At 46.7% G+C, this 1,153,433-nt stretch overlaps 1 protein-coding gene, 1 long non-coding RNA gene and 1 other non-coding gene across 9 annotated transcripts; 2 read left to right on the plus strand and 1 right to left on the minus strand.

Annotated features, from left to right (window-relative positions):
* Window positions 1-47,213: 47,213 nt before the first annotated feature.
* LIG1 (DNA ligase 1) lies at window positions 47,214-923,989 on the minus strand. The gene is made up of 27 exons (XM_069637540.1): window positions 923,859-923,989; window positions 843,902-843,983; window positions 837,137-837,232; window positions 833,220-833,616; window positions 831,970-832,111; window positions 831,737-831,850; window positions 810,529-810,831; window positions 719,334-719,616; window positions 707,590-707,697; window positions 706,533-706,589; window positions 682,842-683,014; window positions 643,680-643,846; window positions 558,184-558,260; window positions 553,492-553,583; window positions 531,067-531,166; window positions 525,676-525,761; window positions 473,867-473,982; window positions 431,053-431,148; window positions 374,621-374,731; window positions 373,629-373,700; window positions 268,641-268,785; window positions 261,913-261,995; window positions 199,810-199,962; window positions 199,535-199,588; window positions 137,913-138,056; window positions 81,207-81,299; window positions 47,214-48,317 (listed from the first exon to the last, which is right to left on the minus strand). The coding sequence occupies exons 2-27, from the start codon at window positions 843,916-843,918 to the stop codon at window positions 48,240-48,242; spliced, it is 3,357 nt and encodes a 1,118-aa protein (XP_069493641.1). The 5' UTR covers window positions 843,919-843,983; window positions 923,859-923,989; the 3' UTR covers window positions 47,214-48,239.
* A 95-nt stretch (window positions 923,990-924,084) lies between these two features.
* Window positions 924,085-947,181, plus strand: LOC138526831 (uncharacterized). Of its 7 annotated transcripts, XR_011283745.1 has the most exons (7): window positions 924,090-924,195; window positions 936,014-936,189; window positions 936,274-936,372; window positions 936,698-936,789; window positions 939,791-940,021; window positions 944,823-945,010; window positions 946,072-947,181. It is a non-coding gene; the product is annotated as an uncharacterized lncRNA (long non-coding RNA). The 7 variants fall into 7 exon arrangements; XR_011283743.1 differs by lacking the exon at window positions 939,791-940,021 and having other exon boundaries at window positions 924,085-924,195; window positions 936,026-936,189; XR_011283747.1 differs by lacking the exon at window positions 939,791-940,021 and having other exon boundaries at window positions 924,093-924,195; window positions 936,659-936,789.
* Window positions 947,182-985,973: 38,792 nt separating this feature from the next.
* On the plus strand, window positions 985,974-986,127 carry LOC138565074 (5.8S ribosomal RNA). The gene has a single exon (XR_011300993.1). It is a non-coding gene; the product is annotated as a 5.8S ribosomal RNA (ribosomal RNA).
* The last annotated feature ends 167,306 nt before the right edge of the window (window positions 986,128-1,153,433 follow it).

The raw sequence follows: 1,153,433 nt of genomic DNA on the forward strand, positions 1-1,153,433 counted from the left end.
TCAAACACAACTGCCTCCCGATGGCCATCCGGACCTACAAGTGTCACCTCAGCTGTGGAATGTGTTACCGGTCCTAGGCAATTTCGGTTCCATCTACTGTGGTGATGACATCTTTGTTGGTTTTAGGACGCAGAGGGAGGTTTATCCTAGAGACCAATTCTCGATCCACATAGTTTCCTATAGCCCCGCTATCGATGTGTGCCTTTATAGCATGCAACCGTTTAGGCTGTTCCGGATCTACGAGGACCATTGGCACAATGAAATGCGAGGTCTGAGAGTTAGTTTTCAAGCTCGGCAAGCGGACCCCTACGCTTGCCGGGCGTGGTCGTTTCCCGATACAGAGTTTCCATGTATTTTATCAGCGGCTCCTACCACCTTCTTGGGCGGCTTAACCGGGCAATCTCGTAGAAAGTGTCCAGAGGACCCACAATAAAGGCATAATTGCATCTGTCGTCTTCTTTCCCGTTCTTTTTGAGTTAGGGGTCCTTTAACCCCTCTGATTTTTATAGGCTCCGAGCCCTCAGCCCCCTTGGGGTTAGCATGGGTCTTGGCCAACACCCGGGTTTCAAACTTGGACCGATCTGCTTTTCTGTTTTGCAGCCTGTGATCCAATTGGACCACTAAGTCTATATATTCAGTGTATTCTTGGGGCGGATTTACAACTTGTGCCAGGACATCTTTCAGTTCTCCGCGTAGACCTCGATAGAATAACGTGATTCTTTTATCCTCTGGCCAACCAGTTTCCACAATTAGTCTATTGAAGGTTGCAATGTAGGATAGAAGGTCTTGATTGCCCTGTCGCAGAGATAGAAGTTCTTCATCCAGAGCCTGTCCCTGGGAGTGTCGAGCAAATAACCTTTCCATGCTTGTTTGAAATCCTTGAAAATCACGAAGAATCGGGTCATCTTGAGTTACCAGTGGGACTGACCAATCGGCAGCACAGCCGCTGAGATATGACAACACAAAGGCTACCTTGGTCTGATCATTAGGGAAGGCCCCAGGTCTGCATAGGAAGTGCAAACGACACTGATTCATGAATACGGCGAATCGTTTGGGGTCCCCAGCAAAGCGTTCAGGTGGGGCCAGCGGCATGTTTCCAGGTAGATTAATCTGCACCGGGTTACTGGAAACCACAGGAGCGGGGTTCCCCCCGGAACCGGGTAAAGGAGTTTGTCCAGCTTGACCTTGCAAAAGCTGTCTAGCCAGGTCATCAGCTCTATCCTTTATTACAATCACTTCCCTCCTGAGGGCACTAGTCTCTTGACGAGCGGCGTGTACTTCGGCCCGTAATTCCCCCAGTAATTGGGCCAACTGGTCAGTTTCGGAAGTTTCCATAGCGCCTAGGTGGGAATTTGTAGGAAGGCATCGCGTTCTGCAACGCTCACCTGGTTCCCACGGGGGAGCTGGTCTAGTCTGGATTGCTGTGGCCTCTTCCAGCGTGATGCACAGGACCCGGAACACCGATTGGACAGGACCTCCAAATCGTGCTTGCCTGGCCCGTAGGAATATCCTTCTGCAGATGAGAAAGGGGATTAACAGTCTGCAGAATAGTGTGCTAGCTCCCCCCTTTCCCCCTTCGTTCCTCTCTAACTTCCTCCAAACCCCGGTTTAAGCTCACCTTATGGTTTGGAAGGATGAACTCTCCATCCTGCTTCTGGTGCAGGGGCGCGCGTTCGTCCAGTTACTTCACTGGTTTTCAGAATGGTGCTGGCAAAATCCACTTGACTTTCCTGAGCGATGCGCCGTAAGTATGAAAGTTCAAAGTTCAAGTGAGGCCCCCTTTATGTTGTCTTTCTAACCTGTGATCTGTCCTTTATTTCAGGTGCAGAATGAAGGTGATGCGTCGAGGGGTTAAACTGCCGAGGTGAGTAGTGATGAGGGCGATCCCTCTAAATGTCCTTATCATTCCCCAGAAATGTCTCTTGTCCTTTCCCCATAGGGGCCGGGGTACGGCACCTACCAACGGGGCGGCGCCGACCCGAAATGTGGAAGAAAAGCCGGTAAGTATTATGGCTGTTAATCAGGCTTTCCTTCTGTGTTCCTTCTGCTCACCTTTTGTTTCTTCCTCTCTCCCCTAGGTGCAGAGATGTGGCGTTCGATGCTGACAGCCGCGATGGAGCCGGGAGATGTCTCGAGGACAGGTGAGTGAAGCGTGGCGCTGCAGCGAGCAACGCAATGCTTTTAAATGGTAGTCTTTCTTCAGGGATGCTGGCGAGAAGATTCCGGATGCAGGTAAGAAGTTTGAAATAGTCCTTGGTTTTCACCTTTCTCTTCTCTTCCTTCCTTGCAGGTCTTCCAGGTTCGAGGCGGGCGTGGCTGGAGTCCAGGAGCAGGAGCAGACACGGTGAGCGTTAAGCTGCAGGAAGCAGAACAACGCGAAGCATGAGCTGCTGTCTGGGCGTGGCTTAAATAGCCTCCAAAGAAGTCCCAGGTATGTATCCTTCCCCAACTAGGTATGTATCCTTCCCTGGCCACGCCCGAGTGAAAAAACAGTCCCTATGAAAAAACAGTCCCTTTCAGGTCTCAGGGAGGCCTGAAGCGTGCAGCATGGTCTGCATCAGGTAAGTGCACAAAACACCTCCCTTAATGAGCCTGGCGCCTATGGCGCCAGGCCTGATGTCCAACATGAGCCTGGCGCCAAAGGCGCCAGGACTGAGTCCAAAGAGCCCCTATAAGGGGCCGCTGGGCTTTTACCCGAGGGCATGATGCCTGCTTCCGGGGTTGCTGGGCCTGGCCTGGTGCTCCGGGGGTAGGCATCATGACACCCTTCTTGAAAAGAGCTTACCTTATTGAAACAGATGGCGCAAGACTGCTCTTCCCATTTGTATTTCGTCTGCATGCTGCCAATCGAGGCAGTAGTGGCGGGTAAATGTGTGAGGCACTGACCACGCCGCCGCCTGGCAAATGTCTGTCAGCGGGATTCCTGCCCACAATGCCGTCGACGACGAAGATGCCCTTGTGGAATGAACTCTCGGGACGCCCTTGTAGCGGTTTTCCCACTTTTGAATGACAGAAAGCTATTGTCGACGAGACCCATCGGGCCAGTCCCTGCTTTGAAATTGCTTTTCCTTTTGCCGACCGACCATATGCAACGAAGAGTTGTTGCGTAGATCTAAGTTGCTGAGTCCGATGAAGGTAACATTTTAGAGCTCTCTTGACGTCCAAGGTATGTAGGACTTTTTCTGCAGCTGATGAGGGGGTCGCGAAAAAGGTGGGCAGGACAATGGAGGAGTGCTTATGATAAGCCGTAGGAACTTTTGGAATGAAACGAGGATTTGTTGACAGAACCACTTTGTCCTTAAAAAACCTTCGGTACGGAGGGTCTATGAGATCCGCCTAGCTGATGTTATAGCTATTAGAAAGGCCACTTTCTATGACAAGAACTTCATCGACGATGTGGCCATTGGTTCAAAGGGTGGTTTCATTAACCCTGCTAGCACCATATTAAGGCTCCACATTGGTGGAAAACGTTTAACCGGAGGGAACGTCCGGAACAAACCCCTCATGAAGTGTTTCACCAACCTGTCACTAAACAAGGGAGACGACTTCCTTCTCCTCGTGAACCTAGAGATGGCTGCCAGGTGTACTTTTATTGATGAAAAAGATAATCCACTCTTCGCTAGGTGTAGCAGATACGGCAGAAGCTGTTCCGGAGTGATCCTTAGAGGTTGCACTCCCGTCTGTCCTTGACACCACGTACACAATCTTCTCCACTTACACTTGTACGACTTGTTGGTGGAAGGGGCTTGCGCTGCTTGCAGGATCCTCCGACAGTCCGACGAAATGCTCAATGCACCAAATTCTGAAAAGTCAGGAGCCACGCTGTGAGATTGAGACTGTCTAGATTGTGATGCCACACTGTTCCCTCGTCCCGGGACAGGAGAGTGGGAACCTTCGGGAACGTTATTGGTTGATCCACTGACAGGTGAAGCAGGAAAACCACGGCTGCCTCGGACAACACGGTGCCACTAGGATGACCCGGCACCTGTACCTGCGTATCCACTGCAGAGTTCTCCGGATCAGAGGGAACGGAGGGAAGGCGTAGAGGAACTTGTCCGTCCACGGAAAGGAGAACGCTTCCCCCAGAGAGCCTTCCTGTGGCCACCTGCTGGCATACATTTCGCACTTCTTGTTCCTCTTCGTAGCGAAGAGATCCAGCGGAGGCCGTCCCCATTTCTCAAAGACCTTCGACAACTGAACGCTGTCTATCTCCCATTCGTGAATTTGGTCCATATTTCTGCTGAGCGAGTCTGGTTGTTCGTTCCGTAACCCGGAAGACGATGAGCTACAATGGATATATCGTGTTTCAGAGCCCAATGCCACACCTTCTGAGCTTCGGTGGAAAGGGTTCTGGATAGCGTGCCCCCTTGCTTCCTCAAGTAAAACATCGCTGTCGTATTGTCTGTCAATATTCTCACTATGGACCCTCTGATGTGCGGCAGGAACAACTTCAGGGCCCAGCGCACTGCTCTCAGTTCCAGAACGTTGATGTGCAGGAGAGATTCCCTTCGAGACCAACAACCTTGCGTTTGCAGAGTGCCCATGTGCGTTCCCCAGCCTGTCAGGGACGCGTCCATCACTATGGTTAGCCGAAACTCCGGCTCCTGTAGGGGTACCCCTCTGGATAGATTCTGGAAGCTCTGCCACCACTGAAGAGCTAGTAGGAGCTCATCGTCGTCGACGGTCAGTTTGTCCGACCAGAGCCCTTGGGCCTGCGTCCACCGGTCCGCCAGAAACTCTTGCACCGGCCTCATGAACAGGCAGCAGTTGCCCACCAGAGGAAAGCAGGACGCCATAGCGCCCAGAATTGACATATATTTTTTCACTGACAGTCTGGTATTGATTTTCAGCTGACCTGCCAATCGATTGAGTTTGGTGATTCTGTCGAGGGATGGCTTCACTAACCCTAACTGGGTCTCGAACTGTGCGCCCAGGAACACCAAGCTTCTCGACGGCGTTAACGAGGATTTCTCGAAGTTTACCGCAAACCCCAGCCGTTGTAAGAGGTGCATGGTGGCCTGCAAACTTGTGTGAGTCGACATGGGGAGGACCCCCTCACCAACCAGTCGTCGAGATACGGGTATACATGATGGCCTTGCCTTCTCAGCCATGCTGCCACCGGGGCCAAACATTTTGTGAACGTTCTGGGAGAGGATTTCAGCCCAAAAGGAAGTACTGTGAACTGGTAATGAGTCTGCCCTACCACATACCTTAGGAACTTTTTGTGTCGCCGACACATCGGTATGTGGAAGCACGCGTCCTGCAGGACCAGACGCGCCAGAAAGTCCCCTTCTTGAACTGACCGGATCACTTCTTGGAGCGTGCGCATCTTGAATTTTAGGCTTTTCAACGATTTGTTTAGATCGCGCAGGTCTAGAATGGGACGCCACTTTCCGTTTGGTTTTTTCATCACAAAGTATCGGGATAAACCCCTTGACCCCTCTGTGACGACAGAACCAATTCTATAGCACCTTTTTGTAGCATAAGTGCTACTTCCTGCTGCAACACGCTCAGATGGGGTTGAGCTACAAATGCTGGTGGAATGTGCAGAGGGTTGCTTTTGAATTGCAGGGAATGTCCGTATTTTACAGTGTCCAACACCCATTGATCCGTTGTCATTTGCTCCCATTCGTTGATGTAGCACGATACCCTGCCTCCCAGAACGTTCCGATGCCAGTCATTGCTGGTCCTTGGTCTGCTTATCCCTCGTCGACGAGTAACCTGTTCTCTTCTTGGGGGCCTGGTAGTCCCAGTGTTGTTTTGCCACTTGAGAAGCCGTCTGTATCCCTGGGAGGGGTATGCTGGCCTACTGAAGGATCTGTCTCTCGATGCCGAGAATCTGGAATTTCCCGATGCTCCCCTGAAGGGACGAAAAGACCAGAAACTTCGACCACTTTGGAGGGCCCCCAAGGAACGCACCCTGTCCGAGTCCTCTTTCATGCCCTTCAGGGCCACATCCACCTTCTCGCCGAACAGAAGGTCTACCTCAAAAGGCATATACCTTGTATTGCACCTCTGGTCGGAAGTTGGTGCATTTCAGCCATGCCTGCCTTCGGAGAAACACACCGTTATTCACCTGCTTAAACCCTGATTCCGCGAGGTCCACCGCGATGTTTATGGCATGATTGGAGGCCTCTTCACCTTCCCTGACCAGTAATATCGCCATCTTACGATGTTCTTCCGGAAGATGCTCCAGCATAGGAGCCAGTCGGTGCCACATCTCCCAGTCGTATCTGGCTACTATGGCCAGAGAATTGGCCGCTTTCACTGTGGTAGCACCTAACGACAGCACTTTTTTGCCGAAAGCATCCGGTCTTCTGGCATCACTTTCCGGGGGGGGGGGGGGTCGTGCACTTGTGCTGGGCCCTCGCCTTTCTCGCCGCCGCTGCCGATACCACTGAGTCAGGAGTTGGTTGGGAGGAGAGACACTTGGGGGTAGCCTCTGGAGCCTTACATTTTTTCTCCAGACGACCTTTTATCTCTGGTTCCGAGAAAGGGTGGCGCATGGTCTGTAACCCCTCCTGCCACACATGATCCAGGATGGGTACTGAAAACACTGACCTTCTCCTCTTTCCCATGTGGTCGAAAAGAAAACAGTCCTTTTTCTCCTCTTCATGGGCCAACCCGAATTCTGTACAAGCCTTGGCCATCATGGTGTGAAATGACCCAATGTCGTCCGGGGGAGATGGCTGAGCCGGGCTTCTCGGGGTTTCTAATTCTGCTTCGGACTCCCAGGTTGGATCACTGGAGGGGGAAAGAGAGACATCCGATAAGGCTCTACTGTCCGAGTCCGAATCCATCAGCTCTCCTTCCTCGCGGCGTGGAGCCGAGAGGTCTCCACCCGCTGGCAATGCCGTGCGGGTTGACGGAGGTGGCCGACGAGACGGGCCTGGGTCGTCGATGGCCGACCTAGCCGGAGTTGCTTGAGGTAGTCTGTCGTCCAGTGTCTTCAGCAACGTTTGCAACGTGGATAAGACCTCCAGCGACAAGAGTGACTGCGGATTGAGCAGAGGGGTAGACCCCGGAATGCTCCCGGAGAGAGGCCTGGTAATACCTCGTAACCCGAGATCTGCAGGGCCAGCTACTCTCACATCCTCATCTCCAGAGGACACCGACAAGGCTGCAGTAGTGTCTCCGGCAAAACTGGGTCATATACCTCTGGTCGCCAGGCCTCTTGCGGGATCTCAGTCGACGAAGCAACAGCTGGCCTCGTCATCGACGTCGTCGTTACTGTCTGCGGTCCAAGAATGGTTGAGACCAATTGTGTCAGTGGCAGAAGTGGTCAACGACTGCCCTGCCGTCAACGACAGTGGTGGTCGTGCAGGTCCTTGAGGCGTTCCCGCCTTTTCCGAACTCGACCTGCGCTTCTCTGCATCTCGACTCGTGGTCGATCTATGATGATCGCCCGAGGAGGATTTAGATTTTTCTTTTCTGCCTTTCTTCGTTGAAGATGAGGATGATGAGGCTTTCTTCGACGAAGACTCCTTAGAATGGCTTCTCGATGATTCCTTCTCCGCCGGTCGTAATTTCTTCACCGGGGGTTCCGACGATGTCTAGCGGCGTGGGGCCCCTGAAGATTTTGACACTGAGGCCACGCTTCGTGTGGAGCCCACCTCCGAAGGCGGTATGCCCCCGATCCATCGTTTAACCATGCCACAAGTCTTCAAGTTCGATCTTTAAGAGTCTTCTGGAAGAAGCCCTTACATATGTCGCACTTGTCTGCCGAATGATGAGGGTGTAGACAATATATGCAATCCATATGTCCATCCCCCTGGTACACCTTCTTCAACCCGCTCATAGCGCACGGGCGGAACAGCGCTTTTCCTGACATCAGGAGAAACTCCAACAGCACAACCTAGACAAAATAGTAGACTACACGAGGTGCTCCCACTACTTTGGAGACGGTTGAAATCTGAAGGGAGCCGTGGGGGCGGGGCATTTATACTGCTACGTCCTAGTGGGGCATGCATGCGCGGGCCCAAAACGACGTAGATAGGACACAAAAGTGTCGAACGTTTTCCTATGGGAAACGGCTTCATAAGCGTACCGAGGGTTCCCAGTCTGTCGACGGGGAATATTCCAAGCATGTGAATCCATGAAAGATCCAATGCTGGAGAAACTTTTTTGTTGATTAAATCGAAATTGATTGCAAATCGATTGATATTGTCACTACCTAAATAAAAGGAGGAAGGGACATCTCTTATGATATGCTAGTTTATTTATAAAGTACCTACACACAATGTGTTTCAAGGCACTTCAAGGCAGGGGAGGGAACAAGGGAAAATACAATGACATTCTTACAGGCCATGAACAGTAAGGATGTGAAATTAACTATCGTACTCGGCCTGACGACATTTCAGATAGTGCAAGAGCTAAGACATAGATAAGGAAGGAGGAGGAGAGTGGAAAGGAAATGGAAACAGACAGGCAACTACTGTACTAGGCGTGATGACACTTCTGGTAGAGCCAGAGAAAAACAAAAGGTGAAAGAGAGGGGTGCAGAAAGGGAGGGGAGTAACAAAACAAGCGACTATCGTACTAGGCCTGACGATATTTCAGATAATCCTGGAGATGGGGCAGAGGGCCAAAACAAGTAAGGTGAGGGGGGAGGAGACAGATGACGTTGCTATCATACTAGGTCCAGGGACATTTCTGATAGAGGAAGTGCATAGAAGAAAGTAAGGGGAGGAGATAGGAAAAGGAATAAAGGAAGAGGAGGCGAGAACGGTGAGTGAGCAGTCAAAAAGAGTGAAGAAGCAAGAGGGGAGAGCAAATGCAATTGCAGAAGTCAGTAGTAACACATAATGTTGCAATCCAGGATACAAGATGAAGATGGGAACAGCATGATTCAGGGCCACAAGGTGAAAAGGAAGTCCAGCATGAGAGTTAAGAAAGGGTGACGCACCGTGAATCAATGAAGTCCATAAAAGTCAAATTCAGCACTGGCTACAAGACGGTGAGGGTGAAACCAGAATGTAGCAGGACAGACTCCTGCAGAAGTAGGCTGGAGCGGAAGCAGGGGCAGAGGGGGGGCAGGGTAGAAGAATCAAGCAAAACAGGCAAAAAAGGGTGGGGGGCACAAAGAAACATCACAGGGGGACCAGAGGGGGTGGGGATGGCCTGTGGGGACAGAGGGGGTAAAACACATGTTGGTGCATGCTTACCTGCTGTCTGAGCAGGGGGTTGGGCCCTGGGTCCTCCTAGTCCTAACAGGTCCAAACAGAAATTGCCCTTTTCTTTGTCTGCCCTTCACTTCGAATGCCCGGGCGAGAGACGCCCTTGATCTAAGAGTTAAGAGGAAAGAAGAGGCAAGGCTAAGGAGGTGTGTGGTGCTTAGGCCAGGTGACCTAGATCCACTTGGCCCTGCTCCTCATCTGTAAACGAAAAGAGGCTGCAGGGCTCCTTAAGTAGGGAAAAAGAGCGGCAACCAGAAAGGCACCAGGTGGGCGGGTCTTGCTAAGTGGGGAAAAGGAGCAGCAACCTGGAAGGCAAGAGGTAGGTGGGGCTTAGGCCAGGTGACCTAGACCCACTTGCACATGCTCCCCATTATGACTAAACAATTGTGTTCTGTGCTTTTGTTGCCAATGGACATTTTTAGCATACACCTGCTAGGCAGCAAATGTTTGGAATTTGGAGTTTCCAGACTCACTTCCCATTTAGCAATCAATTTAAATGTTCGAATGGTCTGATCATTTGGGAGCTCCCTGAATAATCCTTTGCTGATGAAGCTTTTTCCATTATTCAGGCATACTCTGCTGAGCAAAGGCTCCTCCCCCTCATTTATCTGAATGGGGTAAAAACAACTGTTCGCCCCTTTTCTGAATCTCGGTCAGACTCTGAGCTGGTTCTTCATCGTCCTTTCTCATGGGACTCCGTGTTTCTTCAGACTTTGAACTGGTATAAAAGTTCATGGTGTTCCCTTCCAGTGTGGAATGCCACTTAAAACTGTGAGGAAGGTTGATTTTCAAGATCGAGAAGGGATCTCATCACCAGTTTGTTCTCCTACAGAGATGTCTGGGACCTTATTATTCCGGAAGTGAAATTCCACTTTCTCAGAATGCAGTTAGATTAAATGGCAGGTGCCATTCAAACTCACATAATTTGTAATCATTTTTAGTTTTATAGGCCAGTTAGTCTGGGTCCAGAGGACCTTGTTCACACAGTTGATGAGGGGTGATAACCTCTGAAGGAGATCATTCCCCAGGAAACAAGGTGTGTCCTCTGGAGTCACGACTATTATTGGGATGTTTAAACCGGTCACCCAATTTTTATCTGTAGATCCACAGTCCCTTGGATGGAAATATCATTCCCATCGAAATTTTGGAGTTGCCCGGGAAGAGTTATGAGGGCAATTTGGTGACACTCCCCCTTCCTGAGTTTAGTTGGTGAAATGTCTTTTTGAACAGGAGAGTGCATTGTGGTCCAGTATCCACCAGAGCTGATAATTCACTCTGACCTTGCACTTTGACCGGTGCATAAAACCTGCTCTCTTTCTCCTCAAGAGGGCAAAGAAAGTGCAAGTTATTTTCCAGCTCAGCGGTCATTTTCTTAATGTTGAATTCTGTCTGATCTTGGGTGATTTTCCGTGTTGGAGATTGGGAATCTGTAGGAAGAAATGTACATCTGGCAATTTGCACAGTTAGGGGATCCTCTTTCTCTCCCCCCCCCCTTGACCTGAAGACAGTTCTCAGAACCTGTTTGTGGGGAGGATACCTCTACATTTTCTCTATGATCTGGCTCACATTTGTGGGGTCTAAGAGTTTCTTGTTCTGGGTCGGTCTCCATAGTTTTGGGACCCATTTTTCTTTGGGAGGGATCCCCCCCATTCCTGAAAGAGAAGCGTCCCATCCCTGAATCCTCAAGGGACACTTCTCTTTCAAGGGGGATTATCTTGTTAAAGCTCTCCACAAAGTGGGGTTTTCTTTGACTTCTGCTACTCGTTTTTTCATTTTTTTTAAGGTTCCTTTCTGGGCTGATGTTAAAATCAAAATGCTGGATTTTTGGTGTTCACTCAAACTATTGGCAGTTATGAACATCATAAATTGTAATCTGCACTGCAGAGCAACTAGAGTTTGGTCAATAAGGACCGAATCATCAGCATATATAACCCAAGGGTTAGGGAGTCCCTGAATTTCTGGGGGAAAGGCAGAGGTAGCATTCACGGTTTCAGGCAGGTCAGAAATATAAAGGCTAAACAATAACAAGGTAAGGGGGGCAATCCTTGTTTTAAACCTTTTATGGATCTCTATTTTCCTGGACGTCACACCTTGTCTAGCGAAACTGACCTTGATTGAAGAGTTGAAGAGCTCTAGTGGCGTCTACCAAATCGGTGGGACAACACCATCTTAAAAGTTTAGCTCACAGCCCCTCCCTGTCGACACTATCAAATGCCTGCTAAAGGTCAATAGAGGCTAAATAATAGCTAGACCTGGCTTTGATTGCGGTCATCTTTAGCAAGTTTAACAGGAAGATGTTTAAGCCAGTGCTCACCCCCTTCATAAAACCAGATTGTCTTCCAAATGCCCAGAGTTTCTAGCCCAGGTGTTAAGGTCACACAATATGATTGAGGCAAAGATCTTGCCCATGATGTCCAGGAGGGCTATCGGCTGATAGTTCATAAGGTCTTCCTTGTTGCCCTTTTTAAAAATAGGAACTATAATTGCTGATTTCCAAGATTCAGGAATGGTGCAGGTGGATACAGCCTGCCTAAAGATCAGAAAGATGAACTCTGCCAAAGGACCCACAGCCTCCTATAACACAGCGTTGTTCAGACCGTCAAGCCCAGGGGCCTAGGAAGAGCTCAAGCGCCAAATCCTAGCTTCAATGTCCTCCCGGTCAAACACAATGGACCATGAATTAACTGACGGGCACGGTTTTGTAGTTGTGCTATATCCTTCCTTTGAGAAAAGGGCCAAAAAAAGGGCAATCCATGCTTCCTACGACACTGCTGTCAATTGCAAGGTGGACTGAAAATTAACATTGTTATTTATGAGATCCCACAGGGACCTAGTGTTCAATTTACTATTTTCAGCATATGTTCTGAATCATGTTGTGCTATAAATCCCCTACTTGCTATCCTCCAATTTCTATACTTTTGTCTATGCATCTTAATCATGGACTGCCAGCCCTCACACCTTCCTCTCCCAAGTGTTCTTATATACAAACAGAGAGGTTTGCTGGCCTTCACCACCAGTAGATTATCGACATCCAGGGGTTTGAATTCAGCCTTGTCTTGGGCAATGGAATACTCCATAAAATCTTTTATGATCCATGAGTATTTGACTTTGGAGTTGGATCCCACCAGGTGCTGTCCCAGTTTAGCAATCAGAGCAGGGACTTCTCTGTGTCTGATTCAAAGTCGTTTCCTCCCCTGTGTAATTCGTACCACTGATCATAGGCATTTATTAGGAGAGGAAACCGATCCTGCACAGCTCAATTCCAGCATATCATGATCGCTGGTTTCCATTGGCTTCACAATGAATCGAAGCACACTGCACAAAACATTAAATGAAACAAAGCAATAGTCTAAACAGGACCGTTGATTACCCCTGGACCAGGTAGTAACCCTTTGTTTGCCTGTTCAACAAATGGAGACCCCGAGAAGAGATCTCTTTGGTCGACTGAGTGGCCCTTCGGACAGATTACAGTTGGGGGGCTAGGCTTCCATGATCGTAAAAAAGCTTGATGTTAAATCGTCACATATGATAATGTGCGGATTTCTGTGAGCAACGCGAATATCATCAATCAGATCAATTACAGATTCAATAAACACATCACCACACATAGCACCATCCCAATATATATTATAAATCACAAAAGTGGCTGTAGGCTGACCCCTGTCCTCCGATTTGTTCAAAACCAGGAGTTGTGCAAAAATACTCTGGTTATAAATCTCCTTGACCACTAAACCCCTCCAAATCTTTATAAAGGTCAGCAACCCCGAATAAGGCCTGCCCCAACAGGCCTTTTTTAGCCAGGTTCAGATAACACTCAAAACCATCACAGTGCGGATTGTCTCTTAACCAAGACTCTTGTAAACACAATATATCAAACCAGCCCAGGTCAGTGTTGTTAAATAATTGAACAAAACACCTAGAGTTCCATGAGCCTATTCGCAAAACCAAATGGGCTTCTTGGCTCTAATGATTACTTGGACAGGCCAGTGCACTGGCCAACCATGACTAGTGTTTGGAGTGCGCATTAGACGTGATCGGGTTCAAAGGTTCTTCCACCTTCCGGTCTAGATTAACAGGGGACTTGAGACCAAAAATCCTCACTTTCAGAGGGAGGTACTTAATTGGCTCATTGAGCCCTGCCCTCTTTACTTTGAGGGCCGCCTCAGAGTTGACATTAGCCCTGTTCTCAATCCTACAGAAACCTCAATCAAATTTGTGTGGAGGTCTTCAGGACTGTTCCCAAACCATCAGTGTACTCCGATAATTCAAAACCTTAGGGTAGTAAGTCCCGCCATGCTTCCATTAGGGTAGATCTAATCAATAAAGAGTTTAAATGAAGCTTAAACCAATCTGTTCTTTTTTCATTAACTGCACCACTCGAATGTCTTCAGAGTTAATAGAACTCTAATTTGGTATGTGTTCTAGCAGTTTGAAAACATTGGGCCTCATTACAAGTATGGAGGTAGCCATGCCGCTTTTAGCGGCATGGCTACCTCCATACCGGGTACCGGGCTCCTTGAATGGGGAAATACCTGGCCATTCCGACCTTGGAGGGCCCGGTATTTCCCCATTCAAGGAACCCAGTCCCGGTACATCCCCATTCCCATTTGAGCCCCCACAGGGCTCAATGGGAATGGGAAGGATGCTAACAATGGGCCCGTTAATGACAGGCCCGTTGTTAGCATCCTGGTCTGCTCGCGGGTGCCGCTAAGTACGTCTAGTTTTACCAGGCGCCATTAGCGGGTCCCGCGAGCAGACCTCGTAATGAGGCGGTAGAGGGTTTACGGGGCTGGCAGCTCTACCGGCACTGTTAACCCTCTACCGCCAGGGTTGTAATGAGGCCCATTATGACTATTGAGGATTAGGTTGTCATTTGCTGGTTCCAACATAACCAAATGTTCATGCTTTGGATATCCTTTTCCAGCTGTTAAGGCAGCATTTAGGCCTGTATGTTTACGAGGATTAGAATAATGCTGATCGTAAGTTGTTACCTGAGGTTAGCACACTGTGCCAGTCTTTTTCGTTCCAGGGTCTGAATTCAAGTCAACACTTTCAGTTGCCTCCGATTTGACGGGGGAGACCTCCACTGGTCGCCCTCCTGGGGCTGTCAAACTATCATCCTGCACCACAGTTCGAGGGACCTCAGAAACTCGATCATCCCACAGGCCATCTTCATCATAGACATTGATGTTTTCAAAGAAGGCCGTCACCCCTGTGTTGTCCATGGTTACGATACCGCAACCAATCAATGGGCTGCCCTGAATGAAGAGAGGGGTGCAGCTCAGATGTTCCCACAGGCGAAGTCCGGATTTGATGCATCCCCTTCCTCCCTTGAACTATCAGTGGACTCTTGGGGGGTGTCTGTAGGTTTCTTAAGAATGCCCTCGACCCTTTGGACGTGGGTCTAGGTAGAAGATGTTGATTTTTAGATAATTTCTGTTTTTGGGAAATTAGTGACTTTGAGCTTCTCCGAAACCAATTGGGATGATTTTTTGAATATTGGAAAAGATTTCGAAGGAACAGGTACCAAGGATTCAGTGGGTCGTAGCAAGGCATTCAACTCAATGGGGCCCACAACCTGGCACAGATGTAAGTCTATTTTATCTCTGTTGGTGACAAGTAGATTATCCAAAAATATCTTGTCAGCTTGTAAGGTAGGGGGCACGCCAGATGTCAAATCAATAGCTACTCCAGAAGGATCCAAATCTAATGCAGCTGCCAGTTTGACTAGGATAGCAGTGCTGGTGGCTACAGCTCTAGCATCAACCGGATGCTTTGGTGGAAGTTGACACCGACCATCCACAGGAACAGACATTTTTGGGCAAGGCATAGTTGAAACTTTATGATATGATTGCATCCACTTGCAGTCTTCTACCGCCATCAAAGTATTTTTTTGATCAAACTCTTCACGCCTAGCGCAGTCACATAGCCTGTTTAGCCATGTTAAAGACTTTCCAGCTTCTTTGTCCAGCCCGTTGTTCATTGCATTAGCTAGGTTTTCCAAATAAATTTCGAGTGCATCATTGCCAGGAGGGTAGACTGATCTTTCAAAGTATCATTTAGAGACTCAAAGCTTAGAAAAGGGGGCCGATGAGATGGTTAGGGCTGCCATGATATTGTTCTGCAATTGAAGAAATGCTGCATCAAAAAGGCGGGCCTCTAGCTCATAAGTCTTTTTTTTTCTCCCAATTTATGATAATTGATGCAAAGACTTATTTCCTGAGTCGCCAGGAGAAAAAAAACGAACAGTCCTGTTGTGGCGGTGAACATGATTCTTCTCCAGTAAGCAAACTTTCCAGCTGGAATAGGTTAGGGACATGGCGTCCCTGCACCTTTGCGGCCTCAGATAAGGACTCCAAAATGGGTGGGTCTGATGGAAAGGAAGAGGCCACACACCCACCCAAACTAGCCTTTTATGGCTTTCAATTTGTGTATATAATTCCTCAATGTCACGACCCTGCTGCACCTTAAAGATCGAATGGTGAGTTTCGTGGGCCAGGGGAGCAGGCTTGTGGAAGCTATCCATGAGTGCAGGAGGGAATGTGCGCTACCATCTGGCCCTCACAGATCATGTTTGGATCCATATTTTCAAGTGGGGGAGAGGCACTCACTTTCAATGGTTTTTGTGGGCTCGAGGGTGAGTCTGCACTGCTATTGGGTGCAGAGACCTTCTACAGACATCCTGGAATGACGTCAGGCAAAAAAAAGAAGGAAAAGGGACCAACACCAGCTCCCCAGCCGACACAGGACCCACTGCCCACACACCACGCACACTCTGTGCTACCGGTGAGTATTTGTAGAGTGGGTCTGCCTCCAGGGAAAAGAACAGTAATGGAAGAGAGACCCCTTTCAGCAACACTGGAAGTCCAAAAGTGTGTCTTGCATGTTAGCGAGCACAAGACACACTGCCCACTCATGGGTACTACCCCCCCCCCCCCCCTTCCAGGTAGTCTGGGAAAATCCCCCCATTCACCTGAATGTGTGGAGGTTTTTAGAAGACCCATGGTTAGGGTGACATTTCAAATTTTCTTTTTCAGTGAAGCAAGTTAGATATTCCCTTTGCAAGATCATTTTCTGCAAGTCTAGCTCTCTGAGTTTATCATATGAGTTTCAGGGTGAGAGGTACTCACTTATTTGTGGTCTCCAGGACACACTCGTCCTGCCAACCTCCCTTCTGTTTGTTATAGGCGAATATTCATCAATGTCAGATGAGGACTGGCCTTCTGGATCAGTTTGGCTAGGCCTAGGTAAGTCCAGCTGCCTCATGTTTCCCTGTTCTCTATAAGTGGTATGCATGAGGTTAGTTCCGGTCTGTACATGGGAAGGTGTGGATAACTGGAATGAGATCCCTGATGGGAGGGGCATCTCTCCTTGATCAGAGGGCCCTATCCGAGACCCTAATGGGCCAAGGTGCATAATGCCTGTTTATATTCATCTATTTCATTGGAATAACTCTCACACTTGCTTTTCTGTCCCAATTTCTTAATTTCCTGTAAATATTCAGAGAGCTGAATTTTTTAACTTCAACACCAACCTTCAGCTTGCCTCAAATGCTCCATGAGCTCTATATTCTCTTCTCTAATTCTGGTCAATTGCTGAGAACTTGACTGACCCTTTCCTGCTTCTATTTTCAACTGATTTACTATTTGTAATAGGACACTCTTCTCCTGGTTCAATAAGTCTTTTCCTTAATCATTTGCATTTTCTGTTTGAGTATTTACATCTTGGAATATCTGATCAAAGTCCTTTTGGGCTCCAAAACGGGCCACAATAACAAATCCCACTGCTGTCCTTCACCCCCCTGCCCCCATGGCTACAGCAGGACCTCCAACTGGCATGTGGTGAATAAGGGAAAACCAGTAAAACATCCCAATAGCTGCAATCCCTCTCTTCTGACAGCTTGGCATACAATCTCAATATGAGCCTCAGGAAGGTAGGTGGGGGGGAATTGGACCATAGCACTCCTAACACAGCAGAGACCAAGCAAGCATCAGGACCTCACACTCAAATATATTTAGTTAGAAACCCCAGCAGGCCCTCCCACTTCCAATGACACGCCAAAAGACCTCTGGCCACCAGCAACAAAACATTAACCATTGCGGGTAAGCCCCAATAGTCGCCCTCCCTTTCTTCCAAACCGGAAAAAAACAAGCATGACCTCTAGGGGGCGATATAACCCCCCCACCTCCTTTATCCAGCCCAACACCTCCCTCCAATACACCTGCCCTCTATCACATGCCCACCAAGTGCCAATACATGGCCCGCATTCTGCAGCCATGCCAACAAAGAGGGCTGACCCCAGCATACATTTTGGAAAGGCAGACCAAGTCATATTGCCACCGACGGAGAAGCTGGATGTCATGCAGCTTATACGGACAGGATACCAATGTCAAATGCCTTCAGACAGAAACAGCCACAACCTTTCGCCAATATCCATCCCCAGATGACCTTCCCATCTACCCCGGAGACCATCAGTTCAACGTCCAGATGCAGCAAGAAACACACCATACACAGCAGGAACCAGTCCCTTCATATCCAAATAAGAGTCCAATATTTTCTCAACTAGTGTAGGTTCTCTCTGTAGCAGTGGTTTCCATTTCTCAGCCGTAAGAACTCCTTTAAGCTGTATATATGAAAAGACAACATCCCTATGTGCAATGTCTCCTCCAATTCCTGAATGGATATAAATGCATCCTCCCGCCACAATTTCTCCCACCCTAGCCAAACCCACTTCAAACCAAGCCTAATATCCAGGCAAATCCGGACTCTCCTCTGTTGTACCAGGTGCCCAGAGCTGTCTCATTGGGAACGGCCATGTAGTAACACCCCGCATTCCCACCCCCAATGCCAGAGATGCCAAATAATGGCCAGAATGGGATGCTCATGGATCTTGCACAGAATCTGCCCCCTGGGAACCCACAACTATTCGCCCGACTGTGGCTGGCCTCAGATGGATACTTTCCAGGAAAAATCACTATATATCCTGTCCTTCCCGCAAATGAGGGACCAGGACCTCCAACTGCACTGCCTTATGATGCCCGAAAAGATCGGGGAAGCCCACGGCCCCTCTCTCCTTATGGAGGACCAACATATTGTAGGCCACCCAAGGCTTCTTCCCCTGCCACAAAAAATGCAGCATGTGCCCCTTAGCTTCCCCCAAGTAGACGCTCCGGAACACAACGGGAAGAGTCTGAAAAAGATATAAAATCTTAGTGAGAAAGTACATTTTCAACGTGAGTGGATCGGTGGAAGCCGGCTTGTATTTTCTGCTAAATCCCTACTTACAGTTTGTGCCAAACAGAAATGTTGCCACAGCATCAATTATTCTATCGGCCACTCCCAGTTAAAGGAGTATCAGGTAATATTATCCCCTCCAAAAATATCGCCATATATGGTCGTCGGGAACTGCCATAGGCGATATTTTTAGTGGGGATAATATTTGGGGTTATTGGGAGCAGAGGTTGCGGGGTGTACCCTGCTCCCTTTAAAATAATATGGGGGTTGCGTGGGTGTCCCCCGCAGGTTCCATGCCTTAATATCACCGCAAAAATATGGCAATATTTTTGTATGGCAATATTTTTGTATGGCAATATTAAAACATGGAATTGTTAAAGGGCAGAACCGTTTTACTGTGGCCCTTTTTCGTCAACTCCTAAACTGGGTTTGTTTAGAAGAGGCTCTGAGCTGTAAATCCCACAGCCACCCTCCCGCCCCAACTACCTTCTGGATATTTAGGCAGACTCCTACGTTTTGATGGATGTATGGATATATCCACAATCTCAAAATTCAGAGAAGTGTGCAGACCACTGGCATCAGAGCACAGCCACCAGGTCCATAGTTCTGGGTTCCCCCAGAGTTGGCTCAGCCAAAGTGAAATCAAGGCTGCACCGAAGGGTTCAAGCCAAAGGGAATAAGAATACCTTCCTCAACTAAATGCCTTGCATTATTTGGAGATATTGGGTGATGGAGGCTGGCGCATAGCATGTGTTCCTCGGCAGCTGGCTGAAATTCGACGCACTTTGCACTGAAGTGGTCGGTGCCATAGTCTCAAGGTCTGCAGTTCTAGAATCAGACTCCAAATCTTTTTCGGCACGGGTCAGAGCCTTCTGTGGCCATTTTTATGTATCCTGTCTGCTTCAAAAGGTGCGGTAGGACCTTTTTTTTTGCTCGCCAGCAAAGTACAACCCTTGATGCCGATGCATTTGAGAAAATCAACCATTTGCTGCCAGAATGCCTCACATTCCTTGACTAATGAAGTAGCAGTGGGCCATCTCACCTTTTTTGTGGATGAGCTTGAAGACCCTTCCTTGCTCTAGTCCTGATGTGACTTGTGCTTCCTCCTTTTTATGCGTAGATGAGGAAACGGAGTGGTAAGAGCTGCTCCGTGAGTGATTGTTGGTGGTGATTTTTGTGAATTTCTTTGCACCCTTCATCTTTGGTCAGGTCTTTCCTGAGTTTGGGAAGGTTCAACATCCTCCCATTTCTGATGTACAGCTTTTAAACGGGTCTCTATAGATTTTGGTGGCCGGTCCAAAGCTAATTTGGCTTCTTGCTCAAGAATTGCCCTGTGGTTCATGGCCCGACAGTAACCACATACCAAAGACTCCCCCAAGCACCAGACGTAAATAGTGTGAGGTCAGTAATAGACATCTTCAAAGTACATTAACAGCGCTGTTTGAACACAGGTCTGCGAAATGGACTACATGAAAAGAAAAAGTAGCGCAGAGAATAAAAATCTGAGAAGGTCCCAGAAGCAGCGTGCTGAGTACATGGAGATAAAGAACTGTGCTCATGGGGTAGTGTGTGTGCTATATGTACTCCAACCCAATCACTTCCGGAGTCCAGAAGTGTTCCGTCTGAGTGAGATAGGGCTGTGGCACACACTGCCCCCTGCAGGGGAAAGTTTCAGGTGACTGTTGCCGCTAATGAGGTAGTCGCTAGAGAGGCAGTAGAGGACATTCCGATAATCAGACATCTCCCTTGAGCATCCAGAATCACATATGAGTTTTGGGCTTAACCGAGCTTGCAAGCATTGGGAGTGCCAACTTACAAGGATTATTGGCTGGCCTTTGGAGATGCGGTGGGTCATTGGCTTCTCCATTGGTACCAAGACAGGTAGTCGGCACAAGGCCTTAACAAGAATCTAAAACATTAATTGGCAGATGTTTTCTTGTTGCTCTGCTGAAGACAAGGCAGTAGGGCAAATTACCTTCTTTCCTGAATCATCTGAGGAGGCCCCTCCCCCTGGTCCCTGCAGGAGTTATGTTTGTTTTCTTCTTATAAGAAGGAGCAACTAGATTCACCTTGAGTGGGAGCATTTGGGATTTTTTTTGTAAGGTGCCTCGCTCTTGAGTGGGCTGTTCAGTGCCACTACCCTCCTTAGAAGAACAAATTACTTACTGTAGTGTAACTTTCTTTCTGGCCAATAGCTCCTCTTACAGATACCTCGTCTGAAGGTATAAATCCGTTGGAACAGCTGTATTGGAATTTTGCAATCCAGCAGAAGGCATGTACCCCCGTCAACCAGTCTGCTGGTGCGTTCCTCCACTCAGGAAGTGACAATGCCTCCAGTATAGAGCACACAATGCCCATGACATCAGTTGCACCCCTCACCACCCCCCCCGTGTTCAACAGCTGAGGTAACTGTTGGGGCAAAAATCTGAATTTGGTCTCTCTCGTTCCAGGTTATTCTCTTTTAGCGCTCTATTGTAGCGTGGGTGATGGGGGATGAGGGGCGGCGTTATGAGTAATCCACAGGTGGACCGATCCAGCAGAAAGAATATCATCCCAGCCAAGTAATTTCTTCTTCAAATGCTCATCCTCTTATTTCGCTCATTCAGTAGATGTAGAAACTCAAAGCCCATTTAGAGTCAAGACAATGCAGTCTCTCTTCCTCCTTTAAGGGATGAGGTGGTGGATAAAAGAATAGCAAGTAAATCTAAGTCCGGGGAAAACAGAGACTACGTAATTAAGGAGGAGGGTTGTAGCCTCAAGACAACATTTGTTGCAGAAAATTAGAGATAAGAAGGCTTCACCGACAGAGCTTGGATAACCTCTCCTGGTAAAGTTAACCTGAAAGAATAGAATGGATTGTTTCAAATAGTAAAGCCATGAGAAAAGTTAGTACCAGATTAAGAACTCATGGCCACACAATGAACTGTCTGATTGGGAACACTTTCACGAGATCCCGGAGGAACTCCACCACCCAAGGGATCCCAAGTAATAATCCTGCTCAGGCGTACTCTTTATTTATTTTTATTTATAAAGCGCATGTCACAGGCCTGAAAGCATAGTAGCGCTAACAAGATATACACCATCGAGAACATAAAACAGATCCAACTGGGCATAGAATACCCCTAAATGTACGGTCAACCTAGCGTACATCATCCACACACCGGAGGATGTCAAAAGGCTGCGCTAGTCAAGAGTTCAGGCGAACTTCCTATTTTTAAGGTCCCTTTTAAACTTGGAGAAGGACTGGCATATAGTCTCAAGTCTGGAAGCAACACATTCCAGCTCTTCGGGGCCATATAGGCAAACTATCCCTGGTCGACACTCTCAAGTTTAGACCTCGGTGCACTTAGAAGCCCTACATTATTTGATCTGTGTCTTTCGAGCCGGCAACCAGGCAAGGCGATTAGTGAGGTAAGCTGGACTTATTCCATATAAGCATTTGTGTGTGATATAAAGAAGGTGGAATGTCACTCTACTGGCTATAGGCAGCCAGTGTAGCGTCCTCTTAGCTTCTGTGACATGCTCATTTCTCCTCAGGCCCTTAACCGCTCTAACTGCTTACTCTAAATCACCTGAAGGCGCATTATTTCTCCTTTCCCTGTGCCCTGCAGCAAGCTAGCCACATAATCCAGTTTGGCACCAATAATTGCCCTTGCGATGGAGGCTCAAATTCACTGTGTCAAAAAATGTCTCTGTTGTGTAAGAATTGTGAGGTGGTAGGAGGTGGACGAGATCAGGTAGCTCATATGAAACTTCATGATGAGCTCATGGTCAATCACCATCCCCAAGGTGTTCACGTTCGAGAGGGTCGTGATAGCACATCCTGCTACGACCACTTCCCTGTAGTCCGAGGTTAGTTTCCTTAGGCATGAGGCTGTACCCACAATCATTATTTCAGTCTTTGCATCATTGAGTGCCAGATTCATCCATGATCGAATCAATGAGTAACCCATGTTGATAGTCAGTGTCCCTGCTGTAATCTCCTGAGATCAGGATGAGACAGTGAGTATCAGCATAGTTGGTATACAGTATCCCGTTGGCATCCAGAGGTTCAAATAGCTGTAGTATAAATAGGTTCAACAAAACCAGGGACAGACAAGATCCCTGGGGCACTCCATAGTGCACCTGGAAATCATTGGCCCTGCAGTTGTCCGCAAAGACCCTTGAAGTGCGTTCAGACAAAAAGGATTCCACCCATTTTGAAGCTGTTGGTGAGAAACTGGCAGAATGCATAAGTGTAGAGATCAGCAGGGCGTGATCCACCAGCTCAAACGCTGCAGAAAGATCAATCATCATAAGGAGGGCAGCGCTTCCTTTATCACAATGTCCAGCATGTTGGCCTTGAGGTCAGTCAGAGCGAGTTCTGTACTATGCACTTTTCGAAAGCCTGACTGCCTCTGTCCTAAATCTGGAATTTCTCGACAAAGTGTTGAACCTGTAAATATGCTGCTTGGTCTAATATCTTAAGCAGAAAAGGTGAGTTTGATATAGGCCTAAAATTTGCTGGAACATCCGGGTCAAGCGAGGGATTTTTTTTTTTTTTTAACAGGGTTATCCACGTCTGCTTGAAACAGGATGGCACTAAACATTCCTTTTAGGAGGAATTCACCAATTTTGTGATCATAGGGGTCAGTTGGCTGGCACATGATTTCACCGACTTTGAGGGGCACACATCTCCCTTACAAGATGTCGGTTTGAGCAGATTCAGCAAAGTGAGCAACTCACTCTATGAAACTAGGGTGAAGTCAAAGGACAAGTCATTTTTTTCACCTCCTTGGGTATGTCGAACTGGGGAGTTTTTTTCCATACGGGTCCCTTTTGGTACCGATATCGGCCTGAATCCTTTTGACTATTATTCAGGGCGTCCTGAATTGAAGTACACCATTTTTTACATCTTTAATAGTCATTGAGCTATTTGGGCATGGGACCTCCATTTCCTTAAAGATATTAACAGTTCTTTAGTATCTGAGTTAGCCTGCTTAATCCGCTGATCCTAGTCCAATCTCTTTGCCTTAATGATTGCTTTCTTAAGCTATTTAGATGCCTTTGCATATTTGTCATTATTTATTTCCAAATTTGAGGATTTCCAATGCTCAAAGGCGTTACGCTTAATTAAGTTTCTGAATCTGGATCAGATTAAAAACGGACATTGCTGCCAAATAACCCTTCACTGTTCCAATTTGCAAACAATCTCCAACAAGTGACACAAATTGAAGGACCAAAGCCGTAGGGCAAATAATCTGGTCCAGATACCTCTTCCTGCACCAGGCACAAGGAGAAATTACTTATGGTCATATTCTTTCTATGGATTCTGCTCATGCAGAGTCCTCCTCTGATAGATATCCTCATCCAGCTCTACTGCTCAGAAACAATTTCAAAAGGGGGCGTAGTGGACCTCGACTCAGCTGTCAATCAGTCTTGCTCGGTGATCGAGAATCGGCTCCAGATGTATCGTCAGGCGTCGTATATATATACCACGTGACTAGGCCCCATACCTCAGTTCCTCCCGTTTTCCACATGCATGAACGCTGCAGGATAAAATGACGGGAGATGCTGGGAAGGAGAGAGGGCCTTTCGACCCCCCCTAAGCGATTCCGAATGAGAGACTGTAGACTCCACATCAAGGGAGCAGGGGGAAGTACACACAGGATTGTGTATGAGTGCAAAGCACATGCATTAGGAGCTATACAATAGAGGAAAGTGTAAAACACCATCTTAATTATTGGCAGATATTTTTGTATGTACGCCCAAGCGCGGCGAGAAGCACCAAACGTGTTAGTAGTAGATTTTCATGGCCCACACGGACATAACCTCCATCACGAGTGAGCTTCGGTGAGTTACAAGCATGCCATTGTCTCAGAGGCTGTAGGCCTTTGCACCCCAGAAAGAATGTGCTCTGCAAGGCGACAAGGGGGCAGAGCACCTCTTGGCAGTTACCATCCCACGATACAGATAGCATGACCCCCTTAGAACCAACACCCCACACATCAGAGTTACAGCCCTCTTATGGTTTGATCGCAAGATCCCCACATACCACAGCGCCAGACAGGCCCAGACCACCGACCATAAAGCTGTAAGACCCCCCAATCAATCAGAAAGCAAGGCTATCTTGCCTTCACATTTGGGTCACGTGATTTGTGCTGCGAGGTGCCACAGAGGGGTGAAATTATAGCTCAAAGCAAGGGTGGAAGACCTTGGAGACTGCTGGCACATCTGGAAGTGAGTGAAGTATGCAAGTTGGTATGATCCTGGCTCTCTCCTTTGGCCCATCTCTGTCTGCCAGGTGCACCATCGCAGTGATAGGGTAGCATTGTTTTTTTAAATAAGTAATTGTTTGTTAGGCCTGTTTTATTGCGGATGATGAGCCCAGCAGCACCCATGTGGACAGACGGCCAAGAAGGCTGGGACCAATGGCCTAGTATCCTCTACGGAGTGGACCGCCCATGTACTGGATCACTCCCACCAGCCTCGTGGGCTCTTACTTTCTATGATGACAGTGATGACGACAGGCGTCCTTTTAACTTGCTGCACATCCCCAATTTGTCAGAACGTTCAGCAGCAGCAGAGTTCTCTGCCGATACATTTATATTTTGTAGAAATAAATACGTATCCTTTTTCCCCTAGCGTGTTGTATTTTTTATGGTGTCAGCGTACCTTCAGAGGCAAGGCTAACCAGCCTTTAAAAAAAACCTAACAACGGGAAAACATCCCAACGGGGAGACCCCGCAGAATTAGAAAATGGAAAGAATTTATTTATTTTTTTAAACAAGCAACTAGCCGGACAGAAGCAGTCACCTCAGAGTCATCACCAGGTGTCCCTTCACTTAGACAGATGTGCCAAGCTGTAAGAACTTTGAGAGGGGACGGATGCGAAGGGCGATAAGGAATCAGCGGGAGAAGAATCCATGGAAAGAACATTACAGTAAGTCATTTTTCCTTCAATGGATTGCTTTTTCACCTGCAGATTCCTCACCTGATAGACTCCACAAGCAGTTAAAATGACGGAGGCCGGCAGAAAGGGCTACAGTAGCAGATTTTGCATAATAGTGCTACCAAAATGTGCATCAGCCCCACTGACTACATCCAGACCTGGTAGTGCCTGGTAAACGTGTGCAAGGATGACCGTGTGACCAGACAACAGATGTTCCTAATGGGAACTTATCTCTGCAAGGCTATAGAAGCCGAGACCCCTCTTGTTGAGTGTGCTCTGATGCCAGGAGGAAGCTCCCTGCCTGCACATTCTGCAATGCAAAGAACAATCCAACAAGACAGTTTCCTTAGTTACAGCCAGACCCTTGAGGGAGAATGAATGGGCCATGAACAGCTGGTCAGATTTTCAGAACACAGATGTCCTAGCGATGTAAAAGCTCAAGGCTCTTTTGGGATCTAAACAGTGGAACCATTCCACATCCTTAGAAAGGTGTGGTGGGGGTAGAAGACCAGTAAATCTATGGACTGAGGAAGGTGGGACTCAGAAACCGCTTTCGGGAGAAAACCAGGTCGGTCTTAAAGGGACACTTTTCCCAGAAAGAAACGCAGTAACGGGTTTGCAGCACAATGCTTGCAACTCACCAATCCTCCTGGCCGACGTGATCGCAACCAAAAAGGCTGTTTTCAAAGACAGTCTCAAGGAACAGGAATGCAACGGCTCAAACGGAGACGCCATCAAGAATGTCAGAACCAGATTAAGATCCCAATTTGGGACAACAAAGGGAGTTGGCAGAAACTTATTCACAAGGCCCTTCAGGAATTGGGACATAACCGGGATCGTAAAGAAAGAACCTTGATCCGGGGATCTTTTGAACACTGACGAGACTGCCAAATATCCTTTGACTGCAGCGCATTCCCTGCACCACGCCCCAAATCATCTCCACCTGCACGCCTACAGAGATCTTGTAGGCTGTCTGCATGCAGCCAGAAATACCTCAAGTACCTCCTCTTAGAGGTCCCAGTTATACCTCATCCTCTCAAGAGCTACGCATTTAGGTTGAGGGACTCTGGGGTCGGGCAGAGTACCTAACCTCCCGACTAGGTCCGGAGACCCGGGCGCCGAGGCCCCTGGTGAGGTGGATAGATGGACAGATCCAAGAGTATTAAGTTTTCCTCGCTCAGTCTGGGGTGATTACGATCATGGTCGCTAGAAACCTCAAACCTCCTGAGAACCCAAGGAATAATGGGAATCAGGGGGAAAGGCGCAGTGGAGAGGGAAGGTCCAATCCAGCAGTAATGCATCCCCCCATTGCACCATTCATTGGGAACTCCCTTGAGCAAAACTGCCTGCACTTCCTGTTGCACTCCGTGGCAGACAGATCCACTGTTGGGGTACCCCAACAAGACTTCCCACTTGTGTGAGACTGCTCTGCCTGCTCAGAGCATCCGCCAAACCGTTCGGTCCCCACCAGATGAACTGCCAAGACAGAGATCTGGTTCTCCAGCAACCAGAACCACAGCTGCATCGTCTCTCTCCAGAGGGGGAGGGAGCGCACGCCACCTTGCTTGTTCAGGTAATGCATGGCCACTGTGTTTTCTGTGAAAATCAGAAAATTCTTCCACGAGAGATGGGGCGAAAGCCCTCAGTGCTAGCCTGATGGCTCGCAACTCCAGCCTGTTGATGTTCCACCTGGCATCTGTCGCTGACCAAAGGCCACTCACATGAAAGTCCTTGCAGTGAGCGCCTCAACTCTTCAATGATGAATCCGTGACCACTAAGGCCGCAGGCCAATGAGGCCAGAAGGGTTCCCCCACCATAAGATTGCCACGGTCAGTCCACCAGCTGACTACGTGGACCACTTGGCTGGACACCTTGAGAGAATCTCTGAGCACTGCGAGGTACTGAGAACACTGACCTCTTAGGAGCCATTGCAGGGATTTCATGCACAGCCTGGCCTGCGGCACTAGAAAAACACAGGAGGCCATGAGACCCAAGAGGAGGAGGAAGGAAGCTGCTGGTAAAGTGTTGTGATTCCGGAACAAGTGTACCATCTGTGATATGCTGTTGACTCTCTTGGGGAGGGAAGGCCTTCCCCACCCAAGTGTCTAGGACTGCTCCGATGAACTGGAGCCTTTGGACTGGCGTCACATTGGACTTCAAGTTCAGGGAGACGCCCAGCCTGTGCAGTAGCAGGCAGGTGTCCTCTAGATGAGACTAGACCTGCCCTGCCGACTTCCCTTGGATCAGCCATTCGTGCAGGTACGGAAATACATAGACCCCGGATCGCCTGAGGGGAGCTGTGATTACCGCCATGAACTTGGTGAAGGCCCTTGGAGCTGAGGTCAACCCAAAGGGAAGCACTTTGAACTGATAGTGCTTGTACCCTATGAGGAACCTCAGGAACTTCCTGTGCTTTCTATGTATCGGCACATGGAAACAAGTGTCCTGCAGATCTATTTTTTTTATTTTTTATTATTATTTGTTTTTAAAAAGAAAAACCTTTACAAAAGAAAAAAAACGTTTTCACAGATTAATCTCATTAAAAAAAAACTATGTTTAAAACAAACAGGTGAGAGAAAAAAGAAAGCAAGAAAAGACAAAGGGCTGCAAAAGGGACCAGTCACAACAGAGCAGCACTCCTTCAAATGGCTGATGTCTTCCTTTTACAATAGAATGGAGCATTTATTCAAAACTTCCACTATTGTTGCGGTTAGCATGATCTCATGAACAGCTATCAATCTGTCCCAAAAAAAACTGATATTAGGCCCTCTTCTTTGGCCACGAATCTCCTAAGCAACAGCAGTCTAACTTCCCAGGTTCCATCCCACTCCATTAATAAGTGTCTTATGGATTGTTTGCTTGGAGAATCGCAATGTCCACAGTTTTTTTGCTTGTTCCCCCGATTTCTTCTTGCCAAAATTTCTCCGGTGTGGGCTACATTTAGCCTGTGTCTCAAGAAGTTGTTTCTTACTCCTTTGTCTGGAAATTTTTGTAGATAGCGAGGAAGAAAACCTAGCTTTTTATCCACCTTTAGAAATTGATTGGGAGGATTAAGAGACCTCACGCCGGCGATTGTGTCAATCCAGTCACTTGATTCCAGTGATCATTTCACCATCAAAGGATTAGACACTAGTGCTTTTAAATTCAGATCGAGCCTGAACAGGATTCCTCCAACTTTCTTCTCCAGGCCAAGGAGTATCTTAGATCTTGAGTTTTTGAGATGTTCATTCACATCAAAGAAGAGAGACCACGAAATAGTGAGATGATTTTCCAGTCTGCTCGACATCCCAGAGAAACTAGGCCTAATTCAAAGCGAAGACTCAATAATGGAGTACACATCAGGAGTGCTAAAGATTTTTTCCAAAGAAATCCCTCTAGTTTGTTCCAGTTTATATGCCATAGTAGAGGTTTTGCTTCCAGGCCATAAAGTAGGACTGAGACTGCTTTGGCCGTATAAAACTTGATGAGCGGAAGGATAGACAATTTGCTAAACTTTGCATTCAGTTTTTTCATTTGTGGAATGATCTTTGTGGCTTTCTCCACGATTGCCATATTAACTCTGTTGTTAGCAGGGGAGGCGAATATCTCATATCCCAGATATATAAGTTCCTCAACACGGGGGACCACTTTCCCATCCAAGGCCCAATTTCCAAATCCTATCATCTTTTTTGGATGTTTGAATATGAGGATTTTGGATTTAAGAGGGTTCATTGAAAGCCCATTCAGGGTAGCACATTCCCCAAGTTTGTTTAAGAGATGCTGAAGTCCAATCGCAGATCTATCCAGTAGAACTAAGTCGTCAGCGTAGGCCAGCCAGAGCATCCTCCTCCCATCGATTGCTGGACTGGCCGACGAGAACAGGAAATCACCCAAATCTGACAAAAAAAAGGTTGAAGAACAATCGAGCTCCTAGACAATTGTCACGGTGCATGCCCCAGACATCAGGAGCAGACCAGCCTACCCCAGTTACTAGCACCTATGGGGACCTTTAAGGCCCCAAAAGGTTGCCTCAAGACTTCCTGGACTCTGTCCTGGCGCCGTTGGCGCCAGGCTCATAATCTTCTTTCAAGTAAGTCAGGTTGTAGGGGAAGAGGAATCACATTCAGTCCAGCCTGAGGCTTGGCTGGAGGGACTACTTTACCTGGGACTACTTGTGCAGGGTGTGGCTGGAGGCACTACTTGTGTGAGGCTATATAAACCACACCCTAAGGACAGAACACGCTTCGCGTTATTCTGCACTCCTGCAGCGTAACGCTCACCGTGTCTGTTAGCTCCAGTCAACCCAGTCTTCAGCCACGCCCGTTTTAGGAATCACGAACCATCACCTGTGGAGAAAGAAAGGAAGGGGAGAGAGAACAAGAACAAGGACAGCAGTTAAGTTCTTACCAGAAGCTTCATCTGAAAGGCTTCCCCTTTACTCTGGAGTCACTGCACCTGCCAAACAGTAAAGAAACATCAGGTTAGCCGCGCAGGGAAAAAGAGCCATTTTCAAGACATTGCAACATTGCGCTAGCGCCAATACTCACCCGAAGGCTGTACTCTCCTGCGATCCATCGAGGAGTCTTCACGCGATTGCCGCTTCGAAATCACCGCACCTGCAGAACAGAAAAGGAACAGCAGGTTATTCGCGCAGGGTGAATAGAACCGTATATTAAGACTTTTTCACTTCGCATTAGCGCTAAATTCACCTTTAGGAATCCTGCTCATCATCGTGGAGAGGATGCACACCAGGCACATCGAAACCACATCTGCAAAGAAACAAGCACAGTAGTGAGGACTTTGGCAACAAGAACTCTAAGCAAAACTATACCAAGTATCTATTAGCATAGAGACTTCCCTACAGAGTCACAGTTGTTCAAAACTCTACAGCAGCCCGTAGGATCAGTGAGGCAACTAGATCCTATGAACAGCAACGCACCCCTGCCTACAGTCGCAGGACAGAGAGTCTGCCATTAATAAATCTAAGGTGAGACATATTAGGGGGGGGTGCACAAAGAGGTCACGGGAGGTGGGACTCGGTCCTCCCCCTTACGGCTAGTTCATATTTAGTTTCAATATTCCAGGCAAACCTTCACTCGTGACTGTCATGGGTACTAGGTTAGGTGGCACTATCCAGTCGATTTCATACCCAGTTCATGATAACTAGAAGAGAAATCGGTCAGGAGCATTGTGGGTAAGAGCATGGAGGGCTAGGTCAGGGTTAATATCCATGTCTCCCATAGGAACCTCCTACGCCCATAGGATAACATGAGACTTCCTGTTCCATTAACATGGATCCCTTTTGTGCCAATCCGGAATTTATGCAACGCTCTAATCTTTGGCCGAGGCCCTCTATAAAAGCCACGCCCAAAGAACAAGACTTGCTTCGTGTGATTTCTGTAGCAGTGAGCACGTGCTTACCTGGTTCCAGTCTCCGGAGCTTCTCCCACGGCTTTCTGCAGATCCGATTCCCGGCAGGAAAGCATCCTCGCTTCTATGAGCTCCGCATCTGCAAAAGAGAACAACAGAAAGCATTAGCAAACTTGGTTTTTCAACTCACCTGTTTTTCTGTGGTTCCGATCGTCTGTTCAGCTTCATCTCGCAGACCTGCAGGTCACCCCCGCTCGTTGATTCCTCTCTGAAGAGGTATTTTCTTGACAAACCAGCTAGGAGAAAAAACAAGGGAAAGAGAGATTAGACACTAAAGAGAATTCGGGGTGCAAACTCCAAAAAGACAACTCCACACTTTCTCTTACCAGCGCCTAGTGAAGTAACTGGGTAACCAAGGACACTTGAACATTTGAACTCTCAGATCCACCGCATAAGGGTCCAGTGAAGTAACTACCCCTAAACATTTTTGGGATCGCCTGAACTTTTCAAGCTAAGGAGGCGGCGTCGTCTTCTTTCCCGTAGCATAACCACGACTAGTGAGAACAGCATCACTACTGCACAGAAGCCATTCGGCCCCGCACCATAGCGCCCCTGCAGAGCCAGGACGGAGAGCACACCTTACCAAACTAAGAGGTGAGCCCCTAAACACAGTGCTTAAACTGATATAGTTGGGAAGGGGGTTTAACCAGGGTCTGGCACCATTCTTTACCCGTCCTTTACCTTACCTTACAGGAAGAACCCCAGGAGAGGGAGATAAAGTAGGATTCAGGCAAGGGAAGAGCAGAGCAGAGGTTGAGGGAATCCATCGCTCCTGCTGAGTTTTCAGGTGAGCGTGAGTGACGGAAGGGTAAAAACAGAGGACAAGTGCAGCCATTCACTGCTCCGTGTCACGCTGGTGGAGACAGTCACCGCTCAGCTTCTTTCGGTGCCCCTGTGGAGACCAGGCGAGCGTAACAACAACCTTGCCTCACCCCTTTGAAAAACATGTATAAGAACCGACAGGTGTCCCTGGTCATCCAGCCTCAATCTTATGGTGGTGTTCTTATGTAAATCAATTAGCTTTGCTAACAAAGAGACTGGAATCCCCCAACTATATAGTTTGCGCCAGAGTAGAGATCTATCCACATGATGAAATGCTTTAGATAGGTCTACCCAGGCCCCAAAGAGGGGGGTGGCCTCTTTCTCATTTGTCTTTTCAGTGAGCAGATTTCAAATTAGCCCATTAAGACTAGTAGATAGCCCTTTTCTGAAGCCTGTTTGATGGCATGATAATATCTGCCTTGACTCTACCCAATGTGAGAGCCCTCTTAGAAGTAGCTGCATAAAGAGTTTGCTATCTATGTAAAGTAGGGCGATTGGGCGATAGTTTGCAGGGCTTAGCCGATCGCCCCCCCTTGAAGAAGTGTCCTGCAGATGTTTTGACACCAGCCAATCCTGAAGTTCGAGAGCGTGGAGAATTTCTCAGTGCCACCATCCTGAATGCGTCTTTCCTCCGAAACATGTTCAAGGCTCTGAGGTTCAGAATGGGACTGAGATCTCCTTTCTTGGGCACCAAGAAATACCAACCCGACCCTGTGATTTTGAGGTACCTCTGCCACGGCACCCTTCGACAAAAGGGAATGCAGCGCTTCCTGGAGCTTCTGTCTCGTCGGGATTGGAGGCGGTGGACATTTTTTTTTTTTTAAGAAGGCCAGACAACCCCACTGAACGAGCTGCAGGGCCCAGGCATCGGAAGTAATCTAACACTGGGGCCAATGTTCTGCCAACCTTTCACCAACCGGCAAGTCATGGGAGGAGAAATCAAAGCGGCTTAGATGATGGTTCCGCCCCACTGCTGTGGTTTAATGGCCTCTAGAAGCCCCTCTGCCCCGGGACACAAGAAATGATCTGACCCTGCCTGGCCTAGTGGGAGCTGCGCTTTCCTGCAATAAGGCATATTAGCGCCTGTAGCCTGTGCCCCTAGAGGCAAAGCTGAAGGCAGGTTTGGCTGGCTGCGCAGCTAGGCCCAGCGATTTTGTGGCTATTTTTGACTATGAACTTTTCCTGAGAGGAGTCAGCCTTCTGGCAAAAAGAAACTCCCTCGAAAGGCATGCCCAGTAGCCTATTTTGGACATTCAGGGAAACGCCAGAGGTTTTCAGATGGGCTTGCCTTCTCAATACTACTGCCAACCCCATTGAAAGGCAGTCAGCCACGTCCAGGACCGTCTGCTTGGCTACCTCCTTCCCATTTTCCACTGTGTAAATTCATCCTGCATTTCACCTTCGGGGATGTACTGTGTTGCCTGCTCCACAGCTTTCCATAGACCAAAGGAGTATTTCACAAATCCACAGGCCACATTGGTGGCTGTGAACGCCATGCACCAGAAATAAAGACCTTCTTGGCCATTGCATCCAACCTTTTACCCTCTCTAACCGGAGTCAGATTTGACACGGATGTCGCAGGACTGGTGGAGATTGTGGCTCCCTGCACAACACGTCCTTCTGGCGAAAGGAGCAGGGATGTTGCCACAAGGAGGCTAGAGTGTCTGCAATTGCTGGATTAAGTGGCATGTCCAAGATGTCCGTCAGTTCGTAGCCCTGAACAGGTGCTGAAGAGGACTTCAAACCTAGGGTATTCTACTACCCTTTCCACCAACGTTCAAAATTTAGCATGGGTGTGCGTATAAGGCTGACCCTACTGAAATTTGACATCTGGAGACGTGTCCAGGCCACTGGCGTCGTGTAACCCTTGGGCTAATGCCAACAGGTCAGCTTGGTAATGGAAAAATATTGACACCTCCCGGCCCTGTATACATGGGATCAATGTCGCTCTTATCGCCCTGGTCGGCGCTGAAAATTGATGCCATGGAGTCGAAGAATCCCGATCTGGAGACCGGAGCGAAAGATCTGTCGCCGATAGTTGGCACCAAGGGTTTTTCTTTTGATGCAGATGGAATGGCCATCAGCGCTGGTCGAGGCTTGGTAATACATGGACGTCAGGAACATCTGCCTCATAACGCTCTGAAGAAGGATCAGCAGTTGACGGTTTATGCACCTTTTTCAGCGTCTAGTTCGAAGGCTTCTCTGATGCAGACAGATTGACAAGCGTGGGGTCCGGAGTTCCGAGTGCTGCTTTTGCCGCTGATGCCTGCTGTTTGGTGGGGGGGGGGGGAGGAGGAGGTAGTAGACAACTGCACCTGCCCGAGTTCTAAACATTTCAAGCATTTCTTTTTTGAAACTTTCCCACTCTTCTAATGGTCGGCCCAGCCGAGGGCTTACCTTTCTCCGACGACAAGCTGGACTTGTGTCGATGGCAGTGCTTCTTTTTATGCAACGAAGACTAGGAAGAGTGGCTCCTCGAGTGTGACCACTTTTTGGCTTTAGGTCGATGTTTTCCCTTCTCCTTTTCGGGAGTGGGCCCTTCAGTCTTGGAGGACAGGACGAGCGACCGTGCCAGAGATTTCCAGGACGGTCGGCCCAAAGCAAATTTGGTGGCCCGCTCACAAATGGATTTCGACTGCATTTTGGAGCATGAGGCATATCCTTCTGTAATGTGATCTGCACCCAGAAACCACAGACGAATGTTGTGCGGGTCTGTCACCAACATTTTGGAATGGCAGTCAGTGCACCTTTTAAAAGCTCGAAATCCAGTGAGCAGACATTGCGGTCAAGGTTTCATGGGAGAAAATCTGACAACTCGATGCATGGTTCCTTAAGCAGCGTGCAAGCACGTGGAAAAAAAGGAACAGAGGTATGGGTCGAAGTGACGTGGTATATATACAGGACGCCTGACGTCACCTCCGGAGCAGACGATTGAGACCGAGCAAGACAGATTGATGGCAGCGTCGAGGTCCACTACGCCCAATGTCGAAAAGGTTTCCGAGAAGCACAGCTGGATGACGGTATCTATCAGATTCCCAACAATGAGACACCAGGACGAGGTTAGACAGTCCACTCCTAACCAACTGCCCAATCCCATAAAAGAAGATTTGTAGATACATCCATCTACTCATCAATGCATGCAACTCCCAACTATAATTTTAAGGTTACCAACTATAATATATAGGTCATGCCTGATTTGTATATCTGCATTCTGTCGTTTATTTGTTGAAGTGCAACTGTACCTGTTGAAGTACTCTCCTGTAACCAATCTCTTAAGCTCTAGCGCCCAGATGCCTCTGGGTTATGTGCGCGTTACAAATGTTAAAATAAAAAAGATGAGGAATCTGTGGGAGAAAAGCAATTCATTGAAATGTTTTCCAAAGCCCTTGGTAACTAGCCTTTCGGCGCTTAGAAACAATTTCTTGTAGTATAAGCACCTTACAAAAGAACAATAAAATGAACTAAATAAAATAGCCTGCAAGTGGAGGGGTGACCCCAGATTTCTCCGGAAGAGCACCAAACCCTCTTTCTCAGCCTCTCAAGAACCAAGCATGGAGATTGTGTGTTGAGGTGGGAACAAAGAATGTGCCTCCCTCCCCTGACTGAGACAGCAGGTCTGCCTCAGGAGGCCTTGAGGGCAGCCTGCCATGTTCAGGAGTTCTGGGTACCACGTTCTCTGTGCCCAATACATGGTCTGGAACCTGTATAACCTCCTCAGAACCTGCAAAACGATTTGAATCGGTGGGAATGTGTGCAGGAGTTCGAAGTTAAACTCCACTTGAAACGCATCCAGAGTGCCCGTCTCTGATATGATATATGACATTTATAACGCGCCTTTACACAAGTGTTTCAAGGTGCGATGTGGGGTAGGGGGGGGCAGAGGGAAGACAGACAACGATCCTACTAGTCCTAGTGTCATTCAGATCGCAAAAGTGCAGGGGAAGGAGGAAGGGGAAAAGTGCAGGGTGGGTGGTGGGGACAGTGCAGTACATGGGATAAATAGAATAAATAAAACAATAAGAGAAGAATGGCCAGCTCGTGGCAAGTGCAAGAGTAAGTGCAGACATCAGGTGTCAAGTGCTGGCAGGGCACTCTAGGGATACGGACTCTGAAACACTTTTGTACGAGCGCGATAGAAATAAAAAATCAATCAATACAGAAAACAGTCCCCAAGTGCGGGGGTTGCCATGGAGGCAGTGCAGGTGTGCAACTGGAGGGGGTGGGGACCTAGGCCCGAGATCAGAGGGTGGCAGGTTAACCAGTGCATTTTCAGCCAGGAGTTCAGCAGGAAAGTGGAGGGGAGAATGCAGAAGCAAAGAGGAAGGTTTTGAGGTGTTTCTGGAACCGGAGATGGTTGTCGTCAAGTTTCAGGGAGGCTGTTCCAGAGAGAGGCTCCAGCCGAAGAAAGATCTAACACCAACTCGTTGCTTGGATAAGCGACTGACCCTGAGGGAGTTGGAGGCGGATGAGCAAAGAGCTCGAGAAGGAAGATAGTTAGGAAGAGAGAACTGAAGGTATTGAGGCCCGAGGCCCCAGAAGGCCTTGTGGACAATGCAGAGGAACTTCCATGGAGCAGATATGTTTGCACTTCCTTTTGGAGCTCGTAGGAAAAGTCAAAGATTTCCACAAGAATCTCCGGTCACTCTTGACTGAACTCTGCCTGTTTAGAGCACTCTACAGCACATTCTCCTTTACAGCAAAATGGGCAGCCCACAAGGCGATCTGGTTCTCCAACACCCAGAACAATAGCTGCATCAATTCCTTTGTGAAGGGTAACCAACCACGTACCTCTAGAGGTAATACATGGCCATCCTGTTGTCTGACACTTTCCTTAAGGGAAGCTAGAAAGGCGGTCAGAGCAAGTCTGATTGCCTGCCACTCCCACAGGTTGATGTGTAAGCTGGACTCAGCCAAGGATCAAATCAGTTTGCCCCAAAATCACTCAAGTGAGCATCAAGTCCTTCAGGGAACTGTCAGTGACTATGGTTTCCACCGGCCATGGGTGTCAGAACAGTTACCCTGCCTTCAAGTTCTCTGTCTGGGACCACTAGGATAGGGCCTGGTCACTCGAGCAGACTCACAGTTGGTCTTCCATGTTCCCCCACAATATTGGGACAGTAACAACCCACTGAAGAGTTCTCAGTAGAAGATGGGCCTGAGGCACTCAGAAGCTGCAGGAAGCCAAGCCCAGAAGGTGTAGAAAGTTTAGAAAGGACAGTAACTCTCAGCTCTGAAATCATTTGAACAGCTGCAAAATATTCTGTAACATGTCTTCAAGGGGGAAAGCCCACTCTGAAAGAGAATACAAAAAGGCTCAGATAAAATGAAGCCTGGCAAGGTGTTACTTTGGACTTCTTGTAGCGGAGGGAAGAGCTCAAGCTGTGAAGGAGGCAGCATGTGTGGTGTATATGGGAAACCGCTTGGTTTGGATATCTGGCCTTGAAGAGCAAGTCTATGAGATAGATTAATATTCTCCCTCCTGAGCTTGGCGACCAGCACCAACATCAACTTATTGAAGACCTGTGGAGTAGAGGTGAGCCTGAAAGGGAGTACTATAAACTGATAATTGGGCCTCAACAATCACAAACCTCAGAAACATCTTTTGCTTTCCATGGAAATGGACATGGAGGTAAGCATCCTGAAAGTCTAGGGACACCAAGCAATCCTGTATGTCCGGGGCAAGTAGAAACTGGACATACATCTTGAAGTTGTGCCGTCTCAGACGCTTGTTGAGGAGCCTTCTGTCCAAGATGGGTTGTAAGCTGCCATCTTTGATTGGTACCAAAATGTCGGTCTACCTTCCACGCTTCCCGTTGTGTACCAGTTTCATCACTGCCTTCTATAGCAGGATCTGAACCTCCTGGAAAAGGGTGTGTCTGGGTAGGACACCCTCCCGATATGTGGGTGACTGGCAGACAATACCAGGAATTAAACACCTGGAGAACCCACGCATCCAAAGTAATGCCTTGTCAAGCATCCAAGAACCCAGATGTCTTCCCACCCCCCCAGATCCGTATCCTGCGGTACAGTCAAAGAGGCTTCTGAGAGGAGGTGCAGGCTGTTGCTGAAGGATTCAGAGGCTGAGACTTCCGTTCATTTCTCCCTCTTCCCAGTCTTGTGAACCATTTCTGGACTCCTATTGCTCCTGAAAAGTGGGTTTAACCTTTTTGTGCAAACTGTTGGAAAGACCTTAAACCATGGCCTCTAGAAAAAGCACATGCAGAGGAAATAAACAAAAGACCTGTCTGCGGTTGTACTGCCAACCCTAAAGATTAAGCAATAGCCTTGGACTCCTTGAACCGCTCTAAGATTGGTCTGCTTTTGATCCAAATAACTGAACTCCATCAAAAGGAATGTCAAGTAACTTTGCCTGTGCATCAGTCGCAAAACCCAAAGTTCTTATCCATGCATGGCTTCAAATTACTGTGGCCATACCCGTTGCTCTGCGTATACAGTCACCTATGTCCAGACCTGTTAAAGGATGGCAAAGCAGATAGCATGCCAGCCCTAGTTTCCTGAATCCATCCCAAATTTCTTCTCCTGGTAGATTTGCTGCCTCTGAAGCGACCTTCCAAAAGGCAACGTGGGTATTTGGCCAATGCATACAAGGCATTTATGACCTTGAAGGCCACACTGCCAGCCCACAATGCTGAACAAGAAATTTGCCATCGAGACGTGAACAGGTCGGCATCCACTGGACTGAAAAGGAGAACAGTTTTACATTGAAGCCTCTAAGACGTCTGTAAGATCATATTGTCGGATTTGTCTCAAAGGGGCTCCGAGCATCAAGCCATCAGCGATCTTCTGAATCGTCAGCAGAAAAGCTGCATTCGGGTGATCATATGGGGAAGCCTCTGAGATATGCCGAGGTCTGGAGCAAAGTTAATGAGGTCTGGTTCCTTTAGAATGGGGTTACTCACTGAGTCATGGGGCAGAGTCTCGCCAATAGAACGTCTGGTCCCCAGGTATTGAGGCCAAATGAGACTGGGTCGCCCTCTTCATATATGGTTCTGCATGGTCTGAAAGTATTATGCGTGCCGGCTCAAATATAAAGACCGTGAGATGAACCTCCTTGTCTCAACTGAGCTAGTTCAAAACGTTCCATTATCATTGTCTTCATTGTCTCCATTTTCTGCATAGTCCTTAAGCGCAATTTTCCAGTCCCAGTCTTCAAGCATACAATGTCACTCTTGGGTATCCCGCTGGCATGTAAAGGGGCAGTGGGATGTTCTAATGCTGCAGACATCTACATCGACACTGCCAAGAAAATCTCCAGCATTTGGAACCTAAACCTTTTCCAGAACTTGGTGGATGAAGGCGCCAGGCACATCACCTTCTTCAGAAAGTCTGAAGACTAATCATCAATCTCGTCTCTGCGGGATCCGTTTTTTAAATTCCCATGTGTGATGAGGAGGAATGTCTCGATCTGCTTCTGGAGTAGGAGCATTTGTGATGTTTGTGTTTTTCGTCCCCCTGCCTTGTTCCGAGAAGGGTCCTCTTCTGGTACAGGGAGATCAGAGGCCCTCCCTTCCAATTAATAGCTTTTGACGGGGGTTCTCTCGATTTTGCCAGGTAGCCCACTAAAAGCATGGCCGCTCATTTCCTGAGCAACTTGGGGTTCACCATCTGACGGGAACCAAACTCCGAAACGTCAGGATTCATCTCCAGAAACAGGACATCTTCGACATGCAATCCCTGCAAGGTTTGAACCCCAAAGCTTATAATATCTACATTGTGTGCCGCAGATACACATTTCTGAGCAGGAAAAGATGTTCCAAAGCATTGTGCAGAGCATGCGTAAAAAAGGAACCGAGGTCATGGGTGTCTTGTGTTTTATTTGTACTGGAGGTGCTGTCCCTTCCAGAGTCCAGGAATGGACCAGCAGAAAAGGTAATGTTACAGGACACCCCCTGCAGGCGTACGAAGGTTTATGGATGACAGCTGCGCCTGCAAATGAATATGACAAGATTAGGAATACTAGGGAAGATACAATCCATTAGAAGGAAAAATTACTTACCAGAAATGTTATTTCAATGGATTCTTCTCCCGCAGATGCCTCATCAGATATCCATTCCAGCGGCAGCTGCTTGGAAACATTGTCGACGGAGCATAGTACGACTCTACCATTGACTCCTCTTGACTCGATCGGGTCACTCGTTGGTTCCGTACATGACGTTGGGTGCCATATATACTAAATCACTATGCCATACCTCAGTTCCACACCTTTGACCCCCACTCCCTGCCCGTGCTCAACAGGCGCAGAGGAAGAATACATATGATTCGGGCTGAAAAAAGCCCCCAAACCTTTTTTCCTTTTTTGAGGAACCGAACTGTACTGAAAGCCACTGACTGACAGGACTAGAACAGCAATGCATCAAACTGTGCCTAACACATAATTATTCATAATCTCGCCCCATTAGAAAAGAACAACCAAAAAGACTGCAGACCACTTTCATAGCGGGGTTAGATTGGAGGGTGATGAGGAATCTGCGGGAGAAGAGTCAATTGAAAGAACAATATGGTTAAGTAATTTCTCCTTCAATGGATTGCACTCTCCCACAGATTCCTCAGCAGCTAGACTCCTAAAGCAGTGCGTAGGTGTGATGAAAGCACTCAGACAAGGAAGCTCTGCAAAACCCTTCTGCCGAATGGAGCTTCCAAAGCACATGCTACATCCAGGCAGTAATTCTTGGTTAACTGGCAGAGCAACGACCATGTCGCTGGATGGCATATTTCTTTTACTGGTAGACCATCTGCAATGCAGATGATGCTGCCATATACCACCTGTGGAATGTGCCCTAATGCCTGGTGGCAGATCTTTACCTGCTTTCTGATAACACTATGCAATGCCAGACCGTTCCTGGACAAGGGGAAGGTCATACAGTTGGTCACCACACCTAAATTCTGCTGTCCTAGCCACAAACGCGGAGTGCCCCTTAGGTTCCAGCCTGTGCAGCCTCATCTTCAGAATGATGAGGATAAAACACTAGAAAATCAATGCTCTGGAACACGTGCAATTCAGAGAACAGTTAGGTTAGGAATTTAGGCCGAACCTTGAGTGAAGCGCTCTCCTTTTAATAATTGTTCATTTATAACACGCTTAATACCTGGAGTGGTTTCTAAGTGCAGGATCGGGATTCGGACCTGTGCTGCGCTGTCTTGCTTCCAAAACAAACGCGTTGCCCCTGAGCTATACTTCCTCTGCCTTGAAGAATTGTAGGAAAGGCGGCTTGCAGGTTAAGGCCTGCAGCTCGCTTCCACGTCTTGCTGACATGATTGACGCCAGGAAAGCTGTTTTCACGGCAAGTAGTCTGTAAGAATATAAATGCATAGGCTCAAACAGAGCCGTCATCAAGAATACGTTTAGGTCCCAGGCTGGAACAAAACACGGGATAGGCAGAAACCTATTTACAAAGCACTTCAGAAATTGTCTTATAACCAGAATCATGAAGAAGGATCCTTGATCCGGAAAACTCTTTAGAACAGTCAAAGCCGCCGAGTAGCCTTTGACTGTACCTATCTGAAGGCCCGAAGAGGCCGGTGACAGAAGGAATCCCATCAGTGTAGTGGTGGGACAAGCAATAGGGTCTATGCTGCGTTTTCTGCACCATGCCTTGAATCTTCTACATCTATAGAGATCTCGCTGATGATCTGCATGCAGCCAGTAGCACCTCAAGTACCTCTTCCAAGAGTCCCCGTCAGATCTCTCAAGAGCCACGCATGGAGGTCGAGAGATTTTGGGTTCAGGTGTAGTACCTAGACCGTCCCATTGGGGTAGGTCGTCCAACCGTCAAGGCAGCCGGAGAGGTAGGCAGATGGTCCATTTCAGGAGTTTCAAGTGTGAGCCTGCTCTGCCTGCTCAAAGCATTCACCAGCCCGTTCACCCGTCCTGCGAAATGGACAGCTGAAGAGGAGAACTGGTTCTCTAGCAACCACAGCCATAGTTGCAGTGCCTCCCTCCTTGCATAGAGGCAGAGACCGAACACCCCCGTTTGTTGAGGTGATGCATGGCCACTGTGTTGTCCGTCAGAACAAATGTGTTTCCGCTTGAGGGAGGGCGCACAGGCTTACCAAGACTAACCTGATCACCCACAACTCCAGCCTGTTGATATGCCACCAGCATTCCATTAGTGACCAAAGGCCACTCACCTATAGGTCCCTGTGTTAGACCAGAACAGCAACCCTATAATCGAATGATATGTATAATATGTTGGCCAGAAGCCAATCACGTGACAAACATCTCAATCCTAGAATCGTCAATGTAACCAAAGGGCGTCCATTTTGTGAAATGTTGGCCATTTGCTTTTTTCTTTTCTGTCAAAACGCTTTGCAAATGTATTCTATGTTTTAAACTCGCACACCGTGCGAGGCCACGCTTGAACGCTGAAATACTAACACAGACAGGAATGTCAAACTGTGCAGAAATACACTGTTTTTCTCTCTTACTAAGTCCTTGAAGTCAAGCAGAAGCTGCATCTAATCAGTAGTCCAGGTGCTAGGTCGTCCTGCAAGCGCTGTTGTAAAAGGCAGTTAAACATGAATTATATTCCCCTAGCGGTGCTCCATCGTGGAGAATGGTATTTTCTGCTTCAGAACTATCTGACCCTTAGCTCATGAGCCGAAACACACAGATAACGTAGTAAGGAATGCTTCCCTGCTAAGAACACAATATCTTTGCCGAGCCAGAGCTCCATGTTCCTCATAACAGAAAGCGGTCTCTGCTGCCATTGCTAAAATAACTATATTTAGGCTGAATGAAGACTTGTCATAACGTGTCATAATTGTCAATCACTGAACCCGAGCCTGTATGACATGTATGAGGGCGGGTTGAATTGCTTTAGCAAAGGATATGTCTAATGTATATATATTGCTGCTTGAGCGCTGTTCGCGCTCTCTCGCATCTCACATGTTTGGGAACACACGTCGTGAGGTGGTGAGACCCACCCAAGAATACTTTGAAATAAACCAGACTTGTTTGGAAAACGAACCTTGCGTCTGACGTGTCACTTTAGTATATGGTTATTGTGCCTTCGTTTCCATATGCGGTCTTTATGGCCTAGCACCTGCAGTGAGCGCCCCAACCTTTTAAAGACTCATCTGTGACCACCTGAGCTTGGGGCCACAGAGGTCAAAAGGGTTCCCAAGTTATGTTCTCTCTGCTGGTCCTCGAAAATAGGTCACCGATGTCAACACCTTGAGAATTTTCTTCATGACATCGAAGAAAGGGGACCATTGATCCCTCAACAGCCACTGCAGAGATTACATGTGCAGTTGGGCCTCTGGCACCAGAGAAATGCAGGCAGCCATGACACCTAATAGGCGGAGGAAGGAAGCCACTCGTAGACTATCATGGCTCTGGGAAAGCTTGACCATCTGCCAGACACTGGTGACTCTTTATTCAGGGGAAAAAGCTTTGCTCACCAGTGTATACAGGACTGCTCACACCAACGCAGTTTATCGGATGTGGGACTTCTGGAAATTTAGGGAGAAACCAAAACTGAAGCAGCAAGCAGGTTTCCTCGAGCTGCGTCGATACCTGCTCTGGGGATCTTCCTCGGACCAGCCATTCATCCAGCTATGGGAATACGTAAAGCCTGGATCTCCTGAAGTGCGCCACCACCACTGCCATCAGCTTGGTGAAGACCATGGGTGGAGAGGTTAAGCCAAAGGGGAGCACCTTGAATTGATAAGGGTCTCTGATGACGAATCTCAAAAAAACCTCTGGGCTTCTGATGCACTGGCACATGAAATAAGTGCCCTGAAGATTCAGTGACACCAACCAGTCCTGAAGCTGCAGAGCCTGGAGAATTTCTTTTAATGTCACCATCCTGAATTTGACTTTCCACAGGAACTTGTTCAAGGCCCTGAGGTGGTCCTTTCTTGGGTACCAGGAAACAACATGAATATCATCCCAATTCTCTTTGTTCAGGTGGCACCAATCCCACAGCACCCATCAATAACAGGGCTCTCAGTTCTTACTGACGCTTCTTTTCCGGTTGTTGCTGAGGAGGGGGAGTGGCCGGTCTCGCAGTTTGCTTAAAAATAGTACAGTTAGACGAGCTGCATTACCCAGGCGCTGGAGGTCCTCTCCTTCCACCGAAGCAAGTGCTTGAAAATTCTGAGGAGGGCTCAAAGGGGCTTAGTGTGCACCAACGCCCCTGCTGCTGCTGTCTGCCAGAGGCCCCTATCCCCCGTCCGTGACACAAACACCCCTGCCTTTGCCTGGCTTGCTAGAACTGCGCCCTCTATCCAAACTGAATGTACCACCTGTAACCTCTTCCCCTAGAGGAGAAGAGGAAAGATTGCTTTGCAGGTTGCTTGACAGCTAAGCCTAGTGACTTTGCAGCCAATTTACAGCTTGATTCATGGAATTATTTGCATGAAAAATGGAGATTTGCGTGCCTTTTTGCCTGAAAATCCCCATACTTCAAACAGGGATCTTCGGGCAGAAAGGGGCGCAAATCTGTGTTTTTCACGCAAATAATTCCATGAATCAGGCTGTTAAGAGTCCTTGAATTTCTCCAAGGATTCCTCGGCCTTCAGGCCGAACAGGTGCTCACTGAGGACATCCCGATAGCACGGCCTATGCAATCTGCAGTGTCCAGGCTCGACTGCAGTGCTTGGCATGCCACCTCTTTGCCATCAACGATCCAAAAGGAACCTATCCTTCATCTCACCAGCTGGGATGTACTCCGCTGCTCTCAATAAGATTCTCCACAGTCTGTGGGAGTACTTAGCAAATGCACATGATGCATTGACTGACTTTAAGGCCATGCTGCCCGAGGCGAAGATCTTATATTCCATATCTGTAGACAGGTTAGAGATAGACGTGGCTGGTCTGGAACTTACTGTAGCAGCTTGTACCACTAGAACTCCGGGCATGGGGTGGGAAGATAGGAGAGGAATAAACCCCCCCAACCCCCCGCCGGCTTGTATGTTTTGGTAAGCTCGGTATCCACAGCACTAGTGGAGCAAGGTCTCAGCCAGATGTTGAAATGGGGTCTGTCATGGCCATATTAAAAAGGCAGTGCCTTTCCTTTTGCGGAGCCTTATCTAGGATGTCTGTGAGATCATAGGCCGATAGGGGTTTTGCTGGAGCGGCCAAACCGCAAGGCCTCAACCACCCTTTCCACAGTTCTTCACTATTGCACATTAGGGTGACTGTAACAAACTGCTGCATGTCTAGATCAGGAGACTCATCTGACCCACTGGCGTTGTGTAGCCCTTCAGCCATGTCAACAGAATACACCTTATAGGCTTAAACCAAAAGGCACTTGGTCCCCTTCCTCATCGAAAATGGACTACATTGCGTAGAAAAACATTTAGGATTCAGGGATAAAGGAACCATGGACTGTTGCGTCGATGGCATTGTTCTCACCAGGCCTAACGGCAACAGTAACTCCAGGCTCTTCAGCGCTAGGGGCGGTGTTGCCAGTTGTCCTAGTAGAGCACGGGGCATATGACCAGAATTGGCTACCTTGGCACCATAAGCTCCAGGCGCAACTGCTGCCGTGGAGGCCTGCACCGTCAAGACTGAAGTCATACCTGCTGTGGCCGTCAAACATTCGGAGCATTTGCTCCTTCAATGCCTCCAACTCTTCCTTCAACATGTCCAGAGTGGGGCAGACCTTACTACAATCCTGCCAACGAATCAGAGTTGTGCCTACATCAATAATATCGCTTTCTTATTGGTTAAAGAGGAGTATGAATGGCTTCCGGAGGGCTAACATTTTGTTGCTTTTTTAGGATGCCCATCCTTTTCCGGTGTGTCGCCTCAGCCGCTTGTCACGATGACCTGATGGTTGAATGAGCAGGGGATGACGGAGGCCGTCAGAGCGCTTATTTAGCTCAGTGCTCCCTAAGGGATTTGGGATTCATTTGTTCTCACGAGCCGCACTCCTCAACATCTTGATCATTACTGAGACACCACATACAGATGCCATGCAAGTCGATGATCGACATCTTGGAGCTGCAGTCTTGACAATGCTTGAACCCTGACACCCTAGAAGCCGACATATTTATGAAAGTATCAAATTTTGACAATTTGTTGGATTGAAATGTTTCAATCACGAGAAGGTTCTGAATAGCAGCATGCCGAGCACGTGGGAGAAGGAACTGAGGTACGGGGGGCTAAGTGACTTAGTATATATGGAGGCCGATGTATCTGGAACAGATTAGTGGTAAGGGGTCGAGGTAGAGTTGTACTATGCACCCTGCCAAAAATGTTTGAGCAGCTGATGCTGGAATGGATATCTGCCGAGGAATCTGCAGGAGGCTGCAATCCATCGAAATCATCCTTCTGTTTTTTCGATAGTGCTGACAGCAGCATCATGTGTTCCTCTTCCGACGAGAACTCAAGGAGATCCTTTTGTTGGAGAGTTTGGGCTAAGCTTCAGCTTAAGGTTTCTGTAGATACTCTTTTGGTGTTGAATTTACTTTGTGGTCTGGCATGATTTGGACATGCAAGGCCCTCCACTTCACGAGAGTTCTGTCCTTTCTTTTATGTACCCCTTATGAGTTATGTGAAGAGAACTTAGCAGGTTTTGAGCGCTCTATGTTTAAGGCAGCAAACTTTTGGAAACTTTCAGCACAGACCACTTTTCTATGTTTCTTTGGCACGATGTACGAGTCTGGTTTTAAGGTCTTGGCTTGGAGGACTTAAGATAATTTCACAGCCATATGGGTGCCAGGAAATGTTGCCTTAGGCAAGTCAATGGTGAACCTTTGAAGCTAGGGACCAATTGCAAGGGCATCGGCTTTGAACCCTCTTTTGGAAGCTGGCGGTGGATAGTAGTGTCCCTCTGCTCCAGTTCCAGAACCTCGATTACATCTTTGGAGGTCGGCCTTATTCTGCTGTGCCTCAGCCTGCATTGTGTAGCAAAGCAAGAGAATCTAAACTGATTCCCAAACCTCTGAAATATACACACCTGGTCATACTTCTGCTTCAAAAGAAATATGCATGTTATAGATACAGCAACAAACATTTTTTGCAAACACAGGACACATTTGTGAGAAAAATAAGGAACATTGATGAGCTTATTTAAAAGAAAATTGCAAAGACACCAACAGAATTCACTAAACTCATATTGAGAAATAGGAATCCCTAATTTTAATGTGGTTTTGCATCCTACTCCATTTCAGTTAACCCGACCTGGGGGCACCACCGCCTCACTCATGCTCCTAAGTATGGAGGAAAGAGGATGAGATGTAGGAACATAAAGGAAAACTAAACGCTCCATGCGAGCCTTAGGTCAATGGCATCTGTTGGAAGAGTCCAGCCGGCATGCAGAAAGTGAAGGGCAAAAACCAAAGGTCGAGATAGGCAGGACATAGCAGCCCAGGATTCCAGAGTTTGTGCTTACAACTAGTGTTTTTTAATATGCAAAATTAACCAATGTTGCCCCTTTAAGGGTTGATATCATTTGAGTAAAGAGGACAGGATTTTCAAGTACTTTGAAAGACTGAAGGCTGGATAACCAAAGTATCCTCTTTTTTAATCTTCTCCAGCTTCAAAGGGCTAAATGTTCATTAATTTCCCAGTTGCACCATGCCAGTTTACACTACACATGCAAAAACCTCAGGCATACAACATCGCGTACTATCAGAAATGTATAGACACAAGTAAGCCCATTAGCCACACATTTACAGTTAAAGGATTTTATTGTACAGATATTTCTCTTTTTTTACAAATAGACTTAGAAAAGGGACAGTTTCTCTGAAAGTTTTAAAAAAAATACATTACAGAAGACAAGAGGGATTCTTGAACAAAATTTAAAGGAACCTTTGAAAAGGAATATATTCAGTATGCTGAGGCAGGTGTTTGCTCCTGTACTAAACGGTGACACAGCTGAACAGCTACAGAAAAAGTGAAAAGAATGTCCTAAAAAACATTGAAGTTGAATCTGGGTGATTGAGTACCATAACGGCTTATTGATATCTCTGTCACAAACTACTGAACCCAAAGCCAGCCATGGCATCTAAATATATCAAATGGAGACAACATATGTTTTTTTTGCAGGTTTTCTTCACTTATTGAATCTTCATTGAACCAAAGTAGCATTGTCTAATCAAAGTCTACTGTACACCATCGACCACGCTGGTGTGCTGTATACTTTTTAAAATTCATTAGAAATAGGCCTAGATTCAAAAGTGGAGGAACCTGTACATTGATTATCCCCAACACTTAAAAAGTAACGGTGAAAAGTAAACTTTTTGAGAGCTAACCTGGCCTTCGTTTGCTCTGTGTACCAGAAGCTAAACTGTTTTGCAGAACAGTTAAAGTCTAGAAAAGCTCAAGTCATTGTCTCAATTTACAAGATCGGAGCCGAAAATGCAGGAATGCAGGGCAAACACTCATCACACCCCCTCTCAGAACATACAGTAAGGAGCAATAGGCCACACCACCCCAGACATCCAGAGCCCTTTTGAAACAAAGCAGTATTACAACTCTCAGGAATATGACAAACTGTGTTGAAGCGATTCCCTCAGTGCATTGGTACCCATGCTGTGTGCATTAATACAAGGTGAGCTTCCACGGAACATCAAACTCCAGTTTGAAGAGAAAAGCCTAGTTGCGTCTCTTTGCATGTGGAACAACAAATCCCTTAGTCTTTTCAGGAGGGCCTCTCCAAACACCATTCATGAAACAGATGTGGTTGTTCCTGAGTCTAGTAAAAATCCTCTTCAATCTTATCGCCAGTGTTCTGGTTCTGGATTTGCTGCTGCTTCTTATAGAAGTCTGCCACCTAAAAGGAAATGTCAAAGGCCAATGGTCAATTTTCTTGACTAATGAACAGACTGGTGTACAGATCTATACATAAGAATACTGCAAGACACATGACCGGTAGTCAAAATACAGCCTGACTGTGCAAACTTAAAAACTGTTTTAAGTGAAAATCTCTTGGAAAAAAAGATTTTAAAAGTAATAACTTGGTACAAATATTGTAAAAGAAAGTTACTTACCCGTTGCACCATATTAGTATTTTTCATAGATTTACAGGAATTGAAACTGTTTGCTGTTGGAAATCTGGAAATCCTTGACATAATAAATGCATCCTATTTAAACTGCATTAAAGCAATATTGCATCTAAACTATTGTCGCCCTTTTTGGCTTACGCAATGAGTGAATGGAACACAAGGGCTGGGGAGTAGTCCATACTGTTCTCCTGATTTGGGCTGTTGCAAACATTTCAATATTTACAATGTAAATATAAAGACTTGCATCTCATGTTTAAACAGTCACAGCTGCAATTCAGCTTTGGCATCAGTGTTGAGACTGTGCAGTCAGTGAAATCTTACATGCTAATGCCCGACACATCTTCCAAAGGAGGTGGTTTGCATGCAGAGCTGCCATCGTTTGTATGATTGGGCAGGCTGAGCTGGATTGTTCCAGCATAACTGGATGCAAGAAACAATTCCTCCAGCAATACTCTTATTTGTGAATGCCCGGCCCCCAACAGAGGGCCTAAAACAAATCTCTTCAAAGGATCTAAATTCTGCTGTTCAGCCCGTTTAATACCAGATAGCACGTTTTAGATTCACAATGTGCATAAAACTCCCAACAGAGGACAGGAGCGCTCCATTCTGAAGGTAAATTGACAAAGAAGCTGTTCCATTAATGCATAAGTCTTAATTATTTTTGATACATTTGCAAAATCACCTCTAAAGAAAATCTAGTGTTAATAAAAAGCCTATGGTAATCGTACTATATATTAAAAGGCCAGATGTACGTTTGTCTGAAGCAGTCCTGCCCGCTTCGCCGGTTATCTCCGCTAGAGGGAGCTGTTGCCTTACGTATACAACAATAAGACTTTAAGTTCATCTTCCAGGCGAACCAAATGTGTATTTCAACAATAACATAAAATTTGCTGCTGAAAATCCCCAAGACAGGGATCACGGATACCACTTTAACAGCATACTTCTGCATGTTGATACACAAAGAAAATATATACCTTTTTTAAAAAAAATCATTTGATTAAGCACTTTTTCTCTAACAAAATAAATTACTTTTTTAATGTACTTCTGTATCATGTAATAAATTGTAATGTTTCTTGGTATGGATTATTATATCAATTTTCTTCATGTACGTTTGAAACTTTGACTTCCATTTACGTTATATTATGATCTCAAGTCTACTTCAAAACATGCTGCGTGTGAATTGTATTACTTGGACATCCCTCGACATATATTGGAGTCCAAAACCCGTAAGTGGAATCCAAGACGAGGAGCAGATACAAGGGAATCCATATAAAAATTGAGAGAAAAAAAAACTCATGGGAGATTTGTCTGAAAATTGGGTGTATGAAAATTATGTACAGCCGAAAATTTCGAATAAATCCCTCATTTGGTGTCTTTATAGTGAACAGTGGGAGCAGGGGCTGCAGGGGTGTTCGTTGCACCCTTGTTCACTATAATGCCACCAGCGGTTGCAGGGTTGTCCCCTGCTCCCGATTAAATAAAGATAATGGAAAAAAAAAAAGGATCACCCTGCGGCACCGGTTCCCATGTATGTAAATGAAGGGACGGTTTAAGTTACTTACCTGCAACTTTTGTTCCCCAGCATGGATTCACATGCTTATGAATATTCCCTGTCATCAGGATGGTAATCCGCCGTAAAAGAAAAAACAGTTTCACTTTCACTTTCTCCCGAAGACCCGCCTCTGGCAGTCTTCTTCAGATTTGGTAAGCATGGAAAGTGGCAGAATGACCAAGAAGAGCCGCATAAGGGCCAGACGGAGGGACCGCATGTGAATCCAGTCCCATGCTGAAGAACATTAGTTTTAGGTAAGTAACATACCTTCTCCAGCACAGGGGCTGGCATGGATTCACACGCTCATGAATAATGAATACACAGCACAACATTACACAACCACAGGAGGTGGCAAGGCTCCACAGAAGCAATTAACAATTACCCCTGGACCAGACTCACCTCAAGCAAACAGGTTACGTAGAACTGCCTGGACGACTCTAGACTCCTTCCTGGAATCCCTGTAGATGCAGTAGAACCTCGTGCAGGTATGCATGGACCTCCACGTTGCCCTGCTGATGACGAGCAGTGGCACGCCAGAAAGGAACGCAGTCATTGCTGTGATCGCTCTGGTGGAGTGGGCTGTCAGACGGCCCCGGCAGAGGACGGTTAGCCAGCCGATGACCGTGCATGATGCAGCCGAAGAGCCATCTTGAGATGAAGCCTTGAACAAGGCCTTCCCATGTTTCATAAGTCTTCCGAAAACTCTGTGTGTGCCACGTAGAATATCAAGGCACGAGCAAAGTCCAGCGAATGCAAGGTACTCTCTGCTGGCGACAAACGGTTCAGGAAGAAAACTGGCAACACCAAAGGCTCGTTGAGGTGGAATTCCGTTCGGACCTTCGGCATGAATGTGGGGTGCATACGCAGCATCACCCTTGATTTGTGGAAAGTCAGATGAGGCTGCTTGCAGAACATGGCCTGGATCTCACCCACCTGTCTGGCTGAGATGATGGTCACAACGAATGCTGTCTTCCACGAGAGAAACTCGAGTGGGGCTTGATGCACAGGTTCAAAAGTTGCCCCCCTGAGTCTTGTCAGGACTACGTTGAGTTCCCAGGGCAGGTGCCTTCACTGTCATGGAAAGATCTAAAAAGCCCCTTGAGAAACTCTGACGAGTCTGTGGGACCACAACAAGGATCTTCCCGGGGATCTGGTGTAGCGTAGGATGGCTGCCAGGTTTACCTAGATGGAAGCATGAGCCAGAAAAGCTTTTGCCACGGAAAGCAAGTATGGAAGAATCTGTGGGTCCGTGACCCTCGGAGGGGTAATCTTCTGCGACCGTCACCATGTAGAAAAACGCTTCCATTATGGCCATAACACTTTAGTGTCGACAACGCCCTGGCTTTGGTGAGGACCTCCCTGCAGTCCGCTGGCAGCGCATAACCTCCAAACTTTAAGGCTGCAGGAGCCGTGCCTTCAGGTTCAGAGATCCTGGGTCTTGATGAAGGATTGCGCCTGGTGAGCAAATCCATAAGTACTGGCAACTTGACTGAAGGCGTCACTGACAGGCTGAGTAGGTCTGCATACCAAATCTGCCTCCGTGACGCCGGGGCAATGAGCATCATCTTGCATCGACACTGTCCGGGTGTGTTGATCACACGTAGCAGAAGACATGGGGGAGCATACAGAAACGGACCTTCGCACAGGAAGGATAACGCGTCCCCCATGCTCCTCGGTTGGTGGAGTCTGCTGGCAACCATCTGGCATTTTGAGTTCGCCGCCATGGCACAAACCTTGATCAGAGGTCTGCCTCATTCGCTGAACAAACGATCCACCTGACTAAGTTCCCACTTCTGACAGGAGCGAAGTTCCCTGCTGAGGGAGTCTGCAATGGTGTTCTTGACGCCTGCCAGGTGGAACGGGACGAGGGACATCCCCCCTGTTCGATGGCCCAATGCCACAAGCCCCGAGCTTCCTTGGAGAGCGCTGGGGATGGAGTGCCCCCTTGCTACCTGATGTAGAACATGGTGGTGGAGGTGTTGTCTGTGAAGATACTCACCACCTTGCCTCTCAGACAGTAGGAAAGACTTGAGGGCCCAAAACATTGCCCGTAGCTCCAGGACATTGATGTGCAGACCCTTCTCCTCTGGAAGCCACAGACCTCTGGTGTGTAGTCTGGTGTGAGCTCCCCAACCTTCCAGAGAGACGTCAGTTGTGACAGTCTCCTGGTATGGCAGGGTTTGAAATTCCATCCACGCACCACCACTCTATCGCCCGCCGGAACTCCTCGTTGAGAGGGATCTTGTCCACAAAACTCCCGGACACTTGATTCCAATGTGTATCCAAGAATTCCTGTAGGGATCGCATTTGCAACCTGCAGAGATGAACGAAGTAGATGCAGGACATCATGCCCAGCAAGGACTTGATGGCCCGAACCATGGCCGTCCTCGCCGACAGTTGCTGCACTATCCCTTGATTGGCTGCTAGCCCCTCCTCGAAGGGGGATGCCAGGCAAGCCACTGTGTCCAGTCTGGCGCAAAGAAACAGTGCGTTCTGTGATGGCATTAAGCAGGACTTTGAATTGTTTACGGAGAACCCCAGCTCCGTCAGTAGCCGGACGGTCTCCGTGTGCTTGTTGAGCAGCATCCGGGAGCAGGCACATAGCCAATCGTGCAGGTACAGGAATATGTGTATTGTATGCCCTGCAGACGCAGGTGGGCCTCCACCGGGGCCAGGCATTTTGTGAACACCCTTGGGGCCGAATAAACTGAACAATAGGGCCTTGAACTGGTAGTGTTGCCTTGGACCACAAACCTTAGGAACTGCCGATGTTTCCTGTGGATGGGGACACGGAAGTATGCATCCTCTCGGTCTAGCAATGTCAAGAAATCCCCTTCCTCCAGTTGGCCGAGCACGTGTTACAACGCAACCATCCTGCTTTTTTGGGACTTCAGGTACTTGTTCAGACGGCGTAGGTCTAGGATGGGTCTCCAACCCCATCTTTCTGGCCAGAAAGTATCTGAAATAGACATACAGAGCCCCAGAGCCGTTGGTGAACGAGCTCCATCGTCCCTTTCCGTAACATGAATCTCACTTCTTTAGGAGCGGAGGGATGTACGGCTCCTGACGGGGAACCAGTGGAATACGAGGGCACCTGCGTTGATACTCCAAGGTGTGTCCCTGGGCGAGAGCGTCCAGCACCCATCCATCGCTGATCATCTTCAATGCTCTGACGAACCTAGTCAGCCGGCCTTCCCTGGGGTGCACGAGTGGGGGCCCGACATCTTGGCTGGTTCATGCTTGCTTGGGGCAACGCTGACCTCCACTACCATAGGCCTGGGAGCACCCTCGGTAGGCTTCCTGCATGGAGGATCGATGTGGAGTATCCCTTGGATGATCGGCTCGACTTTCCCCTGGAGGCGCAAAAAGACGAGCAATGCTGCTGCAGCGTGCCAAGGGAACGCACCGTCTCCGTGTCCATCTTTATCGCTTCAAGGGATTCGTCAACTGCCTTTTCGCCATCGAAAGGAATGTCCAGCACCTTTGCATGAACGTCTGCCGAAGGTTAGTGGCCTTCAACCATCCCTGCCGATGAAAGTAAACGCAGTTTCCCATCTGTCGGAAGCCTGTGTCGGCGATGTGCACTGCCACCGTAATGACATGGTCCGACGTCACCTCCCATCCCTGGAAGATGGCGAGAGTCTCTGTTTTCTTGTCAGGAAGGAATTCCAGAACAGGGCACAGCTTGTACCAGAGCTCCCAGGAGTATCGGAACAAGAAAGCCAGAGCATTAGTCGCTTTGATCATGGATACCGACGTGTAGATGGCTCCCTTTCCCATGGCGTCCATCTTCCCCTCGTTGTCCGGTGGACCGATGATGTGGAGGCCGGGTTGGCTGAATGTTTTCTTGTGGCGGCACCGACTACTGACACGAGCGACGGTTGTGACCTCAAGCACTTGGGTGCAGAGACCGGCACCCTGTATTTCTTCTCCAACCCATCTCGTTTGGGCAGAGCCGTGCATGAGTTTTTCGTGAGAGACAGGCCTTCCTCCCAAATGTCGTCCAAAAAGGGTACCAACATGATAGTTTCCCTCTTGGACTCTCATCGCTGGTATAGGACACCCTCCTTTTTGGTTTCCTCAGGCACCAGTTGGAACAGCTCATAGGCACCTGAGATCGAGTGGAATTATCATACCTTGTACCTCGCCTGGTGGAGAGCCTCTTTGAGGAGGGTCGCTGGGACAAAGTCCTCATCTTCGTCGGTTCCTGTGGCTGTACCAGTGTACGTGTGTGTATCCGGGCCCACTGGTGGAGTCTGGTCCCGACGTGGTGGAGGCTGATGTGGTGGAGTCAGGTGAAGCTTCCTCTGCTTATGTGGAGGCTGGTCAGGGGTCTGCAGTACAACAGGTGCCGGTGTTGGGAGGCAACCTTTGCTGAATCTCTGTCACTTGGGGTGGAGAGTCGACAGGATGTCCATTGATATGTTCCTCAGCTGTGGAGTGAATGATGGAGTGCGCCACTTTCCTCCTCGTGGCCTGTATGGACGGACGCTTGGCCGTTGTCCGTGGAGTAGATGCCCATTGGCTGTTTGTATGGAACGTTGGAGGGCTGCTTTGGGGCCTCCTCGCCCCCACCCCCTTTCCCTCCTGAGGGCTGTGCACCGGGACATGAACCAATGCCTTCCCCCCAGGGGTGCCCTGAGCCTTCGCTGCTGCCTCGGTGGCCATGTCGTGCTTGGGAGGCAGGGATACTCTCTCTGCTGTACGGACCACCCTCACCACGTCGGTACCACCCGCTGTAGCGGTTGTCACAGAGGATGTCGACAAATTGGTTGACAGTGTCTTTGGCTGCGCCAGGTGAGCCTGCTGTGAGGCCTTCCCTTCCTCCCGCCTTGGTTTATGTGATTTGTCCTGTAACTTGGCCGTGGTGGAGGACTCCTCCACCTATTATGAGCCAATCGTCGAGCCAAGGGCACACTGGGATCGATTCTCTGTGTAGGTGCACTGCTACTACTGCTACTGAACACCATTGGTGCTGATGAAATGCCGAAGGGGAGGACTTTGAATTCGTACTAATTGTTTGCAATCTTGAAGCGCAGGTATTTTTTGTGCACTGGCAACATTGAAATATGAAAGTATGCATCTTTCATATCCAATGTTGCTATGAAATCCCCTTGCTTTAACAGCAGGATTACCTCCTGCAGTGTTGTCATGTGAAACATTTGAGGCTTGACATATGCGTTTGGCACAAGGAAGTATGTTGAATAGATAACCTTGTTTACCTTGTCTGCCGGGACTAATTCGATTCCGCCTTTCTGGAGCAGGGACTTTATTTCTTCTAGAAGAATATTCTTTTCTTGTGGCAACATCTTCTCGTGTTTGATGATGGTTTTGGGGTCTTTCTAGAAATTCGATGGAGTAATCCCCTGCCACTGTGGATAACACCCACTCAACTGATGTGATCCCTCCCATGCATGGGTGAACTGGCAAATGCGACCTCCTACTGGAGTTGCATGGGAGGGAACCTATATCGGGCATCATTGTTTAGAGGCAGGGGAGCCTCTGGTGGCGGAGGCTCTACCCCTACTTCTTGTTCTTTTAAACCCTCTTTGAAAAGTAGTTTGGTAACTGGTAGACTGACCATGTGCAGTGAACCAGGAAGGGGATTGTCCTCGACTATAACCCATAGATCGTGAGTAACCTTGCCCGTGAAAGGAGCATTGGGTATTGAACACCCCCCGTTGAATAAACGGTTTGTTATTTGGCCCAATGACTAATGTTTCATGCTCCTCTTTCGCACCACTGAGTGCATGGCGTGGGCGGCCCAACGCTTCTTGCAGCGACCCTTTAAAGTTTTGGGTTTGAAAAGTTTGAAAGACTTGCAGTGCTTTTTGGCATGGTCTCGTGGAACACAGTGATTGCACACACAGTGTGTGTTTTTCCAGGGGTACGTGTGATTACAAGATGGACACAATTTAAAGGGAGTGTTAACCCATATCTAAAAAGAAAGGCAGCAAAACGAATACTGGTAAGTGGTGTGAGGGAAATAGACATTCTGTAAGAGAAAAAGAATAGATGTCCTCCCCACACTCTCCCTATTGTAATGGACAGGATTCCTCTTCGACGCAGGTAACCATAGCCGCCCGTTGAGCATTGACCAAGGTTGTTTGATAGAGAGGCGATGAAGGAACAGATTGGCAAATATAATTTTAAACCTTGTTATAATAAAGGTGTATAGCCAGGTATCTCTGCAACACTTGACCAACTACGATGGCGGAAAAAAATAATCTGAGGGACCTCGTTGCATGAAGGACCATGGGTAGAGTAGACATCACACTAGAGATAGTATTACAAACACGCCCAGTCAACGTTCCTTTTTGAGTTTTGAAAACAAGTCATGCAATACTCCGCGACTACCACTAGATGTCGGCGCACAGCAGGTGAATCTAAGCAGATCCAAAAGCCTCAGAAATATGATTATAATACAACTTGAACGGGGACATCCAAAGGAAATAGATGCACTATTCTGGTCTAATTTGGTTATAACTCAACATGGCCTTTTAGTAGAACATGATTTTTCAGATGAAGTTGGCGAAAACATACAAAACACTTATGCAGCCTCATGGACTGTTCTCGGTGCAGCACAATTATTCAAGAATCATGAAGGTCATGACAGATTTCCCTCCACATAAAATGCCAGTGTTTGCAATGCCAAAGCCTCAAGGACAGTATCCAATTTAAGCACAGCCTATACCACATTTAAAAGGTAATAGTGGATCAGTTATTAGACCAAGGGGTTCTGATAAAACAGGCAGGCCATACAGCACAGCACTACGTCCAGTGTCCAAACCAGATGGTTCATATCGACTGGTTATTGACTTTAGGATTTTAAATGCCAATAAACGCACAGAGGCTGTACAGAACATGCATGGTTCAGGAGATACAAATATAAGACTGTATTGGATCTGGGGAATGGATTTTTTTGCACACCCTTTCGATTCAGAGAGCAATACATGCACAGCTGTAACATTTAGGGGAAACAGTTTTGCTTCACGAGATTCGTATAGGGATACAAAAACAGTCCTGGGCTATTCTCTAGTAGAGTACAATCCCTCTTAGAAGGCATACAGACATGCTGGACATATGTGAATGACATATACTGCATAGATGACTGTTAGGGAGAATTCTCTGTTTAGGCTGAATTTCCCTACCTAGTGAGTCCCCCAGCAGCTTTGCTGGATTTCTGGGGTTTCTTTTTTTCTCCTGCCAAGAGTGGGACTCTTTTACCCTCACTCTTGGACATGTTGAAGTGTGTTTTCTTGGTTAAACCTTGTGTTGAATGGGCTATGGGGTCTTTTACTCCATAGGGCCTCATGTATTTTTGTGATGTGGGTTACACAGCACCCTCTGTGCCGTGACCCAGGGGTGTCCTAGGGACTCCCCAACATAGACTCCATACCCTGGGACTGACTACTGTCTCCCAGGGCATGTAAAGTCACCAAAGACTTTGCTAGTCTTGAATCCTGAACAGAACCAGTACAAACCATCATATTGTGGACGTACTGGCTGGGGCAATTCGATTGCCCCAGGGTCTGTTAGTCGAGGGGGCACGTCTCCGTCCCCCCTGATCGAGTTTTGGCTGGTGGCAGTGGAAACTACGTTTTATATTCAACCGCGAATATTTTCCTATGGGATTTCCCATTGTTTTAGGCTAACACATTTAATTATTTATTTACGGTAGCCTTAAACATACCGCCGGTTTATATATTTATTATTATGACTCCGGTTGGGACTTTTTGCCAAAACTTGATTCTAAAATGGCGTTGGCGTTCGCCTCTGTAACTCTGACCCAAAGTGGAGCCCTTTGTCCCACTTTTGGCGGGCTTCTCCACAGAAGCCCTCCAAAGTGGTGCCACTCTGTCTGGGGTACTTAGGAGGGGTGGAGGGGGATTTAGGCACCCTGGACTGAGTTACCTTGGTAACTCAAGTCGCACTCCGTCCTGATTGGCCCAAGTGGTGAGCCGGCCGGCTCACCACTTAGCATGTTTGAGTGACAGCTAGGCTGGGTGAATGGGGGTTTGCTGCATAAAAGCAGGGCTTTGGGGACTGGAACTTTAGAAGTCGCCACAGGACCAAGAATCCGACGAGGGAAGAGCTGAGCCGACCTGCTTCGACGACACCACCCGGTGGAGCCCTGCTGAACCGTCTCACCACTTTTCCCGACGACCGAGGAGAACTCTTAACGGAGTGGCTCCTTCCCTTGACTGGTGGGGACAACCAGTTTTCGCCTTCTTTTCGCTTCTCGAGGTATCTCGTGGCCGCCTTGCCAGTGCCAAGCACCCCGGCAACCGGAACCCCACCACTTTTTACCCCAACCACGAAAGTCGGTACAACCCTTTGACCGGAGGACTCCGCGGCTGGTTTCTTCCCGGGCAGTGCAACGACCTCCTTCTTCTGCTCTTCTGCGAGAACTTCTTCTCCCCTGACCGACGTCGAGCCTTGCTGCCACTGCCTGGAACAACTGCCACCGCTGGAGGATCCTTTCCGCTTAAGGTACCGTGTTCCGCCTGGCCTCCCTTGCCACCGACTGTACGGGGTAGATTTAGCCCCCGGCTTTCGAACCTGGGAGTGCCTGGAATACCCTGGCTAAACTTCTAAGCCACTCTAAACTCTTTCTAACTCTTTGCAAGACTTTGAATCCCTAATAACAGTGTGATCTTGGGCACATTTTCGCTCCGGCTACTCTAAGAGTGGGCCCTGCCTAGTGACTTTTGCCCACCTGTGACTTTGTGCTTCTTTGAGCCTATTGCAAGTGTTCTGAACCTTAGAGTGGTGTGTTTAACCCATTTCTGTTTCTTTTTACCCCTTCCTTAAACCTACTAGAGTGTCATCTAACGTTAAGCGCTCACCTCTGTTTTAATTATGTGGAGTTAACTTAGAGTTGTCTAGATAGGAGTAAGGGTTGAAACTGCTTTCATTATAACTGTGTTTTAAGTGTTTTTACTATACTTTGCTAGAGTGTTTTCAACTTATGTGTTCTTAAAAAAATAAATAACTATATACTTTTGAAACCAAGCTCTGGTCAGTGTTTGCTTGTGCTATTGTGTCTGAGTACATACTGTGTATACTTTGCATACTGCCTAACTCTTCTTGAGGGAAGTCTGACTGCTCAGCCACAGCTACCAGGTAAATCTGGGTGGTGCAGACTGCTACCAAGTGGGTTTACTGCTATACCTGTAGTCTTAAATCTTTTGCAGTGTTCCCCAAGGGAACTGCACAGGTTTCTGCCTAACAATGACCTAAAAGAACACTTACAGAAGATGGACTTAATTATGAGAACACTAGCTGCTAAATGTTACATTATCAATTTCAAGAAGTCTAACATTGCCCATAGAGAAATCATATTTCTGGGGTTTTCATTATCCAAGGAGGCAAGGGGAATTGCACCACAATTCCTAGAGAAGAAGAAATTACTTACTGTAATGTTCTTTCTATGGATTCTTCTCCTGCAGATTCCTCATCTGATAGGTATCCTCATCGAGAGCTCTGCTGCTCAGAAACTTTGACAGGGAGTGTAGTGGACCGCGATGTGGCCGTCGATTCGTCTTGCTCGGTTGTCAGCTGCGGACGTGACGCCGGGTGTCATATATACCATGCCACTACACCCCATACCTCAGTTCCCCCTTTTCCCCCGTGCTTGAATGCTGCAGAGGAAATCGATGGGGAGACAAAGCTAACCAGCCTGTAAAAAAAACCTGGTAATGGGAAACATCCCAACAGGGGTGAACCCCAAGAATAATTGAAAGATTGATTTTTTTTTTTTTAAAAGGTAAGCAACTAGGCAGATATGAGCGATCACCTCAGAGTCATCACTAGGCGTTCCCTTCGCTTAGACAGATGCAGCAAACTGTAAGACATTTCTGAGCAGGGATGGATGGGAGGGGCAATGAGGAATCAACGGGAGAAGAATCCAAAGAAAGCACATCACGTTAAGTAATTTCTCCTTCAACGGATTGCTTTTCACCCGCAGATTCCTCATCTGATAGACACCCCAAGCAGTTCGGACCAGAGAGCTAGAGTAGCAGATTTTGCAGAACTACCCTACCAGAACGTGCATCAGCCCCGCAGGAAACATCCAGACACTAGTGCCCGGTAAACGTGTGCATGAACGATCATGCGGGCACACGACATATGTCCCTAATAGGAACTCCCCTCTGCAAGGCTGTAGAAGTCGAGAACCCCACCCTGGTCGAGTGTGCCCTGATACCAGGAGGAAGCTCCCTGCCTACAGACTGGTAACATTCTGCTATGCAAAGAATATTCCAACGAGACAGAGTCTGCTTCGTTGCAGCTAGACCTTTGCAGGACAATGAATGGACCACAAACAGTTTTTCAGAACTTCGGAACTTGGACGTCCTAGTGACATAAAAGCTCAACACCCTTTTGGGATCCAAGAGGTGGAATCGCTCCTCTTTAGAGGGGTGTGGTGGAGGGTAGAAGACTGGTAAATCTACAGACTGAGAAAGATGGAATTCAGAAACCAGTTTCGGGAGAAAGCCAGTTCTTACTTTAAGGGAAACCTTTCCCTGGAAAAATCACAGGAATGGAGGCTTGCAACACAAGGCCTGCAGCTCGCTAACTGTGCTGGCAGACGTGATCGCAACCAAAAAGGCGGTTTTCAAGGATAACAGTCTCAAAGAACAGGAATGCAAGGGCTCAAAGGGAGCCGTCATCAAAAATGGCAGAACTAGATTTAGATCCCAGTCTGAGACAACCAAAGGAGTTGGAGGAAACCTATTCAGAAGGCCCTTCAAGAATTGGGCCATAACGTAGATCGTAAATAAAGAACCTTGTTCTGGGGACCTTTTGAACAGACAAGGCAGCATAATATCCTTTTGACTGTGGTAACCTAAAGGCCTGCTGAGGCCAGTGACAGAAGGAACTCCATCATTGTAGTGGTGGGCCAAGAGATGGGATCAATCTTGCGTTCCCTGCGCCACGCCACAACTCTTCTCCACCTGCAAGCATTCAGAGATCTGGTAGACTGTCTGCGTGCAGCCAGCAACACCTCGAATAACTCCTCTGAGAGGTCCGAGTCGTCATACCTCAGCCTCTCAAGAGCCACGCATGTAGGTTGAGGGAATCTGGGTTCGGCTGAAGTACCCGACCTTACAACTGGGTCAGGAGATCCAGGCACAGAGGCAACTAGACAGAAGGTCAGATCTAAGAGGTCAGAGTACTAAATTCTCCTGGCACAGTCCGGGGCGATCAAGATCATGGTTGCTCGAAACCTGTTCAACCTTCGGAGAACCCATGGGATGACAGGAATAGGAGGGGAGGCGTAGTGGAGAGGGAAGGTCCAATCCACCATAAATGCATCCCCCAGTGCGCTGTTGGCTGGGAATTCCCTCAAGCAAAACTGTCCGCACTTCCTGTTGGACTCTGTGGCAAACAGATCCACTGCTGGGGTATCCCAGAGATAGAAGACTTCTTTCAGGACTTCCTGGCACACTTCCCACTCGTGTGAGACCATGCTCTGCGTGCTCAGAGCATCCGCCAAGCCCTTCTCTGTCCCCACCAGATGACCTGCCGAGACTGAGATCTGCTTCTACAGCAACCATACCCACAGCTGCAAAGCCTCTCTGCAGAGGAGTGAGCACACGCAAAACTGCTTGTTCAAGTAATGCATGGCCACCGTGTTGTCCGTCAGAATCAGGACATGCTTCCCCTTGAGAGACAGGGCGAAAGCCCTCAGGCTAACCTGATGGCTCACAACTGCAGCCTGTTGATGTGCCACATGGCTTCCATTGCTGGCCAAAGGCTGTTCACCTTCTGTCCTCGCAGTGAGCGCCCCAACCCTTCAAAGATGCTTCTGTGACCACTTGGGCTCATGGCCAAGGAGGCCAAAAGGGTTCCCCGCCATGAGATTGTCATCATCGGTCCACCAACTGAGGTAGTCCACCACTGACCTGGACACCATGAGGGCTCTGAGGTACTGTGACCACAGACTTCGCAGGAGCCACTGAAGGGATCTTGTGCGTAGCCTGGCACTAGAAAAATACAGGAGGCCATGAGGTCTAAGAGACGGAGGAAGGAAGCTGCTGGTAAGGTGGCATGGTTCCGATGCTCTTGACTGTCTAGGACTGCACTGAAGAACTGGAGCCTTTGAAATGATGTCACATGGGACTTCAAGTTCAGGGAGAAGTCCAGCCTGTACAGTAGCAGACAGGTGTCCTCTAGATTAGACAAGACCTGCCCCGCCGAATTCCCTCGGATCAGCCAGTCGTCCCAGTATGGGAATAAATTGGTCCCCGGATCGCCGGAGGTGAGCCGCGACTACTGCCATGAGCTTGGTGAAGACCCTTGAAGCGAAGGTCAACCCAAAGGGAAGCACTTTGAACTGATAGTGCTTGTCCCCTACGAGGAATCTCAGGAACGTCCTGAGCTTTTTATGCAACGGCACATGGAAATAAGCATCCTGCAGATCTATTGACACCAGCCAGTCCTGAAGTTCGAGAGCGTGGAGAATTTCTCTCAACGTCACCATCCTGAGTTTGTCTTTCCTCAGGAACTTGTTCAAGGCTCTGAGGTCCAGAATGGAATGGAGACCTCCTCCTTTCTTGGGCACCAGGAAATTCTGGTAATACCAACTAACCCTCTCTGATTGGGGAGGTACCACTTCCACAGCACCCTTCAACAACAGGGCTTGCAGTTCTTCCTGGAGCTCCTGTCCTGGTTGGATTGGAGGTGGTAGGGGTTTGTCAGACGGTTTTCTTAAGAACGGCAGACAACCCCACCGAACGAGCTGCCGGGCCCAGGAATCGGAGGTAATCTCCTGCCATTGGGGTCAAGGCTCTGCCAACAGTCCATCAACAGGCAAGTTGTTGGGGGAAATCGAAGCGGTTTAGCAGGCGGCGCCACCCCCGCCGCTGTTTGCTGACCTCTGGAAGCCCCTCCCGGGCGCAAGAAACGCTTCTGACCCTGCCTGCCCTGCGGGAGCTGTGCTTTCCTGCCGTAATTTAGTACAGGGGCGTGGTCCTGACCTCAAACATTTAAACTACAGTGGTTTGCTGTAGAAACAATTATAACACATCTCCATATTAAGTACAATACATCTTCATAAGTATGCATTATAGGAGGGAAACGTACAAATCCAAATTCTGGAAAAACTGGAAAACCAGTTGTTGAGACCTTTATTTATTTAGGTCACATATTTCAGCATGGATAGTTCAATTTTGCTAGCTGAAAGACTTGCATATAAACAATAAGCAGTAAACAGTCACCAGCTTGCTAAGTTTTGTAAAGCGAGAACACAAATGTTTAACACAAAAGTCACTGAATGCAGCCTGTTATACTTAGTCGTACAGAAATCTAAAGTAACTTTTTTTAGGCACTCTGCCAACATTTCAAAAAAGAACACATTCGTAAGATAAGTATAGTGTGTTATCTCCACAATACTATACTGTTACTCTGTTATGTTGCCTGTGTGTTGTGTTACAAAATATTACTTCATATTTGTCAACACTTTTACAACCAGTACTTCGTACAATGCAATGTTTTGCTTCAAGAAACCTAAAAATAGGGTCTTCTTAGAGGCGACGTCAACACTAAAGATGGTAAGGATGATGTAGGTCATTGGTCTCTATGATGTAGGTTCAAGACACGATGACGTGGGACGTTTCGGCTATGAAAGGGTGGCACCCTTCTTCTGGGGCCAGGAAAAGCAGGTCTCCCTTGCGTTCAGAGGTTTTTAGGTGTATGAGCTGATAGTATCAGTGCTCATGGTAAAAGGATGGTGGCCCGCTGGCTGAGGGACGCTGGGTAATCACTGAGGAGCGATCTGGTAGAATGGGCACCGCAGGGCGAGGTGCTGCATGAGTCCCTAGGTGTGAAAGGAGTCTTGGTGGCAGGAGATCAGTTCCTGTATAAGATCTAGGCGGTCAGGAGATCGAAGCTAAAGGCATGGATCAGTATATGCGTGCGGCAAATTCGCACAGAAGCGGTGCTCGCGTTCAGAGGCTTTCCTGCCGTAAGGCGCATAGCGCATGTAGCCTCTGTCTCAAGAAGAAAAGCTGAAGGCAGGTTTGGTGTCTGCGTGGCTAGGCCCAGCTATTTTGCGGCCATTTTTGACTCCTTAAACTTTTCCAAAGAGTCATCAGCATTCTGGCTAAAAAGAAACTCTCCCTCGAAAGGCATGTCCAGTAGCTTATACTGAACATTTGTGGAGAAACCTGAAGTTTTGAGATAGGCTTGTCTCCTCAAGACTACCGCTGACCCCATCGAACGGCCAACGCAGTCAGCCACATCCAGGCCTGTTTGAAACGACTGCTTGGCTACCTCCTTCCCATCTTCCAGCAGTCGTGTAAACCCATCACGCATGTCACCTTCGGGGATTTATTGCGCTCCCTGCTCCACAGTTTTCCATAAGCCAAAGAGAGTATTTTGCGGATCTACAGGCCACGTTGGTGGCTTTCAGCGCCATGCTGCCATAAGTAAAGACCTTCTTGGCCATTGCCTCCGACCTTTTACCTTACCTGTCTGAAGGCAGATTAGATATATTGGCTGCAGGCCTTGTGGAGATTGTGGCTACCTGCACAACAAGCCCTTCCGTAGAAGTGCGAGAAGCCAGAAACTATGGATATAATATGATAGTTTATTTATATAGCGCCTATACACAATGTGTTTCAAAGCGCTTCAAGGCAAGAGAGGATCTCCTCTTGCCGGGCTGTACCTCCCCGTAAAGGTAGAGTTGACCGGGGGAACGAAGCAGGGATGTTGCCACAAGGAGGCTAGGGGCTCTGTAATTGCCGAATTAAGTGACATGTTATGTTCTGTCACGGGACCTTCATCTAATGTGTATGTCAATTCGTAGCCCTGAACAGGCACTGAAGAGGACTTCAAACTTAGGGTGTCTACTACCCTTTCCACCAGGGCCCTACACTTAGCATCGGTGTGAGTGTAGGGTTGACCCTGCTCAAGTTCCACATCTGGAGACGTGTCCAGGTTGTGTAATCCTTGGGCTAATGCCAACAGGTCCGCCTGTTTGTCGAAAAAAGACGCCTGACCCTGTGTACATGGGGTCTATGTCCCCCTCACTCCCCCCCCCTTCCCCCGACATCGCCGAAAAGCGACACCATGGATTTGAAGAACCCAGACCTGGAGAGAGGCACAGAGAATTGGTTGCAGATAGTCTGTGCCGAAGGCTTCTCTCGACGGAAAGACCGTTGGCGCCGGTTCGGCCATGGACACCACTGTGGCGTCGGGTGCGTCAACATGTCAATGCTCCCTAGAGGGACCGGCCATCGACTACTTCCGTGCCTCTGTCTACATCGAGCCCGAAGGCTTCTCCGGCGATGATGGCGTCAGCCAATTGGCATGCGTAGGGTCCAGAGTGCAGAGTGCTGCTTTTGCCAACTAGGCCTGCTGTTCGTGGGGGCGCACTGGCAGAAGCAAGCATTTGGCTTTTGAAATCTTCCCACTCCTCTTGAGGGGTTGGCCCAGCCAAGAGTTTACCTTTTTACGACAAGGTGAACTCATGTTGACAACGGTGGCGCTTCTTATGCGAAGAAGACTAGGAGGTACTGCCTCCTTGAGTGTGACCACTTCTTGGCCTTCCGTCTGTGCTTTTCCTTTTCGGAGTGGGCCCTTTGGTCTCTGTAGAGTGGACGATGGACCGCGCTGGAAATTTCGGTGATGGTCGACCCAAGGCAAGTTTGGCAGCCCGCTCGCGTATGGCCTTCATCAGGTGCGTCTTGGACCCATTCCCCGGGTCGTGTTCCGTACCCGGACACCACAGACAATTGTCGTGTGGGTTCGGTCAGACATTTTGGAATGGCAGTCAGCGCACCTCTTAAAACCCGAGACCCGGTGTGCGGACATACTGGTGGTCGATATTTTTTGGAAAAAAAAAAGACTAATTTTGTCAAATGCAAATTCAAAGACTCAGTATCGTGTTCTAAGATATGGGGCGTAGTGACGTGGTATATATAGACAACAGCAGACGTCACGTCTGGAGCAGACGATCGAGCACTTGTTGGGATGTTTCCCATTACCCGTTTTTTTACAGGCTAGTTAGCTTTGTCTCCCATCGATTTCCTCTGCAGCGTTCAAGCACAGGGGAAAAAGGGGAAACTGAGGTATGGGGTGTAGTGGCGTGGTCGAAAAGTTTCCAAGCAGCAGAGCTCGATGAGGATATGTATCAGATGAGGAATCCGCAGGAGAAAAGCACACTTGAAAAGGCCATGTACACTTAAGCAGTTGCAGTCACTATTTCCTGGTCCAAAAGCTTTTACATATGTAGTAACAAAGGTGAGACAAAACCCATAGCATACCATCCACATGTCTATACAATTCCAGAGCAGAACTTCACCCTTAAAGAAAGGATTCTGGCTGCGGTACAAATAGCGCAGAAGGAACAACCCTTAGCTGCAAACAAAATCATGTACATAAACACACTGTTAGTGCAGTTGGAAGCAGCTACACTGTAGTACTGTAAATGCAAAGGCACTACACTCCAGATGGGTTCAATTGGCCTCGACAGACGGCAAGACGTAAAATATCACTATAAACCGAATCTACTACAAATTAACTAACTGGAATGGTCTCTATAACCAGAAGCAGATACAGCAGCACCAGACAAATGTACTATACTGTGATGAAGTGCTGTACCAGCAGTTGGGGGACACTGTATTCTGCTGGATGTGCTGCTGTAAAAGGGCTATACAACCAAACAATGAGTTTGAACACCAGGATACCTAAAGAAAACATTTAGGGGATACATCAGCTCAGGTTGGTGAGTTACAATGCCTCCTCCTTGCACTGAAACAAATTGATACACTTAATCCCACTAAAATTTTGTTTGAGACTGTGTAGGACGAGGTTATAAGTTTGACCTTCAATGGTGGCAAGTCAACTCATTCAGAGATTCTAAAGACAAGGCAATAATGTCAAAACAACTTGGACAAAAAGTATAGGATATCGAAAAGCCTACACCTCATATGGGTTATGCACACAAAGGGTTCTGTGCACAGTGCAGGCAATGCCCTTCCCGATCAATCTGCAAGACCGGGGTTTGTACAAATAGTGGTAGCGGTATTAACATGCTCAGCTACATACATAGATGAGGATGTGGTTTAGGGCTGTTTGGATGCAAACAGCCCTAACCCACAAGGGTTCCCCAATACTTAGAACTACCCAGCAAAAGAGAATACAGCGAGACACTATACCAAGGTCAAAAGGAGGCCCTGTGGACAGGGTACTACAGAACAACCAGGATATATTGAAATGAATCTCTACAGCACATGCAAGTGTAGCCATAACCCACTTTGGGGTTTCAGCTACTACACAACTCTTGCAGGGTAGGTATTGGTGGCCGCATTTAAGAAAGAGGAAAGGCACTACATAGCAAATCGCTCCATGTTTGCAGACAACAGTAGACACTTCCCGAAAACCACCAGTAAGCACTCTAACAAGGGCAACAGTGACTTTTGAATGCATGTATATGGACCACATAGGTCCACCGACACCCGTGAACAAGTACCAATATTCGTTTGTCATGGTGGACTTGTGTACAAGATTCACTTGGCTAATTCTCCAGAAGAAAGCAGATCGTAAGGAGGTCAAAGGATTTGCTGTTAATAGCTATGACAGCACCAAAATTACTCCAAGCTGACAATGGGCCAACCTTTTCAGACAAAGCCTTAGGAGAGGCCCTGTCAAGCTGGGGTTGTACTCTGCACTTCTCCAACCTGTTTTGCCCACAGACTAATGGAGTCGTAGAGAGCCAACGGGATAGTGAAGCAGGCCTCGACTAAATGCATCCTTTCGCCTGGAGATAATTGGATGAATCATGTACCTCTAGTGCAGCGTCATAAAAATCCTACCTCGCCTTTCTCAATGTGAGGGTAAAACACCTTATGAGTTTCTATTTGGCGCTCCTATGAATATGCCTGACTTATACAATCCTTGAGTTCCCTCGCCGGCGCACGACCCGCAGCTCCTAAAATCTCCTGAGAGACTCCATCCATAGTGAAGAAGCATTTCCACTATATCAAGATGAAGACAAGTCAAAGAATATATTGAAATCTGGGGACTACGTCCAGGAAACTAATCACAACAAAGAACCACTTGTACCGCGCTACAGACCTCCTGTGAAGGTACTGAAACTTATCGGCTCAAGAACATTAGTCCAACAGCCCTGCCTCCTAAGAAAGGTAACGTCAAGTGCCTGTTGACCATCTTAAGCCAGCTCCAAATGGTTACGCCCCTGTTCCCATGGGAGGAGCCATCTCGATCAACCTGGCATGCAAGCAGGCACTAATAGAAGAACATGCGATTTTAGCGCTAACTCTAGAAACCTCTGAGACCTATGAGACAATGTCTATTTTTCCAGGAACAGATGAGCCAGAAAGAAGGCTAGAAGTAAAGCTAAGCGCATCCTCTATCCAAAAGATTTTCGACTGTCGAAAGTGCACAAAACTAAAATATTTGTTGAAGCAGCAATTCTGTTCTACACCTTGCTGTGGATAAGTCTTCTCACCTTTTTTGTCTTATTGAATTTGGGACATTTTTTAATCCCAATGATCAGCCGATAGTTGAACATTTCAGCTTTAGATGTAGCACATACACCATACCAGAGCAAAAGAGGGAAGTGGGCACAGCTGATGTGGGAGGAGTCCTAACACAAATATGCATATACGCCCTAAAGATAGGTCAATTCTGGACATGCCAGTATAAAACCTACAGCGGGCTTAGTATGCAACTCCAAGTACAAATACTATCAGTGATAGATGAATAAAGGCTAGTAGCCCCCAAAATGCATATCGCAGACATTTATTGGGACCCCTGTTGAGAGCCAAGATAGAAGTCTTTGCTCAAAGAGCACTGTTAAATCACAAAGAAGATCTAGAAAAGTTGGATGACATGGCAGACCATGTATGTTTTGTGAAATATTTAGACACCTTCCTTTTTTACAAACAAAAACTAGTGTGGTGGCCAAGGAAAACCAGCTGGGAGCATTGCCCCGTTCCTTTTTTGAACTCCCCAACAGAGTTTAATGCGATTTCCTTACCTACTAAAACCCCAGATGGAAGGAGAGCATAAAGCGCTTAATGGATATATACATTTCCCCCACCACCTGCAAATGGCCAGTTTATGTGGTCCACACATTCCATGGTGTATTATATAACATTCTATGTCACAATGACAGAACACCTGGAAAGAAATAGTCTTAACGTGACATGGTGGTGTGAACCTTGGCAAGCACATGGAACAGACACTCGATCTACCATGTTACCAATTAATTTACTTCCTCAATTCCACTCATTACTCAACGATGTGCAGTTCAAACGCTGTATATGAATATCCAGATTACCATGCCAAAGAGGGCGTATTTTGGTGGACAACTTTTTTGTTATTTATATATATTATTTGTAACTTTTTTATTGACATTTCAATAATACAACCAACAGGCTGCTCAGAATGGCTGACAAACGTACACATCATAGCATCTCTGCCCCTCTGTTCTTATAATCAGTTCACTATAAGTCCACTTGCTTGCTGTATACTTCCTTGTGGCAGTCCTTATCCTATGAGCCATCTCGCATCCCGAGTTCCCACGCCCCCCTCAATCCTAACAGATAAACACACTTCCAATTGTTCACGCTCCCCACCTCCTAACACCCATCCATCAATCAATCCATCCCTCCCTCCACATCTGGTCCCCCCCCCCCCGTGATGTTCCCTTGTGCCCCCCCCCCCCTTCTAGCACACAGGTGTTGCCCATTTTGCTCGATCCTTCTACCCTGCTCCCCCTCCCCTCTACCCCCCTCCAGCCTACTTCTGCAGGAGTCTGTCCTGATACATTCTTGTTTCACCATCACTGTCTTGTGGCCAATGCTGGATTTGACTTTTATGGACTTCATTGATTCACTGTGCGTCACCCTTTCTCAACTCTCATGCTGGACTTCCTTTGCATCTTGTACTCATGGTGGCGCTGAATCATGCTGTTCCCATCTTCATCTTGTATCCTGGCTTGCAGCATTGTGTGTTACTACTGACTGCTGCAATTGTATTCGCTCTCCCCTCTTGCTTCTCTCCACTCTTTTTGACTGCTTATTCTCCGTTCTCTCCTCCTCTCCCTTTTCCTATCCCTTCCCCCTCCTCCCCTTACTTTCTTCTATGCACTTACTCTATTCAGAATTGTCCCTGGACCCGGTATGATAGCAACCCTGTCTGTCTCCTCCCCCCTTCCCTTACTTATCTCCCCCCCCCAGCACTATCTGAAGTGTCATCAGGCCTAGTACGGTAGTCGCCTGTTTGTTTCCATTTCCTTCCCACTCTCCCCCTCCCTTCCTTATCTATGTCTTAGCTCTTGCACTATCTGAAATGTCGTCAGGCCGAGTATGATAGTTAATTTCACATCTTTACTGTTCATGGCCTGTAAGAATACCATTGTAGTTTCTCTTGTTGCCTCCCTTGCCTTGACGTGCTTTAAAACACATTGTGTATTAGGCGCTATATAAATAAACTATCATATCATATCCCTGGCCCCATCCGTTTACCACCCTCGTTCAGCCATTCCTGCTGGCCAGTATGCTCAATCTACTGCGACCTAAGCTTCATGGGGGAAGGTCGTCTGATCGCACAAACATCCGTAGGACCAGGGCGTTCCACCCAACAATGTCATTACTGACTTCATTCTGTTCCCTACGTGCCACCCTGTACAACACCACCATCTCAGCTGTCTCCCATTTTTTTAAGATCCTCCCACCATGCTTCCACCCGGGGCCCCTCCACTGAATTCCATGCCAAAGCAATCCGGCGTTTGGCCAGAACACAAATAAGTTCTTTCATTCTGGCTATAGGAGTCTCAGTGCTCCTCAGTTTTAAACAGTCGTAATAAGCACGCCTTTGCCGGCCACACATGCATGTCTATCGCCACCGTCTGGACTTTGTGTGCAATGCTCTGCCAGAACCAGACAACCACTGAGCAAGACAAGAACATATGCAGTATGTCAGCTTTTTCATTTGTGCGCCTCAGGCATTTCTGTTCCCCCGCTCCCTGAAATAGTGAAATAGCATATGGTGTCATATATGCTCTATGAGTGACTTGTAACTGCGTTAACTTAAATCTGACATTTCTCTACACTTTTCTAGTGTACAACAGTACTCTAGCCCATTCCCCATCGGTAAAGGCGTGCCCAAAATCCCGTTCCCATTGGGCCCTCGCCCAGAGGTCCGATTTACACATGCATTCATCATCAGCTCAGAGCCTGGAAATGACGTGACCACCTTCCGTTGGGTCATATATCGTGTCCAGCATGGCATCCCCCATGATTCCCGTCCTCATTGCCGGCTATCTGCTCCCTACCAACTTGGTCACCCTATGATATGTGAGAAACTGCCCTCCCAGGATACCATGCTGCTCTGCCAGGTCGGGTAGGCTCCTCAGCACAACTCCACGAGTCAAGTTCCCAAACGTGTTTTTTACTTGTACTACTTATTGCTACCTGATAGAAAGTGCATGTGTAATCTTATTAAAGGCTATATATTTTCAGTAAATCATTGTGGGGTGTTTTCATCGGTTATCTGTGTGCAATAGCTACTTCCCTACTAGCCTTCCTTTAGTGAATCCTAACTACTCTGGCACAGCTACTAGCCTTGGAGAAGTCTGGCCCTTCCCTCTGGTTGGGATACTGAAAACGTTAAGGTTAGATGGCTACAAAGCCTTCACCGGAGGGTTGTGTAAAAATATCCTTCACACCGTGCATCAAAGAAATCAGCAAAATTACTGTTGAGCTTTGAAAGTCAAAGTCAACAAAAAGGGAAGAGAGACACAAACTGTGTGTTAAAACCAGGCATATGACAGCATTGGCTTATTTCAGGCTGCAGTTAGGTCATGTTACTGCCATTTAGAAGGCACTCATCTACCACAGGTGTGGCTTCATAGCGCTGAAACATGATGGCAAAACCGGACCATGCCGGTGTATACCTTATATATGATGTGCATACTCCAATGTACACTCACACTTGTCAAATATTGCCTTCGACCGTGCTGACACTTTTAGAGAACAGGGGTGCTGCAGCATTCCCACTCGCAAAGAGATCAAACTGGAAAGTCTGGAATATGATGGTACTACCTTACTGTACGATAGCAGCAGCTGGAAAACTGTGCGACTACCTGGGAATATAATTGCAGCTCCTAGCAAATGCCAGTCCAAAACCCTGGTTTATGTGCAGAGCCATGTGTTTGATCTGCACATACGCCTGTGACCATATATGCACTCCCATGCATAAGAACACAACACCTATCCACATTTCAAAACTATTTGCTTTGCTGATGCCAGAAACTTGGAGGTTTATTTCAACTTTTAAAATATTACTGACAATTAACTAGTTTTTGGAGCACTTAAGCATATTTATTATCTTTGCATTTGAAAGTTACTGTACACCAAGAGAACAGCAAGTCTAGATTATGTTTGCAATGCTTTAGACCCTTATGCAATACTGTATTCTTCTATAGAGAACAGAAGTCTACTACTTTCAAAACAGTTCTATCAGCTACTAGATCCGCCTGATGGTAACAGGCCAAATTCTTTCCCATACATGAAAGTTTTTTTAACTAATTTTTGGCAAGTATTTTGTCACATCGTGAGACACGTTCATAGGATAGCATGAAAATGTCCACATACGAAGAAACAATTGAATGCATTTTACCTTAACTCAGAACTATATTCTCCTGCATTTGTTTACTCCTTTGCCCCCGCTCCTTTCAGTATTGGCCTGCCCTCTACTCTAGCACACCCACTGTCCAGAACCTCTGGTTTTATTTTGACAAAACTATCCCTCTGAAGAGTCTGATCAATGTTTTAAGCAGCATTTTGGTCCTTTATAGCATGCATAAGGTCCAGTTTCTCTAGCCCCTGCATCTCTGAGCTATTGCCATCTCTGCTCTTGAATACTGCTGCCTCGATCATAGCAATTCACTCTAGTAGGGGTTTCCAGAATGTATGCTGCATCACCTGGAGGTAATCCAGAACACAGCTGGTTACTTGGCCTGAATGGCCAGCTGCAATGCGCACCAATCCCTCTCCTGACAAAACCACTGGCTCCTTTTCCGAAAGTGGATCATCTTAAAGGCCCTTTGCATTGATCAGGCTTTGGCTGGGCTATGACCTGCTGTTCCGACAGCCAAAATCCTGTTCTAAAGACCAATTGCAGATGCTTTCCGTTTGCCTGGCCTACTTTCTCTGTGAGGCACGGTTAGGGAGATCATGTTAATGCTTCATCCCATCTACTAGCGAGACCCCTCACCCCCCCAGCACTTTTTGCTGGACTTTTGGACTTTCTTTAATCCTGAATGAGTGGAGCCTTTTTCCACTCATTCATTCTTATGGGCTCTGTTTTTTGGAACTCCATGCTTTGTATTTTACCGGTCCTATGGATTTTATTTTACTGTAACTCTTAAAGGCATCTGTATTTTACTATTGCAGCACACAGCTCCTTATGGGCAGTGTTGCTGGCGACCCTTAGGGTCCTCCTTTGAGATAATTGTCATTATCCTAGAGTAACTACAGTATCTGTCCTTAAACTTTATAGTCAGAGATTGGCACACCACACCTTAGGTGGAGTGCCAAAGGGATACCTAGTATATCCCTTCTCTCTGCTCCTGTGACTTTTAGTCACAGACCATCTCCTAATTATGGCTGGTGCCAGTGGACGTGTTCTACCAACTATTGTGTTATTTTCCAACCACGGGCTATGTCCATGGCCTCGGTAGTGCACAATAGGGGTACACCCTTCTTTTACACCATTACTAGCATCGTTGTTGTGTTAGCCCTTCTTCCACCATTCTGTGTGTGTTTTGCCTTTGGCTGGAACCCTTTGGTGTACCCGCCTATGCTCCAGAGTGTCTGGGCAAGCAGTAAGTGGGGGAGGCTATTTCCACCCCCCGCCCCTATCCTTTGTCTGCCAGAGTGCATGAATGGGTCCAGCTACCACCCGATTGGACAGCCAGACGCCCCATTCTGTAAACTGCTGAGGAATATTGCAGAGGAGTGAGTGCTGGAACTGTATAAAAGGTGAGGCTCCTTGAGTGAAAAGCAAGTCGAAAACTGGAAGCTGAAGTAACTGAAGAATAAAACGACCAGAGACGCTTGCAGAACCTTAAGCGACCACTGCTGTCCTGATCCCGTTTTCTGTGCGACAGAGGAAATCTGAAGAGGGCGACTCCTTCCTCCCTTTGGCTGGTGGGAACAACCAGTCCCAAAACGAACTTTGAGCCATCACCAGAGGTTCTGCGAGTTTCCAGAGCTCCGGAACCCCAGTACCAGGAGAACTGCTACCCCATTTTGATTGCATCATCGTGGAAAGGCTGAATCCGTCCAAGTCTTTGCTGAGCTTCAAGGACACTCTAGAGACACAATCCAACTCGACCAGACCCCCCTCAGAGTGTGCGACTGCAGGAACCAAAGAAGATTGACCGGACGAACCTCGTTCTTTGTTGGTGCTGCAGAACAGGTGCCAAAACCACAGTGTGACCCAAGAAGTTGATGAAAGCCGTGCCAGAGGTCCTCCCTCCTGACTGCTGCTGAGACCTCATCCATTGTCCTGCCTTTCATCATCAGACCAAGAACTACTGAGGTCGGGTCCAACATTGCAACATCACAGAGCATCCACCACAAACACTTTCTTCAAACCCAGGGTACTGTGGGGAAAGGAACAAGGTTACTTACCTGTAACTGTTCTCCAGCATGCTCATGAATATTCCCTCCGTCGTTAGGCCGGGTATCCTGGGTAAAACAGTTTCACTTTGGTTTACAAACTGTCTTTCTCCTATATGCCAATCACTGAGCTCTGGGTCATACTGCCCCCAGCCAATGACAGCCCTCTCCCTAAGCCCCTCCTCTGGCAGCCATCTTCTGATTTGGTAGCACGTAAAGTGGCAGAATGACCAAGAAGAGCCACAGAGGGGGAGGCCGCAGGGTTCGCATGTGAATCAATGCCAGACCCATGCTGGAGAACAACAGTTACAGTTAAGTAACTTGTTCCTTCTCCAGCATGCGGTCTGGCATGGATTCACATGCTCATGAAGAATACATAGCAGTACATACATACACAACCACAGGAGGTGGCAAGGTTCAACAGAAGCAATTACTCTTACCTCCTTACCAGGCTCACCTTCAAGCGAACAGGTTGCATAGCACTGCTTGGCTGACCCTGGACTCTCTGGAATCCCTGTCGACGCAGTAGAATTCCGTGAAGGTGTGCGTAGACCTCCACGTAGCAGCCCTGCAGATGTCCAGCAGCAGCACAACAGACAGGAACGCAGTCGTCGCAGCGATCGCTCTGGTAGAATTCTAAGAAAGTAAATTGATAGGCGATTGATGCATAGGCTCGAAGGGAGGGCCCCCATGAGCCTAGTAAGCACTACGTTGAGTTCCCACGCCGGCGCCGGAGCCTTCACTGGCGGGAATGATCGGAAGAGTCTTTTAATGAACTCCTTCACCAGACAATGTGACGAAAGAGAAAACCGTCCCGGCGACCTGGTGTAGCGTGAGATAGCCGCCAGATGCACTTTGACGGAGGCGTGCACCAGTGCCGACTTAGAAAAGGACAATAAGTCCAGTAGGACTTGAGGGTCGTGACCCTCAGAGGGTTAATCTTCTGCGACAGACACCAAGTCGCGAAACACATCCTTTTGTGCCCGTAGCACTTAAGAGTCAACAACGCCCTGGCCAGGACCGCCATGCAGTCGGCCGGCAGCTCATACCCATCAAACTAATGCTGCAGGAGCCAGGCCTGCAAGTTCAGCGATACCAGGTCGTGGTGCAGGATTGCCCCTCCTTCCCTGGCAAGCAGGTCCGCGACCACTGGTAGCTTGACTGGAGGTGCTGCTGACATGCTGAGAAGGTCTGGGTACCATCTGCCTCAGCCACAACGGTGTGACGAGGATCATCCTACACCGACACCGTCTGAGTCGACTGATGACTCGTAGTAGTGGCAACAGAGGAAATGCGTACAGGAACAGGCCTTCCCACGGGAAAGAGCATGCGTTCCCCATGTTCCCCGTCTGGGTGAACCTGCTTGCAAACCTCTGGCACTTGGTGTTCGTCGACGTCGCAAAGAGATCTATCTGGGGGCTGCCCCACCTGAGGAAGAGGCTGTCCACTTGATCCTGCCGAAGCTCCCAATCGGGGAAAGAGTGCAGCTCCCTGCTGAGAGAGTCGGCGACTTTGTTCCTTACTCCCGTGAAAAGGAACGAGAAACATCTGCTGGGCGACAACCCAGTGCCACAGCCCCTGCGCCTCTTTGGAGAGCGCTGGGGACCTGGTGCCCCCCTTCTTCCTGATGGAAAACATTGTGATGGTATTGTCCGTGAAGGCCCTCACCACCTTGCCCTTGAGGGACGGAAGAAATGAACACTGCCCGCAGCTCCAGGACGTTGATGTGGAACTTCTTTTCCAGCAGCCACAGGCCTCTGGCGTGGAGATGTCCGGTGTGTGCACCCCAGTGATCTATGGAAGCGTCTGTCGTGATAGTCTGCTGGTAAGGAGGGGTGGGGGCTCTGGAAGTCTGTGCCTCCGGCGATGTTAGAGCGTACACCCGACCACCTTATCGCTGGACGGAACTCCTTGTCGAGCAGGATCCTGTCTTTGATGCTTCCGGACACTGGATCCAACAGGCGTCAAGGAATTCCTGGAGTGGTCGCATCCGCAACCTGCAGAACTTGATCAGGTAGATGCACAACATCATGCCGAGCAGCGACTTGATGGTCCTCACTGTGGCGATCTGCAGTGCTAACAGCTGTTGCACTTTGCCCAAAATGGCCGCTATCCTGTCTCCTGAGGGGGCCGCCAGGCAGGAAACTGTGTTGAGTCTGGCCCTCAGGAACAGCGCGTCCTGCAATCCAGTCAAGCAGGACTTTGCATAGACCACAGAGAACCCCAGATCCGTCAGCAGCCGGACGTCCACTCCGTGTGATCGACTGGCGATGTCCCTTGACTCTGTCGTCGAGGTATGGGTACACATGTATCCCCTGTAGGCGGAGACGGGCCGCCACTGGAGCCAGGCACTTCGTAAAGAACGAGCGCCGACTTCAGCCGAAGGGGAGAGCCTTGAACTGGTAGCGATTCCCCTGTATGACGAAGCCTAGGAACTTGCGATGTTTTTCGTGAATGAGGACGTGGAAGTAAGTGTCCTCTAGATCCAACGATGACAGGAAGTGCCCCTCCTCCAGCTGACGATCACATGCTGCAACGTGACCATCCGGAATTTTTGGGACTTTATGTACTTGTTCAGTCGTCGTAGATCGAGAATGGGCCACCGGCCCACTGTCTTCTTTCTTACTAAGGAGCCCCGGAGTCGCTTCAGGAACAACCTCTATCGCCCTTTTTTTTTTTTTTTAACACGGCCCGAACCTCCAGCAGCGTCTGAGGGATGTGTTGTTCCTGCCGGGCCACCAGTGGTATTCGCGGACACTTTCACTAAAACTCCAAAGTGTGTCCGTGGGCGAGAGCGTCCAGCACCCATCGATCGGTGGAGATGTTTTCCCACACGCTGACAAAGTTAGCCAGCCAGCCTCCCACCGGGGTGCATGGGTGGGTCCCTGATGCCTTGTCCGGTTCAGTCCTCCTTGGGAGCATTGACGACGATTGCGGCCACCTCTGAAGGCCTTGGAGCGTCTCCTGTAGGCTTCCTGGGACGTGGAACGGGAGGGCGGGCGGTCAGAGGATGATCCTCTGCCGAAACCCTTCAAAGATCTGCCCGACCTCTCTCCTGAGGATTGAAAGGACAGACTGTGCTATTGCAGCGTGCCCAGGGCACTGACCGTCTGTCAATCTTGTTGGGCTGAAGATATTCATCAACGCCTTTCCGAAGAGATTGTCTCAGTCAAACGGCATGTCCAGGACTCGAGTCTGAACCTCTTGCCTAAAGTTGGTGGCCTTCAGTCAGCCACAATGATGGAGGCAAACTCTGTTTCCCATTTGGCAGAACCCCATGTCTGCGTGGACAGACGCCACCTTGCTCCTCTGGAAAATCTCCATCGCCTCGACCCATTTGTCCTCGGTGGAGGAAATCCAGTATCAGGGCATCTTGTACCATAACTCCAAGTCGTACCTGGCCAGGATGGCTAAATCGTTTGCCGCCTTGACAGTCGTTGCCGCCGAGTAGATAACCTCTCTACCGACTGATGGCGTCCAACTTCTTCCCCTCGCTATCCATGGGAACGGAGGGTCAAAAGAATGTCATGCGTCAGATCTCAGAGGTGCCTGGGGAGTAGGGTCACTGGGCCCAGCGCTTATGTTGTTGTCCCCGCCGACGTCCTTGTCACCATCATCGCCAACAGCGGTAACTACCTCCTTGATGTTCCTGTCGTCCCCAGCCTCTTCTGGAATGGTGTGGACGGAACCCTTGTCCTCCACATCAGATTAAGAAATATCCGTGCCCTGGAGTCCTACTACCCAGAGTCCCCCTTTTTCGGGTCCTGAGGGGTCGGTCTCTGGCTAAATGTCATGGTCACATGCCCAGGCTCTCAGGAGCTGCACCATTGTGGGAGCATAGTTCATGCACGTCCCTTTGGGATGTGCATACACAGGGGGCCCGGTTGGACTCAGTCCTGGCGCCTTTGGCGCTAGGCTCATGGAGAAACATAAGCAGGACTCTTTATTATGGGCAGGAGTGCTTTTCAGGAACTTTCCACGTGTGTGCAGTCAGTCCGGGTGTGGCTTTCCATCTTGAGCTGCACGTGCAACTTCAAGGAGTGGCAGGGTGTGGCAAGCAGAACAGAACTAGGTTCAAACTTCAAAGAACCACTCGACGATCACGCCCTTGTGGGGCGAAGATAAATGCCAAAAAACGGATTCCCATTAGTTGGATGTAGAAGCGATGGAGCATACAGGCTGGATTGAACAAAAAGAGGATTTCCCTAGCAAAAAAGTGCGAAAAACGCAGAAAGCTCTAAGAGCGAAACACGAGGACTCCCAACACTAGGACGTGCAGTAAAAATCTGAAGGTGGCTGCCAGAGGAGGGGCTTAGGGATAGGGAAGTCATTGGCTGGGGGCAGTATGATCCAGAGCTCAGTGATTGGTTTATAGGAGAAAGACAGTTTTTAAACAAAAGTAAAGTGAAACTGTTTTTTTTTACCGAAGATTCCCGGCCAGACGACAGGGAATATTCATGAGCATGTGAATCCATGGCAGACCTCATGCTGGAGAAAAGGTAGTGCTTACCTGATTCCAGAAAGTTGCTCCAGAGCACTGGAGTGCAAGTACAGGTGTCCAGGGCAACCCCCTCTTACCTCAGACTCAAGCTGCTACTTGTGTCCCATTAGTGAGTCCTTTCACAGGTTCTCAGAAGTTGGTGAAGCTTTCTTGTATCTTCTATCCTAGAGACTAGAAAGTATCCACAGGAATATTTGGTTTCTACTGCTTTGCAAGACTATGCCACTAAGAACTGCCTTTTAGCTAGGGTTGTGTTTTTGACTTTGGAAGACTTGCTGTGCCGTGAAACTACGTCTAGAACCTGAAGCTCTGGTGATAACACTGACCAACTGTTTTCCTTCCCAAAAATCACTATCTTATATGTGTATGCTGACTAAATGCAACTACTGTATTACTTTGTGGGTGCGCGTTATTACTGATAGTATGGTAGACCTATTAAACGCCTGTAACAAGTGTGCACGTTCGGCAACGACCAAATAAGAAGTGGCCTTTTTAAAGTATTGTAAAGTATACCTATGTGTGTTGGTTTATTGTGCCAAGTATATAACGGTGACTGTTTCTTTGATGTGCATTGCTAGCTAGGTTCAGTGTACTTACCTACAGCTCACATCTTCCTCTTAAGATGAGCCTGACTGCTCTGCCACTGTACCAAGGTCTCTGAGTAGTACAGACTGATACTAAGAGTTGGGGATCTACAAACGACTGGGATAGCTTACTAAAGTCTTACCTCCAAGTGGGACTTTTGGAAAACTCCCTTAACAGACACCCATATTCTGCTGTGCCTGTAAGGATGGACTGACCTCCTCGGTCTTGGCCCTTCACAATGGAAAAGTCTCCTAGTCGAGCTCCAGGGCATTCAATTCAGTTACATGGCATTCTGGACCCTGAAATCTTTCTCTTGTATCGGTTCTGGGCCTAGATGCCTTTTAGTGTATGTGCGCACAGTGAAGCCCCTTACTTAATCCTCTAACCCGAGAAATGAATATAGCAATACTGCTTTTTGTACTATCCTACGCCACATATTTTCCTTTATACAACACCTTTCAAAACATCTCCATAGTGTATGCATCTTGGCCATCTCATACGCTTGAGTAAGAACAAAACACACTGGTCTTACCTCAATTCGTTAAAAGCCAACTTTACTAAAGACCATGACCCGAAACCTGAATTGCCAGTATGTCAATCTCTGGAAAGTTCTTAATTATTAGTCCATTTAATACTCTTTAGAGTTTGATAAATATGCCCAGTATATTGAACGTGCTAGCTATAGGTTCATTAAGAAACATCTGAGGAATTACTGGAGAAATTAACTTGTTCGTACTCCAATGCAGGGGTGTTGCTAGGTCTGGAAAAGATCCGGTGCTACACTAATGTTGGGACTATCAGGACTTGGGGCTACCTAGCCTTTTGGTTGTAGCCCCTGAGCTTCTATCCGGGGCTACAACCAAAAGACACGGGGCTATAGCCCCCTCAAGCACACCCCTCCCCCACCCAGCAACGCCTCTACTCCAATGCTTCAGGGTAGCACCCTCTCGCCTCCTTTCATCCAGTCATGTGTATCGCGATACAGGCTAAACACATTATGAGTTTTACTGACATTTTGCATTTGAGTAGGGGATACCAAGAAAGTCTTACTAAAGAATGCAATCTACCACCACAACCTCTCTTACACTGCCATCACTGGAGGATAAAACGGTCTCATGGTGCACACTTTTATTCCCTCTTCTATCTTCCAAAATCTCAATTGAAAACAGCCATATCATTCAACACCAAATTTAAGTGAACCACATTCCCGGTCTTTAGAGGACTGAGCTAAGGCATCAGTCCAATGCCAAACCCCCCCCAGGCATGAAAGTTGAGTAGGAAAGGTTGCAAACACTGCACCAGCACCCAATGTTAATGCCCAAAACAGGACATCCAGTGTTAGCAAGTTGTACAGTACCTGGGTGCTGTTTGTTGCTTCTTCTGGCTTTTTATCCTCCCGGATACGCAAGAATCGAGGGAAACGGAGTGAAATTCCTTTCTCTGCATCCACCTGTGCGATAAAAAAAATAAATAGATTATGACCCAGATACCTTACATGAATAGCCTGTCCACCACCTTAGCAGAGCATCATGCTTAAATACATCACAATGCTCAGCGAGGTACCTTCTTTGTCACTGCAGGTAACATGAAATGTGCATAGAACAGCACATAATACTTGAAATGCGCACAGAGTGAAGCAGTTGCATTTAGATTATCTTCCTCCAAGAACTTCAGGTCGTATTCAGTGTCGGAAATGTAGCAAACTGGAATTAAGAAGAAGCAATCTAGGATACTGAGCCAGTTACTAAAAGCATCGGAACAAAAGATTTGAAAACAACAATACCTCTCTGAAAAGGAAAAGTGTAAGGGTCAATTATGTACCATACAGGGTATGCAACATTATACTTCTGGTGAGTCCACTGAGCACATTTTAAAAGGTTGGTGGGACTATCACGTTTTTGATTTACGTTATAAATGTACCTGATAAGCACCCTAATTGTGGCTTTCAACTGGAAACTACTACAGAGTTCCTAAATTGAACAGGACATGAGAATAAACGCGTATTTAGGTTGAAACAAATGTTTTTGGCTACCTTTAACTATGGGATGAAAAGCTATAATGTAAGATTCAATATGGCACGAAGTGTTGTAGCCAAGTGTTTGGTGTGCTACATATCACTAAGACCAGGTGCTTTTCATTTAATTGAGAGAACTAACTACTGCTGCTCCTTTAAACCTGCTGCAGGACTATTTGAACACTTACCAGCGCAACGTGTGTGTATGAAGTGTTGTAGCCAAGTGTTTGTTGTTCAGTGAGCAGAGTCGACAGTTGCACGAGCAGGTCTGCTGGAAAGAGGTACGTTTGTTAAAGAATAAAAACGTCTGCGATTGTGACAAGGTACAAATAGTATACCCGCGGATTTAATTGCGGAATTAACATGCCACCCAAGCTATGCTTGCATGTTGCCAAAAAAATATAAACGCTGATCTCAATCTGCGGATTCCCCTTCCTCATTACTTTCGGCCTCGGGCCCACAGCTGTCCCTAACCATTCCACCAAACTACACCATTTACAGAGCAGACTGGGTAAACGCCCCAGGAGGTGGCATTGCTCTCATTGCCAAAACGTCCTTACATATCAGACCCAGCCCTATTCCTCCCATCTCCGGTTATGCAATACTGCTACTCAAACTCACTACCAACCCCCAGACCCTTACAACTTACTGTTCCTGTATCGTCAGCCAAACTCCATCAGCTGTCCGGACCTTGATATCCCCCTCCTGGATCACCCAGTTAATTAAACCAAAGACCATATTAGTTTTTCCGGGTGATTTCAATCTTGGCTTCCAGGATCCAGCAGATCCCCAAGATGCACCGCTTGTGCAAGAATTAGGAGATATGAATTTCTCTCAATTAATCTCCTCCCCACCCATGCCAAAGGGAGCACACTGGATTGGATATTCTCTACCAATGCCACCATCGACATCTCATCCATTAGTACGGAACCATGGTCCGATTGCTCCCTCATATAGTTCAGACTCTCCCTCTCTAAACCTCCTACCACAACTCGCACCCCCAGTGAGTCCAGTGCTGGTCGTAATACCCGTAATATCACGCATGAGATACTCAACCCACAAACCTGACCATGCTCACTATGCTTACAGAGCCTAGTTACAAGAGACCCAAAGATAAAGCCAATCATTACCACCAGAGCCTCCTCCATACTATGGATCATCACCCTCCGATTAAGGCTAAAAACCTAACTCGCACAAAGAAGCCCAACATTTGGTTCTCTGAGTAACTAGTCACCCCAGCGGAGAAACAAGGGATCCCTCAAACCTCTCTACAGACAACAACCACCCTAAATAACCACGAAACTGTTGCTAAAGCTACAAAGACTTACAAGAAAGCAGTTGTCACTCTCAAAGCAAACTCCTATGATGCCAGAATCGCCAAAGCTGAATCCAATACCAAAGAGCTCTTCTTCATACTGAGAGAGCTAGAGAACCCAATCCCCATGTGCTCTGTTAGGGAGAATTCTCAAAAATGTGTTAATTCCGTCCCTTAGAGAACCCGAGCAACTTTGCAGGATTTTGAGGACTGGATTTTTTTACCTGGAGAGAGCGAGACGCTTTTTCCCCACTGTCTCATGTATTTTAAATGTGATTTTATACACTGCGTTTCTTTTAGTTATGGAGTCTAACCAACTCCATAGGCATCATCTTTTACAACTGTGTCACAACGCACCTTCAGTGCAGTGCCACAGGGAAGTCTTCCAGATTTCCCAAAGTTGAAATACCTTCTCTGGGATCAACTACTATTTCCCAGAGCAGTAAAGTGAAATTGACTTTACTTAGCATTCTAACTTTCTAGACCCAGGAACACACTATCTTACAATAGAGCGCTGGAGGGGTTACTTAGTATCTCCTTTGTCTAGCGCCTTGTGTAGCATATTACATGTTACCCTTTCCTCAATTGACTGGCTGGTGGCACTGGTTTCGTTTTGAACTACCTTGGTTTGCATTAACCGCGACTGTTCACGGCTCCGGTAAAGTAACCGCGGGAGCCATCTTTTTTAAAATGGCGTACAGCCATCTTTGCTAAAATGGTGCCCGGGCTAGTTTTTTCGCCAGGTCTTTGTGGGAAGGTCCTTTGGCAGGGTTTCTGAGAGAAACCCGCCTCTGGCGCCCAAGTGTCTGGGGTAGGCAGGAAGTGAGGAAGGTGCCAAAACTCCCTGTGCTTAATCCTGGCAAGGACAGCCACCCTGCTGGGTTTGTGACAGCTAGGCTGGAATGAATGGGAGAGAACTGAATAAAAGGCAAGTCTTTTGGCTTGGAAGGCAGAGTCGACCACTGGACGAAGGAACCGAAGAAGAGCTTGAAGAGGACGCCTGCTGCAACTCCTGGACAGTTGGTTTGCCCGATGAAGCCCTGCTGCAGTGACTACCTGCCAAGTTTGCATCGACAGAGAAGTCACGGCAAGGACGACTTCTCCCTTTGAGTTGGTGGGACCAATCAACTCCAATGTAAGCCACCTGGACACCCGTCCCGGAGCTCGTTGAATTTCGTCTGAGTTGCTGCAGGAAACCGTATAGCCAGGGAGAGGGACACCAGATTGTGTGCGTTACTTTTAAGCTTGCCTAAAGCTTGTGCAAGATCCTCCGTACTCGCACGAAGCAGGACTGACCAAGCCTGAGCCCCCTCAGCAGAGTGCGGGACCCCAGAAGTAAGGAAAGTCCACCTTGACAGCCAAGAACCGTGCTTATTGCTATTTGTTGTACCGCAAGGAGCTGAAACGCGAAGCAGCCACTGAAAGTGAAGTTTGCCAGTTGCCAGTTTTGACAGTCCCAGTGCTGGAGTTCCCAGACGTCCTCCCTCTTGTCCCCACGACTGAGTCCCAGGAACAGTGAGATCTGCAGAGCTGCACAGGAACAGAGGTCATCAGCTGCATCTTTTCTTCTTTACCAAGGGACTGTAAAATAAGTCTAAGAGAAGTTACCTCTTACTGTAGAAGTGCTTGTAACTTCCACAACGCACGAGTCTAATCAGCTTGTGGCCCTACATTGGATTCTTCTTTTCATCAAAGACTCCTAAGAACTTGTGCAAACACTTTTCCATTTACTTACCTGAAGTGCTGCATCCTATACTAGGACTTTTGCCTATTGACTTTGGCTTAGCCTATTGAATTGAATGACTCTTCGAATTGCTATCTGAAAGTGTTTGCCCTACTTATGAATATTTGTGATTTCTTGTGCTCTAATAACCTTTTACCAATTTTTTACGAGTGTTCTGAATGCCAACAGTAATATATTAATGTCCCCAGCACGCTTGTCATTGAAGTCACCTGTGGGTGTAGGTTGTATCTGTGGGCCATCCCAAAAGGGTCTCGTCTGATTCCGAAACTCAGAGTGTACAGTATTGAAGTGTATTTGTCTGTTACTAGTATATTGCTCCCTTCTAAAGAAGGCTTTATAACTGACGGATACATAAATTAATCATTGTTTATGCAAGAAACCTTTGTAAGAGTTTATTTGAATACCTGTAATTGTGAATCTTTGTGTAACTCCACTACAGCTCAGATTTCCCCTCTTGAGATAAGCCTGGCTGCTCAACACGCTACCAAAACTGTGTAGTACAAGCTTATATCAAAGGTTGGGTTGCCATATCTGTAGTCATAGTTGTTTGTGGTGTTCCGAGAGGGTACTGCATTCAAACTGTGCTTAACATCCTCCCCGACCCAAGCTGATACAGCATGGTGTTCCACCATACAAACCACCCTCTCCAACAAAATCTACTCACTATGTGCCAAAATCACAACCAAAATTCATTACTCGCTGCCAAACTTTACACACGTCCTGAACCGTCCCCCTCGCTCCCGCTCTTCACTTTCTCCAAAGTCACACAAGAGAAGGTGTTGGAAACCATCTTCTCCCTAAAACCTTCCAACTGTAAGGGCGAGGACTGTCCAGCACATATAGATAAGCTCTGTGCACCCACTCTGACTCCCATTATCACCGACTCCGTGAATGCTTCCTTTTCAACCAATGAGGTCCCTTCTAGTATACAAATCAGCTTGGGCCACCCTTCTCCTCAAGAAACAGTCACTCGATCCAACCCTCCCTACCATGGCCCTATTACCACGGTCCCCTCCCTACTCAAAATACTAGACCGTCTGGCCTACTCCCAAGTACAATTGTTCCTAGAACAGAATCTCCTGCTAGGAGCTAGACAATCTGGCTTCCAAAACATTGCACGGAAACAGCACTACTCAACCTAAAAATTCAAATGGACCACATCCGTGACTCAGGCGATCTAGCTATACTTCTCCTATTCGAACACTCTGCAGCGTTTTACCTCGTAGACCACGATACCCTCCGCCAATACCTCAGCTCACACTTCTACTTCAAGCTAGAGTCCACATCCTGGATTAAATCCTTCCCCAGTGAATGCACCTCAAAAGTGTTCATTGGGGATGCAGCCGATGATCCCATATTGGTGCCCTGTGGTGTTCCCCAAGGCTCTTGCCTCTCACCTACCCTCCACAACACATGCACCAAGCACCTATTCGACCTCCTGTACTCCCTCAGGACAATCTACACCAATTTCGCAGAGGACACCCAAATCCCTATCAAGGGCAACCACACTTGTGACTTTCAGTACCATCCAAAACTGGATGGCCTCCCACAATCTTTGCCCTAATGACGATAAAACCGAGCTGCTCATTGTAGGCTTTGTTTTAACATTGCGGGTGTCCTAATAGATACTTTCTGAGATAATATGTTCTCTATTATTTAATCATCCTTGCGTGGTGTACCTAATTTACATCAATTTCGGAAGGCAATGAAACCATTCAGAATACACAGCATAAGTCGTATTTGGTTTATTTTGTAAGGGTTTTTCTCATTACCCTGTGGTATTTATAATCTGTTTCTCTTCATAGCTGAAGGATTAAAAGCTTCACAAATCCCAATTACTGTGACTCCATAATTCATTTTTTGCATTTTTTAAAAAAAATGTTTTTAAGACATAAAACAAATTCTATACATGAAAACTAGACATACATAAATGTACTGTGCAAAGAAAACTTGCAACACATCAATCTGGGATAACTGGTAACATTCATGTACATAATTAATTCTGGCATCTACACTAAGGCTTTCCTGTTGTGTCTTCCTCTCCTCATTGTAGGCTCACTTCACCGGCTCAGAAACCCTGACACAGCCTTCTCCACTTTCTTCCTTGATGGCTCTGCAATAACAGTCCTGAAACATGTGTAAACTCTGGGTGTTCAATTGGAAGCAGAGCTGTCCATGACCAAACATATCAATCCACTGGTCTTAGCCATAGCCCCACATCTCCAGACTCAACTCCTTGAGCAGACAATTTCTCTCCCTGAGCAATAGCCTTACCTTTGCTAGAGCTCTCATCAGCAAATTGGACTACTGCAATGTACTTCTCATGGACACCTCAGCAACCAACTTGACCAAATTGCAATCATTACAGAATAAAGCCTTGCACGCTGCTTTGGGCCTACGCAGATCAGATCACATTTTAACAACCAGGCTTGAGGTGCACTAGCTACCCATCAAAGCCTGCATTGACTTCAATACACTAACTATTGAACACCACTGCATCTACAAAGAGCCCCTGCTACCTCAACAGAATTGCCTTGAAACATGTGCGCCCGCTAGCATCTGGAACCAGCTTCTCACTACTGACTCCTCGATAAAAATCAGGAGGCGTCATTTTGTGTCACAGCACCCACCCTCTGCAACTCTCTGCCGCCGCACATCAGAAATGAACACTCCTACCCAACATTCAAAAAGCTTGTTTTTTTTAACAAATCTAAACTAATGACCCTGTGTGACCCATCTTCAGACACTTTTTCTCTGTACCGAACGCTGTGATACCCCCGTGTGTGGGCGTTCCATAAATGTAATAAAATATAGTCCATGATACAAATGAAAGACTTGATAACGCTAAGGCCCAGCTGAAGGCAGGATGGAGGAGGCCGAACAAACAAAAATCACTTTTTTGCAATGAGGCACGACAGAAGTAAAGAAACTGGAGCCGCCCATGGGGACCAGTGACTTAATACAGACTGATCAACGAAGAAAATATAAAGGTGGATAATTCAATATTAAACCTTGTATCACTTGAGGCATGACTATGGGATACCATCTTCCCTGACCAAACGGAAAAGTAATCAATCAGAGCACTGTGAAAATATAATTGCCATGAACCGCTCGTCCTCCCCGGACCTAGAGCGGATAGCTGCAGAGATGGCATCTCAAGCCGCGAAAAATGATACGCTGGCCAGCACTTTGACACAAATGTCTTCCAATTTTGATTCCAGATTGGATTCTATTTCTGCTACCCTTGAAGCAGCGTTTGGTTTGTGCTCTTCTTTAATGAAAACATAGGGACCTTTACATGACGGTGGTAAAAATAGATAACATACTGGAAAACAGTGTGCTGCAAAATTAATCTTCCCCTTGTATCAATATGGAAGAATTTGGGAGCATATCGCAGCTTGACAGCATTCAGAAAGCTTGTGAGAACAGCTCTCCCGTCAGCACATGTAACAACCAGAGCGTATAATTCATAATCTCGACCTGTTGGAACTGAAGCGAAAATGTCATTACATATTACAGACGGAAAAGAGCCAAAAGGAAGCAAAATAACAGGAGATGGGCCAAGAATAATAATTGTAAGGATAAAGAACAGAAAAGAGGTGATAAGAAACCAAACAAAAGAAATGGGAGCTAATTAGTAACAATGAATACTAGTGAAATTACATGCATTAGTAGTAGATCGAAATACGATCTGCAAGTGAATACAACTGGTCCTGTCAAGCTAACGGGTAGCTTGCACAATGACCCCCAAACAAGAGATCCCATGGATCAATGGCTTACCATAATTAAAAAGGTTTTATAGTGACATTATCGAATGCATTAATTCCATATACAAAATGTCGAAAAAAATTGTCGATGTATTTATTTTTTTAATGGGGGGGTCCCCCCAACCCCCACTCTTTTTTTTTAAATAACCCTTTTTTTACTAGGCAAACCCCAAAAAAACCCATAAAGTAAATAAATTAATATTCGACATTTGTTTTTCCGACTTTCAAAATTAATGCATTCGACATTTTAACTGGATACCATTAAAAATAAAAGTGCCTTGAGAGAGGGAGGGGCGATCAGTAACCGGCCAGGAAAAAATTCCCCAAACGCTACTAGTCCAACCACCAAGGACAAGGACAAGGTTCAACCGAGAAATGTAAAGAAACTATACTGAAGAAAATAAGTTAATAGACAACATAAGGTCCCATGATGGGCCATCTACCCATGTCGAAGACAATATACGTTCATTGAATTCCCCCAATGAAAGGACAGATATACTCAGGAGAAGAGGACCTTGAAAAGAATTTGGGGCGGGGGGCGCTGCTGAGCTGTATGGCTGCTTGAGCCCGTTGCTCCGGCCCCTGCAAGATCCTGTTTGATCGTTATCCTGTTTGTGCCGACATCATAGCACCGGACACTGTTATATGGTAACTAAAGGCGTGTAGACGATTCTCACTGAGTATCAGCAGAACCAGTTGCCCCGTCAGGCTGTGCGAAGCATTGCAGAAGGCAATAGGGGGCGGGAGAGACCGCGCCTGGAAGAAGAATCCTGCCTGCTGGCTGCTGCAGCGAGCGGCCTGCTTGAGGGCCATGCATACTTGCCAACCCTACCGATTCAGGCGGTAAAATACTGCTTTTTAAGCAGTCCTACCGCTTACCAATTTGCCTGTCAAAACCTACCGATTAATGATGGCTCCACTCGGCCTGGCTGCCAGGCCCAGAGCAGCATCCTCCTATCAGGGTTTTGAAGGTGGGCGTATTGGCTCAATTCATTTTGATTGATGATGACATGCTGCCTGAGTGAAACAGACACTCTCTGCCCTGTGCTCCCTGGGGTCAATGTCAGAGCGTCCGAGTGACAGCGCCATGTGCCGACAGACACAAGCACCGATTTTCCATTGTATTTTAATTCAGTCATTTTAGGCACATCACCATTTTTTATGCAGTCAGTTCTTAGTGTTTCAAAACGGCAGTGTTTATGAACATTCCTTGGGTTCGATTATATTTGTAGTTTATTACTTGTGAGGTACATAAGCCTCTCTTCCACAGAAGGGGACAGCGTTGACCGGCAATAACATACTATGTATTGACGAGAAGCGTTTACTGGAACAGTCCAGTCAGCATATTAGCTTTTGCATACCCGCTTCTGCTCACAGGCAAGCAGGTCCTTCCTTGTCTATCACACGCTTTGAGGCGGACATAATGACATGGATATGTAAACACGTACCTAGAGTACGTTGGTTTACATTTTCTAAAAACATGCATTTTTTTACTTCTTTCCCACGCATATGTGCGCCCTAAGCACGCCATCATCTGTGCCGTAGTACGGTAACAGGTTATGAGTGCAATGAATGGTGAAGCTGAATCATCCCCTGACGTCACTCCTTTTTGATGTCATAAAACAGGGCCTCCTAAATGGAACTGCAAACATTGAGGAAACGTAGCGCGGGTGGCTCTTTGTTATTTATACGAGTGGTGAGTTTTCTTCTCTGTTTATTAGAGACGCTGTGTCTTTTAGTTATGTGAGATAACACTGTTTTCCACACTTAGGTTCTTTCCACATATCAGACAACGTATTTTTTTTCAAATGTTTATTTACCAACGCGTTTTAAGAGGTATTTTTCAGCATGCATCGTACAAATAGACCATTTTGACACTGGGAGTGTTGGGATCACCAGTGGAGTAAAGGTTTTGACACATGCTACAAGGGCATTTTTGATCACAGCATATCCAACTAGGTTACTAGTACAGCTGACTATATTTAGCCACTCACTAGAGCATCCATTATGTTTTTGTTCACACTTATGTTTGAGATGTTATAATATTGTCAAATACCTGTGTTACATCATAGTTAACAGGTGTTCAATGTTTTTCAAGATGGATGTTTGACTCATCACCGTCAATTCAATCTCCGTGAACGAGTTACCTTTTAACAAGGTAGATACTATTCGTTTCCTTATACATGAGCCAAAAGAGGAGGACATTTATCACTTATACTAATAACTGCTTTTTTTCTTTTCTCCCTCTTTTTTTCTTTTGTTTCTTTTTTCTCTTTGGATGTGGGATCATTTACTGTGTTTGTTCAGAGCTCCCCGTGCTCGGTCTCTCACTGCAGAATAGTGAACTTCCCAACGTCTGTGCTGAATACAAACACCTGCAAACGTATGTTCTCTGAGGCAGGTACATTTGTTACTATTTTAAATATTTGATGTGTCAAGAGCAGGGACGGCATCAGGACCCATTTGAAAGGGGTAATGAACCTCAGGGAGAGCTCCAGCAACTGCCCCATGTTTCCAGTCAGCAGTTAGGGAGACCTCCAGTAACTGCCCCATGTATACAGTCAGCAGTTATAACATAGAAATATATTTCTCTCTATATTAATTTTGTTCTGGGGCTTGCCTTACAAGCTGCATTTGTGGGAGCCCTTGCGGCTGTCACTTCCCTTGGGATATAAAGAAGTGTTATCACACCGGTTCCTTCACAGCAGGCACTTGCTAACATAGAATAATTTATAGCTTTTCAGTGGGTATTTCCTGTTTCAGCTCCCTGCCCGTCTCATGATAATCAGCAGCTATTAACCCCCAGCTCTATTTCTTTGTCTTCCTTGTAATGTATGCATCTCACAGATTCCTCTGACAGTTTTCCACTCTATGCAAGGGCAGTACCCAACCATTAAGTTGAACTTTCCTGTGATCTCTTCAAGGCCATATGAGGTCAGATCCTGTGATGTCAAAGTTCACATTACATCATTTCCAATGATGTCATGCCGTCATTTTTTCATTGGGTCAAATTGATGTGACATTTCATTTGATGTCATTATGCTAATTACTATTTTAGAAACTTTAAGATTCCTACAGATTTTTGGTCACAGAATGTTGCATGTATGGCTGTGGCGTCCAGGCCTGAATAGTGGACCGTGACAGAGCTGTCTCCTGTAGGACACATTGGTGCTGGAACGATGGGGCAGTGAAACTCGAAAAAGACCTGTGGATATCATCTGCGGCAGTCTGGCTGACTATTTGCTGGGTTTCTGCAACGCCAGAGCAGTGTTGTATAGCACCCTTGACTTGAGGTGCATGGTGTTTTGGGCCGTCTGGAATGTTTTGACTCTGGTACGTGCAGCACACTGGGGAGGAGGAGAGACAGAGGGGGCACCACGATACACCGGAGCAGTCTGGGCTACGTGAGGGCCACCTGATCCTGCTGACATGGCCACTAGAGGAGAGGCACCCTATGGATGAATGATGAGAGGCACACCTGCTACTGTGAGTTGGGGTGAATAGCTGAGGAAATTAGCCACTGCAACGAGGCCTCAGTTTAGGAAACACTGTACTTTGCCCGATTGTGATATTGGTGGGTGTGCACAGCAGCGACTTTCCAGTCGGGCCTGGTGCCATATTCCTTGCAATACTGGCCCCGGAGTGAGACTGGTGGGGTGCCAGACACCCGGTTTCCTGTGGATTCCTGGTGAGTCATCAGTGAGTGGGGGTGGGCCGTCCCTGGGCTTTAGCACTGAGGAGCTCCGGCACCGAGACCTGGTGCAACTGGAGTGGAGGGGCTCCCAGCTGTCACTCCTTATTGTAGAAGGCCTGGACACCTGAATCCAGCGGTGTTGCAAGATCGCTAGAATTGGCATGGACAAAGCGTTCTGCTGAGTGGAGACCGAGATAGCAATTGCTGTGCAAGGTGGGTGCGAACAAGGCCATCGATTATGCTTTTGAGGGTGGGCCTGACATAGGGCTGGACGGTTGATGCTGCACAATGACTTAAGGTGCAGGGAAGAAAAGGGTCCAATGGATTCCTATACGAACATCCTGGTGAGGGCCCCCAAGGTGAAAGAAGGGCTTGAAATTAAGATTGGATAAGCAGGAGCTAAAAGCAGCTCTTGGATATCCAGTATTAACAAGTGGCCAGCAGCTGCCACTGGGGAACGAGGAACTACCACATAGCATTCCGCAAATCTAACTTCCACACAATGGGACCATATAATTTTGTCCATTATTTATGGCACCTTATGCGTTAAATGTCATAGTGATGTGTCCTAAATTTTATTTGTAGGTTGTTCCAAATAAACCAAGTTTAATACACTAGGGTGTTTTTGGTCAGCATCAGTTGGCCTGAGGAGTCTGAAGAGCCAAAAGTAGCTCCTGGTAGCTGCAGGTTTCAAGCCAGGCTCAACTAGGCAACAAGCAGGAGCTAATATCTCCCAGTTCCCCTCAATTTCGATCCCTGTGGAAAACTGTGGAGACTGAAAATAGCGACGCCCTATGCATGTCGGAAGGGAGCACCCGGGAGGACCAGTTGATGACGGCGATGCAAAGCGGGTTCATGTCTGTTAATGTCAAATTAGACGATATTGTGGCAAATATTAGCTCCTTGAGAGCCAAGTTGGACAAAGAAAGTGGCTGTATAACAGAAACAGAGACAAGAATAGGAGAGGTGGAGGATAAAGTGGGACAGCACGATTGCGCAGTCTCTGGATTAAAGGCCAAATTAGCTGCAGTGCGGGACAAATATGACTATCACACCGCAATAATGTGCGGATATTTGGGGTCCATGAAAAGGCTATCAAAGGGCCCATGGAACCATTTGTAGAGGAGCTACTGAAACAACTTTTGGGGAGGCTCAGTTCTCGGCGCATTTCTTGATGTAGCATGCACATTGTGCCCTGGTTCCTCCCCCGAGGTCCGCTCCGCGTACCATCATCACAAAAATGCTGTGAACAGGGAACACTTTGCTATGAATCCAGTAACATCCATTTTTACCCATACTTTGTGGCAGGGGTTCAGGTACGACAGAGATCCTATGATCCGTTGAAGCGTTTCTGCAAGCCAGACAGATCCCATATGTGCTCAAGTTTCCTGCTAAACTGTATTTACAGCATGGGCACATATCTTTGAAACTCTGGCGGATGCCATCGCCTACATTGAAGCACCTATCCTGCTGCCTACAAGGAAGCGCTGTAATAATAGACGACCCAGCATGGCAGTGGCACCAAGGAATGGGGGCGAGACACCGATTTACTCTTGCATTGTGAACTGGAATTGTGGTACAGTCGAACAATGGCAAACAGATAATGTAGAAATTGGCCGGGGCATGTAGTAGCCTTGTGAACGACGATGCAGCAGCTCGCAGCGCACCCCAGGGGATTTCCACAGTTGTGGGACAATCAAGTTTGAGGTGATGAGGGTGGGTGGGATGCTGGATATTGGGGGAGGGGGAAGTTGGGATTCACAGCTTTATATCTTAGGTGGGGGTGGAGACACTATTGGCTGGATGAGAAGGGGGGCGTTTGGCTACTGTTGGTTGGGATGACAGGGAGGGGCTTGGGGGGTCTGGGTCTGAGGGATGCTACAATTCAAACGTTGGCGGACATGTTGCGGACGGGTAGAACGACTGATTTACCTATATAGGTTGCTGTGATGTATGTGCCTGACAGAACACAATGGGTGAGGCCATAACATTGATATGGAATGTCCATGGCCTAAATAATCCAGCTAATGCACAGAGGATCCTGGCGTACTTAGAAAGCCACTGACCCAGGATTGTAATGCTTCAGGAAACTCATGCGCAGGGACCATTGATTACAGGGTTTGCACCTAAGTGGAGTCAGCCGCGGTATTATGCAAAGTATTAATCACCGGCAAGGGGAGTGCTCACCTTGGTACATCGATCATTGCGTTTTCAAGCTGATAAAAGCTGCATAGATCATCAGGGGCAATATGTGATAGTCTGGGGGCAGTTGTCGGATACAAGGGTGGTATTGGTCAACACGTATGGCCCAAATGTTGATGACCCTGAAATGTATGCTGATGTATCTGAGATAAATATGAGGGAGGCTGCTCCAATTTTATGGGGAGGAGACTAATACTGTCCTGGACTGCACGCTGGACTACTCGAGAATTACACATCGAGGATTTCTGCGGCTGCACGTGTGATTAGACAATGTATGGCCCAGATGGAGTTAGTGGAGGTCTTGAGGAACCGGAATCCGGGGGTGGCTGAGTACACATTACTTGTCGGCCCAGAACGTGCAGTCTCGGGTTGATTATTGGTTGGTGTCGGCGGGGTGGGTGCCGAAAGTATGGGACTGCAGGATTCACCAGAGGAGACACTGACCACTCACCCGTGGGGATGTCTGTATTGTGGTATTGTCCCGCTGCACCTCGACCATTTTGGAGGATGTCTCCCAGGGTGGTGTTAGATGCTGGCCTACTGTTAACATTGCAGGAGAAGTTACATTTTTTTTTCTTTTAAAGAATTGGATCGGTGGCTCGATATGGTACTTTGTTGGAGACATTTAAAGTGTGGTTGCAGGGGGAAATTATATCTACAACCACTGGGGTGCTGCGGGAGGTCCGCCGGGAGTTACAGGAGATTGAAACGCAACCGAGACAGCTTCAAAATGACTAAGGCATATCCAACGACAGGGCGCTGTTGGGATTGATTAAAAGGAATCTGTTGAAATTTCGGGAGCTGGCAGATAAGGAGGTCCGGTGCATGGCGAGGCTGGCCCAGGCGCGCAGTTATGGAGAGGCAGATAGGCCCAACGTTACATGGCTGGTGTACTCCAGGGTGAAAGGGGGTCAAAGCACATAGCCAGAATTAGGTGGCAGACGGGAGATGCATTAACCTTGAACGAGGGCATAAGCAGGGAGTTCCGTGATTACCATACTGCCCTATAATGCCGACATGTATGGATGAGCTGGATTGGTACATTGAGGATATTGCCCCCCTTGGATTTCCTGAAGAGGCGCGGGGGGGTCCTTGATCAACTAGTTACAGTGGAGGAGATAGCTGAGGCAATGGTGTTGTGGAAGGCCCCCAGATCCGATGGGTTTGGCATTGAGTTGTATAATGAGCTCAGGCTGTTCGTGGCTCAGAGACTTCTAAGATTATGGGAGGAATCGTTGGAGCTTGGCCGGTTACCGTCATCGCTCCCGAAGGCTATAATTTCGGTATTGTTAAAGCCGGGTAGGCTGCCGTATAAAAGGCACTCGTACAGGCCGCTGTCGTTGATCAGTCGTTGATCAATGAGGATACAAAGGTGTTCGCGAGGGTTTTTCCCTCTTGATTTCTGCCATGTATGTCATTGCTCCTACACCCGGAGCAGTCTAGGTTTATTCTGGACCGTTCCACTGCACTTAATTTACAACTACTTTTCTGTGTCATATCGCAGATAAACCGGAAGGCCAGGGCGGTCGTGGCTTACTTGGATGCCGAGAAAGCTTTCAATTCAGGATCTTGGAAATTCTTGTTTGGAGTTTTGAGGCATATGATGTTTGGGGGTTACTTTATAATTTGTGTGTGGCTGTTGTATGCCAACCCAGTTGCCAGGGTTTGCACTAATGGCATGTTATCACAGGTATTCCAGCTGGGACGTGGGACACGGCAGGGGTGCCCCTTGTCCCCCATGTTTGCCCTAATGATAGAGCCTCTTGCGCGGCTGACAGAAAGGTATGGACAGAGGAATCCGGATAGCGAGCCCGCCCCAAGTCATTTTGTTATACGCGGACGACACATTGTAAATTCGGGACCCGGAGCGGAATCTGCGTCTGATGATGGAAGACGTCCATAAATTCACGCATCACTCCGGGTATAAAACGAATGCGACAACATCCGAGTTCTTTCCACTCATGGATGCTACGCCACAGCGGGGAGACTTGTTAGGGTTCAGGTGGGCCAACTAGTTGTAAATCCTTCGGCGTACTGGTGTCTCGGTCTCATCGTTCGATATACGTCACCAAACACGAAGCATATCTAAACTGCCTAGCCGTTAAGTTGTGGGCAAGATTACATATATCTCAATATGGAAGATTATCTTTACTGAAGATGGTGGTGGCCCCTAAATTATTGTATTATTTTAGTACTGTGCTGATAGGGCCGGGGTGACTATTTTTAACTAAGGTTCAGTCCTTGGCTATCAAAGTTGTTTGTGGGTGGGGGTGGCCTGAAGAAGTTTGGCGGGTCTGGCGGGACCCTATATGAACGGGGCTCTGGCAGCGTCAGACATTGTATTATATTGTTGTGCAAGCACAGTATGCAATTCCAGGGGCTCCCACCCGCATACGACTCCAACGTTCAGTGGTACTGCGATACTGAGCAACAGATGGTTTTGTGGGATTTATATCCAGGCGGGAGGTTTGTGACCCTTGAGGAGTTTGTAGCAAAGTTGGGTAATAGCCCGATTAAGACACTACAATGTTACAGGATGCGGGCTGTGGCCCGTCGTAGGTGGCCATCATTCCCACAGGAACGAGACACTCACGAGTGTATTGAGGCGGTGGTGTCAAGTGGCGATGCCAGGAGGCTGGTCTCTAGGTTGTATAGATTGGTTCAGGATAATCAGCCCTCAGTAAATAAGGAAAGGCAGAAATGGGAGAGGGATATGGGTACTGAGATACAGGATGATCAATGGTGTAGACGTGGTCTACTAACAAGAGACGTCTTGCATAATGTCAGGTTTAGAATGATACAATTTAAGGTATTGAATCAGTTACATTACAAATCAGTGCGCATTGCTAGATTTACGCTGAATGTCAGTGACGCATGTGTGATGCATGGTTCGGCTGGGGCGGACACTTTTCACATATTCTGGAATTGAAGTGCCAGCTGATAGCATCTTCTTGGAAGGAGGTGGCAGATGTCATGTACGATATGATGCAGAAAGCCCCTGTGCCCCCCCCCCCCAACCCTCCTCCAACCCACCCTCACCACTAAGTATCTCCTGGGTGATATTGGTAAGGTCTATGTGCTGGTGAGTAGATTTAACGTGAGCTGTATCATTGCCGAGAAATGCATATTGAAATACTGGAAATCCAAGGTGGCTCCCAGATGTACAGAATGGCTTAAGGAATTAGTGTATGCCAATGAGAGTGTGGAGGGATATATTGCAATGGTTGTGCCCATGTGTAGACCCCAAGGACATTTGGGGGCCATTTTGGGAACACCTCTCACGAACGACAAGTTGAGGGGATATGATTCTACGGGTCTGGAGTGATTTGATGCATTTATGTTTGTGTCCATTGTAAATGGGCTTGCGTTGTTGATGGACAATTGACAATATAGGGTTTGTGTTTGTAATAGTGCTCATCTATAGTGCAATGTAACATATCTGCCTATTTCCTAACCCCTTAAGTGCCAGGCTATTATGTAAGTCTATGCAAAAAGGACGAGCATACTCGTCCTTGGAACTTATAAAGGTTTTTTCTTTTAAAAAAGAATTTGGGGAAGGAGCCTGGTCTGGTAGAGTATGTGTCGGATCTTAATCATACTGGTCTGGTGCCCACTAGATCAAACCCTCCTCTCATATTGCTACGCTCACTCTCTTCTCTACACCCACACACAATTAGAATGCAGCTACACCCCTCGATTAATTTCAACCTCGCTGCTCCCATACGAACATTACCTCATGAAACCTCAACACTCTGATAAAACGCAGCTATACCCCTCGAATTCGGCCTTGCTGCACACATAAGTGTCCTAAACAGGCCAAACGCAGCCAGAACCCAGTCCTGGCGATCATCGCCCTGACTGCACACATTCTACTGACATCAAATACCACCACACCTAATGCTAGGATGCAGCTACCACCGCGCAGTCGCGTCAGCTGCACACATAATCAGTGCACCCATGCACCATATGCCACCTTACTCTCTCAACTGCCCTGGACTACGGTCGCTGAGGGTGTTCAATCTATCAGTGCTTTGAGGTCATAGCAATGATATATAGAGCACTATATAAATGCCAAATAACATATACAGCCTGTCCAAATCTGAAAAACCCAAGAGGTTTCTAGACAAGCCCGGGGCTGGCCTTTGGGTAAAGAACAACTGGGCAAAACCATAAAAATAGTGGAAATGTTTGCCACAAGAGATCGCCCCTTTTTAAATCGTCAAAAGGTGCTGAACTTACTGCATCATTTTCCCCGTCCAACAGCTGTGGAATTCCTGGGAAGCTTATTAGTTATTAATGTATCCGACTTCCCAACCTGGTGGATTAACCACACTCGGCACTAGGAATTATGTTGAACGCATGATTGACTGCTGGTCTGGTGACCACCCAAAGGCTGAAATACTAATAGTAGGAGATTTTAACTTATTGCCATCAAGCAGCTATGGAAGATCTGGATAGTGATGATGAATTGAGAGGAAATCTTGACATGACCAAAATCAACATAACTAGGGGGACCATTCCAAAGGGGAAAAAATGGTTGGAATGGGCTTTCACTATCTGAACCACATAAACATGAAGTAGGAAATGGTTGCGACACCTGGTCTAATGACCAGTCTCTCTCTCTCTCTCTCTCTCTCTCTCTCTCTCTCTCTCTCTCTCTCTCTCTCTCTCTGATATACTCTTCAACTATCTCATGCTCAGACTGCTTTTAAGTGACCACAAGATTCTGAAATTTTCCAAGCAGAAGAGTGCAGAGAACCTCCGAGTATCTCCAAGGGAGAACATGATCAGATGGTCTGATTCAAGAATAGTTAGATTTAAACAGCTACTTGTTATGTGCCCATGGTTATTAATGATCTAAACCTAATGGCAAATACAGAAATCGTAACAATCTTGGTTCATGTACGGGCACCAGCTATGAAATCATCAGTAGTGATAACCAATGGGAAACATCATAATTACACATAATAACTATTCAGGAAAGAAAAAGCTATACAGAGCTTAATTACATAGACTAAAATGGTCTGTTGTGTTAAGTGGGACAGATAACAATAGGATGATTGCTATTATTAGAATGAAACAAAATTTGGCTGAGATAGTCAAACAAAATGTCAGAAATGCCAACTGGAGAATACTGTTGAACATGTTTAGGTCTAAAGACAGTAAGAAATTCTTTCACCTCTACAGTCAATATATCTCGACGAAAGATCCTATAATGGCCAATCCTACAGCTGCGAGCCTTTGGTATACCAATATTGGCAAAGTGTACTACAGTGAGACCAATTTAAACCTCACTGAGGAATATATTGGACATAAATCTGGACAAAACTTCCTGTTTGAACTGGATGACGTTATGAAAGTCATTACCAGACTGAAAGCCTCATGGGGGCCGGGCACAGACGGCCTGTCAAATGCAGTAACGAAACATGACAACTAGCTGGGCTCTGATATCACTTAGATTATTCTCGTCCTTCTTGGAGGACGAAAAGTACCAGATAGTTGGTCAAAATGTATACCTGTGTATAAAAAGGGGTCCAAACTGGACCCACCACATTACCGTATGCTGGCCACGACACACTTTCTTTCAAAGATGTTGCTACCTTGCTATCAACTAAGATAAATGAGTGGGCTGTCCAAAACAAGCTATTGTCTCGCCAGCAAACCGGTTTTAAATCTGACCTGGGTACTCTGGATAATATCTTGGCTCTGCACTATCCAAAATCTGGAACAAGGGCTAGTAGGGGAAAAAACTTCACATGCGTTATGTGGATTATTCCTCTGCTTATAACAGCGTTGATAGATCAAGGATATGGTGGAAATTACAGAATGGGGGAATATGTCCATATTTGTTACACTTTGTTAAAGCAATGCACTCTGATACCACGGTGTCCGTTCGCTTGGACACACAGGGGAGGCTAACTAAAACCATCACAACATGTATAGGCCTAAAACAGGGCTGCGTCCTGGCTCCGGTATTCTTTAATCTCCATATGGCCGATATGGATGCAGCCTTCAAGGATATTTGTGGCTTTCCCCCAGAAATACATTGGCTTTCATATGCTGATGACACTGTGGTTTTAGATTGCACTATTGTATGGCTTTGCCACAGACAATAACATTGTGATAGACGTAAATAACACCAAGGTTATTTTAATAGGTGCCCCTTTGCATAGTAAACCCAAGTTCTGCTGGGTAATGGAGTACCACTTGAAGTAGCATCTTAAGTATATCTTGGTATGTCTATCTTTACTAATCCCTCTAATAAACTGTATGAGAAATCTTTGACTAGAAAGGTGACTAGTAAATGGATTATCAAAAATATCTTCACAAAAAGGGGGGGCCATTCCATTGATGGCTTCCTACAAATGTATAGGACAAGTATTATCCCCAAGTATTCTATACGGTCTTAAGGTGCTCACTGATAGACACTGTCAATGGTTTCATAGATTTATTTAGGCATTTGTAGATTGAGAGGGTAAATTGTGGAGGTTGGTACTTAGATTACCAAAATCAGTCCCTATTGAGGCCATCGGGTGTGAACTAGGTATTACTCCGTTAAATACACTATGGAAAGTACAATAGTGTAAGTTATATGTTAAAATTGAGGCACAGGGTTTGACCGAAGATTCCATGATGAACCGGATAGAAAGACTACCTGGTCAAGGAAAGTAATCCTTTACTGAAAAATATGACTAGCTTCAGGAGCGCTCCTACAGATGCTTTGCTTGAAACCTCAATTTGAGTACCTGGAACTGTTGGAAGGTTTCTGCTTAAAGCTAAAAATTAAAGTGAGAATGAGACCATTCACTGCACGTGGACTCAATTGGCTCAAAAAAAGCATTGGGCAATATGCTACTCAAGGCTTTAATCCAGGCTGCTCTAGTGAATATTGCAGTTATGATCTTTTGCAATTTACAACCCACCTAAGGTTTAATATATTACCTTGCCGTGAATGTACTGATGCCTGGGTTGGTACCCCTATTGAAGAAAGGAAATGTAAATATTGTAAATTATAATTGGAGACTCCAAGGCAACTACTGACGGGCTACATCATTTTGATAAAATATTATCTAAAAAGTTATGCCAAACTGGTTAGTGAAATAACATCTATCTCCCATGATCAATTCTGGGCTGCGATATATTAAGCCAGATCCTTGGTTATAACTGGGGTAGCCTATTATATTTGGAAAGAACAAGTTACTTACCAACTGGTAACGTTCTTTCGACTGGATGTTCCTCCAACGTATTCCACATGTTTGACATGTAATGTCCACAGCTGTGCACTTCGGAAACTTTTTCGGCAGAGGGCGTCCTGTGTCGATGGGTCGATGTCCCTCGAAGGCGACATCACTGGATGTTATAAATAGAACGCACGGTGCCCGTAGCCTCAGTTTACTTTTTTTCCCTCAGAACGCATGGCACCAGTCTCATGCCTGCTTGACTGCACTTAGCCTTGCGGAAACGGAAGCTGCAATCGCATAGGAAATTCTCTCGAGGGGCAGGCTTGGAGGGTGATGTGGAATACGTTGGAGGAACATCCAGTTGAAAGAACGTTATCAGTTGGTTCGAATGGATTGTGGCCAACGTATTACACATCTTTGACAGACTCCCAAAGCTGTACCAGTAAATGGAGGAGGGAAATGAATTTAGAGTACCCAATTAGATTGCAGAATAAAGGACCGCCTTCTCCAACCATCCTGACATATCATATACGGACCATGGATTGTATCCAGGGAATGTTTAACAAAGGTGTGATGGAAGCCCATGTAGCGGCATCACAAATATTCCTAATAGGAACACCCTGCTGGAGGGCGGTGGAGGTAGCCACGCCCCTAGTGGAATGAGCTCGCAACCCTTCAGGAGGGTCCTTACCCGCCAATCGGTAACAATCCGTAATGGTGAGGATAATCCACCTGGACAAGGTCTGTTTGGTAACAGCCTGGCCCAATCGGTGTCCAGCATATCCCACCAAGAGTTAATCGTCCACTCTGACCCTGGACATCCTAGAAATATAAAACCTCAGAGCTCTCCTAGGATCCAACCGATTGAGTCGCTCCTCTTCCTTACCAGGATGAGGAGGAAGGTAGAAAGATGGAAGAACCGCCTTATGACTCAAATGATATTCAGATACTACCTTAGGTAGAAAAGAGGGACGTACTCTCAGTACAACACTGTCCTTGTGAAACGCAGTAAAGGGTGGCTTAGTTGAAAGTGCCTGCAATTCACTCACTCTGTGAGCGGAAGTAACCGCAACCAAGAACACAGTCTTGAAGGACAGTAATCTCAAAGGACAAAAGTGCAAAGGTTCAAACAGAGCACCCATGAGAAATTTCAAAACCAAATTCTAACCCCAAACCGGCACCTGGAAAGGGGACAGCGGGAATACATTAGTCAGTCCTTTAAGAAACTGAGAAATCAAAGCAATTTAAAAGTAAGACCATTCTTCGGACAAGCGCTTAAAGGTAGACGGCGTCGCCAGGTAACCTTGTCACTTTGGACACCCCTCCGAGCTAGATGAGCTGAAACCAACTGCACATGATCTAATTTAAGTGAGTGGTTCCACTCCGATTCCTTAAGCCCAGTGGCAGAAACGTGTCCACTTAATTTGATATTGTGACCGAGTAAAGGATTTCCTAGACTTCTGAATAATTCTCAAGTTCTCCTGAGAAGCTCAACTGCATCAAAGTTAGTTCTTCAAGAACATGCTACTAAGACTGGTGAATGAGGGGCAAGCATGCAGAACACTTCCTTCCTGATAAAACTTGGAGATATTTAAGGGGGTGAAAGAAAAAATGACATGCCTTGGCCAGTGGAAGGTCGGAGAACCAGATCCTTGCTAGCCAGAAGACACTACTAGAATTATGGCAAACTAGTGAGATGTTGCGAACTTGAAGACTCCTAATGGGGGCAGTGGAGAAGAGAAAGCATAAAACATCCTGTAGTTCTAATCTCACTGAAAGGCTTCTCCCAGGCACTTCTGGGCCTCTTGCATTCAAGACGTGAAGAGGGGGAACTTGACATTCTTCGCTGCTGCAAACAGATCCACCGGAGGGGACCCCCAGAGAGCAAACGGCTCCTGAATTCTTTACAGATACATTTTCCACTCATGATTTTCCCATGTTGAGCCTGCTCAGACGGGTTGGTTCAAAATTCTGATAACACAGGAGATGGTTTGCATATTAAGATTATGTTGTGCTCTATGGCCTACTCCCATAACTGGATTGTCAATCTGCATAACTTTGGATATCTGGTGCAGTCCTGCTTGCGGACTGCAAACATTGCAGCTCTGCCATCCAACCAGATCACCACTACAATGCCTTGGATCAATGCAAGGACATCCTCACAGCGTTGAAGATGGCCTTCAGCTACAATACATTTATGTAATGATCTTCCCCTGACCATACACCAGGAACATAATTTTGCACCAGGGTGGTGCTCAAAACTTCCTTCCAACAGGTGATTATCTTAACCAAGTGATGAGGGTTCCTAAAAGGGGGTTACTTCAGTAGATTTTGCTGAAGACGCAATCCCTTGCTAGCTTGCTGAAGAGCAGGGGATTGAAAAAAAATCCCTTGACTAGGTCTTGAAACCAATTCTGGGCTAGATAGAAGTGAATGCTCTGCATCTTGAGCCTGGTAAAAGGAAAGGCTACAATGCATGAAGTTAAGAGACAGAGCGATCTCTGGTACCACCAAACCTTTGTCAACTGTCTGCTGAGGAAACGAGCGAAGACTGATTCGATGTTCTGTATTCTTTAGTGTGGTAAAAATCTTCACCATTACTGTGCACCATTTGAACTTGATAAAGGTCAGGGACTGAGCAGGAGCAAGCTCTGACCAACTATTTATTGCAAACCCAAGGTCAACTAATGTGTTGATTAGGACCTGTAGAGTAATTGACTATTCCGCCGAGGAAGACACCCTCACCAGCCACTCGTCTAAGTATGGATATACACGCATCCTTTGCCAACTCAATACTCCCCCTCCTGATTCCATGATCTTGATGACTGTTCTGAGAGTAGAGTCCGAAGGGTGTAACTGTATGTTGAAAATGCTGGCTCATAATAGAAAAATACAGTAACTTGAGGTGCTGTTTCCAAATCTGAACATGAATGTATGGGTCCTTTAGGTCCAGCGAACAAAGCAACCCTCCCACAGATAGGGATTCTACAATCTGTTCTGGCGTTACAATCTTTAATTGTTCTAGGGGGAAGGGATACATTGATGATGGGTAGATGCAGCATGATCCTCAGGCCCGTCTGCTTTTTCTTGGATATAGAGAAAATGCAAGTAGAATCCAAGGACTCTTTCCAAGGCTTGAACCATCACCACTGCTATCTTTTGAATGAGTTTCGCAATCCAATGTAAGAGTGCTAGGGAGCAAGGCAAACCTGCATTGCTACTATTCAGAGGGTCTACAAAATAGGGACTACAAGTATGCAAATATGTTAGCCTGCCACCAAAATATGATGCTCGATAGACCCAGACTCTAACTATTCTGTGGGACTGATAAAAACCATTATTCGCTTGAGTCGTATTTGCCAACCGGTCTGGTTGATGAGTACTTCAGTCCTAGCACCCACAAGACCTTGCTCTTGTGTCTGGTCTTGAACAACTTTGCGGATAGGGTAAAGGCACATGTTTGGTCAATACTGTCAAAGATTTTGCAGTAAAAAAACTATTTCTCAGGGGATGCGGTGGTGTAGCCAAACATAGCGGCTGCCTGCTGAGGAGCTCCGAACTGCGGAAACAATCCTGCTGGGAATAGTGCCCATAGCAGCACACTGTTCATAGTAAAGCACCAGCCGTTGAGGATCTCGCGCCGTGGGCAATCTGCCGGACAGGGTCATTTGTGTGGAGTCAGGCATGGTGACCTCCGGATGGTGCTGTACCCCGGGACCTAGATCAGTGAGAGCGGCGAGCCGGAAGCCCACCGCGGTGAGCAAGCTGTCGGACTGTGGCTGTTCGACTGGAGCGAGGTTCCCACTTCAATCCCCTGTACTGGGACAATTTGTCTGGTTGGAGGGCCAATATTTGCAGTGTCTGGAGCCCCGTGCAGCTGGCCAGCTCCCATGCCGTGGCAGGTGCTGTGGGCCTTGCGCGCCCCCCCCCCCCCGGTTAATGGATCTGGAGTGCAGGGCAAGGACTGGCTGAAGAGCGTACCTGGAGGTATGTCAGGAACCCTGGCAGCGCTGAAACCCTAAAGCCAGTAATAATTTGCTTCTCCTGCCCTGCAGTGATGGTACAAGTGGTGGTGTAGGAAATGGCCTCAGGACGTGGAGTAGAGGCAAACCAAACAGCTAGGAGCAGACCAAACAGCTTGGCGGGGCAGACCAGATGCAGTGGGGCCGGTGACCTGCCCATTACCTGGCATCACTAATATAGCTGGTGGGCTATCTCAGGTGGAGTGAGTAAACGGCAGAGTAACTTGGACATCTTCACCAACCCTATTCAGAAAAGCCCCAGAAAGAAGCAGTTGCGGTGAGCCCGCGGGGGTCAGATGCGGCAGAGGGTGCTTGCTAAGACATGGACATGGAGCAATTAAGTCTGGGCATGCAGGAAGTATTTGCCTCCATCAATGGCAAATTGGATGATATCACCAAGTCCAAGATGGACAAGGAAATCGCTCGGATGACCACTGTGGAGGAAAGGATCAGCAAATCCCAGGACAACATCACTGCAATGCGCACCACGCTGGACACAATGGCTAAGAACTTGAAAGCAGTGACAGCTAAGCAGCGCAGGAACATTCGGATAATTGGGGTCCTGGAGAATACCCCGGCATCATGAAGCAATTTGTAGAAGCATTGTTGAAGATGATCCCACCACCTCTTTGTAGTGGCACACGCACATCGGGGGATGCAGGGGAGCTAGACCTCAGGAGGATAGCTGAGGGGCAACGTGCTCGCCTTTAAAGCAAGACAACACAGAGCAACACAGGTTCGATCCCCGGGTCGGCGCTTAGAAACCTCTGGGTATTAAGCGCTTTATAAATAACCTATCATATCATATTGTGCCCTGTTGGTAAAGCCCAAGCAGGGTGCACTACACTGTCCGATAATTGCACGGATACTCGATTACAAGGACAGTGACCTTATTTTAAAAGTATGCACGTGAGAAGGGCACACTCCAGAACGAGTATTTCAGAGTCCACATCTACCTTGCCTTCTCCACAGTAGTACAAAAAGAACAGAACAATCCAGGAAGTGAAAAGGTTGTGGCCCGAGTAGGCCAAAACACGTGTCCGGGGTTGCTCTTGGTACTCTTGTTCAGAGGAGAATTGCCTAGCATTTCAGTGCAGGATTGCCCAAGAGGGTAGGACCAGATTGATATGCAAATCACTATTTCTCCTCTGAAAGGTACAGCAAGCTAAACCGTTGTTGTAGACCCTTCCGAGTGGTAACCTACCCAGAGAACAGGTTATTTGGCCGTGTTCGTTCTCAAAAGAGGCTTCCATACCTTTTGCAAATTAAACACACTATATCTTGTACCCAGCTAAGCTACACATTCAGCTCAGAAACAAAAGGCATTTTCTTTTTATCATTCCAGAGGAAGCAGTTTCCTTCATCGAGAACAACATGTGACATTACAGGGCACCAGCACAAGCAATGTCCTATCTAGGGTTATGTTAAGGAACAAGTTACTTACCTGTAACTCCTGTTCTCCAGCATGGGTCTTCCATAGATTCACATGCTCATGAATAGTCCTTCAGGCTGAGAATCCTTGGTAAAAAAGAAAGCAGTTTCGCTTTAGACCAAAAACTGCTCGTCTCCTCTATAACCAATCATTGTCCTTTGGGTCATACTGCCCCCAGCCAATGACACTCATCCTCCTAAGCTCCAACCCAGGTGGCCATCTTCGAATTTGGCAGACCACGTAAAGTGGCAGTATGCACCAAGAAGAGCCACAGAGGGGAAGGAGGGAGAGTTTGCATGCAAATCCATGCAAGACCCATGCTGGATTAACAGGAGATACAGGTAAGTAACTTGTTCCTTCTCCAGCATGCGGTATTGCATGGATTCAAATACTCATGAATACGATTACACAGCAGTACATATACACAACCACAGGAGCTGACAAGGCTCAACAGAAGCAAAACACTTACCCGAGGAACAGACTCATCTCAAGCGTATCAGCGCTTGGTCGACCCAGGACTCCTCCCTGAAATCCCTTTCGAGGCAGTAGGCTCTCGTGAACGTGTGGGTGGACCTCCACGTAGCTGCCCTGCAGATGTTGAGCAGGGGAACACCAGAGAAACACTGTTGTCACTGAGTGGGCTCTCGGCAGGACTGGAAGAGGTCTGTTGGCCAGACAATGACAGTGCATGACAGCCGAAGAGCCACCTGGAGATGGAAGCCCTAGAAGGGGCCTTCCCATGTCCCACTGGTACGAAATTGACAAACAATTGAGATGTCTTCCGAAAATCCTTTGTGCGTGCCACATAAAACTTCAAGGCACAAGCAACATCCAGCGAATGCAACGCCCTTTCAGCAGGCGTAGAAGGGTTCAGAAAGAAAACTGGCAGAACCAAAGGCTCATTGAGATGGAATTCCGAAGGAACCTTTGGCATCCATCCATGTTATTTTTATATCGTACCACTCGCCCGTAGGCCTCAGGGTGCTCACAAAAACATAAAAAAACATACAAAATAAAGTGACAAGTATTCAGGATAGTGTCTCAGTAGCAACAGGTAGAAGTGGTATTAACTAGAACATTCCTCCGTCAAGCAGCATTGTTTTCAACTGTTTTTTGAAGAGAGTAATGGAAACACAGTTCTTAAGATCAAGAGGGAGAGAGTTCCAGGTAGTTGGAGCCCAGGTGTTAAAACTGGTGCTGCCAATCTTCATTAGGACCACACGCGGCTGGTACAACAGCTGGTTACCATTTGAGCTCTCTTTATTCTGGCAGAAAGAGAGGGGTGCATTACCTGAAAGGCACTTCTACACCAGAAGAACAAGTTATTTACCCATGGTAACTTTCTTTTGACTGGATGTTCCTCCCACGTATTCCTTATCTTTGATATTTCCTAATAGCCAGCTTGCTGCTTCGGAAAGAAAAATATTTTTTCCCCAGTAGAGGGCGCTGTGAGTCTATGCCTGGTCGAGTCGATGTCCCTCAGAGGTCTCCGTCCTGACGTCGACGTCATTACTGGTATAATCAGCGTGCGCAGCGCCCGTTGATCAGTTCCGTTTTTGAAGAGCGAAGCACTGTCTTGGGTTAGACGGTTACTGCCCTTGAGAGAGCGCAGACTGTAACCACAAGGGAAGTTTTATTGTGGGATTGGTTGAGAGGGGCGATCAGGAATACGTGGGAGGACCATCCAGTCGAAAGAACATTACCATGGGTAAGTAACTTGTTCTTCGAATGGATTGTGTCCTCCCACGTATTCCTGATCTTTGATACACTCCCAAAGCAGTTAATTTAGTCGGAGGAGGGAGTAAAATTGAAGTGATCAAGAATGCACAGAGTGCAGTACTGCCTTTCCAAAAACAAGAGTCTTGACTAGTGAAGGAATCCAGGCTGTAGTATTTGGTAAAGGTGTTTGCAGACGACCATGTGGCAGCTGCACAAACAACCTTTATTGTATCTCCCCTCTGCAAAGCAGACAAAGTTGCGATACCCCTGGTGGAGTGAGCCCTTAGATGTTCTGGGGGTCTTTACCGGCCAGTCTGTAACACTCTGAAATTGTTAAAATAATCCATCTAACGATGGTTTGTTTAGTGATGGCTAGACCCAGTTTATGACCTGTATAGCCCACAAATAACTTATCATTCTGTCTCAGTCTTGCCAATCTGGTAATGTAGAAACTCAGTGCATGCTTAGGGTCGAGTCTGTAAAGCCTTTCTTCCGCTTTTCCTGGGTGTGGCGGAGGATCAAAGGATGGTAAGGTTATTTTCGGAGTGATGTGAAATTCAGAAACTACTTTAGGGAGAAATGTAGGCTTTACTTTCAATACCACTCGGTATTTAAGAAAAACAGTATGAGGAGGCTTGCAGGATAAAGCCTGTAGCTCACTCACCCTTCGGGCAGATGTTATAGTCACTAAGAAAACTGTTTTCAAGGTAAGAAGCCATAATGAATAAGAATGAAGAGGCTCAAAAGGAGCACCCATTAGATACTGTAAAACCAAATTGAGATCCCACAGTGGGACTTGGAAAGGAGTTGGAGGATAAACATTAGTTAATCCTTTCAAGAATTGGGTTACCAGGGGAATCTTAAAATACGAGACTTCCTCAGCAGTGCGCTTGAAGATGGATAGCGCTGCTAGATATCCTTTGATTGTTCCAATCTGGAGTCGCAGATTTGCCAAGTGTACAAGAAAAGAAAACACCATTGGTGTATTACATGAGAAAGGGTCAACATTCTTCTCTTTACACCAGCTGCAGAACTTATTCCAACGGCAGCGGTATAAAGATTTGGTTGCTGGTCTTCTGCCGAAAGCAACACCTCCATTACGTCATCCGGGAAGTCCCAATCTGGTATCTCAGCCAACGAAAGAGAAAGAAGGTCCTCTCTTAGTGGAAGATGAATCGTAGGGCAGATGGACATTTCCAGAAGGTCTGGGTACCACGTTCTCCTGGCCCAATCCGGGGCAATTAGGATCATGGATTTCCTGAACCTTCTCAGTCTCCTGATTACATGAGTAGTGAGGGTGAAGATCTCTTGAAGGACTTCCTGAGCTGGTTCCCACTCGTGGGAGATTGCTCTGCCTGCTCAGAGCGTCCACTGTCATGTTCCCTCCAGCTAGTTGAACTGCTGACAGATTTATTGCCCAAAACCAGAGCTGCATTGCCTCTCTGCACAGCGGTTCTGACCCTACACCTCTCTTGTTGAGTTAGTACATGGCCACTGTGTTGTCAGTCATTATGAGGACATTCTTTCCCCGTACAGATTGCAGGAAGGCCTTCAGCACTAGTCTGATTGCCGTCAGCTCTAAAAAGGTTGATATGCAGTTTGGACTCCGATGGGAACCAACGACCGCCGATGGTCAAGTCGTTGGTATGGGCTGCCCACCCCGTGAGTGAGGCGTCAGTTACTACTGTTATCTCCGGCCATGATTGCCAAAAAGGTTCTCCTTTCAAGATATTTTCCTGAAAGGCCCACCACTGAAGATCCAGTGTGAATCTGCCTGGGATTTGTAGGAGATCAGACATCCTTCCTGAGAATTGTGACCACCGAGTCCTGAGAGCCCACTGGAGAGATCTCATTCTCAGACGAGCCTCGGGCACCAGAAAAATGCAGGTTGCCATGAGCCGAGGTCAGAAAATCGAAGGCCGGAAGATATTGGGCATTCTGGAATTTTGTCACCATCTGCAGAACGTGCAAGGCTTTTCCCAGGGAAGCATCCAGGATTGTTCCTATGAATTGGAGTCTTTGTGAAGGTATAATTTGGGACTTCTTGAGGTTTAGGGAGAAGCCCAGTCTGTGGAGGAAGTGGCAAGCATAGCTGAGGTGATCCAGGGCTTGTTCTGGGGAACTGGCCCTGATCTGCCAGTCATCCAGGTAGGGATAGATGTGAATCCCCCCTCCCCCTCTCCGGAGACGCGCTGCCACTACCGACATTAGCTTGGTGAAGACCCTCGGGCGGAGGTTAGCCCAAATGGCAGAACCCGAAACTGATAGTGAAAGTTGCCAATGGCTAACCTCGGGTACGGTCTGTGCTTTTGACGGATCCGCACATGAAAGTAAGCATCCTGGATGTCCAATGATGCCAACCAATCCTGACGCTGGAGGGTCTGAAGGATCTGCGAAAGCATAACCCATCTTGAACTTCTCCTTCCTGAGGAACTTGTTCAAGTCTCTTAAGTCAAGATGGGTCTCACTCCTCCGTCCTTCTTTGTAATTAGAAAATAAGGGGAGTACCAACCCTTGTCCCTCTCCGCTACAGGTACCGGTTCTATAGCACCTTTCTCCAGCAGTGTTAAAATCTCCTGCATAAGGAGCAGATCAGGAACCTTCAAAGAGTTGTTCCCTGGTGGATGACTGAGGTTTTAGCAGGAAAGGAAGGCAGTAAACTTGGGGCAACTGCTTCCAATGCCCAAGCATCTGAAGTAATAGCCTGCCATTCTATCACATGCTGCGATAACCTGCCTCTTGTGATGTAAGACCTCAGAGAGGTTTTGGAGTGGCTGACGTAGAGGCTGAGGGTAAAGCAGCCCCTACTGTTGTAGTCTTAGTACCTCTGCCCCGTTCACCACGGGGGAATAGTCTCTGACCTCTTTGAACAGACTGTCCTCTGCCTTTTCCGAATGCAGAATAATAGCGAAAGGACCTACCCCTCCAGGGCGCACCTAGGGGTGGTTTGGAGTTTGCCTTATTGCAGCTCCAAGAGATTTGGCCGCCGCCTTAGGGAATAGTTTCTTACCTGTAACTCCATTTCTCCAGCATTGGTATCTTTCATGGATTCACATGCTTAGAATATTCCCCGTCAGGCTGTGAATCCTCGGTAAGTTATATAGACATTTTCCATAGGAAAAATTCCGACACTTGTGTCCTATCTACGTCGTTTTGGGCCGCGCACGCCGGCGCCACTAGGATGTAGAGGTATATATAGCTCCGCCCCCCACGGTTCCCTCAGATTTCAGCCCCCAAAGTAGTATGGGGGGATCTCTGGTTTGCATGCTCAGGGGAGGCCGGCGGGCGCATGTGAATCCATGAAAGATACCAACGGTGGAGAAATGGAGTTACAGGTAAGAAACTATTCCCTTCTCCAGCATTGGATCTTTCATGGATTCACATGCTTAGAATAGATTGTATAGCAGAATCACCCAACATTGGAGGCGTGTATGCAAACCAACATCACAATAATCACAATGCCCATTTACTATGGCAACACATTAGATTATAGCTTGTTAACTGTGAAAGACACGACACTTTAAAGCATAGTTGCCGAAGGATGTAACCCCACTAGGGGCTTACCTTATTGGAACAAGTGACGTAGTACTGCCCGCCCCATCTGTGTATCCTCAGCATGTTGCTGTGCGAGACAGTAATGTCGGGTAAACGTGTGTGGTACCGACCAGGAAGCCGTCTGGCAGATCTCCCCCAGCGGAATTCCAGACCACAAAGCCGTCGACGACGATGTAGATCTCGTTGAATGGGCCCTTGGACGCTTTTCTAGCGGCTTTCCGGCCTTGGAATGACAATAAGAAATGGCTGAAGACACCCATCTGGATAGTCCTTGTTTTGAAATCGCTTTACCTTTAGCCGCAGGACCATAAGCTACGAAGAGTTGTCTCGTGTCTCTGAAGCTTTGAGTGCAATGGAGATAAAATTTTAAAGCTCTTTTCAGGTCCAATGTATGGAGAGTCTTCTCTGCCACTGAAGACGGTGCTGGAAAGAATGTAGGCAACACTATAGAAGCGTGTTTATGGAACATGGAAGGCACTTTAGGTATGAAATGCGGGTTAGTGGCCAGCACAACTTTATTACTGAAAAACCTCAAATACGGAGGCTCGATCACTAGAGCTTGCATTTCTGACAAGCGTCGAGCAGAAGTAATGGCCACCAGGAAAGCCAATTTCCAAGACAAAAATGTTAATGATGTCGACGACATTGGTTCAAAAGGGGGTTTCATTAGGGCTGCCAGGACCAGGTTCAGACTCCAGATCGGAGGAAACTTCTTCGTGGGAGGAAAGGTTCGAAACAACCCTTTAAGGAAGTGTTTAACTAGGCGGTCACTGAACAATGGAGTGGAATGTCGCTTCCGAGTAAATCTCGAGATGGCAGCTAGATGCACCTTTATGGATGAAACAGATAAACCTTTTTTTGCTAGGAGCAACAAGTATGGTAGGAGTTGTTCCGGTGTGATCGCCCGCGGGACCAGACCTGGTTGACCTGCTCACCATATGCAGAACCTTTTCCATTTGTATGTGTATGAAGTGTTCGTGGAAGGTGCCCTTGCAGCTTGCAAAATGCAACGACAATCCGCTGGAATCGCTAACGTGCCAAACTCGGAGAAATCAGGAGCCAGGAGACTGAGGCTGTCCGGGTCGTGATGCCAAACGACCCCTTTCTCCTGAGACAGAAGATTGGGGATCTTCTGGAACCTCATTGGTTCTGCCGCTGAGAGGTGAAGTAGATCGGAGAACCACACTTGTCTGGCCCAATACGGGGCCACCAGGATCACCCGACAAGGATATCTGTGGATCCATTGCAGGGTCCGACAGATAAGAGGAAATGGGGGAAGGCATACAGAAACTTGCCCGTCCACGGGAAGGAGAATGCGTCCCCTAGCGAGCCTTGTTGTGGCCACCTGCTCGCGTATTGAGAGCATTTCTTGTCTCTCGTCGCAAAGAGATCGAGGGCCGGATGACCCCATTCCGCGAAGAGACGGTGCAGTTGTTGGTCGTTCAGTTCCCATTCGTGTAGAAAATTCATCTCCCTGCTGAGAGCGTCTGCTTGCACATTTTTTACTCCTGGTAAGTGGAACGCCAACAGATGTATGTCGTGTTGTAGGGCCCAATATCTCATGGGGTTCCGTTGACAGGCTGCTGGAGCGAGTTCCTCCCTGCTTTCGTAGATAAAACATTGTTGTCGTACTGACACTCTGGTGTCGATCTCCCATTCCGATGCCTTTTGTTGCAGTCTGTGAATCCTTTCGAGGGATGGCTTCACCAGCCCCGACTGTGTGTGGAACTCTGCCCCCAAAAAGACCAAGGTCCTTGATGGCTTTAACGAGGACTTGTCGAAGTTCACTGCGAAGCCCAAACGTTGCAGGAGGGACAGGGTGGCATCTAGGCTTTCTTGTGCCCTTTCCGGAGACAGTCCCCTCACTAGCCAATCGTCCAAATAAGGGTACACATGGTGACCTTCCTTCCTTAACCAGGCAGCTATTGGAGCCAGACATTTGGTGAACGTCCTGGGGGACGATTTTAGACCGAACGGGAGGACCTTGAACTAATAGTGGGTTCGTCCGACGACGAACCGCAGAAATCTTTTGTGCCGTCGACGCATCGGGATATGGAAGTATGCGTCCTGAAGGTTTAGCGACGACAAATAATCTCCGGGTTGTATCGATCGGATCACCTCCTGAAGCGTCAGCATTTTGAATTTTAAATTCTTGAGCCGCTTGTTGAGCGCTCGTAGATCCAGAATGGGACGCCATTTTCCATTTGCCTTCTTGACGACAAAGTACCGGGAGTACACTCCCTGTCCTTTTTCTGCCACCGGGGCCAGTTCTACAGCCCCTTTCTGCAGCATAAGCGCCACCTCCTGCAGTAGTATTCGATGGTGGGGCTGGGCCGAGAACACCGGTGGAATGTGTGGTGGCTTGCCCTTGAACTGTAGAGAGTGGCCCAGATGAATCGTGTCCAAAACCCATTGGTCTGTTATGCGCTCCCACTCGTCGACGCGACGAGACATTCTGCTCCCCAGGACGTCCTGAAACATGTCATTGTTGGTTCTTGGTTTATCTTTCGTCGACGAAGGGTAGGCACTCCGCCGTCTGGAGGCTTGGTAATCTCTGCCTCTACGAGAAGATTGGGCCACACGCCTGTAGCCTTGGGACGAGTAGGAGGGTCTGCTGAAACCTCAGTCTCCAGATGACCCAAACCGGGAGTTACCAGAAGCCCCTCTTAAAGGACGAAAGGAACGAAAATTCCTACCACTCTGGAGGGCTCCGAGTGACCGCGCCGTGTCAGTATCCTCTTTCATGCCCTTCAAGGCCTCATCAACCTTTTCACCGAACAGTTGTTCCCCTTCACACGGCATATCCAAGACTTTATATTGCACCTCCGGTCTGAACGTGGTGCACTTGAGCCATGCTTGCCTACGTAGAACTACGCCATTATTGATTTTCTTAAAACCGGACTCGGCTAGGTCGACAGCAATGTTTAAAGCATGGTTGGAGGCCTCCTCTCCTTCCCGTACTAGCAACATGGCGGACTTTCTATGTTCCTTGGGCAAATGCTCCAAGATAGGAGCCAGTCGGTGCCACATTTCCCCGTCATACCTAGACATAATCGCCAAGGAGTTGGCTGCTTTAACTGTAGTCGCGCCGACGGACAGCACCTTCTTGCCGAAAGCGTCCTGTCTCCTGGCCTCGTTGTCTGGCGGGGTCGTGCATTTATGTTGAGACCTGGCCTTTCTAGCCGCTGCCGCAGATACCACCGACTCCGGCGAAGGTTGAGACGTCAAGCACTTGGGAGTCGATTCCGGACCCTTGAACTTTTTCTCCAAACGACCTTTCACTGCCGGTTCAGAGAACGGGTGACGCATGGTCTTCAGGCCCTCTTGCCAGACATGGTCCAAAATCGGGATGGCGAATATGGATTTCCTTCTCTTGCCCATATGATCAAAAAGAAAACAATCATTTTTCTCCTCTTCAGGGACTAGGCCAAACACCGAACACACCTTACTCATCATGGCATGGAATGCACCCACGTCGTCATTCAAGGCACCAAAGACAATGCCATCAGAGCGAGCCATATCTACAGTTGTAAAAACTATTGCCCCATTGCTTCGTGAGTGGCAGAACGTTTGGCCTCTCTCCATCGCAGTGAGGCAATGAATTGGTCTAAGTGTTGCAAGATGTGTGCGCAAAATCTTGATTTGGTTGGGACTGCCTGTCTTAAGTGAATGAGTGAGTTCCCCCTCCCCCCTCTACGAGATGCTATCGAGAGCATTCTCGCTTGATAAAGAGAAAAGAGACGCCCTAGATCAAGAAGGGCCACTTCGAGAGGGCCCCTCTTCGAGCCATAACAAGAACTGTAACATTAATGCTAGGGGAAGCTGGTATATGTTTGACTAACATGCAATGTCAACTAAAAAGACCTTGAGGTTAACACAACTTCCCATTCGTTCCTTACAACAACAGCCGGCAAACCGAACCAGAACTTCTGCAGTGGCTTATTTGGAAGGAGACAAGGCTCTGCTACATCGCGCTGTTGGTGGACGCAGCGCGGTTCTCTTATGGAGTGTTTAAACGTTTATATTTCCACTTCAATTGTGATCGGCCCCGTCTTGGAGGTTTGCTGATGGATTCACGACGTGGGTCTGCAGGCTCTCTCCTACTGTCAGTTTATGAGCCTGTAGCAGGGTTTTGAGGTGTCGGTGGGCTTGCTCTGCCTCGTCTACAGTGGTGATCCTTAAGTGCTCACCGTTTAATTCAAAGGGGAGGGAAAATGCTGGCCCCATCGGTACCTCACCCCCTTTTCGTGCAGTCAACCAGTTAGGGGACAACAACCTCTTCTTTTCGCCAGTGTCATAGCCGAAAGATCTTGATAGAGCTTTACCTTTGATTCTCGGAATTCTATTGTGTCCTTTTCCCTTGCCTTCTGCAAAACGTCCCATCTCTGGGTGTAGTAATGGCATTTGACGAGGACCGATCGGGGACCTCTCGGCGGGCCGCCTGCTCTGTGGACTCTGTCAAACTCGAGCTCGGGAGGATTTGTGTCGCTGTATAAAGTCAAGATTAAGGATTTCACTTTGCTTACCAGGCCCGAGGGGGACTCACCCTGTTCCTCCTCTAAACCTATTATGCGAATGTTAGATCGCCGCTCTCGGTTTTCTAAATCGTCGAATTTGGATTCCATGTCTCGTTCTTTTGCTCCAGGTCTAGGAGTCTAGCTTCATATTGCATGGTGGCTGTTAGGCAGAAACCTGTGCAGTTCCCTTTGGGAACACTGCAAAAGATTTAGGACTACAGGTGTTAGCAGTTAACCCACTTGGTAGCAGTCTGTACCACCCAGATTTACCTGGTAGCTGTGGCTGAGCAGTCAGACTTCCCTCAAGAAGAGTTAGGCAGTATGCAAAGTATACACAATAGGCACTCAGATACAATAATACAAGCAAACACTGACCAGAGCTTTGGTATCAAAGTATATAATTATTTATTTAAAAACACACTATTTGAAACACTCCAGCACGCTTATTGTAAAACACTCTAAACACAGTTACTATTATCATATACACAACCCTTATTCCTTATCAGATAAGTCTTAGTTAACACCACTTATTTCCAGACAGAGATGAGCGCTTAACTATAGATGGCACTCCAATAAGTTCATGAAGAAGGGAGGGAAAAAGACAGAATATGGAAAGTTACACCACTCTAAGATTTAGGAACACTTTTAGCAAGGCAGAAGAGCAAACGTCACTGGTGAGCCAAAGTCCATAGGCTAGGCCCACTCTTACAGAGAGCAGAGCACAAATGCGCCCAAGATCACACAGTTACCCTAGGCTTTGAAAGTCTTGCAGAGAGTTCGAAAAGAGTTTAGAGAGGCTCAGAAAAGTTTAGCCAGGTTGTCCCAGGCTAACCCAGGTTCGAAAGCCGGGGGCTAAATCTACCCCGTACAGTCGGTGGCAAGGGAAGCCAGGCGGAACACGGTACCTTAAGTGGGAAGGATCCTCCAGCAGTGGCAGTTGTTCCTGGCAGCGGGTGCAAGTCTCGGCGTCGTCCAGGGGAAGAGAAGATGTCGACTTGGAGGAAAGCGGAAGGTCATTGCACTGCCAGGGAAGAAACCAGCCGTGGAGTTTTCCCGGTTAAAGGTATTACCCTTTATTTCGTGATCGTGGTAAAACGTGGTATTCCGGTTGCCGGGGTGCTTGGCACAGGCAAGGCGGCCACGAGATGCGTCGGGAAGGCGAAAAGACGGTGAAACTGGTTATCCCCACCAGTCAAAGGAAGAAGACTCTCCGGCGGGAGATCTCCTCTGTCGTTGGGAAAAGTGGTGAGACGGTTCAGCAGGGCTCCACCCGTGGTGTCGTCGTAGCAGGTCAGCTCAGCTTCTCCCTCGTCGGATTCTTAGGTCCTGTGGCGACGTCTGAAGTTCCAGTCCCCAAAGCCCTGCTTTTATGCAGAAAACCCCCATTCACTCAGCCTAGCTGTCACTCAAACATGCTAAGTGGTGAGCCAGCCGGCTCACCACTTGGGCCAATCAGGACGGAGTGCGACTTGAGTTGCCTAGGCAACTCAGTCAAGGGTGCCTAAATCCCACTCCACCCCTCCTAAGTACCCCAGACAGAGTGGCACCACTTTGGAGGGCTTCTGTGGAGAAGCCCTGCCAAAAAGTGGAACAAAGGGCTCGACTTGGGTTGGAGTCACAGAAGAGAACACAAACGCCATTTTCAAACCGAGGTTTGGCAAAAAATACCAACCGGAGAATTAATATTAATTAAATAAACCGGCGATATGTTCGAGGCTATCGTAATTAAATAAATAAAGATAGTAGCCTCGAACAATGGGAAAATCCCATAGAGAAATATTTGCGGTTGAATATAAAAAGTAGTATCCACTGCCACCAGCCAAAACTCAATCAGGGGGGACGGAGACGTGCCCCCTCGACTAACAGACCCCGGGGCAATCAAATTGCCCCAGCTTGTACGTCCACAATATGATGGTTGGTACTGGTTCTGTTCAGAATTCAAGACTAGTAAAGTCAATGGTGACTTTACGCCCTGGGAGACAGTAGTCAGTCCCAGGGTATGGAGTCTATACTGGGGGGTCACTATGACATCCCTGTGTTACTGCACTGAGAGTGCTGTGTAACACACATCACAAAAACACATGACGCCCTATGGAGTAAAAGACCCCATAGCCCATTAAACACATCTAGAGTCAAAGGAACACACTCAAATCATGCCCAAGAGTGGGGGTAAAAGAGTCTCACTCTTGGCAGGAGAAAATATTAAACCCCAAAAATCCAGCAAAGCTGCTGGGGGACTCACTAGGTTAGGAAATTCAGCCTAACCAGAGAATTCTCCCCAACAGTGGCGATGTCTCCAGATTGCTGGTTGTTCTCTACCGCCTCCAACCGGTCCTCCACTTTAGCCATTTTTGTTTGTAGGTCAGAAACTGTTTGTGAGACTGTTTTTCATGGACCCGATTTCTCCGAGAAGGCGGCGAATATCAGATTTGGTTGCACAATCGCAGTCATTGCCGGGGATGTCCGATGAGCTTTGCACTTCGTCTGCCTCTATATTTGTATTTGTGTGGCTAAACTTCTGCAGGGCAGCCATGGTGCGTGGGTCCGGTCTGGTCACTGGTGGAGCCCATGGACTCCTGTTGGGGCGACAGAGAAAACCAACTGACCGGGGAGATGTGCCACTCTTGCCTTATGCTGCTGAATTTAGGGTGAGGCAGCAACTCCCTCACCCTACCAGAGTCCTTCAGGAAGGAGGCGCTGATTGACAGCTGCAAAAATCGGCGCAATCGCTGACGAGAGCGTAGTCCGTATCGCTGCAGGCTGAGGGGGCAAAGACACCCTCAGCGTAGTGAACTTTGGAACTACAGTCGCTGCTTAAGTTTGACGACGAAGCAGCAGCAGCAGTCGTCGTCAATGGGGTCATTGACGAGGTGGTCGCTGACGTGGTGGTCATTGAGGAAGAAGGCATTGACGAAGGGCTTGGTAGACTAAGCTTTCGTCGACAGAGTAGAGGTCTTCACAGACAAAGTTGGCGCCGACGGGGCCTTTGCCACCGCCGCCGATGACTAAGACGAGGGAGCCGCCGACGGGCCTCCCGCAGGTCTCTCCTTCTAGGACTTAGGTTTGGAAGGATTTAGGGACTTCCTTGTGGAAGGCAACCAACCAGCCGGTAGGCTGTCGACGGGGAGCGATCCCTTTCCAAAGCAGATCCTGCAGCACTGGCGACCTTCATGGGAGCAGACGCGTGATGTTTCACCTTCTTTTGGATCCCCTCGGAAGGGGCATCTTCAAAGGACCTCAACCTGTTTCTCAGGGGCAGCATGCTTATTGGACCTGCCGGTCCTTGACGAGGCAGGACTGAGCCCAGAGGCCTTCTCCTGGTTGATCCAAGCTACCAACCTCTGGTAGCGATGCTTTGCCAGGAAGCCACGGCAGATCTTGCACCAGTCTTCGTTGTGGCCTGGGTGGATACTAAAAGGCACTTGAGGTGCCGATCTTCCACAAACGTTCTCAGGCCACAGGACTCGCAGGTCCTGAAGAGAATTCTTTTGCCCACGTCAGACATTGTCGAGGTGAGATATAGGCCCAAACCTGGGCTGCGCAAAACAAGCAGAGAAGATCCAACGATGGAAACACGATCTTCGCTGACAACGGGCCCCCACTGCCGGTAGCCAGCGCATGGCGGCCGATGAAGAAAAGGTTGAATAAAACTATCGAAAACTATCCAAAAAAATTTCACCAAACCCCCCCCCAAAAAATATCACAATTCTCGAGGCGCAAAGCGAGAGGACTCCCAAAACTGTGGTAAAAATCTGAAGATGGCCACCAGAGGTGGAGTTTAGGAGGACACGTCTCATTGGCTTGGGGGCAGAATGACCCAAAGGACAACGATTGGTTATAGAGGAGACGAGCAGTTTTCAGTCTACAGCGAAACTGCTTTCTTTTTACCAAGGATTCCCAGCCTGACGGGGAAAATTCATGAGCATGTGAATCCATACAAGACCCCCCCATGCTGGAGAAAGAATATTCCTTTTCGGTGTGTAAACAGAGTTCTTTGTGCTGTTATCATTCAGATGCATGTTGTGGGTGTATAACATGGCTGAAGTCTCATCCGAGCAAGTTACAGAAAAGATAGATATTCATGGATTTCCGCAGTTGCGGTCTCCCATCAGCACCCTCTAGCTATGCAAGTCCGTCAGAGTTATTGTTGGTTGGTTATGCAGGAATCGAGATACATCACAGGGCTGTGGTCTGGTGAAGATGGGGCGATTATGGGCATTTAAAGTTTTAAAAGTGCTTGGCTATTTACACTGTGGTTTAAAAAGCAAGTCGGGAATTTAACATTAGGCTTTGGAATTGTGTGGGTATGTCTGTATGCGATTAATGCATTTGTTTGAATGTGTCGGGGTTGAACAATCCGGTTAAGTTACACAAACTCATGGCATACAGAGAAAGGCACAGGGTACATATTCTGCTCCAAGAAACAGCACTGCAGTGGTAAATTAGTTTTTTGCATGGAAGTGGGGTCCTTACAGATATTACACTGTCTATTCCACACAGTTGCGTTGGGGTGCTAATTATGATTCACAAATCGTGAGCTTTATATAGGTTTCGAAAGACGTCGATCTGATGGGCAGATACGAGGCAATACTGGGCTATATAGCAGGTCAGGAATGATTTATTATGAACTCCTGTAGCCCCAATCTTGACAACCCCTAGTTTTACAGACAGCTTTTTACAATATGTGACAAAGCACTGGTCGTTTGGGGCGGAGACTTTAATGTTGCGTTAAGCCCAGTACAGGTTTGTGAAAGAATAGTCCATAGAAGCCAGCCCAAGGCTGCGCTAACTATTAGAGGGCATGAGGGACAGAGACTGGGTGGACGTGAGGAGGCGTATTCATGCGCAACGTAAAGAATATTTTCACTACTCCTTGGTGCACGATTCGACTGTGCACATTGATCACTGGGTGCTTTTGCTGCCACTGCTATCCTGGACTGTATCGTGCACTATCCTCCCATGAACATATTCGGACCGCTCGAAATTGTTACTTACAGGCTACTGGGGCGCAAGGTAAGGCCCCATGGAGGTTTAAGCCCGACACACTTCAGGACATAGTGCTTGAAACCATGCCTGCATGCACATTACAAAATATTTTGTACGGAGGCTCGGTGTCGGACGTAAGCACAATGTGGCAGGCCTTTAAGGTGTATATTAGAGGCATAGCCATTGCTACAGAATATGGGGTTATCGGCATCATTCGGGAGGAGCTGTCACAGTCGGAGCAGAAGTTTAGAGGGCTAGAATGGAACTACGATCAGACCAAAACCTAGGAAGGCCTTGCAGATATCAAAAGGGAACTTGATAATTACCGATCGCTGGCAGAGCGCAAGATAAAATACTTTATGGTTTCAGCCATGGCCAGGTGGTATGGTGAATCTGGTCGGCCGGGTAGACCACTATCCAGGCTGAATAAAACTGAAATGTCATCGCCGGAGGTGCTGGCAATAAAGAATGACGCAAGACGAGATTTGCACAGAACATAGTGCGATAATGGACACCTCCTTGCAGTCCTATAAGTTATATTCCAAAAGGTCCAGTAAAAGCAGCTGGCGAGAGCAGACGATACATAGATGCGCTACCGATATCTTTGTTGATGCAGAGGCGAGCAATGGTTTGGAGGTGCCGATCACGCTGGAGGAGTTGACAGCCATTGACCTCCCCAAAGGCAAAGCTCCTGGCACAGATGGGTTGGGGATTGAATTCTATAAAAAATACAATGATATACTTGTGCCTTACATGTTGCAAGTGTGGGAAGAGGCATTGGCTTGTGCGATACTTCCTTAGGGAAACGGATATAATTCTCCTACCGAAACCAAATAAAAACCTGGAGGACGGAGGATTATACAGGTCGCCATCTTTAATAAATACATATGCAAAGATTTTCGCTTGGGCATTGGCTAATCGGCTGCAACCCCTGGTGCCTCATTTACTACAATTAGACCAATCAGGTTTTATCCAAGGACGGTCCACGTCACTGAATCTCAGGAGGTTGTTTAATATTATGGCAACAATGAATCCCACTTCGCCAGCAGTGGCCATTTCGTTAGACGCCTAAAAGGTATTTGATTCGGTCTCATGGATATTTTTACTGGAAGTCTATGGCGTAGGGGCATACTTTATTAGCTGCATAAGGCTGCTTTATATGAGCCCAGTAGCAAAGGTTGAGGTAGGGAACTTGCGTTCCACCCCATTCCAGTTGGAGGGGCACACTGCAGGGTTGCCCTCTCTCACCCTTGCTGTTCGCAATGGTTATATAGAACATATGGCAGAGACGTTGAGACAAACACGGTCACCGTGGCAAAGAATATCAACAGAGCTCATCTCGCTGTACGCAGAGGACGTACTACTATATGTTAAAGCGCAAGATATCAATTTGGCACCAATAATGAATGACATAATAGCATAAGGGGAATATTCTGAGTTGGTAGTTAATTGGGCCAAGTCAGAGGTTTTCCCACTGAGACTATACAACACCGCCCACTGAGTTAAGGTTGAAGTGGTTCCCTCAGTCGCAAAAATTGATGCATTTGGCAGGATGATTTGAGTAGTGAAACTCAGGTAAGGGCTGTTAGGAAAGATTTCCATTTGCTTTTGACCTACCATCCTAGCCTGACTTACCAGTGGAGCCCAGCCTTCTGCTGTACTCCGCTGGGCTTTTGCTCATCTTGTTAAGGGGAACTGACATGCCCTTCAGACTGTCAGTACTGGTAGACTCTGTTTCCCTTAGTCTGTCACTTTGTTGCTATTTCTTGGCAACATTTTAACAGTGCACAATGTACCTTCCATTACAGTGCGCTGGGGACTCTAATTTTTAAGGCCCTAGACACCATTTTAGGATTTTTGGTGAATGTTCAAGTTTGTCCAGGACAGAGCTGGTGCCAGCAGCTACTTAAAGCATTTTTGACCGGTTTCAGTGGTCCAAACCGTGTTTACTGCATTTGGCCCAGGACAGTGGCCAGTGCCTAAAATGGCCATGTCACGAGGTCCTTTGTTCTGTCCTTTGGCCATTTTGTCCCTTTGCCTTCCCCAGGTTGACCAGACCTGGGAAATTCCTCATTTGGTCATGCAGACCCCCGCGCAAACCGAAGCTTTCGCGGGCTTCTGCGTGCCTTTGTGTGCGCCCAGGATGTGGAAGGTTTGGCACCCTGACCCCGCTATTGTCTCGTTGGAGCCCCTGTTTCTCATCGATCACAGAAGGCCTGCAAGGGCGCTTCGACCCGTTGGAGTAGTGGGACTAACTACTCTCGGCACATCCTGCTTAACCTTCAAACGAGCCCCTACCATCCTATTCCAGATTCCTGGAAATAGCTTTGCGCCCTTGTGTAGACCCTCCTTGAATAGTGGAACTCTATTCTTGATCGTCTTACCCCCCTTCCTGCAACACTATAGCCCCTTAAAGAGACCCCTTGTGTACTTCAACGCACAATCGAGTGCTGCCGCGCTGAACATACTTTTGAGCTGAAGGCTCCACACTTCGTAGGGATTGATATGATATGGCATTTATAATGTGCCTATACGCAAGTGTTTCAAGGCGCGACGAGGTAAGGGAGGGGGCAACAAGGGGAAGACAGACAACGATCCTACTATGCCAGGTGTCATTCAGATCGCGCAAGTGCATGGGAAGGGGGAAAAGGGAAAGTGCGTGGGGAAAGGGAGAGGGCAAAGTGCAGTAAATGGGATGGTAGAATAAATAAGATAAATAAAAACGGCCAGCTGGTGGCACATGCAAGGTAAGTGCAGACATAAGTGCTGGTAGGGGGACTGTAGGGATACAGAAAACAGTCCCCAAGTGCAGGGGTTTCCAGGGAGGCAGTGCCGGTGGGCAACTGGCAGGGCCTGGGCCCGAGATCAGTCTGTCAGGAATTCAGCAGGGGAGAGGGGGAGAGAAAGCAGAAGCAAAGAGGAAGGTTTTGAGGTGCTTCCGGAACCGGAGATGGTTCTCCTCAAGTTTCAGGGAGGCTGCTCCAGAGGGAGGGCCCTGCCGAAGAGAGAGATCTACCACTAACTTGTTGTTTGGAGAAGCGACTGACCCTGAGGGAGTTGGAGGCGGAAGAGCGAAGAGCTCGAGAAGGAAGATATTTAGGAAGAGCGAGTTTAAGGTATTGCGGCCCCAGGCCCCAGAAGGCCTTGTGGACAATGCAGAGGGTTTTGAACTTAATCCTCGCAGCCACTGGGAGCCAGTGCAGAGATTTCAGTCCTGGAGAGATACGATCCCTGGGTTTGGGGCCAAGGACAAGTCTTGCAGTCCTGTTCTGGATAAGTTGCAGAGGGCAAAGAGTAGAGGCAGGAAGATTTAGATAGTGGCTGTTACAATAGTCCAGCCTAGAGAGAACCAGGGCTCTGGAGACAGTGAGCTACTGGGGGAAGGAGAGGAAAGGCAGAATACCTCCAAGGAGCTGGTAGTGTGACTTCTTAGAGACGTCAGAGATGTAAGGAGAGAAGGAGGGTGTTGAGTCGAAGATGAACCCAAGGTTTTTAGCTTTGCAGGTGGGAGCAGGAGGAGGGCCAAGAGAGGCCAGCCAGAGAGCTGCAGGGAAGGAGGGAGTGGGTGTGCCGATGAGTAGAATCTCAGTCTTACTGGCATTAAGACAGAGGTCATTGGCGGCACACCACTCCTGGATGCCCGACAGACAGTCGGAGATGAGGGAAGGAGAGGAGGCCGAGGGTAGCATGAAAATGAGCTGGGTTCATCTGCATAGCACTGAAAGTTGGGGCAGAGCAGCGATGCAGTGGGCAAGGAGTGCCAGGCATTGGTTAAAAAGCCAGGGAGCGAGGTTAGATCCCTAGGGGACACCAAAGGTAGAGAAAAAGATATCAGAGGAAGGACCCAAGTTGGACCTGGGAGGATCGGTCAGAGAGGAAAGAAGTCAGCCACGCCAGAGCCTGGCCAGTGATACCCAGGTTATCACGGAGACGGTTGAGCAGGATGGCATGGTTGAAAGTGTCAAAGGCAGAAGAGAGATCAAGCAAGATGAAAACACACGGGGTGTTAAGAGTCAAGGTTGGAGAGCAGGTCTTCACGGATGTTCAGGAGAGCAGTTTCCGTGGACTGCCTATTAGTTAGGGTTGAGCCTCTTGAAGAATTGCCTAAAGTATATTTGTACTGTCTGACCCTCTTCTGTTACAGGTTGTGGATCTTTACTTGTTGAATATTCCTTTAGGCCAATAGTTACTGCATATATGTTCCCTAGTATAGTGTTGTGTTAGTATTGTTAATATTGCTGTGGTTTCATCTTGTGTTGGACTTAAAAGACCTTTAATAAATGTATATGTATTTTGATGTATACGCCTGACAGAGTAATTAGTGGTGTTGTTTACTGTGTGCTTATTCTGGACTTTCAGTCACCCTCACCACTCCTGAGACCTTGTCTTGACCGCTGCCACCGCTACCTCGATTGGTCTGGCTTGGCCAGAAGGTTACCCTGTTCCAAGAAACTAGGATGGCTTTCTGAACCTATGCCCACCAGGTCAGAGTTCAGAAATCCATGTTAACAAGGGCCAAGGTGCAGGCGATCTATTACTCACTGCGCCTACTACGGCAAGCCCTCCTGTTTGTTCTGACTGACGACCATGTGGTAGTAGGAGCCCTTGTGAACTCTCACCTAGACTTTTGCAAGGCAGGCATACCACTGAAAAGACGTCAGAGGATAAAGAGCACAAAACGCTGCTGTCAGATTTGTTTTTAGCGCAAAGAAATCTATTTCAGCACTGCGTCGTTACCTCCACTGGCTGGCGGTGGGGGGACAGAATTGATTTTAAGGTCCTATGTTTGATATACAAACGGTTGAACAACCTTGCTCCTTCATATTTGGTGGATAAAATCAGTAGATAACCTACTAGAGCTTCAGTCAGGGGACAAACTGCATTTGACAGTTCCACGGTCTTGTGTTTTTAGGGGAGACCGTAGATTTGCAGTATATGTCCCTAAACTATGGAACAGCCTCCCGTGTGAGATTAGGGAACTAGAATCTTTCCCCCGGTTCTGTAAAGCCCTTAAACACGTATATTCAAATAAAGAGCTCTTGATGGGCACAGGAGCTAGCTGTTCCCCTTTTACTAATTTCTAATTGAGCTGCCCACCATTTCATCATGGTTATTGTAATGATGGCCCGGAAAACCCCAGATTATGCAGAAGGAGTGGAGCAAGTAAAATGTCGACTCAGTGACGGAAATAGTCACAGTGAAAGGCAAACCCCGCTTTATTAACAATCCAACAAAGTTGGGACAGCATACAAGCATCAAATCTCATGACACTACGAGGTTCTCATACAAAACAGATTACAAACCAAAGATGCCATAATGACTCCATAATCCTAAAATAAAACTACGGGACGGGGGTATAGGTTTGGGGAATCAACTATATACGGGTTAGTCTTCTAATTGGATATTACATATCTGATGGCTCCACCTGAGACCACCTCTAAATTGATAATAGTGAATACATGTCATCTCTAAAATATACAATGTACTGGGAGGCCTAGCACTAAGGGCCCCGATTGCTTGGCAGCCTACTGACCAACCTCGAGCAACTAGCAAGTCGTCAACATATGAGCCAGAATGGAGTAGCGGGAAGAGAAGTCTGCAAACTGCTTTTCTTTCAACTGAAAAAGATACTATCCCTTATTCCTAGGCCATGTCAGAGCGACTTCTTTGCAGTTAACCTTGTGAAGCGCCTAATTTCTCAAAATATGCACGAGGAGTAAGGCAGGTGTCCTATCTGTGTCTGGGGCTCATGAATTGACGTTCTTCATGTTGGGTCACGTGTGACGAGACTGCATCTTGAAATTATTTCACCCTGCATTTATTGTGAATGTTGCCAATATTACTGAGTGGTATTTTCTCGACCACTAGGGACAGGCTTGGTCCGTTCCCTATGAAGTTTTTAGCTTATAATTATCCTGAACATGGCCTTCAAAGACCTGTTCTCCAACTAATCTCAGAAAAATATGGCTTATGTCTTAGGAATTATTATCGTGTGTTCTCTGAGCCATCCAGACCCACCTTAATTTCTCTAACTTTGGCTTGCATAGCTACTGTCTGTGCCCTGCACGGATTTGTATTTCAGTGAATTTAGCAGTTTGAGGCTTAATGGAATCTCAAGGCCTTTCATATACTTAAATGTGTGCTGCAGCTTCCATTTTGGAAAAGATGGCTGCCTGTTATGGTTGCATTTCTAGGTTACTGAACTATATACGTGTATAATTCATGTTATATTCAACTTGTACATTGTTTAGGTTACTATTCTTCAGGTCTAAATGGATGCAATTGATCTCCTTCATGTATAAATGCAGATTTGACCTAGTGTTTGTGTTTCTTGATAGTGAGTGCATATTTACTTTGTGTCTATTGCATGCACATGTGTTATTTCACCGAGTTTGCTTATTCTCACCATCTTTAGTTTTATTAGGTCAATTTCCTGCTGTACCTGCCTAGAATATGGGCGGTATGGTCGCCTTTGTAACGTTTCTCACCTGTGTGATATTGGGGTTGGGGGAAGAGCAGTAGTTCTAAATGAGGTACTCATCCGTCTATCAATATTATGGTAATATCTGCGCTTAAATATGGTTAAGTCCATCCAGTGCGCTACACAAATGCACCAAATCAAATCTAAAGTATTTAGGTTCACTGTATCTAGGGACACTGCAGTGTTACATCAAATCAACATTGATAACTACATCAGGATACTCCATGCCAAGCTGGACAAATGGGGCTACTTAAGATGGTGGTGCTGCCTAAAATGTTTTATCTAGTTGTAAGCATCCCAACCGTACTGAGTAGTGTGTTCTTCAGAACAAGTCATAAAAAGCTGGCGCAGTTTATATGGCACCCCAATACAGTACGAATCAAGTATAAATGTCATGACTATGCCGTATATCAGGGTGGTGAGGGTGTGGGGGGAGGGGATGTTGTGGGGAGGATTGCAGGGCCCAGATTTTGAACAATACCATTTAGTTGCACAAGCCAGCTTTACCCAGTACTGGACTACAACCCCCCAGGAATACCCCCACATACTGGAACAGCAGGAGATCTGAATTTGGACTCTGAACTGCCATGCACAGGGTATGTGGATGATTGGCCATATAACCCAGTTCAGACACCTCAGAAAGCTAGGAATAGACTCACCCAAAAAATAGGCAAAGTCTATGTGTACTTCAGTACTGCCCCCATACGGGGCATGTCGGGTGTACCGTCTACAATGAACAAAATGATTGAAGCCCAATGGAGAGGGGCGGCTTTGTGGTGTTCGGCATGTTTATTAACAAAACCTGAGTAGTATAGCAAGAACTAGGGGCTAGCTCGCTGGTCAGAGTCCATTATATCTTGCTGAGATCGGCCTTCGGCACCAAATTGAAGTGCTTCTCAGCAGAGCCTCCTACATATGCATGCACACAATTCTTGAGTGGGGTGAAGAAGAGCAGTCTTGCTTTCTAAATTATATACCATGGTGTTGAACATTGCCCAGGGAAAATGGTCAAGGTCGTTGGGGGTGGAATTGGACGATGTAACATAGAAGAAAATATGTAAATGAACCAAGGATGTGTCCATAAACTCAAAAAGCCATACAATTTAAGATACATGAGATTCACTAAACTCCAGCTAAAATCAATGCATTTAATGCGGAAGCAAATGCTAAATGTTGCAGGTGTACCATGCTCAGTGCGGATTATATGTCTATGTTGTGGAAATGCTCCAAGCTAAGGGAATTCTGGTTCAATGTTTGCGCCGAGTTATCAGTGAGTGTGGGGGTGGGGGTGGAAGTCCGACAGGACCCTTTGTGTTGTTTACTGGGGTGTTATGATAACATTTCTATAGTTACATTTAATTTCTTGCACTTCAACCTTTGACCTACAAAGTAAACCACCATATTTGTGGCGCTCTAATCCATTTGCCATACTGCCTTTTGCTGCCTGCGAATATTGAAACAATTTATTATTCGTGGTTTATAAATCATTATTTCGTTGTTGCTCACGTTAGGTCCAACATACTGCTGCCTGCACATTGATTCCGTAGTCTCAATGATCCTTGCATCTCAAATAGCTTTATTTGCTGCTTCTTAACACTGGAACTTAACCTAATGTTGACTGCATACTGAACCAATCCATGTACTGATGTCTTTGTATTTCGAAATAGCCTATTCCATTGCTCCTTGAATTTGATATTTGTCTCAATGTTGCCTTGTATATTGAACTAGCCTACTCATTGCTGCCACTTGCAATTCAAAACAGCCTAATTTACGGTTCCCTGCACCCGTTACCTGAATCACTTCTGTATTTTCATATTGAACCAGCCTATTCACTGTTGCCTCCTATATTTTGAAATAGCATATTCTAATGTCCTCAGCATGTGATAATTGCACCATTGCTGCCACTACATATTGATTTAGCCTACTCATTGCTACCCTTGCAAATGTAAACTGATATTTTACTGCATTGTGCCCGTGTGACTCGAACCTTGATCAAAAGCTCTGTGCATATAGTACCTAGTTGACTGCCACCTTGAAACTAGACTATTTTGCTCTCATACTCCTCTTCTAGATGAGAGTACATGGGCAACTACTGCACTACCTCATAACACAACTAGCCCTAGTCTGCTATTATATAAACCACCTTACTTCGGACCTCTCCTCAACTCCCAACATAACAATGACCCAGACTAGCCTGACCCAGATCAAATCATGGATCAACCTAAACGACCTCGCAAGTACACATTATCTTCCCACCCATGACACCCAACCATATAACACTACCAACAGAAACAAAAGACTGCGTTCAAAATTAGCTAAAATCTTCAAATCTTTAGCTAGAACTCTCTCCACGACTAATCGCAAGAAAGTCAGCCCTTCTACTGCTATTGCTAACACCAGTGACAAAAAATTACGCAACCCATGGTCAGCACATAGGCTTCGCACTCGCAACACTCCTAAAACCCTATCTACAGAAATCCCAAGTACATCTATAGCCAACTGCTCCAATCTCAAATGTGCCCTAATAAACGCTAGATCCTTGGTTGCACACGCCACTGAGATATCTGACCTCATACAAACCAAAAACGTTGACCTCTTGGCCATTACGGAAACCTAGCTACACTGCTGCATGCCCCGCCCTTATGTTAGCTATTCTAGATGGATACACTATCCTAAGATATGATAGAATTGAGACACGTGGCGGAGGTATAGCCCTCATTGTCAAAGCTAATCTCTCAATTAGACTGGCTCCCACCCTTGACATCAAATCATGTGAAAGTCTCACCGCCAAGCTATCTATCAACAATTCACAGGCTCTCACCATCCACTTGTTATACAGACCTCCAGACCCTATGGGTACCTTCGAGGAGGACATTGCTACCACCCTATCAAATAATCTAAAAAAACTCATCACAAGTCATCCTTTTAGGGGACAGTAACCTGGGATTCAACGACTCTAAAGACCTGCATGCCTCTAACATGGCCAATAATCACACTGAACTCTGGTTTACTCAGAGTACTCCACCCTACCCACATCAAAGGGAGAATACTTGACTGGGTGGCAGATTACAATTGTAACACCTATCTCGTCAATCTACCCCCAGCTCTGGACAGACCACCACCTTGTGGCATTCCCCTTAGCAACAAACAAACCTGCCGTTATACCCAGTCAGTTGGCTCCACCTATACAAACTAGAAATAAAAAGAAAATATTACCCCTGACAAATTACTCCCCCTGATTCTCCCCACATGCAATTGTTTGCCGGAAAACTTCTTAACTCTTGGTACACACCACACGTGAAAACAATCCATACCAAAAAAAGACAATGCAAGGTATCCTGGAGATTACTACCATCGGAGGAAAACAAAATCAACGTCAGGACTATAAAAGCACTCTATAAGCATGAAATACTCCTGGTCAAACGCGAAACCTATAATACTAGAATAGCACAAGCCAACTCAAGTACGAAGGTACTCTTCGTCATCTTAAAATAATTAGACGCCCCCATCCCAGTGCCAGACAACTGTGTAAAATATAAACCTTGGTGTTCTAATATACAGCAAGCATTAACTAACAAAGTCATAAACTTACAAGATAAAATTGCCCAAAAAAATATCACTATCCAAAACTACTCCCCCTAACATCTCCAATAACACCAACCTAACAATACTGCCTGCCCACCCTGATTTAAGTTCTCTAAAGTCTCTATCTGTGAGACTGAAAAGATCATACTCTCGCTCAAACCATCCAACTGTCAGGGTGACCAATGCCCAGCCCAAATGGTAAAGGATGCAGACAGAGTTCTATCCCCCTTCATTTCCAAACTCATTAATGCCTCATTCTCCTCGGGCACTATACCAAGCAACCTGTAACGCTCACCTGATTCCCACGGAGGCGCGGGTCTTGGCAGGAAGGTGTCTGTAACACGAAACGTGATGTGCAGGATTCGGTTGGCTTCTGGGGTCGACCCTCTCCGCACTGTGTGTCGAACTCGAAGGGTGAGGTTTCTGCAGGTGAAATAATATGGGGATTAAAGGTCTGGGTTGCTGAATGTCCCTATCTCTCTCTCCTCCCAGCTGGTCTGTTGAACCCCCCTCCCAGGTCAACGTGCTCACCTTAGATAGGTGAATGCTGGGCTCTCCATCTGCGTCTAGTGCAGGGTGCCGTTGCCAGTTCCTTCACTGGTGAAACGTGGGCCTCTTGACTTCAGAGGATGGGTACCGTCGTTGACTGCACGACCGGTAAGTTTCTGGACACCTTTAGTCTTTATAGTCTTTTATGCGTGGCACTGAAGCGCCCGGAGTTGCGTAAGTATGGCAGCGCTCTTACTGTCTCTTTCTTTGTCTTTGCAGGAGACGATGCAGAATGAAGAAATCCGGAATTCGCCGTGTGCCGGTAAGTGTGACACTGCTGTTGTCTTTGCAGGTGAAGATGCGGCGTGAAGAATCCGGAATGCACTGCGTGCCAGTAAGTAGAATAATGCTGTTTATCTTTGCAGGTGCAGATGCAGCGTGAAGAATCTGGAGTGCACAGCGTGCCGGTAAGTATAATAATGCTGTTTATCTTTGCAGGTGCAGATGCAGCGTGAAGAATCTGGAGTGCACAGCGTGCCGGTAAGTATAATAATGCTGTTTATCTTTGCCGGCGAAGGTGCAGCGTTAGACACGGCCGCTGCCGATGGATCAGGTAAGCAAGCACTGCGTGTGAAAGTTCGTTCTGCTAACCTGTTTCAGGTCTTTTGCAGGTGCTGATGTTGCTCGGGTACAGGAATGGTAAGTATAATTCTTGCAGGTTCAGGATCCCAAGAAGAAATGCTGGAACAGACTCGGTGAGCGTTCTGCTGCAGATGCAGAATAACGCGAAGCACGTTTCATCAATCGGGTGTGGTTTAAATAGCCTTGGAGTGATGAGGCGTCTCCTTCCACAGCCCCGCCTAGGTAAGAAAAGAGTTCCTGCTTCCAGAAGAGTTCCAGTGCTGTATCCAGGGAGTGGAGCTGCCCCACCCAGGTAAGAAAGTAGTCCCAGTTCACCGAGGACTTCTAAGAGTCTGGCAAGTAAGCAGCATGGTCTGCCGCAGGTAAGTCCACCCAAGCACCTTCACACCAATGATGAGCCCGGCGCTTCCAGTGCCGGGACTGATGCTTCTGATGAGCCTGGTGCCACCGGCACCAGGACAAGGTCCAAAAGGTCTCTGTGGGGACCGGCTGGTGCCTAGGATCAGGGTTAGGGGCCTGCTTCCAAGGACGTTGGGCTGATCCTGGCTCCTTGGAAGCAGTGATCATGACACAACCTAAAAGAATCTTGGGCGCTCCCCTTACTTAAAAAACAGACCCTAGACCCGGCCATACCCACCAACTACCGACCAATCACAGCAGTGCCATTTCTCCTGAAAATCAGATAAAATGGCCTATCTCCAAATACAGAAACATCTGGAATCCAACATTTTGCTAGGAGCACCCCAATCTTGCTTTCAACTACAGCATGGTACCGAAATAGCCTTAATAGACCTTAAGACCCAGACTGATGAGCTTAGGGATAAGGTAAAACTCAGCCTTACTCCTCCTTCTAGACCCATCAGTTGCATTTGACCTTGTGGACCACAAGGTCCTTTGCAGCCACTTGGACTCAGATGCTCACTTCTCTGAGGAAGCCATAATTTGGATACAATCCTTTCTCAACAACAGGAATATGAGGGTCTTCACCACCACTGCGGCTGCAGACCTAATCCCTATCACTTGCGGGGTTGCTTCAGAGATCATGTGTCTCACCCACCTTATATAATATTTTCATGAAGCCCCTTTTCAACGATCTGGACAATCTTGGTATCACCTACACTAATTATGCCGATGATACCCAGATTCTCATTCCACTTACTGGGGATTACGAAAAGGATTTGGCCTTGGTGAACAAGGTCTCTCTCGTCATCCAGGCATGGATGACCACCCATGGACTATGCCTGAATGACGATAAGACTGAGATCATCATCATCCTGTGGACCCCTGCAACCCTAAAGAAATTGTGACCTAAATATTCTACCTTCAACATTGATAACCCTATCACGGTTGCTAGTGAGGTGAAAACACTTGGTTTCTACCTGGATTCCACCCTCTCCTTCAAGCAGCAGGTTAATGCAATGGCATCCGCCACTGCATACACTTGCAAATTGATTAGAGCAGGTAAACCCTTCCTGTCCAACACAGCTGCTTGACCCTGCCAAAGCACTCGTTCTGTCGAAATTGGATTATTGTTATTCTCTCTACATCGGAGCAAATACGGTGATCATCAAAAAAATCCAATCCCTCCAGAACAATGCTCTTAGAGCCACCATTGGTATTCCCAGGAGAGAACATAATTCCGAAACCAGAAGACTAAATAATTGGCTGACAACACATGATAAAATACAACTTAAAGCCGCCTGAATCATAATAAATATTTGAACAATGCTGCTCCCTGTTATCTGACAGAGATTTACCAGCAAAGTTCCCACAAGACTCACACTATCTAGCACTAATTGCCTAGTAGTCCCGAGATTTAAACTCTCTAGAGTGGGGGGCCGCAGCTTCATGGTCAAGGCGGCCCAACTATGGAACTCACTACCCCCTCCTATGCGAGAGGAGCAATCTTACCTAAAATTCCGTCAGAATCTCATAAGATGGTTTAAAGACTCTGACAAGTAAGATACTTTACTAGTAAAGCCATGATTTCCCAATCAGACTAACCTACCACTGGATGACCCTGGACTACCCTTGCACTCTTGTACATATTTGTGTTTACATTATCTGTGTCCCTAATATATTGACGGATGACATCCGCAATATTGTCACATATAAGATCTGATGTATATAGATTCTTTTGTTGTATAATTAACTATTTGTAAATGTGATTATGCTCTGTGTAACTAAGCTTAAAGTTCTCTTATCCAATGCATCCTGATACCTACGGGTCTGGTGTGCAATACAAGTAATAAAACAAACAAACAAAACAAACAAACTTGCTCAATGACCGCAATACACTCTGTATCTGCAACTGTGTTGCTACATGATGCAAGATTTCCAAGTAAGGCTTAAAAAATGTTTCTCATTTTCTTTGTCAGTGAATGAATTAAACAAATCTGAAGCCTCAAATGCAAGCTTTAAAATGCGATCTTGTACATCCTAGGAAAACAGAGGATCATATCCAAGCACAACAACTCATATCTTTTCAAACACCCAAAACACGGATGGCTGTGTCGATGTGCACTGTTGATTTCAAGAGGTCCTGTGGCACCTGTTTGCCCCTTCTGTGCCTGATTTGAACTCTGCTTGCCTGTCCAGAGGAAGGTAATTCCAAAAATCGGAAGTTCACGCAAAAGGCACGGATTAACTGCAGAAAGCAAGGCATCAGCGTTCGATTGTCTCAAATGAAATGCTGCATTAGTATACAACTTGTGGCCGTACATCTCGAAAACTGGGCCATCCTTGAACAACAGATACGATGAAGAGGAAGATGTTGTGGCGGAGGAGAGCTTCCAATTCAAAAAAGCTACCACTACCAGAAAGGATAGAGGTTGTGGATGACTACAAATTTGAGGTAGTGCAGAAGGTTGTTTGTATACAGCCTCAATCATCTAATTTGTAGCTTGACAGGAGTTTAATGTCCTCCAAATCTTTTTAGCCACCTAAGGAACTTCCTCTTGGCAACTGAATGCCTGACAAAGCAAACAAGTGGAAGGCCAAAATCTCCGATAGAATCCCTCCTACAGCCGGAGTATCCGGTGGAGGAGGAATACCAAAAAAGTCCATAATTCCTGCCATATGATCGTGGAACGATATAGCTGAATATAGAAACTCTTCCTCATCATCTGTACCCTGTATAGCTGGAGCCGACAGAATCCTGTCGAGCTGGGTCATATTTAGGAATCCCTGATATGGGATCTACCAACTCAAAGCAGGTTCAACTGTGGGGACAGGAGCCTGAGGCAGAGGCATTTGGTGGGTAGTCAGAGGCTCAGCAAGAAATACCTGAGGTGAAGGTATTTGTGGCTGAGAAACAGGTACTGAATTAATCTCTGTTGGGAGCACAGGTGAAGTGGTTAATGGTGGAGTAGTTGAAAGAACTTCTGAGCGATTTCAGGAAATCAGTCATTTGGTGCAATCTCATAAGCCCCATGAAGCGTTGGAAAACTATATTCGCAAGCCTAGCTTTGGGATGTAGATAAAGTACTTGAAGTTCCTAATGAGGGTGCAGCTGTTGTATGTTTTGCAGGGACACACTGTGTCTGAACAGGTACTGACCGCAGGTCCATATAGCTCAGTTTCATGAAGAGGATGGGTATGCAGTGCATCAGGACGTTTGGACCTCAGACCACCGAACACCAAGTGTGAAATCATACCTTGAAACTGTTTGGGGTAAAAGAGTACACTGTAACATTACATGATTTTCGTCGTGCTGCAGTCTCTGAAGGTAAAGAACTATAGATAGAAAGGCCAGATTCCAGCTCTTCATCATGCCTGGCTGCCATCTTGTGCAACACAGGGAAAATGTTCAGAGCACAGCCTGATGTAGATTTTGTACAACTCTTGGAGACCCCAGTATCGGTCCATGCACGGTGGAGCTCGAGCAGTTGCTCAGGAGGCTTTAGGCCCTCAAAGACTAGGTCTGTTGGTCAGAGTGCCTGAATGCATCCCATCAGGCCCACGTCACATACCAGAGCAAGCCTGCACACTCTGCATGATTCCCAGTAACTATAGCCCTTGTGGCAAGCACCGGTAGAATAGGCCTTGCAGGGCTCGGGGTTGCCTTTGATGGAGCCCTCAGAAGAGCAACTCCAGGGAAAGGAGTCCCTCTGCAGAGGTACTCTCGAAAAACATGAGATAACTTACATTTTCCATCCAGGCCTACTCCTTAGCCAAATCCTTCAAGTGATCTGAGAAAAAAGCTCCCTTCTGCATAGGATGCATTCTTTTGATTGTCTGGAACTCTCACACATGTCAACCTGTGATCAGCACAGAGGCACTCTAAACTGATGTTGAAAAGGAATGTTCACTTAAAGAACATCTTAAGAATGTGGCAGAAATCAACATAAGCTAAGAAGCCGGGGGACGGACCGAGGACCAGTTTAAAAAATATTGGAGAAAAAAAACAATTAGGGAGAAGGCACACAGAAAAAAGTAGCAGTGGGGTAAGGCACCTGATCCTGTCGCACATAAAAGAAACTTACGGGTGGCAATGGAGAGAGGGGCTTGTGCAGAGCCACACCCCACAGTCGTGACCACACCCACCTTCACAATTTAAGAGGATAGCACACTTGTGGTACAAAAGGCTCTGTTCCCATCCCCAATGGGAACTAGTGGGTGGGGCGCCCATACGGTATGGAGCAAATGGCACAGGAGATGGAAGTACTAGGTGTTGTGCTCTCAGTGAACGCCCACATTTGTTGATTGCATAAACTTACCAGGCCTAAAGCTGCCTTGTGTACAGGAGAGATTGAGAGGTCTGCACACTTCACCTCCCACACTTGCACTGCATCAAACCAGTGGTCCGGCTCTGTGGCACTGTCCCATCTGTAATAACTGCGTGGCTTCTCAATCACGTGATCCTGCACCAGAGAAGAGTTAGTCAGTCAATATGCTTTATTTGAAAATAATTTATTTAACCAACAATAAATTAGGCAATGTCTTTGAATCATGCGACTTAACAGCGCCAAGTTCTGTGAATCAATTGGACTGTCATTACCTCAGCATACAAAAAACATACTCTACCTAATGCTACAAGTGGAAAGGGAGAAGACATTAGGGGAGGAGTTGTACACATGGCTTCCATTTGACGATGCACACCAAAAGCGACCAATTAGTTGCTAGTGCAGAAAAGGTTGATTTCAGGGTTGTTTGAAATATCTACATTGCAGTGCGCTAATTAACATCAATACCTATTCAATTTCATTACATATTACCACCTTAAACAGCAATTGTCATCACTCTGAACTCCCTTCAGACAAAAATCTAAATATTCAAAAAAATAACTTATTACACAAGACCAATACACAGTCAAATCAATTCAACCATACAAATGTACGACACCCGTCCTTATACAAGCTTACATTTTTAAGCCAAGAAGCTTCTATCCTAGCTTATGCCTCCAATGAAGCAGAGGGTGGTCCTGGGAAGAGGGGGACTTTGAAGGAGTCTAACAGATGTCCTTTAAACTTCCTATTAACATAACCCAGCAAGAAATGTACAGATGTTTTTCAGAACCAACATTAGTTTGGGGTTCTGGGAATACAACCTAGTAGACCTGCAAGAGCTTTTCACACTTGGTGTAAGCAAACTCACTTAGTAACAAGGCTGAACAGTAAGTCTTAGACTTAAGAGATCAGGGATTTGGTGGCAGCTCCAGTTCACAATAGAGATTGGCAAACATTAGTATGCCCACACAAATGTACATAAAAAGAAGAACTTACTTGCTTCTCTGTAATTTTCTTTCTGATGGATCTTTTCCCTGCAGATTCCTCATCCATGTATATATCTACAGCAGAAGCTGCCTTCGGAAACTCCGCCAAGGTGTCCCGGGTATGGTCAGCTGTTCGTTGGCTTGGCTATGAACCCCACACTGGATGTCACAGCAGGGTTAGTATCTGATGCAGAGGCCCATGAACTCAGTTTCTCCCTTTTTCCCTAGCACTCGGCCACGGAAGGACTGCCGAACAGAGGAGGTGTACACGTTTTTCGCCAAAATGTGTGGTGGTTGTATGAGTAATCCCAGTCTGCTTTGCTGAATGCAGAGGGTTCTGTGGTCGCAATCAGCGCCAAGGCTGAAGCAGTCAGTGCCAGGGCCTTGGTGAAGACTCCTTGCATTTTGAGGCAGATATCTTCCCATTCCTACTGTTGGGGAGCAGGGACATTCGTCCCAAGCCCCCCCCCCCCCCGAACTCCCTCCCAAGAGGTTCTGGATGAGACAGACATACAAGGGTGTTGTAGGTGCTTGGGAAGGTTATAGGAGGAATGGGGGTGTTGATAGAGGCTGCATTATGGGTAGCTTATCATATGTTTGGGTATAGATTGCGCTGGGAGTGAAACGCCATTTTAGAAAACAGCAGCCATTCTGAAATCGAGGCCTAGTGCCGCGCTGCAGCCAGGGAAGTAAGCCCGGGCCCAGAACATAGAAATAAGCGTGTGAATGTTGGTTTGGGGTGCAGCGTAGGCAGAAGTGAAAGACCAAACCCATGGAGATTCATAAACCTCTCATTGTTTCATATTATTAGCAGATGTATCCCAGAAGGAATGTGCTCTGCAAGGCAATGAGGGGTTGTTGGGAAGTATGGACGATCGTCTCAGGCTCCCCAGTGCTTTCGGACGAAACAGGCCTAGGAATGTGCAGTAGGGGTTAGGGAAGGTAGCAGGGGGTGTCGCTAGGGGGCCATAGTGCGGGGAGTGTGGTGTACGTTTTATTTGCACTGGTGTACATGGGGAAATCAAACGCCATCTTGGATAGTAGCAGCCATATTGGAATTGAGGCCTAGTTTTGCACTGAAGCCAGGGCCGCAGGCCCGAGTCTCACACAGACTGGCACCGGTGAGAAAGGCCAGCGCTGCAGAGATTCATACACCCTTCATTGTCTCATGTTGCCAAAATGTCATATACTGGAAGGAATGCGCCCTGCAAGTCCACGAGGGGGTTCAGAGCTCACTGTGAAAAGCGATCCCACAAGAAGGAGGGCACAAGCCTCTGACCTTTCCTGTCCCAGCTCTAAGTAATCGCACCCGAAAGCCCCAGCCCCAAGACCCCCAGCATTCCAAGATACCGGTCAGTACCAGACCACCAACTGTAAAACTGTTAGACCCTCACGATCGATCAGAAAACAGGGATCAGTTGCCCTCACTATAGGCCGTGTGATTTGTCCTGCGATGTGCCGGGAGGGATAAAATAACATAGCTAATAATAATACATAATTGCCAATTAGTTACAGCTTTATGCCAGATGACCCGCGAGGAGGAGCCCAAGTGAAAGAAAATGGACAGACTGGGCTGGGACCAATGGCCAGGCATCCCGTATGGAGCAGGGAGCCTATGTAAAAGGTCTCGACCAACCAGCCATTTGGACTTGTACATTATGTAATTTACGTCACCGATGACGCTGTATGCCTTCATAAAGTGTTGTTCGTACTGATTATAGCCCCATTTCTATTTTTGTGGAAATAAAACTTTGGTTTCCTTGCAAGAGGTGTGCTGGGCCCTTTTCCCTATTGGCTTGTATTTTTTCTGGTGTGAGCGTTGACTGGCTTCTCTACAGGGGCCGCAAGCTCCCTGTCAAAAGTTATCCCACGAGAAGGAGAGCACAAGCCTCCGACCTTCACCAGTCCAAGCCCTAAATTATAGTGCCCAGATGCCCCCATCCCAGGACCCCGGCATTCCAGTGTAGCAGCCAGCCCCAGACCACCAACCATAAGCATTTTAGATTGTCAATTTATCAGGAAGATCACAGCAGAAAGACTGATTCACCACATCCTGTATCCTTGGGATTTGTGCTGCAAGTTGGAATAACATCTAAAACCAGGGTGGGAAGATTTGGGAAGGAGCCAACATGTCTGGGATTGAGCTGGGGGTTGCAAGTTATCATGACCTCAAAAGTATCCTGTGCGCCCATGGTTGCAGTATCAAGTGCACATTAGGCCACAGATCGGGAATGCAATGATCTGTGTTGGTAGTTGCTAATTAGGAGCTTCTCGCATGACGTACACAGAAGAACGCCACGTGGAAGACGACGAACAGGAGAAGCTGGTACCAATGGCCTGGCATCCCTTATGGAGCAGGCAGTATATGTATATGGTTGCACCAACCAGCCACCTGGATCTGTAATCTACAACACTTATGACACTGTGTGCCTTTATAACGTGTTGCTTAAGCTGTTTGTCAGTGCGCTCCGTGTTAGCAGAGTTCTTTGCTGGCATGTATTTTTCTTGGGTGTGATTAAACCTTGTTCTCCTTGCAAAAGGTGTCTTGGTGTTATTCCCTGGCAGGTTGTATTTTTTCTACGTGTGCGCTAGGGATGTAACGGTATAACGGTATACCGTTAAAGATACCGTGAACCACTTAATTGAACAATAATAACCGTCACATTGTTTATACCGTTATACCGTTCATACCGTTAAGTGTGCTTTTCAATCTGATTTGGAAAGGCTGCAGTAAGCAATTGCTGCGCAGTCTTGGTTTTGCACTGTTGGATGTGCCGTCTGCCAAGTAGTTTCAGTTGGAGCAGTTTTTAATGCCATTCCATAAACCACACGTGCCTTACACAAAATCAATATGTTAGCAATAGGAAGAATAGATACAGTGCCAAGAAGGAAAAGGGTTTACTTTGGGGTGGCGGCTTTGGGGTTTATATATTTATAATGGATAATGTTCTCTAAACATATGGCAATGGGGGATTTCCCTGGTTCTATCATTGAATTTACATATAATAAGTCACACTGCGAAATTCACTCATCTCTGTGGGTATTCCCTGCTGCCATACCAAAGGGAAACATGTCCGTGATTGCTGAACACCTTTTGGCCCGCAAGTAAACTAAAGGCTGTAACGTAAAGAGAAAGTGCGTGTGTGTGCGTGCGCGTGTGCACAAGCGTATACTACCATCAGCCTCCATTGATCTGTGGCATGCAGGTTATCAAGATGGCAACATGTTCATCTTCACCAGTAGCCAGTGGGGAAGCAAAAAGCCTAAATGACCACTAAAGAAAAGCTATTCAGTTTGCTTTGCCAGTTGCAGCAGGCCTCCACCCCACCCCCTCCTCTCCTCTCCACACGTGTGTTTGTGTTTGGTGGAAGCAAGGCATTTCAGTGGAAAGTATGTTGAAAAGCCCAATTCTGGCCCTGGGTGCCTGGTTTTGTTTGTGATGATACATCTCTCAATTTATGACCTTTTAGAAAATATTTGTTAAGATCAGTTAACTCCACCTGCTATACCGCGATAACCATGATATACCGTCATTTGGCAAGAAGGTTATTGTACCGTCATAAAACGAATACCGTGACACCCCTAGTGTGCGCGTTGGAGGTCTGCCAGACAAATTGGTGACCCCGACGAGATACCACGATTTTTCAGCAAGACGCAGAGGTTTCCCAGCCGCACAGCATGAGGAGCTGCGACCACCTGCAGCAACCAGTCTCAAGTGTGCAACCTGTAGTGGCTTACAGGAGCAGTTCTCCCAGAATTCCCGTCTGCTCTTTGAAGCAAAGGCGCAGCTCCTATGATGGTGCAGTCCGTTTATGGGACCCTGTGATGGAGGAGCGCGAGTGAACACGCACATGTGAGTACACCTTCTGCGTGTGAGAACAACAGGTGAAGACTTTGAGAGGGGATTGGGGAAACAGGAAAGAAGTGTGTGGGTGCGAGAGTGAATTGACAAAGGGAAGGCGAGAGGTTATGGTTGAGTGGTGAGTTGAGCGAGAGACCTTGTGGCAGTTAGAAGGTTTTTTTAATTATTATTTTATATGAGAAGAGAAACTGAGAAATGGAATCCTTTCCGAGTTAGGGAAGAAGATGGCAACATACTTTGAGAATACAGATGTAGGGGTTCCGTATAATTGGAGAGCTCCAATTCCTGTGCCCAATATATTCCAGGCAGGGGAACAAGATGGAGTAGTGGTTGTTTTAGCTCATTATTTTAGTTAGTTGTTTAGTGTGTTTTAATTTACATGTTGCGTTAGGAGGCGACCACGGGAGTGCCTGTGAGAGGAAAGGGGGGCGCCGGGGTTGTGTGTGCAGTGTGTGTGTATGGATGTGGAGTGAGGAAGAAAGAGAGGAGGGGAAGGTGAAGAGGAGGTGACCAGGGGAGGGTGCGACCGTTAGAGTACATGTGCAGTGCATTGCCGTTGTATAAGGATAAAATTGCAAAATACCATAAGCAGTGGGTGGCGGAGATACAGGGGTGGGGGGTATGTTCCGCCATTGGCAGAGCAGGGTACGAACAATAGAGGGACATTAGAACACATGTATACATTCTTAGCTGCTAAATACAAGGGTAAAAAGCTTCAGAGGAGAAAAGATTTTGGCATCATGGAAAATGGTGGAGGATTTAGAAGACAATGATGAGTGTAAATCCCAGAAGGGTGATGGCGCAATTTCAAATACGGTAGCATCACCTGAGGAGAGGCTGTTACCAATGCCCCCAGTGGGATGCTATCCCACCCTTCCCACCACGGGATACACTAACACCACATTTGTACCCCCACCAGCCACTGCACCACCCTCATATCACACCAATACTACTCCTGCTATACCGGTAAAGGCAGTGAATAAGGTGGATCGGAAATCACAGAGCTGGAAGAGGCATTGCAGGCGGCAGAGTTGACAAGGTTGAGGACCCTTATTTATTTATTTTTTGCATCTATTTACAGCGCACAAAACCCTCAGGTATCTAGACGCTACTTACAGAAAGTGCTTGACAAGACTATGCATTGTATACATACTGGTAGAAGCTCACCCCAATACCAAGGAACTCCCACCTAGATGCATACCGAAGACATGTAAACAGGAAAATACATGCTGGTAAAGCCTCTCATGTTGCAGGGGGCTACATCAGACATGCATTAAGGTCATAGTAGGTGAAAGACTACATGCTGGTAAAGCCTCATGTTGCGGGGGGCTACATAAGACGTATATTCTGGGACATGGTACTTATCTTAAGGATGGTCGGTTACAGAGGTTAGTTACTAAGGGGGTGGTTACAAAGTAAGTTTACAGTGCACTATGCAGGAAACAAAGCTCGATAATACAGGAAAAGAAAAACATCATCTGAGACCCGGATTAACTGGGACATGGCAGATCCCAGAAAAAGTTTGGCAGTGGCAGGCGGGGAATAAGCAGGGGTGGGGACAGGTTTCTGGAAAGTGTCTCTGATGCTCTTAACATGCCTCGTCTACAGGAAGATTGAAGGAGCGTTTATTTTGGATTTTCAAAAACAACTGAAGGTGTATGGACTTAACGTGAGGAGAAGGTGTAGATTGTTGAATTTAACGTACCAGGCTGGACAAAGGGCAGATGGGGGTGAGAGTAGGCGAGAAATGAAACTAATGGGGGTTCTATCCCTAACCCAGGCGTCCATAAATCACAGGTCTCCCCATTACTCATTGGTAATATAAATGAGGGCACAAAGGCCTCATCTGTCTTTCTCCAGGGTTCTTACAAGCGTACCTATTCCCAGTGTGTATAACAAAGGCGATGGTAACTTTGTGCCAATTGCAGACACATTGGTCCTTTCTTACACTGCTCCTCTCGCTCTGTTCCCTTGATTTTACTAATACTCTTCGTTCCCTCTCCTGCACTACTCCCTTCTCACCTTTCCAACTCTCTCCTGTCTGCCTAATGATCTGCACACACTCCTTTTCCTCCTCACCCCACACAGCGGCCTGTCATCTCTCACTAGGCTCCCCAGAGTTACCCCTCACAACGACCTCATTTCTCACCACACCCCCCTCACTACACCCCTAATCACTATTACCCTCTTCTCACCTCACCCCCCTCTTCTCACCTCTCACTACATCCCCCTCTTCTCACCTCTCACTACACCCCCCCCTTTCTTCCTCTCACTACACCCCCCTGCTCACCTCTCACTATAATCCCCCCCCTCCTCTCCTCTCCTCTCCTCTCCTCTCCACCTACTCCGGGATAAGGTACCCTGCTCACCTTTCCAATACTCACCCCCTCAAATCTCCCCTGCACTCTTCTCGGCCCACTCCTAAACTCCTCTCTATTATCCTTACTCTCTACCAACACCCCCCTACCTACTTCTCTCACTCCCCTAACTCCCATCTCCCCATCCGTACTACCTGCACCTTTACAAACACTGCAATTCACTGTTTAACTCTCACACACTTGTACGACTGTCACAAATACCTTACATGCACTCTGCTCCAAAGTGGCCACAAACTCCTCAGTACTCCTTTCTTCCATCCGTCCTCTGACTGGTCTCACTTACCTAGACAAGTCTTGACCTGACCCCTGCACCCCACACTCTGCCTTTCATTCTTTCAGCTTCAATACTGCAGCTCTCCTGCTTCTAACCTGCGCTCCTCTCCCTCCATTGGTTCCAGCACTCACATGACTAATGGTTAATCTGTGCCTATCTAGTCACCAGGGATTGGGTTACAAAGCTGAAAACCTTTAAAATAAATCTCAAAACCCGTCTCACCAAGCCCGCTTTCATTAGTAGTGTCTGATGGTTTCCCTTCTTGTAGTGAGCTTTGTGTTTTTCTGAGGTGGATGCTGTTGGGTTGTGGAGAAGGCTTTTAGTTCATATTAATGGCTGCATTTCAGGTTTCCTGTTAGTTCGGCCCAGTCGGTTTTCTTGGAAGCTCCCAAGTGCATGGTGGGAGTTGTGGTTCAGTAGGAGAAAAAACTATTGCCAGAACAAGTGCTGGGAGGCAATTTGCAACAGAGGGTGGCATCATTAACAGGCATGGAAAATGAGGGAGGGATCAAGGAGGTTTGGGGGGGGTCACAGAGACTCTAGTCCCCCATGCAAGCCCCTTCCCTTGACAAGGCCATGGCCCTGACCCGTTCACATACCTCCACCCTTTCTCCAAAGCCCCCTCTTTCTGCCAGCTAACTCCCCACCCACCCGCTCCCGATGTTGTTTGGGACCTTTATTCCTCCCAAATTCTTCTGCTCCCACCTGTCCAGTGGAACTTTACCTAGAGGTCTTTTGGGACAATAAGGGATGTTGCCCCATTTCCCCACAGGCATAGCATCTGGTCACTCAGTACACCCGGTGGGGTATGAATGGCCTGTACCTTCTGTTTTTCTGGCTTAAGGACTCCATCCACTCCTGCAATCTGGGAAACCCGCTCTCCCAATACTCGATCTCGGGGAAGATTCAGCATCACAATGACCCTGGTGACAGTTTCCCCCATGTGGACCGGCCTTTGCCATAATGTAAGTCATCCACTCTCTGTGAATACATCAAGTAGACATGTTCTCTGCACGGGAGAGGACCTTGGATAGCAGGCCCGGACAAACGTTGTTGGTGCCAGACCGACTCTCCCAGGTTTTGGACCAGCACCCAGAAGGTTTCTTCTAGCAGGTCGCCCCAGGCATATAGTTGCCCATGGTGGGAGTGTCCCTTGGCAGTTCTTCTCTTGCCCCTCCTGTGGTATTTGTTTCATAATGGATGCAAGGTCAGACCCCCTCTTCCCACAGACCAAACGCCATTGCATTTGCCTCTCCTTAATTTTTCTCGGGGGCAGTGGGGACCCAAATCCCTTTCTTTGGGCCATTGCTGTTAGAGGACTGCCCTAAATTATATGTCCTCAGGGTAGTGTTCTCCATCCTCCTCCTTTGAGGAAAACCGATTCCTTACCTCTCGGTAATGTTTTCTCTGATGGACGTTCCTTTCACCGATTCCTCATTTATGACATCGTTATCCCAGCGCAGTTGCTCTACGGAAACGTTTCTGCCTCCAGAGGGCGCAACGCATCTTTGTCCGACACCTCTATGCGCAGGCATACGACATCGGGCTAGTGTTTATATAGCAACACTGCACCCGTGACTTCAGTTCCACCCTTTTCCCTGTAGAAAAAAGGGTGTACTAGCTTCCCGCAGGAGGGGCAGGTAGGGAGGGCGATGAGGAATCAGTGGGAGTAACATCCATGACAAAGATTATTACTGAGAGTCAAGTAATTTGTTCTTCTAATGGACTCCTTCCTTCCACTGATTCCTCATCTATGATGGACTCCCAATGCAGTATGTAAGGTAGACCACCACCTAAACCAGAAAACTCTGGCGGACTGCACACCAAATCGGGAATACTGGTCTGCAATGGAATCCAAGCAATAATGCTTAGGAAACGTGCCAAGACCACCACGCTGCCGTCTGGCAAATGTCCCATCAGCAGGGCAGAGTTGGTAGCCACTCCTAACAGAATGAGCTCCAAGACACTCAGACACACCCTTTCCAGCAGGGTCACAGAGAATTATCCACCTGGACAGTGTTTGGTTGCAGCACTGCCAGCATGAGCATCAGCGCAACCAAAATAAAGCTGGTTATCCTTCCTAGCTTCTCTAGTACAAGAGACACAGAACTTAGGGCCCATACTGGGTCCAGCCGATGGAATCGTTCCCCTGCCTTAGAAGGATGAGGGGGAGGAAAAAGCACAGGAAGATGGATCTTTGAGAGGGATGGAAATCTGAGACCACCTTTGGCAGACAGGAGGGTCTCACTCTCAAAGTCACCTTCTCTTTGGGGAAAAAAAACAGGAAAATCACCTTAAGAGTGATTAACCTAATAGAACATGAAGGAGTTCAAAAGGAGAACCCATAAGAAACGTCGAAACGAAATTCAAATCCCACGCCAGAACCACAAACTGGTGGAGAGAAAAAAGGTTCCACAAACCGTGCAAAAACTGCATAATAGCAGGGATTCCGAAGAATGAGCCATGTTGTGGCGGGTCTACCCTTCACAGTGCCTGCCTGGGCCCAAAAAAAAAAGCAGAAAATCCAAGGATACAGGATAGAGGAAAGGATTAAAGATTCAGGTCCCTCTCCCATTACCAGAGTGAAAATTCACATCACCTGCAGGCATACATGGATTTCGTAGTGGGCCGCCAAGCTGAAAGCAGCACACAAAAGACGCTGTCTGACAAGTCCCACTCCTTGCACCTCTCAGTATCCAAGCATGAAGATTCAGGCTGCTGAGTTTAGGGTGGAGAACCTGCTCTCCGAATGGGAGAGCAAGTTGACTCTCCCTGTAAGGCACTGGGGGGCAGATGGATATGTCCAGCAACTCTGGATACCATGTTCTCCAGGCCCTTGTCTGGAGCTATCAGGATTATCGTGGTTCCGAACAGGAGCAATCTCCTGAGAACCAGCAGAATGATAGGGATCAGCAAGAACGCATAAAGGAAATCAAAAGTCCACTTGACCGTCAGCATGTCCCATAGAGCTCCCTGTCGAAGAAATACCCTGGAGCAGAACTCTTCCCACTGCCTGTTGACACTGGAAGTGAAGAGATCCACTTGAAGAGTTCCCCAACAGAAGATCTCCTCCATATTAACCCTGACTGAGCACCCACTCGTGGGAGGCTGAAGCCTTTCTGCCAAAGGCATCCACTGTGACATTCTCTTGTCCGGCAAGATGAGCCGCAGTCAGAGAGAATGTTGTCCAGTGCTCAGAACCACAGTTGCATTGCTTCTCTGCAGAGGCACAAGGATCCCATGCAACCTTTTTTGTTGAGGGAGCGCATGGCCACTGTGTTATCAGTCCGGATCAGCACAGTGTTGCGTTTCACAAAGGGGAGGAAAAAGAGCAAAAAGACCAGTGCCAGCCTGATCGCCCTCAGCTCCAGCAAGTTGATGTGTTCCAGAGAGACTGCGGGAGACCACAGCCCGCTCACCGTTCGATCTAACAGGTGAGCACCCCAACCAGTCAGAGATGAGTTTATAACGTCACTTGGGGCCAAGGCAACAATGCAGCTTTCAGCAAGTTGTCTTGCATGCCCACCATCCAAGATCCTGATCCACCTGAAACAATACCTGCAAGGGGACCGACATGTGGCCCTGAAACTGAATATTGGCAATGGATAAGCCACTAAAACGATCTCATGCGCAGCCTTGCCTCCGGCACCACTAGAATGCAGGAGGCCATGAGGCACAGGAAGGCTGGGCCCTGGACGTGTACCTGAGATTGGCGGACATTTACCATCCAAAAGATGTTCCCCACTTGATCTTCATGCAGGAAGTCTCTGCCCAGGCGAGTGTCCAAGACCACACCAATAAATCAAAAACACGAGACCTTTTGAAGTTCAGAGAAAAGCCAAGGCTGTGCAATTGAGTGCATGTGTAAAGTAGGTGCTCCGACACAAGATCTGGGGAGCGGCCTCAAACGAGCCCGTCCTCTAGGTAGGCAAAGGCATGATTTCCTCTCCCATAACTGCTAGCAGCTTGTTGAAACCCACCCATGGGAGCCGTAGAAAACCCAAATGGCAGGAACCTGATTTCGTAATGATGTACGAACCTCAGGTACTTCCCACGCATTCAATGAATTGGCACATGAAAGTAGACATCCTTAAGGTCCAGGCAAACCAACCAGTCCTGCAGATCAAGGGCTTGTAGAATCTGGGTTGGAGTAACCATCTTGAACTTGTGTTTGCGTAGGAACAAGCTCAGCAACCATAGATCCAGGATGGGGTGAATGCCCCCGTCTTCCAAAACCAGAAAATAGTTGAAGTTCCACCCCTTCCCTCGTACAGAGCATGGAACCAGCTTGAGACACGAGTGTGGCCTGAGAGCAGTGGTCTGGGGATGCGCTTAAGGAATGGAAGACAATACCCCCGCCAAATGACCTATATAAAAAGGTAAAAGCGTCGGACGCAGTCTTCGACTATTAGGCTATCTGGGCTGAACAGAGAAAGCACCCCAACCCCTGTGACAAATTACCCTGGGGTGCAGCGGGAACAGCGGACTGGGCACCCCTTCCTCTCGGGAAACGTCTGCCTTGTTCTCTTCCTGGCTGACCACAGCCCCTCTGGGCAAAGCTAGGAAAGGGACAAAAACCCCCGCACTGAGACATCTATGCGGAAGGCTGTTGCACTCCTAGTCTCAAAGACTAAGCAGACGCCTTGGATGACAAACTTCTGGAGTGCGTCATCAGCCTTCACTGCAAAAAGGTTATGGTTGTCAAACGGCATAGCCAACAATCTGGACAAAATGTCAGCTGCAAAGTCAGAAGTCCTTACCCATGAGTGGCACCTGACCATAAAGTTCTGAGCTTCTTCCAGCTCTTGGCTTGTAATCCGCTTCCCCAAGTTCAAAACAGTTCACCAGGTATCATGGTTCCCTTTTCTGAGTTCAAATCTACCAGCTTTTCAAAAAAAACACCACAATTTCGAGACACTTCCCAGCTCTTGTCATCAGTACTTTTCACTGGTTCACATACCTAGTTCTGTTTCTTGACTTCAAAATCACTTAAGCGACTGTTGCAAAACACAAGCTTCTTTATGGTTCCTTTCATTGTTTTTTTTCCAAAGGGTGGCACTCAGTCTAGGTGCAATTGTCGGACCACACGTTTGTTCCTTTCAAAAGGGTTTGTAACTTTCAGTTTGTTCGATTTTCAAATAATGCTTCTTTCAGGTCCCCGGAGCGCCCCAGTATGAGTGTTCTCAGTTTCCACTTTGCGGCTTCAGGCGGCAGCTCCCGTTGGCTCCTTTCCATTCCTTGTTCGGTTTTCAGCTTCCAATACCTCTGTTCTTTCCTCACAGAGGTCCGAGAGAGTACTGCTCGCTCTCTTGGAGGCCTGCAGCGACTGGAGTGCTTTGGTATTCCCAAAGCTTGCACCTGACACTGTGGTCGTGCAGGTTTCCAGAGACACTCTTGGTCGGCCTTGTCCCTGGCGTCCCTTTCCCCTGCTTGAAACTGCTTCCAGCACCGGTGTCTCCCGCCTCTCCAGTCCGCCTCTCTACAGCCTGCTTTGCTCCAGCCTGCCGTCCCTCCACTCATGCTGTGCAGCCCACATTTTTATATCCACAGGCAAGGTCATTCCGTTCAAATGCCGGACCATAGTAAAACTTATTAACAGAACATGTCTGGCTGTTCCATCTGAAATCCCCTCTCCAGCCCCCCCCACAGCCCTCTTCTTCGTCTCAGTACCAAAATGGTGTTCAGGGAGGTTTGAATAAAAGGAAGTGTGCATAACTCTTGTCTCCTCCTCGTCTTGGTACTTGGCGGATATGTGTCTGTATTAACAATATGAGGAGGATATGTTTTTATCTCACCCAAATGAGGATTTGTCTACCTAGTTGGTTTCTTCCTCGCCCCAGTGTTGAAGTGGTGTTTCTGGGGGACATTTTGTAGGGGAGAAAAGGGAAAGGGCTGACAGACTAAAGGCCTGAGGGATAGAAGGTTCATCCTGAAAAGGGAATGGGGGATACGATGTCTCACCTAAGGACGTCCTCTCCCCACTCCCAAAGTTCCCTCCACCCAGGTGATCCTCCCTTGCAGATCCACCCCCAGGGTCGGGATCCAAAAGCCATTTATTTTTAAATATCTTTATTGGCATTTATAATAGGTACAAGAGCAGTGTGGTACTGGTTGCCAACTGCAGTATAGACATTCGTACATGTAAGCCAAACGGTTAGTAAGCAATAAATAACTTCAACATAAATTATTTAACAGAAACAACAAGAGTCTCCAGGTGGTCAACTAAGTTCGTTTTGAGAGGGAACACACGGGAAAGGGGAAGAAGCATCGTAAGAGGGGGGTTGGGTACCTTATGACAATGGTATATACCAGAGTTGCATGATGAGTAGATTGGTGAACCAAAAAAAAGGGGGGCGGTGGGGGAGAATTGTTCAAGGAGGTTTATTGTCATTGGTAGGGTGGAGCAGAGCCCATGTAAGGGCCTTGCAAGCTTCAAATGCTTGGCTCGCTTCGTCAGGAGACCTGGCAATGCCTTCTTCCTAGGCCGAGGTCTCTGCGCCGACCCAGCGCTCCAGCTCGCTGCGCCATGCTTGATAACGTGGTCCGCCCGGTCGCTTCCAAGCCATGGCTATGGTCCTTTTGGTGAGAATACAAGCCAGGTCCATAAGCTTCTTTGTATGCTTGAATTTAGCTAGCCTGGGGTAAATTCCCAGGAGGCACTCTCCGGGGGTCCAAACATAGCTAGACATGCCCGCATTCCTGCAGGTTCGCTCAACTTCGGTCCAGAGTCGTTGGACCTTGGTGCATTCCCAGAACATATGCATTAAATCCGCTTCATCTCTGCTGCACCAAGGGCAGTTGTGCTGGGGTTGTTCAGGGATCCAAAAGCTATGGCCTTTCCCTGGCCACCTGAGAGGAGCATCTAGGGGGAAAAGAGTGAGGACAACCTCAGGGCCCTCAGTGTCCAGTGGAAGGGACGGGAAGGTAAATGTCTTCAGGCTAGCCGTCGTGGCCTGCACCACCAAGACCTCGGGCGAAGCATGGGAAGAAAAAGTCTGGGAAGAAAAAGGCCGGATCAGACGGATCAGGCCAATGTTTTCGCGCCAGCTCCCTGTCCACTGTCGGAACAGATGCAGGTTTCTTCCACACCTCCAAGACAGAGTAGTGCAGGGGGCCTCTACTGCCATATTGAAGGGCAGGAGCATCTTCTTTTTGGGGGTAATGTCCAGAATATCACAAAGTTCATATTGAACCTTGGACCTAGAAGGAGCAGATAGCCCCAGAGTACTGGCCACCTTAGCCATCAAGTGCTGGAAGGTGGTGTGAGGCTTTCATAAGGGACGAGCTGGCAAATATTCCATCTCTGGGAGGTGTCAAGGCCACTGGCCCCTTGCAGGTCCTATGCCAGGCCTAGCACATCCTCACCTTCCCCGTAGAATTCCCCCAGGAAATCCATCATCTCCATAGAACCCATAGGTTGGCTGCCCTCTTCATCCTAGATGTGTCACATCCTTGCCGCTCTCAAAGGCGGGCCTGTTGGCCCCAAGAGACCTCCGTCTGTCTGGCCCCGGCCCAAGCACTTATGTGTTCAGGATTGGTCCCCAAAGGGTACCCCTCAGGTTGCAACATACACAGTGGGACCCTGCGGAACCAGAGCTGATGGTGCACCACAGGCACCAAGGCCGGAGCCACCAGCGCCTTGGCAAAAACGTCCAGCATCTTTTTGAGGAAGCTCTCCCATTCTTCTGCTGTGGAGGACTGGGTAGGAAAAAGCACCTAAGCCGGACACTCAGGGGACCCTCTGGAGCAGTGGTTCATCTTAGAAGATAACAGCGAAAGCCAGTGTCAGGACTGGGGCAGCGGGACCTCTTCCAATGCTGCTTCTTTTTTGTCCTTTTCCTTGCGTGGAACCGCCCACTCCTCGAAGCATCGTTCAGCGCTGTGCGACCTAGATCGAGACTGCAGAGCTTCACCCTTCGTCTTGTGGATGAAGGTGAAGATCTTCGCCGCCCCCTCCCGGACGGCCTTCGTGTACATGCACTAGCATGTCCCACAATCCCGAGTCATGGATATCATAGATGAGGAATCAGTGGGAGGAAGGAGTCCATTACAAATCCTCGTTCGACGGGGTTCTCCTGCCTCATTTCTGAATGGGCCAAGTCGACCATCAGTACCTCGACCCCCATGAATCAGCAGGTGCAGCCCGGGTCTTTCCTTCACTCTTGATCCTGGCCAGGATACACCATTTCCTGCGGGGACAGGGATATTTGTCCTAAACCAAGCTATACTTCTGGATATGAGGAAATGAGGGGCAAGCCCTTTTCTCCAATCTCTGGTTCACCCATCTCACTGAAACAGCCTCCCTTCATTGTGACCTAAACGCCTCCTGGTGGTATGCACTGTGCCCAGTCTATTGCAAAATCTTCTAGGTTCTCTTGCCAGGAAGGAGTTGCATCCTTCGTGACTGAGTTGAATTCCCACTATGGGCCCCAATCATCTTCGTAAATGCTCTCTTTTTCTCTGGGTCTTGTTTGGCGTACCACAGGGTATGCCAGCAAAACTAGCAGATTAAACCCACCCCACCCCTCAAAAGCTGGGGAGGGTGGGGGAAAAGATTGACCAGCAAGGCCCGGATGTTACTATGGTGCTTGGCTGGGTTGATCGCAGTAAATAACTGGTAAGATGGTGTTGTCCGTTTTCTTTGGGCAGGAGTGAAATACTCAAAGCTGTTTATTGGCAGGTCTATCCTTTGTTAAGTCTCAACCATGATCTTCTGGTTTCCGGGGACCCAGTAATTATAGGCGCTGCGAACCCTGTAAGCATTTTTTCAGTCTAAGCCCCTCCCCCTTTTTTATGCATGGTTTTCAAAGTCTCTGATTGTTCCCCATCTGTTTTTCGGGCATGCTGTGGGCTTAGAAGTTATTTTTTCTGTAGTGGGAGTTCTGTGCTTTTCTGAGGTACTGGATGCGGTTAGTTTGTGGTGAAGCCTCGGTCTGTATTAACTACTGTGTTTGGGGTTTTCCGTTTGTTTAGTTTCAGTACAGGTTTTCTGATCTGCTCCCAAGTGCACGTCGAGTGTCGTGGTTGTCAAAAAGGAAGAAACTGTCCAGACAAAGTTCTGGGAGGCATTTTGCAGAAGAGGGTGGCACCATTAACAATAGGTATGGCACATGTGGTGTCCCAGACTGCGGTCCCCCATGCACTCCCTTACCCCTCCTGACAGGGTAATGGCTCTGACCCCATCACATAGGACACCAGTGCTGCCTTAGCTCTGGCTGACTGAGTGCCAAGTCTTCCAGGAACCTGAATGTCGGAGAGCTGGTAAGCTTTAGAGATGCAGGAGACTATCTTGATTGGTAGTCTTTCGCTACCTTGTTTCCAGGTGAAAGTCCACTGTAGACGGCCCTACAGAGGGTGCATCAGCCACTTGTAATCCCTAAAAATAGGCAAATACTGCCCAAAAATAAAAATAGGGAGTAAAAATACCCAACAAAAAATTAATTGTTCCCGCTTTCACCCACACAGGCCCATGGATAGATTTGGATCTGTACTGCACGTAGTGCCACAGGAAGAGACTATTACTACTGCCTGATCAGAATAAGTAAACATGCATCTTTTAATTTGACTGAATAACTAGGTGCAACGAAATCAAAATTACAAAAACATTTGTTTTCCATTTGAATTTTTTTTTATTTGCTTATAAAATGCTCCCATTGGGATTTGGGCTAACTTTTAATCTCTAAAAAATCCTGATACTCGCAACTGTAAAGAAATAGTGAGTAAAATATTCCCACTTTAAAATCTTATCTGGAGCACTGACCATAGGTAATAAAAAGGTGTTTAGCGCCGTTGTTCACTTAGAACTTAAAGTTCTTGCAAGGTCAAGATTGTGAAGCCTCCTCATGAGGAAGAATGTGGCTTGGGTGGAAGACCAGCAAAACAATCTTCTGGTTTAATTGGAAAGCTGATGTTACTTTGGAAATAAAAGAATGACCGGCATTAAGAACAACCGTGCCCCTGTGAAAGACAATAGATGGCTCTTCAGAAGAAAGAGCTCGAGACTTGCTTACTGATGTGACTGAAATATTGGCCACTTAAAAGGAAGCCTTCCAAGTAAGAACGTCCAAAATGGTTGAAAAGTTTCAAGCATAATGACTGCATTAGGATCCCACTGAGAAACTGGTTCTCTGAACAGAGGTTGAAAATTGAGAAGCTCCTCAAAAAGACTTTAGACAATTTCATTTTTCCGAGAAACTGACTCTTTCAAAGAATTAAGTTAAGCAGCGATGGCCGAAAGGTAATACTTGCAGTACTCAACTTGCAAAACCGAATCTGCTTGGAAGGGCATAAATGACAAAACATTGCCCAAGCAAGATTAAAGAGGATTGCTGTCTTTAAAGACCAGTGACAAAACCTGAGCCATTTGCTTTTGTATTGTCTCCTTGCAGAATACTATGTTGCTGCACAAAGATATGCGATGTTTGAATAGGAAATTCCTGCATTGCCGTAAACTAGTTCCACAGGAACCAGATGCTTAGCAATGGAATAAATTGATGAAGAACTGCCCCCAATCTGTTGCACTAAGACAGGAGTCTGCAAACTTTTGGTGAGGGAGAATTCTAATTTCTCTTCTAATTCCCTTCAACCTTAGAGACCCCCAGCTCTTTTGCTGGACTTTAGAACCTTTTAATTTTAACCCTGGAGTGAGTGAGCCCTTTTTTCACTCATGTGTTTTGATCCGATTTGGATTTTATATTTCCTTTGTTTTTGGAGTCTGACGAACTCCATAGACATCTACTTTTTGTATGGTGAAACAGCACCTTCAGTGCAGTGTCACAGAAAAATCCTTTACATTTCTCTTAAGGTACTACAGTTCCGAAAAATAGTAAGGTGAAATTGACTTTAATTACCTTTTCTCTTTGAAGGTCCAGCAAACCCTATCCTATGTGGAGTGCTGGGGGTTACTTAGTAGCCCGTTTTCTTACTTAATCATGTAAAAAATGTTATGTTCCCCTCACTACTTTGAATGGCTGGTGGCAGTTGTTTACTTTCCCTACCATTGTGCTTTTCTACCGCAGGCTGAATCCTCAGCTGCAGCATAGCACCCATGGGTGACCATGGTGTCAAAATGGCCCGGGCGTCTTTTTTTCGCCGTTTTCTGTTTGCAAGGTCTTTCTTGGGATTACTCTACGTGCCAAACCAGGTTTGACCCCTTTATTATTTTTGCCTTTGACGGGCTTCAGTACTGAAACCCGCCTCTGGCTCCAGTGTGTCTGCAAGGGCAGGGAGTGAGGGAGGTGCCCGAAACTCCCATGTCCTTTGTCTCCATGGTTACCTGAATGCACCAGTCCGGATTGACTTGCTGGCTGTCCTTGCAGGACAGCCACCCTGCTGTGTTGGTGACAACTAGGCTGTGCACGAACCTGATTAAAAGGCGAGTCTTCTTGGACTGAAGACAGAGTCGACCACTGGGAAGGAGAAGCCCGGTGAAGAAACCGTGAACTTAGCTTGCTGCATCCTCCTGGACTGTTGAACTGCCCGGTGAAGCTCTGCTGCTGTGCTGAAACCCCTTTTTCTGCTCGACAAGAGAAGCTCCGGAAGGGACGACTTCTACCCTTGGGTTAGTGGGACCAACTAACCCCGAGACAAACTTTGCTGGAAGACCTTCCCCAACTGGCTGTACTTCTTTGCTGCTGCAGGAACTGAGTGCGGGTGTCAAGAAATCCGTAGTCTAGTGCAACGTCTGTAAGCCGGCCAAAAGCTCCAGGAGTCAGAGGACCATCCTGAAGCAGGACGGCCCGAGCTCGAGTCACCTCACCAGAGTGCTGGACTCAAGGAGTGAAGGAAGCCCAACCAGTGTACAAGATCCGCGGTGGTGCTGTTTACCGAGCTCTGAAATCACGAAGTGCCGCCGACCATTAAATTGCTGCCACAGGAGTCCCCAGACTTCCTCCCTCTTGTCCCCACAACTGAGTCCCAGGAACACGGGATCTACATCGCTACAACCAGACAGGAGCCAGCTGGACCCTCTTCTTCTAACCAAAGGTACTGCTCTGACTTGGGGTACTTACCTCAGTGTCTGTAGCTGGCTCTTCTCAGTTGAGACTTGCAGTAGCTGCTTTTCTAGAGTTGATTTCAGCTCTAACGTTCACAAGTGTAACAGATTGTGACCTTACAGTGATTTTCCATTCAACCAACTCTCTAACTTTGTGCAAGACTTTTACTATCTAAGAAGTGCCTCAGCTCCATAGTCCTTGCTCCAATTGACTTTGGCTGTCCTGGCTCCCTGCAGACTCTTCTACTCCATTGACTTTGATTCTAACTGTCCCTCATAGGTGATACATTGGTTTTAAACTAAAATTGCTGGGAAAGGTTTGTATCTAGACTTCATTGGAAGATTTAAAGTGCTCACATTCTTGGAGAACCTGTTTAACCTTTTTCCCTCCTTTAACCTTTCCTTTCTAGTACAACCCTCAGAATTTACAAAGTGTACAGGTGATATATAAATGCCATTACTGTCCTAGTTAATGAAGTCACCTCAGGGTGTACGAAGTGTGTATGAAGCATCCTAAAGAGTATCTACTTGCTTTGCGTTGATTCTGAGAAAGTACTTTAAAGTGTATTTGATCGCTACATATATTGCCCTTTTTAAAGAATGATTATTTAAACCGGACCGTTAAATAAATACATAATTATTTTAACTAGGAACCTTGAGTGCAACTGTTATTTGGATACTTGTATTGGTGGATTTCATTGCTACAGTTCTACAGCTCACATTTACCCCTCTTGTGATAAGTTTGGCTGCTCAGTCACACTACCAACTTGTGTAGTACATACCTATACCAATAGGTGGGTTACCTAATACCAAGAGGACAAGGGTGGTGTAGTCTTCCACAGAGTTACTACATCAAATCTTGCCTAACACTTTTGTTCTCCAGATGTTAGGAACTACAGCTCCCATCAGCACTAGTCAGCATGGTTTATGGTGAGGGATAACAGGAGTTGTATTTCAAAACATCTGGAGAGCCACAGGTTGCAGACTCCTGCACAAAGAGATCATGACTTGGAAAGAAACAAGCACTTCCTTGGAACGCCAAACCACAGCTGATGGGGCCAGTAGGGAGCAAACAAGATCACGCTGCACTTGGGAACCTCAGAGTCCAACGAATTAGAGGAAGGTGAAGCAAAAAGTTATGATACCTTTTTATTGGCCTAACAAAGTAGCATGCTAAGTTGGTAGTTCCATAAGCTTTCGAAGTCCCAGAAACCTCTAATCATATGGTGGCCACACCAGAACATTCAAGCAAAACATTGGTTGAAAAACATGGCCCTGCTTGAAATGTAATTTATCAGCATGGAGAACTGCCTCCCAGTGTTTGCCTGCCTGTTTCGCCTCCAATTGATGGCCCTTTAGATAAAGGGGCCATGCAAGACAGACTGCCAGGCATACCTTTACCTGCAGCCAATGGAGTTTAAAATGGGAGAATGCCCTGCCTTTGTTTCCATGTAAAAGTGATATCCAGCTTGTTAGCACTGATTTTCTATACTCTGGCCTGGTGGACAGATGTATAGAAGGCCAACCTATTTTGTAACAGGGACAACTCTGGGGAGCTGTATCCATACCAGTTCAAGCTAGCAGTTACGAGGATCTAGGCTAAGTCTTAAGTGGTGGTGAGCTTGTAAAGGGTCCACAATGAGCGCACACAATGGGAATCACAAATTACACACTGACAGTATTGTTGAGAAGGAGCCAGCGCCTTCCTTCATTCCCAAGCGCTTTAGAATTAGGCAAGACTTCTTTTAACTGTTTCTAGGCACTACAAGAGAATAGGGGGGAGGAGGGGCACTAAAAAGAAGGCAGTTATTTAAATATAAGGTGTAAATAACTATTCGCTGAATACATTTGTAAATGTTAAATTCTATTTAGTTTTAAAATCTCAACGCACGACAGAAGCAGGTGAACTGCCAAAATATATGTGATGTTGGCTCAAAAAACCCATGCAGGCTAAGGCTCGATGCACACAATGCAGAATTATAAAAAACAAGGTTTTGAGGAGATTATAGGACCAGATAAAAATATGAGAATGAATGAAATAGGGAGAGCACGACGGGAAAATGTTTTTATATATAAATGTTTATAATGTAGCAAAATGATGAACAGAAGCTACACTGTATTCTTGCATAGGCTAGCAGTATGTTAAGTAGTATGTCCTAAACGGAAATCCGACAATTAACGAAGGAAGACTGCCGCATTCCTTGTAGAGAAGGACGGTTTTGGAAAGAGCCATGCAGATATCAAGTGACCAAGTTAAGAGAATATAAGCTCCTGTCTGGCTCCAGTCTGCAGGAACTTGGAACGGAAGAGGGACAGAAGATACCGTTCAGGGAGCAGAGTTCTTTGCCCTATACTCATTTCTGTAAAGATTAAACTTGTTATCCTTGCAAGATAAGACTTTTGGCCTTGCTTCCCTAGAGGGGTGCATTCATTCTGGCCTGAGCGTGATTATGGGTACCCGTATACTTAAGGGGTACCCCTGTATGTTGGGATACCCTTACAGTGGTGACCCAGAAGTGATCTCAGTTTCGCCCCCATACTTTGCAAAGCCCTAGGCCAGTCACCAGGAGTCACGCCCATCTGCAAAGACTGGTCCCCCAAATAAAAAAACACGTGTATCCGGAGTGGTTTTAGCAGAAGCCATTTTAAAAGAAATCCTCTCCGCTCACTGAAGCAGGGCGTAGCTCCAGAAAGACAGGTCAGCTGCGTAATGGAAGAAACTCGAGTGAACAACACGCATGTGAATATACTCTTGGAAGTGATAACAACATGGCAAGATGTATATATGAATGAATGATAGCATGGTAATGTGGATGATGTACGAGGTCAATGGAATAGGACTTTTGGTGATGTATGATGAAAAGGGTTTTTGGTGATGTGTTAAGGAGTAGATTGGATAGGAGGTGGATTATGTATTATTGTCACACATTTTCTACTTTTTATAATGGAAAAAGGGAACCTCCGCGTATAAAGACTGAGAGGAAAGGGAGCCCCAGCTTGTAAGGACTGGGAAGTAAGGGATCCCCAGCCATAATAGTTTGAGAAGGTGGTACAACACATTCTTTTATGACGATAAAAGCAATGGGATCCTCAGCATATTAAAACATGCTGGGAAGGTGGTATAGTAAAGGATATAAGGACAAATGGTAGTGGCTCGGTATAAGGAATGGGCCTGGATTTTAGTCAATTACTTTTTGTATATTTTCCCTTGCTGTCTTTCCTGGTAAAACTGGAAGGAAGGTGGAGTCACTGGGTGTGTGTGGGTAAAATCAAAGAGGGAAAAGTATAAGGGGCGGGGGAAAGTGGCTTGATCTTTATTTTTGTGTAATAAGCAGAAGCATGCACAGCATAGCACTAGGGTCTAAGTGAAGTATTAAGCACATGCCCAACATTATGGGGGAAGAAACCCCAATAACACACATGCATAGGGTTCTGCCACTGTTTTGTGACAGAATAAATAGACAATGGATAGTAAAACGTTGGGGGATGTCCTGCTCCTGGCCAGAGCAGGGCTCGCACAACAGAAACATGCTAGAATAAAAATGTCCATCTTTTTAGCAGCAAAATATAAAGGAAATACATTCCAAAGAAGAAAAGAGATTTCAGATCTCTGGCAATTATTCAAGGATATGGAAGATCAGGAAAGGGAAAAAGAGATCCAATGTAAGGGGATATATCCTGTAAAACCTAAACCTGCAGTAGGGTATACAAACCCAGTCTATAAGCCTCCAGTGGTAGAGAGAGCGTCAACAACAGGATTAGCAACTACCAGGGGCGAGCAAGAGCTTTTGCACCTCCATATAACCCATCCACAAGCGCTGACATGCTCGTAGCATCAGTGAACCAAGAGGCTCACAAGCAGATATAGACACAGATTTAAGAGCGGTGCAGGAAAGGTTAGTCAGGTTACAAGAACCTGAAGTATCACCAGAAATAAGGGTACCACCAGTGCAGAAAATAGGGGATTGGGAGTCAGGAGATTTTTTGTTTAGATTCAACCCTCGGGCAATAAGAAATGTTTGTGTTGAAAAAGATGATGAGCAGAGGGGTATGGACGGTCCTGGGACAAGAAGTAGAACAAGCAAGGGAAAATGAATGGGAATATCAATGTGGTAGAAATAATGAAGAGGCAGGGCAAGGAGGAGATCAAGGAGAGGAGGTGGCTAGAAACCAGACCCTGCCACAAAAGCCAGTGAGGAGGAACAGACCAAGAAATAGACCAGATTTAATGGTGGTAGTACACAATCAGAATACTACTAAAGGGGTAGAAAACAAAATCGATATGCAGATGGCTCTTCTACATAAAGGAGTAGGGATAACAGTATGTGCCATGACCTCAAATGGACAAAAATAATTTGATTAAAGCTCTCCCCCAGCTTATAGCCGGAGCTAGTAAATGGATCTATTAACTTGAAAAACAAACAGCAGGGGTAGCCTTAGCACTAGGAGACTAAGAGTTTACTGGTCGCCATAGTTGGGGACCAGGCTGGTGCCATATGGGCATGGGCTGGTTACTCTGGGGTAAGTCTTGCAGATAATGAACATGATGGAGCAGCCTTTGATGAGGTAAGGGCAAGTGTATGGGATGCCCTACGAAGGATGTACCCAGATACCCCTGACTTAAATTCTTTAATGCAGCGCACAATAGGTGATGAGGACCCAGTTAGGTTTATTCGTAAGTTACAGGAAATATAGAGAGTTGAGACAGGGGGCAATTGGACCATTTGGTACCATGTTTCTACTTTATCTTAAAGAAGGGATTACCAAAAGAGAACCAGGAGGCACTAGACACAATTGTGGTAATTGAAGGCAAAGGGTGGGCAGAGACACAAAGTATAATAGTCCACCATTGTAAGAGAATCAAGGAGCAGGACAGGGAGGCAGCCCAGAAGTGGCAAACGGACGAGGCAAAACTAGTGGAAAAGAAACTAAATAAGGTTGTCATCCAAGCACCAGTGACGGCACCGGCTCGGGGGGAAAAGGACAGGAGACACTCAACAAATTGGGAATGCCACAAGTGTGGCACTATGGGGCGAAGGAGGACAGGGACAGTGGGGTGAGGGGGGAGGGGGAAACAGTACCCCAACCCAGAGTGGCAGTATGAAGGAGCACCAAGTGGAAGAGGAGGATTTCGAGGAACAAGAGCAGGAGGATTTGGGGGGGTATGGCCCCAGGGAGGAGGAGTGGAAACATCACAGTGCTGGTATTGTGGGAGATGGGGGCATTTCACAAGGGAATGCAGGAACAGGCATGGGATGGGATTTAATTATGGGCCATCACCTCCAGGGCAGGGATTCAAAGGGCCTTAAGGAATGGGACAACAGCAATTTGGGCGAGGGGGTCAAAATCAGTTCCCTTATGGGGCCGACAGGCAAGGGCAACGTGGGCAACAACTACAGCAGGGAGAAGGAACACAGCTTTACAGGATGGCAGGGGGAACAGGCGACCCAATCCAAGGAGTTACAATGGTGGGGATGGCCCTTTCATTTCCCGACCCAAATACCTATTCAGATTAGGACAGCCAACAGAGAGCACTTGCATGTCCAATCCTATTGACAACCACACACCCTGAAGAGGAGCCCTCGGTGGAGGCAGAAATAGGAAACAAGCAATTTATATTTATGGTTGATTCAGGTGCAATTAAATCATGCATTATGGAGGGGAACTTTCCATTATCAGGTAAAACTCTTGACACGCAGGTATTCTCTGGGGCTATTTCTACGGTTCCATACACTGAGGAGCTGATATAAAAGTGGGAGGGAAGGTAGTACGAGCGCCCTTGTTATATTCAGAGAGTTCGCCTGTTAACTTGTTGGGTAGGGATCTGCTCAGTAAACTAAATATAACTATCATTCACAGATCATGGGGTAGTGTGTTTCACTCCAGGGATGTGTTTAGCTCGAGCAATGGTAGTAATGAATGCAATGGCGAGGGAGTCAGTAGTCCGTGGGGTACCTGTGGTCCTAGATATATTGGTCTATGGTATTAAAGGTATTAGTAAAAGCAGAGCCTCAAATTGCGACAAAATGTTGGCGAGTGCCCACAGATTTTATTTTCCGACCCATGGTGCCACCAGAGATGGTGGCAGGGACAATATTGTCATTAGATTTACAAGGACTAGTAGTGTCAGACAAAAGAGTAGTCCTGATTGGAAGAGACCAGGTTGGATATTAGTGGCCATAGTATTATGTGTAGAGCCGACAGTATAATTAAGGGAAATGACTGATGAAGAGTTATTGGAGGACAGTAAGCAAAATGGGGAGATTTTGGAAATCTGCATCCCCTGTGATATCATGGTGCAGTATAGGAAGGTAGTGCCCCCTGATGGCAGTGGTAACCCATTCTTTATTTTCTTTAGGAGGACATGCGATGTGTCAGCACAATTATGGACTGTTAATCCACATGATGTTGGGTTACTGAGAGATGTGACCCCGATACAGATTACATTGAAGTCAGGTGCCTAACACAATCATCCAGTATGTGGATGATCAGTTGGTATGTAGTGAAAACGAACATCAGTGCAGGAGGGATTCTGTTGCATTATTGCAATTGCTGGCTCACAAAGGGTACAAGGCAGATAAAAAGAAGCTACAATACTGCCAACAGGAGGGACTATACTCGGGACAACTAATTTCTGCAAATGGGAAAAAAATATTACCAGATAGGGTGATGGCAGTATGCACAGTAATGTCAAGGGAATACAGCCATTTTTGGGCTTATGTAATTAGTGTAGGGCATGGATCCTAGACTGCGCAGTTTATACAAGGCCAAAGTTTCTGGGAAGGACCGGGGACTTAAAAGTAAATTGGAATGGACTGACGAAATAGCTAGACAAATTGAGGACTTAAAAGAAGCTATTTGCAAGGCCCCCGTTTTAGCAACTCTGGATTATACACAGGAGATTTATTGATTTTCCCACTCCGATGAACGGCTCATGCATTGATGGAAGGAGACATACTATAAGTTGACGGGTTATCAATAATTGACCAGGAGACGGGACGGAGATACAAAGGGCCGGCGGTGGCGTGCGGTAAGGGGGAGAGGGGGGGAAATAGTGACCAGCCCTGCAGAAAGCGAGACCATAGTTCCATACACAGCATTGCCCATATCACAACTGGAACATTAAGGTCCTTATGAGGTGGTGTTCTGTACTCCTCTCGCCGTCCATGTGAAGGAATTAAGATAGTGGGTGCATCTCTCGGATGTCCGGAGAGCACCTGAGACTAGGCAAAGCTCAACAAACAGAGTGGGGGACATAAGTAAATAAAGGATCTATGCTAGGGTGGTGTGCAGTGGCACACGCCTGATTTTTCTATTTCTCCTTTTTTAATTTTTTATTGTACTTTTAATCTTTTTTCTATTTTTGAAGGTCTTGACCCCAGTCGGCTCTGGTGGGAAAATAGCCTCTCTACCTCCTCCCTCGATCTCCCCCTCCCCTCTTTCACGCTCTACCTCCCTTTCTTTCTCGATAACCTTATTTCTTCTCTCAAGGAATAAGCAAGGATGTTTGACTAACGTGTTCAAACCACTCTGTTATGCAGGGATAAGATTAAGATAAAAGTAATTTGTTTTAGGAATTAGTGATTATGCTTTTAAAGTATTATACTGTTTTGTATGACAATGTTTGTGGTTGTTGGAGTGGATGAAGGTGTATCTGTTATATGGGGGGAGAGACAGTTGGAAAATAATGCTAATATGAATATATCAAAGAAAGGAAATACAAAATGGCTCACTTTTTGCCGGCCACCCCTACAAGTTTTCTTAGACTAATAAAAAACAGGAAGTACGAATGACGCATGATTTATGTAAGGGGTTGGGCTTCGATGCCATTTCTGACATCCAGCATTTGGAAACATTGAATAGCTGGTACTCTGATATGCACACTGCAGGAAGGAATATGATCAATGAAAGCTGTTACGTGTGTGCACTTTTACCACATGCATCAGGGGCTCCTAAGGTTTTAGTTTCACATCCACTCACAGAGGCACAATGCCTGGTACATCTTGCACTATGAAGGATAAAGGGCACATTCCAGGCACACAGCATACAGTTGAGGAGCATTGATCTAGACCCAGCGTTATGCAATGATAATACGAAATGCTGCCAGTGTCTGCAAGTACCATATTTTTCTGACAAGGCACCACAGTGACGTGCCTGGCAGATGGACTGATTGAGTACAACGGAGAAGCAATATCCCAAATAGAGACTGTGTGCGCAAATATGATCCCAATGCATCACAAGGATGACATGGATTGCAACAATGGAGAAGCCAGCTCGAATACATAGAGACAGACTATGAACTTTGTTTTAGCAGGGTACAGCAGCATTGATGGATTACTACTGGGTTTGTGGCAGACAAGCCTACTTGGACCTGCCAGCCTCATGGAGGGGACAAGCGTTCACTGGCCAACCTGCAATCAGTGCTACTAGTAATCCTGGAAGAACACCTGAAGAGAGAGGAAATGCCTTTCAAGGTGCCAACAGCCACTCCAGCAACTAAAGAAGCAGAAAGAAGCTTGCAGATCACACAAGAATTTGTTATGCGGCCGGAAAAAGGACGATTTCAACGGCGGGGAAGAAAGAAGAGATCAAACTATGTCTCAAAAGACTCTTCCACACGGCTCAGAGGAATACCTGATGAGCATCGACTTTTTAGCTCAGCAGAGACGTTTATCTTTTTTTGGCTGCTGAGGTACAAGCAGCTGCTAACGCCAAGTGGGTGCAAAAAGTTGGGAAGCAGCTGCTGCACTTTTGTACCCCCAGAGGATGCTGAGAATGGGTCACTATCGCATGTCATCGAGGCGGTGCACAATCTAGGTGTTCAAATGAAGAAAGAAGGTGGAGTTCAGAACACAGATAGGCTATTGCTTGCCTTTGATTGGGTCCCGTCATGCCTGGGGGCAGCAGTAAAAGTACTGGTTCCGGTTATCGTATACTTCTTAGTCCTCTTCTGCACGTGCCAATTGGGTCTCTGATGTTGTGTTAATATATTCCCTTATAGCACAAAGATGATGGTATCTATTAGGGGATCTAAACACCTTGCCATACAATAAACAATGAAACTCAAACTAATATTTCTGGGGTTGTAGATATGTCGGATGGGGATGAGTTTTTTTTACTGTAGAAGTAACGAAAAGGGGGAATGTTGGGAAGGCGCTTGCAGCTTTCTTCATTCCCAAGCACTTTAGAATTAGGCCAGACATCTTTTTACTGTTTCTAGGCACTACAGGAGACCGGGGGAGGGAGTCACTAAAAAGAAGGCAGTTATTTAAATATAAAGTGTAAATAACTATTCGCTGAATACATTTGTAAATGTTAAATTCTATTTAGTTTTAAAATCTCAACGCACAACAAAAGCAGGCTCTCTGCCAAAAGGAATGTGGCCTGCGCTAAAAATAGATTGCAGAGCTCATGCAGTATTGCGTTGCTGAGTAGGTCTGGCAGAGCACACAGTGGCTCACCAGCTGTTGGCTGTCTGTCAAAAAACCCATGCAGGCTAAGGCTCGATGCACACAATGCAGAATTATGGAAAACAAGGTTTTGAGGAGATTATAGAACCAGATAAAACTATGAGGAGAATGAATGAAATAGGGAAAATGTTTTTATATATAAAATGTTCACAATGTAGCAAAATGATGAAAAACAGGAGCTACAGTGTATTCTTGCATAGGCTAGCAGTATGTTAAGTAGTATGTCCTAAACGTAAATCCGACCATGAAGGAAGGAAGAATGCAGCATCCCTTGTAGGGAAGGATGGTTTTGGATAGAGCCATGCCCATATCAAGTGACCAAGTTAAGAGTATATAAGGTCATGTCTGGCTCCAGTCTGCAAGAACTTGGAACGGAAGTGGGACAGAAGATGAGATGCCATTCAGGGAGCACAGTTCCTTGCCCCATACTAATTTCTGTAAAGATTAAAATTGTTATCCTTGCAAGATAAGACTTTTGGCCTTGCTTCCCTAGAGGGGTGCATTCATTCTGGTGTGAGAATGATTAGGGGTAGCCATATACTTAAGGGGCACCCCTGTAAATTGGGTTACTCTTACAGTATGTATAAAAATACAGTTATTTATGGCCAAATATCACGATGAGCAATGACTACTCACAGGTAGAAATATCACACAACACTAATAGATTACACATACAGTCACTGGTTGAGGGCATAATACAAATCAACCCCCTGTAAAAAGAAAATACAGATTAGATTATGCACCATATAGAGTAAACATTAATTTCAAACGTCCTTCCCTAAATTGTCTGGGGCCTTGCGCCCAAAAGTTCAGAAAAGCTACGACAAGGTTTGTGAAGCTGGAAAAAATGAAGGCTTGAAACCATTTTACCATCTCTGGGTTCCAGTGAACAGTTCCAAGGTTAGATGACAATGTATTCTAACTAATAGAAGTGTCCCCCAACTTCTGGAAAGCTTGTGCCAACAAGCTATGGTAAAATCCAAGTATTACAAATGTTTTGTAAAAGTTAGGAAAAAGGGAGTTTAGGGGCAGGTAAGAATCACTGTAACTTAGCCACATACTCATCCCGTTGGCAGGTCAACGGAAGAGGGTCCGAGATTACTATTCCCACCGTCAGTCGCAGTCCTCTATTCCCAGGGGTTCCAGGTTCGAGCTGATCTCTAGTTGGTGGCTTTCGCTGATGCAAGGGCTCTCGGATGAAGAATGCAGCAAAACTCAATGCAGGAACCCTCTCAGGACTGGACTCGGGTCAGGTAAGCTGGTTCGGACGGTGGTCACTGCGGCATGGTGACGCAAAGGGCCTCACTTCTTGCGGCCAGACTTTCCCTATCTAGGGTACCCTTGAAGCTAGGACACCGACATTTGATTGAGGTAAGTCTCGTAGGACAAGCTGAGGATCCCCAAAGTTCCAGGTTGCAACAGCGACATCGGCAGCACGGTAGCCCAAACTGGTCAGCCACAGGACGATCCCGGGATACTTCTGAAGGTGTAACGCTCACCTGACTCCCACGGGGGCGCTGGTCTGGTTCGCGCTGCTGTGACCTCGTCTAAGGTGATGCGCAGGGTTCGGAAGACGGACTGGACCGGGCCCCAGATCTGGCTTGTCTGACTCGCAGAAGTATCCTTCTGTAGGTGAGAATAGGGGGTTAACTGTCTGCGGGGTAATGCAATCGGCCTCCCACTTACCCCTCTCACCCTCCTCAAAACCCTTCTGTGCTTCCCCGTAGCGTCTCACCTTAGGGTCTAGAAGGACGAGCTCTCCATCCTGCTTCTGATGCAGGGGCGCGTTGGTATCCAGTTACGTCACTGGATTTTCGGATGGGTGAGAACCAAACTTGCTTGGCTTCCAGGTAAGTTTTTCTATAAGTGGTTCCCCTTGTGTCCATGCATTAATGTTCTAATGCTAGGGTCTTTTTCCCCATAGGGGCCGGGGTACGGAATGCCGGGGAACAGGCACCGACCCGAGGTGAGCGGTGAAATCCTTGTGGAAATCAGGTAAGTCTTTAATGAGTGTTTTGGTAATGTCTTTTCATTCACTCATTAACGCTGATGTCTTTTTCCCCTTAGGGGCCGGGGTCCGAAATTGCCTGGATGCGGCGCGGACCCGAAATGAAAAGGGAATGACCCAACAGGTAAGTCTTGACATGGAGTTTTAGCTTCCCTTTTCCCTTCTTCCTCTCCCCTTTGTTCTTGTCTTTTTCTCCCTAGGCGCGGGGGCGCGACTGCGAATCCGGATGGTCGCTGCTGAACATGGAGGCGCCCTGTAAAGGGGAGTAGAATGCGGCGCTGCAGCGATCGATGCGATGTGCTTTTAAAAATAAATGTCTTCCTTTTCAGGATTGTCGGCGAAATGTCTCTGGGATGCAGATTTAGCAGGTGAGGCCTTTTCCTTCTTCTGTTCTCTTGCTCCCTTCCTTTGCAGGTGATTCAGGATGCTGGCAGGTGTGGCAGAAGTCAAGATGCAGGAGCAGACACGGTGAGCGTCCAGCTGCTAGATGCAGAACAACGCGAAGCACGTGTGGCTGATCGGGTGTGGTTTAAATAGCCTTGGAAGAAGTTCCTAGAATGTGTCCTTCCTCCAATCAGGTATGTATCCTTCCCCGACCACGCCCGGGTGGTGAATGAGTCCCACAGGTAAAGTAGTTCCTTTCAGGCCTCATGGAGGCCGGGGTTCTGCAGCATGGTCTGCATCAGGTAAGTGCACCCAAACACTTTCATAATGAGCCTGGCGCCTATGGCGCCAGGACTGAGGTTTTCTATGAGCCTGGCGCCATAGGCGCCAGGACGCTGTCCAAAGGGCCCCTATAAGGGGTTGCTGGGACCTTCCCCGGGGACTTGATGTCCGCTTTCGGGGACGCAGGGCCTGAGCCGGCTCCCCGGGAGCGGGCATCGTGACAGAAGGCTCTTCTTCGTAGGGCACCGAGCAGACATCAGGAATGGATGTTCCCTCCACTCCAAGGGTCACAGCTCCCTCGCCGGACTGCTGAAGATCACGAGCAAGACAGGGCTCCACCAGGACAGCAGCAGAAGTTGGTCACCAGGCCTTCAGTCGGGTCTCCTGTCTCTTTACGGGTCTCACAGCTGGACAGGAGTCTTGGCTTCTTCAGGTTACTCCAGGATCTCTGAAGAATGGGTGCAGTGGTCCTCTTATCCTAAAAGCCAGGTAAGAGCCGAAACTCCCACTAGCCAATAGCAGGACTAACCACACACACACCCACCCACACACACCAGCAGTGATCCAATCAGGACCACTGGCGGGAACACGAATGCATACCACTCAGACACACAAACCAGTTTGTGGATTGGGACCAGACAGTCCTAGCCCCTATCCTGCTAGCAAACACACCTAGCCCGCCAAAAGCTTCTGCTTTCCTGGGCACTGGAAGTCCATATATGGATTTTCCTGGCCTCGCAGGCCAGGAAGCAGGCAAAAGAACAAGTTGGCCAAAGGACAAGTGAAAAACCATGTGGCATGGCCATGTTTTGACACCAGCCACAGTTAGTAGCCAAACACGGTAAGGCTAAAACGAAAAGCACCAACAAATGGTAAAAAGTCAATGCTGCCACCAACATGTCCATTTGGCACACCTAGAGTAACCAACAATCCTTTGAGTGTTAGTATAGGGCAAAACAAAAAGTGTACCCCATTGTACTGCATTGTGAGATGCATTGTACATTGATCAAAAGTTACCACAAGTGATAAGTTATTAAAAGTAGTAACAAAGTCGGAAGACTAGGGGAAACAATGTTTCCCAGTACTGACAGCCTTAAGGACATGTCATTTTCCCCATCACAGATGAGCAAATGACAGCGTAATGACGCTTAAGACTTCACTGCACTGTAAAAAGAACAGGTCAGAATAAAAAAATAAAATAAAAAAGTTTGGGGGTCCATCAAAAATGGAAGAAACAGTGCAGTAAAGAGAAATCTTTCCTAACAAAGCTCTCTGTGCGTTTTCTTTTGTTCATTTATCATGTGACCACCATATGATTAAGAGGTCTCTGGGACTTTGAAAGCTTATGGAGCTACCATCTTACTTTTGGTTGATTTTAAAACATGACTAACGCACCAAACCTTTTCTCGCAGGAAGGCAAGGGAAAACATTAAGAGTCCTCCCCGACCAGTCCAGATTAAGGGAGTCTCAGAGAATTGAGACTCAAGCCCTAGATTTGATGCACACTCCGGACACAGATGGTGTTTCTGAGTCACAAGCAAGTCTACCCTTGGGATTCCCCATTTTTGAAAGAACGGGATGATGGCCACCTTGCTCAACTTCCACTTGTGTGTGGTATGAAAGAGCCTGCTCACAGAGTCTGCTTCCACATTCGACTCCACCTCAAGATGGGCTCCAACAGGGAAAATGTGGTTCAATAGACACTAGTCCCACTATAGGAAAGCTAGGAGATGGAGGGATTTTGTTACGCCGTGCTTGTTTACATAGAACATAGCTGTGATATTGTCTGTGTATACCTGAACCACTTTCCGCTGCATGGGGGGGGGTGTGGGGGGGGAATTTCCTTCAGCCCCCAAAAATGTATCCGGCGAAGCCTTTCATGGGCACTACACAACCCAAAAGTCTTAGGAGTTTGACAGTGCTCCACCAAACTAAGAGAGAGGAGTTCAAGATTTCAGGCACAGGATGGGGAAAAGGAGGCCCCATGAGAAGTTTCTACTCTAGACAGAGGATCGAGGAATTCTCCAGAGAAGAGGCCCTGATCAACCGTCATCCAGACAGGCAGTAAATGTGGTGTTTTAAAAGGCTAAGGTGGGCCACCACAACAGAGAGCATCATTGTGAACACACTGGGAGCTGTATTCAGGCGAATGGTTGTGTTGACAGTCCAGAGTGCACTTCAGGAAGTGGCAGTGCTCCTTTTTTTTATAAGATTGTGGAAATGGGCACCTTGAAGATCCATAGATGTTATGCTGTACCCTACCTGGAGAAGTGTCAGGTAATGTCCCTATATATATATATATATATATATATATATATATATATATATATATATATATATATATATATATAGTCACCATACATAATGTCGCTGGGAAAAGGTTGTGGCGACATTATATATGGTGAACAAATATAGTGGGTCAAGGGGGGTGCTCCCCTTGGGAGTAAAAAGGGTTTGGGGTTTATAGGGGTGTCCGACATGTTAAATGTAATAATGTCCCCGCAAAAAACTGCCATTTTCTGGTGACTTCTTTGCTAGTCAACATTTTTGCATTAACTTTTTTTTTTATTGATTTAGTTGATAAATCAACTTTTCAATATAAATTTACATTTCTAAATTAGCATTAGTAAAAAGAAAATGAAAAAAAAGTAGAAAAAAGTACATTTGAAAGAAGAAAAAGCAGCAAGGAGAAACAAAAAAAAAAAATCAACAAATTTTCATAAAATACTAAAGTTAGTTCATCATTCAAAAAAGAAAAAAAAAAAATCGAAAATACTTATCATACACACACAATTGTCCATTAGGGTGTAGCGTAAAATAAAATTACATTTTCTTTTCACCGTCTTCCAAGACATAAAATCCGTAGTGTAAATATAAAAACATATAAAAACAGATAGAACAAGACAGAACAAAGGTAGCTGCACATATTCAATCACTGATTTGTTACGTTGTTGAAAAATATTCCCTTAATTTTAGTGCTTTTAGAAAATTCACAACAGCCAATCTTATCGTAGTTATCTGTGTGTTGTAGATACGATACCAAGAATGTTCAATTGTAAGTGGTGTGTGTTTCGAAATGCTTTTTAAAGTAATCAATTCTCATGGGTAATAGCACCTGGCATTCTGCTATCAGATGAAATATAGTTTCTGCTTTGTCTGATTTTTTACAAAATCTGCAGAAATTCTCCTTTTTACTAATGACATTCCACTTGGCTAGATTATTTCTGGTGTACCACCAGTTCATTCTGAACCTCAGAAATGCATTTCTTGGTTCCGCACCTGGAAATTTTAGTAAGTAGCTTTCAGTAGTTCGCACTTTTTTCATGGTGAATTTATGGAGGGTGGCATGCGCAGTCTTTTGACAATCCTCGTATGTCTTTACCCAATCCCATATAATAATTTTTTCTTTCGCTCTTTCAGGATTCATAACTAATAGCTCTTCTGAAACCTCTGTTTTCACCATAAAGTTTTTGATCTGTTGTCGCCACACGCTCACTGCTTTATGCTCACTGCTTTATGCTCACTCGTTCTTGTATAACTAGACAAGATTTGCAGTAAAGAATCATCCTGTTTTGCCATAATGCATTTCCTGTACAGGCTACATAATCTCCACATATACATACAGTTTAGAGAAGAGATACCCAATTCATATCTCAATAAACACATCTGAGCAGCTTTTGGTATATGTAGGACCTTTTTCCAGAATTGGCCTTCCAATCTTTGCCAGACCATCTCGTCTCTCCAAGCCTTGGTTTCTGCACCATAAAGAACAATTGGGACAACCCTTTGACAATAAAAGGTGATTATAGGTTTCAAAGAAAAAGTGCAAAATCTATGATTAATAATAGAAGCCTGATAAATAGAGGTTCCAATTTTTATTTTTAGTTCGTCAATATATGGTGTATCTGCTCTGGAGGTGTTTACATTTATTCCTAGATACTTCTATTGGGTAACATTTTCCAATATTTTCGTTCCTAGAGATAACGAGAGACGAGATGCCCTGGCTTTTTTATTGGGTACAATCTTAAGAATTTTTGTTTTCGGGATGTTTATTACTAGCTCATTATCTTGTACATATTTCTCTAGTTGATCCAGTAGGGTTTGAAACCCTTTAATAGTTTTCGCTAGTAGGACTAAGTCGTCCGCATAAAACATCCATGGTATAAGATATTTACCTAGGCGCGGGGCATCTGCCAGAGTTGAGCTAAATTTCTTTACCACATCAGAGATGAAATAATTAAAAAGAGTTGATGCCAGCAGACACCCCTGCTTCAGACCCCTGTATGTTTTGATTGATTTGGAAAGTGTACCGTCCATTGACAGACGTACTTGAATAGATGTCCCCGTGTGAAATTGCATTATCCAATGTATCAGGTACTTTGGGCATGCATTTTTCTTTAATTTATCACACAAAAGGGTTCTCAACACAGAATCAAATGCGGTCTCAAAGTCCACAAAGGCCATGTAGAGAGGCTGGTTTACTTGTAATTCATGTTGTTTTATGACTTCCAGAGTACGCAAGTTTACCGAGGTTCCTACACCCACAATAAAGCCCGTTTGGTAAGGATCATTCAAATTCGCTTCTCTGGTCCATTTATTAAAGTCTCTCAATACTAGACGGGCAAAGATTTTCCCAGGCGCATCAAGAAGTGCAATCGGTCTGTAATTTTTGGGATTCAATCTGTCGCCTTTTTTATAAATGGGGACGATAATAGATTTTTGCCACGATGCAGGAATTCTTTTGCTCGTTATAACTTGATTGAATATCACTCCCAAAATGGCAGCCCATGTCTCGGGATTAGCCCTCAGCATTGCATTAGAGAGACCATCAGGGCCGGGGGCTTTTGACTTGCTCAGTTTTTTATATACATTTCGATGTCCAGATTGTCAAAGCTGATGTCTTGTAGCCTATCATGCCTCTGCTCATATGGCTTGTCAGCATAATGGGTTTCGGCATATAGAGAGTTATAATATTGGATCCATATTTCTTCTGATACTGCATTTGTCTATAGATTGTTTGGAGCTATACACAGTTTTAATTAAGCCCCATACTAAAGAAGAGTTCTTAGAGGAGATAGAATGGAGCATGGACTGAGCATCTTTTAGCATCATTTTAGCTTTCCTCTGTTTCATCCAGTTTCTATAACGATTTTTACACTTGGATATTATAGAGATCCTATCACTAGGGTTCTGTTGAGTGATTTGTCGAATTTCCCTCCTAAGCTCAGTTTTCCTACTGCTGATTTCTTCATCATAGGAATGAGAATGGTATTTCTGGGGCTTATAACCTGTCCCATACGATTTCTTAAATAGCTCAAGGGTGCTGACATCATCTTTGCATATATATTGTAAGTCTGGCTTTAAAATATCTTTAGGATATGCTATTGCCACAAGCAGTTCATTCAGGTTATTAGACGTCCATTTAAATCTATGACCTTTGGTGGACACTTCTAGATTGGTCATATATTTTGAGCTAGTTTTGGTAGCAATTTCACTCAATCTGGGCCATGTCATATGCAGTATACTATGATCGCTCTTCGTCTGTTTTAATACTTTAAAGGAGGAAATGGTGGAAAATAGTTCAGAGTTGGTGTACACATAGTCAATGGTGGACGTTAATTTGCCCTGCTGCCATGTAGTTTTAGAAGGGATATCGCCCTGCACTGCACCATTTACCATTACAAATCCTCTCTCATACATCAAATTTCTCCACTTTTCCTTAGTTTTTCTTTTTGCTCCCACTGTCATTCATGCAATCCATGTTTAGGTCCCCTGCAATGATTATAGATTTGATCAAGTGATCTTTATCGATTTTATCCAAACACTTAATCAGATCTTTGAAAAAACGTTTTTCAGTGATATCTAAATGGTTCCAATAAAAATTTGATACATGCAATAACGTGGCCTTCATGAGAGATGCGAACCAGCTGTATATAGCTATTATAGGACGCCCATGGTTCTACAATTAGTCCACTAGTGGATTTAACAGCAGTGAGAAGTCCAGCTTTCGGGCGACCTCTCGCAGATTTAATAGCTGGTTCAAGGATGATATGGTGATTTTCCCACACTGGGGGGTAAGTAAGCCATGTCTCTTGTAACAGGATTATGTCATATGTGCCTAAAACAGAACTAGAGGAGTTTACAAGATGCAAATGTCCTCTTGTATTCCAGGATGCCAGCTGAAAAGATGTTTCATTTCTCTTATTAGATAGCTAACATTTACTATATAATTTGTTCTGTGGATAAGTGGTTATAGTTTTCGTTTGATTATCACCTGCTGTAGAGTATTTAATCGTCATGGGTTCAATAAATGTGCCGGCTAACTGTACCTTGCTCTTCATATTGTTCGTATAAGCGCTATCTTGTAATGAGGGATAGATGTTGGCAACATTTGAAGGAAGGGTACCATTTATGTTATTTTCAGCCGTGGGGTTGTCTAGCAAGAAACCTAGATTATATATTTCATTACGTGCTTGCCAAATCGAATATTTTATAATTGCAGACCTCATCCAAATTTTAACTACAGAATTGTCATGATCTTTGATAAATTCTATTTGTTCAAAGTCTTCAGACTTAATTTCCTGCAGTAATTGAACACTCCGCAAGATGTTTAATACGGAGGAACGATTTAGATCATATAGACCAAATTCGCCACCGCGGCATTTCAAAATGAGACTTACATGAGTAGAGTCATTACACTTCTTCTGATTATTTCTGAAAGGTGTTCTATTTTCATGCAGTTTATTCAACGACAATTGTTTTGTCTGCTCAGTCCCTGCTTTAACTCTAAGGCTGACATCGCTTTGGTAAGCCCTTGTCTCATAAATTCTTGGCGTATGGTCTCCCATCGAGTTATTATCATTTTCCTTCCTTCTTAACAACCCATTTTCAGAGTTATGACAGTCTCTCGAGAAGAATATACCCATTGACTTCATGATTTCTTCTCGTCTTTCCTCCAATGTTCTAAATGAAGTGTCTCGTCGTCTTATTTCATTTTCATCATTTAGTTCTTTTGCTTGAACTATTTGAGAGGGAGGAAAAGTTTTTAAAGGGTCTCCCATTTGCTCTTGTTTGGAAAACTCATTTACCAATTCATCAAGCGGTTCGTATCTCATGTCATTACCCACTACGTTTTTGACTCCTTTAGGGACCAATCGTATAGGTGGTAAGTTAATTTTGCTTTTGCTAATAGCAATGTATTTTCTTACGATTTCTGCACTTTTATCTTGTATTCTTTTATCAGGTGTAGTTAGTGATTTAATACATTGTTGCGAGTTCTTGTTCTTCTGTGTTTTAGTCAGTTTCTGATTTTTGGTTTTTTTGGACTCAACTTTCGTATCTGACAAGTTTTTTTTTCCTTTTTTTATCACACTAAATATGTTATATGTTCCATTATCAGGGAGCAACGCAATAGGGGTTCCCTTAGCTTTCACAGCGGTTTCCGCTCCTCTTACAATTACATCATTAACTTTTGTGTCTTGTTGCTCAATTATTTCTATTGAGGTCACATCATGATTGACACATCCAGAGCTAGTCTTTTTTACATTCGTCAACATGGAACTTACATTTGTTTCATGTTGGACTATCTCGCTAGTTGGTGTGTTATCGATCATATCATCACTATCACATCCAGGGCTGATTTTTTCTTTATTCTCGGCCAAAGGGCTTACAATTGTTCTCTGCTGTACTCTCTCACTATCATTCATGTTAATAATCACTTCTTTTACTATCGTGGACAACATGGTATGCATTTTATGTGGATCTGAGCTTTTAAGCAGTACACTTTCTGTATGATGACACTTATCACTTTTCTTTTCCAACATTTCTTTGAGTAAAAAGTTTTGATCCAATAATCTAGCATCCAATGTTTCATATAATTTAGCTAAAGAGAATAAAGCAGCGTTCATGGCTTGCAGAGTTAACTCCGTAGGAGCCAAAGCAGTAGCTGCTTGTGGTTGTTGTGATGCAGATTTACTACGTTCACAACGTTTAGGGGAATGTTGGGTAAAGGAGATGGAAAGGATAGAAGAATCGTTTGTACATTCTGGAAACATTACAGGAGACTGGGACAAGTGATCTTCATTATCATCAGCACCAGAGTGATTCTCTGGGAGCTCAATATTTAAGGGTTCTATCTCAATTTGTGTTGTTTGTAAGGCTTCTTCGTTGTCGTTATTACAGTCAGTGTCCTTTATCTTCAGGGATTGTGGCACTACACAATTGCACTAGCTCAGTATGGATCTGAATCTCAGTTACTATTTTATTGGTAGTTGGAAGGGCTAAATCGCCTAACAGACTTTGTTCAGAAAAGGCTGCCAGCAATGAATCAGAAGGAATACACAAATCTATTGCTGCAGGAGTTGCATGAGCTACCGTCTCACCACACAAGTCTATTGCGGCAGGAGTTACATGAGCTATTGTTATAGGATTCACCCTTTTCTCGGGAGGACCTTCCGTTACATTTGAGCCGCTTATTGCACTTTCTTTAACAATGATATCAGACAACTCTGGTGCGCAATCAGCATAGAATTTACTTATGTCGCTTGTGTGAGACATGGAGCGACCTCTTATGGACCCACGACTTAACGGTCCGTTTGTGTTCCGCTTTGGGGTGGTATGAAAATCATAGGATTGATCAGTAAGGGGTTCAATGTTAGGCATATTCGTCCGAAGGGAGTATATTTTGACCATTTTCACACGTATTAGTTCTCCCTCTCAATACTCTTACCTTTGTCTATGAATCAAGGCGAAAGCAAGGGCCAAACACAGCTCACTGTTCACAGTGAACAGTAAACAGTTTACTTTCGCTTACTTCCGGGTGCACGCGCGGTGCGCTTTTCACTCGGGTTAAGAAGCAGAGGGAGGGCGGGGACAAGTGGGTGTCACAAACGCTAGCTCCAATCACAGGGGAGCTGCATAAATCAAAAATAGAAAAGAAAAAAAAGCAGGGTGTTAGCGGGTCACAGGACACAAACGCTTCTCAGCAAAGCTGAGAGGAATAGTATGTAAATGTTCACCAAGTTCGTGGAGTATTACTTGCAGGTCAGGCAAGATGTGTGCAGCCTGAAAAGACTTCCTCCTGTCGTTAGGCCGTGATAAAGGATTCAGCAACACACGGGATAATCCTCAGCAAGCGCAGCGAAAAACACCGAAGTCCAAACAGGTCCAAACAGTAAACAGTTTACTTTCGCTTACTTCCGGGCGCGCGCATTAACATTATTACATGGAACCCCTGGAGAGACTCCAATATATGAGCCAGAGTTGTCATGTGAAAGGTCTCCAAGGGTAGAAACTGGTTGAGTTCTGAGAGGTCTAGAATAGGTCTGACAGCCCGTTGTCTTCAACACTTTGAAGTATCCAGTGTAATAAGCAAGACCTAGCTGGTTCTCCAGAACAAACTATTGCTTTGAGGTGGAGACGGTTTTGAATCTCTTGCATGAGCACTGGAACAGATATTTGGACCTTCGGTTCAGAGGGCGGTGATAAAGGAAGAATGTTTAAAGATCGACAATGGTTGAGAGCACCCAAGGATCTGTATGATGCTCAATCAGGCGTCGCATAAGGAGGAAATCCTCCCTTCCTCTGGGCATGCAAGTGACTGGTGCAGAATGGAAGAGCATGCACCCACCACCCAGAGTCAAGCAGACTTAGGGCTAGAGTCCTAGTTCATGACAGAGCATGCTGCTGGTTTTGTTCTTGAGCAAAATCAACTCTCTGCAAAAACGGAAGAACCACCAACAGACTTCCCTTTCACTGCCGGTCTAGCTTTAAAAGCTTAGAAGAGCGCTTAGGGCTAAAAAACCAGACAGAGGTTGGAGAAACGGCAGTAAGAGATTTTGCAGACTTAACGCCAGTCTTACAAATCTGCAGGACATGTCTGGACAGTGAAAACAAAGTTCACCCATTGAAAGGGAGATCCATTGCCTTGCCAGAATGAAGACATGAGGCTTTAAGTTAAGCGTTCCTACGAATACACACTTAGGAGTTAGTAGCCCTGGATGTAGTGTTGGTGAGTTTTTTCCAGAGCCTCCCCATTCTTATGTTGTAACTGGCTAGTGCTGAAGCTGCATAAATCTGCTTAAGTTGCAAGGTAGCATTCTGGAGAGATTTCTTGCATTGGGAGTCCCATAATTTGGAATCTATGTCAAGAACAGTGCAAGGATTCAGAATAGGGCCCATGTTCTTGCATTGCATTACATTACCTAAAGAACATTCAGCCATCAATAAACAACAAGAAGGCTTTTGCATACCAACCCATCAGACACCCCGGGTAAAGGGTAGTCTGCCAATCCTCCACTACTTCACCAATGGGCAAAAGTTTGTAGTGACACCGAAGATAATGAATGTTTAAATTAGCATGGAGTTCGATGCATTTCTGGAAAGGACCAATCAGTGTTCTTTATGGTGTAAATAGCGAGCAGTTGATCAGGGCAAAGAAACCAGTTATGCAAGTACAGATTAACAACAAAGTAAGGAGAAACAATCTACTTTGCCCTTAGCCGTTACAGTACGCTAGAGATCAAAATAATGGTTGCATGTTAAAATATGACAAAATGGTTGCAAGGATCAAACTATGCTGACATTTTAAACAGTTTAATCTGTGCTGTATTTAATTTGAACTGGCAGATTAGTGAAGGCTAATTAGGGTGGGGGGCCTGGCCTGGCCATTCAGGATAGACTGTTTTATGATTCCAAGGGGAGAAGAGGGGCCATGAAAGCTCTGAACTGGCCTTCCAGGGCGCCGAGAGGAACCCATTTATGAAGGTAAGAGAGGAGATGGGGGAAGAGTGCTGCACAGAGCGCTGAGAGGTACCCATTTATGAGGGTAGGAAGAGATGGGGCAAGAATGCTGCACAGAGCGTGGTTTTATCTCTGCATCCAACCTCTCTGGCCTGTAGCAAGATAACAAAAGCAGATCAGCAGTATGAAAGGTGTTTGCATTAAAACGAAGATATAGTTTGTGACTTACAGACCGCACACCTAAGCATTAGTCAGCCTTCCCCTACCCAATGCAACTGCAAGGCAGAGCAGCAACCAGGCCTTAGACTGCGCCCACAGCCACCCGACCAGCTCCCCTGGTGAAACACTCCAAATAAGTGGCAACAATGTAGATAATTTGGAACCAAAGTAGGGAAGAAATGGGAGGGGAGCAAAGGCTAAGGGTTGTATTGAAGAATGGGAGGTGCGAGAGTAATTGGGAAGCTACAAAGAAGCATCCGAAATGCCAATTGTTCGTACCCTCATACACACTGCTTATCGAGTCCTCCAATATTGGTGGCAGAGCACCAATGATGCCAGTCACCTTTTGGAGCAAGGAGGTGGATCATTAGGTCGTCAAATGGGGCAGAGTTACAGGTAGGGCTGTTCCTAATGGCGATCATATGAACAGCAGGGGTGTACTTGTGGGATAAAGTGAAAGTCAGAAACAGTAGGAGTCACAAGAATTTTGCTAATGCGGGAGCGGGGGGGATGGGGGGGTGCATGTGAGAGGTAAGTGATGGAACTGGGCAAAGTGAAACGAGGTAGACTGCTCCACAAACTGAGCTGTGCCAGATGGAGGGGTAAGGCAGAATAGGAAGTACATGATGAACAGATTAAGCTTTTACCCTTTAGTCAGAAGTGAGGAACGTGGAGGCAGTGCCATTTTCTGGACAAGACTACTACTTCTTCCAGAAACTGAGCTGGAAGCAAGTCCATATGCTCAGGTGGTGTACCTAAATGTACTATGCCATGCTGCTTAGGGGTGTCTCCGTTCATGGTGTGCTACAATGTAACAGAAAAATAGGGCCCATAGTAATTACTGAAAACTGCTGACTTCAGCCGGACATGTCTGAATTACTCTGAGATGCAGATGGAGGGAGCATTGCAATACCAGCGAACGTTGGTAGCCAAGGAACAGGTAGATAGGTCCGCGATCTCAGCAGCGTTAAAGAAAATGATCCATAAAAAACAAGAAAACAATTACAGGGGAGGTGCATTTCCAACAATAGTCCAATGACCCCCTTATTCTTAATGAAATTTTAATTCTTTTCCAATGTGCATGATAATGAAAACAATGCATCAATGCATCCATGCAAAGCCTCCTGCGTAAAATGTTGGAATACATGAGGGGCTCTTGTCCCACAGTCAAGACCTACCCTCAGGGTGGGGTGGCAGCATGAGGCGGGACCCCAGTCTCATGGGCCCCTGACACCACGGATGTGTGCATCATTCTCTATGGCAATACTCAGCCTCTGTCCTGGCCAGGTCGCTTTCTATTCTTGCAGGGAATTCCATAATCAGCATGCACCAGGCTCCTCAAAATTCTGGCATGCATCATGTCAACTCAAGTAAATGCAGAGGTATAAAAATGCACTGAAAACATGTTTTTTTTCAAAACAAAGGAGAAATATGAATGTCCTTTGCCTGCTGTGCAGGGACAATACAGAAACTATATATTATTTCGGGGAGGAGGGGCAGCAGGCTTACAGGACAACTCAGAAGGGCTTTCTGGGTGATTGTGGAATGGCCCTTACATTCCACATTGCCATTTATTTTTTATTTATGCTTTGCTCGTTAAGTGCCTATACAATAAGAAAATACTGTTTCAAAGCGCCCACGAGGCAGGGAGGGAACAAAGGGGTGCGGGGAGACAACAATATTTTACGAGTGGAGGATTGTGGGGGGAGAGACAGGTAGAAGAGACAAACCTACCATGCCTTGTGAGTAATCAGAACATGCAAGTGCAGCAAGGAAAAGGGAAGAGAGAACAGGTGCTGGGGAGTCTGAGCTCATGGGTGAGCCACAGATGAAGTGCTAGTAATGTTGAGTACTACACGGACTGGGGCCGTGGGAGGTGCAAGTTCGAACCTCCAGGGCGGGGGTGTGCTGTGGATAGACGGGAGCTGGGCAGGATTTGTGTGGGAGGTCAGGGCCCCGTATACCACCATCTACGTTGAGGACACCTTAATAGGTCAATGTTTGGCAGCACATTCATCTGAAAGTGAAGCAGTATAATACAACTGCAAAGTATACAAACCACAGACTACTTTTCTCAGCTAGCATTACTAGAGAAAAGCAGCTGGTTACGAAACAACCGACAAGAAAGAATACACATTGTATTCGCCAGTCCAAGCTTCCTTAAATAAATGCCATTTTGCAATTTTGTATAGTACTTGTAAGGTTGTTCACATTATATATGCAGGACTACAAGAGAGCCTAAAAGAGAACTGGCATATTATTACTAACCTGATAGGGGACAACCAGAGGTTGTTTTAAACTGTCCCTGTGTTATTCCACTTCTAAGATATGAAGACACTGCCCAGAAGAAACTGAGTGATTATGTCATCTGCTTTGTTTGACACAGACTTTCAACTTGTTGCTAATGATATAAAAGACCTACACAGTGCCTCAAAAAATGAACTTTCTTTGCATTTAACAAGAGAATATCACCGTCCAGTCAGCATTCCAAAGTATCAGAAAAGTTTTTGCCTTAAGTTTCCATTTGCTTTACAGGGAGCAGATTCTAAACCCAAATTGCGCTTTGAAATGCATATGCCTCACTGACAGTGCAAATTACCAATCATAACCCTTAATGGAAAGCTATTTGGCAAGGGAGTAGGGCCCCCTCCACACAACCATCACTGATCGAGGTGTCTGCATATGTGAGGAAGCATGTCAATCGTTAATGTTTATTATCAACGCGCCAATTTAGAGCCTTTCAAATGTGTGCCTATAACTGTTGGAGGTTTTTAAATCCTACGCAGTGAGAAGGCCATTGTTTCTTGGAGCTTCTTTGTTCTCTGCAAGTGGTGGGGTAGAGGACGAACATAGGAGCAAAAGGAACGGGGCAAAGTTGCAATGTTGATGTCTGCAGAATTATAAAGATAGAACTCTCCGATGTGTATGTTTTAGGTATTTCAGGAGTTGTCTGGAGTCGTGGTTAATGTGCGCTCCAGTTGCTAATGTCAATTGTTTGAGTAGTTGTCCGTCATGTCGCATGTCTAAGAGTAGCGTGTGAAGGGTTGTATTGGCCCATCTGTGGTGGGTTAGTGTGGCATTTAGGGAAATTTACTCTAGTGCCACGTCTTGGGGTGGTATATGCTTTATTGTATGCTTTATTGTTTAACCTGTGTTTCAGTGCTGGAGTTGTGTTTCAAGATGTGTCGTCACTTAGGGTGGGAGGTAAAATGATTTGGAGGTGGCTATTGTTGCCATGCTTTGCCTAGCCGTTCACCCAAAAATTGGAGACAATCTTTCAATTTAGAAACCTCGCAGGTGGTCGTATTTGTTTATATCCATGCAAAGGGAGTAGTTTCTTACCTGTAACTCCATTTCTCCAGCGTTGGTATCTTTCATGGATTCACATGCTTAGAATATTCCCCGTCGTCAGACTGGGAACCCTCGGTACACATATATAGTCGTTTCCTATAGGAAAAAACTTCCGACACTTGTGTGTCCTATCCACATCTATGTCCTCTCTGGGGCCGTTCACGCATGCCCCGTAGGACGTAGCGGTATAAAAGCCCCGCCCCCGCGGGTCCCGTCAGATTTCGGCCCCTCCAAAGTAGAAAGGAGAACCTGCTTATGCACATATCTTGTACATTGCATTCCGGGGAGGCTGGTGGGCGCATGTGAATCCATGAAAGATACCAACGCTGGAGAAATGGAGTTACAGGTAAGAAACTACTCCCTTCTCCAGCATTGGATCTTTCATGGATTCACATGCTTAGAATAGATTGTATAGCAGTATCCCAAAAGAAGGAGGTGAGAATGCAATGTAACATACACCACAAAAAACACCCCAAAAACTAATATATAGGCACGTAAGCAGCAACATATTTTCTGATATATACATATTCATAATACATACATATATATATATATGGGATACATTACTCACCGTAATCGTATTTCTGATGCTTGTATCTGCTTAGATTCACATGCTGTGCATAGGCCGACATCTAGTGGAAGCTGCGGAGTATTACAGTTTGTTTTTCGAAAGTCGAAAATGGGCGTCGACACAGGCGTGCCAGTAATACTATCCCTAGTGTGACGTCCACTGTACCCAAGATCCCTCACGCGTGTAGGATCCTCAGATTGTATTTTTTCTGACATGAGGAAGCATGAGGAGTAGCGTGAGTACAGATAATCCAAGCAGATAAACAGAAAGGTAAGACTACAAGCAATCATGCGCCTTCTCTCGGAGGGGAGGAAGGGTGGGTCGCATGTGAATCTAAGCAGATACAAGCATCAGAAATACGATTACGGTGAGTAATGTATCCCTTCTGAGGCTTGTGGAATCTGCTTAGATCACATGCTGTGCATAGATTAGCGAGCAGTACCAGAAGAAGGAGGTGGGATGTGAGAAGGGTCATGAGCAAACAGGTGTCTTAGAACCGCTTGTCCCACTTGTGTATCTGTCTTGGAATGAGTGTCAATGCAGTAATGCTGAGTAAAAGTGTGAATAGAGCTCCAAGTAGCCGCTTTGCAAATGGTGTCGAGGGGAACATTTGCAATGAAAGCCAGAGTGGCACCAATGCCTCTAGTAGAGTGGGCCCTTGGCGTAAAAGGCAGAGTCTTTTCAGAAAGAGAGTAACACAGCTGTATACAGTTGATAATCCACTTCGAGATAGCGCCTTTAGAGACGCGATCCCCCTCTCTGCCTGTAGCTACGGAGACAAACAGTTGATCTGTTTTCCTTAGCGGTCTGGTCTTATTTACATAGTATAGGACCGCCCTACGCACATCTAGGGTGTGTAGTTTTACCTCAGCCGAGCTTTGTGGGTTTTTGAAGAAAGCCGGAAGCTCGATGGACTGGTTTACATGGAACTTGGATATGAATTCAGGTGAGAACCTAGGGTGTGTGCGTAAAACCAGTTTGTCCTTGTGGATAGTAAAGAAAGGATCTTGCACTGACAGAGCCTGAATCTCACTGACCCTTCTTATGGAGGTAATGGCTACTAAGAAGGCCGTTTTATAAGTCAGGTGTTTGAGACTACTTTTATGCATGGGTTCGAATGGGGGTCCCATGAGCTTAGCTAGCACCACGTTGAGGTCCCATCCTGGCGGTGGGTTCGAAATAGGAGGGTGAAGTCTCTTTACTCCTTCCATGAAGGCTTTAACCACTGGCACTTTCCACCACGAGACCTTGTTATGGGATGTGGTGTAAGCCGAGAGGGCTGCCAGGTGTACTTTCAGTGAGTTAAAAACCAACCCTGCATCCAGCAGGTGGAGCATGTATGTCACAACGTTGGAAGGAGTGCAATCAACCGGGTTGATTTGTTTATTCTGGCACCAGATAACGAATCTTTTCCACTTATCAAAGTAACAGTGCCTTGTATTTGGTTTCCTGGACTCCTTTAGAATGTCCATACACCTCTGTGGTAATTTGAGATGTCCAAACTCTATGACTTCAGGAGCCATGCTGCTAGGTTCATAGAGTTGGGTTCCTGATGCACTGTTTGACCCTGTTGCTGGGACAGTAGGTTGTACCAAGCTGGGAGTCTGATGGGCTCGCACACCGCCATCCTGCGTAGGTGTGGAAACCATGGTTGTCTCGCCCACATGGGAGCAACTAGGATGAGCGTCATCGATTCCTTGTTCATCTTGTACACCACCTTCCTGATGAGAGGAGTTGGTGGAAAAGCGTACGCAAACATCCCTGACCAGTTCATCCACAGGGCATTCCCTTGGGAGTCCGGTTGGGGGAACCTGGATGCAAATCCTGGGCATTGTTTGTTTTCGCTTGTGGCGAATAGGTCTATAGTGGGGAAACCCCACTGAGAGAAGAGATCTTCTACCACGTCTCTGTGAAGGACCCATTCGTGTTCTTCTGGGAGGGAGTCTCTGCTTAGAGCATCCGCTAGGGAATTGAGCTCCCCTGGAACATGTTGCGATGACAGGAAGATGTTCCGTCTGAGTGCCCATATCCAGATTTTCTGGGCAAGCTTGGACAGATTTGGTGAACGAGTCCCCCCTTGCTTGTTCAGATAGAACATGGCTGTCGTGCTGTCCGTCCTGATCTGCACCGACAAGTTCAGTAGATGGGGCTCGAACGCCTTTAGCGCTCGGAATACTGCCAGAAGCTCTAGCAGATTGATGTGGTTCTTGGCTACTGAGTGAGACCAGAGACCCTGAGCTGTGTGGTGGAGATGGTGAGCTCCCCACCCAGTCAGGCATGCATCTGTAGTTACCACGGCTTGTACTTCGGGATTGTAAAAGGGTTTCCCCTTTGCGAGATTCTCTCTTGTCCACCAGTGTAGGCTCTGTACGAGTGTTGGCGAAACGACCACTAGATCGTCCCAATGACCACTTGCCTGAGACCACTGTTTCGCCAACCATTCCTGCATGGGACGCATGCGCAGACGCGCGTGGGGGACCAGGTAAATGCATGACGCCATCATGCCCAGTAACCGCATAGCTTTGCGTACTGTTATCTGTTGACCTGACTGATAATGCGGAATTTGTAGAAGTATATTCCGAATTCTCTCTTCCGAAGGGAAGGTCAATCCTTTCTGAGTATCTAGGATAGCTCCTAGAAATTGTTTTGAGGTGCTTGGCACCAGACTTGACTTTTTCTCGTTGATAGAGAAGCCTAATTCGTGGAGGAGGTCGATAGTCCTCTGAATGTTTGACCTGCAAATTCCTGGGGTCTCCCCCGTTATGAGCCAGTCGTCCAGATAAGGGTACACCGGGATTGCTTCCCTGCGTAGGTGTGCAGCCGCCACCGCCAGTACCTTGGTGAATACCCTTGGTGCAGAAGCTATCCCGAAGGGCAGTACCTTGAATTGGTAGTGGCGACTGTCTACCTTGAAGCGTAAGTACTTTCTGTGCGCTGGGAGCATGGAAATATGAAAATAAGCATCTTTCATATCCAAGGTTGCCATGTATTCCCCCTTTTTTAGGAGGGGGATTACCTCTTGTAGCGTGGTCATACGGAATTTTTGGGGCTTGACATACTTGTTGGCAGGCCGCAAGTCTAATACTGGGCGCATTGTCAAATCTTTCTTTGGCACAAGGAAGTAAGTTGAATAGATACCCTTGTTTACCTGGTGTCCTGGGACGAGTTCTATCGCGTCCTTTTCTAGCAGAATGGCGATCTCCTCGAGAAGGATCCTTTGATGCTCTAGGGAGTGCACTCTTTGTCGTGGAGGATGGTTCCGGGGACGCTGCAGTAGTTCTATACAATATCCTGCGGATACTGTTGACAGCACCCATCTGTCTGAGGTGATCCCTTCCCAAGCCTGGGTGAAGGTGGAAATGCGTCCCCCTACTGGGGTTGCGTGGCAAGGGACCCTGAACTGAGCGTCACTGTTTTGGTGGAGGCGTGCCACCTCCCTTGTTGGGGCTGCCTCTGCCTCTTCCACGACCTCTCTTGTTACCCCTGCCGTAACTCTGGGTAGACTGCTGGTTGTTATTCCATTGTGTACCCTGTCCCTGGGCATAGTTGCCTCTTTGTGAATTTTGTCCGCGTGGGCGACGAAAATTACTGTTCCCCCTCTGGTTAGGGGGTTTGTTGGTAAGCTGGCCAAGGGATTTGAGAGTCTCATATTCATCTTTGGCATTTTTAAGTGCGTCTTCGACCGCTTTCCCAAACAATAGGTCGGGTTCCACTGGCTTGTCTATTAAAGAAGCCTGGGTTTCTGTCTTGAATCCCGACTGCCGTAACCACGCATGTCTTTTGATAACAGTACCTTCTGCTATCAATCTCCCTGCGTTGTCAGCGGCGTCGAAAGTTGCTTTTAAAATGCAACCAGACACGGCTCTCCCTTCTGCCGAGATCCGAGCCAGCTGGCCCTTTAATGGTTCTGGAGCAGAGGCAATGAGCGCCGCGACCTCTTCCCATTGATGGCAATTGTAACTAGCCAACAGGGTGGTGGAATTCGCAATCCTTGCTTGGTAGGCGGACGTTGAGGCTACCTTCCTGCCAAACCCGTAAAGTTTTTTGCTCTCCTTGTCGGGAGGAGCTTCTGATGAAGATAAGGGCGTGCCAGCCCTTTTTCTAGTGTTGGTAACCACTAGGGAATCTGGTTTAAGATGTCCCCTTATATACAGAGGGTCAGACTGGGCTGCCCGGAAAATCTTTTCAATTCTGGGGTTGACAGCTCTGGTGAGGTTCGGATTCACCAGGGAAGGATCTATTCTTCGTTGGATGGATTTGAGGATAGGGATGGTCTGAGCGACTGGTCTTCTCTCTCCTACAAACTCCTCCGCGAAGTCCCTTTCCTCCTGTACACCGTGGGTGTCGATGTGGAAGTGTTCCGCTGCTCGGGCGAGAACCTCGTTAAGGAGGGGCTGGTTATCAACTGGAGAGTCAGTAACTGGGGCTTCGCTTTGTACTGGGGAATCTACTCTGTAAATTTCCTGCTCATCTTCTCCCTCCTCCAAGTCCTCATCCTCCGCATAGTAATCTGTCCCGGTTTGTTCTTCCATCATGTCCAACTCCTGGTCCTCTCTAGGGAAAACTTGTCCCTGGTAACTGGGGAGTGGAGTAGAATATGAAGTGGAGTAAGGCTGAACCTCGAAGGGTTCAGGTCTTTCGACCCGGGGCTTTTTACTTAGCGGGATGGGATCGGAGGAGCCTGAGGGTGTGGCCCCTTGAGGGTTATATGAAAGAAAGTGTTCTGGGTTCTTATCATAAAAATCAGCTAAGGAAGACATCCTAGACATAACCCTGTCTATGTCTTCACTGGACCATTCCCTGGAACAGGGTATTACTTTAGCAGGTGATTTATTTTCAAGGGTAGACTTGTGTTTGCTTGTCTGCTTAGGCTTTACAGGGGTGGAAGGCTGTGCTTTCCGCTGTTTCCCCCCTTCTCCGTGCGTGGAAAAATGTTTTCCCTGTCCCTTGGGGGCCCCAGAGACTTTCGACGCCTGGCGTCGAGGGTCTGGAAAGGTATCTGTGTGCTTCGGGCGTGGGGCCTCACTGGTGTTAACCGCGGTCTCGGTATCTTGGAGCGCGGCCTGGGGGTGGAAGTCGTCTTCGTCTCCCGACGATCGAACTTCCGTTAGTGTGTGTAGCGAGGCACTCTTGGCAAGAGTGGATGATTGCCTTGCGTCGTGAGGCGATCTCGATCGAGAGCGCCCAGAGGACACCGAGTCGGACCGTTCTTTTTGTGCCTCTTTCCGGGAAGTCGACGTCGTCGAGGTCCGGTTGGTCTTAGTGTGTTTAGTGTGTGTTAGGTGTGTAGCGCTTGCGTCGCCGGGGGTCTTCCCCATAGCCGCCTTGCCGGACGACCTTCCGAGGTCGGGGACCTGCGCTCGTCGGCTGTCTTTCGACGCCGTAATGCCCTCGCCGTCCGAAAGTACGGCGTCGCTGCCATCGCTGAAGGCGCCCTCCGCTGCCATGGCCTCCTGCCTGGCGTGGTGGGCCCAACGCTTTGTCGAACGGTCCTTAAGTGTCTTAGGTTTAAACCTACTACACGCTCTGCAGTTCGCTTCGGGGTGATCCCTCGGCAAGCAGAGATTGCACGTGGCGTGCCTGTCGACCCAAGGGTATTTGCGATTGCACTTGGGGCAGAATTGAAAAGGGGTACCCTCCATACGCACCTTAAGGCAGCGGGCTGCTAAGTGTAGGAATATATATAAATGTAACTATATATCAAGAGTGAAGAGTATGTACCACCCCCCACTCTCCCTACTTGTAAGGGCCGAGGCCAGCGGCCTACTAGGCCCGGGCCGAGGCCAGCGGCCTACCGAGGCCCAGATCCGTCGTGTAGCAGTCGACGGTCGATGACTTCTCCAGCCGTCGTCGAGGTTGAGGGTCGACGTTGGGGTGGGGAAGGGAATGAATAAGAATTAAAATTATAATAACAGCAAAAGTATGGCTAAGGCCAGGGAACTCCGCAAGATGCTTCCGACCAGTATGGCGGAAAAAAACAATCTGAGGATCCTACACGCGTGAGGGATCTTGGGTACAGTGGACGTCACACTAGGGATAGTATTACTGGCACGCCTGTGTCGACGCCCATTTTCGACTTTCGAAAAACAAACTGTAATACTCCGCAGCTTCCACTAGATGTCGGCCTATGCACAGCATGTGATCTAAGCAGATTCCACAAGCCTCAGAAATATATATATATTGCTCAAAGCAGACACACTAAAGAACCAGAATAGACAAGGCAAAAGACAAAAGCTTAACCGTTTTTGGCTTACCTCATTGAAACAGATGGCGCAGAACTGCCCTTCCCATCTGTACTTCATCCGCATGCTGCCTTTCCAGGCAGTAATGGCGTGTGAACGTGTGTGGGACTGACCATGCCGCCGCCTGGCAGATGTCTGTCAGAGGAATTCCTGCCCACAGCGCCGTGGAAGAGGCTGTCGATCTTGTGGAATGGGCTCTAGGGTGCCCTTGTAGGGGTCTCCCGGCCTTGGAGTGACTAAAAGCAATCGCCGACGAGACCCATCGAGCCAGTCCTTGCTTGGAAATTGCCTTTCCTCTCGTCGGCGGACCGTATGCGATGAACAGCTGTCTGGTAGTTCTGAGTTCTTGTGTTCTTTGCAGATAAAATTTCAACGCCCTTTTCACATCTAGAGTATGAAGAGCCTTTTCCGCCGTCGATGACGGGGTCGCAAAGAAAGTAGGGAGAACAATGGACGAGTGTTTGTGATAGACCGTCGGAACTTTCGGGACGAAAGTAGGATTAGTTGATAGCACCACTTTGTCCTTAAAGAATCTCATATATGGGGGTCTATGACCAATGCCTGTAGCTCCGATACTCTTCTAGCCGATGTAATGGCAATTAAGAAAGCCAGCTTCCATGACAGGAACTGCATGGATGAAGAGGACATTGGCTCGAAAGGTGGCTTCATTAAGGCCGCCAACACCACATTTAGACTCCATATTGGTGGAAACCGTTTCGTTGGGGGGAAAGTTCGAAAAAGACCCCTCATGAAATGTTCCACCAGTCTGTCGCTGAATAACGAAGAGGACTGTCTCCTCCTCGTGAACCTTGAGATGGCCGCCAGGTGCACCTTTATGGATGACGAGGATAACCCACTCTCCGCCAGGTGAAGAAGATACGGTAAAACTTGTTCTGGAGTTACTTCTAAAGGCCGTATTTCATGTTGCGTTTGACACCACATACAGAACCTTCGCCACTTGCAGATGTATGACTTGTTGGTGGAAGGAGCCCTAGCCGCCTGTAGAATTCTCCGGCAATCCGACGAAACTTTCAAATTGCCAAATTCCGAAAAGTCAGGAGCCAGGCCGTCAGGTTGAGGCTGTCCGGATTGTGATGCCACACCGTTCCCTTGTCCCTGGACAGGAGATTCGGAACCTTCTGGAATGTTATCGGTTGTTCCAACGACAGATGCAGTAGGTCGGAAAACCAAGGTTGTCTCGGCCAATACGGTGCCACTAGAATGACCCGGCATTTGTATCTGCGTATCCACTGTACAGTTCTCCGTATAAGGGGAAACGGAGGGAAGGCGTACAGGAACTTGTCTGTCCATGGAAATGAGAACACTTCCCCTAGGGATCCTTTCTGAGGCCATCTGCTCGCGAACTGCTCGCATTTCTTGTTTTCCTTCGTTGCGAAGAGATCCACTGAGGGGTGACCCCATCTTTTGAAGATTTTCTGCAGCTGAATGGTGTCCATCTCCCACTCGTGTATCTGGGCCATGCTTCTGCTTAGGGAATCCGCTTGTACGTTCTTCACTCCTGGAAGATGATGAGCCACTATAGATATGTTGTGTTTCAAAGCCCAATGCCATACCTTTTGAGCCTCCCCAGACAGGGTCCTGGACCTCGTGCCGCCCTGTTTTATCAAGTAGAACATGGCTGTCGTGTTGTCTGTCAGCACTCTTACTCTCAACCCCTTGATATGTGGGAGGAATGACCTCAAGGCCCATCTCACTGCCCTCAGTTCCAGTACATTGATATGTAGGAGTGATTCGGTCGGGGACCATCTGCCCTGGGTTTGGTAGTTGTCCATGTGTGCTCCCCAGCCTGTCAGGGATGCATCCGTGATGATGGTTCGCTGAAATTCTGGTTCTTGTAGAGGTAACCCTCTGTCCAGGTTGTGAACGCTTTTCCACCATTGGAGGGCCCGGATGATTTCGTCGTCGTCGACGGTTACCCTGTCTGACTACCGACCCATGGCCTGCTTCTATCTGTCCGCTAGGAATTCCTGAAGTGGCCTCATGAACAATCGACAGTTGGCTACTAGATGGATGCAGGAAGCCATGGAACCTAGGGTCGCCACATACTTTCTCACTGAGAGTGTGCCATGTAAACGTAGTTGACTCGTCAGTCGATTGATCTTTGACATTCTGTCTAGGGAAGGTTTCACTATTCCCGACTGGGTTTCGAATTGAGCTCCCAAGAACTTTAAGTTCTTTGATGGCCTTAGAGAGGACTTTTCGAAGTTCACTGCGAATCCCAGTCGTTGCAGAAGCTGTAAGGTAGCCTGTACCCTGTCGTTGGTCGACGCCGAGGAGGATCCCCTCACAAGCCAGTCGTCGAGGTACGGGTATACATGATGCCCTTTCTTTCTCAGCCAGGCTGCCACAGGTGCCAAACATTTTGTGAACGTTCTTGGGGAGGATGAGAGACCAAACGGAAGCACTGCGATTTGGTAGTGTGTCCGACCTACCATGAACCTCAGAAACTTTGTGTTTTTGACACATAGGTATGTGGAAGTACGCGTCCTGTAGATCCAGCGACGCCAAAAAATCTCCCACTTGAATTGACCAGATTACTTCCTGCAGCGTGAGCATTTTGAATTTTTGGCTCTGTAAGGTCTTGAGGTCGCGCAGGTCGAGAATGGGACGCCACTTTCCGTTTGGCTTTTTTACCACAAAACACAGCGAGTATACCCCTTGGCCTTTCTGCGATGCAGGAACCACTTCTATGGCACCTTTCTGTAACATAAGTGCTACTTCCTGCAGCAAAACGCTCAGATGTGGTTGGGGTAGGAATACCGGTGGACATTTCGGAGGTTTGCATTTGAATAGTAGCGAATGTCCGTACCTCACTGTGTCCAACACCCACTGATCTGTTGTGATGTCCTCCCATTCTTTGACGCAGCTTGACACTTCCTCCCAGAACGGTGCGCTTCCCGTCATTGCTGGTCTTTTTGTTTGTTCGTCGACGAGGGATAGGCCGGTCGTCTCTTGGATGACTGGAAATTTCGCGCCGGTTTGAGTTTTGAGAGGCGCGTCTATATCCCTGGGAAGGGTATGCTGATCTGCCAAAGGATCTATCCCTGGATGCCGAGAATCTTGAATTGCCCGATGCCCCTTTAAAGGGACGAAAAAAATCGAAAATGTTTTCCACTTTGAAGGGCACCCAACGAGCGTGCCGTATCCGAGTCCTCCTTCATGCCTTTCAGGGCCTCATCCACCTTTTCTCCAAAAAGGTGGTCACCTTCGAAGGGCATGTCCAATACTTTATACGGCACCTCGGGCCTGAAGTTGGTGCACTTAAGCCAAGCCTGGCGTCTAAGAACAACCCCGTTGTTTACTTGTTTAAAGCCCGACTCCGCCAGGTCCACCGCTATGTTAATTGCATGATTCGCCGCTTCTTCGCCCTCTCGTACCAGAGACATAGCCGGTTTTCGATGTTCCTCCGGAAGGTGGTCCAGTATAGGGGGTAGTCTGTGCCACATTTCCCTGTCGTACCTGGCGACAATAGCCAAAGAGTTGGCTGCTTTCACAGTTGTAGCACCCACGGATAGTACCTTCTTACCAAACACATCTTGGCGCCTTGCCTCATTATCCGTAGGGGTAGAGCACTTGTGTTGGGCCCTCGCTTTCCTTGTCGCTGCTGCCGACACCACTGAGTCAGGTGTAGGTTGGGACGAAAGACATTTCGGGGTAGAGTCTGGCACTTTAAACTTCTTTTCAATGCGGCCTTTGACGGCCGGTTCAGAAAACGGGTGACGCATGGTTTGAACACCCTCTTTCCAGACATGATCTAAAATGGGTATTGAGAATACTGAACGTCTATTCTTACCCATATGGTCGAACAGAAAACAGTCCTTTTTCTCCTCCTGCTGGACCAAGCCAAATTCCTTGCATGCCTTTTCCATCATTGAATGAAAAGCGCCAATATCGTCTGGTGGAGACGGGTGAGTGGGGCTCTTTGGTGTTTCCAATTCAACATCCGACACCCAGGAAGGATCCCTAGATGGAGACAGGGAGATATCCGATACCGATCCTCGGTCAGATACAGAGTCCGACAGCTCACCCTCCTCGTGGACCACTGGAGTCACCGGAACTCTGGTCGTTTGGGTTGGACGATGTGACATGCCTGGCTCGTTGACTGGTTCACTGGTGGAAGCCTTTCATCCAACGATTTCAGAAGCGAGTGCAATGAGGACAGGACCTCCATGGACAGGGCCGATTGTGAGTTTGAAAACTGGGTAAACACCTGAGAACAGGTTGCTCCTGATGGTGAGTTGGCTCGGAGCCCAAGATCTTCCGGGCCCGCAATCCTGAAGCCGTCGTCTTCCTTCGAGGAAATCGATGCTGCTTGTTCCTGCAGCAACGTGTCCGGCAACACCAGATCAAAAACCTCTGGTCTCCAGGCCTGAACTTCGGTCGACGAGGACATAGTCGCCGTCGTCGTCAGCGGGTTGATGACGGGGGAAACCAACTGCGTTAGCGGCAGTGAAGACACTGACTGGTTCGTCGACGGTGGGCCTGCAGGTGGCTTAGGCGGTCCCGCCTTCACAGAGCTCTCCCTGCGCTTTTCCGACTCTCTACTCGTGGCGGATCTATGAGGATCGCCCGAGGAGGATTTTGGCCTTTCCTTTCCATGTTTTTTCGACGATGAAGACTTTTTTGAAGATTCTTTTGAAGAGTCTTTGGAAGAGTGGCTTCGTGGAACATCCTTTTCCGCCGGTCGAGTTTTCTTTGCCGGTGGTTCCGACGAGGTTGAACGGCGCGGGGCCCCCGATGTTTTCGTCGAGGCCACGCTGCGCACGGAGCCAACCTCCGACTGAGGATATGCTCCCGCCCTGTCATTTAACCACAACACCAGTCGCCGACTCCGATCTTTCAGGGTTTTCTGGGAAAAACCTTTACATATTTCGCACTGGTCTGCCGAATGGTGAGGGTGGAGGCAATATATACAATCTAGATGGCCGTCCCCCTCGTAAACCTTTTTCAATCCGCACGTGGCGCACGGGCGGAAGAGCGGTTTGCCCGCCATCCTGGTAAGACTAATAACCTTTCGATCAAAAACGAGTAATTTCAACAATAACCTAGAAAGTAGAGACTACGCGAGGAGATCCCACTATCTTTGGAGACGGTTGAAATCTGACGGGACCCGCGGGGGCGGGGCTTTTATACCGCTACGTCCTACGGGGCATGCGTGAACGGACGTAGATGTGGATAGGACACACAAGTGTCGGAAGTTTTTTCCTATAGGAAACGACTATATATGTGTAAGGAGGGTTCCCAGTCTGACGACGGGGAATATTCTAAGCATGTGACTCCATGAAAGATCCAATGCTGGAGAAACATTATTTCTCTTATGCCTTTAAAAGACTTCAAAATCATCTATATTCCAGATTAAAAGCACTGTTGAACCAAAATAATTCTTTAAAACGGACTGCCGAACTGTGCATCTGCCCATGAACTGCGGTCAGGGAACTAGGGGGCTTGGGTAGTGCTTTTAGAAGGAGTAAGGGGTTTCTATTGCAAAACAAAAGGGGTTGGCCACGTTGAAAATGTTCTCTAGTGGAACAGGATGCTGGAAGGCTAAACAATGTTCCCAATTTATTTTGTAGTGGGCATGGAGACCTTTTGGAGATGGAAGCCCCGATGAAGTGCATCACTGAGATGCACATGAAACAATCAAATTGGCAATTTGCTTACAAGCTTGCTGGCGTGCATTTTGGTCACCAAAAGTGACAAAGACAGACCAACGCTTTTGGTACGTTCTACATGCACAGAGTTTGGGAAGAACTCTTTCGACATCAACAACTGCATACAAAAAAAAAAGAAAACTGACAGAAACATAGTCAGGTCAGAATGGAATTCAGTAACTACCTTTGGTAAGAAGGATGGGTGTGTGCATCATTGTACAAGGTTATGCAAATAGGCCAGGGCGATTTTAACAGGAAATTAAGGAGTACCAACATCGAAATTCCCCTTCACCACCGGATTCTGAAGAGAAAACAAGAAAAGTTAAGCAACGCCCCAATGGCCAACAAATAAGTGAGACAAGATCCAATCTTGCTAGAAGATTCTGCTAAACTTGCAATAAAGGATAGAACATAATCCAAGTGGCAGTAAGGTAGATCCTCACTCCTGTCCAATGGCCGATGGCCGAACGTCATCGATTTGCTCCTTTATTGATAAAAAAAATCTTTCCTTGCTGCCTGAATTATTTTAATATTCCTAACGAACACTGGTGGTCAAAAGCTAGGTCATTCTACCAAGGACACCAATTACAGAGAGGGATAGAGGACCAGTCCTTGCTGCCTTGGCAAAACCTCAAAGTAATTTTCCATGAATTCCCTGCTGCAAGAAGAAGGAGACCACAGAACACCTATTACGTCACCAAGGGGCTATTCGCATCATGTGGTGGGTCACTGCAACTGAACCTGAAGAGCAGTTTGGTTTGGGTACATAAAAAACATTTAGGGACTGACTGTGCCATGGGAGTGTGATTGCATTTCCCTACGAGTGCTGCCCACACGCGAGGCAGAAGTGACAACAGGTTCCCGCTCGTCAAAGGGGTTAGTGAATAGACTCAAGGAATCTGCCTCGGTCTTAAGGAAACCCAACAGTTATAATGAGGCAGGTATGATGTGAAATTGGATGGCCCATTCCCATAGTTAAGAAGCCAGAAAGCACAGAGGCAGTGGGGGCGATTGTCAGGGAAAAGGGAGTTACACCTTGATTCATGGTGGCTCCCTTGCCAGAGAAGGGGGAATACCATTTTAACTTGTGCACTTCGGTTCCTCAAAGGAAACGCCACTGTTGACATGGTCCTACCACAGAGACCACCCTGAGTCCTCTTAGACCGCAAAGGGGAAATACACTGAGGCACGCTGCATTTGAACTTCCTGGCCCCATGTCGTCATGACAGGAGTTTTGTTCAGTGCAATTGTAGGGCAAACAGGACTGAGATACAGCATAACAGACAGTTCCTCTCTTCGTTAGTGTTCTGCAGCAAGATTGAAGGGCTGGTATCTGTTCTATGGTAGGGAAAACCATGCTCAGGTGGGTGAACCACTGAAATCAACTAAATTCAGATCTCCAAGTTGTGGTTGATGGAAGGCCCCAATGAAAAGGTCTGGTCAAGCAAGCATTGCAGGTCTTGAATGGACCACCTCTGCTAACTACATTTAATTTAATGGCGGATAGAACAGGAGGGTGTTCCCCATCCTTTTCATCCACATGAGATGCTACTGCTACTATTCCAACATCTGAACCATCCAGCTGCACTAAGAAGGTTTTCCTGCAGTCCTGAGAACAGGAGCATTGAATAGGGGATCTTTCAGTCCCAGAACGCCTTTGACATTCCAAGATAGCTTTATTGGGTGTTGATGTGAAGTGATAGCAGTAACAGGGGGCTATGGTCCAGTAGTTAGCCATGGCATTTCTATAACACCCACTGAGGCCCCCTGAACTACCACCAGACTGGAGGTAGTAGTGCTACACCTAGGTAGAAATTGGGGACAAGGTCCCCCTGTACTTGTAACTTTAGGGGCTTAACCAGTACTTTCCCCAAGAGGTTCCAGTGTTTTTACCCCCAATTGTTTCATACCCAAAAGGTTTCATTTTTCAATTTAGTTTTTTAATTCAGAGCAGCAGCAAAACACAGGGGGGAAACCCCCCACAGATAATCATTAGCCCCAAACACCACGCCTCAAATAAAAAGTATCATCCCCTTTCCAAAGTTGCATTAGAAAGCGGGGTGGAAAAAGTAGATCACCTGCTGAAAAGGATCATGAAAAACCAAAAGCCAGCAGATATGCGGGGCGTCTTCGGACAAGTCAAACAAAGGTAAATCTTTCCTAACAACTTGGTTTAAAAACTATTGTTGGTTCTGAGGAGCACTCTGTAAGAGATATAGATGGTCGGTTCAGCCTACGATTTAGCTCTGAAGGGAACCTCAGCAATTAGGATGGTCTCAAACAGCCTAGGCAGCAACTCGGGCTGAGACTCGTGTTAGCAACTGAGGGCACCTCAGCAGGTGTGCCGGACAGAAAGAATCGCAGTCTCTCCTTGGGTACAGGTGGGTGGGCAACCAGGGACCTGAACGGTACACCGTGTTCACCCAGTCTTGGAGCCAGTGAAAATACTTGCTTACCTAGTGCACTGGAAGAAGTCACTGTAAGGCGTCTTCTCACCTGGCACCAGAGTGACTGAAGAGAAAGTGCCGCATAGCGAACAAAGAGGCCAAGTGTGGCATAGGCCAAAACACTCAAGGAAGGGTGCCTTCAGGAAAAAAGCCTGCTCAAGAAAGGAATATCTTGTCTTTCAGCATTGAGGCCATCAGTGAAATGGAGGTAGTACATTTGTTTTAAGCGTGTATGGCATCCCAATACCTTCAAGGTGAAAAAGAGAACTGGCGGTAGGTGCCATGTGTGCTTGAGAGAGAAGCATGTAAATCTGTGTCCCGTGCATGCGTTTGGGCACCTATTATAAATTAAATTCTGAAAACTGGGTGGTCAAGTTTGTTCCTTTCCCGGGGACGACACAAAGTATATGGAGGGAAAGGAGGTGATGGATGCTTAAAAGTAAAACGGGATTAATTGTGGCCTCACAAGACTGGCTTCTTGACGCACAACAGTGTTGTAATGCCCCTTTCACTTTAAATATATGTTTGCCATTGTGAGGATTACCAGCTAATGAGTTTGTAATAATAAAAGCTAGACTATGGAGAGAACAAATCATGTATAATTTCACACAGCTAACAAACAAAAGGAGGACAAATAGTTCTGGACATTTCTAAGGTTGTAAATAGGTGCTACAGAGTATGCATGTTCTGCCAAAGATCTGAAGACTTGGATGTATGCATGGTTAAGCCTACCTTGAGGAAGGTATGATGTTTTTCCAGGTCCTCCTCTGTAAACCCTGTGCCGATCTGTAGAGTGCAAAAATATGGAGAGAGGCTGAAGGACGAGGGAAGATGACTACTAAAGGCAATAAATAGGTATATATTGGAATAGTATATTTTCTCTCATTACATATCATGGGTGCGTTCTTGTAGTGCTGCCACCATGGTACTGGAATCGAGCAATAAAATACTGAAGTGTAGCCATATTTGAATGAAGTGCTTACATGCCTGTGCCTGTGTTCACTTACCTTACAAATGGTCTGGTATTCTTCACTTTCCTCATCGTAAGATGCCAGAAGGAAGCCGCCATACATGCCAGTTCTTTTACCTTTGCCCAGGTATCCACCAATCACGACTAAGTCCAATGTGTCTCCGACACCTTCCAGGTAATCCTTCTTGAGCTGGAAAACAAATGAACAGTTACAATTGTACACATTCCAAATCCGCTTTTGGTTAAAGTTCTCTGATCGCAATGATTTTTTGTGAATTGACCTTTCTAATATAGTCCGCAATACAAATACAATAGTGCCTAAATGACAAATCTTGCAGGCCACGTTCCCTCTATGCTGTGCGCTTGCCAAACATCCCTCTGGGTGCCGCTCAAAAGAGCAAGTCCTGCACACACAATTACCACTTTCTCAAGGCACAATCCCCCAGCAGTCATCTGCAATTTGTTTCTCTTTCAAGAAAGATAAAGCATACTAATCAATCCCAATGTTTTTATGTAGCCCTGCTACGGAAGAAACTATTTATTTTGCTGGAAAGGACTTTGGGTAGGCAAATTTAATGCAAAGCTTTTGCTACATTAGCCTGCCACTGGAGTTGAAGTTTGCGGTATCCAGTTAAAATGTCGAATGAATAATTTCGAATGCATTTTTTTCGAAAAAAAATGTTGAATATTTTTTTTTATTTTATGTTTTTTTGGGGGTTTGGCTAGTAAAAAAGGGACATTTAAAAAAAAAACAAGAGGTTGGGGGGAAACCCCCCCATTAAACAGAAAAAAAAAATCAGACTTTTGACATTTTTGATTCGAAATTAATGCATTCCACATTTTTACATTCGATAATGTCACTATAAACCAAAGTTTGCAATATTATTTGCTTGACCTGTAAAAGATTATGGGTATGGTAATATATTTCTGCCACTACTCAAACAGCATTACCAGAGCAGATAATCTGACACCTGCAATGCTTTTCAAGCAATCTGGCTACTTTAATAGTATTTAGAGTTTCATTGGACATAGGCGTTAATGACTGCTATTGCAACACTTTCCTATAAATGGTTTCAATAAGCACTTGAGGGGGAGGGGATGTTGCAAACAATCTTGTTGTACTGCAAAATAAAGTGCATGCAGATTATAAAAACGATAACTGCCCAGGACAACATGGTAACATTTTAAATATGTATTTGCATACATAGTATTGTGGGTATGCAAATAACCCAGGATGTGTTTTAGTGCTACAACCTCACTTTTACGTTTGTCTATTATTGGAGGGCAGGATAGGAGCCCTTTTCTTGGAGGTGAAGGACCAATGACCCACAACCAAAAACGAAGCCGGCTGTTTCACCAGTACAGTAAAGTGAAAGAAATACAAGGCATAAATTAGTTTTAAAAAAATCGATTAGCAGAGTTTGCAAACTAAAACGTTCCTGATTAGCAAATAATCCCATTTTTATTAGCAATGCTGTACTAATATTTGTAATGCGTCAGATTATTTTCTACCCACGACATAAAATGAGCAACAATACTGCCTCCTTGTGTACATCTGAAGTAAGATATTAATGAGGGGAGTCAGGCCTTGCAAATACTTTAAGATTCCGCTAAACCTACAGGTCGAGGAACTTGGTTTACCCAGGCAACAGCAGAAAATTGCACTCGAGCCATGACTACTGATGACAAAAAAATTAAATGTGCTTCCTGTAAAATGATACACGTCACCACAAACCGATTTAATGTTTAAAACACTGTTGCAACCCAGGGGCTAGCTATGCAAATGTGAAACTTTTTTTTTACATTTATTGTAAACAAAGTAAATGTTAAATAAATAAAAGTTTCAAACATCCCTTCCAAATGGCACTTTCCCTTCATTTAATCTTCTCGACTATGCAATTGGGTTAGCAGACTTGCTGGAGGTCAAAGAACTAGGCTTGCCATCAAGAGCATTTGGTCATGTTATCATGTACCAATGGATCAAAGGTGTTCACTCGTCAATATGATGCATCTTCCCCTTATAAACTAAAATATAACTGACACTACGAGATTAAGATACACCGACTTAAACTTTACTCTAAAGCATGGAGACAACACAGATATGCAGTAGCAATACTGTAGTTATGCATTATGTAACAAGTTAAATTATTAGGAATGGAATTGCATGACAGTTTTAAAAAATAAATAAAGCCAACAGATACTGCTCTTTGCCAGACAGGATATAGTCCGCTAATAAAAGTATCATCCAGATTATCTTTCCATTAGTCCCTTTGAATTTGCAGTGAACCGAGCAAAGCAGATGGTGGGGGCCCTGAGGGCAACAGAGGAAATGCAGGATGAGCTGTACTTTCATTGAACATGGTAACTTAAATAGCTAACTTTGTTATACAAGTGTCAATTTAATTAACAAGTCTACAGGACTGTACAGCAAATTGCTATGCAACACTGCTTATTTTATGTCTTGAAATATGCTGTTTATTTGCATTGAAGGACAACATTCTCTAGTAACATTCTTCTACCTTTTACTTCTAAGTTAATTCTAAGTTAATGCTTATTTTGTTAATTTATTCAGTATGATTCAGTTTAAATAAAACTATCCACACAATATAATACAATATATAGAAAATATAAACACCCAGCAATCAAACATTCAAACTATCTCAATTAAATTTCCATTAAAAATATTATAAAAATATGCTTAAGTTTACATACACAAATACTTTTAGCTGCTTATCAATACACAGTAAGCAACAGTAACATTACATCTTATTTTATATCATAGTATAACATGGCACAGTCTTTTTTTTACAGCAATACCAATGCCACAGAGTTTATCCTTAATTTTAATACAGGAACTTAAAACATGATGGTTGCTCTCCATCTCCTCCCTTATTTTGCATAATCTGCAGCATCTCTTATCAGCTCCAACACCATACCATACACCGCAGACTGAAAGAATGAGAAGCTTATTCAATCTTAGGAGGACACATCTACAGAATCGTGGTGTTGGGAACTGTGCTAAGCAGTTCTGAGCAGTCAAATACTTGCGATGTAACTTGAAAGTACCATTGCTAGCTAAATTAGAGACGTATGTATGAGAGTCAAGCAAATCATGTACTTCAGCGTTCACCACCAATTCCTTTTTCAGAAAGGATTAGCCTCTGTCTCATTCAGGGGTCCATCCTACTTCCTGAAAAAAAGTCCCATTGATTTTCCAAAACACTGCACCCAATACATTACACTCACTTTGAAAAACGTTCCCCAATAATGCTAGTAAGGGACTAGTAGGGGCCGTCCTCGCCTTGATGTATATAAAAACCTGGTTTATTGACTCACTAGTATGTAGTGATGTTCGACCCAACTTGAACCTTAAGGCCTCAATCCGAAAACTCTGACCCCCCCACACTCCCCTCTTCACATCACACTACTCCATAGTGAGCCCTTCAGTCTTTGCAACCACACTGTGCAATTCCCTAGACTGGTTTCCAGTCCTACATCACTGATGTCATCAAACTCTGCTTATATGCAACCAATATCCCTCTTGAGGCTGAATCCAGCAGTTTCTGTCACACATTTCTTGATGACTAGCATTAAAGTGTGAGCTTTCCTAACTTTGGCGGCTATTAGCTCTTCATAACTTCAGATCAGAAACTTACTGGCCTAAATAGGTGTAGCTGTTCACTTTATTTATGACTCCTACAGGAGTGATTATTGTGTTCAGAATAAGTTTGCTCACACCAATTCAAATGTATTTCGTCTTACTAAAATGTATTAATAGTTTGCCCTTGCATATTCACAATCTCATGGCACTGCACTGAATTCCAACATAAGTTCAGTCAGAGAGGATAACATCCACGTAAGCCACCCACACAATCTGTCTACCACACACTTTGGGGGGCAAAGATGTTCACCTTTGCAAGCTCTTCAGGAGAATCAACCAAATATGTATAGGTAAAGAGGGTTTTCCCTTACAATTCCTCTTCAGATCATACAGTAATAATATTGGGATCCTACCTATGCCACTGCTCTTCTGGTACCATGGATCTGAAATGTTATTTTACTTTTTGTTTAGCACTAGCCCTACACAGAGGGTCTTGGAGCACCTTACACGGTTAAAAGTTTGAAAAGGTGGGAGTTGAAAAATGTTACAAAATGTTTTCTGGAAAGGAAAGGATGATTAGGATAAGCAAGTGATATCGGGGGTGATTGGGCAGGGTTATAATGCGTGGGAAAACAGGTATGCTTTGAGACTCCTTCGTAAAATGCTGATGAAGGATGCAGTGAGTTATGGATGGATAAAGTAGTTTGTGCTCTTATATGTTCATTGTCTTTGGTAAGGAAAATGTGGAAAAGTGTCGGGTTTGCCTCTGATGTGTAGGGCTAGTTTTTTTTCAAAAAAACATGTTTTTATTCAACAAAAGTCTCAGGTAAGAATTGATGTAGTAAAACTGTGTGAGACTAAACAACACTTATCTGCTTGGTATTAGGTAACCCACCTTTTAGTACAGGTCTGTAATAAAGTTGGTAGGGTGAGAAGCCAGGCCTATCTCAAGAGGGGTAAATGTGAGCTGTAGAGCTGTAGCAATGAAAATCGCAAATACAAGTAACCAAGTAACACTTACACTCAAGGTTTAAGTTATACATAGTTATTTATTTAACATCAATTTTTAAATAAGCGTTCTTTAAAAAGGGCAAGATATGTAACACTACAAATATACTTTAAAATACTTTTCAGAATCAAAACAAGTTAGTGGATACTCTTCGGATATGCTTCTTAGACAATTAGTACACCCCGAGGTGACTTCATTCACAAGTACAGTAATGGCATTTATATAATGCACTAGTTTTACTTTGCAGATTCTGAGGTTGGAGAAAGGAAAGGTTTAAGGAAGGAAAATGTTAAAGAGGTTCTCAGTATATGTGAGGACAACTAAATATTTCAATGAAATCTCAACAAGCCTTTCCCAGCAGTAACATTCTAAAACAAGTTACCACCTATGAGGGACAAACAATATCAAAGTCAGTGGGCTAGAAGAGTCTGCCGGGAGACAGGATGTCAATGGGCTAGAAGTCAATTGGAATACAGTCTATGGAGCTGAGGCACTTCTTAGATAAAGTCTTGCACAAAGTTAGAGTTTGTAGAAAAATCACGTGTAGGGTCACAAGCTGTTAAGTCTGTGAAAAGCAGAGTTGAAATCAACTCTAAAGATAAGCCAGTGCAAGTCTCAACTGAGAAAAGCACAGCTCAAAGACTCAGAGGTAAGTACCCCAAGTATAAACAGTACCTATGGTTTGAAGAAGAGTGGTCCAGCTGGGTTCTGTCCGGTTGCAGCGATGCAGACCCTGGGGTTCCTGAGCCTCAGTCGTAGGGACACAATGGTAGGAAAATTAAACCACTGCCACCAGCCATTTAAAGTAGTGAGGGTAACATAAAAAATGTTACATGAGAGAGTAGGATAAGGGGCTACTAGGTAATCATCCCCCCAGCACTCCACATAAAATAGTGCGTGCTGGCCCCACAAAGAGAAAAGGTAAGTTAAGTCAATTTCACTTTACTATTCTTGGGAACAGTAGTTCACACAAGAAAAGGTATTTAAACTGTATGGGAAATCTAAAGGATTTCTCAGTGACACTGCACTGAAGGTGCTGTGTGCCACCATACAAAAAGTAGATGCCAATGGAGTTTGCCAGACTCCAAAAATAAAAATTCCAATCAGGTCAAAACACATCAGAGAGAAAAAAAGTTTTCACTCACTCCAAGGTTAAAATTAAAAAGTCCTAAAGTCCAGCAAAAGAGCTGGGGGTCTCTAAGGTTGAAGGGAATTATCAAAGAAATTAGAATTTTCCCCAACATACACGCTCTGTGAGTGACATACTTGGTTGAGTTTGAACCTGGCGTTTCTTGATACTTGCTTTGTATAGCTCAGTGCCCTTACCCATTCTGCATCTGTAAGTGCTCTCCCTATGTCTGTCTCCCACTTACTGCGCGTACCTTCTGCTCTGACGCACCCAACCTGCCCAGGAACAAATCATAGTCTAGAGACCATGTGTCTCCCTTCTGACACGTCGTACATGGTATTTAATTTCTCGTTGATCCCCACTTCACTCTGCGGACCAAGCCATCTTTCCCCAATTCTCTTGATCATGCCCAAGTACAGCAGTAATTGCCCTTCGTGTATACCATATTCGCTGACCAGGGCCTGGAAAGCTATTATTTTATCTTCTAACTAGGTCCCCAATCGTGGCTATACCTTTGACCTCCCAGTGTCTCCTATATTGCACCAGTGCCCCTCACAGTTTACTGATGATTCCCACCAGGGGAACATGCACTGAGCAAGGATCTGAGTCACCTAGGAGTTTCCAGCTTCTCTGCCATATTTCTTTGCCCAGTTTCAACTGCAGGGAGGGTCTCTCCAGAGCAAGCTCCTTAACCCATAATACTTCCCTCAAAAAATATTGCTTCAGCAACGGTTGCAATAGCAAGGTGTCTTGTGAAGCTTTGTCCCCCAGCCAGCGCACCACACGTTGCAGCTGCCCTGCCAGGTAGTAGCACTCAAAGTGGGGTACTTTCATCCCGCCCGCAGCATAGTCTCTCTATAGGGTGCTCAAAGAAATTCAGTTTCTCCCTCCCACAAAAAGTCTCTAACCAACACGTTCAGACTCCAAAAGAAGATTGCAGGTATGTTATAAGGGACACTGGTGAAATAATACAGGAGGCAGGGTGGGAAGGGGGGTGTACAACTAATTTCAAGAGGGCTGCTCTTCCCGGTACTCCCAGAGGTAGCCTCTTCCAGAACTTCATGGGTCCGGCCACGTTGTCCATGGCCTTTTTGCGCATTGTTCTTGTGTGAGGCCTCTGGGTCGAGCCACATGTTAATACCTAAATCACGAAATGGTATCCGTCTCCCACACAAGTCCCAGTCGGGGCAGATTCTGTTCGACGAGGTCTCTAAGCCCGGCAAGCAGGAACAGGCAGGACTTCTCCCTGTTCACCCTAATCCCCGATAGCTTAGCGTCCTGGTCAATGACATCCAACAAGTGCGGTAAGTTGTCAGCGGGCCTATTTACATACATCAGCATGCCGTCTGCATACAAGGAGATTAGGTGCACCACTCCGTCTAGCTTTATCCCCACCTACTCATACTCCTTCCTGAGGAACAAAGCCTTTGGCTCCAATGCTAGAACATACAGCATCAGCGATAGTGGACAACTCTGCTCGGTGCCCTTCTGCGCTTGCCACACCTCAGAGGTCTGTCTGCCTGTCTTCACATGGACCCTGTGCGCCGTGCACATCAGCTTTACCAGTCTCAAGAAAGCTTTGCCAATTCCGAAAAATGCGCCAACGCCGCAAACATCCAGTCCCAGCAGACAGAGTCAAAGGACTTGACTGCTTTTAATGAGGCCACCGCACTTTCGTCCGTCAGGTGATTAGTGCCGTCTATGACATGGTGTAGTTTCCACAAATTCCATGTGGTGTTCCTCCATGGGACAAACCCAGTTTGGTCTGTGTGTACTAGGTCCCCTATTACTCTCCTCAGTCTGTTTGCCAACACAGCCATCAGGATTTTACAGTCCTGGTTCACCATACAGAGGAGCCGGTATGATGCGCAGCACTGCAGTGGTTTACCCGGTTTAAGGATTCGTATGATCGTGGCTTCTCTTAGGCTGCTGGGTAGTACTCCCAGCTCATATGCTTCTGTAAAGACCTGGAGCAATCTAGGTGCTAGTATTTCCTCATATGTTTTGTAGAACTCCCCGGTAGCCCGTCCGGTCCCGGGGACTTGGAGGTCTCTTATCACTTCCCTAATTTCTTCTAGAGTCTGTGGGGCATCCAGTGCACCCACTTGGTCTTCTCCCAGTTTTGGTAGATCAAGTTGCCCCAAGGCCTCCACTATGTCCACACTCCTTTCTGTTGTCTCGTCCGTTGTATAGGGTTTTGTAGAATCTTTTTAAAAAAAAAAAACTTTTTTTATCCCTTCATGCGTTCTAGCTAAATCCCTGTATACATCAGGCAGTCTCTTGGTTCTTCCTGCCTGCATAGCCACGCCAGCAGTCTCCCCGGTTTGTCCCCCACTGCATGCAGACTGAGTATTTTGCGAAGTCAAAACATCCCAGTCTTTCTCATGCTCCACACATTTTTGCCTCTGTTCCGTCACCCGCCCGACACAACAGGCGGTTCTCCCTCAGCTTTCTCAGCACTTCTGATCTCATTCTCAATGTCAATGTCTCCCAGGGTTTTTAGTAGATCTGCTCTTAGGCCTCCCATTGTTCCCCATCGCCTTTCCTGGCATGACCACCATAAATGGGTCCCTTACTGTGCTCACCTAAGCTACGCTGTCTGTTTTAAGTACCCCTCTATCTGGTCCCTCTGGTAGTCATTAAACAACTCCTCTTGCAGTGCTTCCGCCCTCAGGCGCCAGTTAGGTACCCGGGGTCTCAGGGCCACACTCTGCATGTTACAATCAGTGCGGCATGGTCCGATATAGTTCTGGCCTCATATTCTATGTGCACAAAGTTACTCAGCCTTTCTTCCCAGGGAACATGTAATCTATCTCCCGCCCCTCTGATCCCCCAATCCCAAACAACTGTAAAAACAACCCAATAGCTACCAACCAAACCAAACAGCCCAGCAGTGAATCGCCTGCTCGGGCTCAGCTGCCTCTCCAGTCCCCGCCTGCCCCCCTCCTTCAGGTGACGTGCATCAGCTCAATACCTAAAAAAACTGGCATCTCAAAATACAACTAGGGCTTGTGACAGTCGCATCTGCAGCAGCCGTCTGGATGCCCGTACTGGTCCGGTAACCCAGTGCTGCATGCTCCTGCATTCTTCCCGTATTTACCAGCCTTTGCAGCAGGGCTCTAGGGTGAATAAGAAAAGCCGATGTCTGCTCCCACGCCAGTACGCGTTATTGACCGTGCCCAGGAGCTGCGGTATCGCCGCCTGCAAGTCCATCTAGGAGTGTGCCTCCGCAGTGCTTTCAAAAAATTGAAACCTTCCATTATGCAAGACTTTCAATTTGGCCGGATAAATCAGCATGTACCGCACGTTTGCTCGTCTTAAGCGCTCCTTGGTCGGCACAAACATTGCTCTACGCCGTTGGACTAGCGCAGTGTAGCCTGGACAGAAGCTTTGAAGATCCCCTGGTTATAGTTCCTCCTCCTCCTCCTCTGGAGAAAGCCAAAATAATTTCCCTGTCCTTGAAGTTCATGATCATCGCTATGATTTTGCGCTTTAATGACGTCTTCAGCGCGGCTATTGCCACCAGGATAGGGCCGCCTTCTTGCGGAGTCACCTGCCATGGGGCAGCCATTTCCTCCAAGTTTCCCAGCTGTGCTGCGTTATTTTTCCCTTTGAGCACGTAGGCCACTATACCAGTTGGTCTGGCCTTCCCCCTTGCGATTCTTATTGGGCAACTGGATTTGAAGATTGAGCCAACTTGGTGTGGGCATCACAACAGTGTGTCCCTGGTGGTGCTCAACTCGCAGGTAGAGCTCTTCCCAGTCTTCCTCTTAGTGCTTCGTATTGAGGTGGCTTGCATGGGATAGGTCTGCAGTGTTGGACCGTTCCCTCCCTGTCCTCACCACGTTCCAGCAAACCGCTCCTCCAGCCCCAATGCTTCCTTGTTCTTGTCTCGTCCACAGGGCGTTCCACCCATTGTACAGCACTTGCACAGCCCACACACCTTGAGCACACTTATTTTAGGCCTCGTTGGATCGCCTGGGTCTTATCCAGTTACTTAGGCTCAGCACCGCTCGTTCTCCTTCAACGGAGCGAACCGGTGGGCGCCTCAGGCTCTCCTGCACTGCTCCAAGGCTCTCGTCTTTGTGCCCATTTTGCCGCCTTCTGATCTGCTCCGTCACCCCTATCGCTTGTCAATATAGAGCCGTTGGATCTCCATCTCGTTGACAGCTCATTGAGACACAGCGGCCGCCATCTTGGGCCTTCTTGCGACAATCTTCAACCACTCCGTTCTCCTGCATTCGTTGTCTCACAAAGTCACTCTGCATGCGGCTCCGGTCCACACAACATCAGACCCAGTTTTCCTGCAATTTCGTGTGAAATCCGGCTGGTACAAGTATCAATGTAGCAGGATCATGCGGGAGCTGCGCAGAGAGCTGACCTTGCTGCATGGCCACTAGCCAAGCCGCGTAATGTGTAGTGCTAGTTATGAATAAGTGTTGCCACTTCTCTGTTTTTAGGGCAAAGAAATGCGGATGGTAAGCAGTGGCATAGGATTTGTGGTTATGTGGTGCAGAAATCCTGAAGCAATTATTCTCTCGACAAATTGTGAGGCATAAACAGCGCTCCATTGCTCCAGAGCTACGCTTGCACTGTAAAAATATATATTTTTTCTCCTGTCCCCTGAATTATTTCATTCCAATGGCACATGATTGGGAAGTATTCTGGCATAATCCTTTTAGTTGCCATTATTCAGTCAGGCAAATATATCAGGTCTGAATTTTTTGACAGACACATTAATGATAAGCAATATTTGTTCTTTGTAACAGGGATTTCTGTTGCCACTGACAGAACATATATTCTACATTGTGCCAGAGCAATGTTAGCCCCTCAAAAAATGAATAACCACAACTAAACTGATTGGTTAACTCGGCATACATTGCTTTATTTTGATATATTTATTTATTTTGCTCTGCACATGACTATGCATTGTGGCAGATCTTTAGGTCTTGGTTTAGGAGCTCTTTTAGAACGGCATATAAAACATTTGTTGCAGTGGATGGGGCCATGGTGGAAGGGGAAAGAATGCCCTTCCACACTTCCTTCAAAAATGATAGTTCACCAGCTATGTATGCTGACCAAGTGGCTTACCTCGGTCGCTGTGCACATTGAAAATGTGCTCACGAAAGCAAACCATTTCGGAACTTGAGAAAAATAGAGGGAACACTGTTTGCAGATTTACAATATTAATTACTAAGAAACCCTAAATTAGTTTAAAAGTTGCAGTGCGGTACAGTGAATCTATTTAAATAAAATTCCATTATTCATGCTCTTTCATGTCTTCCATAAATAAACACCAACAGTTAATGGAGAATAATTCAATTCATACCTATTGGTCGGATCATCAATAAATAGCCAAGATGTGCCATATTGAGGCACCACAAACTTAAGCAAATTTGGCTTCTACCAGAAAACATCATGTATACTACAAAATGAACAAGGCACCGATCATAATGACTACTGCACTATTTGTCCGTATTGTGATAAATCCTGCAAAGTCCTCACAGAATACCTGCCTACAATCTCCTCAAAGGAGGCCATGAAAAGGCAGACGCTTGCTGATCCTAACCCTGGTGGTGGCATTAGCCGGTTGGATCACCTGGAAGAGAAAGCACCTAAGGGAATAGGGTGACATACCACTGAATGGTGTGCCACCAGAGTCAAACTCCACTTCCCAAAAGCAGCCAAGCTGTTAAGAGTAAAAACCATTAAGGTCAACATGAGAACAGAGTATATGGGGATCAGAACTTCAATATCATTACTCCTGATATATACGATTCCACCTTTTGTAGGAATTCTGAAATCAAGAATCCAGCAACAATTACTTTAAATCACTTTTCTAAAAATACCTTCTATAAACAAAGTTAGATTGAGAAGGTTGAAATTAGGACCTTTCAAAAGAAACCCAAACATTAGGGACTTCAAGTCCCATAATACCCTTGGTACTGGGATGAAGAAGAGGGCGTTGGAGGCACAAAACTGCAATATGCAGTCTAGAGTTTCTAATGACCCACACCTGAGCAGGACTTTGATTATTTAAAGCCCCTTCAAATACAGGCCATTCGAAATCACTATTGAAGCTATGGCAGGAGTAGTTGTAGAAGCAGTGAGCAGCCGTTTATGCAGCCTAAGCAGAGAATTCAAGATGCTGGGACTGCCGCTGTTTGTAAAGCGGGAAACCTAAAGTCCTACTGGGAAGCAAGACTTTAGTAAGCTATCCCAGTGGTTTGTAGATCCCCCAACTCTTAGTATCAGGCTGCACTATTCAGAGACCTTGGTAGAGTGGCAGAGCAGTCAGGCTGATCTTAAGAGGAAGATGTGAGCTGTAGTTAAGTACACTGAATCCAGTTAGCAATGCACAAAGAAACGCATACACAAACATTTATATTAAAATATAGATTATATCTACACAAGAGTCATTGTTAAATACTTAGCACAATAAACCATCACATATAGGTATACTTTTCAATACTTTCAAAAGGCCACTTCTTAGTTGGTAGTTGCTGAAAGTTTGAAAGTTATAGGTAATAACGCGCACCTACAAAGGATTACAGTAATAGCATTTAGTCAGCATACACATAGAAGGTAGTGATTTTTGGGAAGGAAAACAGTTGGTTAGTGTTATCCTAGCAGAGCTTCATGCTCTAGAGCCAGTTTTCCTGCATAGCAAGTCTTTGAAAGCGCAAAACACAACCCTAGCTAAAAGGCAGTTCGAACAGGCTTAAAGTCTTGAAAAGCAGAAGCCAAAAGTTCCTGTGGATACTTTCTAATCTCTTGGAAGGAAGATACAAGAAGACTTGACCAACGTGGGAGATCCTGTTAAAGGACGTGCTAAAAGGACACAAGCCGCAGCTTGAGTCAGAGGTATGAGGGGATTGCCTGGACACCTCTACATGCACTTCAACGCTCTGGACTGACTTTTTGGACTAACGTAAGCAATACCTTTTTCCCCACAGTACCTTAGGTTTGAAGAAAACGTTTGTGATGGATGCTCCGCAATGTTGCAGCTCTGGTCCCGACCTCTCTATTCCTTGGTCCGAGAACGAAAGGCAGGTCAAAGGACGGGATCTCTCAGAAGAAGTTTCGAGGGAAGACCCCTGGCACAGCTTTCATCAACTTCTCTGGTCACCATGCGGATTTGGTGCCTTTTCTGCAGCACCTACAACAAAAGGAAGCGATTCGCCCGGTCAATCTTTTTAGGTTCTGCACCTCCACACTGATGAGGTCTAGTCAAGTTGGAGGGCTCAGCAAAACCTTGGACGGATTCACCCTTTTCACAATGATGCACTCGAAATGGGGAGCAGGTCCCCTGGTATTGGGGATCTGCAGCTCTGTAAGCTCCTAGAACCTCAGGAGATGGCTTGTTTCAAAGTTGTTCCCACCAGCCAAAGGGAAGGAGTCCTTCGGAGCTCCTCTGTCGCATGAAAACAGGGTCAGGACAGCAGTGGTCGCTTCACGGTCTTGCAAAGGGTCTGCAGGCGTCTCTGGTCGCTGTCTTCTTCTGTTACTATTTCCTGTGGCCGACTTGCTTTACACTCTAGAAGCCGTACCTTTCAAACAGTTCCAGCACACACTCCTCTGCAATCTCTCAGCATTTTACAGAAAGTTGTGTTTGGCTGTCCAATCAGGACAACCAGACCTCCCCTCTTCCCCCTCGGGAGCCGTACCTATTCAGACAAACTGGCAGACAACGGACAGGCGGGTGGAGGACTCCTTCTCCACTTCCTGCCTGCCAAGACTCTCTGGAGCCTAGGCGGGGATACCACCTAGTTCCCGCCAAAGGCAAAACACACACAGACCTTTCCCTCCCCGAATGGTAGAAGGCCTAACTCAGAATAACCACGCTAGTAATGGCAAAAAAAGAAGTGAGGCCCAAGTTGGTACTTGGGTTCCCCTTTTGTGCACTACCGTGGCTATGGACATAACCTGTGGTATAAAAAATACACAATAGTTGGTAGAACACATACACTGCCACCAGCTATAACTAGGTGATTGTCTATGCGACAAAAAATTCACAGGGGCAGAGAGAAGGGGAAATACTAAATATCCCTTTGGCACTCCACTGAAGGTGGTGTGTGCCAATCTCTCGGACTATCCTTAAGAACTGTAGTTAGTCGAGGATATAGAAAAGGGATCTTAAAGGAGGACCCTAAGGGTGCCCAGCAACACTGCCCATAAGAAGCTGTGTGCTGCAGTAGTAAAACACAGGTGCCTTTAAGAGCTATGGAGCAGGTAGACTCCATAGTACAGGTAGAATACAAAGAATAGAGTTCCAAAAGACAGAGCCCACAAGAATGAAAGAATGGAAAAAGGCTCCACTCATTCAGGATTGAAAGAAAAAGGTCCAGCAGTCTAGTAAAATGTGCTGGGGGTCTCACTAGGTGAGGGGATGAAGCAGAACAGTGATAAATCTCCCTAACAACCACTGCCAAGGACATTTCGAAATCTGGACTGTATGAGGCCCAGCAGTCTAACTTCAACAGCTGCAATCATTTGCCAAACCACTACTTTTTCAGTCAGTATGACTGCATACAGAATGTTTGAGATCAGGTGGAATCGTTCTAGTTCTGTTTTCAGAAGGACAGTTACTACAGCCACTTTCCACTGGTTTGGAACTACCTGAGTGTCAAACAAAGCACCGATCATATTCCGCATTATTTTGCCCAAGTTGTCCGTTAGGGCTACCCTTTTCAAAATATCTGTGGGACACAGATCAAGAATTGAAACCCGCCATTTTGCAGTTAGACTATTTTTGATAAATTCAGGTGGGTCTAAAATTATTTAAAAAACTGAGTTTAGGGCCAGCGGCTGTATTATCAGGAAGGACAGAGTGTGTGAATATAGCTTCTTTTTTAAAGTTACTTTTGATCTCACATAGTGCTTGCGATGGTGCAAATGCATTTTGTGTAGCCTTGGGAGTTTGCAAATCACGATTGATTGCATAAATAGTTTTTGGGAGTCTTGATTGCATTGCTCCTTAGCCCCCAAAATCATGCTTTCATAGTTTCTATTCAGAACCAGCAACCCCTACTCTCAGTGCTAACGTTGCATCTCAACAATGACACGTCTTCTAACCCGCTTAAAAGGATAATGGAAGAGACTACTATATAGTCATGCAAGGTAAGAATAATTTTAGCATCCATGAAGATCTCCATGGCCAGGTCCATGATAAAATTGGAGAAATGTTTATCAGCCACATATTCGAGAGAACAAAATATATTTTGACAAAATGGTGGCCAAAGAGCAGAAGCAAAGAACAAATGACTTACCTTTGATAATGTTAATTCTGATGGATATTACTCCCACAGATTCCTGGTATTCAAACCTTTCTATACCTACCCCACCATTTGAGTAAAAAATGTTTCTGTGCCACCACCCCACAAGCTATAACTGCTCATATTTTCTATTGAAAGCAGTGACTAATTATTTTTTAAAAGAGCCTCGTGCCCCCACCTCCTGCTTTGTATCCTTCGGGCTCTGTAGGGGTGGTAAGCCTCACAGTTTGAAAACCACAATCTTAGACTCTGATAGAGACTAAACTGCATATAAAACGGTTGGAAATTATGCTTTTGTACAACATTTCATTCCCCAAAAGCAGCTGAGCATGGGGGGAAAAGAACTCCGGTTGCGGGGCACGGTTCGGACTACTTATAACGATGCAGACGTCATGTGCAACCTTGACAAATATAAGAGCGGAAGGCACTCTAGGCCAATGCCTCACGACGCACCCTGAAGTTTCCGAGATCTGCTAAAGCAGGAGAAATGATAACTAGATGAGGAATATGTGGGAACAATATCCATCAGAAAGAACATTACCGAAGGCAAGTAATTTTTTCTTTGTTTTATTTTATTAGATATTTGTATGGCGCCTATACCTAAGTGTTTCCATGCGCCACAAGACAACTGCGGGCGTGTGGCGCAGTTTATAAGAATTCCAATAAATAAAAAATGGGAGTGGGTACAGAGGAAAAAAACAGTAGCGGTTTTAGTAGGCCTTGTGGAATTCTGACTGTGCAAGTGCAGTGACAAAACAAAGGTGCAGGAGGGGGGTGCAGGACAGGGAGGGTGGGCAGGGTGGAGGGACATAAAAAAGGGGGCTGGTGAAATGCCAGAGGAGGGGCCCCAGGGGGCTGAGCAAGTGCTAAGGGTAGCACCAGAGGGCAAGTGCAAGGGGAAAGAATAGGGGTAAGGAAAATAGTGTGATGGACGGGGTGGGCCAGATTCAGGCCAGTCAGGGAAGGGTGCCTGAGAGCAAGTGCTAGTAGGAATAGTAAGGAGGACTGGTCGAGGAGGGCTTGGCCCCTTTAAGTGCTCATAAGGGACCAGGCACAAGTCGCAGCAGCAGGGGTTCATTAGCATGGAAGGGGGGGGGGGGAAGAGGGAAGGAGGAGAAACGGGAGGTTTTTAGAAGTTTCCAGAACTTAAAGAGATCCGGTTTAAGTCTGAGGGGGCAGGGAGGCCATTCCAGAGGCAGACTCCTGCCAAAGAAAGAGATCTACCTCCCACTCTCTACTTGGAGCAACATCTGATCTGCAGAGATGGAGCTAGAGGACCAGAGAACTCTACCAGGGAGGTATTTAGGGAGAGCAAGCTGGATGTAACGAGCTCCCAGGCCCCAGAGAGCCTTGTGGATGATGCAAAGGGTCTTACATTTGATCCTTGCAGTTACCGGAAGCCAGTGTAGAGATTTTAGGGCTGGAGAGAGCAAGTCTATCAGAAAGAGCATTACAGGGCAAGCTATTTTCCGTTCGAATGGATCGAGTCATCAGGATTCCTCATCTTGATATTACTCTCATAGTAAAGTACTACTAAATTAAGAAACTACGAAGAACGCCTTCCCAAAAGTAGCACCCTTCTCAGACCCAGAGTCCAAACAGTAGTGTTCAAAGAAGGTATGCAGGCATGACTAAGTTGCTGCCAGCACACTATCTGCCAATGGAACTCATCTCTGCGAAGCCGAAGTGGCAGCTAACCCTCCAGTACAGTGAGCCCCGAGGTCCTGGCGGACTGACTTTCTTGCTGTTGAATAGCATTCTGAAATGGTCTATTTGGCAATAGCCTTCCCCAAACAAGAATCAGCAAAAGAAAAAAAGCAGACAGTCCTGAGGAAAAGGTCTTGTTCGAGCGCTATAGAAGCTTAAAGCCCTTTTGGGGCCCAATATGTGCAGTCTCTCATCCTCCTCAGGATGAGTTGGTGCATGAAAGACAGAGGCAGTGTATATTTCCACTCTCATACAAAGCAGACTACATTCTGGAAAAAAGGTAAAAACTTCAAGTTAACTTTCTTTCACAAACTGAAGGATAAGGATGTGTGACAAGGCCGTTCACTTACAGACTCCCGCAGTGAGCACCCCAGCTCTTTAGGGATGCATCAGTGATCACCTGTGCTTTGAGACACAGTGGCTCAAAGGGGTTCGCCTGCCATCATGCTCTCGCTGCTGGCCCACCATGGTCGTTGGCCACGGATGTCGACACTCAAGGGGCGTTGTTCATGTTGTCGAAAGTACTGGGACCATTGATAAAAAGAACATGTAACAACCCACCAGGGAAAATGGACAAATTACACTGCAGCCTATTCAACTTAAGATCCATGGCAAAACATAAAACAGAAATTCACGACCTCCTAAGAGTTAGAAAAAACAAAACCACAGCTAACTCACTCTGCACACTCCTGGAAACACCACCACAAGCCAATAGTAAACAGATCCACCCACAATGCTGGACACAGGTCAGACGCAATCTTCTGCAGAGAAGGACTGCCACACCAACGGTATGGAGTGACCACTACTGGCTATAGGTGATAGGACCGAAAACAAAGAGCCGAAAAACAAAAGGACCGAATCAAAAGGATCGAAAGTCAAAGTTTCAACATCTGGTAGAAAACATGTAAAAAGTCATTTGGTCAAAAAAAGTAGTGAAGGTTAACTATAGTACTTGAAAACTCAATCGATAAAGGGTTAAAACAATAGGTAGGAACGATGAGTAAAGAACCTTGTGTAGAGAGCAAATGCACAGGTGACCGTTGAAAAACTGTCAGTGCATGAGAGAAAGTGACTAGGAAACACCAGCTGACACGAGAATCGTATTACGTGACTGAAATCATCAGGTAAGCAAAACGCATGAAACTAATGAAATAATAGTAAAAGACACACAGAGTCAGAAAACAATAATTAACGATAAATTTCGCTGTTTCAGATACACGATGAGTGCGAAAATTGAGTATATACAATCTCAAATGGGAGGAACCCAATTAGTGTACGAAGGCTACACCTATAATCGAGAAATAACACGTAAAGAATCCACTTATTGGAAATGCACCGAATATAGAAAATTAAAGTGTACAGGAAGAGTGATCACAGAAGGTGAAAATATAAGATGTACAGGAGAACACAACCATATGCCTGATACTACAGCGATAATAATTAAAAAGTCGATAAATTAAATTAAAAGAAATGCAGAAGAAAATCATAATGAAACAAGTAGCTCAATAGTGAACAGAACATATGGAAAAATTCCGCTCCATGTAGCGGCCCAGATGCCAAACACAAAACTACTGAAAAGAAGCATAAAAAGACAAACAGCAGAAAGAAAACCTGCCGATGGCACCACAAACCTATCTTGACATAAATGTACCTGATATTTTACAAAAAACTGAAAATGGGGAATAACTTGTTTGCAACATTGGAGATTAAAGATGAAAATATATTGATTTTTACTACTGATATTAATTTGTCACATCTAGGAAATTCCACGATATGGCACGGAGATGCAACATTTAAATCATGTCCAAAACCCTTTCATCAATTTTATAGCATTCATGGTACAATCAATGGAACAGTAATACCTTTAATTTATGTCTTAATGCCAGCAAAACCAAAGAACTATACAGGTGTGTATTTACGAAAATCAAGGAGGCAATACCAGATAAAACACTGAATACAATAATCATGGACTTTGAGCAGGGTCAAATGAAAGGTTTTCAAACAACGTACCCAAACACTCATATGTACAAGGATGTTTTTTTAATTTCGGACAAGCAATGTGGCAAAAAATACAAACGTTAGGCCTAAGAACAAAATACATTGAAAACAGTGATTTTCAGCAACAAATGAAACAAATATTTGCATTGGTATTTGTACAAGAGGACAAAGTGATTACATATTATGAAACATTGATTGCAACACCATATTTCACAATAAATGAGGACGAATTAGCTGATTTGTTGGATTATTTAGAAAACACATGGATAGGGCAACTTACTAGAAAAGGAACAAGGAGAAGAGCCAAATATCCAATTTCAATTTGGAACTGTTACCGAGCAGTAAAGGAAAACTGGCCAAGAACGAACAAACAAGAATTCAATGTAAATAACCCAAACTTATGGCATTTCCAAAAACACCTTAAAATGGCGCGAACAACAAAGGAAATAAAAATCGCACAAACTATTTCGCTTGAAAATACTCAAACAAAAAAAGAAATACAGGGATTATGAAGAGAGAATAACAAGCATAGTGAACAATGTCGAGTCAATGGAATCAATGCAGTATTTAGAAGCCATATCTTATAACTTGAAATGTTAAAATGAATAAACAAAAACTCACCCAAATCACCGAATCTGCAATCAAAATAAAGTACCAAAATCCAAAATGAACCAATCCGTAACATCAGAAATCCATAAACTGAATCCGAAATCCATCCAAAAGTAAAATAAAAACCATTCCAGGAAAAAAAAAAAAAAAAAAAAAACCATAAAAAAAAGGAAATCCATGCAGAAAAAATCCAAGTGATCAGGAATCGTAATCCAAATGAAGCATCCATGCAGGCGTAGAAAAAAATCCATTCCCCGATAAACAAAACATCCAAAAAGCCACCTCCATAGAAAAAAAAATGCTCCAGCATGAAAAAAAACAAATCCATAAAAAAAAAAACGAGAGCGCGTACGCATAGTGACCCGTCCGCACTAATAAAAAAAACTTGCAAAATGGCGACCATGCACGAATGCGTAAACGTGGGATGGCATACGTTGGACGCTGGAAACAAACAAAACTTGAATAATAGAATAACTAATCCAACGCCGCCATCTACAGTTTGAAAAGTATACCAGTTTGAAAAGTTAAAAAAGTTGAAATGTTTAATATATTTATTTAAAAAAATTGCAAATATTATTTATATATTATCTATGTTATTTATACAGCTTATAATGATATGTACATACAAATATAAATACATTAGAAAACAGTATTAAAATAAACTCAATATTACATCAATGTTAAAATAAAACCATTATTATTACAAAACCAATGAGTGTCTCTATTATTATTAGATATATTTTTCGAAAATGACTATTCGAAACTAAGGTTATTAGTACAAATGTATCCTCAACTATTGTATTGAATCCTTTTGTTTTGATCCTTTGACTGGACACCACCAATACTGAACCACCATTCTACATCAAATTTCAAACCCGCTTACCGCCCGGAAATGCAATTCTACACGCTACTAGGAAAAGAAACTGGAGGAGCCTTGACTTGCAATCCCTTAAGAGATCTGCTGGTATCGACGCAACCAAACACCACTGAGCTGAACAGAATGCCCCCAGACTCAGTGGAAAACATACTCAACAGCTGAATCACAGAGGCCCTAGACCAACTAGCACCAACAAACCTTTCAAAGCCGTAGCAAGATGGTTCACTGAAGTTCTGAAATCACTCCAAAAAAATAAAGAGAACATTACATCCTACTGGACAAAATAAAATACCAAAGACAACTCAGATTATACAAGATGACAGTACTCAAAGCAAAAACAAATCACTATGCAACAGGAATCCAATCCGCAACCAACTGTGAGAAACCAGAAGGTTTCTCACCCGCTAGTCCCCAGGGGTCTCTTTCTCAGGTGGCGAGGGGACGGCCATCGCCTTTGGATCCAGACCCTGGGGGTAAACCAGTGCAGGAGGATCACCTGGGTGAGCGGTCTTCGGGGAGTGGAACACCTAATGGCGAGACGCTGTATCCCCCTCCGTGCAACACATTTACCCCATCCTACCCGGACAGTCTGCTCAGGGAGAAACCAGAGTCACACTCGAGCATTATACCCAACATGTCCCACTACTATGGTCAGGCAAGGTTGGGCAATTACTGGTAACCACTCACACTTGACTTCCATTAAACTTTCCCCACACAGATAAAAGGTGGAGCACAAGAGCACACTGAGCAAGGGGAAGCACACAGAGGAACAGTATTTTCCTGATGGCAGCTGACCGAGGGAAGGAAGACTGCAAACCAAGAAGGGTGCGCAGGAGGGAGATCCCCTTGACCTATCCGACAAGAAACTGTTACTTTCCACAACCCTTCACATTAAAAAGCGTAAAGCCAGGAAACAATACTGAGGAATCCTGTATTGTGTGTCGGAGATAACCAGAGCCCTCCTGCACAGGTGACCGAGTCGGGGAGGAACAGCAGCCGCTGTGCTACTGTCCTTGGCTCCAAGATCAAAGCAGCGCCACAGATCAACACAGCCGGTGAGTCGGGGAGATCGATGCAAGGCAGGTCTGTGTTGAAGCTCAACTGCTGATGGATGTTTGAACATTTACAGAGACAGATACAATACCAGTGACAGAGTGGTCAAGCACCACAAGGGTGCTCAATCGAAGGTCTCTGTAAAGTATCCAGCCAAGAAGTGGCAGAAACGAAACTAGAAGATTGGTAAGAATGAGAAGTGCAGTGAATCGAAGTGGTCCTGCCCGATGGTTCTAGCAAAACCCATTGCACATTCGAAAGTCTTCAATGTTTGATACAAAGAGTGTTAAAGGTCTGAGCCCAAACCCAAACGAGGGAGACCAATTGTGGACATTGTGTTAAAAGGGGGCCATAGCCCAAAGGATGGAGATCCAGTGAAAATCATGATGAGAAAGGAATTCTGATGCTTGTTTGTTACGACAGGCCCTCTGAAAGAAGATACTGTTATTGGGAAAGAGGCTTTGGCAGAAGGCCTCGATACCTATGCTTTGAACTGTATCCTCGTGACCGAGAAGCCAGAGTGTGTGCGAAGCTCGCATGAGCCGCCTTGTCCCATGCAGAAAACGTGGGGGAAGGGAAGCCAACTGCTCAACTATTCCGACATATTTCTTGAACGCTTTTTGCATACAATATTGTCGACACCATTTGTATTTAGAAGTAAGGATTGGCAATAGGTTTATTAGTATAGGCCCTTTTATTTGACAGACTCCACTAGGACTGTGTTATTATTTGATGGTTTTAGCTTGCTCCCATCCTTTGATTTAGGCTTAGGTAGGCGTTCAACCAACCCATTGAAGTTTGATAAACACCCTTGAACTGTGATCACTTGTGTCTGTTTTCACTGTCTGATACTGTGCCTTCCTTACACAACCCACAAAAAGACCCTACAGAATCAAAGAGATAAAAAAGGCATCCTGCAACAAAGGCACCATCTTAACACAAGCATTATGCATCACCACCACCAAACACCTTAGATCAAAAATAGAAACAACCAAAAAGACCATAGATACAAACTGCGCAAATATTAACACAACCACGGAATAACTGATAACTGACAAAACACTGACCACAGCAAGACTTGCCTGTAAAGAAACTTTCTCCACACTTAAAGGACACCAACCTTGCAGGATCTACAAGCGACATCTGCACAGACATCCTTAACCACAGCACCCCAGCATCACACTTCCGCCACCTAACGAATCTGCCCCTAAACTCAGGAATAGTACCAAAGTCCTTCAAATCGGCTTACATCAAACAACTGATAAAAAAAGGATTCAAAGTGCGGAAGACGCCAGCAAATACAAACCTATAGCCAACCTGCCCTACCCGGCGAATAAAAAACTGGAGAACCATGTGTACAAAATCCTACTCAACTACATAGAAACAATGGAATACTCGACCACTCGCAAGTTGGCTTCAGACCGAAAAGAGGAACGGAATTGGCACATCCATATGAGACGACCTAAAAGTAAATGCAGACATTGGCACTCAATCTGCCCTCATACTATTGCAGATCTCAGCAGTATTTGACAAAATCAGCCACACAACACTAATAAAAAGACTGGGAGATTGCAGTATAAAAAACAGACTTAAAATGGCTAATCTACTTCCTCACAAATCGAACCTAAAGAATGTGTTAGTCTAGAAAATACCGTACCATAGCATAAATGGTATATTATGTTGGCCGAAAACCAACCGCATCATATGCCCAGCATCACCAATACAGAATCGACAGCATAACCATAGGGTGTCCATTTTGTACCAACAGAATTCACCATTTTGCTATTTTTTGCTTTTCCTTGCTTTTCTGTTCAAACGCTTTGCTAAAATGGATTCAATTTTTGTACTGCCCTTGCACAGAGCGAGGCCACAAGTTACATGTTGAGGAACTAGCCCAGACGGAACACACATGAATACACTGTTTTCCCTCCTCACGAGTCCTTGAAAGTAAGCAGAAAGGCATTTAATCACCAAGCAGGTGCCAGCTGGTCTCGCTGAAATGGCAGAAACCGTAGAAATAGACAGCTAAAGGCATGAATTATACTCTCTTGCACGACCCCCCTCTCTGCGCCCCTTTAGATCAAGCCGTCCTCCAGCTCACAAATAGAAACTAGAAGATAGCAGGTTTCGGAATGGGTCTCTCCTATGAACGCAGTTCGCTCATAGAATAAGAGCATTATGTTCTCTGTAACAAAGAATAGTGTCTGCGCCTTCGCAGATTGCAAATGTTGCTGAATAAATGTCTTAATAAGGTGTCATTCTCGTCATAATTGTCAATCACCAAACCCTTGTTAAGGAAGATACATTATGGGCGTTTTTTTGATGTGTCACTAACTGATAATATGATGGTCTTTTTGTATATATGTTACTGTTGTAGAATGCTCGCTCTCTTGCGTCTCACAAGGTCTGGGTGACACACGTTGCGAGACGTGAGATTCGGTCGGCCGACAGACTATTTGCTTTGCAATAAACCCTAGATTTTGGGAACTGAACTTTGTGTCTGGCAAATCAGTACGTGTATGGTGATTGTGCCTTGTTTCCATGCGTGGCGGTCTTCAGGGCCCATCAAACGTACGCACCTCCTTTCACCTCAAACAGCCAAAATATCTCCTGTGGGGTGCCACAAGGATCCAGCCTCTCTTCCCTCTTCTTCGATGTCTACATGTCCCTCTTAATGAAAATCATTCGAACCCACAGACTGATCACCTAGAACTATGCTGACGAACTGATTGTGAAGATAGCCACGGCCCAAGAACCAAACAATACTCTCAACAATTGCCTCACAGACATATACAGTTGGATGACAATGAACAATGGCAAATTGAACCGGGCCAAAACAGAGACCCACAGCATTCTCAATCCTAAGCAGTCAGGCGTCAGGGCACAGCATGGCACTGAGAGCGCTCTCTTAGATCTTAAGTCTAATATCATGGATATCATTGAGAAAAAACATTCCTCGTTATTTTTACTAGATCTTTCAGCAGCTTTTTATATCATTGATCATAGTCCCCTCCATCGGAGACTAATATCGCAACAAAATGGATTGCGTCATTTTTGGGTCCGAGATCTTCAAGAGTTGCAGTTGAGAACTTACTCAATACATGCAGAGTACCACAGGGCTCTTGTCTATCAAGCGCTTTGGATAAAGGCGCTATATAAATAACACATCATTATCTCCCTTGCTTTTTAATATCTATATTCAACCTTTTCTTGATCTGCTGGAGGACCTTGGTGTCAAATTCGCTAATTATGCAGATGAAACTACCAGGAGAATGCTGATGTTGTGAATCACATTTACGCTAAAATACAAACCTGGATGGTGACTAATTCACTGGCTCTGAATGATTCTAAAACAAAGTTACTCATTCTGGCATCTGGTCCTAAACTGAAGAACTTACCCCAGCAGAATGAATCCTTTGCTATGGCGGGTAATATTATTCCCGTCAGCAAATCAGTGAAAACCTTAGGAGTAATGCTGGATGTGAATCTTTCGATGAAGAATCAGATCTCCCAAATTCGCTCATCCTGCAGATATATTACCAAACATTTACATCACATTAGACCTTACCTGAGCATTACGAATAGATCTCTCCTAACGTCCTCGCTGATCAATTCACGTTTGAATTATTGTAACAGCTTACTGATGGGAACTTCTCAAGGAAACCTGAAGCAGTTATAAACTGTTAAAAATTGAGCCATTAGGGCTGTTTTTGGTCTAATCAAACAGGTCCACGTTACTGCAGCTAGGAGGAAACTACATTGGCTGCTGGCAAAGCAGAGAATTAAGCACAAGACCCTGTCTCTTGCCTATAAATGCCAAAATGGTAAGGCTCCATCCTACCTTACCAACAGAATAACAAGGAAAGCATCCAGTAGATCCTTGCGTTCTTCGGACACCCTGCTCGCCTGAAAAACATTAGTGATTGTAGCTTCGAATTCAAAGCGCCTCGTGATTGGAATGCCCTGCCTATAAACATCAAAAACTCTCTCTCACTCGCGGACTTTAAGAAACAGGTGAAGACACACCTTTTTAACCTTCCTGAATATTTATTTTTTATTTATTTGCATTTTTAAAGCGCTCCCACAGCCCGCGGGCATCGAGGCGCCGTTACAGGATTTGTTTTGTTGTTGTTGCATTATTGTTTTTTTTGTTGGTTTCAGTTATGTATTTATAACGCGTTTAATACCCAGAGGTTTCTAAGCGCGGACCCGGGGATCGAACCTGTGTTGCTTCGAGTCGTCTTGCTTCCAAGGCGAACACGTTGCTACTGAGCTATCCTCCCGAGACAGAATAGGTCCTGAATAGGTCCTTTTACTGCCCCAGGCTTCTTCTTCTTTATCTTAGATGCTGCGCAGTGAGGCCTATGGGCGTTTAGCGCCCTACAAGAATCGAAATAAATAAAACAGAAATAATGATCTCACCCCAATTGGGTAATGGAACCAACCCCCAACTGGAATGGTCGCCAGGCATGGGAATCCAACCATGCACCCAATAGTTTAGGCCTTGGCCACACCCACCACAACGTAATCCAGCCATGCATGGCAACATGTCACCAACTACCACAATCCGCACGTACCACAGCCACCAGCACTCCTACCCATCCTCCGCACCGTTATACAGCTATGCATATAAACATGCAACATTTAGCAGAATCTACAAACTTAACACAGCCTCTGGCACCCCTACCCAGTTTCATTCACATACAATGGTGTTACTGCCAACTGAACCAGTCAACAATATATGCATGTCCGCTAACTTCTGGTGCTCTATCAAGTCTAAAATGTGCTGCACAACCATTCTGTAAAGGTGACCACCCTCTGAGCGATGTAGTCTGAACTGCATTGCTGCGGTAGGTGCAGGCAAGGCCTAGACTATTGGGTGCATGGCCCACGGCCTTTGGCCATGCACCCAATAGTCTAGGCCTTGCCCACACCCACCGCAACAAATGCAGCCATGCATGGCAACATGTGAACAAGTACCACACACAACACAGCCACCAGCACTGCTACCCAACCTCTGCACCGTAATACAGCTATTCATGAAAACATGCAACAGCAGAATCTACAAACATAACCGCTCCGGAACCCCTACCCACTTTTATTCACATAGTATGGTGTTACTGCCAACCAAACCAATGTTTTTGTCTCGCAACAGTCGCCCTGCTGCCAGCACTCAATAGAGTGCACAAAACCAATACTTCATAATGCAGTACAGTAGTCAGCACTCCGTGCAATGGACACTACCCAATCCTATGAAATATGCAGTTCACCCCTATCCACTTCTATGCACACACTATTTCAATTTTGCACCCAGTTCACACACTGCAGGATCCAAGCTCATAGAAGATGCACTTCAACCCTACCCTCTTTTATACTGACAGTATTCCAACACTGCACCCAAGGGCACACTGCAGAACTGTTCACTCCATTAGCTGCAGCCATGGAGTAAACACAGCAGGATGTGGTAACAATAACCGCACCCATGGAATCAAAAATGCATGCAATGCTGACAAACCACACACAGAAGGCAACAATGTGAAACCTAATTGCAACCACGGCACATGGTTGTCAATGCAAGGCCTCCATCCATGCATTGAATGGGCCACGGGCTTACCACATGCAACACACCGTAGTACACAGTATCTTACAATGTTCATTTCATGTGCAATGCACTCCCCTTCTGCAATTCAGCTCCCACCAGTCACCACGGTAAGAGGTCGCCGCACCAGCTATCTTGCCGTAACGAAGGCTGCCTGCATTCAGCATACATGGTAGTCGGCTGTGCAGGGACCCGCAAATTTGCGCTGTAAGCACGGATACTGCAGGGACACCAATGTCTTCGTCCACCTATTGACATATCTCAGATGAACCACTTCCCACTCCCCTACCCTTTCCATACCTTCTTCCCACCACCACATGGCGTAATGTATGTTTTGCAATGCACTCCCCTTTTTCAATTGAGCTGCAACCATTCACCACAGTAAGAGGTCGCGGCATGAGCTATCGTGCCGTAAAGAAGGCTGCCTTCATTCAGCATACATGGTAGTCGCCTGTGCAGAGACCAGTGAATTGGCGCAGTACGCACGGATACTGCAGGTACACCACCGTCTTCGTCCACCTAATAATCACATATCTCAGATGAATCACTTCTCACTCCCCCACCCTTTCCATCCCTTCTTCCCACCACCACATGGCATAAAGTATGTTTGTCAGTCCCTTTCGGCACCGCACTGTCCTCCGATACACCATGGTAGCGTTTCCCAAAAACTTTGACGCACATCACGCTTCCCTCCAGCCAACCACCTGCCGCGTTCAATGTTCGCCGACATCACAGCGTACTGCAAGCCAATGAGACTTTTGTCCGCGTAGCGAACAGGGAAATGGGTCCGCGGAGACAGATATCACTAATTTTTTGAGACATACATTTCAGTTCTTTGCAACCAAAGTACTGGTCGGATTTGCACCGAACACACAAAAGCACGCTTTCGGAACCAAGCCCCCGCTCCTGCCGCAAATTTGGTTAAAATATGTCCAGCTGTTTGGGCTGTAGTCATGCGCAAAGTTTTTGCCCATTCAGTTTATGGGGGGAAAAAAAAATGTTGGAACCCCCCCCTTTAACTTTGCCCTGCCTGGACCAAATCTCAGCAAACTTGCCTAAAAAATTCAGACTTGGCCATATACTTTTTTTTACAAAGTTTGGTGAGGATTCGTCCTGGGGGAGTGAAGTTATAAGCCGCCCAAAAAGTGCTCTTCCTATGAGATGAACAACTTAACCATAACTACCCCAGGACGAATTCTTACCAAACTTTGCAAAGAAAGTGTATGGCCCATTGAATTTTTTTGCAAAGTTTGGTGAGATTTGGTGGGGGAGGGGAGGGCAAAGTTATAGGGGAATCCCAAAATTTCTTTTTCCCGCGCAGACATAATGGGAAAAAACTTTGCTCACGCCTATAGCCCAAACCGTTGGACGGAATTTCACCAAATTTGCGGCAGGAGCGGCGGTGTGGTCCCAAAAGCGCGCTTTTGTTAATTTGGTGTAAATCTGTCCAGTAGTTTTTTTTAAATGACCAAAACGTGAGACAAAAATATTTGTGATACCTATGTCCGCTGCGCCGACTCACTTACCTGTTCGGTCCGCGGACTGGCCTCTGATTGGCTGTACTGTCCGCGGACTGGCCTTCGATTGGCCAAAAAATGTGCAGACTTTCGCGTGGTCCACGGACATCGGGACACAGCCACCGATTGGCTGGTGAGAAAACGTGAAATGCATCTGTTTTCCTGAAGCGCCCGTCACCTTGGATTCCTGGACTTTTTTGGGGTCTGCAGGCAGCGCGGTGAAAAAGTTTAAAAAAAAGCAGCATTTCGCTTGTCAAACTCAACAAACAATCTCTGGGGATGTGAGGGGGGGGGAGGAGGATTGGATAAGGCCATAAGAAGCCAACAAACGGGTTATTTCACCCCCCAAAAGTTCGCAAACACTCCAGATGTCCTGGGACAGTGCTGTGGTGTTAGCGGACACTTCAGATGTCCTAGGACATCTGCACCTATTTCTACATTACAGGGTTGGGGAAAAGCAGTTTTTGGATGGCTTATAACTTTTGCGCCATCCAATGAAACTGCATGTAATTTTGCAATTTTATTTTAGAACTAATCCTGAATGGTTTTGAAAGTTTTGTGGGATTCTGTCAAAAGGGGGCAAAATTAGAGGGGGGGGGGGTCCCAAAATATTGTAAAGGCATATAAATGTGGTCATTTGACGAATCTGCACAACATTTGGCAAAATGATTTTGGCTCTAGATATAAAGGGTTTTCTAAAATTTGGTGGGATTTTCTCAAGAGGGGCCGAAATTAGAGGGGGGGGGCCTTAACATTTTTAGATGGCTTATAACTTTGTTGCTATTTGACGAATGTGGACAAAAGTTTTGAGAAATATTATAGACCCAACCTTCAATGCTTGTGTAAAGACTGAATGGATTTTGTCAAGTGGGGGCTAAGTTAGATGACTATTTTATGTACATACGTTTTGACACTTTTAAAAAAATAAAACATGGGCGTATTTCGAGCAAACTCGTGAGGAGCATTGGCAAGGACATTAAAGCATGGATTTGCAAATGTGCCCGTGTTTTATTTTTTTACAAGTGTAATAATGTAGGTACAAAAAATACTCATATACCTTTGGTGACTGAGGTATAGCCTGTGGCCGTGGGCAGTAGCCAGATTGTCTGGGTCATGGCATAAGGTCATGACGCTGACAATCTGGCTATTGGCCATGACCGCTAGGGACAAAAAATGGTGTTAAAGTGGCTATGTCTACCTGGGACCAGCTATGTGGTAAAGTTATTCGAAGGTAGGATAGGTTTGAAAGGGAAAAAAAGTGCTTGTGGTAATATGTTTAGGGTTTTGCAGGCTGCCATGGCAAGGGAAGAGGGGCTGTGTACAGAGCCCCGCCTTCTCTTTCCATGTTGGCTGTCTTGGAAAAGGATTTTCCTTCCTACAGCGGGGCGCCGCAGGCATCCCGCTATAGGAAGAAAAATCTATGTTTTAGCACACTGGGTTCTTGCTTTGGGAACCAGGGGTGCTAATGGCCTTTATCCCCCATTTCACAGGCTGCAATGGACGATAATGGTCCGTAGCCCTCCTTATTTATTTATAACGCACCAATGCCCGCAGACATCAGGCTGTGTGGTTACAGTATTTGTTGAGGAAGATGAGGGGGAGGAAGACAGCTTACTACTTGCTGAGAAAGGAACAACCTTTCTGAGTGCATTGCAGTCATTGGATTTGGTGTGGCAGCGCATGGAAATGGTCCCGTAGGAGTACTGTCCAGGTAGTCTGCGACTGAGTGTACACTCAGCGCATTTCACTTTGGTAGCTTTAGCCTTTGGTACACTCCCAACAGTAGCAAAGAACTGGCACACCCATGATTCGATCTTGGTGCTAGAAGTAGGCACTTCCTCTACCTCATCTTCTTGGTCCTCTTCATTGTCTTTGAAAGTACTACGCTTTTTTTGTTGTGAAGGTCCTCCAGCTGGTGGTGGTGGTGGCTCTTGGGGAGGAGGGATGGCAATAACTGATGCCATGTTTAAGATAAATAGCAGTTTTGATAAAATTCTTCAGAGTATGTACTGTGTACTAGATTGGTAATGGATAATGAGTATGAACAGGTGTATGAGGTGTGCAAGGGAAATTTTGAAGTTGAAAGTTCCTAGATCAGTAGAAAATGCAGTTCTGAACTTTCCGCAAAGGACGGATCTTATCGTGAAGTGCGGACGGGTTCTCGGACATGTCTTCATGTCGCGCCCCAGCGCATGGTGATGTGGCGCTGTCCGGAAGTTCCGCAATGAAGTCAGATGTTCGTAGACGTCTACGGATGCAAAACTAGTTGAAAGAGTTGCAAAAAGTGTATAGAAGTGTTAAAAATGATTCTAGAAGGTGGGAAATGGCAGAGTTTTAAGGTGACTGTTTGTTTATTCATTTGTTATGCGCACCAGACTCGTAAGTAAAAGGACACAGCAGTATGAGGATGCAAAGCTTACAAAGTTGCGAAATATACACCAGATACAATACTTACATACACAGAGTATACACAATGTGCAAATAAGAGCAAAAACTAAAGTGGCCTATGTAATTACACAAATAAACAGTGAACAATGTACAGAAATACAAGTTACAAAGTGATACCCTCTGTATAACACTAAGGCTCTCAGGTAGGCTAGATTACATATGATCTATCAATATTAACACAATATTACAATATTAATGTGGGGTGCGAAGGGCTCTCCAGTTGCGGACAGATCCAAGACAGTTAGGAGGCTAGGGGTCATTAGCGATGATGTGTTTTATTACATTTTTTCTGAAGTGTAGGTAGGGTTGGTCGGCTCTCAAATCTTGTGGCAATGAGTTCCAGAATTTAGCTGCCTTTACAGGGAAGCTGTTGCCACCGATAGTGGCGAGCTTGTATTTGGGTATGGTCAGACAGTTAGCATTCACAATTCTGGTAGGTCCGAGAGAAATTCTTCTCTCGAGTTTATCCGTGAGGTAACAGGGGCCACGTTATTAAGAGCCTTATGAGTCAAAGAAAGCGTTTTAGTTGTATTTTATTAGCCGTAGATGACCATTTATGATGGCGTCTAATGGAGATGTGTTTTTATTTTATTCATGCCCAAGGCTGCTCTTAAGGCATTGTTCTGTAATGTTTGGAGCTTTTGGATGGTAGATTTATTAGCGCCACTGTAAAGGGCATTACGGTAATCAATTCTAGAGCGTATTAATGCTCTGGCCAAGATCAAGCAACTGTCATCAGAGGGGAATGGCTTACCAGCTCCGAGTAGCTTGCAGGTGTAAGCCGTGGAGGAGGTAAGGGATTTTACCTGTTTATCAAAAGACAATGTGGAGTCCAAGTAGAAACCAAGGGTATTTACCTCCTTCGAGACTTTGCTGGAGTTCCCGTCGATGTTGAATGAGGAAAATTCTTGGCCTAGTTTTTTTAATGTTGGCCTGTGAGCCCAGAATTATCAACTCCGTCTTATCATCGTTCAAGCATAGGCCATGAGTGGCCATCCATGCTTGGATGACAAGATGCACTTTGTTCACCAACCCCGTGTCCTTACTGTGATCCCCAGAAAGCGGGAGGAGAATCTGAGTATCATCTGCGTAATTAGTGTAGGTAATACCCAGATGGTCCAGATCATCGAACAAGGGCTTGGTGAAGATATTGTATTGGGTTGGCGAGATGCAGGAGACTTGAGGAACACCGCACAGGATAGGCGTTGGGTCTGCAGCTGCCGTGGGAGAGAAGACTCTCATAGTTCTCTTGCTCAGGAAGGATTCAATCCATTTGATGGCTCCCGGGGAGAAGCGGGCAGCCGAGTTGAGGTGTCAGCATAGGACCTTATGATTGACCAGATCAAATGCGGCAGAGAGATCAAGTAGGAGCAGGAGTACTGTCTTACCTTTGTCTCTCAGCTCGTCTATTTGGGACTTTAAGTCGATTATGGCTGTCTCCGTTTCGTGTAGTGGGCGGAAGCCAGATTGTCTATTACCTAGGAGTTTGTGCAGTTCGAGGTGTTTTTGAATTTGGATGTATGCGGCTTTATCCAGTATTTTGAGTAGGATTGGGATTGTGGTAATGGGCCAGTAATTAGTAGGGATAAGAGGATCTAAAGTCTGTTTCTTGAGGAGGTGGAGCACCCATGACTGTTTAAGGTTGGCAGGGATGGTGCCTGTAGCAAAGGAGGCATTTATCAGTTTGGTGATGAATGGTGATAGTTCTCTGGCAGCATCTTGTATTAGTTGTGCTAGGCAGATATCACCTTTGCAGTTAGAGGGCTTCAGTGACAGGATAGTTTTTTCTACTTCCAAGGTAGACATTTTGGAAAAATGGAATATAGTATTGTGTGCCGGTGGTGAGACACTGGGCAAGAGGTTATTGGACGAGTGCTGTAGGTTCAGTACTTTTTTTTGCTGAATTTTATTTTGGTGTTGATTTTATTAGCTAGAGCGTGTTGGATGTCTGTACACCAAGATTTCTCTTTGGTACACATGTCGGGTTTAGCTATTGGGGACTCTAGTTCTTTAAGTATAGAGAAAAGTTCTTTTATACTAGAGTTGGATTTAGCAATACGCTCATCGTAAGAGTTAAGTGTTGCCCGGCAGTCTTCCTTCTTCTAATGTGAAGAAAGTGAGGTTAATTTAGCTTTATTCTCGCTGGAAGGGCAAAGTCTCCAATTGGTTTCACTTTTTCTTTTTAGGATGCGAATGTCTTTAAGTTGTGGTGTAAACCATTTGTTTAAATGGGCTATTGGTTTGCTAGGTCTGAGTTTGACAGGGGCAATTTAGTCCAGAGTGCTGAGCATGATATTATTGAATTCCTGAACTAGGATGCTAGGATCAAGATTTTCTGGCAATGCATTAAGGGTGGGCAGGATAGCAGGGATAAGTTTCTTTACTGTGATACTTTTTTTGTTTCTAGTTGAACATGGTGGCGCTAATGGATGAGCCAATGGAGTGGGTCTTATAGTAGATAGGTGGAAGGACATCAGAGAGTGGTCTGTCCAAGATAACGGCAGGATGGATGAGATAGTAACTGAACAGTTATAATCCGCTATCCAATCCAGTATTCTCCTTTTTAGATGGGTAGGTTTATTGACTTTTTGGGATAGACCTAGTGCGTTAATTATATTGACTATATCTGAGGCATTTTTATCCATTTGGTCATTAAAACCTAGGTTGAAGTCCCCTAATAAAAATAGTTGTGAAGAAGGTTTAAGGTTATTCGAGATTATGTTATGCAAATCCTCCTCAAAGGTGCCAAGAGGACCAGGCGGTCTATTTATTAGGTGAATGGTGAGTGATTGAGTTATTTATCTGGAATTTGGCAGAGAGAACTTCACATGATTGTGACAGATGGATGGGGGCTAGTCCAAGGCAGAGGCATGTTTTAGAAATAATGGCGATGCCGCCTCCTCGGGCGCTGTCTCGGTCTTGTCTAACTATAGTGTAGCCATCGGGGATAGCTAGCATGAGTGCGGGACCAGCTGCATTTTGGAGCCATGTTTCCGTAATTGCAAGGAAATCCAGATTGCCTTCAGTGATTAGGTCGGCAATGTCAGTGGCTTGGGCGACGAGCGATCTTGCATTGAGAAGCGCTCCTTTGAGGGGGGGACCTCAGTTACTTTGTTGACTAAGATAGATTTGTCGGAGTTATTATCGCATCACTTGTGTTTATAAATATTGATCTGATGGACATTCGTATTCGAAGTGGACAGTGGTGGAGACAGATTTATGTGACTGGGTATCAAACTAAGCTTGTGGTTAGTTTTATTAAGGTTAGTAGTCGGAAGGGATCTTCTCAGAGGTTCATGTAGTTTGGTTAATCTAGCGCAGCGTCTAGCATTTCTGTTGGACGTGGCACAGGGTAGAGAGGCGTAGGATGCGGTCTCTAGGGCCCTATTATACATAGATTAACTTGTGGTAACAGTATTTGTTACTGTATTTGTTAGGGTGGGCGGGCTAGGGTCTAAGATAGGTACTAGTAGAGACTGAGCGGTGTTCTTGGCTTCTAAAGTTAACATACATGGAAGCAGCCATGGTGCAAAACAGTATTGCTAAGTTTAACATCTTTCCAGTTACAATGTCAGAGAGGATGGCACAACACATGGGGGCGCGGTTGCAGCTGGGTGACACAGAGGAGTCAGTTAAACAGTATAGGGAGAGGGTTGCCAGTCATTTGGTCGAAAAAAATTGGTCGACCAGACAAATGGTCGAACCAATTTGATCGAAAACCAAATGGTCGAATTTTTTTATTTTAACCCTTTTTTTTTTTTTTGGGGGGGTCCCCCCCCAACCCCCTTTTTTTTCTCTAAAAACCCCTTTTTTAACTAAACGAAAACCCAAAAAATAAATATAAAAATAAAAAAAAAAATTCGACCATTTGGTTTTCGACCAAATTGCGTCGACCAGTTTTTTTTCGACGAGTTGACTGGACACCTAGGGAGAGAGGTACGATACCTAGGAGTCGAGTGGTCACTTGGGCCTAAGCACGATTAAGTGGCCAAGGTAGCGTATCAGGACAATAGTACAATTTGTGGTAATCACTTAATCAGTACAGAAGCAGTAGAGCATATAATGCAGCTTGACATCTAGACAGTAGCAGTAAATGGGTCATTACAGTTGAGCATCTAGGCCAAGTCTAGGCAGCAATAAGGGGCAGATAGGCCGTATGGATTAGTACAATGGGCCGTAATAAAGTACATCAAATATGTGGCCAGAGTGTTTATTTGCAGTATGACAAATGGTAAGCCAGTGAAAAGGGCAACTAACGATTAAGCCAAGTCACAGTTACACATCAGAAGTGAGCACAATAATTCAATGCTAGTAGGCACACGGGCTAAAAGACAGTAAATGCAGTTGCAGTAAACTATTCGTGCATGGATACATTTGGTACCTAGTCACGGTCACCGCCGTGCAAGCATAATGTAGCAGACCATGTGATAATCAGACAAGGAGTACAGCCAGTAGTGTGACCGGTGCCAGTCTAACTATACTATTCCAGCAACAGTGCAGGATCACGACGCTCAGCAAATTTGAGAAATGCATAAATTACAGCGCAAGGTTAGAATAACACGGGTGGTGCAGTATATGTATGGCACATGTACAGAGCGAATCAATGAAGCGAATATTTCATAGCGTGGTATGTGGCCAGAGTCTAGGTGGGTATGAGGCACTCGGGAGGGGATGGTTATACAAATGCGAGATGACGGTTCAGGGCAGCAAGACTATGAGCATGTCACAGCGAGAGCCCGACTGCAAATGGGATTAGTAGCAGTGGGTTAGAAGGGTATGCATGTCACAGGGCGTATATACCAATCGAATTATTAGTGTTGATCAGTCACATGCCACCCAGGTATAAATGTTAACTTGTCAGGTGCTGGCAGAGGCAGCCGGTCAGGGATTCCGGCAGAGGCAGGCAGACGGCTGGTGACAGGCTGAGGACAGGGACTAGCCTTGTCTCCTGGGCCTTGCTGACGTGGGCCGGCTTCCGCCTGCCGGCTCACAGGATAGGCTCTTAAGGGGAGCCTGGGGACCAATCGGCAGGCTGCTGCGAGCAGAAGGGCAGGAAATGGCTATGCGTCTCAGCAGGCGGCCATCTTGGAGGAACCTTCCTCCTCGTGTCGGGTAATGGAGTTACCTGGACACAGATAGTGAATCCAGCGATTGCAGCCTAGCAAAGCCTCAAGCAAGAAAGCGAAGTGCCATTAAGCACCGAAGGATAATTGTAGCACAAAGTCATCGGAAATAAGGTAAAAATTGCAGGATGTGCTAAAATTCGATTTAGACGCTGCAATCTTCCGCACAGCGTTGCAGGACATCACAGGGGTGAGGCACAGATGCCCACTGCTCCTGCAGGGGTCTAAGGAGCTCCAGCTCCATGGAAGGGCTGAGGACAGGATGCACCACAGGCTGAGGACAGGGACTAGCCTGGTCTCCTGGGCCTTGCTGACGTGGGCCGGCTTCCGCCTGCCGGCTCACAGGATAGGCTTTTAAGGGGAGCCTGGGGACCAATCGGCAGGCTGCTGCGAGCAGAAGGGCAGGAAATGGCTATGCGTCTCAGCAGGCGGCCATCTTGGAGGAACCTTCCTCCTCGTGTCGGGTAATGGAGTTACCTGGACACAGATAGTGAATCCAGCGATTGCAGCCTAGCAAAGCCTCAAGCAAGAAAGCGAAGTGCCATTAAGCACCGAAGGATAATTGTAGCACAAAGTCATCGGAAATAAGGTAAAAATTGCAGGATGTGCTAAAATTCGATTTAGACGCTGCAATCTTCCGCACAGCGTTGCAGGACATCACAGGGGTGAGGCACAGATGCCCACTGCTCCTGCAGGGGTCTAAGGAGCTCCAGCTCCATGGAAGGGCTGAGGACAGGATGCACCACAGGCTGAGGACAGGGACTAGCCTGGTCTCCTGGGCCTTGCTGACGTGGGCCGGCTTCCGCCTGCCGGCTCACAGGATAGGCTTTTAAGGGGAGCCTGGGGACCAATCGGCAGGCTGCTGCGAGCAGAAGGGCAGGAAATGGCTATGCGTCTCAGCAGGCGGCCATCTTGGAGGAACCTTCCTCCTCGTGTCGGGTAATGGAGTTACCTGGACACAGATAGTGAATCCAGCGATTGCAGTTTAGCAAAGCCTCAAGCAAGAAAGCGAAGTGCTATTAAGCACCGAAGGATAATTGTAGCACAAAGTCATCGGAAATAAGGTAAAAATTGCAGGATGCGCTAAAATTCGATTTAGACGCTGCAATCTTCCGCACAGCGTTGCAGGACATCACAGGGGTGAGGCACAGATGCCCACTGCTCCTGCAGGGGTCTAAGGAGCTCCAGCTCCATGGAAGGGCTGAGGACAGGATGCACCACAGGCTGAGGACAGGGACTAGCCTGGTCTCCTGGGCCTTGTTGACGTGGGCCGGCTTCCGCCTGCCGGTTCACAGGATAGGCTCTTAAGGAGAGCCTGGGGACCAATCGGCAGGCTGCTGCGAGCAGAAGGGCAGGAAATGGCTATGCCTCTCGGCAGGTAAATTGGACACAAATATTGATATATTTGGTAAGTATGATATTAGTAAGTTGTAGGAAAATTGCATACTCTGGTAAAAACACATGAAATTCACTGAAAAAACATTAACGGGACGTTATGGTTAAGTTAATAACTAAATAAAAACCTATGAAATTCAGTAAAATAATGTTGTTAAAAGGACGTTATGGTTGCTAGTAAAATCGAAAAACCCCTGAAATTCACCAGTTATGGTAAGCTAAGCAACCATAACTCGCGCCACCACCGTGCACTGCTAAGACTAACACCCAGGACATCAATGACGACATCACAAATATAATTGATGACATCACATGTGCATTTACTTTTCATACAAGGGGTTGTGAATGTAATGTTGGCAAAAAAGTATCAGGATTATCGGGAAATGTGTAATAAACTACATACTTCATTACGCAATGCAGCGTTCTAAAGAACATTCCATTGCAGTGTTCCTTTCGATGGGATGTTCCTCCGACGTATTCCTCATCTTTGATAATTCGTCTCCAGCTTGCTGGCCTCGGAAGTTTCTCTGTAGAGGGCGCTGCGCGTCGACGTCCGCCGAGTCGATGTCCCTCGACAGCCACCGTATCGGCGCCGACGTCACCATGCCCATAAATAGCCACGCGCGGCGTCCGTTGCTCAGTTCCGTTTTGTAGCATAAGATAAGTCATGCCTGAATTGGTTATTGACCTTGTAGGAGCGTAAGCTGCAACCACAAGGGAAGTATTACTGCGGTGATGGATGGGAGGGGCGATGAGGAATACGTCAGAGGAACATCCCATCGAAAGAACATTACAAGGTAAGAAGTAACTTGTTCTTCGAAGGGATTGTGTCCTCAGACGTATTCCTTATCTTTGATAGACTCCCATAGCAGTGGCATGTAATTGGAGGTGGGAGTAATAATGTCATGTATCCCCTTTAGGAATGAACTGCATGTAATACGGCTTTTCCAAATCTGGTCTCTTGACTAGCGGAGGAATCCAGATTGTAAAATTTTGTGAACGTATGTGCGGACGACCATGTGGCAGCCGCACATATGTCTCGGACCGGTACCCCTCTTTGGAGGGCCGAAGAGGCTGCGATACCCCTGGTTGAATGAGCCCTAAGATTTTGGGGTGCCTCTTTCCCTGCCAGTTTGTAACATTCCAGAATGGCCAAAATAATGCACCAGTTGGTCTGCTTGCCTAATCCTAGCCAGTCTCCTGATGTAAAAGCTCAGAGCTCGCCTTGGGTCCAGCCTATGTAGCCTTTCTTCCTCTTTCCCTGGATGGGGAGGAGGGTAGAACGAAGGTAAGGTAATTTTCTGAGTAATATGAAATTCAGAAACCACCTTTGGGAGGAAATTAGGCTTCACCTGTAGGACAACTTTGTCCTTATGGAAAATTGTATGGGGGGGGGGGGGGTTTACAAGAGAGCTTGTAGCTCGCTCACCCTCCTAGCAGATGTTAGTGCTACCAATAGGACAGTTTTAAGCGTGAGAAATCTCAGCGAACAAGAGTGGAGTGGTTCGAATGGAGTACCCATTAGGAAGTTTAAGACTAAATTTAAGTCCCATAAGGGAACTTGGAATGGTCTTAGAGGATAAACATTAGTTAATCCCTTGAGAAATTGTATTACTAGAGGTATTTTGAAATACAATGGTTCCTCCGCAGTGCGCTTGAAGATTGAAAGCGCTGCGAGATAGCCTTTTACAATGCCAACTTGAAGGCCTGAGTTTGCAAAGTAGAGTAGAATTGATAACACCGTTGGTGTACCACATGAAAAAGGGTCGATATTCCCTTCTCTACACCAGCTGCAAAATTTGTTCCAACGGCAGCGGTATAAAGACTTTGTTGCTGGCCTTCTGGCCGAAAGCAACACCTCCATGACGTCATCAGGGAGGTCCCAATCCGTGTACCTCACCCTTTCAGAAGCCAAGCGTGAAGGTTGAGGGTTCTGATGTCTGGATGGAGAACCTGACCTCCCTTCTGCGAGATGAAGATTCTCTGAGTGGAAGACGGATTGGAGGGCAGATGGACGTATCTAGAAGGTCCGGGCAGCACGTTCTTCTGGCCCAGTCCGGGGCAATTAGGATCATGGTTTTCCGGAATCTTCTCAACCTCCTGATCATTTGAGGAATAACAGGGACTGGTGGAAATGCGTAAAGGAGTGGGAACTCCCAGTCCACTACAAACGTGTCTCCTAGAGCTCCTCTCGGGGGCAATTCCCATGAACAGAACAGATCGCACTTCCTGTTGGTGCTTGTGGCGAACAGATCCACCTGAGGGGTTCCCCAAAGGGCGAAGATCTCTTGATGGACTTCCTGAGCTAGCTCCCACTTGTGGGAGACTGTGCTCTGCCTGCTCAGAGCGTCCGCTGTCAAGTTCTTCTCTCGTGCTAGGTGGACTGCTGATAGAGAGATTCCTTCCTGAATTGCGCAAAACCAGAGCTGCATTGCCTCTCTGCACAGTGGCAGTTGACCCTACGCCTCCTCTTTTGTTGAGGTAGTGCATGGCCACTGTGTTGTCCGTCATTATTAGGACATTTCTCCCATGTACTGATGGCAGGAAAGCTTTCAGCGATAGTCTGATCGCTCTCAGCTCCAATAGGTTGATGTGTAGTCTGGACTCCGATGGAGACCAACGACCGCTGATGGTCAAGTCGTTGGCATGGGCTCCCCACCCCGTGAGTGAGGCGTCTGTGACTACTGTTATCTCCGGCCATAGTTGCCAAAACAGTTCTCCTTTCAAGATGTTCTCTGGATAGGCCCACCATTGAAGGTCGTGAGCTACCTTGTCCGGAATCCGGAGGAGATCTGTCATTCTCCCTGAGAATTGCGACCACAGTTCTCAGTGCCCACTGAAGAGATCTCATTCTCAGGCGAGCCTCTGGCACAAGGAAGATGCAGGATGCCATGAGGCCTAGCAACCTCAAAAAGTTGAAGGTTGGGAGACGTTGGGCATTTTGGAACTTGTTGACCATCTGCAGAATATCTTGAGCCCTCACCTCTGGTGGCGAGGCTTTTTCCAGGGAAGTGTCCAGGACCACTCCAATGAACTGGAGTCTCTGTAATGGTATCATCCGTGACTTCTTTAAATTGAGGGAGAAGCCCAGTTTGTGAAGGAAGTGGCAGACATAATCTAGCTGGATCTGAGCTTGTTCCGAAGATACAGCCCTGATCAGCCAATCGTCCAGGTAGCGGTAGACGTGGATCCCTTCCCTCCTTAGACTTGCAGCCACTACCGACATTAGCTTGGTGAAGACCCTCGGGGCGGAGGTCAGCCCAAATGGCAGAACTCGAAATTGATAATGAGTCGCCAATTGCGAACCTCAGGCATTTCCTGTGTTTGAGATGGATAGGCACATGGAAATAAGCATCCTGAAGGTCCAGAGATACCAGCCAGTCCTGGAGCTGGAGGGCCTGAAGGATCTGAGAGAGAGTTACCATATTGAACTTGTCCTTCCTGAGGAACTTATTCAATTCTCGTAAGTCCAGGATGGGTCTCAGTCCTCCGTCCTTTGGTATGAGAAAGTAGGGGGAGGGGGGGGGGAGGGGGAGCGGAGGGGGAGCGGAGGGGGGGAGGGGGGTACCAGCCCTTGTTCCTGTCCGCTACAGGTACCGGTTCTATGGCACCTTTCTCTAGCAGGTCTATAATTTCCTGCAAGAGGAGTGGATCTGGAACTTTTAGAGAGCTGTGCCCCCGTGGATGACTGAGGGATGTGTAGAAAGGGTAGGCAGTAACCCTGGGCAACTGTCTCCAATACCCAAGCATCTGACGTTATAGCCTGCCATTCTGTCAGATGGTGAGTTAACCTGCCCCCTACAGGTGTTTTGTGTGGAAAGACCTCAGAGTGGTTTGGGGGCGGCTGATGCAGATGCCGAGGGTAAAGAGGTACCTGCTGCTGCTGCGGCTTTAGTACTTTTGACCCGTCCACCTCGGGTGGATCTCCTTTGGCCTCTTTGAGCCGGCTGTCCTCTGCCTTTCCCGAATGCGGAATAATAGCAAAAGGACTTTCCTCTTCCAGAGGTTCCTGAGGGGCGAGAAGGAGTTTGGCGGATTGCAGCTCCTAACGATTTTGCCGCTGCTTTAGATGTCTGCAACTTTTCCAGACGGTCATCATCCTTTTTACCGAATAAAGAAGAGCCGTCAAAGGGCATATTCAAAAGTCTGGCCTGTACATCTGGAGCAAAGCCAGACTTTCGCAACCACGCATGCCTGCGGATTGTCGACTTGCCGCCATGGCCCTGCTGATACTGTCAGCGGAATCGATGCCAGTTTGAAGTGACTCGCACATGGCATCTTTGCCATCTTTAATGATGTTAAGGAAGGCTTCCCTTTCCTCTCCTTTGGGTATGCAGTCAGCCGCTGATGAAGCACACTCCCAGTGTGTGACTGAACCTGGCGAGCATACAGGTGGCGTTGATGGACTTCAACGCCATACTACAAGCAGAAAATACTTTTTTGCCATAGAATCGTACCTCTTGTCATCTCTATCCTGTGGGACAGTAGGGTAAGCGGACTTGCTGCTTGATGAAGTTGCCGCTTGGACCACCAGGCTCTCTGGAGTCGGGTGTTTTGATAAGTATTCAGGGTCAGCCGCAGCTACCCTATACTTGGCTGACAATCTTTTATTGACTGCAGGGATAACTTCAGGAGTTTCCCAATTAGATGAAATCTTTCTTTGTAAGGCTGCATGGAAGGGGACCACAGGATCCTCCTGTGGACCTTTGTCTAATATGTCTGTCAGGTCATCCTGTTGATAAACAGGCGAAGGCGCAGATCAACCCATAAATTCAATAATCCTTGCCATCAGGGTTCTATAGGGTGTTTCGGCATGTTCCCCTGGTTCTGGTTTAATAAATTCCACTTCTGGGGAAGTGTCCAGCCCACTTGCCTCATGTAACGACTCCTGTAGGTCTTTCAACCTTCTTTCCTCAGAGGTGAAATCCTCTGAAACAGGTAGTGTGGTCCTCTGCAACCCAAAGGTTTCCTGGTCAGAATCCTCCCCTTCTTCATAAATTGAAGATAATCCGGGGTACTCTGACCTCGGAAATGGTGTAAAACCCATTTCTAAGGCAGAAGGAGCCAAACTCGTCATTATTGGGCGAGAAAACGTCGATGTCGTCGACGCCAATGTGACAGGCTTCGAAGCCGCCGAGAACGGCGTCGAGAAAACTGGAAGAGGCCTCGAAGAACTCGAGAGGATCGGGATCCTACTCGAGGATGTCGTCGACGGTCTCGGCGTCGTGCCGGAGGCTCTTGGTATTACCGTTGGCTGTGAAGTAGCCGTGGTTTTCTCTTTCATCGGCGTCGATGGTGGTGCCGACGATGGCGTAGAGTCAATCGACCGATGAGTCGAAGAACCCTTCGACAACGGCGTCGATGGCGCTGATCCATGCGTCAAAGGGATCTTCGACGACGGCGAAGACGGTGCCTTCTTACCCGATGGCCCGTGGCGCTCTCAGGTGGAATCCTTCGCCGGGTGCAGCGACTCGTAGCGTTTCGATTTTTTGGGTTTTTCACCCGGGGTATAACCCTCAGCTGTCTTCGAGGGGGTTGAGGCCGCTTTCTCGAAGACGCTCAACCCCCTTTCTGGGGAAACAGAAGATGACGAGGAAGGGGATCTTCGACGTCTCTTCTCTTGAGTGTCTCGATCTCGACGAATGGTGGGAGCTACTTCGAGATCTAGAATGGGAATGCTTTCGACGGCGAGGAGACGAATGCCTCGACTCAGCCGAAGAAACTTTCGAGGAGGTTTTGACTGACTTACCTCTCTCGAGCTTCCCCTTGCGCTCCTTCAAGGCTTTCGCCGTCATGGACATGCAGTCCTCACACTCCGAACAATGGTGCTCGGCTCCCAAGCACCACAAGCAGATCCTGTGTGGATCCGTTATCGACATTTTTTTACTGCAGTCTCAACATTTTTTGAAGCCGGATCGCGGCGTTGTCGGTTCCGATGAAGATGTCATCGAGAACGAGTTGGTATATTCGAGTAAATGTAGAAGGTTTATCTGACTGAAATGAGCAACGATATTCCAAGGCCCCACGAAGCACGGAAAAACGGAACCGAGCAACGGACGCCGCGCGTGGCTATTTATGGGCATGGTGACGTCGGCGTCGATACGGTGGCTGTCGAGGGACATCGACTCGGCGGACGTCGACGCGCAGCGCCCTCTATAGAGAAAACATTTCTGAGGCCAGCAAGCTGGAGACGAATTATCAAAAGATAAGGAATACGTCGGAGGACTCAATACCTTCGAAATGTAGGTATTGGCTGCAGCATACACCACAGAGGTTCTATATTTGTATTTTTCCAAAGTTATATAATAAAAACGCTTTTATCACGTACTACATATTTCTACTAATACACACAAAATATAAATAGACTACAATGCATACAAATATGGGGCGTATATATGGAGAGTAAAGTAAGCAAAAAAGTGGCAGTATCATTAGCAACTGTGTATAATCTACATGATTGTATTCACGCACAAAAATGATTGCTGTGTTTCAGGCCTGCTTCTTCCTCTATATATGTACATCATAAGATGCGATTAAATTCTAAGGAAAGTAGTGTAAGAACATGTGAGAATAGCAATATCTATAAATGTAATACCTTTTGAAAGTTAAGTTTGACTGTCAGTAAATAAAACCACCTGGCCTAGATATGGCAGTGAACAAAAAAGAAGGGGCTAAACATGTTATGTTATCAGTGATGTTATGAATGATATTTGTGATGTCATCTTTGATGTCCTGGGCGTTAGTCTTAGCAGTGCACGGTGGTGGCGTGAGTTATGGTTGCTTAGCTTACCATAACAGGTGAATTTCAGGGGTTTTTCGATTTTACTTGCAACCATAACGTCCTTTTAACAACTTTTTTTTACTGAATTTCATAGGTTTTTATTAGTCCAACTTAACCATAACGTCCGTTAAACAAAGTTTTTTCATTGATAGATATATATATATGACAATGCATTACTTACCGTAAAAGCATTTCTGATGGTTGTATCTGCTTAGATTCACATGCTGTGCATAGGTCCGACATCCAGTGGTCACTGTGGAGTATTGCATTTTGTTTTTCGTAGTCAAAAAGGGGACGTCGACAAGGAGTGTCTAACACTATCCCTATAGTGACGTGCGTTGTACCCACAATCCCTCACGCGTCGAGGTCCCTCTGTTTGTATTTTTCTGCCCTGAGGGAGCCTTCTAGACATGAGTGAGTACAGAAAAGAGAGAAATAAGGAAAGGATGTCTATGTTCCTTCCATCCGAGCGGGGAGGAAGGGCGGGCGCAAGTGAATCTAAGCAGATACAACCATCAGAAATGCGTTTACGGTAAGTAATGCATTGTCTTCTGATGTTTGTTAATCTGCTTAGAATCACATGCTGTGCATAGACTAGCGAGCAGTACCCGGAGTTGGCGGTGGGTTATGAGAAGGAACAGTAGAGAAAAGATGTCTTAATACTGCCTGTCCCACCTGGGAGTCAGATCTAGAGTGTGCATTTAGACAGTAGTGTTTTGTAAAGGTGTGCACAGAACTCCAGGTAGCCGCTTTGCAGATGGACTCAAGGGGAACATTTGCAATGAATGCTATGGAAGCCCGTGCCTCGAGTGGAATGTGCTCTTGGCTTGAAGGGTAGTTCTCTCTTAGCAAGAGTGTAACAGAGAGTGATGCATTGTACAATCCATCTAGATATAGTGGACTTAGAAACTGCATCTCCTTCTCTTCCTGCTGCCACCGAGACAAAGAACTGATTAGTCTTTCTCAGTGTTCTGGTTCTTTCCATGTAGAACATGACAGCTCTGCGTACATCTAATGTATGCAGACTTTTTTCTCCCAAGCTGCAAGGGTTTTGAAAGAACGTTGGTAGTTCTATAGACTGGTTTACATGAAATTTCGAGATTAATTTTGGTGCAAACCTTGGGTGTGTGCGTAGAACCACCTTATCCTTGTGAACTGTTACGAAGGGGTCTAGTACAGAAAGAGCCTGTAGTTCACTTACTCTCCTAATGGAGGTGATAGCTATTAGGAAAGCAGTCTTAAGAGTGAGGTATTTAAGAGTTGCCTTGTGCATGGGTTCGAAAGGAGTGCCCATGAGTCTAGAAAGTACCACGTTTAAGTCCCATCCGGGAGCTGGGTTAGCTATCGGAGGGTGTATTCTCTTTACCCCCTCCATGAAGGCCTTGATAACTGGTATCTTCCACCACGACACTTTAAGTTGGGAAGTGGTGTATGCAGACAGTGCCGCTAGGTGGACTTTAATGGAATTAAACACTAGACCTGAATCCAGTAAATGGGTCAAGTACAGAATAATGTTAGTGGCAGAGCAGTCAACCGGGTTGATGTTCTTACCTCTACACCAGATGACAAATCTTTTCCACTTGCTAGAATAGCAGTGGCGAGTATTAGGTTTTCTGGCTTCCCTGAGGATGTCCATACATCTCTGTGGGAGATGTAAATGTCCAAATTCTATGATCTCAGGAGCCAGGCTGCTAAGTTCATGGTCTGAGGGCATGGATGCAGTGTCCTGCCCTTGTCTTGTGACAGCATGTTGTACGGGCAGGGAAGTTTCATTGGGGGAGATAGGGACATCTCCATTAAGTGAGCGAACCATGGCTGCCGGGCCCACATTGGGGCCACTAGTATCATTAACCTGCTCCTGGTGCATCTTGTGCACCACTTTGTTGAGGAGGGGAGTCGGGGGAAAGGCGTAAACAAATTTCCCGGACCATTGATTCGACAGACCATTCCCCTTGGACTGGTTCTGGGGGTACCTGGAGTCGTAACTTTGGCATTGTGAGTTCTCCAGGGTTGCGAACAGGTCTATTTCCGGGAATCCCCATTGCGTGAAGACGTCTAAGATGATGTCTTCGTGCAATTGCCATTCGTACTCTTTGGGCAGGGGGAAGTCTCTGCTGAGTTTGTCTGCTAGCAGATTGAGTTCCCCTGGTACATGTTGTGATAGTAGGAACATGTTGTGTTTGAGAGCCCACTTCCATATATTCTGGGACAGCTTGGACAGTCCTGGAGAGTGAGTGCCCCCTTGCTTGTTGAGGTAGTACATGGCTGTGGTGCGGTCTGTGAGGACCATCACTCTCTTTCCTTGTAAGTGTTCCTGAAAGGCTTTCAGTGCTTTGAACACTGCTAGTAGTTCCAGCAGGTTTATATGCTTGGATGCTAAGCTCGGAGTCCACACTCCGTGAGCAGTCTGATGGGATAGGTGAGCCCCCCATCCTGTAAGGGATGCGTCTGTGGTTAGAGTGGCTTCCACTGCGGGTGTGGCAAAAGTCTTCCCTAATAACAGGTTTTCCTTTGTCCACCACCGTAGCGAGTGAACAAAGGCCTGCGAGACCACCACTAGATCGTCCCATTGTCCGCTGGCCTGACACCACTGGCTGTAAAGCCACTCTTGCATTGGGCGCATGCGCAAGCGCGCGTGAGGTACCAAATAAATACATGACGCCATCATCCCTAGCAAGCGCATTGCTTTGCGTACCGTCACCTCTCGACCTGCCACATAATAGGGGATCTGAAACAGCATGTTTTGGACCCTCTCGTTGGAGGGGAAGACGAGGCCGTCCTTTGTTCGAATTAGAGCCCCTAGGAATTGTTTGATTTGGCTGGGGTCTAAGCTGGACTTCTTTTCGTTGATGGAAAAGCCCAGTTGGGACAAAAGGTCTACGGTCTTTTGGGTATTGGAGAAGCATGTTTCGTAAGAATCCAGTTATGAGCCAGTCGTCGAGGTAAGGGTATACCGGGATGGACAACCTGCGCAGGTGGGCCGCTGCCACTGCCAGTACTTTCGTGAATACCCTTGGTGCAGATGCTATCCCGAAGGGTAGTACTCTGAACTGGTAGTGTTTGTTCTCTATCTTGAACCTGAGGTATTTTCTGTGCGCTGGCAACATTAAAATATGAAAGTATGCATCTTTCATGTCTAGTGTTGTCATGTAATCCCCCTGTGATAACAGTGGGATTACTTCCTGCAAGGTCACCATACGAAACTTTTGGGGTTTGACAAACTTGTTCGCTGGGCGCAGATCTAATAGAGGGCGCATGGTTAAATCCTTTTTGGGTACAAGGAAGTACACTGAATAAATACCTTCTGTTACCTGAGATAGGGGGACAGCCTCTATAGCTTCTTTTTTCAGTAGCTCTTCTACTTCTTGAAGAATAGTGAGGTGTTCCGGTGTCATGCGTCGGTTCCGTGGGGGTCTGTATTTCGGGGAACCGTTGAATTCGATGCAGTATCCGTGGGCTATGGTGGATAATACCCAGCGGTCTGACGTTATTCCCTCCCATGCTGAAAGGAACGATGTTAGCCGGCCCCCGACCGGTGATGCATGGGAGGGGACCCGAATCTTCGGGTCATTTGTTGGTATTGGGCGTGGGACCTTTGGGGCTGGAGCCGCGACCTCTTCCTTTGCCACGACGTTGGCCTCTTTGACTGAACTGGGTGCTTTGGTTAGAGGGCCAGTTGGTAGCAGAGTAAAATTGCTGTTGGCTTTGCTGCTGGCGTTGGCCACGAAAGGAGCGTCTATTGCCATAGCTGCGTCTGTTAGGTGGCCTAGAAATTTGGTCAAGAGTCTTGATGGTATCAAACTCTTTCTTCGCATGTTCTAGGGCCTCATCAACTGCTTTCCCAAACAGATGTGTTTGTTCTATGGGCTTATTTATCAGGGAAGCCTGGGTTTCCGGCTTAAATCCCGAATTGCGCAGCCAGACATGGCGTTTGAGAAGTATTCCCTGAACCAGGGAACGGCCAGCCGTCTCTGCGGCATCTAAGGAGTTCTTTACGATGCCCTGGTTTACAAGAGTTCCCTCTGAGATTATAGCTAGCAGGCGTGAACGCAGGGGTTCTGGTGCGTCCTCTGCTTCGCTGCGCAGCTTGCTCCACTGTGCATCTGCGTAGCTAGCTAGTAGGGAATTGTTATTTGCAATCCTAGTTGAGAAGGCGGCGGAGGTCGTGATTCTCTTCCCAAGTGCATAGAGCTTCTTGCCCTCTTTGTCAGGTGGTGCCTCACTAGTGGATAGTGGTACCCCCGCTCTTTTTCTTGTATTAGTAACTACAAGGGAGTCCGGAATAGAATGTCCCCTGATGTACAAAGGGTCAGAGGACGAAGGGCTGAAGAGCTTTTCTATCCGAGGGTTGACCCCTCTGACTAAGGCCGGATTGGAAAGGGAAGGAGTTATTCTTCTCCTTATAGAAGCCAGGAGCTGAATAGACTGACTAACCGGGGCTTTTTCTTTAATAACTTTTTCTACAAAGTCTATGTCTGGAAGAGTCTCTCCTGTGTCTATTTCAAAATGCGCTGCTGCCTTGCGCAATAGTGCATTAAGTGAAGGTTGGTCATCTATGGGGGAGGTGTTTCCAATAGGTGAGTCCTTGGGAGGAGAAGGGTGAAAGACATCAGGGTCTGAGTGCACGGATGGGGATTGCCAAGGCTGCACTGATGGGGATTGCCAGGGCTGTGAGGTAGCTGTATCTTCTTCAAAAGCTCCTGCACTAGTGTAAGGGTCTTCTTCATACCCCTCTTCCTCATGTTCTTCCTCTCCACCCAAACACTCCTCATCTTCCTGGAGGTATTGCTCCTCTTCAGTGAGGTCATATGCGTCTGTAGAAGGGGGAAACAGCCTAGGAATCTTGACCCTAGGGTCATCCTGGGTCCATTCTCTTGGTCTTTTGAGTGTGGGTGGGTTTTGGCTACCCAAAAACCTTTCCATTTTCTCCATACAAGAATGGAGTCTTTCAAGGGTCTCATGGGGAACCCCTGAATAGTCTAGAGGGGGGAAATCAGTGTTTTCACCTTCCAAACGCTTAGAACACTCCCACAACGTCGACGAAAGGTTTCCGTCGCCCTCAGAAAAGCCCTCCGGTAGTTCAGAAGTGCCCTTAGATGAAGGGGGCAGTTCCTGGCTACTCTTGTGTTTTTTCGGCGTTTCTATATCTTTTGGTGCGGTATTCGACGTCTATTTTGTCGTCCGCTTACGTTCGTCTTCGGAAACAATTCTCGCCAGGCTCTCGACAACGAGTTCGTCAGTAGAGGGTTCTGGAGTCGACGTTGCCTGCGTTACACGTTGTTTCTCGACGGCCGCTCTATGGAGCGTTACGTCGGATGTTTTTGAGGTAGCGCCCGTGTTAGATGAAAGCCCAATCGCTGGTCACGGCTGCGTTTGCGGGTGGGGCTTGAGACCCTTACGGTCTGAGGTAGACACCGGAGTGCCCTGCGTCCCTTTCGGCGCTGATGGATCCTTCGTCCTCGACGAAGAAGAGCCGTGGGTTGTGTGCTTAGGCCTATGGGGTCTGTGTGCGTCCTTGTCGCTGGGTGTTCATCCCCATAAGCAGGGCGTGAGCCGAGCCCGTCGGGGCCGGGGACGGACGTCGAGGAGCGCGAGCGCTCCTTCTGGGGGTTAATGACTTCCGTAACGGACGTCGAGTTATCACCCTCCTCGTCACTTTCTGTAACAGCGGCGGCGGGTGAGGAAACTGACTTCGACATAGCGTAGTCCGCCCACCTCTTAACTTTCCGTTCTTTAAGAGTTCTTGGTTTCAAGAGCTTACAGGCCGCGCAGCTGTGTTTATGATCGAGGGGCAAGCAACGATTACAGAGCTTGTGTTTGTCCTTCCAAGTGTATTTGCCCCTACAGCGTGGGCAAAACTTAAAAGGTGTCCTCTCCATAGCTGAGGCAATAAAAACTGGTGATAACAACCCCAAGGGAAAGATAGGGGATAAAGAAAGGCATTCTCGATGAGAAGATAAAAGTTCGAACCCCCACTCTCCCTACTGTATGTTGGCCGGCGAGGCCTGGCCACGTGTTCGGCAGCGCCGAAGGATCTCCTCCGTCTCTTCCCCTCCGTCGAAAACTTGCTCGGCGGAGAAACAGCTTCACAGCTAACGTCGAGGGGAGGGATCTTTAACAATAAGTATAAATTAAGGACTGAGGTCCGTAGTAAGTGTTTTGCACTGTCTCTCTAGGAGCTCCGCGTAAGGCGACCATAAGCTGGGCGGAAAAAAACAATCTGAGGGACCTCGACGCGTGAGGGATTGTGGGTACAACGCACGTCACTATAGGGATAGTGTTACAGACACGCCTTGTCGACGTCCCCTTTTCGACTACGAAAAACAAAATGCAATACTCTGCAGTGACCACTGGATGTCGGACCTATGCACAGCATGTGATTCTAAGCAGATTAACAAACATCAGAAATATATATATGATACATTACTCACCGTAATCGTATTTCTGATGCTTGTATCTGCTTAGATTCACATATAGGGAGCTATGCACAGCATGTGATCCAAGCAGATTCCACAAGCCTCAGATAGATATATACACACACACACACACACACACACACACACACTACTCACCGTAATCGTATTTCTGATGCTTGCATCTGCTTAGATTCACATGCTATGCATAGGCCGACATCTAGTGGAAGGTGCAGAGTATTACAGTTGGTTTTCGAAACTCGAAAAGGGACGTCGACAGGGCGTGCCAGTAATGCCATCCCAGTGTGGCATCCACTGTACCCATGGTCCTTCACGCGTCGAGGTCCCTCAGATTGTTCATTTCTGACATGTTGTAGCATGAAGTGTGCCTAAGTACAGGTGTATCCAAACAGATATATATCAGAAAAGCTCATAAAACATCTATGCACCTTCTCTAAGGGGAGGAAGGATGAGCGCATGTGAATCTAAGCAGATACAAGCATCAGAAATACGATTACGGTGAGTAATGTACCCCTTTTGAGGCTTATGGAATCTGCTAGATCACATGCTATGCATAGATTAGCGAGCAGTGTTAGCAGAAGGTGGTGGGTTGTGAGAAGGAGCTGCGGCAAACATGTTTTAGAACCGCTTGTCCCACCTGTGTATCTGCTTTGAAATGGGTGTAAATGCAGTAGTGCTGAGTGAAAGTGTGTACTGAGCTTCATGTAGATGCTTTGCAAATGCTGTCTGAGGGAACATTTGCGATAAAAGCCAACATAGCTCCTGTGCTCCTTGTGGAGTGAGCTCTTGGTGTGAAAGGCAGGGTCTTGTTTGATAATGAATAGCATAGTTGTATACATCTGACTATCCATGACCTGCCTGGTGCTACGGAGGCAAACAGCTGGTCTGTTTTCCTTAGTGGTCTGGTCTTGTTTACGTAGTAAAGGACAGCCCTCCTCACATCCAGTGTGTGGAGATTTACCTCAGCTGAGCTAGTTGGATTCTGAAAGAAAGCTGAGAGCTCAATGGATTTGTTCACGTGGAATTTGTAGATTAATTTAGGAGAGAACCTAGGATGTGTACGTAAAACCATTTTGTCTTTATGAATAATAAAGAACTGATCCTGCACGGACAATGCTTGCAGTTCACTAACTCTTCTCATGGAAGTAATAGCCACCAAGAAGGTAGTCTTGTATGTCAGGTGTTTAAGACTTGATGTATGCATAGGCTCGAATGGGGGCCCCATGAGCTTTGTGAGTACTACATTGAGATCCCAGCCTGGCGGTGGGTTTGAAATTGGAGGGTGGAGTCTCTTTAGTCCCCCCCATGAATGCTTTAATGACTGGAATTTTCCACCACAATACTTTACTTTGAGAGGTGGTGTACGCTGATAAAGCCGCCAGGTGGCCATTTATGGAGTTCAATACTAACCCCGAGTCGATCAAGTGGAGCATATAATTTAGAATGTGAGATGGAGTACATTCTACAAGGTTTATTTGCTTGGACTGGCACCAGATTACAAATCTTCACTTGTCGAAATAACAGTGTCTGGTGTTTTGTTTACGTGCCTCCTTGAGGCTATCCATACACCGTTGTGGTCGATTAAGATGTCCGAACTCTATGATCTCAGGAGCCATGCTGCCAAGTTCGAGTGTGGTGGAGGATGCACTGTTATTCCCCAGTGTTGGGTCGATAAGTTGTTTTGGTACAGGAGTTTGATGGGATCACACATCGTCAGTTTGCGCAGATGTGGATACCATGGCTGTCTTACCCACAGAGGAGCAACTAGGATGAGCATCATCTGTTCTCTGTAAATCTTGCTCACTACCTGCTCATTAAAAGAATTGGAGGAAAAGCATAAGCAAATTTCCCTGAGCAGCTCATCCATAGGGCGTTCCCCTTCGAGTCTGGTTGGGGGATCCTGGACGCGAAGTCTGGGCATTGCTTGTTTTATTCTGTAGTGAACAAGTCTAGCGTGCAGTAACCCCACTGAGAGAAGATGTGGTCTACAACGCTCGAGTCTAGTTGCCACTCATGTTCCTCTGGTAGGGGATCACTGCTCAGAGAGTCTGCTAGAGTGTTGAGTACCCCTGGAACATGTTGGGAGGATGGGAACATCCCCTGTTTGAGTGCCCATCTCCATACTTTCTGTGCCAACTTGGACAGATTTGGAGAGTGTGTGCCGCCCTGCTTGTTGATATAGAACATTGTAGTGGTGCTGTCTGTTAGGATTTGGACTGACTGGTTCATCAGCTGCGCCTCGAATGCTTGAAGCGCTTTGAATACTGCTAGGAGTTCTAGCAGGTTAATGTGGTTCTGTGCTGTGAAGTGAGTCCACAGACTACGTGCTATGTGGTGAAGGTAATGTGCTCTCCCCACCTGTAGAGTGATGCGTCTGTTTTAGCGATCGCTTGCGCTGCCGGGTCGTGGAAGGGTTTTCCCTTTAACAGGTTTTCCTTTGCCCACCAGTGTAGGTTTTGTACTAGTGTTCGCCATAATGCCTAGTTAACGCATTGCTTTGCGTATGCTTATCTGGCGACCGGCTTGATGCTGAGGTATTTGTCGTAGCATGTTTTGAACTCTTTCCATGGATGGAAAGTCTAACCCATCTTCCATGTTTAAGACAGCTCCTAGAAACTGTTTTGTTGTGTTTGGCACAAAGCTTGATGTTTCCTTAATTTATTGAGAAGCCCAATTGGAAGAGAAGGTTTATGGTTCTGTGCATGTTTTGTTTGCAAAGACGGGGCGATTCCCCTGTGATCGGCCAGTCGTCCAGGTAGGAGTACACTGGGATGGCCTCCCTGCACAGGTGTGTTGCCACCACCACCACCAGTACCTTGGTGAATACCCTTGGAGCAGACGCTATTCCGAAGGGTAGCACCTTGAATTGGTAGTGCTGGTTTGCTATTTTGAAACGTAAGAGTTTTCTATGCGCTAGGAACATTGATATATGAAAATAGGCATCTTTCATATCCAGTGTTGCCATTTAGTCTCCCCGCTTTAGTAGTGGCATTATCTCTTGTCGCGTTGTCCTGCTGAATTTTTGTGGCTTTACATAAGTGTTTGCAGGGCGTAAGCCTAACACTTGGCGCAGAGATGGATCTTTCTTTGGCACAAGGAAGTAGGTTGAATAAATACCCTTGTTTATCTCATTCGCTGGTACAATCACTATTGCATCCTTGAGTAGCAGCGCAGTTCTACCTTCGTTGCTTTCCTTTGACGCGGGGGATGGTTTTTGGAGGCGCTCCACACAATAACCTCCCGCTACGGTTGATAGTACCCACATACCTGTGGCAATTTCCCCACCCATGCGTGGGTGAAGTGTGAAATGCGCCCTCCTACTGAAGAGGCATTGGAGGGGACTTAGTGGGTTGTCATTGTTTCGGGGGTGTACCTCCACCTCTAGATGTGGAGGACCTCCCCCGACCACAAGATCAGCCTTGGCCCCTCTGCAATCCCTGCGAGGATTGGCCCTGGTTGTTAGCCCAGGAAGAGCCCTGTCCGTAAGCGGAGCCTTTCAGAGTTTTGGCCACAAAACCGACAAATTGCTTCTGCCTCTCTGGCCTGGTGGCTTATTTGTCAGCTGGCCTAGGGATTTTAAGGCATCATTCCTCCTTGGCGGACTTTAACGCGTCTTCTACAGCTTTCCCGAAAAAAACATTAGGTTCCACCGGCATATTAAGGAGTATAGCTTGGGTCTCAAGTTTGAAGCCAGACTGGCGTAGCTATGCATGGAGCTTGACGATGGACCCTTCTGCAATAATCCTGCCTGCATTGTCTGAGGCATTTAGGTTGTTTTTTCAGAATCCAGCTGGATGTTGCCTTGCCATCAGCTGCTACCAGGGCCAGTTGTGACTTCAGAGGCTCAGGAGCAGACGCTATCAGAGTAGTTACCTCATCCCATTTGTGGCAATTATAGATTACCAACGGCGACAAATTATTGGCGATCCTTATTTGGAAAGCTCCTGAAGTGGCTACCTTTCTCCCCATAGTGTAGAGTTTTTTGCTCTCCTTCTCTGGGGTGCCTCCGATGAGGCCACCAGTGTTCCTGCCCTTTTACGGGTTGTAACCACAAGCAAATCTGGCTTAAGCTGGCCCCTGATGTAAAGTGGGTCAGACAGCGCTGGGCGGAAACATCATACAGATCCTTCTGGAATGGTTGGATTGGAATCGAAATAGGCAGTGTATCAGGTTGAGCCTTCTTATCTGGGGGCTGGGAGGTGGAAGACTCGGCTGTTGGAGGTATGGTTTGGAAGTTCTGGTATGTCTGTGGGTTCTTTTCGAAGAAATTGGCCATAAAGGACATCCTAGTCATGACGCGGTCTAGGTCTTCAGCAGACCATGTGGCTGAACTTGGAATGACACCAGGGTACTGAGGCGTAGTGTTCTGTCCTAGGGGTGTAGGATGACCCTGGGGTGTCGACTGGCCCAGAGTCTGAGGCTGGCCTTTGTTCTTTAAGGCTTCTGCCAAGGAGCCTTCCTCCTGGGGGATATGGTGTTTTCTCCCTGTGAGTAGAGGTAGGCTTGTCCTTATTAGCCTTCTCCTTATGATTGGGGATCTTGGAGGAGTGTTTCTTAGAGTGTTTGGACTTCAGCAGGCTCTGAGGGACATGCTTTTTCACTAGGTGGGAAAAACTAGTGATTTTAGAGCATACAGCCGTTATCTACGTGGGTCGTCTACTTTCGGCATTGGGGCGTACCACAGCCTCGTCTCCTGACGTTCGGTCAATGTTTTGGGCATGGCGTCTGGTTTGTCTTTAGACTTAAAAGGGGCTGTCATGAAACGATCGGGACCTAGAGTGCTCAGAGGACAGGGATTCTGTGGACCTCCCCCTTGACGCAGTGTGTGGGCGTTTAGTCGACGATGTTGATTCCTTGCCACGGGCTATGTGCTTAGTGCTGGGGGTCGTGGTATTGCTTTCACCGCCGTGTGTCGTCCCCGTAACATAGCCGCCGGCCGGTCTCTAAAGACTGCAACGCTGCCTTCACTGGAGGCTCCCTCCACATCCATGACGGCCTTGGCCTGCATCGCGTGATAGGCCCAGCGTTTACTTCTTCGGTCCCAAAGTGTTTTTGGCTCGAAGAGCTTGCAGGCTCAACAATGCCCTTCGTCATGATCACACGCTGGACACAAATTGCACACCCGGTGCTAGTCTATCCACTGGAATTTTTTATTGAATGTGGTGTAAAATTTAAATGAAGTGTTCTCCATGTTTATGGGGAATGGCAGCCAGGCGAGAAAGGGCATGGAGGGGCAAATGCATTCTACAATGACCACCCCCCAATCTTCCCTAATGTTAGGGCTTAGGCCCGGTGTGGCCTTCCAAGGCCGAAAGGGTCAGTCGAGTTTGGAATTTCGTTCGACAGTCGTCCTTTCCATCGCATCAATGAAGTAGTCTAAGTCGGTTTGGAAAAAGGACAAAAACAGTAACTAGTCTCAATTTTTCATAAGCAAATGATGCTACCCGAAATGAACTCCGCGATAAGCGTCCGCCACGATGGCGAAAAAAAAAAAACAATCTGAGGGACCATGGGTACAGGGAAAGTCACACTAGGGATCGTATTACTGGAGCGCCCAGTTGATGTCCCTTTTTGAGTTTCGAACACAACAACTGTAATACTCTGCAGCTTCCACTAGATGTCGGCCTATGCATAGCATGTGATCTAAGCAGATTCCACAAGTCTCAGAGATTATATATGATACATTACTCACGATAATCGTATTTCTGATGCTTGTTAATCTGCTTAGAATCGCATGCTGTGCATAGACTAGCGAGCAGTACCCGGAGTTGGAGGTGGGTTTTGAGAAGGAACAGTAGAGAAAATATGTCTTAGTACTGCTTATCCGACCTGAGAATCAGACCTAGAATCAGTGTCTAGGCAACAGTGTTTTGTAAAGGTGTGTACACAACTCCAGGTTGCCGCTTTGCACATGGACTCTAGGGGAACATTTGCAATGAATGCTATAGATGCCCCAGTGCCTCGAGTAGTGTGCTCTAGGCTTGAAGGGCAGTTCTCTCTTCGCAAGAGTGTAACATAGTGTGATGCATTTGACAATCCACCTTGAGATTGCTGATTTAGAGACAGGATCCCCTTCTCTGCCAGCTGCCACTGAAACAAAGAATTGTTTAGTTTTCCTCAGTGGTTTAGTTATTTCCATGTAGAACATGAATGCCCTGCGCACATCTAGTGTGTGAAGGCTTCTTTCGGCCATGTTAGTACGTTTCTGGAAGAACGTGGGTAGTTCGATTGACTGGTTCACGTAGAACTTTGAAATGACTTTCGGCGCAGACCTGGGATGTGTGCGCAGAACTACCTTATCTTTGTGGACTGTAACAAAGGGGTCTAAAACAGAAAGGGCCTGTAGTTCGCTAACTCTTCTGATAGAAGTGATAGCCACTAGGAAGGCTGTCTTAGTCAGGTCTTTCAGATTTGCTTTATGCATAGGCTCAAAGGGAGCTCCCATGAGCCTGGTCAAAACCACATTCAGATCCCATCCAAGGGATGGATGAGAGATGGGAGGATAAATCCTCTTAACCCCTTCCATAAAGGCTTTAATTACTGGTATCTTCCACCACAAAACCTTTTGTTGTGATGTGGTGTAGGCTGACAGTGCAGCCAGATGAACCTTTAGGGAATTAAAGACTAACCCAGAGTCCAACAGGTGGGTTAGGTACAACACAATGTGTGAGGGTGAGCAATCGATGGGATTGACGCCCTTGGAATTGCACCAGATGACAAACCGTTTCAATTTGCTGGCATAGCAATAACGTGTGTTAGGCTTTCTCGCTTCCCTGAGTCTGTCCATGCATCTCCGAGGGAATTGCAGGTGGCCAAACTATATGACCTCAGGAGCCAGGCTGCTAAGTTCAGAGTTTGTGGGCATGGGTGTAGGGTCTCCCCCATGTCCTGAGACAACATGTTGTATGGGCAGGGCAGCTTGATTGGTGGGGAGAGGGACATTTCCATCAGGTGAGCGAACCAGGGTTGGCGGGCCCACATGTGGGCCATCAGTATCATGGTAACTGGTTCCTGGTGCATCTTGTGCACTATCTTGTTGAGAAGGGGGACCGGGGGGAAAAGCGTAGACAACTTTCCCCGACCAAGTTATCCAGAGACCGTTCCCCTTGGATCGGTTCTGGGGGTACCTGGAGGCGTAGTCTTGGCATTGGGCGTTCTCCTGAGTAGCGAACAGGTCGATCTCTGGGAAACCCCATTCTGCGAAGACGTTGGACACAATGTCTTCGTGCAGTCGCCATTCGTATTCTTCTGGCAGAGGAAAATTTTGCTGAGTATGCCTGCCAGAAGATTGAGTTCCCCTGGAACATGTTGGGACAACAACAACATCTTGTGTTTGGGAGCCCATATCCAGATGTTCTGGGACAGCTTGGATAGCCCTGGAGAGTGAGTGCCCCCCTGCTTGTTCAGGTAATACATTACTGTAGTGCTGTCGGTTAGGATCAGCACTGTCTTCCCTTGTAGCTGCTTCTTAAAGGCTTTCAACGCTTTGAACACCGCTAGTAGCTCCAGTAGGGTTATAGGATTGGACTCTACCTGAGGGGACCACATTCCGTGTGCTGTCTGTTGTAGCAGGTGAGCCCCCCATCCCGTGAGAGAGGCGTCTGTCGTAAGAGTGGCTTCCACTGCAGGGGTGGTGAAGGTCTTCCCTTCCAAGAGGTTTTCTCTTGACCACCACTGCAGAGAGAGAACGAGGGCTGGCGAGACAACTAACAGATCTTCCCATTGTCCACTGGCCTGACACCACTGGCTGTTGAGCCACTCTTGCATGGGACGCATGCGCAGCCGCGCGTGGGGAACCAAGTATATGCAGGACGCCATCATCCCTAGCAAACGCATGGCTTTGCATACCGTCCCCTCCGGACGGCTACATACTGAGGGATCTGAGAGGGCATGTTCTGAACCCTCTCGCTGGAGGGGAAGACCAGGCCGTCTTCCGTCTGAATAAGTGCTCCCAGAAATTTTTTTACTTGACTGGGGACTAGACTGGATTTCTTTTTGTTGATTGAGAAACCCAGGATGAAGAGAAGATCTGCTGTTTTTTGGGTGTTCGAAAAGCAAGCGTCGAACGAGTCCCCCGTGATGAGCCAGTCGTTGAGGTAAGGGTAAACTGGGACTGATAGTCTTTGCAGGTGTGCTGCAGCCACTGCCAGGACTTTGGTAAACACCCTTGGTGCTGAGGCGATGCCGAAGGGGAGTACCTTGAATTGCTAGTGTTTGTCCTGAATCATGAACCTTAGGCATTTTCTGTGCGCTGGCAAATTGAAATATGAAAGTATGCATCTTTCATATCCAATGTTGTCATGAAGTCCCCCTGTTTCAGCAATGGGATCACTTCCTGCAGTGTTACCATACGAAACCTTTGGGGTTTTATAAACTTGTTCGCTGGGCACAGATCCAGAACAGGACGCATGGTGAGATCCTTTTTGGGTACAAGGAAGTACACTGAATAAATACCTTTGTTTACCTGGAGAATAGGGACGGCTTCTATGGCATCCTTTCCCAGCAGATCTTCCTGGATCAGGATCTGCAGATGGTCCGGTGAAAGGCGCCGTGAGCGTGGCGGTCTGAACTGTGGAGGTCGGGCCAATTCCACGCAATAACTGTGGGCGACCGTCTTTAAGACCCACTGGTCGGAAGTTATCCCCTCCCATGCCGCGAGGAAAGATGTTAATCGCCCCCCGACCGGGGTGACATGGGAGGGGACCTGGACTTAGTGGTAATTTCTGACCAGAGGCTGAGGCTCCTCTGGGACTGCGGCCTCTGCCTCTACCTTTGCCGCGTTTCTGACCCCTTTGGGGATAGTAGGTAGGGCTTCCGGATGTTTGACTCGTGTTAAAGGTACCCGTGCTGTAGTTGTTCTGGCCGGTACGGGCTTGTCCTCCAAAGGAGCGCCGAGAATTATTACCCCTCTGGGAGGAGGTTTTCTGTGTAATCTGGTGCAAGGACTTTATAGTCTCGTACTCCTTCTTGGCCATCTTTAACGCTTCATCCACTGCTTTCCCGAAGAGGTTGGTCTCCTCAATGGATTTATTAATAGGAGAAGCCTGAGTCTCGGGTCTGAAGCCAGATGTCCGCAGCCATGCGTGTCTTTTTAGAAGAGTTCCTTGCGCAAGAGACCTGCCTGCTATTTCTGCAGTGTACAGGGTGTTCTTCACCACATTTTGATTAACCAGTTTTCCTTCTGCAACAATGGCGAGAAGCTTTGTTCTGGCTGGTTCCGGAACCTCCTGGAGGTTTTCTTGGAGCTCATTCCATAGGGCATCAGCATAGCTTGTTAATAGCGTAGTATTATTAGCAATTTGAACGGTGTATGCAGCCGCTGAAGTGACACGTTTGCCCAGTTCATACAGCCTCTTAGACTCCTTGTCGGGTGGTGCTTCTCCCGTGGCAAGGGGTACCCCTGCCCTCTTTCGAGTGGTAGTCACGACCAGTGAGTCCGGGATGGCGAGCCCTTTGATATACAGAGGGTAAGTAGAAGGCCGAAATAATTTTTCGACTCTTGGGCTTACTGCCCGTGTTTGAGCAGGTGTAACCAACAACGGGGCTACCCGCCTCCGAACAGAGTTAAGGAGGGGGATGGATTGGCTCGCTGGAGGTTTTTCTTTGATAATATCCTCCACGAAATCCTGCTCCGGTACCGCCTCTTGGGTGGCAATCTTGAAGAATTCTGCCGCTTTTTTCAACATGGAGTTGAAAGCCATTTGGTCATCCACAAGGGAGGCCAGGCGAGCCGGGATGGATGGAGGAGAGTCCAGAATCACAATATCAGCGTCCTGATTTTGTGTCCAAGGGTTTTCATCTTCCTGCTGAGCCTCCTCCCAGTTGTCTGCTGTGTCCTGTTGATCCTCCTCAGTTTGAGGAAGGACACTTCCTCACTATGTATGTCTCTATACGTATCCATGTGGATCAAGTCTTCTTGTTGAACAACCTGAGACTGGTCCATTTGAATTTGAGAGTTAGGGTCTACCCGTGGTTTCTTTGGGGGCGGATGATCTCAAGAGGCGATAATCCGCTCCAGCCGATCCATACAACCTTCAAACTTTTCTGTAGTCCATTTAGAGGACCTAAACGGGCCGGAGCGAGGAGATGTGACATTCTCCACACCCTGGCGTCGACGGGAACCTCTAAGGGTATCGGAGAGAGCCTCTTGACTATCCACGCAAGTCCTATGGGAATCGGGAAGACCATCCGCCGAAACTTTTTCAGCGAATTGGTTCATAACCCTTCGCGGAACTGGGGTAAGACCCAGCGCCGCTGTGATCCTTTCGAGACTACTCTGGATAGTTTCGGAATCGTCAAGAAACCAAGGATCCGATGATTTGTCGGCAGCGGAAAGGCCGTCCGTGCTAACAGAAGGCTTAGCAGGCGGGTTTCCGGGTAGAGGCCTAGTCGTAATTTTTGGGCCTACCGAGGCCTTGGAGCTCTTCGAGACGTCGGGATCCCGACCTTCGACATGTATAGGATTAAGAGTAGCGCCCTTGTTTTTCCTTGTTTGCCCAATCGCTATGCGCTGCTGCAAATGCGGGGAAGGCGTTGGATCGGAGCGATCCGAGGGAACCGGCTTCATTGGCGCTTTCGCCTTTTTCGACGAAACCATCGAAACTGGCGTGGGGTTTGTGTGCTTAATGTTACGGTGCGATTGTACGCCCCCTGTCACCGGGTGTGGTCCCAGTAGCAAGAGCAGAGTCGAGCCTGGAAGGTTCGGGGACGGGCGTGGCAGATCTAGAAGTGTCCGCCTCAAGGTCTATAACATCCGCGTTGGACGTTTGGTCCTGAAGTACCCCCTTCACTTTCGGCTGGTGTGGAGGTGGGGGAGGTTCCACCCGCGACATGCCGTACGCGGCCCACCGCTTTACATGGCGCTCCTTAAGGGTCTTGGGCCGAATGAGTTTGCACGCTGCACAACACTTCTCGTCGTGCTCTAGGGGAAGACAGGCGTTACGCGTCCTGTGCTCGTCCTTCCAAGGATATCTAACCCTACACTTAGGGCAGAACCTAAAAGGAGTCCTTTCCATAGCTAAAGAGAAGGATGACCAGACCGAAAGGGAAAAGAGGGGAAGGAGGAAAGACATACTAAACAATATGGCCACCCCGACCCCACTCTCCCTACTGTATAGGTCGGCCAGAGGGCCCGAGCACGTGGAAAGTCCGCCCACCGGATCTTAGGCAGCGAAATCCACAGCCGTAGATGGATCCCCCGTAGTCTTCGTCGAAGTTGTTCTTGTTGGGTGAAGTAACTTAACGGGGAATAAACCGACAATTCGGTAAGATAAACAATGTCTCTAGTAAGTGCTCTGCTATAGGGCGACCAGTAATCTGGGTGGAAAAAAACAATCTGAGGGACCTCGGCGCGTGAGGGATTTTGGGTACTACACATGTCACGATCGGGATACAGACACGCCTATGCCGACGTCCCAGAAAGACAAGATGCAATACTCCGCGGTTACCACTGGATGTCGGACCATATGCACAGCATGTGATTCTAAGCAGATTAACAAGCATCAGAAATCGATTTATGCTGTAGAAACTGGTATTTAGTTTAGTGGTCAGTAATACAGCTGCTCTTCATAAAGCAAGAAGCTTACCTTTAACCAATTGTGAGACCTCTTCGCAATCTCGTATGTGGCATCCTGTTCCAAAGTTTTAACCATCAAGCCTTCACAAGAATCTGGAATAGAAAGAAAAACATGACAGGAGAAGTTTGAAGTTGAATTAGTATCAAGGTTGCTTAATAGGGTCAGGCTGTAGAATAAAACTCAAGTAGTCCTGTGTTATAAGGTAAACAACCAAACAAATTAAACTTGACTGAATGGTTTATATTTGTTGGAAAAAAAAAACTATCACAACACATTACATACAATGCAACTATTGAGGTCGAACATCAACAAATAACGAATGGGGGAAATGTTGACATGCATTTCATGGATTCACATTATAGGGGAGCACAAACACCCTTTTCAATTCTTCTTTTACATGGATTATGGTGGTAAAGGCACATTAATGATTATGTGGGCCACTACGGAAAAACTTTAAAAATAGAAAGGCGAGGATACTGTTTTGGGTGTATTATGATGCACATGATACTTCTGGGAGTTTGTGTAAAACCTGCAACACAAGCAGTGCTAAAAGGGGACCATCATGGTGTAAAGCCATACAACAAAAAGTGGCGACTGCCATAATGGAAGCACACAGGAATGGTAAAGTGCCACATGAACTCCTAAATAAAGCTTAACAAACCGGTTGAAACATGTAGATGTGTGCTTTTGTGGCACCCCGATTGAGGACGGACCAGCTCCCGCTCCTCAACCTTCAGCAGAAGCATTACAGTAGGTACTACGATTTGAATTGCTTCTTGAAGGGCCACCTATAGCTGATTTTAGGGCCACCTATAGCAAACACCTACATGATAGTGAGACGGCTAATCATCAAAACATACAGCTTAGTGTTCCCTAGGTAGGCAGCATATGCTTTGCCAACTAGTGCACGAGTAGGCAAGATTGTATGCAGTATCCTGTGGGAGCCTGCACCAGCCTTCTCCTCTTGGCAATAGTTAACCCAACCTTTGGTATAAGCATGTACTACACAAGTTGGTAGAGTGAGCAGCCAGGCTCATCTCAAGAGGGGTCAATATGAGCTGTAGGTTTATTGCACAGAGATTCAGAGTGAGAAGTATCCAAATAAGCACTTGCTCTCAAGGTTTCGTGATTAAAGAATTATTTATTAATTTAACAGTCAGTTGAATAAGCCTTTGTTAGAAGGGAGCAAATATGTAACATAAAAATATACTTCAATAAATACTCAGTTCCACTAAATCAGTAGATACCCATTTGGGATGGCACACAGATACTACCGATACCCTGAGGTGACTTAAATAACTAACTAGGACACTGTGGACATTGATATATAACTGGCACATTTAGAGCAATACTGAGTTTGGTGTTAAAGGAAAAGGTTAGGGAATAAACCAATTGTTAACACATTCTTAAGCTGGTAAGTACTTTTGAACCCCCAATGCAAAGTAAAATAACCCTTTACCAGCTACACAAGTTATAGAATGTGTGACCTTTATTGAGGGATAGTAAAAGCACAAAGTCAGAGGATAGAAGAGTCTTTCAGGGAGCCAGGACAGCCAATGACAATTGAGTAAAGTCTAGGGGAGCTGAAGCCCTTCTTGAAGGTAGGTCAAAAGTCTTGCACAATGTTTTAGAAATCTTTGTGGAAATTGAAATCACTGTTGGGCCACAAGCTGGGAGGCTTGTGAGGGGCAAAGCTGGAAGCAACTCTGCAAAAGCAACCAAGGCAAGTCTCAACTGAGAGCTAGCAAGGCTACTCGACAAGAGCCAAGTACCTCTTAGTTTACAGTACCTTAGATCTGAAGAAATTGGTTCCAGCTGGCTTCTGTTCCAGTTGTAGTATGGCAGATCCTGTTGTTCCTGGGCGTCAGTCGTGGGGACAAGAGGGGGGACGTCTGGGGACTCCTGCACTATGGTTTGAAGGTCGGCAGCAGCAATCAGCAAACTTCAGATCAGCAGCACTTCGCGGTTTCAGCTTCTCGCAAATAGCACCCTGTGGTTCTCGGATACCTTATGGACTTTCCTCGCATCTGGGGTCCAGCACTATGTTGAGGTGGCTCAGGCTTGGTCAGTCCTGCTTCATGGGAGTCTGGAGGATCTTCCTGGAGCTCGGGTCAGACTTAAAGAGACATTCGATTCTGGTATTCCTCTCCCTGGCAATCTGTTCCTGCAGCAGCAGTGGAAGTACAGCCAGCTCTGAGAGGACTTCCAGATGAGTTTGTCTTGGGGTCGATTGGTCCCACCAACCCAAGGGGAGAAGTCGTCCTTTGCAGGGCTTCTTTAGTCGAGGCAAATTCTGAGTTTCAGCACTGCAGCAGGTCTTCACCGGGCAAACCAACGGTCCAGGAGTTGCAGCAGGCGTCCCTTTCAAGTTCTTCTTCGGATTCCTTCGTCCAGTGGTTGACTCGCCTTTTATGCAGGTTTCTCCCATTCATTCGCAGCCTATCTGTCAATCACACAGCAGGGTGGCTGTCCTCCAAGGACAGCCAGCCAATCACCTTTGGGTGCATTCCTGTAACCAAGGGGATTAAGCACAGGGAGTTTCGGGCACCTCCCTCACTTTCTGCCAGACACGCTGGAGCCAGAGACGGGCTTCAGCAGTAAACCCTGCCAAAGACAAAATGAACAAACGGACTAAACCTGGTTTGGCACACATAGTGCATCTCAAGAAGGACCTTCCCAAAAGAAATGGTGAAAAAAGAAGACCGGGCCATTTTGACAAAATGGGCACCCATGGGTGATATACTGCAGCTGCAAAGGCAGCCCGCGGTAAAAACGCACAATGGTAGGAAAAAGTAAACTACTCCCACCAGCCATTAATTGTAAAAAAAGGGTAACATAATAATGTTACATGAGAAACTAGACAAAGAGGATACTAAGTAACCCCTCCAGCACCCTATTGTAAAATAGTGTGTGCTGGGTCTAGAAAAGTTACAAATGTAAGTAAAGTCAATTTCACTTCACTGCTCTTGGAAACAGTAGTTTAACCAAGAGGAGGAATTTCAACCTTTGGGAAATCTGAAAGACTTCCCTGTGCCACTGCACTGTAGGTGCTGTGTATCACAATGTAAAAGGATGCCACCTATGGAGTTTGTCAGACTCCAAAACCAAAAGAAACAGTGTTCAAATCAGATGAGAATGCACGAGAAAGTGGGAAAAAGGTCTCACTCTCTTCAGGATAAAAATGTAAAGTCCTAAAGTCCAGCAAGAAGAGCTGGGGGTCTCGAATGTAGAAGGGAATTAGCACATTTATGAGAATTCTCCCTAACACTGTCCTGTACCTGGTTATTTCTTTCAACGCTGCTTTCTACCCGTATTACCATCTTGGTCTACTGTTGTGCCTCTGTTTTGAATCCATTAACAGTGTGAACCCTGGGTTGGTCGCCATTCAGATCAGATAAGGGAAAGACTTCAGCTAGCGTTGCCTCAGGAATCTCCTAGAATCTACAGTGCAAACTGAGATTTAGCTTTCGCCCTGTGCTCTCTGGTCAGACCCCTGACACTATCACAATGCATCTTCCCTTCTATCACTTGCATAACAGGTTTCTTCACACACAAACTTACTGGTCGTGTTACTGGATGCTGTGGCTCCTCCGCTCTCAAGTCTTCTCACAGAATGAGGTCCGGGTCGCACAAACTGCCCCTCAGGCATTCCTGGGCCGGCTTCTTCACCCTGGGGAACAAGCACTGCAGAACCAAACGGGAAGGGCCGACACTTAGCACAGCTTCCTTCCTCCGACCTCACCTGCTCCCTTAGAGACATGGCTTCCTCGCCACGCTTCCGCAGAGCGCCATGCTCTGCCAACTTCCAGCGTTATCATGTTTTGCTCTGCTCTGGTTTCCAACGGTCCGCCTTGGCTTCACTGCTTCTTTCCTTCCACCAAGGCAGCGCTCCCTCTTTTCAGCAAGGGCAGACTCTCCTCTCTTTCTCTGGTGCTCCACCCTTTATACACCCGAGCCCCATCAAGGGGTTTCAGGTGCGATTCTCTCGCCTGGTTTTCCTGATTCCAATCAGGACAATTACTGGGACATGCCTGACCTTCAACCCTGTAGTCATCAGGATCCCCCCCCCTTCTTCCAGTATTAAAGTGGTGTTTTCTATAGGTAGTCCGCATTACCCTCTGAGATCTCTTCTCATTTCAGGGGGAAATTAGGCAATATCCTACAAAGGCTGAGGGAGGGTAGGGCAAGTCAACATCAGGAAAGGGGGGACACTGTTTTGCCCTCTGGCACCCAATCCCCAAGGACCCTCCACTCAGGTGATACTCCCTCGCTAGTCACCTCCAGGGTCGGCATCCAAATGCGATGGCCCTTCCCATGCCACCTGAAAAAAAAGAGCCCTAGGGAGTAGATGAGTGTACCTTCAGGTTTCTTACAACATTCATTATAGTGCGGCATCTCCACACTATAGTTAATGTCCATGTTAAGTACCATAGGAAATCAAAAACAAATTGCTAATACCTGGACCCTTATGACGAATTTGGCTTAAGTTTTGCAAACAAAATTATACGCACACAGTTTCGGCCTAGTCCCCATTCATTTTCCCCATAGACAATTTTTGCTTGAGCGCACATCGAAAACTGCTGGATGGAATTGGACCAGGTACGAAACAACTTAGGCAAGAAGTGTTGACTTGCGATTGTTTGGGGGTCTGGCGTTATGTTCAGTAGGTTTTGTTAAATATTTGACGGAGAAGGGGGTGCCCTAATCTCCCACAATTATAGATCTCTCCCATGGTGCTTTGCAGCAGAGAGGCTGAGATGCATTTCAAAAATGAAATCGCAGCCATTTTACCCAAACTTCTATTGCTAAACTTAATTACTTGCTGGATGGATTCCGATACATTTTCAAAAAAAGTTTGACAAGGCCCCCTGCTGCCCTCACTGCAAATTTTGGGAACAAAATGTTATAAAATACCCACCGTAGTTTTACAGTTGTCAACCAATTGTGCAGTTCTTGAACAGCCATAGCGTGAAAACAGATGAGCAGATTTGGACCAATTAAGCTACAACTCTGCCACAAAGCGTGGACTTGCATTTCTTGACTGGTCTGGGATAAATCCATCCAGTAGTTTTAAAAATATTTGACACGGAAGGCGGTGCCCCCTGCTCCTTAAAACCTTTACATCAGCCTTGATGCTTTTTACAACACAGGCTTAGCAAAGCTAATAACTTGACTTGCTGGATGGATTTGGATGAAATTTTCAAAACAAAAAAATGCTGTTTTCAGTCTACACGCATTCATTTTCCCATTGAGGAAAAAGTGCAGTGTTTGCCGTAGAGTGAAAACCACTTGGCAGATTTTGACCAAATAAACAAGTTGGGCACAAAGTGTTGACAATTTTGTTGACTGGTTTGGGGTAAATCAATCCAGTAGTTTTTAAAATATTCGACAGAGAATGGGGTGCCCCCTGAGCTTTAAAACCTTTATATTGGAATTGGTCCTTTGCAGCACAGAGGCTGAGAGAGGCTAATAACTTGACTTGCTAAGTGGATTTGGATGATATTTTCTAAACCAAAGGTTTAAAGACAAAGGCCATGGCTAGTGGCCTGATAGTGTTTTACAATACACAGTGGGCACAGCCAAAGGCCCTCGTTAGTGGGACTGAAATACATGTATAGTGGGCACGGCCGAAGGCCATGGCCACCTATTGGCTGCAAAAGAATCATACTGGGGAAACATGAATATTGGACACGGCCTAAGGCACAAAAATGGTTTTAAGAAATTAGTTTAACAATTTAGAAATTAGTTCAACTAATTAAAAAAAGGGAAATAAATTGACTTTTAGTTTAAAACTATTTCAAAGTGCACATGCATTTCTCGATATTATGGTTTAGTTCACATTTCACAGTGTCCCATTTTTTCAGGAACTTGTCAACGGAGGGGTATTACAGTACCGTACCATGCTGTATCAGGACAAACGGTAGCAGCAGGTAGATTTTGTAGGTGTATGCTCTCATAGCAATTCCCACAGAAAGCATAGCATTTATGTAGTGGGAGCACGTGGTTCCACAAGGTACAGCAGCAGAAGTGGGAGCTTTGAAGATTATATAACATTTTTGTCACACTTAGAAATGCACCTGTACTTAGATCCGTAGGGAAGCAAAAGAGCTGCCTTTCTGATGAACATTTGTTTAGAGAGCTTTAGGCACCTTAATCACAAAGCTTAAATAAAAATTATGTTATTTCAATAATTCTGAATAGCTCCGCAGGACTGGCAGACATGCTGTGGTCTTGCAAACATAATTCAAGCCTCTTACAATCTTAAAAGGATTATTATATGAGAAAAAAAGACTATCAAAGCTATCCAGAGTGGACATTGTCTATAGATTAGCATGCTTAGAATATTTCCTGTTACAGGGGAGGAAGTGGCAGTGCAACAAGGGGAATATTGAATTTGATTGGGGCAAGTACATTGTATAAAGTCTCAGAACCCAACTTGTTTAAGGACCCAACTTCGTAGATTTCCCTTTGGAGCAGAAACGGGTTCGAAAAATTCCCCAAATGATGGGTATCCAGCAAATCAATAGAAGATAACCAGCATGGACAAGTTATTGTTTTGATAATGTCCACCTAACATTGATGGATATTGCCAACATGTGAATCCATGATCGCACTCATGATTTTCAGCCACATTACTACTCCTAGTGTAGTAAATCCTGTCAAAGCTTTAAATCATGGATGATGGTGGCAATTTGCATCAGCGATTCAAGTGCATTCTGGAAAGTAACTTAACTTACCCTTAATAGACTGCTCCAAGAACTCTGAAATCTCATCTGTGTTGGATGTATCCATGAAGGTGGCAAACATGAACTCTCCCTCAGTCTCCACGAAAGAATCTCGCAACAGCTGGCGCCTTTTCATAAAGGGTTCCTTCACAAGAGACTACAAGAGCATAACAAACAAAAAGAATTGTTGAGACAAGGTACTCGAGAGGAGCAAAGGCAAGCCAAAAACATGCAAATGGTCGGTCTTAATAGGGATTTTCAGAACTAGCCTCATGGGCAGCTTCTGAGAAGCCAACAAGGGCTTTTCACACTTTGTTTTACCAAACTCTCTCTGGGTAGCTAGCATAGGTTGAGAAATAAGGTAGACTTAGAAGTTCAGGTTTGTGCTATGTAGGTACAATTAACACACACACACTGGGATGCAAGTCTACACAAGTATAGAAAATTGGCCCAAGACACATGCAGGTAAAACTTGAGAGCACTATACACTTCACACATTGATGTATACATACATACACACAGCAGACAACCACAAATGGGGGGCTGCACAACACTTAACACTACAAAACTGTCAAGCTATTATGCAAAGCAATGAAAGAACTATTAAAGGTTAAGTGCGTTAAGTGGGGGGCGGTGTGCGTGGACAATAATAAAATAGTCTGCCTTATAAACAAACAAGGCAGTAGCATATAACTTAAGGGCTTAGAAAATTTGGGGCTGTAAGTACAGTTAACAACGCTGTCAAGCAAATAATAAGAGTCCCACACAGAAGAATAAAAAAATACTCTTAGGTCTTAAAACACATTCAGCTAAAACTTGCACTACAAAACACTTACCTATATATACAAATTTATATATACTATGGGTCACCGCCCTATAATAAAAACAAAACCAATTTGAATGGACTTAAAATTCTATTGTGAATAACCTGTCTCTATAGACTGATCTGGCTGACATTTTTCAAAAAGACCGGTCCAATTCTTAAAGCCTTACCGGCTTAGTCATGTAGCCTCTGCTTGCTGCCAATGTTTTCTCTTTTTCCCCTTTGTGCTGTGGCTCTGCAGTTATTAACCTCTGTACCTTGTCCTGATTTCCTGCTGCGCCCAGCCCCAGCACTGTGTCCCTGCATCTTTCAGCCTCTTATTTGCACTGTTTCCATTCAGTATCCTTCTCTGCCCCATGGTCTGTCCTTCCCTTGCTTTCCGGTCTATTTGCTCTCAAGCAAACAAAACAAGAGTAGGTTGCCCTGCCCTCATGGTACTCAAGTAGACACCAAAATCTGTAATTATTTCATGCTGGATAATAAATCGAGTGGCAAACTCTGCTATTAATGAACAAATTGCTTGTTTAGTTCTACAAATTTCTCAGCAAACATCCAATTGTATTACAACATTTATTAACATTGTCGTTCATACACATTAAAATTCAACAATACATATACAAACAATACATATCTGGACAAATGGAGTCTGTGCAAAATTGCAGAAAAATGCTAAAAAAAATGTAAAACCACCATAAAGGGCATAATGCATTAAAGTGCTAGCTCAAGTACAATGGACTGTATAACGGTATTGTATATGGGTGTCCATCTATCGGAAATTTGAATTTCAGATTTGGAACGGCGTATGTAAAAGTGTCAATATGAACCAAGAAGTGTCATAAGTGGGGTAGGTCGGAGAGTTCAATGTTCACTTAAGAAAGATACCAATGCTGGAGAACAGGAGTTGGGGTAACGTATTCCTCTCCAGCATTGGATCTTTCATAGATTCACATGCTGTATGTAATGATTACAAAGCAGTACCACATAACCATAATGGGTGGAGGCAAGCTCCTTCAAGAAACACTTACACCAGGAGACACCCCACGCAAACAGTTTACACAGAACCAACTGGCCGACATTGTCCTACTCCCTGGAATCCCTGTCGCCACAGTAAAACCTTGTAAACATGTGTACAGATTCTCCAGGTTGCAGCCCTGTGTCTGTCCAGTAAGGGGACTCCGGAGAGGAAAGCTGCCATGGTGGCAACCACCCTTGTAGAATGAGCCCTGGGCTTGGCAGGGAGAGAGCTTGCTTATGAAAGAAAGATGCAGGAGGAAATCCACCTGGCAACTTAATCTGTTTCGAAAGTGCGTTTCCCATGCCAGAGGGACTAAAAGTGGTCTTCCTAAGCGACTTCGAGCGGGAAATCCAGAGAGTGCAGCAAGCGTTCCGCAGGGAAGGACGATGAACCAAAGACAATATGTGGCACCACCAGCTCACTGAGGTGAAATAGTGAAGGAAAGTTCGGCACAAAGGAAGTATTAGTGCCGCCTTGGACTTATAGAACACCAACTAGTGGGGTTTGCATGAAAACGCTGGATTCTCACCTACACGTCTAGCCAAGGTGACTGACCAGCAATGCAGGCTTCCGGGACAGAAGCCAGAGCGAAGATTTATGTAGAGGGTCAAAAGGAGCTGTGTGGGGATAATGCTCATCTCTCAGGCTGGGACTGGTCGTCTGACTGGGGGTAGGGGTGTGGGGCTGTGGAGCGGAACAGACACTTGGGTAACTCCTTGATCAAATGATGGGACCATAGAGAAGGCCCAGAAGAGGAGCGAGTATAGCATGAGATAGCTGCCAGATGTACTTTGATGGACGACTATGGCAGGCCCCACTTAGGCAAGGAGAGCAAATATGGTAGAACATCTTTAGGCAGCATGTTGAAAGGGTCAAGACCCTTCATTTTGCGCCCAAGAAAACCACTTCCATTTACTCTTATAACAGGCCACAGTGGAAGAAGCGCAGGCTCTAGCCAGAATGTCCTTGCAGTGGTACATCGGCAAACTCTAGGTGTGTAAGGAGCCAGGCCGTCAGGTACAGAGAGGCCGGGTCCTGGTGTAACACTACACATTTGCTCCTGGAGAGGTTGCACATATTTATTGGCAAGGCAGAGGAGAGGAACACGAGGTATGAGTACCAAAACTGTCTCTGCCAAGCAGGGGCCACTAAGATCAGTTTGCAATGATCTAGTCTGAAGACATAACACCCAAGCCACTAGGAGGAACGGGGCGGGCTGGGTGTTGTGGGCGGGGGAGTGATAGGGTTCAGCCGCCTGCCACCGTCAGGGAGTCCAGATTTCTACATGGGCGTCTCTGGCAGCCCAGATGGACATGCAATTATCAGGCATGTATGTGTGGAGTGCCACCTCACCGGGCTGTCAGTTTCCGCACCCATGTCCACAGCAAGATAGACACGCTATGCACGAGTCCATCATCAGAATGACATGTCCCTGGCAGAATGGCGGAAATGCACTACATGCGAGTCGGTCACATCGATTCTACACATACCCCAGCATAAAAGCATATCGCTGAGAAGCCGCAGTGACTTTCAACCTTACAGAGGAGCGGAACAGACAAAGTCGTCTAAAGCGTTCATCTTGTTCAATGTCAAGTCGGTGATTAGTTAAGGCATATAGCCCTGCCATACTCAGACTTTTCTATAATTTTATACTTATAATGTACGTTGTTGATGCCATGACGTAATGGCTGTTTAACACTGCGGTACTTGGGAAAGGGAACCTTCATCCTCACTTCATCCTCTTAATTAATACCCCTTAAGATGACTGAGGGTACATGGACTCTCTGAATCAAGGACAAGGGGGGTGGGAGGCAGAGCGGTAGACACGTTAATGAACTGTTTTTATCTCACCCCTGAAGAATAGTCTGACAATGATATCCCGAACCAAGGAACAGTGTAAGACGCCCTTAACAGGAGGGAAAGTGGGAAACCCAGTAATTCTATTAGGGGAACCTTCTCTCTTTCGCAACCGCGATCCTAGTTTAAAAAAAAATAATAAATAAATAAATAAATAAATCGTGGCAGCGAGGAGAACTAAGCTCCGTTATTGTAGAACGGGCTCATGTCCGGTTTTGTGAAAGGCCAAAGGTCGAAAGACGTGTAAACCGTAATCAGTGAAAAATGGACCTAGTGCAACCTGAGAAGTGGTAATTGATTTTCATCTAACAGTTTCTTAATAATAATAAAATGCAGTGTTGCACACCTCAGACCCTGCTAAAGTCGCATTCATACTGTTCAATTCTGAGAAAACTAATAACATGAGGGACAGCCCGGGGGCGGGCAGGACAAAATGGGCTAAAGAGATACTCTGTACAGGGGGTGAGTCCTGTCCTCAATATAGTTTTGATGCAATAAATTCTTGCAATGCTAATTAAATACCTTGAGTTAAGGTATTTAATTAGCATTGCAAGAATTTATTGCATCGAAACTATATTGAGGACAGGACTCACCACCCCCCACCCCCCGTACAGAGGAATTCTGAGAACATCACTTACATGGGCCATCCCCTTTAAAGACCCAAGTGATCCCATATTAAATAGGTATGACGAGTTCCTTGTGGCCTCTCAGGCGATGTTACGAAGGCCATATGCTCCCCAGTCAATCTGGAGTTTATGGACCCCTGCAAGGGCAATAAGGATCTTCTGTGCTATCTCTCTACATTTCAGCGTATGGCCTCACAGACCACTTGGCTTGAGGATGTACAATGAACACTTTTACAGAGGTCTATGGTAAGAGCTGAAAGATTCTCTCAGTTAAATCGTGAAACCTACCACCCTCAGTGAATATATATTGCTTAAAGTACAAGTGGATCAAAGGTGGGGAGACAGACACAGAGAAAGAAAAAAAAGAACCGAGTGGCGACGCAGACATCTTAGAGCCACAAAAGAAGAATCTGGGCCACCAGAAGACACAGAACACATGCAGCTAGAGAGTATGCACGGTCCTGTGTCTGGTGGAGAACAAGAGAGAAGACGTTGCCTGAACCTCTGCTATTACTGTGGAGAAAATGGGCACAATGTACAATTGTGTTCTAAACGTCCCTCCAGGTCGGCGGAAAATAACCACGGTAGTCAATAATCAGGAAGGAACTGACAAGCCTACAAAAGAACTGCCAGACACCAGTATGCAGTACAACACCTAGTCAAGCTAAACATTTCTTCATTCAATTTACCTTACGTGAAGGAACCAAGTCATGGAATGAGGTAATCACTCTTCTTTTAGCTAGGGAAACCACAGGAAATTTCATTAATCAGAAGTTTGCAACTCGGTTTTATATTCCCTTGAAGAATAAAAGTAATTCAGAACGGATTCTTTTAGTCGATGGCTCTCGTCTAAACTCAGGGCCTATTTCTTAACAAGGCTACCTTTGCAGATGGTATGTTCCACATTCCAACCAGAAACCATAGCTTTTGACCCAATTTACGCTTCACATTTCCACATTATCCACGGAATCCTGTGGCTGGAATTCCACAAAACCCCTCATTGATTTGGGGAAAAAGGAAGCTGACCTTCTTAGGAGACGATTATCCACCATCATGTCATCCCAAAGAGGAAGAAATAAAGGCTCTTTTGTCCCCCACCATACCAATGATCACAGGTGTCAGCGTGGTAAAACAGGAAGACAGACCCCCCAGATTATCTGGGATTCCAAGATGTCTGATCCCATCGAAGCTAACAAACTGCCAACTCATAATTGCCCGATCGAACGAATCTCTGGAGCCAAGATACCATACAGGAGAACATATGCCTCAACTGAAAAGGAAAATGTTGTATTAAAGGAACATATTTATGAAAATCTGAAAAGGGAGTTCATCTGCCATTAATAATCACAACTGAGGCCCCGTTGTTCTTTATCCCCAAGAAGGGCGAAACCGAACTACGACCATGTATAGACTACAGACCATGGAATGCCATCACGATTAAGAATAGGTACCAGTTACATTTAAATCCATGTTCTACGGGATCAGGCGTGTCACAACCAGATTGCCACTAAATTGGACCTAGAAGGGGTCCATAACCTAGCGCTGATTTATCCTGAAGACGATTGGAAAACAGCCTTACACACTAGGCTTGGCCATTACGAGTATATGATTATGCCGTTCTGAATACATAACACTCCAGCGGTATTTCAGTATTTCCTTAATTATATCTTCAAGGACATTTTAAATAGCTATGTGCTCATTGATCTTGATATAATGGTCTATTCTTCCTGTCTAGAAGAATATATCAGACATGTGAAAAGACTTGACCAGGCTCCGAGACCATCGATTGTACAGAAAACCAACCAAATGCCTATTGCACCAAGAGCTAGTAGCTTATTTGAGTTATATCATTTCCCAAGTGAAATTGAGATGGACCCCTGAAAGATAGATGCAGTACTAGACTGGCCCAAACCCCAGAATCGTAAAGAGTTGCAACGGTTCTTGGGGTTTGCTAATTTCTACAGGAGATTTATACAAGAGTATTCAAGGCACGTCTGCTTAAACAAGGGACGCATTTTCAAATGGGAATTGCCAGTTCTACATGCCTTCGAGGAACTCCATATATTATTCACTACAGCTACTGTCTTGAGATTACCCAATGTTACTCAGCTATTTTCAGGTGAAAGCAGATGCCTCAGACTTCGCCATAGGAGCAATATTATCCCAGAAAGATCATGACGCATTGCCACCATCCGGTGGTGCATCATTCTAGGAAGTTGAACACTGTTGAACAAAATTATAGCATCTTTGAAAAAGAGCTGCTGGCCATCAATGACACTTTCAATATTTGGAGACATCTTGAAGGAGCACGATATCCTAATCTAGTAATCACAGACCATAAGAATCTGGAGTTTCTATGGACAGCGAGAATCATCAACTAAAGACAGAACTGATTAATCAATTTTAGTGCTCGCTTTGATTTCCATGTTACTTATAAATCAGGTTCTCAAAACACAAGAGCTGATGCTCTTTCCGGCAAAAGGTATGAGAAAGAAGAGCAGGATATCATGGGAATAAGGTTTATAACAGCTGAAATGATACTGGTAGCCAATCCTCCCACTTTGGCAGTTACAAAGAACTACTGAAAGCATCCTACACCCTGAAGTCCACAAAAGACTTTCTCGAACAAGACCGAAGTCATCAGCAACACCAGGGATTATTTCATTGTGATTTATTACGGCTAACGACAAAAGCAGTTCAGCAAAGCCTTTTGTACTGTCAACTTATGGAACCGGTCATTGTGGCATAAGGAAGATCCAATGCAAGGTAGAACGACATGGATGGTGGAAAACATGGAAACGGGATATACTCTACTACATCTGGGGAGGACTCATGTGTTTGTGCTAAGAAACCCTGAGGGAAGACAATGTGTTTATTACAACCTCTTCCCATACCAAGTGGTCCATGGAGTGTCTGATGCATGGACTTTGTCACTGATCTCCCTCCGATAAAAGGAAACACTACTATCTGGGCTATTGTAGATTCGTTCACAAAAAGGCTCATTTCGTCGTACTTCCTGGTGTACCCTTGGCCGTGCTACTGGCCCAATGATTTATATATCACATATTTTGACTTCACAGCCTCCCAAACGACATCACAGAGAGGATCCCAATTTGTCACAAGGTTTTGTAAAGAGGTCAGCCGTTTACTCTGGATCACCCCAAATCACACCACAGCCGATCATTCTCAAGGAGATAGACAAACAAAGTCAGTTAGCTGATTGGACAACACTTACGCTGCTATGCCACTGCAAAAGAAGGAGATTGGGGTGCGCTGCTTCTGGCTGACTTTGCGTATGACTCTTTCCATACTTTCATATCAGAAACACAATTCCACCTCTCGTATGGATGTCATCCGACCTCTCTACCATCCTTTACCAAGGACTCAGTGGCCCCTACAGTCCTGGATTCTGTAGAAAACCTACAAAAAGGCCTAACAAGATGCAACAGTACACCTAAAAAAGGCTCAGTAAGTCATGAATAGATATGTGGAAAAGACAGTAAGCCCCACACTATAAAAGAAAGGACCTTGTTTGGTTGTCCACCAAAAACATTCATATCCTGTTGTGTCCTAGAAAGATGAAACCATGTTACATCAGACCTTTCCTCATTGACGCTGTGATCAATCCTAGTCCATTTGGTATTACCGGATGCTTATAAGATTCATCCGGTCTTTCACGCGTCACTCCTAAAATGAGCTTTACACCCCTTGGTGTATCCGGATCGGCACCTGATGAAGTCACCAGCAATCGGACCTCAAGAAGAATACGAAATACAAAGCAGATTAGACTCACATAGAAGAAAAGGCAGTGTTCAATACTTTAATAGGGTACAGTCCTGAGGACAAGTCTTGGGTGAAGGCCAGGAATGTGTTCGTCCCCAGAAAGCTCAAGGAGATTGGTGTCAGGCCAGGTGGCTTTGGGGTGGTGCCTTCCCCAGTGGGGGGACGTAGACGGGAACATACCGTCAGGATTTAGATCCCTAGCCCCCTGCCACTGTCAGGGAGCCCAGAATGCTACCTGGGCACCACTGACAGCCCAGATGGACATGCCGGTATCAGGCGCATGCATGCGTGAGGGGCGTGCCATCTAACTGGGCCAGCCATTTCAACACCCAGGCCCGTAGCAAGATGGCGCACGCATAGTGTGCATCCATCACCGGAATTGCATGTTCCTGGCAAGCTGGCAGATGCGCACTATGTGTGCATCCGGCACACCGATACTACATTACCCCAGCATAAAAGCATATTGCTGAGAAACTACCGGACGACCCTCATTTAAAGGATTCATCATATTCAATATAGAGTAGGTGTTTAGTTTAGGTATATAGCCTCGCCATAGTCCCAGACTTTTCTATAATTTGATACTGATAAAGCACGGTGTTGATGCCAAGACGTAATGACTGTTGAACAATGTGGTACTTGGAAAGGGAACCTTCCTCCTCTTCTTTAATACCCCTTCAAGCCGATTGAGGGTATGTGGACTAATCTCTCTGAACCAAGGAAACGGAGGGGTTAGGAAGAGCCAAGAAGTAGACTGGTAGTAAACTTTTTTTCTTACCCCTGCAGAATCGCCTGACAACTATATCCAAAGACGCCCTTACCAGGAAGGAAAGTGGGGAAACCAGTAATTCCACTACAGGAACCTTCCATCTTTCAGAGTGGGAGTGTACCGACTTCAAGGTTTCCAAGAACTACCAAGAGGAAGTATCTGACAAAAACCGCACATGAACAGCCTTTCCGACGGGAATTTGAAGGCATCACCCAGGCTCTCTGGATGATGGAACCTGCTTGCAAAAGCACCTCTTGTTGGCAAGGGTTTTGAAGAGATCGCCTTCTGGGGTGCCCCATCAACAGAAGATCCAGCGAAGTTAAGATTCCTGAAGGGCCTATTTGGGACATGAAGTGAGCTCCCTGCTGAGGAAATCCGCCATTATGTTCTGAACACCCGCCAAGTGGAAAGGAATCAGGAAGATGTGGTCCAGCACCACAAAGTGTGGGCTTGTGTTGTTAGAGCAAGAGAACTCATGCCCCCTTGCTTGCGCATATAAAACCTTGCAGTGGTGTTGTCCGCGAAGACCCGGACCACTTAATGGCTGAATTGAGGTAGTAAAGACTTGATGGCCCAAACGCTGCATGCAACTCCAGAAGATTGATGTGAAGCGTCTTCTCCTCATGCGTCCATAGACCCCATAAATGTAGATCCCTTGTGTGCGTGCCCCAGCCCTCTAGGGAGGAGTCAGTTGCGACGCTGACTTGATGTGTGGGAAGGTGAAATGGAGAGCCCTGCACGAGATGAGCCCGGAATAACGACCAGCGTAGAGCTTCCTTGAAATGCCTAGTCAAAGAGATCTTGTCCTACCAGGAACCCAAGTCCTGCTGCTAGCGTGCATCAAGGAATTCCTGGAGCAGCCACATGAGAAGCCGGCAATGTTGAAGCCGATGAATGCACGAGGACATCATACCAAACAGGGACACAGGAGGCGGACTGAGGGCGTCGACATCCGGTAGAGTAACAGGCAACAAGGGCTTGCAGCCTTTCCTCCTAGGGAGTAGCCATTCAAGAATGTGTGTCCAGTTGAACCCTCAAAAAAGAGCTCTCGCTGAGATGTGGTTAGACAGGTTTTTTGAAAGTTTACAGAGATTCCTAGAGACTGTAGGCACTGGATACCATTTTTGGTATAGCCGGCTTGCAGGGAAAAGGACTTGCCCGCACCAGCCAGTTGTCTAGGTACACCTAGACATATGCACCAGATCGAAGGTGTGTAACCACCGGTGCCAGGCACTTGGTGAATACCCTTGTTGCTGACCAGAGCACGAAGGGCAACACCCTGAATTGAAAAGTGGCCACCTGCCACCATGAAGCATAGGCAACACCTTTTTATTTTTTAATAATAGGTATGTGAAAAATACACATCCTCTAAATCCAGGGATGCCAGAAGTTGAGACAAGACGTGCTATAGAGTTCCCATTCTGAAGGTCTGGGCCTTGAGGAATTTGTTGATGACCCGGAGGTCGAGGATGGGCTTCCATCCTCCCGACTTAAATTTTGACTAAATAGTAGCTGAAGTACCCTCCCTGTCCCAGCTGGCTTGATGGGGCGCTTTAGTGGCGCCCTTTTCCAGGAGCGACTGTACTTCCGGTAATAGTAGGGGCACAGTTTTCTCTACCTTTGCTCCCAAGCTCCTGCTTGCTGATGCTCTGGTAGGAATTTGAGAATGGAACCCAACTTGAACAAAAGTTCTCTGTCCTATCATGAGAGGATGGCCATAGCATTGGCCGCCTTGATGATGGTGGTAGCCATTGTGAAACGCTTGCCGAAAGTGTCAAGTTGCTTGCCCTCTTATCAGGAAGAACAGAGCATGGCATGAATGGGTTGAAAGAGTGCTTGTGTGCAGCAGCTGAGACCACCGTATCAAGACCGAGTTGTGACACGAGGCACTTGGTTGCCGTATCTGGAACCGAGTGTTTGATGAGCCTCTCCTTTGGAGGGGCGAGGAGGGGCTGGTCATAATCAGATCGTCCTCCCATATGTCTGTAACGCTCACCTGACTCCCACGGAGGCGCTGGTCTAGTCTGGGTTGCTGTGGCCTCTTCGAGCGTGATGCGCAGAACTCAGAACACCGACTGAACAGGACCCTCAAATCGTGCTTGTCTGGCCCGTAGGAATATCCTTCTGCAGATGAGAAAGGGGATTAACAGTCTGCAGAATAGTGTGCTTGCTCCCCCCTTACCCCCTTCGTTCTTCTCTAACTTCCTCCGAAATCCCAGGTTGAGGCTCACCTTATGGTTTGAAAGGATGAACTCTCCATCCTGCTTCTGGTGCAGGGGCGCGTGTTTGTCCAGTTACTTCACTGGTTTTCAGAATGGCGCTGGCAAAATCAACTTGACTTATCCGAGCGGAACGCCGTAAGTATGAAGATTACAAAAGTTCAAGTGTTGAGCCTCCTTTTCTGTTGCCTTCCTAACCTGTGATTTGTCCTTTATTTCAGGTGCAGAATGAAGGCGATGCGTTGAGGGATTGACTTGCCGATGGTAAACTCAGGTGAGTTAGCGATGGGGGCGATCCCTCTTAATGTCTTTATATTCCTCCAGTAATGTCTGTTGTCCTTTCCCCATAGGGGCCGGGGTGCGGTACCTGCCAACGAAGCGGCGCCGACCCGAAATGAGGAATGATCCACCAACAGAAGACCGGTAAGTGTTATGGCGGAAAATTAGGCTTTCCTCATATGTTCCTTCTGCTCACCTTTTGTCTCTTCTTCTCTCCCCTAGGCGCAGAGATGTGGCGACCGGTGCAGACAGTCGCGGTGGAGCCAGAAGAACTCCCGAGGACTGGTGAGTGAAGCGCGGCGCTGCAGCGAGCAACGCGGTGCTTTTAAATGAGTCTTTTCTCAGGAACGCTGGCGTGAAGGTTCCGGATGCAGGTAAGAAGTTTGATAAAATTCTTGGTTTTCACCTTTCTCTTCTCTTCTTTCCTTACAGGTTTTCCAGGATCGAGGCGGGCGTGGCTGGAGACCAGATGCAGGAGCAGACACGGTGAGCGTTCAGCTGCTTGGATGCAGAACAACGCGAAGCGTGAGCTACTGTCTGGGCGTGGCTTAAATAGCCCCCAAAGTAGTTCCAGGTAAGTATCCTTCCCTGGCCACGCCCGAGTGGCAAAATAGTCCCAATGAAAAAATAGTCCCTTTCAGGTCTAAGGGAGGCCTGAATCTTGCAGCATGGTCTGCATCAGGTAAGTGCACAAAACACCTTCCTTTATGAGCCTGGCGCCAGGACTGATGTCCAACATGAGCCTGGCGCCAAAGGCGCCAGGACAGAGTCCAAAGAGCCCCTATAAGGGGCCGCTGGGCTTTTACCCGGGGGCATGATGCCTGCTCCCGGGGGTGCTGGGCCTGGCCTGGTGCTCCGGGGGTAGGCATCATGACAATGTCTTCCAGCACTGGAATTGCGACCACTGACTTTCTGGGCTTCCAGCGCGGCTGGTAGAGGAAACGCTCCATCCTCTGTTCCTCCGGATCCAAGCCAAACCTCTTTGTAGCCCGTAGCATTGGGGCATGAAAGGACCAGATTTATGTTGGGCAAGGGAGGTGGGAGGATTAAAAGTCACAGTCACTGAGAGGCACCTCATCTGGTTCCCCATTACCTGGCAACCAGGTTGTAAAACTCAACTGTGCCTTTGGTGTGCGTAGCATCTCCCTGGGAAACTTGTTCCAATTCAGTGCCCGTAAGATTATGTAGAGGTGTAGGAGGCATCTGTTCTTTTGGACGAGGTGGTGCATCCGCCCGATTCTCACTGCACAAAGGACTACAGTGTGGTAAGAAAGTCCAATCAGACGTCTCTTCCTGGGGGTGGGCCAGTTGGTGTGGGAGGAGGCAGCCCCTCAGATACTGGCATTGCTCTAGGGGGAGGCATGGTCAACTGAGGACTAGTCTGTACAGTCTCCGACCCTACATTGTCCATTGCACTCTCAGAGAAAACTCCACAGGCTCCTCTGGTTCAGTTTGCTAAGGGAGGGTTGCTAACAAGCTTGTTGTAGCTGTGGTGACACCTAGGGCCAGTGGAAACTAGCGTGGAGACCTGGGAAGGCTGCCAGAGCGGACAAGGCTTGAGGGGAAGATAGTCACTGAGGCCTACGGGCCTGATGGTATGACGTCTTGCCAGCTGATGACTGGGTAGACTACTCTGCTTTCTGTGTGGCATGGTTCTGGATCAAGACTTAATCAACAGGGTCATAGTCGCCGATTTGCTGAGGGTATTTGACGGGGTCGTTGACAAAGATCATTCACGCATTGATGATGTACCCTGACTGGTTGACCAAGTCGTGGACAAAGACCTGCAGGCTTGACTCGTCGATGACTCTCTGGCTTGGGTGGTCGACAGAGGCGTAGACTATGAAGGATGCCTGGCCTGTTTGCTCATTGATGCAGTCGACGAGTAATGCTTCTTAGATGCCGAAGTGGCCATCGGCATTGCTGTCAAAGTAGATGCAGAGGCTACTTTAGTAGAGGGCGACTGGTCCCTTTTAGCCTTTTTACTCAGAGAGGTATCCCTATGCGATCTTGACCTCTTTGAAGAGGAAGCACGCTGTACTTGTCTGCTCTGTCCGAGGGAAGCATGACTCTATACTGAAAGCTAGTCAGAGGGCCTCTTGTCAACATGCTAAGCCAAGCCAATAACCAGTGGTGGTGGTCTCATAGTCTTGTTCGAGAATGAGTGAAAGATTGAGTAGTCTTGGATGTCGTGTGCCAGATACAGGCAGTAGAGACAGTCTTCCTGGAGGTTTTCCACTTAGACACTCTTGATAGTCCACAGGTGACAGAGGCATTGAAAGGACTCCATTTGGCATCCATCATGGACGGGTGAAGGCCTCATACTTGAAGACGACAGTCCGTTCCGACGGGACGAAGGTAGCGGAAACCGGATTAACCCAGACAACACTTGAGTAAGGATTCAGGAAGTTGTTGTGAAATCGAAAAAATGTGTAGAAATGTAGATGCAAGTATGAAAGAATTAGAGAGAAATTTCTGAGCACTCCCAACACATAACGTGCAGTAATTATCTGCAGAAGGCCTACACGGGCTAAGGGAACCCTTTCTATTGACTCTGGGCAATATGACCCAAAAACGACTACTAGAGGACTAAAGTGACTGCAGTTTTAATTTATAAAATAAACTGCTCTATGTTAAAGAAGGATTCCCAGCCTGATGGGGAATATTCATACAGCATGACAATCGATTAAAGATCCAATGCTGGAGAATCTTGTACCAGTTCCCTGTATCTGTTACCTTGTGCCCGTTCTGTGCTACACTTTTCTGCATTCCTAGTTACTGGTTTCCCTTTTGGGGCACTTAGTGTCTGGTGAGTGTTTTATGATGTCTGCACCCATGCCTCTTTGTATTCATCTGTACAGAGATTGGCTCCTATACCCGAGAAGGCAATATTTCACGTAACAATGTGTTGCGTTCTGTTCTACAGAAGGCGTCCACTGTATGTTCCAGCTGGACCCACACCAGTCTGTCTCGTGTAATTACACTCCTTATTTTTGCCTTTGGGCCTAGATACAGAAGGCACTCTTGCTGCCCCCTTCCATGGCCTTACAGTGTGTGGTGCCTGTAGGAGTAAATTGCACAGAGGCATTGAACTTCCTATATTTCTATGGCTAGTCTCACGTTTAACCTGTGTACCCCTAGTGGAATTCATGGTTTGCAAACAACTTCTTCACCATCGAGGTCTGCCCTTTCTTACTGTTCTGTTCTGATTTACGTTGTCTGCTCTTCCTTCTGGTTTACCCTCCTGCTGTATGCGCTTGCCTGTCCCATGATATCAGCATAGCTACCCCCAAACCTACCTGGGTGCCCCTTTTATCTTTTCACTGAAAGTCCTGTGACGATTCATGGGATCTTGTCACTACTCTCCAGGGAGGAACCCTTTCCTGCAAGGCTAGGGAGGTGAGCCCACAAAGCAACAATCCCCCTAGGGGTGGCAGAAAGGGGGACCTCACAGGGAGAGACGTCCCCTTTTGGGGACAAGGACTCCTGTTTCATGATGGAACTCCCTAAACTTCTTAACCTTGAAACCATGAAACCTATAAGTTCTGTAAAGAATCAAGATGACCGCACTGCTGTGTGTTATTGTGATACTCCTTCCCTTCTTCATGTAAGAGTTGTTACCATCAAGACAAGGAAGAATACAATGAACAGCCAGGCTCACTGTGACACCTATCAATGTACTGAAGATTAAAGAAGTTACAGAAACCACTCCATTGCCAAGTCTAACAGTTACTGGGAAGAGGTTTCTCCGGAGGAGGCATGAAGAGTACACAGTCGAAGCAAACAAAGGACTATGGCAATCCAATGGGGAAGACCCAGCTATACAATATAAAAAGGGAAGGACTCCATGAAGAGACACAAATCAGATGTAAAACCTGGCAGACCCGAGAAGTTCGAACAGGGGGAGAAGAGTGCATTCTGAGGAAGCAGTCCTGCAGTCAGGAGAACTCTGGGAGCAGAACTTGATAGCCCTACGCAGGGAAGGCCCGAGTAGAAGCTGGGAGCCAGTGGCATGACCTCAAGGAGGTGTACGGTGTGGTCCCTTAAAGTCGCCGAAACCGCCTGGCCGGGAAATCCACAGAGCCAAAGCAGAGTAGCAGGAAGAGTGAGAAGCCAAGAAAGTGTTAGCTGGGAACGTCACAGCCCAAGACTCCAGATCAAACCGGTGCCTGCTCCAACCAACGCAGAGGTAATGGGAGCTACTGGAGTGCTGGTAGGAGACTGGGGGAAGGTGATTACATTAGAAGTAATCTCCCTCGTCTCAGTAATTGTATCCAGAGAAGCTGAACAAAGCTTCGGGGGTAATCTCCCTCATCTCAGTAATTGAATCAAGAATACAAAGAGTGCGAAGAGGGAAGACCACATCCAGAGTGATCTTCTTGGTCTCAGTTGTTGGGCCAAAGAGACTAAAGATAAAGAAGATCTCAGGAGTCACCAAAGAGACAATGAACTACGAGAGTGCCAGGGAAAGCATCTTCCTTATTCAAGTGTTAAAAACAACAAAGGGCAATTTAAAGTAGTTTCCTTTGGAATGATTGTGCAGCATTCAGACAAGCCCAGAGAGAAGCTTGGAAGGAATTGCAAGGGCTTATAAAAAACTGTTTCAGGAAGTATACTGAAGACCCACGGAACGAGGAGAAGGGAGCCTTTCTCCTGGTTTCTGCCTAAGCTGTTGAATCAGAAGCTAAGTAAAAGGTTAAGATATAGCCTGGAGGCTAAGACATTTCAAGAGGGGAAGAAGGTCATTCTCTTATACCAGAGACGGTTATGTTGAATTGGAGCTATTATAAAGAATGGTCAGCCAGAAGCCGGGATACTGAACCAGGAAAAGGGAGTCATTCTCCTGGTGGAAACTGAACTATTGTGAAAGAATTGCCCCCAAGGCTGATCCTCCATTGAATCAGGAGAAGGGAGTCAATCTCCTGTGTTGTGTTATGTATATTTATTTATTGTGCATTTGTAAGGCGCTTATACAACAAGTACATTTTATTTCAAAGCACCCACACAGCAGCAAGGAGGGAATATAGGAGTACAATTAGAACACTAAGAAAACGGCGGAATTGCTAGGCCTTGTGAGCATTCAGAATGTGCAAGTAGAGAAAGAGAAAAGGGGTGGGGGAGTGAGGGGTAAGTGCAGGGTGCATCAAGTGGGAAGTGCTAGGGAGTGAGCAGCTTAAGTGCCTTGGTGGAGTGGTATACCACCAATAGATAGGTAATTGCAAGCCTGTGATGGCATAGGCCAGTGGGTGCCAAGACAAAGTGCTTAGAGTGGCAGAGGCTGTAGTCAGGTGGGTGTGGAAGGCCAGGACCCAGGACGACACATAAGGGCCCTGGTCACCAATCTCAGCAGCTGCGAGGATTAGCAGAGGAGGAAGGAAGGGAAGGAGGAGGTGAAAAGGAAAGTCGTGAGGAGCTTTTTCGGAATCTCAGGAGATCTGGCTCAAGGCTGTTCCAAAGGAGGGAGCCTGCTGAGGAAAGAGATCGGCCACCAGTTTGTTGTTTAGCGAAGAATTTAACACACAGTGAGTTGGTGCCAGAGGAACATAAAGATCTGGAGGGAGAGTATTTAGCTAAATCTGGCAGCCCTATTCTGGATTAGCTGGAGGGGTCGTAGAGAGGAAGAGGGTAGATTAAGGAAAAGGCTATTACAGTAGTCTAGCCTGGGGAGACCCACAGCTCTAGAGACATTGAGCTTTTGGGGGAAAAGTGAGAAAAGGAAGAATTCCCTTGAGGAGAGTTGAAAGTGGAACTTCTTGGCAAGGTCCTGAATGTGAGGGATGAAGGGGAGGGGAGTCGAAGAGGACTTCAAGGTTTCTGGCTTCGGGTGAAGGAGTAGGGGGAGAGCCCATAGAAGATGGCCAGAGTGATGGAGAGAAAGAGTGAGCGCGAGTCCCAATAGGAAGGGTCTCAGTCTTGCTGGCAGAGATCATTGGAAGTACACCAGGAATGGATGGCAGATAGGCCGTCAGGAATGATAGATGAAGCGAGAAGAGGATCAGAGGGAAGTCTGAAGAATAGTTGTGTGTCATCTGTATAACACTGAAAGTTGGGGGAGAAGGTGGAAATATTGTGTGCAAGCAGGCAAGATAGTTGTTAAAAAAGCCAAGGAGAAAGGTTGGAGCCCTAGGGGAAGTCGCAGGTGGAGAGAGGACTGTCACTGAGGAAGGAGGTCAGCCAGTTCAGTGCCTGATCCAAGATACCTAGGGTATCGTGGAGCCGTTTTATGAGGATAGAGTGGTTGATTGCATCAAATGCAGAGGAGAGATCAAGTAAAATGAGAACAGCTGGAGAGTTGGAATCAAGAAATGCAAGCAACATCTCTGGATGCTCAGAATCCAGATTGAAGTCGTGGAGGCAACCAACAAGTTCAGTGTGCTGGGTCAGTTGGGGGAGGACCAGCTTCCAAAGGAAGGGGGGTGATAGATATGGGACATTAATTGGCTGGACAAGACTGGTCTGCAGAAGGTTTTTTCAGGCGGGGACGCACAACGGAGGAGGGCAAAGATCCAGTAACAAAAGAGTGGTTGCAAAGATCAGCAAGCGCAGGGGCAAGAGAGCCAATAAGCCAATAATGTCCTTAATGGTTCGGGAGGAGCAGGGGGGGCGACCTGTTTGGAGAAGGCCTTTATGGAGCGGATAACTCTGGTGACCAAATCAGGTGTGACAGGAGAGAAGAAGAGAAAGGCAGAGGGAGAGAGAGGCAAGGGTGCTCAGGATGGCTTGAGTTTTTACAGTGAAGTGTGAGGCCAGTGCATTGAAGAGGGCCTGGGAGGAAAGAGGTGTATGGTTTGTTTATTGGTAGGGCTAGAGTAGGTTAGCTTGGACAAAGGAGAGATATTTAGTTGGAAATCCACCCTGACAAGCCCCCCAGTCCTCTTTAGTTAGGTAGGGAAAACCCCTTTAGAGATGGGGAAAGGTTTTTTTTTCTTTAATATTTGAATAAAAGTGAAAGTTAACATGCACCCATTTGTCCAACTCCTTCCTCCAGCATGTCACAGTCCCCAAAAATGTTTACTTATCTCCCATGGTGTACTGAGCACTAAGGCTTTGCAGAAACTAAAACTTGCCCTTTTTTGCACTTTGCAAGTGATTCCCATGGTAAATATGTAGGAATCTGAAAAGAAAAGGACAAAAATCTATACTAGGAGGCGGAAAAGGGGTGGTTTCACATTGAGCTAGAGGTGAGGGGTGAAAGAGGACCACATGGGTAGTTGGCGAATTTGGGGAGGGCTCGAAAGCCTGTATTGAGGCATATTGTTTTCCTCTTAAAGCAGGAATCCTGCATGAATGTTGCTAGATGTGCTTGGGGAAAAAAATGCCTCAAGGAAACCAGAGGACTGAAAGGGGGTAATAGGAAAGGAGCAGGGATAATTTACACAGTTGAGGGGCAGGTGGGGGACTAGGAAAGGAGGGGGCACATATAGCGTAACTGTGGTATAGTTGAATCTGGAAAGTGTGCCTACTAGTGTCACTGTGGTATAGTTTAATCTAGAAAGTGTGCCTAATAGTGTCACTGTAGTATAATTTAATTTAGAAAGTGTGCCTAATATCACTGTGATAAAGTTTAGTGGATGGAGTGGATATATCTCTATCTCCTATTTATGCTATGTACCTGAATGCCCATGTTATCTGTATCACATGTTTACCCTATCAATACTGTCACTTTATACACGTATGCCGCTATGTACGCCCTCTGTCCTGCTCTTGTGCTTGGTCGCAGGCGCTTTTACTGATAACCACCATATCACACTACTATGCCTACTCTCTCCTATACACCATCATTCAACTAGAACACAGCTATGCTATGACACATTCGGCCTAGCTGTTCTCATACTAACATGACCCCAAGAACACCTCATCGCTCTAATAAAACACAGCTAGCTGAGCACATACCGGCTAGCTTAGGCGTCTCCTCAGGCCTAACACAGCCAGAACTCAGTCTGGGTGTCCACCCTCCAGACTGAACACATCCAACTGATTTTCTCAGCACCACACCTACTGCTAAGAAGCGGCTATCATGCAACAACCACACTAGCTGCACACATATCCGGTGCACCCACGCACCATACGACACTCTCTCTCTACTAACTTGAACTGCGGTTCCCAAGGGCGTTCAACCTACCAGCGCTTTGAGGTCATACCAATGATACATAAGGTGCTATATAAATGCCAAGTAACATAACATGTAGAGTGGCAGTGGGAAGAAGTGGGCAATGACATTTTTGGAGCATTTTGGAATTACTGTGATAACGTATCAGTAGAATGGTCGCAAGAATGATCACTGCAGTAATGGAAGACAGCATGAAGTTGATGGCAGTATGTTTCTGCTGGAATTCTGAGGGAAACTACCATGCAATTGAGTGGTGGGGCAATATACGTTGGAATATGCTTGGTTAGTTGTAATCGTGCAAAATGGACAGTGGCCACGGTGTAATGAAATCGGCACTAGCTATGGCTGGTGGGATCTCCTTATTTACTAGTAAGGGGGATATCAGCCACAGCCTTTTAGAAAAACTGTTGCAATGCAGCCAGGGGGATCTGGTTAGTTGCTAGGCAGGGGTTTGGGTGGAGGCCCCACCGGTAGGCGATGGCCACTGACCATAGCAGGATTGTCGCCTTTTCCAATAGGGTATGAGGTAGATCGCCCGTGGGGGTCCACCACCAGACGGCGTACTGGCCCTGTGCTTCCAAGAAATACAGGGGTGGCCGTGTATATCTAGCCCTCCTTGTGAACATGGGCAATGGCGTCCATAGATACCCGGGCCTGCCCACCGGACCAAATAAGCCCCTGAGTCGAACCCAGAATCCTGCAGGTGGCCATATCGGGACATTGTTAAAAATGTATAAAAGGAACAAGTTACTTACCTGTAACTGTTGTTCTCCAGCATGGGTCTGGCATGGATTCACATGCTCATGAATATTCCCCGTCGTCAGGCTGGGAATCCTTGGTAAAGAAAAATCAGTATCAGTTTCGTTTCTGATCTGTCTTTCGTAGTAGTAACCAATCACTGATCTCTGTGTCATACTGATCACAGCCAATGACTGCCATCTCTCTAAGCCCCGCCTCTGGCAGCCATCTTCAGATTTGGTAGCACGTGAAGTGGCAGTATGACCAAGTGAAGAGCCGTAGAGGGGTAGGCGGGAGGGTTCGCATGTGAATCCATGCCAGACCCATCCTGGAGAACAACAGTTACAGGTAAGTAACTTGTTCCTTCTCCAGCATGGGGTCTGGCATGGATTCACATGCTCATGAATAAAAGAATACATAGCAGTACACACATGCACAACCACGGGAGGTGGCAAAGGCTCAACATTAAGCATTACATCCAAAACTCAACATTAAGCAATTCTTACCTCCTCACCAGGCTCACCTTGGGCGAACAGGTTGCGCAGCACTGCTTGGCCGACCCTGGACTCCTCCCTGGAATCCCGATCGACGCAGTAGAATTTCGTGAAGGTGTGCGTCGACCTCCACGTAGCAGCCCTGCAGATGTCCAGCAAGGGCACACCAGATAGGAACGCTGTGGTAGCTGCGATCGCTCTGGTGGAATGGGCTCTCGGACGGCCAGGCAGCGGTCGGTTTGCCAACCGATGACAGTACATGATACAGCCGGAGAGCCATCTGGAAATGGAAGCCTTCGAGAGAGCCTTCCCGTGATTGACAGGTCCAAAGTTCACAAAAAGTTGTGACGTCTTCCGAAAACTCTTCGTGCGGTCCACGTAGAACTTCAGCGCTCTAGCCACATCCAGCGAGTGCAAAGTCCTTTCAGCCGGCGACGAAGGCGACGGGAAGAAAACAGGCAACACCAAGGGTTCGTTGAGGTGGAAGTCCGACGGCACCTTGGGCATGAAGGAGGGGTGCGTCCTGAGCACTACCCTCGTGTCGTGAAAAGTCAAGTACGGGGGCTTGCAGGAAAGGGCCTGGATCTCTCCCACCCGTTGTGCGGAGGTGATGGCCACAAGAAACGCAGTTTTCCACGACAAGAACTTCAACGGAGCTGAGTGCAGAGGCTCGAACAGAGGTCCCATGAGCTTGGTCAGCACCACGTTGAGCTCCCACGCCGGGGCCGGGGCCTTCACCGGCGGGTGCGATCTGAACAGTCCCTTCATGAATTCTTTCACCAGACGATGAGACCACAAAGACGACCGTCCCGTGGTTCTGGTGTATCGGGAGATCGCAGCAAGATGAATCTTGATGGAAGCGTGCGCCAGTCCAGCCTTGGCCAGCGTCAGCAGGTACGGCAGTACTTGAGGAGCCGTAATCCGTAGAGGGTTAATCTTCTGTGCGTGGCACCAGACAGAGAACCTCTTCCATTTGTGTCCGTAGCATTTAAGAGTTGAGGACGCCCTGGCCTTTGCAAGAACCTCTGCAGTCGGCCGGTATGTCGTAACCTCCAAACTCTAACGTTGCAGGAGCCAGGCCTGCAAGTTCAGCGACTTCGGGTCGTGATGGAGGATGGCGCCTCTTTCCCTAGAGAGAAGATCCGCGTCCACTGGCAGCTTGATTGACGGGGACGCTGACAAGTCCAGAAGGTCCGGGAACCATATCTGCCTCTGCCACACAGGTGCGACGAGGATCATCCTGCACCGTGACCTCTTGAGCTAGTTGATGAGCCGGATCAGCAGAGGCAATGGAGGGAACGCATACAGGAACAGGCCCTCCCAGGGGAACGAGAAAGCATCGCCCATGCTCCTCGGCTGGGGAAACCTGCTGGCGAACCTGCGGCACTTGGAGTTCGTCGCCGTCGCGAACAGATCGATCTGGGGTGTGCCCCACCGTCGGAAGAGGCGGTCCACTAGATCCTGTCGTAGTTCCCACTCGTGGCACGAGCGCAGCTCTCTGCTGAGCGAGTCGGCGATGGTGTTTTTTATCCCTGCCAGAAGAAACGGCACCAGAAACATCCCTTGGGCGACGGCCCAATGCCACAGATCCTGAGCCTCCTTGGACAGGGCTGGGGATCTGGTACCGCCCTGCTTCCTGATGTAGAACATGGTGGTGGTGTTGTCGGTGAAGATCCTCACCACCTTGCCCTTGAGGGACGGAAGAAAGGACCTGAGGGCCCAAAACACTGCCCGGAGTTCCAGGACGTTGATATGGAGGGACTTCTCCGTCGGCAGCCAAAGGCCTCTCGCGTGCAGATTTTCGGTGTCCGCTCCCCACCCTTCCAGGGAGGCATCCGTGGTCACTGTCTTCTGGTGGCCCGGGGTCTGGAAGTCCATGCCCGCCGTCAGATGCGCGCGGGTGCCCCACCACCGGATCGCTCGTCGGAAGCTCTCGTCGAGTGTGATCCTGTCCTCGAAGCTGCCCGTCGTCTGGATCCAGCGAGCGTCCAGGAACTCCTGCAACGGGCGCATCCGAAGCCTGCACAGGCGGATGAGATAAATGCAAGAAGACATCATTCCGAGGAGGGATTTGATGGACCTCACCCTGGCCGCGTCCGCAACCAGCATCCGCTGCACCTTGCCCAAGATGGCCCTCGTCCTTTCCTCCGACGGAGAGGCCAGAAGCGCCACTGTGTCGAGTTTCGCTCCCAGAAACAGTGCGTCTTGCGCGGGCACCAGGTGGGACTTGGCGTAGTTTATGGAGAATCCCAGGTCCGCGAGTAGTTGGACGGTCCTCGCCGTGTGCTCCGCGGCGAGCTCCTTTGTCTTTGCAAATTAGGGGTAGACGTGGATCCCCTCCAGGCGCAGCCGCGCCACCTCCGGTGCGAGGCACTTGGTGAACACCATGGGTGCCGACCTCAATCCGAAGGGAAGGGCTCTGAACTGGTAGTGACGCCCTTGGACCACGAATCTGAGAAACCTTCGGTGTCCCTTTAGGATGGGGATATGGAAGTAGGCATCCTCCAAATCCAACGACGACAGGAAATCGCCCTCCTCCAGTTGACCCAGGACGTGCTGGAGGGTGACCATCCGGAACTTCTGCGCCTTGATGAATTTGTTCAGTCGTCGTAGGTCCAGGATGGGACGCCATCCTCCAGTCTTCTTCACAAGGAAGTATCTCGAGTAAACTCCGGAGCCCTGAAGCCTCTTTGGGACGAGCTCAATGGCGCCTTTCTTGAGCATCGCCTTTACCTCCAAGAGATGTTGAGGGACGTGATGTTCCTTCCTGGCCACGGGGGGGGGACGCGCGGGCACTTCTTTAGAAACTCGAGCGCGTGACCCTGGGCCAGGGCGTCCAGCACCCAACGGTCGGTGGAGATGGACTCCCACACGCTGACGAAGTTCGCCAGCCGGCCTCCCACCGGGGTGCTTCCGTGGGGGCCCGACCCCACGGCCGGTTCAGTCCTGCTTCGACGAGGCTTTGCCGCCTTGCCCTCCTTGGCGACGACGGCGGGGTCCGCCCGACTTGACTCGTCCCCTGTAGGCTTCTTGCGACGACGAACGGGCCGCTTGACGATAGGTGGAAAATCCGCCGCCGGACCCTTTGGAGGCACCCTGCTTGCCTCCGCCGCTCCGACAGGGCGGCCGTCGTTGCTGGAGAACACCAAGAGCCCGGGCCGTCTCCGTGTCCGTCTTGATGGCCTGTAGGGAATCGTCCACTGTTTTCCCAAACAGGTTGTTCCCGTCGAACGGCATGTCCAAGACTCTGGTCTGCATGTCCTGACGGAAGTCAGTTGCCTTGAGCCATCCACGCCGTCTAAGGCACACGCCGTTGCCCAACTGGCGAAATCCAGTGTCAGCGATGTCCGTCGCTATCGTAATGGCGTGGTCCGATGCCACTTCTCCTTCCTGCAAGATCTCTAAGGCCTCCGCCCTCTTGTCGTCTGGTAATAAGTCCAGCAGGTGGGCGATTTTGTACCACAACTCCCTGTCGTAGCGGGCTACGATAGCCAAGGCGTTGGCAGCCTTAATCGTCGTCGCTGCCGATGAGATGACTCTGCGTCCCATCGTGTCCAATTTCTGTCCCTCGCCGTCCGGCGGGGAGGTTGATGTAGAGGCCGAGGGCCCCCCCCGCTTTCTTCCTGGCCGCCGCTGAGACGACCGAGTCCGGGGTCGGCTGTGCCCGAAGGCACAAGGGGGCCGCGTCCGGGACCCGGTACTTCTTCTCGTACCGGTCCCTTCTCGCAGGCGTTGTGGATGGGTTCTTGAGGAGGGCGAGACCCTCCTCCCAGATATCGTCCAGTAGAGGTACAGCGAGGACCGTCTTCCTCTTGGTCTCGCGCCGTCGATAAAGGAAACCTTCCTTCTTCTCTTCCGGGCAGAGCTGGAAAAGCTCGGATGCCCTGGCGATCATGGCATGAAACAATCCAATCTGACGACGGGAGATCCTCATCGTAAACCTCGTCGTCTGTGCCCGTCGCGGCCGTGTCAGTCCCCGTATCATCCCCACGGGTCGTGGACAGGGAGGAGGGCTGAGCAGGGCGCGATGGTTGAAAAGGAGGTGGAGGATGAATCCTTCTTCTCTTAGGAGGAGGGCTCCCAGAAGGGCCTGGCTCCGGGTCCCCCGTCGGGAGAGGTTCCTCCGTTGGTGGTAACGGCAATCTCGTCCTTATCTCCGAGCATAAGGACTGTATAGCCACCAAAATGGCCGCCGAGTTGTCTTGCGGCACTGGTTGAGGGGAGTCCAACGGGCGGTCAGGAGCCCCGTCGGCACCCTCGACGTTCTCGTCGTCTCCTACGTCGGGGTCCCTCCCGACGGGCTGGTCTTGTTCCACGCCAACGCTGTGGCTTAAGACTTTGATCAGCTCCTCCTCAGAGGTTGAGGCCGTATCCACGACGACCTCCTGCCCCCCTTTTTCTTCTCCGTCGGAGGTTTCACGGGGGTCCTGTCGATGGGCATGAAAGAGGACTCCCTCCGCGGTGGCAGAGAGACTCTGGGCCCCGAGGTCGCCACCACTGGTGTAGCCTCCACAGGCTGAGCCAGGGCTGCCGCGACTGTCTCGATAGAGGCCTTGGCCGGATGGATTAAGGCTTTCACCACCTTAGGTGCGCTCACCGCCTTCTCCTTGGGGGGAGGGTCACCGCCTCGCTCCCCCTCCGATGGGGCCTTCGAGCTCGACCGGGGTCTCTCCAGGAGCTTCGCCGGGTGCTCAGCCTTCCTCTTACCCGAGCCAGAGCGTTGGCTCGTGGTTGATGGCGCCGGGGAGGATGCGCCCTGCCTGGCGCCCGTAGAGCCCGACCGTTCAGCGCTCCCGGTGCCAGCGGACTTGCGGTGCTTGGCCTTCTGTTGGACCCGCCCTCAAAGGTTTTAGAAGACCGCTCAGACTTCTTCTCGCCTGACGGGCTCTTCCCTTCCAGCCAGTTGGCGAGACGCAGATGGCGGTCCTTCATGATCCGCTACGACATATTGCCGCAAAACGCACAGTCCTTCTCCACGTGCGTCTTGTCCTCATGCAGGCAGTAGAGGCAGAGGGAGTGTTCGTCCTCCTTAAAGACATTCTGAAGCTGGCATCCAGGGCAGACCCTGAACAGCTTTCCGGGCGTCTAGCTTCCCTTCTCCTGGGCCATGATCGAGATGGGCCTGAGAAACTTCTGGAGTCCTCCAAAAGCGTGGCTCGACGAAATCTTCAACCTTGAGGGGCGTAGAAGAATCCGATACGGGGCCCCGTTGATCGGATAAAGAAACGGTGGAGCTTGAGGCGCTTTTGACCGAAAAAGAGAACATTTTCCTAAGAAAAAGCACAAAAAAAGCACTAAAGCTCGAGAGCAATAGCACGAGGATCCCAACACTTGAATGTGCGGTAAAAATCTGAAGATGGCTGCCAGAGGCAGGGTTTAGGGAGATGGCAGTCATTGGCTGTGGTCAGTATGACGCAGAGATCAGTGATTGGTTACTACTACGAAAGACAGATCAGAAACAAAACTGATACTGATTTTTCTTTCCCGAGGATTCCCAGCCTGACGACGGGGAATATTCATGAGCATGTGAATCCATGCCAGACCCCATGCTGGAGAAGTTTAGGTAATACCACCATCTTTGATAGTGAGATCCTGGCTGCCTGGAAGATGGGTAGGCATATCCACGTGTCTACTTTGTGCTCCATTAACGGTACACTCTTAATTGTACCAGATTAGGGGCTACTCAGGCAGAATCCTAGGTTAGAAACACCAAACACAGGCAAAAAAGGGAAGTGGTAGTGAGTCTACTAGGTCCATGCAATTTCTATAGTGGAGGGAAAAGCAAATCTTGATGGAAGCACCCCAAACTTGAGATTTCTCAAGCATTCTACCCCAGATACTCCAAATCCTTCGATTCACATCAGGTCACTGCAGCCTTTGGGGCCAAAAGATAGCAGGTGCAGTAGCTGAAGTAGGTGTCTGGCTTGGGACCATCTAGGCAGCGGTTCCAATCTCCAGTTCAGCGATGGATCCAGCAGGCTTGCAGCAAGACATTTAGACAAATTGCACAGCAACCACAACTGCACCTCTGAGGATGGCCCACCAGGACACAGCAAGTGAATAAAGACGGGTCAGGTCAGCAAGCACAACTAGAGGTGGCAACAGAAACCAGGCTCTATGCAGGCCACTCCTCCGATGGGAGCAACAGATGTAGAAAAGAACAAGTTACTTACCAACTGGTAACGTTCTTTCGATTGGATGTTCCTCCAACGTATTCCTCATCTTAGATGTATTCCATCCAGCTTTGCTGCACTTCGTAAATTTTTTCGGCAGAGTGCTCCGTGCGTCGATGTCGTCGAGTCGATGGTCCCTCGAAGGCCTCCGTCGAGGGTGACATCCTCAGGTGTATTAAGTAGCACGCCCGGCACCCGTTGGCCTCAGTTCTGTTTTTCCCCTCTTTTTTATCTGTGATCTTGTACTGTGTAGATTGTGCCGGCAGACAGGTATCAGCCTTGCAAGATTTGAGATGGCAATAACCCGGAAAAATCTGCGGAGGGGTAGGCTGGGAGGGCGATGAGGAATACGTTGGAGGAACATCCAATCGAAAGACCGTTACCAGTTGGTAAGTAACTTGTTCTTCGAGTGGATTGTGTCCTCCAACGTATTCCTTATTTTAGATAGACTCCCAAAGCAGTATTTTGTTACTTTCTCCGGAGGAGGGGTCAGATTTTTTTTTTTTTATCAATGCCTTTAGATGGCGGAATAAAGCACTGCTTTTCCAAAAGTCAGCTCCCTAGACTGGGAAGCATCCAGGCTATAGAATTTTGAAAAGGTGTGAAGTGAAGACCAAGTTGCTGCTTCGCAAATGGACCTTATTGGGACACCTCTTTGAAGGGCCGTGGAAGAGGCGATGCCTCTAGTGGAATGAGCCCTCAACCCTTCTGGTGGGTCTTTTTGTGCTAGTCTGTAGCATTCTAAAATGCAAAGTACCATCCAGCGTGAAATTGTCTGTTTTGTTACCGATTGACCCAGTTTCCTTCCTGTGTAGTCTATAAAAAACTGGTTGTCCACTCTAAGCCTAGAAAGTCTAGAGATGTAAAAGCTTAAAGCTCTTTTTGGATCCAGTCTGTGTAATCTTTCTTCCTCCTTAGAAGGATGAGGTGGAGGATAGAATGAGGGTAAAAAAAAGTCTGACTTGAATGAAAATCAGATATTACTTTTGGTAAAAATGATGGTTTAACCCTCAATACAATCCTGTCCTTATGGAACACAGTATAGGGTGGCCCAGAAGACAGTGCCTGCAATTCGCTCACTCTCCTTGCCGATGTTAGAGCAACTAAAAAGGCCATTTTCCATGTTAGTAATCTTAATGGACACGTGTGCATAGGCTCAGAAGGGGCACACATTAAGAATTTTAGGACTAAATTTAGATCCCAAATCGGTACTTGAAATGGGTGAGGAGGAAACACATTAGTGAGACCTTTTAAGAATTGTGTTATCAAAGGAATTTTGAAGTAGGAGCATTCTTCCGATGAGCGCTTGAAAATGGAAAGCGCTGCAAGGTAACCTTTTATTGTTCCGAAATTCAGACCTCTATGTGCTAGGGGCAGAAGGAAAGATAGTACTTCCAGAATAGAACATAGAAAAGGATCGACATTCTTTTCCCTGCACCAGTTGCAAAACTTTTTCCAACGGCATAGAGACTTTGTTGCTGGCCTTCTTGCCGAAAGCAACACCTCCATATCATCATCTGGAAGGTTCCAATCCCTGTATCTCAGCCTTTCAGATACCAAGCATGAAGGTTGAGTGTTCTGACATCTCGGTGGAGAACCTGACCTTCCATTTGAGAGAGAAGGTTCTCTCTCTGAGGAAGACATACTGGAGGACAGATGGACATATCAAGAAGGTCCGGATACCACATTCTCCTGGCACAATCCGGGGCAATTAGGATCATGCGGTTCCCGAAACGTCTCAGCCTCCTGATGACCTGAGGAATGACGGGAATCGGAGGGAACGCGTACAATAGTGGGAAATTCCAATCCACCACGAACACGTCCCATAGGGCTCCTCTCGGGGGAAATTCCCTTGAGCAATACCTTTCGCATTTTCGTTTGGTACTGGTTGCGAATAGGTCTACCTGAGGGGTTCCCTAGAGGGCGAAGATCTCGAATGACTTCCTGAGCCAGTTCCCATTCAAAGGACACCGCGCTCTGCCTGCTCAGAGCATCTGCCGTCATATTCGCTTTCCCGGCTAGATGAATTGCTGTTTTTTAAAGATATTCCCTCCTGAATCGCCCAATACCAGAGCTGCATTGCCTCTCTGCACAGGGGTAATGACCCCACACCTCTTTTGTTTAGGTAGTGCATGGCCACTGTGTTGTCCGATATTATCAGGACATTCTCGTTGTCGCATACGTCGGTCAAGTGGCACAGCGAGTAGAGCGCTCGCTTTGACATCCGTGCAGAGCCTGCTAACACAGGTTCGAATCCCGGCAGGGCCAAACTCAGCCTTTCATCCTTCCGAGGTCGATAAATGAGCACCACACACCGTGGGTAATAATAAGCAGTGCTCAGATACCTGAGGGTTCGTAGCGCTATATAAATGCCAAATTATTATTATTATTATTATTATTCTTTCCCCTGATGGATGGCAGGAAGGCCTTCAGCGCTAGCCTGATTGCCCTCAGCTCTAAAAGGTTGATATGTAGTTTGGACTCCGATGGAGACCAACGACAGTTGATTGTCAAATCGTTGGCATGAGCTCCCCACCCCAGGAGTGAGGCGTCCGTCACTACTGTGATCTCCGGCCATGGTTGCCAAAAAGGTTCTCCTTTTAGGATGTTCTCTGTACAGGTCCACCATAGAAGGTCTTGTCTGACCTTGTTCGGAATCTGAAGATCCGTCATTTGACCCGAGAACTGGGACCACTGAGTCTTTAGGGCCCATTGAAGGGATCTCATCCTCAAGCGTGTCTCTGGCACCAGAAAGATGCAGGATGCCATGAGGCCGAACAACCTTAAAGAGTCGTAAGCCTGGAGATTTTGGGCATTTTGGAATTTGGAAATCATCTGAAGAATGTCTTGAGCCCTCGTCTTGGGAGGCAAGCTCTTTCCCAAGGATGTGTCTAGTACAGCTCCTATGTACTCAAACTGTTGGGAAGGTGTCATTTGAGACTTCTTGATATTGAGGGAGAAGCCCAGTTTGTGGAGGAAGTGGCGGTGACTTTCAGATGATCCAGTGCTTGCTCGGCAGAGCGCGCTCTGATCAACCAATCGTCCAGGTAGGGGTAGACATGAATCCCCCCTCTCCTGAGGTGCGCTGCCACCACTACCATTAACTTGGTGAAGACCCTTGGGGCGGAGGTCAACCCGAATGGCAGGACTCGAAACTGATAGTGTGAGTCGCCAACTACGAACCTCAGGTATTTTCTGTGTTTGAGATGAATCGGCACATGAAAATAAGCATCCTGGAGGTCCAATGACACCAACCAGTCCTGGAGTTGAAGGGCCTGAAGGATCTGAGAAAGGGTAACCATCTTGAATTTGTCTTTCCTGAGGAACCTGTTCAAGTTTCTTAAGTCCAAGATGGGTCTCAGTCCTCCGTCCTTTTTGGGGATCAAAAAATACAGGGAGTACCATCCTTTGTTCCTCTCCGCTGCAGGTACTGGTTCTATAGCACCTTTCTCCAGCAGGGTTAAAACTTCCTGCTGTAGGAGCGGGTTTGAAACTTTCAACGGGTGTCTCCCTGGTGGATTACTTTGAGGTTGCTTTAGAAAAGGAAGGCAGTAGCCTTGGGCTATTACTTCTAGAGCCCAAACATATGAAGTAATGACTCGCCATTCTTGCAGATGCTGCGACAGCCTGCCTCCTACAGGTGTTTTGTGGTGCAAGTCCTCAAAGTGGTTTTGTGGCGGATGTTGCAGCCGCTGATGGCAAAGAGGCTGCAGCTGGAGCTGGCTTAGCACGTTTTCCTCGTCCACCACGAGTGGCCTTTCTTTGGCCCCTTTGACTGGCCATTCCTCTCGTCTTTCCATAGGAGGTGTAATAACGATAGGATCGTTCCCACCATGATTGCCCTTGCGGACGGAAAGGCTGAGGTTGCCTAATAGCAGCTCCTAAAGATTTGGCTGCTGCTTTTGAAGTCTGCAACCTCTCAAGGCTCTCGTCAGCCTTGTTGCCAAAAAGGTGAGACCTGTCAAAAGGCATGTTCAGAAGGCGGTTCTGTACGGTGCAAAACTCGACTTCCGTAACCACGCAAACCTGCACATTACCATGCTAGTGCCCATGGACCTGCTTACACTATCCGCAGTGCCCAATCCAGATTGAAGGGATTCCTGCATGGCCTCCTTTCCATCTCTAAGGATGGCTAGGAAACCTTCCCTTTCCTTCCCCTTCTGGTATGTGCTCCGCCGCCATTGCGATGCACTCCCACAGAGTGTACGAAAATTTTGCCAAGGCACATGTGGAGTTGGCAGATTTTAATGCCATGCTCCTGGCTGAAAATACCTTCCGTGCCCAACCATCCACACGCTTATCGTCCCTGTCTGGAGGGATAGACGGGTACGCAAGTTTGTTGGAAGCTGTGGCTGCCTGTATGACCAGACTCTCGGGAGTTGGATGTTTGCAAGATACCCGGGGTCGCTACTGGCTGGGCGGTATTTTGATGCGAGGGACTTATTTACCGGAGGAATAGAATCCAGAGTTTCCCAATTCTTGGCCACCCTATTTTGTAAGGCTACATGAAAAGGTAGTACTGGGTCTTCAGTGGGACCATGGTCCAATATGTCTGTTAAATCGTCTTGGATGAATTGGGCTGATGGTCTAGCCAATCCCAAGTAATCTACCACCTTGGTCATTAACTGACGGTAAGATGGTCTGGCATGCTCTCCTGGATCTGGTCTACCAAAGTCATTCTCAGGAGAAGTGTCAATGTCACTTGCATTATGTAAAGACTCCACCAAATCCCTCATTCTGCTTTCCTCTGAGATCAAGCATTCTGGGACATTTGGGGTGCCATATTCCAAAAAGGTACATTTTCCTCCTCGGATCTCTCCTGTTCCTCAAAAATTGAGGTCAAGGATTTGAAAAACTCCTTCCTAGGGAGAGGCTTAAAAACCTTCTCTCGGAGGGGAAGAGGAAGAGGTGTAGTACCAGGTTCTGAAGAAAATACATGTTTTGCAACTTTCTCCTTCTCTTTTTCTGGCTGCCCTGGCTTGGTTGGAGCCTTTGGCGCCAAAGGTTTCGGCGTCGACGTCGATAAAGGCGTCGACGACATAGTGGTCGTCGACAGGGTCTGCTTCGAGGGCGTCGAAGCAGTCTTCGACGATTTTCCCTTCGAGGTGTGCAGGTCTCGGACGGCGTCGATTATCTCGAGCAGTCGACTCGAGCGTTTATCGCTCGGCGTCCTGGAAGGTTCCCTATCCTTCCTTTTACGATCACCCGGGCTCGAGGGTGCGCGAGTGTCGGAGGGATGACGCACCCGGCCGGCTTCCGAAGAAGGCGCGGACCGAGGCTTCGCCTTCTCAAACACCTCCATCACTTTGACCCTGAATGCTTCCCACTCTTCGGAAGACGAATGTTTCGTGGGGCATTTCATTTTTTTCGGAGACTCATCTGACGAGGTGGAGGGAGACCTATGGCGTCGTTTCTTCGACTTTTTTGACGAAGACGACGAGCGATGAGAATCGCTTCGGGATCTAAATCTATGCCTTTCGCGTCGAGGAGATTTTTACTCATGGGGTCTCGACTCGATGCTAGAGGCTTTTCGATCCTTCCGACCTACCTGTAGCTTTCCTCTCCTTTCCCGCAAGGCCGTCTCCGTCATCGCCTGACACTTCGAACAGGCCTCCATGTCGTGGCCTTCTCTGAGGCACCACAAACACTCACGGTGCTGGTCCGTGATCGACATTTTTGAGCCGCACGACTTGCATTTCTTAAAACCCGATCTCAGGGTCGTGGTCGGCGTCGATGGCGAGGACATAATTCTTCTTGTTATATTATATTTCTTCACAGAACTCGAGACGCGCCGAATGTCCGAAGCAACGTAACTGCGGAAAAACAGAACGGAGGCCAACAGGCGCCGCGCGTGCTACTTATACACCCAATGACGTCACCCTCGACGGAGGCCTTCGAGGGACCATCGACTCGACATTGACGCACGGCGCCCTCTGCCAAAAAAAATTCCGAAGAGCAGCAAAGCTGGATGCAATACATCTAAGATGAGGAATACGTTGAAGGACACAATCCACTCGAAATAAGGTGACTCCACCCTATTACGACCAGTGCTCTGTTGGCCCCCGAAAGAGCTGCACAAGTTTGTGATATATCTTCGTATCGTACTTTCATAACTCAAAGTTGATTTCTTTCAAAAAATTCGCCCATAGGATTCCTAAAAGGATTTTTATGTGAAAAGTCTCTATGGAAAAACAATATGACTGTTGTGTTGATAATAGGAATTGTTTATTCACATTCCTGTATTAGTACTTTAGATAGTACTTCTGTCGCATGAGGCAAAACAATAATAACGGTAGGCCTTTAAATGTACATGTGCCAATGCATTTCGGTAAAAAACCATCTTCAGCGTTAATCAAAACAAGGTTACAGTCAATGCAATACATGTTGTGCAATGATAATATAAATAAATCATATACCCATAATTGTCATGTCCGCGAATTTGTCCCAATATGCAGATATAGGAGAGAGGAAAATCTATGTCAGCTAGGCTAATATTCCTATAAATCACTTAGTGCATAGACAAAATCAGAGTAATGAGTGTACCTTCTGTTGCGCTAATAGAACTTCTTCGATCGGGATCAGAACACGTTGTGACCGCAGCTCCTATGAGGAAATGGTGGAGTCTGTAAATTCGAGTGACAATCTCTGTGTTAAGTCTAAAGCGCTAGGTAAGATACAGCACTCACCTTTCGCCAGTAAGCAAACACTCTGGGGTCGGGTGCATCTGCAGTTTCGCGTGTGCGCGTCGACTCTGTAAGCATTTATTAGTAACCATGGAGACGGGGGCGGAACGTCGCGCTCCAGCGGGAAGGCTGCTGCATGTACGCCTCAGGCCCCACCTCCCCGTGCGAACTCGGAGGGGTGGGGGTGTCTCCATGGTAATTGAGAATGCTGTGGAGATCTAGTTGAACATGGGGTTTAGCGTGCGCCGATTTGTGTAATCGTGTAATAAACTATGTGGAGCAGTAGTGAAGTAGGAGTTCTTGAAACGAGGAACATGTCTCTTATCAATCAAAGCACCTGCAACATTTAACTATTCTTGCCGAACTGAAAGCCGTATGTTATGTAATAGCTGCACACACATTTGCTTGTAGAGAGTCGAATATGTGTTGGACTACAAGGTTATCACCATCTAGAATATCTGTTGGATATATAAGGAAAATGTCTGGATAAAGTGAAAAAAGCATGTAAAAAATGAAATGAAACTTAAAATAAAAATTGAAAATGAAAGTTAAAGTTCAACACTCATGATCAATCCAATTAGAGCTCTGTCAGGTCTAAATGCATGTTGAAGTAGGAGTTTGCACTCTATGTGATGCTCTCATCTTGTGATATATATTATATTGTATCCTACTTAAAGAAAGCACATATAGTTGATCTCTTTGTTTAACCCTTTAGGTGCCAAAGAGCTGAGTCTATCAATCCAGAATGTTTCACGTTGATCTAGTCTCTTCTGTAAGTTTCGCGTTTGTCTCTTCTCTGGACTGTTTCCAAGATCACAAATTTGATTTGGGCTAGATTGTGCTGTCTTGCCAATGTCTGGCTACTGCTGAGTTAGCAGTCTGATTCCGTATACAGGATCGGTGTTCGTTCCACCTCACCTTTGCTACCCGTTGTGTTTGGCCTACATAATCGAGGCCGCATGGGCACTTGATCGCATAAATGATGCTATGTGTGTCACAAGTAGCATAGCTCCTTAACCCGATTTTTTCTCCAGTGTATGGGTGATTCACTGATTCTCCTTTCATAATGTAGCTACAGTTACTACAATTCAAACAAGGGAATGTTCCAATTTGTTTAGTGATTTTCTTTTTCTGTGGAGGTTTAGTGTTAACCAATTTGTCTTTGAGGTTTTGGCTACGTTGGTAGGCAAAGGTGGGGATCTCTCTGAAAAGGTGTTCAACTCTCTGGTCGCATGTCACTGTATTTCCAATTCTTTTTAATTATTGCTTTAATGCGGTTGCTTTGTCTTGAATACTTCGATACAAAAACCAAAGGTGGTGTAGTGTCAATGGGTGAAACTCCGTCTCAGAAGGCCCTGACAAAGGTTTCAATGGAAATGAAGCAGACAAAAGGACACCAAAGCATTGTGATCAGTAGAATTGTAAATTCCTAAAGGCCACTGTGTCAGAATTAGACATAGCTTATATTTAGATATTAAACTGCCATCAGACTCAGGAAGCACACAATTATATAATTTGGAGCATCAGTCACTGAAATGTGTGCAAGGCAAAGCCTCAGTGCAAGTGGCACCCTCAAAAGATGACGTCACCAAGGAATATGGCTTACAAGAGACATTTGTGAAATTATGGAATTAAACTTGAAATTAACAATAGATAAGATATCGGCAGAATTTGAGCGATGGGAATCTCTTAAGCTATCATTGCGAGGCAAAGTAAATGCCATTAACCCCTTAAGTGCCATGGGCGAGGTATCTTGTCCTTGGGATTACCTCCCTGTTGACAAGGACGAGATACCCCGTCCTTGGCACTTAAGGGGTTAATGAAACAGAAAACGTTAGATGGCACTGAATGGCAAAATACCAAAATCACCAAAAAAAGCCTTGGTATGGGTGGGGGGGGGCGAACCCATGGCAGTTAAAAGGTTAAGATAACAACAAACTCCAAAAATAACATATGTTATGAGCATGATTCCACTTCCTGCCAAGAAATATCTACTGAAACTAGACTGACTGATCCAATCATTTCTATGGGAGAAGAAAAAACCTAGATTGAAGTTATGGAAATTACAACTCCAAAATGAAAGCAGAGGATTAAATATCACAAATCTTGAAAGATATCAGGCTTTCACGACAAGATACTTTCTGCCATTCATATCTGAGAATTTGGATGAATGGGCCGTTGAAGCAAGCATGGTGGGCTTACTAAATGCTTCGGGAGTCTTGTCAACCACAAACAAAGATTGGGGCGAGAGTTATGCATTAACTGAGATCGACCTGGAGAAGCACGGCCACGACATTAGATATGGTCACTGGCCTAATTAACTCATCAACAATATAGTGGAATCCAACAATCAGAATTAAGAATAAAACCAGTTTTTGGCCAGATTGGTTTCTGGCAGGGGTAAGGAAGATTGATGACCTATTTGAAAGAGGAAAGTGGCGTTCCTTTTCAGATCATGAATTGAAGTTTGAGCTAAATTAATGCACTTATGGGGAGTATCGGAAATTAAGAAGTGCAGTGAATTTGAGAGCACTTGAGTCAGATTTAATGGATACGGTTAAGATTATAGGAGGCCAAGATCATATGGCATCCAAGATGTACAATCTGCTAAGCAGAAATTCAGGAGGGAACGACAAGATCTTGACATCCTGGTCACATTGTCTACAAGACGAAATGACACACAAGCGATGGGAGACACTGTGTAGAAACCTTCAGAGAATGTCCTTGAATATTGGTGAAAGAGCACAACAAATGAAATTACTGAATAGAGTATTTTGGACACTGGAGCGTATGCACAAGCAAGGTTTCAGTTTTACAGATACATGCTGGGGATGTGGTCTTTCGTGAGGCTCTCTTGAGCATATGCTGTGGCACTGCTACAAAGTAAGAGCATTATGGAAAGGGACTACCAAAGTAATGAATACAATTTTGAAAGAAGAGAAGGATTTTAATTTTGAAACCTTGATTCTGGGAGAAGATGCAGATCTGGATGAACTACGGTACCACCAGGTAACATGAATTTTGAAAAGTTCTTTGGCTGCGAAAAGGATAATTCTATGTACTTGGAAATCAACTATTCCCAACAACGGAATCACAGATGGAAGAAATGTACTCAATATGTAATATTGAAAGCGTTGTAATGTCCCTGCAGAAGGAGAGTCAGTTTGACAAAATATGGGATGGTTTTCTGAGTATGGAACCAGATTAAGCTGGTAAAGATGAAGAAGAGATGACGACTTGTTGAAAGCTGGATTTTAAGCTAGGTCTATTTTTAATAATTTAATGAACTTGCACTAATACTCGGCTTGAAATGTGTATTTGACAACATATGTAACTGGATGTTTCCCTTTCAGGGTGGTGTATGGAGTAGGGCCTGTTTTTTTTCTCTTCTTTCTTTCCATCCTCTTGTCCTCAATCCTTCATTTAACTATATGTTTCTGATTGTATTAAAGGGGGCAGGCGAAGAATTATGGTTTGTTTTTTATGTATAGTATTTCTTAAAGATAGGATGTATTAACTGAAATGTATTCTAATATCTATTTGTGGGATGCTAAATTGAATAAACAATTTTTTAAAAAATATTTATTGAACGATTCACGTCTCAACAAAATCAGCCAAACTTAATTACATTTCGATTTAACAGTAAGCTTCAGGTAAGTGCATCATAAAATTCAAGCATTGTCAGACAGAGCATGCATTTGGGGAAACAACCACCCTGTGAGCATTGTAATGCTCGGCAGAGAGGCCCATCTTTTCTCTGGGCAAACGGGTTCACCCATTCAGGAGATATCATGATCAAACATCAACCCTCCCACCCCATCCGGGCAAATAGTCATTCCTGGGACCCATTCCGAGACAGCAGGTAGGCGGTTAAGGGATTCCAAATATTTGGGGGCGTGGCTTGATGGCCGCGTAGCAGGACGTGCTCTAGAGGAGCTCCTCGATCTGACATCAATCCTGCGGGAAATGTGATGCTTGCAGGCATCTGAGACGGCTAAAAGCACACCCACCGACTCAGGAGGAGCTGGTGCTCACACAGGGCATCAAAAATCAAGTCCCGGTGGCCGCATGAGGTGGAGGCTGTGATCCGCGCGGGTCACGAAGCCCGGGACATGGACAAAATGGCCGGCGACAGACAAAGGGCCATAGAATGACCACAGAGCCACGAAAGCCGCGACAGCGGATTTGCCGACGGAGCCGGGCGTGGGTCTGCCGCATCGTGGAGTCGTTGGCGACACTGACATAAGGGGGATGAGAGGCGGCCGCCTGGATCAGCAGGGCACACCACGGTCGCTTGAAGTATCAGCGCGGTGGGGAGCGCACTAGGCGACAGCCGGAGGGGCCAAGGTGAGCCGGAGCAAGCATCGTAAAGTGGCGGTTTAGCGTGTGCCCCGCTGGAGGGGCGGAATCCCGGTGACGCAGAGACGCTGTGCGGCGGGCCCCGGGGGAGAGCAGCGCAGAGCGTGTCTGCCCGCACGGGAGCCCAGTACACAGGGGGCCGGTGCTGACCCCACACGGACCCTGGAGCAGGGGGCGCAAACCTGTGGGACGCACTGCAGCGGCGTGTCCCGCCGGCGCTGTGGGGGGCGTGCAGCGGTGCTGCCCGAGCTTGGATCTGCCCGAATCCGGGTGCGGGAGAGTGGAGAAGAGGAGCGCGGCCCCGCTGGGGCTGAGGAGAGCTGGAGCAGTGAGACCTTGAGGGCCTCGGGGACGCCGCTGACACTGAGAAGCGGCGGCCCGGCGGGCTTGCGCGGGCCTCTAGGCGGAGGCTGCGGCAGGCGCTAGCCAGCTGAAGGGGAGATGGGAAATTTCGGAAGTGCCCTATTACAGGGCGTACGCGAGTACCCATAAATAATCATAAGCGGCCCAGGAAGGCAAATGGGCACACGAGGGTGGGCCTCAAAAAGCGTGGGCCCCTGCACAGCGCACCAACGCTGACACACAAGCTGAAGAGATTGCTGACATGATGTGTGTCTGCGGGGGGAGACTTGAATAGGAGGCCTAGGGACATAAGGAGGCTAGCCCCCTGCTGCACACATTCATAAACATTTGGGGGCCACGAGAAGGCACCCCGAGCAAGACTGCAGGCTGGTGAGCCTTGATACCAGCGGAGAGCCAGGGGTGAGGAACACTGGGTCGGCGCGGGCACCTGACCACAGGCTATCCGAAGAGACCCGACCGGGGCTGGATGAACAATACCGCATAAGTGCAGAAGCGGGAGAGGATGCAGCCCATTCTTGCGGGGCCGCGCACATCAGGGATACTTTAGAATACATTAAAAGCGGCCTGTGCAGCATAATATAATGTCCAACAAAATCGTCAGACCCAGGACCAAGCAGCCCACGCTGGAGACCTAGGCCAGGACGCCCCCAGGGGTGGAGGGGGCCAAAGGTGGAGACAACACCACCAAGGCGACAGCGGGGACTCCGGAACGATCCAAGAGGTGCTGGCAGCAATAGCGGACCTGAAGATTGCCTGGGAGACTAAATTGACCCTGGCAATGAACGACCTAAAAGTAGGACTGGACCTCAAGATCGGAGCGGTCCAGGAAGAAGTTAACCTGCTGAGACAAGACGCAAGGACACTGGCGGAGCGTACAGGAAACCTGGAAAAGTAGATGGCCCCAAATACGGCGGAATGCGCCGCCCACGGATTGGAACTTCACGCCTTGGTGCAGCGTGTGGGTAACCTGGAGAACAGGGCAGAAGAGGCAGAAGGGCGTGCCAGACGCAACAACATTCGCATTGTTGGCTTGCCAGAAGGCGTGGAGGGGCCTTACCCGAATGAATATGTAGAGTCCATGCTCCTGCAGGAAATAACTGGTGGTGCGCTGTCACAGGGGTTTGCGGTGGAAAGGGCACACCGGGCATTGATGAGGAGACCACCCCCAGGAAACCCTCTGCGGCCATTGATCGCAAAGATACTAAATTACCGGGATCGAGAGAATATACTGGAATTCTTCCGAAAGGGAGGCACGATTGAAAGGGGACCAGCGAGGATCACGGCGTGCCCAGACTATACTTTGCACGTACAACGTAGCAGGATGAACTTTGGGTTGGTGAAAAGAAGATTGAGAGAGGCTGGCCACAGGTATATGTTGCTTTATCCGGCCAAATTGAAAGTGTTCCATAAGAACAAAACCCTGTTCTTCGAGACGCCGGAGGAGGCCATGGACTGGCTGGACATGCAGGGCCACCCCCAGGAACCGGGATTCCAAGCAGAAGCTGCAGAAGATAAGTAACATGTAGCTGGGTCATCTTGGTGACGCAGCACAAGACACTGGGACTAGAGTATGGTGCTAAATACATGTGTGGGACAGTGTGGTAGAAATATTGGCTTGTAAAACCCGCTTAAAGCAAACAAGTCGGAGTTCCTGGGAGACACCCCTCAAACCCCATAGCATCTCGCTTAGTTAGGTCACTGTTAGTTTGGTGACGCCCCGCGGGGTTCTAGTCCTCGATTGCGAGACAGAACCAGACACGGGTGGGCCTGAGATCCAGGGATGGAGCTGGGCATTTGTTTGGGCAGAGTAGGGAGGAGGAAGGGAAGGGGTTGTGTTCAGTGAGGTAGGGGGAAGTTTGTGGTGTATATTTTTTTGGATAGTTTTAGTTGTAGTTTTACTTTATGTATGAGCCTATATGGAAATGTCAAACAAATTAATGGCAGCGGGTAATCTCAGAATAGTGACCTGGAATGTGCGGGGCCTTAATAATTAACTCCAACGTAATAAGGTGATGATGTACCTAAAGAGAATGCAGATTGACATAGCTCTGCTACAGGAAACCCACCTCACCAAGGAGAAGTTGGAGGTGGTTAGGAGAAAATGGAGGGGTAATGTCATAGGGGCCACATACTCAGCATATGCAAGGGGGGTGATTACATGGGTGGCACCGCATGTGCCATTTCAGTTGCTTAGCTCAACAATAGACCCAGAAGGCAGAATGGTGGCAATGGCAGGACTCCTGGAGAACAGAGAAGAACACATTACTTTCTTACCTGGTAACGTTCTTTCGATGGGATGGTCCGACGACGTATTCCATATCTATGACATGTAATCGCCACAGCTGTGCTCCTTCGGAAACTTTTTTCGGCGTCTGCGTCGATGACGTCGATACGCCGTCGTCAAGGACCTCCTCCGACGTCTGACGTCATCCGATGTGTTAAGTAGGACGCACGACGCCCGTAGCCTCAGTTGTAGTTTTTCCCCCAGAACGTGTAACATTAGTCAACTGCCAGTCAGACAAAGCCTTGCGGAACGTAAGCTGCAATCGCAAAAGAAATTCTGCAGCGGGGAAGGCAGGGCGGGAGCGATATGGAATACGTCATCGGACCATCCCATCGAAAGAACGTTACCAGGTAAGAAATTAACTTGTTCTTCGAGGGGATTGGGTCCTCCGACGTATTCCATATCTATGACAGACTCCCAAAGCAGTACCAGAGCAAGGAGGAGGCAAAGAATTTAGAATCAAAATTTAAAATAGCCAATCAAATAGCAGAGCAAAGGACCGCCTTGCCAAAGGCCAGATCCTACCCTCGGATGGAATCGAGGGAATAGTGACGTACAAATGTATGTACTGAAGCCCAGGTGGCTGCATCACAGATGTTGCGAATAGGAACACCCCTCTGCAGGGCAGTAGATGCAGCTCTACCCCTGGTAGAATTGGCCCGCAAGCCAGCCGGTGGGTCCTTACCCGCCAAGCGGTAACACTCCGAGATGGCGAAAATAATACAGCGAGACAAAGTCTGTTTCGTCACAGCTTGCCCCAAACGCTTTCCAGCGTAACCAATAAAGAGTTGATCGGCCACTCTGACCCGGGACATGCGTGAAACATAAAAGCTTAAAGCTCTCCTAGGATCAAGCCTATGGAGCCTCTCCTCTTCCTTACCAGGATGCGGAGGAGGATAGAATGCCGGAAGAACAACCTTCTGGGCCAAATGAAGTTCCGTCACTACCTTCGGAAGAAAAGAAGGACGAACTCTAAGGACAACCCTGTCCTTGTGAAATACAGTGAAGGGTGGCTTAACTGAAAGTGCCTGTAACTCACTCACTCTGCGAGCGGAAGTAACCGCAAGTATGGAGTTTTCAGAGTTAACAGCCCCAAAGGGCAAGAATGTAAAGGCTCAAACGGAGCACCCATAAGAAACTTAAGAACAAGGTTTAAATCCCAACCGGGCACCAGGAAAGGTGACGGAGGGAACACATTAGTGAGCCCTTTCAGAAACTGTGAAATTAAAGGGATTTTAAAGTAAGAACACTCTTCAGACGAGCGCTTAAAGATGGATAGCGCCGCCAGGTAACCTTTAATGGTACCCACTTGCAAGCCCCTGTGGGCCAAAGAAAGTAAAAAGGACAGAACCATGGGGATGTCACATGCAAAAGGATCCACATTCTGAACTCTGCACCAGTCGCAGAACTTACGCCAACGGCAACGCAACGGTACAGAGACTTTGTTGCTGGCCTTCGGGCCGAAAGCAACACCTCCATCACGTCTTCAGGGAGGTCCCAATCCTTATACCTCAACCTTTCAGAAGCCAAGCGTGAAGGTTGAGGGATCTGACCTCTGGATGGAGAACCTGACCCCCCCCTCCCGTGAGAGCAGATCGTCCACGTCCTCCGAGCCCACGCCGGAGCAATGAGGATCATCCGGGAACCGAACTTCCGTAACCTCCGCAGCACTTGCGGGATGATGGGGACTGGAGGAAACGCGTACAGCAGCGGGAATGACCACTCCACCACGAACGCGTCTCCTAAGGCTCCTTTTGGAGGAAATTCCCACGAGCAAAACCTTTCTCACTTCCGGTTGACACTTGAGGCGAAGAGATCCACTTGAGGGGTCCCCCAAAGGGCGAAGATCTCCAGGAGAATCTACTGAGCCAACTCCCACTCGTGAGAGATCGCGCTCTGCCTGCTCAGAGCGTCCGCCGTCACGTTTTCGTCTCCGGCCAGATGAACTGCCGAGATCGAAACTTCCTGCTGGATGGCCCAGAACTCGAGCTGCATCGCCTCCCTGCACAGAGGAAGTGACCCTGCCCTCCCCCTTTTTGTTGAGGTAGTGCATGGCCACTGTGTTGTCCGTCAGGATCAGGACACTCTTTCCTCGCACAATCGGCAGAAAAGCCTTCAGGGCTAGCCTGACGGCCCTCAGCTCCAACAGATTGATATGGAGTCTGGACTCCGACGGAGACCAACGACCGCTGACTGTCAGCCCGTTGGCATGAGCTCCCCATCCCGTGAGGGATGCATCCGTCACGATTGTCACCTCCGGCCAGGGAAGCCAAAATGGAGCCCCCTTCATCAAGTTGCCTTCGACGGCCCACCACAGAAGGTCCCGGGCGACCGAGGGCGGCACCTGAACCGGGTCCGACATCCTGCCGGAGGACTGCGACCATTGCGTCTTGAGTGCCCACTGCAAAGATCTCATCCGCAGGCGAGCCTCTGGCACCAGAAGAATGCAGGATGCCATGAGGCCGAGCAACCTCAAGTACTCGAACGCTGGGAGCGTCTGGGCATGCTGAAACTTGTGCACCATCTGCTGAATGTGAAGAGCCCTCACCTGGGGAGGAAAACACTGCCCCAGGGAAGTGTCGAGCACTGCTCCGATGTACCGGAGCCGCTGTGTTGGCGTCAAATGGGACTTCTTTAAATTGAGGGAGAAGCCCAGCCTGTGAAGGGAGTGGCAGGTGACGGACAGATGATCCAGGACTTGCTCGGGAGAGCTCCCCCTGATCAACCAATCGTCCAGGTAGGGGTAGACGTGAATCCCCCCCTTGCCTGAGATGCGCTGCCACCACCACCATGAGCTTGGTGAAAACCGTCGGGGCGGAGGTCAATCCGAACGGCAGGACCCGAAACTGAAAGTGCGAGTCGCCAACTGCGAACCTCAGGTACTTCTTGTGCTTGGGGTGGATCGGCACATGGAAGTAAGCATCCTTGAGGTCGAGTGAAACCAACCAGTCCTGAAGCTGAAGGGCCTGGAGGACTTGAAAGAGAGTAACCATCTTGAGCTTGTCCTTCCTGAGGAGTTTGTTCAAACCGCGCAAGCCCATGATGGGTCTCAATCCCCAGTCTTTCTTCGAAATCAAAAAATAAGGGGAATACCATCCCTTGTTCCTCTCCGCTACAGGCACCAGTTCTATGGCACCTTTCTCCAGCAGGGCTTGAATTTCCTGCGGAAGGAGCGGATCCGGACTCTGCAAAGAGGTTCCCCGGTGGATTGACGCGAGGCCTGTGCCGAAAGGGAAGACAGTAGCCGTGGGTTATGATCTCCAGAACCCACACATCTGAAGTAATGGCTAGCCACTCTACAAGATGCTGCGCCAGCCTTCCCCCAACCGGCGAACCATGGGACATGGCCTCATGACTGAGTGGGAGCGGCTGCGGCGTTACCCGAGGGCAAAGAGGCAACTGCCCGAGCGGCCTTGGCACCACGGGTACCCTGTCGTCCACCTCTGGTACCCCTGCATTGGCCTCTTTGACTGCCAGCTCCTCTCGCTTTACTGAAGGACGAGTAATAGCGAAAGGAACCACCCCTCCACTGCTGTCCCCTAGGACGAAAAGGTGGAGGTTGGCGTACTGCAGCACCCAACGACTTCGCTGCAGCTTTTGAGGTCTGCAACCTCTCAAGGCTCTCGTCAGCCTTGCTGCCAAAAAGGTGTTCACCGTCAAAGGGCATGTTGAGGAGCCGGGACTGCACATCAGGAGCAAACCCCGACTTCCGCAACCACGCAAACCTGCGTATCACGGTGCTCGCCGCCATGGACCTACTGACGCATTCAGCTAAGTCCAAACCCGACTGAACAGACTCACACATGGCATCCTTACCATCCTGGACCATAGCAAGGAAACCATCCCGTTCGTCCCCTTCAGGAATATGTTCAGCCGCTAACGCAACACAGTTCCACAGAGTGTGTGTGAAACGAGACAAGGCACAAATGGAGTTGGCCGCCTGAAGCGCCATACCACCAGAAGAAAACACTTTCTTCGCCCAGCCATCAAAACGTTTGTCGTCCCTATCAGGAGGGATGGTAGGGTACGACGCCTGCTTTGCCGGGGCCGTGGCCAACTGCACCACCAAACTCTCCGGAGTGGGGTGCCTGGTCAAGTAGCAGGGGTCGCTACTGGCTGGACGGTATTTTCGCGACAAGGATCTGCCCACCGCCGGGAGACTCTCCGGAGCAGTCCAAGCCGCCGCCACCCTACTCTGTAAAGCCATATGGAACGGCAGTACCGGGTCAGTTGGGGGACCAACATCAAACAAACTCCCCTGGGGGAGCAGACCATCCCAAGTACTCAGAAACCCTAGCCATAAGGCTCCGGTACGAGGAATCGGCATGAGAGCCAGACTCAGGCCTACAAAATTCCACCTCCGGAGAGGTGTCCAGTCCACTGGCATCATGCAGTGACTGCCTCAAATCGTCAAACTGACTATGGCCCGAGACAATTTCATCTGGAACCTGACTAGGAACCAGGCCATCAGAATCCTCATCCGCCTCTGAAATATATTCCAGGTGGCGAAAAGAAGGCACCCGAGAGTGCTTGCTCTTAACCAGAGCCTTCCTAGGGGGTTCCCCCGTGCCACGGGGTAACTCCGACACGAAAGGCGTAGATGGCGTCGAGCGAATCGGCGCCGGCGTCGAGAGAAGGGGCATCGGCGCCGAGAGGATCGGCGTCAAGGAAATCGCGTCGACGTCAGATGCAGCGCCGCCAGCATCGGCGGCGTCGACACAGCCCTCGAAGCCGGAGCCCCGAGCGTGTCCTTCGACGACCTGAACGTCGACGGCTTCGACGACTTCCTCGGAGCCTCGAGAAAGCCTGTCGACGCCTCAGACGTCGATGTCTTCCTCGAAGACCTCACAGGTGCACACGGTCTCTAACGCGTCGAGGACCGGGACCTGGAACGGGTACGTCAAGAACGAGTCTCCTTGCCCGAATGGGACCTCTCCCGTGACTCGTGCCGACCACTCTTGCGAGCGGTGTCTCTCGACCTCTCACGACCGACCCCACTCGGGGGCGCTGACGGCTTAGTACCCTGCGACTCGAGAATCGCCAGCATTTTCTTCCCGAAGGAAGCCCTTTCCTCCGGCGTCGCACGGCTCGTGGGGTAAGCGACGTGCCGGGCAGAGACCTCCGAAGAGGACCTGGAAGACGACTGGTGTCGGCGCTTCCGAGAATGCCTCGAAGAGGCTGAGGAGTGGCGAGACCGACTCCTAGGAGGAGACCCACGAGACTTCCGACGATCACCCTCGAATCATCCGTCGAAAGCCCCGTAGACTTCGACTTCCGGGGCTTGGATACCCGACCTACCGACAACAACTTCTTACGTTCGCGTAAGGCTTTGGACGTGAGCGACTGGCAGTCGATAGTCATTCGTGTCGTGGGCCTCCCCGAGGCACCAGAGGCAGGCGTCGTGCGAGTCCGTCACCGACATCTTGGACCCACACTCCCCGCACTTCTTGAAGCCCGAACGCAGGGTCGAAGACGAAGTAGAAGACATCTTCACACAAAGGATTTTCACAAAAACGAACAGGTTCGAAGAACCGAGAAGAACAGAACTCCAAAGAGTCGAGGCGTTAACCGAGATTCACGAAGCAACACGTTCGCGGAAAAAACAGAACTGAGGCTATGGGCGTCGTGCGTCCCACTTATCACATCGGATGACGTCGGACGAGGTCCTCGACGACGTCGTATCGACGCAGGACGCAGACGCCGAAAAAAGTTTCCGAAGCAGCACAGCTGTGGTGATTACATGTCAGATATGGAATACGTCGGAGGACCCAATCCCCTCGAAGTGAATATTATAAACTTGTACGCCCCTAATCATGATAAAACGGCATATATAAGGTCTTTATACAGCAAAATCGGCCCCCTGATGGGGGGCGCGGTGGTGTGGGGAGGGGATTTCAATTGCACTCTAAACCTCAGGTTAGATAAGTCAGTTGACAAATTAGAAACGCTGGCGCCAGCAGCTAGAGCGTTGAGGACACTATTGATGGACCTCGGCCTGGAGTATGTGTGGAGGAAACTACACCCTATGGACAGGCAATACTCGCATTATGCGGCGCCACATGACTTGCACACAAGGCTGGACTTTGTGTTTGCATTCGCTGGGATGGTGGGCGAAATGGTGGGGGCGAAATGGTGGTGATCACTCGCCTCTGGTCATAGAGTGGCGACACCAACCCCCCAGAGCGCTGATTCCGACGTGGAGGCTCAGAACTGAGGCTCTACAGGACGTGGGCTTTCGAGAGGATCTGAGGGAGGCCATTGAGGATTACTTTGAATTTAACACGGGCAGTGCAAGTTCTGTGGGGACGGTATGGGAGGCATTTAAGGTAGTGGTGCAGGGGGTAGCCATATCTAAGTCCAAAGGGCTCCAAGGGGGCATCGAACAGGAACTGCAGGAGACGGAACGAGAGCTGGAGGGCCTGATACAAAAAAAGGAGATTACCCGTGCAAATAGCGCTAAAATAAAGACCTTACAGTTAGCCTGCAGCGAACTTTGGGACAGATTATGCAAACTAAACTATAAGAAATACACGGAGAGGCTGCATGCAGGGGGGAACAAACCGGGTAGGTTATTGGCCTGGTTATATAAGAACGAGGCCCCCCCGCTCTATGATCAGGGAAATCAGGGGCGCGGAAGGTCAAATCCATAATACCCATGAGAGGGTAAATGAGGAGTTCCTAAAGTATTACAGGCAACTATAAGAGGACATAGGAGACGATATGAGTCAAGAAACACTGGATACGATAGAGGATATGGATCTGCCCACCTTAGATGATCTAGAACGAGCGGACCTGGACGCCCCCATTACAGTGGATGATCCAACACCTGCCTACGGGTAAAGCGCCCGGGTCGGATGGATTACCCAGCGAGTTTTATAAAACGTATAAGCAGGAGCTACTCCAACCACTGTTGGCCATCGTTTAAATGAAGCCTATGAACAGGGGGAATTGCCAGCGTCCCTCCGCGAGGCAGTTATCATTCCGCTCCTAAAACCAGGCAAACCAGCCGCGGAATGCGGATCCTATAGGTCCTTGTCTATGCTCAATCAGGATAGCAAGATACTCACGGCCGTGCTGGCCAATAGGCTAAAGAGGATAATTAGCAAGCTGATACACCCAGACCAAACGGGTTACGTCCCCGGTAGAAATATCACAGATAACCACAGGAGGCTACACCATATTACTGATCAAACTGAGGGAGACCCGAGCGAGCTGGCCATCGTGTCGTTGGACGCGGTCAAAGCTTTTGATTCAGTGCGGTGGGCGAAGTTGAAAGCGACACTGAAAGGATATGGGATGGGACCAGAATATATTAGATGGGTCCAGATGCTATATAGTACCCCGATGGCGAGAGTTAAAACTGGAACCACAATATCGGATAAATGGCAACTTAGTAGGGGGACCAGACAGGGATGCCCCTGGTCACCCATGTTATACATCCTGGCATTAGAGCCGCTGGCAATATGCCTGCGGCAACAATATGGGGAGGTGGGGATCCGCACGACAGGGGGCACACACCTGATGATATTGTATGCAGATGATGTGCTCCTTTACTTGCGCTACCCGGAGGAAAACCTGCAGTATGTGTTGAAGGTGATGGATCGTTACGCCACCCTCTCGGGCATATCGGTGAACCCCGGGAAGTCTAGCCTGTTCCCCCTGGGAAGGGAAGTTACAAGAGTACCCCACTGGAAAGGCTGCCCCTCCTGCAGATACCCTGGCAAACCGTGACATTTAGATATCTGGGAGTGAATGTTTACCACAAAATAGAGACAGAACACAAATATAACACAGAGAAAACAATGGAGGGAGTTAAGAACAGCATGGTGTTCTGGTCTAGATTACCCCTAGCCATGATGGGGAGAGCAGCTCTACTCAAAATGGTGGTCCTGCCCAGACTCTTGCATTATTTTGTAAATATCCCGTACTTGATCCCTAGATGCTTCTTTGTGAAACTTCATAGCATGTGTAGGGGCTTCATATGGGGCAACTCCAGGAATAGGGTGGCCCTGTGGAAACTACAGAACACATGTGACAAAGGGGGGGCACAAACCTACCGAATTTCGAGCTGTATTACCTGGCGGGACAGTTGATTTATGTGTCTATGTGGGTGTCTGCGGAAGACTCGGCGGAAGCTAGGCTTTTGCAAGGTGAAGTGACTCCTTACTTTTTGAGGGAGACAGTGTGGCTGCATAAAACAAAAATAGCGAAGATGGGGGGAAACAACTGAAGTTGGGCTGGGAAGTCTGGCGTAGGACATGGAAGACGGTGGGTGACCCAGATCCCCTTTCCCAGCAGGTCCCATTGGCGGTGCTATGCGGGGATGACTCCCAACTGTTTGAAGCGATTCGTAGATACTGGGAACCAGTGGGATTAGCCACCCTTGGAGACATATGGCAAGAAAGGGGGGAGTTGGGATTCCAGAGACTGCAGGAGGAGACCGGGGTGCATAGAGGCCAATTCATTACTTATACTAGGCTCATGAGACGGGTGAGAGAGGTGTGGCATCAGATCGTGCTGGAGGAAGAACCGGACGCCTCCCTAGAAACAATGTATGATTTCTCAGAGGGTGGGCATGAAATATCTAGGATATACGAGCTCCTAAGAACGAAGGGAGGGAAGGAACTGCCTCAGTTGAGGCATGACTGGGAGGAAGAGGTGGCAGAACCCATGACAGAGGGCCAGTGGGTTCATGCCCAAAGGTACCATAAAAAGGTGTCCCGGAACGTGAGACTTCAACAGATTCAGCTGTACGTCACCCATAGAGCCTATCCGACTCTGGGGAAAATAGCTAGGTTTGGGGGCCTGGCTGTACAAAAATGCCCCAGGTGTGGGGAGGAGGAGGATGCAGGACTATTGCATATGTTCTGGGCTTGCCCTGAGGTGCATAGATTCTGGAAAGAGATTAAGACAAAAATGGCTGATGGGGGAGTGGTACTGGATGTAGGGTCTGCTTGGGCTTGCATGCTCGGGAACTTCCCCAGGCCACGTCATTCGAAGCATATTAGTAAGATGAAGGATCTGGCCTATATTCTAGCCAAACGCATAATCGCTATGTGTTGGAAAGCGGCCCACAGACCCCGAGTGGAATTATGGTGGGCGGACCTCCTGAGATGGGCTGAAGCAGAAACCACTGTGTGGTTTGAAGCTGTCACCAAGGAGGGAGAGGAGGAAGTGGGCCCCCTGATAGCCTGGAGGCAGTTAGTGTCCTCGATGGCTAACCCCCACCAGCTCAATCATGATACAGAAAACTCAGATGAGTCAATACGCACTGAGATTCCCGAAAGTGCTCATGTAGATGATGCGGCTGAGAAGGCTTGAGTTAGGGGGGAGGGGGGGTGGAGGACAGAAAACGATACAGCATAATGTGGAGTCTTGACACGGATTATGTATGTCCTAAAAAAAGCGGATTCCAAATATTTTTGGGCCGGTTCTGCAGCCCACAGAGGTTGGCATATTCTTTGTCCGTATCGCTTAACCAGGTCAGGTCCCTCAGCACACCTTCAACCCTGGGGGCAGGGGGGGTTGGGGGGGCTTGCATTCGTCCACTTCATCAAAATACAACGCCTGGCTGCGATCATGCAAGTCAAAAGTAACTTCTGGTACCGTTTTGCCCACCCAAACATACAACACAGCAAGTTGCAGGGTACTGTCTGCCCCAACATCTCAGACATAGCTGCTGTCACTCCGTCCCAAAAGGAGCATAGTTTGATACAAGCCCACATCATATGTAAGCGATCGTCCCAGTCAGCCTTGCAGCGCCGGCAGCTTGCGACTCTAGTGTTGTCAAAACTGTACATTCAGGCCGGGCAGAGGTACACTATGTAATGTCTTGAACTGGATTAGTTGTAATCGAGAGTTGAAAGCCCCACTATGCGTACTACTACATAACAGCACCCACTGTTTGTCTGAGAGAGGCATCCCTGCATCCTCCTCCCATTTCCTTTTACACTTTAAGGCTTCCCGGGAAGAATATGTCTGAATCATCTTGTAGAGCACAGAAAGCGCCCAAGCTCCCGGCATCCGCAATGTTGCAAAGAACATCTGAGATGCCAGATAGTACAGCTCCACGTCCGGTGCGCCAACCCCACCTTTTTCCCCAGGGCAGGGTCAGTGTTTCCCAGCTGACACGAGGGCTCTTCGAGTGCCAGGCAAGCCTGACCAGCAGGACCCAAAAAAGTAGCCCACCCCCAGCCATTCTGGAAAATAGAGAGGAGCTTAGGGATCACTACAAGCTTGGCGACCGCTACCCTCCCCAATAGTCAGAGGGGGAGCCTACACCACCTTTCCACATTGGCCTTCAGGGTTTGTAAATATTTAGTATGGTTGTCTTCTAACAGTGTTGGAGCATCTCTGCTCACCCGCACCCCAGGTATGTGACCGCAAGCTGTTTCCAACTGTATCCATCAGTATTTGGGGGCCGCGTCGTGGCCTCATTCAGGGGGAATAGGGTGGATTTAGCCCTGTTGATCCTGAGGCCCGAATCCTCGCCAAACCTTGCCACTTCTTGTGTCAGCTGGGCCAGATTATTCACAGGATCTTTGAGATATACGACTGCGTCATCTGCATACAGTGATGTCAGCTCCCTAACCCCTACCCATGACCAGGCCTCTGTGTCCATGAAATCTGCGCAGCCGGGCTGCCATCACCTCGATCGCCATAGCAAAAAGTAAAGGCGAGAGCGGACATCCTTGTCGGGTTCACCACCCTATCCTGAAGAGACTAGAGCACGTGCCGCCAATGCCAATCTGGGCGCACTTGACCCTGCATACAACAGTCTCACCGCTGAGAGGTAATACTCTGGGACCCCCCCCAACTGTCGCAGTACTTCGAATAGGTAGCTCCACTCCACAGAGTCAAAGGCTTTTTCCATGTCAAGCAGTGCCATCACTGTTTGCGTCTTGGGATCGATCTGGGCTAGAATCGGGAACAACCGGTGTAGATTTAACGAGGTTGACCTCCCTGGAATAAACCCTGACTGGTCCATATGAATAATATGTGAGACATGCGGAAGCAGCCGGTCCGGTAGGACCATAGCAAATATTTTCGTGTCGAAGTTCAGCAAGGATATCGGGCGGGACGAGGAGCAGTCGAGGGGGTCCTTATCCGGTTTAAGTATTAGCGTTATCACCGCCTCATGCATCGTTGAGGAGAGATGCCCCACCAACAACCCCTCCTCCCACACATAACATATGCTGGGCTACATCAGAGCCCCATTCCTTATAGAACTTGGCGGTGATCCGCGTCCGTACCTGGTGCCCTGGAAGTGGGGAGGGCACATACCACAGTGAGAATCTCGTCAATCGTGACGGGTACTGCCAGGGCCTCTATGGCCGCCTCGTTGAGCTTCGGTAGTCACTTCTCTAATATAGTCCCCAAGCTCCTCTTTTGGCAGTGTTCCCCGCGAGGCGTATAAGGACTTGTAGTAATGGAGAAAAGCATCCACCAACGCCTCTGGCTTCACAATCACTTACCCCTCAGCCGTTCACACCGCTGTTATCTCCCTGTACTCCCTTTCATGTCTCACCATTGCCGCTAGGAGTCGACCCGGCCTTCCCATCTCTCCATACCTACGGACCATCACCGACGGGCCGGGTACTTAACCTCCTGCTCGGCAAGATCGTTGAAGCGGTCCAGTGCTTCCCTTAATTTAGCCAGTGAGCCTGGTTCATCTCCCTTGTCTACCTCCCCCTTCCATCGCTTGACTTCCAGGTCAGTTTCATTTAGCTGCCTCCGAATAAGTTAACACTCCCAATTCCAGGGAGCGACAACCCAGCCCCCCCCCCCCCCCCAGCCGCCCCCCAAAACACCACCTTGAACGCCTCCCATATAGTTCCCATCTCGGACACTGCTCCCAAGTTCTCACTAAAGTAGTTCTGATTATGCTGTGGCCTTCACTCCTAAATACTAGGTCTGCCATTGCTGCAGGTTTGAACCTCCAAGAGGGACGGGATACTACCTGGTCCAGGCACAGGGACCACAAAACTGGGGAGTGGTCGGAAAGAGTCCTCGAGAGAAGTACACAGTCAGTAAATTGGGGCACAAGGTGGGGACAAGCAAGGACATAATCTAACCAGGATGATGTGTTATGGACCATCGAGCGGTGTGAGCATTCCTTCCCCTCCGGCTTTAGCAACCTCCATACATCCCCCAGTTCTAGTTCACGCATACCGCTCAGGACCGCCTCAGCAGCCCTGGAGCATCATCTCTCCCCCCATTTGATCTACCTCTCCTAGGGTCTAGTGTAATATTGAGATTCCCCACCCACATGATATTGGTATGAAAGTATTTGTGACATTGGTTCACCAGGGTCTCAAAGAACCCGGGATCATCCATGTTGGGACCATATATGTTGACAAGTGTAATCATAGTGTTACCCCAGCATCCCGAGACCATGACATATCTCCCTCGTGGATCCACCACTACATCGTTCGTGCGGAACCCGACCGACCTGCGCACCAGTGTCATCACCCCTGCCGAGTATGCGGCATACGAGGTGTAGTATTTGCAGTCTCCCCAGTTTTTGGCAACCCCTTCATTCCCCTTTCCCACCAGATGGGTTTCCTGCAGCAAGATTACTTTGGCCCTATGCCGCTCACAATACTGCACCACCTTACAGGCTTTACGCGGGTTACGTCCCCGCACATTCTAGTTGATCACTTTACTTGCCATAACTAGGGTGTGGGCTATAGATGAAGGTGTTTCCACCCTTCCCCCAGCTTGTAAACCAGCTATTGACCAATCCTGTGAGACATGAATCCTTTTGAAATAACTTAAACCAACTTCCCCCATAACTACCCAATGCAATCCACCCCACTCCTACCCAACCAATCCCGTCCCGACCTACCCCCATCCACACTGCCCACCCCCAACTTGCAGTGACTGGAGCCTCCACCTCAAACACCCCCCCCAACAACCACATTACCATGGCCCACAGCCCGGGGTGCTGGACACTGCCGCCCAAGCGACCATCACCACTTCAGAACTCGAGGGGAGGCCCACAAAACGTTTCCTTGTCTTGTGCTGGACCTATTCATTACATTTTCAACAAACATGTTCAAAACCCATCAGAAAGACCATGCAGACAGCTTCATTTTAACCAAACACCATTCTTGTCCCGCTCGGGGTGGGCTTGAGGGCGTGGCCCCTTCTTCGCCCCTTTCCTTCTCCATGCTTGCGAGGCCCAACAGTTCACTTCAAAAGGGATTCTAGGATCTGTAATGAAACTGGTTTGGCTGCCATGTTGGACACGTAGTTTGGATGGATATAGCATAGAGTACCGCATCCATCGGTCTCGGAGTTCCCCCTTTGCTGCCAAAAAAGAGAGGCGGGCCTTCTGGACTGACGGAATAAAATCTGGGTAAAATGATACTCTGGTATTTTCGTAGGTAAGGTCTCCCAGTTCCTGTGCCCTGCGGAGTATGGTATCCCGGTGTCGATAGTTCAAGACTCGTGCAATAATCGGGCGGGGGGTGACCTGTGACACCCAGTGCGCCCTCTCCAACAGGAATTGGGAGGGCAGCAGGGGCCCCTGCAGCACGTCCTTGATGAAGTTCTCTGTGAAGACCTCCATGTTTTGTTAGTGGGACTCCCACTATCAGGATGTTATTTCTTCTGGACCTCGCCTCCAGGTCCTCATTTTTGTTTCTTCACCTCCCTCCGCAGAGCCTGGATAGCTTGCGTCGCCTCGTTGCTGATGTCCTCCAGGGCGCTCACTCAGAGCTCCAACTTGGAGGAGCTTCCATTTTCCTTGTCAATGCGTTCCTGCATCCGTTCAACTTTATATGCCACCCCTTCCAGTTTTGTATTGATGGATACAAAGCCAGATCTCATTTCTGCCAGTACTTGACCTAGCTCAGATGTCGGAACGTCATCACTCGGCCCTGCACTGACCACCGCCTATGTCAGTGTGGGCGACTTTACTGGCGCATTAAGGGATGCCATCCTCTTGTTGCTCTCTTTGTGTAGTCCTTCCTTTTGGGTGAACGGCAAGCGGGACGGCCGCTTTCCCCTCGCTATATATCTCTCAGTGGGGCTTGCTACTATTGTCTCCCGTCGCGGGCACTGTGCAGCAGACAATACCCCTGATGCGGTCTCCCCCCACACCCGTCTTCAGCCTCTGGATTAGCGTTGTCCAGATGTTGTCTAGGCAGTGTGGGGTACTGTCCCCTTGCCTGTGCTCGGGTCGGGTGGTGGCGCTTTGGAGTTAACTTGTTCCAGGCTACAGCTCTAAACTCCCACCCAGTCTCATTGAGCACCGTCCAGAACGTGCCCAGTGACTTGGATAAGCAGATATTCTAATCTCAGGCCTCCTAGCTGGCGCTTTGACTCCTGTGGAGAGCCGAGAAAGCAAAGTTGCGGCACTATTCTAATTAGGAGTGTGCTACCTCCTCCCGACTGGAGTTCGTACAATTCAGCAAGGGTGAGCCGCCAAATGTTGTTTGGTGCGTCTTTAACAATAGCAGCTTGCTGTGGCTCGGTTTCACTTCATCTGTCCCTCAAAGGTCCCAGCCTGTCTCCCCTGCTCAGGCGGAGGCTGAGATGCCTTGTTCTGCTCGGGACCGCTGTACCAAAGCTCTGGGGCAAAGGTTGTCTGACCCACGCGGCCACCCTGCTTCTCCTCTGCAGGTTCTGCAGCCCGGGTGCTGCACACCCCTCCGCACTCACTGCTGTGCTGCAGTCCTTCTGGGGCATGAGTTCCCGGCCTGCTTCTTGACCTCCTCCGTCCCGCTTCACCTCAATGATAGTCTACATGGTTAGGACTGCTACTGCACTCCGAGAGCCACCGCTTCGCCTTCGCACCTTTGATCTGCTGGGTGCCTCGTCCCCAAGGGCTAGCCACACATTTGGCCCCGCACCCGGGCTCAATCCCTCTCGCACCACCTTGGTCTCGGTGCGCGGGGGCCGGGCAGCACTTCAACAGCAGTATGGAGCTGGCATCTAGCCACACTCGGCCCACCCAAGTATGCCACGTCAGTCTTGATGCAGCACTCCCAGCACCCAGATTGATACCAAAGTTGGGCTGCTGGATGACGACCACTCAAATAGAGTTCCCACAAGTTTTGGGCCAGCTAGGTACTAGTTAAAAAGAAATGTTAAAAAACATGATATAATTTGGATCAGAGTAGCGCATGGTTAAATCAAGTCCCTGGCTGTTAGAACAATGGCTTCTGTTCAGATGAATTTTCAGAACCAGTCCAGTGGGAGCATTCTGAGAGAGCATCCTAGTGGTTAAGCGGTTATTAACAATTGCGTGAAGCCAAACTCTCAAGGTAACACAGCAGAGCAGTAAGGCACAACTTCAAGAGATATGGGGTTGTTTCATGGTAGAGTGAGCCACACACAAATCTCTTTACAGCCACTTTGGAGGCTTGAAACATTTTCAGGCTATCATCCAAAAAGGCTAAAACCGTCAAAATGACACATCTAGCAGTCTAGTCTGAATGCCCAGAGGAAACCGGACTTCCTTAACTATGAAAATCTGATATGGAACTTGTGCCAATCACTCTCCCGACGCAATCAGCCACATCCAGGCTTGACTAAAGCGCCCGCTACATTGCTCCATTGAAATCACCCACAATGCATAAAAAGGCCCTCCCTCATTTCTCCCCCTGGGACATGCTGTAAAACATCAGATATAGGGTGCATTTGGTGAGTGTGCATGTAGCATAAATGGCTTTCAAAGGCCATACTGCCAGATAATGCATCATTTTGTCATCTATGTCTAGGGGCAGGGATGGATATGTATTGGCTTTTGTATCTGATGCTGCCTGCACCACCGGGCGCTCATGGATCGGGGTGCTTGGACAGGAGGTCAGTAGGTAAGATTTTCATATTTGTGATTAATCTTCCAGACATGTGTCAACTCCAGAACTTTTTTGCTAGGACTTGGTGATTATTTTCCCTTGCGCCTAGGTGAAGGGGAATCTTTTACCCCTCTCACCTAGTCTTTCACACTTTAAGAGTGACTTTTTTTGTCTCTCCTTAGTGTATGGTTGGAGTTATAGTTTCCTATAACTTTTGGGCTTTGACTGGGTTGCCCCTTTGGGCTTCCCTGTTCATTTCTCTTTAATGTACTTGGGTGAAGTACTGTTCATCCCCCTTTACATTTTATGTAGTGCGCCAGCACACCATACCTTAAGTGGAGAGCTGGGGATACAATGTAGCCCCTTGCTTACTTACCTGTAGCATTTCCGTTACAATTGTAAGTTTACTTGAATGGCTGGTGGCAGTGGTTTTACCTTAGTGACTTTTTAGTCTTATTACTTGCAGGCTGTTGAATAAGCTTCGGTAATGCACAGAAGGGCCACCATTCTGCTAGAATGGTGGGCTCCTTTTTCACGATTTCTTGTTTGTTGTTTGAGTTCTTCCCCTGGCATTCTAGGCAGGAACGACCTCAGTGGAAGTTTTGTTTTCCGCAGGAATCCTTTGTATTCCAAGCCCAAGCTCTAGAGTGTCTGAGAAGGCAGGAAGTGAGGGAGGAGTCCAAAACTCAGCAGCACTTTGTCTTTCAGCTTGCCTGAAAGGAACCAAGTCTCAATGGGGGGCTGGTTGTCCTGATTGGACAGCCAGACCACCCCTTTCTGTAAACTGCAGGGAGAGATTGCAGAAGTTGTGTAGTTCCTGATAAATACCGCAAACCTGGAAGCTGCTGACAAGTCGACCACTGGAGCTGAAGAGGAACATTAAGAAAGGACGTCTGCAGCGATTTCCAGCAACCGGAGAGCCTGCTGTATAACCAGAGCTTGAAGCAAGCCTTCCTTCTAATCAACCTGGGGTCCCGAAAGCAACGGCTCCTGCCCAGAGCCAGGTGAGATCCACTAGGCCCAAGAAGAACCTGCATTTTGAGCCATCACATGACGTGCTGCAAACTGCCAATATCCTAGGACCTCTAGCCTGAGTGCAGTGCATGGTCTTCCGAAGTCCGAATCCATCTAAAACTTTGGTGGACTCCTGCTGGAACTCCAGAGACACGATTTGAATCCTTGAAGTCCTCTTGCCAGAGTGCAGGACCAGATTAGTGAAGAGAATCCGACCGGCAATATTCGTTCATCTGGCTGCTGTAAAAAGGCACCAATTTCACAGAACCGCAAAAGTCTGAACAAACCTAATAGAAGCAACCTAGGACAGCTGCAAGTACCCATCCAGTGTCCAGTTCTCTCATCTCCAGACCAAGAATCCAGGGGCCGGGTCCTGTGCTGCTGCATCCTGAAGGCATCCACTCCAAAGCTCTTCTTTTCTCCTAAGGTACTGTGCGAGTTTGGCAATAGTGTGGTGTGCGTCCTGTGAGGCTGAGTGGGTGATTAGTGTGGTTGGGAGTTTGCCCAGACCTAATGACGGAAGACATATTAGGGAGCCTTCTGTGAAGTCCCTGAGCACTTCAACAAACTCTGAAAGTGAATACTTGTTTAAGAAGATTTTGTACAGAACTGACTTTCCTGCAACTGAATCCCATCTCAACCTGCCTACAGCTAGCTCCTAGACCACTAGGGTCCCTCTTCTGCCTCAGAGAACTCGTGCAATAGACTAGTGAAGGACTGGATTTGAAAAGGATTCTGCCTTGAAAGTATAAATAGTGTAAAAGTACTTACTTGCTAAAGAAGTTAGTGTGGTAACTGTATCTCTGTGAAAGAAGAAGTTACAAAGTGTCATTAGGTTTATGCTTACCTTTGTTGCATTCTGCCCCTCAGCGTATAAGTTGCTTTAACTTTGAATGGTGTTCCCCTTCTAAAAAGTCAGAGTTGTTACTGTTTTAGCATTGCTTAACTGAACGAGTGTAAAACCTTATTAATAGGGCTTACCTGCCTTGAATAACATTGTGTAATTGAAAAGTGTATCATAGGGTGTTGCTTTCCCTGGTCTGCTTTATACAATTCTAAAACAGTCTTAGTTAATACCAGTTTGAGTTACTGGTAGCTCCTATTAAAAAGGTATATAGGCCTTAACTCACCTTGATTAGCTGTTGCTCATCTAAACTTGTAAGACTGGATTGCGCCTCCCCTGAAACTGCTTAGAGCATTTCCAAAATAGTCATAGGGTCAATTACCTTGAAATACATTGCATCTTTCTTAAAGTGTAATTGGGATTTGCTTTCCTTGAATTGCTTGGTGCATTCTAAAATAGTTATTGAGTGCTCATACTGATCATAAAGTAGCTTGAGGGCCCCTCCAGAAAGTATATGAGTTGTTTTACTATCTCTGAACTGATTTCTAAAAAGTAATGTTGCAAGGAGTATACTTGTAACAGGGTTGGTTTATTATGGGATTTCATAACTGAGTGTCACTGCATGACGACCGGGTCAACTACTCTTGAAATACTGATTGTATTCTAAAAGTATATCTAACCTGTTCTTATTCCCCAAGAATAGTATATTACAATCCTGAATGTATAACCTTAGGTTTGACTCACCTTGACTTGCTTCTCTAAATAAGGTTATACGTTGGTTTGAATATCATGGGAATTGAGTTGGTTTTTATAATTGTGTCTATATGATATTATAGTACTTACTTATCCAACAATACTGGTCTACTTGTATTTATATAAACCCTTTATTTTTACATTACATAGTGGACCATATCATATGTATGCTACAATGTCTTTGTACCAAGCTACAACCCTCTCTCCCTCCTAAAATCAGCCTTGCTGCTCTGTCCATGCTACCCCCATCCTCAGGTGGCACAGCCTTATACAAGATTGGAGCTTATGTACTGCCTCAGATATGGTTTTTCGGACGGGCTTTAGAAACACTGTCCTAACCAAAGTGATGGGTCAGTGGATGCTGGCTTGTACTTTCAGATTAGATCCTTATGCACTGCTGATGCCGAACATAGCTCCCGTAAAGGATCTTGTAGAGCAACATGAAAGGGTAGAACAGGTTCTATTTGTGCACCTCTCTATACAATTTGTGAGGTCACTCAGATTCCCTTGACAAGAGGACCACTTCCTAAAGCATACATTATGTTGGCCTTTACACTCCTGTATGCAGCATTGGGACGCACGTGTGGATCTGGGAGCTCCAAGACCACCTCTGGGCAGGTGTCGAGGCCACTGGCATCCTTGAAGTTCATGGCCAGTTCTGTTACATCATGCTTTCTCCAAATGAAAGTCCTCTGGAGCCCTAGAAGTTGTAAACAGCTTTAAGCCGAAAGTGATTGTGTCGCCATCTTCACCAAAAATACTTAAACTCCCCATAAAGTCTATTCTCGACTGCAGAGCATACCTCGATGCAGAGAATGGGTTGACTGCCTACATCGATAGGCCTTTAGAAATCAGCAGAGATGCAACACCTAAGGAGGCCAAAGAGGTTGAAACCCAGGCTCTTTGGAGTATGGGATGATCGGAACTCAAATACTGTGCTGGCTTCATTGGCATGGTGGGAATGACTGCTTTCTTTTTGTCAGAAGCGGATTTGGAGGAAAAACATACCTGTGTCAAATTAGAAGTCATACAAGTACCTGCGTCTTCTCTTTCGAGGCAGAGAATGAAGGTTGGGATTCGCTCCTCTAATGGGACATCAGTCTAGGTTTGTTGGCTGTTTTCTTCAGTCTGATCTGTCGGTCACCTCACAGCTCCCTTCCCACCCACCACCCGAAGACTTGCGTTTCAACAGGCATCTTAGATGTCAATCGCCTGAGCGCCAGTTTTGAAGACCTGTCCCTTCAATGCCTTCAATATCAGTTTGACAAGAACCGCAATCGGTTACGTCGTGTTCAGCACCTAGACAAGACAAACCATGTGAGGGTCTACTAGTGACATCTTGGCGTCACAATCCCGACACAAAGCTGCAGGACTTAGTTGTTGAAATTTTGACAATAAAGCAGCATTTTACTGAGTAAATCAGAAAGATATTCTGAGGTGTCAGACTGCTTGAGAGGGACACAAGGTCACGGGCGGGGTGCAAGCTAACAGTGACATCACGTCTGACTTCTAAGATGAACAGCGCAAAGGGACCTCAGCACCAATGTCGCACGGCGCACCTTGCTGTCGAAAAGTTGCCAAGACCTGCTACCGCAGGAAATATATCTCTAAAATAAGGAATCTGTGGCAGGACACAATCTATTAAAAACCTGAAATGCTGTTTAATGAATTGTCCACTGACCTTTTATCTTTTTATACAAATAGTGATTTTGTTATGTGTATAATTGCATTTTTGTCGTTTAATGGATTTATTTATATTTCCGAATAAACATGTTTGATTGATTGATTGATTGAAATGCAACAGCCGTGCCACAGCATCCTGCGGCCGTCAGCCAGAAGAAAGAACACTGCATAATTAAAGCAAAGAGAGACATCCCAACACCTCGGCCCGCAGGCCTTTGGAATCAGCAGCGAAGAGAGCAACACAGATGAAAGCTGTGACACTCATCCGTGGCAAGGAAAGGGACAGTACAGTGCTGCCAATCAAGGATGGCAGACACGTGCAACAGTTCTTATGCCCACTAAAGCACCAGAGGCTAATACAAGGGATTCTGTTCCCCATAACCCCAGCACTTCCCATGGAGCCACTGAAAGAGGCCCCAAGCATGAACTGGAGCCCCAAGTCTACCGGGCCACCATTGTGGTTTTCCGCGATGAGCCCATGTAGAAGCACTAGGTGAGGCATAGCCCCCTATTTTTAAACTGTACTGTATACCACTCATCCAGGTGAGGAGGCCCAGGGAAAGAGAACAAATCCAAAGAGGGGGAGGCTACATAAACAGTAAGCAGGAAGTGTGGGTTATACAGGTGAGGTCAGACAAGGTGGAGATGACAGATCAGCAGGAGGAAACGAGGAGGAGTGGAGTGTGGGAGCATTTTCTGGAGAAGGTGAGGTATTGGCTAGAGCGTGAAAGTGGTACTGCAGTGCAAGTTTGTATGGCAAGTGTGGTTAGGAGAGTTAGGATAGGGAGTGGTTGTGAAGTTAAGGGGGAAAGGACTGAGGAGAAGGGTGTAATGGCATGGAGGAGGGAGTAATGGCGTGTAGGAGGCGAGTAGTGGCGTGTAGGAGGCGAGTAGTGACATGGGGTTGGGGGGACCAGTGGCATGAAGAGGGGGTAGTGGCATGGAGAGGGAAGGGAGAGTAGTGGTGTGGCAGTGGGGGGATCAGTGGAGTGGGAGTACTGGCGTGAAGAGGCAAAGATTAAATGGAGATTGGGCCGTAACATCCAAGAGTGGATAAGTTTTATCCTACCTATGCTTTTCTGTTGTGAGATCAGCACACACCACCTTATGTGCAGTGGCGAGGGGTCACATTGTATACCTTTCCTCACTTCTCCAGTAACGTTCTTGTTACAGCGACAAATCGGAGTGGCTGGTGGCAGTGGAGGATTTTCTACCGATTTTGTGAAACTTACATTGTAGACTGTAATATAGCTGCAGTAAGGGACACATGGGGCACCCTTGTTCCAAAATGGTGCCTGTCTTTTTTTGCCAACTCACAACAACCTGTCCTTTATTGAGCCTTCTTCTGCCAACCTGGGTGGTGAAGTCCAGCTCATTCCTTTCTGATGTTGATGCCAGAGTCAACCACTGGAAGATCCATTCCGAAGAAGACTGACACCTGCAGCCTTCTTCAGCAACCGCCAAAGAAGACAGTGACCGCTATAGCTCCAGCCCGGTCTTCTGTGCGACAGGGAAGATCCAGACTGGACGACTTCCTCCCTTGGACAGGTGGGCCCAACCAGTCTCGAGACCAGCTACAGTTTGAGCCATCCCATGGCGAGCTTCGACCTTCCAGGCCTGCAATATCCGAATACCCATGGACTTCTGGCATTACTGCGGTGCACCATCTCGTGAAGCGCAGTTCCAGCTTCAAACTTGTGGTCATCTGTCTAGGCCTACAGGGACACCACCCTGATCGCATGCGTTTCCTCTGCCGAGTTGTGCACGAGAGAAGAAAAAGTGTGCAGGGTGACAACCATCGCTGCCACAAAGCCTGTGTTGAGCCTCCACAACCAAGTGCAGCAAAGATCGTCTGCTGGGCATCCCTGTGACCAAGTCTGACCGCCTGGTCCCACCAAAAGCTCTTCATCCAGCCACCAAGGCCAGAGAACCGAATCAGAGCTGCCGTTTTACCTTGGGGACCCGCCAGTGACATCGGTGTTCGTCAACGAAGAAGGTACTGTCTCACTTCTGGGTCCTTAACCTAGTCGTTTTTTGTGTTGCTGTTCGCTCCTCCTGAGCTTTAAGTCACACTGGGGTGAACGACCCAACTGTGTTCTCCTGTGCCCCAGGACATCTGTCCTAGATGCATAAATCCTTCAGGTGGCCTACCTAGCATTCCCCTGCCCCCCGAACCTCTTGAATCAAATTTCGTTCATTACTTACTAAAAAAAGCATTATCTGTAAATTTGACAAATTTGAGAGTGTATGCCTTCCTTTGTACTGCCACCCACGTGACCCTTAGTAGAGTTGTAAGAACTGAGATATTGTCAGCGCATGAAATGATTAGCTCCACAAAAACAATTGTATATTAACACTGCTGTGGGACTATCCTGGCTCTTTAATTGAAGTAGAGTCACAATACCAATGAGACATTGTTCTCAAATGAATGAATTATCACCTTGATAGAATTTGAAGTTTCTCTTGGGTACGAAGAGACTTGTATAAGGCAGTGGGAAGCAATCCCGATGTATGAATATTTTGACCCATAGGAAGCTTTCATGTGGATTGCTACCCCCCCCCCCTTGTTTTTTCTTCGTTATACATTTCCTTTTTTCTTTGTTTGCTGATATCAATAATTATTGTTGCATTTTGTGTAATGAGGTTTTTTTTATGAAGTATATGCAAATCTGAGTTTGTAAAAAAATGACATTTTTTGCAATAAACAATTTGTTTTTCTATTATCAGGTGCTATGTTTAATGAATCTGATAAAATGGCAAGAATGGTCATTTCAAATGCATGATTGTAGTTAACATGTATGTGATATTGTGTTGAGAAAATAGCTGAGGCTGGTACACTACCTGAGACAGTGACTAGAGCATCCAGACAGTAGTGATCCCTTTGCTGTATCGTTTTATTTCCTCTGGAGTAAGTAAGGTTGCAGTAAATGTTCATACCGCATAACCTATAGACCATTTCCCAGTGGGGACAACCTGTGTTTTTCACCCCCATGTCACTGGTCACGGACTGCCTCCATCTGGCTTTTAAGACTCAATTCCCCAGATAGGGTTGGACTTCAAATGTTTAGGCCTACCCAAAGTTATCTAACTTGCCAGAACTGCTATTTAATAAATGTTTGTTGATTAATGATTTGCTAACCTAAAGCTTCTCTTGATACTTGACCGTTTCTCAATTAAAGGTCCACTATTGAACTGAGTATTGCTACAGCAAATGTCCTACTGTATATATGTGGGAAACATTCCTTACCTGAATTGCATTTTGAGTTTAACATTTCCCTAGTATATACAATAAATAATCCTATTTTTATATAACTACAGTGTGCAACTGTTTTCTTCATTTTAAGTGTACTCAAAGGTCTTTGTACTCAACTACAGCCCTCCTCCCTCCTAAACTAAGCCTGGCTGCTCGACCATAGCTACCAAACCTTTTAAGTAGTTCAGCCCAAACCTAAGAGTTGGAGCCCTGTACATCTAAGAGTGAGTCATCTACAGTACTACCACAGGTGGACTTTAGTAAAACTGCCCACTAACAGTAGGCACGCAGAGTGTCCACCAATTTAGGTCAAACTCTTACAATGGTAAATGGGGCCGAGGGATCTGGCTTCACTCTTAGAACCAGAGGGGGCTGGTCATAGTTAAGGTTAATCATGAAGAAAGTACACTAGTTAAAGTTCCGACTGCATATTTACTAAAAAATAAAGTCATCGCTAGTAGGATGTTCTTTTTTTTTTACAAATCTGACCCATAATCTGAACAATATACATGAAGGATTTATAGCTACTTCAGTGTCTCAAGTACATTTAGCAAGTTTGGGAAGTTTATACAAGTTTCCCCTTGGAACACCATGGTTCTCAATGTAATGGTGAACATAAAGGTATCTCCGACGGCTAGGGAGAATTTTCATTTCAGTGCTAAATTCATCCCACCTTAGAGACCCACCCACCCCCAGCTCTTTTGCTGGTCTTAAGACGTTTTAATTTTAACTCATGAGTGATTGGGACCGGTTCTCCCTCATGTGTTTTTACCTGATTTGGATTTTGTGTTTTCACTGTTTTTGGAGTCTGACAAACTCCACAGGCATCTGCTTTTTGTATGGTGACACACAGCACCTTCAGTGCATTGTCACTGAGACATTGTTTGGATTTCTCATAAGGGTTAAATGCTTTTTTCTTGTGTGAACTACAGTTCCCAAGAATAGTAAAGTGAAACTGGCTTCACTTACCTTTTCTCCTTGTAGGTCCAGGACACACCATCGTATGTGGAGTGCTTAGGGGTTACATAGTAGCCCCTTATCTACTTTCTCATGTAACATTTTTAGGTTACCCTAACTACTTAAAATGGCTGGTGGCAGTGATTTAATTTTTTCTACCATTGTGCTTTTCTACTGCAGGCTGAACCCTCAGCTGCAGTACAGCACCTATGGGGGACCATTTAGTCAAAATGGCCAGTCTTCTTTTTTGCCTTTTTCGGTTTGTGAGGTCTTTGTTGGCTTTTCCTCTGTGTGTCGAGACATGTTGGAGCCCTTTGTTTGTCTTGCCTTTGGCAGGCTTGAGCCCTGAAGCCAGCCCCTGGCTCCAGTGCGTCTGGAAGGACAGGATGAGAGGGAGGGTTCCTGAAACTCTCCTGTCCATTGTCTCTAGGAGTGCCTGACCAAAACTAGTCCCGATTGGCTGGCTGGCTGTCCTAAAAGGACAGTCACCCTGCTGTGTGATTGACAGCCTAGGCTTTGCATGAATGGGAGAAACCTGCTTAAAAGGCAAGGGTTATGGGACTACAGGCAGAGTCGAACACTGGAAGAAACATCTGACGAAGAAACAGTGAACGAAGCCTGCTGCAACCTCCTGAACCGCCAATTGCCTGGTGAAGCCCTGCTGCTTTGCTGACATTCTTTTTCACCTAGACAGAAGCTCGGCAGGAATTACTTCTCTGCTTGGGCTAGTGGGACCCGCTAACCCTGAGACACTCCACTTGGCGCCATCTCCGCCTTTCTGTGCCTCTCCGTTGCTGCAGAAGCCCAATGCCAGGGGTCAAGTGTCCATAGTCCAGTGCAATGTCTGCCGTGGAACGAATCTGGAAAAAAGCTCCAGGAGCCTCCTAAGGACCCTCCCGAAGCAGGAAATCCTGATCCAGAGTCCACTCACCAGAGTGCAGGACTGAGGGAGCACGGAAAGTCCAACCGGTGTCCAGCATTCTGCATCAGTGCCGTTTACAAAGCACTGAAACCACAAAGTGCCGCTGAAACGAAAAGAGCCGTAGCCGCCAGCGACCTTCTAGAGTACTGCCGCAGGAGCCCTTCAGACATCCTCCCTCTTGTCCCCATGACTGAGGCTCAGGAACCAGGATCTGCTTGGCTGTAGCAAGACGGAATCCAGCTGGACCACCTTTTCTTCTAACCAGAGGTACTGTTTAGGCTTCGGGGTGCTTACCGTCTTGCCTTAAGTTGTGCCGTCTCACTTGAGGTTTGCACCTACTTACTGTCTGAGTTTATTTCAGCTCCCTCTACACAGGCTTAACAGCTTGTGGCCCTACAATTGATTGATTCTGTACTCTCAAAATATGTGCAAGACTTATCCAAGAAGCGCATCAAAACTGGAGACTGTCCAAATGACTGGCTGTCCTAGCTCTCTAAATGCACTCTTCGATTGACTTTGGTATTGCTTCTGCCCCCATAGGTTGTGGCTTGTTAAACACTGTTACTGATGGGAAAGTCTTATCTAGACTTCATTGGAGGATTCAGTTTTCTTCAAATTTTCTGAGAAACTGTTCTACCTTTTTTCTTCCCTTAACCTTTCCTTTCTGCAACTCTGAATCTGCAGAGCATGTTGGCTTAATGTATAAATGCAAATACTATCCTTGTGATTGAAGTCACCTCCGGGTGGAGGAGAAATGTATTAAGCATATCCAAAGATTATTCACTGGCTTTATTGATTCTGAAAAGTAATTTCAAAGTTCATTCGTATTGTTACAATCTGTGTCGACAGTGAATATGTGCTACACACTTAGTACTGCACATCATCTATCTTTCTTTCTTTATGTGAAATCATCCCATCAGTGAAAAAATGTTACATGTCTAGTATTGCACACTTATCTCTGTTTCATGTGAAATCACTTGTGTTGGACAGCATTTGTTCTGCCATTTCGAAGACACATGTCTTTTTGCTTTCTCTTTTTGGGGTAACAATTGCACTGCCCTTCATTGACAAATGTTTTTTTAATATGTTCCTTTATAAAAATGTGTTTTATATGCTTAAAAATTGAGTGTGACTCTGTACAACTAGTATAAATGATTCACTAGTCCATTTTTGAATAGGTCCTCCCACCTTGTTGACGCCTAAGGGAGGGGTACCCTGGTTCACCCCCCCCCCCTTTTTTGTTTCATGAAGACAGCAAGCAGCCAGCTGTGGAGTGATAAGAACACCTCACTTGAAGAGGTGCTGGCTGAGGTTAAAATAACAGACCTAGGAATAGAAGACTGCAGAGTGAACAACCAACCCAATGAGGAAAACTGTCCCGGTTAGGTGGGTCTTGAAGGACTGCATACACCACCTAGGGACCCTAAAGATGAAGACCAGCAACAGGTTGGGAGCCAAAGGCCGCAGGAAAGACTAGACAGGCCGATTGAAGCAGAAATGAAAGATTGGAATTCTGAGATGCAGATGTCACTGTCAGAATTAAGCCAGTTCTGGGCTCTGGTTCTCTTAACATAGTCCGAGCAGGTAGCCAGACCAGAAAAACAGGATCCCTTCAGAAGACCCACGAAGATGGGACCTTAGTAACAGCAGCATGTCAGCACAGCAGCAACCATTTACGGCAGTTCACAGTTGTGTCTCAATTACATTCTAAGGACCCAGGACTGGTAGCGGAAGTTTGGCAAAGTTACTTGATCAGAGGTTATGCTAGTCTAGCACCAAAAGGATCCTCAGTCTCTTCTCTCCAGCTTCTTTCAAGATAACTTTCAGCAAAAAATCTCCCCGAACTGGCATGGTGTCTCCCACGTTATATACACATGCACAGGAGGGTAGCCCTGCCCACCAATCCATAGACATTAACCTTTCAAACTTCTGCAAACCATCCAACAAAGCTTCACCAGCCAAAGTTGTTCACTGAGAAACACGTGGATTGAGGTGGCTACGAGACCCCCCATTGAATCTAAACCAGATACAATTCACGCACGTGCACCTGCTGACTCTGCAAAGAGCTTACGTAGACAGAATGGCCTTTTTGGGAAGCGGAAGCAGACTCAAGCTGCCAAGGTACAACAAAGTCTGCAAAACAAGGATAGGTTATCATATGCTTTTTTATGACCAGTTTTACGAGCAAGATGCATACAATTGATATGATGTGACATTTATAACTCGCCTATACACAAGTGTTTCAAAGCGCGACGAGGCAAGGGAGGGGTAACAGAGGGAAGACTGAGACAACAATCTTACTAGGCCAGGTGACATTGAGATCGCACAAGTGCAGGGGGTAGGGGTAAGGGCAGTACATAGGATAACAATAAAATAAATAAAAGACAATAAATAAAAGGGAGGCCTGCTGGTGGCAAGTGAAAGGGTAAGTGCAGACATCAGGTGTCCAGTGCTGGAAGGGGGCTGTAGGGATACAGAAACAGTCCCCAAGTGTAAAAGTTACCAGGGGGCAGTGCAGGTGTGCAACTGGTGGGGTGGGGACCTGGGCCCGAGATCAGAGGGTAGCCAGGTAACCAGTGAAGTTTCAGCCAGGAGTTCAGCAGGGGAGCTGAGGAGAGAAAGCAGAAGCAAAGAGGAAGGTCTTGAGGCGCTTCCGGAACCAGTGATGGTTCTCCTCAAGTTTCAGAGGGGCAGGGAAGCTGTTCCAGAGGGAGGCCCCAGCAGAAGAAAAAGCTCTACCTTGTTGCTTGGAGAAGCGACTGACCCTGAGGGAGTTGGAGGAGCGAAGAGTTCGAGAAGGACGATATTTAGGGAGAGAGTTGAAGGTATTGAGGCCACAGGTCCCAGAAGGCCTTGTGGACAATGCAGAGGGTTTCAAACTTAATCCCCGCCGCCACTGGGAGACAGTGCAGAGATTTCATTCCTGGCGAGATACGATCCCTGGGCTTGAGGCCAAGGACAAGTCTTGCAGTGCTGTTCTGGATGAGTTGCAGAGGGCGGAGAGTAGAGGCGGGTAGATTTAGGAAGAGGCTGTTGCAGTAGTCAGCGCGACAGTAAGAATGTGCAGCGAGCCTGGAAATTGGAGGCTTCTGGTTGTGAACAAGGCAGAGGGCAGGATCAATTCATGGAAAGGTGGTTAGGAGGTGAAGGATTGTTGCTGAGCTTTAGCCTGCCTCCAATTCCCAGGTGGGTATTGAGTGGTGCATATGCAAATGTTGGCCTGGCAGTGGGACCTGGTTATTGCGGTTTTCAAATCATTTGGTTGAACAAAAGTCACCATCAAGATAAAATGGTGGAGAGTCAATATGGACAATATGGATGTTGATGAATGCAGTTCCTGTAATGAGACAGATGTGGTGAAGTGTGTCCAAAGAGGTTTTTGTGAGGGGGGGGGGGGGGGGGGGGAGTCCAAGTAATACGAGTAACATTAACCATTGGAGGAGGGTGAGGCAAATCATTCACTGAGCGGCATTGTTTCTAAGGAGACTTAGCGAGAGTAGGTGGTGAGTAGTTGCCTTGTGTTTTTTGATCAGCCAAATATGGAAGCATTTGGCGTTGCAAATTTGACCCATTAAAGAACTGGGCCGGTGTATGACGGAGCAGCATAAAAGCGAGGCATGCCTCAAACATGGCTGCAGACATGCCTAACCGACTACTATGTGCATGCTCCAAGCCTGACCTTTCAGTTGGTCTATCTTGAGTAAATTCTACAGGATCTTATTAGGGATGAGGGTGTAATCAGTATGGAGGAAAGGGGACACTGTACTAGGAATTCAGGAATAACTACTGTAACTCCTACATCTCCCATTCCCTTTACTCCGTACTTGTGGGAGATTTTCAAGCACCCGTAGAAGTTGGGAGGAAGGCTGAATATTCTAATCAAGTCAAAGCACAGCAGACACATTACTACCCAATGATGCTGCAAAGCACTGCTTGCCTGTATAGGGAATCACAGCCCATAGAGTTGTGTTTGCAAAAATAATGCAGTGTAGCCCTACAGATCAAAGGAAACATGCAGACCTCCAGATAAGTGTCGTACCAGGACTTTTACGCATGAAAATCATGTAAATACGACAGTTTTATTATTTTCCGGCGTACATTTACACACAAGTTTAGTGCAGAGGGCAGTGCAAAGGTCAGGTTACTTAACGGAAACCTGAACTCTTCTTTTGATTTTCATCTACATTGATATCATTGCAAGCCATGGAGAAAAGCCTCTGAAACAGATTGTGGTTCTCTGAAGCCTTTCAAAAAAAGTAACTGCACAACGGGCTAAAAGGAATGGTTTCTTTCCATTCAGCTTCTGCTGTGTTGTGTGTAGATGCTCATGGAGCAAACGGAAGCACTGTGCATATTTATTCTCCTAGCATTTTAGGATTATATAATTAAGATGGAAAACTAAGTTGCAATTGAGAATTAATCTTCAGAAACAAATCATGCTTTTTTTTCCCCAGTGAAAGCAAACAAGCGTTGCACAATTGTATTTTTCAGAGTTCCTGTGCTGTGCGCATAATCATGCGGAGGCAGATCATTTGTACACTTTAAAATTAAGACTTTAATTATAAAAACATTGTGTCAAATGATGAGTACGCAGTGTCTAGTTTATATCCATTCAACCTTGCAGTCAATGGGGTACATTACTATAAATGGTCAGTGGCAGCAGAGTCTTTGCTCAAGGGTGTGTGACTGTCATGAGCACCACACACAGTGGGTAATAAGCAGCGCTCAGATACCTGAGGGTTTGTAGCGCTATATAAATGCTAAATTATTATTACACCACTTACAGGTATTATAGCCTCTCAAATCTTCAAGACTACAATTAAAACATCCAAAACCTGACACTCCAGGAAGTGCAAGCACTGTTCAAAAACAAACAAATGAAAGTTACATTTGTAACTGAAATAAAAACTCAGCAAAACTTGTCCCTGTGATAATTCAGATAGGCATTTAACTTTATGTAGCGCTTGATACATGGTTAGTCCAACATCTAGGCATTGTGATGATTATACCTCGGCCGATACTTCGTTTACCAACCTCCGAAGGATGTCAGCCAACATGATGGCTCAGCCAGTTAAGCGCTCAGCCGGTTGAGCGCTCAGCGCTGCAATCTGTGTGTGATCTGTAGGTTGCAGGTTAGAATCCCGACAAGGCCAACTCAGTCTTTCATCCTTTCGAGGTTGAGAAAGGAGTACCAACTTCGGTTTGGTGATAATTCTGATAAATATGTTCTATGTACAGCGCTTTGCCAAAAGCGTGAAAATTACAATGTGAGCATGAGATTAGGTATAGAATTTAGCATCGAGTCCTTGTCTCTCTGCACTGTTACCATAACATTGGCATACCATAAGGCAGTAATAGCTCCAGGAAATGAGGACTTTCGTTAATCAAAAGACAATCCTGCTATCGAACCTCAAAATACACAATACAGTTCATGTTTGCTTTACTATGTAATGGATTAGGTTTTAGTGTTTTTAACATTTAAATATATACAGGAAAGATCAAATGGCCTGACCTTAGAGAAATAATGAAAGGTGTCACAATGCAGAAAGCTGCCGCATGGTAGTGATGTCCATACAGTTATTGCACATGTTGGCGGGATGTCACATGTATTTTACTCTTGCAAAGGAGAAAAGTCTTTTTTTACTCTCTTAAAAATCACATTTACTGTCAAAATTAAAAAACAGGGAGTAAAATACTCCCACCTCAAAATCTTCTCTGGATCACTGGAAAAATGCAATTAAAAAGTGTTAGAGGCAGCTGTTATGGAGATTTTTCCACAGCCATCTGGTTAGAGGTTATGTAACCACCTAACCTAGAGGTAAGCTAGGCTTCCAACCAAATCAAATGGTAGCTTTCAGGAGAGCCGTCATCGTCAACTCAAAGGACTGGGGAAGGCTGGGAGTGGAGTACAGTTATTCCCCACAGTTATGCCCAAACAATACACCACATGGGTATACTGATAAATATACACTTGTAATAAAATAAGACATAGAATCTCTATTACATGAAACAAGTCAACAGATGACGCATAGTAAAACAGCACATTTAAAAAAACGAATGATCAGCCAAGAACCAAGTATTATGCTTAATCACCCCTCCTAGTGAGACACCCAGCACTGGACTGCTGGGCCCTTTTCTTGTTCTTCTGAATGAGGGGAGTCCCCCCCAATTCATTCTTACTTGCTCCAACCATGGGAACTTTGTTCTTTATGTTTTACCTTATTTTATGGAGTCTTGCTTTCCTCCATATCTCTTAAAGGCATGTGTGTTTCACTTTTGCAGCACACAGCTGAGCACCCTCTGTTCAGTGTTGCTGGGGACCCTGCGTTAGGGAGAATTCTCAGAAATGTGCTAATTCCCTCTACCTTGGAGACCCCAAGCTCTTTTTGCTGGTCCTTAGGACTTTTAAATCTCTAACCTGGAGAGAGTGAGACCCTGTTCCCACTCGCTCATGTATTTTTCTGTGATTTGGACTCTGTTAATTTTGACTTTGGAGTCGGGCAAACTCCAAATGCATCGTTACATTATATCACGCAGCACCTTCAGTGCAGTGACACAGGGAAGACTCTTAGATTTCCCAAAGGTTTCAATACCTTTTCTAGGTGAAACTAGTTTCCAAGAGCAGTGAAGTGAAATGAACTTTACTTCCATTGTGTAACTTTCTAGACCCAGCACACACTATCTTACCGTAAGGTGCTGGAGGGGTTACTTAGTATCCCCTTTGTCTAGTTTCTCGTGTAACATTGTTATGTTACCCTTTCTACAATCAATGGCTGGTGGCAGCGTTTTACTTTTTACTACCATTGTGTGTTTTTACCGCAGGCTGCAATTGCAGCTGCAGTAAGACACCCATGGGTGTCCATTGTCAAACTGGCCCGGCCGTCTTTTTTCACCATTTCTTGCTGAAAAGGTCCTTCTTGAGATTTACTCTGCGTGCCAAACCAGGTTTGGTCCCTGTGTTAGTTTTGTTTTTGGTGGGATTCAAGAGTGAAGGCCGCCTTTGGCTCCAGGGTGTCTGGAAGGGGCAGGAAGTGAGGGAGGTGTCTGGAAGGGGCAGGAAGTGAGGGAGGTGCCCGAAACTCTGTGCTTTATCCCCTTGGTTACAGGAATGCACCCAAAGGTGATTGGCTGGCTGGCTGTTCTTGGAAGACAGCCACCCTACTGTGGGATTGACAGCTAGGCTGGAATGAATGGGAGAAACCTGCATAAAAGGCAAGGCTTTTTGGCTTAGAAGGCAGAGTCGACCACTGGACGAAGGAATACAAAAAAGAACTTGGAAGAGATGCCTGCTGCAACTCCTGGACCGTTGGTTTGCCCGGTGAAGCCCTGCTGCTGTGCTGAAGCTCCAAATTCGTTTCGACTAGAGAAGCCCTGCAAGGACGACTTCTCCCCATGGGTTGGTGGGACCAAGCAACCCCAAAGTGAACTCATTTGGACATCTTCTCAGAGCTTGCTGTACTTCCACTGCTGCTGCTGGAACCGGAGTGCCATGGAGAGAACACCAAACCGAGTGGGTCGCTTTTAAGTCGGAACCAAGCACCAGGAAGATCCCCGGACTTCCTTGAAGCAGGACTGAGCCAACCTAAGCCACCTCAACAGAGTGCTGGACCCCAGATGCGAGGAAAGTCTGAAGTGGTATCTAAGAACCGCTGTGTTGCTATTTGCTGTAGCTCCGAGGAGCTGAAACGCCGAAGTGCCACTGAATTGAAGTTTGCCCATTGCTGCTGCAGACCTTCCCATTGCAGTGCAGGAGTCCCCAGAAGTCCTCCCTCCTCTTGTCCCCACGACTGAGGCCCACGAACACCAGAATCTGCAGAGCTGTACAGGAACAGAAGCCAGTTGGAACCATTTCTTCTAACACCAAAGTTAGTGTAAAGTTAAGAGGACGTACCTCTTGTGGTGTATCCTTAATTGCTCTCAGTTGAGACTTGTCTTGGTTAACCTTGCAGAGTTGCTTGCAGCTTTGCCCCTCAGAAGCCTCCCAACTTGTGGCCCTTCAAGTGATTTTATTTCTATAAACCTTTCTAAAAACATTGTTCAAGACTTTTACTTACCAGCAAAGAAGATCGTCAGCTCCCCTAGACTTTACTCAACTAACATTGGCTGTCCTGGCTCCCTGAGAGACTCTTCTTACCTCAGACTCTGTGCTTTACCTTTCCCCCATCCAAGGGTTAATTTACTTTGCTTTGGAGGGTTCAAAAAGTACTTACCAGTTTATGAATTATTTGTTAACCTTTGTTTTATTCCCCTATCTAACCTTTACACCAAACTCAGTATTGCTCCAAATGTACCAGTGATAAATCAATGTCCTAGCTATTTAATTCACCCGAGGGTGTAGGAAGTGTCTGTGTGCCATCCCCAATCGGTATCATCTGATTTAGAGAAACTAAGAGTGTGTCTTGAAGTATATTATGAAGTGTTACATGTTTTGCTCCCTTCTGAAGGCGGCTTATAAAACGGACTGTGAAATAAATTAATAATTGTTTAATCAAGAAACCTTGAGTGTAAGAGTTTATTTGAATGCTTGTCACTGTGAATCTCTGTGTAACCACTCTACTGCTCACATTGACCCCTCTTGAGATCTTGAGATAAGCCTGGCTGCTCAGCCACACTACCAACCTGTGTATTTATTTTATTTATTTATTTGTATATTTGTTACACGCCCAAACCCTCAGGTGTCACGGCGAGGTTATAAGATAGCTTAGGAATTAGTCACAATCAAACATTACAGACAGTGCAATACATGACATAGTTTATAACATATTCACAAGAAAGTATACAGTGACCTAAGTATTCACAACAGTGTCCGATGGAGGGGTCCTATCTAAGTGTGCTAATATTGGTTAAATAGCCAGGTTTTTAGCTGTTTCTTAAAGAGCTTGAAGGAGGATGCTTTTTTGATGGTGATGGGTAGGGTGTTCCAGTGTTTGGGGGCTAAAGTGGTGAAGCTGCTGCCCCCTGCTCTAGTGGTTTTGAATCGAGGGGGGTCCAGGAGGAGTTTGTCGTTGGATCTCAGAAATCTTGTGTTAGTTTTAGGATGCAGAGTGTTATTGAGGTAGGTAGGTCCTTTTTTAGTAATGCATTTGTGGGTGATGCATAGTGTTTTGAAAATGATGCGGGCTTTGATGGGGAGCCAGTGGGCATCTTTCCTGGTCTTGGAAATATGGTCTGATTTTTTTATGCCTAGTGCTGCCCTCAGGACTTTGTTTTGCAGAAGTTGCATTTTGGCTAGGTTGGTGTTGGAGGTGCCCAGCAGCAAGACATTGCAGTAGTCCAATTTCGATAGGACCAGTGCTCTGGCCAGGGTGAGGCAGTTTGCTGGGGTCAAGAATTGTCGGCTGAGTGCGATTAATTTGGAAGTGTAGGCCGTGGAGGAGGAAAGTGCATTGATCTGTTTGGTCATGGAAAGGCTAGCATCGAGGTACACGCCCAGTGTTTTTACTTGTTTTGACACTGGGATATTGGTGCCGTCGATGTTGATAGTTGAATATTCTGGCTGAAGGGTTGCTAATTTGGCTGGAGCTCCTACGATGAGGACTTCCGTCTTCTCATCGTTAAGACATAGACTGTTCAGAGCCATCCAGTTTTGTATGATGACGTAAATTTTATTGATAGCTAACGTGTCCTGGTCATAGTTGCCTGTAAGAGGTATAAGGATCTGGGTGTCATCGGCAAAATTAGTGTAAATGACACCCATATCGTCGAGTGCTGAGAACAGGAGCTTGGTATATGCGTTATACAGCGTGGGAGAAAGGCAAGAGCCTTGGGGCACTCCTATGGGGACTGGGATGGGGTTGGCTGCTTCTTTGCCTATGGACACTCTGGAGGTGCGATCAGTTAAGAACGATTTCACCCAAGCAGTGGCTGCCCCAGAGAAATTGAATTCATGGGCAAGTGAGTTACAGAGCTTGTCGTGGTCCACCAGGTCGAACGCTGCTGAGAGGTCCAGCAATAGGAGAATGCAAAGTTTCCCTGAGTCTCTAATGGCATCCATCTGGATTTTGAGGTCCAAGAGTGCTGTTTCAGTGCTGTGGTTGGGCCTGAAGCCTGATTGTCTGGAGCCGAGGAGCTGGTTAGATTCTAAATGGGTTTGAATTTGGTTGTAGGCTAGTTTGTCGATGATTTTGAGTAAGAATGGGACCGTGGTTATGGGGCGATAGTTGGAATGGTGGGGTCTAGATTTGGTTTTTTTAGAATTGGTGTAACCCAGGCTTCTTTGATGCAAGTCGGCACTGTATTGGAGTTGAATGAGGCATTGACAAATTTGGTGATGAGGGGGGTCAGGGTGGGAGCACAGGCTTTGACTAGTTTGGCTGGGACAGTATCTCCTTTGCAGTTGGATGCTTTTAGTTTGGAGATAGTATCGAGTACGAGATTGTGGGTGACTGGCGTGAATTGGAATGGGGGGTTGGAGTTGTCACTGGAAAGGGCGCAGGGGTTGGGGAGGGGTTTTTTTTTGTAGCTAGGAGTAATTTTTTGGAATTGATTTTGTTTTGTAAAGTAGTGATTTTGGAGGCAAGGGCATCTTGGATGGTGGTACACCATTCTTTGCTTGTGTTTGTGGATGTGACGGTAGGGAGTGGATTTTCAAGTTCTCTAAGGATAGAGAAGAGCTCTTTGGAATCGGAACCTGCATTACTAATGCGGACATTATAGGCGTTAGCTTTGTGCGAGATGATAGCTGATTTGTAGAGAGTATTAGCATCTTTGAATGTTTTGGCTGAGTCCGGGGAGGGGTGTTTATTATGGGCATGCTCAAGGGAGCGTTTTTTCCTTCTAAGGGCGATTAGTTCCTCATTGAACCAGAAGTTGGATTTTTTGTTGAGGCGCCTTAATTTGGAGGTTACAGGTGCTATGGTGTTGATCGCTGTGGAGAGGCATTTATGGTAGTACTCAGCGAGAGTAGTTGGGTCATTGCTGAGGGTTGAGTGGGTATCTAGCAATTTGTTCAAGGTGGGGTCGAAGTTCTGAGCTGTGAGCTTTTTGGAGTTTCTACTTTCGATGATTTCCATAGGTATGTTCTTGGGTGTGCAAGGGTCGTCACTAGTGATAGTAAATTCTATACAGGAGTGGTCTGTCCAATTCAGTGCGGTAATCGGGCCTAAGGTGATGTTGGTGTTGAGGGTGAGGATCCAATCAAGGGTTCTGCCCTTGGTATGGGTGGGGACATTGACATGTTGGCGGAAGTTCATGTCATTTAGTGTCATGATGAGGGCGGTTGCTTTGGTGTCTTGGTTGTCATTAAAACCTAGGTTCAGGTCACCAATAATGATACATTTCGTTTTGGGTTTGAGGAGGGGCACCAGTATTAGTGGGATGTCTGTTTCTGGGTGGCTGTTTGAGCTAGGGGCTCTATAGATGACCACTATGTTAATTGTGGTGTTTACATTCAATGAGAGTTTGGCGAGTAGTAGTTCGTACCCTGAGATTATTTCAATGGAACTTGATCTGAGTTTGATAGTGTTTTTTGCAATGATGGCCACGCCACCTCCTGGAGTGGTGGTTCTATCAGATCTGAGAATGGTGTAGTCTGGTGGAATAGCTAATGCTAGCAGAGGGCCTGATGCTTGGTGTAGCCAAGTTTCTGTGATTACTAACATGTCAAGGTCAAGATCGGTGATGAGGTCATGAATATCAATGGCGTGGGCTCCAAGGGAGCGGGCATTGATGAGAGCATTTTTGAGACTAATGGGAGGGTTGGGCTCCTTGGTGGGAGTATTTATGGTTGGTGGGCCACATAGTGGGGTAGTTTTAGCTACTCTAGGCTGGGTGTGTATGTCGTTTGTTGTGTAGGCCGTGGGTTTGGGTGATCTGGGAGGCTGGGTCATGGTAGTAGGGTTGCGGTGTGGTGGCCTTGTGCGAGCTCTTAAACGGGGTATTCTCTCGTCTCCTAGGATAGGGTGTGATTTACATTTTTTACCATTGCTTGAGGGGTTGAGGTGTGCAAGTGGATCATCGGTGATGATCGAGGTGGGGTGGTGTTCCTTACTGGTTGCGTGGGAATCCTTGAGCCTGGAGGAGAGAATAGAGGAGGATGGGAAGGGAGGTGTGGTAGGGAGGAAGGGAGATGGACAGGGGATGGGATGGTGTCTTGGGCAGGCTAGTTTGGTGAGGCCATTACTGAGGGCGAGGAAGTGAGTGCCAGTGCACGGGGTGTCAGCTCGGACAAGGCAGAAGGGGAACATAATGCGCAATATCCAGCTTAACATAGCTAGGGATATAGGGAGTGGTGCAAAGTGAGGTTCGGTTCACTTTCTAGCACCAATTAGGCTAGATACAATAGTCAGCAGTGAGATACTGTTAGGCTAATAGCAAAATTCTTAGGAGGGCCTGTGGGCGGTCAGGAGCGGCCCTAAGGCACTACACAATATCACAGTGATCTCTAAGCGACCATAGGGCACAACACTATCACAGTGATCTCTAGGCGACCATAGGGCACAACACAATATCACAGTGATCTCTAAGCGACCATAGGGCACAACACAATATCACAGTGATCTCTAGGCGACCATAGGGCACAACACAATATCACAGTGATCTCTAGGCGACCATAGGGCACAACACAATATCACAGTGAACTCTAAGCGACCATAGGGCACAACACAATATCACAGTGAACTCTAAGCGACCATAGGGCATAACACAATATCACAGTGAACTCTAAGCGACCATAGGGCATCACACAATATCACAGTGATCTCTAAGCGACCATAGGGCATCACACAATATCACAGTGATCTCTAAGCGACCATAGGGCATAACACAATATCACAGTGATCTCTAAGCGACCATAGGGCATAACACAATATCACAGTGGTCTCTGAGCGACCATACAATTGGCAAGAGACCAGGAGGGTCTCGAGTGGGTCAAAAGGTGTATTAATAGAGGACCAGGTTTATGCAATAAGTGGTGGAGAAAAAGAAAAACACACTGTTCAGAGTTACTGAATCTGTAGCAGTACTATGAAGGTCTGCACCAATGTGGATGCTAAATTTCAAATAAGCACGGAAAGCTAGATAGGCTGTTTCAATTGGGCATACTGGACAGAGAAAGGTATATGCACAGAGGCTAAGATTCAGGTAGCAAGGGCCCAGTAGGTAGCGGAGACTTAAGTTACACAAAATCAAAGGGGGCATGGGTAAGTATAGTCTCCATAGGCTGCAATGACTACGCACTCAAGGGTACGGTGGGCAGAGTGATCAGCCTAGGCGCAGTAGGCTGCAGTGACTAAGGAGCAAGTAGCAGGGTACGCAGGGCTATGATGATTGCATTTCAAATGGCAAAGGCACAGTGCAGGCAACAAGGTAATAGCAGGTGATCATATCGCTGGCAATGATGGATAGGATATTATAGCTACCTATTGAGCTGCATGATAGTGGGTAGAGTTGTATGAGCACAGCTCGCAGCAGCAGAATGGCTCTATGTCATTAGCGTGGATACTGGATCACGATGTCAAAGTTTTTTGTTTCCTTACTGGTGGTGCAAAGTAGGGCCCCAAGGCTTACCGTGATAGGGCCCACCGTAGAGGAGGACGAGGCTCCCTCCGAGCTAACTTTAGTGAACAGGGGCAAAGAGAAGGGCGCTTCCTCGCCTTCCGGTCGCCAAACAGGCGCAAAACAGGGCCTTTATATGGCCTTCATGTCGGCCGCCGGCGCATCCGCCTGCCGGCGGATACTGGAATCAAGATATGGGCCGGATCGAGGCTCAGCCTCGCTGTGGTGCCGCGTCGCGCCCGGCATGGGCAGGTCAGGCGGAAGATCGGGACACGGTCAGGCAGGCCGTGTGATGCCGGTCTGCGCTGCAGCCTGGTGTCCGTGGCTGTAGGATGGGAGGGGGGCTCCTGCCCGCTACCCTCGAAGGTCGTGTTGCAGAGGGGGACCTGGGCGCAAAACAGGGCCTTTATACGGCCTTCATGTCGGCCGCCGGCGCATCCGCCTGCCGGCAGATACTGGAATCAAGATATGGGCCGGATCGAGGCTCAGCCTCGCTGTGGTGCCGCGTCGCGCCCGGCATGGGCGGGTCAGGCGGAAGATCGGGACACGGTCAGGCAGGCCGTGTGATGCTGGTCTGCGCTGCAGCCTGGTGTCCGTGGCTGTAGGATGGGAGGGGGGCTCCTGCCCGCTACCCTCGAAGGTCGTGTTGCAGAGGGGGACCTGGGCGCAAAACAGGGCCTTTATACGGCCTTCATGTCGGCCGCCGGCGCATCCGCCTGCCGGCGGATACTGGAATCAAGATATGGGCCGGATCGAGGCTCAGCCTTGCTGTGGTGCCCCGTCGCGCCCGGCATGGGCGGGTCAGGCGGAAGATCGGGACACGGTCAGGCAGGCCGTGTGATGCCGGTCTGCGCTGCAGCCTGGTGTCCGTGGCTGTAGGATGGGAGGGGGGCTCCTGCCCGCTACCCTCGAAGGTCGTGTTGCAGAGGGGGACCTGGGCGCAAAACAGGGCCTTTATACGGCCTTCATGTCGGCCGCCGGCGCATCCGCCTGCCGGCGGATACTGGAATCAAGATATGGGCCGGATCGAGGCTCAGCCTCGCTGTGGTGCCGCGTCACGCCCGGCATGGGCGGGTCAGGCGGAAGATCGGGACACGGTCAGGCAGGCCGTGTGATGCCGGTCTGCGCTGCAGCCTGGTGTCCGTGGCTGTAGGATGGGAGGGGGGCTCCTGCCCGCTACCCTCGAAGGTCGTGTTGCAGAGGGGGACCTGGGCGCAAAACAGGGCCTTTATACGGCCTTCATGTCGGCCGCCGGCGCATCCGCCTGCCGGCGGATACTGGAATCAAGATATGGGCCGGATCGAGGCTCAGCCTTGCTGTGGTGCCGCGTCGCGCCCGGCATGGGCGGGTCAGGCGGAAGATCGGGACACGGTCAGGCAGGCCGTGTGATGCCGGTCTGCGCTGCAGCCTGGTGTCCGTGGCTGTAGGATGGGAGGGGGGCTCCTGCCCGCTACCCTCGAAGGTCGTGTTGCAGAGGGGGACCTGGGCGCAAAACAGGGCCTTTATACGGCCTTCATGTCGGCCGCCGGCGCATCCGCCTGCCGGCGGATACTGGAATCAAGATATGGGCCGGATCGAGGCTCAGCCTCGCTGTGGTGCCGCGTCACGCCCGGCATGGGCGGGTCAGGCGGAAGATCGGGACACGGTCAGGCAGGCCGTGTGATGCCGGTCTGCGCTGCAGCCTGGTGTCCGTTGCTGTAGGATGGGAGGGGGGCTCCTGCCCGCTACCCTCGAAGGTCGTGTTGCGTGTAGTACAGACTTATACCAAAGGTTGGGTTCCTATTGCCAGGGGGTCAAGGTTGCTGTAGTCTCCCAAAGGGTACTGCACATAATCTTGCCTAACACCCTGGTTACGCACCAAAGGGATACCTATGTTCCAACATGAGGGCTCCTTTCATTTTTCACCATTTCTTGTGTGGTTGTCCGTGGTTAGCCCTTCTTCTACCATTCTGAGATTGGTAGGTCTGAATGTGAGTTTTGCCTTTGCTGGGAAACCTTGTGTCCCCGCCTAGGCTCCAGTGTGTCTGAATGCAGGAAGCACGGAGGGAGCCCAAACCTCCCCTGTCCTTTATCTGCTGGTGTGCCCGAATGCAGCCAGTTCCCACTGTGGGGCTGGCTGTCCTGGATGGACAGCCACCAGCCCCTTTCTGTAAATTGCACAGAGCGATTGCAGCAGAGTGGATGAGAAATCCTGATAAAAGGTGTGGTTCCTGAGGAAGAAAGCAAGTCGACTACTGGAACAGAAGACCTGAAGCTGAACACCACCAGAGATGCCAGCAGACTCTTCCAGTAACCGTGAAGGGACCAGTGCTTTCCTGACCCAGTTTTCTTATTGAGACATAAGCTCTGAAGAGGACGACTCCTTCGCTTTGGCTGGTGGCACCAACTGGCCATAAGACTAGTGGTAGAACGAGCCATCCGCCTACGTGCTGCGACCTTCCAGGGCTGCAACCCGCGAGTACTAGGGAACATCCAAACCAATTGCAGTGCGTCATCTTCCAGTGCACAAATCCTCCCAGAAAATTCGTGAGCTCCAGTTGGACCTCCAGAGACCCGATCCCACTCAGTCCCCTCACCAGAGTGCAGGACTGCAGAATCGAGGAAGATAAACCCGGCAGAAACCGTTCACTGTTCGAGCTCATAAAAAGGCGCCAAAACTGTTAGGGAGATCATTTTTATGGTTCATCCCCTCTCCTAGTGAGACCGCAGCTCTTTTTGCTGGACCTTTTCTTTAAATCCTGAATGAGTGGAGCCTTTTTCCACTCATTCATTCTTGTGGACTCTGTCTTTTGGAACTCCATTCTTTGTATTCTGCCTGTACTATGGTTCTGTTATGTCAGGTTAATAAAGTGTATAAAGAGTGCTTTCACCCAAAGGTATTTTGTAGCTGAGACCACACACAGCTAAACGCAGACGTTGAGGAGGCTTTTCAGGGATCACCTGAATTGTACGTGATTAGGGATAGCTCCCAGTGCCAACGGCAGGTCATTCCACAATCAAGCCGCTGCCAGAGAAAAAGCATGCACTGCTATTCGAGAACGACGGAAGGGCGGTACACAGAGCAAGCCTGCAGCCCCCGATCAAAGACACCAGTTAAGGACATATCGGCTGATTTTTGTCCCGAAGATACTCTGCTCCCAAGCACGACAAGGCCTGGTGGACCAAACAGATTAAAATTTCACCCGCTGCGCAATGGGTAGCAGGTGAAGCATGCGCAGGACTAATATGGGCTCCATACAGGGGATCCAGTGGCCAGCCGTACCGCGAGATTTTGAAGACGCTGCAGCCGTTGGATGAGACCTTTTGGCTGACCAAGATAAAGAGCATTACAATAGTCCAGGCGACTAAAACCCAGAGCAGCAATGACTGGAGACCTAAACATAAGAAGTATGAGTGGAAGAACCTTCCTCAAGATCCTCAAATGAAGTGTCCTGCCTTACACCATGTTATGTTAAATATGTTGTCAGAGAAATGAAATTCCCAAAAATATTTTTGGCACGGAAAATGCATCCTACACCCCTGAAAGTTCAGAAAATGTTGGCAGCTCAAAACAAATGCCTTAAAATGCATCTTAGGCCTTCAAAAAGGTTGAAAACTTTGGAGGCCCAGAAAAGGGGTTTATAGGCATCCTAGAGCCCCTAAAGTCCAGAAAATGTTGGTGGACCAAAAACTGTGTCAGAGAGCTCTGAATGTCCCAAAAAAAATTGCAGACTTAAAGATGCATTAACCCGCATCCTAGACCACTGAAATTCCCAGAAATATTTTTGGCACGGAAAATGCATCCTATACCCCTGAAAGTTCAGAAAATGTTGGCAGCTCAAAACAAATACCTTAAAATGCATCTTAGGCCTTCAAAAATGTTGAAAACTTTGGAGACCCAAAAAAGGGGTTTACAGGCATCCTAGACCCCCTAAAGTCCAGAAAATATTGGTGGACCAAAAACTGTGTCAGAGAGCTTTGAATGTCCCAAAAACATTTGCATCCTGAAAGGGGCATTAACCCGCATCCTAGACCACTGAAATTCCCAAAAATATTTTTGGCACGAAAAATGCATCCTACACCCCTGAACGTTCAGAATATGTTAGCAGCCCAAAAAAGGCCTTAAATGCATTATAGGCCTGCAAAAATGTTGAAAACTTTGGAGGCCCAAAAAAAGAGGCGTGAGACTAAGAATTGTGAGTTTTGAGAAGGCTGTAACGCAGGATTTTGGAAAACTGATTGAGAATCCCAGGGATGTTCGATACAGGATGGTGTGGTGTGCTGTGCAGCTAGTGGCAGCGATGGAGTATGCACTAGCCAATCGTCAAGGTATGGGTAAACTTAAATGCATGAGCGACAGAGGTACGCTGCCATTGGAGTTAGGCATTTTGTGAACACTTGTGGTGCTGACTTCAGCCTGAAGGGTACTGCCTTTCCCTGAACTACAAATCAGATGAAACGCCTGTGATGTCCATGGATGGGGCTATGGAAATACACATCCTCTAAGTCTAGAGAAGAAACGAAGTACCCTACTTCCAAACTGGTCTATGATGTATTGTATTGTGACCATTATATGACTTTTATAACGTGCAGTGTTTCAAGGCGCGACAAGGCAAGGGAGGGGAAACAGAGGGAGGACAAAAACAATGATCTTACTAGGCCTAGTGACATTCGGATCACGCAAGTGCAGGGGAGTGCGGAGGGGAGAAGTGCAGGAGGGGTTGTAGGATGGACAACTGCAGGACAAGGAAACAAATAGTGCAGCCAATGGGTGGCAAGTGCTAGTGTTAGAAGTGCAGCCAGGTGTCTAATCATTGCAGAAGAGGGGACTGTAGGGTTACAGATATAGACCGCAAGTGCAGGGGGTGCCAAGAGGGAGTGCAGGTTTGCAGCTGGCTAGACAGGGACCTGGGCCCGAATTCAGAGTGTTGCCAGGTCATCAGTGCATGTATCAGACAGGAGATCAGCAGGGGAGAGGAAGAGAGAAGCAAAAAGCAAAGAGGAAGGTCTTGAGGTGCTTCCGGAACCGGAGATGGTTCTGCTGAAGTTTCAGCGAGGCAGGGAGACTGTTCCAAAGGGAGGCACCAGTCGAAGAAAGATCTGCCCCCAACTCGTTGCTTGGAGAAGCGACTGACCCTCAAGGAGTTGGAGGAGCAAAGATATTTTGGTCCCAGGCACCAGAAAGCCTTGTGGACGATGCAGAGTCTTGAACTTAATCCTTGCCGCCACTGGGAGCCAATGAAGAGATTTCTGCGCTGGAGAGATACGATCCCTGGGTTTGAGGCCAAGGACAAGTCTTGTAGTCCTGTTCTGGATGAGTTGTAGAGGACGGAGAGTAGAGGCAGGAAGGTATAGAAGGAGGCTGTTGCAGTAGTCCAGCCTAGAGAGAACCAGAGCTCTGGAGACAATGAGCTTCTGGGGGAAGTGAGGAAAGGAAGAATACCTCTGAGGAGGTGCAGGTGGTAGTTTGACTTCTTAGAGACATAGATGTTAGGAGAGAAGGAGAGTGTGGAGTCGAAGATGACCCCGAGGTTCTTACCCTGACAGGTAGGAGAAGGACTCTTCCTTCTCCTACCTGTGAGGGTAAGAACCTCCCAGAGTGGGTGGCCAGAGCGTGAGAGGAAAGGAAAGTGCTGGTGAAGCGATGTGGAGGATCTCCGTCTTGCTGGCATTAAGGCAGAGATCATTGGCGGCACACCATTACTGGATTGCGGCAGACAACCCGGGATGAGTAAGTGAGAAGAGGCAGATGAGGGGAGCCTGAAAGCGAGCGGAGTGTCATCTGCATAGCACTGAAAGTTGGCGCAGTGAGCAGCTATGCGCTGGGCGAGAGGTGCCAGGTATTGGTTGAACAGCCAATGAGAAAGAGTAGACCCTTGGGGAACACCACAGGTAGAGAGAGATAGAGGGGAGGAAGGACCCAAGTTGAACCTGGGACAGTCAGTCAGAGAGAAAGGAGGTCGGCCAGGCCAGGGCCTGATCAGTGATAGCGAGGTTATCACAGAGTGGGTTGAGCAGGATGGCATGGTTGACAGTATCAAAACCAGGAGAGAGATCGAGGAGGATGAGCACAGAAGGATGGTTAGTCTCAAAGTTTGAGAGCAGGTCTTCATGGATGTTCAGGAGAGCAGTTTCCATTCAGAAAACTCAAATGAGCGGACAGAATAAACAGTGGTCCTCTTTTTTGATAGGGGCTCGTGGGGGAGGACTAAATGTCAGAGGAGAGACAAGAAGGGGTCCCACCGAGCTACCTCAAGATGTAAGCACTGGAGGTGACCGAACTATAACAACTTTAATGTGCTTATAGCCACATCTTTATCAACAAATGTAAGAAGATGGGGAGAAAGGTGGTTCCAAAAAATCTATTCTTATTTTATTTAGTGATTACTCATAAGTTAAAACAAGACCAACAGGTCACGTTTGCAAATTTAGACAACATAAAACAAAATGAATAGGAAGACAATTAATTTAACACTTTTTGTCCTAGTGTTCACTCCTTGAATACATTGAATTTCAAGTGATGTTAGTAACACATGGGGGACTTTGCAAGGTACAGTTCATATCCGACTATTTGCAGGATCCCCATATAAATTGTGTCGACATGAGTGAATCTGTTTCCAGCTTTCTTTGTAGACACACAAATGGACTATTAGTTATTCTTGGGTATTTGAGCCGATTGTGCAAGGCTTTCTTCAGGACACATCAACCCCATATCTAACGGGGCGTACCAGTGTTATTGCAAAATTATTCATTACATTCATTACTATGACTGTACTGTAGTCATAGTAATTAATGTATACGATGTGCACGCAAATAAAATGAGAGGTTGACAGCATTGTTTCACCCATGGCTTAAGATAAATATTAGAGAAAATGGAGTGGTTGGCCAACTTAATATTTATATGTATGTCTCTGGTTTTTTATAGATATGTGGAGATAATTTGCAATAACACTGGTACGCCCTGTAAAATACAGGGTTGATGTGTCCTGAAGAAAGCCTTGCACAATCGGCTCAAATACCCAAGAATAACTAATAGTCCATTTGTGTGTCTACGAAGAAGGCTGGAAACAGATTTACTCATGTCGACACAATGTATATGAGGACCCTGCAAATAGTCGGATATGAACTGTACTTTGCAAAGTCACCCATGTGTTACTAACATCACTTGAAATTCAATGTATTCAAGGAGTGAACACTAGGACAAAAAAAGTGTTAAATTAATTGTCTTCCTATTAATTTTGTTTTATGTTGTCTAAATTTGCAAACGTGACCTATTGCGCTCTTGTTTTAACTTAGGAGTAATCACTAAATAAAATAAGAATAGATTTTTTGAAGCCACCTTTCTCCCCATCTTCTTACATTTGTTGATAAAGATGTGGCTATAAGCACATTAAAGTTGTTACATAGTTCTGTCACCTCCAGTGCTTACATCTTGAGGTAGCTCGGTGGGACCCCTCCTTGTCTCTCCTCGAGCAGTTTCCATGCTTCTAGCTGCTCTGAAGCCAGACGGATGGTCATGGAGACAACCAACAGATTCAGTGTGAAGGTTAAGCTGCGAGCTTTTCCAATAGTTTGCCCAGAAAAGGAGTAATGGAGATCGGGCGATAGTTAGCCGGACATGAGCGGTCTGCTGAGGGTTTCGTAAGAGGAGGTTGCACAAGGGATTGCTTTTGGGGGGGGGGGGGGCAAGATTCCAGTGGCAAAAGAGTGGTTGCAGAAGTCGGCCAAGGCTGCAGTGAGGGCATCAATATGGTCTTTGATGGTTTTGGATGAACAGGTAAGAACCTGTTTTGACGAGACTTTCATAGATCGGACTTGTCTAGAAACATTGCTGGGGGTGAACAAAGGAAAGGAAGAGAAGGGAGGAGGAGAGGTGGCCACAGGAAGGCCAGAAGTAGAGGAAAAAGTAGAGGAAGAAGGAGTAGAGGAAGACAGGGTGTCCTCGGTTTTAGAGATGAAATGTGAAGCCAAGGCCATGAGGAGATCAGAACATCTAAGGTGTGCCTTGCAGAGTGAGTGCATAATGTTTGAGGCTTAAATAACTTGAGACTCCTGAGATCTAGTATGGGTCTCCATCCTCCAGACTTCTCACCAGAAAGTATCTTGAGTACACTTTAGTGTCCCAGAGGTGCGCTGTGACGACTGATTACTCTTTTCCATAGGAGGGACGGTACCTCTTGTGGGAGAAAGGATTGGTGGTGTTCCTTCTTTGTGGTGTGACGAATGGAGGGACATTTTCCCATGAATTCTAGGGTATGGACATGACAAATGATGTTTGATGATCTATCTTGAATCCGATAAGCTAGAGACAACAATCTTCACCAAAACAACATATAGAAACAGTCTACTTCTTACATCGAGCTGTCATCCTAAAATGACACTAGAAAGTATCCCGCTCAGTCAATTTCTGAGATACAGTAGGATTATATCCAAGGAAGAAGAATATGACAAAAAGGCGATCGAGTTAACCAAAACATTTTTGGAAAGAGGATATAGCAAAGATTCAGTATCGAGACATGCAAACAAGGTTAAGGAGACTCCTAGGATCGAAGTGATAAAACCTAAGACTAAAAACAATGAATCAGAACTATTATATGTCACTACGTACTCTCAGCAAAGCAACAGCTTAATAAAAATAATCAAGAAAATCTGGAAATTGCTGGAATTAGATCCAACGCTAACAGCTTTATTTCCCCCACCACCATTATTTGCATATGGAGAGTCCATCCATTCGTGATCATCTAAAGAAATTGGACTTTGGTTACAATAAGAGAAACAACAACAAGACACATAAGGGAACAATCCTTGCAACAACTGTAATTGTTGCAATATAACAATATTATCGAAGGAAATTCCCTTAATCACCCACAGAAAGGAAATAAAATACCCCTACTACACACGTCAACATGTGACACCACAAACGTAACATATGGGATCAAATGCCCTTGCGGCATATATTATGTTGGACTGACAGGACAGAAGGCAAAGACAAGATGGTGTGAACATAAATCAAACATAAGACAACAATCAGGAAAACATAAATGAAACATAAGATAATCAGGAAAATCACCAGTCGCACAAAACGTTAAGGAACAAAAACACACTATTGCACAAATTCAGTTTGTGATTCTGGAACACGTGACTCTACTGAGAAGAGAAGGTAATTAACTAAAAGACTTCAACAGAGGGAAATCCATTGGATTGAAAAATTGGACAGTATGCATCCCCGTGGGATGAATATGGAATGGGATCTGAATTGCTTTCTATGAAAGTACTAAAAAGAGCTGTGCTCTACAAGTTGATTAAGCTCTGGAGAATTACAGAGATTATTGGACAAAGCAGAGACTCGCACATAGAAAATGCTAACATTCTGTTACACCCGAATAGGGTTGGGTTAGTTGACTCATCCGAAGAAGGAACATAGTGTTGTTCTAGTCACTGCACCTTAACACACATGCTAACTAAGCACCGTCTAATTGAGTTACAGATAAGTGATGTAGTAGCCCAGTAAGAATGGAAACTTAGAATGGAATCTAGAATAAGTAAATAACTGCATATCAGATTTTTTTACATGCCGTGGATCTAATGGAGTAAATGTTTGAAATTGGAAGGTTCCTCTGGTCATAACAATCAGACATTGTAATTGCTATTTGAAGTCTAACCCAATACATTACATGCTTAAACCGAAAGCAATATGTGTGAATCGAATCCATCTTCCATCTTACATTACCACCGCATGTAACTGTATGCATTACGGGTTTGTACAAATGATAACATTAGACGTAAGAATTGTAATTTGAATGACAATCCTAATTCGTGAGCTATGGTCTATGCCGGTGGTAATCCACATTAAAAATCAAGCACACACACCCAAGATGGTGGGTCGAAAGGGAGAGTGACATCCAAGCAATTACATGAGGCGGACCAGCTCGGCAGGTTGCATAGCAACGGTCTGATGCTGCAGCCGCGAGTCGAAAGGAACACGGAGCTCCTGAAGACACGTACATGGTAGCGGGCGATTACCAAGGTAAAAGATTGTTAGGAAGATTACACATACTGGATTCCCTTATCGCTACTTACTTGGGGAGTAAATCCTACATATATTTACTTTCAGCGACCACGTCGCATGGGAATTTGCAAAAGTAAAAATGCAGCCGCACAGTGAATGTGAACTCAAGTGTTGGCGGAGCCCCCTATGCATTTCTATACGAGCCGGCTGCTGTCCGGTGGCAAAGAAGACTATGAAGTCATCTTTAAGCAAGATTGTGAAACGGTATGACCACTGTGACTTTTTGAAATTGATCCACGTTAACAGACTCAGACTAGGGAAACATAAGCTTAGCTTACCACGCGATTCTCTTACAGAATCAAGAATTTTCAACACTGCGGCGACTCATGCCGAAGAATCAGACAGAGACAGACGTTTCCATCTGGTAAGTTTTCCACATCATAATCTAGTCTCATGTATTTTGTGATTATAGAGTGGGTCCCGCTCTTGATCACCAAACTGTGTCCTACTTCAGTCTCAGAATACAGTGTCTTATCCACAGACAGGACACAAGAGAATGTATCACAACATTAAGAGACAAGACTTAAGATCCAGTCTGGCGAGTGAGAGGCATTCATGCCTTACACTAATGCCCCCAACGTTGGTACAGCGGCTGTACTCATTACACACAAGAATTAGTTCCAAGTGAAATATTAGTCTAACTATAGTTTATTTTTCCTTTTTTAGATAAGCCAAGGAAGGTATTGATATCCTCACCTGAAGGGCTCACATTGGCCCGAAACGCATAGTGGATAACCTAGAAGCTCACACCTTGAGCATCAATTTAGCAGGATATCAACACTGATTGAGAATGATGAACTATCAAATGGGTGGTTCTGACAAAAGGATCACGCAAATCTACACTGATATGAATATTGATGAATATGTAAAAACGTTGTTGTGTATATGATCTGAGACAAATAATCAGAATTGTATGTATTGACTTGGGAAATCATGGTACAAATAACACTTAGATTAGGAGTGGGAATATTTGTTGTTGCACTACTTGTGATGTAAATATCACTCCAAAACATTTGGACATCTGCAAAAATAATATACTTTAAAGTTAACAAATTTGTGATGTACTTGTTTATTTTTATTTGGCTGATGTTATATCAGTAAAGAGTGTGCCTTTGCCATGTCCTCCGTTTGACACGGATGACCACTTTTCCTTTTCTAGACTATAGTCTGGTAGCACAGACCTAGCAAAGTAGCACCTAGAGTGTTGTTAAATTTATTAATAGAGCGCTTTGAACTAGAAGTAATTATCGACACGCGAGTGCACCTCCCCACCAAACCCTCCAAGTTATGTTTTGCACCCATTTGTCAGTGCTGATGTCCTCCCCACTGTGCAACGAAGTTGGTTAACCGCCTCCCATAAGGGGGTAAAGTTGGCGGGGTGGTCGGGTGCGAGGCCTGGTCAGGTTTGCTTTGGAGCTGGAGCGCTGGAGGAAACTGAGTCGATAGTGGTTTCCTCTGTAGGACTGGGACCTTCCCTTGCAACCCTTATGAATGCCAGCGCGGATTGTTTGCAGCTGGTAGGAGGACCTATACTCCCACAAAGAACTTGAAAATCTAGCTTGCGCCGAGCAGAAGGACTGGTAGCGATGTTGGAGTGACTAGCGAGCAGGCAGTATTGGCTTTGATAGCCTGGAAGGTTTTCCCCCAAAAAGTAGCAACCGTCAAAAAGGCATATGGATTACTTTTGATTGGACCTCCGGACAAAGGTTGGTGGCCTTTAACCATCCTTTAGCCCGTAACACTGCCCAGTTTCCCATTTGGCGAAAACCACCATCTGGGATGTCTATCACAACGGAGATGGTATGGACTGATGCTGCTTACCCCTTCATGCAGCAGTGCGAGTTTTGTCTCGTTTGTCGTCAAGGAGAAATTCCAGGATCGGCCCCATTTTAAAAACAAAGCTCACACAAAGAAGTCGAAAACATCATCAGAGGCCTTAAACCTTCAAGTTCCCAAGGTGATCTCTGTCCTGCCACAATCATTCAGGAAGGCGTCAAGGATTTGGTCCCTTTCATTGCTACCCTGATCAATTCCTCTTTCAAGACTGGCTCAGTCCCCAACAACCTCAAGGAGGCCTGGGTTATGCCCCTCTTAAAAAAAAAAAAAAACACAAATTTAGACCCAAATATACCCACCAATTATAGGCCCATCACCACTGTCCCCTACCTCTTAAAGATACTAGATAAGGTGGCCTATCTACAAATCCAGAAACACCGGGAGGACCGCAACTTTATTGGCCTAAGACAATCAGGCTTTAGTCCAAGATACGGCGCAGAAACAGCACTCTTGGACTTCAAAATCCAAATGGATGAGGCTAAGAATAATGGTAACCTGGCTATGCTCCTACTGCTAGACCTATTGGCAGCATGTGATCTTGTCGAACACCAGATCCTCACTGATCACTGTGATGCTGGAAATGCATCGGAGGGACAGTGCCTCCATATCCTTGTCCTTTACGGCTTTTTATCGTGTGTTCTGTCGTGTTTTACGCGCAGGAGTTCATGTAGGACTCCTGGTGGTGCAGCACTCTCTTTTGGTTTGGTGTACAGACGCATGGGATACCCTTATGGAACCCTGTGCCCATAGTGTATGTTTTTTTGGGTGCCTGTGGGTGGCCCACAGAGCAGGGTACAGGCTGGTGGCAGCTCCGTGCTGAAATGACTGGTGCCCTGAGCGTCCTCCATTGTGGGATGCCCAGGCCCAGTCATTGGAATCGGTAGATTCCTGATGGAGACAAGATAGCTCCCGTGGCATGGCTCCCGTGGCCTCTTGCCTTGATCTTCCCAAAGTCCCGGGAAGCCCCGACTCTGTCCCTTCCCCCTGACTGACTGTTGGGTGGAAGTTCCATATATGGTAGTGTGGGGGAAGTGCCGACCAGACTGGCTGGAGCCTTCCCAACGACCGTATGTTGTGGTTACACCTGTGGGTGGGACCTGGGTGAATGGAGTGTGTGACGAATATGCACTTCTTGTTGTGGATGTCTGGTATATGGTGTTTGACACAATGACAGAAAGCCCTGCCCGAAACTGGTATGAATGCAGTGTGTTGTATTAAATGGCGTGATACTTGTCCGAATCCACATTCTGTGTTGTGAGTGTCTGGATGGAGAAGAATGGCCTGAATGCACTGTGTGCCTGATTGGCTGACAGACTGCTGAATGCCCTTCGTAGTGATTGGATGCTCTAGTGTGACCCAGCGGAATGAATGGGAGATCAACAGTATATCTGGGGACCTCTCACTAGTAGGAATCGTGTTCAGAAGTGTTCAGAGCTGAAGTCCAAACTACGAAGAGTAACTGGAGTGAAACCGACGCTTGACCTTGAAGCTCTGCTGGAATAGAATTGCCGTTGCTCTTCTTCATCAATCTGAAAGCTGCTGTGTCTCCAAGTACTGACCCAGAGAGGACCTGGTAACGTGCCCTCTTCCCGAGCTATGAGGGACCATCGTGCACCAGCTGATCTTTGCCAAAGCTCCCTGGTAGACAGACCTACGACAGGCTGCAGACCGGAGACGGGGACTGCCGCGGAATCCCAAGGAGAAGTGCCTGGACTGTTGTCCGCCACTGTCGACGACCGCCGTCCGGAGCCGCCGTGCTCCCGTTTGCCTAAGAACTCTTGATCCAAGGACGCTCTCGTCTGCATCATCGCCAGTCTTATCCCGCTGGAGAAGGGCAGGTCGTCGATGCGCCAAGGAGTATCCCCCGGTGGGTTTCCCACCACCCAAAGACCACAGAGATGCAGACGACTCGACGCCCTTGCTGGGTCACAGTTCTTCAAACTCTGCGGTCCAGAACTATCGACATCGAGGTGCCCCGCACGCCTCTTCCTTGCAGGACGTTTACACTTCCCCGTCGACGCGCACCGCTAGGAAAGAAGCTGCCACTTCACCGCCGTAGTACACCCTGCTCTCCGTCGGACGTTCGACGACCCGTGACTCCTGCCTTAAAGGAAGGGCACTCAAGAAGGGCTGTCGATTCCCCAACGAAGAAGGCTACAACGCTAGGTATTTTGGGGTTGTTGAACTATTGGAAAGACTCTTGTGAACAATATATGAACTGGGCTTGTGATATATCTTTATTCTACAGGTTACCCAGGTGGGGGGGATCTCCACACAGAACTGTGTCTAGGTATCGGGGCCAGTATTCTGCCAATTGTTCTAACCAACTGCTTTCCTCTCATCTCTATTGTTGGTTTCCTTTACAACCTGATTTGTGTGACATTTAACCGTACAGTTGATGCACTTTAAAGAGATCTAATAGTAATTGTGGTACCACGTAGAACTGTATATTTGCCATTATAGATAACCGAGTACAAATTGAGTTATCGTGATATTGTACATAACCTTGAATATTAACTATATAAACACTGTTTTAACTAATACAGTGTGCGGACATTCCTTTCTGGGTGCTTGGGGACTACACTGTACTTAAGAACCAGCCTGCATCACCTCCTGAGAAGCTAAGCCTTGATTGCTCGACCATGTACCAATAATAGAGATTCTTGGTTGGGGTCCTCTATGCCTCTCCTCTGCCATATAGAGAGCGGAAGTACAGACCCCCCCCCCCCTCCAGTCTTTACAATCGCATGTCCTCAGCGGCTGCCTTCTCTAGCAACGCTTGTAACTGGATAGTCATTTCTTTCTAATCGAACCACTAGGTCCTTAGTACCCTCAGCCGACCCAATCCCCCATCTATTGCAGCGTTCCGCAAGGCTCATGCGTCTCGCCGACGCTTTACAACATCTTCACAAAGCTCTTCTTTAACCATCTCGACAACTTGGGTGTCACACACGAATTACGCTGATGACACCCAAGTTCTCATTATTCTGACAGGGTGATATGAAGATGACTCTAAACTGATTGACATATCTAGAGATCCAGGCATGGACGGCTGACCACAGCTTTTGTCTCAATGACGAGAAGACCGAGCTCCTGATCGTTGGATCCAAATACGCCTAAACAAACTAGACCCACGATACACATCCTTTGATATCGGTGGGAATTTGATTAAAGGTGCCAAGGAAATCAAAAACCTGGGAGTCTACCTAGACTCCAACCTCTCACTCAAGAAGCGAGTGAGTGCCACCGCCTCCACTACTGCCTACACCAACAAGCTGATTAACGCTTGCAAATCATTTGTCATCTAACAGCTTCATTACATAAGCCAGGGCCCTAGTACTCTCCAAGATCGATTATTGCAACACAATCTTTCTAGGCTCCTCTGAACAAAACCTCAACAGACTCCAGGTTTTACAAAACAACGCCCTGAGATCTGCATTGAACATTCCCAGATCCAACCACATCACCAGCTCCAGACAGGATGCCCACTGGCTCCTGGTACGTGATAGAATCTCCCTCCGTACATTAGTCATTACCCACAAATGTCTGACAAACTCTGCCCCCAAGTACCTCTGAGACATATTCACCAAACACCAACCAGCCAGACCTAAGAGAGCCCTGTACTCACATTGCCTCACCATCCTGAGGTTCAAACTAAAAAGAGCTGGAGGAGATAGTTTCCCTGTACTGGCCGCCAAATATTGGAATGCCCTCCCCCTCACCATCAGAATAGAACCCTCTTTCTGGACCTTCAGAGCCAAAGTAAAGGGTTGGCTCTTCGACAAGAAACACTAATGTACGGCCAACTTGTTCTCAAAAACCTATGTGCCTTGCCCAATTCTTTTGTATTCCCTTATGGAACACGGTCAGCCTGGCAATGTCGCCTAAACTGTAACCATCGGCGACGTGCCCTCCTGACTTAATTGTATGTGTCCGTATTGTATCAATTCCGACCTTCCTTTAACCACCGGTCGACCAGCACTTTGTTTTGTTGTAATCTTTTTGTATGCCTGTAACACTTAAGTTTTGGCACCCAGTTACCCCAGGGTTTGGTGTGCGTTACAAATAAATAAACTAAACTCATCATAGCATGAGAGAATTGCTAGCGAATTAGTCAACTTGATGGTTGTCACAGCAGTAGATATAACTCTTCACAAAAGTGTCAAGATGCTTGCCCTCCTTGTCTGGGTCACCATGGCAAGTGGGGGATGGGTTGGCAGAACACTTATGTGCCACTGCAGAAACGACAAGTCTGGGCACGAATTCTGGCACCTTGTATTTTTCCTCAAGGTGGTTCTTCTTGGAAGGCACAGAGAAAGGGTTTTTCATGACTTCCCAGTTATCTTCTATCATGGGGATGGAAACCATAGACTTCCTGGAAGATTCTCGTCTTTGATAAAGGGAACCACTTTTTTCTGTTCCACAGGAATAAGATCAAACAGCTTTGCGGCCCATGTCATGAGTGTATGAGAGGAGCCAATTTCATCTGGCGGCGAGTCTCTTCTGACGGATAATCATCAGTGTCAGTAGCAGTGAGGGTGGCAGAGTTAGAGCATGTGGTAGGGTCTAGATGGCGTGGGAGGGAGGGCTAAGCCCTCTCTTGCCGGGAACTCGCAAGGTTGCTCTTGAGGAAGCAATGATGGAGCAGGAAGGCTATGCTGGAGCTCAGAAACCAGTTTTCTAAGTGGACAGCATATCCATAGAAGGGTCTCTGGAGCCAGAAGGCGTGCCCATTGTGAGAGGCACGCTGAGAGAATGTTGCACCACTATAGGAGGTTAAGTAGGAGGAAGTTGAGTAGGACCTTGAGGTGTAAGAAGGCCTTGTTTTGGAGGAGCTGGTGGAGGCATGCTGGTAAGAAGCGGGACCGCTGATTATGGTTCTTCCTCAGTCAGAGCAAATAGCCTCCAGAGGCTCAATGTCTGATTCCTCACCGTGCTGTAGCAGTTGCTCAGGATGGGCCATGGCTGGACAGGGGGGTTGTAGGTGGTACATAGGGAGCCAGTGAAAAAAGTGGCTGAGCCCACGTAGGCCTTGGTAGGAATGCCAAAGCAGATGGTACCTCCCTGTCGGCACTAATTCCTCTTGGGAACATGGTAATCACGGGCATCTGAACTGGTGGCGTACACTATGAAGACAAAGGTTTAGACTGCAAAGGCGTAGAGGTTTTTGTCATCGTCAAGCTGTTAGAATGAGAAGCAATGGCCTTCTTCACAGTCATCTTGGTTGTCAAAGTGGTAGCGGTGGACGAGCAGTCGACAGAGCCACTGCCGGAGTAGTTGTCGAGGAGGACTGACGTTACCAATGATTTAGGTAGACTGTGGGTCGTCGACAGGATAGTCATTGACAAGGTGATGGTCTTCCAGGACGAGCGCCTCTTCTCCGAACAGTGCTCAGAAGATGTACCTGTAGACAAAGGTGTTTTAGGTGCTGAAACAGTCGACAAGATGTCTGTAGGCGTAGACAGGATCGTCAATGAGGCCGTCGGTGGTGGAGCAGCCCTAGTGTGCGACACATGTCCCTTCTTTGCTCTCTTCCCCCGGGTGAGGATTCCTCGTAGGACCTCGACCTCTTTCAAGAGTGAGTGTGCTGCAAGGGAGTTAGGCAAGATTGTATGCAGTACCCTTTGGGTGCACTACAACAACCCTGACCTCCTGGCAATAGGAACACAACCTTTGGTATTTGTCTGTACTACACAGGTTGGTAGCATGTTGAGCAGCCAGGCTTATCTCAAGAGGGGTAAATGTGAGCAGTAGGGGAGTTACACAGAGATTTACAGTGACAAGTATTCAAAAACTCTTACACACAAGGTTTATTATTTAAACAATTATTCATTTATTTAACAGTCAGTTTGAGTAAGCCTTCTTCAGAAGGGGGAAATAATAGTAACACACAAATACTCTCCAAAATACAGAGTTTCTCTAAATCAGCAAGTACCCATTTGGGATGGCACACAGACACTTCCTACGCCCTCAGTTGACTTAAATAGCTAGGACACTGGATATTAATGTATCACTGTTGCATTGAGGGCAATAGGAAGTAGGTCAAAGAAAAAGATTAGAATAAAACAAGAGATCCAACAAATATTCTGAAGCAGGTAAGTACTTTTGATAACCTCCAATGCAAAGTAAGTTAACCCCTTCCTGGAAGGAAGGCAAAACACACAGTCAGAGGGAAGAAGATTCATTAAGGGAGCCAGGCCAGGCCAAAGTCAACTGGACAAAATTCTAGGTGAGCTGAAGCCATTCTTGCAGGTAGGTAAAAGTCTTGCACAATGTTTTAGAAGTCTTTGTAGAAAAGAGAAATCAAAGTATGGCCACAAGCGGATTAGGCTTGTGAGGTAAAGAAGTGGTTAGAAACCCTACAGAAGCAGCCAAGACAAGTCTCCACTGAGAACAAGGAAGGTTAGACAACAAGAGGTAAGTTCTCTTAGACTGTATAGTACCTTTGGTTAGAGGAAATGGTTCCAGTTGGCTTCTGTTCCTTTGCAGGTCTACAGATCCTGGGTTCCTGGGCCTCAGTCGTGGGGACAGGAGGGAGGCCGCCTGGAGGACTCCTGCACTGCAACGGGACGGTCGGCGACAAAAAAGGACCAACTTCTATTTAGTAGCACTTCGCGGTTTCAGCTCCTCGAGTCTCGGCAAATAGCACCTCTGCGGACTCTTGGCTGTTGAGATGGGCTATCCTTGCATCTGGGGTCCAGCACTCTGTTAAGGTGGCTCAGGCTCGGTCAGTCCTGCTTCCTGGGAGTCCTGAGGATCTTCCTGGAGCTCTTGACGAACTTAAAAGCAATGCACACAAACTGGTGTTCCTCTCCCTGGCTCTTCGGTTCCAGCAGCAATTGCAGTGGAAATTCAACCAGCTCAAGAGGATGTCCAGGTGGCTAACTTTGGAGTTGATTGGTCCCACCAACTCAAGGGGAGCAGTCGTCCTTGCAGGGCTTCTCTAGTCGAGACTAATTCAGAGCTTCAGCACAGCAGCAGGGCTTCACCGGGCAAAACAATAGTCCAGGAGTTGCAGAAGGCATCTCTTCCAAGTTCTTCTTCAGATTCCGTGGTCCAGTGGACGACTGCCTTCCAAGCCAAAAAGCCTCGCCTTTTATGCAGGTTTCTCCCATTCATTCAAGCCTAGCTGCCAGTCAATCAGCAGTGCATTCCTGTAACCAAGGGGATTAAGCACAGGGCGTTTCGGGCACCTCCCTCACTTCTTGCCAGACATACTGGAGCCAGAGGCGGGCTTCCCTCGCGATTCCCGCCAAAGACAAAACGAACAAAGGGACCAAACCTGGTTTGGCGTGCAGAGTAAATCTCAAGAAGGATCTTTCCACAAAGAAATGGCGAAAAAAAGACCACCGGGGCAATTTTGACAAAAATGGCACCCTTGGGTGCTTTACTGTAGCTGCGAACGTAGTCTGCAGTAAAGCACACCACGGTAGTTAAAAGTAAACCACTGCCACCAACCATTCATCGAGGAAAGGGTAACAAAAATGTTACATGAGAAACTAGGCAAAGGGGATACTAAGTAACCCCTCGAGCACCCTATTGTAAAATAGTGTGTGCTGGGTCTAGAAAGTTACAATGCAAGTAAAGTCAATTTGACTTCACTGCTCTTGGAAACAGTAGTTTATCCAAGAGAAGGTATTTAAACCTTTGGGAAATCTGAAAGTTTAGTTTATTGCATTTATATTGCGCACAATATAACCCAAAGGCATGAGGGTGCAGACAAAAACAAACATGAAACACTTAAGAGCCTAAGGCAGACACAAATCGGGATAAAATGAGGCATAGTAATCAACAGCCACTCGCAGCCCTAAATCAAAAATTGTACATCCAGAATCACCGAATAAACAATCAGGAGAGGCACAGAAATCCTTCACTAAAATGATCTAAATTTAGAGAATCAGATTACAATTCGATGTCCCTTTAGGCAAATATTTCCATCGTCTAAGAAAAACAGGTAAGGTGCTAACCCTGCAGCCCACTAAAATACAGTCACTATTGGGCTGAGAGCACCACTCACTCAGGTCAACCTCCGAATGATCGTTAAGTCAGTAGATCTGAACACCCCTGAGTCTGTTCTCGGATGCAACCAGGCAAGAAACGTATTGCGCAGGGCTTCTTTAGTCTCTTTATCTTTAGTTTTCTGAATGTTAGTTCTAATAAAATTTCTCTGGTCCATTACAAAGTAATGGGAGTTCATATCCTTTATCATTGGTATTTGAGACTTTTTTGGTTGTAGGTTTTGTAGAGATATCTTCTTAAGTTTGGCATTCGTAACTGTGGGCTGTTTGACCTCTATGGCCAGCGTTCGACTCAATTAATGATGAAGATGGAACAGTTTCCTGTGGCGAGTCTACACCGGATGTCGTTACCTTATCCTTACGTGCCAGAGATGGCTCAGAGGAGCCCAAGGACTCCTTACTACAGGAATCGGTTTGAGTGGCTTGCTCTATCATTACCCTTTGTATGTGGGTTTGACAGGCAGTATTCACTCTAGGAGCCTGTGGCAAAACACCAACACTAGAAGGCCAGTGTGTCTGGGAGGAGGTATTCACTTTAAGCGGCCGTAAATCCAATGCCCATTCATTCAGAGCATCCGCCAAGAGGCCTAGGTCATATGGTTCCTTGCATAATAGCAATTCTTTGGCGATTTGGCCATGATTGAGGGCCATTGAGAGAGGTCCATGTGCTCCAATTGAGCTAGATTGGATATACCCCTTCCTTGGAGAGCAGAAGATGGTATGGTTGTGGGTATCTCAGACTATGTTGATAGTGGAACATTTGAGGCCAGCACTGGCACCGTACAATCCGTGGTGCTGTGTAAGCTAACAAGGGGGGTCTGTGCTTTAAAGCTAGCCTTAAATGAAGTACTATCCGAAGCCTGCATTAAAATTGGTGCTTTATATGCGGAAGCAGGAACTTCAGATAAAAGCATTTTTGTGACAAATGGTTTGCTTTGTTTATTTTTTACTCTTAATCTTCTGCACTCGCTGAGCGCTTGGACCTCCAGGATGCGGTCTCGGTTAGTCGCTGGGGAGAGGTCCTTAGAATCTCCCAGAGCCCTTAGGGCCCTCCCCATGATTCGCTTATCCCCCATCTTCTTATGAGCTGCCATGCAAACAGTTAGAATAATGGTCACTTTCAAAACATGAGACTGCCCTGTACCAGTGCACTGAAAGTGCTGTGTGGTACAATGTAAAAGATGATGCCTGTGGAGTTTGTCAGACTCCACAACCAAAAGAGAGAAAGTGCTCAAGTCATAGCAAAAATACATATGAGAGTGGAAAAAAGGGTCTTACTTTCTCCAGGTAAAAAATTAAAGTCCTCAAAATCCAGCAACGGTGCTGTGGGTGTCTACGGTAGAGATGAATTAGCACATTTCTGAGAATTCTCCCTAACAAAGGGTCTGCAGTGACTGGCAGAGGCATAACTGTAGACAGAGACTGAGTCAGAGGCCCTGGCACCTTCATCCAACCAGGTCACTAAACTGCAGTGATGGTCCTTTCGCGTCTTGCATGAGAGCGATTGGCAGATGGAACATCGGTTGAAGTCATGGTCCGGCAATAGGCAATATAGACACTTCTCATGAAGATCTTCGATGTAGATGTTCTTGAGGTTACATTGTGAACCAGCCTTAAAAAGGCTTTTCCTTACTTGTGTCTGCCATGTCACAGAGCAACCGAGGCCTCCAATGGGTGTGAAACTCAGTCGATGGTGGAGAGGGCTAAAAACGTCACTGGTAACAGATCATCGTAATCACAAAGCGATGTGGCACCAAACGCCAAGCTATTTAAGAAAGAATTTATCAAAAATATATCAAAGAGAAAAATCAATGACTCAACACTTACAGTGCAGTAACAAATCTGAAAATGGCCACCATGGGTGAAGCCAAGGGGGTCCAGTCTAATTGGCTGTGGGTAGTATGACCCAAAGTGACATGAATAGAGTTCTAAAGTGACAAGCAGTTTTAACCTTTAAAGGTAAACTGCTTTAATATGAGGATTCACAGCCTGATGGGGCATATTCAATAGGTATGTGAATCCATTAAAGATCCAGTGCTGGAGAACTCTCATGACCATCCCAAATTTTAGGTTGTAATTAGCTGCTAGAATAGAACCGCTATTGGACAACCTGAAGTGTGAGGTACTGTTACTGTGCACGCCTTTCACAAAAGCATCAAGCGCAAATAGAACCCATTGGTCACTGCACACACTTCGTTTCAGCCCTTTAAAAGGGGTGCAACGGGTCCTCTGGGGAGAGGTAGGCAATGCTGAGCAGACACCTCGGGTCTTGCAACACTAACTAGGGACCAGAGAACCCTCAGAAGGTTTGACTTGTCACTGAACGAGATGCCTCACCAGGGTGCCCGTTTAAAAATAAAACGTTTCCTTACCTTTTTATCATGTGTATGAACAAATCCTTCAGTGGGCACTGCGGGAAAAAGGATTCCCAGTGGTTCAGTCTTGTCAACAGATCTCTGAGGGTGAAAAAGCATTTCAAAGAGGGCAGACCAGCCCAAAGTGAAGAGACACCGATCACAACGGGTAAAGCAAATGAGGATCCACTTCTGTGAGAGCCTGCCCACAGCTAAACCAGTGACATCGCCCAAAGCCTGGAGGTGCAGACAAGAGGAATGATGGGAAAAAAAGAATATTGTGGCATATGTGGAAACTGCAACAACCTTTCCATGTTCATGCCCCATCAGTTATGCAGAAATGGTCTGAAGGGTTGGGCCAGAAGCATGTGCAGGGGAGGATCTGCAGAGAGCATGTCCGGAGACCCTGCCTGCGTCCCGTTGTGTCCCTAACAAGTATGGAGTAAAGTGGTTGGGACATAGGAGTACAACAATCAACAGTGATGCAAAATATTGGCAACAGTGTCAGCTATTTGGGAAAAGTAGGCATCTAACAGAAGAAGTAATCTCTAAATAGTCAGGTCAAACAGAAGGAGCATGGTTCTACGTGGTCACCTTCCACTATCGCAAACATTCGGAATGATTTCAAGTTACTTCTTTCCATCCCCACTTCTCTTCACACAGGGCACGGCGGTTCCAGTGTCAATGAACAGTTAATTTCCAGCTCAACGTTTATATCTCTAAAGAGCGAAACGCTGTAGTGCGAATGCCTCCTAATGAGCTAAAACTGAAAGTAGGTGCTGGGATTATATTATTATGCAATCTTATGCCATCACAGGGACTCTACAATGGAACACGGTCGACAATTATGCGTCTACAAAGACACACCATAGAGGCCCATGTAATCGACAGAACTTAAATACTGTTCTATGCCTCATTCCATATGGTTCCCTAGTTATCTCAGAGCAGGCACTGGACTGGCTGACCACCTTTCTCAACAATCATCCGTCCGACGGGTTCCTGGGTTCTTTCTCCTCCCCCCACTTCTATCTCCACCTGCGGCATCCCCTAGGGCTACAACCTTTCTCCCAGGCTCTATAACACCCATCTCACCTTCTCCCCCAACTTCCAGAGTTATGCAGATGAGACAACTTTTGTTCAAACTTCCCTCTGATCCTCTCCTTACTTCCTCCATTATCCCCGACTGCCTATCTGCCATACAGTCCGGGTGTACTTCCAATGATCTCTGCCTCAACGCCAGCAAGACTGAGATCCTTGCTATTGGGACTACTGCTCCCTCTTTCTTCCCCTCACTCTGGCCATCTTTGATGCGCTCCTCTCTTTCCTTCGTCCCTCACGTTCAGGACCTTGCCAAGAAGGCCCACTTTCAACTCCACCGCCTAAAAGGAATTCCTCCTTTACTCACTTCCCCCAGAAGCTCGATGTCTCCAGAGCTGTGGTTCTCTCTGGGCTTGACTATTGCAAAAGCCTCTTCCTCAATCTACCCTCCTCTTTTCTATGACCCCTCCAGCTAATCCAGAATTTGGCTACAAGACGTATTCTTGGCCTCAAGCCCAGGAACCGCATCGCTCCAGCCCTAAAATTCCTCCACTGGCTCCCGGTTGCTGCAAGGATCAACTTCAAATCCCTCTGCATCATCCAGAAGGGTGTCCAGTCATTTGTTCAAATAGAAAAGTTTCGAAAGGCAAACTTTCTAATCCTTTTTTTCGAAATACAAAAGTTTCGAATGACAATTTGATCGAAAAAAATTCGAAAGTTTGCCTTTCGAAACTTGGGTTAGGGTTGGGGCTTGGGTTAGGGTTGGGGTAGGAGGGTGGCGTGGGGTTTGGGGGGCTGGAGGGGGACCCCCCCTAATATCCACTAAAACCATGCAACGTTGCATGGAGCTGCCCAGTGCTGAAATTACATGACTGGACAGCTCCATGTAATGTTTCAAAGTTTAAAAAAAAAGGCATTTAAATGCAAATATACACGAAACAATTTGAAACATATGGAGCTGTCCAGTCCTGCACTTACAGCACTGGACAGCTCCATGTAACGTTTCAAGATTACAAACAAAAAGGCATTGAAATGCTACTTTAAACATGTAAAAGTGTTTTTCAGTTGAAACCAATCCATGACTATTGTCGATGGATTGGTTTAGAAAGAAATGCACTTTCGATGTTAAACATAGCATGTCGTACCTTTTGATTTCGAAACTTTTGTTTCAAATCTTTCACTATTAGAATCTTTTGATTCGAACAAATGACCCTAAACCATCCAGAAGGCTGTCTGGGTCCGGGACCACGCCATCTACAACTGGCTCTCACTAAATACTCTTCCTCTAGCTCTTTATGGTCCTCCGGCACCAACTCTGTGTGTCAAGCGCTTCGCTAAACAGCGAGCTGGTGGCCGATCTCTTTCCTCGGCTAGCGCCCTCCTATGGAACAGCCTCCCTCTTCCTCTTAGTGTTGAGCTGGATCTCCTCAAATTCCAGAAACTCCTCAAGAGCTTCCTTTTTACCACCTCCAAACCTTACTCCCTTCCTCTGCTAAACCACACAGTTGCAGAGATTGGTGCCATGGCCCTTATTTGTCCTCCCGGGTCCTGGCCTCACACACCCAATCATTTTAAGCCTCCGCCCGCTCCCAGCACTTGTCGCTCCCAGCACTTGCCTCGGGAAACCCACTGCCCTATGCCACCATAGGCATGCACTTACTTATTATTGGCAGCTGACCACTCTCACCAAGTCATAACTGCTTACACCCTAGCACTTAGCCCCCCGGCCCCCGTCTTCCTCATCCCTTATCTGTGCACATTCTGAATGCTCACAAGGCCTAGTAGGTCCGCCTCTATCTTCATTGTTATATTTGCTTCTTTCCCATGTTCCCTCCGTGTTGCCCTGTGGGCGTTTTGAAACACGATTTACTTGATGTATAAGCACCTTACAAATGCACAATAAATGCATACAAATATGCCTTTCAAATTCCAAAAAAGACAGTTACCTATACGTTTAGCCCTTTCGATGACCATTCACAGGGCCCTACCCCACCTTCCTGGAAGCGATCAGTGGTATTTCCGATATTTAAGAAGGGGGACAGAAGTGACCCTATGAATTATCGACAAATATTGACTTTCAAGATATGCTAGAACAGCGCATGTTACTCCGGGTGCAGCTAGTGAAAGGAAAAAAGTGCAAAACAGCAAAGACCACATTTTGTATAGCAAACAATCAGGCCAATAAAAAAGTGTTGAAAAGTAACTAGCTTAGTGAGGTGAACAATCCAAAGAAGCTGGACTTTGAGATGTAGGGACTACAGTCCTCTTATAAAACAAAATACATAAGGATTACATACATATGAACTCACTGGATCGCTTTACTGACCAGTCACAAGTAAAGCCAGAATGAAAAACAGTCCGGGACAGAGGTAATCTTTTGGCTACAGGTGGAGCTGTTCATTTCTTACCTCTCCATTCAGGTACAGCATGTCAAAGGCATAGACGCACACCTGCACTTTAATCTCAGAGGCATCCACGTCCTGGAGTATCAAAAAATAGAATGTAAGATCCAAGGTAGATAAGCTAAACAGGCATGCAGTCATTCCTATCACTAGAGGGAGAGCCATGATCTTTCCAGCACCTGCACACCTCAGGGGTTAAAAAATAAAGTGCTGGAGAGCTGTATTTAGGTTTGCAGAGGAGGTGATATAGAGAATGCTAAGAATTTATTGGTGCTGAAAACATGCTACAAAGAACACGAACTTCATCCTGGACAGCATCATTAAACTACAACAGCTAACTTATAAACTGAAAACTCATATCAAAGCCTAGTGTGCTCAAATTTAAGATGGCCAAGCTTCATACTCTTAAGGTACCAACAATTCATACCACTCCCCACCACACCCACCGACTATAAATGTTTCATACATGGGCCTCATAGCTGCAGGTTCCTTATGGCAAGAAAGAGGTCAAGCACATTTGTTGTTATATACTTAAGGAGTACATGTTTAAGAAATTAAAAGGCCAGCACTAATTACAGCTGAGGAGGAGGGTAGCATGCACATGCAACATGCAGACACTAGGATCATGAGGTCGGTGGTCCATAAAGTACCATTTCCATCACACAAAAAGGTAAATGTGCACGCCACAAAACCACCTAGTTATTTCTACAAGGAGAGCTGGTATAAATGGAGTTTGTTTGTGCAGTGTATGGGACTCGCATCTTACAGAGAAAAGTATTTTAAAAGCCTGCACATCAGTAACGGAGACCATCCACCCCTCCCACTTACACAGCATAAACATGAGTAGCAAATGTCCTAAGAATGCAAAAAATACAGCTACCTCAACCAAAATCCCCTCCTCTTTACCCCTCAAACGAAGGATCGTAGTAGGTCAAGAACAGTTGTCGTTAAGCACGAATTAAAGGGAATTACCAATACCAGATAGGAGCTGTACGAACCTTCCTCTTGCGTGTGGTTAAAATTTGGAAAGGTTGAATCTGTTTCTTCTCCGCGTCCCAGGCCACAGCTTCCGTGTCGAGGATGCAGGAGGTAACAGTGTCTTTTTTGCCCTGATGAAGAAGGTGGTCAGCACAGAGCAAATTAGGTAACCATCTGCATGCTGTTGTCGCCTACTCAAAATGGACTGATGAATTACGTTACTACCACAGTTGACAGATTTACTGAAAAGGCTACTTAACTGTACAGTGTAAAGATCATTTGCATATCCCTATTTTTATTTTGAACGATCTTAAATGGTAAAGGACACTCCAAGCCAAACATGACGCTCTACACATGAGCACCTGACCTTGGGGCTAGAGAAACCCATACATCACTGCCATGAAGTGGTGCTACAGAACCTGAGAGGGCATTGTAAAAATGTATGTAATCCAGCATGTACAGCCAGTGTGGTGGTGCAGGTATGGTCTGCAGCCTATCTGCAAATATTCAGGATTGCCAATTGTGTGCAAGGCTGGTAACAATGTGGGGCGGTCATCCATTAGTGGGCACATATAAGGGATGGGTGGGGAAGGACACAGACCATAAACTGCGGCCCCAAAAGAAACTAAAGAGAACTGCAGTTTTTCAAATGAAAGTAGTTGACCCCTTCCATTTGGAGGGTAGTGCTATATTGTGTAATGTGGCTGTAAAGGCGAGGAAGGGCACCACTAGAACAACATATCCCTGTGAGACTTCAAATTCCATCCTGCAAACCTCTTTAATGCGAGACCCCTGTATTTGACAGTTTCCAAACTGGTTTACCAGACTTGTTCACAGAGAGGCAAATACTGCACATACTGTAGGAGGCACTGTTAAGCCTGTTTTTATTCAACCACTACGTGTTGAGATAGATTTCCAAAATGAACACTGGGGGGCGGATTTTGGAAGGTCAACCTATTATGTTGAACAGGGAAGGCACTGAAGTCTAGCCAAACCCAACCAAGAAAAGGTAGCAGAGCGGCAAGGCTTAGACTCAGGAGAGGTGTGAGCAGTCTAGGGCTACAAGGTGTCCACACAAAACACCAATAATTCCAGTTAGACAGGTAAGTCTGAAATATGCAATTAGTTATTAGGCCTTTAAAATGCACACTAAGCAAAAGAAACCTCTAGGCAAATGTCATCACACACTTACTAGAACACAGATCTACACATTCATCCTTAGAAGATGGAAAGCATTTGATTCAATAACCAGTGTAAAACAGTTTAGTCGGATGCATGAAGCTCAGTAAAAACACTTTAGAATAACCATAACGCAACTTCAAGCACTTAGTAAGTCCATTCCCAAAATGGTTGGCCCTTTAAGTCATCAGTTCACACATTAAACTTTTCAGGAAGGTTTACTATGCGACTGGACAAGGCCAGTGGTTAGGATTCAAATGTTCTAAAAAGATGAGAACATTGTTAACTCACTCAATTCCCAATACACTAGGAAAGGGATCTATGACCTGTTCACCACCAGCCAAAGCCAGGAAAAAGATGGGCACAGGACACTCATGTAACCCTATGGAGCACAAGGTGGGGAGAAGAAACAGGTAGGTTAACTTACCACCCTTTCTCCAGAAACCACTGCTGAGGTTCTGAATTCCATTGGAGACAATCTTCTGTGCTTGGAACGTTGGAGGGAGGCACAGGGGTTGCAGGTGCAGAGGTAACTTTCAGCATCGGAATTTAGTTATATTATGTCAGTCACGGTGCTTGAATTTCAGTTCAAGGCACATTCTAGCTGGACACACAAGGTGAACAAAAGTTGACTTCTGCATATCAGGTGATCTCGGTACACCTCCAGGAATCGAAAGAGATTGTAATGGAGTCACCAAAGTCAGGTGGTGACAAGCAATCATCAATGGACAAAGGAGCAGGCCCTGCATGGCTTCCATTGATGCAAGAAGGCTGGAAATACAGGAGCAGGATTCTTGAAATACAAGCTGAAAATCCCCCAAGTTCCAACAATGCACTGGGAACGGCAACTGCTGCAGAGAGGTAGCCAGGAGAGCTGGTCAGTCCATCAGTTGATTCAGAGGCACTTCCTAAGGCTCAGAGGACCTGGACCCTTGAGGAGGGGTACAGACTGGTAGTTCCCACCGGCCCAGGGATCGAATTACAAAGTCCTTCTTGAAATCGAGATAGGAGCAGGGCTTCACCAGGACTTCCCTAGAGTTGGTGTTGGTCAGCTGCAGGAGTCGTCCTCCGGTCGTCAGCAGGCTGCACTTCGTAGGGGTCTTGATTCCAACTATGATCTGTGTTAGGCAAGATTGTATGTAGTAACCCTGTGGGAGAATACAACAGCCTTGTCCTCTTGGCAATGGGTAACCCAACCTTTGGTATATGCCTGTACTACACAAGTTGGTACAGTGACCGAGCAGCCAGGCCTATCTCAGTAGGGGTCAATGTGAGCTGTAGGGTTGTAACAGAGTTTCACAGTGACAAGTATTCAAATAACACTTATACTCAAGGATTCTTGATTAAACAATTATTTATTAATTTAACAGTCGGTTTTATACACTTCTTCAGTTTAATACAGTATGTAGATACCCTTTTGGGATGGCACACAGAATTTCTTACACCCTCAGGTGACTTCAATAGTTATGACACTGTGGACATTAATGTATCACTCATTACCCTTTAACTGTAATACTGAAGTTGTGGCCAAAAGGAAATAATTAGGGAAGGAAACAATGGTTAACAAGTTTCTCAAACAGGTAAGCACTTTAGAATCCCCCAATGCAATGTAGCTTAACCCTTTACGATCTATACAAGTAAGGTATGTATGACTTTTTGGAGGAACAGTTAAACACAAAGTCAGAGGGTAAGATGAGTCTGCAGGGAGCCAGGACAGCCAATGTCAATGGAGCGAATTCTGAGCGGAGGCACTTCTTTAAGATAGGCAAAAGTCTTCCACAATGTTAAGAGTATTTGGTTGTAGAAAAGAATCCCTGCTGGGCCACAGGATGGGAGGCTTGTGAAGGACAAAGCTGCAAGCAACTCTGAAAAGGGCAGCAAATGCAAGTCTCCAGTGAGAGCAAGCAAGCTACATACAACAAGAGGTAAGTACCCCTAGTTTACAGTACCTTGAGTCTGAAGAAAAAGGATCCAGCTGGCTTCTGTTCCTATTGTAGTTCCTGGTCCTCAGTCGTGGGGACAAGAGGGAGGACGCCGGCAGCAATGGGCAAACTTTGCGGTTTCAGCTACTTGCAAATAGCACCACTGCTGTTCTTGGACACCTTGTGGACTTACCTTGCTTCTGGGGTCCAGCACTCTGTGGAGGTGGCTCGGGCTTGGTCAGTCCTGCTTCGAGGGAGTCTGGAAGATCTTTCTGGAGCTCGGGTTTAGCTTAAAGGTGATGCACTCGTTCTGGTATTCCTGTCGCCTAGGCACTCGGTTCCTGCAGCAGCAAAGAAGTACAGCCAGCAGAGAGAGGGGTTCCAGGCAAGTCCGTCTTGGGGCCGTTTGGTCCCACCAACCCAAGGGGAGAAGTCTTCCTTTCCGTATTCTCTAGTCTACTAGAAATTTGGAGCTTCAGCACTGCAGCAGGTCTTCACCTGGCAAACCAACAGTCCAGGAGCATGCAACCAGCTTCTTCTGTTTCTTCTTCGGTTCCTTCGTCCAATGGTCGACTCGGCCTTCCTTGCAAAAGACCTCACCTTTTATGCAATTCTCTCCCATTCATTTGCAGCCTAGCCGTCACTCACACAGAAGGGTGGCTGTCCTGCAAGGACAGCCAGTCAGCCAATCACCTTTGGGTGCATTCCTGTAACCAAGGAGACTAAGCACAGGGAGTTTCGGGAACCTCCCTCGCATCCTGCCCTGCCAGAAACGCTGGAGCCAGAGGCGGGCTTCACCAGTGAATCCTGCCAAAGACAAAATGAACAAAGGGACCAAACCTGATTTGGCGGGCAGAGTAAATCTCAAGAAGGATCTTACCACAAAGAAATGGCAAAAAAAGAAGACCGGGGCAATTTTGACAAAATGGGCACCAATGGGTGCAATACTGCAGCTGAGGATTCAGCCTGCAGTAAAAATGCACAATGGTAGGGAAAAGTAAACCACTGCCGCCAGCCATTAATTGTAGAAAGGGTAACAAAAATGTTACATGAGAAGGTAGACAAAGGGGATACTAAGTAACCCCTCCAGCACTCTATGTAAAATAGAGTGTGCTGGGTGTACAAAGAGAAAAAAGGTAAGTAAAGTCAATTTCACTGGAAACAGTTTATCCAAGAGAGCGTATTTAAACCTTGGAGAAATACAAAGGACTTCTGTGTGACACTGCACCCAGGGTGCTGCGTGTCAATACAAAAAGATGATGCCTATGGAGTTTGCCTGACTCCAAAACCAAAAGAAACAAAGGGTACAAATCAAAAATACATGAGAGAGTGGGAAAAGGTCTTAATCTCTCCAGGATAAAAAATAAAAGTACTAAAGTCCAGCAAAAGAGCTGGGGGTCTCTAAGGTAGAAGGGAATTAAAACATTTCTGAGAACTCTTCCTAACAGATAACCTGCATACCTTTTTAACTATAAAGCATAAGGGCTCGAAGCTAGAAAGGTGGGCAAACATCTTTGTTTTGTTTTATTCGGATTTATATAGTGCACAACAGCCCAAGGACATCGTGGCACTTGTTACAGTACAAAGCTTAGTTACTTAGTTACATGGTCATTAGCAATATATATACAGGTTGCAATATAGTTATAGTCATTAGCAGTATATATACAGGTTACAAGATAGTTATATTACATTTGTGTTATATTACAATATACATGGCAGAAGTGGAGGAGGCAGTCCTCCACTTGCTAGTTGAGGAGAGTGGCCTTGAGGTTGTTGCGGAAGACAGAGATGGAAGTGTCAGCTCTAAGGGTGGCAGGGAGTGAGTTCCAGAGTTTCGGTGCAATATAGGAGAAGCCTAGACCTGCCGCTGTGGCTCTCTTTATGCGTGGTATCTGTAGCTGGTTGGTGTACTGAGCTCTGGTGGGGCGAGTGGATGTGGTCCTTGCTATTGCTTCAGATCGGTATGCTGGAGCGGTTTTGTTGATGCATCTGTGAGTGATGGTGAGGATTTTCAGAGTAATACGGTCTTTGACCTGGAGCCACCGGGCTTCACGTCTGGCGTGGGATATATTGTCTCTTCTGGGGATGCTCATGGCTGCTCTGAGGGCATTGTTTTGTGTGGTTTGCAGTCTGTGAATGTTTTTGGAGGAGGTGCCAGCTAGGAGGGCGTTGCAATAATAGAGTTTGGCTCCTATAGTTGCTCTAGCTATGGCCAAGCAGTTGGGGGTGGATAAGTAGGGTTTAATGGCACTGATGAGTTTGGTGCTGAAAGCTGATGCAGAGGCTATGGCGCTGACTTGTTTGTTCATCGATACATTTGCATCAATGTGAACACCTAGAGTCTTGACAGAGGATGATACAGAGATGATTGAGTTGTCTATGTTGAAGTTGTTGTATTGGGGCTTAGTTTCGATGTGTTTGTCTGGCCCAGGATGAGAATTTCAGTCTTCTCCCCATTAAGACAGAGGCCATTGATTGCCATCCAAGCTTGGATAGTGGCATAGATGTTGTGAAGGGCCGTGGCGTCTTGGTGATAGAGTCCAGATAGGGGTAAAAGTACTTGAGTGTCATCTGCATTGTTTGTATATGCAACACCCATGGAGTCAAGTAGGTCAAAGAGGGGTTTTGTGAAGGTTATAGAGGGTGGGGGCTGTACAAGATCCTTGGGGGACACACCAGCTTATAGTGGTAGGATCTGCGTTAGCTGTGTCGGAGTAGACCTTCATGGCTCTTCCTTCAAGAAAGGAAGTGATCCAGGATGCTGCTTGATTAGTGAAATGGGCTGCATGGGTGAGATGGGTGGTGAGTGTTTGGTGATCTACCAGGTCAAAAGCAGCTGACAGATCGATTGACTTGTCCATGATCTGTGAGATTTGATTTTTTTAGGTCTAATAAGGCGGATTCTGTTCCATGCCAGACACAGAAGCCAGATTGTCTTTTGCCTATTATGGAGTTAGCTTCTATGTATGATTGGATCTGGATGTGAGCTGCTTTGTCCAGGATTTTTGGAGGAACAGGACTGTTATCGGTCTGTAGTTGTTGGGTTGCGCTGGGTCAAGTGAGGCCTTTTTTTTTTTTTTTTTAAGTGGCCGCACCCAGGCTTCCTTGAGATTGTTTGGGACAGTTCCTGTTTGGAAAGATGCGTTAATGAAGGCAGTAATCAGGGGTGTAACTTCATTGGCGCATTCCTTGATGATTTTGGGAGGTCAAATGTCTGCTTTGCAGAGGAACGGTTTGAGGTTTTTGATGAGATTAAGGACCTCAGGTTCAGGGACGTCTCTGAAGGAGAATTGAGCGTGATTGAGATTTTATACGGTTGTCTTGTGTAGGGCGGTTGGTTTTTTGGTTTGGGAGGGCTTTGCAGTGGTTTTGGATTTTGTTCTGGAGGAGTTCTTGGAATTATGCAGGATTTATGAAAAAGGCATGAAGGGTCATAATGGTGAAATTGTGGGGGGGGGGCCCGAAAAAGGAGAATGCAGGAATTTCTACTGCACCACCACCATATGAGTCCTATCCTTTATCGCCGGCAGAGGTATACACAGACCCCAAGTTCGTACCACCATTTTCCCCAGCAGCTACTCCAGTGGTTGCAAGACAGACATATGTAACACATCAGTTACGATTTCTAAGAACTGGGATCTGGAGGAAAGTGGAAGGGTAACTCCTTCAATGGTCAGGGCTGCAGAGAGGTTGAAAAAGGAGAGCAGGAAGGGGATAACTCCCCTCACTGCTAGGTTAGCAGATAGATTAAAGGGTGGAGGAGCAAGAAAGAGTGAAGCCCATAGAAGAGCAGTGGCAGGAGGATTGAAAATGAGAGAAAGAGGTTAGGCCTCTTCCTGCAACAATAGAGGATAGGCTATGGAGAGTGGTAGATGCGCAAGAACGGGAAAAGATGAAGGAAGCGCTCTGACTAGCGCAGGAAGAGGTAATGCTGTTACGGCGGCAGAGAGATGAAGAGCGGAAGGAAGTGAAAAGACAGGTAAGAGATGTAGAAGGAGGATGGTGGAGACATGGGCAAATTCTTGTTAGATTGGACAACTTATCGGTAGAGGTGGCCATGGGGAACAGGGATGCTGCCATGGGTACAGAGGCTGAGCAGGGAGGACGGGAGATTGCACTCTATAGTAGTGTTGATGGTGCTTTTGTGCCTGTAGTAGGGTTAGGGGATGTAGTAGCTGGAGAGGAATGGGATGTGGAGCAAGGAGAGCAGGGTTTGGGCACCCTACCTCCCGCTCCAGTAGCAGCGATAAAAAAAGCACACCATGAAGCCATAGGGCACGCCAGGATATTTGCATGGCTGTACTAAGTGGTAGGGGAGAGATGGGGGAAGCCACAGTAAAAACAGGTACAACTCTGTTTCCATTGCTCCAGAACGGTCTGGGAAGGGCGCATTATGTCCGGTGGTCACACATGGACTGGAATAACTTGAAGACACTCCCTTTGCTCACTGCAGGGGCGGGGTGTGGATTTATGCATTGGAGAAGCATACTGCTGGTGTCATGTTGGCCATAGGGGACATGAAGAGCTTATTCACAACCCTAATGGGGGAATGGTCAGACGAGCTTTGGAAGAGATTGGGGTATCCAGGAGTTAAGTTGGATACAAATACTAATGATGGAGCAGCTTTTAATAATCTTAGGGCACAGGTATGGGGGCCTTGCAGGTTTTATTTCCCAATATGCCGGATATCAATTCGATTTTCGCCAAGATGATGAAATTGGATGGTCCTGCCACACACAGTTAATTCAAGAGATGTGGAGGGCAGAAACGGGAGAAACATGGGACAAGAACGAGGTGATTTTTAACCACATGCTGAAGGGACTTCTGAAAGCAGTCCTGCATGATTTAGATAAAGTAGTAGGGATGGAGGCCATGAGTTGGCCAGAAATTCAGGCACACATTGTGCATTTTTGCAAGAGAAGACAGGAAAAAGAGGGAGCATGTACAGCAGGCAGAAAAAAGCAGATGCTAAGCTCATTCAAAAGAAATTGTCAAAGATTTGTTTAGAAGGGGCAGTAATTACAAATTCTATGGAGGGACAGCAGGAGCAACCAGGAAAACAGGAACACAGTGAAGCAGGTATGACGCAGGGTTGGGTGGATGGGTATGTTCCCGGTCCAAGGCCAATGAGGGTTTATGAGGGGCAGAGGAAGATTTCCACAGGGAAGTGGGTCATTTGTTGGGGTCTGAGGAATGGGTCCCCGGTTTAATGGGCCAACAAGAAATAATTATGGAGGATTTCTATGGGATTCTGTGTTGGTTGTGTGGAAGGTTGGAGCATGTCTCACAGGATTGTCGTAAATGGCCACAGTACTTTAGCAAGGAGCTCAACAGATGCTGGCCCTGTGCCTGCCATATGCCCCAGGCTCTGTGCAATTGCAGCAGGCACAGGTTGACCAGAACCCAGTGACTGGAGCTGCACAGACCTTCAGGATCCCACCGACCATGCGAGCACAAGCATCACTGCAGACATGGGACAAGAATCCTTTACCCCAAAGGAACAGTAGCGCACTACACTGGAGCAAGTGTTTATGGGGGAATTCCTTTTCCCCTCCCACCAGATACTAATAACTACCAGGAATAGGACAGCACACGGGGATCTCTGATGTGTCCAGTCCAGTCCTTTTACCACCGATCCGGGAGAGAAACCCCGGATGGGTGTGCAGGTAGGTGACCAAACGTTTTGATTCATGGTTGACACAGGAGCTGGGGGGCGTGGCTATAGAGCCATGAGATGGGCAGTGATTCCTGCGGCGCTCCTGCCGTTCCTTAATGATCCTACTGAAATAAGATGCATTCCTAATACTACATTACACACCATTGGAGCTGTAGCAGTGTGAAGATATGGAGCACATCATGCACACAAGCGCCCAGTGAATCGCGATGTGGATCGAGTGCCGAGAGGCAAGGAAGTGTCCTGGGGCTCCAACGAGAACTTAACAAAATGGCGACCAAGTGAAATTATCGCACAGAAGAGCCACGGCACATCGGGCATACAGCTGTAACCCGGAATAGGCAAGGGAGTACTGCAGCAGCCTTGCAATATAACACCGTTTGATGGTGCACAGCTGGCTGAGGGATCAGTGCAAGGAGGCCGGCAGTAACGACACGGCAGGCTCCGGATACAGATCGGTGCGCGGAGTGGAGGAGAGGGGAGGCAAACTAGGGGGCCAAGACCGTGGCACCCCAACCTTACGTGCCAGGTGCTTACACAGGACAGCTGGGCACAGAAGCAGTGAGAACGTAGGGACCGAGCCGCACCACCGAACAGCTGATATCAGAGGAATGCAGTGGCCGTCACGTTGAAACAGTTGACGATGGTAGGCCAGTGCGGCAAATAAAGAATGGTGGTACGGTAACGAATTAGTCCAGCCTGTGACTATACAGGGCGATGCAGAATGCAAGGTGTAGATTGCTGGAGAAGTCGACCCGATGCGCGAAAGGGATATAGTTGCCAGCGACTAAAAGGCTCAGTCTGAGCCCTTTGAAGCGACGCAATTGATTTAATGCTGCAGACATCACTGCACGTTTGAAGAACTGGGCATGGCATCAGCAATCCGGATCAGAAGCAACACGCTTTGAGCAACGTCAGAACGTTGTCCATGCACGGCTCCAACAAAGGGCCACTCAGATAACATTGGGCTACCAGCAATTGACACGGGGACAGGGTTACACTGTAGCACATACGGAAGCCACGGGCCAGAACTACAGTAAGCTGGGAAAGGACGAATGGTATTAACGCGACGGATCCCCACATATGAGGGAGGTCTGGATTCTGCACAACACCCTATGCTGCATGAAGAATACACCATAAGCTTGTAGGAAAGACAGGGAGCAAGCAAGGTACAAAGGAAGATAACCAAATGGTGAAACCCGGCGAACCCCTCCTACACAAAAGCAAGGGACTAATATTACTCCACAACCCCCAAGCAGCAGCTCAGCGGCCATCATCCACTAGAGTGTGGGGAACCAACGAAGGAACAGGGGGAGTGCGAGGCTCTGATATTAGCCAGGGCCTGAGACCTCAGGAGCAGCAGGTGCCTAAGATACCCACCAGGCACAGGGGGAAAACCCCGGACCCCAGGTGATGGAAGACCGCGGCGGCACAGAGGCTGGCAGAGAGTGAGCCGCAAGATGGAGGAGGCGCAGGCATAGTGCCAGCTGAATTACACCGAGGGTGAACCAGGACACATTGAGCAATCACAGACGTGGAATGTGATAATGAACAGAGCCAGGCAAAGCGGGAAACCCCTCTAATACCACAAACGCAGAGCGGCTGAGGCACGGCGGCCTTGCTCAGTGCCAAATCAGCATGGACCACGGATGCAGAGCAACAACAAAAAAGAAACCGCCAGGAACAGAATGCACTGTCCCCAACACTGGGATTGAGACTTATCACAAAGCAGCACCTGACACATCTGCCTTACTCGTGTGAAGATGGCATCTAAGTTGCCCAAAGCCAAGGGGAACAACCTACCCTAGAGGAGTTTGCTAAATCACCACAAGCAATGGAAGGGGCCAGACCTTAGGGACAGCACACACAACAAGAAGAAATTACAGCTCGCAACGACAAACAAATACTAGACGCCATAGCGGAATTAAAAGTATCTTGGGAGAGCAGGATGGGCGCTGCTATCCAGGAATGAAAGACCTTGCTAGAGTTCAAAATTGACGCAGTAAGTGTGGACGTTAATCTACTGCGACAAGATGTCCGAGCGCACCGGGAACTTGGAAAAGGAGGCAAAAGCCAACACCGGCGCGGGCTCGACCAATGCCAAAGAGATCTACATGCTGCAACAGCAAGTGCACAACCTCGAAAGCAGAGCTGAAGAAGCAGAAGGGCGTGCGCATAGAAATAATGTACGCATTGTAGGACATCCAGAAGGCGAAGAAGGATCAGACCCGACAAATTATGTAGAGAATATGTTATTGCAAGAGATAACCGGCGGAGCATTCAGCCAGGGGTTCGCAGTGGAACGAGCGCACAGAGCCCTGGTCAGGAAGCCGACGCCGGGAACCGAACCCCTCCGCGGCTGCTCATTGTTAAAATACTGAACTATAAAGACAGGAAGATCTTGGGACATTTCCGCAAAGGGGGGGGTGATAAGCAGAGCATCGGCAACCATCACGGCATACCCGGACTACACCCTCTTGGTGCAGAGACAGCGTATGAACTATGTGGCTGTCAAAAGGAGGCTGCGGGAGGTGGGCTACAGACACATGCTGCTGTATCCGGCGAAGATGAAGGTGCTCCATAAAAACAAGGCCCTTTTTTTTTGACTCACCAGAGGATGTGACGGCATGGCTGGACGCAAGGAACTGCCCATCAGGATCGGGAGACCAGGCGGAGAGGGAGATGGAGAAGTGAATCGGTACCTTCGCAAGACCACACGGGCGGACATGTAGATACTATGGAGTTAAGTACAGCACATATATTGACTTTGGGACTAGATTATAATCGCGCATTAGACCCGAACCCCAGATCTATAATATATACGATAGATAGTTGGCCTGAGTTGTGGAAGTTATGTAGTGCTTAACATATAGGAAATCATCACAAATTGTAACTCCAATGCATATGCGCAGGAGACGCACCTATACCACCCAGTAGTTAGATTAGGTAGGATATTAGTAGTAAAGTATCCACCTGCTGGGTTCTGAGTATCGGCTAAGCCGCAGAAAAGGACTAGATGCGGGGTAGCCCGAGATCCAGGGATGGAGCTGGGAAATTGTTTGGGGAGTTTGGGCAGTTGGGGACGGGAAGGGAGTTGGGGGATTTGCAGTGTTATTTATTAGTGGACAAGCTTACATACATGCGCGCTGGTGCTTAGAGCGGGACAGAAGTAGAGACTGGGAATTGCTGAAATATGGGAGACCTTAAGATAGTAACCTGGAACGTCAGGGGGCTCAATAGTTACCTGAAGAGAAACAAGATCATGATGTACTTAAGAAGGCAGAAAATAGACATTGCCCTAATGCAAGAAATGCATCTCACTAAAGAGAAACAAGAGACGATACAGAGGAAATGGAAGGAGACCACTATAGGTGCAACGTATTCGGCTTATGTGTTAGGCAGAAACCTGTGCAGTTCCCTCTGGGACCACTGCAAAAGATTTAAGACTACAGGTGTTTGGCAGTAAACCCACTTGGTAGCAGTCTGTACCACACAGATTCACTTGGTAGCTGTGGCTGAGCTGTCAGACTTCCCTCAAGAAGAGTTAGGCAGTATACAGAGTATTCACAATAGGTCAAAAGAACACAGTAGAACAAGTAAACACTGACCAGGGCTTGGTGTAAAAGAGATATAATTATTTAAAACCACAACTAGAAAATCACACAGGCACTAATAGTAAGCAATTCAAAAACACAGTCACTAAAAGATATACACTCCCTTAGAAGAATATTAGACAAGTCTTAAGTAAAGCCCCACTTATTTTCAGACAACGGTGAGCGCTTAATGCAGATGGCACTCTAATAATTCGTTTTAAAAGGGAGAGAAAAGCAGAGAATAAATTGAAACAGATCCCAACACTTTTACAAGAACACAACAAGAGAGGAAGGCAAAGTAAAACCGTGAGTTTTAGAGTTCAGTAGGCCGGATCCACTTTAAGGGGATCAAAACGAAATCTGTCCAAGGTCACACGGTTGCAGTGCACGAAAGTCTTGAAAAGGTTCAAAAAGAGTTGGACCAAAGAAAGGGACCAGTTAGAAGGTTAAGGCGGCCAGCCCAGTCTAGAAGGTTAAGGGGTTATTATTACCTTGTAGCAATCTTTAGAAAGGGAGGCCTGGCGGACACGGTACCTTAAAGTGGTGAGAATACTCCAGCGGGGGCAGTTGTTCCTGGCAGCGGATGCAAGTCGGTGCTTCGTCCGGGGGAAGAGAGGATCTCGTCAAGGAGGAAGACAGGAGTCCGTTGCACTGCCAGGGAAGAAACCAGCCGCGGAGTTCTCAGGTTAAATGAGCGGTCCTTTTAGTCGCGGTCCAGTGGTAAGTGGCTATCCAGTTGCCAGGGTGCTTGGCACGGGCAATTCGACCACAAGACGGTCTGGGGTGCGAAGAGAAGAAGGTAAAACTGGTTGTGCCCACCAGTCAGGGGAAGAAGCCTCTCCAGCCGGGAGATCCTCTCTGTCGTCGGGAAGTGGTGAGTTGGTTCCGCATGGCTCCACCGGTGGTGTCGTCGTAGCAGGTCGGCTCAGCTTCTCCCTCGTCTGATTCTCAGGTCCTGTGGCGACTTCTGAAGTTCCAGTCCCCAAAGCCCTGCTTTTATGCAGCACACCCCCATTCACTCAGCCTAGCTGTGAATCAAACATGCTAAGTGGCCGGCTCACCACTTGGGCCAATCACACAAGAGTGCGACCAAGGTAACTCAGTCCAGGGTGCCTAAAACCCTCCCACACCTCCTGTGGTACCCAGAGTGGCACCACTTTTGGAGGCTTCTGTGGAGAAGCCCGCCAAAAAGTGGAACAAAGGGCTCGACTTGGGTTGGAGTCACAGAAGAGAACACAAACGCCATTTTAGAATCGAGTCCTGGCAAAAAATACCAACCGGCGAATTAATATTAAATAATTAAACTGGCGGTATGTTCGAGGCTATGAGAATTAAATAATTAAAGGTGGTAGCCTCGAACAATGGGAAAATCCCATAGGGATATATTCGCGGTCGAATATAAAAAGTAGTTTCCATTGCCACCAGCCAAAACTCGATCAGGGGGGATGGAGATGTGCCCCCTCGACTAACAGACCCCGGGGCAATCAAATTGCCCCGACCAGTACGTCCACAATATGATGGTTTGTAGTGGTTTCTGTTCATAATTTGGGACTAGTAAAGCCAATGGTGACTTTACATGCCCTGGGAGACAGTAGTCAGTCCCAAGGTATGGAGTCTATGGGGGGTGTCACTATGACACCCCTGCGTTACTGCACGGAGGGTGCTGTGTAACACACATAAGAAAAACACATGAGACCCTATGGAGTAAAGGACCCCATAGCCCATAAAACACATAACCAGTCAAAGGAACACCATAAATCATGTCCAAGAGTGGGAGAAAAAGAGTCTCACTCTTGGCAGGAGAAAAAAAACAAACTCCAGAAATCCAGCAAAGCTGCTGGGGGACTCACTAGGTTAGGAACACTATGCCAGAGGGGTGATCACTTGGGTGGCACCACATGTCCCTTTCCAGTTGCTACAGACCACGGTGGAGGCGGATGGGAGGATGGTGGCAATAAGAGGATTGATAGATGATAGAAAACAAAGAAATATGCATTATTAATACATATGCCCCGAACCAAGACACAGTGGCCTACTTCAAGACCATATATGGTAAAATGGGTCCGTACCTAGGAGGGGGAGGAGGGGGGGGTTTATGGGGAGGTGACTTTAACTGTACGTTGGACCCGAGGGTAGACAGGTCGGATGGGAAATTCGACAAACCCACCCCGCTGCGAAGACACTAAAGACCCTGTTGGGAGACCTTCGGCTGGAGGACATGCGGAGGCTGCACCACCCACACGATAGACAATACTCGCATCACTCGGCCCCACAAAATCTGTACACACGGTTAGACTATATGTTTGCCTCACAGGAGATGATGGGAGAAATAGTGCGATCGGAATACAAAGCGAGGGTCCTCTCAGACCACTCGCCACTGGTCTTAACATGGCAATATGTGCCCCCTAGGGCTAGGATCCCAACATGGCAACTCATAGCGGAGGCATTGAAAGACACAATGTTTAGGGAGGACCTGAGAGGTGAAATTGTAGAATACTTCGAGAACAACACTGGGAGCGTTGAATCGGCAGGTACCCTATGGGAAGCATTTAAGGTGGTGATGAGAGGATCAGCTATAGCCAAATCTAAAGGGCTGCAGGGAGGCATATTACGGGAGCTGCAGAAGGCAGAAGCGAAACTGGAGACAGTTTTGGGTAGAGAGGGCAACTCCCGGGAGGATGCTGAAACCATTAACCAACTGCAGCACGAATGTGTAGGGCATTGGGAGAGATTATGCAACCTAAACTATAAGAAATATACAGAGAGACAGCATGCTGGTGGAGACAAGCCGGGGAGACTGTTAGCATGGTTGTATAAAAGTGAGACCCCCCCAGACTAACGATAAAAGCAATAACGGGAGAGAGTGGTCGAATATTGGATACCCAAGAGGGCGTGAACGGTGAGTTCCTTGAATTCTATAAACGACTGTATGGAGATGCAGGAGGGAGTGAGATGGTAGACACACTAGAGGACATTGGCTTATCAAAATTAAGTGCAGAAGAGCGAGAGGACCTAGATGCCCCAATTACACTGTAAGAACGAGAAGCAGTGGTTGAGCAACTACCCACCAGTAAAACCCCGGGCGCAGATGGCCTCCCCAGTGAGTTCTACAAAATGTACAAGAAAGAAGTGCTCCCCCCCGTTGCTGGAAATGTTAAATGAAGCATTCTAAACAGTAATATTGCCAGAATCTCAGAGAGGCGATCATTATCCCACTCCCCAAACCAAATAACCTGAGCATGGACTGTGGATCATACAGACTGCTGTCGATGCTGAATCAGGACAGCAAGATACTCACGGCAGCATTGGCAAATAGAATAAAATGGGTCATAAGTAAATTGATACATCCAGATCAGACAGGATATGTCCCACACAGGAGCATATCTAACAACCTCAGACGACTCCACCGGGTCATAGAGCACACAGAGGGAGACCCGAGCGAGATTGCAATTGTATCATTGGATGCAGTGAAGGCCTTTGACTCCGTTAGATGGCCCTGGCTGATGGCAACCCTAAAAGAATATGGGATGAGGCCTGGGTATCTGAGGTGGGTGAAATTATACTACAGCTCACCGTTAGCCAGAGTCAAAACAGGAGCAATCATCTCAGAGATGGCAACTTAGCAGGGGCACCAGACAAGGATGCCCATCGTCCCTGATGCTGTACAAACTAGCAGTAGAACCCCTGGCGATATACCTAAGACAACAATATGAGGAAGTGGGGATTCACACAAAAGGGGGACCACACTTGATTTCATTATACGCAGATGATATGTGGTTATTCCTCAAGTAACCCGAGGAAAACCTCCAATACATTCTAGAGGTAATGGAGCGATTTGCGCTGCTCTCTGGTATTGCAGTTAATCCCAGGAAATCGTGTATATTCCCCTTGGAGGTACATGGGGTCCCGCAGGAACGACTGCCAGTCTTACAAATACCATGGGAGACCAGTACTTTTAGATACCTGGGGATTGACATCACACAGTGGAAGCAGAATACAAATATACTGAGAAAGCGGTAGCGAACATTGAGAATAGCATGAGGTTCTGGACTAAGCTCCCCTTGGCCATGATGGGGAGGGGGGGCGTTGCTTAAGATGGTTGTACTGCCTAGGCTATTACATTTTTTGGGAACATACAAATACAGGATACCCAAGCGGTTCTTTGCCAAACTCCAGAGCATATGCAGGGGCTTCATCTGGCATGGCACTAGGAACAGAATAGCCCTATGGAGATTACAGAATACATATGAAAAGGGGGGTATAAAACTGTCGAATTTTGAGATCTATTATCTGGCTAGTCAACTGCAGTATGTGGCTAAATGGTTAACTGAAGACTCAACGTCTGAGACCAGACTGTTGAGATCCAAATGTGCCCCGTACTTTTTGAAAGAAATGACATGGTCGGAAATAATGTTGGCAGACCAACCCGACACAGCCATTGAAATGATATATGATGTCGCAGAAGGAGGGCATGAAGTTTCCCGAATCTATGAGCTGCTGATGTCCAGGGTGGGAAAAGAAGTGGCCCAGTTAAGACGAGATTGGGAAGAGGAAGCAGGGAACTCATGAATGGCAGGTTATGGGAGCGGGCCCAAGGGTATCACAAAAAGGGTCTAGGAATGTGCGACTACAACAAATACAACTATATATAACCAACAGGGCATACATGACCCCCCCAGAGGATAGTTCAGTTCAAGAGCGCTGAACGGCAAACATGCCCCAAGTGTGAGGACGAAAACGCTGAGATGATACACATGTTCTGGGCATGTCCGGAAATTGGGAAGTTCTGGGAAGAAGTGGCCCACTGATTAAGCGAGAAAGGGATCAAGCTAAACGTCAAGTCAGTGTGGGCATGTATGTTAGGGGGGTTCACTAGACTGCGTACACTGAGACATGTAAGCAAACTTAAGGACTTGGCTTATATACTGGCCAAGCGCAGAATTGCAATGGGGTGGAAAGCAAGCAACAGACCGAGGGTAGAGGTCTGGTGGTATGATCTCCAAAAATGGACCAAAGCTGAAACGACAGTGTGGAATGAGGCGGGTGTGAGGGGTGGGGAGGAGGTAGCAGAAAACCTGACGCCTGGAAACACCTAGTGGCCACACTGTCAGCATCTGCCCAGGACTACCCGAGCGATGATGAAACTTCTGAGAACACAAACGGGGAGGTAACCCCATAAAGGGTAAAAGCGTGTGAAGTGGAGTAGGCTCGAGTTGGGGGGTGGGTAAAGAGAAGGCAGTAGATACTTAACAATATATATATGATGCTAAAGTATTATAACTTTAAATGCTGGTTGGTTGAATGTTGATTGTTGTAAAAATCAATAAAACTTCTTTAAAAAAGAAATTGGTTGAACAGGAGCTACCAAGTCTTGAAGATGGGCACATGAATTCTCTGGGGCTGTCTCGTCAGTTCCTTATACTGAAGATCTTCATATCAAGGTGGGTAATCAAAATTTAGCAGCCCCTATGTTGTATTGTATGAATACCCCAGCAAATCTTTGGGAAGGGACAACATAAGCAAGTTGCAGATGTCGATTGCCTTCATGGAGGAAGGTATGCTCAACCCCAGGCTTGTTTCCAGTAAGGGAAACAGCACATTTTCAGACCCATTGTAGCGACAGTGCGATTAGGGGTTCCCGTGCATACAGCATTGTTCTTCTATGCGGTGATGGTTTTGTTGAGTCCCGGGGATCAGAAATCAGGCTTGGCGAGTATCTTTTTATTTTTATTTCGGCCTGATGTGTAGCAGGAAGTAACACCAGCTGCCATTGTTACAATTTTCTTAGCGGCTGTAGTGATTAAGTAGGACATACTGGTTCTCTCAGGCACAGAGGAGGAAGGCAAAGAGTGATGCACAGTTCGGTACATCGTTCCGACCTTATCGCTAAGGGACGTGTCCAACAAACAATTGTTCGAAGACACTGATGAAACAGGAGAGATGGTCTTTGAAATTGGGGTGCCTTGCCAGATAGCGATGAAACAAAGGGAAGTATCACAGACAATGCTCATCATTAAGAATACATAGTCATTTTGGAAGGAGGATTTGGGATAAGTGCTGGACCCTTTGTGGACCAGCAATACTCATGATGTGGGGCTGCTAAAAAGTGTTTGATCAGTGAGGACAACATTGAAACCCGGTGCGATATTACCCTAAGTTAATAAGTACCCCATGTCCAAGAAAGCAGACTAAGGGATTTAGGAGAGCATTATTGCATTGCTAAAGCAAGGCATAATACTACCCTCTGTGTCCCCATGCAATACGGGTATCATCCTATGAAGAAGGTAAATTGGTCCAGTTGGAGGATGGTCCAGGATTTGCACCCGCTCAAAATTATTGAGGAATATCCGGTGGTCCCCACATCCTGCCATCATTCTCTGCAACATCACTACTGGGTCGACCCACTTCACTGTAATGGATTTAAAAAATGTTCCCTTACACCCAGAGTTTATGTATCATGGTCAGAGATTCCAACACATGAGGTTGCCCCAAGTGTAGTGGAAGTATTTTTAACAGGGTGGTTCAGATATATTTGAGGAATTTACATGTGTCCAGTACCCTCATTCAGTATGTGGATGATTTATTAGTCTGCAGCACTTCAGACGAGCAGTGTCGAGGAGCTTCAGAACGTTCCTCACCCGGCTTGCAGAGAAGGGGGTACAAAGTGGACAAAGAAAAATTGCAATACTGTCTGACAGAGGTAATTTACTTGGGGCAAGTAACATCGCCCACAGGAAAGAAGGTAATGCCAGAGAGCCACTGCAGTTCAAAATACGCCTCAGCCGGTCACAGTGAAATAAATGCAGCAGTTTTTGGGGCTCCAACTATTGTAGATCATGGAAACAAAGGGGGGTCTGGGAATCTCTCTACCAGCACGAACACAGCCCAATGACCTGTTCTTGGGTGAATAACCCCTGGGAGAGACTCTACCAAGTCTTTAGCTCACTGTCCTTTTCACAGAGAAGAAATTTCCCCGCATATCAGCCTTTGTCCTGCCCAGGGGCAGTCCAGCGCCGAAATGCTAGGCAATTCTCCTCTGAACAAGAGTACCATCAGTAACCCCATACACGTGTTTCAGCCTTGTTGGGCATCATCAGTGAGGTGAAACTGTTGCCTCTCTAAGAACAGTGAGCAAGGGATCCACGTCTGGATTGCCCTGTTAACTTAGGGTGAAACCCAAAGTTAATGTATGCAAACAAAGGGGGGTCTGGGAATCTCTCTACCAGCACGAACACAGCCCAATGACCTGTTCTTGGGTGAATAACCCCTGGGAGAGACTCTACCAAGTCTTTAGCTCACTGTCCTTTTCACAGAGAAGAAATTCTCACTGATGATGCCCAACAAGGCTGAAACACGTGTATGGGGTTACTGATGGTACTCTTGTTCAGAGGAGAATTGCCTAGCATTTCGGCGCTTGACTGCCCCTGGGCAGGACAAAGGCTGATATGCGGGGAAATTTCTTCTCTGTGAAAAGGACAGTGAGCTAAAGACTTGGTAGAGTCTCTCCCAGGGGTTATTCACCCAAGAACAGGTCATTGGGCTGTGTTCATGCTGGTAGAGAGATTCCCAGACCCCCCTTTGTTTGCATACATTAACTTTGGGTTTCACCCTAAGTTAACAGGGCAATCCAGACGTGGACCCCTTGCTCACTGTTCTTAGAGAGGCAACAGTTTCACCTCACTGATGATGCCCAACAAGGCTGAAACACGTGTATGGGGTTACTGATGGTACTCTTGTTCAGAGGAGAATTGCCTAGCATTTCGGCGCTGGACTGCCCCTGGGCAGGACAAAGGCTGATATGCGGGGAAATTTCTTCTCTGTGAAAAGGACAGTGAGCTAAAGACTTGGTAGAGTCTCTCCCAGGGGTTATTCACCCAAGAACAGGTCATTGGGCTGTGTTCGTGCTGGTAGAGAGATTCCCAGACCCCCCTTTGTTTGCATATTGTAGATCATGGATTTTTGATTACTCTAGTTATGCAAGGCCCCTATTGTAAGGTCTAAAGGAAGCACAGAAGGCGAAAAGTCTGATAGAGTGGTCTGAGAAAATGGGGACTTGCTTTCGGGAACTCAAGGCTGCGATCAGCAATGCTCTGGCAACCCCAAATTACAAGAAGCCATTCTTTCTGTTTTCCCATTCAAACAGGCAGGTGATGACAGCGGTCCTAACCCAGCAAACATCGCTAGGCCCCAAAACCTTAGCGTATTACAGTGGAGTCCTAGACCCAGTGATGTAGGGACCGTTCCCTTGTGAACAAGCTCTGGCAGCAGTGACTTTTGCAATTCAAAAGTCTTTAACCATTACTATGGGTTACCCAGTGACATTTTACATAGAGCATGCAGTCAATGTGGATTTAGATTTTTCTAGAATTGCAAAGACTACTCAAGAGGGTCAGGGTATAAGGTCATTTTATCACATTCATCAATTCATCCAGTGCAATGTTACCTAATAAACTCTGCAACATTTATAGCAGAGCCAGTGCAGTCTAAGGATATTGTTCACGATTGTACCATGTATGAGGGAGAACAGGAAGAAAGGGTACATGTGAAAGAGGATGTCATGGAGGGGGGCGAAGGGATTTTTGTTGATGGGTCTTAGACCATCAACCAAGAGATGGGTGAAAGGCATACAGGTGCAGATGTTGTGGGTATTGTGGATGGGGATTACCGGGTCAGCCTGAAGAGACGTTGCCTTCTCATTATTCTGCACAAGCATTTGAACTGGTGGCACTTATAGAGGCACTGGAACTGCGTAAGGGGAAGTCAGTCACTGTTTATTCTGACTCTGCGTACGTCATCCCCACCATCCATTCTGAGTTATCAAGATGGCAGAGAATGGGATTTAGGTCTGATGGGTCCCCGGTCTAGGATGCGGCTGATTGAAGCATTAACCTTGCCAGCAGAGATGGGTCTAGTGAAGAAAGCTGCCCATACTAACCATACTATTTCAATAGATCTCGGATATGATGCCGCAGACAAGGCAGCAAAGGAAGCGGTGCATTTTCCTTTCACAGATTCTCAGAAAAAGGAAACCGTGTCCCAACAGGTACAGTTACCAGCCCCGTACACCGCAGGCTCATTGCTCCAGATAATATAAATACAAGGGAAAGCCCCCAGACAAGAACAGGAGCTCTGGAAAAAGAGTATCTGTTCTCTCACCCACAGATTTTCTTTGGAGACAGGAAGTGATGGGGAAAGATGCCTGTAAAGTCACTTCTTTTGGCCCCAGAGCAACATTACCAGTCACATACTTCGACAACAGATGGCAACAGAGCTCAAGGACGATTGGTTTATCCCTAAATAACAAGAACAGGTTAAGTAGCTGCGTAGGGAATTGTGTAGTGTGCAAGGAGTTCAATCCCGGAAATAATATTAGGTCGGTGAGAGGGGTCTTGCCCAGGCCCTCTGGTCCATTCAAGGAGCTGCATATCGATTTTGTGGACATGATAACAAGGTGCAGTCATTTCAGATATATTATTGTGGTGGCTTGTCCATTCGCTCGATAGCTTGAGGTTGGTCCCTGCGTACACTCTGATGCTAAATCAGAAGTGAGATTTCTGGCGAGAGAGTTATTTCCAAGATGGGGAATTTGTGAAATTCTAAAATATGACTGATGCTAGGAATAAAGCATTGGTTTTGCTTCGTGTACCACCCGCAGGCCAACAGGTCCGCTGAGAGGCTTAATGGGGCCCTTAGAGCACGGTTAGCCAAATTGTGTGGAGTTAAATAAATCATGTTTCGTTTGCCTCCTACTAGCTTTATTTTATATACTAAATTAGCCAGGGAAGGACCACCATTTGAGCCGTCACAAAATCGTGACTGGGTGTAGGCTACATACACCTCTCTCGCCTACACATATGACATCAGATGCACACAAGACCGCAGCGGTCTTAGGAGAGGAGTTTAAGTAGATCTTACAGCATTAATGAAAAGTGTTAAGATATCGTCACAGTTTTTGTCTTCTCACCAACAGACAACAGGAGAAAACGGCAAGAGTACCGGCGATCAGCACAAAATACAGGGACAATCTACATTCTCCCCTCTTGCGTCGCTGCAATGAGCAGCGTTTCCATGGGTCGCATACAGTGGTCTATGTGACTCAGACTGCTGTGAAGGTGGAGGGCAATACGAATTGGATCCACCTGAAAGACACTTGAAGGGATACAGGCAGCCCTCCACCTGCACAGGAGCAGGCATAGAAGTTAAGTATGCCCTAGGGATTCGCTGTTCATTTCAGTGCAAAGGAGGGTCTGAATGGAGATCTGGAGTTTGTATAAGAAAAAGAATGCTTAAGATTGTAAATTGTGTAACAATAAATGTATTGTGGTTCTTTTTGGTCTTTGGATCATCATGTCTGAAGATGCAAACAGTACGAAAGGAGACAACTCAAAATTGTCTAATCTTATGCAGTCTGAGGAGAAAAAGTGAAGAGGAAGAAGAAGAACAAGTTACTTTCTTACCTGGTAACGTTCTTTCGATGGGATGGTCCGACGACGTATTCCATATCTATGACATGTAATCACCACAGCTGTGCTGCTTCGGAAACTTTTTCCGGCGTCTGCCTCCTGCGTCGATGACGTCGATGCGCCGTCGTCGAGGGCCTCCTCCGACGTCCGACGTCATTCGATGTGATAAGTAGGACGCACGACGCCCGTAGCCTCAGTTGTAGTTTTTTTCCCCCAGAACGTGTGACACTAGTCAACTGCCAGTCAGACACAAAGCTTTGCGAAACGTAAGCTGCAATCGCAAAAGAAATTCTGCAGCGGGGAAGGCAGGGCGGGAGCGATATGGAATACGTCGTCGGACCATCCCATCGAAAGAACGTTACCAGGTAAGAAAGTAACTTGTTCTTCGAGGGGATTGGGTCCTCCGACGTATTCCATATCTATAACAGACTCCCAAAGCAGTACCAGAGCAAGGAGGAGGGAAAGAATTTAGAATCAAAATTTAGAATAGCCAATCAAATAGCAGAGCAAAGGACCGCCTTGCCAAAGGCCAGATCCTGTGCACGGATGGAATCGAGGGAATAGTGATGTACAAATGTATGTACTGAAGCACAGGTGGCTGCATCACAGATGTTGCGAATAGGAACACCCCTCTGCAGGGCAGTAGACGCAGCCATACCCCTGGTAGAATGGGCCCGCAAGCCAGCCGGTGGGTCCTTACCCGCCAAGCGGTAGCACTCCGAGATGGCCAAAATAATACAGCGAGACAAAGTCTGTTTCGTCACAGCTTGCCTCAAACGCTTTCCAGCGTAACCAATAAAGAGTTGATCGTCCACTCTGACCCGGGACATGCGTGAAACATAAAAGCTTAAAGCTCTCCTAGGATCAAGCCTATGGAGCCTCTCCTCTTCCTTACCAGGATGCGGAGGAGGATAGAATGCCGGAAGAACAACCTTCTGGGCCAAATGAAATTCCGTCACTACCTTCGGAAGAAAAGAAGGACGAACTCTAAGGACAACCCTGTCCTTGTGAAATACAGTGAAGGGTGGCTTAACTGAAAGTGCCTGTAACTCACTCACCCTGCGAGCGGAAGTAACCGCAACTAAAAACACAGTTTTCAGAGTTAACAGCCTCAAAGGGCAAGAATGTAAAGGCTCAAACGGAGCCCCCATAAGAAACTTAAGAACAAGGTTCAAATCCCAACCGGGCACCAGGAAAGGTGACGGAGGGGATACATTAGTGAGCCCTTTCAGAAACTGTGAAATTAAAGGGATTTTAAAGTAAGAACACTCTTCAGACGAGCGCTTAAAGATGGACAGCGCCGCCAGGTAACCTTTAATGGTACCCACTTGCAAGCCCCTGTGGGCCAAAGAAAGCAAAAAGGACAGAACCATGGGGATGTCACATGCAAAAGGATCCACATTCAGAACTCTGCACCAGTCGCAGAACTTACGCCAACGGCAACGGTACAGAGACTTCGTTGCTGGCCTTCGGGCCGAAAGCAACACCTCCATCACGTCTTCAGGGAGGTCCCAATCCCTATACCTCAACCTTTCAGAAGCTAAGCGTGAAGGTTGAGGGATCCGACCTCTGGATGGAGAACCTGACCCCCCTCCCGTGAGAGCAGATCGTCTCGGTAGGGGAGACGACGCGGAGGGCAGATGGACAAGTCGAGAAGGTCCGGGTACCACGTCCTCTGAGCCCACGCCGGAGCAATGAGGATCATCCGGGAACCGAACTTCCGTAACCTCCGCAGCACTTGCGGGATGACGGGGACTGGAGGAAACGCGTACAGCAGCGGGAATGACCACTCCACCACGAACGCGTCTCCCAAGGCTCCTTTTGGAGGAAATTCCCGCGAGCAAAACCTTTCGCACTTCCGGTTGACACTGGAGGCGAAGAGATCCACTTGAGGGGTCCCCCAAAGGGCGAAGATCTCAAGGAGAATCTCCTGAGCCAACTCCCACTCGTGAGAGATCGTGCTCTGCCTGCTCAGAGCGTCCGCCGTCACGTTTTCGTCTCCGGCCAGATGAACTGCCGAGATCGAAACTTCCTGCTGGATGGCCCAGAACTCTAGCTGCATCGCCTCCCTGCACAGAGGAAGTGACCCTGCCCCCCCCCTTTTTGTTGAGGTAGTGCATGGCCACTGTGTTGTCCGTCAGGATCAGGACACTCTTTCCTCGCACAGTCGGCAGAAAAGCCTTCAGGGCTAGCCTGACGGCCCTCAGCTCCAACAGATTGATATGGAGTCTGGACTCCGACGGAGACCAACGACCGCTGACTGTCAGCCCGTTGGCATGAGCTCCCCAACCCGTGAGGGATGCATCCGTCACGATCGTCACCTCCGGCCAGGGAAGCCAAAATGGAGCCCCCTTCATCAAGTTGCCTTCGACGGCCCACCACAGAAGGTCCCGGGCGACCGAGGGCGGCACCTGAACCGGGTCCGACATCCTGCCGGAGGACTGCGACCATTGTGTCTTGAGCGCCCACTGCAAAGATCTCATCCACAGGCGAGCCTCTGGCACCAAAAGAATGCAGGATGCCATGAGGCCGAGCAACCTCAAGAACTCGAACGCTGGGAGCGTCTGCGCATGCTGAAACTTGTGCACCATCTGCTGAATGTGAAGAGCCCTCACCTGGTGGAGGAAAACACTGCCCCAGGGAAGTGTCGAGCACTGCTCCGATGTAATGGAGCCGCTGTGTTGGGACTTCTTTAAATTGAGGGAGAAGCCCAGCCTGTGAAGGGAGTGGCAGGTGACGGACAGATGATCCAGGACTTGCTCGGGAGAGCACCCCCTGATCAACCAATCGTCCAGGTAGGGGTAGACGTGAATCCCCCCTTGCCCGAGATGCGCTGCCACCACCACCATGAGCTTGGTGAAAACCCTCGGGGCGGAGGTCAATCCGAACGGCAGGACCCGAAACTGAAAGTGCGAGTCGCCAACCGCGAACCTCAGGTACTTCTTGTGCTTGGGATGGATCGGCACATGGAAGTAAGCATCCTTGAGGTCGAGTGACACCAACCAGTCCTGAAGCTGAAGGGCCTGGAGGACTTGAGAAAGAGTAACCATCTTGAACTTGTCCTTCCTGAGGAGTTTGTTCAAACCGCGCAAGTCCATGATGGGTCTCAATCCCCCGTCTTTCTTCGAAATCAAAAAATAAGGGGAATACCATCCCTTGTTCCTCTCCGCTACAGGCACCAGTTCTATGGCGCCTTTCTCCAGCAGGGCTTGAATTTCCTGCGCAAGGAGCGTATCCGGACTCTGCAAAGAGAGGTTCCCCGGTGGATTGTCGCGAGGCCTGTGCCGAAAGCGAAGACAGTAGCTGTGGGCTATGATCTCCAGAACCCACACATCTGAAGTAATGGCACGCCACTCTACAAGATGCTGCGCCAGCCTTCCCCCAACCGGCGAACCATGGGACATGGCCTCATGACTGAGAGGGAGCGGCCGCGGCGTTACCTGAGGGCAAAGAGGCAACTGCCCGAGCGGCATTGGCACCACGGGTACCCTGTCGTCCACCTCTGGTACCCCTGCGTTGGCCTCTTTGACTGCCAGCTCCTCTCGCTTTACTGAAGGACGAGTAATAGCGAAAGGAACCACCCCTCCACTGCTGTCCCCTAGGACGAAAAGGCGGAGGTTGGCGAACTGCAGCGCCCAACGACTTCGCTGCAGCCTTCGAGGTCTGCAACCTCTCAAGGCTCTCGTCAGCCTTGCTGCCAAAAAGGTGTTCACCGTCAAAGGGCATGTTGAGGAGCCGAGACTGCACATCAGGCGCAAACCCCGACTTCCGCAACCACGCAAACCTGCGTATCGCGGTGCTCGCCGCCATGGACCTACTGACGCATTCAGCTAAGTCCAAACCCGACTGAACGGACTCACACATGGCATCCTTACCATCCTGGACCATAGCAAGGAAACCATCCCGTTCGTCCCCTTCGGGAATATGTTCAGCCGCTAACGCAACACAGTTCCACAGAGTGTGTGTGAAACGAGACAAGGCACAAATGGAGTTGGCCGCCTGAAGCACCATACCACCAGAAGAAAACACTTTCTTCGCCCAGCCATCAAAACGTTTGTCATCCCTATCAGGAGGGATGGTAGGGTACGACGCCTGCTTTGCCGGGGCCGCCTGCACCACCAAACTCTCCGGAGTTGAGTGCCTGGTCAAGTAGCAGGGGTCGCTACTGGCTGGACGGTATTTTCGCGACAAGGATCTGCCCACTGCCGGGAGACTCTCCGGAGCAGTCCAAGCCGCCGCCACCCTTCTCTGTAAAGCCATGTGGAACGGCAGTACCGGATCAGTTGGGGGACCAACATCAAGGATGTCTGTCAGATCATCCTGCACAAACTCCCCTGGGGGAGCAGACCAACCCAAGTACTCGGAAACCCTAGCCATAAGGCGCCGGTACGAGGAATCGGCATGAGAGCCAGGCTCAGGCCTACAAAACTCCACCTCCGGAGAGGTGTCCAGTCCACTGGCATCATGCAGTGACTGTCTCAAATCGTCAAACTGACTATGGCCCGAGAATGTCATCTGGAACCCGACTAGGAACCAGGCCATCAGAATCCTCATCCGCCTCTGAAATATAGTCCAGGTGGCGAAAAGAAGGCACCCGAGAGTGCCTGCTCTTAACCAGAGCCTTCCTAGGGGGTCCACCCGTGCCACGGGGTACCTCCGACACGAAAGGCGTCGAGCGAATCGGCGCCGGCGTCGAGAGAACCGGCATCGGCGCCGAGAGGATCGGCGTCCACGTCGAGGAAATCGGCGTCCACGTCGAGGAAATCGGCGTCCACGTCGAGGAAATCGGCGTCGACGTCAGATGCAGCGCCTCCAGCATCGGCGGAGTCGACACAGCCCTCGAGGCCGGAGCCCCGAGCGTGTCCCTCGACGACATGAGCGTCGACGGCTTCGACGACTTCCTCGGAGCCGGAGCCTCGAGAAAGCCTGTCGACGCCCTCGACGCCTCAGACGTCGATGTCTTCCTAGAAGACCGCACAGGTGCACACGGTCTCGAACGCGTTGAGGACCGGGACCTGGAACGGGTACGTCGAGAACGAGTCCCCTTGTCCGAACGGGACCTCTCCCGTGACTTGTGCCGACCACTCTTGCGAGCGGTGTCTCTCGACCTCTCACGACCGACCCCACTCGGGGGCGCGGACGGCTTAGTACCCTGCGACTCAAGAATCGCCAGCATTTTCTTCCCGAAGGAAGCCCATTTCTCCGGCGTTGCACGGCTGGTGGGGTAAGCGACGTGCCGGGCAGAGTCCTCCGAAGAGGACCTGGAAGACGACCGGTGTCGGCGCTTCCGAGAATGCCTCGAAGAGGCTGAGTAGTGGCGAGACCGACTCCTAGAAGGAGACCCACGAGACTTCCGACGATGACGCGGAGAGTCACCCCTCGAATCATCCGTCGAAAGCCCCGCAGACTTCGACTTCCTGGGCTTGGACACCCGACCTACCGACAACTTCTTCTTACGTTCCCGTTAGGCTTTGGACGTGAGCGACTGGCAGTCGATACAGTCATCCGTGTCGTGGGCCTCCCCGAGGCACCAGAGGCAGGCGTCGTGCGAGTCCGTCACCGACATCTTGGACCCACACTCCCCGCACTTCTTGAAACCCGGACGCGGGGTCGAAGACGAAGTAGAAGACATCTTCACATGAAGGATTTTCACAAAACGAACAGGTTCGAAGAACCGAGAAGAACAGAACTCAAAAGAGTCGAGGCGTGAACCGAGAACCACGAAGCAACACGTTCGCGGAAAAAACGGAACTGAGGCTACGGGCGTCGTGCGTCCTACTTATCACATTGGATGACGTCGGAGGAGGCCCTCGACGACGGCGCATCGACGCAGGACGCAGACGCCGAAAAATGTTTCCGAAGCAGCACAGCTGTGGTGATTACATGTCATAGATATGGAATACGTCGGAGGACCCAATCCCCTCGAAATGTGGATTACGATTCTTTTGATATGAGAAGTTAAGTCAGAGGATGAATGCACATGGTTTCGCAGCTGACAACGTATGGTATAGCCATATGAGGAAGGTGGAGAGAGATCCGTAGGATATTGCTACATCTGCTCCATCATCCCCCATGCTTCAGCGTTCTTAGGGTGTTTATCCCAAGTGAGATCGAGGTAGCAGATGCACTAGGTCTAGTGCACTTGGCCCTGTGCAGGGCTCGAGGACAGTTTAAAGGGCAGTCAATTACATCAATAATCATACAAGCAACGACAATTGTTCAACAGCCGACTGGACACAGCACAAAAATATTAGGTGTACCCAAAGAGTACAATTGATCTTGGAAGGAGCTACTTTTCTAATACTCAATGAGAGCAAGGGTTGAAGTTGAAGAGTTGCAGAGCTGGAGGAAAGAGGGGATTCTGAGACGAAGCGGTGACACAAAAAAAATAGAGTGCGGCACAATATGGCGAAATCATTTGCCGTATCTGACGTGGCTCAAAGAGCCAGAAAAACCTGTTAAGATACAGACACCCATTTTTCTCTATGTTTTAAGGGTGATGGCATGATGCCCATTAGCACAAATGGGAACTGCAGTAACTCTACGCATTGGGATTTGGCTGGAGGTACGACTGCCCTACAACAACTTTGGATTTGTAGGCAGAGTGCATACAGGCAGTTGCCTCCAGCCTGGCCAGGTATATGCAGTCTCTAACCTTCATGTGCCCATCTTTGTGATCCCTGAATATCACTCCAGGTGATGCAGTATGAGCTCTTGCTTTTCGTGAACAATTCTGAGTCAGCATTCAGTGCCATTAAGGAAGAATAACGGGCACTGAGGCGCATAACTTTGCAAAACCGGTACATGCTCTACCTCTTGAAAACAATGGAGGGCGGAGTATGCCGGAAAATCAGGAGTACCTGCTGCACATTTGTGCCTCCCAGCAACACCGGAAATAGCACACTCACTAGAACTATTGCTGCCCTGCATAAACTGAAAGTGATCATGGAAGCTGAGGCTGGATCACCAACGACTCATGGATTGACTATTTTCGTGGGTATCTCCCTGGTGGAGCCTTGGTGTGAAGATTCTGATGCCTATTTTTGTCTTTACTTATTCTTTTTTGTTCCTGCCAACTAATCCTATGTTGTTGCTCTAACAAGGTACCAACAGTTGCTGCCATGATGACCACAACCCTGTCGAAGGATAGGGCCATCACTACTTCATCCCATTCGGGTACTCTAGCTGAAGCGGTTTTGTTTCCTCCACCAAATTGGCATGCTTGTGAAGAGCAGCAGGTAGAATGCGGAAATGGTGGGGGAAGAGTTGGGTTAATTCAGCAGAGGAGTATGCCCACATTGAGACCAGAGTGAGAGATGGTTGTAGTGATGTTCCACAAGAAGAGGATTATGATTTGTTAAAGTATTAAATAAAGGGGGGAATGTCGGGGTGGTCAAGGCGGGTCCCCATTATTATGAGGGCTTCATGTTGCACACACCATATTGAAGACGGGGGCATGGGACCGAACTGGGGCAGTGTTGCAAATCCATATGAACCTAATGGAGTTAATTACAATAAAACTACAAATGCAACAATCCACACAATGTCTGCTCCACGGTTAGCTGTTGCACATGAATTCTAAGTAGCAGGGACGTTCTTGACGGAAAGAAGAATGAGTTACCTAGTACGAAGGTCAGCGTACAAACAGGACAAGGATTACAGTCCCGCAAGGGAAAAGATGTTTTCTCGCCCTTTGTATTCAAATCTTTAGAGGGGGTTTGTCATTTGTTTGGTGGCAATAAACATGAGGCCCGAGGCCAGGGTCCAGCGATTAAGTGTTCTTCCAGGCCATCAGAGGCTGTATGTGGCTGCATAAATTAGAAGGTCTTTTAGAAGCGCCAGGAGTCTGGGGCATTGGGATTGTAATCAGAGGAAGGTCTGCATGAACAGGATTTTCTTTGAACTACTATTTGCTAAAATACATAAGCGGACCATGTGCAATCACACTTAGGCCAGTTCTTGCTAGCAATTAATTCGGTTTTCAATACCAATGTTTTAACAGGTACCGACATCATGACCTACTACAGACGAATCCCAAGAAGAGGTGTGTTTTGAATATGATCTGAAGATGATAGTCAAGATAAGACTGACCAATGAAAATGGAAGAATTGCGAAAAGATCGTACTTCTTTGAAGAGGTTTTGTACAATCATATTTGGGGGGTGAGTTATAAAAGTATCAGGGAGTGTTTTACGTTTTTGCAAAAGGTATAAGATGCCAAATGATGTTTTATTATTAAGACTTGGGTTAGTTTGATCCTACAACACCATCTATCCGCTCCCCAGAGCTTTGTACAATAAACTTTCTTTATGTACAACTGTATACTCGCTTAACTGGTGGGCCTGTTTTGAGTTACGGTGATTAAAGTCCCATCCCCACAGACCGCAGAGGCTCCAGAGTGTCTGAAGGCAGGAAGTGAGGGAGTAGTCAGAAACTCTGCAGCCCTTTGTCTTCTGGTGTGCCCGAGAGAAATCTGTTCCCAATGGGGGGCTTGCTGTCCTGAATGGACAGCCACCCGCCCCTTTCTGTAAACTGCAGGGAGAGTGCAGAAGTTGTGTGTGGGTTCCTACATAACTGGCCTATTCTGGAAGCTGAAGATAAGTAGACCACTGGAGCCAAATCCAAAGAGGAAGATGAAGAGAAGACAGTTGTAGCCGATTCCAGCGACCGCAGATGCCTGCTATGTAACCAGAGCCTATTCTGAACGCTCCTTTCACACGGCATAAGTCAGAAGACTACTCCAAATACGAGACTGTTGGGAGCCCTCAGTGTTGGGTAAGAATTGGTGCAATCACAGTTATCTGCTTAGTATTAGGTAACCCACATTTTGGTATAGGTCTGCACTACACAAGTTGGTAGTGTAACTGAGCAGCCAGGCCGATCTCAAGAGGGGTACATGGCAGCTGTACAATTGACATTCGTAAATGCAAGTATTGAGGTATCACTTACACTTAAGGTTACTGTAATAGTTATTTATTAAACATCAATTTTTAAATGAGCATTCTTTAAAAAGGCAATTCATGAAACAATCAAAACATACTTTAAAATTACTTTTCAGAATCAGAACAAATTAGTGGATAATCTTTGGATATGCTTCATACACAATTCCTACACCCTGAGGTGATTTCAATCACAAGGACAGTAATGGCATTTATATATCACACTAGTTATACTTCACATTAGTTATACTTTACAGATTCTGAGGTTTGCAGAAAGGAAAGGTTTAAGGAAGGAAAAGGTTAAACAGGTTCTCAGTAATTGTGAGGACACTTAAATCTTCCAATGAAATCTAGATAAGCCTTTCCCAGCAGTAAGGTCAATGGGCTAGAGGAGTCTGCAGGGTGCCAGGACAGCCAAAGTCAATTTGGAGCTGAGGCACTTCTTAGAATCAAAGTCTTGCACAAAGTTAGAGAGTTTGTTAAAAAAAATCAAGTGTAGGGTCAGAAGCTGTGGAAAGAGTTGAAATCAACTCTGAAGCCAAGCCAATGCAATTCCCAACTGAGAAAAGCACAGCTAAAAAACCATGAGGTAAGTACCCCAAGTCTAAACAGTACCTCTGGTTTGAAGAAGAGTGGTCCAGCTGGATTCTGTCTGGTTGCAGCCGTGCAGACCATGTGTTCCTGAGCCTCCGTCATGGGGACAAGAAGGAGGACGTCTGGAGGGCTTCTGTGGCGGTACTTGGGAGGTCGTCAGCAGCTATGGGCTCTTTTCGGTTCAGCGGCCCTTTGCAGTTTCAGCGCTTAGTAAACAGCACCATTGTGGATCTCAGATACCGGTTGGGCTTCCTTCACTCCTTGGGTCCTGAACTCTTGTGAGGAGACTCGAGCTCTGGTCGTCCTGCTTCTGGAGGGTCCTTAGGAGACTCCTGGAGCTTCTAGCTGGATTTCAGACATTGCATTTGACTACAGATTTCTCGGCCTCTGGCACTCGGTTCTTGCAGCAATGAAGAAGTCGGGGAAGATGGTCCAGTGGAGTTTGTCTCGGGGTTAGTTGGTCCCACTAATCCAAGGGGAGAAGTCCCTTCTGGAGCTTCTCTGTCAAATTGAGAAAAAAAAAAAGTTTCAGCACATGGCTTCACCAGGCAATTCAAACAAAGGTCCAGGAGGATGCAGCAAGCTTCATTCACAGTTTCTTCGTCTGGTATTTCTCTCAGTGGTCTGCTCTGCCTCTAGTCCCAAAACCCTTGCTGTTTAGGCAGATTTCTCCCATTCATGCACAACCTAGGTTGTCAATCACACAGCATGGTGGCTGTCCTTCCCTGCTGTTCTGAAAGGACAGCCAGCCAATCAGGACTGGTTGCATTCAGGCATTCCTATAGACAAAGGACAGGGGAGTTTCGGGACCCTCCCTCACATCCTGTCCTTCCAGTCACTGGAGCCAGAGGCAGGCTTTAGGGCTGAAGCTTGCCAAAGGCAAAACAAACAAAGGCCTGAAAACTGGCTCAACGCACAGAGTAAAACCCAAGAAAGACCTCACAAACAGAAAAGGGCGAAAAAAGAATACTGGGGCCATTTTGATGAAATGGTCACCCATGGGTACTGTACTGCAACTGAGGGTTCGGCCTGCGGTAGGAAAGCACAATGGAAGGAAAATTAAACCACTGCAACCAGTCATTTAAATTAGTGAAGGCAACACAAAAATGTTACATGAGAATGTAGAATAAGGGGCTACTTGGTAACCCCCCCAGCACTCACCCCACCCCACATAAGATGGTGTGTGCTTGACCTACAAAGAGAAAAGGTAAGTAAAGTCAATTTAACTTTACTATTCTTGGGAACTGTAGTTCACACAAGAAAAGGTATTTAAACTTTATGAGAAATCTAAAGGATTTCTCTGTGACACTTCACTGAAGGTGCTGTGTGTCACCATACAAAAAGTAGATGCCTATGGAGTTTGTCAGACTCCAAAAACAGTGAAACCACGAGAGTGAGAAAAAGGTCTCTCACTCCTGGGTTAAAATTAAAAAGTCCTAAAGTCCTGCAAGAGAGCTGGGGGTCTCTAAGGTGGGAGGATTTTAGCACAAAAATGAAAATTCTTCCTAACACTCAGACTTGAGATGACCTGCAAGACGAGCCATCCCCCAACGTGCCATTACCTTCCTGGGCTGCATACCGGCAATACCATGGGACCGAGCCTGAGTGCCATTCTCACTGAAATTTTGGTTTACTCCTGCTGGACCTCCAGAGACATAATTTGAATTCCTCAAGTCCCCTCACAAGAGTGCTGGACAGAGAGTGAAGAGAATCTGACCAGTAAGAACCATCCTTCATCTGGTGAAAAGGGCGCCAGATCAACAGAGCCGCAAGAAGCACAGAAGAATCCTTTGTTGGGATCAATTTTCTGTCAACTGCTGCAAGTTCCCATCCAGTGTCAGTTCGGTTGTCACCACAACCAGGAATCCAGAGTGGGTCCTGTACTGCTGCATCGTGAAGGCATAGCTCTTCTACACTGCTAGGTACTGTGTAGGCTTGGGTAATACTTACCTAAAGTCTTGCGTCGATCCTGTGTAGCTGAGTGGGTGATTTGTGTGTTTGGGAGTTCGCCCGTACTGTTTGCCCAGGCCTAATGCTGGAACACATCTAGGGAGCCTTCTACAAAGTCCCTGAACACTTTCTTCTAAACGCTAAAGTCTGTACTTCCTTGTTTGACAAGATATCCTTGGAACTCTGACTGTCCTGCATCTAAGACCTATCCAGACCTGCCTACTGTTAGCTCCTAGGCCACTAGTGTTCCTCTTCAGCCTCTGAGATCACTCATGCCTTAGAATGGGGAAGGACTTGTATAAGTCCTCTGACTATAAAATATACCAATTACTTGTAAAAGGTGTCAGTGTGAAACTCGGATTCCTGAAACAGAATAAGTTAAAGTGTTACTGAGTTCTTAATGACCTTTGAGATGCTCGCTGCACCTCTGAAAAGTATAACAAGTTATTTACTAAACATTGAATTGTGTTCCACTTCTAGAAAGTAATGGAGTTGGCATTTCTTTATTATTCCTGAAACTGAATAAGTGTAAAAGTCTACCAATAGGGTTTACTCACCTTGAATAGCTGCTGCCATTCTAAAAGTGTAACATTGGGTTTTGCTTACCCTGAACTGCCTTTCTAAAACAGTTCTCACTTATCCTAGAGTTGCATTCTGCCCTCTGAAAAGTATACAAAATTGTTTAATCATCTTAGAATTGTGTTCCACTCTTCTGAAAATTATCATTGGTTTAAAACTGACTATAACGAACTATTCCTGTAATAGAAATAGTGTAAGAATGTATGAACAGTAAGGTTCTATTTCCCTTGATTAGGTTAGTCTGAGTCGGCGCAGTCTTGTGGAGTTGCCTAAGGAAGTGGATTGTGCAGCGCTTTCCTGGTTCACCCAACTCCAATTCCTGCAGAAGGAATCTATTGTTTAGCTTCAATAGAGGAGGCCGAGCCAATTCCCCAAAGACCTATGTCACCGCAGAGTCTTGAGTCTTTGGGATGTTGCCTACGTGCAACTTCTATGGTGCAGTAATACCAAGTGAGAGTTTATTATTATTTTTTTCCTGACTGTATGTACCAGATTCCGAAGAGAGACAACCAAGTGAGAGAGCCGACGGCCTACATTAAATAACTAATCCTCATATAATACAAGTCTGTTATCTGGTGCCATTTTATAAAGATTCTTTGAAGGGAAAGCGTCCGGCTGGGGGTTTACCTATAGTGTGAACACACAGAAAATTAGACAGTCGAGTGCCCTCCTACTGCAAAATTGACCATGCCAGTCAGATACAACATGCGGAGCGACACACTCACGGACGATCTAAAGGCTCCTGAGTGGGAGGGTTCCTCCTCCCTTTTAATGCAAACCCAATGCCCGGGAACCACGGAAGACATACAAATACAACAAAGTATTCCGGCAGGACAAGAAGTGCTGGGTAGTGCCCAAGTGCACAATGGGGCAAGCATTCGGACGTCAAGCCACGATGGACTAAATGGGGAAACCACTTTGGAGTTTACATTTAAGGTGGGAAAAGATTTCACTCTCATGGCAACCAATATTAAGAAGAAAATTAAGGAATGCTCTACAAGCGAAGACACAAGAGCTTGGGCGATTTGCATGCAGGCCTTTTGGAGCAATCTTTTTCTCCATTAAATAACTTGGTAGGGAACACAATGATTACTGAGACTCCCAGCCTTGACTTTATCCAGGGTCTCAACCTCTCTCCTATTCTACTAAACAGGAAAATAAATCTACCTCTTTCTTTAAACTTAAACGATTACATCTCAGTTGGGTGCAAGTGCGCCATGCCAAAGGACCAATGATGTTATTCATCAAAACTCTCAACGTGGGTCAATCCATGACTCAAGCCCAAATCAAGCAACTTTGGTAGCTCTGAACTTTGCTCTTAATTCATTGGTTAATGTTTTCGAGATGCTGAAGGGTGAAGTGCAGACCCACTGAGGCATACTTTTGGAAATTTCCCAAGAAGTATAACAATGCAACATCTCAATGGTTGGGCTAGGAAATTCCATCAATTCTTCGATTGCGCCATCACTCACAACCCTTTCAAAGGAGTTCAACAAACAAAAAAATAGAAATATTTGGGCTTAAGGAAACTCTTAAAGAAATGTGTTCGGTCGGTATTGAATCACAATCTTTAATGACAGAACTCCTACGCTTGAATGCTGGGGGGGTATAGATCTTGGGCCGAGAGGTGACATCTCAAACAGAAGATGGAGTTTCTCCCACCTTCGATGACACTCACCTTTCGGAGTCTGTGTTAGAAGAATTTCGCAGACTGGCTCCCGTGGTGGAAACAGAACCCTGTGAAACCATGAACCCCGCCAGGGAGGTTACTTCCCCCTCTGAATTGGAGGAGGAAGTAGAAGAAGAGGACTGGAAGGAAAGTTCACAGCAAAATTATCAGGGGAGAAGGGCCAAAAGAAATCAACAAAAAAAGGCTTCTTTAGCTCTTGGGCCAAAAATGGCCCCCTGAGAAAAGAAGACTATAAAAAACATGAAGCCAAGAGAATAAAGAACTCTTGATGCAAATAATTTCATGAAAGGACTGGGTAATTTGCTGGGAAAAGCACCAAGGACAGATGAGACGGATGTGCCAGAGAAACCACAAAAAAGATCAAAGGAGAGTCATACTAAACCAACAAGGCAAAAGAGGAGACAGAAGCAGCAAACTGAGGTGTCAGACTGATGAGATACAAATAAGCAAGGTCACCATCGGAATCCAGACAGATATACAGGAGGACAAGTCGGGTGCCTCAGCTGCCAGCCCTTCCATGAGGGGAAAGATAGCTGACAGAGAAACAAGGAATTCAATGCCCGTCTACAAGGGAAGTACTGCAGTGGGAAGATCAATAAAACTTCCACCAATTTTTATCCCAATGAAACAACCAGCACCAAAGATTACGCCACAGCAAGGAAAGGCCTTGAAATTGGCCCCGACTTTTCTCAAAGGGGCAGGAAAAGGGAAAGTTCCAAATGTGGATTCAGTAAACAAAGTCCTACTGTCAGCTACACCGCTGGTCCCCAGTCTGACTCTGACACCGAGTCAATAGATGGCTCAACGCCAGAGGAGGACATTAGTGAAGGGCCTTGTGCCAATGTTCCTGGGACTTGTCAAGAAGTCGTCTCCCCCCTTCGCCGTACCAAGACTGTGGTTCTCATGTTTTGAATCCAATACAAAATCTCAGAATCGGGGGGCTATTTTGCCATTCTTTAAAAAGATAACAGAACTTTATTTGTTTTCTTCAAAGGACATGGAGTATGTAATGTTCCCTGATCGACAAATCACCAATGTAGAAGTCGGGTTTTCCTCCAAGATTGGTGCGAAAGCTGTTCTGGCTGTGATGGGGTCTTTGCAGAAACATGGTTTAGAGGTTTAGCCCTCCATGCCACATTTAGAGGTGAAGGGAAGGAAGGACGTTCAACCAGAAATTAGAGGCGTTAAGGATAAGCAAAACTCCAAGAGTGTGTCAGTAAATAACAGCTCAAGTCCTCAAGGCGATCTTCAAGTGTAGCTTGGACTATGCTCCGGAGATTATAACCCAGGTTTTTCAGAGATTAGTGGTGGGCAAGGACTCTTGTCAGGAATACCTGAAGTACGTAAATTGGAACACGCTGGGCTCCAGTTCATTTAAAAATCTAACCATGAGAAAAGAGGCTTTTGATAACGATGACCTAATTTTCCTCCAGGAAACTTGGTTAATGAATTCCCCTCAGCTCATGGGATTCAAAATCTTACATCATCCTGCCACTACTCCGGGACGGGGGAGACCATCAGGAGGGTTGTTACTAGCTTGTAAATTAACCTTAAAGTGGATATTTTGGGTGCTATTTCAACTGCGTTATCAGATGAGAGTCCAACAAAATTGATAGCTATAAATCTTTACTGGAACCCTGCCTGTGTAAAAGTTACAGTATTTCTGGAACAACTGGAAAATCTCTTGACGCAGGTAAACCTGCTTACCCAAGGATAACACTCTTAGTATCAGGGGACTTGAACTCACAATGTGTTTTCGATCAATCAGTGGTAGATAAATCAAGAAACAAAATTGTGTTAGCCAGGGGGAGAAGATGGTTGTCCTTTCTGGATTGGGACAGGAGGATGACAAATGGTTCCAGTGAAGGGGACCTTCCCCCGGCTTCAACATGGAGCCGTGGCTTGGCCTCATCCATCATTAGGTTTTCTGATTTTCATGGTGGTTTGATAGATGTACACATTTTGTAATCAGAGATGTGGAACTAGCGATCATAAGCATCTTGAAGCCTCCTTTTCCTGGTGTTCTATAGAAAAAAAATATCAAGAGTTCCTGCTACAATCTGTTCTGGTGAATAACCAGAAAAATCTCCTGGTTAAATATAAGAGGGATGGAGTGAAATTAAATGATGGTCTTCAACGAGCCTGTAGAGATCTGCAGGCCACTGATTTGAGACGTAAGTGTAGCCCTTTGGGCTTCCATAATTTTCTTTGGTCAATAGAGCGCCCTCAAGGTGCGACTGTGCTAAAGATTTTGGTGCACACTCATACATTTGACAAGGTTACCTGGCTCAAAAAAAAGAGAAATGCGCAGTAAGAGAAGGTTCATCGGGGGAAGTTTCAGATAAAGGTCAGCTAACAGACAATATTAAAATTATAATACAAATGATTATAGGTTAGTGCCATTCCAAATGTGTATCCAGAGTTCTTGCATATCCAGGAGTAGATGACTGCCAACTTTGAACTGTGTTCTGAATAGTAATCTGAGTGAAACTTTATTCATTCGGAGAGAAGAATAACTTGTTGCAAAGTGCTTACCTGTAAGGTAGTAGTATAAGTATCTATTCTGAAATAGAATAATTTATGCAAGTGGCCAGGTATACTTTTGACGGTGTTGGCATAACTATAGTATTCCTGAAGCAGAACACTATAGTCCCTTGAATTGCCCATGAATAGAATCTTGCCATTCAAAATGTGGATCACTAGGTTTTACTCGGGTTGAACTGCATACTCCTTTTCTAAATAAGATTTATACTTTGGTTTGCACACTATAAGTATTGTGTTGGTTTTTATAATTGCATTTATGAATGAGAATGAGTACTTAATATTCTAAAGAAGTCTCTTTGGTTGTGTATATATAAAATAAACCATCATTTGTTCAATATATCAGTGTTTCTGTGGACCATATGTATGCTACAATTTCTTTGTACCTATCTACAGCCCTTTCTCCCTCCCTTTCTCCCTCCTAAGATAAGCCTGGCTGCTCCGTCATTGCTACTAACATCTCAGGTGGTACAGCCTTGTACTAAGCCTTGGGGTTTCTGTATTGCCTAGACACCCAACACCATTGATCGTCACATCTCCGGGATTCAAAATCCACTATTAAGAAACAGACTTAATGAAGTGGTCCCTGTAGGTATGAAAACAAACATTGGTATTGGCTGTGATGGCGTTAAGAAAATTAGCCTTACGACCACTGAATCCAATAGCAGAAATGCCATCTTTTGAAGTGTTCGAGTGGGGCTTCCTACCCAACAACCTATAGTCAAAAACCTGAGGCCCTAGCAAAGAAATTTATTTGATTTAATGTAACACATGCAGCCACTCACATTACATGGAGAAAAGTGGACTGGTGGATATGAATCAGGAATATGTAATTGTGGCACTACAAGAAACATGGGCAACACTGAGATAATCATGGACGGCTGCAACGTCATCCAGAAATTTGCAACTAAGGGGAACAAAGGAAGACCGGAGAGTGGCTTGCTAATCAGTGTAAAGAATGACGTCCATATGCAAGAGTTGAACTGTGCTTGTGAAAACATTAGTTGGGATTGTTATGGGCTTTTGCAGATGGGGAACCTCAGAGAGTTGACATATATGATTCCCGGGCAGTCATCAATCAGTTAAGATCTGTAAACATTTTGGAAGGATTTTTGCCCATTTGGGACTAAAATCAGCAAGAACGATGATTGTGTTGGGTGACCTCAATGATAAACTACCTGTAGACAATCTACTATATGACACTAAGGAAATGTACAACATTTGCTAACCCTGCAGTCAGGCTAAGACAGTCAACTACTTATTGTAAACACAGGGCATGGTTGAACGTACCTAACCATGGGATAATTAAGTTGAATAGACGTTGCATAAGGGATTCCACAGGAGAATACACTAGGGTATTTACTAACTCTGCTTCGACCCTAGATTATAGATTCATAGATAATAGTTAACATTGGATTTCTGAACCCAAGGTATTGCCCAGAGGATAGAAACCATTAGCAAAGTGGTATAGGAATGCACCGGGGCTTTGGGTGGAGTTTGACCAGGCAGGCTTGGTAGAGATTCATAATCGGGTAATTAGGATTACATGGAATGCAGTGAATCTAGGAAAAGCAGAAGAGTTTATCAACAGGATAAATTAGGGAAGCAAACGCCCAAGAACGCCTGGTGCATAATGCACAGCATGAGTGTAATATGTTTTACACAAAGCTAGTGGAAAACCTCTGGGATGTTACTAGGAAGGGTAAACCGAGCTCTACATTAGGACACCGTGATATGGCAAAAGGCGATTTAAGTCAGCTTGACTAAAAAGGCGCTCCAGAGATTTTTTAAGATAATTAAGGAATATGTGGATGTGCACACTATTGCCAAAATACTTAATGAACTAAAGGTATAAATGTCTGAAATCTCATAAGAACTTGCGCAATGTTGAATGTTTGCAAACACTCAGTGAGGCTATATAGATAAAACAGAAAATACTTTTCTGGAAATTGGTAAATGGCACGTCCAAGGCACAAGTATTATCCTGTGGGTGCATCTTGTGATAGCTGGGTTTCATACATAAAATGGGACCATCGACACTGTAACACATACCTCACATGAACAATCTGGGCAAAGTCTGATGAATCCACAATGGGATACAGGGGGAAAATACAGAAATTATAGTAGTGCGAGTAATTCTCAGGCACCTTGCTGAAAGGCTAAAAATACAAGGGGCAAAATACTACATACCTTATTTCAGTGTATTAGTCAAACGGGTAACATACCGAAGACATGGAGAAACCGCATAATTGTTCCAATATATAAGCGTGGGCTACGAAATTCTCCTGCAAGTTAAAGGATTCTAGCAATCCTGGATGCTGCAAAGATTTTTGGTAGAGGACTGCACAGAGAAATTTTGGAGTGGGCGAACAGTCAGATTACACCTTTTAAACAGATGGGCTTCAGAAGTGGCCCGGCCACACCGACTAACCTCATTGTACTGGTAACCTTGGTAGAATTGGGGAGAGCAAGTTATAGAGAAATTACATTTGCCGGGTTTGTGGATTTTTGTGCAGCGTTTGACACGATCAATAGGCTGGAGCTATGGCGTAAACTCCACAAATGGGGCATGCCACATGGTTTACTAAAGATGATTGTTGCCTTTCATGAAAACACCACAGTAAGGATTAGGTACACATTGGATGGGAAATTAAGCGAGGAAGTGCCATCTTGCACTGGTCTGAAACATGGATGTGTCCTGGTCCCACCGTGTTCAATCTTTACCCTGCATATTTACAGTCAGTGTTTGGGGGTGATAGAATGTACCACCCGGAGGTTAGATTGCAGATGGTGTGCTGGCTAGGATATGCCGATCTGGTGCCTCTTGACACCAACCTAGCAGGATTTCAAAAAACAGTTGGACTTGCTGGCTCCATATAAAAAAGAAAAAAAAAATTAAAAATCAACTGGTAATTAACACCCCCTAAACAAAAAGGAGGTGCTTAGAGCACCTTACCATAAAAGGATGAAATATAGATGAGCTTTAAACAATACGGTATAAGTGGTGGATAATTATATAAACATCTGGGGATTATGATTGATAGCCACCTGGCATTGGGTGCACAAACGGAGAAGACATGGATGGTAATTAAACAATTATTAGCCCGAGTACGATCATTTGCTGCAAGACATGCAGGATTTGACAATTTTTCTGAGGGAAATGTATCTGCTAAAAATAATACCCACTATACTGTATGGTACCGAAATGTGGTCACTTAGAAAAGGAAGCGTACTGAAGAAAATGGAAGGTTACTGCTTACGCACCATCCTTAGCCTAGCAAAGAGCTTCCCTGTTGAGTATTTGAGGGCGGAACTCGGACATCTATTAATGCCTTAGCCACACAGCGACAATACTTGCATGTTGGAATATATAAAACAGCTGAGCCTGGGAACTTAGCATATATTATTTTTGCTAGGTGTTAAGAACAGGAAAATAATCTGAAATATATCATTAATGAAGAAGCATCTTGGAAGCAGTATTTTAAAAGAATGCCATTTGTATCAGAAATGACAATAAGAATGCATAAACTGGCTGCAAACAAAAAGTCAAAATCATTGATCATGAGCAAAATTAGACATTTTGCAATCAAAGCACTGGCAGCTGAATATTATAAGTTCATATCTGGCCTAGGGGCTGTGTGTTAGGGAGATTTATCATTTGTATGCTTAATCCCCTCTCCTAGCTAGACCCCCAGCACTTTTTGGTAGACTTCTGGACCTTTTTCATAATATCCTGAATGAGTGGAGCCTTTTTCCACTCATTCATCCTTATGGGCTCTACCTTTTGGAACTCTGTTCTCTGTGTTTTACTTTTTCTATGGAGTGTACTTTCCTCCATATCTCTTTTAAGGCATCTGTATTGTACTTTTGCAGCACACAGCTCCTTGTGGGCAGTGTTGCTGGGAACCCTTTGGGTTCTCCTTTGAGATTCTTACCATCTCCTTAATTGCTACAGTTCTTAAGGACAGAGACATACTTTGTATCTCTACTAAAACTTTATATTCCAAGAGATTGGCACACACCAGCGTATGTGGAGTGCCAAGGGGATACATAATATCCCCCTTCTCTCTGCTGCTGTGACTTTTAATCACAGACAACCTTCTAGTTATGGCTGATGGCGGTGGGCGTTTTCTACCAACTGTTGTGCCATTTTTTACCACAGATTGTATGCATAGTCCTCGTTGTGCACAATAGGGGCACCTAAAGACTAACATGGGGGCTTCTTTCCTCCCCTGCCCCATTTCTAGCATGGTTGTTCTTTGTTAGCCCTTTCTCTACCATTCTGTGAGGGGAAGGTCTGTGTGAGTGTCTTGCCTTTGGCAGGAATCCTTGGGCGTCACCCCGCCTAGGCTGCAGAGTGTCTGGGCAGGCAGGAAGTGGTGGAGGAATTTCACTCCCCTGCTTTGTCTGCCTGAGTGCCTGAATGGATCCAGCTCCCACTGGGGGTCTGGCTGTCCCGATTGGACAGAAACCCGCCCCTTTCTGTAAACTGCTGAGAGAGATTGCAGAGGAGTGTGTGCTGAAACTGAACACAAGTTGAGGTTCCCGAGGTGAAAGGCAAATCGACCACTGGAAACTGAAGTAACCGAAGATGACCATAGATGCCTGTAGACACTTTGCAACACCGTGAAGCGACCACTGCTGTCCTGACCATGTTTTCTGTGCGACAGAGGAATTCCGAAGAGAACGACTCCTTCCCTTTGACTGGTGGGAACAACCAGTCCCTAGACAAACTCCAATCTGAGCCATCAATCGTGGCGCTGTGCCTCTCCAGAGCTGCAGAACCCCAAAACCAGGTGACCTCCGACCCAATTGAAGTGCATCATCTTTGAAAGGCCGAATTCGTCCAAGTCTTTGCTGAGCTCCAAATGAATCTTCAGAGACACAATCTGACTCACCTGTGCCCCCTCAACAGAGTGCTGGACTCCAGGAATCGAAGATTGACCAGGCAAATGGTGTCCTTTATTGGTACTGAATAAAAGGCGCCAAAACCGCAGACTGACCAGAAGAGCTCAAGAAATCTGTGCCACAGGTCCTCCCTCGACACTGCTGCTGTAGCCCGTCCAGTGTCCTGCCTTTTGTCACCAGACCAAGGAATCCGGAGGTCGGGTCCAGCGTTGCCACATCACGGAGAATCCAGCCACAAAATGTTCTTCAAACCTAAGGTACAGTGGGGAGAAAGGTATTGCTTACCTTAATCCGAAAAGTCGCTCCAGTGCGTTGGTGTGCACATAGAGGTGTCCAGGGCAACCCCCTCTTACCTCAGACTTAAGCTGCTGCTTGTGTCCCTTTAGCAGGGTCTCCAACGTTGGTTTAATCTTCCTGCATCTTAAAGACTAGACAGTATCCACAGGAACCTTTGTACTTTGCTGCTTCACAAGACTGAGCCTCTCCGAGCTGCCTTTTAGCTAGGGTTGCGTTTTGAACTTTAAAAGCCTTGCTGTGCGAACAAACTGCCTCTATAACCTTACGCCCACACCAACCAACTGTTTTCCTTCCTAAAAGTCAATATCTTATGTGGTTTTGCGAACTAAATACAATTACCGTATTACTTTGCGTGTGCGCCTTACCAATAATAAGGTAGAACTGTTAGTGTCAAAAGCTGTAACAATTGTAACCATGAGCAACTACAAACTAAGCAGTGGCCTTTGAACAGTATTCTAAAGTATTTTGGTTTAATGTGCTAAGTATTTAAAGACATACCGTGTGTAAATATAATGAATCAATATTTTAATATACAAATATGTGTTTCTTTGAATTGCATTACTAACTAGGTTCAGTGTGCTTACCTACAAGCTCAAATCTTCCTCTTATGATGAGCCTGACTGCTCGGCCACTCTACCAAGGTTCCAGGAGTAGTACAGACTGATAACTAATGGTTGGGGATCTAAAAAACACTGGGATAGTTTTATAAAGTCTTACCTCACAGTGCACTTTAGGAAAACTCCCCCAACACCCCGCCTCTGTATATATGTGAATATCTGAGTCCTAATGTGCGTGGGGATTATTTGCATATAAGATTTAATATGGTCAGCTCAGTAGAGATTACTGGCTCTAGGAATGGAATTGGAAGTGGTAAAAATTGCCTGTTTTGTGATCAGGTAGTCTTGGACAGTACCAAGCATTTATTGATAGACTGCTTATTTAAAAAAATATACAAAATAAAAATTTTATGGAATGTGATGGCATTAGAACAATTTATATTCAACCTAGAAACATCTGGAAGAGGTATATGTTGGGTGAAGATATAGCACTTGACCTGCTTATGTTGGGGTATTGAGAAATCTTTGAAATACTTAGAAACTGCTGCTTGAACTAAATAATCAAATACATTAATGTGATTTTATATTGGACTGTATATAAAAACGTTAGCGTTTGGCATAGTAAGCATCTTAACATTTTAGTATGGCTCAATACTGGATTGTTTGGGTGACATAAGTTGCGTGGGCTTAAAATGATTTATTTTTCTATTCTGTTTTAATGTAAATCTGTTTCAATGTTTGTATTTGTAATTGTATACATTGGATACTAATGAAATGTATGAAAAGTCTTACATTTCAGACCATTATGCTTATAACAAATATTATGAAATGTACCAGGTCACGGTCACCAACCTTTGCTACTTTTAAACTTATTTGTCAGACTGCAATTGGACAACATAGGTCTAGTACAAGTCTAAAGCAGGCGAAAGTCAACATTGGGACAGCTGACTGGAACAGATGCCTCGGACAAGAAGTGAAACCTCACAGCGACTTAAATTGAGAAACGAAACTCAGAAATATGCATGTAAATATGTAGCCATAGGTTTATATTAGGAATTACATTTTTCCCATTAACATTTGAACCGTGATACATGTCATTCTAATGCTTAACCTGAGCCCAATATTTTGAGGTCATTCGTATCGAAGTTTGATTTTTGGGAACCCTGTAAGTTGTTTATACCTTCCCCGAAAAAATGTTCTGAATCTGAAAGCTGGGTGTACTGGTGGCTTATTAAATCATATATATGGGTAGAACATTTCACATTAATAATTTATAATTTGTGTAAATGGTGAAAAACCACAGTTCGCACGTGCAACATCCTGCCGATGCAGAGATAATTTGAGTATGCCATGAGTAGAGGGGTCTAAACATATATGTATGTGTAAAATGCAGAAAGTTGTCACTTAGTGCAAAATTGCATGTGTAAAACATTTTTTATGCAGGAGGGTGGATCCATCCTTTGCATCATTTCAACCACAGAACCCCAAGTGCCTATCGGCAGAGAGGAACGAACCTTGGGAAGGAGTGGACCGTAAGGGGTCAAATGAAAATTCAGTGCTAATAAGTTAACACCTCCTGATCTCAATATTTCTGGGGTGGGATTTAGGAGTAAAAAGTGGCTGCATGAGCCAGAAGGGGAGAGCTGCCTAAACATCTCCAAGGAGACTTGCCTAAAGACCATCTGAGAACATTGCCTAAATATTATCTGGGTGGGAGGCCTAAAAGAAATGCAGCATGATTAAGTTTGCCTGGGAAGACAGCAATTGGAAAATGCTAAAGCTGGCTGGGACCCATACCAGGGGAGGGGACAGAGCCTCAATAGAGTGACTGAGCCTGGAGTGATGGGGGATTTTGATGTCCCTGTCCTGCCCAAAAGAGGAGCCCTGCTGACTTTCCTGAGCACCAAAAACAGATTTCCAATGTAAATAGATTGTCCAACAAAACTAAGGGTGTGGGGGGATGGCTTGCCTAAATCAATCTTGTTCCCTTAATAGTGGCTGGGGGACGGGGTGGGGGACAACCGAGTAGACCCTTTGTATATTTTACTGAAGTAAGATTTTAATTAACTCTCATATAGCTCGACACAGGGGAAGCTCGGGGAAGTTCAAAACCTCTGCCCTCTTTCCTAGCAGTTAATGAAGTTATAGTAATTTAAAGTAATTGGGTATTCTATTTTTCATGTCAACCCCAGACTTCCCTAAAGGGAAGGGGTGTCCTGGTCTAAAAACAAAATTCCTAACTGTCCTCACTCCCCAGACCTGGCCTTTAAACAAAGGGGTGCTGAATATAACTGAAGTCTGGGTTTTTGGTGCTGGGGAGAGAAGTGCTTTGAAAAGCAAAACCAAGTGCAATTCTCCATTGAAAAACACCCTCTCCTGAGAGAGAGTAAGGGACCCTGAAAGAAGAAAGATTGTGTAGTGCTTTGAGGTGAAGTAACAAGGAGGATTCCATCAATACAAAGTATTCTCAAAAGTATGTGCGATTTCAAAACTGCTAGCATTTTTAAGTGTGTAGGGAAACTAAATATATAAAGCGCTGCATGTATAATTTCCTTTGAACATAGAATAAGTTGCAGTTGTTTTAAATCTAAACCTCATCAAGAAATGCTAATGTTCATGATCTAGCAATGTTCCAAGATATTAATTTTGACACCAAAGTGGTTCATGGGACAAGAGGCTAGAACTGTTTATTTGGCCTGCGTTCCATGTACATGTGACAAAAAGGAAAAAGGTGTTTATTTGAAGCTTTGTTTTCTGCAAAAGAGATGGTGGTGTGTGTAATCCTTTAATGCAAATATTCATTGAACCAACAATTTAACCATATATTCTTTCTGTAACCCGGGCTGGTTCTTGGCTCATTGTTGCCACAGGGGGAGGGATCTACGTGGAACTATTTGAAACAGACAGGTCTAGCTGAATAAAAATAACTGATCTGTGTCATAATTTGGGGGGTTTGGGGTGACTCCCCATGTTAAGGGTGGTCTCCCAATATATCGAAATGGTGAGAGCGATGAGACTTGTGGGATTCAAGTTGCTTTATGAGGTGTTGACTTGAATGGTGTTATCCAAGTTGTTTCCGTTCTTTCTGGCATGAAGGATTTTAGACCGAGAAGTGCTGTGTTGCAAATTTCTATATCTTAGAGTCTTGAGGATTAACGTGCTGGAAAGTGTCAAAGGCTGCTGATGGATCAAACAGTATTAGTGCTGATTTAACGTTGGCATCTACGTGGGTTTTTTAGATCGTCACATATCAATAGTAATTCTTTTTCTGTTCTTCTCATGGGTTTGAAGCATAATTGTGCCTCGTCTAGTATCCGATTGTTTTCTACATGTTGCAGGAATTGTTTGTAGACATAGCTTTCTAGTTTCTTCATTGGGTATGGGATATTTGAGACTGGCCGTAGTTGGTTTGGTCTTACGCATTTCCCAATGAGTCTTTAAGGACTAGTTTGATGTATGAGGATCTGAAGGATCGTGGCAAAGCTTCTGTTGCTAGTTAGTGGTTGAAGAGGTTAAGTAAAGATTCTGCATGTGTTTTCGGAGTGTGGATAGTCTTGTCTGCTGGAGAGCCGGTTGTGTTACTTTTGCACCAGGCTGTTCAATGTTTGTCGAGATTGGTGGGAGGTGGTTTAGTCTAGTAGATGGTTCAGCTATTGGCTGGTTAAGGTGTTATAGGTGTTTTTAGGCATGCTCTTAACTTGCTGGATGCTTGCAATTTTGTTTTTTAAGTGGTCTGCAAGGGCACAGCATAGTTTTTGTGATGGGCTGGTGTGTTGCATGCTGTTGAGCGTTGCCAGAGTTTGTGATCCGTTCGACGTAGGTCTTTTTTGCTTCAAGTATTTGTGTTTTTCATCATTCTTTTCAGTGCTCTGAGGTGCAGTGTGAACCATCTTGCCATTGTGTTCATTAGAGAGGTGGTGAATGTTTTTACTGGTGCAATATCATCTAATGTTTTCGCAATCCATTTTTGGATTGTCTCAGTTCTTTCTTCTATGCTGGAGGATTTTTTGGGAGGTTAGCTGCTATCTGCATTGGCGGGTGGATCACAAAAGGTATTAGGAGGTGGTCGCTCCACGGTATTTACATTGGAGGTGCAGTTGTGACCATGTTTTTGTTGCAGAAGATTGCATCTAGGGTGTGACCTGCTGTGCGTGTTGCTCCTTTAAACAGTAGTTGCAGATGAATCATTGCTAGCCGATTTGTTTAGGTTTTGGGCAAATCGATGTTTTCTTCTTCGAGACAGATGTTGAAATCTCCCAGTATGATCAAGTGATCATGTTTCATGGTGATGTTGGTGATGGCATCCACAAATGTGTCTCTAAAAGAAGGGTTCTATGTTGGTGGCATGTAGATAAGTAGGAACGATAGGTTGATTTGGTCATCTAAGGCTATGTACAGGAGAAGTGATTCGCAGTTTGGGATGTTAGTGGTGGTGCTGTTATTTTTAGCTGGTCCTTGTATGCAATGGCAAGACCTCTTTTCCCTTCTCGGTTGTCTTGTTTAAGTTTGAAGTTGTTGGATAGGGAATCATGTGCTGTTACTTTGAAGTTTGAGTTAGCCAGCTTTCAGTGAAAAAAAGCATGTCTGTTCCTTCATCGCTTAGCAGTTCCATATTTCTGTTGTGTGTTTTGACATTGATCTGGTGTTCACTAGGTTGCAGTGCATCTTTTTTTTCCATGCGGTTTGTTTGATCTTTGGCTTGGAGTTGGGAGGTTGAGTGGATATTGATTCATTTTTCCATCAACTTGTGTATTCAGTTCTGTTTCTGTGTGGAGTGGTTCAGAAAGGCTATGTCGTAGATTGAGGTTTTCTTCAGGGTCGTCCGTCTGCTCACATTGATGGTTGGGTCATGACAATTTATTGTGATTAATGGTATGTTGAGGTAGTTTCTTTCGGTTGTGCTTCTGTTTCCAGTCTGCCCGTTAGGTTTCCTCCTTATGTGCTTACAGTTCTTAAGGTGGGATGGTTGTCTGAGTGGGTGGTAAGTTGATTGGTGGCACGATAAGAGTGATTATGGTGAACTGGGACCTACCACCAAAACCTAGCCCTTTAAAAAAAAAAAAAAACATTTTTACTGCCTATTGCGTTTGCCCTGCTTTTCTTGTATGTGATGATCAGTTTCTTCCTTCCTTTTTAGGATTTATAGGAGGTAGGGTGTGTTTGTATAATGTGCAACAAAACCCAAGACAATTTTAGCTCATTGCTCCTCGTAGGTGGCACCGAGGAGTACTTGTATTCTCATGCTTGATCCCTGTTGTGATCTCATGTATGTGCACATAGGCTAAGAAACCTGGGGCGGGGCACTTTCCATGTTGCATCATACCTCATTGACTATAGCCTACATCACACTGCCTAGTAACTAACCAGATCCCACCGGCTAGGGCCTGCAGCTGTATTCACTGCCAATGTTGCAATAATTAGGCCTAAAGGCACACCAGCCATGGCATTTGGCCATCCAGTTGCCCCACCCTACAACCGCTGCCAACACCCCCTATCCCCCACTGCCTAGAGACTAACCAGATCCACCAGCCTTGACATTTGCCAGTTTCCAACATCCATGTTGTAATAATTAGGCAAAATGACTGGAGACCAAGTACTGGACTATTTTTATAATAATGAAATACAAAATATTTTACCAAACACCAGCAAAGTTATGGTGGGTTTAAAAAGACTTGGAAAAAAACACTTTAACCTATCTGTGAAAGTACACTAATCAATTTGAGGCAAGTCATACGTGCCGCAGCGGCACCACCTAGAAACCATTGATGTGGCTCTGAACTGCAAGTTAACTAGTAGTGTTGGTTACTAGCTGTAACATGCTGGTCTAGGGTTTATTTTACTTTGGTTACAACTATTGCAATCCTAACACTGAATCAGGACTGCTCAACAAATCGAGTTTTAGTCTAATTTGGTGAACAGACAGTTTTTCCACTTAGGATAGGTCTTTTCACACCCCTCAGCAGAGAACTGTTGAAATATATAACTAGCAATGTCTGCCTATCCGTGATCGTTTTTTTTATCATCCATAGATCACCATGCAGTTCAACTCCTAGGCCTCTTACTATTCTCCTTATGTGACATTGCACTTGTCCAGTCCTCCCCTGAACTTGACCTCCTGTCCCGACTGCTTGCCCACTGAGGCCCCATTGGGCTAATTAGAGACTTCAACCTCTCCAACATCTCCAATGCCATCAGCCTCGAACTGGACTCCACCAGCTGACCACTCCTTGTTTGACCTTCGCAATCTGCCACATATGACAACCAACTCCCTAGACATCCTCTTTCACACAGCTCTCCTTTAGCGAACTCGCCCTCAACCCCGCAGCCTCTAAATGCTCCTTACTCCACTTCACCATTACCATCTGTGGAGGATGAGAAGGAGGGCACGGCTGTGAAGACATTTTAAGCATGATATTTATTGTAAAGTAAAATAAGGCCCAACTCTACCTATATCTATGGGGGGTTCCCTACCTATTTTACTAAGGTGCTCATCAGTCAGGATAAATGTCCAAAAACAAGTGCGTCCACTGTTCAAATCCAATTAATCTGACCCTACCACTAACATAACTAAGGACTGGAAGATTACACCCTTCTCCCGTTTGCTGCATTTTCGCACAGGTTTTTTTTTTAATGTTCTTCCGTTCCCCTTAATAGAACATATGCAAATAGTCTCTTGTTATGCCCTGGATTAAGTTCTGTAACTCTTGTAGGGTACATATAGTCTTACTCTCCTTTTATGCCAACAATGTAACTTTTGTATACATTCCTTCTCTCTTTCTTGTACGGTTCTAGTGCCTCTTATGCAAACAGTCTCTTGTTAATTATTTATTTCATTTGTTGATAGCGCCCAAACCCGGAAGTATCACACTGCTAGGTTACAATGGTAGGAAAAAGACAATTGACGTAGAACAGCCGCTGGGTTACCTTATACATTGGAAAGAACAAGACATTAGAAAATAGAAGAGTTGCTGGGTTACATTATTAGTACGGTTGCAGCAGTAATGGTAAGTAGAATACAGTTAGGCATATTTGTTGAACAGAATGGTTCAACTAACACCATTACAAATACACTCTTGTTATCCTCTGGATTAAGTTCTGTAGCTGTTGTAGGGGACAGTCATCGTTTTCCTCTCCCCTTTTATGCAAAGTTTTTCGTTTTCTTGTCAGGTTCTAGCCTCTCTTCCCAAAGTGCCGTTTCATGTATGAGCTTTCTCTTTCGTTCTCCTGCTTGCTAGTTTCCCAAATGTCTATTATATTCTCTTTCTCATCTTTGGGACCTGGGCTTATATTTCCTTCCCCCCCCCCCCAAGGCAACGAGTTTTCAACTCTACTCCTCTCCCACTTTGGGTATTTTATGTAGCCCTGCTTTTTCATGAACATGATTCTCATTCCTCTGCTTAATTCCAATGCTTTTCTCCATTATATTCTCTTTCTCATTTTCAGGACCTGGGATGACTTTTCCCCTTTTCCTAAGGCAACGAGTTTTCAACTCTATTCCTCTCCTAATTTGTGAACTGCAAGTAGCTCTGTCTTTCATAAACCCGGCTCATTCCTCTGCTTATTTCCAATACTTTTCTCATTAGCACTTGGATGAGTTTTGTTCGAGTTATAATGGGTCCCTCTTAACGGTCCAGTAATCCTGTTCACCGTATTACCTTCTATTTCGAGGGGTAACGTCATCGGCACTGCTAAGGTCTTGGACTCTACTTCTTGGCTCAGCGGCACACTTGTAGTGCCGTCTGGTCCACGTGCGTTTAGTTCTCGTCTTACGAATCGAATTTGTGCTGTAGCTCGGGTCGGAAGTGGTTTTCTCCAGTCAGTGGTATCAGCGCTGTTCTGCATGCAGACTTCCCACCACTGAACACTCTTCAATCACGTTTTACTTCCGTTCACATATGCTGATCGCTCAGCGTCTTTGGCTCCACTTCAGAGCTCGGCTGGCTTACACGGGGCTCTGTGTTCAACGAGAGCTCTGCCTCTTTCTGCTCTGCTACACACAGGGGCCTCCGCTGGTTCCCCCTGCTTTCCGGATTCTCTCACTTTCTCGCATTCTCACTGGCCTGCCTCACCTTTTCCCCTTCTCTCGTCATATCATCCCTTTTCAGCATCCTCGGCACAGTCCATTGGAGGGACTCATTTAAAGGGATAGTTTTTGTTTTCAGTTGTGGATAGTATAAGTTCACTTCATCTTTATGGAATTGATAATGTTCCGTTATGTTAGACAAATCCATATAGGCCATCAAGAGTTCCTCATGGGACCAGGAGTCCTTGTCCCCAAGGGCAGTGGGTGGAGTCTCTCCCGGTGACGTCCCACTTGCCTCGACCAATGGGAAGGGTGTTGCAGAACAGGCTCTTGTCATTAGCCTTATAGGGGGTGGGGTGGAAATCAGCTCTCCCTTGGGGAAAACTGACAAATTCCCTCAATTCATCACACATCCCATCATTATTTAAGACTCCCCAAGCTGTCATGACCTTAGTCTCAGGCCAAGGAACTCGGCTCTCTGGCCCTCGCCACAGTATTTTAACAAGGCCCGAAGGGCCCAATTCTGACCCGCTCGGGTCCCTTGGAGTCAGTCCTGACGCCGTTGGCCTCAGGCTCACATGGCAGGTGTGGGTTTCAATGGGCAATGGACTAACATGGCTGCACCCTCAAGGATCAATGGGGAACTGCCACACGCAGTCTAGCATCTAGGACGGGGCGCCCCGAAGGCACCTGGGATACCTGCTGGGTATTTAAACCATGCCCGACCCGAGGCACGCGCTTCGTGTTATTCTGCTCTAGCAGCGTGACGTTCACCGGGTCCAGCTCAGCATCTTGGCCTGCACGGGCGAGAGGAGAAGAAGAACCACAGTCATCCTTACCTGCGCCTAGCTTCAGCTCCTCCATCCACCCGGAGTCTTCTTGGACATCACTATTTTCCTCCAGCAACATCCCTGGGTGGAAGGACGCAAACAAGACATTAAGTAAGCTTACTTCCCAAGCTCTCCTGGAAGACCATCGCCTCTCGAACATCGTCCATTCGGCGAATGGTCCCTTCGATCACCTTCTTCCAGGATTCCTTCCGCGACCTGCAAGGAACAGCACAGGTTAGCCAACTTTCGAGGACGCTCACAGTGCCGCGCCTTGTGCATCTTTTACCTTCTTGAGCCCTGCCTCCAGTATCGGCTCGTTTTCTATCATCATTCTTTCAGCATCTGCAAGAAAGAAGGAGAAGGTTACTCGGAACATCTACAATCATAGACATTCATTCTTTATACAAAAGACTTACCTGAAAAGTGGAGTCACAGCCAGTCTGGACTCCAGGCCCACGGCAGTGAAGTAACTAAGCGGAATGGTGCCCAGCATCGACGCGCCCCTGCCCAGTACAGCAGGACGGAGGGTGCACCTTAACGAAAATCAAGGTGAGAGAAGTCCCAAGGGGAACCGCAAGGGAAGCACGGGGAGGTGGGCCTCGAGTGAAAGAGTAATAGCTAAAAGCCACCTCCTGTCTTCTACAACTGACCCCTGGCAGCGCGAATCCCGTAGAAGGTGCAGTGTTCCCAGAAGCATCCCAGACCAGTCGAGGGGCGTCCCTGTGGATACAAGGTGAGCGTTACACAAGCCTTCACTTCCATTCCACACAGGCTTCTCCCTTTGACGAGGCTTACACCTAATCTCTCTCATATCCTCTCCCACCCTTGGATAACTTCATTGATCTGACTGCTGGAGTTAACCATCAGGCTGCACCACTGCTGCAAGACTCGCTCTCCAGATCTTTTATAGGAATTCCTGCCTGCCCTCACTTAGTCATTGACTTTGCTAAATTCATCTTCAACAGAAATCTCATCTTTCCACCCACCCATGTAAGCTATGCTCTACTGGCAATGCTGCCCCCCCACCCCTTCATTGCACACAACCAATCGCCTTCTCTCTGCCACCAACTTTGTACTGTGGTTCTCTTCTAAAAATCAACAGAAATCAGTGCCAACCGGACTTCACTTCTAGGCCTCACTCTAGTTTTGGTCTGTGCCATTCTCCCTACATCTCCTATACATCAATTTCTAGGTCCCTCACCCTGACTTCACTTTTAGAGCTACCTCCAGGCAGTCTTCACACCTTCTTCCAACATACATGCACGACTACACTTGACGGGACTGCTCCATGCTCACTGACCAATCTATCTCTTGGAAAAATGGCACAGCCACTCTCACCGCATTTGCTGACTAGTCCTCCAAGGGTCTGCTCTTCGTCCACACCTTGTCACACGATTTACCAACTTCAATGAAAAATCTTCCGTTTCGCTTACCACCTCCTTGCTAAAGATACCCAAATCTTATTTCCCCTTACACCTGAGCCATCTTGTAAATCCAACTTTGCCTGTCGTCAGCCACTGGACAATGCTTCGGTGACATGCCCAATTTCTCTAAAACCTCCCTGCCCCACCCATCCTCCAGTTGCCATATCCATATGGCACCCAAAGGCCACAACCAAACCTGGGTTCCTTTTTTTAAAGCGAACTTCGGCTCCACAAATTGTCACTCCCACTGTTGCTAGGGATCACCTCCTGGACATATGGGAAATATGGGAAATCCATTCTCACCTATAACGACCCTAAAACCTTGATGTCCACAGTTTCTCCAACTCAACTATTGGTCTAGCCTCCACTTTGACCTGCCCCTCAACCAAGTACTGAACTTTTGCTCACAACCCTGACAAACTCAATCCTCTCACACTGGTTCCCATTGCTTTCAGGTTGGATGGCTGCCCATGAACAAAAATATCCCTTTTCCAGTGGATATATGTGAAGAAGGAAGAAGCCCTGATCAATCCCGATAACCATCTCCAGCTATTAACCTTCACATATACTGCTCCCTCAAGCACTACGTTTCTTTGTTGCCCATTCCACCTTTCAATGTGAAGTGACTAGGCACACATGAGGTTTTAATTATCTTTATTTTAAGTTCATCATGTACATATATGGGATATGAACGGAGCAGGAGATCAGCCGTCTTCCTCTCTCCAACCGCCAGCTCATTCTTCCCTCACCATTCCAAACCACTCGTTCCCATTCTGGAACGGCAGCCCCACAATACTACACAATGGTATCTAGTTTACGCTGTTTCAATGAATCGGGCACCCTTCCACAGAAATAAAAAATATTGACAGTACAGTACAGGGATTCAAATTGGTTCTTAGAAAATGCACGCACTAAGGACACCACTATCATCCCTTCTCCCTGCACACCGCTTCCACTAGTTTATCACTGTTAATGATGCACATAACTGTAAATGTTCAACAATTTAACAGTTGGTCTGTACCGTCGTAATTCAATGTACCAAAGTGCTTACTGTCTTCAACTGGTGCTTTCATCATAATGTACACCACTACTACTGTAAAGCACCAACTGTGAGATTGCTCAGTTTTCTGTATTGAACCTATTTTACAGTATTTCTGTTGGAAGTACTATACATACTACCTGCATGCAAATAACCAAATAAAAAGTAAACTGTTAGAGTTTTGGTCCGACAGTAGGGAATGATTTAAAATGTGGTCAATATAGATGGATCCCTTGCTGGGAAACCCTTACCTTTGGAATTCTTCCAATGATGTCAGGATACTTGGTTGTGTTGTTCTCCTGGTTCCTGCTGTAGATATGCACATCACCATTCTCCAAGATGTGGATCTATAAATAAGGAAGCACAAATTAAAAGACCACAGTCAGGACATTCTCATAATGGGTGAAACACAGGCGTGTGCATAATTGTGGAGAAAGGATTAGTTTGAAAGCCAATGGGGCCTCTGAACGGCAGTATTTTCAGACAAGAAAACATGTGGGGTAAGGAAAATAAAGAACAGAGGCGGTTACTTTGCTGTGAAATTACTGGGAAACAAACCAGTCAGAAACATGTGTAGCATGCCAGAGCTTTCTGTTAAACTGAAAAGATGTGCAAAATAATGCAAACATTCGCAGAAAAGCACATATTGAGCAAGGCCACACAGGAGATGGAGAGACAAAAGTCAATTTACTGCATCCAAACAGTAAAATTTGCAATAGCTGATACTTTGACAAAGATAAGCGGAATGAGAGAAGCATTACTATAGAGCGGAGCTGGTGCTCAGCTTTAGAGCACTGTAAACCACTGGTTGAAAGAGTTGCAATACAGTGAATGAGTAATATATGCACTTCTCAGCAGGCTCCTATAGTTTTAATGGTACAGTATCTGTACTCAGCATACCCTTCTGTACTTTTCATAAATATCCAATATTGTTCAATCACAAGGCTGTCGGCAACACACATTCAGTTGCCTCCTATGTTGACCTTCGCAACACAAAATAAACAATCCAAGATACTTCTAGAATTGGTAGAGTGACTTTACTCTTAAAATACACAGCAATAAGCAGTGAACCATGGCTTCCTCTGCCAAGTACTTCACCAGTCAAACGCCAAAACATCTTGTTCATTTGTCTAAAACCCTACAACATAATTGAGTTTACTACTTGTGAAAGAATTTAAAACATGAGATCTTATCTACCTGGACCATCACATTCACTTCACTTTCTGAAAGGGCTAGACCCCTGGTAAGTCACTTAAATGTCTAGGTTATTTTTTGAATTTTATTTTGTTATTGTGATTTAGTTTATTACAAACCTTTTACACATTTAATTCACCAATCTCCTCCTTTAGCAGTCTCAATTCATACATGCAACATTCTTTAAAACAAATGTACATTGAGAGTTTTACACAGCGGCCCTCTACAGATCATTTAAGGTATCTACTCACTTAGGTCATGTCCACTGCCTGTGTTGCCGCCTGTTGTGACCGTACACAAAATGAAACAAGTCTGCTTCTTATTTAGCAAAACACCCAGCTGTTGATGCTCCTCAGATTCAGGATTATACTCTTGAAATTTTTCTAAAGTGGCTCTAAATACGATTTTAGATATCCATGAGCGATGAACTCTAAGCTTATTAAACATTAAAACAAACACAATCTGAACAGTGAGCTCCAGAAGAGCGCCGGACTTAGCTGGATGTGTTTTTCTCATAAGCCGCCTGTTGTGACCTAATCATTTTATCAAAAAAGTTCATTCCTACACATACTAGTGCTTGTTTCTGCCCACCCAGGAATAGTTGCCACCAATCTTCTGCAGTCAATGAAGTGGCCTCCCCAACATATTTCCCCAAGAACAGAGTGGCGAACATAGTGTTATAACATTTGCTCGACTGTTTCCAATGTTCCTTCTACGTTGCATGACTAGGAAACTCCATTGTGGATTCCTTGTTTCCCCTTCGAGTGCAAGTATTAATTTGTCAGGTATATGTGTAAGCTTATACGTAGTAGTTGATCTCTATGATGTCTACTCCAAAGTTTTTGCAAGTATTGCAGGACTGAGCTTCTCGTTCGATCTTGCACCGCATGCTGCAGGGATTTGTATTTCGCTTTAGAGTCAAGGGTGTTAATCCAGTCGTCCCTTCTCAATTTCTCTTTTACTCTGGAAGGATTTGAAATCTGAGCTTCCAAAGACATGTCTAAATATTCAAGATGTTTCTCACATTTTTCTTTCCATTTGTTTAGCATTTCTGAGCCTTTACCAGAACCTTTTGGTTTTAAAATGCTGTTTGCAATCGCTGGTTCATCTAAAGAAAATGTTCTTAAATGCCCCAGTGATTTCCATAGTATAGTCAAATGTAACAATTGTAGTCTTAACTCGGCTCTGACCTCTGCCATAGGAAGACACCTAGGGAGCCTCAATGTTGTTTTCCAAACTATACTTTCTAGTACAGTCCACATGTTCCATGCCAAATTCAGGACGGCCCCCCCTCCATATGCAAGGATAGGTACTGCCTTTTGCAGATAGAAAGTACCCAACAGAGTCAGAGAATTTCTCATATCGTGCATGCAGTATGGAACCTTGGGCAGCAAGCATTTGCTTTTTGATCTAGTTGCCAGCACTTCTCTGCAATCGACGTGTTTAATCTGCTTCCAAATAGCGTATTGAATCCACTATTTGTAATTGCTCTTGGCAAATTCTCCATTTTAACTTTTTAGTTTTTGTCCCCTGGACTTGCCGAGTGCCACTATTTTGGATTTGTCACTGTTCATCAATCGTTTGCCATCATATATTCTTGTAACTTGTCAAGTAAGTACTGCAATCCAATCTGTATTTGGTCCATTAGGATCAGGACGTCAGCGTAGGCAACTACTGATATTGCTTTATTGGTCAGCTTAGTCGGGACATTTTTCATTTTTAATGCCTCGGGTAGATCTGCTAGTTATAATTTAAACAGTGTGGCAGCTAATGGTCAACCCGGCTTGGCTCCTTTCTTTGTAACTATTGTGACTGATGGGGCGCCTTTGTTGTTTAACCGTATACGCATAGTCGGTTATGTATGGAGTGCTTCAATCGCAATTAAAAGCTCTTATGAGCACCTCCATGTGAGTAGTTTTGCCCACAATTTCTGCCCGTTTACCCCGTCGAATGCTTGTTTCCAGTCAATGAAGGCTAGAAATAATTTGCCTTTCGATCTTATAGCATCTAACTTTAGTAGTGACAGGATAAACAGTTTAGGTCTGTCCCTATATCTTTCTTAAACCCAGTTTGTCTCAGGTCTATTAACTTCACACGTTCCACCCATCAAGTTAGTTTGAGTTGCAGGTTAGAGGCAAAGATTTTCCTCAATTACGTCTAGGAGGGCTATCGGTCTGTAGTTAGCTGGCTCTTCTCTTGGAACTTTTTTGAAGATTGGGACAATAAAACCTTATGTCCACGAAGTTGGTAGTTTGTTCAGATGTCAATGTTCTTAAATAGAGCCGCTATGAAACCACCTCCGGGTCTGCTTTTAACATTAGGTTTGTTACATCATCTGGCCCAGCCGCGGATGTGTTCTTTAATTTCTTTATCATCCTTTTGATTTTGCTCTCTGAGTTCCATATCCCATCGCTTTATCAGGTCTTGCCTTGAGGCTGGCGTTTCTGGTATGTTACTGGCAAATGAAAGACAGCAGTCAAAGAACAGCGGTATCAGCGTCTTTTTATTTGGTTTACTCAATTTCACTCTCGCATGCGGGCCGATCAAAACGACATGGCCCACAGTCTCTGCCTGTACTGTACACTCTTCAGGAACCAGTGAAATCGGAAACACGAGCAGCAAAGCTTACAACAGGCGTTTTAACAATCGAGGTGAGCGACTGTGTCCGTCAGCAGGGCACTCGGGCATAGATGGGAAGATTATAGCCAGCACCTTCACCTCTTAATTCTTTTGCAGGAGTAGAAAAAGAAAATAGATCATCTACAGGCCAAGAATAGGTTTCATCCGTTTCATGCTCAGCTAAAACTCAGGCTTCACGCATGCCACATACTGCGAGGTACAGACTGCCACTTATGAGCTCACTTTGTCAATAAATGATTCCATGTGATAATATCCCCGCAAAGATTTTGCCATATAATAGTGGTGCCTTTTTTTGCAGAGATTACCACCTGGAACCTACAGGGGACACCCCCGCAACTCCCATTTACCTCACAAATTATCCCCATAAATAATGTCACATATGCAGTTTCCTGGCGACTATATGTATGGCGACATTTATGGGGATATTACCTGATACGCAATAAATACCTTAGACTTCCGTTTAAGTGCTTGTTCCAAGTTGAATAATACTTCAGAGCAATGAGCCACAGTTCACTGTCACACAGCCAGCAACAGATGAAGAAATTGCAGATAATCTGGAAGTTAGACTAATGGAGTCAGCCAGGACACAGTCCCGACGCCTCTCCCCCACCTGGGGCGCTGCAAGTGGGTAGGAGCAGCAGGGAGCTGATGACGCTCCCACAGGCTCCCAGGGAACACAGTGAACACTTGCACAACACTGACTTCAAAGGTTCGGATGGTGTGCAATGTGCTGTGATCTTATTCAAATAGCACTTGTTAACTTCAGTTGGATGTTCAATATACTCGATAAGTAGTTTCAAATCAGTTCGGTATTCACTATGGTACACATTAACTTGGACCGTCACTTGTCTGAGGCCTCTGGAGCGAAATGGTCTCCCTGTGTCCTCAGACACTCACCGGCACATCGCATTTCCCCAGCGGCTGCTCCTGTTGCTCTTGCTCACCTCCTCCGTAGCGAGGAAGCAGACCGTCACGTTTGTCAGGCAGTGTTAGGTAAGAACTGGTGCAATCACACTGAGACTACACAAGACTTATCTGCTTGGTATTAGGTAACCCACCTTTTGGTGTAGGTCTGTACTACACAAGTTGGCAGTGTAACTGAGCAGCCAGGCCTATCTCAAGAGGGGTAAATGTGAGCTGCACAGATGAAATCAGTCATTACAAGTAACCAAGTAACACTTACTCTCAAGGATTCAGTTATAAATAATTATGTAACATCAGTTTTAAATAAGCCTTCTTTAAAAAGGCAATTCTTTGTAGCAGTTCAAGTAAACTTTGGAAATACTTTTCAGAATCAATAAAGCTGGTCAGTACTCTTTGGATATGCTCAAAACACTTATTCTACACCCTGAAGTGACTTCAATTATAAGGATAGCATTAGCATTTTTATATCACAGCAGGATACTTTGTAGACTCGGAGTTGCAGAAAGGAAGGGTTAAGGAAAATAAAAAAGTTAGAACAGTTTCTTTAAAAGGTCAGCATCACTGAATCCTCTAATGAGCTCTAGGTAAGCCTTTCCCAGCATTAACAGTATTCAACAAGCTACAACCTATGGAGGGGCAAGCAATGCCAAAGTTAATTAATTTAGAAGAGTGCCTTTAGGGAGCCAGGACAGCCAAGTAATTTGGACAAAGTCGATAGTTCTAATGCACTTCTTGGATAAAAGTATTTTACAAAGTCAGATTGTTCAAATGGAAATCACTGAAGACACACAAGCCGTTAGGCCTGTACAAAGGGGAGTTGAAATCAACTCAAAGCCAAGCAAGTGCAAATATCAAGTGAGACATCACGACTTAATGCAAGAAGGTAAGTACTCCCAAGCACAAACGGTACCCCTGGCTAGAAGAAAAGTGGTCCAGCTGGATTCAGTCTTGCTACAGCTAAGCAGACCCTGGTTCCTGAGCCTCAGTCGTGGGAAAAAGAGGGAGGACATCTGGAGGGCTCCTGCAGTGGCACTCGGGATGGTAGTCGGCAGCTATGGGCTCTCTCCGATTCAGCGGCACTTCGCGGTTTCAGCACTTCACAAACAGCACTGATGTAGAGCGGTTTACTGCGGTTGGAGTTTCCTTGCTCCCTCCGTCCTGCACTCTGGTGAGTGGACTATCAGGATTTCCTGCTTCAGGAGTGTCCCCGAGGAGGCACCAGGAGCTTTGAGCCCGACTCGTTCTGCGGCAAACATTGCACTCGGTTATGGACACTCAACCCCCCGCATTGGGCTTCTGCAGCAACGGAGAGGCACAGCAAGTTGAGAATTGCGCCAAAGTGGAGTTTGTCTTGGGTTTAGTTAGTGCCACTAACCTAAGGGAAGAAGTCGACCCCTCTGGAGCTTCTCTGTTGATTTGAAAAAGGAGGTCAACACAGCAGCACGGCTTAGCTGGACAAATCATGGTGCAGGAGGTTGCAGTAGGCTTCTCTTCATGGTTTCTTCTTCGGATGTGTATTCCTGTCGTCCACTCTGCCTCTAGTCCCAAAACCCTCGCCTTTTAAGCATGTTTTCACATACATGTACAGCTGAGGCTGTCAATCGCACAGCAGGGTGGCTGTCCTTTTTGGACAGGCAGCTGGTCAATCAGGACTGGTTTCGTGCAAGCACACCTAGAGACTAAAGACAAGGGATTTTCGGGAACCTCCCTCACTTCCTGCCCTTCCAGACACTGGAGCCAGGGGCGGGCTTCAGGGCTGAAGCCCACCAAAGGCAAAACACACAGAGGGCTAAAATCTGTCTCAACGTACAGAGTAAAAGCCGAGAAAGACCTCACAAACAGAAAACGGCGAGAAAAAAAACAGGGGCCATTTTGACAAAATGGACACCCATGCATGCTGTACTGCAGCTGAGGATTCAGCCTGTAGTAGAAAAGCACAATAGTAGTAAAAATTAAACCACTGCCACCAGCCATTTAAAGTAGTGAGGGTAACTAAAATGTTTACATGAGAAAGTAGGAAAAAGGGGCTACTAAGTACCCCCCATCTCCCGTTCACCCAAGAAAAGGTATTTAAACCTTAAGAGAAATCCAAAGGAGTTATCGGAGACACTGCACTGAAGGTGCAGTGTGTCACTATACAACAAGCAGATGCCTATGGAGTTTGTAAAACTCCAAAAACAGTGAAAACATAAAATCCAAAATCAGGGAAAAACACGACAAAGTGGGAAAAAGGTCCCACTCACTCAAGAGTTAAAATGACAAAGTCCCAAGTCCAGCAAAAGAGCTGGGGGTCTCTAAGGTGGGAGGATTTTAGCACAGAAATGAAAATTCTCCCTAACAGGCACGTCTGCGCTTTTCCGACCTACTCCACAATATTTGTATTTTATTGAATTTATATAGCCTTTTACTCCAAAGTGATTGCTTTACATGAGAACAAGTAGCATAAAGCAAGCATAAGATGACAATTGAATCACAACTCGAAAACAGTATAAAGAACAATTTACAATATTGCAGAGGTGAGGAGGGAGTAGGGAGGGGCAGAGGTGTGCAAAGGAGTAGTAGATGTTAGAGGAGGTAAGAGCGGGAGAAATGGGGAATGCAAGAATGTGAGAGGAAAAAGTATGACTAGATGAGAGCACGGGGTAGGAGGAAGGAGGTAACTGGGATGGAGAGGGTAAGGAAGAGCAGGAGTAAGAGGTGAGAAGAGAGGGGTAGGAAGGAGGAGAGGAAACGTAGGGTTTTAGGGAGGTGAGCGAAAGAGAAAAGATTTTAGAGAAGAGCAAAAGGAAGGGTAGGAGGGAGAAGAGCGGATGTGAAGGGGGAGGCAGTTCCAGTGGAGGGGAGCACGGAGTTGGAAGGAGCGGAAGCGGGAGGGGGCGCAGGGTGGTGGAGGAGGAGAGAGTAGAAAAAGATTAGCAGAGCAGAGAGAACGAGAAGGGGTATAGAAAGTAAGAAGGGAGGAGAGGTGGGGGTCAAGACCATAGAGGGATTTGAAGACAAGACAGGAACTTGAATTTATATAGCCCTTTACTCCAAAGTGATTGCTTTACATGAGAACAAGTAGCATAAAGCAAGCATAAGATGACAATTGAATCACAACTCGAAAACAGTATAAAGAACAATTTACAATATTGCAGAGGTGAGGAGGGAGTAGGGAGGGGCAGAGGTGTGCAAAGGAGTAGTAGATGTTAGAGGAGGTAAGAGTGGGAGAAATGGGGAATGCAAGAATGTGAGAGGAAAAAGTATGACTAGATGAGAGCACGGGGTAGGAGGAAGGAGGTAACTGGGATGGAGAGGGTAAGGAAGAGCAGGAGTAAGAGGTGAGAAGAGAGGGGTAGGAAAAGGAAGAGCAAAAGGAAGGGTAGGAGGGAGAAGAGCGGATGTGAAGGGGGAGGCAGTTCCAGTGGAGGGGAGCACAGAGTTGGAAGGAGCGGAAGCGGGAGGGGGCGCAGGGTGGTGGAGGAGGAGAGAGTAGAAAAAGATTAGCAGAGCAGAGAGAACGAGAAGGGGTATAGAAAGTAAGAAGGGAGGAGAGGTGGGGGTCAAGACCATAGAGGGATTTGAAGACAAGACAGGAACTTGAATTTGAGCTGGGAGTGAAAAGAGAGCCAACCTAGCCAACAATAGCTGCGGTCCGTATCTCTCCTGCACCTGGTGGGTGCTTTTGCAGCTCCAGCTGCCTCCGGGTGTCAGCACGGACGGAATCAGTCTCTCCCTCCCGTTTGGCAGACGCAGCTGCCCACCTTCCAGTTCAAAGGCTCCCGGTGCTGCACCCACCAGCTGCGGGACCTCAGGGATAGATGCCGGCGTCCAGACTTCGGAGTTTATTCCCACCACGGCTTCTCCTTCTGTTGCCTGTTTGGGCCTTCCTCTTTTATACACCAGTGCCCTATTAAGGGGCCTCAGGTGTGAGTTGTTGGCTTGTCTTGCCTGGCCATACTTGATCCCCATCAATGGGACATGCCTGACCTTCAGTATCGGATATCTTCATATCCCTCTTCTTTCTCCCAGAACTAGGGTGGTGTTTGTAGTAGGAAGAGTGCATTACTCCTAGTTGCTTCTTTCTCTTCCGAGTACTTGTTGGGTATTTATAGGGTAATATAGTATCTGAATGAAAATAGCCCTTGAAGGTTGAGGGAAGGGTGGGTAAGTCAGTGTTAGGGAAGGGGGGGATACATTTCTTGCTGTCCTGCCCCCTCTCCCCAAGGACACTCCACCCAGGTGATCCTCCCTCGCTTGTCCACCCCCAGGTTCGGGATCCAAAAGCGAAGGCCCTTGCCTGGCCACATGAGCAGAGGATCGCTGGGGAGTGGTTGTGAGAGCACCTTCAGGCTTCTCACACAAAGCACACTGATAAACTGGGGCAAAGTAAACTGGCACGACTATGTGAAAATGGAATTGTAATGTTTAAATTGGAATAGCAATTTCCTGGTGCCAACATAGAATCTGGCGTGGCAGCATACACCCCTCAGGAGCAATATGCAGAGAGGTCTTAAAGGGAAGGCAAAAGGAGCATATGTGCCAGGCCCCCACCATATACCTCATGCACCTGCCCGGTGCAGAGAGTTAATGCTGAAGCTCTCAGCTGAGAACAACTGTCAGGATTCACTCCACCGGTGCAACCTGGAAGAATTTTAAGAAGCACTTTCCTCGCACCTGGGCACTTCTACAATGCAAAAAGACAGTGTTCCGGAGGGGACCTGGAAAAAATCTCTTTCCAGCGGTGAAGACTATTTTTTAATGCTCCGGGCCCAATTGTGGCATACGTGACAACCTTTCCACCAGTGATCAGCACTGCTGAACTCCAGACAGTGCAAGCGGGTCCGACACAGGAAGGGACTGTACCAAGAGGCGCACCTAGATAATCCCACAGGCCCGGGCATGCCCCAGAGGGCATGGAAAAAAAAATTACAAAATGAAAATAGCAGGTAAAGTGCACCAAAAATAAGTGCCGTGGTGAGGACAACTGTTCCCGTCCATGCGGAAAAAGGGACCAACCGTTGAGTGCCAGACTTAAGGGGTGGATCCACACCCCCGCCCTCGCATACTTAAAAATAAATGTACACTTGAGGAGTCAAAGGCTCTGGTACCAACCCTCCCCTCTCCTCTCCTCCCCCCGATGACGCCATACAGTGTGGAGGAAGGGAGAAAGGACGTTGGAGTAGGACATGTGAACTTAGCTTTTTTTATGGTGTCTAATTCAATCTTTAAAACACAGAATTAATGTAAGGTTCACATCAATTAGTATTCTGGTACTTGTAGGTTTCAGTAAATGATACTCATCATAGTGACTATTGTATTCCTAGCCCTTTCCTTACAATTTATGAGTGTCCAACCCGTTGTTATGGGATCAGCACATTTGCACAGCAACAACATCTTCCCAATAAAAATGTTGTGGCTGGTGCTCATACAGGTGGTGTGACCCGCGAGGAAGACTCTCAGGACGCACAGCTGTCCCTACTTACCCCAAATTAGATGGGAAGGATAACTACATCTCATTAGGGGGCTGTAGGGTCAGCGTAAGTGTTGGGGAGAATTCTCTTATAAGGCTAATTTACCAAACCTAGTGAGTCCCCCAGCAGCGTTGCAGGATTTTTGGGGTTTGTTTTTTTCTCCTGCTAAGAGCGAAACTCTTTTCCTCCCACTCTTAGGCATGATTTGAGGTATGTCTTTGACTTAGTGTGTGCTTATGGGCTAAGGGGTTTTTCTCCATAGGGTATCATCTGTTTTAGTGTATGTGTTACACAGCACCCTCAGTGCAGTAACACAGGGGTGCCATAGTGACCCCCAAACAGACTCCATACCCTGGGACTGACTACTGTCTCCTAGGGCATGTAAAGTCCCCATTGGCTTTACTAGTCCAAAATTGTGAACAGAACCAATACAAACCATCATATTGTGGAAGTACTGGAAGGGGTTAATTCGATAGCCCCGGGTCTGTTTCCAAGGGGGCACTGTCCAGTCCCCCCTTGTCGAGTTTCTAGCTGGTGGCAGTGTCTAGCACGCGATATATTCCACTGGAATATGTAGTATGGGATTTTCCCATTGATTTTAAACGCACCACTTTTTTGGTGCAATGTTAAAGATACCGCCGGTTTATTTATTTAATAAAAAAATCACCGGTTGGATCTTTTCGCCAGAACTCTTTTTCAAAATGGCGTTTGTGTCCATCTGTGTAACTCCAACAAAGGTCAGGCCCTTTGTTCCACTTTTTGGCGGGCTTCTCCACAGAAGCCCTCCAACTGGTGCCACTCTGTCTGGGTTCCACAGGATGAGTGGGTGGGGGAATTGGCACCCTGGACTGCGTTGCCTTGGCAACTCAAGTCGCACTCTGTTCTGATTGGCCCAGTGGTGAGCCGCACCACTTAGCATGTATGAGTGACAGCTAGGCTGCTGAATGGGGGTTTTTCTGCATAAAAGCTGGGCTTTTGGGACTGGAACTTCAGAAGTCGCCACAGGACCCAAGAATCCGAAGTGGGGAGAAGCTGAAGCCATCTGCAACGACACCACCAGTGGAGCCCTGCTGCAACAACCTCACCACTTTCCCGACGATAAGAGAAGATCTTCTGCTGCAAGAGCCTTCTTCCTTTGAGCTGGTGGGATCAACCAGTTCGACATTCGTCTTCCAGGACGTCTCTTGGTCGAATCGCCAGTGCACAGCAACCCGGCGGCCGGATAGCCAAGGTTCACCACTGTGACCGCGAATAAAAGGAACGCACCTTTTAACCGAACAAACTCCGCGGCTGGTTTCATCCCTGGGCAGTGCAAGTTTCCTCCACGACGAGATCTTCTATTCCCCTGGTCGAAACCACGAACTGCCATCATTGCCAGCAACAACTGCCACCGCTGGAGCTTCCTCACTTTTAAAAAGGTACTGTGTTCCACATGTGACCCTTAAATCCTAGGCTTTCCACCTGGGTTGGCCCCCAGACCTTCTAACTTTACCTTCCGGTTCAACCCAACCTCTTTTGAACATTTTTACAAAGACTTGAATGCATTTCTAAACTGTGTGATCTTGGGCACATTTCGCCTTGCTCCATTTAAAGTGGCCCTTGCTTATAAACTTTGGCTCTACGGTAGACTCTGCCTTGACTAAACTTGTTTTGGTCTTAGAAAAGTGTTGGGAATGGTTTTATTTTCACGACCTGCCTTTATCTCTCCCTTTAACTGAATTATTGGAGTGCCGTCTAGGTTCCGTGCTCACACCTGTTTTGACAAATAGTGGTGTTTTGACCTAGACTTGTCTAATAATTATTAAGGGAGGTGTGTATACTTTTTCTGATTGTGTTTGAACTTGCTTTGATATATAGTGCTAGTGTATTTCCTAAAGTGTGTGTTAAATAAATAATTATATACTTTTAATACAAAGCTCTGGTCAGTGTTTGCTTGCTCTACTGTGTTTTTAGCCCTATTGTGTATCCTCTGTATACTGCCCTACTCTTCTTGAGCAGTCTGGCTGCTCAGCCACAGCTACCAAATCTGGGTGGTGCAGACTGCTACCAATTGGGTTTACTGCTTACTCCTGTAGTCTTAATCTTCTTGCAGTGGTCCCCAAGGGAACTGCACATGATTCTGCCTAACAGTAAGAAAGAAAGGGGACTTTGGAAGTACAGCAGTTACTACCATGAGTATCTTGCATACTCCTGTGTCCCATCCCCATTCCTCCATACTGGATTTTCAGAATCAACTTTGGGCAGATTGAGAGGCCACCCTATTCCAGTGAACAGGAAGAGACAGCAATTTCAAGCGAAACTATATCATGATAGTGTGACTGAGCAGTAAGGCTTAGACTAAGGCGAGTGTGGAGGTGGTGAATGGTTCAGTCAAGCACACAGAGCACTCTTACATCCAGTGAGATAATGTATACAACAAATATAGTAACATTTATTAGGCTGTGAAACAAACTTTGAAAGGCAACTCACAGGTAAACAAAACTACTAAACATACGCAATACATTACTCACCGTAATCGTATTTCTGGTGCTTGTATCTGCTTAGATTCACATGCTTGACACAGGCCGACATCTAGTGGCAGCTGCGGAGTATTACAGTTGTTGTTTTCGAAACTTGAAAAAGGACGTCGAAATAGGGCGTGCCAGTAATACTATCCCTAGTGTGACGTCCCCTGTACCCATGATCCCTCACGCGTGTAGGTCCCTCATATTGTATTTTTTCTGACATGAGGTAGCATGAGGAGTAGTGCGAGTACAGAGTTCCCAAGCAGATACATAGAAAGCTCATGTAACATTGATGCCCTTTCTCTCAGGGGAGGAAGGGTGGGCGCATGTGAATCTAAGTAGATACAAGCGCCAGAAATACAATTACGGTGAGTAATGTATTCCTTCTGATGTTTGTGTAATCTGCTTAGATCACATGCTATGCCATAGATTAGAGAGCAGTGCTATGAGAAGGAGGTGGGTTGTGAGACAGAGTAGCGGCAAATAGATGTTTTAGAACCGCTTGTCCCACCTGTGTATCTGTCTTGGAATGTGTGTCAATGCAGTAGTGCTGAGTGAAGGTGTCAACTGAGCTCCATGTAGCTGCCTTGTAAATGCGGTCTAAGGGGACATTTGCAATAAAGGCTAGAGTAGCCCCAGTACCCCGTGTGGAGTGGGCTCTTGGTGTAGAAGGCAGTGTTTTGTCTGACAATGAATAGCATAATTGTATACATTTGACTATCCATTTGGAGATGGCTCTTTTGGAAACACGTTCACCTTGTCTGCCTGTAGCCATGGAGACGAACAGTTGATCAGTTTTCCTAAGCGGTTTGGTTTTGTCTACATAGTAGAGAACCGCCCTCCTTACATCTAGTGTGTGGAGTTTGACCTCAGCTGAGCTAGTTGGTTTTTGAAAGAAAGCCGGAAGCTCAATTGACTGGTTTACGTGGAACTTGGAAACAAAATTTACGGGAGAACCTAGAGCGAGTGCGTAAAACCAATTTGTCTTTATGGATGACAAAGAAAGGGTCCTCCGCCAACAAGGCTTGGAGTTTGCCGACTCTTCTTATGGAAGTAATATCCATTAAGAAGGCAGTTTTGGAGGTAATGTGTCTAAGGGTAGCTTGATGCAAAGGCTGTAAGGGGGGTCCCATGAGTTTTTCTAGTACCACATTTAGCTCCCAACCAGGCGGGGGATTAGAGATTGGGGGAAGATAGTCTCTTCACTCCCTCCATGAATGACTTAATGACTGGCACTTTCCACCATGAGAAATTACATTGAGAGGTGGTATAGGCTGATAAAGCTGCTAGGTGGACTTTTAAAGAATTAAAGACCAACCCTGAATCTTGAGCATATAGGTTAGAATGAGTACATTCTACAGGGTTGATCTGCTTAGATTGGCACCAAATGACGAATCTCTTCCACATGTGGAAATAACAGTGTCTGGTGTTTGGTTTCCGTGCTTCTTTCAGGAGATCCATACACCATTGTGGAAGATTAAGGTGCCCAAACTCTATGACTTCAGGAGCCATGCTGCTAGGTTCAAAGATTGAGGTTGTGGGTGTATCATTGCCCCCCCATGCTGAGTTAACAGGTTGACCTGGTTCGGGAGCTTGATGGGATCGCACACCGCCAGTTTACGCAGTTGTGGATACCAATGTTATCTCGCCCACACAGGAGCAACTAGGATGAGTGTCATCTGATACTTGTGTAGCTTGTTCACTATTCTGTTGATTAATGGAGTTGGGGGGGGGGAAAGCGTAAGCAAATTTCCCTGACCAGTTCATCCATAGGGCGTTCCCCTTGGAGTGTGGTTGGGGGAATCTGGACGCGAAGTCTGGACATACTTTGTTTCCTCTTGTAGCGAACAAGTCGAGAGAAGGGTAGCACCAGAGAGAGAAGATGTGGTCTACCATGTCCGTGAGTAGTTGCCACTCGTGTTCTTCTGGCAGAGGATCTCTGCTGAGAGAGCCCGCTAGAGTGTGGAGTTCCCCTGGAACATGTTGGGAGGACAGGGACATCCCTCGTCTGAGTGCCCACTTCCATATTTTCTGAGCTAGTTTGGACAGATTTGGAGAGTGTGTACCTCCCTGCTTGTTGACATAGAACATTGAGGTGGTGCTGTCTGTTAGGACTTGTACCAACAGGTTTGTCAGGTGGTTTTCGAAGGCTTGTAGTGCCTTGAAAACTGCCAATAGCTCCAGAAGATTGATGTTTTTCTGTGCAGTCACTTCTGACCACAGGCCGTGTGCTGTGTGGTGAAGGTAGTGGGCCCCCCAGTCAGAAAGTGATGCGTCTGTTGTGACGACAGCTTGCGCTTCCGGTTTGTGGAAGGGTTTCTCCTTGAGCAGATTTTCCCTTGACCACCAGCATAAGTTCTGAACTAGTGTAGGTGAAACAATCATTAGATCGTCCCACTGACCACTTGCCTGAGACCATTGTTTCGCCAACCATTCCCTGCATTGGTCGCATGCGCAGGCGGGCGTGGGGGACCAGGTAGATGCACAATGCCATCATACCTAGCCGATGCATTGCTTTGCGTACGCTTATCCAGAGACTGGCTTGATACTGGGGTATTTGCCGAAGCATGTTCTGTACTCTTTCCATGGATGGGAAGAGTAAGCCTGTCTTTGTATCTAATACAGCTCCTAGGAACTGTTTCGATCTGTCTAGTACCAGACTTGACTTTTTCTCGAAGCTCAATTGTAAGAGAATGTCTATTGTTCTTTGCGTGTTTAGCCACCACCGCCAGTACCTTGGTGAACACCCTTGGAGCCGAGGCTATCCCAAAGGGCAGCACCTTGAACTGGTAGTGCTGGTCTACTACTTTGAATCGCAAGAATCTTCTGTGTGCTGGGAACATTGAAATATGAAAATAGGCATCTTTCATGTCCAATGTTGCCATGTAATCCCCCCCCCCCGTTTTAACAGAGGGATTACTTCTTGTAGCGTTGTCATGGGACATTTTTGAGGTTTGACAAATGTGTTTGCAGGGCGCAGGTCTAGTACCGGGCGCATGGTTAGATCTTTTTTTTGGAACAAGGAAGTACGTTGAATAAATACCCTTGTTTACCTCGTTGTATGGCACGACTTTGATGGCGTCTTTGAGGAGTAGGGCCTTGACCTCCTCTACCAGGATGAGTTGTTCCTCCTGTGATGGTTTCTTCTGGCGCGGTGGGGGGGCAAGGGGGGGGGGGGGGGGGTTTGATGGTATTCCTTGGAGTTCTATGGTATGCCGCTAAAGATGCCATTTTTCTTCCCATAGTATAACGTTTTTTGCTGTCCTTGTCCAGAGTAGGCCAAGGGGGTATCAGCTCTCTTGCGGGTAGTGGTAACTACCAGAGAGTCTGGTTTAAGGTGGCCCCTTATATATCAAGTGTCGGAAGGCGCCAGTCGGAAAAGTTTTTCGATTCTGGGGTTTACCGCCCTGGTCTGATTAGGCATCTCTAGAGATGGTTGGATCCTTCTTTGTACCGCCTTGAGTAAGGGTATGAACTGAGTAGTCTGTTTTTTATCCTCCCCCCTCCCCAAGATGTTTTCTGTTAAATCCCTATCTTGTTGGGTTTCCTGTGTTTCAATCCCAAAGTGTTCAGCATCCCTGAGAAGTATGTCGTTGAATAGGGGCTGGTTGGCCACTGGGGAATTGGGTAACGTAGGGTTTTGAGGGACCGGAGATTCCATGGAAAAAACTACCGATTTGGTGTCATCCTGATCGTCCCCTGCATCGACATTGTCAGTGCCGAAGTTCTCGTAATAAGGGTTATCCTTGTCGAAGTATTCATCTCCCGCATCTATGCATTCACCTCCTGCATCCAGGTTGTAAAGGTCAGAGGAGATGCAAGGTGTCTTGTAGACTGGTTCCTCATACAGTACCACTGGGGGGGGTTATCTTTTCCCCGACAACCGAGTAGAGAAACCTGCCTGAGCAGACAAAGTTGACTGAGTGGGCACTGGTGTTGTCTTCGAGCTTGACGCCGGGGTAGTGGGAGGCGTGTTTGCTAGACTGGAGAGCCTGGGGGTGCTCTTCAAAAAAATTAGCTAGACAAGTCATGCGCCTCATAACCCTATCTATCGCTTGGGCAGACCAAGTAGCTAAACTGGGGATAATCCTCGGATAGGTAGAGGCAGGTGTAGGGGCGGAGGGGATAGATAACCCGCTATATAGCTCCTCCTCCTCCACATAGATATGATCAGGCTGCTGTGTAGGATCAGGCTCATCTGTAATGTATTGTACAGGAATACTATCGGGATCCTGTGGGGTAGAGGGTTGTTCCCTAGATTTGTCCATTTTATCCCCTGGGTTCCTGTCCCTATGAGAGGAACTGGATTTGTGTTTGTCCTTATGATCTTTGCTCTTGTAAGCAGATTTTTTAGAGCTAGTCACCGTAAAAGGAGCCTTGGGGACATGTTTTCAATAGAATGGGACAATCCCGACTCCCTGAGCTTTCCCCCGGATGTAGGTCGAGTCGCGACTACGGGATCGGTATGCCGGGTGATGAAGTTTTGAGTCCGGCGTCCTTTGCCTTAGCGGGCTTGTCATAAGGCAGCCACTCAGGGCGCTCAGGAGGACCGTAAATCTGAGTATTTGCCCTTTGCCGTATACTCTCGGCGTGTGACTACACTCACATCGCCGCAGGGTGTGTGCTTAGTGTGGTGCCCTTGTCGCCAGGTGTCTTCCCCCATAACAGGACCGCCGCCCTGTCTGTTAGGGTCGGGGACTGGCACTGGGGAACGTCGAGGTTCCCAGTCACCCTTGCCATCCGAGAGGACGGCGTCACTGCAGTCGCTGGATGCCCCTTCTACGTCCATGGAGGCTTCGGCCTGCATGGCGTGATGGGCCCAACGTTTCGTCCATCTATCCTTGAGGGTTTTGGGTCGGAGCAGTTTACAAGTCCGACAATGAGCCTCGTTGTGGTCCCGATGCAAGCAAAGGATACACACCTTGTGCTTGTCGACCCACGTGTATTTTTTATTGCTGGACGAACAGAATTTAAAAGGAGTACGCTCCATAATGGGGGCAGGCAGCTGGGCGACTCAGGGAAAGGGTGGGAAAATACATGATGCTATGACCACCCCCCCACTCTCCCTACTGTAAGGCCAAGGCCCGATGGGTCTTCTGCAGCCGGGTGGTGCCGTTGAGTCTCTGTTCAACGGTCAGTCTTGTCTCCCTCTTGGGTCTTCACCGCGTTGAGGCACGGCGTCGGTAAAGGACAGAGAATTACTAATCTTAAATACTTTGTAAATTCAATGGCGTAAGCCAAAAATGCACTCTGCTTATATGCGTCCGCTCACTATGGTGGAAAAAAACAATCTGAGGGACCTACACGTGTGAGGGATCATGGGTACAGGGGACTAGGGATAGTATTACTGGCACGCCCTATTTCGACATCCTTTTTCAAGTTTCGAAAACAACTGTAATACTCGGCAGCTTCCACTAGATGTCGGCCTATGCATAGCATGTGATCTAAGCAGATTACACACGCATCAGAAATTCACACACACATATATATATATATATATATATATATATATACACCCCCCCCCTCCCTTTGGGGTGCTCTTGCTAAATAGCAGCACCACTTACTTTTTAGACAGATCACATTCAGGTAAGAACACTAGAAAATGAATGCAGTAAAGCAAATGAAAACACAAATATTAGAAATACACCAGTTACAATCAATTAAGTAATTACAGAACAATTATAACATTACACTTCTTGACTTACAAAAAGAAGGCCTGATTAAAAGTCTTGCGGCCTAGTGCCCTAAGGAGATGTGGCCTAGTGCCCTAACAGCCACAAGTGCCAATGTTAGCCCTTTGTAGGGTAGCTAGGAATCTTCAGAAGGCAGAACAAGTGTTGGCAAAGCCAACATGCAGGTTGAAGTGTTCCCAGAAGTTAAGAAAAAGCAAGTAAAGTTCTTATGGGGTCCTCTTCTGTTAGGACAGTTTTTCTGAAGTCCAACTAAGGGCTTAGTAAAACCATTCAAATGAGGCAGCACAAGACTCCACTCTTAATAGAAGGCTGTACCACCCGAGTTCATGGTAGCGTAGACGGAGCAGCCAGGATTATCTTAGGAGGCAGAGAGGGCTGTAGAATCAGTACAAATGAAATTGTAATACAAATGGTCCAAAGAAACACAAACACGATGTATGTAAAAATAAAGGATTTATTTAAATACAAGTAGGCCCAGATAAATCTAGGGGTAAAAAAGTACGCTCACACATTATATGTAATCACAATTATAGAAACGCACCAATAAGCTTGAAGGTCCACAGACCAAAGTATAAACCTTATTTGGAACACCTAACAGTAGTTCTAGGGCAGTCCAAACCTTTTCATACACATTCAGTATAGGTCACACCTATTCTTGGGGAGTAAAAACATATGGTTACTTTCACAATTGCATTCAGTAATGCAAGGGCAGTGGACCCTACCAGTTGTACAGTGACAGTACAAATCACAATCAGTCAACTGGACAATATACTTTGTGAATAGTGTAACACTTATTCCAGGTACAGTAAAAACCTTTAACACATTTAGTGATAACACAGTTAAACTAGGTGAGTAAAACCTGAGGATGTAATATTCAATTACAGGTGCTTTTGAGATCAGTGAAACACAGATAGAGATAAGCAGTAACTCTGGTAACTTATTTTTGGATGGCATACAGCTAACTCAAGGTAAGTAAAACCCATATACTTTTTTAACCTCAATGAAATCAAGGCGAGATCCTTCCCAGCTATACAAGTACCATATGTATGACTTATGAGGGACAGTTGGAACCAAAGAGACTCTGAGTCTGCCTACAACAGCACAGGGAAAGCAAAACCCAATGGTACACTATTGAATGACTCAGTTATTCTAGGTAGGCAATAACCTAATACAGACTTATTCTGGACAGGCTAGCAGCAAGTCAGGGAAAGTAAGAGCCAGTTGGGGTACACTCATACAATTATCCGAACAGGAATAATCTGGTGAAACCAACATTACTTTTGGGAAGAGGCACAACCTAATCACAGGCGAGTAATATACCCTCACATCTACTTTCTATTAGAATGACAACACAGTTTCTAAGGAAAGAAAGATGTTAAGCATACTTTTGCAAATAGTGCATCACACATCCAAGATAAGCAAGAACTTTTGTAACTGTTCACTCTTAGAGTTACAGTTACCAACTAACTCTTTACAAATAAATAACTTTTAAACACTTATTTTATTTTTTAGGCAAAAGGCCCAATCCCTTAAAAGTCTTTCCCTTGTTCTTGGACCACGATAGTTCTCTGTGGCAGAAGGGGTGTCACTAGTGACTAGTGACCAATGGACTGTCAGAATAGGTTCTCAAGTAGCAAAAGTCAGAGTTCCTTAGGAAGACTGGGCAAACAGGCGAGTACTTTACTTCTAGAGTTAGTAAAGGGTCCAGGGGCTTCACAGAAGTTATCCTAGCAGGATTCTAGCAGTGGGATAGGGTGCACTGGACAAGCGACCTCCCAATCACAGAAAACACCCCACAGCTACACAGAAATCCCAAGAGACTTAAGGTAAGTACATACCCAAGCCAACACAGTACCTCAGCATTGAAAGATTTTGCAGCAGGACGACTTCAGGGTCTGCAGCCAAAAACCCCGTCAGTGTATTCCTTGTCGTGGTGACAGAAACCAGGATCTTGGAAGGGACTTTGCAGCAGGGATCGATAGAGAAGGCTCCAAGCAAGGTTTTCCTCGCAGCTGAATGCGGTTCTGCAGATTTGGCGCCTTTTACAGAGGCACAGAAGAAGACAGAAAATTGTGGTTGAATTCTCGTCGTTACAAAGGTCCAGCACACTGTGAGTGGACTTTTCAGACTCCATTTGTGTCTCTGGAGATAAACCAGGATGCCCACAAAGTTTCAGCGAGATTCGGATGACCGTGCACCGCACAATGGCTCGAGGTCCCAAGGTATTGAGGTAGTGCAGCCCCGCAAGGTCGCAGCAACGTGTGGGATGGCTCAAAATGCAGGCCTTCCTGGGTCTAGTGGGTCTCACCAAGCTCTGGGACAAGGTCATCGTTTTCGGAGTCTCAAGTTCTATTAGAAGGAAGGGCTACAGCAGGCTCTAGTTACACAGCAAGCTCTCCGGTCGCTGGAAATCGTCTCAGCCACTTTTCCTTCATCATCCTTTTCGGTTTCGGTTCCAGTGGTCGATTGGTCTTCAGCTTCCAGGTATGCAGTATTGAACAGGAACTACAGCACAACTTCTGCATTTCACAACAAGGGGTGGTCTGGCTGTCCAATCAGGACAGCCAGCCCCCCAACGGGATTTGTCCTCATTCAGGCAAGGAGGAAGACAAAGGGCTGTGGAGTTTTGGACTTCTCCCTCGCTTCCTGCCTTCACAGACAGACTGGAGCTTGGGCGGGGAGTCCAGGGGACTCCCGCCGAAGATAAAAAACACACAAAGGAAATTCCTGCACTGGATGTCAGTGGAACGAACAGAAAAGGACAAGAAACACTAAAATGGAATAAAAAACAAGAGAGGGACCATTTTGGTTAAATGAGCACCCTTAGGTGCCTTTACTGCAGCTGTGAACAGCCCGCGGTAAAGGTGCACCAAATTAATACAAGGTATCACTGCCACTAGCCATTGACGGTAAGCTTGTCCCTGTAACAGAAATGTTACAGTTTTAGTGTGAAAGGGGATACCTTTTATCTCCCCAGCACTCCACATAAGGTGGTGTGTGCTGGTTTCACTAAATAAAATGTAAAAGAGATCCAAAGATACTTTCTACCCATGGGAACTGTAGTTCTCTCAAGGTTAGCAAAAGAAAGTTAAAAATGGGAGTCCCTAGGGCAACCCAGCAACAACAGGCACTTATTGCCAAAAAGCTGTTAAAGAGGATACCTTTAGAAATACACTATGGAGAGTCTAAAAACTGACACCCATAAAAAGAGTAAAAGATTCTGTGGGTGTGGAAAAAGGTTCCCACTCACAGAGGTATTAGGAAAAATATCCCACTAGTAAATCAAAACGTTTGGGGTTGACCCAGGTCAGGAAGTTTTACCATTTCTATGAAAATCTTACCAAACATCTTCCAATCCCCACCACCTTAGACGAAACAGAGAGGGATGTAGGGGGGAATATTTGGCCAGAACTCCACCGATCATGACTAGACAAGGGAGAGGTAGGGTTAGGTCTGTGTGCCCGTTAAACCCTATGGAATGATAGTGGGTAGAAACAGGTATGGGCATCACCCCCTGTCCTCCGATTCTGCTGGAAAACACTTCTAAAGCTACGGAATCTGCTGAGCCCACTTGTTTCGTGCCTTGGTTTCATTGGAGGCAGTCGGGGGGGAGGGTGTCGCTGGTGCAGGTCACATTCAGGGTGAGGAGTTAGAGCCGGCTAGTCGGGGGTTCAGCATTCTGGCAAGAAGGTTTCTGTGACTGGACAGCTGGACGACCCTGGCACTAGATAAAGCAGACCACCACAATGCTGATGACCTCAGGGCACCCCCAAGACATGGTGCAAGTGGGAGACTGTGATGAACACCACAATCAGGCAGAAGACTACCCTTGCAGGGGGTCATAAAGAAGCTGGGCCTACAAGACCCCTCTGTATTGGAAAGCTGCAACTGCAGGGGAAGGCCTTTTGCCGCACAAATGAGGGCCTGCAGAGTCTCAAGTCGGAGCTCAGGAGGCGACTGATGCCGCAAGGAATTCAATGAGGGAGTTTGTTGGTTCACAGGATGCTTCCAGGACACTTCTGAAGGCTTGCAAGAGCAGGATTCTCGAGCAAGGGTTGAAACTTGCTGTTGTTGCCCAGGGGTTGAGGCACCAAGGAAGGCCTTTATTAGATCAGACAAAGCAGAGCTTCACCAAGATTCTGCTTGAGGCAATCCTGGTTGGCTGCAAAAACGATCAATTGGTTTCATCAAGATACTCTTCTTCAAAGGGATCTTTAGAATAAGAGGTTATCTCCTGCACCCATTCTTCAGATAGTGGTTCAGGTAGATCAATTAACCCTGACCAATCTGGCATTTGGTTGGTCTGGTGGGCCTGCTGAATGGTATGCAATAATATCCTTAGGTTTCTCACATGTTCTTCCCATGAAGATCTGACATTGAAATATCATCTAGATATGCCATGATGAATTCATTAAGGTATTTTGGACATTGAGCCCTTGGTATGTAGCAGGTTCGTTAACTCAAAGGGAATTACCCTGAACTGGTAGACTGTCATGTGTGTGGAGAAGTCAGTATTCTCCTTGGCACTCTTAGTCAAAGATGTCTGCCAATATTCTAAAGTAAGATCAGAGACGATTAGGTACTTGGCAGCACCAAGCTTGTCCACCAACTAACCAGTTAGTGGTGAGGGGTGGGAATCTGTTTTGGTGACCGCATTTAGAGCTCTGTAATCCATACAGAAACTGAAATCATAGGTAACTGTCTTTGGTACTAGAACAACTTCATGGGACCATGGAGTACTGGAGGGCTCTAACATCTCAAGATCTAACATCTTGTTGACCTCCAACTATCTTGTTGACCAACTATGTGGGATCACACTTTAGCGGACATCCTGTAAATCCTAGATTTGATAGGCACACCATCTCCTGTGTCAATGGCATGCTCACTCCAAGGTATCAGGCTTAGAGTTGGTAAGAACAAGGCAACAAAAAAACCTAAGCAACATTGTTACCCCTCCGTACTGTTGCAAGGTCAGTTGAGGGGACAATTTGACATCCTATATTGATCCATCTGAAGGGCTGCTTTGGAACAGGTCAGGGAAAACCTCAGACAACTCATTGCCAACCTCTGAGGCCAAACACAGGGCTCTCATTTCCATCCTAGTGATGAAAGACTTAATCTATGTGTGTGCAATATTTTAAAAGCCTGTAAAGCTCTAGTTCTTATGGGGCCCATGATCAGTAACAAGTGAGCACTTCGAGCCTCACCTGTGCTTAACTAGTGCTTAACTAGTGCTTGACCAGCCTGTAGCCTGTTTTTGGCCACAGCCACCAGGAAAGCCATCCTCTTACTCTGACCCAAAACATAGCACACCACATTTTAAGTATTGGGATGTGAGGGGAGAGGAAATAGGACTTACCACCTTTCACAAGAGCCTGGGGGCTCTGACTAGTTGTCCAGAAAGAAGTTCAAAAGGGCTAAAAGTTTTCATGTGGCATCTCTCTGTGGCCAAAAGATATGGTAAGAGAATGTTACACTGCCTCTGCTCAGGCTCTTCAAGAGTTCCAATCATACTCTTTAATGTCCTGTTTGAACTCTTCACTATCCCATTGGTTTGTGGATGGTATGCAGGGGAGAACATACAACAAAAACCAAATTTCTAGTACATAGCATGCATATACATACCAGCTCTGAAATCTCTCCACTGGCTCCCAGTGGATGCAAGGATTACATTCAAAACCCTCTGCATTGTCCACAAGGCTTTCTGGGGCCTGGGTCCAAAATACCTTCAGCTATCCCTCCGCAAATACCTCCCCTTCAGAGCTCTGCGCTCCTCTACCTCCAACTCCCTCAGGATCAGTCGTTTTTCTAAGAAACAAGCTGGGGTAGATCTCCGTCTTCGGCTGGGGCCTCCCTCTGCAACAGCCTCCTTGCCACTCTAAAACTTGAGGAGAACCATCTCCGGTTCCGGAAGCACCTCAAGACCATCCTCTTTTCTTCTGCCTTCGCTCCACCTCTCCCCTGCTGTTCTCTCTTGGTACCGTGCACCTGGCCACCCTCTGTCCTTTGGGCCCAGGTACCTGCTCATCCTGCTACCCTCCCGCACTGCCTCCGGGCCACCCCTTGAACTGGGGTCTGTATCTGTACCTATACAGCCCCCCCCCTCTTTTTCTTCCTGCACTTATCAGACCTACCCCGTCTGCTGCCTTAAACCTAGTACTTGAAAATTGCTGGCTGCATTACTACCGTTTGTTTCCTTTATTTATTGTTATTTATCTATCTGTTTCTCCTCTTCTTCGCACTTTCCACCTCTCCCCCCTTCCATGCACTTTTCCCCTCCCCCTCTCCCATGCACTAGTAAGATCGCCGTTTTGTTCTCCCCTGTTCCCCTCCCTTGCCTTGTCGCTCTCTGAAACTGTCAAATGAGGACACTCTGGAAAGAGTGGCACAGGACACCCAGGAAGGGTTTTGGGTAGTCGTGCCGAAGTAAGGTGGACAGATAAGTACACACACAGCTGAAAGCAATGAGAACGAAGAGTAGACAAGTATAGCAAGGAATAAGGTACAACAGAATGGATTCCCTCTAGGGGTGTATGCGATATAGGAAAAGAGTATTCTACGGACCTTAGGAAAAACTCTAGCCTTCTAACCACAGTTTGCTATAACAGAGGCCCACGCTGTTTGCTCATGGCTTGGAACAACAACTATGGGTGTCTGTAACGTAGAAACGAGACAAGGGAAGGGGCAGAGGTTGCCTGATGGAAACCAACAGACAAGCTCTGTACAAAAGGGTCTACAAACAGTACAAGAGAAGATACTAACAGACAAATCCAGGAAAAGGAAGTCGATAGCAAACTAGCAGAAGGAAATGAAGGGAAAGTCGTATAACAGGATTGGATAGCAGAGGACAGTAGGGAACAAGGTTGAGAGCTCAGAGGAGCAGGAAAGCAATGAGCAAGCCCACAGGAGCAGCGCTGTAAGGTAGGGAGCCCAGAGGGAAAGGGCTTAGGGCAGTGGAGTAAAGCAGGCTGCACGGCAAGGAGCCCAGAAAGGCCGGTCAGCAAGGAGTGAGCCCTGGGGGGCAGGACCGCTGACCGTAGAAGGCTGCAGAAGACTGTAGAGGGCTGCTAGGCTGAGAACCCAGCGGACAAAGGCTGTAGGTAGCAAGCAGCGGAGCGTGATCGGCTGCAAGGTAGGAAGCCCCGAGAACAAGGGCTGTTGGCAGCGGAGAGAAGCAGGCTGCGTGGCAAGGAGCCAGAAGGACCGGGCAGCAAGGAGTAAGCTCAGAGGAGCAGGGTCGATGACTGTAGCAGGCTGCAGAGGACTGTAGAGGGCTGCTAGATTGGAAGTCCAGCGGACGAAGGCTGTAGGTTGAAGGCAGCGGAGCGTGATCGGCTGCAAGGCAGGAGCCTTGAGACAATGGCGGAAGGTAGCAGCTGAACGTGATCGGCTGTAAGGCAGAAACCCGGAAGGGCAAAGGCGGAGGCTGGAAAGCAGCAGAGCATGATCGGCTGCAATTTCGAGAGCCCGGCAGGGCACTGGATCCAAAGCCGGAGTAAGGAGGAACCGCATACAAGATCCATAGCTCGAAGCAAAAAAGGTGCTGGAAGGACTCTTAATGCAAGAGACTGAGCCCCTGCAGGCAGCAGCTTTTATACCAGCCTGCCCAGCACAGAGGCAGGCTAATTGGTCGCACCTGGATCAGCACACCTGCAGACAATCGGCCACCTCCCTTCTCTGTTCCTGAGTTGATGAACGCAGAGCAGATCCCTAGGGCTTCTGGGGATTGTAGTTCCGAAGATGACGAATAGGAATGGCCAGGAATAGATGGTTCTAGCCAAGTGCATTGTGGTAAGTGTAGTTTGTTGGGAAAAATAGAAAAGCACCAAAGTCTTGCAAATGGGAAATAAGGTCCATATTGATCGCAAATGTATGCGCCCATGGCGCAGGCATGACAGAAACACTTGAGCGCGATATAAATAAAATATCATATCGTATCATATCACATATAGTGTGAAAGGATCAGGCAATTCACATTTTCAGGTGGGGGACAGGAACCCCTCCCAACCTGGGCTAGACAGCCTACCAGGCATATGGGAGAGCTAGTCCTACCTAAAGGCGAAGAGGGGAAGTTGAGTGGACACCAGCCCCTTAACCCTCTTGTGTGAGACAACTGTGACATTGGTACCTCCGTATTTAGCATCATCCTTAAAGCCTCAAATCTGGTGCAAGTTACCCCTTCTTTACTCCACAAATGCAATTTCCAGACTGTTGCACATCTTCAGCCAGTGACAAACTGCCAGCACTGTATGCAAAAGGGGGGAGAAAGAACAGAGGAGAGAAGATCATTGAAGGGACAGAGAAAGAGGGGGAGTGAAGTGAGAACAGTGACTAAGACTAGAAGGAAGAGATAGTTGAGAGGAAGAAAGAGGAGAGAATAGCAGGGGGAAAGAACAGAAGAGAAAAAGGAAGGACTAGATCAGAGGTAAATAAGAGCACAGCAGGCGGGAAAGAGTACAAGAGTAAGAACAGAGCGTGAAAAAGCACACTTTGTACACCAGACTGGGTGAAAAATATCAGGGTAGCCATCACTAGGAATTCACGGAGGGAGGGGATAGAGAAGGCTGCAGCCTTTAAGCCCTCATCTATAGAACAGTTTAGCTATAGATGAGATGGGTTACTGTCTATAATCCGGATGTACAACCCAGGGGAGTAGGGTGGAGGGAGCCCACAAGAGGCAGAGTTTAGGTCAGGGAATCACCTTAGTTTGGCCCTCCTGCAATTTAGTAATCATCAATATCTACAAACTGCTAATAAAACTCTTGAAATTAAAAGAATTGTGGAACTCTTGAGGCAATAATCAGACAAGGTTTGTGCCTCGTAGAAACAACCTCTTTAGGAAAATCAACTCTGGTAAAGGTAACAAGCAAGGTCTTAGCAACTGACTTGGCAGTTACTATCTTTAGTGGGATGGCTTCAATACTACAAGCATACTACCAGAGGATGTAGGAGGATCAAGGGGATGGGACCAACAAGGTTAGTCCCTACCCTCACTAATGGCATACCTACTACAAATAGTGGTACCAAAGGAGCTTTGATTTTTGCTGCGCTTTTCCAAACAAATGATAAGTGGGGCACCTCTTACAGCAGTGTTTTATCTGGACCCCATCGTAGGCCAATAGAAAAAACATGTTCAACCTATCCTTGGGTCCTCTTTGTTCTAAGATGGCCTGCAAGGGGCACTTCATGTGCCAACTGCAAGAGGAAGGGTCTGTCAGAGAACTACAAACCTCCTGCAATATACAGCCGAGGACTCTATGGGTTTACTATAAAGTAACCTATCTTCCCAAACAATTCTATGTTTCCCAGGCAGCTCCCCTTCAACAGGGCACTCTCTGTAACCTTTACAGAGTTCTTTCCCTGAACGGACCCCTTCTGAAAATAAACTTTGCAGTTCAGAGTATTCACTAGGCTTAAGAACCTGTAGGTGTTATGTTTTCTTCCACGGTTCCTGAATCTTTTGACTACATGGCTTTGGATTCCCACCTTGGCTTAGGCTGCAACACTAGGCTTGGCTGAGGCAACCTACTTTGATATTGATATTTTATTTGTACCGCGCTCATACACAAGTGTTTCAGAGCGCGACAAGGCAAGGGAGGGCAATACGAGAGGACAAAACAACGACCTTACTAGGCTCAGTGACATTGAGAACGTGCAAGTGCACTGGAGTGGGAGAGTTCAAGGTGGAGGGGAGAAGTGGAAAGTGCTAAGCGGGGATAAAAACAACTGGTAGGGCAGGGTTTAACGTGCAAACAGGGGGTGTCTGATAAGTGCAGGTAAGGGGACTGTAGGGTTACAGATACAGACCCAAGTGCATGGGTTGCCAGGAGGCAGAGCGGGCGAGTGGATAGGTCGGCAGGGACCTGGCCCCGAAGCTAGGGGGTAACCAGGTGCAGGGTACTGAAACAAAGATCCGCAGGGGAGAGGAGGAGCGAAGACAGAAGCAAAGAGGAAGGTCTTGAGGTGCTTCCGGAAGCAGAGGTTGTTCTCCCAAGTTTTAGAGTGGCAGGGAGGCTGTTCCAGAGAGAGGCCCCAGCCAAGGAAAGATCTACCCCCAACTCGTTGCTGATGACTGACCCTGAGGGAGTTGGAGGTGGAGAAGCGAAGAGCTTGAGTGGGAAGGTATTTACGAAGGGATAGTTGAAGGTATTTTGAACCCAGGCGCCAGAAAGCCTTTTGGACAATGCAAAGCGTCTTTAATTTAATCCTTGCAACCACTGGGAGCCAATGAAGAGATTTCAGGGCTGGAGAGATATCATCCAGGGGCTTGAGGCAAAGGACAAGTTTCGCAGTCCTGTTCTGGACGAGTTGCAAAGGGTGGAGAGGAGAAGCAGGCAGATGTAGAAAGAGGCTGTTGCAATAGTCAAGCCTAGAGAGAACCAGAGCTTAGAGGAGTCGAAGGGGGGCCAGGAGGGCTTCCCAGCGGGGGCCACAATTAATGGGATAAGAGGAGAAAGGAGAGAGCACAGATACCATATTCAGAGTCCATAGATCTAGTGTAAGTGTCAGCGATAGGGAGACCAGGGTTAGAGACCAATATATCCCTGTTCAACTTCTTCCTGCCAGACTTGGTGAGAAGGGAAGGATAGTCAATGGAGAAACAGTTGGAGAAGATAGGAGAAACAGAGAATGCCATGGGTGAGATAGAGGGGGTGGGGGGAGAAAAGCAGAGGTTGAGGGTCAGGATAGTACCAACGTGGCAGAGTAGCACAATGCAGTCACTGGGCCAAACACCACTAAGTTTACATTGGCACAGTGGGTGGATACACAACTAAGTTTGCATTGGAACAGTGGGTGGATACACAGTAAGAACATAGGCTCCAAGGTGAGATGGAGAAAAGGAGGGAGAAGTCAAAGGGCGTAGGAGTATGTCCAGTCAGAGGGACCTAACCCATTGTTATGGAGGAGAAAGACGTTTTGGTAGTCCAGATTCAACTGAGGAGTGTGGGAGCAGCATCCTGAATGCTCCAAGTGAGGGAGGGTGCACGCGGTCCCCAGTCAGCGTACCGGCAGCGGACAGGAAGCAGACAGGGGCCTTTGTTGTGGCCCTTGAATGGGGCCAGTGTTCGCCTGCCGTCGAAGGTGATTGGCTCACGTACGAGCTGCTGGCCAATCACTGCTGGGCAGGGGATTCCGATGAGGCACTCCGGTGCCTGGCCAGAGCAGCAGCCTCACAAGCAGGGCACAGATGGATTTTCTTTTTTCTCGGTTCCCCCAAGATGCAGAATCAGGGAAGTGGAAAACCAGCCCTAAATGAATAGATGCAGAGAGGGAGGTGAACGGATGGCCAGCAGTGCTTGGAAGAGCTTACCTTGGTCAGTGCGATCACGTTGCAGAATCAACTGTTTCCCCCACGGTTGAGGTCTTTGTACAAGACTTTGTACTGGGGTCCTTCTGCTGTATCCCCCACAAAACCAAACTCCTCGAGATCATTTCCCAGCAGAACCCAACCTGGAACTTGCCTATGAACACTCACACAAATGTAATACCACTGTACTCAAACTGCTCACTATGTAACAAATGTCGACCTCATAGTTCCTGTAACTAAGCATCGTCTTGTAATAAGTGCCATGATTCCCACGGGCTGTTGTGCGCTATATAAATACAAATAAAATAAACAAAAAAATAAAAACAGGAGTCCCAACCACTCCTCTATCTGCTGCTAGCAACAGGCAGTACTGGGAACATCCGAGGGGGAAAATCAGCCAACTTGGTGGGCCTCAGAGGAGCTCTGGCAAACTCTTCTGGGTTTACCAATGCAGAATCCACCACAGTTAGACTGGCCCCAGTGGCCACGATAGCTGTAGAAATGGTTACTTCTACCAGAACACTCAGGAACAGTGGGCATGCTCTTCAGCAACTTGTCCCCAGGACCCAAAGGCCACACATTTCCTCTGCTCTTACATCTGTGGAAAAAGAGTGAAACGGGATGGATAGCCCTATGATAATACTTGCCTCCTAACAACATTAAGCCAGATTCACAGAGCAGACCCCCAAGGTCCTTACCCTACATCTGGGGTCCTCCTTCGCATTATCACATGCTCCACAGGTGACAAGACTCTGTGGATCTGTGAAAGTAATGAGTCTTAGAGTGACTGGTCGCTTGTCTGGAATGATGTGTCCCACTACTCTTTACATGCTGCTCATATGTTTTACCCACTTATGCTTTTAGTGGCCTTGTGGAATCCAGATTTATCAGTATACCCCACCCTCTCTTTCTGCCATTCTCCCCCACCCCCTCAGGTTTAGGAGAAGCCCTTTGTCCTTATGGGAAACCCACAAGTAAACAGCAATAGCCAGTTTCTTGAGATCCAACTTCTTTGAATCAGCTATGTGTTGCTCAAGCTCAGCGAAACAGGAAGCCAAAAGGTGCTCAAGCATGACGAAGTTCATCATGCCAGGAAAAGTGGTTACCTTATGGAAGTCAACTCACAAATTGTTGAGGGAGTCATTCATATTTGTTACTCAAGTGACATTCTCCTTTTTGTGGTCTCTAAATCTCTACATATTCAGGGGGTCTTTCCAAACTGTAGGCACATGGCCTCTTCGTTAAAATCTCTTCTCTCAGCTATAGGCAACACCATAATGGCACTGTACCCACTCACTTTGCAAATAATCTTTGTGCACAGACAAGGTTTCAGCAGTGTATTTTTCCAGGTAAAGGATTGAAGATTGTAAGGGCTGAGAACCCTCCTCCCCCTGTCAACGATGAAATTGTGCTTATGAAATTGAGTCAGAAATGTATTTAAGCAGGCTGCTGACATGGTGGCTGAAAAGGAAACCCCCAAGACAACTATTACATGCATAGCAGATGGGTGCGGGGAGACTGGAGGGCATGAACTGAGGTAAATATGGAGTTTGCCCATTATTACGAGTGATTATATAGTAAGCATTTATCTGGAATCAGAAGAGACATAATTGTCTAAGCTGACTGAAGAGCAGATAGAGTTTTAGAGACCCTGATAACCAATCAAGAATTCTTGTTGATTATATCAACTCCCTACACAGAAGACCACAGGTAGCGATGGATTGCCAGCAGAATTCTATAAAAACACAAACAGGCTCGCTGGGAAAATGTTAGAGGTATATAGGACATTTTACGAGGAAGGTTTGCTGCAGAGGACTGCAACACAGGAACTATGATGGCTGCACTCAAAGGTGGGTAAAGATCCAAACGTATATGAATCATACAGACCCATATCAATGCACAACCTACACATAAAAATACACAACCTGAGACAGTTGAAATATATAAAACGCTCAGACGGCTAATGACGTGATTATAAAGTCTCCCCAATAGATGCTACCCATTTGGACTCCGATAGCGGGGAGTGGGTACTCAACACATTACGTACGTTTTGAGTCGGAGAAGAGTTTCTGAAGTGGGCAGGCCTCGGCAACGGCTAGATTGAAAACTGAATACGCTATATCAAAGGAATTGGTGATTAAAACAGGCACTAGACAGTGCTTCCCACTGTGAGACACCTGAAGGTGTCTCCCTAGCTAGTCCCCGGGGATCCATCATCCAGGTGGCCAGGACACAGCCATCGCTATTGGATCCAGTTCCTGGGGGTGGACCAGTGAGGCAGGATCACCTGGATGGGGGGGTCCTTGGGGAGTGGGACACCGACGGGTGAGAATGCCCCTTCTTTCAACACCTTTTCCCATTCTACCAAGGAGGATATTCCAAAATACTGCCCCCACACTCCTTTTCCAACAAACACTTCGCACAGCACGAATGATTACGACTAACACCAGAACCGTTATCCGGACACGTCCCAATACAAGGGTCAGGCAAAGTCAGGCAATTGATCAGAACCACACACACCCAACGGCCCTTTCCCTTCCCCACAGGGATAAAAGGTGGAGCATGAGAGCACAGGACAAGTAAGGCAGACCGCACAACTTGAGGGCTAACTCAGCAAAGCAGTTCAAGAGGAGATGAAAGACAGTGAATACCCAGAGGGTGACAAGGAGAGATGCGACCTTGCCCTTTCCGATCCAGGCCCGTGAAACCTCTGCAGTCAGAAACATAAGACCACAAACATTGGCCAGCGTGTGTTACATCAGATGTCTACGGTACGTGAGACCCTCCTCTGCTGATAAACAAGTTGGGCATAGACGCTCGGTGGTACCAACCTAGACTCGAAGGAGAAGAAAGCCAAGCGGTTCATCGCAGCCAGTGAGTCGAGGGGAGAGTCGATAAGAAACCGAACTGTGTTTAACAAATAGTAGCAAGGGTGCATTTGAACTTTGAAAGGAACTATTGAGAAAAGGAGGGGAAAACCTGTAACAGAGGCAACCAGCACCACGTGGGTATTCACGCAGGAAACTCTGGGCGATTACCCGATGAGACTACAATAACCAGAGGGCCTTGGAAAGAGGCGCAGAGAGGTCAAAGTGGTCATACAGGGGTCTTGTAAAAATCCTCTGTACCGTCGAAAGTCTTTGACCGACCGATGAGTGTGAAAGAAAGGGAAATTAATCCTGCGTTGTGAAAACTAGTACATTAGCTGTTTGTTAAAAGTTGGCAAGGGTGAACCCAGCAGAGGGATGCAAACGAGAAGGGGCAAAGTCTGAAGTCCCAGAGCCAACTGTGTGTAGAAGTTGGCGAGAGTGAACCCAGCAGAGGGAAGCTGACAATCAGAGGAGAAGCCTGAACTGTTTAAAAAGACGTGAAGTCAATAGTCTCCCTTGGAAAGTGGGTCCGAGAACGGTCGAGGGAGATCCAAGCATGAAATGTCCTCACCCAAAGTCCATTGAGAAAGGAACGTTATGTTTGTTGTTGGCTACATCAGGCTCTCGAAGGCAAGAGATTTTTTTATTGAAAAGAGACTTATCCATCGAAGAACCCGATAGCTGGAACGGAACTATTAGCTTGTGCTGAGAATGCTCTAGCATGTGCTGTGCTCCAGGGTCCCACCTTGGCCCATGGTGAACACGTGGGCAAGGGAGACCCCTGGCAATCGCATCCTGAATTATTTGTGAACACTTCTTCCTTTATTGAACCCTTATCCCACACTTTTTGTAATTGGCTGTAAGTAATTGGCAATAGGTTTTTCATATTATAGGCCCTTTTATTTTTGACACAACACCACAAGGACTGCCTCATTTTTCATTTGATGTTCAACGCTGGCTCCCATCTTAGATTTAGGGTTAGATTAGGTGTTTTTCCACCCTGCATTTACAGTTTAATAAACACCCTTTAACTGTGATCACTGGTGTATCTTTACTGTTGCCACCATGAGATCCTTACACCACCCAAACCATCATTTTCTACTGTTCTGGAACAGCTGGTTGCCTTCCTTCAAAAAGACTGAGGCTGCTTCTATACTGGAGGGAAGATTACAACACCTGCTATCAATGTGTGCAGATGATATACATTTGTACATTAATAGCCCTGCCATGAATTGGCCCGATTTGAGAGATGCTAGAGAACATTTAGTTAATGATCTGGTATCAACATCAACTGGGACACGTCATGGCTGTTCCTTTTAGCTGAATTCCAAATTAGCTGAGCTACAGCTGAGATGGGCTACGATAGTCTTAGATAGACCATACGATTCAAGACATGTTTACCCAATTTAGTAAAGGCACTAGAAGGGATCTCAAATTGGATTAATTTCTGCACGTGTCTATACTGCTATCATTAATGGGAAGAAAGGCACTGAGCAAAATGGTGATACTACCCAAGTTACTTTATTTTACAAACATACCAGTTGATATTCCTAAAAAGTTCAACACAAACACTAAGATTATGGATGAATTTTTGTGGACAAATACTTGAAGAAAAGTGGCATTGGAACGCTGTACAAACCATATTAAAAGGAGGATTACAAGTCCCGTATTTCACGCTTTATAATTTGGCTGCACAGTTCCGATACATGGTTCAGTGGCTTTGAGAGGAGAATTTAGACACCAGGCTGCGGGAATAAATGATTTCCCAATACACTATGAAGGAGGTACTGTGGATTGATATTAACAAATTACTGTTATGGAGAATTCTCATTTCTGTGATAATTCCTTTCAACCTTAGAGACACGCATCTCTTTTGCTGGACTTTAGGACTTAATTTTTATCCTGGAGCGAGACCTTTTTCTCACTCCCTCATGTATTTTTATCGGATTTTGATTCTGTACTTCCTTTGTTTTTGGAGTCTGACAAACTCCATAGGCATCTACTTTTTGTATGATAAACAGCACCTTCAGTGCAGTGTCACAGAAATAATTTAGATTTCTGTTAAGGTTTAAATACCTTCTTTTGAGTGAACTACTGTTCCCAAAAGTAGTAAAGTGAAATTGACTTTACTTACCTTTTTCCTATGTAGGTCCAGCACACCCCATCTTATGTGGAGTGCTGGGGGGTTTCTTAGTAGCCCCTTTTCCTACTTATGTAACATTTATTTATGTTACCCTTGCAACCTTTAATGGCTGGTGGCAGTAGTTTAATTTTCCTACCATTGAGCAATTCTACCGCAGGCTGAACCCTCAGCTGCAGTATAGCTCCTAGGGGTGACAATTGTGTCAAAATGGCCTGGTCTTTTTTCGCCATTTCTTGTTAGTGAGGTGTAACCCTTTTGTTTGTTTTGCCTTTGGCGGGCTTCAGTACTGAAACCTGCCTCTGGCTCCAGTGTGTCTGGCAGGGCAGGAGGCGACGGAGGTGCCCGAAACTCCCTGGCCTTAGTTTCCTTGGTTACCTGAATGCACCCAGTGCTGATTGGCTGGCTGGCTGTCCTTGCAGGACAGACACTTTGCTGTTTGAGTGACAGCTAGGCTGTGCCTGAATGGGAGAAACCAGCATAAAAGGCAAGGTTTATTGGAATGAAGGCAGAGTCGATCACTGGACGAAACATCAGATGAAGGAATCATGAAAAGAGGCTTCCTGCATCCTTCTGGACTGTTGAACTGCCCGGTGAAGCCCTGCTGCTGTGCGGAAACTGCTTTTCCGAATCGACTAGAGAAGCTCCGACAAGGACGACTTCTTCCCTTGGGTTAGTGGGACAAACTAACCCCAAGACAAACTTTGCTGGAGGACCTTCCCCAACTGGCTGTACTTCTTTGCTGCTACTGGAACAGAGTGCCGGGGGTCGAGAAATCCGTAGTCTAGTGCATCGTCTTTAAGCCGGACCGAAGCTCCAGTAAGATCCTGAGGACCCTCCCAAAGCAGGACGACCCAAGCTCGAGTCACCTCACTAGAGTGCTGTACTCAAAGTGCGAAGAAAGTGAATCAAGTGCCCAAGACCTGCAGTGTTGCTATTTGCCAGTAGCTGAAACCGCAAAGTGCAGCTGGGCTGAAAAGAGCCCGTAGCTTCCGCCGACCTTCAAACTGCAGTGCAGGAGTCCTCCAGACGTCCTCCCTCTTGTCCCCACGACTGAGGCACAGGAACTGCAAGATTGCCACCAGACCAGAAGCCAGCTGGATCCTCTTCTTCTAATCTAAGGTACAGTGCTGACTAAGGGGTACTTACCTCTTGTCTGCAGCTTGCATCATCTCACATGAGACTTGCAGTAGCTGTTTCTTGAAGAGTTGATCCCAGCTCTACCTTTCACAAGTTTAACAGCTTGTGGTGCAACAGTGATTTTCTACAACTCTCTACCTTTGTGCAAGACTTGTGTGCTATCTAAGAAGTGCCTCAGCTCCATAGACATTGTTCAAATTGACACTGGCTGTCCTGGCACCCTGCAGACTCTTCTGACCTTTGATTCTAACTGTCCCTCATAGGCGATACATTGGTTTAACTAAATATTGCTGGGAAAGATTATATCTAGACTTCATTGGGAGATTGAAAAGTGCTCACATGCTCTGAGAACCTGTTAACCTTTGTCCTTCCCCAACCTTTGCCTTTTCCACAACCTCAGAATTCTACTAAGTGCAAAAAGTGATATATAAATGCCTATACTGTCCTAGTAATTGAAGTCACCTTAGATTGTAGGAAGTGTGTATGAAGCATCTCTAAAGAGCATCTACTGGCTTATCTGGATTCTGATAATGTGTTATGACGAATATTTGATTGTTGCACATTGCCCTTTTTAAAGAAAGCTTACTTAAAACAGACCATTATATAAATATTTTACTAGAAAACCTTCAGCACAAGTGTTATTTGAATACTTGTATGTGTGGATTTCGATGCTACAGCTCACATTTACCCCCCTTGAGATAAGTCTGGCTGCTCAGTCACTCTACCAACTTGTGTAGTACCGACCTATACCAATAGGTGGGTTACCTAATACCAAAAGGAGAAGACTGGTGTAGTCTCCCACAGGGTTACTGCATGCAATCCTGCCTAACAATTACTTACCTTCGGTAATGCTTTTTCTGATGGATGTTCCTCCCGCGGATTCCTCATCTTAGATAGATCTTCCTGCACCAGCAGTTTTCTTTTGCCACTAGGGGGTGCCTTGCAGCATTGCCATCAAGGTCTGTCAGCTTTCTTACCATTGACCCGGGTGGGACTCCGGCACAAATAGCTCACATCCCTCACTATTGGCCTCCGCCATAGGGCTTCTGAAACCTTTCCCAGGATTCTCTCATAGAAGTCGTTAGTATAAGCAAATTCCACCTTGGGAGAGGTGTTGAGATTGCTAGCATCTTTTAAATCTGAAGCCACGTGAGCCATCGAGTCTTCCTAGAGCAGAAATTCCTGTGGAGTAGTCCAATGCTTTATCGGAAAGAAGCAAAATGGTATAGGATCCTCTTCAAAGAGTTTTCGAAGGGAGCTCATATAACCTGTCCTCGATCGACAAGTATCTCAAAAATTGAGAGGTTCGGCAGTCGACGCAGACAGGCCTTTTGATGACAAATGAGGTCAAGGCATCCATGGTGACTGATGATACAGATCAAAGGCTTTTCAACAAAGACTTTATATCCGGGCTTTTCGGCACGCAGGAGTCCTTTTTGGATTCTCTGCCACACTTGTGGGGGAAGTGTGGGTTCCACCTTTTTATTTCTCGAATCCAAACCGGATGCCAAGGAGGCTGCTTTATTGAAAAAGTCCATAATTATTTTAAGGCATTCCTCCTACTTTTCTGCTAAATCATATTTGGAAGGGAATATTATCTGCACGTCAGGTGAGGAGTGTCATATGCTGCCATCTACTTTTTTTTTCCTCGAAGAGTAATGGGTATGAGTGTTGGGAGTCGCATTGGGAATGGAATCTTTTCTTAGGTTTTTTCAACCTCTTTCTGGCTCTCTTCTCTGACTTTTTGGTCAACCGTCTTTCTCTTCTAGAGGTTTTCTTTGGAGGGTGTGTGTATGGAAGGCATGGTATCAACAAAAAGACAGACAAGTGACCACAGTTCAAGGGTGTTTATTGAACTTCCAAAAAGGGTTTGAAAAACTATTCAATCCTAAATCTAGAGATGGGAGTAAACTACGACCAAATAATAACAGTCCTAGTAGTGTCTTGTCAAAATAAAAGCGCCTACACTAATAAACCTATTGCCAATCCTTACCTCTAAATACAAATAGTGTGGGAAACAATGTTAGAAAAAAGAAAGACGTGGTCACAAAAGGATATATATCAGGATGTTCAGGCGGTTGGCCTCCCTTCCCCACGTTTTCAGCATGGGACAAGGCGGTACACATGAGCTTAGCTCAGTCTATTGCTTATCGAGCACGAGGATACAGTTCAATCATTAGCATCAGTGCGTTCTGTGCCCAAGTCTCTGGCTTTCATAGTCTCTTAATTTAGAGGGTCTGATGCGACCAACAAACAATGTTCTATTCCTCTTTCAGATTTTCACAAGTACTCAATTTCTTAGCGATTCACTATTCGCCTCGGATCCCCTCAGCCAGGCTAAGATCCTCAACACAATGTTCATAAATTATTTATGCATCCAATTTCCCGTAAAGAATTTTCTCTCCCCCTGTTCACCCCAGATCCCACTCGGTCGGGCTCAGATCCCCCTCGGTTGGGCTCAGATCTCAAATCCCCCCCCTCAGTCGGGCTCAGATTCCTTTTAACGCAATGTTCATAACTTTACACAAACTTGCTTTAACCACAAACCTTTAGCTGATCTCCCTCTACAGTGCTCGGACAAACTTCCTATACGATTTCATCAACTATCGAAAACTGTTGAATGTGCACAGTGTTTTGGCTTGACCCGTTGCAGGACCACTTCGATTTCTCGGTTCTTTGTCACTTTTCACATTTGCCACCTTTAAGCTTGATACCTAGCAGAGACTTTCGAATGAGCACCCATGTGGTGCCGGACCACTGTCTGCGGTATCGTATCTTGGCTTCAAAGTTGAATCACTCATCTGCTGGTTTAAGCGTGTTCGCGTCACTTGCCACATACGCTTCACACACTGTTCTCTTCAGTTTTCACTATACAATGTTGCCGCTTGCAACCTTGACTTCAACTCAGTCCGGTCTGGAATCTGTCTCCCGATCACACCGCTGTGCAGACTTCACTGGTGCTGCTTTGTTGTAGGGGCTGTGAGAAAGCGAGTGCCAGGGGAGGCCAGGTGGACAGAGCCAGGGGAATGCAGAGAGTGCAGGAGAGGGAAGGTCCACAAGCTAAGGGCGAGGTAGGGCCTGGAAGGGCTCGAGGGGTGTAGGCCGAGCCAGGCTAGTGTAGGGGGAGAGGAGCCAGAAGGGCAAGTGCAGGTTAAAGGGTGGTTGGGCAGGGGGGCAGGGGAGACCAAGTGCAGGTGTAGACTGGATGAGGAGGGACAGGTGCCCTGTAAGGATCTGAAGGAACCAGGCAGCCAGTCAAGAGGCAGGGGGGAAATTAGCAGGGGAGAGGGAAGGAGGAGGAGAAAAGGACAGTTGTGAGAAGCTTCCAGAATTTAAGGAGATCCGGGTCAAATCTGAGAGGGGCAGGGAGGCCATTCCAGAGAGAGACACCTGCAGAGGAGAGAGATGTACACCTCCCGCCCCCACTCTGTTTGGAAAAGCATCTGATCTGCAAGAGTTTGAGCTAGAATACCGAAGGGCTCTAGCAGGAAGATGTTTAGGGAGGAGAGTTGGATGTAGCGGGGTCCAGGGCCCAAGAAAGCCTTGTGGATGATGCAGAAGGTCTTGAACTTGATCCTTGCAGCAACCAGGAGCCAGTGGAGCGATTTTAGGACTGAAGAGATGCAGTCCCTGTGCTTGATTCTGCATTAGTTGAAGGGGGCGAATGGAGGAGTTCGGAAGATTGAGCAAGAGGCTTTTGCAGCAGTCCAGCCTAGAGAGGACCAGAGCTCTGCAGACCTGGCACTGCTGCTGCACGTGGCTTCCAGAGAGCTTGCCCACCAGAGTAAAAGGTCCTTTGTTCCCTCCTCATACACAGCAGGACCATGCAGTGTCACCTGAAGACTCTACTGTTAATTGAATCGTTTACCCTTCACCAGTACATGGGACTCCTGCAGAGGCCTTCAAACTTTGATCGCTACACTCACTTCTGAACCTGTGACCACCTGGGCCTTCACTGCAACCAACAGGCTTCCCAAAATCTTCGGACTTACCTGGAGTTGCTGGTTGTCATGTCAGGTTTCTGGACGTACCTGCATTTCCTTTTCAACTTCACCCCCTCGCATCACATAAAACTATGAAGGGTGCAAAGTCCTTATCCGTAGCCCTCCTGGCCTTGTCCCTGATGGTGGGACCTGACACAGGAATCTGCTGAGGGGTCACCCAGACTGCTCAGATTCCTATAGAACCTCAGAGCAGGGGTGGAATAAATTACTGCTGGTAAGGCATAATCAATGAAGTTCTCCCCCAATTTCTCTCCGCCGGCAAAGTAGATTTGTTTTATATAAATTGCAACTTTACAGCAAATTTAATTTTCCAGACAAAATTGGTGTCAGAAATATATATTTGATTGCCTCAAATGTCGGCCAATTTGGAGATTAAATGTTTTGCAGTCGCCTAATTGTCTGCAATTTCAGGGAAAGCTGCCCAAAAAAACAAAAAAAACAAAAGTGTGGGCAGGAAAATGGCAAATGTTAATAGCTAATTGTGCACATTTTGCCCAGCATTCACCAATCCCTCAAGAGAAAATGTGAGTTGTTTCACTGAACTCTACTTGTGAGTATAATCACGTCATAGCACTGTAACTCCACTTGCCCACTGGCTTTGTCCCAGGTTAGCCCAAAGTTAGTTCTTGGGAGATGTGGAGATGGATTTCCAGAACCGGCCCTGAGGGAGGGTTCTGAGAGGCCAACCTACTCAGTGAACACGGATACTGACACTTAAGCTAGCCAGACTTCATCAAGGTAACACAGAACATTAAGGCAGACTTCAGGAGTTAATGTTATGGTTTGCAAGTATTTAGGAAAAGTTCTATCAATACTAGCATCCAACTGGAAACCAATATTAAGCTGGTAAGGCAACCACTCTCCACCAGCAATGACAAACAGCAGCAAAGATCCCTGTAACAATGACCATATTATAGCCATCCTGCGGCAAAGAGGACAATCAAGTTTAGAGGAGGTTGAGCATGACAATCAGTCACGACCCTTTGAGCACCAGCTCAAAAGCCTCTGCCACCTGATGGTTTATATATGGGCTTGGTAGCCTGCCTCCTAGCTGAAAGGAGCACATTCCCCACTGCAGGCTCCACTCCCTTGTCCCGTAGCCTCAGCAGCCTAGCATGAAGGCTGAGACCCCAGAGGCTTGGAAGGAAGACTGCATTCAAACAGAGCAAATCTTAGAGGGAGGCACCATGGATGACCAATGGACATGTCCAAATGTTTCAGATACCACATCCTCTTAGCTAGTTTCCTGGTGATCAAGATGAGGGTGGACCCAAAAACCCGACGTCTGCAGATTACTAGTGGGATGACAGGAATCAGGTGTTGGGGGGGTGGAAGGGAGGAATGCATGAGAAGACCTGCACCGCACAGAGGGAAGAAAAGCCAAATGGACTAGCTAGAAGGCCATCCTCTAAGAGGTGGTCATGCTCTCTTCCAATAAGTGTTCTTAAACATTGACACCCAAGATCAAAGTTGCCTGCATTTTCAAATTGTCTGAGAGCTCAGTACAAAGCTCGTTTGACACCTTGGATGAGGCCTGCAAGAGGCAAGCCTTGAACTGAGAATATGTGCAGTGATGCAGACATTGAGCAACCCCATGCGCAGCAGAGCCTTTGGAATCAGAAAGTTGCAGAAGGCTACGAGGCCCAGAAGTCGGAATAGCAAGGGCTTGGATTAGAGGCTGGGAATGAAGCTATTGGGCAATCTGGAGGATGCAAATACAGCCCAGAGGGAGGTCATGGGGTTTACTGGAGGGCTTGAAGGAAGACAGTGTGGAACTTCTTGAAATTTAGGTAAGTTTAGGGAAAAGCTCAAGTAGTGCAGCTGATGCCATGTGCAGTTTAAGTGGACCAAGAATGTCGAAAAACCATAATTAAGTGGTTGTCCTTGCCCAGGTACAAGTTCAGTAGCTGCAGATAGAAGATGGATCGACGGCCCTGGCCCCAGATATGTTACACATAAAAAGTTAAAGGGAATACCACCTCTTTCCTGCCATCTCAGGGGGGCACATTCTTTATGGCAGCAGTTACAAGGATTTTGGAAATATCCTAGGGCAGTAAAGAATGGAGACAGTATCCACAGGAAGTAGAGAGCAAGGTCTCTGTCAAAGCTGACCATTTCCCCCAACCCTAGAGAAAAAGAGATAGACCCCCAAAAATTCCCACTCCCTCCCACCACCACTGAAGTTGTATAGTGGAAGGGAACATTAAAGGGTCTTGGAGACGGAGGTGGAGGAGGGGACCTAAAAAGCAGCAACCTTGCCCCTGGGCATACATTTTTTACTATTGAAAATCTAACAACTCTAGTGCAGCCTCCCCTGGAGTGCTTCATGGGTGCCTCTGTAGGCAAAGGAGAGGGCAGAGCAATAGGAATGTTCTCTAGCAAACAACGAGGAAGAGGTGGTTGTTGAAAAGCTAGACCCAGGTGCTTGGTTGTGGCCTTGGACACCTTGAATTACCCATGGGGCCCCATCTGCCTTGAACCCTAACACATTGGCTACCTCAAAGACATGTCCAAGAGTCTGGCTTGGACATCAAACGCAAACCCAGAAAGTACACATTCATGAGTGCCATCCCAACGACTGCCCTAAGCCCATAGAGTGTGCTGAGGAATGCGCTGTTTCCAGGCCCACATGGAAGATTTATTTTGTTATCAGCAATCAATTCATTAAAATGGCCCCTGTATCTTCGGCACAGGTTGACACCAGCTTCCTTAGCCACATCCCACTGGGTATGCGAATAGCATGTGAGGGGGCGCAAGACATTACCAGTCTTCAGGACCAAAATGCTGGATGCAAAGATTTTCATCCTAGAACATGATATTTTTTTCTCTCACTATCCGGTTATTAGTTAGGGAATGTGTCCGACTTTGCCCCGAGATGAGTTGCTTGAACGGCAAAACACTCGGGATAGGGTGGTTCGACAAGACATGGTCAGAAGGTGCAGGCCCACATTATTTGATCATGAATCCTCTCAGCGAGTAGAAAAAAAACAGTATTGTCATTGCAATGAATTATGGGGCTCTCTGGAACTTTACTTTTCTTAAAATCGTAGTGCTATTTTCAATCTAGAGTCTGTTAATGTATGCATTTCAGGTTAAAAAAAAGGTTATTCACTCAATTAACATTCAGCATATGTGAAAAGAAATTACATTTGAATGATTTGTAAGTTGATCATTTTCTATGGACCCTGCACACACCTGAGCACGTTCTCCATCATACTTGTACTCGCAGGTGAAGGCCGCCTCATCAAACCTCTTCATCACCTCTCCAATGCCCTTGGTGGGGTGTGCCAACATCGGCTTCAAAGGGATCCCTGCAGAGGTAGAAAGCAGTACACTGATTATTTGTCAATACACAAACCCTGTGCACTGTGAGACGATCAGCCTTTAGGATTCAAGATGAGAACATGTGCCCAGCAAAACCACACCCCATACTGGCTTGCTGAGGTTTAGCTGCCAGGTATGGATGTAAATGTTTCAAGTTCCTATGATTTTGGTGCAGGATATAGAAGCAATGGTAACCCATATTGTCTGTATCATATGAGGTTCAGTGCCTGGGAGATGACCTAGGTGAGGAAGGTCACTGCCAAGGCATCAGCTTGGAGCAGTTAACTATAATAAAAGTTTGATTTGGGCTAGGGAATAGGAAAATGAGAAGACATTTAGATTAACTAGTGCTGGTTGTTGTGTTTGGGCCAGGACAAAATTCAATGAGACTTCTTTACAAGATCTTTCCTAGATGGACTGAAGGTATTCTTGCGATACTATATGGAATGAGTTAGAGATTTGTATTATTACTTTAGAGAGATTACTATTACAATTAAGTTACATTTGACAGTGGAAACAATGATCCCTAGAGAATAGCCAGCAGAATTACACTTAAATGTCTAGTTGGTCTCAGCATTTATTTGTTGAGCTTTGTGGGGGGGTTCCAGGCCACTACTGCTCGTATTCATTGTTCCCAACTGTCAATTTACATACATTTCACACTATAAATACTTGAAATTCATCGTTCAGGTTACCTAAAACTAGCTCAATTTGCCAATCTCCTTCAGTGTATCAAATATGTAGAATCATACATTAAAGCAATGACCAGAAAGACTGTTGCATTATACAAAAAAAAGGTTCTGTAGAACTAATCACCAACCTGCACTAGTGTTGCTATTCAAGTGAACGAAGTAACAGTTGCCCAAGTTCTGTTTTTTTTTTGTCCCCCCCCAGTTGGATGGAGTCAACAGTCTCCTTGCCGGAGCCCCAATCTCCTTCAGGGTCCCACTGATCATCATCAAACATGCTGTTAGCAAATGGTTTGCACAATCCTCTGGTCAGGGCGGTAAAGCCATCTAGCCTAAAGGTAGCTCAGTGTTTCCCAAAAAAAGGAAAGACCAGACTTTCTAATGTGGTAGCTCTGGCAGAGCAGCCAACTTAACTCAAGGGAGGGCAGGATGCTAGTAGTAAAGTACAGTTAATTGCCACAGTTACCCCAAAAAATACACTACACTGATACGCTGAAAATATACATTTAACAAAAACGCACACAATCTCAATTAGGTTAAATAAGCACATTGGGTTTAAAATAGTAATAACAGTATATAAAACCAGTAATCGTTTAATAAAACCAAACTGACTGATAAACTACATGTATTACAAGAGTGCCCCAGACAAAGAATACATTAATAAAGCTATGACCAAGACCCAATATTCCAATACAGACTGCAGCAATTCCTGAACCTCTAGGGCAGGGGTCAACCACGTTTTGGCTCTCCATATGATTTGTACTACAAATCCCATTAGCCCTAGTCAATTCTGAGGGGTCATTGGGAGGGTATTCAGTGATTATGCTGAATACAATAGAACATTTCATTTGAACTAATAAAAAAACAATTGAAAAATACTGAATACAAAAAATATATATGTGGGGGAAGTGGTTAGATCTGGGGGGGGGGGGTGTTTAAACATGGGAAAACCGGGGACCTAGAGGGGGACCACCAAAAATAAACAATATTTTTTCGTTGTTTATGTTTCATTAAAATGTAATTCTATTTTTTTCATTCGTTAAAATTGCAGTAAACAAGTTTCAGACCCGGCTAGGGGAGTTTGTCTAAAGTCCACCTGAAGGTAAGACTAATATCCCTTGGTCTACAGGTCTCCAACTCTTAGTACAAGTCTGTACTACCCAAAGGATCTGGTAGAATGGCAGAACAGCCAGGCTTATCTTAGGAGGAGGATGTAAGCTGTAGGTAAGTGCACTGAACCTAGTCAATACAATAGCCCAAATAAACTCTTACACACTGAAAGTTATAACACAATATACATTTATATTATATTCACAAGGCTGGTAAGTAAATACTCTTTTAGACTAGCCAATACACATAGGAAATAACAATACTTTTCAAAGTTGACTGCTTCAATAGTAGTTGCTTGCACTTACAATTGTTACCTAAAATGACACTAATGACAGTTCTACCATATAACTTGTAGTGCCATGCACCAGCATTTGTTACAGGGAAATGATAGGTTCATTAATTTATAAAAGTCACTTCAGACAGTCTGTAGGAAGGAAAGGGAGGGTTATTGAACGTACATTGCTGCTATAGTGTTCTAGTAACGCTTTTCAAGGCTTCTAATGCTTTGGTAGTCCAGTTCCTAACTATTCAAGAGTTCATCAAAGTCAGTGTAACAAAAGCGTTATGCAAAAGCAGAAAAGGCAAAGATCCTCAGTATACTTTAGTCACTTAAGTAGTATACTTTAGCAAGATAGAAATGTATAGGGACCCTGCAAAGGACACCCTAATAGGACAAAAGCTGGGACGCCTGGGCCAGAGGTATGTGTGGACACCCAAACACCTTGTAACGCACTCCAGTCACACTGGGGCGACTCTTAGGCTTGAGGCAAGTTCTACCTTGAGCCCCACAGTACCTTCGGTTAGAAGCAAATGCAGCTGGATTCTTTCCTGTGCAGCGGCAACGAACGTGGTCTACCGATTCCTCAGTCTGGTGACAAAAGGAAGGAGTCTGAATGGGAGGTCACAGCAGTAGTCGCGAGAAAGGACCCTCAGCAAGGATTTCTTCGGTCTCCCACGTCGATCTGCAGCTATGGCACCTTTTTTTATCAGCCCCATCAAATGACGGTTATCGCTCGATCAATCTTCCTCGGTTGGTAAGTCCTGCACTCTGGTGAGGGAACTTGGATAAGTGGGATCGTGCATCTGGCGCTGACCAACATTCTGGGCGGATTCATCCACGCAAAGACATTGCACTGTAAATGGGTCGAACGTCCCCTGGTATTCGCTGTATGCAGCCCTGGAAGGTCACAGCATCTTGTGGGATGGCACGATCTGCAGTTAATCTTGGGGCTGGTTGGTCCCACCAGCAAAAAGGAAAGAGTCGTCCTCTTCAGTGCTTCTCTCGGTCGATCAGAAAATGGGGTCAGGACAGCAGTGGTCGCTTCCAGGCCTATAGGGAATCTGTCCACAAGGCCGATTCTGAAAATCCATATTCACACCAACTAATTGCTTTAAAGAAAAATAATATACTTTTACAGTATAGAGAACTACACAACATGCTTTTGCTCAGGTTAAGATACATAAGGAGCTGTGCAAAGACAGTTGCCCGAGTATTAAAGGGGTCATAAATTATGCAATGCAATCCCCTCAGAGATCTACAGGCCTCACTGCAGAGTACTTTTATTGGCTGGGGATAACACGGGAGAGGGGGGTTACACCAGCTTCTCCTCCCAGTCCAACCCATCTTCTCCAACTACTTCCTTGTTTAGCGCTGCTGAAGCACTCGACAGATGAGTGGGGTAAGACTTCAAGAAAAAGAAAGTTGGAGCTGAGAAACAGGGACAAGAAAAATAAATTGGTGTATGCAAGTGAAGCAATGTAACCATAGATGGAGGATAAGGAGAGAGAAAATCTACAAGGAAAGTCTTCAGGATAAGATGACACCAAAACATTAAACAAATCGCTTGAGATACTTATGTTAATAGTTCAGTGCCTTCCTTTGATACTGGGCTCCACAGCCTGCCCCATTTCAGACTAAGCCTGGTAAATGTATATCATAATATTCTAGATTACTTGGTTATTTTAGATGAAATGCAGGTCAGTGCCTTGATCAGTTTCCATGTGTTCTCAGTAGACAATGGGTACAATGCAATTTTATAAATTACCAAAACTGAGCAAGTGAGTTATGAGAAGGTTATAGAAGTACTACTAGGCGGCGACAGGATCTTAGTATGACGAACAAAGCAACAGCACATTGCACAGCTTCTTTACAACGTTGGCAGATGAAACTGCAGTTACATGTGTCTTTGTAATGCAAGCTTAAGAGCCACACCGTTCCAACGAAGCACTCAGAACTGCGACGGCAGCAGCAAGGTGGCCCAAGGGAGCTGTTCAGCCCATTGGGTGATATAGGGACACCTTCGAAATCTCAGCAGGCACGGATCCTCAAGCAGAGGCTCGGACAAGTTGTTCCCACCAGTTCAGGGTTCGAGGCATTGGCTAGGGACTTCTTGAGATCATGCCAGAGGAGAAGGTATTCACCCGGACCTGGCTGAAAGCCATGCTGGTAAGCTGCAACAGTTGTCCTTGGGTCTTCAGCGGGCTGAAATTCTTCGTATGGGTCTTGGTTCCAACAATCTGAAGAATGCTTGCAGGAGGAGTCCTTTTATCCAGGATTTGGACTGAGTCGCCACCGGGTCCACCAATGCAAACCTTTCTGCACCATTCAAACTGGCATGGGCTCTGCAATCATTGACAGCAACTGGCCATATATTCTACCCAGTAACTGCCACTGTGGCTCAGACAAACCCAGCCCCCACATGCAGCCACACACACACAGATCACCACTTTGCACAGGAAAGCAGAGGCTTTGTCCAGGACAAAGCTTTCCATACAAGGCAATTCCAAGCAAGTGGGTAAGAGTACAGAATGGCCAAGGACAGGCAAAACTCTAGTGGCACGGTCAATTTAGAGTATATGGTACTCTTTATGGCATTATGTGGTGAAATGCAAAAGTGCATGTGTTAAAAGTAAAAAAACAGAAGAAAAATGTATGCTGCCACCAGCCCATCCTGGACACATTGTAATTGTAACCACAAAGTTAAAAATATACATTAGGATACAAATTAGAGCAGTCGCACTTCACTTTAAGGTGAAGTGTGTAGCTTTAAAAATACAAGAAATCCACTAAGACACACGGTCTCCCTCTCTTAGAGACTGATCAGTTCCCCATATGCATGAGCAAAAAACAAAAAGTCAAAAAGTCAGGTCAGCAAGCAAACAAAACCAAAAAGATAGGGCGCTCCCACAGAAGTCTTTGGTAGGAAAGCAGCAAAAAGAAAAATATTTCCCAACATGAAGTGAGACCCCAGATGTAAAGGTAAATCTTGGGGGATCTCAACTGTCAGCTAAGCATGCGGTTCGGTCATGATACAAACACCCTTCCATTCGCTTTCTTAACTACCGAAAGGTTACTCACCGTAGGGACAAATGCACTGAAGTCCACTGTCCACTTTCCGCCATATTCTTAGGAAATCCGACAGAACCAGGATGGTTCTGGAACCTGATGCAAAGCAGCATATCTTATAACTGTTCTGGTAAGGAGGAGCCTGGATGTGTCAGCCGCAGCACCTCCCCTGCGCACTCCACTTAACCGTCGGTCTCTTTACCATGTTGGACAGGGAGACCTCTTATCAACAGTGGTCGAAGTGTACGAAAAGAAGTAGTGGAGCTATGTTCCCTGCCGGTCTGCCCCACTCTCCACAAACCCCATCGCTGCGCCCCCTCCTACACACAGTCCAAACCCCCAAACAAACACAGCTATTATTTAAGGGAATGTTCAGTGCAGTGCACTGAAGTGCAAGCTTCAACTTCTTCCTACACTTATTTTAAAACTAAACCGTTCCGGAACGGTTTCTTTTTAAAAATAAAAAGATGGGAACAGTGAAACTGAAAAATAAAGTATAGGGGCACCGCTCCCGACCGCCCCCACCCACTTCGACCTCTGCTTATCAGGGACGGCAAGAGTGCACATGGAGGAAAGGGAGCTATGGACCAAGTAAAGGTGCCACTACAGTAAGTAACCATTTTGTACTCCTTTGTCCAGTCCCTTCAACTCCCTACTATACTGAGATTCCAAAGCATCCCCAAGAAGAAGAGTGATTGGAGTTTTTTCCCCACTTGGTGAAGACTCATTTCCAGAACAGTGATCGAGCAAATCGTGCCTGCAGAACGAGTGGACCAATGCGGCCGCCCTGCAAATCTCCAGTAATAGGACATACCTCTTGAAGACAACTAAAATAATCTGACCTCAAAAGGTGATCATAGAGCCCCTGAGACAGGGGCCTTCCCTTTGGATTTGTAGGCCCCCACAATTGCAGAGGAATTAAGGTAGAGTGGCTTTCAATGCTGCTGAGCTTGGCGTAGCTTCCCCATGGCCAGACAATTGCACTCCCTTCCTGAGCACTTCATTGCAGGTCGAATATTAGCAGCCTTAACATAAGCAGAGTGTGCAATGTCCTTTCTGCTTCAGTGCTTGGCACCAGGAAACAAATTGGCAGTGTGTTTGCCCCAAACTAGAAACCACCCTAGGGAGGAAGTTGGGATGGGTTATAAGGACCACCTTGTCCCTATGGAAAACAATGTATGGTTTTTAAGCGCTAAGGGCCTGTATCTCCCTCATCCAGCATGAAGAGGTGATGGCGACCAAGGCAGCAGTCTTAAATGTTACCCATTGTAGGTCAGGTGATATTAGTATAAATGGCTTCTGCGTGAGGACCAAAGAACCACAATTAGGTCAGTGGTGGAAAAATGTATGTTGAAATCAATGAAGCATGGAAATATTACAATGTAATGGAAACCCGAGAAAAGAAATAAAATGGAAAAACGACTATATTTAAGTAAATTACGCCATTTAAACCTGCACTGTTCTGGTTAGGTAGTGGAATCCATCTGAAAAATGTGCCTACTTGATGTGTTTCCATTTGGCACACTATGCAAGAATAATCTTTTGCATCATTAAGACTGATTGAGAGCTTGGCGATTACAAAGCACCAATTCTTGTTAACATTCTTAGTGTGGTACCAAGGTTAGCATCCACCAAGAAAAACCCTGGAGGGAGTAAGAAATAAGGTGGTTGCCTTTAGAGCAACACCAGTAGCCAGACAGATTTTTAAATAGTAGGGGTTACTGGTGTGTGTGTATTCTCACTCCTAAACCCCTTGAATCCTCTACGTAGGTGGCCAGGTAAAAAGGCCATTGCTCTTGGATCCCAACCCTGGGGGCGGAGAAGCAAGAGTGATCACCTGGGTGGAGGGTCCTTGGGGACTGGGAGTGGGGTGCCCTTGGGCGAGACATGGTATCCCCGTTTACCTATTAATTACCAACCCAACCCCCAACCTTCATGGGCTTTTATAAGCCAGTTCCCCTCATTTTTCCACATGCGACAACTTGGCTGTACTGGGACAAAGAAGAGGCAACTAAGAACAATGAAGACTTCACTTACCACCATCGTACTGGGACGAGGAAGATGCCTGCTAAGAGCTGTGAAGGTCAGGCATATTCTGTTGATTGTGGTCAGACAGGGCTGATTGGACATCCACACCTGCAGCCTGTCTAGGGGCTGCAGGTGTATAAAATGGGAACATCTCGCAGCAAAGAGTGACAGGAGAAGCAGCAGGAAATCCTATTTGAAAAGCGCGCCAAGACGTTGAGGTCCGCAGAGAGAGGCGGTCTATGGAAGCGTGGTGTGGGAGCTGGACCTCCGTGGCGCACACTGAACGTTGGGAAGGGAGCCGTGTGGATAGGCTGCCCCTTTCCCTGGTGTTCAAGATGCTTGTTCCCCTGTGTTAAGAGGTCGACACAGGAGTGCCTGGGGGGCAGGAGTTGGACTGCTGATATGAAAAGCAGAAGGCTGTGTGATCTGCGTTGCTAGGACAGCTGTGAACGTGACCAGTGAGTTCCTAACAAATGCCAAACACGGTGTGCAAGCATTTGAACTTTTCAATTCTAGACAAATACGTTGTGTCAGAGTGGTTGCGTGTTTAAGGAAACACATTTTCTGAGTGCTGGGCATTTTGTTTAAAGCAAACTAAAGGAATATTAAACAGAGGGTTGAATTGAAAGTGTGTTACGAGTACAACCCATGTCTATTGAAAACCGAACTGAATGAAAACTTTACAAATAAGCAGAACTGTTACATATTGAGTTCAGAAGTGAACAGAACTTTAAATCCAAGTAAAACCATTGTATGCTGAAGTCTAAAGTGAATGGAACTTTAACACTGAACCAAAGAGGCATATTGAGTGCCAAATTCTATGTCAAGACCGGAAACTCGCATTATGCTTCTCTTTTTTTAATTGAACATTAACATCAGAAGGTCAGCAGCAAGATGTTAGCATGGCAACTGTTAACAGATAAACCAAGCTTGCATATGTGTTGAAATCCTCCAATAAAATGTTCCCAAATAGTCCAAGTGTAACTTGGAGCTTCTAAGAACTCAATTTCCCAGAGGTCCATAAAACATTGAAATATGGCACGCAACATCTGACCTAAAACAGCCAATCCAGCATACACATGGCCCCTCAAATAACTTAAGCTCTTCCTCCACTTCCTTCGCTGCTCACAGCAAGAGATAAGTACAACTTTACTCCCTTTATATGTTACGTTTCAAACTGGTATATTTGCCCGATAGCAGTGCGCTCCATGCATATTGGGATGTAGGATATAATGTGCAAGAATAGCAATGAACTGTTTCAGCACCCCTCTCTTACCCCGTGGCGAGGCAGTCATTGTGTAAACGGGTCTGTGCCTCGGATCGCATTAGTTGCCCTCTGCGGGAAAACACCATTGCTAGACGCTTCCATGCCTCGGCACGCTTGGTTTTCCCTCATCATGAAGTTATTTTTTTTATTCATCAGGTTCTCCGAGTGAGTTGGGTGAGGATCCCCCCCACCATCTGCTCCCCCCACTCCCTGCATCAACACAGCTTGATGTCATGGTGTGGAGGAGTTCTCAGGAGTCCTCACACGACTGCTGACTTTCTTCCCTAGGCTGCGGGACCCGCACCCAGTAGGAATAGCCCCACGCACACCGCGGTTCCTTTTCTTTCCCCCTCTGGCGCTCAGTGACATGTTTCCTTTGCTTATCAAAGGAGATCAATGTTCACTGAACGTGAGAGCTGGCCGCAGCTTGCAGTTTGGTTGTTCACGCACGTTCAGGCGCATACAAAAAAAGAAAAAAGGAACTGCAGTGTTCCACAGGACTATGGGCAATACTATTTAAACAACACATACATATACACACATATATATATATATGTATATGACAATGCATTACTTACCGTAAAAGCATTTCTGATGGTTGTATCTGCTTAGATTCACATGCTGTGCATAGGTCCGACATCCAGTGGTCACTGCGGAGTATTGCATTTTGTTTTTCGTAGTCAAAAAGGGGACGTCAACAAGGCGTGTCTGTAACACTATCCCTATAGTGACGTGCGGTGTACCCACAATCCCTCACGCGTCGAGGTCCCTCTGTTTGTATTTTTTCTGCCCCGAGGGAGCCTTCTAGACGTGAGTACAGAAAAGAGAGAGATATAAAAGGATGTCTATGTTCCTTCCATCCGAGCTGGGAGGAAGGGTGGGCGCATGTGAATCTAAGCAGATACAACCATCAGAAATGCTTTTACGGTAAGTAATGCATTGTCTTCTGATGTTTGTTAATCTGCTTAGAATCACATGCTGTGCATAGACTAGCAAGCAGTACCCGGAGTTGGAGGTGGGTTGTGAGAAGGAACAGTAGAGAAAAGGTGTCTTAATACTGCTTGTCCCACCTGGGAATCAGCTCTAGAGTGGGCATCTAGACAGTAATGTTTTGTAAAGGTGTGTACAGAACTCCAGGTTGCTGCTTTGCAGATGGACTCAAGGGGAACATTTGCAATGAATGCTACGGATGCCCCAGTGCCACGAGTAGAGTGTGCTCTTGGCTTGAAGGGTAGTTCTCTCTTAGCAAGAGTATAACAGAGAGTGATGCATTGAACAATCCATCTAGATATAGTGGACTTTGATACTGCATCTCCTTCTCTTCCTGCTGCCACCGAGACAAAGAACTGATTAGTCTTTCTCAGTGGTCTAGTTCTTTCCATATAAAACATGACAGCTCTGCGCACATCAAGTGTATGCAGGCTCTTTTCTCCTAGATTTGAAGGATTTTGGATTTTAAAAGAACGTTGGTTTCTATTGACTGGTTGACATGGAAATTCGAGATGAATTTCGGTGCAAACCTTGGGTGTGTGCGTAGAACCACCTTATCTTTGTGAACCGTTACAAAGGGGTCTAGAACAGAAAGAGCCTGTAGTTCACTTACTCTCCTAATGGAGGTGATAGCTATTAGAAAAGCAGTCTTAAGAGTGAGGTCTTTAAGAGTTGCCTTGTGCATGGGTTCAAAGGGTGAACCCATGAGCCTGGTGAGTACCACATTTAGGTCCCAGCCGGGAGCTGGGTTTGCTATTGGAGGGGGGTATCCTTTTTACCCCTTCCATGAAGGCTTTGATAACTGGGACTTTCCACCATGACACTTTGAGTTGGGAAGTGGTGTATGCAGAAAGTGCCGCTAGGTGGACTTTAATAGAATTGAATACTAGACCTGAGTCTAGCAAATGGGTCAGGTACAGAACAATTTGTGTGGGAGAGCAGTCAAAGGGGTTGATGCTTCTTCCTCTACACCAGATGACAAATCTCTTCCATTTGCCAGAATAACAGTGACGAGTGTTAGGTTTTCTAGCTTCCCTGAGGATGTCCATGCACCTTTGTGGAAGTTGTAAATGTCCAAATTCTATGACCTCAGGAGCCAGGCTGCTAAATTCAAGGTTTGAGGGCATGGATGCAGTGTCCTGCCCTTGTCCTGTGACAGCATGTTGTACGGACATGGCAGTTTCACTGGTGGAGACAGAGACATCTCCATCAGATGAGCGAACCATGGTTGCCGGGCCCACATAGGGGCCACTAGTATCATGGTGGCTTGTTCCCCGTGCATCTTGTGCACAATCTTGTTGAGAAGGGGAGTCGGGGGCGGGTTGGGGGGGGGGAGGAAAGCGTAAACAAATTTCCCTGACCATGGAATCGATAGACCGTTCCCCTTGGACTGGTTCTGAGGGTACCTGGAGGCGTAATCTTGGCATTGTGAGTTCTCCAGAGTTGCCAACAGGTCTATTTCTGGGAAACCCCACTGTGTGAAGACGTCGAAGATGATGTCTTCGTGTAACCGCCATTCATACTCTGCGGGCAGGGGGAAATCTCTGCTGAGTTCGTCTGCTAGCAGATCGAATTCCCCTGGTACATGTTGTGACAGTAGGAACATGTGTCTGAGAGCCCACTTCCAGATGTTCTGGGACAGCTTGGACAGACCTGGAGAGTGGGATCCCCCTTGCTTGTTGAGGTAGTACATGGCTGTGGTGCTGTCCGTGAGGACCATCACCGTGTTTCCTTGTAGGTGTTCCTGAAAGGCTTTCAGTGCCTTGTACACCGCCAGTAACTCCAGTAGATTTATGTGCTTGGATGCTACGCTCGGAGTCCACACTCCGTGAGCAGTCTGATGGGATAGGTGAGCCCCCCCATCCTGTGAGGGATGCGTCTGTGGTTAGAGTGGCTTCCACTGCGGGTGTGGCAAAAGGTTACCCTATTAGCAGGTTTTCCTTTGTCCATCACCGTAGAGAGAGAACCAAGGCCTGCGAGACCACCACTAGATCGTCCCATTGTCCGCTGGCCTGACACCACTGGCTGTTGAGACACTCTTGCATTGGGCGCATGCGCAGGCGTGCGTGAGGTACCAAATAAATACATGACGCCATCATTCCTAGCAAGCGCATTGCTTTGCGTACCGTCACCTCTCGACCTGCCACATATTGGGGGTTCTGAAACAGCATGTTTTGGACCCTCTCGTTGGAGGGGAAGACAAGGCCGTCCTTTGTTCGAATTAGAGCCCCTAGGAATTGTTTGATCTGGCTGGGGTCTAAGCTGGACTTCTTCTCGTTGATGGAGAAGCCCAGTTGGAACAAAAGGTCTACAGTCTTTTGGGTATTGGAGAAGCATGTTTCGTAAGAATCCCGTTATGAACCAATCGTCGAGGTAAGGGTATACTGGGATGGACAACCTGTGCAGATGGGCCACTGCCAGTACTTTCGTACTGGCAGTATATCCCGAAGGGTAGCACTCTGAACTGGTAGTGTTTGTTCTCTATCATGAACCGGAGGTATTTTCTGTCCGCTGGCAACATTAAAATATGAAAGTATGCATCTTTCATGTCCAGTGTTGTCATGTAATCCCCTTGTGATAGCAAGGGGATTACTTCCTGTAAGGGTACCATGCGAAACCTTTGGGGTTTGACAAATTTGTTCACTGGGCGCAGATCTAATACAGGGTGCATGGTTAGGTCCTTTTTGGGTACAAGGAAGTACACTGAATAAATACCTTCCGTTACCTGAGATAGAGGCACAACCTCTAGAGCTCCTTTTTCCAGTAGCTGTTCCACTTCCTGTAGAAGGATGGCGAGGTGTTCTGGTGTCATGCGTCATCCCCGTGGGGGTTTGTATGTTGGGGAACTGTTGAATTCTATACAGTAGCCGCGGGCTATGGTTGATAGTACCCAACGGTCTGATGTTATTCCCTCCCATGCTGGAAGAAACAGTGTTAACCGGCCCCCTACCGGCGATGCATGGGAGGGGACCCGAATCTTCGGGTCATTTGCTGTTATTGGCCTGGGAGCCTCTAGGGGTAGAGGCCCGACCTCTCCCCTTGCCAGGGCGTTGGCCTCTCTGATTGTACTGGCCACTATTACCTTGGTTAGAGGACCAGTTGTTGGCAGAGTATTGTTGTTGTTGATTCTGCTGCTGGCGTTGGCCACGAAATAAGCGCGTATTGGCATAGCCGCGTCTGTTAGGGGGCCTAGAAATCTGGTCAAGGGTCTTGATAGTGTCAAACTCCTTTTTAGCATTTTCTAGGGCCTCATCAACTGCCTTACCAAAGAGATTGGTATCCTCTATAGGTTTGTTGATCAGGGAAGCCTGTGTTTCAGGTTTAAACCCCGAATTGCGCAGCCATACATGGCGTTTGAGGAGTATCCTTTGGACTAGGGAACGCCCAGCAGTCTCTGCAGCATCTAAAGTGTTTTTAACAATGCTTTGGTTCACTAGTGTCCCTTCTGTGATTGTGGCCAGAAGACGTGTACGCAGGGGTTCTGGTGCCTCTTCAGCGTCGCTGCGTAGCTTGCTCCACTGTGCGTCTGCGTAGATTGCTAGTAAAGAGTTATTAGCGATCCTTGCTGAGAAAGCGGCGGAAGCTGTGATTCTTTTCCCCAGGGCATACAGCTTTTTCCCCTCCTTGTCTGGAGGTGCCTCGCTGGTGGACAGTGGCACCCCTGTCCTCTTCCTTGTATTAGTTACTGCAAGGGAGTCTGGTACGGACGTACAAAGGGTCAGAAGGAGATGGACTGAAGAGTTTTTCTATTCGAGGGTTGACCTCTCTGACCAACGCAGGAGTGGATAGAGAAGGGGCGATTCTTCTTTTTACTGAAGCAATGAGTGGAATGGTTTGACTGACAGGGGGTTTCTCCTTAATTACTTTTTCCACAAAGTCAATGTAAGGAGAGGTCTCCCCTGTGTCTAATTCGAAATGCGCTGCTGCTTTGCGCAACCGTGCATTAAACGTAGGCTGGTCATCTATAGGAGAAGTGTTCCTAATAGGCGAGTCTTTGGGAGGAGATAGGGTTATGGCATCAGGGTCAGAGTACGCTGATGGGGACTGCTAGGGGTGTGAGGTAACTACCTCTAGTTCTTCTCCGAAGCCCCCTGCACCTGTATCTGGATCTTCTTGAAAACCCTCCTCCTCTAGGTTTCGTTCTTCCTCTACACCCAAAAATTCATCCTCTTCCTGAAAATGTTGTTCCTCTTCAGTGAGGTCATACACATCTAATTCCTCATGTGAAGGATTAAACAGCCTAGGAAATTTGACCCGGGGGACCTCCTGGGGTCCTTCTCTTGGTCTTTTGGGTGTTGGTAGGTTTTGGTTTTCAATAAATCTTTCCATTTTCTCCATACAGACATGGAGTCTCTCCAGAGTTTCATTGGGTACCCCTGAGTAGTCTAGGGGGGGAATTAGTGTTTTCTGCCTGGAAACGCTTTGACCTCTCCCACAACGTCGAAGAAAGGTTTCCGTCGCCGTCTGAAAAACCTTCCGGTAGGCCAGGAGTCCCTCTCGATGAAGGGGGCAGTTCCTGGCTCCCCTTCGGCTTTTTCGGCGTGTCCTTAGCCCTTTGCGCGGCATTCGACGTGTCTTTCGTCGTCCGCTTATGGGTATCGGCGGAAACAATCCTCGCTAGGCTCTCGACAAGTAAATTGTCTGTGGAGGTTTCCGGTCTCAACGTTATGGGCGTTGCGTGTTGTACTGCGACGGGCACTCTTACATGGAGCGTTACGTCAGATGGTTTGGGGGTAGCGCCTTTATCTGTGGAAAGCCCAGATGCATTTGCGAGTGGGGCTTTAGACTCTTACGGTCTGAGGTAGACGCCGGGGTGCCCTGCGTCTCCTTCGGCACTGATGGACTCTTCGTCTTCGATGAAGAAGAGCCGTGGGTTGTGTGCTTATGGGAGTGAGTCTTATGTGCGTCCTTGTCGCCGGGGTGTTCATCCCCATAAGCAGGGCGTGAGCCGAGCCCGTCGGGGCCGGGGCCTGGGCCGGACATCGAGGAGCGTGAGCGCTCCCTCGAGAAGTTTAAGACTTCCGCAACAGAGGTCGTGTTATCACCTTCCTCGTCACTTTCCGCGACGGCGGGTGAGGAATCAGACTTCGACATGGCGTAGGCCGCCCACCTCTTGACTCTACGTTCTTTTAGAGTTTTGGGTTTTAAAAGCTGACAAGCCGCGCAGCCGTCTTCTTTATGATCGAGGGGCAAGCAACGATTACAGCGTTTATGCTCGTCCTTCCAGGTGTACTTGCCCTTGCAGCGCGGGCAAAACCTAAAGGGTGTCCTCTCCATAGCTGAGGCAATCATTTGTGGTGATAACCCCGAGGGAAAGGGAAGGGAAAAGGAAAGGCATTCTCAAAGAGAAACACGATAGTTCCACCCCCACTCTCCCTACTGTATGTTGGCCGGCGAGGCCAGACCACGTGTTCGGCAGCGCCGAAGGATCTCCTCCGTCTCGTCTCCTCCGTCGAAGATCTTGTTCGGCGGAGAAACTGCTCCGCAGCTACGTCGAGGGGAGGGATCTATGTGTTAATGTAATTAGTCAGGACCAAGGTCCAGGAAATATGTTTTGCAATGTCTCTCGAGGAGCTCTGCGTAAAGGAGACCAAAAGCTGTGCGGAAAAAAACAATCTGAGGGACCACGACGCGTGAGGGATTGTGGGTTCACCGCACGTCACTATAGGGATAGTGTTACAGACACGCCTTGTCGACGTCCCCTTTTCGACTACGAAAAACAAAATGCAGTACTCCGCAGTGACCACTGGATGTCGGACCTATGCACAGCATGTGATTCTAAGCAGATTAACAAACATCAGAAATATATATATGAGATACATTACTCACCGTAATCGTATTTCTGATGCTTGTATCTGCTTAGATTCACATGCTGTGCATAGGCCGACATCTAGTGGAAGCTGCGGAGTATTACAGTTTGTTTTTCGAAACTCAAAAATGGGCGTCGACACAGGCGTGCCAGTAATACTATCCCTAGTGTGACGTCCACTGTACCCAAGATCCCTCACGCGTCTGGGATCCTCAGATTGTATTTTTTCTGACATGAGGAAGCATGAGGAGTAGCGTGAGTACAGATAATCCAAGCAGATAGACAGAAAGGTAAGACTACAAGCAATCATGCGCCTTCTCTCGGAGGGGAGGAAGGGTGGGTCGCATGTGAATCTAAGCAGATACAAGCATCAGAAATACGATTACGGTGAGTAATGTATCTCTTCTGAGGCTTGTGGAATCTGCTTAGATCACATGCTGTGCATAGATTAGCGAGCAGTACCCGAAGAAGGAGGTGGGATGTGAGAAGGGTCATGAGCAAACAGGTGTCTTAGAACCGCTTGTCCCACTTGTGTATCTGTCTTGGAATGAGTGTCAATGCAGTAATGCTGAGTAAAAGTGTGAATAGAGCTCCAAGTAGCTGCTTTGCAAATGGTGTCGAGGGGAACATTTGCAATGAAAGCCAGAGTGGCCCCAATGCCTCTAGTAGAATGGGCCCTTGGCGTAAGAGGCAGAGTTTTTCCAGAAAGAGAGTAACACAGCTGTATACAGTTGATAATCCACTTCGAGATCGCGCCTTTAGAGACGCGATCCCCCTCTCTGCCTGTAGGTACGGAGACAAACAGTTGATCTGTTTTCCTTAGCGGTCTGGTTTTATTTACATAGTAGAGGACCGCCCTACGCACATCAAGGGTGTGTAGTTTCACCTCAGCTGAGCTTTGCGGGTTCTGGAAGAAAGCCGGAAGCTCGATGGACTGGTTTACATGGAATTTAGATATAAATTTAGGTGAGAACCTAGGGTGTGTGCGTAAAACCAGTTTGTCTTTGTGGATAGTAAAGAAAGGATCCTGCACTGACAGAGCCTGAATTTCACTGACCCTTCTTATAGAGGTAATGGCTACTAAGAAGGCCGTTTTATAAGTCAGGTGTTTGAGACTACTTTTATGCATGGGTTCGAAAGGGGGGCCCATGAGCTTAGCTAGCACCACATTGAGGTCCCATCCTGGCGGTGGGTTCGAAATAGGAGGGTGAAGTCTCTTTACTCCTTCCATGAAGGCTTTAACTACTGGTACTTTCCACCACGATACTTTGTTATGGGATGTGGTGTAAGCCGAGAGGGCTGCCAGGTGTACTTTCAGAGAGTTAAAAACCAAACCTGCGTCCAGCAGGTGGAGCATGTATGTTACAACGTTGGAAGGAGTGCAATCAACTGGGTTGATTTGTTTATTCTGGCACCAAATAACGAATCTCTTCCACTTGTTAAAGTAACAGTGCCTTGTGTTTGGTTTCCTGGATTCTTTTAGGATGTCCATACACCTCTGTGGTAAATTGAGATGCCCAAACTCTATGACCTCAGGAGCCATGCTGCCAGGTTCATTGAGTTGGGTTCCTGGTGCACTGTTTGACCTTGTTGCTGGGACAGTAGGTTGTACCAGGCTGGGAGTTTGATGGGCTCGCACAGCGCCATCCTGCGTAGGTGTGGAAACCATGGTTGTCTCGCCCACATGGGAGCAACTAGGATGAGCGTCATCGATTCCTTGTTCATCTTGTACACCACCTTCCTGATGAGGAGTTGGTGGAAAAGCGTACGCAAACATCCCTGACCAGTTCATCCACAGGGCGTTCCCTTGCGAGTCTGGCTGGGGGAACCTGGATGCAAATCCTGGGCATTGTTTGTTTTCGCTTGTGGCGAATAGGTCTATAGTGGGGAAACCCCACTGAGAGAAGAGATCTTCTACGATATCTCTGTGAAGGACCCATTCGTGTTCTTCTGGGAGGGAGTCTCTGCTTAGGGCATCCGCTAGGGAATTGAGCTCCCCTGGAACATGTTGTGCTGACAGGAAGATGTTCCGTCTGAGTGCCCATATCCAGATTTTCTGGGCAAGCTTGGACAGATTTGGCGAACGAGTCCCTCCTTGTTTGTTCAGATAGAACATGGCTGTCGTGCTGTCCGTCCGGATCTGCACCGACAAGTTTAGCAGATGGGGCTCGAACGCCCGAAGCGCTCGGAATACTGCCAGAAGCTCTAGCAGGTTGATGTGGTTCTTGGCTACTGAGTGAGACCAGAGACCCTGAGCTGTGTGGTGGAGATGGTGAGCTCCCCACCCAGTCAGGCATGCATCTGTAGTCACCACTGCCTGTACTTCGGGATCGTAAAAGGGTTTTCCCCTTGCGAGATTCTCTCTTGTCCACCAGTGTAAGCTCTGTACGAGTGTTGGCGAAACGACCACTAGATCGTCCCACTGACCACTTGCCTGAGACCACTGTTTCGCCAACCATTCCTGCATGGGACGCATGCGCAGACGCGCGTGGGGGACCAGGTAAATGCATGACGCCATCATGCCCAGTAACCGCATTGCTTTGCGTACCGTTATTTGTTGACCTGACTGATAATGTGGAATTTGCAGTAGTATATTCCGAATTCTCTCTTCCGAGGGGAAGGTCAACCCTTTCTGAGTATCTAGGATTGCTCCTAGGAACTGTTTTGAGGTGGTTGGCACCAGACTTGACTTCTTCTCGTTGATAGAGAAGCCTAATTCGTGGAGGAGGTCGATAGTCCTCTGAATGTTTGACCTGCAAATTCCTGGGGTTTCCCCCGTTATGAGCCAGTCGTCCAGATAAGGGTACACTGGGATTGCCTCCCTGCGTAGGTGTGCAGCTGCCACCGCCAGTACCTTGGTGAATACCCTTGGTGCTGAAGCTATCCCGAAGGGCAGTACCTTGAATTGGTAGTGGCGACTGTCCGCCTTGAAGCGCAAGTATTTTCTGTGCGCTGGGAGCATGGAAATATGAAAATAAGCATCTTTCATATCCAAGGTTGCAATGTAATCCCCCTTTTTTAGGAGGGGGATTACCTCTTGTAGCGTGGTCATACGGAATTTTTGGGGCTTGACATACTTGTTGGCAGGCCGTAGGTCCAATACTGGGCGCATTGTCAAATCTTTCTTTGGCACAAGGAAGTAAGTTGAATAGATACCCTTGTTTACCTGGTGTCCTGGGACGAGTTCTATCGCGTCCTTTTCTAGCAGAATGGCGATCTCCTCGAGAAGGATCTTCTGATGTTCTAAGGAGTGTATTCTTTGTCGTGGAGGGTGGTTCCGGGGACGCTGCAGTAATTCTATACAATATCCTGTGGACACTGTTGACAGCACCCATCTGTCTGAGGTGATCCCTTCCCAAGCCTGGGTGAAGTTGGAAATGCGTCCCCCTACTGGGGTTGCGTGAGAAGGGACCCTGAACTGAGCGTCACTGCTTTGGTGGAGGCGTGCCACCTCCCTTGTTGGGGCTGCCTCTGCCTCTTCCACGACCTCTCTTGTTACCCTTGCTGTAACTTTGGGTAGACTGCTGGTTGTTGTTCCATTGTGTACCCTGTCCTTGGGCATAGTTGCCTCTTTGTGAATTTTGGCCGCGTGGGCGACGAAAATTACTGTTCCCCCTCTGGTTAGGGGGATTGTTGGTAAGCTGGCCAAGGGATTTGAGAGTCTCGTACTCGTCCTTGGCATTCTTAAGTGCGTCTTCGACCGCTTTCCCAAACAATAGATCGGGTTCCACCGGCTTGTCTATTAATGAAGCCTGGGTTTCTGCTTTGAACCCCGACTGCCGTAACCACGCATGTCTCTTGATAACAGTACCTTCTGCTATCAATCTTCCTGCGTTGTCTGCAGCGTCGAAAGTTGCTTTTAATATGCAACCAGACACGGCTCTCCCTTCTGCCGAGATCCGAGCCAACTGGCCCTTTAACGGTTCAGGAGCAGAGGCTATGAGCGCTGCGACCTCTTCCCATTGATGGCAGTTGTAACTTGCCAACAGGGTGGTGGAGTTTGCAATCCTTGCTTGGTAGGCGGACGTTGAGGCTACCTTCCTGCCAAACCCGTACAGTCTTTTGCTCTCCTTGTCGGGAGGAGCTTCTGACGACGATAAGGGTGTCCCAGCCCTCTTCCGAGTGTTGGTAACCACTAGGGAGTCTGGTTTAAGATGTCCTCTTATATAAAGAGGGTCAGACTGGGCTGCCCGAAAAAGTTTTTCGACTCTGGGGTTGACGGCTCTGGTGAGGTTAGGATTCACCAGGGATGGATCTATTCTACGTTGGATGGATTTAAGGATAGGGATGGTCTGAGCGACCGGCCTCCTCTCTCCCACCAACTCTTCTGCGAAGTCCCTTTCCTCCTGTACACCGTGGGTGTCGATGTGAAAATGTTCTGCTGCGCGAGCGAGAACTTCATTAAGGAGGGGCTGGTTATCAACTGGCGAGTCGGTAACTGGGGCTTCGCTCTCTACCGGGGAATCTACTCTGTAAATTTCCTGCTCATCTTCTACCTCCTCCAGGTCCTCATCCTCCGCATAGTATTCAGACCCGGTTCGTTCCTCCATAATTGTAAACTCCTGGTCCCCTTCAGGGAAAGGTTGTCCTTGGTATCTGGGGTGTGGAGTAGAGTATGGAGTAGAGTAAGGCTGCACCTCGAAGGGTTCAGGTCTTTCGAACCGGGCCTTTTTACTTAGGGGGATAGGATCAGAGGAGCCTGAGGGTGGGGCCCCTTGAGGGTCATACGAAAGGAAATGTTCTGGGTTTTTGTCATAAAAATCAGCTAAGGAAGACATCCTTGACATGACCCTGTCTATGTCTTCACTGGACCATTCTTTGGAACAGGGTATGACTTTAGTAGGCAACTTAGAGGACTTATCAAAGGTACCCTTGCTGGATGTTGATGTCCCGGTAGATTTATGTGTGTCTGTCTGCTTAGGGTGGAAGGATGGTCTTACAGGAGTGGAAGGCTGTGCTTTCCGCTGTTTCCCCCCCCTCCCCGTGCGTGGAAAAATGTTTTCCCTGCCCCTTGGAGGCCCCAGAGACTTTCGACGCCTGGCGCCGAGGGTCGGGAGAGGTATCTTGTTTCGAGCGTGGGGCCTCGCTGGTGTTAACTGCGCTCTCGGTCTCCTGGAGCGCGGCCTGGGGGTGGAAGTCGTCTTCGTCTTCCGACGATCGAACTTCCGTTAATCTAGGGAGCGAGGCACTCTTGGCAAGAGTGGATGATTGCCTTGCGTCATGAGGCGATCTCGATCGAGAGCGCCCAGAGGACACCGAGTCGGACCATTCTATCTGTGCCTCTTTCCGAGAAGTCGACGTCGTCGAGGTTCGGTTGGACTTAGTGTGCTTAGTGTGTGTAGGGTGTGTAGCGCTTGCGTCGCCGGGGGTCTTCCCCATAGCCGCCCTGCCGGACAACCTTCCGAGGTCGGGGACCTGCGCTCGGCAGTCTTTCGACGCCGTAATGCCCTCGCCGTCCGAAAGTACGGCGTCGCTGCCATCGCTGAAGGCGCCCTCCGCTGCCATGGCCACCTGCCTGGCGTGGTGGGCCCAACGCTTTGTCGAACGGTCCTTAAGTGTCTTAGGCTTAAACCTACTACACGCTCTGCAGTTCGCTTCGGTGTGGTCCCTCGGCAAGCAGAGATTGCACGTGGCGTGCCTGTCGACCCAAGGGATTTGCGGTTGCACTTGGGGCAGAATTGGAAAGGGGTACCCTCCATACGCACCTTGAGGCAGCGGGCTGGTAAGTGTAGGAAATATATAAGGTGTACCTATATACCAAGAGTGAAGAGTATGTACCACCCCCCACTCTCCCTACTTGCAGGGCCGAGGCCAGCGGCCTACTAGGCCCGGGCCGAGGCCAGCGGCCTTCCGAGGCCCAGATCCGTCGTGCAGCAGCCGACGGTCGATGTCTTCTCCAGCCGTCGTCGAGTGTCGAGGGTCGACGTTGGGGTGGGGAAGGATGTCAATAAATAATTTTAAACTTCAATAATTAGCAAAAGTATGGCTAAAGCCCGGGGACTCCGCAAGATGCTTCCGACCAGTATGGCGGAAAAAAACAATCTGAGGATCCCAGACGCGTGAGGGATCTTGGGTACAGTGGACGTCACACTAGGGATAGTATTACTGGCACGCCTGTGTCGACGCCCATTTTCGAGTTTCGAAAAACAAACTGTAATACTCCGCAGCTTCCACTAGATGTCGGCCTATGCACAGCATGTGATCTAAGCAGATTCCACAAGCCTCAGAAATATATATATATATATATATATATATATATATATACACACACACACACACACAGTTTAAATAGTATTGTGTATATATTCATATATATACACACAATACTATTTAAACAACACATACATATACACACCACACACACAACTCACCGTAATCGTATTTCTGATGCTTGCATCTGCTTAGATTCACATGCTGTGCATAGGCCGACATCTAGTGGAAGCTGCGGAGTATTACAGTTTGTTTTTCAAAACTCGAAAAGGGGCGTCGAACTAGAGCGTGCCAGTAATACTATCCCTAGTGTGACGTCCCATGTACCCATGATCCCTCACGCGTGTAGGACCCTCAGATTGTATTTATTCTGACATGAGGTAGCATGAGGAGTAGCGCGAGTTCAGAGTATCCAAGCATATAAGATAGATAAGAGTACAAGCATCCATGCGCCTTCTCTCAGAGTAGAGGAAGGGCGGGCGCATGTGAAACTAAGCAGATACAAGCATCAGAAATATGATTACAGTGAGTAATGTATCCCTTCTGATTCTTGTGGAATCTGCTTAGATCACATGCAGTGCATAGAGTAGCGAGCAGTGTAAGAAGGAGGTGGGATGCAAGAAGGGTCATGAGCAAATAAATGTCTTAGAACCGCTTTTCCCACTTGAGTAGGAGTGTCAATGCAGTAGTGCCGAGTAAAGGTGTGAATAGAGCTCCATGTAGCTGCTTTGCAAATGCTGTGAAGGGGTACATTTGCAATGAAAGCCAGACTGGCTCCAGTACCTCTTGTAGAGTGGGCCTTTCGTGTAAAAAAGCAGGGTCTTGTCTGAAAGGGAATAGCAAAGTTGGATACATCCGACTATCCATTTTGAGATGGCATTCTTAGAGGCGCGATCTCCCTCTCAGCCTGGAGCTATGGAGACGAACAGCTGATCTGTTTTTCTTTGCGGTCTGGTCTTCTCTACATAGTAGAGGACCGCCCTCCTCACATCTAGTGTGTGGAGTTTCACCCCAGCAGATTTCTTGGGTTCTTGGAAGAAGGCCGGTAGCTCAATAGACTGGTTAACATGGAATTTGGAAATTAACTTAGGTGAGAACCTAGGGTGAGTGCGTAACACCAGTTTTTCCTTATGAATAGTAAAGAAAGGATCCTGCACTGACAGGGCTTGAATTTCGCTGACCCTCCTTATGGAGGTGATGGCTACTAAGAAGGCAGTTATAGAAGTCAGATGTTTGAGACTAGATTTGTGCATGGGTTCAAAGGGAGGTCCCATGAGCTTAGCAAGTACTACATTAAGGTCCCAACCTGGTGGTGGGTTAGAAGGAGGGTGGAGTCTCTTTACCCCTTCCATGAATGCTTTGACAACTGGCACTTTCCACCATGACACCTTGTTATGGGAAGTGGTGTAGGCTGATAAAGCTGACAGGTGCACTTTAAGTGAGTTAAACACTAACCCAGCATCCAGTAAGTGGAGCATATAGGTGACAACATTAGAAGGGGTACAATTAACTGGGTTGATTTGCTTATTCTGGCACCAAATTACGAATCGTTTTCATTTGTCATAATAACAGTGCCTCGTGTTAGGTTTTCTTGACTCTTTCAAGATATACATACACCTTTGGAGTAAATTGAGATGTCCGAACTCTATGACTTCAGGAGCCATGCTGCCAAGTTCATATAGTTGGGCTGAGGATGCACCGTTAGTCTCTCGTGCTGGGAGAGGAGGTTTTACTGGCACGGGAGCTGATGGGTCGCACACCGCCATTTTGCGTAGGTGTGGATACCATGGCTGTCTCGCCCACATAGGAGCAACCAGGATGAGCGTCATCGGTTCCCTGTTGATCTTGTTCACCACCTTCCTCATTAGAGGGGTTGGTGGAAAAGCGTAGGCAAACATCCCTGACTAATTCATCCATAGGGCGTTGCCCTTGGAGCCTGGCTGGGGGAACCTGGATGCAAAGTCTGGGCATTGTGTGTTTTCGCTTGTGGCGAATAGGTCTATAGTGGGGAAACCCCACTGAGAGAAGAGGTCTCCTATCCTAAGACTTCGTGTAGTTGCCACTTGTGTTCCTCTGGGAGGGGATCTCTGCTCAGAGCATCTGCTAGCCAGTTGAGTTCCCCTGGAACATGTTGGGATGACAAGTAAATGTTCCGTCCGAGTGCCCATTTCCAAATTTTCTGGGCAAGCTTGGACAGATTGGGAGATGAGTGCCCCCTTGTTTGCTTAGGTAAAACCTGTTAGGATCTGCACTGACTGGTTGGATAGGAGGGGTTTGAATGCCCAAAGCGCTCTGAAGACTGCCAGAAGTTCTAGAAGATTGGTGTGGTTCTGAGCTACTGTGTAAGACCAGAGACCCTGAGCTGTGTGGTGCAGGTAGTAGGCTCCCCACCCTGCTAAGGAGGATTCTGTTGTGACAATGGCCTGTATCTCTGGATCGTAGAAGGGTTTCCCCTTCGTAAGATTCTCTTTTGTCCACCAGCGAACACTCTGTACTAGTGTTGGTGAAACTACCACTAGATCGTCCCGCTGACCACTTGCTTGCGACCATTTTTTCGCCAACCATTCCTGCATGGGTCGCAGGCGCACATGGGGAACCAGGTAAATGCAAGATGCCATCATGGCTAGCAAACGCATCACTTTGCACACCTTTATTTGGCGACCGGACTGACATTGAGGAATTTGCAGCAACAGGTTCCGAATTCTTTCCTCTGATGGAAAGGCCAACCCCTCTTGGATGTTTAGGACAGCTCCTAGGAACTGTTTTGAGGTGCTTGGCACCAGGCTTTATTTTTTCTCATTGATTGAGAAGCCCAATTGGAAGAGGAGGTTGATTGTTCTTTGAATATTTAGTCTTCAAATTAAGGTGGTTTCCCTGTGATGAGCCAGTCGTCCAGGTAAGGGTACACTAGGATTGCCTCCCTGCGTAGGTGCGCCGCCGCTACCAGCGCCAGTACCTTGGTGAATACCCCTCGAGCCGAGGCTATACCGAAGGGCAGCACCTTGAACTGGTAGTGCTGGTTGTTTATTTTGAAAACGCAAGAATCTACTGTGCGCTGGGAACATTGAAATATGAAAATAGGCATCTTTCATATCCAATGTTGCCATGTAATCCCCTTTTTTAGTAGGGGGATTATCTCTTGGAGTGTAGTCATGCGGTATTTTTGTGGCTTTTTTGTTTGCAGGGCGCAAATCTAATACTGGGCGAATTGTTAGATTTTTTTTGGCACAAGGAAGTAGGTTGAATAAATACCCCTGTTTACCTGGTTGCCCGGGACGCGTTCTATGGCATACTTTGCAAGTAGAGTGGCGATCTCCTTGTGAAGGATTTTTTGGTGCATCAACGAGTGTACCTTCTGTCTTGGAGGGTGGTCATGGGGGCGTGCTTATAGTTCTATAGAGTATCCTGCAGACACTGTGGACAGCACCCATCTGTCCGAAGTGTTCCCCCTCCCATGCGTGGGTGAAGGTGGAAATGCACCCCCCTATTGGGGATGCATGGGGGGGACCCGAAGCACAACGTCACTGTTTACTAGGTGGCGTACCACCTCTGGCGGGGCTAGCACTACCCAGAGTGTGGCCCCTGCGTTGGCCTCTGGTGAAACTCTGATGTTTGGAACTGATTGTTGCCCTATGAGGTTCCTTGATTTTGGTAGTAGTTGGAATCCCTGTGGGAGCTTTGGCCACGAAAGCGACGAAAATTATTATTTCCCCTCTGACCTGGGGGTTTATTTGTGAGTTGGCCGAGAGATTTTAGGGTCTTGTACTCATCTTTAGCTGTCTTTAGTGCCTCTTCCACTGCCCTGCCGAATAGAACGTTCGGCTCTACCTGCATGTAGAAGTGTGGCTTGGGTCTCGGGTTTGAACCCCGACTGCCTCAGCCAAGCGTGGCGTTTTATTACGTTGCCTTCGGCTATCAATCTTCCAGCATTATCTGCTGCATCAAAATTTGTTTTAAGGATGCATCCAGATACGGACCTTCCGTCTGCTGCAAGTTGGGCCCACTGGCCTTTTAGTGGTTCAGGTGCAGAGGCTTCTAGAGCAGCTACTTGTTCCCACTGATGGCAGTTATAGCTTGCTAAGAGAGTGGTACTGTTAGCAATACGTGCCCGATTGGCTGACGTGGAGGCAACGTTCCTACCCAGAGCATATATCCTTTTGCTCTCCTTAATAAGTAAGATTTGGGATTACCAGCGAGGGATCAATTCTACGCTGGATTGATTTTAACATTGGGATAGCTTGGGTAATAGCTCTCGTCCCCTAGGATTTCTTTAGCGAAATCCCTATCTTCTTGGACACCCTGTGCGTCTATCTGAAAATGAGCTGCTGCTTTAGCCAGTACCTCATTGAGGAGTGGCTGATTATCAATCGGTGAGTCATGCACCGGGGGATCATTAGGAATTGGGGAGTCAAGATTGTAGGCTTCCGCCTCATCTTCCTCTTCCTCGTCATCCCCATAATAAGAAACCCCTGCCTGGTCTTCCAGCATATGTGTTTCTATCTCCTCTCCATATGACTCTGGTTGGTAAGGTTCAATTAGCAAAGGGTCTGAAACCAATCCCTGCGCCGGAGCTTCAGAGCGAAGCCTTTTAGTAGGGGGTTGAGAGTCCTTGGACCCCGAAGGGGCAGAGCTGGTGTGTTGGCATAGCTGTGCAAATAATTAGGGTCTTTTTAAATAATTAGGGTATTTTTAATAGAAGTCTGCAAAAAAAGACATCCTTCTCAACACCCCATCAATATCGGCTGAGTTCCATTCCCTGGAACTGGGAATAAACCTCTCCTGTTCTGGTTCCTCATCCATGACCATATCATGAGGAGTGGGAGGGACAATTTTACTCTTAGGAGTAGTGTCAGGGACCTTGGACTTCTCTATCACTTTAGGAGCCTTCCGTTTTTCTTTTTGGTGTTCTGAAGGTTTGTGTCGTTTATCCCCCTTCCCGTGACTAGAGGAATGTTTTCCGGAGGTTTTAGGGGTTTCCGAGGGTTTCGACGCTTTGCGTCGAGATTCAGAGGTAATAGAAGGAGGGTGCCGAATCTCGGGAGTAGACACTACACGCTTTGATTTGGGAGCATAGAGGTCGGAATAGTCTTCTGATGATCGAGCCTCTGGTACTATTGGGAGTGCGGCACCTTTTCCAACCGCGGACGGTTGGTCTTTGTCATGTGGTGAACGGGAACGCCCAGAGTAAACAGAATCGTTGGACCGATCTCTCGCTGCCTTCCGTTGCCGGTCGCTCGACACGCGTGTCAATTCACGGCTGGGGCTGATGTGTTTAGAGGAAGTGGTATGGGTTGCACTTTTGCCGCCGGGTGTTGTCTCCATAACAGGGCCGCTGGCCAGCCCTCAGAGGTCTGGGGCTTGGGCATCTGAAGTCACCCCTTTGCCCTCGCCGTCCGATACGGCGGCCTTGCAGCCATCGCTGAACGACCCTTCAACGTCCATGGCCTCTAGCTGCCTGGCGTAGTGGGCCCAGCGCTTCGTCGAGCGGTCCTTAAGTGTTTTTGGCTTGAAGAGCTTACAAGCTCGACACATTGCCTCGGGATGGTCTCTTGGGAGACACAGATTGCACGTATTGTGCTTATCTACCCAGGGAAACTTCCTGTTACAGGGCAGAATTTGAAAGGAGTATTCTCCATATGTGTAAATCTGGCAGCGGGCTGTGTATATGTAGGAAATACATGTGGGAAAGTTATGACCACCCCCCACTCTCCCTACTTGTACAGGGCCGAGTCCGGAGGCCTTCCAAGGCCCAAGGTCCGTCGTGTAGTTTTCGATGGCTGGTTCCCTCGATCTTCGCGGACGTCGATCTTCGGCGTAGGATGGAAGCTAACGGGGAACATTTTTAACAATATTTAGGTATAATTGGCAAATGCCAAGGGAACTCCGCAACATGCGTCCGACTAGTATGGCAGAAAAAAACAATGAAAAAAACAATCTGAGGGTCCTACGCGCGTGAGGGATCATGGTTACATGGGACGTCACACTAGGGATAGTATTACCGGCACGCCCTAGTTCGACGCCCCTTTTCGAGTTTCGAAAAACAAACTAATACTCTGCAGCTTCCACTAGATGTCGGCCTATGCACAGCATGTGATCTAAGCAGATACCACAAGCCTCAGAAATATATTTACAAAGGCATAGGAGGCCAGCTCTGCATCTTGCCCAGAAGGCATATGCCAAAACAAAGGGCAAGCAATAAGGAATCAAGTCCAATATACAGTATGGTGAAGGAGTACAACCCTCAGGCTGGCCAGGAATGGTCAGAGGAGGAGGAGGTTTGTCCAGAAAAGGATTTAGCCATAGCAGTCAGCTTAAAGCGAGTCCTGGGGTCATCAGTGGAGACCACAATTAAAAAGGCGGCAGCTGACCTGCTTGCACCCATACAGCTAGGCCTAAATGACATGGAGGCGCACCTCAGGAGTGCCCCAAGCACATCCAAAGAGGGCGTTCAGAAGAGGAAGAGCACCTTGACGGGTGGGGGTAGGGGAGGTGCGGGGGTGGGAGTACACCGCCTCCCAAGAGGAAGGATGCCTCTCTGCCCCCCCCCACCCAGAGCCTTGCAGAGCTAGCCACAGGAGCCATCTTGAATGCCTTCTCATGGCCCAAGAAAACCTTTCTTCAAAGGAAGGAGAACCCTTCTGCCCTTCGACCCTCTGACCCGGAGGAGGATTAACAGGATGACAGACCCTCAAGCCCAAGGGCGCAACAGGGCACTGATGACTACCATACCCCTCAAACAACTGAAGACAAAGATGATCACGAGGATGGTCTACAGCCCAGCACATCGGGGAATGCAACAGGCCCCATTCCCAAGCTGCCTCCGAAAGAGCATGTCGGATCAGAACTCATGTTCGTCCCAGAGGACTTGATACATCCAAAATCCTCGGACTGGGCTCTGTACCCCCAGAGCAGCGGTCTACATTAAAACCAGGCACTGATGGCCCCTAGATAAGGAAGTCTGAGCGAGACTTGGGGCAGAATGCCCCAGGCCAGACATTGATGGAAAGGTGGCACTCGCCCCAGAGCTGGATGCCAAAATGATTACTTTCCTCTGACATAATTGCAAAGACCCTAAAAAAGGGATTGATAAGAGTTTGAGATCTTGCCAGGATTACGTTTTGGACATTACTGGCCCACTTGCCAAAATCGTGGACCTATCTGAAGAGGCCTTGGAGACAGGAAAGGCAATAAACACTGTCACCCTATCAGGATGGGCCCAACAGGCCCTTTACCTACTTGGCAATGCAAATTGTGCTATATCGACGGAGAAAAGGAAGGGCATACGCATGAAAGTCGACCCTAAACTGGGGAAAGGAACAAGCTACTTACCTGTAACTCCTGCTCTCCAGCATTGGTATCTTTCATAGATTCAGATGCTGTGTATATTCCCAGTCAGGCTGGGAATCCTCGCTAAAATAGAGCAGTTAAACTGAAACGTTAGTGCTTTGTTATTGTGGGTCATACTGCCCACAGCCAATAAACACTAACTTAGCTCCTCCCCTGTCAGCCATCTTCATATTTGGCAAGTGCATGTGAGTGGCAGTAGGAGGCAAATGACGAGCCATCAGGGGAAGGAGGGAGGGTCGATTGTGAATTATTTTTAAATTGATGTTAATTAAATAATTATTTATAACTGAAACGTTGAGTGCAAGTGTTCCTTGGCTACTTATATTTATGGGTTTAATTTGTACAGCTCACATTTACCCCTCTTGACATAGGCCTGGCTGCTCAGTCACACTGAAATAGCGCCCTGCGAACAGCACTGAACATACCCAAACACAAACATATCTCTGATGCCAGACTTTCCTGCCATTGGCTCGCTATACCTCAGAGATTTGAACATAAAACACTCTCTCTCACACACAAGTGTCTATCTGACCAAGCACCCAGATACCGATCTGATAAGTTCTCACAACACAACCCATTACGCCCAACCAGATCAGCTCCAACACATTGTCTAACTATCCCTAGATAGAAGCTCCAAAAAGCAGGCGGCTCAAGTTTTCCCGTGCTCGCTTCCAAACTCTGGTACTCACTACCACTGGACCTCAGATCTGAACCCTCTTTTCACCATTTCAGACATAGTACCAAATCCTGATTACTGACCATAGAAGCCCAGAAGCCCTAACGCCACTCTGCTACCTTACCTACTGCCTGCAACCATGTAAATTATGCTTTATCTCATATAACTCATGCTTGCCATACCTTGTACATTACCTGCATCTGGCTGACAATGTTCCAACTTTATACAATGTCCATTTTCGGAATATGTTGTTGTACTTTGACATGTTGTATTGAATCCAAGCGCCTGGATGCCCCAGGGCCAGGCGGCGCTATACAAATAATAAACTAAACTAAACACTACCAACGTGTGTAGTACAGACCTATACCAAAAGGTGGGTTACCTAATACCAAGCAGATAAGTCTTGTGTAGTCTCACATGGTGTGACTGCACTGATTCTTGCCCAACATCCTTGTGCCATTTTTGGTGCTTTCTAGTTTGGGAAGTGCCGTTTTCTTCAAGTCAGAGTTGACCTCTGTGTGAACAGTAACACTCCCCTTGAGTCCCTGTGTTTTCGTCAAGAATACTAACTGCTTAAGTAACTTTCCCTCTGAAGATCCTCCTCAGAACTGGAACAGTCCAGTTGACCTTGGCTGTACTGGTTCCCAAAAGATCCATCTTCTGATCCTACTGGATTTGGCAATGCCGGGTCCTCCATAGGTTTTAATTGTGAACACTTATTGCTAGGAACCAAACTGCCTATATCCCTCTGGGAGAGTACTTGTTATTTATAGCTGCTAGAATGCATGCTGTGAAACCTTTATTTCCCTCCGTACTCAATTTTGCAAAGGTGATACTTTATAAGTGCTGCATATGAAGTATAACCAAAAGTTACTCGCCTGCATTATTGTTCCATGCATAAATTAACTCCACTTCTAATTCAATGTTATTGTTAATTGCGTGTTTTAGAATTGATAGTTATATTCAAATATATTTATTTATATGCACAAAGTGAGTAGGTGTTTTCTTGGGTCTATGGATGTGCGGATTTCTTTGTACCGCCCTACTGCTCACATAACTCCCTCCTAATATAAGCCTGACTGCTCAGCCACTCTACCGTCTTGTGTAGTACAAGCCTATATTAAGAGTTGGGTCTCTAACACCAACAGAAGTCCTATGAAGTCCCACACTAGTTGGACTTTAGAAGAACCCAACACTGGTGGCAGGCGGTGGGATTGGTGTAGAGTGGATTACATGACTATTTGTAATACTTTAGTCCAAGAAATCCACCCACAAGCCTAGCTCTAGTAGAGACAAGTAACTATAACAAATTGAAACTGATACTTTTAATTAACAGACGGACAGTAGAACAACTGAAAGAATTGAGTAAGCCAAGAGGCCTGTGTTGTAAGGGGAGAAAAATAGAATTCATTCAAAGGTTGTTAAATCACCAAAATCCTGGGAGTAGGTCTGTAACCCCTACTCCCAACATTGATAGGGACAGGAATTCTGAGGATGAGAGTTTAGGGCTTAGTTTTAACCTGCCTGGTGGATCAGAAGGTGAGTAGGGTCCTCAAGGGACTGCAAACCCCCTCCACAACCTTCCCCTGTAACATGGGAGAGGATTCAAAAGTTTGGCATAGACTAGTAACCACATCCAGTCTATGTAGACCTGGCGAGATTCAAGCCCCAACTCTTTTTGAATAGTGGACATTGGATTGCCCGAGGTAATATGAAGGGTATGTCTCCAAAGCTTACCCTCCAGTTTCTCCCAAACGACATTTTCTGGAATCACTGCCCCACCATAGGTTATGCAGGGCACAATTGTATCTTTATAGAACTTTATCAAAGGTAAGATTGAACATTTTCCATATTTCAGATGAACAAGTTACTTTCGTACCTGGTAACGTTCTTTCCAGGGTCTCGGGCTACTTCGAGGCTGTGGGAACGTCCCAACCGCAGCCCTGAAGTCGGTGCATACACGGGCTGTGTACCATGGGACGCTGATTCAACCGGCAGGCATGAAATCAGTCTCGGCGCCCGCGGCCGACGCCATACCCTGTCTCGGGCACCCCCATTGTGGAGAGCCGCCGAGGGTTGCGGCTGGGCACTCGGGCGGTCAGCGCCCTTTGCGTTTCCTTGGCTACTGGGCTACAGCCATCTTGTTCGTGGATACCGACAGGCTGCAGGATCTTCCACGGCCTCACCTTCAAAGTTAATCAATGGGCAGATGTCACTATATGGCTTCGCATGCCCAGGAGTTTCCAGACAGACACTGCACGGGACACCGTTGAACGTTGCGGGCACTTTCCGTTCCAGAGACAAAGCGTGTTCGTCTCCCGCAGACTGCTCCTCACTCGAAGGTGCTCAAACCCCGCTGTCGTGTACACGGGAGGCGGACTCTGATACTTTGCAACCCAAGCAGTCCATCCCCTTTCTCTGGAGTCTGGGCCACTATGTTACTTTTGCCGGCTGGGTCGCAAGTTATTCCAGTTCTACGGGGACGTCCCCACCGCAGTCCCAGGGCCAGTGCTCGCACGGACTGTTCGTCGCAGCACGCTGACTCCAGTCCCGATGTCCGCGGATGACGTCTTACACTGTTCCGGCACCACAACTCCGCTGTGACAACTGCAGAGGCTGCCGCGGCCGGGCACTCAGATGGTCTGCGCCCTTTGTTCTTCTTGGCTAACAGGCGGCGGCCATCTTTTCCATCATCACTGGCGGACTACAGGATCTTCCGCGGCCTCAAACTCCTTAGTTATTCCATGAGTGGACGCCACCATGCAGCTCTGTGTGCCTGAACCCTTCCTATACGAGGACCTTGCATTTTGGGATGGTCGCAGCAGTTTCTCACATGATTTTCTTCAGGATGTTTCAAGGATCAGGGGGAGCTCCAGTGAAAACACGTCCCTCTACATGGCTGTTTAGCCACGCCCCAAGCATGTTGAAACTTGTTCACCATCTGCAGAATGTGATAAGCCCTCACCTGGGGAGGCAAACCCAGGGATGTGTCGAGCACTGCTCCGATGTACTGGAGCTGCTGGGTAGGTGTCAAGTGGGACTTCAAGTTGAGGAAGAAGTCCAGCTTGTGAAGGGAGTGGCAGGTGACGGACAGATGATCCAGGGCTTGCTCAGCAGAGCGCGCCCTGATCAACCAATCGTCCAGGTAGGGGTAGACGTGAATCCCCCTTTCCTGGGAAACGCTTCCCCCACCACCATGACCTTGGTGAAAACCCTCGGGGCGGAGGTCAATCCGAACGGCAGGACCCGAAACTGAAAATGTGAGTCGCCAACCACGAACCTCAGGTACTTCTTGTGCTTGGGATGAATCGGCACATGAAAGTAAGCATCCTTGAGGTCAAGAGACACCAACCAGTCCTGAAGTTGAAGGGCCTGGAGGACTTGAGAGAGAGTAACCATCTTGAACTTGTCCTTCCTGAGGAGCTTGTTCAAACCATGCAAATCCATGATGGGTCTCAATCCCCAGTCTTTCTTCGGGATCAAAAAATATGGGGAATACCATCCCTTGTTCCTCTCCGCTACAGGCACCAGTTCTATGGCGCCTTTCTCCAGCAGGGATTTGATTTACTGCGCAAGGAGCGGATTCAAACTCTTCAAAGAGAGATTCCCTGGTGGATTGTCGTGAGGCCTCTGCCGCAAAGGAAGACAGTAGCCGTGGGCTATCATCTCCAGAACCCACACATCTGCAGTAATGGCACGCCATTCTACAAGATGCTGCGTCAGCCTTTCCTCAACTGGCGAACCAGGGGACATGGCCTCATGACTGAGCTGAAGAGGCTGCGGCAGTGCCTGAGGGCAAAGAGACAACTGCCCGAGCGGCCTTGGCACCTCGGGTACCTTTTTTTCCACCTCTGGTACTCCTACGGTTGCCCCTTTGACTTGCAGCTCCCCTCGACCCACCAAAGGAAGAGTAGCATCGAAAGGAACCTCCCCTCCATTGCTGTCCCCTAAAATGAAAAGGTGGAGGTTGGCGAACTGCAGCGCTCAAGGGGGTCTGCAACCTCTCAAAGCTCTCGTCAGCCTTGATGCCAAAAAGATGTACACCGTCAAAGGGCATGTTGAGAAGCCGGGCTTGTACGTCAGGAGCAAACCCCGACTTCCGCAACCACGCAAATATGAGCATCACGGTGCTCGCCGCCATGGACCTGCTGACACAGTCCACCATGTCCAGATCCGACTGGGCAGATTCACATTGGCATCCTTGCCATTCTGAACGAGAGCAAGAAAACCATCCCATTCCTCCCCTTCGGGAATATGGTCAGCCGCCAAAGACCATTCCACAGAGTGCGAGTGAAACGTGCTAAGGCACACACGGAGTTGGCTGCCTGTAAAGCCATACCCCCTGAAGAAAACACTTTCTTCGCCCATCCATCGAAACGTTTGTCGTCCCTATCTGGAGGGATAGTAGGGTACGACGCCTGCTTTGCTGGGGCCGTAGCCGCCTGCACCACCAAACTCTCCGGAGTGGGGTGCGTAGTCAAGTAACCTGGGTCGCTACTGGCTGGACGGTATTTTTTCGGCACGACTTGCTCACTGCCGGGAGACTCTCCGGAGCAGTCCAAGCCGCTGCCACCCTTCTCTGTAAAGCCATATGAAATGGCAGCACCAGGTCAGTGGGTGGACCTTGGTCAAGGATATCTGTCAGGTCATCCTGCAGAAAATCCACTGGTGGCGCAGACCACCCAAGTACTCTGTCACCCTCGACATGAGACGCCGGTACGAAGACTCGGTGTGCGTGCCAGGCTCAGGATTACCGAACTCAACCTCTGGAGAGGTGTCGAGACCACTGGCGTCGTACAAAGACTGACGCAGGTCTTCCAACTGGCTATGACCAGCCAAGAGTTCGTCAGGAACCTCATCAGGAACCAGACCTTCATCAGACCCTTCATCCACCTCAGAGATGTAATCCAGAGGCTGAAATAAATTCCTGGAAGAGGGCACAGAAAAAGGCTCAAATACAGGCCTCACTGACTTCTTCAGGGCTTTCCTCGGAGTTTCCACCGAAACACGGGGTACCTCCGGTAAAGCCTCCACAAAAGGCGTCGACAAAATCGGCGTCAACATAGAGCGTGGCGCCGATGGCTTCAACGAGCGTGTCCTTAGACGGCCTCGGCGCCAATGGCGTCGATGACTTCCTCAGAGGGGGAGCCTCAAGAGAGTCCCTCGACAGACATGGCTCCGATGGCGTTGACATCTTCTTAGAAGACCTCACAGGCTCCGACGGTCTCGAGGGTGTTCAGGACCGGGACCTGGAGTGGGCATGGCTAGAACGATCCACCTTGTCCGACCGGGACCTCGGAGGTTCCCGATGATCGCGCCGAACGCCCAAGCCCGAAGGCATGCGAGCGGTGGCCCTAGCGCGTTCCCTGCCGGCATCTTTCGAGGGCGCGGACAGAATGGAGCCATGCGATTCAAAAATCGCCATCATTTCCTTACGAAATGTATCCCATTCCGCAGGAGAATAATGGTTGTTGGGACAAGCAACCCACCGTCTGGCAGAGTGCTCGGACGAGGACGGGGAAGGCGACCGCGCTTTCCGCGAGTGCCTCTTAGAGGCAGAGTAATGGCGGGACCGAGACCCCCCCCTGGACTTACGCTGACGTCTCGGAGAGTCGCCCCTCGAATCGTCGGACGAAAGCCCAGTGGATTTTAACTTCCGGGGTTTGGAAACCCTACATACCGACAGCAGCTTCTTCCGCTCCCGCAAGGCCTTGGACGTCAAAGACTGGCAATCGTCACAGTCATTGGTGGCGTGGTCCTCGACGAGGCACCAGAGGCAGACGTTGTGCGGGTCCGTAAGTGACATCTTGGAACCGCAATCCCGACACTTCTTGAATCCCGAACGCGGGGTAGAAGAAGACAAAGACATGATATCTTCACAAAACACCAAGTTCGAAGAACCAATAGAAACAGAAGAACCGAGGCGCGCTGAGATCTCCGAAGCAAACACGTTCGCGGAAAAAAACAGAACTGAGGCTATGGGCGTCCTACTTATAACATCTGGCGACATCGGCTCGACGCAGGCCTTCGAGGACAGCGTATAGACGTCATTGACGCAGAAAATTTTCCAAAGCAGCACAGCTGTGGTGATTACCTGTCAGATGTGGAATACGTCAGAGGAACCAATCCCCTCGAAATATCTTTTTCAGAGTCGAGAAAACCTGCACCTCGGTATGAAGATCCTTAGATGCCAATGCAGGGGATATATTTTGCCTGATAGTTCATATTAGGGACTTCAAGGAATTCCGCAATTTGAGCTGCATGTTGATATGCCATCTAAACATCACTTGTCTATTTTTACCCGGATTGAGAAATACGATTTTAGTTTTTAAGGGATTGATTTCCAATTCTAATTCCTGCATACAAGTGAGTATTAAGCAGTCTCTGAAGGCCTATTGGAATTTGGTCGATAAAAACGGTCATCGGATTAGACCAAATGATGGTTATGCAGATGACTTAGTTTAGGAGGAGAGGCAGCACAAGTCAAAAGAGCTCTACAGAGATCTGAAATATATAAATAAAAGATGCTGGAGCCCGCAAGCACCCTTGCCACCGGCCACAATGGGTTAAAATTGGTTCTAAAGGGAGCTGTAGTCGAGACAGATTAACATGGTATCTGTATGAAGATGTCTCAAAATATTAGCGATAGCAACTGGGCATCCCATTAATTGCAATTTACACAAAAGCCTCTCTCGGTTTACTCGATCAAAAGCCTAGGTGAAGTGTACGAACGCAAGTTAAATGGACCACTGTTGATCACAGACTTGTTGCTGGACTAAAGAGAGGATTAGACAATTTAAGGAAGAATCCATTTGCTCGTTTAAACAAACATTGATTTTCATTCCAGATCTTAAATCGAGTAATCAATTTCTCAAGGTTTTGCAAATAAAAGCTGACATTTTTTTACAGGCTATTGGTCTATAGTTGGAAGACCCAGATCACCTTTATGAAAAATTGGAAGAAAATAATTTTTCCAAGACTTAGGAGTAGAGTGGGTTGATACAATGTGTGTGTATAACCTATACAAAATGCTAGACCATAATGCGGGGTTGTCCTTGAAGATCACCATTGGGATACCATCTGGACAAGCAGCAACTGAAGGATTAGCTTTCATGATTATCTAATAAACGTCTTCCTCCTCAAATAGCAAGAGACCAAAAGGAAAAGACACGTGGATAACCCCTCAACTTTAGAAACTGGTGTAGCACAGACCTTGAAAAAAATCATCATTCCACTATAGACTAATACCTGTACACACAAACTGGCTAAGAAAACAAAGTATTTATGTTTCTTGATCCTGTTTTATTACTGTCCTAACATTCAACAACATCTCCCGCCATGAATAGCAAGATCCTGATGCACACCCTAAGTTAGAGAGTAGGAATACCTTCATGCGTGCAACATGGCAATACATCTGCATTCAGGTTGTCACTGGTTGCTAGGTCTGGATTTATCACCAGCATGCTGTGGGTTCAGGGTTTCCTGGAGCTCATGTTCCTTTTAATTGGGGTGAAGCCTACATTGATCTTAGATTTGTTTCCGGAACAAAAAGGTCCCAAGCCATGTTTTGAACATTATTCCCAGAAGGCATTTTCTAGCCTCCTGAATTCTCCCCATCCCAGCCAGATGCTAGGTTACTGGGAAAATGGAGTATTGCAGGTACCCGTCCCAAATTACCACGGCTAGTAGCCAGAGGGGGTGACCTAGTGCCACCCCGCAATTTAGTTAAAAACATCACTGTGGTGTTGTCCTTGTAGAGCAACATGCGATGAACCTGCAAATGGGGCTCAGAAGGCCTTAATTTCTAAGAAGATGGCTTTCAATTCTTGGAGATTTTAGAAGGTGCCCTAGAAGTGCTCCAGAGTTCCTGGACTACCCACTGGACCATGACTCTTCCCAATTCAAGATAACTGAATCCGTGGAATGGACCCTGGTATAGGGCTGGGTGGAAGGGGACACCCTTAGATTGCTTTCATCCATCCATCCATCCATCCATCCCTCCCTCCCTTCAGGTCCCGGTGCACAAATCGCTTGAACTTGTCGCAATTCTGCAACTGAATTCGGAGGCCAACTTGCTGCAAGGTGAAGTGGAGTTACTAACATGTGCAGCTTGGCATGAGGAAGCAACCAGTATGCAGGAGGCCATCAGAAGCTGACACCTTATTATTGAGGGAGACTTGTGCTCCCCAGGAATTCCCTGCACATGAAGTGTATGCACAGTTGAGGGGGGGGGGGGGTTAGTCCCTCCCCTGTTGGGGGCGGGGGGGTGGTGGTCCCTCCCCTGTGCACAATTCCAGATCAGGCCAATATATTTTATTCTCTGTGTGGGGGTTGAGCGTTGATTTGTCCAAGTTCATAGCGATGCCTAGCACAAAGATCAGGCAGACGGCAGTTGACCAAATCCACAACTCGCAAGGATGTAGCAGCGCAAATCAACCAGTCATCCAGGTGAAGGTATATGTGAATTCCCCTGAGGTGCAGATGAGTGTGTTCACTACTTTAGTAAACGCCCTCAGTGCAGAACCTAACCCGAAGAGTAGTTCTTTTTTCTGGTAGTGAGTGTCCTGGATGGAAAAGTGGAGGAATGTCCTGGGGCACCTAGATCAGCAAGTGCATTCAGATCTATAGTCCACAACAAAGCCACATCCATCAGAGAAGACCGGTTCTGCCCAGAGTGACCATTGTGCAGCTCTCCATTTGAAAGGTACATGAAGCTGGACAGTCACCCATCTAGCTTTGTAATTCTTGGGAAGTACAAAGAAAAGAGAAGTAGCCATGGGACGCACTCTGCAACTGAATGTGCTCTATGGTATCCAACTTTAGCAGTTCCTGAAAACCCTCAGAGGGAAGAGGGAGTTTCTGAATCTGCCTCTCACTACCAACAGAGTTCAGGGTTCATAGTTCTTTCCATCCAAGATGGTAGCCGACGGCTAGGCCAGTCCGCGAGTCATGTTGAGTGCTGCTGGGCCTTCATGATCTCAAACTCCAGGCTTTTCCGCCTTGCTTGATGCTGTGGTTAAGAAACCTTAGTGAATTCTGGCTCATTTCCATGCTTGCGGTTAGGTTCTCTGGCACAGTCGATCTCTAGTTTGGGCACTGGACAGAAAGACCCTGAAACCTCAATATTTCTGGCCTCTCTGGTGACTCAACGGTCAGTTTTACAACTGGCCTGGAGATGTCAGACAGGCACTTGGCGGGGAGGTAGTGAGACTTCCTTCTCAAGTTCCTCATAAAACTGTATGTGAGGGAGTGCAAAACTTCACTCCTAGTGGAACGCTGTAACACCTGAGAACATTTGGGTATTCAGTAATATCCTCATATATATGGTCGCCATACATAATTTTGCTGGGAAAAGGTTGTGCCGACATTATATATGGTGAACATATATATGGGGTCAAGGGGAGCAGGGGTGTCCCCTGCATGTTCAATGTGATAATGTCCCTCCAAAAGACGGCCATTTTTTGGCGACTTTTGGTCTAGAAGCCAGGTCTAAGCAGGTCAGGATTGGGTTCAGATGCTGGAAAGTCAGAGTTCTAGTGGATGTCTTCTTCAACAAGCAAGTATTAGCTTAACAGTTAGTTAAGTGTTCAGAGACTTCAAAGAAGGCACCCTCCCTATATGCGTTCCAGCATTAGGCCTGGGTGAATGGTATGGGCAAACTCCCAACCACACGAATCACCCACTCAGCCTCGCAAGAATCATACAAGGTATAAGTATTAACCAAGCCAACAGAGTACCTTAGGAGAAAAGAGCTTCTGGGTGGATGCGTTCCAGATGCAGCAGCAAAGGACCCCATCCGTGGATTCTTGGTCTGGAGACTGAAGAAATTGACACGGGATGGGAACTTGCAGCAGCAGTCACCAGAGGAGGCTTCCAGAAAAGTATTCTTCCCCTTTTTCTCATAGCTCTGTGGATTTGGTGCCCTTTTACAGGAACCAGATGAACGAATATCGCTAGTCAGATTCTCTTCGCTCCCTCAGTCCTGCACTCTAGTGAGGGGACTTAATGGATTTGAATCGTGTCTCTGGTGGTCCAGCAGGAGTCCTTGTGGCATTTAGACATGCAAGTGCATTGAGGAGAAGTGCAGGGGATGGGGATGGAAGGAGGAGCTGGGGGGTGGGCAAGTGCTGGAGGGGGGGCAGGGAGGGAAGTGCTAAGGGGACCCAAGGATGAGAACCTGAGGCTAAATGCTAGTGCAGGAGTCTCGCAAGGGTGGGATGTGGAGCCATCAAGCAGGGTGCCTACAGGGTAGTGGGGTATGGGGGGGGGGGATTTCTGGTGTGCTGGTATTGACTGGGAGGAAGGGCCTGGGAGATTCATGAGGGTATGCCACCGGTCACAGTGGGAGTGGGGTGATAAGCAGGGAAGGTAAAGGGGTAAATAGCAGAGTTTTGAGCAGTTTCTGGAACTTAAGGAGGTCTGGCTCAAGTCAGGAGCAGGGAGGCTGTTCGAAAGAGGCATCAGCCGAGGAGAGAGACCTGCCACCGCCCCACTATCCGCCCACTCTCTGCCCACTCTCTGCTTGGAGAAGTGTTTGACAGAGTTGGAGGAGTGTAGGGCTCTAGCAGGGGAGGAAAAGTTGGAGATAGCGTGGTCCCAGGCCCCAGGAGGCCTTGTGGATAATGCATAAGGTCTTTGGGGGGAAAGAAATGAATTAGAATTATAAAATCTGTGCAGCCACCGGGAGCCAGTGGAGAGATTTTAGGGCTGGAAAGGTACAGTCCCTGGGGTTGAGGCCCAGGATAAGTCTTGCACCCCTATTCTGGATTAGCTGGTATGGCGAAGAGAGGAAAGAGGGAGATTGAGAAAGAGGCTGTTGCAGTAGTCCAGCATGGAGAGGACCAGAGCTCTGGAGACATTGAGCTTCTGGTGGAAGGAGAGAAACGTAAGAATGCCTCTGAGGAAGTGGAGCTGGAAGTGGGACTTCTTGTTAAGGTCCATGATGTGAGGGGCTAAGGAGAGAGCATAGTCGAAGATGACCCTGAGATTTATGGCCTCAAGATGGTGGGGGTAGGATGGCCAGAGGGTAGGAGAAAAAGAGGGTGCAGGTTTCTCGATGAGGATGCTCTCAGTCTTACTGGCATTGAGATAGAGATCATTCGCTGAACACCATGCCTGAATGGCGGACAAACAGTCACGGATGAGAGAGTAGGAAGAGGAGGAAGTAGAGGGAAGTTTGAAGGAAAGCTGTAGGTCATCGGCATAACACTGGAAATGAGGAGAGAATGAGGAGATCAGGTTAGCAAGAGGGGAGAAGTAGATATTGAAGAGCCATGGCGATAGGATAGAGCCCTGTGCGATGCCACAGGTAGAGAGGGTGGTGGTGGAGAAAGGGCTTACACTTTTGCAGCACACTGCAACCACTGTGTAGTGTTGCTGGGGACCCTTTGCATTCTCCTTTTTATAGTCTTGTATTTTCCATAAGAACTACTGCTCTTAAGGAAATGGGGATACGTTGTATTCTTCCTAAAAGTTTTACTTATGAGAGATTGGAACACACCACCTTATGTGGAGTGCTAAAGGGATACCTAGTATCTCCCTTCTCTCACCTCTTGTGACTTTTTGGGTCACAGAGACAACCTGGTGGCAGTGGGCATGTCCTTCCAACTTTTGTGCGATTTTCTACCGCAGGCTGTATCCCCCTTCCAGCCCCAGTTGTGCACAAAAGGGTTACCTATGTTCTAACATGATGGCTCCTTTATTTTCTTTTTGCCTTTTCTTGTGTGGTTGTCCTTTGTTAGCCCTTCAACCATTCTGGGAGGGGGAGGTCTTAATGTCCGTTTTGCCTTCTGCAGGATCACTTTGTGTAGGCAGCCTTGTGTAGGAGGAGCCCAAAACTCCCCTGTCCTTTGTCTGCCAGAGTGCATGAATGGAACCATTTCCCACCGGAGGGCTGGCAGACTTGATTGGACAGCCACCGCCCCTTTCTGTAAACTGCAGGGAGAGTTTTCAGAGGAGTGAATGGGAAAACTGAATAAAAGGTGAGGCTCCTGAGGCAGACGGTAAATCGACCACTGGAACAGAAGATCCGAAGGTGAAGATGACCAGAGGCGCATGCAGACCCTTCCAGTAACCGTGAAGGGACCACTGCAGTACTAACCCCGACGTCTCCTTCCCTTTGGCTGGTGGAACCAACCAGCCCTAAGACGAACTGCAGATTGAGCCGTGCCCCCCCCCCCACCACCTGACATGCTGCAACCTTCCAGGGCGGCAAAAAAAAAAAAATACCCGGGGACCCTCGAACCAATTGCAGTGCAACGTCTTTGCGTGAACGAATCACAGAACTTGGTACGCTCCAGTTGTACTTCCAGAGACACAATGTCACTCAAAGTCCACTCCGATTGCAGAAACGAGGCAGATCAACCGGGCAGTAACCGTTCACTGTTGGAGCTGATAAAGAGGTGCCAAAACCGCAGACAGCAGTGGGAGAAGAAAGAAATCCTTCCCGAGGGTCCCTTCTCGCGACTGCTGCTGCGACATCCCATCCAGAGACCTGCCTTTCGTCACCAGACCGAGGAATCAGGAGACCGGATCAGTCGATGTTGGACAGGAATCCTGGTGCATTTTCTTCAACCACCATAAGGTACTGTGGTGCTTAAGGTAGAATTTACCTCAAGCCGAATAGTTGCCCCACTGTGACTGAGTGCGAAACCAGGCGTTTGGGTTGTCGCCCATAGCTCTTGCCCCGGCTTAACAGTTTGCACTCCAGTAGGGAGTCCTTTGCAAGGTCCCTACTAACTTTGGTATTCCACTAAAACATTTTATTTGAAGTAACTGAAGTATCCCTTTGCCTTTTCTGCTGCTGCATAAGACTTTGCACCCACCCTCAACTGATTTTCATGAACTCTTAAGTAGTTGGGGATTATACTGCTAAAGCATTTTGATCATTGAAAGTGTTACAAGAAGTATATTGCGGTTGCAAGTACTGAATAACCCCTTTTCCTTCCAACAGACCTTTTCACAAATTAATGTAACTGTAGCAATTGCTTATACAAACCACTACTAGTTAAACGTTGGCACAGTCATTACTGTCATTTTCCTGCAACAATTGTGGGCGCGAGCCACTACTATTGAAGCAGTCACCTCAAAAAGTGTTGCTATTGTTTTCTATATGTGTGTTGGTTAGTCTAAAGAACAAGTTACTGGTCGACACCATTTGGTCGAATTTTTTTTTTTTATATATATATATATGTGTGTGTTTTGTGGGTTTTCGTGTGGGGAAAAAAAATAAAAAAGAAAAAAAAAGGGGGTTGGGGACCCCCCCAAAAAAAACAAAAAAAGGGGTAAAAAAAAAAAAAAAATTCGACCATTTGGCATTCGACCAAATGGTGTCGACCAGTTGTCCTGTCGACCAAATGTTTTCGACCAATTGACTGGGAACCGTATTCCATATCTATGACAGGTAATCACCACAGCTGTGCTCCTTCAGAAATGTCTTTCGGCGTCTGCGTCCTGCGTCGATACGCTGTCCTCGAGGGCCTCTGTCGAGCGGACGTCAGCGGATGTTATAAGTAGGACGCACGATGCCCGTAGCATCAGTTGTAGTTTTTCCCCAGAACGTGTGGCACCAATCTTCTGCCAGTATGACCACAGAAAGCTTTGCGGACACATAAGCTGCAATCGCATAATAAATTCTGTAGCGGGGCAGGTAGGGAGGGAGCGATATGGAATACGTCGTCGGACCATCCCATCGAAAGAACGTTACCAGGTAAGAGTAACTTGTTCTTCAAGGGGATTGGGTCCACCGATGTATTCCATATCTATGAAAGACTCCCAAAGCAGTACCAACGTATGGAGGAGGGAAAAGAATTTAGAATATAGACATTTAGAAGGCCCAATCAAATTGCAGAGTAAAGGACCGATTTTTCCAAAGGCCAGATCCTGCCCATGGATAGAATCTAAGGAGTAGTGTAACAAAAATATAGACCGAAGTCCAAGTGGCTGCTTCACAGATGTTACGAATAGGAACACCCCTCTGCAGGGCAGTAGAGGCAGCCATACCCCTAGTAGAATGGTCCCGTAAACCAATCGGAGGGTCCTTACCCGCCAAGCGGTAACATTCAGAAATTGCCAAGATAATCCATCTAGACAAAGTCTGCTTAGTAACAGCTTGTCCCAAACGCCTTCCAGCGTAACCAAAAAAGAGCTGATCGTCCACTCTGACCCGGGACATGCGTGATATGTAGAAACTTAAAGCTCTCCTAGGATCCAACCCATGGCCAATCCACTTCCTTACCAGGATGCGGAGGAGGATAAAATGCCGGAACAACCTTCTGGCTTAAATGAAATTCTGACACCACCTTCGGAAGAAAAGAAGGACGGACTCTAAGGACAACCCTGGCCTTATGAAACACAGTGAAGGGTGGCTTAACTGAAAGTGCCTGCAACTCACTGACTCTGCGAGCGGAAGTAACCGCAACTAAAAATACAGTTTAAGGTTAGCAGTCTCAAAGGACAAGAATGTAAAGGCTCAAATGGAGCACCCATTAGGAATTTTAGAACCAGGTTCAAATCCCAACCGGGCACCTGGAAAGGCGACGGTGGAAACAAATTAGAGAGCCCTTTCAGAAACTGAGAAATTAAAGGAATTTTGAAATAAGAACACTCCTCAGACGAGCGCTTAAATATGGACAGCGCCGCCAGGTAACCTTTAATGGTACACACTTGCAGGCCCTTGTGGGCTCAAGAAAGCAAAAAAGACAGAACCACAGCAATGTCACATGAAAAAGGATCCACATTCTTAACCCTGCACCAGTCGCAGAACTTTCTTCAACGGCAACAGTACAGGGACTTTGTTGCCGGCCGCCTGGCTGAAAGCAAACCCTCCATCACGTCTTCAGGGAGGTCCCAATCCTTATACCTCAACCTTTCAGAAGCCAAGAGTGAAGGTTGAGGGATCTGACCTCTGGATGGAGAACCTGACCCCCCTCCCGTGAGAGCAGATCGTCTCGGTAGGGAAGATGACGTGGAGGGAAGACGGACAAGTCGAGAAGGTCCGGGTACCACGCCCTCCGAGCCCATGCCAGAGCAATGAGGATCATTCGGGAACCGAACCTCCGCAGCACTTGGGGGATGACGGGGACTGGAGGAAACGCGTACAGCAGTGGGAAGGACCACTCCACCACAAAAGCGTCCCCTAAGGCTCCTCTTGGAGGAAATTCCCGCGAGCAGAACCTTTCGCACTTCCAGTTGACACTGGAGGCGAAGAGATCCACTTGTGGGGTCCCCCATAGGGCGAAGATATCCAGGAGAATCTCCTGAGCCAACTGCCACTCGTGACAGATCGCGCTCTGCCTGCTCAGAGCGTCCGTCTCGTTTTCGTCTCCGGACAGATGAACTGCTGAGATCGAAATTTCCTGCTGGATGGCCCAGAACTAGAGCTGCATCGCCTCCCTGCACAGAAGAAGTGACCCTGCCCCCCCCTTTTTGTTGAGGTAGTGCATGGCCACTGTGTTGTCCGTCAGAATTAGGACATTCTTGTTACGCTCACCTGGCTCCCACAGGGGCGTCGATCTGAACTGGACAGCTGCGGTCTCCACCAATGTGACGCGTAGTGCCGAGATGACGCACTGGCCCACCTAGCTTCGTTTGCTTGGCCCGTAGGAATATTCTTCTGCAAATAGAGAAAGGGAATTAACCACCCGTGGAGTTGAGCGTTATCCCCCCTCCCCCACTTCAGCTGTTCTCCCCACTGCTCACCTTTGGTGTTCCCTCTTATAGTCTCACATGATGGTTTGGAAAGATGAACTCTCCATCCTGCATTGAGCGCAGGGGCGCGTAGATAACCAGTTGCTTCACTGGCTCGAAGGAATTGAGGAGTTCCAGAACAATATTGACTCAGATTCCCGGCAAGACGCCGTAAGTATGTAGTTCGTAAGAGTTCAAATGTCTGACTTTCACTCTTGTCCGATTCCTTGTAGGTTGCAGCTTGACGCTAGCGAAGAGTTCCTCGTGGCAACCGGTAATATTCAGGTAAGGATTTGTATTATCCAACACAGTTCGATAAAATAATGTCAATATGTAACCTGTTGCTTTCTCCCTTATTCAGGCGCTGAGAGAAAGTATGAGGGAATAATGCCTCCGGCTGTAAAATCAGGTAAGTGTATTGTAGTGAGGAGGTTTCCCCTTGTTTGTCCCTTTGTTTCACCTTGCTGTCCTTTTGGGGGTTCGGCGAGGATGCAGTGGAAGCTGCGCCGACCCGTGAAGCGGAATAGTACCCCCGGTGGTAAAATCAGGTAGGTCTATGGGGGAGGGAGGTAACTAATATTGCCTCTGTGTATTCCCTTGGCTCACCTTGCTGTTCTCGTCTTCCCCTTAGGTGCCGGAGTGCGGCCGGAGCATGCAGAAGGATGCAGTGGAATGTGAAGATGCTGCGAAGGCCGGCGAGTTCAGTGCGGTGCTGCTGCAGGCGAGGCGGCGCGCATAAAATAACTTATTTCTTCCAGCTCGAAGGCGTGATGGATCGGAAATTCAGGTAAGGATCAAAAGGTATTGCTCTTGTTCTAATCTTTTCTCCTTCTTTCTCCCTTTTTCTAGGAGCTGCGGACTCGAGGCGGGCGTGGCAGAAGACTGGATGCAGACTTGCAGGCACGGTGAGTGTTACGCTGTTGGATGCAGAATAACACGAAGCGTGTGCTGCTCTACGGCCGTGGTTTAAATAGCCTCCAAAGTAGTCCCAGATAAGTATTCCTCCTCAGCCCCAGCCGAGTAAAAAAAAATCCCTAGGTAAAGTAGTCCCTTCCAAGCCTCCTTTGGCTTGGAGCTCTTGCAGCATGGTCTGCATCAGGTGAGTTTTAATCTATGAGCCTGGCACCTATGGCGCCAGGCCTGCACCCAAATAGCCCCTAGCAGGGGTTGTTGGGCTTGCTTAGTATAACTTGATGCCCGCTTCTGGGGTTGCTGGACTTGGTCTGGGTCCCCGGGGGTAGGCATCATGACAATTCTTCCCTCGCACAGTTGGCAGAAAAGCCTTCAGGGCAAGCCTGATGACCCTCAGCTCCAACAGATTGACATGGAGTCTGGACTCCGAGGGAGACCAACGACCACTGACTGTCAAATCGTTGGCATTAGCTCCCCATCCCGTGAGGGATGCGTCCGTCACGATCGTTCCGGCCAGGGTAGCCAAAATGGAGCCCCCTTCATCAGATTGCCTTCGACGGCCCACCACAGAAGATCCTGGGCGACCGAGGGCGGCACCTGAATGGGATCCGACATCCTGCCGGAGGATTGTGACCACTGCATCTTGAGAGCCCACTGCAGAGATCTCATCCACATGCTGGCCTCTGGCACCAGAAGAATGCAGGATGCTATGAGGCCTAGCAACCTCAAGAACTCTAACGCCGGGAGACTCTGGGCATGTTGAAACTTGTGCACCATCTGCAGAATGTGATGAGCCCTCACCTGGGGAGGGAAACACTGCCCCAGGGATGTGTCGAGCACTGTCTGATGTACTGGAGCCGCTGAGTTGGCGTCAAGTGGGACTTCAAGTTGAGGGAGAAGCCCAGTCTGTGAAGGGAGTGGCAGGTGACTGACAGATGATCCAGGACTTGCTCGGGAGAGCGTGCCCTTATCAACCAATCCTCTAGGTAGGGGTGGACGCGAATCCCCCCTTTCCTGAGATACACTGCCACCACCAACATGAGCTTGGTGAAAACCCTTGGGGCGGAGGCCAATCCGAACGGCAGCACCCGAAACTGAAAGTGCGAGTCGCCAACCGCAAACCTCAGGTACTTCTTGTGCTTGGGATGAATCGGCACATGAAAGTAAGCGTCCGTGAGGTCGAGAGACACCAACCAGTACGGAAGTTGAAGGGCGTGGAGGACTTGAGAGAGAGTAACCATCTTGAACTTGTCCTTCCTGTGGAGCTTGTTCAAACCACGCAAGTCCATGATGGGTCTCAATCCCCCCGTCTTTCTTCGAAATCAAAAAATATGGGGAATACCATCCCTGGTTCCTCTCCGCTACAGGCACCAATTCTATGGCGCCTTTCTCCAGCAGGGATTGAATTTCCGGCGCAGGGAGAGGATCCGGACTCTTCAAAGAGAGATTCCCTGGTGGATTGTCGCAAGGCCTCTGCCGAAAGGGAAGACAGTAGCTGTGGGCTATGATCTCCAGAACCCACACATCTGAAGTAATGGCATGCCATTCTACAAGATGCTGCACCAGCCTTCCCCCAACCGGCGAATCATGGGCCATGGCCTCATGACCGAGCTGAAGCGGCTGTGGCGTTGCCTGATGGTAAAGAGGCAACTGCCCGAGCAGCCTTGGCACCTCGAGTACCTTTCAGGTACACCTACGGTTGCCCCTTTGACTTGCAGCTCCTCTCGATTTACCAAAGGAGGAGTAATATCGAAAGGAACCTCCCCTCCATTGCGGTCCCCTAGGACGAAAAGACAGAGGTTGGCGAACTGCAGCGCTCAAAGACTTTGCTGCAGCTTTGGAGGTCTGCAACCTCTCAAGCCTCTAGTCAGCCTTGCTGCCAAAAAGATGTTCACCGTCAAAGGACATGTTGAGGAGTCAGGATTGCACATCAGGAGCAAACCCCGACTTCCGCAACCACGCAAATCTGCGCATTACGGTGCTCGCCGCCATGGACCGGCTGATGCAATCTACCATGTCCAGACACGACTTAACGGATTCACACATGGCATCCTTGCCATCCTGAACAAGAGCAAGAAAGCCATCCCGTTCCTCCCCTTCAGGAATGTGTTCAGCCGCCAAAGAGACAATTCCACAGAGTATGAGTGAAACGTGCTAAGGAACACATGGAGTTGGCTGCCTGTAAAGCCATACCCCCTTTAGAAAACACTTTCTTTGCCCAGCCATCAAAACGTTTGACGTCCCTATCAGGAGGGATGGTAGGGTACGACGCCTGTTTTGCCGGGGCCTTGGCCGCCTGCACCACCAAACTCTCCGGAGTGGGGTGCATAGTCAAGTAGCCGGGGTCGCTACTGGCTGGACAGTATTTCTTCGGCAAAGACTTGCTCACTGCCGGGAGACTCTGGAGCAGTCCAAGCCGCTGCCACCCTTCTCTGCAAGGCCATATGGAATGGCAATACCAGGTCAGTTGGTGGACCTTGGTCAAGAATATCCGTCAGGTCATCCGGCAGAAAATCCCCTGGTGGAGCAGACCACCCCAAGTATTCAGTTACCCTCGACATAAGGCGCCGGTACGAAGACTCGGCGTGGGTGCCAGGCTCAGGCCTACCAAACTCCACCACCAGAGAGGTGTCCAGACCGCTGGCGTCGTGCAACGACTGACGCAGGTCTTCAATCTGGCTATTACCAGACAAAATCTCGTCAGGTACCTCATCAGTAACCAAACCTTCTTCCCCAGACCCTTCTTCCACCCCAGAAATATAATCCAGAGGCTGGAATGGGGGGCACAGAAAAAGGTACAAAGACATTTTTAGACTTGGCTAGAGTCTTTCTAGGGGGAACCACCGTGCCACGGGGAACCTCCGACAAAGCAGTCTCGAAAAGCGTTGAGGGCGTCGATGGAATCTGCGTCGACGTCAAGCGTAGCGCCGACTGCTTCGACACAGTCCTCTAAGGCAGAGCCCCGAGCGTGTCCTTCGACAGCCTCGGCGCCGATGTCTTCATCGAAGACCCCACAGGCTCAGACAGTCTCGAGGGCGTCAAGGACCAGGACCTGGAGCGGGCATGTCTAGAGTGATCGACCTTGTAGGCGTGCGAACAATGTCTCTAGCACGTTCCCTGCCGGCGTCTTTCGACAGCGTGGACGGAACGGAGCCCTGCGATTGAAAAATCGCCATCATCTCCTTTCGGAAGGAATCCCATTCCTCAGGAGTGGAATGCTTGTCGGGACAAGCTACCCGCCGACGGGCGGAGTACTCGGACAAGGACGGGGAAGGCGACCGAAGACGGCGCTTCCGTGAGTGCCTCGAAGAGGCAGAGGAATGGCGGGACCCACTCCGGGACCGAGACCCCCTGGACTTACGGTGACGATGCGGAGAGTAGCCCCTCGAATCGTCCGTCGAAAGCCCAGTGGATTTCGGTTTCCGGGGGTTGGACACCTTACCGACCGACAGCTTCTTCTTACGTTCCCGCATGGCCTTCGACGTAAGCGACTGGCAGTCGACACAATCATCCGTGTCATGGGCCTCACCGAGGCACCAGAGGCAGGCGTTGTGTGAATCCGTCAATGACATCTTGGACCCGCAGTCCCGACACTTCTTAAAACCCGGACGCGGGGTGGAAGAAGACGAAGACATCATGGATCTTCACAAACGAAACAGGTTCGAAGAACCGAAAGAAAGAACAGAACTCAGAAGAGCCGAGATCTCCAAAGCAAACATGTTCGCAGAAAAAACGGAACTGAGGCTACGGGCGTCGTGCGTCCTACTTATAACATCCGCTGACGTCGGCTCGACGGAGGCCCTCAAGGACAGCGTATCGACGCAGAATTTTTTTTCCGAAGCAGCACAGCTGTGGCGATTACCTGTCGGATATGGAATATGTCGGAGGACCCAATCCCCTCAAATTGTATTTACCTGCCTTGCCTTGTGTATAAAAAATAAATGTATAGTTTATTATAACTTCCAGTGTTTAAGTGTTTCTTTGGGCCAATGTATTGACTGGGTTTACTGTACTTACCTACAGCTCACATCCTCCTTGTAAGATAAGCCTGGCTGCTCTGCCATTCTACCAATCCTTTGGGTAGTATAGACGCATACTAAGAGTTGGGGACCTGTACACCTAGGGATAGTTTTATAGAGTCTCACCTCCAGGTAGACTTTAAGAAAACTCCACTAACAAACCAAACATCTGTTTAGAAATTGTACCATCCTTGCAGAGGACAAACTGAAATACTTTGATATATGTGTACATGACCACATACCTTGACCACAGAAATATTTGGTCCCGCTGTAGGCATGGCAAACAAATCAGCTTAAGTCTGTTACTTACTCTCAGATCCACAAGAGGCTACAGTCAAAGTCTGAGAGCATGCAAGTTCTAAATGATTAATAATTTTAAATGTCTCAGCTTTGACAATGTTTTATAAATTCCCCACTCACTGACCCACCATGGCAAGGTTAGACCCTATGGCCATTTACACACTACCTGCCCCTACACTCAAAAATGAAAAGCCTCACCGCCCGGATCTTTGTGCTAGCTCTGTGCTTCTAGCAAGAAGCAAAGTTATTCCTATGCAGTTTTCTGTAAGGTAATGGCTTAATTGCAGCTGTAAAACCAGTCCCAGGGGAAAACAAATGTCTTAACCAAGTGTGCTTTCAGTCACTTGATTTATAAGCAATATAGGTTTCCTTGCATTGAATACTTCCTAAAAACAAGCACTGGCAAAGCCAACATTTTTGGCTCTTGCATTAGGTAGGCATTTGCCGAGGGCGGTCATAACAGGCCATGGCAATGACATAATTTGCTAGTTGGTGCCATCTCATGGCCAGGTAGACAGTGCCTCGAAAAGGTCTATTTCATGACTAAACAAAAGTCAAAATGGTGAGCTATGGCAATGCTTTTTGTGTGTGCATGTGGCATTACCTACCTGTAGCTGCAATGAACAGTGCAAGTTACCGTTGTCAAGTAACTACTTCCATAGGTTTCAGCATATACAGCGTGAACAATCTTTTACCTTGTCTCCATTGTGAGTGATCTGAAATCCATACCAAGATTAACCGGCACTCAGAGTAAAGCCTAGCTGCTCAGTCATACTACCAGTGAGTTGGGTATACATTTTGGTGAAATTTTGTAAGCCCACTGCCAGGTCGGCCTATCAACCCCACATCAGTGGTGGTACATAAAAACCATACGAACATCTACCCAAACAGTAAGAAAAACAAAGCTCTTCCAGCGGCAGCAGAATCCTATGCGAGAGAAGGAAGCCCGCATATTTTGATCAACTGTTGGTGAAGAGTGAGCTTGCATGAAGTTGCCACCATCCTCCCCACAAGGCTGCCCCCCCCACAAGACTACCCCCCCACAAGGGATGACACTAAGAGGCAAATCTGCAGTTTATTAACCCCATCACGGCTCTAAATCAGATTTTGCACTGGACAAGTCAATGTTGCTAAGGATAATTCTAGATATGACATTCTGTACTCAAAATGTGGTAATGCTAATGATTATGCTAGAGTAAACTCCGTTTTATCTGTTCGATCCACACAGTAACTGCTTTCGAACGCAGACTGAACACGAACATTAGTTTCACCAGAGCAAGAGGTCATTACCTGGGGTAAGTCGGCAGTGCTTGGGCAAGCTCTCAATTCCATGTTCCAACATGATAGGTACAATAGCATCATAGTTTGGCAATTCACTAAGAAATAAAAATAGAGAGGTCATATTGCAGTGTACTTAAGAGTGCATTTGACCTCCCATACTTCCACAACAGCTTTTTTTCAGTTTAGAATCTCATTATGCTGTTCAGAGAGCACAAAAATGTAGGGACCAAAGCATGCATTGGTCCCAAACTCAAACCAGCTTTCAAGGATGGTTAAATGTAGTAACAGAGCTTTTATTCATTTCAATTTAAGAATGCATTCTTACAGACCAGAGTCTATATATTGAACGCCTGGAGACCATGAAAATGACAGCGGTACGTGGTATAAATCAACATAACAAATCAAAATGATGCCTTAAACTACAATACGCTTCCTGGTGTAGCATTCTTTTTGCTGTGTGGAAAGATGAGTTCCTTCATTTTCAAGGCTTTTGTGTACACATGTTGGTAAAAAAAAAAAAGTATCACTGTATACAAGACACATAATTGCAGATTGGAGGCGACACTTTAGCAACACAATGAGTCAAATTAAGATGCAATGAACTTGAACCGCTTGGCGGGAAACATCCCCAGGTTGATGGCTATCCATGAAAGTTTTCATGGCGAGTCATACAATAAGCAGTATTGCTAAGAGTTATACAGGTTTGAGAATTACTTTCATATGTATAGGACTACTGGTTATTCACGTCCCCATTGCTGCCTTTACCACTCATGCGTCACTCTTCCCGTACCCTTCTTTTACTCCGATGGGGGCTGGTGAAGCACGTCTCAGTAACCCTCTACCCCTTCCTAATTCTTCCAAAATAAAAATGGACACCAAGAGACAGTTCCAACACATAAAACAAAATAAAGAAAGTGACACTGAAGTACTGTGCTCATTTTCATTGAAATATCATCTGCCAGGCTGCTTTCAGGTGAGCAATTATTTAGGATTTCTATGGCAAAGACTCACACAAACACAGCTTGAAAGTAGGAAATATTTAGACATTAATGCATCCACTTTTAAGCCCATGCACGTTACTTACCCCATATCTCATGTGTTCCATTTTTATTGTATAGGGAAATTGAATTCAAATGGAGGCACTGTAGGAACTGAAAGTGCCCAAGCTATTTCCCAAATCATTTCTCGTGATAGAATACAGATCTGTGATCCTGCGGGTAATAGATTTTTTCAACAAGTATTTAACCTACGGCACTAATTTGTGATGACTAATAACAGGTGCCCTGTATGATACATAGATCTCTGCCACATCTACTAAACCCACTGAGTGATCTGAAACGCGCTGACAGACATCCCACCCAGTCTCCAGCTCTGTATTGTCCCTCCAATTACGACTTTTATTACAGCCAACTAGATCAGGGCAATTCCAACTCTCAACTTGCCCCTTATATGAGAGTAGTTAATTCAGTACTGGTTTAATAAAATTACTTTTAGTTTTTGCCTTTTTCAGTATAAATACACATCTAAAAAGGTCACAGAAAATTAAGGCAATAAACATGACTAAGAATCTTTTAACAAGTGAAATGGGACAAACGGAGAGCACAGGAAAAACATTACCTGTGACAGGCAGGGACCATCCCTCCCCATGTCTAAAAAGACAATGTCATACCCCGCTGCACCACAATACAGTATTAGTGGCCAGCTAGGAATCCAGCCTGTAGCTACATTTTTTACAGTTGCATTTTATTACCACATTTTTGCAGTGAAAACGCAGGGGGTAGTGTCAGGATAAAGCAATTTGGCATGGGTAGAAGGTAGGGGGTCTCCCCCCTCATATGTGGCAAAGGAATGGGTAGCTAAGTGGCAATAAAATAAATGACTGCTTTGAAATAAAATCGGCAGCAAAAACACAGAACTAGACTGCTCTGACTTTACATTGTCATGGACAAACGGGCATGATCCACAACCGGAGACGGCAGAGTTCACTGCGCAGGGGCATGAGCTCTGAAACTGTTTATACAGCATTTTGTCTTATTTCTATTGCTTGGTGGCAGGTGCATAAAATGTGCACTTTTCTGGACGTAACTTTCAAACCAGTTGTCCTACAATCCTTACAGACTCACGTTGGTTTTGGAAGATCACAAACATTCAGTATGTTCTTCATTGTATATCTTAAATTACTAATTAAGGCCATGGGACACTGACAAAATAATGCTAATCAAAAAAATAATGCTAATCACAATAATTGCTAATCAAAAAATATAATTCGCAAAGTCTGCCAATTAGTTTCTCAAATCTAATGTATTCCTTGCAAGGTGTAGCTTTTGCTTCTGTTGGCGGTAAACCCAGGCAGGTTGGGATCCTGAAGAAAAACATACTTTTTAATCAAAGAGGGGACATGAGATGTCCGTTCAGACTAAGACGAGGAAGCCAAACAAAACCGCAACTGATTGAGGAATGTACTTCTGTACATGTTCACAGCATCCCAGTTTTCTTCCCCAACATCACAACATTGCACATTAGTGTTTCCAATCGATTCGTTTTGGCATTGAGCACTGGGATGAGATTTCATAAACCTAATCTTGAGCAGATATGGCCACGAGCCACGTCTCTAACATTTTCCAAAATCCTTCACTGCTAAGACAGTTTTTCTTAAGTCCATCCAGGTGCTTTATAAAGATATACCCGATGGAATACAGAAACTCCAACTCTTAGTATAAGGTGGTACCACCTGAGATGATATGGTAGCAAGGACAAGCTTATCTTAGGAGGGAGAGGGCTCTAGATGGGTACAAAGAAATTGCAGCATACATGTGGTCTAAAGCAACACCGATGTATTGTAAAAATAATATATTTTTTATGTACACATAGGCTAGGATAAATGTTCGGAAAAGTACTAGATCATAACTCAAACAATTATAACAAGCAACCCAATACCTATGGTATGCAAAGCAAAGTATAACCCTATTTAGAAGAGCAGTATGCAGAACAAGGTGACTAAAACCTAATGATACACATTTAGAATGGCAACATGCTATTCATGGGGAGTAAAACCACATAAGACTTTTTGAAAGACAAGGTAATTCAAGGGAGGCAGACCCTAATGGAAATAGCCTACACTCTTATTAACTTACAGGAATACTACAGTTATACCAACACTGTTACAAGTATACACATGGCAACATATGTAACTTATTCTTCCTTCAGAATGGATACAATTACACCACTATTACTTTTCAGAACACAGTTCAAAGGTAAGTAAAATAACTCCTACTTTTCAGAGGGGCAGTCAGCTACTCATGGTTAAGTAAGAAATCAGTATGACTATTTTAGAAATGCACTAAGCAGTTCAGGGTAAGCAAAATGCAAATAGTACACTTTTAGAATGGCACCAGCTATTCAAGGTGCATAAACCCTATTGGTAAGCTTTTACACGTATTCAGTTTCAAGAATAAAACAAGACCAACTCACTTATTTGCTAAAAGAGTGGAACATAATTCACAGGTAAGAAGATTAACTTATTCTACTTTTAAAGAAAGGCATTAAGGAAGAACTTTAGGAGCCTTAGAATTTCAGAGATACAGTTAGAACACTAACCCCTTTAGAACACAAGTACTTTGTAACACTACTTGTTCTATTTTCACGACATGGGCTTATATTTTTAAAGTCCTTCACTATCAGAGCATGAGTGATCTCAGAGGCGGAAGAGGGACAACAGTGATATGATACAGCATTTATGTGGTCTAGGAGACAACAGTAGCAGGCCAGGATGAGGCTCAGATGCAGGAAAGTCAGAGTTCCAGAGCATTTCTCAGCAAATACGTAAGTACAGACTTCAAAGTTAGTAGGAAGTGTTCAGGGACTTCGTAGAAGGCTCCTTAAATGCATTACCGCGTTGGATATAGGCAAACTCCTAAACACACGAATCACCCACTCAGTCACACAGGATCGACACAAGACTTTAGGTAAGTACTACCCAAGCCAACACAGTACTTCAGCAGTGAAGAAGAGCTTGCCGACAGACAACTTCCCAATGCAGTAGCACAGGACCCGGTCTCTGGATTCTTGGTCGTGGTGACGAAAGAACGAACACTGGATGGGAACTTGCAGCAGCAGCAGTCGACAGAAAAGGCTCCCAACAAAGGAATCTTTGGTGCTTCTCGCGGCTCTGTGGATTTGGTGCCCTTTTACAGGTACAAAATGAAGGACGGTTGTCACGGTCTGATTATCTTCACTCTCTGAGTCGAGCACTCTGGTGAGAGGACTTGCAACTCTGGAGATCCAGCAGGAGTCTATCCAAATTTCTGCGAGAATCAGACTTCAGAAGACATTGCATAGCACTCGTGCTTGAGAACCATGGTATTGGTGGTTTGCAGTCCAGGAAGGTCACAACACATCGTGGGATGGCTCATTTTGCAGGTTGTCTCAAGACTGAAGGGATCCAAGAGTATCTGGGCTGGAGACGCATGGAAGAAAGGGTCAGGACAGGCTCTGGCTACAGAGCAAGCATCTCTGGTAACTGAATCAGCTACAGCTGTCTTTTCTTCATCTTCCTCTTTCGATTCAGCTCCAGTGGTCGACTTGTCTTCAGCTTCCAGACTTTTATACAGGAACCCACACAACTTCTGCAAACCCTCCCTGCAGTTTACAGAAAGGGGCGGGTAGCTGTCCAATTAGGACAACCTGCCCTTTTAGTGGGAACTGGTTTCACTTAGGCACACCAGAAGACGAAGGGCTGCAGAGGCGACGACTCCTCCCTCACTTTCAGCCTTCAAAGACACTCTGGAGTCTCGGCGGGAGACACAAAGGGTTCCTGCCAAAGACAAAACTTCAACTAGAACAACCTCCACCTAGCACGGCAGAGAAAGACCCAAAAAAGGACACGCAAACTACGAATGGCAAAAAAAAAAAAAAAGCCATTCTAGTAGAATGGTGACCATTCTGTGCATTACCGCAGGTGGTTTGACAGCCTGCATGTAATATTAACTAAAAAGTCATGAAAGTATGTCCTCCACCACCAGCCATAAGAGTTAGCCTGTCACAGTAACAGAAGTGTTACCAAGTCAGTGAGAAAGGGGATCATGCATCTCCCCAGCACGCCACATGTGAGGTGTGCTGATCTCACATATAAAATGTAAAGGGGATGGAAAACTCTCTCAACTTTTGGGAAAAGTAGTTCACACAAGGTACATCAAGAGAAAATACAAAGGGACGCCACATGGGCAACCCAGCAACACTGCACATAAAGGGAAGTTGGCTGCCATAGGAAAATGCATTAAGCCCAAAAGTTAGAGGAAACTATACATCCAAACACACCATGGAGAGACTGAAAAGGTCACTCATAAAAAAGAGTAATCGAAAGGGTGAGAGCGGTTTTGGAAGGGGCTCAAGCCTACTCACCAGAAGGTCTGCTTCAGTATAAGTGCTCTCTCCTCTATCCAGGCCTTCCGTGCCTCTGCAGACTTTCCCTTCCCAGCATCAACCACATCTGGAGGAAACTCTACAGAGAGGGAATAAAGCAATCAACAAATTTGAATACCACAAACATGGTGTCACAAACTGCAAGCGTGCAAGACCTCTTGCAGAGCGACAAAGTATTTTGTACAAGCACAAATCTTTCAACTAACCTCTGCAAATAGTGAACATATCCGTTTTAAACCTAATCCTAGGACACTTACCTTTCATCTTCCTTTTTACCAATCTATGTATCTATAGATTTGCTAAATGTATGTTCTTGTTAGATTCGGACAACAATTGAGTGGCTGTCCTCCAACCATAGTTAGAGTGCTGGGCTTGTAAAAAGAAATAAATAGTTGCTGCTCCCTAGGAGCGGAGGGCAGGGCTGAAATGGTACTGACGGATGGATCAGAAACGTGAGAGAAACCCAGGTATAGTTTGTTCACAAGTTGCAATTTTTATTCAATAAAAAGGGGTGAAACAAATGCCTCTTTTTCCCTTACCTAACAAGGATGTCCCTGCCTAACAAACTAAGGCTAAAGAAAAATTACCTTGTGTTCAAAAAGTATCTGGCCCTCACACTTGTATACAACAAAAATACAAGGTTTGTTTGGCTTTCTTAAATCCCACAAAATAACATACTATGTAGAAGTCAAAATGTATAACCAGTAATTCTTGTGACCAGGGTTGGATTCCCTTCCCCTGGATCAACTCAGGAATATTTAGAACAAAGTTCAGTTTGAATAAAGTTCTTAATAGTAACAAAGTTCCATTCAACTTGGCAAAGTGATTGTCTCTCTTCCAAAGGTTTGTTCACAAATGAAGTAATTGTTAATGTTTTCACAACTTCCTGTTTGGAAAACAATTCTTTCTTCCAAATACCTCTTGCTTGAGAACAAAAATATTCTCCTACCAACATAAACTCACAAATCAAAGCTAAGTATTCTTTTCTTAACAGGCCAATCACTTGTAAGCACGTCTTACTACTTCCGTCGGGATGGTTTCAAACAATCACTTTCTGAAATGCAGCCGTTTATCAAGACAAAGTGATGGAGTCAACACTTCTTTTCCATCACAACAAGTTACCACAATCGCAGTACTTTGAACCACGTCTTCCTGGAACACTCGCCTGCAAGGACCAACTACAACTGTTCCCTTTTCCTGGTTTACTCTCCTGCCAGGACAAAACTGCTACTACTACAATTGTGTACTCTGTAATAATACTTGTCCCAAACTCACCATAAATGAGGAGATTTGAACTAACTGCTTTTCTTGATATTCTTTTAAATTTATTCAAAAAAGGTTTACATCTTTTCACAGTTTGTTAGGGAGAATTCAAATTTCTGTGCCAATTCCCTTCTACCTTAGAGACCCCCAGCTCTTTTGCTGGACTTTGGAACTTTAAATTTTTGTCCTCGAGTAAGTGAGACCTTTTTCTCACTCCCTCATGTATTTTTATCTGATTTGGACTCTTGTTTCCTTTGGTTTTGGAGTCTGAAAAACTCCATATGCATCACCTTTTTGTATTGGGATACACAGCACCTTCAGTGCAGTGTCCCAGAGAAGTCCTTTGGATTTCTCCTAAGGTTTAAATACCTTATCTCAGACAAACTACTGTTTCCAAGAGTAGTAATGTGAAATTGAGTTTACTTACCTTTTTCTCTTTGTAGACCCAGCACACACCATCTTATGGGGGGGCAGGTTACTCCGTTTCGCCTTTGTCTACTTTCTCATGTAACATTTTCATGGTACCGTCACTACAATTAATGTCTGGTGGCAGTGGTTTAAATTTCCTACCATTGTGCATTTTTACCGCAGGCTGAATCCTCAAAATGGCCCAGTCTTATTTTTTTGCATTTTCTTGCTTATGAGGTCTTTCTTGGGTTTTACTCTGCGCACCAAACCAGGTTTGGTCCCTTTGTTCGTTTGGTCTTTGGTGGATTCATGGGTGAAGCCCGCCTCTGGCTCCACCATGTCTGGCAGGGCAGGAAGCGAGGGAGGTTCCCAAAACTCCTTGTGCTTAGTTTCCTTGGTTACAGGAATGCACTCAAAGGTGATTGGCTGGCTGGCTGTCCTTGGAGGACAGCCACCCTACTGTGCGAGTGACAGCTAGGCTGCGAATGAATGGGAGAAACCTACATAAAAGGTGAGGTCTTTTGCAAGGAAGGCAGAATCGACCACTGGACGAAGGAACCGAAGAAGAAACTGGAAGTGAAGCTTTCTGCACCCTCCTGGACTGTTGGTTTGCCCGGTGAAGCCATGCTGCAGTGCTGAAGCTCCAAATTTCGTATCGACTAGAGAAGCCCGAAACATACTACTTCTTCCCTTGGTTTGCTGGGACCAACTGACCCCAAGATGAACTTGACTGGAACCCCTCTCCCTGCTGGCTGTACTTCTTTGCTGCTGCTGGTACCGAGTGCCAGGGGACAGGAACATCAGGAAGGAGTGCATCATCTTCAAGCTGGACCAGAGCTCCAGGAGGATCCTGAGGGCCCTCCCAAAGCAGGGTGACCAATGCCTGAGCCACCTCAAAAGAGTGCTGGATCCCGTTAGGCAGAACTGCATGCAGTACCCTCTTAGACCGCACACACAATTCGGACTACATGTGTAAGCAAGACCAACCTTTGGTATAAGTCTGTACCACACAGTTTGTTGGTAGCAAACTGAGCAGCCAGGCTTACCTCAAGAGTGAATGTGAGCAGTACAAGTAGTTACACAAAGGACTTTCAATCACAGTGGTTAAAACCCTTATTAATTTATTTACACAATCATTTATAAAACATTTCACTAGAAGAGGCAACTTAATATTATAGACCAATACACTTCAATTCAAAAGCTTGAAACAGTTTGAGCTCCCTTGAAAAAAGGAGCAAAATGGCAGTTTAGTTACTTGGCAGTGAGCAAAAAAGACAGAAGTAAGCAGAAAAGATTATATATACTTTCTAGGCAGTGCAAATAGTTTCAGTTCACCAGAATAGTTCAATTCAAGTCAATAGGCCAGGCCAAAGTCAATGGGCTAGTGTTCTGGATAGGAAAGAGCAGATCTGGTATCAAACGGTAAAGTCTTTGCAAAAGTTCTCAGAAGTAGTTTAGGCGAAAAAGAATCTTTTGTGGGGTCACAAGCTGATTAGGCCTGTAAATTGGGAACGTTTCACGAACTTTATCAGCGGGAGTGGCATTCTCCCAATCGGGTTGGCACAGTACCTTTGTATGAAGAAAATAAATGTTGCTGAAGTCGTGGTTCCTGACAGTTCCTGCAGATCTCGCTGTTCCAGTCGTGGGGACAAGAGGGAGGATGACGGGGGACTCCTGCAATGCACAGGATCATTGAAGAAAGCAAACAAAATGGAGTCACTTCAGTTTCCAGTAGCTGTAGATTGAAGAACAGTAGCTGTAGATTGAAGAACACTAACTGGTGTCCCTCTCCCTGGTTAAACCTAACCAGCCTTGAGAATGGTATCCAGGTGGCTTATGAGTTGATTGGTCCCACCAACTCAAAGGAAGAAGCCGTCCTTGAAGGAGCGCCTCGGTCGAATGGAGTTTGGCAATTCGGACCTGCAGCAGGGCTTCGCTGAGCAAACCAATGGTCCAGTGGTTGCAGCAGCCGTCCTCCTCCAGCTAGTCTTCGGTTCTTTTGTTCCAGTGGTCGACTCTGCCTTCCAGTTCTGGAGACTCGCCTTTTAAACAGTTTTCTCCCTTTCATTCCAGCCTAGTTGTCACTCACCCAGCAGGGTGGCTGTCCTTGCTGGACAGTCAGCCAGCCAATCACACCAGAGTGCATTTGGGTCTCCTAGGAGACTAAGCACAGGGAGTTTCGGGCACCTCTCTCACTTCCTGCCCACCCCAGACACTCGGAAGCCAAGGGAGGACTTCAGTCCTGAAGCCAGCCAAAGGCACACGAACAAAGGGACCAAACCTGGTTTGGCACGCAGAGAAACACTAGAAGGACCTTTCCAAAAAGAAATGGTGAAAAAAGACCGGGACCCGTTTAAACCAAGGGGCTTAAGGCGCCATCTTGAAAAACATGGCTCCTCTGATTTTTAGCTACCGGTGTTCGCGGTCGGGAAAAAATCATGGTAGTTCATTGTAAAACCACTGCCACCAGCCTTTTCAATAGGAAAGGGTAGCATCTGACTGCTACATGAGTCTTTAGACACAGGGGATACTATGTAACCCGTTCAGCACTCCATTGTAAGATGGTGTGTGGGGGTCTATGAATTTAGAAAAGACTAGTAAAGTCAATTTCACTTTACATTCTCTGGGAAACAGTAGTTTATTCCAGAGAAGGTTTCTAAACCTTTGGGAAGTCTAAAAGACATCCCTGTGTTACTGCACTGAGGGTGCTGTGTAACACACCTGAAAAGATGATGCCTATGGAGTCGTCTAAAACTCCATAATCAGAGAACACAAGTGTAAAAAACACATCAAAACGCATGAAAGAGTGGGAAAAAAGGCTCACACTCTTTCCAGGTAAAAAACAAATCAAGTCCTCAAAATTCAGCAAAGTGGCTCAGGGTCTTCTAAGGTGAAGGGAATTAGCACATTTCTGAGAATTTTCCCCAACAGACCCCAGAAGCCAGGGCAGTCCACAAGGTGTCCAAGAACCGCTGTGGTGCTATTCGCCGGCAGCTGAAACCACGAAGTGCCGCTGATCTGAAGTAAGTCCATTGCTGCCGCCAACCTTCAAGCCATAGTGCAGGAGTCCCCAGACATCCTCCCCCTTGTCCCCACGACTGAGGCCCAGGATCACAGGATCTGCAGGACTGTAACAGGAACAGAAGCCAGCTACACCCTTTTCTTCAGACCCAAGGTACTGTCTAACTAGGGGTATTTATCTCTTGTGTGTAGCTTGCTTGCTCTCAAGGGAGACTTGAATTTTCTGCCTTTTGCAGAGTTGTTTGCATCTTTGCTTTTCACAAGCCCCCAAGCTTGTGGCCCAACAGTGATTCTTTATTTGACAAACTATTGTGCACAACGTTTGTGCTATCTTCAAAAAGAGCCTCAGCTCCCCTAGACTTTGCTCAATTAACATTGGCTGTCCTGGCTCCATGCAGACTCTCCTTACCCTCTGACTTTGTGTTGATCTGTCCCTCAAAAAGTCATACATAAGTTACTTGTATAGCTGGGAAAGGGTTAACCTACACTTCATTGGGGGATTGTAAAGTATTTACCTGTACAGAGACACTTGTTAACCTTTGTTTCATTCTCTAACTCTTTTCCTTTTTCCATGAACTTCAGTATTGCATTTAAGTGTTAAAGTGATATATCAATGTCCACAGTGTCCTACCAATCGAAGTCACCTCAGGGTGTAGGAAGTGTGTGCGCGACATCCCAAAAGGGTATCTACTTAACTGAAGGAGTGTATTTTATTGTTGCCTCTTGCCCTTTCTAAAGGAGGCTTATTTTAAAACTGACTGTTAAATTAATACATTCTTTTAATAAGAAACCTTGAGTATAAGTGTTATTTGAATACCTGTAACTGTGATTCACTATCTTACACCTCTACAGCTGACATTGACCCTCTCGAGAGAATCCTGGCTGCTCAGTCACTCTACCAACTTGTGTAGTACAGGCCTATACCAAAGGTTGGGTTACCTATTGCCCTGAGGATAAGGCTGGTGTAGTCTCCCACAGGGTTACTACATACAATCATGCCTAACACATTTCATATTCCACAAAATGATAATTGTCTTCGCGCATCCACCCAGTGCTCCAGAGGACCTCTGTGATGCTTGTTAAACCCTCAAAAGAAGAACTTTGAACAGAGCATATCAACTAACAGACTGCTCTTCCCTTTTTAGGCACAAGTACATCTTTTTGGGGACATTAATTTTTGCCGGCATAGCAGTAGCCAGGCCCCCTGAAGTAGCACTTAAAGAGCAGGCCGTTTGGCGGTTTCGGGGCGAGCCGTAGGTAGTTTGGTTAACATTCTATTTAATTAGGCGGGTTGGGCTCCTCTCTTTTATAACATGTGGAAAAAAAAAACCAAAGGCCTCTGTAGACATACTTACAGCTCCGCTAGTCCTCTCAAATAGCCGGAATAGTCTGGCTCAAGCAATGGCTCTCCCTTTACCACCCTCACCAGTTAAAATATGTTCTCTATGTGATCTTGACATGGAGACTACGAATAGAGAGAGGGATGCAAACCAAGGAGTATTTGTAAGTACATCAAACTTGTCCCCCCTCAGTTATTGAAATTGATTCTTTAACACAGGATATACAGAATCAAATCATGGGGAAGGATACAATGGAGATGGTCTGTAATAATCATCAATAACAGATTAATGGGTCTTCTCTGAATTCGCCCCCCATTTTTGGTACGGGAGAAATTACTCTCCTAGCCTGGTCAACTCATCCATTGGATTTTGGTGAACAAGAAAAAAGCATATCTAATGCCCAACGATAGGTTAGTTCTCCGGTTTTGATAGAGGAGTGCCCTAATGCAGTTGTTTCAGCCGAAGTACACTTACGGGACCATTTTACAATGGAAATGAAAACGCAAACTACATACCTAAAGGACATTTGTAACCAACTGACATCCCTTGCACATCTGATGAGGGAGTCTGCGAGCGTCCCGGAAACTCGGTTAAAAGCTACTACACCCAAAGAATTACATAAGGGTTCTCCCTTAGAGCAGGTGGGGAACAGGGTTATTGCTGGCGTGAAGGAGACAACTTCTGACAAGGCAAAAACTAACAATGATGGAGCTAATAGAGACACTAATCTTACCAATAGCATTAATGCCCAAAAAAAGTATTAAAAGAATGTAAACAATCCTTAACTAAAAAAGCATAAAATAAATCATCTCGTAAATGTAGGCACAAAATTGCATAATTTGATATAATTGACTATGCCGAGTGCTGTTATTACTCAGTAGAAGAAGTTGAACCGATCCAAATAGGGTACTAAGCTGAAGGGAACTGGTAAAAGCCCTAACTCTGGGGATCAGGCAGGAGGGCCACATGAACAGTGGCCGGGGGGAGGGGGGGGTTAGGGGGGGATGCAGGGGTGGTGTCGGAGACCTGGTAACTAAAGGGCCATTTAGATCCTCCGAGCTTGGGGTGACCGATGCCCTCACACAGAAGAGTCTGACAAAGGGAAATGTGGGGAAGAGAAAGCAGTGCTACCTGACAGAAAAAAAACATTTAAAATATTCAATCAGAACAAGAAGGAGGAAGCTATGACAATGGGGGGAAATGCAGATGTGATGTTGGCCACACACTAACAAACACTATGTAAGGGATGAATCTACCAAGGCCTCGCCAGTGAACGAGATGGAAATTGGAGACCTTATTAAATCATTAATACTACAGGAATAACATAACAAATGAGGAAGGAAGGACAAGATATGAGACAGAGATTAAGATGGGCCTGCAACACAAGGAGACACTGGCTGAATTTAGAGATGGACTGAGGAACCTGGTGAGGCAACATTTAGGGGGCCAGACCAATCCTGAAAAATTATCTAACCCAGAAAAACATCTTGCTACTCCCTCATTGAATTATGTAACTTCCTTGACATGTACTAGGGAGCTTACAGAGGTCCTTTAAAAAAATGTAGGTAATGAGGAAGTTGATGGTGGCTCGAGGGGGATTACTGAGGCTACCCCAATTAATCCCAATATTCCTATTCAATATCAAAAGGCTCTAAATCTGTAATTAAATAGATCCCTCCTTCAACATGAGGATCTGACTCATACAATAAGGCCCCTATACAGGAGAGATGATGCATTACTTACCGTAATAGCATTTCTGATGATGGTATCTGCTTAGATTCACATGCTGTGCATATAGTCCAACATCTAGTGGTAATCGCGGAGTATTGCATCTAGTCTTTTTTTAATTTATTTATTTTAAACTTGCCTCCATTTCTTATGGCCAGACCCAGCATGAGTCCCCTGCAGCTCCTGGCACCCTCCCCATCCCTCCTCCCAGACATCCCCCAAGCCCTGATTGGGCATAATAGCAAACATGGCTGGTGTAGGGTCCAGCGCCTCCCTGCACGCTGGTTTCCATCTCCAGAGCGCTAGCAGGTGAGTGTGTGGGCTAAGCGACCCTCCTGGGCCTGCTTTGGTGGTTTTTATTTTATTTTATTTATTTATTTTTAACTTGCCTCCATTTCTTATGGCCAGACCGGGCTTGAGTCCCCCGCAGCTCCCGACACCCTCCCCCTCCTTCCTCCCACCTCCCAGACGTCCCCCCAGGCCATGATTGGGCACAATAGAAAACATGGCTGGTGTAGTTTCCAGCGCCTCCCTGCACGCTCCAACACCTGAACGCACCCCTCCGACACCCCAGAGCCGCCCCCTCCCGACTAGGAACTCCCCTATTTAATAGTCCTTCCTAGGGCAGCCCACTGCCTGGCAGCCCCTGCGGCTAAGGGCCCCAAGGCAAAGAACGACTCCGACATTGGCGGCTCCAAGATGTGTCTGCAGGTGTCCGCAGTGGAAGCAAAGGAAGTCAACAGACACCAACAAAACTAAGCTAAGTGTGGCATGGGTGGGGTGTAGAGCAATTACTCTACTCCAGAAAGCCCTTGCCACTCTCCCTTACCTCTCCATAACGTAGACTGTCAGATTTACAACATGCATACTTGGAGAGATGTGACCACCAGCCTAAATCCTGTCTTGGCTGGACTGTAAATGTTGCATTGCATTACACACTAACATGCTAGCCAATGTTAACTAATGCCACACCTATAGAGAACGGTGAAGATTAGCCTGTGTCACCTTTAAACAGGTGTAATAATGTTAGCATGTGCCACACTTGGATGGAATTCTTAACCTTAGCATGTGTCACATCTAGATAGAAATGTGAATGTTAGCATGTACCACACTTGGATGGAATTCTTAACCTTAGCCTGCGTCGCATCTAGACAGGATTATGAATGTTAGCATGTGCCACACCTGGATGGAATTCATAACCTTAGCCTGCGTCACATCTAGATAGAAATGTGAATGTTCGCATGTGCCACACTTAAATGGAATTCTTAACCTTGGCCCGCGTCGCATCTAGACAGGATTATGAATGTTAACATGTGCCACACTTAAATGAAACTGTGAATGATGGCAAGTACAACACTTGAATGGAAAAGCCTGCCTCACATCTAGACAGAATATTGAAATTAGCAAGCGTCACACTTCGATGGAATAGTGAATGATAGCAAGCATCACACCTAGACATAATTGTAAGGACAGCAATGCCAACTAACCAATCCACTAACAATTTCATCCCTCTGCATACACCCCTAAAACTCTAACCAAACACAACCACAAGCCTAAAACGCAGCAATCCGCACAAACTTCACTACACTGCAACAACAAAACAAACCGCATATAGACTTGCACAACAGCACACGACGACTACCGACCGTAAAACACCCCAAGCCCAGCCAACGGACCCACCAGGCTGAGGTTGCCAACATCACATCACTGCTATCTTGCACTTTTTCAGCTTATCCCCACTAACTCACCACCGTCCCTCTTTCAGAGCCGCCAGAGCGCCAGGGGACCACTCCGGTGGTGATAGTGCGCGGTACAAATATCCTTTAACATTAACATCAAAAGGGGTAGTCGACATGGGCGTGCTTGTAATACTATCCCGAACGTGACTTGTAGTGTACCCAAAATCCCTCATGCTCCGAGGTGCCTCTGGTTGTGTTTTTTCTGCTGTGAGGGAGTCTGAGTATCGTGAGTGAGTACAGAGAGAGAAAGGAGTAAGATGTCTATGTTCCTTCTACTCCGAGAGGGGAGGAAGGGTGGCGCATGTAAATCTAAGTAGATACAATCATCAGAAATGCTATTGCAGTAAGTAATGCATGTCTTCTGATGTTTGTGAATCTGCTTAGAATCACATGCTGTGCATAGACTAACGAGCAGTACCGACAGAGGGTGGAGTAACAGTAGTAAAGAGATGTCTTCGTACTGCTTGTCCCACCTGAGAATCAAACCTAGAGTGTATATCTAGGTAGTAGTGTTTTGTAAAGGTGTGTACAGAACTCCAGGTAGCTGCCTTACAAACGGACTTGAGAGGAACATTTGCCATGAATGCTATGGAAGCCCCAGTGCACAGAGTAGAGTGCGCTCTAAGCTTGAAGGGCAGATCTCTCTTTGCAAGAGAGAAGCATAGTGTGATGCAGTTTACAATACATTTTGAAATGGCAGATTTAGAGACAGGGTCCCCTTCTCTACCAGCTGCCACAAACTAAAAACTGGTTTGTTTTCCTTAGTGGTTTAGTCTTTTCCAGATGATATACGACCGCTCTCCTTACATCAAGTATGTGGAGGCTTCTTTCTGCCAGATTAGTGGGGTTCTGGAAGAAGGTGGGTAATTCTAATGACTGGTTCACATGGAATTTTGCAATGAATTTAGGCGCAAACCGTGGGTGAGTGCGCAGAACCTCGTTTATATGCCCAAAAAAGATCCTTCCAAAGATTTTAGAGTCCTGGCTCTCGGAAGAGTCAGTCCTCTGATATTCAGTTTGGTTTCCGCCCGGGGCTAGGAACCGTGGCACAGGGTCTCAATCTGTACCTTCTAATCTCCAATTCTGTGTTCTGCAAGGGAGAGGCAGTATATCTTGCTTTGCTTTCATGGACCTAAGCACAGCTTTTGACAAAGTAGACAGATCAATGTTATGGGCCATGCTGGGGTCATTGGGGTGCCCCGAAGAAACGTGGGTTGCATTGCGGGAAATCAGATAACAAGGCTTGCGTTCGCATTGGTCCGGCAGGGCTGGGTGTTGGCCCCAATATTGTTCACGCTGTACACCTGGTGGATATTAGCATGGACTTTGAGTTTGGGTGGGAGGGCCTTTCTGGTTCTACAGGAAATGATTGATGCCTATGGAGCCCTCATGAATAGCGTGGGGCAAAAAATTCGACCAAGTCAGCAGTGATGGGATGCGTAGGTAAGAAGAGGCCTGCTAAGATGCACCCTATGGTGTGTAACGGGGAAATGATCACACGGGTCAAAGTCTGACTACTTGGGGGTTCAGATTTTCAGAGGCAGTCACAGGCATTGCCCACATTAAAAAACAGTCTTTGAAAATGAGCCAGTACTTAACAGCCCCACTGTGGGGTCACTCGAAGGGGGCGCAAAAACAGGTGAAAGAAAACAAGTTCTTGATACAGCTCTTGGGCCTCCGGGGCTTAACCACTAATGCTTCAGTCCACAGGGAATTGGGGATGCAGTTTTGGGAGGACCAATTGGCTGCCGCCCCTAGTCTTTTTTGGCTACGCCCATGGGCAAACGAACATGCCACAGTATGCCACTTTATAATTAGGAGCATTATGGGGGAGGCAAGTTGGCGAAAAAAAACCTTCGTTGACATTTGTGAAGGAGTCTTTGTGCTCCAGTAACATTCAAATCCGGTTCCCCCCAGATGCATTGTTGACACCCATGCAACTGAGAGTCAGCAAGCGGGCATTATATCGAGGGGCGCAGGAAAAGAGGGGAAACATGGATCATGCAACCTCCTCAGAGTGTCAACATGTGGTGAAAAGTAGAGCATCTGAGATTCCGCCCTACCTTTTGTGGAGCGCAAAAAAGAAGGATAGATGGCTCCTAACACGGGCAAGGTTTGAGGACTACAATTAAGGGGAAATACAGAAAAGTGGCCCGGCTTCCCAAATGATCGAGGAGTGCTGGATTTAGGACTCTAAAAGGTACAAGAGGACCCGTGCGGTGGCGAGTGAAGATCTGAAGCACTTTGTTCTGTTCTGTACAGCATATGAGGATGTCAGACAGTGCACCATTCTGCAGGTGGTCAAGCCTACTAACATCTGTCTATATAGGCAAGCATTACTCTTTCTATTGACAACAGAATCAGTGCTGACTGCCTGGCCCTTTTCAACTTATTTGAAAAGAGCTACGTACCGGAGAAAGGGGTTTTTAGGGCTATATATAATGTTTTATTGGTAATAAAGGAAACTGGTCTTAACTGTTGCACTTTTAACTGTGATTTGTTCTGACAATGGTAATGCTGTGTTTTAAAGGGTGATGTAATGGCTTTTGTCAATCATTTTTATGTGCATGTGATGTGTCTTGTGTTACATGGATTTTTTTAAACCGAATAAACTTTGATTAAATAGTACTTACATGACTCTCTAAAAGCTTTTTTTAATTAAACGTTTAGTTTGAAAACAAACTTTTTTTGTATACAGTTTACAATTCATCACATAACTTTCTATGTAATCTGACATCTTACAACATCTTACAATACTGCAACTTTTAGCTCTCAATTTCGCTGGGTGACGGACCCCGCACCACAGACGACTAAGTGTAATGGTGAGAGTCAATAGGCTTCAATTCAAGTCCATGAAATTGATTATTGCACAGGTCAGTTTTACATTTTGACCTGCCAACAGCTGAAACCACCAATCATCCATGTTTACATTCTGAGGAGCAAGGTGATACAGTGAATTAGTTCTATGATGTGGGCGTCCGTGACATTCCAAAATCAAGTGTCGCACAGATTCGACTGCAAGTTTGCAGAATCAACAGTTGTTATCATCAGTTGTAGTATCTTGCGTCAAAAAAAGCATCTCCTTTGTTGGATATAGATTTAACCGGAGTCTCAAAGACTGATTCCGGTAATATCGAGATGGGAATTTGTCAAGATATTTTGGACGTTGATTGATGTTTAATGGTACAACACCAAGATTGATGGCAGATTTTAGGAGTGATCTTTTCTCAATTGTCTGAATGTAATCCAGATATTTTAGTTTTCTTTTTGCCATGCCTGGATTGGTTAGAAAAATGTCCAGTCCAATGTTGGCGTCGAGCAGTAAAGTTTCCACTTTATTCATCCACACCAACAATAGCCCAGAAGGACAGGCCTTAGTCTTTGGAGCTAAAATCTGGTAGGGCAGAACTGGCGGGGACAAATGCATTTTCCTGAAAGCTGCAACTGATTTCCATATCACCGCAGACAAAAGGGATTCCAAGCCAAGTTCAAAGTGGATTGCCTGTATTAAAACGTTAGAGGAAGTTTCAAAAGTTTACGCCAGAACTGGCCCTCCAAATAATCCCTAAATGGTGGTTTATGTTGAATCCAGCACCAAAAGTCAATGTTGCGACGACAGAGGTTTTAAAGTAAATTTTGCCCCTTGCAGTGCTAGGGTGCTCATCCGAGTTTTCAATTCCTGGGTCCAAGCCCATTCACGAATGGAGCTGTTAAATAATACACCAAGGTAGCGGATTTCTTATTTCATTTGCTATGTGCCATTTAAAAAGTATGCCTTTTTTTAACCAAATTTTGATCCAAGAGTCAGAACTTTAGATTTCGTGACATTGATGGATTCGGTCGTTCAAAAGCAGATACTCATGATGCTTTGTAGGAAGTCTCTGTAGGCCATTCTGTGTTGAGTCTATAAGAACCAGGTCGTCGGCATATGTCATCCAACTAATTTGATTGCCATTAATACATTGCAGAAAGCATTGTGTATTCCGTAAAAATAGGGGTAAATCACTGATGTATAATTTAAAGACAAGGGAAGTCAATGGGCAGCCCTGCTTCACTCCCTTATGTGTGGGAATCTGTTCTGTCAGGTCTCCTTCTGCATTCAGTCTGACTCTTATTGAGGTATTTGAGTGGAGCGCAATGATTGGCTGCAGCAACTCTTGTGGGCAATGCCAGTTTTCCAACTTCTGCAACAACTTCCCTGTTAATACAGTCAAGGGCTTGGCGGAGATCTACAAAAGTGAAGAACAATTTCATAGATCCTTAAATGCAATCCAATTTTAATAGATTTAGGAGAATTCGATTAAGTTTGGTTCAGACTCCTTTCGTAAAGCCTGTTTGACGACTGTCTACAATGTTGCGAACATCAGCCCAGACAGCTAGGTTTTTTTGTAGAAATGTGTCAACAAATTTTCCGATTTCATCGAGTAAGGCAATCGGGCAATAGTTGGACGGATCGTCCCGATTGCCTTTTTTGTAGATCGGAATTACAACGGCAGATTGTCACGAGGATGGTATTTCTTTTGAGACTGCTATTTTTGCAAAGATAGTTTCCAAAAAAAGTGCCCACTGAACTTTGTTCGTCTTTAACATGATGTTACTGCGACCATCCGGGCCTGCGGCCCTTGAATTTTTTAGTTTGGAAATTGCTGCTTCAATGTCATCATGAGTGTCGGCAACATTCAATTGATTTTTCGTCGATTTTATTGGAATGAAAAGGAGCCAGCTCTAAGATTTGAAACACCAGAGAGAAATGTCTTGTCCAAGTGTCAGCACTTACACCATTGGACATCATGGCATTTTGATTAAGAGACCCTTTATTTAGGATTGCCCAGATTTCTCTGGTGTGATGCTTAGATCACACCAGATGTATACAAATTAGCTTCATAATCTCTTCGGCTCTAATTTGATCTCTTGTGTAGTTAAAATCTTTTAGCCAATTTCAATATTGTTGGCGTCTTTTTTTGATGGCAGCAGAGTTGGAAGGTGTAGTCGACTTTAAGATATTGATGTCAAGCTTCAGTTTCTTCTTTGCCTCGCACACTGTTATTCTGAATGGATGGTGTTCATGAGAGGATGTGCTTTAAATCCACTTTTCCGTATAGTTAGTGTATATAAAATAAATGACTATTTTTATATAACTGCTAGTGTCTCTGCTTCCTTGAACTGATGGTATGCTCCATGTACTGTGCACCTCACTACAGCTCTTCTCCCTTCAAGACTAACCCTGGCTACTTAGCCTTTGCTACCAAACCTTTGGGTGGTACAGGATAAACCCAAGGGGACACAACCCTGTCACCTAAGGTGGGCTTTTCCAAGTTCTGTCACAGACAGTATTTAATTATTTTACTTATTTTTGTATCTGTTGCAACGCACTGAACCCGTCGGTATCTAGGCGCTAGTTACTTGGTTGAGGAGACATTTAAAGAACGAGGAGGTTAAAAAAAAAAAGGGGGGGGGGGGGGGAGCCTGGTATCAAATCTGTATGAACAAACAAGTACAGGTAGCAGTTTGTCCGTTTGGGAGAGTTTAGGTGAAAAGACATGTTTTCAGGTTTTTCCTAAAGGACCAGTAAAAAGGTTCTTTTCTCAGGGTGATGGCAGATTGTTCCAGAGCTTTGCAGCAATGACAGGAAAGCTTGATCCTCCTGCAGCCTTTCAAGTGAAGTTAAGTACTCTGAGGAAGTGGATCTTTGTGGGCGTAGTGAGGTATATTTTTCCACACGACCGGAGTGGTAAGCGGGGGCAGTGTTGGTGAGGCAACTGTGTGCGATGGACAGTGTCTTGAGTTTGATCTGCTCACGGATCGGAAGCCATGAGAGCATCTTTTCTGGCTTCTGAGACATGGCAGTGCTTGGACAAGCCTAGTTTGGCCTGATGGGCATTGTTTTGAATAGTTTGTAGCTTGGACAAGTTTTGCTCAGAAGTGCCTGCAAAGAAGTCATAGTCCAGTTTGGCTCCAGTGACGGCTCTGGTGAAGCGGTTGGTTGAGGTGAGGAAGGGCTTGCTAGCATGGAGTAGTTTGTTAGTGTAAGCAGCAGAAGAGATGGCATTTACTTGGCATGAGAGTTTGAGGGTAGCGTCTAGGTAGATGGCCAGAGTTTTGGCTGCAGGTGAGATTTGGATCAGGTTTCCGTCAATGTTGGAGGCTTTGTAAATTGGATCCATGTTGCAGTGTGTGGTGTGCAAACCTACAATGAGGATCTAGGTTGTCGTAGACTGAATTGATGGCTGCAACATCTTGGTGGTAGGTGCTTGAGAGAGGGAGGAGGATTTGGGTGTCATCGGCATAGTTCATGTAAAATATGCCGAGAACATCCAAGTGGTCAAAGAGGGGTTTTGTATAAATGTTATACAAAGTGGGGGAGATGCACGATCCTTGTGGGACACCGCATGTTACTGGCGTGGTTGAGACAACATGATCATGTATGAAGGTCTGCCAAGAAGGATCTGATCTGGTCTGCAGCCGCAGGGGAGAAGTTGGCTGTTGTGGTGAGGTGGTTGCAGAGTGTCTGGTGGTCAACAAGGCTGAACGCTGCTGATAAGTCCAGCAATAGGAGGAGCAGGGAAAGTTTGCCAGTGTCTTGGATGTCATCCAATTGGTTTTTCAGCTCCAGCACAGCAGTTTCAGTTCTGTGCCTTCGGTGGAAGCCAGATTGACAGATGCCCAGGATGTGGTTATCCTCAAGGTATTGTTGAACCTGGGAGGTAGGCTGCGCGGTCAAGGGTTTTTAGAATGAAAGGTATGGTAATAGGGCACTAGTGTGTTGGGATGGTGGGGTCGGGAGAATTTTTTATTTTTCTTCAGCAGCGAGAGGATCCACGCTTCTTTCAAGGAAGATGGGACAGTTTTTGTGGTGAAGGACGAGTTGATTATTGTTCAGATGAGCACGAGTGACTCGGCACAGTCTTTGATGATGGGCGCAGGACAGGCATCTCCTTTGCAGCGGGAGGGCTTCAGGCTTTTGACCATAGTGGCTACTTGGAGTTCTGATACAAGGCAAAAGTCGAATGGAGTGGTGGGTAGGGGGTACGGTGAGATGTGTGGTGGTCGTAGGAGGTGGCTTGGCACAAATGGCCAGTTGCTTGGCACAGATTTTTTATTGGAGGGAAATAATTTTTCCCATGAGTGTTTCTTGCACCAAATGTCGTCTACGGTGAGGTATGTGGGAGGGTTGACTGGAGACTCAAGTTCACACAGGATCGTAAAGAGTTCACAAGTGTTGGACTGGTCTATTCTCGGATTGTAGCAAATGGCCTTGGCGGTATGCAACGCTTTTTTGTAGTCTTCAGTGAGGGAGGTGAACTGTGCTTTGGTAGCTAATGAGTTTTTTTTTCTCCAGGCCGTTTCTGCAGTGCATTTGTTGGCGCAGTAAGCCAGGAGCTCAGGGGTGAACCAAGAGCAGTTCTTTAGAGCGGGTTTGGCTTTTTGCACTGTTTAAGCAGTGCAAGAGTGTCGACCACTTGTGCTATACTGTTGTAAAGATTGACAAGGGCCTCGGGGGTAGTTGCTATGTTGGTCAGGTTCTTGAGGTCTGAGAGGAGGGGTATAATGCAGTCCTTGTTGAGGTTTTTGAAGCAGCGGACTAGGGCTCCTGGTTTCACTGGGTGACAGACAGGGGCTGGGCCATTTACTTATGGGGATGTTAAAGGTGATGGTGTGAAAATGGGCAGGTTGTTGTGTTGTTTGGCCAAGTCGCAATTGAGATCAGCAATCCAGTCGAGGGTGTGACCCTGGGTGTGGGTAGGTTCAGATGACCGCTGGTCGAGGACTGTGGCTAAGCTTTTTGCATGCTCGTCTGCGGGGTCGTTGAGGTCTCCTAAGATCAAGATTTTAGAGCGCGGCTTGATGGTTTGCATGAGGTCCTCCTCAAAGGATACAATGGGGCCGGGGGGGCGGGGCGGGTTAGATTGGGTGGAGGTTAACAGTGTTTGGGGAAAGGGAGAGCTTGGTGGAGATCATTTTACAGTTTGTGATTGGGCGAGTGTTAATGACTGATGGCAAGGGTGTTTTTATAGATAAGTGAGACTACGCTGCCTCTGTTGCGAGTTCCATCGTTGCGCAGGATGCCATATCCTGGGGGGATGGTGATAGGTAATGCGTGGCCCTGCAGCTAGGTGGAGCCAAGTTGCGGATATGGTGAGCAGGTCAAGGTCGTTGGAAGTAAGGTCGTTGTGGATTTCAGGGGCATGAGCAGGGACTTATCTAGAGTTGATCAGAGCACATTTGAGGTGATTGCTTGAGGTAACCGCTGGAGAGGAGTGTGTAGAGTAGCAAGCGTATTTTTGGGGTGGGGGGGCAAGGATGCATGTGGAGCAGCTGGTTTCTGGTATGGAGTGGGGGTGGTGCGATGGAAGGAGGAGTGGGCTGCTTAGGTGTGAAAGATCTCCTGGTGCGGTGCTGGAGGCCATTGTTTCCGATGGGTTGTGGGGGAGGTAGTTAGTGCCATGGTGACTGCAGACATAAGAGGGGTGAATACTGTGGAGCAAGTTGCGCTTAACTGATGCCAGGAGTTGCGGGTGTGGACTGGTGTTGGTAATAAGGAGCAGCTCGGAGGTTGTTGTTGTAGCAGAGACCTAGGGGTGCCACATCACAGCGCCAAACACCTGTGGCGTACAACACCATGCCATTTGCCTGCGCGGGCTTCGCCACAGTGGGCTTCGGTGCCTGCCATTTATGCGATCGTTGCCGGATCTTAGCGTTCATTGCATCTGCGTTGGAGACTTTCATACCAGGCCACTTATTGTTTCATGTTAGCTTCCATAGTAGACACATGCTTTTGATTGAGCACTCACCAGAGTGAGAGGCCATACTCATAAGCAAGGCAATATTATTTCTCAGATCTGTTAGATCAACAAGCCAACATAGGTTTTTCACTCCTGCACATTTGGCTTGGCATGAATTTTTTTTTTTTTTTTTAACAAGAATGGCAGTTGGTATCCACAGAGCTTTCCTCCATAGTTCTCATTACAAAATCTGAATGACTGCATGAAAGAGCCAATGGCAACATGTGTAAAACTCCCCACCAGGAAGTATGCATGTTAGTCAAAAGTTCACATGTAACTAGATTGGGCGATGTTGATTTGAGATTATGTTGGAGGTCCTGTCGTAAACGGATTCTGGAAGAGGAGCCCTTAGGCACTGTAGACTGTGTGTGATTCAGGGAAATGGGCAACTGATCCTCAGGAGTAACAAGTGATTCAGTGGAGTCCCGATTATCATTCATGATTCAATTGGAGCTAGTGCTACGAACACTAACGCCAGCCATCGATGGTTAGGGCTTTCACTGTCATGGGTGGCCCATCTAGCCATGATCAACATGAATGTGCTCCCATGCTTTTAATTCCTGTTCCAGGCTCTCCCAGTGATACCAGCCTCATTCCACACAGATGTTAGGAGTGTGCTAATTGCTTTCCTGTGGATGGGTAAAAGGCCACACATAGCATATTGTACCCTTATCTTGCCTAAGAGTGTGGTCGGGGTAGGTGTTCCGGACCTTTATGAGTATTACTGCGCTTCCCAGCTACGGGTTGACCACATCAGAGAAAACAGTAGGTCGTCTTGGATAATCTCCTTTTCGCTCCAGTCACACTCAGGAATGGTTGTGGGTCATACGGCAGCGCCTTCCCTGGAGGATCCACGTGCATCCCGTGCTAGCTGTGCTGTGGCACCACTGGCAAAGGTAGAGTGAAATTATGGGTTTTGCTTCATGGCCCTCCCCACTCAGTGACAGGATAGTGGAACCATGCAGGTTCAAGACCTGCTACGAGTGGAGCCTGCTTGGAGCCGGCCAGTTATCAAGCTTTCTTGTTAAAGTTGCCCGCAGCCCAATGCCCCTTTGGTATTCCTGCAGTTAGAGGGGGCTATGACTGATACATGCTGGGGTGATAACCCGAAGTATCCTCTGACCCGGTTTGAGGAGATTCTTAACACACACGCAAGTTCGAAAGGGCTCATTAAGCGGATATACTTGGTGCTGTTGACTAGGGGGCATGTCAGTACACCCGGGACACCGATAGAGTGGGTGCCAGACCTTCAGTTCTGGGGACGTGGAGGTGTGGAAGGTTCTATACCAAGGCAGTGGGGTAGTCATTCATAGCGATTCAATCTAAAAAGCCCAACAGGAGAGTACTATTCAGATGGCAACGGACACCATCCAGGCTAAGATGTACCCAGCTGTCAGCCCCACTTGCTGGAGGAACTGTGGGCATCATTGTACGTACTGGCATATGGGGTTGGACTGTCCCTTGGTGAGGGCCTACTGGAAGGTGGTGTTGGGGTGAGTTCAGGACTTTGATGGTCTTGTTTGGAGTGGAAAAGACAGGACGATCGCAGGGCGCTACCCCACATGCAGGGGAACTTGCTCCTGGCAGCCAGGGTGTATATAACTCTTTACTGGAAGAGGAGCAGGCTTCCCACACACCAAGAATGGCTCAAGGAGGAGTACTAAATATATTACCGCGATAAACAGCGATTCTGCTGAAGACTGATTTGCATGTGGACATGATGTGGCTGCCATTTACTGCGTATTATCCCTCTCATAAAACTGTCATGCGATAGAAGTGATCTCCCGCGGGGTGCATGGTGCTACAACGTGGGCATTTGGTGTACTCAGATGAGAGCACTGGCAAGTGAATATGGCCCTTAGCCCTCTGAAGTCCCTTTCCTCAAACTCAGTAGCTTTTCCCTGGAAGTGGCATATCGGTTTTGTGTTTTTGGTAAGTCCTCTACCGTCCCGGAGGGGTGGGTTAAACGAGTGCTTTCTTGGAACAATGTGTTGAACTGGTACAAGGAGCAGGATGGCATTTGCACAATTATGGAGCACTTACCTTCTTTGCCTTGAAGTGTATTGTTAATCTAAAGCTCTGATAGACTTGAAAACGCAAATTGACAAACTCGATGATAAAAGGCAATGTGCATTGCTTCTACTATTAGACCTATCGGCTGTCTTCGATCCGGTGGACCACACAATTCTCTGCAAGCACCTTTCCTCTTTGGCTAACTTCTCTCAAGAAGCTGCCGATTGGATTTGCTCCTTCAACAATAGATCAATAAGGGTCTTCTCTCAGTCGGCAGCCGCGGATCCATCGGTAGTTATATGTGGAGTACCTCAGGGCTCCTGCGTGTCTCCAACTATGTACAACATATTCACTAAGCCTCTATTTGACAGGCTGGACCACCTAGGTGTCATCTACACTAACTATGCAGATGATACCCAGATACTCCTACCCCTCTCTGGAGACTATGAAGCAGATCAAGCACTCTTGAACAAAATATACCTAGTAATTCAGGCATTGATGGCGGCCCATGGCCTCTGCCTGAATGACGATAAGACAGAACTCCTAATCCTAGTGGCTCCAGCACATATCAACAAACTCAATATTCTTCATTCATGATTGATGGTATTACCATCAAAGTGACTAAAGAGACTAAAACGCTTGGCTTTTACCTGGACACCAACTTAAACATGAGAAAGCAAGTCAATGCAACGTCTTCCGTAACAGCGTACACATGCAAGTTGATTCACGCCGGAAAATCACACCTCACCAACAACAGTTGCAGAACGCTAGCTAGAGCATTAATACTGTTAAAACTCAACTATTGCAACACCCTCTATGCAGGAGCGAGCAAACAGATTACTAATAAACTTCAAATCCTACAAAACAATGCTCCGAGAGCCGCCTTAAGTATTCCAGAGAGAAAAAAAAACCTCTGAGGCCAGGAAAGAATCAAAATGGTTATTCAACAAGGATAGGATTCAATTCAAATTAATCACCTTTAAATACCCAAACAATGCTGCCCCGCTCTACTTACAAGAAAAGATCACCAGAAGAGTATCATCACGCCCACTAGGGCAGCCCAGTCCTACTGCATCACAGTTCCCAGATTTAACCTGAAAAGTGCTGGTGGGAACAGCTTCCCTGTCCAAGCCGCCCAATACTGGAACGCCCTTCCTCTGCATCTCCGAACAGACCAAATTTTCCTTACCTTCAGGAAAAGCACAAAAACCTGGCTTGTCTCAGATGACATCTAATGTAACCTTGTCATTCCTGTGAGCTCACTCTGCTCCATATTGTACTGTATATTACATGTAATCTCCCTGTACTGTAAATAGTGTGTTCTTATTTGCAACTTATTCTGTACTGTAAAGAATACTGTCTTATTTTGTCTATATATAAAAAACGGCATCATCTTGTTGCGCCAAGATATCCTCGGGTGAGGAGCGCTTTATAAATAAAACAAACAAAAGGCAGCTGGATTACAAGAAGTGGCTCAATATACCAGATGTAATATGCTTGCTTGCCTAGTCTTATTGCAGAGTGATATGTTGTTGAAAAAAAATAGATTCAAAAACATTGAATTTATCGAAGAGAAAAAACAAGGACTTTAACGTGCGGTAAATAAAATCTGCAGAGGGCCACCAGGGGTTGGAGCTAAGAGGACCCATTGACTGAACAGTATGACCAAATAGGACACTATTAGAGTACTAAAGTGACAAGCAGTTTGCAAGTTTAAAGATAGACTGCTTTAATATTACTGAGGATTCCCAGCCTGACGACAGAATATTTTAGGAGCATGTGAATCCATGAAACATTCAATGCTGGGGAAGATCGGTCTTAAATTGCCCTGAGAAACCCACCAGGAACTAACAAAACTGCCCAAAAGCACAAACCAGTAGCCCCTATGGGCAGCCACATTTTAGGACTTGCAGTTTGGTTTCTACCCTTGTAGGTGTGGGTCGAAAAGTCTTAAAATGCAAAGGTCAGAAAACTGAAAAAATAGCCATCACTAGCTGAAGGGAACACTAATTGGCTGATATGATCATCTATACAATACAATACAATACAATACTGAAGAGGATATATGTTATCAATATTCACAACTCACATGTAGGAGCCCCTGCTTACCTTGCCCTGGGGGTGTGAGGCACACTGCCTGTGCTATGGCTGAGAGGACAGATTGCTCTGCCAGGCCAATCCGAAGTTTTCCTGCCAAAGATCTAAAATAAAAAAAGACAGATCAGCTGGAATGGAAACAGACGGAAGAATAAATTACTTTCCTTCTGTACTGCTCTTTCCGATGGATGTTCCTACCACAGATTCCTGATCTTATATATTTCTCCTGCTGTGAAACTATTGACAGCAGGGGGGTATAGTGTGGTATTGGCGTCGAGGTCCCAGAGCGCTCTTCGTCCACACAGCCAGACGGGACGTCAGCGTCGTTATAAGTAGCTCACACCACACAGCATGGGCTCAGTTCAATTACTTTCTCCCCCCAGACCCCTGCCGTGTTCAGCCGCATTGGGAAATTAATCGTCACACAATTAATAATTTGTTAGAAGCATTGAAAGAGAAAAATGGAGAGCACTTTTTAAATGAGGAGCAAGATGGGAAGCGCAATAAGGAAACCGTGGGAGGAGCATCCATCAGAAAGAAGTTAAGAAAGGTCTTCTTCTGATGGATTGGGTCCTCTCATGGATTCAACATCTAAGGCTCCCATAGCAGTACCAATTTTCCAGGAGAAGGCAAGAGCAAACTCCCAAAGGCATTAAATCAAAACATTTTGTAGGACCGCTCTACCAAAGCAGGTGTTCTGCTCAGACAGTGCCCAAACAGTAATGCTTCGTGAGAGTGTGTGGCGAAGACAATGTTATGGCCTAAAAAATGTCTGAGTTGGTATTCCTCTCTGGAGTGCTGACTTGGCAGCTAGTGTGGTGAAGTGTGCTTGAATCCATTAGGGATGTCTTTCCTGCCATTGTGTAGCATTCTGAGACAAAACTATCCATCTGGACCGTTTTGCGACACCTATTCCTAATCTAGGGCTTCTTTAACTGTTGGACATCTGGACCGCCATTATTAAATTTCTTGTTATGTAAAAATGTAAAGCTTTTAGTATCCAGCCTTTGCAATCTCTTTTCCTCTTAAGGAGAATGAGGGGGACGATAGAAGGCTGGCAATTATGTTTTCCGAGCATGGTGAATCTCAGAAATCACCTTCGGAAGAAGGAAGAACGTACCATAAAGCATAGCCCTGCCAAAGTGGTTTTGCATGAGAGAGCTTGTAGATCGCTAAATGGGTACCAACGTTATTTATTGTCACTAGAAATAGTGTTCGATGTGAGTAGCCTGAGCGGGCAGTAATGTAACAGTCCGAAGGGTGTTCACATTAAGGTCAGTACCAAGTTCAGGTACAATGCTGGCACCACAAAGAGTCAGGCAGGTGGGATGTGGGATGTGGGATGTGGGGGCCGGGATTAGTTTTTGTTAGTCCTTTTAGAAATTGGATGAGGAATGGGAATGTGAATTATGAGCCTTGCTCCAGTGTTTGCTTGAAGATGGAACACGCAGCTAAGAATCCCTCCACTGTAGAGACCTGTAACCCTTGCAGGGCAAGCTGTAAAAGGAAAGGCAGTGCCCCACAGGAAGGGGTCAATGTCCTTGGCTCTGCACAAACTGCAAACTTTCTTCTATTAGCAGCAGTATAGGGCCTTCATTGCTTGCCTTCTAACCGAGAGCAACACCTCCATAACACCTTCAGAGAGATCCCAGTCCCTGTAACATTATTCTCAAACGCCAGGCACGAATTTTGACGGTCTTGATATCTGGATGGAGAACCAGGCCCATGCCTCCATGTGAGAGTAGGAAGACTCTTGTGGAAGACTATGTGAAAGACAGCCATGGCCAGAAGATCCCAATACCACATTCTCTTTGCACAATCTGGTGCAATCAGGATCATGGTTGTCTTGAACCTCCTCAACCAACCCAGTACTTGAAGAAGGGTGACTGGGATTGGCAGGAACACAGTGGAAAGTTACAGTCCCCCAAAGCTCCTCTTAGGGAAATTCCCCAGAACAAATCACCTTGCACTTCCTTTTGGAACTGAATGAAAACAGATATACAAGGAGTTCTCCACAGGGCGAAGATCCACAAAAGAACTTCCTGACACCTCCCATTCATGGGAGACTAAGCCCTGCTTGCTCAGGTCTTCTGCCATTGTGTTCTCCATCCCAGCTAGATCAACTGCCGACAAGGAGATCCTGTTCCGTAATGCCCCAAAACCTGAACTGCATTGGCACCCTGAATAAGGGAAGTGTGCCTACACCACCAATCTTGTTGATGTAGTGTATGGCCACTGTATAGTCCATAATTATCAGGACAAAGACAAAAAGGCCATCACGCCAGTCTGATTGCCCTCAGCCCCAACAGCTTTATGTGGAGTTTCGTCTCTGCCGGGGACCACACCCTGCTCACCATTGGCTGGTTCAGGTGTACAACCCAGCATTTGAGGATTCCGTACCACAGTTGCCAAAAAGGTTCTCTGGCCATTAGGTTCTCCCTGCGGATCCACCACAAAAGATCCTGCTCAGGACTTGCAGATAGGCCTGTCATACTGCCAGAGAACTGTGACCACAAGAGCACCTAGAAACCACAGAGGTGGAAACAGTGCACAGTATAACAACCTTTAACATAAGATTCATAACACCGAGATCGGAGGGCTCACTGACGTGACCTTATTCTCAATCGGCCATACAGCACCAGAAAAATTCAAGATGCCATGAGGCCCACCAACTGTAAGCATTCCAAAGCTGGCAGTGTGTAGGCTGTTCTGCAATTGGGAGCAGTCTGCTGGATGTGCGCAGAGCCCTGCTCTTGGAGGTGGTGTGGCGGTAAGCCTTCTCCAAAGGAGTACAGGAACACACCTATGAACTGGAGCGTTTAATAGGGTGCCACTTGGGACTTCTTGAAGTTGAGGGAGAATCACTGTTTGTCTCAGCAGTGGCAGGTGCAGTTGTGATGGTACGGAGTCTGCCCCAGGGATCAACCAATCGCCAGGTAAGGGAAGATGTGAATCCCCACCCTCGCCTTAGAGTGGCCGCCACCACTGACAACTTGATGAAGATCTTCGGGGGGGGGAAGGGGAGCCGAAAAGCAGAACCCAAAACTGGTAGTGAGAACTACCTATCACAAACCTCTGGTAATTTTTGTGCTTTTGATGAATGGGCACATGAAAGTAAGCGTCCAAAGGATGAGGGACACCAACCAATCCTGGAGTTTGAGAACCTGGAGGATCTGCGAGTGATCTTGAACTTGTCCTCCTTGAGAAACTTGATCAGACATCTCCGGTTCAAGATGGGTCACAGTTCCTCATCTTTCTTTGGTACGAAGAAGTAAATGGAATACCATCCCCTGGTTTATTTCCGCTGAGGCACCATTTCTATGGTGCCCTTCTCCAGCAGCGAAAGCAATCTCCTGCTGTACTAGCGGATGAAAAACCTGCAAGGGGTGAGTGGGTTGAAGATGATTTGGAGAGCGTTGGAGGCAGTACTTGCAGAGGGCCCCCACCCAAAAGCCTCTGACACCTTTGGGAACAGCATTCTGCAAGAGACATTTCCATGCACATAGGGTGGGCGGTTGGGGAGTCAAGATAGTCAAAATCAACCTCTGGGGAAGTGTCAAGACCACTGCTATCCTTGAGAGCTCTGTGGCTAGCTCCATCATCCTGTCTTCCTCCAACAAATTGTTCTGGTGCGTTGAAAGACCGGAATAGCTAGAGGCTGACAACTGGTCTCCCTCATCAAAACGGCTCCTAAAGTGATAAAATCCTTTGAGTGGGGTGTATCGCGACGTCTAGGTCAGGCCAGAGGTAGACATCGATGGGCCTTTCAAAGGAAGCATTGGAGCATTTTTGGCAAGTGCTAAAGGAACAGAGGATGTTGAAGGCAATCGAAGACACTGCAAGGTCAATTTCATGCCTGGGATTTTGGGCACATGGGAATACTTTCAATTATGCCGGCAGTTAGGTGTCAGGTGATGAATGTCTGCATTCTTTTCTGAGGAAGGCGAGGAGAAATATTGAGAGTCTCTCTTCGAGTGGGATCTTTCCCTATTTTTGTTGGCTTTCTTTTTTGTTCTCTATGGGGAACTTTCTGCCACCTCAGAACTTCTCCCTTCAGACGACTTTCATTTTGATGGGTTTGTGCTGGGCGAGTTAGATGTGGTGCACCCAAGAGCTAACTTTTATCTCACCTTCAATATCTTTAGTGTCATCGTTTAGCATGAACAGTAATTGGTGTCTCGTGATCGGCACAGAGAAACACGATGTGCACCTGTGATCAACTTTTTAGCGTTGCATTCGCACGTTTCTTGAAGACGGATGGCTTCAGGTTGAAATTTCATTGAGAATTTTGTGTTTTAATTTAAATACTTCAGAAATTCTTTTTAATGAGAGTATGTTTCAGAGAAGCAATCAAAGCATACAGAAAAGAACCTGAGGTCATGTGGCATTGTGCAAGCTAGTTATACCACCACTGCATCCCGCCACGTGTATGAAAAGTGATGAGGAACCTAGACACCAATGCCTCAGGCGCACCCGCTGTCAAAAGTTTCCGAAATCTGCAACAGCAGGTGAAATATATCTAAGTTGAGAAATCTGTGGTAGGACACAATCCATTAGAAAAACAATGACTCCAAGATTGGTGGGAATTGGAATTCGATAGAAAGTGAATCAAACTTGACAACATAAAGACGAGAGAGGTTAAAGGAGCAAACAAAAGAATAGTGATCCTTTACCATATTATCCAGACTATTTCACAATACTAACCGAACAATGTAACGGGCTTCGGAATGTCGACAGGCCACAAAGATTCCCTTGATAACATCAATCTTTTTATTCATGGACTGGAAAGACATTGAGAAAATAAAATTGAGTAAATGGAACAAAACTTTACACCTACTGTTTTAATATACATATATGGTGAAGTGCAAAACTAGCGGTGAAGCAAAATGGGCTGTACATCAGAAAGATCACACATACGTGCTGCAAAGAAACTACAATCGAAGTTGGTGCCATAGGAAATATCAAATGGGGAAAGATCAGAGGGTCGGTCATATGGTGGACAAGAGCGGGGCCATTTGGAAGGTACCCTATGTCATTTATTTAGTTGATTTCAGTTATAAAAAATGAACTGGTTAAACAACTACAAAATTGTGCATTTTTAAGCATATTCTTCTGAGGTTCTTTGGCTAAGTCTCACTGAATAGTTTCACAGAGAGCAATCAAATTACAGAGGATTAGCAATTATCTCAGACAAGACGATAAAAGATTAGCTACAATGCCCAGCAGGTGGAGGATTAGAAATGATTGCTTTAAGGCAAAACATAAAAGCAAAGCCCAGAGAAGACCTTGCAAGGTACTGGGTGAATCCACATGGTGATACGACTAGTTTTCAAAAAGTCCAAAAACTAAAAAAAATGAAATTCTGTAATCGGCTCTTCTGTTCCTCCAGCCAATGAAGTGTTCTTTTTTCATTTTTTTTTCATTTTGAGAATGATTTTCCTTTACACATCTTTTCACTCTGACATCTGATGAAGAGGTCTGTGGGACTTCCTAAGCTAATGTTTTGTTTCATCTCTGCACAGATTTTTCAGCTTGTCCAATAAAATACATAAAAATCTGCAACTTGTGTGATTTTAAACCTGGACTAACAGCATCTAATTTTGCACTTGAATAAACTATGTAAATTCTAATTTCAAGAGGCCATACAATGGAACCAAACTATGCATTTTAGGTAAAAACATCCATCAGGAAAACCATCTGAAAAACAGAATGAAAATAAAATCATCGGACGCATCAGCATCTTAACAGTTGATTCACAGTGTACGTGTTATCCAAGTGTTTTAGCCATTGTAATTTGCCTTTATTCTAAATATGATACTTGAATGATTGCAGTGTGGAGTATGTTTTTGTGTCAGAGTTTAACCATGCGGGCTACCATATAGGGAAGGGAAATGGCTCCGACCACAGAAAACAGAAAACCTAGAAACCAAAGTGGTAAAAAGCAAAACGAGCAGGGAACACATAACATGAGATTGCAGAACCTCAAAAAAAGTAATTCTCGTTTAAACTATGGTATTTATTTAACTTTCTTTATAGTGGAAGTGAGTTTCATAGGAGAATTTGTAGTGGCATAAAGTGTTTACATCGTAGCACTTATCACTCTTTGTACACTTTACGTTAGATAAACCTTAACACTCAATTGAAAAACGTTTTATTTCATCAATCTGTCAGCGCTTTTTGTGGGGAATACAGTGTACGGAGTGTGATTGCATGTAGTATAGGTGAATGTAACAGTGTTTGCCATATGACGGTATGGCATACGATACATACGCTTTAGATTTACTGCATGTACAGAATATTTTTATATGTAAGTAGTGTACATGTATAAAATTTACATATACTCTACATTATATACAGATGGTGTAAATTGATTTGGCGCTTGTGCAGTGGGAGCGTGTCAATCCATACTTGTATATATGCAACAACAATGATGTCCAATGGATATGAAGAAGGAATAGGGAAAGAGACCGGAACTGCAATATTGATCAAATCATTATTTCATTTTATTTTAATTTGTTAAAAAATTACAAAAATAATGTCTTTAAAGTTTTGTTTATTCATACATCCATGATCCATACCATAAAGGCTTCTATTATACTATACACTATCAAAATAGAACAAATATAGAAAAACCTATGATGTAACTTTCGTGATTTTCAATTTCTACTAATCATAGTCCACATAGTAAAATTCGACTATAGGCGTCCAAAACGTTTACATTGTTTTTACATCAGACTTCCAATTCATAATAGTTTCGACCTTAACAAACTCTAGTTAATTTCCACCAGATATTTTGTATAGGTCTTCAGAATATGTGAACATAATACCAAAATCTAAAAGTAAACATAACAAAAACATTCTGTTAAAATGACCAAAAAAAAAGTTAAAACACTTTCTTTTTAATGTTTTCTTTGCAGTTCCTCTCCCTTCATCCCATTCTTCCTCATGTTCACCAGTTTCTAAAGTTAATAAGGGGCAGACTAGAATCTAGTTGCTCATACCTAACATCAATAGAACGTTTTCTTATTTTGTCTGAGACATAGATAATATTTCTTCTAATATATTCTTGGCCCAAAATCAAATTAACAGTTGCACAGCAATCAGTTGGATACATATGCAATCTACCAACAAGTCAGCTAGCACCTCCTGGACTGTATTTGAAATTTCAATCAATCTTGTTTATAAAGAGTTGGAGAAAACTAAATGAACTCATTATACAAATTGTATACAAATGAGCACCCTCAGATGACCTGACGATCCAACGGCAACAAACAAATGCAAATTAGCCAGATAGTGAAATTTAATGTGAGTGAAGACACAAAAAGGCGAATTCTGTCTTAAAAGAGTTATACAAATGCTTATTGCAAAAATACTGGTTAATTATGTTCAAATATCCTGAAGAAGACGTATACAAAATATCTGGTGGAAATTAACTAGAGTTTGTTAAGGTCGAAACTATTATGATTTGGAAGTGCGATGTAAAAACAATGTAAACGTTTCGGACGCCTATAGTCGAATTTTACTATGTGGACTATGATTAGTAGAAATTGAAAATCACAAAAGTTACATCATAGGTTTTTCTATATTTGTTCTATTTCGATGAACTGTATACAGGACAACAGAAGCCTTATGGTATGGATCATGGATGTATAAATTAATTGTATGAATGAACAAAACTTTAAAGAAATATTTTTGTAATTTTTTAACAAATTAAAATAAAATGAAATAATGATTTGATCAATATTGCAGTTCCGGTCTCTTTCCCTGTTCCTTCTTCATAGCCACTGGACATCACTGTTGTTGCATATATAAGAGTTCTACCCCAAGATGTCCATGAAGTAGGGGATCCCACTTTCTGGTTTGTAGAATCCATACTTTTATGCCACAGGCATCTCCTGAAAACTGACCAAGTCAGTGTTGACTTTGATGCGAGTTCTCAGGAGACGTAAATTGCCAATGTACAAACTGTGAAGCTCATTTGCCTCTATGTAGAGTTTGTATTGTCTATACATTTAATAAAGAAACTGTTGGTAGAGATATTCCTGCAGAAGCTGTTCCCAGAGGAAATTTGTGCTTGGACACAGACATTTTACACAGCAGTAGTAAATTGATTCGGACCATGTGTAATACATGTACATTTTACATAAACGCTGTTACCAGAGAATGTACAGTTAGTATGAAAAATACACGCTCATTACATCTTCTGAAAACTGACATCTAAGTGAGCCCCGACTATGCAGCGGGTTGAGATCTAAAATATTTAATGTCCAAACTATGAAACTTCGCCTCCTTACAGTTTGTATGAAAGATGCACATTCAGCGAATGCATAACCTACAGAAAAATTAACAAAAACTAACATCTCCATTTTGGCCAGCTATATTTTCAGCATTTTGGTCACCGCGCCAATTAAACTGTCTCTAGGTGCAGGTCAAAAAGCTTGAAAATCCAAGTGCCCACTTGAGATATTTGGGCAGAAAATATATTGTTCGCCCCACGAGAAAACAAGCTTTTCAAAACAACTTGACTCCATTCATGAAACTCAAATTTTCCATGCAGGAGCGCCTACCTCGAAAATTTACTGTGGAACATTTTCTGAGTTTTCATGGTAGGGTTCAAGGGTTAAGAAAAGTAATTTTCTGGAACTCCATAGACAATTTGCCATAACCTTAACTATGCCCTGCGCTCAATGACATAATATCAACGTAGATAAGTGCATAAAGCCAGTTGCGATAAAGAAAAGCAACCAAGCGGGCGACTGCACAGGACTGAAGAGATGTGCTTAAGCATAAGGACAAAGTACAAGGTCAGAAAACACTGATGTTTCACAACCAAATGTAGTTTACCCATATCTCAAATCATTTACTGCTGTTAAAGATATTTCTTTTTGCAACTTTACTTCAATTGGCACCAAGGCAACCCCCAGTTATTTTGCTATGTCTTGAACCCTGACCTGACTTTGGAGGTATGTAAATCTTTACTGCTTCACATAGCTTGTGCACTCTTATTTTGGGGGCACTGGGATCAGCCCTTATGGTTAACAGCACAGGGGGAGAGGTGTCCTCTTTCAAGAGTAGTTTTCCTTTTAATGCACCTTACAAAGGTACTTAATTTCCCTTTTTATTTTGTGTTCTTTAACATTTATGTTATCTATTAGTTGTGCCTAGGACAGACCGGTGGCAGTGAACAGTTTTATTAATTTTTCTGATGCACAGGACTATCTTTTTCGCATAATGCCATTTCAAGTACCATATACTCCAAATTGCCATGTCATGCAGATTATGCCCTGTCCTTTAGCCTAGCCATTTATTTATTTGGCCTTCTTGAGCTTAGGTCCAGAAAAGCCATTAGTAATGCACTTTTGTGGGGTCAAGCTTGGATTCCCAAGCAAAGTGCTGTGCATATATGAACTGGCAAAAATGGGGGGGGGGGGGGGGGGTAAGGACGGTCTGAACCCAATCAACACCCATGCCAAAGTATGTCTGTTGCTGCAAGATAAGGGGTTTGAGGCAATACACGATTTTCGAGCACTTCGAACAGTGCTGGTCCTGGCCACTGGTGGGCTAGGGTACTTCCACCGCCCCCCTCCCACCCCACCCAAAATAGGAACAGCAGCCCCGACAATGTTTCTCACATTATCCTCCAGAGCAGAAACACACTCAGAAGAAAGGCTCAAGCTGAAGACCCAGAGGACTGGTCCTATGGGCAAGCAGCATTGTCAAAGTCAACTCTCGGTGAAGGCTTGTGTCTATCCTAGAAGACCCTTGCGAGTCCTTCCAACCATGGACTGATGGGACCAACCATTCCAGACCTTTGCGTGAGACGCCCACCACCAGAAGGCTTTAGGAAATGTCAAGTGATCATCCTGCGAGCTGTCCACCCTCACCAAAGACCTATTCGCTGCATGAGTCGCCACCCAGGGTTGGAGCTCGGGCCTCTGCAGTTCTGACTTGTGAGCCAAGACCTGTTCTCCTGCTGTTGCTGCTATCCTGCACGAAGAGGGGTAATCATAGAGCTGGCTCTTTCGCATCACCACAAATCCCATGTGCTGCTCCCAGACTACGTTTTTCTTCACTGCTGTTCTGCCATGTCCTCGAGGTCTCCTCCCATTATAGGACCTGTGGTGGATGCTGTCCTGAAGCACCTGAGCTAACTGGGAGTCTGTCAGGACCGTCCCACCTGAGCCCGGAACCGCTGCCTAGCCAGACCCCAATGTAGACCGTCTTCAGGCATGGCACCTGCAACCCATAGATCTCCAAGTGTCCCAAGTCACAAATATAAGTAAGGTAGGTGAATGTACTTGCCTGTTTTTGTCCCGAACTATAGAGATTGGATGGGTGCAAAGTGTACTACCTAAAACTCTCTGACTGCAATCAGGGAAGTTCTAGGACACCCCCCTCCCCCGAAACTGCCAAGAATCGCCCCTAGTGTGGGGGAATTGAGAGTTTGCTGCAAAGGTGGTTTAAAACTACATGTATGGCTGGCTTTACCACCACCTGTGCAGTTTAACTCTTCAGACTTCCTATCCCTCGTTTAGGTACTTACCTGGAATTTTGACTGTTGAGGCACTAGCTCTACTTACCCCATAGTGAAGGATTGTTCAAGTTGGGCATCTGCCTTATAATTTATTAAACTGGGAACAAGGTTGTCGGTTTATGGCATTGTTTTTTTCACTTTACTTGCTACAGTTTATGGTTTTACTTTATTGAATTACTTTGTTGTGAAAATGTATGGTAAGGCGGAGGTGGTCTCATTTTGAAACAATGTGTTTGGGGATATTCTGATGCTTGTATCTGCTTAGATTCACATGCTGTGCATAGGCCGACATCTAGTGGAAGCTGCGGAGTATTACAGTTTGTTTTTCGAAACTCGAAAATGGGCGTCGACACAGGGCGTGCCAGTAATACTAACCCTAGTGTGACGTCCACTGTACCCAAGATCCCTCACGCGTCTAGGATCCTCAGATTGTATTTTTTCTGACATGAGGAGTAGCGTGAGTACAGATAATCAAAGCAGATATACAGAAAGGTAAGACTACAAGCAATCATGCGCCTTCTCTCGGAGGGGAGGAAGGGTGGGTCGCATGTGAATCTAAGCAGATACAAGCATCAGAAATACGATTATGGTGAGTAATGTATCCCTTCTGAGGCTTGTGGAATCTGCTTAGATCACATGCTGTGCATAGATTAGCGAGCAGTACCAGAAGAAGGAGGTGGGATGTGAGAAGGGTCATGAGCAAATAAGTGTCTTAGAACCGCTTGTCCCACTTGTGTATCTGCCTTGGAATGGGTGTCAATGCAGTAATGCTGAGTAAAAGTGTGAATAGAGCTCCAAGTAGCTGCTTTGCAAATGGTGTCAAGGGGTACATTTGCAATGAAAGCCAGAGTGGCCCCAATGCCTCTAGTAGAGTGGGCCCTTGGCGTAAAAGGCAGAGTCTTTTCAGAGAGTGAGTAACACAGCTGGATACAGTTAATAATCCACTTCGAGATGGCACCTTTAGAGACGCGATTCCCCTCTCTGCCTGTAGCTACGGAGACAAACAGTTGATCGGTTTTCCTTAGCGGTCTTGTTTTATTTACATAGTAGAGGACCGCCCTACGCACATCTAGGGTGTGTAGTTTCACCTCAGCCGAGCTTTGCGGGTTCTGGAAGAAAGCCGGAAGCTCGATGGACTGGTTTACATGGAATTTTGATATAAATTTAGGTGAGAACCTAGGGTGTGTGCGTAAAACCAGTTTGTCTTTATGACAGTAAAGAAGGGATCCTGCACTGACAGAGCCTGAATTTCACTGACCCTTCTTATAGAAGTAATAGCTACTAAGAAGGCCGTTTTATAAGTCAGGTGTTTGAGACTGCTTTTATGCATGGGTTCGAAACGGGGGCCCATGAGCTTGGCTAGCACCACATTAAGGTCCCACCCTGGTGGTGGGTTTGAAATAGGAGGGTGAAGTCTCTTTACTCCTTCCATGAAGGCTTTAACTACTGGTACTTTCCACCACGAAACCTTGCTATGGGAAGTGGTGTAAGCCGAGAGGGCTGCCAGGTGTACTTTCAGTGAGTTAAAAACCAATCCTGCATCTAGCAGGTGGAGCATGTATGTAACAAAAGTGGAAGGAGTGCAATCAACTGGGTTGATTGGTCTACTCTGGCACCAGATAACGAACCTCTTCCACTTGTCAAAGTAACATTGCCTTGTGTTTGGTTTCCTAGATTCCTTTAGGATGTCCATACACCTCTGTGGCAAATTGAGGTGTCCAAACTCTATGACCTCAGGAGCCATGCTGCCAGGTTCATTGAGTTGGGTTGCTGGTGCACTGTTTGACCTTGGTGCTGGGACAGTAGGTTGTACCAGGCTGGAAGTTTGATGGGCTCGCACACCGCCATCCTACGTAGGTGTGGGAACCACGGTTGTCTTGCCCACATGGGAGCAACTAGGACGAGCGTCATCGATTCCTTGTTCATCTTGTTCACCACTTTCCTGATGAGGAGTTGGTGGAAAAGCGTACGCAAACATCCCTGACCAGTTCATCCACAGGGCGTTCCCCTGGGAGTCTGGTTGGGGGAACCTGGATGCAAATCCTGGGCATTGTCTGTTTTCGCTTGTGGCGAATAAGTCTATAGTGGGGAAACCCCACTGAGAGAAGAGATCTTCTACGACCTCTCTGTGAAGAACCCATTCGTGTTCCTCTGGGAGGGAGTCTCTGCTCAGAGCATCCGCTAGGGAATTGAGCTCCCCTGGAACATGTTGTGATGACAGGAAGATGTTGCGTCTGAGTGCCCATATCCAGATTTTCTGGGCAAGCTTGGACAGATTTGGCGAGCGAGTCCCTCCTTGCTTGTTCAGGTAGAACATGGCTGTAGTGCTGTCCGTCCGGATTTGCACTGAGAGGTTTAGTAGATGGGGCTTGAACGCCTGAAGCGCTCTGAATACTGCCAGAAGCTCTAGCAGGTTGATGTGGTTCTTGGCCACTGAGTGAGACCAGAGACCCTGAGCTGTGTGGTGGAGATGGTGAGCTCCCCACCCCGTCAGACATGCATCTGTAGTGACTACTGCCTGTACTTCGGGATCGTAAAAGGGTTTCCCCTGTGCGAGATTCTCTCTTGTCCACCAGTGAAGGCTTTGTACCAGTGTTGGCGAAATGACCACTAGATCGTCCCACTGACCACTTGCCTGAGACCACTGTTTCGCCAACCATTCCTGCATGGGACGCACGCGCAGGCGTGCGTGGGGGACCAGGTAAATGCATGACGCCATCATGCCCAGTAAACGCATTGCTTTGCGTACCGTTATTTGTTGACCGGACTGATAATGCAGAATTTGCAGTAGTATATTCCGAATTCTTTCTTCTGAAGGAAAGGTCAACCCCTCCTGGGTATCCAGGATTGCTCCTAGGAATTGTTTTGAGGTGCTTGGCACCAGGCTTGACTTCTTCTCGTTGATTGAGAAGAATAACTCGTGTAGGAGGTCGATAGTTCTTTGAATGTTTGTCCTGCAAATTCCTGGGGTTTCCCCCGTTATGAGCCAGTCGTCCAGATAAGGGTACACTGGGATTGCCTCCCTGCGTAGGTGTGCAGCCGCCACCGCCAGTACCTTGGTGAATACCCTTGGTGCTGAAGCTATCCCGAAGGGCAGTACCTTGAATTGGTAGTGGCGACTGGCCACCTTGAAGCGCAAGTACTTTCTGTGCGCTGGGAACATGGAAATATGAAAATAAGCATCTTTCATATCCCAGGTTGCCATGTAATCCCCCTTTTTTAGGAGGGGGATTACCTCTTGTAGCGTGGTCATACGAAATTTTTGGGGCTTGACATACTTGTTGGCAGGCCGTAAGTCCAATACTGGGCACATTGTCAAGTCTTTCTTTGGCACAAGGAAGTAAGTTGAATAAATACCCTTGTTTACCTGGTGTCCCGGGACGAGTTCCATCGCGTCCTTTTGTAGAAGAATGGCGATCTCCTCGAGGAGAATCTTCTGATGTTCTAAGGAGTGTACTCTTTGTCATGGAGGATGGTTCCGGGGACGCTGCAGTAGCTCTATACAATATCCTGTGGATACTGTTGACAGCACCCATCTGTCTGATGTGATCCCTTCCCAAGCCTGGGTGAAGTTTGAAATGCGTCCCCCTACTGGGGTTGCGTGAGAAGGGACCCTGAACTGAGCGTCACTGCTTTGGTGGAGGCGTGCCGCCTCGCTTGCTGGGGCTGCCTCTGCCTTTACCACGACCTCTCCTATTACCTCTGCCGTAACCCAGGGTAGACTGTTGGTTGTTGTTCCACTGTGTACCCTGCCCCTGGGAATAGTTAGATCCTCTCTGGGAATTTTGGCCGCGTGGGCGACGAAAATTACTATTCGCTCTCTGGTGAGGGGGTTTATTGGTTAACTGGCCAAGGGACTTGAGTGTCTCGTATTCGTCCTTGGCATTTTTCAGTGCGTCTTCGACCGCCTTACCAAACAACAGATCGGCTTCCACCGGTTTGTCCAACAATGATGCCTGTGTTTCTGCCTTAAAACCAGACTGCCGTAACCACGCATGTCTCTTGATAACAGTACCTTCTGCTATCAATCTGCCTGCGTTGTCCGCGGCGTCGAAGGTTGCTTTCAAAATGCAACCAGACACGGCTCTACCCTCTGCGGAAATCCGAGCTAATTGGCCCTTTAACGGTTCAGGAGCAGAGGCTATGAGAGCCGCGACTTCTTCCCACTGATGGCAGTTGTAGCTGGCCAACAGGGTGGTGGAGTTAGCAATCCTTGCTTGATAGGCGGACGTTGAGGCTACCTTCCTGCCGAAACCGTAGTTTTTTGCTCTCCTTGTCGGGAGGAGCTTCTGACGAAGACAAGGGTGTCCCAGCCCTCTTACGAGTGTTGGTGACAACTAGGGAGTCTGGCTTCAGATGTCCTCTTATATAGAGAGGGTCAGACTGTGCCGCCCTGAAAAGTTTTTCAACCCTGGGATTGACTGCTCTGGTGAGGTTTGGTTTCACCAGGGACGGATCTATTCTCCGCTGAATGGATTTAAGGATAGGGATGGTCTGGGCAACAGGCCTCCTCTCTCCCACTAACTCTTCTACGAAGTCCCTTTCCTCCTGTACACCGTGGGTGTCAATGTGGAAATGTTCTGCTGCGCGAGCGAGAACCTCATTTAGGAGAGGTTGGTTATCGACCGGGGAGTCGGTAACCGGGGCTTCGTTCTCTACCGGGGAATCTACTCTGTATGTTTCCGGGTCATCCTCTTCTTCTTCCTGGTCCTCATCATCCCCATAGTAGCCCGTCCCGGTTTGCTCTTCTATCATACCAAATTCTTGGTCTCCACAAAAGGAAGCCTCTCCTTGATACCGTGAGTATGGTGTTGCGTAAGGTTGTACCTCGAAGGGTTCAGACCTCATCGGGGTTTCAAACCGGGCCTTCTTAATCGGGGGGATAGGATCGGTAGAGCCTGAGGGTGTGGCCCCTTGTGGAGGAAATGTTCTGGATTTTTATCATAAAAATCAGCCAAAGAAGACATTCTTGACATGACCCTATCTATGTCTTCACTGGACCATTTTTTGGAACTGGGAATGACTCTCTCAGCAAGTCTATGGGATTTATCTTGAGTTGCTTTGCTGGTTGTGGACCTATCAGCAGACCTGGGCTTGTCTGTCTGTTTAGGGGGGGGTGGAGTGTTTCACAGATGTGGAAGAATGTACAGGTAGTTTCTTCTGCTGTTTTCCCCCCTCCCCGTGCGTAGAAAAATGTTTTCCCTGTCCCTTAGTTGCGCCGGAGGTTTTCGACGCCTGGCGTCGAGGATCGGGAGAGGTGTCCCTGTCCTTCGAGCGTGGGGCCTCGCTGGCTTTAATTGCGGGCTCCGACTCCTGGAGCGCGGCCTGGGGGTGGAAGTCGTCTTCCGACGATCGAACTTCTGTTAGCCTAGGGAGCGAGGCACTCTTCGCAAGAGTGGATGATTGCCTGGAGTCGTGCGGCGATCTTGATCGAGAGCGCCCAGAGGACACCGAATCGGACCGTTCTGTCTGTGCCTCTTTCCGAGAACTCGACGTCGTCGAGTCTCGGTTGGACTTAGTGTGTTTAGTGTGTGTAGTATGTGAAGCGCTTGTGTCGCCGGGGGTCTTCCCCATAGCCGCCCTGCCGGACGACCTTCCGAGGTCGGGGACCTGCGCTCGGCTGTCTTTCGACGCCGTAATGCCCTCGCCGTCCGAAAGTACGGCGTCGCTGCCATCGCTGAAGGTGCCCTCCGCTGCCATGGCCGCCTGCCTGGCGTGGTGGGCCCAACGCTTCGTCGAACGGTCCTTAAGTGTCTTAGGTTTAAACCTACTACACGCTCTGCAGTTCACTTCGGGGTGGTCCCTCAGCAAGCAGAGATTGCACGTGGCGTGCCTGTCGACCCAAGGGTATTTGCGATTGCACTTGGGGCAGAATTGAAAAGGGGTACCCTCCATACGCACCTTGAGGCAGCGGGCTGTTAAGTGTAGGAAATATATAAGGTGTACCTATATAGAGTGTAGAGTATGTACCACCCCCCCACTCTCCCTACTTGCAGGGCCGAGGCCAGCGGCCTTCCGAGGCCCAAATCCGTCGTGCAGCAGCCGACGGTCGATTTCTTCTCCAGCCGGCGTCGAGTGTCGAAGTTCGACGTTGGGGTGGGGAAGGATGTCAATAGATTATTATTTTAAATTTTAGCAAAAGTATGGCTAAGGCCAGGGGACTCCGCAAAATGCTTCTGACCAGTATGGCGGAAAAAAACAATCTGAGGATCCTAGACGCGCAAGGGATCTTGGGTACAGTGGACGTCACACTAGGGATAGTATTACTGGCACGCCCTGTGTCGACGCCCATTTTCGAGTTTCGAAAAACAAACTAATACTCCGCAGCTTCCACTAGATGTCGGCCTATGCACAGCATGTGATCTAAGCAGATTCCACAAGCCTCAGAAATATATATATATATATATATATATACATACATATATATATACACACACACACACACACACACACACACACACACACACACACACACAGTTAAAGGGACGTTATGGTTCAAAGTAAAACCGAAAAACCGTTGATACTAACACCCAGGACATCAAAGATGACATCACAAATGTCACTGATGACATCACATGTGCATTTACTTTTCATGAAAAGTCTGTACAAGGGATTATTATTATAATGTTGACAAAAAAGTGTCAAGGAATAAATATCATGAGCTATGTAGTGCATTAAGCAATGCATTGATATAAATAGCATTCTATTATGAATTTCTTTACAATATAGTAAGCTACACATGTATAAACATAAGCATTGTGTGCGGCATACATGATGGAGGTGCAATATTCATAATCTTCCCATGTTGAATAGTGAAATGATAAATGCTTTCTTAGAGTTTTGCGTACTGTGCAACATTTAATAAGTAGCCAATAAAACGCACTTACTACATAATTTCATTATTACATACAAAACACAAAGACAGAACACCACATACGAATATGAGTATATAAAGGGAAAGTGAAGTACGCAAAAAAAGCAGCAGTAGAACCAGAAAGTGTTCATAACCTAACTGATTATCTTTGTGCACAGAAGAACAAGTTACTTACCAACTGTAACGTTCTTTCGACTGGATGTTCCTCCCACGTATTCCTCATCTTATGATAATACGTTATTTCCAGGTTCGGTGCTTCGGAAACATTTTTCTCGGGAGAGGGCGCTGTGCTCGAGGTTGCGGCGTCGACTGTCCCTCGACGGGCTCCATACTCTGTCAACGTCACTGATGGTATAAATAGCTCGAGCCACGCCCATTGCTTCAGTTCTGTTTTTTCAAAGAAATATAGAAGGAACACACAGGCGTGCCTCATGACTGATGCACTCTTCGTGAGAGGAAAGTGTAAGAAAACGTAAACTGTACTGCGGGGTAGGATGGGAGGGTCAATGAGGAATACGTGGGAGGAACATCCAGTCAAAAGAACGTTACAGTTGGTAAGTAACTTGTTCTTCGAATGGATTGTGTCCTCCCACGTATTCCTCATCTTATGATAGACTCCCATAGCAGTGGCAATTTTGGAGGTAGGAGTACTAAATACTGTTTTCATGGACGGAGTGAAGTACCGCCTTGGCAAATAACCCCTCATTGGAGGAGGCAGTATCTAAGCAGTAATGCTTGATGAAAGTATGCATTCATTTCCAAGTTGCAGCTGAACAAATGTCTGCTGCAGGAACTCCCCTCTTTAGAGCCGTAGAAGTAGCCATTCCCCTTGTAGAACGGGCTCTAAGCCCATCTGGTGGTTCTTTTCCCGCCAATTTGTAGCATTCAATTATAGCCAGAATGATCCAGCGGGATATGGTCTGTTTTGTTACTGATAAACCCATATTATGACCAGTATAACCCACAAAAAGCTGGTCATCTTGGCGTAATTTTGACACTCTTGAAATGTAAAAACTAAGAGCCCTCTTAGGATCTAGTCTATGCAGTCTCTCCTCTTCTTTCCCCAAATGAGGAGGAAGATAGAAGGTTGGTAATATTTTTGTGACAAATGGAAGTCAGAAACTACTTTTGATAAAAAGGAAGGTTTAACTTTAACTACCTTGTCCTTATAAAAAGTAGTATATGGAGGTTTACATGAGAGAGCCTGTAGTTCACTAACCCTGCGGGCTGATAAGGCCACCAGAACAGTCTTTAATGTTAGAAGCCTCAATGGACAGGAGTGCAGAGGCTCAAAAGGTATACGAGTTAGAAACTGAAGTACTAGATTTAAATCCCAAGTTGGGACATGAAAAGGGAATGGAGAATATACGTTAGTAAGCCCTTTTAGGAATTGAATCCTTAAGGGAATTTTGAAGAATGAAATCTCTTCCGAGGTGCGCTTGAAAATGGACAGCGCAGCAAGATATCCTTTCATTGTTCCTATCTGGAGCCCCAGATTGGCTAGATGTAATAGAAAAGAAAGCACTATTGGGGTGCCACATCGAAAGGGATCCACATTCTTATCTTTGCACCAGTTACTGAACTTGTTCCAGCGACATCGGTACAAGACTTTGTTGCTGGCTTTCTGGCCGAAAGCAAGATCTTCATTACGTCATCCGGAAGATCCCAATCCTTGTATCTCAACCTCTCAGAAACCATGCGTGAAGGTTGAGTGTCTTGACCTCTGGATGGAGAACCCGACCTTCCTCTTGCGAAAGAACATCCTCTCTTTGCGGAAGACATATTGGAGGGCAGATGGACATGTCTAGAAGGTCCGGGTACCACGTCCTCCTGGCCCAATCCGGGGCAATTAGGATCATGGTTTTCCTGAACTTTCTCAACCTCCTGATTACTTGAGGAATCACGGGGACTGCAGGAAAGGGTGAAGATCTCCAGAAGGACTTCCTGAGCTAGCTCCCACTCGTGGGAGACACTGCTCTGCCTGCTCAGAGCATCTGCCGTCGTGTTCTGCTCTCCGGCTAGGTGAACTGCCGATAGGGAGATTCCTTCTCGTATTGCTCAGAACCAGAGCTGCATTGCCTCTTTGCATTGTGGTCGTGACCCTACACCTGCCCTTTTGTTGAGGTAGTACATGGCCACTGTATTGTCCGTCATTATCAGGACATTGCCTCCCTGTACAGAGGGCTGAAAGGCCTTCAGCGCTAGTCTGATTGACTTCAGCTCCAATACGTTGATGTGTAGTTTGGACTCTGATGGAGACCAACGACCGCTGATTGTCAGATCGTTGGTGTGTGCTCCCCACCCCGTGAGTGAGGCGTCCGTTACTACTGTTATCTCCGGCCATGGTTGCCAAAAAGATTCTCCCTTGAGAATGTTGTCGTTGCAAGCTCACCACAGTAGATCCTGAGCAACTGCGCTTGGGACTTGCAGAAGATCCGACATATTCCCTGAGAACTGGGACCACTGAATTCTGAGTGCCCATTGAAGGGATCTCATTCTCAATCTGGCCTTTGGCACTAGGAAAATGAAGGATGGCATGAGGCCGAGCAACCTCAGAAAATCGAAGGCCGGTAGATGCTGGGCATTCTGGAACTTTTGCAGAATGTGGAGAGCTCTCACCTCGGGAGGCGAGGCTTTTCCAGAGGAAGTATCCAAGACTGCTCCGATAAACTGGAGCTTTTGGGATGGTATCATGTGGGACTTCCTTCACAAATTGGTCTTCTCCCTCAATTTCAAGAAGTGGCAGGTGATCGAACAATGTTCCTGAGCTTGTTCAGGAGAACATGCTCTGATCAACCAATCGTCCAGGTAGGGGTAGACGTGAATCCCCCCCCCCCCTCTCCTGAGACTCGCTGCCACCACTGCCATTAATTTGGTGAAAACCCTCGGGCGGAGGTCAACCCGAATGGCAGAAGTCGAAACTGATAATGAGAGCTGCCAATCGCGAACCTCTGGTACTTTCTGTGCCTGGGATGGATTGGCACATGAAAATAAGCATCCTGAAGGTCCAATGATACCAACCAGTCTTGGAGTTGGAGAGCTTGAAGGATCTGAGAAAGGGTCACCATCTTGAACTTGTCCTTCCTGAGGAACTTGTTCAAGTTTCTTAAGTCCAAGATGGGTCTCAATCCTCCGTCCTTTTTTGTGGATGAGAAAATATGGGGAGTACCAACCCCTGTTCCTCTCCGCTACAGGTACCTGTTCTATAGCACCTTTCTCTAGCAGGGTTAAAATTTCCTGCAACAGGAGCGAGTCTAGAATTTTGACAGAGTTGGCTCCCGGCAGATGATTCTGAGGCCTTTTTTGAAAGGGGAGAATAACCTTGAGCTACTGTTTCCAGTGCCCAAGCATCTGAGGTAATGTCCTGCCATTCCTTCAGATGCTGAGAGATCCTGTCTCCCACTGGGGTTTTGTGTAATAAGGTCTCAGATTGATTTGAAGGCGGCTGAGGGCAAAGATGCCACTCCTGAGGCTAATTTTGCACCTCTTCCTCGTGCACCATGAGGGAAATTTCTTTTGCCTCTTGAAAAGCCTGTCCTCTTCCTCTACCAAAAGAGGAGTAGTACCGAAAAGAACGACCCCTCCAGGAAGATGAGCCCGAATAGGGTTTCTGAGGCTGGCGCATGGAGCCACTAAGAGATTTAGCTGCCGCTTTTGAGGTCTGAAGTTTTTCTAGGCTTTCATCAGCCTTACTACCAAACAGCCTCGAGCCATCAAAGGGCATGTTGAGAAGTCTGGCCTGCACATCTGGTGCAAACCCCGACTTCCTCAACCAAGCAAATCTGCGTAGAACCGTGGTTGCAGCCATGGATCTGCTGATACTATCAGGAGTATCCAGTCCAGACTGGAGACATTCCCCCATTGCCTCCTTTCCGTCTTTGACAATATTCAGGAAGCCTTCCCTTTCCACGCCTTCTGGAATATGATCAGCCGCCGCCGAAATACAGTCCCACAGGGTATGGGTGAACCTAGCCAGGGTACAGGTGACATTGGTTGATTTAAGGGCCATGCTGCCTGAACTGAAAACTTTACGGGCCCAAGCATCAACTTTTTTATCCTCTCTATCCGAAGGGATAGTGGAATACGCGGTTTGTTTAGATGTAGATGCTGCCTGAATAACTAGACTTTCTGGAGTCGGATGCCTGTAAGTATTCAGGATCAGAACCAGCTGGCTTATATTTCTTGGGAAAATTACTGTGTGGAGCAGCAATACTTTCAGGATTTTCCCAGTTCTTATCTACTGCCCTCTGAAGTGCCCTATGGAGAGGGAAAACTGGATATTTTTGAGGACCTCTGACAATTATGTCTGTCATATCATCCTGTTCAAAAACGGGTGAAGTGTTGCCCCAACCCATATATTCAATTACTCTAGTCATAAGACTCCTGTACCCTGAATCTGCATGTTCTGCAAGATTAGGTCTGGCAAACTAATTTTGGTGATGTGTCAATGCCACTAGCAGAACGCAGAGTCACTCAGGTCTCATTTTAGATTCTGGATCTATAAGTTCCTCTGGAACTTGTTTTGTGCCATATTGTACTCCAAAAGGAGAGATTTCCTCATCCTCCAAGCCAGATTCCTCATAAATCGAGGACATAAGACTTAAAGTCTGATCTGGCTAATGGAGTAAATCTCTCTTCCTCCACAATATTTGTCGAAGGAATGGAAAAATCCTTCGAAGTTGGCGAAGGAATCTTCAACGACTTCGATGAGGACTTCGACATAGGCGTCGAAGACGCTTTTGGCTTCGATATCGAAGCGGCTGATGCCGATGGCGTCCACGAAGTTGTGGAAGTCTTCGACGACTTATGTTTTTTATGTGGCACCGGAGAGGTACTCGACTCTCGAAGAGTCCTCGACAACTTGGCATCGACTTTCGAGTATCCTCGACACTCCTGGTTTTAACCATAGTAGTTCCCGACTTTCTCGAATACCTCCATCTTTTTTTGAAATTCCTCCCATTTTCTGGGGGAATCCGATTTTGTCGGACATCGAATCTCTTCGGTCGATGGCTCGGAAGATGTCGAAGGAGATCTGTGTCTCCTCTTCACTCTTTTAGACGAGGAAGATGAAGAGCGTCTCGATATGGTACGAGATCGAGACCTCTTAGAATGCCTATGGCTATCCAATTCCTTCGAATCGGTCGATTTTTTATGTTTTTTGGATACAGCCTTTGCTTTAAAAGCTTCCCTCCTCACCGACAGTTTACCTTTCCTCTCACGAAGGGCCTTCTCCGTCATAGACAGACAGGAGCCACAGTCGTCGATTCGATGACTTGAACCGAGGCACCAAAGAGAAACTCGGTGACGATCCACAGTCGATACACTTCTTAAACCCAGTCTTGTGTGTCGAAGGTGTAGAAGACAATGACATTTTCCACAGAAGATCTCGAAGCGCGGCGCTCTCGATAGCGAAAAACGGAACTGAAGCAACGGGTGCGGCTCGAGTTATTTATACCATCACTGACGTCGACCGAGTATGGAGCCTGTCGAGGGACAGTCGACGCCGCAACCTCGAGCACAGCACCCTCTGCCGAGAACATTTTTTCCGAAGCAGCGAAGCTCGAGCTAATGTATTATCAGAAGATGAGGAAAATGTGGGAGGACACAATCCATTCGAAATGATTTCTCTGATTCAAGCTTACTACTTCCCTATGAATAACCATCACATGATGTGACTGCACCCTAAAGAAAGTAATGCAAATACAAAGATGAGCATATCCAGAGAAAGTACAGTAATAAAAAAACAGCAGAAAAATAAGCAAGTGTTGATAACCTTACTGATTGTCTTCATACACAGAAAGCAATGCTGTCTTTCAAGTGTGTATTTTCCTTATGTATATGTTTCATATGCTGTGAGTGGACCCTAAGTGAATTATTGTAAGAACATATTTGAAGTATAAGTCTACAAATATAGTACTTTTTGAATTTTTTGTTCCTATTACTGGCCAAGATATATCACTAAAGGAAAAAAGAACGAGTCAGACGTGATGTCATCAGTGTCATCAATGGGATTTGTGATGTCATCTTTGATGTCCTGGGTGTTAGTGTTAGCAATGCACGCTAGTGGCGCGAGTTATGGTTGCTTAGCTTACCATAACCAGCGAATTTCAGGGGTTTTTCGGTTTTACTTTGAACCATAACGTCCCTTTAACAACGTTTTTTTTCGGAATTTCATAGGTTTTTAATAGCGCAACTTAACCATAACGTCCCTTTATCAAATTTTATTTTACTGAATATACATAGTCATAGTGTGAATTTGATAGATGTTTACTAGGATTCCCTTACTTTATATACATGTAACATAGAACATACTGAACTGAATTGTAGTGATTTTGATGTCTGTGGACGGATGCGGACAACATCAACACTACCCAAAAACTGAGGGGATATCCAAAATTGTTCTATCATGCCATATAAATATGGAACAAGTTGAAAAAGCAGCACATAAAACACAAACACATATGTAATAATAAATAAAAAGTGGAACCTATATATGTCACACATCAACCGTCCATTTAAATAGCATATGTACTAAAATGGAATATACCAAAACAAAAAAGATATGCTTCCAACATAATTACCTCACAGAAACTGCACAGCTAGGAGCAACAGACCTACACAACAGTAAGAACACAACTTACCAGAAACTTCATTTTTAACTTTCTGCATTAGGTACACTAAAAGTGATATATATATGGGATACATTACTCACCGTAATCGTATTTCTGATGCTTGTATCTGCTTAGATTCACATGCTGTGCATAGGCCGACATCTAGTGGAAGCTGCGGAGTATTACAGTTTGTTTTTCGAAACTCGAAAATGGGCGTCGACACAGGCGTGCCAGTAATACTATCCCTAGTGTGACGTCCACTGTACCCAAGATCCCTCACGCGTCTGGGATCCTCAGATTGTATTTTTTCTGACATGAGGAAGCATGAGGAGTAGCGCGAGTACAGATAATCCAAGCAGATAGACAGAAAGGTAAGACTACAAGCAATCATGCGCCTTCTCTCGGAGGGGAGGAAGGGTGGGTCGCATGTGAATCTAAGCAGATACAAGCATCAGAAATACGATTACGGTGAGTAATGTATCCCTTCTGAGGCTTGTGGAATCTGCTTAGATCACATGCTGTGCATAGATTAGCGAGCAGTACCCGAAGAAGGAGGTGGGATGTGAGAAGGGTCATGAGCAAACAGGTGTCTTAGAACAGCTTGTCCCACTTGTGTATCTGTCTTGGAATGAGTGTCAATGCAGTAATGCTGAGTAAAAGTGTGAATAGAGCTCCAAGTAGCTGCTTTGCAAATGGTGTCGAGGGGAACATTTGCAATGAAAGCCAGAGTGGCACCAATGCCTCTAGTAGAATGGGCCCCTGGCGTAAAAGGCAGAGTTTTTCCAGAAAGAGAGTAACACAGCTGTATACAGTTGATAATCCACTTCGAGATCGCGCCTTTAGAGACGCGATCCCCCTCTCTGCCTGTAGCTACGGAGACAAACAGTTGATCTGTTTTTCTTAGCGGTCTGGTCTTATTTACATAGTAGAGGACCGCCCTACGCACATCAAGGGTGTGTAGTTTCACCTCAGCCGAGCTTTGCGGGTTCTGGAAGAAAGCCGGAAGCTCGATGGACTGGTTTACATGGAATTTAGATATAAATTTAGGCGAGAACCTAGGGTGTGTGCGTAAAACCAGTTTGTCTTTATGACAGTAAAGAAGGGATCCTGCACTGACAGAGCCTGAATTTCACTGACCCTTCTTATGGAGGTAATGGCTACTAAGAAGGCCGTTTTATAAGTCAGGTGTTTGAGACTACTTTTATGCATGGGTTCGAAAGGGGGGCCCATGAGCTTAGCTAGCACCACATTGAGGTCCCATCCTGGCGGTGGGTTCGAAATAGGAGGGTGAAGTCTCTTTACTCCTTCCATGAAGGCTTTAACTACTGGTACTTTCCACCACGATACTTTGTTATGGGATGTGGTGTAAGCCGAGAGGGCTGCCAGGTGTACTTTCAGAGAGTTAAAAACCAAACCTGCGTCCAGCAGGTGGAGCATGTATGTTACCACGTTGGAAGGAGTGCAATCAACTGGGTTGATTTGTTTATTCTGGCACCAAATAACGAATCTCTTCCACTTGTCAAAGTAACAGTGCCTTGTGTTTGGTTTCCTGGATTCTTTTAGGATGTCCATACACCTCTGTGGTAAATTGAGATGCCCAAACTCTATGACCTCAGGAGCCATGCTGCCAGGTTCATTGAGTTGGGTTCCTGGTGCACTGTTAGACCTTGTTGCTGGGACAGTAGGTTGTACCAGGCTGGGAGTTTGATGGGCTCGCACAGCGCCATCCTGCGTAGGTGTGGAAACCATGGTTGTCTCGCCCACATGGGAGCAACTAGGATGAGCGTCATCGATTCCTTGTTCATCTTGTACACCACCTTCCTGATGAGAGGAGATGGTGGAAAAGCGTACGCAAACATCCCTGACCAGTTCATCCACAGGGCGTTCCCTTGGGAGTCTGGCTGGGGGAACCTGGATGCAAATCCTGGGCATTGTTTGTTTTCGCTTGTGGCGAATAGGTCTATAGTGGGGAAACCCCACTGAGAGAAGAGATCTTCTACGATCTCACTGTGAAGGACCCATTCGTGTTCTTCTGGGAGGGAGTCTCTGCTTAGGGCATCCGCTAGGGAATTGAGCTCCCCTGGAACATGTTGTGCTGATAGGAAGATGTTCCGTCTGAGTGCCCATATCCAGATTTTCTGGGCAAGCTTGGACAGATTTGGCGAACGAGTCCCTCCTTGTTTGTTCAGATAGAACATGGCTGTCGTGCTGTCCGTCCGGATCTGCACCGACAAGTTTAGTAGATGGGGCTCGAACGCCCGAAGCGCTCGGAATACTGCCAGAAGCTCTAGCAGGTTGATGTGGTTCTTGGCTACTGAGTGAGACCAGAGACCCTGAGCTGTGTGGTGGAGATGGTGAGCTCCCCACCCAGTCAGGCAAGCATCTGTAGTTACCACTGCTTGTACTTCGGGATCGTAAAAGGGTTTTCCCCTTGCGAGATTCTCTTTTGTCCACCAGTGTAAGCTCTGTACGAGTGTTGGCGAAACGACCACTAGATCGTCCCACTGACCACTTGCCTGAGACCACTGTTTCGCCAACCATTCCTGCATGGGACGCATGCGCAGACGCGCGTGGGAGACCAGGTAAATGCATGACGCCATCATGCCCAGTAACCGCATTGCTTTGCGTACCGTTATTTGTTGACCTGACTGATAATGTGGAATTTGCAGTAGTATATTCTGAATTCTCTCTTCCGAGGGGAAGGTCAACCCTTTCTGAGTATCTAGGATTGCTCCTAGGAACTGTTTTGAGGTGCTTGGCACCAGACTTGACTTCTTCTCGTTGATAGAGAAGCCTAACTCGTGGAGGAGGTCGATAGTCCTCTGAATGTTTGACCTGCAAATTCTTGGGGTTTCCCCCGTTATGAGCCAGTCGTCCAGATAAGGGTACACTGGGAATGCCTCCCTGCGTAGGTGTGCAGCTGCCACCGCCAGTACCTTGGTGAATACCCTTGGTGCTGAAGCTATCCCGAAGGGCAGTACCTTGAATTGGTAGTGGCGACTGTCCACTTTGAAGCGCAAGTATTTTTTGTGCGCCGGGAGCATGGAAATATGAAAATAAGCATCTTTCATATCCAAGGTTGCCATGTAATCCCCCTTTTTTAGGAGGGGGATTACCTCTTGTAGCGTGGTCATACGGAATTTTTGGGGCTTGACATACTTGTTGGCAGGCCGTAGGTCCAATACTGGGCGCATTGTTAAATCTTTCTTTGGCACAAGGAAGTAAGTTGAATAGATACCCTTGTTTACCTGGTGTCCTGGGACGAGTTCTATCGCGTCCTTTTCTAGCAGAATGGCGATCTCCTCGAGAAGGATCTTCTGATGTTCTAAGGAGTGTATTCTTTGTCGTGGAGGGTGGTTCCGGGGACGCTGCAGTAATTCTATACAATATCCTGTGGACACTGTTGACAGCACCCATCTGTCTGAGGTGATCCCTTCCCAAGCCTGGGTGAAGTTGGAAATGCGTCCCCCTACTGGGGTTGCGTGAGAAGGGACCCTGAACTGAGCGTCACTGCTTTGGCGGAGGCGTGCCACCTCCCTTGTTGGGGCTGCCTCTGCCTCTTCCACGACCTCTCTTGTTACCCTTGCTGTAACTTTGGGTAGACTGCTGGTTGTTGTTCCATTGTGTACCCTGTCCTTGGGCATAGTTGCCTCTTTGTGAATTTTGGCCGCGTGGGCGACGAAAATTACTGTTCCCCCTCTGGTTCGGGGGTTTGTTGGTAAGCTGGCCAAGGGATTTGAGAGTCTCGTACTCGTCCTTGGCATTCTTAAGTGCGTCTTCGACCGCTTTCCCAAACAATAGATCTGGTTCCACCGGCTTGTCTATTAATGAAGCCTGTGTTTCTGTTTTGAACCCCGACTGCCGTAACCACGCATGTCTCTTGATAACAGTACCTTCTGCTATCAATCTTCCTGCGTTGTCTGCAGCGTCGAAAGTTGCTTTTAATATGCAACCAGACACGGCTCTCCCTTCTGCCGAGATCCGAGCCAACTGGCCCTTTAACGGTTCAGGAGCAGAGGCTATGAGCGCCGCGACCTCTTCCCATTGATGGCAGTTGTAACTTGCCAACAGGGTGGTGGAGTTTGCAATCCTTGCCTGGTAGGCAGACGTTGAGGCTACCTTCCTGCCAAACCCATACAGTCTTTTGCTCTCCTTGTCGGGAGGAGCTTCTGACGACGATAAGGGTGTCCCAGCCCTCTTCCGAGTGTTGGTAACCACTAGATGACCGGTTTAAGATGACCTCTTATATAAAGAGGGTCAGACTGGGCTGCCCGAAAAAGTTTTTAGACTCTGGGGTTGACGGCTCTGGTGAGGTTAGGATTCACCAGGGATGGATCTATTCTACGTTGGATGGATTTAAGGATAGGGATGGTCTGAGCGACCGGCCTCCTCTCTCCCACCAACTCTTCTGCGAAGTCCCTTTCCTCCTGTACACCGTGGGTGTCGATGTGAAAATGTTCTGCTGCGCGAGCGAGAACTTCATTAAGGAGGGGTTGGTTATCAACTGGCGAGTCGGTAACTGGGGCTTCGCTCTCTACCGGGGAATCTACTCTGTAAATTTCCTGCTCATCTTCTACCTCCTCCAGGTCCTCATCCTCCGCATAGTATTCGGACCCGGTTCGTTCCTCCATAATTGAAAACTCCTGGTCCCCTTCAGGGAAAGGTTGTCCTTGGTATCTGGGGTGTGGAGTAGAGTATGGAGTAGAGTAAGGCTGCACCTCGAAGGGGTCAGGTCTTTCGACCCGGGCCTTTTTACTTAGGGGGATAGGATCAGAGGAGCCTGAGGGTGTGGCCCCTTGAGGGTCATACGAAAGGAAATGTTCTGGGTTTTTGTCATAAAAATCAGCTAAGGAAGACATCCTTGACATGACCCTGTCTATGTCCTCACTGGACCATTCTTTGGAACAGGGTATGACTTTAGTAGGCAACTTAGAGGACTTATCAAGGGTACCCTTGCTGGATGTTGATGTCCCAGTAGATTTATGTTTATTTGTCTGCTTGGGGTGGAAGGATGGTCTTACAGGAGTGGAAGGCTGAGCTTTCCGCTGTTTCCCTCCCTCCCCGTGCGTGGAAAAATGTTTTCCCTGCCCCTTGGAGGCCCCAGAGACTTTCGACGCCTGGCGCCGAGGGTCGGGAGAGGTATCTTGTTTCGAGCGTGGGGCCTCGCTGGTGTTAACTGCGCTCTCGGTCTCTTGGAGCGCGGCCTGGGGGTGGAAGTCGTCTTCGTCTTCCGACGATCGAACTTCCGTTAATCTAGGGAGCGAGGCACTCTTGGCAAGAGTGGATGATTGCCTTGCGTCATGAGGCGATCTCGATCGAGAGCGCCCAGAGGACACCGAGTCGGACCGTTCTATCCGTGCCTCTTTCCGAGAAGTCGACGTCGTCGAGGTTCGGTTGGACTTAGTGTGCTTAGTGTGTGTAGGTGTAGCGCTTGCGTCGCCGGGGGTCTTCCCCATAGCCGCCCTGCCGGACAACCTTCCGAGGTCGGGGACCTGCGCTCGGCAGTCTTTCGACGCCGTAATGCCCTCGCCGTCCGAAAGTACGGCGTCGCTGCCATCGCTGAAGGCGCCCTCCGCTGCCATGGCTGCCTGCCTGGCGTGGTGGCCCAACGCTTTGTCGAACGGTCCTTAAGTGTTTTAGGTTTAAACCTACTACACGCTCTGCAGTTCGCTTCGGGGTGGTCCCTCGGCAAGCAGAGATTGCACGTGGCGTGCCTGTCGACCCAAGGGTATTTGCGGTTGCACTTGGGGCAGAATTGGAAAGGGGTACCCTCCATACGCACCTTGAGGCAGCGGGCTGGTAAGTGTAGGAAATATATAAGGTGTACCTATATACCAAGAGTGAAGAGTATGTACCACCCCCCACTCTCCCTACTTGCCGGGCCGAGGCCAGCGGCCTTCCGAGGCCCAGATCCGTCGTGCAGCAGCCGACGGTCGATGTCTTCTCCAGCCGTCGTCGAGTGTCGATGGTCGACGTTGGGGTGGGGAAGGATGTCAATTAATAATTAATTTGCAATAATTAGCAAAAGTATGGCTAAGGCCAGCCGCAAGATGCTTCCGACCAGTATGGCGGAAAAAAACAATCTGAGGATCCCAGACGCGTGAGGGATCTTGGGTACAGTGGACGTCACACTAGGGATAGTATTACTGGCACGCCTGTGTCGACGCCCATTTTCGAGTTTCGAAAAACAAACTGTAATACTCCACTAGATGTCGGCCTATGCACAGCATGTGATCTAAGCAGATTCCACAAGCCTCAGAAATATATATATATATATATTTTTTTTTTTTTTTACACAGAAATGTCCAGTACTTTGGAATGGCTTGAAGAAAAATGTCCCACGTGAGGAAATGATTGGAGACAGTGATACTAATGGTAGACACTTCTCTAAATAAGCAAATAATCATTACTTTATGTGTACTTAACATATATCTTTAACAGACCATACAAACATTGAAAATAATATAGCAAAAGAGACATTACAAAACACTCTGCAACGCATGGAACAAAAAATGGATATGCTTATTGAAAATTTCAATCTTTTAAAACATTTTGTGGAGGACCACATAAATGAAAAAAATCAATATTGTCTCACATGTACCTGTTCCCCCTCTCCATGTCCCAGTCTACTATCCCCAAACCCTCACCACCAAGAAAAACGTTATGAGACTTCCATCCCTTAAATTTTTTTAAAAAGGCAGTTAAGATGTCCGCGGACAACGCGGGTGTCCGGAATGTCCGCAATTAACCAAAATGGTGGTGTCCTAAAGTGTCATGATCACGGAAAAGGTTCCCCCATTTGCCTCCAAAAGGAATTGGTCTTCTGTGTACCATTCTTGGATTATGGGAAAACAACTCAGAGCACTGGAAAGGGAATAGGTGGTTACTTCCTGACTCTTACACATGGCCGCCTAGCTTATTCTGGGTTGTAGCAGTGTCAGTCTAGTGATTGTCATTCTGCTCGCATTTAAGCCCCTCCCCTCGAGTGTTCCCTGCTTCGCGTCATACTGACTTCAGCTAACGCTTACCGTAGTCCAGTCAACTGTCCTGTTCACTCGGTGTTTATTCACCTGAGGTTTCCTTATAGCCATTAACTCTCCTAGTATTCCTTGCCCCATTCACAGCCTGTCATTTTAGTACAAAAATCTAGTCAGTTAAGTTCCCGCTTTCCCGTACAGTTACATGCTTACATTTTTCACTCGGTTCCAGTCAGCTGCTACATTCCGCAAGTATCCGTTTTCCTCCTTTTGACTTGCGGTGAAATTAATGTGATGTTATTGATGATTACATTGTTGCAAGGTTATAGCCGCCATGCTATTGTGAAGTGCGTTTGGTACGCACAGCGAACGGAGCTTGTTCCCGCTCCTCACTTATGAGCATTACATGTGTGAAAGGTAATTGGCGTATTTCAATTGTGAAGTGTGTTTGGCTCGCACTGTGCACAGAGCTTGTTCCCGCTCCTTGGTTACGAGCATAATTGCTGAAAGGTTTATTTGCCGTTTTCTTTATTGTGAAGTGCGGTTTGCGCACGTTGTTAACAGAGCCAGTTCCTGCTCCTCATGTTACGCACACATTTCCTTTGAAAGTGAACCAGCTTCTGGGTAAAACGTGTATTGTGCCCCGAGCCCACATTCTTCCTCATGTGTGGGTCTTCCCACTACAGCCCATAGACATTCCGATTTCATTACCACTGGGGCTCCACAGGTGTAGTGGTTATCATCTTCCCAATTTATTCACTGTGCTGCTTGCTGTGGTTCTAGTTGTGCTCAGCCCTTTCCATTTGTGTTGGAATTGTTGTTTGGGGAATTCTCCTCATAGGGTTTCTGTGACATTCCCTACCTGCGCTAGTCATTGGCTGCCCTCCTTGCAGTCTTAGCACAACTTTGAGTAGCTCTCCCCTTCCATTGCCCACCCGAGTACTCACACCAGGAAATCCCTCTGCAGAACTAGAGCCCCTGCACAGATGCAGGATGGAGAGCTCGCCCAAACAATAAACAAGGTAAAAATAATAATAAAAGGAGAAAAAAAATTGCATTATAAATGTATTAAGAAAATTCTCACTGAATCCTTGGTAGTAGCGCACCTTCACACCCTAAGGAATCTTCTGTGTTTTACGTAGGGAGTCCTTGCAAGAGGAAGTTGAAGAGAAGATTCGTGCCCAGTAGTTCCTATCGTGAGTGTCCCCGCAGAGTCAAAGTAAGCGTTACAGAACATGTCTGTAGAACATCTACGCACATGCGCACCACACCCATAAGTCCTATGAACATCGCGCCTGTCCGTAACTGTCCGTCTCACGTGTGTCGCTTTAAATTATTTTGAGGATCCGAACACTGTCCGTGGAACACCCGCGCACGACCGTTCCTACGCATTTGGTGTCCTGCGGACACCCGTCCCGTTCGCGGATGTGTTCGCGACGTCATCATGTGACCGCACCCACGCTGAGTGTGTGTCCTGATTTGCGGACACTGTCCAGGTCCCCGAACATTTTAAAAGTACTTTTTTGGACAATCCAAAGTATTTTACAGCAAAAATTCACCATTGCACATGTCCCACACATACTTTTTGGAATTTTTTTAGCCTTTTTGGGGTGTTCAATCCGACGGCGGACAGCGCGGCTGTCTGCAGAGCGCGCACCAGCATCCCTATAAAAGACCACATCCCAGAGCTCATCCTCATTGTGCTTCTGGCTACCTGACAGAGCATTGTCTATATTAGCTTTTGCTGATCTTGCTGCTTCTCATCATCAGACCTGATGGCATCTATGCTTGCTGCTGCTCAAGCTGGTGCTACGAGTGCCTCAGCACCACCCCTACCCCTCCACCACCAACACCTCCCCAAGGGCCTGCAGAGGTGAAACAGGCGCGAGGATGTAGAGGATGAGGTAGTGGAAGTCCCTACTACCAGCACTCGCCGCGAGTCTTGGGTGTGGCGGTGGTTTACCATTCATGGTGACGTGCCAAAAGCACATGCAAACAAGGTCACCTGCAACTAGTGCAAAATGGTGCCGAGTCGTGGGAGGCCTGGTTCGTACAGCTTTGGTAGGACATCCATGAAGCGACACCTAAGGTCGTTCCACGGTGAGGCCGTTCGCAAAGGTTGTACCTTGTGATAAACGTAGTAGGTTAAGTTCCTCTACAACATCCTCCGTTTCCGCTCCTGTCACCACAAGAGACACTCCTGTGGGACAGCGCATCCCTCCGGCTGCCTCACAGGCCATCAATGATGCTGTTGACCCTTACGTTTCGAGGGTCACAATATTGTGTATGTACTGCGACGCAGTACTCTGCAGGGGGGAGAGTCTTCGGAGTGTTTCGAGACTGCGGTCACGGAGCATGAGAAGGTCTGCTAGCTACCTAAATAAGGCCCACCCTACATCTTCCTCTCTCCACCTGCCCTTTCTTATCCCCGTGGTTGGTGTCCCTTCCTTACCCTCTTTTCCTTGTGTGTCGTGTGAAAAAAAAAATATATAAAACAAAAACCCCCCCCCAAAAAAAGGCTCTTTTCAGAGCTGCCTTTCACAGTTTAAAAATAGAAGTGACAAATAAATAGTGCAGGCCCTGTGCATTTTTTTTGGAAGTCCGCGGACAGTTCGCGGATATAAAATTTTGGGTTGCTACCATATCATAACCATTGCACTTTTCTCTGGGAGGAAGTGGTGGCTCTGAAAAGAGCCTTTTAGCGGTGTTTATTTGTGTTTAAAAACTTCAAATGGTGAACACCTACTGCAATATGGATTGCTGTAATTCCAAAAAAGGTTGCAATGCATTTTGTACATTTCTCAGAAACATCTGATTGCCAGCATAAGTAAGATGGACTCCATGTGCTACGAAACATAATATTTTCATTGTGAAAAGAGGACATGCCAACATCTCTTAAAAAGGCACAAACAGCCTTATTGACATTGCGCCTCGCTTTCTCCATTTGTGGACCAAATGAAGAAGAATGCAGCCACACTTGTCTTTGCGCAATACGAGAAAAAATGACATGAGAATTTGGCAACGTGTCCAAGACCTTCCCAAGTCTTTCTTTCATTGCAAATTGCAAAGAAATTCCAGACACCTGTTCTAAACTGTTCCCTCCACAATGAATTATAATTATGTCTGGATGATGCTTTGTCTCCAAAGTAGCACAGAGGTACCAAGTCCAGCCACTTCATTCCAAGCACTCCATGCCAATGTACTTCCACATGAGGGAATCCAAGATCTGCAGCTACTGTACAGCGTTCTGCATGCACCTCCAACCAATGTATCCATGAGTCTCCCACAATCCAGATAATCTGTTTTCTGAAACACACAGCCATAGCCATCTGTTCTTCTCTGAACAAAAAGACTTTGACTAACTCTCTCCTTACACAACACACCCAGTAAACTTTATTGACCAATCCCTTGCTCTTATTCTCATTTGCATGCCTCTCCACCCCAAAATCCCCGTATTTAATACGCGGTGTCCGCGGACTACCGCCATGTCCGCGGACATATGGAAAATCGGAGCGTGGTGAATTTAAATTTAAATAGTGTGTCCCATTTCCCCTTATGGTTGGCTCTGAAAAAGAGCCGTTTTTTTTGCAGATGCTTGACAGACACCTGTTATTTTTTTTTATTTTCTTACTTTACTCCTAAAATCTTCACATAACCTTCTCCAAAGCAACCCTTACATTCTAGAACAGCATGGCATTTACCACAAAAGATAAAGAAATGCCATCTTCTTTAAAATAAACAGCATTACTGGAATCAATATTCTCATTATTACAGAAGAATATACCAGCTCTAAGCATGAAAGCACACATGCCTCGGTTGATTACACACCTAGCAATATTTTGCTGAGGACAAAATACAGAATTATTGTCCCGTATTGCCCTAGGTATTAATCCAGAAAAAATAAGTTTGGCATTTGGAAGGATGTTCATTACTGCTTCAACCAAGTGTTCCAAATCTGCCAACAAAGTAGGGGCACTGACATAGCCCAAATGGAAAGCACCACAGTGCATAACTACCACATGGGGACTGTTCATCCTGCCCATATCTTCACAAACTTGTACAATTCCATGTACATTGCAACCAGGCACAGTGCTCCACACCACCTCCAATCCTTTAACATCAAAATTGTTTGCCACATGCCTGCATTGAGCATACTGCTGTAAACCATGCACAAACATCTCCAAGCACCAACACCCTGACTTTCTCCACCTCTGCCATCTTCACTACACACAGTATCTTTCAACACAAATCCACAACCTCAACACCTGATTGGGTAATCCCTACAGTCCCCTTTCCATGCTGGATTTGCTGGAAAACCCCAGATGTGGCACGCCCTGTCCGCGGAAGCTGCGGTGTCCGCGGAGCGGGTAACTCTTAGACAGCCCTTCTACCCTTTCCACTTCACTCTCCGTGCCATTCCCTCATTGGATACAGCTAAGCAGTCACACAACCATCCACCAATCACATCCAAGACCTCTACATCTAACTCCATCATCAGAGTTCAGGACTTCAAATGTACTGTTGATCACTCTAAGTACAAGTCTCATATCATTGGAAAGAAACTACTACAAAAACCCCTGTACAAGTCTCCAAGATTTCTACTTGCAGTTGCATGCATATCCACATGCATGAATACAAATCACAGATATGCATATTTTATGCACAGTACATGTACAACTCTTATAAATGCATATAAACAGAGTAACTACCACTTAACCAGTATAACCTATAAAATGAACTTACTATTATTTTTCCCATCTGCTATAATCAACTGTCACTTCCAAACTTGTCTATCTAAATTCTTTTTTTAGACACACAACTATCTAAAAAATATATAATATTAAAAGATGGGAGAAATAACAGTATAATTGTAGAAAAACACTTAGTAGTGAATTATAAAATTACACAGCCAGGATAAGTTCATGCATCTTTATACACTCACACAGATAGACACCATCATTGAAAAGCTCACAGCTGAAATAACACCACTGCCTGTACATCACATCCTTCTGCGTTATTACCCACACTTTCACAAAAGCATACATTCTATGCTTTTCTATACACTTTCTCCCATTTATCTTACAAAAATTGCAAAACAATTACATCATTATTTCTTCTATCTCCTAACATGCAATAACACAGCCTTAAGAAACCAAGTGAGTTTCATATACTTAGTATTCTACTCATTTGCGAAGCATGTTGAACTAACATACTGTAAGTAAAATATAAAGGCTGCTCATAGTCAAAGGAAACTGCATGCGCACACTATGTTCAGTTATCAAACAAGAATACTACTACAAAAACAAAAATCGACATCTAAATTAACATCAGTGCTATAAACACACAAAATTACTAACTTCTTTCTTTTACAATTGCAGTGAAGACCACTCTGCTGAAAAGCAGCAACATCTGAAGTACAAACAACAACTCAGAAGAAACCTGCTCATTCCAAACAATAAATGTAAATACAATACTACCAAAATATTCTTACTGTTACTCAAACACACTGTGGGGTTGATTCATGGAATTTGTGCACCGGAAACGGAGATTTGTGCACCATTCTGCCCACAAATCCCCATTTGTTAAACAAGGATTTGCAGACAAAATGGCGCACAAATCCCCGTTTTTCGGCGCACAAATTACAGAACTCCGCCCCTAGAATGTTAGTATTGCAGAACAAAGAACTGTTTTAAATCTATACCATTAGATTTATTATTAGTGCTTCTCTTCACCACTAGCTTACTTTCTACTGTCATCTGAACCCCAGTATATTAACACACAAATACAAGAATAGCCTTCCCAACTAGTTGTAGCTGCCCAATGCACAATCACAGACCACCGTATACATCCTTACCATCATACTCAGACACTCATGCACACAGCACACATACATTGCAGAACAGCCCAACCGATACCTTCTTTTTTTTTTCAACAGACTCCAAAGAATGCCTACCAAAAAGCAAGTCCGCAGAAAGCAATGCAGAAGTAGAGCAAATGAAAGTGTCCAAAATAAGCATCCATCTAGCAGAATTTATAAAAAAAAGTTCAAACAAAAGATCTAAGAGTCATTAAGTGAAACAAAACAAGCTTCCAGTACAAAAACTTTGCCTCCTCTTTCAAAATGTAAAACAAAACAAAGTGATTAACAAGAATTCAGCTACCACTGCTCCTATAAATCTTGATGTAGTGGCAAATAACCATACCAAAAAAAGTATTTTACAAAAAATGTTCTGCCACAGAGTCCTTCAGAATCTTACAAAAACAGGAGAGAAATCATGCACAACCCTTAAAACCTAATGTAGAAAATTAATCTTAGAAGCTCTCATAGACAGTGCAATCCTTCTCTAAAAGAAGTTTATTTATTTTAGTGTTAAACAGAATGAAACCACTAACAAAACTACTAAATTACAAAAAATACTTCTCAATAAACGGAATGTCAACAAAAATAACTTCTTAAATATCTGTGGAGGTGAATGGAGTCACACCACGAGCACAGAACCATATTTCAATGAAGAAGCATACAAACAAAAGCAAACAAACACAATTGCCATACATAGCAGTGGACGAGGGTATGAAAAACAATACCATAATTGAACAAGAAATGCTGCTTACAAGAATATCCCCAGAAAACTCAGTATCACCTCTCCATCAGACTGAACCAAAACGTCCAGTATACAAATGGCTATGCACGTCAATGTGTAACATTGACAAAAAAAAAAAAAATTTCAAATCTACGCCAGTTCCTCAATCAATATGTAAAAGGCAAAAACAAATTCAAAATGAAACTTCTACAAAATATGGATACATGTCCAGTACGCAAACACACAAGGACATTCATTAGCCTGCATTTCAGAACCTAATTGCAAAAGCACCTTCCATCATATCAAAATGATATCAACACATCATTCAAATATAAGAAATCTAGTCCATAAACTGTACTATGCTAAACCTCCAGCTTTAGCATTAGACAATTTAAATAACAATCTTATACATGGTACAGCCAAAGACCTACTAATATTTTGGAAGTGAAAGCCACTTACAAAATGTAATAGCTTTACAACAGACTAGGAACACATTCTACAAATGGCAACCTTATACTACACACATACAAAAAAGAAATACTAAAATTTAAAAGTACATCCGCTGAAGTACCAAACCATGTGTGTGTGTTGCTGCAGAACTTTTTATGAAAGTAGCACAATAACTGTAGACATAGCATACAAAATAGAAGCCAATGAAGATACCAAATGGTTTGAATTAGCTATCTACCTTATAGCGGAAAACAAATACAAAATAAATGACCCCTTAATACTTTGCAGTTACTGCACTGCAAAACTTGACAACAACCAAACTCCTTCACGTGCTATCACAAATAACTTCAAATTATTCCCACTACCATAACACTTGCAACAATACAATTTATATGAGAGCATCATAATTCAAACAGTGCATCCATTGTAAGCAATAATACGCCTTCAACCTAAAACAGAAAAATTACCTCCCTCAGAATTAGTGAAAGGCATTTGTGGCAAAGTGGTTTATTTACCATTAGATCTGAAAGAAAATGTACACACTCTAGGAGTGCAACGTCCAATAGATCAATCTTTAATTGTCTTAGTAAATGGTGTACCTACAAAAGACAAAATAATTTGGCAACAACTCGTAGACTTGCATAAAGTTAGACAAGCCTTGCAATATCTAAAAGACAACAATGAATACTACAAAGAAATGAATATTGAAGAAAACCTGAGGGAAACGACTTAAATAATTCAAGAGTCACCAGAAACTGGTCAATTTGAACTTCTTGATTCAGCTACAGTATCCAATATTTTAGACCATTATACAATTCATCCATTACACTCTAAAGACACCATAAATGATGCACTAGAAACTTACCAAATGCGACAAACCAAAGGATCACCAATCAGCATATGGGAAAAAAGTATAGAAGCATGTGCTTTTCCTCAACTCTTTCCTACTGGGAAAGGAGGAAGGTACGACGATAGATCCACTCAGATAACAGCATCAGAATACCGCTCGTTACGAATGTATTCTGAAGATCCACATTTTGTCTAAATCTTGGAATACATATTCCACCTACTCTTTGAAAGTGAACTAGCACCTCTATTCTACGCATTGAAATCAGGATCCCACTTTCAAATTATGTCAGCTACACAATTATGACAAAAAGTGCAAGAAAAAGATGAGGTTTTACAATCAAGCATTACAAATCTGTTAGCAAACAGGCGTGGTAGAAAGAGTACTGGTTCCGACATCACGGAGATGTACATTGTATGATAAGAAACCTTGGCCCACCCACTTGGTTTGTTACATTAAGTTCTGCAGAATATGCATGGGAAGATTTACATGATTTCCTACGCATATCAAACAAAAACAAACCAAACATAGATATACTAACACCTGGAGAAATTTGCTCTCTAGGGGCCTGCTAATATTTCAAGATATTTCCATCATCGCTTCATTTCTATGCTACAGTTTATTTGTAATAAAACTTTTCATCCCCTCGGAGAATCTCAACACTTCTTTTTGAGAAAAGAATACCAAGCCAGAGGAGCACCACATATCCACATGCTTTTATGGATTAAAGATGCTCCTAAATTTGGTCAAGACAGTGATGCCACTGTTACAGTTTATCGAAAAATGTGTCACTTGTGAAATTCCATTAGAAGCAACAAATAGTGATCTTCATGCACAAATTTTACAATTTCAAAGACACAAATGTGGGAAATATTGTCATCGCAAATACAAAAACAAAAGGGAAATACTACACCAAATGCTGCTTTGGTTTCCCTAGACCAGTTACAGCAACAGGTCAAGTAAACAACTTCATGTCTTCAGTTAGACAGTGTTAAAGGTAAATCACCTAAGAACACATATTACATAAAAAGAACAGAAGAAGCAAAATATATCAATGATTACAATGTAATCATTGCCCTCTTATGGAATGCAAACATAGATGTGCAGTACATTGCAGACAATTCCACTGCAGTTCCACGACATGTTACAGCCTACTTAACCAAAGCAGAAAAAACAGAGTTTAACCAGTACTGCTTTGTACGGAAAATCTGAAAATATAGTATGGCTAAGTCTTGGTCCTGCTAAATCTAGAGAAAGAGTTCTCAAATCATATGAGGACATAGAAACAATAGCCAAAAATTATCCCAACAGCCAAGACAATTTGAAAAACAATTTACTAGACACATACTACCCAAACAGGAGTACCACTTTAGAAACCATGTGTCTATACCACATACTCCAAAAATTCACATACAAAAATAATATAAAACCAGATGAAAATAAAGGTAGATACAGATTGACAAATTGTGAAAGCAGCTTAGTGAAACTTGCCAAACGAAGCCTAATTAATCATATCAAATTGTCATTAATAACTCCTCAACATAAAGAACTATATTACATGTCCCTGCTACAACTTTTTAAACCATGGAAAAATGAAGAATTACTAGATATATATGACTCCTATGAAGCCGCTTTCAAAGCAAATGAAAGCACTATAACCGATGTAAACTTTACAAAGTACAAAACAATGTTGCACAATGAACAGCAACACGAAGAACTACTCCAGGCCCAACTAGATAAAGACACTCCCGACAGTAGTCAACCTTCTACAACCGGAAGCCACAAACCACTGGGACAGCCACTAATAGCATATGAGGCAGAATTAGCTATGACAGATGTAGAAAACACCATGTGTCACTATGAAGAAGATACAGAAGACTTAACTGTCCTGCAATCAAAAATTAACAATGAGCAGCGTAGCATTTTTCAAGAACAAAAGAAATTGCACATGGTGTACAACATGAAAATAAAGAATGTACCTGCCAAAATTACAAACCTATACTACTATACGTCAGTGGTCAAGCTGGTTCAGGCAAAACATTCTTAATCAAAATCATCAGCAAGTTCCTTCAACAATTGACAAACAACAAACTGTCAGCTGTTGTAACTGCCCCCACAGGTTTAGCTGCTTACAACATAGGCGGTGTCACTTTACACCGATTACTACTCCTTCCAGAAGAACACCAAAACAAATTAGATTACAAACTTTCTACAGAAGCTGCAATGGAACTACGCATGTTAAAACAAATGAAAATGCTACTAATAGATGAAGTAAGCATGGTCTCCAACCTAATGTTGGCCTTGATTCACCTCAGATTACAAGTAGTACTCAAAACAAACTATGAAGAGCTCTTTGGAGGAGAACACATTGTTTTCAGAGATCTTCTTCAATTGACACCAGTGAAAGGTGAACCTATTTTTAAAACCTTAGGATAGAAACTCTGCCGTAAAAGTGTAGGCAGCATACGAAATGTCAACCTTTGGCAACATTTCCAATACAGAGAATTAACAGAAAACATGCGCCAGTCTGCAGACCTCACATATGCCAACATTTTAAAAAGTATTAGAGTGGGCGTACTACCTCAAGAAGCACAATAAACATTAAAAACCCGGCACATCCATGCACTGTATGGCCATAATTCATGTGCTACTGATGTCATGGAAAAATTAGCACACAAAAATGTCACTTGTATGTCCTTGATGCCAACTCTTGCAAGCTGTTCAAAATTCAATGAAACAATGTTGAAAAAAGAAATGCAATGAATAATTGAAATTTGCGCCACAGACAAACTGGACATACATGGTATGACACTACACATGTGTCAACAAGCCACAACAAGACTAAATACCATAGAAAACTATCTACAACACAGCTTGTTTTGAGAACATATTAAAATTATCTTTAAACTATAGTAATGCTTAATGTTGACGTGGAGCAAGGACTAGTTAATGGAGCACTTGGTACAGTTGTTGGCTTTCAAACATATCCACATGACAACATTCAGTTTGTCAATATTCTCTTTGACAAACTATCAGAAGTAAAAAAGATAGGACACTCAACAGCTCGATTCCTTCTTTTCAAAGACATGTATGTACGCAGAGAGCAATTTTCTCTAACTCTAGCATACACAGTCACCAGTCACAAATCACAAGGTCTTACCCTAGATAAGGCATTAATAGATATTGCAGTCTTTAAAGAAGGCATGAGCTATGTAGTACTATCGCGCCTACGTACAATGGTCTATTTCTAATCAACTTTGATGCAAGTAAAGTAAATGCCGACATTCCTTGCATTTTAGAATACAATAGACTATGTTCACTGTACACCCCCCCCATCTAAAAACCTATCCTGTTCCACAAAAAACAAAACGTTGTAAAAGAAAACTACTTCAAATAGTAATGCAACAGGATCTCAATGCAAATCCTCCAAAGAGAGTAAAAGAACCTAATACTTCATCAATTACTACAGTTTTTTACTTCATCGCCGGCCGAGAGGACTTTGCACTTGCTGGATGTAGCTAGAGCGCTGAAGGTCTACGTGGACTAGGGGTGTCACGGTGTTAGTTTTATGACGGTACGATAACCTTCTTGCCAAATGACGGTATATCATGGTTATCGCGGTATAACAGGTGGAGTTAACCAATCTTAACAAATATTTTCTAAAAGGTCATAAATTGTCAGATTTATCATCACAAACAAAACCAGGCACCCAGGGCCAGAATTGGTCTTTTCAACATACTTTCCACTGAAATGCCATCCCTTGCTTCCACCAAACACAAACACGTGTGGAGAGGAGGAGGGGGGAGAGCCCTGCTGCGACTGGCAAAGCAAACTGAATAGCTTTTCTGAAGTGGTCATTTAGGCTTTTAGCTCCCCCACTGGCTACTGGTGAAGATGAACATGTTGCCATATTTATAACCTGCATGCCACAGATCAATGGAGGCTGATGGTAGAATAAGCTTGTGCGCATACTCCCACACGCACACACTCTTTACGTTACAGCCTTTAGTTTACTTGTGGGCCAAAAGGTGTTCAGTAATCACGGACATTACCCTTTGGTATGACAGCAGGGAATACTCACAGATATGATTGAATTTCGCAGTGTGACTTATTATATGTTAATTCAATGATAGAACCAGGGAAATCTCCCATTGTCATATGTTTAGCACACATTATACATTATAAATATATAAACCCAAAAGCCACCAACCCAAAGTAAATCCTTTTCCTTCTTGGCACTGTATTTATTCTTCCTATTGCTAACATATTGATTTTGTGTCAGGCACGTGTGGTTTATGGAATGGCATTAAAAACTGCTCCAACTGAAACTACTCGACAGAAGGCACATCCAACAGTGCAAGACCAAGACTGCGCAGCACTTGCTTACTGCAGCTTTCCAAATCAGATTGAAAAGCAAACTTGACGGTATAAACGGTATACCGGTATAAACAATGTGACGGTTATTATTGTTCAATTGAGTGGTTCACGGTATCTTTAACGGTACACCGTTATACCATTACATCCCGAACGTGGACCGCACAAAGTTTTCGGAAGACGTTGCAGCTTTTTGTGAACTTTGGACCTGTGAATCAAGGGAAGGCTCTCTCGAAGGCTTCCATTTCCAGATTGCTCTCTCGCTCTATCATGCACTGTCATCGGTTGGCAAACCGACCGCTGCCCCGCCGTCCGAGAGCCCATTCGACCAGAGCGATCGCTGCTACTACGGCGTTCTTGTCTGGTGTGCCCCTGCTGGACATCTGCAGGGCTGCTACGTGGAGGTCGACGCACACTATCACAAAATTCTACTGCGTCGATCGGGATTCCAGGGAGGAGTCTAGGGTCGGCCAAGCAGTGCTGCGCAACCTGTTCGTCTGAAGGGCCTGGTGAGGAGGTAAGAGTTGCTTAATGTTGAGTTTATGTATTGCTTAATGTTGAGCCTTTTGCCACCTCCTGTGGTTGTGCATGTGCGTACTGCTATGTAATCTTATATTCATGAGCATGTGAATTCATGCCAGACCCCATGCTGGGGTCATCTGTAACTTCTGTAACTGTTCTCCAGCATGGGTCTGGCATTGATTCACATGCGAACCCTCCCGCCTACCCCTCTGCGGCTCTTCACTTGGTCATACTGCCACTTTACGTGCTACCAAACCGGAGGATGGCTCCCGGAGGCGGGGCTTAGAGAGAGGGCAGTCTTTGGCTGTGGGCAGTATGACCCAGAGATCAGTGATTGGTTACTACTAGGAAAGACAGATCAGAAAGGAAACTGATACTGATTTTTTTTCTGTACCGAGGATTCCCAGCCTGACGACAGGGAATATTCATGAGCATGTGAATCCATGCCAGACCCCATGCTGGAGAACAGTATTCTAAATGCAAATAGTAAGATATTAATGTCCTCAGCAACCTAGCTATTGAAGTCGCCTGAGGGTGTAGGCTGTGTCTGTGGGCCATCCTAAAAGGGTAAGGGTCTTTACTGATTTAGAAACTAAGAGTGTACAGTATTGAAGTGTATTTGTCTGTTACCATTATATTGCCCCCTTCTGAAGAAGGCTTATTCTAACTGATTGATAAATTATTAATTGTTTATTCAAGAAACCTTGAGCTTAAGTGTTTATTTGAATACTTGTCACTGTGAATCTCTGTGTAACTCCCCTACAGCTCACATTGACCCCTTTTGAGATAAGCCTGGCTGCTCAACACCCTACCAAAACTGTGTAGTACAAGCTTATACCAAAGGTTGGGTTTCCTATACCTGTAGTCAGAGTTGGTTGTAGTGTTCGCAGAGGGTACTGCATACAAACTTTGCCTAACAATCCACATGGGAAAGGAATGTTTTTTGGGAGCAGGGAGCATCTATGAAATATTAGAAAAACTACCGACAGACGCTTCATGCTCAAATTGTTTCTTATTTGGTACAATTCCAGCCAGCCGTTTTCGCCCTATGGCTGTTCAATCGAAGTAAGTTTTCTGTATGGGAAAATGATAGGACTAGGCTGAAAACCTTTTTTTGTCTTTTTAACTTGTTCATCTTGTATGTGGCCTCTAATATTTGATACTTGTGTGTGGGTAACTGTAGTTATACACACCACCCATATCTTCTCAAGTCTGCCTTACTGCTCTGTCTACGTTACGTTGAGAGTGTGGCTGGACTGTCAATCATGCTCACGGACATGGATGGTTCTGAAAATGCATCCCAGCAACAGCAAAGAAGGGGAAAACGCTATAACATGGCAAGGTTACCTTTCTTCTCGCACAATGAGTAGTTTGCACACATGCATATATGAGGGACTGTTCGAACTCGGTCAACCTTTCTTTCAATCCCTTTACTCTTGCAATGCTTGTTCCAGGTTTCCCCCTCAAGTGACATCTCATGTCAGTATAATTGTGCAACTAGTCTGTTTCTTTCACCTCCTCTTTTGGCTCTTCGCAATGTTGATTCCAGATTTCTCCAAACAGACCTTTTATGTCAGGAGAATGATTTGCCACTGTTCTTTTAATGTCTTTTGGCTTAGGCAATGCTGGTCTCATATTTTCCGCAACTGGCATCACATGTTAGGAGAACTGCACCATGTTTGCCTTTGCCTTTTCCTTTCAGTTCTATTTGGTCAGTATTCAAAATGCTTTTTAGCGTATTTGCACGTCCCGGGGCCCTCTCGGGTACAGGGCTGACTCACTGGTTCACTGTGCGGCTGATAAGATATGCTCGCGAGGGGCCAGATTGTCCTTCTGGGCAGAGTCTCACTAGATCCCTGCGTCCCATCTCCCGTCCTTCGTCACCAAGACCCGCGCAGCTCCTCAAGACCAAGTCTCCTCTCGCAAGCCCGCTGCACACCGTCCTCTTTCTTCCGGAGTTGTTCTCCTCCGGTCCCAAACGCTGCCAAACTGCTTCTGGGGAGCATCTCGCGGTCTCCCCAAGATCCTTTGTGAGTTTACCTCTACCACTGGTCAAGCTTCCTACTCCGCGCACTGTGCAGCCTTCCTTCTCTCTCCTTCGTTCCCCCTTCCACAGGTGATCTGGGGATTTAAATGTCCTGCGAAGTGACTAGGTTGGTAATAACTAGACTGCACATCATTCTTAATGCCACATTTGCTCCACATGGACTCTCTGCTCCTCTTCCTCATCACAGTACTTGAGGCTGTCTGGGACTTGAGTCCAAGGAAGTTACATTTAACATACTATCACCATAAATATCAAATGTTTCATATGTTCTAGGTTCACCATATACACATGAAGAATGAATAGGATTTTGTTTCAACAAAATGGTTCTGTAAAAATTGTTGAGGGGCTGTACTACAACTCCCAAGAGTAGTGGGGACGGGTCACGTGACATAAGCTCCAACTCGGCCGTGCCACTTGCTGGTGATTTTGCAGGATGCAGGCACGGGCAGAGGCGAAAGCGGGCGGAATCACAGACCGGAGTTGAGGCGCATGTGGAGAAGACGTGATAAGATTACCGGCATGGTGGGAGCTTCTCCATGTTCCGCTCTCAAGTGGGAGTTCACAAGAGCCACCATCTCGCTTTTGCTGGCACAGACCTGGAGCAAGTTGGCAGTCAGCATTTCCTGTACACCCTAGAACGCCTGAGGAGACAGAGGTCGGCTCCTCAGGCCTAAAATAAGTGAATGGGTAAATTCGAAGGTTGCTGCAGAATATGAACGTATTTGACAAGGGGGGGCCTGGCAGCAGTTTCCCTTATGGACATTGAGAGCACTAATCAAGAGATGGGACAGAGAATCATGGTCAAACAAGTCTGGGCAAACCAAAACACTGCTTGCTTATATGTTGTCTGGGGCTACAAGTCCTGCAGTCTGCTGGTTTTTGAGGCCTTGGGACTACTTGTATGTGGCTAATTACTGTTTGTGGCCAAATGTGCTTATATGTGGCTATCTGTGTTTATCAATGTGGCTGAGAACCTTTAGGTTCATAGTCTGGCTATGCGGAAGTAGGGGCAGACCATCTGACTTGGGAAACTCGTGTCCTTGACTAAGGAAGGGCATTTTGTGATCTCAGGGGGTGCCTCCTAGGAGGAATAAGTCTTGCATCCATCTATGTATGTTCATACTAGTAAGGTGGTATTGTATGCTATGTATTTTCCCTAAACTCCCCTTACCCATCGATTCAAGTTTCCTAACCCTCTGTACGATGTTCCTAACTCCCCCTCCATATCCACAACTTCAACCTGACCCTCTTCTCCCTCCACCCCGTCCCACACTGGCTGGCGCTTGGTGAGTCGTGCCAGCCAAGGTGGGAGGGTCGACCTCCATTCGGCTTCTGTGGTCAGGAAGAAGTTACGTTATATTCCTGGGGGGCTTGACGGGTTCTCAGATTTTTGCAATTAGATGATTTTTAATAATGGCAGCAAGCCATCAAAAACTTTGGAATGAAGGGACCTTTGCCACAATAAAAGAGAAGTATCCCGTTTCTCTCCTTGTGGAGGCACCATTCTCCCAGACAGCCATCTCCTCCCATATGATTTACCCTCAGAATACCACCCCCAGAGTCAGGATCAGGTAACGGCCGCCTTCCCCCAGCCATATGGAATGAGACTCTAGGCTGGGGATTAATGACGACTCTGCAGGATTCATCAAAATATATTGCCTACATTCTAAGAATAAGGTACTACAAATCGCATTATATAGGGTTTGGCCAGAGGTTGAACGACTTGATTAAATTGTGACTAAAATGTCTTGTTCTATTATATAATAGAAATGAAATATTTTATGAGTTTAGTTTATGATGTATGGATGTAATTATTTTGTAATACATGAACTGTGAAAGGTTACACGACTATTCTATGAAAACATATCATGAAATATAGATTTTATGAAATAGGAAATGTAAAAAAATATGTAATCTATTGTATAACAATTTTTTTAATCTTTTATAAATATGTGAAAAGTATATATGAATTAAATCATATAAGCAAAATAAATGAGGTATTCCATTTAAGGCGCACATGTAAAAAACAACCGTTTGAGTCTTTCACTAATGCAGACAACTCACGATATAGTGCTACACTATTGGGTATTTTGTTCAGTGCCAATGTTGCTTAAAACAGTAAAAGTACATTTTAACAGTATAATTGCTAAATGTTTTTAATTATCTTCCAGGCTCTCTAAAGACCACAAGCTGATGCACAATGTGCCATAAGCAGGCCAGGTTAAAATGCTTGGCCAAGTAAAAGTTTGAACTGCTTAAACTGCAATTCTGCAAATCCTAGTATTTCACTTAATGTAGGATCGTCCCACAGACGATGGCTCGTTTTTATGGTTTTTGCTCATAGATGTCACTAATGCAATACTTGGCGCAGCAAAACTATTGACATGCAAGTGTGGACAGAGGGAAGATCAAACATAAGGAAAGCAACACTGTGGTTGTCATTTGTTTTTTTTATCCACACAATAACCCTTGGCCATGCTAATTCCTATGACCATTTCTGCCCACACCCACCCTGCCCAAATCAACTACCACAAGTTTATTTTGCTTTCTTACCTGCTGCTGGCACTTACAAGTGTGTAAACGTGGTGACCACCTTGTAATCATTTCCCTTTACTGGTTACATGTGCTCTTGAGAGGTTTGCCTCAAACTTACATTTATGGAAAAAGGTTTGTCATTTTCCATTGGCTCAAATTGTGAATGCCAAGACCTCACTCCGATTACAAAATGCTACTACTGAGTTTAACACTTAGCTCTTCCCAACTCCTGTTATGATGCCTTTGCTTCCTCCTCCATTGAAGGCATTTTTCTCCTCTCTGAAACGGATTCCCTCCTCGCTCTGGCTCAGCAAGAAATCTATGTCTGACTTCAAATGGCGTGTGGCGAGCTCCAACGGATGGCAGATGCAGAGCTTGCAATTCCATTTAATCTCCAGAGCCAAGGTGGCGCACACAATTCTGAAATGCTGCCATAGGGTGATGGGCTGGATCCACTGGACTTCATTGTGCTCTTAGTATGCCTATGTTGTGTAGTTGGGAATAACACAGCTATGCATTTGAGAGTACTACTGTTAAGATGGATTTCAGAATCAGCCCTGGGAGGAGGATTTTGGGAGGCCAGCCTATTATGGTGAACTGGGAAGACAGTTCAACCAAGCTCAATTAGGGTAAGGTAGCAGAGTGGCAAAGCTGTCTCAAGAAGGGTGAGAGAGTGGTCTAGGGCTACAATGAGTCCACATAGAACACGCCAATAATTTTAGTTGGACAGGCACGTATAAAAATAAACAATAGTTTATTAAACCATTAAAATACACTAAGCAAGTAAAACATGTTATCAAATGAAGCCCAAAAGGTCACCAGTTCCAAAGCAGATACTTCACAGGTAGGTTAAAGAAGAGATTGGCGATGCCAGTTGTTATGATTAATAAAGTCAAAAAGTTAGCTAAAGTTCAGGTAGGTAAACCCACTCAATCCCAGTCTTTAGGACAGTTCTAGAAAGGGATCCTGACCAGGACTCCACCAACCAAAGTCAGGAAGCAGTGCTTATGGAACAGGATGCCTTTGCAACTCTATAGGAGATGGGCGGTGAAGGGGACTGAAACAGATATGAACAATCACCTGCCTAACGCAGATTTCTCCAGAAAGCACCACTGGTTCCAGAATCAGTTAGGGACAAACTTATGTGGTTCATCCGGTCGAGGAGGGCCCAGGAGTCGGGGGTGCAGAGGTCACTGTCGGCATCAGGATTTAGTTTTACTGTCGTAGTACGCAGGAATCTGTTCCCGATAGCTTCCAATAGAACAATCAAACGAGGAAATATGAAGAGTTCAGTGGGGCAGACCACCTCAGGACACCTCATGAGATCGAAGGATTGTTGCAATGGTAATCACCGTGGTCAGGCAACAGACTATCTTCAAGGGACGAACAAAGGAGCAGGCCCAGCAAAGCTGTCAATGCATGAAAGCTGAAAATGCAAGAGCAGTTGTCTGGTTACACAAGTTGAAGATCCTCCATGTTCCAAGAATGCACTCGGAACGGCGACGGCTGCATTGAGTTAGCCGTGGAGATTGCTGGCCAGTCCACGAGTTGGTCCATGGACACTTCTGAAGGCTCAAAATGCGCAATTCTACAAGCAGCGATCGAGACGGATTGTTTCCACTGGTCCAGGGGTCAAAGCACCAACAAGGGTCTTCTTGAGATCAGGACAGAGGAACAGGGCTTCAACGGTACAGCGGGCAGCAATTATTTGTAGAGGTCTTGGCTCCAACGATGATCTGGCTTATATCTGCAGGAACCCTCCTTGTATTCAAGATTTGGCTTGGAGCATGCCCAAGCCTAGCAATGGCAAGAATCTGCACCATTTGCACGAACAAGCATGGATAGCCACAACATCTGCCCAGCAACAGACAGTCAGGCACCAGGGATGTGGATTGGAAATAGACAGTCCCAGCCCCCTCTGGCCACATACACAAACCGCCCCTTAGTCTGTGAAAACCACAGCTTTCCCCTAAAAGGGCATTTCATACAAGGCATTTCCTGAATTCAGAAGGCAGGAAGGACAAACAACAAGCGGTAAACCGTGTGGCACGGCCATCTTAGGGTGCTAGCCACCTTTAGTAGCCATTCGCAGTAAATTCAAAAGTGCTGGAGTAAAATGTATCAAAAACAGTAAAAATATCACTGCTGCCACAAGCTTGTCCTCGGCACATTGTAAAAGTAACCAAAAAAGCCACGATGTAAAAAGATACAAAGTATTTATTCACATTTGTAGAGCGCACATCAGCCCGTTGGCATCATGGCGCTGGTTACATAGATGATGTACAACAGTTACATAGTACTTAGGCATAGTGAAAATGCAAAAAGTACATTCTTAGTTGCGAGGGAAAAAATACAGAGACTGTGGCAGGCTAAACATAAAGAGGATGTGAACCAGTCTGAAGCAGAGGGGTTAGTTGAAGAGGGTGGTTTTTAAAGCTTTCCTGAATGCTGGGAGGGTTCAGCTCTGAGTGAGTTAGGAAGGGCATTCCATAGTTTGGGAACAATGTGCGGTAAGCCGATGCCTCCTGCTATGATCCTTTTTATGGTGGGGATGCAGAGTTTGTAGGAGTGACAGATTCTTTTAGGGAGTGTGGAGACCTCACGTGCAATAGTGTTAGAGACATGGGTCATTGAGTGTGAGGCATTTGTGTGTGAGAGTCTTGAATGTGATCCGGTCTTTTACCGGGAGCCAGTGTGCTTCACGCCTCGCTTGGGTGATGTGTTCCCTTTTGGGAATGTTGAGTGCCGCTTAAGGGCGTTGTTTTGAATAACCTGGAGCCGGTTTAGGTTTGTGTCGGAGGTGCCTGCAAGGAGGACTTGCAGTAGTCAAGCTTTGCTCCTATGGTGGCTCTGGCAATAATAAGGCAGTTTTCTTTGGATAGATGGGGCTTCACTTGATTGATGAGTTTCTTGGTGTAAGCAGAGGCTGAGGCAATGGCATTAACCTGGCGTGCCATGGACAAGGTGGAGTCTAGGTAGACACCTAGGGTTTTGACAGCCTGGGAGACAGGGATGATGGCGTTATCAATGGAGAAGTTGCAGTATTGGTGGTCAAGTTTGGCTAGGATTTCTTAGGGCCTATGATGATAATCTCGGTTTTGTCACCGTTTAGGCAGAGTCCATTAGTGGCCATCCATGCTTGGATTGTGCTGTAAATAGGATTAATTGCTGCCGCATCTGTGTTATAGGAGCCTAACTCTTAACCCTTATAGTATCCTAACCGTACTTCACTGTAGGGTGGTGTCTGCAATTCTAACAATACAAGACATTCACAAAGAGAGTCTCTCAATGAAGATAGTTTAAAACTAGTGAGTTTCCCTGTGAAAACGAGCAAACGGGAAAGGGAAGTAAAGCAGAAGGCCTGGACGGGGTTCAAAGCAAGCAAGGTGAGTTTATTAACTTGTTATTGGTATATAGGACCCTAGGTCGTAAATGAAACTTATATTTTGGAAACCTTTAACCACCTCTTTATGAAAGATGATAGGTTGGTTTTTCTGGGCGATTTCAACTTCTGGACGGAATTAGATACGGACAGGAATGTAATCAAATTATTTGAAGGCCTACAAGATTTCAACCTCTCACGCCTTGTTGGACCTCCCACTCATAATGCAGGCCACGCACTACACCAAATATGTGCTTGGAACTCTGAAATGTCGGTCTCTATTTCAATACCACTCTCTTGGAAGGATCATTTCATATACCATGCTCAATTTCTGCCTCGGATACAAGGCATGATCGCATTACTCAACCCTCAAGTACTATCCCGCCAGTGGAATAGGGTAAATATACAACCATCTCAGGCTTACTTCAATCGGATCACACACGTAATGATCCAAATAATTTGCTTGGGAACCTAGATCTTCTGATCAAATACACGATTGACAAACTGGTCCCACTTGCCTTGCTCAGTCTGTGCTCATTCACGAAAAATATTTGGTTTACCTCCTCTTTAAGCTGGAAAGTCCAAAATATAAAGTGGTAGAGGTGACTTTCCACTAATAGTGATGATCTCAGAGCACTTGGACAACAGTCCGTTTATAAAAAAAATAGGATTTTTTGCTTTTACTATTGACCTAAATGTGCTGCTGCCAATACATTTAAGCAGATCTTTGCAGTAGTACATGAGCGCTGGAGCGGGTAAAATGATTCTTTCACACCTACCCAAAGTCTGTCCGATCAGTTTTTCTTGAACTTTACTGGCAAGATATTGAAAATTAGATTGGACTTCAATCGCACTAACTTAATCAACCCCCCTTTCACAAGTAAGTTCTGGATATTGTGTGCCTCGATCCTAATGGCATTTTGGATTATTTCAAAGAAATCAGTAACCATGATATTAATCACTTATAAACATCAGTTAAAGGATATGGCTCCCCCTGTCCCGTTACATTTTGCTCAACCCAACATTGCTCTGGATATAACCAGTCTTTACAGGCAGGATTCTAGCCCTTTTTAATGTTGGACTCTCCACAGGTATTGGTCCAGTTATCTGGAAACATTCTGTCATCAAACCTTTATTGAAGAAAGCCACCCTGGATCCCATGGATCTGTCCAATTACCACCCTATCATTCAACTATCCTTTTTATTCAAGCAATTATAGAGTTGTTTCTCAATTGCAATTTCTTGTTGAAAAGGAACATTTTCTAGAAAAGGCACCATTAGGCTTCATGTCTATGCACAGCATCAAACTTATATCAGTCCTAAACCATTTAAAACGCAACCCAGGACGATAAAAATGAAACTGGTGCCTTCATTTTGCTAGATCTGTCAGCAGCGTTTGACAGTCCACATCCAAACTGTTTGAGAGGGTGCACAACATTGGGATCCATGGAACAGTGTTTGGATCAAATCTTACTTGCACTCGCACACAGATACATTTGGGGCCTTTCTTTTCTCAACCTTTTTCAACAGAATGTGGAGTCCCCCCAGGCCTCTGCTACATCGCCTCCTCTTTTTAATTGACATCTTTGCCCTTTAATGAAGTCCTTCACCATGCCAGAGTGACACATTTCGGCATTCATTTAGGGCTTTCAAATAACATGATTGCTAGGTTACGAAGACCTCAAAACACTGCAGCTACGCTCTTAACGAAATACAGGAAACATGAATATATGGTACAACGTCCTTTCATTGCGGGACCTTTTTTCGCTGGGTTTTTTACCACCATTTTTTTAACGAAAAAAGCCATCAATTTATTTTGGGGGTGGTTAGAAAATTATATATATGGGATGTGGGTGTTTGGGAATAGATACAACTGAAGGGGAATGGGGGTCGGGGGACCCCACCAAAAATAAATAAAAAAATTAGATTTTTTTTTCGTTAAACATATATTGCCCCCGCCCTTTGCTCATTACACCAGTTGGCAGTGAACTGGATACATTTAAAAAGTATGTGCCTGGTTTTTAAAAGCCTCCAACATTCTACCGCAAATCCCCATTCATTGAAGCTTAGTTCATACTCTTCCACACGTTCTTTAAGATCAAGATTGGACAAGTTGATTGTGACTGGATGCAGGAAGGAAAGATCAGGTGGGCGTTCCTTTTTGGTCCAGGCAATTGGAATCTGGAGTACTCCGCCTTCTGATCTTTAGAGAGTCTAATCTTCTTGTCCTTTTCGGAAGAAAATGAAAACCGGACTTTCAATTTATAACAGGCCCTCTTGGTAAGCTCCAGCAGTGCTCCTCTGTTCTAGCTCACACCTCGTCGCTCATAACGCTGAGATACTTTTGGGTGATTGCTGCACTTTATAAAACAATCATATAAAATAAGCAAACAAGCAATAAGAAAGGGTGTCCCATTGAAGTAGATGAGGAAAAAATAAATTCTTCCCTAACCACCCCTGCCAAGCAATCTCCAAGCCTGTCTCAGAGTGAGTTTCTCCGCCATGTCATGTCCCCACCCCAGCTCACCCTTGTGATCATTCACCTTGCTTCCTCATGTGTCTACCGACATGTCCACCTCATGCCCAACTCCTCCCTCCCCCACCAATCCCCATGCATATTTTGACGAAGTGAACCACCAGTCAGCTAAATCTTGTTTCATGCAAGCATTGCCATTTGTAATCCTCCCATGGGGCAGTATCAAAAATATTTCTAAGGCTCTCACTGCTGCCATTAAATATAGAAAAAATATGTTATGTTAATAAAATAAAAGAAGATGCCTGCAATCCCACGTGGGGCTTCCTACTCTCCTCTCTGGGAGGCTTAAATACGATTCATAAGTGCTGATTAACAGTTTATTTTGTTTTGTGCACATAGACCTTTTCGCATTTCTGTTGACGGACACCAAACTAAAAATAAATGTTACTCCTAAAATAAGCCCCGGAAGGGGAAATTACTCAACTTTAAGTGTAGATCTCCAGTACTGAAATTAAGCGAACCAAATCATTTAGCCTACTTTACCATCTTTTTTAATATAAGGATCTCATTACACAGTGAAAAGGAAGACTTTTGGCACAGGACAAGAACCCTTAAACAAAATTATCAAAAAATGTTTGGAGCCATCCATCAGTTGCGGGAGGCTCTTGAATATTTGTTTGTGCTGATGGGGCTGGCCCATTTGTCGCTGTAATTGGAATCGAATCGCATTGCCTAGACGGCTAGCGCACATTGTAACTTCCCGAACAGGACTGCATTACTGGGCATTTGACATATGATGTCAGCACCTGCGAGCAAACACTACCAGGCATATTATTCTCTTGGGACATTGATGCAATGCTGAGGCCATACATTACTATTAGATGCTCTCAATCCCGGAAATCCCGGCACTAGTAGTAGTGAGCTAGTGACTGAATGACAAAACCAATTGGCTAAGCCAGTGTTTGTTGGAATCGGCTTCAAATCAATAACTAAAAACTGCAAAGATAGGCAACCGCGAGTGTAGAATCAGTAAACATCGGAGAGAGCATATGTGAAAATACAAAATGAGATACCAATAAGAACAGCACATGTATTCCTTCACACAGGATTAACAAGCGTGCACCAAGCAGTTAAAGACAATGGGGGTAATTCATAGAAATCATCGCACAAGTGGCGCACGCGGCCGCCACGTGCGCCAAAACCCGTTTTAGCGCACAGCGTATTCATGGATTACAACATCCATAACCAGCCGTGGCGCAGCGACCCCGCCAACCCCGCCCCATGCGCCAAAGAAATCGCACAAATCCAGTACTGGCGGAAAGGCCAGTGGACCAGCATACAGCCCCCCCAACCATGAAAACGCATGTAAAACTCCCCGCGCATGCCCCAGAATACACATACCCCGCTCGTGCAAGGCCAATAGCGTGTGAAACTCCCTACACACCCCTCGGAATACACGTACCCCGCTCACGCCAGCGAAAACACGTGGAAAATGCCCCCCCCTGTGGAGTGGGCTGCCTGCGGGGCATGCCCAGGGTGAAGGGCTGCCTGCGGGATATGGTGAGGGTGGATGGGCTGCCTGCGCGCATTCTGGGGGTGCGCGTGTAGTTTCACACACTATTGGCCTAGCGCGAGCAGGTTACGTGTATTCTGGGGGTGCGTGTGTATTTTCACATGCTATTGGCCTAGCGCGAGCAGGTTACGTGTATTCTGGGGATGCGTGTGTATTTTCACACGCTATTGGTCTAGCGTGAGCAGGGCACGTGTATTCCGAGGGGTACGCAGGGAGTTTTACACGCTATTGGCATAGCGCAAGTGTGGTACGTGTATTCTGGGGGTGCGCATGTAGTTTCACACGCTATTGGCCTAGCGCGAGCAGGGGTACGTGTATTCTGGGGGTGTGCGGGGAGTCATACACGCCATTTGGCAGTGTGGGCACTCCCTGGTCTGCCATTTCCGCCCTTCCCATGCCCTGCAGGCAGCCCACCACTGGGGACCACCCTAGACCCCAGACCATGCCCCGCAGGCAGCCCAAATGGCACCATGCACTTGTGAGCACACTTGTGAGCCCCGACTCATGTCCCCCACCCACCCAGCAGTGACGGGCACCTGCCAGCAGGCCCCGATTCATGTCACCCTGCACCCATCCACCCGCAGTGACGGGCACCTGTCCCCCACCCAACACGTCATGACAATCCCAACCCATGGCCCTTATGGCCACCCAAATCCCACCCCACGCCACCCCAGTCCAAACACCCAACCAAGCATTCCATCCACTCCAAATCGAAATCCCGATGTCATGATAGATGCCAAATAACCTGCCCCTCGGCCGATGCCTGCCCCCGGGGTGTTGATGGCCCCGAGCCATGATGCCTCCCACGCTGTGCCTGCTGCTACCTCCGACGCAACTGCCTCTGCCACCACGACGACATACGGGCTGATGGAATCCCCCAGCGCAGTCGTGCACATGCCCTGCCCCATTATGCCGGCACATCCTCCATCCGCTGGGGTCCAGTTGGTGGGGTGGCCACCCCTGCTGGACCTCTGACTCCCGACTGCGGCAGGGATGTGATCTCCACCTGGCTGGCTGCGTTGGTTGGGGCAGATCCACAGGGGACCCTGGTGGCATCTGGGCCGGAAGACGGCAGGGAGAACGACTGGCCTATAGTGTGCACAGAGGAGGAGAGGGCCGCAAGACTGGCCGACACACGGAGGAAACCCCCGAACATGGCCCCTGCCAACTGGGTCACGTTGGCACACACCTCTTCGTGATGACGTGCGTGGTCCCCCCAGGAACCAAACACGTCATCACGAATGTCACGTGTGCGCAATGCAACACCAATCAGGACGGACTCCATGCGGTCACGGGTCCCCTCGTTTGCAGGTAGACGAGTACCAGATGACGTGGACCTCCTCCCTACCTGCGGACGGGTCGGGGACGGGGCATCCCTGCTGGTGCATGGTGATGCAGTCAGTGTCAGGGAGAGACATGCACAGGCACCTCCACTGCGACCTGTGCTGCCTCCTGCCCCTGCCCCCGGACTGCACCACTTGCGCACCAGTGGTACCACCCCCACCAGGCCCCATGTGTGGCTCAGTAGCGGCCTCCTCTGTGCTCACCACCGACCTGGATGGCTCTGCACCGTCTTCTGCCGTTGCAAGCCCCTTTGGGGGCTCATCCGCCCCTTCCGCTGCAGCCATAGTAGCAGACGCGGCACCAGTCCCCTCGCTCCCGGATGATGGAATTTCCTGGTAGGGTGATTGGGCCTTGCGTCGCCGGCCGCTGGAGGCATCCCCACCACTTTGCTCAACAGCGCCGTCTCAGCCATTTCTTTACTCGCCGCTGTGTAAAGGGAGACATTGAACACAAGCATCAAGGTACTATACAATAGTCCCCTAGACAGGAAGCAATAGCAGATGAGTGGCACTGTCAATCGTCACTTCCATCATGTCTCCCAACAACACATGGGTCAGTGCAGGCAACACACATGCAGGAACCGGCATGGCACATGCAACATTATTTTGCATCCATGTGCACTGCACCGTAGATACATCCAATGGTGGCCTGAAACTCGCATGCATCATGGGACATGCTGATCACATGCACACGCATGACCGGAGGGTCATGCATCTGGCCCTGTATGCCCACAGACACAGTGGATACAAGGATGAGTAGGCTGCATCAGTGATTCAACACATCGTCACAGACATGTGTCATGCATCCATGGCGCGCACTCTACTCTGACACACGGACATGTACTTCATGCATGTCCATGACAGCAGCACACATCTATCACACCACATACATGTCACGGTACAGACGCAGGCATGTATACATGTGTGCATTGCGCATGCTGCTCAGCATGATGCAATGTGACACACACCATCCATGTGGGTCACGCATGACTAGACTCACATGCAGCTCCATCATGTCCCTGCACACACGCATCCATACATGACCCATGTCACACATGCAGCCGAGTACTTAACTACCACCACGCTTCGACATGCACTGTTTCAAACATGAATGCATGGGCACTTACCGCTAGACTCCAGACGGGCCTGCATCCTGAGGATCTGGTGGTGAAGCACTGGGCGAATGTGCTCCAGGACCCTCATCTGCTGGGTGGTAAGCTGGGCCCGGTGCCCCACTGCATCCACTGCCTCCAAGAGACACCAGGCCTTCTTGAGGGTCCTGGATTTGTAGTCCTCCCAGCGCTACCGGACGTGTTTGATGTCGCGGGGTGCCACCCCTTCCGCGTTGATGGCACCCACTATGTCCTCCCAGATCCTCTCCCGTCCTTCCTTGTTGGCGCGCAATGGTGTGAAGAAGGCATCATATTGCCCCAGGACTTGCTCTACCAGGATACCAACTTCCTTATCGCTGAAGCTGGTAGCCCTCTGCCTCTCTGGCTGGGGGTCGCCAGTGGTCTCAGATGCTGTTTGCCCTGACATGGCGACCCCCGAGGCAGGTGTGGGTGGGCAACTGTGTCTTGGGGCTGGGCAGTGGAGTGATGGAACACCAGTCGGGAGTCTTCTGTTGCAGCAGGAGTGGTCACAGCAGCTGGACCCCTGCAGATGGCAGACTGCAGGCACCAAATGGCCGGGTACGGTGGCAGCAGGCAGGCAGCAGCAGTTGGCTTGTGGGAGGTTGCTTGGGGCACTGGGGGGCAGGTAAATGGCCTTATGGGCAGGAGCGTGGTCTTCCGTGTGTTATCGCGTGGCCAGCTTGATACGGAGTGATTTGGCACGTGAAAAAACTGCACGTCAGCGTGTAAATCGAGGAAAGGCCCTTAGCGCGTAAGCTCGTATGTGACGTAACATGCGCAGGCGTTTCCCTGGCACGGGTTGAGGGTCCCACGTGGGTTTCCATTGCTCTGTACGTGCTTTTCGTGGGAATGCAGTGCGTGTGTTTTCAAGGCGTTGGGGTTCACAAGCGATTACTTCACAGCGGGTGGGTGTTGGCTACGCGTTGTTCTACACGCAAGGCAGACGGTGAGTGTCACATGCTATTTTTCCAACTGTCGGTGTCCCCATTTGTCGCGTACCCCTTTATTTCCAGGCATACAAGCCTGCGTGTTGATCACGTAAGTATTTTTGGGGTTCATGGCTGCCACAGCGTACTGCGTGTGTTTGTTTACACACACGTGGGATACAGGGGTCGCTTTTCTCTTTTTCTTGCTTTTATGGGATGCCTGTGCGTTGCGCGACACGTCATTTATCCTAGGGGGACACAGAATAGGACATCATTGTAGCTGTATATACGTATTTGTTGTTTGCGCACACTTTTGCAATGCGCAGGGACGCTACCGCCTGCCTTCGTGTTGCGGACGTGTTTGGGCCTGTGCGTGTATTTTGCCGTGCGCGGGTTTCCCGTTTTCAATTCCATGAATACGTGTTTGCGTGCCTGTGGGCGTCCGTGTATTTCCCTGGAGTACTTCCCCAGTTACACCTTTTTCACGTGTTGTTCCCCATTCCGCGTGTTACGCCCCGTGTTCCACCCACTTTTTGGTGTGTGCGCTAAAGTTGTGCGCTTTCGCTGTGCGCGTCAAGCACGGCATTCAGGTTGTTGCAATGACATGTGCGCCTGTGTGCGCCATGCACGGATTTGGCGCACATCCAGAGGGAAACACGCGCAGGGTCTTCCATGAATCGCACACGTGCGCCTGCTTTTTCACGCTTGCGCCTGCTTGAGCCAAGATTTTCGGTGCACATTTCTTCCATGAATCGGCCCCAATATATTTTAACAAAAATTAATCAAGTACAAACACAAATTCAGAAGCCCATCCGTTAGGATTCATTACTCTGCAAAGGGGTAAGGAAGCAACGAGAACAAGGTAAGATGCCGACATGAGGACAAATCACTGTACGTAGAGTAACTGCCCAACTAAATAAGTTTATTGTATTTTAAATTTAAAAAGCTAAGAATACAGTAAATACATGGGCTCTAGTCAGCCAATAGCACCAAACAGGTCTGCAAATTAGTGCGAGCAGAAACACATTAGCAAAAGACGCGAGTAGAAGTCTTTCTACTATTGCAGTCTAGAGAAATCTTTCACTATGCGTATTACTAATGTTACTTTACAGCAATCACAGGTTTGGAAATGTTAATGCAAGCAAGGTGATTTTAAGGCCAAACTCGGCTGGTGGGGGTACCGGCGAGCTAAAGTGGAAAGGAGGAGCAGTGCGCTATGGCGCAATCTAGTAGGCATGGAGGGATTAGGATTACTGGTGGAAGGCAGAGGTGAAACAAGGGGGGACAGGTGAGGGATGGGGGCTTGGGGGGGAGCAGAGGTAGGTATTGAAGGGTGGGCAGAGAGGGATAGGGTAAAGTGGGTAGAAAAAGTATGGGGACGGGTGGTGGTAGAAGTAGAGTGGAGGTGAGGTGGACGTGCGTGGGGCTAGAAAGGGGTTTGGTACAGAGGGGCAAGTGTGAGCATGGTGTTAGGGCAGAGTAAGGGAAGGGAGAGGAAGTGGTGGAAGGGGTGGCGAGAAGCTGCTGGCAGGGGAGAGGGGCGGCACGGAGAGGGGCTGGAGGGAGGAGTGGGGCGGGGAATGGAGGCATGGTGCAGATGTGTGGTGTCGGTATGGAGCCTTGTGGTGTGGAAATGGGTTGGTGGTGTGAAGGGGGTCTGGAATAGAGGTGGTGTGGAGTGGTAAAAAGTCTAATGCACCTTCGCAAGAAGTTCAAAATAAACTGCTTGCTTCCATTAAAAAAGGATGCACAATGGTAGAAAACTAAGACATCAACCTGCATAAAAATGAAGCAGGCCACATTCATTAAAGGAAAGTGCACACAACACACGTTTTACAACTTACAAACGCTCAAAAAAAGAACGCAGAAGATTCAGGCGACCACAAGGCACGGACGGCCATATGGCTAAACTAAGTTGCTGAATGAGAAGCTAACTGGGTAACTACTTTGCTCGCCACGTGCGAGGAGATCTATTCATGGGGTGGCTACAATATGAGCAAATTGCAATCAACACTCTCGAGCAAAGTGATTTCTTGTGAGGACATCTTCTGTCGGTGGTAATACATCTTTCTTCCTACATTTTATCAGTCTCTTATTGCAGGGAGTCTGCCGCTCTACTAATGGCCTCTAAACAGCATACCAGGGCTTCCTGATAATTCACGAAGAGCAGGGAAAATGCAACCTCAGTGAACACGGATGTACCTTACTCACTTAATTACTGCGTCCACCATCTTTTTTTTATTTATTTTTTATTTTATTGATTTAAATTCAAACCTTTAAAATATTACAAACAACAACAATCCCCAGCACATCTCCCTCCCAACATCCATCCCTTCCTTGTCTCATTTTAATCAATATGTCCTGTTCATTTGGCTATTGCATCAATCTCTTATCCTGCAGTTCTTCGCCAGCCTTTAGCCTTACGTCAATCACTGCTAGGAAGGATGTCAGAGGCATTATTAGTTTCATGTCACTGCCATTCCACATACGCCCCCACCATTCTTCCGCACAGAACGTCGGATGGTCCTCATTCCAACGTGCCAAGTGAATAGGGCGCTCATCTTTCAATTTTGGACAAAACAATACCAAATGTTTAAGCGATTCAGTCTCGCTCTTACAGAATCTGCACGAGAGATTAACACCAGCATTGCAGGCCCAATGGCTGGACTACTCCTTGGTTTGTAGAGGATTTAGTCGAAACAGCATAAACGGTCTTCGTGCCTTGGGGTTTGGAAATAGCTGCAGATATTTTTGTTGCACATTAAAACCTCTTGCTTCAGCAGGAGCATGCTCCATTGATCTCGCAGCTAATCTCTCTTTACATGTAGCTTCCCAATCTGATCTCCACATCTTTATTTTTACTGCTGAGGGATTTGCATGGAGAGTTTCTATGCTGATGTCATATTCCAACAGCAGATCTTCACAGCGTTTTAACCACCGGGCAACAATGTCATTTCCATCCGATGAGGCATTGTGTAGAAAACGGAACTGCAAAATTCCCTCGTTAGCTCTAGTTTTGCGATACAATGCCAATAGATTCCAGCTAATCCGAGCGTGCAAAGAAATCAGAGCTAATTCATATCTTATAAACGCTGTTGATCTGCCTGGTGGCAGACTTAAGGCTTTAGTCCAAAACACATGTTCTAACGAAGCCCAATGCTTAGGTGAACATCCAAAAGCATTCTCGGCTCCAAAAGTTAGTATTGGTGAAACTTTCTGTTCAAGGAAGTCTTGCACTGGTCGCATTGAACATTTTCCAAACTTTCTGTGCAGAAGTAATGCCCGACATGGCAGTTGGCCACATTTCCTTTTAGATTCAAGTACCCATGGCGAGTCGCAAATGCTGGAATTTAGCGTCATACCTAGGTACTTCACACTTTTTACTCTGCGAAGTGACTCCTGGCCTAACTTCCATGCATACTTACAACCCTTTGCATTTTGTCTCTTTCTCAAGTTATGCAACACCAGGATTTTGCTCTTAGCTGCATTAATCTTCAGGTTATTTGTAGTTATACTTCTGGACTGCCTCAAGTTTTCGTTGTAACCCGATCGGGGTTACGTCCAGAATAACTAAATCGTCAGCATACAAAATCCAGCTCATTTTAGATGACTGGACCTTAGGTGGAAAAGACCTCACCGAGTTTATTGACTCACTAATGTCTGAAATAAACAAGCTGAATATTGCTGCAGTCAACGGGCAACCCTGTTTCACCCCCTTGTGTGTCCTAATTTGAGATGACAGGGTGACTGTGTGATGACAGGGTGACTGTGTGATCTAGACGAATAGAAATAGACGTTTCTGTATGCAGTTCTTTCATAGCCTCTATTAAACCAACAGGACAACCCCACAACTTCAGCTTTTGCCACAAAAGCGCTCTATAAATCGTATCAAAAGCACACGAGAAATCCTCAAAGGCAAGGTAAACAGGGGTATCCGTACGGATAGCTTCCTTCTTTAATAGATTCAGGATTAATAGATTCAAGGAACATCCCACATATTTCACAAATCCTGTTTGTCGTTCATCAACTCATTGCTGATTGGGCCCAAGCAGTTCGTTTTTTTGGAGTAATGCAGCATATATCTTGCCCAAAACATCTAACAAGGCCACGGGACAGTAATTTTTCAGAGACATTCGATCACCTTTCTTAAATATTGGGCCAGTTATTCCCCCCGTCTTCCATGAAGCCGGCGATTGTTGGTGCAAAATCATTTTCCCAAATAAATCAAAGCACAAGTCTGTCCAGACATCTGGTAGTTTTATCGTGAAGTTCGTTAACCCGTCAGGACCAGGAGCCCTCAAGTTTTTCGCATTCATAATAACTTCACGAATGTCCTCTCTCGGGAACTGCAAAATCCCATGAGATTATCTCGTTCACCTTTCGGGGGGTTAAAACTCAGCTTTTTGTTATAAAGTGTTGTGAAGTGCCTTACCCACTCTGGCACCAAGCAACTTTGTAAGGCTCCTTGTGATGTTTCCATTTGATTAATGAAGCGCCAAAATTCCCCACTGTTCTTATTTGAAAGAGTTTTCAGCATCACTTCTGCGTCTTGTTGTTGTAGCTGGTATTTATGGCTCTTTAGCCAGTTCTTATAGTCTTGCTTACTGACTAGTTTTCGATCTTCTTTCGCTCGCTGGGCCTTGGTTGTTTCGTCGAATCTCGGCACGCATCAATCTTTTCCGTTGCATAACCGTTAGATCGAAATTGTGAGTTTTCCGAAACAACAATCGTTTTAAGCCGATATTTTTAGCTTTGAATTGTTGCAATATTGAGGCGTATTCTACCTCCTCAGGCCTTGCTTTCATTTGCTTGTGGAGCATAGCCACCTCTTGTTCCTCCAATCTCACTTTTAAACGATTAGAGGCAGCCTCAACCTTGGTCGTCCATTCTTTACTTTCAACAGATTCGTTCACATGAAATTTTAGCTGCAACATTTTGTGATCGCTATTTTTCATGGGGACAATTTTCAGTGATACGACCCTAAGATGAAGAGCATCTGTTGTGAGGATGTAATCAATCGTGGATGAATGGCCATCCCAATGCCATGTCGCTTTCGCTGGAATGTCTCCTTGCGTACAGCCGTTCAGCATCGCGAAGCCTCTTACATTTAGTTCCTCCACCCAATCCTTCGCCAAATGATCTTTCTCCGGTTGATGGGTCTTAAAACAATCGATATTTAAGTCACCGCAGATAATGATTCCAGCTCCCTTGTTTGAGCCCTGCAGATTATCAATGATCGTCATTACTTGATCTATAAAATGGTACATCCCCGTACACCGATGGTTCCAATATAAGTTAATCACCTGAATCACATCTACATCCTTCAATGTGTGATTTTTCTTGGCAATCTCGATACTTGAATATATGGTGTAAAGTTTGTTGAATTTAATAAACGGTAGCCTGAAGACCGTTTAATCATAGTTAAGAGGCCAGCCATCGGGCGCCCCTTCGCTTGCTTAATTGCTGGGTTTAGTGCACATTCAAATTCTGAAGTGACTGGCATCTCACCCCCACCATGTTTCCTGGAGGCAAACCAATTGACAATCTTGAAGCCAGTTATTATTCAACAAATGGAAAAAGCCACGAGTGTTCCTCGAGGCCAATGTGCAAACTTGTGTATACTCATCCTTTGAACGTTAGCTTTGTGTTTTGCCATTCAATGCTTTGGCCAGCCATTTCCAATCGTGTGTTTTCCTTGGGAGACTGGCCTCCTAAACTTTTTACACTCCCAGCCGCGGGACTGTCACTAATGGTGATACGAATTTTGTCCATTGGGCTAGTTTTAAAGCCCACCTCCTGATCAAAAACCATCATCCTTTTAGGATCGGCCAAAGGCAACCTTTCCTTGAGTACGAGATCAGACTTAATGTTCTGGGCAGTCAACGGCGATAATTGCCTCTCTAACTGTTGTTTCTCCACCTTGGGGTGTGTGTTAGCCTCTTGTGAGGCTAACGCTGCCCCTATGTCGACGTCATTCACCCGAATTTTGCCATGACTCTTTTCCTGGATTTTGAAAATATCAAAACCCAAGGACAACAGGTCTTCCCCAGCTTCTAAGATCGCATTTGCAATTATGTTGGAATCAACGTGCAAAATCACCTTGTCGTGGCATGATTCTTCAGGGAATTCTACAATTGTTATATCGTTTGAACCCACTGAACGTAGGCGGGGCACATGAGGGAGCAATCTAAACACATTTGCGCGGTTCAGGATTAATTTGTCTCTGGACTCGAGTCTCTCCAACATCAATTTAATCGTCAGGACATGGGACCTACAGCGCTCTAATTCCATCTCTTTGATATCGGTCCTACTTTTGACCAACACTTCCTGCTGTTCCGAACCTTCTTTTCCTCGTTTCATTTTGACAGCCACCCCCGCGGACAGGGGGACTTCCAAACTTTCTCCTTCTATAGTCAAAACGTTCATCAAAGGCTGGCTTGTCCTTTCACACTCTAGCTGCTTCGCACAAGAATTTGCAATTAACTGATCTTTTTTCTTGTAGCGGTAGAAACACCGGGCTCAGACATGCTGGGTCTCTCTTAAGACCCGACGATTCAGCCGGCATTATTACACAGCTTCTTCCACCCTTCACTGTGTCTATTTTGTTCATATTGGCTGGAATCTCTAGTGAGATACACGAAGGGGGGTTTGACCTGGCCGGTTCAACAGGCAAACAGATGGTTTCCTCATTCTGACGACATGACACAATAATCCCGCTGGACGCAGGAACACTTTCCACTTCGTCACAGTCTTCATACACCGAAACATTCATCAAATCTTCGTCATTATTCTAGGTTTCTCTCATCTGACAGTCCTTAGTTTGCGATGAACATTGTATTACCTCTGTTCTTCCATTTATGCCTTTCTCTATAATTGCGCCGGCATTCAACCGTGTGGTAATAGCTTTGTCCACTATCTGTAGCACATTGATATTGCGCAAAAATGTGCGTGCCCCTCTTTGATGATTCGACTTGCAGCCTGGCAAATTTTTTTTGCTTCTTGACTTGTAGGGGTTTTGCATTCTTATACTTCCCATTTTTTGGCTGTCCCGAAGCAACACCCCCAAACATTGGAAATAAGCTGGTGGGCTTTATAACCACAACATCTGTAGTCGGGTTGCCTGCACACGCTGCCGGCTCTATAGGGTAATTAGTTGAGCTGGATGCGATTTGGCTATCCAGCTGACCCTGATTCGCCGCACTCCTGGCTTGTAAAAATGCTGAGTTAAACGAGGTTTCCCGGGTGGCATCAGGTTCGCAAATTACACTATTTGTATCTCCCCTTACCACTCACCCTGCTACCTCGCTAACCACTTGTCGAGGTGACACCATGGATAGACCATTCTGCTGCACAAGCGAACTTTTAGGACTCCGATTCTGTTGCTCACCATCAGTTTCACACTGGCTTGATTGCATATGCACAGCTTCTGTCTCCAGTACTAAAGCACAAGTTTGTGCTCGAGAAAGAGGTGTCGACTGTTCTTTCCATGGCGTCTTCCCAGCCGCACAAGGACCTGTTGGGTCTCCACCTTTTACTTCTGTATGGGGTTTACGAAAGAGAGCTAAAGCTTCCCTTGCCACTTCAGCAAAGAGTTTTTTTATCAATCATGTCGTTTTGTTTTCCCTCTTTCACAAAAGCAAGGGCGTCTAGAAGATTCTGATTCACATTATCCTGGGTAGACCTCTGAACACTGTGCAAAGCTTCAAGATTCAATAACTTTGAATTTATTAATGCAGTTAACGTTGTTAGATCTTTCACATTCTCATTTAGAGATTCATAGAGTTTGCTAAACGGTGCCAGTGTGATTACCATTGCAGAGGTCAAAGATAATAACAGCTCATTTGTGGGCACCTGCGCGCAAGGCTCCCACTCGCCGTCTTTCGCCCTTCTCATCTCGTGTGCCCCCTTGCCTTGGGGCGTAAGCTCTCTCCGTACTTTTGGAAAAGGCCGCTCCACAATAGATGAGTCTCCTGAGGATGACTCATCTGTTAGGTCAACACTCTTTGCATTGTGCATCCTTTGCCTCGATCGATCCCACCTCACACTGCGCATTACGTTGTGCTGGGCTGTCATCCTTTTCTGAGAATCTGCCACGATTCCCACATCAGTCTGAGAGGACTCACTACTTGACTCAGCACCTATAGTTTTAGCCCGTTTGTAAACACCAGCACCCCAAATGTCACGATTAGCATCTGACACATCATTACACTGTCTTCTTTGAGGTAATTTACGAGCCCCGCTTAGCTCCACAGTGGACTTTGAAGACTGCTTCATAGAGCGTGCTTTGTTCAGCACGATCAAGTAATGTTGATACCACCTCTAATGAGTTTCTTCGATCGGTGGCAACCCCGCCCCCTATTTCGCTCGGCACCCGAAGACTACGTCTCAACCCCGCAGCATCACAAGGCGCAGACGTTGACCAAACTGTGCTTATATTCGAATCAGAACCAGCACTCACTGTGGCCGCAACAGCAAACACATCGTCGTCAAGGAGGTCTTTGCCAGATTCCGTAAAACTCACGGGGCTTACCTGCCCTTCACTCTCCTGGCTCCTTGCGCGTTCCCCTCTGTCCGCATCAATGCCGGACACTAGGCTCTGGGATGCCGCCTGCCCCGTTTGGCAGACGTCCATCTCTGCACGATTACTGCACCCATCCTCCACCGCCACCTGCGTGGTGCAACCCTCATCGACAGGGGCCGCCTCACGGCTCCCTCCCCCCCACGTCATCATCCAGCGCTGAGCATACAGCCAACTCCTCCCCTATAATCCTCGGTAACGACGGAGCGGGGGTGAGCAGCAACTCCGCGCTGCCTCCACTCTGCAGCGACCGAGCAGGGATCCTCGAACCCACCATGGGGCACATTCTACCCCACTCTTCAACCTGAGTGGTAAGACTGACTTCGTTGCTGCTATTTTGGGCTCCCTTCAAATCGGTCTCAGATACCGGGAGATCAATAGCTGTTGTACCAGTAATCGCGTGGGGTCGCACGTCTGCCTGAAATGCTGCATGTGATTTTAATAAAACAATGTTCGTCGCATCCCCATCGTTTGCTGTAACTCGTATATAATTTGACACAGCGGGCACATCTTGGAGAGGGTAGACTCTGGTTTCTTCAGTTAACTCTATTAGTTGAGGTAGGGAGTTACATGGCAAATCCTCTCTCACCTGGATATGCTTGTCACGTAATGCTGCACTCATCTCAGGCTTGCCCAACGTTTTGATTGTGCCCTTGCCCTAGACACTGGCAACGAGGACTCCATTTTCTCAGTTCGCCCCAGAAACACCACAGTGTCACCAGCAGAGCGTCCCACGTCGCCCACTCACCAAAACAGCCAAACAGTGAATACACAGCCCTTTGCACCACAGGGCTTAGCGCCTCAAGGGCGGCGGAGGCAGCCTTAAGTACCAGCTGACCAGGTCAGATGACCAGCAAAGAGTGTTAAAGGTACAGGTCTCGGCACACACACCTCCCAGACTCCAGATGACTGTTCTGTCTCCTCCAGGTAGCTCACTGCACTCGCCACAGCCAAACAGTGAATACACAGCCCTTTGCACCACTGGGTTTAGCGTCCACCATCTGAATCTGCAAATATCGTTTAGTACAACATTAAGAAAACAATCAGATGGTGTAATCACATTTAATAAAAATGAATCTATTAAGTGCAAATGCATTATTCTTAATGCATGAAGAGTTGTTTGAATATCTGTTACTGACCTATAATAATCACAAGACACAATCATCACAAAATTGACTGGCCCTGTTCCATTCATCAGCACGAGGTGAGCCTGTGACATTTGCATACATGCTAACACCCTGGTCCTTCTGTGAGGTGCACGCCTGGGCATTCTCAGACTTGTGGTCCTTGGTAGGACAAGCATCACCTGAAACCAATTTGGCAATTGTGGCATATATGCTTGTAAAAGCTAATCTCAAGCAGGAGATGAATTGTTCATATAGGCTTTTTATGTTGCTCACTGTAACGCCAGCAGGGAGAGTTCTGGGCAATGCTGCAGGGCCGCCCAGGGCGAGGCAGGGTAACTGCGGTTACCATTCGGCGGGCCAGAGAGAGGGGCAGCCCCCACCCCCCAAGCCTGCTCCCTCTCCCCCACCGACACAGACACACAGTCTCTGCCACACAAAGCACGGGAAGGGTGAGGTGTGAACAATCACCTCACCCTTCCACTAAGCAATAAGGTGCTAAGCACCGAGGCAAACCAACAGTCAGGCAGGGCGCAGGTTCAAAGACCTGCCTCCCCTCAGGGGGCCAGTCGGCTACACCGGCCTGGGGGTTGTACAACAGCCCCCACTATGCACATCAAAGACCCAGGGCTCCCCTGGGTCTTATAAATAAAAGCAGCAAGCTCTAAGAAGGTACAATCTGTTTGTGGACCCTGAACGGGGACCCAAACAAACAGAAGGTTCGCTGTTCACTCAGCGTCCTCCACTCTTTGCTTCTTTAGCAACTCAAAAGTTCACTGCCATCCGCAGCGTCTTTTTTCCTTTTCAGAACATTGTCACTTTTCTAAACAAAACAATCGGTGCAGACGAGCGGCGAGATTGAAGGGCAAAGGAATCTCCAGAGAAGTATGGCATACCAGAGAGCAGGACGCCAGGTCGGCCGTGCAAGCGGAAGACAAAGCAAACAAGGCAGCCCGGCGCAGGCGGCGTGTCAATTTCACATTCTCAAGTAGGTGAGCCCCTACGCCGGGTTGCGAGGCAAATGAAAGTATCTTTAAGCCGGGGACTCTAATGTAAACATTCCACTGGCAGCCAGCCAAAGGCAGAATCCTCTGCAGCCTCTGAACCAACTCCTATTTTCCAGCTACAAAGAATGGAAGTAGCACAATGTATTTAATAGTCCCGTGGAACGAAAATATCATTAGTTTCTCGTTACGCACGGGAGGTTTGTCTATTTTAAAAAGGGGGCATGTAAAGATCCAATCAGCAAATAACATCAGGCAGCATATTTCACACTGCTTTGGACCATTGAGCTCGGGCACAAACGAATTTTAGCCTCCAACAAACAAGGAGGACAGTGAGCTGTGCAGATAGCGCAGTGGCAAAGCGGAGGTCTGGGAATAAGTCAGCCAAGAAACAATAGGGGTTCAAATCCCGCACCCGCCACACAATGAAAATATAAAATGCACGTTTAAGCTGAATGCAATTTTTCTCCTTAGGCTTAGCAAAACAAGGGGCAAATAAATGAAAATTGACAATAGACTTAAGCTTCACAGCTACAGCATCAGCCAGTTACCCAATACGGGCAACAGCATAGCAATTTATTCAGATAGTCCAATTTTAAGGAGCAACAAGCAAACCTGCATGGATGTACTATTTTTAACAAAGGCAGCTGTTTAGTTACACAAAGTACATTTTCCTTTTTAATCAAACAGGCAAAAGAATAATGGCCCCCAAACGAAAACCACAGGAACCCACAACCCCCTCGCAGAAACCCAAATCACCTCACCTGCTAGCAGCAATTGAGGCAGCCGAGCATTATGGCTGGGCCTGGGTCAGAGAAAACATATGGCCTACCAAAAGAAGGGGTGCCCACGCCACCCGGCGAGGAAGACGACCCACCACCACCAAAGAAAAGGAAATCAGCAGAGGGCATGGGAAAAGGTAACAAAAACAGTCAAAATTATGCGAAAACATGAGTGAAATGCAGCAACTATTGCTCGAAATTAGGGGTAAACAACTACTCCCCACAGACGGGACCGGGCCTTCAAGCCCCATGATACCACTAGAACCCGACATCATTGTAATCCCCCCTACCCGCAACAATACCAACAATACCAACACCACCACCACCACCAACACCACCTCTGCCCCACGCAACAACAGCCGCCATAGGTCCACATAATCAACAGCGGCAACACCAGACCCGACAAGTGCCCTAAAAGCATGGGCAACCCCCAATGCAAACACACCGGGGCAAACAGGTGCAAACAACAACAGTCCATCAGACATGGTAATGATCAGCAGTGCCCAATAAGACCAAAAGCTGAAATCCTTCCAGACAGAATTCCTGAATAGATACAAAAGATGCCTGGCATGGAACATTGACATTACAATCAAAGAAGCTATATGGCAAAAGAGTTCATCGAAATCTTTTCACTTATAGAAGCCCAACGAAAAGGGAGAGATGCTTTTAGGGATGCCAAAAAGATAGAGGAGAAAGCCATAGCCAGAAATGCCCAGGTAGATCAGAATTGGGACAACTGGTTGCAATCCTTCACATTCCTGGCAACTATATACAAGGAAAAATTCCCAGAGGATGGAAAAAAACTATGGGCATACATGGACAAAATTAGAGAAGTAAAAATCGTTCAAAAGGGAAAAACCTGGCTAGCATATGATATTAGATTCAGGCGGAGCATGTCAGAGGCCAGCCATAGAATGGGATGAGGTACAGAATGAGTTATACATGCGAACCGCAGAGCCTCCATCAGAGGAAGAGGCCAACCAAGCAACACCCAAAAATAAACTCACAGTGCCCCAGATTTTCAGAAAATTAAAAACACAAAAAGGGGGAACAGCCCTTTCGGAAGAATCAGCCATGGGCGGCTAAGTCTAATGCCCACAGGCAGAACAAAAACCACTCCCCCAAAGCCAATATCCCATGTAGGAATTTTGGAAAAAACCTGTGCACCTGGGGGAAGGAAAGCTGGTACAAACAAACACTCTTGTACAAACCACAACGGTGACCATGCAGCAAGCAATTACACCAGACTTCCAGCCAAAAATGCAAAAGATTAGCACCAACCCCACCCTGCCAACCCCACTTTTAGAACCAGGTAGAACCCCCCCCATCAATCCAAACAATTTTAGAGAAGCACTGATGAATTACCCAGACAGAAACCAGTGAGGCAATCCTGCAAGGTTTCACCAAGGGCTTCATCATCCCTTTCAAGGAACAGGGACAGAGAATATCCCAAAAAACCTGAAGTCAGCCAGGGACAACACACAAATGGTGCAGAGCAAAATTGAGAAGGAATTGCTACTAGGCAGAATTGCAGGCCCCTGGGACTCCATGCCTTTCAGGGATTACATAATACCCCCCTAGGATTGGTCCCCAAAAAAAAAAGAACCTGGGAAAATGAGGCTAATTCATCATTTGTCCTACCCTAAAGGCCAATCATTGAACGACGGCATCCCGCACACTGAATCTGCGGTATCCTACACACACACACTTCCAAGTAGCAGTAAGACTCCTACAGGAATGCGGTAGGAACGCCCTGATGGCCAAACTAGACATTGAATCTGCCTTCAGACTTCTGCCAGTTCACCCAGACTCTCAGCAATGGCTAGGGTTTACTTTCAAAAACAAATTCTATGTCGACAAGATGCCTCCCCAAGGGTTGCGCAGTATCCTGCGCCCTATTTGAGCAGTTCAGCTCTTTTTTCCAATGGGCATTCCAAAAACAGAGACCAGGGGCCAAGGTAGTACACGACCTCGATGACTTCATGGTAAAAGGACCAGCAAAGTCCAAAGAATGCAGTAGAGCCCTGGCTAAGTTAGAAAGAATGGCCGCACCGTGGGGCATCCCCCTGGCAACAGAGAAGACGACCAAACCAGCCACCAACATAATTTTTCTGGGTATTGAGAAAGATTCTGCAAGGAGCTTATGCAGAATCCCAAAAACAAAGATAGCAGAAATCCTGGAAAAAATACAAGGCCCAACAACAAAAGACAAGGGCACAGTAAAATAAATCCAGTCACTGGCGGGAAGTCTCAACTTTGCAGCCAGAATCATCCCCCAGGGGAAGGTATTCTCCAGAAGTCTAGAACTAAAAATCAAATCCTACACCAAACCCCACCTACACATCCGGCTAGGCAAAGAGGTGAAACAAGATCTGGAAATTTGGGGGAATTTCCCCAGAAACTTCAACCGGACCTCACTTTGGCGCACGCCATTGAATACATGGACAAAAAGGGTCCTCTTCACTGACGCACCCGGGAGCAGGGGTTTTGGAGCCATACTAGACTCAGAATGGGTGGCAGGACACTGGCCCAAATCATGGCAATCTCCAGGGTGGACAAAAAACATCACCCTCCTAGAATATTTACCATTTGGCTAACCTTACACATCTGGGGCAGACAGCTAGCTAACACGGAACTCTTGGTCTGGTGTGCCAACATTGCTGTGGTAGGCTCCATAAACAGATCATCTACCAAATGCCATTTAGTGCTGAAAGTCCTACGAGCCATTACAGCAGTCACACTACAAGAAAACATTACGGTCGAAGCAAAGCACATCTCTGGAGCAGATAATATTGCAGATGCTTTTTCTCGCTTTCAGTGGCGAAGATTCCGGGAGCTAGCACCACAAGCCCAGGAACAGATGACGGCAATACCAGCGTAATGCTGGTCAATAATGGGAAATTAAGAATAACAACATCAATGCCAGTGCCAGAGAGCCCAGGCTGGGATGCCCAACAAGAACCATGCACCTCAAAAACAGGTGCCAACAACACGCTGCCCACAGAGAACACAAACCCTGGCTCAGGGTTCCTAACGGGGATGGCAGAGAAAGCACTGGCAAGCACCACCGCAGCTCAGTACAGTAAGTGCTTACAAATAGTATTTAAAGCCACAGGTTTAAACCATATAGAATTAATAACGATTAAAGACATAGAAATATTTAAAAAATGGGCGCATGGACAGGGTTTTAAAAGAGATTGGGCAAAAAGACACCTAGTAGCAATTTCATATTTTTCAAAAATACGGGGAGACTCAGACCCCACCCAGAACGTCCTGATCTCCTATGCCATGAAAGGCTGGGGCAGAATAGAGGGACCTCAGGTAGACACCCGCCGCCCCCTAGATTTCAACAAGCTAGTAAAGATAACAGACCAGCTGGAGGCCATATACTGGCATCCATATGAGACCATGCTATTTAAAACAGCATTTTTTCTGGCTTATTTCGGGGCTTTTCGGGTAGGAGAACTCATAGCCTCCAGCACCAAAGCCAACAACGGGTTAGGCATCATGGAGGCCAGGGTCAGACAGGACAGCGTCAGCATAGACATCAAACAGTCCAAAACGGGAGCCAAAAGAACCATCAACATTTGCTGCATTGATGATGCAACAAACTGCCCGGTGTGCATCACCAACCTTTATTACGCACAAAGGCGCTAAGTGGGGGGGTGCTAATCCACAAGGATGCCTCGGCACTAAGCCGCTACCAATTTAAAGGGGTGCTGATGAAAGCAATTAGCAAAGCGGGATGGGATCCGAAGGAGTTTGGCACTCACTCCTTTAGAATCGGGGCCGCTACCTCAGCATGGCAAGGAGGTGTGGCACCACAACAACTAAAAAACATAGGGGGATGGAAGTCAGACTGCTACAAAAGATACATCAGACCACAGCTAATATAGTCCCCCTCCACCCCTCCAGAAACAACAGACGGGGGGTGGGGGGGGACCCCCACTCCGATCAGCATGGATAGTCGGACACTCATTCGTCTTCAGGACAGGTCGATGGGCAGAAGAAACCAAAGAGGACCCACCTTTTAGAAACACCATTGCTTCCTGGTGGGGATACAGAGGCCTCCTTTGGGCCGACATCCACGATACGCTAGCAGAGCTGCTCGCATACAGAGACCCGCCAGAATTCCTGATAGTACACCTAGGGGGCAACGACCTGGTGACCACAAGGAGAAAACTATTTGAGGAAATTTGCTCCTCCTTAGATGGCATTTCACACAACTGGAGGGACACAGAAGAACAAGTTACTTACCAACTGTAACATTCTTTCGACTGGATGTTCCTCCCACGTATTCCTCATCTTGTGATAATTCGTTATCGCCAGCTTCGCAAATGTATTTTTTTTTTCGGTAGAGGACGCTGTGCTCGAGGTTGTGGCATCGATTGTCCCTCTACGGGCTCCGTTCCGTGTCAACATCACTGTTGGTATAAGTAGCTCGAACCGCGCCCGTTGGCTTCAGTTCTGTTTTTTCGAGGAAATACTTGTGGAACATCCAGGCGTATGCTATGACTAATAGACCCATCGTGAGAGGAAAGTGTAAGAAAACGGAAACTGTACTGCGGGGCAGGATGGGAAGGTCGATGAGGAATACGTGGGAGGAACATCCAGTCGAAAGAACGTTATAGTTGGTAAGTAACTTGTTCTTCGAATGGATTGTGTCCTCCCACGTATTCCTCATCTTGTGATAGACTCCCATAGCAGTGATCAATTTGGAGGTGGGAATGCTATTTTTTTTTTCATGGACGGAGTGAAGTACCGCCCTGGTAAATAAACCCTCATTGGAGGAGGAGGAGGCATCTAAGCAGTAATGCTTGATAAAGGTATGCATTGATGGCCATGTTGCCGCCGAGCAAATGTCTTTTGCAGGGACTCACCTCTTCAAAGCCGCAGAATTAGCCATTCCCCTAGTGGAGTGAGCACGTAGTCCGGTGGGTCTTTTCCTGCTAATCTGTAGCATTCCAATATAGCTAGAATGATCCAGCGGGATATAGTTTGTTTTGTCACCACTAATCCCAATTTACGACCTCTGTAACCCACAAAGAGTTGGTCATCTTGACGTAATTTTGTCATTCTTGAAATGTAAAAACTGAGGGCCCTCTTGGGGTCCAGTCTATGCAATCTCTCCTCTTCTTTTCCCTAATGAGGAGGTGGATAGAATGTCAGTAAAATAATTTTCTGTGACAAATGGAAGTCGGAAACTACTTTCAGTAAGAAGATGGTTTAACCTTAAGAACTACCTTGTCCTTGTAAAAGGTGGTATATGGAGGTTTACATGGGAGAGCCTGTAGTTCACTAACCCTGCAAATTGATGTTAATGCCACAAGAAGGACAGTATTTAGTGTTAAAAGCCTCAATGGACAGGAGTGCAGAGGCTCAAATGGTATACATGTTAGGAATTTAAGAACTAAGATCAAATCCCAAGTTGAAACATGAAACAGTATTGGTGGATATACATTGGTAAGTCCCTTCAGGAACTGTATAATTAATGGAATTTTAATGGAAGAAACCTCTTCCAAGGAGCGATTAAAAATGGACAGCGCAACCAAATATCCTTTGATTGTTCCAATCTGGAGCCCCAGACTGGCTAGATGTAACAGGAACGATAGCACCATTGGAGTGCCACATTGAAAAGGGTCCACATCCTTATCTTTGCACCAGTTACTGAACTTGTTCCAAAGACACCGGTACAAAGATTTTGTTGCTGGCCTTTTGGCCGAAAGCAAAATCTCCATTACGTCATCCGGAAGATCCCAATCCTTGTATCTCAACCTCTCAGAAACCATGCATGAAGGTTGAGTGTCTTGACCTCTGGATGGAGAACTCGACCTTCCTCTTGCGAGAGAAGATCCTCCCTTTGCAGAAGACGTATTGGAGGGCAGATGGACATGTCCAGAAGGTCCGGGTACCACGTCCTCCTGGCCCAATCCGGGGCAATTAGGATCATGGTTTTCCTGAACTTTCTCAACCTCCTGATTACTTGAGGAATCACGGGGACTGGAGAAAACTCGTACATAAGTGGGAATTTCCACTCCACTACGAATGCGTCTACCAGAGCTCCTCTTGGAGGAAATTCCCTTGAGCAGTACTGTTCGCACTTCCGGTTGTTCGCGGTAGCGTACAGATCCACTTGAGGGGTTCCCCAAAGGGCAAAGATCTCCAGAAGGTCTTCCTGAGCTAGCTCCCACTCATGGGAGACTGTTCTGCCTGCTCAGAGCGTCTGCCGCAGTGTTCTGCTCTCTGGGTAGGTGAACTGCCGATAGAGATTCATTCTCGTATTGCCCAGAACCAGAGCTGCATTGCCTCTATGCACAGGGGTAGTGACCCTACGCCTCCTCTCTTGTTGAGGTAATACATGGCCACTGTGTTGTCCGTCATTACCAGGACATTCTTTCCCTGTACAGAGGGCAGGAAGGCCTTCACCGCTAGTCTGATTGCCCTCAGCTCCAATAGGTTGATGTGTCGTTTGGACTCCGATGGAGACCAACGACCGCTGATTGTCAGATCGTTGGTGTGTGCTCCCCACCCCGTGAGTGAGGCGTCCGTTACTACTGTTATCTCCGGCCATGGTTGCCAAAAAGTTTCTCCTTTGAGGATGATGTTGTTGTTGCAAGCCCACCATAGTAGATCCTGAGCCACTGCGCTCGGGACTTGCAGAAGATCCGACATATTCCCTGATAACTGGGACCACTGAGTTCTGAGTGCCCATTGAAGGGATCTCATGCTCAATCTGGCCTCTGGCACTAGGAAAATGCAGGATGCCATGAGGCCGAGAAACCTCAGAAACTCGAAGGCCGGTAATTGCTGGGCATTCTGGAACTTTGTTACCATCTGCAGAATGTGGAGAGCTCTCATCTCGGGAGGCGAGGCTTTTCCTGAGGAAGTATCCAAGACTTCTCCGATAAACTGGAGCTTTAGGGATGGTACCATGTGGGACTTCTTGAAATTGAGGGAGAAGCCCAATTCGTGAAGGAAGTGGCAGGTGATCGAAAGATGTTCCTGAGCTTGTTCGGGAGAATGTGCTCTGATCAACCAATCGTCCAGTTAGGGGTAGACGTGAATCCCCCCCACCCCTCCTGAGACTCGCTGCCACCACCGCCATTAATTTGGTGAAAACCCTCAGGGCGGAGGTCAACCCGAATGGCAGAACTCAAAACTGATAATGAGAGCTGCCAATCGCAAACCTCAGGTACTTTCTGTGCTTGAGATGGATTGGCACATGAAATTAAGCATCCTGAAGGTCCAATGATACCAACCAGTCTTGGAGTTGGAGAGCCTGAAGGATCTGAGAAAGGGTCACCATCTTGAACTTGTCCTTCCTGAGGAACTTGTTCAAGTTTCTTAAGTCCAAGATGGGTCTCAATCCTCTGTCCTTTTTTGGGATGAGAAAATATGGGGAGTACCAACCCTTGTTCCTCTCCGCTACAGGTACTTGTTCTATAGCACCTTTCTCCAGCAGGGTTAAAATTTCCTGCAACAGGAGCGAATATGGAATATTGACAGTTGGTTCCCGGTGGATGGTTCTGAGGCCTTTTTAGGAAGGGGAGGCAGTAACCTTGAGCTACTGTTTCCAGTGCCCAAGCATCTGAGGTAATGCCCCGCCATTCCTTCAGATGCTGAGAGATCCTGCCTCCCCCACTGGGGTTTTGTCTAACAAGGTCTCAGAGTGATTTGGAGGCGGCTGCAGGAGCAGCTGAGGGCAAAGATGCCATTCCTGAGGCTGGTTTCGCACCTCTTCCTCGTCCACCACAAGGGACGTTTCTTTTGCCTCTTTGAAAAGCCTGTCCTCTTCCTCTACCAAAAGAGGAGTAGTACCGAAAAGAACGACCCCTCCAGGAAGATGAGCCCGAATAGGGTTTCTGAGGTTGTCGCATGGAGGCACTAAGAGATTTAGCTGCCGCTTTTGAGGTCTGAAGTTTTTCTAGGCTTGCATCAGCCTTACTACCAAACAGCCTCGAGCCATCAAAGGGCATGTTGAGAAGTCTGGTCTGCACATCTGGTGCAAACCCGACAAATCTGCGTAGCACTGTGCTTGATGCCATGGATCTGCTAATACTCTCAGCAGTATCCAGTCCAGACTGGAGACATCCCCCCCATTGCCTCCTTTCCGTCTTTGACTATATTCAGGAAGCCTTCCCATTCCTCGCCTTCCAGAATATGTTCAGCCGAGATGCATTCCCACAGGGTATGTGTGAACCTGGCCAGTGTACAGGTGACATTGATTGATTTCAAAGCCATGCTACCTGAAGTAAAAACTTTACGAGCCCAAGCATCAACCTTCTTATCCTCCCTATCCGGAGGTATGGTTGGGTATGCTGTCTGTATCGAAGTAGTAGCAGCCTAAATAACCAGACTTTCTGGAGTATGGTGTCTATTTAGATATTCTATTTAGATATTCTGGATCAGAAGTAGAAGTTCTGTACTTCTTTGGAAGATTGCAGTCTACTGCAGCAATGTTATCAGGTTTTTCCCAGTTCCTTTCAACTGTCCTTAGAAGCGCCCTATGGAAAGGGAGAACTGGATCTTTCTGGGGTCCTCTGACCATTATGTCCATATCATTTTGCTCAAAAGTAGGTGAGGCTCTTCCCCAACCCATATATTCTATCACCCTGTTCATCAAACCTCTGTACCCTGAGTCTGCATGTTCTGCACGATCAAGTGCAGCAAACACTAATTCAGGTGATGTGTCAACACCACTAGCAGAATGTAGAGTTTCGCATATTTATTTTATTTATTTATTAGTTACACGCCCAGACTCTCGGGTGTCACGGCGTGGTTACAAGACAGCTTAGATATTAGTAAGACATTGTTACATTGGTTACATTACATTTTAGGATATACAGTTTACAAATATTAACAAAATATTATATTGCAGATACTTGTCCATTGGTTCTAATATTGGTTGAATAACCAGGTTTTTAGCAATTTCTTGTATGCCGTGAAAGAGGATTCTTTTTTGATAGTAATAGGTAGGGTGTTCCAATGTTTGGGAGCTAGAGCGGTGAAGCTCCTACCCCCGGCTCTCGTGGATTTGAAGCGGGGAGGAGCCAGGAGGAGTTTGTCGTTAGATCTTAATGATCTCCTGTCATCTTTTGGGTGAAGAGTGTTGAGATAGATGAACTAGTTACTCTTACCTTGTAACGTTCTTTCGATGGGATGTTCCTCCGACGTATTCCTTATCTTAGATAGAAATCCTTCAGCTTTGCTGGCCTCGGAAAATTTTTTCGCCAGAGGGCGCTGCGCGTCGATGATCGCCGAGTCGATGACCCTCGACGGCCTCCGTGCCGACGTCGACGTCATCCTGCCTATAAAGGCCGCGCGCAGCGTCCGTTGCTCAGTTCCGTTTTGTAGTCCCCAGTAATGTTTTTGGATTAGACTAATCACCTTGAAGGAGCATAGGCTGCAAACCCACAGGAAGTCATACTGCGGGGATGGATGGGAGGGTCGATAAGGAATACGTCGGAGGAACATCCCATCGAAAGAACGTTACAAGGTAAGAGTAACTAGTTCTTCGAAGGGATTGTGTCCTCCGACGTATTCCTTATCTTAGATAGACTCCCATAGCAGTGGTATTGTGACTGGAGGCGGGAGTAATAAAAGTTATGTTACCCTTCCAGAATGGACAGAGTGTAACACAGCCTTGCCGAATCTAGTTTCTTGACTAGAGGAGGAATCCAGGCTATAGAATTTGGTAAATGTATGTGCGGACGACCATGTGGCAGCCGCACATATATCTCGAATTGGCACCCCTCTTTGAAGGGCTGAGGATGTTGCGATACCCCTGGTAGAATGAGCCCTTAGATTTTGAGGAGGCTCCTTTCCTGCCAATTTGTAGCACTCCAGAATGGCTAAAATAATCCATCTGGAGATGGTTTGTTTTGTTATTGGAAGGCCCAACTTATGTCCTGCATAACCTACAAAGAGTTGGTCTGCTTGTCTGATCTTAGCCAATCTGCTGATATAGAAGCTCAAGGCTCGCTTAGGGTCCAGCCTGTGCAGTCTCTCTTCCTCCTTCCCCGGATGAGGAGGAGGGTAGAAAGAAGGTAATATAATCTTCTGAGTGATGTGAAACTCCGAGACTACCTTCGGGAGGAAGTTAGGCTTCACCTGAAGAACAACTTTGTCCTTGTAAAAGATTGTATGTGGAGGTTTACACGATAAGGCTTGCAACTCGCTAACCCTTCTAGCAGATGTCAATGCTATTAGCAAAACAGTTTTGAGGGTGAGAAGCTTCAATGAACAAGAGTGTAGTGGTTCAAAAGGGGCACCCTTTAGGAAGTTTAAAATTAGGTTTAAATCCCATAAGGGAACTTGAAAAGGTTTCGGGGGATAAACATTAGTTAATCCTTTTAGGTATTGTATTACCAATGGAATTTTGAAGTATGAAGGCTCCTCTGCAGTGCGCTTAAAGATTGATAGCGCTGCGAGATAGCCCTTAATTGTGCCAACCTGTAGGCCTGAATTAGCCAGGTAAAGTAAGAATGACAACACCATAGGTGTACCACAAGAAAAGGGTTCAATATTCTTTTCTCTGCACCAGCTGCAAAATTTGTTCCAACGGCAGCGGTATAGAGTTTTAGTTGCCGGCCTTCTGGCCGAAAGCAACACCTCCATAACATCATCCGGAAGGTCCCAATCCTTGTACCTCAACCTTTCAGACACCAAGCGTGAAGGTTGAGGGTCTTGATGGCTGGATGGAGAACCTGACCTTCCTTCTGCGAGAGAAGATCCTCTCTGTATGGCAGTCGAATTGGAGGGCAGATGGACATGTCTAGAAGGTCCGGGTACCACGTTCTCCTGGCCCAATCCGGGGCAATTAGGATCATGGTCTTCCGAAACCTTCTCAACCTCCTGATCATTTGAGGAATGACAGGGACCGGAGGGAACGCGTACAGAAGTGGGAACTCCCAGTCCACTACGAACGCATCTCCTAGAGCTCCTCTCGGGGGAAATTCCCTTGAGCAAAATCTGTCGCACTTCCTGTTGATACTGGTGGCGAACAGATCCACTTGAGGGGTTCCCCAAAGGGCGAAGATCTCTTGAAGGACTTCCTGAGCTATCTCCCACTCGTGAGAGACTGTGCTCTGCCTGCTCAGAGCGTCCGCTGTCAAGTTCTTCTCTCCGGCTAGGTGAATTGCCGATAGAGAGATTCCTTCCTGAATTGCCCAAAACCAGAGCTGCATCGCCTCTCTGCACAGTGGTAGTGAGCCTACGCCTCCTCTTTTGTTGAGGTAGTGCATGGCCACTGTATTGTCCGTCATTATTAGGACGTTTCTTCCCCGTACAGACGGCAGAAAAGCCTTCAGCGCTAGTCTGATGGCTCTCAGCTCCAACAGGTTGATATGTAGTCTGGACTCCGATGGAGACCAACGACCGCTGATGGTCAAGTCGTTGGCGTGAGCTCCCCACCCCGTGAGTGAGGCATCCGTGACTACTGTTATCTCCGGCCATGGTTGCCAAAACATTTCTCCTTTCAGGATGTTCTCCCGACAGGCCCACCACTGAAGGTCTCGGGCTACTTTGACCGGGATCCGAAGGAGATCTGTCATCCTTCCTGAGAACTGTGACCACTGAGTTCTCAGTGCCCACTGGAGGGATCTCATTCTCAGGCGAGCCTCCGGCACGAGGAATATGCAGGATGCCATGAGGCCTAGCAACCTCAGAAAGTCGTAGGCTGGGAGATATTGGGCATTCTGAAATCTGATGACCATCTGCAGAATATCTCGAGCCCTCACCTCTGGTGGCAAGGCTTTTCCCAGGGAAGTGTCCAGGACTGCTCCAATGAATTGGAGTCTCTGTGATGGTATCATCTGTGACTTCTTTAAATTGAGGGAGAAGCCCAGCTTGTGAAGGAAGTGGCAAACATAATCTAGTTGTCTCTGAGCCTGTTCCGAAGATACAGCTCTGATCAACCAATCGTCTAGGTAAGGGTAGACATGAATCCCTTCCCTCCTTAGACTTGCAGCCACAACCGACATTAGCTTGGTAAAGACCCTCGGGGCGGAGGTTAGCCCAAATGGCAGAACTCGAAATTGATAATGAGAGCTGCCAATTGCGAACCTCAGGTATCTCCTGTGCCTGGGATGGATCGGCACATGGAAATAAGCGTCCTGGAGGTCTAGAGATACCAACCAGTCCTGAAGCTGGAGGGCCTGAAGGATCTGAGAGAGAGTCACCATCTTGAACTTGTCCTTTCGGAGGAATTTGTTCAATTCCCGTAAGTCTAAGATGGGTCTCAGTCCTCCGTCCTTCTTCGGTATTATGAAGTAGGGGGAGTACCAACCCTTGTTCCTTTCCGCTACAGGTACCAGTTCTATGGCACCTTTCTCTAGCAGGTCTAAAACCTCCTGCAAGAGGAGCGGATCTGGAAGCTTCAAAGGGTTGTTCCCCGGTGGATGACTCTGAGGGATATGTAGGAAGGGCAGGCAGTAACCTTGGGCCACTGTCTCCAGAGCCCAAGCATCTGACGTAATAGCCTGCCATTCCGTCAGATGGTGAGTTAACCTGCCCCCTACTGGTGTTCTGTGAGGGGAGACCTCAGAGTGGTTTTGAAGCGGCTGATGCAGTTGCCGAAGGTAAAGTGGCTCCTGCTCCTGCGGGTGCGGCTTTCTTTCCCCTACCCCGTCCACCACGGGTAAATCTTCCTTGGCCTCTTTGAGCCGGTCGTCCCCTGCCCCTTCCATATGAGGAATAGTAACGAAAGGACCGTCCTCTCCACGATGATCCCGAAGGACGAAAGGTATTCTGACGGATAGCAGCTCCCAATGACTTGGCTGCTGCCTTGGACGTTTGCAGTTTCTCCAAACTGTCATCCGCCTTCTTTCCAAAGAGGGTAGAACCGTCAAAGGGCATATTCAAAAGCCTGGTCTGCACGTCAGAGGCAAAACCAGACTTCCTCAACCACGCATGCCTGCGGATTGTGGTACTTGCCGCCATGGCCCTGCTGATACTGTCAGCAGAATCTAGGCCAGTTTGTAGGGTCTCGCACATCGCATCTTTACCATCCCTGATGATGTTTAAAAATGCGTCCCTTTCCTCTCCTTCTTGGAGGCAGTCAGCCGCTGATGAAGCGCACTCCCAAAGGGTGTGGCTGAACCTAGCGAGCGTACAGGTCGCGTTAATAGACTTTAACGCCATGCTACAGGCAGAAAAAAACCTTCTTAGCCATGGCATCATACTTTTTGTCATCCCTATCCTGCGGAGCAGTGGGGTATGCAGATGTGCTGCCTGATGAGGTTGCAGCCTGTACAACCAAGCTCTCAGGAGTAGGGTGTTTTGACAAATATTCAGGGTCAGAACTAGCCACCCTGTATTTTGTTGACAGTTTTTTATTTACTGCCGGGATAATTTCTGGCGTTTCCCAGTTTGTCAAAATCCTTCTCTGTAGAGCAGAGTGAAATGGAACCACAGGATCCTCCTGTGGGCCCTTGTCCAGTATGTCAGTGAGGTCATCCTGCTGAAAGGCAGGAGAAGGTGCAGACCAACCCATAAATTCTATGATTCTAGACATCAGAGCTCTATATGGAGTCTCCGCATGTTCTCCTGGGTCTGGTTTGATAAATTCTGCTTCAGGAGAAGTGTCCAAGCCACTAGCTTCCTGAAGTGCATCCTGAAGATTTTTTAATCTTCCTTCCTCAGAGGCGAAAGTCTCTGGCTCTGGTGATGTGGTCCTCTGTAAATCAATATCTTGGTCTGAATCCTCCCTTTCCTCAAAAATCGAGGTTAAAGGGGGATACATTGGTTTTTGGAATGGTATAAACCCCATTTCCAATGCAGAAGGAGCCATCATCACAGGCCTTGAAAACGTCGATGTCGTCGACACCGACGTGAAAGTACTCGAAGGCGCCGTGAAAAGCGTCGAGAAATGTGTACTAGGCCTCGAAGAACTCGAAAGGATCGGAGTCTTGCTCGAGAACGACGTCGACGTTCTCGGCGTCGAGTCGGAGGTCTTTTGTCTAACCGTTGGCTGTGGAGTAGCCGTGGTTCTTTCCTTCACCGGCGTCGATATCGGCGTCGACGTCGGCGTCGACTCGATCGACTGATGCGCCGATGAATCCTTCGACAACGGCGTCGATGGCGCCGACCTCTGTTTCGAAGGAGTTTTCGACGATGGCGTCGATGATGCTTTATCTCCCGATGGCTCGAGGCGCTTTCGGGTTGACTTTTCCGCCGGGTACTGCGACTCGCGGCGTTTAGATTTTTTGGGTTTTTTACCCGGGGTATCACCCTCAGCTGTCTTCGAGGGGGACGAGGCCGCTTTCTCGAAGACGCTTAGCATCTTTTTCCTGAATTCCTCCCACTCAGCTTGCGAGCTGCGTTTTGTGGGGCAATGAACTCTCTCAGGAGAACTCGACGAAGATGACGAAGGGGATCTCCTACGTCTCTTCTTCGAGTGTCTCGATGTCGACGAGTGGTGGGAGCCACTTCGTGATCTAGATCGAGAGTGTTTTTTATGGTGAGGAGACGAACGTCTCGACTCTACCGAAGAAGCTTTCGAGGAAGTTAAAGTTGACCTACCTCTCTCGAGCTTCCCCCTACGCTCCTTCAAGGCTTTCGCCGTCATGGAAAGGCATTCCTCACACTCCGAACTCTGGTGCGTGATTCCCAGACACCACAAACAGACCCTGTGAGGGTCCGTCAACGACATTTTCTTCCCGCAGTCTCGGCACTTTTTGAAACCGGACCGAGGGGTCGTCGGGTCGGAGGAGGATGCCATCGATATCGATGGTAAATAGTAGTTATTATATACGTTATCTTGACGAGAACTGAGCAACGGTGTTCCGAGGCACAACGAAGCGCGGAAAAACGGAACTGAGCAACGGACGCTGCGCGCGGCCTTTATAGGCAGGATGACGTCGACGTCGGCACGGAGGCCGTCGAGGGTCATCGACTCGGCGATCATCGACGCGCAGCGCCCTCTGGCGAAAAAATTTTCCGAGGCCAGCAAAGCTGAAGGATTTCTATCTAAGATAAGGAATACGTCGGAGGACACAATCCCTTCGAAAGGTCCTTTTCTGGTCAGGCATTTATGTGTGATACATAATGTTTTAAAGATGATTCTAGCTTTGATAGGGAGCCAATGAGCGTCCTTCCTGGTCTTGGAAATATGGTCTGATTTTTTTTTATACCTAAAGCTGCTCTTAGGACTTTGTTTTGCAATAATTGCATTTCAGCTAGGTTGGCGTTGGAAGTGCCTAGTAATAGTACGTTGCAATAATCCAATTTCGAAAGAACCAGGGCTCTGGCTAGGGTGAGGCAATTACCTGGGGTCAGGAATTGTCGGCTGTGAGCAATGAGTTTGGAGGTGTAAGCCGTGGAGGAAGGTAGCACATTAATCTGTTTAGTCATGGTGAGGTTGGCGTCAATGTACACTCCCAATGTTTTGACTTGCTTCAGTACGGGAATGGCGGTACCATCGATGTTGATGGAGGAATAGTCAGGGTGGAGGGTTGCTATTTTGGCTGATGCTCCTACAATGAGGACTTCTGTCTTCTCATCGTTGAGACAAAGGCTGTTTAAAGCCATCCAGTTTTGTATGATGACGTATATTGTATTGATAGTTACAGCGTCCTGGTCGTAGTTGCCTGTAAGGGGTATGAGGATCTGGGTGTCGTCCGCAAAGTTTGTGTATATGACACCCATGTCGTCTAGAGCTGAGAACAGGAGTTTGGTATACGCGTTGTATAGTGTAGGGGAGAGACATGAGCCTTGGGGCACTCCTATGGGGACTGGGATGGGGTTGGCCGCTTCTTTCCCTATGGATACTATGGAGGTACGGTCAGTTAGGAAGGATTTCACCCATGCAGTGGCTTCCCTGGAGAAGCTAAACTCTCTGGCGAGTGAGGTGCAGAATTTATCATGGTCCACCAGGTCAAATGCTGCAGAAAGGTCCAACAGCAAGAGGATGCAGAGTTTCCCAGAATCTCTGATAGCATCCATCTGGATTTTGAGGTCCAGAAGGGCTGTTTCTGTACTGTGGTTAGGCCTAAAGCCCGATTGTCTGGTGCCGAGAAGCTGATTAGATTCCAGATGGGTTTGGATTTGGTTGTAGGCTAGTTTGTCAATGATTTTAAGTAAAAACTGCACTGTGGTTATGGGGCGATAGTTAGTCGGAATGGTGGGGTCTAGGTTCGGCATAGGTCTCTCATTTTAGTTTCAGGGTTTATAAGTTCCTCTGGAACTTGTCTAGTGCCATATTTTACTCCAAAAGGAGTGACATCTTCATTCGCCAAGCCAGATTCTTCAAAAATTGAAGACATGGACCTAAAAAAAATCTGATTTGGGTAAAGGTGTAAACCGTCTCTCTTCCTCCTGATTTTTTGTCAAAGGAATAGGTGCTTTCTTCAAAGGGGTCAAAGGAACTTCAACTGATTCAACGAAGTCTTTGATAAGGGCGTCAAAGATAGTATAGGCTTCGATGTCGGAGCTGTCAGTGCCGATGACGTCAACGAAGTTGCATTCGACTTTGACAACTTCTGCTTTTTATGAGGGATCGGAGAAACACTATCCTCGAGGATCTCTCGACGATTTGTCGACTCGAGTTTTATAGGTACTGCTGGGTTTTACCGCCGTAGTTCCTGACTTCCCTGTGTCGTCAGGTGGAGCGACCGGGGTCTGGCTTTTCTGAGGATTCTTTGAGGGGGTTGAGGCCGCATTCTCAAAGATCTGTATCATTTTTCTTCTAAAATGTTCCCATTTTGAAGGGGAATCCGATATTGTTGGACATCGAACCAATTCAGTCGATGTATCGGATGATGATGGAGATCTAGGTCTCCTTTTTAGTTTTTTAGAAGAAGACTAAGATCGTCTCGATTTACTACGAGATCGGGATCTCTTCGAGTGTTTATGACGTTCTGATTCTTTGAATCGGACGATTTCTTATGCTTTTTCAACGAGACCTTCGAAGTGGCCTTTGACGCCTCCCGCCCCACCGCTAACTTACTTTTCCTCTCACGGAGGGCCTTCTCCGTCATCGACTGACAGGAGCCACAGTCGCCGGTTCGATGAGCCGAATCCAGGCACCAAAGACAGATACGGTGAGGATTGGTGATCGACATCTTCGACCCGTAGTCGATACACTTCTTAAACCCAGTTTTGGGTGTAGAAGCGGTTGATGATGAAGACATTTTCTGACAGAAAATCTCGAAGCGTGCCGTTCAGGAGAGCGAAGCAATCGGAAAAACAGAACTGAAGCCAACTGGCGTGGATCGAGCTACTTATACCAACAGTCACGTCGACACGGAACGGAGACCGTCGAGGAGCAATCGACGCCACGACCTCGAGCACAGCGCCCTTTACCGAAAAAAATAAAATAATTCCGAAGCAGCAAAGCTGCCGATAACTAATTATCACAAGATGAGGAATACATGGGAGGGCACAATCCATTCGAAATATATTTCTCGGCCATCCTGCCCAGAAAGAAATGGCAGGGGGCTATCTGTTACAAATCAATAGACATTTCCAGAAGGAAACTGAACAGGGGGCTTGAGAAATTCTGTATAGCAAGAGGCCTGGGCTTCAAAAAAACACCCGGCCATTACTTTGGGTGACCCACACCTTTTTCTCAAAGACGGCACCCACCTATCAAACCAGGGCGTGGAGCATTTCTTTCGAGAAATTTCAGCAACCCTAGCCTCCAGGGGTTGCCAATAAGAGATCACTTTCGGGGTAACACAGTCAGCCGGCAAACCTGTCCGTGCGTGGAAGCATGGGCCAGAGGGGGTAACCTCAGGACCCGGTGCCCAAAATTATGATACAATATGTGATTATTGTTATTCCCATAACCATATCTGCACAATAAAAATCCTACAGCCTTTTTATTGCCAACACTTGACAAACTGTGTGCTCCAACTTATTGACTGATGAGGGTAAGGGTTCGGCCAATGTAAGTTGCATGCATATGGGTTCAGCAGTTATGTATGTGCAGCGAGTCTTGGTCAGACCAGTGTTATGTGGGTGCTGGGAGTGAAATGAATAATTACTTTGCATGGTCATTGCTTGATGTTGTTATAACAAAGAGCAATCCGTGTATCAAGATCCTACACATTACCAGTGAAGAAAAGTACATACGTTGCTACAGAGGTTTCCCACACGGTTTATAGGTTGGGACATGGACCGTCCCAGAAAATGCCCATGGTGGGTAATCCAATCCCAGGTTGCCTCATAACTGCGGAATATTTGGGACGAGGGATGGATGAAGGGATTCTTAATAAGGGCAACCTTGTGTCATGACGGTCGCTGTAGTGGGAATGCTAGTTCTAGAACAAACAAAAGCATGCATATCACCTTTTCCACAGACGAGATGGCCAAGTTAACCTCCTCCATTTCAGGAGCCACGTACATAGGAATTTCACTTGAATAGCCAAAATCCGGATGGTACAACTATGAAGGAGCCCCATGTCATGAGTGCCATTCTACCCGCCTTGGCTATGTGTTGGCTGGGATTTACTTTCAACAGGACCAATGAAACTACTATTATGGGCATGTGAAGTCCAAGCCACGACTGACTGAAGGTTTACCACATGGCAACTGGCCACTAGGGAACTGGCCTTGAGCTGCAGGAATAATTGGAAAGCAGCACCTTTTATCTCCTTTTACCTTTTATTTATAAAAGCAATATCCTGCTTTTAGCTTCAGAAATGAAGTGGCAAGAGGCATGAGCAAACAGATGTTCTCTGGGTACGTTGCAGTGATTGAATGAGCAGCAAACAATACGATCAAGGGTCAGATTAAAAGAAGCATTGGCAACATGAATAGGCGTTTACAAATGCATTGGCCTCGACTGTTCATCAATGGGAGTCAATGAGAGCCATAGCACACTGGCCACCATCAGTCGCAAGGACCTGAATAGACAATGCGTGCATCTGCTATGAAAACTTGGTTTCCAACTCAAAACCCATGCCAGTCGATCCCAGCATACCGTGGCATTGAGTTAATGCAATAGTTTGTTCTGGGCGTTGCCCCTTTAACCACCAGCTCTGTAATCTCACTCAGCGGTGCCAGTACCCACCCTCTCTAATGAGGAATAGTGGCAGTAAGTAGGCGAGAGACACTTTCACTAATACTTGAGCCAAAGAAAGCACATTAAGTGCACTAATCAGATATACCTCTAATAACAGGACATCAATCGCATAATACTGACAAACGCATTCAGTCACACTCTAAAAATGCATTTCAGTGCACATTAGCCAGAAAAGAGGGCAGTTGGCTTTGTCAGTGCTTGCCATTTCTTTAAAATTAGTGTATAAATTAGAACTGTAGCATTAAGTTACCAATTGATCACATTTAGTTTGCTTTAGTTCTAGGCAGCCACAAGGTTTAGGTTTAACCTATGTGTCTATTTTAAGGACTCCTTGCAGCCAAAGTTTAAACCCAAAATAAAGGTTAGGGCCATAACTAATAGTTCCAGCGGAGGCATCGAAGGCCTGTTCGTCACAAGGGTATTCAATGATCGAGGGGTTTAGCCCGCCACACAGCAACCTGCAACACCCCAACACAAGCACATGAAGAGAAAAGGCCACTCACCGCGTTTCCAGACATCCGGGCAATCTCCTTGAGCTTGTTAAATACACCCAGAGCCGAGAGTTTGGGAGGAGTGAACATGGTGCGCTGGTTACTGCGGCTGCTCTCCGCCACCAGCCCCAGGTCCCCTTTCTCCTGGGCTTCAGCTTTGATCTTATCGAGCTGGCGACCTGCGGGCAGAGAAAGGAAAGTGCTAGACTGAGAATTCCCACATTCCAGAGGAGCCAGCAGAAAGAGGACATCGCTTAGGGGGGAGGGGGGGGGGTCAAACGTACTATGAAGCAGTTAAAGGGAGACCTACAAAGCTTTCCCTGGGAATAAGTGGCTTACTTCTGGGGAAAGTAGTGACTTGCAAATTAGTAAATTACTCCGAATTGACAACAGGGCTTGGCTTTTCCGTCGCTTCCTCCAAATCCAGCAGAAGCGGGCATTCCCGAAGTCCAGATAGGCATTATGTGGGGTGTCAAAGAGGTCTTGGAGCAGGTGTGCAAAATATACCCAAACCTAGGACGTCGGAAATGTTTGTCTCTAAATAGTGAAAAATTGGGTCCCAAATTATAATCAATCAATATGAACACTGTCGTTTTTTGCAAATTCTTCTCAGTGGCGCTGCAACACAATGCGTTCAGTGGCCATGCTATAGCGCCACTGAAAAGGAGCCCCTGGATGCCCACTCCTGTGCTTTGCCAGGCGAAGTCCCAGTCATGGAGGTCACTAAAGGAGACGTGAAATGCACTTCACTGGCATCAACTAGCTCCATCGTGTCATGGGGAGCCTCGCACCATTGGGCTGCTAGCGTAACACACCCCAATTCCCCCTGACACCCCTGAAATTCTGCAGCCCAGCAACCTTAACAGTGGGGTCCCCGCAGTGCAGGCCATAAGCGCACTGATGACACTTATCACAATAAAACCAATGGAAAGTACAACACCCTGATGCCATCAATTGCATCACTGGAAACTGGGACCGCTTATAGCCTCACCGATGACAAACTGCCAGTTATAGGGAAATATTCTCATGCTCCATTTTAGGACATATGGGGCATGCTAATAGATGTAATAAACCCTGTAATTTTTCATGAATGCTTCTATGAATGCGAAAACAGTTTCCTAGTATTGTAAATAATGATCAAACAGCTTTGGAAAATAGTTCAGGCTCATCACTATCTACAATTTCATATGGTATGGATCACAGGGATCTAGGCCCTTCTGCTCTCCAGATGTTGTGGGATGCAACTACCATCAGCACTAACCAGCATAGTCAAGTCAATGGTGAGGGATCAGGGGAGTCAGTCCAAAACACCTGGAGATCCACAGCTTGCAAGCCCCTGCATTAGAAAAACTGCACCTTTTCACAGCACTGTACCGATAACCTTGTGTCCCAGAAAACCTTATCTGTGTTTCCTTATGACAGACCTTTCCACGCCACTTACCATAACATTAAACATTTGACATGGTTAGGTCCTACCTTTCGCTTGGTTAGAATGACATTTTGTTGGGATATGAAAAAAATGGATTTGTAACATGTTAGGTTGTTAGAATGTGCAATCGTGCAATTTGCATGGTCTCCAACATGACTGCAGCCATATAAAGCCAATTTTCAGCATCCCCTGAACACCGGAATTACTGCTTTGAGAATCCAGCCTACGACAAAGTGTAGTGGTTTAAGGACAGAGCGATGAAGGTGCAAGAGGATCTTTTAATTGAACAAACTCAATACGGTTTGACTCAGCTGTATAAAGCCATGGTTGTAAATTGACAGTATTCTTTTTAATGTGAACCCGACACAAACTTTGCACTAGTCCCCACACACTATTTTTGATCCAGAAATAAACTTTAAAAGTTGCATCTCTTGCTTTCTTGTGTGATCTGCTTTAACGCTGATGTCAAAAAGGATTCCAACCATGTGCTTTTGGACACACAATTGGGGGCAAGGGTTTTGTTATGCCAAACACCTGTAATACTGCACGTTTTTCTTCTGACACCACATCCGTGAAGACCTGCTCTCTAACCTGGATTCTAATCTCCCCTGTGTCCTCATCCTACTTGATCTCTCCTCTGCCTTTGACAGAGTCAACCATGCCATCCTGCTCAACTGACTCTGTGATAACCTGGATATCACTGTTCAGGCTCTGGCCTGGCTGACTTCTTTCCTCTCTGACCAACCCTCCCAGGTACAAGTTGGGTCCTTCCTCTCCTCTACCTATCTCTCCACTTGTGGTGTTCCCCACGGGTCTAACCTTTCTCCCTGGTTGTTTAACCAATACCTGGCACCTCTCGCCCACCGCATTGGTGCTCTGTGCTCCAACTTCCAGTGCTATACGGATGATACCCAGCTCGCCTTCAGGCTCCCCTCTGCCTCTTCTTCCCTCATCCCCGACTACCTGTCTGCTGGTGTGCCGCCAATGATCTCTGCCTGAACGCCAGCAAGACCAAGATCCTCCTCATCGGCACACCTGCACCCCTCTTTCCCTCCACTCACTGGCTGACCTCCCTTGGCCAATTTCCTGCTCCCACACGTGAGGCTAAGCACCTCAGAGTTATCTTTGACTCCACACTCTCCTTCTCTCCTCACATTTCTGACGTCTCTAAGCAGTCAAATTACCAACTGCACCTCCTTAGAGGTATTCTTCCTTTCCTCTCCTTCCCCCAGAAGCTCACCGTCTCCAAAGCTCTAGTTCTCTCTAGGTTTGACTACTGTAACAGCCTCTTAAAATCTACGCACCTCTACCCTCTTGTCCTTTGCAACTCATCCAAAACAGGACTGCAAGACTTGTCCGTGGCCTCAAGCCCAGGGATCGTATCTCCCCAGCACTGAAATCTTTCCATTGGCTCCCTGTGGCTGCTAGGATGAAATTTAAGACCCTTTGCATTGTCCACAAGTCCTTCTGGGGCCTGGGACCAATAGATCTCCAGCTTTCTTTTCAGAAGTATCTTCCTCTTCGAGCTGTTCGCTCCTCCATCTCTAACTCCTTGAGAGTCAGGCGCTTTAAGCAGCGAGCTGGGGGCAGATTTCCCTCTTCTGCCGGCACCTCCCTCTGGAAAAGCCTCCCTGCCTCTCTGAAACTTCAGCAGAACCATCTTCGGTTCCAGAATCAGCTCGAGACTTTCCCCTTTGCTTCTGCATTCCATCTTCCACTTCCCTGCTGATCTCCTGTCCGATACTGCACTGGTCTATCTGACTACCCTCTGAATCACGGACCCAGGTCCCTGCCCTCCCAGTTGCACACCTGCACTCGGGCTGTATTCGCAATCCTACAGCCCCCCTACTTGCACTTATCTAACCCTTGCCGTCTGCACTTAACCCCCTTGCACTGCCACTAGTTGGCCGCACTTCTTTCTATGTCTTCTCCTATGTCTCACACAAACCCTCTTCCCCTGGCACTTCTCCCCTTCCCTCTCCCCTGCACTTGCGCAATCGCAAAGTCACTTGGCCTAGTAAGATTTTTTTTTTATTTAAATTTATTTTTATTTTCCAATGAAACAATACAACACAGTGTCATTCACGCAGCAATTATAGGATTACATTAACTTCCCTCCCTCCCTCCCCCCCTTAGACCAAAACCACATAAGTGGGCTGCAGTGCTAACACGACGGGGTTCAATGCTGGCTGTCCGAGTCCTCTCCGGAGTGGCTGTTATCAATGCTATAGAACAGTGACGTGGTGAGGGCCACCCATTGTAAAAGGTCGTCGGAGGTGCCTGTGCTTTGTTGTCGTTGCACCAGTTCCCATGCCCGTGTTTCGGCTGCGGACCATCTTTGTAGGTCCGCCCACCAAGTCGTGATGCTGGGGGCTACGGGGCTCTTCCAGGCCATCGCGAAGCGACGTTTGGCCAAAATGTACATTAGGTCCTTAAGCCTGTTCAGGGGCCTGTTCTTCTTGCTCCTAGGGTATGAGCCCAGAATGCACGCCTTGGGTGATTGCACGTCCAGTGTGATGTTTGCTTCGGCTGCTTTTTCATTGATTAGGGCCCAGAAGGCGTATATGACCGGGCAGCCCCAGAACATGTGAGACATTCCGGCTGAGAGCTCTTGGCATTTGGGGCAAGGCACGGCGCCCGTGCTACTGAATCTGGAGATGACGTCCGGGGTGAGGTAAGCCCTATGGATGATGTGGAACTGAATGAGTTGAAAGCGGGCGTTCCTGCATACCTTTTTGTGGTAATATGTTATGGTCTCCCACTCTTTGTCCCCAAACGGAGTGCCGAGTTCCTGTTCCCATTTTGCCTTGCTTTTAAGCTCTTGTTGCGAGGCACTGTTGAGCATGGTCTCAGAGCCGCGAGGTTTCGTGACCGCCTTCTGCCGTGCTCAGCAGGTTCTCAATAGCCTTGTGTCCAGTATTGAGGGTCTCTATCTCGGGCCAACGTTTCTTGAGGTTTTTCACTGTCGCTCCATGCAGGAGAAATTGGCCTGGTGGCATTCCTGCAGTCTCTTGCAGTTCCTCGAACGGTAGGATGCCATGATCGTCTAGTAGGTCTCCCAAGATGGCGATGCCGAGGGGTTCCCATAGGTTCCTGATCGCCTTCTGGTCTGGTCGACATGGTGGTGGCTATCGGGATCTGGGGGGAGAAGGGGTCGGCCACTTTGGCGAGCATGCAGGCTCTTCTCCAGATCTTGGTGCCTAGCGTGATTAGGTATGGATTTTGTTGTTTTGCGTCTGGCTTGATCCAGAGTAAGTCCCTTAGCAGCGTCTGGGGGTCTGAGGGTCGTAGTAGGCGTGTGTCCGAGGTGGGGTCGTCGGCCATCCACTGGATCACGTGTTTCAGCTGGCCTGCTAGCTAATAGAGTTCGAAATTGGGTATTTTGAGGCCTCCTTTGTCGTACGGTCTTTGCGTTATATCTAGGGCGACTGTGTCTTCCTTCATGCCATAGAAATGTTCGGCAGAGTTTGTTTAACTCATTGAAGTATTGCCGGGGGATGTTGTACGGGACATTGGTGAAGAAGTACAGTAGTCTTGGCAATGCTACCATTTTGAGGAGTCCCGCTCTGCCGGCCACTGAAAGGGGCAATTTGCTCCAGAAGTCCATCGATTTAATCAAGCCAACTTTGGCATTCTCAGTGTTCAGTGCATGTTCAATTCTGGGGTCGCGGTGGATCTTGATGCCTAGGTATTTAAAAGAGGTGGGCTCCCATTTGAGGGTTAGTGCGGGGAGGTGTTCAACCTTGGTGTTGCTCAGGGCGGCTAGAGGGTACAGGCAAGACTTGTCGTGGTTGATTTGGATCCCTGTGCATCTTTGAAACCCCCTCAATGTCTCCAATACAATATGTAGGGCAGTATGTGTTCGGGGTCTTTAAGGTAGAGGAGCATGTCGTCGGCGTACATGGAAACTAGGTGGGTCACCCCATTTATTGTTATGCCCCCGTCACCGTACTCCTGCCTGAGGTATGCAGCTACTGGTTCAATGGCTAAAATGTAAAGTAAGGGGGAGAGGTGGCAATCCTGTCGGGTCCCTCTGAAGAGGTTCCATTTGTCACAGAATGTGTGATTAGTTTGCACCCTGGCCGTTGGGTCTGTGTTGGTGAGTTTGACCCACTTTAAGAAAGCTGGGCCGAATCCCATCTTGGCTAGTGTGGCATGGAGCCATTTCCACCGGACCGAGTCAAAAGCTTTGGAGGCGTCCAAGGACGCCACCGCGCATCTATCCGGTCCTCCCTCGGTGCTATATATGACGTGGTGCAGCTTGCGCAGGTTTTCCGTAATGGATCGACCTTGCACGTACCCGGTTTGATCTAAATGGATCAGGTGTGGGATGACGGCCTGTAGTCTCCTTGCCATTAGTGCCGTTAGTATTTTATAGTCCACATTTAGCATGGACAAGGGCCTGTATGAGCTGCAGTTAGTGCTGTCTTTGTTGGGTTTCAGCAGGGGGATGATGGTGGCCTCGCGCATGGAGTCAGGGAGGCGGCCCACCTCGTATGCCTCGTTGTATACCTGGGATAGTAGTGGTGCTAGTAAATCTTCGTAGGTCTTGTAAAATTCCCCGGGAAGCCCGTCCGGCCCTGGTGTCTTCCCTGAGGGTAGTGACCTGATGGTCGCCGCAACCTCATCTGGAGTGATGGGGCCGTCCAGGGACTCCGCCACATGTTCCTCCAAGTGGGGCAACTCAATGGTGTCGAGGGCATCCTCAATGTCCGTGTCAGTGGGAGGAGTGGGGTCTGAGTATAGGGCGTGATAGTATTCTTTGAACGCTAGGTTAATCTCCGCTTGGGTGTGGGCGTAGGAGCCGTCTATGCTCTTGATTTGGCAAATGGGTGATCTGGGGGTCTCGCGCTTGTATAGCCACGCTAGCAGCTTCCCAGGTTTATCCCCCAGGGCGTGGTTTCTCGCATTGTAACTCGCGTAGCTCAGTTTCCCCAGCGTCTCCCAATGTGTTAGGCAAGCTTGCTTAAGCTGTATTATTTTGTGCATATGGGCTGGGTCAGGGGATGGGGTTGCCTCCAGGACTTTCAGCTCTGTTTCGGTATGTGCAAGCAGGGCAGTAGTGTCTCTGGGCTCCCCCGGCGGCAGCAATCATTTCTCCCCTCATTACGACTTTGTAAGCTTCCCATGCTGTGCGTATGTGTTAAACGCTGTCTGTGTTAGTTTGCCAGTAGTCTATTGTGCCTTGCCTGATTTGCTCATTGAAAGCGTTGTCTAGCAGTGCCTCGCTTCTGAGTTTCCAGGTCGGAATAGGAGGCCTGGGGGTCGTTAATGTCCATGCGGTAATCAAGGGGGAGTGGTCTGATAGCACCCTGGCCAGGTATTGCGTGTTGTTGAACCGAGCCGTCTGTTCCTCGCTCACAAATAGGTGATCGATTCTGGTGTGGACTTTATGTGGAGGCGAGTAGAAGGAATAGGCTCTGGTATCAGGGTGCTGGGTTCTCCATAGGTCTTTCAGGGCGAATTGGTGTGTGAGGGAGTATAGTATTTTGGCGGGTGGGGGGGGGGCTGGTATGCTTGTTGTCCGATCTGTCCATGCGGGGATCTAGGGTGCAATTGTGGTCGCCTCCCCATATTATTATGGCTTTGCTATTCGGGCTCAGGCGGGTGTATAGTGAGTGAAAGAAGACGGTGGCGTCGTGATTGGGGGCGTAGGTGCTGATCAGACAGAGGTCCCTACCTTCTATGGTGCCTTGCATCAGGGCCATTCTGCCTTCATTGTCCGTTTTGGTGTGGGTCAGGGTGAAGGGGATGGAAGGAGCAATCCATATCAAGATTCCCCTCGCATAGGAGGAGTACATGGAGCCTATCAGGGTTCCCCTCCAGGCTTTGGCTAGCGCTGCTAGTTTAGGTGTGTTAAGGTGGGTCTCTTGCAACAGAGCGACACCTACTTTATGGCGCTTCAGAAAGGAGTGAATGCGGTGCTGTTTAACATAACTGTTTAGGCCCCTTACATTCCAGGACATTATTTTGATGTCGTCAGCCATGGTCTGTAAACGAGTGTGTTTCTGTGGGTGGGTCACAAGGCAGCCCCGTGGTGTGTTCTAGCTTCCGGGGGGTCCCGGGCCATCCCCCGACGATACTGTTGCCAGTGGTCTTGGTCTGTTCCCTGTGTAACTTCAACTGGGTTCCCTGCTTGGGGCTCCCTTCCCTATAAACGTAAACTTTTAACTCTACTGCTAACAAAACGCGTCTAGCGAGGTTTCCCTCGTTCTGACTTCCCCGTTTCTGCTCCATTAGGCCTAGGCCCCTTGGTGCCCTACGGGCGGGTAAACTACCCAAACGGTTCCTGGGGGCAGGAGTGGTGCAACTTCTGGTGGTGCAACTGTGCAGTGTCTCGTGTCTGGATTGGCTCCTGATACATCATTATCGCCGCTTTAGTGGTATGATACAATAATTCTAGTGAGCGCTGCCTGGGGGCGGCTGGGGGGAGGTTCTTCGTGATTTTGGTTGTTGAGGTGTGCGCCCCTTCGGTTCAAGGTCTGGGACCTGCTCCCTGTCCATCCATTCACTGACCTCCTCAGGGGTCTCAAATAAGTAGGCTCTGTGTTGTTGTGCAGGATTTTCAGTCTGGCCGGGTATAGTAGCATATAACGCAGGCCTGCGTTCTTCAGTCTGGCTTTGATGTGATTGAATTGGGCCCTACTCCTCTGGACTTGTAGGGTGTAATCTGGGTAAATGGCGATCTTCGCAGAATCACGCAGTATGATGCCGCCCTGTCTTGAGAAGGCTAAAATGGTTTCTCTATCCCTGTAGTTAAGCACTTTGGCTATGATGGGTCTAGGCGGGTTTCCCGGGGGTGGCCGCTTGGTGAGGGATCGGTGGGCTCTCTCTATGGAGACACCTTGTGATAGTTTCCCTGCTCCAATTTCGTGTATGAGGAGGTTTTCGACGTAGTTCGTGGGGACCTTCGATACCTTCAGGCAGGCCAATAATTCTGATGTTGCTTCTGTGGGCTCTCCCTTGAGCCTCCTCGGCCCCGTCTTCCAGGTTCTTTACCTTCTGTGTTAGGGCGTCAACTTCTTTCTGGAGTTGGGTCTTTGCTTCGGTGTTGACTCGCACCTGGGTTTCTAATGCTTCAGTTCTGCAGGCTATGGAGCGCACGTCCTGCCTCAGGAGGTTCAGATCGATGGCTACAGCGTCAATTTTATTTTCCATGGTTTTCTGGAGCGTCATGATGGCCTCCAATAGCTGCGAGTTAGCCGGTTCAGAAGTCTCCGCGCTCGATGTCTCGCTGATGGCAGCGTCAGCATCTGGTCCGTGCGACCCAGTGGCCGTAAAGGACTCCATTGTGGTCTGTCTATGTTTGTTTCGGGCACTTTTGGTTGACCTAGCCCTGGGTGTGAGCGGGCCTGCAGGGTCCCTTCAAAGGCTTCTTGGCGGCGGTTGAGGCTGCACGCCCCTCTGCGGCGCAGCCTCCGGGGCTATCCGGGGCAGGTCAACGACCTGTGCTTCCCTCTATGACAGGTGAGGTGTAGTTTGGTGTGGGCGGTGAGGTACTTGAAGCAGACAGGGCCTCTGCGGTGTATGCGCCTTGTAAGGGGAGCTCCTTAAGTTCAAGTTGGTGGGGAGGCCTTCAGTATTAGCGCTATCCGTGTGCCCAGGGTCTGCAGGCGGTGTGCTGCGTCAGTTTACGAGGTAGCGGCGGTCCCGCAAGCCGCTGGGTGTCACTTTGCCTCCTGTGCCCGGGTTGCGGGGTGCAATCATAAATTGGTGTTGATGAACCTGGGCATTGCCGGAGATGTTGGCATACTGGCACAACGTGGAGGCCGCAATGGTCGTAGGCCCCACTTCTCCCACTCCCGCACCTCTGTCCCCTTATGACTGGGGTCGGTGGTGGTTAAGGCCTTCAGTGGCCTAGCTAGTCTCTCCGGGCCTCGCGACTCAACGCCCGGTGCCCAGTGCCGGGCAGAGTAAGCAGTCTCAGGGAGAGCTCGCAGCGGGGCTGGGGGGCCTGCACTTTATGTGTATGGGCAGCGCCAGTGGTGTCCGCGGGGCCCTCTCCTCCCCGCTCCTCACCTTGGATCCGTGGGTCACGCAGCCGCCTCTCGGTGGGACTGCTCGGGGCCGATCAGGATGTGCAGTAACTCCCATCCGGGCCAGCGGAGTGCGGTTCGCCGTCTCAGGCAGTGCGCGCCTCTTCTCCTGGGACCTCGGAGGCGATGCCGCAGCTGCGACCGCAGGGGTCCGCTCCGCTCCTCCTCGCCTCTTTTCCACGGCATGCCGCGGGGGTCCGCAGCGCGCTGGCTCGGGGCCGCAGTCAGCCCGGGGGAGCCTCGTTGCATGGTCGAGGCGGGGCTAGGACGACTCCAGCCTCTTTCTCACCGCTTCGGCGGGCAGCGCAGGCCGCTCTCCGCTTTGGCGCTTCTTGTCCGCGGCCACTGCCGATGGCTTCTGTTCCGGCTCGACTCCCCCTCGTTTCGGCCTCCACTCAGAGGGGCTGCCTGGTCCTGATCGCAGGTCTCAGCTTCCACCGCAACTGGAGGGGGCCTCAGGGCCAGCAGGGTCGCGCGGTCTCTGTGTGATGGGGAGGCTCCAGCAGAGAGACGGCGCCCTCTGCAGCCGCCATTTTCTGGTTGCGGCGAATCCTTTCTTCACGGTGCGATGGGCTCGTAGTGGGTCGGAGCGGCGTCAAACTTCTGCCTCAGGTGCCCCAGGCTTACGCCCACGGTCAGGTTGATTTTCTGCAGTTTAAGTGCCGGGGAAATTGTAGTTAGCGGCGGATCACTGATTGTATTATGCGGAGCAGCTTAGAGCACGTCTGTCCTACATGGCAGTTGGCCATGCCCCCCCCTTGGCCTAGTAAGATTGTTGTCTTGTCCTCCCTTGTTCCCCTCTCTTGCCTGGTCACACCTTGAAACACTTGTGATATATTTCATTTATTGCACACCTATACACATCTACACGGTCATCAATGCGCGTTCTTAAGGCAGTCACCACAGGGGTTAGGCAACAGGCCATTTTGCTCATGAATGAAATGCCCAGTTTTGCCACCCAAAAAGATACATTAGGGGACGAGGAAGGGATGAGTGACAAAGGGGAAGAGAAAGTAGGGCGAGGGAGAGCCTGGGACAAGTGTATCGAAACATAGACGCATGAAACTTTAAATAGCATGCTAAAATTATAAAGATACCAATCAAAAAGAAAGACTAGCCCATATCTCTTATTTTACCCTTCACCTAAACATGCATCATAGTGCTGTTTTCTATATGAACTTTTATTTGTGGACTTATTATGAAGATTGAGATTCCCCATGAAAGCATCTGCATCCTCTGGTGGCACTCGGACTCAAGATAACGATCATGATCGTCAAACATTTTCTTCCTCCTTATGGTACCAGTTTCCAAAGTGGCTTGACCTGTACCACTCTTGCATCCTCTGCCTATCTTAGCTTTTGTTTGAATGATATGTATAAAGATCGGTCTAATTTCAAATCCCGATCTCGCTCTTCGGGTGCCTCTCCTGCCACTGAGATGTTCTATAAAAAATAAAAAAAATCTTATCTATGGTACCAATCTCTTAAATGTAGCTTTTGTGACCGATTACATGTTCCTTTCACAATAAACTTCTGTTTACTATATGTGCTTTATATATGGATTACATATGAAGAGATTCCGAGCACAGTACATTTTCAATTGCCATTTTGTGTATGTATTTTGATACGTGGTTCTTGTATGACCATCGCGATCTTCAGCGTCAACATGCCGTAAAGATGGAGATTTTCTAGTTAATCCGGTGAAACGCTTGTCCACTCAAAACAAAAGGTTAAGAAAAACACTCCTTGGTACCACTCATGCCTCTGTGGCACTATTTTCCTAAACCACCATCAAATAAAGCACCTTCTCCCCAATCCCAAAAGTACCACACACCCCTAATTCCAACCGACAAATATTTAGATCAGTGCATTTCTTTATATAAATACATGGATTGCTTCGTAAATTTACTAAAAATATTTCTCACTTATCAGGTAGCATACACTTTGCCTGCCTATAATGTCTTCCAAGCATTCACTCTTTTGCCGCTGGGTCAGGACCTGCCTATCGTTGAAACTCTGAAAACAAATCTGCAGTATGCCCAAATCTTCATAATTCCAATTCCCATACCTTGTCAACATGCTCTCCAGCATCAAACCCATCTTAGTCGCCCCATCCCTTATAGCCTTTTAAGACCATTTGAAAAAAAAAAAGAATCCATCTTTTGCACTCTTGAACGTGATTTCACTATGGCGGTTTTCCAAAAATGAAAAACATTGGCCCAGCAATTCATCATGTTAACACCCCCTGCCGAGCAGCCAAAATAGAGCTTCTGTCAGCATGGGTCTGTTAAGGACTGAACGGCTAAAAGTTACATTGCTAAGGAGCACAACGCAAGGTCTAATGGAGGCTGTAGTACCCACACAACAAAAGTGAGAGCTGCGGATTGCAGCGTAATGAAAGTGAATGAGAAATGAAAGGCCCGGACCAAAATCACACATTAAATGAATGTCTCGTAAAAACAATGATTATACAATTCTAATAAATTCAGTTTATAAAACACAATTAAACAGGTAAACATACTGCTTAACGTAATGAGCGTAAGGAACATTTCAAATATTTAGGATTCTAATAGCCGTTAAAAGCAGGCAAGGAAGATACATACGTATACACACTCCTGCCCCACTCCACTACTCCCTGCCCCACTCCACTACTCCCTGCCCCACTCACCGCCGCTCCCCCTCCTCTCACCGCCGCTCCCCCTTGAACCATCCTTGAGACTGTTGTCTGTGCCACATGTGATAGTGTCCTTATTGCCAATTGAGGACTTTGATACTGAATTATTAATATCGCCTCGAATGTGAATTTAGTATTCTTATTCTCTAGTTATAAGTACCAATGTGTAACATTTTGCTCATTACAATATTAAACTTTGTGTAATGAAATATTAACATGCATTTCTTGCAAAGTTAAAAGTTTAAATAGTCCAAGAGGCATAAAGTTCTGACATACCTCAATAGTTCTAAATATCCATGTTTACAGAAGACTCATTACTGTGGGAAGCTGCTAAATTTAAAATGTTTGGACCGGTGGGGTAATTTCTAGTGTGAAAGATGGTAAGAAAAATTGAGCTTCTATTATTATTAACAAATCTTTGAAATATAAATTCTTGCATATTGAATTGGATGATAAAAGATTTTTGGTTCTTATCAAAAGAACAAGTTACTTCTTACCTTGTAACGTTCTTTCGAAAGGGATGTTCCTCCAACGTATTCCTCATCTTTGATAATTTGTCTCCAGCTTGCTGGCCTTGTAAATTTTTTCCCAGTAGAGGGCGCCGCGCATCGACGGCCACCGTATCGGCACCGACGTCACCATGCCCATAAATAGCCACGCGCGGCGTCCGTTGCTCAGTTCCGTTTTGTAGTATAAGAACAGTCATGCCTGAATTGGTTATTGCCCTTGAAGGAGCGTAAGCTGCAACCGCAAGGGAAGTATTACTGCAGGGATGGATGGGAGGGGCGATACGTCAGAGGAACATCCCATCGAAAGAACGTTACAAGGTAAGAAGTAACTTGTTCTTCAAAGGGATTGTGTCCTCCGACGTATTCCTCATCTTTGATAGACTCCCATAGCAGTGGCATGTAATTGGAGGTGGGAGTAAGAATGTCATGCACCCCTTAGGGATGAACCGAATGTAATACAGCTTTGCCAAATCGGGTCTCTTGACTAGTGGAGGAATCCAGGTTGTAAAATGTTGTGAATGTATGTGCGGACGACCATGTGGCAGCCGCACATATGTCTCTAACCAGTACCGCTCTTTGGAGGGCCGAAGAGGCTGCCATACCCCGGGTTGAATGAGCCCTAAGATTTTGGGGTGGCTCTTTCCCTGCCAGTTTGTAACATTCCAGAATGGCCAAGATAATCCACCTGGAAATGGTTTGTTTTGTTATGGGTAATCCCAACTTGTGACCTGAGTATCCTACAAACAGTTGGTCTGCCTGTCTGATCCTAGCCATTCTGCTGATGTTAAAGCTTAGAGCTCGCCTTGGGTCCAGCCTATGTAGTCTTTCTTCCTCTTTCCCCGGATGGGGAGGAGGGTAGAACGAAGGTAAGGTAATTTTCCGAGTAATATGAAATTCAGAAACCACCTTTGGGAGGAAATTAGGCTTCACCTGTAGGACAACTTTGTCCTTGTGGAAAATTGTATGTGGGGGTTTACAGGAGAGAGCTTGTAGCTCGCTCACCCTCCTAGCAGAGGTTAGCGCTACCAATAGGACAGTTTTAAGTGTGAGAAATCTCAGCGAACAAGAGTGAAGTGGTTCGAAAGGAGTGCCCATTAGGAAGTTTAAGACTAAATTTAAGTCCCATAAGGGAACCTGGAATGGTTTTGTAGGATAAACATTAGTCAATCCCTTGAGAAATTGTAACACTAGAGGTAGTTTGAAATAGGATGGATCCTCCGCAGTGCGCTTGAAGATTGAAAGCGCTGCGAGATAGCCTTTTACAGTGCCAACTTGAAGGCCCAAGTTTGCCAAGTAAAGTAGAAACGATAACACCGTTGGTGTACCACATGAAAAAGGGTCGATATTCTCTTCTGTACACCAGCTGCAAAATTTGTTCCAACGGCAGCGGTATAAAGATTTTGTTGCTGGCCTACACCTCCATGACGTCATCAGGGAGGTCCCAATCCTTGTACCTCACCCTTTCAGAAGCCAAGCGTGAAGGACGAGGGTTCTGATGTCTGGATGGAGAACCTGACCTCCCTTCTGCGACAGAAGATTCTCTTTGAGTGGAAGACGGATTGGAGGGCAGATGGACATATCTAGAAGGTCCGGGTACCACGTTCTCCTGGCCCAGTCCGGGGCAATTAGGATCATGGTTTTCTGGAATCTTCTCAACCTCCTGATCATTTGAGGAATAACAGGGACTGGTGGAAACGCGTAGAGGAGTGGAAACTCCCAGTCCACTACGAACGCGTCTCCTAGAGCTCCTCTCGGGGGAAATTCCTTTGAACAGAACAGATTGCACTTCCTGTTGGTCCTTGTGGCGAACAGATCCACCTGAGGGGTTCCCCAAAGGGCGAAGATCTCTTGAAGGACTTCCTGAGCTAGCTCCCACTTGTGGGAGACTGCTCTGCCTGCTCAGAGCGTCCGCTGTCAAGTTCTTCTCTCCGGCTAAGTGGACTGCCGATAGAGAGAATCCTTCCTGAATTGCCCAAAACCAGAGCTGCATTGCCTCTCTGCACAGTGGCAGTGATCCTACGCCTCCTCTTTTGCTGAGGTAGTGCATGGCCACGGTGTTGTCCGTCAATGTCAGGACATTTTTTCCCTGTACTGATGGCAGGAAAGCTTTCAGCGGTAGTCTGATCGCTCTCAGCTCCAATAGGTTTATGTGTAGTCTGGACTCCGATGGAGACCAACAACCGCTGATGGTCAAGTCGTTGGCATGGGCTCCCCACCCCGTGAGTGAGGCGTCTGTGACTACTATTATCTCCGGCCATGGTTGCCAAAACAGTTCTCCTTTCAAGATGTTCTCTGGATAGGCCCACCATTGAAGGTCGCGGGCTACCTTGTCCGGAATCCAGAGGAGATCTGTCATTCTCCCTGAGAATTGCGACCACTGAGTTCTCAGTGCCCACTGAAAGGATCTCATTCTCAGGCGAGCCTCTGGCACAAGGAAGATGCAGGATGCCATGAGGCCTAGCAACCTCAAAAAGTCGAAGGCTGGGAGACGTTGGGCATTTTGAAACTTGTTGACCATCTGCAGAATATTTTGAGCCCTCACCTCTGGTGGCGAGGCTTTTCCCAGGGAAGTGTCCAGGACCGCTCCGACGAATTGGAGTCTCTGTGATATCATCTGTGACTTCTTTAAATTGAGGGAGAAGCCCAGTTTGTGAAGGAAGTGGCATACATAATCTAGCTGGATCTGAGCTTGTTCCGAAGATACAGCCCTGATCAGCCAATCGTCCAGGTAGGGGTAGACGTGGATCCCTTCCCTCCTTAGAATCGCAGCCACTACCGACATTAGCTTGGTAAAGACCCTCGGGGCGGAGGTCAGCCCAAATGGCAGAACTCGAAATTGATAATGAGAGTCGCCAATTGCGAACCTCAGGCATTTCCTGTGTTTGAGATGGATAGGCACATGGAAATAAGCATCCTGAAGGTCCAGGGATACCAGCCAGTCCTGGAGCTGGAGGGCCTTAAGGATCAGAGAGAGAGTTACCATCTTGAACTTGTCCTTCCTGAGGAACTTGTTCAATTCTCGTAAGTCCAGGATGGGTCTCGGTCCTCCGTCCTTCTTTGGTATGAGAAAGTAGGGGAGTACCAGCCCTTGTTCCTGTCCGCTGCAGGTGCCGGTTCTATGGCACCTTTCCCTAGCAGGTCTATAATTTCCTGCAAGAGGAGTGGATCTGGAACTTTTAGAGAGCTGTGCCCCGGTGGATGACTCTGAGGGACGTGTAGAAAGGGTAGGCAGTAACCCTGGGCAACTGTCTCCAATGCCCAAGCATCCGACGTTATAGCCTGCCATTCCGTCAGATGGTGAGTTAACCTGCCCTCTACCGGTGTCCTGTGTGGAAAGACCTCAGAGTGGTTTGGGGGCGGCTGATGCAGATGCCGAGGGTAAAGAGGCACCTGCTGCTGCTGCGGCCTTAGTACTTTTGACCCGTCCACCTCGGGTGGATCTCCTTTGGCCTCTTTGAGCCGGCTGTCCTCTGCCTTTCCCGAATGCGGAAAAATAGCGAAAGGACTTTCCTCTTCCAGAGGTTCTTGAGGGGCGAAAAGGAGTTTGGCGGATTGCAACTCCTAACGATTTTGCCGCTGCTTTAGATGTTTGCAACTTTTCCAGACTGTCATCAGCCTTCTTCCCAAATAATGAAGAGCCGTCAAAGGGCATATTCAAAAGTCTGGCCTGTACATCTGGAGCAAAGCCAGACTTTCGCAACACTGCATGCCTGCAGATTGTCCTACTTGCCGCCATGGCCGTGCTGATACTGCCAGCGGAATCGATGCCAGTTTGAAGTGACTTGCACATGGCATCTTTGCCATCTTTAATAATGTTAAGGAAGGCTTCCTTTTCCTCTCCTTCGGGTATGCAGTCAGCCGCTGATGAAGCACACTCCCACAGTGTGTGACTGAACCTGGCGAGCGTACAGGTGGCGTTGATGGACTTCAACGCCATACTACAAGCAGAGAAGACTTTCTTCGCCATAGAATCATACCTCTTGTCATCTCTATCCTGTGGGACAGTAGGGTAAGCGGTCCTACTGCTAGATGAAGTTGCCGCTTGGACCACCAGGCTCTCTGGAGTCGGGTGTTTTGATAAGCATTCAGGGTCTGCAGCCACTACCCTATACTTGGCTGACAATCTTTTATTGACCGCAGGGATAACTTCAGGAGTTTCCCAATTAGATGCAATTTTCCTTTGTAAAGCTGCATGGAAGAGGACCACAGGATCCTCCTGTGGACCTTTGTCTAATATGTCTGTCAGGTCATCCTATTGAAAAACAGGTGAAGTCGCAGACCAACCCATAAATTCAATAATTCTTGCCATAAGGGTTCTATAGGGTGTTTCGGCATGTTCCCCTGGGTCTGGCTTAACAAATTCCACTTCTGGGGAAGTGTCCAGCCCACTTGCCTCATGTAGCGACTCCTGTAGGTCCTTCAACCTTCTTTCCTCAGAGGTGAAATCCTCTGAAACAGGCAGCGTGGTCCTCTGCAACCCAAAGGTTTCCTGGTCAGAATCTTCCGCCTCTTCATAAATTGAAGATAGTCCAGGGTACTCTGACCTCTGAAATGGTATAAAACCCATCTCTAAGGCAGAAGGAGCCAAACTCGTCATTATTGGGCGAGAAACCGTCGATGCCGATGTGACAGGCTTCGAAGGCGCCGAGAACGGTGTCGAGAAAACTGGAAGAGGTCTCGAAGAACTCGAGAGGATCGGGATCCTACTCAAGGATGTCGACGACGGTCTCGGCGTCGTGCCGGAGGCCCTTGGAATCACTGTTGGCTGTGGAGTAGCCTTGGTCTTTTCTTTCATCGGCGTCGACGTCGAGTCGATTGACCGATGCGTCTAAGAACCTTTCGACAACAGCGTCGATGGCGCCGATCCATGCTTCGAAGGAATCTGTTTCGCCGGGTGCAGCAACTCGCAGTGTTTTGATTTTTTGGGTTTTTCACGCGAGGTATCACCCTCAGCTGTTTTCAAGGGGGTTGAGGCCGCTTTCTCGAAGACGCTTAACATTTTCTTTCTGAATTTCTCCCACTCAATATGAGAGCTGTGTTTTGTGGGACAGGAGACCCTTTCTGGCGAAACAGAAGACGATGAGGAAGGGGATCTTCGACGTCTCTTCTTTGAGTGTCTTGATCTCGACGATTGGTGGGAGCTACTTCGAGATCTAGAATGGGAATATTTGACAGCGAGGAGACGAATGCCTCGACTCAGCCAAAGAAACCTTCGAGGAGATTTTGACTGACTTACCCCTCTCGAGCTTCCCCTTGCGCTCCTTCAAGGCTTTCACCGTCATGGACATGCAGTCCTCACACTCCGAACAATGGTGCTCGGCTCCCAAGCACCACAAGCAGATGCTGTGTGGATCCGTTATCAACATTTTTTTACCGCAGTCTCGACATTTCTTGAAGCCGGATCGCAGCGTCGTCGGTTCCGATGAAGATGCCATCGAGAACGAGTTGGTATTTATTCGAGTAGATATAGAGGGTTATTCTGACTGAACTGAGCGACGTTCCGAGGCCCCACGAAGCGTGGAAAAACAGAACTGAGCAATGGACGCCGCGCGCAGCTATTTATGGGCATGGTGACGTCGGCGCCGATACGGTGGCCGTCGAGGGAAATCGACTCGGCAGATGTCGACGCGCGGCACCCTCTACTGGGAAAACATTTCCGAGCCCAGCAAGCTGGAGACGAATTATCAAAGGTAAGGAATACGTCGGAGGACACAATCCCTTCGAATAGTTGATTCAGTAGTAATTTCTACAATAACGGTCCATGTATCCACAAACCCAATTCTTCCTTTTGGGAGAATCTTAAAAATAACGTAATACTATTTGATCTTCCTAATTTAATTTTATGTGGAGATTTTAGAGAGAAAATGGATATATTTCTAGATAAGATGAAAATCTTGTTCAAATAGCAAAATTCAGAATGAATTTTTAAAACCTATTCTTCAGCTTCGGTGCTCAGATTCTTGGAATTTGGCCCTCCTACCGATTTAGAATTTATGTTTCATTCAGTTCCACATAACGCATGCTCTCGCATGGATTACATATTTATTTCCATGTTTGATGCATTCATAGATTCTAACATTAATTGTACAAAGCTCTCTGCGCATGCACTACCAGTATTGCATGTGCATAAATCACATTTTTCTAAAAGATGAGATTTAATAACTTTTGAATGATGAATCCCTTGTCCATGCCATTAAACATGTTCAACAAAAAACATTTTTTTACAAAAATTAACATAATTGTGTGGTTATTATCTGGTATTGTTTTAAGGCTGGTTTCGGGAAACATTTTTCATTTGTAGTTAAAACAAAAGAAGCCAGGAAAATCTGATAACTTCTTGAGAAGTTATAACGATGGACCTGATGCCGCAATAGTTAAGAGCACAATTGTTCTTCCAATTGACCTAAATAATCACGCTATACTCTTAGTTCCCCCTTACCAATCAGGGTATCATCCTACTGAGATCACTCTCCTCGCTATTACTGACTCTTCTCTCAGATTGTCACTCCAAAATTCTATTCCGATCCTACTCGATCTTTCTGCCGCCCTTGACACAGTGAACCAACCTTCTATCTACTCAGTCTTCCTTTGGCATTTCTGGTTCCGTTTTCAACTGGTGTATCTTTCTGATCACTTCTTTTCAGTATTCTGGGCTAGTAATTTCTCTCTGGCTGCCACTTTACATCATAGTGTCCCCCAAGGCTCAGTCTCCTGCTATTCTCATTCTATACTGCACTTCTTGCCGATATAAGGTCTTTTGGTCTATCCTGTCATTTATACGCTGACTATACTCCGATATTCCTTTCTCTCCTCTTTTACCGACACTATTCATGAAAACATTTGTGCTGGCCTACTTTCTGTACACTCATGGATGCACACTCACTTTCTTCACCCCAATCCTTAAAAAGAAAACAGACTTGTTTTCCTTCCGCCTCATTTTACTCTCCTAGCTCCTATATTTAGAAGAACGAGGCAAGGATATCCACTTAATCCTACTTTATTTACTCTTACTTTGGAATTGTTCTTAGAGCAAATTCAATGCTATTAAAAAAGTGTGGCTAATATAAAGAATTTCAGATGAAATTGGCTCCATATGCAGAGGACATCTTAATAGTCTCTGAAAAGCCAGATATAAATCTTCAGCACCGTTTAAACTCTTCCTTTTCTTCTATATCAGGTTACAAGTTAAAGGTTGATAAAACTGAGATACTTCCCTTAAAACTGTAATGTTTTAAACAAGACTTTCTTAATTCAGGTAGGAAATGTTGTCCTAATGGTATTCAATATTTAGAGATACTTATTTCCGTATTATTTAGATATATCAAGCAGAATACCATGCTTGTATTGTCCAGGATAAATCTCATCGGTTCATGGTCCCGATTGTACTTAAGTTGGTGGGGTTGTTTAGAGCCACTTAAAATGATGATAATTTCTCATATTATATTATATATGCTTTCCCTTTCCAGTGTCATTCTTTAAAAGAATTGACTTCACTCAAGTTCCTACGGGTAAGAAAACTTTCCTTGTACAAACTAAAGCTAACTAAAAATTGTGGTGTTGTTCCGTTTCCTAATATAGGCTAAATCACTGCTTTGATTCTCAAGCAAATATAGTTTTATTATTTTCCTAGATGACTGATAGTTACACTAATATACACCAAGATGCAATACTATTTCACCTCTTTCCCTCACAGATAGGTCATATTAGTGTCAAACTAAGCTACTAGCGTCAGTATGTTTTAAAACATTTCTTTTATGCCTTCAAACTTTTGCATTTCCACATATTATAAAACCCACTAAAAACATTGGAATATATTTAGTATGATAAATCTATTAAAATGAATGGGACATGTTGTGGAAACCATAGCTGCATAAAGGCATTACATTTTCGAATCATGTTTTTCTGATGGCATTCCTATATCTTGACTTTAGATCGAAACTCTCTCTACCTTCATCCTTTTTGCCCCAATATGCTAAAATTCGCCTCTGGTTATTGGAAAGGTTTCCTTATTTACCAATCAAGACTTCTTAACAGATACTTCTAGACTGAAATGGATTAATTTGTTTTTTTATTAAGGCTTCAAAGTTTTACTCTAATGCTTTACATGCATAGATTCTGGGATACTAAGTGGTGTTCAGAGCAGAATTGGATTGTGATAAAAGTATGGCATAGTAATATTAGGTCTCAAATCTGGACCTCAATTGCATGCAATACTTCTGCTACTTTAACGGAATCATTTTTTTTTCATTTTTTTTTTTTTTTTTTTACACAGGCTTTTTAAACCTTCAAAACATTTGTGAGGAAGGAGGGGTCGGTTGAGCCCCCCCCATACTTTCTACGCTGAAGGGACCACTTGATCTTGCACTAGTGGGGGGACGCCTCCTTTGCCCTTCTGCAGCCATAGGGAATAAGGCCCTGGCATAAGCAGAGGTGGGGCTATTGCAAGACACACTTGGACTCCATTTTGTGTACCCTTGACTCCATCTTTGGACTAGGCCCTATTCTGGCAGTGCGAAGTTTTCTCTGCCCTCAGCAGCACCGCGCACACAGCGAACACTGCCAGCCCCCACCTTCTTCCTCCCGCGCATGTGCCTCCAAGTCCCTTTCTCACGGATGTACTGAGACAAGATGTTGCAAGCAAACAATGTATTAATTTCATTCTTCCTCCGAGATCACGGTCCTGTGTGTGACCGAGCTGAACCATTACTTGTAGTTCATCCATCTCAACCAACCTGCTTCTGCACCTCTTACCCCCGATGTTTGAAAATTGTTGCTTGTTCAACCATGTGCTCCTCTAAAGCTATTCTTTTGATGTACCAGAAGTGTGACCCTTCCTTGCTGAGCACCCTAGAAGTGCCCCAATAAAACCAGACTTCTGTCACTGTATATCCTATCTTAAACTAACATATCACTACACCCCCTTCCCGCTCTGATGTGCCAGACCTGACATCTATCAATCCCCAACCCCCCGCAGGTTACCTCAGGGGCAAGACCCCCACACCCTTCACCTCGCTAGTGACCCGAAGTGGGATAGTCCAAACACACGTGTACAATTTATAGGCCTCTAACATTTACTCAAAGGTTTAATGATTATCATTATTTACTGCATATCTAGAATAAGTGTGTAGATTAACTTAGTCAGAACCAGCCGCCTCTCCGACCCACCCACAACCTTCACCTCACACGCAACGGCCCAGCTGAACCACGTGATGTCCAACCTCCCGCCAAGTCATCGGCCAATCCCGTGGAGCCGGCCCTTAGAGAACTATATGTGCACCCCCTTCCTAACCAATGATACTAACTTGTAGCCTGTATAGAAATAGTCACTGATGAGACTGTAACCCTTTAAAACATTGTAATTGTAGTGTTTGCCAGAGCGCTCTCAGGCAGCAGAGTTCTCTGGATGCTGAATTTATATAAAACCTTTGCGGAATCTCCCATCTCTTGGTCTCATTCCTTACTGGGATGTGTCCCTTATCTTGAGGTCTCATAGGTGAAGTGTGGAGGGAGCGCCTTCACATTTTAATTGTAAACTTATTGAAAATATAGGTTTATCATATTTCGAAACTGAAGGCACAAATGTTTAATGTAAACTTGTTCATTCATTCTGGATTCAAATACAGAATATATTGCAATTCATTTTCAAGATTAATTTCCTTCTTACTTTTGAAAACATTTCTAGGTTGTATAGCTATATACATTTTTTGTAGCTGAAACATGTTCCCTAATTTGACTTCATGGTGATAATAGCTATACAAAATTACTGCAAATTGGAAACAACTTCACAATATTAACATCAGAATGCTGAAATGCTGTCTAATGTTCATAGACTTGAAAGCTGCATTGCCTCTTCACCTACTAGGTTAATAAAATAGGACATGAAATGGCGCACATTGATTATCCGATTCTTGATCTAGGTTTATTGTCAGACTAGGAAATTCACTGTGCATTACCCCGATTGTATTTTACTACGTGTGGCAGCTCCCTTTCCAGTTTTTATTCTTCCACCTAGTCTGTGTTTTCAGGACTGTTTTATGTGTATGTGGGAATTTTACTTGTTGGTATGGATACATTTACAATATAAACCTTAATTGTGCATACTACCTGTGAAAGATGCAATTAATATGTTTATTCTATCAGATATGCATGCTTTTAACATAATTTAAAGGTTTTTGCTGGTTTAAGCCTTTGCTTGTATGATGGAGCCCACCCCTGGGTGGTAGCGGTGTACAGTATAAATCAACATAACATTTATGTTAATATTGTTATTTATGCTCCGTTATTGCTTTTATACTGTATTCTATAGTAAGGTTTTCTTATTGGTTTATTATTCTGATGGTTTAATCTAATAATTTGAAGATCACAACATTTCTGAACTAAACAAAATTCAGTTTTACAAAGTGTCCGTACTGCAGTGGTAAAAAGGTGGCCAGATTAAACAAGCTCAGCAGCAACTAGCTTAATTTGGAGGACTCCTTCACACCTGGCTTATGGCATGTAAATAAAGAAAACATGTATTAAGCACTCAGGGCAGTCCTTTGTTATTACAAACTAACATGGACAAAGATGAAATCACCAGTTGGTTATAGTGCTTTTGCTAGATTGGTTTATAAAGTGTCAAGTGCAAAAATAATTAAGCATCTTTAGCTGTGATAAAAAGCACAAAGCTGTGCAGATAAAGACCGTCAACTTAGATACAGGGTTAGCCTAATAAAAGTGAGGAGTAATTCGGCAGCAGGGCTTGTGTCCACAAAGGCAAAGGAGCCTTGGGAAAAAAATAAGGGGAAGTAGAGGATTGGTGCTCGTCATCTCATATTTTAAAGTGAATGCAATACAATGAAAATGCTACTTAACAGGATTAATGGATTTAAAAATCATAAGTATGGAGCTATATGAAAAAGAAAGCCATAATTGTGACTTCGAATTAGGCTATTTAATAAATGTTCATCTGCGTAAACCAATGTTGCAGTTTATCATCAAATAAAAAAATAAACACATTTGTTCTGTTTAATTATTAGATTCATACTCCATTCTGGGCCAATACATGACTTCAGTAGTGTGAGATTTTTGCACAAACCGCTGAAGACTACTGTGGAAACATGCAGCCTAAAGGTAGAACAGGGATTTCAACCAAAAGAAAAATGATGTGGTACCTGTGGGAAAGCAGTCAGGCTTAACTCTGAGGGGTGGAGGAACATGGTAGTGATGTAGGTTAGACACAAAGAATAGACTATACTAGCATACTCAAAAATATACTATAAAATCACAAATAGAATCCCTACTCCATTAGGTTAAACATAACACGCAGTAAGGTTTAACTTCCCTCTAACTATTGTTCTCCAGCATGGGTCTGGCATGATTCACATGCTGTTAATGTTAAAGGACATTTGTACCGCGCACTATCACCACCGGAGTGGTCCCCTGGCGCTCTGGCGGCTCTGAAAGAGGAGGGGAGGTTGAGTTAGTGGGAGGAAGCAGGAAAAGTGCAAGAGAGCACTGATTTGCTGTTGGCGGCCTCAGCCCGGTGGGTCCGTTGGCTGGGCCTGGGGTGTTTGCGGCCGGTAGTCGTCATGTACTGTTGTGCAAGACTATGTGTGTTTTTGTTTTGTTGTTGCAATGTTGTGAAGTTTGGGCGGTTTGTTGTGCTGTAGGTTTTGGTTGTGTTTGGTTTGGATTTTGAGAGGTGTATGCAGAAAGGGAAAGTGTTAGTAGGGTTTGTTAGTTTGCGTCTCTATCCTGAATTGAGGCGCTCGGCTTGTGTAGTCTCCCCTGATACGGCTGTGTCCTGATCTGGGTCCGACTGGTATACAAGATTCCTTACGCCTCTGGCCCCCACCTCTAACATGTTCTCTCATAGCTCCCTTATCCCCCTTTATACTCCTGTGGCCAGTGCACCTGCCAATGTCAACCTCTCAGGTAGTGTGGCGATTGCCAATATCTCGACAATTCCACACTACTGTGGTACCTGGCGGTAACTAAGGGGCAGGCGAAAGTGTTGGTGGGATTGTCTGGGATAGTTGACTCAGTCTCCATGCATGCCGCCTATGTAGAAAAAGTCCAAGATGGAAGAAATTAGGGCTATAAATGAGTCATCCGAGATCAGCGCAGGATTCCAATATACATTTATGATAGAGATCTTACAGCAAATGCCACTTCCTGCCGATGATGGGTCGGGTTCCCATGTGATCGAACTTTCTTGTAAAAGGAAGTTGGATGAAACTGATTTCAAGAGTTTCAAAGTACTGCCCAGTTTCACTGCTGTTAGTAAACCCGCCGATGGTCACCCAAGTACTCCCTTCACAGCCGGGACAAGAGAAATCAAAGCCATCCAACATTGGGGACTTCCTCAGCCACGTATCCTGTAGGTTAAGTCAAACTCACCCAAGTTTAAGTTGCTAGGTCGTGAGAGGTGGGTAAACCCCCTAGTGTTCCAGGATATATGTTTCAGCCTAGCGCTATTGGCTGAAGAGGAAACCGCCAGACAATCTCTTGTTTTCTGATTGTGGAGCTAGGCTGCTAAAATGAAGATTGAGGCGCCAAAGTATTGGCCAGCCAAGACCAATCATAGGTGGGCAGATTGGGTCTTTTAGTGGGTTCTTGAAAGTGCACGTTTCCCACTTGTCGGGACGAAGAGTCTGAATTGTACGTCACATTTATTTTGAATTCAGGATCCAGTGATCTTCAGGGAGTCCTGGAACAGGGGGAAAGGTTTAGAGGCAGGTGTTCTGTTGCAGGTGTTCTGTTGCCCCTCCAAGGGTTGACCCTCACAGCGATTGCACTTTGTTGTCGTGGGATCAGAGTTTAACATTGGTGCAACATGACAGGTCAAATCCCAGGAACAGCAAGCTTTCTGTTGAGTCCAGCAGCATGTTTTTAACCACTGGAGAGGAGAGATGGAGGAACACCGAAACCAGGAGTTTGTCGTAGAATTCAATGAGTTGGAAATCGGAGCACCGTAGCAAACGCACGTTTGGAATAATTCCAAAACCCCTCTCCAATGTCAATGATCAGTTTTGTGGGTTAACCCGTTCCGCACATGCTCCGATGCAGGTGGGCCGGTTGTCCCTGGGGTCATTACTTTTATCGTCTCCCACCCTTGATTGGAGTTCTTCAACATGGTTTGAGCTTTTGGGCGGAGGGGCTGAGATGTTGGTAGCAGCCTGGTTTCTTACCGCCACTGGGGCCTGTGATCTTAATCGTTTCCATTTGTCGTCCATAGACTCAAACCGGGGAGAAGCTGCGAACTGCGTTATCCGTTGCAGGCGCCACACTAACTCAGTCATTGATGTTTACAAGATCAAGAGGCTCTTCGCTCAGGGCGTCGACCAGGGCATCCTCAATCGATTAAGTTGAAAAGTTCAACAATGCCTGTGATATAGGGCTCGGGTGAGACCCGCCAAGGTGGGGGCTAGGTGGTGGCACCCCCCTAGTGACACCCCACTTGTCTGGGTCCCCACCTGACATAGATCCTGGCAAGGTGGGTTTCGGCGCTCCCTTCCCATCCACTTAAGGTCGTGTGGTATAATCTTATTTTGTGCTGGTAAAGTTTCACAGCAAGAAGAATGTGCGGTCTTCTGTTGCCCCCGTTTTTGGTTGGAGAAGATAGGAAAAGGCTGGCTGTCACCCACCCCTTCCTCCTCTATTGAAGTAATTTGTAGGTCTGCACCGCAAGCGATACATGGACCGTTTGCTGGCTTTTGGGAGGTCGAGGCGCCTGCGGCGGGGGGGGGGGGGGGGAGAGTTGAGGGGGGAATTATGTATGGTACCCAAGGGAACTGTAAGATCCTTTGTCAAATCGGCAGAAAGGGTTAAGTTCCTTGTCTGAGTGGATTGAGAAACAGAAGGGCCCACATTGTTGGCAGTTTGTGATGCTGCATGGGGAAAAGCCCAATGCCACTCAACATCAAACCATGATGCTCCTTGCCTGTTATGAAGCCCTCCAGGAATATCAGCTTACAATGGGTCATAGCTAAAAGGGTAGTGTGGTCCTTGAGGGTATCGTTCAATTGTTCATATAGTTTAGTGAACGGGGCGATGGTGAGTGTTGACATGATTGAAAGAAGGTCAAATGTTTACTTCCGGCTAGACGGGTTGGTCAAAGAGGGCGGCTTCAAGGGCCAAGTTGCTGGCAGAATGCCAGGATAGAGTTGACCTGGTGAGGCTGAAGACATAACAGGACCAGAGTCTCATCGGCATCAATGGAGCCTCCCCTTCCCGTGACCCAAAATGGGCCGAGTGAACTTGCGTACTTGCCACTGCTGGCCCAGACGCCAGTGTTTCTGCAACACCTATGCCCTCCGGTGGAGTTCATGCTCATGAATATTCCCCGTCGTCTGGCTGGGAATCCTCAGTAAAAGAAAAACAGTTTCACTTTAAAACTATTTCTCCTCTAAACCAATCACTGTCCTCTGGGTCATACTGCCCCCATTCAATGACAGTCCTCTCCCTAAGCTCCACCCCTGGTGGCCATCTTCAGATTTGGTAAGCACATAAAGTGGCAGTATGAACCAAGAAGAGTGGAAGGAGGGAGTGTTTGCATGTGAATCCATGCCAGACCCATGCTGGAGAACAAAAGTTACAGGTAAGTAACTTAAACCATCTCCAGCATGGATTCACATGTTCATGAATAACGATTACTCAGCAGAACATATACACAACCACGGGAGGTGGCAAGGCTCAACAGAAGCAATAAACAATCCCCTCTGGAACAGATTCACCTCGAACAAACAGGTTTGGCTGACTCAGGACTCCTCCCTGGAATCAGTTGACGCAGTAGAACCTCGTGAAGGTGTGCGTGGACAGTGCATGATGCAGCCGAAGAGCCACCTGGAGATGGAAGCCTTCGACAAGGCCTTTCCCTGATTTAAAGGTTCAAAGTTGATGAACAACTGAGAAGTCTTCCGAAAATCCTTCGTATATGACACGTCCAGCGAAGACCCTGTCCGCCAGCCACAACGGATTTGGAAAGAAGACAGGTAACACCAAAGGTTAATTGAGGTGTAATGCTGACAGTACCTTTGGCATAAAGGTGGGGTGTGTGCGCAGTACCACCCTTGAAGCATGGAAAGACAAGTAAGGTTGCTTGCAAGACAGGGCCTGAATATCCCGACCCACCTGGCCGAGGTGATAGCCACGAGGAAAGCGGTCTTCCACGAGAGAAACTTGAGCGGAGCCTGATGTATAGGTTTGAAAGGTGCTCCAATGAACTTAGTTAGCACAACATTGAGCTCCCAAGCTGGGGCAGGAGCCTTCACCGGCAGGAAAGTCCTGAAGAGCCCCCTGAGGAACTCCTTGACGAGCATGTAACACCACAACAAAGGTCTACCCAGCAATCTGGTGTACCTAGATATGACAGCAAGATGCACCACGTGAGCCAGTCCCGCTTTGGTTAAGGAAAGCAAGTATGCTAAAAGTTGCGGGGCCACGATACGCAGAGGGGTAATCTTCTGAGACCGGCACCACACACAGAAGCGTTTCCATCCGTCTGCAGCACTCGCCGTTTGACGATGCTCTGGCCCTGGGCAAGACGTCCTTACATTCTGCAGGTAAAGCATAACCTCCAAACTCTAGGGCTGCAGGAGCCATGCCCTCTGGTTCAGAGACTCCGGGTCATGATGTAGAATTGCCCCCCTTCTCTGGCGAGAAGGTCAGAGGACAGCGGCAACTTGATGGACGGGGCCACTGAGAGGCGTAGTATGTCTGGATACCAGATTTGCCTTGGCCGCGCCAGGGCGATGGGTATCATCCTGCAGTGGCACTGAGTGTTTTGATCACACGTAAAGGGAGTGGAAACAGGGCTTTGGGGGGAGCGCATAGGAACCGTCCCTTCCAGAGGAACAAGAACGTGTCACCCAAGTTCCTCAGTTGAGGGAACATGCTGACAAACCTCTGGCACTGTGTTCGCCGGCGTCACAAAGAGATCGATCTGGAGTCGACCCCATTTGTTGAACAGCCGATTCACCTGGTCCTGGTGAAGCTCCCACTAGTGGCCAGGATGCAGTTCCCTGCTGAGCGAGTCGGCAGTGGTGTTTTTTACTCCCGCCAGGTGAAACGGAACATGCCTTGACGTATGGCCCACTGCCACAAGTCCTGTGCCTCTTTAGAGAGAGCCGCAGACCAGGTACCCCTGCCCCCTCGACCCCCCGCCCCCCCATTTCCAGATGTAGAACCTTGTTGTGGTGTTGTCCATGAAGAACCTCCCCAGCTTCTCCTTCAATTACAGCTGAACAGTCTTGAGGGCCCAGAACACGGCCTGAAGCTCCAGGGCGTTGATGTGTAGGTCCCTTTCCTCTGGTTGCCAGAAGCCTCTGGCATGCAACTGTCTGGTGTGGGCTCCCCAACCCTCTAGAGAGGCGTCCGTGGTGACAGTCTCCTGGTAAGGAGGAACCTGAAAAGGAGCTCCCTGGACGAGCTGCTGCCTAACACCCCACCACTGTATCACCTATCAGAACTCTTCGTTGAGGGTGATCTTGTCCGTAAAGTTCTCCCACACTTGCATCCACCTTGCATCCAGGAACTCCCGGAGCGGTCTCATGCGCAATCTGCAGAGGCGAACGAGGTTGATGCAGGGGGGACTACATGCCCAGAAGCGACTTGATGTACTGCACCTTTTGCTGCCTGGGCCGACGACATGCGCGGCACCTTGCCTTGTATGGCTTTCACCCTCTCGTCCGAGGGGGATGCCAAGCACGTGTTGAGTCGCGTGCACAGAAATGGAGCTTCCCGAGATGGCTTCAAGCAAGACTTCGGATAGTTTATGGAGAACCCCAGCTCCGTCAGCAGATGTACGGTTTTGGCTGTGTGTTCGTTTGCCAGAGATTGTGAGGTGGTACCCACCAGCCAGTCGTTCAGGTAGGAGTATACATGGATGCCTTGCAGACAGATGTGCCGTCGCCGGGGCCAGGCGCTTCGTGAACACCCTCAGGGTCAACTACAGAGCGAAAGGCAGAGCCTTGAACTGGTAGTGCTGACCATGAACTACAAATCGCAGGAACTTGCAGTGCTTTTTGTTAACGGGGATGTGGAAGTAGGCGTCCTGCATGTCCAACGTAGTCAAAAAATCTCCCTGTTCCAGCTGACTGAGCATGTGCTGCAACGTGACCATCCAGAACTTTTGGGACTTTAAGTACTTGTTGAGATGACGTAGATCCAGAATCGGCCTCCAACCCCACCTCTTTCGAACTAGAAAGTATCTGGAATATACTCGAGAGCCAAGGAGCCCGCTGGCGGACGGGCTCCATCGCCTCTTTCCGTAACATGGACCGCACCTCCTGCAGAAGCTGTGGCCAGTGTAGTTCTCGCCGCTGAATTGGAGGTATACGAGGACACGTGCATTGGAACTCCAAGGTGTGCCTCTGTCCAAGAGCATCCAGCACCCATCTGTCCTTGGTGATCTTTTCCCACATGTTGACGAACTTCGCCAGCCGGCCTCACACTGGGGTGCGCAAGTGGGGGCCCAGAGCCACAGCGGGGTCCGACCTGCTTGGGGAGGTTTTCTGCGTTGTGGGTGGCACCACCGCTGATCTTTGCTGCCTTGCGAGCGCCCCCTGTACGCTTCAGTGAAAGAGCGTGAAGGCTGTCTGTAAGGGGTACCATAACCCTGGCTTTCCTCTAGAAGAGCGAAAGGACGAGGATCGACGCTGTTGCAAAGTTCAGAGGGAAACGTGCAATCTCTGTCGGTCTTTAATGCCTGCAAAGTCTGGTCGACTGCCTTTTCTAAGAGGTTCTCCCCGAACGGCATATCCAGCACCTTAGTCTGAACGTCCTGGGGGAATTTGTAGCGTTCAACCTACCTTGTACCAGAGTTCCCGGTCATAACGGGACAAAATGGCTAGGGTGTTCGCTGCCTTGATGGTAGAAGCTGCCGTGTAAATTATCCTCTTGACTATCACATCCAGCTTTTTCCCCTCCTGGTCCAGAGGTCCATGGCTGCCGATGACTGGTTCGCCAAGCGTTTCCTAGCTGCGGCCGAGACCACTCAACCCGGAGAGGGCTGAGGCCTTCGGCACCTGGGAGCCGATTTGGGCACCCTGTGCTTTTCCAATCTGTCCCGCTTGGTCATGGCGTACTTGGATTTTTCATTAGGGCTAAGCCCCCCTCCCAGATGTCATCCAGGAAGGGAAGGGACATGGTCTTTCTCTTCTACTTGCGTCATTGGTACAGGAAACCCTCCTTCATCTCCTTGGGAACCAACTGAAACCGTTCCAAGGACCTCAAGGTGACCGAATGAAAAGATCCAACTTCGTCCAGAGGGGAGGCCCCATGGGGCTCGTCCGCATGCAAGGTCTCCCAATCCAACGCAATCGCCCTCGTCGGTACCAATAGCCGTGGTAGCTGTATCATGCCATATTCCATGAGTTTTGTCGTGACGAGGTGGAAGTGGCTGCGTGGTCGGACGATGCAGAGGCCCGGCGCTCCCCTTGGACTTTTTCTTCCACTGAGAGTTTACTCTGAGGTTCTGATGGTGCAGGCCCCAATGGCGGCATCCTTTGCTAGATTTCTGTGACCAGTGTGTGTAGAGTTGATCGAATGTCCAGAGACATGCACTAGGTCTAGGGGTAAACTTAGCCAGATGTGTACGATCCGGGCGAATGAGTTTCCTCTTCTGCACAGGGGACGGAGGTCCTCCCCCCCTCCGTGGTCTGAGCAGCACCCATCGTGTGGATCATTGCCTTTGTCTGTACTCTAGTAGATCTGCTCCGGTCTATCCTCAGAAGAATGCCAGTCCACATACCTGGGAGGCTCGACAGGTGGGACCGTTTCCCTCTCCCTCTCAGGAGGCTGTTGGTTCGGAGCAGCCACCTGGTCTTTCCTTGGCCCCTTCGCTGCTACTTCCACAGCTGTATGTCACCTTGGGTGCAAGGACACCCGCCACTTCTTTTCTGGATCCGCTCTTTCAGAGCTGTGGTGGACATCATTGACTTAGATGACAAAGTGCTTGTGGCTGCTGCAGTCGGCGTGGCCTGGTGTGAAGCCTTGGCTGGCTTCGACGAGTCCTCCCCCGACTTTTCCCTTATCGGACTATCCACGGACACAGGGTTAGTGGCTTTCTCTTTGAAGATGCTCGTTTCATTGGCAGGCTCACTGTGGAAGACGATGGTAATGGCAAATGCCTTTTGTCTGAATCGGGACCTGCATCAGCGGCGAATGCAGCAGAGCTAGCGGAGCAGAGCTTGGCCTTCTTTTGGACCCCCGCATGCAGTGCATCCTCAGCGGAGGGAGAACGCTCCTCGGACCGGCCGGTCCTGGGTGAGGCTTGAGTCTACCCTAAGGCTGCGTCAGAGGCATTGCAAGACTTGAGCCACATCGACAGTCTGCTATATCGGTCTTCTTAGGTTTACTTTGGTGGCTCCTTTCTTTTTTCACCATTTCTAGTGTGTTTTTTTCTTTGTTAGCCCTTCTAGCATTCTGGGAGGGGGGAGGTCTGTGTGTGTTTTGACTTTTGGTGGGAACCCTCGGGTGTCCCCGCCTAGGCTCCAATGTGACTTGGCAGGCAGAAAGTGGGGGAGGAGTTTTGCACTCCCCTGTCCTTTATCTGCCCGAGTGCCTGATGGAACCACCTCCCGCTGAGGGTCTAGCTGCCCGATTCGACAGCCGCTCGCCCCTTTCTGTAAACTGCTGAGAGACTGCAGAGGTGTGTGTGCTGAAACTGAATAAAAGGAGAGGATCCTGAGGTGAAAGGCAAGTCGACCAATAGAAACTGAAGTAACCGAAGAAGACGACCAGAGACGCCTGCAAACCCTTTGCAACACTGAAGCGACCACTGCCGTCCTGACCCCGTTTTCTATGTGACAGAGGAACTCTGAAAAGGACGACTCCTTCCCTTTGACTGGTGGGAACAACCAGTCCCGAGACAAACTACAATCTGAGCCAACATTCTGAGGTGCTGTGCCTCTCCAGAGATGCGGACTGCGAATACCAGAAGACCTCCGACCCAACTGCAGTGCATCGTCTTAGAAAGGCTAAATCCATCCAAGTATTTGCTGAGCTGCAGGCGAACCTCCAGAGAGGCAATCATTCATTCAAGTCCCCTCACCAGAGTGCTGGACTCCAGGAATCGAAGGAGATTGACCAGGCAAATCAAGTCCTTTGTTGGTGCTGCAGAACAAACCCAAAACCTGACAGGAGAAGCTGAAGAATTCCATGCCAGAGGTCCCCCGTCGAGGCTGCTGCTGAGAGATCCTGTCCACTGTCCTGCCTTTCGTCATCAGACCATGGAATCCGGCGGTCAGGTCCAGCGCTGCTACATCGAGGAGAATCCAGCCACAAACATTTCTTCTAACCTAAGGTACTGTGGGGAGAAAAGGTACCGTTTACCTTGATCCAAGAAGTCGCTCCAGAGCGCTGGAGTGCGCGTAGGTGTCCAGGGTGTCCAGACTTACCTCTGACCCAAGCTGCCAGATTGTGTCCCTTTTGCAAGTCCTTTGACAGGGTCTCCAATGTTGTCTTATTCTTCAAGCATCTTTTGACTAGAAGTATCCTAAGGAACGTTTGCGGTTTCTGTACTTCTTAAGACTTTAAGCCATCTCTGAACTGAATTTTGCTGCTACTTAGAAGTTGGACTTTAAAAGTATTAATTTACTCTGAAACAATCTCTAAAACCTTCAGCTCTGCTACTGTTTGACTAACCAATTGTTTTTCTTCCCAAAGACATTATCTTATGTGTTTTTGCTAACTAAACACAATTACTGTTTATTTTTGTATGTGCGCGAGTGTGCGGTATAACTGATAATACTGTAGAACTGTCATTAGTGTTAAACGCTTCAACAGTTGTAACCGCGAGCAACTACAAACTAAACAGTGGCCTTTGAAAAGTAGAAGTAATCCTGTGTGTATTGGTTTAATGATCTAAGTATATTGAAACATCTCGTGTTAATATAATAAATATTTTAATATACATGTATTTGTGCAAGTGTTTCTTTGATCTGCTTTACGAACTAGGCTCAGTGTTCTTATCTACAGCCAACATCTTCCTATTATGATAAGCCTGACTGCTCTGCCACTTTACCAAGGTTCCAGGAGTGGTACAAACTGATAATAAGTTGGGGACCTGTATACCATTGGGACAGTTTTATGAAGTCGTACCTCAAGGGGACTTTAGAAATCCCCTAACAGGGAGCTAGAGGGAAGACGCCAGAGAGCCGGTTCAAGACGGACGCCTCTATGTGAGCTCCATGCGGGCAGCCATTAATCTCTGCAAATCCTGCAACATTCCGACATAACCACTATGGCAGGCTGTGACTGGGGGTGAAAGGAGGTCTGGATGCTGCATCCTGGGACAGTGTGAGGCACAAGGAGAGGACAGTCGTGTCAGACCGTGGGCGAGCCCTGTGAGAATTGAATCGGGGGGAACATCAGCAGGCTCAGCAGGGACTGCAGGCCTGCCCCCGCTCGTGAGGAGGGGAGCACAAGTGAGATGATGCAGTTACCGGGCTACCTGTGATGATGCCCGTGGGTGGCTGTAGGGCTGGCGACTCTGGCCCCCCCACACCCTAGAGCAAGCCAATCATTGAGGCAGAGGAGAGCGATCATGCCAGGGGCTAGTGGAGGCAGCCCCGACATCCCTGTGAGAATCTCCAGAGGGCATAAGGAGTAGTGGTGCCGCCAACCGTCATGCTGGCGGCTGCCCTGCTGACTCCCTGGGACTGGTGCAGTAGTCTGGAGTGCTGCTGGGTACATTGAACAGAGGCACCAAGTACTCTCGGTGGGGGATTGACTGCAACAGAGGCGAGTTCTGCAGGCCCAAGGAAGGAAATCCCGCGCATGAGCAGGACGGGGCTCCGATGTAGACAGTGGCTCATCCTCCAGACAGCCGACGGACTGAGCGTGACAGGCCCAGTGGATGGCCTTAACATCTGGATGGGGATTGGCTGCTTCTTGGGGGGGGGGGCTCCGAGGCGCTCCGGGGCGCTGAATTGTCCTGAACTGTGTAACCTGGCTTGTTTGATCTAATAGGGCTGTGTGGTGGCTTGCAGTGCAAGGGAGAGCTGCTGCGTTTCTTGGTGATCTGCCAAGTAGGATTTCACAGGAGTGGGCTGATGTCTGCCGCCTCGAGACTGGGGAAGAGTTAAATCTCTTGGTACGGTGTGGACAGTTTCATCCCCTGACCCTCAGGTGAACTTTGGGGCTGTGTAGGGACTCGCAGGGAGCGGGGTGTTATGGAGAATTCTAATTTCTGTGCCAATTCCCTTCAACCTTAGAGACCCCCAGCTCTTTTGCTGGACTTTAGGACTTTTAATTTTAACCCTGGAGTGAGGGAGCCCTTTTTCTCACTCTCTGTGTTTTGACCTGATGTGAATTATTTGTTTCCTTTGTTTTTGGAGTCTAAACTCCATAGGCATCTACTTGTTGTATGGCGACACACTTCAGTGCAGCGTCACAGAGAAAGCCTTTAGATATCTCATAAGGTTTAAATACTTTTTCTTGTGTGAACTACTGTTCCCAAGAATAGTAAAGTGAAATTGACTTTACTTACCTTTTCTCTTTGTAGGTCCAGCACAACCCATCTTATGTGGAGTGATGGGGGTTACCTAGTATCCCCTTATCCTACCTACTCATGTAGCATTTTCTATGTTACCCTCACTACTTTAAATGGCTGGTGGCAGTGGTTTAATTTTCCTACTATTGTCCTTTTCTACCACAGGCTGAATCCTCTGCTGCAGTATAGCACCCATCGGTGACCATTTTGTCAAAATGCCCCAGTCTTCTTTTTTTGCCATTTTATGTCCAAGGTCTTTCTTGGGTTTTACTCTGTGCGCCAAGCCAGGTTTGAGCCCTTTGTTTGTTTTGCTTTAGTACTGAAACCCACCTCTGGCTCCAGTGCGTCTGGAAGGGCAGGAAGTGAGGGAGGTTCCCGAAACTCCCCTGACCTTTGTCTTTAAGGAATGCCTGACTGCACCCAGTCCTGATTGGCTGGCATGCTGTCCTTACAGGACACCCACCCTGCTGTTTGAGTGACAGCCAGGCTGTGCATGAATGGGAGAAACCTGCTTAAAAGGTGAGTATTTTGGGACTAGAGGCAGAGTCGACCACTGGGAAGGACATCCGACCAAGAAACCATAAAAGAAGCTTGCTGCATCCTCCTGGACCTTTGAATTGCCCAGTGATGCCCTGCTGCTGTGCTGAAACTCCTTTTTATGATTGACAAGAGAAGTTACGGAAGGGACGACTTCTTCCCTTGAGTTAGTGGGACCAACTAAACCAGAGACGAACTCCACTGGATCATCTTACCCGACAGGCTGTACTTCTTTGCTGCTACAGGAACCAAGTGCCGAGGGTCGATAAATCTGTACTTGAGTGCAACGTCTGCAATACGGCCAGAAGCTCCAGGAGTCTCTCTAGGACCCTTCAGAAGCAGGACGACCAGAGCTGGAGTCTCCTCACCAGAGTGCAGGACTCAAGGAGGGTAGGAAGCCCAACCGGTATCCAAGATCAGCGGTGGTGCAGTTTACAGAGTGCTGAAACTGCAAAGTGCCACTGATTTGAAAAGAACTCGTAGCTGCCGTCGACCAGCTTGTGACCCTACAGCGATTTCTCTTCAACAAACTCTCCAACGTTGTACAAGACTTTGTTATCTAATTAGTGTCTCAGCTCCATAGTCTGTGCTCCAATTGACCTTGGCTGTTCAGGCTCCTTGCAGACTCCACTTGACTGATATTTACTGGCCTCAGAGGTGACAACTTGATTTTAAACAATTATTGCTGGGAAAGATTTTTGTCTAGACTTCATTGGAAGATTGAAGTGTTCACATGCTCTGAGACCGGTTTAACCTTTTTCCTCCCCTTAACCTTTCCTTTCTACAAATCTCAGAATCTACAAAGTGTACTAGTATAAATATGAATGCCATTACTGCCCTAGTTAGTGAAGTCAACTCTGGGTGTAGGAAGTGTGTAAAAAGCATCTCTAAAGAGTATCTATTAGCTTTGTGTGGATTCTGGAAAAGTAATTTAAAATATATTTGATGGTAACATATATTGCCCTTTTTAAAGAATGCTTATTGAAAAACTGCCTTTCAATTAAAGCTATTTATAACTACAACCTTGAGTCTAAGTGTTACTTGGTTACCTGTATTTGTGAATGTCATTGCTACAGCTCTACAGTTCATATTTAGCCCTCTTGAAATAAGCCTGGCTGCTCAGTCACACTACCAACTTGTGGAGTACAGGCCTATACCAAAAAGTGGGTTGCCCAATGCCAAGAGGACAAGTGGTGTGTAGTCTCCCACAGGGTTACTACATCAATTCTTGCCGAACAAGGGGCTTGTGTGGGTTTCCTCAAGATGGTTAAGGGACCGCAGCAGAAGCAGCTTGCAGTGTCTGAGCAGCAGGATCAGGCAACTTAAACAGTGGCAGCGGTCCACAAAGGCCAGTGGAGCAGAGGTCCCGGAGAGCAACATAACGACAGAGAAACTACTGGAGGCAATCCAGGAATCTAGTCTCGGGAGGATAGCTCAGCTGCAACGTGCTCGCCTTGGAAGCAAGACACAGAGCAACACAGGTTCGATCCCTGGGTCCGCGCTTAGAAACCTCTGGGTATTAAGCGCGTTATAAATAACCAATCATATCAATCTAGGTCCTCGCTTGAAACTAAGGTGCACTCTGTGGGCATCGAGGTCTCCATTGTTAGGATGGACCTTAAGAAGTTCAGTAAGCGTCACTGAAGTCAAAAACAGAGTAAGAGACGTCGAGGAAGCAGTGACCATGCTGCAGGATTAATGCTCTCTGCAGCAACCAGATTGCTGGAAAAAAATGGCAGAGTATGTGGAGGACCGCTTCAGGGGGAGCAACATTAAAATCCTTGGAGTGGCAGAAGGCGAGGAGTGTCCCAGCATGGTGCTTTTCCTACAGAAGTTTATTGTGGACACTCTGAAGATCAAGGGATTATCGAGATGTTTCTCCATAGAGAGGGCTCATAGTGTTCCCGTTAGCACCACTGAGGGCCATTGTGGCAAAGCTGCTTAATTTTCGCAACAGGGACGCTATCCTGCAGGACGCCAGTCTGTGCTCAGTATGCGCGGTGGGCAGTTCCAGAATCATGTTCTTCATGAATTTCATGCAAGAGGTGCAGAGGCAGCTGTGAGGAGCCAGGAATGAGACTTGGACACAGGGGATTCATAAGTTTGACCATAAACCTTTATTACAATAAAAAGGGGGTTGGGAAATGCCCAAGAGTAGGGACTCTAAGGGGTGTTTACTCTACCTAAAACAAACTAAGGGACTGTCCAATATCAAGATGTCCAAAGAAATATCCGGGCCCACACACTCTAAAAATCAACTCTAAAGAAAAAGTGTCTAGCCTTGAGTAGTGTACAAATCTTCAAAAAGCAAAATGCGTAACTCGGGACTACCTGCTCTTCTTATGCCAGTGTGGATTGTGTGTCTAGTGTGGACAAGACATTCAGGCACCAGAGAATCCCAGCCAGGCTATATAGGGATATATATATTACCAATTATTATTCCAGATGGTCCAGCCTCTCCTTTAGACCTGACCACCTTGCTAACAGAACTTATTTTGTGAAAGCAGCATTTTTCTTAATGTAGCCAGAAGCACTTTTCATGAATTCTGCATTAGTCTGGATAAGATCTTCATAGAGCCTACAATTCAGATCTCATGGCATTTTGCCATTAAAAAGGCACCTGCAATGTAGTGCAGGTGTAGCCAAAACATGCACTCCTTGCATTTGGCCTTCCTGTACATGCCTTTAAAGCCACAATACTTACACTTTTGAAATTAACGCTGTGGGACTGTTAGAATTCTTAGTATCAACCAAATTGTCATGGCAAAACTAGACTAAAGGGATTTGTAAAGATCAATTGTCACAGATGCTTACCCTGTTAAGACTAACATGGCTATTCAGCCTGAACCTCCCTTAGTAACAAAGTAAAAGCTTTAACAACCTCAAACTAGGCAAACAAGGTCTAGCCGTCAAATGTTGAAATCAGAAGGAACTAGGGAAGAGATAGAGGACTTACTTTCATATGACATGCAGTTAGAACTTGAAGATGTCTCTAGAGCATAGCCAGGGGCTTGTCCACCACTTTGATTGGAGGGCAGAAGGCCTGGAATAAGGTGGACAGGCTACCTAAAGGGAAGCCTCTGTTTCAACCACTTAATCAAAAAAACTACAGAATTAACGGTCCAATGACAGGGAATAGTCAATTTAACTATGAACAATGTAGTGCTTGGGAAAGAAAGGTTGTGGGCAATATCCCTTTTAACAATATTGCCATGTTTAGGTTAAAGTTTCGTACACAGCACTAAAGGCCTGTGGCATCAAAGCACTGTGGGATTTCAGGTCGTGCAACAGACTGGCAACGTGCTGAAGTAATTCGGTTAAGTGAAATCTAAAGTTATTAATACTTTTTATTTGGCCGTTGGTAGTACCACACTAATTTAGATTATGTAGGCCCTCGTCTGATAATAAACGTCACTTAAAATTGTAATTATGTTCTAAGCAGGTCGACTGGTTTCTCAGACTCCACCATGAATACAACTGTTGAGGGTCTCTGAGAAGGGCAGAGCTCATTACCTGTTGCTTGGGCAACTGCTTTCATAAGAATGGTCTCGCCAATGCCAAGCTCAAGTCCTTCGTATGCTGGTCCCAGCCTGTTCAGGCACAGGTAAATACATGGCAGGAAGTCTTCTGATGATAAAGCAATTACAGAACGGAAGAGGTTGCTCAGTGTTTCAATGTTCTTCAATCTAAATAAAAAATGTAGCATTTTTATTTACTTTAATTTGCATAATACAATATTACACACAAAAAAATCTGAATAGACCAACAAGAACACTATATAAAACATAGAAGCATTCTTTGATGGGTAAAAGTGAAAAACACTGAAAAAGAAACAGGTAATTGTCCCAGGTGCCATCTACCTTTAGCTTGATGCCCTATGTGAAATGATCCGGACATGTGCCCCCGAACAGAATAGAGTGGGACACAGTAGAGACGTTCAGGTTTCTGCCCTGCTCCTCAGACTGAAAAGACTTTGTAAACCACGTTCCCCTTGTATATGCACTACCATCTTTGTTGCAACTAAAACTAGTGATAGAAGAAAGAAGCGTCAACTATTTTTTATGGTGGTTCCAATATAAAAATGTGTGATTGCATCGGTATTCATTCCACGGGCTCCAGTCTACTATCCAAAAGATTCAGTGATCATCCATTCCATCAATCCCATGTCATAGTTATCCTAGCTACCTTCCACACATGGTTGTTGCAAGCATTAGGCTGCTACCTAGGTGCAGGCCAGCCGGAGGTGCCAAACAGAGGCTTTTCCCCATCTGCAGTGATGACTAGCAACAACAGAAAAGGCTGGTTATTGCAACATCTTGTGACTTCAGTAAGCCTTCCTGTAATACATATGCATGCCAATACTACTGAATCAGGCGGAACGTTGCTGAATGTCCTCAAAAGTGGTGGAAAACCTACATATGCTGCTATTTATTTAATGCTATCTATGCCTTACTCGCCAAGCTTCAATTGTGTTTGCCATATTGAATTATGCGGCACTGCCTCAAACTAGCCTAATCCTAGGACGTTGTGCACATACCTTACCCAAATGTACACTAGGTATGCTGCAAGAAGCAGCTAGCTTCATAGACTGTTTGCTTCCTTCGCATTTCTGTTTTGGACAAGACAAGCTAGATGTAGAGCACTGCCTCGCTCGGCGAGATGGCTGAACTGTGTCGACTTGGCAACATTAGGCGACGCCCACGTCCTGTGAGAACTCTAGTTGTAATAGAAGGAAAGGACTTGCTAAAATGTATATGAATGTCTGCTCCATGTTGCAAAGTGCACTCCCAAGCGTGAGAATGTAGTTGATGTTTATGTACAGTATGAGAATCCTGTAAAACCGGTTGAGCTAATCTGACACATTGTATACTATGATCGCCAGTTGTGTGTTACGCCCCATCCATAGAAGACCATTTTATACGAAAGTATGAAACAATGTACACCCGGGAAGGGGACAGCTGTACCGAACACTGGCATCAGGGTGTTGTGTCGTCCTGTTCTGTAGAGGTGTGTATGCTGCTTTCCTGACTGCCATTAAACATGCTTACCAACCTTCCATAGGCGTAGACACGGTAGGGTCTGAGCAGGCAAGGCTAGTGCTCAAGATAAGATTTTGAAGTGGGAGTATTTTACTGCCTATTTATTTTAAAGGTGCTAGTAAAATGATTTTTCTACGGAGTAAGGAACAAGTTACTTACCTGTAACTGTTGTTCTCCAGCATGGGTCTGGCATGGATTCACATGCTCATGAATATTCCCTGTCGTCAGGCCGGGAATCCTCGGTATAGAAAAAAATCAGTATCGGTTTAGTTTCTGATCTGTCTTTCTTAGTAGTAACCAATCACTGGTATCTGGGTCATACTGCCCCCAGCCAATGACTGCCCTCTCCCTAAGCCCCGCCTCTGGCAGCCATCCTCAGATTTGGTAGCAGGTAAAGTGGCAGTATGACCAAGTGAAGAGCCGCAGAGGGGTAGGCGGGAGGGTTCGCATGTGAATCCATGCCAGAACCATGCTGGAGAACAACAGTTACAGGTATGTAACTTGTTCCTTCTCCAGCATGTGGTCTGGCATGGATTCACATGCTCCTGAATAAGAGAATACATAGCAGTACACATGCACAAGCACGGGAGGTGGCAACAGGCTCAACATTAAGCAATACAACAACTCAACATTAAGCATCTCTTACCTCCTCACCAGGCTCACGTTAAGCGAACAGGTTGCGCAACACTGCTTGGCCGACCCTGGACTCCTCCCTGGAGTCCCGATCGACACAGTAGAATCTCGTGAAGGTGTGCGTTGACCTCCACGTCGCAGCCCTGCAGATGTCGAGCAGGGGCACACCGGACAGGAACGCTGTGGTAGCAGCGATCACTCTGGTCGAATGGGCTCTCGGACGGCCGGGCAGCGGTCGGTTTGCCAACCGGTGACAGTGCATGATGCAGCCGGAGAGCCATCTGGAAATGGAAGTCTTCGAGAGAGCCTTCCCTTGATTCACAGTCCCAAAGTTCACAAACAGCAGTGATGTCTTCTGAAAACTCTTTGTGCGGTCCACGTAGAACTTCAGCGCTCTAGCTACGTCCAGTGAGTGCAGAGTCCTTTCAGCCAGCGACGAAGGAGACGGGAAGAAAACTGACAACACCAAGAGTTCATTGAGGTGGAAGTCCGATGGCACCTTGGGCATGAAGCAGGGGTGCGTCCTCAGCACCACCCTCGTGTCGTGAAACGTCAAGTATGGCGGCTTGCAAGATAGGGCCTGGATCTCTCCTACTCGTCGTGCGGAGGTGATGGCCATGAGAAACGCTGTCTTACACGACAGAAACTTCAACGGTGCCGAATGCATAGGCTCAAATGGGGGCCCCATGAGCCTGGTCAACACCACGTTGAGCTCCCACGCCGGGGCAGGGGCCTTCACCGGCGGGAATGATCGGAACAATCCTTTCATAAATTCCTTCACCAGTCGAAGAGACCACAAGGACGCCCGTCCCGTAGTTCTGGTGTATCGTGAGATGGCGGCCAGATGTATCTTGATGGAAGCGTGAGCTAGTCCAGCCTTGGCCAATGACAGTAGGTATGGCAGTACTTGAGGGGCCGTAATCCGCAGAGGGTTAATCTTCTGTGCACGGCACCAGACAGAGAACCTCTTCCATTTATGTACGTAGCACTTTAGAGGCGAGGACGCCCTGGCCTTTGCAAGAACCTCTCTGCAGTCGGCCGGGATGTCGTACCCTCCAAACTCTAGTGCTTCAGGAGCCAGGCCTGCAAGTTCAGCGCCTCCGGGTTGTGGTGAAGAATGGCGCCTCCTTCTCTGGAGAGAAGATCTGCGTCCGTCGGCAGCTTGACTGGTGTGGACGTTGACAAGTCCAGAAGGTCCGGGAACCAGATCTGTCTCGGCCACGACGGTGCGACGAGGATCATCCTGCACCGGGACCTCTTGAGCTGGTTGATGAGCCGGAGCAGCAACGGCAGCGGAAGGAACGCATAAAGAAATAGGCCGTCCCAGGGGAACGAGAAAGCATCGCCCATGCTCCTCGGCTGGGGGAACCTGACGACGAACCTCCAGCACTTGGAATTCGTCGCCTTCGCGAAGAGATCAATTTGGGGTTCGCCCCATCTTCGGAAGAGTCGATCCACTTCATGCTGGCGTAGTTCCCACTCGTGGCACGAGCGCAGCTCTCTGCTGAGTGAGTTGGAGATCGTGTTTTTTATTCCTGCCAGATGAAGAGGCACCAGAAACATCCCTTGGGCGATGGCCCAATGCCACAGATCCTGGGCTTCCTTGGATAGGGCCGGGGACCTGGTTCAGCCCTGCTTCCGGATGCAGAACATCGTGGTGGTGTTGTCGGTGAAGATCCTCACCACCTTGCCCTTGAGGGACGGAAGAAAAGACCTGAGGGCCCAGAACACTGAGCGGAGCTCCAAGATGTTGATGTGGAGTGACTTCTCCGGGAGCCAAAGGCCTCTCGCGCGAAGATCTCTGGCGTGTGCTCCCCAACCTTCCAGGGAGGCGTCCGCCGTAACCTGGTGAGCTGGGGTCTGAAAGTCCGTGCCCGCCGACAGATGAGAGCGGGTACCCCACCACCGGATCGCCTGACGGAACGTCTCGTTGAGAGGTATCCGGTCCTCGAAGCTGCCCCTCGATTGGACCCAGCAGGCGTCGAGGAACTCTTGTAAGGGGCGCATCCAAAGCCTGCAAAGGCACACCAAATAAATGAAGGAGGACATCATCCCGAGGAGGGACTTGATAGAGCTTACCCTGGCCATGTCCGTGGCCAGTAGACGCTGCACCTTGCCCAGAATGGTCCTGGTCCTTTCCTCCGATGGAGGCCAGCTGCACCACTGTGTCGAGCTTGGCTCCCAGAAACAGGGCTACTTACGACGGAACCAGGTGGGATTTTGGAAAGTTGATGGAGAATCCCAGGTCCGTGAGCAGCTGGACGGTCTTCGCAGTGTGCTCCACGGCGAGCTCCCTTGTCCTTGCCCGGATGAGCCAGTCGTCCAGGTAGGGGTAGACGTGGATCCCCTGTAGGCGCTGCCGTGCCGCCACCGGTGCAAGGTACTTGGTGAACACCCTGGGTGCCGACTTCAATCCGAACGGGAGAGCCTTGAAGGAACAAGTTACTTACCTGTAACTGTTGGTTCTCCAGCATGGGTCTGGTATGGATTCACATGCTCATGAATATTCCCAGTCGTCAAGCCGGGAATCCTCGGTATAGAAAAAAAATCAGTATCAGTTTCGTTTCTGATCTGTCTTTCTTAGTAGTAACCAATCACTGGTCTCTGGGTCATACTGCCCCCAGCCAATGACTGCCCTCTCCCTAAGCCCCGCCTCTGGCAGCCATTCTCAGATTTTTACCACACGTTCAAGTGTTGGGAGTCCTCGTGCTGTAGCTCTCAAGCTTTTGCTGGGTTTTTGCTTTTTTCAGGAGATTTTTCTCATTTTTTCGGTTAAATAGAGCCTCAAGCTCCACCGTTTCTACATCAGATCAACAGTGATCCGTTTCAGAGTTTTCTACGCCCCTCAAGGGTGAAGATTTCGTCTAGTTACGCTTTTGGAGGATTCCAGAAGTTCCGAGGCCTACCCCGGACATGGCCCAGGAGAAAGGAAGCTCGACGCCCGGGAAGCTGTTCAGGACCTGCCCTGGATGCCAGCTTCAGAATGTTTTCAAGGAGGACGAGCATTCGTTATGCCTCTACTGTCTCCATGAGGACAAGACGCACACGGAGAAGGACTGTGCGTTTTGTGGGAACATGTCGGAGCGGACCAAAACTCCGGAGCCTAGAAGCCTCTTTGGGACGAGCTCGATAGCACCCTTCTTGAGCATCGCCCTTACTTCCAACAGTAGTTGGACGCGATTTTCCTTCCTGGCCACGGGTGGAACGCGAGGGCACTTCTTCTGAAACTCGAGGGCTTGCCCTTGGGCCAGGGCGTCCAGCACCCAACGGCCGGTGGAGATGGACTCCCACACGCCGACGAACCTCGCCAGCTGGCCTCCCACCGGGGTGCTTCGGCGGGGGCCCGACCCCACGGTCGGTTCAATCTTGTTTGGAGGCCGCCTTGCCTCTTTGACCTCCCTGTCGATGACGACGGGCACCACCTGACTTGCCGCCTCCCCTGTAGGCTTCCTGGGACGAAGATCTTGCCGCTTGGCGGTACGTGGAGGAGCCACTGCCGGATCCCTTGGAGGCACCTTGTCTGCCTTCGGAGCTCCGAAAGGACGGCCGTCATTGTTGGAGCACTCCCAGTGCCCGGGCAGTCTCTGTGTCTGTCTTGATGGCCTGAAGGGACTCATCAACCTTCTTCCTAAACAGGTTGTTCCCGTCGAAGGGCATGTCCAAAACCTTGGTTTGTACGTCCTGGCGGAAATCCGTCGCCTTGAGCCATCCTCGTCGTCTCAGGCAAACGCTGTTGCCCAACTGACGGAAACCGGTGTCGGCGATGTCCATTGCCACCGTGATGGCGTGGTCCGAAGCAATCTCACCTTCCTGTAGGATTTCAAGGGCCTCAGCCCTTTTGACGTCCAACAGCGGGGCGATTTTGAACCACAACTCCCTGTCGTAGCGGGCTACGATAGCCAGGGCGTTGGCCACCTTGATAGTCGTCGCTGCGGATGAGATGACCCGTCGTCCCATCGTGTCCAGCTTCCTGCCCTCGCCGTCCGGCGGCGAAGTTGATGTCGAGGCCGATGCGCCCCCCGCTTTCTTCTTTGCCGCCGCCGAAACGACCGAATCCAGGGTAGGTTGCGCCCGAAGGCACAAGGGGGCAGCGTCGGGGACCCGGTACTTCTCGTACCGGTCCCTCTTTGCCGGCGCCGTGGCAGGGTTCTTGAGGAGGGCGAGCCCCTCATCCCAGATGTCACTAAGAAGTGGTACGGCGAGGACCGTCTTCCTTTTAGCCTCACGCCATTGGTAAAGGAACCCTTCCTTCTTCTTCTCTTCTGGGCAGAGCTGGAAGAGCTTGGATGCCCTGGAAATCATGGCATGAAAGGATCCAATCTCGTTGGGCGGGGACGCCCGTGCAGGGGGTGACGGGGGACACGTCCCGTCGTCGCCTCCGTCGTCATCTGTACCTGTCGTAGCCGTGTCCGTGCCTGTATCATCCCCGTGGGTAGTAGACCGGGGGGAAGGCAGAGCAGGCCGCAGAGGTGGGAGAGGTGGCATAGGATGAGTCGTCGTCCTCTTATGCAGTGGACTTTCCGAAGGTCCTGGCTCCGGTTCCCCCCGTCGGGTCTGGCTCAGGTACCTCCATCGGGGGGAGGGGCAACCTTGTCCTTATCTCCGAGCATAAGGACTGAATCGCTGACAAAATGGCCGCCGAAGTGTCCTGCAGAGCCGGAAAGGACGGGCTGAGCCAGGGCCGCTGCGACATCCTCAATCGAGGTTTTAGCAGGGTGAATTAATGCCATCGTCACCTTCTGTACGCCTGGGGCCTTCACCTTGGGGGTAGGGTCCTAGCCTCGCTCCCCCTCTGCCGGAATCTTCAAGATCGACCGGGGCCTCTCCAATAGCTTCGCCGGGTTCTCGGACTTCCTCTTACCCGAGCCAGAGCGTTGGCTCGTGGTTGATGGCGCCGGGGAGGATGCGCCATGCCTGGCAGCCAAGGAGCCCGACCGTTCGGCGCTCCCACTGCCCGCGGACTCGCGGTGCTTGGCCTTTTGTTGGGCCCCCGTTGCTGGGGCACCCTCACAGGACTTAGAAGACAGCTCGGACTTCTTTTTCTTCTTCTCGCCTGATGGGCTCTTCCCTTCCAGCCAGTTGGCGAGACGGAGGTGGCGATCCTTCATGGTCCGCTCCGACATGTTCCCACAAAACGCACAGTCCTTCTCCGTGTGCGTCTTGTCCTCATGGAGACAGTAGAGGCATAACGAATGCTCGTCCTCCTTGAAAACATTCTGAAGCTGGCATTCAGGGCAGGTCCTGAACAGCTTCCCGGGCGTCGAGCTTCCTTTCTCCTGGGCCATGTCCGGGGTAGGCCTCGGAACTTCTGGAATCCTCCAAAAGCGTAACTCAACAAAATCTTCACCCTTGAGGGGCGTAGAAAACTCCGAAACGGATCCCCGTTGATCGGATGTATAAACGGTGGGGCTTGAAGCTCTATTTAAGCGAAAAATCTCCTGAAAAACGCGACAACGCAGCAAAAGCTCGAGAGCTACAGCACGAGGACTCCCAACACTTGAACGTGCGGTAAAAATCTGAGGATGGCTGCCAGAGGCGGGGCTTAGGGAGAGGGCAGTCATTGGCTGGGGGCAGTATGACCCAGAGACCAGTGATTGGTTACTACTAAGAAAGAGATCAGAAACGAAACTGATACGGTTTCTATACCGAGGATTCCCGGCCTGACGATGGGGAATAGTCATGAGCATGTGAATCCATGCCAGACCCCATGCTGAAGAACTTCCCTTTCCAAGTAAGGCAAGCGTTTCGCATTACCAACATGCCCCAAGTTCTACATTTCCTTCCCAAACATTAAACCTGGTGAGAAACAGAGAAACATAGCTCATTCAATTAAGGTTCATGCTGCGGACCTCTTAACTTAACCTTTTCATCCCAGGTTCCAATCCTGGTGAGTTTGATATGCGAGTTAATGTGTCGACTGCAGCAATGTGTTCAAAATGCAGTTCATGGATATAAAAACAAAGATAAGTTTCATTAACCTTATATTTATCAACAGCAACAGAACTGCTACATCTCTATTGCGGTAGAACCACACTTGAAAAAGCTATTATAGGCACTATATAGATCTCTATATAGAATACATAGATTAAGAAAGCTTTCAGATGTGAACGGTTATTACTGAATGAAGTGTTTTTGAGCTAGCAGTTTTCCAATCATTTATCCAGCCATTTGCGTTTTGCTCACATAGATCATAGAAGATGGCATAGTGAGGCGCTATACAGGTTTAGCCTGCAACATACACATGTCATATTTGGTGCGCAGAAAGACAACCCTATATTTATGGAAAGAATGGCTTTGTGCAGTGGGCCAGTGCTTCGGCCCCTGCACAGTTCTTTTAGCAGCTTGCAGCAAGTCTTTTGCCAGTGGCCTTGGCAGGACGTGATAACCGGCCAGACACCCTTAAACAGTTTGTTTGGCATCAGCTCGAGGAATGTTTATACATCGCCACAGGATTTGTTTGGGAATCTGCTTTGAGAAGGTTTATACACTGGCTAGGCCTGATGCTGGGAAGAGAGGAAAGTATTGGTTACTTGGTTTGCGTCGCTACATTCTGTTACAAAATGGCATATTACAATACAGCTTTTTAAAGTGCAATTCTATTCAGAGTGCCTTGTTCCATGTTATTTTTGTTTGAGTGGATCTCATGTGAGAACGTATACCTAGATGCTTTGAACTATCCTAGAAATAACATTTTCATTACTCCATGTTGGTTATAGCACAAGGGGAGGTGAAAGATATTGTGATCAGCATGCGTTACAGGTATTGAAGTGGCTTATTTATTTTATTGGATATTTATAAGGCGCTTATACAACAAAACTGTTTCAAAGAGGCACAAGTGAAGGGAACAATGGAGCAAATAAACAGTGAGACTGACAATTAATATATAGAAGCAGAGAGCGGTCCTACAGGCCTTGTTGTGACATTTGGAGCGAGCAAGTGCAGTGAATGGGACTTGCTTATATTTGGACCAGACAACAAGTGGGGAAATTGTGAAATTTGGAATTCATGAGAATATAGTGTGTATTGTGGAAAGAAAGGAGTCTTATTTTTGTATACACTGAGGCGGTTTATTTCTTGCCTTCCGGCTAAGGTAATGTTATTTCACGCGTTGTTTTGCTTACCTGAAGTGCTCTATGCAATGTCTGTCTTTTAACCCCCTCCCCTATGAACTTGCTGTACTGCAAGTATAAAAAAGGGGACCAGGGAATAATACGGAATGCAGTGTCAGACAGTATGCCTTGAGGCGCGCATTTTATAACTGTACTGAAAGCAGAACGTTCTCCGAGTACAGATGCAGATTGTTGATGCTCCTGGTTTGTGATAATTGCTTCTCCCAGGTTGGCAGAGGGTTTCTCTAGCATTCAATGGGGGCCCGACACCCCATGGGCACCTTGGAAAGCAGAAATACCCTGCTGACTGGGAGGCTAAAAGCCAACTTGCAACAGTGCAGGCCATGATGCCAGGACATCTCTGCATCCTCCTTTCTCTCCCATTCCAGAATGGAATGCAGCACATATTGTATTTGATTGCACCTGGCAATAGCTGCTTCAGAAAAACGAATCCATCAGTTTCACCATTTGTACCCCTTGTGTTATGTGCCATTTTAGGGGATCCCAGCTACATTTGCAATTAACAATATTGCCAGTTTGCCCTATTCCACCTTTCAACTTCAGTAAATGGCGGTGTTCCAACCCTTCCCATATCACAGAACTGCATTTTTTAGCGGGACCCCTATACTTTTTACGGGACAGTCCTCTACTTTTCGATGCATCTCTCAAAGGTTCAGGAGAATCGCTACTCTGCTATACTTTTCATTGGCAATTTGATGAACGACTACTCGGCTATACTTCCAATACTGCGTCACTGGCACTTTTTAATTTACAACATAAAGTATTTACTTTGCATGACGACGTGTGAACTGTGTGACCCTTCTGAGCTGGCGTGGGGTGGTGACAATGATATGGTGTACAAACTACATGTTAGTCGACCTCGAGCATGTCTGCCATTTGACTGGCATGGGCTCAGCTACACAGAGTTAAGAAATAAACCTTATGTTAGATCATAATACAGTCGTTTCATGTGCCTTTAGTGTGAGGGATGATTCTTCCCTATTCTCAATAAAGATTCCAGGTTGCTTTTTGCTTCTGTATCACAAATTCACAGCCTCTTTACTTAGCAGATTGTCCTATTGTGTAACACAGACCATGCCATTGATGAGCACTACTTAATGGATGGACACAGGTTTTACTCCCAATACAATTTCTTCACTAGACATTGGACATACATCACTAGCAGGATTTGACAAATCCAGTAATCTGGCCTCGTCAAGATGATGGGATCCCCTCAGGGAGACATCCAGAGCCAGCCCTAACCAGATCTGGAGTGTGGCAGTTGACAGAGGCCCAATTCCTAGCCCCCACTTATGTCAGCATGTTTCTGTGCAGACCATGGTTATCTCAAGCCTTATCTACAGTGTCAGATACTTACTCATGTCTTTGTTGCTTTTTCAGAGCTCCAGCGCAGGCACCAGAAAGCAAGATAAACAGGGAGAGGGAAAACAGCATATAGAAGCCACCTTCAAACGGGGCAGCCAAGACAGACTAGTGGGGCCGACGCGCAACAACCCAGGGCCGCCACACCAAGCCACCAGGATCTCAAAGGGAAGCAATACCCAACCTATCCAAAAGAACGAACCTTGGACAAACATGGAACAGGGTCCTCGAACACAAACATTAACACTCGCCTTCCAGGGCTGCCATCTCCATCAAGTGAAAATCGGGTGGGGGCATAGCCAGAAACTTTGGACTGTCTGCCTTAAAACATGCTGTCCATCTATCCATTTATCTAAAAATAGATTGTATTGCACCACTCCCCCGAAGGCCTCAGGGCGCTCACAAGACGGACAGAACATAAAACAAAAAGAAGTTGAGTGAAACACATTAAAAAAAAAAAAGGACATGGATCCTGCGGTGTACATTTAACAAACCCAACCGAAATTCCCTTCATCCCAAAACCACATTTCAACATTCACCTAAAAACGGCTGTGCTTTTGTCTGCTTAGCACGTGTGGCGAGATTTTAACACAGCCACCCCAAGATTGACTGCATTTTGTTTTCCTTCACGTGAATCCAGAGAAAATAACTTAAATTCAGAATGGCTCTACATTACTGTTCTGTCAGTTAAAGACTCAAGGTTGCACAAGAAAATGACCTGCATTCAATACGGCATCGCACTTTTGCCTCCTTTCATTTTAAACCTCACACAGTTTTGCTCCATTAAAACACAGCCCTGCATGTGTATTTCATTCGATTGCCATAAAATAAGACAATCCCTCCCATAACGGCATGCATTTCATTAGTCCATGAAGGGCAAAGAATTCTGTTTCAAGTCTGCACGGCTAGGATTTACTTTTGAAATGAACCAGCACACACAAATTATTGCAAAGGAAAGCTATAGCGTGGCTCTCTCTCTTGCCTCGTGTCAATTACCAAGAAACTATTTGCAGCATATCTCTGTGTCCAGAAACTGAACATCCTTTCTGAAAGTTAATGCAAAGGAAACTGTGTGCGGCAGAAACTGCCTTTTGTGAAATTAACATTAAAGAAAATGAACATGTGTAAATCTGCTTTTGCAAAGCAGGAAAATGCCCTTTGAAAACTAAATGTGAACTAATACCGTGGCTTGCACAGAAACACTTGTATATGTGGGTAGAGGGGCTGCAAAGCTATGTATATTATGCTCTTTCCCCCCCAAAAAGGACTTCAATCAGTCCGACTGAGGCCCAGGAATTCCGGTCAAACCAGATTGGCAGAAAGGCTAATTTCGCACCTACCAGTGAACTGATGCTGCAAGGGCATGTGCTCTGTTCTTATGGGACCAACAGTGTGATCATTACTGATTCTGCCAGGCAGAACTGCTCCAGAACACAGGTAAAGCCCTGTGTGTTGAACCAGAGGTGTGATTTCTTCTACATTCATTCCCAGCACCCACTGGATGGCTTCAGAGGAGAGTCATGGAAACCCTTTGTTCAGGCTGACCCATAGGGAGACAATTTGGTTGGGGGAGTGGAAGGACCGCCTATACAAGTGACTAATCTATCCCATTGATTTTAAAAACGGTTGTACATCAAGACATTTTGCTCAGCACCCTAAATAAGCAAGAATTCAACATTATGCTAGTATTTTGTGGGATTTTTGGACAAGCACAATGAGACCATGTGCATCTTTCTGGCACGTGATGAACTGGAATGGCAGGAAAAACTTCTGGGTGAAGCATAAATGGCACAGACATTAAACTTGGGGAAAATATGCCAAATACTAATATGCATATATGTAACGATTTGCAGAATTATATTCTGTTTCTCCTTAAACGGCGAAATGGTACCAAAGGGCGATGCAACATTGCACAGAACTGGCGCTCGAACTGACCAATTACCTTGTGAAATATGGGATCTGCATATCTGTGTTTATGATGGTGACTCGTGTACATTTGAAGTTTTGTTCCATAACTACATTTTGTTAAAAAAATAAAAGAAAAGAAATAGGCTTGTGAGACAAAGGGAGTCAAAGCACACACATACCATGAGGTCACTTCCCCTGAACCAATCAGCCCTGAGGGAGGAGGGGACACCAATAGCCTGGCCTATCCCATTCGAGGGGTAAGTCCAGAGTACTCCCCCCCCCATTCCAGATTGTAAAATTCTATGATGTCACTCTGGCTATATAAGGGGTAGACAGGGAGACACAAGGGATATTCAAGATTCCAGATTCAAAGACTCAAAAACCAGGTCCAGAGGCAGCAGATCCCAACCAGGCAGGACCATCCAGGTCCAGGCAAAACCACCTATTAAAATCCAGGCATACCCAATAATCCAGGGAGAAAGGAGGAAAGGCAGCTTAGGAGAATCCAGTGACCAGACCCTTTGCCCACCTGACCCATTCCGCTGTCCACAGTGACCAGACCTTACTCAGCTGTTCCCATCCAGGGGAGCCCAGCTGTCCCAGTGACCAGATCCTTGGCCCGCTGTCCAGAGACCTTGCTGGCTGTGCAAATTACCAAACTCAAGCGTACCTTGTAAGTAGCACATCACCCATTACCCAAAAACTGCATAACCCGCTCTTTTACCTTGCATCCTGTTCAAATACTATTAAAAATCCCATAAAACCCCACTCATGTCCCAAATGGCCAGTATCCTCGGTTCACCCTTTCCTTAGGAGAATCTGTGTGTTGGTCTATATCTGTTAGCATATTTTTTTCTATTTCCTTCAGTTATTTGAGTAAGTCCTTAGTATCATTTGAATTAAATCAATTAATTCCCCATTCACAGTGAGCTGGTTGCAATTCGAACTCAACCACCTCATGACAAGTGCCTTTCTTTAATAATTATAGTCCTTAAAATATAGTCTCAATAGAACTAGTAACTGTGCTAACACCAAATTTGCCTGTGTATTTTGCTTCTCTTTAAAAAACCATTTACATTTCCCATATAAAAACCCACACCATCATCCTATAAAGACTCATCCCTTACCCTCATTATCCCATCTGTTATGTGCCGTTGTTCCTCATCCCAAAAACAGATTTCCGATTTTAACTGCTAAACCCATTTTCTTTTCAGTTTAAAGCCTTTGTGAAATAAGAAATTGCAATCCTGACGCGTGTGGTTTCCTGTGCATTGTTTTCCTCCCAAAATCGATTTTCTCACCTGTGCTCACGTTGCTTTGTGCCCTGCTCAGTAGCCTGTTAGCTTCATTGTCTCTTTAGTGCAGCCGCACAAATTTCTGTCCTCGTTATCCGACCACAAGTGTAAACTGATCTATAAGTAACCAATAAAATCAGAGTATGCCATTTTGCTCATTTTGAGGGTTTTCATTTTTAGTTTCTGGCCTCCCATTCTGGGGTGTTGGGTTGAATTTAAAATTCGATTTTTCCCTCTTTCTGACTTCTTGCCACTGCTTCCCATCCACACAGAATTTAGTCAGCAGGTGTTTGGGGGAAGTGCATAATCTGTGATTTTGAAAAAAGTGATTTTGTTTCCATTTTTTATTAAATGTGTAGGTATCTTATGTTGAAAGTTGAATTAACTGTATTATAAGACTTTGCATTTGTTTTGCCACACCGTGGTGGCTGCTGCCCTAAATTTTGTTTGGCTCTGATTTTTTATTGGAATTTTAAAGATAAAGAAATATTTAATTGTTAGACATCGGCCTGGTTCATGGTCCATTGCGACACAGTGTATTTGTTAAAGTGGGTGTGAGACAGGTTGGGCGCCTTCTCAAGAAAGAACCCAGGGTTCGAATAAAAATAAAAAGGCATTTGTTATTGTGCACCACATTCATGGTCAGTGGAAGAAGTCTCTGGCTGGAGTGTGCCGTGTCGTAAAATCCGTTACAATCCATCCAGACCTCCAATCAACTAATTTTCTTAATCCAGCATTTTATCAAAGAGGAATATTTTGTTTTCTGAAGAGTCGAGTAGAGAGACAGCCTTTGATGTCCAATGGTAGCAAATTCCAGAGGGACAGGGCCCAAGCATTAAAGCTAGTTCTGCCAATCTTTAAGGTTACATGTGGCTGTTCCATAAGTAACCTATGAGGTACTACTGATCGTGACACTCGACAATCTGTGCTGCTTGTGCAGCCATCCATGTGCAACTACTGGTTCTTACAGAGTGCCGCTGTCGTTGTACTAGCTATTAAAAGATAAAAAATGGTGTACTTGGAATACACCATACTTTGCCCATTTGTAAATGTGCTTTTTGATGTAGCCACCTTGTAACTCTAGGTTAGGCTTTAAAAACTGTGCACCAAGACTATACTGTACTCTGCGTTCGGTTACCGTACCCTGCGTTCGGTTCAACCCCTCGATTTGGCGCTCTCCTTTGCCTGGTTTGTCATCACCCTGGAGGAACTGCTTTTTCTAATGCAAGTCCTTGCCCAAAGTTTAACCAGAAGAAAATGTCTCTGCACTTAAAGTTCCATAATGCCATGTACTTATTTTGCTCCCACTTCGCCAGCTCCCCCAAACGTCATTCCAGTGTTTATGAGAGCTTCAGGAGTTTAAGGGGATGATTGTTGAGGTTAGGGTCTTGCCACCTGCCCCTCAAAGGCCTGAGCTTTCCCGTTCCAACCAGGGGGGGGGGATCTCTGGTTTTGGCACTCCCAGGTAACCCCAAGTGCCCCTCGTTTGGCTCCCTGGAGTCAGAGCTCCCTCGCAATACTGCAGCCTCCCCTTACTCACAGGCCCAGTAATTTGGCAGTCCTCCTTGCTCCTGGCCTTTCAGGGTCTCCCCTGCACAGGTTACTTCCTCTTGGCCTCTGTGCTTCCTCCAGCATCACCAGCTCGCTCAAAGTGTCCCTGTGTGCTCTGCCGTTTATCCCAGGTGGGGAATTTTAACAGGTCTCGGGTGGGGATGATTGGAATGAGACACTGGACCTTCTCTGGCCTCATTATTGGGACAAAATGAAGACTGCCCATGGGAATCCATGGTGCATTGGTTCCTATGGGTAATCTGGGTAAAAAAAATAGTATCAGCAGAAGAGGAACAATTTTGTTGTTGTAAAATATGGGGTGTTGGGTTTGTTCTTCAACGCCTCCCTTTGGTGTTGGTACCTGTTGGAATTGAGGAGGGGGCAACGGGACAGGACTTACAACATATACAGCTGGAGGAAGCTGCTATGGGTGTGTTGTAAAGGGGAGGGGGGGGCAATATCAGGTCTCTCCCGCAAACTCGATGGCACCCTTCTTGAGCATCGCCCTTACTTCCAACAGTAGTTGAGGGATGTGATTTTCCTTCCTGGCCACGGGTGGAACGCGAGGGCACTTCTTCTGAAACTCGAGGGCGTGCCCTTGGGCCAAGGCGTCCAGCACCCAACGGTCGGTGGAGATGGACTCCCACACGCTGACGAACCTCGCCAGCCGGCCTCCCACCGGGGTGCTTCGGCGGGGGCCCGAGCCCACGGTCGGTTCAATCTTGTTTGGAGGCCGCCTTGCCTCCTTGTCGACGACGACGGGCACCACCTGACTTGCCGCGTCCCCTGTAGGCTTCCTGGGACGAAGATCTTGCCGCTTGGCGGTAAGTGGAGGAGCCACTGCCGGATCCCTTGGAGGCACCTTTTCTGCCTCCGGAGCTCCGAAAGGACGGCCGTCGTTGTTGGAGCACTCCCAGTGCCCGGGCAGTCTCTGTGTCTGTCTTGATGGCCTGAAGGGACTCATCAACCGCCTTCCCAAACAGGTTGTTCCCGTCGAAGGGCATGTCCAAAACCTTGGTTTGTACGTCCTGGCGGAAATCCGTGGCCTGAGCCATTCTCGTCGTCTCAAGCAAACGCTGTTGCCCAACTGACAGAAACCGGTGTCAGCGATGTCCGTTGCCACCGTGATGGCTTGGTCCGAAGCAATCTCCCCCTCCTGTAGGATTTCAAGGGCCTCATCTCTTTTGGCGTCCGGAAGGAAGTCTAACAGAGGGGCGATTTTGAACCACAACTCCCTGTCGTAGCGGGCTACGATAGCCAGGGTGTTGGCCGCCTTGATAGTCGTCGCTGCGGATGAGATGATCCGTCGTCCCATCACGTCCAACTTCCTGCCCTCGCCGTCCGGCGGGGAAGTTGATGTCGAGGCCGATGCCCCCTCCCAGCTTTCTTCTTTGCCGCCGCCGAGACGACCGAATCTGGGGTAGGTTGTGCCTGAAGGCACAAGGGGGCAGCGTCAGGACCCGGTACTACTTCTCGTACCGGTCCCTCTTTGCCGGCGCCGTGGCAGGGTTCTTGAGGAGGGCGAGCCCCTCATCCCAGATGTCATCAAGAAGCGGTACGGCGAGGACCGTCGTCCTTTTAGCCTCGCGCCGTTGGTATAGGAACCCTTCTTTCTTCTTTTCTTCTGGGCAGAGCTGGAAAAGGTCGGATGCCCTGGAAATCATGACATGAAAGGATCCAATCTCGTCGGGCGGGGACGCCCGAGCAGGGGGCGACGGGGGAAACGTCCCGTCGTCGCCTCAGTCGTCATCTGTACCTGTCGTAGCCGTGTCTGTGCCTGTATCATCCCTGTGGGTAGTAGACCGGGGGAAGGCAGAGCAGGCCGCAGAGATGGGAGAGGTGGCGTAGGATGCGTCCTCCTCCTCTTATGCGGTGGACTCTCCGAAGGTCCTGGCTCCGGTTCCCCCGTCGGGTCTGGCTCAGGTACCTCCGTCGGGGGAAGGGGCAACCTTGTCCTTATCTCCGAGCATAAGGACTGAATCGTTGACAAAATGGCCGCCGAGGTGTCCTGCGGCGCCGGAAACGAAGGGCGCGAGGGCTCTTGAGGAGCCTTGTCGGCGACACTGTCGCTCTCGTCGTCGCCCTCGTCGGGATCCCTCCCGATGGGCTGGGCCTCTTCCACAACTTCGATGAGCTCTTCTTCAGAGGTCGTGTCCGTATCCACGATGGCCACCAGCCCCTCCCCCACCTTTTCCAACGAGGACTTCGTGGAGGTCTTCTCAATGGGCTTGAAAGACGACTCCCTCCGCGGTGGCAGGGAGACTCTGGGTCCTGAGGGCGCCTCCACTGGTGTAGCCTCCACAGGCTGAGCCAGGGCCGCGGCGACATCCTCAATCGAGGTCTTAGCAGGGTGAATTAAGGCCATCGTCACCTTCTAGACGCCTGGGGCCTTCACTTTGGGGGGAGGGTCCGAGCCTTGCTCCCCCTCTGCCGGAATCTTCGAGATCGACCGGGGCCTCTCCAGAAGCTTCGCCGGGTTCTCGGACTTCCTCTTACCCGAGCCAGAGCGCTGGCTCGTGGTTGATGGCGCCGGGGAGGATGCGCCCTGCCTGGCAGCCAAGGAGCCCGACCGTTCGGCGCTCCCGGTGCCCACGGACTCGCGGTGCTTAGCCTTTTTTTGGGCCCCCGTCGCCGGGGCACCCTCACAGGACTTAGAAGACCGCTCAGACTTCTTTTTCTTCTTCTCGCCTGACGGGCTCTTCCCTTCCAGCCAGTTGGCGAGACGAGGGTGGCGATCCTTCATGGTCCGCTCTGACATGTTCCCACAAAACGCACAGTCCTTCTCCTTGTGCGTCTTGTCCTCATGGAGACAGAGGCATAACGAATGCTCGTCCTCCTTGAAAACATTTTGAAGCTGGCATCCAGGGCAGGTCCTGAACAGCTTCCCGGGCGTCGAGCTTCCTTTCTCCTCGGCCATGTCCGGGGTAGGCCTCGGAACTTCTGGAATCCTCCAAAAGCGTAACTCAACGGAATCTTCACCCTTGAGGGGCGTAGAAAACTCTGAATCGGATCCCCGTTGATCATATGTAGAAACGGTGGAGCTTGAGGATCTATTTAACCGAAAAATGAGAAAAAATTTCCTGAAAAAGCGCGAAAACACAGCAAAAGCTCGAGAGCTACAGCACGAGGACTCCCAACACTTGAACATGCGGTAAAAATCTGAGGATGGCTGCCGGAGGCGGGGCTTAGGGTGAGGGCAGTCATTGGCTGGGGGCAGTATGACCCAGAGACCAGTGATTGGTTACTACTAAGAAAGACAGATTAGAAACGAAACTGATACTGATTTTTTTCTATACCGAGGATTCCCGGCCTGACGACGGGGAATATTCATGAGCATGTGAATCCATGCCGAACCCCATGCTGGAGAAAGAGATATGTATATTGTGTTCACGCCAACACCTGACCCCCCTACAAGGTGCATGGTTTGATTCTCCACTACAGTGGGTTACCTGGGTGAGGTCAGAGGACGAGTAAGAGACCAGCAGCAGGGAGGATGGAGTGGCAGCCTGGAGGAGATTTGTGGAGCAGGCGAGTTATTGGCTAGAGGGGAAGTGGTACTTCAGTGTGACAAATTTGTAGAAGGATTTGTGTAAGGAGCGACTGTGAAGTGGATAGCATGGTCCAGTATGGAGGGAGGAGGAGCAGCACAGTCTGGAGGACAAGGGGCGCAGTGTGGAGGGAGGCTGAGGGGGGGACGGGGCACAGTGGGGAGGGGGGACAAGGGGTGCAATGTGGAGGGGGGCAGATGGGGCAAGGGGTGCAGTGTGTAGGTGGGCCGAGGGGGGCAAGGCACAGTGTGCAAGGGCCTTGGGGGGGAGGGGAAGCACAGTGTGCAAGGGCCTTGGGGGGGGCACAGTGGGCCTTGGGGGGGGGCACAGTGTGCAATGGGGTTGGGGGGCACAGTGTGCAAGGGGTTTGGGGGGCACAGTGTGCAAGGACCTGGGGGGAGGGGCACAGTGTGCAAGGACCTGGGGGGAGGGGCACAGTGTGCAAGGGCCTTGGGACTCATCACAAATCCAGTTAGAAAATTAACTGCTGGATAGTGTAGGGAGGAGGTCCCTTGGGAAATTTTGCAAGAAGGTGTTCAGCCTTTAGGTGCTCACCACACTACCAAGAGATATAACTAGACCATAGAGGTCAATCTTCTTCTGCATCTACTTACCTGGGTCAGGGGCAAGGGTGTATACCAGATAAAAGAGTGGGCAATAGGGCCCACAAAATCTTCCATAAAAAATCCTGAACCACCTTCACTGATGCATTAACTGTCATGGGTGCACAAAGAGATACCCTGTACTCTGTACTAAATTTCATTCAGTTTTACCTCAGAATGAAACTAGTCAAACCATGCATAGCTTTCCTTTAATATGAAGAGATTAGCCCAATGACTTTGGAGATCGGGATGGGCCTATTATGCAAGTTAACCCTGCAAAAGCATTTGTCCAGTTTTCCTGTGCAAGCAAAAACCACATACAATCTACATTTAAATAGAAGAAATAGTGACATGCTGGATGTCACCATTAAATCACTGATGTTGTGACTCACTGATCTCTCTCCACCATGCCTGGAGATGGCTCAGAATGGTCAAAAAATGCCCACTAATCAATCATTTAACTGGATTGGTTTCTTTAACACATCCCAAAGGAGCGCTTAAAAGAGGGTGTCCAGTCAACTTGTCGAAAAAAAACTGGTCGACTGCAATTTGGTCGACGCAATTTGGTCGAAAACCAAATGGTCGAATTTTTTTTTTATTTATATATTTATTTTTTGGGTTTTCGTTTAGTTAAAAAAGGGGTTTTAGAGAAAAAAAGGGGGCTGGGGGTGGACCCCCCAAAAAAAAAAAAAAAAAAAAAAAAAGGTTAAAATAAAAAAAAAAAAGAAATTCGACCATTTGGTTTTCGATCAAATTGGTTCGACCATTTGTCTGGTCGACCAATTTTTTTCGACCAAATGACTGGCAACCGCTTAAGAGCCCATGTCAATGGTCGACTTGCTCTCAAGGAACAACTCCTGGCTTATCTAATTATATATTTAGACATGTATTCAAAATTACATTAAAGTTATTTCCCACCACACACAGATCCGCTGAAAGGAGTATGTATATTTGCTACACCTGCTGACTCATTAGCATAAGGATCGTTCATGCCGCTATCATTTTGGTCAAATAACTGGCCAGTACCCCCACTTTCAAAATTGTTCCAGCACCACTGTCCCCTGTAGGGAGAATCCTCCCAGGCATCTTTGAAATAGACTGGTGTCTGAGCCCTGAGGTGCCTCACGTGGGCAGACGGCATCTGCTCAGCACAAAATTTCTGCAAAACCTCCAGGACCTTCTACATCAAAGTGGGAGGCTCGTTGTGTATCACATGGGCGCCTCCCTGTGCCTCTTCAGGCCAGACCGTCATCCATCTGCTGTCTGTGGGATGAATACAAGGGAGACGGACAATAGACTTCTGGACAATGGCTACCATCAAAGACTAGATTGAGACCGGCAACCACAGGATCTTGAACTGGACCCATGTCGATACCTGGACCTGTGGGAATCTTCAGACTCCAACTGACAATCTCTTGTCGACTGGGACTGACTACTACCAAGATGACAGCGACCCAAACCTCAGCGAAGACGACACCAAATCCAACGGCAAAGCACAGACGGAACCTTGACAGCAACACTTCAGAAGTCCTCACCACCACAGACAGCACCTCACCCGCTTACACTACTGAAGACTTCACCGCCAGCAAAGTTAGCACCGTTGACGGGCACTTCAACCTTTTAGTGGAAACTGAACTGGGTTCTAAAGCTGGCCTGAGGGTAATGGTATTCTGTAGCGACAAGGGCTACAGTAGGCCTGGGATTTTCCTTCCCAGTCTGGTCAAACCTGGTCCTTGAATACAGCCCCTCGCAGAAGTCAGACCTCCTCGTGATGACAGTAAATTCAGTGGTCATGGGGATATTCATACCCAATCTTCTTTCTGAGGAACTTGGGTCATAGTTTGAAGCGAGATGACATCTAATGGCCAGCAATAACATCACTGCTACATCAGTTGCTTTCATAACAAGCCACGGTGCCCTGGCACAACATGGAGGCCAGTAACGTCAACTACTTGGCAATGAGAACAGCAATAAATTGGCAAAATTCAGGAGCTCACTACCCAGAATTCTTTCTCCAATGAACAGAAAAACAATCTGTGTATGAAAATTCTGTTAAAAGTGTTGGTTGCATGAAGAATTGAGGAATTTCATCCCTTCTTCCCAAGTGGGAGATTCCCCCCTTAAGGCTAGGGAGGCGAGCCTGCTTTGCAAGACCGTCCCTAAAGGTCTGGACACGTGGTGCCTCATTGGGAGAGACTCCCCCTTGGGGCACAAGGTCTCCCATTCCTGTGAGGAACTCAAGGCATTCCCCATGGTGGCTTGCATGGGACTATCAGAGTTAAAGAGGAGGATAAAATCCAGAGTCTTGGCTGAAGGCAAATCCAAAGCCTACTGTTATAAACAAGACAGAGGATTTGTCTCTTTCAAATGCGACTAATTTAACTAAAATGAGGAGATACAAAGAGGGCATGCCGAGACTAGGCGAAGCAGAGAAATCCATATGCAAGCAGGGTAAGCCCACTGACGGCACCACAGCTGAAAGAGGTGGAGCCAAGTAGGACTGTGGAGCCCGCAACTTTCAGAACTGCTCTGAATGAGCAAAACACTGGAAGCCCGGCATTGCTACGGAAAGGGAATTCAAGAAGGAAACCTGTATTCCGGTGGTGGCGTAACTATTACGACTTTATGGTGTGCAGGATGCTGTCCAACAATGCTGAAACTGATAGTGGTATCTTGACTGTGTTATGCTGATATTTCCATTCATGCTTTAACCTTTGCTTTTAAGGTTTATCAATATATTTACTGATTTGTTTCATTATTAGGTTGATAATAGCTTTGTAAACTTTAGTGTATTTAGAGGTGTGTATTATGCAGCAGCCTTATTAGGATTGGAATGCTTCCATGCTAGCTGATGAGGTAGCATTCCACATAGCTGTGATGTAGCTGTTTATTTTTATGCAATGTTCTATATGAGTCTGTTGCTGCCTTGATGAGTATCTGGAGGCGAGCTTAACTGCTGGAGGTCTTTGTTTATAATATTAAGCTTAATAAACAGCATAATCAACCCACCGTCTCCTGAAGCATCATATCCAACAGAAACTACTACGCAAAAAAAACTGCAAAGCATTTGCTTACCTGCAGTGTTACTGGTTCGTACAGAGAGAGGACTAGGAGGGGAATGCCGCAGAAACCGAGAAGGCAAATAACTGGACGGACCAAAGAGAGCATGAGTGAGCAGAGACCGTGCGGATGTTCCCCTACAGATTCCAAGGTAACTGGGAGAACGGGAGACCAGGGAGGCCACCAAGAAATATGCAACAAGAGAAACTTGTCCGAGTAACAGATGACAGAGTTTATGAAGTGGAACTGTAATAATCAGAGACAATCCTGGTACGAGTTGGAAAAGAGCACTAAGAGTGTTATAAACACCCTGGGAAGAGGGGAAAATAGCTAACACATTAAGGAGTAACGAGTGGAATAAATCGAAGAGAGAAAAGAATACTTTAGTACGAGAAAGAGAACTCCAAGAAAAACAGAAAGATTCTTGAGATTGGAGCAGACATACTCTTGGGGTGAAAGAGGAGAAGGGGGGGGGAGGGGTAGGAAGGTAGAGGGGGGGAGAAGAGGGGGGGAGATAGGTTTCTCTATTCTCCCCACTCTAAGGCGAGAGAGAGAACTATGACGTGACGGGAAGTGAATCCCATAAGGACGAGATGTACAAGACAAACCAACTCAGGAAAACGTGAACTTCTCTTGAAATCTCAAGTTAGATGTCTACCTCTTGTTGCCAAATCACCGCTTACCAGGTCTAATTCAAGCAATTAAAAATACATTCTTAACTTTTACATTAAGTATATGCTCCCTTAAAAGGCCTTTACTTTTCATAAGTGAACACTCAAAGAGGCCATGACAACCTTTTCCTCTGTGTCCTTGTAAGTCTTTACCTCTTAGTCCTAATTTCCAAACAAGTTATTGATCTCACCCAAGTCCTCTGCAAACAAACAATCCTGAAAATATGATGCTGGAGACCCATCTCCATCAGTTTAATTGTCAAATTCAATAACAGGAGCAATCTTAAAGCTGCTGTAGGAAAGAGTCCATGCTAAATCTTTCCGAATATCCACTACTGGGGTTGCCTCTACTAGGCAACTATAGGGCTTTTCATTGCTATTTATAAAAATAGCTTTTAAAATTACCTGGCAGATTCTTCCTCAATCTTCTCGAATGTCCGAGCAACAGCTAGGTACGGAACTCTAAGAGAAACAGTAAATGACAGCAAGAGAAGAAATTGGTTAACTACATCTGCAATTATATCAATCTGTTCATCCTTATACCACACATTTGATCCATTAGGCATTGTAAAGTGCATCATTAATTAGTCAATACAGAAAAGGTTTGGGTAAGTTCAGCCAAAGTTGATACAAGTCCCTGCAGAATCTATTAATGTACAAAGTGCACCCCTTTCTAAGCTCATGAGCTCTAACTTCTCTAATCCAGTCTGTCTGACGTCAGTGAAGGGCAAATTATAAGCATTGATGCATGTGAAAATGTACAGCTTGTATACAAATGTAATGCTCCTATCCTATAGGAATGCTTTGTGAATCGGACCCAGTCGTCACGATGCAATGTTTAATTCAGATTCTTATACAGGTATTGCTTAATTCTCTGGGGCAGCAGGAAAGAGGTCTTGCCCTGCAATAGCTTCTATATCATTGATATTTCAAATTGAAAGCAAGTGGTATATCTGACAGTACCACTTGCCCAATACACTGGCTGGACATGCATGGTGCCCACTTACTCCCCGATAAAGTTAATCAGAGAAAGGTTTGAAAACCTTTGACTAAGGTTCATAGAGTGTTCCGATCGAACTCTCAAAGAGACTGGCAAAGGTGCAGCAGCAGTACAGATTGAGCGGTCCTCTGACTTTTAGCCATGGTAGGATGGATCAGGAAGGCAAAAATGAGCATCCACATTAAAGCATAGTCTTAGAGAGGACATGGAAGTCACCCCTTAGCCAAGGTCTACCATGCAAGTCTCTTTGACCTCTACTCCCACCCCACAATACATTTGATCTTATTGGCCAATGTAATCCCATTCAGTTTTTACTGGGTAAAGGGAGCGCACATCACTATGGTATTCAGTCAGTACTCTATACCACCCCTCTCAACCCCCAACTCAGTTATGCATGTCTGACAGTACCACTTGGCCCGTCTATGCCACAATTAAATCAATTCGGAAGGTAGGCCAACTCACTTTTGTCCATGACTCCAGCAAGCATCCTTTACTGGGTGGTAGCTGCTCTTTGATGGGCTGTACTCCAGAGAATCATCTGAAGCTTCCGGCTTAGATGTGCCAAAGAAACTGGGTAAATGGGAGAGATAACAGAGAAATAAAAGTTCATACTTGATCAATAAGCAATAGCATTAAACTCACTTTGGAACGCTAGTCCCCTCTGTGGGGAGGATATGGGGGGGCAGGGGGGTGTGGAGGCTTTTAGAACTAGTACTGCTGTACAGACAACCTTAGTAGACCTGCAATGTTTTCACCGACAAGTCTGAACCTAACTCTTGGTAAGGAGGCTGCGCAGTTGGGCTGAAACAAAGGAGATTGGAGATGTGTTATCAAGTACAATTAAGAACCACAAGAGCTTTACAATCATAGACCATCCCTAGGAGGCAAGTATAAAAAGAATCCATTGATCAACACATGCATTATGTCAAAGTTACTAAAAAGTAAAAATGTACACAAATACAGTTTGGTATCCCACTTGGGACACGCCAGACTTTAGAAGTCGTACAGTTTACATGATCAACCCTGCAGCAATATCTAAAGTGGTGGTGTTCAAATTGAAGTCTTCTTTTAAAAGTGTAAAGGTTTTATTAAACCATTAGCACTTAAATAATAAAATTTAAAAAAAGAAAAAGTGACAGAAAAGATTCTAAATTATATAACCTAGGCCTTACCCGATACTAAGCTTAATAAGGAGTCCAGGCCGTAACCTACGAGCAGTGTTGACCAATGTTCAAGGTAAGTAACCAGATAGATACTTTAGGTAGGGCAGGGCGTTAGTCATTTTATATGAAGCTATATGCAAACACAATCACTCTGCAGCACCCCAAGGGGAACAGATAGTGGAGGTAACAAGTAAGCAACTTCACCCGCCAAACCATGATCAAGACAGAAAAATACCCCAGGTCATTTAGGGTCTTTGGGTGCAACTGATCTCATGGTTGGTTTTGGCGTTGGAGGCCTAGCGTTCGCAGGAGCAGAGTGGGCTTCAGATGACAATTGTGACAGCTGGGTTGAGACGTTTTATTCTGTCAGCAACTGTTTGGAAATTATCACCACCTGCCTGGAATTGGAAGGAGCTGCAGCTTCCTGCCTTTGAAACAACTCCTATGACTCATCACAGGACTGGGTGCTGTAGCCAGGCAGAATCCAGTTCGAACTGGTAGATCCAAGTGTGCTGAGGACAGTGTGGATTTCCTTTGTGTGTGTGCGTGAGAGAGCCCATCGTGAGTGGCTGGATGAGTTTGAAGGTATGGTCAACCATTGACGGATTACCTTGGTTTGAAGGTTGCACATTGTGCGATTAGGTGCTGCGTTCACTCGCCCTGTCCGGAAAGGGGGGGGGAGGGGAGGACACCCCTCTCCAACTCACCTGGTCTACTGCTGGAACTCTGAACCCACCCTCCTGGAAGGACTAAAGCTCTGCAGTAGCACTTTAGAAAATCCACCAAATAAGACAGCAAAGCTCTGCCTCTCCAGGCAACCAGAAGGAACAGGAAGCACTACTCTTTCCTCCTGAACCAGAGTGGACAACTGGCTCACTTCTCCTGCTGAAAGCTTGTGACCGTGCCTGCCTCACTAGATCCAGAAGTGGGAGCCGCTTTGCTGGAGTTCAGAAGGTACTGTGACGAATCCCGGGAATTCGTCCCTTCTCTACAAGTGGGAGCCACCTCCTCTGTGAACCTAGGGAGGAGGGGAGCCTGCTAGGCAAACCCCACCCTATGTGTTCGGGAAAGCAGGATCTCACTTGGAGTGACTCTCCCCCAACCCCCACCCTTAGCGAACAAGGACTCCCAGTCGAACAAAGTTGTAATCTCATCACTTCTAATTGGATATTTATCTGATGCTCCTTTAAGTGTCCGGGCCATCCACTGTTCTGGGCCACAATTGTGGATAACGAGTGTCAGAAACCGTACCAGCTGTAATAACAGGAAGTTCTAGATTATACATTTCAGCTCCCACATAGCCAACAAAATGTATTAGGGTTTCGAAGAAGGGAGGATAACCTAATTTCCTGTCCCCTATGTGAGGAGGGCGAGCTCACTTCCAGTTGGATCCCACTTGCCCTACCCCTAAAGGGTGTTAAGCGTAGCAGGCTCACCTTCATACTTCCAAATGCCTTTTAAACACAAGATCATTAAATAAACATGCACAAGACATACATGATCTCATACAGGATAACGATATAGATATTGCCTGTATTACTGAGACTTGGTTCCAGGAACCAATAGGGCCGACCTGCCTTACAGCTGTACCCAAGGGCTATGTGATCTATAAAAAAAATTAAAAAAATAAAAATGTTTCCTGCCACTACCACAAGTATCGGATGCGAAATACTGCACCTTAAACACACCCCATCTGCGAATAGTTGCATCAATTTCATACTACTATATAGGCCCCCGTCCCTCATCTTCGACTTCAATGAAGACATTACGCAACAAATGAATGCATTAAAGGGCACAAACACCGTCACAGTAGTCCTCCGAGACTTCAATAAATGGCGTGGGAATCCAAAAGACAAAGGCTATACGCTTGGAGAAGATCTTAAAGAACAGACTTCTTAGTTATGAACTCCCACCCAACCATGGAAAATGGAAACCAATTAGATAATCACTAACATTGAAATGAAGGACATTGAAACCAAACCTTGTATATGGTCCGACCACTTCGCGTCACATGTACACTGATAATAAACGGCCCAAAAAAGAACAATATAGGCAACGAACCGAAAAAGGTCAAAAGTAGGAACTACAAAAAATTTAATGCACACATTTAGAACAGTGCATAAATAAAATCCTCTGTGAATCGAATGAAGAGGACGGTTGTGAAAAATGGATTGCTAACTTTACCACACAGGCTAAAGATCTAGTAGATCTATATGCCCCATTAAAAAACAAAGTCGAGCGACCTAATAACAATCACCAGAAGTGGTTTAATGCAACCCTTACCGAACTTAAACTAAAAAGGAGAAATGAGAACTGTCTAAAAAAAAAAACATCACTGGATAGTAAAGCCAAGCGGAAAGAAAGCAAAAATCATACAGAGAAGCCACTAATACTGCAAAAAAGAACTTCTACAATTAACAAATCAAAACAGCTGAAAATTCAACTAGCAAACTCTTTGAAATTCTTAAAACCATAGAAAAACCGACGGTACTTGTCCCCTCCTATTCTCCGACCCAAGAGGATTGTTACAAGTTTCAAAAGGCCTTCACAGAGAAAATTCGGAAGGCCAGGGACATCCTAAGAGAAGCTCAAAAACTCACCTTCAATCAGGTAGAGCCAGAGTTAGTAGCAGAACCTGCACAACATCAAGAACCATTTAAAATTCCACCAAATCACCACAGAAGAAATGACTAAAATATTAAAATCAATGAAACCTACCGCTTGCACTGAAACTATTATTCCATCCAAACTCATTTTAGAGAATATTCCCATCTTTGCGCCTTTTCTCACCAAAATGGTGAACGCTTCCTTTGGGGATGGCTATGTACCAACAGAAATCAAAACAGTCACAATTACACCCCTACCAAAAAATAAAAACGAATTAGATCAAGAGACCCAAGCAATCTAAGACCCATCACAAACTGGAATTTTCTAATGAAGGTATTAGACAAGGTCGCCACCAAACAACTCCAGACATACGTAGAAGCCAATGAGATACTCTGTAATCAACAATCAGGCTTCCGTGCTGCACAAAGCACGGAAAAGGCTATGATCGACCTCCAGTCTCACATGCGAAGCATCGTTGAAGATGGAAAAGCAGGTCTACTGATCTTACTTAATCTCAGCGCAGCCTTTGACTTTGATGGATCATGAACAACTTAAGCAAGCACTTAGAAAGGGAGCAAACTGCTCCCCAGAAGCAACAGACTGGTTAACATCCTTTCTCTCAAATAGAAAATCTAAGGTCCATTGGGGGGGACAATGTTTCCTTTGAAGAAATAAATAATCTGCTTGATTCTCGAAAAAAAAAACAATTAAACAAAAATTCAAAATCAGTTTATTTTTCACAAATGACGCTGATGATACGCTGCCGATCATCAAGTTAAACAGTGATAATGCTCAAGACAACGCCAAAGTCCAAGATCTATACAAAACCATCGAAACATGGATGACTAACAACTGGTTATGTCTAAATGCAACAAAAAAAACAGGACTGATTATTTCTGGGACCAACCAAGCCAGAGCCAAATTAAGCCAATTATACGTTGAACTGCAGATCAACAGCACCCAAATAAAAGTTGTAAATAAAGTTAAGATGCTAGGGATTTGCATGGAGGCTTCTCTAAGCGCAGAGGCACAAATCACGCAGCTAAATAAAAACTGTTCTTTCTACCCAAGGCTGCTACATAAAATCCGGCCTTAGCTCAATGAAGTGAACTGAGCTACAGTTGCGAGAGCAACCATTTTGTCCAGGCTGGACTATGGCAATGCCCTCCTTCTGGGAGGGAACAAGGGTCATATAGTAAATTGCCAGAAAATACAAAATCACGGAGTGAGACTCAGACCACATCAGCGAGGATAGGAGAAACCTCCATTGGTTATCGATCGAAAACAGAATTAAATTTAAAGCATCGACTCTGTCCCACCGCTGTATTTACAGCAAAGCCCCCGCCTACCTCAAATCCAAACTGACCATGTATGTACCAAGGCGGTTCCTCAGATCCCAAGCACAGGGTCAGCTAAAAACCACCAAGTACAAGAAAACAAATGGGCATGGTTCAGCATTCCACACAATAGCGGCCACCATATGGAACAACCTCCCATTGACCATCAGACTCGAGACCTCCTATGGCTCCTTCCGAAAGGTAAAAACACTACTATTCCGATAAATGACACGGACCAATCCTAGTCCACATTTCGACTATTACATATATGTTAATTGTTATCTCGTAGCCCGTACACCTCACGTTGTGTTCATATTGTGCGCCCTGATATCCGCGGGCTTTGGCGCAATACAAATAAATGGTGTGGCTCCCACTTGGGGAGAGGGGACGAACTTCTTGAGTCGTCACAACACCCAGACAATTTGGTACGTGAGAAGTCATCGTCCCAGGGTGAGCCGCAAGGTAAAATGTAAAATTTGAAGGATTCCTCGAATGCCTAGAACAACTTCTAGCTGCGCAACGGAAAACCTGATGCAACTCTACAGTGAACCTTAAAAGAGTTCAATGCCAATAGGTTTGCCATTGAAACGCAAGAGCATGAGGTGAAGGATTTCCTAGAGGAACACCAGAGCAAACCTAGGCCCATACCACTGCATTCAGATTCTGTTAAAAAAGCAAATTAAGTTTACACTTCAACCGCCTGCCTTAACCAGGTCAGTTAATGTCTGCATAAAGAAGAACCACAAAACTTCCCTTATGGACTCAGTTCCACCAGACAAAGGAGGGTGATCTCTTGGACGCAAGGTGTCATATAGCCTTTGGAAAGCCAACACGACAGGGTTAGGGAGATTTTTACATAGCCCTCTGTTAAGGGTTGTGTAATCATCTATTCTGAGTGTGTGCTGTGTTCCAACCCAAATGATAGACCAAACTCTCTACATTTGTAGTTATGGCAGAGCAGCCAGGCTTCACTCAAGGGAGGTATGGAGGTCAGTGGCTAGGTACAGTTAGATTCCCAATAGATCCCAAGAAAACACACTACACAGATACTGAAAATTAGATACTCAAATAAGGTCGTATGCATAAAACACAGAATAAATACTTTAGTTGCAATAGAGTAGAACAGTAGTTGAAAAACATGAAAGTGGACCTACACAGACCCTTCCCACTACTAAGATACAGAAAGAACTGCTACCTGGTGGTAAACTCTGCATATTTGTAATGTTATGGAAAGTCACAAGTAACACACATTACCAAGTCATAGTGAAGATGCACAAAAGACAGGAATAATCGCTGTAATTTCCCCCACACTCATTGTAAAATTACCTTTACACATAAAACTATCTACTCCATTGAGGGCCTGATGGGGAAAAGGGACTACAATTCACAAGACCCAGAGGGCCACCAAAATTAGAATAGGCTTAAACTTACAGTATCAGACGGACTGTTCCGATTCCATTCCTAGAACATGTTACACAGTATAGCCACAGCTCTACATGGTATAACTACATTTCAATGGTAGGACATCAATGCATGTATTTAAAACCATAGTAAAACCTGAAAAAGAGCTACAATTCCATTTCTTGGCACTAAACATCTATTAGAGGAACACTCGCTCTGGCGGGTCATGGACCTAGATGTTATTTTCGAGGCAGAGTGTGATCACTATCCTGTTCTTAACCTAGTTTTTACTGGTAGAGAAAGGAATTTGGTTAATGTCAATATTCCCGCCTGCAAGGCATCCTCCTATCGTAGAAAATTAAAATGAGACAGCATAAACTCAGCTATCTGTGGCAAGAATCTTTGGCTACTAGTCGAGAATGTTAGGCAATCCCAATGATAAAATTATAAAACTATTCTCTGCCATAAATGACATAATTTGTAAGTCCCCTAGACCATTCAAAAAATTAGTGTGTGGTTCAATAGAAATTGCAGAGCTGCAAAGCCTATACCTAGGCTGCTGAAAAATCCAGAATCTAAGGCTGCTGAAAGGGAATGGGGTAAGATTCATACATATATTATGCAGGAAGCAAAAAAAAAAAAAAAAAAGGAAAAAAACATGTACATCAGTCTTCGGCTCGTATGTGAGAAGTCTGCCATTCTAAAGATACTAGGGAGTTCTGAAGCTTAGTGACCTTGGGTCTTAAAACCGAATATCGGTCGAGCACAGTCTCTGTAGCCGGCAATATTAGTAAAGCACAATTGTTAAACCATTATACTAAAAATGTATATGGATCCACAAGACTTGGGATGGAGACCAGGGAATTATCTCCTTCCCACCATCTAATCTGCTGGCTGAAAGTACCACTTTAGAGGTGCAGAGGCCATTGCTAGTCCCCCTCCCTTAAGGCCCCTGGACCAGATGGAGTTCCAGGGGATTTGTATAAGCTTTCAGCTGAAATCTGGCCTCCCCATTTAAAATTACTCCAGGCTATTCCCCCTCTCAACAACGTGGTCACTGTCAAACATTGTTCCAGTGTTCAAAAAGAGCAACCGCGTTGATCCCTCCTGTTAACGACCTATCGCCTAGTGATGCATCATCAAAAATCCTAGGGAGGGTTCTGGCAGATAGGCTTTGAACTTGGGTGGAGAGGAATAAGATAATGTCCAATTCGCAATGTGTTACAGTCAACGGGTACCACGTAGCAGTGCCTAAACCAAACCCAACAAATGGGCTTTGCCAGTGATAAATACAATGAGGTAAAAGGGGGTGTCCTATATTTGGCTTTATACACCCAACAATGGCATTCGATAATGCGAATAGACCTCTACTGTGGCCAGTCCTTTGCAATTTGAATATAGAGCAGAGTCTTCTGAACATCATCATTCAATTATATTTTACGACAGGGGCTATTATTACATATGGGAATCTGGCGAATGCACAGGTACTTTTAAGATCAGAAAAGGTGTCCCTCGAGGATGTGTTATGGCTCCAATGCTATTCAACCTCATGGCTTGGAGAAGCATATTTTTATAAACCCTGAAGTACCTGCCTTCATAGGTGGCAAAACACCCTGCCTAGGGTATGCGGACGATGTGGTCCTACTAGGCAGGACACCTAAAGCTTGTAAAATCCTATGTAGATTTTATGAAGTGCCGGACATGACAGTGAACAGCACAAGTCAGTTTTAAAGATATTTAATAGAAATATGAGGGCAAACCGTCTGATCACCGTGGAGAGTTCATGAGGTTGATTACCTGGGCATCAGATTCCATTACACAAACACCTGGTCGGTTCATATTGACAAAAAACAACTTTGCTAAACCAATATAATGCCGGGTCATTGTGCTTCTCTATCCACGGGAGCATCAGTTCTCTTAACAATTGAGCTATGTTAAGTCAGATAAAAACGGCCGATATTGCACATTATGCAATAAATGCAACATTTCAGCGCCTAGACTCCCTTCTGGGCCTTAGTTGCGCTTTATACGTTTTAAATATAAATATATGGTGCTGGAATTGGGGAACTTTTTTGCCTTCTATGGCATCATCTGAGCAAAGGTTTCTGTGTTCCTTAGTGGGCGTTTCCTCAGCAACTACCAGAGACCAGGTATACCGCGAAAGCAGAATCACGTCACGTGGCGGGTCGAAAGACTGAGTCAGATACATTAAGGACATGTTAGCTTTCTTTAATGAAAATATAAGAAAATGCCCTACCTTTCCCCATTACTAAAGGGTTCACTCTGCCAATCTAAACTAAATCTGCTCGCATCTCTTCAGGTAGTCCAAACATAACTGCCTGATCCTACCACTAATACGAATAACTCAAAATATGTCAAAAGAATGACTCTCTTCTCTTGGCTGTCTCTCATCGTGCCTTCTTCCCAGTTGCTTTCTCTTTGAGTCTGTATCTTAAATCCTGGGGTTATCGATACTGAAATGTGTCCGTTTAGAATATATATTGCTTTAAGTTATCTTCCCTGATAGTCTCTTGAGATTTTCTTCATGAGCTTATGCAACTCTTCCGATATACTTGAGTGTTTTGTACTCTTTAATGCCAGCTTTACGATAGTTTTCCTTTGAATACTTTCTCACACTCATGTCTTTACGTGTGCATCTCTTCTATTTTGGAGTGTTATCGTCCCTAGGTTTTGTATTCCCTTATCAAATTATGAGTCTCCCGCTCCTGGGTTGTTATGTATTGGATTAAATCTTTTCTAGCTCTGTTCTCTTGAGATTAGAATTTCACAATACTGGTCATACTAATTTGTGGTGGGCTCTCTCCAAGCGTCAGTACCTGGAGGTTTCTCCCTTCATCCCAGGTGATTCCCTTCCACTTTTTCTCTGCTTCCCAAACCGCATTATTCGACACGTTCTGTATAGACTTCAGATATCTCCAATTCTGTTCATTTACTGTTTGACTTTCATATTTGTGGGTATGAAAGGTTTCTCTCCTCCCAATACATTGTACCGGCAGCCTCCCGGTACCTTTTCTGATGCAGGGGACCCTCGCGGGGCTAAACACTCTGGTGTTCTGCTTCTCAGTTGCCCTTCTCCTGTCTGGCTTCGCCTGCACAGCATTCTCGACTCCTCTGAAGTAGGAGGTGGTCTACGGACGCAGGGAACTAGCAGTACTCCCTTCTCTGGTGGTCTATGCGTCATTTGCTGGGTATCTCGCCCACCACAAAGCAGATATGGTCACACCACCACCTTCTACGGGTCTTCGCTTCATGTTCAGGCAATGGTTCTCCCATTGCAGGATTCGTCAGCTCTCCAACATCTCACTGTGGCGTTCCTCGCCTTTCCAAAAGTCATGGGTTCTGTTCCACCTCTCCAAGGCGTAATCACGTAAGGGGACTTCCTCTGCGTACAATACTGTCTCCCACAAGAGCTACTCATCCCAGTTATATACATGTTTTTTTAAAGAGACTTTCTTTTCCTTGCTTTGACTAGTTTGTTCCCACACTGCCTGTAGCCAAATATAAGGATGACAGATTAGTCTTCATAGCTGGCAGTCCCATATATCGGAACAGGCGTCCTTGTTCCCTAAGGGGGGAGTCACTCCCTAAGGGGGTGCCACATGCCAAAACCACTAGGAAGGGTCTGGCGGAATGGGCTAATCTCCCTAGCCTCAAAAGGTGTGGCTCCCCCTTCGGTAGAAGGGACGAATACCCTTGATTCGTCACAACCACCAATTGACCAACTGCAAAATAGCCCCCATTTCATTATGGCCCTCTATTGGCATGAACAACATGCATACAATTATTTTAAGAGACTTAATCTAGGAGACACAGTAAAATCTACCTTTTAACACTTTGCATACTATTGGGATGCCAGAAGAAATTACTTCAGGCAGAAATGAAAGAGAATGCAAAAGTGTTAGGGCATACTTGCCATTCATGCAATTAAAATTCAGTAATGCATTCCATTTGCTTTGTGTTCACAACAAATCGGCAAGTAAGCTAATAACAAAACTACAATTCAACCAGCTCCCATTGACAGTTTATAGAATTTGCTGGAAAAAAACAATGTTACCTAAATAGGCGCTTTAATACCTCACTACAGACTAAGTATGCATGCACTGTTCCTTTGCCCTTGGTATAACCACACGCACAAGAAACATTTGATTTCACTTTCAAAGACTCTTGGTTTTAGACAGTATTGAGTGGCTTCCTATCATCTGATGGCAAATGACTTCAGTCTATGCTGGTCCCTGGAACATTTTATCCCAGATTGGATGGTAATAAGGGTGTAAGTATTGTTTATATTTTGAATTACATTTTATTTTTATTGCTGCCCAGGGCTAGAAAATCTCCTTGCCCACTTGCATAGGTGAAGAGAGTTTATGAACGGCGAGGACAATTTGCATTGTCCTCGCCCTTCATGGGGAGTAGAGGAATGTAGAAAGGTTTGATTTGCCATTTACTGCAGAGCAATGTACTTTGCAGTAAATTAACAAATAAACTATCACCATGCGCGTTTGGCAGCATTGTGCCAAATATTTTATTTATTAATGGCAAAATGCACCATTTAATTAAAAAACATGGATTTTTTTTCAACATATTTGGAGGGGCGAGAATCATTTTTGGGAGCGAGTAGGTTGAGTAATACTAGCCCTGAAGGGCTAGTGACATTTTTAATTATTGGTTTTTAATTATTGGTGAGGCCTGCTGACCATTGAATATTTGACTGTTCTATGTTAATTTTAGTATTTTCTACTGTGTGATTTGTTAGAGTTTTGAGCTTATGCCTTGCATATGTCTTAATGGACTTATCCCGATTCTTTTATGTTCCAATTAAAGACTATTTTACTTACTAAACACCAGAGACCCAAGGAGAATCCAAAAAGAAAATAAATCCCTGTTCAACCTAAGTTCATGTCTCATCACAAACCCGTGAATCAGCAATGTCTCGCGGGTTCTGTACCAAGCATCTAGATTGCTCTCCTTCTGCTGTCTTCTCTTCCTACTTTCCTTTATTTGTTTGGGTGGTGCTTTCTTCTTCGCTCCCCCCTCTATAAGTGTTGACCCAGGTTTAATGAATTCCCTGGTGGTGATATAATTGGAGAAGGCAATGAATTGTGTACATTTAAAGTGGAAACTTTATGCAAAAATCTACTGTCCGTTACCTGGCAAGGTTGTTTTTTAAATGTACTTTTATACGGGGGTTGAGGAGTTTAAGCTGGTTTATGAATTGGGGTTTTCAAAGGATTCGGAAGGGTGGGGCGATTGTTGCTTAATGAATTCATTATGTGCCTTATTGAAACGTCTGTTTAATGTTGGTTCTTTTATATGCTGAAAATTCAATAAAATATTCTTTAAAAAAAATGAAAGTTAAAAAATTAAATAATTGCCTTAGTTTTATTTGCAAAGAAATTCCACAGTACCCAAGGGTCTGAACAGAATGAGGGTGGGCCAGTGATACTAAAGGACTGCCGGTACAACTCAAAGTTGCTGCAAACAGGACATGGAACACAACTTTAGAGATTCCATTCTATGGCCCACGGTGCAAGGACAATACTATGACAAACATTGCATTTTTCAGCTAGGATTCTTTGTGGCATCCCTAAAGTGCAAGTGAAGGAGAATGGCAGCAAAGAAGAACAAAAAATATATTTATGAGTAGACCTCCCCCCGCCCCCCACTTCAGTCCTCCTACCTGCCACCTGCTGCACCTTTGCTGTCTTTATGAGTGGAGATAGGAGAGTCTTTCTGACTATCAGTTTTAACCACCTCTTTTTCAGTCTTTTTCTCGTCCACTTCTTCCTTCACTATTTTTTTCTCTTTTTCCTTCTGACCAGATTTCTTTTTTTCTTCAGACTTTTTTTCGACCTCATCTTTCTCCTCATTTTCTTGCCCACTCACATGTTCCACATATTTATCCTTCTCAATCTTTTCCACTTTCTTTTCCTTTGCTGCTTTTGGTGAAGGCTTTCTAGGGGCTGTTGGCACAAGAAAAAGACAATTAAGGAATACGGTCCGACAAAGATCATATGTGTTGGTTAAGTTCTCGAAATGTTAAAGGCTACACAGAAAGCTACGCACAACTGAACATCAAAGGACAAAGACAATCACCAACTTCATGCATCTATAGTAGCCAAAACTTGTTAAACAAAATTAACAAATTTGCAGAGAACAAATGTGTATTGATGACAGCTCAGGGACTCCGCTTCACAGAACACTGGTAATAACTACTAGATATTGGAGAGCAAGCCACGCAAGAGTAAATGGTGCACAATAGTCAATTCCGAACACAATACTTCAATTAAAAAGGTTGTGCACAGCCACTAAAACCCTGAGATTTTCCAAACTAGTGCTGGCATTGCCTACTAACCCCTACTGCAGAAAAATGATACCCATTTTAAATTAATCATTTTAGCTTACTAATCCATGTAGTTTGATTTTGTAATTTACAGAACATTACAACAAAATACCAAAATGATTTCAAATGTTTATGGGCCAAATTTTTCTCTGACATATATACTATTCCCTTTACTTCCCCGACATACATTTACCAATCTGCAAACAGCCCAATTACAATAGATAATTATGAAAAATGCTTCATCCAGAAAACAAACTAACAGAGGTTGTCATACTTTCCAGACATGCACCACAGCGTACACAATCCCTCCTCCAAATAAATAAATAGAGCAAATAGCAAGACTGACATTGTGTGGTGGGTCAGAAGGAGGTAGACCCAGGCGTCTATGGTCATCTTCTTCGGATCTTCTATTCCAGTGGTCAACTTGCCTTCTGCCTCAGCAACCTTACCTTTTATTACTATTTCACCCTCTGCAAACTCTCCCCGCAGTTTACAGACAAGGCCGGGTGGCTGTCCAATCAGGATAGCCAGCACCCCATTGGGAACTGGTTCCTTTCAGGAACACCAGAAGACAACGCATAGAGTTTCGGGATCCACTCATGCTTCCTGTCCGGGCAGACACACTGGAGCCTTGGCGGGCTACACAAAGGGTTCCTGCCGAAAACAAAACTCAAATCAGGACCTCGACCTCCAAGGATGGTAGAAGAACCATGAAAGAACACCCACACAAGAAATGGAAGGAGCCACTATGTTGAAACAAAGGTGACCCTTGTATACATAACCGCAGATGCGAATACAGCCTCCGAGCAAAAATAGGACAGATGTCAGTAGAACACGTAGACTGCCACCAGCCATGACTATAGGGGTTGTTACTGTGACAACAAAAGTGTTACAGAAGCCGAGAGGAAAAGGATAAGAGGTAACTCCTAAGCACTCCACGTAGGGTGATGTGTGCCGATCTCTCAAAAGGAAGAGCTAAGGATTAAATGTATCCTTGTAACCTTGAGAACAGTAGTTCAAGGAGCATTAAAAAAATATAAAAAGGAGAACCCAAAGGGATCCCAGCAGCACTGCACTTAGGATGCAGTGTGCTGCAAAAGTGAAACACAGATGCCTTTAAAAAGGTATGGAGGAAAGCAGGTCTCGATAAAATAGAGTAAGAACACAGTGAACAGGGTTCCCATGGTCAGAGCAAAAAGGAGGAATGAGGGGAGAAAATAAATACAATAAAGACTGCCCCCCCCTTTAGAACAACAATAAAAAAAAGTCCAGAAGTCCAGCAAAAAGTGCTGGGGGTCTCACTAGGAGAGAGTATTAAACACAACACTGGTACATCTCCCCAACAAGGAGTAAGAGTTCCTTGGTGCCTCTACCAGTTTCAGTGCCTGTGATGGACTGGGTGAACATTTTGGCTTCCATGTTCACTCTGGTCTGCACTATAGAATGGTGAACGTTTTCGTTTGCAAGTTTTGGTGGTGCAGAAGCTGATCGCTCCTATGTCAGCTGATGGCCCCTCGGGAGTCCCCCAATCAGGGGAATGAGTCTCTCCCACCTACCCGTGGCAAGGTATATGGACCTTTGGGATTCATCATCGATTGTGCAATTGTTCGAGGACTGGCCGGTCTACAGAGACCTGGCTTCTGCTTAAGGTATTTGGTTTTGGTTCACATATGGCTCTCAGGGATGCCTCAAACAACCATTTTGGCCTTAGGCTGATTGTATCACCCTACATTGGCTTTTGGGAGTAGGCTAGTGGCAGCTGTACTTTTGTTGTAGCTCCACAAGTGGTGAAAGACATTTTACAGTGTTGGTAGCCCAATGCATCTTTTTGGTAGCCATTGGGGTACCAATATATATTTTCTTTAAGTCCTGCTCTCGAACATTTTATACTTTGGGGCTTCCTTTGACCAGGACTACCAAGATTTAAGCTTCAAATGGCGGTTCTATCCAAGTGGGCCTTGGTAAGCACGCATTGACAGCCTCCACATTGGTTCCAACTAGTTTAGAACAGTCTAGGCCCCTGGGCTCGGCCTCTCCCATCCAGTGAGGGTGGTAGGGGCTCAGTGGCAGTCCCAAGGGCCAACCCAAATGGCTGGGCATCCGACCCATTTACCGCTTGCTCTCTTGTGATTCGTGGGCTGGCTTTGGCCAGCCCCTAAGAGTAGTGGTACTTACAGGTTCAGATATTCCCTGCTTGCTCTTGTTGCTGGATTTTGGAAGAAGTAGCAGCTATGATGACCTGCTGAAGGATTTTCCCACCAATTCCTGCAGTTTGTGCATTTTTAGGCCCTCATCTGACTAGAATGGCTGAATGCAGTTTAGACAGAAGCCTGCTGTGTTTTTCTGCTACTGAAACTCCAAGCGGGGTTCCTGCATCCTCATGCTAACTATTTCTGTGTTGAGTCGAGCCTTCCTTGCTGGGACTATCGCCAGGCTGTTTACCACTGTTGCTCACTATTTTCCACCAGGGTCTCCCTGAGTTAGTGCAGGTAGCTGCAGGTGCCTAGAAGGATGGCGAGCCCCCATCTACCCACCTCATCTGCAGCTTGGACCATCCTGGGTTGCACCTATCCATTTTCCACCCTGCTGTGATCATTTTCTGTAGGGCTGCCACCCTCCTTTATCCACCGAGCCACCAGAGTGTCTTCACAGGTTTTTTCCCCTTCCTGAAGTCTACCTTGCCAGCATTTAATTGCTTGTTTATGGAACTCTGTTAGGAAGGCACTTTGTTCTTTTACATTGTGCAGTTGTAGTTGGATCAGGGTTCCAGCCTCTAAACACAAGATCATGTAAATCAGACCGAGAAAAGAAGCCCTCTACTTACCAGGCTATTCATACTCACTGTAAGCAAATTTCAGGGAACCAACGTCTGTATCTACTTTAGTGACAGGGGTGGTTGATTATTCTATTTGATTATATATTTAGCTCGGGGGGGATAGCTCAGGGGCAATGCTCTTGCCTGGGTATTAAGCGCGTTATAAATAACCAATTACAATTCATGAAAGATTCATGGGTCTCTCTGGTCCAGCATTTAGGTTCTTTAGAATCAGGACTTTAGCACATTTCCCATTGGATAACACTGGGGTTTTCTATCTGCTTTTGCTGCTTAAGCTGCTGGTTCTCAAACCAACCTCTAACTCCTAATTGGGGACTCCTCCATTCCTCCCTGGGGTTTGCTGCTGAATCTGTACCTATGGGGTAAAACAAACAACATTTTTCCCATACACATGGCAGCCTACCAACTTGGTCCCATTGACTGGTTTTGAACATTCAAGCTGCACAGGTGACTTTGGAGGTACTTCCCCGCATGCCTCTCGAGTTCAGAATCCTGCGTTCCACTTACACTGAATGCGTTTTTACATTGTAGCTAATTTGTGACTTTTTTCCTAAAGTGATTTGCAACAGTAACTGCCTAATGAAAAACCCCTCCTAAAGAGAGGGATGACTTCCTGAAATGTTGTCATCCTGAACTTTTAGGGTTTAATGCATTTGTTTGCTGGTCTCTGATCTAAAATGGGCTTTTTATCTTGTGTCTTTTGGGAACCAAGAAGTAAAGGGAGTGAATGCCCTTGTTTACCTGGTCTGGAGGAACTTCTTCGATGGCACTTTTGTAGTAGAGCCTCCATTTCTTTTTCCGAGAACTCCTGATGTTCTCACAGCAATCGTCTGTTGCCTGGGGAGAGGTTGCATGGTGTCTTCAGTAACGATGCAATAACCCATCACAACTGTATCTAGCACCCACTGGTTGTAGGTTATTCCCTCCCATACATGGGTGAAAGCTATGCATCAACTTTGAAGGTGGGATGGGTGGGGCCATGAATAGCTGAGTCATTACTTTGATGACTATGGGGTTTGTCCTCTTCCTCTGGGCTTCTCTCTAAGCTGTTGTCAAGAGGACGAGTATGTGTTCTGCGGCTGTGTGTCTGACTACCAGCTGCAGCCCAGAGTCTGTTGGAAGTGGGCTGCTGGCTGAGAATATGTATTAGGCCGAAAGGAACAGCGGTTAGCCAGTGAGCCTCTTGGCTGGAATGATCTTCCCGACATTTGTCCTAGCGTTTCATAAGTGTCATGATCTTTCTTTGTCCTCTACAGTTTCATCCACTGTCTTGCCAAATGGAGAGGTGTCCTCTATTGGTTATCTAACCGGGTTGCACAAGTCTTCTTTTGAAACCAGACCCCCTCCTCCCTCCCCACCCCCAGCAAGGTGAGACTTTTTAATCACAGTAGACCCTGGAACCTGGCGTCCTGTTTCTGCTGTGTCGTGTGTTCTTGATAATGGCATTTGCAGTCTTCTTGCAGTCTTATTCCCCGCTCCAGAATGATTTTGCAGAAGGCTCCCCAGAATTCCATGAAGAGATGTTTTTAATGCTCCTCCATATTCGTCGCATTGTGCTCGATAGTATCTGCACATGCCACAGAGAATGCTGTTTTCTGGCCAAAAGAACATATGTTTACTCTCTATCCAGAGGGTGCTCTGTAGAAGCCATTAGTGCATTAGCTCTCTTCCTAGCTCTAGTGACAACCAGTGAGCCCAGGACATGTATGCCTCTATTATACATGGGATCAGAGTAAGACCGTTCATATTTTTCCAACACTATGATTTACAGGTTATGGAGAAACTGTCCAAGATAAGGTGATGCCCTCTTTTTGATGGAGGAGAAAAGTGTTATACAAGCTTCTTTTCCTCTATGACGACCTCTATAAAGTCGACATCCTCATCTGGCTCTTATGTGAAAATGTAGTTGGTAGGTCAGAGTATCGAAAGTCATCCTGTGTTGGTGATGAAGTATCTTCCTCCAGGGATGACATTATATAACAGTCAGGATCAAGTTCTTGATGCGGTATAGCTATGATTTGGGGTTGTTTCTTCTGTCTTCGCGTCAATGCTTTTTTTCGCGTCTGTTTCTGCCCCTTCCTCCCGCTCTTCTTCGGAGTCAGATGCCCACTAATGTCTTGTGCTTCTTGGCTGAGTGATTGTCTTTCAGTATCAAGATGACGGCCGATGTAGAAGATCTGTAGAGTGTTCTGTTTCGAAGCCCTTTCTTTGTACCTTTAAAACGGTGGAAACTCCACTCGACACCAGCGACTGTTTGACCTTTCTATTGTGTGTCAAGATCGAACTCAACGCTCGGGTCTCGGTTACCCCCTCCTGTTCTTGCCTGTGCGACTTTGCGAATGCCGGGCTTCGGCATAACTCATCCCTATGTCTAGGCGGCGAAGAGAAGAAAAGAAAAAAAAAAGGCCTTCCCGCAAGGTGCCTAGTCAGGCTGCTGGGGATCAATATGGGCCCCTGTGTCAGATACCTCTACCTCAAGTTCCAGCGTCTGAGCAACCGACTCTAATGCTTCCAATTCTGCTTGGATGGTGTTTGAGGCCCCGGTGCTTACGACGGCGCCCCCAGAGTTTTCAGTTTGAATTTTAGGCACGCCGGAAGCGATCCTCAGCGTGGTCCCATGGGAGACAAATATCGCACCCTTTATGCATCTATCCAGGGAAACTTTAAATTACTCCTGGGACAACATTTAAATGGTGGATGTTCCTTCTAGCCCTAGAGGAATTGACGCTGACCTTGTTAAAATAGAATGTATATTGTGTAAAGGGACAGAGTCGTTCTCTAGGCCTCTAGCCATGCAAGAATATTTCAAATATTAATCTGTGCCTCCCCTGCCCCCCAGCCCTAGTGTACACATAGACATAGTCACATTGAGAGGTCGTGTCTGACAGTGCTTCAGTGTCAGAAGTTGCCAACCACCCATATAATGGTGTAGACATCTCTTTCTCTGCCCGCTGGCGTAGAGCTTGCTGCCAACTGATAGCAGAAAAAAACCAATGAGTACATTGATGCGCGAGGCATCATGGGAACTCCTGCACATAGGATAGCATGAACGGAATGCCCCGATCGACTCACCTTTTTCACTTCGAAAAAACAAGTGTTACACTCCAGTCAATCACTAGATAGCGGACTATGCAAAGCATGTGAACCTAAGCAGCTTCACAAGCCTCAGAAATCGAATGGCTGAAGGCACACTTGGTCAAGAAATTTTTATTGAACCAGGTAACGCATTTGCAGCTACAATTAATCCATTAACTCACAGAAAACTGTTCAGAAATAACACAGGCAGGCCCAAGTTTGATGTTGTTGCTTTAAAGATGTAACTCCAAGATATCCCAGGAAAATGAGTTTGGCCGTGAAAGGGACAGGGGGGCAATGGCCTCAAGTATTAGCGCAGACATGCGCAGTCAATGGGTGGGTAAATGACCAAACGCCCACAACCTTTGTGCCCTGCCTCACATCAGCTCATTCCTAGCTGTACTACAAAATTATTGCATTGGTTGGAATTTGAAACTTAAGCGCCACTCAAGTCAAAAATAAAAAAAAAAAGGAACCAGGTCTTAGCCAGTAGCTTTCAGGACAATTTTTTGAAGGCTACTAGGGTTAAGTGGTTGTTCGGCTAATAGAAGGTGCAAAGGTAAGATGAAGTTTGCCAATTCAGCCAGAAGGATTCAGAGCAGGGGTGGGGAATGTTTATTCAGGCGTTTCTCTGACAACCTTTGGCAACTAAGCAATTGCACTTAAGGGGGGAACCTTACCCCTTATGTGGCTTTTAGATTGAATTTAACAAAAATCTGGTTGATCAACTCAGTTTGAACTAAAGATGGAATGAGCTGGCATCCCAAGTTGGTTATCATCATTGAGGCATTCCACATTGAGACGGGAGTCAGAGTAAGATTATGGAATGATGGTGAAATAATGGCACATATCCATCAAACTGAGCGGACTCGAGGCTGTGTTTAACATAAGGTTTTTAAACTTATTTTAAGATCTACCTGCTACTTTACTATTTGTTTGCTGTTCTGCACCACACACCAAGGAATAATTAAGCGAGAGTTATCATGCCCCATTTGCTTGCAGTTGATACAACGGTAAAATATCGGAGACTGTAATAGGACCCCTCTCCGGTCAAAGATCCGAAAAAAACCATCCACAACAAAGACCTCACAGGGCATGCAGCGAATGCGCATACTGACAACGGATACTGCACAGCCTATGTGGTCAAAGTGCATAGGGATTGGGAGCTATAGAGGGTAATGCGTGGATGCCTCATGGGAGACAACAGACCTATGGGGACAAGGTGGGATGGAGAAAGAAACACTGTATGGGGTTCACGTGGTGACCCACCACCCAAAAATAAAAACCTATGAGGTTCCTCTTCCCCAGCCTGCAACTCATTGCTCCATCCCTCACCGGCATCTGAGGTAAAGAACTTTGGTTTTAAGTTCTCTGCATCCATCTACTGCAGCCCAGTAGATGGATCAGTTCCATTTGTAAAACAGGCTTTTTCCAACTGAGGATCCTTCGAAAGGTTTTGCTCTCGTGGTCGCTTCCATCTTCTTGAGTCTCAGTCTCTGTCTCAGTGTCTCAGTGTCTCAGTGTCTCAGTGTCTCAGTGTCTCTCTCTCTTCCCCCCCCCTCCTCCACTCCACCCCCTCCACTCCACCCCCTCCACTCCATCCCCTCCACCCCCCCCCCCAGAACCTGGCGGCCCGCATTACTATAGATACCCCCTAAGGTTCTCACATTTCGCCAGTATTTTGTTCGCTCCACTGGTTGCCGGTCCAGCAACGCGTCATGTTCAAAGCACTTTGTAGCCTCCATCAGGCTTTCCATGGCCAAAGGCCCGAGTACCTGCAGGCAAAATTTCAAATTTATGTGCCAGGGAGGCCTCTTAGTTCCCAAGATACTGCCCGTCTACTGCCGGTTCCTCGCTTCCATCTCGAGAGGACAGGTGGCCGATACTTTTCTTTCGATGCAGCTATGTTATGGAACTCTTCCTGTTATTCTTAGTGCCACCGAATATCATCTTACCTTCTGGCGTGCCCTAAAAACACTTGTTTTAGGCTGCCCACTACCCCTGTTGTAATCTCCAGCCCCAAGATGCCTTTGGCGTACGCACGCTTTATAAAAACAGATAACATAAGATGTCATTGCATAACCTGTTTTTTTGGTTTTGGCATTGGTACTGAGATAATACAAAGATGTGGTTTTGGAACAAGGTCTGGTTGGCATGGCATCTGGCAATGCGGGGTGAAATAAATGGCCAATACGCATTTTCATTACCTTTAAGTTTGCTTCTGCCATTTAAACCAATGATTGTGGATCTTAAAACAATTTGGCCAATGGCGACTAAGGTTTTAGTGTCACATGCTAGCTTCTTCAGCAGCGCCCTGTGTTCAGCCTTTGCTGTGTGCCTCCGCTTGCTCTGTTCTTAGCAAGTAGAGGCAGAGGAACAGAGCAACTGGAGGCACACAGAGGCCCAGAACGTAAAGGAGCACCAAATAATGAGGCAGCAGAAGTCTGGCCCGCTGCCTCTCATTGTTGCACCAACAGCATAAACATGCTGACTGAAAAGGGAGGAGTCCTTGCCCGTCAGTCAACGTTGAGGGGAGGGCCATCTGGTACTCCATGACGGCAGGAGCAGTTCCTTTTTTAAAATCTTATGTAACGCACCTGTATGCACATATCAATAAAATATAACACAATGGACCAGTGGATTGAGGATGACACTGTGCGCTTCCTCACTTATTTGTTTCCAAAAACACTATTTAACAAAATAGAAAATTTAGCAAATTTAATCTGTTCCATATATAAATCAATTTTCTTGCTCACAGTCATTTATCCCATCACACATTCATACTCATATCGGAAATCTATCTTGGCTATACAACATATCACATCACATATACCACCATCCGAAATAGTTGTTTAACACATTTCACCCCTTCTTTAATACAGGTGCATCTATCGGCATGTCAATATTACAAACAGGATTATAGATCGACACACGTTTCGGTTGTCTAGGCAGGGCATAACAAATCTTGCCCCTTTATTGCTCCGACCTTCATCAGAACAAAAAGCGAAGTACCTTGCTCCAGATAAACTGGGGTGAGCGACAGCGTGTAAAAACACAAAATGATAAAAATCCAATTTTCATCCGCTTTTGTACTGGTCATTCTCTTATTTTCTCGTCACTATAGTGACGAGGAAATCAAGGAGGATAACAAGTACAAAAAATACAAAACATAATACAAAAAAAAACATCAAGACATCAAATACAAAAAATAATATACCTGCTTGCACCCTCACAACGTGTCACACTGCCACAGAGGACAGGATAGCCCTCCCCTTCTCTACACAACATTGGCATGGTCACTGATAGTTGAGTCAGCTGGTCAACATTGAGGGGAGGACCATCCGGTTGTAACAATCTATGTTCTTTTCAATTCCAAAGGAACGGTGATCACAGTCCTTACTGCAGATATCAGATAAACAACAAGACAACACTAACCTGGTCCAGTAGGAATTCGTAGAGCTGAATGGAAAGCTCACCTAACCTCTCCCCGCGCCGGAGAAACCCAGGTCGAGGAGGGGAAGTCAGGGAAACCCTCGTGGAGGAGAAAACCCTGCCGTGCCAGGAACTCGGAAGAAGCGATGGGCGAGTCTTGATTCCCCAGGAGTGACTTCGGGAGTTGGACTTGCTATCGCGAATTATCCTGATGAGAGAAACCAGGTGGCGATTAGAGAAGGGAGAGATTGCGGAAGTAGAACTCTAGTGATCCATATACCTTTAATTCTGAATGTCTGTTGAGGAGATGTAGGACAGCTTGCACGGAGGTTGTAATCTGTTCAGCGCGTTGGAAAAAGTAACTCCCTGTCCATGCTGAAGAGACTGAAGGATGGAGAAAGGTTAGTGATGGAACGAATGAAAGGATATGTATGCTGGGGGGGTACGGAACTATACGTACTGAAGAGTGTAGAACAAATGCCTCCGGTGTATGCGTGTGGAGAGCTGGTAGGGCGGAGGACCAAGGACAGAGGAGTCTGACACTGAGAAAAGGAGAGACGATAGAAAGATTACAGACAAGCGGAGTCTTCGGATAGTAACAAGAGCTAGCCTAGAATAACGAACTTACGGTGCGTGGCCTCTGAAAACAGTAGCAACGCGCTGGACCGAAGACGCCGCCGAAGGAAATCCATTCTGCGAGGTTGGGGGCGGAGTCATCCGACACTCCTGGATTCGGAAGGCTGGTGCGCTGCTTTTCCTTGCTACCGCCATGTTGGAGGAAGTAGAGGCGATGCATGAAACTCGTCTCCACCTGTGCCAGAAAGACCACGTGAGCCGCCCCCTAGAGGGAGCGGACGTGACACCGGTCCTTCGTGGGGGCAAGGCGCATCATGTGGTGAGGGTGCAAGCAGGTTATGTTTTTTTAATGGAATATGTTTTGGTGGGTTTGTTTTTATGTATGCATGCAAGGATTTGTTTAATAAATGAATTTGCTGGTGAAGAAAAAGTTACTTACCCCTGGTAACGTTCTATCGACTGGATGTTCCTCCAATGTATTCCTCATCTTTGACGTGTAATGTCCAGCTTCAGAATTTCGGCAGAGGGTGCCCTGTGTCTATGGCATCGAGACGATGTCCCTCAAAGGCCTCCATCGAGTGTAACGTCATCCGATGTTATAAGTAGCACGCACGTTAACCGCAGTTCTGTTTTTCCCCCTCTCCGTGTATCAGAAGTGCCCATAAACACGGGCAGGACGGTACTTAGCCTTGTTGGAACAAAAGCTGTAACAGCATGGGAAATTCAAAGAGGGGTAGGTTGGGAGGGCAATGAGGAATAGGTTAGAGGAAGATCCAGTCGAGAACATTACCAGGGGTAAGTAACTTTGAATGGATTGTATCCTCCAACGTATTCCTCATCTTTGACAGACTCCCAAAGCAGTATCTACAACAGGAGGAGGGTGCATAATTTAGGCATGCCGAATTTTCAAAGGGCAGAATAAAGGACTGCCTTGCCAAAAGCGACATCGTGAGCAAGGGATTTATCCAGAGAGTAATGCTTGGTAAACGGGTGTATGGATGCCCACATCGCAGCATCACAGATGTTCTTAATAGGGACCCATGCCTCTGGTGGAATGAGCACGTAAACCCTCGGGGGGAGGGTACTTGCCTGCCATTCTGTAGCATTCAGAAATAACTAGGATGATCCACCTACACAAGGTCTGTTTGGAAACAGCCTGGCCTAGTCTGTGTCCTGTATAGCCTACAAAGAGTTGGTCGTCCAATCTCAATTTGAAGATCCTGGAAACCTAAAAGCTTAACACTCTCCTAGGGTCCAACCGATGTAGAGTTTCCTCGTCCTTACTAGGATGCAGAGGAGGATAGAATGCGGGTAGCAGAATTTTCTGTCTCGGGTGAAACTCAGAAACAACCTTAGGCAAAAAAGGAGGGCTTCACTCTCAATACAACCCCATCCTTGTGGAATATAGTAAAGGGTGGCCTGGAAGAAAGTGCTTGCAACTCGCTCACTCTTATTAAAAAGATGTAAGAGCAACCAACAGGATTGTCTTCAAGGTCAACAACACAAAGGACATGAGTGCAATGGTTCAAAAGGAGCACCCATCAGGAATTTAAAAATCAGGTTGAGGTTCCATACCGGAACCTGGAATGTAGAAGGTGGGAACACATTTGTGAGCCCTTTTAGAAACTGAGTGACCAGAGGGATCTTAAAATAAGAGCATTGCTCTGAAGAGCGCTTAATGTACATTGCTGCCAGGTATCCCTTAATGGTACCAACCTGTAAACCTTTATGTGCCAACGAAAGCAAAAAGGACAGAACCTCTGGGGTTGTACACTGAAAAGGGTCAACATTCCGGTCTTTGCACCAGTCACAAAACGTATTCCAATGGCAATGGTACAGAGACTTCGTTGCTGGCCTTCTGGCCGAAAGCAACACCTCCATCACGTCATCCAGAAGGTCCCAAGCCTTGTAACTCCACCTTTCAGAAACCAAGCGTGAAGGAAGGTTGAGAGTATTGACCGCTGGATGGAGAACCTGACCCTCCTCTCGCGAGAGAAGATTCTCCCTTAGCGGAAGATGTATCGGAGGACAGATGGACATATCCAGAAGGTCCAGGTACCACGTTCTCCTGGCCCAATCCGGGGCAATGAGGATCATGCGGGTCCCGAACCTCCTCAACCTACTGATTACTTGAGGAAAGACAGGAACTGGAGGGAATGCGTACAGTAGTAGGAATACCCAATCCACCACAAACGTGTCTCCTAGAGCTCCTCTCAAAGGCAATTCCATTTAGCAGTACAGCTCGCACTTCCGGTTGACACTGGTCGTGAACAGATCCACTTCAGGGGTTTCCCAAAGGGCAAAGAACTCTTGAAGGACTTCCTGAGCTAGTTCCCACTCGTGGGAGACTGCTCTGCCTGCTCAGAGCGTCCGCTGCCGTGTTCTCCTCCCCGGCCAGGTGAACCGCCGACAGGGAGATTACTTCTTGAATAGTCCAGTACCAGAGCTGCATTGCCTCTCTGCACAGTGGTAGTGACCCTACGCCTCCCCTCTTGTTGAGGTAGTGCATGGCCACTGTATTGTCCATCATTATCAGGACATTCTTTCCCCGTACAGATGGCAGAAAAGCCTTCAGCGCTAGTCCGATTGCCCTCAGCTCCAAAAGATTGATGTGTAGCTTAGACTCTGATGGAGACTGACCGCAGACAGTCATCGTTGGCGTGAGCGCCCCACCCCGTGAACGTCCCGTGAGCGTCCGTCACTACAGTGAACTCCGGCCATGGTTGCCAAAAGGGTTTGCCCTTCAGAACATTTTCCTCGCAGGCCCACCACAGAATATCCTGCGAGACTCTGGTCGGAATCTGGAGGCGGTCCGACATCCGTCCCAAGAACTGGGACTATTGCGATAGGAGAGCCCATTGAAGGGATCTCATCCTCAACGGGCCTTTGGCACAAGGAAAATGCAGGATGCCACGAGGCCGAGCAACCTCAAGAACTCGAAGGCCGGAAGATTCTGGGCAGTCTGGAATTTCATCACCATCTGGAGAAAGTCTTGAGCCCTCACCTTGGGTGGCAAGCACTTTCCCAAGGAAGTGTCTAAAACAGCCCGGATGTACTGGAGCGGTTATGAAGGTGTCATATGGGAATTAATGAAATTGAGAACAGCCCAGTCTGGAGAGTGGCAGGTAACGTTCAGATGTTCCAGAGCATCTTCGGGAGAGCGTGCCCTGATCAGCCAATCGTCCAGGTAGGGGTAGACGTGAATCCCCCCCCCCCTCTCCTGAGATGCACTGCCACCACCATCAGCTTGGTGAATTCCCTCAGGGCGGAGGTCAACCCGAACGGCAGGACTAGAAACTGATAGTGCGAGCCGCCAACGGCAAACCTCAGGTATTTCTTGTGCTTGAGATGGATTGGCAAATGAAAATAAGCATCCTGAAGGTCCAATGACACCAACCAATCCTGATGTTCGAGGGCCTGACGGAATCTGAGAAAAAGTGACAATTTTGAAATTGTCTTTCCTGAGGAACTTGTTCAAGTATCTCAAGTTTAAGATGGGTTTCAGTCCACCGGACTTCAGCGCGGTTTTGAAGCGGCTGTTTGAGGCTGCTGCTGGAACTGACCTGGCACCTCTACCTCGTCCACCACGAGGGAACTTACGTTGCCCCTTTGACTGGCCATTCCTCTCGCCTTTCCGAATGAGGAGCAATAACGATGTATCTACCCCTCCATGGTTGTCCACTAGCACGAAAAGGCTGAGGCTACCTAACGGAGGCACCTAAAGACGTGGCGGCAGCTTTAGAGGTCTGTAACTTCTCAAGGCTCTCGTCAGCCTTGCTGCCAAAAAGATGAGACCCATCAAATGGCATGTTGAGAATGCACATAAAGGTGCAAAACTCGACTTCCGCAACCCCGCAAACCTGCGCATCACCGTGCTCGTGGCCATGGATCTGCTGATACTATCTGCGGATTCCAATCCAGACTGGAGGGACTCACATGGCCTCCGTGCCATCCTTGATAATGGTCAGGAAGCCGTCCCTCTCTTCCCCTTCTGGAATGTCCCATGCCGCCATGGAGATACAAATTTTCATACAATCTGTGGGAGTGTAAGCGCACAGGTGGAGGTGGCCGATTTCAATGCCATATTCCCTATCTAAAATATCTTCCGCGCCCATCCATCTATGCGCTTATCATCCCCATCAGTAGGGATGGTAGGGTACGCAGCCTACTTTGAGGTAGCCGTAGCTGCCTGGACCACCAGACTCTCGGGAGTGGGGTGTTGTGACAGATAGCCGGGGTCGCTACTGGAGGGGCGGTATTTTAAGAGCCACATGGAATGGTAACACAGGATCCGTAGACGGACCCCTGTCCCTAATATCAGTAAGATCATCCTCATCATAAGGAGCTTGAGGTCTGGACCAGCCCAAGTACTCCACCACCTTAGACAGAAGGTGCCTATATGAAAAGTCTGCATGCTCCCCAGGTTCAGGCCTGCCGAACTCCAGCTCAGGAGAGGTATCGATCACACTTGCGTTATGCAAAGTGTCACACAGGTCTTGCATCCTGCTATCCTCTGAAATGAAGCACTCCGTCACATTAGGTGTCCCATACTGGAGCCCAAAGGGAACCACCTCTTCCTCCTCCGAACGTTCCTCCTCTTCAAAAATAGAAGCAAGGTTCCTAAAAAAATCCTTTTTGGGAAGAGGGACAAATCTTTTCTCTGGCATGGAGACCAGAGGCTTTGAATGCATTGACTTAGATTTAGCCAAAACCTTCCTAGGAGGAACAGGTTCCCAGGGCTGAGCCGACAACTGTGCCGAAGATGCAACTGGCACCGCACCAACAACGGCGTTGATGGCCTCGAGGGCTTTGAAGGCTACGTCGAAGTCGGAGACAGTGACCTCTCTCTCCGCTTCGAGGGCGTGCGAGTATCAGGCCGAGACAACTCCTTGCCGGCTTCCACAGAAGGCACCGACGGAGCCTTGCCCCGTCTCAATCTTAAGCATCTCCATACGGAAAGCTTCCCACTCCGCCGGTGTCGATATCTTGGACGGGCATGTCACCCTCTCGGGGGTACCACCTGACGAAGACAAGGAAGGCGACCAGCGGTGCCTTCGCTTCGACGACGAAGAGTGGCGGTAACCACTACGAGACCATAAGCACTTGGACTTCTTACAACTAGGAATGTCACCCCTCGACTCATCGGTCGAAGCCCCAGCCGGTCGGGATTTACGGTGCTTAGACACTTTGCCTACCTGTAATTTCCCCTTTCGTTCCCGCAAGGACTTCCCCGTCATGGGGCTTGGCATTTGGAACAGGTATCCATCTCGTGGCCCTCGCCCAGGCATCACAGACAGACGCGATGCGGATTCGTAATAGACATCTATACTTTTTGAACCCAGAATGAGGAGTCGTCAGGCTGAAAGACGAAGGCGTTGAAGATAAAGTAACAGTACTTCAGAAGTACGAGGCGAGACGAGTTTCACGAAGCAAACACGTTTGCGGAAAAACAGAAATGAGGCCAACGAGCGCCATGCATGCTATTCATAACATTGGATGATGTCACCCTCAACGGAGGCCTTCTAGGGACATAGGCTCAACGCCATCGACGCAGGGCGGCCTCTGTCAGAATTCTTCTCAGAAGCAGCCAAAGCTGGACATTACACGTCAAAGATGAGGAATACGTTGGAGGACACAATCCATTCAAAGTTTAGTTATGAGTGCATGTGAAGGGGGAGCGGGGCTGCTAAATTTAGGGGTGGGTCTGGTCATGCCCCCTGCGGGGTAGGGTGCTGGGCGAATAGCATTCTTTTTGCTTTACCTTTGATGCAGAATAAGCTGCATTTAGTGTGCATCCAGGGTAAAGAAAACATGGCAAGTGTTATTACGTGGTGTGGTAGGTCAGACATAGGAGACAAACAAGAAGACATGTTTTCAAGGTTCTCTTATTAAAGTAAAGAAGAGGCCTCCATTATCCCAGCTTCGAAGATGTAGGTTCCCTAACCTAGAGAGCAACAGAAGGGTGCTTGTCAGGATGTCTTGAACAAATAAACCTCGACTTATTTCCAAACATATGCTACCCTATGAACTGACCATGCCACTAAAAACAAAAACATAACTTAGCCTAGAGAAGTGTTCCTTACTTCAATTTTTCGGTTCGCTTGTTCTGGTTGGTGTGTAAACCCCCCCACCCAAACGTCTGAAATTCTCCTTGTGATCTTTCAAGCATAGAACTGCTCGTACTGTTTTGGGTTTCTATACAAACAGGGCCTCCAGACCCCTTCTTGGCTAGGAAAGTTCATTCCTTAACTATTGTAGATAGTGTCCTTTGGTCACCCCTCCAGGGTCTTTCAAGTCCTTTGAACCAATGGACTTTCTTGGTTCAGCATGGACCTTCTGACTTTATTTGTAATTTTAAAGTGTCGTTGTTTCCCAACCTTAGTGAGTGGCTTCAGTACAAAGGATGGACTGGGCTTTCAGGTCCTTCACACCAATTGGTTCTCTGGTGGCTCTTGGCCCATCCCACAGCTGTAGTTTCAGGCTCACCCCTCCTAGGTGTTTCTACTTCTCGAAGGTCTCTCAGAGTACTGTGGTTGTCCTCCCTTTTGGCTGTGCTAACTGTGTACTTGTGTTCCGTTGTGTTGTTCCTTGGGTGAGGGGGCTGCTCCGGCAATGGCGGAACCGCACTTCTCGGGTCATTGATTCTCCCTCAGCAGTGCTTTGTTTGGGCATCGTGAGTCATGCACCCTGGTGCACCGGTTCGGTCTCTCTTCTTTGGAGAACAGGGTGCCTTGGACTTTCTGCCCGTCTGGACTCAGCAGCTACTACAGGCTCCAGGATTACTCTGCTCACCATGTATGCGACATGGTCCTGACTCCAGGCTGGATTGGCTATCCTCTACAGCACAGGCTTCCAACCTGCACAGCCTTGCTCAGGCTGAGCCTCCTGCAGAGTGAGTTTCCCTCCCAGCGGCTGTCTTTCCTCCCGCAGGTAAGGGTCACAGCCCTTTTACGTTCCCCTCTGCAACAAGCGATGCAAGTGCCATGGTTCCTAGATTCTGGCAGCGAGGTGGGGTCAGCAGCCAAAACAAGCACATTTAAAGACCCCTGTTCATTATTATTGTGTTCAGACCCCATGTATCCAAAAACAATTGACTCTGGTGGAATGGCAGAGGTCACTGCTGCTGTCTTTTTTTAATAGAGGACAGGTTTGCCAGATGCTTCTGTAAAGCAGGTTTACTTCTCACCTGGGGATTCCTTGCCCTCAAGGGGTGTGGGGGAGGCCCAGTGGGGAGGTGGGGAGACTCCGCTTTGGGAGAAGGGGCAAATTGCCTGGATTCGTCACAGTGGATAGCCTGGCATACTCTAAATGTAGGCCACTCGATCCACATAACACTTATGTTTGCTATAGCCTTGAAGCCAATTTTATATTAGAAACATAAGTATTATGTAGGCCAGTCTAGCCATGTAATAATAGGGGGGGAAATTTCCTGGATACAGCGTAATCTTTTTTTTCCCCGCTGTTTGCGTTTAGTTAACAATGTGGGTATTATTCATCAATTCTGGTGTGGGCTCATTTGTGGTCAGCTGACACGTGTTTCGGCCTTGTGGGTCTTATCAAGCCTATTGGTGGTTGTTTCTGCCCCCATGTGGGGTCCTGCATCTGATTTGGTTGGGTCCTGTGGCATCAGCACCCACTAGACCGTTAAACAGAGCCCATGAAGAGCCCAGCTGTGACACATAGGACCCACCCAAAACCGATACAGGACCCCACATGGGGGCAGAAACTACCACCAATAGCCTTGATACAGACTTACAAGTTCGAAACACGTGTCGGCTGACCACAGATAGGCCCATGAGCCCACACCAGAATTGATGAATAAAACCCACATTGTTAACTAAACTCAAACAGCGTGGAAAATCTACTTTTTCAAAAAAAAACAAAATTGCGAGGTATCCAGGAAATCCCCCCTATCATACCAATAAGGAGGTGTGGGCTTCACCTCTAAAACCATCCTGTAACCTTGCATCAACCATAAGGGCATCAGGAAAATAGACAGAGCTTAGCAAGGACGGTTCCAATCCTAGGGCCCACCTTCATGTAATAACACTCAACACGTTTGCTTTACCCTTTGATGCAGAGTAAAGAATCTAATGCCACAATGAATATAGACAGGCACTACACAAATAGTGCCATTCCACATATACTTAATGTGGCATGGGATTTATTACTTGGCATTAAAGGTAAACACATTCCTTTACCCCTTGCGCCATCACTCCCCTCGCACCACTATTCCTCCTACTCTGCACCGTTGTGTCGTCCCCTCCTCCTTGCACTGCCGTGCCATCCCCGCTGTGCCTTCCCTGCCCCATCCCCTTGCACTGCTGTGCCTTTGCGCCACCATTGTTGCCCCTCCTTGCGCCATTATGTGGCCCCCCTTGCGCCACCATTCCTTCGCCCCCCCCTTGGGCCACCATTTCTTCTGCCCTCCTTGCGCCACCATTTCTTCTGCCCCTCCTTGCGCCACCATTCCGTCCCACATGCTAAATGTAGAATGCAAAAAAAAAAAATAAAAAAACACAACACCAACATTATTGGCTGTGTCAATGCTGGTTTCTACTCGCAATCTATTGACCTTCATCTTCACCAACTTACTCATGACAAAAAGTCAAACTAGCCATCTGCACTCTGCTTTTAATCGGAGGTGGATTCAACAGTCGCCAGGCAGACAAATGGCGAGGGTGCCCCTGTGCCTTTCCCCTTCCCACACTCATCAGATTGTACTTTAAGAGCTGGAACAGGTTTGGCGCTGGTGTGCATCATGTGTGGGGGGCCCAGGACCGGCGTTCATGGGGCCCTGCGTAGAGGGTGCCATTGACCCGAATCCGTCCCTCCCTCCCTCTATAGCAGGCTGCAGTGTGGGCCTGGTGTTCTTCCTGTGTGGTAGTAGTGATCTGTGCTCTCACTGCTCAGGTACACCACAGGCGGCCCATGCCTGCAGACTGCATCAGAGAGAAGGTTACAAAAAAGTTATGTTCTGTTGAATGTTATGTTGAATGTGCGTCCAGTGTTTCTAAAATGTCTGTGCTTCTCTTTATGTACTTTAAACAAGGATTTATTGATTTGTGATGATGAAATAAAATGTACAGCCCTGGTCGTTCCTTTCTAGTATGTGCTCCTCACATGACACCCTGTTTCGATGACATCCAGGCAGTGCGTTTGCTGATCCTATCCAAAAGCAGAACATATTGGTGGTCTCCCTGCATATGCCTAAAGCTAGACATGCCATCAGATATGGATGGCAATTTGCATAGAACCCTACACACGTTTCATAGAATACACTGATCATTGTCCAACAATTAACTATTTCATACGTTCCTTAAAAGAATAGCTTTAATCTCATGATATGGGAGCTTATCTCTGGCTTTTCAGTCAACACTTATGTGAAACGCAATGACGCCATATTTTGCTCATCAACACTGTTTCCAGCATTGTAAGCCACTACCCATGGCTTCTGAATGGTGTCTTCATGTACCACCCATGAATGCCACAGATGTAAGTGGGTACTTTTCGGTAATAAGTGTTTTACTTCTGTATGTAACAACTCTATAGTTTGGGCGCACTCCTTTAATTACATGAGTAATATTTCAAGTGTGTGGGGGGTAAGCACACCAGCGGCGACCCCGTTTCTGCAGGCTGTAGGAATTATCCTGTGATGTCACCTCCTGTAATGCCCCTCCCATTGCCCTGAACCTTTTCATCTCCAACATTAGCTTCAAGCTCCATCTTTCAATATTACCACTGTTGACAGCAAAACCTGGCGAGGAGGTCCAGCTTCATCTACCTAGATTCACACCCCCAAACACAGAAAACTGTTTTTTTTAACTGAACTTTAAAAAATGAATCATTTAGCCCTAAAGTTCATCACTGTGCAATTCCTCCCACTCTAGGCTTTGCCTCCACGACCCGCCCACTTGGGGCCCTCAGTTTTGCCCACAGGGCCCTTTGCCCTAAATCTGCCACTGCTTTTAATACTCCCAAACACAACAACCCTACACTTCCAGCACACAGACAAATCCAGCCCACAGCCAGTTCACTCTCACACTACAAACACAAGATTTCCTCTCTGGGCACAAAGCCCTCGATGGCGATGCTCCCAACCCACCACAACTATGAAGCAGTCAAGCATGTGGTGTCAAGGGTACGTCCCATCGACACCATCAACACAAAGCACTGCAATCTCGCTTTCCTCCAACTCCTATTATCTAACCAAACCCACCCAAAAAGGAAATGGTGCAGCCACCCAAAAGGGGTGCCATGGCAGAAGGCCAAAGCAAAGGCCCCCCACCTATTTCACAGGCCACAGAGAGCTCTCCCGGAAAAGGTCACGGGGCAAGTGTGTCCCGGAAGGGTACTACACAGGAGGAGAGGCCCGACGGGAGATGAGGGGGGACCAAGGGATTGGCCTGGTGAGAAGGAATTCACACCGGGCCAGGTGACCGAGGCTAGGGACCGGGGTTTTAAATGCCGGTCGGCGAGCAGCAGTCCACCTTTTTTCCCCTTGTTCCTGCAGCAGCTATGGAGTTTTCCCCGCCCACCGCTGACTAACTAATTACCTTTGCAGGTATGCTAATGTTACATTATAGCTTGTTGCAGATGGCGCGGTCACAGACTATCGAGCCGAAGCCTCGTTGCAGAGGAAATGACCATAAGCAATCAGCCCCCTGTATAGCCTGACTCAGCGGGGGTGGAAAGGTCTGTAAAGAGGCGCACCCACCACTTTTCACGCCGCTGCCGCTCCCCAATACCGTGTACACAGATTAATCCAAAACGGGATGGTCAGCAAGGTTAGGGGCGCAAAACCTGGATTAGGACAAAGATGTGCATTGGTCAACTAAAATCTGATGGGATACAAATTGAGGGGGTTGCAGGAATTAAGAAATTTGAAACATTCACTGCCGAACGTCCTTTGTTGACGTATGTGAAAATAAATAAAATAATTGTGGCCTTGTTTTTCCACAAATATGGCTGTGTTGATTTTGTGAACATCAGGCTCGAAAAGGCAGAGGCAATGACGGTAATGGGGGACAATCGGTGGTTCGCTGCCTATGTTGTCAAAAGTCCACCAAAGCACCCGGTGATCATGCAAACACTAATAATGAGGAATTGTAACAAATTTAGTGGCAAGAAATATTGTTGATCTGGGTGAATGAGAATCTATCATGCTATAAATGCTCCAACGAAAATGTCGAATTTCGACACCCGCATATATATGTGGGGGTGTGGGTAAAGTGAATAATAGATATTGGTGGGGTCTGAGGGGCTGCAGGGAGTATGAAGGACTGTGGGAAGGGTGAGGTCTCCCACCTCATATATATGCAGCGAAATGCGTTAAAAAAAAAAAAGAACATTCAGCATTTTCGTTTGTTAAATGTTAAAGGTATTTGTACCGCGCACCGTCACCAACGGAGTTGGTCCCCAGGCGCTCTGGCGGATCTGTAAACGACAAGGTGGGATGGGTTAGTAAGGTGAAGATGGAGTAAGATAGTGAGAGGAGTGGTGTTCTGTTAGCAGCTTCAACTCGGTATACACCGGGTGCTGAGCTTTGGTGCGAGTATTGGATCTGTGTCATTCCACGTGTGCTGTTGGTGCGGCTTATGTGTTGTTGCAGTGTTGTGAAGTGCGTGCGACTTGTGCTAGAGATGGTTGTGAGTTTTTTGAATGAGAAGTATGCAGAGAGTTCGAGCTTACATTGGTTAGTGGGTTACCTGACATTTAACATGCTAACATTCACGGTTCTGTCTAAGTGTGTCACTTTGTAACCTTCACAATCCTATCTAGATGAGGTGCAGGCTAATGTATACTGTCCAAATGGACCTCCGAGGGCATCCCCTCTAGTAGTCATCTTCTCCTGCCCCCTGACATGTTGAGGAAATCAGACTTGCTAAAAGGCACGCCAAATGACCCCTCATAAAGCCCAGAGATGGAAGTGTAGTATAAATAATTGGTATGCAATACCACTCGGTGGTTTGCTCTTTACAGAGTGTACCTTTAGTTCAAAGGTTCACGAAACGCGTTTGGGCGCTTTCTTTCTCTCAACGCAGTTATAGAATCGACCCAGGCTGGACATTCAAGCACTGCCAGTTTCCCAGGTGAGACACACAGTGTCCTGGCTCTGCAGGTCGTTAAGGTGCTCAGGTTGCAAACACATTTCTTTTATTGGCAGACCCTTTCATATGCATGATGGCAGATTTCCAACCCAAAGAGCTCCCAAAGGAACAGTTAGCTTGTAAATCAGTGATAGTTAAAGTGAGCAACACAAAGTACCCATATAAAGATTTGTTTATATCCATGATTACTACTATGTTGACATGCCAACAAACAAAGTTGCTTTATTGTGCAGTATTAAATGCGCAGTGATCCAGCACTCCGTGTCAGTTTAGGATTAGGCTATAACTGGGATTGGAGAGAGCTGCTGCAGTCAAACAGTACAAATGCCTCAGGCGAACTATAGAGAACGTTATTTCTTTTAACCTCTGATATATTATGAACTGTTACACTTGTTAAACTATACACTAAGAGCCCAGAGATATTACAAAAAAGAGGATGCTATTACTTATGCAGGGGGGAGGATATTTATGGCTAGACTCAAATTTTCTTTCATGGTCAAAAGATTGAGCGAACATTTTAAACCTGCTGGGAGGGAGCATGGGTCTAGAATGAGAAATTGTCATGTAAACAAGTGAAATCATTCTAATTAATATGAATTCATGTGGCAACTAAACTGCATTTTTATGATCTATGTGGGGTTGACTATTTTTTAAAGATTCTATACGGAGGCGAACCTGTAATATGTGGTTTTGTTAAGTTTATTTAAAATTAAAAAATATATGCAGTGCATGGGGCAAGAGGCCAAAGGACTGGCCTCGAAATCTGCATCGCTCATTGGCACCCACGCTCCCAAAATAGACTGCACTGCATGTAGTTTGCTTCTGCTTGATGGCAAATCGCCCCAATCCCCAAGGTCAGCACAGCATATGTTTCCATCAACATTGCACTTCCCTTAAGGCAACACCCCTCCTTGCATTTCTAACTGGAGTGTTACTCCCCAGGAGGGCCACATATGCAGGTGCTAAGCAACACGACTGCTCCACCATTACAGAATCATCTGGGTTAACCCTTCACGACATGAATTTCAAGAATAAAGAACTCGCTATTTACAGCAGAGGCAAAATATCCAGTGCAGCAATTCACGAATCCTTGGGGGCAGGGTCGGACTTGCGCCCAATATCAGTCCAGGCACATAAACACGTGCCCACAATCACCCATTACCATTCAATACTGTCCAGAACAGACAGAGTACTACCCCCAAAGGGGTGTTTTGGAAACAAATGTGTTGCAAATAATAGTAACTTAAGAAACTGACACCCTCTGCACAAAAAAAGGTTAGTTCTGCCAAAAAACGTGCCCATTTACTAAATCATTGAATGGCACTTCGGCATTGTCCTGTACTGGATTCAAGTGAACTGATACCTGTTCCGGGCACCTCACAGGTCCATCAGTTTGCGTTCAACCCAGTCTCGGAAATGGAAACCTTCAAACTCATCCAAGGACTTAAACCATCTAGATGCAGATGCAAGCCATTTCTCCCCGAAAGACATAGCTTGGATTGCATCCTTTCTTTCTAATAGAACTATGAGTGTTCTCATCCACTGCTTCAGCCATCCCAGCCTGGTCTCCTGAGGAGTCCCCCCCCCCCCCCCCAAGGCTCCGTGTCTTCCCAACCTTACACAAAATATTCACAAAGCCTCTCTCCGACCGCCTAGATTCATTGGGTATTGTTAGGAAAGATTCCCCTTTACTGCACCTTTCCTTCCATTTCTATGGAGCCCCAAACTTTTAACTTTATTTTTGAATCAGGCCTGTTCTTTTTACAGTGCATTGAAGCCTTAAGCTTCACTACACTGGCTTTTTCTAATCTGTTATGGGGAAACGGACATGTCCTTCAGGCTGTCGGTACTGGGAAACATTATGTTACTTCTTTTGGTAATGTGTTATCACTATTGGTAACTTTTTATCATTGTACAAAGCATCTTACAATGCAGTACTATGGGGTACACGTTTTGTTTTACCCCAGACTTACACAGACAGACAGAGGATGTTTGGTTACTCTAGGTGTGCTAAATGGACAAGCTGGTGGCAGCAGTTACTTCTTCTTACTTTTTGGGACTTTGTTTTAGCCTTATCGATTTTGACTACTAACTCAAACATGGCCAAAGGTTTTTCGCTTGTCCTTTGGCCATCTTGTCTTTTAACAAGGGGGGTCCTGGGAGTCCCTCTGCCAGACATTAGTCCTGGTTGCGAGAGACTTATCCAGAGTCTTTAGCTCACTATCTTTCAGAGAGAAGAAATATCCTAAACATATCAGTCTTTGTCCTGCCCTGGGGCAGTCCAGCACCGAAATGCTAGGCAATTCTCCTCTGAACAAGTCTGGGGATGCTGTTGGTACTCTTGTTCAGAGGAGAATTGCCTAGCATTTCGGTGCTGGACTGCCCCAGGGCAGGACAAAGACTGATATGTTTGGGATATTTCTTCTTTGTGAAAGATAGTGAGCTAAAGACTCTGGGTAAGTCTCTCGTAACCAGGACTAATGTCTGGCAGAGAGACTCCCAGGACCCCCCTTGTCAATTTGCATCTTGTCTTTTAGCCTTCTTACTGGCCTGTGAGGCCAGGAAAATACTTATATGGACTTTGTGCACGGGAACGCAGAGGCTTTTGACGGGCTACTGGAGGGCTATGTGTGTTTGCTGCCAGGAAGTGGGATGGGTGGAATGAATGAGTTTTGACGCCAGTGGTCCCGATTGGACCACTGCTGGGTGTTGTGTGTGTGTGGGAGGGGCAGATCGGCCATTGGCTAGTGAGGGCTGCTGCTCTTACCTACCCCTGCACCCACTCTAGAGAGATCCTGGAAGCAGCCCAGACTCCTGTCCAGCTACAAGACCTGGAGACTGTGGACAATTTAGGGTTGGACTTCTGAAGTTCGGGGCGATTCTCTGGACTAGTGCGAATACTAATCGTACCTTTCCTTTCAGGGGTGTGATATGTATTTTGCCCTACACAAGAAATTGTATGTATCCAATTTTTTTATTGTGTGACAATATTACCTGTTGGTAGTCATTTCTCACTGTGTGTTTTGGCCATAAGTAAAGAAGTATTTTTATACTCCGTTGTCTAAGTGTAATCTTTGACCTCTGCACTATGTACACTCATTGTGGACCCCTCAAAAGCTCACCACCTCTTGAGACTTAGCCTAGACCACTCACCTAGCTACCTTGAACTGGTTTGGCTACAGCTCCCAGAGTTGTCCCCGTCACAATAGAGGTTGGCCTTCTATACATATGTCCACCAGGCCAAAGTATAGAAAATAAGCCCTAACAGATATCTCCTACACGAATTACGCAGACGCTACCCAAATCCTCATTCCTTGATCATGCTCCTATAATCTAGACACTAACACATTAGGCAGGATCTACCAAAGCATCCAAGCCTGGATGGCCATGAATTCACTATGCATGAATGGTGACAAAAACAGAGTTGCTCCTGGTCGGCTCTCCACCACTACTGAATAAATTAGACAAAGCATACAACTCCATTATGGACAGCAACCCCATCACAGTCACCAAAGTGAAAACTTTGAGGGGTGTACTTCGTCGCCTCATTTTCCCTATCTAGACAGGTAAATGCTATCACCTCAGCAGCAGCATATACCATAATATATATTTTTTTTATTTGTAGTTGGTTATACAAAACCTTTTTACAAAATAAGCAGCTCATAACATATTACTGTAAAAAAAGTAATAATTTAAGGAAGGAACAAAAATAATAAAAAAGGAACAAGTTACTTACCTGTACCTGTTCAACAGCTTGGGTCTGGCATGGATTCACATGCTCACGAATATTCCTCGTCAGGCTGGGAATCCTCGGTAAAGAAAAAATCAGTATCAGTTTCGTTTCTGATCTGTCTTTCTTAGTAGTAACCAATCACTGATCTCTGGGTCATAATGCCCACAGCCAATGACTGTCCTCTCCCTAAGCCCCTCCCCTGGCAGCCATTCTCAGATTTGGTAGCACGTAAAGTGGCAGTATGACCAAGTGAAGAGCCACAGCACGGAGGGAGGGAGGGAGGGAGGGAGGGAGGGAGGGAGGGTTTGCATGTGAATCCATGCCAGACCCATGCTGGAGAACAACAGTTACAGGTAAGTAACCTCTTCTCCAGCATGGATTCACATGCTCATGAATATAAGAATACATAGCAGTACACACCTGCACAACCACGGGAGGTGGCAAAAGGCTCAACATTAAGCATTACATAAACCCAACATTAAGCAACTCTTACCTTCCCACCAGGCCCACCTTCAGTTGAACAGGTTGCGCAGCACTGCTTGGCCGACTCTGGACTCCTCCCTGGAATCCAGGTCGACGCAGTAGAATCTCGTGAAGGTGTGCGTCGACCTCCACGTAGCAGCCCTGCAGATGTCCAGCAAGGGCACACCAGATAGGAACGCCGTGGTAGCTGTGATCGCTCTGGTGGAATGGGCTCTGACGGTCAGGCAGCGGTCGGTTTGCCAACCGATGACAGTACATGATACAGCCGGAGAGCCATCTGGAAATGGAAGCCTTCGAGAGAGCCTTCCCCCGATTGACAGGTCCAAAATTCACAAAGAGTTGTGACTTCTTCCAAAACACTTGGTGCGGTCCACGTAGAACTTCAGCGCTCTAGCCACATCCAGCGAGTGCAAAGTCCTTTCAGCCGGCGACGAAGGCGACGGGAAGAAAACAGGCAACACCAAGGGTTCGTTGAGGTGGAAGTCCGACGGCACCTTGGGCATGAAGGAGGGGTGCGTCCTGAGCACTACCCTCGTGTCGTGAAAAGTCAAGTGCGGGGCCTTGCAGGAAAGGGCCTGGATCTCTCCCCCCGTCGTGCGGAGGTGATGGCCACAAGAAACGCTGTTTTCCACGACAAGAACTTCAACGGAGCCGAGTGCAGAGGCTCGAACGGAGGTCCCATGGGCTTGGTCAGCACCACGTTGAGCTCCCACGCCGGGGCCGGAGCCTTCACCGGCGGTAACGATCTGAACAGTCCCTTCATGAACTCTTTCACCAGACGATGAGACCACAAAGACGTCCGCCCTGTGGTTCTGGTGTATCGGGAGATCGCAGCAAGATGAATCTTGATGGATGCGTGCGCCAGTCCAGCTTTGGCCAGCGTCAGTAGGTACGGCAGTACTTGGGGGGCCGTAATCCGTAGAGGGTTAATCATCTGTGCCTGGCACCAGACAGAGAACCTCTTCCATTTGTGTCCGTAGCATTTAAGAGTTGAGGACTCCCTGGCCTTTGCAAGAACCTCTCTGCAGTCGGCCGGTATGTCGTATCCTCCAAACTCTAACGCTGCAGGAGCCAGGCCTGCAAGTTCAGCGACTTCGGGTCTTGATGGAGGATGGCGCCTCCTTCCCTGGAGAGAAGATCCGCGCCCACTGGCAGCTTGATTGACGGGGACGCTGACAAGTCCAGAAGGTCCGGGAACCATATCTGCCTCGGCCACGCAGGTGCGACGAGGATCATCCTGCACCGTGACCTCTTGAGCTGGTTGATGAGCCGGATCAGCAATGGCAATGGAGGGAACGCGTATAGAAACAGGCCCTCCCAGGGGAACGAGAAAGCATCGCCCATGCTCCTCGGCTGGGTAAACCTGCTGGCGAACCTCCGGCACTTGGAGTTCGTCGCCGTCGCGAACAGATCGATCTGGGGTGTGCCCCACCGTCGGAAGAGGCGGTCCACTAGATCCTGTCGTAGTTCCCACTCATGGCACGAGCGCAGCTCCCTGCTGAGTGAGTCGGCGATGGTGTTTTTTATCCCTGCCAGATGAAACGGCACCAGAAACATCCCTTGGCCGACGGCCCAATGCCACAGATCCTGCGCCTCCCTGGACAGGGCTGGGGACCTGGTTCCGCCCCGTTTCCTGATGTAGAACATGGTGGTGGTGTTGTCGGTGAAGATCCTCACCACCTTGCCCTTGAGGGACGGAAGGAAGGACCTGAGGGCCCAAAACACTGCACGGAGCTCCAGGACGTTGATATGGAGGACTTCTCCGACGGGAGCCAAAGGCCTCTCGGGTGCAGATTTTCGGTGTGCGCTCCCCACCCTTCCAGTGAGGCATCCGCGGTCACTGTCTCCTGGTGGCCGGGGGTCTGGAAGTCCATGCCCGCCGTCAGATGCGCGCGGGTGCCCCACCACCGGATCGCTCGTCGGAAACTCTCGTCGAGTGTGATCCTCTCCTCGAAGCTGCCCGTCGTATGGATCCAGCGCGCGTCCAGAACTCCTGCAACGGTCGCATCCGGATCCTGCACAGGGGGATGAGGTAAATGCAAGAAGACATCATTCCGAGGAGGGACTTGATGGACCTCACTCTGGCCGAGTCCGCAACCAGCATCCGCTGCACCTTGCCCAGAATGGCCCTCCGACGGGGAGGCCAGAAGCGACACTGTGTCGAGCTTCGCTCCCAGAAACAGTGCGTTTTGCGCGGGCACCAGGTGGGACTTGGCATAGTTTACGGAGAATCCCAGGTCCGTGAGAAGTTGGACGGTCCTTGCCATGTGCTCCACGGCGAGCTCCCTCGTCTTGGCTCGGATGAGCCAGTCGTCCAGGTAGGGGTAGACGTGGATCCCCTCTCGGCGCAGCTGCGCCGTCACCGGTGCGAGGCACTTGGTGAACACCCTGGGTGCCGACCTTAGTCCGAAGGTAAGGGCTCTTAACTGATAGTGACGCCCTTGGACCACGAACCTGAGAAACTTTCGGTGTCCCTTTAGGATGGGTATATGGAAGTAGGCATCCTCCAAATCCAACGACGACAGGAAATCACCCTCCTCCAGCTGACCCAGGACATGTTGGAGGGTGACCATCCGGAACTTCTGTGTCTTGATGAATTTGTTCAGTCGTCGTAGGTCCAGGATGGGACGCCATCCTCCCGTCTTCTTCTTCATGAGGAAGTATCTTGAGTGAACTCCGGAGCCCCGAAGCCTCTTTGGGACGAGCTCGATGGCGCCCTTCCTGAGCATCGCCTTTACCTCTAAGAGAAGTTGAGGGACGTGAAGTTCTTTCCTGGCCACAGGGGGAACGCGCGGGCACCTTCTTTGAAACTGAAGCGCGTGACCCTGGGCCAGGGCGTCCAGCACCCAACGGTCGGTGGAGATGGATTCCCACACGCTGACGAAGCTCGCCAGCCGGCCTCCCACCGGGGTGCTTCGGTGGGGGCCCAACCCCACGGCCGGTTCAGTTCTGCTTCGACGAGGCTTTGGCGCCTTGACCTCCTTGGCGACGACGGCGGGGTCCGCCTGACTTGCCTCGTCCCCTGTAAGCTTCCTGCGACGACGAACGGGCCGCTTGACGGTAGGTGGAAAATCCGCCGCCGGAACCTTTGGAGGCACCCTTGCCTCCGCCGCTCCGAAAGGGCAGCCGCCGTTGCTGGAGAACCCCAAGAGCCCGGGCCGTCTCCGTGTCTGCTTTGGTGGCTTGAAGGGAATCGTCCACTGTTTTCCCAAACAGGTTGTTTCCATCGAACGGCATGTCTTGACGGAAGTCAGTAGCCTTGAGCCATCCACGCCGCCTAAGGCACACGCCGTTGCCCAACTGGCGAAATCCAGTGTCGGCGATGTCCGTCGCAATCGTAATGGCGTGGTCCGACGCCACCTCGCCTTCCTGCAAGATCTCTAGGGCATCCGCCCTCTTGTCGTCCGGTAGGAAGTCCAGCAGGGGGGCCAGTTTGTACCACAGCTCCCTGTCGTAGCGGGCTACGATAGCCGAGGCGTTGGCGCCTTAATCGTCGTCGCTGCAGACGAGATGACCCTGCGTCCCATCGTATCCAATTTCTTTCCCTCGCCGTCCGGCGGGGAAGTCGACGTGGAGGCCGCACCGTCCCCCCGCTTTCTTCCTGGCCGCCGCAGAGACGACGGAGTCCGTGGTCGGCTGTGCCCGGAGGCACAAGGGGGCGTCGTCCGGGACCCGGTACTACTTCTCGTACCGATCCCTTCTAGCCGGCGTCGTGGATGGGTTCTTGAGGAGGGCGAGGTCCTCATCCCAAATATCGTCCAGTAGAGGCACAGAGAGGACCGTCGTCCTCTTGGCCTCGCGGCGTTGATAAAGGAAACCTTGCTTCTTCTCCTCCGGGCAGAGCTGGAAGAGCTCGGATGCCCTGGCGATCATGGAGTGAAACGATCCAATCTCGTCGGGCGGGGAAGCTCGGGTGGGAGGTGACGACGGCAGATCCTTGTCGTAAACCTCGTCGTCCGTACCCGTCGCGGCCGTGTCAGTCCCCGTATCATCCCCACGAGTCGTGGACGGGGAGGAGGGCTGAACAGGGCGCGATGGCTGAAAAGGAGGTGGAGGGTGAATCCTTCTTCTCTTAGGGGGAGGGCTCCCAGAAGGGCCTGGCTCCGGGTCCCCCGTCGGGAGCGGTTCCTCCACTGGTGGTAACGGCAGTCTCGTCCTTATCTCCGAGCATAAGGACTGTATAGCCAACAAAATGGCCGCCAAGTTGTCTTAATAGCACTAACGCTCGAGAGCAATAGCACGAGGATCCGAACACTTGAACGTGCGGTAAAAATCTGAAGATGGCTGCCAGAGGCGGGGCTTAGGTAGAGGGCAGTCATTGGCTGTGGTCAGTATGACGCAGAGATCAGTGATTGGTTACTACTACGAAAGACAGATCAGAAACGAAACTGATACTGTTTTTTTCTTTACCGAGGATTCCCAGCCTGACGACGGGGAATATTCATGAGCATGTGAATCCATGCCAGACCCCATGCTGGAGAAGTAAATAGACCATTAATCTAACAAATCATACAAACATTTCAATCTCTTTCTAATTTTAAGACTAGCAAATTCTAGCAGAGAAATATGTTATCGTCCCAGTCTACGTCTTAGCAAATACAAACTGTCAAATTCTTCAGATTCTTTCAGAAAACCCAGAGAGGGGGGGGGGGGGGGGGAGTGGGCTAAGAGACCGTGCAGGCAGGCAGAAGAAAAAAAAAACAGGAGAAAAGATAAGAAATCTAGGAGTGAGCAGAGAGTACACGTGCCAAAGCATCAAACATTATGTACTTTACATCATTAACAACTCAAGAGATTACTTCTTACCAGAACCTGGAACACAGCTATGGACAGTGCTGTATTATAGCCCAAAATAATTCTCTCCCTGAACATTTCAGAAATTATGCCCTCCTCTGTCCGTAAATCTAACGAAGAGAGTCAACCTCTTTTGCCAGGTCCCCTCTCATTCCATCAAAAGATGTTTCAGACTGGTTATTCGGGATGGTGCATATGTTTCATAGTTTAATTGCTGCATCCCCCTGTCCTCTTGGCCAGAATTTCCCCAGTATGAACAAGATTAAGACGGATTCTCAAGATATTCTTCCTAATTTTCCAGTATGGGTACTTCCCTAAGTATCTCGGTAGAGAATCCAATTATTTGTCAAAAACCAGAAAACTGTTCAAAGGGGATACCAATCTCATTCTCTCAATTGTAACTATCCAGTCCATTGTTTCAAGGACCTTCTTTGCCTTTAGTGGATTGCTAATTAGAGTATCCAAATCAGTGTCAGCTTTTGCAAGAATCTCATCTGTTTTTTTAGGCTAAGTAGGAGAGGAATTTTAACTTGTAATGTTTCAAATGGGCCTTAATGTCCTCATATTGCATGTCCTTCTGGGCTGTTATGAGAAGTCAATAAAGGGAAAGCAATCTCCATTCTTCCAGGGTTGTCAGCGATTTCAATCCCAATTCAAATCTAAGAGAGGACACAGTGTGGCTCGTGGGCAGCCCAAGGACTCTCTTCCAAACCGAGCCCTCTAGCTTCTGCCAGTCAGTGTCCCATAGTTGTGGCTTTGCTTCCAGACCATACAGTAGTACTTCACTGTGTAGAATTTAGTTAGGGGTAAGAGTGAGAATTTACTGAAATTAAAGAGAATTTTTCATTTGTGGGTCAGTTCAATTTTATTTTGTAACTCCTGTACCACCTTGATTATTGATAGGGAAGCATAGATTTTGTATCCCAGGTACACCAGTTCCTCAACTCTCGGAATGGCTGTCGTCCAAAACCCACTGTGAGAAGTTAACCTGCTAGCGCGTGTGCCTGAAAGCCACCAGTTTAGATTTCCTAGGGTTTATGGTGAGCCCATTTTCTTTACCATAATCGCTCAACCTATTCCGGAGACGTTGTAGCCCCACAGTTGTATTATCTACTAGGACTATGTCATCGGCATAGGCCAGCCAATGGACCTTAGTCACATTGATCTTTGGGCTGGCCAATGCAGACGACTGCAAAAAAAGGGACCCGGGTCCGCTAAGTACAAGTTAAAGAAAAATGGTGCTCGCAGGCATCCCGGTCTTACTCCCTTCTCCACTTTAATAGGGTCGGATAAATGCCCCTCCTCGTCCAGGCGGACAACTCGACCAGCATGGACACCAGACCTTCTGGGGGGCCCCCCCATTTCCTAAGTTTACTCCATAGTCGTTCCCTGATAACTTGGTCGAATGCCCTTGAGAAGTCCACCCAAGCCCCATATAACTTTCACCCTTGACCCTGGTGTTCTCACTAATCAATTCAAGAGCCAGCCCATTAAGAGCCGTTGACGAGCTGCTCCTAAACCCGGTTTGGAACTTCGATAGGACTTGGGCCTCCTCTGCCCATTTTTTAAATTCTCATTAAAATGTTCATAAAGAGTTTGCTTTCAATGTCAAGGAGGGCGATCAGCCGATAGTTTTCCGGTTGTAAACAATTGCCCCCCCCCTTGAAGAAAGGAATAATTGTTGCCATTTTCCAAGAGGAGGGTAAAGTCCTTCTCATTAAAATCTCTTTGAAAAGCCAACAAAGCAACTTTGCCCAAACCACTATGTTGTTTTTTAGGACCTGGTAAGTAAGCCCATTTGGGTTTGCTGCTTTCGATGAAGACGACTTGGTAATTATCTCCGCTATATCCTGTTCCTCAAAGGCGAGTTTCCAACTGACCCCTTTGACAGAGCGGTCTTGGATTTTCAAAGTTTTTGGACAAGTATTCTGTCCATTTGACTTCCGTTACCAAATGACACTGTACACTATTGATGTTTTTCTCTAAATGGTTAATAACCAGTTCCTGGAGTTATTTTTGCCTAACGCCTTTAGCATTGTTTCTCCATCTTTTTGGAGACACGTCATCTTTCTATCTGATGACCAGTGCTTGTAGGCAGATTTTAGTTTCTTCGCTTCTCTATTGTATGCTTCTGGGCCTACGTTTTGTTGCTTTAATTTCCTCACCTTCTGTCTGAGTTTTTTTTATAAAGTCAGGTTTCCTCATCGAAAGTGTGGGAGTGGGCCATTCGCCTCCCTATACCCCCTACACTGGGTGGATTGACAGACTAGATGAACTTTACCATTTTTGCAGGCTGGCAATTCTCCTGCTGTTCACTGACGGGAACAGCCATAAGGTTGCGTTTCAATATTCTACCCTCTCGCCTATACTTCAGTAGACTTACGTTTCCCTTCCTTATTACCAGATCCTGCATTTGTTTTTCTACCAGGGAGGTCCCAATATCTGTAATTGATAGCTTTAACCACGAGTGATCGCTCCCTCCCTCAGAGTTAATCTTCAGGGAGAGACTACGAGAGAGTAGACCTTCGGACAAGAAAATATAATCTAAGATGGAGGTGGACATTCCTCGCTTCCAAGTTGTCGTTGGGGGGGAGAATGTCTCACGGGACTGCCCCATTTAACATTTTCAAACCAAAGCGTCCATGAACTCCACCCAGTATTTTCCTTTCCTTGAAATTCCAGCATCTCTCACTCCGTTATTTTGCATTGATGCATGTATACATTGTGTATTCAAGTCCCCTGCCAGAATTATGTATACGCCCCCATAGTTCAAATAGTGTTGATAGAATACAGAGAAAAGCCTGAAGACTGAGCCAGGCGGGGTTTCCGTTTATGTTAATAATTATCACCTGGATGTCATAAATAATAGTTCTTACCAATAATTTGCATTGTTGGATGTCTTTATTGTTGTTAAAGATCGAAGTTATTTCCCTGCATGTAGAATTTTTGAGGGCCATCAGTAGACCTCCTGATGGTCTTTCTTTGGCTTTTTGTTGAGCAGGTAGTGTATACGATTGCAATAGGATCGATTTACCAGGTTTCTTGAAGGATTACAATACCTGCATCACTAAACAGAAGATCCTTCATTATTTTAGTTGTAAAAGTCTTGGGACCCTGCATGTTCCAGCTGATCAGGCTTAGATCACTTTGCCTAAAGAGACTGCTACCCCAGTCCCAATTTCTGTAACACTTGGTTAAGAATTTCTGGCAGGAGCGTATACGCGTTGAATTGGGGGGCTTGGCTGCCATCCTTTGGTGTTCCAGAACGATCTGTCCCTCTCAAATTTGCCTCAAGTTTAGGTGATGTCCTATTTGGATGGCGCTGACTCAACTGCTTGCCATTATGAACCTCTGATGGAGCCGACTATGAGACAATTAGATTATGTCTCTCCAATTTGCTTGATGCGTTCAGAATAGCATTTTGTGCCCTTCTTGCTGTAAAGCCTACTTCTAATGTGTAAGGGTCACTTCTGTCAGGGAATTTCACACATTCCAACTCATTTGAGCCTAATAAATAGAGGTTTGGCACTCTCTTGAAGTGGGTTATAATCACACTTCTACATAGGGAATTATGTAGTGGGTCTTCGCCACTAGCCTGAGCCAAACTTTTGAGACTGCATATGTAGATGTTCCTTCCTTGATATTCTTGGAGGACCCATTGCATTTTTCCATAATATTATGTTATTTGGCATTTATATAGCGCCTTATACTTCATTGGTATGACCTCAAAGCGCTGGTAGGTTGAACGCCCTCTGGAACCGCAGTTCAAGGCAGTAGAGAGCGTGAGTGTCATACGGTGCGTGGGTGCACCAGATGTGTGCAGCTGGTGTGGTTGTTGCATGATAGCTGCTCCTTAAAGGTAGGTGCGGTGCTGAGGAAATCAGTTGGATGTGTTCAGTCTGGAGGGTGGACACCCAGACTGAATTCTGGCTGCGTTAGGCCTGAGGAGACGCCTAAGCTAGCCAGAACATGCTCAGCTAGGTGTGTTTTAATAGGATGAGGTGTTTGTGGGGTCATGTTAGTATGAGAACAGCTAGACCGATGGGTAGGATATGCTTTCGGTTCTGGTGTATGTCAATTTTCCAGTGCCATTTGTGTTTTCATGAAGAGCAAAAGTCTTCCCCTGTCCAACAGCCCTGGATGCTTTTGCTTGCTCCAAACTTACATGTTTTAAAATTATTGGAGCTATTTTCAAGTTTGAGATATCTCCTGCAGCACTGGCTGGATTCGGTAATGCTGAGACCTGATTTTTCTTCAGAAATATTGGTGTCCAAGGCGGCCCCCATTGTTTTTAGAACAGGATTGAGCTTACCATCCCCTCATGTCGTTGTGCCCCCGTTCAGCAAATTAAGAGTCCTTTCTGGTTACTGCTGCCTTCCAAGCTGAATGTTCTCCGTTTTTCTTGGGGGTCAGTTTGTAGCCCCACACTCACGCTGCCCCACAATAACGCTGACAATCTCAATCAATTATGTGTCTCAACCGGGCGCATCCTTTTCAGAGTTTTGCTTCTTGCCTAGATCTCCCACCAGGATACCTGTTGGGGAAGAGTGTCTTAAATTCCCCCCAATTCCCACTACTGAGCTCCCACTTTTCTTTGCTTCTAGAGCATCCTCCTGCAATGGGTTCAAAATGGGCTTTATTGGGGAATTTGTATCTAATTCTTTTGATTTTATATTTTTCTGATTTATAGTTTCTGGTTTTTCCTAAGTAGCATCGGAAAGGTGGTCGAGCACTTCTGTCTTTCTGCTCTTTTCTTCGCTTCCCTTCTGCCTCTGGAATGCTGTTGCCCCACCTCCGTCCACTTTTGGCCAGATGCTTCAAGCCCTCGAGGGGGCCCTTCTGTTGAGGTTTGATGGGGGTGGAGGGGGATGTCTTCCAACTCTACCTCAACTACTAGCGCCAATCTTCTGAACTCCTCCAGAGTTGACTCAGAGAGGGGAGTGTCAAATAAATGTAACAACTCTTCATGCCTTTCTTCCTCCCCCTCTCTTTGTCCATTCAGTGTTTGGGCTTTCAGGTGGCTCATGAAATCCTGAAGCAGGGTGTAGTGAGCCTCTTCCTCTTTTTCCCCCCATTAAGAGAGACTTGGATTGCTGAGAGGTCCAGTCCATGTTTGGCTATCTCCATCCTTGAATCTTTTAGAGTCAGGATCAATATTGAGTAGATTGTGTTGGTAATCCCTACCAACGATGACTCATAGTTTGCAGTCTCTTTGGTTAATTCCATAAGGATCCCTGCTTGAGATGGGGCCTCTGTTTTAAGATGCTCAAAAACAGTGACCAGGGAATTCAATACAAATTTCAGCACTGACAAACTTGCTGCATTTGCTGGCGAATTATCCGACTGTTCCATAGCCACCAGTAGGTTCTCCAGCTCCGTTCCCAATTCCAAATGTCCTGCCTCTCAGGTCTGGACTCTCCCAGGCTTAATAGGATCTCTTCTCAAAGGGTGCTGGTTTCAAATTCCTCTTTTTCCCCTTGGTCGTTGCTCTGTCACTCCTTCTCTTAGTTGTTCTTGAGCCAATGCGCCGTGGGGGGAGGGAGTGGGAGGGGGGTGGGAGGGATGGTGGAGGGGGAGATAAGGGGGGGGGTTCCCTGGGGGGGGGGGGGGGCTTTGGTTTGCTTCTCCCTCTAGGTCATTCAAGCTCCTGGTTCTTTTTTTGCCAAAGAGGTCGTCAATCTTCCTTTGAATTTTTGTTGTTGCAATAGTGTACTCAAGACCCCTTCTCCATGAATGGACTATTTTTGAGGGGACCTCTGTTATGTGGGTGCTGTGCGTGCACTTGTACTCTAGTCTGGACTATTGATCAGCATATACCACAATACTAATTACAGCCAGCAGACCCTTCCTTGCTATCAAGAGCTGTGTCACAGTAGCAAGAGCCCTGATACTTTCAAGATTGGACTACTGCAATGCACTCTTCACAGGAAATACCACAGCCAACATTAGAAAGCTTCAGACCATACAGAATAATACTATTCGAGCATCCCTAAATATCCCCAAGAAAGACATCTCTCCAACAAGAGGAAACCTACACTGGCTGCCAATGCAAGAGTGCATTATATTAAAAACTTTGACCATAAACACACAAATGCCTAGCCAACATGGCGCCCAGATATCACACCAGAAAACATTTGAAACCACAATCCACTAGATCAACATCATTGTCTCCATCTGTACCTTGCATTACCAAAGCACCCTGATGCCTCTGGGCTTGGTGTGCTACACAAATGCCAAAATAAATACGACAGCCTGCTTGGGGTGCTATGTAATGCAAGTCTTTTTGGTAAAGGCCAATTGTCTTGTATTTAAACCGACAACCAAGGTGTTTTTTTCTTCAATATTGCACCTGATGATGTGCAAACAGCTCAAACCTGCTTCCACCGAGAGTGACAGAACCCTCAGAGAGCAGTAATGAAATTCGCACAACAGTCACGCATTTCAAGGGAGTTCCCCTACTGATAAACCTTTGACAGCTAAACCACTGACCCCTGACATTTTCAAACCAAATTATCGATCTTGCTAGAAAGAGCTTGCTTCTGCAAAGGATTTCCACTGATGTTACCTTTAGGGACACAGAACTGCAGGCTGTACCCCCTAGGATTGAATGAAAGCTGACAAACAGTGGTGCTCATGAAACCAGGCATGCGAGAAGACTCATATGGAGTACACCTTAAGGCTTCCGAAGAGACATAGGGTTGCATTAGGAATGGATGATACCTTAGACAAGGACAGAGGGAAACAGTTAGATGAACCAGGTAAAACAAAATCAAAGGCCAGAGTCTTGGGACCAGAGTGGCCAGACATTACAATCTTGCAAGAAGGGAAACTAATGAACGGGGCAAAGCAGGGGAGGAAATGGGCTGGAACAAGACGGAGCTGCGCTCTGGCGAAAACTGGAGACATGCAGCCTAAACTCCCCCCACGTCCCACGTTGGGAAAACTCTGTCCCCAAATGCCTTGAGTCTCCAAGACACTGTGTCTGTGAGACAGAGTTCAGGAAACTGACACGAGTATTTGCAGTGGTGCAAGCTGCAGTCAGGGGCAGAGAGCTTCCTCAACTTGGGGAGGGGGGAGTTAGGGCAAGAAGGGCTAACAGCACTCGTTGCATATCGCCGCTCAGCTGCACGCATAGAGACTGTGCTATGCGTGCAGCGGAGACGCGATATGCAACGACTTCCTACACTGCACCTGAAAGTTGTCCTTTGCTCAACAGCCCAAGTTCAAACAATGAAACCGTCCAAAGCTGTATTATAGGTCTCATGCTTTGCAAACATTTTACTGTCAGGGTGACTATTCTGACGGAAGAAATTAGCACTATACCAAGTGTGCATTGCATGCTCAGAAGGAATGAACGTTTGACTTACTAGCACAGACATGTATGATAAATCGGTGGTCATTCTTATGTCCCAAAAAATGTGTTTTGTTTCAATGCCAAGCAACCAGCATCCCGTTGTGATTTGTTTATGTTATCTTGTTGGTCCTGCTGGCTATCCATGCACTTATGGAATGTTGATGCAAGAGGGGTTTGGCAGCTCAGGAGAATGTTGGCGAGTTAATGTTGCCGAGTGTTCTGAGAGCGACAGTTGGGTCTGAGCTGTGGGTGAATGAGGATGGCCGGTGGGTGTGTCCTCCAAGATCTGTCCCACGATAACATTGTTCAGGTTCCCGTTTGATTTTATAGACAAGGAAGTGTTGTTGGATTCTGATAAGGGAGTGACTGCAGGGGGAGGGGTTTTACTTTGGAATAGCCTATAAAGGCCTCCAGGACTTTGTCCTCCTCCCTGGTGTAATACAGAGTCTCATCTGGGACATTCCCCCAAGCACAACCCGGGTTCCCCCATCCAGGTGATCCTCCCTTGCTCATCCGCCCCCAGCGGCAGCTCTTCCCTGGCCACCTGAATAAGGGATTCTCAAGGTCTGCACGGGAGAATACCCTCAGGCTTCTAACAGAGTGAAAAGGGAAGAGAAAGTAACAAGCCAAGAGAGGGGCAAACTGTGAAGAGTGGCTGCGCTGAGGAAAAGTAAAGAGCCTAGCGTTTTCGCAAGCCGCCGATTTTACCCCATAAGAGGATGACCTGCAGGAAAATGTGTACATGAGAAAAGGCACATCCTGACTGTTTCAAAAGCTGGAAGAAGCCTGCGCTTGGGGAAGGGAACCCCGAGAGGCCTAGTGAGAACAGTAGACAATGTTTTGTGTTGAAGTGAACATGTTTAAGCTTGGGTTAGGGAACCCCAAAGAACTCAAGGACATTGGAGGGGTTTGAATTCATTGCAAGGACCCTGTGGAGAAGGTCATACGAAAAGCCCTGGTGAGGGGACCCCTCTTTGTGGCATTGACCAAAGTGCACCTGGTGAGAAGACCACCTGAAACCAACTCTGGTTTTGCCATTTTTGTTGAATCACTATTTTTCCTTTACAAAGAACTTCCCATCACATTATTTTACAGCGTGAGGGCAATCATAGGTTTAGACACAGACAGGCTTTTGTTTTGGACTCTTAGACGACGACGGCCATTACAAACATCAGTTAAGGGAACCATCCTTTTAGAGTTAGGGCGAGTGAGGCATTCTACCACCCCCGGAACTTTAATAAATAAACAGACCCTCCAGCTTATAGCGTTTTTGCGATCCCACAAAATGCAGCGAAAATGGCCATTTTGGTTTTTGCAATTTGAAAAAAATAAAACACCACGAAAATTGCCATTTTTGCAAGGCTGAAGGTGCCAGTTTCTCCAAACTTTATTTTACTCAGGAAATGAAATGCGCAAACACATCCCATCACTTGTCAAAAAAATCATAAAAAGGAGTAGCCCAATCCACAAAGGACATCTGCATATGCGCATCTCACATGCGCCCATGCAGATGCCCTTTTTCACCTCTTGCCTCAAATCAGGTGTCTTTTCTGCGCATTAAAAAGCACATCCCAAGTCTATGTGCGTTTAAATGTGCAGAAATTGTATGCAACCCAATGTGCCTGCTTTGAATAGGTGCACAGGGGTGCCACAGCATGTCAGGGACTTTATTGAACCCTTCATGCAATACCTTTTTAGAGCTGCTGACTCACTTGCATTTCTGTTTCCCAAACGGGATAGAAATGTGTTCTTGGGTCGCATTTTACAGTGGCATGCCCAAAGGGCCCATCACGGTGAAATGCGTGGGGGGCCTGTAGAACATTGTCAGGAGAGCGCTTCCAACACAAACCTGTTCAAACCGGCTGGCCAGCGCATCATTTGCACTACAGCTCAGCCCCATGGAAATGCACAGATTGAATAAGGTGACTTGCTTGCTCATTTCCTAAAATTACTCATCTAAACATAGATTATCATTTGATCTATTTTTAGATGACCCATTTTTGGAGGATCTTGGCCAAAATCTACCATTTTCAAAAATTTAAAAACGATCACAATATGAGGGGGGGGAAAGGAGCGGGGGGAAAGCGATGGGTGAGCTGTGGAGTGGTTGGCAAGAAAGCAGAGGGAGAGCAGTGGGTAAGAGGGTAAAGCAGTGGGCAAGAGAAGAAGCAGTGGGCCAAAAATCAGAGTGAGCGGAGGTACAGAAAGTAGTGGGAGTGTGGGCTCAGGGGGAGCAGTGGGCCAAAAGCAGAGAGGGGTTGACTGGAAAGAGGCAGAGAGCTGCAGATTTGGAGAAAGGGTTAGGAAAGAATGTGATAGAATGGGAGAAAGCATGCAAGATGCAGAAGTAGCACAAAAGAATGAAGGACTGTATAACCGCTTGATGAATTAGGCAGCATAAGGAGAGTAGGATTTGGAGTTTGGCAGGGACTGGAGGGTGCAAATTGTGACTTGGTAGTGTGACAGAACACGCAAGTATGTGTATGACAGAGCGAGAGGTTCAGGAATACATGTTATGGGGAATTGGTGTGTTGGTGAGGTGTGTGGTTGTTTGGGGGATTGGAGAACATTCAAGGGGAATATTTTCAGCATTTCAATTGATAATGATCAATACTGTTAATATTAAACAGGCATGCGCATTAAACCAAAAAACAGCCAAAACAAACACTATTCTGCCAAGCCGGAGACATCTGGGACTCATTAAATGGATACAAAAAAGGTGCAAATAATGACACCCCGGCTCTCTTGTAGCATTGCACATTGTCTCTCCTGCAATTTGCCAATCTTGCACCATCCAGTCAATAAAAAATGTGCTGCAAAAATTCTGCAATAAAGGTTTGGGCCGCAAAATTTGCCATTTCATGCCACAAAATTTGCCATTTTATGCCGCAATATCCTGGTGTGTCTGAATAAAGGTTTTAAAAGCAAACACTTGAGTATGTCACTTTTGATACTGTGCCCGTTTCACACTTTTGATACTTGGCAGAAATTGATGCAAGGAAAGTATTCAATGTTTTTCCAGGATACCCGGAATCAAAAGGAATGAAGAGCTCTGTAATCAGTTACTTCGCTTCAGTTGTGATGTCACGATGACGCTGCTTGAGCTATTGTCACGGCATGGACCATCTTTTGGAAACATGAAAAGTAACGCTATTGCCAATGCTGGCAGGGAGGGATTAAAATGACGGGGCCTGTCCTCAGTGGATTGGAGGTTTCCCAGAGGTGTGGCCTAGTCTCAAGCCAGGCAACATAATGGCACTAGTGTGTGGCTCAACGCCAGTGCTCTTGAAGACTTTTACATCCAGTACCTGTACGTTGTGGCCAGGGCATACTGCTGCAAAAATGACAAGGAGGCACTGGGTGACACAATGATAGACTGCATCGGCCATGTATCGGAGACACATTTGGACCAAAACCGTGCTGTGATGTGTTGTGAGCGGCTGTTTCGGCCATTAAATAAGAGCGAAATGTACAAATGTCACTGTTAAGTGCAGTAGTTCTTTTTTTCCATCGACATCAAACAAGAACGGAATCCCTGATATCTCCTTAAATCCTTCCGCCAACAGAGATTTCGACTTTTGGATTAGGCAGAAAGCAAATGTTCAGGCAACATTAAAGGTATTTTATTGGACAAAGAGCCTATTTTATGCTCTGGTGATGAATTTAGCAGAAATAAGATTTCAGTGTTTAGTCTTTGTCCAGTTGCCCTTTGAATCATTTATTTCATAGACTAGTTCGACAAGTTCAGTAAAAGACCGGCTACGCTGGCAGCGCCGCAGAATGTCCACCTAAAGCTTCTGGACAAGTGTCGCTTCCAAGGGTGTCATGCTCTTTCATGAAACACACACGTTTGGAAGATGGCATGGTCTGCTAGGAAAGGTCACCTTTTCTGGGCTCTGTGCCAGTAGGTTTCCATGGTTATATGGGTATATTACACAGCATCAACAGGCTACCGTCTGACTGCTTAACTGCACCGTGAACTACTTTACCTCTTCGTTAATGCGGCCAAAGCGGAGTGACCTTAACCTCCATGCGATGACCATTGGTCACTTCATGCAATACCCTTTTGCAGATAGTGTATTTCACAGCAAAGCTCTATTTGTTATTTATTGAAGGTGTTTGCACAGCCCATTCCTAGCCACAAGTGCAAGGGGGTGCTTTGGTTTCACCACAAAGCGGAAGTACAGGACAACAGTGTGTAATCCACTTGGTAACCATTGTGCACCCAATGCAACCTTTAAAAGGCAGACTGCTGTGGGGTATATTCATAGGGCAACAATTAGTGCAGAGTTTGTCCCTGCTCCCAATACACAAACATCTAGCCCAGGCTGTGAACCATATCATAGCACATGGATCCCTCCCCCTCATTGGTATTTTCCTTCCATGTTTGAGTTTAATTGATTGACGCTGCCTGCGTGTGCCTTCTTTGTGCCAGGCATCCCGGGTGAGTGTGTGTGTGCGTCCTTAGGACCATGATGGGCCTCGTAAATTTGCTTAAAATAAATATTGGAGTACCCCCAGCCCGCGTGCAGCCCCGCCCCTTCCAGGCGCTCTCAGTTGATCCATTCTCCCTCCACACCCTCCTCCCGCATCCCAGCCCTCCCACCTCCCCTGACTGGTCAATACCCTGGTAATAATTGACCCTCCCAGGGTAGCCCTCTGCCAGTGCACCCCAGCAGCTAAGGGCCCAAGGCAAAGGGCAGCTCCAACAGAAGCGGCTCCAAACTGTGTCTGCAGGTGTCAGTAAGGGAAGCCAGTGAAGCCAGTGGCCAGCTGTCAACTAGCAGCAACCGCCAAAGTAAGTGTGGCATGGGTGGGGAGTAAAGCAATCACTCACTCCAGAAAGCCCTGCCACTCTACATTACCTTACCTCAGAATATAGCTTACCAGGCGAATTGTGACCATTAGCCTGTGCCGGACCCAGAAAGAATTGTGAATGTTAGCAAATTCCACATTTAGTCAGAATTGTGAACATTAGTCTGCGCCCGACCCAGATAGAATTTTGAATGTTAGCAATGCCACACTTAGAATTGTGACCTTTAACCTCTTTAGTGCCAAGGACAAGATATCTCGTCCTTGGAAGTGCATGTGCAGTGCCAAGGACGAGATAGCTTGTCCTTTTTGGCACCTTGTTTTGAGCGATCCCTGCAAAGCAGGGATCGATCAAAACTGTAATCCAACCCCCGGGCTATGTGAGGGGGAGGTCCCCCCTCACTGCCAGGGGGCTGGATTACCTTCAGATTCACGTTGGCGTGCGTAAAGCACGTCAGCATGAAACAAAGTAAAATCACTGCAGCAGCCATTTTCGGCTGCTGCGGTGAAGAAAGAAAGTGAGTGCCCTTCTTTCTCTGAGTCGATCTCCAGCTGTATTTCAAGCCGGATATCGAGATTCTCCCCTTTCCAACGATACCCATTGTGTGGCATTGATGCCCGCGGATCGGGCGCAGGATCCGTGGGCAGCAATGTCACCGGATCACTAGAGATTACTATTGAAGCGGCCCCCTTCGCCCCGTGGCCCCAAAGCATGGGACCACAGCACTGAAGACCCCTGGGGGCAGATCACTGCCCCCAGGAGTGAAAATAAAAAATAAAAAAATGAAAAAAAAGAAATCAAAAATTCTAGGGGAGGGGGTTAGGGGTTTTGGGGCCCTGGGGCCCACTGGACCACCAGGGAAAGAGGAAAAAGTGGTGTCCTTGGAAAGGGGAGGTTCTCCCCTTTCCAAGGACACCACATATATGAGGCATTGCTGGTCACGGATCAGCGCAGAGCGCTCTATCCGTGACCAGCAACCCTCTGGACCACCAATGATCCGTTTGTGACTTGGGGGGGGGGGGGGCTACTTCAACTAAGCAGCCCTCTCCCCACTGGCCCCGAAAGCATGGGGGCACATATGTGCACAACCCTGGGGGCAGATGGCTGATCATCTGCCCCCAAGGAAGGGGACAAAAAAAAAATAATTAATAGAACGGGGATGGGGGCGTGGGCCTGGGATTCTTTTTGCCCCCATGTAATGGTGGTGGCCCTCCCCCTCCCACACCAAGGGAGGCCACCCCTTGTAGCCCCCTGGGGGCAGATTTATGCCCCCAGGCAGGAGTACATGAGGTGGCCCCCCATCCAATTGGGGGGCTGGGGGGGGGGGGGGGCACAAGGAATTTAGTGTGCAGGTCCCCCAAAGGATGGAGCCTGCAGGTTAGGCCCCCCCGGGGGCAGATGGCTCATCATCTGCCCCCGGGGAAGGGGGCAAAACAAAAACAAAATGAAAATTATGAAAGGGAATGTTGGGTGGGAGTAGGGGGGCCACCAGCCACCAGGGATATATTTTTTTTTTTTTTTTTTTTTTGTAAAACTACAGCCTTATACATATTTTATGACAAGGCTTTTGTTACATTCTTCCACACTTCATCCTTATTCCTTGTTACTGCTGCTTTGCCTTTGGTTATGGTTTGCCGACTTTCTGATCTGTGTTCCAGGAATCCTGAGTTGGCAACAGCATGTCCATGTAATTAATTACTGAACAGACTAGCTGTATGTTTTCGCCTGATAATAGATTTTTCCACCATCTTTCGATATCATTCTCTAACGGAGTGAACTTTTCCAGGTGTGTTTTACGCTGAGGGATTGTACCTGTGCACTCTGTTATAAGATGTTTGATGGTTTCAAGCCCATCTTTACAGAATCTGCAGGAACTGTCTTATTTTTGTGTTTTTTTGTCTCCTTAGTGTTTCTTTTGTTCTTAATATGTTTAGTTTCAATCTTAGAAACTGCATACGATAATACTTTGAAGGGCATCGTGTCAGGAATCGAGCTGGCATGTTTAATTTGTTTTCAATTGGCCCTAGACTTGCCGTTGATTTGAGTGAATCTCGCATTTCTTTGTTAATTATCCAGGACCATCGTTCAAATTTTTTTTTTGCAATTTGAGGTGTGTTCAGCAGTTCTGTTTCTTTAATGTCGGCTGTGGTTAGGATTCCCATTAGTTTGGAGTTCCATTTAGTTGTTAGATTTATTTGAGTTCCAGATTCTGTCTTGAAAATCTCGTATGCTGGGATTGGGGGGTTCAGATTCATTTTCCTCCATGTTATAAGCGATTTCCATATAACTTTCGAGTGTAATGAATTCAGTGATAATTCGTGCCTTACTGCGGCAGCGGGGACATTTTTGGGTAGATTCAACACTCTGCGCCAAAATATGCTTTCCAGCAGATGCCATGTTGTTTCTGAGATGTTCCACCCAGCTTCAGCTCCGAAGGTTATTGTTGGTATCACTTTTTGTGCATAGAACAATATAACAGGAGCCAACGAGAATTTACCGTATTCTCTCTCTAGTTTTGCTCCTTGCAGCGCCAGCTTTTTCATACGGTTTTTTAGATCTTCGATCCATGGTCCTTCATTGATGGAATTATTGAAGCGTATTCCTAGATATTTTATGGAGGTTACTCTTTCTATGTTTTCACCGTTTATGGACCATGAAAAATTTCGGTCTTTTCTGTTACCTTTGGAGCCAATTTCTAAGATCTTGGTTTTGGCCGTGTTTATTTCGAGATCATTCATTGTCAGGTAATCATACAATTTGCTTAACAGTCGTTGCAGTCCGACTTGTGTACGATCTAATAGTACTATGTCGTCGGCATATGTTATGCAGGAAATTGGTGTGTTATTCAATTTTGGAGGAAATGCGTTGACGTTTCTCAAGTGAGTTGGTAGATCTGCTATAAACAATTTAAATAGCTCTGATGCAAGAGGACACCCTTGTTTTACCCCCTTCTCAGTTTTAATGGTTTCTGACATTTCTCCATTATTGCTTAATCGCACACGTATTGATGTGTTAGTGTGGAGTGCTATGATAGGTTCAAGCAGGTTAGCCGGGCATCCCCATAGACTAAGTTTCTGCCATAGCCTTCTGCGATTTATTCCGTCGAAGGCCTGTTTCATGTCGACAAAAGCTAGAAACATCCGTTGGCCTGCTTTGATGGTTTCCATTTTTAATATGCTTAGAATGCAAAGATTTGCGTCCACTCCGACGCCAGCAGTAAATCCCGTTTGTCTTGGGTCTACAATCATCTCTTCATTTGCCCATTTCGCAAGTTTCTTTCTCAAGAAAGATCCACAAACCTTGCCTATGGTGTCTAAAAGAGCGATTGGACGATAATTGTTTGGGTCGTCCCGGTCGCCCTTTTTATGAATTGGCACCACTATGGCTTTTGACCAAGATTCAGGTATTTGTTTAGTTATAGCTATTCGAGCAAAGAGAATTTCCATAAAGACTGACCATTCCACAACGTTTTGTTTTAACATTATGTTTGTGATCAGGTCTGGACCTGGCGCGCGGGAATTTTTTAGTTTGGTTATTGCATATGCAATCTCGTGTGCATCTATTTTTAAGTCCCAATCGTTCATTCTAGTGTTGAGTTCTATTGCTGGATCCCAATGGGAGCTTTTATATACTTTTGTAAAATGGTCAACCCAAATGTTTCCTGCTAGACCATTTACAATTGTTGGTTGGAATTTCAGGGATCCTGCATTTAATATTGACCATATGTCTCTGGAATTTTTCTTTATCATAAGTTTCATAATGTTTTCCGCACGATCTTGATCAATGATTGCTTTCTGTGATCTAATCCAGTTCCTATATTGATTGCGCCGAACTTTTATTCTTGCTCGAACATTACCCGTTTTGTGATCTTTTTTCAGTTTTCTCACGTCACTTCTTAATGCTTTTTTAGCGTCTTGAATCACTTTACTGAAATTATGTTTATGTGTTTTACCAGTCGTACTTAAATGGTTTTTTACAAGGTTTGATAATAACGGAGCATATTCACATGTGCCTTGGTCCTCGTTTTTGCAGAAAATTTCAGTGACTTGTCGTATCTGCGGGCTAGTTATTCTCAGTCTGTTACCAGTCGAGTTTACTGTTAACTGGGTTGTTGTTGGTTCGCTCTTTTTCCAAAAAACCCGCCAATTTAGACGTATCATCTCGTGATCACTCTTTCTTGTTGTGATCACTTCTAAGTTAGTTAGTTTTCCATACATCTCTGCTGACGTCCAGATGTAGTCTAGGGTTTTGGCTGCACCTTTGAAGATGCCTCTCCAAGTGCATTTTGCCGGGATGTCTCCTTTGATGTTTCCATTAATCATACACAGATCTCGATTTGACATCATATTTTGCCAGGCATTTGCTCTTTTGCATAGTTGGTTTTTTGGAATTCTTAGATTAGTTTCTAAGTTTTGGTCCCATTTGAACCGTGCACAGTTCAAGTCTCCACAGCAGATGATCCATACTTTCCTGTAATTTAGAATAACATTGTCTATGAGCTCCAGCACTGAATTTATGAATTTGTCAGTTGTAATTTTGGCTGGATTCCAATAACAATTAATTATTAGCATGTATTCACATTGCTCTTTGTTTGGTAGGAGGTATTTTATTAATGTTCCTTGAACAAAGAGATTTGGGTTTAGGGATTGTACTGGTGTCCATCTTTCGTTGATTCGAATCATCGTCAAAAGTCCCGAAAAGGGGCGACCAGTTCTGTTTTTTCCAGCAGGATTGAGGAATATGCTAAAACCATCTTTTGATGGTTTATTATATAACCAAGTTTCCTGCAAACAAATGAATATTGTTTTTTCGGACGAAACAGGGAAATATTCAAACAAGTGTGTAAATCCACGTGTGTTCCACGATAAGAGGTTTCCTTGTCCCTCTTGTCTTTTCAATCATTGCTAATTTGGTTGTCTTTGTAATCCTTGCTTAGTTTGAGTATTAGCCAGTGAGTGATGTAATGCATTGATTTTAGATTCCATTGTGAGAGTGTCCTGCTCGTCATATTGGCTTCTTTCCTGTTTAGAGCTTTCTAGAGGTTCTACCGTCAAGTCAAAGCCAAATACCAGAAGTTCATCTTTGGCATGTAGAATTGTGGATCGCACTGCATTTGAGGTAATGTGCAGTAGTACCTGATCAGTGGAGTTTTCAGAAGCGTATTCCACTATTTTGATGTCATCCGTATGAATGGTCCGTAAGGAGGGTATACATTGGAATAGCTTCAGCACATTTGTCCGATTTAAATTCATCTCGTGTTCATCTGTATGGATGTTTTGAAGTCGAAGTTTTGTGATTTGGTTGCCATTTTTCTTTTTCTGATACTGTTGTGTTTTTGATATATAATGCACAGTTTGTTTCCTTTGATTTATTGTTAATTTTGGATTTAGTTTGTTTGCCGCTTGTGCTCTAATTCCTTCTTTCTCTGAATTGGATTTTCCCATCATTTGAGGCTTTGTATTATTTTCGTTGGTTCGTCGAATTGGAACACTTATTGGAAAATTTTGTTTTGGTTGAGCCTCGTCTTGCCATACATTTTCAAACACAGCCGCGTCATCATTTCCGTCGCTGTTAGGCGAGTATGTTGACAGATTGCAGAGCTCTGTTGACGAGGTTGAGATGATTTGTGCTGTGCTTGTTCCTGAAGTTTCTCTCCGCATGCGTTTTCTACATGGGCTCCTCTTTTCGGTGTTTTTGGAGTTGACTTGCTTTTCTGGCGTTGTTGGTTTTCGATTTGCCTTCTCCGTTCGTGCGAATATTGCTGGTCGGGTTGGTAATGGCATATTTCTTATAAATTTTTTTGTATTTGCTGTTCTTTTCCACTTATTCCTGTCAAGGTTGGTTGTGGAAAAAAGTGGGACCTTGGGAACATCATTTGTTGTGATTTCTTTAGATTGATTTTTTGAAGCTTTTGTTATTTCTTCATGTACACCATTGAAGATTTTAAAGGCTGATTGTTTAGTAACTTCACCAAGAATGATCTGAGGGTGATCTTGAGATGTTTCTGTCGTCAGTTCTTGTTGTTTATTTAGTTGCCGGGTGTTTGTCCTGTTCTGTGATGCTTCTAGGGTCGTTTGCTCGCAATCAGGTGCATGTACGTTTTGTTGTAACTTATCATTTTTGGCTCTTATTTCCTGGAGCTTTCCCTGTACTTCGTGTGGAATTGCTAAAGTAGACTGATGTCGTTCGTGTCTCATCCATTTTACTGCTTCTAGCAGTCCTATGGACAAGTTGTCGTTGTCGCGGTGATATCTTGCTGCTAGGTCGCCAAGGCGCATCTGCCAATTTGCAGATACGTCTGCCTCTTTCTCCATTTGACTCTGGATAAAAGTTGTGAAACCGGACAGTTGTTCTATCTTTTCCATTAGATTAGTTAGCATTGCGCCTTGATCTTTAATGGTTTCATTTAGAGATTCGTATAATTTTACGAAGGGGATCATAGCTAAAGATGATGCGGCTAGTACATTGTTATGTATTTGCATGGCAGCCGCTGCCGAAAGGCTTGATTTCGTGGCTGCCTCGCTAGAATCCCTCCTTGGCGTTGTTTGTGAATTCGGTGAGTCTACATTCATATGGGTCAGGGGAATATTCAATTCCATAGGTTGTCGTTGTTTCGATTTTTCCAGCACAGGTGTTCTTGCGTGCCATCTTGGTGTACTTGCTTTGTTTCCTTGTTTATCGCTATTTTCATTGATGGTTAAGGACTGATGAATTTTGTTTGATGTCCCGTTTGATTTTGAAGGTTCCTTGTTTATTATGTTTTTTGATCCCACAGGGGTCGGCCTTTGGGAGTTAATTTTCCCTAGGCGTACAGCGATTTGTGAAGTAGCATCCACTGTTGCTTCGTCCAGCATTACGGATCCCTGTTCATATCCGTTTATCAAGGCACTTTTCAAAATAGTTTTTTCTTGTGTGGGGATGATGTTTGCATTTGACACTAGTTTACTATTGACATGGTTAGGACTTTTCCCAGGTTCCATTTGATTATTATGCTCCTTAGAGTTTTGATATTGGGTATCAGTTGATTGAGTTATTTGCTTTATGTTCGTTGTTTGTGTGTTTTGAGAGATCTCCATTATTGACTCAGGGAGTGAGGCTCCTAGTAAGTCCACGTCAGGGATTTCAAAGGGGGTGACAAAATCTTCTATGCATTCAACACTTTGAACTTTGTCAGTCTCACTGATGTCATGCGGGATCGGCACTAGATCAGACAAGGACAATGGAGCCTTAAGTTCGTTCCCGCTTTCCTTAGGTAAACCTTTTGATGAGATTAAGTCAATGACGCTCTCCAGGTGTGGATTTGTTTCAAGCGTTTTTTTCTGGTTCGTGTCGCTGTCTTTTTCATGTGTTTCGCTCTGTTGTAAATGGCCATTTGGTGGGGAGGCTTCAATATTTCTCTTGTCGTCCGATGGAACAGAGTCTATTTGAAGGGGCAAGGGGGGTTGCTCACCGTGTCTTATGTTGTCATTGCCTGTCACCATAGAGTCTGTTTCGAGGTCTACAGCCATATCTCCGACAATATGAGTGATGGCTTTTTGGATTTCTGCTCCTGCCTTTGCTAGCGACCAAGGATTTGTTTGTCGACGCTGTTGTATGGTTTTTGTCCTTGTCTGTGGACCTTGTTTTGCCGTCATCCTTATAATCTCCCAACCTACAATGCAGTTTCTCTGCACGTAAATTATAGGAAGTTAGAGTTGTGTGTGCGGATGTTATTAATGTGTTCGTGCTATCAAGCACTGATTATGTCTAGATGTTCCTGTGCCTTTGATCTCAGTAGGTTGCGGATTAGCACAATAAGACACTTACTTGTGGATCCAGTGGCCAAACAGGAATGTCGATGAGCTCGACTCGATGATTACCGCCTCCCAGAGCCAAACAGCAGCAAAACAGCACAGCAAGCGGCCTTGACACCACCGGGCTTAACGCCGCGAGGGTGACTATGTCTGGCCTTTGAGGTGATTCAGAGTCACGTGATGAGCACGTGACCGGCGGCAGTCTCCGCCCCCTCCGGGGAACGGACGTAGAACTGCAAGAGTCTCCTGACTCGCAGTGCAGGTCAGGTAAAGATTTTGCAAATGCGAACGCACGTTCGTTTTCCTGAAAGTTCAGCTGCTGCAGCAAGAGCACACAGCTCGGCAGACTGTGTCTGGCCTTTGAGGTGATTCAGAATCACGTGATGAGCACGTGACCGGCGGCAGTCTCCGCCCCCTCCGGGGAACGGACGTAGAACTGCAAGAGTCTCCTGACTCGCAGTGCAGGGCAGGTAAAGATTTTGCAAATGCGAACGCACGTTCGTTTTCCTGAAAGTTCAGCTGCTGCAGCAAGAGCACACAGCTCGGCAGACTGTGTCTGGCCTTTGAGGTGATTCAGAATCACGTGATGAGCACGTGACCGGCGGCAGTCTCCGCCCCCTCCGGGGAACGGACGTAGAACTGCAAGAGTCTCCTGACTCGCAGTGCAGGGCAGGTAAAGATTTTGCAAATGCGAACGCACGTTCGTTTTCCTGAAAGTTCAGCTGCTGCAGCAAGAGCACACAGCTCGGCAGACTGTGTCTGGCCTTTGAGGTGATTCAGAGTCACGTGATGAGCACGTGACCGGCGGCAGTCTCCGCCCCCTCCGGGGAACGGACGTAGAACTGCAAGAGTCTCCTGACTCGCAGTGCAGGGCAGGTAAAGATTTTGCAAATGCGAACGCACGTTCGTTTTCCTGAAAGTTCAGCTGCTGCAGCAAGAGCTGAAAAGGGGGTTGGGTCTCTCCCCCCCACCCCAAGGGGAAATGGGGGCACCCCTTGTAGCCCTCCCTGGGGGCAGATATCTGCTCCTACGAAGTGGCATCTTACCCCAGGGAGGGCTGAATGAGATGCCCCCCCAGCATTTGGTGTGGGGGGGGGGGTAAGAGGATCATCCCCCATTACATCAGAAAATTACCTGGCGGTTTACGGTGCCCCTCAGCCTGCCCTAAAGTGTAGTGTACCTTTTCCATTTTTTTCTTTGTTTACAAAACTTGCCTTGGCACAGAGGGGCACATTGGTGTGCCAATCTGGCACTGGGGTGCCCAAACCCTACTGACCCACCTACTGGGGGCCTGCCCCACAATTTCTGATGGCCCTTTCCCCTCACACCCCAAATGGAGGGGGGTGTACCTCACGCAGCCGTTTGTTGGAGGCCAGGGAGGCCTGCATGAGGTGCCCCCGCCACCCATTTGAGGTGAGGGGGGGAGAGGGCCCCCAAAAATTGTGCGACAGGCCCCCCGAGTGGGTGGGGCAGTAAGGTTTGGGCACCCCGGGGCCAGATTGGCACATCAATGTGCCTCTCTGCACCAAGGGGAGTTGGGTTACCAAAGGAAAAAAGTGAAAATGGTGCAACGTTTTTTAGGGGAGGCTGCAGGGCACCCCAAAGGGTCTGGGAATTTTCTAACGGGATGGGGTGTTGACCTCCCCGCACCCGCAATGAGTGGGTGCCATGTCATGCAGCCCTCCCTGGGACCAGATGTCTGCTCCTAGGAACGGACGCCTGAGCCCAGGGAGGAGTGCAGGACAGCCCCCGCCCCCCTTATCTGCCCCATGGGGAGGGCTACATGAGATGGGCCGCTCCTCCAATTGGGGTGTGGGTGGAGAGGTGCACCCCCCCCCTTCACATTAGAAAATTCCACAGCAGTGTAGGGGGCCCCTCCGCCCCTGCTAAAGGCCAACCTGCCATTTTGAATTGTGTTCTTCGTTTACTATACCTGCCTTGGCGCAGAGGGGCACATTGGTGTACCAGTCTGGTGCCGGGGTACCCAAAACGTACTGGCCAATGCAACAGGGGGGAAGGGTGGGGGGGGGGGGCAGTATGGATGGTTTGGTATTTGGGTGGGCTGACACAGATAATGTATGTTTTGTTTTTCCCCTTTACAGGTCTTGAGCAGTTCAACCTTCTCCCTTGTTATGTACGTATAAAATTTTTGTTATTTTAACATTGTATAGTGGGTGGAGGGCACATTGCTATTGGGGTGGGTGGGAACTGGGCCTGTAGTGTTGGTGTTGTGAAGGAAGTGGGTGCTCTCGGGAGGTATTGGGGTGGCCAGGAACACACTTGCCGGGGTAGGGCACAAAATGTCCCCAGTCCAGCTGAACAGTGCTGTTTCCCAGGGAGGGAAGTTTGCCACTTAGCCATCTGTGCAATGTTTTTTTTGTGCTGGGGGTTGCCATACGCCCATTGGTCTTATTCCAGTTTGCCATCACTGTGCAGTCCAGCATTCCGTGGTGGTAGATGACTGAGAAGTTTCATGTAGGTGTTGGAAAGAGCTGAAAAAAATGTACAGATATCTGCCAGACAGTTTGGATGCGTTATTGGTAGGCAACACATTGAATGTAATTCTTTTATGTTTCCTTTGCCGTTGCGGCTACTGAAAAGCATTTGCTGACTTATGTAAGTACTACATATATTACTTGGGAATGTGGGGGTGGAGGGTTACTGTGGTGGGGGAAACTGTGGCTGCAGTGTCAGTGGTATGGGTCAGAAAGGGTAGTGGGGAGGTTCGGGGGGCAGTGATGGGAGTGCCTTGCATTGAGGAAGGTGGCTGCTTTGCAGAAGGAAAAATTGGCCGACATAAGTAGCAGCAACTTTTCAAAAATGTTGCCGGTAGTAATGCGGATGGTCATTTTCTTCTGAGCATGCTACGCACACTTGATACAGAAAACACTACTTTTACTGCAACGATCCCCATTTCTGTGGTCCTTTTCCAGCAGTGGTCCCAGTGAGCCCCGCCAGGGTCCCCATCCTTTTGCAGGGGGAAAAGCTGTAACGCAGGGTAGCTGGGGGGTGCGGGGCGGGGTATGTCATTGGCCTTGGGCATCCGTCCGCCAGGTGGATATTTTGTCCCTGGCAGGGTACCATCCCTTCCTGGAGGGGAAAGCTGTAGTGCTGACCAGGAAGCGATGTAGGGTGGTGGTGGTTGATGTGTGTGACCTTGGCGACCTCTCTGCCTTAGTAGTCGAGTGCCCACAAGTTCACCAGTGGTCCTGGAGCTGTGGACGAAACACTCACAATGAAAGTGTCTGAAGGTGCATCCATTTGTGGTAAATGTGGCACATTCTGTAAAGGTACCTATATTCAGAGAGCGTACAAAGCACACTTCCTGTGGACTTCATATCCTCTGGCAGACTAGTCACCCTGCCAAAGTATAGTGGTGTAGCATGCGCAAGTCAGCTTACCACCGTTCAGTGCAGTTGGTGGCCCACAGGAGTAGAAGCCTTCACTGCTTACAATTGCGCCAGCACAACTGTGTTATTGGCACAAGGTGACATACTATCTTCTTCACCTCTTTCCCCTGAAAATAATGTGGCAATTATGTGTCGACCTACTGTTATCTCAAATGAGGTGCGTTCCTAATGGGTGAAGTGTGTGTCTGGGATTGTTACAAGAGTCATGTATTGAGGCAATCGTTGTGTTATTTGGTAAACTGTATGTAGTCATAATCATGGGGATTTTCCAGTTTCCATTTCCTAGTGAGGATGAGGGTTGTGTGGATTTTCGGACACTCTTATATCCAAAGGGCTGCATGACTTTTCCGAGGGCCACCTACATCTGGGTCTGGAAGGGATGGCCTTGCAGTGCATTGTTTGGGGTTGGGGGGGATGCGCCTTCACCAGCTCAGAGGAGCCATCATCGATGCCCAAGCAAAAGGATAGGGCCCCCCCTGACCTTATAGTGGTGCACCTGGGAGGACATGATTTTGTGTCTGTGGGACGGAAGGGGGTACGGGAGCAGTTCATGGCAGAGGTTTCAAAACACTGTGGTGGCCTGGTCCCAGATGATTCCCAGGATGGATTGAGAACTCAAGGGAATACAAGGGCCATCAACCGCTCAGTGTGGAAACTGAATGGCGAGTTCACTAGACTGGCAGAGGGCAACTTGTAGGAAAGCAGTCAGCTGGTCCTTAGCATTTCACGTGAGTGTTTGCTAAGTAGTACTCCGTTTATTGTAGCGTGCAGGAAGTACCTCATATTGCAGAGGGCTGCTACAGTTTGTGAGCAAAGTCTGGACCTTTTGGTGTACTTATGTGGAGTAGATATGTGGCACTGAATACCACTTAGTCTGCTACGTTCCATACTTTGAGAAGCACACATACTTATTGTTTCAGTCTTCATCTGGTCTTTGGGCAGTGAAGGGTTCGATAGCGAAGGTACTCATGGCTTCTCGGCGATCAATGTCTGGTGTGGAGGCATTAGCTGCAGTGATGGAGTCTGGCTCAGAGCAAGGCACAGAGGTGGACATGCAATCTGAAACAGATACTGCTTCTGAGGGTCAGGAGGGAAGGGATTGTGGAAGTGAGTGGTCCATTGATGAAAGTCTCTCCTCAAGCTCATCATCGTCATATCCTGATGACGAAGAGGAAGGAAGAGTGCATCCACCTTTTCGCACACTTCCCACACGAAGGGGACCTTTAAGGAAGAGGGGACGTGCAAGACAGCCATGCAATGTGGCAGTTCCTGACAATGGTTTAGCCATTGCTGAGCCAGCAATGGCTCAGCCTGTTATACCAGTGAAAGGGGGCACATCAGGGTGCACAGTGAATAGAGATGGGCTTCAGCCCATTGATTTTTTCAACCTTTTTGTTGATGATGGGTTCATTGCAGATGTGGTTCAGCAAACCAATGTATACGCTGCACAGTTCATGAGTTCAAGGGGTCCCACTCTGAAACCCCAGTCCAGAGCACAAGCATGGGTTCCCACAACCGATATTGAAATGAGAAAGTTTTGGGGTCTCACTCTGCTCATGGGAATTGATCACAAGCCATCCGTCGCAATATACTGGTCTACTGTAGCACCAGTTTATTGCCTGTTTTTTTCAGCTACAATGAGCAGAAATCGCTTTCAAGCACTGCGCCGTATGTTGCACTTCAATGACAACTCGGCAGCATTACCCAGAACGGACCCAAACTTTGATAGGCTCTTCAAACTCACTGATTTGCGGAGGTGTATGTTCCTAGCCAGAACAAATCTATCAATGAATCGTTGGTGTTGTATAAAGGTCAGCTACTTTTCATGCAATATATTCCAAGCAAGAGATCACGATATGGGATTAAAATGTACATGTTGTGTGAAAGTACCACTGGGTATGTCTGCAGCATGAGTCTACACTGGTAAAGACTCTACGCTAAACCCTCCGAACTGCCCAGCCCATTTAGGGACAAGTGAGAAGATAGTTTGGAATCTTCTCACACCATGGCTCAACAAGGGACACCATTTGTATGTAGACAATTTCTACATAGGAATTCCACTGTTCAAGGAATTGTTCCATGTGGGCACACTGGCATGCGGTACAATCCGCAGTAACCACAAAGGCTTCCCCAGACAACTTGTGTGGAAGACGTTGGCCAAGCGACAATGTTTGGCATTGCAGCGGGATGAATTGTTGGCAGAGAAATTCTGCGACAAAAGGGACGTGTACATGCTAAGTACTATTAATGATGAAAGTATTTCAGCAGTCACTCTGCGCGGGCACACTCAGCAAGTCTGGAAGCCCAACTGCATTCTGGACTACAACAAGTACATGGGTGGAGTAGACAAAAATGACCAAGTGCTTGAGTCATACCGTGCTGAATGCAAGTCGCGTTTCTGGTACAAAAAGTTAGCCACACACATTGTGCATATGGCAACGTACAATGCTTATGTGGTGTACCGTGCAGCTACTCCACAAAACAGCCTCTCCTTTTTGGACTTTGAATTAGCCATTGTTCAATCTCTGGCTATGGTTCATGTACAAATTCCCTCCTTTCCAGGAGGTAGAAGATGTGACCAGATTGCAAGAGTGACACTTTGGCGATTATGTTCCTTCCACTGCCACGAAGGCACAACCTTACAGAAAATGTAAGGTGTGTACAAAACAAGGAAAGCGGAAGGATACTCTGGTGTACTGTCCCGAATGCCCTTCCTAGCCTGCCCTCTGCTTTCAGCCTGGTTTCCTTTTGTATCATACAAAGGAAAAATATTGGGAGATCAACTGATTTCCGCAAATGCCCATCATTCCTTGAAAGGGACCCTGAGCCGCTGAATTCGTGCATGTCTTATAAAGGAATGGCACTCTTGCACCCTGTCCTGGAGGTGTACCTTCAATGAAAATGCAACAGGATGTCGACTCACTTCACTTCATTTAGCGTGCCTTCACGAGCATTGCTAGTCCTGCTTCCTCCACTTGAGGCCTGCCTTGGAAAGGCAACCACAGCCGTAGCTTTCCCTTGAGGCCCGCCTACGAAATATACATCAGTCTAGATCCCTCAGCTCAAGGCGTGACTTGCAACGGAACGCTAATCAGGCTCCTTCCATTAGGTGTGCCTGCGAAATAGTAATCATTACAGATCCCTTTACTCGAGTCGTGCCATGCACAAGAAAGGAACTCCATTGCGGGTCAACCCACTTTGGTGTGCTTTGGCAAGCAATTCTAGTCCTGCTCCCTCCACTTGAGGCCTGCCTGGGAAAGAGACATCACCCCGGTACCTTTCACTTCAGGTCTGCCTCATAAGGAAAAGGCAGTCTAGCTGCCTCTGCGCATGGTGTGCCTTGCAAAGTAACGCAATGCATGTTCCTTCCAAAGCAGGCGCATCTTGGAAAGGAATGCCACTCCAGCTCCCTCCACTTAAGGTGTGCCTTGGAGTAGATGGGGACAGCACTCTGGTTTACTCCGCTTTGGCGTGCTTTGGCAAGCAAGGCTAGTCCTGCTCCCTCCACTTGAGACCTGCCTGGGAAAGAGACATCACCCCCAGTACCTTTCACTTCAGGTCTGTCTCATAAGGAAAAGGCAGTCTAGCTCCCTCTGCACGAAGTGTGCCTTGCAAAGTAACACAATTTAGGCTCCTTCCACTTCAGGTGCACCTTGGAAAGGAATGCCACTACACCGCCTCTAGTTGAGGTGGGCCATGGAGAAGAAGGGTAGAGCACCCCGGGCCACTCCTGTTTGGGGTGTCTTGGCAAGGCACGCTAGTGCAGCTTGCTCCTGTCCGGGATTGCCGTAGAAGAAAATGTCTGGGAAGCTCCATCCGCTTCCGGCGTACATTGGAAAGGAACCCGAATCTGGGTCCTTCCACCCAAGGTTTGGCATGCAAAGAAACACCAGTCCCGCTCCCTCTACTCAAGGGGTGCGTTGTGGAAGACCAGAACACCATTCAGGTTCCCTCCACTCAAGGGGTGTCTTCAAAATAATACACGCCACTTTGGTTCCCTCCCTTGAGGTCCAAGTGTCATGAAAGTGGTACTTGGACACCAACTGTATGGCAGCGGTGTCTTGCGTACCTCGTAACATCCTGCCTTGTTTATTGTTTTACTGCGATTAATGTTATGTGTGGTGTAAGTGACAGGTCTTCTGTAGGAATGAATTGGATATGATTGGTGTGTGAATGCGGTAAAGATACAAAGAACATCCAGATGTAATTTCTGTGAATACACTTTTCCAGCACTGCATAAATGATTGCCATGTTGCAGGGTGTGTGTTTTGTGTGGGTACGGTTGAACATATGAATGTTTGCCCAGAGTTTCAATGGGCATACTCGAAGTTGGTGTGGAAGATAGCACCTGTAGGGAAGGGTAGCCAAGTGAGACAGTATGCACTTGCTATCAGTGTCCACATACGATTGCAGACACAAAGTTTGAATGCAGCCACAGTTGCTATACAATTGCTGCCAAATGATAGTTAAGATATTGCTAGAGACACGGTTGAATTGTGGTATAAGTGTGTAGATCTGCTCATGTGCAGATACGCATGCTCTGGTGCCAGTGATTTGGTAGAAGTGCAACTGCTGAAATGGATGCCAACTGACTGCAGACACGAAAGGGATACGAATGGCCAGCGATCTGGTGGGTGCGTTGTCGTGGCAACACTGCTCACAAGGATGATCCTTCTTGTAATACATTCTGGGACGATTTGCGCAAATCATACCTCTGCGAATTCCCACGGGTGTCCTCTTTTGGTAAAGGCATGGGGTTCCCCGTTTTCCTTGGTGGCTTGGATACCCGAGGCTCATATCTGTATGTTGCGCTTGTCTGGAGAAAGTTTGAAATTCAGGTGTCGAAACAGACTTGGGGTTACCTGTGTTTTAGGCTTTCCCCTTGGCGCCCAGGTAGGTGCACCCACACATGTGAGGTACCGTTTTCATCGGGACACCTGTGGGAACGCGGGGAGGTATAACATTTGTTGTGTGTGTGTGGTTTTCTAACGTTTTGACACATTTTCTGGTGCCCTTTGTCACACAACCCTTTCATTTCCCAAATGTGACCTACATTTAGTCGCTGCTTTAGGCACCATACACTTTTGTAACCTGCACAAGTCACCTACTCTTGAAAAGGTCTACCTGTGCTCTTTCAAAAAATGTATGCCTGCCTTTCCTCACCACATTGGTTTTCCCGATTTACACATGCTAAGTGTGTCTGTTCAGGCCGTGAGCGATAAAACTTCTGTGTACCATGGCTCAGTGTTTGGCTTGTGGTATTGCTCGTTTTGTAAAACACTACAAAATGTGCACTTTCCTTACTGCAAGAGTCGGGGGAATGGAGCGGAGCATTGCTTTTCTCAAAATTCATAGAAGCCATTGCTGTACCAAGCCAACCATGTCCAACACATACCTTTTCTTTCGGTCATTTTCCCGCTTTTCCCCCCAATCTATGGGCATTTTCCCCTACCTAGTTGTTGCCTGACCTACGCAAATCACTCACCCCTTCCTACTTGGAATTTTGTCTACTTTTCAGAAATATATGTAACGCTCACCTGACTCCCACGGAGGCACTGGCCTGGTTCACGCTGCTGTGACCTCTTCTAAGGTGATGCGCAGGGTTCGAAAAACGGACTGGACCGGGTCCCCAAATCTGGCTTGTCTGGCTCGCAGAAGTATCCTTCTGTAGGCGAAAATAGGGGATTAACTGTCTGCGGGGTAATGCAATCGGCCTCCCACTTACCCCTCTCACCCTCCTCGAAACCCTTCTGTGATTCCCCGTAGCGTCTCACCTTAGGGTCTGGAAGGACGACTCTCCATCCTGCTTCTGATGCAGGGGCGCGTTGGTATCCAGTTACTTCACTGGATTTTCGGATTGTGAGAACCAAACTTGCTTGGCTTCCAGGTAAGTTTTTTGATAAGAGGTTCCCCTTGTGTCCATGCATGAATGCTAGTGTCTTTTTCCCCATAGGGGCCGGGGTACGGAATGCCGGGAAACAGGCACCGACCCGAGATGAGAGGTGAAATCCTTGTAGAAATCAGGTAAGTCTTTAATGAGCGTTTTTTGGTAATGTCTTTTCATTCGCTCATTAACGCTGATGTCTTTTTTCCCCTTAGGGGCCGGGGTCCGGAAATGCCAGGATGCGGCGCGGACCCGAAATGAAGAGGGAATGAATCAGCAGGTAAGTCTTAACATGGAGATTTAGCTTTCCTTATTCCCTTCTCTCTCTCACCTTTTGTTCTTGCCTTTTTCTCCCTAGGCGCTGGGGCGTGATGCGAATCCGGATGATCGCTGCTGAACATGGAGGCGCCCTGTAAAGGTGAGTGGAATGCGGCGCTGCAGCGATCGACGCGATGAGCTTTTAAATAAAAGTCTTCCTTTTCAGGATTGTCGGCGAGATGTCTCCGGGATGCGGATTTAGCAGGTAAGGACTTTTCCTTCTTCTGTTCTCTTCTTCTCTTCCTTTGCAGGTGATCCAGGATGCTGGCAGGCGTGGCAGAAGTCAGGATGCAGGAGCAGACACGGTGAGCGTCCAGCTGCTAGATGCAGAACAACGCGAAGCACGTGTGGCTGTTCGGGTGGGGTTTAAATAGCCTTGGAAGAAGTTGCAGGTATGTATCCTTCCTCCAATCAGGTATGTATCCTTCCCCGACCAGATGGTAAATTAGTCCCACAGGTTAAGTAGTCCCTTTCAGGCCTCAAGGAGGCCGGGATCCTGCAGCATGGTCTGCATCAGATAAGTGCACCCAAGCACTCCCATAATGAGCCTGGCGCCTATGGCGCCAGGACTAATGTCTTTTATGAGCCTGGCGCCATAGGCGCCAGGACACTGTCCAAAGGGCCCCTTATATGGGGTTGCTGGGTCTTTCCTTGGGGACTGGATGTCCGCTTTCGGGGACGCAGGGCTTGAACATATATGCCTTTCTGTCCTCAATTCGGCTTTCTTACCCTTTTCTTCCATTCCGTCCATGCAAGTTCAATTGGCAAAAATGGCCAAAATCGCCTACCTCTCACAAAACAGTTGATAACCACATCAAAATATATTTTTTTCGTTTCCACTCAACCTGTTCCTGAAAGCCAGGAAATTGGGGAATTCCGCACAGCAAACCATTTGTTCCTAGCTCTTACAAGGAAAAAGCCACAGGCTTCTTTGCCATTTTTTGAAAAAACCCAAAATTTTCACCCTTTTTGCTCATTTTCCCTCACCCCCCTACAGCAACCTAGGATTCCTGGGTGGCGTTATGATCGCCTCCATGTGGGGAAAAAAGGAGCTAAATTTGGCCGAGATATCTCGTGTAACAAAAAGTTACAAGGCATTTAATGGCCACATACCGAAATCACCAAAAAAGGCCCTGGCACTGGGGGGGGAAATACCCATGGCAGTTAAAGGGTTAACCTGTGTCGCATCCAGATAGGATTGTGAATGTTAGCAATGTGACACACTTAGAATTGTGAACACTAGCCTGCATCACATCTAGACAGTATTCTAATTGTCGGCAAGTGCAACATTTAGATAGAAGAGCAAATATTAACATCATCCTAGAAATTGCTGTTGCTGCATTGGTTCATAAATCCATGCAAATACACCAATCCCATATCATTGTGCTTAATCTCTACTCTACACCATCACACAATTAGAATGCAGCTATACCCCTCGATCAATTCAGCCTAGCTGTTCACATACGAACATTACCCCATGAACACGTCATCATTCTAATAAAACGCAACTATACCCCATGACAAACTTGCCTAGCTGCACACATAAGCATCCTACAGGCCTAACGCAGCCAGAACACAGTCCTGGTGTCCACCCGCCAGACTGCACACAATCAACCGACATCAATACCACCACACCTAATTTTAGGATGCAACTACATCAGGCAAATACAACAGCTGCACACATAACCGGTGCACCCAAGCACCCTATTCTCTCAAAAGACCAGGACTACGATCCCTGAGGGCGTTCAACCGAGCAGCACTTTGAGGTCATACCAATGGTATATTGAGCGCTATATAAATGCCAAATAACATAACAGGATTCACAATTTCAACTGTCACTGCAGCACTTAAATCCATGACAAACTTTTCAAATTCCTTGCTTGTAAAATAGTTTTCTGTGACAATTCACAGCCATTAATTGACAAGGAACTGCTTCTGGTACAATGTTTATTTTGTGCATTGCTGGAGTTTAGCATGTGAGCAAGAGTAGGTTATTGCTTATTTTTAAACACACAATGAAACTTTTTTCCAAAGCATTTTATTAAATGCTTAAACAATTTTTCTGCGACACGTTAAGGAACTCCTTATTAGCCCTTTTTTAAATCCAAAGAGATTCTATATTGATTATATGGACCAATAAATATCTTCCAGTAGGTTAAGCAAAAGGCTGGGAATTAAAGAGGGTAACAGTGTGTGGCCATGTATAAGTAGGAATAAAATACCCCTTATTGTACGTAAAAAAAAGGATATTGCATGTCACCTCCAAGTTCAGTGAGCTTATAAAGTAATTCTGCCATCAGCCTTGTTCGATTATTTGGTCACACAACTCTTGCAATGTCCTTGGGGCGGGAGTATAGTGTTGTGCCTTGCCTTTCCCTGCACCCTGCCCTGTATGCATGGAATGCCATGAGTGACTGACATGGAATGCTGTGTGTGAATGGTTCAGTGTGTCAGTTGGAAGATGGGTTGACAGAGGATGCCGGTGGATGTTATCCCCATGTAACGTACCTAATGTTCCCTAGATGTTTACCTATGCCTTGTACCTTAGGCTGGGACATGAATAAAAAGGTTTCCTGTGTCTACACCAGTCTCAGTGTCATCTCTGGCCAAGACCTCATTATTACAGATGGTCTTGGAAGCAAGCATAGCAACACAGGTTTGAATCCCGAGCTGCCCGCACTTTGAAACTGGTTCCTGGTATTAAGTGTGTGGTTTATGAAAATGTAGATTAATTTGTACTTTCTAGAATTTCAGGTTTTATCCCAAGTAGTCCTGGGCCCAGGAAAATGTTCAAGCAAGTATCTTAGAAAGCCACCTAGGAGTTTAAAAGTTTTCCGTTAGGAATCAATAGAGACAAGTCCTATGGGTCTGCTGCAGCTGTAGGATAACACATGTACGTTTCCTTTTATCCCACAGGTGCAGAGGTTTGGGGCAACCAGTCAGAAGGGGACACCCCGCTAAGAACAGTCCCAGTGTAGGGTAGGAGGGACCAGAAAGCTATGGATGAGCTGGTTAAAAAAGGGAGCACACAGCCAACTGCAGGCAATGGAAATTAAGGGTGTAGATTAAGTAGGGGCTCAACCATCCCTACAAATAAGCAGTGTTTCTGTTACTCACGTGTGGACCAGTAGTATAATGTCACAGGACTAAAGTCTTCTAGTATTGCTGCATGATCTAAAGTACACCTGTATCTTTTTAATGGTTATGAATAATTCTGTGCAAAGAAATATGACCAAAGATTTCTATTTTACTGTTAGAAAATGTTTAGCCGCTTATAAAATACTCCCATTCTGAATGGGACTTACTTTTTTACTCCCTAAAAAATAATTTTACTCCCAATTTAAAAAGTAGGTAGTAAAATACTCGCTCACGTCAAAATCTTATCTGGAGCTTTGGGCTCAACCATACTACTCCCAGATCTAAGAACACTGATGAAGAAACAAGGCATATATCAGGGCACCAAGACCCAAAGACAAGTACTCACTGCCCTGGAGGTGGGAATTTCGGCCCAGCAACAGCATAGGATAGAAGGGTTTGGGTGCTGAGTTTAAGTCTAGCTATTCTCGATTGGATCCTCGGAGTAGAAGGAACTCCAATCCACAACTGACCAAAGATCCAGAGGACGAAATGGAGCAACAAACTGGAGAGCTGACAGGATGACCCACGAGGCAGAAGAAGCATCACGAAGAGTGACAGGATCAAGTATGAGTTCCCCAGGGATGCAGCCAGCTACAAACATGTTTTACAGTGGGGGCAACAGCTTGAGTCTACCCTGTGCATCTCCAAAAACAGAGCCAGGGAAACAGCATGCCACTTGTAATGTGGGCCAGAAGGACTTGCACTAAAACACTTTGGTGAAAAGGATGCAGCAGTGCAGAGACTAGGAACATTCTCCAAGGAGCAATAACCAGTCAAGCCAGCTAGGACAGCAAGACGCTAAGGAAGAGCCCAGCATCGAATTCTATCAACAGAATCTGAGCCAGGATCCAGTCACTATAGCCATACTAGGGTCCACAGCAGAAGCGTTCCAGGAGTTCAGCTAGATTGGAGGAATGCACAGGGTCTCCCACTGATAATACATTCATTCTGGAGCAGACCTACACCAACCCTCCAATCGCATAACAGGAGAGCACACTAAGGTTTGGCCAGCCAGCCAATCAGACTGGCCCTGTAAATAATGAAGCACACTGGACCACACAAAGTCCAGAGGATTTTTAAACCAGTCTACACCATTCTAAAACTAAAACCGAGTGCCCGTCAGGCCTCAGGATGAGCCTATGACAGCAAAACCGCTATTGAGACTGTGTCTTGTGGTCAGTGTCGGACTGGGGCATACAGTTGTCTCGGGCACCAATTAAAAAGTGGCTCACAGTTGCAAATGGCAATTCATTACTTTTGTGACAGACTGTAGTACCAAAGGAGGTTTTTGAGAACATGTGATGCAAACTGTGCATTTAAAGAATATTTATTCAATAACACTGGCCAAAACTACTAGCCGCATGGTGAAGTAACTTATCAAACGGGCCCACATGGGCCTTACAAAACAGGCCCACACTAACATTTTGCGGTTTTGGTTCGGGCATTGCCCTATATGCCAGTCTGAGCCTGCTTGTGGTCCACAAAAAGGATGGGCCAAAACAAATCGGCCAGAAGCATGGCTGAGAAAAATGCATCAGTACCCATAATGGCCACCATATTGGTCCCTTGAGCGACATACAATGAAAGCAACTGCTCCCCTGGTGTAGACAATTCTAGATCACAGTTACCACAGTCTTCTGCACTTGCATACTCTCCAGAATATCTCACAGCACCCACCCACATGGCAGCTCGATATGGGTAGCTAGTAGGGACTTTACAACCCCTACCCTCCTTACTGCACACACGCATTTTAAACTCCTCTGACAAATTTCTCATACCTTCGACTGCAGACCCCAGTGGGCGTTCAAGTACAGCGCTTCAAGACATACCAAAGGGAAAAGTCACTATACAAATGACAAATTACATTACCAGCCGACTCCACAACAATGTATATCTCACTCCTGCCCATATAGCCATGTGGGCTACTAAAGGCAGCACTGCAAAAAAGGGTTACCTTGTCCAATGGACTTTGGTGGAACTCCCTCTGATTAAAAAAGGAAAGTTAAAAAAACAGTTAAGTGAGCAAAAACTTTTAGCGGTTACAGAAGCAGAACCCCAAAAACGAAAAATCGGTTCTATATGTTTACAACGACCCGTCTGGTCCTTGTAGATTTGGTCAACCCTTTTTTCCCTATTATGGGTGGTGTTCCCCATGCATCCCTTAACAGCGCTAAAACTTAACATACATATGTACAGCTATGTATAATAAATATGGATTTGGTTGCCCCGACGAAAAAAAGTGTCTTTGAAATTCACAACGATCAAACCAGGGTCGGCATAACCACAGCAAACCATGAAACTCTGCCCAGTGTTCCAACACTGCAATTCTGATCTGAGGTGTTCCCACACTAGAATGACTGCAAGGTCATATTAGCTATGATGGGTGTGTAATTTAGGGGTCAAGACCCCAATGGCACTCAGACGTTCCACCATATACTACTACTCACATTGACTAGGCAACTTACACATGACAATTGAACAACCGCTCCCAATACACACTAAAATATCAGAGCTCTACACCTCTCCAAACAACTTGAATAATATCCACAGCCCATGCATCGTCACACTGGACACAAATATAGCATAGGCTTCAAGAACACAAGACAATATACACCTGGTGATAATTGCTTTAGATGCTGGAGAGCCATTATTCACCACCCCGAACATTACCAGAAGCTGGGAAGATTTTCAAAGATCTTTGGTTCCGTTTAAAAAGAATTGCAAAGAACTGGCGACATCCAGGAGGTGAAGAACCATTTATGCATCAGAGATCAGATTGAAAAGGAAACCACAAAGAGAAACGTCTTGATTGGTGCAGACCTCCGACACCACTTTCAGTAAAAAGGAAGGATGAGCTTTGAGTTTGATGTTGGTCTTTATGAAAAACCGTAAACTGTTCAACAGCAAAAAAGGCTTTAATCTCCTTTCCGCTTCTGGCAGAGGTGGCCGCTGTAAGAAAAACGAAATTCCATGATACTAGCCTAATCTCTGCTGACGCCATAGGCTCTAAAGTATTGTGACAAAGAGCAGGTCCCACTTTGAGTGAGGAGGCCTAATTGAAGGAAAAAGGTGACTAAGGGTCATGGCCACTTGCCCAGAATCACAGTAGCGGCACCATCAAGTGGAGGGAGCAGGGGACATCATGGGTCACACACGTCCATTTGGGACGTTTATACATGGGGGGGCCTGGTTGGATGCAGACCTGGCGCCTTTGGTACCAGGCTCATGGAAGAACTTAAACAAGACATTATGGGCATAAGTGCTTGGAATGGAACGGAACTCTTATTATGGGCAGGAATATCCTCAAGAACTTCTCACTTGTGTGCAATTAGTCCGGGTGTGGCCTCCATCTGCATCTGCACATGCAACATCTAGGAGTGGCAAGCACGACTGAGCTAAGGGGTGTGGCCTTAAGAGCTCAGCCATAAAAGCCAGCCCAACCCCAAGGCACATGCTTCGCGTTATTCTGCACGCAACGCTCACTGTCGCCTGGGACTCAATATACCTGGAGAAATCCTGCCATCTACATACATTCTTACCATCCGGTGGATCCTGCTCTCATCTGTACTCTCTTCCTGGCACCGCGGCTCACCTGCAAACATCTCAGAGCGCCGACAGCATCATCTGGGCATCGCGGCACGACGCACTTCATCCGAACTCGCAGCACCTGCAAAAGAAAGGCAAAAGACAAGGTTAGACACTTAACAGGCATTCGTTAAGGGCGCTATGCCATTGAACCTCGTGCCTTCCCTAAAACCATCACTCACCTGCTGCCAGACATTGCGGTCACATCTATCTTCCGCGCTCCGCGTCTCCACAGCCTTAGTTAGGCTGCATTTCCATCTATTTGGGAAAAAACAGAGAGGAACGTTATTCAGTGAAAAACAACAACATTGAGGGCAATAACCTCAAGACATTGAGTGAAAGGAGAAAGAAGAGAAAAGACAAGAGACATTGAGAGAAAGCAGAAAGAGGAGTTTAGTCACAGCTGGACTCGACTATTGCTCCGGAATCAGTGAAGGAACTCGATTCCATCAACAAGCGCCCCTGCCAGAAGTAGAACTGAGAGCTCATCAGTCACACTTACCAGCCCATAAGGCTCACCTGGTATGTGCCCACTGAATTCGCACCTTGGGTCGAAAGTGCCTGGGAGATCTCACAGTGAACTATCAGCGCATTCATGTTTTCCCATATCCACGCAGGAGCAGCGCCACCGATTGTCGCGGCCCACAGCTGATCTGCAAGGGACGAAACCAGAAGAGGGTGATCTAACTCCAGGGAGGGCTGCGACTGTGCCCAAACGCCTTCGCAGAGACCAGGTGAGCGTAACGCTAAGTCCCTCAAAATGCTGTTTCTTCATTGAAAAACAATGCTCCTTAGGGAGTTTAACAAAAGTCCACCAAAGGCTGGACTCGTGAAGACTCACACTTGAGACACAGGGCTCCAACTTTTAGTATAGGCCTGAACCACACACGTTTGTTGGTAGCAATGGATGAGTAGCCAGGCTCATCGTAGGACTGTGGGAAGTACAAAGAACTTGGAGTATATACATAGCCCAAAAGAAGCATTGTCACGCTAAGAGTTACATACAAATAGACTTATTTTATATACACACACCAAGGAAAAGATACTTCTTCAGGAAGGTAAGTGCTATAACATTCAATAGGCACATACAAGAACCAATGCAATATTCACAGTAAGTAAAACACTTTGGTATATACATTGAGAATGACAGTATGTAATTGAACAGGTTAAGTAACATTTTATAATAACTTTTTGGTATAATAAATTAAACAAAACCAAGATAAAGCAGGTACATACTTTGCACTTCACAGAGGCTGTAGGCTTTAAAAGTCCATCCCTATCCAGTTATGGTGGGCAAACCAGTAAATCACAAGCTGTAGAAATCTCAAATGTTCCAGAGGAAGTCTTCAGTAGCAAGTAAGTACCACCTTTTGTTGGGAAAAAATTTCAGAGACTTCAGAGAAGGCTCCCGAGGGAACACAGGCTTTGAGCCTGGGCAAACGTATATGGGCAAACTCCCAAGCACAAATCAGCATTCCAGCAACACAGGAGCAGCAAATCAACTCTACGTAAGTTCTACCAAGAGTCTCACGGTAGCTTAGAAGTGAAGTGGATGCCGCACAATGCCCTCCCAATGCAGCAGCAGACCCGGTCACCGGATTCTTGATCAGGCAGACAAAGAAAGTACACTTGAATGGATCTTGCAGCAGCAGTCGAGTGTTAGGACAGTTTTCCTGAAGTCCAACTAAGGGCTTAGTAAAAGCATACAACTGAGACAGTACAAAACTCCACTCTTAGCATAAGGCTGTAACACCCGAGTATATGGTAGCGAAGACAGACCAGCCAGATTTATCTTAGGAGGGGGAGAGGGCTGTAGGAAGGTACAAATAATGTGTATGTGTAGTATACCAAGGGTTCAACAGAAACACTTACAAACAGAAATAATATAAGAAATAAAGGTTTATTATAAATACAGTTAGGCCAAGTTAAGTCTTGGGGTAAGTACTTTGTCATAGAGTTAAACACATTCTAAAAACAAGACAATGCTTGAAGGTACACAGACCAAAGCATAAACCTTCTTCAGAATAACTAACAGCAATTGTAGGGAAGTCAAGACTTATCAAAACACATTTAGTATAGGACACACCTATCCATGGGGAGTAAAACCATCTGTTACTTTTAGATTACTTTACAGTAAGTCAAGGGTAGTAGACCCTGTGAGTCCTGCAGTGACTCTTAATGAATCACTTTAGTAAACCAAGGATACTTTTCTGAATAGTGGAACACAAATTCATGTAATAGTATGAACCTATAACTACATTCAGGATAAGGCGAGTAAGACCTTATGGTGTAATATACAATTACAGTTGCCTTTCAGATCAGTGCGACACAGACTAAAGTAAGCAATAACTCTCCACACTAATTTAGGATTGCACCAGGCAGACCAATGTCAGCTACACCTACAGGGCACGTTTTAAGAATTGCTCACAGCTATCCAGGGTAAGTAAAACCTAAGGCAGACTTCTTCTAGACAGGCTATACAGCAGGTCAGGGGAAGCAAGACCCGGGTGGCATACCTTTACATTTATATCCTTCGTTACCGACCAACTCTTTCACGTAGTAAGTAAAGTTTTAAAAACACCAGTTATCAAGTGGGGATAAAGCCTGGAAAACGCATTCCTGGTGGACGGAGCCCATATACGCCACTGATGGGCAACCCAGACTTCACACCGGGTCTCCAGCGCGGATACTGAGTGGGCTGGTCAGGGGAAGAAACGACGCATTTGAAAGACATGTACAAAGACGGCGCTCCATTGCTCTTCACAGATTGCCAGCTAAAATTCAATATAGGGGAAAATGAACGCTATAGATATGCGCAAGTCAGGCACTGGATTACCCACCCAACGGTGAAGAAGGCGGGCATGAGAACGCCATCAGGCCTAGAACTGTTGCTTCAAGAAGGCAATACGGCAGGGGGGGGGTCCGTAGACTCTACAAACTCCTCTCCAATGACCAGCCAACGGAGCATCTCGCATACAAAATGAATTGGGAGAGAGATATGCAAGAGTCACTAACGGAGGAGGAATGGTCCCAAATATGGGCACATGGCACTTCCAGATGCACCACAATAAAGGAATCTGCGTACAAACTGTGTCTCAGATGGTACATGTCCCCGAACCGCATTCACAAAATTGCAAAGTCTTACTCACCAAACTGTTGGCGAAACTGCGATGAGAAGGGAGACCCGTTTCACATGTGGTGGACGTGCCCTAAAGCTGTTGCCTACTGGAAGGAAATACTAAGCTACATAAAAGACATCTCAGGGGTGGATCTACCGAGATCTCCGAAGACAATCCTCTTAGGAGTCCCTATAGAAGGGAAATATGCAATGTCAGGAGCGTCAGCTAATCTCATCACCCATCTACTATCAGCAGCTAGAAGGACTCTTGCACAAAATTGGAAAAACAAAGAAGGTCCAATCTCAGCATGCTGGTGGGTTAAGATCTGGGGGGTGATGGCTATGGAGAAGATATGCGCCATCAGCACCAGCTAATACCTAAGATTTCTAACTATATGGAATCCATTTCATGAACATGTACGGGACAGAGAAGCCCATTTCTTCAAACCCCGGCTGCTCCGAAACACTCATGTAACCTGAACGCTCTCGAGACAATGCGAACTATAACGCTTGGTAAGACAGGAACAGGGGTAAAATGAAGAACATCAAAGTTCAATGTGGTCAAAAGCTATGCTGGAATTGCTTATATGCCTTTGAACAAAAATAGACATGGAAGCTAGACCGAAACGGTAATGTCAAAGACAGTGCAACAGCCTTAGAAGGGGATGTCACTAAGATACAACTCGGTCCTATATAACGTATGTAAGTGAAATTGATTTTGTACATATAAAGTTGGTTAAAAGCACAATTTCTCTTCGAAATAATACCTAAAGAGCATGGCCTAAGGACAAATGATGGACTTACTCATTTACAAAAGCCACTTAATTTGTAATAGAGAGTGAAGCGTGGTCAATTTCGAACTAAGCCTTGGTGGTAATTAATTGAGATGAATAGAGTTGTCATTTACAATGCCTCCAGAGGTATTCCAAATGTATAAACGCTTCAGTAAAACATTGGCGGGGAAATGAAGCAGGGAAGGCAATATATTGTAAAGTCTCACAACGGAAACCTTAAGTTAGAATCCATTGTTGCGGGCAAAATACTTCCCGAATGTACACCCATATGTTGTATATTCGATCTCAAGTTAAGTCAGGTTATGTAATAAGGTTGTTAAATGTGGAGGGGGGGGAGTGGAGGTCGATTATTGTTTTAATAATTGTTCAATGGCTCTATGATATGACCTACTGTTATGCTTACCCTTGTTGATTGAACTCAGGAAGAACTTTATCGAACTGTTTTATCACTACTGCTCTATGTGTTATAAATTGAAAATCTAATAAAATATTTGTTTTAAAAAAAAAACACTAGTTATTATTTCTAGGCAAAAAGCCCACACTTTACAAGTCTTTCACTATTCTTGAAGCACAAGTGTTCTCAGTGGCAGAATGGGGATCATTAGGTCTCTAGTGTCCAACAGAAAGGTCAGGATAGGCACAAAAGTAGCAACGGTCAGAGTTCCTTAGTAAGACTGTTCAAACAAGTAAGTATTTGAAAGGGTCCAGGAACTTCTGTGAAGACACCATAGGAGGATTCCAGCAGTGGGCCTGGATGAACTGAATGAGAGGACTCCCAATCGCAAGTAATTAACAGGGGAGCCCAGCCTAAACCTTGTAGGAAACTATAACATCAACCATACACTATGGCGAGACATAAAAAGTTCACCTATAAAAGGAGAAAAGACTAGGTGAGAGGGAACAAGATTCCCCTTCAACTAGCGACAAGGTAAAATGGTTCCCTAATCAAAGCAAAAAAGTTCTGGGGTTGACAAAGGTCAGGAAGATTTATCAATATCTTACTCTTTTTATGGGTGACCTTTGTATGTCTCTCCATAGTTGAAGTTATAGTTACCTTCAACTTTTGGGCTTGGGCTGGGTTGCCCCTTTGGGCTCCCCTGTTAATTTCTCTTTGATGTACTTGGGTGAACTACAGTTCCCAAGTAGTAAAGAGGGATTTTCATCCCCTTTACATTTTATATAGTGAGCCAGTACACCCCACCATATGTGGAGCGCTACGGGGATACAATGTATCCCCTTTCTTACTTACCTGGTAACATTTTGTTACAGTTGCAAGTTTTACATGAATGACTGGTGGCAGTGGTTTTACCTTGATGACCTTTAGTCTTTATTACTCACAGGCTGTTAATTCAGCCTCAGTAATGCCACAATTTTTTCTAAAATGGTGGGGTTCCCTTTTTCACCATTTTTTGCGTGCTTGCTGTTTCCGAGGTCTTCCCCTGCCATTCTAGGCGGGAACGACCTCCGTGGATGTTTTGTCTTCGGCAGGAATCCTTTCCAGTGTCTGGAAAGGCAGGAAGCGAGGGAGGAATCCAAAACTCTGCAGTCCTTAGTCTTCCAACTTGCCTAAAAGGAACACACTCCCAGTGGGAAGCTGGTTGTCCTGATTGGACAGCCAGACTGCCCCTTGCTGTAAAATGTGGGGAGAGAAAGCAGATGTTGTGCTGTAGTTCCTGATAAATACTCTGAACCTGGAAGCTGCTGATAAGTCGACCACTGGAGCCGAAAGCGGAAGATGAATAAACGAAGGCCAAAACGATTTCCAGGGACCAGAGAGCCTGCTGTGTATCCTAAGCATGCTGTAACCCTTCCTTCCAATCGACCTGGGGATCCCGAAAAGGACAACCCCGACCCTGTGCCTGATGAGATCGACTAGACTCAAGACGACCCGCATTTTGAGCCATCCCATGTTGTGCTACGACCTTGCAGGGCTGCATTACCCTTGAACATCAAGCCATTGTGTGCTACACTGTCTTCCTAATCGAGCTGAAACTTGGGTGGCATCCTGCTGGAATGTGAAAATAGCCCTCGCTCAGAGAGCAAGCTGCTGTATGGTTAGCCCTTAAAGGGGGATCCTCGGCACTTCTGGTACTAACATTAACCCCCCCTCCACTCCCTACTAAAAGTAAAGAATGAGAATTACATTTTTGGAGTTCTTACAAAAGGACAAAATGTCACATAAGTATGGAGGAAAGAAGACGGGACGCAGGAGTACTATAAGATTTAAAACAGTAATAAGTATAATTGTTCCTTTTTGGAAAATACTTTCATTATAGCAACATACCAATATGAATATTATGTTCATTACAGATGTGGTCTTCTGTAGAAAAATGATCATAAACAATGAGGTAAAGAATCTAATATACTATTAAAAATGGGAAAGGAAATCTAGCAATTGGAGATTAACGTGATCCATGTATACCAAAGGTGAAATATCATGATAGGATTATTTTCAAACACGTGGAGAGGAAATACCATATGGACTCGCTTAAATTAAAACAAGAAGAACGTCCCTGTAAGAAGATCAGAAGGACAGACCCGTTAAGAAGAGGTCATGATTAAGGATAATAAAATAAGTTGCATTTTCTTTTCTGTATTATAGGTCATGTCCAAGCTATTCTCACTGTGTTGGGAAAATTGTTAAAAGTATTGCGTTTGTCAATGACGAAGATAATTCTGGTAAGTTAAATAGGGAGAAAGTACATTTGTAGCCAGCTCCTTGTCATAAGATTTTATAAAATGATTTTAAATGTGAAAAACTGTCTTTACAGGATATGAGTTTAAAATGTGCACAAAATAAAATATTTTACAATGTTCTTCCCCAATTGGCATGCATTTTATAATGTTTGTAGCTGATCAGGTTTGGCCAGTACTTTGTTGGGGAGCAATTTCTACAGAGACCAGTTATTTCTGTAGGATTTCTTATTTTTAGATTTGGCCAGAAACAAGCATTGCCACCCAGATGTATTACAGCGCTCGACAAAAAACAGTACTGCAGAAAAACTGGCTAGGGATTCATTTGCTGGATATATAGAAACCTAAAACAGAAAGGTGTTCATGTTTCTTTCTAAAAGCATACAGTTTTGACCATATAGAATTTAATGGTAATAAGTTCCCAAATGCGGCTGCAATAATTGTAATAGATTGGCCAAGTGCTCTGGATAATTTGAATCTATTTATGGAGATATCATATATGGTAGCTGACCTTTGAGGAAGAGGAAATGTGCAACTTTAATCTTTGCATAATATTTTTAGAAACTGAACCAAACATCACTGTGCACCATTATGAGACGTTTAATTCCAGAATTAACCAGGACCAGTGTTACCTGCAACGGATAGGTGAAACGTGAACATCTCTAGGGATAGTTGGTAACATATGATGGGCAACATTTTGAGGAATGTGTAGATGTTTTAGTGTAATCAGTAGCTCCAACATACAACAAATTTAAATAATCTAACTTTGCTCCTTATAAAAGAGCGGGCGAAATGAGCACAATGGTCTGTGGACAACAATTATATTGTCTTGTAAGTAATAGGCACTATAGCGAATAACCCGATCAGTCTGTGGAATCATTGATAAGGAAGAGCCAAAAAGCATCGCTAGTTTTCACCTTCCCTTCAGTTCTAAGATTACTGACTAATAATGGAATTCTATCATAAAGGAATCGAGTGTTTTGCAATGGAGTTGGAGCGACAAACACAATTTCAGTTTGTCTTGGTTAAGGCCAAACCAATATTCCACCATCCATTCCTCAATTTGAGTAAAGACGGATTGTATCCATGAGATGTTATAGTGGTAGTCGCCATCTAATTTAAACATTATTTGGGTGTCATCTGTGTAATTTTAGAAGAGGATACCCAATTCAATTAAGAGATCAAAAAAAAGTTTATTATAATTAAACAGTAAGGGGGGGAAATACACAAGCCTTGTGAGACTCCACATGTCACCAGAGAGGGATTAGAGACAAACCTGCCTAATTTGACGCTCAAAGTTTGGTTTGTCAAACATCATGTAATCCAGTCTAAGGTGGTTTTAGAAAGTACTCGTTTTTTCCAAGCTGCTTACAGGTATTGTATGATCCAGGGTGCTGAAAACTGTTGGAAAATCCAACATCAACAGGGCAAGATTTCCTTGGTACACAAGCTTGAGAAGGTAGCAGCCCTTGAAATACAAGAGGGCAAGTATTCGCTCTGAGGACAAAATCCCGATTGGAAATCTACCTGTAAAATATGTTCTTAAAGGTGCACTTGAAGCTGCTGAGCAGTGGCTTTTTCCAGTAACTTCAGCAGAAAGGACACTTTGTGATAGGGTGGTAATTGGTGCAAATATTAGGTGCCAAAGAACATTTTCTCAATATGGGTGCACTTTAAACCCAATCTAATATGGTAGGGACTATACATTCTGAAAATGAGCAAGACGGCATCGTTTTTGGGAAGCAGCACATTTGGAGAAAAACTACATGTACCACATTGCACCTGGAATCAACAGACAAGACAACCTAGAAAAGGAGGAAGAAACTGGTTGTTCACTGACTATGCTTCCCCATTCAGGAGTCGAATGGGAGACATCTACCCCGCAAACCACAGCCTGGCTACAGGGGAACAATGGGGCAGATGGCGCACAGCAGGGACTAGCAAGCCACTACCCAATACCTGTTTGACCACTGATTTAACAGAGTGAAGGATAGACAAAACATACAACCACAGTGACAGCATGACAAAGATGGAGATTAAAGAGTGCAGGGTTAAAGTTCCTTATGAACACTTACAGGAGAAGACCCCGTCCAAAACGGGATAGCTCAGAGGTTGGACCAGGGCAGCAGACTCTGAAAACTAATAGGAGCAGAGAGAAGCTTCTAGGCAGGGGCAACTATAAAAAGGCAACAGTCAGTTGGCAGGGAGGTGTTTGGGTGAGGTTGGCAGAGTTGAAATAACACCAAGAGTCCATACAGGATGTTGTAGCAGGTAGAGGAGACTTGGAGGAGACTGTTCTGCTTAATTTATGCTTAGTTCAAAATGGCGCAGGCACAATGCATTCTGGGAGTGCTCGCAGCCATGTTGGATATTTACTTCACTCCGCAGTGAAAGGCTGCACACATTTTGAGATTCACAGCGCGGAGACAAACATGTTTTTTTCAAACTTGGTATGCAGTCAAGGCCATTTATGCTGGGAAACTGTTCTCCGTGGAGCATGTTTTTAGAGCAGGGAGGCCCTGCATTCCTTGGGGGGGGGCTCTCGATTGACCCAGCTGGCAACCGACGGCTGTCCCTCAACTGCGCAGGTGCAATTCCAGAAGGTTCGAGAATTAACTCCTTTTTTTGGAGTGCCTATATAGGCAGAAACCTGGAGGGGTCAGGTGAGACTTCAGCCAGAGAAGGACGCTCCGTCTGGCCTTCCTGTGAGCTGTGGCACTCTCGTCCTCATCTGTCCTCGGGGTCTTCCAGCCGTAAATGGGGGGAGATGAAGAATAATACGCTCACAGTGATGTATTCTTTCTTTGACTTCTTTACTTTTTCTGTGATCTATGTCCATGTTAGATTTATGAGTTATTTCTATGTACTTGTAATCTTTGAATAAATAGCCGTAAAGAGCTGATTATCTTCTAAAGCGTGCGTGGCTCAGAGTTATTGTGTGTCTGTTTTTGGGTTGAAGTATTTGCTCTATAATTGCATTGGTGATTTATGGTAGTTCCGTGCACTTTTCAGAAAAGAGCAATACATTATGGCGCTGTGAGCAGGGTTATTTGTGATGAAGTGTTCCAAATATTCTGTTTGAACGCAGACAGGCTTCGGTTATCTTGCAAACGAAAGTAATTGGGCAGTGAGTGTTGAACTGTGTTAAGCTGTTTTTTTTTCCTTTTCCCTTGCTGTGAAATGACGATTGTGTGAGAGAATGCAGAGCAGGCTGTCGCCTTTCCTTGGTCATCTCACTGCAGCTCTGAGACAGCCAATAGACAGCACTTTTGTGTCGGCCTGCCGCGGCCGATAGCATGTGTGGTTGAGATCTTTCCCCTTCAGTAAATCAGTCGTGGCCGACTTACTGCTTGGGAATGAAACCAGGGAGCCGAAAAGCAGTGAGCAAAGCGGAAACATGGCTATGTTCACAGTGCTCCGATGAATGGTGAAGAAAGATTTATGTTCAATTAGGAAATAATTTTTTCATGCGGTTTTCCTTGACAAAGTTGTAATTTAGATTGCAAAGTGAAAGCTTGCTCTATTTTGGCATGAGGGCAGAGAAGGAAAAAAAATTGCAAGTATTTGACAGGCAAATTGTGATTAGCGTTTAAACATTGTGACTCAGCCCCAGTGTGCTAGCGAGTGGGGGGCTGTAATATAAGGAGGCGAAGGTGCGCCTTTCTTATAATGTATGCTTTTGAAGTGTTCACATTCCTGAAGATAACGTGGGAATGAGCAGTGTTTAGGAGAAAGAGTAACATCAGTGTTGAAAGCCTAAAGGGTTTGTTTTTGGCAACTGTAAATTCCATCTGCTGGTGGTGCATTCTGTTTAAAGGAACACACTAAAATTGCCTGCATTGCATTGTAGCTGTGCCATGTTTGCAAGGGGTGAGACTCACTTGATTAAAAAAAAGTGAGTGAATGGCATTTGAATTTTCGATTTTTGTGTATTGATTTGAAATTGCAGAACCAGTTTGCAATGGTTTGGGGGGAAAAGACAATTTATATTTTCTAAATTGCCCCTAGAGTATTTTGACTGTTCTCACACTATGCCATGGGATTGTTGCCAATGGCAAAAGTACTGTTGTTATTAAGGGATGTATGTTTTATTCAAGAAAAGGACAAGTTGATTGTGATATATAATGATAATGTTGTTGACACATTAACAGCCCACAAGCAATATAGAGTGTGGGTTGCTCTTGCAGAAAACGTGCAGGGAGCTGCACTACATGTTTTGAATGCACTGAAATAAGTGGTTACATTCTGGCAATGGTACAACAGAATGGAAAATCTGTGTGTGATAAGACAGCACAAAGATTCAGTGGGTTGAGGGTTCTTTTTAAAGATCGTACATTGCATTGGAGTGAGTTTATGAAGCCAAACTACAAAGTCACCAGAAAGAAACATGATTTTACATGGGACATTGATCAGTGGCCTGTTTTTAAACAGGCTAAAAGACACTTTGCAGATTTGCAGAACTACATGGATTTGCAGCTGATGACAAGAAAAAGTGCCTCTTTTGAAAATAAGAGTCTTGCTGTGCAGAGCCTTGAAGATAACTTCTTGCACGGTCTTGGGCGAGGTGCACGAAAAAAAAAAAAAAAAAAACTGTTGGAGGAAAGCAGAATGCCACGCTCCTGTTCAGTAAAATGGTGTTCAGAAGCTGGCAGATATGGGAGTTTATGAGTTGCTGGAGCAGCGCAGAAAACAGTTAATCTGGATGAACTGTCTGAAACTAGTGCCTTCCATTGAAGCCGCCCAGGCTTAAGAGTTATAGGCCTAAGAGCAAAGAGACAAGCTTGCTGCGTGCGTATGGCGCTGCCATGTGCACAGGAAAGATAAACAATGACATTCCTGCATTCCATCCCCTGTGAGAGACACCGTCAGTGTGAGCAAAGACAGAGGTGGGGCTGCGAAGCCAGAATGCTGAAACTGAACTGAAGGCAATAATTGCTGTGAGTGAGGAGATGAAAAAGAGCGCAATCTACCTTATACATGCTGATGTACGCATGCTTTCTGACACTGGCATGCAATAACAGAATTGATCAGAAGCAAGGAATTCGCCCAGTATCAAACGGCAGGATGGGCGCATCACACATTTGAACATTTGGGAAAACTGTGCACTTGTGAATGGACTGAGAAAAGACAGCTGCCCATTTCAAGAGACATTGCCGTGCAAGCTGCATCTCAGCGCCCCATGTGATGTGAAGTAAAGCGCTGTGCACTGGAGAAGAAACCTCTAGGCGCTTTAAGAAGTGCAAATACACAGCCAGCAAAATGCAAGCTACATTGCCAGGGCTGGAGTAACTGACAAAGACATTATGGCATTTCAGATGGAAGCAAAAAAACTGACAAAGGTAGCTGTTTTGCAAGAGACAACATGCAGAGCGGGGCTTTGGAGTATAACATGCACACTGCACATTAGCCATGATCCAGAAGCCTCACGGCTTATTGCAAGAATGAATGATTTGTTGAAGCAACTAAAGGAACTGACTCAGACTATCGCTCTCAAAGGGGTGGTGCAAGAAATCAGCAGACACCCTTTGGGAAACTAATAAGTGGAAAACCAGAGGCTTTAAAGACACTGCCTGTATGGAGAACTGGAGAAAAGATAAACAAAGCTGCTTGTGCAACTGCAGGCGGTATTGGACTGAAAGACTTTACCTTTGAAAAATGGAGTGATGCCAGCAGGGCAACCTAAATCAAGATCATGAAACACTGGCAGCAAGTTGGCGCTTGGCGCCTGGCATTCGTGATCGCTTTGGTGACAAAGAAAAGCATTGATCCATTGAGAAGTGCGACCTAGGTACTTATTATATGGCTATTGTAAAATCACAGATCAGTCTGAGGTACCATTGACCAACTATGATCGCATGGCACAAATTAGTTTGTGACTAGGCAGTTACACCCCATATGGTTGAGTGCAAATAAGCCCCCAGTAACATGGAGAAGGGTGACCAATAATTGCGGTAGCAATGATATGATGTGTAGTTACCTGATGAGACTACTGAAGGCGGGGGTGGTGTTAAGGGAAGGGGTGGACAACGCTGATATTGAAGTTTTGATGACATCCTAATGTGGATAACACTGATAGTGTACCTTTTGATGAAATCTTAACATTTCTGTTTGTATTTTGCCTAGGCAAATAAACAAGACAGTAGCGTGCCATGATTGGGGGGTAGACGTGTGCAATTGCCGGGTGACACTGATCAGTCAAGCAGACACATTCTCAGAGAAAGCGGGTCACTGCGAGATGCTATGTCAACTTTAAACCTGTCCTGTACCGCACTCAATGCTACCTACGTGCGTGAAGCGTGAGGACATTTGTTCTGCAACCTGCAAGAAGTGTCCAACAAAGTAATAACTTTTCCAGAACTGTCACGGTGCGGACTTGGCATATTGTCAAACATTTGATGCTGCATATTCAAATGATTCAGTCGACGGTTGTAATGACCTTGTTGATATGTTTTGCCTTTCTTGTCTAAAGGACTGTGGACAATGGGTTGTCGACTGTGACATCATGCACCACAAACAGCTGTGTGAAACAGCACTTGAATGCCAACATGTTGAAACCTGATTCTTAAATGCATTTTGAGATTAACCTGTGAAAAAATGAAATGTTTTGCCCTTCCCAGTGAATTGCCTTAACCAGAGATGTTTTGCCTTTTCCAAAATTACTACATTGCATGTTGCCAGGAAAATGATTCATGAATTGTTGGGGCAGCAGGGTTGGCCGAGCAGGAGCATAATATATTTTGAGATAAAAGGAATGCGCACACCAAAGTTAGCTGTGCATATGTGAAGGCCTGTGATTTGTAGTAATGCTGCCAAGTTTGTGAGCTCTAATTAGAGATGGTAGCATTTGAAACAGGATGGCTCTTTTCATGTGGTAACATTACATATACTTATATTCCAGCTAACATTTCTGGGAGGTCCATGTGCTTTGACTTGATTAGGATTAATGATGTTTCCTTTACACTCAGCGATAACTTGAGGTAAAACGTCAACCTTTGAATCTATGGGATTATCTCCTGACTGTGATTCACATGTACATTTGCTATCAGAAGCTGAGGTTTTAGCATTAACCCTTTCATTAGTAGGTGTTTGGGGTTTAGCTGCTGGAGGTTACAAATCTTTGATGAAATTAGCGTGTTTAGTAGTTAAAAGTCTTAATCATACTTCGCAAGCTTTAGAAGAATTACTCCTTGATCGTCAAGTTATTAGAAAAGCTACTTTGCAGAACAGAGCTGCTGTTGATTACTTATTGCTGAAACATAATTTAGGGTGTAATGCCTTTGAAGATATGTGTTGTTTCAATTTAAGTGACCACTCACGGTCCATTGAAAGTCATATTAGAGGTTCGAGGGATCTCATTTCTCAAGTATCTCAAAGTCAAAACAGAAGCTGGTGGGATTGATTATTTTCATGGATACCTGATATTGGGGGTACACTACGTTATATTTTTGCTTGCATTTTTATTATATTGACTTTTATAATTGCTTGTTGTTGCCTTCAATATGTTCCCAATTTAGTTTTAACATTTTGTAGGTTTCAGAGACCACCTGGCTACGGAAGATGAATATCCAAAGGCTGGAATGTTCTGCTTAATTTATGCTTAGTTCAAAATGGCGCACACACAATGCATTCTGGGAGTGCTCGCAGCCATGTTGGATATTTACTTCACTCCGCAGTGAAAGGCTGAACACATTTTGAGATTCACAGTGCTGAAACAAACATTTTTTTTCAAACTTGGTATGCAGTCAAGGCCATTTATGCTGGGAAACTGTTCTCCGTGGAGCATGTTTTTAGAGCAGGGAGGCCCTGCATTCGTTGGGGAGTGGAGGGGGAAGGGAGCTCTCGATTGACCCAGCTGGCAACCGACAGCTGTCCCTCAACTGCGCAGGTGCAATTCCAGAAGGTTCAAGAATTAACTCCTTTTTTTGGAGTGCCTATATAGGCGGAAACCTGGAGCGGTCAGGTGAGACTTTAGCCAGAGAAGGACGCTCCGTCTGGCCTTCCTGTGAGCTGTGGCACTCTCGTCCTAGCTGTCCTCGGGGTCTTCCAGCGATAAATGGGCGAGATGAAGAATGAGAATATGCTCACGGTGATGTATTCTTTCTTTGACTTCTTTACTTTTTCTGTGATCTATGTCCATGTTAGTTTTATGAGTCATTTCTATGTACTTGTAATCTTTGAATAAATAGCCGTAAAGAGCTGATTATCTTCTAAAGCGTGCGTGGCTGTGAGTTATTGTGTGTCTGTTTTTGGGTTGAAGAATTTGTTCTATAATTGCATTGGTGATTTATGGTAGTTCTGTGCACTTTTCAGTAAAAGAGCAATACAGCGACCTTTGGAGTATTTCAGGTGTTGGGAGTAGTGATTGACAGCACATTTGGAGCAAGAGAGGGTTAAGAGTAGGTGTGAGAGTACGAGAGGGAGAGAGACAGACACGTGGAGGTGAGGAGTTTGAGGGCGAGGAGAGTGAGGAAAATGGTGCTAGACTATCGTTTGGAGGAAAAGTGTGCCAGGTCATCGGACTACCCTGCTAGGTTAGCAAGGAAAGGAGTCAGAGACAAGGCCACAGCCTTTAGGCCCTCACTAGGACAGGTGTCAGACAGACAGCAGGGTAACGTGGCTCTAGTGAACTGGCGCTGAAATAAAACATGCTGCAGTAGGGAGAGTGGGGGCCCCCCCACAAAAGTAGATTGAAAGGTGCACAGGGATCGCACATAGTCTATGAGCCAAACAGCTTGTATTTCGCAACATTAGTGTAATGAAAACTAATTGGATTTGTCTGATGACTAAAAACCTTGTCACAGTTAACCCTACTGCAATAAAATGTGATACACACTGTGGAGTCGATGAGGTGGCAACCAACCTAATCAGCAACCAGCAGAGGGAAAGAAACCCAGAAAAAGCTCCCTGCAGCTAGATGGCACCATAGCTTTTAATCACACAGCCTGAAACAAACAGGATAAATAGGAGAACTTGACTACACAGTATGAGGAGTCGATCGACACCAGCCATACGAGTGTCTTCAGCCGATTCTTTTAGTGAAGGCATCGATCGAGGCAGCGGTCACTTTCTGAAAAATTCCTTCACGTGTCCCAGCTCAAGAAATTCGAGTGGCTATTTATCATATTTATCATTACTATTTTGCAGGTTATGACGTACCAGACTGGATGCCAGCATCCCATGGATTTCTCTTCACAGCCTTATCAAGCTGCGGGCGTCTCAGGTCGCAAGCCTAAAGTCTAGGTATAGAGATAAAGTTTTCTTGTCACGCAAAGTGTCCGGCTCACTTGCTGTTTTCATTAATAAATGCCTCTGTAGTTAAGGATCCATATCATGATCGTTCTAGGAGGTCCTCCTAGGAAGGGATCTAGTAGCACGGCAGCTGTGTGTTCACTGAACGGCATGAGACTGGGAGGTGGATCGTCTAGCAATTTACAAAATTAAAGTCTTCGATAAAGGGTTCAATTTCTCCTCCACTTGTGAGGTTTCAGAAAGCCTAACCAGACATTTATGCTGCCTCAATCTCCCTAGATCTCCTGCCTTAGCAGCCATTTTCCTGAAGTCCGTTTGAAGCGCTTGGATACTTCGACCCAGAGTAGGGTTATGGTGCTATCCACCTCACTTATGCCGACCTCTGCCTCAATTACTCTTGCCAATTTTATCCAGTTGAAATTAGAAATTCAAAATGTTGTGCCAGTGTATGAGTTTTCTGCCCCTTGTTAGTATCAATGCTATCTTTGAGTGCTTGAAAAATACCACCGCTCAATCCCAAGACAGAAGTAAACGGGCCATTAACGGGTCGTAGCCCCCATTCCATTAACCATGCCTTTGTCTGTGCTCGTCAACGTTAGTTCTAGGATGGAATACTATAGGGCTCCGAATATTTTTTTTAAATGATCCCCAGTATTATCAAAAGGGTGTGCATTCGGTACAATGCCCAATTTGAAATAAAACACTGCTTGCTATTGTTCAAAAAGAAAAATGTATAATTGCAATGTAATAAATTATCAATTACATAGTCTCAAGGTCAATTGCTGAAGTGTCTGAAGCAGCTTTGTTTCCATTATATAAATAAAAAATAAAGCAACACCTAATCCATTTGTTAATTGGAGAATTCATACGTGTGGCGCGTCATTTGCTATTAGCTTTATATTTAAATCCAGTGAGGTTTCAACAACGTTGACAATCCACCATGATATTGTCCTCTACATTTCTTGATGGCTCTGGTTTGATACGCAGCATATCTGTCATAGGTAAATTGTGGTTGTCCCAGGTTTTTTTTAGTGTAACCACGTCACAAGAGTTAATGTTATCTTTTATATTTGGGTAGTCCCATTTTTCACGACAACCGATGATAGTCCAAAAGAGCATAGATGACGACACCGGATGTGTTAGATTCAACAGCAGGCTTTTGATATAGAATTTTCCCAGTGTTTACCAAGGCATGCTCTTCGTCTGAATATACCGGTAGTACTATGTCAAGATTTAGCATTACATCAAGCCGACATATGGGTAGTTCAGCATTTTATGACTTGTAGGTGTTTTGTCTAGCACACTCCTATCTGGTAGTCAATCCTATTTCAACAATTGTTGAGGACTGCAAAGCTATTTTCAGATAAAAGCAGACCTGATCCAGTCAGAATAAAATGTGCAATATATTTGGAGGTGTACCTCTTATTCTTTGCATACTCCCAAGTATCAGGGGTGAGATCTGAACTGTGCCATCGTGGAGGAATGGCCGCTCCTTTTAAGATCTTAATGGGTAATTTGTATGCGATTGGCTCAAGAGGCCTAGTTTGAATTAGATAAAGAAAAGTGGTACTCCCTTACTCTAACTGCATTTAATGCCATAGCTCAGACTTGATCTCAATGTAGCTCAAAAATGGGATCAGCAAAAGTACCTGCAATACTAGCTGCAGCAATACTCTTTGTAGTTAGACCCACCCATGATACGCGCCTGCCCTTCAGGATTTTGCAAGAGGGCGACTTTGTTTAGAAGGGTGGTTGTTGGTTATGAATAGAAGGAACTCTCACTTGGAAACAACAAGAGGGTGCCCCTACCGGTGATAAATGCAATGTAGAGCCAATGTCTAATTTTAAAAATGTTATTGTGCATTTGGTTATACAGCAAAACTTTACCACATAGTTTAATACAAGAATTGATCCACAATTATTTGAAAGCAATCAGATTCAGTACAATACCCTATGCATTATTATAAAGTATCAAACATAAAAACTATGAAATACCAATAAAACATCAATGTCATCAATACAATTAAAAGAACAACCAAAAAATGCCAATGAAATAAATATTCCATGGCCCAACAATAATACCCAAATAGCAGCAATGATTTCAAAGCGTCATATGCATAATAAAAAAAGAAATCAACCACTATTATCAATTTCTAACATGCCAGTGGGACCACAAAGGAGGAAAGTCAGATTGTGTATGTGGGCGGTACAGATAACTACAAGTCTATTCCTCTGCACGAAGATTAGATGTCACAAGAAAAAAAAGAGACAGTGCCTCTTTACAAACATGAAAGGCAGAAGCTGTACTATAAATGCTTCTCCAAAATTGGTCAGATTCAATCAACTCTGCATTGGCTGTAAGATGGAGATAGCTTTTTAAGTACTGCATTCTCAGTTTGGGGCATGCAGTTAGAATAGGACATGCTGTTTCTACTATAGATTTACAAATTTGACATCCGGTCTTTTTAAGTAGGCCGATCCATCTACCAGTATGTTCGAGTGGCTAAAATATTAAAGCGCATGCAGGTAGTAAATCCTCGAACTTGCAAAGAACATAATTGAATGAGATATGCGCATAGTGTCTTTACGTGAAAGCTTTGTGTACAATATCGGATACATCTTTTTGGTAGAAAGTTTAGCTATTTTAGAAACGATATCATTGTCTCTAGTTTTATTTTTTCAACATCACAACAGCATTAGGAATATCCTTCAGCTGCGCTAAAGTATCTATTTTTGCTAAGTGATTAAATGCTGTATTACGTAGTTCACCTAAAAAGGGATTCAAACAAACTCGCTCATACTGACTAGCTAAGAGGTCCATGAGAGTTTTTGGTGTTGTCGAAAACGAAGAGGATAAGATAAAAGGTACAGCGCTGCACAAACCAAGAAGAGTAAACAGAGGAAAGGCCAAGTTCGCACCTTAACGCTGCAACTGGAACAGTGGAGGAGGGCTTAATATAGAGCACAAGAGCTTTCCCTCCAATCTTTCCAGCCAGGTGACTTTAGACTCAGGAAGAACTGCCAGACCATATAATATTCCTAGGACTATTCATGTTCGATATAGTGTTCTAAGACCCTCAATGTTATAACCACCTTTACCAATTAATTTTTAATATACCAACCATTTTTTTAAAATACTTTAGCAATGACAAAATCACCATAGAAATTTTGTTTTGGATGATTAGAAATCGGAATGCCTAAATAAGTATATCGATCTACAATTTCTATGGATCTATGATTAATAGTCCATTGGAAAGAAATGGTCTTAATACTAAAACGAACAACGATTTTTGTTTTAGTAGTATTAAATATAAGATGAAAGCGCATTAATGGAATGTTGCAAGCCAATTAATCTAAAATCCAGCAAAAACGGCATTGTCTGCATATCCTATCCAAGGAATCGGTGTACTTTCAATCAGAGGAGGGGAAAGTATGAGCAGAACTAATCACTTGCAGCATATCAGCAACGTACAAATTGTACAACAGGGGAGAGGTTGGAGGGCAAGACGCAACCCTGTTTAAGGCATCGATTAGTTGCAATGCGCAGAGTAATCGCCCCTTTCTGGTTTATGGGTACAACCACTGAAGTACCTGGAAATAGGTCTTATGTCCAAGTGACTTTCTGCCCTTCCTTTGTAGGGGGCTATAGCACAATCAAATCTATCATTTCAATTTCCACATTAACTCGAAATCCAGCTTTACTCAAAGCAGAAACCAAAGAATGTGCTGCTTCACTCCTGTTTGGAGGCAGATCTTAATTTCCAGTATTGTTAACAGTTGATTGCAGATTTGTTAGGTTCCTAAATAAATCATCAAGTACATATAACGTCTCGAAAATGGTCTGCTTAAAAAATTTAAGAAAAACAAAAGTCAATTAATACCAGCAAACCTATTGTCCAACTTGGTGCTCAACCCAGCTAAAACACCAAAATCATCCACAGATCTTTTAAAAATGTGCGAGAATGGTGCGGTGCACTCAATGCATCTCTCAATAATGGATCCAGAACCCCCACCAGAGGTTTAGTTTGTTCTCTATGGAGCTGTGTATCTACCACAGAATGTGGGGCGATTACATGAGGAGAGTCATCTGGGACCACAGGGATTCCAGTTGTGTATGCGGGTCGTGCTCTTGTACCACGGTTATTAGTTTGGTGACCAGGAGCTATGAAGCAGCCACCAGATGTAGCCGGCACCTGCATGAACCATAGCCTCTGCACTTCCACACTCTCTTCAGAAGATCAAGTGAGTGATGGCTGACTATCCATTGCTTCACCCTTTAACAGACAGAATCATAAACCAACTGTGCCCATTTCACGCTGCCTTCCTTGACTTACCGATTCTACCTCGTCTGCATTCATTTTGTGCCTTTGTTTGATTTTCGAATTTGGGTGTGTGCTTCTAACATCTGTCACCACAATGCTGCATTGCATTTCGTGTCCCTCATCTAACTACTAGGCTACCTGGTGAGTTTGCGTTGCGGAACGGAAGTGGCAGATCTCGGGCTCACTGTCTAACTGGCCTGTTGCCTGCTTCAAAGACGATACAGACTTTCCATAGGCGCCATGAAAAGGGCCCACATCCAGGCGCGAGTCTCTGGTGCATCCAAAAACACGGCGGAACTCTTTAAAATCTGCAGGGAACTAGCCAACCCTTCCACAGTCTCCTCCGCACCCCTCCCTTCCCAAGCCTTCTCCAACGCATTGGCTACTCACTTCACTACTAAAAATCAGGACATCCCGAGCACCCTTGCTTCCCTCTCCCCAGAACCCCCTTCCACCTCCTTGCTTCACGATACCCTGGGCATGTCGAAGCGGGCACTGGACATGCTGACCTCCTTCCCAAGGGACCGTCCATTTTAGGTTATTCTGGGCACCTCCTCCTCCCCTACTGCTTTCTCCACCTGTGGTGTCCCCCGCGGCTCCAACCTCTCCCTGTGGCTCTTTAACACGTACCTTGCCCCACTGGGATTCCTCATCTCCACCTGCTCTCCCAACTTCCAGTGATACGCAGATGACACACAACTTTTCTTTAAACTCCCCGCTGAGCCCCTTGCTTCTTCGATCACCCCCAGACTGCCTATCTGCCATCCAGTCCCTGTGCACTTCCAACAATCTTTGCCTCGATGCCAGCAAGCCTGAGATCCTTCCAATTGGGACCCCTGCTCCCTCTTTCTTCCCCTCAGTCTGGTCATCCTTTATGGGCCCTCCCCCCCTTCTTCATCTGAAGCCAGAAACCTTGGAGTCATCTTCGACTCCTCCCTCACATTCTGGACATTGCCAAGAAGTCCCACTTTCAACTCTTCCTTCTCAAAGGAATTCTCCCTTTTCTCACTTTCCCCAAGAAGCTTAATGTTACCCGAGCCCTGGTTCTCTCTAGGCATGAATACTGTAATAGCCTTCTCCTGAATCTACCCTCTTCTTCTCTGCGACCCATCCAGCTAATCCAGAATAGGGCAGCAAGATTTCTCCTTGGCCTCAAGCCCAGGTACTGCATGTCTTCTGCCCTAAAAATCCTCCACTGGCTCCCGGTTGCTGCACAGATTAAATTCAAATCCCTCTGCATCATCCACAAGGCTGTCTGCAGTCAGGCACCACACTATCTGCAACTTGCTCTTAGTAAATACTCTCCCTCTAGACCTCTACGTTCCTCTGGCACCAACACTATGTTTGAAGGGCCAGATGCCGATCTTTCTTCAGCTGGCTTTCCTTATGGAACAGGATCCCCCTTCCTCTTAGTTTTGAGCCGGATCTCCTCAAATTCCGGAAGATCCTCAAGACTTTCCTTTTCAACTCCTCCTTGCCTCCTATACTAATCTCAAAGTCGCTGTGATTGGCAACCAGGACTCTTATGTGTACTTCAGAGCCCTGGCCTCCCATACCCAATCATCTCAGCCTACACCTCAGCACCCACTGGCCTACGCCACTGTAGGCCTGCACTTACCTACTTATTGCAGCTCAACGCTCCCCCAGCAATTGCTATACTGGGCACTTACATATGCTGCTCACCCACGAGCAAGGACACTCCAGCACTTACCCCCCCCCCCCCACTCCCTCTTCCCCTCTTCACTCTCTGCACTTGCACGTTCTGAATACTCACATGGCCTAGTAGGTTTGTCTTTATCTTCCAGTGTATAAGTTGCTATCAATCCCATGTTCCCTCCCTGTTGCCCTGTGAGCACTTTGAAACACAATTTACTTGTTGTATAAGCGTCTAACAAATGCACAATAAATACAAATAAATTATAGGCTCTTGGGGTTGTATAGAAGCCTCTACATGGTTGCCGGGCATAACACACGCTGAATTTAAGGTGGATCGTCATTAGCTGGCTTAGGGTTAGCTTTCATTCTCCAATTCATTACAGTCCATTATCCAATTCGGTTCAACCCACAGGATTCTGTCCTTGATCTCACCAGATGCCTTTTTCAATCAGGCATTCAATGCCCCCTTCAATTGACTCTTCGATTTGCCAGTTTCCTGGCTAATGAGAGGTTGGGCAAGGCTGCCACGTTGTTTATATCAAATAGGAAAACCCAAACTGCTAAATGTACCCAAGACAATGGAAAATGGACAAGTCTGGTACTGTCAGGCAATCAGTTGACCAATAAGGCCTTAGGATTTGCTCAAAGTTCAAATACCCGCAGTCAACACACTCGGGCACTCATCCTGTGCGAGGGAATCACATGCAGCTGACCTCAATATAAATTCCAAGAGTCTAGGAAAAATGTCACAGGTGCCCAAAATCGTTAAAGATCAACGGATTGTGCCACTATTACAGCTATCATAGCTTAGTGCAGTAACAGCAATGCCAAAAAGTAGGAGACTCGGTCACAAATGGCTCAATCTAGAGACAGGCCGGCAAAGCAGGCTGAAGCAGGAAACAGCAACAATCCAAGATCTCTCCGAATTCGGACCCCAACTTAGCCGCGACACATGGGAGCAAAAGCCAACTTTCCACCCACAGCCTTAGTGTCTCAGCATTCCAGTGTCCCTCAGTTCCAAACACCATGTCCCAGAACAAAGCATGAAGGGGACTAGAGGCAAGAGCCGAACAATCAACTGTCAAGCTGCACTGGACACATTACCCACCCCCTTCTGACAGCTATCCCCCTTAGAGTCTGGTTTGAGGTTTCCTCAAAATAGGCGTTTCAGGGAGTGCAAGAAAGCGGAACTCATTTATTTCTGCTACGAAGGGTACTGCCACAAGCAGCTAATTCGTAGACTTCTAAAAAGAAAGTAAACAAAATTGCTTCATGCAGGCCTTTCCTCGTGACTGCCTTTACATTTACCAGAAACTAGAGTAAGATGCCAAACTATCAGTAGGCCAATGAACTGATCAGTCTTACCAAAGAAGCTGCTGATGGGTCTAGTTGGCTTGAGTGCCTCCTCTCTATCCTCCTTTCTTTCACTTTCCTCTCCCACTTCATCTTCCGACTCTTGATCTTTTCCCACAGTCTCAATTATAGTCTTCTTTGCAGGCTCTTCTGTGCCTGCATCATTCACCGTATTAATTTCTGATAAGAATCCCTTCGCAGGTGCTACCTCTGAACCTTGACTCTTCACCTCTTCTACTTCCATGTCATCATCTTCATCCTGTGGCCCATTATTTTTAGTCTTCTCTTTCTTGGCCTTCTCCTCTGGATCATTTTCTGTAGCAACAAAAAAAGAAGAAACAGTGCCAATGAGCAGTCCTCCGAGCAACAATAGGTGGGAACAGAAAGGCATTATGGCAACACCAGCGGAGTCTAAACTCAGACAGCTTACCAAATCTACTTTAAAACACCATCACATATTTATTGACAAAGGACTACTCTACTGTTTGAGTCTTGATGCGGTTTCCAGCTGATAATGCTTAGAGAAAGTGAAAACTTGGTACATTCATTTGTGAATGAGTTAATGCAAGCTACTTATTGCAGTGGCTCGTGTACTCCTAGCCCACAATCCCCTTTCCAACGTACTACTGGAAACTAACAAGGGGGGCCCTGGCAGTCTCTCTGCCAGACTTTAGTCCTGGTTCCGAGAGCCTTACCCAGATTTTTTACCTCACTATCTTTCACAGAGGAGAAATATCCAAAACATATCAGTCTTTGTCCTGCCCTGGGGCAGTCCAGCACCAAAATGCTAGGCATTTCTCCTCTAACACAGACGCATCCTACACCCACAGGTGACTTCAGTAACCAGGGTGCTGGGGACATTAAGGCCTTACTGTTGACATTCAGAATACTTTTTAAAAGTTGGTAAAAATTAAAACACAAGAGACCAAATATTCTTAAGCAGTGCAGATACTTTTAGAGTTCACTAGAAGAGTCATTCAATTCAATAGGCTAACGCAAAGTCAATGGCCAAAAGTCTTGGATAGGAAAAAGCACTTCTGGTAAGTAATGGAAAAGTCTTTGCACAAGTTCTTAGGAGTCTTTGAAGAAAAGAATAATAAAAAATAGGGCCACAAGCCGATTAGACGTGCGAGTTGTGGAAGTTATAAGCACTTCTACAGTAAGAGGTAAGTTCTCAGACTTCTTTTACAGTACCTTGGTAAAGAGGAAAAGATGCAGCTGATTACTTCTGTTCCTGTGCAGCTCTGCAGATCTCACTGTTCCTGGGCCTCAGTCGTGGGGACAAGAGGGAGGTCGTCGGGGGACTCCTGCACTGTACTGGCACCGTCAAAACTGCCAACCGGCAAACTTTACTTTCAGTGGCTGTTTCGCGTTTAAGCTCCTTGCGGTACAGCAAATAGCAATAAGCGCGGTTCCTGGCTGTCAAGGTGGACTGTCCTCACTTCTGGGGTCCCGCACTCTACTGAGGGGGCTCAGGATTGGTCAGTCCTGCTTCATGGGAGTCCGGATGATCTTCCAAAAGCTTTAGGCCAGCTTAAAAGTAACACACACAATATGGTGTCCCTCTCCCTGGCAGCAACTCTGAGGAAATTCAACCAGCTCCGAGATGGGTGTCCAAGTGGCTTACTTTGAAGTTGATTGGTCCCACCCATTCAAAGGGAGAAGTCGTCCTTGCAGGGGCTTCTCTGTTGATGCCAACTTGGCAAGTAGTCACTGCAGCAGGGCTTCACCAGGCAAACCAACGGTCCAGGAGTTAAAGCAGGCGTCCTCTTCAAGCTCTTCTTCGGTTCCTTCGTCCAGTGGTCGACACCGCCTTCCAAGCAAAAAGACTCGCCTTTTATTCAGTTCTCTCCCATTCATTCCAGCTTAGCTGTCACTCACCCAGTAGGGTAGCTGTCCTTGCCGGACAGTCAGCCAGCCAATTACCACAGAGTGCATTTGGGTCTCCTAGGAGACTAAGCACAGGGAGTTTCGGGCACCTCCCTCACTTCCTGCCTACCCCAGACACTCGGGAGCCAGAGGCGGGTTTCACTCCTGAAGCCCACCAAAGGCGAATTAACAAAGACCAAACCTGGTTTGGCTCGCAGAGAAAAACTCTAGAAGGACCTTTCCACAAAGACATGGCAGAAAACAAAGACCAGGGACCATTTTAGCAAGGATGGCTGGATGCCATTTTGAAAAAGATGGTCCCTGCGGTTAACGTTACCGGGTCCGCAAACGGTTGCGGGAAATGCAAACCTTAGTAGTTCAAATCACTGCCACCAGCCATTTCAATGAGGAAAGGGTAACATAAAAAAGGTTACATGAGCATTTAGACACAGGGGATACTAAGAAACCCCCTCCAGCACTCTATTGTAAGATAGGGTGTGCTGGGTCTAGCAAGTATAATGCCAAGTAAAGTCAATTTCACTTTACTGCTCTTTGAAACAGTAGTTTATCCCAGAGAAGGTATTTAAAGCTTGGGAAATCTAAAAGACTTCCCTGTGCCATTGCATTGAAGGTGCTGTGTGACAATTGTAAAAGATGATGCCTATGGAGTTGGTTAGACTCTAACTAAAAAGAAACACAGAGGTACAAGTCACATTAAAATACATGGGAGAGTGGGAAAAAGGGCCTCACTTTCTCCCGGTTAAAAAAAAAAAACAATTCCTCAAAATCCAGCAAAGTTGCTGGGGGTCTCTAAGGTGGAGGGAATTAGCACATTTTTGAGAATTCTCCCTAACAAACACTATCCTGACCTGCCTACACCTGGCTCCTAGACCATCTTCTGCCTCTGAGAAAACTCATGCTATATACTAGGGAAGGACTCTAAAAGTAAGACCTCCGTTATAAGTGTAAATGTTCTTACTTGTAAATGAGTTGGTGTTTTAACTATCTCTGAAATAGAATAGGTTACAAAGTGTTACAAATGTTATTGCATACCTTTAAGTTGCTGGTTGCTCCTTTAAAAAAGTATATACATTGGTTTACTTACTTTGAATAGTGTTCCACTCCTCTTGAAAGTAATAGTGTTGGTAATGTTTTACTATTCTTAACTGAATGGGTGTAAAAGCTTACCAATAGGGTTTACCCATCTTGAATAACTTATTCTTAAAGTGTACCATTTGGTTTTGCTTTTCCTGGTCTGCTTCAGTGCATTTCTAAAAAAAACTATCTTGGAGCCAATATTTTTAGTCGCTTGTAGCCTCTCTGAAAAGTATATTGGTCCTTAGCTACCTGGAATGGCTTATTGCCTATCTTAAAAAAGTCTGCTAAGAGTTCTTACTTACCCAAGAATTGTATTCTACACTTCTGAAAAGTATCACTGGTTCAACTGTCTATTCCCGTTTAGTAATAGTGCAAACGTTATGTACCCATTGGTTATACTGAATAGCTGCTGCTCTTTTTAAACTAAAGTTGGGTTATGCTTTCCCTGAACCGCTTAAGTGCACTTCTAAAATAGTTTCACTAGGGTCCAACTTGTCCATGAATAGCTTAAGGCTCTCTAGAAAGTATACAAGTTAAGTTACTCCCTCTGTGTTCTTAAAAGCAACATTGGTGTTGCAACTGTATCCATTCATAATAGAAGAACGTTACATATATTGCAAGATAGTGTTGGTCCAATTAAGGAATAATATAATTGAATTACACTGCATGTTATGACCAATAGAGTCTAATGCCATTGAATTACTTATTGTATTCTGAAAGTATACTTAACCCGGTTTTACTCGCCAGGAATAGCATATGGCCCTTCTGAATGTGTATCTTTAGGTTTGACTCACCTTGACCTGCTGATTGCTATTCTTAATAAAGGTCATACTTTGGTTTTGTATACCATAAGTATTGAGTTGGTTTTTATAATTGTGTTTATATATGTTATGTTCTAGTACTTACTTCCCCAAGATTTATCTCGGCCTACTTGTATTTAAATAAACCATTTGTTTAAAAAATACATAGTGGACCAGTGATTCTTTGGACCATGTGTATGCTACAATTCCTTTGTACCATGCCACAGCCCTCTCTCCCTCATCAGATTAAACATGGCTGCTCGGTCTACGCTACCAAATGTTCTCAAATGGTATAGCCTTACATTAAGAGTTTTGTACTGCCTCAGATTTGGTTTGATGAAGCCCTTAGTTGTCCTAATACATTTATTAACCAATACCGTTTTTTTCTTGTGCTTATTAACATACTTCACAGCACTGGTGCTAGAACACATTATTACCAAGCCAGGAGAAAACCTGATTTGACCCTGGGCTTGAACAGGTTATCCTTAGTGTGAGAACAAAATCATCCCCCTACCCCCAGCAGCAACAACCTAACAGAGCTAGATGTCCTGCAGGTGAAAAAGAGCTGTGCAGATGTGGCCGACGAGTGATCTGCCCACAAATCAACCTGCTTTTAACAGTGATGGACCCCAACCCAGTGATATTCATGGCCCATTGATTCCCGCGATGTCCCTTTCAGACCAGTAGAATGAACACAGGCTAAGCAAACAGCCTGCAAACGCGTAAATGACAACTGGATGAAGGAGCACCTTTAAGACTCCCGGAAAAAGTTATTTGCCAAAGGGGGGAAAGCGGGGGGGGGGGGGGGGGCAGGCCATCAATTGGAAGTTCGGGGCAAAGCAGCCAATGGGGGAGGGGGGGGCAATTGGTCTAGGGACGCCTATGCCAGCAATGTTCTTGGGCTAGAAAGACTTCTGTAAGGAAGTGTTGCCCGCTTTGTTTTCCGTTGCTTGAAGTGGGCCTCACTTCATTGTGAAAGTCCTACCTACAGTGGGCTGCAAAGCACAATATCTCAGTCCAAATATGGCCAGCGGGCCTTATGCTGTGCACCCCAGCCCCAAGTCCATCTGGGTCTGTAGGTGGCCTAAGTACATTACATGGTGCATGGAGAGGGATCTGGGCACTTTATCCTGTCCAACATTCTTGTCTCTGCATTTCCTGCCTTCTTTGGTCAGGCTGGGCCTGTAGATTAAAAAGCAAAATGGTGGCCAGTGCTAATGGTCCCCTGAGCAGAGTTTGTTTTCACCAAACCCTGCCCAATGATATGCAGTTTTTGTGGGGTTTCAGCGACACGTTTCCCTCCACGCCAGTTTGCCGTTACTGCAGTGGATATAAACTGAACTCTGAGAAGACTCTTTATGGGATCTCAGTTTGTGGCCCTGCCCTTGTGTTCTATACAAATACCCTCCTCCCCACCCCCCATCCTCCACCACCCGCCCCTTCATGAAAATCACTCGATAACAATGACTTCAACAAGACAGGCGATTGGCTCCAGGCTTTGACTGTTAAACCTCCATTCTTGTTGTTTAAGGAGAAGGCGAGAGATTGAGACAGTGCTTCCTAAGCAAGGTTGTGTCTAGAGTTTTATTTCTCCCAGAAGATCCATCTTCCTGCAGTTTTTAACTCTGCCTCACTCCCACGCCTCTGGAGTTTCCAGGTGCAGGTGGTGGTTCTCGCTCTCTTCTCTCCTCCAGATATGAGAGTCTAACATATGGACTATGTGGGAAGAAGTAATCCATTAGGCCAACAAATAACTTTCTTCTCAGTAATGCTCTTTCTAATGGATTAGTCCTCATCCCCCACCTCAGATTCCTTATTGTCCTCACAACCTGCCTTTCCTGGAAGATAGTTTGTACACCTCATCTGTTCTGTGGTCACTCTGTCGCTGACAGCTAGGGATAAAGGCACGCCTGATGACATGGGGTTCAGTGACTATATATACTGGCCCAGACATCCCGTCCAGCATTTGGGCAGGCAACACCGCCGAGCAGACGCTGAGAAACACTCCACCCTCTTGTGGCTGAAAGGTTTTTCAAAGGCAGCTGGAGATAGAATATCAAAAATTAGGAATCGGTAGAAAGAAGCATTAATACATCAGAAAAACCATTACCAAGAGGCAAATCATTGTTTGGTCTTAGCCAACCAAGAGCATGGCATGCGTTTCTTCCCAGATGGGTTGGTGGAACTCTAGAGCACTACAAGATCACAACCTCTGGGCCCTTGCTAGCTTCTTCCACAAACAGGTTCTATATCATCTTTGCAGGTTAGCGCTGGAGACATGGCACTAGTGGCAGGACACTTACATTTTTCAGGTAGCTTTGCATTTGGCAGCGGAGCCAACGCTCAAGTGGACTCATGAGCAGAAACGTGCATACCACTCAAGAGCAAGAGATTGCCCAGAAGATTCTAGGTCCAATTTCTGCTACATGTATTTCTTCTATGGTGAATCTCTTCCTCTCAGAGCAACAGAAAATGCCTTTTGTAGGCATTGCAGAGGGTTCAGGGATGATGCCTTCATGCTCACGCGGATAAGTTGAAAGACAAGGCGGGAATCGTATGTTGCATACATTTCCCACCCGTCCCTCCCGATTCCCAGAATCATCAAGGGTCTACACAATTTGAAACTGACTCCCAACTGCCATCTCCTGTTGAATGCTCCTCCCTGCCCAACAGGATTTGGTTCTCTGAACTGTGAGAATAGTTGGTCTTCGGTGGGCCCCGTTCAGAGGATGGGTCTCCTGTCTCAGAGGGTGCGGGTGTGCCCTTTCCTTAGATGCCTGTTCCCTCAGGACTGGACAGGGCTTGGCCTGTCACAGGAAAACATGTATGCTGTGAAGGCAGCAAGGAAATATTTCAGTTGCTCACAATATTCCAGCAAATGGGCCGGCCAGTTGTTGCCATCAGATCCTGGACAAGAGGTTCAAACTCTTGTTTGCACTCTAGGCCTCGTCTGTCCTTCAGTTCTCGTCTGGGGAGGACTGGTATCTCCCTCAACTACTGTCAAACCTACCCAACAGATATTGGGGCTCATCTCAATGCAGGCAAAAGGAGCTCCACACTTTCTGATCCAGTGCTTGGAAGGCACTTCAATGGACTGCTCAGAGACCACACTACCACGTAGGCTTCCTAAATGGATCATAAGTTAGTCTCCATCTCAAAACGTAGGCGCCTTTGGGTTCTCCAAACATGCGTGGATGGCTGCCTTTTATGTAGCAGCCACGCTGTCTTGCCGGCAAGGAAGCTATATGCACATCAGGGCATTACTTGAGATTCCATAGGGTAAAGTGACCCTTCAATCTCCTCTGCTTTGTACCAGAGGTTGTGCCCTCATACCGTCTGAATCAAGAAAGAACTTCCTTCAAGTGTTCTTCCTACCCAAATCATAGACGAGAACTCTAGGGACCTCCGGTCTTCTGAGCACATTAATTACCTTCGAGTGGTTCTTCTGGTCTCAAGGCTTCCAACGCTACCATTGCTTGTTTGATTGTATTCTGGACTGTTTTAAGCAGGACTGAAGTCGAAGGTACACACTGTGCTTTTGAAAGCAGAGACAGTGTTAGGGGGGATTAATTTCTGTGCCAATTCCCTTAATCCTTAGAGACCCACAACTCTTGCTTGACTCAGGTCTTTTTAAAAGGTTACTCCTGAATGAGTGAGACTTCCCCTCCACTCCCTCATGCGTTTTTCTGACTGGGACTTATGGTTTCTTACTGTTTAATGGAGTCTGGTAAACTCCATAGGCATCTGCCTTTTGCATAGTGAAACACAGCACCTTTTGTGTTTTTGGACTTCTCTTGATGTTTAAATATATTCTCTTGGGTGAACTACTTTTCGCAAGAGTAGTACGATGACTTTTGTCTTACTTACCTTTTCTTTTGAGGGTCCAGCACACACCACCCTATGTAATTGTCATTGATGTAATTTCACCAAAATGCCAGGGGTAGCGGACGGGACATCACATGACCCTTGACCCCCTGATGATATCACAGGAAGTGATGGCAAATGGCCTTCAGATTTTTCAGATGTGTCTAGCACCCGTGCTTCCGGACGCTCTAATTTCAGCCAGATATAAGAACCGAGGTTCAGAGGGAGGTGTGATTTGTCCACGATCACACATTTGGGGAATGGAATTTTCCATATTTGACGTGGGGTCTATATAAAACCTACATAATGAAGTACTTGTAACATGGTAACCGAAATCTCCAATGCAGGTTACAGCTAGTGTATGAAACATCTATAGATCAATGGACACAGAAGTACCCGTTATCTGTGGTGTTGCTGTGTTAAACAAGACAAAATGCTGCATGAGCAAGGTCTGAAAATTAAATCATTGACCAGGATTTAGTATCACCAAAATTCCCTGGTTATAAATGTATCTATGAGTCAGCTACCACTACGACAGAAGAAACCTATTAGACTGGTATGCGTGCACACAGGAGAGTGCACCTGATAATGTTATCTTTGCTGGAGTATAATACCTGGAAAAGGTTCTTTCAATATACCCAAGACCCCCCCCTTAATGTTTATTATCTAAGTGTAATACTGGGTGCCAGAGGACTTAAAAAGCCCCCACCATTTAATGTAATATCATTGCTGCACACATGAATCTGTGTCACCAACATCTGCTAGTATTCCCATACAAGACCATACTCATGTTTGCTTTAAGATGTTCTTTCATAGCATCTTCACTGGCACTGGGCACAAAACTGGCTCTGCCAATACATGCCAGTACTCCTATGTAAGAGCATACTCCCGTTTGTTTGGCCATTAAAAGTGACGGGTCACAATATGATAACGTGTCCAAACTGGTTCCAACATAAGCCAGTCTAGACCCAATGAAACACTTATGCTTGATTCATCATAGATGCTCAGTTAATAAAAGGTCACGCTACAATTTAAAAAAAAAAGAAAAAAATAATACACAGGCCGCTACACCAAAACAGTCTAGCTCGGTAACACTACTTATCACGCTTGCTTTTTTTAAAGATGCAGAGTAATAAATGTCATACCACAGTAAGCAATGGCTAGACTGAATGCACCAAAATGCCAGTCTACCCAGGTAACGGCACTCATGAACTTGCTTTGCCCGAAAATACAAGTAAAACATGCAAAGTGAATAAAGGATGTGTCAAACATGCTCTAGTGATCCCCAGTCTCCCAGGGCCTTACACACACATGCATTCATACATACGTGCATCCCCATTCACCCACGATATATCCCCTCTCACATTCATTCATACTGCATTCACCACTCGGGCACACAAAACAACATTCGGAAGGAAGGAAGGCACGTTATCACAGTTGAAGGGTGTTTATTGAACTTAAAACGGTTGGGTTGAACGCCTATTTTACCTTAAATCAAAGGATGGGAGCAAGCTACGACCATCAAATAGTAACGCAGTCCTAGTGGAGTCCCTGTCAAAATAAAAGGGCCTACACTAATAAACCTATTGCCAATCCTTACTTCTAAATGCAAATGGTGTGGGACAACAATGTATGCAAAAAGAAAGTGTTCAACTATCCTGATATATAATTTCTTGATCAGTTGGCTTCCCGTTTCCCACGTTTTCAGCACGGGACAAGGCAGCACGCTCTAGCTGTGCACACACACTGGCTTCTCTGCCACAAGGATACAGTTCAATCCATAGCTATCAGGGCCTTCTGCCAAAGTCAAGTGTCTTATTGCAGAGGGCATGACAAACAAGCACCAAAGTGCCTTTCTTATCAGGATTTTCACATTCACAAGTTCTCTGGTCCACTGTTCACCGTAAATTTCCCTCCTTCAGACTCGGACCTCCTTTTAACACAATGTTCACAACTGGTCTCCCTCGCTCAGGCTCGGACCACGTAATATCACTTTCTAAGCTTTCCTCTTGGTATCAAAAATCAAAGACTTTCGATTGTGCAATGGATTTTGCTTAAACCGTCATAGAACCACTTCGATTCACTTAATTTCTCCTTCTCATCTTTTACTTTTCGCTTCTGCCACTTCTTGGCTGGATGCCTCACACAGCCCTTCGATTGAGCACACTCATGGTACCGGAACACTGTCACTGGTATTGTATCTTTCTCTGTGAAAGTTCAAACATCCATCAGCAATTAAGATTTCCTCGCGACTTCATCACACGCGTTACCAATCTTCGTTCTTGAGCTCTTTACACAATGCTGCCGCTTGCAACCTTGACTTCAACACCGACTGGTCTTGCATCGGTCTCCCCAACCCACCGGCTGGGTTGATCTCTATGGCGCTGCTTGGATACTGGAGCGAAGGACGGTACCACAGCGACTGCTGCTCCTCCCCGACTCGGTCAGCCATGCAGGAAGGCCCCGGGTATCTCCGACACAATGCAGGATTCTTCAGTTTGGTTTCCTCGTTTTACGCTTTTTAATCTGTAGAATTATGGCAACGATTTCACGCTGTGAAGGTCAAGGGTATCTGCCTCCTTGCCTTCTTGGTTTGCAGTCTTCTTCCCTCGTTCAGCTGCCATCTGGAAAATGCTGTTCATTTGTGTGCTTTGCCTCGCTCAGTGTGCTCTCGTGCTCGGCCTTTTATCCGTGTGGGGAAGCTTAATGGAAGTCAGGTGTGAGCGGTTACCAGTAATAGCCTGACCATAGTAGTGGGACATGTCGGGTACAATGCTCGGGTGTGAGCGTTTTCTCCCAGAGCGGGCTGTCCGTGCGAAAGTATTTGTGAAGGGAAAGGGGTGGGGGGAGGGGGAGCTTAAGTTTGCAAATATCCTACCGGGTAGGAAGGGGTAAAGGTGTTACAGGGAGGGGATACTGTGTATCGCCATCAGGTGTCCCACTCCCGAGGACCCCTTACCCAGGTGATCCACCCGCAGTGGTCCACCCCCAGGGTCTATATCCAAAGGCGATGGCTGTGCTCTGGCTACCTCAGAGACTCCTTCTGGTTTCTCACTTTACCAATTATGTTCTGACCTGACTAACTTTTCCCTACTTGAAACTCAATATTGTAAAGGTGATCACAAATAAGTGTCAATACTGACCGAAGACGACACCACTCAGTTTACTCACCTCCTTTATTGCTCTTGTTGAACTGAATCCTAACTTTTGATGTAATGTTACTATTCTGGATGCTCAGTCACTATCAACTTTTGTACTACAGGCCTATATTAAAAGGTGGGTTACCTAATACAAGAGATAAGTCTTGTAAAGTCCCACACACGTTGGACTCTACAAATTACTACCCAACAGTTGCACTCATTTTCTTAAAGGAAAATGAGTGACAGTACCATTTATTCAAGGGCCTCTCTGTTAGAAGGCCCAATTAACATTGCTGTGCAACACTTTAAGGCTCTAAAATGATATCATTAACTGTTATACAAGGTAATCCAAATAAATACTGCAGGAAGCCTTACTGTGATTCTAGTTAATGTTTGATGAGCAAACTATAGCTCTAAATGGATAAAGACTGATCAAAATTACCAGTGTAGGATATGCTTGCAAATATCTCCTCTTACACATTGCCTCTTACATTTTAATGCGCCGTGAGTTACAGATCATGCCAGTTACAAACTAGGACTGTGATTAAAGCGGGACAGTTTCTAGAATGAGATCTTTCACTGTAGCATTAGACCGGGGTTAGTAAAGAAGTTGTCTAGCCTTTGTCATTGTGTGAAGAGGAGTGTTCCATTCTGAAATAACATTCCAACTGCTGTAAAGTACGGCCAAAAAATGTACAGCCGTTTTCCTTCTGCGCGTCAATCAAATATGCATTCAGTGTAATACAGGTTAATAGAAAAGTCAAACGAGGAACAACATTTTGGGCAATCCCCGTGCAACAACTTGTCAGCTCTGAAAAAACATCTCCCATAGAAGCATGCCGTATCTGGCCCCTTAAAGAACCCACATAATACATTGGCAGTTGTCTTTTCTAAATAGGTCCACTAATGTTTTGGTGCAGTTTGATATGGAGCCTTTTTTCGGTAGCTACAGGCTGAGATATCAACCAATTTGCACAGATTTCATTAGCTAGTGAACTAGCTTAGTGGGTTAATGTACCTGATGCAGAGGACTGTATAATCCATGTATCTAGGGTTAGACTTCTAGCATGTACAACAACCATTAGTTCCCCTGAGATCCTTAAAATATGAGCCCTTTAGTTGGTCAACTAACCCCTGCAATAGACTTTGGCTCAAGTCATGTAGCGCCTGCAGTAAATATGCTGGCATCTAGTATATTCAACTCCTGCACCATAAACCCATTTTCTAGTCTTAACCAAAAGAGCAACCAGAGTTAATTTTAAACCCTGGTCCTATATATATATGAGTGAGAGTGAGAGTGAGAGTGAGAGTGAGAGTGAGAGTGAGAGTGAGAGTGAGAGTGAGAGTGAGAGTGAGAGTGAGAGTGAGAGTGAGAGTGAGAGTGAGAGTGAGAGTGAGAGTGAGAGTGAGAGTGAGAGTGAGAGTGAGAGTGAGAGTGAGAGTGAGAGTGAGAGTGAGAGTGAGAGTGAGAGTGAGAGTGAGAGTGAGAGTGAGAGTGAGAGTGAGAGTGAGAGTGAGAGTGAGAGTGAGAGTGAGAGTGAGAGTGAGAGTGAGAGTGAGAGTGAGAGTGAGAGTGAGAGAGTGAGAGAGTGAGAGAGTGAGAGAGTGAGAGAGTGAGAGAGTGAGAGAGTGAGAGAGTGAGAGAGTGAGAGAGTGAGAGAGTGAGAGAGTGAGAGAGTGAGAGAGTGAGAGAGTGAGAGAGTGAGAGAGTGAGAGAGTGAGAGAGTGAGAGAGTGAGAGAGTGAGAGAGTGAGAGAGTGAGAGAGTGAGAGAGTGAGAGAGTGAGAGAGTGAGAGAGTGAGAGAGTGAGAGAGTGAGAGAGTGAGAGAGTGAGAGAGTGAGAGAGTGAGAGAGAGAGAGAGAGAGAGAGAGAGAGAGAGAGAGAGAGAGAGAGAGAGAGAGTGAGAGAGTGAGAGAGTGAGAGAGTGAGAGAGAGAGAGAGAGAGAGAGAGAGAGAGAGAGAGAGAGAGAGAGAGAGAGAGAGAGAGAGAGAGAGAGAGGAGAGAGAGAGAGAGAGAGAGAGAGAGAGAGAGAGAGAGAGAGAGAGAGAGAGAGAGAGAGAGAGAGAGAGAGAGAGAGAGAGAGAGAGAGAGAGAGAGAGAGAGAGAGAGAGAGAGAGAGAGAGTGAGTGAGTGAGTGAGTGAGTGAGTGAGTGAGTGAGTGAGTGAGTGAGTGAGAGAGAGAGAGAGAGAGAGAGAGAGAGAGAGAGAGAGAGAGAGAGAGAGAGAGAGAGAGAGAGAGAGAGAGAGAGAGAGAGAGAGAGAGAGAGAGAGAGAGAGAGAGAGAGAGAGAGAGAGAGGAGTGAGAGAGAGAGAGAGAGAAAAAAACACGAAGCAACAAGGCATGAGACCATAATAAAAAGATAGTCCGTAATGGAGTGCAATACAAAGTAATATTGCAACAGAAAGAGGGAAAGCACAGTGAATGCATTGTCGTGTGGTGCATGCATTTTTGGGTGCTTATCAAAGATTGCAAATAAAAGCAAATTCCACCATTTTACAGACACTCCAGGGTGTATAGAGGGACATCCTCATCTCCATAAAGCCGTTTTTCTGAGCACTTTTGATAACTCCATATTTATTTTTTCCACTAATTTTGTATGCGTACACTATCCTAAGAAAACACTTATGAGACATCAATAGCTCCTGGGTCAGGTAAATCACTCCTGGTCAGAGGAAAATCTTCGACACACAGGAGTTACTTGCAGCTCCGGCTTCTTGAATCTGAATGTCGAACCCTGTGATAGGTATACTAAATATTTAGAAACGTAAATATGAATATCTAATGGATGCGGAACAGATGTAACATAGGCCTCAAATCCTTCGCAATTTCGCTCTCCTTTGAACCAAAAGGTTGTCACAACAGATACTTTAGGGTGTATATCCCTGATGAGCTTAAGAGATTTGACAGCTGTAGACAAAAAGGTCAGAACGGTAGGTGCTGGGCCTCTCCACCCTGAGACAGACCCAAAACACTAATTTCGTTGGGGTTATTTGGACAATTATTTTACTATATAGATTTGTTCATTTTAAGTATTATGATTATATTATATGCTTTCCCATTTTGCTAGCAAAATGAATTTGAAATTGAAAATGAAGCTGGATAAAAAATGTTTTTTTTTTTTTAAAGTGTTTGAAATGTAGAGTTAAGGACCCAATTACAGAAGAATCGTGGCAGAGAAGTTCCTCTAATTTTGTTTGTTTGTTTGTTTATTATTTGATAATGCGCACAAAACCCAGGGGTAGCCAGGCGCAGCAGGTACAAGGTTACTTAAGCTTAGGTTACATACATACGGAGGATCAGTACAGTGCATACATGTCAATACAGGCAGTTGAAATGAGAGCTAAAATATTACAATGTTAAGAGTACATGTATACAGAGAGGTAGAAGGGTAGAGGCAAAGTAGTCTTTGAACCGCATTTCAGGAGTATCACGACAGTTAGGTACAGCGAAAATTAATTGTCGTTGGACCAGAGCCAGTTTTTTTACCTTACTTCTAAAGCTGGAATAGGATAGGTTTGCTCTCAATGCAGTGGGCAATGCATTCCAAGCCTGGGCAGCTCTAACAGGGAAGCTTGCTCCACCTGCTTTGGATCGTCTAAATCTTGGGATTTCTAGCAGGAAGTGGTTAGTAGCTCTGGTGTGGTGGCTGGACGATTTTCTAGTCAGTCTGGCCGAGATGTAGGGGGGTGCTGTGTTGTTGAGCCCTTTGTGGGTGAGATATAGTGTTTTGAGAAGGACTCTGTCGCTGATTTTTAGCCAGTGGTAGTCTTTCCTGATGTTGGAAATGTGTGCTCTACGGGGTATGTCAAGGGCTGCTCTGAGAGCATTGTTTTGAAGGATTTGCAATTGTATGTATGATGGCTTTATTAGCTCCTGCATAGAGGGCAATACAATAGTCCAGCTTCGACATTACTAATGCGTTAGCTAGCGTGATGCAGTTAGTTTTGGAAAGGTAAGGTCTACAGGCCCGATTAATTTACAGGTGTACGCTGTAGAGGATGCCAATGTATTAACTAGTTTTTTGGAGGGATAGAGTGGAATCAAGGTAAAAGCCTAGTGTTTTTACCTCAGTTGCCACCTTGATTGTGTTACCATCTATGTTGAAATTGCGATAATTGGCACCAGGTTTTTTAGGGTGGAGTCGGAGCCCAAGATCAGTATCTCAGTTTTGTCGTCATTTAGGCAGAGCCCTTTGCAGCCATCCATGGTGTTAAACATATGTAGGTGTGCATACAGGTTCTGCCATTACGGTGCAGTTTTGGGAGGCGCGACTGGGCTCCCATAGAGATTGGGAGCCAGCCGGCGCCAGCAGAATAACATTCAACAGACACCAAATAGCAAACACGGCACTTCTCGGAACAATTGACAATTGATGCATTAAAGCCCACCGAGGTGGAAGCCAAGGTAGTCCCTCTGGGAACCAAATTACACAATGTGCAGGCACGGCCAAAAGTCCATGAGAGGTGGGATGAAGATGTGGACAGGACAGCGTGCTGCTGGAACATTACAGTTGTGGGGCTGGACAGAAAGGGAAGAAGGTACAGATCTAACTAATTTTGAGAAACATTGCGTCAGCAGCTACGCATGACCCAGCTTTCCAAGTTTTTACAGTGGAAAGAGCACCAATGAAACCACTGCCTCCGGAGTACACTTGCCAATCCTATTCGTGAAAGATTCTCAATTGCAGAGATAGAAAAGAGATACTGAGGCACACAAGGACCAATATCAAAATGTGTGTTGCAGGTTTCTGATCCAAAGTATATGCACTGTCGTGCAAGTGTCCCGCAGCCAAGTAGCACAATTCAAATACAAATCCGAGAACATAGCATGCATGCATTTCACATTCTCCTGATTGCCGCAGGTTGGATCAAAAGGGGCGCCAACTAGAATACTACAAAGCTGCCCTCTCCAAAGGCCAATTAATTCATGTCAGCACTGTTACATCACTGCAGTAATCCAACATGTAACTTTTATGTTCAAACGCTTTTTAAGTGGCAAACATTTGTGAGGGAGTTCAATAAAAACTGTCGGTTGAGTGCATTGATCACCTTGCACTGTTCAAACCAATTTGCTCTTCCTATGACATTATGTCCGTCAAATACCACCAGATGTTCAGCAGACAGCAATACCTCCGACGAGAAATCTACTCTGCAGATCATGAAGTCATGGATTATTCATTGCTGGGGGACAGTTGATGCAGCAGTGACCTTTGTGCCAAAGTATAGTTTCTAATATGTTAGAATTTGCCGGCTAAAAAGTCCAACAGTTACCACGGCACTGGTGTCCACATATATAATTGTGTAAGAAAGGCGTGTGCCCTTTGTCCTTCTGAGGATCTCCCCACCACCACGAGATCAGTTACCGGTGCCAGCTACTTTGAGTCTAGTTCCTTGGAGTCAGCAAGGTGCCGAAAGCTCTATGGAACAAGCATGCAAATGTACTTGTGCATGATCAAATGTCTTAACGCATCCAAGCATCTGCCTTGTAACCTGTCCAGTCATACATGTCTTTTGGAAGAAGTCATCCAGGTGGAGCAAGTCGCACTCTTTTTGTGCTCCCTAAACTTCAAGGTATTGAAAGGAGTCTTACCAAACTTCACAACCAATCTAGCTTTTATACACTCATAATTCCATTCCAGTTCTGAAAGCGCTTTAAAGCACTCCGAGGCAAACTTCCCATCAGTCATAAAGACATCCATTCTACCAGCTCTAGCAATGGATTTCCACCATAACAATACTGCATTCACTCACAAAACACTTGGGGATCTGAGGGAAACGTTTGACCCCAACACCCCCGTACCATCACATGCATTGTTGGGAAGGGTGTTCTTGGCCTTGCTCTTGAGTTGCAGTTCACGTTCATTGGCTCGGTCTGCTCTAGCCTTCACTTGTTCTAGCCTTTGTGTCTCCCTTTCTCTTCTCTAGGTTTTGCGAGTTTGAGGTGCTCCAGCGCGAGCTTCTTCCATTCAATTTCCCTGGTCTTCTGCTGCTGAGCCACTTGGGTCTTGTTGTACTCCAGCTCTATTTGATGTAGTCTGAGGGTCTCTTTAGCAAGTTGGAAAGGAGAGCAAGGGAAGAGGTAGATTCGGAGGATTTCTCTCAAAGGATTCCTCTCTGCAGAAAACATTGTGTGTACTGAGACAATGCATTTAAATCTCTTCAGGGCACCTACAGTCAACATTTCCATTTTGTATAGCATTGCTCGCAAGGTAAAAGGAGACCTTTTTGTCTAAAGTTTCTTACGGATATTTCACCACTCTGGATACTGGTTTCAGGACTCGGTGAACACAAAGTGCCGAGAACAACTTGCTAGGAAGATTTTTCCTAGGGCACTGTGGTCAAGATCCTCAAATATATCTTCCGACAGAAGTCATCACTAGTGACACCCTAAAGGCTCTCCAAGTGGCAGCTGTGGCAGGACAGCACAGGCCCCACTCAAAGAAGGTGGGCTGGGGTAGGACTCGGGTAATTCACATGTGCAGCATAAACTTTGTTGAACACCAAGCAAAAGGTTCTACAGACTATTTGTTTTAAAAAACGAATCTTTATCATGAAAAGTCAACAAGGAAAACAATACACAAACGGGTAATGAAGACTTGTAAAAACAAAGTCAACACAATGTAGCAAGTATCACGTTTAAAAATGGTTTCTTTCAGAGTCAATGGAAAAGTCATTCTGTTAAGAGAAACAGCAAGAAAATGCTTTTAGATTCAGGTAGGCAAGTTCTCAGACGAAAGGGACTACTATTGAAAATAAGGACAGTCTTTGGCGTGAGTTACTTCGGTGTGGAAGTGCCCCCAAGAAGCAGTTCCTGTAGTTCTGTTGGAGGGAGACCCTCAAGGGTGAGATTTGAAGGGGAGGCCCAGGGATGAAGAAAGAAACGAGGAAAATGCCCACCAGCAGCACAGGAGGGCAATACCCTGGAACTGGGTAAGCATTTACTGCAGGATGCATTTGGCGTATTTTTTTTTTTTTTTTTTTTTTTTTTTTTTTTTTTTTTTTACAAAGGTGGTTGCTGTGCAAGTTGTTCAGCAACCGAGGGCCACAGCGACCTCACCAGCGGCATTGCTAGGGGCGGGGCTAAGGAGGCTATAGCCCAGGGTCTTTTGGTTGTAGCCCGGGATAGAATCTCAGGTGCTACACCCAAAAGGCTAGCTAGCCCACAGTCCCGACAGTTCCAACATCAGCGTAGCCCCGGGTCTTTTCCAGAACTAGCAACACCCCTGGACTTCACACCGAGGCAGAAGGACCACACGACCCTTGGACAGGAGGATTATTTAAGATAAAGATTCCAGGGTCAGGGTTCAAAACCGGATGAGCAAATAGGAGAGGGGGCTGTGCGCAGCAGTTGTCAGTGACAGAGATCTCAGGCTGTCCTCTGGCATAGGTCAGGCTTCTGGGACTGGGGTCAGTATGAAGAAAAGCTGAAGAGAACACACAGGAGGGGGCCAGCCACGGAAGATGGACCAGCGAGGTGAGTTCTGTGGTGCAGTCAGAGTAATGGACATAGCACAACCTCTGGAGTTTCTCAGGTGAGGGACGACTGAACCTGAGAGCTTGCCCGGGGTCATATGTTGAAGATTCGCAGGTTGGCTCTCCTCAGAGTATTCAGGCTCCTGGCAGGGAAGGGGCACCAGCTTCTGTGTCGAGCAAAGCAGGCCCAGTCAGAGGCTTATTGAGATGAGGCCTTCGAGAAGGATCTGTGATGTAGTTGTCCCCACCAGATCAGGAGAGAGCACTGCAGAGGATTGAGCACTGCAGAGGATTCCTTCTGTTGCTCCTTGGAGAGGTACGCAAGGGAGGGACTGGTGTGTGGGCTTTCCCGCGCATGTGCCCTGCAAAGCTTTGAATTAACCTGCTGTGCAGAGTGCGCCGCTCCCGTCCAGAAGGTGTTGAGGAAGAGACGGGATGTAGAAGTAAAAGGGACGGCCCAAATACAAAATGGCTGAGCAGGACTCAAAAAAGAACCAATATCCCAATGGCAAAAATAAAAGGTACATTAGGCCACTAATGCAGTAAATCGGTGGGCACTCCTGGTGAAGGCAAAACTAAATTAGTTCCAACGCCTACCTCCACCCAAAAATAGGGCGTTATAATCACTCTATAGCCCAAAACGGGGTGCTTAAAAAAAGCGCCATTGTCCCATGAGCATATAGTATAGTATGGGACCAAATACATAAGTCTTGCTGCGTCAGGGAGCCCCTCTGGCCACAAACTAGGTCAAAGGGTAAAAAAATAAATAAAGAATGGAAAAAGCAAAACGTTTAGGGTGTTCAATAAAAAGGGACAGCAGAACCCCCAAAAAGTGCTTTTCTAATGCAAGATGGGAGCAAAAGCCAGCATGTGACTTCCTCCCGCAATGTGCGATTAATCCCAGGATGTCGTCACTGCTTCCATGTGGGAAGCCCCTAACCATGAGGCCAGGCCGCTACCCTATAGTCCCCCTGGAGTTGGTACTCAGCAGGTGGATCTCATGGGGAGGGGAAACCCCCTATGGGACGAGGGACGACACTTGGGAAAAATGCGGTATAGTCCCCCCCTACCCAGTTATCTTGCACAGGACACAATAACCCCACACACTTCCATGTATATCTAAAGAATAGAGAATGTCACGTCCCTAAGATACACAGACGAGGAAGAACAAAGAACAGGCATGACTAATACTGGGACGAGGAAGAAGTGCGGAGCAATGTGGATTACCCTACCGAGCCAGTACAAAAGACACTAGTCAATTTGTGTCAAGTTGAATCAAACACAAAGAGAAGGACTTTCTAGAGAGACCCTCCAAGCAGGAGATTTCAAACTCTCTGGAGGAGCAGGGACACCGAGAGCAGATCATTTGCCTGTCAGAGAGGCACCCCTAACCAGTCTGCCGTGGTTCGAAGATGGAGAGAAGCAGACTCCTGGGCAACCATCTGGACAAGTAGGCTGAAACACAGGGTCTGGCCGAGACGTGCAGACCAGAAGCAGGGAATTGCTGCAGAGCCGCCACAGTCTTTAAAACAAGCAGACGCTGGCCGCGAAGCCAGGAAGCACCCACAGACAACCTAAGCTCACCGGTAAGCCTTCCGTAGAGGTCAGTGACAGTAAACAAAATAGGGTCTGGAACCGTGGCAAGTTATGTGCCCCAAAGGGGATCTTCATAGTCACAGTATCCGGCGAGCTAGTAACCCAGGTGAACATAATAGGAGAGGAACCGAGTGGGAGTCTGGGAGCCACACCCACAAGTCTAATCAAGCCCTCCAAGATCTTCACAATCACAGTACCTGGCAGACTAAGATCCCAGGTGAACAGAAGAAGCCAGTATGAGTCAGGGACCCATGCCCACAACAGAAGTCAAGGCCTTGATGAAAAGAAACTATCCTGAGTAGTAGTAGCTCAAGTGAAGCATCTGTGGATAATGGCAAAGAGAAAAGCACAATACCTCATCTATCTACAGTATCCTGAGAAGTAGTTAAAAGCCAAGATGTGGAAAGACATTCTCTTGGCACTCGAAGAAGCCAGAGCCAGACCAAGATAAAAGATTCATTTTTTCGATTTGTTTTCTTTAAGAACTTTGTATCCTTTGGAACTTTGGTTTGCACACCATTTGGATCCTTAAGTCACATCTTGTAAAAGAGCTATAAACTGAGGGAGGGCGTAATTCCCTCAGGCAATGGGAGCCCTTCTCCTGGACCAAGAACAGGGGTACCAGCTTTAGTTAAAGTGTAAGGGACAGAAATAGGTTATGGACACAGGCGGTGGACTACTTACTTTGGACAGACATCCTGACAGAATCCTTCATTTAGTTGAGACAGGGAAACCCCTCTTGGTATTGAGGAAAGTGAGGTTTTTCCTTTTCTTTTTTTGATGAACACATGTTTATGCCAACCATTGCACCACTCCTGTGCCAGTCTCCTCCTTCCGATTGCTTACAAATACCATTCACATCTATCATTTTTTGGGAGTGCACCATGCCTGCACAATGGAACAGGATGAGCTAAATGTGTACCAATACTCATTTGGAGCTCTGTTCTGAACTTGATGGGTCTAGAATTCTTACCCGCAGTCGTCCTCCGTACCCCTTTAAACCAGCCCTCTGCTGTTGCTGCACACTACAGTGTTAGATGCCATTCCTGTGGCAGCGAATTTGAGTATTGAGAAAAGGGACTCCACAAACCCTAGCACAGGCTCCCAGAGACAACTTGTACTTCAAGTAAAAAAATAGATCACTACACTCATGGGGGAAAAGTAGTGCTGTAGGCTCACAAAGTGCAACTACACTGAATAATCCACTCCAACACAATTGCTAAATAGAATCTTCAACTAATAAGTTCCAAAAGGGGCGACAGGCCACTATGTAAAATTAGCTGCAAGATCTAAACACTGGCTTTAACCTCATGAGCTAGAAGGGCATTTACTAAACTGGGACACCACCAAAACAAGCTAACAAACGTTGATCAGTTACCTGTTTCCTTACGCTGCCTCTTGAGGTCGGCCTCTTTTGACTCTGGGTCTGCTCTTCCTCCAACATTGCCATTGGTCATAGTGTCCAGTTTACGTTTAGGGAATTGCTTACGTGCTGATGAAGGAATGAAATTACAAGCATTAGATGCTTTCAACCACGGAGTCTTCGAAGGTTTCCCCAGAGTGGGCATCATAATCTGATTTAATGCTCATTTGCTAGATGCAATTCTTCACCTGTTCTTCGCTTGGGGATGCCAGATGGTGATAGGACCGTCGGGTCAGAAGATAGCGGGCTTTCTCCAGATCGGTCACTGGCAGGAGAGGTTATTTCTCGGGAAGGCTCGGAAGGTGGGGTTTTTACTGCAGTCAAAGGCTCCTGTGAAATAGAACATATTTGAGGGAGCAGAGTTATTGAGAATTCCTCTTGTATAAAGAGTAGTACTCACTATGATAACCCAAATATCTTAAAAAAAAAAAAAATAAATAAATAAACTGTCCCTCTCCAGTCGATGTATAATAGCAGACAAGAATCCAAACTTCAATTACAAAACATGGGGCTACCAAATTTAAAGTAGCCAAGCTCAACAGAACGGTTGCATTGCAATAGTTAAAGTAGAACATAAAGGGATACTGTTAAAATGACGTAACAGAAAACCATGTCAATAAGACTGTTTTTACATAGGTTAAGTGAACCAAGATAACAAACTAAAAAAATTGTATAGATCGCGCACACCCCTGAGGCCTCAGGACGCTCACATAAACAGAGAAAACGGCAAGAAGCTGCATACGCAACTTTAAGAGACTGGATGTCAGAACATTCCAGGATGGCAATTACAAATTGTCAATTCAAATAAATATCAAAAAGAACAAAGAAACACTTTGTCACACTGATCTAACAATGCTGGACCCCATGCATGAATTGCACAAATGTGCATGGCATATCTGGGAGGTGAATTAAACAAGGGCAGGGAGAGTAAAGCCTACTAGACCAGCGTACACTACATACTGTACCAAACCTGCAAGGAATCAAAAAACCTACATTTTTGGTGACTTTGCTGGGCCTGAGGGATGTTTATTAGCGTTATAACAGGACATATTGTTGCAGATTCAGTCTTCACAGCAAGCAAATACGTTTTGAGAGAAGTACATGTTCAATTGCCATAATCAGTGTACATCTTGGAGAACTTCTGTTTTCTTTTACCAACTAGCACCCCCCCCCTAAAAGAAAATGGAAACACGGATTCTGGACATTGATTACACCACACAAAGAACTTTGTTACACACACTCAAATTCATACAATCATGTAAATGCAGCTTTTAACCAATAGGTGATTTTGTGTAGTACCCACAGAAATCCAGCTTCGGCCTTTGCACCTACTCCACACACAGCCCCTTATCACCAAGCATTTGCTTAAAAAATGGAATACTTAAGATGCAAAGAAACTGCTAGGAAACCTCAAGTAAGGAAAGGTCAGCATGCTTACCTGCTTCATAATGTTCTTAAGTGGGGTCTTCACAGATTCCTCCTTTAACAATTGCTTTCCATCTTTGGCTGGTGTCTCCACTCGAGTCAAATTTGGACTCTTATCTTGCATTTTGCCTTCAGTCTCCATCGATTCATCTTTCTTGGACTGCTTGGATGGTGCATTGCTCTTCTCCAAAGTTCCCTTTTCCTGCGACTGGGCATCTTTCGCTGGCGACTCACTCTTTTCCTTTGCACACTCTTTTTTCTTGGGTGCTGGCTCAGTTTTATCTTCCACCTCCATCGGCTCCTCCTCTGAGCTGTCACTTTCTATCGCACGCGAGTATTTCTTGGTTGAGGGGGCAGTTGACGACTGCACTCCATTCCTCTCTTTTAACGGCCGCTCAGATTTCCTAGAGCTAGAAGATCACATGGACAAAGGGAATTCATCGAAGGGTATCATAGGCACTTGCGCGAAAGTGAGCAGCTACTATCAATAACTATTAAAGGCATTGCCTGAATTATCTGCTTAGCATAAAGCTGAAAACAATACTCCAAACAATGGCTTTTATTTTCATTAGCATGTATAGAGGTTTTGTACTATGGAGTGCAGGTTGTGTTTGGTTAGAAGCACATGCAGAAGAGGTGCGGTGTGGATGGAGGAGTGGGGAGAAAGGGGCTCAGACATCTGGGGCCATTGCCGCACGCTAAAGGAATATAACTTCCCTCTGGACGGGACTGAGCCAAGAGGGGAATTGCTGGGGAAGTCAGGTTTAGCCCCGATTTGGATAGTGAAGCTCAGGAAAGGAGGAAATAGTGCCCATGCCATCTCATGGACGTGAAACTGCAGCCTTAATAAAATAAGGGATGATAAATAAGAGTACAGCACTTGAACTTTAGCAGTGCAAAGGTAAAACTGGGACTACAAGCATCACCCATCAGTGGAGGTAAGCAGTGGCTATTAAAAGGGAAGGGGGACAGCAATTTGCCTAGCAACCCAGCAGTCTTCCTCCCCTACCCCACCTTTTATTGGTCAGGCAACACAAAGGCTCAGAATAGGTGATGGGGTAAGGTGTCCATGCGAGCTTCAGACTGGCTGCAGTGACCGTGATTGAAGATGGTGGCCCTTCTACTGAGACTACATTTATGGTGCCAAATAGGCAAGCCCCTATATTTACTAGGGGTTCAACCACTAGACCTTGACACATTAAAGGCCGTCCTCATGAAGATACTGTAGTGGAAGATAAGTAGATTATCTGCACCTGGGAAGAGGACTGTTGAAAGGAGGTAATGACAGTACATTGTGGACAACAGAGGCAAGGTGACTTTAAAAGGCAGTTACCCTGCAAGAGGAGATAATGGCGATTTGTGCACAGGAATTGTAATAAAGGATGGTGGGCAGTTCATTTTGCGTGTCTGGATAAAATTGAGAGGGGGCATTAGGTTCCCAGTGTACAACATACGCACTGTATACAAGGAGGGTGTGATCACGAATACTGCTGGGGATTTATGGGACGGTTCGCCACTGAACTCTGTAAACCAGACTGTTTGCCAGGGGATGAGGAGTGCTAGAACATGTTGAATATGGAGAATATCCTGTTTGATTGTGAGGTGTTCTGACCATATAAAGCCACTTGCCGATCCAGTTCTCGATGGTATCCTGGATGAGGTGGGAAAGTAGTTTATGTAAATGCTAGTTAATTTACAGCATTATATACACTTCCCATGTGCATTTTGAATCCTATCATTTGAGACTGTCTTGTTGTGATAGAATAGTGCCTAGAGTAACACCCCATAGCAACTAAACATGCAAATCAGGGTAGCTTTGGGTTGCCTAAATTGAAAGTTGTGTTCGATGCGGAGGGCAAAGAAAAAAAGCAGCACAGTTTTGGACAGTGTGAGGGTCTGCTTCTCTTAGCTTATGAACAACTGTGAGGATGCAGGTATTTTATTAGAAGCAGAGAATGTGTGTTGGGTGACCGATTATGAATGTATAGCAGAAACTAGTTTTTCAACAAATCCTGCAGTGTTCAAATCAGAATACACCACCATTCCTTCGAATGCATGGGTAGATTTAGTTTTCAATGGACTTAACACGTGACACGACACATTTTGGCAACCTCGCAATCACTGACGTCCGCCACATTCAAACACCACAGGTCAGATCCCAGCCTTTGTGCGGGAATGCATATTCCCAGCAAAAACCCAGAGACACGCTTTCCTATTAGTCTTATCCAATTAAATTCAGAGAAAGCACAACAGGGTCAAGTAAAAAAATCCTGAATGAGGCTACATCGGCATCATCAGTTGACCATTCAAGGTGGATTTCCTTGCCTATCTGACAATCGGTGAAGTTGAAAAAATCTCCCTGCATGTCTGCGTTTGCATCACATTCACATTCACACACACACACGGCGGGACAGATGTGGCCGTAGTTCACAGACCCTGTGCTGGATTTTAAAAGAAGGCTTTTAAGTTACCTGCCAGGTACCAGGTATAATCCAACTAAAATTCTGTACACTGCTAGTACTGCGCTCACAGTTGTGTTACAATATACACGACAAAACAGCATACTGGTTAGAGACCTAGGGACTCTCCTGGGCACATCAAAATCAAACCGGATTATGGCTCAATGAAATGTTGCAGAGCTGGTAAATGAAAATATACAAATCACAAGGGCCGAATGCTACAGTCCCAGCTTAGTACTTTTGATCCAACAATAGGGCTCGTAGTCCAGCAGAGATGTTTGGGAGTACAGAGCACCAGGAACCGAGCCCCCTAACAAGAACAAGGACATTCAACATTCCAGGCCGCCATTACTGTTCCAGGGTGTGGCCATGGGGAGGAATTGGGCGGGGCTTTCACCACTACGTGCAACTTTGCCGGTCCTCACAACATCCCGGATGAGGAGGACCGGGCCGAATTGGCCAGGGACAGAGAACCAACCCTGCGAGGTGGGAGGGTGATAAAAAAAAGGGACGCAGGAAGTGTGGGTTATTCTGATGCGGTCAGAGGAGGAGGGAGGAGAAAAATGAAAAGACCAGCAGGAGGAAGGAGCAGCATAGGGCAGTGGCGATTTCTGGAGAAGGGGAGGTTATTAACTAATGAGTGAAAGTGGTACTGCGTTGAATGGGAGCGAAAATCCGGCGGGGTGGGCGTAGGCAAGGGTAGGAGGGCGGATTGAGTAATACAGTGGAAGGAGTAGTAAGAAAGAGGGCGGAATAACAGCAAAGGGTGGAAGCGAGGACAAGAAGGTAGGAGGGACAGAGGAGGAGTATAATAGTGGCAGGTGGATTGAAAGGAGCAGTGTAGTAGAGAAGAGAAGGAAAGGAGATCGTGAGATGAAGCCTGAACCAAGCAGGGAGTCTGCAAGGTACAAATCCCACATCCCTCTAGATAACTGGCTAGTTTAGTCCCTGTGGGAGGTTAGTGAAATAAGGCCAAGTGGCCTTAGTTTAACATCTCAGTTCAGTTAGCGATTAGCATACTGAGGGTGAAACAATCACAATATACTAACCGGTGCCTTAGGACATCTTGGCTAGGGAGGTGTAAGAAAGGGACAGCCATGTGGCCCACTGATATTTCAATAAAAACCCTTGAACCGTCTGATATTTGGAGTGATCATAGTGCCATCCGTGTGGGGGCTGGAAAGTGTATGTGTGTGCAAACAGAAGCAGGTGTCTAAATCAGGCAAGCCCAACCACACCCGCTAAGAGAAACAGTAAGCAATTACAACTATGTAAAGAATGTGAGCGGCGGATTGCAGGAGAAATCTCTGCATTACTACAAGTAAACAATCAGAAGTGCACATGCTTTGCAAAGGCTAATTCCCAGCTCTCACTTTGTCCAGAGATAAAGAAATGGTGGAAGGCGGCACAGAGCTGCTTGGTGGCAAGGGGTGGAGGATGAATAGGTGAGAATAGGACAGCCGATAGGTACCTTCTGGCCTCCTCGGTTTTGGGACTTTTCACAGTCACCGCCTTCTGATCCCTCTCTTTTTTTCCATCAGCCCCAGGCTTGGGCTGAAAGAATGACCTGCCAGAAGGGAGAAGGAAAGACCATAAATAGTGTTCTATAGCTGTGTCAAGCATTTGAAAAAAACAAGCCTTACTACTGTTTAAGAAGCAGGAAAACACACTGTCGTATTTTGCAAACTACAATCGGTCTAAATGCTAAACTAAGTGCATAGGACATGGTTCATTATACCCGCACAAAACCAAAACATTAAAAGCCAGGCTTGGTGTAAAATGTGTGTTTGACAAGGGACAAAAATCCATACCTGCTTCTGGTCTAAAATACAATGTCAGGGCTCCTGCCTTTATCACAAGTACTCAATGAGGATTAGTGTCACCTTCATGGTTCATGCTGTGTGAACCATGCCACCGATGTGCTGCTTTGGATCAACCTTAAATGTACCTGTTCTATCTTACTAGACTTAATATGCCCTCCCCACACCGACCCACCCCACCAATGCACAAGGATGACTGCATACCATCTTCTCCTAGGACTTAGCCCACAAATAGATCCCATCACATGTACCAGAGCGAATTTCTGGCCACTTTGCTCAGAATTCAACACGCCACTTACACCTCCCTCCAAATGCTAGATTTTTACGTGCAACTCTGCCTTGCTTACAGTTTTTGCTCAGCTAGTCCATTATATAAACCGCCTGTTACCCATCACGTAGCCCTGACCAGCAGGTAAGCAAGGCTTTTCCCGCACTATCCATATAATATACATGATACATTACTCACTGTAATCATATTTCTGATGCTTGTATCTGCTTGGATTCACCTGCTATGCATAGGCCGACATCTAGTGGTAGCCGTGGAGTATTACATTTTCTATTTTTTTAAACAGGACGTCAACAGTGCGTGCCAGTAATACTATTCCTACTGCGACATCTACTGTACCCATGGTCCTTCACGCGTCAAGGTCCCCCAGATTGTTTTGTTTCTGACATGAGGTAGCATGAAGTGTAGAGTGAGCACAGATGTGATGAAGCAGATGAGAGCAGATAAAGCCAGAGAAATATCTATGCACCTTCTGCTCAACAGGGGAGGAAGGGTGGGCGCATGTGAATCTAAGCAGATTCAAGCATCAGAAATAGGATTACGGTGAGCAATGTATCCCTTCTGAGGCTTGTAGATCTGCTTAGATCACATGCTATGCATAGCTTAGCGAGCAGCGTCTGGAGAAGGTGGTGGGTTACGAGAAGGTACAGCAGCAAACAGATGTTTTAGCACTGCCTGTCCCACCTGTGCATCTGCTTTAGAGTGTGTCAATGCAGTAATGCTGAGTAAAGTATGTATGGAGCTCCATGTAGCTGCTTTGCAAACGGTGTCCAGCGGGACGTTTGCAATGAATGCCAGAGTAGCTCCTGTACCACTGTTAGAGTGAGCTCTTGGTGTGAAAGGCAGAGTCTTGTTTGATAGAGAGTAGCAGAGTTGTATGCATTTCACTTCACTGGAGATGGCATTCTTTGAAACGTGATCACCTTCCCTGCCAGGTGCCATGGAGACAAACAGTTGTCTTGTTTTGTTTACATAGTAAAGGACCTGGAGTTTTTTTTCTGCTGTGCTTGAAGGGTTTTGAAAGAAAGTTGGTAGTTCAATGTATTGGTTGACATGGCATAGGTGAACACCTAAGGTGTATTCTTAGCACCAGTTTGTCTTTGTGGATAACAAAGAAAGGGTCTTGCACTGACAAAGCTTGTAGTTCACCGACTCTTCTTGTGGAGGCGATAGCCACCAGAAAAGCAATTTTATATGTAAGGTGTTGAAGGCTGGATTTCTGCATTGGCTCAAGGGGGGGGGGGCTATGAGCTTTGCAAGTATCACATTTAGGTCCCACCCTGGAGGCGGGTTTGAAATGGGAGGGTGAAGTCTTTTTACTCCCTCCATTAATGCCTTAATGACAGGGGTGAGCAGGTTGTAGGGGCACAGGAGTTTGATTGGATCACACATAGCCAGTTTGCGCAGCAATGTAATCTCGCCCACACAGGAGCAACTGGGATTAGTGTCACTTGTTCCTGGTGCATCTTGTTCACCAGTTTGCTCAGTAGCGGTGTTGGGGCAAAAGCGTAGGTAAATTTCCCTGACCAGTTCATCCACAGGGCGTTCCCATTGAACCTGTGTTGGGGGAAACCTGGATGCAAAGTCTGGGCATTGCATGTTTTGGCTTGTGGTGAACAAGTCTTAAAGGGGGATAACCCCATAGGGAGAAGATATCGTTTAAGAGGTTTGTGTCGTGCTGCCACTCGTGCTCTTCGGGTAGAGAATCTTTGCTTAATGAGACTGCCAGAGAATTGAGTTCCCCTGGAACATGTTGCGACATTAGGAACATGCCCCACTTGAGTGCCCACTTAACATAGACTGGACAGACTGAGTGTGCGTCCCCTGCTTTTTTAAAATGTAAAACATCGCAGTGGTGCCGTCTATGAGGACCTGCACCATCTAACCTGACCAGTGCATTTGGAATGCTTGTAGGGCTTTGAGCACTGCAAGCAGTTCCAACAGGTTTATCTGCTTTTGGGCTGTGGTCTGTGTCCACAGGCCGTGCGCTGTGTGGTGAAGGTAATGGGCTCCCCACCCGGTGAATGATGCTTCTGTTGCGACAACTGCTTGCACTGTAGGGTTGTGAAAGGGTTTTCCCTTTAACAGGTTCGCCTTTGTCCACAAACGTAGCGCTTGAACTAGGGATAGCAAAATAACCCCAAGGTCGTCCCATTGACCGCTTGCCTGAGACCACTCGCTAACCACTCTTGCATTGGACGCATGCGCAGCCGTGCGTGCAGAACCAGGTAAATGCATGAAGCCATCATCCCGAGCAAACGCATTGCTTTGCGTACGGTTATTTGGCGACCGGCTAGATACTGAGGTATTTGCAGCAGTATGTATTGCACTCTTGTTTGATGGAAACACTAGACACTCCTCTATCTTTATGTCAGCTTCTAATAACTGTTTTGTCTGGCGTGGAACAAGACTTGATTTTTTCTCGCTGATTGAGAATCCCAATTGGAACAGGAGATTGTTCTCTGGGAATTTCTCAGTCGTCCCGATAAGGTTACACAGGGATTGATTCTCTGCGTAGATATGTTGCTACTACCATTAGTACCTTGGTGAATACCCTTGGAGCGCAGGCTATGCGAAGGGTAGCACCTTGAATTGGTAGTGTTGGTCAGCTATATTGAAGCGCAAGAATCTTCTGTGTGCTTGGAACATTGAAATATGAAAGTATGCATCCTTTATATCCAAGGTTGCCATATAGTCCTTCCGTTTCAGCGCATGGATTACTTCCTGTAGCATCGTCATGCAGAATATTTGTGGCTTGACATATATGTTTGTAGGGCAAAGGTCTAGGACAGGGCGCATTGCTAGATCTTTCTCGGCACAAGGAAGTACATTAAATAAATATCCTTGTTAACCTGGTTTGCCGGGACGATTTCTATTGCGTCTTTGGTAGCAGTGCTTTGAACTCTTCCAACAGGATGCGTTGTTCTTCCTATGAAGTGCGTCTTTGTCTTGGCGGGTGTTTGGCTGGTGTTTGAATTAGCTCTATGCAATACCCCCCTGCCACGATGGAAAGTACCCACTTGTCCGAAGTGATCCCCTCCCATGCGTGGGTAAATATGAAATATGACCTACTGGAGTGGCATGGGAGGGAACCTGTAGTGGGTAGTCATTGCTTAGGAGGGGTTGAGCCCCCTCTTGAGGCGAAGGATCTGACCCTACTCCTAGACCTTCTTTGGCCTCTTTGAAAACCCGGTTGAGAGGACTGCCCTTGTGAAGAACCCCAGCATGCACCTTACCCACCCTGGTTGTAATTAAACTACTGCTCGGAGGTCTGTCCTCTAAACCGGCGAGTGTTTGAGCACCCTCTCTGCCCAAAAGGGTTTGTTGTTAGTGAGTTGTCCAAGGGATTTGAGTGTATCATATTCCCCTTTTGCGCTTTTACTTGCATCCTCCACTGCTTTGCCAAATAAACATGCCCATTGAACCCAACGCTTTAAGAGGGAAGTCTGGGTTTCTAGTTTAAAGCCAGATTGACTGAGCCATGCGTGGCGTTTTATTAGTGTGCCTTCTGCCACGATTCTTCCTGCATTGTCTTCTGCGTCAGTTATTTTTAAGGATGCAACTGGCTACCTGTTCCCCCTCAGCAACGGTGAGTGAGCGCTGTGTTTTTAGGGGCTCTGGGACGGAGTCCATTTGTTGTGCGATCTCGTCCCACTTGTGGCAATTATAGCTGGCTATTTGCATTGTGTTATTAGCTATTCTGGTTTGATACGCTGCAGAGGAAGCTTCCTTCCTGCCCAGGGTGTAGATATTTTTACTCCTCTTGTCAGGAGGGACTTCAGTAGAGGCCAGAGGGGTTCCCGCTCTTTTTCTTGTAGTGGCAACTACTATAGAGTCGGATTTTAGCTGCCCACAAATGTATAAAGGGTCTGAGATGGCCGGTATAAACACATTTTCAATGCGCAGGTTGACTGCCCGTGTCAAATTGGGTGTAAGCAGAGAGGGCTGAATTCGTCTCTGGGCAGATTATAACAGGGGGATAAATTGAGTTGCCGATTATCCCCAAGGATGTCCTCCACGTAGTCTGTCGACTTGAGAGTCTATTTTGAAGTGTTCAGCGGCCTTTAGGAGCAGGTCATTATATTGCAGTTGGATATCTACCGGGGAGTCAGCCACCTGTTGTGCGTTGTCATCTGGGGACTGCATGACGTAAACGTCCTCATAATATTGGTCCAAGTACCCCTTGTCCCCTTGGTCCTCTGGGTCTGTGTAGGAGCAAGGGTCCTGTGCGCCTTGAGTGCTATAATAAGTGTCCCGACACAGGTCCTGATGTGATGAGGTGGTACGCTGTCCAGGTGGGCTTTTTTTGGCAGCGGGCTGAGTGTCTGCTGCCCCTCTTTTAGTGACTGCTGCCATGCTCTGTGGGGTCCCCTGAAGGTTGTGGAGGAACTGGACATTCTCCTCATGACCCCATCAAATTGTTCTGTGGTCCATTGGGAGGAGCTAGGCAACAGAGGGAGTAGGTGGAGGTTCTAGGGCAGGGGTCTTCTTATGATGCACAGCTCCTGAAAGGGTGTCCTAGTGTAATCCCTGCTTTTAGTAGCATGTAACTTTTTAACCTGGTGCGTCAAAGATTTTAGATTTTTCAACGTTCTGGTCTTTAGTAGGGTGTCGGCAATGTATTTTTTTATTTAACTGGCTACATTTTGAGCTTTTGGAGCTTTTTCACCACCAAGGTCATCGACGTGTCTTTCGACGCCTGGTCGTCGGCACCCGAGGACTTGCCAGATTTAGGCATGTGTCGGAAATTGCCCGTCGTATGGTGATCGCAACCGCAATGGGGACAGGGAATATTTGGACCTTCCCCCTCGACGTCGCTGTGTGGCGTATCAGTCGACGACGTGGGCGGCTTTCGGACATGGGGGATGTGCTTGGTGTGATGTGACTTGGAGTGCTTGAACCGCCAGGTGTCGTCGGCTTAACAGAAACGCGGGCGTGCCTGTTTGGGTCAGAGGCTTGCACGCAGGAATCCAAATGGATCCCGGTCACCCTCGGCGTCACTTAGGACGTCGATGCTGCCATCGCTGGAGGCTCACTCGACGTCCATGGCGGCCTCATTGTTTAGTCTTGCGGCCCTAACATTTTTGGCCTGAACAGTTTGCAAGACATGCACTGTTCTTCGGCATGGTCCTTTGGGAGACCAAGGTTGCGCACACAGTGCAAATTCTTCCAGTTACAGGAAGAACAACATTTAAAAGCAGTGTTCTCTATGACATATAAGGATGGCAGCCTAGCAAAATAAATTGGAGTAAAGTTAATATACATTCACTTTGTGAGACTGGAATATGAACCTCCCCTCGCTCTCCGTACTGTGCAGGGAGGAGGGCCTTGAAAGGCCGTAGACAAAGGATAGTCGAGAAGAGTCGCTGTTGTCGATGAATGGACTGATCCTCGAAGCCATTGCCGGAGATCTCACGGTAAACAGTTGTCAAAAGGACAGAAAGAAATACCAAGATTAAACTTTTACTAAGTAATGGCGTCAGCCAAGAAGGCACTCTGCGATATGCGTCCAACTACGATGGTGGAAAAAAACTATCTGGGGGACCTCGACGCGTTAAGGAACATGAGTACAGTAGACGTAACTAGGGATAGTATTACTGGCATGCCAGGTCGACGTCCCTTTGAGTTTTGAAAACAAAAAATGGAATACTCTTCCACGGCTACCACTAGATGTTGGCCTATGCATAGCATGTGATCTAAAGCAAAACCAAAAGCCTCAGAAATTATATATTATATATACACACATACATACATACATACATACATACATACATACATACATACATACACACACAAGCATTTTGCAGTTTTCCTTCCTTTTTCTTTAATTGAAGAAGTCAGCATGGCCCCGACATCCCAAAAGAATGAAAGGTTGGCTGAGCTAATGTACACATCCTCAATGGCTTCTTTGTAACACTGAACACAGTTGTATGGTAGATTTCAACCAGTCCTATGGTAACTGCAAAGGGGTGGACAAATCGTCACAAGCCACTGAACAGTGACAAAGGATGATTACTCCGCAGACTTCCAATAAAAGGCATTTGAACCTCTTGGTCTTCATTCCCAAACTATACCAATGGTAGCTTTCCAGCATTAAACCCTCTAATCGCTCTCCTACCAGTTTACTCACATGATAGTTCGCTGCATCTTGGATATCAAACTGGACAACAAAGGTGTTAACGACTTGCCAACACCTGCTAACTTGTCCTTGCCTTCAGAAAAGAAAAAGAAAAAACATTCAGTGATGTATAGCAATTATCTGAGCAAACACTTCTCCAATGTGGATATCGCTCCATAAATACACCAACGGCCTGAACCTTCTGCTATCAGGGAGCAGTTGTTAGCACTTTCCCCAAGAAAACCAACATTCTGCTTAGACTCTGCTTACTGGTGTTCATGCCTTGGACCCTAGTTTCCTGGCCATTTAAGGCCACATAAAATAGTCAAAGGCCTGAATGGGGGAGGACAAGATGTTTGCTTGTGAAATGGTGATTGTAAATGCTGCCACATACATCTTACCAGGCGTCAGACACATCCAAAGAAAGGTTCAGGGTAGGAGGGGAAAGAGTTGGAATTCCAGACACCAATCTTCCACAAATCATCTAGTATGACACTTTGTACTAATGAATGTGGCACATACATGCAAACGTGGATGCGAGTAGATAGAGTACAGTGGAGTCGGATGACCCAAGAGGCGGTGCTAAGTTTTGAATGCTGCCACTTACTGGTCATCAGCCTTTATTTTTTCTGTTAAATCAGATTTGTGTTATTCTCCGATATGACTGGGCCGGGGGGGGGATAGCTCAAGGGCAACATGTTTGTCATGGAAGCAAGTCAAAGGCAAGCAACACAGGTTCCAATCCCAGTACTACGCTTAGAGACTGGTCTCCAGTATGAAGCATGTTACACAAGATGAATGGTAATTATTCTGGGTCTTGGATAACTACACCCTACAGATCTAGTCTCGTAAAGTCGATGTATTTAGAACAAGTGGATTTTGTGAAGGGCTGGGGATGGTAAGAAGACATCTGGATTCAGGTAAGGCACAGGGGACCAGTATATATAAAAAAGGAGTACGTTTATTACATAGTTACAGAGTTACAGGGCTAGTTATATAGAAAGGGGCAGGGAGCTAAATAGATGACATCCTTGCAGTAAGGTTCTCCCATCCTGTGTTCCCAACTGTAGTTCTTGGAACCCTCAGGTCCCATCACATTCCATATGACATAGCTGTATTCTACTAGCAGAACTGTGTGCACCCAGTGCAAATAGATCGGTACAATACTACAGGATCCAAGACCTTTTTCGAATTTTCTTAATATTTTATTTGAATTCTTTTGGAACTTGGGGTTTTACCCTAAGTTACGTTATGGGTGCAGAAGGAGAAGAATGACACAGAGGTGACATGATGGTTGCTATAGACCTACCATAGAAAAAGAAAGCAAACCTAACTTTCCCTGATTAGAGGGGTTCCCCTGCCTCAACTAAAATACTAATGGGTTGTTCTGGTCAGAATGTCCATAACTAAAGAGTCCATCATCGTGTTTCAAATCCTAGCTCTGTCTCTCACGCTTCAAACCAAAGTCTGTTGCCAGGATAATGACTCCCTTCTCCTGGCATTGGATTCAAAAAAGGCACAAATTAAAACAGGAATAGCTCTTCTTCCAGCCATAAGTAGTGCCCCAGCCCTGCGCCATCCCACGACCCCATTGCTGCCTTAATTCATTTGTATTAGCGCCCCCAGGCCCAGCGTGCATTGGGAATCTCCCGGCTCCCTTTACTCGTCAGCCTCCCGTCCCACCCTCACCCCCGATTGGCTGTGCCTCCGCCACACCAAGCCCAACAACCCGCTCGCCCCACCCGGCTCCCTTTCCTTTGCCGAAGCAGGTGAGTGTAGTTGTGTCCCACGACCCCTCTATGTCGAAATCTGTAATTTAGTGCCCCAGCCCCCATGCCATCCCGCTACCCCATTGCTGCCTTAATTCGTTTGTATAAGTGTCCCCAGGCCCAGCATGCGTTGGGAAGTCTCCCGGCTCCCCTTCCTCGTCAGCCTCCCGTCCCGCCCCCACCCCCGATTGGCTGTGCCTCCACCACACCCAACTGTTCATAACTGGTCCACCCAGGGCAGCCCTCTGCCCAGCAGCCCCAAGGATATTGCCCCCAAGGCAAAGGGTGGCTCCACTAGAGGCGGCTCCAGAAAGTGTCTGCAGGTGTCCGCGGAAGAAGCAAGAAGCCAATAGCCTGCCGTCAACCAGCACCAACCAAAAGTGTGGCAAGGGTGGGGACTGAAGCAATTACTACACGCCAGAAAGCCCTACCACTCATACTTAAAAATGACACTGTGTTACATCGTACAGTCACATATTAAGGTCAATCGATTACTCGTACCCCAATATGATCACTATACTGAACCTTGCAGCTAGACTGGGCTCCCAACAAAACTGAGTGTGCCCAATAGCGTCACTGTGATAAAGTTGAATTTAGGTGTGCCCAAGATCATTGAATGTGCCCACATTATTTCACTGTGGTGAGCTTCACATGTAGATAGTGTGCCCAAGTATCATTGTGGTGCCCTAATAGCCTCACTGTGTTGAATCCTACATCTAGACCGTTACAATTTGAAGTTAGAAAGTGCGCACAACTTCATTGTGTGTGCCCTAATGGCGTCACTGTATAGAATCCTGCATCTAGATTGTGCTACAATTTGAATTTAGAAAGTGCGGCCAACATCATTGAGTGTGCCTAATAGCGTCACTATGTTAAAGTTTTACATATGCTACGTACCTGTATCCCAAGGTTATCTGTATCACAGGTTTACCCCTATCCATCCTGTCGCTTTATATGCGTATGCCACTATGTGCACCCCCTGTCCTGCTCGCGTGCCTGGTTGCAAGCGCTTTACTGATAACCACCACATCACACTACTACGCTTAATCTCTCCTATACACCATCATTCAACTAGAACACTGTGATAAATTCAGTCTAGCTGTTCTCATATTAACATGACCCCACGAACAACTCATCCTAATAAAACACAGCTAGCCGAGTACATTCCAGCTAGCTTAGGCGTCTCCTCAGGCCCAACACAGCCGAAACTCAGTCTGGGTGTCCACCCTCCAGACTGAACACATCTAACTGATTTCCTCAGCACCACACCTTTCGCTAAGAAGCAGCTATCATGCAACAACCACACCAGCTGCACACATATCCGGTGCACCCACGCACCATATGACTCTCTACTGACTTGAACTGCGGTTCCCGAGGGTGCTCAACCTACCAGCGCTTTGAGGTCATACCAATGATATGTAAGACGCTATATAAACATAACAAACCAGGGGAAATAACTCCCTTCCATTGGACGTTCCTTTTCCTACTGCTCTTCTTCTTTTCCCCCCCTTCCTTCTACTTGAGCTACCTGGCTCACTCCTCTGCCCAGTACTGCCATGAGAAAGAACTTTCACAATGCAGATTACTTCTCGTTGGGCCCATGACCCTTGATTCTCTTCTTTAGTCAGCTCCCTTGGCGCACTCTCCTGTCAAGGACTGACACGAGGAAGAGGACTCTTATTGCGGCTTCTTCTAGTTCTTCCGATCCTTCCCTGGTGGTCAGTGGTATTGGCCAGACCACCCCAATGAGGAAGACCTCCTCTTAAATCTCCTCTCAGTTTCTCAGGGTCCCAGACCCTTTTTCTCCGCTCACTGACCCTTGTGGCATGCTCTGGAGAACCTCCTGCACTCCCTGTGTCCCTGCCGGGACGCTCGTACCTCCCGTTAACTTCAGGAACTGTTGCGTAGGGCACAGGCACTTCCCAAGACTGGCGCTCATCTTCCGCTTGCTTCAGTGGTTGTGGTTTGGCTCCTTGCAGTGTCAGTACCAGGATGGAACCCCCTTCTTACCTGGTTATTACCACTGCCTCGTCTGTATGTTGCTGGACACGTGAACTTTGGGTCCTGGAGAGCTGCCTTTGGCTTTCCACCTGCGTCCTCTGCTCTTTGGTCTCGACCGTGCAACGGCTCCCATGGTCTACAGCTTCCATGTCTGCTGCTACTCCGGGGCTGGCTCGACTAAACTGCAGGTCCGTCATCGTTCTTTATACCATGTTGACAGCCTGGTCTGGGCCTCTCGTACAAGTCTGTCATCTGCTTCGTGGGACCCATGTTTCTAACTCAGCAAGGCCAATTCATCCCAGTATTTGGATTACTTGGGTTCCCGTAGCTCTTCTTCGTCTCAGTAGTTTCCATAATATGAAGGTCTTCCGCTAGGGAGTAATAGATAGATTTATCGTCAACAAAGGTTATCAGAAGAAAGATTCCAGAGTGTGTGGGTGTGTGCTGTTCTTTGTCAGTGCTGTAACCTAGATGTCCGTCCTCCTCTCCAGAGAGATCCTCCCGCTGTGTACCACCCCCAGGGGTAGTGGCCTCACCTCCCCGACATCATGGGAAAGGCTCCCCCTGGGGGTGGGGGAATATACTAGCTCCTTCACACTTGCATCAATACAATCATGCATTCTAACACACAAACAAACATCTATGCATACATATTGCTGCAGCCCCGGTCTGGCCTTTGCTTAACTTTACGGTGCATGCCACAAAGGTCCACCGGCTCACATGCAGCACTTCTGCAAATACATGGTGAAGCCGGAGCAACCCTATTCATATTCAGCCCTGCAGCACCAGAGTCTCCATCCCCAAAGGGCCATGCAAGCAGAAGAAGCAAAAAGCCCTCAGACGTGCATGGCCCATTGGACATGTCCACAAGGTTACTACAACTGTCAAAGGGAAACAATCTCTCCCTGTACAGTGTAAAGCCAGCCCAGGACCATTCAGTATTTTCACTGGGATGGTTTAGCTTAATAATGGGTGGTGGGTTGACGCCCTGTCGCCACTATGGAAAAGTCACCCCCGGGGAATTGCAAGATGTTATTTTTGGGACCCGTTGTGTGTGCATCCCCTGAAAAGTCATGAATTTGCTGGTATGTGTAAATAGGAATAATGCAAGTAACTAGCCTCCCCTCAGGCAGGTGTAGGTCCACTGTTCCCATCTGCAGACATTCTAAAATATCATAGGACACGGTTTGGCATAGAGAGGTGTTAGGACACTCACCCGGGAACAAGGACGGCCGTATCCTCGCCCGCGAGGAGATGCCCGGCGGCTGTACCCGCGGTATCGTCTTGGCCGAAGGTGCATTCTCCCGGGTCCTCACTTACTTGGGGTGCGTGCCAGCTCCGGGCGAGTCGGGGTGCATGCATTCATACGCGGAAACGGCAGGGAACGGGCTTGTGGTTCAAGCCTCGTTTCCATGAATGCCACGACTCCACGCATGCGCCGACTCGGATTGCGGGTCAAGCCTCGCTTCCATGCCGAGTCTCTATAAAGAGCTTCCTGGTCTTGTACTCGCCGCGTCTCAACGCGGTTTGGTCCTGACCTCCCGCTCGCCTCTGGAATTCCTTGTCCTTTCTTGGTGACTCCGATTGCCTCCCTTTGTTCCCCTTCCTGTTGGCCCTGCCCTGTCCTGCCCTGTTGGTCTGGTTCCTCTGGTTGGGGGTCTGGCTTCCCTGGGTTGGGCTTAGTCTGGTCCTGGTCCGGGGCTCCCCTTGTCCCTTTCTTGCCGCCCTACCTCTCTCCCTGCCTGCCCTCCTTTCCTTGCCCGAATTAATTCACTGCCTTGTGTTTGGGTGCCAGTGCCTCCAAGGTGCCTCTACTCTGCCTTCTCTGCTGCCTGCAGTTACTGCCATTACTATCGCCTCGGCTGCTTTCTTCCACCATCATCGAGAGGGTCTTCTGCAAAATCAGCAAGCAACGCACTCAAGCCTTCTGTTAACATCTACCGACCTTCCCTGCCAGTGCTTGCACTGTTCTGGTGCCACATAAATACAGGGAAGTGTCCATCCGTGGCGTCAGGAATCGGACCCATTTTCAATCCTGCAAATCAGGACAGGACCTGGGCCGGTTCTTGGCGTTACCCTGTCATCTTTCGTTCTACAATCAACGTCCTGGCGACCCCGGCATGCAAGCCTTCAGGAAGTACAGGTACGCAGCGTCCACGGGACGCACATCTTGACAAGAATGGTCAGGTGCAACTTCCTATAGCATCTCACCCATAACTTCTCGCCTAAGTGTATCAAAAATGGGCTCTGTGTAATCTTCCTAAGTATCTGCTGCCATGGTTTACATGGGGATAAGGCATCATGCAATATATTAAATTCCAGCCTATCAAGCAAGCTGAACCATTGTGAGACGTATTATTGTTGTAAAGCTAAACATTAGGTTTCAAAATCAGGAACTCACAGCCTACCTTCTCCAATGGTATACTCTGCGTCTATTGGTTCCCCTGATGAGTCACAAAGACCTGATCAATTTCCTTGAATACTAGTCAGTAACCTGACGCCTTCATGAAGGGATTGTCATGAATTAGTCTATTCTTGTGATAAATACAAGCCATTGATGCCCCTACATACCAACCTGTGACAAAGCAAAGAGGTGTAGAAGTATCTGGGTGGTGACTGAATAAAGTCTTGTGTGTGATCTTGTGCGTATTTCACACAAATGAATTCAAGCCCTTTAGATACATTATGCCTTGGGGAAACCGGGTTAATAGAATTAGCACTTTTCATAACACTTAGTGGTAGTAATATTACACATGCAAATATAAAAGACGAGGCCAGCAACAATCGTTGGTTTCTCACCCTGACTCACAGAATCTAAGGCCACAGCCTAACTATAAACAAAACGCGCAGTGGTATGTAAACACTGCACACATTTCAAACAAATACATAGAAGATTTGTAATGAATTGAAAAAGGCAAAAGTTGTCATGTAGATTTGCATTTAGGTAAGCGCTTTAGAATAACTACACAACTTAAAAGTTGCACTGGCAAGCCCGATTTCTTTTAATTTGTTTATTTAAATTTAAAAATAAATAAATAAATAAAATAGCCCATGAAGCACCACTGTTGAAGTTACCCTAGTTAAAGATTTTTGAATCCAGCATTCAACCTTTTCACGATAAGGTATCACAAATCAAAATAATACAGATAAGCAATTTGTTTTAAATAAACATTGTACGAAGTGAACATGCTATAATCTAAATCAAAATTTAAAGACTAGAAATATGTTTTTAATCGAATAGGCCAAACACGTCCACCACAATAAAACAGTAACCATACATAAGTCACAGAACAGACCCGGTTAAAATGAAAGAATAAAATAAGACCCTGGATTCCACAAAGCCCTGGCAGGTAGAGAGGTCCTAAATGCAGCTGAGATTAATTGAAGTTTACAGCAGTTAGAGGAAGAACTCCGGTCTCATCTTTTAACTTCTAATTTTTATTATAAAGACCTTGAAAGGTAAAGCCTAAAAGGTTTTGAAATTTGCTCGTTTACAACGGGAGAGTCTTGAAAAATAAAGCCACCAGTAGGGAGCTATGAAAAGCAAAGTTCAAAAATATTCTGGTTTCATAAATTTGAATCAAAGAGCCCTTATACATTTTTACAAGTGTTAAGGAGCTGCGAGACAACTAATGCAATACCTACACAAAATATTTTAACAATTTTCATGGTCATATTATTAGGATTACCAGGTATGGGAATCTGAACTGATCACAACACACATTTTGTAGATGCAATACATGTTGAGAAATATTTTAGATTTTAGAAGCAGCTAAGGTTGGATTTTGTAGCAACTAGCAAGGATGTTTTATTGAGAGGAATAAAAATAGCAATTAGAAATCAATGCTAGTATTTAGTGTAATGCAAAGCAATAACGCTAATCACATTAGTGGAAACAACAAAGCACTGATGTGATGCCTTTTAATTTTAGTGAATGGTAATGTTTAGATGCTTAATTGAACATTTTTTAAATTAATACATTTAAAAATATCCAAATTGTATTTCAATGAAACTTTCATATTCTAAGTGACTTGACAAAGAGTTGAATGTGTATTAGCACCCTGGTTGGGGGTGCCAGCCAATCAGGTATGATATGATATGGCATTTATAACGCGCCTATACGCAAGTGTTTCAAGGTTGGAACAGAGGGAAGACAGAGACAACGATCTTACTAGGCCAGGTGACATCGAGTTCGTGCAAGTGCAGTGGAGGGAGGAAAGAGAGAGTGCGGTGGGGAAGTGGAGGGGGCTGCGCAGTACATAGGACCAACAGTATTAAATAAATAGAATAAAAACGATAGGTAAAAAGTGCGGCCAGCTTGTGGCAAGTGCAGGGGGGTAAGTGCAGACATCAAATGAGCTGGTGGGGACTGCAGGGATACAGAAACAGTCCCCAAGTGCAGGGGTTGCCTTGGAAGCAGTGCAGGTGTGCAGCTGGTGGCGGTGGAGACCTAGGCGCAAGATCAGAGGGTAGCCAGGTGACCAGTGCAGTTTCAGTCAGGAGTTCAGCAGGGGAGAGGAGTAGAGAAAGCGGAAGCAAAGGAGGAAGGACTTGCGGTGCTTCCAGAACCAGATATGGTTCTCCTCAAGTTTCAGGGGGGCTGTTCCAGAAGGAGGCCCCAGCCGAAGAAAGATCTACCACCAACTCGCGGCTAGGAACGCAGGCTTGAACCGCCAGTGAAAGCCAGCGTTCCGTGCCGCTTGACGGTGGGCACCGCCTGCCGCCATCTTCTGGCAAACTTCCGTACCTGTTTATTACTTCCCCCCCCCCCGCCCCAAAAAAATAGAATAGGGAGTAAAAATACTCCCACCAAACAAAGACACAAGACCTTGTGCTCCCGCTCCTGTTTTTCACCCACACAGCTCCATGTATATGTTTGGACCAGAAGTGCACATAGTACCACAGGAAGAAACTGCTGTTATTACTGCTGGATTGGAAGAAGTAAACATGTATCATTAAATTTGTATGAATAACTAGGTGCAAAGGAATAATTATCACTAAAACATTTCCGTTTTCCAGTTAAAACATTTTTATTCGCTTATAAAATGCTCCCAACTGGGAATTGGACTTAAAATGTTACTCCCTAAAAAATCATTTTACTCCCAACTTTAGAAAACGGGGAGTAAAATGCTCCCCCTTCAAAATCTTATCCAGAGCACTGATTATTTTTAAGCAATAACCTACAAATCAGTATGTGCTAATTGCAGAGTGATTAAGAGACCCACTTTCCCCATTCATTCAAATAGGCTGGTGTGTAGGCTAGCAAATGGTAAATCATGTTTTGAGGGAAGGATTGGATAGAATAATTGATCACGCAGTCAATGTCTCTTTTCTGACAAACTGGATTAGCAGAGTTTTGCATTTCAACCCTTGAGAAGACTTCTCCTCAAAACTGAGTTCTAAGAACAGTCAGATAGAGGGAAGTCAGAATGAGAAGCCCCTGGTAATTAAGAATTATTTGTAATTTTCAAACTGGAGGGAGTCCCTTTCCTCAGTTTAAGAGGTCAAAGATCACCAAGGTTAAACTACACATCAGGATAGGAAACCCCTCTCTGCCTCCTCAAGTGGGAGGCCTACCAGGGGCAAAGCCAGAGCCAGTACTACCTCAGAGAGGGATGGAGGAAAGTGAGAGGGCCTAGTTTCTTGCATTCTCCCCAAGTTCCCATCTTTATATGGACATTAGCTGTTTGCATCACCCCACGCGGACATTATCTGTTTGCATCACCCCACGCCTCTTGCGCCAAATGCTCACCAAGTTCTCTTTTTGTTTGAGCCCCGAAGTCACTCCAACAACCAGAAGACACCTGCTGAAGCAGCACATCCCATTGGTGCAACAACCCGTCTGCACTCAAGCACTTAACCAACAGAGGACGTGGTAGCGAGTCTACGCAGCCGCCTGAATGCCACACACTCCTCCCCAGAGCGAGCAGCAACAAAATCTCTGCTGAAACCCTAGAGCACCAGGGACTTTAATCAGTAAAGAGGACTGTACTTTCCTTGGGGGAGCCAGCCAGTGCCCAATAATGCGAACTTTACACTGTGCAATGCGGGAAAGCATTGCTACATCACGACAGTGCCAGCCGGAGAAGAGCGGCAGGGCTTATGTAATCTTATGTGATAATGTATTGAGTGCAAACCAAGGCCAAAAAGGCATCTGGGCAGAGAACAAGCAAAGAGACCCTCCCTGCTCTCAGAACAGAAACGTCTTAAGTGCTCTACGAAAGCACAAATGATCCAGAATGTCTCTAAGGAGGGTCGAAAGGGAGTTTCATAATGTCTGAGCCAATACCGAGAAGGAGCGGCCTCGAGTTCGGGCTTTACGAAAACAAGACACTTCTATGCAGGTTGGCAGCAGATGACCATAGGGAGCATGTGGGGAGATAGCAGGTCAATTTAAATTGAAAGAAAGGAGGGCTCAGTATGAAAAAAGGCACAATGTGTAACGGAGCACATTACACTATCTGGCTTTTGACAGGAAGCCAATGAAATTTGGCCAACAGAAGCGCTGCAGAGGACCTGCTTGGGGCAAAGTAGGCACGCAGCAGCATTTTGCAGGATTTTGAGTCGATGGACCAGGAATTCAGGTTTTCCCAGGGAAATGCTGTTGTAGTAATCAAGTGACTTGGTTACCTCCCGCAGAATATTTTGTTATATGTGTATCTGTAAAAAACCTATCTTGGTTTATCACCCACGATTTCACGTTTTTTCTCTAATGACAATTTATGAATTAATTGTTGAGTTTTCAGGATATGTTATCGCAAATCGGAATGGCAACTAATTGAATTATGTTTCCAATCTATTTTTTGCTTTGCTCCTATTTGATTATGTTTGCAAAATAAGTGGGCATGTGTTGTTCATATAAAACTATTAAATGTTACGGTTGATTGAATTCATTCCATTCCTTTTCTTTGACATTTTAGTTGAATTAAGCAGCCTAAAAGTCAATTTCATCATTCTACGTGTATTTATTTCTCGTCTAATTATGAGTTCACAAACTTGTTGATACTTAGTATGTCAGAATGGAGCCTATCTCTGCAGTAAATAAAGAAAGCAGGGATTGTTCAATGTAAATGTGGTAGGACGCCCTCCCCTTTGTTCCTATACAGTTCAGCTCTATAAAGCCCTACCACTTTTTGGAGCAGTCCCTTCAGTTACGTAGTAATCAAGTGCGCCCATAATCGAAACAATGACCACATTCACACAAACTGTGGAGGCACAAATGGCAACACTTTTCTGAGAAGTCTTAATTTACAGAAACCTGAACTGCAAACTGTTGCAATCTGCCCTTCTCTGGAACAAGAGGCGAGGAGTTTAACCCCTAGACTCTTAACCGAGGGACTAGTGATGGGGCAGGGTCCCAGGGAGTGAGGCCACAATTCGGAATGCCAGAAAAGAGAGTGAGCATAGTGGGGGAGGGGACCAACCATCATAATCTTAGTTTTATCACTATTGAGCTTCAACCAATTTTGAGAAAGCCAACATTCGATCTGAGCTAGACAGGATTTTCATTTGGTGGTAGGGGAGGGGACTGATGCAGGGGCATTAAATAAAAAAATTAGTTGCGTATCGTTGGGCCAGACGCCTCAATTAAGTTTTGCTAAGGGACGCAGGTATAAATTAAAAAGCAAATAAATGTGATAACGAAGACACCTTCCAAGCGTTGCAAAGGATATTGTGGTGGTAATGGCCCAAAATGTCACCCTCATAATTGAGACGGCCGAAAATGCTGACTTTCTTTTTTGGACCCCCCCCCTTACATCACATATATATGTGGTGGGTATATGATATAAATTGTAATAAGAAGTGTGTGCATGGCGGGGGGGGGGGGTGGTGGTGGTATATGTATGCAGTGTTCGGCCGTCGCAATTATGGGGGTCGCAGTCCTTACATAGATCCATTGTGGTTAATGGTATTGAACGGCCAGGGGAAGGGGGGCAGGGGGGGTGGGGTTCAAGGAAAATAAGACTGACCTCCCTGCGGTCCTGGAGCACGGCCAAATCGTCCAGGATTGAGACCATAATCGATTCTGTCCTCACAAGAGGCCTTAAACCAGACTGAAAAGGATGCAGCCGCCGTTATTCTCCAGGAATCTTGAAAGATGAGGGGTGCAAATGGCTTCCGTCAGCTTCACAATAGCCGGGAAAAGAGAGATCGGGCAGTAGCTTGCAGGGGCCAAAGAATCCAGTGGCAGCTTCTTCAGTAATGGTGCGACAATAACATATTTCAAGGGGGCAGGAATAACCCCACTCACAAAAGACTGATGGAGCGCAGCAGTGAAAGTTGCAATGATGTCCAGAGGCAAAGACTGAAGCAGGAGAAGTGGAATGGAATCAGACAATTCCAAGAATCTAGTTAAGTTCTATAGATCCGGTATGAAGGTACACTGGGCATTATAGACCCTTAAGGCCCAAACGCAGCAAGGGCAAGCTTTAGAGGCCCGGTCTGAGGTCAGGACCTGGAATGAGAATTTAACTTGCTTCGTGCTTTCATGAGAAAGAAAAAAGTAGTAATATGATGGCTGTGTTCTCCGCCCTCGTGTATATTCTGTTAGCTTCTATTTTCATTGTGTTCATCGTGAAGAACCCCCTGCAAAGTTGCAGCATCACTCTGATACAAAAGTTCTGGTGCCACCTCAAAACCTCAGAGTTGGGGGTGGGAGAATGTCATTTTGGCCTGTGTGAGGTGATGTGGGAAAGAGCAGGGTAGATCCCTAGGAGGAACGAGCAAGGATTCAAGCCCCGGCCCTGAACACCTGACAAACACCTTCCTGACCTGCCCCAAGCACACAGGAACCAGGTACTGGCAACCTTTACCCATAAACATCACACTTGCTTCTGCCTCTCCTACTTATGTCCCCCAAACATCCTTTTTCTTAAAGAGCTAAGCACAGTAAGGCCATCAATAGTGGCAGAAAGGCGCTATATAAGACAACTTAAATTACATCAACAAATAACCACATATGTCAGATGTAACGTACAAAATAATACAGTCAAGTAAAGGTTGCAGCACCACGATACATGATAGATTAACATAGCCATGGGGAAGAAATGATTTAACATAATGCTATTGATGTATAAAGTTAGTAGGACAACAGCTTAAGGACCTTACAACCTAACAAGAGGTCTTGCAACTACAGGAGTTGCCTGTGCCACCCATGCAGATAAATACACCATCATAAGAGATGATTAGACTAACCTTATCCCAAGTTAGATCAAAATGTGAAAGGCCCCCCGGAGAAGGAACATGGCTTAAATGGCCTGTTATAAGGGCTAATGTCCACTCAAAAAGGTCTACCATCACTGTGCCCTACCAGAGGAGAAATCTCACTTCACATGTCAGTCGGATTCCCCCCCTGCCCCACAAAAACAGCCCAACACCAAAATGCTAGGCGATTCTCAGCTGAACGGTTTTGGTACAATGATGACAGACTGTGCCAAAGCGCTTAACAATACCACACTCACATGTTCCATACCTACTGTATAAAGGACTGCAGTCCATAAATATATCAGGATCACCGCGCACATGACCCTGCCGAGTGCATTTGGTATATGATCACTGTGCAATTTACTATTTTGATACATTATTAAGACGGCGACAACCCTTACAGCTTCTTGGCCTATCAAAATAGCAATGCTGTCGATTTTGGCCGTGTATAAAAGCAGGATACTCTTAAAGGAGCAACCTATGTCTGCTAATAAACAATCTGTGATCGCGCAATTTGCATACACTTTGCCTTAGTATTCTCCCAATGTGATAACCACTGCTATCTATCAAGACACCTAGATACTGATAACAGTCCAACACTTCCACTACCGTATCATCAAGCCTCCATACAGGATTCGAGACTCTGCAATTACTGCTTTCCCCCAGAAATGCAATCATCTCGGTTTTTGAAATATGAACTCTTAACCCAGTGGCATAGTCACCAAGGGCATCTAGCATCACTTGGAGGCCCCTGGGTGTATGGTCCAGGAGGAGCACATCATCTGCGTATGCTAGCCAAACAACTTTCAGTGCACTGAGCTTCACAGGACACGCAGCTAGCGGTTGCAGCACTGCAGGCAGATCCGCTAGATATAGGTTGAACAGGGTGGAGGCTAGTATACATCCCTGTTTCATGCCCCCGAATGTGGCAAACAGACCAGATACTCTGCCTTCAACATCCAGCCTCACCCTGGAGTCTACGTGAAATAGCCTAATCATAGTTAACAAGCCATGTGGAATATTGCATAAAACAAGTTTGTTCCAGTCTATTCCTCATGACTTGTGTCAAACGCGGCGCTGAAGTCTATGAAAGCTCCATAGACCGGCAGATGCCGTCTCCGCCAAGCATATTTGATAGTCGTCAACAGATTGTGAGTTACACTGGCTTCACTTCTGAAGCCTGTTTGGTTGGGAGGTAGGACCTTATTAGCCAGGAACCACCCATTCAACTCATTTAAGAGTACCCTGGCAAAAATCTTTGCCGGTATGTCTAGCATCACTAGCATGCGATAGAGGCATTCTTCCATGTAGATAGGCAGGATTGTGCTCTCTTTCCATGAATAAGGAACTAGGCCCAATTTACCAAAGTTGACATGTGAAGCGCCTGGGCCCACACAGAGGACATCTTGACCAAGCCATTACAAGTGCCATCAGGCACAATGGCATGCAATGCTGAAAATCTGGCAATCATATTACGTACGTCATATTTGGTGGATATACTTGTCCATTTTTTATCAACGGCTCGATGAAAGTCATCAATGGGTGTCACAGCTCCCAACGTATTCCTAATGTGCCTTGCTCATCCTTCCTCAGAGACACTATTAATAGGAGCTTGGTTTTTAGCTGACCCTCTAAATAATGTCCATATAACTCAGTTATTGTTTGTTCTGGCATGATGTGCTAACTTCATCCATAGTTCTTGCTTGGAAGTAGCGAAATGGCGTTTCAACCATGCTCGATATTTCAATGCAAGTTCTTTTATCCGCCGTGATAGCTCCAAGTGCGCTATGGTATTTATACTTGTTTTCAGGAGTAGTCTATCGTTTCTCAGTTGTTTTTTGGTCACCTGGATCCGCTTATCAAAAGGTTGTTTGGAGCCTTTCTTACTGTTCTGGCGTTCACAAGTACTAATGTATTTGCGTTTCTTATGTGACAGCCTTGTTGCTCTCCATCATCTGAATAAATTCAGAGATAATTAGCTGCTTCTGCAAGGTTTGGTTGTTCACCCATCTCTCAAAGAATGGTGGTACGGTTAATTCACAGACACTGCTTGCCTTTTCTAAATTGGTGGGATTCCATTTTATTCTGTTCTGTTAAGAGGCATTAATATAAATGTCTCCATTTAGCTCATATAAACTATCGCATTTTGGTGTGCTGAGTACTACAGTCGGCAAGTGATCACTTCTCGTATGAGCACAGCCATGTCCATCACTAACCTGAGTGCCACTTCATTGAAATTATATATATATATACACACACACACACACACACACACACACACACACACACACACACACTTTATACCTCGGTATAAAGTTGGAGTGCACTCCAGAAAACAGTCCAGCGAGGCTGTTCCACACTGAACCCAGAGTTAAAAAAACCAAGAAGCTCCAAGCATCAAAAAATGTACTTTAATAGGTAAATGCCATGGACAGAAGAAAAGTGTACGAAAACGACACGTTTCACGGCAGACTGGCTGCTTGGTCACGTTTAGGGTGCAAACACAAAGGAAGGACATTTAAACCAGCGTGCTCTCTATTGTATTCATGGATAGAGTAACGTGCATTGACATAAAAGCTCATTTAACAATATATATTAAAAAAATCTAAGGTGGAGGCAAATTTACCACTAACCCTGGTGTGTGCTTTTCACCTCCACAGGTCCCATTTAACATTTTCATGAGTGGGAACAAACACCTCGCCCCAACCTTTTCCCGGTTTATTACGCTGTCATAGACTACTGGGGGCTGAGGAGCGCTTTTCAAGCGACTCTTCCAGATTATATCCAATTTTGCCATTGAAATTTACTACCATAATAGGGGTTTCTGGAGGGATCTGCCTCAGATGATTACTGAAAACTGCTGTATTCGGAGAATGTGCTGTGTGGTTGGGTGGATTGTAGAACAAGTACCAACTCATTATGCTCAAGCAGCACACATTTAATTGTACTGCTAGCACCATGACTGTGGAGCATATGGAGTCCACCATTTCCCACGGATGCTGAACAATCGCCATGAAACCCCCTTTTGGGCCTTTGGTTGCCAAAACGTGTTGAGTACTACGACCATCAATATCGCAGTGATAAGTCAACGAAGTCTCTTGCAGAGCAACAATGTAGAAAGATGAATGTTGGCCAATAAACCCTCAACTGACGTGAGAGTGCCCTCTGGTGTTCCATGAGCACATGATGCTATGGCTATCGACTATGGTTGACGAAATGGGCCATAAAGGCCTTCAGCATTCCAAAATGGCCACCGGAGAGTCAGGTTGAACTCTCACAAACTCCTGGCGTGGCCTAAACGAAAGTGCAACAATATAGGAGAAGGCCTGCCATAGGAAATTTAAACAAAGCGTATCCTTCAAACAAAGGGGTTGGAGGACGGCACAGCCGCTAAGGTGGCATCAGAAGCAGCAATCCGAGGCGAGTGACGAGAGTGGAGATCCTGCATCGCCCTGGGCTATCCACTCCATGAAGCGGCAAAAAGGATGCTGTGTCTGCGCGACGGTTGCCGCGGAGTGTGGACTGGCGATACAAGTAAAGAGAAGGCCAGGAGGTTGAGGGGCCCAGGCAGTCGTGGAGGATGCAGGAAGGCTCCAAATACCTTGAGGCGGCCGAGGGACGAGGTGAAGAGGAGCTCTGACGTGCGGAAGGGGCCCCGCAGAGATACCACACGGAGCGGAGGAGCACCGGCAGCGGGGGTGCAGCGAAACTCCCATGGCTGGCCGCTGGGAAGCGCAAGATCTGCGACACCAGCACACGGCAGTGGAGCGATAAACCCAGCAGACCAGAGGGGGAACCGGTCCGAGAAGCGTAGGTGGCCATTAAGTAAGTGCGTGCAGCGTGCACATAGCGGCCGTGGCCTAGGCAAATCCGCGGCATGCAGGAAGCCCTGGGAGGACGCCCCCACTCAGCTTAGGGGTCCGGGTTGAAACGTGGGTCAGTTCCCACTAGATTGGTGGCATGGTGTGGGAAGTGTACATAGTTTCCTTCGAGGAGTGTAAGACACACATGGGAGTGAAGGAAGGAGACAGATTTGAATATATCTAATTGAGGCATTGGCTTAGACAGGAGGAGATTCGCCAAGCAGAAATAAGGCTGCTTACAAAATTTGAGGCATTTGCTACCTCGCATACTGGGGACAAACATCTAGTGGTGGACATATACAAGATACTACTGGATTGTGCAGACCAAAAGAGCTGGCCTTACCAGACAGCTTGGGAAGGGACACTGGGAGGGGGAGGTGCTGGCAGAGCATCGGGAGGAATTATGGAGGAACATCCCGAAACTAACCAGGTCCCTACAGTTGCGGGAGGCTGGGTACAAGACAATGATACAGTGGCATTATACCCCGAGTCTATTACATAGGATGTATTGCACAGTTTCTGCGAAGTGCTGGAGGGCGTTGAAGGGGACTGGAGACATATTTGGTGGGGATGCCCCAAAATGAAAGGTTTCTGGAAGGAAGTCAAAAATTCCCTGCAGGAAATAGTGCCAGAGATTATGCTGCTTTCAAGGGCTGAAAGTCTAGGACTGATGGAACCAGAACGATATGCAATCTCGAAGCCACAGAAAAGAGCACTAGTAACCTTACTAAAAGCAGCATGGATAGAGATTGCAAAATGGAAACAAAAAAAAAAAGCCTGCCCTCGGTGGTGGGGTGGCTCCGTAAAGTATGGGACATAGTGGCGGTGGAGTGAACATAAGATCCCAGGGAAGGGGGCAGATGTCAGAGGTAATGGGAAGAAACCATTTTCTTTCTGAAAAGTGACTTTATACAACAATGGTGCCCTCAGAATGTGCGAGTATTGGACATAAAGTGACTGACACAACCCGAAGTGTTCCAGAAACAACAAACTGTATATTTCCGAAGGTGGAAAACTTTGGTGTGCGATTCGGTTGGAGGGTGTGGAAGGGGGTAAGGGGGTATCGTAGGGTGGAAGGGGTGAAAAAGTTTATGATGAATGCCAATAAAGAAATTATTTCTTTTAAAAAGGCCTTTGGGAGCCACTGCGAATATCAGTCATCCTCAGTGTTTTGTGGGCGATGTTGTTCTATAGCATTACTGGCTTCCGCAGTACACAAGTCCTTTTCATTCTCACCATTAGTGGTAAGTACATTGTCATTTGCCACAGGCATAGCACCTATAATCTTCGGTATTTGGATAACTTGCTGGTTCAAATACAATTGTGGACATGTTTGTGTCCAAACAGCAATAGCCGAGCTTTAAGAGGTCGCCCTCATGCCGTAGGATATAATCAATAGTACAATCAGTGTTAAATATCTCCGACGTGACATTACTACTATTTTCAAGTTGGTCACCATCAAAATGTCATCAGAAGTAATGCCACAAAGCGGTACCAGTTATCTAAAATAGCTAGAACTGCACCCCGATTTAATGGGGGGGTGATCTATACCATGAATAGACCCAAGTTGAAGAGCCATAACCATTGTAGTACTCACTCCCATGGTTTTGATTGGCCCATTAACTGGTTTTGATTGGCTGATTCATTCCCTGAAATTTGTATTGTTTTGTTACCTGCATTCATATCCTTACTTGACAGTTTACTAGTCTGGGACACACCATTTACTTGCTCAAGGGACGCGCTATTAGTGCTTTCGCAGTCCTTCAGTTTATTCCCTTCTATTCTATAGTCTTCGCTATATTCATTCTCCCTATTCGCCTCAAATAGACAGTGTACGGCCTTGAATGCACAGTCACATTCCCCCACCCAGTTTAGATTCGTTCTTGCTGCCTTTTTTTGTCCCATTTGATCCCAACTTCACCAACTGTTTCTTGTTCTTACAAACGCTCTTAATGGTGGAATCACTTCGATATTGTCGGATATCAGTCACTTTCTTTGTATTGTTACCCCTTGGTTTCACCACACCCCGGTTACAATTGTCCACATACGATTATCATTCACCATTCACTCTCCTGTGAGCTCCCACTGCCCGATTCAGTCAGATCTATTAAATTCTCTACATATACAACCATTACTGGCTTTTTGTTCCTTCCTCAAATTGTACATCATAGTTTGAAAGATTTGCTTTTTTTCCTTCTTTCTTGTTTTGTCACAGCTTTTTACAGATGCTTGCTTCTCATTTTCGAAACGGTTCACGTTCAGAGGCGCCGATGTTTAGGATGCGCACATATTTACCGTTTCAGTCACACTAGTTATCTCACCCATGCACCTCACAACATCGGAGGCAGCAAGCGGTCCCCCTGCCCCTCCGCAAGACTCATCAACTTTGTTCTCCCCATTCATCGCAGCTACCACAGCACTAGGAGTATCGCTTAAAGTTGTTTTTAATTCAGTATCTGTCCCTCAATCTCTATGCTTTTCTACTGCGATTGATGCTTTTATGCAGCAAGAGAGATTGCACATCTAATTTCGTTTTCACACACACTTTTTTTGCTATTTTGGTTAACAAATTCGCAAATATTTGAAACATCGCCGAGGAGGAAATGCTCTTATCGCTACCAGTGCTTGAAATGGATAACTCAAGATCAACATCATTGTCCACGCTCTCGATTACACTCACCATTGATTGCTGGGCACGAGTTCCAAGTGAAATTAATTTTGCGTGAAAGGAGGGACTAGGATGCGTCAAAGTATCTAATGATTCTGTCACTAGCTCAGGTGGCACTGTTCCCAAGTCACTTTTTTTCCCCCCTTCTACACATTCATCAATCGTGTTCACAGTCAAACAAGTTTTGCAATTAGCTGCAAATTGCACTGCATCAACATTGTTGATGTTCTCACAAGTCCGAACATCCATTGTATTATTAGCCTTTGTAACACCCAAACTACCTTAATTTCAATACTCCCGTCACGCTCATTAATCGCCCTAACACTAGTGTCACTGAGGCATTAACTAATACTAACACACACACAGCCAATGCCACTCCCCATAACACCCACACTATGTTGTGCCTCAGCCAGGCAAATTGTATTATCATGGGTATTTTAAAACCCATCGCGTTATTTAGCAAAGGAGTGTCACCTATAGCTGATTCAACTAACTTTGATACAGGCATAATATTTGCATCAATTACATACACACAAGCCCATTCGCCCTGAAAAAGTTGCTTGAGAGAGAAATACGTGTGGGATGGGGCTTAAATAGGTTTCATGCAGGGGCGCGATTCACTCATGTGGTTGATGTCAATGTCTGTAGGCCGAGTTCAGATGCCACACGCTGTTTTATGCCTTCACAGTGAGACCGAGTGTTCAAGGCGCCAGTTTCTTTACTGGCCAGAAAGTCCATCCCACAAGTGAACGTTGCGGAGGATGTTGAGTGTCCAAAATTGGCCGTAATGTCTTTGTTTGCCGGTGGGTGTCGGAGCTAGCTGCTGGTAGGTATGCGCAGTGCCTTCAATTCGAGCGCGCCTGGTAATGTCTCTCCCTTTCAGGAGAAATTATGTGGTAGTAGCGCCTCGAGTCCGGGTTCAGCGCTACTGGAGACTTGGTGGTTTGTTAAGTATGCACAGAGGCTTTGGTAAGTATGCACCGCGTTGAGAGAGAGAGCAGCGAAATAAGTGTCCCCGTTATTGGGGCAAGCGCGATAAATAATGTCTCTTCTTTATTTTGCAGGGATTTGTGCGCTCGTACAACTGACCTGGATTCCAGCGTCGCAGGAAGATTCAATGAGTATGCGCAGCGTTACTGATATGTGCGTCTTAACCCAGTTCTTCTTTGTTCTTACAGGTGCCGGTGTAGAAATCCCCTCTTGACTGGAGATTGCTGCGGCGTGGAGCAGGGCAGGTAAGCAGAAGCAGGATAATCCGGAGCAGGGCAGGTAAGCAGAAGCAGTTTGATCTGGAGCAGGTAAGCAAAGCTGGCTGATCCAGAGCACGGCGAGTGTGTTGCTGATACAGCTCACAGTAAGCAACACGAAGCACTGGAAGAATCTTTGGTGTGGCTTATATAGCCAGCCACACCGAAACACTATAGAGCTCATGAATTGTCATGCACTTCCTGTTTAGCAACAGGAAGTGGTAACCAGGAAATTACTACAAACACTAGGAAGGAATTAAAGGAGGGATCTGCTATGGGTTCTTCGTGTGCCTATGCCAGGCCTGCCAAGCCTCCACCCAGCTTGCCCCAACTACCTGCCTGATACCCATGACATATACGATTTCAAAGAACTTAAACTGACATGTTTGAAAATACTGCACTTGACACTAGAAATGGACAACTGTAATAGTTTTGTATATTCCACTTTGATTAATGCCACGAGGTGAGGGGTCATCCTTGTGGCCTGTGCAGCCAGTGTAATGTAATTATTTGCAACCGGTCAGAAAATCCTACAGATAGGAATATTTGACACAGTAGGAAAATCTGACACCAATCCTACCGATAGCACTTTTTGACCATGTAGAAGGCACGTGGGGGTACTTATGGGAAGGCACTAGGCACATTTGACAATCTATGCAGAGGTAGAAAAATGTGACAGGGTAGGAAAATCTGACAGCATGTAATGTCATTTTTGCTATTCATCCGAAAATCCTACAGATAGCACCTTTTGACATCACAGGTTAGAAATCCTCCCTCTTGCTGGTTGGTGCGACCCTATACATTGGCAGCCTGCTCCACAGGGGATGCCAGGCCCTTGGTCCCAAGTTTGTCTGCTCTCTTCTTCCATGTGGGAGTCTTCTTCATATGTCATCTAGAGCGAAGATCCTAATTGGCAATTACTAAAACAATTTGGTAGATCCATCTGTGGCCTAATGGGTGCTTGGTACTGCAGATGTGGGAACAGAGGGTACTTTTGAGGTCACAATAACTCTAAACCCCTGCTCGATCCCAGATGTGTCAGCGCGGTTCCAGTTCTTCCCATCCTGAGCTTACAATTTTTCTTTCCTCGTAGCACAAATCACAGGGACATCAGCGCTTCTTCCTGCTGTGATCCTTGTAATGGATTAGCACATAACAGTTTTATGGCCGGTGGTCTGGGGTTGACCGGTACACTGGAATGCTGGGGTCTTGGGATGGGGGCATCTGGGCACAATAACTTAGGGTTTGGACTGGTGAAGGTTAGAGGCTTATGCCCTCTTTCTCGTGGAATAACTTCTCACAGGGAGCTCTCGGCCCCCTCGTGGCCTTGCAGGGTGCATTCCTTCTGGGATACGAGTGCTAATAATATCAAACAACGAGAGATTTATTAATCTCAGCGGGTTTGGTCTCACTGCTGCCTAAGCTACACCCAAATGCAATGAGAAGTTGTCTTGTAGCCCTGAAGGCTTTTGTGCGGTCGATGTAATACTTTAAGGCCCTTTTGACGTCTAAAGAATGTAATGCTGTTTCTGCCAGAGTAGTATCATTTTTGAAAAAGGAAGGCAACACGACCGTTGCGTTCTTGTGATACTCAGTTGGTACTTTAGGTAATTTCCAGCCAATTGTTGCTGAAATAATTTCTCTTTGGAGACACAAAAACGCAGATTCCCATCAGCAAAGAAGATGGTTGAAATATGAGGAGAAGCTGCTGGGACGCAGCTAGTGAAAGGAAGGCATGGTGTCAACAGTAAGACAGACACAGGTGAACACAGTTCAGTTTATTGAACTTGCACAAGGGTGAGATAAACGCCAATCTAAATCTACCGATGGGAGCAAGCTACGACCATCAAATAATAATTATGCACTCCTAGTGGAGTCTTGTCAAATTAAAGAGCGCCTATACATTTCAATCCTTACCGCCAATTTACAAAATAAGGTGGGTTGATGTTCATGAAAAAGAAAGAAGTGTTCACAAAATGATAAATCAGGATGTTTGGTCCGTTGGCCTTCCTTCCCCACGTTTTCAGCATGGGGCAAAGAGGTTCACTCGAGCAAAGCACATACTCTGGCTTCTGTGGCACGAGGATACAGTTCCCTTTAACACTCATTTTGAGTGTTCACCCTGGATCCCTCTCAGCCGGGCTTAAATCCTTTTCCAAAACAAAAAGTTCAACATTGGATCACCCTCTTCCGGCTCAGATCCCTTCCAAACTATGTCAGGGTTTTCTTTCTCTGGTGACTCACGGTTCACCCAGGACCCCAGCTCAGATCCCTTTCTTTCACTCAATTAGTCTCCCTCAGCCGGGCTCGGACCAATTGTGCTGTACTTTAAACTATCGAAGACTTTTAAATGTGCACAGGGTTTAGACTACCTGTTCCCTGACCACTTCGATTGAGTATTCCTTTTTCTCAAACTCAGCATCAGTTGGGTAACTAACAGAGACCTTCAAATGAGCATCCACGTGGCGCTGGACCACTCTTGGGTTGCCTGCCAAAGTACAATCACAAAGTTCAATTACTTCTTTGGTTCCAATTTTCTCCGTCGCTCTTTGTAAACGCTTCACATACCGTTCTCTTCGTACACTGTTACTGCTTGCAACCTTGGTTCAAAACACAAGCTGGTTTGGTATCAGTCTCTCTGACTCACCAGCTGTGCTGTCTTTTCTAACACCGTTTTGTTGTAGGAGCCAAGGACAGTACCACGGCGGCAATTGCTCCTCCCTGCCTTGGTTATAGACACGGGAGAGCCCCAGGTACCTCCAACACACTGTAGGTCTGATCAGCCTTAGTTCCTGGTCTTCAGTTTCTTACTTTCCAAGGCTCATGAAAGTAACAGTTTTTAGAGGTCACATGTTCTTCCCTCCTTGCGACTGTTGTAACTTGAATGTCGTGCAGATATGTGAGACCTCTGTCCCCAAGTGCCGCACAGGGAGAATGATAAATTCACTCCCTATACAACCTTTGAGGCCACAGGTGGAGAAGAATCCGGAACCGAAGTGTACTGGAAGCCCCACGGAAGGTGTAAAGGAAAGCAGTGTTAAGTACCAAGCAAGCAGGGTAAAGCAAGGGTAACCAAAAAACAGGAAGGATCTTACCAGGAATTGATAGAAGAAGGGATTCCGGGGCTCTGTCATAAATCACCAATGTATCAACTGAAAAGGATACAGTAACCAAAAAAGGATACAATTTGGTAGGGCTCTTCCAGATCCTATTTTCACACGACTTGATTGTAGGCAGGTCAAATTAGACCTTCCAAATGATACAACTCTCTGATTGGATGAAACAGGCAGAGAGATGGATCACTGGAAAGGGCGTGGGAATTGTGTAGGAAGTATGCCTAGGATAGATAAAGTATCATAAGAAACTGTCCCAATCGAATTACTAAGATAACACAGTATTAGCATTAATTCAGACACTGACTGACCTCATGGCAAAAACTGAAGTAATCCACGAAAGTTTCTTGAAGAATACCAGGAGTTGAACAAACGACAAAGAAAGGGAAGATTAGTAAGGGAGACTTATCCCGAACGGCACGAGGCGCTCGCTAGATACCGGGTTGGTGCACCACAGGATAGCGTCCAAAATACTGTGCACAATAACCTTCCAATAGTTCATGAAATACTTCCTTTCCCACGGTGAACAAAAATTAGAATTTCACCTGTTAACTGTCACAGGTACCAAAGGTTCAAAATAGTTCAGAAAACCACGTGCAGGATTGCACGCAATGGAATACACGCAGCCAGGCCAGCCGCGCTTGAAAACAGCGTCCGCGTGTAGATATTTAGCACGCGAACAGGATTCACGCAGCTCAGGACAGCCGCGCTTGCAGACAGCGTCCGCGTGGAGATTTGGCATGCGAACAGGATTCACGCAGCTCAGGACAGCCGCGCTTGCAGACAGCGTCCGCGTGGAGTTTTGGCACGCGAACAGGATTCACGCAGCTCCGGAATTAGCGTGTGGCGAAAAGACACTCAAAATAGGCCAAAGAAGTTGCTGAAGGGAATGCGGGAACGCAGGTCCGGAGTTCAGCCACCAAAACGCCAAAATTGACAATCAGAGACAGCGATCGGAGTTTCCATGCTGCTTATGTACGCACTGCCGTGATACATGTGACGGACCTAAATCACGTGAAATTTAACGACGTGAAAAATGCAGACGTCATTTTCCGGGCAATGCATCGAACAACCTCCATTTTGAGTAGAATGGTCTAGTGGTTTGTATGGGCGTAACTCATTTTGTATGGCGAGGTCGTTCCTGGTCCAGAGATATGTCCAGCAGGAATAACAGGCTCAAGAATGCAAAAGGTCCCGGATAGGAGACACTTACTGGTAGTCACACCAGACTCCACCTGGAGAAGACATGCAAGCCGGACTGAACCAAATTGTAGAGAAGGGTGGTGATGAGTCGTAGTTCATACAATGTTCCAGATTCTTTGGAGAGGGGTAATCCACAAGAAGTCCGTGACAACAATCCAGGGTCTAGAGCCAAGTGTAGCAGTCCAAGCTGACGAACAATGAAGAGCGGGATCCAAAGAGAAGTCTGTGACAACAATCCGAGGTCAAGAGCCAAGAGTATCAGTCCAAGCCAATAAAGCACAGATATTGCGTGATCCAAAAAGAGTTCCTAGAAGAGTTAGCCAGGTCCAAGATCAATCGTAACACAAGGTGAAAAATGCAGGCCCAACAGGGTCTCCGAGAAAACAGCTGTGAAGCACGGTACTGTGCTTTCCACTGCTTAAGTACCGTTTGATTCCTGATCACGAGTCCGGGTCACGTGATCGCGAGTTCCGGTCACGTGACCGCGATTTCCGGTCACGCGATCGGTTAGAGCCAGCAGCACGATGCAAAGAAGCGAACCTGATCTTTTGATGGCTTAATCTCCACGGCAGCTGTCAATGAAGAAACGGTCGCAGTCGTGACTGTGGAGTGGTAGCGTGAAGCTGCTGCTGTAGCTGTGTGCGAGCCGGTCTGGACCGCCAATGCGAGCCCCGAAGGGTAAGTGGGGGGTGAATTCGGGCCGAGGGGGAACTGGGATCACTGGTGGGTCGGATGGAGGGCATGACAGCGACTCTCTGGTCTCGCCGGCTTTCTCCTGGTATTAAACTTCCATCTTAGAACTCCTGTTTACCGGTGTGGTTTACCTCACTCAGATTGTGCTTTCATGCTCCGCCTTTTAACATTGTGGGTGAAGTGTGATGAAGTCAGGTGTGTGTTATAATCTGTAATTGCCTGACCTTGCCTGTCCATGGTGGGACATGTCAGGTATACGGCTCTGGTGTTAGTCTGTTGTCGCTCACAGTGAACCGTCCATGAGAAAGTGTTGGTGTCGGGAAAGGGGGCGGGGGATGGGTTCCTAGGTATCCTACCTGGTAAGGTGGGGAAAAGGTGTTACAGGGAAGGGGATACCGCATCTCACCATCGGGTGTCCACTTCCACTCCCCGAAGACCCCTCACCCAGGTGATCCTCCCGCACTGGTCACCCCTAAGAACTGAATCCAAAAGCAATCGCAGAGTCCTGGCCACCTGGATGATAGATCCCCGGGGACTAGCGGGCAAGACATCTTTTTCTCACACTATACACTCTACGTCCCATTTGTAGGGACCACTCAAGGTGTCAATTTGTCCTTTAGCAAATGTATTATAACATAGGTACCGGGGGTCCCCAGCCTGACAACAGGGAATATTCACAGTATGTAAATCTATGAAAGATCCAATGCTGGAGAAAATGTAAAAAGCACAAGTGGGAAAATTTGACAAGGTAGGAAAATATGACAGCAAAGGTCATCATTTTTTCCTACCCATCAGAGATTACTACCTTCAGGAAAATGGGGAGGGACAAGTACGGAGGGGAAAGTGGGAACTGCGACAAGTGAAGCTTTGCCTGTGGAATTAAGCTAGCAGTCAACAGGTAAGCATGTACTATGAAATGGGTGAGGGCTAAATAAAGAAAAAGGGGAAAGAGGAGCAGGGGTGGGAGGGGAGTTACGAGTTGGAGCTTTAAGTGAAGCAAGGGGGTGGTCAGTGGTTCCGGCTCTGCACAGCATTATGCTTGCAGACTTATGTGGATTAGCTGCTGTGAATAACAATATGTTTGCAGTCGTGGGAGAGGAGAAACAGGCTGCCATTAACACTATCACTGTGCACAGACTACAGAGCGAACATGCCAGTGACTGGAACTTCGTACTGGGGTTCCAACACCGACCTCCCCGCTCTGAAGTCTGTGCTCACAACTATGCGCTGTCAGGAAACCGGATGAGGAGGTAAAGAATGTCTTCACCGACACAGCCAGGATGCTAGTGCAGAGCAGTATCCGGTCACTGTGATGTCATGTACAAGGAGCACCTGCAAGTTAACTCTTGCCATATAAAGCATGATGCAGGTGTTTGTCTCCCAAACATCATTTATGTTGAGTGCTTTTGTCTGGGTATAGTGTTGGGGAGGGGGAGGAGTACCTGAAGCAGGATACTGGTTACATTATTTCCTAAAACTTCTTGTGGAGGGCCGGTTGTGGGTTCTCTGCACCTGTGTTGAAACACCACCTGGGGACTGGATGGCACCCCTGCGCCTCAAGTGCTGCTAACTATGAAACAGCTGGTGAAAAGTGCTGCTTCCCTTCCATACAAGAGTCACTCCCTGACAAAGTCCTGCCCGCCTACCCCCACTGAAAGAATTACACTTATTCTTAAACTAATGCTGAAACCAAAGCTACAGCACACTACACATCCCATCTCGCAAAACTATAGCTATCTGGACAATTTATAAGACACTCACTATGGAAGATCTCACTGACACATTTGCATCCCACAGTGCCACATTGTATGTATCCGACTCCCTCCGTACTCAAGACCCTTTCCAACTGAAGCACTCCTCGCTTACGTGACAATAATTAACAGCTCCCCGCAGGACACAACTGTATTAGTTCATCAGGCAAGTGGCCTTCATAGAATCATAGTTGGCTAGCTAAAGCCTGATTGGGTTTATAGCTCTTTGGTGACTTCTAGCCAATTATGAGAGCCCTTCCATTTGGGCTACGAGTGGAATAGGGGCCCAAGAGTGTTAGGCTGTTTGCCTACAAATACACCCAAGTTACAATTGTTGAGTGTAATACCAAGGATTCCAAATATATTTACTGTATAACTTATGATTGATATCTTCTTTAGGACTACTAAGGAGTTCTCCTGGCTGACGTCGCAAGGCACAGCAATATACTTTATACTTAACAGTATGCGATGTTCCTTCCCACTCTGTTATTCCTGTCAGCATACATTAATGAGTAACACCCAAATTTGCTTTATTGGTCCACATTCAGTATAGTTGAAGGCCATTTGTAGCAGGAGACGTTACGCTGATTTGATCAATGTTAACAGAAAGAAGCGAAGTGGGCGAGAAGAAATAAGTTTTCAACTTTTGTTTATTTTTTTTAATGAAAGAAGTATTAAAAGAAAAGAAATTGCAAAAGTAGGCAACTTTTTTTTTGCGACAACTCTAAAACAATGGCACTACTAAGCAGGTTGGTTACGAAAATCATGTCACCCACACAAGTTAAACACGGAATGCTCCACTGAGGATGACTTCTCCTCTCTAACTGTAAAGATAAGAAAAATGTAAGGCTCAACAAAGGGTGGTATGCATAAATAACCAGCACAAGAGAACGTATGGCAGCATGAACATATTAATCAATTAGTGTGTATTTATAATGCGCCTATACAGCAAATGGTGTTGCAAGGTGCATTTATAATAGTGTGAAACTCAAAACTACAGCGTACCTTTCATCACAATAAGCAAAACGGTATGCAGGTTGAGGTGTCCCAACAAAGGATAAAGTAAATTGTGAGCCTATTGTCACAGTTCTTGGGGGTCTGTTCTCCTGAGGTGTTCCAGCACCCTGTTCCCCACACTTCTCAGGTTCTTATCTCCTTTGTTCTCTGTTCCAGGTGCTAGTATAACATTTTGAGCCTGTGAGTGGATTCTATGTACCCATTTAGCATCCATGGGAGAGGCAATGGCCAATCAGGTAATCGGGAGTGGTATATGTTCGTCAGTATATATCTAGGTGTGTTTCACGTGCACTGAGAAACCGGAGGACGTTTTCACGTTTAGTTCACAGGGATCCTTTGCTAAGGTAGCCAGGGAAGGGCTATCACTTGCGGATCCCAACTTATGGGTGGGCAAGCAAGGGAGGATCACCAGAGTACAGGTTCTTTGGCAGTAGAAGAGGAAAAGTCCTCGGGTGAGATGCGGTATAACACATTCTTGTTGCAGGGAGAATGTCACATCCCTGAGATGTTTTTGCAATATTGGTAGTCTTGTCCCATTAACTTAGGAAACATCTAGTAACTTCCCCAACAGAGGAACAGTCGGAGGAACTCACAGAATACGAGCAATACATCAAAATGCTAGATTTGCGTTATGAAAAAGTCCGAGTATAACTCTTGAGCGCTACCATTTTGGCAAACGGAAACAAGAACCTGGAGAAACGGTGGAGATATATATTACCGCCTTACGAGGTTTGGCAACCTCGTGTGAATTTGGAATTAATTTAGATGAGAGATTACAAGACCAATTTATGCTGGAAGGCCATGACCGCAAAGTAAGGGAGACATTATGGTCCAAAGGCAATCCAACTTTGGAGGAAGTTTTTAGAGTTGCAAAGGAAGTAGACTATACCAGTAAGTGTGTGAGAGAACTTGAAGAGGACAGAATCCTATGATTAATGAAAGATGAGACATTACAAACTCCAGATGTGTTAATTCAAGGTAAAAATACTACCAAGAAGAAACAAGTTGGAAAGAATCCAATACAATTAAAGAAAAAAGGAACTAAATTCAAAGATGGGAAAGAATTTCAGGATCGCAGGAAATGCTACAGGTGTAATAGCATACAACATTTGGTGAGCAGTGAAGACTGTCCTGCAATCAAAGAAATATGCAAAAGATGCAATAGGAAAGGGCATCTCAACATTTGCTGCAGGACAAAACAAGAGAACATAGAATGTGTTGATGAACTAAGCGATGAAATGGAAGAATGCACCTTTTACATAGAAGAATCTAACATTAATGAGATTGAGGATGACAATGCAGATCTGGAGAGACCGATGGTAATGATAGAATTAAGTGGTATAAATATTAATATGGTTGATTCTGGTGCCAAATATACTTTATTGTCCAAGTTGCTTTTCGAGGAGAACTTTAAGACCAATATCACATTAAGAGAAGTGGACATAGTCAAACCTGTTGCATATGGGGGCAGACGCATTGAGCTGGAAGGGATGTTTTGGTCTGTACTGAAATTTAAGGATCGAGTAGCAAAAGGAAAGGTTTACGTCTCCAAGAAAGGAAGATTATCACTACTCAGTTTGTCACACCAAAGAAGACTAAAAATAAAACTTGACCCCAGTGATGAGGGGGCTGTATATGCTGTGGAGCAAGAAATTATGCCAAAGTTATTTGAACAACATACTGTATTTTGTGAGGAACTGGGTACTTTGAAGAATTTGCATCACAAGATTCGGAAGAAAAATTATGCGGTTCCAGTAGTCCAAAAGGTTAGACCTGTTCCCTTGACCATCAAATCTGCAATGAAGGAGGAACTGGAAAAAAACGGAAGCACAAGGAGTAATAGAAAGAGTGAAATCCTCGGAATGGGTTTCGCCTTTAGTCATTGTACACAAGCCAAATGGTAAACAGACTGTGTATAGACCTCAGAGGTGTAAATAAGTGTGATTCCAGATAGACATCCTTTGCCCAACATAACGGATATGTTGGGCACAATCAAAGACGCCAAGATAATGAGTACATTAGATCTGAGGTCTGCGTACCACCAGATAAAGCTGCATCCCAGTTCCAAAAAGCTTACAGCTTTCATCACTATAGAGGGTTTGTGCCAGTGTAAAAGGAGGCCCTTTGGCCTAATTTCTGCTGCAGCTGTTTTTCAAAGAATAATGTATCAGCTATTTAATCGTATGGAAGGGCTGTTATGCTTCCAAGATGATATGCTAGTATATGGGAAAAATCTGGCAGAACAGGACAGTAAGATTCACAGCGTTTTAGACATCTTTAAAGAGGCGGATCTGACTCTTAGCAGGGACAAATGCAAGTTTAACAGGTCCAGTATACAGTATTTAGGTCATGTGATTTCTGACAAAGGCATCAAGCCAAAAGTTAATTTGGTCAAAACCATTATTAATTTTCCCAGTCCTACTAGTAAAGATAAACTGGTGTCATTTTTGAGGATGGCAGAATAGCATGCCAAGTTCATTCCTGATCTGGCAAGTAAGACATTTAACATGAGGAAATTGATGAAAAAGAATGTGAGATTCAAGTGGAATGAACAGTGTGAATGTGAGTTTGGGAATATTAAAAAGGTTGAGTTGAACAATTCCCCCACTCTGAAGTCGTTCAATCCCAACAAGAAAAGTATCATTACCACTGATGCCAGCAACTATGGTTTAGGGGCTGTGTTGTTGCAAGCTGAAGGTGGTGTGGAATACCCCATTGTGTTTGTCTCAAGAATATTGAGGGAGGCAGAATGCAATTATTCTACAATTGAGAAGGAGTTGTTGACTGTGAAGTGGTCCATTGAAACATTTCGCACATTCATTTGGGGTACAAAGTTTGTGGTGAGGTCAGATCACAAACCACTGAAAGAAATTCTCATGACAAAGGGGTTAGATAAAGTTTCGTCTAGGATTAGAAAATGGGTGGCAGGATTACAAGAATATAACTGGGAAGTGGAATATGTGCCAGGTGTCAAGAACAAATCTGCCGATTGTTTATCTAGGTTAACCAATGTAATTGACAACAGTGATATTGAGGAGAATGATAATATTGAATGTTAATCAGGAGGTAGTTTCAGAAGAGGAATGGTCGCAAGCTATGTTGTCTGATGAGATATTACAGAGAGTTAAAGGGCAGTTGTTGAAAGGTGTAAAGGGTAATGAGATTAGAAAAGGAGAAATTCCAGAGGCTGTCAGACACATTTGATGAGTTACAGGTCAAGAATAATTTGGTTATGAGAGGCGTAAAGTATATCCACCTGTAGGAGTGAGACAAAATATTACAATTGGCACATGAAGGTCACCAGGGAATGACAAAGACCAAACAACTTGTCAGACAAGATTATTGTTGGCCTGGCATGGATTTGGAAGTGGAAAGGCTTATAAGATAATGTTGTATATGTGAAGATGCTGCCAAAGGGTAGATTTCCAGGCAAGAACCTATGACAATCATGTCGATACCCAGTATACCCATGGGAACGTGTGGGGGTAGACGAAGTGAAGGGACTCTTTATTGTATAGTGGCCATTGATATTTTATCAAGACGGGTCAAAATTAAATGGGTAAGGAATATATGTTTAAAATTCATTTTTGGATATCACCATTAAAAAGAGAAGGTTATCCCACCACGATTATTACGGATAATGGCGTACAGCTTGTATCTGAGGAGATGAAATCATTTCTCAGAGATGTGAGTTGAACATGAAACAAGTTCCATATATCATCCCCAAACTAATGGGATTGTTGAGGGTTTTTTTAATAAGGTGATAAAGAACAGCTATAGAGGGGCCCTCGCAGGAAATGGTGACTGGAAAAGGGCTCTGGAGGAGACCATTGTTGCTCATAGGTTCACTCAACATACCACCAGGGGTATATCACCATTTGAGATATTGAGAGGTAGGAAACCTAATACAAGGGTTTGTCCTTCATGGTTGGGCAGAGCTCAATTAAAAGACATTGATCTCAAAGATGTTGAGGAGAAAATATTTTACACACAGAGAAAGAACAAAACATGTTTTAATGCCAGTAAGGCTGTGAAAGTATGTGATGTGAAAGTAGGGGATTGGGTACGCATTAAACATACCCAAATATCTGCATTTGTGGATATCTGTAACGCTCACCTTGTATCCACAGGGACGCCACCTGAATGGACTGGACTGCTTCTGGGACCGCTGCACCTTCCCTGTGGTCTTGCTCTGCCGAGGGTTTGTTCTGGAAGACAGGAGTTCGGATTTAGCTACAACACCTTCTCTCGGAGCCCAACTTCCCCATGCTCCCCTTGCGACCTCCCTTGGAGCCTTTCTCACCTTTTGCTTCGTTAAGGTGCGCTCTCCGGCCTACTGCAAATGGCAGGGGCGCGGCGTAGCTGGGCACTGTACCGCCGAGTTACTTCACTGGCGTGGCCCTGGAGTCCAGACCGGCTGCGACTCACTCTGGAGTTAAATCTCTAGTTTGGTTAAGAATGTCTTTAATTATAGTTGCCCCAGTTGACCGTCACCTTCTTTCTTGTAGATGCAGAAGGGGTGATGGAGACGTTGAGCTGATGAAGAGGGCTGAGCTCGAGAAGGTAAGAGAAAGCGCTGGGCGCGGCGCTGTAAGCGTCCTTTGAATAAGGCTAACCTGTGCTGTATTTCCATGCAGGTCGCCGAAAGATTCCTGGATGAATGTAGCCATATGGAAACAGGGCGTCGGATGGAAGAGGCCCGTACGACGGTGGACTTCCAGGAGAACTTGGTAAGTAAGCAGAGCCTGAAGGTGATGGAGCTGATGGATGACAGCTTACTAATTGTCCTCTTCTCGCCTCTCCCCTCTAGGATGTTGCTGAAGGAAGATAACTAATTCCAGGGAAAATTCCGTATTGACGGAAGAGCAGGATGCAGAGCAGGTAAGGATGACTAACAAGGTTCTTCTTCTTCTTCTTCTTCTTCTTCTTCTTCTTATCTGGCCCTTGCAGGCCAAGGATGCCGAGCAAGACCCGGTGAACGTCACGCTGCAAGAGCAGAATAACGCAAAGCGCGTGCCTCAACTCGGGCATGGTTTAAATAGCCAGCAGGTATCCCAGGTGCCTTAGGGGCAGACCACGCCCTGGATGCTGCAGTTCCATGTGGATCCTTGTGGGGGTGGCTATGTTGGTCCATTGCCCAATGGAAACTTCACCTGCCATCAGAGCCTGGCACCAACAGCGCCAGGACCTGCTCCAGGGTACCCGAGAGGGGCACGATTGAGCCCTTGCGGCTTTGTAGAAATACTGTGGTGAGGGCCAGAGGCCCCGAATTTCCTGACCAGGGCTCAAGGTCGTGACAATATCCTAAGTGGTCAGACCCTATACAAGCGATTGAGATTTCATGGGTCTGTGAAGTAGCAGATGGCAGGGTCTGGAATGTCAACAAGGTTTGTAAGAGTATTAGTCAAAAGTTTTGGATTGCTGTGTCAAGGGATAGAAATGTGAACCCTGGAAATAGCAATAAAAAAGGGGAAGCAAATTGAGTGCAGGAGAGGGTGGTCAAACGTACCAAACGTGTATGTGGAAAACCCTCATATCTAAAGAATTATGAGAGTTAATTTTCATACATGTGATGGTTGTGCACACAATTATTCTGTGTGTATACACCCGAGCAGGCAATACTATAGGATTTAGGATTCCGTGTTACTATTTTGGAGTATTCTGTTCAACATTTCTTGATGTCATGTTAGTACAAATTGTAGAGGTGAAAGCCAATGTTTCTAATATTTCTAATGTTCAGTGTGTTATGTATAAGGAAGGGAGGTGTGTAATATCTTAATGTATATTTTATTGTGCAACCATGACTGGGTTCTGTGTTCTATGCCTCATCTCTGAAGTGGCTGTAGAACACATAACATGGAATGTAAAGGGTAAGATGCCAGAGAAGAATGTTTAATGTTCATAACTGTTGTGTTGCTGGCAGAGCCGGTAGGCCTCCATTTGCACTTAAATAAACCATTTCTTCCCTTTGAATAGTCTAAGTGCCCATCATTTCACCTCCATTTGCTAGTATTGACTCAACCTACAGGCAATAAGTCCTGGATCTTGGAACCATTACTGTGTCAGGTAATGCCCTCAGGGCCCATACTTGCTGGCCCAAGCACAGAAAGACAGGAGACCAGCGCAAGGGACACGCCACAACGTGTGCTGGCTTACCATAAGGTAAGGCATGGAAATGCACCAATCGGCGCATTTCTTTCATTTTGTTTTAGGCACGCCGGGTAGTAATGACCCTTAATGTTTCAGGGATATTCCCAGCCTTATCCTACACTGCCCGCCAAAGTTCCACAAATTATGAAAAGAGGGACAAGCCATCAAAAGCAAGGCAAACTTTGTATAGAGAACACCACGAATGGATGGAGGCAAGGAAGAGAGGATTAGATTCATCAAACATGTATCATCAACAACACAATGACCTACCCAAGTACCCTCCAGCCTTCATGGGACTACAAGTCCCAAAACAACTGTTCTCCACAATGCCGCTCAAGGACTGAGACGAGGAAGAGGGAGACATGTCCCGTTAACAGGGTCAGGCACTTTAAAGTTGACCATGGCCACCTGCAGCCTGTTAATACTCCACAGGCATATAAAATGAGTTATCATAGAAAGCAAGTTGAACGAGTAGAAGGGCGAGTCGGAGTCCCATTTGAGCCAGAGCAGTCCAGGAGGTGGAGAATGGGACGCAGAGACGCTTACCGACTGCAGAGGGAGGCTGCGAGAGGAAACGTAGCGAGGGAACCGTGTCTCCAGGGAGCCAGAGTCCAGAGAAGGGAGCCCAAAGGTGCTGTGGTCCTTTTTGGTGAGCATAAGAAGTTGCTTGTTCCCCTGGGCAGAGAGGTAATAGCTCAGGAGTGTCTGAGGGGCAGCAGATGAGACCCTGACCTCAGCTGTGAAAAGCAGAAGCTAACCGGAGCACTAGCATGACGGATGAGATTCAATCCAAAGAAGAAACCCGGTACTCAAGGGAACATTGCTGAATTTCATTGTGTCAATGAGAACGTGTGCATGCGGCATGTTAATAGAAAATTCTGAGAGAAAGCGAAGCAAATCAATGAGATGCAGACAATGATAGTCAGTCAAACAACTTTATTCGGCCTGAAAAGGCCATCAAAGTACATCCTAAAAATACACTGCTAAAATATAGTTACAATAGACAAGGCAAAAAGAAGGAGAGACAAACCCAAGCAAGAGCAAAAGGCTGCACCCTAACTTGGGGGCTGCCCGACAGTACATTTGACCCGAAATCAGGAGCCACCGTCCCTTTGACCCTCCTGTCTCCCAAACTGCCTCGGGCCCAAGGCAGTCAGATTAGCCCCTGAAAGGGGGCTATTGCTTGGGGGATCACCCATGGGTCTCATACTAGCAGGAATGAGAGTAGAGCGGACCATGATACCAGATTCCCACGGGTGCCCTCGACCATTACATCTTTCCAAAACCTCCCTTGCCAAAGCTGCGTCCCCAAAGACCACTCTAACAGTGTCCGTTTTGGCTGCATATTTGGACAATCTAGAGCACTCCAACAAAGAATCCATTGACACAAGCCCACACTGCCCTACAGCCCGTAGCCAGTGAAGACATTTATTCTGCAAGGCGTCCCTTGGTTCTCTTTTGTCCGTGGGTAATTTAGGAACTCCCTCGAGGAATACTGTGGAATTACTGTGGCCTTGGCAAATAAAGTGCCCAGGCGTAGACCTCCCCCGCCCGAGGATTGACATACCAGACCCCCCTCCCCACAGAGCACATGTTACGCTGGACTCTCCCCGCAGAATTCTGTATTGGCGGTGGCTCAATAGCTGTAATCCCATTGAGCTCCCTCCGAGGGGGTAGCACTGGGGAATGGACCCCCCCTGAATGGCTCCTTTTAGACTGGGGGTTCTTATCCACGGGGGTTGGGGGGCGGGCAGGGGTGCAAGGAATACGACCCTTGGTTGGGGATTGGGTTCAGACCCCCTGGCCCTATCCTGGCTAAGACCTCTCCTCTCCCCCCCGCACTACCCTCCCACCTGACCCCGAGCACCTCCTTGGTCAGAACTAATAGGAGGTTTTTGATCTCCACCAACTCGGACAGCAGGAGTTGGCACGGACAGCTAGGCAGGTCAGCACATGCAGTAGAAGATAGGACTTGCGAACACTGGGCTCCAGTGCGGGGGGTGGGGGTCAGGAGCCCGGAGAGAGCTGATCCGTAAAGAGGGGCTGACCCCCAGAGGGGCAGCAGGCATGAGCACGCTCCCATTGCAGGAAGGGGGGTTAGGTTTCACTCTTTTGCCCAAATCAGAGTTGCCCACCCCCCTTAGGGCAGAAGACAGAGGAGCAGAAGCAGACAGTGGATGGGCTTCAGGGAGAACAACTGTCGACTGCGGAATTGATAGAACAGGGTTCAGACCAGAGGGTGGGTGCGGAGGTTCCAGCGGTGGGGCCAATACAATGTGCCATTTTGGCAGCTTTAAGATGCCCAAAGAGATCCTCTCACATCCAGTGGCTAGAGTGTCCAGAAGAACAGCAGTGGCTGCAGTGTCAAGGCCCCCTCCAGGGGTTAAGAGGTTGACCAAGGGCACATTTTCAGCCAAAAATTAGCTTAGCTGGGCAGGAATGGGTCGAGGAGATGAAACAAGACCCCATGAGGTCCCAGAGGAACGTAGAGGGGCTGTGGGGCTGTGGATACTTGGTAGAGGGGTGTAGGGCAACTTGTGTGTAGGGCCCCGACCACTGGGCATAGTTGGTCGGGTAAGCCCTTCATTCACAAGTGGACTCCCAATGCAGACTTCAGTACCTTGCATGACCCCGGGTGCTTTATGTGGCAGGCCCTCCCACCCCCGCAAGTCTTTTCACCAAAATCCGTTTTCGGTGCTCCACAGGGGCCAAGGGGCCTTGTATGCTGGATAAAAGGGTGGATTTGGAGAGGTGGAGGGGGGGGTGAAGGGGGAAGAGAGATTCCCCTCTTCCATGGGACCACGGACTCCAGAGCTAGCACCCCCAAGGAAGCCGACCATCGTACAATAAGGGATGTTTTGGGGGTCAAAATCCAGAATCCAAAAGAAATAGGGAATCTCACCTTACCCCTAGCCCCCGTGCACGCAGTGCTAGGGACAGTCTGCTTCTGTGCCGATTCTTGTGCCAAATGTTGGGCCCAGATGCAAGGTGTGTGATGTTGGGTGCAAGGTGCTCCACACCGTCTGGGCGCGAACACCCAGGCGGGAGCAAACACCCACGCCCTTTCCTCCCGCGGGCTTCCACCCTCGCGGGCCATGGCAACAGCTTTAGACCTGCAGGTGGTGGGGCCAAGCAGCAGACAGCCTCCTCAGCTCCAGGTCCTCCGAGCAAACACCCGCGCCCTTTCCTCCCGCGGGCTTCCACCCTCGCGGGCCATGGCAGCAGCTTTAGACCTACAGGGGGTGGGGCCAAGCAGCAGACAGCCTCCTCAGCTCCAGGTCCTCGGAGCGAACACCCGCACCCTTTCCTCCCGCGGGCTTCCACCCTCGCGGTCTATGGTGGCAGCTTTAGACCTGCAGGGGGTGGGGCCAAGCAGCAGAGAGCCTCCTCAGCTCCAGGTCCTCCGAGCAAACACCCGCGCCCTTTCCTCCCGCGGGCTTCCACCCTCGCGGGCTATGGCGGCAGCATTACACCTGCAGGGGGTGGGGCCAAGCAGCAGACAGCCTCCTCAGCTCCAGGTCCTTGGAGCGAACACCCGCGCCCTTTCCTCCCGCGGGTAAAACCTTGTATAAAAGTATTCTCCAAAGTCTATGATATTGAAGGACACTTAGGTATCCATATTACTTGTTGAGACGAATGAAAGGAATTGAGAATGGCTATTCTTGTGAAACAGCAGAAGGAAAGCTACTTGCAGAGACGAAGCGTGAGCAAATCCCCACTGAAGTCAGATAAAGAGGGAAATGTCTGATAAAAGTAAAATGTGAAAAAAGGCATAATGGCATGGATTCACATGATCAGGATTATTCCCCGTCGTCAGGCTGGGAATCCTCAGTAAAGAAAAAAACGTTTACTTCAAAACTGTATTTGTCCTCTAAACAAATCACTGTCTTTTGGGATTATACTGCCCCCATTCAAGACAGTCTTCTCCCTAAGCTCCACCCCTGGTGCCCATATTCAGATTTGGTAAGCACGCAAAGTGGCAGTATGAACCAAGTAGAGCCACAGAGGTGAAGGAGGGAGGGTTTGCATCATCTGATTGGGGTGCACCAGGCTCATGCCATATATTGACATTATATGCCTAAGTACTCCCATAGTAGTCCCTGGTTGTTCCATTGCATGTCCAGGTAGGAATGGTCTTTTCATGGATCTAGATACAGTGCAACTTAGAGGACCAATGAACAGCCTTACATATGCTTCTTGATCACCAGAGTTGAACCCACGAATGGGCCCTTTTAAAAATCGGTAACATGTCATAAGGATGGGGATGTAGAATAACTCTTACACCAAATAATAAGTCTGACTCGGGAAGTTTGGCAAAATGTCTCCTACGACCGTTTTATTTTCAATTCTCTAAAACAGGAAGTTACAGACATCATCGGACGTTCAATTGTGCTCTCAATCATTTTGCATTAAAAAACACACTTAAGTACTAAATATTTTTCATAAGTGATGTCATACTACATGGCAAACTAAGAAAACTTACGCGGGATTGCGATAGGCTCATGGGGAACATCCAAGTATACTTTCTTTAGGGGATCGGGTTGTGATTGGGTCTCTACTGTCAGGTGGACAACGTATGCCCACCCATAGTGCAAGTTATCCTCATCAGTTACTACATACACGGTTGATCATTGATCCTCAAACTATAAAACCGCTCGTTATATGGCTTTCTACAATTGGTTGGCACAATTGTGCCCTTCTGGAACATTCAGCTCACTAGCAGCACGTAAGATGGTACCGCAGGTGCTGGTGGGTGGACTTGACCCTGTCGCCCCATCGAATTAGCCCTACATCTCTCATGCCTTCTGCCATTCAGATTGTCTTTGAACTTGGCCTTGCAAAGTATCACTGCTCCTGAGAAAAAAAAGGGAGTATAGGCACATCCTTATCGTATCTCAGGTCTGCACATCAACTCCCATTTTCATCCTCGACTCACGTGACAGGAGACCATATTTAGGCCTGTTTTGCAGCATTTAATTGGCTTGAATTAATAAACTTGGCGCTCATGGTGTTCTTTCCTCATACCTTAACAAGGGCTGATCCAGCTTCTCGCGTCCACTGTTCAAGGATAGATAACCGGTTCTTGGCTGCTCCATCATTTGACACCAGGCTAGACAGCTATTCCATGCCTTTCCTCGATCTTCAGCTGTTTTCTTGCTGTGATACACAGCCCTCTGATCCTTCTTTCTTCACGGGTCTGAGCTTACTAAATATGCAACACTGATGTCCAAAATTCTACATAACACGGCACCGCTTGCAGTCTATTCACTACGTATAGCCCACCTTTTATGAATAATCTACTTGCGTTACAGTATCTGTACAGTTATAAACGGCTTGCATTTTCTGCAGTGTTCTTCACACGTGCAATCTTCATTCCGCATATGAAAGTCTTCGATTATTTACTTTGTCAGATTCTATAAGGTCCATGCATCTTCTTCAACCATTCTTCTCAGTGCGTCATGCTAATTTCTTGTGACGTCACCAGCCTCTTTTCTTCTCATCTTCATATTCCTTCAGGGACCTCCTCCAAGAGATTGTCATCTCTGCGAGGGTACATCACATAGGGTCTTCTCAATGGATATCTTGTCTCAAAGACTTTCTGGAATAGGCACCATCACTGGCGTGGCGCACGCCGCAATTTCCAGCTTCCAACATACAGGCAGAATCACATGCTCCTCTACAGAGTATTCTTCACATGGTTACAGTAGCCCAGCGAGATTGCTAAATATGTGCTTGTGCTCTGTGATGCATTCATGTCTACTGAGCCATCTGTTGAGGTATGGGAGGATTGTGATGGGACGGTAGTGTTCGGGGAGTGTGAGCTCGAGGGATGGTTGCTTCAGGAAGGGTACCATTTGTCCTGTTTAGAGTGTGGGGGTGGGATTGTGTGAGGGAGTTGAGAATGTTGATCGTGTGCGAAGCCAGTGTGGTGATGCAGTATGATTCCACTGTGCCAGGAACGCTTCTTCCACAAAGTCGGATGGTTTAATTTCACTGGTGAAGATGGTTTTGTCGATGTGGTAAAATGTCTCCCAGGTGTTTGTGGGTTTAGCAACGGGAGGTTGAGGAGGGTAGGTGGAGAGGAGGGGCATATTTGATATGTGGGATGGAATGGCCAGGGTAGATGTTGGTGCAGGGATAGCTGAGATTTTTTTATAGGACTGCATGTTCCTGGGGAAATTCACATAGGACTGAACATTCCTGTTACAGAAATCAGTGCACAACTTAAATTTCGTGCCAGTCCACTTCCGTTTTTTCAAGATATATAAAAAAATAAAAAAACAGAATGAACATGGTTTAATGCCTTCAGCAACCTGTAACTTCTGCAAACAGAGTGGGACATTAAATATACATTTACATTGGGAGAAGAAAAAAAAAAAGAAAAAAATAAAACACATGGATGCACAAACATACAATACAATTTAAGCGGGAACCACAAAGGGCTAGGGCACCCTGAGAGGTTAAGGAGAAAAATAGGGCTGTATGCGCATAATATGTTGCACACTACTGTAAGGAACGCATGATGGCATTAGTAAGACAGACACAAGTGACCATAGTTCAAGAGCGTTTATTGAACTTTTGCAAGGGTGTGATAAACGCCTATCCAAACCTAAATCTACAGATGGGAGCAACCTACGACCATCATATAATATTAATGCAGTCCTAGCGGAGTTTTGTCAAATTAATGTGTATGGTATCTTTTCCTAGGTTTCCCAAAATTCACAAACGTATTTCTTTCGTCTTTCAATTGAACTTGCGACGCTTTTTCCAAATGCTTCACACACTGTTCTCTTTATCAAAGGCTCGCGATCGATAAGACCCTTTTCTGCGCCTGTTCGCGAACTGGGTGCGCTGTAGCTCTAAGATCCCCTACTTCAAGGCAAGACTGTTCTGACCTGAACTGTTCCCAGTCTATAAAACACTCAGCTCCACCGTATCATCACATATGATTATTGACATAGACAGATGGTAAACTCGAACCACAATATACTCTCAGAACTTGCACCCTACAAACCAGTGTTCATACCTCTTCGTGCCCCTGAAATTCGCACGGTGTAACCCGAGTATACTTACTTGCTCATGCATATGGCGTAATCTGCCTTAGCATACTTATACAGCACTGCATTCCCTGTTTGCTATGCATCTGTTAAACTTTGCCGCTGAATTAGCATGCCATGTAATTTAACAACGGCACCCATTATACTGCCTAATAACCAATTACTGCATCAAGTGCACCATATGTTGATATCCCCACAATAGGACTGTGAATATCCTCGTGCTAGTTATGTGGGTGTCCAATCATTTGGTCGAATTAAAACTGGTCGAATGACATTTGGTCGACGCAATTTGGTCGAAAACCAAATGGTCGAATTTTTTTTTTCAATTATATATTTATTTTCGGGTTTTCGTTTTAAAAAAAAAAAGGGTTTTTTAGAAAAAAAGAGGGTTAGGGGGGACCCCCCCCAAAAAAAAAAAAGGAGTGAAAATAAAAAAAATAATAATTCGACCATTTGGTTTTCGACCAAATTGGTTCGACCATTTGTCTGGTCGACTAATTTTTTTCGACCAAATGTCTGGTAGCCGTTATGTGTACAGCCAACCCCACTCTAGACTGTATATGCTAGCATCTAACACAGCCACTGGATTATAGTGAAATATCTGTAGCCATTAACCATATGAAACTAATTAGTTAGATTAGTCTACTCTGATGAGGATACTAGGCCGGCCCGCCCACTTTATAGTGTATACCTGCCACTGCATACGTTATCCATGTTATGCTTACCCCGACAACTCGAATTAGCCTATCCTGTTAATGTTGCTAGGTCCTTACTGATGAGGATACCAGGCCGCCTACTTTACAGTGTATACTCGCCATTGCAAATGTTAACTATACCATGCTTACCTTGATAATTCGAATTAGCCTATTCTGTTAATACTGCTAGGCTTTTTACTCCTTAGCATGCCTCTACCATTACTATTGATGACTATGCTATGTATATTCACAACAAGTGGTATTAACCAACACTGTCGATAGTAGCAGGTTGTCTACTCCATAGCTACTATTTGCCCATTCAAATGTCAGATTAGTCTTCCCCACTGGATCCACTAATCCTGCCCTTGGAGCGACCGTGAGCACTATCTCAGCAAGCCTATCAAGGGTCCTCATCTTATCACCTCAACCACACTACTTACCATCATTGCCTTCCTGTGCTCTGCCAGCCCACACTATTGTACTCCCTCAACCATACCTGACCTTACAATGACCATAGATGTTATTCTGAAAACATTCAGGCAACTCCCCAACACAGAGTCCAGCCACTATCAATCCCTGCAATACAAATACCAGAACTGGAGACTCTGATCTAGACTAGCCAAATTATTTGAACTTCCTGCCAGACTTGCTTCTAATCCTAATAGCAATGACTGCCAGCCAAAATACTACTAAGCCCAAACGTTACAACAAGCGCCCCCCTCTTAACACTGCTACTAAATACTACACGGCTCCTCACCTTAAAACCACTGGCCACACTGCTGCCATTGATTTCCCCACCCCAACACTCCAGGGGATCCCTACTAAACACCAGGTTTCGGTAGCGCCTGCCACAGAAATTGCGGATCCGATCCCGTTACAAAACGGACTTTCATGCCATGCTGCAGCAGGCCCCATACTCACGCTAGCAGTCCTAGGCGGCTATACTATTCTTAGACAAGACATACAGGTGGCCCGAGGTGGAGGTATTGCTATTATCTCCAAATCTAGCCTATCTTTGAGACTTGTCCCCCTCTCCCCAAAACATCCAATCTTGCGAAACGCTTACAGTCAAAGTACCATTGGTGAACTCCCAAACTTTGACTATAGATTTGATGCATCCACCACCTGGTCCCATCGGGACATTTAAGGAGAATATCTATACTAGATTATCTAAATCTCAAAAACACATTGCAAGTTCTACTCTTAGGGGACCTCAACTTGGGTTTCAATGATCCTCTAGATAAACATGCCATGAATGTTGCCTCTACCCCGATTGAACGTGGACTGTCCAAAAGAATTACTGTTCCCACTCATAACAAAGGGAGAATATTAGATTGGGTGGCCGATTATAATTGCCATGCTAATATCACCTCCATCTCCCCACAAGTTTGGACGGACCACTCCCTTGTGTCATTTACACTCACCACCAATAGACCTCTCCCCTCTACCATCCACATCGCCCCCCAACCCTAACCAGAAACAAAAAGAATATCACTGTGGATAGAATTATCCCGGCTATTCTCCCCACCCTTAACGCTCTTCCAGACACCACTGATCCAGGAAGAATGGTCGACGAGTATAACAAAATCATGGCAGCATCGCTAGATATAATTGCCACGCTTAAACTAAGACCAAACAAACCAAAATCCCAACTGAATAAGTGGTTCACCCCCTACTTAAAAGACCCAAGGCAGAAAAAAAGACAACCTGTGAAGCTGCCTGGCGACTATTCCCTTCAGAAGTCAACAAAATCAAACTTACTAAGGTCTCCTACCCCTATAAAAAAAAGAAATCTGCCTGGCCAAAAAAGAATCCTATAACAACCAGATCTCTCAAGCTAACTAGTATGAAGGAACTATTGACTAAACCCCCGCCCCCACGCCAGATACCTGTAGCAAAGACAAAAGACAAAAGTTGGTGTTCCGGTATTCAGCATGCACTCTCCAACACGAAATTGTCAAAAAAGAAAAGAAAAAAAAAAAACAGCATCCTTTAATTCACCGCCTTCCAATTCTCTTCCGACTAATGTCCCTCACTCTCGTTCCAAAACTCATCACACCCAATACCCCACCCACTCGCTTCAACTTCTCCAAAACTTCAATCCTTGAGGTTGAAAAAAATTATACTTTCACTTAAACCCTCCAACTGCCAGGGTGATCTCTGCCCAGCCCAGCTTATCAAGGATGCAGCAAGGGACCTAGCTCCCTTTGTTTCCAAGCTCAGCAACGCCTCATTCGCATCTTGCACCATCCCCACCAACCTCAAAGAATCATGGGTGCAGCCATTCCTAAAAAAAAAAAAACACTTGATCCTTTTATACCAACTAATTACTGACCTATCACAACGGTACCCTTTCTTCTAACAATCTTAGATAAGGTTGCCTACACACAAATTCAAAAGTACCTGGAACTACACCACCTCCTAGGAGCACAGAAATCTGGTTTCCGTCCACAACACGGAACAGAAACTGCCCTTATTGACCTGAAGACCCAAGTCGATGAGCTAAGGGATAAAGGGAAATTAGCCCTCCTCCTCCTCTTCCTCCACCTCCACCTCCTCGATCTCTCGGCGGCATTTGACCTTGTAGACCACAAGGTCTTATGCAGCCACTTAGATTCAGCTGCTCACTTCTCCAAGGAGGCCACAGTCTGGATTGAGTCATTTCTAAGTGACAGGACTATGCGGGTATTCTCCCCACATCAGCTGCAGACCCTATCCCCATCACCTGAGGCGTACCACAGGGATCTTCCATTTCTCAGACATTATACAACATTCACTAAGCCCCTCTTCGATGATCTGGACAATCTTGGTATCACCTACACTAATTATGGAGATGATACACAGATTCTCCTCCCACTTTCAGGGGATTATGTAGAGGATTTGGCCTTGGTGAAGAGAGTTCCTCATCATCCAGGCATGGATGGCAACACATGGTCTATGCCTGAATGATGAAGCAAATTTGAGTGGGCACCACAGGAGTATCGAATCCTTCTGGCGTTATCAAAAGTTTCTAGTGTGATAAGTCTTTGTTAGGAAGTTAGATCCTCTATGCAGGAGCTGGCTGAAAAAGGCCTGGAGACACCCAAACCCAAAAAATACAGCAAGAAACAAAGATTAGGTGAAAACCCAATCATACAGCCGCTCTCTGGAATCCCATACTGGGTTTTATATTAGTTGTAATTTCACTATGTATAGTTCCTTCGATCCAATTCTTGAAAAAATACAAAAGTCAAATTTATAGTGATTTTTCAATGTTGAAAATTATTTTATAGAAAGAAGTGACTAGTAGCCACCAAAATTGTTCTTCGTGAGGAAGAGATTGCCATAAATCACTCTATCTGAAGACTTATTTTTGTGCCAATGCATTTCGGAATATAACAAATTCCTTCATCAGTCTAAAACAATAAACACATAACATTCACATGCAATTGTGCCAACCATCCCAAGATTAATATCCAATATAGAATAATTCCCACATTAGAAACAACGTAAGTATATAAATATCAGTATGAACAATCATCATCCAAATAGTTGAAAAAATATGAAGGTAAACACATACCCGACAATGTAATGAGCCGGATCAGAAGGCAGGTCAAAAGATATAAAATAAGAAACAAATCAGTACAAAGGCAAGTAAAGTTATCCTATAACAAAATGGAGGGAATCGGGTCCATTACCTGATGTAGGTGAGTAATGGCGAAATCTATGTTTCAGAGGTCAGGCTGCTCCACCGTGTACGGCGAGTAGGTGCTGTGAATGGTAAAGTGAATATATATAAAGGACCTATTCAAAGTGTAGCTAAACGCTAAATAGAAATAAACAGGCGTGAATTGTAACTCACCATATGTAAAGAACGAAGCGGAGAAGTTCTCTCAGCGTCTGCTCAAAGCAGACTGTCTTTGTTGCATCGGCGCGTTGCCGAGCAACCTGGTTTAATAAGACACGTGATTGAAGGCAGAATGTCCTCCTTGCATCGGTGCGCAGCCAAGCAACTCAGTTGTGTAAGACACGTGATCACGGCTCTATGAACACGAGCCGTGACCCGTGTCCGAGAACTGATCAATAAACTCAATATGATCAAAATATCTAATTACTGGACCTCCTGGGGCAGTAATGATAAAAGTCATCGCCTAAGAATCAAAAAAGAAATAAGTAATCTGTCATCCATGGACATAGAAAAAATACTAAGATTGAATGAACCCATTTGGATAAAAGTAATGGCTGTTATATGAGCACCTCAGATGAGGCTATACTAATTATGAACGTACCTAAGTAGGATGGATGGAGCCTAGGGAGCAACCCTAGGGCTGTACCTTATATTAATAGTATGTGCCTTAATGCCGCTAGTGGTGTCGTCTAGACAGACGGCACCTCGGGTCCTGGGGGAACTCCAGGATGAGCAGCATGCAGGACATCTTTTAAACATGGGAAACATCTCTTGTTCATATACATTCAAGTGACCCTCAACATTCAGGTCATATACGTACTGGTGTCAATCTAAACCAAATGATGCTAAATGCAATGTAAGAAAACAATTAGAAAAAACAATTAGAGAAAACAGTGAAAGTTGATCTCCTCATTTAACCCATTGGGTGCCAGACTGCCAAGTTTGTCAATCCAATATGTCTCTCTGCGACTCAAACGTTGGCATAAATCCTCATGAGGGCTGTTCTTGGTTAAAGCTTCCAAAATTACAAATTTTATTTGGGACACGTTATGTCCATTGGCCATCCAATGTCGTGCCACAGCTGAATTAATGTTTGCATTACGAATACAAGATCGGTGTTCACCCCACCTCAATTTAGCTGTTCGGGTTGACTGTCCCACATAAAATTTCCCACACGGGCATTTAATGCCGTAGATGATATAACTACCGTCACATGTAGCAAAAGTCTTAAGCATAATCTTCTGCCCCGTCCTTGGATGGTTAATGGAGTTTCCTTTAATAACAAAATTACAGTTGACACACTGTAAACAAGGATATGTCCCAGTTCGCTGTGTCATAGGTTCCCTGACTGTAGGTTTCGTCTGCACCAATTCATCCCTTAGGTTCCTACTGCGTTGGTATGCAAAGATTGGTCTTTCACTAAAAATATCTTGAACTCGAATATCATTCTTGAAAATCTCCCAATGCTTCATAATAGTTTTCTTGATTTTGTTACTTTGCGTAGAGAACTTGGATACAAATACTGGTGACTTCAATTCTCTCTTACTTTTGGGATTCTGTTCTGATAATAGAGTCTCTCGTGATATGGCATCAACTCTGTCAGATGCCAGATCGAGTTCACCCTGCTTATATCCCCGGGCCAGAAATTTTTCTTTCATTTCCATCTGTTGCATTCTGTAGTCTTCAGGATCACTCACTATTTTCTTGACCCTAAGTAATTGGCTGTACGGTAGATTCTTCAGTAGGCTCGGCTGATGGAAGCTGAGTCGGTGCAGGAGATTATTCCGATCAGTCTCTTTCCGAAACAGTGAAGTGCTGTAGATAGCGAGTTGTTTTCTGACTTGTACATCAAGGAATGTTATGATTTCATCTGAGATCTCTCTAGTGAACTGTACCCTTTGGTCGATGCTGTTTAGATACACAAAAAATGTTTCAAAAGACTCTCTGGTTCCTTTCCAAATTCCAAAGATGTCGTCTATGTATCTCGTCCAGATGCGGATGTCCTTGTTCCATTCCTGTTTATTCAATACATGGTCTGTTTCAAATTTATACATGAAACTGTTGGCATATGAGGGTGCCATGGTAGCTCCCATTGAAGTCCCTGCAGTTTGTAGAAAAAATTGGTTGCCATATTGAAAATAGGAGTTCTCAGCAATGAATTGTAATAATGCCAGTATGAATTCCTTCTGGGCCCGTATCTCGGGTGCTTTCAGTAACAGCCATTCTACAGCCTCCATTCCCAGGTCGTGGGGTATAGAGGTGTATAAACTCTTCACGTCTATAGTAAACAACAGATCTTCAGGCAAAGGTGTCAATGAGCTAAGCTTTTGCAGGAAGTGGGTGGTATCCCTTGTGTAGGTGTTGGTCTCTTGTATCAATGGCTGTAGGAAGAAATCTATATAAATCCCTAAAGGTTGGTTGATGCTCTCTATCCCTGCAACAATTGGTCTACCTGGTGGTTTGATGGCATCTTTATGGATTTTTGGCAGCGTATAGAAATTAGGTATTCTAGGATGTTCTTTCGAGAGAAATTTTTGTGTATGCTCGTTGATCCAATCCAATTCAAATGCTTTATCTAGGAGGCTCTTCAAATTCTGTATAATCGAAAGGGTGGGGTCATGGTCCAAACTAGCATATGTAGTCTGGTCTTGGAGCTGTCTTCTACATTCAGCATCATAGTCACATGTATTCTGAATAACCAAGGCTCCTCCCTTATCTGCAGGACGAATGGTAATACTCTTGTCACTAAACAGGTCTCTAATCAATCTCATCTCGTGTGGTTTTAAGTTCCTGTACGGAGGATTTCTGTAGCTGATACGTTCAAGGTCCCGAGTGACTAGTCTCTGGAATATTTCTATGGATGGTACTGTAATGGGTGGAACAAACCCACTTTTGACTCTAAATTCTTGAAAGTCTGGAATCTCGGTCGGACTTTCTTGTGTCTCCAACTCGTTAAAGAAGACTTTAAGTTTAAGTTTACGAACAAACTTATATAGTTCTATCTAAGTCGGTACGAAGCTGAGACCTTTCTGTAGAGTCTCTTCCTCTGCCTTGTTGAGTCGCCTCCCCGAAATGTTAGGTTAGTCGTTAACATTTCGGGGAGGCGACTCAACAAGGCAGAGGAAGAGACTCTACAGAAAGGTCTCAGCTTCGTACCGACTTACGGTACCACCTTGTTTGACACGAAGATAGAACTATATAAGTTTGTTCGTAAACTTAAACTTAAAGTCTTCTTTAACGAGTTGGAGACACAAGAAAGTCCGACCGAGATTCCAGACTTTCAAGAATTTAGAGTCAAAAGTGGGTTTGTTCCACCCATTACAGTACCATCCATAGAAATATTCCAGAGACTAGTCACTCGGGACCTTGAACGTATCAGCTACAGAAATCCTCCGTACAGGAACTTAAAACCACACGAGATGAGATTGATTAGAGACCTGTTTAGTGACAAGAGTATTACCATTCGTCCTGCAGATAAGGGAGGAGCCTTGGTTATTCAGAATACATGTGACTATGATGCTGAATGTAGAAGACAGCTCCAAGACCAGACTACATATGCTAGTTTGGACCATGACCCCACCCTTTCGATTAAACAGAATTTGAAGAGCCTCCTAGATAAAGCATTTGAATTGGATTGGATCAACGAGCATACACAAAAATTTCTCTCGAAAGAACATCCTAGAATACCTAATTTCTATACGCTGCCAAAAATCCATAAAGATGCCATCAAACCACCAGGTAGACCAATTGTTGCAGGGATAGAGAGCATCAACCAACCTTTAGGGATTTATATAGATTTCTTCCTACAGCCATTGATACAAGAGACCAACACCTACACAAGGGATACCACCCACTTCCTGCAAAAGCTTAGCTCATTGACACCTTTGCCTGAAGATCTGTTGTTTACTATAGACGTGAAGAGTTTATACACCTCTATACCCCACGACCTGGGAATGGAGGCTGTAGAATGGCTGTTACTGAAAGCACCCGAGATACGGGCCCAGAAGGAATTCATACTGGCATTATTACAATTCATTGCTGAGAACTCCTATTTTCAATATGGCAACCAATTTTTTCTACAAACTGCAGGGACTTCAATGGGAGCTACCATGGCACCCTCATATGCCAACAGTTTCATGTATAAATTTGAAACAGACCATGTATTGAATAAACAGGAATGGAACAAGGACATCCGCATCTGGACGAGATACATAGACGACATCTTTGGAATTTGGAAAGGAACCAGAGAGTCTTTTGAAACATTTTTTGTGTATCTAAACAGCATCGACCAAAGGGTACAGTTCACTAGAGAGATCTCAGATGAAATCATAACATTCCTTGATGTACAAGTCAGAAAACAACTCACTATCTACAGCACTTCAATGTTTCGGAAAGAGACTGATCGGAATAATCTCCTGCACCGACTCAGCTTCCATCAGCCAAGCCTACTGAAGAATCTACCGTACAGCCAATTACTTAGGGTCAAGAAAATAGTGAGTGATCCTGAAGACTACAGAATGCAACAGATGGAAATGAAAGAAAAATTTCTGGCCCGGGGATATAAGCAGGGTGAACTCGATCTGGCATCTGACAGAGTTGATGCCATATCACGAGAGACTCTATTATCAGAACAGAATCCCAAAAGTAAGAGAGAATTGAAGTCACCAGTATTTGTATCCAAGTTCTCTACGCAAAGTAACAAAATCAAGAAAACTATTATGAAGCATTGGGAGATTTTCAAGAATGATATTCGAGTTCAAGATATTTTTAGTGAAAGACCAATCTTTGCATACCAACGCAGTAGGAACCTAAGAGATGAATTGGTGCAGACGAAACCTACAGTCAGGGAACCTATGACACAGCGAACTGGGACATATCCTTGTTTACAGTGTGTCAACTGTAATTTTGTTATTAAAGGAAACTCCATTAACCATCCAAGGACGGGGCAGAAGATTATGCTTAAGACTTTTGCTACATGTGACAGTAGTTATATCATCTACGGCATTAAATGCCCGTGTGGGAAATTTTATGTGGGACAGTCAACCCGAACAGCTAAATTGAGGTGGGGTGAACACCGATCTTGTATTCGTAATGCAAACATTAATTCAGCTGTGGCACGACATTGGATGGCCAATGGACATAACGTGTCCCAAATAAAATTTGTAATTTTGGAAGCTTTAACCAAGAACAGCCCTCATGAGGATTTATGCCAACGTTTGAGTCGCAGAGAGACATATTGGATTGACAAACTTGGCAGTCTGGCACCCAATGGGTTAAATGAGGAGATCAACTTTCACTGTTTTCTCTAATTGTTTTTTCTAATTGTTTTCTTACATTGCATTTAGCATCATTTGGTTTAGATTGACACCAGTACGTATATGACCTGAATGTTGAGGGTCACTTGAATGTATATGAACAAGAGATGTTTCCCATGTTTAAAAGATGTCCTGCATGCTGCTCATCCTGGAGTTCCCCCAGGACCCGAGGTGCCGTCTGTCTAGACGACACCACTAGCGGCATTAAGGCACATACTATTAATATAAAGGTACAGCCCTAGGGTTGCTCCCTAGGCTCCATCCATCCTACTTAGGTACGTTCATAATTAGTATAGCCTCATCTGAGGTGCTCATATAACAGCCATTACTTTTATCCAAATGGGTTCATTCAATCTTAGTATTTTTTCTATGTCCATGGATGACAGATTACTTATTTCTTTTTTGATTCTTAGGCGATGACTTTTATCATTACTGCCCCAGGAGGTCCAGTAATTAGATATTTTGATCATATTGAGTTTATTGATCAGTTCTCGGACACGGGTCACGGCTCGTGTTCATAGAGCCGTGATCACGTGTCTTACACAACTGAGTTGCTTGGCTGCGCACCGATGCAAGGAGGACATTCTGCCTTCAATCACGTGTCTTATTAAACCAGGTTGCTCGGCAACGCGCCGATGCAACAAAGACAGTCTGCTTTGAGCAGACGCTGAGAGAACTTCTCCGCTTCGTTCTTTACATATGGTGAGTTACAATTCACGCCTGTTTATTTCTATTTAGCGTTTAGCTACACTTTGAATAGGTCCTTTATATATATTCACTTTACCATTCACAGCACCTACTCGCCGTACACGGTGGAGCAGCCTGACCTCTGAAACATAGATTTCGCCATTACTCACCTACATCAGGTAATGGACCCGATTCCCTCCATTTTGTTATAGGATAACTTTACTTGCCTTTGTACTGATTTGTTTCTTATTTTATATCTTTTGACCTGCCTTCTGATCCGGCTCATTACATTGTCGGGTATGTGTTTACCTTCATATTTTTTCAACTATTTGGATGATGATTGTTCATACTGATATTTATATACTTACGTTGTTTCTAATGTGGGAATTATTCTATATTGGATATTAATCTTGGGATGGTTGGCACAATTGCATGTGAATGTTATGTGTTTATTGTTTTAGACTTGCCCTGATGAAGGAATTTGTTATATTCCGAAATGCATTGGCACAAAAATAAGTCTTCATATAGAGTGATTTATGGCAATCTCTTCCTCACGAAGAACAATTTTGGTGGCTACTAGTCACTTCTTTCTATAAAATAATTTTCAACATTGAAAAATCACTATAAATTTGACTTTTGTATTTTTTCAAGAATTGGATCGAAGGAACTATACATAGTGAAATTACAACTAATATAAAACCCAGTATGGGATTCCAGAGAGCGGCTGTATGATTGGGTTTTCACCTAATCTTTGTTTCTTGCTATGCCTGAATGATGACAAAACAGATCATCCTGGGTAACCCCACCAACCTCAAAAAAACTGGGGCACGAATGGTCATTCATTATCGATGGCAACCTTACCAAAGTGGCCAGCGAGGTAAAAACCTTAGGATTTTACCTCGACTCATCCCTCTCATTCAACAAACAAGTTAATACCTTGGCTTCCACTACAGCTTACACTTGTAAACTGATTAGAACCAGCAAACCCTTTCTCTCTGACAACAGTTGTATCATCCTGGCCAGAGCCCTCATTCTGTCTAGGCTGGATTACTGTAACGCCCTTGGATCCAACAAAGCAATCATTAGCAAAATCCAAACCCTCCAAAATAATGCCTTTAGAGCAGCACTTGGAGAGGCTAGGAGAGACCATATCCGAGATCAGGCGGCAAAACAACTGGCTATCCCCGAATGATAAAATCAAGCTGAAAACTGCGTCTCTCACTCATAAATCTTTAAACGCTGCTGCTCCCAGTTACCTTTCGGAGAGATTCCTTAGAAGGACCTCAATTAGACCCGCCAGATTAGTCAACACCAATTGCCTCCAAATCCCCAGATTTAAACTATCCAAGGTGGCAGGTAGTAGCTTTCAGACTAAAGCGGCCCAGCTGTGGAACTCTATGCCCTCCTCAATCCGAGAAGACCAATCTTACCAGAACTTCAGATCCGATTGCATTAACTGGCTGAGGTCTACTGATCACTAGAACCACCATATCCCTGCACTCGGTCCACCCTGCTGGCCACTATGTTCCAATATAGTACTCCCTGCGGGTGCCAACTTTCTCTGCCTACCAATTTTGTTACTGTCATCCTTGACCTAGCCTCACCCATTTGTGCTTACCATACGCCTGTATACACAATGTACCTTTATTGCCTTATATACATTTCATTCCTTTATGTGCAATGTATTATTATTTTTTTAAATCTGTGTAACTAAGCTGAGAACTTCCTTGTAACCCCTGCGCCCCGATACCTTTGGGACTGGCGCGCATTTCAAATAATAAAAACAAACAATGTTGCCGCTTGTAACCTTGGTTCAAAACACAAGCTGGTTTGCCATCAGTCTCTCCGACTCACTGGCTTTGCTTTCTCTTGAAGCGCCGCTTTGTGGTAGGAGCTAAGGACAGTACCACAGCAGCAATTGCTCCTCCCCGCCTTGGTTATCGGCGCAGGAGAGCCCCGGATACCTCTGACCCACGGTACAGGTTTGATCAGCCTTAGTTTCTGGTCTTCGGTTTCTTACTTTCCAAGGTTCATGAAAGTAACAGTCTTTATTGCTCAAGGATGCTTCCCTACTTGCACCCCTCTCCGGTCTCGGCGTCTTGCTCCTTCTATTAAATGGCCATCTTGGAACTGCTGTTTCCTAGTCTGTTGTGCCTCGCTCAGAGTGTGCTTTCGTGCTCTGCCTTTCATCCATTTATTTATTTGTACATTTGTAGAGCGCACAACAGCCCAGAGGCATCTAGGCGCTAAGTTTTAAGAATATGGTTGCAGTTTTTGTTGCTTCACGAAGATACAGTTGCAGGGCAGACATTCAGGTACATTATGCATACATATTTTATACGCTAACGTAGAGACAATAGTTGACACCAACTAGATGCAGAAACTTAAGAACATGGTTGCACTTATTGATACTTAGGGTAAGTACTTTTACACAGTAGGATCACAAGTACATTACACAGTCGAGATTTCCACCCTATCTTAGGGGCAGTAGCTAGCACAGGTCGGGATGGCTGGAAGGGTGTCCTTGAGGTAAGTCCTGGTGTAGGTGGAAGGTCGCTGTTGGTGCTGCAAGGGGCTATTGTGTAAAGTTGGATCTGAATAGTAGGGTTTTGAGTTTTTTTTCTGAATGACCAGAGGGAAGTGTCATTTCTAGGTTGAGTGGGGAGGGGGTTCCATGATTTTGCTGCCATCATCGGAAAGCTGGAGCATCCCGCTTTCTGCCTTTTATATCTGGGTGTGATAAGCCTGTTGGTGTAGGATGATCAAGTAGGCCTGTAGAGTTTTACAGACCAGGTTGTTGAGGTACAATGGCGACTTATTGTAAATACATTTATGTGTGAGCATGAGGATTTTAAATTTGATCCGGTCATGGACAGGTAGTCAGTGTTATGTTTCGCCTGGTGGCTGAAATGTATTAGTGGAGGGGAATATTGAAAGCCGCTATGATGGCATTGTTTTGTACAATTTGCAATTTTTCTGGTATTCCTGATACTGGTTGCAGAAAATAGAGCTGCAATCGACAATCCTGGACAGTATGGTGGATCTGACCAGCGTGATAGCTTTGTCAGGCGACAGGAAAGGTCTGCTAGCTCTCATCAGTTTAGCCGTTTAGGCAGCAGAGGAGACTATAGCGTTGACCTCTCTATTTAAAGGTGAGGGACGAGTCAATGTAGACTCCAAGAGTTTTTATTTCGTTGGAGAACATATTACCTATTAGGATTAGCTCGATTTTGTCGTCATTAAGGCACAATTCATGGAGGGCCATCCAAGCCTGGATTGCCTGATATATTTCGTTTTGGTTTTTGGAATCTGTGTCGTAGCAGCAAGTGTTCAGTAGGAGTATTTGGGTATCGTCCGCATAGTTAATTATCTGTGTGGGGATGTGTGATGGAAGTTAAGTGTGTATAATGATCCACAGTTGCCTGATCATGGTATTGGTCAGGTATACAGATCTGGTGTTAGTCCATTGTTGCTCACGGTGAACTGTCTGTGACAAAATGTTTGTGTCGGGCGGGGAGGGGGGTGTTGGGTTTCCCAGGTATCCAGTTACAGGGAAGCTACCACATCTCACCCTTCGGTGTCCCACTTCTACTCCCCAAAGACCCCTCGTACAGGTGATCCTCCCACACTGGTCCATCCCCAGGAACTGGATCCGAAAGCGATGGCTGTATCCTGGCTACCTGGATGACCGATCCGCGGGCACTGGCGGGTGAGACACCTTCAGATTTTCTCACACTACCAAGGACACAACCTCAAGTTTGAGTGGAGAACTTCCAGTGGCATTGCAGTGCAGTAATAACAGACACAGGTTTGCTGGTCAATGGCCAAGCATTCTACGTGAAGCAGCAATCACTGCTTAACCTGTAAATACCACCGACTGAGCTTGTTAAGCAGATAACTGAATTTGGGTTTTGCTCAAGGAAAAACAGGATCCCCGGCCCACTGCCCACTCATCCTTATGCCCCATGCAGGCCCTGACTGCCACCAATTCGTCCTCCAGGTCCTTCCGTGTCTTTCTGCCCACCCACCCCCAATCAGCTTTCCTGGTCTTTTCCTGGGCCCTTGTGCCTCCTGACTCAACCCTGATCCAATCCCTTCTTCACTAATTCCTGAATCAGTCCTCCCCTTTCCCTCCCCTTTAAGCCGGTTACCTGCTCCTTTTTCTAATTCCTCCCGCTGCTTCCCACACCCTGTCCTTAGCCAAAATATTGAAACGGTCCCAACACGCATCGTCTGCATTTAATCCCCCGCTTGTGCTGGGTGACTCTTCCTCCATCAATACTTCCTCCAACTGGACCATGGGGTCCTCAAACATGTCAAAGCAAGGGCTGTTCTCCTGAGACATCTTGACTCCTCGCTTGCAGTCTCCCAACGTGTGTGCGTTTGTGGTGCATGACTGTCTGTGAATTGAATGATACTCTCATAAGTACAGAGGGCAATGCCTGCTCTTCCTTCCACCAATGCCCCCAAGGCGCACCCTACCTCAACGTCTCGAGCCACCTATCACATGCAACCCCCACTCCTATCCAGCATCCCCTAGCAACCCCCCCCCCCACTATTAACCCCCCCCCAGTACTAATCCAGCTTGGCCTGGCTGTGGGCCCCCTCCTGAACCCTTCCCCTCTGTTCCCAGTCAGTGACCCCATTGACACCCCACCCTTTCTCTTTTATTTTGTTGCCTTCCCCAGTCCCCCTACCAGCTCGCCATCTCAACTGCCTATGCAATCTTCCTCTGCATCTTCCAACGCTCCTTGATAACCAGCTCTATTTTTTGTCAAACGCTGTGCCCCTTCAAGAACCCTGTTATTGCAAGCTACATGCACACCCATGACATTCCCGGCCCCTGTACCACCCCGCCCACAACCAGCCTGTCCCTCCCCACCCCCAACCATTCTTGGCACCCGACTCCACCAGTAATCGTTGCCCTCCCCACCATTTGTCGCTGCACGTTCGTGTGTGGGAGGGTTTTTATTTTTTTGTGCTTTTTATTTTTTTTTTTTTTTTTTAAATCAGCTTAAGGGGAGGTGGGTTACATCAATGTGACGGGTCCCGCAGTAAGCAATGCTGGGCAGACATGATCTCACATGACAGTTACATTCATAAGAGTGCTCTTTCTTAAACATTATTTTTCTTTTTGGCTGAGTATCCCAACTGTATCCTACAATGATCAAAGAGTGTCATGCTTTCTATAGTACCATTCTGAAGACTCTTCAGTCAGACTGGGGCATAAAATGGCCACAGGCACAATAAAAAAAATGGCCCACTGTTGCCAATTGCAATTCATTCGGTTGTGGCACACTGTTTAAGTAGGACCAAAGTTGTTTTGTGTGTGAATAAAATGTGATGCAATTGTGCATTTTAAAGAATATTCATTCAGTAACACTGGCCAAAACAAATCACTGCATGGTGAAGTACCTTTTCACAACTGGCACACATTGGCCCATTCTGACCAATACCACTGGCCCACCCCAGCATTTTGCGTTTTGGTTCGCCCATTGCCCTATAGGTCAGTCCACACCTGCTCATCGCTTGCACTTGTTTATTATTTATATCGCGCACCGAAACCTGAGGTAACTGGGCACTGGAAAAACTGGGAGTTACATACATTGAAAAGCACAATACAGTAACAGCTGGGAAGACCAATGGTTACAGATAGGTCCGACATCAAGGAGCATTTGTCAAATAGCATAAACATAAGTGCATCAGGCAGAGTAGGGGTGTGGGACGGTAGCAAGATACAGACGAGGGGTACCTCATTGGAGGGGCTTATTGCTCAACCAGTTTTTTTATTCCGGCTTTGAACGTCAGGAAGGAGGGTTCTTGTCTGTAAGAGGGGTATGGAATTCCATCGTTTGACTGCTTGGACTGGGAAGCTGGCTCCTCCAGCCGTTTTTAGGTTGAACCTAGGTACTGCAAGGCAGTGAGAAAGGGCCGATCTGGTGGTGCGGGGAGGTTGGTGTTTCCAGATTTTAATCGGACAAGTATTTAGGGGCTGTGTTTGTGAGGTACTTGTGCGTAATAACCAAGGTACGGCGAGTGATTCTGTCACGAACTGGCAGCGAGTTGGCATTACGCCTTAAAGTGGAGATGTGGCTGGACCTGGGTAGGCTGAGTGCTGCTTTCAGTGAATTATCTTGGAGGATCTGGAGCCTGTTTAGGTTAAGTTCAGAAGAGCCTAGGAAGTATGTTGTGTTGCAGTAGTCAATTTTTGACAGTGCTAATGCTCTGGCTAGCGTTAGGCAACTGCTGGTAGTCAGGTAAGAGTTACAACTGTAGATTAGCTTATTGGTGAAGGCTGTGGAGGCCGCCAAACTGCTGACTTGTTTTTTGAGGGACAGTGTTGAGTCAAGATGGACCCCAGAGTGTTTTTATTTCTTTGTATACTTTGATCGCGTTGCCGTCAATGTCGAAGGATGAGTCTCTAGGGTCAAGCTTGTTTAGGCGTGCCTGAGTGCCAACAATCAGGAGCTTGGTCTTATAATCGTTAAGGCATAAACTGTTGGTAGCCATCCAAGCCTGGATTTCTAGATAGATATTGTCCCGGGTGGATAGCTCAGTGGCAGCGTGCGCGTCTTGGAAGCAAGAAGACACGAAGCAACAACCGGTTCGATCCCCGGGTCCGTGCTTAAAAACCTCTGGGTGTTTAAGCGCGTTATAAATACGTAACTGAAACAAAAAAAAACACAATTACGCAACTAAAAAAAAAAAACAATTCCTGTAACAGCACCTCGATGCCTGCGGGCTGTGTGAGCGCTTTATAAATGTAAAATAACAATAACAATATCGTTCAGTAGTTTAGAGTCTTGGTCATAGCAGCCAGTGAGGGGGATGAGGACTTGGGTGTCATCCGCATAATTAGTGTAGATGACACCCAAGTGGTCCAGGCGATCGAATAGGAGCTTCGTAAATATGTTGTATAATATGGCTGACGTGCATGAACCTTGAGGAACTCCGCAAAGTGTGGGAATTGGGTCTGCAGAGGCTGATGGGGGGGTGGGGGAAACACTGGTGGTCCGATTGGAGTGAAAGGAGTTTGCCCAATCAGATGCATTGGTGGAGAATGCTGCAGCTGTGGTGAGGTGCCCAGTGAGGATTTGGTGGTGGACGAGGTCAAAGGCTGTTGACAAGTCTAGGAGTAGGAAGATAGCTAGCTTGCCTTTGTCCTTCGTCTCGTCCATTTGGATCTTCAAGTCTAAGAGAGCCGTCTCCGTTCCATGTCTTGGCCTGAACCGGATTGTCTAAGGCCTAGAAGGTAATTTTCCTCTAGATGCTTCTGAATTTGCAGATATGCAACTCAGTCAAGAATTTTTAAGAGTAAGGGGACGGTGGTAATGGGCCTATAGTTTGTTGGGATGCTTGGATCAAGGTTTTTTTTTTTTGGGAGAGGCACATCCCAAGCTACCTTAAGTTTGTTGGGGACTTGATTGGACTTGGATGAGTTTATCAGTGTGGCGATGAAAGGGGCAAGGTCTTTAGCTCCTTCCTTAATGGCGGAAGCTGGACAGATGTTAGCTTGACAATGAGAAGGTTTCAGACTTTTAATGAGGTCTTCCACTTCCTTTGGTGTTACTTCGGAGAACGCGAATGGTGTACAATGCGGCTGACTTTTCTCTAGCGCTGGTTCGGGATGCTGGCCGCTTGAGAGGCTAGTCTTTTTAGAATCAATCTTGCTTTGTAATACGGTGATTTTGTCAGCAAGTGATTGCTGGATTTTTGTGCACCATTCCACATCCTTGGTGCAGTCCTGGGAGGGAGGTGCTGGGGATTCAAGCTCCTTTAGGTTACTAAAGAGCTCTTTGGTACTTGATCTGGTGTTATAGGCTTCTTTTTTTGGTAGATTGGATCGCCGCTTTGCAGGTTGCAGCTGCTGAGGTGAACAAGATTTTATCATCACTGGTGGGTGATTTACGCCATGTGGTTTCCGCTGACCTTTTGGTATTTCTAAGGATTTTTAGTTCAGGTGTGAACCACTTGTTAAGATGGGCAATGGGTTTAGCTTTTCTTAGTCCGAGAGGTGCCGAGGTTTAAGAGTATCATTGTATAGGTCAACCAGTTTGTCAAGGTACTTGAACTTTGACTCGTCCAGGATGTTATTGATAAAGGGCCGGAGACTCAATAGTGATGTTTCGACAATTTCTGGTTTGGGTGGATCCAGGGATAGAGAGCGAGATGAATTGGTGGTCCGGCCATGCCACTGGATCATTTTGTAGAATTGTGATGGAGTAGTTGAGGTCAGACACCCAGCCCAGTATTCGACCATTGTAGTGGGTCGGTCTTGGGACTGTGTTTGAAACCCAGTTGGGCGATTGAGTCCACAGCTAGGGCGCGAGTGTCGTTATGGTCCTGTAGACCTAGGTTGTGGTCTCCCAGGATAATGGTTTGGGATCCAAGTTTGGTGTTGCTGGAGAGGAGGTTAGTGATGTCTTACTCAAAAGAGGAAGTTGGGCCAGGGGGACGGTAGATGAGGTGTACGAGTATAGTTTGGGTGGGCGAGAGTGCGAATTTCACTGACAGGAGCTCTGCAGAAGGGAGGCTGGTAAGGGAGGTAGCTCTAAGGCCCAGGTGGGTTTTTGAGATGAAGGCCACTCCTCCTCCTTTGCCAGAGTTTCTGTCTGCCCTGATAATATTTAATCCTTCTGGTAGGGCTAAGGAGAGTGCTGGGTTGGCTGTTATAAGGTCTGCAATCTCAGTGGCTTGGGCTAATAGTGAGCGAGCACTGATGAGTGCTCCTTTGATGGCGGATGGCAGAGGAGCGTGTGTAAGTTCTCCTGTGCTAGGGTTAGAAGGGGGTTGTGGGGTAATAGTTGGTGGAGAAATATTAGTGGAAAGGGGAAGGTTGGGAGGTTGAGAAGGCTTGGGCATGGCTGCGGAGCATGAGGAGAGGATGCACTCATCAGGTGTGGGCAGGGTGTGTTGACTTATCAACCTTAGAGTGACTTTGTGGTTAGGGAAGCGAGAACCTAATGTCAGGTTCCTAGTGTGGACCGGGAGTGGGATAAGAGGCGTGGGAGGTGTCGCAAAAGGCTATAACTATTCAAGAGGACCGAGGGCGGTACTGGCTGCCGTCTTCATAGAGATTTCATTTGTTGAACAGTTTATGTTGTTGGATTGGAGAGGAGGTAGGAAGTTTGTCAGGGTGATGGTTATTGTTATTGTTATTTTGCACTTATATAGCGCCTTATATACCATTGGTATGGTCTGAAGGCGCTGGTAGGTTGAACGCCCTTGGGAACCGAAGTTCAGATCAGTAGAGAGAGTAGGGAGAGTCAAAAGGTGCGTGTGTGCACCGGATATGTGTGCAGCTCGTGCGGTACACAAAGTAGTAGCTGATTCTTATTGGTAGGTGTGGTGGTTGAGAGATCAGGAGAATGTGTTCGTTCTGGCAGGATTTATCCGGAACGGATGTGGCTGCGTTAGGCCTGAGGAGAACGCCTGGCTGGGGGTGTGAGACCAGCAGTGTTTACATAGAATGATGTGGAGTAAGCGGTGGATGTTCGTATGGGAACAGTTATACCGAATGGTGTCATAGTATCTCTGTGTTCTAGTTGAGTGGTGATGTAAAGGAGAGAGTAAGCGTGGGGTGTGGTAAGAATGGTTATATGCTCTTTCAATGTGCAAACTTCTAAAATCACTTTCACAGAGAGGCTACCGGGCGAACTTCTAAGTATAATTTTCCATACAGAGGCTATTGGGAACGTTTCTAAATTCAGTTTATCAGCGAGGCTGCTAGGCACACTTCTAAGTGTAACACTCGCGGAGGCTATTGGGTACACTTCTAAATGCAAATTTTCACAGAGCGTCTACTGGGCTACATTTCTAAGTTCAATTTTCCAGAGAGGTTATTGGGCAAACTTCTACTTGAGACTTTCCAGGGTGTCTATTGGATACACTTCTATAATCAACTTTCACGGATGCTATTGGTAGCACTTCTAAATGCAGCTTTCACAGTGTGGCTAATGGGCACACTTCTAGATGCAGCTTTCACAGAGGATATTGGGCCCATATCTAAATTCAATTTTCCACAGAGAGGCTACTGGGCGCACTATTAACTTCATTTTCCAGCGAGGCTATTGGGGATACTTCCAAATTCAGTTTTCCAGCGAGGCTATTAGGAACATTTCTAAATTCAATTTACCAGGGAGGCTATTGGGCACACCTCTAAATGTAACTCATTGCGGCTAATGGGTACACCTCTAAATTTCACAGATGGGTTGTTGGGCACACTTCTGAGAGCAACTTTCACAGAGTGGTTATTGGGAACACTACTAAATTCACAGCGAGGTTATTGGGCACACTTCTAATGGAACTTTCCAGAGTGTCTATTGGGTTCATTTCTAAATGCGGCTTTCCAGAGTGTCTATTGGGCACACTACTGAATGCAATTTTCATAGAGTGGCTATTGGGCTCATTTCTAAATGCATCTTTCACAGAGGATCTTGGGCACACATCTAAATTCAATTTACCAGAGAGGCTATTGGGCACATTTCTAAGCTTGACGGAGAGGCTGTAGGGCACACTTTCTAAATGCAACTTTTACATGCTAACTTTCACAATTCCGCCAAGGAGTGGACATGCCAACTTTCACAGTTTTAGAGTGGACATGCTAACTTTCACAATTCCGTCTAGGAGTGGACATGCCAACTTTCACAGTTTTAGAGTGGACATGCTAACTTTCACAATTCCGTCTAGGAGTGGACATGCTAACTTTCACAGTTCTAGAGTGGACATGCTAACTTTCACAGTTCTAGAGTGGACATGCTAACTTTCACAAATTCCGTCTAGGAGTGGACATGCTAACTTTCACAGTTCTAGAGTGGACATCCTATCTTTCACAATTCCGTCTAGGAGTGGACATGCTAACTTTCACAGTTCTAGAGTGGACATGCTAACTTTCACAAATTCCGTCTAGGAGTGGACATGCTAACTTTCACAGTTCTAGAGTGGACATGCTAACTTTCACAATTCCATCTAGGAGTGGGCATGCCAACTTTCACAATTCCGTCTAGGAGTGGACATGCTAACTTTCACAGTTCTAGAGTGGACATGCTAACTTTCACAATTCCATCTAGGGGTGGACATGCCAACTTTCACAATTCCGTCTAGGAGTGGACATGCTAGCTTTCACAAATTCCGTCTAGGAGTGGACATGCTAACTTGCACAGTTCTAGAGTGGACATGCTAACTTTCACAATTCCGTCTAGGAGTGGACATGCTAACTTTCACAATTCCGTCTAGGAGTGGACATGCTAACTTTCACAATTCCGTCTAGGAGTGGACATGCTAACTTTCACAATTCCGTCTAGGAGTGGACATGCTAACTTTCACAATTCCGTCTAGGAGTGGACATGCTAACTTTCACAATTCCATCTAGGAGTGGGCATGCCAACTTTCACAATTCCGTCTAGGAGTGGACATGCTAACTTTCACAGTTCTAGAGTGGACATGCTAACTTTCACAATTCCATCTAGGGGTGGACATGCCAACTTTCACAATTCCGTCTAGGAGTGGACATGCTAGCTTTCACAAATTCCGTCTAGGAGTGGACATGCTAACTTGCACAGTTCTAGAGTGGACATGCTAACTTTCACAATTCCGTCTAGGAGTGGACATGCTAACTTTCACAATTCCGTCTAGGAGTGGACATGCTAACTTTCACAATTCCGTCTAGGAGTGGACATGCTAACTTTCACAATTCCGTCTAGGAGTGGACATGCCAACTTTCACAATTCCGTCTAGGAGTGGACATGCCAACTTTCACAATTCCGTCTAGGAGTGGACATGCTAACTTTCACAGTTCTAGAGTGGACATGTTAACTTTCATAATTCCGTCTAGGAGTGGACATGCTAACTTTCACAGTTCTAGAGTGGACATGCTAACTTTCACAATTCCATCTAGGAGTGGACATGCCAACTTTCACAATTCCGTCTAGGAGTGGACATGCCAACTTTCACAGTTCTAGAGTGGACATGCTAACTTTCACAATTCCGTCTAGAAGTGGACATGCCAACTTTCACAATTCCGTCTAGGAGTGGACATGCCAACTTTCACAATTCCGTCTAGGAGTGGACATGCCAACTTTCACAATTCCGTCTAGAAGTGGACATGCCAACTTTCACAATTCCGTCTAGGAGTGGACATGCTAACTTTCACAGTTCTAGAGTGGACATGCTAACTTTCACAATTCCGTCTAGAAGTGGACATGCCAACTTTCACAATTCCGTCTAGGAGTGGACGTGCTAACTTTCACAGTTCTAGAGTGGACATGCTAACTTTCACAATTCCGTCTAGGAGTGGACATGCTAACTTTCACAATTCCGTCTAGGAGTGGACATGCTAACTTTCACAATTCCGTCTAGGAGTGGACATGCCAACTTTCACAATTCCGTCTAGGAGTGGACATGCCAACTTTCACAGTTCTAGAGTGGACATGCTAACTTTCACAAATTCTGTCTAGGAGTGGACATGCTAACATTATGGCAATCTATGTTATTTGGTGGTAAGATAGAGTGGCGTGGGCTTTCTGGAGTGGAGTGATTGCTCTACTCCCCTACCCATTCCACACTCACGGTTTTGGTGGTGTCTGTTGGTTGCTGGCTTCCTTGGCGTCCCCTGCGGACACCTGCTGACACTTCCTGGAGCCGCCTCTGTTGGAGCCGCCCTTGGCCATGGGGCCCTTAGCCGCTGGGGCTGCCGGGCAGAGGGCTGCCCTGGGAGGACCAGTGATGAAGGGTTCATGGGCCAATCAGAGTGGGGATGGGCGGGTTGGGAGGCGGGAGGGGAGCGGGAATCCGGAAGAGGGTGCGGGGTGGGAGAGGGATGCGCCGGGGGTCTGGGGGCCTAGTTGCCACCAATAGAGGTGTGCAGGGCCCGGATGGGCTTTCTTACCTCGCGTCGGCTGCCTGCAGTGAATGCAGGGGCCGGCGCGAGGAGGGTCGCTAGACCCTTTGGGCCAGGGCTCACGGCCCAATCAGAGCGGGGATGGGCGGGTTGGGAGGCGGGAGGGGAGCGGGAATCCGGAAGAGGGTGCGGGGTGGGAGAGGGATGCGCCGGGGGTCTGGGGGCCTAGTTGCCACCAATAGAGGTGTGCAGGGCCCGGATGGGCTTTCTTACCTCGCGTCGGCTGCCTGCAGTGAATGCAGGGGCCGGCTCGAGGAGGGTCGCTAGACCCTTTGGGCCAGGGCTCACGGCCCAATCAGAGCGGGGATGGGCGGGTTGGGAGGCGGGAGGGGAGCGGGAATCCGGAAGAGGGTGCGGGGTGGGAGAGGGATGCGCCGGGGGTCTGGGGGCCTAGTTGCCACCAATAGAGGTGTGCAGGGCCCGGATGGGCTTTCTTACCTCGCGTCGGCTGCCTGCAGTGAATGCAGGGGCCGGCACGAGGAGGGTCGCTAGACCCTTTGGGCCAGGGCTCACGGCCCAATCAGAGCGGGGATGGGCGGGTTGGGAGGCGGGAGGGAATCCGGAAGAGGGTGCGGGGTGGGAGAGGGATGCGCCGGGGGTCTGGGGGCCTAGTTGCCACCAATAGAGGTGTGCAGGGCCCGGATGGGCTTTCTTACCTCGCGTCGGCTGCCTGCAGTGAATGCAGGGGCCGGCGCGAGGAGGGTCGCTAGACCCTTTGGGCCAGGGCTCACGGCCCAATCAGAGCGGGGATGGGCGGGTTGGGAGGCGGGAGGGGAGCGGGAATCCGGAAGAGGGTGCGGGGTGGGAGAGGGATGCGCCGGGGGCCTGGGGGCCTAGTTGCCACCAATAGAGGTGTGCAGGGCCCGGATGGGCTTTCTTACCTCGCGTCGGCTGCCTGCAGTGAATGCAGGGGCCGGCGCGAGGAGGGTCGCTAGACCCTTTGGGCCAGGGCTCACGGCCCAATCAGAGCGGGGATGGGCGGGTTGGGAGGCGGGAGGGGAGCGGGAATCCGGAAGAGGGTGCGGGGTGGGAGAGGGATGTGCCGGGGGTCTGGGGGCCTAGTTGCCACCAATAGAGGTGTGCAGGGCCCGGATGGGCTTTCTTACCTCGCGTCGGCTGCCTGCAGTGAATGCAGGGGCCGGCGCGAGGAGGGTCGCTAGACCCTTTGGGCCAGGGCTCACGGCCCAATCAGAGCGGGGATGGGCGCGGGAATCCGGAAGAGGGTGCGGGGTGGGAGAGGGATGCGCCGGGGGTCTGGGGGCCTAGTTGCCACCAATAGAGGTGTGCAGGGCCCGGATGGGCTTTCTTACCTCGCGTCGGCTGCCTGCAGTGAATGCAGGGGCCGGCGCGAGGAGGGTCGCTAGACCCTTTGGGCCAGGGCTCACGGCCCAATCAGAGCGGGGATGGGCGGGTTGGGAGGCGGGAGGGGAGCGGGAATCCGGAAGAGGGTGCGGGGTGGGAGAGGGATGCGCCGGGGGTCTGGGGGCCTAGTTGCCACCAATAGAGGTGTGCAGGGCCCGGATGGGCTTTCTTACCTCGCGTCGGCTGCCTGCAGTGAAGTGAAGTGCAGTGCAGTGAATGGTGTGGAATAATGGTAGGAAGGAGGCCATGGCGAGTGCTACTCTGGAATGTGGCCATAGTGGTGAGGATTCGGTAAGAGTCAGGCTGGAAAAGATGGGCAATTGGAGACTAGTACTATGGGGTAGGATAAGGCACAATTGGGCAGTGAGTGAGTTTACCATTAAGCACAGTGAGCAGGAACTTCCCTAATCCAGATGCTTCAAGTAATGTGCCCAATGCGTAGTCTCAGTGGAAGAGACAGTAGGTTGGTTCAGTAGTGAGCACAGTGGAGGATGCGGTAGGTCAAAACAATAGTGTGCCTAATGGTGCAATTGGCTACTTCAATAGTAGGCACAGTGGGTGAAATAAGGCTGGAGCAGTGGTGCCCAAGTGGGCAGGATCGAAGGTGGACACAGTGGGCTAGTTCAGACATGAGCAATGTGGGATCAAAGGAGGACACAATAGACAAGTTCAATAGAGAGCATGGTAGGCAAAGTCAGTGGAAGTCTGGTCCAAAAGTCTGGTTCATAATAGGCTGGTTCAAAAGAGAGCACAAAGGGCAAGAACAAGTGGGCAGGAATGTTAGCGGGTGTTCGCTTGCCACGGTTTGGCGAAAAGAAAATGTAAACCTTGAGTGTGATTTATGAATGACACTCGCATTGCGGACATACGTCGGACCCCATACACCTTATGCCATTTCGATTAGTTCATAGGTTCAGCACAAACTACCTCATGACCAGTGGTGCTGAAGGAAGGCTACGTACCGAAAACCACCTGACACTAGATCCTCGTGCCTTCGACATTCTCACCTCCATTAATAGATAACTGCATATACCAAAATGCCGCTTGGCGGGATAGTAACTACGAACCAATTCATTTGCAGATGCCATTTTCTACCCCACATCAGCCACCATGCAATACCCCTAAGCCCCTATCCCCCAACCCCTTCCTGTGTCTCCACTGACCGGTGCGATCTTCTTACCACCTCATGTGATGCAGCTCAACCCTGAATTGTTTATATCATATGCGGCTAGTAGGCTAGGCTATGTAATGCGCTGTGTCTAACCGGTTAGCCACCTCTGACCTTTAGGTTTCATTGCGCCCCCGTCTAGTCCCCTTTGCATACCTATGTGAACGGCTAACCCCCCCTACACAGGACGAGGAACTTATGTCCCCTGCCCAGTGAGCTGTGACTTCACAGAGCAGGGGGACGTTAGCACTATCCATTTCACACTTGTGACTGCCACATCCCAGTAAAAATTACAGACAGGAATTAGGCCGGAAAAAACTTGCATGCGCTGAATGTGACTTGGCTACAAGTGCAACGTTAGGGCAAAGATGCACAAAGTGATTGATCACTTTTAAAATAACTTCACCTGGGTGATTAATAACCAAATAAATTTGAGTAGTCATATACTGCGACTTAGCATCACGAACATGGCATTTGTATTGTTGGCGAATGGTGTGTAGCTATTCAAGCGTCTGACCCTCAGCAACTATTTAATTTCACAGTCAAAATGGCCAGTCTCTAAATATTTCAAAACTGTCCCTAACCAGTGGTTTAGTTCTACGGGTACCCTCTTCAAAAACAAGGCACTCATGGTTTAAATGGCTGTTATGTTGCTTTAATTAAAGCAGCCAGGGCCAGTTAAACAGATTCCTGGAGACCTTAATTTCTATTGTTTGGCAGGGAGTCTGACTCAAGTTCCAAAACACAGAAATAATGCTGGTGATCGTGGGTCAAGGCCATGTGCCGACAGGCAGCAGGTAGGCAGAGGACCAGTGTCACACTCGCTGTCCATTATACAAATTAAACTGTGTGATCCATTTTCTCGCAGCACACAACTGCATGAGAGTATGCTGTCCAGGAGACAGGCGAGTCACATCCTGTCCTCTGATCTCCTCCTTCTCCCTCTTCCGGCACCCCTCTGGCCATCTCGACCTCTCGCTTCCTTTCTCTCCGACAACACCTGATGAGGTTTCTAGACAGGTCTGATCAATTAAAGTGTTGTACAAACAGGTGCTGCCCTGCTCCTCCAGAACCATAAAGGAACATATTAACACCCTCACCCCAGCCTTGGCCGATTTCTGTAATCACTCTTTCACCACTGGAACTTTCCCCTTTTCCACTTACGCACAAAACTATCGCCGGATCGCTATGACCCGTTTCCTGGGCAAACTCTTGGAAAAGCTAGCCATCTCCCAGCTTAATTTCCACACTGAATCTGCTGGTTGTCTCCATGACCATCAGTCTGGCTTCAGAGCTGCCACAGGCATGGAAACTGCTCTCCTGAACACCTGTGATGATCTGCTCTCTAACCTGGATTCCAGCATCCCTTCTGTCCTCATCCTCCTTTAGCTTTCCTCTGCTTTCGACACAGTCAACCACACCATCCTGATCAATCGACTCCATGAGAACCTGGGCATCACGGGACAGGCCCTGGAGTAGTTGACCTCCTTGCTCTTGGACCATCCCTCCCAGGTCCAGCTTGGTCATTTTCTCTCTGCCACCCCTCGCTCTACCGGTGGCTTTCCCCCAGGGCTCCAACCATGCAACCTGGTTTTTCAACCTCTACTTGACCCCCTTTAGCCGACCTGATCTCTACTTTCTCCTCTAACTTTCAGAGTTATGCGGATGACACCCAGCTTTCCTTCAGGCTCCCCTCAGCCTCCTCTCCTCCCTCATTCCCGACTGTCTACCTGTGATTCAGGATTGGTGCGCCTCCAACGATCTCTGCCTTAATGCCAGTAAGACATAGATCCTTCTCATTGGGACCCCTCTCCTCCTGCTTTTCCCTCTCAATCTGGCCGCTTGTCTTACGACCTCCACCTTCACCTTCCTGTGAGACAAAAAACATTGGTGTCATCTTCGACTGCACTCTCTCTTTCTCTCCACACATCTCAGACATCACCAAGACGTCCAACTTCCAGCTGCACCCCGCCCCCCAAAGGGACTCTTACCTTCCTCACTTTCCCCCAGAAGCTCACAGCCTCAAGAGGTCAGGCTCTTTCTAGGCTGGACTACTGCAACAGCCTCTTTCTCAATCTGCTTTCCTCTACTCTCAGTCCGCTGCAAATAATGCAGAACAGGACTGCGAGACTTATCTTTGGCCTCAAGCCCAGGCACCATATCTCTCCAGCCCTGAAATATCTCCACTGGTTCTGGGTGGATGCAAAGATCAAGTTCAAGACCCTTTGCATTGGCCACAAGGCTTTCTGGGGCCGAAGCCCGCACTGCATCCAACGCTCTCTTCCAAAATACCTTCCTTCTGGAGCCCTTCGATCTGCTACCTCCAATGCTTCTCCAGGAAGAGAATGGGGGGTACATCTCTCTTCTCTGCAGGTGCCTGCCTCTGGAATGGCCTCCCTGACCCTCGAGCCAGACCACCTTTCCTCTACTCCTCTGCTTTCTCTCTCTCCCTCTGACCTGCCTGACCTACCCGTCTGCTGTACCGACTGGTTGCTTGGCTACCATCAGCACCTCACGGGGTACAGGCTCCTCATGATCAGTCACCCTGCACTGCCTAACACGCACTTAAGGGCTGTAACTGCCACCCTACAGCCCCGTCTCCTTGCACTTACCCAGAGCCGCACTGTCCTGGCTGCAGATACTGACAATTTACTGCCCTGTTTTGCCCTTGCACTCCCCCCTCCCTTTCCCCTTGCTCTTCCCGTTTCTCGCATTTGCACGATCTGAATGACACAGGCAGAGTATGATAGTTTGTCTTGTCCTCCCCTCTCTGGTCTTGTCGCACCTAGAAACAGTGTACAGGTGCGTTAGAAATTACATATTATATCATATCTGCAATAAAAAGGCCCCTGAAGGGGTATGTGTGCTCCCCTGAGGGATGCGACGACAGAGAGGTCCTCTATACTGAAGAGATAAACACATTGCTATGGGCCCCCACTAGTCTCAGAGATGTTTTCCCATTTTACACGCCGGTTGTCCCTGGCTCCCTTTGGTGAAATGGATACACAACACATATACAAACAGAGGCACACTATCGCTCCTGCGAAAGTGGCACGAGCAGGCCTATTGAGTGTCCAGTTAGGAGAGGTGAGGGTTCCTGGAAGGTATCACTGAAGAGAGGGGCATAAAGTCACTGAGCGGGACAGTCCAAGGAGCTGCCGGAGTACAGGCATACAGGGGTGCACATAAGCTAAAATTTCAGTCGGGGGGCAACCCTTTAAATGTTGGGAGAGGTGCTAACTTCAAAGACTATGGGGGAGGGGCAAACTTACTTGTGTGGGGGCAATGGGGCATCCAACTTCTATATACATTATTTCTGATACAACCGTTTTTGTGAAGCTTCAATGTTACAAACAGTTAACTCTCTCCTTCATTTCTGATATTGAACACTTAAGGACTGCTGTGAAAATGGGCTGTCCCTGCTGCCCTTTTTTTCACTCCCCTGGTATGTAATCCCCTCATCACGATTTCAAGTTCCCAAACATGTATGCATATGAATGCAGGTTCCAACAGTTAAATGCTTTATGTTAGTAATTGCAGAGCCTTTGTTAACAGCGAAGCCCAGGTTCTGTCCATGGCTCTTTAGGTCAGCCAGGTCAGTGAACATAAACCCAAATTGAGTCCGATCTGCTCAATGGTGTTGCGCCACTAGTGTGGGGTCAATGTTACTAGCAAAGCAACTCTTCTTAATTTCTGAGTAGTCACACTTAAGAGCTGCTGTGAGAATGCGCTGTCTCGCCCTACTGTCCACAAAGCGTTCAACACACCACAGGTCACACGCAATCGCCCCAAATTTGCAATATGAGGAGCATTATTAGAAATGGTACATGTGTGGCTGAGCGACCAAGGGGTTTTTAGCCAGCTTTGAAAACAGTACGTACAGTAAAAGGTCAGGCACCCATATCTCTTACAGCATCTGGTGAAACCTTAACAAATGTTATGACATGTACAGACCTAGCACTTATATTCTACAGCAATGAGAAAACACTGCTCGAAGACATTCACACATCTGGGGGTCTAAAGCACTGAGAAGGGACTGCTCAAGGACATTCTCCCTCCCCCCACTGGGATCCTACAGCACAGAGAAGTCCCTGCTCAATGACATTCAAACCACATGGTGTACATGCACATGCATGCAGGAAGTAGAACGTAGACGGGAATGGCTGCTCCAGAGGTTCAGCTCTGAGGCTGCGCATAAAAGGTTGACCTGTTTGGCCATTTTTATGCTGATTTATTGGAGTTTTAAAAGGTGATAACTGCGAGGATAGTCGATTAGTACCGCTAGTTCAAGAAAAGTTATGTGTACATGGTAAATAAAGTTAGATGCCGTGTTTGTGATATGTATGCACGAAGATGTTACAGAGGTGAAGGATTTCTAAACTGCACTCCAACTGAAAAGGTCCCCTGTATATATATTGAAGCCTGAGCCATAGTTCTTGGTGTGCCCGGTAACTTTGCCTATTCCTTGGAACCACTGGCTGCTGGTTTAGATGGACACAGGCACCCAGAGCTAGCAGTGCTGGACCAGGCACCAGAGCTGGCAATACAGGGGCAAACAGCCAGAGCTAGCACCGCAGGTCCAGGCAGCATCAGGCAGCAAGAGCTGGCAATACAGGGCCAAACAGCCAGCGCTAGCGCGGCGGGTCCAGGCAGCAGGAGGTGGCACTGCCCGATCAGGCAGCTAGAAATGTCAACAAAAGATCACGAACCCAACGTTGGCCCTGCAGGCTTCTGTGCCCAGGACTGGCAATACATTGTTACTTACCCTCGGCTCACATTGCAAGATTGGCCACCCAAATATGGAGAAGGGCAGGTACCCTGAGAAGCCAGGCCCCCGCCAGAGACCCCCCCCCCCCTTGGGGCAGAGGTGCCAGAGGCTGCAGGCACTCATGGGTCTCACTTACGGAAACCTGACTTCTCCGTCTGCTTCCAGAATGCTGTTCTCAGATGAGACACTGCTGATACTGTACTCGCCAACGCTACTGCGGATACTGGACTAAAAACAGTGTGCAAATGATGCTGGGCTCTCACACACACTGCAAAGGATCCTGGACTGATGAACACTGCTAAGGATGTTGGGAGTCACAAACACTGCCGAGCGAGGATTCTAGGCTCACCCGCTGCTGAGGATGCTGTTGAAATGAAGGCCTTTAAAAATAGGTTCCTGTTTAAAGGCGGGCGTTTTGAGTATTGACTCGGCCTCTTGCAGTCGAAAATTATTTGGGACTCGGTATAATTTACTTCTTCATAAAAAGTGCACTCAATTTAAAATTATGGAAAGGCAATGCGCGGTTGCAACACAAGTGGCCATTGGTGCGCAATAGGATGATTGGAGAAGAGTTACATGTACACTTTGCATGTCTGTGGATTACATGCTCCTTTTTGAGATCTCCTACCACCAAATCTGCCAATGCAATACAGGCCCCTTAAACATTTCTTGACATGTTTTTCTTGCAGGAAGCTGCGCTAACTACACCCCCAGGGCAAACCTGTATTTAAACATTCGGGATAGACCTAGCCGCCCTGGCATGAAACTGGACTAAAGAATGATAATTATGTGTTATTTACATAGCGCTAACGCCCAAGTGCTTTATAGAGAACATATATACATACAATATCACCCTACCGAAGTTGGTACTCATTTATTAACCTCAGACAGATGAAAGGAGGAGTTGGTCTTGCCAGGATTGGAGCTTGCGACCTACAGATCATACATACACAGCTCACAGCAGCAAACGCTCAACCTGCTGAGCTATCTTACAGGCACAGGATTGACACTCATATTGACACGCATTTTCACAGACCACGCCATGCACCTTATGTGGTGAACTGGGGTGCAATGCACCTTCCCTTATCAGATGTCTAGGATGGCTTTTGATGTGTAATGTTCTAAAATAAGCCAAACTGTGTAATCTGCACAGAGCAAAACACCACGAGACCCCGCCATCCAACACCACGCACCAGTCCATGATTTACATTAGAAGGGGCAGGGTGCTGTATGAAAAAGCTTGACACGGTGGCATGTGCCTGACATGCTCTGTGTGCAACCCCAGCTATGATGCATGCAGGCACAGCACACCCCTAGAAGGTTACACGTGATAGGGATGTGTGTGCCTTGCACTTTGCAATCCAACTTCCTGCGGCTTTCACAACATGGGTCTAATGGGTTTCTTGTTACTAGTGCTCACTGGCAGCTGAGAGGGGAGCCTGAACTGCCAAGGTGTTAACCTGCAGACATCACTCAGAGAACCAGCGGATTGGCTCCACGGGCATGACACACCCCTCGTCTAAAACAATGACTTTAGAGACCATCCTGGGACATCTGATGATCATCAAACTACACTAGAAGTCATTCCCACATCATCAGATGTCCTCACACTGTTAGTCATCAGCAAATATCTCAGAATGGTGGACGATGATTTGGGGATGAGTTTAGGATGACTTAATGAATATGCTAACATTATCCCCATTTTAGAAAAATCTTTGTTCCTGATGCTTTTAGGATGACCTACAGATCACTTCAAGAGATTGCACGTTTGTCCCTGATGATTTGGGGATGATTCAGGGATGATCTGCTGATTACTTCAAGAACATTGTCATGAAACATGTTTGTTCTTGGAGATTTGGGGATGACTTACTGATTACTTCAGAACAGTTTGTAGGATGATATGCGGACCAATACAGATTGTCATTCTGCTTTTGCTTAGTTGCACTTATGCTGAAAGACCCCCACTGTGGCAAGTGTAAAGCTTAAGACCATGTTGGGCCAAAGTAGAAGCCAGAGGCCTAAACATAGCATGCACCCGTGAGAATCCTTTGCAATCCCAGTCAAAAGCAGGCACCCATTACCCTCACAATCCCCAATGTGACATGGCTAAAGCCTGAGACCATGTTGGGCCAAAGTGGAAGAAAGAGGCCTAAACATATCATGCACCCCCTGGGTGAGAATCATTTGCCATCCCAGTCAAAAGCAGAAACCCAGCACCCCCACAATCAATACATTTCCATGCTGACTTGTTAGGTAAGAATTGGTGTTGTCCCACTGTGTGAGACTACACAACACTTATCTGCTTGGTATTAGGTAAGCCCACCTTTTGGTATAGGTCTGAACTACACAGGTTGGCAGTATGACTGAGCAGCCAGGCCTATCTCAAGAGGGATAACTGTGAGCTGTACAAATGAAATCTGTAAATACAAGTAGCCAAGTGACACTTACATTGAAGGTTTCAGTTATAAAGTTATTTATTTAACTAACATTTTTTTAATAAGCGTTCTTTAGAAAGGCAATTCATGTAACAATGTAAATATACTTTTAAAATGTCTTTTCAGAATCAGAGCAAGTTAGTGGATAATCTTTGGATATGCTTCATACACAATTGCTACACCATGGGGTGACTTCAATCACAAGGACAGTAATGGCATTTATATATCACACTTGCAGATTCTGAGGTTGCAGAAAGGAAAGGTTTAAGGAAGGAAAAAGGTTAAACAGATTCTCAGTATATGGGAGGACAAATAAATCTTCCAATGAAATCTAGACAAGCCTTTCCCAGCAGTAACAGTCTAAAACATGTTACCACCTATGAGGGACAAACCATGCCAAAGTCAGTGGGCTAGAAGAGTCTGCAGGGACCCAGGACAGCCAAAGTCAATTTGAAACAGTCTATGGAGCTGAGGCACTTCTTAGAATCAAAATGCCTTGCACAAAGTTAGAGAGTTTGTTAGAAAATCACTTGTAGGGTCGCAAGCTGTGAAAACAGAGTTGGAATAAACTCTAAATGTAAGCCACTGCAATTCCCAACTGAGAAAAGCAAGACTACAAGAAAGTGAGGCAAGTACCCCAAGTCTAAACAGTACCTTTGGTTTGAAGAAGAGTGTTCCAGCTGGCTTCTGTCCTGCTACAGCGTTGCAGACCCCGTATTCCTGAGCCTTAGTCTTGGGGACAAGAGGGAGGACATCTGTAGGGCTCCTGCGGTGTTACTTGCGGCTACGGGCTCTTTTCCGTTCAGCGGCACTTTGTGGGTTTCAGCGCTTAGTAAACAGCACTGTTGCGGATCTCTGGTACCGGTTGGGCTTCCTTCACTCCTTGGGTCTGGTGAGCGGACTCTAGCTCTGGTCGTCCTGCTTCTGGAGGGTCCTTAGGAGACTCCTGGCGCTTCTAGCCGGATTTCAGACGTTTCACTCGACTATGGATTACTCGACCCCTGGCACTTGGTTCTTGCAGCAATGAAAAAGTACAGCCAGACAGGGAAGATGGTCCAGTGGAGTTCGTCTCTGGGTTAGTTGGTCCCACTAACCCGAGGGGAGAAGTCCATTCCGGAGCTTCTCTGTCTGAAAAGGGAGTTTCAGCACAACAGCAGGGCTTCACTGGGCAATTCAAAGGTCCAGGAGGATGTAGCAAGCTTAGTTTGCGGTTTCTTAGTCGGGTGTTTCTCCCAGTGGTCGACTGCCTCTAGTCCCAAAACGCTCGACTTTTAAGCAGGTTTCTCCCATTCATGCACAGCCTAGGATGTTAATCACACATCAGGGTCGCTGTCCTGAAACGACAGCCAGCCAGGCAGCCATTCAGGACTGGTTGCATTCAGGTATCCCTAGAGACAAAGGACAGGGGAGTTTCGGTACCCTCCCTCACATCCTGTCCTTCGAGACACACTGGAGCCAGAGGCGGGACTCAGGGCTGAAGTGTGCCAACAACAAGACAAACAAAGGGCTTCAATCTGTTTGACGCACAGAGTAAAACCCAAGAAAGACCTCACAAACAGAAAATGGCAAAAAAAGAAGACAGGGGCCGTTTTGATAAAATGGTCACCCCTGGGTGCTATACTGCAGCTGAGGGTTCAGCCTGCGGTAGAAAAACAGAATGGTAGAAAAAATTAAACCACTGCCACTAGTCATTTAAAAGTAGGGAGGGCAACATACAAATGTTACCTGAGAATGTAGGATAAAGGGCTACTAGGTAACCCCCCAGCACTCCCCATAAAATGGTGTGTGCTGGACCCACAAAGAGAAAAGGTAAAGTCATTTTCACTTTACTATTCTTGGGAGCAGTAGTTATTTTAAACCTTATGAGAAATCTAAAGGATTTCTCAGTGACACAGCACTGAAGTTGATGTGCGTCACCATACAAAAAGTAGATGCATATGGAGTTTGTCAGACTCCCGAAACAGTGAAAACACATAATCCAAAAAGGTCAAAACACATGATGCAGTGGGAAAAGGGTCTCACTCACGCCAGGGTTAAAATTAAAAAGTCCTAGAGCTGGGGGTCTCTAAGGTTGAAGGGAATTAGAACAGAAATGAGAATTCTCCTTAACATGACTGCACCAATATATGCCAGTATTCACATGCACTCCTTCACACAATATTCACGTTTGCTTTGCGCAAAATCCAATAATCAACAACCATAACGAAAAGTACCTCCAGGATAAAAAAAATTTTTTTTAAAAAAATACATTAAAAAAATCAAAAGAAAAAGGATCCAAAAAAGAAAGAAGCAATAAACAAACGGAACCACAAAATCCTATCAACTACCCACAACCTACCGAATACAAGCAACAACAAACCAAACAGCAAAGACTAAACCCAAAAGACCATGAAAAACACCAATCGAAAGAGGACGCCCACTAAGGAACACAACCCACGCATCATGCCTCGCCACAAGAAAGACAAAGAAGCCAGAAAAGACAATAGAAATAATAAGGAATCCCAAACCACTCGGGAAGGCACGGACCAGAATGATCCCACAACCCCAAAAATCTCAACAAACATCTGAGATGGCCCAAGGAGTCATGCAAATAACAGAGCAAAGACAGACTACAATGCTCGCCACCTGTCAACATACGACAACGTGGTAAACAAAAACAGTACAGCAAAAATGAACCGACAGCCAACAAGCTTCACAATTACAGACCCAACCAGGACACCAAACGGATGACAACTAATAAACCATCCCAACCCGGTCTCCACCATGGACAATACCCCAACCAGAACAAGAAACAAATTGGAAACCATCCCACTCACTCTACACCCCCTATATCACCAAGACTTGAACAACAGAGGGGTAGCAACCCTATTTACCACCCGGAAATGAACCAACCCAGACATAAACCTTATCGGTCTACTCGACAAAGACTGACCAACAAAGAACCACCCCACCCAAAAGACTCAACAGGGAAAACCCCACCTGGAATAGAAACCCAACCAACAACACACTGGTAAGAACAAGCAATACTAACACCACCACAAAGGGGAAATCCAGCAAACTACACTGCAGCCTCCTCAACATTAGATCCATGGCAAAACATCAGAAACCAATGACCTCCTAAGCGAAGGAGGCACAGACGTGCTCTTCCTTACAGAAACCTGGCTGAGACAACTATAAAGCCATCGCGAATGAAGCAATACCCGACAATTATAAATTAATTCATGCCAACAGAGAAAACCGAAGGAGGTGGAATCGCAATTATACACAAAAAAACACACCTGAGCATCTCGAATCATCACAACCAACGCGGAAGACTATGAATCCCTCCTAATCAAGATAGAACTCAATGACCAATCCAACATAGTATTCCTCCTCATCTACAGATCATCTTCTTACAACCCCAACTTTGCAACAAAACTAGCAGACAAGGCCACCATGCTATCAACCCACCACGGCAACCTAGGTGAAAGAGATCCCACCAATACAAACATAGATACAACAGAAGACAGACAACAATTGGATCACCAAGGCCATTGACCAATTAGCACCAGCTAAAACATTCAAAGCAACACCACCAAAAAAAAACTGGCAGCAAAATGGATCACAGAAGAACTGAAAAAACAACCGCAAAATGGAGAGAACAATACACCAGACAAGATTAAATAAAATACCAAAGACAACTCAAACTGTACAAAGCAACAGTCCTCAAAGCAAAAAAACAAAAGAATAAAAAAAATAAACTACTACGCCACAAGAATCGGCAAACAATTCATAGAAAGAACTCCATCACCCCTACACAAACACTTTGTGACAGTCACTTAAACCAGGGCAGGATCTGTGTAGCAGCTGCACAGCAGTTACTGCGTCTGCGAGCCTTAGCCTGCGCAGTTAGTCACTTACACCAGAGCAGGGTCTGTGTAGCAGCTGCACAGCAGTCACTGCCTCTGCTAGCCTCAGCTTGTGCAGGTATTATTAGATATGTAGTCTCTTACACCAGAGCACGGTCTGTGTAGTAGCTGCACAGCAGTTACTGCGTCTGCGAGCCTTAGCCTGCGCAGTTAGTCACTTACACCAGAGCAGGGTCTGTGTAGCAGCTGCACAGCAGTCACGGCCTCTGCGAGCCTTAGCCTTTGCAGGTATTATTAGATATGTAGTCACTTACACCAGAGCACGGTCTGTGTAGTAGCTGCACAATAGTTACCGTGTCTGCGAGCATTATCCTGCATCTGCGAGCATTATCTGGCACAGGTATTATATATATATATATATATATATAAAAAACTTACACCAAGAGCAGGGTTTGTGTAATAGCTGCACAGCAGTTAGTGCGCCTGCGAGCCTTAGCCTGCGCAGGTATGATATATTTAGTCACTAACATCAGAGCACGGTCTGTGTAGTAGCAGCACAGCAGTTACTGTGTATGCAAGCATTGGCCTGCGCAAGTATTATTATATATGTACAGGGTCTGTGTAGTAGCTGCACAGCAGTTACTGCGCCTGCGAGCATTAGCCTGTGCAGGTATTATTAGATATGTAGTCACTTACACCAAAGCACAGTCTGTGTAGTAGCTGCACAGCAGTTACTGTGTCTGCGAGCATTATCCAGCGCAGGTATTATTAGATATGTTGTCACTTACACCAGAGCACAGTCTGTGTAGTAGCTGCACAGCAGTTACTGTGTCAGCGCAGGTATTATTAGATATGTAGTCACTTACACCAGAGCACGGTCTGTGTAGTAGCTGCACAGGAGTTACTGCATCTGCGAGCCTTAGCCTGTGCAGGTACTATTATATATGTATAGGGACTGTGTAGTAGCTGCACAGCAGTTACTGCCTCTGCAGGCATTGCAGAGCCTGAACCGTAGCGTAAATGAGCTTCGGAGCAGCTACTGTGTCTATACCAACAACAGGCTGTCCCGTGTAATTTCAAAACCAGAAGTTTAGATAACCACGTACTTACAATATTTAATTTCAACAAGTGATAAATGCAACACAAGGAATTACAGCTTCAACGTGCACTCCTAGAGGTTTCAAAGGGGCTCCTCTTAACAATTTAACAATACATGCCAAACCTCCCGATTTAGGAGGGAAACTCCCGATTTTTCGGACGTAATCTCCCGCACATGTGGGTTGAAATGTTGGTAGGCATGCATGCAAAGGGATAAGAACGTCTAAGTTGATGGATGCTAAAAGAAATGCATATAAAATTCACTGCAAAAGCTGGATCGCATGCTTTCACCTGATGCTGCCTGGAAACGAGACACAAGCGTTTCGTAAAGGGTAGTTTTCTAGTTCCCGCTCGAGAAACCGACAACAGCAACACTCCGCCTTCACTTCATCACGTGGGCTGCTCTGCGTCACGTGGGTTTCAGCGTCCGCTTCATCACGTGGCCTGCTCTGCGTCACGTGGGTTTCAGCGTCCGCTTCATCACGTGGCCTGCTCTGCGTCACGTGGGTTTCAACGGGTCACGTGACGTCATCATCATTTGTGTAGGAGCTGCTGGAAGGAAGGCGTTGTGGGAGCGATTTCGCCGTTGCAAGCACGTTTCGTATAGTTGATTGTTATTTGGTTTCTGGTAAGTCTTAAAATTATCTCCTGTTCATTGTCATTATTGGGCAGGGGGCATTTCTGTGTATTTTGGTGGTTTATAATGTGCATCAGGGGTGCGATTTACTTAACGTACAGGCGGGTTTTGTTTTCTTTATTTCGGTGTATTTTTGGGACATGTAACGTGCATCACAGGGGTGAGTGAGGCAATTTTGGGGTGGGGTATTGTGTATTTTGGGGGTTGAGATTTACTTAAAGTACAGGTGGATTCAGTTTGTTTTGCGGTTTTCTCATGCAGATGTGCGACGTGTGTCTTATGGAGTGGGGCTGAGCACAGTGCGTTCCTCCCGTCCCAATGGGACTTCCACTGTGCCAGTGAACAGTACAGCCAACAGTTATCCTCCCCGCTGGAGGGGGAGGCATGGGGTTGGACGATTTGGTGTGTGCAGCAGATGGGGATTGCAGACCTACCCATAGGGGTACGAATTTCCACCCAGCAGTTATTTGTTTCTCCTGCATGGGGGGGGGGGAGGCGATTTGGCATTCTCCGGGAGGGGTTTGTTAATTTACCCCTTTGTAATGTGGGGAAGAGAAGGATAAACGGAGGCCTTCTATTGCTTTCATTATTAATCATACATTTAAAGTCGCTATGAGACCCGCTAGCATTGTGTTTGTTTTAAAGTTTGCCAATACTTTCTGAAATGCCTTTACGGCTTATTGATGTGTATCAGTTACGTCGTTGTGACGTTTTCACGTGGGACGGTCTACGTGCTTAGGAAGAGAGGATCGTGGAGGCACGAGCGCTCCCCGCTTTGCATGTGTGTGTGTGTGTGTGTATATATATATATATATATATTGATCGCAATCAATCTGGGAATCGGGCTGTTCAGTTGGATTTGATGAGCTGTTTTGGTAGGTTTACAAATCTTGATCACTCTGAGTTGTGTCCATGGGTTGATATTTTCTGTTTCAAGAAGGTTCCATGTTGGGGTGATTTTAATCAGCGTCAGTAGACTAGAGGACGCACGACCCAAGGAGCCTATGCAGGGCAGGGTTGAGCACAGTTATGAATCCGTTGCAGGTCAGCGGTTTGGTGAGCCAGGTCTCTTGGAGGCATATAACTTGACAGGATTCAAGTTTAGGAGCTGGTGAGTCAAACAGATGGGAGTGGCCTCTCGTGTTCCATGAGCACAGTATCCAACTATGGGTCCTTAATGAGGCTGATGGTTGAGTGGTATACCGGCTCGTTAAGTTGGGATGGAAAATCATCTTCATACTCTCGCCAAAAAGGAGACTCAAGAGTATATCTGGCTGTCAGAACGATGAACATTCGGTCTAGTGGTTACTCCGTCTCTATCTAAAGAGTTCCTGTTGTTCATTGTTCTCAGCGATCTGTCATGTTGTGTCCATCTGCGATCGTCAAGAGCCGCTGCAGGTAACATAGCTGGCAACTTCAATTCCTGAGGAGCTTCTGTTTTCCCTAATGTAGGTGAGCATGCAAAGCCCAGTGATGGTAATGGTGCAGTCATCTGTGTAATTCGATTCATTGCATCTTCGTGTATAGTTCAATCTGAATCTTGTCTAGCGATTTATCGTCCAGAAAGAGTACCGTCTTGATTTCTTGCGATTGTATTGATTTCAATTGCAGTATTGCATGTAACAATCTTAGAAGGTTAGTCCTGTTGAGTGACAGGATCTCTTCTGTGATCAAAACAGGCCATCTGGAGGGTGTAGATCTGTTTTTTCTGCCATGGATCCGCAAACTGAGGTGATCTGTATACATCAGAAATATAAAGCTTCTGTGTGTCGCCCTCTCGTGGGTGTTGTCTGCCGGATAGCGGATGAGTTGGTGGATCTGTGATTGTGATCTCGTTTTCTGAAGTCCTTTCGGAATTTTCAGACGTTTTTGTTGTTGCTGGAATAGTTTGATGGTGCGTCTGACATTGTTGTGATGTCGTCTGAATAAAAGGATGGCGAGTCTGAGATACTTTCACAGGAAATGTTTGGCCTGTTGTACCCCTACGGTGGATCAAAAACATATTCATCCAGTTTTATTAGTACTGATTCATTGGGAGGTGGATTCTCGGGGGTCTCTGGGGGATCCATGTGTATTGTAAGATTGAGGAGATCTGGCAATTTTGAACAGCTTTGGGTCGGGCATGGTGGATGGAAATGCATGGTCCTAGACACTATTTTCGGTTCTCGATCTTTTTTTCCCGGTTGTGCTAGGGGGTTTGGAGGGCTTATTTGTCATGAACTATAGAACACACCCCTTTTGGACTTCCTGGTCCTTGTCTCAACGGGGCTTACACTCCCTTGTACTCCCAACATGGCCGTCCACTGTGAAACGCCTTCCTCGCTCTACACCTTGGACGTAGCGTGTTCTATTAATAGACCGCAGCTCTGCGCGTTTCGATGCTATTGCGAAGTAGCGACCAGGCGTGTGCTCCGTAGCTCGCGGTATTGTTTTTCTTGCTTCTTTCCAGCCACCCCCATTCCTAGTCCCTTTCCTTCCTTTCTTGATTCCTGGACTCATGTGTCAGTAGCGCACTCTGTAAATTTCCCGGATTCCTGGATCTTTGCATCCCGGAACTTTGAACGCACGCTGGAGTCGGAAGAGACTTGTGCAGCCTTATTCAAGACTCGATCCGACCGCAAGAAGGCATCAATCAAGAAATCCAGCAAAGATCGAACTCTGGTGAGAAGGGGGAACTCCTTGACAGTTTCAGACGCCACCCGACCGAACTCGATATGGACATGGAAGCGGCCGACCAGGACCTGATGCGTGGCATGCAAGAGCTATCGACCGAGGTGCAGAATCTAAAGGCGGAAAACGCTGCTCTCAAACAATTAGTTCTATCCCGTGATTCTGCCACAAAAGAAAGTGTGTTGCCGTGCGGCATAGTGGACAAATACGATGGGTCGGCAAAAACCCTTTGCGGATTCCTGGATTCATGCTTGGTCCACTTTACTTTTAAGCCCTACTACTTTTCAACTCCCAGGGCTAAGGTGGGGTTCATAATTTCCCACCTTTCAGGAAACGCCTTAACCTGGGCTACACCCCTCGTTAATTCCGGCGATGCTCTCCTAGATGACTATGATGGCTTCATACAAGCCCTTAAAACCATGTTTGACCGTCCAGAACAGGTCTATAGTGTCCAGGAATGCCTGTTAGACTTTCAGCAAGGATCCCAGGATATGCTCACCTATGTTACCCGATTCAAGCAATTAGTCAAGGAAGCTGATTGGTCCCTGAGGCGAGTTTTACCCTTTTCGGGAGAGGACTGAATGAGGAGATTAAGGATGAGTTGGCCAGAGTGGCTCGCCCAAACTCATTCCAGGCACTAATGGACCTTGCCATGCAAATAGATTTCCGTATCCAGGAAAGGAAGGCGGAGAAGAAGAGATCCAGAGGTAATCCTCCGAAGCTGTCCTTTGAAAGTACCACCAAGATGGACACAAACCAAGGCTCAGTCTCCGAACCAGAACCTATGCAGATAGGAGCCTTCTGTGGACCTATATCCCCGCAAGAAAGGATGAGAAGGATTCATACGGGGTTGTGCATGTATTGTGCCTCAGACAAACACTTGGTTAGGGAGTGTCCTCTAGCTCCTCCTCGGCGTTCAGGAAACGCCAGCTCCCGATCCTAGATGGAGCAGAGCTTCGTGAGAGATGTTTGCTCCACATCAATTCCATCCTTGAACTCTCCTTGACAAAACATTTTGGTGATACTACAGGTCTTCCTGTCACTCTCCAAGAATAAGACCTATCCCATTCTGGCCTTGGTAGACTGCAGAGCTATGGGAATTTTCATTGATCAAGACTGGGTTGTTCCGTACGAGACACGAAGCACCATGCAGCCGGTGGAAGCAATCGACGGAAGACCCCTCACTCTGCAGACAAAAGAGATCCAGCTTTCCATGAACAATCACCAAGAGCGGATTACATTCGACATCATTAAGTCAGCTCATTACCCCATGGTATTGGGTATGCCCTGGTTACAGAAGCCCAATCCGTAGATCAACAGCAGGATCACTATTCCTAGGCTCAGTTTTGTATGCCCCACTATTTCTGGATCCCTCCTCGACACCCCCTAAAGAACCACTAAGAGACCAGCAAACGCCACTCATGGTTTCCAATATCATACAAGTCCCTGAGGCCTATCGGGGATATGCTGATGTATTTTCAACTGCCATAGTCCAGGCCTTACCCCCTCACAGACCTGAAGATTGTGCCATAGATACAGATCCCTCAGCAGTGATTCCCTTCGGCAGAATGTTCATCCTTTCCGAACCAGAGAAAAAGGCCCTCCGAGAATACCTGGATACCAACCTTGAAAACGGCACCATAAGACCCTCAAAATCTCCAGCGGGTGCTTCGTTGTTCTTTGTTCCCAAGAAGGACACCAAGGAACTCAGACCTTGCCTCGACTATCATGGCTTAAATCAGTGCACCCTCAAAGATCGGTACCCACTGTCCCTGATCTCGGATATCCTGGAAGCTGTGTGAGGCGCCGTAAAATTCACAAAGTTGGATTTCCGGGGTGCCTATCATTTGATCCGTGTCCTGGAAGGAGACGAATGGAAAACAGCCTTTAGAACACCCTTTGGTCACTATGAATATCTAGTCCTGCCCTTTGGACTAGCTAATGCCCCCGCAGTTTTTCAATGTTTTATGGATGGGGTGTTTTCTAACATGTTATTCCTTTTCGTCATTGTCTATCTGGATGACATATTAATCTTTTCCAAGGATCCTCTAAAGCATGAAGAACATGAAAAGGCAGTATTACGACTCGGTGAACACAAACTTTTAGCCAAACCCGAAAAATGCTTGTATCACGTTACTTCTGTTCACTACCTAGGATTCATCCTTAGCACAGAAGGAATTGGTATGGACCCTTCAAAGGTAAAGGCCATACTGGCATGGCCCGCTCCGACGTCCGTGAAACAAGTTCAATCCTTCCTGGGGCTTGCCAACTTCTACCGGAAGTTCATTTATACCTTTTCCGAGATCGTTCAGCCGATCGTTGCCCTCTTGAAGAAAGACACCCCCTTTATCTGGTCTACACCGCAAGATAAGGCATTCCAACCTTTAAAGACGGAGTTCACACAAGCCCCCATCTTGGCCCAACCCGACATAAATCGGCCATTCCTAGTGGAAACGGATGCCTCTAACTACGCCATAGGAGCGGTCTTGAAACAGGAACTTGGAGATAAACTGGAACACCCCATTGCTTACCTCTCAGGAACCCTGACTCCCAGTGAGACACATTACTCCGTCCTGGAAAAGGAACTGTTAGCCATCCGCCAAGCCTTCTCTGAATGGCGACATCTACTTCTGGGTGCTAGATATCCAGTTCAGATCCGCACAGACCATCAGAATCTTCAAATTCTACAGTCTTTGGAGTGCAGGATCAGTCGTCGGGCGCGTTAGGCCTACTTCTTTGCCCAGTACCAAATCCAAATCGCTCATGTTCCCGGATCACAAAACCTGATTGCTGACGCCTTATCTCGATGTCCTATCTCGATGTCCTGACTATGTAACTACTGAAGACTGGGCCTATCCTAAGATGTTTCCCCACACGATCTTTGTAGCTCAAGCAGTCAACCTCCTGGAAGAAATTCGAGTGCAAACCCAATCCTCTGACCTCTGGAAGGATATTTCAAGGAAGAATCCATGGAACCTAATAGTTAAGGAATGATAATTCAAGGACGATGCTCTGGTCATTCCTACACAGAAATTACAACAAAGAATGATAAACCTCTGTCGTGATACCCTTCACTCCGGACATCGTGGCATAACCAACACCCTCCATCTCATACAAAGACACTTTTGGTGGCCTGGAATGAAGACCAATGTACAGCAGTACATCAAAGCTTGTTCTATCTGCAGTCAAAATAAACATAACAAGAGACCGGCGGGTCTTCTACTGCCAACAAGGCCATGGGATATCATTGCTACAGACTTCATTGTGGAATTACCACCTTCCCGAGGATACACGACCATCATGGTTACCATAGACTTGTTCACTCGTATGTGGGGCTTGGCTAATGGCAGGGGATGTGCCTTCATCAAAGTCATCATTGTTGAAGTGAGGAGGGCTTTTTCTGCCCTGTCTGCTGCTGCCATGTCAAACAATCTCATTTGCCATTGATGGGAGAACTCTGCTTAAAGATCCAAACGATTTTCTATTGTTGCAAGGAAGGTCTCAAAATCTGTTTGGTATGGATTAAGGCCAAAAGAGTTGCTTGGTCTTTGATATTTTCGTTGGCAGCTTCATATAACTTACAGAACGGGATCATGGTTTGCGTGGAAATTGCTAGGAGTATATTTTGGAGCTCTGCTTAAAGATCCAAAAGATTTTCTATTGTTGCAAGGAAGGTCTCAAAATCTGTTTGGTATGGATTAAGGCCAAAAGAGTTGCTTGGTCTTTGATATTTTCGTTGGCAGCTTCATATAACTTACAGAACGGGATCATGGTTTGCGTGGTAATTGCTAGGAGTATATTTTGGAGCTCGACCATGGTTGGGATCCTTTGATGGTGGTGTTCATCGGGGGTTTTGCATTGACATTTATTGATTGTAAGTTGATCCTCTGTATGGTTCGAAGAGACTGTCTTTCTCTTGTTACACTCAGGGTGAGTGGAGCAAGAGGGGTTGTCTTCTTAATGCTCAAACTTGAATTTCTTTATTATTGGCTCCCTGGTACTAAATGACTGTTCATTCAAGGCTTTATTTGATGGATACTTGGCAAGGGGATGGGGAATTCTTAGGGCCGGCGTCGATGTAGATGGAAGGTCATTTAATCGATTGAAGTGTAAGTCTCCAAATATTTCCTTCCTTTTTTCAATAGTGGTCATGAGTGACTCAATTTCAGTGATATCTAGAGATAGTCGCGTCGCCACAGTGTTGGATTGATATACACCGCTTGGCTTCGTGGTTTTTTGAGGGCTTCTCATAGAGTAGGGCTTGAGCCATCTCAGTTTGGCTTGTTTGGCTTTTTCTTTTTTAGACTATTCCAAGCGTTGGCTCTTGTCTACTTCATTTTTTTTGTCTTTTAGAGCTTTGACGGTTATTGTCTTGGATAAAAGGGCCAGGTTAGATTCTGTAGCCTGCTCTGTCTGTTGAGTGCCTTGTGAAGTGTTGGACGGCAGCTCTATTGTCGAATCTCCTCATATTTTTGTCTCGTCTGTCTTTTTGGCGTCAGCATTCAGAGAGAGTGGGGAATCGGCAGTGGTAAGATTCACAGAGTTGCTCAGAGAGTCTACAGAGTTCATGGCACTGAGCAGAGGGGGAGCAACTAGGTTCAGATAATCGTTTCCAGGCGGGGAGATCTTCTGTCTCACTGCTTTGGAGACCTCGAGTTCGCTGTTCAAAGGTTCAGGGCCGTCGATTGGGAGAAGGTGAGAAGTAATATCTTCCGTTTCTTCAGTGAGATCCGTTCTCGGTGGAGTTAGTATTGTTGAAGTGGGAGTAGCCATCTCATCCATTATGGGCGGCTGTTGGATGTTCGCTTGCAGATCTTCCTTTTTGCGAGAGGACTTGAAAAGAGCTTGCTCTATCGTAGATTGAAAAGAGGAATCGGAGACAATTGGGAGTTTTTTTTTTTTTAATCACGTTTCCCTAGTTGACTGGTTCTAGGACCGGGTTTGTTTGTAGGAGTGAATTCGTGCTCAGTAAAGGACGAGTTTATCCGAGATGTCATCTTGGTAATTACTTTCAGAGACAATATTTCAATGAAGTGTCGGGATATAGAAGTTCAGAGGGTTACGACATAAGGGCTCAGGGGGGCGGGAGAACCCCACAGTCTCCCTGGCCAAGCTTGTTTCCGACTAGCGTTCTCAATTAGGGATCCTTGATTATATGCAAATTCAGTATGTGCAGCACAAGTTGAAAGACAGTCTTAAGCAGATGGCCTCACACGAGTAAGAGGTGGGGGGGAATGAGTCACGCGTCGGTCAGGGTCAAAGGGGCAAGCCCCTGCAGTCTCCTGGACGCGACGCTAAACAGATGGGTCAATCTTGTTCAGTGCTCAGAGCTAGTGGTAAAGTCAGGCTCAGTGAGGCACACACGCACTAAAGGTGATTGGAGTGGGAGTCGCGCGTCGGTTAGGATCAAAGGGGCGGGCCCCCGCAGTCTCCTAAACACAACACTTGGCGAGGGGCTCAGAGTTGCCTCAGGGTTCGTTGCCGCAGCTGAGCAAGATGATGGGGACTCGCAGCAGTCTGCAGGGGGCTGGTGCTGTGAGGAGCACAGCAGGAGGTCAGGCGGCACAGCAGTACTATGAAGGATGAGGGAGATGGTATGCAAGTGTGGTGAGAAAGCTCGAGCAGATTGGATAAAAATCAACCTGCGTCCAACTCCTCTATGTCCGGTCTCTTTAGAGTTTAGGTTACTGTGATAATCCAGACTTCACAGTGCCGAACCGATAAGCAGACAAACGCGCAGTGCTGATAATCGCTGGATACAAGTCAAATGAGGAAAACGCATGTGATTATGCTGACATATTCAAGCTGCGTCCGCATCTACTTCGGGGTTTGGGCCACGTGAGCAACTTGGCGACAGAAGCACAGCAGCAGACCCCTTAGTGCACCCAACTTTCTCTCGGGCACCCTACTCACCTCATTGGTCGCTGCCTCAGCAGCAAGCAGCCTTAAAGCCCCTTACGGAGCGTATGCAGTATTTCTCTGCTCGGCTTGCTAGGCAGGGCAGGGCCTGGCAGCAGTCTTTGCCCAGCACTCCTCAAGGGGCCCTAAAGGTACTCAAGGATCCAGGCGTTCTTTCGATTTTATGGCTCCTGAGTTCCACAGTATCTCGCTCCGCGTTCTCGCTCCTCATACGCACTAGAGGAAAGGACCTAGGAGCAGGGAAAAGACGAGTCAAGCTGCGCTGTAGTGTCTCACAGAACACGAGAACACACAGCCGCTTCCGACTGCCATTTTTATTTTTTATTGCTTATTCATAATGCGCTTATTCATCTCGGGGAAGTGCCAGGTATATTTAATGATAAGGATATTTTTATTTACATCAAGCTCATACACAGGTGTTTCATAGCGCGGCAAGGGAGGGGAATGGGGAGAACAAAACACTGATGGGCTTGTTTTTCCTATTTTGATTTTAGTTGCACCAACAGCAGATCTTTCTGTGTCTTCTTGGCTGGTATCCCCATCCTCTGCTCCACCCACCCCCAAACAGAAGTGGTTTATGGCCGTGCCGCACACGCAGAGGGAATTTTAGGGCAGATTCGGCTGCCGCCATCTTCACCCTTATCCAGTGGTGGAAATTGAAAACATTTGGTGGGTGGTTCCACAAGGGACAGGTAGGGGCGGAGTTGAAGGGGTGGTGCCCAAAGAGGCGGGGTTTGGGCGGGTGGAGCTGGCAGTTGACCTCGGATCAAAGGCACTGGTGATGAGTTACTTCACTATGCAGATAATAGTTTTGACCAGTGTTGCTGAGTAAATATCCTTTTAAAATGCACAATTTGAATTCCATTTTATAAATCCCCCCACCCCCCTTGGGTACTATTCAAACATGGTCCAAAAAGAAATTAATTGCCATTTACAAGGTTCCATATCCCCATATATATGGTCACCTAAATAATATCGCCACAACATTTTCCCGGCGATATTATTTATGGCGACCATATATATGGCGATATTATTACCTGATACCGTTTACAACTATGGGCAACTTTTTCATTGGTGCCTGAGACAATTTTATTGCCCAGTCCGACCTGCACTTGTACAAGGGAGCAAACCGTATCATCCATCTGTGCACCTAAACTACCAACATCAATGTTAGTCTACACTGTGATCTGAGCTCATACAGAGGATTATTTTAAGCAGACTGTTAAAGAATCATTAAAAAGAGCAATTACTCTAGCTAATGGTGAAAGAGCAGATAATCTGTGGGGAAATCCTGGTTTAAACCGACGGATTGTCCTGCAACCTCATTCTTAAAACCTGCTGGTTTCTGTTCGCGAGGCAAGGTTTTCTTTTACTTGAACCACAACCGGCACTGCTCCTGCAGCTCCCCCCTGAAAGCAGTTGAGTGGCTGCATCGTGTGGGATAGTTTCAATGATAATAGGGCTATTTATTTATTCATGCAATGTTTGACGGCTACCTGTATATTTTTTTATGCACTGTTTGTCGGATACAAGTATCCGACACATCCGGGTCCATCTATGCGACAAACATTGCATAAATAAACTGGGTCGTGGCTGAGGACTAACTTCCTCTGGTGGCCCTGTGCACCCTGCACGGGCTCACCAGAGGAAGTTAGTTTGCTTTTCCTGCAGCTGTGACCTGTATCAAAGTCCTGCTGTGTACACGTAGGGGGGCTGAGCAATCGGAGAGCTCATGGCGGCAGGGTGAGCAGGGGGGCTGGATCACTGCAATGCATGTTCCCCCTGCACCCCTCTCCCTCTGTGCCCCCACCTTGCTTGGCCATGGGGGGAGAAGAGGCGAGCGGCGACAGAAGCACGCATTGCCAGTGTTGTATGATATCCCGCTCCCCCACAGCAGATTGCTGGGCTCTCCAGCAATCTGCCGTGGGGTAGCCAGATATCGTACAACACCAGTCCCCCCTGCTTTGGCTGTCCCTCTGCCTCGTCACCCCTCTGCTCCATGGGACAGCGCTGGCCGGGTCTGAGATCCGGCATCAGATGTCGGGCCGGATCTCGGGACCTGGCCTGCCTCAGCCATGACCAGGCGTTATCAAGCCCCCAGCTTTGCAGAGAGAAGGAAGCTGGGGGCTCGGTGACCTAATTTAAGCAGGGCTCCTTTCCCCAGCCGTCACTTGCGCATTCCCTGGCTCTGTTTATTCATCTCGTTTGTTTTTTCTGTCCTGAAAGGGACACCACGGAAATCAATGGGCCATGAACATCACTGTGGTGGGGTGGGGTGTGGTCACTGTTGAAAGCAGACATTCAACATGCTGGACACATTATTGTTCTCAAAGGAAAAAAGTCATTTCCAAACTCAAGAACGCTGCTGAAACTTGCGTTTACTAGTTTTCTTTGAGATGTAGGTTTTTTTTTTCTTTCTCTGAGCGCCACTCCAATACAATTTGTGTGCCCCTTGCTTTGTGTTTTATCACAGGTTATATTCATAAAGATGTTATGTTTACAAATGAATGCTTCCATTGTGCTGACAGCAGTTATTTGGAAATTAAACTGGGTTCATGGGTGCCAAACGGAGGCAGAAATACCCCAACCCATCCCTTGGCCAAACACATTTTATAGCACTTCTTTTTTTTTTTTAGAAGTAATTGCAAAACGCCCTATCGATAACAAGTTTTGCATTTTTTTTTTTTGTTTTTATTGTTTTGGTTAAATTCAACCTTAAACACAGTCTCAGCAATGGTCTGTCAACCTGCTGAGCTACTCTGGGAGCCATCTACTATAGAGCAGGTCTATGCATCCCATGATATACTAAAATCACTGCATTACCAACAGTACATTGGTCGCACCGCTACCATAGAAGTGATTTAAAGTGGAATTCATGTATATCATCCTGCTGTGGGTGCCAGGCCTTCCCCCTGCATGTGGCACCATATGTTGCAGAGAAGCGAGGGGTCCTCGTGTCTGGCATGGCAGCCGCTGCAGTCTGCTGCTATGTCAGCGCTGTCACCTAACTGCAGTATAAGCTACATGGCTATTACTTGATGTTTCCGAAAGTTGGCTTGGTGAGTTAAGAACTACTGTGTCATATTCTATGTAAGATATGTAGATTAATGATTTTAATGCCAGTATGCTGTACTTCACAACTGTTAAGGGTAACCTATAACAAGCTGATGTTCTTTCTCTCGCTCGCTCTATTATTTTGTTTTGTCTCTGTGACTATGAGTCGCGTTTTCAGGTATGTGCTTTTGACTGCTCTCTACCAGCTGGGGTGGACTGGCCTATAGGGAACGTTTGGAGATTTCCCGGTTGGACCATGCACCCTAGGTCCCTTTTGTGTGCAGGGGAGGATGTGTGCCGACTGGCGGAGTGTAGTGCGCACATATTGGTACAGTCAATCTGGTACGTTTGTACAATTTTTTTTTTTATTATTACTATTTTTTTTGTTATTTGAAATTCTTTTTAATTGTACTTTTTCAATTGCAGGAACACACATTGGCTTAATCATCCCATCTTGGACAGCAAAGTCCCCAGCAGCAATGGCACCATAAAAAATCCTGACCTCTGTATTAGGAGTTTCCGACGGTAAGAATGTCTTTTTAAAACTACTGTATTTTGCTGTGGATGATGGTGGGGTAATTTTAAAGGTATAGTAGAAGTCGCAATCAGGGATTTCAAACCTATTTTTGAGGCTGTTCCTTTCTCATGTCCAGTTTGGGGGGGGAACTGAAAGTTCACGTCTCATGTGGGAGTTGCATTTACAGTGCACTGTGTACTCTCTCCTGGTTTCCTAGCATTACGTCCTGCTTACTAGCTGATGCCTAACACCCAAGAGCTGGTTTTAACCCCTGCACATTTTTTGAAATCTCAGGTAGACCCATGTATCCTTGACTAACTGTTTTCACTGCAGCAGCATCGCTCCACGCGTCGGTGTGTCAACCTAACCACCTGTGTCCTAGCAAGAAAATTCCAATGAAGCACTTGACCCAGTCACGCAGGCAAGTAAGGATTTCTTCTCCCTATGTAATATTGGTTGAGTAGAAGTGCTGAAGGTTTATATCTGCCCTGTGCAATGTCCATCCAGGTGTGGTTTTCGCCACCCTGTGGCCTAGTCCAGGACCACACTTCAACAAATAATTAAAGCTAGAACTTCACAATCTGAACAGGGAGTCTTCTGAGACTTGTATCGATGTGGTGTTTTTTTAAAATCCAAGCAGCATTTCTGACCCATTACTGCTGAGTTTGTTTTTCCCCAAGCTGTTCACATGGTTTTCTTTTTCGCTCCCCTGCTCCCCCCAGCCTTTTCATGTGGTTAGCTTTAAATCCTGTGTGGTGTTTGTTTTTAAATCTTTTAAAGAGTTTTTAATTTTCGAAAAGTTTAAATGGTTTAAAAAAAAAATAATGTGACCTAAATTAACGTGGGAGGTTTGCAATGTTTTCAGAGTCGGGCTCCTCTTTTAGATGGATCATCGGTACTAAGTGAAGAAAATATCTTTTGGTGGGGGTGTCAATTTAGAAAGACTGCTCAGAGCGGTCTTTCTAAATCGAACGATCATACTTGTCAAACCCCTGTCGCACATGAGTGCATGCAGGGGCCGACAGGCGCTGTGAGACCCAGCAGAGTCGTTACAGGAGGCAGAGGTGTGTTTTGGACTGTGTGCGCATGTGGGTAAGATGCGTGTGTTGGGGGAGGGAAATTGGGAGTTCGGGGGTCTCCCCCCCCCCCCTGATTGACGATTTAATGAGTGTGTGGGGAAGGAGGGGGGGCAGTACGTGAATTCCGCACTTTAAAGTCAATACAAAAACGGCTGGGAAAAAAAATCAGTCTTTTTTTTTGTGTTCGGGCTTTAAAATGCAGAAATAACCCATAGAACTGGATGGTTTCCTAGTGCCCAAAGATGGTAGGAATCTCAAACGAAAAGCGGAAGGAGAGGTGGAAACTGACACGAGAAATACAAAAACACGGAAATATGTCTCTTTTGGGTTCACATGGATCACAGATACTGATAAGTTAAGCTGCAGTGTGTGGTTTGTGGCGCTACGTTAGCAACCTTAGCAAAAAAGACCATGGATTGGTTTGTACGGCAGCTACAAGGCATACACGAGCAAAATACACTGTTAAATCGTGGCCTCAGTACCTGCAAATGCTTTGGAAGCTTCTTGCCACATTATCTGGGGGGGGGGAAGCCCTCTACAGGTGCTGAGAGTAATTCTGCCGACACTTTTTACTGTCAACCGGGTAATGCTTGGTGACGGTGCAGCAGAGAAATGCAAAAGTAGCTTTGTCTGACACCACAATTTTCTGCCGCATCACTGACCTGTCCCCTTCTATCAGTTCAGAATTGATATTGTGCTTGAAATATTGGAGAAATATTTTGTGAACCAATTCAGGGCAGAGCAACTGCATCTATAGTCATTGACATTGTTAACTACTTGCTAAGTTCCCACTGCCTAAAGCGTGATGGTGCTTTTAATATCTGGTGCTAGAACTGGGTTAAAAGCCAAAGTGTTGATAGTAGCTTCACATATATTGTGGACACACACACTGCGTGATCCCCAGGAAGCTTTGCATGTGCGCAATATGGGGAATGGGCTCTCTGAGGTGCTGGCTTTTTTTTGTAAAGATTTTGCATTTTATTACGATGCACCACACAAGAGCCCATCTGTTTGCCACATTATGTGCAGAAATGGGAGCTGAACATGATGCTTTGTTTCACACGGAGGTCAGGTTGCTCTCCAGGGGGAAAGGTTTTATATTGTGTTTAGGAACTCTGGAACAAAGTGAGACGCTTTCTCCTGGGTTTAGACCAGACGAAAGAAGAGCCTCTGTGTGATTCACACTGGCTTGTACTGTTAGCTTATTATGGTGACCTCTTTGAAAAGTTACATTTTCTAAACCTATCCCTGCAAGACATAGAAAAGAAACCACATCATTGGCTATGAACGCAAAAATGTCTGCATTTAAGAAGTAGTTGGAGCTTTGGAGGAGGAGGGTTAATGTCTGCATTCTGACGCGTTTCATTATTAGCAGATGCTTTTGAGGAGGTGGAGTATGATCTTTTCATGTGTTGCTGAACTAATGGGAAACCATCTCAGAACCACTCTCAAAAGTACTTTCCAGAGGACAATTGTAGCATCAATGACTGAGTGGTTCAGCCTTTCCTATCGGACGTAGGGCCCGCCTACTGGAGAGTCAATTAAAAAAATTGACCTTGGTGGATTTTGGCAAAATGCAGTTTCTTCCTTTTATCCAAATGCAGTCAATGTACTGTTACCTTTCAATACCTCGTACCTTTGCAAGATTGGATTTTCAACTTTTGCAGCCCATAAAACTAAATACCGGTCAAAGCTGGAAGGAAGCCAACCACAGGTTTTTGCAAAAATTTAACCCAATAGTGATGGCTGGCTGCTGAAAGGCAGACCCACCCTTCACACTAGCTCTCCAGTAGGCCACTGTCCAACTTGCAAGTGACTGCATTGATAGTAATCAAGTTTTTGTACTTAAGTATGTCCTACGTTACTCTTTGAAATAAATACCCAACACTACTTTTAGTCACATCCCCTGTAGCAAAAAAATCAGAATGCTGCGTTTGCAAATATTTGCCCTCTAATTTGAGTTATTGCAAGTAATGATTTTGAAAGAATGTTGTTTGGCACCCACACCTCCATTCTACACCAGATAAACATTTTGGAGTCCATGTGGATAGAGGGGCCCGACCCAGGTAACTTTTTCTTAGGGAGGGCTTGGGGGTCAAATAAGTTTGAAGACCAAAAGACCACTGCCTGTAGAGTTACTATCTTGTTATCAAGAAAATGTTTTTTTTAAAAAAAGGCAAAAAACCTAATTGCTATCTTGCTGGCACTGCTATATGTTAACGTACATTTTGATTGCTAGTTTGGATGAGCACTTATCCTCCCTGGTCCCTAGGGGACAGTGCATGTGTGGGCGGCAGATGCTTAATTTACTAAACAAACCTTTGCAAAATCCCTGGTTGCTTTAAAGTGGTCCATTATCCACGTGCTTGCTGTGCCCTTGTGTGCGGCGTTGCTATGTGTCCGGTACGGCGCCTCTACAACATGACCGCACCTTCAGTGGGTAGGAGCGAAATCATTCCGGTGCTTTACTGGGAAGGAAAGAGTTGCACGGACCCAGCGATACTCCAGATTTGACTCTTGTCGTCTGCTTATGAACATTGCATTGCAGTGTTGCCAGTGCTCCAGATAAGATTTTGAGGTAAGAGTATTTTACGCATGCTTTTTCAGATAGAGAGTAAATGCAATTTCAAGAGTCAAAATGAGTTTTCTCCTCTGCAAGAGAGTAAAACGTATCCAACACATATACAGCTGTGGTGTGCCCTCCCCCCAAGTAGGGTGACCAGACGTCCCGGAATTAGGCAATCTGTCCCGGAATTAGGCAATCTGCCCCACATGCTTGTTTTCATTCTTGTTTAAAAGCCCTATACTGGTTTTGGTGGGGGTGACCACTGGCAGCATCCCAGCTGTCGCTGCTGGAAGAGTCAATCTTCACATCTCGATGCACAATGCTCATTTACCAACAAGTCCACATAACAGTTCAAAATTAAATAAACATTAGAATAGCTTGGTGGTTTTACATTAAAATGAACACTTAAACTAAGTCTCTTGCGTCCCATTGTGAGCTAGAACACCTATCACATGAATTAACTGATTGTGCCACAGAGGCTGCTTGAATTGATTTTATAGCAATCAAAGCAAAAGTTACTTTGTTTTTAACATGCTTGTCACTACAAATCAGCAGAGTTTACATCCAGCGAAATGTGTTTTATTCCTCACCCAACTGCTAAAGTTCTGTCATGACAGCCACTGTCAAATTGCAGTGCTACTTTTATGTTGGTGGCCTGCCCTGTGTTTTATATCTTGAAAATGTTGTCACCCTACCACCAAATCATAAAATCCATTTGAGGAACCGTAGCCATGTAACACAAACATAAAGGATAGTAAACGTGTTCTAAGAAGTTTGATTTTCAAGTCAAGCCGCAAATTTAGGAAATGTCATCTATTGCTTTCAAGTACATTTCCAGTTTGTGTCTGTGATAAACGGTGGGTGGGAATGGATGGGCAGTGCCAGCATGTGGACATTGCCCAGAGTGAAGTCTTTTGAATGAAACTGAAATAGAGCAACAACATTTTGGAGGCGCTAATAACTTCAATGGTTGCAAGGTTGTGGGGGGCTGAATAGGAAGCCAAATATGAAGGGGACAGAAAAAAAAGCGTAAATTAGTCAGAGACAAGGGGTTACAAACAACGCGATGGACATTGCTTAGGGTATGTAAGGGTGCATGCTTTATTGTGTTGCTCGCTTGCTACGGTACACCCCTTTTTGGTGCCGCCGATTCGGCGCAGGCCTGTTTGCTGCGACCGCTTCGTCGCAGCGGCCAGTTCGGTGCGCCCCTTTTGGCGCAGAAGCCTTTCTGATGCTGTCGATTTGGCACGAGGGATCTTTGGACGTGGCTGACTTTGCAGCCACTTCTAAACTCCCTCGCGCCGAATTCAAAAGAATAGTTATTTTCAAATGCAGCACGTTGGCAGGAAATGTTATCGTGTTGCATTTGAAAAGAAGTGTGGGTTGAGCTCCTGGGTACAGGGCAGGGGCAGTCTAGTGAAGAGAGCTCCTTTCTATAGAACAGAATGGTGTAATGCCCAACGCTCGGGCCCATATAGAGAAGCCTAGTGCAAGAGCTCCAGCCCATGGGGTGTAGGCGCTACATAATGCAGGGAGCTCCTGCTTTAGAGCAGGGAAGTTGAATGCACAAAGCTCAGGACTAAACTGAGTAGTCTAACGCAGCAGTTCCTGTCCAATTTGGTGTAGGCACTACATGGTGCAGAGAGTTTCTGTCTCTAGAGGTATGCAGTCTAATGGAACCGGCTAATGCACAAAGCTCAGGCCCACAAAGAGCAGTCTAATGTATGAGCTCCTGTCCTTGGGTTGTAGGCGCTAGATAGTTGAGAGAGCTCCTGTCTACAGAGCAAGGCAGTCTAATGCAAGAGCGCATATCCGTGGGGCGTAGGTGCTACATAGTGCAAGGTGCTCCTGCCCACGGGCTGTATGCAGGGCATATTGCAGGGAGCTCCTCTCTACAGAGCAGGGCAGGCTGATGCATAGTGAGTGCAGCTGTCACATGCAGAGAGCTCCTGTGCGTGGAGTGCGGCAGGGTAGAAGGAACTGTGACCCTTGACTTGAGAAGCAGAAACCAACTAAAATATTTTACAAAATCAAGTTTCACAGAAGTACATCTGTGTTTCTACTCATGTGCGTGAGGATGCAGCTTGCTATGCTGCTGACAAAAGAAACACTACAGTGCCATCTAGTGGTGAAAGGTATATATTTTTTTAATGAATAAATAACGCGTACATGGTACGCAGTAGGAAATGTAATCCTCTGTATTGGCCATAATTGCATGCGTAAAAAGGCACGATACGCAGCTTATCTAGAGAGCTGAGTGTCGCATAGCCCCTGTGAGAATGTGTCTCTTGTATATAGAGGGCACAATGCTTGTAATTTTCTATAAGTTGCCCAGACAGCTGCATGCCAGTGCACACACCCGCTGGCATAGATTTCCCTTGTGTGGGGATTGTTGATGTGTGGCTTGTGCGAAGCGTGTGTGCCTTTCGCAGCATCTTTAATATTGCTTAATTCTGAAACAGGGTGCCGAGTGATAACGTTTTGTTTGGCTAGCATGAAGGCTGGCTAAGTTTTGAAGTGTGTGGCAGACTGTTTGAGCCGCTGTTTGGTACAGGGTGTGCTGCACACACCGCCAGGTGTAGTCTCAGGCAGGGGATGGGTGAAACGCCCTGATGATTGAGTTCTTTGATTCCTGCGTTCCTCCTTCTGGTGGCACATGGTGCTTTGGGCTTAGATTTGCTGTTGTGATTCGGCGCGCAGGGAATGGTTGCAGATATTGGCCAACCAAGCTCTCATGAAGAAGGGAGAGAAAAAGACTCCTCTAACCAACAGTGGACAGATGCCCCCCATTCGATTTATTTCTCTTAGCAATGCTTGCTACCTGATCATTGCTTTCACTTAAGCCATTGAACACCAACCAACTAAAAAAAAAGTGGCATCCATTAATTGTCCAGCAACTGAATTTGCATTAAAGGAGAGTTTCAACGCTCCCCCCCCCCCTTCCCCGTTTCAAGCTGGGGAACATTGTTGAGATTTGTGTAATGTGAAAAGTGTACAGGGCCGGTACTGAAGTTCAAGTTCAATGCTATACCCGCGAGGCAGAGCTTTTTACGCCATTTATTTTAAATGGCACATAGATGGCTTGTTCACCCCCATTTTCCATTGCCTTTTCGGTTCATGGTAGGGCTAGTTGTGCCAGCCTTTATGCGCAGGGGACCGTGTTATAATTCCCCTCATGACTCATGCTCTACTCATCTACGTTTAGTTTGTTCAACACTTTGGGGAAATTGCTACATGATTTAATATATACAAATGTAGGTTTCAGGGACTCTGGATTACTGCATGTTCTAGTTATACCTATGTCACATTCTCTATATAGGTTGATGAGGTTCCCGGAGGGATTTTATTGCCCCTTCAATGCGGTTTGTTTGGTTTTCTTTCCAACCACTTGACCTCAGCAGTTAATTGAAGATAGGAAGCATTCAATAATGTTTACAGGCAAACTAGGGATAGTGATCCCTGTCATTAATTTTGAAAATATCTTTTTTGATCATCGTTTATGATGATCTGGGGTGAATGCTTTTTATGGTTTTTCTTTTTTATCTAAGGGTGGGACCAGTTCATTCTTGTTAGATGATGTTGAGCTATTTTCTTGCTTGTCTGGATTTTTCAGCAGCCTTGTGTATCAGGACTGGCGCGGTAGCGGGAATTTTCTGACCTGGGCGTGAAAGGAGTGCTGTGATTTGCTTTGCTATTTGAAAGTGGGAGGTCACTTTATTCCCTTCAGGCAGTGGTCTTAAAGCCTTTTTATGCGGAGTGCCCCCCCTTGAATAAAATAATTTCTGCCCCCACCATAAATTCTTATATTTTCTATTAAAAAGTCACCATAATCCAAGCCCCCCACCAACTGGCATCCTTTGGGCCCCCCAGTTTGAAGGCATCTGCCATAAGACGCCCAAGCTGTTCAGCATACAGACCCCCCCCTTTTCGTGGGTGGGGCGACTACTTCCCAGTTCCACACAATGACTGTTATACGGGTTAGGCTGATTGCTTTCAAACCGTTGCCAAGAAGGGGATACATGCTCCTACTGGCTGACCTTCTCTGGCTCTAATGTTGTTGCTGCTCCAATGCCCCCACACAAATAGTCCATGCCTTCATCAGATAGGTGCACCCGACCCTCTACGTAATAGGTTATCTACATGTATCCAGCTGTGGTGCATGTCTGAGAAACCATGCCTCTGTAAAGTTTACCCATGGCTTGGTATTACTTTTTTTGCAGGATTTTTCCACTGCTATGAGCGCTGCACTATTTCAGCTGTAGTGCACATTAGTGATGCTTATGGGAGGGGGGGGGGACTTGTGACCCTTCTCGAGGATAGTGCCTGGCTCATATTAGCAAAGGCCTTCCTGCTAAGGTGTAATATTTACTTTTTGTTACCCAGTAAAGATCACTTTGGTCATGGGTTCTGTCACTGCATACCCTCCTATTTTTTGTATATGTTGCTGTCTGCAAGGTGGGGCTCTCTATGGTTGATATTTACATTTAAGAAACTGAAACATGTGTTTGTCTTTTAAAAGACGCACACAAAATGACTGCAGCATTTTAGGTACAAGAGCTCTGCAGTTAAGAACGCATTGCCTCTCCAGAACACACACCTCTAAATTTGCGAACCGATGCAACTAGTTAAAGCCACAATGGGTGGAAGTCTTGGAGGAAGTTAACCAAGCCCCAAGAGACGCTTCACTCATAAATCGGGACATATCATGCAGGAACATCCATAGCAAGCCCACTATAAATTAATGGTTGTGTACAGACCTGGTTCACAAACACTTGGCACACACTAAATTTACATATTTTATTTCTTCTTCTAGACAATAACTCAAATCATCATGGCACTCTTTGATTCAGACAATTCTCTGTGCATTTGAAAGGATGGGGAATTTGAGCCTTTGCAGTTCCTGGTGACGTTAATTGGAAATTGCAGATAGAGGGTATCGATGAAAGTAGAAGAGAAATACGTGAAGAAAAGGATTTCAAGGAGTCATGCTTTTCTATTTGGGTAAGCAATGTGGTTTTTTTTTTTCATCCATTTGAATTTTGGGGGAGGAGGGTACATCTGACATCCCTATGTGGAGTCGTTCCCCTTTTTCACACATACAGATGGAATGCTACACAATGCCCACCTCATTTACAGCATCTCTTTCCTCTAGAGTAACTATAGATGGTCTACTGATTTCACTTATGTTATTGACAAAGCGCTATGGGTTGAATGTCTTCGGGGACCGTAGTCCAGGTCAGAGTATGCAGCTAGGACAGAGAATGGATTGCTATCGGCGAATCGCACTCTACCTCTTTAAAGTTAGGTATACAGTCTTTTAGAATGAAAGTAAAACAATATCATCGGGGTATTAATTTGTAGGTGAATTTATTCCCATAAAGTCAGCCGACACATGTTTCGACCTTAGCCTTCTTCAAGGCTTTGAAATTGAACATTTGGTATGGTGACCAGGTTTGGAAGTTGATTGTGAAAAGATCTTGAAACAATTTTCTAATAGTACTTGATGATTAAAGGGTTGAGTCCCGAGAGACCTGTCAATGGCTGGCGCGTTGTGCTAAGTCTTTAGTGGTGTTTGGATATCGTGGATTGGTTCCCCAAATCAAAATTCCTAAATTATCTTTTTTTTTTGTTTGTTTTTTACGCCTTAGATGCAATCCTGAAAATGTAGTCCTCGGGTTGGGGAACTAATCTAGGATTTCCAAGGTAGGGCGCAATTTGCAAATGCCAATCCATTTTCTGTCCTATTTATTCAAGGTCTTTACGCATAGACCTTGTGGAATTGGTGATGCAGCGTGGCACTATTTATAAATTATAGTGGCCACGGCGCACTCCCAACGGTATGTACCCATACACATTTTTATGTGTGCAGCTACACTGAGTTGTGGGTAGTAGCTGCATGGGGAGGGAGGGAAAGCGCCAAGGAGAGCAAGAATAAGCAAACTCCAAGGGGGCGGATAGAGTCACGCTTATGGGGAGTCACCGCAGTGTACAGCTCAGGCAAAATGTTTGTTGTATTGGTAGTCACATTATGAAGTTTCAACTTGCCTTTTTCATACCCGCAGCCAAGAAACAGTATTAAGACCCAGGAAACATTTGATGAAATAACAAAAAGCTATAATTGAGGCATTAAAAAGAAAGGTAGAGGAGAAAAAGCAGCTACTGGTGGAATCTGGAAAAAGAAGATGCAGTGAAAAAAACAAGAGAATTATATTGTAAAAGCTGATTGGTGAAAAACGGACTATTCCAAAATGTATTAATGGCTGTTCACAAAAGCTGGAAAAACTTCTTTGGCAGGGATGGCTAGTGTTCTTCATTCCTTCCTCAGAACCTGCATATTACTTCACCTGGAAAATTGATAGACCGCATTAAATTGGTAGATGTATGTGTAATGTTGCAGTTCCCAGAGATGTAGTTGTGCAACAACTGCAAAATATTGGACTAAAGTAAGGTAATCTGTCAATTGTCTGCTACAAATGTTTTGTCGGACAGATCTAATTTGATAAGCTCAACTCTATCACCACGTCTTCTTAACCGTGTGTTCTTGTTACAGTATGACGGTCATGCCTGTTTGGACCATGAAGGGACACCTACACGTTACCACACACCTGTGCAATCTTTCAGATTACGGTTTAAAAAAAAAAACAATGGAATTGGAACATCCCCACAACCGAGTTTGGTTGCTACGTCAGCCCCTGCTACTAATCTACAATGTAATTGTAGCTCACATGCTGCTCTATGAAACTGAAGATGCACGTGATCTTGTGTGTAGAACTATTATAGTTGATCTGGTGAATTTGTAGGTTGGTGCCAACTTGTAAATGGTACATGTTTTTGTGCTATTGGGGCTCAGCTAATGTTTTCTTGGGTGTGGTGAATGGTTGAACTAATTGCTAGCTGCTCATAGTGATATTGGGTGAAGTGATCGACAGTCTTGTCATGCAGGTAGACCTTCTGTTTAGGTCACTGAAAGTGTTTATTTTAGTGCAGTGATTTGTAATTGTGGGAGTTTATTGGGTGTGATGCCATGTTAGCTAGAGGTGAGATATGAAATGAAGGAGTTTAGAGGTTGGTTCGTGACGTGGGGTGGATTTTTAATTTTGTATACTAAATCAGCAAACCTTAGTTAATGACATTTGAGTGCTCTAGTAAAGATGGCAAGTAACGGCTGCAAATTCCATGTTTTCCAGTACACTATCCATAAGTCTAATCCTAAAGTAATACCTCCCATCTTACACACAAAGGAATCAAAACCCTTTTCCTAAATCGTTTGAAATCAACATCCTCCTGAAGTTGTCTGCAATAATCGTTCACAATTTCAAACCCATCCTAAAGTTGTCACAGGGTTATCCTGGAGTAATCCCCACCCATCCCTGAAGTTGTCATGGGGGTCATCCTGGAGTAATACAAGATCATCACTGGAAGTAATCAGAACTCCTCTTGGAGTAGTTTCTGTGATAACTCTAGAGTCATCTCATTTGAATATTTCAGCCTATACACATACGGATGGTTTTGGATGATCTCCCTGAACTAGCCATGGATGACTCTAGGATGGAGTCACCGGATGACTCAAGAATGATTCCAGGAAGATCTTCATTTTTGACTTGGGACATCTCCTGCAATGCATGTTCCCAGCTTACCCTCCTGCATAGTGGAGGGGGCAAAGCCCCCATACTGTGGAACTTACTTCCAGACTATCTGCTTGAACCAAAAATTCTGGCCGTCTTCAAGAAAGAACTTAAAACCTTTCTCTTCTTTTAAGCAGGATCTCGGGTAGCACTGTTTAGGATTTGTATTGCCAGTAGCTTGTTCACTGTGACCATCCTAGATAGGATTGGTTTAGGTTAGCATTGGTGCACTCTTCTTTGTTTTTTTTTTTTTTTTAAATTTGGTTTTATTAAATTTTAGACGACAAAGAAAGAGAAATAATATACATTGCATCATATCTGCATATTAGCACATGGTTACACCAAAAGAGCAGAGTCTTGGTCTTTTTTATACTTTAGATCGTCTTCATCTAATTCTCCGTTTCTTAGGCGTAATGGGTAACAAAAAAACCGTACCCCCCCATGGATTTCCATTTTATTACCAGCAGTGCGCGGGCCGCCAGCAGTAGGTGTGGGACCAGTCCTTTTTAGTCTAATCCAGTCGTCCTCTTCCTTTTCCAGGCCGAACAGAATTAGTAGGGGGTCAATGCCCCTTTGTATGCCATCAATTTCTTTTATCCATCCCAGGACCTCCTCCCAAAACACCTTTTTGTATGAGCAGGACCACCACATATGCCAATAGTCAGCGACTTCGCCACAGTCCCTCCAACATCTTGGGCTTGTTGTCTGGAACATTTATGACAGTCTGAGCGGGTCGTATTGCCACCTGTGTAGGAGTTTAATGGCATGTAATTTATATTGGCTCGATATGGATGTTTTGGATGTAGCTTTACACATTGTTTCCCATTGTTCGGGGTTTAACTCGCCTCCAATATCTTTCTCCCACCTCTTCCTAAGTTGTTCTGTGGAGCCAGCTCCGGCCTCAATCAGCTCTTTGTACATTACAGATATCGGACCCTTCATCTCGGACTTGGAGTCTACGAGTCTTTCGAACGGGGTAAGTTCCCTTGCCAACTTGGATTTCCATTCGGGTTTTGCTAGGACACCTTTTATTTGTATGTATTGGAAGCTGGATAGAGGGCCTATTCCTAGGGCTTCAGTTAATTCGGGTATTGGGATGAATGTGTCCTTTCTTTGTAACTGGCCCACCCGTTCCAGGCCCGCCTCATACCATGACTGGAATCTTCCTACGTTGGGTATGTGGTCGTTGATACCGGGAGACCAGAGATGGCTGAGTGGGGATGGCCAAGTGGTGATCCTCTGCATCTCTTTACCTGGTTGCCATATGTTCCAGATGGTACTTAATATTGGGTGGTCTCTGATTTTGCGTTTAATTCTTTTGTGTGGGATCCACCATTCTGATACTGTGGCCGGGGAGAAGTAGTGGTTATCCATGTGGCCCCATTGAATATGTTTTTGATCACGTAAGTGTGGTATGAGGATGTGTAATTGGGAAGCTTTATAATACGACCGTAGATCGGGAAGGCCTTCTCCTCCTTTGTCTTTGGGGAGTGTTAGTATGTTATACGCAATCCTCGCCGTCTTCCCCTGCAAGTGGAACCTCATCATCACTCTCCTGGCCTTCTGAAAAAATCCATTTGGTATCTCAACGGGTAGCATCTGAAAGGGGTACAGGAACCGGGGAAGACATACCATTTTAATGGCATTGATCCGTCCCAACCATGAGATCGTGTGCTTGTCCCACCTTTTTAGGTGAGCCGAGAAGCTCTGGAGAAGGGGAGGGAAGTTGGCCTCATATAGATCCACCAGAGTTTTGGTGATGTGTATACCAAGATACTTCAGTGTTGACTGTTCGAGCTTGAGGCCCAAGGGTAGAAATTTAGATTAATTCTCCTCTTTCGTTCCCCGTAAGGGGAACAGTATTGATTTGCACTTATTCACCTTGAATCCTGAGAGATGCCCATATTCCTCTAGCAAGTTTAGTGCACGGGGGATAGATGCAGAGGGGTTGGTTATATGCAGCAGTATGTCATCTGCATAGAGTGCTATCTTGTATTCTGTTGTACCCAGCCGCATACCTTCTATCTCGGGGTCAGTCCTCATATTATGGGCCAGGGGTTCTAGGGAAAGCGCAAATAGGATAGCAGAAAGGGGGCATCCTTGTCTGGTTCCACAACCCAATTCGAACCATCTGGAATATTCCCCATTAACAAAAATTGAAGCCTTGGAGGATGTGTATACGAAATTAGAAAATTCCCATCCGATTTTGGCCCTATCCCCACTTTACTCAGCACCGCCCTCAGGAATTCCCACTCCACTCTGTCGAAGGCTTTTTCTGCGTATATTGACAGTAGGGCGGGGTCGCCAGGTAGAGTGTGGGCAGAATGGACAAGGTGCAGTGTTTTGCGCATGGTGTCCGCCCCTTGTCTACCCAATATGAATCCGACTTGATTGTTATGTATGAGGTGAGGTATCAGTACCTCCAATTGAGCGGCTAGTACCCTGGTATAGATTTTGACATCGAGGTTAAGCAGGGAGATGTGGCGGTTGATGCACAGTGTTTAGGGTTTCTCCCTTCTTTGGGTATCAGTTATTAGCGCTCTTGTGAAGGAGTCAGGGACTTGTCCCGTTTCAATTATCTCGTTGAATTGTTCTGCCATGAACGGCGTAAGCTGTGTACTGAAGGTTTTGTAGAACCCGGCTGTATAGCCGTCTTCTCCAGGGGATTTACCCATAGTAAGTCTTTTAATTGCGTCTTGGACCTCAGTTTCCGTTATGGGAGACTCCAGGAGTTCGGCTTCTGGGCGTAATATTTTAGGCATCTCAATCGAGGATAGGTAGCGATCTGTATTCGTTCTCTCAGGACTCACTTCAGAGATGTATAGTCTTTCATAAAATTTGGCAAAACTCTCGGGGATGGTATGGGGGATGCGTGTTATCGAGGGATTTTCTCAATCATCTCTACCACTCTCCACTCTTTGCTCTCTGAGCCTAGCTGCGAGTAGGGCATCCGCTTTATCCCCTTTTTCGTAAAAAGTTTGAGGAGTCCAAGCTTGCACACTATTTGTTCGTGTTCCAATAGTCTTAGCTCCTCCCTTTTGCGCTGCGATGCATTTATTTTATCTTGGTCTATGTGTGGGTTTCTCCTTATGTCGTTCTCCATTTGGGATATTTCAGATCTGAGTCTATGTTCTATGATCTTTCGTTGTCTTTTTTTGGAAGACCCTTCCCATATGAGAACCCCTCTCCCAAGTGGCTTTGCCCGCTTCCCATATGATTTGTTTGGACACCTGGCCGTTGTCATTAGTTTTGAAGTATTCACTAATTTCAGACTCCATTTCAGTCTTAAAGACCACGTCTTTCCATAGACTTGCATTACATCGCCACTTCCCTCCAGAGTTGGGTAGGTCTATCCACTCTACGTCTACCATGACCATCTCGTGGTCTGACCATGTCACAGGTATGATTTCTGAAAGTGTAGTGGTATTTTGTAGGAGATTATTAGTGAGGTATATATAGTCAATTCGGCTAAATGTTTTGTGCAGATTGGAGTAGAATGTATACCCCCTTTCGTTAGGATGTTTGATTCTACACACATCTTTTAAATCATACATCTCCATTATATCAAGTAATTCAGTGCGATCGATTCTGGTTTGGTTTCTCATTTCGGGATTGCCTTGTTTCCAGTCTATGGTTGGGTCTGCCCATTGGTTGAATTCACCTCCTAGAATGATGTGACCTTTGGCTTCCAGCATTCTTTTAGGTATTGTCTTCTCTAGGAACTTGACCTGTCCAGTGTTAGGGGCATATATCACTGCTATCGTTACTTTCACCTTGTGCAATGTTCCCAGTAATCAGAAGGGCACACCCACTTGCATCGGACCATGTTTTGTCTATTTCAAAGTTAATTCCCTTCTTAATCAAGATGCCCACACCTCCCTTCCTGAGTGGGCCGGATCCCCAGTACTCCATTCCTCCCTTTCTCCCAATAATACATTGTTCTTCCCCTTTAGCAAACTTTGTCTCTTGTAGGCAAAGAATGTCAATTTGAGATCTCAGGAATACCCTGGCTACCAGTGACCTTTTGGTTGGCGAATTTAGACCTTTTACATTGAGGGTCCCTATCCTAAGGGAGTTTTCCCCTTCGGCTCTTCATTCGGGGCTATATTTGAAGTTTATTTGGCGCAGATTTGTGACCCATACCTGGTAAGTGCCATGTACGTAAAGTCCCACCATGTCTTGGATGATCTGAATTATCGTCAATATTACCACAACCTTGTCCCACTTCTTGTTCGCCCACTCCCTCCTCCCCAATTTGGTGGCGTTCGACCGAGCCACGATGAAGACTCTGGCCCTGCATCGAACCACCTGTGGGGACCGTTACTTCACATCCCTTTACTTATCATAACATCTGTCTTGATTGAGCCCCATTTCAGAACCCCCCCACCCCCCTCATGTCCATGACCCATCTTTATCTTAAACCTGTATTTCTTTCTCTATTCAGGTCATTAACATATGTAATGGAATAATGGTGTTCTTACCAAAGCCGGGGATTATCTGTTCTCTCCCCCGGGAGGGTTGTTACCTCTGCAGAATTTCCTCGAGCCTTTCACTCGTTTCCTTCTGGGGCCCTGTGTTTGCCATCCTGTTTCTCCCCGTCGTGGACCCTCTTGATTATTATCTTCAGCACCAGGCCCAAGGAGGTCTGCAATTCACACCCTGATTTCCTTTTCTGAGCTTAACTTGATTCTGTCATTGTATTCGAGGGAGAGGGAGACGGGGTAGCCCCACCTGTACCTTATACCCTTTTCCTTCAAGTGTTTGGTAAGAGGTCCACACATCCGTCGGAGTGCAAGCGTCATGGACAATAAGTCTTGATATATTGAGATTTGGGTACCTCCTAGAGTGATTGAATCGCTAGCTCTCGCCTTTTCGAGAATCCTGGTCTTGTCCTGGAAGCGATGGAACCGTGCAAGTACAGATCTCGGTCCGCTTGGAGCTCCTCCAGCTCGTATGTATCCACTCCGTTTTGGGTTCGTCGATCGCATCATCAGCGACCAGGAGTTTGATACTGTCATGTAGGGTATTCCTCAAGTCGCTCTGTCTACCCCTCCCGTTCTGGAATGCTGAAAATTCTCAGGTTGTTTCATCTTTCCCTGTTTTCTAAGTCTTCGAGCTTTAGTTTGAAGTTTTCTTCCCCTTGTTCCAATTCCGTTATCCAGTGGTCAAGCTGTGCTTCCAGGGTGTCTATGGACGCTTGGTTATTTTCAACACCTTCCAGTCTTTTTTCCATGGTGTCTAGACGTTGTGTGATTTTGTCTATTTTTGAGCCAATACTGGCACCCATGTTTATTATTTCACCTAGTAGGGAGACGATGTCTCCTTTGGTGGCCGCTGCTTCACTCTTCGGGCTATCTCTATTCGCCATGTTAGAATCAAGATTCTTCGTGGGCATCGGGGTGTAGGTGAATGTGGCTAATTTCTCATAAGTCCATGAGGTCTATGAAGCTCCTGTGGTAGCACTGGAGGTGTCCGGTACAGGGATGGGGAACACGGCAGAGGAGGCACACGCTCCAGAGTTGGGGGCCCAACCCTCTGTAGTATGCTGTTCGTCGTCGTGATCAGATTACTGCGTGTTGGGAGACGGGCTCATGAGGCCCCTGGCGTTGAACCAGGAGTGCGCATAGTAGGTCTCCAGGAGCTCTTCAGATGGCGTTGCGGGTGTACGGTGGGTGGGGGGTGGTCTTAATTGTGGCTCTCAGTCTCTATGGGGTTCAAGTGTTCGGAATCAGTGGCTTCAGGCCCCACGTTTGGTGGGGGACCTTGTGTCAAAGTAATATCGATTGATGCTTATGGGGTGCAATGGCAAGGTGAAGTATTCTCTCCTCTGGGTGCACGTGTTTTAGTATAGTCCAGGGGCAAAGGTTTGGGTGAGGGGGTGGGAGGAGCGTCCCTGAGCCCCTCTCCCAAGTACGACAACTATCCCTCTTGCGGGAGGCTTTAATTTAATGTGTGCGGTGGTGGTTTCACCAGCAGAGGGGCCTGAAGCTTTTCAAAGTTCAGGCTTGGCTGGGGGTGGCAGGGTATTCATTGGGTGTCCGCTGCGGGATACTTGCGCGTTGTTTGTTGTAATTAGGTGGGGGGCTACAAGCCTGGATATATGTGGGTTTGTCCACTATGTCCTTCAAAGATTCTTCTTCTCCTTTCCCTGCCCCTTTTCCTAATGCACCGTCTTCGACCGTTCCTTTTTACTTTATGTGCCCTCTATTTCATTTGTACACCGGTTCTTAGGTGTTGGGGTTCTTCAGGGCATGCGCCCCATTTCGGATCTTGCCAGATTGCTGTGGAGAGTGCAGGGGGTTCAGCAAAGGCACCGAGTGGGTGCGTGTTGGGATTCCACGTGTGCAGGGCCCTGTGTTTGTAAGGCCCCACACGCTTCAAGCGTAGCACTCGGAGGACCAAGGAAGCGGGGGCATTTGGGCCGTGTTCATGCAGCCCTCAACGGGTAGCTCCGGGGTGTATCAGGTGTGGAAAGCAGGTTTGCGTTAGGCTGAATCCTGTGCAGGCAGATCACCCGCGCCTCGCACTATCTTTGGCTGGGGAGGTGGGGGGGAAGTCCTGATGAAGCGTTGTGCGGTCCGTGGTAGAAGGTGCTGGGGAATCCTCAACACCGTGGTGGGGTTATCCTCCATGCGCGGCCTTGTAGATGGTGAGGAGGGAGCAGTCTCCTACCGTTCGTTAGTGGGGAGAAGGATTTGTGCCTCCTTCAGCGTCTCTCGTAGCGGGTGTTTTTATTGCGGCACCAGAGGCTCCTCTGTTACTTGCGGTGCAGCGCCATGGGTGTTGGAGACCTTCCCGGGGTAAGGGGACGAGGTGTTTATGGGTTCCCTCTGTTTCCCAGGCCCGGGATCCTCCTGCGGTGACTGCGCCGGCCTCTACGTGCGCAGAGGAGGCCCGGAACTCCTCCATACGTCGCTTGTCTCCGGGACAAGTTTTGGGGGTTTCTGGGGTCCGATTTTGTTCGTATTTTTCCTGGGGTGGGGTGGGGGGGGGGGGAATTTCAGACGACACCACAGCGAGTTTGGATCTCGGGGGGTGGGGGGTCCCAAGGTGACGGCTCAAGCCAGTTTAGGGACCATGAGTCGCGGAGCTCACACGGAGACGAGACCCATCTGTACGCCCCCTGGTGGCCAGTCCCTCTTTGTTTTTATGTCTTGTATTTTTTTGTTAGCGCCTTTATGCCTATGGGCCCATAGTTTGCCCTTTATAAATGTAATGTAAAGGCTAAGGGGACGAAGCTGGGGCACCCGCCAATACATTTAACTACTTAAATGCAATGATGTAAAAACATGTTTGCTTGTGGCAAACTGATTCAACGCACATATAAAAATACCTGTGCGGTCACACTTTACTGCCACTGGCTGGCTTGGCTTCTGTTTCCTAGCATTAGTTACGTTCTAGTCACTGCGCTTGCATTTGGCCATACAGCATATCGCGCCAGACAAGTTTACGGGAAAAACGAATACACAGATTTGGAGCCACGAACAGTAGGCGTCGTTCCACCAACTCGCTGCGTGATGCACGGTAATCGGAGAAGCAGAACGCCATAAGAAAGAGAAGGAAGACTACGCTCTATGGTTCCACAGAAACTCGCACAACTCTGTGTAAGCAGGTCTGATGGGTTGTGCGACTAACGTGAAGTATCCCTGTGAATAAGATATCGGATCATTCTCAGAATTAAATAAACATGTAATCGTGTAATATTTATACTACTAAAGTTCGTATAAACCTCTGTGCACATAACATAGATTTTTTTTTTTTTTTTTAGATTTAAATATGCTACCAAGTACGCATGTAAAGAAGTGACATTATCATACGCATAGCTTCCTAAAAGTACATGTCTAAAGATATCGGGCTCGCTAACCTGTCAGTATTGAATGTTCAAAAATACATAATTCCAAGATGGCCGCCATATTTGTTAACTATTAGGTAGTGTCTAGTTCTCATCTGAGAAACGGACCATAGCAACGGCCCGCCTACTCTTCTTCACGTGACTTCCGATGTCGTCATTGTGATTTTCTGGAGCAATTTTAGTGAGGGGGAAGGCTCTGGCTACCGGTGCGAGTGCAACCGGAATCTGAGTGCCTTTGGCTTGCAGTTGCAGAGGTTAAGAAGGTGGGCATTTTAACACCAGATGGAGCCGTGCTGAAACTCGGAGGATCTGGATGCAGGAGCAGCAGGAAGGCTGCCGCGTGCTTTTGTCTTGTAGCGGTTACGGTGGGCATTTTCTTCGGATAACGGGAACGTTTCTGCAAGACTCCCCGCTCCAACCCAACCCACTCCTCCCTCCCCATGGAGCGTCCGACTTCGTCTTGTCCCTCATTGTCATTTTTCTAAGCGGGAACCAGGAAGGCTCTGGCTGCAAGAGCAGCAGCAATCTGTGTGCTCTTGGCTGGCTGAGAATACAATTTGTATAAGCCGAGAAGTGGTTTAGTGTGTGGGAGACAGACATGCCTGTGACAGTAATGACAGCTGACAGGGATGACCGTAATGACAATGTCTGAAAGGCGGGGGCCAAACGAGTTGTGAGGCGGGAAAAACTTTGGCCACACGCTTTGTCATACAAGCCATGGGAAAGAAAACCAACCATAAACAACATCATAAGAAAATAACACAAATATATGTTTTGGGGAACCGAGGTATCGGGTGAGCAGGTGCCCTACTTCCACGTAGGGTCCTCTGGAGGCTGTCCCTGCCGCCTTTCAAGTTAAAAAGCTTGAGACGTTGGGTGGATTCGGCGTGTGAGCATTGTCCGGATTTTTCTTCAGAAACGTTATACTTTACTTCATAATGTATCCTTCCTGCAAGGTTGGAGCGGTATATGCCTTCTTATACATTGTTGTGCGCTTTGCAGCATTTGCATACCTTATCGCTCTGTTGACCCGACCCACTTGTGATATTGCCCCCTGGGGGGCGTATTTTATTATTTATCCTCGGAGGTGGATTGCTGGAGCTTACACATTTTTTCAGTTTATTTGGTGTGGCGCATGACCCTCCCTTGTATCATTGGTGGTACGGCGTATGAGCCTTTCCACTGTGTCTAGGCATCCTTTTGCTCACTGATCCACTTCTGATGTGGACCCTTTGAGACGCTATTGTTTTACATCCTCAGAGGTGGGTTCTCAAGCTTCCACTTCCATCAAACCTTAATTGGTTTTGGGCAATTTTCCCTTCCATGTCCTTAAGTTGAAGGAGGGGGCCTCCTGGCCTTCCCCCGTCTGGCAAGAGCCCTTCTTTCACTTTTTGGGCCTCTTTTAGTCATTCCCTTTGCTCGCGGTCCACTTGTGTTTGTGCCCTTTTTGAGGCGTTTATTGATTTTTGTTTCTCCTCAGTGGATGGTTCTTTGAGCACGGGATTTTATACCTGAATTTCCGGTTCCTTGAACGCGTTGAGCTCCATTTTGCCCTTTCGAGCTAGGTTGCTATATTATTTTTCCCTTTTTCGTAGGCTGTAAGTATTTTATTAGGTTCTTTAGATTTTCCCTTACAGTATTTTTTTATAACCATCTATATTATAGTGTCTGCGCCCTTATTGGGTAGTTTAGCCTAGTTTGATGGGGTGGGAGGGAGGAGAACAGTAGCTGGGGTCAGGAGGTCCAGCTCTGTGGGTGCCTGGCGAGAGGAGGCACACAAATGAGGGGGGGGGGGCTACCTTGCCCTCCCTGGTTATAGGCCAAAATTGACCTGAGGGCAAGGCCCTCTGCTCCACATCCGTCCGGATGGCAGGGGGGGGGCTCTGATGTGAGGTGTCAGGGCAGGGACTACCTGATGTCACCTGCCTTCTGCAGAGGGTGCCCGGCAGTCTGGGTCTCCATTGTCTTGGGGACCCAGAAGCCCGCCCTGACACTGGCATGCTAAGACCGGCCGTACCTACAACAAGCCTACCTCCCTGCTTATGGCCCTGGGCCTCCCATGCTGGAGGGCCCATGTTTATAAGCCTGGAAGTGGTTTAGTGTGGGGGGGAGAAAGGCATGTCTGTGACACAAGTGACAGTAATGACAGCTGACAGGGATGACAGTAATGACAATGTCTGAAAGAGGAGGCCAAACAAGTTGTGAGGTGGAGAAACTTTGGCCACAAGCTTTTATTGTCATACAAGCCATGGGGAAAAAACAACCACCATAAACAACCTCATAAGAAAATAACACAAATATATATTTTGGGGAACAGAGGTATCGGGTGAGCGGGGGCCCTACTTCCACGTAGGACCCGCTCGAGGCTGATCCCTGCCGCCACCCTGAAGGGGGTGCTGCCTGGCGGCCCCTCAGGTCCCCCCAAAATGAAAGACAAATTTAAGAACGTCCCCCTGGCTGCCAGGGACCAGAATGTTTCTGGTAAAGCTGTCCATGCCTTCTATGGACAGGTGGACCACGTCGCTGCAAAACAGGGCCGGATTGTGCACTGTGATCCCGTGCTTTTTGAATTTCAGACCTGAAAATGGGCAACAGTTGGCCACTGCTTTTGTTTAGTTTGCTCCTTGATATTTCCATCACTTTTTTTGGACTCAGCACCTATGAATTTTAGCGCGGGATGATTTCTGACATGACTTCTGTACTTGGGTTTTTACATGTGTGAAATGGATCTGAAGGAGGTGAAGATTACTGCCGGGAGGGGCTTCCTGCCCAGATGGGGCAAGTCATTGCCCCCAAGGTGGATGATAAGGAAATGGGCTGGGGAGGGGGGGTGAAACTGGGCACTGTTGGATCAGATCTTTTCTAATATATCTTTTATATGCTCCAGATTTCCAGCCTCCTAACCCCTTTATTGCTTTTTCTTGCAGCCCACCCATCCAGGCCGATGTTGCCACACCTATCCTAAATGAGTGGGACCCAAATTCTGTTGGGTTCCATCCTATTGCCATGGTGGTATTTTTGAGCACTGACCTCAATTCGGATCTGCTGAGGGCGGATCCATTTTTGTGTGTGTACAGTTGGCCCCCCAGGCCGGGGCGTTTGATAAGAAAAGTGTTGCAGTTGGAGCAGTACTCTGTCTCTTCTATACAGTATAGATTGATAATCCTATCTTTGCCCATTGTCAGTCTTGGATCTGTTGAGTTTAACTGCCATTGACTCCTTACCCGGGTTGATGTCATCTACATCCAGCCCTTCCTCAGAACCTGCGTTCTTGGATGCAATCTCGCTAATCCTGAAGGCCCCAAATTGAGCGTAAATGCTGCTTTAAACAAGGTAGTTTCATATTCATTTATTTCATACTTTATGGATGCTGTCTAACAGGATTTTCAATTTAGCAAAATGAAGGGGGCACCTAGTGTCTCTCTTTTTACACCCTTCAGCTTGGACCACCCTTTGAGCGCATACCTTGTCAACGCTCCGTGTGTGGGATCGGTGGCCCCTGCCAATCTACTGTAGTAGGATGCTGCTGCCAAGTGGGAGGAGGCCCATGCCTTCTTTTTGTTCTGTTTGAAGGCCCATTCCGTGAAGTCATTGACATGGCTCTCCTGGATGTCTCTGATGTTGGTGACTTTTGTGATGTTTCCAAAATCTGTCAGGCACTTATTGTATAATTTAGCTGTCTTTTGGGCCAGTGCCTTTTTGGCCAAGTCCCCTAAGATCCCCCTGGGCTCACCTGTTGATGTGTGGTGGCAGGATTTGGCCCCCCATTTACTTTTGCCTTGAGGGCGGGTGTGAGCCTGGTTTTTCAGTGTGGAGGCTTGTTTGGGGGAGTGGTGAGGTCTGCCTTGTTTTGTTCCAAGATGGCTCAAATCTCCTGGAACAGCTGTCATCTTTGCTTCTGCCTGTGGGTTTAGCGCCGTAAAAGTGGAGAACTGAAAACGGGACAGTGCGTCAGCGGCCTTGTTTTCCTTGCCTGCAATGTGCCGTCCAATTATACAATGTTGTGCTTCAGACTAACTTTTGTTATTTCTCTCCACACTTTCAATACCAGAGAGCAAGATGCAGCCCCTTTGTTCAGCACGTGTACCACTGCCATGTTGTCTGAACATATGGCCAGTTCTGTATTATTCAGCAAATCTTCCCATAAACAGAGTGCCATTTATATGGGGACTCTCTCTAAGAAGGTAATGTTTCATTTCCACACCCACTCATGTCAACTGTGGGGCCATTAGCCCGCGCACCACTTGTTTACAAAACCTATTCCAAAGCTTCTGCTGCCTGCTGCATCAGTTAACCGGGCCCTTTTTGCTGCATCATTATGGGCTCTCGCCATGTAACTTTCCCATTAAAATTTCTAAGGAATTACTCTCATATTGCTAAATCTTGTGCTATCTCTTTCCCTAGTCTGATGTGGTGGTGTGGCTTGGTACCCCTCCCCCTAAGCCCCCTCGTCATCTTGAGCTTTAGGCTTCTATGGAAGACCCAGCCCTGTGGCATGATTCTAGTTGCAAAATTGAGCTTCCTGGCGAGGGACTGCATTTCTTTCAGGGTTGCCTTGTCTTTGCTTGTCATTATCTTTATTGCTTTTTGTAGGTCTTCTATTTTATTTCTGGGTATGCAGCATTCTACCTTGGAAGAGTCAATCTCAATCCCAAGGAAGGAAAGGGTGGTGGTGGTGGGCCCCATCAACATCTCTGGTGCCAGTGGGACTCCTAGAGCCTGCTTGATTTCGCAAAATTTTTGGATGGAGGAGCCGCACAATGGGGACCCTTCTGGGCCGGTAAAAAAGAAATCGGCCAAGTAGTGCACGATTCTTGCCCTGGGCATGGCTTTCTGCAATGTCCATTGTAAAAATTAACTGAATTGTTCAAAGTAGGCGCAAGCAATGGCACAGCCCATGCGGAGGCATTTATCAAAATAGAATTTATTCTCAAAGTGGAAGCCAAGCCACTGGTACACGCTCTCATGTACAGGTAACAATCTAAATGCTGACTTGATGTCCGCTTTTGCCATGAGAGCGTGTCTTCCTGACAATCTCACTGGGTCCACAGCATCTTGGAAGCTGCTGTAGGACACAGCTGACTCTGTGGCTGGGGTGCCATTGTTAAAGGAGCTCCATGGAGGGTAGGATAGGTGGTGAATCATCCTGAACTCCCCCTGTTCCTTCTTGGGCACTAAGCCCAGGTGGGAATCTAGGAATTCTGTGAAGGAGTGTGGGGGGAGAGCTGGAAAAGGGGCCTTCTATCCTGCCCAGGTCTAATTATTTTTCTATTTTTGCTATGATTATCGGGGCAAGGGAGGAGGCAGATTCTAGGTTGTTGTGGATGCGGTGGGATCCATGTCCCTGGAATGGTATTTGATATCCTTCTCTAAAGCCCTGTCCTAAAAAATGTCTTGCTGTTGAGTCAGGGTAGGCTTGCAGCATTTGCAAGTGTTTGTCTATTTTAATTGGGGAGACCCTTATTTTAAATTTAGTGGCCGTTTTTTGCTTCAGCAACTTTGGGGCTGGGCCTGGCAGGGGACGGTTTGGTGCATTTCCCACTGCTGTGACCTCCACCAGATGTGCTGCATTGGTGTTTGTATCTGCACTCCTCACCCCATTTGCATGACCCTATGTCTAAGTACCAACAGGTTGCTGTGGTGTACCCTCTGGGGACCGCCTGTATTGCGGGTGTTTTGTTGACCCTGGTTTGGCTTCCGGATTTCTGCCTCCCTGGGGCAGGTCTCCGAAAGGGGGGCTTGGATTTGTTGGTAGGGGAACTGTCACTCTGGTACTTGCGCTGGGTGCGCTGCCTGGTGTTCCCTCTCCTATTATTCTGATACTCGTGTTCTTTATTGTTTTGTGTATTGCAAGCTGCATTTTCTTTTAAAACATGAAACATATACAACTTGGGATCTTCATCCTCCCACCCCAGGTCAGAGAATCTCTGCATTTCCTTCCTGAATTCCCTGTCATAGTTCAGCCAGGATTCTCCCCCAATGTATTATGGATTTCCAAGAACCTGTGATGTTAATGTTAAAGGACATTTGTACCGCGCACTATCACCACCGGAGTGGTCCCTTAGCGCTCTGGCGGCTCTGAAACGGGAGGGGATTTTGAGTTAGTGGGAGGAAGCAGGAAAAGTGCACGAGGACAGTGATGTGCTGTTGGCGGCCTCAGCCCGGTGGGTCCGTTGGCTGGGCCTGGGGTGTTTGCGGCCGGTAGTCGTCGTGTACTGTTGTGCAAGGCTATGTGTGTTTTTGTTTTGTTGTTGCAGTGTAGTGAAGTTTGTGCGGTTTGTTGTGCAGTAGGTTTTGGTTGTGTTTGGTTTGGAGTTTGAGAGGTGTATGCAGAAAGGGAAATAGTAGGGGTTGGTTAGTTTGCGTCTCTATCCTGAATTGATGCGCTCTGTTTCCGTAGTCTCCCCTGTTGCGGCTCTGTCCTGAACTGTGTCTGACGTGCCTACAGGTTCCTTATTCCTCTAGCCCCCGCCTCTGACATGCTCTCTCTCTCCCTTATCTTCCATTCATACTCCTGTGGCCATTGCACCTGCCAATGACAACCTCTCAGGTAGTGGGGCGATTGCCAATATCTCGATAATTCCACACCCATATGGTACCTGGCGGTAGTTAAAAGGGGCAGGCGAAAGTGTTGGTGGGATTATCTGGGGCAGTTGACTTAGTCTCCAGTCTCCGTGCGTATCGCCTGTGTCCAGTCTAGCCGGTGTCACCCGTCCAGGTGCCGTGGGCATTACTCTCTCAGGTCCGGGATGTCTGTGTCTTTAGGTTTAGTTATCCTTTTCCAGTTTTGGTTTCCTGGTTTAATCTGTGGTGTTGTAGAGCCAGGTTTTTAGTGATTTCCTGAATTTTAGGTGATCTTCAGTGTTTCTTATTTCTTTTGGGATAGATTCCAGGTTTTTGCGGCTAAGTGGTAGAAGGAGGTGCCTCCAAGTTTTTTCTTATGGTATGGTTTGAGTTCCAGGCGGATTTCGTTGCTTGATGGGAGGCGTCTCGTTGGTTTGTAGACTATGACGAATGGACCCAGGGAACAAAGAGGAAAGGGGAAAGGCATTCTCAGAAAGGGAAATGTCCACCCCGACCCCACTCTCCCTACTGTGTAGACCGGCCAGAAGGCCCGGCCACGTGGTTGGCAGCGAGGACCGTACCCAGTCTGTCGAAGATCCGTGGACTGTCTTCAGCGAAGAACTGGAACAGCCGTAGATGGTAGGGTAATATCGATAACTTTAATATATATAACGACCAAAGGTCGAAGAGAACAAAAGCAATTTCTCTGGAGAAGCTCTGCATAAGGTGACCAGTATGCTGAGGGACCTCGACACGTGAGAGATTTTGGGTACACTACACGTCCCATAAAGGATAGTGTTACAGGAACGCCCATGTCGACGTCCCCTTTCGATTCTCGAAAGACAAGATGCAATACTCTGCCGTGACCACTGGATGTCGGACTATATGTGATGGTAAGCAATCAGCGCTGTGCCTTCCTCAGGGAATTTCTCTAAGATAATTGTGGGCAGGATTTGAAAAGATGCTTCCCAATTTTGTATTTTCTTATCCAAACTAGGCTTCGGTGCTCTCATTTTTTTTCTTCTTCTCTCTTGTCTTTTTTTAGGAATGCCAAAGCCTAACTCCTCATATTCCAAAAGGGAGAACATTTCTATGAATCGCTTTTTCCAGATCTTTTTCTTTTTGCGCTCAATGTGCCATGCAATAGTCTTTTTTTTTTTTTTTTAACGCTCTTATTAACATTTTTCCCAGCTGTATGCCTCCCATATTTGGTCATCTGCGGGCGTGAGGATTCAATATTGTTGTTAGGACCGTCCCAAGCCTTAAGGTGGCCTTGCTCATCCTCACACCCTGAAACAGACTCTGTGTCAGAGCTGTCACTCTCGCTGCTGGAGCTGCTTGAGTCATCTATGTGTCTTCTTTTTCCCAGCGTCCCTGTGCCATTTTAAAAATTTCTCTAACATTGGCCCCAAATCATTTTTCACAGTACCTGATTTGACTTTTCTCTTGCTGCCGGGGTGGGTATCTGCTGAGGCTGGCATGCTGCAGACGTCCATGCGCCGCTTCTTTTTCGCCGGCTGCTCCTGTTCAGCTGGTTCATCGTCGTTGTCCTCTCCATCCTCGGATGCTTCATCTGCTTCTACCTCGATGCTGGCGGTTGCAAGTTCCGCCATCCTCTTTTGGATCAAATCCATGCCGTGGACTTCCTTGGCCTTACATAATGTCATGGGGTCCCCTCCGTTCTCTCACAATAAGGATCAGCTGTCTTCAATTTTTTTCTCTGTTTACTAGAAAATAAACCAGAGCATCTATCATATTCCTTCGGTTGACTTTGATTTCGGAACACAGGCTTTGATATTATATCATTTGTGTATCCGTATGCCTCAATTGCATTTTCCTTTCTATGCGTCATTGTTAAAAACGTAATAATGTTGAAGGAAACACATTAGATGGCCTGATTTTGCTACAGACTCTTCGTTTATCAAAGCAGAAATGATACACCACCCTCTCTACATGAAGAAAGTGCTAAGTGGCCCCATCCTTAATGGTGTGGTGAGGTCATATCTGTCACAAATCTCCACATTAAATGATGCTTGCATGGTTTCCCACCATTCATTTTTTATTGTTTCCCTATCGGGCACACTGTTTTCTCTCTATCCCTGTCATTAAGCAGGGTCTATGCCAGCGGTATTCAAACTGTGGGTCCGACCCCCTAGGGGATCCGCAGCCGCAACCCTGGGGGGCCGTGACACCCCATCATGAAATGTTAAAAAAAATGAAAAAAAAAATAAATAGATTTAGATTGGAAGAAATGGGCAGGGGCGGCTCACATGGTCGGGCTGAAGCATAACACTGTCTCAGGCACCAATGAAAAAGTGGCCCACAGTTGTAAATGGATATTCATTCACAGACTTTGAATAGTACCCAATAGTACCCAAGGGGGTGCTTTGTGTTGATATGTAAGTACATTGTGATATTTATAGAACATTTATTCAGCAACAATGGTCAATTATTATAACTGCATAGTGAAGTAACTCATCAAACTGGACAACATTGGCCAAAAAGGTGGCACATTTTGACTGGCCCACACTATCATTTTGTATTTTTGGTAGAGGCATTGCCCTATAGGCCAGTCCGAGCCTGGCGGCTCATCCATAATGGTGAGGGTGCGCCCACCCTGTGGCTCCCTCACCCATTATGGAGGAGCTAAGGAGCCAGCCCAGTGAAACCCTATTTGCCTTCGACAGTTCAGTTCCCCAGCCGCACATGCTCACTGAGCCATGCAAGGCTGGGGCTTTTTGCTTTGCTAGCATTGCGTAGATCATTGGAAATGCTGGCTGGGTCACTGCATGTCTGTATGTGCTAGGGGGAGCTCCTGCACCTCCTCGCACATACGGACAGAGCAGCCTGGAACAAGTCGTTTCAGCACCCACATGCATGCCAACGCAGAAGGTATGTTTATGTTCATTTTTTTTCATTGAAACGTGTATGGATGCATTAATGCTTGCGTTATGTGCGAGTGTATGGTGATGGATGCTCGTTTGAATGATAGTGATTGCTGTATGAATGTGTGTGTTAGTTTGTTTTGGTCCGTTGAGCTGATTTTGGCAAGTGGTGGATAGATAGGGGAAGGAGGGTTGTGCAACAAAGGCATTTTAAAAATGCCTAAATGCCTTTGTTGCACAATGCCCCTACCCACCTGCCAAAATCAGCTCTCCTTCTCAGGTGCTATGGAGCCCAGGGGGACAGGGATGTTTTTTTTGTTACTGGATGTCTATCATAGATGTCCAGTCAAAAATACCATGCTTTCCCCCTTGGCACCCCGGCGCCTTGCATACACACATAACCATGTTGATTGTGTTAGGCCTAGTCGGGGGCAGGGGACAGGGATGGTATATTTTTGCTGGACATCTATCATAGAGGGCCAGTAAAACATGTCATGCCTGCCCCCTGGGCCCCCACAGCAGCAATTGCAAACTCTTTGGATATGTACCCATTTTTTTAAAGTATGCTTTACAATGCAACATTTTAAGCCATTATTTTATTTTAAAAATTCAAGGAGGGGACACCCCCCCCCCCCCCTCCTGCTCCCACCCCCCAGCGCTCGGTTGTTATGGCATTTTTAGGGGGGAATAGTTATGCTCGCCACTTAAAAAATTCACCAGTCGCCACTGGCTCTCGGATTGTTGGGAACGGGATGGGGAGCCCAGGGACTGTGATGGGAGCAGGATGGGCGGGGACTATGGGATAGTGGTGGGAGCAGGGTGTGGAGAGCCCAGGGTTTGTGATGTTGTGGGGAGAACCCAGGGAATGGGTAGGAGTGGGATGGTGTAGCCCAGCCACTGTGATAGGAGTAGGTGTGGGAGCCCAGGGACTATACTGGGAGTAGGGTGCAGTGACTGTGCGCAATACATACTATCCATTTGGCATTTTTTGGGGGACCCGGCCTGCCCAAAATTTGCTCGGGGGGGGGGGGGGGTTTGTGGGGGGGACATCCTTAAAAGTTTGAAGACCACTAGCCTAGTGGATTTACGATGTGAGGCAACTTCTTTGATTGGCATGCTCGTCAGAGTCTCATATAGAACACAATCCAGTGTGCTCGTGCATGTACAGCACATACTTTGCAGCGATCTCTATAAAAAAAATAACACCAACACAGAGGGGCGGGGCATGGGGGTCCCGAACAATTATTGTTTGCTCAGGGGGGGCCTTGGCATAAAAAGTTTGAAGACAACTGGTCTATGCATATAAATTCAAGTATTTACTTTGCTCCTCTATTATTTATTCAACAATTTGCTCTTTAAAATAACGCAATGCGGAGTATATTGCATTCATGCGCTTGCCGCGTCTTAAATTGAATTGCGTCTCTTGCCTCTCACGAGTTGTCACTCCTACAATCTCACTCGGTCACGGGCGGAAAATGAAAGCACCCACATAGCTTTCTGTTATGCTCGATCCCAATAGTCCTAGAAAGAGGACAAAAGTCTAACTCTTCCTTCTTACGTCCGTGTCACTGTAACATCCAGCAGGTGTCTCGTTCCTTGTATGTGTGTTCACTCTGCCCAACTTAATATTATTAAACAAATATCTTAAATCTTATAGCCAATATTCAGCCACTATTTTCATATTTTTTTAAAAGATGTTTTTCCGATCATTTGATTGTATTTATCGGGATGGAAACATCAAATTAATATTCTACCTGAAACATTGGCTCAAGACTATTAAATATTGGCGATCTGCTTATAAACCGACTCAAGGCTACTAAATGTTAAACCTTGAGATGACAGCGCTCATTCTTCTGTTGCGCCCATATGACGTATCTTGCTGTGGGGGCAGACCGAGACTCCAAGCTCCCAAATTATTGACCTTGAGATGACCGCACTCTCTTCTATTGCTCGCCTATGATGTATGTTACCGTGGAGGTATTAATTATATACATCCCATTTGCCACGGGTCCATAACATCCCGAGTTGTTTAACAGGCCCATGTAGAATCAGGTTTTTCTTGTACTGCACATCAATAATAGTAGATTCCCTTCATATTACCTTGGCAGTGTTCTCTCTATTTATTCAAGCAGAGACAATAAAGCTTTTAGTCACAAACCACCCAGGAGCACAGGGGATTTGAAGTCCGTCTGAGTGCATTCCATTCGACGGCCACATTGAGGCCCTGTCTTAAGGTACATATCCACCGCTGTTCTATTCTGTGTAGGGCTGTGGCCATATCTCCACCTCTAATCTGTGGTCTAATGCTTTGCAACACGAACCACTTTAGATCCGTATCTATGTGCTTGAATTGAACAAAATGGTCCACTAGGGGTTTTTCCGCCACCTTGTTGCGGATACAGCTCCTATGTTCCCCTATTCGTTGTCTTGCTTCTCTCGTGGTTTTGCCCAGGCAGAGTAACTCGGAGGCAAATAATTATGTAAATCACATTTTTAGTTCTACAGTTAGTGTGATTCTTTAGCTGCCATTTAACTTAACCATAGTTAATCTCCAATCTAGTCTCTGTCAAAGGGCAGGCTACGCAATTGCCACACTTGTGGTGAACCACTAGTTCAATACCGTTTGGTCTCACTTTTTCCCTGGGTGTGTGTGCACTAGCCTTTGCTTTAAATTTTGACTTTTTTTTTAAAAGCAAACATGGGCTTTTGACATAAGCTTCCTGGTTGCTTGATTAGATCCCAGTTACGATTAATAATCCTCTTGATGTCATTACTAACCGGGATGAATGTAGTTGCACATACCAGTCTATCTTGTCTTTGTTTTTCCCGAGGACTCGGACATACATCTCGAATGGTACTCGGCCCTTTCAAGATTCTTTTTTTTTTCTTTCTTTTGAAAAAAAAAACTTTATTGATTTCAATTTAATGAACAAACATTACACCAAAACACGGTGCACAAATACAGTTCCCCAACATTTTCCCCCTCCCCAACTTACCCTCCCTCCCCTTAGAGCCTCGCAATTCTGCAACCTTCCTTTCCTGGCTCATGGGCGTCGCGCTTTCCTCACTTTCCGAGGAGAGATCCTCTTCCGGTTCCTCTTGCACGGGCCCCGACAATGTGGCAACCAAATGAAGCCAGGCTGCAAGTGTGCTCGCTTCCTTACTCCCCTCACCCACGCCTCTGTCCACCGCTTCCCTCCACACCACTGTTTCAGCATCCGCCCATTTCAGGATATCCCGCCGCCAGGCCTTAACATTCGTTCTATTGCTTGCCTTCCAGCTCATCGCTATCCTGCATTTAGCTAGAATATACGCCAGGTCTTTAAGTTTGCTCACATGTTTGAGTTTGCACGGCCTTGGGAACCCACCCACCATGCACGCCCACAGAGCGTCCACATCCAAGTTTATCCCTTTATCTGCTAAGAGGTGTACTAACTCTTTCCAATATCTCGCTATTTCAGGGCATGTCCAAAACATGTGTACCATCCCAGCATCAACCTCTCCACATTTCGGGTATATCTGTGTTCTGGCGTTCGTAAACCTGGCAATCTTCTTTGGGCTCATATATGCTCTATGGGTAACATAATAACTGAATCTGTTGCAGTCTCGCATTTCTTGACACTTTCTTATGATATCCTTGCATTCTGGCCCATATCCCATCTCCTATTGTTTCCCTGCCTTCTTCCTCCCAGTCTCGCCTCATCTGGACCACCTCCTTCTCAACCTTAGACATCATTAGTTCGTAGACCTCATGGCCTCCATCAGACACGGCCTGAAACGTTTCTATGGCAGCATCCGGTTGCCGGGTGAGCTCCGCCCCCAACCACATCCTCTTTACCATTTTTTTACCAGCCTGACATGTGTAATATATTGTCCACCATGTAGTCCTGTGTCCTCTGTATCGAATTCTATTTTCTCCCCTTCTTGCCACACATCTCCAATGGTTATTACTCCTACTGGTTCCCAGTGTTCTCTAATAGAACTCCTCAATTACTCGTCTACCCCCTTTAGTCCCACTAGTGGTACCTGTGGGGAGCACGGAAGCAGGCTCTACACCACATCTTCCTCCCCAGGTCTAGTAATGTGGACCCTCTTCCCTTCAGAGGTTCTGCCAACCACACCATTCATTAAATAAAAAGGTGTACATTCTGCCCTCAACAATTTAGACTCTGGTGTGGGGCCCTCGGATAACCATCTTGCCACGTATTGAAGCTGGCCAGCCAGGTAGTACACCTCGAAATTAGGCAGTCTAATCCCGCCTTGCTCATACGGGTTTTGCAATTTCCACAATGCTATTCTATTCCTGGAATTGTGCTAAATGAACCCCCTGCATATACTCTGTACCTTGGTGAAGAACCGCTTAGGTATCCTGTACGGAACATTTGCAAAATAATACAGTAGCCTGGGTATCATCTATCATCTTCAGTAATGCAACTCTGCCCATCATAGTTAAAGGTAACTGGGCCCAGAATACCATGCTGCTTTTATAAAAAATTTTCACCGCTTTCTGTGTTATGTTTATCCTCGACTTTGTGATAAATATCCACTCCCAGGTACCCAAAAGTATCAGTTGTCCATCCTACCTGTAACACTGGCATACTCGTGTTGCCAACTCGTGTTGTGGTATTCCCACATATTTACCTAGGGGGAATATGGTAGACTTTTTAGGGTTAATTGTTATGCCTGAGAGTATTGTGTATCGTTCCATTACCTCTAAAAATGTATTGTTGGTTCTCTTCAGGATTTTTCAAATATAGCAACATGTCATCTGCGTATAGTTTTACAGGTGCTGTCCCCTTTTCGTGTTTATTCCCACCTCGCCATATTGTTGTCTCAGATATATCGCTAGAGGTTCCAGTGCCAAGATAAAGCGCACCAGGGACCAAGGGCACCCCTGTCTGGTGCCTCTGCTCAGGGTCGATTCCGAATTGATCGGTCCTGTTCGGACTCGAGCCACCGGCTCACTGTACAGCTGCTGAGCCCACTTCAGGTACACTGGTCCCATCCCATATTCCTTCAGAACCGCCATTAGCCATGGCCATTTGACCGAGTCGAAGGCTTTTACCGCATCTAGCGAGACTATCGCTACTTCTTGGGGGCTCCCCTCTGTCCGGTTTATAACATGATGAAGCCTCCTGAGATTGTCAGAGATACAACTGCGCGGGACATACATCGTCTGATCAGGATGTATATGTTTATCATTGGCCTCAAGCTGTTCGCCATCACTGCAGTGAGTATTTTGCTACCCTGATTGAGCATTGATAGCAGTCTGTAAGATCTGCAGTTCGTGCTCTGCTTATCTGGATTGAGGAGCGGAATAATAATCTACCCTTGTCAAACGCCTCGTTTAGCATGGTTAACATCGGTGTAAGTAAATCTGCTTTGTTTTATAGAACTCGCTTGGGAGACCGTCCGCCCCCAGTTGTGGGTAGTGTCTGGATCATGCACTCCAGCTCCTCTAGTGTAAGTGGGGCCTCCAAGTTCTCTCTATGTGGCTTCCCCAAGCCTAGGCAAATTGATCTCGGGCAGTGTATCCAATATGTCAATTTCCTCCTCCCCAATTTTATTTGCGTATAACTTGCGATAATATTCATAAAAGCATTCATTCACCCCTTCTTGAGTGTCTTCCATCAACCCATCCTCCCTTTGCATTTCACTGATTGCCTGTCTGGAGGCTTCATTCTTACATAATCAGGCCAGCAACTTGCCCGGTTTGTCTCCTTCCGTATGCTGCCTTTCTATATATTTCCTATAATTCAAGTTGCTTAATCTCTCCCAGTGGCCTCTGCATTTCTCCTGTAGTTGAGGTGTAACCTCAGCCCTTCCCACCCCTGAGTAACACGCACCCTCTTTCATTTGAGCCTCTCTCCTTTTCCGTGTCTTGTAATTCCTGCACTATACCGCCCTGTAATCCTTTCGATTTCGAAATTGCTTTCCCCTTACCACCACCTTGAATGCTTCCCACAGTGTGCCGGCTGACCTCCCACTCCCTGTATTGTTTTCAAAGTATTCTTTTATTACTTTCCTCGGGTCCTCTCTTAATCGACTTCCTCTCGTCTCCTGCTGTACCTTACTCCTCTCCCTTGGCTACCTTGCCCTTTTCTCCTTCCTCCTCCTGCCCTATCTCGTACTCCTTCCACACCTCCGCAGGGTGTACCTCTAATATGTACCCCTCCCCGGAAGGTCTTTAAGGTTGGCAACTTTCTTCATATTGCCACCCTCAATCCTCGCTCCGCTGTCACACTCCTCTGACATCTGCCACCTCCTTGAATAACTTGACATCGATGTCCTCGGTCTTACCGAGACATGGTTGTTAGGCAGAATCCTGTGCAGTCCCTTGGGGAACACTGCAAAAAGATTAAGACTACAGGAGTAAGCAGTAAACCCAATTGGTAGCAGCCTGCACCACCCAGATTTACCTTGTAGCTGTGGCTGAGCAGTCAGACTTCTTTCAAGAAGAGTAGGGCAGTATATAGAGCATACAAAATAGGGCTAAAAACACAGTAGAGCAAACGAACACTGACCAGAGCTTTTTATAAAAAGTATATACTTTATTTAAAACCCACTTTAGGCAATATACTAGCACTCTAAATCAAAAGCAAGTTAGAACACAGTCAGGTAAAGTATACACACCTCCCTTAATAACTATTAGACAAGTCGGAATTAAAACACCACGATTTGTTAAACGGATGTGAGCGCATAACCTGATGGCACTCCCAATAGTTCAGTTAAAGGGAGAGAAAGAGACGGAGCATAGAAATAAAACAGGTCCCAACACTTTTAGGAGTTCTCAGCAAGGGAATAAAGGCAGTAAATGCTGTAGAGCCAAAGTTCATAGGCCAGGCCCACTTTAAAGGGAGCAAAGCAGAATGTGCCCAGGATCACACGGTTTAAAATGCATTAAAAGTCCTTGCAGAATGTTCAAAAGAGGTTGGGGTGATTCAAGAAGGAAAAGTTAGAAGGTCTGGGGCCAACCCAGTTAGCAAGCCAAGGATTTAAGGGGTCACCTTGGGCAAACCGAAGAAAGGGAGGCCAGTCAGGACACAGCACCTTAAACGGAGAGGAGGCTCTAGCGGTGGCAGTTGTTCCTGGCAGTGGTTGCAGTTCTTTGTTTCGACCAGGGGAAGAGAGGATCTCGTCGAGGAGGAAACGTGGAGTCGTTGCACTGCACAGGGATGAAACCAGCCGCGGAGTTCGTCGATAAAAGATGCATCCCTTTTATTCGCGGTCAAAGTGGTGAAGCTTGGCTATCCGGCCGCTGGGGTGCTTGGCACGGGCTATTCGACCAAGAGACGTCTTTGGAAGGTGAAAGGGGCGAACTGGTTGGACCAGCCAGCTCGGAGGAAGAAGACTCGTCCAGCTGAAGATCTTCTCTTGTCGGGAAAGTGGTGAGGTAGTTGCAGCAGGGCTTCACCGGTGGTGTCGTCGTTGCAGATGGCTCAGCTTCTTCCCTCTTCGGATTCTTGGGTCCTGTGGCGACTTCTGTCGGATTCTTGGGTCCTGTGGCGACTTCTGAAGTCCCAGTCCCAAAGGCCCTGCTTTATGCAGAACCCCCCCCCCCCCATTCAACAGCCTAGCTGTCACTCAAACATGCTGAGTGGTGAGTCGGGCGGCTCACCACTGGCCTTATCGGAACAGAGTGCGACTTGAGTTGCAAAGGCAACTCAGTCAAGGGTGCCAATTCCCCATCCCACCCATCCTGTGGATCCCAGACAGAGTGGCACCATTTGGAGGGCTTCTGTGGAGAAGCCAGCCAAAAAGTGGAACAAAGGGCTCGACCTTGGTCAGAGTTAGAGACCGGCACGAACGCCATTTTAGAAAAGAGTTCTGGCAAAAAAGACCCAACTGTGAATTTAATATTAAATAAACCGGCGGTATCTTTAACATTGCACCAAAAAGTGGTGCGTTTAAAATCAATGGGAAAATCCCATAGAGAATATTCAGGTGGAATATTTTGTGTGGTAACCACTGCCACCAGCCAGAAACTCCACAAGGGAGGACTGGACAGTGCCCCCTTGAAAACCGACCCAGGGCCAATATAATTAACCCCTTCCAGTACTTCCACAATATTATGGTGTGTACTGGTTCTGTTCACAATTTAGACTAGTAAAGTCAATGGTGACTTTACATGCCATGGGAGACAGAGTCCGACATACCTCAAATCATGCCTAAGAGTGGGAGGAAAAGAGTCTCGCTCTTAGCAGGAGAAAAAAACAAACCCGAAAAATCCAGCAAAGCTGCTGGGGGACTCACTAGGTTTGGGAAATTAGCTTTATTAGAGAATTCTCCCTAACAATGGTTCACGGCCAGCTCTGTCATGAGTTTTGAAACTCTCCTCCCTGATGGCTACAATATCCTCCTTGCCCCCAGATCCACCCGGCCTGGAGGTGGTGTAGCCCTTATCTTCCCTGAGTGGATTCCTGCCTCTAACATCCCCACTCAGACTTACTCCTCTTTCGAATGCCTTGTCTGTAGACTCTCCCTCTCTCCGAGCCACTCCATTACTGTTGCTTCACTCTACCGACCACCTGGTCAATTCACCTCTTTTCTCTCTGAGTGGGCAAATCTCTCCTCTGCCCTCCTGGCCTCTACCTCTCAACTCCTCCTTGGTGATCTTAACATCCATCTTGATTCTCCCTGTTCCTCATCTGTGCTCTTTCTCGACTTCTGCGATTCACTCTCCCTTTCTATCTTCCCTCCGGCTCGACTCACTCTGCTGGCCACACACTTGATGTCATGATCTCCTCTGGCCTCCCCATATCTACTCCCCTCACCACTTCTTTCCTGGAGCGATCGTTGCCTCCTCTCTTCTCATCTTCCCATCTCCTCCCCTCCAGCCAAGCCTACCCCAAGACTGCCACCCACCTTCTCGGACATCCGGCCCATGAAATGTGCATCAGTCGGGACTTTCACTGCCACCTTCTCAACCCCTCCTCCTCTGCTGGCTGACTCACACCGTGACACAGCCCTGTCTCTACTCTACTCCTCTATTTCTGATACTATTGATGCTCTTGCCCCTGTTATGAGGATCCGTTTGAAGCCCAAAACCAAGTGTAATTTTTGGTTTGACTCCGACCTAGCTACACTCAAACGTAAGTGTAGGGCGGCCGAGGGGAAATGAGGGCCTCTTGCTCATCCTCTGATGAACTGGCCTGCCGCCTACTCCCAATAGCAATACCGTCTCTGTACGTACCAAGAAGCAAGTCCATATTCAAGCCCGTATCTCTGCGGCATCTAACAACTCGGCCAAACTCTTTAAAATCTGCAAGGCGCTAGCCAACCCTGATGCAGTATCCACCCCTCCTCTCGGGCTCTTTGCAGTGACCTTGCCTCACACGTTATCTCTAACATCCAGGACTTCTTGTCCTTACTCTCCACCTCCCCCCGCTCCTCTCCCCTCTCCCTCTCTGCTTGTTGACCCACCCTCAGCTACCCCTCCTCCTTCTTTCTCTGCCTTTCCTCTTTTCTCCCCTGATTAGGTCACCGATCTATGAAAGTCTCCTCAAGACGGGTCCATCCCTGCTCCTCCAAAACAATTAAGGACCACATTGATACCCTTGCTCCGGCCCTTACTGACTTTTGCAACCTCTCCTTTGCCTCTGACCTTTCCCCTCCCCTCTGAAGCACTCCCTTGTGCATCCTCTCCTCAAGAAACCCACAGCTGATCCCTCTTGTCCGGCTAACTATCACCCAATTTCCTTTTCTCCCTTTTTGGGTAAGCTCCTGGAAAAGCTTGCCATCTCTCAGCTTAACCTTCACTCTGACTCAGTTGGCTCTCTCCATTACCACCAATCTGGCTTCAGAGCTGCCAGAAGCACGGAAACTGCTCTCGTGAACATACATGAAGACCTGCTCTCCAACATTGAACATTCCCTCTGTCCTCATCCTACTTGATCTCTCCTCTGCTTTTGACATGGTCAACCATACCACCCTGCTAAATTGTCTCTGTGACAACATGGGTATCACCGATCAGGCTCTGGCTGACCTTTTTCTCTCTGATCAACCCTTCTAGGTACAACTTGGGTCCTTCCTATCCTCTATCTCCCTCTCTACCTGCGGTGTTCCCCAGGGGTCTAACCTCTCATCCTGGCTTTTCAATCAATACCTGGCAACTCTCGCCTACTGCATTTCCATTTTCTTCTCAAATTTCCAATGCTATGCTGACGACACCAAACTCATTTTCAGGCTTCCCTCGGCCACCTCCTCTCCTTCCTTCATCTCTGACTGCCTAATTGCCATTCAAAATTGGTATGCCGCAGATTATCTTTGTTTAAACGCCAACAAGACTGAGATCCTCCTCCTTGGTACCCGCCCTCCATCCTTTCCTCTCACTCTCTGGCCGGCCTCCCTTGGCCCTCCTCCTGCCCCTTCCAGCGAATCGAAGAACCTTGGGGTAATCTTTGACTCCACACTTTCCTTCTCCGCACACCTCTGTCTCCAAAAAGTTTAACTTCTTACTGCACCTCCTTAAAGGCACTCTTCCTTTCCTCTCCTTGCCTCAGAAGCTCCTTGTCTCCCAAGCTCCGATTCTCTCTAGGTTGGACTACTGTAATAGCCTCTTTCTAAATCTACCTGCCTCCACTCTCTGCCCTTTACAACTAATCCAGAACAGGACTGCAAGACTTGTCTTTGGCCTCAAGCCCTGGGATCGTATCTCTCCATCTCTGAAATACCTTCATTGGCTCCCTGTGGTTGGAAGGATTACATTTAAGACCCTTTGCATTGTCCACAAGGCTTTCTGGGGCCTGGGCCCAAATTACCTTCAACTATCTCTAGAGCCCTTCACTCCTCTCCCTCCAACTCCCTCCGGGTCAGTCGTTTTTCAAAGAAACAAGCTGGTGGTAGAGCTTTGTCTTCTGCGGGGGCCTCCCTCTGGAACTGCCTACCTGCCACCTTGAAACTTGAGGAGAACCATCTATGGTTCCGGAAGCGCCTCAAGACCACCTTCTTCGCCTCTGCCCCTCTTATCCCCTGCTGATTTCCTTTCTCTCTCAGCAATGCTGCACCTGGCCACCCTCTGCCCATCGGGCCCAGGTACCTGCTCGCCCTTCCACCCTCCTGCACTGCCCCCTGGCCACCCCTTGCACTGGAGCCTGTATCTGTACCCATACAGCCCCCCCCTTCTGTCTGCACTGATCAGATACTCCCTATCTGACTAACCTTGCACTTGGCCCTCACAGGCTGCACTACCAGTGTTTTGGTTCACCTTATTTACTCATTATTTATCTTGTCCTCTTATGCTCTGCACTTTCCAATTTCACACCCCCCACCCCCCATGCACTTGCGCGTTCTCATTGTCACTGGGCCTAGTAAGATCGTTTGTTCTCTCCCCTGTTCCCCTCCTTGGTCGTGCTCTGAAACACCTGTGTATGAGCGCGATATACATGAAATATCATATATCATACTGTATCCCTCAATGCTTCGGCTCTAAGCTTCCATGTCTGGATTCTCGACCTGGGGGGTGAGATCTGCCACGTTTCAATCAGCGGCACGTGGTCTGAGAGGACTGCTGCCTTTTACTCTGCACTTCTCATGCCTTCTATTAATGTACTGGCTATAAATATGTAGTCCAACCGGGTGTGTAGATTGTGGGGCTGAGTAGTGCGAGTACTCGGTGTTGTGGGTGAAGCATCCTCCACACATCAACCAAATGGAAATCATTTAAAAGTGCCCCCAGGGCCTTAGCTACCGGGCTTGGCAACTTGGCAACTTTCTTATCCGATCTATCAAGCTTGGGGTCTAATGTACAATTAAGCCCCCTGCCCCCCGATTATAACTGCTTCTTCCATATATGGGCTGATCTTTGCATACAGGTTCCTGAAATATATCATGGTGTAATTATTTGGGGCATATATGTTGATAATGTTCACCTCTCTATTCCCCACCAACCCCTTTAATAATAGCATTCTGCCATCGATCTCTGCCTCTTGTTGTAACAGTTTAAACGGGACATGTGGTGCTATCCACGTGATAACCCCTCTGGAATACATGGAATATGTTGCGCCTATTGTGGTCCCTTTCCATTTCCTCTTCACCACGTCTAGTTTATATCTGGTCAGATGAGTTTCTTGCAATAATGCAATTGTTTTCTGTGTCTTCAGGTACATCATGACCTTATTCCGTTTGATATAGCTGTTTAGCCGTCTCACATTCCAAGTCATTATCTTCAGGTCCCCCATATCAGGTGTTCCCTATTGCCTCCCCCCCCCCCACCCCCCCTCCGGCCCACCTCTATTTTAGAACTGGCTTATGATTGCAGGCTCCTCCCCTCCCAACACTCACCCCAATAACACCCCAAACGTCCTTCCCTCCTTAACAATTCCACCCACCCCATTTTCAACTGCCCAGCTCCATTCCTGGATCTCAGGCTACCCTGCACCCAGTCCGTCTCGGCCCCGCCGGTACTCGGAACTCTGCAGGGGGATACCCCCACTACTGGTATCCCAACTAAACCACCTACTGGGGGTGAGGACGCATTCCCTCAATATCTCCCGCATTAGGCCAAAGTATATAACGCAGAAGCCATACTATGCGCATATCACATATTCCGGTATACATAAGCCCAGAGACCCGTGTCATAAGAGTATATGGTGCTCAATGTCGTCATTACTATACTCCCATGTTGAGCCCTGTAGGATCTTATGCTACTCCATGTCCTTGTTAATGTCACAGCCACCAACCAACATCAATTGTATCAGTTTATAATACGATATGGCATAAAAGTTGGTGAACTTATCCTGCTCATTCTGAGTCTGGCTCTCCGCATCATCCGAGCAACCCAGTGTGTCCAGCCAGCCTGCCGCGTCTTCGGGCGTCTCAAAGAAAAAATCCTTAATCTTATGGAAGACTTTCAATTTGGTTGGGTACAGCAGCATGTATTTGAAGCCAGATTCTCGCAGCCGCATCTTGATCGCCACGTAATGTAGCCATTGCCTCTGTACCCCCGAGGTGTAGTCTGGATACGCTGTGACCGTGGCTGACGCTCTAGTCATCGTCCCACCTTTGCGGAAGTGTTCAAGAACTTTCTCCCTGTCTCTTTATAGATCAGCATCTTAGCCATGATTGCTCTGGGAGGGGCTCCCGGCTGGGGTCTTCTTGCTTGGGCTCTGTGTGCCCTTTCCACCGTGAACCCTTGAGTAAGCGCTCCCGCTCCTATCTCTTGTATCATCATATTCTCCACATAGTTCATCGGGTCCATACCCTCTTCTCCTTCCGGTAGTTCCACTACACGTATGTTATTGCGTCACATCCGCCCTCCTGCTTCCTCCACTCGGCCTTGCAACTTTGCCACCTGTTGTTGCAATACATTAACCTCCTTAGCATTGGCCATGCTGGTATCGGTGTTGGTCTTCACTTTAGTCTCCAAACCACTTGTGCGCTCTGCTAGCGTTCTTATGTCCTGTTTTAGGAGGTTAACATCTACACTGACCGCAATCAGTTTTGAATTCCATTGAGATCTTCAATTCTGCCATGGCCGCGTTGAGCTTTTTCTCCCATGAGAATTTCAAGTCTGCTATGGCTTCCAGGATCTTTTGATCACTACGCGGTTGAGTGGTTGCTCGATGTGGGTCTCCCTCAGTGTTTGAGGATGTGTCCGGTGACTGGGACGGCTTAGCGAAGCTATGCAACGTGGGTTGTTTCCCTTTAACTTTGCTGACCTTGGACGCCATCACTTCTTGTGTTGAGAATGGCACTTTCACTCCCGGAACGTCTTGTGTTTCACAATGGAGGCAGTCGCTGGCACTATGCACCCCTTACGTGTATTGTATTTTTAGCAGACTAGAACTTAAGAATCGATAAGAGTTATACTTTTACTCTAATGCGCCAACCACTTGTTTTGAATTTGTTTTCGGTGAGTACTCTCATAAAAAATATGAAAATCAAAATTCCACATTAATAATTGCAAGTAGTCAACTTTGTAGTTCCAATATTCCATTTATTTATTGTAGGCTACACATGTTAGCATCACATGCGAACTTATCCATTGAATTTGTTTTTCAATTTTCCATATAATAGATTCCAATTCCCAAATACTCTCAAGTTTGATCCTGTATGTGCTCACAAGATACAGGCTCATGCAAGTAATCAAATTTCTAAGAAAAAGCAAGTATGCAACTATTTTATCTTTCCATAAGAAAAGATCTGATTTCTCATACAAAATTATTTTATCAACCAAAGTCTTATACCCTAACGTAACAAAACACAATACTTTATATTAATACATTTTTTGGCCAAGCAATTTGCTCACTTCATAAATAAATTAAATAATAAAATAAAAAAATATAATATAGCCAATTACAGTGTCATGGTGGGGAAACACGTGTAAAATATTTGGCTTGGAAAAAATGTCCCTACCGCCAAGAGGGGGTAACAAAGAAGACATTTTGAGAACGCAGGAATGCAAGTGGATTTGTATAATGGATACATGCACAACTGGTTTGAATAATGATACAGAAATGTATAACTGGTTATGAGACTAATTGTTTGGACAATGACACTGTAATTGGCTATGAAATTATATTTTTTTTATTTTATTATTTAATTTATTTTTGAAGTGAGCAAATTGCTTGGCCAAAAAATGTATTAATATAAAGTATTGTGTTTTGTTACGTTAGGATATAAGACTTTGGTTGATAAAATAATTTTGTATGAGATCAGATCTTTTCTTATGGAAAGATAAAATAGTTGCATACTTGCTTTTTCTTAGAAATTTGATTACTTGCATGAGCCTGTATCTTGTGAGCACATACAGGATCAAACTTGAGAGTATTTGGGAATTGGAATCTATTATATGGAAAATTGAAAAACAAATTCAATGGATAAGTTCGCATGTGATGCTAAAATGTGTAGCCTACAATAAATAAATGGAATATTGGAACTACAAAGTTGACTACTTGCAATTATTTTGTGGAATTTTGATTTTCATATTACTCACCGAAAACAAATTCAAAACAAGTGGTTGGCGCATTAGAGTAAAAGTATAACTCTTATCGATTCTTAAGTTCTAGTTTGTTTCTGTGTAGCAACCACACATGGATTAGAGAATTACTCGTGCTGACAACCTTCTAATTAAAAAAGTGAACAATTTTGACCACATAGCTGTAGCCAAGGCAAGCTTTTTTGCTTGGTTGCAAACTTCTTTACTGTATTTTTAGCAGTGCTGTGCTTTATTCAGCGCCCAACCTGAGTTCAAGGTTAAGTGTGCTGTCCGCATCACTTTCGCCCACTCGCTATGTGTGGCCTGAGCCACTCTGGATCAAGACAGTGTCGCCTCTAATGATTGCATCACATCCACAGTATTTGGACTGTTCTCACTGTACCAGGTGTCTTCCTTAGCTAGCTGTCAGTGTTTCCGCTCACCAATCACGTTGTTTCTCCTACCAGCAGCTGTCCTGTTAGCTCTGCGGTTGCACATCAACATTCAGGTGAGCTTCTAATGACCTTCACTAGCTTCTGTCAGATCCCACGTCTGTGTTCTGGCAGTCAGATCAGGGTTTTTACACTGTGGATGTGCTTGTGTTACTGCTTGCACATTAAGACCTGCATTATGTCATTGGTCTGGGGGTGCTGCCGCCACCGGCTATGTCTACTGGCTATGTGGTTCCTCCTGTGTAGTGCACACCCGGATGCAGAAGCCAAAATCACGGTGGCCTCCTGATTATCTTGGTGCCCCTCTAGCGCCCCGTGCTGTGGGGGTTCACCTGCCTCATGCAGACCTATGCGGGTTGATTCACAGCTGGGCCCATTGTTGCCGGCGATTTGGTGTTCCGTACTATTTGCATGGTCACAATATTTAGGTGCACAGTGGTACGTCGGAAATAGCAGCAGGATCACTCAAAGCGTGCTAGTGGTCTCCCATTGATCCGTCGCTTGATGTCCATGTTCTTTTATACTCTAGGGTGCTGCAGCCGAACAGTGGCTATAATCCCCGCACCGCCGAACCCCCCCCTCCTCCCCCTTCTCTCTACAGGCATCCGTTTTGCTTATAACCCTAGTATCCCAACACTGCCTTTACATTGTGAGCACAGCTGGCATTCGTTACTACCTCTCCCTGAATCATGCAGCCGCCGCATTCCGTACTAGTAGCAATGTATCTCCATGCTTATTCAATAGTCACTCGGCGCGTTGCGGCATCCATTACAAGCTTCCAGTATATGCGTAACTTGAAGCGATGTATCCTTCGATTTGCAAGCATACAGCTACTTCGCTCCGTCCTGTGTTGTAGCCGCCGGCGCTTGTGCTCGACTCCCGTGGCAAGGTTAAGGGCATCCGACGTGTCCGCTCCCAGTCCTGGGCACAGCCCTCGGCGCCCGGGTCCGCCAGCACACCTCCACTCATGCGCGCCCTCGATCTGTTGCATGGGCTATCTCTTTGTTCACCCGGTATCGGACTCCTGCTGTGTCTCAAGCTGGGCAATTCTCGGATCGCTGCTCCTCCTTTTGGTGCAGATTACTTGTAACTGCTCCGGCCTGCTGACAGTGCGACACCCCCCCCCCCCCCCCCCAAGCAGTAGTTTCTTCAGATCGCCAATCTCTTCTCTCAATCCCTTTGTCTGTCGGGATCTGCCATTTTGTATTTCCGTTGATCGGTCGCAATCTTTAAAGCCTCGTTATACTTGAACCGCATTTGCAGTCTGTTCAACATGCACATCTGGTTTGCAGCACAGTATCATACGTCTATATCTTCAGCTTAGTAGGTCGTGGGAATCATTTAGCATGATTTCTATGTGGATCAGTCCAGGATCTGCGGGAGCTCCTCAGGAAGCACGTCCTATCCCATGGCTTGATAGCCACGCGCCCCTTTTTAAGATTATCTTTTAATTAGTTTACTAGGGTAACCTTTCGGATAATCTCTCTTTTAATTGTCCTGCATGTTTACAAATTCGTTTTTTTTCTGTACAATTTCTGCGTATTCGCAGAAATTATCCATAGGGTAAATTTTGCCGCAAGACCATCGGGTGGAAACTGTAAAAATGTTAGTGTACTTTTATCGGTAGGTTTCCGATAGAAGGTAGTGACCAACTTTTCTGCCGATTTTTCTAATGATAAAATCCAGGAAACGTACTACTGTTTTGTTCCATTCCATTGTGAACTTGATATTCCTGTCACACCTATTTAGCCGTTTGTGAAACCGCATTAACAAGTTACTGGTGGCCCCTGCAGACAATGAAAACATAGTCTATGTATCTGTACCAGGCCCTCGGGCTCTGGTACAGGTCAACATGTTCTAATGGATTTCCTTTTCCAGATATAAACTTTTCCTCATAATCAGCCACGAATGGATTGGCTACATCCGGGGAGAAAGTCACCCCCTGCTTACTCCTTTTTTTTTTTTTCTTTTTTTTTTTTCTTCTTTATTTTAATTTGTTTTCTTTATATAGATCTCGGTCATGGCTAGCCGTGCACATTCTAAAATAAAACCCTTTTGTCCAAGTAGTTCCCCCAACACCGCCAAACACTGCATCTGGGGAATGGGGGTGTAGAGAGACTCCACGTCCATAGTTGCCAAGATATCATCGGCTCTCATCTCCATCCTCTGTGTAATTCGAATCATATCTCCCGAATCTTTCACGTTAAATGGCTTTATTTACACAAAAGGTTTCAAAAAGAATTAAACATATACTGACAAAGGTCTGGTGGTTGGGTCATATTGCGGTTTGGTATATGATTCTTCATCACCTAACAATTGTAGGCACTCCTTCTCGTAGTCTGTTGTTTGCAGGACCACCATGCCTCTCACTTTGTCAGCCGGCTTGAATGTAATGCCCTGTACATCGCAGGTTTTCTTTAAACGCTCTTTGTGCCTTTGTCAGGTTATCCGGGGCATAATTTTTCTTTTCAATGGCTTTAAGCACCTCTCTGGTGACTCTATTTTCAAAGGTCTCAATTTCTGGCGGGCATGTATGTAAGGGAGGGTTGAATGTAGACTTAACTTTTAGGCCTGTGACATTAGGTGTTGTAACCAATCTCTGTTCTATATTCTCGCCTCTCTGTTTTGGCAGATAATGTTTGAGGTGTATGTTTCTAAAGGACTTTGTAGTTCCAATTCAGTTGTGAAGCAATCTGCTTTAGCCACCGGGACGAATGATAGACCTTTAGAGAGTAAGCCTAATTCCGCAGTACTTAACGCGTCGAAAGATAAATTGACAATGGGTATTTGATTACTGTTCATTGGTTCTGATACGCATTCCGGGACCCTGACCTTCTCGTGGAAAGCCCCTTTGGTTCCCTTGATCAAAACCCTGTTGTGGATGGCCTCCTCTTCCGCCTATACTTGTGCCTGCTTGGTTGTTCAAGGAGGAGTCCGAACCACTGGGCGAGCCTGAGGTATTGAAGAAAGACCCATCTGTTTCTTCGATTAATTTTTGGCCGTTTACTTGGTCTGTGAAGAAACCTTCCCTTAGATAAGGATACATTTTCTCTTCTTTATAGTTTGCTATATCCTTCTGCAATATAGAGATTTTGCGATCGAGATTTAGTTGTTTGAATTTTTTAATTTCCAATTCTAAATCTTCTAATTGTTTTTTTTGCATCCTTGATGCCTTTATTGTCCAAAAAACATTTTTTTTCTAGCTCGGCCAATTCTTCCCCTTGTTTTTTGGTCTCTTTCTCTGCTGTTACTACCATTAGGAGTATCCAATCCCGAGAACATTTGTTGCCAACCCCACTGAATCTTTTCTGCAATTTGGGCTTGTCAACAAATATTCTCGGTATATTTTTCACCTGCAGATCTTCTGGTATCATCTAGGTGTGGGGCTGGGGAGCAGGATGGGGGCATCTTGCTGTGTGGAGGGACTGATGTTGGCATCTTGGGTGATTCTGCAATGGATGAGGGCACACTAGTGTCGGTCTGGGACAGGTATGGGGCATCTGTTCTGGAGGGTGGCATGAGTCATCTAGGTGTTGGTTAGGAAGGTGGAATGGGCATCTTGGTGTGGGTCTGGGAGGGATGGGGAACATTGGTCTGGAGGGAGGGATGGGGCAAATTTGTTGGGTCTGAAGGGTGGGATATGGCATCTTGGTGTGTGGAGTTGGATATCTTGGTTTGTGTCTGGAGGGCAGATTGGGGGCAGCTTTCTGTGTGGAGGGAGGATGGGGCATCATTGTATGGGTCTCGAGGGGGCATTGGTGGCATCTTGGTGGGGTCTCACATTGAGGGTTGGTGGCATCTTGGTGGGCTCTGGAATGGAGAGAGGTGGCATCTTGGTGTGGGTCTAGAGGCATGGTGGTATCTTGGCGTGGGTCAGAAAGAGGCATGGTGGTATCTTGGTGTGGGTTTGAGAGAGGGATGGGGCATATTGGTGTGGGTCTGAGAGGGAGGGATGGGGCATATTGGTGTGGGTCTGAGGGAGGGATGGGGCATATTGGTGTGGGTCTGAGGGAGGGATGGGGCACATAGGTATGGGTCTGGAGGGAGGGGTGGGGCACATAGGTGTGGGGCTGGATGGAGGGATGGGGTACAGTGTGGGTCTGGGGGGAAGGATGGGGCCTCATTGGTCGGGGGAGGGATGGGGGCATCTTGCTGTGTGGAGGGAGGATGAGGCATCATGGTATGGGGCATCTTGGTAGAGTCCGGATCCGATGGGGGCATTGTTAATCTGGAATGGAGGAACAGGGCATAAGATGGGGGCATGTCGGGGAATGATGGAGCATGTGGGTTTGAGTGAGGGCAGGAGCACTCTGGTTGGAAGGAAGGGGGCATCTGGGTGTGAATGGAGGGATGGGGTATGTATGTCTGGAGACAAGGATGTTGGTCTATGGCAGGGGTGGGAACATGTGTGTCAAGGGATGGGGTAATCCGGGTGTGTGTATAGAGAGAAGGGCGGGTGGCACCATCTGAGTGTGAGTCTGGAGGTATAGAGGTGAAGCATATGTGTGTGGCTCTGGAGAGAGGGGTGGAGCATCTTGGTGTAGTTATGGAGGGACGGATGTTGGTGTCTTTGTGTGGGTTCAGAGGGAGGGATGGTGGCATGTGGGTCCGGAGGGAGGTGGCATTTGAATCTGGAACGTGTGTTTGGAAGGAGAAATGGGGCATTTGAGTGTGAATTGGGACATGCAGGGCTGGAGTATCTGCTTGTGAGTGGGGGCATGAAGGATCATTCACAGGGAAGCAGCCCGGGGGATAGCCGCAGGCCCGACATCAGTTGCTTCCCAGATGCGCACACCCACAGCCTGAGGCACCCCTTGCGCTACGGTCCGGCCAGCAAAGCGGCCCGGGGCCCGTGGGCAATCAGGCGGCGGGGAGCGGGATTCCCTTCCACTGGAGGGGAGGGGGGGGGGGTCACCAGCCCAGCATATGGACGGGGATGTCTGGCAGGGTTGAGTTAACCTGCTGCGGATGTCCCCCAACCACTCACTGAAGAGGGAGCCCCATGCGCCCCCTCGCCAAGCTGGCTGGTGATGCACGCTCCTCTCTGACCAGTGTGGGCATTGGTGGGCACACCCTGGTTGGCAGGGAAGCCCCGAGTGGGGGCAGCCGGTAGCCGAGGGGGAACCTGGCTGTTCTCGAGGGACGCCTCCCCAGGCAGACATGGGCCCAGCATGCCAGGCGCAAGCTCTGAGCCATAGTGCAGCAGGCTTACTCGAAGGGCGGGCATCGAGATTCCAGCTAGCGATGGCCAGGCCTGCCAGCGCAACAGGCGACCTTCCCTCTTGCCTAGGAACCTGTAGCTCGGCCCCATGCGGCCAGGCTGGGGTTTGAAGACTGGTGGTCCCACCCGACCCTGTGCTGTTTCTGGCCCGCTCCCCCAGCCCCCTCAAATCCCCAAAAGGGGGGTGGATCGGGTTGGGGAAGGATGAGTGGGTGGGCCGGCGACAGAGCAGCCTATCTCCATCCGTGTGGGAAGCGCTGTGCTGCAACAGGCAGGCTTCCCGGGCTGAGCTCCCGGGTTTTTAAAAAAACCAAAATGGTCTCGTCCGACGCCCAAGTGGGGAAGTTAGATGGAGCGCTGGGCTGTCTCGCCGCAGGTGGCGCTGCCTCCCCGGCCTCTCCTGCACCTGCAGGGTCAGGCCGACGTCTGGAACAAAAAAGTTGCCTGTGACTCTTGGCGGTGGATGACTTGGCTTGCGAGTCGATGAAGAACGCATCTAGATGCTAGAATTAGTGTGAATTGCAGGACACATTGATCATCGACGCTTCAAACGCACCTTGTGTCTCTGGGTTCCTCCTGGGGCTACACCTGTCTGAGGGTCGCTTGAACATCAAACACCCTGTTGTTTCCGCCCAGGGGCGCGGCTGGGGCTGTCACAGGAGCCAGTTCCCTTTGTCCCCCCTAAGGTCATACCCTGATCAGCACTGTTGCACGATCCCTGGACCTAGCGTGCAGGCTCATTGCCGGCGTGTCCCGGCCTCCCCAGTTTACCTGCCTTGTGCAGGTTTCAGGAGGGCCAGGCGCCCAGCACGCATTAAAAAAGGCTGGCGTACCTTCACCCTATCCCAGGGGACTTGGCTGTGCCGCGTGTCTGTCTGTGGTGTCCCACAGCTGCCGGCGCGGGATGGCCCTGCAGCGCAGGCTTTGCGGCCAGGTGGGCTTTGGCCGCAGATCGGCTGAGCGTGCGCTGTACCGCGCTGTCTGCACAAGGCTAGGACAACCCCCCTCGTACAGCCCCGGGCTCAAGGCCAGCCTCCCACAGCTTTCTGCTCCCCCTGACTACGGCCTCAGATCAGACGTGGTGACCCGCTCAATTTAAGCATATTACTAAGCGGAGGACAAGGAACTAACTAGGATTTCTTCAGGAACGGTGAGTGGAGAGGCCAGCGCTGAATCCTCGTTCAGCGGCAGGCATGGGAAATGTTGCATGTAGAAGAATGACTCCACGGTGTTGCTCTGGGGGCTCACGTCCTCCTGATCGAGTCTTACCCCACGGACGGTGTTAGGCCGGTAGCGGCCTCGGGCGTGCCGTGATCGGGTGTTCTCAAGGTCAGGTTGCTTGGGAATGCAGCCCAGTGGGTGGTGGTAAACTCCATCTAAGACTAAATACGGGCACAAGACCGATGACCAACAAGTACCGTAAGGGAAAGTTGAAATGAACTTTGAAGAGAGTTCATGGGCGCTTGAAACCATTGAGAGGTAAATGGGTGGGGTCTGTGCAGTCCGCCCGTAGGAGTCAACACGGCGATTGCCTGGAACGGCGGGATGCCCCTGCGTGACTGCTGCACCTGGCCCCCACAGTGTGCATTTCCTCTGTGGAGGTGCACCGCGACCGGCTCTGGGTCAGCTGGGAAGGCCCCAGGGGGCAGGCGGCTCTCTGCTCCGGCAGAGAGTGTTACAGCCCCCTCACATCAGTTTTGCTGTGTCCATTGGGCCGAGGGAGATTGACCGCTGCCACGCCCTTCTCCGGCAACCGTTCCGGGGGTCGCCGGAGCAGCGGCGGGAGACTGGGCTCCCGATGCAACTGTCAAATATGGTGGACTGCCCTAGGTGCGCCACGAATATGTCGCACCGCCGGGCGGGGAGGCCCACAAAGGGCGACAGGGGTCTGAGGTGATGTCGGTTACCCAGCCGACCCGACTTGAAACATGGACGAAGGTGTCTAACACGTGTGTGAGTCAGGAAGGCCGAATGAAACCCTGTGGTGCAAGAAGGCGAGGGCCGGAGTGCGTCGGCTGGGATCCCATCGCTGTGGGCGCACCACTGGCCCTTCTCTCCCACTCTGTCAGGGAGGTGGAGCATGAGCGTGTGTGATAGGACCCGAAAGATGGTGAACTAGGCATGGGCAGGCCGAAGCTAGAGGTAACTCTGGTGGCGGTCTGTAGCGGTCCTGACATACAAAATCGGTCATCTGACCTGGGTATAGGGACGAAAGACTAATCAAACCATCTAGTAGCTGGTTCCCTACGAAGTTTCCCTCAGGATAGCGGGCGCACAGAAACCCCAGTTTTATCTGGTAAAGCGAATCATTAGAGGTCTTGGGGCTGAAATTATCTCAAGTTATTCTCAAGCCTGGCTCTCTGGCATGGAGCAGGGCATCGAATGCAAGTGCCCAGTGGGCCACTTTTGGTAATCGGAACTGATGCTGGGGAATGAACCGAATGCTGGGTTAAGGCGCCGATGCCGACGCTCATCAGACCCCAAAAAAGGTGTTGGTTGATACAGACAGCAGGACGGTGACCATGGAAGTCGGAATCCGCTAAGGAGTGTGTAACAACTTACCTGCCGAATCATGTAGCCATCAAAATGGATGGCGCTGGAGCACCTGGCCCATACCCGGCCGGCTCTGAGGTCCGTGGGGGTTAAGCAGCGACAAATAAGAGGGCTGCTGTGGTGTGCACGGAATCCGTGCCGAGGGCACGGGTGGAGCCGCCGCAGGTGCAGATCATGGTGGTAGTAGCAAATATTTAAACGATAACTTAGAAGCCTGAAGTGGAGAAGGGTTCCATGTGAACAGCAGTTGAACATGGGTGAGTTGGTCCTAAGAAATGGTCGAGCGCCGTTCGGAAGGGATGGGCGATGGCCTCCATTGCCCTGAGCAAATCGAAGGGAGTCTGGGTCAGATCCCCGAACCCAGAGTGGTGGAGACGGGCCCCCCTGCGGCGTCCATTGCGATAACGCAAACGATCCTAAAGAAACTGGCGGGATCCCCGGGGAGAGTTCTGTTTTCTTTGTGAAGGGCAGGGCACCCTTTAATGGTTTTGCCCCAAGAGAAGGGCCAGAGCTTTGGAAAGCATTGCTGTTCTAGCGGCGTCCGATGAGCTCTCGCTGGTCCTTAACCATCTGGGAGAGCTGGTGTAAATCTCGCGCCAGGTCGTACCCATATCCGCAGCAGTTCTCGAAGGTGAACGGCCTCTGGCATGTTGGGACAATGTAGGTAAGGGAAGTCGGCAAGTCAGATCCGTAACTTTGGGAAGTGCTGCGTCGGTCGGGCTGGGGTGCGAAGCGGGGAGGTGCGAAGCGGGGATAGCCGGCGCTGACTCTGGATGTGAGCTGGGCCCTTCCTGTGCATCGCCCCCTCTGCGGGGGGTCGCCTCTCTCCGTTCCCCTCCTGGGGTTTGTGGCTTGCGTTCTGCCTCGGCCGACGCCTAGCAGCTGACTTGGAACTGGTGCAGACATGGGGAATCCGACTGTTGCATTGAAACGAAGCATCTCGTAAGGTCCACGGTGGGTGGTGACGCAATGAGATTTCTGCCCAGTGAATCTCAAAGGGAAGAAATTCAATGAAGCAAGGTAAACGGCGAGAGTAACTATGACTCTTAAGGTAGCCAAATGCCTCGTCATCTAATTAGTGACGTGCATGAATGGATGAACGAGATTCCCACTGTCCCTACTCTAGCGAAACCACAGCCAAGAGAACAGGCGTGGCAGAATCGGTGGCACAGAAGACCCTGCTGAGATTCATTCAAGTCTGACACTGAAGAGACATGAGAGCTGTTGCATAAGTGGGAGGCCCTCGGGCCGCCGGTGAAATACCACTACTCCCATCATTTTTTTACTTACCCGGTGAGGCGGGGGGGTGAGCCCTGTGGGAGACTCGCTCCAGACGCGACGCGCTTCGGGGACAGTGGCTGGGGGGGTGGTTTGACTGGGGCGGTACACCTGGCAAACCATAACGCAGGTGTCCTAAGGCGTGCTCATGGAGGACAGAAACCTCCCAAAGCAGAAGGGCAAAAGCTTGCTGGATTTCGATTTTCAGTAAGAATACAGACCGTGAAAGCGGGGCCTCAGGATCCTTCTGACTTTTTGGGTTTCAAGCAGGAGGTGTCAGAAAAGTTACCACGGGGATGTCGCTTTTTGATCCTTCAATGTCCGCTCTTCCTATCATTGTGAAGCACAATTCACCAAGCGTTGGATTGTTCACCCACTAATGGGGAACATGAGCTGGGTTTAGACCAGTTAGTTTTACCCTAAAGATATGGTATGGCATTTGTAACATGCCTATACACAAGTGTTTCAAGCCGCGACAAGGCAAGGAAGGGGGAACAGAGGGGGGACCGAGACAATGATCTTACTGGGCCAAGTGACATTGAGATTGCGCAAGGGGAGGTGAGAAGGGGAAAAGGGAGGGTCAGTGCTGTATATGGGATCAAAACAATAACAAGAAGTGCGGCTGGCCGGTGTAGACAGCAGGTGTCCAAAAGTGCAGGTAGGGGGACTGTAGGGTTACAGATACAGACCCAAGTGCAAGGTTTGCTGGGAGGCAGTGCGGGTGTGCAACTGGACGGGCAGGGACCTGGGCCCGAAATCGGAGGGTAGCCAGGTGACCAGTGCAGTATCGGACAGGAAATCAGCAGGGGATAGGAAGAGAGAAGGCAGAAGCAAAGTGAATGGATGCACCACAGATCAGACACTCTGAGGTATTGTACGCAGCAATTCTCATGGTACCAGCTCTTAAATCTAGATAAATTGACCACTCATAGGGGGTTGGATAAAATCAAGATAAGGCTCAAACACACAACATTCCTTGGTACACAAGTACTGCCGTCCACATGAAAGTTTGAGGTAGGCTGCCTCCATCGATTGCCTGCCATCAAGCAAGCCCACCCTTTTTAACAGGTCCAAGGATCCCTTCACCCTAGAAGATGGTTGGGTCCCACAGGTTAGAGAGATTCAATGTACACAGCGAAAATGTAGCGCGTTTCACCTAGGGGTAGAACGGCTACCTTCCAGGGACATAAATCAATCAACATAGCTCTAATTAAATAGAGTTTGACGTGTCCACCGTCGTACCCAGAACAAGGTGTTTTGAGGGATATAAGGTCTTCAATAGGCAGAAGGTCGCACTCCAGGTGTAACATTGCATTAGGTGAACCTTTTGGTTGGGTAAGCATTGATTTTAAAAATTTGTTTTCAGAAAATCCCCAGGTAGGTTGACTTTGCATAGTCCCAGACCTCTGCTCCATACAAGAGTGCAGTACAAGAGCAACCTGCAGTCTGTATAGTTGCAAGGCTGGGGATAATGCAACCCTACCATGTAACGAAGACAACTTTACTATTCCCCTGCCAGAATTCTGTAGCTTCAGGTTCGCTTTAGACACATGTTCCGTCCAAAGACTGTTCCCAACAAAGCAGGGACCCAGGTAGTTTAATGCCGGGACCTGCTCTAATTTTTGACTATTCACTTCTATGCTAATAGTGAATCTCCTGGATGTTCTATGCCTGAAGATCATTGACTTAGTTTTTGCTTGATTTATATCCAAGTGCAATTCCCCTCATGTCTTTGCAAATGGAGGCATCATTACATGCTTGACTCCCATTCGACTGGTGGCAAGCAGCACTGAGTCATCCATGAAAAACAATGCTGGATAGTGCAAGCTGCTCATCTTTCGGGCTGTGAGGGGTCAGAAATGTGAAGCGGACAACTTTGTAGTGGTTTTTCATAAAATGCCATTTTATTAACTCATAATTGAGTTCGGTAAAAACACCTTGCCTCACCTGCCTACCCTGATGAGGATTTCCCTGCCTATCAAAATAAACTAAAGGAAGCACTCTAACTAAAGGAAACTGTCCTTCACAATTATACATACAACAAACTTAACAAGGTAATGTATGGCAAATCATATATATAAACCTGATAACTGTTTCTCCTTGTAACCTGGGTGAAATCCCCTTTCCCAGATTCAAACAGGATTTTCGATCAACAGTTCAAAATAGGAAAGTTCCAACTTGCAACAAAGTTTTAATGATAAGATTCTTCTGTCTTAGAAAAATCTCTCAATTTGACTTTGGGCAACAGTTCAAAATATTCAACAAGTCTTTGAGCCTTATCAAAAGTTGGGCAGAGCGGTAAAAATGCAGCTGGAATGCTATTAATGCTGCATTTCCGCTGTGCCCAACTATGATTTGGGTGGAAAATTGGGGATTCACCTCCAGCTCTGAGCTCGGGGTAAATCCACCGACTTGCTACCCATTTTCGGCACAATTACAGCAGCAGTATTAGCGCTGTGTTAATTGCGCCGAAAATGCCCCATTGGGTCCAGTGGACCCAATATAAATGGGGACTTACCGCCCCACCGCAACTAGGGATTCAGCACTAACGGCGCCAGACCAAGTTGCAGTAAGGCTAATTGCATGGAGTGGTATCCCGGCGGATTTACCACCGGGATACTGCCCAACTTGTAATTACCCCCTTTACCTCTCCACTCGTACTAGAGAGTTGAACACAACTGCTTCTTAGAAAACAAGAATACTTCCACAGTTCGTCTGCATCAACAAAAATGCTTTTGTCAGGATGATTCCACAACAGTTCACAATATTCTTTAACAGCCTTGCCACCTCTTCTTCTTCCCTATCTTTAACCACAACACAATACGTCAATGACTTCTTTCTGGTCCACTCCCCTGCCAGGGCTGCTACTACAAAGTCCCTTGCCCTGGTATACGCACCTGCCAGGACTCAATGAAAACTACTATAAGTACTTATGTGGTAAAAAATGTACTTCAAACAACCTAGCAAAGTCTTTGGCTTTCAACATCAGTTTTGGCTACTTCTTCTGGGAAGACATGAAACGCATTGGTGCTGTTTGTTCCACACGTGTGATTGCCACATGCAATGCAGGTTATACTCATCTCCTCCTGAATACTCTCTATCAGGAGCATATATTAGTGGTACACCATACACCATGCGCAAATATTTTAGTATTACACAACGCCAACAGTCTAAGTTGTTTTATCAATTTTAGAAGAGCCTAATAAGACCAGAACAGTACTGATACTAGTATTGCACTCTGTTTATTAGTCAATGAAATCTGTTAGTTCTCACATTACTAATCACTATGCCTAGCAGCAAGAAGTGGTGGGACAGATCACTCACTGAAGGTGATTGGGTTTATATTTTGAATGGCATGACACCAGATCTGCCCAAACATTTCTGTTGGGCAAACACTAACAATGATAAGTGGTGATGGAATTATGTCTGTTAAAATCAACACATTTTTCATCCTATTCTTTTTCAACGTTTAAATTATATTCCGTTTCCTATCTGCAGGACAATTTGTTCTCGACAATTGATACAAATCATCTATTGTAATTAGACAATCCTGCTATTATTAAGTGTATCTCGAAAAGCCCAGCCTTGACAAACATGTATAGTAAGGTTGAAACACGTGTTGGCGTAAGCGCGATGTTCTGGATGTTCGGACATTAGAAATGTGATTATTAGGGACTTTGTGATTATAACAAAGAAAATAATGTGGGCAACATGATATTAATTTGTGTACATGCATGGAGACTAATTATTCAATGGAAACCTTGTGATTGAAACAAGGGGGAACTTAGAATTGTATATATGACTGTGAGGACTAGTAAAGATTCAATTGACTGATACATGTCGGAACCGCAGAAATTATCGAAAATAAAATAATGAATGGAGAAATGACCGATTTTCTTTATCAAATTAATTAGAATTTTCGGGACATTTTATTAAAATATTGGGGTGGGGTAAGGGTAATAGGGGGGAGGCAGGGCAGGGGGCCACACGCCGCATCATAAAAAAACACAAAGAAAACGGTAATTTCTCGTTTCAGTATTTACATGGAAATCCATAAAGGTCGACGACCTTTTCTTTGTGATGGCAACTAAAAGGTAGCAGCTTTATAATTAAAACAGAGTCTGATACTAGTATCAATGCTGTTCTGTTCTTATTAGGCTCTTCTAAAATTGATAAAACAACTTAGACTGTTGGTGTTGTGTAATACTCAAAAACGTGCAAATGGTGTAATACGAATATATGTTCTTGATTGCTACAGGCTGTAGGCTAGCCGTAGTACACCATCCCAAGCAGCACTTACATTTCCTATCGATTAATTCTTGCACTGGATACGCTGAATGTAGCCTGAAACCTCTCCATCAGGAAGGCTGCTCTCGTGCCACTCTTGTTTTCCCACTTTTTCATCAGCCAAGTGCTGATAATGGCTTCTTATTACACTTGCTTCTCTTTGACTTCGACAATGCTTGTTCAGTTCTTTTACAACTCTTGCCTCTTTCTCTCTTTGGCAACATGGGTTATACTCGGCTTGTTTCTGAATTGCCTTCTCATGACTTTAGCAATGATGGTTTTTATCAACTGGTTCTAGTATTGCCCTCTCTTGGCTTTGGCACCATTGGTTCTTGTTCACATCTCTTATTATTGCCCTCTTTTGTCTTTGGCAATTGCTTCAATTGTTAGGAGTATAATTTGAAACACTTGTGTATAGTCTCGTTATAAAGGCCGTATCATATCAATCACACCCTTCTTGTCTGTTCCTAAAGTGTTTAGTCTGCCACTTAAGCTTTTTTTGTATCAACTCGGCATTCAAAGTCATTATCAGTCTGTCACTTTAACTTCTGTACATCAGTATGGTATTCAGAATGATTATTAATAGCTAACGGGTGATTACGGAGTGTTCCGGGGTTACACAGAATCTGTGAACTCCCCCGTTGCTGCATACGCCTCCGCTTGCTCCGCTGTCACTGACTTCTGCTTCCTTCTACACGGCAGCCCGCTCTGTTGCACTCCCCGCTGCGCTCCTCTGTCTGGAGAGGGGCGTTCCGAGCTCCACGAATACTCTGGTTCTAGCCTACCACCGGAGCTGAACTTATACTGCAGAAAGCTTTTTGAGTTAACGCTTCCCGCCGCAGGTGCTCTACATTCACAAACCAAAGGTGGAAAGCCTTCCAAAACAACGCTTCCCGCTGCACAGCCTCTGCACACAAGGTCTTCAAAGGTAGAGACCCTCTCGGAACCTGCATCCGCTCTGCAATTAGCGGTGGCTCTGGCGTTTCCGCTCTCCAACTGCTGCTGCCACTGCAACGTGGAGTCATGTAAGGAAGGCATGGTATCAAACCGTAAAACTGACACAAGTGACCACAGTTCAAGGGTGTTTATTGAACTTCAATTGAGTTTCGAAAAAACGCCTATCTGATCCTAAATCTAAAGATGGGAGCAAGGTACGACCATCAAATAATAGTCTTGTCAAAATAAAAGGGCCTGTACTACTAAACCTATTGCCAATCCTTAATTTTAAATACAAATGGTGTGGGAAACAATGTTTTATACAAAAGAGTGTTTAAGAAATATGTCAGGATAGTTGAGCCATTAGCTTCCCTCCCCCACATTTTCAGCACAGACAAGGCGGCACTCTCGGGCTTGGCACGTAGTCTGGGTTTTCTAGCATGAGGGTGCAGTTCAAAATCTCAGTAACAGGACCTTCTGTACTAAAGTCTCTTTGCCATTCAAAGTCTCTAATTTCATTTTTTTAAAAATGTGTGTTAATCATTTAGATAGTTTCTTTTACGCATCTGGATTTTGTAAATATCCAAATATTTTCATTTTATAACAGGCAAGATAATAAGCACATCAACAATTCATTGTAATACTATCTAACCAAACAACATTAAAACAAGCATTTAATACATCTTGGTGCTAGGCTGATTTTATCAGCACCCCAACATCATATACACCAGAGCAAATAACATCTCTATACCTAGTGCTTTTGTCTCTACGGCCCCATGTGATTATATGCAGGTTCCTGCCTGTCACCCATTTCTGCTGTATTAGCCATTGGTTGTCTGGTGACCATCAGTGATCTATCAGTTGATCACCAGGTTTGGCTGTTACTGAGTCACACCGTACACTTTCTTTTTACACATTTATATCTGTGTTGGATCATGATACGTGGTGGCTCTCACCACATCAGCCATTTGCTGGTGTAAGCAAAGTTGTAATTTAAGATGTAATTGCCATAACTTGGAGCCACAGAGTTGCTCCGACATCTGTACATTTACCATGTCAGTTGTAAGGCTGGGTTGCGGGATGACTGCTTTGCTTCATCCTGTCTATTGGGAAAGCAATATGCCGAAGTATACATTTAAGAGACAGTATTAGTCCTATTTCTATCCCCATGTTTTCTCGCTGGAGCGCAAGAGATACCACTCTATAGCTGGGCGCTTTCCTGCCCGCCCGAATTCACTACGCGGATGAGATGCGCACTGACAAGAACTCAAGGTAAGGATCGATGAGACGTGCTGAACACTAGGCAGCTGTAACCATGGCAGAGTGGATCACTAGATGCCTATGAATGCGCCCTTGTCTGCCGTTACTTACTAATCTTTGAAATAAGGACAAATTAGGTGCTATGTGCACAGAGTAGATCTGATCCTAACTCTATTTAAAATATATTAGTAGCGCTGTGTATTTCAATGCAGATTCAACTGCATGTCATGTAATAATGTCTCTTACACATTAGAAAGTGTAATACCGTGCTTACTGCATGTTTTTGTCATGTGCAGGACATAGCGATGATTTAGACAGGATTAATTTTTTTTGAAAGTATATGACGCAATAACACACGTGTCATTAAACCACCTGAGTGTGTAACCAGGTGTACTTTTCATTTATTTTATATATAGATCTGAGTGGCGAACGATTGGATCACGCCGCACATGCTCAGGAGAGCACCGTGAATTGTTGCGACGTTTTCCCTTGAGGGATTGCCGAGTGCTACTTTTTTCATCATACCACCTGTAAGTGTATTGACTTTTCCTCTTTGGTGGTTGATCTCTTATGGATAGACATAGATATTCTATATTACTAAACATTGCCTGTAGGTCACACAACCATGATTAATTGGTGGTATGCTATGATTCTGTTTAGATTGTGGTGATGGATTGTTTACCATTGACCCTAACCCTGGAGTGTACCATGGGATCAAGGTTTATTTGAGAAGGAGATGCCTGAATATCTGTAGTGATTCACAGACATAAGACTAGTAAGTCTGTTCACTCTTGTGATATATAGATTACAGCATGCATTGGTAGAGCAGTAGTTTCACGCTGTGCCCATGTTGTTTACAGACTTCTCGGTATTTTCCACTGGAGCATTGTTGATTCGTTCTTGAGTTTGCGCCACTCCCATAAATCCATATTGGAGGTGAGTGCAGACTATTGTAATCACGAAAGATTTACTAGCATAATTTGTATATGCCTACATTTTGATGAAGAGGTTGGATTATAATTAGGTTGTTTGTTTTTTGTCCCTTGTAGAGTGACTATTGGAAAACACCTTCCACCACGTTGTCTTGTACGTGAGGGAAACTTTACACCTCATTGATTGTCCTGAAGAATGTCGGCACTACGCCAGGCTGCTATTCAAAGCCATCTTTGGCCGACCAAAACATATGTTAGACGTTCTGTCAGTAAGCTGTTTGCTATTGTACATATATTCATACCAATAGGAGACATGGGTGTAAGTATTATAGTTTATTATATTGTAGAAGCACAAAAAGGGTTCCATATATAGGTTGACCCTGGTTTGTGCTTATTGTTGTCATTGGTTGTGTGAATGAGAGCGAGTGTGAAATGGGGAATGAATTGGATGTCTAAATTGTGTATTTTTTATTTTTTAACATTGTGGCAATTTTTTTGAAATAAATTATTTTTTTTGTATGAAAACCAATTGCTAAGTGTATTAATCCAACCTCATCACCGAGGTCTATTTTTTTATATTATATTGCTTTCTTGGTGGACCATTGGGATTACAGGTACCCTTATAATTTACACCTTACTGAGCCTAACATGGCACAACTCCAAGAACTAGTGGCAGCGGTCCATAATCTCCCTGTAGAAGTGCAGATGTTAAATAACGAGAATCTTGTGTTAAAGCAGACCCTTCAGTTACGAGATGCTATTTCTCCCACCTCTGGTACAGCCCTTATGGTGGATACATTTTATGGGGACCCTAAAAGGATGAAGAAGTTTTTGGAGGCATGCACTGTTCAGTTCACTTTCCGTCCAACCTCATTTCAAACGGATAGGGCCAAAGTGGGCCTCATAGTAACACACCTCTCTGAAAGTCCATTTGCCTGGGCCACCATTCTAGTGGTCAATGACAACCCTGTCCTTAACTCTTTGGATGCTTTTATTCAAGCTTTCAATATTTTATACTGTACAAGAAGATCTTTGGGATTTTCATCAAGGAAGTATTGACATTCTGATGTACACCAACAAATTCCGCCATCTAGCTCAACAAGCTACTTGGTTTAACAAAGCCTGCATGACGCTCTATCATCGTGGCCTTTCAGAGGAATTAAAAGATGAAGTGTCACGGGTTCTAAGATCCCCCCCCAGTCTGGAAGCCTGGATTCAGATAGTCATTCAGATCGAGTTCTGCCTACAAGAACGCAAAGCCGAAAGGAGGAAAACCAGAACAGGAACCTCACAACCAGCACTACCATCTCCCGATCTTGAACCTAGCCGGGAATCCTCAGAACCCATGCAAATGGGTGCTGCAAAGGCTCCTTTGAGTTCCGAGGAGATTACTTGTCGTCGTACACAAGGTTTATGTATGTACCGCGGTTTGCCATCTCATCATTTGAGAAACTGTCCTATTGCTCCTCCTAGAAGGAAGGAAAACATCACTTCCCGGCCCTAAGTAGGACTCGGAGCTGGAAGCAATCGACCAGTCCAAAATACTCTGACTTCACTTCTATACGTTTAACAAAAACAAACCTAAACCCATTGTTGGTTCTTGCTGTATCCTTGCAACTGCCGGAAGATGGTTTCATCCAGGTTCCGGCTCTTATTGATTCAGACACAGCAGGCCTCCTTATGGGCGCTACTTGGACTTCACAGAACTAGATTCTTTTGTCTACCAAACTAACGCCTGTACCTGTAGAAGGTGTCGCTGGCAGGGAATTGGCAAGTGGCCCCATCCTCCACAACACTTCACCAGTCATCTTGTGGATAAATCATCATTCTGAGACTCTCATATTTGATATAATTCAAGCTGCACTCTTTCCTCTCATACTTGGAATACCTTGGCTGAGACTACACAACCCGTATATAGACTGGAGGGCTCACATAGTGTTCCTTGGTTCCGGAAACTGTTTGACACACTGTAGCAAAGAGAAAAAAAACCTGTCTCTGTAATTGCAGTATCAATCGTCTTACCAGAGTATTTCGCCCAAACTGTACTCACCACTATACCAACGCATTACCGAGATAAAGACCTTGTTCAAACCTTACCTCGACATAGACCAGAGGATTGTGCCATTTAGTCTCCTTCCTGGAGACTAATGGCACAAGTCCGTGCCATTTAATCAGATGTTTTGTGTAACTCTTTTTGGAGAAAGCAGCCTTGAAGGACTGTCTAAAACAGAACCTGGTAAATGGTCTCATCAGAGAATCCGTTTCACCAGCAGGTGCTTTGTTTTTTTTAAATCCCTAAACGAAACACAACAGATTTATGACCATGTTTGGACAACAGGGGTTTTAATGCAGTGACAGTGAAGGACAAGTACCCACTTCCCTTAATTCCGGACAGAATAGATGCGTGCAGTCTGCCAAGATATTCACAAAGCTTGACTTAAGAAGGACGTATCATTTAATACGCACAAATAGCGGAGACGAGTGGAAGACCGCCTCTAGGACTCCCTATGGACACTTTGAATATCATGTAATGCCATTTGGCCTGGCAAATGCCCCAGCTTTTTCTTTTCAGCGCTACATGTACCATCTTTTTGCTGATCTTCTTTTTCATACAATTGTCTGTCTAGACAATATTTCAATTGTTTTCAGAGACCTCGAAAGAACACATTTTTCATGTAAGAACAGTCTTGCAGTGTCTCCAAGACAACCAATTACAGTTCAAACCCGACAAGTGTATTTTTGATTCTTCTACCGTACCCTATTTAGGGTACATACTATCTCAAGACAGCATTTCTATGGATCTACATAAAATATCAGCCATTCTACATTGGAAAAGACCTTGTAACATAAAAGATATCCAACATTTTTTTGGACTAGCAAATTTGTATAGGAAATGTATCCCTTCATTTTCTCACTTGGTCCTTCCGCTTAATTCCCTTCTAAAAAAAGAAAACTGCTTTTCTTTGGAACCAAGAGGGAGAGAAAGTATTTCAATTACTCGAGGGCAAATTCACATCTGCACCTGTTCTAATACCTCCACATACGCACAAGATGTTCATGGTAGAAGCCAACGCCTCTGAAGGGGCAATGGGGCCGTTCTTCTTTGTCTGATGTTTCTTGTTTCAGAACATCCTTTGTCCTATTTTTCCAAAACCCTAAGTCCCTCAGAGAAACTATTCAATTCTGGAGAAAGAACCGTAATCCCTTAAATTGGCTTGTAAAGAATGGCAACATCACCTTTTAGGATCAAAAGGACTGACCACCGCAATCTGGTCCTTTTGCAATAATTTGAATACAGAAACAGCCACCATGCACGGTGAGCCTATTTTCTTTTTCTCACTTTGTTTCATCTTACTTTTCATTCCTGGTTCAGACAATTTCATAGCAGATGCATTATCCCAAATGGACGCACCCTTTGACAAGGAACAAGCACCCTGTGAAAAGATGTTTCCGGAAACCACATTCATAGGTCTAGTACAGACGCTCTTAGAGGAAGGCCGACAGGCTTATTATATTACAGATTCATCTGTCGGCTATGGAAACTCAAGATGGATTGTGGTTCTTTGATGCTGTACTGATATCATAGAGGAATTAACTCTACCTTACATTTAGTCCGAATGCATTTCTGGTGGCCACACATGCACAACCAAGTAGAAAAATGCTGTCGATCCTGCCTGGTATGTGCACAGGTTAAGACACTTCAACAGAAAACATCCAGTAAAGTTCTTCTGGCATAAATATATTCAAAACCATGGGAAAGGATCGCCACAGATTTTATTGTGCATCTGCCGCCTTCAAAAGATCGCACAGTGATTATGGTAACAGTGGATATTTTCTCCAAGCTGGCTCATTTCACTCCATGTTCCAAAATAACTTTAGCAATTGAAATGAGCACTCTCTCTTTTTTTAAAGAAATCTTCAGAATCCACAGTTTACTCAAAGCAATCCTATCAGATCGCAGACCCCTGTACACATCTGCTTTTTGGAAGTCTCTTTGTAAGAATCTGGATATCAAAACGTGCATGTCTTCTGGTTACCATCCCCAATCGAATGGAATGATAGAACGCACAAATCGGACTCTCGAACAGGGTCTTCGTTGTTCCATCTCTGCAGCCCAAGACAACTGGGTAGACTTGTTACCCTCGGCTGAATTTTCATACAAAAATTCTTTTCATTCCTCGATTGCTTTTTTGAAAAATACAATTTTTTTTAATTGATTTTTGTGCATGTATTGGCATTAAAACTTGCATAACATCACATATACATATCGTGTATCATCAATGCTGTATCCAAGCAAAACATTTATTTAACTAACTTTAAACGTTCTCTTACTTACTCCCTCCCCAACCCTAACCCCCACACCCCTTCGGGGCTGTCTGCTGCCTACTAAATACCTAGGTGCTGCATAGCGGCTTTTGGCTCTGCAAGCCACTTTGATCAGGGAATTGCTCTGTTTCCCTTATATCCCCTTCATTAAACAGGGTTTGTCGCAAGGCTTCCCAACCTGCAAGCTCTGCTGTGTCCTCACCCATGTCTCACCCCATTGCTCTTCTCCATGCTGCCGATTCCGCCCCTCCCCACCTATGCATGCCACTCCACCATTCTTCAATTTTAGTGATTTCCATGCAATGGCAATCCTGCGTTTGGCCAGGATGCACGCCAAATCTTTCAGTTTGGTGACGTGTCTTCTCCCCTTTGGGAAATGGCCCAGCAAGCATGCCTCTGGGTAAAGCGCATCCAGTTCCACCTCCCCCACCCCCTTGTGTAGTCTTTGTCCCCTCCCAGCTATATGCTGCGAGCACTTCTCCGCCCCCATCAGCTGGAAGCAAGATCAGCTGTTCACTTTTGTTTCGGAACAGGCTGCTGCTCCAGCCCGCTCGCGACCGCGTGTTCAGCCGTCCTCTCCAAGATGGATGCCCGCGTCTCCATGACTTCAGCTACAACTACTGGATCAGCTGAAGCCACGAAGTTCACCGCCGCAGCCCAAGGTCCTGATTCGTTACGTCGGCCCGCCCCTCCCCTCCTGCTTTAAATGGAGGGGGAGAAGATTGTGAGGTGAAGCCGACGAGAGGAGGCCAGGAGAAAAGGCCTTCTGTGCTCTTTGCTGCTTGTTCGCTACTTGCCACGAGTTCATGCAGCATCAGGCAGGTAAGGAATCAGACCATCCCCACCTGTATGCTAACCTCACTCCTATTACCACCAGAAACCTCAGACTATGTGCTCGCATTCCTAAGTCCAACACCTGCTCCCAGCCACTTGCAACAAGCACCCGCAATGTAAGACTATGCTCCCGGACTCTGCCACCCACTTGCTACAAAGATGCTGCTCCTCTGACAATCCAGGCCAGAGCCTCCTGCCCTACTTGCAGAGACATTAGAGTCATCTCCTATATAGTTGCCAATGAAGCCACGCATCCCACTGTTAATCACACTGACTCAATATTAAATGTCACCCCATATGCGCCCACTGTAAACGAGCACCCCAGTGCAAAATCTGTTAGGCAAATCTTCTGCCACCATTTTGAATGTTACTGTGCCAATTGCTACTCCATGTGTGTCCAACACCACTGAAAATGCGCCCCCAATGCAAAATCTGTGTTAGGCAAATCTTCTACCACCATTCTGAATCCTACTGTGCCAAATGTACTGCCACAGGCGCCCACCACCTCTCCCTCGCTCCCCTCTCCCTCGCTCCCCTCTCTAGCTGTTACACAACCCCATCTCAAATGCGCCATGATCGACGCCAGGTCCGTTAATGCTCACGCTCTGGACATCCATGACCTCAAAATCTCCCATGATCTTGATCTGCTCATGATCTCAGAAACCTGGCTACATGAAGCCTCCTGTCCTGCACTCTCCCTTGCACTGCCTCCGGGCTACTCCATCACGAGACAAGATCGCCTCTTTAAAGGACGAGGTGTAGCAATCATGGCCAGAGATTCTCTCCCCATTAGAAAGATAGATAAATCCCTGGACAACAATAGTCACTACCTCCAAGTTAAAATCAACCTTTCTGCCCACTGTACCATTGCTGTTCACATTGTCTATCTCCCTCCTGACCCAATAGGAGACTTTTTCAAGCCTCTCTCATACACCTCCTTTCTGACAACCTTAAAAAACACTATAAAGCTATTCTCCTTGGGGACGTCAACCTAGGCCTCGTTGACTGCAAGGACTCGGCAGCTAAATCCCTTGATTCAGCCCTCAAGGCTACAAAAAACACAATTTTCAGCCCTACCCTGTGGGATGTCTTAACCCACTCATCCAAGCCCTGCAACATCATTGTGCATTGCTGGCAGCAGAAACCTCAGAAATGCCGCCGAAAAGCATGCTGCTCGCCAGAAATCACCAGAAAGTGTGCAGTGAAAACTTGAAAAATAAACCACCATCTACTTTGTGCCTATGTCACTGGTAATACAGGAGACCACTGCCAAAACCCATCATTTAGATGCTCACAGAGCAAAATAATTGCAAAAGAAACAGAGCTGGTTTCAAAAATCTGTTTTTATTTGGTGTCAAAAATTGCTAAAATCATGGCTCACAAAATCACCTAAAAGATCCAACCTCTTTGTTGGGTGTTCCACATCATTTACTGCAAGAATCCACATCAATACAATGTCAGCAAGAAGCGGCAAAATGTTGTCATTTCTGAAACGAAGCTCATAGGAACATGGGACTTGAACAGAGACATGCCTTAAGTAATCTGTGATGTGTATATGTATTCTCAACAAGTTGTGCATCATGGTAATATGTTTTTTGGGTAAAATAGATTTTCTATGTAAAAGCAAAGGGAAGTTTCTTCACTAGATTATTAATGGCAGCATCACTCTGACTCATTCTGACACGCAGATCCTTTCTCCAGTCGGGATAAGAAATTCTCTGACCTATCGGGATCCTTAGAGGGCTGGGCATAGAAAATCAGCCTATCCACCCACTTTGAAAACACATAAATAGATACTGCTTAGGACGGGCAAGGACAGACTCTTTTCCACTACTCACCGATTTCTTGCGAAGCTCCCTGCCAGACCAGATCTAGAAAATATCCAGACAGACACTCCAGACTCCAGATCTAGATCCAGAGACCAGAACCTAGAATCCAGACTCCAGAACTTTGAAGCAGAAAGGCCCAATCCCAAAAGCTGAACTCTTCTCAGCAGGCCTTCAGAATCTTTTGCAACCTGATTCAAACCCCTAAACATCAACGGGGCCTAACCAAACCATTCAACAGCTGGGCCGTGCTGTTTGCTTCTAGCTAAGAACCCAGATCCAGACCCAGAAAGCAGAGCTGTATCTGGAACCCGTCTGAGGGACCGAGCAGACCAGAGGCTGTGCTGTGAGCAGAACTCAGTGGCGAGACCTGTCCGGTGGCGAGAGTGAAGTCCAAAACCCTGGACCAGATCTTGACCGGGCCCATTCCATTCCAAAGCATAGGAGTAAGTATCTAGTATAGAACTGTGCATAGTCCTCTCTTAGTTTAAAGTAATCATATTCCATCCATTTCAACCTGTCCAGAACTGCATTATAGAATCTTGTGTCCATCCTGTTGATTCCAAATCTGTAAAGCGCAATCTGTCATTTTGAAATCTTGACTTTATTTCTGAAAATCTACCTTCACAAAAAACTCTGTAGCTTTTGAGCCGCACGTCCTAGAACTGAAAGTTAACTGTCATTTTAAAGCTAAGATCCTACGCTTTCCAACAAACTCATAACGACATTCCAATTCCTTATGGTTTTCCCGTAATCGCGATTCCCGCACGCAGAAAAATTGCTGCAAATTGCAATTTAGCTCAATTTCATTTTCTGTCAAAATAGCTGCTTCTTGTTTGCTTTCCACTGCTGAATTTCGTTTCAATTTGATAATCATTCATGAATCATTGCTAGTGTTGACCTGAACCAATCTCAAGTAATTCTGACTAGTGCTGAATATCCTTTAGTGAATTAAATCATGTTAGCATATTTTCCCATTCATTGCAGTTACATTCAAAAGTATTTTTGCCTATTTAAAATATCATACCTGTTCTCTCTAAGCTTGCTGGGGGAACTGGAATTGAACTGCATTATTGATTGTATTCCTGAAACCTGTGTGCCCTCATTTCCACCTCTTCAGACTGCATAGGGAGGAGTGAGTAGTCACAGTGGAAAAAGCGATTGTATTATCTTTTGATTGAAACCATATCAAGTTTATTTTGGTGTTGCATTCTTTCCCATCATTGCATTTCCTTGAACCATATAAAGTATTCTCTGCTACCTCATTGTTTCTATTCCTACTCCTAAGTGATTAAAGAGATTGTAATTTTGTCATATTACCTATTGTTGTTTACCGTCCATATTCCTAAGTGTGCTATTGGATATTATTTTATTCATAAGAGTGTGATATGTATATTGTTTAATTCTTCAAATATACCTTTTAACTTGCAAAACAAACCTACTTCTTGGCTCAGTGAGGTCAGGGGGATTCAAAGAGAGGGGCGTTATATAAGGGTTCATCATCCAGATGTAAAGAACTTTGAATATATAAATAAGGGCTTCCATTGGGCATCCCGTCCTAAGCATTGACTTAGTTGGAGTGCTGAATTGAAGCCGGGGTTCTGGATTAGATCTACCACTTGTGCAGCTTAATACAGTGTGCTAACTGATAGGATACATGAATCCTGTTGGATCACCACGCTGTGTTACGCTGTAAAGGCACCCCTCAAAAGGGAACGCTCTAAGGAAACGGTCTGTTTTGCAAAATAAAAAATAAAAACTCTAAGTCAGGAAGGAAATCAGTTTCCAGAATGGCGTCATTGATAGATATCAAGATAGCTAGAGAGCACCTCTTACATAACCTATTTGTGAGAGGTGAGTAGACTGAGCAGGACCAGAATGTGTGGTTGCATGCGATCACACAACAGGTCACTGCAACTGGGTTTGATATCTGGAAAGATCAGGGTCCCTTGCATGTGACCCTGAGTGAACTATATATGGCCCCTAAGGCTAAGGATGAGCACGACAAGATTGTCAGGATAGCGGCATATTTATATTTATATATGGGAGCCATACAGGACAAATGTGCTGAAGGCCAAGATCTTGCAAGTGGGCAACTGATGGCATTAGAGAAGACCCAATCTGATCTGGACTCTTCTGAGCAGAGGCTGCAGAGGAGCCAGTAGTCATAAAACGAAAGTAGGCAGCATATCATTAAAATCAAAGAGGACATGGGGGTCCTGCAACAGGAATGGGCAGACCAGGATACCAGAAATCTGGCCCTGCGCAAGGAGTATCAAGAAGGTTTGGACTCCCTACTGCAGAGCCAGCAAAAGCTGGAGCAACAACTAGATTTCAATAGGGCATGCGCAGAGCAGGTAGTTGCCCGGCAAAGCCACCTAGATGGAGTGAAGGCAGAGAGCAATAAACTGATTTTGAAAGACCTGGATACCCAGGCAGAGTTTGATGAGGAGCGCCAGAGAGCTGGTGCCCTTGAAAGGCAGAGGGACGAACTGGCGGCACAGAGGCAGGCTCTTACTCAGGAAAGGGATACCTTAGGCCAGGAAGTCTGCCACTTAAAAGGGAAACTGGAAGAAAATCACCTGGCCCTCCAGGGACTGGGTGACCTCCAAAAAAGAGCATCAAGACTTGTTGGAGCACACCAGGAGGGTGAAAGATGCTCTGGCAAGAAAGGAGCAGGCCAGTAGGGATGGGACTCAGGAGGTAACCCTCCTGCAGCAAAGACTGGCCCAGTACTCCAGGACCAACCATGAAGCACAGAGAGAATGAGGCTCTCTGTCAGCACAATGACAGGCTCCAGCAACAGGTAGCCATGCAGGAGAGAGACTGATAGTCTAGTAAGGCCTTGATTGAGGAACTGAAAGCACAGGCTCTTGCATGGGAGCAGGGGCCGATGGAGATGAGGTTTGCTGGGAAAGGGAAACACCTGATCATAGCCTCAGGAGCCCCAGTCCCAGAGGCCTTCATCTCTCCCAGTCCCTGGACTCTGCCACTCCCATTTCCCCTGGTGCACATATGTCCAGGGCCACCGAGATGGCAGATTACTATCCAGCCAGAAGCATGGGGCTCATAGGCCAGTACCTACCAGGAATGGATGGGCGGGCATCCGGGTATGGGCACCCAAGTACAGTGCAATTTAGTGGGGAACCCCAGGAGAGTAGGCTCACTAAGGGCATCCTGAAAACCTCTGCCCAGTTAGGTCAGTGGGGGGGTACCCATCAAAACCAGGGAGCAAGGAGGAATCGGAAGACTCCTCTGAGCACCCCAGGACACAGGAGACTAGGTCCCCACATTCTGCCAGCCATTCCCAGGCTCGCAGAATCCAGGAAAATCTGGAAGATCAGACGGGCACCTCTGGGAGCAGTGCCTCTGAGTCAGAGGATGAATGGACCAGGGTTACCCGAACCAAGAAGGCCAATGAGGCAAAAAGGGCCTTGCGTAAGGACCCCCTTAAAACAGATTAAGGCAATAAGGCGTGTCATCAACCCTTATCACAAGAACGCCAAGTATTCTGTGTGGGAACACTTAGAGCTCTTTGAGCAAATGATGTAGACTTCCATTTGAAAGACAGCAGTACCTGCATGCAGTACGTGAAATGGACATTCGCCCCAGAATACTCCAGTTTCTTTGGGGGCTGGAGGACCAAAATCATGCAAGATGGTCCACATACAGGGCGGCCATCTTAAAGCACTTTTCTGTTCATAGAAATCCCCAAGAGGCTTGCAAGGCAGCCTACAATTTACAATGCGGGGAGGATCAGGCCCCACAAGAATTTGTGCAGGAGTTGAAGCGTGCCTTTGCGCAGACTACCAGAAGGGGTGCGCACGGATACCAAAGAATTTTTTAATACGTTTTTCCATGCCTTGCCCAAATACATCATGACCCAGCTAGTGAGAGATTTTCTTGAGAAAAGATCACTAGACTGGGTCATTGAACAGGCCACCCGACTCTGAGGTGCAGAAGCCCCTAGAAAATAAAAATACTGCTCAGAAAAGTCCCAAACCGACCAGCACCCCTGCTGCTGCCAAGGTGGCAGAGGTAAAGGTTGCCCCCATTTTAGATATGGGGAGGGGGGGGGGGGCTAAAAACCTGCCTGCACAGAATAATTCCAAGCCCCGAAGGCCCTCGGACCAGTCAGACAGGGAGCCAAGGAGGGGAGTCCCACAAATGGGGTCCCTCACTCCCCTGACTATGCAAGTCCCCGCTACAAAGAGAAACGACCCATCCTGGGTTACGTGTGGACTCCTCCAGCCCAAGGGAGGGGGATCCAGCCAAGCACCTAACCCAGGGAACTTCCCTCCTAACTTCCCCCAGGAGGGCAGAAATTCCCCAAATCCTGGGCAGAACATTTTCCCCAGGTATCCACCCAACTTCCAACCCTAAAATCATCCATCCTTCTTTCCCAAATTCCCTGAGCCCAGACACCTTAATCCGTGAGAGGGGAGGGCAAGGGTGGAGGGGTACCCAAATCTTCCCAAACCGGCATACTACCAGAGCAGGGATAGCTACCCTTCTCGGGATCAGCCCAGGGGAGAAAACGGAACCCCGTATCAGCCTGAGCGGGTTTCACAGCTAGAGCGCCAGGTCCAAAACATGGCACAGGATCTGGATCGCATGCTGAGGGTTCAGCAGAACCCTCAGATGGGCATGCCGGCGCAGAATGACCAGGTGCTCCAGAACAATGACGGGGCAGCGCCCGACAACTCACCGGTTCCCAGGGAAGAGGCACAAGGGGAAGGGGGTGTAAAGCCTTGGAGGAAGATTCCTTCCCCACTTGTAAACAGCCCCTGGAAACCCAGGAACCGGAAACAAAATCTCCTGCCCCTGAAAGTCTGCCACCCAAGGAGCAGAGAGGGGGTAGGAGAAACAAAGGACCCAAACAGACCCAATATGAAGGAGAGGGGTCCTCAGAGGATCCTGGCAAAAGGATGTTCTCCTTCATAGATGGGGGGGGGGGGGGGAACTCCTCCCAAAGAAAAATGTGTCCCAACGGATTCATATCCAGACTGGGTAGATGTGGGGACTGAGCTAGCGTCGCCCATCCTCTCATCCCAGAACCAACTAAATGAAAATCCCCTGGTTCAAACCCATCCTGGTGACTGCCTCCAAAAAGGGGGGGTGGCCCGGAACCAGGGGAACTCAAAATTTCTCCTATCTCCAGTTGCCATCTTTGTCTTTCAGATTCCCAAGACTCTCCACAGAATTCTGCCCAAATCTCTTCTCTCTCCATGTCCAAACTAAAAAACTAGCCCACCAGTTGTCCAAAAATGTGCATTATCTGTGCCCCCTTGCGGAGAAGGAGGGAAGATACTATGCCACGGTACAAGTACAGGGGGCAGGGCAAAAGTTTGGCACTGGTGGACACTGTATCTCAAGCTACTCTTCTGTCCAAAAAGGCCTCTGATGAGCTGAATTCAGGGAGGGGGGAGAATTACCGAATTCCGCTCACCTCTCTTCCTGGACAACTTCAGAACTTTGACGGGCAGGAAATTCCCCTCGAGGGGACTGCAGATTTGGACATTAAAATTGGGCGACACAAGGTGAAACACCCGGTCATAGTAGTGACTCCAGAGGGCACCCCTTGTTTACTAGGGAATGACCTCCTGAGAAGGTTGTCACCCCTAATAGATTGCGTAAACAAGGTCCTCTGGACCAAGACTAGCCAACCCATAAAATTGAAACAGAGCGTCAACCATGTTAGTTTAAACGGCACATGCCACATGATTGAACAAAAATCTGACCAAGTCGAATTTCACTTCCAGAACAACCAAATTCCAGATGTGACAGTAATAGCAGTAGGACAACAGACTGGTGATGGGGGTCGGGGGTGGGGGGTCCCCTCTCTATTTCTGAAAATCAACCTTCCTTCCAGTTTAAGGTGGTATTCCACACTGGAAGGAAACACTTTGAAATTCTTTATCAATCCACAATCAGGCATTCCCACTCCTATAGTCCAGAAAGAAGTGAAATCAGCTCAGAGCCTGGCTGATATTCGGCAAGTTGGAGAGCAGTTGTTCATCCCTGTTCAGTTAAATGAAGGGAAGGACTCTGTTCTCGCCCAAGTGTGTGTGAACAACGGTAAGAGCTTCATCAGCGAAGCCATGTTCCACCAACTCCCAAACGATCCAGCCATTCCCACATTCAAACTGATAGACAAATGGGAAATGGATCTGGAAGCACCCTTTCCAAACATCTCCTGCCAAGCAGGTGTATGCTCAAAATCTCCATAGGCAACAAGAGCATAGTTCATAATTGTTGGGTCGTGCGAGACGTCACTGCCGCCTTTTATTTAGGTAGTGATATACTCAATCGCTTTGCCACTAGTTTGGACCTATTAAACTTCAAAGCTTGGTCCCGATTAGCGGATAATCCCATGGGCTTTGATGATCCGGAGAAAGCATTTAGGTCAGCTCAATTGCTACCGTATGCAGTTGAAATTCAGATTGGAGAGGAAGTCCCCATCCCAGAAAGGACACAACAATTCTCCCTGGAAGTGAAAGTTAAAAGAGGACAGAAATTGAAAAACCCTGATGCTTCTATTCATCTAAATGCTTCTCTCCAACAGCAAGGGTTGGGGGTAAACCCAACACCATTAGTGAGTATAGAACATGACACCATTGCAATAGAGGTGGATAACAGCGCCTTAGAGTATCACTCTAGCCGCAGGCACCATTATTGGAATGGCAGTTGATGACGACATTTTTACCATTGACCTAGGACATGAACTGTTAGGACCAATCCCCAAGGACTGTTTTGACAGTGACCGTGATGACAACACAACACCAGACAGGATCTTCACCCGGCATGGGGGGAACTTCCTGGTGTACACTTCCTGCCCTTATGGTAAGGAAGATGTGACTTCAGGAGGGATGAGGTGATTTTCCAGGTCCATGAGGGCTGCCTTTCCCACCTGAAGCCACCAGTCCAAATCAGCCCTCTGACCAGGGACTTCTCCACCCAGCTGGAGGAGGCCGCTGAGATAGCAAAACCAGAAGTCTTTCCAGGCTTCACGCAGATGGTTGAAGAGCAAGTCAACCTAGCTGATGCCTGTGTGACTCTGGAACAGAAGCAAAAGTTGAAACAAGTTTTCTTGGATTTTCAAGATCTCTTTGCAGTGGACTGATATGACTGTGGTCGCACTGACATCCACACAACAATTCCCACAGACCCTGGCATGACTTCAGTGTTTGTGAAGCAATATCACTTGCCTCTCGCATCAATGGAGTCCCTTACTGAAATAATTAAGAACCTTGAGTCCTGCAGGATAATCTGTCCAGTCCACAGCACCTTCAATAATCCGGTGCTGGGGATATTGAAGCCAAACGGCCAGTGGAGACTCTGCGCCAACCTTAGGGAGCTCAACAAACGGGTCCATACTTCCCGATGGCCTCTTCCCTACATTGACCAATGGATACTGGACTGTGCCTGTCAGTAGGGAGGACCAATACAAGCTGGCTTTTACCTTTGGGGGCCAGCAGTACACATGGACCTGGACTCCCTTCGGATACCTTAACTCCGGCAACGAGTTCAACGTTTCTCTGCAAAAGGCCATGCCCGACCTGGGTGAAAGGAGTTACCTGTCTTATGTAGATGATGTCCTCATCAAAAGCTCAACTATCGAGGTATACATATTGGAGGCCAGTTATGTTCTAACATAGTTGAGGGCTGCCTGAGCAAAACATTCTTTTCAGAAAGCAGTGGTATAGAACCCATGTTAATTTCTTGGGGCATGAGATTACTCCTCAGGGTTTCTGTCCCCAGGAAAAGAAAGTGGAAGCATTTCAGAAATTGAAAGACCCCACAACTCGGAGCCTCCTTGGACTGACTAATTACATTAGAAAGTTAATTGAGAGCTACGCAGAAATCACCAGACCCCCCCCTTCAAAAGATGAATCAGGGGTCTGAAGTGGGAATGGGGTCCAGAACAATCCGAGGCAGTAAGACAGCTCAAAATAAGCCTCTCACAAGCGCCTTGCCTAGCTTACCCTGTCAGAAACAAGGAGTTCTTCTTGGAGACAGGGTTCTCTAATACATGCTTGACTGCAGTATTATACCAAAAGCATGACAAGGTCAATAAAGTAATCTCCTATGCGAGCAAAACTTTATCCTCTGTGGAGATAAAATTCAACGATTGTGAGAAGGCACTCCTGGTAACGGTGCGGGCATTGAAGAATTACCGCCCGTTTATCCAGGGGGAACACATCATAGTGGAGACTCCACACCAGCCTCTGCAATATCTCCAAAGTGACAGCATCCGGGCCGGAAATGTGAGTAATTCCCGAATTACTTCCTGTATTCTGTCAATGCAAGGCTTTCCTATGGAGGTCAGATATGGCCAAAACAAGAAGAGTCCCCACGCGCAAGGTCTGGCTGACTTGCATGATTGTGCCAGAGAAAACTGTCTCGAGGACGAGAGTCTAAAAATCAAGGACAACATGGAGGCATACCTTAATTCCCCACACAAAGTCTTTGAAGAAGACAAGTGTGAGGGAATGCCCACTGTCTATGTGGATGGATGCTCTTACCATGTTGACGACAACGGGGAAAAAGAACTTGTGGCCCGCGTAGGGAAGGCATTGGTGAATGAGTCCCCAGAACCCTCCGCTGGGTACAAGATTGGTCCTCAAAGTAGTCAAGTGGCAGAGTTTATGGCTGTGCATCAAGCCATCCTCACTGCTGTCCAACATCAACTCCACGAACTGGTCATAATCACAGATTCGGATTATGTACAGAACAGGTTTGTGGAGCACCTGGTTAACTGGAAGACCAGAGGCAGGTTATGTGCTAATAACAAACCCTTGAAACATGGGAAGTTAATTCAAAATATTGATGATCTGGTCACCTCGAATGGGATGACAGTCTACTGGAAAAAGATCAAGGGTCATTCCAAAGTAGAGGGACCAGACAAAACTGGAAATGCCCTAGCTGATCAGCTGGCCAAATCCGGGGCCATCCAAGGGGATCTAATAGAGATTGAGTCCCTGTTGGGGGAAATCCAGGTCACTGCTATCACTAGGTCCCAGACAAATGCTCTCAATGATCTTTCAACTGCACAATGGAGTAAGACTACGGCTCAAAAAGGGGATCCAATAATTGGTAAGTTTTATCAACACATGGTCCCTGAGAACTTTCCCCTGACGCTACCGATTTACATTTGAAAGCGGACCTCAGAGTGTTGATGAAATGTCCAAAAATGTTCCAAATCCAAGACGGTTTGTTGGTAAGGAAATCCCAAGCTGGCCATGATCAGTGGGTGGTTCCTACCTCATTCTGAAGCCTGATGTTAAGTCACGCCGATGATACGGCCACAGCCGGTCATAGGGCGTTTCATACAACACTTGAAATCTTAAAAGAGGTTGCATACTGGCTACACATGGGGCAGGACCTCGACCAATACTTGAAGGGGTTTCTTGTGTGTGCACAATTTTAGCCAACATCTCTCACACACTGTGCGCCTCTCCAAAAGAGGGGGATGACACTGCCATGGTCAGATTTGAAAGTCGACTTCATTGGGCCCGTGATTCGCTCCTCTAGGGGGAATAAGTACATGTTGACTGTGACATGCTTATTTACTAAATGGGTGGAATGTCTCCCGACCCCAAACTGCAAGGCAGAAACAGCAGCTGCCCTGATGATTAACCACATCTTTTCGCGTTTTGGACTACCCCAAAGGATTGAGTCAGACAGAGGTAGCCATTTCACCAGCAAAGTCATGACAAAGATGTGGGAGATACTGGGGGTTAAAAGGGAGCTACACATTGCTTACCGGCCAGCCTTTAGTGGTGCAGTAGAACGTTACAACAAAACCATTGTGAGCATCTTAAAAAAAGTTTTTGGCAGATTCTGGGCCAAGTTGGGATATTCGATTATCTCTTGTCCTAATGGCCATCAGATCTACCCCTTCATCTGCAACTAAAATTTCACAGTTTGAGCTGATGACTGGACACAGGATGGTGCTTCCCCAGCATCTGCTCTATAGAACCCAGGAACAGACATTGATCAATGCCTCCACAACTCATGAGTATGTTGAAAATTTAAGAAAACACCTTCAACATGCTTTTGCCTATGCTCGGCGAAATCTAGAAAGATCCGCCGATAGCATGAAGATCCACTATGACTTGAAGACTACTAGGAATGAATACAATGTAGGAGACCGGGTTTATCTATACAATTTCCAAAGGAACCAGGCCAAACAGCGGACGTTTCTGCCTACCTGCAAGGGTCCTTTTGAAATTATAGACAAGATCTCACCAGTCGCCTGCAAGGTCCGCATCCCCAAAGGCAGTTTGGCGGAAGGGGAAGACAAGTGGGTCCATATTAATCAGCTAAAGTGTTGCCATCCCAGGCACACTCTGCAGCAACTGGAGGAGTCCTCTGGAATCCCAGAGGGGGCCACTCCAGATCCATAAAATTCCAACCCTAAAATATTCCACTTATGTTATGTTATTTTGCATTTATATAGCGCCTTATATACCATTGGTATGGTCGGAAGGCGCTGGTAGGTTGAACGCCCTTGGGAACCGAAGTTCAGGTCACTAGAGAGAGTTAAAGGTGCGTGTGAGCACAGGCTATGTGTGCAGCTGATGTGGTATTCGTGTAATAGCTGCTTCTTAGCGGTAGGTGTGGTGGTTGAGATATCGGGAGTATGTGTTCGTTCTGGCAGGATTTATCCAGACCGATTGTGACTGCGTTAAGCCTGAGGAGAACGCCTGGCTGGGGGTGTGTAACCAGCAGTGTTTAGATAGAGTGATGGGGAGTATGCGGCAGATGTTGGTATGAGAACAGTTATACCGAATGGTGTCATAGTATCTCTGTGTTCTATCTGTTTGGTGGTTTAAAGAAGAGAGTAAGCGTGGTGATGGGTTACATGTTCTTCAATGTTCTAAATTCAACTTTGTACGGAGAGGATACTTGGCACACTTCTAGATTCAACTTAGTACAAAGATGCTTATTAGGCACACTTCTAAATTCAGCCCGGGCACGCCATCAGGCGCACCTCCAAATTAAACTATGAACAGAGAGATTATTAGGGACACTAGTCAGTTCATCTAGGCATGCTATCAGGGACACTTCTAAATTCAACTTTGCACAGTGAGGCTATCTGGGAGACCTCTACATTCAACTTTGTACAGTGAGGCCAACAGGGACACTTCTAAATTCAACTTTGTACAGTGAGGCCAACAGGGACACTTCTAAATTCAACATTGCACAGAGAGGCTATCAGGGACACTTCTAAATTCAACTTTGCACAGAGAGGCTTATTAAGCACACGTCTAAATTCAAGTAGGGCACGCTATTAGGCACACTTCTAAATTCAACTTTGCACAGAGAAGCTATCAGGGACACTTCTAAATTCAACTTTGTACAGAGAGGCTTATTAGGCACACGTCTATATTCAAGTAGGGCACGCTATTAGGCACACTTCTAAATTCAACTTTGCACAGAGAGGCTATCGGGGACACTTCTAAATTCAATTTCGCACAGAGAGGCTTGTTAGGCACACGTCTAAATTCAAGTAGGGCACGCTATTAGGCACACTTCTAAATTCAACTTTGCACAGAGAGGCTATCGGGGACACTTCTAAATTCAATTTCGCACAGAGAGGCTTGTTAGGCACACGTCTAAATTCAAGTAGGGCACGCTATTAGGCACACTTCTAAATTCAACTTTGCACAGAGGGGATATCGGGCACACTTCTTCATTCTAAATTCAACTTTGCACAGTGAGGATACTTGGCACACTTCTAAATTCAACTTTGTACAGTGAGGCTATTAGGCACACTTCAAATTTCAACTTTGCACAGTGAGGCAACCGGGGACATTTCTAAATTCAACTTTGCACTGTGAGGCTACCAGGGACATTTCTAAATTCAACTTTGCACTGTGAGGCTATCAGGGACACGTCTAAATTCAACTTTACACAGTGAGGATACTTGGCACACTTCTAAATTCAACTTTGCACAGTGAGGATACTTGGCACACTTCTAGATTCAACTTTGGGCAGTGAGGCTATCAGGGACACTTCTAAATTCCACCCTGCACAGTGAGGCTGTCAGGGACACTTCTAGATTCAACTTTACACAGTGAGGCTATCAGGTACACTTCTAGATTCTAGATTCAACTTTGCACAGTGAGGCTACCAGGGACATTTCTAAATTCAACAGAGTTCCTGCTTCGAAAATTCAACAATGTCACAGACATGCTGTAATGCGTACTTCAAGGTGTTAGGCTACCACTGTACAGAGATTTCTTACAGTGGTTTAGGTTCTAACAATCACATTTCTATCTAGATGCGGCGCAAGCTACAGTTCAGTTCCCTACATGTGTGCCACTGACACTGCTCAGAGAGGCTATTCGGCGCAACTTCTAAATGCAATTGGGAACACTTCTAGATGCAATTGGGTACACTTCTAAATTCAACTTTCTCAGAGAGGCTATTGGGCGCAACTTCTAAATGCAATTGGGTACACTTCTAAATGCAATTGGGTACACTTCTAAATTCAACTTTTCTCAGAGAGGCTATTGGGTGCAGCTTCTAAATGCAGTTGGGTACACTTCTAAATGCGATTGGGTACACTTCTAAATTCAACTTTCTCAGAGAGGCTATTGGGCGCAACTTTTAAATGCAATTGGGTACACTTCTAGATGCAAGTGGGTACACTTCTAGATGCAATTGAGTACACTTCTAAATTCAGCTTTCTCAGAGAGGCTATTGGGCGCAACTTCTAAATGCAATTGGGTACACTTCTAGATGCAATTGGGTACACTTCTAAATTCAACTTTCTCAGAGAGGCTATTGGGCACAACTTTTAAATGCAATTGGGTACACTTCTAGATGCAATTGGGTACACTTCTAGATGCAATGGGGTACACTTCTAAATTCAACTTTCTCAGAGAGGCTATTGGGCGCAACTTCTAAATGCAATTGGGTACACTTCTAAATGCAATTGGGTACACTTCTAAATTCAACTTTCTCAGAGAGGCTATTGGGCGCAACTTCTAAATGCAATTGGGTACACTTCTAGATGCAATTGGGTACACTTCTAAATTCAACTTTCTCAGAGAGGCTATTGGGCGCAACTTCTAAATGCAATTGGGTACACTTCTAAATGCAATTGGGTACACTTCTAAATTCAACTTTCTCAGAGGCTATTGGGTGCCACTTTTAAATGCAATTGGGTGCACTTCTAAATTCAACTTTCTCAGAGAGGCTATTGGGCGCAACTTTTAAATGCAATTGGGAACACCTTTCACATGCAAAGGACAGAGTTTCTGAGTGCAACTATAATGGATTTACGTTGCTGATGCTGCATAAGAAGAGTGGTAGGGTAGTATGGCCTGAAGTAGTTTCTTCTGGCCCTGCCCTTGCCACACTTACTTGTTGTTGGCTTCTTGCTTCTCCTGCAGATACCTGCAGATACGAGCTGGAGTCGTCCCTGAAGGAGTCGTCCTTTGCCTCAGGTCCTTAGCCGCAGGGCTGCCAGGCAGAGGGCTGCCAGGCAGAGGGCTGCCAGGCAGAGGGCTGCCAGGCAGAGGGCTGCCAGGCAGAGGGCTGCCAGGCAGAGGGCTGCCAGGCAGAGGGCTGCCAGGCAGAGGGCTACCTTGGGAGGTGCAGTAATGGCCTGAGAAAGGAGGCCGGATGGCCAATCAGAGAATGGTGGGCGGGTCGGGAGGCGGGCTGAAGGGAAACCAGGAAGCGGGGAGCGTTCGCGGGCTGCCGGAGGGACACGGACCGAGGGAGGAAGGATGGATTCAGGGGGAGAGCAGTCTGGGCTCGCACAAATGCCCAAAAAGGCTAACAACTGGGGGGCACTCACCGGATAGAATCAGGAGCAAAGTGAGGCAATGGAGAAGGCCGCAAGTCGGTAGACTCAGCACAATAGGCCGGATGGCCAATCAGAGAATGGTGGGCGGGTCGGGAGGCGTGCTGAAGGGAAACCAGGGAGCGTTCGCGGGCTGCGGGAGGGACACGGACCGAGGGAGGAGGGATGGATTCAGGGGGAGAGCAGTCTGGGCTCACACAAATGCCCGAAAAGGCTAACAACTGGGGGGCACTCACCGGATAGAATCCGGAGCAAAGTGAAGCACTGGAGAAGGCCGCAAGTCGGTAGACTCAGCACAATAGGCAGGATGGCCAATCAGAGAATGGTGGGCGGGTCGGGAGGCGGGCTGAAGGGGAAACCAGGAAGCGGGGAGCGTTCGCGGGCTGCGGGAGGGACACGGACCGAGGGAGGAGGGATGGATTCAGGGGGAGAAGCAGTCTGGGCTCTCACAAATGCCCAAAAAGGCTAACAACTGGGGGGCACTCACCGGATAGAATCGGGAGCAAATGAGGCACTGGAGAGTGTCTATAAAATACAATAATAAGAATGCAAATGTCTCCTGATTTACAAAATGTATATGCCTGCCCCACTACATTAATAGTGGTGGGGGAAATGTCTACGAATATGTTTCTGCCTTTTTGCTTTGTCATCCTAGGTGAGAGAGAGGGATAAACCATGGAGACTGACCAAGGAGGACGACCCGGGAGCAAAGATCCGAGGGGCCTGGGGTATCGCTCAATACTCCCATCCGGACTGGCGAGGAGAACCGATCGATCCACCCCCTGATGGAGTAAAAGATGCTGAACTTTGCCATTTGTGGAATCCGGAAAGATGAGGTGGATATCCCAGTCTTGCGAAGTTCAATTGATGAAAGATCCACGGCCATCGCAAGAGGGGGGCTTGTGGGATGTCTTAACCCACTCATCCAAGCCCTGCAACATCATTGTGCATTGCTGGCAGCAGACACCTCAGAAATGGCTGCTAGAAAGCATGATGCTCGCCAGAAATCAGCAGAAAGTGCGCAGTGAAAACCTGAAAAATAGGCCACCATCTACTTTGTGCCTATGTCAGTGGTCACACCAGGAGACCACTGCCAAAACCCATCATTTGGATGCTCACAGAGTAAAATCATTGCAAAAGAAACAGAGCTGGTTTCAAAAATCAGTTTTTATTTGGTGTCAAAAATTGCTAAAATCATGGCTCACAAAATCACCTAAAAGATCCAACCTCTTTGTTGGGTGTTCCACATCATTTACTGCAAGAATCCACATCAATACAATGTCAGCAAGAATCAAATGCTATCAAGCAAAATCCCCTTTTTAAGATACTGATGGAAAGACAGCTGTCAAAAATGGGTGCAATACTGTTACTCACCTCTACCAGAAAGCCAGAGTTTTAAAAACATTTTGTAAAGTTGAACAACTGAACCCAAACTATGCCAAAGAAGAGAAATCTATCAAAATGCCATATAGAGTGCCACACATTGATTTAATGTGGAAAGAGACTGGATTTAAAGATATGTTGCTTATTTTAAATGTATTTTTTTTTTACAAGGAACTATGTTGCAATTGACCAGAAGGTAATCTGATTTAAATTTAAACTTCAAGAGACTTCCTTTCCTGAGAACCCTTCACACCTTGGCCTTCCTACCAACAGGAGAGGATATTGCATGGACATGTTAATTAGAACTGTTGTGAGAGGAGATTTCCCCTGCTGGCAGGAAAAAGAGACCGTATATTCCTTGACTGGATGGAATATGCTAAATTTGGGTGTGACTGGCCAACAACTGCTCTGCGAGAGACGGGACATGTGACCTCTGAGGCAGCCAAGCTTCTGGAGGCGGAGACAAACCACTGTGGATTCAGATAGCCCAGCAAATATGTTTTATAAAATTGCTTATAACAAAGTGTACCAAGCTGACAAAAATGTAAAGCTTTGAGACGGTGAAAATGAAGAATTCACTCACCATTTAAGACTAAGCTGGACGCCGTGTGATGTTCTGAGACCAAACCCCGGAATTTATTAATCTCGCAGCTGCAGTGTTGTTGCTATGAACATAAGAACTTAAAGTAATATGCACAGAGAGGATCTGCATGCATGTGTAAAATTTGGTGCAGAATGAATATTGAGAAACCCTCCAAAAGCGTGAAAATGTTGTCATTTCTGAACCCAAGCTCATAGGAACATGGGACTTGAACAGAGACATGCCTTAAGTAATCTGTGATGTGTATATGTATTCCCAACAAGTTGTGCATCATGGAAATATGTTTTTTGGGTAAAATAGATTTTCTATGTAAAAGCAAAGGGAAGTTTCTTCACTAGATTATTAATGGCAGCATCACTCTGACTCATTCTGACACGCTGGTCCTTTCTCCAGTCGGGATAAGAAATTCTGACCTATCAGGATCCTTAGAGGGCTGGGCATAGAAAATCAGCCTATCCACCCACTTTGAAAACACACAAATAGATACTGCTTAGGACGGGCAAGGACAGACTCTTTTCCACTACTCACCGATTTCTTGCGAACCACCCTGCCAGACCAGATCCAGAAAATATCCAGACAGACACTCCAGATCTAGATCCAGAGTCCAGAACTTAGAATCCAGACTCCAGAACTTTGAAGCGGAAAGGCCCAATCCCAAAAGCTGAACTGTTCTCAGCAGGCCTTCAGAATCTTTTGCAGCCTAATTCAAACCCTTAAACTTCAACGGGGCCCTAACCAAACCATTCAACAGACTGGGCCATGCTGTTTGCTTCTAGCTAAGGACCCTGTGCTAGAACCCAGATCCAGAAAGCAGAGCTGTATCCGGAACCCCTCCGATCCCGTCTGAGGGACCGAGCACACCAGAGGCCGTGCTGTGAGCAGAACCCTGTGCCTGAGACCTGTCTGGTGGCGAGAGTGAAGTCCAAAACCATTGACCAGATCTTGACGGGGCCCATTCCATTCCAAAGCCTAGGAGTGAGTATCTAGTATAGAACTGTACATCGTCCTCTCTTAGTTTAAAGTAATCATATTCCATCCATTTCAACCTGTCCATAACTACATTATAGAATCTTGTGTCCATCCTGTTGATTGCAAATCTGTAAAGCGCAATATGTAATTTTGAAATCTTGACTTTATTTCTGAAAATCTACCTTCACAAAAACCTCCGTAACCTTTGTACCGCACGTCCTAGAACCGAAAGGTAACTGTCATTTTAAAGCTAAGATCCTAAGCTTTCCAAAATGACATTCCAATTCCTTATAGTTTTTCTGTAATCGCGATTCACGCACACAGAAACATTGCTGCAAATTGCAATTTAGCTCAATTTCATTTTCTGTCAAAATAGCTGCTTCTTGTTTGCCTTCCAATGCTGAATTTCGTTTTAATTTGATAATCATTCATGAATCATTGCTAGTGTTGACCTGAACCAATTTCAAGTAATTCTCACTAGTGCTGAATATCCTTTAGTGAATTAAAATCATTTTAGCATATTTTCCCATTCATTGCAATCACATTCAAAAGTATTTTTGCCTGTTTAAAATATCATGCCGGTTCTCTCTAAGCTTGCTGGGGGAACTGGAATTGAACTGCATTATTAATTGTATTCCTGAAACCTGTGTACCCTCATTTCCACCTCTTCAGACTGCATAGGGGGGAGTGAGTAGTCACAGGGGGAAACCGTGATTGTATTATCTTTTGATTGAAACCATATCAAGTTTATTTTGGTGTTGCATTCTTTCCCATCATTGCATTTCCTTGAACCATATAAAGTATTCTCTGCTACCTCATCCTTTCTATTCCTACTCCTAAGTGATTAAAGAGATTGTAATTTTGTCATATTACCCATTGTTGATTACCCTCCATATTCATAAGTGTGCTGTCAGATATTATTTTATTCATAAAAGTGATATATATATATATATATATATGTTTAATTCTTCAAATAAACCTTTTAACTTGCAAAACAAACCTACTTCTTGGCTCAGTGAGGTCAGGCGGATTCAAAGAGAGGGGCGTTATATAAGGGTTCATCATCCAGATTTAAAGAACTTTGACATAAAAATATATAAATAAGGGCTTCCATTGGGCATCCCATTCTAAGCATTGACTTAGTTGGAGTGCTGAATTGAAGACACTTACAACCCACACCCAGGGACGAACTCTCGACTGGATTGCACAGCATAACTGTCCACTCACCATCACTGGTAACGCGCCCACCCTGTGGTCTGACCACCATATCATCACCTTCAGCATCCCCACCACCAGCCCCTCCACCCTGGCACCCCAACCCTTGCCACCTTGCCTCGCAAGAATCTCCCGTCACCTCACTAAGGAAAGGCTACTACCTTTCCTCCAAGGCCCAGCCTTCAGACCTCCTTTCTCCACAGACCCAGAAATAACTTACAACAACATATGACAGTGCCATCAAAGGAGCCATCAACTCCATTGCCCCTCTGAAACCTCGCAAATCCAAACCCACCACCCACTCCAACTCCTGGTTCACCCCAGACCTTCTCACACTCCGCAACGAGAAAAAGGTTGCGCTCACACAATGGCAAACATCCCACTCGGACAAAGATAAGATGATCTTCAAAGCCCTCTCTACCAAATACAAAAACGCAATCACCCAAGCAAAGGCTAAATCCTTCAAATCCAGAATCTCGGAGGCCCAATCTAGCACTAAAGAAATCTTCACCATCTTCAGGGAGCTAGAGACGCCCACTCCCGCCCCCTAGAATTTCACCAAAGACAAAGCTTGGTGCGACGAAATACAAACTGCCATGCAAGCCAAATGTGAACCTCCTCCAAAAGAAAATATTAGCCACTAAACAAGCCATGCCTAACGCACACATTCCTGTCCCCCCGCCAGCCTCCGACCCCCCCCACCTTTCTCCTTCAAACCCATACAGCAAAAAGACATGAAGATAATGAGGAATATCATACCCTCTAACTGTAAAGGTGATGCATGCCCAGCTACCCTCATCAGGGACTGCACTGAAGCACTAGCTCCTTTCCTGACAGCCTTTGTCAATGCCTCCTTTGCCACAGGGAAAGTCCCCGCATCCGTCAAGGAAGCCTGGGTCCGCCCTCTACTAAAAAAAAACAACTCTGGATCCCACCTCCCCTAACAACTATAGACCCATCACCACTGCCCCATTCCTCCTCAAATGACTTGACAAAGCAGTCTATCTGCAGGTTCAGCATTTCATTGAAGAGAATAAGCTCTTAGGTCTCTGACAATCTGGCGTCCGCCCCAAACACGGGAATGAAACGGCGCTACTTGATTTGAAAAACCAGATGGACGACGCCAGAGACATGGGCAAACCAGCACTTCTCCTACTTCTTGACCTATCAGCGGCCTTTGACCTTGTAGACCATGATGTCCTATGCCATCACCTCTCCTCCACCGCTAAATTCTCCCCAGAGGCCACAGCATGGAGCACGTCCTTCCTACAAGACAGAACCATGCAAGTATTCTCTGACTTAGCTTCCGCATCACCCACCATCCTCTGCGGTGTGCCCCAAGGCTCCTGCCTCTCCCCCACACTCTACCGCATATTCACACGACCCCTCTTCCTCATCCTCGACATGGGTAACTCCTAAACCAACTACGCTGACAATACCCAGATCCTCCTCACCTTCACTGGCAACTATGGACACTGACTCATTGACCCTCAACAACCTCTACATCACCATCCAAGCTTGGATGGCAGACCATGGACTGTGCCTCAACTCCGACAAGACCGAACTCCTCCTGGTAGGTTCCCCCGACACGCTAAAAAATCTAGACTCCCAATTCAGTCAATTCACCATGGACTCCATTAACATACCTGTCTCAGACTCAAAACTCTTGGTGTCTACTTGGATTCCAACCTCTCCAAGGTCAGACAAGTCAACGCAATAGCCTCCTCCGCTGCGTACCACGCCAAACTAATCAACGCAGTGAGACCCTTCCTCTCCAAAGAGAATTGCACAAACATAGCCAGAGCAATCACCGGCTCCAGGCTAGATTACTGCAATGTACTCTTCCTAGGAACCACCATCAAAAACTTGGAAAGGCTACAAATCATACAGAACAGTGCCCTCCGCGCTGCCCAAGGTATTGCGAAAAGAGAACACATCTCTGAGGCCAGAAAATTAGCCCACTGGCTACCAATAAAGGAAAGAATCTTCTTCAAAGCTCTGACACTGACCCACAAGTGCATCCACCTCACCGCCCCGGTCTACCTCTCACAAAGAATCCACCCCGTCTCCTCCACAAGGCCAGCCAGGTCACCATATACCAACATGCTCTGTGTGCCACTAGTAAAAAAAAAGCCAGAGCAGGAGGATCCAACTTCCCTTATCTCGCACCATCACACTGGAATGCCCTACCTCCCACAATCCGAGGTGAGCCCTCCCTCACTGCCTTCTGGAAAGCCATCCTTTTCACATAAGGTCTCTCTCAGCACCATGTTTTCCAATCAACTGTCTGTAATGTAACAACCAAAGATGCATGAGCTGTGATGACTAATCTGTAGCAATCATAATGTGCCAACAACTGCTACCAATCCTGTACCCCCTGTAACTAAAATCCTGCAAGTAACGGCGCCACAATGCCCCTGGGCTGCCTGCACGCTATATAAATAAATAAAAATAAATAAAATAAATATGCCCTTGCTACTGGGCAAGCCCAAAACATATGCAGCATCCCAGCATCAGCCGATTTGCACCTGAGCACCTCTGCTCACTCGCCCCAGAAAACTGTGATTTGTTTCGCCATCGTGTACACTCTGTGTCGCCAGCAATTGTATCATCTGTAATCTCATGTTCCGGGGCTCTTTCTTCTGATATCCTAAGATCTCCTTCCATTGAGCCTCCGTAAAAGCCACTCCCGTATCCTCTTCCCATTTATCCTTTATAACAAGAGGACTGCTGTCTTTGCATGTACCAGACGTGACACCACCGAGACCAAAGGAATCTGTGTTGAGATAGGATCAGACAGCCCCATCAGTACCATGGCTCTGTCCCACACCTTCACTCCCAAGGCCACCAGATGGGACCACTTTTCCGTCTAGGCTTACCGAGCCACATTAAATCTTTCAAATAATAATTCTGAACATTAGCTTGCTGCATCCTCGTATCTGGGCTAGGGTCCTTTGCCAGCCAGTCAACCACAAATTGCTGCTGCCCTGCTACGAAGTATCGCTCAAAGCATGGTACCCTGATGCCCCCCTCCATATATGCCTGGTATAAAGTTGTGAGCGCTATCCTATTCCTCCCATACTTTCATAGGAAACCCCTACAAATACTCTCCGTGGCCTTGAAGAAGGATCTTGGTATATAAAATGGTACATTTACAAAATAATTCAGCAGTCTCGGTAGTACTACCATTTTTAATAAAGCCGTTCTACCCATCACGGCCAAGGGTAGTTTAGCCCAGAATTTCATTGAGCCTTTGATCCCCTCTAGAGCTCGCAGTGTAAATGAGCATATTCGTCCACTGGGTCGTGGTACACATTGATTCCCAGATATCTAAAAGTACGCACTTTCCACCACAGTGCAAATACCGGCAGTTCATCCTCCACCCTCCCACGAAGTCCCGCTAGCGGAAATATTGCTGACTTGTCCACGCTAATTGTAATTCCTGACCATGTCGCAAACAGCTCCATTGTTTCCAATGACTGTTCTAGATTATCCTCTGTGTTCTGAATATACAAAAGTGTGTCATCCGCATACAATGATAATAAATGCCGGTCTCCGTCTATTTCAATCCTGGCCTCTCTATATTCAGTCCTGAGGTACTGGGCAATCGGTTCCATGGCCATGATATACAATGATAGTGACAACGGACAGCCCTGTCGCGTACCCTTTCCTAGCTCCCATGCCACTGAAATGTGCTTCCCTGTCTTGACCCTTGACATTGGCTTAGTGTACACCAGTCGGACCCATTTAATAAAAACGCCTGGCCAAATCCCAATCTGCTCAATGTTTCATAGAGCCAGTCCGAGTTCACTGAATCGAATGCTTTAACTGCGTCCAATTTGGCAATGGCACATGGTGCCTCTCGGGACGCTGTTTTGTCCAATACATGGTGTAGCCGCCTCAAATTCCAGGCCATACTGCGGCCTGAGACATAGCCCGTTTGTTCTGGATGCACTAGTTTAATTATCACTTCCTTCAACCTAGTCGCTAGTATGGATGTTAGTATCTTGCTGTCCTGGTTCAGCAATGAAAGTGGCCTATCCGAGCCACATTCCAACAGGTTTTTATGAGGTTTAAGGAGGGGTATACTTATAGATTCCCTTAATCTAAGGGGAAGGATCTCTATTTCATCGGCATCATTGAACGTGGCCAGCAGGTGGGGGCCAAGTCTTGCTCATATTCTTTATAAAATTTTCTTGGTAGCCTGTCTGGGCCTGGTGTCTTACCTGTCGGCATACCCTTGATCATAGCCTGTATTGCTTCAACGGTGATGGGCACCTCTAACCTGTCCCTATCCTCCTGACTGAACGTCGGGAGATCAATCTCGCCTAGCACGTCCTTCAGTCGAGAGCCTAACCCCCAGGGTCTGCCTTGATACAGTTGTTGGTAAAACTTGTGGAATACATCAATCCCATTCTGTGTGTGACACACTCCTTTCTGCTGTGTATTTATAACATATATGGGGCTCTTTTGTGTTTCATTTCTGTATAACCACGCCAGTAATCGACCAGGCTGATCTCCCTCTATATGTTGCCTTTCTGTATACTTTGCAAAGCTTTTTTACCAAGTCTATCCCTCTGACCAATACCTTCAGGGATGCCCACCCTGGGTACACTGTATGCTATATATTCACTTATGCTATCTTTTGATACCATCTCTGAATAAGGGACCCCCTCAATGATTTGCTTCTTAAGTTTCCAGGTGGGTATTGGGGCCATAGGGGCGAATAATGCCATTGTATAGCCAGAGGGGCGTGATACTCTCCCTTTATAATCAGCATGCCCAATCTGGTGTATTATTGCTTTCCCTACAAAAACATAATCTATCCTCGTGTATACTTCCTGAGGTGCTGAAAAGTGGGAATAATGTCTAGTGTCTGGGTGAAGCTCCCTCCAGGCATCCTCCATAACAAAGGAGTTTAGGAGACTCTGTAATGCTCTCGCAGGCGGTGCTGGCTTAGAATATTTACAGTCGGATCTAAGACAGGATTCAAAATACAATTAAAATCCCCATCCCATAACATATTACTGTCCCGGTATGGTGCCAATCGAGGGTACAGGGTCTGGAAGAATTTAGCAGCGCCATGGTTGGGGGCATACATATTAATCAAACGTATGTCTGCCTGTTCCATGAGGCCTTGGATGAGCACCATTCTACCTTCGTTATCAGTCTTTACTTGAGTGACCTTGAAGGATACCGAGGGTGCCACTCAAATCAGTACTCCTCTAGCATAGTGCGTGGAGCCGAATAATTGTCCTCTCCACCTTCGTGCCAATAATGTCTGTTTTTCAGCTGTGAGGTGCGTTTCCTGATCGCTACATCCACCTCATGAGATATGAATAAACTCTATTCCTTTTTATATATGCATTTAATCCCCTCACGTTCCAGATCACCACATCAATTGCTTCCGCCATTTCCTATTGTCTCTGTTTAGGTTCTTTGAACCCCCCAACCCCTTGTATTGTTCCACCTTTCCAGCCACCTTATGTATAGGTGTCAGGAATTGGGACTAGGGAAGAAAGGGGCGTGCCATGCATGTTAAAGTCAGGTTTATACAAGAAACTACAGTTCCCAGCAGCCTTTGGGATAACTGTAGTCCTTGCGCTTTGTGTGCCTGAACAGCACAGTTCAATTGAGGGAGAACTATTTAACTGCCGGCCGCCTGTGCTCAGGGCGGCTTATTGAAGACTTTCAGGCATGGGCGGTCACAGCGGTTGGAGTGAGGAGGTTTGATCAAAGGAGGGACCCCGGAGGAATGTTACCCTCATCAGGCTGAGGCGGTGAGCACAGAACCGGTCCGGTGAATGCAACGCTCTTCAGCTTCAGCTTCAGGTCCGGGTCGTACCTCGGGAGGCCCGGGCCCTCAGTTAAGTGCTTATGAAAACGTTTATGGTATTGGAGGTGTACATTTCCTAATGGTGTTCAGCCCGCACAGACTAACCAAGGAGCAACGGGGCGATGGGAGCCTTAGTAGCACTACTTAGGATCAGAACATTGTTCAGAAGTGAGGGGCATTAGGTTGCCACATTGTTATAAGGGACATTACTTGTATACTCGCCGCAAGTGAAAGCTCACAGAAATAACACAGCATCTCATCACGCACACGTGCCACGTTAAGTACGGCAGCATTGCATGAATAAAAGGGATTGTCCTTTTAATGTCGTGCCTGTCAAGTTTGCTTTTGCGTGCCCGGCGGGCCATGTGTTAGTTTATTTCATGAATGGGTAAACCCCTGTATGTGTCACATCACGCTTGCTCTTGTGCCAATATGTGTTTTATGTGCTACCAATAAGTCTTTGTTCAATGTGCAAGGTAAGAGGGGCGCAAGTATTATGTGCCTTTTATGTGATCTTAAATTGTGGTTACAGGCTTCATGTTGAGTTATGCTTTGTGACATGTCCTGTAGGGAAATTACATTTTATGTCGCAAGTTACCTGGTCTAAATTCTACGCTACAATAAGTAGGGCAGGAGTTAATGTAGGGTGCCACTGACAGGTTAGGTACTTATGTCATGCAGGGTTTCTGGTAGGACTGAGATAGGTTGTTATCTACTGCTGTGTGTGTCTTTCTCTGAAACTCCCCAATACCCATCCAATCTACGTTTTCCTTACCCTCTCTCTGGTGTTCCTACTACCCCCCCCTACCTATCCCTACCCCCTTGGCTGCCATGTGGTTACCTGCTATTCTCAAATTCAGAAGCCTGTGCCAACCATGGTGGGAGGGGTCAATCTATTTGGCTTCTGTGGTTCGGGGGAGGGTATCGTACCCTCACCTTTTTGTGTGGATCTTGACAGAATAAGCTGCCCCCGATTTCGGGGTATCTGAACCACCCAGGCTAAATGGAGACTAATCCTCCCCCTTTAGCTGAAGTGCTAAAGGATTTGCAGGACATGCAGTTGGAATTACTGCCTGCACGACAGGAATCCAGTACATTGAAAGCGCAGGTGCAGTGGTTGGTGGTGCAAGGTACTCCCTTGGAGACAGCCACTGCAAGTTCTTCAGGCGTAGTAACTGCAGGCAGGGCCTCTACAGTCATTGTACAACCACCCATCAGCGTGCCCTTGGCAGCGCCAGAGAGGAGATTTGCGGAAATATGATGTTTTTGACTTGATGTAGATTGCATGTTTTTATGTAAACCAGCTGCCTTTGAAACCATTCAAGCCAGGACGGCATTTGTAATTTCTTATTTGACGGGATGCAGCAGCATGGGCTAAGAAGGAAGACTCTCGATTGTATAACTGGGAGGGATTTCTGGCTGAGTTTGGAAGGTTATTTAATCGGCGAGAGGTATCTTTGGCACAGGACAAGGAATTATTGGCACTGAGGCAGGGGACACGCAACTTGGTGTCATATTTGACCCAGTTCAGTAGTCTGGTGATTGAAACAGATTGGCCAGAGAACAAACAGACGGTGCTCTTTTATCAAGGTTTGAGGGAGGGGTTGAAGGATGCCATTAATCAAGTGGAACCTCAACCTAGTAATTTCACGGCTATGATCGATTTGGCCTTAAGACTAGACTACTGCATGAATGAACGTAAAGGAGACAAAAAGAAACCAGAAGGGTTACCATTTGTAAGGTTGGATAAAGGGAGAGGGAGTAGGATTGGAGAAGGAGAGCCTATGCAAATTGGGAGTGTGAGAGGGCCCTTGTCGGTAGTGGAGAAGGAACTGCGTAAAACCAATAATTTGTGCCTGTATTGTGGGCAACCAGGACATTATATTCGGACATGTCCTAATACCCCCCAAGAAGGGATAAGGAGGGGTCCGAAACAAAGAGGAGACAGGAAAAGGGTTGGGCCGGCCTTAGGGAAACTCTAGGGTCAGGCCCGTCTGAAGGACAATTTCCAGGTTGGGTAGCAAATGCAGTTGGAACCAAGAATTCACATTTGTATATTTTGGTGACGTTAATCTTTGCATTAACTAAGCAGGTGGTGGCAGCAATGGTAGACACGGGGCTACAGGGAATTTTATTGAGATCACTCTGGGCAAACAATTAGGCTTGCCATTATAGGACAGGCAACAGGTGGAGGGAGTGCAATCAGTGGATGGGTCGCCATTAATTTCTGGCCCTATTCGCCAACAAAAACAACCCTTACAGATGACGTGTGGATCAGAGCATGTGGAGGAAATTGTGTTTGATTTGATTGCAGCACCACAGTTTGGTCTCATTCCAGGAATACCAGGGTTAGTCCAGCATAACCCACGGATTGATTGGGTCACTCGGTAAGTATTTATTGAGACACGAGTGTGGGAGGCATATGGAGGGGGAAATGGGTCCTGCCCTGTTTTTGGCTCACAGAAATCAATTACCACAGGTGGTTGCAGCAGTAGGGTCGGCGATTCTGCCTCAGTACGTTGAGTTCACGGGGGTATTTGACAAAGGTGGGGCTGAGGGGTTGCCCCCTCACCGGCCCTATGATTGTGTAATTGATTTGGAACCTGGGCGAAGTTGCCATGTAATAGGATATACGCTTTGACTGAGGCAGAGAATCACCACATGAAAGAATATTTGGACAAGATGTTAAGAAAAGGGTTTTATTAGGCATTCCACTTCACCAGTATCCTTGCCCTTATTTTTTGTGCCTAAGAAGGAACACTGAGGACTTGCATTGACTATCGGGCATTGAATAAGGTGACAGTGAAAAATAGGTATCCATTGCCGTTAATTTCTCTGTTATTGGGTCAAGTTAAGGCAGCAGTGGTCTATACAAAACTGGACTTGAGGGGCGCTTACCATTTTGATACGGGTGAAGGAAGGGGATGAATGGAAAACGGCTTTCAGAACAAAATTTGGATTGTTTGAATATTTAGTAATGCCCTTTGGATTGTGTGATGTTCCGGCTGCTTTCCAAGACTTCATGCAGGACGTTTTGAGTGAGTTCATTGATGTATTTGTCATCGAATATATTGAGGTTATTTTGATTTATTCATCTTCAAAAGAACAGCATGTAGAACATGTGAGAGCAGTGCTGAAAAGATTGCCGGAATAGCAATTGTATGTAAAACTTGAGAAATGTGCATTTCACATGATGCAGGTCGAGTTTTTGGGTTTCATCTTGACCCCCACAGGCATTGTTATGGACAAGACAATACTGCAGGCAGTCACTGAGGGGCCAGTGCCTCAATGTATCAAAGACATCCAATCTTTCCTGGTGTTTGCCAACTTTTACCGAAGGTTCATTTCTAATTTCTTTCAAATTCTTGCTCCCATAACAAGGTTATTGAGAGGCCACCAGTTTTAGTTGGAATAAGGAAGCTGAAGAAGCCTTTCAGGAGTTAAAGGAAGCTTTTACTTCAGCCCCAGTGTTGAGACATCCCGACCCGGGTAAGCCTTTTCAAGTGCAAACAGATGCATCCAATGTGGCAGTGGGTGCAGTGTTGTCGCAGAAAGATGAGGGGGGGGGGGGGGATTTGGCACCCTGTGGCTTTCTATACTCTCAAACCTACCAGCTGCGAGCAGAATTATTCAATTACAGATAAAGAGTTGTTAGCAATCAGAGCTGCCTTTCTTGAATGGAGGCATTACCTGTTGGGAGGGAGGCATCAGGTGGTGGTAGTGACAGACCATAAAAACCTGCAGTACTTTTAAGACAGCCCAAACGCTTAGTCCACATCAATTACGGTGGTCGCAATATTTCAATAAGTCTGTTTTTTTTAAATTATTTATTTATTTATTTGGGGTGAGTTTCCAGCCTGGAAAGAAAAATGGGAAGGCGGATTCTTTGACAAGGCAACAAAACCTAGAGAATGTGGTAACAGAAGTTAAGGCAATTATTCCCTCTGAGAAGGTAGTAGGGGCCACTACTGAGAAACTATAGGAACAGGTAAAGAAAGGTATGAAACAGGAAGGGTTGAGACGGGGAGTGGAGGATCTGTTGAAAACAATCAGAGGGTCTTTCCTTATTATGCGGGGAAATAGTTTTTACCCACTTGGTGTAAATACAGGGCTTTCCCTGAAAGGGAAAGCCCTGTATTGGTGTCATAACTCCCCACTAGCAGGAAATTCAGGGAGTAAGAAAACGCAAAACATGCTAGAAAGTATTTTTGGTGGCCGAGTTTGAAGAAAGATGCCATTAAGTACATTCAAAGATGTGAAACGTGTGTTCGCAACAAGATGGACCATTCTAGGAAGATGGGGTTGCTCCAGCCCTTACCAACTCCGGAAAAGGCCTGGACTCTTATTTCTATGGACTTTATTACTGATCTTCCTCCTGATAATCAATATGACACAATTTGGGTGGTATTAGATTATCTATCTAAAAAGGCTCATTTTGTGCCATGTATTGGTATAACGGGGGCAGGACAACTGGCTTAGTTGTTTTTGCAGCATATTGTGAGATTGTATGGACTTCCTAGAAGTATTGTGTCAGACAGGGGGCAACAATTTACTTCCAGGTTTTGGTGTGCCTTCTGCTGCATGTTGAGAATCGATTGTGCGCTGTCTACAAGCTATCATACCGAGACGGATACGCAAACTGAGAGAGTTAACCAGACATTGGAACAGTATTTGCGCTGTTACTTGGGGGGGGGGGGGGGATGAAATAGAGGCATGAGTACAAGCCTTGTGGTTAGCAGAATTTACGTACAGCAATAATAAACCTGCTTCGCTAGGTATGGCCCCAAATGAATGTCTGTATGGGCATACACAGAATATGTTGCCTGAGAGTTTACCAGAGGTGGAACAGATCCCCGTTCTACAAGAAAGAAAGCAGTTTCAGAATTACCAGTACCAGCAGAATTTAATGAACAAGACAAAGAATATATTGAATTCAAACCTAAAAGTACATTCTCTGTGCCAATTAATATACCAGCAATTGAAATATTCCACAAGATTGTACTAGCAGACATGAAGAAATTTCAATTTATAAGTCCCAAAGTCTACAATCTAAATGGAGGAGAACTCTCACAAATAAGAACACTATTTTCAGACACAGCCATTACCATCAGACCCGCAGACAAAGGAATGGCCATTGTGGTCCTGGACACAGAGGATTACAATTGCAAATGTATGCGACTTTTTACTATAGCTGAGGAGATGGAATGGATAACACAGAAAACCAAATCCTCCCTTTTAACATCATATCCTAAAGTGCCACATTTATAAAATTACTAAAAATCCACAAAAGGATGGAGAACCCCCCAGGAAGACCTATAATTGCAGCAAGAGGAAGCATTTTGCAACCTCTCGGAACCTACATCGACTATTTCCTACAGCCAATCATACAAATAACCATTTGTTTTGATTGATGTTGACTAGTTTGTACATTGCATACTGTAACCATAGATCCAATGATTTCCACAATGTTTCATTTCATTTGTAATGGTCGGAATCTATCATCTTGTATAACACAACCATGTGAAACATCCTGAACAGTCAAGCTGACATCTTCAATCAATTAGTTTGAATCTTGAACAAATGTTTAGGCCCATGAACGATATCTCAGTGAGTTCACACTTTACACGTTGTAATCACGTACCAAATTCAGTCCGCAGTGTTGCATTTCTGCTACTAATGAACAACTGGCAAACTAGTAAAATGGACAAAAGATTTTGATTGACTATCATGAATAGCGCACCTATTATGGCTTTTCCCCAGTTTTACTTTTACTTTCATCTTCACTCTATGCATCTATCCTTTCTTGCCAGCTTCTACAACTTTATGCAGATTTGGGTGTACATATTCCTGTGCACATCCGAGGTCGGTACTTTGATATGCACACTAGGTATATGTTAGTGATTTTCTCATCAATACCAGATGATCATTCCGGCATACAACAGAATGTAATTTGCAGAGCGCAACGAGCAATTAATTCATGAGTGAGACGCAATGTATGAGATACTACAGAGACATTATATAGTTAGAGACATTCCAAGATGGACATTTTAGGAACCGTGAGATATCTTCTCTCTCTCGTTTGACAACTGGTTGTTGTCATTTCCATTACTTACCCGCTCACACGTGAACTGCGATGCACACGAAATGACACGCTGCTCGAAACGCAGGTAAGCACTTGGCTGGGACACTGTTCCTGTTGCGAGAATTACGTGATACAGATGAATTAAACAAGATTATCTGCCCTGATATGGATGTGTACATTGTGTTCAGATCCACCGCAGCAGTCTCAAGTACTCCCTTGGGAACTTGTCAGTTTCTGTCATGATGCCTACCTCCAAGGAGCCAGACAGGGCCCGGCACCCTCAGAGGCAGGCAACATGTATACTAGGGAAGTCCCAGCCACCCAGATAGGGGCTCTTTGGACTCAGTCCTGGCGCCATTGGCGTCAGGCTCATAAGGGATAACAGTCCTGGCACCATCGGCGCCAGGCTCATACAAGATATGGAAGGAAATGTGTTTGGTGCAAACTTACCTGGCAGACTATGCTGCAATTTCCTTACCTGGCAGATCATTCTACAACTTCCAGATGAAAAAGGAACTACTTAACCACACGGGTGTGGCTGGTGGCAGGATACATACCTTCAGTGGAAGGATACATACCTGGGACTACTTGAAAGGCTATTTAAGCCACGCCCAGACAGCAAACCACGCTTCGCATTGTTCTGCTCATAGCAGCTGGACGCTCACCGTGCCTGCTCCTGCTCCAGTCCTCGACCACGCCTGCCAGCATCCTGGAAACACCTAAGTATAGAAAAGGGAAGAAGAAACAGGTGAAAACAAACCTTACCTGTTAATGCTGCATTCCGGATTCAGCGCGCCAAAGTTCCTGCAAAAAGACATCATTTTAAATACTCACTGCGTCGCATACATCTCGGCGCACTTCTCTTACCTGCACGTGGCGCCTTCGGCTCTGCGACGCCCATCCGGATCTCCTGCAGCACTCCAGCACCTACGGGGAGACGAAGAGAAGAAAGCAAGGTGAGAAGGGGAAAATAACCAAGAAGCACTTACCCGCCAAGCTAATTCTTCTTACCTTCGGGTCGATGCCATTCCTTGGGCATTTAAGCACCCCGGCCCCTATGGGGAAAAAGCAAACATCACATTAGTGAATGCAAGAACCGTAGCAAATGAACTATTTTAAACTTACCTGCTTACAGGTCGGACTCAGCTTCTGCTTCGTACCGGCTCCATTTCTTCGGCATTCTCGGACTCCGGCCCCTAAGGAAAAAGGGACAGGAAAAGACAGTAGTGGGCCTACACCAAAACTCACCGGAAATCAGGTTTTCGACGGAAACCGCCCTCAGCCCGGAGTCTTCCATTACCTGCAAAAGAGAAGAGGAACAGTTTAGACTCAAGCTTGCCATAAACATTTACGGTACTTACCGGAACAGACAAGCGAACTCGAACTTACTATCCAGTGACGTAACTGGATCCCAACAGCGCCCCTGCATCAGAAGCAGGATGGAGAGCTTGCCTTTTCAATCCCTAAGGTGAGTCTCCACAGGGAATTACAGAAGGGTTGCAAGGAGGGTGAGAAGGGGAACGGGAGATCAACACAAAACCCGCAGAGTATTAACCCTTCCTTTTCGCTCACAGAAGGGTATTCATCCGAGCCAGACAAGCCGGATTTGGGAACCCAGCCCACTCCATCTTCAGGGTGCTGAACATCTCATTCGAAGAGGCCACTGCCGTCCAGACCACGCCCGCGCCTCCGTGGGAACCAGGTGAGCGTTACAGAACGCGAAGCCTACCCACAATTACCCACCCAGGTGCCATGGAGACTTCCGAAACAGACCAACTGGCCCAACTATTGGGGGAATTACGGGCGGAAGTTCACGCCGCCCGCAAAGAAACCAACGTTCTTCGAAGAGAACTGATCTTGTCCAAAGAAGAACCGATGACCTGGCTAAACAGCTTTTGCAGAATCAGGCTGGACAAAAGCCATTACCTGCTTCCGGGAGAGAGTCCACTCCTATGGCTTCCACTAACCCGGTGCAAATTAACCTGCCGGGAAATATACGTTTGACCCCACCTGAATGTTTTGCGAGGGACCCCAAGAAATACGCTGTTTTCATGAACCAATGTCGTTTACACTTTTTATGTAGACCTGGGGCCTTCCCTAATGACCAAACTAGGGTGGCTTTTGTTTTATCGTATCTCAGCGGCTGTGCAGCCGATTGGTCTATTCCGTTGGTAAATCAAGACGATCCTATACTTCGTGACTTTCAACGCTTCCAGGCTAGTATGGAGAGATTATTTGCCCGGCACGCCCAGGGTGAGGCCTTGGATAACGAACTTCTGTCTTTGCGTCAAGGGAACCTAGACCTCCTATCTTATATCGCCACATTTAACAGACTGATCGAGGAAACTGGGTGGCCTGAGAATAAAAGAATCACCTTGTTTCATCGAGGACTTCGTGGAGAGGTAAAAGACGTTCTGGCTCAAATTGTGAATCCACCCCAACTCTGTGAGGAATACATTGATTTAGTGATCCAACTTGATCATAGACTCCAGAATAGAAAGACTGATCGGACTAGATTTGAAACTCAGGCTTTGGTAAAAACCCACGCAAACCCCAAGAGTACCGACACTTTGGAGCCAATGCAAATTGGGGGAGTAAAAGGATCCCTAACGCAGAAAGAACGAGAAAGAAGACGGCAAAACCAGTTATGTCTCTATTGCGGAGAGTCTGGACACTTACTACGAAATTGCCCGGTAAAACCACCCAAGAAGGTGGTTGGAGCCACAGACCAAAACCTTCCAAAATCTGATTCGGGAAACGATCAAGCCTGACAAGCGTAGAGGTCCGCTTGCCGAGCGTGAAGACAAACTCTTTGACCTCGCATTTCATCATGCCAATGACCCTCGTGGATCCAAAGCAGCATCAACGATTACATGGCATAAAGGCCTATCTCGACAGTGGCGCTATTGGGAACTATGTTGATCTTGAATTGGCTTCCAGGATTGGTCTCCCTCTCTGACCAAAAATCACCAAAGATGTCATTACCACGGTTGATGGGACCGAAATTGCCTCTGGGCTGGTAACACATTCTACCACAGAAATGACACTGGTTGGCCAAGATGGTCATATGGAAACCATAGTGTTCGACATAATCAAGGCTCCACAATTTCAGGTAATCTTGGGGATCCCTTGGTTAGAAGCACATAATCCTCGAATTGACTGGCGAGCAAAGAGTATCACCTTTCCTAACTGCAGACAAACTTGTTATTCCGGAAATCCACAAGTGGGTCTAGCCTCAGTAACCTCTGTATCTGCACAACTACCACTTGAGTATCAGGACTTTCAGGACGTTTTTCAAAAAGAACAGGCCAACACCTTACCACCTCACCGGCCATACGATTGTCAAATTGATCTGGTACCCAATGCTCAACCGCCTTGTAGTAGGATTTATGCCCTTACTGAACCAGAGAATCTTCATTTACGCCAGTATTTGGATCAGTATCTTGCCAATGGGTTTATTCGCCCGTCAAAGTCACCGGCTTCTTCAGCTTTGTTCTTCGTGCCGAAAAAGGAAGGCGACCTTAGAACATGTATTGACTATCGCGCCTTAAATCAGATAACGGTTAAGAATCGTTACCCCCTGCCTCTGATCCCTGAACTCCTCGACCAGGTGAAAGATGCCTGCATCTTTACAAAGCTGGATTTAAGAGGGGTTTACCATCTGGTGCGCGTCAGAGAAGGCGATGAATGGAAAACGGCTTTCCGAACCAAATACGGACTCTTTGAATACCAAGTGATGCCCTTCGGGTTGTGCAACGCACCTGCTGCCTTCCAGTATTTTATGAATGACATCTTTCGAGAACTCATAGATTTTTGTGTCATCATATATATTGACGACATCCTAGTGTACTCTTCCTCGGAATCTGATCACCGAAAACATGTTAAGGCCGTCCTGGAGAAACTACGCCAGCATAAACTATTTGCAAAGCTCAAAGTGCATTTTTCACGTCACGGAGGTTGAGTTTCTTGGTTTCGTCCTAACGCCAAAGGGAGTTCGAATGGACTCACGGAAAGTGGACGCGATCCTCAAATGGCCATCCCCTAGTTCTGTGAAAGGGGTTCCAGAGCATGCTTGGTTTTGCCAATTTCTATCGAAGGTTTATCCCGGAGTTTTCTCGAGTGGTTCAACCCATCACAGCCCTCTTACGGAAAAACAAACGCTTCGAATGGACTACGGAAGCAGAACAAGCATTTCAGGAACTAAAAACTAAATTCACCTCCGCACCTGTGTTAAAACATCCCCGTCCAGATCTCCCTTACGTTGTGGAAACGGACGCATCTAGTTTAGCCATGGGAGCGGTTCTATCACACGGGGACCCAGTCTCAAACCAACTGCATCCTGTGGCCTTTTGGTCCAGAAAATTCTCAGCTCCAGAAGTTAACTACGCAATCACAGATAAAGAACTATTAGCTATCAAGTCAGCTTTCAAGGCTTGGCGTCATTACCTTCTCGGCGCAAGACATACTGTTACCGTAATTACAGACCACAGGAATTTGCAATACTAAAAACGGCCAAAGCTCAATCCTCACGCCAACTCCGTTGGGCCCTGTTCTTTGCAGAATTTGACTTTGTGATCACTTATCGCCCCGGCTGCAAGAATGGCAAGGCGGATGCACTATCTCAAATAGGAATGGGCGATTCTACCCCAAATCTAGATCCAGTTCCGATTATTCCCAAACAGAGAATTTTGGGGGTGATCTCCTCACAAACTCTAGAGGATATTCAAACTAGAGTTAAATTGCTTTTCGACGCTGCAGCCTTGCAAGAATGGAGCCTGAAAGATCCCAGATTTTCAATTAATAACGATTTACCTTATTTCCAGGGTCGACTGTTCTTGCCTCAAAAGGATTTGCAAGATCTCGTTATTGCCCATCATCATGAGATACTAATGGAAGGACACCGGGGCATCGCTAAGACTGAAGAAAAAATTAAAAGGCATTTCTGGTGGCCCTCCTGGCGAAAGGATATAAAATCTTTCGTGATGACATGTGCAGTGTGCGCCCAAAATAAAAGTCAAAAGCAAAAACCAGCCGGTCCGTTACGACCTCTGGACATCCCACCGGCACCTTGGCACACTTTATCGCTGGATTTTATAACTGACCTACCTCCTTGTCATGGATTTAATACTATACTGGTAATTGTAGACCTCTTCTCCAAGATGGCCCATTTTATTCCCTTGAAAGGGCTGCCTTCAGCCTCCACCCTAGCCAAGGAATTTCTTGAGAACGTCGTTCGTCTACATGGTTTTCCATCCATATTAATCTCCAATCGGGGAAGCCAGTTTATTTCTCGGTTCTTGAAGAGATGTTGCCAAATGGCACAAGTTGATGTGCGTTTATCTACCAGCCACCATCCTCAGACCGACGGCCAAACCAAGAGAACAAACCAGACATTGGAACAGTACTTACGGTGCATGTTGCATCAATCAGAATATAATTGGAAAGACATTTTATGGATTGCTGAATACGCGTACAACAATTCTGTGCATTCAGGAATTGGCCAGACTCCTTTTTATACCTTATTTGGCCACCATCCCAGAACTTCGGATCTTGAACCACCTCAAGGCCTTGAAATGCCCGCCGTGGATAACTTACATGCCACCATAACCCGAGCCTTCTAGGAAGCCAAGACTCATTTACAGCAGGCCAAGGACAAATATAAGGAAAATGCTGACTTACATTGGAGCGAAGTACCTCCTTACCAAGTTGGAGATCAAGTGTGGCTGGCGACTAGACATCTACCACTTAAAGGCCCGCAAGCTTTTAACCCAAGATATATAGGGCCTTATCCAATCAAGGCTGTAATCAACCCGGTAGCCTTCAAACTCGATCTGCCCCCCAACATGCGAATCCATCCGGTTTTCCACGTATCACTATTGAAACCTGTACAACCCGGAACCAGGCTACTCAAGCCACCAGAACCAATCCCAGTAGATGGGGAACTGGAATTCAAAGTTAAAGACATATTAGATTCTAAGATGTCCAAGTCAAAGGTTTTTTACCTAATTGATTGGAAAGGATATGGACCTCAGGAGAGATCTTGGGAACCAAGCGATCATATACATGCACCTCGTCTAATACAAAAATTTCATCTTAAGTTTCCACACAAACCAAAGCCTCCGGACAGTACGTCCTTGGGAGGGGCCTTGGGGGGAGGTACTGTCATGATGCCTACCTCCAAGGAGCCAGACAGGGCCCGGCACCCTCAGAGGCAGGCAACATGTATACTAGGGAAGTCCCAGCCACCCCAGATAGGGGCTCTTTGGACTCAGTCCTGGCGCAGTTGGCGTCAGGCTCATAAGGGATAACAGTCCTGGCACCATCGGCTCAGACAAGATATGGAAGGAAATGTGTTTGGTGCAAACTTACCTGGCAGACCATGCTGCAATTTCCTTACCTGGCAGATCATTCTACAACTTCCAGATGAAAAAGGAACTACTTAACCACACGGGTGTGGCTGGTGGCAGGATACATACCTTCAGTGGAAGGATACATACCTGGGACTACTTAAAAGGCTATTTAAGCCACACCCAGACAGCAAACCACGCTTCGCGTTGTTCTGCTCATAGCAGCTGGACGCTCACCGTGCCTGCTCCTGCTCCAGTCCTCGACCACGCCTGCCAGCATCCTGGAAACACCTAAGGATAGAAAAGGGAAGAAGAAACAGGTGAAAACAAACCTTACCTGTTAGAGCTGCATTCCGGATTCAGCGCGCCAACATTCCTGCAAAAAGACATAATTTTAAATACTCACTGCGTCGCATACATCTCGGCGCACTTCTCTTACCTGCACGTGGCGCCTTCGGCTCTGCGACGCCCACCCGGATCTCCTGCAGCATTCCAGCACCTACGGGGAGACGAAGAGAAGAAAGCAAGGTGAGAAGGGGAAAATAACCAAGAAGCACTTACCCGCCAAGCTAATTCTTCTTACCTTCGGGTCGATGCCATTCCTTGGGCATTTCAGCACCCCGGCCCCTATCGGGAAAAAGCAAACATCACATTAGTGAATGCAAGAACCGTAGCAAACAAACTATTTTAAACTTACCTGCTTACAGGTCGGACTCAGCTTTTGCTTCGTACCGGCTCCATTTCTTCAGCATTCTCGAACTCCGGCCCCTACGAAAAAAGAGACAGGAAAAGACAGTAGTGGGCCTACAGCAAAACTCACCTGAAATCAGGTTTTCCACGGAAACCGCCCTCAGCCCGGAGTCTTCCATTACCTGCAAAAGAGAAGAGGAACAGTTTAGACTCAAGCTTGCCATAAACATTTACGGTACTTACCGGAACAGACAAGCGAACTCGAACTTACTATCCAGTGAAGTAACTGGATCCCAACGCGACCCTGCATCAGAAGCAGGATGGAGTGCTCGCCTTTTCAATCCCTAAGGTGAGTCTCCACAGGGAATTACAGAAGGGTTGCAAGAAGGGTGAGAAGGGGAACGGGAGATCAACACAAAACCCGCAGAGTATTAACCCTTCCTTTTCGCTCACAGAAGGGTATTCATCCGAGCCAGACAAGCCGGATTTGGGAACCCAGCCCACTCCATCTTCAGGGTGCTGAACATCTCCTTCAAAGAGGCCACTGCCGTCCAGACCACGCCCGCGCCTCCGTGGGAACCAGGTGAGCGTTACAGTTTCACTCCTTAATATTGTGATGGCTTGCTTTGCACAAGCCGACGCCGTGAATACTATTGACCTTTTTTGAATTGGTAACAAAGAGTTTTAGAGGTGACTTTTACATTTATAACTGTCATGCTGCAGCCAGTTTGCAGTCAGTGGAATCACAAATATAACTATGAACACAGGCCATTTTTCTCTTTTTTTCTGTATTACAGAACGCCTTATTTTTCGATAACACCATCAGGTCAGCACACAGTTTATTGTACTTTGATTTAACCTTTGCTATCCAACATCAACCATTTAAGCTAATATATATATTACACAGCCACAGTAGTGGCTGTGTAGTTATGGTTACGTTGCTAATCCCAGGGGAAGAGCACTTTCTGGGCGGCTTGTAACTTCGCTCCCCCTGGACAAATACTCACCAAACTTTGCAAAAATAGTATATGGCCCACTCCGAATTTTTTTACAAAGTTTGGTGAGGTTTGGTCCGGGGGGGGTCCCAAATTTTATTTTTCCCATAGACTGAATGGAGGAAAAACTTTGCTCACCCTAGAGTCCAAACCGCTGGACGGCTTTCACCAAATTTGCGGCAGGAGCAGCGGCTTGGTCCCAAAAGCGTGCTTTTGTAAATTTGGTGAAAATCCGTCCAGTAGTTTTTTTTAAAACGACTAAAAAGTAGGTCACAAAAAATGTGTGATATCTATGTCCGCTCTGCGGACACACTCCCTATTCGCTCTGCGGACAGGACACCGATTGGGTAATCGGCTTGCGTCATGTCCGCGGACATGCGACGTGTCTGCTGATTGGCTGGGATGAAGTGTGAGGTGCGTGGGATTGTTTCGATGCGCCTGCCATCTTGGATCCGTGTTTGGTGTCCGCGGACATCGCGGTAAAAACATATTAAACACAAGATTGCACTTGTCAAATTTATCAAATAATCTCTGGGGAGGTGAGGGGTGATGAGGGTGGGATGGGATATAGTTGCAAGAAGCAAAAAACTGGTGTTTTTTTGTTGCGAAAGTCCGAACAGTTAGGATGTTCATGAACAGTCCTGTGCAGGAACGGAAGAAGTGGTTGATTCCATCTTCTCCTCCACACAAAGCACTTGAGAAGATTGTGTTTGATAGAACTCTCAAGAGATCTGACGGGACTCACAGCATTTTGTCACACAGTAGATTTGGAGGTGTTCCACAATATGTGCCTAAAGTACAGGCCAAAGAGATTGCATTTCGGTATTCAAGGGATGGAGATGTATAATCATGGAATTGCGTTCTATTTTGTTCCCAGTACACATGTATTGTCAGAAAACATTGCCAGCGTGCCCTGTCCACCTAAAACCGAGCTCGTGGAACAGTTCAAATCCAGGTACAAATGATTACCATCTGTTTTTTTGATCAACAATGTTTTTAAGAAGTGTCCAAATAAAGCATTCAATTTATCTGTTAAAATGTATCCTCTTTGTTAATTTTTTTTTCAACTATTCCACTTTTTACAATTGCCTTACAATCCCACAAAAGTGATGAGACCTAGGCTACATAAGTGAAGGAGTCTGTGACCTAAGCGTTGATGGGGCTATTGCTAGAAACACTTTGACTCTTTTTTGTGTACCCTCTACTTCAATGTTGGAGTAGGGCGCATTCTGTCATGGCAAAGTTTTCCTACCCCTTAGCAGTGCCACGATCATCGAGCAAGGGCAGCCCCCACATTTTTCCTAGTGTGCATGTGCACAGGGCCGGTTTTAGACCAGATTGCACCCCAGGCAGGAAGCATCATTGGCACGCCCCCCCAAAATGTTAGCTGCGGTGCTAACTTCAGAGACGATGGGGAGGGGCAAACTTACTTGTGTGGGGGCATCTAACTTCTTTACACATTCTAATGAGACTATTCTAGTGCAGCTTCAATGTTACAATCGGTTATCTCTCTTTCACTTATAAAACCACTCAGAAACCACACACTTAAGCTCTGCTGTGAAAATGAACGGCCTCCTGCCCCTACACTTACAATCACTCCCCTGACATGCAGGAATGAACACCCATCTGATTACAATTGCCTATAAATGTATGCATACGATTGCAGGTGCTAACAATAAAATGTTTTACATTGCCAATTGCCGGTCATTTGTTAAATGTGTTGCTGCCACCACCATTTATTTTCTGTGCCTTGTCTTTCTACGGCTCTGTTCGTTTTACCAAACATGATGAACGGGAGAGAATCACTGAAGCTGATCATGGGTATTTGCCTGGGCTCTGCTTGACTCAATCAAGGTGAGAGGGTGGGTGCACATGGGTGGGTGTTCATTCTAACCAGTGGCTGTGTCCACCATTTATCCACACCCTCATTTGTTTCTGATCTGGTGCTTCTTCAGTGCCTGTGTGTGCCTCGGCATGTGACTGGGTGCAACACAATGATGGGTGCAGCTTTGTGTCTGTGTGTGTCCTGTGCAGTCTCTTAGCAAAACCAAACAGCATGAGGAAGCCTGGCTTGGGTCACATTTAAGACCGATTGGAGAGTGCTAGGGAAGCAAGGATGACCCACAAAATATATAACCACATGTGGGTGCTGTATCACGTCTCTGCACAGTGCTTTTAGCCTGCAACCTTCACTAATTTTCAAGTTGATTGCATTATTTCAGTGACAACACAGATGGTGAGGCAGAAACATAAATGGTGGACTTGTAAACATAGATTGTTGCTTCTGCAGTCTGCAACCCCAAGCTTACCTTGTGGTATTACAGAGTAATACTACATTCCGAATGCCCGTTCCTCTATATTGTTTATATTGGTTGCCCAATATTTATTAATATTAAATAGAAGCAATTTCAGGTTATTTTACACTCTTAATTAAAACGCTTGATGTTTATAAATTGATGTGCTTGTGCTACACCCAGAGCACGGCAAAGAAAGGGCTATTCATGTCCGTGTTAAAATGTAATTAAAATAATAATGGAGTCAGACTGGCACCCCCTAGAGCCTGGCAACTCAGGCAGCCACCTGCACTGCCTGATGCAAAGACCGGCCCTGCACGTGCATCAGAATTACAGTTCTCATGAATTCGGTGAGGCAAGTTGTTGCAAACTAAGAATGTATGTTGATTCTGAGTGACGGTCACCAGCTTTGAATTTTTGCTTGCCAGCTAAGGAAGCCCACACATCGGACACACAGTATAAGGTTCAATTGTTTTTTGACCTTGAGAGAAAGGGACCGTTCCGAAAGGAATTGAATGAAAGGAGGGTTGTAATAATGTAAGATATGATAAGGTTATGCATTCCAAAACTGGACTAAGGAACATGTAAATTCAGTTTATGAAAAATCGTTGGTGCGAACGGAGTCTGTGTTACGGCCTGAGTTACGCCAAGAGAATGGAAATGGTGATTATAATGTAAGTTTGATTTTCGATGATTTTATACCCAAATAAGCATCAATTTATCATTATCTGACCATTATTTCTGGGTTACGTTCTATTTGTTTGTTCTGTGTGGCATATTGCAATGAAACACAAGTATAACCTTTGTGTGTAATGTTCTTTCTACCGCCCAGATGGGCAGGCCAGGATTGAGATGCACGTAGACCACTACTCAGTTCTCCCAGGTTCAAAACTAATATTTCATTAAAATGCCATCTATGAGCACCTAGAATTGTAGCGTCAGCTTCTGTATCCCGTTTAGAGTTGATCATACTACATAGCAATGTCCTCTGAAGCAAATTGTGTACCACTTTCCACATTGTTTTCTCTCTGTTGAGATTGTTTCATGTCTGTGCTAATCGTTAGTTTAAACTCTATGCCGAATAAGTCAATAGATAAATTGTAATAAAGATAAGCTAGTGAGACACATTTCTGTTATGTTTTCGAAACGGGTACATCCTGCCATTCTGCGATTGTCATAGATTCCAGATGCCAACTGACGGGTTCTTCTTTAACCGGCAGCTGCAGATAATTGTGAACAACTGGATATGTTTGACTCTTTTTTTGGGCCGATCGCCAAAGGCCCAAATGCCCTTATGCTGTACTAGCGATTAGGAGCAATATAACATCCTTTACGGTGGTCTAGCCCCAAGTTGATGCACAAGCCCTGGAATTCAGTGTGTGACCCAAGCGCTTCTTTTACCCAAAACGAACACCTTGTGTACGCAAAAAGAACAACGCGTGACTCACGATAAACATTTTGGATCACGAGCGAAGAAACACATTTCCAATTTGATCGAATATGGCAATAGTCGGATGTTCTCGGAGCGTTTATTGTGAAATAAAAATGCTTTACAAATTGTACAGTCTTGTTGTTTCCTTTAAAGTACGGTTTAATATTCCGAATTGTGACGTGCTGTGAGACGATGTGTGTTGATTTTCGGGTTCTGCGTCACGTCACGTAGGTGATTATGGGCGCATTTGGCTACGCTGCCGAGGAACATCACCAAGAAAGGTGGAGAATATCGCTATGTTTGGTGATGTGAGGCTCAGGGCATATGATTTAGTGACGTCAGGGCAGTTCAGCTTAGGCCGATGCAGCAACGGATAAGATTAGCACAAGATGGCTGCGCTCTGCTGCCAGATTTCGCATGTTTACAAAAGAGGAAAACTAAGGCAAGGTGCATTGGAAATGTTTGTGCGATCGATCAACGTATGTATAAAAAATACATGCCCGAACCCTCGGGACAATAATATTTTCTAAGCATTGCACATGTCAAACTTATCAAATAGTCTCTGGGGAGGTGAGGGGTGATGAGGATGGGATGGGTTATTTCTGACCTGATTCCGAATGAGCTTACAAAGTTTGGTGGGATTCTGTCATGAGGGGGGAAAATTAGAAGGGGGTCCCAAAATAATGTAATGGCTTATAAATGAGGTGCCATTTGACGAATCTACACTTAATTTGGCAAACTGATAATAGATCTAGATATAAATGTTTTTGCAAAGTTTGGTGGGATTTTGTCAAGAAGGGGCAAAATTAGAGGGGGGGGGTGCCAAAATAATGTAAAGGCTTATAAATGTGGTGTCATTTGACAAATCTACACAAAGGTTTGCAAAAAGATTATAGATCTAGATATAAATGTTTTCGTCTGAATGGATTTTGTGAAGTGGGGCCTAGGTTATATGACGATTGTATGTGCATTCATTTGACACTTTTGAAAAAATAAAACGTGGGTGGATTTCCAGCAAACTTGATATAAGGCGCATTGGCAAGGATCTACAAGCATGGTTTTGCAAATGTGCCAGTGTTTTATTATTTGACAAGTGCCATAATGTAGTTACAAAATAGCGGTATACCTTTAGTGACTGAGGGGTAGCCTGTGGTCATGGGAAGTGGCCAGATTGTCCGGTTCATGGAATAGGTCATGATCCGGACAATCTGGCTACTAGCCATGACCACAAGGGACAAAACATAGGATTAAAGTGGCCATGTCCACCTGGGACTGGCTTTGCAGGGAAGTTCAATTAGGATAGATCTGAAAGGGAAGAAAAATGTGCGTGTGGTAATAGGTCAAAGGGTTTTCTTTTTGCTTTCTGCAGGCTGCCATGGAAAGTGAAAAGGGCCCTGTATGGAACCCTCGCCTTCTCTTTCCATGGTGCCCATGTTGGAAAAGGATTTTCCTTGTGTAGGAAGAAAATCCTCTTTGTTAGTACCCCGGGTTCCCGCTTTGGGAACCTAGGCTGCTAATGCCCTTCATCCCCCATTTCAGGGGCTGGAATGGGGGATAATGGTCTAGAGACCTTGTTATCCACCCTCGCTTCGCTTGGGCTGATAATTTGGGCTGCTGGGCCGGTATCCACTGTTCCAGTCCCTGGAACGGAGGATGAACGCCACAATATTCCCGTTAGCATAACACAAAATGGAAATGTTGGAAAATCTTATTGAGTCTATGTACTTAACTGAGAAATATAAAGTAGATGGAGTCTATACGTTTTTTTTTAGTTCTATTTTTTAACTGTGAAAGGTGGTTCCTAAAGTAACATTTATTTTGTTTTTGGATGCATTTTTTTTGACAGGAGAGCTTAGAACGAAAGGTGGGGAGGGAAATGAGGGAAGAGGCACCAAACACTAATATGGAGGGGGTAGGTGGACAGGGGAAAATGTTGCGCGTGTGTTATTTCTAAGGTAGGGGGCAGTGTTTCTCATGCTCCTTGATTACAGCAGTGGTGGTGTCTCTTGGGGAGGAGGGATGGCATTAGCTGATTCTATTTTAAGATAAATAGTTTTGCTAAAAGTATGTACTGTGTACTAGATTGTTAATGGACGAGTAGGAATAGTTCTTGGGGCTGGGCAAGGGAAATATTGAAGTTGAAAGTTCCTAGATCAGTAGAAAATGCAGTTCCGAACTGTCCGCGAATCACAGATCTTATCGTGAAGTGCGTACGGGTTCTCGGACCCCGTCATCATGCCGCGCGCCAGCATATGGTCATGTGGCACTCTCCGGAAGGTCTGCAATGAAGTCAGATGTTCATAGGTTTTTATTAGTGCAACTTAACCAGAATGTCTATGAAATTCAGTGAAAAAATGTTGTTAAAGGGACGTTATGGTTCCAAGTAACACCAAAAAAAACCTGAAATTTGCCAGTTATGGTAAGCTAAGCAACCATAACTCGCGCCACCACCGTGCACTGCTAAGACTAACACCCAGGACATCAAAGATGACATCACAAATGTCATTGATGACATCACATGTCTGGCTCACTCTTTTTTTCCTTTACTGATATATCTAGGCCAGTAACAGTCAGGAACCAAAACTTCACTATACTATAGTACAAAGTACTATATTTGTAGACTTCTACTTCAAATATGTTCTTACAGTAATTCACTTAGGGTCCACTCAAAGCGTATGAAACATATACAAAGGGGAAAACGCAGACTTGGAAGACAGCAATGCTTTCTAAGTATGAAGATGATTAGTAAGGTTATCAACACTGTCTTATAGTTCTGTTTTTTTTATTACTGTTTTTTATTAATGTACTTTCCCTGGATATGCTCATATTTGTACACATTGCACTTACACTACTTTCCTTAGGGTATAGTTACAATATGTGATAGTTATAGTAGCTATAGTAGCTTTGAAGCAGAGCAATCATTTCTGTGCATGAAGATAATCAGTTAGGTTATGAAAGTTGTTGGGTAATCATGCTGTTTTTTTGTTTACTTCACTTTCCCTGTATATGCTCTATTTGTATGTGTTGTCTGTGTTTTGTGTGCAGTAATGTAATAATGTAGTAAGTGGGTTTGATTAGGTACTTATTAAATGTTTCACAGTATGCAAGACTCTAATAAGAAACCATTTATAATTTTAGTATTTACCATGGCACGAATATTAATATTGCTTCTCCATCATGTCTGCTGCACACTATGCCTATGTTAGTACATGTGTACCTTAGTATATTGGAAAAAACTTCATAATACAATGCTATTTGGATTAATGTATTACTTAATGCACTACGCACCTCATGATATTTATTCCAATGATCCTTGACATTTTTTTATTAACATTACAATAAGAATCCCTTGTACAGACCTTTCATGAAAGGTAAATGCACATGTGATGTCCTCAGTGACATTTGTGATGTCATCTTTGATGTCCTGGGTGTTGGTCCTAGCAGTGCACTGTGGTGGCGCGAGTTATGGTTGCTCAGCTTACCATAACTGGCGAATTTCAGGCGCGTTTCGGTTTTACTTGGAACCATAACGTCCCTTTTAACAAAGTTTTTGTTCACTGAATATATATATATATATATTTTGCACGGCCCGCGGCAGCGGCCGTGTAGTTATGGTTAAGTTGCTAAACTCATACGAACAGCACTTTTTCGGCAGCTTATAACTTCGCTCCCCCTGGAGAAATCCTCACCAGACTTTGCAAAACAAAAAGTATATGGCCGGCTCTGAATTTGTTTACCAAGTTGGGTGAGGTTTCGTGCAGGGGGGGAAAAGTAATAGGGGAGGCAGCAAATTTTAGTTTTTTTCTCCATAAACTGAATGTGGAAAGATTTTGCACACGGCTACAGGCCGAAGGACAGGACGGATTTTCACCAAATTTGCAGTAGGAGCAGGGGCTTGGGTCAGAAAGCGTGCTTTTGTGTGTTTGGTGGAAATCTGACCAGTACTTTTGTTGCAAAGGACTGAAATGCACGTCCCAAAAAATTTGTGATATCTGGGTCTGCTCCTCGAACCCATTTCTCTGTTTGTTCCGTGGACCGAAGCGTCATTGGCTTGCGGTACGGCGTGCTGTCGGAGAACTTTGGACGCGGCCGGTGGTTGGCTGGAGGGAAGCATGCTGTGCATTAACATTTTTTTGGGAAACGCTGCCATGGTGTATCGGAGGACAGTGCGGCGGTGGAAGGGTCTGGAAAATGTACCGCACGCCATGTGTTGGCGGCAAGAAGGGAGGGAACGGGTGGGGGAGTGAGAAGTGGTTCATGTGACATATGTACATAGGTGGAAGAAGACAGAGGAGTGCCTGCAGTATTTGTGTATATTGCACCAAATCGCGGGTACCTAGACAGGTGAGTGCCACGACCTGTTTGCAGCTACCTCTTTTCGTGGTGAGTGGTGGCAGGTGAATTTTAGAAGGGGAGTGAATTGCACAAGACATAGGTTGGGTGGGAGCATGGGTGGCTGTGCTCTGCGGATGGACTGTGGTAGTGGGGCACATGGTGGCATGCATGGGTAAATGAAGTAGCGGTGGGTCTGTGGAAGGATTAGACTATTGGGTGCATGACCGCATGCCGTAGGGCATGCACTCAAGAGCATAGGGCTTCAGCATACCCACTGCAGCAACGCATGTCTCACTCTGCATCCGGTAGAGGGTGGTGCTTGTATAGTGTGGTGTAGATTGGAGGGAGTAGTGCCAGTGTTGCAAACAGAATGTGGGTAGGTTGCCAGTGACACAATACTTTGTAAATGGAAGTGGGTACTCCCATAGTATGTGAATGAGTGCACAGGGGTGCAGGAGTGAGTGTTCTCTTTCTACATTATGGTAGCTGTTGCAATTTGTTGCTGCATAGCTCCATGGCAGTGTGCAGGTTGGGTAGGAGTGCTGGTAGCAGTAGTGTGTATGTGGATTGTCGTAGTTGGTGACATGCATGGTGGCATTATGTTGCAGTAGGTGTGTTCAAGGCCTAGACTATTGGGTGCATGTGACGTCTAATCCTCAAAATTCTGCGGATTCCGCTGAGTTAACGTGCTAGGAGAGGGAGGACGGGGAGGGGTGGGGTGGGGGAATGCAAAACGGGGTACCGGATTGTGTCTTTAGTACTATCTGTAAAAACAGATATTCTTTTATTTATTTTTTGTCGTGTTTCTGTTATGTGTGTGCATACATTGTTGGTGTTATCTATTTTGCTGACTGTTTGCTCTCCTCCTGACATTTCTCTCGAATGAAGATGAATGCTTCCCTTACATTTCTACAGGATTCTCTGCAACACTTCGTGTAATCTGGTGCCAGAGTTTTACGATTTAGGTAGGAGGTGGGTTAGTGGGGAACACATTTCGTAGCATTGTTGGAAGGAAAAAAGAGTTCCTGTTTCGCTAATGCACTGTATGATATGGGTAAATGAAAACGTTGCAAGCAAATACCATTACATTGCCACTTCATGGTAGGATGTGGGAGGAAAACCAGTATGCTTAGAGGCAGATATTGTGCGCAGAGGCACTTATAACAGAGTTGTAAACATACTGCCAAAAAAATGTTCATACCGTTCTTTTGTGGTGATGGGTGATTATGTGGATGAATGTGCATGCACAAATTGTGCAATGTTTCACTGAACTTCCACTGGACGTGCTTTCCAATAACAGCACACTTGCGGGCTGATTTTTGTAACGCTAGATATGACGTCTTGTGGAGAGTGTTGGATGCTGATGTCTTGGATGGCTTTGGTGTATGCGTGTGTGACTACTTAACAATACCCAATAAGGGCGTGGTGGTAAGATGATCGTGGAAAGGGAAGGAGTGTTCGTGCTTTACTGGAGCGTGGCCCTCACGATGCTTTGGGAAGTGCACAGGCCACATTGTGCGCTTCTCACCATGCTTGCCAATGGAAATGGCACAGTGGGGATTATCCAATCGGGTACTGAGGGTGTGGGTCACAGGAAGGGCCGATAATACTGGTATTCATTACTCTGCGTAGTGAGGCTGGCTGAGTAACGCATTGTGTTGACTTTGGGTGATGCGTTTGCGATGGATCTGCACAAGTATGCCCAGGAAAGAAACTTTCATGCCAATTTCGGTTTGGAAGCAGTGGACGCATTGTGGTGCGCTGTCGATGACCTCAGTTTAGCCAATATGCATGCACTTAGCAGATAACTGGCCAGTTCTGCTTCTGTGCATGTTGTCGTCATGCACTGTGGTGGGTTGCATTTGGGTTGCGTGTCTTGTTTACGTTTGCTCCGTCGACTCAAGAGGCTGATGAATGCAGTGAAGAGGCTGTTTACCACTGGCCAGGCGGTTTTGCCCGCCATACCACCAACAACAGTATGGAGCACTCATATTGGCTGCTGTACCCAGCCAGAAGCTGGAAGGTGTGACATTAACAGAGGCATGTCTGATTTTATGTCCGCTCGTGACATGTGTTTCTGTAACAATGACATCATTAGTTTTGAAACGATGTATGACATAGCAGAGGGAGGGCACGAGATGTCCAGACTATGAGCTTCTGATGTCCAGGGTGGGGAAGGAATTGGGAGGGGGAAGTAGGGGAACCCATGAGTGATGGGATGTGGGAGCGAGTGCAGGTTTATCACAAGAAAGTGTCCAGAAATGCAAGGCTGCAGCAAATACAATTATAGGTCACCCATAGAGCATATGACACCCCCAAAAAATAGCCAAATTTAAGAACGCAGAACAAGAAAAATGCCCCAAATGTGGAGAGGAAAATGCTGGGATGACGCACATGTTCTGGGCATGCCCGGAAATTGGGAAGTTCTGGGCAGAAATAGCACAACGGCTAGATGAGAAAGAGGTCAAGTTAAATGTGGAATGGGTGTGGGCATGCATGATAGGAGTATTCCCCAGACCTCGCCAAATGAAGCACGTAAGCAAATTGAAGGATCTGGCATATATACTTGCCAAGCGCAGAATAGCTATGGGATGGAAGGCATGTAATAGATCAAGGGTAGAGGTCTGGTGGGGAGATCTGCAGAAATGGACTGAGGCTGAAACAGCAGTAAAGCAGGAGACGGGAGATAAAGGAGGGGAAGAGGAAGCCTTATCCTTGATGGCCTGGAAACGCCCGATAGCCACCCTGTATGAGCCCATCCGGGACTGGTCCACAGACCAAAACTCAGCGGAAGGGAACTCAAATTGAATTCACAAAATGGACGGAACGTAGTAGGCTCGAGTTGGAGGGTGGGAATGGGGTAGGCAGTGGTCAATGATTTGCATAAGTAAAATGTTAAAATATTGTGACCTGCACTGCAAGTTCTGTTTTTTGTTTGTTGGTTATGGAAACTAATAAAATTAGTCAAAAAAAATGACATCATTAGTTCTGCAAATGGGGAGCTCTTACAATCAAATGGCATTTCGTTGTCGTCCATTGGTAATGCTGTTTTGTGCGCTCATCTCCAAGATGTACTCAAAAGGTTCCAGTGAGATTCTGAGGATGAAACCGAAAACGAGCTCTTTGTGTGAAAGCAGATGGTAACAAAACAAAAAAAAACACAATTGCTTCTTTCAGAGCCACCCCTACAAACGAAAGCCCTTACCCTGGTTGACATTTCTTCTCCCACGCATGCCTCATCCAGGGATTTTCAGGCTGATGGCCATGGAAATGTGACTGTGGAGGCTGAGGGATTGTGCAAACAACATTTCTGGGTGTGGTGTGTACGCAGGGGACTGTTATACAGAACTGTTGGTGTTACATGGAGAGCGCACGTGCCACAATCTGTGTTTCTGAGCATGCTGGCCAATGGAAATGCGACTGTGGTAATTGTCCAATCAGGTGGTCAGAGTGTGTGTCACAGGAAAGAGCGGCCATATTTTGTTTCATTACTCTGTGTGGTGAGCCTGGCACAAATGGCGAGATGCACAGTTTTCATAGTGGGTGATCTCTTTGTGCTAGATCTGCTCCAGTATGCCATGGAAAGAGGCTTTAATGGCAATTTCAATTTGACCTGGAGGCTTTGTGGTGTAGTGGCGCTGTCCTTACCTTCGACCATATGCTTGCAGAATGTTGACGAGTGGCCATTTTTGCTACTGTATACGTTGTGGTCGTGCACTTTGCTTTTGGGTTCCATAGCTTGTGTACCGTCAACTCCGAAAGATGATGAAAGCGGTGAAGCGCATTTTTCCCACTGTGAAGGTGCTTTTCTCATGTATACCACCAAGTCCAGTATATAACTATTCCAATGAATGTTATCGGCAGCCAGAGGTCGGAAGGCGTCTTATCAACAGAAGCATGTGTAACTTCTTGCGTGCTGCTGGGATGTACTCCTGTACGAATTACAACATTGGTTAGCAATATGTGCACCTTCTCAATGGAAATGACATTTCATTGTCGTCCAGTGGCAATGACATTTTGTTTTCTATTCTGCAGGCTGCACTGAAGACACTATTGTAAAAATGTGAGGCGAAGTACAACAAACAAAAACACTTTCAAAAACACACAAAAAATTGCTTCTATGGAAGCACCTTTACAAAAAAATACAAGACTACTGTTTTGAGAGCCAGCACTAGAAATGACATCCCCTACCATGGTTGACATTTATTCCCCTACTCCCGCACGCTTAGAAAGGTCAGCGGACATCGCAACAGTTGCAGGGTTGCACGTATGACATACGCCCCTTTAGCAAATGGCCACCATACATTTGGGCCTGTGGCGGACACGGGATTGATCAATAAGGTTTCTGGGTGTGGCGTGCACGCACAGACTGGGGGACACAGTATATTTGTCAAGCAAAATGCAGAGGGTGCACTTATGGCTGTATGTTGCAGGAGCCACGGCATAGGCTTTGTGGGGGAGTTCTACATACATTACTTCACAGTGAATGGAAAACAGAGTCCAGTGGGAGCTCATTGTGGATTGTATCATGTGGATTTGTACGCGTATGGAGTACCTACAATGAAGTGATTGATTCTGGTTTGTCTGTGTGAGACTTTGGTGATGTGCGATCACAACAATATTGTTGTTGATTGTGGAGGGAAAATTGCGATTTTCAGGGCCGTTTGCGCTGAAGGAGGCACTTGGCCAAGTCATGCGTCTGTTTCCGATCTCCTGCATCATTTTCTATCCCATTACGCAAACACCCATGTTGGTGCGTCATTTTTCATTTGGTCCGGAAATGGAGAAAGCACACTACATTGTGAAGAAGTGTATTTGTGCCTTTTTACGACTTGTGCCAATTTCGTACTTTACAAATGGGAATCTGATGTTTCACAGCACAAATAGCATTCCTCTTAATATTACTGCATTTCCATTTTCTGCACAGCCTACAGAAATTGCCTTGCTGCCCTTTTTGTTAAAGGGACGTTATGGTTAAATTGCGCTAACAGAAATATTTCCCCTTCATTGAACAAACTAGCCTAAAGCAACGTTATGGTTAAAGTGCCCTACTAAAAACCTATGAAATTCACTAACAAAAAACCTTGTTAAAAGGGATGTTATGGTTAAGTTGCACTACTAAAAAACCTATGAAATTCAATGGATAAACGTTGCTACAGGAACGTTATGGTTACAGGTAAAACTGAAAACCCCCAGAAATTTGCCAGTTATGGTAAGGTACGCAACCATAACTCGCGCTACCACTGTGCACTGCAAGGACTAACACCCATGACCTCAAAGATGATATCACAAATGTCATTGAATTTCAAAGGTTTTTTAAGTAGTGCAACTTAACTATAACGTTCCTTTCACATGGTTTTTTGTTAGTGAATATATATATATATAAAGTTCTGGATGCAGACCTAGCAAACAATATGAAAATTCAAATGCAGACAAACATAAGTAAATATGAAGAGGAAATAAAAGAGCGCAAACAAAGAAAATTCCTAAGAGACAAAGAAGACTATGCTACTGGACGCATTTACACCTTTGCAAGAAGTATGACAATGTTCGCAAAGTCATTCAGGAAACAGCAGATATTAATGATCAAAGCACCCTCCTAACAGATTCTCATACAGATGAAACTGCCAGTACTTCTACAGATGTTTCGATCTCCAGTAATTAAGATGTTCCAATCGGACTTCATATTTTAGAAGAAATTAGATTGGTACACCAGGTGGGCAAAATGACACAAGGGCAGAATTCAAACAAGGGCAAACATTTTCAGAAACAAATGCCAGCAAAAGGAGGTCAACAAGGGGACGTAGGGGACAAAGGAGGAAAAAAACTGGGTCAACAGGCCGTCTAACATGCTCTCGAAAAAATAAGAAGAGCCAATAGACAAGGATACAATGCAAGTGATAAATCTGTCAGACAGAACTCTCACAAAATATGAACATAAAGTACTGGGAAAAGGTATTTCATTCTGCCCCACTGCCAAATTCGATTATTCCCAATCCAGGATTGATCTCTACTGCTTTATTCGCAAATTAAGGTTAGCCAAATTTAATGCTAACCTTGCTCATACGAAGACCTTGAATGAGGAAACCAATCCATCGGATCTCAAAATGTGTGCTATATTAGCATTAAGGGATCTAACAATGTTGGGACAAGACGAATTTACAAATTATGCAAATTCTGACGTACAAGATGAGTGGCAAATAGAACTACCAACGGAAATTAACACCAGTATGGCAGTTCCCAGTAAAATGAGAAATAAGTCCAGATTTAATCCTTCGAACATCATCTGCCCCACAATTTATTCGTTTGAGGATCTTGTGGATAACCTTAAAAAATTGGCGGCAAACACTGGAACAGTGAAATGAGAAATAAGTCCAGATTTAATCCTTCGAACATCATCTGCCCCACAATTTATTCGTTTGAGGATCTTGTGGATAACCTTAAAAAATTGGCGGCAAACACTGGAACAGTGAAATTTAAATATAATTTGACCAAACCACAATATACAGCCATGGAAAATCTACGGGCAGACATTTCAATCATGATAAGATCATCAGACAAAGGCGGTAATGTTGTAGTCCTTAACACCAAGGACTACCAAAGGGAGGCAGAAAGACAACTGAAGGACACTTGCAGTTATGTCAAACTACCCGGCGATCCGTATCCACAGTACAAAGTGGAATATGATGTCATGTTAAACAAATGGCACGAATTGGGTCTTATCAATACTAAAGAAAAGCAATGTTTGACCAAGGATTATCCGAAGATTCCAATTATACATTTTATACCTAAGATCCATGATCACCAGGACGACCGATAGTGGCATCGATTGATTCCCTATTAGAAAATACATCAAAATATGTAGATACTTTTTTGTTTCCCTTTGTTGAAACTCTACTGTCGTACACAACAGCCTTTTTGAACCAGATTGCAAATATCCCCTGGCAACCAGAATTTCTTCTAGTTACACTAGATGTCTCTTTATATACCTGTATCTCACATACACAAGGTATCGATGCGGTTAAAATATTTTTGCCTATGAGATCTCTCAGCTACCGAGAACACTTGCGAATGCTTTTAGATATGTTGTCTTTCATCTTGATCCACAACTCATTTATCTTCAATCAAGTACACTATAATCAAATCTGTGGAACAGCAATGGGCACAGCTGCAGCACCCACATTTGCCAATTTATACATCGGTGCGTGGGAAGAAGCGCTTTTCTCTAATGACAACCAGAAGAGATACACAGACAAGATAATGATGTGGCAAAGGTATATAGATGACCTATTTATTATCTGGAACTGAACAGTGAATGATTGGACAAGCTTCTTTCACAGTCTAAATCAAAATCAACAGAATTAAAAATTTACGGAACAACGTCATCACTCTGAAATCGTCTACTTTAGACATTAAGGTGAAAGTAATTGGAAGTACCATAACTACAGAATTACATCGAAAAGATACAAGCACGAATACCCTCTTACATGCAACCAGCGCTCATCCTCAGTGCCTAAAAAATAGTATTCCTTATGGCAAATTTCTACAGATCAAAAGGAACTGTAGTGAACATGAAACCTGGGAGATCAACGCCAAAAAGACTGCAGTTAGATTTATGATATGATATGGCATTTGTAACGCGCCTATACACAAGTGTTTCAAGTATATTTCTAACGAGAGGATATAAGAAGGGAATTATAAGCAAAGCGTATGACCGTAGCTGTATCAGAACTCAGGGAAATGATTCTGGCTAAAGGAAGTTCTCGTAAAGATCAGACACAGGAAAAAGAAAGAGGAAAAGAAAAAGAAGATCAAGCAATCAGATTTATTACTACTTTTGATTCTGGAGCTAAGGAAACTAAACAGATTCTGAATATGTATTGGCATTTGCTTAGACGAGATCAAGATATCAGTTCACATTTATCATTGTATGCTACAATAACTTATAGGAAGCCACCGTCAATACGGACGAAATTGTCACCTAGTATGTTTTTGTCGCCCAAAACACGTTACTAGTAATTGGCTAACCAAAAGTCCACCAGGTTTTCTTACATGTGCCAAGTGCAAAGCATGCTGTTATGGGATTAACACCAAGAAATGTCTTCACCCACAAACTAAAAAGGAAGTTGTGATTAAACAACAGCTTAGATGTTCCACACAATATGTCATCTATGTAATTTCATGTGCATGTAACCTGTGGTATATTGGTAGTATGAAGTTGGAAGCCAGGTTACGAATTTTACAATATTTACGTGCAATTAAAAATCGCGATATGTCCTATCCCCTTGCAAAACATTTTGAGGATATTCATCAAGGTGACGTAGGATAATTTAAATACTTCATCATTGATTCAGTGGGAGTACACCCAAGAGGTGGGGACAGACTATGAAAACTTAGACCAGAATAATCAAGATATATAGTAGATTTTAATCCTAAATTCCCTGGTGGTCATAATTGTGATGAAGAGTTATGTGTTTTTGGGAAATTAAAACTAGAATATTGACAAAATTGACATAATATGCTTTCAAAACAGTATTTTAGCATAGGTTGAGTAATCTGGAGAAAAGTACTAAGTAACAAGCATGAATGACAATGTAAGGTTTTGAAAAGATTTTGTGTATATTTTTTCAGTTGTTTTTTTTTTAAACGTTTTTTTTAGTTCAATTTTCTCAGTGTTTTCACTCTTCATTTTTGCATCTTTTTCATTTACTGAAAATGGGGTTCAATCTCTTTGAGTATGTTAAGGTTTCATATATGTACCTATATATTTAATATGATACATATAATTCTGAATCCTGGTAGCACTATTTCTTTCTAACTCTTTTTTTCTTATCACTTGTAATTTATAATTTGAGAGGACTATGTGTATTAGTAGATAAACCATGTTACATATGCTTGGTAATAATCTGCCACAACGTATTACTTAGGAGGTCTATATAGGTACTTAGTAACATGAACAGACTTTATATATCTGTTTTTTTTTATAAAAAGAATTGTGAATAGTTTACAAAGCACTAAGCACTTTAAGCATGTAGCACTTTCAAATTTGGCATCAGTAAGATCCTAATTGTAGTATGTATTAATTACAAAACCATAGGGTTACCCTTTTATATCATAGGGTAAATGATTTATTTAGAGTTATTTGATATTATATATTTTTAATTCCATCGCATCAACAAGGGTTAACTGCTAGGAAGATATTGGTCACTTTGTACATAGGGGTGCCCACAAGGGTTACATACAGTCCTTAAGACCATTTGTTTAATATTCTATAACCGATTGGGTACTGACAATCTAACTCATGGGGCAGGATTTTACCATCAATTTTATGAGTTATTATTCAAGGCACATAGCACTTTATTATTAGGTTTAACCCATTTGTGCAAATGTTGCATTTTGCACTTTATATAGACCTTGTGGCTATAAGTTATAAGATAAGAGTTTTATGTACATTGCTATTTGCACGTGTTGGGAATTAATCTATTATTTACAAATGGATTCAGTAATTGTTGAATTAACAGTGTTCCTACCTGATATGTATTTTGCACTTTATTATTGTTAATCTTGGCAGCTATATATTTGTGTATATCATATGCTATTGTTTAGTTTTACCCACTTGGGATAATTCAGCACTTTTGCACTTTATATAGAGTGTTCCAAAATAAAGTTATGAGATATGAAACTATAGCACCATGCCAGAAATATAATGCTGTATACACACTTTTAGAATAACTCGGCATTTTGAAATTTGAATTCAATAATCACATTGAATACGTTTATGCTGATATGTATAAAGTTACTCATGTCCAATAAATGTCATACAAATGAAAATGGAATACTATCTGTAAATCCCAGTCTAAGGCGCAGCAGCACTCCGGCAAAAAATATATCAGTTAATCGATCCGCATTATGAGGCATTTGAGCTGTACACATTGTCCTTTAATCATTTAAAATTTCTGGACATGGAAGGCAGCACACAAAAAAGAACAACGCGTTTCACCCTCACGGGCTTCCTCTGGTTTAAGTGATAGAGAGAGGACTGCATTTTTGTAGACAAATTCATTTTAAAAAGTTCTTCTTTGTTTTCTAGTACATTGGATTGCTAGTTCCGGTTGGAAAAGCAGGAAAAGGAAAGAGGAAGAAAAATAATATATATACACATATATATATTATTTTTCTTATATAAAAGGAAAGAGGAAGAAAAATAATATATATACATATATATGTATTATTTTTCTTCCTCTTTCCTTTTTCTGCTTTTCCAACCGTACGTAAAATGAATTTTTATACGTTTGTGCGATATCTGTGAACTGTAATGCTTGACATTAATATACATACTCATTATGTGCCCATATGTTATTGTGTTGTTTTACTGTGATGATTAACTGTGCTTGGTATAATGATATGACAATATCGAATTTACCTAGATGATTGTACAGGTCCAGACGAAGGACACGTTATGTCGTAAATGCATATGCCCAATTGTGCATTTGCTTCTAAATTATAAACAATTTATTGACTAAGACAATATTTATTAGTGAATACATTAATACTGGTGCTTATATTAGAGTTGTACCACTTTTCTTTTCAACCATAATAAACATTGGAAACCACTAAGTGGACATTTGGGTGTGCAGCCGACACCGCTGGCTGATCAGCCAAGGTTCTTCTTTTTCATTCTATTTTCGAGTGCTCTTCACGGAGGCACCTTACATTGGGTTTGCACCCCACTCAGAGATCGAACCTCTTTCTGCACCAGAAATATAAGAACAAATAACAATTGCTGTGCACACCCAATGTTCTGCTTTGTTCTCTATTCTTGATATCATGCCTTCCTTACAATGGCAAGCGCTGGAACGAACATTGTTAAAACGCGTGTGATAAGAGACGCAAGTGAAGTTGTACTGATGAGTGATTAAACTTGAAAGCAAGCTACAATACCTTTGACGGCGTGGTCCGGCACTGCATGGTTGCTCAATCGAAGGTCTCTGTAAGGTATCCAACTGAGAAGGGACAAAAGTAGATACATTTAGTCTGAGCCCGGTAGAGCGAGACCAATCGAAAGAGAACGAATAAATGTGAATCGAAGTGGGCCTGCGACAGGTCAAGCTAAATCCTGCGCACAATCTTCGATTTTGATGAAGTAGAGAAAGTTTGGAAAAGCACATGAATTTGGTCCGGGCCCGGCAGTGGGAGACCGATTGAAGGTTTTCTGTTTAAGAGCATCTGAACCCGGCAGAGGAGTAGCCGGGGTGAACAGTAAATCACCCGAGAAGTTGTATAAGTGAAAATCCTGAGAGGAAAGGAACTTTAATGTTTTGTCGTGTTGCATCAGGCCCTCTGAAATAAGAGACTTTGCATGGCAAAGCCCTGATGTTGAAGTCTTGAACGGCATCCTCGTGCTAGAGAAGTCAGAGAGTGTGCGAAGCTCGAGTGTGCCACCTTGTCCTCTGCTGAAAACGTGGGGAAGGGAAGCCAACAGCTTGAATATCCTGACATATCATTTCATGAACACTTTTCTTTTGCACAACATTGTTTCCCACACTGTTTGTTAGAAGTAAGGATTGGCAATAGGTTTATTAGTATAGGCCCTATTTTGTCAGACTTGGCTAGGACTGCATTTTTATTTGATGGTCGTAGCTTGCTCCCATCTTTGGATTTAGGATTAGATAGGTGTTTTCCAACCCAATTGAAGTTCAATAAATACCCTTCAACTGTGGTCACTTGTCTGTCTTACTGTTTGATACCATGCCTTCCTTACAGTCCCAGACTCAAACAGTTTGTCAGGCCGCAACCTATTCCATGCATTCAACAGTCTTTCTCTTCCAGGGTTTCTTGCCCTTCCCAAGCTGCCTTTCAGCTCCTCCCCAGGTGCATGGCAATGTTCCCAATCTGCCCCAGTGTCCCACCATCCCCAGGCAGGCTCACTGGCTGTATTTGCCTGCTTTGCTCTTCCTTGTGCCGTACCGTGACTGCTGCCATTCGCCGGTCAATCGGGAGAATGATCTGCTTCTTCTCTGCTATCCGTCTGGTCACCGCAGCCAAAGGGAAACTGTTTGCTCTCTGCCCTGCCATGGCAGAGCAGCGGCTCTTCAGTACCTACATCTCAGGAACGCCGGCAACCCCTTAGCATTGGGCAGCGGTTCGCCTGCTCCTCCCTCTTCACCGGACTTCACCTGCCTCCACGGTCTCCTCAAGCTTATTCCGATGCAAGCCGCCTGCTCATGTCAGGTGTCTCTCTGCTTCCTGCATCAGCTGTGGGGAATTTATATATCCCGGCATAGCGTGTCTCCTTCCAACAACTATAGCGCAGGGTGGGCGTCCGTGCTCTAGTGATCTTCATAGCTCCATTCCTCTTCATCCCAGCATTTCCAAAGGACTCGTATACATAGGATTCGTAGTTAGCATTCTACAATATCATGAAAATAGAATGAAAAAACTATCAGCAATTCCTGTAGGTTGTTGCAGGGGTATAATATTCCTTCAGGGCATGGGGAATGGAGGGGCTACTGGGCTAGCATCCACGAGGAGTATTGTCTCCCATTCTGTGTTGAAAAAGGCCACTATCGTTCTTCTTGTCAGTGAATCTTTAATGGTCTGGAATGCTTTCTTGTGTTCCTCCTCACAGGCCCAGGGTGTTTCGTTGCGTGTGAGATCTCAAAGCGGGGCAACCACAGTGGCCAGTTCCGAATCAGCATCAGTACGTGGACATTCCTAGGAAGCTTTGAATTTTGGCCGCCTTTGTCGATGGTTTGGCGTTCTTTATATCTGCTACTTTAGCCGGGTCTGCCGAGCCTCCACTTGTGTTAAAGATATACCTGATAAATGCAAACTCCCCTTTCCCCGAACTAGCACTTTTCAGTGTTTAGGGTTCATCTGGAATCTTCCAGTTGTTTCAGTACTGCAGCCAGCCATTTGTGGTGCTCCTTCTCTGTTTCGCCACATACTAAGATGTCATCACTGACATTTGTGTCACCTGGTAAGTCATGGAGAACCTTCTGTATTAAATTCTGGAACACCTCTGTCGCTGAAGAGATCCCGAAATCTAGATGTTGGTATCTTCTCAGTCTCAGATGCGAGGAAAATGTAGTGATGTACCTGGACTCCTTTGCCAGTTTGATCTGGTGGTCTCCGGATTGGAGGTCCAGCTTGCTGAAGATGGCGCTGCCCCCATCTGGTCTACTATCAGGTCATCTGTTGTGGGGGTAATGTGCCATTCTCGTTCAATTGCCACTTTTGGCAGATGCATGTCTATACAGGTGCGTATGGCGTTTTGTTGTTTGGACTTTTTGGTGACCACCATTGGGGATACCCACAGCGTCGGTCCTGATCTCTTTTCTATTGTGTAGATCCTCTAGTTTCTTAAGTTCCTGCTCCACTGCTTCCCGCATATGAAACCGGATCCATCTGTGTGCGTGGGGCTGCTCTTGGTTCCACTGTTGGGCCTATGTGAGGCAATGGGAATGGCTGTGTGGTTCTCCAACAGCCAATCCCATTGAACAGTTTGGCATGTTTTTCCAGTAATTTCCAGGGTCTGGACGCTGAATAAGAAGTGATGAAGCTTCAATTTCTGAGTCATTTTGCAGCTGAGGAGCATTTCAATTCCTGCATCCACAAGGTAGATGTGGGTCTGGCATGTTTCACCATTAAAGGTCACCTTCGCTTTAAATGATCTTCTCCCAGGTAGGGGATTCTTACAACCATATGCATAGAGTTGGACAATCTTCCATTGTAAGCGGGGACCTGCAGTCATCTTCTCAAATCTTGCTAGGGGCATGATGTTAATGGTGGCCCCTGTGTCGATCATCATGCATGTGGGTGTCCCGCCCATTAATATTACACATGTTGTGTGCGCTCTGTCTTTTGTGTGCTTCTTGTTCCTGGTGAGTTTCACAGCCGAAATCATGTGTACTCATTCGCGAAGTGTCTTGTGGCATCTTGCTCTCTGCTCTAGAGATGATTTAGCATCGGATTGGTCTTCGTCCTCGCTCTCACTGTCGTTCTGGTGCCTTTCCTGTGCCACAGCCCTGGCCTTCCCTTGGCTGTTCCTCTGGTAGTTTTTCATGTTCTGGTTTGTTTTGTTGTGTTCTCACTCAGCCCCCTGGAGCTCAAATGTACGGCAGGTTATGCCTCTGGCAGGGCACAGTCCCCTTCTATGCCAGGCTCCCCCGCCCCACTTGCAATTTTCCTGTGGTTGTGATGGTAGGTTAGGCTTGCTGTTCCATTGTTCATGCGGCTGGCTGGGCGGTCTGTCACGGTTCCCTGTCTACATATTGATTGCTGCCACATTCTTGTCTGGCTTCTCCACACCAATAGGTAGGCGGCTCATGGCTGCTTCCGTTGCCGCAACTTGAGTGTCAGTCCTCTCCCTCTGCCAACCCATGGCTAGAATTTGATCTAGAGTCATGTTCCGATAGGATCGCTCTGTGGAGCTTGTCTGACGAGATCCTGTAGATTACTTGCTGTCGAACTGCAAACTCCTCATCGAGGAATTCACACCCTACTGCCATCTCTTATATCCTGGCGTGGAAATCATCAATCTTCTCGCCTCTGTCTTGCTAAGCTTAGCTGGAAATGTTCATAGTCAGGGTTAAGTTGGGGCCTTAACTTACTGTTGAGGGCCCTTTTTGCTGCTTTGTTATCATTTTCCTGCCCTCAGTTGGGTAGGGCGTTAATTAGACACAGTGCTAATGTCTCTAAGTTCAGCATTAGAAACATTCCTTTGTCTTCAGCAGTTGTGATATTCCTTGACTTGGTGTGGAGTTCGAACTGCTGCAGCCAAAGCTCCCACCAGAGGGTGTCTCCTTCTGCATAGGGATCAAAAGGTTGCATGAATGTTCCCTGCGACGAGTCAAGTCATATGGTCGCATTTCAGTCAAGGTTTGGATGGCCTAGCCTCTCCTGGGATGTGCCTGCGTTGCTTCCTCTTGCCAGTGTTACTGATTGTACTTCTGACATGGTGGCCTATATTGCTGGTGTTAGAAACTGGGATCTTTGGTGTGTCCTCTTGTAGAACACTCCAGGCTCTTGTGTGTGTGTGGTGGGGGTGTTTTCTGTGTTTTCTTCCCGTGACTGGGTGGCTTGGTTTATTCTGCCGTCGTTTCTGTTGTTTTTTAAACTTTATTTATTCAATGTCCATGTATCACGTGCAATCAATAGGCCAGTCTTCGAGACTAGGGGCTTTCTTAGATTTCCAGCATTTTGGAATGCACCTTTTCGCGACTACACAAGCAACATTGAAAAATCTTCTAGTGATCTCTGAGGTTTTCCCAATATCACCAAATAGGTATCTGAGCGGGGTGAGGAAAGGTGGGATATCCGCCATGTCTATCGCCTCAGCTACACTTTTTCCAGAATGTCATCACCACGGGGCATAACCAGTACATATGGAAGGCATCTGCCTGTGGGTCCCCGCACTTCAAACATTCACCCATATGACCTGGAGTGAATTTAGCCATTTTAGCAGGAGTATAATGCAGCTGGTTTAGCATCTTAATTTGGATCAGGCGCAACCCAGCATTCAGGGATACAGCCTTAGTTAGCTGACAGTACTTACTCAATTTCTCATCACCTATTGTGTGTCCAATATGATTTTCTCAAACCCCCTTAATAGCATCGCGTGGGGACAAATATGACTGTATCGCCTTATATAGCCTGCACAACCCATACCGTGTGTCGTCCTCAGACACCAAACCATCAATGGAACTATGTGTTTCCCGCTCTGTTGGGAATGTAGGCCATCTTTTGTGAAAAGATGCCCGCATACGATGGTAGGGAAGGAGTCTCAATTGGCCACCTCCTAAAGTATCGACAAATTCGGTCTGGGATATAAATTGCCCATTTGGGTACATGTCGCCTATTTTCATTTTTCCTGAGCGGTCCCAGGAAATTTGTAACATTTTAGCATATGCGGGGGAAAATTCCCAGGTATTTCCATAGTGGAACTTCCCGGCTATAGGGAGTATCCACCCCGATCATCCCAAAGATTTTAGCCCAAGCATGAACAGTTGTACTCATGGGGTCAAAGGCACATGAGTCCTTATATCCTTCGCTAAATATGACCAACTGGAGCTCTGTAGGGGACGCACCATATCTCTAGAAGGTAATATGTGCATTGTATCTCTAGCCTTATAACAATACCCGGCGAATTGAGTCTGTGATGTCAAGTAATACAATTCAAAGTCTGGCGCTGCTAGCCCCCCCATATTCATAAGGTTCTGTTAATTTCTGCCAGCTGATTCTCACCACCCCAATCCCCCAGACAAACATGGAGGCCAACGACTTCAGTTTATTAAAAAACCCTCAACTAGGCCATATAGGAACATTGCTGAAGAAATACAATGGCTTCGGGAGAACCATCATCTTCAATAAAGCTACCCGCCCATAAAGTGAAATAGGGAGATTTGCCCATATTAACAGTTTAGTGGTCAAATGTTGCAGATAGGTGTCATAGTTGTCAACATACAATGATTGCCCGCTGCACAATTCCCAGGTACCTGAAGTGTAATGGTGACCATTTTAAATCCCCCTGGGTCAGGTGGCTGAATAGTGGATGACGTAAGGGGAAACAGTTCCGACTTTGTATTGTTTATTTTGTAACTAGAGTAACGCGAGAAATCATGAATATCCTTTATTATTGGAGCAAGGTTATGTTCGGGTTTCGTACATATAGTAGGGTGTCATCTGCGTATAAGGAGATTATCTGGGGTGGACCATATAATTCTTATTCCCCTGTGTCCATGCATCTTCCTCACTAGCACTGCCAGAGGTTCAATAGTAAGTGCAAATAACAGAGGGGACAGGAAGCAGCCCTGCCTAGTGCCTCTGGCCAACAAGAACAGCGCAGATAATGTTTGATAGTGAGGACCCTTGCCCCTGGGCCAGAATACAATAGTTGGATACAGCGCAAGAAGTATGGACCGACTCCAAACTTGCATAATACAGGAAATCGATAGCACCATGAAACGGAATCAAAAGCCTTTTCGGCATCTAGGACGGCTACCACTGCTCTAGCCTGAGGATTCACCTGAGCCATCACACAAAACAAAAGGTGCAGATTTAGGGGCGTAGACCTCGAAGGTATAAAAACCCGACTGGTCACGGCACACCAATTGGGACATGGCTGGCAGTAGCTTTGTGGCAAGCACTTTCAGAAAAACTTTAGCCTCTGTATTAATCGGGGACAGTGGTCTGTAGGAGGCCACATCCTGGGGAGGTCTGTGCGGTTTAAGTAGTATTGTAATAAATGCCTTGCGCATAGACTGTGGGAGAACCCCTTGATCCATGGCCTCTTCCCATACCATTAGTAGTCTGGGGGCCAATTCACGCTGGAATTCCTTGTAAAGTTCTATCCCTAACCCGTCGGATCCCGGCGCCTTCCACACAGCCAATGCTTTTATGGCACACACGATTTCTTCGAGTGTGATGGGCTGTTCCAGGGCCAGTGTCATCTCAGTCAGTGCTGGCAGTTCTATTGTCGATTAAATATCTGCACAGGTCATCCTCTGTGACCGCATCATGATTAGAATATAGATCAAAATAAAAATTGGAGAATGTTTCATTAATATCTTTCTCGCTTGTTAACACTGTGTTATTTGGCCCTTGAATACTAGTAATTTGATTACGGTAATTCTCTGTTTTCACCATATTGGCCAGCAATCTGCTAGCCTTGTCTCCCTCACCATACTTCCTTGCTCTAGTGGGAACGGCCATATGAAAGACCTCCCTGTCTGCTAAACTATGAAACTCACCCAGTGATATCTGTATACGTGCCAGCACACCCTCCTCCTGTGATCTGCTGTATTCATTTTCCAGTTCCCTTAGCTGGGCTTCCACCCGACCCAGTTCTAGCCATAATAATACCTCTTACCCACACCTTGAATGTCTCCCATAGTGTTGAGTGTGCATGAACAGAGCCTTCATTTATAGTGAATAATTCAGCAATTTCGACATGTAATGAGTCAGTCACCCCTGCTTCCTTGAGAAGAGAGGATGGCATTCTCCATCGCGGGGTCTGCATCGGCAATCAACAATCTCAAGGTTCAGGGAAATTGGAGAATGATCAGAAAAGTGGCGTGGGAGTTTAGTGCAATCTCAGACCATACTGGCCATCTGCGAGATCAACAGCCAAAAATCTATACGGGACTCTTAATCCTGAACAGAGGAATAGTATGTGAATTCTTTACTATGTTGGTGAAGTTCCCGCCAAATATCTGTGAGCTGGAGATGTAACGATACCTCATGTAGCGTCTGGGCAGATAAGGAGAGAGCATGTGTGGCGCATGACGATCTATCCAATCCGTTATCCAGAATTGTATTAAAATCTCCCCCCCCCCCCCCCCAGATTACCCGAGTACTGTCAATATTTCTGCAATTGAATGAAAAAACCCAGGATCATCCAAATTAGGCACATATGCGTTAACCCGTGGCCAACTATTTCGCCCCACACAATTACGTATCGGCTATGAGGGGATCTATGCTGCTTTTTGAAACTCGAAAGCTTAGCTACGAGTGTATCAGGGTAAGCACCCCACGAGCCTACAATGAATAATCCGTATAGTATCTCAATGGGCCCCAGTTCCATGCAATGGATTCATTCACCTGTCCCATTGCATGCGTCTCTTGGAACATCAATATCTTCGGCCCATGTTGTGTTACATATGCATTGACCTTCCTGGCTTTAACTGTGTTATTGAGTCCACAGACATTTCAGGTCAACAATTTGATCTGCATTCCCCTTCCCGAATTCCTGTCAGCTGCCATACTCGGTGTGTGTTGTAAAATTATGAGTCAAGCTTTCGCCTGAATAACTTATGTATGCTTTCAACATGACCATCTCATTTTCAAGTTGTAACATCCCTGCCTCTCTTAGTGTCACCTCTGCATCCTCCATACATCTCAACTTTACTGCATCCTTTCCCTGCCTCCACTCAACCCAACTTGTGTTCTGTCCCCAACTTCAGCTCTGACGTGTGGATCGCCCTGCTCCTATCCCCACCCTCACCATCTGCCCCAACTAGATGATGTACACCACAACAACCTGTGGAACTTTCCTGAGGCACGTTGGTGGCAGTCACTCAAGCCGCCTGCAATATGCTACTGCCTAGGCTACAATATCAACCCACTCATATTTGGTGCCTAACTACATTTTAGTTTATCAAACCAGAATGTTAAGGATGTATTAGAGCCAGATTCTCAATCTCCAGGCTCTGCCCTCTCATTCTCGGGCCTAGGATTCCAGCTCTGGTCGGCATCTCGAGCTGGAGAAGGAACAGGAATGGAAGTCTCTACATAGTTCATGGCCTCCTCTAGATTCTCAAAAAAGTGCAACCTGCCTCCATGCTGAATTTGAAGTTTTGCTGGGAATATCAGCGCATGTGGGACCCGCCGTATTCTCAATTGTCTTTTCACCAGATCGTATGACCTTCTCTGGGCTGGCACTCCTGTGCAAAATTCCGTATATATATATATGTATGTTACTCGCCTCGAATCGCAATGTTCCTTGCTCTATCGAAAGCCTCAGAACCAGGTCTTTGTCACTGTAGTTCAATAGCCTTGCAATAATGGTGCGAGGGGGAGCTCCGGGTCGCGGGACCGGAGCCATGGTACAATGCACACGCTCGACCAGGAACTGTTCGGAGAATGTGGCTGAGGAAAACAAGGATCTAAGAAGGGATCCCACGAATATTTTCATCTGTCCCTTGGTCGCTGATTCTGGGACCCCTGCTATGCGCACATTGTTTCTTCTAGATCGGGATTCCAAATCCTCACATTTACCTTTTACTTTGGTCAATTCTGTTTTCGAAAAGGTTAAATCCTGGTTGTGCTGGTCCACTTTATCCTCCGTGCACCAGTTATTGCTTCCGCTCGTTTATCCTGCTGCTCTCCTTTTCCAGTTTCGACGTGAGCGATCTGATTGTTGCAACTATATCGAGTTTGACATTGATTGACAAAAAGCCAGCTTAGACTGTTGACAGCAAGTGGTCTTCCCTACTGGTGTCCACCTATGTCGGTGGCACTGCAGGGCTGTGTCTTTGTACCAGTTGGTGGGGTCTGCAAGCTGGTGAAGGAATCCATCGGTCCATTTTTCTTTCCCCCCGCACCCTTCATCATCCTGTCCTGGTCCTCAATGAAAACTCTCCCCCACCGCTACTTGGATGTTACTGTATAGCTTCTCAGTAATGAAGGCAGCAATGACAGAACCCGGTGCGTTGTCTTGTATACTTGCCTTATGCTCTCCGGGGCTGCTTCCTGTCTCCCTCTCAGCTCGGACAGGACAACCAGCGCACCAGGGGCATAAATGCAGTGGTGAGGCGTAAGTGGCTGCACCCCAGTAGTGCAGCCAATGGTGGATCACTTCACTGCAGTCCCAGTGCCTCGCACTTTTTGGTTCGTGCTCCTTATTGCAGGACATGCTTGTTGTTAGATGATGGTTGCTGTCCCATGTTTGAATAACTCTGTCAGGTTGCAGAGAGTTCTAGTTTCAGCAGCAACCAGAGCAGGCTCTGGGTATGTTTACATCTCCTTTATGTTGTCTGGCCTATTGCCAGCGTCTGATAGCTGTGACAGTCCCCAATGATGGCAAAATGGGGTGTCCTTAGACTCACTAATCTTTCAATATCAGTGACAAATTTATCTTGCGTGCGCTGCGAAGATAGGATTTATCTGACCCCCAGATTGATGTTAATTTCAATCGAGCATTATGCACAGCGTGGCACTGCCACCTCATGTCTCCCACAGTGCTGTTAGAGCGAGGTTGGGTGACCCCACCCTGTTGATGTTGCTTCCAAATAACGTCCCCCGATGAAACTTCACTCCTTGTCCCCCGATCTGGAGACCAGCACTTGTGAAGGAAAGTCATGGGCGAGGGACAGGCCAGGCTATGGTTATATCTCTTTCAGGGGTCCAATACGCAATATTGCCTATGTGTTGCAAATTAACATATGCACCTTGGTTCTCCCCGTAGCATCAAGGTCCGGGCCGTTAACTTAATGCCGCACACCACAGGTATCAGGCTGGATCACCTCCTCTGTAAATGTTCTGTGGGCGGGTTGGTGTAGCCGATTTGCGGCATCCCCCCACAGCGTCCCCCAGCAGTTAACGGGATCCGGGATGTTATGCCGGTGTTGTATGGTATCCTGCATCCCCATGGTAGCTTGTGGGAGGCAGTGTTTGGCAATCTTCGGAGCCACGCTCACTTGGATGCCCCGCCCACACACAGATGGCTACAGCCATACAAACAGCGTAAAAATGAAAAATGAGAAAATACAGCGGCATAGCCCGCCCCCAACAGCTACGTTCCTGGGATTGGTCTTTGTAGCTCTGCCCCTGCCCATTCCTGTCATCTGTGGGGATGCATAATATCATAAAAAAGGGAGGCATGCAACGAAATGTTAGCTGATAACAAAAGGATCAGAAACATGGGACGCATTTTGTTTCTTCAGTGTCACAGTCCCTCCGAGATACACGGTCTACGTAATAAACCCAACAACATGTTTATTTTTCTTTTGTCATCGGCAGTCGAGGCTTGCTTATTCATAATGGTGACTTTCCAACTGACCCATAACGTCGAATAGCTTGATATCCTAAAAAGTAAAGTATGCTTTCATGTCCTCAGGTGAATGTTCTTAAAACCATGCGTAACACCACGCTGGAGGTTTGTGACAAATCTCCAAACCAAAGTGAGTTTTTTAGCCTCTTTTATTGTGTGTCTTAAAGCGCTGAAAATAAAGTGAGTACATAGATATTTTGCCTTTTGCATCTTATAGTTTTCCATTCAGGATGTGGAAAATAAAGGTACACCGACATTATTTTGGCTAAACATGCTGCTATAAGTATTTAGATGTTGTCATAATGCTTTACTTTGCAAACTCTATAGAACAGTATTATTGTAGGTCTTGACACCCAAAACATAAATGTTTGTTCCAAGTAAAGCGTGGAAGAAGATGGCCGTGCCCAAATTGCAGAGTGGGGTAAAATCCCTGCTTCACTGTTTAGCGTAAGTGTGTGATCCTGGGCCAATAATGTAATCTCACAATGGGCCTCATTACAAGTCCAGCGGTAACCCTGCCAGTGCTACCGGCGGGTTGCCGCTGGACTTGCAGTATTTAGTGGCACGTGGCTTGCCGGAAACACCCCCAGTGTTCCGGGAAGTCAGGCACCGGTAAATGGTAAATCCCCATTCCCATTGAGTCCTGTAGGACTCAATGGGAATGGGGATGACGGAAGCACCAGCACCGTTTGGTGCTTCCGTGAAGGTCTGCGAGCGGGTGCCGTTCCGCCCACCAGGTCTGACCCTGGTGGGCAGGACGGCACCCGCCCGCAGACTCGCAGTGTGCCGGTATGGTAACAGTGGGCCTGATTCATAGATTCCAGCGCAGAAGCAGCGCCGCGCGCCGAGAGGGAGTGTGCTCCAGCTGGGGCACAAAGCAACATCTGCGTGCCATGCGTATTCATGGATTTCCCGAGCCATTACCAGCCGTGGAGTAGTGAACATCCATCTGTGCCAGTAACGCCCCCAACACTGCCCCTTGCGCAGGAAAAAACAAGTGAAATGGCCAATACGCCGCAAGGCCCCGTGCCATCCGTGGGCCAGCACACAGCCTCCCTCCATTGTAATCGCGTGAAGAAATTGCCTACCCCGCTCGTGCCAGCCAAATTGCGTGAAAAGGCCCTTGCATACCCCGCTCGCACCAGCCAAATCACGTGATAAGGGCTGCGCGTGCTGCCATCAGCTGAGAACACACCCCGCAGGCAGCCCACACCACAAGGGATCCCCCCATCACATGTGACCATACCCGCAGGTAGCACACACCACAATGGATCCTCCATCACCCGTGACCATACCCGCAGGCAGCCCACACCACAAGGGACCCCACCATCACCCCTGACCATACCCGCAGGCAGCCCACACCACAAGGGACCCCCATCACCTGAGACCATACCCGCAGGCAGCCCACACCACAGGGGATGCCCCCCCCCATCACCTGTGACCATACCCACAGGCAGCCCACACCACAAGGGACCCCACCATCACCCGTGACCATACAGCCCACCCGTGACCATACCTGCAGGCAGCCCACACCACAAGGGATCCCCCATCACCTGTGACCATACCCGCAGGCAGCCCACACCACAAGGGACCCCACCATTACCCCTGACCATACCCGCAGGTAGCACACACCACAAGGGATACCCCATCACCCATGACCATACTCGCAGGCAGCCCACACCACAAGGGACCCCACCATCACCTGTGACCATACCCGCAGGTAGCCCAACCGTGACCAACCCGCTGGTGGCCCACACCACAAGGGACCCCACCATCACCCATGACCATACCCGCAGGCAGCCCACACCACATGGGATCCCCCCATCACCCGTGACCATACCCCGCAGGCAGCCCACCTGTGACCATACCCCGCAGGCAGCCCGCACCACAAGGGATCCCCCCCATCACCGGTGACCATACCCGCGGGCAGCCCACACTACAAGGGACCCCACCATCACCCCCTGACCATACCCGCAGGCAGCCCACACCACAAGGGACCCCCCCTTCACCCGTGACCATACCCGCAGGCAGCCCACACCACAAGGGAACACACCATCACCTGTGACCATACCCGCAGGCAGTGCACACCACAAGGGACCCCCATCACCCGTGACCATACCCGCAGGCAGCCCACCCATGACCATACCCACAGGTGGCCCACACCACAAGAGATCCCCCATCACCCGTGACCATACCCGCAGGCAGCACACACCACAAGGGACCCCCATCACCCGTGACCATACCCGCAGGCAGCCCACCCATGACCATACCCACAGGCGGCCCACACCACAAGAGACCCCCATTACCCCTGACCATACCCGCAGGCAGGCCACACCACAAGGGACCCCACCATCACCCGTGATCAGCCCACACCACATGGGACCCCCATCACTGTGACCATACCCGCAGGCAGCCCACACCACAAGGGATCCCACTATCACCCTTGACCATAACTGCAGGCAGCCCACACCACATGGGACCCCCCATCACCTGTGACCATTCCCCGCAGGCAGCCCACCCGTGACTATACCCGCAGGTGGCCCACACCACAAGGGACCCCACCATCACCCCTGACTATGCCTGCAGGCAGCCCAGACCACCATCACCCGTGATCAGCCCACACCACATGGGACCCCCCATCACTGTGACCATACCCCGCAGGCAGCCCACCCGTGACCATACCCGCAGGTGGCCCACACCACAAGGGACCCCACCATCACCCCTGACTATGCCTGCAGGCAGCCCACACCACAAGAGACCCCCATCACCCGTGACCATACCCGCAGACAGCCCACCCATGACCATACCCACAGACAGCCCACACCACAAGGGACCCCACCATCACCCCTGACCATACCCGCAGGCAGCCCACACCACAAGGGACCCCCCATCACCCGTGACCATACCCACAGGCAGCCCACACTGTCAAGATTCGAGGCCTTCTCCCCTTCCTCCTCACCTGAATCTTCAGTGGCGGATTCCTTAGGATTCGACTCCGTCTTCTTACGTTCCTTCCTTCTTGTAGGAGTCTTGTCCTTTGGTGTTTTGACTTTCTTTACGTGTAGATAGGGTCTGACCCCTCCGGAGGCCACCTTGGCAGAGATGGAACCCTGTCTGCGGGTACCCCCAGGGGGGCCAGTCCTAGTTCCAGGGAAAAAGCACAAAGGCAGAAAAAACCCTGTTTCCAGATGGGTTCAATTAGGGAGCAGTCTGTTCCCTTCACAATGCAATGGAGGTCTATCTTCAGCTGAAACCGAATGAAGTCGGATTCCAACTCTGATGGTGAAAGTCTGTTAAGCTCGACAGTGACAATAGAGTTAGTGCAGGCTTCCGGAGAGAGAGTAGGAGGTACCTCTTCAAAATGCTATTCACAATAGTGGCACACAGAGGAATGAATCAGGAAACTAAAAAAACAAATAATAAGTTCAAGGAATGAAAGAATAGACAGGAATGCCAGTAAATAATAGTGAAAGGATGGCCTGAAAAGAGGAAGTATAGAAATTAGTGTGCAAGAAAATTCCCAGGCTACAAGTAGAAAGGAAAAGGAATATGCCTGCTAAGCGAGAGTAAGCTTGCAAGCGAGAAGCGTAGCAGCGCTGAGTAGCCGAAAGTCTGAAAGCGCCGAGCCAATAAAATAGAATGCTACGGCGGAAAACAAAGAGACATAGGAGGCAGTCGCTCAGGCAAGGCGAAGCCGTCAGAACAGGCGAGGAGGAAAAAATATAAACAAAGAAGAAGTAGCAAGGCCCAGGAAACAGGAAACCCGGGAAAATACTGGAAGCGAGAACAGAAGGTAGGCACAGAGAAGGCAAAGGCAGAAGCAGAGGAGGATTGGCAGGGAGGAAATTCACAAACGAAGTTCCCACACGAACCGGAGCGAAGTGTAACAGATACAACACATCCGTTTGTGGGAGGAGCCAGAATTTAAAGGCACGGCCACCATACTGGGTGAGGACTAGAGCGCGCGCAAGTCAACGCTTCCAGCGCTTCCATTCACAGTTCCTGACAGTATACCCCCTTCTTCTCGGGGGGGCCCCCCAGTTTGCCCGGATGAGATTGATGGAACTTTTGCACTAGACGTTGGGCATGTATATGGATCACAGGTTCCCATGTCCTCTCCTCTACTGGATAACCCTTCCAATGAACCAAATAGTGCAACCGCCCCTTGCAGTATCTGGAATCAGCAAGATGAGACACCTCATATTCTTCAGGTGCAGGATTCACTTGAGCACGCGTCCTGAACACAGGCCTCTTAAAAGGGTCCTCCTTATGTTCTTTGAGAAGGGAGACGTGGAAGACTGGATGCACCTTCCTGAGATATTCTGGTAGCTTGAGCTTATATGCTACAGGGTCTGATCTGTTGCAGAATGGGAGATGGCCCAAGGAAACAAGAGGAGAACTTCCCCTTATGATCCCATCTAGGTAGAAATCTGGTGGACAACCAGACCATTTGCCCTATCTTCCAGCTTGGATTGACAGTACGACCTTTGTCTGCCCATTTCTTGTGTGTAAGTTGACTCGCTTGGTGTGCTTCCTTAGCGAGTCTGTGTACCTCCTGTAGGTCCTGTAAAACCCCATCTAGAGCCGGAATTTTGGTAGAAGGAGGACTGAGCCAAGGTAAGTGTTAAGGATGGAATCCGTAAGTACAATAGAAAGGACTCATTTGGATCGAGGTATGGAGGGAGTTGTTGTAGGCAAATTCCGCTTGTGGGAGGAAACAATACCATTCGTCTTGTTGTGGACTGCAGAAACACCTGAAGTATTGTTCAAGGCTGCCTTTTAATCTTTCAGTTTGGCCATTGCTCTGCGGGTGGTATCCTGAAGAGAGAGCCTTGTGAATCCCTAGAACTTGGCAGAGAGAAGCCCAGAATTTAGAGGTGAATTCGGGTCCCCTGTCCGACACTATGGTCCTGGGTAAACCATGTAGACGGACTATGTCCTGGAGAAAATTTGCGGCCATATCGGAGGCAGAAGGAACCCGTTTGAAGGCTGAACAATGGGCTAGCTTGCTAAATGAGTCGACTGTCACCATGATTGTTGTCATGCCATATGATGGAGGGAGGTCCACTATAAAATCAGTAGAGATGTGTTCCCAAGGACGGTCGGGTAAGGAATGTTGCTGCAGTAACCCCAGAGGTTTTCCCGTTCAGTGTTTGTTAGAAGCACAAACCGAACAAGTGGAAACTTACTGGCTTACGTCTCTTCTTAAGGTCGGCCACCAGAAACCCCTCCGTAGCAGATCAAATGTCTTCCTAATTCCAGAATGTCCAGTTAAAGGGGTGTGATGACACCAAGAAAGTATTTGTTTCTGTAACTTCTTAGTGGGTATGTAGAGAGCTCTTTCATGATAATACAGTCTGTCCTTATCCTGAATGACCGTTGACGGAAGCTCGGTGCACATCTGATACTGTGGAATTAGGTCTTGAAGGAATGAAACAGTTGAAGCCAACACTGTAAGATATGGGCAAACCAAATCGTGCCCCGTGTAGGAACCAGAAGTATCCCCAAGACTTCTTGACAAGGCGTCAGCCTTCATGTTTTCTGTACCAGGTATGTATGTAATTACGAAATCATATTGTAGGAAAAAATACGCCCATCTGGCGTGTCTGGCATTAGAACATTCCAACTGTTGTAAAACCTGAAGGTTACGATGGTCTGTCCTAATCATAAATTGATGAGTAGCTCCCTGTAAAAGATGTCTCCATTCTTGGCAGGCCAATTTGATAGCCAACAGCTCCTTTTCTATGACTGAATAGTTGCGTTCATTACTGGTAAGTGTTTTGGAGTAATAAGCAACCGCATGTTCATAGCCGTCTTCTGACTTTTGAAGTAGAACTGCCCCCACCGCCCCTGTAAAGCGTCTGTCTCCAGAATGTAGGGTCGGGTCTGATCCGGCTGGACCAGGATGGTGGCCGTAGAAAAACATTCCTTTAGAAAACAGAAGGCTCTTTGAGGCCTTTCATCAAATATGAACTTGACTCCCTTCTTCAACAGAGAGGTCAGTTGGAGTACCTTGTTGGAAAAGTTGGGAATGAACCTCTGATATAAATTGGCCAATCCAAGGAAGCTTTGGAGTTCTTTGACGTTGACGGGATTCCTCCATTCTCTGATCGCCTTTACCTTACTGAAATCCATCTCGATACCTTCCTTGGATAATATGTATCCCAGGTAGGACACGGACTTGGATTCAAATGAGCATTTTTCCAGTTTTACCAGCAGATGATGGGATTGCAGACGCTGTAGGACTAGTCTGACCAGTGACCTGTGCTCCGATAGAGTCTTGGAAAAGATGAGGATGTCATCCAGATACGCTACCACCGACACAAACAGCATATTTGCAAAAACCTTGTCCATGTACCTCTGGAAGATGGCCGGTGCGTTCACAAGACCAAATGGCATTACTCGGTATTCGAAGAGTCCAAAAGGGGTACGGAACGCCGTCTTCCACTCGTCCCCTTGCCTGATTCTCAAGAGGTGATAAGCTCCTCTCAAGTCAAGCTTGGTAAAGTACACCGCCCCATGTACTGCCTCCAAGATGTCCCGATCAAAGGCATGGGATATCTATCCCGAATGGTAACCTTGTTGAGACTCTTGTAGTCTATACAAGGGCGTAGCTCTGCTGAGTCCTTTTTGGGAATAAAGAACAAGGAAGCCCCACAAGCGGATTTGGACTCTTGGATGAGTCAGTTTTGAAGATTAGCATCGAGGTATTCTCTCAGAGCCTTCCTCTCTGGTAGTGACAAAGGGTACATCCTCCCAAAAGGGACCACCGCCTCAGGTATCAGGTCTATACCGCAATCCTCTGTTCTATGGGGCGGGAGTTGTCTGGGAACAGCATCCAGGAATATCTCTGAGAATTCTTGATAATGGATGGGAACTGAGGCCACTGTGATTGGTTCTTGAGTACTGCTTCGGCCATACGCTAGGGTGTTGGAAGTCGAAGACAAGTTCATGCAGTGTGATTTACAGAATGCAGAATTGAAGACCACCTTGTTAGCCGTCCAATCAATGTGAGGGTTGTGCCTCCTTATCCAAGGAATGCCAATGACCAACAGAAAATGAGCTGCTCTGATCTGGTCAAACACTAGGAACTCCTCGTGATGGCCTAACCTCATTCTCAACGGAATGGTCTCCTTGGTAATGGGTCCAGAAGATAAGGGCTTTCCGTCCACCCCTTCCACCGGAATTGGAGTGGCCTTGGGTATTGTGGAGACAAGATGTTCCATTTGCCACTTGGAGTCGATGAAGTTCCCTGCTGCTCCACAGTCAAGCATTGCGAACACCTCTGTGGGACCTGCCTCTGACAGCCACAAGTCAACTCGAAACACCATTAAACTGTTATCATCTGGAGTGCTTACTGCTCTTGTGTAGTTGCAAGGGTGCTTGTTACTTCCCCCGAAACTTCCCTTTCTGTAGATCGGGGGTTGAAGTTTCCCTGTCTTCGAGGTGGAACCTCAGGACAGTCTCTCAATAAGTGCTTCGAGGAGCCACAATACATACACAATCCAGCCTCTCTTCTTTTCTTTCTTTCTTCTTGAGTTAGAGGTCCTCGAGCAGCCCCGATCTGCATAGGTTCATCTGGAGGATGGGTAGTTCTGGTGGGAGGAGCAGGAGAGGGAAGACTGGTTGGTTGTGGAAAGCCTCTGGTTCGTCATCTTTCTAATTGTCTCTCTTGTAGACGGAACTCAATCTGAAGAGACAATGTCACCAGTTCCTGAAAAGACGCGGGTCTAGCCACTTGGGCCAGCTCATCCTTGATCTCATCATGAAGACCCCGTCTGTAGATTGTTTGCTGAGCGGAATCAGGCCAATCTGCCTTGGCTGCCAGCCTCTGGAAACGAGATGGATGGGTTTGGACGTCAGTGTTTCCCTGGCTGACATCTAGTATTGCTTGTAAAGATGAATAGAATATTTCTGGTCTGTCGAAACGTTCTTTAAACACCTCCTTAAAACGATCATAGTCACCCAGAATCGGGTTGTTTCTGGTGACAAACGGGGTAGCCCATGAGAGAGCATTTCCCATTAGGTTGGCAATGATCAACCCGACCTTGGATCTAGCAGTCTCATAAGCATGGGGCCGAAAAGCGAAATACACCTTACAAGCGTCAAGAAATTCCTTCAGCCCTCCCGGTTGTCCATCATATTTGCCAAAGGAGAGCGGCATCGTAGGCAAGTCTCCCCTGTCGTCACGATGCAACACAACCTGTTGTCGGAGGGCTATGTTCTCTGTTCTCAAAGTCTGGACCTCCATAGTAAGGTTCTGCATAGCTGCTACCAATTCTTGATATTGCTCTTACAATGCCATGGTAGATATTAGGCGTTGTATGCTGTCAAGATTCAAGGCCTTCTCCCCTTCCTCCTCACCTGAATCTTCAGTGGCGGATTCCTTAGGATTCGACTCTGTCTTCTTACGGTCCTTCCTTCTTGTAGGAGTCTTGTCCTTTGGTGTTTTGACTTTCTTTTCGTGTAGAATAGGGTCTGACCCCTCCGGAGGCCACCTTGGCAGAGATGGAACCCTGTCCACGGGGACCCCCAGGGGGGCCTGTCCTAGTTCCAGGGAAAAAGCACGAAGGCAGAAAAAACCCTGTTTCCAGATGGGTTCAATTAGGGAGCAGTCTGTTCCCTTCACAATGCAATGGAGGTCTATCTTCAGCTGAAACCGAATGAAGTCGGATTCCAACTCCGATGGTGAAAGTCTGTTAAGCTCGACAGTGACAATAGAGCTAGTGCAGGCTTCCGGAGAAGAAGTAGGAGGTACCTCTTCCAAATGCTATTCACAATAGTGGCACACAGAGGAATGAATCAGGAAACTAAAATAACAAATAATAAGTTCAAGGAATGAAAGAATAGACAGGAATGCCTGTAAATAAGAGTGAAAGGATGGCTGGAAAAGAGGAAGTATAGAAATTAGTGTGCAAGAAAATACCCAGGCTACAAGTAGAAAGGAAAAGGAATATGCCTGCTGAGGCGTAGCAGCGCTGAGTAGCCGAAAGTCTGAAAGCACCGAGCCACTAAAATAGAATGCTACGGCGGAAAGCAAAGAGACATAGGAGGCAGTCGCTCAAGCAAGGCGAAGCCGTCAGAATAGGCGAGGAGGAAAAAATATAAACAAGGAAGAAGTTGCAAGGCCCAGGAAACAGGAAACCCGGGAAAATACTGGAAGCGAGAACAGATGGTAGGCACAGGGAAGGCAAAGGCAGAAGCAGAGGAGGATTGGCAAGGAGGAAATTCACAAACGAAGTTCCCACACGAACCGCGCGAAGTGTAACAGATACAACGCATCGGTTTGTGGGAGGAGCCAGAATTTAAAGGCACGGCCACCATATTGGGTGAGGACTAGAGTGCGCGCAAGTCAATGCTTCCAGCGCTTCCAAAGCTTCCATTCACAGTTCCTGACACACACCACAAGGGACTCCACCATCACCCGTGACCATACCCGCAGGCAGTGCACACCACAAGGGACCCCACCATTACCCCTGACCATACCCGCAGGCAGCCCACATCACAAGGGATCCCACCATCACCCCTGACCATACCCGCAGGCAGCCCACACACAGGGGACCCCCCATCACCCGTGACCATACCCGCAGGCAGCCCACACCACAAGGGACCCCACCATCAACCGTGACCATACCCGCAGGCAGCCCATACCCTATGGGACCCCCCATCACCCATGACCATACCCCGCAGGCAGCCCACACCACAAGGGACCCCCATCCCCGTGACCATACCCCGCAGGCAGCCCACCCATGACCATACCCACAGGCAGCCCACACCACAAGGGATCCCACTATCGCCCATTACCATAACCTCAGGCAGCCCACACCACAAGGGACCCCACAATCACCCCTGACCATACCCGCAGGCAGCCCACACCACATGGGACCCTCTCATCACCCGTGATCATATCCTGCAGGCAGCCCACACCACAAGGGACCCCCCCCATCACCTGTGACCCTTGCGTAAATCCGCGAAATTGCATTACCCGCTCGCGGCAGGTAAATCGCGTGAAAAGGGCCGTGCATGCTTTCATCAGCTGAGAACACACCCGCAGGCAGCCCACACCACAAGGGACCCCCATCACCCGTGACCATACCTGCAGGCAGCCCACACCACATGGGACCCCCCATCACCTCTGACCATACACCGCAGGCAGCCCACACCACAAGGGACCCCACCATCACCCGTGATCAGCCCACACCAAATGGGACCCCCTCATCACCGTGACCATACCCCGCAGGCAGCCCACCCATGACCATACCCGCAGCCTCCCACACCACAAGGGACCCCACAATCACCCCTGACCATACCCGCAGGCAGCCCACACCACAAGGGATCCCCCATCACCTGTGACCATACCCGCAGACAGCTCACACCACAAGGGACCCCCCCCCCATCACCTGTGACCATACTCGCAGGCAGCCCACACCACATGGGAACCTCCCATCACTGGTGATCATACCCTGCAGGCAGCCCACACCACAAGGGACCCCCATCACCCATGACCATACCCGCAGGCAGTCCACACCACATGGGTACCCCCATCACCTGTGACCATACCCCACAGGCAGACCCCTGTGACCATACGCAACAGGCAGCCCACACCACAAGGGACCCCCCATCACCTGAGACCATACCCGCAGGCAGCCCACACCACATGGGGCCCCCATCACCTGTGACCATACCCCGCAAGCAGCCCACCCGTGACCATAGCTGCAGGCAGCCCACACCACAATGGATCCCCCATCACCCGTGACCATACCCGCAGGCAGCCCACACCACAAGGGTCCCCACCATCACCCGTGACCATATCTGCAGGCAGCCCACACCACATGGGACCCCCCTATGACCTGTGACCATGCACCGCAGGCAGGCCCCTGGCTCATGCCCCCCACCAGTGATGGCAACCTGCAGGCAGGCCCTGATTCATGCCCCCCACATCTGTACACCATGCAATCATGTAGCAAATGTCCACCAAAATGCCACCACACACTGACCCCCCACCCTCCACAGTGCAACTCAACACCCATCCATTGGTCCTACTCCCCAGTACATGCCCCATGGCATGTGAATCACAAATACACACATGCATGTTTACAAACAGATGACCAACATTGCTCAACATCAGGGACACGTAACAGAGCCAATGAAGAGTGACACATGCACCAAACCATTGAGAGCAGACACCACTTTGATTGTAAGGAATAAACATTTATTAAGTACCAAAAATCACACCAACTGAAAGCTAACCATGAACATGATAATGAATCGAATGCAAATGAAATTTGAAACAAAAAGAAATGTGTTATTAAGAAAGTTGAAACTCCAAAACGTGGTCTATACCCAATGATTGTCTTCCAATTGCAATTAAAACATGTCCAACTATGTACAAGGCTGAAGGGTCCATGATCCCTAACTCCAAATCATTAAAAAAAATAAAGGCAATGTCTCGACCTGACGCGTCGTGAAGAACATATGGGCCTCTGTCTCCACACAGGGAGAGAGAAAACTACTCTCTGTGTGACCCTTGAGGCCACAGGTGGTTGTTGTTTCGCAGGATCAGACGTGGCCGAGGACCCCAGAGCTGTTGGAATGACTTCAGGTATTATCACAAACAAGCACAGTACTGTAAACAATGTAACTGTATTGAAAAGGGGCTTACCTAAGTTAAATGGAAAGACGCTTGGAACTCTGAGGCTGTGGTGCAAGGAAGAGTTAGCAATCCATAAAGCCAGGCACCAGAAACTCAGCGCTGGCTACACACCTGATGATCCTGTAAGTATTCATGGCACTGTGGTACTTTTGGATTACTTTTAGGCACAGTAGCAGTTCAAGGAACCTCGAAGACAGATGAGTAAGTGACAAAGCAGAGAAGGGTAATCCGAAACAATCCGTTAACGGTTAGCCAAAAATCCAAAAGTCTGTGAATCAGAGAAGAAACCAAAACCACAAATCCAAGGAGCAAGAAAACCAGTCCATTATCCGTAAGCTTGAGGTCCATTTCCAATGAATCCAAGACGTGAATCGAGAACGCCAAACAGTGTCGTGAAAACAGCTGTGAAGCGGCGAATTATTCAAATTGCGTGGTTTTTATGTCTGCCGACTCCCGATCACATGAGCGGAGCTCAGGGCACGTGACCGGGAAGTCGGCCCGGAACCAGGAAGTGGTTGCGATCAGCTGCTCCAGCCCGCTCCAATCTCCATGGCAGTTGCCACTGGAAACGAGGGAACAAACAAAGTCGCCCTCTGACAGAGCCTTGGAGCTGATGACGCTTCTCTCGCACCACAGGTAGTCTGACCTTATGAGAGGCTGACTGTGGCTTGGGGATTCTAGCTGTGTTATGTGTCGGGGAGTCCCCGGGGGGATGAGTGTTATGTAAAGTGGTGTGCCTGAGGGTAACCTTCCTTCCGCGCATGACAGGAAACCTACCACTAAATAACTATTTACAAAGGCAGCGGGCTAGTCCTACGACTCACCATTTCCCCAAGTGTTCCAGGGAGGGCATCATCGAACTCTGCATCTATTTCCCGGAGGCGTGCCTGTGCTCTACCCTCAAGGGCCTGCAGGGACTGATCCGTGCTCCGCTCAAACTCCCTGCAAGTCTCCTCGAGGAACTCCACCCGCCTCTCTGCCTGACGCAGGGTGTTCGCCGCCGTGGCCATGGTGAGTCATGCCCCCGCTGCCGCTCTGCCCCGATTTGCTGTCCAATTTGCTGCCACACGGAAGAAATCCTTGTTCCAAAGTCCACGTTACCCTCCTGCCCGATGGCCGATACCTGCCCCTGTGATGTTGAGGGCCCCGAGTCCTGTCACCTTCTACATCGAGCCTGCTGCCGGCCGATAAGCCCTGTGCCTGCGGCTTCGAGGCTGCCTCCGGGATGATGACAACCCCTGGGGCTGTCGTGCACGTGCCCTGCTGCAAGGTGCCTGCACTACCTCCATTGCCACTGGTCCTGTTGCTGGGGTGACCACCTCTGCTGATCCTCCAACTCCCGACTGTGGCAGGGATGTGGTCTCCACCAGGCTGGCTGCCGTGGTTGGGACAGGTCCACAGGGGGCCCTGGTGTTAGGGGGTCCTGGTGTTACCTGGGCCGGAAGACGGCAAGGAGTGTGACTGGCGCACAGTGGAGGAAGAGGAGGAGGGGGGTTGCATGAGTGGCCAGCACACGTAGTAAACTCACGACAACGAGCTGAGCTAGCCAGTTCATGAGGCTACAGACCTCTTAGTGATGACGTGCAAGCCCCCAATTGGAAGCCTGCACGTCAACCCGAATTGGGCTTGTCGGCCTCGCAATCCTGGCTACCATGGGCTCCACCCTGTCACAAATTGCCTCGTCCGCAGGTAGTGGAAGACGTGGATACATCCGCTACCTGCGGACGGGTCTGGCCTGAGGCATGCCCGCAGGTGCATAGTGATGCAGGCGCAGTTTCAGGGACGGGATTCAGTACAGGCCCCTCCACGGTAACCTGAACTGCATCAGTTGCACCTACCTCGTCACCCCTGCCAGGCCCCATGTGCTGGGCTGATGTGGCCTCCTCCTCCTCGTCCACCACCAACCTAGCTGACTCCCCACCGTCTTCCGCATCGGATTGCCCCAGTGGGGGATCACCTGTCCCTCCCGCTGCCGAGGAGCCCACAACCAACTTCACCTTCTTGGGCCTCCCCTCAGCAGCTGCGGCCGATGACTCTGACGCGGCACCAGCGTCCTCACTCCTGGCCTTGCGTTGGTCCCTGGTGGAGGCATCCCTGTCGCGGGGCTCCACACCGCCACCTCAGCCCTCTTCCTCTGTTGTCGCTGTGGATAGGGAGACATTGAACACAAGCATCAGTGTACCGAACAAATGTCTGCTTGGAACAAAGCAAATGCACATGAGTGGCACTGTCAAACGTCACCACCATCACCCCCCCAACACACAGATCAGTGCAAGCAACACACATGCACAATCATGTATGCCATGTGCAACAAACATTCACATCCATGTACAAGGCACTGCAAGCACATCAGAGGAGGGGCTGAACCTCCCATGCATCATGGTACATGCACATCACATACACACACACATCACCTGACAGTCATGCATCAGGCCATGTAAACCTCCCGTCACAGAGCACTTGGGGACAACTGGGCCGCATGAGTCAATCACGCATTGAGATGCTCATGTGTCATGCATCCATGGGGTTAGCCAGTCACACTCACACAGTCAATACTCAGACACACGCACATGTACACCATGCATGTCCATGATGGTGACATTAGCACCCATGTGTCACACCTCTCGCATGCCCCAGTCCAGACACAGGTATGCAAACATGTGCACCTCGTTACATGCTGGTGCGCATCACACATTGCAACACAGACACAATTGAAGTTGGTCAGGCTTGAATGGACTCAAATGCAGCACTGTCAGGGACATGCACACTGACACCTGTATAGGAGGCATGCCAGACATGAGGCCAAGGTGCACACTCAAGCCACACGTCAACATACACATGCACTATGGCAGACAAGAACACATGAACACTTACCAGTCGACTCCAGATGGAGCACCAAATCCAAGACCTGGGCATGCAGCGCTGGGTCGATGCGCTCCAGGACCCGCATCTCATTGGTGAACAACCGGCCCCGGCGCCTCGCTCCATCATCAGCAGCCTTGAGGAGGCGCTGGGCCTTGTTGAGGGTCCTGGACCTGAAGTCTTCCCAGCGCTTACGGATATGTCGGTAGTCGCGGGGTGTCAACCCCTCCGCGTAGATGGCATCCACGATGTCTGCCCAGATCTTACTCTGTCCTTCCTTGTCGACGCGGGATGGTCTGATGAAGAGGGCATCAGAATGCCCCAGGACTTGCTCCACCAGGATGCCAACTTCTCTGGAAGAGAAGCTGACAGTCCTCTGCCTCTCAGCCGGGGGGTTGCCGCTTGCCTCAGATGGAGATGGGTCGGACATGGCAACCCCCGAGGCAGGAGAGGGGGGGCAGGTGGTCCTGGGGCTGGGCTGTGGAGCGATGGAATGGCAGTCGGGAGTCTTCAGGGTCAGCAGAGGTGGTCACAGCGACAGGATCACTGGCAATGGCTTCAGAGCAGGCACCAAAATGCAGGGCACGTGAGTAGCAGGCACACAGAGTGGGCTGGCAGCAGCAGATGGCTCTAGGAGGCAGCTCCGAGCAGTTGGAGGCAGGTAAATGGCCTTGTGGGCAGGAGCGTGGGTCTTTCGTGTGCTTTCGCATGGCCAGCCGGATGCAGAGTGATCCCGCATGTGCGGAAACAGTGCGTTAGCATGTAATCCGAGGAAAGGCACTAAGCGCGTAAGTTATATGACGCGTGCTGGACGTTGGGCGTTGCCGTTCAGTACGGGTTAAAGGTCCACGTAGGACAACAGTGCACTGTACGTGCTTTTCGTGGAGACAGATGCGTGCGATTCTTCTTTTTGTGGGTTCACGCGTGAATTGATCACTACTGCGGCAGTGCGTACTTCTTGTTTTGGCGGGGGAGTTACCTATGCGCACATGCGCGTGTGTTTTTTTTTCATTTTTCCATGCAGACGGTGAGTCGCACATTCATTTTCCACACTGTGGTTGCCCGTGTGTGTCGCGTACCCCATTTTCGAGGTCACAGTAGCCTATGTGTTCCCCGCTTATGCATTTTTTGTGTTCCTGGGTGCCACAGCGTACTGCAGGATGTTTTTTCATCGCACGTGGGCTACTGAGGGGTCACGTGCACTTTTGTTTTTGGGGTGCCTTAGCGTTATGTCACCCGTTATATTTCCCCAGGGGTCACATACAGCCTTGTAGGGGTACGTTTTCCATCATGTACCCTGCCCCCTTCACCCCAATTGCCCAGGACAATTGTTGTCTGCACCTCCTATTGCGCTAGTACATCAGTGCCATGACTGAAAGGGCAACAAGTGGTAAAGGAGGCAAAGCTGGGCAACCTCCCAGAGGTGGCCATGGTGGGGGACGTGGCCAGGGTGGCCGCGGTGGGCAATGTGGCGGCCAGGGTGGTCCACAAGGGCAGGGTGTCCAGGCACATGCAGGGACAGCTATGCCCCCCCCCCACAAGCGTGACAGGGAGATTCTGCTGCTGCCATCCCCAGCACCCGTCAGACTCGACAAGCAGTGCCATCTGCTGTCACGAGCAGGCAGGGAGTGGAAGCTGCAGCTGACACCACCCCGGCTCAGGGTCCGCCAGCCTGAACTGGATTGGTCCCAGAACAGGCACAGGATGGCTCACAGGCCGATTTCCATGTCGGGAAGGCCAAGGCACGTGTCACCAGGTTACGTGGATCTGGGGCAGCAGTGTCATCTGCTGCCCCAAGTAGCCAGGGTGTGGAAGCTGCAGGGGCAGCTGCAGCTGACACCACCCTGGCTCTGAGTCACCCAGCCAGGACTGTGTTGGTCCTGGCCCTTGGCACAGAGGTACGTGCGGCGCAGGGTCCTGGCAACAGCACCCAGCTGCCAATACCTGCAGTCCGACCTTCGGTCCCCATGTCATTGCTTGCTTCCATTGGCCAGTTCACCTGCGCTTCAGCCCCTTCTGACCAGAGCGGCACAAGCCACGCAGGGTCCGCACCAGCTTCCAAGAGGAAGAAGCGTGCTCCAGCAGAACAGGCTGGGACCTCAGACACGGCTCAGCCCTCAAACACGTCAAGAAAGCAAAGTTTCTGTAATGCAGAACTGGAAGTGCTTGTGGACTACGTGTTTGAACACGGCCGCGACATGCTGGTGACGGCAGGGAGCAAACATACGCCTGCTCAGCATAGGGCCCACTGGCAGTGCTTCGCGGACGATATTAGCGCCTTGGGATATGAGAGGTGCACAGAAGATGATGTGATGAAGCGTTGGAATGACCTCCGACGCCGAGCAAAAGACAAGCTGGCTGCAAAGTTCGTCTATACTCTGGTGACTGACAGTGGGACACCATCAGAGGACGAAGAACTCACTCCACATGAGGAGATCGCTGATGATTTTATCGCAGTGGAGCAGGTCCAAGGCGTGGGAGGGCTTCCAAATTATGAGACAATGTCAGGTGAGTGGTGATGCGTGTGTGTCCAGGCCATGTGTATGTTGCTTGGGTGATATGTTATGATTGTCTGCCAGTTCAGGCTACATTGACATGACTGCCATGTGTGACCCATGTGATGTTGGACTGATACGTGTTTGTTGTCATTCGGACTGCATACAAACCAATCCTCATCGCCACACTTGCTCCCTCCTTCCATCACAATATCTGTGCAGCCTTGGCCCTATTCTTGCTCCGACTTATGGTTGCGGATAGCCTGTGATTATCTTCCACTCAACACTCACCTTCTATCATCACATGACTGATGTCTCTGTGTGGTCACCCTGCGAGCTGGTCCTCCTCAGAGGCATTTTTCCTTACCTCTCCATCCCCCAGCAGCTCACTGTCTCCATGGGACTGGTGATTCCGCCCAGCAGCTCACTGTCTCCATGGGACTGGTGATTCTGATGGCGGTATTTCATCATCCCGTTCCTGCTCACTCAGGGTTAGTTGCTCCTCATGGCCATTAGTTTGGGGTTCTCTTCTGTGTCAAGCGTAAGCCTCCCTGCCACTATGCAACTGCTGTTGTTGCTTCTCCGGGTCTGGGGGCACTTCTGATGCTTCCTCATGTGTTGTGCTTACTGTCCTCCTCTCCCCTGCTGTAGTCCCAGATGACTGAAAGAATGCAATCGACACCTGCCCAGACTGCTACGATACAGTACTCTGAGCAAGCATTTTGAGCCATGCACTGCCTCCAAGCCATCCCCTGCCCTTGGGGGTGGGGTTTAATGTATCCCTACAACCAACTACCAACTCTTTACAGAGAATGACTGCACTTGCCATTACACTGCCATCAGTCCACGACATTCACATTACTGCCTCTGTGTTCTCAATGATAGTTGGCGCTGTACACGTGTACTGCACTGCACCAACACACTTCTGAGCCCTTTGCTCCCCTTCCATGTGCCTATTCACTTGTGTCATGTCAAAGTGACCTGCCATTGATGAATCCATGTGCCTTCCTTTACTGTATTTCAACACCCTAGCTTCGTTGCAGCCTGTGACACGTGTGTTTTTATCATAGTGATTTCAATGAAATGTCAAATGACATGCATTGTACATGGCTCATGGACAATAGTATTGAGCTTCCATCTGGGTCTGGTTGGCAGTTCGGCATGGCTATGCTACATGCCACCTGTGTGTTGGCATCTGTCATGTTTGTGGAAGGACTATGCCAGTCACAAGCTTGTGTGTGATGCAGGTGCTATGCACCATGCAGTACCTGTCTTATTTGGCCATTTGACACACATCCATGTCTGCTTTCAGGGTCCCGTTCCATTCCATTACATTGGCACTGCGTGCATGCCTGAGTTTGTGTCATGTGTCACATGGCTGCTTCATGTGTTGGCTGACAACATTGTAATACCTATGTGTGTGGCCTATGCTGTTAACATGTGTGGTCATGTCTTCTTTTTATTTTGTGCAGGTGATGAGGAACTGGAAGCAGTGGAGGAGGAGATGGTGGAGGGGGTGGAGTATTCAGAACCCCAACCAGGCACCAGTGGAGGCCATGCGCTGGTAGCCCATGAACATCCATTGGTGCTCCAGACCATCCTGGCCAGAGGTGTCTCCGAGTACACCTCTGAGGAACCCTATGCCTCTGGTGCAGAATCGGAAATTGACTCCTCATTGCTGTCACAGGTGAGTGATTCCGCTGTGGATGCTGTTCTGTTCGACACACATGCAGTGGGGGTAGACCCCTCAAGAGGCCAGTCAGTGTTGGTATGTCAGTCTGTGGTTGTTACAGATGCAGGGTAACGCTCCACACTACTTGCTCCTGTTCCTGGGGCAGCTCAGCAAGGGAGGAATGCAGTCCTGCAGTCACAGGCAGTGCCAGCGCAGCACGAACCAGGTATCCTTGGGCCAGACAGGTGTGGTGGCCGGCAACGTGGTGGCTGTGTGCCACCCGGGAATACTGTGTAGGAGAATTCCGTGTATGCCATTGCACAGCATCACGAGTTATCATGTGTGATGATGGCTCAGGGTGTGGAAAGGGTGGCCATCTCCATTCTCCCTCCTGAAAGGCAGATGGAGCTCCAGCAGCAGGAAGTGCGGTCCACATGCCGCTCGCACAGGCTGGATATGTTGGCTGCCAACAGGGACCGTCGGGCTGAACTGGCTGCAGAGGCCCACAGGGATGCCCTGAGGGAAGAGACCACCTCCCCCAAAACTACTCTGGCTGCACTGGAGATGGGCCACAGTAGACTAGCGGAACAGCAGATGGAGCCGATGGAGCAGATGGCACACAGCATCTCTGCTGGACTCCATGCAACCCGGAAGGAGATCCGTGCGTCATGTGAGGCCTTGCATGTGGAACTCCATGCAACCCAGGAGGAGATCCGTGCGTCACATGAGGACTTAGAGTCAGAACTCTGTGCAACACGTGAGGTGCTGCATGGGGACCTCCGTACCGTAATCATGCATGCTTACTGCCATTGAGGAGCATACAAAGGCTATGCGTGGTCAGCCTTGTCACGCTCACCTTCTAATGTTACATCAGAGGGTGCCGACAGCGGCGAGAGCCCTCCCACTATAGGCTAGCCGTGCAGGCCATGAACCCATGGAGAGTTTTTGTTTTTTTCTCAACATCCACGCACCCTGCACCTCCTCTCTCCTGGGTGGTCCCCCCGCCCTGGTCCACCATGGCCATTTTTTAAATTTGTTATTTTTTATTATTTTTCTGTTTATTGTGCATTCATGTAACAGTGTGTTGCTTTGCGTGGCACCCGTAGGCATCCACTGTATGTTCCGGCTGGGCCCATATAGGCTTGTCTCGTGTTTGTGGCTTGGGGTCCAGGCACATATGCCACTCCTGCTTCCCCTTTCCATGGGCTTGCAAGGAGGGCAGCGTGTGACAGTAACTTACACAGAGGCATTGGGCTTCCACCATTTCTGTGGCCAGTCTTAAGTCCAACTTGTGTATACACCCCTTGTGGGGATTCATGATTGTTTGACCAGTGCATGTTTAGCATGCATTTTGCTTTGGATATTGGTAAATGTCTATTTTATGATGTTACATCTTCATGTATGAGCTTGCCTGTCTCCATCATTGATACCCTTCATGCTGTATGCGTTACCCTGCCCCCTTTAGCTAGCAGAGACCCACTCAAGATAGAAGGGGTCCATGTGGTGGCTTTGTCACATTGAGGCACTTGTGCTATTGTGATTGGTCACTGTCTGACATTGTCACTGTTGGGTCCTGTCATATGATGGCTCTGTGTATCCACTTTATTAGGTACTGTGAGAAACCTGAGGGTGTCCTCACATATAATTCCCTTGGAACCTCTTCTCAGGTGGCCAGGAGGGAAAGGCCATCACTCTTGGATCCCAACCATGGGGTCAGAGAAGCGAGGGGGCTGGGGGAGCACCTGCGTGGAGAATACTTCGGTATTGAAGATGAGATGTCCTCATGTGAGACACAGTATTCCACACTCCCTTCTCTCAAAGAAACCCCTATCCCAAACGCAATCATGGGATATTGTTACCCCTATTCCATTGACAAAGAAAATGATAAAAGATGTTGCTAGTCTAGAGGCAGCAGGAGGATGGGGAAAGGGGGAGGGGTTAAAATTGGGGTACCCTTAGGAGGGAAATGGTATCCCCCTTTCCCTAAAAATGACCTACCTAACCCTCCCCAACCTTTATGGGCTACTACAAGACTGCTCCCCTCGTTTCCCCACATTTGACTGTTAAATGTTCTGGTACGAGGAAGAGGAGACAGAGTAGTAAACCCTATACCTTCCTTTTGCCACTCTGGTCCCGTGACGAAGAAGATGCCTGCAGAGAGTCAGGCATGTCCCTTTAATCATGATCCGGCAAATCTAAGTAAAGACACACACCTGTAACCAGTTAACTAGTTGCAGGTGTATAAAATGAGGGTCAGAGAAGCACAACAGGAAGGCTGCGTGGGAGAGACCAGCAGAAGAAACCAGGTCACCGGCAGAGACCCTGAAGAACTTGTGTGGCCCAAGGCAAGTGGGCCGTGTTGTGGCACAGGTGTGGGAGCCTCCAATGCAGAGTGCGAACAGCAGGGGCTGTGGGAGAAGCCTAGAGAGAGAGAACACCGTCTGCATCGGGAGAGAAGCCTCCGAGTGAAAGGAAGACTGCCCAGCAGGCGAGCAGGGATTGCATCAGAAGGCCTGCCGGCCTCATGTCTAGAGAGAAGCTGCGAGGGCCGTCGGAGGGAGCTGCCATCAGCTGGTGTCAGAGGGAACACTTGGGCACCGGGGCGCTCCAAACAGACCGGAATTGTTAACAGTCTTTGAAAAAAATACAATATATGCATATTGAATACCGAACCGAGCAGAAACTTGAAACTACATATGAGTGCATTATAAATACCAAACTGCATGAACACTTACAATGCATTTGTTATGCTCAATTCTAAGTACAGAACCGAATGAAAACATCAAATTAAGCCTCACAAATGCATTTTAAATACCAACTGAATGAAAAGGCGAAATCATACATAACAGAAGCATATCGAATACTGAACTGAATGAAACCCCTAAACTAGATATCTTCAATACTGAGTGCTTTAAAAACTTTATGAACAAAGCAAACTTCGAAGAACAATTAAAGTGCCCATGCGAAAATAAACTATGGGAAAAGGGTACAAGTGTGAAAGAGGGATCTATGTGATCTAGGAGACCCCCCGCAGCCCCTGCATATTAATATCATACCCTAAACCCCCCCAAATATATATATGGTGTAAGGGAGGGGTTAAAAAGAAGAAAAAAAAGGTCGACCTTTTCTGCCGTCGCAGTTCCCAGGTTGACATTTTTGAACAATTCCTGATAGAGTGCCACAGAAGGTGAGATAGGAATAAAACCCAGCAAAGGTGAACTTTTATGAATGAATGGAATGCGACAAGGCCACAGACTGGCGCAAGGTGTTTGACACATGGTGACAGAATCAAAAGGTTGACAAGGAGAAGCCAAAAAAGTGTCAACTTGCACATAAAGCCAAGAGGCCAGCAAATTGGAACCAAGTCAAAGTGACTTGGTACACAGGGGCTGGAACTGAAGAACCTGTGTGGCCTAGAACCTAGGGATCCTGGTTGCGCAACCTGTGATCAGTGAATCGTGTGGTCTGACAAATACACCTAGACCAGAAAGCCCTGAATGAATTGGGAAACAAAACAAAGAGAAACATTGTGAATAAACTGGTGAAGCCAACCAGAAGGAGGACTCAGTTGACCTTGAGTTTAGTTGCACTTTTGAAAAGACTAAAATAAACTTGGCGGAGATGAAGTCTTAGGGAAGTGTACCCCGAGACTTGAGGAACTGTACACGGTGCCTTGAGAACAAAGCCTCAAGACCTCTTTACTTTGTGAACTGTGTTGCTTGGAACCTGGGGAAGGGAACTCCGAGGATATTTGGAACTGTGTTGCTTGAGACCATTTGTATAACTTTCTTGCACTTGGGAAAGGGAAACTGAAAGAAGGCTGAGAGCTGGAAAAAGCTCAGACTTTGAGTGAAGCACTGTTTATTCTGTTCATAACATCCCTACACATTGTTTTGTTTTAGTTGTGAGGGCAAGAATATGTTTTGGACACATACTGACTTTTAAGTTAAACTCTTTGACTGAGACTTTCCTTAGTTTTGTTTAGGTAGAAATCCCACCTTAGTATAGGACAAGTTAGGGTTTTAACCATCCTGATATTTCAGTTAATACATATCTTTTGTATGAACTTTAAGTCTGTTGTCTGTGTCTTGCTTCATGATGCCCTCACAGTACATATTAGACACACCCACTGACCTTGCTCTGTGTAGCCCATGTGATAGGCACAAAGCAGACAGAATCACTAACCATGTGATGGCTCGGTGTATAACATGCGATAGAAACAGAGTAGACAGACTCACTGATACATGATACACTGGTTCTGTGTATCACCTGTTCTAGGCACATAACAGACAGACTTGCTGATGTGGTATGCTATTGTAATAATGTGTGATTGGCACATAGCCGACAGACTCATTGATGTGATGGTTCTGTGTATAACATGTGACGGGTGCAGAGCAGGCATACTTACTGACCTGTGATGTCTCTGTGTATCTCCCATAATAGACACACAGCAGACCGACTCAGTGACCTGATAGCGTGGTGTATCACCTGTGATGGGCACATAGCAGACATACACTATTCTATGTGATGACCCTGTGTGTCACCTGTGATAGGCATATTGGTGGCAGGCTCACTAACGTGATAGCTCTGTGTATGATGTGTGCATACTGTAAGTGCACAGAAGCAAGACTCTAACCCAGAGGTGTCATTGTGGTGTTTATAGACTTTTATTGAAGTGCAAAAAGGAAAAGAAAACCCTATATTGCCCTACCTTTAAGAGGGGTTTCCCTGCCTCAACTGAAATACTAATATCACAATGTTCAAAGTAAACGTCCCAATGTCAAAATCCTACTCTGTACCTCACATTCTAAGTTTAAACTAAATGAAAGTGGGTATTTTCTTGCCAAAGGAGAATGACTCCCTTCCCCGGGGCAAAAGACAGTTCTGCAATAGTCCGATCATGAACTATTAGGGAATGCCTCCCTTCACCGGCTTAGTTCAAGTCTCTTACAAAGTTCAAACAATGGTTGGGGAAACTCTGTTCCCTGGTTGGCCATACTCAGGTTTCCTTTCTGTCTCTGGGCCCCGGCCCTGATGGGCAGTCTTGGTTTCCTCTCACTAGAGTCTCCAATGAATAAGAACAGCCTACATGCACTTCCCCCAAGCTGTGGTGGGTCCCCGACCCTGACTGGCAGGTCTGGTTTCCTCCACTACCACATGCCGACACACAAACAAAGACTTGGTCCACTCGCATGCCAAGTACTATGCTTATAGGTTTTGCTCTCCCAGTTCTCTTTATAGTCTCATGCTTTGAGGGGCTGACTTAGTTTGTTTTCTGACCAAGTACTTGCACAAGTAAGATCAGGTACTCTGCCTTCTTGTAACCACAAAAGTGATGGGCGGAAGGTTTTGAATGAATCTGTACCACTGGCATTGCTCTGGACAACCTTCCACACCATCGTTTTTTTGCCCGTAGCGCCATTGCAAAAGGGGTCCAGCCTTATGCAAATCATTCAGGTACTGCCACCAATGGTAGCAGCCCAGCCCGTACTGCTAGACTGTGTCCCCTCTGCACAGAAACACAAGCAATGCCAGACATGTTTCAGCCTTGTTGGGCTCAGTGAGGTGCAGGCTGGTTCCCTATGGCGCAGCGAGTAAGGGAGCCACGCCTGGCCATACCATCTCTCACATAGTGAGACAAACTATAACCACAAAAGTGATGGGTAGAATGTTTTGAATTAATCTGTACCACTGGCATTGCTCTGGGCAACCTTCCTCTCCACCGTTTTTTAACCCGTCTGCACCATTACAAAATGGGTCCAGCCATATGCAAATCAGTCAGGTACTGCCACCAATGGTAGCACCCCAGCCACAACTGCAAGGCCAGGTCCCCTCTGCACAGAAACTCTTCCTTCTTGATCTACCTCTGAACTGTAGGGGTCCCAGACTCTGTTCTGTGTGTAATTGGCCTTTGTTATGTTCACAGGGCTTCCAGCACCTCCCGCTCTTCAACGTACCTTGGTTGCTGGTGCATGATGCTCTTGATGCTTCCTGCATGCCTGCCATCAGTGGTGGGGCTTCCCCTGCTTCCTCTCTCCTCTCTGGCATTTGGTGGCTCCGTCGCACCAGGTTTGCTCTCGTCGGCGCGGGACTGTCCGTCCCCAGTTGCTGACCTTCAGGGTTGCCAGGAGCGCCTCCCATGCTGCACACAACACAGTCTCTGCACACCAGCAGGCTCCACGGCTCCCTGGTCTGCCTTCCTTCTTCCCTGAGTGTTCTCCGACACCTGCTTCCTCCAGGGCGCGGGCTTCACACTTTATCAAGTCCCTCTACCTTTTTAACTTGTCTTGACTTGACCAGTTGTCAAGAACCTCTAGAGTGCATGTTCTGGTATCGATAGGCACTCTATATTGCTCCGCGCCTCCTCGTCATCCCAGTACTGAGTGGGCCATGATGTTGTGACTCACTAGGGATCTCCCTCGCCTCAGTACTCTCTACTTTGGTTGGTCTACCAAAACACATAGTGTAAGAAGATAAAGGGGTAGAGAGAGAGAAGTTAAAGAAGAGGTGGGGTCATGGTAGGCAAGAGTTCTAGGGTCAGGTGATTGGCGGGGATACTGCATTCTCCCAGGGTCATCACTGGTCTCATAGTTGGTCTCCCTCCCCATACAATCCTCCCGCTGAGTACCAACCCCTCTGGGACTATTGGCTAGTGGACTCACCCGCCTGGGCTCATGAGAAGGTGCTCCCCTTGTGGAAGCAGTGACGACACCCTGAGATTTGTCACAATACATTGAAGAAAGGTTTGCTGTGTGTGATGGCTCTGTGCACCACCTGTGAAAGGCACATAGCAGACTCACTGACATATGATTGTTCTTTATATTAACTGCGGGTGTCCAGACAAATGGTTGAATAAAAACTGGTCGAAATTAATTTGGTCGAATAAATATGGTCGAATTACAATTATCTCGAAATGCATTTTGGTCGTTAGTATTTTTTTGGTCGAAATGCAGTAAACTAAACTACATGTGTAAATATATATATGTATTGTGCTTTTGTAATTGCTTTAAACATTGTACAGCAATACAGTTTGTATTTGTTATATAAACATTGTACACTAATACAGTTTGTATTTGTACATTTTTTATTTATTTTTATTTCTTAATACAATTCTTTAGTGATATTTGATAAATAAATAAATATTTGCAATGTAATTTTAAACTGAACAAGTTATAACTGTGTTTCCAACTTTTACCGCTAGATGGTGCTATTTCACTATTATTTAATGCTATTGTAAATCCAACTTTAGTAAACTTTGTAACGCATGACGTCGTACGTACGCGACGTAGACGCCATTTTTGAAGTTCCTTCGTTCCTGTAGGATGCCTGTTGCTCGCGCTCCGGACCTGCTTATGGATTATTCTTATTTTTTTTCCTGGTTTTTTTTTTGGATGGATTTTTCAATGGGTTTTTTTTTCTCCTGGTTGGATTTTATTGCGTTGGATCGTCTTTTTGATGTTTTTTTTTAACGGATCTGCTTTTTTCACCAACGGATGGATTCGGTGGATTTTACATGGATTTTTTGCTTTCTGGATGCATGTTTTCGTTTCGTTTCCTGGATGGATGTTCAAAAGGACTTGGTGGATTTTTCATTGGATTTTTGCTTTCCTCTTGCACTTTTTCATGGAATTTTTTTCGGTGGAGCGATGCATCAGTGGATTCGGTGGATTTTACATGGATTTTTTGCTTTCTGGATGCATGTTTTCCTGCATTGAACCGGAGTTCTGTTTGGTGAGTTCATTCTATTTTTCTTTAACATTTTAGATTATATGCTACTGTTTCAAGATATTGTATTGGTTCAGTTTTTTCAAAATTCTGCACTTTGCTCGATATTCTCTCTTCATGGTCTTTGTATTTTCTTTTTGCCATTTGTCGGTTTTCGAGTGACAGTGTCTGGGACACCTTTATTTCTTGTAAATTTTGTTCTTTTTTCAGACTTTTAAGGAAGTGCCATAATGTTGGGTTGTGTGAATTGAATTCTTTATTTATCCTGCTGTGCCATCCCTCCTGTACGTTGTTCGTTCTTGGGGTTTTCTTAATGACTGATGTGTAGCAATTCCAAATTTGAATTTCATATTTCCCTTTTCGTCTTGTTCCATGTCGCGTAAGTTGCCCAATCCATGTGTTTTCCATGTAGTCTAGTAATGTGCTTAACTGTTCGTCATGATTAGTTTAGTAACTAGAAGCAATCAGAGTGTCATAATACGTAGTAACCATGTCCTCTCTTACAAATGCTAATGCGTATAATAGTTTGATTTGGTGCTGAAATTCGGTATCACCTATGTACAATGTTCTTAACCCTAATTTTTGAATTCTTTTCCACAGTGATTGACTAAAATGAAAAAAGCACCCTTGAATATGTGTCTCATGATATATTTTATTTATATTTTTTTGTCCCTGTTCATAGTCCATGATCATAGTCTCCGGGTATTTTTCAGGCATTGATTCTTGTATTAATTTATATAAACAGCTGTACATTTCTTCGGTTTTTCCTGGCATTAAAACGTAGATTAGAGGTGTTACGGTTTCATTTACTGTGCCTTGAAAGCTATAAAATTGTTGAAATGGAGTTGGGCAGGTTTTGAATGTAGCGTCCCCATGCCAAGTCTTCGAATTGCCTAAATGTGTTAAGTTTTGAAAAGTAGTAAACACTAACATTTTTTCCTTTTTAATTTCCAAAGTTTTCCATAGAAAATGCTCTCCCTTTTCAGTTATCTGTAATACCTCTGGTATAACTATATTTTCATAATTTACTGGTGCCATGGGTAAGTTTTCTTTCTGTTGCTTTTGGCGATTTATATTGCGTTTTACAGTTGTCGTGTTTGGCATCTGTGCCGTTATATGTAGTGGCAAACTTTCATACGCCTTGTTAACCTGAGAAGTCGATGCTTCATTCGTATTTTTCTCGACATTTTCCTTTAATATGTTCAGTGTTTTCTTTATGAAAACCTCCGTATTGTCCGGCATGTGGTTATGTTCGCATGTTAAATGTATGTTTTCGCCAACCGTAATCGCCCTTCCTTTGTAGTTATTTTTGGTGTACTCTTTACATTTTCAGTAGTTTCTTTCCTGCTTTGTGCTTTCTTTATTGTATATGTAGCCTTCATGTGCTAACTGATCGGCGCCTCTTTGTGATTTTATGAATTCCATTTTTCTCTCTCAAGTAGTATCTGAAATAGCAAAATAATAAAATGATTCTAAATAATTCACTTGTTTTTCGGTACATGAGTTTGTATTTATAGGTTTGTTACGTCAAAAATGCAAAATCGAACATATATATGTGCTGAAAAAAATGTGTGATTACTTATTCAATTGTTCGGAAGGTTCGTATTTCTATAAAAAAAATGTATTAAAAAAACAGGGGGTTGAGGGGGGAACCCCCCCCCCATTAGTAATATGAAATTGTGTGAACCACTATGCAATTTGTTTATTTAACGTGTGTAACTCACCGTTGTTTTATGTACGTATACGTTGTACCAGCGAATGTTTTCATCAGCTGCGCTCTCTGTCACTTTCATGAAGTACTGACAGTTTGTTTTTAACCGTCATCTGTGATCACTGGTGTCATATGAGGTTCTTTACTCGTGTGTTTATGTTTTTTCCTGTGACCCTTTTCTATGTTAATGCCATCTATATCTTGCGCATATGCTTGTCACATTAGTCACTCGTTTGTCGACCATTTCACTTTCGATCATTTGTTTTCGACCTATTGACCTGTTTACATTATTTCTATCTGTTGTCGACCATTTGGTTTTCGATCATTTTCATTCGATCAGTTTGTTATTCGACCATTTTTTTTCGACGAAATGACTGGTAACCTAACTGTGATAGGCACATAGCCGACAGACTATCATATAATGGCTTTGTGTACCACCTTTGATAAACACATTGCAGACACACACGCTGATGTGTGGTGACTCTATGCATCACTTGTGATAGGTACATAGCAGAGAGACTTGCTAACTTGTGATATTTGTGTGCATATACTGCGATAGACAGAAAAGACACAGACTTACTGACCTGTCAGGGCCCCCGTGTTTAACCAGTGATAGATAAAGTGCAGATGGATTCACTAATGTGGGAGTCTATCATCTATAATTGGTAGAGAGTAGGCAGGCTTGCTGACAAGACAACTCTTTGCGTTCCCTTTGACAGCCACATAGCAGACAGAGTCGCTGACATGAGAAACCTCTGTGGATAACATGTAATAGTTATAAAAAAAGAGACTCACTGACTTGCGATGGCTCCATGGACAACCTGTGATAAAGTTCAGACAGATCCACTAATGTGGGTAGGATCTGTACCTGTGATTGGCACAGAGCACACAGACTCGGCTAACACATGATATCCTTGTGCATAACATGTTAGATACTACTTAAGGGCCTGGCCTTCTTCTCCCTTGCTGTGCTCTTCCCCCGGGCTCAGTGTCAGATTGCCAGCCCAGTTGCCTCCCGCCCACCAGCCAATCACAAGCCACATGACCTTCCATACATCCAGCCTTGCCTGGGTGTCCTCATCCCTGGCATCCTTCGCTAAGGACAAAGACAAGAACATTACCTGTTTGTAATGGCTAGGGAATGGACAGGAGAAACCCCTGCTTTTCCAACAGGCAGACATTACAATGTGTCTTCAACAGCCACAGTCCATTCCCAAGCTCATGAGGACACGAACTCACAAACTTGTCACGTCATTTAGCCGCAAATCATCTCAATCGCAGACACGTTCTCTTTCCCTCGTTAGGATATCATCTGTAGTATCCTGGCTCTCTCACCACATAATGCTTATTAATTCAAACCAGTCCATCCACCATGCTCTTGACATCACCAACCTCATCACCGCAAACAAAGTCAATGCAATATTTATCTCTGAAACTTGGCACTCCCTCTACCAATGTCTTTGATGTTCTCCTCTCACCTGGGTACAGCATTCAAAATGTTGGCCGCACAGAGAAGGTAAGGAGAGGTGTGCCAGTTATCCACAAATCAGACTCAACCTATACCATGCTCAGTTAAACGGCCATGAAATCCCCATTGCTTCTCTCTTGCCACCTTCTAGCACCGCATATAGATATAATTACATTTCATCCGATTTATCACACACCTCCTCTAAAACACTTCTGACGCCATCACCTCAGCATCCATCGCAAACATCTTCCTTGATGACTTCACTAACATCACTAGGGGCTCTACCTCATGGATCCCCTGGATATAAAATAATGAATGCTAAACCCCACAGACATCATAGGATATATACTCCACCTTGTCATCGCAGCATCCTTCCTATGCACTAGTGTACTAGAGAGACCCCCGACCGCCCATAGAGTCAGAGTTTGCTCTGTAGTACTTTAAGACGAGATAGCTGCACCTTGAGGTGGATGGGGGTGCAGGTTTTCTTACTCCAACACCAATCAATAAGGACAACTCAATGGTTTGGCAAAGGGGAATCCGTTTAATGACAAGTACAAAAAACGGGGAAACGTGGAAATCAACAGTGATGCGATAGCCCGTCTCGCCTCAACTCCCAACAACTTCATACAAACAGTAACATTTATATCCAAAACTCATCATCGTTGACGTGTAACACTCAAATGTTAACATGCAATTGGAAAAGGTAACAAATATAGGTGCTATATCTGTATATGGTAACGGAGTGCGGGGATTGGTTAAACACTATTAGGTGGGCGTCTAAGCCCTTCCTTCAAAAATGACTACGGTGGACGTCACTAAAAGTACAATGTCCCATTGGTTTTACTATCTATAGGACCCTAGATTATTTGGTCCATTGTGATTGTGTTGGCTTCAAACCCATGCATAAATCTCCACTTTAATTAGCAGCACGCAGAATGGTCAACCAGGTGCAGGATGCCCCAAGATTCACCCGGCCTCCCTTCCATCAATCAGTACTTTAGTGGCTATGTGTCAATTAGTTGGCTGTGGTCAGCCTTGAAACTGTAGCTTCTTGTCAGAAAAAGTTATGGTATCTTCTGTTTGGGCGACAGCCAGGCATAGGTGCCTCTTCTCGCTTGGCTGGTCACGTGCTAGCACACCGTGAATCTGCTTAGTTTTCCTTCTATTTGCGCATTTAATTCTTATTCGGCTTGCCACCTGCCTGGGCCTCCTTATCTCGGCCTTCCTGCGATAGGCTGTTCTGTTCTTAAGTTTCGATTCTGCGAAGCTACTGTTCACTCCTTCCATTGGTCGGACCTCGACTTCCCAGTCACGAGTTGCTCTTGCTGAGTTTCGATTCAGCCGTCTCTTCTCATTTTAGCTTGAATACGAATCCTGTCCTGTTTGACCCCTAGTAACCTGAGTTAATTCTGCTTTTGTGTAAAGTCGACGTGCACTTATATAGTGTGCTTCGTTGAGGTAGATATGTATAGGTGGAATTTGCCACTCTATTCTTCTACTAAGCATAGCAAGCCGCACTGTTTTCTTAGCTTCTTGCGGTTACAAGCATATGTACAGGCGTTCGCTGGTTGAATGTCTTCATCCTGCTTACGGCTTAAGTTTCTTTATATTTCAACATCGTCTCTTCTTCTAAGTTCACAATATCCTTATTCATGGCGTTTCGTCTCTGTGTGTCATCTTTTGGTTGTCATTTCTTTTATCTGTGAGTCTGTCCGGGCCCTCGTGTCGTCAACATTCATCTTCAATTAAGGCCTTTTGAGTTTCTTCTGGGACAGTGTTTAAGCAATCTTCATTTCGTTTCATTTGCTGGTAGGGTTTTCTTAATGTGTATCTTACTGTCCATGGTTGTCTGGTTATTGGTACTTCAAAAGGTATTGGTCTTCGGATAGGCACTGGGCAGAGCCCTACTGCGGCTCTCTGCTGGTTTATTTGCTCATCATACGTCACATATCTCGGTGTGGACGTTCCTGGTACTTCAAAATGGGCGACTGGAGTGCAGGCCATATTTGGGACCTCCTCTACACTGTCTTAACCCTATCCCACATGACTGGACAGACCACGCTGCAAACCTCATCCGCCTTACTTCTAATGTCCCGTCCAACAAGGGTCATTGTCAAACAACCATGTCCTTGAGTTTCTCCATTGAGGACTTCCCCTTGGAAGCACTAGACACAAACTAGCAACTCTAACTCCACCACCCTCCAATGCTGACAGTCCCTTATTAACCCTCAAACAACTATAATGGAATTGGTTGATGCCCATGACACCTTTAAACTGCTTCACATCAGGGATAAACTCCCCATCCCCTGGTACACTGAAGAAATAACCAACAATAACTGTACTATCCAGTCACTCAAAAAACTGCTGTAAAGCATAGAGGAATAAAGCCCTCCTCAACTTCAAGGCTTTATGCAGTACTTGCCTGTCTCTCGTCAAAGCCCAAACTGCTTATTACTCATCAACTATTTTGTCCACCACCAACAAGAGTAAAGCTCTCTTCACAGCAGTCAAAAACTCCTCAACCCACTTCCTGACCCTTTAATCCCTGACTCTAAAGAAAAGTGTAACGCCATGAACAACCTTTTCCTCAAGATAACATATGGCAATTGATCCATACCCCAAACTCGTAGTTCCCCACGGCTCTCAACCCCACTGCTTATAACACAATGCAGGACCACCTTTACTCCTGTTGCCCTCATGCCACTTAAACCAACCACATAGCATACAAAGATGATCCCCCTGTCATTTGTGGTGGCAAGGAATGATGAGACAGACCAAGTGGTGCCATAGTGATTGCTATATACTTTTATTAACCAAAGACAAAGCCTATCTATCCATATTCTATAGGCAGTGTCCCTACTTAAAGAAACTAAACTGAGGTCTGTCAGGGTGTCCGTAGTGTCCAAATGGTAAAGTTCTGTCTTGGTCAAAACCTCTATCTTTCCCTGTCGCTACACCAAATAATAAGTAAAGCTCAAGCAATTTCTGAGCCCAGGAGAATGGTTTCCTTCTCCTGAATGTGAAAGTCTTTCCAAACAAAAGTTCTTGAAAGTTCAGCAAAAAGAGTTCCAGCAACCAAACGAGCTCCACGAAAAGTTCTCAGAAGAGCTACGAGAAGGACTCCCTTCTCCTAGCTAGTTCCTCAATGTTCTGTTTTTTTTTAAATCAACTCTTGTAATTCGCTTTCGGAAATGTCAAAAACTTCTCCGTTCTTTGATACTTGAAATTGAACCCCACTGGGACGAGTAAGATGACCCCTTAGGTGTTCTTGACTTTCCAGGACCACACGTTTGTGGAACTGGGCAGGGATTTGCGGCCAAAAATCAACTACTTTCTCAAGATACTTCACAGTCTCAACTCTTCCCGGCCTCCTCCCGGACTTATCTTGGTTTTGCCAGGGGGCGCGGGTTCACTTCTTCTATCACTTTACTTCCACGATTTACTCCTCTCTGCAGCCAACTCTTATGCTTGAAGGTCTCGGCATAGCTGTTGGGCCGCTTGGTCCACCCACGACAGGGCACGCCACCATCTTAGTCTTTCTCCTTCTCACTGCTGTCACCTACGTGGCTTCACGTTAGACTTGCGGTTTCAGCGCAATTGTTGGACCTAATGATCCACCCATTACAGGTCATGCCACCACTGTTGCTTCTCTCCACTTTCAGTATGCTGGCCTCACACCGACCTGCAACAGACATTTCAGGCATCCCGCTGCTCACCTCTGCTGCCTCTTTATAGCCCCCCAGAGCCCACATTCAGCTTCGCAGGCTCGCCAGAGGCCCTCTTGCTCGCCAGGTTCTCCTCCTCTTTGCAAACCACGGTCGTTCGGGTCCAGCCGGATGGGCCACACTGCAACAAAGATCACTTGCTTCCACTCTCATCATCGGGTGGCGAGAATGTCCTTCTTTGCTGTTTAGCTTAAGGAGCGGGGACAGCCCCAGCGTAACATTGGTCCAACTGCTTACAGCTGATGGAGTGTTCTTCCCGCTTGACTGTTGCATTTTCCGACTTTTCTTCATCTATGTATTTATCTTAATAGATTTGTCAGGAATGTTACAATAACATATTGTTTCAGACTTCACCATACATCCAGTGAACTGGGGTCTTGGTATCAGCCCAGGGGGTTGGGAGATAAAGGGGGCGTATCTCAGACTCGAGTCCTTATCCCCAGAAAGGGAGTCCCTCCCCATGAGATCCTCCCGCATGTTACCACACCCAGGGTGACTACTAGTTAGAGGTCACACCTCCCTGGCCTCATGGAAAGGGGCTCCCCTCTGGGGAGAAGAGACGCCATCTGAAGGATCGTCACACATCCTAAAAGATCAAGGGGAATGCCCTATCCTCCCTCCTTAAAACAGTAAATACCTTACTCACACAAGGCATCTTTCAAAGGACCCTAAAACAGGACTCATCCTCCCTCCTACAAAAAAGTACTTTGAACCCTGACAATCTTGTAAGCTACTGTCCGATTTTTAGCCACCTATTAATTGGAGAAATCCTTCAGTAGCCAGTTGCCAACCAACTCCATGATTTGATTAACTAACACAGCCTCTTGTGATTAACAATCTAGTTTTGGCACTGAAACTGCCATCATTCAGGTCATACATGATGCTCTTAAAATCAGTCACTTCTCTCTGCTGGAACAGACCAGACATTTCTTGCTAAGTTGCAATTCAACCATAAGTGATGTGATCACATTTATTTTGGGGTGTTCTTAGGCCATTTATTTTCCCTCATTTTCCACTGCATTATTGCCCTGGCTGCACCATCTCTTTCATCTACACAGGCAGCTTGTTATCCAAGACCCTTTTAGTGGCTCTACATTCTGAGATCCCCTTTTGGAAGTTTATGTCATGCAAGAGCCCAAGGTACAAGTGGCTTCATTCAAACATCGTCTGAAGCTCCAGAAGAGGCGTAGCTCACTGACAAAATCTGGAGACCTTGGAAAGTTTGCACAAACTGAACAATCCCCTTGTGAGTTGCACAGTGGGGCTTTGAGGGTCCCCGAGACCCTGTTGCATTTCCCCTCTACACCTATTCCTGTGGGGGCAGGTATTGGGTACCCATGTTGGTCAACTCCTCTAATAATGGTACCACGATATGGGAATATTCTTCTGAGGTGGGTGCTTCTGTCTGCAATCACATAGAGCTCCTGCTCTACCCCCAATACCAGGCTGTAAGACAAAATCTGATCGAATGAGAACAAGCTCAGTACCCATGCACATTTACACCATATCCAGCCTGACGTCTACAATAAATACCCTTAACACCTGACTTATTTGGCAGGTGTTCTGTTGGTCCACCACCTTGTCTGTATCCCACTTACTACAGATGACTAACCCATTGCCCCATTATCTACTATTAACTCTTATCGTGGCACCCATGGACAGAGTATGACTGAGGTATCAAAGGTGTTGTATGTGTAAGGGGGTGAAGTCTGCATACATTATTTTATTGCTTTATTTTGCTTTGCATGACATGATCAAATCACTGTAATGAGAATAAGGCTTTGCTAGGAACCTATAATATCTTGAACCACAACGATAAGAATGGGTGGGGGTAATTCATGGAAGTGCTACATGATTCAGAAACAAATCTTTAGATTCCAATCAATATAAAACAGGCTACCCTGTCTATCATGGTTGTGTATGGGGCTTCATCGTGAAGAAAGAATTCATAGGTGCTGTGGTACAAGACTTCTGCCACAAGTTGGTGATGGGGTCAGCAATGGCCATATTGAAAGGCATGGCTTTTTCTGTAGGGGCTCCCTCATCCAAAATATCAGATCACATCCTGACCGAGTTCTGGCTGGGGCACTGCTACCTAGTGCATCCACTCCCCTGTTCACTGTAGAATGATACTTTGCATTTGCTTGACCATAAGGGTGGGCTTGCTGAGTCTCCACATCAGAAGAAGTGTCCAAGCCACTTGCATCTCAAAGCCCCTCTGCCATGGCTATCAAATCAGCCACATCTGAGAAATATATGTGCCTCCATTGCCTGAATTTGCAAGATCAACGTCAAACGGCTCGTGGACATCATTGTCACCAACAATCAAAGCCATAGTGCCGAGAAAAATCAGATCGCCACTGAGGCATGTACGATCAGTCGGACATTGACACTGACTGATCCACACGAGATGGCACTAGATGGAGTGTGCTGCTTTGAAGGGTCACCCGTACCTGCAGCTGCTTTCTTAAAGATGACGAGCATTTGCTCTTTAAAAACCTCCCACTCGGTCCTAGATGTAGGCCCTGAAGCCGACTTAACGCGTACGTCAGAGGAACCAGAATTGTACATTTGTCGATGACGCCATTTCTTTTTATAGGAAGAGGAGAACGAGGAATGACTGCGTAAATGTGATCACTTTTTGGTTTCTTTATAGTGCCTAATATCCTTTGCCGGAGTGGGCCCCTCCGTATTGACCTTCGACGACCAGGCGGTCAAGCAGGCCAGAGGCTTTGACGGGGGTGAACCTAATGCGAGTTTCGTAGCCCTCTTCGCAGTGATTTCGGGTTCATCTTCATGCAAGAACCGCAGTCCTCATTGACATGACCAATGCCGAGGCACCACACGTAGACACTGTGCGGGTCTATAATGGACATCTTGGAATGACAGTACTTGCACTGCTTGAAAGCCTGACACCTTGGGCGCGACATGATGTTGAACCCGCATTGAATAAGATGAAAGTACGTAGGTTGAAAATAATATTTCTCTGAGAGAAAGTGAGTTGTACCGATGAGCAGCATGCTGAGCGTGTGGACAAAAAGAAACTGAGGGACAGGGGCATAGTGACGCGGTATATGTAGGGCGACTAACATTACATATGGAGTCAAGAGGGATCGAGGGGCGAGTCGAGGTGCACTAACGCCCCATGTCAAAAAAAAATTGCGAGCAGCTGACACTGGAATGGATATCTATCTGATGAGGAATCTCGGGAGAAAAGCAATCCGTTGAAATGTGTTTTGTAGAAAAACTGGGTAGCCATACTCGCTCCCTCTCACTCTTTCACTTCGTTCCATGATCGTACTCTCTACTTTTGTCTTCGACCTCTCTCAATTCTTACCCCCTACCCTCCCACCTTCTCTTGCTACCCACACTTTCCATTCTCTCCTCTGACTCTCTCCCTTTTCCCTATCTCCTTCCACCTCTTTCCTCCTCTGTCCATTCAATTTTCTCACACTCCTTGCTCTTTTATCTCTCATACTCCCCTTCTTCACCTATGACAGTCTCCACCACTTTATATGGCCCTCTAAAACTCCTGCATATCATTTGCCCTCTCTACCACTCACTACTCCTTCACTCTACCACTCACCTCTCATTTCCACTTCAGCCCCCTCTACTCCTTCGACATCTACACCCTTCACTTACCCCTCTTACACATCCTGCACACCACAACACTACCACTCATCTCACATACACTCACAATCACAGCTCCCTCTGGAATCACTGGTTACCACTCCCACACAGAGTGTACGCAAGTCATCCACAAATTTTTCAGCACTTGGTTCAACCTTCTGTGCACCTCACTGATCAAAAGTTTTTGGGGCTTCTAGGAACAGGCTAGAGGATGCATATACATCGCTTAAGGGGAACCAGAGTAAATGTAAAATAGGATAACCACTTGTTACTGTGAATTACCCCATGAAAAACAGGGTATGTGAATTACCATAGGTGTGATCAGGCCATGAAGTCATGCACCTCCACAATGAAAAGGTATGTGGGTGCCCAGGGAGGAGATAGATGGTGCTGATACATTGGTTGGGATTGGAGTAAATATAAAAACAGGATGACCAATTGTGTTAGTGTAAATTACTGCAAGAGAATTAGGGGATACAAATTACCATAGGTGCAATCAGGTCATGATATCTTGCACCCCCACAATCAAAAAGTATGGGGTGTCCAGGGAGGAGATAGATGGTGCTGATACATTGGTTGGGACCTGAGTAAATTTAAAAACAGGATGACCACTTGTGTTAGTGTGAGTTAACCCCAGGGAGACAGGGGATGCAAATTACCATAGGTGTAATCAGGCCATGATATCTTGCACCCCCCACAATCAAACGGTATGGGGGTGTCCCACGAGGGGATAGATGGAGCCTCCACATTGGTTGGAAGCAGATTAATCATAAAACAGGATGACCACTTGTGTCATTGTGAGTTAACCCCAGGGAGACAGGGGATGCAAGTTACCGTAGTTGTGTACAGGCCATGATATCTTGCACCCCCACAATCAAAAGGTATGGAGGTATCTAGGGAAGGGCTAGATGGTGCCCTTACATCATTTGGGGCCAGAGTGAACATACAACAGGCTCACCACTTGTGTCCGTGTGAGTTAACCGGAGAAAAACAGGGTATGTGAATTACCATAGGTGTGCTCTGGCCATGAAATCATGCACCCCACAATGAATAGGCATAGGGGTGTCCAGGGAGGAGATAGATGGTGCTGATACACTGGTTGGGACCGGAGTAAATATAAAACAGGATGACCACTTGTTTTAGTGTGAATTACCCCAAGAGAAATAGGGTTTGCAAATTACCATTGGTGCGATCAGGCCATGCTATCTTGTACCCCCACAATCAAAAGGTATGGGGGTGTCCAGGGAGGGGTTAGATCATGCCTCTACATTGGTTGGGACCATATTAAACATAAAACAGGATGACCACTTGTGTCATTGTGAGTTAACCCCCTGGAGACAGGGGATGCAAATCATCAAAGGTGCGTTCATGCCATATCTTGCACCTCCACTATCAAAATTGTTTGTACTGTTCTTGTAAGTGTATAAATGCTGCACCTCTGGTACATGTGCATAGTATTCAATGCTGTGACGTGCGGTATGGGCCATGATTTGCAAGGGCAAAATTGTTTCGATGTAGTGGGGCACATAGGTCTGATAAAATGTCCTCTCGAAACATAATGGAATATTCTCTGCAGGCCCGGGTGAAGATGTGTGGGGGACTATTTCAACATTATGGTTGGGGGCTCCCCTTGCTTAGAGCAGAAAGGAGTCTGAGGCTCCTGTGGGGGTGGAGGGCATACATTATAATGGAGATAAAGATAAGGTTAATAGCCGCCAATTACCACGAGCCAGCAGGGAGCTGAAACACTGAATGACCGCTGAATAGTTGTGAATGATCCTTCTTCATAAGAAAGTAGGTGACATGGAGGAAACAGTGTTGAAAGTAGGTGATACTATTTCTGTTTTCCTCAATGGGGCTCCAGCAGCAGCTTGTAAGGTGAGCACTGCAAAGCACACACTGTAAAACCCAGAAAGTGAGCAATATATAAAGGAATATATTGCTGTGTTGTTACCCTGCTGAGTGGCAATATGGGGGCTGTTGCTGGGGGTCCCCCGAGGCTCGAGGCCCCTTTCATTTGAAAGGGTTGAAAGGCCCTGCCGCCGTCCCCGATTCTCGGCTAATGTGCTGTCTTTGTTGCTTACTAGCAAAGTATACAGCAAACATGGCTGGGAAGAACCTAGCAGCTATGCACCAGGGCTATACAGCCATACAGACCTTTTAACATAAAATGATAAGTTCATAACTGGTTTATAAATACACATGTACAAACTGAGCTAAATATAACTCTTCCATTGACCTGGATGTGGACGTTTGGCATTAGATTGTGTTTTTGAAGAGCTTGCTTGGTGCCCCCATCTTTCCTCTAAGACTAGCTTGCAGAGTTTAAGTAAAAGGTATTACATGCGGACGTAATGTCTAGTTCCTGGACACTGGGCTTTTTGAAGGGCTATTCCTGGCACCTTTGCTCCCAATGTGTCGTCCAACTCTTGGAGGCTCAATATCATAGCATAACAAGACAGAGTGCGGGGCAGTACTCTGGACGGCCCAAACAACTTCAGCGGCTGGGAGCAACAGGGTAGAAAATGTAATGTTTGTTCTACCACAGTTAGTCCCCTATACTAGAATCTCTGGTGCACGGACTGGATGGTGAGACTGCCTGCCTGTCAAATCAAGTTATACGTGACTGGCGGAGGGCCAGTGCAGCAATAATGCAATTCTATGTGAGCATATTGGAGCCACTAGAAGAGGAGCACCAGGGTACAATAATGTTTCCCTACACTTATTAAAACTGTCCTATTGTAAGGGTGTAAACGTAATCACTTATGAGCACTCCAATTTTTGCAGTTGAAGTCAGTGAGCCTCATTACGAGTGTGCCAGTCCAGTAACAACGGACCGGAACACTACGAGTCTGAGGGCTGGTGCCGTCCCACCCGCTAGGGTCAGACCTGGCGGGCGGAACGGCACCCACCCAAAGTCTTTCATGGAAGCATCAGCACCATTATTAACGGTGCTGGTGCTTCCGTCATCCCCATTCCCATTGAGTCCTGCGGGACTCAAGTGGGAATAGGGATTTACCATTTACCAGCGCCTGACTTCCCGGAACACTGGGGTTGTAATCCCCCGTTGTTTCCGGCAAGCCAGGCGCCACTAAATATTGCAAGTCTGACGGCAAACCACCAGTAGCATGGGCAGGGTTACTGCCGGACTTGTAATGAAGCTCATTGTGAGATTACATTATTTGCCCAGGATCACACACTTACGCTAAAAAGCGAAGCAGGGATTTTAACCCACTCTGCAATTTGGGCACGGCCATCTTCTTCCACGCTTTACTTGGAACAAATATTTAAGTTTTGGGTGTCAAGACCTACAATAATACTGTCCTATAGAGTTTACTTGCAAAATCCACAAATTGCATAGTAAAGCATCATGACAACATGAAAACTATGAGATGCAAAAGGCAAAATATCTATGTACTCACTTTATTTTCAGCGCTTTAAGACGCACAATAAAAGAGGCTAAAAAACTCATTTTGGTTTGGAGATTTGTCACAAACCTCCAGCGCGGTGTTATGTATGGTTTTAAGAACATTCACCTGAGGACCTGAAAGCATACTTTACGTTTTAGGATATCAAGCTATTAGACTTTATGGGTGTGAACACGTTTTAAAAGTGTGCTTTATTGTGTTGCTCATTTTAACTGTAACAGATTTGCAAGGTGACTGGTGGTCTTTCAGTTGGAAAGTCACCATTATGAATAAGCAAGCCTCGGCTGCTGATGACAAAAGAAAAATAAACGTGTTGTTGGGTTTATTATGCAGCCTGTGTGTCTCAGAGGGGCTTTGACACTGTGAAAAAACAAAATGCGTCCCATGTTTCTGATCCTTTTGTTAGCAGCTAACATTTCGTTGCATGCCTCCCTTTTTTATGATATTATGCATCCCACAGATGACAGGAATGGGCAGCGGCGGAGCTACAAAGACATCACTGGCCAATCACAGGAACGGAGCTGTTGGAGGGCGGGGCTATGCCGCTGTATTTTCTCATTTTTCATTTTTACGCTGTTTGTATGGCTGTAGCTATCTGTGTGTGGGTGGGACATCCAAGTGAGCGTGGCTCCGAAGATTGCCGAATACTGCCTCCACAAGCTACCATGGGATGCAGGATAGCATACAACACCGGCCCTTTCCTTTTCTAATGAGACGCTCGGGGCATGTTGCAGCACAATGGCAAGACAGTCTTACTGCTCCGTACAAACGGATGACGCCTTGCTAGAAGGTCACAGCGCCCTTGCAGTGTTAGCCTGTGGTATCCAAACTCTGCAGCAAACCTGATCGCCCCTCCTCCCAGCAGGCCAACGGAGCCTTGCACTCACATGTGTTCCTTCTCACTCAGCCTGGAAGTCAGCCGCTGGCTCCAGCAGCACCTCTCGCCGGTGTATGTTGTTCCAGTGGTAACAGCAGTATTTTAGCATTTACAGCCTCCAGATCGCGACAGCTGCTGCACAATATCTTGCTTCTTACCAGAAGACTTCAGACTTTTCTTAACGAACCGGCACCTTTCAGGATGTATTTTAGCTCAGGATATTGCCTGTGGCGGAGCTACACGATCAGTCAGCCGTACCAGTCGCTGCTCAACAGCTGCCCTGCCCCCCCGTTTCTGTTGTTTACATCTATATATGTTTCTTCTCCGGCCTGGGCCACTTGCTTTGGCAGGCGTGAGCAGTTCTGTGAGACTTTAGAAGAATAGTACCCGGTCCACCTCTACAGAGACCCGAGTCTCTCTTCAGTTGCTGTTTCCAGTGGGTGGGTGGTCCATAAAACCCCATACTAACCGCGGAGCAGCCGCGGAGTTGGCAGCAGAGTTGAGTAGCTGCAGTCTGTTGCAGTCTACCCTGTCCACCTCTACAGAGACCCGAGTCTCCCTTCAGTTGCTGTTTCCAGTGTGTGGGAGGTCCATAAAACCCTATACTAACAGTGGAGCGGTTGGACCTTTTCACCAATTTGCATACCCCTAATGTAAGTGAGGCTACACAGAGCGGAGTATCGACAACAGCATCGGACATGTTACCACAGCCAGAGCAAATTGAGGCGGTTCAAACTCCCGGCTCGCCCCCAGTGCAGCCTGCCGAAGGGCGGCCTGCGACAGACTCGCCAGCCGGTCTGAGTTGTCCCGCCGGGTTTATTCAAAAGATTTGCAGCTCCCGATCCGACCTCCAAGTAAACTCACCATTTCAACGCTGCTGACTGCGGGTGCTCGCGGTCCGCTGCTCGAGGCCGTGGAGGCCCCGTTCAAAGTCCTGGGCTCAGGCAACACCGTCGAGCCCGTGGTGCCGGTCGGAGTGGAGAAGGAAAGGAGTTCTCCTCCCCTCGGATCTTCATCCGAGCGAAGGCGGACTGAGGCTTTATTCCACGCCTCCGAAGATGCGGCACCGCCTCCAAGTGAAGGCGCTCCAAGTGGCTCCCGGAAGAAATCACTCTGACAACGTCAGAGGGGAGAAAGATGCACGCTCCTCTCTCGGAATCCAGTGTTCAAATGGACGATTACATAGAAGAACTGGAAATAATGGAGTCTTCTATTTCGCTGTCTGCGACCCCCCCCCACCAAAGAAGAAAAATAAATCAAGATCTGGACCAAAAGTGTCACACCCAGCAACGTCAAAAAACAACAAAAAAACAAAAATTACCCAACATAACGTCCAGAATAAAAAGAAAAAAACATCTGCTCTGAAGGCACTGTCTAAAACAGTCATATGCAATTCCCTAAAGGAATACTTCGTGAGCCAAGGGAAAAGAAAATACAACGTCCTAAAAGAACTCACGGACGCAGAGATACTAGAAGTCACCATAGAGCACCCAACAGGCCTAAACCAAAGTCTACCAGCTTTAACAGAAATTAACGACCAAAACAAAGTAAAATGCCCCTTTAGTCTCCCGTGTGCAAGTGCAGGAAATCAGATGCCTTTGCGCCCGATTACTCCACCAGTACCCGCAAATTTACCATCTACTAATTCCATGGATGATGCTCAATGCAAGGACCGGGCGCAAGCCAATCCTAACCTCCCTATACAGAACTCTTTGCAATTACCAACTCTTACAAAATTGTTGTTTTCGCAACTTCTCTCGCCTAACACGGCTCAAGCCGAGAGTGCGCAGCGACTTCAACCTCAACCTGAAGACATCTCCGCGTCCTTAATTCAGGCAAACGCAGAGGGAAACCAGACAAGCTCCCCTTTAAGGCTCTCACCACAACAAGTAAGTCTATCACCAATTTCTAAGGACTCAAGACGGGAAAAAAGAAGTGTGCAGCAGAAGTTTCCACCCTTGACTCCGCCTCCAGTTACACCAAGAAGAAAAAGTAAATCAGGAGAGCGGCAACAAGCCGAAACTCAGAAAGATTCACCTCCTAAACGACTAGACATACCAACCTTAATGACTGCAATTACAATCGCCCTTGCCCGTTTGGCAAATTATATGAGGCAATAAGTGACTCACTTAAAGATCAAACAACTTTATTGGCAATGACTCACACGAAACTGATCTAGCTGGAAGGATATATCGCTGCAAAAGAATAATTGGACTTCGAACTGTTCAACAAAATTCTGCTTGCGCCCACCGATTAAGTAGTCCGAAAACCGGAATCACAGGAAGAGCCAGGATGGCGTACTGACGTCTCCTAAGCGGGTGGAGAAAGTAAAAACTTCTCTACAGGCTGACAAAGCCACAGAGCATTCCGACCCTAAGGAAACAAAACGACAGACTCGGCAAACAGGCCCCTCGGTTAGGCCTAAAGTGAAAGACCACAAGGAAAGCGAACCTTCGAGACCGGTATCAACCAGCTTTCCTCAAGAAGAAAATCCCAACCGGGTCAATTCAAGAAAGTCCCCAATCACAGCAGAGGATTTTATGAGTGATGAAAACCTCATGAACCTAACCATCCATATATCGTGGACGAGTGCTGTCGACCCACAAAATTGGCACTTTGGCAAGCAAACAACGCCCACAAAAAGTAACAAGCTCGCCTCTCCGCTCCCGAAAAAACGCAGACGAACTAGTGGCCCATACATTGAAGAGTCCCAAGCTAATAACTCCAGACATCCGAGAGGTCCGCAAGCGACGAGAAACTTTCCTTCATCTCCAAAAAATTGTCAAAAAGAAACAGAATCAAAGGACTATGAGAACCCTAAGCAAAGAAGCAGAAGAAGCCCGGACAGTCCCAGAAGACGCTACAGCCTTAAAAAGCAAAGAAGTCCTAACAGACAAAAATTCTCCTCACGACTCCACATGCCTCAGCATAATTTGCCCCCGTCTACCATTTTCAATATAGAACAGATTCCACAAAATTCTGAAGCAATAACATTGAATAGAGGCACTGTCCTAAAAATCCTGAAACATACCAAAGATTTTAGGCACTTGACAACGGCAGACTTAACGCTAGTCGAGCCTTACCACAAAGGACACAGGGCCAAGGCCTTTCTTCACGTCAAAGTTCACGCGGTGAGGAGGGGTTCAAGAGAAGACTCCATCGACCTCCTCAAACGTGGCTATACCATCACAGAATGGACAAGTTCGTCAGACAAGGAAACCAATCATTCATCGAATTTGCGCTCCATTCAAAATCCACCAACAACGGAAACAAATTGGAGCGCCCACGAACAAGCTAAACCAGCAAGCCATCGGACGGCCACCTTTCAGGACCTCGGCGAAGAGGTCAAATGTCCAAAAAGAAAAGGAAATCAAAACCCCTCGGGGTGGGTAAGAGAAGAAAGAAACCCAAGCCCAGTTCTACATGGACTACCTAAAACATCAATCAAAAATGCGAATGACAAATTAAAAGAAGTAATGAGTGAGAGGTCTCCTCTTCAATCCTCAAATACTTCGTCAACATTTGCTCCTATCAAACAACTACTAGCGTGGTTGCCTAAAGCTTCTAAGTCCTCGACGAAAAAATAGCAACCAACATCAGTGAGTCTGCCAAACAGAGAAAAGATCCAACAACCATCTTCAGCAGCCTCACAATACACAAAGACTCAAGATGGCTCCGTTATTACAATGATGTCTTGGAACACTAGAGGATTTAGCCATCTAACAAGACCAGGCGAAGTCAACCTTGCAGAATACGATATCATAACGCTGCAAGAAACATGGCTCCTTGACAAACCAGGAATCAATGGCTTCTCAGTAATGGTCTCACCTGCCAGCAAAGGTCGACTGGGCTGCCCATCCTCCAGTCTCTTGGTAGCAGTCCGGACCGGAGCTGGTCTGACAATCAAGAAACGCTTAGCCACTACTCAAAACCATCTAGCGGTGCTGGTGGAATGGGCTCCCCCCTCGGTATCAAAGACTGAGAAAAAAAAAAGGAGATCCAGTGGCTGGCCATAATCACTATGTATTGGAATCCGCAGTCTATCACCAACGAGAAATTCCTTAAAATCATCGACACAGAGATCGATGGAATCCAACAGCTCAGGAAGAGGCGCTAATCATAATAAGTGGCGACTTAAACGCGAAGTGCCTGAAAAACGGACAGAACACCACCCACCAGCGAGCAAAAATTCAGGCAGAGTCTCGAGGGCAGAAATGGCAATCATTAATGAACACCAGAAACCTTCATAACATTGAGTAGGCCCTTCCCCCAGCAAACCCCATCCCGACTTGGGAAAGAGGTGCGCAATTGGGAACCATTGACTACATCTTCACATCTGAGGGCATGCTAAATCAGATTGCCTCATTTGAAGTATTGCGGACCTCCGCCAGCGACCATAACATCTTGAAAATCAGCTGGCCTTCGGAGTTTAGCACAAGAGTGTACCTGTCTGAAGCCCAGGAACTTACAGCCCAAGGAAATCGTCTCAGACTCACGACTGAAAGGATCAGAGAACTTACTAGAAACTACGCAAAGCAACAATATAGGGAAACTGGGCCCCTAATTCATCTAGCAGACTACCAACCTCTGCTAATTCCCTACTATTCAAAAATACAGAAAAAGGTAAGGCTCTCTGTCCACCCGATGAACGAGTACAACAGGAGTTGGCAATTAAAGGCGAAAACTGTGGAAACTGAAGAGACAAGCAGCAACTTTAAAATCAAGTGACGCAGTGAAAATCTATACGGTAGAACAAAAAAGATACAAGTCTTGGTTAAGATTTCACAGATCAGCTCTATATCAACAAGATGCCGAAGAAATGCTAAGGAAACTGGCAGACAAAAACTCGGGAGCCTTTTGGCAATTGATAAAAAAGAACGATAACCCCACGACCGCTCCAACATCAAACTGTGTCGCAGAGGATGCCTGGAAAACTCACTTCTCTTCTATTTTCAAGCTCCCAAATGTGAATTTACTTACTGTAGACGAGCCATCGGAACATACCGCCTGGGAGGACTTCTCTGATATTGAGGACTTCTTATCAACCTTAAAAAGGCTAAAATCGTCAAGAGCACCGGGACCCGATGGAATTACCAACATCGATTTGGAAAACCACCCGTTGGAATGGGCCACCTTTATCAGTCAAGTCTTCAAAAACTGTACCCTGTTGAGAACAATTCCAGGTTCATGGTCCACTTCCGTGGTCGTCCCCATATACAAGAAAGGAGACAGGTCGGTTCCTGCAAACTACCGCCCAATTGCTTTGCTAGATACCATCGGAAAGATCTATGGTTCATTTCTACAAAGGAGCTTTCAAACTTGGGCAAAATCTGCTGAATACAACAATCCTTTCCAAGCGGGCTTCATGAAGAACTGTGGAACTACAGTGAACATCATGATCCTTAGTATCTTAAAGAACAAACTCATGGAAGGATCAGCAAAGGTTTTCCTAGCTTTTGTAGGCTTCACCCAGGCATTCGACCAAGTCGATAGAGAGATGCTATGGTCCAAATTGTCCTCCTGGAATTGCCCGACCGCAATACTGGAACCCATCAAAGCCCTCCACACTGGAACCTCTATGAGAGTTAAACTGACCCACCAAGGCTTACTCTCTGAAGTAATACCAACATTCCAAGGAGTCAAGCAGGGATGTCCACTGGCCCCTGCCCTGTTCATCTCTTTCCTAGGCGACTACAAAGAAAGTGCAAATCAAACAAGATCTTTTCCGCCAAAAATTGGCCAAACACCCATAGCTCGACTTCTTTATGCTGATGACATTATCCTCCTTGACCAGACAGAAATTGGCCTCCAAAGACAACTGGACAATTTGGCCTCTTACATATCCGCAAACAATCTGGAGATAAACAAGGAGAAAACGAAAATCTTCATAATGGAAAAACCACCTGGAAAGAAGTCAAAAAAATCGAGTTGGCACATTGAAAAAGCAGCCCTGGAGGTCATCAAAAACTTTAAATACCTCGGCGTGATTATAGACAGCTCCAAAACAGAAGCTGCAATGCAAAAACATCTGTGGGAAACAACACGAAAGCTCACAACCCAGGCTCGGATCATCGACAGAAAATATGGTCGGTTCTCTCTGTTACCAGTCCTAAAATTCTATAAAGGAAAAGTGGTCCCATGCCTGGTTTACGGAGGAGAAGCTTTGCCCACGATCCCACTGACAATTTGGGAAAAACTGGAGGGGTACTTCTGGTGGAAAGTCCTCCAATTTCCGAATTCGACATCGATTGCAGCCATCAGACGAGAACTGGGCCTACGCTCCCTGAAAGCAGTAAGAGAGGCAGGAGAAATGTCCCTCTTCAGGAAAGTGCTCATGCCTGAATCTCCACCGCTATATAATCTTGATAAAAACGGAAATGAACAACGATAGCTGCAAGATGCTGAATACATGGGCCGCCAAACAAAGAACAAGTCTGGCTAACATTGCATGCACAGAAGATACATTGATCCAAAATCCAACCAAGTAAAAAGGAAAATGGACCAAGAAGACTGGATTGAAACTCAAACAATTGCGGGAAAAAATAAACTCCTAAAACACCTATCATCTCAACCGAAAAAATTGAACACTGACTGAAATCATCAAAAGATTTCCGGATAGAGCTCTCTGCTCTACTCTCCTAAGGGCAAGGTTGAACTTATTGCCAACTAATGAAGTCCGGGCCATTAGGGGCCTCTCTGCTACAAACCATTGTCGTCTGTGCAAAATCCTATCAGAAAAGGAGTCAGTGAAACATCTCCTCTTAAACTGGCCGAAGACCATCAAATGGAGAAGAGCATTCCTCGGCCCTCTACTTGAACCTTTCTCTCAGTACGACGAAGAAGTGTGGTGGTCCCGTTTAATGAGTGGCTCAAGGACTTCATGGTCCCTAGCAATGGCAAAAATCCTAAAAGCCGCCTTGGACGAATGCGCCAAAAAAGAGACAGAACTCCTCACAGCAAACTTGGCCGCCTAAAGCAATGGTCTCGAAACAGACAAACCTAAGTGCAACTAACGTAAGGAAAAAAAAAGAAAGCAGAAGAAAACAGAAAATGAAGAGGAAGATAGAAAACCATTTTGCAAAATCATAAAATTGATAAAAGCAACAACAACAAAAAAAAGAAAAAATAGAAGAATAGTAACTCCCCCTTATCTGCTGCGCTCCTCCTGTGTTGTCTCCGATGTTTGTTAAGTTAGTATATTTATTTTTCCTCTGCTCTCAGGTTTAGCGGTCAACCCACTTTCTTTCCTGCAGATCGTCTGTGGCGCCTTATGGCCGTGCTTGTGGGTGGCCTTCAGCATGGTCTGTGCGCTTTGGCTGCTGCGCTCCCAGTTCCTGCTCTGGCAGTTGTTGGCTGCCAGGATTTTTTGTTGTGCTCTGCTGACGTTCGTTTCCCCGCTGGGGGTTGCATGCACTGAGTATGTGCACCGAGCATGTGAGGTCGATCCCCTCATCATCACCATTGTGATGTTCTCTCAGTCTGGGGGCCCGTCCCTCTAGGCCCAAACACTGCAAGCACTAACGCACACACACTGGTCAGTTGGTTTCACTGCACTGGGTCCTGCGTAGCAGGCTCCATGCCTCTTTATTCGCCTCGATCTCCTGGCGCAGTCATAATGACTTTCTCTATCCTTTCCTCAGCACCACAAATGGGATTATAAGTGGTGGAAGGACAGTGTAAATCCCCATTTTTGGAGTCCATAGGGTTTTTGGTGGAACTACTGTGAGCATTCATTCTGCGAATGTTTGACCCAACAGTGAAAGAATGGAACTTTTTATTCCTGCCACTGAGGTGGCATGGTTATAGGTGATACCTTTTATTAATTTGGTAAAAGGCCCATACCACTCACCGAGGGCGTCTATCTCAGTCAATAATACCCTCTCCCCAATGTGCCCGCTAGGAAGAGGCACTAGACAAGGATGCCTGTTACCACTACTTCTATATGTCCTGGCACTCGAACCTCTGCTGGAATCCATTAGAAACGATCACAGTGTTACAGGTATTTAAATCCAAAACCATCAATTAAAAGTAGCTGCATATGCAGATGACTTTGTTCTTTTTCTCTCTAATCCTGACTCTTCCAAGCGGCACGCTATGTGACACATAGAAGATTTCGAGAGAGTCCGATGTTACAAGCTAAACAAAGAAAAAACGGAGCTATTTCCGTTATCAATTACATCCGCAAAAGATGACCTAAGTGACTTGGAACTCTGTTGGAAAAAAGACCACATTAAATACCTGGGAATTGATTTCACACCAAACTTAGAAACAACCGTTTCCAGAGTCCAAACCTCCACAATTCAAAGAATTAAGGAAATGGTCCCCATTGTATCTTTTCAGGGTGGGGTAGACTGGACACAATTCAAATGATGATCACTCCGATAATACTTTACCCTCTTGCAATGATCCCGTTCCGCTTCAACAATAAACTCTAAAAGGAAATTGACTCCCTCCTCGTAAAATTCCTCTGAAAAGGTAAACCCCTGAGAATCTCTATTAAAAAACTACAAAACGGGTTCCAAGATGGCAGCCGGCTGTGGAGGACGTGTGTGCGTGTCTCTCTCTGCCGGGCTGCATAACTAAGCACACAAATAAAGCAGTTCGGGCATGCCTCAGTCCATGAAAATGGCGAGAAGACCTTCGGAAGATATCACAGATCCTTACCCGCTATGCAGGAGGACATCAGCGCAACCCCGAGTGAAGAAACCACTGTGGAACGAAGCTAGACGCAAGAGCCTGATGGCGGGAAAGCTGTGCTACTCCTGAGCGCAAGATGGCATTGGAGCCTCCAGCTACCGGTGTGTGACCTAACCAGACAAAACGGAAGAGATCACCCAGGCTGGAAAGAAGAGGTGAACTCGGGGACCCCCCGCCACCACCCCAGAGGGAGCCAAAAGACAGGGCGGGGAGGAGGCTTACGCAGCGGTCGCGGAGACCGGTGAGTGAAGCGCGTGGCGCACCAGCAGCAGACGGAGTAGGAAGGCAGCCACCACCAGGCAGCGCGCCCCGCAAGAGTGCCACTGGGCCCCCCCAAACAACCGGGATGCAGATGGGACAGGGAAAATGTCCGAAATCCACGAGTGCCCCCCAATGGAGAGCATACCTAGAGTGAAGGGGTCATCACCAGTGGAACAAAGCAATGCGGGTGGAAGCCCCACGAGAAGGACATTACGCAGACCTACACATGAAAGGGGCGAGCAGCTGTTCAAAGTAGGCGCCAGGACAGCGCCCAAAGCCACCTGAGTCGCAGAGCGCAGCGCCCCCTCTCAAACCCCTGCAAGCAACCAGAACTCACACGGGGCAGGGGAAATGCCCAAGGGTCATAAGTGACCCCCCCCCGTGAGAGAACATCAAGACTGTGGGGACCGCTGCCAGCGAACCACAGCAACGTGGGTGGGAGACCCGCAAGAAGGAAAACACGCAGACCCCCACATAAACGGGGATTGCAGCTGCCCCAAATAGGCACCAGGAGGGCGTTCAGGGCACCAGATCCCCGGGTACAGCACCCCGCTTACCCAGGAAGAGCGGCGGGAAGGGTAGACACGGCAGAACGGGGCGAACCACACAGGAAGACACACGCAACCTCAACGGTCCCCAGAGCCCCAAAAGCACCTTCCACGGCCCAACACAGAGGAACAGAGAGAAGACCGGCAGAAGGAAAGCGTTGCAGCGAGTACAGTGCAATACACTACACAACGCTCCACAGGTGGACTGCAACACCTCTGGCATACTCAAACCCCATAACAAGGCCCCAGGACATAAACTATCAGCCAGGCCTGGGGAACACGGCCAAGAGGGGGCAAAGAGTCAGAGTGGAGGGGGAGTGGACGGGGGGCCATACCGCATAAGCAAGCACACCCGATCCAAGCCACACAGCCAGCAGGTCACCACCCAACCCTGACTATGATATAACGGACCTAGGGGCCCACGGATAAATGACCCGAAAACAGCAGCCAACAAAGGAAGCCCCGAAGAGATTCCGGTAAACATGAGGCTCCTCCACTAAGACGACAGAGGGAAGCAGAGGCGTTGCTAGGGGGGGGCTAAGGGGGATATAGCCCCTGGTCTTTTGGTTGTAGCCCCGGATAGAATCTCAGGAGCTACAACCAAAAAGCTAGCTAGCCCCCAGTCCCGACAGTTCCGACATCAGTGTAGCCCTGGGTCTTTTCCAGAGCTAGCAACATTCCTGGAGGGAAGGCTCACTGGCTACCATAGAAAGCCACCAAGCACCGCGCCAAAGAAAAGGGACATAACTCAGGAGCTACCGGGGCCCATGGGCAATCATCAATGCAAGCATTGATGTCCAAATCGAGAACGAAAACCCTGTCCCTGTCCCCCGCCCCAAAGAAAGCAATGCCGGAACCTGAGGCAGCTATGGAGCTCACAGGACACACCCAGCACAAAGGCAAGGAAGTCGTGACTAGACACTCACAATCCCCACCACCCCCGCACACCATGGAAGAGGGCATGATGAGCAGAGCAGACATTCCGAGCTGCTTCAAAGAATTAGAATCCCAGCTATTATTATCTGTGCAAGAACAATTTAAAACCTTAAGGGAAGACATGAAACAATCACTCCAGGAAGTCATGTAGGATATGGCAAAGTTGGAGCAAAGAACAGACGCACTTGAAAGGCAAGTCCAACAGGTAGAGGAAGATACACAAAAATCAGATGTGACTCTGGAACAACTCACTCGACTATCCGCCAACCTGGAACTCCAATGTGAAGATTTGGAGAACAGGCCTGGAGAACAGGCCGAGAAGATCTAACATAAGAATAAGGAACCTGCCTGAATCCATCGAGGACAGAGACCTGCGGGGAACGGTGACGCAACTATTTGCTGACATCCTGGCTGAAGATACAGAGCAACAGGTGCACATCGACAGACTCCACAGGGTGGGCCCCAAAAGAACCGCAGAACCGGGGCCCAGACCAAGGGATGTCCTGGCAGCTATATCATCCTACTCTCAAAAAGAACAGATACTCCGCAAAGCAAGGTTCGCAGCCCCCACAAGGGTAAATGGCCAAGAACTGTATCTATATCATGATTTAGCTCAGTCAACCCTTCAGAAAAGAAGAAACATGGGTCCAGTGGTTCATCACTTAATAGCTCACCAAGTTAAGTACAAATGGACATTCCCGTTTGGCCTCCGATTCACCTGGGAGGGGAACCAACACAGGGTGACATCTTGCGGGGAAGGCGAACAAATCTTGGGATTGCAGAGCGAAGGGGGAAACACTCAAGACCTCCCACAAAGGAGACTAAGGGGCCTGAACAGGTCAGCAGGATGGATGACAGTGACGAAAAGAGGCAAAGGAGGGAAGAACAACTAGAGCACATAGTAATGCGGAAATACGCAAAATGTAGAGGTCCCACCACGCAACACATGATTGGAAAACAAGGCGGGACTGTGATATGCCCAAACAGTCAAATGCAGGCCCGGATGAAGGGGTAAGGGCGTGATTGGAATCCATAGTGGGGTTTAGGATCCCCCACAATTCGACTATGAGGAGGAAAGGGGGGCGGGAGCATGAGACAAAACGTCCAATTGCAACCAGGACCCCAGTCCCCCCTCAAGGGGAAAGGTTTTAAGGGGAAGGATAAGGGGAGGGGAGAGGGCAGGGGTGGCGGCAGCAAATCAAGGCAAAGGAACAGGAAGGGTCAATAGAAAGCGACATGAAGGACTGATGGAACGGACCAGTCATGGATAAGCAAGACATGGGCTGGATAAAGATCTTGTCGCAGAACATCAGAGGGCTGACCACATCGACAAAGAGAGCAAAATTGGACAGACAAGCCTGGAGAATGAAAGCAGACATCATCATGTATCAAGAAATACATATAAAAAAAGAGTGAGAAAACCAAGACTATAATAAGAGGGGCTTCGCAAATCTACCAATCCAATGCGGAGGGGAAAAGAGCGGGAGTCCTAATAGCCATACAAAATAGCCTGAAGGCGCAAGTAGAGAATTATCGAGCGGACAAGGTGGGAAGGTATATATTCGTCAATGTGACACTGGAAGGGAAATGCTTAACGCTAGCATCCGTATATGCACCCAACACAGGTCAGGAGGGATTCCTTAGGGGTGCCCTGTAGGCACTTGAAGAATACGCAACCAGGGACATTATCCTGGGTGGAGACCTAAATGTGGCGTGGGACCCCAAATTGGACAGGAGCGCCGGAAAGCGTTCGGAAGCTAACACTCCCTCTAAGACACTGACAAAGGCGTTCGAAACACTGTCCCTCCACGACCTATGGCGAGCAAAAAAGGGGAAACAGCACGGTTTAACCTATTACTCCCACATATAGTCGAATGGACAAAACTCTTCTCCTCAATGGAACATATGGGCTTCGAGCAAACCTTCATGCGAATGGTAAAGGCCAATTATAAGTCTCCCTCAAGAAGGATCTCAATAAATGGCCTCCCGACACCTAGTGTGGTGCTTATTAGAGGTACCAAACAAGGGTGTCCGCTGTCACCCCTCCTCTACGCTCTGTATCTAGAACCTCTCCTCACGAAAATATGCATGCAAAAACAAATTCAGGGCATCCAGATGGGACGGATAGAACATAAAACGATGGCTTTTGCAGATGATATGCTTGTGGCCATGTCTAACCCAGACCACTCCCTCCCAGCATTACTTCGAGTGCTAGACACATTCGGCACCATCTCCGGACTCAAAATTAATAGACACAAGTCAGAGATCCTGAACTTAACAATGGATTCCAAAGACCTCGAAGAGCTATACTGCAAAGCTAGTATGAATCTGGCAGCAAACAACATAACCTATCTAGGAATCAAACTCACATCAGCGGTCTCACAACTATATGCAGCAAACTTCCCGAGTCTATTAACCCAGATGAAAGCGACTCTAGAGAAATGGAACCCCCTAAACACATCATGGTGGGGCAGGATGGCGGCGGTTAAAATGACCATCTGTTAGGCAGAATCCTGTGCAGTTCTCTTAGGGAGCACTACAGTAGATTAAGACTACAGGTATATGCAATAAATCCCCTTTGGTATCAGTCTGTACCACAAAGATTTAGTTGGTAGCTGTTGCTGAGCAGTCAGAATTATCTCAAGAGGGAGATGAGCAGTATTCAGGGTTTACACAATAGGGCTACAGCACTATGGAACAAGAAAACACTGACCAAAGCCTTGTATCAAAAAGAATATATATATTTATTTTACACACTCTTAAATCAGCACACAAGTCACTATTATTAAAGCAAGTTAAAACAGTCAAGAAAAGTATACACTACTCCCTATTTAAATTGTAGACAAGTTTGAGCAAGAGTGAAAACTGAGCAAAATGGCACACTGTAAACTAAGCAGAAATGGCACTCTAACAATTTCTCAAAAAGGGAGGGAAAGGTCAAATATACAAGGTTCAACTCTTCAACTCACCAGCAACAGTTCCCAAGTGGATTTTTGAACAAGTTAGGCAAGGCAGTACTTTAGTATCAACAACACTTTGGTGAAAACCGAGTAAAATGGCACTTCACCAATACTTGAGAGGGAAGGAAAGGTGGTTATAAGAGTTTAGGTGCACCAACACATTTCTTAGTGAGAAGCAATCTAGAGAAGGCAGTTGTAACAGATTTAGCCAAAGTCAATAGGTCTGTGCCAGAGTTAGTGGCACAAGGCAAAGGTGCCCAGGATCAAACTATTCTAGTAGCTGCAGTCAAGTCTTTGTTTAACGTTGAAAAAGGAGGGTGTAGAAGGTAAAAGATAATGTTAGACGATCGGGGCGGCCAACCCAAGAGATCAGTAAAGGATTTAAAACACCTTTAGCGCTACCCCGTGAAACGGGCGGCCTGGCGGAACAATGTACCTTGAAAAGTAGAAGAGGCTCCTGCAGTGGCGGTAGTTCCTGGCAGTTCCTGCAGTTCGGGATATCCAGCAGAGGAAGAGAGGCTCTCGTTGTGGAGGAAGGTTCGAGTCACTGCACTGCCCAGGGAAGAAGCCAGCCGTGGAGGTGCCAAAACGAATAAAAGGTACGCTCCTTTAAATCGCGGTCATGGTGGACTGGTGCCTGGCTATGCAGTCTCCGAGTGCAGGGCAAGGGCGATTCGACCAAGGCAGGTCCTGGAATGCGATTGGCAAACTGGTTGGTCCCACCAGCTCAACGGAAGAAGGCTCTTGCAGGTGAAGATATTCTATTCGTTGTTGGAGTAAAAGTGGTGAGACGCTGCAGCAGGGCTTCACCGGTGGTTCAGTCATTGCAGTCTTTGGCTTCTCTCCTCTTTGGTTTCTTAGTTCCAGTGGTGACGTCTTGCTCTTCCAGTCGCCAAGACCCTGCGTTTATGCAGAAAAAAACCCATTCATACAGCCTAGCTGTCACTCACACAGTGGAGTGGTCATCCCAGCGGGAGGCCCTCCAGCCTATCAGGGCAAAGTGCGAATTGGGTTGCTTAGTCCAGGGTGCCTACTCCCCCTCCCACACAATGGGTCTACTCAGTGGCGCCGAAAGGAGGGCTTCTTGGCAGAAGCCCGCCAAAAGGACAAACAAAGGATCCCCAACCTGGGTTAGGATCTCAGAGAAAGACAAGAAATAATTATTATTAAAGTTCTGGCAAATAAAACCTACCGGAGTAAAGTTAATATTAAAATAAACCGGCGGTATGTTAGAGGCTGTCAGTAAATGTGGTAGCCTCGAACAATGGGAAAATCCCATAGGAAAATATTTGCGGTCGAATATTTACGGTAGTAACCACTGCCACCAGCCAGAAACTTTTGAGAGATGGACTGTACGGTACCCTCTCGAAAATGAACAACAGGGAAAAATATTTAACCCTTCCCAGTACTTCCATAGTAAGATGGGGTGTACTGGTTTAGTTCATAAATATTGACTAGTAAAGTCAATGGGGACTTTACATGCCCTGGGAGACAGTAGTCAGTCCCAGGGTAGAGAGTCTATGTTTGGGGGTCACTATGACACCCCTGTGTCACTGCACTGAGGGTGCTGTGTAACACACATGTAAAAATATGATATCTATGAGGGTGAGAAAAACCCCATAGACAATAAGCACAAAAATAGCCTAAAACATATATAGCAAAATTCCTAAGAGTGGGAAAAAGAGTCTCACTCTTAGCATGAGTAAAAAAAATAAACCCCTCAAATCCAGCAAAGCTGCCGGAGGAATCTATAGGTAAGGGAAATTGGCCATAGAATGAGAATTTTCCCTAACACCATCTTACCAAAGCTCCTCTGCCATTTCCAGGCGCTCTCGATAAGGCTCCCGAAAACATTCTTCAGGTCATTAAATAAGATGGTATCGGCCTACATATGGCAAAACAAGAAGCCAAGAATAGCGATGACGACACTAACAGCACAGAAACAAGAAGGGGGGCTGGTATTCCCTCACTTCAGGAACTATTATGAAGCTGCACAACTAGGAGTAATAAAGGAATGGGTAGCTCACACCCCCTACACATCTGGACGAAACAAGATGAGGCAGTGGCCGGTGCCCCTCTTTCAAATCTGCTCTGGAGAGACAAAAGACACAGGCATCCTAACACCAAAATCGCAAAGTCTTGGGGGCATGTCTGGATGCATGGGACACAGTGGTCAAACGGGGGAAGTGGACGACACACCCATCGCCCTTCACACCGATGTTTGGAAACCCAGACTCTCAACCAGTGATGGACTGCAAGGCTTTCGGCACATGGAAACAAGTGGGTTGCACCAAAATTAGAGATGCGTTCAAGGGGACAGCAATCCTGACAATCCAGGAAGGCCTCCAAGAATGGGGACTAAAACCATCAGACGTGTACCACCACCATCAACTTACACACTGGCTGCCGACCCCGGCTAACAGCGAGGCCGCCACAAGACAGTTGACAAAATTTGATATATTCATGACAACGAACTCAGGATCCCGCAAGCTAGTATCGAATCTTTACAATATTCTGAATGAACAGGGAGAAGAGGTGCAATCGAACTACATGAGAAAGTGGGAGAAGACTTTAGGAGAGCCAATACCGCGAAACCAATGGAAAGAGGTATGGCTCAAAATCCCACAATTAGCGCGGTCGATAGAACTGAGAGAAATGTGGCAAAAAATCCTTCTGCAATGGCACCTAACCTCTGAAAGACTCCACACCATTTATCCAAACGCCAACGAGAACTGCTGGCGGGACTGCCAACAATGGAGAGACTGGAAACATATTTGGTGGAGCTGCCCAGCCCTGACCACCTTTTGGAAGGATATAAAAGAACAAGTAGGGAAAATGGTACAGGGATCGGAGGCCCTAGAGGAAAGGGTGTGGATGGCGGGCCTCTGGAACCCGGCACAGAGGACGCATACTAAAAAGCAGCAGAAAGGCAGAATGCTGCTAATCATAGCGGCCTGGCTAACAATAGCACAACTCTGGAAACAGAAAGATCCCCCAACACAAGTTCAATTGCTCCAGAAAGTATGAAACTTTATCTCATTGGAGTGGATGACATATAGAATCCTGAACATATTATAATTTGAACAAGAGAACAGTATAAGATGAATGCAAGAGAGAGGCCCGCCCTCCAGGGGTAGTGGGAGGGTACAGGGAGGGGGGGCTTGTTGAAATGTTGATTGTAATATCCAGTTGAAAATCAATACAAATTATTAAAAATAAAAAAAATACGAAACGAGCAAAAGAAGGTTACATTTCACAACTTCCTCGCCTATCACAAAGCCTTCGCCCTAGCACACCGTAGAACTAGTTGAACCAGAAATACCACAGCTATAATTACAAAACGACTTACGAAGATCAGGTCTTTGAAACCTCCATTGCTCTTCACCACTCTCTCCTATTCCTCATATTCTCTCACTCTCTTTTCTCTCCTAAATCTAAACAAATAGGCCCTGGATGAGGCCTACAAAGAAGTGACTACCAAGCCCTCACTTCAAATCCAACTTACATTACACAGAGTTTTTACTAACAGAGATTGGCAATGTTTAAAATCAGTAGTCCAACACCTTCGCTAAGTAAAACGTAACAGATATCTATTTTATAACTGTATGGCTCATGTTGCCTATCCAGGCATGCATTGTATCTAATTCACCATGTAATGTATGCTTGTCGTCCTAATTGTCACAGACCATGTGTAAATACTTCAAACAAAAGTCTATGTTGGGAGCGAATACACGTATGTTGAAAGATTTGTTGTTCCTTCCAAAACCTCAATAAAGATATGTTCAAATCAAAAATCAGCATTAAACTGGAGGTAGGCCCTTCACATCAAGGTCAAACTCGGAATTTGGCGGTGCAGTAAAAACAGTGGTACTTCCGTTATTGCCTAAACAAGTGGTGATAACAGAATTACTGCCACTTTTTTACAGCACTGCCTGAGGCCCAGTGGCCTTTTTCACTCTCCTCCAGTGCAGGAGAGACGGGTATGTTACCAATAGGAGTAGGACTAGGAGTAATGCAGAATACAGATAAGTGATCTAGTCATTATCTCCACTTCCCTCCTCTTTGTCCCAATAGTTGTGAGGCATCTCACATTGCGTTGAAATAGTACATGAATAAAACAGACTACCAATATACCCCTCCCTGTATTCAGTGTATTCACCCATCCAATCCCTGTACAGACACATGCACTTCAATGGGCTCTCAACCGCCAGAAGCAAAATTGGGTGTTTTCACCCGCCCAGAGGATTTAAGAGATTGAGCTATGCACCAATGATTCCACTCAAACACCCAATCACCAATTTATTTGCAGAATGCATCAACAAACCAGCCGTCAAATTGAGGTCAGAGGTTTTCAGCTCTCACTCAATGAGTTTTAGCCCTGCTTATGCAATCTGCGGTGGACGTGCCTGGTGAAAGTATTCGGGTCAGCCTAGGTCGGTACCCTGCAGATGTCTTGAATAGGCACTCATACAGCCTTCCCGCAAGACGCTGCATTCCCTCTAGGCAAGCAACCCAGAATCTAATCAGGCAAGGAAGCCTCTGCCACAAAAAATACGCCACAACATTCAATTGCCGAATCCACCTGCTAATAGTGGAGACAGATGTCTGCTTCCTAGCCTTGGGCCACTCAAATGTTAAGAACATTCTCTTTGACTGTCTGATTGAAGCAGTCCTGTTCAGATAAGGCAATTACACCATTTTCACGTACAACTTGTGCCACCTCTCCTCCTGCATAGAGGCTGGTTTGGGAAACAAGATGTCAGTACAATATCATGTGCCTGGTGAAACTTAGAGAAAAAATGTGTTTAAAAAAACGCTTGTAAAGTGATGAAAAGGCAGTAGTTTTAGTGAAACGTTTATTAATAACAGTTCACCATTGCAAGACCAACGGACAGTATCCTATCCCAGCCAACCAGCATTTCTCCCCAGTTCTGGTGTGATATTCTCTCCAGAACCCTGACCATGTATCTTCAAGAAGCTGTATGTAGGCTTTCCTGCACACTATTCCCGCCTTCCGTATAACAAAGGAGCTCATTGTATTATCCCACAACTTGGTCTTCTATATCTATGTTCCCGAGGATCATATGGTAGTCTACTTCTGGTTCATGACGAATTTGCCAGTATCCAGTTTCGTCCTCCTCAGTTGAGGGGTGTATATCTCCCACCCCATGATGCGTTTCCTGTCCCCAATGAAAGTCATTATTCAATCTGGCTAGAACCGTTGACATCCACAAAATGGCAGGCTGATGGCCCTGGCACACTTATCTCAAACACATTGAAAAGCCCTAAGCTCTGCAGTTCCCCGGGGTAAGAATGCCCATTCCTTCATATCACTCACAAACACTACCTTCAGCCAGGGAAACGGGGAGAACCCCCTCCTTAGAGTCCACTGTGATTGAAAGTAAAATCACTAGGGCTTGTAACATATGGATGCAGCAAAGGCATCACAAGGGGGAGTGAAGTTTTCATATAGGAAAAAACGTATGAATTATTCGAGCCAACTTATTCACCCTCCCCACACCCAGTCGTATTCCTGCAATGACATCACTATTATAATTTCCAGGGTTGGGGCCACACTTTCTCTCACACACACCTTTTTCACTTCTTGCACAACTAACACAACACACAGGAAAATCATGTTGAAGAGCATGTGCTTCCTAATGCACCTCAAAGAGTGCAAAAGAAGCAAACATTTCTGGAGTTGAGTCAAAGAGGGCAGACCTGCAATGTGCCATGTTCATAATCACAGATCCTTCACTGTTAAAGCATCTGTGACAACAGGAAACAATGCCTACTGTGGCAGGTCAGAAGACGGAAGCAGGCAAAGTGATGCCATTCCTAATACGTGTTTATTAAATAATAGGATTAAGGCCTACCTTTCCCTAATACTATGGGGTGTTCCCTACCTATATGCATAACTAAGGTGCCCGTCAGTCTTGAGGAAATGTCAAAATGGAAAAGTCTTCTGTCCAAAACTCTAATCCTAACTGACCCTACCACTAACAAACTAAGGTCAGGAGAATGTTGTACTGGTCTTCTTTAAAGAGTTCCTCTTAATATCCAGTTTTCAGATAGTGTCTGGTGCCCTTCTGTCTCAACTCTTTAAAATACCAGGCAAAGTCAAGTAGGTGTGTGTGTGTTCTATGAAAGTCCTGGAAGGAACATATACCAGGTGAAGAGCTGATCTGGGATCTGCACGAATACAGAGTTGTGTGAAAGACCTGGCAGGAGAGTATACCAGGCAAAGCCAAGTGTGTGAAAAGGACTATATATGGTAAAAAGAGAATCCTAAGGAAGGCCCATGCCCTTATGTTGTGGGAACTGCATTAAATGTGGGAAGAAGCTGGCAGGAGAGTATACCAGGTGTATTGCAAGTCTGAGACCCTCACTCAAGTTGCATTGTTCTTTTTGAAAGGAGAATCCCAAAGAAGATCAATACCTTTAGGATTTAAGTAATAATGAATGTCATAAAAAGCCTGGGAAGGGAGTCATTTCTACTGAAGTAAATTGTGACAAGAGAAGGTTGTAGCTCTTTTGGGCTACTAAGAAATTGTTTCTTTGAACTTGTATTTTGCTGTGAATAAACCTGGGGAAGGGAGACATTCCCTGGAACTGTGAACACTATCTACTTTGGTTGGAGTTATACCTTTTTGTTGAACTGTGTTGGGATGTGGGTCGATCGTCACAGGCCCCCCAAGAGGTTCCAAATGCAACAGAGGTCTAACAGTGCAGTGTAGGGGCTCTGGAAGGTTTCAGGGGGTAGGGCGGTGTCAATTGAAGCTGCATTGTAGTAGATTATGTAATTGGTGTGAGAAATCAGAAAGTGTCTCACCAGCTATTCCCTGGGTATCTGTCATCCAGGTAGCCAGGACATGGCCATTGCTTTTGGATCCAGTTCCTGGGGGTGGACAGTGCAGGAGGATCACGTGGGTGAGGGGTCTTCGGGGAGTGGTGACACCAGATGGTGAGACACGGTATGCCTCCCCTTGCAACACCTTTACCCCATCCTACTGGGTAGAATACGTAGGAACCTTGCCCCTCCCCCCTTTCCCAGCACTTTCTCATGGACAACCCATTCTGGGAGAAAACAGAGTCACGCCCAAGCAGTGTATCCGACATGCCCCACTACTGTGGTCAGGCAATTACTGACAATCACTCACCCCTGACTTCCATTAGACTTCTCAACACAGATAAAAGGCAGAGCATGAAAGCACACTCTGAGCGAGGCAAAGCACACAAAGGAACAGCAGTTTCAAGTCGGCAGCTGAATGAGGGGAGAAAGATGGCAAACCAAGAAGGGTTTGTAAGAAGGGAATTACCCTTGACCTTTTTGGCAAGACGCCATTACTTTCAAGAAACCTTCAAGGCAGACAGCCTAAGGCCAGGAAACCAGAATTAAGAATCCTGCGGTGTGTGCTGGAGATGCCGAAGGCCCTCCCGCGTAACTGACCAAGGCGGGGAGGAGCAGGAGCAGCAGCCGTTCTGGTATCGTCCTTGGCTCCAAGAACAAAGAAGCGCAAGAAAGATCAACAGAGCCGGTTAGTTGGAGAGACCGATGCAAGACCAGTCTGTGTTGAAGTCAAAGTTGCAAGCAGCAACATTGTAAAGTGAACGCTGGAATGAACATTGTTAAACACGTGTGATGAAAAACACGAGTAAAGCTAAACTGCTGATTAATGTTTGAACTTGAGAAAGAAAGATACAATACCATTGACAGAGTGGTCCGGCACGGTGGAGGTGCTCAGTCGAAGGTCTCTGTAAGGTATCCCGCCAAGAGAAACGAATGTAGAAGATTGATGTGAATAATTGTGTGAAGTTAATCTATGTGGTCCTGCGACAGTTTAAGATATCGATTTTGATATCAAGAGGATGCGAGCTCAAACAAGGGAGATCCATATCAAGAGGATCCGAGCCTGAACGAGGGAGATCCATATCAAGAGGATCTGGGCCTGAATTAGGGCGATCCATGGTCCAAGCCCAAACCAGGGAAACCAATTGTGGGCACTGTGATAAAAAGGTTGTCTCATTCTGAAGAGGGGGGACCCATGATGAACATTGAAAACAAGAACTTGTGCATGGGAAAATCCTGATAGGAATGTAACTTTGAGACTTTGCTTGTTACGACAGACCCTCTGCAGTAAGAGACTGTTATTGGAAAAGAGGCTTTAGCAGCAGGCCCTGATTTTTGTGCTTTGAACTGTATCCTCATGGCCAAGAAGCCAGAGTGTGATGCGAAGCTCGAACATGCCGCTTTGCCCTTTGCTGAAAACGTGGGGCAGGGAAGCCAACTGCTCAAACATTCTGACCTATTATTCCTTGAACACTTTTCTTTTTGCATACACCGTTGTCCCACACCCTTTTGTATTTAGAAGTAAGGATTGGCAATAGGTCTATTACTATAGGGCCTTTTATTTGACAGAGACTTGACTAGGACTGCATTATTATTATTAGATGGTTGTATCTTGCTCCCATCCTTAACTTTAGGTTTAGACAAGTGTTCAACCAACCCATTTGAAGTCCCTTGAACTGTGATCACTTGTGTCTGTCTTCATTGTTTGATACCATGCCTTCCTTGCATGTGGTGTCAGGAGGGGGATATGATTCAATTGACAAAAACTGAAAACCCATGCTAATAATCGTCATACCACCAGAAGGAGAAAATAGGATTATTGAACTCCTTGAGATAGAATATACACCATAAAAGAGACCTTGTATTCCCAGCTTCAAATCGCAATCAGCCAACAAGACTTGTTTTTCACAACCTAGGTATTATTAGATACCCTGCCTCTCTCCCACTATAATATCCAACAATTGGATCGAATAGTCTTAAAAATAGGACCTGCGCACATCTTCATTAGACCTGGCGCCCTGAATCGGCCTTTCCCAGAAACTTTCCTTTTTGGTACCAGACTAGTTTCAGTTCCTGGCCCATCTGGTGTAGAGATCAACCCACCCAGGTCTTCCTCTCCATCAGGATCAAGTTCAGAAGAATCAGACGACTTCAAACCCCTTTCGGAGGTTGAGACCCTTCTTTTTCCAACTCAGAATGTGTCACAGAGGGAACCTTACTTCCCCAGAAGACATGGCCAACCTGGAAGATGTCATGGCCCAACTGGCCGCCCATCAGATGCAGGCCGAAACCCGTCTTCAAGAGAATTTAACAAAATTGGTTGAGTTACAGGCCAGACCCCTACTACCTCAAGGGATACTACAACCCTATCAGGAGGCTGAAGATCTAGGGTACTTCTTTTTGAATTTCGAGCGATTAGCTGCAATCAGCTGAGCATTCAGCCCATTTCTGGGATGGGAAGAAAATCTAAAAACATGTTATTTAGGACCCATATTGAAAGCTGAGCTATAAACCACTACCAGCTAGGTAACCTTGCCTAGGGGGATACCTTTATATCCATAAAGGAGGGAATTCGTAAAACAGTAGGCGAAACCTGTAACTTCTACAGACAAAAACTCAGGACTATCAAATTAAACATCGGTGAAACCCCCCCTCGAACTAGTGGAGCGAATTAAGAACACGGTAGCCTTCTGGATTAACAAGACTATGGAAGAATTGGTCGAAATTACCCTTTATACAGAACGCAGTATTGCAGCTAAACCGACCTACCCTAGTCATGGCTATTGAAACTGCCCAAAACCATACTGACACAGCAAAACATTTTCATTTAGAGGTGAAAAACGGAAGGATCACAAACCCACATAGCGTTTTAAAACCCAGGGACTAGATAGAGGGGGAGGGCTCTCTAAACCAAAAGAGTGGACCCCGAAAGAAAGAATAGAAATCAGAAGACCAGCCCGAAGGGTAGAGAGGAAGGCAGGAGAGATGAACTTAAAGGGATTAAACAATCAACCCCCCTTTGTTTTTCATGTAAAGAAACTGGCCATCTGGCTCAACATTGTCCTACAAATGTAAAAGAAGAACCTATGGAAATAGGGTGCGCCTCAGAAGGGACGAGTGGGAAGAAGCAGAGGCTGATCTAGAAACCTTCAGCATCTGTCTATGCCGGTCTTCCACTGACTTTACATATGAAAAAGCCCTAGTAAATGGGAGGCCCGTAAAGAAGCTAATTGATTGAGGCAGCAAACAGACTGCCATAAACTCTGATTGGGCAACAACAGCAGACTTAGAAAGTGTGAGTATAGTTAGAGTCACATATGCACACGGAGATAATGAAATCTATCCCAAGATACTTGTGTATATTAATATCAGGGGAGAATCACTGCTGGTACCATCCGCCATTATTCCTGGACTCCCAAAGAAATAATTGTGGGAAAAGACTTCCCTGCATTTGCTACTTTATTACAAGAACTTGCAAATCCCCATAAAGAATTTGTACCACTGGATCATTGGCAACCTGACTGTTGCTCCCATACCTCTCCGGTGTGTGAGCGGACGGAAACAGAACCTCATGAGCCTACCATTCACCAAAATCTTCAAACCAAACACAAAGAGCACCTAATAACAGGTCCCCTACCTCGATCCCAATTCATAGGATACATTAGGGAGACACATATGAATGCCTCGCCTCTTCCATACCAGAGGAAACGAAACCCGTAGAATATGCAAGAGTACCCCGATACATCTCTTACTTGCTCTCTCCACAGTCCTAAAATTAGAGGACCTAGAAAAATACCAAGCATATCCACCTCTCATAGGGGAAGGGTATGTGAGAAACCAGAAGGTGTCTCACCCGCTAGCCCCCGGGGATCTATCATCCAGGTGGCCAGGACAGACGGACAGACCGACAGAGGAGGATTTGGAGGAATGTGACCGAGAGGGGGAGCGGGGCAAGCTCTGTGTTGGGGGTGTAGGAAGTGGGGTCGCTTTGTGAGGGAATACAGAAGCAGGATGGGAATGGGATATAATCAATATGCCCCGACTGGCCTGCCGTAAACAACAACACTTCACTTTACCCCCTAGGGCCACATCCATAACATACGAAATACACCTGGCATACACACAGTTAACCCCTGCTGCCCCCACACACGCAGATGCCTGCCCCAGCCAATGTCCAAAAGCAAGCAGCTCGGCAAACCCAATATGGATGGCCTGCACCCACAAATAACGCTGTCCTGAATGGGACGTGGAAAGAACTCCTGGTGGAAACAGTAAAGACAGACACAAGTGATCACAGTTCAAGGGTGTTTATTGAACTATAAATGCAGGTTGAAAAAAAGCCTTTAACTAAACCTAAATCTAAGATGGGAGCAAGTGTCGACCATCAAATGAAAAATAAGGCAGTCCTAATGGCGTTGTGTCAAAATAAAAGGGCCTATACTAAGAAAAACCTATTGGCAAATCCTTACAACTAATCACAGAAAGAGTGTGGGATAAGGTATCCAAACAAAGGAAACAGTGTTCAAATAATAAGTCAGGATGTGATTGCCTTGAGGTCTCCCTTCCCCACATTTTTAGCACAGGACAAGGTGGGACTTTGGAGCACAGCACACCCTCAAGCCTTACCAGCACAAGCTAATAGTTCCAGATCATCTATCAGGTTCTTCGATGGTTAAGACTCTTTTCAATAAAAGTCTCTCACCTACGGGGCCTGATGCTCTCAACAAACAAACACAAACGTTCTGTTCTACGAACACTTTAGGTGATGGCTTCACCTCTGGGTGTCCCTCTTCTGGGCACAGACCCCTCAGAAATTGTATTCAACAAATGCACAAGACAGTTCCCTTCTCAGTGAACTTTGGGTGATAGCTTTCCACCTCTGGAGCTCCCTCTGCCGTGGTCGGATCCCAGATGACAAGGGGGATACTTCCCTTCCCCTTGTCTTCCAATAATTCTTGCTTTCAAAAACGTTAATGTCCTTTTAGACAGGTTTTCGGGCTTTGCCCTTCGTTGTCAGTTTCCCTCTGCCGACTTTTCCGATATACAGTTCATGTACTAATTTTCAACATGCAGGAATCACTTCCCTTAGCTTTCGCAATCATCTGCCAGTCAAGGACTTTCGACAGTACAGAGGATTTTACGAGACCCTGTATGATCACTTTGACCGTTCTTTGCCTCTTCTCAAGGGATTCTGGTTACAGTAGTGGCTACCTCCGGGCAATCGGCCAGAGTTTCCTGCTTGAGCACCCACGCGGTGCCGTACTCCTCTATTGCTGGTTTTCCCCTTCTTTTATCAATGTATCATTAAGCCTTTCAAAGTTCAAATTAGCCGTTGGGTACTTTACGTTCAACATAGTTTGGTTTCTTATTGATTCTCCCCTCACTCACTGGCTGTGATGAACCGCGTGTGTTTCTTTATTCTTGGAGTCAAGGTTAATATCACCGAGACCAGCGTCCTTCCCCAGCTTGATTATCAGCGGAGGAGGGTCTTGTGTACCGTAGACATCTGTTGCAACACACGCCGACTATCGTTGGTAGTCTTATACTTTCTGCAGAGGTTTCACAGGGCTTGGATGAAAAGGACAAAGTTGCTTCTCTCCTTGTCACCCTTTTTGTCTGCACCATCTTTCTCCTCCTTTTGAACTGCTGTGCTGAGTTAGCTCTCATGTGGTACGCTATGCCTTGCTCGACCTGTGCTTTTATGCTCCACCTTTTATCCCTGTGTGGAAGGGAAAGGCCGTCAGGTGTGTGTGATTCTGGTCAATTGCCTGATTTTGCCTGACCCTGGTATTGGGACACATCAGGTAAATGGCCCTGGTGTTAGTCCGTTGTCGTGCAAAAGTGTTCATGTGGAAAGGGGGGACAGTGTTTTGGAATATCCTACGTGGTAGGCTGGAGGAACGTTGTTGAAAGAAGAAGGGGGATACCGCGTCTCACCCGTCAATGTCTCATTCCCCAAAGACCCCCCATCCAGGTGATCTTCCCTCACTGGTCCACCCCCAGGAACTGGATCCAATAGCGATAGCGGTGTCCTGGCCACCTGGATGATAGATCCCTGTGGACTCACTAAGGAGACACCTTCAGGTTTCTCACAGACAGTGGCTCCATATAGGGGTTGAGTGTCATAGGAGGGAATCCTGGCTTCTCAAGGGCTGTCGCCACGGTTCCATACACAGAAGAAGTACCAATCAAAATAGGAGGAAAAGAGGTGCGTGCACCCTTACTATATTCAGAAACCTCCCCTGTAAATTTGCTCTGGCGTGACATCCTCAGCAAATTGAACATGACCATATCCTTTACAAATCAGGGGATAGTGTGTAATGAGAGCAATATTGATCATTCAGGCCAGGGGAGGAGAGGTGGTGGTCCGTGGCACCCCTGTGAACCTTGATATGTTTGTTTAGGGGATCACGGTTTTACTTGATGCAGTGCCCCAAATTGGTAAAGCATGTTGGCGAGTACCATCTGATTATCTTTAGGCCTGTTGTGACCTCTGAACTTGTGGCAGGGACTATACTCTTGCTGGATTTACAAGGCTTGGTGATATCAGCGAAGAGAATTGTTGTGGTAACAGATACAAAGTTGTTTGGGGATTTGAGGATCGGGTTGACGATTGGGGAAATAGTATTGGCTATCTGCATCCCCTATGAGATTATGGTGCAGTATTGTAAGGTGAAATGTTCCCGGATTGGCTCTTGTCACCCCACCCTCCTTCACCGACACAGATCTAGAGCATGTCCCTGAGCGACTATGGACAACCAACGCCCACGATGTAGGGTTCTTGCAGGGCGTTACACCTGTAAGAATAACTCTCAAATCAGGCACAGTACTGCCTCGGGTAAAGTAATATCCCTTGTCCACAGAAACAAAGGAAGGAATACCGTACACCATCACTGCACTCCTTAACCAAGGAATTATTGTACCCTCCACTTCCCCTGTAACACAGCGATATACCCGATGCAAAAGGCAAAAGGGGGAATGATCAAGGATCTCCGCCCCCTAAAAGACATTGTCCAGGCTGAATTTCGAGATCATTTTGTGCAGCATCCACAAGCAAGCAACATATTTCATTGTGGTGGATCTGAAGAATGCCTTCTTTTCCATACATCTGCATCCGGACTCGCACTATCTCACTGCGTTTACGCATAGCCGAATGAGGTTCAAACATACAAAACTGCCCGAAGGGTATGGCGAATCCCCTAGCATCTTTAATAGAATCTTACATGCTGATCTAGGAAACATCCAACTGTCCAGCATTATCATTCAATATGTGGACGATCTGCTAGTGTGCAGCGACAGTGAACAGCAGTGCCAAAGCGACTCCGTCACTCTCTTGCAACTGTTAGTGCTGCTTTGTCTACTTTGTACCCATTGTATGCTGTCTCCAGGAAGTACTCTATCTAGGACAACTGATATATGTTCATGGGAAGAAAATCATACCTGAGCACGCCGCCTCAGTGCGCAGTGCCCCCCCCCCCAGCCACAAACAGTTAAAGATATGCAGAAATTCCTCGGGCTGTGTAATTATTGCAAGCCATGGATTTTAGATTACGCAGCATACACCAGACCCCTGTTGCAGGACCTGAAGGAGGCACAAAAGACAGAAAAAAAAGATAATGTGAACAGATGACATTCTTACCAGTCCTATGACCTGAAAGAGGTTATCTGTACGGCACCAGTGCTGGCAACCCCTGACTACACCCAAGAGTTCTATCTGTTTTACACATTTCTAATGGTCAAATGATGACTACAGTACTCACACAGAAAAGCACTATGGGCTACAAGCCATTGGCCCATTACAGCGGGGTGCTAGATTCAGTGATGCAAGGCCAGTTCCCTTCCAAACAGGCACTTGTGGCTGCAGCATTTGCAATTGAGAAAAGCTCCACAATTCTCATGGGATGTTCAGTAACTGTTACGCTCACCTGGTCTCCGCTGTGGTGTTGGGGTGAGGTTGGAGCCCTCCCTGGACCCGGCTCCCGTGGATCAGCTCTCTACCCCTAGCCACTGCATTGTCAAGGACCCAGGACACTGGTTCCGCTCCTGAGAGAAGATGAAAGACAGTGAAAATGGCATACTGACGTCGGGATTCCCCTCAACCCTTGCGTGCCAGAAGGTTGTGAGCAAGAGTTTGCCCAGGTAAGCTCACCTGTTTTGATTGAAAGATGAGCTCTCCATCCTGCTTTCTTCCAGCAGGGGCGCTGTAGATGGACCTAGTTGCGTCACTGGTCCTTGGCGTGAAGGTCCAGACCGGCTGCGACCATTCCGTCTTGAAGGTAAGTTTTTTACTATGATTATTGTTCGTATTGATAGTGTTAATCTTCCTCCATGATTATTGTCCGTTACCCAATATTGTCTTTTCTCTCTCCCGTAGGTGTGAAGATGACCCAGGAACGTGTGATGATAAAGTCTACTCCAGAGGAGCTACCAGAGGTAAATGGCCTCTACCTGAAGCTTGCTGATTAGAGTATGAAAGTCAATGCAAGTGCTAACCTTGTGTTTCCTTTCAATTTGCAGGTGCAGCTGATCGGTGCTTGATGGGCGGTTTCCGAACTCCGACAGGGCGGCCGGAGATGAAGATCCTCGAGAATGGTGCGTCGGAAGACGATCCCATGTTGATGGAAGTTTCGGGACTGGTAAGGATGCCGGACGGCACCCGCAAGGATCTGCAGATCCAGGTAAAATATGTGCATGGCTGCAGAAGGGGAAGCGATAGCAGTGCTTCCAGTGAAGGTGCGGCTGATTCAGGTAACATGCGCGCGTAGTTGCAGAAGTGAAGAGGTGGTGTGGCAGACCTCAAGAAGATGCTGGAGTAGCTGCAGAAGTGAGGCAATGGTGTGGCTGACCCCAAGGTAAAATGCTGGAGTAGCTGCAGAAGTGAGGCAATGTTGTGGCTGTCCTCAAGTTAAGATGCTGGAGTAGCTGCAGAATTGAGGCGATGGTGTGGCTGACCTCAAGGTAAGATGCTAGAGGGTTTCAGAGACTGAGGATACACGTGCTGAAACAGGTAAGGTCTTCTGAATGGCGGTAAGCATTACGCTGCACTAGCAGACTAACGTGAAGCACCAGCATGCGGGTGGGGCCGGCTTATATAGCCTGGCCCCAGCCACTCCCTTTAGGCCCCGCCCTGAGGCCCCACCTTGCCACTCCTCCTGCCTTCTGCACGGGCCTTCCATGCATTGCTAGGGCCCGCGCTGCCCAGATGCACATGCCTTCAACAGTCTGTGTTTTTCATGAGCTTGATGCCAAAGGTGCCAAGACTGGGTCCATTGGGACCCTGCAGGATGTGAAGTGACTGGCCAATGACCAGTGGCCATGACAGCACTCCCCCTCAAGGCCCCTCTCAGGATTGTCCTTCCCTCAGGTCCCGGTTTGGTGGGGTTGTTCCGGTGAAATTGTTTGATGAGTCGTGGAGCATGAACAAACTCGGCTGCTTCCCAAGTACGATCCTGCGGCCCGTAGCCCTCTCAGTCAATGAGATAATAAAGTTTTGAGCTTACTTTCTTGGAGTCCAGGATGTTTTTGACCTCATTCCCCAGTTCCCCTGCGATACCCTCCAGTTCAGGTGGTGTTGAAATTCGTGTGTCCGGTTTCACTGGCTTTAGAAGAGAGACGTGAAAAACTGGGTGGATTTGCATGTGGGATGGTAAATCCAATTTCATGGCCGCAGGGTTTATTATGGCCTTAATCGGATATGGTCGCAAGTATCACGGCCAAAATGCACTGGGTCATTTTAATGGAATGTGTTTGGATGCCAACCACACTTTATCCCCGACGTGATATTGTGGAGCCTCTCTCCTATGTTGGTCGGCACATTTCTTTTGTTGCTTCTTAGCACGGTTCAAGTTTTCGGTGGCTTCTTTAAGGGAGTGAGTGATTATCCTATGCAATGATATAACAGCCGGCATCTCCAACTCGTCAAGGGGATCAAAAGAGGATGTTCTGGGGGTGTCGACCATTCACTGTGTAAAATGGGGTCTGCCCAGTGCTGGTGTGAATAGAGTTGTTGTATGCAAATTCGCTTAGCCAGAGAATGTTTTTCCAGGACCCTCCTGTTAGTTGCAACATACATCTCAGGTATTGTTCCAGCGTCTGGTTCGTCCTTTCCGTGTGACCATCGGTTTGGGGGTGATGACTCGTGGAAAGCCGGATGTCAATTTGGGCTATCTTACAACATCTTTTCCAAAAAGTTCCCCGGTCAGAAACCAGTACAGATGGTAAACCATGCAGTCGAACGATTTGTTCCAGAAATACTGTGACCAGAGTAGCAGCGGTGGGAAGTCCTTTCAGTGGGATAAAATGCACCATCTTGGAGAATAGGTCTACCACTACTAATATCGTATTAAACCCATCACAGGGTGACAGGTCGGTAATGAAGTCCAGTGACAAAGTATGCCATGGTGTCAGTGGTACTCCTAATGGTCTCGATAGCCCTGCAGGGTTTAGTTTTTGGGCTTTGTTTTGTGCGCAGACACCACAAGTGGTAACAAACTGGGTTACATCCTTCCTCCAAGAGGGCCACCAATAATTGGCATGGATTTTGGCTCTAGTCTTGGCAATTCCAGGGTGTCCTTCCACCAGTGACTCGTGATAGTTCGCCATTATTTTGGTGCGGCAGATTGTCTTTGACAGAACATTGATCCCCCTTCATCAACCATTCCTTCTGGGCAGACTAGTCCATCTGACTTTGGGGATCAATTTTTAAGTCTTCCCAGCAGGTAGTTACGGCAATCTGGTGTTGAATCCATTCTTCGGGGATAATGGCAATGGGGTCGACTGGATTGAAGGCTTCTTGGTCCTCTCCCATTCTCGATAGGGCGTCTACCTTTCCGTTACGCACTCCTGGTCGATAGGTTATTATAAAATCATACTCAGCAAAGAATAAAGCCCAGCGGAGTTGACGTGAGGACTGAGCTTTAGCTGTTTTTAAATATTGTAGATTACGGTGATCAATAATAACAGTGACTGTGTGTTTGGCCCCTAATAGGTAGTGTCTCCAGGTCTTGAAGGCTCATTTGATTGCCAAGAGTTCTTTGTCGGTAATTGCATAGTTCTTTTTGGGTGCTGAAAATTTGCAAGACCAAAATGCTATGGGATGGAGTTGCTCCGTCTAAGGGTCCTTTTGCGATAGCACGGCTCCCATGGCAATGCTGGAGGCGTCTGTTTCAACCACATAGGGTTGATCAGGTCGAGGATGTCGAAGTACAGGCGCTGAGGTGAAGGCTTGTTTCAATTCCTGAAAATGGCTCTCTGATTCGGCGGATCATAACATTTTCATATTCTTCTTTAAAAGGGATGTAATTGGATGGACGATCTGAGAGAATTGTGGTATAAAGCATCTGTAAAAATTAGCAAATCCCAACATGCTTTGTACCCCTTTGGTAGAGGTCGGGGAAGGCCATTTGAGGATAGCCTCAACCTTGCGCGTGTCCATTCGAACACTCTGGAGTAAGGATAAATGCCAAAAATTCAACCACCGTGATGTGCAAGGAGCATTTTTCCAGTTTGGCAAACAATCGGTGCTGACAGAGCTTTTCCAGCACAGCTCTTACATGGCCCACATGATCTTCCTTGGACTGCGAATAGATGAGGATATCGTCGCTGTAAACAAGAACACAGACATCGAATAGTTTGTGGAGTACATTGATCATGAAGAACTGAAATGCCGCTGGTGTATTGCATAACCCGAAGGGCATCACCTGATACTCAAAAAGTCCATATTTGGTCCAAAATGCTGTTTTCCACTCGTCGCTACTTTTAACTCGTACGAGGTGATAAGCCCCCCAGAGGTTTAGCTTCATGTAGATCCGAGCTCTCTTTACCTGGTCGAGTAGTTCTGTGATGAGTGGTAGAGGATACCTATTTGTAACCGTAATTTGGTTTAAAGCTCTGTAATCGATGCACTGTTCTGACTTGAGTGTCATGTAGACCGATGAGACCTCCGTCCCCAAGTGACATACAGGGAAACTAAAAGAAACCCGCTGTACAACCTTTGAGGCCACAGGTGGGAGATGACTTCCCAGATCCACGGAACCTCTGGAACACCGATGCTGCTGTCAAAAAGGAACAAGGTTAAGTACCAGGCAACTACAATACATATTCAGTAAACCAAAGGATCTAAAAGGTCTTACCTATCGGGTGTTCGGAAAACCCAGGAAACCTAGTAGAGGTTCGAGACTCAGATGATGCAGCGGTCCCTGAAATAGTAGGACCGCAAGATAGCGTGGATGTAGGATCAGCCATCTGTAGTAGTGAAGGCCTGACTTGAATCCCCAGAAGGGAAATGGCGTAGGAGTTCAGTGAAGTACCAAGGGATGATCCAAAGACAAGTCAGGATGTAATCCAAAGTACGGCAACAGGTAAACAGTTCCAAGCAAAGGTACAAAGAGGTATCCGAAGGAGTCCAAGGTAGAGTTCCGTAATCAAAGGTAACAGTGGAGCAATACGTAACGCCAAACAGAGTCTGAAGACAGCTGAGAAGCAATGAGTGTTCTGTCTCTCAGACCTTTATACTGTGCGTCTCTGGGTCATGTGACGTCTCTGGGTCATGTGACGTCCACCAAGGTCACGTGAGGAACGCCACTCTGGATCACATGATCGACGTGGAGACGTAACACCGCCCCTTCTGCTATACGTTCTCCAAGGCAATTGCCAATGCAGAAAGGGTTGCAATCGAGCCCGTACACCATAGCTGGTACGGAGTTTCCGGTCCTTTGGGTTCACCGAATCACTTGAGCCTCGAACCGTGGGAGGAGATGTTGGGGAAATGTGAGCAGTGTTCTGGTGTGTAGCGGAGTGGTGTGCAGAGGATCGCCTAACATAGCCCCTCCCCAATGGCCCACGACCCCGTGGGCAGGACGGATGATCCCTATGGAAGCGGGCCACCAACCGAGGGGCGTCCAGATCCAAGGCGGAAACCCAAGAACGCTCCTCCGGGCCGTAACCCTTCCAATCCACCAGATACTGGAGCCTACCCCTAAACCATCGGGACCCCAAAATGGCCGACACCTCAAAGACATCAGGAGAGGCCAGGGACACCGGCGCAACAGGGGCTCTGAGACGGACAGAGTCGGGACAAGGCTTGAGGAGGGAGACATGGAATACAGGATGGATACGCCAAGAACTAGGAAGCACCAGACGAAACGCCACCGGGTTCACAACCTGAGAGATCACATACGGGCCGACAAAACGAGGCAGCAATTTCCGGCAACCCACTAGGCGAAGATGACGTGAAGACAACCAGACCCTAGAACCCACCACCAAAGGAGGAGCAGCTAGACGTTTGCCATCCACACGGGCCTTCATAGAAGCCTTTGCTTCAGTGAGATGGACCACAGTACTAGCATGTATAGCAGACAGATCCCTAAGACATGTCATGGCCGCAGGATTTGAAGAAATAGAAGCATCAGGGACCGGCAAGACCTTGGGATGTTGGCCGTAGAGGGCGTAGAAGGGCGAATAACCTGTAGCTGAATGAGCCGCGTTATTGTATGCAAACTCAGCAAGCCGTATAAGGGCCAACCAGGAGGTCTGGTGTTCCAATATAAGGCAGCGAAGATACTGCTCCATGGATTGATTCGTCCTTTCAGTCTGCCCATCAGTCTCAGGATGATAGGCCGAAGAATACCTTGTATCAATGCCTAACAATTTAGTCAACGACCTCCAAAAACGAGAGGTGAACTGTGATCCTCGATCGGATATAATGACCGAAGGGAGTCCAAATAATATGAACACGTGTTCAAAAAACAAGTCCGCCAAGACCGGAGCCGAAGGAATACCCTTACAAGGAACAAAACGAGCCATTTTTGTGAACGTGTCCACCACTACCCAGATGGAGTCAAAACCTTGTGACTTGGGGAGATCGGTAACGAAATCCATAGACAGTGTATGCCAAGGTCTGGGAGGTACCGGAAGCGGAAGTAGTAACCCAACCGGTCGGCCTCTCCGATGTCTAGCCTGAGCACACACTGCGCACGAATTGACATAACACCCCACATCGCACTTCATAGAGGACCACCAACACCAGCGCTTGAGAAGATCTAAAGTGCGCTCCTGACCGGGATGGGCATTAAAAGGAGCATCATGAGACCACTCAAGGGCCAGATTACGAGTGTCAGGTGTGGGAAGAAACAGGCGTTCATGCACGAAAGGCAAACCATCAGAATACACGGGGTCCCATTCTCGCAACTGTTCGGAATGAATGCTAGTCCAGGATCGGACCGAGTCTAATAATGACAATGAGGGTGTACAGAGACAAATTACATGACTCTTTCCGAGAACAGTGTCAGGGAAGGTTGGCAACTCGACCCCACCCGGGGAACGTGACAAGGCGTCTGCTTTACCATGTGAAGTTCCAGGACGATGCATAATATGAAAATCAAAAGAGGAAAAGATGCCACCGAACCTGTCTGCTATTAATGCACTTCAATGAAGCCAGATCCTGTAAATTTCGATGATCTGAGTATACAGTGATTGGATGTTTAGCCCCCAGAAGATGATGGCGCCAAACACGAAAGGCGTCCATGACAGCCAGGAGTTCCTTCTCCGTAACGGTGTAGTGAGTCTCAGTACTGGAGAACTTACGGGAATGGTATGCCACTGGGTGTAATTTGCCTGTTGTAGGACATGATTGGGACAATACCGCCCCGAGAGCAAGAGAAGAGGCATCCGCCTCAACTATGAATGGAAGATCAGGATTGGGGTGCTGGAGCACCGGTGCGGTAGTGAAAGCGGTTTTCAAAGCCACAAAAGCCTCCTGATGTTCCCTTTGCCAACGATAGGGTACCTGAGGGCTGGTCAGGGCCGTGAGCGGGGCAACGATTGTGGAAAAGGAGGAAATGAAACGCCTATAAAAGTTGGCGAAGCCCAAAAAGGACTGCAAGGACTTGAGTGTTTGGGGCACTGGCCACTCTAAGATTGCTCTGACCTTGGAATCGTTCATGGATAACGCTCCCGGAGTAATGTGAAATCCCAGAAACTCAACAGACGTTTTATGAAACTGACATTTCTCAGGTTTGGCAAATAAGGAATGTTCTCTGAGACGGGATAGTACTTCTCGGACATGTTTTACATGGTCATCAAGATTACGAGAAAAGATCAAGATGTCGTCCAAGTACACAACCATGTATACATCCAATATATCCCTGAATATGTCATTCATAAAGCGTTGGAATGTGGCCGAGGCATTACACAGACCAAAGGGCATGACTAGGTATTCATACAAGCCGTAACGAGTACAGAAAGCAGTTTTCCACTCATCGCCCTCGCGAACGCGTACTAGATTGTATGCGCCGCGCAGATCAAGCTTGGTGAAAACAGAAGCATGTGATAAGTGGTCCAGAAGGGGTGTGATTAACGGAATTGGATACCTATCCTTTTTTGTGATGGCATTAAGACGCCGATAATCCACACAAGGACGTAAATCCCCCTCTTTCTTAGGTACAAAAAATATAGGGCTTGCCGCTGGTGAAGTAGAGGGGCGGATGTGTCCTAAACGAAGGGCGTTCTGTACATACTCTTTCAAAGCTAGTTCCTCCGAAGGAGATAACGAATAAATCCTGCCCGAAGGGATAGTGGAATCAGGGATTAATTCGATTGGGCAGTCATATGGTCTATGTGGAGGTAGTACCTCAGAAGAGCCACGATCAAACACTGATTCGAATGCTTTGTACTCAGACGGAATCCCAGACACCAACCCCCCAACGGTATGAGGAGTCACCAGCTCAGATCCATCAACACTCAGCATGAGTTGAGCTAAGGCTCCCAAAGCCCGAGAAGGGGTATCAGTTGTTTGATGGGTCGGGAGACAATAATTCTGACAGATCTCGGATTCGAAGAGCACAGTGCCTGATTGCCAATTAATCAGTGGATTGTGTTCACGTAACCATGGTATCCCTAATATGATACCGAATTGAGGTGTGGTGATTAAGTCAAAACTTAAGGTCTCTGTGTGAATATCTTGTATGTTCAACAAGAGAGGTGCAGTTTGGTGTCTGACAGGACCAGAAACTAACGCAGAGCCATCTACGGCTTGAACAGGTTCAGGTCGGGTTTTTACCACTAAAGGTAGATTGAGGGAATGGGCTAAAGCAATGTCTATGTAATTTCCAGTAGCACCTGAATCAATGATGATTGTGACTGCATGAAGAAGGCCTGTAAAGGGACATAGAGTAGCGTTTACAGAGACGGGTTGAACAAGAGCAAAAGCAAGAGGGGTACCCGGAGATGGAGACTGAACACTCGACCTGCTCTCCGGATCTAAGGTCGAGCTGTCCGAAAAACCTGGCTCTTCTTGGAACGTCGAGGACACTCTTTCACATAATGTCCCGTGGTGCCACAATAAAAGCATGCATTATCCACCCTTCTACGTTCCCTCTCCGATGTTGTAATAGGGCTACGTAAACCTCCCACTTGCATAGGTTCTTCCGTACTGGAAGCAGGAGTACTGGCAAGTGTAGGATGGGAAGAAACCCCCAACTCGGCTCTACGCTCCGATCGCCGTGCATCTACTTGTAGTGCAAGATCAACTAGTTCCTGATACTGAGTGGGCATAGAAGGGATCACTGCTAAAGCATCTTTCATTATGTTACTCAACCCTCTATAAAAGACAACTGCCAGCTTGCTTTCTGGCCATGATGTTTCAGCAACTAATTGATTGAACCGGGTGATGTATTCTATCAAAGTCCTTCTACCCTGAGTTAGTTCTAACAACTCCAGATCCCTAGACTGTGCCTTGTGTCGGGTATCAAATACTCGTGACATTTCTAGAACTAACAGATCAAAGTCATAAAGGACTGGGTTATTATTCTCCAACAGAGGATTAGCCCAAGCGGCAGCTGTCCCGGCTAAATGGGAAAGGGCAAAGGCGGCTTTAGCAGTGGAAGTAGGAAAGGCCAAAGGTCTGCACAAGAAATGTAACTTGCACTGGTTAATGAAGGTCCTGAATTTCTTGGGGTCACCTTGAAAACGTTCAGGAGCGGCCAGGGGGGAAAGGGTTGGGAGGATCACCGGAGTTGGGACTGTAGTATTAGCCAAGGGAGGAGGTGTGGTTGAGGAACTAGTATCTCCGAACTCAGGGTCTGCAGGAAGGGAATGCTGAACACTCTGTATGGAGTCTAACCTTTGGTGGATCACCGTATTCGTGACGGCCATGTCTGCCCTTAATACTGTAATCGCCTGGACTAAAGCAGCTATGGGTTCTTCCGTGGATCCCTGCATTGTCTAACACGACTATAGGCTTCTCAGTCTGTTCTGACTTGAGTGTCGTGTAGACCGATGAGACCTCCGTCCCCAAGTGACGTACAGGGAAACTAAAAGAAACCCGCTGTACGACCTTTGAGGCCACAGGTGGGAGATGACTTCCCAGATCCACGGAACCTCTGGAACACCGATTCTGCTGTCAAAAAGGAACGAGGTTAAGTACCAGGCAACTACAATACATATTCAGTAAACCGAAGGATCTAAAAGGTCTTACCTATCGGGTGTTCGGAAAACCCAGGAAACCTAGTAGAGGTTCGAGACTCAGATGATGCGGCGGTCCCTGAAATAGTAGGACCGCAAGATAGCGTGGATGTAGGATCACCCACCTGTAGTAGTGAAGGCGTGACTTGAATCCCCAGAAGGGAAATGGCGTAGGAGTTCAGTGAAGTACCAAGGGATGATCCAAAGACAAGTCAGGATGCAATCCAAAATCCGGCAACAGGTAAACAGTTCCAAGCAAAGGTACAAAGGGGTATCCGAAGGAGTCCAAGGTAGAGTTCCATGATCAAAGGTAACAGTGGAGCAATACGTAACGCCAAACAGAGTCTGAAGACAGCTGAGAAGCAATGAGTGTTCTGTCTCTCAGACCTTTATACTGTGCGTCTCTGGGTCATGTGACGTCTCTGGGTCATGTGACGTCCACCAAGGTCACGTGAGGAACGCCACTCTGGATCACGTGATCGACGTGGAGACGTAACACCGCCCCTTCTGCTACACGTTCTCCAAGGCAATTGCCAATGCAGAAAGGGTTGCAATCGAGCCCGTACACCATAGCTGGTACAGAGTTTCCGGTCCTTTGGGTTCACCGAATCACTTGAGCCTCGAACCGTGGGAGGACATGTTGGGGAAATGTGAGCAGTGTTCTGGTGTGTAGCGGAGTGGTGTGCAGAGGATCGCCTAACATGCACGTTCTGAGGTCTCCTTCCTTCTTGGGTACGAAGAAGAGTGCGGAGGATTCAGGGGACTTAGATGGATGAATAAATCCGTTCACCAGGTACTGATCTAGGTAGGTTCGTAGGTGTTGATTTTCTTGCTCCATCAAGGCATATATTCGACTGCACAGGATTTGGGCCCCGGGTATCAGGTCGATCTGGCAGTCATAGGGTCTATGCAGGGGCAAAGTATTTGCTTGTTCCTTTTGGAATACATTGAAAGTCCAGATATTCCGGGGGTAAAGTGCTCGCAAGAGCCAGAAGTGCCTTTGCTTTGGTTTTGGGTTTCTGCAAGTTCTTAGGATAACAGGTTTTGGTACATTCTGGCATAAAGGTCAGCACTCGTGTTTTCTAGTCTATTCTGGGATTATGGGTCTCCAGCCACAGCATTCCTAGGATCATCTGGAACTGTGGTGCTCCAATAAGATCAAAAGAGATGTCTTCTCGATGACCGTCCTGACATATCAGCATAACTTTTTTGGTGTGTTGCGTTACTGGTCCTGAGGATAGTTGGGAACCATCCACTGCAGTTACGTTTTCCGCCTGCGGTTTATGCTGAAGAGGAAGGCCAATTTGTGCGGCTAGATCAAGATCAATATAGTTACCAACTGCTCCACTGTCGATATACGCCTCCAAGGCGTGTACCCTTGATGGTTGCTGAGGGTGGACTATAAGTACCGGAATGACTAGGTGTGAGGTTTGAACTGCTTTCTTTATCTCGCTCGACAAGGGGACCCCTACCCTTGTCGGGTGTTGGAGTTTTCCGGAGCCGAAGCCTGGTCTTGCTCGTTATCGTTATTATCGGTTGCACCTACAGGTTTCCTGGGAGGTTTCGTTGGGCAATCTCGCAGAAAGTGTCCAGCCTTGCCACAATATAAACAAAGCTGTTGTTGCCTCCTTTTTTCTCTCTCTGCCTTAGATATGGGGACCCATAACCCCCTTGCATGGGTTCGACCGCTTCATGAGCCTTGACGTGGTTATCCCTGGTTCGCATGTATACTGTTCTCCCTTCAGTTCTTGTGCGATCTAATTTCCGGTCTTGTAATCTACGGTCCAGTTGCAGCGCCAGATTAATGTACTCTGTACAACCTTCGGGAGGATTGACCACTTGGGCTAGCACATCCTTTAATACCCCATGCAATCCTCGATGGAATAACGTGGTCCTTTTTTCTTCGGGCCAGTTGGTTTGTGCAATGAGGCGATTAAAAGGTGGCTATATATGTCAATAATTCCTGATTTCCCGGTCTTAGAGACAATAGTTCATTATCCAGAGCTTGTCCTTGGGAGTGTCTCGCAAACAACTTTTCCATTTCCTGCAGGAACCCCCCAAAGTTGTGGAGTACTGGGTCATCCTGATCGACCAATGGTATTGACCTGTCTGCAGCACTGCCTCCTAAATATGAAAGTACGAAGGCCACTATGCAACTGTCATTCAGAAAAGTCCCTGGATGGCACATAAAATGCAGGAGACACTGATTCATAAATATTGCGTATTTGTTGGGGTCGCCGGTAAATCATTCGGTTGGAGCCAACAGTACAGTCCCTGGGAGCACCACTTGCAAAGGGTTGGGCAATACCAGGTAGTGGAACTTCCCCTGCATGTGTTTGAAGTACCTGCATTGCCAGTTTGTCGGTTCTTTTCGTGCAACAACAAGATCCCTTCTTAACGAATTAGTCTCTTGTCTGGAGGAATGTTCTTCAGCTCGTAGTCCCCCCAACAATTGAGCCAACTGGTCAGTCTCTGAAACATACATAACACCCAGGCAGAGATTCGGAGAGGCTTGGCATTCTGTTACGCTCACCTGGTCTCCGCGGGGGCGGTGGGGTTGGAGTCCTCCCTGGACCTGGCTCCCGTGGATCAGCTCTCTCCCCTAGCCACTGCATTGTCAAGGACCCAGGACACTGGTTCCGCTCCTGAGAGAAGATGAAAGACAGTGAAAATGGCATACTGACGTCGGGATTCCCCTCAACCCTTGCGTGCCAGAAGGTTGTGAGCAAGAGTTTGCCCATGCAGTCTCACCTGTTTTGATTGAAAGATGAGCTCTCCATCCTGCTTTCTTCCAGCAGGGGTGCCGTAGATGGACCTAGTTGCATCACTGGTCCTTGGCGTGAAGGTCCAGACCGGCTGCGACCATTCCGTCTTGAAGTTAAGTTTTGTAACTATGATTATTGTTATTGATAGTGTTAATCTTCCTCATTGATTATTGTCCGTAACTTTATATTGTCCTTTTCATCTCCTGTAGGTATGAAGATGACCCAGGAACGTGTGATGAAAAAGTCTACTCCGGAGGAGCTACCAGAGGTAAATGGCCTCTACCTGAAGCTCGCTACTTAGAGTATGAAAGTCTATGCAAGTGCTAACCTTGTGTTTCCTTTCCCTTTGCAGGTTCATGCTGATCGGTGCTTGATGGGTGGTTTCTGAACTCTGACAGG

The sequence above is a fragment of the Ambystoma mexicanum genome, chromosome 1q (genome assembly GCF_040938575.1).
Source record: "Ambystoma mexicanum isolate Mex_15411 chromosome 1q, UKY_AmexF1_1, whole genome shotgun sequence".
NCBI lineage: Eukaryota > Metazoa > Chordata > Amphibia > Caudata > Ambystomatidae > Ambystoma > Ambystoma mexicanum.

Coding starts and splice junctions, on each gene's coding strand:
- LIG1 (XM_069637540.1), bottom strand. Junction 719,617..810,528: donor ACCCATCAGCAGCTTCTTTG/GTAAGACTGATC, acceptor TTGTGCCAACAG/CCCCTAGAAAGCCTTCACCA. Junction 558,261..643,679: donor CCCGGATGTCTGGAAACGCG/GTGAGTGGCCTT, acceptor ATGTCTTTCCAG/TCCATGAATAAAAAGATTGA.